The sequence below is a fragment of the Accipiter gentilis genome, chromosome W (genome assembly GCF_929443795.1).
Source record: "Accipiter gentilis chromosome W, bAccGen1.1, whole genome shotgun sequence".
In the NCBI taxonomy this organism is placed as follows: Eukaryota; Metazoa; Chordata; class Aves; order Accipitriformes; family Accipitridae; genus Astur; species Astur gentilis.
The window spans coordinates 24,978,541-26,075,839 of NC_064918.1; the positions used below are offsets into that span (position 1 = coordinate 24,978,541).

Genomic DNA, 1,097,299 nt, shown 5'->3' on the forward strand with positions numbered 1-1,097,299 from the left:
AGGTAGTAGAGGAAATCGAGCGTAAGTGGGAAATTTGGGGACTGAAGGAAAAAGAGGGGGGAAGAGACAGGCGAGGTTGAAAAGGAAAAGAGACAAGCGTGGGAAAAGTTGACAAAGAGGGAGTTGAGGGAAAGCAGGGAAAGTGACTGGTGAGCGTAAAGACGGGAGAGGTCACGGAACTAGGGAAAAGAGAGAGGCAAGGGGAAGGAGAGGGAAAGAGAGCTTTGAGGGACTGTAGGGAGTAGAGGAAATCGAGCGTGAGTGGGAAATTTGGGGACTGAAGGAAAAAAAGGGGGGAAGAGGCAGGCGAGGTTGAAAAGGAAAAGAGACAAGCGTGGGAAAAGTTGACAAAGAGGGAGTTGAGGGAAAGCAGGGAAAGTGACTGGTGAGCGTAAAGACGGGAGAGGTCACGGAACTAGGGAAAAGAGAGAGGCAAGGGGAAGGAGAGGGAAAGAGAGCTTTGAGGGACTGTAGGGAGTAGAGGAAATCGAGCGTGAGTGGGAAATTTGGGGACTGAAGGAAAAAAAGGGGGGAAGAGGCAGGCGAGGTTGAAAAGGAAAAGAGACAAGCGTGGGAAAAGTTGACAAAGAGGGAGTTGAGGGAAAGCAGGGAAAGTGACTGGTGAGCGTAAAGACGGGAGAGGTCACGGAACTAGGGAAAAGAGAGAGGCAAGGGGAAGGAGAGGGAAAGAGAGCTTTGAGGGACTGTAGGGAGTAGAGGAAATCGAGCGTGAGTGGGAAATTTGGGGACTGAAGGAAAAAAAGGGGGGAAGAGGCAGGCGAGGTTGAAAAGGAAAAGAGACAAGCGTGGGAAAAGTTGACAAAGAGGGAGTTGAGGGAAAGCAGGGAAAGTGACTGGTGAGCGTAAAGACGGGAGAGGTCACGGAACTAGGGAAAAGAGAGAGGCAAGGGGAAGGAGAGGGAAAGAGAGCTTTGAGGGACTGTAGGGAGTAAAGGAAAACGAGCGTAAGTGGGAAATTTGGGGACTGAAGGAAAAAGAGGGGGGAAGAGACAGGCGAGAGGAAAAAGGGAAAGAGACAAGCATGGGAAAAGGTGGCAAAGAGGGAGTTGAGGGAAAGAAGGGAAAGTGACTGGTGAGCGTAAAGACGGGAGAGTTCACGGAACTCGGGAAAAGAGAGAGGCAAGGGGAAAGAGGGGGAAGAGAGATTTGAGGGATGGGAGGGAGTAGAGGAAGGCGAGCTCAAGTGGGAAATTCGGAGACTGAAGGAAAAAGAGCGGGGAAGAGACAGGAGAGGGGAAAAGGGAAAGAGACAAGCGTGGGAAAAGGTGGCAAAGAGGGAGTTGAGGGAAAGCAGGGAGAGTGACTGGTGAGCGTAAAGACGGGAGATTTCACGGAAGTAGGGAAAAGAGAGGAAAGGGCAAAGACAGGGAAAGAGATTTGAGGGATTGGAGGGAGTAGAGGAATACAAGCGGAAGTGGGAAATTTGGGGACTGAAGGAAAAAGAGGGGAGAAGAGACAGGCGAGGTTGAAAAGGGAAAGAGATAAGCGTGGGGAAAGGTGGCAAAGAGGGAGTTGATGGAAAGCAGGGAAAGTGCCTGGTGAGCGTAAAGACGGGAGAGTTCACGGAACTAGGGAAAAGAGAGAGGCAAGGGGAAAGACGGGAAAAGAGATTTGAGGGATTGGAGGGAGTAGAGGAATACAAGCGGAAGTGGGAAATTTGGGGACTGAAGGAAAAAGAGGGGAGAAGAGACAGGCGAGGTTGTAAAGGGAAAGAGAGAACCGTGGGAAAAGGTGGCAAAGAGGGAGTTGAGGGAAAGCAGGGAGAGTGACTGGTGAGCGTAAAGAGGGAAGAGTTCACGGAACTAGGGAAAAGAGAGAGGCAAGGGGAAAGTGAGGGAAAGATAGATTTGAGGGACTGTAGGTAGTAGAGGAAATCGAGCGTAAGTGGGAAATTTGGGGACTGAAGGAAAAAGAGGGGGGAAGAGACAGGCGAGGTTGAAAAGGAAAAGAGACAAGCGTGGGAAAAGTTGACAAAGAGGGAGTTGAGGGAAAGCAGGGAAAGTGACTGGTGAGCGTAAAGACGGGAGAGGTCACGGAACTAGGGAAAAGAGAGAGGCAAGGGGAAGGAGAGGGAAAGAGAGCTTTGAGGGACTGTAGGGAGTAGAGGAAATCGAGCGTGAGTGGGAAATTTGGGGACTGAAGGAAAAAAAGGGGGGAAGAGGCAGGCGAGGTTGAAAAGGAAAAGAGACAAGCGTGGGAAAAGTTGACAAAGAGGGAGTTGAGGGAAAGCAGGGAAAGTGACTGGTGAGCGTAAAGACGGGAGAGGTCACGGAACTAGGGAAAAGAGAGAGGCAAGGGGAAGGAGAGGGAAAGAGAGCTTTGAGGGACTGTAGGGAGTAAAGGAAAACGAGTGGAAGTGGGAAATTTGGGGACTGAAGGAAAAAGAGGGGGGAAGAGACAGGCGAGAGGAAAAAGGGAAAGAGACAAGCATGGGAAAAGGTGGCAAAGAGGGAGTTGAGGGATAGAAGGGAAAGTGACTGGTGAGAGTAAAGACGGGAGAGTTCACGGAACTCGGGAAAAGAGAGAGGCAAGGGGAAAGAGGGGGAAGAGAGATTTGAGGGATGGGAGGGACTAGAGGAAGGCGAGCTCAAGTGGGAAATTCGGAGACTGAAGGAAAAAGAGCGGGGAAGAGACAGGAGAGGGGGAAAAGGGAAAGAGACAAGCGTGGGAAAAGGTGGCAAAGAGGGAGTTGAGGGAAAGCAGGGAGAGTGACTGGTGAGCGTAAAGACGGGAGATTTCACGGAAGTAGGGAAAAGAGAGGAAAGGGCAAAGACAGGGAAAGAGATTTGAGGGATTGGAGGGAGTAGAGGAATACAAGCGGAAGTGGGAAATTTGGGGACTGAAGTTAAAAGAGGGGGGAAGAGACAGGCGAGAGGAAAAAGGGAAAGAGAAAAACGTGGGAAAAGGTGACAAAGAGGGAGTTTAGGGAAAGCAGGGAGAGTGACTGGTGAGCGTAAAGACGGGACAGGTCACGGAACTAGGGAAAAGAGAGAGGCAAGGGGAAAGTGAGGGAAAGAGAGCTTTGAGGGATGGGAGGGAGTAAAGGAAAACGAGCGGAAGTGGGAAATTTGGGGACTGAAGGAAAAAGAGGGGGGAAGAGACAGGCGAGAGGAAAAAGGGAAAGAGACAAGCATGGGAAAAGGTGGCAAAGAGGGAGTTGAGGGATAGCAGGGAAAGTGACTGGTGAGCGTAAAGACGGGAGAGTTCACGGAACTCGGGAAAAGAGAGAGGCAAGGGGAAAGAGGGGGAAGAGAGATTTGAGGGATGGGAGGGACTAGAGGAAGGCGAGCTCAAGTGGGAAATTCGGAGACTGAAGGAAAAAGAGCGGGGAAGAGACAGGAGAGGGGAAAAAGGGAAAGAGACAAGCGTGGGAAAAGGTGGCAAAGAGGGAGTTGAGGGAAAGCAGGGAGAGTGACTGGTGAGCGTAAAGACGGGAGATTTCACGGAAGTAGGGAAAAGAGAGGAAAGGGCAAAGACAGGGAAAGAGATTTGAGGGATTGGAGGGAGTAGAGGAATACAAGCGGAAGTGGGAAATTTGGGGACTGAAGGAAAAAGAGGGGAGAAGAGACAGGCGAGGTTGAAAAGGGAAAGAGATAAGCGTGGGGAAAGGTGGCAAAGAGGGAGTTGATGGAAAGCAGGGAAAGTGCCTGGTGAGCGTAAAGACGGGAGAGTTCACGGAACTAGGGAAAAGAGAGAGGCAAGGGGAAAGACGGGAAAAGAGATTTGAGGGATTGGAGGGAGTAGAGGAATACAAGCGGAAGTGGGAAATTTGGGGACTGAAGGAAAAAGAGGGGAGAAGAGACAGGCGAGGTTGTAAAGGGAAAGAGAGAACCGTGGGAAAAGGTGGCAAAGAGGGAGTTGAGGGAAAGCAGGGAGAGTGACTGGTGAGCGTAAAGAGGGAAGAGTTCACGGAACTAGGGAAAAGAGAGAGGCAAGGGGAAAGTGAGGGAAAGATAGATTTGAGGGACTGTAGGTAGTAGAGGAAATCGAGCGTAAGTGGGAAATTTGGGGACTGAAGGAAAAAGAGGGGGGAAGAGACAGGCGAGGTTGAAAAGGAAAAGAGACAAGCGTGGGAAAAGTTGACAAAGAGGGAGTTGAGGGAAAGCAGGGAAAGTGACTGGTGAGCGTAAAGACGGGAGAGGTCACGGAACTAGGGAAAAGAGAGAGGCAAGGGGAAGGAGAGGGAAAGAGAGCTTTGAGGGACTGTAGGGAGTAGAGGAAATCGAGCGTGAGTGGGAAATTTGGGGACTGAAGGAAAAAAAGGGGGGAAGAGGCAGGCGAGGTTGAAAAGGAAAAGAGACAAGCGTGGGAAAAGTTGACAAAGAGGGAGTTGAGGGAAAGCAGGGAGAGTGACTGGTGAGCGTAAATACGGGAGAGGTCACGGAACTAGGGAAAAGAGAGAGGCAAGGGGAAGGAGAGGGAAAGAGAGCTTTGAGGGACTGTAGGGAGTAAAGGAAAACGAGCGGAAGTGGGAAATTTGGGGACTGAAGGAAAAAGAGGGGGGAAGAGACAGGCGAGAGGAAAAAGGGAAAGAGACAAGCATGGGAAAAGGTGGCAAAGAGGGAGTTGAGGGAAAGAAGGGAAAGTGACTGGTGAGCGTAAAGACGGGAGAGTTCACGGAACTCGGGAAAAGAGAGAGGCAAGGGGAAAGAGGGGGAAGAGAGATTTGAGGGATGGGAGGGAGTAGAGGAAGGCGAGCTCAAGTGGGAAATTCGGAGACTGAAGGAAAAAGAGCGGGGAAGAGACAGGAGAGGGGAAAAAGGGAAAGAGACAAGCGTGGGAAAAGGTGGCAAAGAGGGAGTTGAGGGAAAGCAGGGAGAGTGACTGGTGAGCGTAAAGACGGGAGATTTCACGGAAGTAGGGAAAAGAGAGTAAAAGGGCAAAGAAAGGGAAAGAGATTTGAGGGATTGGAGGGAGTAGAGGAATACAAGCGGAAGTGGGAAATTTGGGGACTGAAGGAAAAAGAGGGGAGAAGAGACAGGCGAGGTTGTAAAGGGAAAGAGAGAACCGTGGGAAAAGGTGGCAAAGAGGGAGTTGAGGGAAAGCAGGGAGAGTGACTGGTGAGCGTAAAGAGGGAAGAGTTCACGGAACTAGGGAAAAGAGAGAGGCAAGGGGAAAGTGAGGGAAAGATAGATTTGAGGGACTGTAGGTAGTAGAGGAAATCGAGCGTAAGTGGGAAATTTGGGGACTGAAGGAAAAAGAGGGGGGAAGAGACAGGCGAGGTTGAAAAGGAAAAGAGACAAGCGTGGGAAAAGTTGACAAAGAGGGAGTTGAGGGAAAGCAGGGAAAGTGACTGGTGAGCGTAAAGACGGGAGAGGTCACGGAACTAGGGAAAAGAGAGAGGCAAGGGGAAGGAGAGGGAAAGAGAGCTTTGAGGGACTGTAGGGAGTAGAGGAAATCGAGCGTGAGTGGGAAATTTGGGGACTGAAGGAAAAAAAGGGGGGAAGAGGCAGGCGAGGTTGAAAAGGAAAAGAGACAAGCGTGGGAAAAGTTGACAAAGAGGGAGTTGAGGGAAAGCAGGGAAAGTGACTGGTGAGCGTAAAGACGGGAGAGGTCACGGAACTAGGGAAAAGAGAGAGGCAAGGGGAAAGAGAGGGAAAGATAGATTTGAGGGACTGTAGGGAGTAAAGGAAAACGAGCGGAAGTGGGAAATTTGGGGACTGAAGGAAAAAGAGGGGGGAAGAGACAGGCGAGAGGAAAAAGGGAAAGAGACAAGAATGGGAAAAGGTGGCAAAGAGGGAGTTGAGGGAAAGAAGGGAAAGTGACTGGTGAGCGTAAAGACGGGAGAGTTCACGGAACTCGGGAAAAGAGAGAGGCAAGGGGAAAGACGGGGAAGAGAGATTTGATGGATGGGAGGGAGTAGAGGAAGGCGAGCTCAAGTGGGAAATTCGGAGACTGAAGGAAAAAGAGCGGGGAAGAGACAGGAGAGGGGAAAAAGGGAAAGAGACAAGCGTGGGAAAAGGTGGCAAAGAGGGAGTTGAGGGAAAGCAGGGAAAGTGCCTGGTGAGCGTAAAGACGGGAGAGTTCACGGAACTAGGGAAAAGAGAGAGGAAAGGGGAAAGACGGGGAAAGAGATTTGAGGGATTGGAGGGAGTAGAGGAATACAAGCGGAAGTGGGAAATTTGGGGACTGAAGGAAAAAGAGGGGAGAAGAGACAGGCGAGGTTGAAAAGGGAAAGAGATAAGCGTGGGGAAAGGTGGCAAAGAGGGAGTTGATGGAAAGCAGGGAAAGTGCCTGGTGAGCGTAAAGACGGGAGAGTTCACGGAACTAGGGAAAAGAGAGAGGCAAGGGGAAAGATGGGAAAAGAGATTTGAGGGATTGGAGGGAGTAGAGGAATACAAGCGTAAGTGGGAAATTTGGGGACTGAAGGAAAAAGAGGGGAGAAGAGACAGGCGAGGTTGTAAAGGGAAAGAGAGAACCGTGGGAAAAGGTGGCAAAGAGGGAGTTGAGGGAAAGCAGGGAGAGTGACTGGTGAGCGTAAAGAGGGAAGAGTTCACGGAACTAGGGAAAAGAGAGAGGCAAGGGGAAAGTGAGGGAAAGATAGATTTGAGGGACTGTAGGTAGTAGAGGAAATCGAGCGTAAGTGGGAAATTTGGGGACTGAAGGAAAAAGAGGGGGGAAGAGACAGGCGAGGTTGAAAAGGAAAAGAGACAAGCGTGGGAAAAGTTGACAAAGAGGGAGTTGAGGGAAAGCAGGGAAAGTGACTGGTGAGCGTAAAGACGGGAGAGGTCACGGAACTAGGGAAAAGAGAGAGGCAAGGGGAAGGAGAGGGAAAGAGAGCTTTGAGGGACTGTAGGGAGTAGAGGAAATCGAGCGTGAGTGGGAAATTTGGGGACTGAAGGAAAAAAAGGGGGGAAGAGACAGGCAGGTTGAAAAGGAAAAGAGACAAGCGTGGGAAAAGTTGACAAAGAGGGTGTTGAGGGAAAGCAGGGAAAGTGACTGGTGAGCGTAAAGACGGGAGAGGTCACGGAACTAGGGAAAAGAGAGAGGCAAGGGGAAGGAGAGGGAAAGAGAGCTTTGAGGGACTGTAGGGAGTAGAGGAAATCGAGCGTAAGTGGGAAATTTGGGGACTGAAGTTAAAAGAGGGGGGAAGAGACAGGCGAGAGGAAAAAGGGAAATAGAAAAACGTGGGAAAAGGTGACAAAGAGGGACTTGAGGGAAAGCAGGGAGAGTGACTGGTGAGCGTAAAGACGGGACAGGTCACGGAACTAGGGAAAAGAGAGAGGCAAGGGGAAAGATGGGAAAAGAGATTTGAGGGATTGGAGGGAGTAGAGGAATACAAGCGTAAGTGGGAAATTTGGGGACTGAAGGAAAAAGAGGGGAGAAGAGACAGGCGAGGTTGTAAAGGGAAAGAGAGAACCGTGGGAAAAGGTGGCAAAGAGGGAGTTGAGGGAAAGCAGGGAGAGTGACTGGTGAGCGTAAAGACGGGAGAGTTCACGGAACTAGGGAAAAGAGAGAGGCAAGGGGAAAGATGGGAAAAGAGATTTGAGGGATTGGAGGGAGTAGAGGAATACAAGCATAAGTGGGAAATTTGGGGACTGAAGGAAAAAGAGGGGAGAAGAGACAGGCGAGGTTGTAAAGGGAAAGAGAGAACCGTGGGAAAAGGTGGCAAAGAGGGAGTTGAGGGAAAGCAGGGAGAGTGACTGGTGAGCGTAAAGAGGGAAGAGTTCACGGAACTAGGGAAAAGAGAGAGGCAAGGGGAAAGTGAGGGAAAGATAGATTTGAGGGACTGTAGGTAGTAGAGGAAATCGAGCGTAAGTGGGAAATTTGGGGACTGAAGGAAAAAAAGGGGGGAAGAGACAGGCAGGTTGAAAAGGAAAAGAGACAAGCGTGGGAAAAGTTGACAAAGAGGGAGTTGAGGGAAAGCAGGGAAAGTGACTGGTGAGCGTAAAGACGGGAGAGGTCACGGAACTAGGGAAAAGAGAGAGGCAAGGGGAAGGAGAGGGAAAGAGAGCTTTGAGGGACTGTAGGGAGTAGAGGAAATCGAGCGTAAGTGGGAAATTTGGGGACTGAAGGAAAAAGAGGGGGGAAGAGACAGGCGAGAGGAAAAAGGGAAATAGAAAAACGTGGGAAAAGGTGACAAAGAGGGAGTTGAGGGAAAGCAGGGAGAGTGACTGGTGAGCGTAAAGAGGGAAGAGTTCACGGAACGAGGGAAAAGAGAGAGGCAAGGGGAAAGTGAGGGAAAGAGAGCTTTGAGGGATGGGAGGGAGTAGAGGAATACAAGCGGAAGTGGGAAATTTGGGGACTGAAGTTAAAAGAGGGGGGAAGAGACAGGCGAGAGGAAAAAGGGAAAGAGAAAAACGTGGGAAAAGGTGACAAAGAGGGAGTTGAGGGAAAGCAGGGAGAGTGACTGGTGAGCGTAAAGACGGGACAGGTCACGGAACTAGGGAAAAGAGAGAGGCAAGGGGAAAGACGGGAAAAGAGATTTGAGGGATTGGAGGGAGTAGAGGAATACAAGCGTAAGTGGGAAATTTGGGGACTGAAGGAAAAAGAGGGGAGAAGAGACAGGCGAGGTTGTAAAGGGAAAGAGAGAACCGTGGGAAAAGGTGGCAAAGAGGGAGTTGAGGGAAAGCAGGGAGAGTGACTGGTGAGCGTAAAGACGGGAGAGTTCACGGAACTAGGGAAAAGAGAGAGGCAAGGGGAAAGATGGGAAAAGAGATTTGAGGGATTGGAGGGAGTAGAGGAATACAAGCGTAAGTGGGAAATTTGGGGACTGAAGGAAAAAGAGGGGAGAAGAGACAGGCGAGGTTGTAAAGGGAAAGAGACAACCGTGGGAAAAGGTGACAAAGAGGGAGTTGAGGGAAAGCAGGGAGAGTGACTGGTGAGCGTAAAGAGGGAAGAGTTCACGGAACTAGGGAAAAGAGAGAGGCAAGGGGAAAGTGAGGGAAAGAGAGCTTTGAGGGATGGGAGGGAGTAGAGGAATACAAGCGGAAGTGGGAAATTTGGGGACTGAAGTTAAAAGAGGGGGGAAGAGACAGGCGAGAGGAAAAAGGGAAAGAAAAAACGTGGGAAAAGGTGACAAAGAGGGAGTTGAGGGAAAGCAGGGAGAGTGACTGGTGAGCGTAAAGACGGGACAGGTCACGGAACTAGGGAAAAGAGAGAGGCAAGGGGAAAGATGGGAAAAGAGATTTGAGGGATTGGAGGGAGTAGAGGAATACAAGCGTAAGTGGGAAATTTGGGGACTGAAGGAAAAAGAGGGGAGAAGAGACAGGCAAGGTTGAAAAGGGAAAGAGATAAGCGTGGGGAAAGGTGGCAAAGAGGGAGTTGATGGAAAGCAGGGAAAGTGACTGGTGAGCGTAAAGACGGGAGAGTTCACGGAACTAGGGAAAAGAGAGAGGCAAGGGGAAAGACGGGAAAAGAGATTTGAGGGATTGGAGGGAGTAGAGGAATACAAGCGGAAGTGGGAAATTTGGGGACTGAAGGAAAAAGAGGGGGGAAGAGACAGGCGAGGTTGAAAAGGAAAAGAGACAAGCGTGGGAAAAGTTGACAAAGAGGGAGTTGAGGGAAAGCAGGGAAAGTGACTGGTGAGCGTAAAGACGGGAGAGGTCACGGAACTAGGGAAAAGAGAGAGGCAAGGGGAAGGAGAGGGAAAGAGAGCTTTGAGGGACTGTAGGGAGTAGAGGAAATCGAGCGTGAGTGGGAAATTTGGGGACTGAAGGAAAAAAAGGGGGGAAGAGACAGGCGAGGTTGAAAAGGAAAAGAGACAAGCGTGGGAAAAGTTGACAAAGAGGGAGTTGAGGGAAAGCAGGGAGAGTGACTGGTGAGCGTAAATACGGGAGAGGTCACGGAACTAGGGAAAAGAGAGAGGCAAGGGGAAGGAGAGGGAAAGAGAGCTTTGAGGGACTGTAGGGAGTAAAGGAAAACGAGCGGAAGTGGGAAATTTGGGGACTGAAGGAAAAAGAGGGGGGAAGAGACAGGCGAGTGGAAAAAGGGAAAGAGACAAGCATGGGAAAAGGTGGCAAAGAGGGAGTTGAGGGAAAGAAGGGAAAGTGACTGGTGAGCGTAAAGACGGGAGAGTTCACGGAACTCGGGAAAAGAGAGAGGCAAGGGGAAAGAGGGGGAAGAGAGATTTGAGGGATGGGAGGGAGTAGAGGAAGGCGAGCTCAAGTGGGAAATTCGGAGACTGAAGGAAAAAGAGCGGGGAAGAGACAGGAGAGGGGAAAAAGGGAAAGAGACAAGCGTGGGAAAAGGTGGCAAAGAGGGAGTTGAGGGAAAGCAGGGAGAGTGACTGGTGAGCGTAAAGACGGGAGATTTCACGGAAGTAGGGAAAAGAGAGGAAAGGGCAAAGACAGGGAAAGAGATTTGAGGGATTGGAGGGAGTAGAGGAATACAAGCGGAAGTGGGAAATTTGGGGGCTGAAGGAAAAAGAGGGGAGAAGAGACAGGCGAGGTTGAAAAGGGAAAGAGATAAGCGTGGGGAAAGGTGGCAAAGAGGGAGTTGATGGAAAGCAGGGAAAGTGCCTGGTGAGCGTAAAGACGGGAGAGTTCACGGAACTAGGGAAAAGAGAGAGGCAAGGGGAAAGACGGGAAAAGAGATTTGAGGGATTGGAGGGAGTAGAGGAATACAAGCGGAAGTGGGAAATTTGGGGACTGAAGGAAAAAGAGGGGAGAAGAGACAGGCGAGGTTGTAAAGGGAAAGAGAGAACCGTGGGAAAAGGTGGCAAAGAGGGAGTTGAGGGAAAGCAGGGAGAGTGACTGGTGAGCGTAAAGAGGGAAGAGTTCACGGAACTAGGGAAAAGAGAGAGGCAAGGGGAAAGTGAGGGAAAGATAGATTTGAGGGACTGTAGGTAGTAGAGGAAATCGAGCGTAAGTGGGAAATTTGGGGACTGAAGGAAAAAGAGGGGGGAAGAGACAGGCGAGGTTGAAAAGGAAAAGAGACAAGCGTGGGAAAAGTTGACAAAGAGGGAGTTGAGGGAAAGCAGGGAAAGTGACTGGTGAGCGTAAAGACGGGAGAGGTCACGGAACTAGGGAAAAGAGAGAGGCAAGGGGAAGGAGAGGGAAAGAGAGCTTTGAGGGACTGTAGGGAGTAGAGGAAATCGAGCGTGAGTGGGAAATTTGGGGACTGAAGGAAAAAAAGGGGGGAAGAGGCAGGCGAGGTTGAAAAGGAAAAGAGACAAGCGTGGGAAAAGTTGACAAAGAGGGAGTTGAGGGAAAGCAGGGAGAGTGACTGGTGAGCGTAAATACGGGAGAGGTCACGGAACTAGGGAAAAGAGAGAGGCAAGGGGAAGGAGAGGGAAAGAGAGCTTTGAGGGACTGTAGGGAGTAAAGGAAAACGAGCGGAAGTGGGAAATTTGGGGACTGAAGGAAAAAGAGGGGGGAAGAGACAGGCGAGAGGAAAAAGGGAAAGAGACAAGCATGGGAAAAGGTGGCAAAGAGGGAGTTGAGGGAAAGAAGGGAAAGTGACTGCTGAGCGTAAAGACGGGAGAGTTCACGGAACTCGGGAAAAGAGAGAGGCAAGGGGAAAGAGGGGGAAGAGAGATTTGAGGGATGGGAGGGAGTAGAGGAAGGCGAGCTCAAGTGGGAAATTCGGAGACTGAAGGAAAAAGAGCGGGGAAGAGACAGGAGAGGGGAAAAAGGGAAAGAGACAAGCGTGGGAAAAGGTGGCAAAGAGGGAGTTGAGGGAAAGCAGGGAGAGTGACTGGTGAGCGTAAAGACGGGAGATTTCACGGAAGTAGGGAAAAGAGAGGAAAGGGCAAAGACAGGGAAAGAGATTTGAGGGATTGGAGGGAGTAGAGGAATTCTAGCGGAAGTGGGAAATTTGGGGGCTGAAGGAAAAAGAGGGGAGAAGAGACAGGCGAGGTTGAAAAGGGAAAGAGATAAGCGTGGGGAAAGGTGGCAAAGAGGGAGTTGATGGAAAGCAGGGAAAGTGACTGGTGAGCGTAAAGACGGGAGAGTTCACGGAACTAGGGAAAAGAGAGAGGCAAGGGGAAAGACGGGAAAAGAGATTTGAGGGATTGGAGGGAGTAGAGGAATACAAGCGGAAGTGGGAAATTTGGGGACTGAAGGAAAAAGAGGGGAGAAGAGACAGGCGAGGTTGTAAAGGGAAAGAGAGAACCGTGGGAAAAGGTGGCAAAGAGGGAGTTGAGGGAAAGCAGGGAGAGTGACTGGTGAGCGTAAAGAGGGAAGAGTTCACGGAACTAGGGAAAAGAGAGAGGCAAGGGGAAAGTGAGGGAAAGATAGATTTGAGGGACTGTAGGTAGTAGAGGAAATCGAGCGTAAGTGGGAAATTTGGGGACTGAAGGAAAAAGAGGGGGGAAGAGACAGGCGAGGTTGAAAAGGAAAAGAGACAAGCGTGGGAAAAGTTGACAAAGAGGGAGTTGAGGGAAAGCAGGGAAAGTGACTGGTGAGCGTAAAGACGGGAGAGGTCACGGAACTAGGGAAAAGAGAGAGGCAAGGGGAAGGAGAGGGAAAGAGAGCTTTGAGGGACTGTAGGGAGTAGAGGAAATCGAGCGTGAGTGGGAAATTTGGGGACTGAAGGAAAAAAAGGGGGGAAGAGGCAGGCGAGGTTGAAAAGGAAAAGAGACAAGCGTGGGAAAAGTTGACAAAGAGGGAGTTGAGGGAAAGCAGGGAAAGTGACTGGTGAGCGTAAAGACGGGAGAGGTCACGGAACTAGGGAAAAGAGAGAGGCAAGGGGAAGGAGAGGGAAAGAGAGCTTTGAGGGACTGTAGGGAGTAAAGGAAAACGAGCGGAAGTGGGAAATTTGGGGACTGAAGGAAAAAGAGGGGGGAAGAGACAGGCGAGAGGAAAAAGGGAAAGAGACAAGCATGGGAAAAGGTGGCAAAGAGGGAGTTGAGGGAAAGAAGGGAAAGTGACTGGTGAGCGTAAAGACGGGAGAGTTCACGGAACTCGGGAAAAGAGAGAGGCAAGGGGAAAGAGGGGGAAGAGAGATTTGAGGGATGGGAGGGAGTAGAGGAAGGCGAGCTCAAGTGGGAAATTCGGAGACTGAAGGAAAAAGAGCGGGGAAGAGACAGGAGAGGGGAAAAAGGGAAAGAGACAAGCGTGGGAAAAGGTGGCAAAGAGGGAGTTGAGGGAAAGCAGGGAGAGTGACTGGTGAGCGTAAAGACGGGAGATTTCACGGAAGTAGGGAAAAGAGAGGAAAGGGCAAAGACAGGGAAAGAGATTTGAGGGATTGGAGGGAGTAGAGGAATACAAGCGGAAGTGGGAAATTTGGGGACTGAAGGAAAAAGAGGGGAGAAGAGACAGGCGAGGTTGAAAAGGGAAAGAGATAAGCGTGGGGAAAGGTGGCAAAGAGGGAGTTGAGGGAAAGCAGGGAAAGTGCCTGGTGAGCGTAAAGACGGGAGAGTTCACGGAACTAGGGAAAAGAGAGAGGCAAGGGGAAAGACGGGAAAAGAGATTTGAGGGATTGGAGGGAGTAGAGGAATACAAGCGGAAGTGGGAAATTTGGGGACTGAAGGAAAAAGAGGGGAGAAGAGACAGGCGAGGTTGTAAAGGGAAAGAGAGAACCGTGGGAAAAGGTGGCAAAGAGGGAGTTGAGGGAAAGCAGGGAGAGTGACTGGTGAGCGTAAAGACGGGAGAGGTCACGGAACTAGGGAAAAGAGAGAGGCAAGGGGAAAGTGAGGGAAAGATAGATTTGAGGGACTGTAGGTAGTAGAGGAAATCGAGCGTAAGTGGGAAATTTGGGGACTGAAGGAAAAAGAGGGGGGAAGAGACAGGCGAGGTTGAAAAGGAAAAGAGACAAGCGTGGGAAAAGTTGACAAAGAGGGAGTTGAGGGAAAGCAGGGAAAGTGACTGGTGAGCGTAAAGACGGGAGAGGTCACGGAACTAGGGAAAAGAGACAGGCAAGGGGAAGGAGAGGGAAAGAGAGCTTTGAGGGACTGTAGGGAGTAGAGGAAATCGAGCGTGAGTGGGAAATTTGGGGACTGAAGGAAAAAAAGGGGGGAAGAGGCAGGCGAGGTTGAAAAGGAAAAGAGACAAGCGTGGGAAAAGTTGACAAAGAGGGAGTTGAGGGAAAGCAGGGAAAGTGACTGGTGAGCGTAAAGACGGGAGAGGTCACGGAACTAGGGAAAAGAGAGAGGCAAGGGGAAGGAGAGGGAAAGAGAGCTTTGAGGGACTGTAGGGAGTAAAGGAAAACGAGCGGAAGTGGGAAATTTGGGGACTGAAGGAAAAAGAGGGGGGAAGAGACAGGCGAGAGGAAAAAGGGAAAGAGACAAGCATGGGGAAAGGTGGCAAAGAGGGAGTTGAGGGAAAGAAGGGAAAGTGACTGGTGAGCGTAAAGACGGGAGAGTTCACGGAACTCGGGAAAAGAGAGAGGCAAGGGGAAAGAGGGGGAAGAGAGATTTGAGGGATGGGAGGGAGTAGAGGAAGGCGAGCTCAAGTGGGAAATTCGGAGACTGAAGGAAAAAGAGCGGGGAAGAGACAGGAGAGGGGAAAAAGGGAAAGAGACAAGCGTGGGAAAAGGTGGCAAAGAGGGAGTTGAGGGAAAGCAGGGAGAGTGACTGGTGAGCGTAAAGACGGGAGATTTCACGGAAGTAGGGAAAAGAGAGGAAAGGGCAAAGACAGGGAAAGAGATTTGAGGGATTGGAGGGAGTAGAGGAATACAAGCGGAAGTGGGAAATTTGGGGGCTGAAGGAAAAAGAGGGGAGAAGAGACAGGCGAGGTTGAAAAGGGAAAGAGATAAGCGTGGGGAAAGGTGGCAAAGAGGGAGTTGATGGAAAGCAGGGAAAGTGCCTGGTGAGCGTAAAGACGGGAGAGTTCACGGAACTAGGGAAAAGAGAGAGGCAAGGGGAAAGACGGGAAAAGAGATTTGAGGGATTGGAGGGAGTAGAGGAATACAAGCGGAAGTGGGAAATTTGGGGACTGAAGGAAAAAGAGGGGAGAAGAGACAGGCGAGGTTGTAAAGGGAAAGAGAGAACCGTGGGAAAAGGTGGCAAAGAGGGAGTTGAGGGAAAGCAGGGAGAGTGACTGGTGAGCGTAAAGAGGGAAGAGTTCACGGAACTAGGGAAAAGAGAGAGGCAAGGGGAAAGTGAGGGAAAGATAGATTTGAGGGACTGTAGGTAGTAGAGGAAATCGAGCGTAAGTGGGAAATTTGGGGACTGAAGGAAAAAGAGGGGGGAAGAGACAGGCGAGGTTGAAAAGGAAAAGAGACAAGCGTGGGAAAAGTTGACAAAGAGGGAGTTGAGGGAAAGCAGGGAAAGTGACTGGTGAGCGTAAAGACGGGAGAGGTCACGGAACTAGGGAAAAGAGAGAGGCAAGGGGAAGGAGAGGGAAAGAGAGCTTTGAGGGACTGTAGGGAGTAGAGGAAATCGAGCGTGAGTGGGAAATTTGGGGACTGAAGGAAAAAAAGGGGGGAAGAGGCAGGCGAGGTTGAAAAGGAAAAGAGACAAGCGTGGGAAAAGTTGACAAAGAGGGAGTTGAGGGAAAGCAGGGAAAGTGACTGGTGCGCGTAAAGACGGGAGAGGTCACGGAACTAGGGAAAAGAGAGAGGCAAGGGGAAGGAGAGGGAAAGAGAGCTTTGAGGGACTGTAGGGAGTAGAGGAAAACGAGCGGAAGTGGGAAATTTGGGGACTGAAGGAAAAAGAGGGGGGAAGAGACAGGCGAGAGGAAAAAGGGAAAGAGACAAGCATGGGAAAAGGTGGCAAAGAGGGAGTTGAGGGAAAGAAGGGAAAGTGACTGGTGAGCGTAAAGACGGGAGAGTTCACGGAACTCGGGAAAAGAGAGAGGCAAGGGGAAAGAGGGGGAAGAGAGATTTGAGGGATGGGAGGGAGTAGAGGAAGGCGAGCTCAAGTGGGAAATTCGGAGACTGAAGGAAAAAGAGCGGGGAAGAGACAGGAGAGGGGAAAAAGGGAAAGAGACAAGCGTGGGAAAAGGTGGCAAAGAGGGAGTTGAGGGAAAGCAGGGAGAGTGACTGGTGAGCGTAAAGACGGGAGATTTCACGGAAGTAGGGAAAAGAGAGGAAAGGGCAAAGACAGGGAAAGAGATTTGAGGGATTGGAGGGAGTAGAGGAATACAAGCGGAAGTGGGAAATTTGGGGACTGAAGGAAAAAGAGGGGAGAAGAGACAGGCGAGGTTGAAAAGGGAAAGAGATAAGCGTGGGGAAAGGTGGCAAAGAGGGAGTTGATGGAAAGCAGGGAAAGTGCCTGGTGAGCGTAAAGACGGGAGAGTTCACGGAACTAGGGAAAAGAGAGAGGCAAGGGGAAAGACGGGAAAAGAGATTTGAGGGATTGGAGGGAGTAGAGGAATACAAGCGGAAGTGGGAAATTTGGGGACTGAAGGAAAAAGAGGGGAGAAGAGACAGGCGAGGTTGTAAAGGGAAAGAGAGAACCGTGGGAAAAGGTGGCAAAGAGGGAGTTGAGGGAAAGCAGGGAGAGTGACTGGTGAGCGTAAAGAGGGAAGAGTTCACGGAACTAGGGAAAAGAGAGAGGCAAGGGGAAAGTGAGGGAAAGATAGATTTGAGGGACTGTAGGTAGTAGAGGAAATCGAGCGTAAGTGGGAAATTTGGGGACTGAAGGAAAAAGAGGGGGGAAGAGACAGGCGAGGTTGAAAAGGAAAAGAGACAAGCGTGGGAAAAGTTGACAAAGAGGGAGTTGAGGGAAAGCAGGGAAAGTGACTGGTGAGCGTAAAGACGGGAGAGGTCACGGAACTAGGGAAAAGAGAGAGGCAAGGGGAAGGAGAGGGAAAGAGAGCTTTGAGGGACTGTAGGGAGTAGAGGAAATCGAGCGTGAGTGGGAAATTTGGGGACTGAAGGAAAAAAAGGGGGGAAGAGGCAGGCGAGGTTGAAAAGGAAAAGAGACAAGCGTGGGAAAAGTTGACAAAGAGGGAGTTGAGGGAAAGCAGGGAACGTGACTGGTGAGCGTAAAGACGGGAGAGGTCACGGAACTAGGGAAAAGAGAGAGGCAAGGGGAAGGAGAGGGAAAGAGAGCTTTGAGGGACTGTAGGGAGTAAAGGAAAACGAGCGGAAGTGGGAAATTTGGGGACTGAAGGAAAAAGAGGGGGGAAGAGACAGGCGAGAGGAAAAAGGGAAAGAGACAAGCATGGGAAAAGGTGGCAAAGAGGGAGTTGAGGGAAAGAAGGGAAAGTGACTGGTGAGCGTAAAGACGGGAGAGTTCACGGAACTCGGGAAAAGAGAGAGGCAAGGGGAAAGAGGGGGAAGAGAGATTTGAGGGATGGGAGGGAGTAGAGGAAGGCGAGCTCAAGTGGGAAATTCGGAGACTGAAGGAAAAAGAGCGGGGAAGAGACAGGAGAGGGGAAAAAGGGAAAGAGACAAGCGTGGGAAAAGGTGGCAAAGAGGGAGTTGAGGGAAAGCAGGGAGAGTGACTGGTGAGCGTAAAGACGGGAGAGTTCACGGAAGTAGGGAAAACAGAGGAAAGGGGAAAGACGGGGAAAGAGATTTGAGGGATTGGAGGGAGTAGAGGAATACAAGCGGAAGTGGGAAATTTGGGGACTGAAGGAAAAAGAGGGGAGAAGAGACAGGCGAGGTTGAAAAGGGAAAGAGACAAGCGTGGGGAAAGGTGGCAAAGAGGGAGTTGATGGAAAGCAGGGAAAGTGCCTGGTGAGCGTAAAGACGGGAGAGTTCACGGAACTAGGGAAAAGAGAGAGGAAAGGGGAAAGACGGGGAAAGAGATTTGAGGGATTGGAGGGAGTAGAGGAATACAAGCGGAAGTGGGAAATTTGGGGACTGAAGGAAAAAGAGGGGAGAAGAGACAGGCGAGGTTGAAAAGGGAAAGAGATAAGCGTGGGGAAAGGTGGCAAAGAGGGAGTTGATGGAAAGCAGGGAAAGTGCCTGGTGAGCGTAAAGACGGGAGAGTTCACGGAACTAGGGAAAAGAGAGAGGCAAGGGGAAAGATGGGAAAAGATATTTGAGGGATTGGAGGGAGTAGAGGAATACAAGCGTAAGTGGGAAATTTGGGGACTGAAGGAAAAAGAGGGGAGAAGAGACAGGCGAGGTTGTAAAGGGAAAGAGAGAACCGTGGGAAAAGGTGGCAAAGAGGGAGTTGAGGGAAAGCAGGGAGAGTGACTGGTGAGCGTAAAGAGGGAAGAGTTCACGGAACTAGGGAAAAGAGAGAGGCAAGGGGAAAGTGAGGGAAAGATAGATTTGAGGGACTGTAGGTAGTAGAGGAAATCGAGCGTAAGTGGGAAATTTGGGGACTGAAGGAAAAAGAGGGGGGAAGAGACAGGCGAGGTTGAAAAGGAAAAGAGACAAGCGTGGGAAAAGTTGACAAAGAGGGAGTTGAGGGAAAGCAGGGAAAGTGACTGGTGAGCGTAAAGACGGGAGAGGTCACGGAACTAGGGAAAAGAGAGAGGCAAGGGGAAGGAGAGGGAAAGAGAGCTTTGAGGGACTGTAGGGAGTAGAGGAAATCGAGCGTGAGTGGGAAATTTGGGGACTGAAGGAAAAAAAGGGGGGAAGAGACAGGCAGGTTGAAAAGGAAAAGAGACAAGCGTGGGAAAAGTTGACAAAGAGGGAGTTGAGGGAAAGCAGGGAAAGTGACTGGTGAGCGTAAAGACGGGAGAGGTCACGGAACTAGGGAAAAGAGAGAGGCAAGGGGAAGGAGAGGGAAAGAGAGCTTTGAGGGACTGTAGGGAGTAGAGGAAATCGAGCGTAAGTGGGAAATTTGGGGACCGAAGTTAAAAGAGGGGGGAAGAGACAGGCGAGAGGAAAAAGGGAAAGAGAAAAACGTGGGAAAAGGTGACAAAGAGGGAGTTGAGGGAAAGCAGGGAGAGTGACTGGTGAGCGTAAAGACGGGACAGGTCACGGAACTAGGGAAAAGAGAGAGGCAAGGGGAAAGATGGGAAAAGAGATTTGAGGGATTGGAGGGAGTAGAGGAATACAAGCGTAAGTGGGAAATTTGGGGACTGAAGGAAAAAGAGGGGAGAAGAGACAGGCGAGGTTGTAAAGGGAAAGAGAGAACCGTGGGAAAAGGTGGCAAAGAGGGAGTTGAGGGAAAGCAGGGAGAGTGACTCGTGAGCGTAAAGACGGGAGAGTTCACGGAACTAGGGAAAAGAGAGAGGCAAGGGGAAAGATGGGAAAAGAGATTTGAGGGATTGGAGGGAGTAGAGGAATACAAGCATAAGTGGGAAATTTGGGGACTGAAGGAAAAAGAGGGGAGAAAAGACAGGCGAGGTTGTAAAGGGAAAGAGAGAACCGTGGGAAAAGGTGGCAAAGAGGGAGTTGAGGGAAAGCAGGGAGAGTGACTGGTGAGCGTAAAGAGGGAAGAGTTCACGGAACTAGGGAAAAGAGAGAGGCAAGGGGAAAGTGAGGGAAAGATAGATTTGAGGGACTGTAGGTAGTAGAGGAAATCGAGCGTAAGTGGGAAATTTGGGGACTGAAGGAAAAAAAGGGGGGAAGAGACAGGCAGGTTGAAAAGGAAAAGAGACAAGCGTGGGAAAAGTTGACAAAGAGGGAGTTGAGGGAAAGCAGGGAAAGTGACTGGTGAGCGTAAAGACGGGAGAGGTCACGGAACTAGGGAAAAGAGAGAGGCAAGGGGAAAGTGAGGGAAAGAGAGCTTTGAGGGATGGGAGGGAGTAGAGGAATACAAGCGGAAGTGGGAAATTTGGGGACTGAAGGAAAAAGAGGGGGGAAGAGACAGGCGAGAGGAAAAAGGGAAAGAGAAAAACGTGGGAAAAGGTGACAAAGAGGGAGTTGAGGGAAAGCAGGGAGAGTGACTGGTGAGCGTAAAGACGGGAGAGGTCACGGAACTAGGGAAAAGAGAGAGGCAAGGGGAAAGATGGGAAAAGAGATTTGAGGGATTGGAGGGAGTAGAGGAATACAAGCGTAAGTGGGAAATTTGGGGACTGAAGGAAAAAGAGGGGAGAAGAGACAGGCGAGGTTGTAAAGGGAAAGAGAGAACCGTGGGAAAAGGTGGCAAAGAGGGAGTTGAGGGAAAGCAGGGAGAGTGACTGGTGAGCGTAAAGACGGGAGAGTTCACGGAACTAGGGAAAAGAGAGAGGCAAGGGGAAAGATGGGAAAAGAGATTTGAGGGATTGGAGGGAGTAGAGGAATACAAGCGTAAGTGGGAAATTTGGGGACTGAAGGAAAAAGAGGGGAGAAGAGACAGGCGAGGTTGTAAAGGGAAAGAGAGAACCGTGGGAAAAGGTGACAAAGAGGGAGTTGAGGGAAAGCAGGGAGAGTGACTGGTGAGCGTAAAGAGGGAAGAGTTCACGGAACTAGGGAAAAGAGAGAGGCAAGGGGAAAGTGAGGGAAAGAGAGCTTTGAGGGATGGGAGGGAGTAGAGGAATACAAGCGGAAGTGGGAAATTTGGGGACTGAAGTTAAAAGAGGGGGGAAGAGACAGGCGAGAGGAAAAAGGGAAAGAGAAAAACGTGGGAAAAGGTGACAAAGAGGGAGTTGAGGGAAAGCAGGGAGAGTGACTGGTGAGCGTAAAGACGGGACAGGTCACGGAACTAGGGAAAAGAGAGAGGCAAGGGGAAAGATGGGAAAAGAGATTTGAGGGATTGGAGGGAGTAGAGGAATACAAGCGTAAGTGGGAAATTTGGGGACTGAAGGAAAAAGAGGGGAGAAGAGACAGGCGAGGTTGTAAAGGGAAAGAGAGAACCGTGGGAAAAGGTGGCAAAGAGGGAGTTGAGGGAAAGCAGGGAGAGTGACTGGTGAGCGTAAAGACGGGAGAGGTCACGGAACTAGGGAAAAGAGAGAGGCAAGGGGAAGGAGAGGGAAAGAGAGCTTTGAGGGACTGTAGGGAGTAGAGGAAATCGAGCGTGAGTGGGAAATTTGGGGACTGAAGGAAAAAAAGGGGGGAAGAGGCAGGCGAGGTTGAAAAGGAAAAGAGACAAGCGTGGGAAAAGTTGACAAAGAGGGAGTTGAGGGAAAGCAGGGAAAGTGACTGGTGAGCGTAAAGACGGGAGAGGTCACGGAACTAGGGAAAAGAGAGAGGCAAGGGGAAGGAGAGGGAAAGAGAGCTTTGAGGGATGGGAGGGAGTAAAGGAAAACGAGCGGAAGTGGGAAATTTGGGGATTGAAGGAAAAAGAGGGGGGAAGAGACAGGCGAGAGGAAAAAGGGAAAGAGACAAGCATGGGAAAAGGTGGCAAAGAGGGAGTTGAGGGAAAGAAGGGAAAGTGACTGGTGAGCGTAAAGACGGGAGAGTTCACGGAACTCGGGAAAAGAGAGAGGCAAGGGGAAAGAGGGGGAAGAGAGATTTGAGGGATGGGAGGGAGTAGAGGAAGGCGAGCTCAAGTGGGAAATTCGGAGACTGAAGGAAAAAGAGCGGGGAAGAGACAGGAGAGGGGAAAAAGGGAAAGAGACAAGCGTGGGAAAAGGTGGCAAAGAGGGAGTTGAGGGAAAGCAGGGAGAGTGACTGGTGAGCGTAAAGACGGGAGATTTCACGGAAGTAGGGAAAAGAGAGGAAAGGGCAAAGACAGGGAAAGAGATTTGAGGGATTGGAGGGAGTAGAGGAATACAAGCGGAAGTGGGAAATTTGGGGACTGAAGGAAAAAGAGGGGAGAAGAGACAGGCGAGGTTGAAAAGGGAAAGAGATAAGCGTGGGGAAAGGTGGCAAAGAGGGAGTTGATGGAAAGCAGGGAAAGTGCCTGGTGAGCGTAAAGACGGGAGAGTTCACGGAACTAGGGAAAAGAGAGAGGCAAGGGGAAAGACGGGAAAAGAGATTTGAGGGATTGGAGGGAGTAGAGGAATACAAGCGGAAGTGGGAAATTTGGGGACTGAAGGAAAAAGAGGGGAGAAGAGACAGGCGAGGTTGTAAAGGGAAAGAGAGAACCGTGGGAAAAGGTGGCAAAGAGGGAGTTGAGGGAAAGCAGGGAGAGTGACTGGTGAGCGTAAAGAGGGAAGAGTTCACGGAACTAGGGAAAAGAGAGAGGCAAGGGGAAAGTGAGGGAAAGATAGATTTGAGGGACTGTAGGTAGTAGAGGAAATCGAGCGTAAGTGGGAAATTTGGGGACTGAAGGAAAAAGAGGGGGGAAGAGACAGGCGAGGTTGAAAAGGAAAAGAGACAAGCGTGGGAAAAGTTGACAAAGAGGGAGTTGAGGGAAAGCAGGGAAAGTGACTGGTGCGCGTAAAGACGGGAGAGGTCACGGAACTAGGGAAAAGAGAGAGGCAAGGGGAAGGAGAGGGAAAGAGAGCTTTGAGGGACTGTAGGGAGTAGAGGAAATCGAGCGTGAGTGGGAAATTTGGGGACTGAAGGAAAAAAAGGGGGGAAGAGGCAGGCGAGGTTGAAAAGGAAAAGAGACAAGCATGGGAAAAGGTGGCAAAGAGGGAGTTGAGGGAAAGAAGGGAAAGTGACTGGTGAGCGTAAAGACGGGAGAGGTCACGGAACTAGGGAAAAGAGAGAGGCAAGGGGAAGGAGAGGGAAAGAGAGCTTTGAGGGATGGGAGGGAGTAGAGGAAGGCGAGCTCAAGTGGGAAATTCGGAGACTGAAGGAAAAAGAGCGGGGAAGAGACAGGAGAGGGGAAAAAGGGAAAGAGACAAGCGTGGGAAAAGGTGGCAAAGAGGGAGTTGAGGGAAAGCAGGGAGAGTGACTGGTGAGCGTAAAGACGGGAGAGTTCACGGAAGTAGGGAAAACAGAGGAAAGGGGAAAGACGGGGAAAGAGATTTGAGGGATTGGAGGGAGTAGAGGAATACAAGCGGAAGTGGGAAATTTGGGGACTGAAGGAAAAAGAGGGGAGAAGAGACAGGCGAGGTTGAAAAGGGAAAGAGACAAGCGTGGGGAAAGGTGGCAAAGAGGGAGTTGATGGAAAGCAGGGAAAGTGCCTGGTGAGCGTAAAGACGGGAGAGTTCACGGAACTAGGGAAAAGAGAGAGGAAAGGGGAAAGACGGGGAAAGAGATTTGAGGGATTGGAGGGAGTAGAGGAATACAAGCGGAAGTGGGAAATTTGGGGACTGAAGGAAAAAGAGGGGAGAAGAGACAGGCGAGGTTGAAAAGGGAAAGAGATAAGCGTGGGGAAAGGTGGCAAAGAGGGAGTTGAGGGAAAGCAGGGAAAGTGCCTGGTGAGCGTAAAGACGGGAGAGTTCACGGAACTAGGGAAAAGAGAGAGGCAAGGGGAAAGATGGGAAAAGAGATTTGAGGGATTGGAGGGAGTAGAGGAATACAAGCGTAAGTGGGAAATTTGGGGACTGAAGGAAAAAGAGGGGAGAAGAGACAGGCGAGGTTGTAAAGGGAAAGAGAGAACCGTGGGAAAAGGTGGCAAAGAGGGAGTTGAGGGAAAGCAGGGAGAGTGACTGGTGAGCGTAAAGAGGGAAGAGTTCACGGAACTAGGGAAAAGAGAGAGGCAAGGGGAAAGTGAGGGAAAGATAGATTTGAGGGACTGTAGGTAGTAGAGGAAATCGAGCGTAAGTGGGAAATTTGGGGACTGAAGGAAAAAGAGGGGGGAAGAGACAGGCGAGGTTGAAAAGGAAAAGAGACAAGCGTGGGAAAAGTTGACAAAGAGGGAGTTGAGGGAAAGCAGGGAGAGTGACTGGTGAGCGTAAAGACGGGAGAGGTCACGGAACTAGGGAAAAGAGAGAGGCAAGGGGAAGGAGAGGGAAAGAGAGCTTTGAGGGACTGTAGGGAGTAGAGGAAATCGAGCGTGAGTGGGAAATTTGGGGACTGAAGGAAAAAAAGGGGGGAAGAGACAGGCAGGTTGAAAAGGAAAAGAGACAAGCGTGGGAAAAGTTGACAAAGAGGGAGTTGAGGGAAAGCAGGGAAAGTGACTGGTGAGCGTAAAGACGGGAGAGGTCACGGAACTAGGGAAAAGAGAGAGGCAAGGGGAAGGAGAGGGAAAGAGAGCTTTGAGGGACTGTAGGGAGTAGAGGAATTCGAGCGGAAGTGGGAAATTTGGGGACTGAAGTTAAAAGAGGGGGGAAGAGACAGGCGAGAGGAAAAAGGGAAAGAGAAAAACGTGGGAAAAGGTGACAAAGAGGGAGTTGAGGGAAAGCAGGGAGAGTGACTGGTGAGCGTAAAGACGGGACAGGTCACGGAACTAGGGAAAAGAGAGAGGCAAGGGGAAAGATGGGAAAAGAGATTTGAGGGATTGGAGGGAGTAGAGGAATACAAGCGTAAGTGGGAAATTTGGGGACTGAAGGAAAAAGAGGGGAGAAGAGACAGGCGAGGTTGTAAAGGGAAAGAGAGAACCGTGGGAAAAGGTGGCAAAGAGGGAGTTGAGGGAAAGCAGGGAGAGTGACTGGTGAGCGTAAAGACGGGAGAGTTCACGGAACTAGGGAAAAGAGAGAGGCAAGGGGAAAGAGGGGAAAAGAGATTTGAGGGATTGGAGGGAGTAGAGGAATACAAGCATAAGTGGGAAATTTGGGGACTGAAGGAAAAAGAGGGGAGAAGAGACAGGCGAGGTTGTAAAGGGAAAGAGAGAACCGTGGGAAAAGTTGGCAAAGAGGGAGTTGAGGGAAAGCAGGGAGAGTGACTGGTGAGCGTAAAGAGGGAAGAGTTCACGGAACTAGGGAAAAGAGAGAGGCAAGGGGAAAGTGAGGGAAAGATAAATTTGAGGGACTGTAGGTAGTAGAGGAAATCGAGCGTAAGTGGGAAATTTGGGGACTGAAGGAAAAAAAGGGGGGAAGAGACAGGCAGGTTGAAAAGGAAAAGAGACAAGCGTGGGAAAAGTTGACAAAGAGGGAGTTGAGGGAAAGCAGGGAAAGTGACTGGTGAGCGTAAAGACGGGAGAGGTCACGGAACTAGGGAAAAGAGAGAGGCAAGGGGAAGGAGAGGGAAAGAGAGCTTTGAGGGACTGTAGGGAGTAGAGGAAATCGAGCGTAAGTGGGAAATTTGGGGACTGAAGGAAAAAGAGGGGGGAAGAGACAGGCGAGAGGAAAAAGGGAAATAGAAAAACGTGGGAAAAGGTGACAAAGAGGGAGTTGAGGGAAAGCAGGGAGAGTGACTGGTGAGCGTAAAGAGGGAAGAGTTCACGGAACTAGGGAAAAGAGAGAGGCAAGGGGAAAGTGAGGGAAAGAGAGCTTTGAGGGATGGGAGGGAGTAGAGGAATACAAGCGGAAGTGGGAAATTTGGGGACTGAAGTTAAAAGAGGGGGGAAGAGACAGGCGAGAGGAAAAAGGGAAAGAGAAAAACGTGGGAAAAGGTGACAAAGAGGGAGTTGAGGGAAAGCAGGGAGAGTGACTGGTGAGCGTAAAGACGGGACAGGTCACGGAACTAGGGAAAAGAGAGAGGCAAGGGGAAAGATGGGAAAAGAGATTTGAGGGATTGGAGGGAGTAGAGGAATACAAGCGTAAGTGGGAAATTTGGGGACTGAAGGAAAAAGAGGGGAGAAGAGACAGGCGAGGTTGTAAAGGGAAAGAGAGAACCGTGGGAAAAGGTGGCAAAGAGGGAGTTGAGGGAAAGCAGGGAGAGTGACTGGTGAGCGTAAAGAGGGAAGAGTTCACGGAACTAGGGAAAAGAGAGAGGCAAGGGGAAAGTGAGGGAAAGATAGATTTGAGGGACTGTAGGTAGTAGAGGAAATCGAGCGTAAGTGGGAAATTTGGGGACTGAAGGAAAAAGAGGGGGGAAGAGACAGGCGAGGTTGAAAAGGAAAAGAGACAAGCGTGGGAAAAGTTGACAAAGAGGGAGTTGAGGGAAAGCAGGGAAAGTGACTGGTGAGCGTAAAGACGGGAGAGGTCACGGAACTAGGGAAAAGAGAGAGGCAAGGGGAAGGAGAGGGAAAGAGAGCTTTGAGGGACTGTAGGGAGTAGAGGAAATCGAGCGTAAGTGGGAAATTTGGGGACTGAAGGAAAAAGAGGGGGGAAGAGACAGGCGAGAGGAAAAAGGGAAATAGAAAAACGTGGGAAAAGGTGACAAAGAGGGAGTTGAGGGAAAGCAGGGAGAGTGACTGGTGAGCGTAAAGAGGGAAGAGTTCACGGAACTAGGGAAAAGAGAGAGGCAAGGGGAAAGTGAGGGAAAGAGAGCTTTGAGGGATGGGAGGGAGTAGAGGAATACAAGCGGAAGTGGGAAATTTGGGGACTGAAGTTAAAAGAGGGGGGAAGAGACAGGCGAGAGGAAAAAGGGAAAGAGAAAAACGTGGGAAAAGGTGGCAAAGAGGGAGTTGAGGGAAAGCAGGGAAAGTGACTGGTGAGCGTAAAGACGGGACAGGTCACGGAACTAGGGAAAAGAGAGAGGCAAGGGGAAAGATGGGAAAAGAGATTTGAGGGATTGGAGGGAGTAGAGGAATACAAGCGTAAGTGGGAAATTTGGGGACTGAAGGAAAAAGAGGGGAGAAGAGACAGGCGAGGTTGTAAAGGGAAAGAGAGAACCGTGGGAAAAGGTGGCAAAGAGGGAGTTGAGGGAAAGCAGGGAGAGTGACTGGTGAGCGTAAAGACGGGAGAGTTCACGGAACTAGGGAAAAGAGAGAGGCAAGGGGAAAGATGGGAAAAGAGATTTGAGGGATTGGAGGGAGTAGAGGAATACAAGCATAAGTGGGAAATTTGGGGACTGAAGGAAAAAGAGGGGAGAAGAGACAGGCGAGGTTGTAAAGGGAAAGAGAGAACCGTGGGAAAAGTTGGCAAAGAGGGAGTTGAGGGAAAGCAGGGAGAGTGACTGGTGAGCGTAAAGAGGGAAGAGTTCACGGAACTAGGGAAAAGAGAGAGGCAAGGGGAAAGTGAGGGAAAGATAAATTTGAGGGACTGTAGGTAGTAGAGGAAATCGAGCGTAAGTGGGAAATTTGGGGACTGAAGGAAAAAAAGGGGGGAAGAGACAGGCAGGTTGAAAAGGAAAAGAGACAAGCGTGGGAAAAGTTGACAAAGAGGGAGTTGAGGGAAAGCAGGGAAAGTGACTGGTGAGCGTAAAGACGGGAGAGGTCACGGAACTAGGGAAAAGAGAGAGGCAAGGGGAAGGAGAGGGAAAGAGAGCTTTGAGGGACTGTAGGGAGTAGAGGAAATCGAGCGTAAGTGGGAAATTTGGGGACTGAAGGAAAAAGAGGGGGGAAGAGACAGGCGAGAGGAAAAAGGGAAATAGAAAAACGTGGGAAAAGGTGACAAAGAGGGAGTTGAGGGAAAGCAGGGAGAGTGACTGGTGAGCGTAAAGACGGGAGAGGTCACGGAACTAGGGAAAAGAGAGAGGCAAGGGGAAAGTGAGGGAAAGAGAGCTTTGAGGGATGGGAGGGAGTAGAGGAATACAAGCGGAAGTGGGAAATTTGGGGACTGAAGTTAAAAGAGGGGGGAAGAGACAGGCGAGAGGAAAAAGGGAAAGAGAAAAACGTGGGAAAAGGTGACAAAGAGGGAGTTGAGGGAAAGCAGGGAGAGTGACTGGTGAGCGTAAAGACGGGACAGGTCACGGAACTAGGGAAAAGAGAGAGGCAAGGGGAAAGATGGGAAAAGAGATTTGAGGGATTGGAGGGAGTAGAGGAATACAAGCGTAAGTGGGAAATTTGGGGACTGAAGGAAAAAGAGGGGAGAAGAGACAGGCGAGGTTGTAAAGGGAAAGAGAGAACCGTGGGAAAAGGTGGCAAAGAGGGAGTTGAGGGAAAGCAGGGAAAGTGACTGGTGAGCGTAAAGACGGGAGAGTTCACGGAACTAGGGAAAAGAGAGAGGCAAGGGGAAAGATGGGAAAAGAGATTTGAGGGATTGGAGGGAGTAGAGGAATACAAGCGTAAGTGGGAAATTTGGGGACTGAAGGAAAAAGAGGGGAGAAGAGACAGGCGAGGTTGTAAAGGGAAAGAGAGAACCGTGGGAAAAGGTGACAAAGAGGGAGTTGAGGGAAAGCAGGGAGAGTGACTGGTGAGCGTAAAGAGGGAAGAGTTCACGGAACTAGGGAAAAGAGAGAGGCAAGGGGAAAGTGAGGGAAAGAGAGCTTTGAGGGATGGGAGGGAGTAGAGGAATACAAGCGGAAGTGGGAAATTTGGGGACTGAAGTTAAAAGAAGGGGGAAGAGACAGGCGAGAGGAAAAAGGGAAAGAGAAAAACGTGGGAAAAGGTGACAAAGAGGGAGTTGAGGGAAAGCAGGGAGAGTGACTGGTGAGCGTAAAGACGGGACAGGTCACGGAACTAGGGAAAAGAGAGAGGCAAGGGGAAAGATGGGAAAAGAGATTTGAGGGATTGGAGGGAGTAGAGGAATACAAGCGTAAGTGGGAAATTTGGGGACTGAAGGAAAAAGAGGGGGGAAGAGACAGGCGAGGTTGAAAAGGAAAAGAGACAAGCGTGGGAAAAGTTGACAAAGAGGGAGTTGAGGGAAAGCAGGGAAAGTGACTGGTGAGCGTAAAGACGGGAGAGGTCACGGAACTAGGGAAAAGAGAGAGGCAAGGGGAAGGAGAGGGAAAGAGAGCTTTGAGGGACTGTAGGGAGTAGAGGAAATCGAGCGTAAGTGGGAAATTTGGGGACTGAAGGAAAAAGAGGGGGGAAGAGACAGGCGAGGTTGAAAAGGAAAAGAGACAAGCGTGGGAAAAGTTGACAAAGAGGGAGTTGAGGGAAAGCAGGGAAAGTGACTGGTGAGCGTAAAGACGGGAGAGGTCACGGAACTAGGGAAAAGAGAGAGGCAAGGGGAAGGAGAGGGAAAGAGAGCTTTGAGGGACTGTAGGGAGTAGAGGAAATCGAGCGTGAGTGGGAAATTTGGGGACTGAAGGAAAAAAAGGGGGGAAGAGACAGGCAGGTTGAAAAGGAAAAGAGACAAGCGTGGGAAAAGTTGACAAAGAGGGAGTTGAGGGAAAGCAGGGAAAGTGACTGGTGAGCGTAAAGACGGGAGAGGTCACGGAACTAGGCAAAAGAGAGAGGCAAGGGGAAGGAGAGGGAAAGAGAGCTTTGAGGGACTGTAGGGAGTAGAGGAAATCGAGCGTAAGTGGGAAATTTGGGGACTGAAGGAAAAAGAGGGGGGAAGAGACAGGCGAGAGGAAAAAGGGAAAGAGAAAAACGTGGGAAAAGGTGACAAAGAGGGAGTTGAGGGAAAGCAGGGAGAGTGACTGGTGAGCGTAAAGAGGGAAGAGTTCACGGAACTAGGGAAAAGAGAGAGGCAAGGGGAAAGTGAGGGAAAGAGAGCTTTGAGGGATAGGAGGGAGTAGAGGAATACAAGCGGAAGTGGGAAATTTGGGGACTGAAGTTAAAAGAGGGGGGAAGAGACAGGCGGGAGGAAAAAGGGAAAGAGAAAAACGTGGGAAAAGGTGACAAAGAGGGAGTTGAGGGAAAGCAGGGAGAGTGACTGGTGAGCGTAAAGACGGGACAGGTCACGGAACTAGGGAAAAGAGAGAGGCAAGGGGAAAGTGAGGGAAAGAGAGCTTTGAGGGATGGGAGGGAGTAAAGGAAAACGAGCGGAAGTGGGAAATTTGGGGACTGAAGGAAAAAGAGGGGGGAAGAGACAGGCGAGAGGAAAAAGGGAAAGAGACAAGCATGGGAAAAGGTGGCAAAGAGGGAGTTGAGGGATAGAAGGGAAAGTGACTGGTGAGAGTAAAGACGGGAGAGTTCACGGAACTCGGGAAAAGAGAGAGGCAAGGGGAAAGAGGGGGAAGAGAGATTTGAGGGATGGGAGGGACTAGAGGAAGGCGAGCTCAAGTGGGAAATTCGGAGACTGAAGGAAAAAGAGCGGGGAAGAGACAGGAGAGGGGAAAAAGGGAAAGAGACAAGCGTGGGAAAAGGTGGCAAAGAGGGAGTTGAGGGAAAGCAGGGAGAGTGACTGGTGAGCGTAAAGACGGGAGATTTCACGGAAGTAGGGAAAAGAGAGGAAAGGGCAAAGACAGGGAAAGAGATTTGAGGGATTGGAGGGAGTAGAGGAATACAAGCGGAAGTGGGAAATTTGGGGACTGAAGGAAAAAGAGGGGAGAAGAGACAGGCGAGGTTGTAAAGGGAAAGAGAGAACCGTGGGAAAAGGTGGCAAAGAGGGAGTTGAGGGAAAGCAAGGAGAGTGACTGGTGAGCGTAAAGACGGGAGAGGTCACGGAACTAGGGAAAAGAGAGAGGCAAGGGGAAAGATGGGAAAAGAGATTTGAGGGATTGGAGGGAGTAGAGGAATACAAGCGTAAGTGGGAAATTTGGGGACTGAAGGAAAAAGAGGGGAGAAGAGACAGGCGAGGTTGTAAAGGGAAAGAGAGAACCGTGGGAAAAGGTGGCAAAGAGGGAGTTGAGGGAAAGCAGGGAGAGTGACTGGTGAGCGTAAAGAGGGAAGAGTTCACGGAACTAGGGAAAAGAGAGAGGCAAGGGGAAAGTGAGGGAAAGATAGATTTGAGGGACTGTAGGTAGTAGAGGAAATCGAGCGTAAGTGGGAAATTTGGGGACTGAAGGAAAAAGAGGGGGGAAGAGACAGGCGAGAGGAAAAAGGGAAATAGAAAAACGTGGGAAAAGGTGACAAAGAGGGAGTTGAGGGAAAGCAGGGAGAGTGACTGGTGAGCGTAAAGATGGGACAGGTCACGGAACTAGGGAAAAGAGAGAGGCAAGGGGAAAGATGGGAAAAGAGATTTGAGGGATTGGAGGGAGTAGAGGAATACAAGCGTAAGTGGGAAATTTGGGGACTGAAGGAAAAAGAGGGGAGAAGAGACAGGCGAGGTTGTAAAGGGAAAGAGAGAACCGTGGGAAAAGTTGACAAAGAGGGAGTTGAGGGAAAGCAGGGAAAGTGACTGGTGAGCGTAAAGACGGGAGAGGTCACGGAACTAGGGAAAAGAGAGAGGCAAGGGGAAGGAGAGGGAAAGAGAGCGTTGAGGGACTGTAGGGAGTAGAGGAAAACGAGCGTAAGTGGGAAATTTGGGGACTGAAGGAAAAAGAGGGGGGAAGAGACAGGCGAGGTTGAAAAGGAAAAGAGACAAGCGTGGGAAAAGTTGACAAAGAGGGAGTTGAGGGAAAGCAGGGAATGTGACTGGTGAGCGTAAAGACGGGAGAGGTCACGGAACTAGGGAAAAGAGAGAGGCAAGGGGAAGGAGAGGGAAAGAGAGCGTTGAGGGACTGTAGGGAGTAGAGGAAAACGAGCGTAAGTGGGAAATTTGGGGACTGAAGGAAAAAGAGGGGGGAAGAGACAGGCGAGGTTGAAAAGGAAAAGAGACAAGCGTGGGAAAAGTTGACAAAGAGGGAGTTGAGGGAAAGCAGGGAATGTGACTGGTGAGCGTAAAGACGGGAGAGGTCACGGAACTAGGGAAAAGAGAGAGGCAAGGGGAAGGAGAGGGAAAGAGAGATTTGAGGGACTGTAGGGAGTAGAGGAAATCGAGCGTAAGTGGGAAATTTGGGGGCTGAAGGAAAAAGAGGGGAGAAGAGACAGGCGAGGTTGAAAAGGAGAAGAGACAAGCGTGGGAAAAGTTGACAAAGAGGGAGTTGAGGGAAAGCAGGGAAAGTGACTGGTGAGCGTAAAGACGGGAGAGTTCACGGAACTCGGGAAAACAGAGAGGCAAGGGGAAAAATAGGGGAAGAGAGATTTGAGGGATGGGAGGGAGTAGACGAAGGCGAGCGGAAGTGTGAAATTTAGTGACTGAAGGAAAAAGAGGGGAGAAGAGACTGGCGAGGGGAAAAAGGGAAAGAGAAGCGTGGGAAAAGGTGGCAAAGAGGGATTTGAGGGAAAGCAGGGAAAGTGACTGGTGAGCGTAAAGACGGGAGAGGTCACGGAACTAGGGAAAAGAGAGAGGCAAGGGGAAGGAGAGGGAAAGAGAGCTTTGAGGGACTGTAGGGAGTAGAGGAAATCGAGCGTAAGTGGGAAATTCGGGGACTGAAGGAAAAAGAGAGGGGGAGAGACAGGAGAGGGGAAAAAGGGAAAGAGACAAGCGTGGGAAAAGGTGGCAAAGAGGGAGTTGAGGGAAAGCAGGGAGAGTGACTGGTGAGCATAAAGAGGGGAGAGTTCATGGAACTAGGGAAAAGAGAGAGGCAAGGGGAAAGAGAGGGAAAGAGATTTGAGGGATGGGAGGGAGTAAAGGAAGGCGAGCGGAAGTGGGAAATTTGGGGACTGAAGGAAAAAGAGGGGAGAAGAGACAGGCGAGGTTGAAAAGGAAAAGAGACAAGCGTGGGAAAAGGTGGCAAAGAGGGAGTTGAGGGAAAGAAGGGAAAGTGACTGGTGAGCGTAAAGACGGGAGAGTTCACGGAACCCGGGAAAAGAGAGAGGCAAGGGGAAAGAGAGGGAAAGAGAGTTTTGAGAGATGGGAGGGAGTAGAGGAAAACGAGCGGAAGTGGGAAATTTGGGGACTGAAGGAAAAAGAGGGGGGAAGAGACAGGCGAGGTTGAAAAGGAAAAGAGACAAGCGTGGGAAAAGTTGACAAAGAGGGAGTTGAGAGAAAGCAGGGAAAGTGACTGGTGAGCGTAAAGAGGGGAGAGGTCACGGAACTAGGGAAAAGAGAGAGGCAAGGGAAAAGAGAGCGTTGAGGGACTGTAGGGAGTAGAGGAAATCGAGCGTAAGTGGGAAATTTGGGGACTGAAGGAAAAAGAGGGGGGAAGAGACAGGCGAGGTTGAAAAGGAAAAGAGACAAGCGTGGGAAAAGTTGACAAAGAGGGAGTTGAGGGAAAGCAGGGAATGTGACTGGTGAGCGTAAAGACGGGAGAGGTCACGGAACTAGGGAAAAGAGAGAGGCAAGGGGAAGGAGAGGGAAAGAGAGATTTGAGGGACTGTAGGGAGTAGAGGAAATCGAGCGTAAGTGGGAAATTTGGGGGCTGAAGGAAAAAGAGGGGGGAAGAGACAGGCGAGAGAAAAAAGGGAAAGAGAAAAACGTGGGAAAAGGTGGCAAAGAGGGAGTTGAGGGAAAGCAGGGAAAGTGACTGGTGAGCGTAAAGACGGGAGAGTTCACGGAACTAGGGAAAAGAGAGAGGCAAGGGGAAAGTGAGGTAAAGATAGATTTGAGGGACTGTAGGTAGTAGAGGAAATCGAGCGGAAGTGGGAAATTTGGGGGCTGAAGGAAAAAGAGGGGAGAAGAGACAGGCGAGGTTGAAAAGGAGAAGAGACAAGCGTGGGAAAAGTTGACAAAGAGGGAGTTGAGGGAAAGCAGGGAAAGTGACTGGTGAGCGTAAAGACGGGAGAGGTCACGGAACTAGGGAAAAGAGAGAGGCAAGGGGAAGGAGAGGGGAAAAGAGCTTTGAGGGACTGTAGGGAGTAGAGGAAATCGAGCATAAGTGGGAAATTTGTGGGCTGAAGGAAAAAGAGGGGGGAAGAGACAGGCGAAAGGAAAAAGGGAAAGAGAAAAACGTGGGAAAAGGTGGCAAAGAGGGAGTTGAGGGAAAGCAGGGAAAGTGACTGGTGAGCGTAAAGATGGGAGAGGTCACGGAACTAGGGAAAAGAGAGAGGCAAGGGGAAGGAGAGGGAAAAAGAGCTTTGAGGGACTGTAGGGAGTAGAGGAAATCGAGCGTAAGTGGGAAATTTGGGGACTGAAGGAAAAAAAGGGGGGAAGAGACAGGCGAGAGGAAAAAGGGAAAGAGAAAAACGTGGGAAAAGTAGACAGGGAGTTGAGGGAAAGCAGGGAGAGTGACTGGTGAGCGTAAAGACGGGAGAGTTCACGGAACTAGGGAAAAGAGAGAGGCAAGGGGAAGGAGAGGGAAAAAGAGCTTTGAGGGACTGTAGGGCGTAGAGCAAATCGAGCGTAAGTGGGAAATTTGGGGGCTGAAGGAAAAAGAGGGGAGAAGAGACAGGCGAGGTTGAAAAGGAGAAGAGACAAGCGTGGGAAAAGTTGACAAAGAGGGAGTTGAGGGAAAGCAGGGAAAGTGACTGGTGAGCGTAAAGACGGGAGAGTTCACGGAACTCGGGAAAACAGAGAGGCAAGGGGAAAAATAGGGGAAGAGAGATTTGAGGGATGGGAGGGAGTAGACGAAGGCGAGCGGAAGTGTGAAATTTAGTGACTGAAGGAAAAAGAGGGGAGAAGAGACTGGCGAGGGGAAAAAGGGAAAGAGAAGCGTGGGAAAAGGTGGCAAAGAGGGATTTGAGGGAAAGCAGGGAAAGTGACTGGTGAGCGTAAAGACGGGAGAGGTCACGGAACTAGGGAAAAGAGAGACGCAAGGGGAAGGAGAGGGAAAGAGAGCTTTGAGGGACTGTAGGGAGTAGAGGAAATCGAGCGTAAGTGGGAAAGTCGGGGACTGAAGGAAAAAGAGAGGGGGAGAGACAGGAGAGGGGAAAAAGGGAAAGAGACAAGCGTGGGAAAAGGTGGCAAAGAGGGATTTGAGGGAAAGCAGGGAAAGTGACTGGTGAGCGTAAAGACGGGAGAGGTCACGGAACTAGGGAAAAGAGAGAGGCAAGGGGAAGGAGAGGGAAAGAGAGCTTTGAGGGACTGTAGGGAGTAGAGGAAATCGAGCCTAAGTGGGAAAGTCGGGGACTGAAGGAAAAAGAGAGGGGGAGAGACAGGAGAGGGGAAAAAGGGAAAGAGACAAGCGTGGGAAAAGGTGGCAAAGAGGGAGTTGAGGGAAAGCAGGGAGAGTGACTGGTGAGCATAAAGAGGGGAGAGTTCATGGAACTAGGGAAAAGAGAGAGGCAAGGGGAAAGAGAGGGAAAGAGATTTGAGGGATGGGAGGGAGTAAAGGAAGGCGAGCGGAAGTGGGAAATTTGGGGACTGAAGGAAAAAGAGGGGAGAAGAGACAGGCGAGGTTGAAAAGGAAAAGAGACAAGCATGGGAAAAGGTGGTAAAGAGGGAGTTGAGGGAAAGCAGGGAAAGTGACTGGTGAGCGTAAAGACGGGAGAGTTCACGGAACTCGGGAAAAGAGAGAGGCAAGGGGAAAGAGAGGGAAAGAGAGTTTTGAGAGATGGGAGGGAGTAGAGGAAAACGAGCGGAAGTGGGAAATTTAGTGACTGAAGGAAAAAGAGGGGAGAAGAGACTGGCGAGGGGAAAAAGGGAAAGAGAAGCGTGGGAAAAGGTGGCAAAGAGGGATTTGAGGGAAAGCAGGGAAAGTGACTGGTGAGCGTAAAGAGGGGAGAGGTCACGGAACTAGGGAAAAGAGAGAGGCAAGGGAAAAGAGAGCTTTGCGGGACTGTAGGGAGTAGAGGAAATCGAGCCTAAGTGGGAAATTTGGGGATGAAGGAAAAAGAGGGAGGAAGAGACAGGCGAGGTTGAAAAGGAAAAGAGACAAGCGTGGGAAAAGTTGACAAAGAGGGAGTTGAGGGAAAGCAGGGAAAGTGACTGGTGAGCGTAAAGACGGGAGAGGTCACGGAACTAGGGAAAAGAGAGAGGCAAGGGGAAGGAGAGGGAAAGAGAGCTTTGAGGGACTGTAGGGAGTAGAGGAAATCGAGCGTAAGTGGGAAATTTGGGGACTGAAGGAAAAAAAGGGGGGAAGAGACAGGCGAGGTTGAAAAGGAAAAGAGACAAGCGTGGGAAAAGTTGACAAAGAGGGAGTTGAGGGAAAGCAGGGAAAGTGACTGGTGAGCGTAAAGACGGGAGAGTTCACGGAAGTAGAGAAAAGAGAGGAAAGGGGAAAGACGGGGAAAGAGATTTGAGGGATTGGAGGGAGTAGAGGAATACAAGCGGAAGTGGGAAATTTGGGGACTGAAGTTAAAAGAGGGGGGAAGAGACAGGCGAGAGGAAAAAGGGAAATAGAAAAACGTGGGAAAAGGTGACAAAGAGGGAGTTGAGGGAAAGCAGGGAGAGTGACTGGTGAGCGTAAAGAGGGAAGAGTTCACGGAACTAGGGAAAAGAGAGAGGCAAGGGGAAAGTGAGGGAAAGAGAGCTTTGAGGGATGGGAGGGAGTAAAGGAAAACGAGCGGAAGTGGGAAATTTGGGGACTGAAGGAAAAAGAGGGGGGAAGAGACAGGCGAGAGGAAAAAGGGAAAGAGACAAGCATGGGAAAAGGTGGCAAAGAGGGAGTTGAGGGAAAGAAGGGAAAGTGACTGGTGAGAGTAAAGACGGGAGAGTTCACGGAACTCGGGAAAAGAGAGAGGCAAGGGGAAAGAGGGGGAAGAGAGATTTGAGGGATGGGAGGGAGTAGAGGAAGGCGAGCTCAAGTGGGAAATTCGGAGACTGAAGGAAAAAGAGGGGGGAAGAGACAGGAGAGTGGAAAAAGGGAAAGAGACAAGCGTGGGAAAAGGTGGCAAAGAGGGAGTTGAGGGAAAGCAGGGAGAGTGACTGGTGAGCGTAAAGACGGGAGAGTTCACGGAAGTAGGGAAAAGAGAGGAAAGGGGAAAGACGGGGAAAGAGATTTGAGGGATTGGAGGGAGTAGAGGAATACAAGCGGAAGTGGGAAATTTGGGGACTGAAGGAAAAAGAGGGGAGAAGAGACAGGCGAGGTTGAAAAGGGAAAGAGATAAGCGTGGGGAAAGGTGGCAAAGAGGGAGTTGAGGGAAAGCAGGGAAAGTGCCTGGTGAGCGTAAAGAGGGAAGAGTTCACGGAACTAGGGAAAAGAGAGAGGAAAGGGGAAAGACGGGAAAAGAGATTTGAGGGATTGGAGGGAGTAGAGGAATACAAGCGGAAGTGGGAAATTTGGGGACTGAAGGAAAAAGAGGGGAGAAGAGACAGGCGAGGTTGTAAAGGGAAAGAGAGAACCGTGGGAAAAGGTGGCAAAGAGGGAGTTGAGGGAAAGCAGGGAGAGTGACTGGTGAGCGTAAAGACGGGAGAGTTCACGGAAGTAGGGAAAAGAGAGGAAAGGGGAAAGACGGGGAAAGAGATTTGAGGGATTGGAGGGAGTAGAGGAATACAAGAGGAAGTGGGAAATTTGGGGACTGAAGGAAAAAGAGGGGAGAAGAGACAGGCGAGGTTGAAAAGGGAAAGAGATAAGCGTGGGGAAAGGTGGCAAAGAGGGAGTTGAGGGAAAGCAGGGAAAGTGCCTGGTGAGCGTAAAGACGGGAGAGTTCACGGAACTAGGGAAAAGAGAGAGGAAAGGGGAAAGACGGGAAAAGAGATTTGAGGGATTGGAGGGAGTAGAGGAATACAAGCGGAAGTGGGAAATTTGGGGACTGAAGGAAAAAGAGGGGAGAAGAGACAGGCGAGGTTGTAAAGGGAAAGAGAGAACCGTGGGAAAAGGTGGCAAAGAGGGAGTTGAGGGAAAGCAGGGAGAGTGACTGGTGAGCGTAAAGAGGGAAGAGTTCACGGAACTAGGGAAAAGAGAGAGGCAAGGGGAAAGTGAGGGAAAGATAGATTTGAGGGACTGTAGGTAGTAGAGGAAATCGAGCGTAAGTGGGAAATTTGGGGACTGAAGGAAAAAGAGGGGAGAAGAGACAGGCGAGGTTGAAAAGGGAAAGAGACAAGCGTAGGAAAAGTTGACAAAGAGGGAGTTGAGGGAAAGCAGGGAAAGTGACTGGTGAGCGTAAAGACGGGAGAGGTCACGGAACTAGGGAAAAGAGAGAGGCAAGGGGAAGGAGAGGGAAAGAGAGCTTTGAGGGACTGTAGGGAGTAGAGGAAATCGAGCGTAAGTGGGAAATTTGGGGACTGAAGGAAAAAAAGGGGGGAAGAGACAGGCGAGGTTGAAAAGGAAAACAGACAAGCGTGGGAAAAGTTGACAAAGAGGGAGTTGAGGGAAAGCAGGGAAAGTGACTGGTGAGCGTAAAGACGGGAGAGGTCACGGAACTAGGGAAAAGAGAGAGGCAAGGGGAAGGAGAGGGAAAGAGAGCTTTGAGGGACTGTAGGGAGTAGAGGAAATCGAGCGTAAGTGGGAAATTTGGGGACTGAAGGAAAAAGAGGGGGGAAGAGACAGGCGAGAGGAAAAAGGGAAATAGAAAAACGTGGGAAAAGGTGACAAAGAGGGAGTTGAGGGAAAGCAGGGAGAGTGACTGGTGAGCGTAAAGACGGGAGAGTTCACGGAACTAGGGAAAAGAGAGAGGCAAGGGGAAAGTGAGGGAAAGAGAGCTTTGAGGGATGGGAGGGAGTACAGGAAAACGAGCGGAAGTGGGAAATTTGGGGACTGAAGGAAAAAGAGGGGGGCAGAGACAGGAGAGGGGAAAAAGGGAAAGAGACAAGCGTGGGAAAAGTTGGCAAAGAGGGAGTTGAGGGAAAGCAGGGAGAGTGACTGGTGAGCGTAAAGACGGGAGAGTTCACGGAAGTAGGGAAAAGAGAGGAAAGGGGAAAGACGGGGAAAGAGATTTGAGGGATTGGAGGGAGTAGAGGAATACAAGCGGAAGTGGGAAATTTGGGGACTGAAGGAAAAAGAGGGGAGAAGAGACAGGCGAGGTTGAAAAGGGAAAGAGACAAGCGTGGGGAAAGGTGGCAAAGAGGGAGTTGATGGAAAGCAGGGAAAGTGCCTGGTGAGCTTAAAGACGGGAGAGTTCACGGAACTAGGGAAAAGAGAGAGGAAAGGGGAAAGACGGGGAAAGAGATTTGAGGGATTGGAGGGAGTAGAGGAATACAAGCGGAAGTGGGAAATTTGGGGACTGAAGGAAAAAGAGGGGGGAAGAGACAGGCGAGGTTGTAAAGGGAAAGAGAGAACCGTGGGAAAAGGTGGCAAAGAGGGAGTTGAGGGAAAGCAGGGAAAGTGACTGGTGAGCGTAAAGACGGGAGAGGTCACGGAACTAGGGAAAAGAGAGAGGCAAGGGGAAGGAGAGGGAAAAAGAGCTTTGAGGGACTGTAGGGAGTAGAGGAAATCGAGCTTAAGTGGGAAATTTGGGGACTGAAGGAAAAAAAGGGGGGAAGAGACAGGCGAGAGGAAAAAGGGAAAGAGAAAAACGTGGGAAAAGTAGACAAAGAGGGAGTTGAGGGAAAGCAGGGAGAGTGACTGGTGAGCGTAAAGACGGGAGAGTTCACGGAACTCGGGAAAAGAGAGAGGCAAGGGGAAAGAGGGGGAAGAGAGATTTGAGGGATGGGAGGGAGTAGAGGAAGGCGAGCTCAAGTGGGAAATTCGGAGACTGAAGGAAAAAGAGCGGGGAAGAGACAGGAGAGGGGAAAAAGGGAAAGAGACAAGCGTGGGAAAAGGTGGCAAAGAGGGAGTTGAGGGAAAGCAGGGAGAGTGACTGGTGAGCGTAAAGACGGGAGAGTTCACGGAAGTAGGGAAAAGAGAGGAAAGGGGAAAGACGGGGAAAGAGATTTGAGGGATTGGAGGGAGTAGAGGAATACAAGCGGAAGTGGGAAATTTGGGGACTGAAGGAAAAAGAGGGGAGAAGAGACAGGCGAGGTTGTAAAGGGAAAGAGAGAACCGTGGGAAAAGGTGGCAAAGAGGGAGTTGAGGGAAAGCAGGGAAAGTGACTGGTGAGCTTAAAGACGGGAGAGTTCACGGAACTAGGGAAAAGAGAGAGTAAAGGGGAAAGACGGGGAAAGAGATTTGAGGGATTGGAGGGAGTAGAGGAATACAAGCGGAAGTGGGAAATTTGGGGACTGAAGGAAAAAGAGGGGAGAAGAGACAGGCGAGGTTGTAAAGGGAAAGAGAGAACCGTGGGAAAAGGTGGCAAAGAGGGAGTTGAGGGAAAGCAGGGAAAGTGACTGGTGAGCGTAAAGACCGGAGAGGTCACGGAACTAGGGAAAAGAGAGAGGCAAGGGGAAAGAGAGGGAAAGAGAGCTTTGAGGGACTGTAGGGAGTAGAGGAAAACGAGCGGAAGTGGGAAATTTGGGGACTGAAGGAAAAAGAGGGGGGAAGAGACAGGCGAGGTTGAAAAGGAAAAGAGACAAGCGTGGGAAAAGGTGGCAAAGAGGGAGTTGAGGGAAAGCAGGGAAAGTGACTGGTGAGCGTAAAGACGGGAGAGTTCACGGAACTCGGGAAAAGAGAGAGGCAAGGGGAAAGAGAGCTTTGCGGGACTGTAGGGAGTAGAGGAAATCGAGCCTAAGTGGGAAATTTGGGGATGAAGGAAAAAGAGGGAGGAAGAGACAGGCGAGGTTGAAAAGGAAAAGAGACAAGCGTGGGAAAAGTTGACAAAGAGGGAGTTGAGGGAAAGCAGGGAAAGTGACTGGTGCGCGTAAAGACGGGAGAGGTCACGGAACTAGGGAAAAGAGAGAGGCAAGGGGAAGGAGAGGGAAAGAGAGCTTTGAGGGACTGTAGGGAGTAGAGGAAAACGAGCGGAAGTGGGAAATTTGGGGACTGAAGGAAAAATAGGGGGGAAGAGACAGGGGAGGGGAAAAAGGGAAAGAGACAAGCGTGGGAAAAGGTGGCAAAGAGGGACTTGAGGGAAAGCAGGGAAAGTGACTGGTGAGCGTAAAGACGGGAGAGTTCACGGAACTAGGGAAAAGAGAGAGGCAAGGGGAAAGAGAGGGAAAGAGAGTTTTGAGAGATGGGAGGGAGTAGAGGAAAACGAGCGGAAGTGGGAAATTTGGGGACTGAAGGAAAAAGAGGGGGAAAGAGACAGGCGAGGGGGAAAAGGGAAAGAGACAAGCGTGGGAAAAGGTGGCAAAGAGGGAGTTGAGGGAAAGCAGGGAAAGTGACTGGTGAGCGTAAAGATGGGAGAGTTCACGGAACTCGGGAAAAGAGAGAGGCAAGGGGAAAGAGAGGGAAAGAGAGTTTTGAGAGATGGGAGGGAGTAGAGGAAAACGAGCGGAAGTGGGAAATTTAGTGACTGAAGGAAAAAGAGGGGAGAAGAGACTGGCGAGGGCAAAAAGGGAAAGAGAAGCGTGGGAAAAGGTGGCAAAGAGGGATTTGAGGGAAAGCAGGGAAAGTGACTGGTGAGCGTAAAGAGGGGAGAGTTCACGGAACTAGGGAAAAGAGAGAGGCAAGGGGAAAGAGAGTTTTGCGGGACTGTAGGGAGTAGAGGAAATCGAGCCTAAGTGGGAAATTTGGGGATGAAGGAAAAAGAGGGAGGAAGAGACAGGCGAGGTTGAAAAGGAAAAGAGACAAGCGTGGGAAAAGTTGACAAAGAGGGAGTTGAGGGAAAGCAGGGAAAGTGACTGGTGAGCGTAAAGACGGGAGAGGTCACGGAACTAGGGAAAAGAGAGAGGCAAGGGGAAAGAGAGGGAAAGAGAGTTTTGAGAGATGGGAGGGAGTAGAGGAAAACGAGCGGAAGTGGGAAATTTGGGGACTGAAGGAAAAAGAGGGGGGAAGAGACAAGCGTGGGAAAAGGTGGCAAAGAGGGAGTTGAGGGAAAGCAGGGAAAGTGACTGGTGAGCGTAAAGACGGGAGAGTTCACGGAACTCGGGAAAAGAGAGAGGCAAGGGGAAAAATAGGGGAAGAGAGATTTGAGGGATGGGAGGGAGTAGACGAAGGCGAGCGGAATTGTGAAATTTAGTGACTGAAGGAAAAAGAGGGGAGAAGAGACTGGCGAGGGGAAAAAGGGAAAGAGAAGCGTGGGAAAAGGTGGCAAAGAGGGATTTGAGGGAAAGCAGGGAAAGTGACTGGTGAGCGTAAAGACGGGAGAGGTCACGGAACTAGGGAAAAGAGAGAGGCAAGGGAAAAGAGAGCTTTGCGGGACTGTAGGGAGTAGAGGAAATCGAGCCTAAGTGCAAATTTGGGGATGAAGGAAAAAGAGGGAGGAAGAGACAGGCGAGGTTGAAAAGGAAAAGAGACAAGCGTGGGAAAAAGTTGACAAAGAGGGAGTTGAGGGAAAGCAGGGAAAGTGACTGGTGCGCGTAAAGACGGGAGAGGTCACGGAACTAGGGAAAAGAGAGAGGCAAGGGGAAGGAGAGGGAAAGAGAGCTTTGAGGGACTGTAGGGAGTAGAGGAAAACGAGCGGAAGTGGGAAATTTGGGGACTGAAGGAAAAAGAGGGGGGAAGAGACAGGCGAGGTTGAGAAGGAAAAGAGACAAGCGTGGGAAAAGGTGGCAAAGAGGGAGTTGAGGGAAAGCAGGGAAAGTGACTGGTGAGCGTAAAGACGGGAGAGTTCACGGAACTCAGGAAAAGAGAGAGGCAAGGGGAAAGAGAGGGAAAGAGAGTTTTGAGATATGGGAGGGAGTAGAGGAAAACGAGCGGAAGTGGGAAATTTGGGGACTGAAGGAAAAAGAGGGGGAAAGAGACAGGCGAGGGGGAAAAGGGAAAGAGAAAAACGTGGGAAAAGTAGACAGGGAGTTGAGGGAAAGCAGGGAGAGTGACTGGTGAGCGTAAAGACGGGAGAGTTCACGGAACTAGGGAAAAGAGAGAGGCAAGGGGAAGGAGAGGGAAAAAGAGCTTTGAGGGACTGTAGGGAGTAGAGGAAATCGAGCGTAAGTGGGAAATTTGGGGACTGAAGGAAAAAAAGGGGGGAAGAGACAGGCGAGAGGAAAAAGGGAAAGAGAAAAACGTGGGAAAAGTAGACAGGGAGTTGAGGGAAAGCAGGGAGAGTGACTGGTGAGCGTAAAGACGGGAGAGTTCACGGAACTAGGGAAAAGAGAGAGGCAAGGGGAAGGAGAGGGAAAAAGAGCTTTGAGGGACTGTAGGGAGTAGAGGAAATCGAGCATAAGTGGGAAATTTGGGGGCTGAAGGAAAAAGAGGGTGGAAGAGACAGGCGAAAGGAAAAAGGGAAAGAGAAAAACGTGGGAAAAGGTGGCAAAGAGGGAGTTGAGGGAAAGCAGGGAAAGTGACTGGTGAGCGTAAAGATGGGAGAGGTCACGGAAATAGGGAAAAGAGAGAGGCAAGGGGAAGGAGAGGCAAAGAGAGTTTTGAGAGATGGGAGGGAGTAGAGGAAAACGAGCGGAAGTGGGAAATTTAGTGACTGAAGGAAAAAGAGGGGAGAAGAGACTGGCGAGGGGAAAAAGGGAAAGAGAAGCGTGGGAAAAGGTGGCAAAGAGGGATTTGAGGGAAAGCAGGGAAAGTGACTGGTGAGCGTAAAGAGGGGAGAGTTCACGGAACTCGGGAAAAGAGAGAGGCAAGGGGAAAGAGAGGGAAAGAGAGTTTTGAGATGGGAGGGAGTAGAGGAAAACGAGCGGAAGTGGGAAATTTAGTGACTGAAGGAAAAAGAGGGGAGAAGAGACTGGCGAGGGGAAAAAGGGAAAGAGAAGCGTGGGAAAAGGTGGCAAAGAGGGATTTGAGGGAAAGCAGGGAAAGTGACTGGTGAGCGTAAAGACGGGAGAGGTCACGGAACTAGGGAAAAGAGAGAGGCAAGGGAAAAGAGAGCTTTGCGGGACTGTAGGGAGTAGAGGAAATCGAGCCTAAGTGCAAATTTGGGGATGAAGGAAAAAGAGGGAGGAAGAGACAGGCGAGGCTGAAAAGGAAAAGAGACAAGCGTGGGAAAAAGTTGACAAAGAGGGAGTTGAGGGAAAGCAGGGAAAGTGACTGGTGCGCGTAAAGACGGGAGAGTTCATGGAACTAGGGAAAAGAGAGAGGCAAGGGGAAGGAGAGGGAAAGAGAGCTTTGAGGGACTGTAGGGAGTAGAGGAAAACGAGCGGAAGTGGGAAATTTGGGGACTGAAGGAAAAAGAGGGGGGAAGAGACAGGCGAGGTTCAAAAGGAAAAGAGACAAGCGTGGGAAAAGGTGGCAAAGAGGGAGTTGAGGGAAAGCAGGGAAAGTGACTGGTGAGCGTAAAGACGGGAGAGTTCACGGAACTCGGGAAAAGAGAGAGGCAAGGGGAAAGAGGGGGAAGAGAGATTTGAGGGATGGGAGGGACTAGAGGAAGGCGAGCTCAAGTGGGAAATTCGGAGACTGAAGGAAAAAGAGCGGGGAAGAGACAGGAGAGGGGAAAAAGGGAAAGAGACAAGCGTGGGAAAAGGTGGCAAAGAGGGAGTTGAGGGAAAGCAGGGAGAGTGACTGGTGAGCGTAAAGACGGGAGAGTTCACGGAAGTAGGGAAAAGAGAGGAAAGGGGAAAGACGGGGAAAGAGATTTGAGGGATTGGAGGGAGTAGAGGAATACAAGCGGAAGTGGGAAATTTGGGGACTGAAGGAAAAAGAGGGGAGAAGAGACAGGCGAGGTTGAAAAGGGAAAGAGACAAGCGTGGGGAAAGGTGGCAAAGAGGGAGTTGATGGAAAGCAGGGAAAGTGCCTGGTGAGCGTAAAGACGGGAGAGTTCACGGAACTAGGGAAAAGAGAGAGGAAAGGGGAAAGACGGGGAAAGAGATTTGAGGGATTGGAGGGAGTAGAGGAATACAAGCAGAAGTGGGAAATTTGGGAACTGAAGGAAAAAGAGGGGAGAAGAGACAGGCGAGGTTGTAAAGGGAAAGAGAGAACCGTGGGAAAAGGTGGCAAAGAGGGAGTTGAGGGAAAGCAGGGAGAGTGACTGGTGAGCGTAAAGACGGGAGAGTTCACGGAAGTAGGGAAAAGAGAGGAAAGGGCAAAGACGGGGAAAGAGATTTGAGGGATTGGAGGGAGTAGAGGAATACAAGCGGAAGTGGGAAATTTGGGGACTGAAGGAAAAAGAGGGGAGAAGAGACAGGCGAGGTTGTAAAGGGAAAGAGAGAACCGTGGGAAAAGGTGGCAAAGAGGGAGTTGAGGGAAAGGAGGGAGAGTGACTGGTGAGCGTAAAGAGGGAAGAGTTCACGGAACTAGGGAAAAGAGAGAGGCAAGGGGAAAGAGAGGGAAAGAGAGTTTTGAGAGATGGGAGGGAGTAGAGGAAAACGAGCGGAAGTGGGAAATTTGGGGACTGAAGGAAAAAGAGGGGGAAAGAGACAAGCGTGGGAAAAGGTGGCAAAGAGGGAGTTGAGGGAAAGCAGGGAAAGTGACTGGTGAGCGTAAAGACGGGAGAGTTCACGGAACTCGGGAAAAGAGAGAGGCAAGGGGAAAAATAGGGGAAGAGAGATTTGAGGGATGGGAGGGAGTAGACGAAGGCGAGCGGAATTGTGAAATTTAGTGACTGAAGGAAAAAGAGGGGAGAAGAGACTGGCGAGGGGAAAAAGGGAAAGAGAAGCGTGGGAAAAGGTGGCAAAGAGGGATTTGAGGGAAAGCAGGGAAAGTGACTGGTGAGCGTAAAGACGGGAGAGGTCACGGAACTAGGGAAAAGAGAGAGGCAAGGGAAAAGAGAGCTTTGCGGGACTGTAGGGAGTAGAGGAAATCGAGCCTAAGTGCAAATTTGGGGATGAAGGAAAAAGAGGGAGGAAGAGACAGGCGAGGTTGAAAAGGAAAAGAGACAAGCGTGGGAAAAAGTTGACAAAGAGGGAGTTGAGGGAAAGCAGGGAAAGTGACTGGTGCGCGTAAAGACGGGAGAGGTCACGGAACTAGGGAAAAGAGAGAGGCAAGGGGAAGGAGAGGGAAAGAGAGCTTTGAGGGACTGTAGGGAGTAGAGGAAAACGAGCGGAAGTGGGAAATTTGGGGACTGAAGGAAAAAGAGGGGTGAAGAGACAGGCGAGGTTGAGAAGGAAAAGAGACAAGCGTGGGAAAAGGTGGCAAAGAGGGAGTTGAGGGAAAGCAGGGAAAGTGACTGGTGAGCGTAAAGACGGGAGAGTTCACGGAACTCAGGAAAAGAGAGAGGCAAGGGGAAAGAGAGGGAAAGAGAGTTTTGAGATATGGGAGGGAGTAGAGGAAAACGAGCGGAAGTGGGAAATTTGGGGACTGAAGGAAAAAGAGGGGGAAAGAGACAGGCGAGGGGGAAAAGGGAAAGAGAAAAACGTGGGAAAAGTAGACAGGGAGTTGAGGGAAAGCAGGGAGAGTGACTGGTGAGCGTAAAGACGGGAGAGTTCACGGAACTAGGGAAAAGAGAGAGGCAAGGGGAAGGAGAGGGAAAAAGAGCTTTGAGGGACTGTAGGGAGTAGAGGAAATCGAGCGTAAGTGGGAAATTTGGGGACTGAAGGAAAAAAAGGGGGGAAGAGACAGGCGAGAGGAAAAAGGGAAAGAGAAAAACGTGGGAAAAGTAGACAGGGAGTTGAGGGAAAGCAGGGAGAGTGACTGGTGAGCGTAAAGACGGGAGAGTTCACGGAACTAGGGAAAAGAGAGAGGCAAGGGGAAGGAGAGGGAAAAAGAGCTTTGAGGGACTGTAGGGAGTAGAGGAAATCGAGCGTAAGTGGGAAATTTGGGGACTGAAGGAAAAAAAGGGGGGAAGAGACAGGCGAGGTTGAAAAGGAGAAGAGACAAGCGTGGGAAAAGTTGACAAAGAGGGATTTGAGGGAAAGCAGGGAAAGTGACTGGTGAGCGTAAAGACGGGAGAGTTCACGGAACTAGGGAAAAGAGAGAGGCAAGGGGAAAGTGAGGGAAAGAGAGCTTTGAGGATCTGTAGGGAGTAGAGGAAATCGAGCATAAGTGGGAAATTTGGGGGCTGAAGGAAAAAGAGGGTGGAAGAGACAGGCGAAAGGAAAAAGGGAAAGAGAAAAACGTGGGAAAAGGTGGCAAAGAGGGAGTTGAGGGAAAGCAGAGAAAGTGACTGGTGAGCGTAAAGATGGGAGAGGTCACGGAAATAGGGAAAAGAGAGAGGCAAGGGGAAGGAGAGGCAAAGAGAGTTTTGAGAGATGGGAGGGAGTAGAGGAAAACGAGCGGAAGTGGGAAATTTAGTGACTGAAGGAAAAAGAGGGGAGAAGAGACTGGCGAGGGGAAAAAGGGAAAGAGAAGCGTGGGAAAAGGTGGCAAAGAGGGATTTGAGGGAAAGCAGGGAAAGTGACTGGTGAGCGTAAAGAGGGGAGAGTTCACGGAACTCGGGAAAAGAGAGAGGCAAGGGGAAAGAGAGGGAAAGAGAGTTTTGAGAGATGGGAGGGAGTAGAGGAAAACGAGCGGAAGTGGGAAATTTAGTGACTTAAGGAAAAAGAGGGGAGAAGAGACTGGCGAGGGGAAAAAGGGAAAGAGAAGCGTGGGAAAAGGTGGCAAAGAGGGATTTGAGGGAAAGCAGGGAAAGTGACTGGTGAGCGTAAAGACGGGAGAGGTCACGGAACTAGGGAAAAGAGAGAGGCAAGGGGAAGGAGAGGGAAAGAGAGCTTTGAGGGACTGTAGGGAGTAGAGGAAAACGAGCGGAAGTGGGAAATTTGGGGACTGAAGGAAAAAGAGGGGGGAAGAGACAGGCGAGGTTGAAAAGGAAAAGAGACAAGCGTGGGAAAAGGTGGCAAAGAGGGAGTTGAGGGAAAGCAGGGAAAGTGACTGGTGAGCGTAAAGACGGGAGAGTTCACGGAACTCGGGAAAAGAGAGAGGCAAGGGGAAAGAGGGGGAAGAGAGATTTGAGGGATGGGAGGGACTAGGGAAGGCGAGCTCAAGTGGGAAATTCGGAGACAGAAGGAAAAAGAGCGGGGAAGAGACAGGAGAGGGGAAAAAGGGAAAGAGACAAGCGTGGGAAAAGGTGGCAAAGAGGGAGTTGAGGGAAAGCAGGGAGAGTGACTGGTGAGCGTAAAGACGGGAGAGTTCACGGAAGTAGGGAAAAGAGAGGAAAGGGCAAAGACGGGGAAAGAGATTTGAGGGATTGGAGGGAGTAGAGGAATACAAGCGGAAGTGGGAAATTTGGGGACTGAAGGAAAAAGAGGGGAGAAGAGACAGGCGAGGTTGTAAAGGGAAAGAGAGAACCGTGGGAAAAGTTGGCAAAGAGGGAGTTGAGGGAAAGCAGGGAGAGTGACTGGTGAGCGTAAAGAGGGAAGAGTTCACGGAACTAGGGAAAAGAGAGAGGCAAGGGGAAAGTGAGGGAAAGATAGATTTGAGGGACTGTAGGTAGTAGAGGAAATCGAGCGTAAGTGGGAAATTTGGGGACTGAAGGAAAAAGAGGGGAGAAGAGACAGGCGAGGTTGAAAAGGAAAAGAGACAAGCGTGGGAAAAGTTGACAAAGAGGGAGTTGAGGGAAAGCAGGGAAAGTGACTGGTGAGCGTAAAGACGGGAGAGGTCACGGAACTAGGGAAAAGAGAGAGGCAAGGGGAAGGAGAGGGAAAGAGAGCTTTGAGGGACTGTAGGGAGTAGAGGAAATCGAGCGTGAGTGGGAAATTTGGGGACTGAAGGAAAAAAAGGGGGGAAGAGACAGGCGAGGTTGAAAAGGAAAAGAGACAAGCGTGGGAAAAGTTGACAAAGAGGGAGTTGAGGGAAAGCAGGGAAAGTGACTGGTGAGCGTAAAGACGGGAGAGGTCACGGAACTAGGGAAAAGAGAGAGGCAAGGGGAAGGAGAGGGAAAGAGAGCTTTGAGGGACTGTAGGGAGTAGAGGAAATCGAGCGTAAGTGGGAAATTTGGGGATTGAAGGAAAAAGAGGGGGGAAGAGACAGGCGAGAGGAAAAAGGGAAATAGAAAAACGTGGGAAAAGGTGACAAAGAGGGAGTTGAGGGAAAGCAGGGAGAGTGACTGGTGAGCGTAAAGAGGGAAGAGTTCACGGAACTAGGGAAAAGAGAGAGGCAAGGGGAAAGTGAGGGAAAGAGAGCTTTGAGGGATGGGAGGGAGTAAAGGAAAACGAGCGGAAGTGGGAAATTTGGGGACTGAAGGAAAAAGAGGGGGGAAGAGACAGGCGAGAGGAAAAAGGGAAAGAGACAAGCATGGGAAAAGGTGGCAAAGAGGGAGTTGAGGGAAAGAAGGGAAAGTGACTGGTGAGCGTAAATACGGGAGAGTTCACGGAACTCGGGAAAAGAGAGAGGCAAGGGGAAAGAGGGAGAAGAGAGATTTGAGGAATGGGAGGGAGTAGAGGAAGGCGAGCTCAAGTGGGAAATTCGGAGACTGAAGGAAAAAGAGCGGGGAAGAGACAGGAGAGGGGAAAAAGGGAAAGAGACAAGCGTGGGAAAAGGTGGCAAAGAGGGAGTTGAGGGAAAGCAGGGAGAGTGACTGGTGAGCGTAAAGACGGGAGAGTTCACGGAAGTAGGGAAAAGAGAGGAAAGGGGAAAGACGGGGAAAGAGATTTGAGGGATTGGAGGGAGTAGAGGAATACAAGCGGAAGTGGGAAATTTGGGGACTGAAGGAAAAACAGGGGAGAAGAGACAGGCGAGGTTGAAAAGGGAAAGAGACAAGCGTGGGGAAAGGTGGCAAAGAGGGAGTTGATGGAAAGCAGGGAAAGTGCCTGGTGAGCGTAAAGACGGGAGAGTTCACGGAACTAGGGAAAAGAGAGAGGAAAGGGGAAAGACGGGGAAAGAGATTTGAGGGATTGGAGGGAGTAGAGGAATACAAGCAGAAGTGGGAAATTTGGGAACTGAAGGAAAAAGAGGGGAGAAGAGACAGGCGAGGTTGTAAAGGGAAAGAGAGAACCGTGGGAAAAGGTGGCAAAGAGGGAGTTGAGGGAAAGCAGGGAAAGTGACTGGTGAGCGTAAAGACGGGAGAGGTCACGGAACTAGGGAAAAGAGAGAGGCAAGGGGAAAGAGGGAGAAGAGAGATTTGAGGAATGGGAGGGAGTAGAGGAAGGCGAGCTCAAGTGGGAAATTCGGAGACTGAAGGAAAAAGAGCGGGGAAGAGACAGGAGAGGGGAAAAAGGGAAAGAGACAAGCGTGGGAAAAGGTGGCAAAGAGGGAGTTGAGGGAAAGCAGGGAGAGTGACTGGTGAGCGTAAAGACGGGAGAGTTCACGGAAGTAGGGAAAAGAGAGGAAAGGGGAAAGACGGGGAAAGAGATTTGAGGGATTGGAGGGAGTAGAGGAATACAAGCGGAAGTGGGAAATTTGGGGACTGAAGGAAAAAGAGGGGAGAAGAGACAGGCGAGGTTGAAAAGGGAAAGAGACAAGCGTGGGGAAAGGTGGCAAAGAGGGAGTTGAGGGAAAGCAGGGAAAGTGACTGGTGAGCGTAAAGACGGGAGAGGTCACGGAACTAGGGAAAAGAGAGAGGCAAGGGGAAGGAGAGGGAAAAAGAGCTTTGAGGGACTGTAGGGAGTAGAGGAAATCGAGCGTAAGTGGGAAATTTGGGGACTGAAGGAAAAAAAGGGGGGAAGAGACAGGCGAGAGGAAAAAGGGAAAGAGAAAAACGTGGGAAAAGTAGACAAAGAGGGAGTTGAGGGAAAGCAGGGAGAGTGACTGGTGAGCGTAAAGAGAGAAGAGTTCACGGAACTAGGGAAAAGAGAGAGGCAAGGGGAAAGTGAGGGAAAGAGAGATTTGAGGGATTGGAGGGAGTAGAGGAAAACGAGCGGAAGTGGGAAATTTGGGGACTGAAGGAAAAAGAGGGGAGAAGAGACAGGCGAGGTTGAAAAGGAAAAGAGACAAGCGTGGGAAAAGGTGACAAAGAGGGAGTTGAGGGAAAGCAGGGAAAGTGACTGGTGAGCGTAAAGACGGGAGAGTTCACGGAAGTAGAGAAAAGAGAGGAAAGGGGAAAGACGGGGAAAGAGATTTGAGGGATTGGAGGGAGTAGAGGAATACAAGCGGAAGTGGGAAATTTGGGGACTGATGTTAAAAGAGGGGGGAAGAGACAGGCGAGAGGAAAAAGGGAAAGAGAAAAACGTGGGAAAAGGTGACAAAGAGGGAGTTGAGGGAAAGCAGGGAAAGTGCCTGGTGAGCGTAAAGACGGGAGAGTTCACGGAACTAGGGAAAAGAGAGAGGAAAGGGGAAAGACGGGGAAAGAGATTTGAGGGATTGGAGGGAGTAGAGGAATACAAGCGGAAGTGGGAAATTTGGGGACTGAAGGAAAAAGAGGGGAGAAGAGACAGGCGAGGTTGTAAAGGGAAAGAGAGAACCGTGGGAAAAGGTGGCAAAGAGGGAGTTGAGGGAAAACAGGGAAAGTGACTGGTGAGCGTAAAGACGGGAGAGGTCACGGAACTAGGGAAAAGAGAGAGGCAAGGGGAAGGAGAGGGAAAAAGAGCTTTGAGGGACTGTAGGGAGTAGAGGAAATCGAGCGTAAGTGGGAAATTTGGGGACTGAAGGAAAAAAAGGGGGGAAGAGACAGGCGAGGTTGAAAAGGAAAAGAGACAAGCGTGGGAAAAGTTGACAAAGAGGGAGTTGAGGGAAAGCAGGGAGAGTGACTGGTGAGCGTAAAGACGGGAGAGGTCACGGAACTAGGGAAAAGAGAGAGGCAAGGGGAAGGAGAGGGAAAGAGAGCTTTGAGGGACTGTAGGGAGTAGAGGAAATCGAGCGTAAGTGGGAAATTTGGGGACTGAAGGAAAAAAAGGGGGGAAGAGACAGGCGAGAGGAAAAAGGGAAAGAGAAAAACGTGGGAAAAGTAGACAAAGAGGGAGTTGAGGGAAAGCAGGGAGAGTGACTGGTGAGCGTAAAGAGGGAAGAGTTCACGGAACTAGGGAAAAGAGAGAGGCAAGGGGAAAGTGAGGGAAAGAGAGATTTGAGCGATTGGAGAGAGTAGAAGAAAACGAGCGGAAGTGGGAAATTTGGGGACTGAAGGAAAAAGAGGGGAGAAGAGACAGGCGAGGTTGAAAAGGAAAAGAGACAAGCGTGGGAAAAGGTGACAAAGAGGGAGTTGAGGGAAAGCAGGGAAAGTGACTGGTGAGCGTAAAGACGGGAGAGTTCACGGAAGTAGAGAAAAGAGAGGAAAGGGGAAAGACGGGGAAAGAGATTTGAGGGATTGGAGGGAGTAGAGGAATACAAGCGGAAGTGGGAAATTTGGGGACTGAAGTTAAAAGAGGGGGGAAGAGACAGGCGAGAGGAAAAAGGGAAAGAGAAAAACGTGGGAAAAGGTGACAAAGAGGGAGTTGAGGGAAAGCAGGGAAAGTGCCTGGTGAGCGTAAAGACGGGAGAGGTCACGGAACTAGGGAAAAGAGAGAGGAAAGGGGAAAGACGGGGAAAGAGATTTGAGGGATTGGAGGGAGTAGAGGAATACAAGCGGAAGTGGGAAATTTGGGGACTGAAGGAAAAAGAGGGGAGAAGAGACAGGCGAGGTTGTAAAGGGAAAGAGAGAACCGTGGGAAAAGGTGGCAAAGAGGGAGTTGAGGGAAAACAGGGAAAGTGACTGGTGAGCGTAAAGACGGGAGAGGTCACGGAACTAGGGAAAAGAGAGAGGCAAGGGGAAGGAGAGGGAAAAAGAGCTTTGAGGGACTGTAGGGAGTAGAGGAAATCGAGCGTAAGTGGGAAATTTGGGGACTGAAGGAAAAAAAGGGGGGAAGAGACAGGCGAGGTTGAAAAGGAAAAGAGACAAGCGTGGGAAAAGTTGACAAAGAGGGAGTTGAGGGGAAGCAGGGAGAGTGACTGGTGAGCGTAAAGACGGGAGAGGTCACGGAACTAGGGAAAAGAGAGAGGCAAGGGGAAGGAGAGGGAAAGAGAGCTTTGAGGGACTGTAGGGAGTAGAGGAAATCGAGCGTAAGTGGGAAATTTGGGGGCTGAAGGAAAAAGAGGGGGGAAGAGACAGGCGAGGTTGAAAAGGAAAAGAGACAAGCGTGGGGAAAGGTGGCAAAGAGGGAGTTGAGGGAAAGCAGGGAAAGTGACTGGTGAGCGTAAAGACGGGAGAGTTCACGGAAGTAGAGAAAAGAGAGGAAAGGGGAAAGACGGGGAAAGAGATTTGAGGGATTGGAGGGAGTAGAGGAATACAAGCGGAAGTGGGAAATTTGGGGACTGAAGTTAAAAGAGGGGGGAAGAGACAGGCGAGAGGAAAAAGGGAAATAGTAAAACGTGGGAAAAGGTGACAAAGAGGGAGTTGAGGGAAAGCAGGGAGAGTGACTGGTGAGCGTAAAGAGGGAAGAGTTCACGGAACTAGGGAAAAGAGAGAGGCAAGGGGAAAGTGAGGGAAAGAGAGCTTTGAGGGATGGGAGGGAGTACAGGAAAACGAGCGGAAGTGGGAAATTTGGGGACTGAAGGAAAAAGAGGGGGGAAGAGACAGGCGAGAGGAAAAAGGGAAAGAGACAAGCATGGGAAAAGGTGGCAAAGAGGGAGTTGAGGGAAAGAAGGGAAAGTGACTGGTGAGAGTAAAGACGGGAGAGTTCACGGAACTCGGGAAAAGAGAGAGGCAAGGGGAAAGAGGGGGAAGAGAGATTTGAGGGATGGGAGGGAGTAGAGGAAGGCGAGCTCAAGTGGGAAATTCGGAGACTGAAGGAAAAAGAGCGGGGAAGAGACAGGAGAGGGGAAAAAGGGAAAGAGACAAGCGTGGGAAAAGGTGGCAAAGAGGGAGTTGAGGGAAAGCAGGGAGAGTGACTGGTGAGCGTAAAGACGGGAGAGTTCACGGAAGTAGGGAAAAGAGAGGAAAGGGGAAAGACGGGGAAAGAGATTTGAGGGATTGGAGGGAGTAGAGGAATACAAGCGGAAGTGGGAAATTTGGGGACTGAAGGAAAAAGAGGGGAGAAGAGACAGGCGAGGTTGAAAAGGGAAAGAGACAAGCGTGGGGAAAGGTGGCAAAGAGGGAGTTGATGGAAAGCAGGGAAAGTGCCTGGTGAGCGTAAAGACGGGAGAGTTCACGGAACTAGGGAAAAGAGAGAGGAAAGGGGAAAGACGGGGAAAGAGATTTGAGGGATTGGAGGGAGTAGAGGAATACAAGCAGAAGTGGGAAATTTGGGAACTGAAGGAAAAAGAGGGGAGAAGAGACAGGCGAGGTTGTAAAGGGAAAGAGAGAACCGTGGGAAAAGGTGGCAAAGAGGGAGTTGAGGGAAAGCAGGGAAAGTGACTGGTGAGCGTAAAGACGGGAGAGGTCACGGAACTAGGGAAAAGAGAGGAAAGGGGAAAGACGGGGAAAGAGATTTGAGGGATTGGAGGGAGTAGAGGAATACAAGCGGAAGTGGGAAATTTGGGGACTGAAGTTAAAAGAGGGGGGAAGAGACAGGCGAGAGGAAAAAGGGAAAGAGAAAAACGTGGGAAAAGGTGACAAAGAGGGAGTTGAGGGAAAGCAGGGAAAGTGCCTGGTGAGCGTAAAGACGGGAGAGTTCACGGAACTAGGGAAAAGAGAGAGGAAAGGGGAAAGACGGGGAAAGAGATTTGAGGGATTGGAGGGAGTAGAGGAATACAAGCGGAAGTGGGAAATTTGGGGACTGAAGGAAAAAGAGGGGAGAAGAGACAGGCGAGGTTGTAAAGGGAAAGAGAGAACCGTGGGAAAAGGTGGCAAAGAGGGAGTTGAGGGAAAACAGGGAAAGTGACTGGTGAGCGTAAAGACGGGAGAGGTCACGGAACTAGGGAAAAGAGAGAGGCAAGGGGAAGGAGAGGGAAAAAGAGCTTTGAGGGACTGTAGGGAGTAGAGGAAATCGAGCGTAAGTGGGAAATTTGGGGACTGAAGGAAAAAAAGGGGGGAAGAGACAGGCGAGGTTGAAAAGGAAAAGAGACAAGCGTGGGAAAAGTTGACAAAGAGGGAGTTGAGGGGAAGCAGGGAGAGTGACTGGTGAGCGTAAAGACGGGAGAGGTCACGGAACTAGGGAAAAGAGAGAGGCAAGGGGAAGGAGAGGGAAAGAGAGCTTTGAGGGACTGTAGGGAGTAGAGGAAATCAAGCGTAAGTGGGAAATTTGGGGGCTGAAGGAAAAAGAGGGGGGAAGAGACAGGCGAGGTTGAAAAGGAAAAGAGACAAGCGTGGGGAAAGGTGGCAAAGAGGGAGTTGAGGGAAAGCAGGGAAAGTGACTGGTGAGCGTAAAGACGGGAGAGTTCACGGAAGTAGAGAAAAGAGAGGAAAGGGGAAAGACGGGGAAAGAGATTTGAGGGATTGGAGGGAGTAGAGGAATACAAGCGGAAGTGGGAAATTTGGGGACTGATGTTAAAAGAGGGGGGAAGAGACAGGCGAGAGGAAAAAGGGAAAGAGAAAAACGTGGGAAAAGGTGACAAAGAGGGAGTTGAGGGAAAGCAGGGAAAGTGCCTGGTGAGCGTAAAGACGGGAGAGTTCACGGAACTAGGGAAAAGAGAGAGGAAAGGGGAAAGACGGGGAAAGAGATTTGAGGGATTGGAGGGAGTAGAGGAATACAAGCGGAAGTGGGAAATTTGGGGACTGAAGGAAAAAGAGGGGAGAAGAGACAGGCGAGGTTGTAAAGGGAAAGAGAGAACCGTGGGAAAAGGTGGCAAAGAGGGAGTTGAGGGAAAACAGGGAAAGTGACTTGTGAGCGTAAAGACGGGAGAGGTCACGGAACTAGGGAAAAGAGAGAGGCAAGGGGAAGGAGAGGGAAAAAGAGCTTTGAGGGACTGTAGGGAGTAGAGGAAATCGAGCGTAAGTGGGAAATTTGGGGACTGAAGGAAAAAAAGGGGGGAAGAGACAGGCGAGGTTGAAAAGGAAAAGAGACAAGCGTGGGAAAAGTTGACAAAGAGGGAGTTGAGGGGAAGCAGGGAGAGTGACTGGTGAGCGTAAAGACGGGAGAGGTCACGGAACTAGGGAAAAGAGAGAGGCAAGGGGAAGGAGAGGGAAAGAGAGCTTTGAGGGACTGTAGGGAGTAGAGGAAATCGAGCGTAAGTGGGAAATTTGGGGGCTGAAGGAAAAAGAGGGGGGAAGAGACAGGCGAGGTTGAAAAGGAAAAGAGACAAGCGTGGGGAAAGGTGGCAAAGAGGGAGTTGAGGGAAAGCAGGGAAAGTGACTGGTGAGCGTAAAGAGGGGAAAGAGATTTGAGGGATTGGAGGGAGTAGAGGAATACAAGCGGAAGTGGGAAATTTGGGGACTGAAGTTAAAAGAGGGGGGAAGAGACAGGCGAGAGGAAAAAGGGAAATAGTAAAACGTGGGAAAAGGTGACAAAGAGGGAGTTGAGGGAAAGCAGGGAGAGTGACTGGTGAGCGTAAAGAGGGAAGAGTTCACGGAACTAGGGAAAAGAGAGAGGCAAGGGGAAAGTGAGGGAAAGAGAGCTTTGAGGGATGGGAGGGAGTAAAGGAAAACGAGCGGAAGTGGGAAATTTGGGGACTGAAGGAAAAAGAGGGGGGAAGAGACAGGCGAGAGGAAAAAGGGAAAGAGACAAGCATGGGAAAAGGTGGCAAAGAGGGAGTTGAGGGAAAGAAGGGAAAGTGACTGGTGAGAGTAAAGACGGGAGAGTTCACGGAACTAGGGAAAAGAGAGAGGCAAGGGGAAAGAGGGGGAAGAGAGATTTGAGGGATGGGAGGGAGTAGAGGAAGGCGAGCTCAAGTGGGAAATTCGGAGACTGAAGGAAAAAGAGCGGGGAAGAGACAGGAGAGGGGAAAAAGGGAAAGAGACAAGCGTGGGAAAAGGTGGCAAAGAGGGAGTTGAGGGAAAGCAGGGAGAGTGACTGGTGAGCGTAAAGACGGGAGAGTTCACGGAAGTAGGGAAAAGAGAGGAAAGGGGAAAGACGGGGAAAGAGATTTGAGGGATTGGAGGGAGTAGAGGAATACAAGCGTAAGTGGGAAATTTGGGGACTGAAGGAAAAAGAGGGGAGAAGAGACAGGCGAGGTTGAAAAGGGAAAGAGACAAGCGTGGGGAAAGGTGGCAAAGAGGGAGTTGATGGAAAGCAGGGAAAGTGCCTGGTGAGCGTAAAGACGGGAGAGTTCACGGAACTAGGGAAAAGAGAGAGGAAAGGGGAAAGACGGGGAAAGAGATTTGAGGGATTGGAGGGAGTAGAGGAATACAAGCAGAAGTGGGAAATTTGGGGACTGAAGGAAAAAGAGGGGAGAAGAGACAGGCGAGGTTGTAAAGGGAAAGAGAGAACCGTGGGAAAAGGTGGCAAAGAGGGAGTTGAGGGAAAGCAGGGAAAGTGACTGGTGAGCGTAAAGACGGGAGAGGTCACGGAACTAGGGAAAAGAGAGAGGCAAGGGGAAGGAGAGGGAAAAAGAGCTTTGAGGGACTGTAGGGAGTAGAGGAAATCGAGCGTAAGTGGGAAATTTGGGGACTGAAGGAAAAAAAGGGGGGAAGAGACAGGCGAGAGGAAAAAGGGAAAGAGAAAAACGTGGGAAAAGTAGACAAAGAGGGAGTTGAGGGAAAGCAGGGAGAGTGACTGGTGAGCGTAAAGAGGGAAGAGTTCACGGAACTAGGGAAAAGAGAGAGGCAAGGGGAAAGTGAGGGAAAGAGAGATTTGAGGGATTGGAGGGAGTAGAGGAAAACGAGCGGAAGTGGGAAATTTGGGGACTGAAGGAAAAAGAGGGGAGAAGAGACAGGCGAGGTTGAAAAGGAAAAGAGACAAGCGTGGGAAAAGGTGACAAAGAGGGAGTTGAGGGAAAGCAGGGAAAGTGACTGGTGAGCGTAAAGACGGGAGAGTTCACGGAAGTAGAGAAAAGAGAGGAAAGGGGAAAGACGGGGAAAGAGATTTGAGGGATTGGAGGGAGTAGAGGAATACAAGCGGAAGTGGGAAATTTGGGGACTGATGTTAAAAGAGGGGGGAAGAGACAGGCGAGAGGAAAAAGGGAAAGAGAAAAACGTGGGAAAAGGTGACAAAGAGGGAGTTGAGGGAAAGCAGGGAAAGTGCCTGGTGAGCGTAAAGACGGGAGAGTTCACGGAACTAGGGAAAAGAGAGAGGAAAGGGGAAAGACGGGGAAAGAGATTTGAGGGATTGGAGGGAGTAGAGGAATACAAGCGGAAGTGGGAAATTTGGGGACTGAAGGAAAAAGAGGGGAGAAGAGACAGGCGAGGTTGTAAAGGGAAAGAGAGAACCGTGGGAAAAGGTGGCAAAGAGGGAGTTGAGGGAAAACAGGGAAAGTGACTTGTGAGCGTAAAGACGGGAGAGGTCACGGAACTAGGGAAAAGAGAGAGGCAAGGGGAAGGAGAGGGAAAAAGAGCTTTGAGGGACTGTAGGGAGTAGAGGAAATCGAGCGTAAGTGGGAAATTTGGGGACTGAAGGAAAAAAAGGGGGGAAGAGACAGGCGAGGTTGAAAAGGAAAAGAGACAAGCGTGGGAAAAGTTGACAAAGAGGGAGTTGAGGGGAAGCAGGGAGAGTGACTGGTGAGCGTAAAGACGGGAGAGGTCACGGAACTAGGGAAAAGAGAGAGGCAAGGGGAAGGAGAGGGAAAGAGAGCTTTGAGGGACTGTAGGGAGTAGAGGAAATCGAGCGTAAGTGGGAAATTTGGGGGCTGAAGGAAAAAGAGGGGGGAAGAGACAGGCGAGGTTGAAAAGGAAAAGAGACAAGCGTGGGGAAAGGTGGCAAAGAGGGAGTTGAGGGAAAGCAGGGAAAGTGACTGGTGAGCGTAAAGACGGGAGAGTTCACGGAAGTAGAGAAAAGAGAGGAAAGGGGAAAGACGGGGAAAGAGATTTGAGGGATTGGAGGGAGTAGAGGAATACAAGCGGAAGTGGGAAATTTGGGGACTGAAGTTAAAAGAGGGGGGAAGAGACAGGCGAGAGGAAAAAGGGAAATAGTAAAACGTGGGAAAAGGTGACAAAGAGGGAGTTGAGGGAAAGCAGGGAGAGTGACTGGTGAGCGTAAAGAGGGAAGAGTTCACGGAACTAGGGAAAAGAGAGAGGCAAGGGGAAAGTGAGGGAAAGAGAGCTTTGAGGGATGGGAGGGAGTAAAGGAAAACGAGCGGAAGTGGGAAATTTGGGGACTGAAGGAAAAAGAGGGGGGAAGAGACAGGCGAGAGGAAAAAGGGAAAGAGACAAGCATGGGAAAAGGTGGCAAAGAGGGAGTTGAGGGAAAGAAGGGAAAGTGACTGGTGAGAGTAAAGACGGGAGAGTTCACGGAACTCGGGAAAAGAGAGAGGCAAGGGGAAAGAGGGGGAAGAGAGATTTGAGGGATGGGAGGGAGTAGAGGAAGGCGAGCTCAAGTGGGAAATTCGGAGACTGAAGGAAAAAGAGCGGGGAAGAGACAGGAGAGGGGAAAAAGGGAAAGAGACAAGCGTGGGAAAAGGTGGCAAAGAGGGAGTTGAGGGAAAGCAGGGAGAGTGACTGGTGAGCGTAAAGACGGGAGAGTTCACGGAAGTAGGGAAAAGAGAGGAAAGGGGAAAGACGGGGAAAGAGATTTGAGGGATTGGAGGGAGTAGAGGAATACAAGCGTAAGTGGGAAATTTGGGGACTGAAGGAAAAAGAGGGGAGAAGAGACAGGCGAGGTTGAAAAGGGAAAGAGACAAGCGTGGGGAAAGGTGGCAAAGAGGGAGTTGATGGAAAGCAGGGAAAGTGCCTGGTGAGCGTAAAGACGGGAGAGTTCACGGAACTAGGGAAAAGAGAGAGGAAAGGGGAAAGACGGGGAAAGAGATTTGAGGGATTGGAGGGAGTAGAGGAATACAAGCAGAAGTGGGAAATTTGGGAACTGAAGGAAAAAGAGGGGAGAAGAGACAGGCGAGGTTGTAAAGGGAAAGAGAGAACCGTGGGAAAAGGTGGCAAAGAGGGAGTTGAGGGAAAGCAGGGAAAGTGACTGGTGAGCGTAAAGACGGGAGAGGTCACGGAACTAGGGAAAAGAGAGAGGCAAGGGGAAGGAGAGGGAAAAAGAGCTTTGAGGGACTGTAGGGAGTAGAGGAAATCGAGCGTAAGTGGGAAATTTGGGGACTGAAGGAAAAAAAGGGGGGAAGAGACAGGCGAGAGGAAAAAGGGAAAGAGAAAAACGTGGGAAAAGTAGACAAAGAGGGAGTTGAGGGAAAGCAGGGAGAGTGACTGGTGAGCGTAAAGAGGGAAGAGTTCAGGGAACTAGGGAAAAGAGAGAGGCAAGGGGAAAGTGAGGGAAAGAGAGATTTGAGGGATTGGAGGGAGTAGAGGAAAACGAGCGGAAGTGGGAAATTTGGGGACTGAAGGAAAAAGAGGGGAGAAGAGACAGGCGAGGTTGAAAAGGAAAAGAGACAAGCGTGGGAAAAGGTGACAAAGAGGGAGTTGAGGGAAAGCAGGGAAAGTGACTGGTGAGCGTAAAGACGGGAGAGTTCACGGAAGTAGAGAAAAGAGAGGAAAGGGGAAAGACGGGGAAAGAGATTTGAGGGATTGGAGGGAGTAGAGGAATACAAGCGGAAGTGGGAAATTTGGGGACTGAAGGTAAAACAGGGGGGAAGAGACAGGCGAGAGGAAAAAGGGAAAGAGAAAAACGTGGGAAAAGGTGACAAAGAGGGAGTTGAGGGAAAGCAGGGAAAGTGCCTGGTGAGCGTAAAGACGGGAGAGTTCATGGAACTAGGGAAAAGAGAGAGGAAAGGGGAAAGACGGGGAAAGAGATTTGAGGGATTGGAGGGAGTAGAGGAATACAAGCGGAAGTGGGAAATTTGGGGACTGAAGGAAAAAGAGGGGAGAAGTGACAGGCGAGGTTGTAAAGGGAAAGAGAGAACCGTGGGAAAAGGTGACAAAGAGGGAGTTGAGGGAAAGCAGGGAAAGTGACTGGTGAGCGTAAAGACGGGAGAGTTCACGGAAGTAGAGAAAAGAGAGGAAAGGGGAAAGACGGGGAAAGAGATTTGAGGGATTGGAGGGAGTAGAGGAATACAAGCGGAAGTGGGAAATTTGGGGACTGAAGGTAAAAGAGGGGGGAAGAGACAGGCGAGAGGAAAAAGGGAAAGAGAAAAACGTGGGAAAAGGTGACAAAGAGGGAGTTGAGGGAAAGCAGGGAAAGTGCCTGGTGAGCGTAAAGACGGGAGAGTTCACGGAACTAGGGAAAAGAGAGAGGAAAGGGGAAAGACGGGGAAAGAGATTTGAGGGATTGGAGGGAGTAGAGGAATACAAGCGGAAGTGGGAAATTTGGGGACTGAAGGAAAAAGAGGGGAGAAGAGACAGGCGAGGTTGTAAAGGGAAAGAGAGAACCGTGGGAAAAGGTGGCAAAGAGGGAGTTGATGGAAAGCAGGGAAAGTGCCTGGTGAGCGTAAAGACGGGAGAGTTCACGGAACTAGGGAAAAGAGAGAGGAAAGGGGAAAGACGGGGAAAGAGATTTGAGGGATTGGAGGGAGTAGAGGAATACAAGCAGAAGTGGGAAATTTGGGAACTGAAGGAAAAAGAGGGGAGAAGAGACAGGCGAGGTTGTAAAGGGAAAGAGAGAACCGTGGGAAAAGGTGGCAAAGAGGGAGTTGAGGGAAAGCAGGGAAAGTGACTGGTGAGCGTAAAGACGGGAGAGGTCACGGAACTAGGGAAAAGAGAGAGGCAAGGGGAAGGAGAGGGAAAAAGAGCTTTGAGGGACTGTAGGGAGTAGAGGAAATCGAGCGTAAGTGGGAAATTTGGGGACTGAAGGAAAAAAAGGGGGGAAGAGACAGGCGAGAGGAAAAAGGGAAAGAGAAAAACGTGGGAAAAGTAGACAAAGAGGGAGTTGAGGGAAAGCAGGGAGAGTGACTGGTGAGCGTAAAGACGGAAGAGTTCACGGAACTAGGGAAAAGAGAGAGGCAAGGGGAAAGTGAGGGAAAGAGAGATTTGAGGGATTGGAGGGAGTAGAGGAAAACGAGCGGAAGTGGGAAATTTGGGGACTGAAGGAAAAAGAGGGGAGAAGAGACAGGCGAGGTTGAAAAGGAAAAGAGACAAGCGTGGGAAAAGGTGACAAAGAGGGAGTTGAGGGAAAGCAGGGAAAGTGACTGGTGAGCGTAAAGACGGGAGAGTTCACGGAAGTAGAGAAAAGAGAGGAAAGGGGAAAGACGGGGAAAGAGATTTGAGGGATTGGAGGGAGTAGAGGAATACAAGCGGAAGTGGGAAATTTGGGGACTGAAGGTAAAAGAGGGGGGAAGAGACAGGCGAGAGGAAAAAGGGAAAGAGAAAAACGTGGGAAAAGGTGACAAAGAGGGAGTTGAGGGAAAGCAGGGAAAGTGCCTGGTGAGCGTAAAGACGGGAGAGTTCACGGAACTAGGGAAAAGAGAGAGGAAAGGGGAAAGACGGGGAAAGAGATTTGAGGGATTGGAGGGAGTAGAGGAATACAAGCGGAAGTGGGAAATTTGGGGACTGAAGGAAAAAGAGGGGAGAAGAGACAGGCGAGGGGGGAAAGGGAAAGAGAGAACCGTGGGAAAAGGTGGCAAAGAGGGAGTTGAGGGAAAACAGGGAAAGTGACTGGTGAGCGTAAAGACGGGAGAGGTCACGGAACTAGGGAAAAGAGAGAGGCAAGGGGAAAGAGGGGGAAGAGAGATTTGAGGGATTGGAGGGAGTAGAGGAAGGCGAGCTCAAGTGGGAAATTCGGAGACTGAAGGAAAAAGAGCAGGGAAGAGACAGGAGAGGGGAAAAAGGGAAAGAGACAAGCGTGGGAAAAGGTGGCAAAGAGGGAGTTGAGGGAAAGCAGGGAGAGTGACTGGTGAGCGTAAAGACGGGAGAGTTCACGGAAGTAGGGAAAAGAGAGGAAAGGGGAAAGACGGGGAAAGAGATTTGAGGGATTGGAGGGAGTAGAGGAATACAAGCGGAAGTGGGAAATTTGGGGACTGAAGGAAAAAGAGGGGAGAAGAGACAGGCGAGGTTGAAAAGGGAAAGAGACAAGCGTGGGGAAAGGTGGCAAAGAGGGAGTTGATGGAAAGCAGGGAAAGTGCCTGGTGAGCGTAAAGACGGGAGAGTTCACGGAACTAGGGAAAAGAGAGAGGAAAGGGGAAAGACGGGGAAAGAGATTTGAGGGATTGGAGGGAGTAGAGGAATACAAGCAGAAGTGGGAAATTTGGGAACTGAAGGAAAAAGAGGGGAGAAGAGACAGGCGAGGTTGTAAAGGGAAAGAGAGAACCGTGGGAAAAGGTGGCAAAGAGGGAGTTGAGGGAAAGCAGGGAAAGTGACTGGTGAGCGTAAAGACGGGAGAGGTCACGGAACTAGGGAAAAGAGAGAGGCAAGGGGAAGGAGAGGGAAAAAGAGCTTTGAGGGACTGTAGGGAGTAGAGGAAATCGAGCGTAAGTGGGAAATTTGGGGACTGAAGGAAAAAAAGGGGGGAAGAGACAGGCGAGAGGAAAAAGGGAAAGAGAAAAACGTGGGAAAAGTAGACAAAGAGGGAGTTGAGGGAAAGCAGGGAGAGTGACTGGTGAGCGTAAAGAGGGAAGAGTTCACGGAACTAGGGAAAAGAGAGAGGCAAGGGGAAAGTGAGGGAAAGAGAGATTTGAGGGATTGGAGGGAGTAGAGGAAAACGAGCGGAAGTGGGAAATTTGGGGACTGAAGGAAAAAGAGGGGAGAAGAGACAGGCGAGGTTGAAAAGGAAAAGAGACAAGCGTGGGAAAAGGTGACAAAGAGGGAGTTGAGGGAAAGCAGGGAAAGTGACTGGTGAGCGTAAAGACGGGAGAGTTCACGGAAGTAGAGAAAAGAGAGGAAAGGGGAAAGACGGGGAAAGAGATTTGAGGGATTGGAGGGAGTAGAGGAATACAAGCGGAAGTGGGAAATTTGGGGACTGAAGGAAAAAGAGGGGGGAAGAGACAGGCGAGAGGAAAAAGGGAAAGAGAAAAACGTGGGAAAAGGTGACAAAGAGGGAGTTGAGGGAAAGCAGGGAAAGTGCCTGGTGAGCGTAAAGACGGGAGAGTTCACGGAACTAGGGAAAAGAGAGAGGAAAGGGGAAAGACGGGGAAAGAGATTTGAGGGATTGGAGGGAGTAGAGGAATACAAGCGGAAGTGGGAAATTTGGGGACTGAAGGAAAAAGAGGGGAGAAGAGACAGGCGAGGTTGTAAAGGGAAAGAGAGAACCGTGGGAAAAGGTGGCAAAGAGGGAGTTGATGGAAAGCAGGGAAAGTGCCTGGTGAGCGTAAAGACGGGAGAGTTCACGGAACTAGGGAAAAGAGAGAGGAAAGGGGAAAGACGGGGAAAGAGATTTGAGGGATTGGAGGGAGTAGAGGAATACAAGCAGAAGTGGGAAATTTGGGAACTGAAGGAAAAAGAGGGGAGAAGAGACAGGCGAGGTTGTAAAGGGAAAGAGAGAACCGTGGGAAAAGGTGGCAAAGAGGGAGTTGAGGGAAAGCAGGGAAAGTGACTGGTGAGCGTAAAGACGGGAGAGTTCACGGAACTAGGGAAAAGAGAGAGGCAAGGGGAAGGAGAGGGAAAAAGAGCTTTGAGGGACTGTAGGGAGTAGAGGAAATCGAGCGTAAGTGGGAAATTTGGGGACTGAAGGAAAAAAAGGGGGGAAGAGACAGGCGAGGGGAAAAAGGGAAAGAGAAAAACGTGGGAAAAGTAGACAAAGAGGGAGTTGAGGGAAAGCAGGGAGAGTGACTGGTGAGCGTAAAGAGGGAAGAGTTCACGGAACTAGGGAAAAGAGAGAGGCAAGGGGAAAGTGAGGGAAAGAGAGATTTGAGGGATTGGAGGGAGTAGAGGAAAACGAGCGGAAGTGGGAAATTTGGGGACTGAAGGAAAAAGAGGGGAGAAGAGACAGGCGAGGTTGAAAAGGAAAAGAGACAAGCGTGGGAAAAGGTGACAAAGAGGGAGTTGAGGGAAAGCAGGGAAAGTGACTGGTGAGCGTAAAGACGGGAGAGTTCACGGAAGTAGAGAAAAGAGAGGAAAGGGGAAAGACGGGGAAAGAGATTTGAGGGATTGGAGGGAGTAGAGGAATACAAGCGGAAGTGGGAAATTTGGGGACTGAAGGTAAAAGAGGGGGGAAGAGACAGGCGAGAGGAAAAAGGGAAAGAGAAAAACGTGGGAAAAGGTGACAAAGAGGGAGTTGAGGGAAAGCAGGGAAAGTGCCTGGTGAGCGTAAAGACGGGAGAGTTCACGGAACTAGGGAAAAGAGAGAGGAAAGGGGAAAGACGGGGAAAGAGATTTGAGGGATTGGAGGGAGTAGAGGAATACAAGCGGAAGTGGGAAATTTGGGGACTGAAGGAAAAAGAGGGGAGAAGAGACAGGCGAGGTTGTAAAGGGAAAGAGAGAACCGTGGGAAAAGGTGACAAAGAGGGAGTTGAGGGAAAGCAGGGAAAGTGACTGGTGAGCGTAAAGACGGGAGAGTTCACGGAAGTAGAGAAAAGAGAGGAAAGGGGAAAGACGGGGAAAGAGATTTGAGGGATTGGAGGGAGTAGAGGAATACAAGCGGAAGTGGGAAATTTGGGGACTGAAGGTAAAAGAGGGGGGAAGAGACAGGCGAGAGGAAAAAGGGAAAGAGAAAAACGTGGGAAAAGGTGACAAAGAGGGAGTTGAGGGAAAGCAGGGAAAGTGCCTGGTGAGCGTAAAGACGGGAGAGTTCACGGAACTAGGGAAAAGAGAGAGGAAAGGGGAAAGACGGGGAAAGAGATTTGAGGGATTGGAGGGAGTAGAGGAATACAAGCGGAAGTGGGAAATTTGGGGACTGAAGGAAAAAGAGGGGAGAAGAGACAGGCGAGGTTGTAAAGGGAAAGAGAGAACCGTGGGAAAAGGTGGCAAAGAGGGAGTTGAGGGAAAACAGGGAAAGTGACTGGTGAGCGTAAAGACGGGAGAGGTCACGGAACTAGGGAAAAGAGAGAGGCAAGGGGAAAGAGGGGGAAGAGAGATCTGAGGGATTGGAGGGAGTAGAGGAAGGCGAGCTCAAGTGGGAAATTCGGAGACTGAAGGAAAAAGAGCAGGGAAGAGACAGGAGAGGGGAAAAAGGGAAAGAGACAAGCGTGGGAAAAGGTGGCAAAGAGGGAGTTGAGGGAAAGCAGGGAGAGTGAATGGTGAGCGTAAAGACGGGAGAGTTCACGGAATTAGGGAAAAGAGAGGAAAGGGGAAAGACGGGGAAAGAGATTTGAGGGATTGGAGGGAGTAGAGGAAAACAAGCGGAAGTGGGAAATTTGGGGACTGAAGGAAAAAGAGGGGAGAAGAGACAGGCGAGGTTGAAAAGGGAAAGAGACAAGCGTGGGGAAAGGTGGCAAAGAGGGAGTTGATGGAAAGCAGGGAAAGTGCCTGGTGAGCTTAAAGACGGGAGAGTTCACGGAACTAGGGAAAAGAGAAAGGAAAGGGGAAAGACGGGGAAAGAGATTTGAGGGATTGGAGGGAGTAGAGGAATACAAGCAGAAGTGGGAAATTTGGGAACTGAAGGAAAAAGAGGGGAGAAGAGACAGGCGAGGTTGTAAAGGGAAAGAGAGAACCGTGGGAAAAGGTGGCAAAGAGGGAGTTGAGGGAAAGCAGGGAAAGTGACTGGTGAGCGTAAAGACGGGAGAGGTCACGGAACTAGGGAAAAGAGAGAGGCAAGGGGAAGGAGAGGGAAAAAGAGCTTTGAGGGATTGGAGGGAGTAGAGGAAAACGAGCGGAAGTGGGAAATTTGGGGACTGAAGGAAAAAAAGGGGGGAAGAGACAGGCGAGAGGTAAAAGGGAAAGAGAAAAACGTGGGAAAAGGTGACAAAGAGGGAGTTGAGGGAAAGCAGGGAAAGTGCCTGGTGAGCGTAAAGACGGGAGAGTTCACGGAACTAGGGAAAAGAGAGAGGCAAGGGGAAAGACGGGGAAAGAGATTTGAGGGATTGGAGGGAGTAGAGGAATACAAGCGGAAGTGGGAAATTTGGGGACTGAAGGAAAAAGAGGGGAGAAGAGACAGGCGAGGTTGTAAAGGGAAAGAGAGAACCGTGGGAAAAGGTGGCAAAGAGGGAGTTGATGGAAAGCAGGGAAAGTGCCTGGTGAGCGTAAAGACGGGAGAGTTCACGGAACTAGGGAAAAGAGAGAGGAAAGGGGAAAGACGGGGAAAGAGATTTGAGGGATTGGAGGGAGTAGAGGAATACAAGCAGAAGTGGGAAATTTGGGGACTGAAGGAAAAAGAGGGGAGAAGAGACAGGCGAGGTTGAAAAGGGAAAGAGACAAGCGTGGGGAAAGGTGGCAAAGAGGGAGTTGATGGAAAGCAGGGAAAGTGCCTGGTGAGCTTAAAGACGGGAGAGTTCACGGAACTAGGGAAAAGAGAAAGGAAAGGGGAAAGTCGGGGAAAGAGATTTGAGGGATTGGAGGGAGTAGAGGAATACAAGCAGAAGTGGGAAATTTGGGAACTGAAGGAAAAAGAGGGGAGAAGAGACAGGCGAGGTTGTAAAGGGAAAGAGAGAACCGTGGGAAAAGGTGGCAAAGAGGGAGTTGAGGGAAAGCAGGGAGAGTGAATGGTGAGCGTAAAGACGGGAGAGTTCACGGAAGTAGGGAAAAGAGAGGAAAGGGGAAAGACGGGGAAAGAGATTTGAGGGATTGGAGGGAGTAGAGGAAAACAAGCGGAAGTGGGAAATTTGGGGACTGAAGGAAAAAGAGGGGAGAAGAGACAGGCGAGGTTGAAAAGGGAAAGAGACAAGCGTGGGGAAAGGTGGCAAAGAGGGAGTTGACGGAAAGCAGGGAAAGTGCCTGGTGAGCTTAAAGACGGGAGAGTTCACGGAACTAGGGAAAAGAGAAAGGAAAGGGGAAAGACGGGGAAAGAGATTTGAGGGATTGGAGGGAGTAGAGGAATACAAGCAGAAGTGGGAAATTTGGGAACTGAAGGAAAAAGAGGGGAGAAGAGACAGGCGAGGTTGTAAAGGGAAAGAGAGAACCGTGGGAAAAGGTGGCAAAGAGGGAGTTGAGGGAAAGCAGGGAAAGTGACTGGTGAGCGTAAAGACGGGAGAGGTCACGGAACTAGGGAAAAGAGAGAGGCAAGGGGAAGGAGAGGGAAAAAGAGCTTTGAGGGATTGGAGGGAGTAGAGGAAAACGAGCGGAAGTGGGAAATTTGGGGACTGAAGGAAAAAAAGGGGGGAAGAGACAGGCGAGAGGTAAAAGGGAAAGAGAAAAACGTGGGAAAAGGTGACAAAGAGGGAGTTGAGGGAAAGCAGGGAAAGTGCCTGGTGAGCGTAAAGACGGGAGAGTTCACGGAACTAGGGAAAAGAGAGAGGCAAGGGGAAAGACGGGGAAAGAGATTTGAGGGATTGGAGGGAGTAGAGGAATACAAGCGGAAGTGGGAAATTTGGGGACTGAAGGAAAAAGAGGGGAGAAGAGACAGGCGAGGTTGTAAAGGGAAAGAGAGAACCGTGGGAAAAGGTGGCAAAGAGGGAGTTGATGGAAAGCAGGGAAAGTGCCTGGTGAGCGTAAAGACGGGAGAGTTCACGGAACTAGGGAAAAGAGAGAGGAAAGGGGAAAGACGGGGAAAGAGATTTGAGGGATTGGAGGGAGTAGAGGAATACAAGCAGAAGTGGGAAATTTGGGAACTGAAGGAAAAAGAGGGGAGAAGAGACAGGCGAGGTTGTAAAGGGAAAGAGAGAACCGTGGGAAAAGGTGGCAAAGAGGGAGTTGAGGGAAAGCAGGGAAAGTGACTGGTGAGCGTAAAGACGGGAGAGGTCACGGAACTAGGGAAAAGAGAGAGGCAAGGGGAAGGAGAGGGAAAAAGAGCTTTGAGGGACTGTAGGGAGTAGAGGAAATCGAGCGTAAGTGGGAAATTTGGGGACTGAAGGAAAAAAAGGGGGGAAGAGACAGGCGAGAGGAAAAAGGGAAAGAGAAAAACGTGGGAAAAGTAGACAAAGAGGGAGTTGAGGGAAAGCAGGGAGAGTGACTGGTGAGCGTAAAGAGGGAAGAGTTCACGGAACTAGGGAAAAGAGAGAGGCAAGGGGAAAGTGAGGGAAAGAGAGATTTGAGGGATTGGAGGGAGTAGAGGAAAACGAGCGGAAGTGGGAAATTTGGGGACTGAAGGAAAAAGAGGGGAGAAGAGACAGGCGAGGTTGAAAAGGAAAAGAGACAAGCGTGGGAAAAGGTGACAAAGAGGGAGTTGAGGGAAAGCAGGGAAAGTGACTGGTGAGCGTAAAGACGGGAGAGTTCACGGAAGTAGAGAAAAGAGAGGAAAGGGGAAAGACGGGGAAAGAGATTTGAGGGATTGGAGGGAGTAGAGGAATACAAGCGGAAGTGGGAAATTTGGGGACTGAAGGAAAAAGAGGGGAGAAGAGACAGGCGAGGTTGTAAAGGGAAAGAGAGAACCGTGGGAAAAGGTGACAAAGAGGGAGTTGAGGGAAAGCAGGGAAAGTGACTGGTGAGCGTAAAGACGGGAGAGTTCACGGAAGTAGAGAAAAGAGAGGAAAGGGGAAAGACGGGGAAAGAGATTTGAGGGATTGGAGGGAGTAGAGGAATACAAGCGGAAGTGGGAAATTTGGGGACTGAAGGTAAAAGAGGGGGGAAGAGACAGGCGAGAGGAAAAAGGGAAAGAGAAAAACGTGGGAAAAGGTGACAAAGAGGGAGTTGAGGGAAAGCAGGGAAAGTGCCTGGTGAGCGTAAAGACGGGAGAGTTCACGGAACTAGGGAAAAGAGAGAGGAAAGGGGAAAGACGGGGAAAGAGATTTGAGGGATTGGAGGGAGTAGAGGAATACAAGCGGAAGTGGGAAATTTGGGGACTGAAGGAAAAAGAGGGGAGAAGAGACAGGCGAGGTTGTAAAGGGAAAGAGAGAACCGTGGGAAAAGGTGGAAAAGAGGGAGTTGAGGGAAAACAGGGAAAGTGACTGGTGAGCGTAAAGACGGGAGAGGTCACGGAACTAGGGAAAAGAGAGAGGCAAGGGGAAAGAGGGGGAAGAGAGATTTGAGGGATTGGAGGGAGTAGAGGAAGGCGAGCTCAAGTGGGAAATTCGGAGACTGAAGGAAAAAGAGCAGGGAAAAGACAGGAGAGGGGAAAAAGGGAAAGAGACAAGCGTGGGAAAAGGTGGCAAAGAGGGAGTTGAGGGAAAGCAGGGAGAGTGAATGGTGAGCGTAAAGACGGGAGAGTTCACGGAAGTAGGGAAAAGAGAGGAAAGGGGAAAGACGGGGAAAGAGATTTCAGGGATTGGAGGGAGTAGAGGAAAACAAGCGGAAGTGGGAAATTTGGGGACTGAAGGAAAAAGAGGGGAGAAGAGACAGGCGAGGTTGAAAAGGGAAAGAGACAAGCGTGGGGAAAGGTGGCAAAGAGGGAGTTGATGGAAAGCAGGGAAAGTGCCTGGTGAGCTTAAAGACGGGAGAGTTCACGGAACTAGGGAAAAGAGAAAGGAAAGGGGAAAGACGGGGAAAGAGATTTGAGGGATTGGAGGGAGTAGAGGAATACAAGCAGAAGTGGGAAATTTGGGAACTGAAGGAAAAAGAGGGGAGAAGAGACAGGCGAGGTTGTAAAGGGAAAGAGAGAACCGTGGGAAAAGGTGGCAAAGAGGGAGTTGAGGGAAAGCAGGGAAAGTGACTGGTGAGCGTAAAGACGGGAGAGGTCACGGAACTAGGGAAAAGAGAGAGGCAAGGGGAAGGAGAGGGAAAAAGAGCTTTGAGGGATTGGAGGGAGTAGAGGAAAACGAGCGGAAGTGGGAAATTTGGGGACTGAAGGAAAAAAAGGGGGGAAGAGACAGGCGAGAGGAAAAAGGGAAAGAGAAAAACGTGGGAAAAGTAGACAAAGAGGGAGTTGAGGGAAAGCAGGGAGAGTGACTGGTGAGCGTAAAGAGGGAAGAGTTCACGGAACTAGGGAAAAGAGAGAGGCAAGGGGAAAGTGAGGGAAAGAGAGATTTGAGGGATTGGAGGGAGTAGAGGAAAACGAGCGGAAGTGGGAAATTTGGGGACTGAAGGAAAAAGAGGGGAAAAGAGACAGGCGAGGTTGAAAAGGAAAAGAGACAAGCGTGGGAAAAGGTGACAAAGAGGGAGTTGAGGGAAAGCAGGGAAAGTGACTGGTGAGCGTAAAGACGGGAGAGTTCACGGAAGTAGAGAAAAGAGAGGAAAGGGGAAAGACGGGGAAAGAGATTTGAGGGATTGGAGGGAGTAGAGGAATACAAGCGGAAGTGGGAAATTTGGGGACTGAAGTTAAAAGAGGGGGGAAGAGACAGGCGAGAGGAAAAAGGGAAAGAGAAAAACGTGGGAAAAGGTGACAAAGAGGGAGTTGAGGGAAAGCAGGGAAAGTGCCTGGTGAGCGTAAAGACGGGAGAGTTCACGGAACTAGGGAAAAGAGAGAGGAAAGGGGAAAGACGGGGAAAGAGATTTGAAAGATTGGAGGGAGTAGAGGAATACAAGCGGAAGTGGGAAATTTGGGGACTGAAGGAAAAAGAGGGGAGAAGAGACAGGCGAGGTTGTAAAGGGAAAGAGAGAACCGTGGGAAAAGGTGGCAAAGAGGGAGTTGAGGGAAAACAGGGAAAGTGACTGGTGAGCGTAAAGACGGGAGAGGTCACGGAACTAGGGAAAAGAGAGAGGCAAGGGGAAAGTGAGGGAAAAAGAGCTTTGAGGGACTGTAGGGAGTAGAGGAAATCGAGCGTAAGTGGGAAATTTGGGGACTGAAGGAAAAAAAGGGGGGAAGAGACAGGCGAGGTTGAAAAGGAAAAGAGACAAGCGTGGGAAAAGTTGACAAAGAGGGAGTTGAGGGAAAGCAGGGAGAGTGACTGGTGAGCGTAAAGACGGGAGAGGTCACGGAACTAGGGAAAAGAGAGAGGCAAGGGGAAGGAGAGGGAAAGAGAGCTTTGAGGGACTGTAGGGAGTAGAGGAAATCGAGCGTAAGTGGGAAATTTGGGGGCTGAAGGAAAAAGAGGGGAGAAGAGACAGGCGAGGTTGAAAAGGAAAATAGACAAGCGTGGGGAAAGGTGGCAAAGAGGGAGTTGAGGGAAAGCAGGGAAAGTGACTGGTGAGCGTAAAGACGGGAGAGTTCACGGAAGTAGAGAAAAGAGAGGAAAGGGGAAAGACGGGGAAAGAGATTTGAGGGATTGGAGGGAGTAGAGGAATACAAGCGGAAGTGGGAAATTTGGGGACTGAAGTTAAAAGAGGGGGGAAGAGACAGGCGAGAGGAAAAAGGGAAATAGTAAAACGTGGGAAAAGGTGACAAAGAGGGAGTTGAGGGAAAGCAGGGAGAGTGACTGGTGAGCGTAAAGAGGGAAGAGTTCACGGAACTAGGGAAAAGAGAGAGGCAAGGGGAAAGTGAGGGAAAGAGAGCTTTGAGGGATGGGAGGGAGTAAAGGAAAACGAGCGGAAGTGGGAAATTTGGGGACTGAAGGAAAAAGAGGGGGGAAGAGACAGGCGAGAGGAAAAAGGGAAAGAGACAAGCATGGGAAAAGGTGGCAAAGAGGGAGTTGAGGGAAAGAAGGGAAAGTGACTGGTGAGAGTAAAGACGGGAGAGTTCACGGAACTCGGGAAAAGAGAGAGGCAAGGGGAAAGAGGGGGAAGAGAGATTTGAGGGATGGGAGGGAGTAGAGGAAGGCGAGCTCAAGTGGGAAATTCGGAGACTGAAGGAAAAAGAGCGGGGAAGAGACAGGAGAGGGGAAAAAGGGAAAGAGACAAGCGTGGGAAAAGGTGGCAAAGAGGGAGTTGAGGGAAAGCAGGGAGAGTGACTGGTGAGCGTAAAGACGGGAGAGTTCACGGAAGTAGGGAAAAGAGAGGAAAGGGGAAAGACGGGGAAAGAGATTTGAGGGATTGGAGGGAGTAGAGGAATACAAGCGGAAGTGGGAAATTTGGGGACTGAAGGAAAAAGAGGGGAGAAGAGACAGGCGAGGTTGAAAAGGGAAAGAGATAAGCGTGGGGAAAGGTGGCAAAGAGGGAGTTGATGGAAAGCAGGGAAAGTGCCTGGTGAGCGTAAAGACGGGAGAGTTCACGGAACTAGGGAAAAGAGAGAGGAAAGGGGAAAGACGGGAAAAGAGATTTGAGGGATTGGAGGGAGTAGAGGAATACAAGCGGAAGTGGGAAATTTGGGGACTGAAGGAAAAAGAGGGGAGAAGAGACAGGCGAGGTTGTAAAGGGAAAGAGAGAACCGTGGGAAAAGGTGGCAAAGAGTGAGTTGAGGGAAAGCAGGGAGAGTGACTGGTGAGCGTAAAGAGGGAAGAGTTCACGGAACTAGGGAAAAGAGAGAGGCAAGGGGAAAGTGAGGGAAAGATAGATTTGAGGGACTGTAGGTAGTAGAGGAAATCGAGCGTAAGTGGGAAATTTGGGGACTGAAGGAAAAAGAGGGGAGAAGAGACAGGCGAGGTTGAAAAGGAAAAGAGACAAGCGTGGGAAAAGTTGACAAAGAGGGAGTTGAGGGAAAGCAGAGAAACTGACTGGTGAGCGTAAAGACGGGAGAGGTCACGGAACTAGGGAAAAGAGAGAGGCAAGGGGAAGGAGAGGGAAAGAGCTTTGAGGGACTGTAGGGAGTAGAGCAATACAAGCGGAAGTGGGAAATTTGGGGACTGAAGGAAAAAGAGAGGGGAAGAGACAGGCGAGAGGAAAAAGGGAAAGAGACAAGCATGGGAAAAGGTGGCAAAGAGGGAGTTGAGGGAAAGAAGGGAAAGTGACTGGTGAGAGTAAAGACGGGAGAGTTCACGGAACTCGGGAAAAGAGAGAGGCAAGGGGAAAGAGGGGGAAGAGAGATTTGAGGGATGGGAGGGAGTAGAGGAAGGCGAGCTCAAGTGGGAAATTCGGAGACTGAAGGAAAAAGAGCGGGGAAGAGACAGGAGAGGGGAAAAAGGGAAAGAGACAAGCGTGGGAAAAGGTGGCAAAGATGGAGTTGAGGGAAAGCAGGGAGAGTGACTGGTGAGCGTAAAGACGGGAGAGTTCACGGAAGTAGGGAAAAGAGAGGAAAGGGGAAAGACGGGGAAAGAGATTTGAGGGATTGGAGGGAGTAGAGGAATACAAGCGGAAGTGGGAAATTTGGGGACTGAAGGAAAAAGAGGGGAGAAGAGACAGGCGAGGTTGAAAAGGGAAAGAGATAAGCGTGGGGAAAGGTGGCAAAGAGGGAGTTGAGGGAAAGCAGGGAAAGTGCCTGGTGAGCGTAAAGACGGGAGAGTTCACGGAACTAGGGAAAAGAGAGAGGAAAGGGGAAAGACGGGAAAAGAGATTTGAGGGATTGGAGGGAGTAGAGGAATACAAGCGGAAGTGGGAAATTTGGGGACTGAAGGAAAAAGAGGGGAGAAGAGATAGGCGAGGTTGTAAAGGGAAAGAGAGAACCGTGGGAAAAGGTGGCAAAGAGGGAGTTGAGGGAAAGCAGGGAGAGTGACTGGTGAGCGTAAAGAGGGAAGAGTTCACGGAACTAGGGAAAAGAAGGAGGCAAGGGGAAAGTGAGGGAAAGATAGATTTGAGGGACTGTAGGGAGTAGAGGAAATCGAGCGTAAGTGGGAAATTTGGGGACTGAAGGAAAAAAAGGGGGGAAGAGACAGGCGAGGTTGAAAAGGAAAAGAGACAAGCGTGGGAAAAGTTGACAAAGAGGGAGTTGAGGGAAAGCAGGGAAAGTGACTGGTGAGCGTAAAGACGGGAGAGGTCACGGAACTAGGGAAAAGAGAGAGGCAAGGGGAAGGAGAGGGAAAGAGAGCTTTGAGGGACTGTAGGGAGTAGAGGAAATCGAGCGTAAGTGGGAAATTTGGGGGCTGAAGGAAAAAGAGGGGGGAAGAGACAGGCGAGAGGAAAAAGGGAAAGAGAAAAACGTGGGAAAAGTAGACAGGGAGTTGAGGGAAAGCAGGGAGAGTGACTGCTGAGCGTAAAGACGGGAGAGTTCACGGAACTAGGGAAAAGAGAGAGGCAAGGGGAAGGAGAGGGAAAGAGAGCTTTGAGGGACTGTAGGGAGTAGAGGAAATCGAGCGTAAGTGGGAAATTTGGGGGCTGAAGGAAAAAGAGGGGGGAAGAGACAGGCGAGGTTGAAAAGGAAAAGAGACAAGCGTGGGAAAAGGTGGCAAAGAGGGAGTTGAGGGAAAGCAGGGAAAGTGACTGGTGAGCGTAAAGACGGGAGAGTTCACGGAACTCGGGAAAAGAGAGAGGCAAGGGGAAAGAGAGGGAAAGAGAGTTTTGAGAGATGGGAGGGAGTAGAGGAAAACGAGCGGAAGTGGGAAATTTAGTGACTGAAGGAAAAAGAGGGGAGAAGAGACTGGCGAGGGGAAAAAGGGAAAGAGAAGCGTGGGAAAAGGTGGCAAAGAGGGATTTGAGGGAAAGCAGGGAAAGTGACTGGTGAGCGTAAAGAGGGGAGAGGTCACGGAACTAGGGAAAAGAGAGAGGCAAGGGAAAAGAGAGCTTTGCGGGACTGTAGGGAGTAGAGGAAATCGAGCCTAAGTGGGAAATTTGGGGATGAAGGAAAAAGAGGGAGGAAGAGACAGGCGAGGTTGAAAAGGAAAAGAGACAAGCGTGGGAAAAGTTGACAAAGAGGGAGTTGAGGGAAAGCAGGGAAAGTGACTGGTGCGCGTAAAGACGGGAGAGGTCACGGAACTAGGGAAAAGAGAGAGGCAAGGGGAAGGAGAGGGAAAGAGAGCTTTGAGGGACTGTAGGGAGTAGAGGAAATCGAGCGTAAGTGGGAAATTTGGGGACTGAAGGAAAAATAGGGGGGAAGAGACAGGGGAGGGGAAAAAGGGAAAGAGACAAGCGTGGGAAAAGGTGGCAAAGAGGGAGTTGAGGGAAAGCAGGGAAAGTGACTGGTGAGCGTAAAGACGGGAGAGTTCACGGAACTAGGGAAAAGAGAGAGGCAAGGGGAAAGAGAGGGAAAGAGAGTTTTGAGAGATGGGAGGGAGTAGAGGAAAACGAGCGGAAGTGGGAAATTTGGGGACTGAAGGAAAGAGAGGGGGAAAGAGACAGGCGAGGGGGAAAAGGGAAAGAGACAAGCGTGGGAAAAGGTGGCAAAGAGGGAGTTGAGGGAAAGAAGGGAAAGTGACTGGTGAGCGTAAAGACGGGAGAGTTCACGGAACTCGGGAAAAGAGAGAGGCAAGGGGAAAAATAGGGGAAGAGAGATTTGAGGGATGGGAGGGAGTAGACGAAGGCGAGCGGAAGTGTGAAATTTAGTGACTGAAGGAAAAAGAGGGGAGAAGAGACTGGCGAGGGGAAAAAGGGAAAGACAAGCGTGGGAAAAGGTGGCAAAGAGGGATTTGAGGGAAAGCAGGGAAAGTGACTGGTGAGCGTAAAGAGGGGAGAGGTCACGGAACTAGGGAAAAGAGAGAGGCAAGGGAAAAGAGAGCTTTGCGGGACTGTAGGGAGTAGAGGAAATCGAGCCTAAGTGGGAAATTTGGGGATGAAGGAAAAAGAGGGAGGAAGAGACAGGCGAGGTTGAAAAGGAAAAGAGACAAGCGTGGGAAAAAGTTGACAAAGAGGGAGTTGAGGGAAAGCAGGGAAAGTGACTGGTGAGCGTAAAGACGGGAGAGGTCACGGAACTAGGGAAAAGAGAGAGGCAAGGGGAAGGAGAGGGAAAGAGAGCTTTGAGGGACTGTAGGGAGTAGAGGAAATCGAGCGTAAGTGGGAAATTTGGGGGCTGAAGGAAAAAGAGGGGTGAAGAGACAGGCGAGAGGAAAAAGGGAAAGAGAAAAACGTGGGAAAAGTAGACAGGGAGTTGAGGGAAAGCAGGGAGAGTGACTGCTGAGCGTAAAGACGGGAGAGTTCACGGAACTAGGGAAAAGAGAGAGGCAAGGGGAAGGAGAGGGAAAGAGAGCTTTGAGGGACTGTAGGGAGTAGAGGAAATCGAGCGTAAGTGGGAAATATGGGGGCTGAAGGAAAAAGAGGGGGGAAGAGACAGGCGAGGTTGAAAAGGAAAAGAGACAAGCGTGGGAAAAGGTGGCAAAGAGGGAGTTGAGGGAAAGCAGGGAAAGTGACTGGTGAGCGTAAAGACGGGAGAGTTCACGGAACTCGGGAAAAGAGAGAGGCAAGGGGAAAGAGAGGGAAAGAGAGTTTTGAGAGATGGGAGGGAGTAGAGGAAAACGAGCGGAAGTGGGAAATTTAGTGACTGAAGGAAAAAGAGGGGAGAAGAGACTGGCGAGGGGAAAAAGGGAAAGAGAAGCGTGGGAAAAGGTGGCAAAGAGGGATTTGAGGGAAAGCAGGGAAAGTGACTGGTGAGCGTAAAGAGGGGAGAGGTCACGGAACTAGGGAAAAGAGAGAGGCAAGGGAAAAGAGAGCTTTGCGGGACTGTAGGGAGTAGAGGAAATCGAGCCTAAGTGGGAAATTTGGGGATGAAGGAAAAAGAGGGAGGAAGAGACAGGCGAGGTTGAAAAGGAAAAGAGACAAGCGTGGGAAAAGTTGACAAAGAGGGAGTTGAGGGAAAGCAGGGAAAGTGACTGGTGCGCGTAAAGACGGGAGAGGTCACGGAACTAGGGAAAAGAGAGAGGCAAGGGGAAGGAGAGGGAAAGAGAGCTTTGAGGGACTGTAGGGAGTAGAGGAAATCGAGCGTAAGTGGGAAATTTGGGGACTGAAGGAAAAATAGGGGGGAAGAGACAGGGGAGGGGAAAAAGGGAAAGAGACAAGCGTGGGAAAAGGTGGCAAAGAGGGAGTTGAGGGAAAGCAGGGAAAGTGACTGGTGAGCGTAAAGACGGGAGAGTTCACGGAACTAGGGAAAAGAGAGAGGCAAGGGGAAAGAGAGGGAAAGAGAGTTTTGAGAGATGGGAGGGAGTAGAGGAAAACGAGCGGAAGTGGGAAATTTGGGGACTGAAGGAAAGAGAGGGGGAAAGAGACAGGCGAGGGGGAAAAGGGAAAGAGACAAGCGTGGGAAAAGGTGGCAAAGAGGGAGTTGAGGGAAAGAAGGGAAAGTGACTGGTGAGCGTAAAGACGGGAGAGTTCACGGAACTCGGGAAAAGAGAGAGGCAAGGGGAAAAATAGGGGAAGAGAGATTTGAGGGATGGGAGGGAGTAGACGAAGGCGAGCGGAAGTGTGAAATTTAGTGACTGAAGGAAAAAGAGGGGAGAAGAGACTGGCGAGGGGAAAAAGGGAAAGAGAAGCGTGGGAAAAGGTGGCAAAGAGGGATTTGAGGGAAAGCAGGGAAAGTGACTGGTGAGCGTAAAGAGGGGAGAGGTCACGGAACTAGGGAAAAGAGAGAGGCAAGGGAAAAGAGAGCTTTGCGGGACTGTAGGGAGTAGAGGAAATCGAGCCTAAGTGGGAAATTTGGGGATGAAGGAAAAAGAGGGAGGAAGAGACAGGCGAGGTTGAAAAGGAAAAGAGACAAGCGTGGGAAAAAGTTGACAAAGAGGGAGTTGAGGGAAAGCAGGGAAAGTGACTGGTGAGCGTAAAGACGGGAGAGGTCACGGAACTAGGGAAAAGAGAGAGGCAAGGGGAAGGAGAGGGAAAGAGAGCTTTGAGGGACTGTAGGGAGTAGAGGAAATCGAGCGTAAGTGGGAAATTTGGGGGCTGAAGGAAAAAGAGGGGGGAAGAGACAGGCGAGAGGAAAAAGGGAAATAGAAAAACGTGGGAAAAGGTGGCAAAGAGGGAGTTGAGGGAAAGCAGGGAAAGTGCCTGGAGAGCGTAAAGACGGGAGAGTTCACGGAACAAGGGAAAAGAGAGAGGAAAGGGGAAAGACGGGGAAAGAGATTTGAGGGATTGGAGGGAGTAGAGGAAAACGAGCGGAAGTGGGAAATTTGGGGACTGAAGGAAAAAGAGGGGGGAAGATACAGGCGAGGTTGTAAAGGGAAAGAGAGAACCGTGGGAAAAGGTGGCAAAGAGGGAGTTGAGGGAAAGCAGGGAAAGTGACTGGTGAGCGTAAAGAGGGGAGAGGTCACGGAACTAGGGAAAAGAGAGAGGCAAGGGGAAAGAGAGGGAAAGAGAGCTTTGAGGGACTGTAGGGAGTAGAGGAAAACGAGCGGAAGTGGGAAATTTGGGGACTGAAGGAAAAAGAGGGGGGAAGAGACAGGCGAGGTTGAAAAGGAAAAGAGACAAGCGTGGGAAAAGGTGGCAAAGAGGGAGTTGAGGGAAAGCAGGGAAAGTGACTGGTGAGCGTAAAGACGGGAGAGTTCACGGAACTCGGGAAAAGAGAGAGGCAAGGGGAAAGAGAGGGAAAGAGAGTTTTGAGAGATGGGAGGGAGTAGAGGAAAACGAGCGTAAGTGGGAAATTTAGTGACTGAAGGAAAAAGAGGGGGGAAGAGACAGGCGAGAGGAAAAAGGGAAAGAGAAAAACGTGGGAAAAGTAGACAGGGAGTTGAGGGAAAGCAGGGAGAGTGACTGGTGAGCGTAAAGAGGGAAGAGTTCACGGAACTAGGGAAAAGAGAGAGGCAAGGGGAAAGAGGGGGAAGAGAGATTTGAGGGATGGGAGGGACTAGAGGAAGGCGAGCTCAAGTGGGAAATTCGGAGACTGAAGGAAAAAGAGCGGGGAAGAGACAGGAGAGGGGAAAAAGGGAAAGAGACAAGCGTGGGAAAAGGTGGCAAAGAGGGAGTTGAGGGAAAGCAGGGAGAGTGACTGGTGAGCGTAAAGACGGGAGAGTTCACGGAAGTAGGGAAAAGAGAGGAAAGGGGAAAGACGGGGAAAGAGATTTGAGGGATTGGAGGGAGTAGAGGAATACAAGCGGAAGTGGGAAATTTGGGGACTGAAGGAAAAAGAGGGGAGAAGAGACAGGCGAGGTTGTAAAGGGAAAGAGAGAACCGTGGGAAAAGGTGGCAAAGAGGGAGTTGAGGGAAAGCAGGGAGAGTGACTGGTGAGCGTAAAGAGGGAAGAGTTCACGGAACTAGGGAAAAGAGAGAGGCAAGGGGAAAGTGAGGGAAAGATAGATTTGAGGGACTGTAGGTAGTAGAGGAAATCGAGCGTAAGTGGGAAATTTGGGGACTGAAGGAAAAAAAGGGGGGAAGAGACAGGCGAGGTTGAAAAGGAAAAGAGACAAGCGTGGGAAAAGTTGACAAAGAGGGAGTTGAGGGAAAGCAGGGAAAGTGACTGGTGAGTGTAAAGACGGGAGAGGTCACGGAACTAGGGAAAAGAGAGAGGCAAGGGGAAGGAGAGGGAAAGAGAGCTTTGAGGGACTGTAGGGAGTAGAGGAAATCGAGCGTAAGTGGGAAATTTGGGGATTGAAGGAAAAAGAGGGGGGAAGAGACAGGCAAGAGGAACAAGGGAAATAGAAAAACGTGGGAAAAGGTGACAAAGAGGGAGTTGAGGGAAAGCAGGGAGAGTGACTGGTGAGCGTAAAGAGGGAAGAGTTCACGGAACTAGGGAAAAGAGAGAGGCAAGGGGAAAGTGAGGGAAAGAGAGCTTTGAGGGATGGGAGGGAGTAAAGGAAAACGAGCGGAAGTGGGAAATTTGGGGACTGAAGGAAAAAGAGGGGGGAAGAGACAGGCGAGAGGAAAAAGGGAAAGAGACAAGCATGGGAAAAGGTGGCAAAGAGGGAGTTGAGGGAAAGAAGGGAAAGTGACTGGTGAGCGTAAATACGGGAGAGTTCACGGAACTCGGGAAAAGAGAGAGGCAAGGGGAAAGAGGGAGAAGAGAGATTTGAGGGATGGGAGGGAGTAGAGGAAGGCGAGCTCAAGTGGGAAATTCGGAGACTGAAGGAAAAAGAGCGGGGAAGAGACAGGAGAGGGGAAAAAGGGAAAGAGACAAGCGTGGGAAAAGGTGGCAAAGAGGGAGTTGAGGGAAAGCAGGGAGAGTGACTGGTGAGCGTAAAGACGGGAGAGTTCACGGAAGTAGGGAAAAGAGAGGAAAGGGGAAAGACGGGGAAAGAGATTTGAGGGATTGGAGGGAGTAGAGGAATACAAGCGGAAGTGGGAAATTTGGGGACTGAAGGAAAAAGAGGGGAGAAGAGACAGGCGAGGTTGAAAAGGGAAAGAGACAAGCGTGGGGAAAGGTGGCAAAGAGGGAGTTGATGGAAAGCAGGGAAAGTGCCTGGTGAGCGTAAAGACGGGAGAGTTCACGGAACTAGGGAAAAGAGAGAGGAAAGGGGAAAGACGGGGAAAGAGATTTGAGGGATTGGAGGGAGTAGAGGAATACAAGCAGAAGTGGGAAATTTGGGAACTGAAGGAAAAAGAGGGGAGAAGAGACAGGCGAGGTTGTAAAGGGAAAGAGAGAACCGTGGGAAAAGGTGGCAAAGAGGGAGTTGAGGGAAAGCAGGGAAAGTGACTGGTGAGCGTAAAGACGGGAGAGGTCACGGAACTAGGGAAAAGAGAGAGGCAAGGGGAAGGAGAGGGAAAAAGAGCTTTGAGGGACTGTAGGGAGTAGAGGAAATCGAGCGTAAGTGGGAAATTTGGGGACTGAAGGAAAAAAAGGGGGGAAGAGACAGGCGAGAGGAAAAAGGGAAAGAGAAAAACGTGGGAAAAGTAGACAAAGAGGGAGTTGAGGGAAAGCAGGGAGAGTGACTGGTGAGCGTAAAGAGGGAAGAGTTCACGGAACTAGGGAAAAGAGAGAGGCAAGGGGAAAGTGAGGGAAAGAGAGATTTGAGGGATGGGAGGGAGTAGAGGAAAACGAGCGGAAGTGGGAAATTTGGGGACTGAAGGAAAAAGAGGGGAGAAGAGACAGGCGAGGTTGAAAAGGAAAAGAGACAAGCGTGGGAAAAGGTGACAAAGAAGGAGTTGAGGGAAAGCAGGGAAAGTGACTGGTGAGCGTAAAGACGGGAGAGTTCACGGAAGTAGAGAAAAGAGAGGAAAGGGGAAAGACGGGGAAAGAGATTTGAGGGATTGGAGGGAGTAGAGGAATACAAGCGGAAGTGGGAAATTTGGGGACTGAAGTTAAAAGAGGGGGGAAGAGACAGGCGAGAGGAAAAAGGGAAAGAGAAAAACGTGGGAAAAGGTGACAAAGAGGGAGTTGAGGGAAAGCAGGGAAAGTGCCTGGTGAGCGTAAAGACGGGAGAGTTCACGGAACTAGGGAAAAGAGAGAGGAAAGGGGAAAGAAGGGGAAAGAGATTTGAGGGATTGGAGGGAGTAGAGGAATACAAGCGGAAGTGGGAAATTTGGGGACTGAAGGAAAAAGAGGGGAGAAGAGACAGGCGAGGTTGTAAAGGGAAAGAGAGAACCGTGGGAAAAGGTGGCAAAGAGGGAGTTGAGGGAAAACAGGGAAAGTGACTGGTGAGCGTAAAGACGGGAGAGGTCACGGAACTAGGGAAAAGAGAGAGGCAAGGGGAAGGAGAGGGAAAAAGAGCTTTGAGGGACTGTAGGGAGTAGAGGAAATCGAGCGTAAGTGGGAAATTTGGGGACTGAAGGAAAAAAAGGGGGGGAAGAGACAGGCGAGGTTGAAAAGGAAAAGAGACAAGCGTGGGAAAAGTTGACAAAGAGGGAGTTGAGGGAAAGCAGGGAAAGTGACTGGTGAGCGTAAAGACGGGAGAGTTCACGGAACTCGGGAAAAGAGAGAGGCAAGGGGAAAGAGAGGGAAAGAGAGTTTTGAGAGATGGGAGGGAGTAGAGGAAAACGAGCGGAAGTGGGAAATTTAGTGACTGAAGGAAAAAGAGGGGAGAAGAGACTGGCGAGGGGAAAAAGGGAAAGAGAAGCGTGGGAAAAGGTGGCAAAGAGGGATTTGAGGGAAAGCAGGGAAAGTGACTGGTGAGCGTAAAGAGGGGAGAGGTCACGGAACTAGGGAAAAGAGAGAGGCAAGGGAAAAGAGAGCTTTGCGGGACTGTAGGGAGTAGAGGAAATCGAGCCTAAGTGGGAAATTTGGGGATGAAGGAAAAAGAGGGAGGAAGAGACAGGCGAGGTTGAAAAGGAAAAGAGACAAGCGTGGGAAAAGTTGACAAAGAGGGAGTTGAGGGAAAGCAGGGAAAGTGACTGGTGCGCGTAAAGACGGGAGAGGTCACGGAACTAGGGAAAAGAGAGAGGCAAGGGGAAGGAGAGGGAAAGAGAGCTTTGAGGGACTGTAGGGAGTAGAGGAAATCGAGCGTAAGTGGGAAATTTGGGGACTGAAGGAAAAATAGGGGCGAAGAGACAGGGGAGGGGAAAAAGGGAAAGAGACAAGCGTGGGAAAAGGTGGCAAAGAGGGACTTGAGGGAAAGCAGGGAAAGTGACTGGTGAGCGTAAAGACGGGAGAGTTCACGGAACTAGGGAAAAGAGAGAGGCAAGGGGAAAGAGAGGGAAAGAGAGTTTTGAGAGATGGGAGGGAGTAGAGGAAAACGAGCGGAAGTGGGAAATTTGGGGACTGAAGGAAAAAGAGGGGGAAAGAGACAGGCGAGGGGGAAAAGGGAAAGAGACAAGCGTGGGAAAAGGTGGCAAAGAGGGAGTTGAGGGAAAGAAGGGAAAGTGACTGGTGAGCGTAAAGACGGGAGAGTTCACGGAACTCGGGAAAAGAGAGAGGCAAGGGGAAAAATAGGGGAAGAGAGATTTGAGGGATGGGAGGGAGTAGACGAAGGCGAGCGGAAGTGTGAAATTTAGTGACTGAAGGAAAAAGAGGGGAGAAGAGACTGGCGAGGGGAAAAAGGGAAAGAGAAGCGTGGGAAAAGGTGGCAAAGAGGGATTTGAGGGAAAGCAGGGAAAGTGACTGGTGAGCGTAAAGAGGGGAGAGGTCACGGAACTAGGGAAAAGAGAGAGGCAAGGGAAAAGAGAGCTTTGCGGGACTGTAGGGAGTAGAGGAAATCGAGCCTAAGTGGGAAATTTGGGGATGAAGGAAAAAGAGGGAGGAAGAGACAGGCGAGGTTGAAAAGGAAAAGAGACAAGCGTGGGAAAAAGTTGACAAAGAGGGAGTTGAGGGAAAGCAGGGAAAGTGACTGGTGAGCGTAAAGACGGGAGAGGTCACGGAACTAGGGAAAAGAGAGAGGCAAGGGGAAGGAGAGGGAAAGAGAGCTTTGAGGGACTGTAGGGAGTAGAGGAAATCGAGCGTAAGTGGGAAATTTGGGGGCTGAAGGAAAAAGAGGGGGGAAGAGACAGGCGAGAGGAAAAAGGGAAATAGAAAAACGTGGGAAAAGGTGGCAAAGAGGGAGTTGAGGGAAAGCAGGGAAAGTGCCTGGAGAGCGTAAAGACGGGAGAGTTCACGGAACTAGGGAAAAGAGAGAGGAAAGGGGAAAGACGGGGAAAGAGATTTGAGGGATTGGAGGGAGTAGAGGAAAACGAGCGGAAGTGGGAAATTTGGGGACTGAAGGAAAAAGAGGGGGGAAGAGACAGGCGAGGTTGTAAAGGGAAAGAGAGAACCGTGGGAAAAGGTGGCAAAGAGGGAGTTGAGGGAAAGCAGGGAAAGTGACTGGTGAGCGTAAAGAGGGGAGAGGTCACGGAACTAGGGAAAAGAGAGAGGCAAGGGGAAAGAGAGGGAAAGAGAGCTTTGAGGGACTGTAGGGAGTAGAGGAAAACGAGCGGAAGTGGGAAATTTGGGGACTGAAGGAAAAAGAGGGGGGAAGAGACAGGCGAGGTTGAAAAGGAAAAGAGACAAGCGTGGGAAAAGGTGGCAAAGAGGGAGTTGAGGGAAAGCAGGGAAAGTGACTGGTGAGCGTAAAGACGGGAGAGTTCACGGAACTCGGGAAAAGAGAGAGGCAAGGGGAAAGAGAGGGAAAGAGAGTTTTGAGAGATGGGAGGGAGTAGAGGAAAACGAGCGGAAGTGGGAAATTTAGTGACTGAAGGAAAAAGAGGGGAGAAGAGACTGGCGAGGGGAAAAAGGGAAAGAGAAGCGTGGGAAAAGGTGGCAAAGAGGGATTTGAGGGAAAGCAGTGAAAGTGACTGGTGAGCGTAAAGAGGGGAGAGTTCACGGAACTAGGGAAAAGAGAGAGGCAAGGGGAAAGAGAGCTTTGCGGGACTGTAGGGAGTAGAGGAAATAGAGCCTAAGTGGGAAATTTGGGGACTGAAGGAAAAAAAGGGGGGAAGAGACAGGCGAGAGGAAAAAGGGAAAGAGAAAAACGTGGGAAAAGTAGACAGGGAGTTGAGGGAAAGCAGGGAGAGTGACTGGTGAGCGTAAAGACGGGAGAGTTCACGGAACTAGGGAAAAGAGAGAGGCAAGGGGAAGGAGAGGGAAAAAGAGCTTTGAGGGACTGTAGGGAGTAGAGGAAATCGAGCGTAAGTGGGAAATTTGGGGACTGAAGGAAAAAAAGGGGGGAAGAGACAGGCGAGGTTGAAAAGGAAAAGAGACAAGCGTGGGAAAAGTTGACAAAGAGGGATTTGAGGGAAAGCAGGGAAAGTGACTGGTGAGCGTAAAGACGGGAGAGGTCACGGAACTAGGGAAAAGAGAGAGGCAAGGGAAAAGAGAGCTTTGCGGGACTGTAGGGAGTAGAGGAAATCGAGCCTAAGTGGGAAATTTGGGGATGAAGGAAAAAGAGGGAGGAAGAGACAGGCGAGGTTGAAAAGGAAAAGAGACAAGCGTGGGAAAAAGTTGACAAAGAGGGAGTTGAGGGAAAGCAGGGAAAGTGACTGGTGAGCGTAAAGACGGGAGAGGTCACGGAACTAGGGAAAAGAGAGAGGCAAGGGGAAGGAGAGGGAAAGAGAGCTTTGAGGGACTGTAGGGAGTAGAGGAAATCGAGCGTAAGTGGGAAATTTGGGGGCTGAAGGAAAAAGAGGGGGGAAGAGACAGGCGAGAGGAAAAAGGGAAATAGAAAAACGTGGGAAAAGGTGGCAAAGAGGGAGTTGAGGGAAAGCAGGGAAAGTGCCTGGAGAGCGTAAAGACGGGAGAGTTCACGGAACTAGGGAAAAGAGAGAGGAAAGGGGAAAGACGGGGAAAGAGATTTGAGGGATTGGAGGGAGTAGAGGAAAACGAGCGGAAGTGGGAAATTTGGGGACTGAAGGAAAAAGAGGGGGGAAGAGACAGGCGAGGTTGTAAAGGGAAAGAGAGAACCGTGGGAAAAGGTGGCAAAGAGGGAGTTGAGGGAAAGCAGGGAAAGTGACTGGTGAGCGTAAAGAGGGGAGAGGTCACGGAACTAGGGAAAAGAGAGAGGCAAGGGGAAAGAGAGGGAAAGAGAGCTTTGAGGGACTGTAGGGAGTAGAGGAAAACGAGCGGAAGTGGGAAATTTGGGGACTGAAGGAAAAAGAGGGGGGAAGAGACAGGCGAGGTTGAAAAGGAAAAGAGACAAGCGTGGGAAAAGGTGGCAAAGAGGGAGTTGAGGGAAAGCAGGGAAAGTGACTGGTGAGCGTAAAGACGGGAGAGTTCACGGAACTCGGGAAAAGAGAGAGGCAAGGGGAAAGAGAGGGAAAGAGAGTTTTGAGAGATGGGAGGGAGTAGAGGAAAACGAGCGGAAGTGGGAAATTTAGTGACTGAAGGAAAAAGAGGGGAGAAGAGACTGGCGAGGGGAAAAAGGGAAAGAGAAGCGTGGGAAAAGGTGGCAAAGAGGGATTTGAGGGAAAGCAGTGAAAGTGACTGGTGAGCGTAAAGAGGGGAGAGTTCACGGAACTAGGGAAAAGAGAGAGGCAAGGGGAAAGAGAGCTTTGCGGGACTGTAGGGAGTAGAGGAAATAGAGCCTAAGTGGGAAATTTGGGGACTGAAGGAAAAAAAGGGGGGAAGAGACAGGCGAGAGGAAAAAGGGAAAGAGAAAAACGTGGGAAAAGTAGACAGGGAGTTGAGGGAAAGCAGGGAGAGTGACTGGTGAGCGTAAAGACGGGAGAGTTCACGGAACTAGGGAAAAGAGAGAGGCAAGGGGAAGGAGAGGGAAAAAGAGCTTTGAGGGACTGTAGGGAGTAGAGGAAATCGAGCTTAAGTGGGAAATTTGGGGACTGAAGGAAAAAAAGGGGGGAAGAGACAGGCGAGGTTGAAAAGGAAAAGAGACAAGCGTGGGAAAAGTTGACAAAGAGGGATTTGAGGGAAAGCAGGGAAAGTGACTGGTGAGCGTAAAGACGGGAGAGGTCACGGAACTAGGGAAAAGAGAGAGGCAAGGGGAAAGTGAGGGAAAGAGAGCTTTGAGGATCTGTAGGGAGTAGAGGAAATCGAGCATAAGTGGGAAATTTGGGGGCTGAAGGAAAAAGAGGGTGGAAGAGACAGGCGAAAGGAAAAAGGGAAAGAGAAAAACGTGGGAAAAGGTGGCAAAGAGGGAGTTGAGGGAAAGCAGGGAGAGTGACTGGTGAGCGTAAAGAGGGAAGAGTTCACGGAACTAGGGAAAAGAGAGAGGCAAGGGGAAAGAGGGGGAAGAGAGATTTGAGGGATGGGAGGGACTAGAGGAAGGCGAGCTCAAGTGGGAAATTCGGAGACTGAAGGAAAAAGAGCGGGGAAGAGACAGGAGAGGGGAAAAAGGGAAAGAGACAAGCGTGGGAAAAGGTGGCAAAGAGGGAGTTGAGGGAAAGCAGGGAGAGTGACTGGTGAGCGTAAAGACGGGAGAGTTCACGGAAGTAGGGAAAAGAGAGGAAAGGGCAAAGACGGGGAAAGAGATTTGAGGGATTGGAGGGAGTAGAGGAATACAAGCGGAAGTGGGAAATTTGGGGACTGAAGGAAAAAGAGGGGAGAAGAGACAGGCGAGGTTGTAAAGGGAAAGAGAGAACCGTGGGAAAAGGTGGCAAAGAGGGAGTTGAGGGAAAGCAGGGAGAGTGACTGGTGAGCGTAAAGAGGGAAGAGTTCACGGAACTAGGGAAAAGAGAGAGGCAAGGGGAAAGTGAGGGAAAGATAGATTTGAGGGACTGTAGGTAGTAGAGGAAATCGAGCGTAAGTGGGAAATTTGGGGACTGAAGGAAAAAAAGGGGGGAAGAGACAGGCGAGGTTGAAAAGGAAAAGAGACAAGCGTGGGAAAAGTTGACAAAGAGGGAGTTGAGGGAAAGCAGGGAAAGTGACTGGTGAGTGTAAAGACGGGAGAGGTCACGGAACTAGGGAAAAGAGAGAGGCAAGGGGAAGGAGAGGGAAAGAGAGATTTGAGGGACTGTAGGGAGTAGAGGAAATCGAGCGTAAGTGGGAAATTTGGGGGCTGAAGGAAAAAGAGGGGGGAAGAGACAGGCGAGGTTGAAAAGGAAAAGAGACAAGCGTGGGGAAAGGTGGCAAAGAGGGAGTTGAGGGAAAGCAGGGAAAGTGACTGGTGAGCGTAAAGACGGGAGAGTTCACGGAAGTAGAGAAAAGAGAGGAAAGGGGAAAGACGGGGAAAGAGATTTGAGGGATTGGAGGGAGTAGAGGAATACAAGCGGAAGTGGGAAATTTGGGGACTGAAGTTAAAAGAGGGGGGAAGAGACAGGCGAGAGGAAAAAGGGAAATAGTAAAACGTGGGAAAAGGTGACAAAGAGGGAGTTGAGGGAAAGCAGGGAGAGTGACTGGTGAGCGTAAAGAGGGAAGAGTTCACGGAACTAGGGAAAAGAGAGAGGCAAGGGGAAAGTGAGGGAAAGAGAGCTTTGAGGGATGGGAGGGAGTAAAGGAAAACGAGCGGAAGTGGGAAATTTGGGGACTGAAGAAAAAAGAGGGGGGAAGAGACAGGCGAGAGGAAAAAGGGAAAGAGACAAGCATGGGAAAAGGTGGCAAAGAGGGAGTTGAGGGAAAGAAGGGAAAGTGACTGGTGAGAGTAAAGACGGGAGAGTTCACGGAACTCGGGAAAAGAGAGAGGCAAGGGGAAAGAGGGGGAAGTGAGATTTGAGGGATGGGAGGGAGTAGAGGAAGGCGAGCTCAAGTGGGAAATTCGGAGACTGAAGGAAAAAGAGCGGGGAAGAGACAGGAGAGGGGAAAAAGGGAAAGAGACAAGCGTGGGAAAAGGTGGCAAAGAGGGAGTTGAGGGAAAGCAGGGAGAGTGACTGGTGAGCATAAAGACGGGAGAGTTCACGGAAGTAGGGAAAAGAGAGGAAAGGGCAAAGACGGGGAAAGAGATTTGAGGGATTGGAGGGAGTAGAGGAATACAAGCGGAAGTGGGAAATTTGGGGACTGAAGGAAAAAAAGGGGAGAAGAGACAGGCGAGGTTGAAAAGGGAAAGAGATAAGCGTGGGGAAAGGTGGCAAAGAGGGAGTTGATGGAAAGCAGGGAAAGTGCCTGGTGAGCGTAAAGACGGGAGAGTTCACGGAACTAGGGAAAAGAGAGAGGAAAGGGGAAAGACGGGAAAAGAGATTTGAGGGATTGGAGGGAGTAGAGGAATACAAGCGGAAGTGGGAAATTTGGGGACTGAAGGAAAAAGAGGGGAGAAGAGACAGGCGAGGTTGTAAAGGGAAAGAGAGAACCGTGGGAAAAGGTGGCAAAGAGTGAGTTGAGGGAAAGCAGGGAGAGTGACTGGTGAGCGTAAAGAGGGAAGAGTTCACGGAACTAGGGAAAAGAGAGAGGCAAGGGGAAAGTGAGGGAAAGATAGATTTGAGGGACTGTAGGTAGTAGAGGAAATCGAGCGTAAGTGGGAAATTTGGGGACTGAAGGAAAAAGAGGGGAGAAGAGACAGGCGAGGTTGAAAAGGAAAAGAGACAAGCGTGGGAAAAGTTGACAAAGAGGGAGTTGAGGGAAAGCAGAGAAACTGACTGGTGAGCGTAAAGACGGGAGAGGTCACGGAACTAGGGAAAAGAGAGAGGCAAGGGGAAGGAGAGGGAAAGAGAGATTTGAGGGACTGTAGGGAGTAGAGAAAATCGAGCGTAAGTGGGAAATTTGGGGACTGAAGGAAAAAAAGGGGGGAAGAGACAGGCGAGGTTGAAAAGGAAAAGAGACAAGCGTGGGAAAAGTTGACAAAGAGGGAGTTGAGGGAAAGCAGGGAAAGTGACTGGTGAGCGTAAAGACGGGAGAGGTCACGGAACTAGGGAAAAGAGAGAGGCAAGGGGAAGGAGAGGGAAAGAGAGCTTTGAGGGACTGTAGGGAGTAGAGGAAATCGAGCGTAAGTGGGAAATTTGGGGGCTGAAGGAAAAAGAGGGGGGAAGAGACAGGCGAGAGGAAAAAGGGAAAGAGAAAAACGTGGGAAAAGTAGACAGGGAGTTGAGGGAAAGCAGGGAGAGTGACTGCTGAGCGTAAAGACGGGAGAGTTCACGGAACTAGGGAAAAGAGAGAGGCAAGGGGAAGGAGAGGGAAAAAGAGCTTTGAGGGACTCTAGGGAGTAGAGGAAATCGAGCGTAAGTGGGAAATTTGGGGACTGAAGGAAAAAGAGGGGGGAAGAGACAGGCGAGGTTGAAAAGGAAAAGAGACAAGCGTGGGAAAAGTTGACAAAGAGGGAGTTGAGGGAAAGCAGGGAAAGTGACTGGTGAGCGTAAAGACGGGAGAGGTCACGGAACTAGGGAAAAGAGAGAGGCAAGGGGAAAGTGAGGGAAAGAGAGCTTTGAGGGATGGGAGGGAGTAAAGGAAAACGAGCGGAAGTGGGAAATTTGGGGACTGAAGGAAAAAGAGAGGGGAAGAGACAGGCGAGAGGAAAAAGGGAAAGAGACAAGCATGGGAAAAGGTGGCAAAGAGGGAGTTGAGGGAAAGAAGGGAAAGTGACTGGTGAGAGTAAAGACGGGAGAGTTCACGGAACTCGGGAAAAGAGAGAGGCAAGGGGAAAGAGGGGGAAGAGAGATTTGAGGGATGGGAGGGAGTAGAGGAAGGCGAGCTCAAGTGGGAAATTCGGAGACTGAAGGAAAAAGAGCGGGGAAGAGACAGGAGAGGGGAAAAAGGGAAAGGGACAAGCGTGGGAAAAGGTGGCAAAGAGGGAGTTGAGGGAAAGCAGGGAGAGTGACTGGTGAGCGTAAAGACGGGAGAGTTCACGGAAGTAGGGAAAAGAGAGGAAAGGGGAAAGACGGGGAAAGAGATTTCAGGGATTGGAGGGAGTAGAGGAATACAAGCGGAAGTGGGAAATTTGGGGACTGAAGGAAAAAGAGGGGAGAAGAGACAGGCGAGGTTGAAAAGGGAAAGAGATAAGCGTGGGGAAAGGTGGCAAAGAGGGAGTTGAGGGAAAGCAGGGAAAGTGCCTGGTGAGCGTAAAGACGGGAGAGTTCACGGAACTAGGGAAAAGAGAGAGGAAAGGGGAAAAACGGGAAAAGAGATTTGAGGGATTGGAGGGAGTAGAGGAATACAAGCGAAGTGGGAAATTTGGGGACTGGAGGAAAAAGAGGGGAGAAGAGACAGGCGAGGTTGAAAAGGAAAAGAGACAAGCGTGGGAAAAGTTGACAAAGAGGGAGTTGAGGGAAAGCAGGGAAAGTGACTGGTGAGCGTAAAGACGGGAGAGGTCACGGAACTAGGGAAAAGAGAGAGGCAAGGGGAAGGAGAGGGAAAGAGAGCTTTGAGGGACTGTAGGGAGTAGAGGAAATCGAGCGTAAGTGGGAAATTTGGGGGCTGAAGGAAAAAGAGGGGGGAAGAGACAGGCGAGAGGAAAAAGGGAAAGAGAAAAACGTGGGAAAAGGTGACAAAGAGGGAGTTGAGGGAAAGCAGGGAGAGTGACTGGTGAGCGTAAAGAGGGAATAGTTCACGGAACTAGGGAAAAGAGAGAGGCAAGGGGAAGGTGAGGGAAAGAGAGCTTTGAGGGACTGTAGGGAGTAGAGGAAATCGAGCGTAAGTGGGAAATATGGGGGCTGAAGGAAAAAGACGGGGGAAGAGACAGGCGAAAGGAAAAAGGGAAAGAGAAAAACGTGGGAAAAGGTGGCAAAGAGGGAGTTGAGGGAAAGCAGGGAAAGTGACTGGTGAGCGTAAAGATGGGAGATGTCACGGAACTAGGGAAAAGAGAGAGGCAAGGGGAAAAATAGGGGAAGAGAGATTTGAGGGATGGGAGGGAGTAAAGGAAATCGAGCGTAAGTGGGAAATTTGGGGACTGAAGGAAAAAAAGGGGGGAAGAGACAGGCGAGAGGAAAAAGGGAAAGAGAAAAACGTGGGAAAAGTAGACAGGGAGTTGAGGGAAAGCAGGGAGAGTGACTGCTGAGCGTAAAGACGGGAGAGTTCACGGAACTAGGGAAAAGAGAGAGGAAAGGGGAAAGACGGGAAAAGAGATTTGAGGGATTGGAGGGAGTAGAGGAATACAAGCGGAAGTGGGAAATTTGGGGACTGAAGGAAAAAGAGGGGAGAAGAGACAGGCGAGGTTGTAAAGGGAAAGAGAGAACCGTGGGAAAAGGTGGCAAAGAGGGAGTTGAGGGAAAGCAGGGAGAGTGACTGGTGAGCGTAAAGAGGGAAGAGTTCACGGAACTAGGGAAAAGAGAGAGGCAAGGGGAAAGTGAGGGAAAGATAGATTTGAGGGACTGTAGGTAGTAGAGGAAATCGAGCGTAAGTGGGAAATTTGGGGACTGAAGGAAAAAGAGGGGAGAAGAGACAGGCGAGGTTGAAAAGGGAAAGAGACAAGCGTAGGAAAAGTTGACAAAGAGGGAGTTGAGGGAAAGCAGGGAAAGTGACTGGTGAGCGTAAAGACGGGAGAGGTCACGGAACTAGGGAAAAGAGAGAGGCAAGGGGAAGGAGAGGGAAAGAGAGCTTTGAGGGACTGTAGGGAGTAGAGGAAATCGAGCGTAAGTGGGAAATTTGGGGACTGAAGGAAAAAAAGGGGGGAAGAGACAGGCGAGGTTGAAAAGGAAAAGAGACAAGCGTGGGAAAAGTTGACAAAGAGGAAGTTGAGGGAAAGCAGGGAAAGTGACTGGTGAGCGTAAAGACGGGAGAGTTCACGGAAGTAGGGAAAAGAGAGGAAAGGGGAAAGACGGGGAAAGAGATTTGAGGGATTGGAGGGAGTAGAGGAATACAAGCGGAAGTGGGAAATTTGGGGACTGAAGTTAAAAGAGGGGGGAAGAGACAGGCGAGAGGAAAAAGGGAAAGAGAAAAACGTGGGAAAAGGTGACAAAGAGGGAGTTGAGGGAAAGCAGAGAGAGTGACTGGTGAGCGTAAAGAGGGAAGAGTTCACGGAACTAGGGAAAAGAGAGAGGCAAGGGGAAAGTGAGGGAAAGATAGATTTGAGGGACTGTAGGTAGTAGAGGAAATCGAGCGTAAGTGGGAAATTTGGGGACTGAAGGAAAAAGAGGGGAGAAGAGACAGGCGAGGTTGAAAAGGAAAAGAGACAAGCGTGGGAAAAGTTGACAAAGAGGGAGTTGAGGGAAAGCAGGGAAAGTGACTGGTGAGCGTAAAGACGGGAGAGGTCACGGAACTAGGGAAAAGAGAGAGGCAAGGGGAACGAGAGGGAAAGAGAGCTTTGAGGGACTGTAGGGAGTAGAGGAAATCGAGCGTGAGTGGGAAATTTGGGGACTGAAGGAAAAAAAGGGGGGAAGAGAGGCGAGGTTGAAAAGGAAAAGAGACAAGCGTGGGAAAAGTTGACAAAGAGGGAGTTGAGGGAAAGCAGGGAAAGTGACTGGTGAGCGTAAAGACGGGAGAGGTCACGGAACTAGGGAAAAGACAGAGGCAAGGGGAAGGAGAGGGAAAGAGAGCTTTGAGGGACTGTAGGGAGTAGAGGAAATCGAGCGTAAGTGGGAAATTTGGGGACTGAAGGAAAAAGAGGGGGGAAGAGACAGGCGAGAGGAAAAAGGGAAATAGAAAAACGTGGGAAAAGGTGACAAAGAGGGAGTTGAGGGAAAGCAGGGAAAGTGCCTGGTGAGCGTAAAGACGGGAGAGTTCACGGAACTCGGGAAAAGAGAGAGGCAAGGGGAAAGAGGGGGAAGAGAGATTTGAGGGATGGGAGGGAGTAGAGGAAGGCGAGCTCAAGTGGGAAATTCGGAGACTGAAGGAAAAAGAGCGGGGAAGAGACAGGAGAGGGGAAAAAGGGAAAGAGACAAGCGTGGGAAAAGGTGGCAAAGAGGGAGTTGAGGGAAAGCAGGGAAAGTGCCTGGTGAGCGTAAAGACGGGAGAGTTCACGGAACTAGGGAAAAGAGAGAGGAAAGGGGAAAGACGGGAAAAGAGATTTGAGGGATTGGAGGGAGTAGAGGAATACAAGCGGAAGTGGGAAATTTGGGGACTGAAGGAAAAAGAGGGGAGAAGAGACAGGCGAGGTTGTAAAGGGAAAGAGAGAACCGTGGGAAAAGGTGGCAAAGAGGGAGTTGAGGGAAAGCAGGGAGAGTGACTGGTGAGCGTAAAGAGGGAAGAGTTCACGGAACTAGGGAAAAGAGAGAGGCAAGGGGAAAGTGAGGGAAAGATAGATTTGAGGGACTGTAGGTAGTAGAGGAAATCGAGCGTAAGTGGGAAATTTGGGGACTGAAGGAAAAAGAGGGGAGAAGAGACAGGCGAGGTTGAAAAGGGAAAGAGACAAGCGTAGGAAAAGTTGACAAAGAGGGAGTTGAGGGAAAGCAGGGAAAGTGACTGGTGAGCGTAAAGACGGGAGAGGTCACGGAACTAGGGAAAAGAGAGAGGCAAGGGGAAGGAGAGGGAAAGAGAGCTTTGAGGGACTGTAGGGAGTAGAGGAAATCGAGCGTAAGTGGGAAATTTGGGGACTGAAGGAAAAAAAGGGGGGAAGAGACAGGCGAGGTTGAAAAGGAAAAGAGACAAGCGTGGGAAAAGTTGACAAAGAGGAAGTTGAGGGAAAGCAGGGAAAGTGACTGGTGAGCGTAAAGACGGGAGAGTTCACGGAAGTAGAGAAAAGAGAGGAAAGGGGAAAGACGGGGAAAGAGATTTGAGGGATTGGAGGGAGTAGAGGAATACAAGCGGAAGTGGGAAATTTGGGGACTGAAGGAAAAAGAGGGGAGAAGAGACAGGCGAGGTTGTAAAGGGAAAGAGAGAACCGTGGGAAAAGGTGACAAAGAGGGAGTTGAGGGAAAGCAGAGAGAGTGACTGGTGAGCGTAAAGAGGGAAGAGTTCACGGAACTAGGGAAAAGAGAGAGGCAAGGGGAAAGTGAGGGAAAGATAGATTTGAGGGACTGTAGGTAGTAGAGGAAATCGAGCGTAAGTGGGAAATTTGGGGACTGAAGGAAAAAGAGGGGAGAAGAGACAGGCGAGGTTGAAAAGGAAAAGAGACAAGCGTGGGAAAAGTTGACAAAGAGGGAGTTGAGGGAAAGCAGGGAAAGTGACTGGTGAGCGTAAAGACGGGAGAGGTCACGGAACTAGGGAAAAGAGAGAGGCAAGGGGAACGAGAGGGAAAGAGAGCTTTGAGGGACTGTAGGGAGTAGAGGAAATCGAGCGTGAGTGGGAAATTTGGGGACTGAAGGAAAAAAAGGGGGGAAGAGACAGGCGAGGTTGAAAAGGAAAAGAGACAAGCGTGGGAAAAGTTGACAAAGAGGGAGTTGAGGGAAAGCAGGGAAAGTGACTGGTGAGCGTAAAGACGGGAGAGGTCACGGAACTAGGGAAAAGACAGAGGCAAGGGGAAGGAGAGGGAAAGAGAGCTTTGAGGGACTGTAGGGAGTAGAGGAAATCGAGCGTAAGTGGGAAATTTGGGGACTGAAGGAAAAAGAGGGGGGAAGAGACAGGCGAGAGGAAAAAGGGAAATAGAAAAACGTGGGAAAAGGTGACAAAGAGGGAGTTGAGGGAAAGCAGGGAAAGTGACTGGTGAGCGTAAAGAGGGAAGAGTTCACGGAACTAGGGAAAAGAGAGAGGCAAGGGGAAAGTGAGGGAAAGAGAGCTTTGAGGGATGGGAGGGAGTACAGGAAAACGAGCGGAAGTGGGAAATTTGGGGACTGAAGGAAAAAGAGGGGGGCAGAGACAGGAGAGGGGAAAAAGGGAAAGAGACAAGCGTGGGAAAAGGTGGCAAAGAGGGAGTTGAGGGAAAGCAGGGAGAGTGACTGGTGAGCGTAAAGACGGGAGAGTTCACGGAAGTAGGGAAAAGAGAGGAAAGGGGAAAGACGGGGAAAGAGATTTGAGGGATTGGAGGGAGTAGAGGAATACAAGCGGAAGTGGGAAATTTGGGGACTGAAGGAAAAAGAGGGGAGAAGAGACAGGCGAGGTTGAAAAGGGAAAGAGACAAGCGTGGGGAAAGGTGGCAAAGAGGGAGTTGATGGAAAGCAGGGAAAGTGCCTGGTGAGCGTAAAGACGGGAGAGGTCACGGAAATAGGGAAAAGAGAGAGGCAAGGGGAAGGAGAGGGAAAAAGAGCTTTGAGGGACTGTAGGGAGTAGAGGAAGGCGAGCGTAAGTGGGAAATTTGGGGACTGAAGGAAAAAAAGGGGGGAAGAGACAGGCGAGAGGAAAAAGGGAAAGAGAAAAACGTGGGAAAAGTAGACAAAGAGGGAGTTGAGGGAAAGCAGGGAGAGTGACTGGTGAGCGTAAAGAGGGAAGAGTTCACGGAACTAGGGAAAAGAGAGAGGCAAGGGGAAAGTGAGGGAAAGAGAGATTTGAGGGATTGGAGGGAGTAGAGGAAAACGAGCGGAAGTGGGAAATTTGGGGACTGAAGGAAAAAGAGGGGAGAAGAGACAGGCGAGGTTGAAAAGGAAAAGAGACAAGCGTGGGAAAAGGTGGCAAAGAGGGAGTTGAGGGAAAGCAGGGAAAGTGACTGGTGAGCGTAAAGACGGGAGAGGTCACGGAACTAGGGAAAAGAGAGAGGCAAGGGGAAGGAGAGGGAAAAAGAGCTTTGAGGGACTGTAGGGAGTAGAGGAAATCGAGCGTGAGTGGGAAATTTGGGGACTGAAGGAAAAAAAGGGGGGAAGAGACAGGCGAGGTTGAAAAGGAAAAGAGACAAGCGTGGGAAAAGTTGACAAAGAGGGAGTTGAGGGAAAGCAGGGAAAGTGACTGGTGAGCGTAAAGACGGGAGAGGTCACGGAACTAGGGAAAAGAGAGAGGCAAGGGGAAGGAGAGGGAAAGAGAGCTTTGAGGGACTGTAGGGAGTAGAGGAAATCGAGCGTAAGTGGGAAATTTGGGGGCTGAAGGAAAAAGAGGGGGAAGAGACAGGCGAGAGGAAAAAGGGAAATAGAAAAACGTGGGAAAAGGTGACAAAGAGGGAGTTGAGGGAAAGCAGGGAGAGTGACTGGTGAGCGTAAAGAGGGAAGAGTTCACGGAACTAGGGAAAAGAGAGAGGCAAGGGGAAAGTGAGGGAAAGAGAGCTTTGAGGGATGGGAGGGAGTAAAGGAAAAGGAGCGGAAGTGGGAAATTTGGGGACTGAAGGAAAAAGAGGAGGGAAGAGACAGGCGAGAGGAAAAAGGGAAAGAGACAAGCATGGGAAAAGGTGGCAAAGAGGGAGTTGAGGGAAAGAAGGGAAAGTGACTGGTGAGAGTAAAGACGGGAGAGTTCACGGAACTCGGGAAAAGAGAGAGGCAAGGGGAAAGAGGGGGAAGAGAGATTTGAGGGATGGGAGGGAGTAGAGGAAGGCGAGCTCAAGTGGGAAATTCGGAGACTGAAGGAAAAAGAGCGGGGAAGAGACAGGAGAGGGGAAAAAGGGAAAGAGACAAGCGTGGGAAAAGGTGGCAAAGAGGGAGTTGAGGGAAAGCTGGGAGAGTGACTGGTGAGCGTAAAGACGGGAGAGTTCACGGAAGTAGGGAAAAGAGAGGAAAGGGGAAAGACGGGGAAAGAGATTTGAGGGATTGGAGGGAGTAGAGGAATACAAGCGGAAGTGGGAAATTTGGGGACTGAAGGAAAAAGAGGGGAGAAGAGACAGGCGAGGTTGAAAAGGGAAAGAGACAAGCGTGGGGAAAGGTGGCAAAGAGGGAGTTGATGGAAAGCAGGGAAAGTGCCTGGAGAGCGTAAAGACGGGAGAGTTCACGGAACTAGGGAAAAGAGAGAGGAAAGGGGAAAGACGGGGAAAGAGATTTGAGGGATTGGAGGGAGTAGAGGAAAACGAGCGGAAGTGGGAAATTTGGGGACTGAAGGAAAAAGAGGGGGGAAGAGACAGGCGAGGTTGTAAAGGGAAAGAGAGAACCGTGGGAAAAGGTGGCAAAGAGGGAGTTGAGGGAAAGCAGGGAAAGTGCCTGGAGAGCGTAAAGACGGGAGAGTTCACGGAACTAGGGAAAAGAGAGAGGAAAGGGGAAAGACGGGGAAAGAGATTTGAGGGATTTGAGGGAGTAGAGGAAAACGAGCGGAAGTGGGAAATTTGGGGACTGAAGGAAAAAGAGGGGGGAAGAGACAGGCGAGGTTGTAAAGGGAAAGAGAGAACCGTGGGAAAAGGTGGCAAAGAGGGAGTTGAGGGAAAGCAGGGAAAGTGACTGGTGAGCGTAAAGAGGGGAGAGGTCACGGAACTCGGGAAAAGAGAGAGGCAAGGGGAAAGAGAGGGAAAGAGAGCTTTGAGGGACTGTAGGGAGTAGAGGAAAACGAGCGGAAGTGGGAAATTTGGGGACTGAAGGAAAAAGAGGGGGGAAGAGACAGGCGAGGTTGAAAAGGAAAAGAGACAAGCGTGGGAAAAGGTGGCAAAGAGGGAGTTGAGGGAAAGAAGGGAAAGTGACTGGTGAGCGTAAAGACGGGAGAGTTCACGGAACTCGGGAAAAGAGAGAGGCAAGGGGAAAGAGAGGGAAAGAGAGCTTTGAGGGATGGGAGGGAGTAAAGGAAAAGGAGCGGAAGTGGGAAATTTGGGGACTGAAGGAAAAAGAGGAGGGAAGAGACAGGCGAGAGGAAAAAGGGAAAGAGACAAGCATGGGAAATGGTGGCAAAGAGGGAGTTGAGGGAAAGAAGGGAAAGTGACTGGTGAGCGTAAAGACGGGAGAGTTCACGGAACTCGGGAAAAGAGAGAGGCAAGGGGAAAGAGGGGGAAGAGAGATTTGAGGGATGGGAGGGAGTAGAGGAAGGCGTGCTCAAGTGGGAAATTCGGAGACTGAAGGAAAAAGAGCGGGGAAGAGACAGGAGAGGGGAAAAAGGGAAAGAGACAAGCGTGGGAAAAGGTGGCAAAGAGGGAGTTGAGGGAAAGCAGGGAGAGTGACTGGTGAGCGTAAAGACGGGAGAGTTCACGGAAGTAGGGAAAAGAGAGGAAAGGGGAAAGACGGGGAAAGAGATTTGAGGGATTGGAGGGAGTAGAGGAATACAAGCGGAAGTGGGAAATTTGGGGACTGAAGGAAAAAGAGGGGAGAAGAGACAGGCGAGGTTGAAAAGGGAAAGAGACAAGCGTGGGGAAAGGTGGCAAAGAGGGAGTTGATGGAAAGCAGGGAAAGTGCCTGGAGAGCGTAAAGACGGGAGAGTTCACGGAACTAGGGAAAAGAGAGAGGAAAGGGGAAAGACGGGGAAAGAGATTTGAGGGATTGGAGGGAGTAGAGGAAAACGAGCGGAAGTGGGAAATTTGGGGACTGAAGGAAAAAGAGGGGGGAAGAGACAGGCGAGGTTGTAAAGGGAAAGAGAGAACCGTGGGAAAAGGTGGCAAAGAGGGAGTTGAGGGAAAGCAGGGAAAGTGCCTGGAGAGCGTAAAGACGGGAGAGTTCACGGAACTAGGGAAAAGAGAGAGGAAAGGGGAAAGACGGGGAAAGAGATTTGAGGGATTTGAGGGAGTAGAGGAAAACGAGCGGAAGTGGGAAATTTGGGGACTGAAGGAAAAAGAGGGGGGAAGAGACAGGCGAGGTTGTAAAGGGAAAGAGAGAACCGTGGGAAAAGGTGGCAAAGAGGGAGTTGAGGGAAAGCAGGGAAAGTGACTGGTGAGCGTAAAGAGGGGAGAGGTCACGGAACTAGGGAAAAGAGAGAGGCAAGGGGAAAGAGAGGGAAAGAGAGCTTTGAGGGACTGTAGGGAGTAGAGGAAAACGAGCGGAAGTGGGAAATTTGGGGACTGAAGGAAAAAGAGGGGGGAAGAGACAGGCGAGGTTGAAAAGGAAAAGAGACAAGCGTGGGAAAAGGTGGCAAAGAGGGAGTTGAGGGAAAGCAGGGAAAGTGACTGGTGAGCGTAAAGAGGGAAGAGTTCACGGAACTAGGGAAAAGAGAGAGGCAAGGGGAAAGAGAGGGAAAGAGAGCTTTGAGGGATGGGAGGGAGTAAAGGAAAAGGAGCGGAAGTGGGAAATTTGGGGACTGAAGGAAAAAGAGGAGGGAAGAGACAGGCGAGAGGAAAAAGGGAAAGAGACAAGCATGGGAAATGGTGGCAAAGAGGGAGTTGAGGGAAAGAAGGGAAAGTGACTGGTGAGCGTAAAGACGGGAGAGTTCACGGAACTCGGGAAAAGAGAGAGGCAAGGGGAAAGAGGGGGAAGAGAGATTTGAGGGATGGGAGGGAGTAGAGGAAGGCGTGCTCAAGTGGGAAATTCGGAGACTGAAGGAAAAAGAGCGGGGAAGAGACAGGAGAGGGGAAAAAGGGAAAGAGACAAGCGTGGGAAAAGGTGGCAAAGAGGGAGTTGAGGGAAAGCAGGGAGAGTGACTGGTGAGCGTAAAGACGGGAGAGTTCACGGAAGTAGGGAAAAGAGAGGAAAGGGGAAAGACGGGGAAAGAGATTTGAGGGATTGGAGGGAGTAGAGGAATACAAGCGGAAGTGGGAAATTTGGGGACTGAAGGAAAAAGAGGGGAGAAGAGACAGGCGAGGTTGAAAAGGGAAAGAGACAAGCGTGGGGAAAGGTGGCAAAGAGGGAGTTGAGGGAAAGCAGGGAAAGTGCCTGGAGAGCGTAAAGACGGGAGAGTTCACGGAACTAGGGAAAAGAGAGAGGAAAGGGGAAAGACGGGGAAAGAGATTTGAGGGATTTGAGGGAGTAGAGGAAAACGAGCGGAAGTGGGAAATTTGGGGACTGAAGGAAAAAGAGGGGGGAAGAGACAGGCGAGGTTGTAAAGGGAAAGAGAGAACCGTGGGAAAAGGTGGCAAAGAGGGAGTTGAGGGAAAGCAGGGAAAGTGACTGGTGAGCGTAAAGAGGGGAGAGGTCACGGAACTAGGGAAAAGAGAGAGGCAAGGGGAAAGAGAGGGAAAGAGAGCTTTGAGGGACTGTAGGGAGTAGAGGAAAACGAGCGGAAGTGGGAAATTTGGGGACTGAAGGAAAAAGAGGGGGGAAGAGACAGGCGAGGTTGAAAAGGAAAAGAGACAAGCGTGGGAAAAGGTGGCAAAGAGGGAGTTGAGGGAAAGCAGGGAAAGTGACTGGTGAGCGTAAAGACGGGAGAGTTCACGGAACTCGGGAAAAGAGAGAGGCAAGGGGAAAGAGAGGGAAAGAGAGCTTTGAGGGATGGGAGGGAGTAAAGGAAAAGGAGCGGAAGTGGGAAATTTGGGGACTGAAGGAAAAAGAGGAGGGAAGAGACAGGCGAGAGGAAAAAGGGAAAGAGACAAGCATGGGAAATGGTGGCAAAGAGGGAGTTGAGGGAAAGCAGGGAAAGTGACTGGTGAGCGTAAAGACGGGAGAGTTCACGGAACTCGGGAAAAGAGAGAGGCAAGGGGAAAGAGGGGGAAGAGAGATTTGAGGGATGGGAGGGAGTAGAGGAAGGCGTGCTCAAGTGGGAAATTCGGAGACTGAAGGAAAAAGAGCGGGGAAGAGACAGGAGAGGGGAAAAAGGGAAAGAGACAAGCGTGGGAAAAGGTGGCAAAGAGGGAGTTGAGGGAAAGCAGGGAGAGTGACTGGTGAGCGTAAAGACGGGAGAGTTCACGGAAGTAGGGAAAAGAGAGGAAAGGGGAAAGACGGGGAAAGAGATTTGAGGGATTGGAGGGAGTAGAGGAATACAAGCGGAAGTGGGAAATTTGGGGACTGAAGGAAAAAGAGGGGAGAAGAGACAGGCGAGGTTGAAAAGGGAAAGAGACAAGCGTGGGGAAAGGTGGCAAAGAGGGAGTTGATGGAAAGCAGGGAAAGTGCCTGGAGAGCGTAAAGACGGGAGAGTTCACGGAACTAGGGAAAAGAGAGAGGAAAGGGGAAAGACGGGGAAAGAGATTTGAGGGATTGGAGGGAGTAGAGGAAAACGAGCGGAAGTGGGAAATTTGGGGACTGAAGGAAAAAGAGGGGGGAAGAGACAGGCGAGGTTGTAAAGGGAAAGAGAGAACCGTGGGAAAAGGTGGCAAAGAGGGAGTTGAGGGAAAGCAGGGAAAGTGCCTGGAGAGCGTAAAGACGGGAGAGTTCACGGAACTAGGGAAAAGAGAGAGGAAAGGGGAAAGACGGGGAAAGAGATTTGAGGGATTTGAGGGAGTAGAGGAAAACGAGCGGAAGTGGGAAATTTGGGGACTGAAGGAAAAAGAGGGGGGAAGAGACAGGCGAGGTTGTAAAGGGAAAGAGAGAACCGTGGGAAAAGGTGGCAAAGAGGGAGTTGAGGGAAAGCAGGGAAAGTGACTGGTGAGCGTAAAGAGGGGAGAGGTCACGGAACTAGGGAAAAGAGAGAGGCAAGGGGAAAGAGAGGGAAAGAGAGCTTTGAGGGACTGTAGGGAGTAGAGGAAAACGAGCGGAAGTGGGAAATTTGGGGACTGAAGGAAAAAGAGGGGGGAAGAGACAGGCGAGGTTGAAAAGGAAAAGAGACAAGCGTGGGAAAAGGTGGCAAAGAGGGAGTTGAGGGAAAGCAGGGAAAGTGACTGGTGAGCGTAAAGAGGGAAGAGTTCACGGAACTAGGGAAAAGAGAGAGGCAAGGGGAAAGAGAGGGAAAGAGAGCTTTGAGGGATGGGAGGGAGTAAAGGAAAAGGAGCGGAAGTGGGAAATTTGGGGACTGAAGGAAAAAGAGGAGGGAAGAGACAGGCGAGAGGAAAAAGGGAAAGAGACAAGCATGGGAAATGGTGGCAAAGAGGGAGTTGAGGGAAAGAAGGGAAAGTGACTGGTGAGCGTAAAGACGGTAGAGTTCACGGAACTCGGGAAAAGAGAGAGGCAAGGGGAAAGAGGGGGAAGAGAGATTTGAGGGATGGGAGGGAGTAGAGGAAGGCGTGCTCAAGTGGGAAATTCGGAGACTGAAGGAAAAAGAGCGGGGAAGAGACAGGAGAGGGGAAAAAGGGAAAGAGACAAGCGTGGGAAAAGGTGGCAAAGAGGGAGTTGAGGGAAAGCAGGGAGAGTGACTGGTGAGCGTAAAGACGGGAGAGTTCACGGAAGTAGGGAAAAGAGAGGAAAGGGGAAAGACGGGGAAAGAGATTTGAGGGATTGGAGGGAGTAGAGGAATACAAGCGGAAGTGGGAAATTTGGGGACTGAAGGAAAAAGAGGGGAGAAGAGACAGGCGAGGTTGAAAAGGGAAAGAGACAAGCGTGGGGAAAGGTGGCAAAGAGGGAGTTGATGGAAAGCAGGGAAAGTGCCTGGAGAGCGTAAAGACGGGAGAGTTCACGGAACTAGGGAAAAGAGAGAGGAAAGGGGAAAGACGGGGAAAGAGATTTGAGGGATTGGAGGGAGTAGAGGAAAACGAGCGGAAGTGGGAAATTTGGGGACTGAAGGAAAAAGAGGGGGGAAGAGACAGGCGAGGTTGTAAAGGGAAAGAGAGAACCGTGGGAAAAGGTGGCAAAGAGGGAGTTGAGGGAAAGCAGGGAAAGTGCCTGGAGAGCGTAAAGACGGGAGAGTTCACGGAACTAGGGAAAAGAGAGAGGAAAGGGGAAAGACGGGGAAAGAGATTTGAGGGATTTGAGGGAGTAGAGGAAAACGAGCGGAAGTGGGAAATTTGGGGACTGAAGGAAAAAGAGGGGGGAAGAGACAGGCGAGGTTGTAAAGGGAAAGAGAGAACCGTGGGAAAAGGTGGCAAAGAGGGAGTTGAGGGAAAGCAGGGAAAGTGACTGGTGAGCGTAAAGAGGGGAGAGGTCACGGAACTAGGGAAAAGAGAGAGGCAAGGGGAAAGAGAGGGAAAGAGAGCTTTGAGGGACTGTAGGGAGTAGAGGAAAACGAGCGGAAGTGGGAAATTTGGGGACTGAAGGAAAAAGAGGGGGGAAGAGACAGGCGAGGTTGAAAAGGAAAAGAGACAAGCGTGGGAAAAGGTGGCAAAGAGGGAGTTGAGGGAAAGCAGGGAAAGTGACTGGTGAGCGTAAAGAGGGGAGAGGTCACGGAACTAGGGAAAAGAGAGAGGCAAGGGGAAAGAGAGGGAAAGAGAGCTTTGAGGGACTGTAGGGAGTAGAGGAAAACGAGCGGAAGTGGGAAATTTGGGGACTGAAGGAAAAAGAGGGGGGAAGAGACAGGCGAGGTTGAAAAGGAAAAGAGACAAGCGTGGGAAAAGGTGGCAAAGAGGGAGTTGAGGGAAAGCAGGGAAAGTGACTGGTGAGCGTAAAGACGGGAGAGTTCACGGAACTCGGGAAAAGAGAGAGGCAAGGGGAAAGAGAGGGAAAGAGAGCTTTGAGGGATGGGAGGGAGTAAAGGAAAAGGAGCGGAAGTGGGAAATTTGGGGACTGAAGGAAAAAGAGGAGGGAAGAGACAGGCGAGAGGAAAAAGGGAAAGAGACAAGCATGGGAAATGGTGGCAAAGAGGGAGTTGAGGGAAAGCAGGGAAAGTGACTGGTGAGCGTAAAGACGGGAGAGTTCACGGAACTCGGGAAAAGAGAGAGGCAAGGGGAAAGAGGGGGAAGAGAGATTTGAGGGATGGGAGGGAGTAGAGGAAGGCGTGCTCAAGTGGGAAATTCGGAGACTGAAGGAAAAAGAGCGGGGAAGAGACAGGAGAGGGGAAAAAGGGAAAGAGACAAGCGTGGGAAAAGGTGGCAAAGAGGGAGTTGAGGGAAAGCAGGGAGAGTGACTGGTGAGCGTAAAGACGGGAGAGTTCACGGAAGTAGGGAAAAGAGAGGAAAGGGGAAAGACGGGGAAAGAGATTTGAGGGATTGGAGGGAGTAGAGGAATACAAGCGGAAGTGGGAAATTTGGGGACTGAAGGAAAAAGAGGGGAGAAGAGACAGGCGAGGTTGAAAAGGGAAAGAGACAAGCGTGGGGAAAGGTGGCAAAGAGGGAGTTGATGGAAAGCAGGGAAAGTGCCTGGAGAGCGTAAAGACGGGAGAGTTCACGGAACTAGGGAAAAGAGAGAGGAAAGGGGAAAGACGGGGAAAGAGATTTGAGGGATTGGAGGGAGTAGAGGAAAACGAGCGGAAGTGGGAAATTTGGGGACTGAAGGAAAAAGGGGGGAAGAGACAGGCGAGGTTGTAAAGGGAAAGAGAGAACCGTGGGAAAAGGTGGCAAAGAGGGAGTTGAGGGAAAGCAGGGAAAGTGCCTGGAGAGCGTAAAGACGGGAGAGTTCACGGAACTAGGGAAAAGAGAGAGGAAAGGGGAAAGACGGGGAAAGAGATTTGAGGGATTTGAGGGAGTAGAGGAAAACGAGCGGAAGTGGGAAATTTGGGGACTGAAGGAAAAAGAGGGGGGAAGAGACAGGCGAGGTTGTAAAGGGAAAGAGAGAACCGTGGGAAAAGGTGGCAAAGAGGGAGTTGAGGGAAAGCAGGGAAAGTGACTGGTGAGCGTAAAGACGGGAGAGGTCACGGAACTAGGGAAAAGAGAGAGGCAAGGGGAAAGAGAGGGAAAGAGAGCTTTGAGGGACTGTAGGGAGTAGAGGAAAACGAGCGGAAGTGGGAAATTTGGGGACTGAAGGAAAAAGAGGGGGGAAGAGACAGGCGAGGTTGAAAAGGAAAAGAGACAAGCGTGGGAAAAGGTGGCAAAGAGGGAGTTGAGGGAAAGCAGGGAAAGTGACTGGTGAGCGTAAAGAGGGAAGAGTTCACGGAACTAGGGAAAAGAGAGAGGCAAGGGGAAAGAGAGGGAAAGAGAGCTTTGAGGGATGGGAGGGAGTAAAGGAAAAGGAGCGGAAGTGGGAAATTTGGGGACTGAAGGAAAAAGAGGAGGGAAGAGACAGGCGAGAGGAAAAAGGGAAAGAGACAAGCGTGGGAAAAGGTGGCAAAGAGGGAGTTGAGGGAAAGAAGGGAAAGTGACTGGTGAGCGTAAAGACGGGAGAGTTCACGGAACTCGGGAAAAGAGAGAGGCAAGGGGAAAGAGGGGGAAGAGAGATTTGAGGGATGGGAGGGAGTAGAGGAAGGCGTGCTCAAGTGGGAAATTCGGAGACTGAAGGAAAAAGAGCGGGGAAGAGACAGGCGAGAGGAAAAAGGGAAAGAGACAAGCGTGGGAAATGGTGGCAAAGAGGGAGTTGAGGGAAAGCAGGGAGAGTGACTGGTGAGCGTAAAGACGGGAGAGTTCACGGAAGTAGGGAAAAGAGAGGAAAGGGGAAAGACGGGGAAAGAGATTTGAGGGATTGGAGGGAGTAGAGGAATACAAGCGGAAGTGGGAAATTTGGGGACTGAAGGAAAAAGAGGGGAGAAGAGACAGGCGAGGTTGTAAAGGGAAAGAGACAAGCGTGGGGAAAGGTGGCAAAGAGGGAGTTGATGGAAAGCAGGGAAAGTGCCTGGAGAGCGTAAAGACGGGAGAGTTCACGGAACTAGGGAAAAGAGAGAGGAAAGGGGAAAGACGGGGAAAGAGATTTGAGGGATTGGAGGGAGTAGAGGAAAACGAGCGGAAGTGGGAAATTTGGGGACTGAAGGAAAAAGAGGGGGGAAGAGACAGGCGAGGTTGTAAAGGGAAAGAGAGAACCGTGGGAAAAGGTGGCAAAGAGGGAGTTGAGGGAAAGCAGGGAAAGTGCCTGGAGAGCGTAAAGACGGGAGAGTTCACGGAACTAGGGAAAAGAGAGAGGAAAGGGGAAAGACGGGGAAAGAGATTTGAGGGATTTGAGGGAGTAGAGGAAAACGAGCGGAAGTGGGAAATTTGGGGACTGAAGGAAAAAGAGGGGGGAAGAGACAGGCGAGGTTGTAAAGGGAAAGAGAGAACCGTGGGAAAAGGTGGCAAAGAGGGAGTTGAGGGAAAGCAGGGAAAGTGACTGGTGAGCGTAAAGAGGGGAGAGGTCACGGAACTAGGGAAAAGAGAGAGGCAAGGGGAAAGAGAGGGAAAGAGAGCTTTGAGGGATGGGAGGGAGTAGAGGAAAACGAGCGGAAGTGGGAAATTTGGGGACTGAAGGAAAAAGAGGGGGGAAGAGACAGGCGAGGTTGAAAAGGAAAAGAGACAAGCGTGGGAAAAGGTGGCAAAGAGGGAGTTGAGGGAAAGCAGGGAAAGTGACTGGTGAGCGTAAAGAGGGAAGAGTTCACGGAACTAGGGAAAAGAGAGAGGCAAGGGGAAAGAGAGGGAAAGAGAGCTTTGAGGGATGGGAGGGAGTAAAGGAAAAGGAGCGGAAGTGGGAAATTTGGGGACTGAAGGAAAAAGAGGAGGGAAGAGACAGGCGAGAGGAAAAAGGGAAAGAGACAAGCATGGGAAAAGGTGGCAAAGAGGGAGTTGAGGGAAAGAAGGGAAAGTGACTGGTGAGCGTAAAGACGGGAGAGTTCACGGAACTCGGGAAAAGAGAGAGGCAAGGGGAAAGAGGGGGAAGAGAGATTTGAGGGATGGGAGGGAGTAGAGGAAGGCGTGCTCAAGTGGGAAATTCGGAGACTGAAGGAAAAAGAGCGGGGAAGAGACAGGAGAGGGGAAAAAGGGAAAGAGACAAGCGTGGGAAAAGGTGGCAAAGAGGGAGTTGAGGGAAAGCAGGGAGAGTGACTGGTGAGCGTAAAGACGGGAGAGTTCACGGAAGTAGGGAAAAGAGAGGAAAGGGGAAAGACGGGGAAAGAGATTTGAGGGATTGGAGGGAGTAGAGGAATACAAGCGGAAGTGGGAAATTTGGGGACTGATGGAAAAAGAGGGGAGAAGAGACAGGCGAGGTTGAAAAGGGAAAGAGACAAGCGTGGGGAAAGGTGGCAAAGAGGGAGTTGATGGAAAGCAGGGAAAGTGCCTGGAGAGCGTAAAGACGGGAGAGTTCACGGAACTAGGGAAAAGAGAGAGGAAAGGGGAAAGACGGGGAAAGAGATTTGAGGGATTGGAGGGAGTAGAGGAAAACGAGCGGAAGTGGGAAATTTGGGGACTGAAGGAAAAAGAGGGGGGAAGAGACAGGCGAGGTTGTAAAGGGAAAGAGAGAACCGTGGGAAAAGGTGGCAAAGAGGGAGTTGAGGGAAAGCAGGGAAAGTGCCTGGAGAGCGTAAAGACGGGAGAGTTCACGGAACTAGGGAAAAGAGAGAGGAAAGGGGAAAGACGGGGAAAGAGATTTGAGGGATTTGAGGGAGTAGAGGAAAACGAGCGGAAGTGGGAAATTTGGGGACTGAAGGAAAAAGAGGGGGGAAGAGACAGGCGAGGTTGTAAAGGGAAAGAGAGAACCGTGGGAAAAGGTGGCAAAGAGGGAGTTGAGGGAAAGCAGGGAAAGTGACTGGTGAGCGTAAAGAGGGGAGAGGTCACGGAACTAGGGAAAAGAGAGAGGCAAGGGGAAAGAGAGGGAAAGAGAGCTTTGAGGGACTGTAGGGAGTAGAGGAAAACGAGCGGAAGTGGGAAATTTGGGGACTGAAGGAAAAAGAGGGGGGAAGAGACAGGCGAGGTTGAAAAGGAAAAGAGACAAGCGTGGGAAAAGGTGGCAAAGAGGGAGTTGAGGGAAAGAAGGGAAAGTGACTGGTGAGCGTAAAGACGGGAGAGTTCACGGAACTCGGGAAAAGAGAGAGGCAAGGGGAAAGAGGGGGAAGAGAGAATTGAGGGATGGGAGGGAGTAGAGGAAGGCGAGCTCAAGTGGGAAATTCGGAGACTGAAGGAAAAAGAGCGGGGAAGAGACAGGAGAGGGGAAAAAGGGAAAGAGAAAAGCGTGGGAAAAGGTGGCAAAGAGGGAGTTGAGGGAAAGCTGGGAGAGTGACTGGTGAGCGTAAAGACGGGAGAGTTCACGGAAGTAGGGAAAAGAGAGGAAAGGGGAAAGACGGGGAAAGAGATTTGAGGGATTGGAGGGAGTAGAGGAATACAAGCGGAAGTGGGAAATTTGGGGACTGAAGGAAAAAGAGGGGAGAAGAGACAGGCGAGGTTGAAAAGGGAAAGAGACAAGCGTGGGGAAAGGTGGCAAAGAGGGAGTTGATGGAAAGCAGGGAAAGTGCCTGGAGAGCGTAAAGACGGGAGAGTTCACGGAACTAGGGAAAAGAGAGAGGAAAGGGGAAAGACGGGGAAAGAGATTTGAGGGATTGGAGGGAGTAGAGGAAAACGAGCGGAAGTGGGAAATTTGGGGACTGAAGGAAAAAGAGGGGGGAAGAGACAGGCGAGGTTGTAAAGGGAAAGAGAGAACCGTGGGAAAAGGTGGCAAAGAGGGAGTTGAGGGAAAGCAGGGAAAGTGCCTGGAGAGCGTAAAGACGGGAGAGGTCACGGAACTAGGGAAAAGAGAGAGGAAAGGGGAAAGACGGGGAAAGAGATTTGAGGGATTTGAGGGAGTAGAGGAAAACGAGCGGAAGTGGGAAATTTGGGGACTGAAGGAAAAAGAGGGGGGAAGAGACAGGCGAGAGGAAAAAGGGAAAGAGAACCGTGGGAAAAGGTGGCAAAGAGGGAGTTGAGGGAAAGCAGGGAAAGTGACTGGTGAGCGTAAAGAGGGGAGAGGTCATGGAACTAGGGAAAAGAGAGAGGCAAGGGGAAAGAGAGGGAAAGAGAGCTTTGAGGGACTGTAGGGAGTAGAGGAAAACGAGCGGAAGTGGGAAATTTGGGGACTGAAGGAAAAAGAGGGGGGAAGAGACAGGCGAGGTTGAAAAGGAAAAGAGACAAGCGTGGGAAAAGGTGGCAAAGAGGGAGTTGAGGGAAAGCAGGGAAAGTGACTGGTGAGCGTAAAGACGGGAGAGTTCACGGAACTCGGGAAAAGAGAGAGGCAAGGGGAAAGAGGGGGAAGAGAGATTTGAGGGATGGGAGGGAGTAGAGGAAGGCGAGCTCAAGTGGGAAATTCGGAGACTGAAGGAAAAAGAGCGGGGAAGAGACAGGAGAGGGGAAAAAGGGAAAGAGACAAGCGTGGGAAAAGGTGGCAAAGAGGGAGTTGAGGGAAAGCAGGGAGAGTGACTGGTGAGCGTAAAGACGGGAGAGTTCACGGAAGTAGGGAAAAGAGAGGAAAGGGGAAAGACGGGGAAAGAGATTTGAGGGATTGGAGGGAGTAGAGGAATACAAGCGGAAGTGGGAAATTTGGGGACTGAAGGAAAAAGAGGGGAGAAGAGACAGGCGAGGTTGAAAAGGGAAAGAGACAAGCGTGGGGAAAGGTGGCAAAGAGGGAGTTGATGGAAAGCAGGGAAAGTGCCTGGAGAGCGTAAAGACGGGAGAGTTCACGGAACTAGGGAAAAGAGAGAGGAAAGGGGAAAGACGGGGAAAGAGATTTGAGGGATTGGAGGGAGTAGAGGAAAACGAGCGGAAGTGGGAAATTTGGGGACTGAAGGAAAAAGAGGGGGGAAGAGACAGGCGAGGTTGTAAAGGGAAAGAGAGAACCGTGGGAAAAGGTGGCAAAGAGGGAGTTGAGGGAAAGCAGGGAAAGTGACTGGTGAGCGTAAAGACGGGAGAGTTCACGGAACTAGGGAAAAGAGAGAGGAAAGGGGAAAGACGGGGAAAGAGATTTGAGGGATTGGAGGGAGTAGAGGAAAACGAGCGGAAGTGGGAAATTTGGGGACTGAAGGAAAAAGAGGGGGGAAGAGACAGGCGAGGTTGTAAAGGGAAAGAGAGAACCGTGGAAAAAGGTGGCAAAGAGGGAGTTGAGGGAAAGCAGGGAAAGTGACTGGTGAGCGTAAAGAGGGGAGAGGTCACGGAACTAGGGAAAAGAGAGAGGCAAGGGGAAAGAGAGGGAAAGAGAGCTTTGAGGGACTGTAGGGAGTAGAGGAAAACGAGCGGAAGTGGGAAATTTGGGGACTGAAGGAAAAAGAGGGGGGAAGAGACAGGCGAGGTTGAAAAGGAAAAGAGACAAGCGTGGGAAAAGGTGGCAAAGAGGGAGTTGAGGGAAAGCAGGGAAAGTGACTGGTGAGCGTAAAGACGGGAGAGTTCACGGAACTCGGGAAAAGAGAGAGGCAAGGGGAAAGAGAGGGAAAGAGAGTTTTGAGAGATGGGAGGGAGTAGAGGAAAACGAGCGGAAGTGGGAAATTTAGTGACTGAAGGAAAAAGAGGGGAGAAGAGACTGGCGAGGTTGAAAAGGGAAAGAGACAAGCGTGGGGAAAGGTGGCAAAGAGGGAGTTGATGGAAAGCAGGGAAAGTGCCTGGAGAGCGTAAAGAGGGGAGAGTTCACGGAACTAGGGAAAAGAGAGAGGAAAGGGGAAAGACGGGGAAAGAGATTTGAGGGATTGGAGGGAGTAGAGGAAAACGAGCGGAAGTGGGAAATTTGGGGACTGAAGGAAAAAGAGGGGGGAAGAGACAGGCGAGGTTGTAAAGGGAAAGAGAGAACCGTGGGAAAAGGTGGCAAAGAGGGAGTTGAGGGAAAGCAGGGAAAGTGACTGGTGAGCGTAAAGAGGGGAGAGGTCACGGAACTAGGGAAAAGAGAGAGGCAAGGGGAAAGAGAGGGAAAGAGAGCTTTGAGGGACTGTAGGGAGTAGAGGAAAACGAGCGGAAGTGGGAAATTTGGGGACTGAAGGTAAAAGAGGGGGGAAGAGACAGGCGAGGTTGAAAAGGAAAAGAGACAAGCGTGGGAAAAGGTGGCAAAGAGGGAGTTGAGGGAAAGCAGGGAAAGTGACTGGTGAGCGTAAAGACGGGAGAGTTCACGGAACTCGGGAAAAGAGAGAGGCAAGGGGAAAGAGAGGGAAAGAGAGTTTTGAGAGATGGGAGGGAGTAGAGGAAAACGAGCGGAAGTGGGAAATTTAGTGACTGAAGGAAAAATAGGGGGGAAGAGACAGGGGAGGGGAAAAAGGGAAAGAGACAAGCGTGGGAAAAGGTGACAAAGAGGGACTTGAGGGAAAGCAGGGAAAGTGACTGGTGAGCGTAAAGACGGGAGAGTTCACGGAACTAGGGAAAAGAGAGAGGCAAGGGGAAAGAGAGGGAAAGAGAGTTTTGAGAGATGGGAGGGAGTAGAGGAAAACGAGCGGAAGTGGGAAATTTGGGGACTGAAGGAAAAAGAGGGGGAAAGAGACAGGCGAGGGTGAAAAGGGAAAGAGACAAGCGTGGGAAAAGGTGGCAAAGGGAGTTGAGGGAAAGCAGGGAAAGTGACTGGTGAGCGTAAAGACGGGAGAGTTCACGGAACTCGGGAAAAGAGAGAGGCAAGGGGAAAAATAGGGGAAGAGAGATTTGAGGGATGGGAGGGAGTAGACGAAGGCGAGCGGAATTGTGAAATTTAGTGACTGAAGGAAAAAGAGGGGAGAAGAGACTGGCGAGGGGAAAAAGGGAAAGAGAAGCGTGGGAAAAGGTGGCAAAGAGGGATTTGAGGGAAAGCAGGGAAAGTGACTGGTGAGCGTAAAGACGGGAGAGGTCACGGAACTAGGGAAAAGAGAGAGGCAAGGGAAAAGAGAGCTTTGCGGGACTGTAGGGAGTAGAGGAAATCGAGCCTAAGTGCAAATTTGGGGATGAAGGAAAAAGAGGGAGGAAGAGACAGGCGAGGTTGAAAAGGAAAAGAGACAAGCGTGGGAAAAAGTTGACAAAGAGGGAGTTGAGGGAAAGCAGGGAAAGTGACTGGTGCGCGTAAAGACGGGAGAGGTCACGGAACTAGGGAAAAGAGAGAGGCAAGGGGAAGGAGAGGGAAAGAGAGCTTTGAGGGACTGTAGGGAGTAGAGGAAAACGAGCGGAAGTGGGAAATTTGGGGACTGAAGGAAAAAGAGGGGAGAAGAGACAGGCGAGGTTGAAAAGGAAAAGAGACAAGCGTGGGAAAAGGTGGCAAAGAGGGAGTTGAGGGAAAGCAGGGAAAGTGACTGGTGAGCGTAAAGACGGGAGAGTTCACGGAACTCGGGAAAAGAGAGAGGCAAGGGGAAAGAGAGGGAAAGAGAGTTTTGAGAGATGGGAGGGAGTAGAGGAAAACGAGCGGAAGTGGGAAATTTAGTGACTGAAGGAAAAAGAGGGGAGAAGAGACTGGCGAGGTTGAAAAGGGAAAGAGACAAGCGTGGGGAAAGGTGGCAAAGAGGGAGTTGATGGAAAGCAGGGAAAGTGCCTGGTGAGCGTAAAGACGGGAGAGTTCACGGAACTAGGGAAAAGAGAGAGGAAAGGGGAAAGACGGGGAAAGAGATTTGAGGGATTGGAGGGAGTAGAGGAAAACGAGCGGAAGTGGGAAATTTGGGGACTGAAGGAAAAAGAGGGGGGAAGAGACAGGCGAGGTTGTAAAGGGAAAGAGAGAACCGTGGGAAAAGGTGGCAAAGAGGGAGTTGAGGGAAAGCAGGGAAAGTGACTGGTGAGCGTAAAGAGGGGAGAGGTCACGGAACTAGGGAAAAGAGAGAGGCAAGGGGAAAGAGAGGGAAAGAGAGCTTTGAGGGACTGTAGGGAGTAGAGGAAAACGAGCGGAAGTGGGAAATTTGGGGACTGAAGGTAAAAGAGGGGGGAAGAGACAGGCGAGGTTGAAAAGGAAAAGAGACAAGCGTGGGAAAAGGTGGCAAAGAGGGAGTTGAGGGAAAGCAGGGAAAGTGACTGGTGAGCGTAAAGACGGGAGAGTTCACGGAACTCGGGAAAAGAGAGAGGCAAGGGGAAAGAGAGGGAAAGAGAGTTTTGAGAGATGGGAGGGAGTAGAGGAAAACGAGCGGAAGTGGGAAATTTAGTGACTGAAGGAAAAATAGGGGGGAAGAGACAGGGGAGGGGAAAAAGGGAAAGAGACAAGCGTGGGAAAAGGTGACAAAGAGGGACTTGAGGGAAAGCAGGGAAAGTGACTGGTGAGCGTAAAGACGGGAGAGTTCACGGAACTAGGGAAAAGAGAGAGGCAAGGGGAAAGAGAGGGAAAGAGAGTTTTGAGAGATGGGAGGGAGTAGAGGAAAACGAGCGGAAGTGGGAAATTTGGGGACTGAAGGAAAAAGAGGGGGAAAGAGACAGGCGAGGGTGAAAAGGGAAAGAGACAAGCGTGGGAAAAAGTTGACAAAGAGGGAGTTGAGGGAAAGCAGGGAAAGTTACTGGTGAGCGTAAAGACGGGAGAGGTCACGGAACTAGGGAAAAGAGAGAGGCAAGGGGAAGGAGAGGGAAAGAGAGCTTTGAGGGACTGTAGGGAGTAGAGGAAAACGAGCGGAAGTGGGAAATTTGGGGACTGAAGGAAAAAGAGGGGGGAAGAGACAGGCGAGGTTGAAAAGGAAAAGAGACAAGCGTGGGAAAAGGTGGCAAAGAGGGAGTTGAGGGAAAGCAGGGAAAGTGACTGGTGAGCGTAAAGACGGGAGAGTTCACGGAACTCGGGAAAAGAGAGAGGCAAGGGGAAAGAGAGGGAAAGAGAGTTTTGAGAGATGGGAGGGAGTAGAGGAAAACGAGCGGAAGTGGGAAATTTAGTGACTGAAGGAAAAAGAGGGGAGAAGAGACTGGCGAGGTTGAAAAGGGAAAGAGACAAGCGTGGGGAAAGGTGGCAAAGAGGGAGTTGATGGAAAGCAGGGAAAGTGCCTGGTGAGCGTAAAGACGGGAGAGTTCACGGAACTAGGGAAAAGAGAGAGGAAAGGGGAAAGACGGGGAAAGAGATTTGAGGGATTGGAGGGAGTAGAGGAAAACGAGCGGAAGTGGGAAATTTGGGGACTGAAGGAAAAAGAGGGGGGAAGAGACAGGCGAGGTTGTAAAGGGAAAGAGAGAACCGTGGGAAAAGGTGGCAAAGAGGGAGTTGAGGGAAAGCAGGGAAAGTGACTGGTGAGCGTAAAGAGGGGAGAGGTCACGGAACTAGGGAAAAGAGAGAGGCAAGGGGAAAGAGAGGGAAAGAGAGCTTTGAGGGACTGTAGGGAGTAGAGGAAAACGAGCGGAAGTGGGAAATTTGGGGACTGAAGGAAAAAGAGGGGGGCAGAGACAGGAGAGGGGAAAAAGGGAAAGAGACAAGCGTGGGAAAAGGTGGCAAAGAGGGAGTTGAGGGAAAGCAGGGAGAGTGACTGGTGAGCGTAAAGACGGGAGAGTTCACGGAAGTAGGGAAAAGAGAGGAAAGGGGAAAGACGGGGAAAGAGATTTGAGGGATTGGAGGGAGTAGAGGAATACAAGCGGAAGTGGGAAATTTGGGGACTGAAGGAAAAAGAGGGGAGAAGAGACAGGCGAGGTTGAAAAGGGAAAGAGACAAGCGTGGGGAAAGGTGGCAAAGAGGGAGTTGATGGAAAGCAGGGAAAGTGCCTGGTGAGCTTAAAGACGGGAGAGTTCACGGAACTAGGGAAAAGAGAGAGGAAAGGGGAAAGACGGGGAAAGAGATTTGAGGGATTGGAGGGAGTAGAGGAATACAAGCGGAAGTGGGAAATTTGGGGACTGAACGAAAAAGAGGGGAGAAGAGACAGGCGAGGTTGTAAAGGGAAAGAGAGAACCGTGGGAAAAGGTGGCAAAGAGGGAGCTGAGGGAAAGCAGGGAAAGTGACTGGTGAGCGTAAAGACGGGAGAGGTCACGGAACTAGGGAAAAGAGAGAGGCAAGGGGAAGGAGAGGGAAAAAGAGCTTTGAGGGACTGTAGGGAGTAGAGGAAGGCGAGCGTAAGTGGGAAATTTGGGGACTGAAGGAAAAAAAGGGGGGAAGAGACAGGCGAGAGGAAAAAGGGAAAGAGAAAAACGTGGGAAAAGTAGACAAAGAGGGAGTTGAGGGAAAGCAGGGAGAGTGACTGGTGAGCGTAAAGAGGGAAGAGTTCACGGAACTAGGGAAAAGAGAGAGGCAAGGGGAAAGTGAGGGAAAGATAGATTTGAGGGATTGGAGGGAGTAGAGGAAAACGAGCGGAAGTGGGAAATTTGGGGACTGAAGGAAAAAGAGGGGAGAAGAGACAGGCGAGGTTGAAAAGGAAAAGAGACAAGCGTGGGAAAAGGTGGCAAAGAGGGAGTTGAGGGAAAGCAGGGAAAGTGACTGGTGAGCGTAAAGACGGGAGAGGTCACGGAACTAGGGAAAAGAGAGAGGCAAGGGGAAGGAGAGGGAAAGAGAGCTTTGAGGGACTGTAGGGAGTAGAGGAAATCGAGCGTGAGTGGGAAATTTGGGGACTGAAGGAAAAAAAGGGGGGAAGAGACAGGCGAGGTTGAAAAGGAAAAGAGACAAGCGTGGGAAAAGTTGACAAAGAGGGAGTTGAGGGAAAGCAGGGAAAGTGACTGGTGAGCGTAAAGACGGGAGAGGTCACGGAACTAGGGAAAAGAGAGAGGCAAGGGGAAGGAGAGGGAAAGAGAGCTTTGAGGGACTGTAGGGAGTAGAGGAAATCGAGCGTAAGTGGGAAATTTGGGGGCTGAAGGAAAAAGAGGGGGGAAGAGACAGGCGAGAGGAAAAAGGGAAATAGAAAAACGTGGGAAAAGGTGACAAAGAGGGAGTTGAGGGAAAGCAGGGAGAGTGACTGGTGAGCGTAAAGAGGGAAGAGTTCACGGAACTAGGGAAAAGAGAGAGGCAAGGGGAAAGTGAGGGAAAGAGAGCTTTGAGGGATGGGAGGGAGTAAAGGAAAAGGAGCGGAAGTGGGAAATTTGGGGACTGAAGGAAAAAGAGGAGGGAAGAGACAGGCGAGAGGAAAAAGGGAAAGAGACAAGCATGGGAAAAGGTGGCAAAGAGGGAGTTGAGGGAAAGAAGGGAAAGTGACTGGTGAGCGTAAAGACGGGAGAGTTCACGGAACTCGGGAAAAGAGAGAGGCAAGGGGAAAGAGGGGGAAGAGAGATTTGAGGGATGGGAGGGAGTAGAGGAAGGCGAGCTCAAGTGGGAAATTCGGAGACTGAAGGAAAAAGAGCGGGGAAGAGACAGGCGAGGGGAAAAAGGGAAAGAGACAAGCGTGGGAAAAGGTGGCAAAGAGGGAGTTGAGGGAAAGCTGGGAGAGTGACTGGTGAGCGTAAAGACGGGAGAGTTCACGGAAGTAGGGAAAAGAGAGGAAAGGGGAAAGACGGGGAAAGAGATTTGAGGGATTGGAGGGAGTAGAGGAATACAAGCGGAAGTGGGAAATTTGGGGACTGAAGGAAAAAGAGGGGAGAAGAGACAGGCGAGGTTGAAAAGGGAAAGAGACAAGCGTGGGGAAAGGTGGCAAAGAGGGAGTTGATGGAAAGCAGGGAAAGTGCCTGGAGAGCGTAAAGACGGGAGAGTTCACGGAACTAGGGAAAAGAGAGAGGAAAGGGGAAAGACGGGGAAAGAGATTTGAGGGATTGGAGGGAGTAGAGGAAAACGAGCGGAAGTGGGAAATTTGGGGACTGAAGGAAAAAGAGGGGGGAACAGACAGGCGAGGTTGTAAAGGGAAAGAGAGAACCGTGGGAAAAGGTGGCAAAGAGGGAGTTGAGGGAAAGCAGGGAAAGTGCCTGGAGAGCGTAAAGACGGGAGAGTTCACGGAACTAGGGAAAAGAGAGAGGAAAGGGGAAAGACGGGGAAAGAGATTTGAGGGATTGGAGGGAGTAGAGGAAAACGAGCGGAAGTGGGAAATTTGGGGACTGAAGGAAAAAGAGGGGGGAAGAGACAGGCGAGGTTGTAAAGGGAAAGAGAGAACCGTGGGAAAAGGTGGCAAAGAGGGAGTTGAGGGAAAGCAGGGAAAGTGACTGGTGAGCGTAAAGAGGGGAGAGGTCACGGAACTAGGGAAAAGAGAGAGGCAAGGGGAAAGAGAGGGAAAGAGAGCTTTGAGGGACTGTAGGGAGTAGAGGAAAACGAGCGGAAGTGGGAAATTTGGGGACTGAAGGAAAAAGAGGGGGGAAGAGACAGGCGAGGTTGAAAAGGAAAAGAGACAAGCGTGGGAAAAGGTGGCAAAGAGGGAGTTGAGGGAAAGCAGGGAAAGTGACTGGTGAGCGTAAAGACGGGAGAGTTCACGGAACTCGGGAAAAGAGAGAGGCAAGGGGAAAGAGAGGGAAAGAGAGTTTTGAGAGATGGGAGGGAGTAGAGGAAAACGAGCGGAAGTGGGAAATTTAGTGACTGAAGGAAAAAGAGGGGAGAAGAGACTGGCGAGGTTGAAAAGGGAAAGAGACAAGCGTGGGGAAAGGTGGCAAAGAGGGAGTTGATGGAAAGCAGGGAAAGTGCCTGGAGAGCGTAAAGACGGGAGAGTTCACGGAACTAGGGAAAAGAGAGAGGAAAGGGGAAAGACGGGGAAAGAGATTTGAGGGATTGGAGGGAGTAGAGGAAAACGAGCGGAAGTGGGAAATTTGGGGACTGAAGGAAAAAGAGGGGGAAAGAGACAGGCGAGGGGGAAAAGGGAAAGAGACAAGCGTGGGAAAAGGTGGCAAAGAGGGAGTTGAGGGAAAGCAGGGAAAGTGACTGGTGAGCGTAAAGACGGGAGAGTTCACGGAACTCGGGAAAAGAGAGAGGCAAGGGGAAAGACGGGGAAAGAGATTTGAGGGATTGGAGGGAGTAGAGGAAAACGAGCGGAAGTGGGAAATTTGGGGACTGAAGGAAAAAGAGGGGAGAAGAGACTGGCGAGGGGAAAAAGGGAAAGAGAAGCGTGGGAAAAGGTGGCAAAGAGGGATTTGAGGGAAAGCAGGGAAAGTGACTGGTGAGCGTAAAGAGGGGAGAGGTCACGGAACTAGGGAAAAGAGAGAGGCAAGGGAAAAGAGAGCTTTGCGGGACTGTAGGGAGTAGAGGAAATCGAGCCTAAGTGGGAAATTTGGGGATGAAGGAAAAAGAGGGAGGAAGAGACAGGCGAGGTTGAAAAGGAAAAGAGACAAGCGTGGGGAAAAGTTGACAAAGAGGCAGTTGAGGGAAAGCAGGGAAAGTGACTGGTGAGCGTAAAGACGGGAGAGGTCACGGAACTAGGGAAAAGAGAGAGGCAAGGGGAAGGAGAGGGAAAGAGAGCTTTGAGGGACTGTAGGGAGTAGAGGAAAACGAGCGGAAGTGGGAAATTTGGGGACTGAAGGAAAAAGAGGGGGGAAGAGACAGGCGAGGTTGAAAAGGAAAAGAGACAAGCGTGGGAAAAGGTGGCAAAGAGGGAGTTGAGGGAAAGCAGGGAAAGTGCCTGGTGAGCGTAAAGACGGGAGAGTTCATGGAACTCGGGAAAAGAGAGAGGCAAGGGGAAAGAGAGGGAAAGAGAGTTTTGAGAGATGGGAGGGAGTAGAGGAAAACGAGCGGAAGTGGGAAATTTAGTGACTGAAGGAAAAAGAGGGGAGAAGAGACTGGCGAGGTTGAAAAGGAAAAGAGACAAGCGTGGGGAAAGGTGGCAAAGAGGGAGTTGATGGAAAGCAGGGAAAGTGCCTGGAGAGCGTAAAGACGGGAGAGTTCACGGAACTAGGGAAAAGAGAGAGGAAAGGGGAAAGACGGGGAAAGAGATTTGAGGGATTGGAGGGAGTAGAGGAAAACGAGCGGAAGTGGGAAATTTGGGGACTGAAGGAAAAAGAGGGGGGAAGAGACAGGCGAGGTTGTAAAGGGAAAGAGACAAGCGTGGGGAAAGGTGGCAAAGAGGGAGTTGAGGGAAAGCAGGGAAAGTGCCTGGTGAGCGTAAAGACGGGAGAGTTCACGGAACTCGGGAAAAGAGAGAGGCAAGGGGAAAGAGAGGGAAAGAGAGTTTTGAGAGATGGGAGGGAGTAGAGGAAAACGAGCGGAACTGGGAAATTTAGTGACTGAAGGAAAAAGAGGGGAGAAGAGACTGGCGAGGGGAAAAAGGGAAAGAGAAGCGTGGGAAAAGGTGGCAAAGAGGGATTTGAGGGAAAGCAGGGAAAGTGACTGGTGAGCGTAAAGAGGGGAGAGGTCACGGAACTAGGGAAAAGAGAGAGGAAAGGGGAAAGAGAGCTTTGCGGGACTGTAGGGAGTAGAGGAAATCGAGCCTAAGTGGGAAATTTGGGGATGAAGGAAAAAGAGGGAGGAAGAGACAGGCGAGGTTGAAAAGGAAAAGAGACAAGCGTGGGAAAAAGTTGACAAAGAGGGAGTTGAGGGAAAGCAGGGAAAGTGACTGGTGAGCGTAAAGACGGGAGAGGTCACGGAACTAGGGAAAAGAGAGAGGCAAGGGGAAGGAGAGGGAAAGAGAGCTTTGAGGGACTGTAGGGAGTAGAGGAAAACGAGCGGAAGTGGGAAATTTGGGGACTGAAGGAAAAAGAGGGGGGAAGAGACAGGCGAGGTTGAAAAGGAAAAGAGACAAGCGTGGGAAAAGGTGGCAAAGAGGGAGTTGAGGGAAAGCAGGGAAAGTGACTGGTGAGCGTAAAGACGGGAGAGTTCACGGAACTCGGGAATAGAGAGAGGCAAGGGGAAAGAGAGGGAAAGAGAGTTTTGAGAGATGGGAGGGAGTAGAGGAAAACGAGCGGAAGTGGGAAATTTAGTGACTGAAGGAAAAATAGGGGGGAAGAGACAGGGGAGGGGAAAAAGGGAAAGAGACAAGCGTGGGAAAAGGTGACAAAGAGGGACTTGAGGGAAAGCAGGGAAAGTGACTGGTGAGCGTAAAGACGGGAGAGTTCATGGAACTAGGGAAAAGAGAGAGGCAAGGGGAAAGAGAGGGAAAGAGAGTTTTGAGAGATGGGAGGGAGTAGAGGAAAACGAGCGGAAGTGGGAAATTTGGGGACTGAAGGAAAAAGAGGGGGAAAGAGACAGGCGAGGGTGAAAAGGGAAAGAGACAAGCGTGGGAAAAGGTGGCAAAGAGGGAGTTGAGGGAAAGCAGGGAAAGTGACTGGTGAGCGTAAAGACGGGAGAGTTCACGGAACTCGGGAAAAGAGAGAGGCAAGGGGAAAAATAGGGGAAGAGAGATTTGAGGGATGGGAGGGAGTAGACGAAGGCGAGCGGAATTGTGAAATTTAGTGACTGAAGGAAAAAGAGGGGAGAAGAGACTGGCGAGGGGAAAAAGGGAAAGAGAAGCGTGGGAAAAGGTGGCAAAGAGGGATTTGAGGGAAAGCAGGGAAAGTGACTGGTGAGCGTAAAGACGGGAGAGGTCACGGAACTAGGGAAAAGAGAGAGGCAAGGGAAAAGAGAGCTTTGCGGGACTGTAGGGAGTAGAGGAAATCGAGCCTAAGTGCAAATTTGGGGATGAAGGAAAAAGAGGGAGGAAGAGACAGGCGAGGTTGAAAAGGAAAAGAGACAAGCGTGGGAAAAAGTTGACAAAGAGGGAGTTGAGGGAAAGCAGGGAAAGTGACTGGTGCGCGTAAAGACGGGAGAGGTCACGGAACTAGGGAAAAGAGAGAGGCAAGGGGAAAGAGAGGGAAAGAGAGTTTTGAGATATGGGAGGGAGTAGAGGAAAACGAGCGGAAGTGGGAAATTTGGGGACTGAAGGAAAAAGAGGGGGAAAGAGACAGGCGAGGGGGAAAAGGGAAAGAGAAAAACGTGGGAAAAGTAGACAGGGAGTTGAGGGAAAGCAGGGAGAGTGACTGGTGAGCGTAAAGACGGGAGAGTTCACGGAACTAGGGAAAAGAGAGAGGCAAGGGGAAGGAGAGGGAAAAAGAGCTTTGAGGGACTGTAGGGAGTAGAGGAAATCGAGCATAAGTGGGAAATTTGGGGGCTGAAGGAAAAAGAGGGGAGAAGAGACAGGCGAGGTTGAAAAGGAGAAGAGACAAGCGTGGGAAAAGTTGACAAAGAGGGAGTTGAGGGAAAGCAGGGAAAGTGACTGGTGAGCGTAAAGACGGGAGAGGTCACGGAACTAGGGAAAAGAGAGAGGCAAGGGGAAAGTGAGGGAAAGAGAGCTTTGAGGGACTGTAGGGAGTAGAGGAAATCGAGCGTAAGTGGGAAATTTGGGGGCTGAAGGAAAAAGAGGGGGGAAGAGACAGGCGAAAGGAAAAAGGGAAAGAGAAAAACGTGGGAAAAGGTGGCAAAGAGGGAGTTGAGGGAAAGCAGGGAAAGTGACTGGTGAGCGTAAAGATGGGAGAGGTCACGGAACTAGGGAAAAGAGAGAGGCAAGGGGAAGGAGAGGGAAAAAGAGCTTTGAGGGACTGTAGGGAGTAGAGGAAATCAAGCGTAAGTGGGAAATTTGGGGACTGAAGGAAAAAAAGGGGGGAAGAGACAGGCGAGAGGAAAAAGGGAAAGAGAAAAACGTGGGAAAAGTAGACAGGGAGTTGAGGGAAAGCAGGGAGAGTGACTGGTGAGCGTAAAGACGGGAGAGTTCACGGAACTAGGGAAAAGAGAGAGGCAAGGGGAAGGAGAGGGAAAAAGAGCTTTGAGGGACTGTAGGGAGTAGAGGAAATCGAGCGTAAGTGGGAAATTTGGGGACTGAAGGAAAAAAAGGGGGGAAGAGACAGGCGAGGTTGAAAAGGAGAAGAGACAAGCGTGGGAAAAGTTGACAAAGAGGGATTTGAGGGAAAGCAGGGAAAGTGACTGGTGAGCGTAAAGACGGGAGAGGTCACGGAACTAGGGAAAAGAGAGAGGCAAGGGGAAAGTGAGGGAAAGAGAGCTTTGAGGATCTGTAGGGAGTAGAGGAAATCGAGCGTAAGTGGGAAATTTGGGGACTGAAGGAAAAAAAGGGGGGAAGAGACAGGCGAGGTTGAAAAGGAAAAGAGACAAGCGTGGGAAAAGTTGACAAAGAGGGAGCTGAGGGAAAGCAGGGAAAGTGACTGGTGAGCGTAAAGACGGGAGAGGTCACGGAACTAGGGAAAAGAGAGAGGCAAGGGGAAATTGAGGGAAAGAGAGCTTTGAGGGACTGTAGGGAGTAGAGGAAATCGAGCATAAGTGGGAAATTTGGGGGCTGAAGGAAAAAGAGGGGGGAAGAGACAGGCGAAAGGAAAAAGGGAAAGAGAAAAACGTGGGAAAAGGTGGCAAAGAGGGAGTTGAGGGAAAGCAGGGAAAGTGACTGGTGAGCGTAAAGATGGGAGAGGTCACGGAACTAGGGAAAAGAGAGAGGCAAGGGGAAGGAGAGGGAAAGAGAGCTTTGAGGGACTGTAGGGAGTAGAGGAAATCGAGCGTAAGTGGGAAATTTGGCGACTGAAGGAAAAAAAGGGGGGAAGAGACAGGCGAGAGGAAAAAGGGAAAGAGAAAAACGTGGGAAAAGTAGACAGGGAGTTGAGGGAAAGCAGGGAGAGTGACTGGTGAGCGTAAAGACGGGAGAGTTCACGGAACTAGGGAAAAGAGAGAGGCAAGGGGAAGGAGAGGGAAAAAGAGCTTTGAGGGACTGTAGGGAGTAGAGGAAATCGAGCGTAAGTGGGAAATTTGGGGACTGAAGGAAAAAAAGGGGGGAAGAGACAGGCGAGGTTGAAAAGGAGAAGAGACAAGCGTGGGAAAAGTTGACAAAGAGGGATTTGAGGGAAAGCAGGGAAAGTGACTGGTGAGCGTAAAGACGGGAGAGGTCACGGAACTAGGGAAAAGAGAGAGGCAAGGGGAAAGTGAGGGAAAGAGAGCTTTGAGGATCTGTAGGGAGTAGAGGAAATCGAGCATAAGTGGGAAATTTGGGGGCTGAAGGAAAAAGAGGGTGGAAGAGACAGGCGAAAGGAAAAAGGGAAAGAGAAAAACGTGGGAAAAGGTGGCAAAGAGGGAGTTGAGGGAAAGCAGGGAAAGTGACTGGTGAGCGTAAAGATGGGAGAGGTCACGGAACTAGGGAAAAGAGAGAGGCAAGGGGAAGGAGAGGGAAAAAGAGCTTTGAGGGACTGTAGGGAGTAGAGGAAATCGAGCGTAAGTGGGAAATTTGGGGACTGAAGGAAAAAAAGGGGGGAAGAGACAGGCGAGAGGAAAAAGGGAAAGAGAAAAACGTGGGAAAAGTAGACAGGGAGTTGAGGGAAAGCAGGGAGAGTGACTGGTGAGCGTAAAGAGGGAATAGTTCACGGAACTAGGGAAAAGAGAGAGGCAAGGGGAAAGTGAGGGAAAGATAGATTTGAGGGATTGGAGGGAGTAGAGGAAAACGAGCGGAAGTGGGAAATTTGGGGACTGAAGGAAAAAGAGGGGGGAAGAGACAGGCGAGGTTGAAAAGGAAAAGAGACAAGCGTGGGAAAAGTTGACAAAGAGGGATTTGAGGGAAAGCAGGGAAAGTGACTGGTGAGCGTAAAGACGGGAGAGGTCACGGAACTAGGGAAAAGAGAGAGGCAAGGGGAAGGAGAGGGAAAGAGAGCTTTGAGGGACTGTAGGGAGTAGAGGAAATCGAGCGTGAGTGGGAAATTTGGGGACTGAAGGAAAAAAAGGGGGGAAGAGACAGGCGAGGTTGAAAAGGAAAAGAGACAAGCGTGGGAAAAGTTGACAAAGAGGGAGTTGAGGGAAAGCAGGGAAAGTGACTGGTGAGCGTAAAGACGGGAGAGGTCACGGAACTAGGGAAAAGAGAGAGGCAAGGGGAAGGAGAGGGAAAGAGAGCTTTGAGGGACTGTAGGGAGTAGAGGAAATCGAGCGTAAGTGGGAAATTTGGGGGCTGAAGGAAAAAGAGGGGGGAAGAGACAGGCGAAAGGAAAAAGGGAAATAGAAAAACGTGGGAAAAGGTGACAAAGAGGGAGTTGAGGGAAAGCAGGGAAAGTGACTGGTGAGCGTAAAGATGGGAGAGGTCACGGAACTAGGGAAAAGAGAGAGGCAAGGGGAAGGAGAGGGAAAAAGAGCTTTGAGGGACTGTAGGGAGTAGATGAAATCGAGCGTAAGTGGGAAATTTGGGGACTGAAGGAAAAAAAGGGGGGAAGAGACAGGCGAGAGGAAAAAGGGAAAGAGAAAAACGTGGGAAAAGTAGACAGGGAGTTGAGGGAAAGCAGGGAGAGTGACTGGTGAGCGTAAAGACGGGAGAGTTCACGGAACTAGGGAAAAGAGAGAGGCAAGGGGAAGGAGAGGGAAAAAGAGCTTTGAGGGACTGTAGGGAGTAGAGGAAATCGAGCGTAAGTGGGAAATTTGGGGACTGAAGGAAAAAAAGGGGGGAAGAGACAGGCGAGGTTGAAAAGGAGAAGAGACAAGCGTGGGAAAAGTTGACAAAGAGGGATTTGAGGGAAAGCAGGGAAAGTGACTGGTGAGCGTAAAGACGGGAGAGGTCACGGAACTAGGGAAAAGAGAGAGGCAAGGGGAAAGTGAGGGAAAGAGAGCTTTGAGGATCTGTAGGGAGTAGAGGAAATCGAGCATAAGTGGGAAATTTGGGGGCTGAAGGAAAAAGAGGGTGGAAGAGACAGGCGAAAGGAAAAAGGGAAAGAGAAAAACGTGGGAAAAGGTGGCAAAGAGGGAGTTGAGGGAAAGCAGGGAAAGTGACTGGTGAGCGTAAAGATGGGAGAGGTCACGGAACTAGGGAAAAGAGAGAGGCAAGGGGAAGGAGAGGGAAAAAGAGCTTTGAGGGACTGTAGGTAGTAGAGGAAATCGAGCGTAAGTGGGAAATTTGGGGACTGAAGGAAAAAAAGGGGGGAAGAGACAGGCGAGAGGAAAAAGGGAAAGAGAAAAACGTGGGAAAAGTAGACAGGGAGTTGAGGGAAAGCAGGGAGAGTGACTGGTGAGCGTAAAGAGGGAAGAGTTCACGGAACTAGGGAAAAGAGAGAGGCAAGGGGAAAGTGAGGGAAAGAGAGATTTGAGGGATTGGAGGGAGTAGAGGAAAACGAGCGGAAGTGGGAAATTTGGGGACTGAAGGAAAAAGAGGGGAGAAGAGACAGGCGAGGTTGAAAAGGAAAAGAGACAAGCGTGGGAAAAGTTGACAAAGAGGGATTTGAGGGAAAGCAGGGAAAGTGACTGGTGAGCGTAAAGACGGGAGAGGTCACGGAACTAGGGAAAAGAGAGAGGCAAGGGGAAGGAGAGGGAAAGAGAGCTTTGAGGGACTGTAGGGAGTAGAGGAAATCGAGCGTAAGTGGGAAATTTGGGGACTGAAGGAAAAAAAGGGGGGAAGAGACAGGCGAGGTTGAAAAGGAAAAGAGACAAGCGTGGGAAAAGTTGACAAAGAGGGAGTTGAGGGAAAGCAGGGAAAGTGACTGGTGAGCGTAAAGACGGGAGAGGTCACGGAACTAGGGAAAAGAGAGAGGCAAGGGGAAGGAGAGGGAAAGAGAGCTTTGAGGGACTGTAGGGAGTAGAGGAAATCGAGCGTAAGTGGGAAATTTGGGGGCTGAAGGAAAAAGAGGGGGGAAGAGACAGGCGAAAGGAAAAAGGGAAATAGAAAAACGTGGGAAAAGGTGACAAAGAGGGAGTTGAGGGAAAGCAGGGAAAGTGACTGGTGAGCGTAAAGACGGGAGAGGTCACGGAACTAGGGAAAAGAGAGAGGCAAGGGGAAGGAGAGGGAAAAAGAGCTTTGAGGGACTGTAGGGAGTAGAGGAAATCGAGCGTAAGTGGGAAATTTGGCGACTGAAGGAAAAAAAGGGGGGAAGAGACAGGCGAGAGGAAAAAGGGAAAGAGAAAAACGTGGGAAAAGTAGACAGGGAGTTGAGGGAAAGCAGGGAGAGTGACTGGTGAGCGTAAAGACGGGAGAGTTCACGGAACTAGGGAAAAGAGAGAGGCAAGGGGAAGGAGAGGGAAAAAGAGCTTTGAGGGACTGTAGGGAGTAGAGGAAATCGAGCGTAAGTGGGAAATTTGGGGACTGAAGGAAAAAAAGGGGGGAAGAGACAGGCGAGGTTGAAAAGGAGAAGAGACAAGCGTGGGAAAAGTTGACAAAGAGGGATTTGAGGGAAAGCAGGGAAAGTGACTGGTGAGCGTAAAGACGGGAGAGGTCACGGAACTAGGGAAAAGAGAGAGGCAAGGGGAAAGTGAGGGAAAGAGAGCTTTGAGGATCTGTAGGGAGTAGAGGAAATAGAGCATAAGTGGGAAATTTGGGGGCTGAAGGAAAAAGAGGGTGGAAGAGACAGGCGAAAGGAAAAAGGGAAAGAGAAAAACGTGGGAAAAGGTGGCAAAGAGGGAGTTGAGGGAAAGCAGGGAAAGTGACTGGTGAGCGTAAAGATGGGAGAGGTCACGGAACTAGGGAAAAGAGAGAGGCAAGGGGAAGGAGAGGGAAAAAGAGCTTTGAGGGACTGTAGGGAGTAGAGGAAATCGAGCGTAAGTGGGAAATTTGGGGACTGAAGGAAAAAAAGGGGGGAAGAGACAGGCGAGAGGAAAAAGGGAAAGAGAAAAACGTGGGAAAAGTAGACAGGGAGTTGAGGGAAAGCAGGGAGAGTGACTGGTGAGCGTAAAGAGGGAAGAGTTCACGGAACTAGGGAAAAGAGAGAGGCAAGGGGAAAGTGAGGGAAAGATAGATTTGAGGGATTGGAGGGAGTAGAGGAAAACGAGCGGAAGTGGGAAATTTGGGGACTGAAGGAAAAAGAGGGGAGAAGAGACAGGCGAGGTTGAAAAGGAAAAGAGACAAGCGTGGGAAAAGTTGACAAAGAGGGAGTTGAGGGAAAGCAGGGAAAGTGACTGGTGAGCGTAAAGACGGGAGAGGTCACGGAACTAGGGAAAAGAGAGAGGCAAGGGGAAGGAGAGGGAAAGAGAGCTTTGAGGGACTGTAGGGAGTAGAGGAAATCGAGCGTGAGTGGGAAATTTGGGGACTGAAGGAAAAAAAGGGGGGAAGAGACAGGCGAGGTTGAAAAGGAAAAGAGACAAGCGTGGGAAAAGTTGACAAAGAGGGAGTTGAGGGAAAGCAGGGAAAGTGACTGGTGAGCGTAAAGACGGGAGAGGTCATGGAACTAGGGAAAAGAGAGAGGCAAGGGGAAGGAGAGGGAAAGAGAGCTTTGAGGGACTGTAGGGAGTAGAGGAAATCGAGCGTAAGTGGGAAATTTGGGGGCTGAAGGAAAAAGAGGGGGGAAGAGACAGGCGAAAGGAAAAAGGGAAATAGAAAAACGTGGGAAAAGGTGACAAAGAGGGAGTTGAGGAAAAGCAGGGAGAGTGACTGGTGAGCGTAAAGAGGGAAGAGTTCACGGAACTAGGGAAAAGAGAGAGGCAAGGGGAAAGTGAGGGAAAGAGAGCTTTGAGGGATGGGAGGGAGTAAAGGAAAAGGAGCGGAAGTGGGAAATTTGGGGACTGAAGGAAAAAGAGGAGGGAAGAGACAGGCGAGAGGAAAAAGGGAAAGAGACAAGCATGGGAAAAGGTGGCAAAGAGGGAGTTGAGGGAAAGAAGGGAAAGTGACTGGTGAGCGTAAAGACGGGAGAGTTCACGGAACTCGGGAAAAGAGAGAGGCAAGGGGAAAGAGGGGGAAGAGAGATTTGAGGGATGGGAGGGAGTAGAGGAAGGCGAGCTCAAGTGGGAAATTCGGAGACTGAAGGAAAAAGAGCGGGGAAGAGACAGGAGAGGGGAAAAAGGGAAAGAGACAAGCGTGGGAAAAGGTGGCAAAGAGGGAGTTGAGGGAAAGCTGGGAGAGTGACTGGTGAGCGTAAAGACGGGAGAGTTCACGGAAGTAGGGAAAAGAGAGGAAAGGGGAAAGACGGGGAAAGAGATTTGAGGGATTGGAGGGAGTAGAGGAATACAAGCGGAAGTGGGAAATTTGGGGACTGAAGGAAAAAGAGGGGAGAAGAGACAGGCGAGGTTGAAAAGTGAAAGAGACAAGCGTGGGGAAAGGTGGCAAAGAGGGAGTTGATGGAAAGCAGGGAAAGTGCCTGGAGAGCGTAAAGACGGGAGAGTTCACGGAACTAGGGAAAAGAGAGAGGAAAGGGGAAAGACGGGGAAAGAGATTTGAGGGATTGGAGGGAGTAGAGGAAAACGAGCGGAAGTGGGAAATTTGGGGACTGAAGGAAAAAGAGGGGGGAACAGACAGGCGAGGTTGTAAAGGGAAAGAGAGAACCGTGGGAAAAGGTGGCAAAGAGGGAGTTGAGGGAAAGCAGGGAAAGTGACTGGTGAGCGTAAAGACGGGAGAGTTCACGGAACTAGGGAAAAGAGAGAGGAAAGGGGAAAGACGGGGAAAGAGATTTGAGGGATTGGAGGGAGTAGAGGAAAACGAGCGGAAGTGGGAAATTTGGGGACTGAAGGAAAAAGAGGGGGGAAGAGACAGGCGAGGTTGTAAAGGGAAAGAGAGAACCGTGGGAAAAGGTGGCAAAGAGGGAGTTGAGGGAAAGCAGGGAAAGTGACTGGTGAGCGTAAAGACGGGAGAGTTCACGGAACTCGGGAAAAGAGAGAGGCAAGGGGAAAGAGAGGGAAAGAGAGTTTTGAGAGATGGGAGGGAGTAGAGGAAAACGAGCGGAAGTGGGAAATTTAGTGACTGAAGGAAAAAGAGGGGAGAAGAGACTGGCGAGGTTGAAAAGGGAAAGAGACAAGCGTGGGGAAAGGTGGCAAAGAGGGAGTTGATGGAAAGCAGGGAAAGTGCCTGGAGAGCGTAAAGACGGGAGAGTTCACGGAACTAGGGAAAAGAGAGAGGAAAGGGGAAAGACGGGGAAAGAGATTTGAGGGATTGGAGGGAGTAGAGGAAAACGAGCGGAAGTGGGAAATTTGGGGACTGAAGGAAAAAGAGGGGGGAAGAGACAGGCGAGGTTGTAAAGGGAAAGAGACAAGCGTGGGGAAAGGTGGCAAAGAGGGAGTTGAGGGAAAGCAGGGAAAGTGACTGGTGAGCGTAAAGACGGGAGAGGTCACGGAACTAGGGAAAAGAGAGAGGCAAGGGGAAAGAGAGGGAAAGAGAGCTTTGAGGGACTGTAGGGAGTAGAGGAAAACGAGCGGAAGTGGGAAATTTGGGGACTGAAGGAAAAAGAGGGGGGAAGAGACAGGCGAGGGTGAAAAGGGAAAGAGACAAGCGTGGGAAAAGGTGGCAAAGAGGGAGTTGAGGGAAAGCAGGGAAAGTGACTGGTGAGCGTAAAGACGGGAGAGTTCACGGAACTCGGGAAAAGAGAGAGGCAAGGGGAAAGACGGGGAAAGAGATTTGAGGGATTGGAGGGAGTAGAGGAAAACGAGCGGAAGTGGGAAATTTGGGGACTGAAGGAAAAAGAGGGGGGAAGAGACAGGAGAGGGGAAAAAGGGAAAGAGAGAAGCGTGGGAAAAGGTGGCAAAGAGGGAGTTGAGGGAAAGCAGGGAAAGTGACTGGTGAGCGTAAAGTGGGGAGAGGTCACGGAACTACGGAAAAGAGAGAGGCAAGGGGAAAGAGAGGGAAAGAGAGCTTTGAGGGACTGTAGGGAGTAGAGGAAATCGAGCGTAAGTGGGAAATTTGGGGACTGAAGGAAAAAAAGGGGGGAAGAGACAGGCGAGGTTGAAAAGGAAAAGAGACAAGCGTGGGAAAAGTTGACAAAGAGGAAGTTGAGGGAAAGCAGGGAAAGTGACTGGTGAGCGTAAAGACGGGAGAGTTCACGGAAGTAGAGAAAAGAGAGGTAAGGGGAAAGACGGGGAAAGAGATTTGAGGGATTGGAGGGAGTAGAGGAATACAAGCGGAAGTGGGAAATTTGGGGACTGAAGTTAAAAGAGGGGGGAAGAGACAGGCGAGAGGAAAAAGGGAAAGAGAAAAACGTGGGAAAAGGTGACAAAGAGGGAGTTGAGGGAAAGCAGGGAAAGTGACTGGTGAGCGTAAAGACGGGAGAGGTCACGGAACTAGGGAAAAGAGAGAGGCAAGGGGAACGAGAGGGAAAGAGAGCTTTGAGTGACTGTAGGGAGTAGAGGAAATCGAGCGTGAGTGGGAAATTTGGGGACTGAAGGAAAAAAAGGGGGGAAGAGACAGGCGAGGTTGAAAAGGAAAAGAGACAAGCATGGGAAAAGTTGACAAAGAGGGAGTTGAGGGAAAGCAGGGAAAGTGACTGGTGAGCGTAAAGACGGGAGAGTTCACGGAACTAGGGAAAAGACAGAGGCAAGGGGAAGGAGAGGGAAAGAGAGCTTTGAGGGACTGTAGGGAGTAGAGGAAATCGAGCGTAAGTGGGAAATTTGGGGACTGAAAGAAAAAGAGGGGGGAAGAGACAGGCGAGAGGAAAAAGGGAAATAGAAAAACGTGGGAAAAGGTGACAAAGAGGGAGTTGAGGGAAAGCAGGGAAAGTGACTGGTGAGCGTAAAGAGGGAAGAGTTCACGGAACTAGGGAAAAGAGAGAGGCAAGGGGAAAGTGAGGGAAAGAGAGCTTTGAGGGATGGGAGGGAGTACAGGAAAACGAGCGGAAGTGGGAAATTTGGGGACTGAAGGAAAAAGAGGGGGGCAGAGACAGGAGAGGGGAAAAAGGGAAAGAGAGAAGCGTGGGAAAAGGTGGCAAAGAGGGAGTTGAGGGAAAGCAGGGAAAGTGACTGGTGAGCGTAAAGACGGGAGAGTTCACGGAAGTAGGGAAAAGAGAGGAAAGGGGAAGACGGGGAAAGAGATTTGAGGGATTGGAGGGAGTAGAGGAATACAAGCGGAAGTGGGAAATTTGGGGACTGAAGGAAAAAGAGGGGAGAAGAGACAGGCGAGGTTGAAAAGGGAAAGAGACAAGCGTGGGGAAAGGTGGCAAAGAGGGAGTTGATGGAAAGCAGGGAAAGTGCCTGGTGAGCTTAAAGACGGGAGAGTTCACGGAACTAGGGAAAAGAGAGAGGAAAGGGGAAAGACGGGGAAAGAGATTTGAGGGATTGGAGGGAGTAGAGGAATACAAGCGGAAGTGGGAAATTTGGGGACTGAAGGAAAAAGAGGGGAGAAGAGACAGGCGAGGTTGTAAAGGGAAAGAGAGAACCGTGGGAAAAGGTGGCAAAGAGGGAGTTGAGGGAAAGCAGGGAAAGTGACTGGTGAGCGTAAAGACGGGAGAGGTCACGGAACTAGGGAAAAGAGAGAGGCAAGGGGAAGGAGAGGGAAAAAGAGCTTTGAGGGACTGTAGGGAGTAGAGGAAATCGAGCGTAAGTGGGAAATTTGGGGACTGAAGGAAAAAAAGGGGGGAAGAGACAGGCGAGAGGAAAAAGGGAAAGAGAAAAACGTGGGAAAAGTAGACAAAGAGGGAGTTGAGGGAAAGCAGGGAGAGTGACTGGTGAGCGTAAAGAGGGAAGAGTTCACGGAACTAGGGAAAAGAGAGAGGCAAGGGGAAAGTGAGGGAAAGAGAGATTTGAGGGACTGTAGGGAGTAGAGGAAAACGAGCGGAAGTGGGAAATTTGGGGACTGAAGGAAAAAGAGGGGAGAAGAGACAGGCGAGGTTGAAAAGGGAAAGAGACAAGCGTGGGGAAAGGTGGCAAAGAGGGAGTTGATGGAAAGCAGGGAAAGTGCCTGGAGAGCGTAAAGACGGGAGAGTTCACGGAACTAGGGAAAAGAGAGAGGAAAGGGGAAAGACGGGGAAAGAGATTTGAGGGATTGGAGGGAGTAGAGGAAAACGAGCGGAAGTGGGAAATTTGGGGACTGAAGGAAAAAGAGGGGGGAACAGACAGGCGAGGTTGTAAAGGGAAAGAGAGAACCGTGGGAAAAGGTGGCAAAGAGGGAGTTGAGGGAAAGCAGGGAAAGTGCCTGGAGAGCGTAAATACGGGAGAGTTCACGGAACTAGGGAAAAGAGAGAGGAAAGGGGAAAGACGGGGAAAGAGATTTGAGGGATTGGAGGGAGTAGAGGAAAACGAGCGGAAGTGGGAAATTTGGGGACTGAAGGAAAAAGAGGGGGGAAGAGACAGGCGAGGTTGTAAAGGGAAAGAGAGAACCGTGGGAAAAGGTGGCAAAGAGGGAGTTGAGGGAAAGCAGGGAAAGTGACTGGTGAGCGTAAAGAGGGGAGAGGTCACGGAACTAGGGAAAAGAGAGAGCCAAGGGGAAAGAGAGGGAAAGAGAGCTTTGAGGGACTGTAGGGAGTAGAGGAAATCGAGCGTGAGTGGGAAATTTGGGGACTGAAGGAAAAAAAGGGGGGAAGAGACAGGCGAGGTTGAAAAGGAAAAGAGACAAGCGTGGGAAAAGTTGACAAAGAGGGAGTTGAGGGAAAGCAGGGAAAGTGACTGGTGAGCGTAAAGACGGGAGAGGTCACGGAACTAGGGAAAAGAGAGAGGCAAGGGGAAGGAGAGGGAAAGAGAGCTTTGAGGGACTGTAGGGAGTAGAGGAAATCGAGCGTAAGTGGGAAATTTGGGGGCTGAAGGAAAAAGAGGGGGGAAGAGACAGGCGAGAGGAAAAAGGGAAATAGAAAAACGTGGGAAAAGGTGACAAAGAGGGAGTTGAGGGAAAGCAGGGAGAGTGACTGGTGAGCGTAAAGAGGGAAGAGTTCACGGAACTAGGGAAAAGAGAGAGGCAAGGGGAAAGTGAGGGAAAGAGAGATTTGAGGGATGGGAGGGAGTAGAGGAAGGCGAGCTCAAGTGGGAAATTCGGAGACTGAAGGAAAAAGAGCGGGGAAGAGACAGGAGAGGGGAAAAAGGGAAAGAGACAAGCGTGGGAAAAGGTGGCAAAGAGGGAGTTGAGGGAAAGCAGGGAGAGTGACTGGTGAGCGTAAAGACGGGAGAGTTCACGGAAGTAGGGAAAAGAGAGGAAAGGGGAAAGACGGGGAAAGAGATTTGAGGGATTGGAGGGAGTAGAGGAATACAAGCGGAAGTGGGAAATTTGGGGACTGAAGGAAAAAGAGGGGAGAAGAGACAGGCGAGGTTGAAAAGGGAAAGAGACAAGCGTGGGGAAAGGTGGCAAAGAGGGAGTTGATGGAAAGCAGGGAAAGTGCCTGGAGAGCGTAAAGACGGGAGAGTTCACGGAACTAGGGAAAAGAGAGAGGAAAGGGGAAAGACGGGGAAAGAGATTTGAGGGATTGGAGGGAGTAGAGGAAAACGAGCGGAAGTGGGAAATTTGGGGACTGAAGGAAAAAGAGGGGGGAACAGACAGGCGAGGTTGTAAAGGGAAAGAGAGAACCGTGGGAAAAGGTGGCAAAGAGGGAGTTGAGGGAAAGCAGGGAAAGTGCCTGGAGAGCGTAAATACGGGAGAGTTCACGGAACTAGGGAAAAGAGAGAGGAAAGGGGAAAGACGGGGAAAGAGATTTGAGGGATTGGAGGGAGTAGAGGAAAACGAGCGGAAGTGGGAAATTTGGGGACTGAAGGAAAAAGAGGGGGGAAGAGACAGGCGAGGTTGTAAAGGGAAAGAGAGAACCGTGGGAAAAGGTGGCAAAGAGGGAGTTGAGGGAAAGCAGGGAAAGTGACTGGTGAGCGTAAAGAGGGGAGAGGTCACGGAACTAGGGAAAAGAGAGAGGCAAGGGGAAAGAGAGGGAAAGAGAGCTTTGAGGGACTGTAGGGAGTAGAGGAAAACGAGCGGAAGTGGGAAATTTGGGGACTGAAGGAAAAAGAGGGGGGAAGAGACAGGCGAGGTTGAAAAGGAAAAGAGACAAGCGTGGGAAAAGGTGGCAAAGAGGGAGTTGAGGGAAAGCAGGGAAAGTGACTGGTGAGCGTAAAGACGGGAGAGTTCACGGAACTCGGGAAAAGAGAGAGGCAAGGGGAAAGAGAGGGAAAGAGAGCTTTGAGGGATGGGAGGGAGTAAAGGAAAACGAGCGGAAGTGGGAAATTTGGGGACTGAAGGAAAAAGAGGAGGGAAGAGACAGGCGAGAGGAAAAAGGGAAAGAGACAAGCATGGGAAAAGGTGGCAAAGAGGGAGTTGAGGGAAAGAAGGGAAAGTGACTGGTGAGCGTAAAGACGGGAGAGTTCACGGAACTCGGGAAAAGAGAGAGGCAAGGGGAAAGAGGGGGAAGAGAGATTTGAGGGATGGGAGGGAGTAGAGGAAGGCGAGCTCAAGTGGGAAGTTCGGAGACTGAAGGAAAAAGAGCGGGGAAGAGACAGGAGAGGGGAAAAAGGGAAAGAGACAAGCGTAGGAAAAGGTGGCAAAGAGGGAGTTGAGGGAAAGCAGGGAGAGTGACTGGTGAGCGTAAAGACGGGAGAGTTCACGGAAGTAGGGAAAAGAGAGGAAAGGGGAAAGACGGGGAAAGAGATTTGAGGGATTGGAGGGAGTAGAGGAATACAAGCGGAAGTGGGAAATTTGGGGACTGAAGGAAAAAGAGGGGAGAAGAGACAGGCGAGGTTGAAAAGGGAAAGAGACAAGCGTGGGGAAAGGTGGCAAAGAGGGAGTTGAGGGAAAGAAGGGAAAGTGACTGGTGAGCGTAAAGACGGGAGAGTTCACGGAACTCGGGAAAAGAGAGAGGCAAGGGGAAAGAGGGGGAAGAGAGATTTGAGGGATGGGAGGGAGTAAAGGAAAACGAGCGGAAGTGGGAAATTTGGGGACTGAAGGAAAAAGAGGAGGGAAGAGACAGGCGAGAGGAAAAAGGGAAAGAGACAAGCATGGGAAAAGGTGGCAAAGAGGGAGTTGAGGGAAAGCAGGGAAAGTGACTGGTGAGCGTAAAGAGGGGAGAGGTCACGGAACTAGGGAAAAGAGAGAGGCAAGGGGAAAGAGAGGGAAAGAGAGCTTTGAGGGACTGTAGGGAGTAGAGGAAAACGAGCGGAAGTGGGAAATTTGGGGACAGAAGGAAAAAGAGGGGGGAAGAGACAGGCGAGGTTGAAAAGGAAAAGAGACAAGCGTGGGAAAAGGTGGCAAAGAGGGAGTTGAGGGAAAGCAGGGAAAGTGACTGGTGAGCGTAAAGACGGGAGAGTTCACGGAACTCGGGAAAAGAGAGAGGCAAGGGGAAAGAGAGGGAAAGAGAGCTTTGAGGGATGGGAGGGAGTAAAGGAAAACGAGCGGAAGTGGGAAATTTGGGGACTGAAGGAAAAAGAGGGGGGAAGAGACAGGCGAGAGGAAAAAGGGAAAGAGACAAGCATGGGAAAAGGTGGCAAAGAGGGAGTTGAGGGAAAGAAGGGAAAGTGACTGGTGAGCGTAAAGACGGGAGAGTTCACGGAACTCGGGAAAAGAGAGAGGCAAGGGGAAAGAGGGGGAAGAGAGATTTGAGGGATGGGAGGGAGTAGAGGAAGGCGAGCTCAAGTGGGAAATTCGGAGACTGAAGGAAAAAGAGCGGGGAAGAGACAGGAGAGGGGAAAAAGGGAAAGAGACAAGCGTGGGAAAAGGTGGCAAAGAGGGAGTTGAGGGAAAGCAGGGAAAGTGACTGGTGAGCGTAAAGACGGGAGAGTTCACGGAAGTAGGGAAAAGAGAGGAAAGGGGAAAGACGGGGAAAGAGATTTGAGGGATTGGAGGGAGTAGAGGAATACAAGCGGAAGTGGGAAATTTGGGGACTGAAGGAAAAAGAGGGGAGAAGAGACAGGCGAGGTTGAAAAGGGAAAGAGACAAGCGTGGGGAAAGGTGGCAAAGAGGGAGTTGATGGAAAGCAGGGAAAGTGCCTGGTGAGCTTAAAGACGGGAGAGTTCACGGAACTAGGGAAAAGAGAGAGGAAAGGGGAAAGACGGGGAAAGAGATTTGAGGGATTGGAGGGAGTAGAGGAATACAAGCGGAAGTGGGAAATTTGGGGACTGAAGGAAAAAGAGGGGAGAAGAGACAGGCGAGGTTGTAAAGGGAAAGAGAGAACCGTGGGAAAAGGTGACAAAGAGGGAGTTGAGGGAAAGCAGGGAAAGTGACTGGTGAGCGTAAAGACGGGAGAGGTCACGGAACTAGGGAAAAGAGAGAGGCAAGGGGAAGGAGAGGGAAAAAGAGCTTTGAGGGACTGTAGGGAGTAGAGGAAATCGAGCGTAAGTGGGAAATTTGGGGACTGAAGGAAAAAAAGGGGGGAAGAGACAGGCGAGAGGAAAAAGGGAAAGAGAAAAACGTGGGAAAAGTAGACAAAGAGGGAGTTGAGGGAAAGCAGGGAGAGTGACTGGTGAGCGTAAAGAGGGAAGAGTTCACGGAACTAGGGAAAAGAGAGAGGCAAGGGGAAAGTGAGGGAAAGAGAGATTTGAGGGATTGGAGGGAGTAGAGGAAAACGAGCGGAAGTGGGAAATTTGGGGACTGAAGGAAAAAGAGGGGGGAAGAGACAGGCGAGGTTGAAAAGGAAAAGAGACAAGCGTGGGAAAAGTTGACAAAGAGGGAGTTGAGGGAAAGCAGGGAAAGTGACTGGTGCGCGTAAAGACGGGAGAGGTCACGGAACTAGGGAAAAGAGAGAGGCAAGGGGAAGGAGAGGGAAAGAGAGCTTTGAGGGACTGTAGGGAGTAGAGGAAATCGAGCGTAAGTGGGAAATTTGGGGGCTGAAGGAAAAAGAGGGGGGAAGAGACAGGCGAGAGGAAAAAGGGAAATAGAAAAACGTGAGAAAAGGTGACAAAGAGGGAGTTGAGGGAAAGCAGGGAGAGTGACTGGTGAGCGTAAAGAGGGAAGAGTTCACGGAACTAGGGAAAAGAGAGAGGCAAGGGGAAAGTGAGGGAAAGAGAGCTTTGAGGGATGGGAGGGAGTAAAGGAATACGAGCGGAAGTGGGAAATTTGGGGACTGAAGGAAAAAGAGGAGGGAAGAGACAGGCGAGAGGAAAAAGGGAAAGAGACAAGCATGGGAAAAGGTGGCAAAGAGGGAGTTGAGGGAAAGCAGGGAAAGTGACTGGTGAGCGTAAAGACGGGAGAGGTCACGGAACTAGGGAAAAGAGAGAGGCAAGGGGAAAGAGGGGGAAGAGAGATTTGAGGGATGGGAGGGAGTAGAGGAAGGCGAGCTCAAGTGGGAAATTCGGAGACTGAAGGAAAAAGAGCGGGGAAGAGACAGGAGAGGGGAAAAAGGGAAAGAGACAAGCGTGGGAAAAGGTGGCAAAGAGGGAGTTGAGGGAAAGCAGGGAGAGTGACTGGTGAGCGTAAAGACGGGAGAGTTCACGGAAGTAGGGAAAAGAGAGGAAAGGGGAAAGACGGGGAAAGAGATTTGAGGGATTGGAGGGAGCAGAGGAATACAAGCGGAAGTGGGAAATTTGGGGACTGAAGGAAAAAGAGGGGAGAAGAGACAGGCGAGGTTGAAAAGGGAAAGAGACAAGCGTGGGGAAAGGTGGCAAAGAGGGAGTTGATGGAAAGCAGGGAAAGTGCCTGGAGAGCGTAAAGACGGGAGAGTTCACGGAACTAGGGAAAAGAGAGAGGAAAGGGGAAAGACGGGGAAAGAGATTTGAGGGATTGGAGGGAGTAGAGGAAAACGAGCGGAAGTGGGAAATTTGGGGACTGAAGGAAAAAGAGGGGGGAAGAGACAGGAGAGGGGAAAAAGGGAAAGAGAGAAGCGTGGGAAAAGGTGGCAAAGAGGGAGTTGAGGGAAAGCAGGGAAAGTGACTGGTGAGCGTAAATACGGGAGAGTTCACGGAACTAGGGAAAAGAGAGAGGAAAGGGGAAAGACGGGGAAAGAGATTTGAGGGATTGGAGGGAGTAGAGGAAAACGAGCGGAAGTGGGAAATTTGGGGACTGAAGGAAAAAGAGGGGGGAAGAGACAGGCGAGGTTGTAAAGGGAAAGAGAGAACCGTGGGAAAAGGTGGCAAAGAGGGAGTTGAGGGAAAGCAGGGAAAGTGACTGGTGAGCGTAAAGAGGGGAGAGGTCACGGAACTAGGGAAAAGAGAGAGGCAAGGGGAAAGAGAGGGAAAGAGAGCTTTGAGGGACTGTAGGGAGTAGAGGAAAACGAGCGGAAGTGGGAAATTTGGGGACTGAAGGAAAAAGAGGGGGGAAGAGACAGGCGAGGTTGAAAAGGAAAAGAGACAAGCGTGGGAAAAGGTGGCAAAGAGGGAGTTGAGGGAAAGCAGGGAAAGTGACTGGTGAGCGTAAAGACGGGAGAGTTCACGGAACTAGGGAAAAGAGAGAGGCAAGGGGAAGGAGAGGGAAAGAGAGCTTTGAGGGATGGGAGGGAGTAAAGGAAAACGAGCGGAAGTGGGAAATTTGGGGACTGAAGGAAAAAGAGGAGGGAAGAGACAGGCGAGAGGAAAAAGGGAAAGAGACAAGCATGGGAAAAGGTGGCAAAGAGGGAGTTGAGGGAAAGAAGGGAAAGTGACTGGTGAGCGTAAAGACGGGAGAGTTCACGGAACTCGGGAAAAGAGAGAGGCAAGGGGAAAGAGGGGGAAGAGAGATTTGAGGGATGGGAGGGAGTAGAGGAAGGCGAGCTCAAGTGGGAAATTCGGAGACTGAAGGAAAAAGAGCGGGGAAGAGACAGGAGAGGGGAAAAAGGGAAAGAGACAAGCGTGGGAAAAGGTGGCAAAGAGGGAGTTGAGGGAAAGCAGGGAGAGTGACTGGTGAGCGTAAAGACGGGAGAGTTCACGGAAGTAGGGAAAAGAGAGGAAAGGGGAAAGACGGGGAAAGAGATTTGAGGGATTGGAGGGAGTAGAGGAATACAAGCGGAAGTGGGAAATTTGGGGACTGAAGGAAAAAGAGGGGAGAAGAGACAGGCGAGGTTGAAAAGGGAAAGAGACAAGCGTGGGGAAAGGTGGCAAAGAGGGAGTTGATGGAAAGCAGGGAAAGTGCCTGGTGAGCGTAAAGACGGGAGAGTTCACGGAACTAGGGAAAAGAGAGAGGCAAGGGGAAGGAGAGGGAAAAAGAGCTTTGAGGGACTGTAGGGAGTAGAGGAAATCGAGCGTGAGTGGGAAATTTGGGGACTGAAGGAAAAAAAGGGGGGAAGAGACAGGCGAGAGGAAAAAGGGAAAGAGAAAAACGTGGGAAAAGTAGACAAAGAGGGAGTTGAGGGAAAGCAGGGAAAGTGACTGGTGAGCGTAAAGACGGGAGAGGTCACGGAACTAGGGAAAAGACAGAGGCAAGGGGAAGGAGAGGGAAAGAGAGCTTTGAGGGACTGTAGGGAGTAGAGGAAATCGAGCGTAAGTGGGAAATTTGGGGACTGAAAGAAAAAGAGGGGGGAAGAGACAGGCGAGAGGAAAAAGGGAAATAGAAAAACGTGGGAAAAGGTGACAAAGAGGGAGTTGAGGGAAAGCAGGGAAAGTGACTGGTGAGCGTAAAGAGGGAAGAGTTCACGGAACTAGGGAAAAGAGAGAGGCAAGGGGAAAGTGAGGGAAAGAGAGCTTTGAGGGATGGGAGGGAGTACAGGAAAACGAGCGGAAGTGGGAAATTTGGGGACTGAAGGAAAAAGAGGGGGGCAGAGACAGGAGAGGGGAAAAAGGGAAAGAGAGAAGCGTGGGAAAAGGTGGCAAAGAGGGAGTTGAGGGAAAGCAGGGAGAGTGACTGGTGAGCGTAAAGACGGGAGAGTTCACGGAAGTAGGGAAAAGAGAGGAAAGGGGAAGACGGGGAAAGAGATTTGAGGGATTGGAGGGAGTAGAGGAATACAAGCGGAAGTGGGAAATTTGGGGACTGAAGGAAAAAGAGGGGAGAAGAGACAGGCGAGGTTGAAAAGGGAAAGAGACAAGCGTGGGGAAAGGTGGCAAAGAGGGAGTTGATGGAAAGCAGGGAAAGTGCCTGGTGAGCTTAAAGACGGGAGAGTTCACGGAACTAGGGAAAAGAGAGAGGAAAGGGGAAAGACGGGGAAAGAGATTTGAGGGATTGGAGGGAGTAGAGGAATACAAGCGGAAGTGGGAAATTTGGGGACTGAAGGAAAAAGAGGGGAGAAGAGACAGGCGAGGTTGTAAAGGGAAAGAGAGAACCGTGGGAAAAGGTGGCAAAGAGGGAGTTGAGGGAAAGCAGGGAAAGTGCCTGGTGAGCGTAAAGACGGGAGAGGTCACGGAACTAGGGAAAAGAGAGAGGCAAGGGGAAGGAGAGGGAAAAAGAGCTTTGAGGGACTGTAGGGAGTAGAGGAAATCGAGCGTAAGTGGGAAATTTGGGGACTGAAGGAAAAAAAGGGGGGAAGAGACAGGCGAGAGGAAAAAGGGAAAGAGAAAAACGTGGGAAAAGTAGACAAAGAGGGAGTTGAGGGAAAGCAGGGAGAGTGACTGGTGAGCGTAAAGAGGGAAGAGTTCACGGAACTAGGGAAAAGAGAGAGGCAAGGGGAAAGTGAGGGAAAGAGAGATTTGAGGGATTGGAGGGAGTAGAGGAAAACGAGCGGAAGTGGGAAATTTGGGGACTGAAGGAAAAAGAGGGGAGAAGAGACAGGCGAGGTTGAAAAGGGAAAGAGACAAGCGTGGGGAAAGGTGGCAAAGAGGGAGTTGATGGAAAGCAGGGAAAGTGCCTGGAGAGCGTAAAGACGGGAGAGTTCACGGAACTAGGGAAAAGAGAGAGGAAAGGGGAAAGACGGGGAAAGAGATTTGAGGGATTGGAGGGAGTAGAGGAAAACGAGCGGAAGTGGGAAATTTGGGGACTGAAGGAAAAAGAGGGGGGAACAGACAGGCGAGGTTGTAAAGGGAAAGAGAGAACCGTGGGAAAAGGTGGCAAAGAGGGAGTTGAGGGAAAGCAGGGAAAGTGCCTGGAGAGCGTAAATACGGGAGAGTTCACGGAACTAGGGAAAAGAGAGAGGAAAGGGGAAAGACGGGGAAAGAGATTTGAGGGATTGGAGGGAGTAGAGGAAAACGAGCGGAAGTGGGAAATTTGGGGACTGAAGGAAAAAGAGGGGGGAAGAGACAGGCGAGGTTGTAAAGGGAAAGAGAGAACCGTGGGAAAAGGTGGCAAAGAGGGAGTTGAGGGAAAGCAGGGAAAGTGACTGGTGAGCGTAAAGAGGGGAGAGGTCACGGAACTAGGGAAAAGAGAGAGCCAAGGGGAAAGAGAGGGAAAGAGAGCTTTGAGGGACTGTAGGGAGTAGAGGAAATCGAGCGTGAGTGGGAAATTTGGGGACTGAAGGAAAAAAAGGGGGGAAGAGACAGGCGAGGTTGAAAAGGAAAAGAGACAAGCGTGGGAAAAGTTGACAAAGAGGGAGTTGAGGGAAAGCAGGGAAAGTGACTGGTGAGCGTAAAGACGGGAGAGGTCACGGAACTAGGGAAAAGAGAGAGGCAAGGGGAAGGAGAGGGAAAGAGAGCTTTGAGGGACTGTAGGGAGTAGAGGAAATCGAGCGTAAGTGGGAAATTTGGGGGCTGAAGGAAAAAGAGGGGGGAAGAGACAGGCGAGAGGAAAAAGGGAAATAGAAAAACGTGGGAAAAGGTGACAAAGAGGGAGTTGAGGGAAAGCAGGGAGAGTGACTGGTGAGCGTAAAGACGGGAGAGTTCACGGAACTAGGGAAAAGAGAGAGGCAAGGGGAAAGTGAGGGAAAGAGAGCTTTGAGGGATGGGAGGGAGTAAAGGAAAACGAGCGGAAGTGGGAAATTTGGGGACTGAAGGAAAAAGAGGAGGGAAGAGACAGGCGAGAGGAAAAAGGGAAAGAGACAAGCATGGGAAAAGGTGGCAAAGAGGGAGTTGAGGGAAAGAAGGGAAAGTGACTGGTGAGCGTAAAGACGGGAGAGTTCACGGAACTCGGGAAAAGAGAGAGGCAAGGGGAAAGAGGGGGAAGAGAGATTTGAGGGATGGGAGGGAGTAGAGGAAGGCGAGCTCAAGTGGGAAATTCGGAGACTGAAGGAAAAAGAGCGGGGAAGAGACAGGAGAGGGGAAAAAGGGAAAGAGACACGCGTGGGAAAAGGTGGCAAAGAGGGAGTTGAGGGAAAGCAGGGAGAGTGACTGGTGAGCGTAAAGACGGGAGAGTTCACGGAAGTAGGGAAAAGAGAGGAAAGGGGAAAGACGGGGAAAGAGATTTGAGGGATTGGAGGGAGTAGAGGAATACAAGCGGAAGTGGGAAATTTGGGGACTGAAGGAAAAAGAGGGGAGAAGAGACAGGCGAGGTTGAAAAGGGAAAGAGACAAGCGTGGGGAAAGGTGGCAAAGAGGGAGTTGAGGGAAAGCAGGGAAAGTGCCTGGAGAGCGTAAAGACGGGAGAGTTCACGGAACTAGGGAAAAGAGAGAGGAAAGGGGAAAGACGGGGAAAGAGATTTGAGGGATTGGAGGGAGTAGAGGAAAACGAGCGGAAGTGGGAAATTTGGGGACTGAAGGAAAAAGAGGGGGGAACAGACAGGCGAGGTTGTAAAGGGAAAGAGAGAACCGTGGGAAAAGGTGGCAAAGAGGGAGTTGAGGGAAAGCAGGGAAAGTGCCTGGAGAGCGTAAATACGGGAGAGTTCACGGAACTAGGGAAAAGAGAGAGGAAAGGGGAAAGACGGGGAAAGAGATTTGAGGGATTGGAGGGAGTAGAGGAAAACGAGCGGAAGTGGGAAATTTGGGGACTGAAGGAAAAAGAGGGGGGAAGAGACAGGCGAGGTTGTAAAGGGAAAGAGAGAACCGTGGGAAAAGGTGGCAAAGAGGGAGTTGAGGGAAAGCAGGGAAAGTGACTGGTGAGCGTAAAGAGGGGAGAGGTCACGGAACTAGGGAAAAGAGAGAGGCAAGGGGAAAGAGAGGGAAAGAGAGCTTTGAGGGACTGTAGGGAGTAGAGGAAAACGAGCGGAAGTGGGAAATTTGGGGACTGAAGGAAAAAGAGGGGGGAAGAGACAGGCGAGGTTGAAAAGGAAAAGAGACAAGCGTGGGAAAAGGTGGCAAAGAGGGAGTTGAGGGAAAGCAGGGAAAGTGACTGGTGAGCGTAAAGACGGGAGAGTTCACGGAACTCGGGAAAAGAGAGAGGCAAGGGGAAAGAGAGGGAAAGAGAGCTTTGAGGGATGGGAGGGAGTAAAGGAAAACGAGCGGAAGTGGGAAATTTGGGGACTGAAGGAAAAAGAGGAGGGAAGAGACAGGCGAGAGGAAAAAGGGAAAGAGACAAGCATGGGAAAAGGTGGCAAAGAGGGAGTTGAGGGAAAGAAGGGAAAGTGACTGGTGAGCGTAAAGACGGGAGAGTTCACGGAACTCGGGAAAAGAGAGAGGCAAGGGGAAAGAGGGGGAAGAGAGATTTGAGGGATGGGAGGGAGTAGAGGAAGGCGAGCTCAAGTGGGAAATTCGGAGACTGAAGGAAAAAGAGCGGGGAAGAGACAGGAGAGGGGAAAAAGGGAAAGAGACAAGCGTGGGAAAAGGTGGCAAAGAGGGAGTTGAGGGAAAGCAGGGAGAGTGACTGGTGAGCGTAAAGACGGGAGAGTTCACGGAAGTAGGGAAAAGAGAGGAAAGGGGAAAGACGGGGAAAGAGATTTGAGGGATTGGAGGGAGTAGAGGAATACAAGCGGAAGTGGGAAATTTGGGGACTGAAGGAAAAAGAGGGGAGAAGAGACAGGCGAGGTTGAAAAGGGAAAGAGACAAGCGTGGGGAAAGGTGGCAAAGAGGGAGTTGAGGGAAAGCAGGGAAAGTGACTGGTGAGCGTAAAGACGGGAGAGTTCACGGAACTCGGGAAAAGAGAGAGGCAAGGGGAAAGAGGGGGAAGAGAGATTTGAGGGATGGGAGGGAGTAGAGGAAGGCGAGCTCAAGTGGGAAATTCGGAGACTGAAGGAAAAAGAGCGGGGAAGAGACAGGAGAGGGGAAAAAGGGAAAGAGACAAGCGTGGGAAAAGGTGGCAAAGAGGGAGTTGAGGGAAAGCAGGGAGAGTGACTGGTGAGCGTAAAGACGGGAGAGTTCACGGAAGTAGGGAAAAGAGAGGAAAGGGGAAAGACGGGGAAAGAGATTTGAGGGATTGGAGGGAGTAGAGGAATACAAGCGGAAGTGGGAAATTTGGGGACTGAAGGAAAAAGAGGGGAGAAGAGACAGGCGAGGGTGAAAAGGGAAAGAGACAAGCGTGGGGAAAGGTGGCAAAGAGGGAGTTGAGGGAAAGAAGGGAAAGTGACTGGTGAGCGTAAAGACGGGAGAGTTCACGGAACTCGGGAAAAGAGAGAGGCAAGGGGAAAGAGGGGGAAGAGAGATTTGAGGGATGGGAGGGAGTAAAGGAAAACGAGCGGAAGTGGGAAATTTGGGGACTGAAGGAAAAAGAGGGGGGAAGAGACAGGCGAGAGGAAAAAGGGAAAGAGACAAGCATGGGAAAAGGTGGCAAAGAGGGAGTTGAGGGAAAGCAGGGAAAGTGACTGGTGAGCGTAAAGACGGGAGAGGTCACGGAACTAGGGAAAAGAGAGAGGCAAGGGGAAAGAGAGGGAAAGAGAGCTTTGAGGGACTGTAGGGAGTAGAGGAAAACGAGCGGAAGTGGGAAATTTGGGGACTGAAGGAAAAAGAGGGGGGAAGAGACAGGCGAGGTTGAAAAGGAAAAGAGACAAGCGTGGGAAAAGGTGGCAAAGAGGGAGTTGAGGGAAAGCAGGGAAAGTGACTGGTGAGCGTAAAGACGGGAGAGTTCACGGAACTCGGGAAAAGAGAGAGGCAAGGGGAAAGAGAGGGAAAGAGAGCTTTGAGGGATGGGAGGGAGTAAAGGAAAACGAGCGGAAGTGGGAAATTTGGGGACTGAAGGAAAAAGAGGAGGGAAGAGACAGGCGAGAGGAAAAAGGGAAAGAGACAAGCATGGGAAAAGGTGGCAAAGAGGGAGTTGAGGGAAAGAAGGGAAAGTGACTGGTGAGCGTAAAGACGGGAGAGGTCACGGAACTCGGGAAAAGAGAGAGGCAAGGGGAAAGAGGGGGAAGAGAGATTTGAGGGATGGGAGGGAGTAGAGGAAGGCGAGCTCAAGTGGGAAATTCGGAGACTGAAGGAAAAAGAGCGGGGAAGAGACAGGAGAGGGGAAAAAGGGAAAGAGACAAGCGTGGGAAAAGGTGGCAAAGAGGGAGTTGAGGGAAAGCAGGGAGAGTGACTGGTGAGCGTAAAGACGGGAGAGTTCACGGAAGTAGGGAAAAGAGAGGAAAGGGGAAAGACGGGGAAAGAGATTTGAGGGATTGGAGGGAGTAGAGGAATACAAGCGGAAGTGGGAAATTTGGGGACTGAAGGAAAAAGAGGGGAGAAGAGACAGGCGAGGTTGAAAAGGGAAAGAGACAAGCGTGGGGAAAGGTGGCAAAGAGGGAGTTGATGGAAAGCAGGGAAAGTGCCTGGTGAGCTTAAAGACGGGAGAGTTCACGGAACTAGGGAAAAGAGAGAGGAAAGGGGAAAGACGGGGAAAGAGATTTGAGGGATTGGAGGGAGTAGAGGAATACAAGCGGAAGTGGGAAATTTGGGGACTGAAGGAAAAAGAGGGGAGAAGAGACAGGCGAGGTTGTAAAGGGAAAGAGAGAACCGTGGGAAAAGGTGGCAAAGAGGGAGTTGAGGGAAAGCAGGGAAAGTGACTGGTGAGCGTAAAGACGGGAGAGGTCACGGAACTAGGGAAAAGAGAGAGGCAAGGGGAAGGAGAGGGAAAAAGAGCTTTGAGGGACTGTAGGGAGTAGAGGAAATCGAGCGTAAGTGGGAAATTTGGGGACTGAAGGAAAAAGAGGGGGGAAGAGACAGGCGAGAGGAAAAAGGGAAAGAGAAAAACGTGGGAAAAGTAGACAAAGAGGGAGTTGAGGGAAAGCAGGGAGAGTGACTGGTGAGCGTAAAGAGGGAAGAGTTCACGGAACTAGGGAAAAGAGAGAGGCAAGGGGAAAGTGAGGGAAAGAGAGATTTGAGGGATTGGAGGGAGTAGAGGAAAACGAGCGGAAGTGGGAAATTTGGGGACTGAAGGAAAAAGAGGGGAGAAGAGACAGGCGAGGTTGAAAAGGAAAAGAGACAAGCGTGGGAAAAGTTGACAAAGAGGGAGTTGAGGGAAAGCAGGGAAAGTGACTGGTGCGCGTAAAGACGGGAGAGGTCACGGAACTAGGGAAAAGAGAGAGGCAAGGGGAAGGAGAGGGAAAGAGAGCTTTGAGGGACTGTAGGGAGTAGAGGAAATCGAGCGGAAGTGGGAAATTTGGGGACTGAAGGAAAAAGAGGAGGGAAGAGACAGGCGAGAGGAAAAAGGGAAAGAGAAGCGTGGGAAAAGGTGGCAAAGAGGGATTTGAGGGAAAGCAGGGAAAGTGACTGGTGAGCGTAAAGAGGGGAGAGGTCACGGAACTAGGGAAAAGAGAGAGGCAAGGGAAAAGAGAGCTTTGCGGGACTGTAGGGAGTAGAGGAAATCGAGCCTAAGTGGGAAATTTGGGGATGAAGGAAAAAGAGGGAGGAAGAGACAGGCGAGGTTGAAAAGGAAAAGAGACAAGCGTGGGGAAAAGTTGACAAAGAGGCAGTTGAGGGAAAGCAGGGAAAGTGACTGGTGAGCGTAAAGACGGGAGAGGTCACGGAACTAGGGAAAAGAGAGAGGCAAGGGGAAGGAGAGGGAAAGAGAGCTTTGAGGGACTGTAGGGAGTAGAGGAAAACGAGCGGAAGTGGGAAATTTGGGGACTGAAGGAAAAAGAGGGGGGAAGAGACAGGCGAGGTTGAAAAGGAAAAGAGACAAGCGTGGGAAAAGGTGGCAAAGAGGGAGTTGAGGGAAAGCAGGGAAAGTGACTGGTGAGCGTAAAGACGGGAGAGTTCATGGAACTCGGGAAAAGAGAGAGGCAAGGGGAAAGAGAGGGAAAGAGAGTTTTGAGAGATGGGAGGGAGTAGAGGAAAACGAGCGGAAGTGGGAAATTTAGTGACTGAAGGAAAAAGAGGGGAGAAGAGACTGGCGAGGTTGAAAAGGGAAAGAGACAAGCGTGGGGAAAGGTGGCAAAGAGGGAGTTGATGGAAAGCAGGGAAAGTGCCTGGAGAGCGTAAAGACGGGAGAGTTCACGGAACTAGGGAAAAGAGAGAGGAAAGGGGAAAGACGGGGAAAGAGATTTGAGGGATTGGAGGGAGTAGAGGAAAACGAGCGGAAGTGGGAAATTTGGGGACTGAAGGAAAAAGAGGGGGGAAGAGACAGGCGAGGTTGTAAAGGGAAAGAGACAAGCGTGGGGAAAGGTGGCAAAGAGGGAGTTGAGGGAAAGCAGGGAAAGTGCCTGGTGAGCGTAAAGACGGGAGAGTTCACGGAACTCGGGAAAAGAGAGAGGCAAGGGGAAAGAGAGGGAAAGAGAGTTTTGAGAGATGGGAGGGAGTAGAGGAAAACGAGCGGAACTGGGAAATTTAGTGACTGAAGGAAAAAGAGGGGAGAAGAGACTGGCGAGGGGAAAAAGGGAAAGAGAAGCGTGGGAAAAGGTGGCAAAGAGGGATTTGAGGGAAAGCAGGGAAAGTGACTGGTGAGCGTAAAGAGGGGAGAGGTCACGGAACTAGGGAAAAGAGAGAGGAAAGGGGAAAGAGAGCTTTGCGGGACTGTAGGGAGTAGAGGAAATCGAGCCTAAGTGGGAAATTTGGGGATGAAGGAAAAAGAGGGAGGAAGAGACAGGCGAGGTTGAAAAGGAAAAGAGACAAGCGTGGGAAAAAGTTGACAAAGAGGGAGTTGAGGGAAAGCAGGGAAAGTGACTGGTGAGCGTAAAGACGGGAGAGGTCACGGAACTAGGGAAAAGAGAGAGGCAAGGGGAAGGAGAGGGAAAGAGAGCTTTGAGGGACTGTAGGGAGTAGAGGAAAACGAGCGGAAGTGGGAAATTTGGGGACTGAAGGAAAAAGAGGGGGGAAGAGACAGGCGAGGTTGAAAAGGAAAAGAGACAAGCGTGGGGAAAGGTGGCAAAGAGGGAGTTGAGGGAAAGAAGGGAAAGTGACTGGTGAGCGTAAAGACGGGAGAGTTCACGGAACTCGGGAAAAGAGAGAGGCAAGGGGAAAGAGGGGGAAGAGAGATTTGAGGGATGGGAGGGAGTAAAGGAAAACGAGCGGAAGTGGGAAATTTGGGGACTGAAGGAAAAAGAGGAGGGAAGAGACAGGCGAGAGGAAAAAGGGAAAGAGACAAGCATGGGAAAAGGTGGCAAAGAGGGAGTTGAGGGAAAGCAGGGAAAGTGACTGGTGAGCGTAAAGAGGGGAGAGGTCACGGAACTAGGGAAAAGAGAGAGGCAAGGGGAAAGAGAGGGAAAGAGAGCTTTGAGGGACTGTAGGGAGTAGAGGAAAACGAGCGGAAGTGGGAAATTTGGGGACTGAAGGAAAAAGAGGGGGGAAGAGACAGGCGAGGTTGAAAAGGAAAAGAGACAAGCGTGGGAAAAGGTGGCAAAGAGGGAGTTGAGGGAAAGCAGGGAAAGTGACTGGTGAGCGTAAAGACGGGAGAGTTCACGGAACTCGGGAAAAGAGAGAGGCAAGGGGAAAGAGAGGGAAAGAGAGCTTTGAGGGATGGGAGGGAGTAAAGGAAAACGAGCGGAAGTGGGAAATTTGGGGACTGAAGGAAAAAGAGGAGGGAAGAGACAGGCGAGAGGAAAAAGGGAAAGAGACAAGCATGGGAAAAGGTGGCAAAGAGGGAGTTGAGGGAAAGAAGGGAAAGTGACTGGTGAGCGTAAAGACGGGAGAGTTCACGGAACTCGGGAAAAGAGAGAGGCAAGGGGAAAGAGGGGGAAGAGAGATTTGAGGGATGGGAGGGAGTAGAGGAAGGCGAGCTCAAGTGGGAAATTCGGAGACTGAAGGAAAAAGAGCGGGGAAGAGACAGGAGAGGGGAAAAAGGGAAAGAGACAAGCGTGGGAAAAGGTGGCAAAGAGGGAGTTGAGGGAAAGCAGGGAGAGTGACTGGTGAGCGTAAAGACGGGAGAGTTCACGGAAGTAGGGAAAAGAGAGGAAAGGGGAAAGACGGGGAAAGAGATTTGAGGGATTGGAGGGAGTAGAGGAATACAAGCGGAAGTGGGAAATTTGGGGACTGAAGGAAAAAGAGGGGAGAAGAGACAGGCGAGGTTGAAAAGGGAAAGAGACAAGCGTGGGGAAAGGTGGCAAAGAGGGAGTTGATGGAAAGCAGGGAAAGTGCCTGGTGAGCTTAAAGACGGGAGAGTTCACGGAACTAGGGAAAAGAGAGAGGAAAGGGGAAAGACGGGGAAAGAGATTTGAGGGATTGGAGGGAGTAGAGGAATACAAGCGGAAGTGGGAAATTTGGGGACTGAAGGAAAAAGAGGGGAGAAGAGACAGGCGAGGTTGTAAAGGGAAAGAGAGAACCGTGGGAAAAGGTGGCAAAGAGGGAGTTGAGGGAAAGCAGGGAAAGTGACTGGTGAGCGTAAAGACGGGAGAGGTCACGGAACTAGGGAAAAGAGAGAGGCAAGGGGAAGGAGAGGGAAAAAGAGCTTTGAGGGACTGTAGGGAGTAGAGGAAATCGAGCGTAAGTGGGAAATTTGGGGACTGAAGGAAAAAAAGGGGGGAAGAGACAGGCGAGAGGAAAAAGGGAAAGAGAAAAACGTGGGAAAAGTAGACAAAGAGGGAGTTGAGGGAAAGCAGGGAGAGTGACTGGTGAGCGTAAAGAGGGAAGAGTTCACGGAACTAGGGAAAAGAGAGAGGCAAGGGGAAAGTGAGGGAAAGAGAGATTTGAGGGATTGGAGGGAGTAGAGGAAAACGAGCGGAAGTGGGAAATTTGGGGACTGAAGGAAAAAGAGGGGAGAAGAGACAGGCGAGGTTGAAAAGGAAAAGAGACAAGCGTGGGAAAAGTTGACAAAGAGGGAGTTGAGGGAAAGCAGGGAAAGTGACTGGTGCGCGTAAAGACGGGAGAGGTCACGGAACTAGGGAAAAGAGAGAGGCAAGGGGAAGGAGAGGGAAAGAGAGCTTTGAGGGACTGTAGGGAGTAGAGGAAATCGAGCGGAAGTGGGAAATTTGGGGACTGAAGGAAAAAGAGGAGGGAAGAGACAGGCGAGAGGAAAAAGGGAAAGAGAAGCGTGGGAAAAGGTGGCAAAGAGGGATTTGAGGGAAAGCAGGGAAAGTGACTGGTGAGCGTAAAGACGGGAGAGTTCACGGAACTAGGGAAAAGAGAGAGGCAAGGGAAAAGAGAGCTTTGCGGGACTGTAGGGAGTAGAGGAAATCGAGCCTAAGTGGGAAATTTGGGGATGAAGGAAAAAGAGGGAGGAAGAGACAGGCGAGGTTGAAAAGGAAAAGAGACAAGCGTGGGGAAAAGTTGACAAAGAGGCAGTTGAGGGAAAGCAGGGAAAGTGACTGGTGAGCGTAAAGACGGGAGAGGTCACGGAACTAGGGAAAAGAGAGAGGCAAGGGGAAGGAGAGGGAAAGAGAGCTTTGAGGGACTGTAGGGAGTAGAGGAAAACGAGCGGAAGTGGGAAATTTGGGGACTGAAGGAAAAAGAGGGGGGAAGAGACAGGCGAGGTTGAAAAGGAAAAGAGACAAGCGTGGGAAAAGGTGGCAAAGAGGGAGTTGAGGGAAAGCAGGGAAAGTGACTGGTGAGCGTAAAGACGGGAGAGTTCATGGAACTCGGGAAAAGAGAGAGGCAAGGGGAAAGAGAGGGAAAGAGAGTTTTGAGAGATGGGAGGGAGTAGAGGAAAACGAGCGGAAGTGGGAAATTTAGTGACTGAAGGAAAAAGAGGGGAGAAGAGACAGGCGAGGTTGAAAAGGGAAAGAGACAAGCGTGGGGAAAGGTGGCAAAGAGGGAGTTGATGGAAAGCAGGGAAAGTGCCTGGAGAGCGTAAAGACGGGAGAGTTCACGGAACTAGGGAAAAGAGAGAGGAAAGGGGAAAGACGGGGAAAGAGATTTGAGGGATTGGAGGGAGTAGAGGAAAACGAGCGGAAGTGGGAAATTTGGGGACTGAAGGAAAAAGAGGGGGGAAGAGACAGGCGAGGTTGTAAAGGGAAAGAGACAAGCGTGGGGAAAGGTGGCAAAGAGGGAGTTGAGGGAAAGCAGGGAAAGTGCCTGGTGAGCGTAAAGACGGGAGAGTTCACGGAACTCGGGAAAAGAGAGAGGCAAGGGGAAAGAGAGGGAAAGAGAGTTTTGAGAGATGGGAGGGAGTAGAGGAAAACGAGCGGAACTGGGAAATTTAGTGACTGAAGGAAAAAGAGGGGAGAAGAGACTGGCGAGGGGAAAAAGGGAAAGAGAAGCGTGGGAAAAGGTGGCAAAGAGGGATTTGAGGGAAAGCAGGGAAAGTGACTGGTGAGCGTAAAGAGGGGAGAGGTCACGGAACTAGGGAAAAGAGAGAGGAAAGGGGAAAGAGAGCTTTGCGGGACTGTAGGGAGTAGAGGAAATCGAGCCTAAGTGGGAAATTTGGGGATGAAGGAAAAAGAGGGAGGAAGAGACAGGCGAGGTTGAAAAGGAAAAGAGACAAGCGTGGGAAAAAGTTGACAAAGAGGGAGTTGAGGGAAAGCAGGGAAAGTGACTGGTGAGCGTAAAGACGGGAGAGGTCACGGAACTAGGGAAAAGAGAGAGGCAAGGGGAAGGAGAGGGAAAGAGAGCTTTGAGGGACTGTAGGGAGTAGAGGAAAACGAGCGGAAGTGGGAAATTTGGGGACTGAAGGAAAAAGAGGGGGGAAGAGACAGGCGAGGTTGAAAAGGAAAAGAGACAAGCGTGGGAAAAGGTGGCAAAGAGGGAGTTGAGGGAAAGCAGGGAAAGTGACTGGTGAGCGTAAAGACGGGAGAGTTCACGGAACTCGGGAATAGAGAGAGGCAAGGGGAAAGAGAGGGAAAGAGAGTTTTGAGAGATGGGAGGGAGTAGAGGAAAACGAGCGGAAGTGGGAAATTTAGTGACTGAAGGAAAAATAGGGGGGAAGAGACAGGGGAGGGGAAAAAGGGAAAGAGACAAGCGTGGGAAAAGGTGACAAAGAGGGACTTGAGGGAAAGCAGGGAAAGTGACTGGTGAGCGTAAAGACGGGAGAGTTCACGGAACTAGGGAAAAGAGAGAGGCAAGGGGAAAGAGAGGGAAAGAGAGTTTTGAGAGATGGGAGGGAGTAGAGGAAAACGAGCGGAAGTGGGAAATTTGGGGACTGAAGGAAAAAGAGGGGGAAAGAGACAGGCGAGGGTGAAAAGGGAAAGAGACAAGCGTGGGAAAAGGTGGCAAAGAGGGAGTTGAGGGAAAGCAGGGAAAGTGACTGGTGAGCGTAAAGACGGGAGAGTTCACGGAACTCGGGAAAAGAGAGAGGCAAGGGGAAAAATAGGGGAAGAGAGATTTGAGGGATGGGAGGGAGTAGACGAAGGCGAGCGGAATTGTGAAATTTAGTGACTGAAGGAAAAAGAGGGGAGAAGAGACTGGCGAGGGGAAAAAGGGAAAGAGAAGCGTGGGAAAAGGTGGCAAAGAGGGAGTTGAGGGAAAGCAGGGAAAGTGACTGGTGAGCGTAAAGACGGGAGAGGTCACGGAACTAGGGAAAAGAGAGAGGCAAGGGAAAAGAGAGCTTTGCGGGACTGTAGGGAGTAGAGGAAATCGAGCCTAAGTGCAAATTTGGGGATGAAGGAAAAAGAGGGAGGAAGAGACAGGCGAGGTTGAAAAGGAAAAGAGACAAGCGTGGGAAAAAGTTGACAAAGAGGGAGTTGAGGGAAAGCAGGGAAAGTGACTGGTGCGCGTAAAGACGGGAGAGGTCACGGAACTAGGGAAAAGAGAGAGGCAAGGGGAAAGAGAGGGAAAGAGAGTTTTGAGATATGGGAGGGAGTAGAGGAAAACGAGCGGAAGTGGGAAATTTGGGGACTGAAGGAAAAAGAGGGGGAAAGAGACAGGCGAGGGGGAAAAGGGAAAGAGAAAAACGTGGGAAAAGTAGACAGGGAGTTGAGGGAAAGCAGGGAGAGTGACTGGTGAGCGTAAAGACGGGAGAGGTCACGGAACTAGGGAAAAGAGAGAGGCAAGGGGAAGGAGAGGGAAAAAGAGCTTTGAGGGACTGTAGGGAGTAGAGGAAATCGAGCATAAGTGGGAAATTTGGGGGCTGAAGGAAAAAGAGGGGAGAAGAGACAGGCGAGGTTGAAAAGGAGAAGAGACAAGCGTGGGAAAAGTTGACAAAGAGGGAGTTGAGGGAAAGCAGGGAAAGTGACTGGTGAGCGTAAAGACGGGAGAGGTCACGGAACTAGGGAAAAGAGAGAGGCAAGGGGAAAGTGAGGGAAAGAGAGCTTTGAGGGACTGTAGGGAGTAGAGGAAATCGAGCGTAAGTGGGAAATTTGGGGGCTGAAGGAAAAAGAGGGGGGAAGAGACAGGCGAAAGGAAAAAGGGAAAGAGAAAAACGTGGGAAAAGGTGGCAAAGAGGGAGTTGAGGGAAAGCAGGGAAAGTGACTGGTGAGCGTAAAGATGGGAGAGGTCACGGAACTAGGGAAAAGAGAGAGGCAAGGGGAAGGAGAGGGAAAAAGAGCTTTGAGGGACTGTAGGGAGTAGAGGAAATCAAGCGTAAGTGGGAAATTTGGGGACTGAAGGAAAAAAAGGGGGGAAGAGACAGGCGAGAGGAAAAAGGGAAAGAGAAAAACGTGGGAAAAGTAGACAGGGAGTTGAGGGAAAGCAGGGAGAGTGACTGGTGAGCGTAAAGACGGGAGAGTTCACGGAACTAGGGAAAAGAGAGAGGCAAGGGGAAGGAGAGGGAAAAAGAGCTTTGAGGGACTGTAGGGAGTAGAGGAAATCGAGCGGAAGTGGGAAATTTGGGGACTGAAGGAAAAAAAGGGGGGAAGAGACAGGCGAGGTTGAAAAGGAGAAGAGACAAGCGTGGGAAAAGTTGACAAAGAGGGATTTGAGGGAAAGCAGGGAAAGTGACTGGTGAGCGTAAAGACGGGAGAGGTCACGGAACTAGGGAAAAGAGAGAGGCAAGGGGAAAGTGAGGGAAAGAGAGCTTTGAGGATCTGTAGGGAGTAGAGGAAATCGAGCGTAAGTGGGAAATTTGGGGACTGAAGGAAAAAAAGGGGGGAAGAGACAGGCGAGGTTGAAAAGGAAAAGAGACAAGCGTGGGAAAAGTTGACAAAGAGGGAGCTGAGGGAAAGCAGGGAAAGTGACTGGTGAGCGTAAAGACGGGAGAGGTCACGGAACTAGGGAAAAGAGAGAGGCAAGGGGAAATTGAGGGAAAGAGAGCTTTGAGGGACTGTAGGGAGTAGAGGAAATCGAGCATAAGTGGGAAATTTGGGGGCTGAAGGAAAAAGAGGGGGGAAGAGACAGGCGAAAGGAAAAAGGGAAAGAGAAAAACGTGGGAAAAGGTGGCAAAGAGGGAGTTGAGGGAAAGCAGGGAAAGTGACTGGTGAGCGTAAAGATGGGAGAGGTCACGGAACTAGGGAAAAGAGAGAGGCAAGGGGAAGGAGAGGGAAAAAGAGCTTTGAGGGACTGTAGGGAGTAGAGGAAATCGAGCGTAAGTGGGAAATTTGGCGACTGAAGGAAAAAAAGGGGGGAAGAGACAGGCGAGAGGAAAAAGGGAAAGAGAAAAACGTGGGAAAAGTAGACAGGGAGTTGAGGGAAAGCAGGGAGAGTGACTGGTGAGCGTAAAGACGGGAGAGTTCACGGAACTAGGGAAAAGAGAGAGGCAAGGGGAAGGAGAGGGAAAAAGAGCTTTGAGGGACTGTAGGGAGTAGAGGAAATCGAGCGTAAGTGGGAAATTTGGGGACTGAAGGAAAAAAAGGGGGGAAGAGACAGGCGAGGTTGAAAAGGAGAAGAGACAAGCGTGGGAAAAGTTGACAAAGAGGGATTTGAGGGAAAGCAGGGAAAGTGACTGGTGAGCGTAAAGACGGGAGAGGTCACGGAACTAGGGAAAAGAGAGAGGCAAGGGGAAAGTGAGGGAAAGAGAGCTTTGAGGATCTGTAGGGAGTAGAGGAAATCGAGCATAAGTGGGAAATTTGGGGGCTGAAGGAAAAAGAGGGTGGAAGAGACAGGCGAAAGGAAAAAGGGAAAGAGAAAAACGTGGGAAAAGGTGGCAAAGAGGGAGTTGAGGGAAAGCAGGGAAAGTGACTGGTGAGCGTAAAGATGGGAGAGGTCACGGAACTAGGGAAAAGAGAGAGGCAAGGGGAAGGAGAGGGAAAAAGAGCTTTGAGGGACTGTAGGGAGTAGAGGAAATCGAGCGTAAGTGGGAAATTTGGGGACTGAAGGAAAAAAGGGGGGGAAGAGACAGGCGAGAGGAAAAAGGGAAAGAGAAAAACGTGGGAAAAGTAGACAGGGAGTTGAGGGAAAGCAGGGAGAGTGACTGGTGAGCGTAAAGAGGGAAGAGTTCACGGAACTAGGGAAAAGAGAGAGGCAAGGGGAAAGTGAGGGAAAGATAGATTTGAGGGATTGGAGGGAGTAGAGGAAAACGAGCGGAAGTGGGAAATTTGGGGACTGAAGGAAAAAGAGGGGAGAAGAGACAGGCGAGGTTGAAAAGGAAAAGAGACAAGCGTGGGAAAAGTTGACAAAGAGGGATTTGAGGGAAAGCAGGGAAAGTGACTGGTGAGCGTAAAGACGGGAGAGGTCACGGAACTAGGGAAAAGAGAGAGGCAAGGGGAAGGAGAGGGAAAGAGAGCTTTGAGGGACTGTAGGGAGTAGAGGAAATCGAGCGTGAGTGGGAAATTTGGGGACTGAAGGAAAAAAAGGGGGGAAGAGACAGGCGAGGTTGAAAAGGAAAAGAGACAAGCGTGGGAAAAGTTGACAAAGAGGGAGTTGAGGGAAAGCAGGGAAAGTGACTGGTGAGCGTAAAGACGGGAGAGGTCACGGAACTAGGGAAAAGAGAGAGGCAAGGGGAAGGAGAGGGAAAGAGAGCTTTGAGGGACTGTAGGGAGTAGAGGAAATCGAGCGTAAGTGGGAAATTTGGGGGCTGAAGGAAAAAGAGGGGGGAAGAGACAGGCGAAAGGAAAAAGGGAAATAGAAAAACGTGGGAAAAGGTGACAAAGAGGGAGTTGAGGGAAAGCAGGGAAAGTGACTGGTGAGCGTAAAGATGGGAGAGGTCACGGAACTAGGGAAAAGAGAGAGGCAAGGGGAAGGAGAGGGAAAAAGAGCTTTGAGGGACTGTAGGGAGTAGAGGAAATCGAGCGTAAGTGGGAAATTTGGCGACTGAAGGAAAAAAAGGGGGGAAGAGACAGGCGAGAGGAAAAAGGGAAAGAGAAAAACGTGGGAAAAGTAGACAGGGAGTTGAGGGAAAGCAGGGAGAGTGACTGGTGAGCGTAAAGACGGGAGAGTTCACGGAACTAGGGAAAAGAGAGAGGCAAGGGGAAGGAGAGGGAAAAAGAGCTTTGAGGGACTGTAGGGAGTAGAGGAAATCGAGCGTAAGTGGGAAATTTGGGGACTGAAGGAAAAAAAGGGGGGAAGAGACAGGCGAGGTTGAAAAGGAGAAGAGACAAGCGTGGGAAAAGTTGACAAAGAGGGATTTGAGGGAAAGCAGGGAAAGTGACTGGTGAGCGTAAAGACGGGAGAGGTCACGGAACTAGGGAAAAGAGAGAGGCAAGGGGAAAGTGAGGGAAAGAGAGCTTTGAGGATCTGTAGGGAGTAGAGGAAATCGAGCATAAGTGGGAAATTTGGGGGCTGAAGGAAAAAGAGGGTGGAAGAGACAGGCGAAAGGAAAAAGGGAAAGAGAAAAACGTGGGAAAAGGTGGCAAAGAGGGAGTTGAGGGAAAGCAGGGAAAGTGACTGGTGAGCGTAAAGATGGGAGAGGTCACGGAACTAGGGAAAAGAGAGAGGCAAGGGGAAGGAGAGGGAAAAAGAGCTTTGAGGGACTGTAGGGAGTAGAGGAAATCGAGCGTAAGTGGGAAATTTGGGGACTGAAGGAAAAAAAGGGGGGAAGAGACAGGCGAGAGGAAAAAGGGAAAGAGAAAAACGTGGGAAAAGTAGACAGGGAGTTGAGGGAAAGCAGGGAGAGTGACTGGTGAGCGTAAAGAGGGAAGAGTTCACGGAACTAGGGAAAAGAGAGAGGCAAGGGGAAAGTGAGGGAAAGATAGATTTGAGGGATTGGAGGGAGTAGAGGAAAACGAGCGGAAGTGGGAAATTTGGGGACTGAAGGAAAAAGAGGGGAGAAGAGACAGGCGAGGTTGAAAAGGAAAAGAGACAAGCGTGGGAAAAGTTGACAAAGAGGGATTTGAGGGAAAGCAGGGAAAGTGACTGGTGAGCGTAAAGACGGGAGAGGTCACGGAACTAGGGAAAAGAGAGAGGCAAGGGGAAGGAGAGGGAAAGAGAGCTTTGAGGGACTGTAGGGAGTAGAGGAAATCGAGCGTGAGTGGGAAATTTGGGGACTGAAGGAAAAAAAGGGGGGAAGAGACAGGCGAGGTTGAAAAGGAAAAGAGACAAGCGTGGGAAAAGTTGACAAAGAGGGAGTTGAGGGAAAGCAGGGAAAGTGACTGGTGAGCGTAAAGACGGGAGAGGTCACGGAACTAGGGAAAAGAGAGAGGCAAGGGGAAGGTGAGGGAAAGAGAGCTTTGAGGGACTGTAGGGAGTAGAGGAAATCGAGCGTAAGTGGGAAATTTGGGGGCTGAAGGAAAAAGAGGGGGGAAGAGACAGGCGAAAGGAAAAAGGGAAATAGAAAAACGTGGGAAAAGGTGACAAAGAGGGAGTTGAGGGAAAGCAGGGAAAGTGACTGGTGAGCGTAAAGATGGGAGAGGTCACGGAACTAGGGAAAAGAGAGAGGCAAGGGGAAGGAGAGGGAAAAAGAGCTTTGAGGGACTGTAGGGAGTAGAGGAAATCGAGCGTAAGTGGGAAATTTGGCGACTGAAGGAAAAAAAGGGGGGAAGAGACAGGCGAGAGGAAAAAGGGAAAGAGAAAAACGTGGGAAAAGTAGACAGGGAGTTGAGGGAAAGCAGGGAGAGTGACTGGTGAGCGTAAAGACGGGAGAGGTCACGGAACTAGGGAAAAGAGAGAGGCAAGGGGAAGGAGAGGGAAAAAGAGCTTTGAGGGACTGTAGGGAGTAGAGGAAATCGAGCGTAAGTGGGAAATTTGGGGACTGAAGGAAAAAGAGGGGGGAAGAGACAGGCGAGGTTGAAAAGGAGAAGAGACAAGCGTGGGAAAAGTTGACAAAGAGGGATTTGAGGGAAAGCAGGGAAAGTGACTGGTGAGCGTAAAGACGGGAGAGGTCACGGAACTAGGGAAAAGAGAGAGGCAAGGGGAAAGTGAGGGAAAGAGAGCTTTGAGGATCTGTAGGGAGTAGAGGAAATCGAGCATAAGTGGGAAATTTGGGGGCTGAAGGAAAAAGAGGGTGGAAGAGACAGGCGAAAGGAAAAAGGGAAAGAGAAAAACGTGGGAAAAGGTGGCAAAGAGGGAGTTGAGGGAAAGCAGGGAAAGTGACTGGTGAGCGTAAAGATGGGAGAGGTCACGGAACTAGGGAAAAGAGAGAGGCAAGGGGAACGAGAGGGAAAAAGAGCTTTGAGGGACTGTAGGGAGTAGAGGAAATCGAGCGTAAGTGGGAAATTTGGGGACTGAAGGAAAAAAAGGGGGGAAGAGACAGGCGAGAGGAAAAAGGGAAAGAGAAAAACGTGGGAAAAGTAGACAGGGAGTTGAGGGAAAGCAGGGAGAGTGACTGGTGAGCGTAAAGAGGGAAGAGTTCACGGAACTAGGGAAAAGAGAGAGGCAAGGGGAAAGTGAGGGAAAGATAGATTTGAGGGATTGGAGGGAGTAGAGGAAAACGAGCGGAAGTGGGAAATTTGGGGACTGAAGGAAAAAGAGGGGAGAAGAGACAGGCGAGGTTGAAAAGGAAAAGAGACAAGCGTGGGAAAAGTTGACAAAGAGGGAGTTGAGGGAAAGCAGGGAAAGTGACTGGTGAGCGTAAAGACGGGAGAGGTCACGGAACTAGGGAAAAGAGAGAGGCAAGGGGAAGGAGAGGGAAAGAGAGCTTTGAGGGACTGTAGGGAGTAGAGGAAATCGAGCGTGAGTGGGAAATTTGGGGACTGAAGGAAAAAAAGGGGGGAAGAGACAGGCGAGGTTGAAAAGGAAAAGAGACAAGCGTGGGAAAAGTTGACAAAGAGGGAGTTGAGGGAAAGCAGGGAAAGTGACTGGTGAGCGTAAAGACGGGAGAGGTCACGGAACTAGGGAAAAGAGAGAGGCAAGGGGAAGGAGAGGGAAAGAGAGCTTTGAGGGACTGTAGGGAGTAGAGGAAATCGAGCGTAAGTGGGAAATTTGGGGGCTGAAGGAAAAAGAGGGGGGAAGAGACAGGCGAAAGGAAAAAGGGAAATAGAAAAACGTGGGAAAAGGTGACAAAGAGGGAGTTGAGGAAAAGCAGGGAGAGTGACTGGTGAGCGTAAAGAGGGAAGAGTTCACGGAACTAGGGAAAAGAGAGAGGCAAGGGGAAAGTGAGGGAAAGAGAGCTTTGAGGGATGGGAGGGAGTAAAGGAAAAGGAGCGGAAGTGGGAAATTTGGGGACTGAAGGAAAAAGAGGAGGGAAGAGACAGGCGAGAGGAAAAAGGGAAAGAGACAAGCATGGGAAAAGGTGGCAAAGAGGGAGTTGAGGGAAAGAAGGGAAAGTGACTGGTGAGCGTAAAGACGGGAGAGTTCACGGAACTCGGGAAAAGAGAGAGGCAAGGGGAAAGAGGGGGAAGAGAGATTTGAGGGATGGGAGGGAGTAGAGGAAGGCGAGCTCAAGTGGGAAATTCGGAGACTGAAGGAAAAAGAGCGGGGAAGAGACAGGAGAGGGGAAAAAGGGAAAGAGACAAGCGTGGGAAAAGGTGGCAAAGAGGGAGTTGAGGGAAAGCTGGGAGAGTGACTGGTGAGCGTAAAGACGGGAGAGTTCACGGAAGTAGGGAAAAGAGAGGAAAGGGGAAAGACGGGGAAAGAGATTTGAGGGATTGGAGGGAGTAGAGGAATACAAGCGGAAGTGGGAAATTTGGGGACTGAAGGAAAAAGAGGGGAGAAGAGACAGGCGAGGTTGAAAAGGGAAAGAGACAAGCGTGGGGAAAGGTGGCAAAGAGGGAGTTGATGGAAAGCAGGGAAAGTGCCTGGAGAGCGTAAAGACGGGAGAGTTCACGGAACTAGGGAAAAGAGAGAGGAAAGGGGAAAGACGGGGAAAGAGATTTGAGGGATTGGAGGGAGTAGAGGAAAACGAGCGGAAGTGGGAAATTTGGGGACTGAAGGAAAAAGAGGGGGGAACAGACAGGCGAGGTTGTAAAGGGAAAGAGAGAACCGTGGGAAAAGGTGGCAAAGAGGGAGTTGAGGGAAAGCAGGGAAAGTGACTGGTGAGCGTAAAGACGGGAGAGTTCACGGAACTAGGGAAAAGAGAGAGGAAAGGGGAAAGACGGGGAAAGAGATTTGAGGGATTGGAGGGAGTAGAGGAAAACGAGCGGAAGTGGGAAATTTGGGGACTGAAGGAAAAAGAGGGGGGAAGAGACAGGCGAGGTTGTAAAGGGAAAGAGAGAACCGTGGGAAAAGGTGGCAAAGAGGGAGTTGAGGGAAAGCAGGGAAAGTGACTGGTGAGCGTAAAGAGGGGAGAGGTCACGGAACTAGGGAAAAGAGAGAGGCAAGGGGAAAGAGAGGGAAAGAGAGCTTTGAGGGACTGTAGGGAGTAGAGGAAAACGAGCGGAAGTGGGAAATTTGGGGACTGAAGGAAAAAGAGGGGGGAAGAGACAGGCGAGGTTGAAAAGGAAAAGAGACAAGCGTGGGAAAAGGTGGCAAAGAGGGAGTTGAGGGAAAGCAGGGAAAGTGACTGGTGAGCGTAAAGACGGGAGAGTTCACGGAACTCGGGAAAAGAGAGAGGCAAGGGGAAAGAGAGGGAAAGAGAGTTTTGAGAGATGGGAGGGAGTAGAGGAAAACGAGCGGAAGTGGGAAATTTAGTGACTGAAGGAAAAAGAGGGGAGAAGAGACAGGCGAGGTTGAAAAGGAAAAGAGACAAGCGTGGGAAAAGGTGGCAAAGAGGGAGTTGATGGAAAGCAGGGAAAGTGCCTGGAGAGCGTAAAGACGGGAGAGTTCACGGAACTAGGGAAAAGAGAGAGGAAAGGGGAAAGACGGGGAAAGAGATTTGAGGGATTGGAGGGAGTAGAGGAAAACGAGCGGAAGTGGGAAATTTGGGGACTGAAGGAAAAAGAGGGGGGAAGAGACAGGCGAGGTTGTAAAGGGAAAGAGACAAGCGTGGGGAAAGGTGGCAAAGAGGGAGTTGAGGGAAAGCAGGGAAAGTGACTGGTGAGCGTAAAGACGGGAGAGGTCACGGAACTAGGGAAAAGAGAGAGGCAAGGGGAAAGAGAGGGAAAGAGAGCTTTGAGGGACTGTAGGGAGTAGAGGAAAACGAGCGGAAGTGGGAAATTTGGGGACTGAAGGAAAAAGAGGGGGGAAGAGACAGGCGAGGGTGAAAAGGGAAAGAGACAAGCGTGGGAAAAGGTGGCAAAGAGGGAGTTGAGGGAAAGCAGGGAAAGTGACTGGTGAGCGTAAAGACGGGAGAGTTCACGGAACTCGGGAAAAGAGAGAGGCAAGGGGAAAGACGGGGAAAGAGATTTGAGGGATTGGAGGGAGTAGAGGAAAACGAGCGGAAGTGGGAAATTTGGGGACTGAAGGAAAAAGAGGGGGGAAGAGACAGGAGAGGGGAAAAAGGGAAAGAGAGAAGCGTGGGAAAAGGTGGCAAAGAGGGAGTTGAGGGAAAGCAGGGAAAGTGACTGGTGAGCGTAAAGAGGGGAGAGGTCACGGAACTACGGAAAAGAGAGAGGCAAGGGGAAAGAGAGGGAAAGAGAGCTTTGAGGGACTGTAGGGAGTAGAGGAAATCGAGCGTAAGTGGGAAATTTGGGGACTGAAGGAAAAAAAGGGGGGAAGAGACAGGCGAGGTTGAAAAGGAAAAGAGACAAGCGTGGGAAAAGTTGACAAAGAGGAAGTTGAGGGAAAGCAGGGAAAGTGACTGGTGAGCGTAAAGACGGGAGAGTTCACGGAAGTAGAGAAAAGAGAGGTAAGGGGAAAGACGGGGAAAGAGATTTGAGGGATTGGAGGGAGTAGAGGAATACAAGCGGAAGTGGGAAATTTGGGGACTGAAGGAAAAAGAGGGGGGAAGAGACAGGCGAGAGGAAAAAGGGAAAGAGAAAAACGTGGGAAAAGGTGACAAAGAGGGAGTTGAGGGAAAGCAGGGAAAGTGACTGGTGAGCGTAAAGACGGGAGAGGTCACGGAACTAGGGAAAAGAGAGAGGCAAGGGGAACGAGAGGGAAAGAGAGCTTTGAGTGACTGTAGGGAGTAGAGGAAATCGAGCGTGAGTGGGAAATTTGGGGACTGAAGGAAAAAAAGGGAAGAGACAGGCGAGGTTGAAAAGGAAAAGAGACAAGCATGGGAAAAGTTGACAAAGAGGGAGTTGAGGGAAAGCAGGGAAAGTGACTGGTGAGCGTAAAGACGGGAGAGTTCACGGAACTAGGGAAAAGACAGAGGCAAGGGGAAGGAGAGGGAAAGAGAGCTTTGAGGGACTGTAGGGAGTAGAGGAAATCGAGCGTAAGTGGGAAATTTGGGGACTGAAAGAAAAAGAGGGGGGAAGAGACAGGCGAGAGGAAAAAGGGAAATAGAAAAACGTGGGAAAAGGTGACAAAGAGGGAGTTGAGGGAAAGCAGGGAAAGTGACTGGTGAGCGTAAAGAGGGAAGAGTTCACGGAACTAGGGAAAAGAGAGAGGCAAGGGGAAAGTGAGGGAAAGAGAGCTTTGAGGGATGGGAGGGAGTACAGGAAAACGAGCGGAAGTGGGAAATTTGGGGACTGAAGGAAAAAGAGGGGGGCAGAGACAGGAGAGGGGAAAAAGGGAAAGAGAGAAGCGTGGGAAAAGGTGGCAAAGAGGGAGTTGAGGGAAAGCAGGGAGAGTGACTGGTGAGCGTAAAGACGGGAGAGTTCACGGAAGTAGGGAAAAGAGAGGAAAGGGGAAGACGGGGAAAGAGATTTGAGGGATTGGAGGGAGTAGAGGAATACAAGCGGAAGTGGGAAATTTGGGGACTGAAGGAAAAAGAGGGGAGAAGAGACAGGCGAGGTTGAAAAGGGAAAGAGACAAGCGTGGGGAAAGGTGGCAAAGAGGGAGTTGATGGAAAGCAGGGAAAGTGCCTGGTGAGCTTAAAGACGGGAGAGTTCACGGAACTAGGGAAAAGAGAGAGGAAAGGGGAAAGACGGGGAAAGAGATTTGAGGGATTGGAGGGAGTAGAGGAAAACAAGCGGAAGTGGGAAATTTGGGGACTGAAGGAAAAAGAGGGGAGAAGAGACAGGCGAGGTTGTAAAGGGAAAGAGAGAACCGTGGGAAAAGGTGGCAAAGAGGGAGTTGAGGGAAAGCAGGGAAAGTGACTGGTGAGCGTAAAGACGGGAGAGGTCACGGAACTAGGGAAAAGAGAGAGGCAAGGGGAAGGAGAGGGAAAAAGAGCTTTGAGGGACTGTAGGGAGTAGAGGAAATCGAGCGTAAGTGGGAAATTTGGGGACTGAAGGAAAAAAAGGGGGGAAGAGACAGGCGAGAGGAAAAAGGGAAAGAGAAAAACGTGGGAAAAGTAGACAAAGAGGGAGTTGAGGGAAAGCAGGGAGAGTGACTGGTGAGCGTAAAGAGGGAAGAGTTCACGGAACTAGGGAAAAGAGAGAGGCAAGGGGAAAGTGAGGGAAAGAGAGATTTGAGGGATTGGAGGGAGTAGAGGAAAACGAGCGGAAGTGGGAAATTTGGGGACTGAAGGAAAAAGAGGGGAGAAGAGACAGGCGAGGTTGAAAAGGGAAAGAGACAAGCGTGGGGAAAGGTGGCAAAGAGGGAGTTGATGGAAAGCAGGGAAAGTGCCTGGAGAGCGTAAAGACGGGAGAGTTCACGGAACTAGGGAAAAGAGAGAGGAAAGGGGAAAGACGGGGAAAGAGATTTGAGGGATTGGAGGGAGTAGAGGAAAACGAGCGGAAGTGGGAAATTTGGGGACTGAAGGAAAAAGAGGGGGGAACAGACAGGCGAGGTTGTAAAGGGAAAGAGAGAACCGTGGGAAAAGGTGGCAAAGAGGGAGTTGAGGGAAAGCAGGGAAAGTGCCTGGAGAGCGTAAATACGGGAGAGTTCACGGAACTAGGGAAAAGAGAGAGGAAAGGGGAAAGACGGGGAAAGAGATTTGAGGGATTGGAGGGAGTAGAGGAAAACGAGCGGAAGTGGGAAATTTGGGGACTGAAGGAAAAAGAGGGGGGAAGAGACAGGCGAGGTTGTAAAGGGAAAGAGAGAACCGTGGGAAAAGGTGGCAAAGAGGGAGTTGAGGGAAAGCAGGGAGAGTGACTGGTGAGCGTAAAGAGGGGAGAGGTCACGGAACTAGGGAAAAGAGAGAGCCAAGGGGAAAGAGAGGGAAAGAGAGCTTTGAGGGATTGTAGGGAGTAGAGGAAATCGAGCGTGAGTGGGAAATTTGGGGACTGAAGGAAAAAAAGGGGGGAAGAGACAGGCGAGGTTGAAAAGGAAAAGAGACAAGCGTGGGAAAAGTTGACAAAGAGGGAGTTGAGGGAAAGCAGGGAAAGTGACTGGTGAGCGTAAAGACGGGAGAGGTCACGGAACTAGGGAAAAGAGAGAGGCAAGGGGAAGGAGAGGGAAAGAGAGCTTTGAGGGACTGTAGGGAGTAGAGGAAATCGAGCGTAAGTGGGAAATTTGGGGGCTGAAGGAAAAAGAGGGGGGAAGAGACAGGCGAGAGGAAAAAGGGAAATAGAAAAACGTGGGAAAAGGTGTCAAAGAGGGAGTTGAGGGAAAGCAGGGAGAGTGACTGGTGAGCGTAAAGAGGGAAGAGTTCACGGAACTAGGGAAAAGAGAGAGGCAAGGGGAAAGTGAGGGAAAGAGAGCTTTGAGGGATGGGAGGGAGTAAAGGAAAACGAGCGGAAGTGGGAAATTTGGGGACTGAAGGAAAAAGAGGAGGGAAGAGACAGGCGAGAGGAAAAAGGGAAAGAGACAAGCATGGGAAAAGGTGGCAAAGAGGGAGTTGAGGGAAAGAAGGGAAAGTGACTGGTGAGCGTAAAGACGGGAGAGTTCACGGAACTCGGGAAAAGAGAGAGGCAAGGGGAAAGAGGGGGAAGAGAGATTTGAGGGATGGGAGGGAGTAGAGGAAGGCGAGCTCAAGTGGGAAATTCGGAGACTGAAGGAAAAAGAGCGGGGAAGAGACAGGAGAGGGGAAAAAGGGAAAGAGACAAGCGTGGGAAAAGGTGGCAAAGAGGGAGTTGAGGGAAAGCAGGGAGAGTGACTGGTGAGCGTAAAGACGGGAGAGTTCACGGAAGTAGGGAAAAGAGAGGAAAGGGGAAAGACGGGGAAAGAGATTTGAGGGATTGGAGGGAGTAGAGGAATACAAGCGGAAGTGGGAAATTTGGGGACTGAAGGAAAAAGAGGGGAGAAGAGACAGGCGAGGTTGAAAAGGGAAAGAGACAAGCGTGGGGAAAGGTGGCAAAGAGGGAGTTGATGGAAAGCAGGGAAAGTGCCTGGAGAGCGTAAAGACGGGAGAGTTCACGGAACTAGGGAAAAGAGAGAGGAAAGGGGAAAGACGGGGAAAGAGATTTGAGGGATTGGAGGGAGTAGAGGAAAACGAGCGGAAGTGGGAAATTTGGGGACTGAAGGAAAAAGAGGGGGGAACAGACAGGCGAGGTTGTAAAGGGAAAGAGAGAACCGTGGGAAAAGGTGGCAAAGAGGGAGTTGAGGGAAAGCAGGGAAAGTGCCTGGAGAGCGTAAATACGGGAGAGTTCACGGAACTAGGGAAAAGAGAGAGGAAAGGGGAAAGACGGGGAAAGAGATTTGAGGGATTGGAGGGAGTAGAGGAAAACGAGCGGAAGTGGGAAATTTGGGGACTGAAGGAAAAAGAGGGGGGAAGAGACAGGCGAGGTTGTAAAGGGAAAGAGAGAACCGTGGGAAAAGGTGGCAAAGAGGGAGTTGAGGGAAAGCAGGGAAAGTGACTGGTGAGCGTAAAGAGGGGAGAGGTCACGGAACTAGGGAAAAGAGAGAGGCAAGGGGAAAGAGAGGGAAAGAGAGCTTTGAGGGACTGTAGGGAGTAGAGGAAAACGAGCGGAAGTGGGAAATTTGGGGACTGAAGGAAAAAGAGGGGGGAAGAGACAGGCGAGGTTGAAAAGGAAAAGAGACAAGCGTGGGAAAAGGTGGCAAAGAGGGAGTTGAGGGAAAGCAGGGAAAGTGACTGGTGAGCGTAAAGACGGGAGAGTTCACGGAACTCGGGAAAAGAGAGAGGCAAGGGGAAAGAGAGGGAAAGAGAGCTTTGAGGGATGGGAGGGAGTAAAGGAAAACGAGCGGAAGTGGGAAATTTGGGGACTGAAGGAAAAAGAGGAGGGAAGAGACAGGCGAGAGGAAAAAGGGAAAGAGACAAGCATGGGAAAAGGTGGCAAAGAGGGAGTTGAGGGAAAGAAGGGAAAGTGACTGGTGAGCGTAAAGACGGGAGAGTTCACGGAACTCGGGAAAAGAGAGAGGCAAGGGGAAAGAGGGGGAAGAGAGATTTGAGGGATGGGAGGGAGTAGAGGAAGGCGAGCTCAAGTGGGAAGTTCGGAGACTGAAGGAAAAAGAGCGGGGAAGAGACAGGAGAGGGGAAAAAGGGAAAGAGACAAGCGTGGGAAAAGGTGGCAAAGAGGGAGTTGAGGGAAAGCAGGGAGAGTGACTGGTGAGCGTAAAGACGGGAGAGTTCACGGAAGTAGGGAAAAGAGAGGAAAGGGGAAAGACGGGGAAAGAGATTTGAGGGATTGGAGGGAGTAGAGGAATACAAGCGGAAGTGGGAAATTTGGGGACTGAAGGAAAAAGAGGGGAGAAGAGACAGGCGAGGTTGAAAAGGGAAAGAGACAAGCGTGGGGAAAGGTGGCAAAGAGGGAGTTGAGGGAAAGCAGGGAAAGTGACTGGTGAGCGTAAAGACGGGAGAGTTCACGGAACTCGGGAAAAGAGAGAGGCAAGGGGAAAGAGGGGGAAGAGAGATTTGAGGGATGGGAGGGAGTAGAGGAAAACGAGCGGAAGTGGGAAATTTGGGGACTGAAGGAAAAAGAGGGGGGAAGAGACAGGCGAGAGGAAAAAGGGAAAGAGACAAGCATGGGAAAAGGTGGCAAAGAGGGAGTTGAGGGAAAGCAGGGAAAGTGACTGGTGAGCGTAAAGAGGGGAGAGTTCACGGAACTAGGGAAAAGAGAGAGGCAAGGGGAAAGAGAGGGAAAGAGAGCTTTGAGGGACTGTAGGGAGTAGAGGAAAACGAGCGGAAGTGGGAAATTTGGGGACAGAAGGAAAAAGAGGGGGGAAGAGACAGGCGAGGTTGAAAAGGAAAAGAGACAAGCGTGGGAAAAGGTGGCAAAGAGGGAGTTGAGGGAAAGCAGGGAAAGTGACTGGTGAGCGTAAAGAGGGGAGAGTTCACGGAACTAGGGAAAAGAGAGAGGCAAGGGGAAAGAGAGGGAAAGAGAGCTTTGAGGGATGGGAGGGAGTAAAGGAAAACGAGCGGAAGTGGGAAATTTGGGGACTGAAGGAAAAAGAGGAGGGAAGAGACAGGCGAGAGGAAAAAGGGAAAGAGACAAGCATGGGAAAAGGTGGCAAAGAGGGAGTTGAGGGAAAGAAGGGAAAGTGACTGGTGAGCGTAAAGTCGGGAGAGTTCACGGAACTCGGGAAAAGAGAGAGGCAAGGGGAAAGAGGGGGAAGAGAGATTTGAGGGATGGGAGGGAGTAGAGGAAGGCGAGCTCAAGTGGGAAATTCGGAGACTGAAGGAAAAAGAGCGGGGAAGAGACAGGAGAGGGGAAAAAGGGAAAGAGACAAGCGTGGGAAAAGGTGGCAAAGAGGGAGTTGAGGGAAAGCAGGGAGAGTGACTGGTGAGCGTAAAGACGGGAGAGTTCACGGAAGTAGGGAAAAGAGAGGAAAGGGGAAAGACGGGGAAAGAGATTTGAGGGATTGGAGGGAGTAGAGGAATACAAGCGGAAGTGGGAAATTTGGGGACTGAAGGAAAAAGAGGGGAGAAGAGACAGGCGAGGTTGAAAAGGGAAAGAGACAAGCGTGGGGAAAGGTGGCAAAGAGGGAGTTGATGGAAAGCAGGGAAAGTGCCTGGTGAGCTTAAAGACGGGAGAGTTCACGGAACTAGGGAAAAGAGAGAGGAAAGGGGAAAGACGGGGAAAGAGATTTGAGGGATTGGAGGGAGTAGAGGAATACAAGCGGAAGTGGGAAATTTGGGGACTGAAGGAAAAAGAGGGGAGAAGAGACAGGCGAGGTTGTAAAGGGAAAGAGAGAACCGTGGGAAAAGGTGGCAAAGAGGGAGTTGAGGGAAAGCAGGGAAAGTGACTGGTGAGCGTAAAGACGGGAGAGGTCACGGAACTAGGGAAAAGAGAGAGGCAAGGGGAAGGAGAGGGAAAAAGAGCTTTGAGGGACTGTAGGGAGTAGAGGAAATCGAGCGTAAGTGGGAAATTTGGGGACTGAAGGAAAAAAAGGGGGGAAGAGACAGGCGAGAGGAAAAAGGGAAAGAGAAAAACGTGGGAAAAGTAGACAAAGAGGGAGTTGAGGGAAAGCAGGGAGAGTGACTGGTGAGCGTAAAGAGGGAAGAGTTCACGGAACTAGGGAAAAGAGAGAGGCAAGGGGAAAGTGAGGGAAAGAGAGATTTGAGGGATTGGAGGGAGTAGAGGAAAACGAGCGGAAGTGGGAAATTTGGGGACTGAAGGAAAAAGAGGGGAGAAGAGACAGGCGAGGTTGAAAAGGAAAAGAGACAAGCGTGGGAAAAGTTGACAAAGAGGGAGTTGAGGGAAAGCAGGGAAAGTGACTGGTGCGCGTAAAGACGGGAGAGGTCACGGAACTAGGGAAAAGAGAGAGGCAAGGGGAAGGAGAGGGAAAGAGAGCTTTGAGGGACTGTAGGGAGTAGAGGAAATCGAGCGTAAGTGGGAAATTTGGGGGCTGAAGGAAAAAGAGGGGGGAGAGACAGGCGAGAGGAAAAAGGGAAATAGAAAAACGTGGGAAAAGGTGACAAAGAGGGAGTTGAGGGAAAGCAGGGAGAGTGACTGGTGAGCGTAAAGAGGGAAGAGTTCACGGAACTAGGGAAAAGAGAGAGGCAAGGGGAAAGTGAGGGAAAGAGAGCTTTGAGGGATGGGAGGGAGTAAAGGAAAACGAGCGGAAGTGGGAAATTTGGGGACTGAAGGAAAAAGAGGAGGGAAGAGACAGGCGAGAGGAAAAAGGGAAAGAGACAAGCATGGGAAAAGGTGGCAAAGAGGGAGTTGAGGGAAAGCAGGGAAAGTGACTGGTGAGCGTAAAGACGGGAGAGGTCACGGAACTAGGGAAAAGAGAGAGGCAAGGGGAAAGAGGGGGAAGAGAGATTTGAGGGATGGGAGGGAGTAGAGGAAGGCGAGCTCAAGTGGGAAATTCGGAGACTGAAGGAAAAAGAGCGGGGAAGAGACAGGAGAGGGGAAAAAGGGAAAGAGACAAGCGTGGGAAAAGGTGGCAAAGAGGGAGTTGAGGGAAAGCAGGGAGAGTGACTGGTGAGCGTAAAGACGGGAGAGTTCACGGAAGTAGGGAAAAGAGAGGAAAGGGGAAAGACGGGGAAAGAGATTTGAGGGATTGGAGGGAGCAGAGGAATACAAGCGGAAGTGGGAAATTTGGGGACTGAAGGAAAAAGAGGGGGGAAGAGACAGGCGAGGTTGAAAAGGGAAAGAGACAAGCGTGGGGAAAGGTGGCAAAGAGGGAGTTGATGGAAAGCAGGGAAAGTGCCTGGAGAGCGTAAAGACGGGAGAGTTCACGGAACTAGGGAAAAGAGAGAGGAAAGGGGAAAGACGGGGAAAGAGATTTGAGGGATTGGAGGGAGTAGAGGAAAACGAGCGGAAGTGGGAAATTTGGGGACTGAAGGAAAAAGAGGGGGGAAGAGACAGGAGAGGGGAAAAAGGGAAAGAGAGAAGCGTGGGAAAAGGTGGCAAAGAGGGAGTTGAGGGAAAGCAGGGAAAGTGACTGGTGAGCGTAAAGACGGGAGAGTTCACGGAACTAGGGAAAAGAGAGAGGAAAGGGGAAAGACGGGGAAAGAGATTTGAGGGATTGGAGGGAGTAGAGGAAAACGAGCGGAAGTGGGAAATTTGGGGACTGAAGGAAAAAGAGGGGGGAAGAGACAGGCGAGGTTGTAAAGGGAAAGAGAGAACCGTGGGAAAAGGTGGCAAAGAGGGAGTTGAGGGAAAGCAGGGAAAGTGACTGGTGAGCGTAAAGAGGGGAGAGGTCACGGAACTAGGGAAAAGAGAGAGGCAAGGGGAAAGAGAGGGAAAGAGAGCTTTGAGGGACTGTAGGGAGTAGAGGAAAACGAGCGGAAGTGGGAAATTTGGGGACTGAAGGAAAAAGAGGGGGGAAGAGACAGGCGAGGTTGAAAAGGTAAAGAGACAAGCGTGGGAAAAGGTGGCAAAGAGGGAGTTGAGGGAAAGCAGGGAAAGTGACTGGTGAGCGTAAAGACGGGAGAGTTCACGGAACTCGGGAAAAGAGAGAGGCAAGGGGAAAGAGAGGGAAAGAGAGCTTTGAGGGATGGGAGGGAGTAAAGGAAAACGAGCGGAAGTGGGAAATTTGGGGACTGAAGGAAAAAGAGGAGGGAAGAGACAGGCGAGAGGAAAAAGGGAAAGAGACAAGCATGGGAAAAGGTGGCAAAGAGGGAGTTGAGGGAAAGAAGGGAAAGTGACTGGTGAGCGTAAAGACGGGAGAGTTCACGGAACTCGGGAAAAGAGAGAGGCAAGGGGAAAGAGGGGGAAGAGAGATTTGAGGGATGGGAGGGAGTAGAGGAAGGCGAGCTCAAGTGGGAAATTCGGAGACTGAAGGAAAAAGAGCGGGGAAGAGACAGGAGAGGGGAAAAAGGGAAAGAGACAAGCGTGGGAAAAGGTGGCAAAGAGGGAGTTGAGGGAAAGCAGGGAGAGTGACTGGTGAGCGTAAAGACGGGAGAGTTCACGGAAGTAGGGAAAAGAGAGGAAAGGGGAAAGACGGGGAAAGAGATTTGAGGGATTGGAGGGAGTAGAGGAATACAAGCGGAAGTGGGAAATTTGGGGACTGAAGGAAAAAGAGGGGAGAAGAGACAGGCGAGGTTGAAAAGGGAAAGAGACAAGCGTGGGGAAAGGTGGCAAAGAGGGAGTTGATGGAAAGCAGGGAAAGTGCCTGGTGAGCGTAAAGACGGGAGAGTTCACGGAACTAGGGAAAAGAGAGAGGCAAGGGGAAGGAGAGGGAAAAAGAGCTTTGAGGGACTGTAGGGAGTAGAGGAAATCGAGCGTAAGTGGGAAATTTGGGGACTGAAGGAAAAAAAGGGGGGAAGAGACAGGCGAGAGGAAAAAGGGAAAGAGAAAAACGTGGGAAAAGTAGACAAAGAGGGAGTTGAGGGAAAGCAGGGAAAGTGACTGGTGAGCGTAAAGACGGGAGAGGTCACGGAACTAGGGAAAAGAGAGAGGCAAGGGGAAGGAGAGGGAAAGAGAGCTTTGAGGGACTGTAGGGAGTAGAGGAAATCGAGCGTAAGTGGGAAATTTGGGGACTGAAAGAAAAAGAGGGGGGAAGAGACAGGCGAGAGGAAAAAGGGAAATAGAAAAACGTGGGAAAAGGTGACAAAGAGGGAGTTGAGGGAAAGCAGGGAAAGTGACTGGTGAGCGTAAAGACGGGAGAGTTCACGGAACTAGGGAAAAGAGAGAGGCAAGGGGAAAGTGAGGGAAAGAGAGCTTTGAGGGATGGGAGGGAGTACAGGAAAACGAGCGGAAGTGGGAAATTTGGGGACTGAAGGAAAAAGAGGGGGGCAGAGACAGGAGAGGGGAAAAAGGGAAAGAGAGAAGCGTGGGAAAAGGTGGCAAAGAGGGAGTTGAGGGAAAGCAGGGAAAGTGACTGGTGAGCGTAAAGACGGGAGAGTTCACGGAAGTAGGGAAAAGAGAGGAAAGGGGAAGACGGGGAAAGAGATTTGAGGGATTGGAGGGAGTAGAGGAATACAAGCGGAAGTGGGAAATTTGGGGACTGAAGGAAAAAGAGGGGAGAAGAGACAGGCGAGGTTGAAAAGGGAAAGAGACAAGCGTGGGGAAAGGTGGCAAAGAGGGAGTTGATGGAAAGCAGGGAAAGTGCCTGGTGAGCTTAAAGACGGGAGAGTTCACGGAACTAGGGAAAAGAGAGAGGAAAGGGGAAAGACGGGGAAAGAGATTTGAGGGATTGGAGGGAGTAGAGGAATACAAGCGGAAGTGGGAAATTTGGGGACTGAAGGAAAAAGAGGGGAGAAGAGACAGGCGAGGTTGTAAAGGGAAAGAGAGAACCGTGGGAAAAGGTGGCAAAGAGGGAGTTGAGGGAAAGCAGGGAAAGTGACTGGTGAGCGTAAAGACGGGAGAGGTCACGGAACTAGGGAAAAGAGAGAGGCAAGGGGAAGGAGAGGGAAAAAGAGCTTTGAGGGACTGTAGGGAGTAGAGGAAATCGAGCGTAAGTGGGAAATTTGGGGACTGAAGGAAAAAAAGGGGGGAAGAGACAGGCGAGAGGAAAAAGGGAAAGAGAAAAACGTGGGAAAAGTAGACAAAGAGGGAGTTGAGGGAAAGCAGGGAGAGTGACTGGTGAGCGTAAAGAGGGAAGAGTTCACGGAACTAGGGAAAAGAGAGAGGCAAGGGGAAAGTGAGGGAAAGAGAGATTTGAGGGATTGGAGGGAGTAGAGGAAAACGAGCGGAAGTGGGAAATTTGGGGACTGAAGGAAAAAGAGGGGAGAAGAGACAGGCGAGGTTGAAAAGGGAAAGAGACAAGCGTGGGGAAAGGTGGCAAAGAGGGAGTTGATGGAAAGCAGGGAAAGTGCCTGGAGAGCGTAAAGACGGGAGAGTTCACGGAACTAGGGAAAAGAGAGAGGAAAGGGGAAAGACGGGGAAAGAGATTTGAGGGATTGGAGGGAGTAGAGGAAAACGAGCGGAAGTGGGAAATTTGGGGACTGAAGGAAAAAGAGGGGGGAACAGACAGGCGAGGTTGTAAAGGGAAAGAGAGAACCGTGGGAAAAGGTGGCAAAGAGGGAGTTGAGGGAAAGCAGGGAAAGTGCCTGGAGAGCGTAAATACGGGAGAGTTCACGGAACTAGGGAAAAGAGAGAGGAAAGGGGAAAGACGGGGAAAGAGATTTGAGGGATTGGAGGGAGTAGAGGAAAACGAGCGGAAGTGGGAAATTTGGGGACTGAAGGAAAAAGAGGGGGGAAGAGACAGGCGAGGTTGTAAAGGGAAAGAGAGAACCGTGGGAAAAGGTGGCAAAGAGGGAGTTGAGGGAAAGCAGGGAAAGTGACTGGTGAGCGTAAAGAGGGGAGAGGTCACGGAACTAGGGAAAAGAGAGAGCCAAGGGGAAAGAGAGGGAAAGAGAGCTTTGAGGGACTGTAGGGAGTAGAGGAAATCGAGCGTGAGTGGGAAATTTGGGGACTGAAGGAAAAAAAGGGGGGAAGAGACAGGCGAGGTTGAAAAGGAAAAGAGACAAGCGTGGGAAAAGTTGACAAAGAGGGAGTTGAGGGAAAGCAGGGAAAGTGACTGGTGCGCGTAAAGACGGGAGAGGTCACGGAACTAGGGAAAAGAGAGAGGCAAGGGGAAGGAGAGGGAAAGAGAGCTTTGAGGGACTGTAGGGAGTAGAGGAAATCGAGCGTAAGTGGGAAATTTGGGGGCTGAAGGAAAAAGAGGGGGGAAGAGACAGGCGAGAGGAAAAAGGGAAATAGAAAAACGTGGGAAAAGGTGACAAAGAGGGAGTTGAGGGAAAGCAGGGAGAGTGACTGGTGAGCGTAAAGACGGGAGAGGTCACGGAACTAGGGAAAAGAGAGAGGCAAGGGGAAAGTGAGGGAAAGAGAGCTTTGAGGGATGGGAGGGAGTAAAGGAAAACGAGCGGAAGTGGGAAATTTGGGGACTGAAGGAAAAAGAGGAGGGAAGAGACAGGCGAGAGGAAAAAGGGAAAGAGACAAGCATGGGAAAAGGTGGCAAAGAGGGAGTTGAGGGAAAGAAGGGAAAGTGACTGGTGAGCGTAAAGACGGGAGAGTTCACGGAACTCGGGAAAAGAGAGAGGCAAGGGGAAAGAGGGGGAAGAGAGATTTGAGGGATGGGAGGGAGTAGAGGAAGGCGAGCTCAAGTGGGAAATTCGGAGACTGAAGGAAAAAGAGCGGGGAAGAGACAGGAGAGGGGAAAAAGGGAAAGAGACAAGCGTGGGAAAAGGTGGCAAAGAGGGAGTTGAGGGAAAGCAGGGAGAGTGACTGGTGAGCGTAAAGACGGGAGAGTTCACGGAAGTAGGGAAAAGAGAGGAAAGGGGAAAGACGGGGAAAGAGATTTGAGGGATTGGAGGGAGTAGAGGAATACAAGCGGAAGTGGGAAATTTGGGGACTGAAGGAAAAAGAGGGGAGAAGAGACAGGCGAGGTTGAAAAGGGAAAGAGACAAGCGTGGGGAAAGGTGGCAAAGAGGGAGTTGATGGAAAGCAGGGAAAGTGCCTGGAGAGCGTAAAGACGGGAGAGTTCACGGAACTAGGGAAAAGAGAGAGGAAAGGGGAAAGACGGGGAAAGAGATTTGAGGGATTGGAGGGAGTAGAGGAAAACGAGCGGAAGTGGGAAATTTGGGGACTGAAGGAAAAAGAGGGGGGAACAGACAGGCGAGGTTGTAAAGGGAAAGAGAGAACCGTGGGAAAAGGTGGCAAAGAGGGAGTTGAGGGAAAGCAGGGAAAGTGCCTGGAGAGCGTAAATACGGGAGAGTTCACGGAACTAGGGAAAAGAGAGAGGAAAGGGGAAAGACGGGGAAAGAGATTTGAGGGATTGGAGGGAGTAGAGGAAAACGAGCGGAAGTGGGAAATTTGGGGACTGAAGGAAAAAGAGGGGGGAAGAGACAGGCGAGGTTGTAAAGGGAAAGAGAGAACCGTGGGAAAAGGTGGCAAAGAGGGAGTTGAGGGAAAGCAGGGAAAGTGACTGGTGAGCGTAAAGACGGGAGAGGTCACGGAACTAGGGAAAAGAGAGAGGCAAGGGGAAAGAGAGGGAAAGAGAGCTTTGAGGGACTGTAGGGAGTAGAGGAAAACGAGCGGAAGTGGGAAATTTGGGGACTGAAGGAAAAAGAGGGGGGAAGAGACAGGCGAGGTTGAAAAGGAAAAGAGACAAGCGTGGGAAAAGGTGGCAAAGAGGGAGTTGAGGGAAAGCAGGGAAAGTGACTGGTGAGCGTAAAGACGGGAGAGTTCACGGAACTCGGGAAAAGAGAGAGGCAAGGGGAAAGAGAGGGAAAGAGAGCTTTGAGGGATGGGAGGGAGTAAAGGAAAACGAGCGGAAGTGGGAAATTTGGGGACTGAAGGAAAAAGAGGAGGGAAGAGACAGGCGAGAGGAAAAAGGGAAAGAGACAAGCATGGGAAAAGGTGGCAAAGAGGGAGTTGAGGGAAAGAAGGGAAAGTGACTGGTGAGCGTAAAGACGGGAGAGTTCACGGAACTCGGGAAAAGAGAGAGGCAAGGGGAAAGAGGGGGAAGAGAGATTTGAGGGATGGGAGGGAGTAGAGGAAGGCGAGCTCAAGTGGGAAATTCGGAGACTGAAGGAAAAAGAGCGGGGAAGAGACAGGAGAGGGGAAAAAGGGAAAGAGACAAGCGTGGGAAAAGGTGGCAAAGAGGGAGTTGAGGGAAAGCAGGGAAAGTGACTGGTGAGCGTAAAGACGGGAGAGTTCACGGAAGTAGGGAAAAGAGAGGAAAGGGGAAAGACGGGGAAAGAGATTTGAGGGATTGGAGGGAGTAGAGGAATACAAGCGGAAGTGGGAAATTTGGGGACTGAAGGAAAAAGAGGGGAGAAGAGACAGGCGAGGTTGAAAAGGGAAAGAGACAAGCGTGGGGAAAGGTGGCAAAGAGGGAGTTGAGGGAAAGAAGGGAAAGTGACTGGTGAGCGTAAAGACGGGAGAGTTCACGGAACTCGGGAAAAGAGAGAGGCAAGGGGAAAGAGGGGGAAGAGAGATTTGAGGGATGGGAGGGAGTAGAGGAAGGCGAGCTCAAGTGGGAAATTCGGAGACTGAAGGAAAAAGAGCGGGGAAGAGACAGGAGAGGGGAAAAAGGGAAAGAGACAAGCGTGGGAAAAGGTGGCAAAGAGGGAGTTGAGGGAAAGCAGGGAGAGTGACTGGTGAGCGTAAAGACGGGAGAGTTCACGGAAGTAGGGAAAAGAGAGGAAAGGGGAAAGACGGGGAAAGAGATTTGAGGGATTGGAGGGAGTAGAGGAATACAAGCGGAAGTGGGAAATTTGGGGACTGAAGGAAAAAGAGGGGAGAAGAGACAGGCGAGGTTGAAAAGGGAAAGAGACAAGCGTGGGGAAAGGTGGCAAAGAGGGAGTTGAGGGAAAGAAGGGAAAGTGACTGGTGAGCGTAAAGACGGGAGAGTTCACGGAACTCGGGAAAAGAGAGAGGCAAGGGGAAAGAGGGGGAAGAGAGATTTGAGGGATGGGAGGGAGTAAAGGAAAACGAGCGGAAGTGGGAAATTTGGGGACTGAAGGAAAAAGAGGAGGGAAGAGACAGGCGAGAGGAAAAAGGGAAAGAGACAAGCATGGGAAAAGGTGGCAAAGAGGGAGTTGAGGGAAAGCAGGGAAAGTGACTGGTGAGCGTAAAGAGGGGAGAGGTCACGGAACTAGGGAAAAGAGAGAGGCAAGGGGAAAGAGAGGGAAAGAGAGCTTTGAGGGACTGTAGGGAGTAGAGGAAAACGAGCGTGAGTGGGAAATTTGGGGACTGAAGGAAAAAGAGGGGGGAAGAGACAGGCGAGGTTGAAAAGGAAAAGAGACAAGCGTGGGAAAAGGTGGCAAAGAGGGAGTTGAGGGAAAGCAGGGAAAGTGACTGGTGAGCGTAAAGACGGGAGAGTTCACGGAACTCGGGAAAAGAGAGAGGCAAGGGGAAAGAGAGGGAAAGAGAGCTTTGAGGGATGGGAGGGAGTAAAGGAAAACGAGCGGAAGTGGGAAATTTGGGGACTGAAGGAAAAAGAGGAGGGAAGAGACAGGCGAGAGGAAAAAGGGAAAGAGACAAGCATGGGAAAAGGTGGCAAAGAGGGAGTTGAGGGAAAGCAGGGAAAGTGACTGGTGAGCGTAAAGACGGGAGAGTTCACGGAACTCGGGAAAAGAGAGAGGCAAGGGGAAAGAGGGGGAAGAGAGATTTGAGGGATGGGAGGGAGTAGAGGAAGGCGAGCTCAAGTGGGAAATTCGGAGACTGAAGGAAAAAGAGCGGGGAAGAGACAGGAGAGGGGAAAAAGGGAAAGAGACAAGCGTGGGAAAAGGTGGCAAAGAGGGAGTTGAGGGAAAGCAGGGAGAGTGACTGGTGAGCGTAAAGACGGGAGAGTTCACGGAAGTAGGGAAAAGAGAGGAAAGGGGAAAGACGGGGAAAGAGATTTGAGGGATTGGAGGGAGTAGAGGAATACAAGCGGAAGTGGGAAATTTGGGGACTGAAGGAAAAAGAGGGGAGAAGAGACAGGCGAGGTTGAAAAGGGAAAGAGACAAGCGTGGGGAAAGGTGGCAAAGAGGGAGTTGATGGAAAGCAGGGAAAGTGCCTGGTGAGCTTAAAGACGGGAGAGTTCACGGAACTAGGGAAAAGAGAGAGGAAAGGGGAAAGACGGGGAAAGAGATTTGAGGGATTGGAGGGAGTAGAGGAATACAAGCGGAAGTGGGAAATTTGGGGACTGAAGGAAAAAGAGGGGAGAAGAGACAGGCGAGGTTGTAAAGGGAAAGAGAGAACCGTGGGAAAAGGTGGCAAAGAGGGAGTTGAGGGAAAGCAGGGAAAGTGACTGGTGAGCGTAAAGACGGGAGAGGTCACGGAACTAGGGAAAAGAGAGAGGCAAGGGGAAGGAGAGGGAAAAAGAGCTTTGAGGGACTGTAGGGAGTAGAGGAAATCGAGCGTAAGTGGGAAATTTGGGGACTGAAGGAAAAAAAGGGGGGAAGAGACAGGCGAGAGGAAAAAGGGAAAGAGAAAAACGTGGGGAAAGTAGACAAAGAGGGAGTTGAGGGAAAGCAGGGAGAGTGACTGGTGAGCGTAAAGAGGGAAGAGTTCACGGAACTAGGGAAAAGAGAGAGGCAAGGGGAAAGTGAGGGAAAGAGAGCTTTGAGGGATTGGAGGGAGTAGAGGAAAACGAGCGGAAGTGGGAAATTTGGGGACTGAAGGAAAAAGAGGGGAGAAGAGACAGGCGAGGTTGAAAAGGAAAAGAGACAAGCGTGGGAAAAGTTGACAAAGAGGGAGTTGAGGGAAAGCAGGGAAAGTGACTGGTGCGCGTAAAGACGGGAGAGGTCACGGAACTAGGGAAAAGAGAGAGGCAAGGGGAAGGAGAGGGAAAGAGAGCTTTGAGGGACTGTAGGGAGTAGAGGAAATCGAGCGGAAGTGGGAAATTTGGGGACTGAAGGAAAAAGAGGAGGGAAGAGACAGGCGAGAGGAAAAAGGGAAAGAGACAAGCATGGGAAAAGGTGGCAAAGAGGGAGTTGAGGGAAAGAAGGGAAAGTGACTGGTGAGCGTAAAGACGGGAGAGGTCACGGAACTCGGGAAAAGAGAGAGGCAAGGGGAAAGAGGGGGAAGAGAGATTTGAGGGATGGGAGGGAGTAGAGGAAGGCGAGCTCAAGTGGGAAATTCGGAGACTGAAGGAAAAAGAGCGGGGAAGAGACAGGAGAGGGGAAAAAGGGAAAGAGACAAGCGTGGGAAAAGGTGGCAAAGAGGGAGTTGAGGGAAAGCAGGGAGAGTGACTGGTGAGCGTAAAGACGGGAGAGTTCACGGAAGTAGGGAAAAGAGAGGAAAGGGGAAAGACGGGGAAAGAGATTTGAGGGATTGGAGGGAGCAGAGGAATACAAGCGGAAGTGGGAAATTTGGGGACTGAAGGAAAAAGAGGGGAGAAGAGACAGGCGAGGTTGAAAAGGGAAAGAGACAAGCGTGGGGAAAGGTGGCAAAGAGGGAGTTGATGGAAAGCAGGGAAAGTGCCTGGAGAGCGTAAAGACGGGAGAGTTCACGGAACTAGGGAAAAGAGAGAGGAAAGGGGAAAGAGAGGGAAAGAGAGCTTTGAGGGAGTGTAGGGAGTAGAGGAAAACGAGCGGAAGTGGGAAATTTGGGGACTGAAGGAAAAAGAGGGGGGAAGAGACAGGCGAGGTTGAAAAGGAAAAGAGACAAGCGTGGGAAAAGGTGGCAAAGAGGGAGTTGAGGGAAAGCAGGGAAAGTGACTGGTGAGCGTAAAGACGGGAGAGTTCACGGAACTCGGGAAAAGAGAGAGGCAAGGGGAAAGAGAGGGAAAGAGAGCTTTGAGGGATGGGAGGGAGTAAAGGAAAACGAGCGGAAGTGGGAAATTTGGGGACTGAAGGAAAAAGAGGAGGGAAGAGACAGGCGAGAGGAAAAAGGGAAAGAGACAAGCATGGGAAAAGGTGGCAAAGAGGGAGTTGAGGGAAAGAAGGGAAAGTGACTGGTGAGCGTAAAGACGGGAGAGTTCACGGAACTCGGGAAAAGAGAGAGGCAAGGGGAAAGAGGGGGAAGAGAGATTTGAGGGATGGGAGGGAGTAGAGGAAGGCGAGCTCAAGTGGGAAATTCGGAGACTGAAGGAAAAAGAGCGGGGAAGAGACAGGAGAGGGGAAAAAGGGAAAGAGACAAGCGTGGGAAAAGGTGGCAAAGAGGGAGTTGAGGGAAAGCAGGGAGAGTGACTGGTGAGCGTAAAGACGGGAGAGTTCACGGAAGTAGGGAAAAGAGAGGAAAGGGGAAAGACGGGGAAAGAGATTTGAGGGATTGGAGGGAGTAGAGGAATACAAGCGGAAGTGGGAAATTTGGGGACTGAAGGAAAAAGAGGGGAGAAGAGACAGGCGAGGTTGAAAAGGGAAAGAGACAAGCGTGGGGAAAGGTGGCAAAGAGGGAGTTGATGGAAAGCAGGGAAAGTGCCTGGTGAGCTTAAAGACGGGAGAGTTCACGGAACTAGGGAAAAGAGAGAGGAAAGGGGAAAGACGGGGAAAGAGATTTGAGGGATTGGAGGGAGTAGAGGAAATCGAGCGTAAGTGGGAAATTTGGGGACTGAAGGAAAAAAAGGGGGGAAGAGACAGGCGAGAGGAAAAAGGGAAAGAGAAAAACGTGGGAAAAGTAGACAAAGAGGGAGTTGAGGGAAAGCAGGGAGAGTGACTGGTGAGCGTAAAGAGGGAAGAGTTCACGGAACTAGGGAAAAGAGAGAGGCAAGGGGAAAGTGAGGGAAAGAGAGATTTGAGGGATTGGAGGGAGTAGAGGAAAACGAGCGGAAGTGGGAAATTTGGGGACTGAAGGAAAAAGAGGGGAGAAGAGACAGGCGAGGTTGAAAAGGAAAAGAGACAAGCGTGGGAAAAGTTGACAAAGAGGGAGTTGAGGGAAAGCAGGGAAAGTGACTGGTGCGCGTAAAGACGGGAGAGGTCACGGAACTAGGGAAAAGAGAGAGGCAAGGGGAAGGAGAGGGAAAGAGAGCTTTGAGGGACTGTAGGGAGTAGAGGAAATCGAGCGTAAGTGGGAAATTTGGGGGCTGAAGGAAAAAGAGGGGGGAAGAGACAGGCGAGAGGAAAAAGGGAAATAGAAAAACGTGGGAAAAGGTGACAAAGAGGGAGTTGAGGGAAAGCAGGGAGAGTGACTGGTGAGCGTAAAGAGGGAAGAGTTCACGGAACTAGGGAAAAGAGAGAGGCAAGGGGAAAGTGAGGGAAAGAGAGCTTTGAGGGATGGGAGGGAGTAAAGGAAAACGAGCGGAAGTGGGAAATTTGGGGACTGAAGGAAAAAGAGGAGGGAAGAGACAGGCGAGAGGAAAAAGGGAAAGAGACAAGCATGGGAAAAGGTGGCAAAGAGGGAGTTGAGGGAAAGAAGGGAAAGTGACTGGTGAGCGTAAAGACGGGAGAGGTCACGGAACTAGGGAAAAGAGAGAGGCAAGGGGAAAGAGGGGGAAGAGAGATTTGAGGGATGGGAGGGAGTAGAGGAAGGCGAGCTCAAGTGGGAAATTCGGAGACTGAAGGAAAAAGAGCGGGGAAGAGACAGGAGAGGGGAAAAAGGGAAAGAGACAAGCGTGGGAAAAGGTGGCAAAGAGGGAGTTGAGGGAAAGCAGGGAGAGTGACTGGTGAGCGTAAAGACGGGAGAGTTCACGGAAGTAGGGAAAAGAGAGGAAAGGGGAAAGACGGGGAAAGAGATTTGAGGGATTGGAGGGAGCAGAGGAATACAAGCGGAAGTGGGAAATTTGGGGACTGAAGGAAAAAGAGGGGAGAAGAGACAGGCGAGGTTGAAAAGGGAAAGAGACAAGCGTGGGGAAAGGTGGCAAAGAGGGAGTTGATGGAAAGCAGGGAAAGTGCCTGGAGAGCGTAAAGACGGGAGAGTTCACGGAACTAGGGAAAAGAGAGAGGAAAGGGGAAAGACGGGGAAAGAGATTTGAGGGATTGGAGGGAGTAGAGGAAAACGAGCGGAAGTGGGAAATTTGGGGACTGAAGGAAAAAGAGGGGGGAAGAGACAGGAGAGGGGAAAAAGGGAAAGAGAGAAGCGTGGGAAAAGGTGGCAAAGAGGGAGTTGAGGGAAAGCAGGGAAAGTGACTGGTGAGCGTAAATACGGGAGAGTTCACGGAACTAGGGAAAAGAGAGAGGAAAGGGGAAAGACGGGGAAAGAGATTTGAGGGATTGGAGGGAGTAGAGGAAAACGAGCGGAAGTGGGAAATTTGGGGACTGAAGGAAAAAGAGGGGGGAAGAGACAGGCGAGGTTGTAAAGGGAAAGAGAGAACCGTGGGAAAAGGTGGCAAAGAGGGAGTTGAGGGAAAGCAGGGAAAGTGACTGGTGAGCGTAAAGAGGGGAGAGGTCACGGAACTAGGGAAAAGAGAGAGGCAAGGGGAAAGAGAGGGAAAGAGAGCTTTGAGGGACTGTAGGGAGTAGAGGAAAACGAGCGGAAGTGGGAAATTTGGGGACTGAAGGAAAAAGAGGGGGGAAGAGACAGGCGAGGTTGAAAAGGAAAAGAGACAAGCGTGGGAAAAGGTGGCAAAGAGGGAGTTGAGGGAAAGCAGGGAAAGTGACTGGTGAGCGTAAAGACGGGAGAGTTCACGGAACTCGGGAAAAGAGAGAGGCAAGGGGAAAGAGAGGGAAAGAGAGCTTTGAGGGATGGGAGGGAGTAAAGGAAAACGAGCGGAAGTGGGAAATTTGGGGACTGAAGGAAAAAGAGGAGGGAAGAGACAGGCGAGAGGAAAAAGGGAAAGAGACAAGCATGGGAAAAGGTGGCAAAGAGGGAGTTGAGGGAAAGAAGGGAAAGTGACTGGTGAGCGTAAAGACGGGAGAGTTCACGGAACTCGGGAAAAGAGAGAGGCAAGGGGAAAGAGGGGGAAGAGAGATTTGAGGGATGGGAGGGAGTAGAGGAAGGCGAGCTCAAGTGGGAAATTCGGAGACTGAAGGAAAAAGAGCGGGGAAGAGACAGGAGAGGGGAAAAAGGGAAAGAGACAAGCGTGGGAAAAGGTGGCAAAGAGGGAGTTGAGGGAAAGCAGGGAGAGTGACTGGTGAGCGTAAAGACGGGAGAGTTCACGGAAGTAGGGAAAAGAGAGGAAAGGGGAAAGACGGGGAAAGAGATTTGAGGGATTGGAGGGAGTAGAGGAATACAAGCGGAAGTGGGAAATTTGGGGACTGAAGGAAAAAGAGGGGAGAAGAGACAGGCGAGGTTGAAAAGGGAAAGAGACAAGCGTGGGGAAAGGTGGCAAAGAGGGAGTTGATGGAAAGCAGGGAAAGTGCCTGGTGAGCTTAAAGACGGGAGAGTTCACGGAACTAGGGAAAAGAGAGAGGAAAGGGGAAAGACGGGGAAAGAGATTTGAGGGATTGGAGGGAGTAGAGGAATACAAGCGGAAGTGGGAAATTTGGGGACTGAAGGAAAAAGAGGGGAGAAGAGACAGGCGAGGTTGTAAAGGGAAAGAGAGAACCGTGGGAAAAGGTGGCAAAGAGGGAGTTGAGGGAAAGCAGGGAAAGTGACTGGTGAGCGTAAAGACGGGAGAGGTCACGGAACTAGGGAAAAGAGAGAGGCAAGGGGAAGGAGAGGGAAAAAGAGCTTTGAGGGACTGTAGGGAGTAGAGGAAATCGAGCGTAAGTGGGAAATTTGGGGACTGAAGGAAAAAAAGGGGGGAAGAGACAGGCGAGAGGAAAAAGGGAAAGAGAAAAACGTGGGAAAAGTAGACAAAGAGGGAGTTGAGGGAAAGCAGGGAAAGTGACTGGTGAGCGTAAAGACGGGAGAGGTCACGGAACTAGGGAAAAGACAGAGGCAAGGGGAAGGAGAGGGAAAGAGAGCTTTGAGGGACTGTAGGGAGTAGAGGAAATCGAGCGTAAGTGGGAAATTTGGGGACTGAAAGAAAAAGAGGGGGGAAGAGACAGGCGAGAGGAAAAAGGGAAATAGAAAAACGTGGGAAAAGGTGACAAAGAGGGAGTTGAGGGAAAGCAGGGAAAGTGACTGGTGAGCGTAAAGAGGGAAGAGTTCACGGAACTAGGGAAAAGAGAGAGGCAAGGGGAAAGTGAGGGAAAGAGAGCTTTGAGGGATGGGAGGGAGTACAGGAAAACGAGCGGAAGTGGGAAATTTGGGGACTGAAGGAAAAAGAGGGGGGCAGAGACAGGAGAGGGGAAAAAGGGAAAGAGAGAAGCGTGGGAAAAGGTGGCAAAGAGGGAGTTGAGGGAAAGCAGGGAGAGTGACTGGTGAGCGTAAAGACGGGAGAGTTCACGGAAGTAGGGAAAAGAGAGGAAAGGGGAAGACGGGGAAAGAGATTTGAGGGATTGGAGGGAGTAGAGGAATACAAGCGGAAGTGGGAAATTTGGGGACTGAAGGAAAAAGAGGGGAGAAGAGACAGGCGAGGTTGTAAAGGGAAAGAGACAAGCGTGGGGAAAGGTGGCAAAGAGGGAGTTGATGGAAAGCAGGGAAAGTGCCTGGTGAGCTTAAAGACGGGAGAGTTCACGGAACTAGGGAAAAGAGAGAGGAAAGGGGAAAGACGGGGAAAGAGATTTGAGGGATTGGAGGGAGTAGAGGAATACAAGCGGAAGTGGGAAATTTGGGGACTGAAGGAAAAAGAGGGGAGAAGAGACAGGCGAGGTTGTAAAGGGAAAGAGAGAACCGTGGGAAAAGGTGGCAAAGAGGGAGTTGAGGGAAAGCAGGGAAAGTGACTGGTGAGCGTAAAGACGGGAGAGGTCACGGAACTAGGGAAAAGAGAGAGGCAAGGGGAAGGAGAGGGAAAAAGAGCTTTGAGGGACTGTAGGGAGTAGAGGAAATCGAGCGTAAGTGGGAAATTTGGGGACTGAAGGAAAAAAAGGGGGGAAGAGACAGGCGAGAGGAAAAAGGGAAAGAGAAAAACGTGGGAAAAGTAGACAAAGAGGGAGTTGAGGGAAAGCAGGGAGAGTGACTGGTGAGCGTAAAGAGGGAAGAGTTCACGGAACTAGGGAAAAGAGAGAGGCAAGGGGAAAGTGAGGGAAAGAGAGATTTGAGGGATTGGAGGGAGTAGAGGAAAACGAGCGGAAGTGGGAAATTTGGGGACTGAAGGAAAAAGAGGGGAGAAGAGACAGGCGAGGTTGAAAAGGGAAAGAGACAAGCGTGGGGAAAGGTGGCAAAGAGGGAGTTGATGGAAAGCAGGGAAAGTGCCTGGAGAGCGTAAAGACGGGAGAGTTCACGGAACTAGGGAAAAGAGAGAGGAAAGGGGAAAGACGGGGAAAGAGATTTGAGGGATTGGAGGGAGTAGAGGAAAACGAGCGGAAGTGGGAAATTTGGGGACTGAAGGAAAAAGAGGGGGGAACAGACAGGCGAGGTTGTAAAGGGAAAGAGAGAACCGTGGGAAAAGGTGGCAAAGAGGGAGTTGAGGGAAAGCAGGGAAAGTGCCTGGAGAGCGTAAATACGGGAGAGTTCACGGAACTAGGGAAAAGAGAGAGGAAAGGGGAAAGACGGGGAAAGAGATTTGAGGGATTGGAGGGAGTAGAGGAAAACGAGCGGAAGTGGGAAATTTGGGGACTGAAGGAAAAAGAGGGGGGAAGAGACAGGCGAGGTTGTAAAGGGAAAGAGAGAACCGTGGGAAAAGGTGGCAAAGAGGGAGTTGAGGGAAAGCAGGGAAAGTGACTGGTGAGCGTAAAGAGGGGAGAGGTCACGGAACTAGGGAAAAGAGAGAGCCAAGGGGAAAGAGAGGGAAAGAGAGCTTTGAGGGACTGTAGGGAGTAGAGGAAATCGAGCGTGAGTGGGAAATTTGGGGACTGAAGGAAAAAAAGGGGGGAAGAGACAGGCGAGGTTGAAAAGGAAAAGAGACAAGCGTGGGAAAAGTTGACAAAGAGGGAGTTGAGGGAAAGCAGGGAAAGTGACTGGTGAGCGTAAAGACGGGAGAGGTCACGGAACTAGGGAAAAGAGAGAGGCAAGGGGAAGGAGAGGGAAAGAGAGCTTTGAGGGACTGTAGGGAGTAGAGGAAATCGAGCGTAAGTGGGAAATTTGGGGGCTGAAGGAAAAAGAGGGGGGAAGAGACAGGCGAGAGGAAAAAGGGAAATAGAAAAACGTGGGAAAAGGTGACAAAGAGGGAGTTGAGGGAAAGCAGGGAGAGTGACTGGTGAGCGTAAAGACGGGAGAGGTCACGGAACTAGGGAAAAGAGAGAGGCAAGGGGAAAGTGAGGGAAAGAGAGCTTTGAGGGATGGGAGGGAGTAAAGGAAAACGAGCGGAAGTGGGAAATTTGGGGACTGAAGGAAAAAGAGGGGGGAAGAGACAGGCGAGAGGAAAAAGGGAAAGAGACAAGCATGGGAAAAGGTGGCAAAGAGGGAGTTGAGGGAAAGAAGGGAAAGTGACTGGTGAGCGTAAAGACGGGAGAGTTCACGGAACTCGGGAAAAGAGAGAGGCAAGGGGAAAGAGGGGGAAGAGAGATTTGAGGGATGGGAGGGAGTAGAGGAAGGCGAGCTCAAGTGGGAAATTCGGAGACTGAAGGAAAAAGAGCGGGGAAGAGACAGGAGAGGGGAAAAAGGGAAAGAGACAAGCGTGGGAAAAGGTGGCAAAGAGGGAGTTGAGGGAAAGCAGGGAGAGTGACTGGTGAGCGTAAAGACGGGAGAGTTCACGGAAGTAGGGAAAAGAGAGGAAAGGGGAAAGACGGGGAAAGAGATTTGAGGGATTGGAGGGAGTAGAGGAATACTAGCGGAAGTGGGAAATTTGGGGACTGAAGGAAAAAGAGGGGAGAAGAGACAGGCGAGGTTGAAAAGGGAAAGAGACAAGCGTGGGGAAAGGTGGCAAAGAGGGAGTTGATGGAAAGCAGGGAAAGTGCCTGGAGAGCGTAAAGACGGGAGAGTTCACGGAACTAGGGAAAAGAGAGAGGAAAGGGGAAAGACGGGGAAAGAGATTTGAGGGATTGGAGGGAGTAGAGGAAAACGAGCGGAAGTGGGAAATTTGGGGACTGAAGGAAAAAGAGGGGGGAACAGACAGGCGAGGTTGTAAAGGGAAAGAGAGAACCGTGGGAAAAGGTGGCAAAGAGGGAGTTGAGGGAAAGCAGGGAAAGTGCCTGGAGAGCGTAAATACGGGAGAGTTCACGGAACTAGGGAAAAGAGAGAGGAAAGGGGAAAGACGGGGAAAGAGATTTGAGGGATTGGAGGGAGTAGAGGAAAACGAGCGGAAGTGGGAAATTTGGGGACTGAAGGAAAAAGAGGGGGGAAGAGACAGGCGAGGTTGTAAAGGGAAAGAGAGAACCGTGGGAAAAGGTGGCAAAGAGGGAGTTGAGGGAAAGCAGGGAAAGTGACTGGTGAGCGTAAAGAGGGGAGAGGTCACGGAACTAGGGAAAAGAGAGAGGCAAGGGGAAAGAGAGGGAAAGAGAGCTTTGAGGGACTGTAGGGAGTAGAGGAAAACGAGCGGAAGTGGGAAATTTGGGGACTGAAGGAAAAAGAGGGGGGAAGAGACAGGCGAGGTTGAAAAGGAAAAGAGACAAGCGTGGGAAAAGGTGGCAAAGAGGGAGTTGAGGGAAAGCAGGGAAAGTGACTGGTGAGCGTAAAGACGGGAGAGTTCACGGAACTCGGGAAAAGAGAGAGGCAAGGGGAAAGAGAGGGAAAGAGAGCTTTGAGGGATGGGAGGGAGTAAAGGAAAACGAGCGGAAGTGGGAAATTTGGGGACTGAAGGAAAAAGAGGAGGGAAGAGACAGGCGAGAGGAAAAAGGGAAAGAGACAAGCGTGGGAAAAGGTGGCAAAGAGGGAGTTGAGGGAAAGAAGGGAAAGTGACTGGTGAGCGTAAAGACGGGAGAGTTCACGGAACTCGGGAAAAGAGAGAGGCAAGGGGAAAGAGGGGGAAGAGAGATTTGAGGGATGGGAGGGAGTAGAGGAAGGCGAGCTCAAGTGGGAAATTCGGAGACTGAAGGAAAAAGAGCGGGGAAGAGACAGGAGAGGGGAAAAAGGGAAAGAGACAAGCGTGGGAAAAGGTGGCAAAGAGGGAGTTGAGGGAAAGCTGGGAGAGTGACTGGTGAGCGTAAAGACGGGAGAGTTCACGGAAGTAGGGAAAAGAGAGGAAAGGGGAAAGACGGGGAAAGAGATTTGAGGGATTGGAGGGAGTAGAGGAATACAAGCGGAAGTGGGAAATTTGGGGACTGAAGGAAAAAGAGGGGAGAAGAGACAGGCGAGGTTGAAAAGGGAAAGAGACAAGCATGGGAAAAGGTGGCAAAGAGGGAGTTGAGGGAAAGAAGGGAAAGTGACTGGTGAGCGTAAAGACGGGAGAGTTCACGGAACTCGGGAAAAGAGAGAGGCAAGGGGAAAGAGGGGGAAGAGAGATTTGAGGGATGGGAGGGAGTAAAGGAAAACGAGCGGAAGTGGGAAATTTGGGGACTGAAGGAAAAAGAGGAGGGAAGAGACAGGCGAGAGGAAAAAGGGAAAGAGACAAGCATGGGAAAAGGTGGCAAAGAGGGAGTTGAGGGAAAGCAGGGAAAGTGACTGGTGAGCGTAAAGAGGGGAGAGGTCACGGAACTAGGGAAAAGAGAGAGGCAAGGGGAAAGAGAGGGAAAGAGAGCTTTGAGGGACTGTAGGGAGTAGAGGAAAACGAGCGGAAGTGGGAAATTTGGGGACTGAAGGAAAAAGAGGGGGGAAGAGACAGGCGAGGTTGAAAAGGAAAAGAGACAAGCGTGGGAAAAGGTGGCAAAGAGGGAGTTGAGGGAAAGCAGGGAAAGTGACTGGTGAGCGTAAAGACGGGAGAGTTCACGGAACTCGGGAAAAGAGAGAGGCAAGGGGAAAGAGAGGGAAAGAGAGCTTTGAGGGATGGGAGGGAGTAAAGGAAAACGAGCGGAAGTGGGAAATTTGGGGACTGAAGGAAAAAGAGGAGGGAAGAGACAGGCGAGAGGAAAAAGGGAAAGAGACAAGCATGGGAAAAGGTGGCAAAGAGGGAGTTGAGGGAAAGAAGGGAAAGTGACTGGTGAGCGTAAAGACGGGAGAGTTCACGGAACTCGGGAAAAGAGAGAGGCAAGGGGAAAGAGGGGGAAGAGAGATTTGAGGGATGGGAGGGAGTAGAGGAAGGCGAGCTCAAGTGGGAAATTCGGAGACTGAAGGAAAAAGAGCGGGGAAGAGACAGGAGAGGGGAAAAAGGGAAAGAGACAAGCGTGGGAAAAGGTGGCAAAGAGGGAGTTGAGGGAAAGCAGGGAGAGTGACTGGTGAGCGTAAAGACGGGAGAGTTCACGGAAGTAGGGAAAAGAGAGGAAAGGGGAAAGACGGGGAAAGAGATTTGAGGGATTGGAGGGAGTAGAGGAATACAAGCGGAAGTGGGAAATTTGGGGACTGAAGGAAAAAGAGGGGAGAAGAGACAGGCGAGGTTGAAAAGGGAAAGAGACAAGCGTGGGGAAAGGTGGCAAAGAGGGAGTTGATGGAAAGCAGGGAAAGTGCCTGGTGAGCTTAAAGACGGGAGAGTTCACGGAACTAGGGAAAAGAGAGAGGAAAGGGGAAAGACGGGGAAAGAGATTTGAGGGATTGGAGGGAGTAGAGGAATACAAGCGGAAGTGGGAAATTTGGGGACTGAAGGAAAAAGAGGGGAGAAGAGACAGGCGAGGTTGAAAAGGAAAAGAGACAAGCGTGGGAAAAGTTGACAAAGAGGGAGTTGAGGGAAAGCAGGGAAAGTGACTGGTGCGCGTAAAGACGGGAGAGGTCACGGAACTAGGGAAAAGAGAGAGGCAAGGGGAAGGAGAGGGAAAGAGAGCTTTGAGGGACTGTAGGGAGTAGAGGAAATCGAGCGTAAGTGGGAAATTTGGGGGCTGAAGGAAAAAGAGGGGGGAAGAGACAGGCGAGAGGAAAAAGGGAAATAGAAAAACGTGGGAAAAGGTGACAAAGAGGGAGTTGAGGGAAAGCAGGGAGAGTGACTGGTGAGCGTAAAGAGGGAAGAGTTCACGGAACTAGGGAAAAGAGAGAGGCAAGGGGAAAGTGAGGGAAAGAGAGCTTTGAGGGATGGGAGGGAGTAAAGGAAAACGAGCGGAAGTGGGAAATTTGGGGACTGAAGGAAAAAGAGGAGGGAAGAGACAGGCGAGAGGAAAAAGGGAAAGAGACAAGCATGGGAAAAGGTGGCAAAGAGGGAGTTGAGGGAAAGAAGGGAAAGTGACTGGTGAGCGTAAAGACGGGAGAGGTCACGGAACTCGGGAAAAGAGAGAGGCAAGGGGAAAGAGGGGGAAGAGAGATTTGAGGGATGGGAGGGAGTAGAGGAAGGCGAGCTCAAGTGGGAAATTCGGAGACTGAAGGAAAAAGAGCGGGGAAGAGACAGGAGAGGGGAAAAAGGGAAAGAGACAAGCGTGGGAAAAGGTGGCAAAGAGGGAGTTGAGGGAAAGCAGGGAGAGTGACTGGTGAGCGTAAAGACGGGAGAGTTCACGGAAGTAGGGAAAAGAGAGGAAAGGGGAAAGACGGGGAAAGAGATTTGAGGGATTGGAGGGAGCAGAGGAATACAAGCGGAAGTGGGAAATTTGGGGACTGAAGGAAAAAGAGGGGAGAAGAGACAGGCGAGGTTGAAAAGGGAAAGAGACAAGCGTGGGGAAAGGTGGCAAAGAGGGAGTTGATGGAAAGCAGGGAAAGTGCCTGGAGAGCGTAAAGACGGGAGAGTTCACGGAACTAGGGAAAAGAGAGAGGAAAGGGGAAAGACGGGGAAAGAGATTTGAGGGATTGGAGGGAGTAGAGGAAAACGAGCGGAAGTGGGAAATTTGGGGACTGAAGGAAAAAGAGGGGGGAAGAGACAGGAGAGGGGAAAAAGGGAAAGAGAGAAGCGTGGGAAAAGGTGGCAAAGAGGGAGTTGAGGGAAAGCAGGGAAAGTGACTGGTGAGCGTAAATACGGGAGAGTTCACGGAACTAGGGAAAAGAGAGAGGAAAGGGGAAAGACGGGGAAAGAGATTTGAGGGATTGGAGGGAGTAGAGGAAAACGAGCGGAAGTGGGAAATTTGGGGACTGAAGGAAAAAGAGGGGAGAAGAGACAGGCGAGGTTGTAAAGGGAAAGAGAGAACCGTGGGAAAAGGTGGCAAAGAGGGAGTTGAGGGAAAGCAGGGAAAGTGACTGGTGAGCGTAAAGAGGGGAGAGGTCACGGAACTAGGGAAAAGAGAGAGGCAAGGGGAAAGAGAGGGAAAGAGAGCTTTGAGGGACTGTAGGGAGTAGAGGAAAACGAGCGGAAGTGGGAAATTTGGGGACTGAAGGAAAAAGAGGGGGGAAGAGACAGGCGAGGTTGAAAAGGAAAAGAGACAAGCGTGGGAAAAGGTGGCAAAGAGGGAGTTGAGGGAAAGCAGGGAAAGTGACTGGTGAGCGTAAAGACGGGAGAGTTCACGGAACTCGGGAAAAGAGAGAGGCAAGGGGAAAGAGAGGGAAAGAGAGCTTTGAGGGATGGGAGGGAGTAAAGGAAAACGAGCGGAAGTGGGAAATTTGGGGACTGAAGGAAAAAGAGGAGGGAAGAGACAGGCGAGAGGAAAAAGGGAAAGAGACAAGCATGGGAAAAGGTGGCAAAGAGGGAGTTGAGGGAAAGAAGGGAAAGTGACTGGTGAGCGTAAAGACGGGAGAGTTCACGGAACTCGGGAAAAGAGAGAGGCAAGGGGAAAGAGGGGGAAGAGAGATTTGAGGGATGGGAGGGAGTAGAGGAAGGCGAGCTCAAGTGGGAAATTCGGAGACTGAAGGAAAAAGAGCGGGGAAGAGACAGGAGAGGGGAAAAAGGGAAAGAGACAAGCGTGGGAAAAGGTGGCAAAGAGGGAGTTGAGGGAAAGCAGGGAGAGTGACTGGTGAGCGTAAAGACGGGAGAGTTCACGGAAGTAGGGAAAAGAGAGGAAAGGGGAAAGACGGGGAAAGAGATTTGAGGGATTGGAGGGAGTAGAGGAAAACAAGCGGAAGTGGGAAATTTGGGGACTGAAGGAAAAAGAGGGGAGAAGAGACAGGCGAGGTTGAAAAGGGAAAGAGACAAGCGTGGGGAAAGGTGGCAAAGAGGGAGTTGATGGAAAGCAGGGAAAGTGCCTGGTGAGCTTAAAGACGGGAGAGTTCACGGAACTAGGGAAAAGAGAGAGGAAAGGGGAAAGACGGGGAAAGAGATTTGAGGGATTGGAGGGAGTAGAGGAATACAAGCGGAAGTGGGAAATTTGGGGACTGAAGGAAAAAGAGGGGAGAAGAGACAGGCGAGGTTGTAAAGGGAAAGAGAGAACCGTGGGAAAAGGTGGCAAAGAGGGAGTTGAGGGAAAGAAGGGAAAGTGACTGGTGAGCGTAAAGACGGGAGAGTTCACGGAACTCGGGAAAAGAGAGAGGCAAGGGGAAAGAGGGGGAAGAGAGATTTGAGGGATGGGAGGGAGTAGAGGAAGGCGAGCTCAAGTGGGAAATTCGGAGACTGAAGGAAAAAGAGCGGGGAAGAGACAGGAGAGGGGAAAAAGGGAAAGAGACAAGCGTGGGAAAAGGTGGCAAAGAGGGAGTTGAGGGAAAGCAGGGAGAGTGACTGGTGAGCGTAAAGACGGGAGAGTTCACGGAAGTAGGGAAAAGAGAGGAAAGGGGAAAGACGGGGAAAGAGATTTGAGGGATTGGAGGGAGTAGAGGAATACAAGCGGAAGTGGGAAATTTGGGGACTGAAGGAAAAAGAGGGGAGAAGAGACAGGCGAGGTTGAAAAGGGAAAGAGACAAGCGTGGGGAAAGGTGGCAAAGAGGGAGTTGATGGAAAGCAGGGAAAGTGCCTGGTGAGCTTAAAGACGGGAGAGTTCACGGAACTAGGGAAAAGAGAGAGGAAAGGGGAAAGACGGGGAAAGAGATTTGAGGGATTGGAGGGAGTAGAGGAATACAAGCGGAAGTGGGAAATTTGGGGACTGAAGGAAAAAGAGGGGAGAAGAGACAGGCGAGGTTGTAAAGGGAAAGAGAGAACCGTGGGAAAAGGTGGCAAAGAGGGAGTTGAGGGAAAGCAGGGAAAGTGACTGGTGAGCGTAAAGACGGGAGAGGTCACGGAACTAGGGAAAAGAGAGAGGCAAGGGGAAGGAGAGGGAAAAAGAGCTTTGAGGGACTGTAGGGAGTAGAGGAAATCGAGCGTAAGTGGGAAATTTGGGGACTGAAGGAAAAAAAGGGGGGAAGAGACAGGCGAGAGGAAAAAGGGAAAGAGAAAAACGTGGGAAAAGTAGACAAAGAGGGAGTTGAGGGAAAGCAGGGAGAGTGACTGGTGAGCGTAAAGAGGGAAGAGTTCACGGAACTAGGGAAAAGAGAGAGGCAAGGGGAAAGTGAGGGAAAGAGAGATTTGAGGGATTGGAGGGAGTAGAGGAAAACGAGCGGAAGTGGGAAATTTGGGGACTGAAGGAAAAAGAGGGGAGAAGAGACAGGCGAGGTTGAAAAGGAAAAGAGACAAGCGTGGGAAAAGGTGACAAAGAGGGAGTTGAGGGAAAGCAGGGAAAGTGACTGGTGAGCGTAAAGACGGGAGAGGTCACGGAACTAGGGAAAAGAGAGAGGCAAGGGGAAGGAGAGGGAAAGAGAGCTTTGAGGGACTGTAGGGAGTAGAGGAAAACGAGCGGAAGTGGGAAATTTGGGGACTGAAGGAAAAAGAGGGGGGAAGAGACAGGCGAGGTTGAAAAGGAGAAGAGACAAGCGTGGGAAAAGGTGGCAAAGAGGGAGTTGAGGGAAAGCAGGGAAAGTGACTGGTGAGCGTAAAGACGGGAGAGTTCACGGAACTCGGGAAAAGAGAGAGGCAAGGGGAAAGAGAGGGAAAGAGAGCTTTGAGGGATGGGAGGGAGTAAAGGAAAACGAGCGGAAGTGGGAAATTTGGGGACTGAAGGAAAAAGAGGAGGGAAGAGACAGGCGAGAGGAAAAAGGGAAAGAGACAAGCATGGGAAAAGGTGGCAAAGAGGGAGTTGAGGGAAAGAAGGGAAAGTGACTGGTGAGCGTAAAGACGGGAGAGTTCACGGAACTCGGGAAAAGAGAGAGGCAAGGGGAAAGAGGGGGAAGAGAGATTTGAGGGATGGGAGGGAGTAGAGGAAGGCGAGCTCAAGTGGGAAATTCGGAGACTGAAGGAAAAAGAGTGGGGAAGAGACAGGAGAGGGGAAAAAGGGAAAGAGACAAGCGTGGGAAAAGGTGGCAAAGAGGGAGTTGAGGGAAAGCAGGGAGAGTGACTGGTGAGCGTAAAGACGGGAGAGTTCACGGAAGTAGGGAAAAGAGAGGAAAGGGGAAAGACGGGGAAAGAGATTTGAGGGATTGGAGGGAGTAGAGGAATACAAGCGGAAGTGGGAAATTTGGGGACTGAAGGAAAAAGAGGGGAGAAGAGACAGGCGAGGGTGAAAAGGGAAAGAGACAAGCGTGGGGAAAGGTGGCAAAGAGGGAGTTGATGGAAAGCAGGGAAAGTGCCTGGTGAGCTTAAAGACGGGAGAGTTCACGGAACTAGGGAAAAGAGAGAGGAAAGGGGAAAGACGGGGAAAGAGATTTGAGGGATTGGAGGGACTAGAGGAATACAAGCGGAAGTGGGAAATTTGGGGACTGAAGGAAAAAGAGGGGAGAAGAGACAGGCGAGGTTGTAAAGGGAAAGAGAGAACCGTGGGAAAAGGTGGCAAAGAGGGAGTTGAGGGAAAGCAGGGAAAGTGACTGGTGAGCGTAAAGACGGGAGAGGTCACGGAACTAGGGAAAAGAGAGAGGCAAGGGGAAGGAGAGGGAAAAAGAGCTTTGAGGGACTGTAGGGAGTAGAGGAAATCGAGCGTAAGTGGGAAATTTGGGGGCTGAAGGAAAAAGAGGGGGGAAGAGACAGGCGAGAGGAAAAAGGGAAAGAGAAAAACGTGGGAAAAGGTGACAAAGAGGGAGTTGAGGGAAAGCAGGGAGAGTGACTGGTGAGCGTAAAGAGGGAAGAGTTCACGGAACTAGGGAAAAGAGAGAGGCAAGGGGAAAGTGAGGGAAAGAGAGATTTGAGGGATTGGAGGGAGTAGAGGAAAACGAGCGGAAGTGGGAAATTTGGGGACTGAAGGAAAAAGAGGGGAGAAGAGACAGGCGAGGTTGAAAAGGAAAAGAGACAAGCGTGGGAAAAGGTGACAAAGAGGGAGTTGAGGGAAAGCAGGGAAAGTGACTGGTGAGCGTAAAGACGGGAGAGGTCACGGAACTAGGGAAAAGAGAGAGGCAAGGGGAAGGAGAGGGAAAGAGAGCTTTGAGGGACTGTAGGGAGTAGAGGAAATCGAGCGTGAGTGGGAAATTTGGGGACTGAAGGAAAAAAAGGGGGGAAGAGACAGGCGAGAGGAAAAAGGGAAAGTGAAAAACGTGGGAAAAGTAGACAGGGAGTTGAGGGAAAGCAGGGAGAGTGACTGGTGAGCGTAAAGAGGGAAGAGTTCACGGAACTAGGGAAAAGAGAGAGGCAAGGGGAAAGTGAGGGAAAGATAGATTTGAGGGACTGTAGGGAGTAGAGGAAATCGAGCGTAAGTGGGAAATTTGGGGGCTGAAGGAAAAAGAGGGGGGAAGAGACAGGCGAGAGGAAAAAGGGAAATAGAAAAACGTGGGAAAAGGTGACAAAGAGGGAGTTGAGGGAAAGCAGGGAGAGTGACTGGTGAGCGTAAAGAGGGAAGAGTTCACGGAACTAGGGAAAAGAGAGAGGCAAGGGGAAAGTGAGGGAAAGAGAGCTTTGAGGGATGGGAGGGAGTAAAGGAAAACGAGCGGAAGTGGGAAATTTGGGGACTGAAGGAAAAAGAGGAGGGAAGAGACAGGCGAGAGGAAAAAGGGAAAGAGACAAGCATGGGAAAAGGTGGCAAAGAGGGAGTTGAGGGAAAGAAGGGAAAGTGACTGGTGAGCGTAAAGACGGGAGAGGTCACGGAACTAGGGAAAAGAGAGAGGCAAGGGGAAAGAGGGGGAAGAGAGATTTGAGGGATGGGAGGGAGTAGAGGAAGGCGAGCTCAAGTGGGAAATTCGGAGACTGAAGGAAAAAGAGCGGGGAAGAGACAGGAGAGGGGAAAAAGGGAAAGAGACAAGCGTGGGAAAAGGTGGCAAAGAGGGAGTTGAGGGAAAGCAGGGAGAGTGACTGGTGAGCGTAAAGACGGGAGAGTTCACGGAAGTAGGGAAAAGAGAGGAAAGGGGAAAGACGGGGAAAGAGATTTGAGGGATTGGAGGGAGCAGAGGAATACAAGCGGAAGTGGGAAATTTGGGGACTGAAGGAAAAAGAGGGGAGAAGAGACTGGCGAGGTTGAAAAGGGAAAGAGACAAGCGTGGGGAAAGGTGGCAAAGAGGGAGTTGATGGAAAGCAGGGAAAGTGCCTGGAGAGCGTAAAGACGGGAGAGTTCACGGAACTAGGGAAAAGAGAGAGGAAAGGGGAAAGACGGGGAAAGAGATTTGAGGGATTGGAGGGAGTAGAGGAAAACGAGCGGAAGTGGGAAATTTGGGGACTGAAGGAAAAAGAGGGGGGAAGAGACAGGAGAGGGGAAAAAGGGAAAGAGAGAAGCGTGGGAAAAGGTGGCAAAGAGGGAGTTGAGGGAAAGCAGGGAAAGTGACTGGTGAGCGTAAATACGGGAGAGTTCACGGAACTAGGGAAAAGAGAGAGGAAAGGGGAAAGACGGGGAAAGAGATTTGAGGGATTGGAGGGAGTAGAGGAAAACGAGCGGAAGTGGGAAATTTGGGGACTGAAGGAAAAAGAGGGGGGAAGAGACAGGCGAGGTTGTAAAGGGAAAGAGAGAACCGTGGGAAAAGGTGGCAAAGAGGGAGTTGAGGGAAAGCAGGGAAAGTGACTGGTGAGCGTAAAGAGGGGAGAGGTCACGGAACTAGGGAAAAGAGAGAGGCAAGGGGAAAGAGAGGGAAAGAGAGCTTTGAGGGACTGTAGGGAGTAGAGGAAAACGAGCGGAAGTGGGAAATTTGGGGACTGAAGGAAAAAGAGGGGGGAAGAGACAGGCGAGGTTGAAAAGGAAAAGAGACAAGCGTGGGAAAAGGTGGCAAAGAGGGAGTTGAGGGAAAGCAGGGAAAGTGACTGGTGAGCGTAAAGACGGGAGAGTTCACGGAACTCGGGAAAAGAGAGAGGCAAGGGGAAAGAGAGGGAAAGAGAGCTTTGAGGGATGGGAGGGAGTAAAGGAAAACGAGCGGAAGTGGGAAATTTGGGGACTGAAGGAAAAAGAGGAGGGAAGAGACAGGCGAGAGGAAAAAGGGAAAGAGACAAGCATGGGAAAAGGTGGCAAAGAGGGAGTTGAGGGAAAGAAGGGAAAGTGACTGGTGAGCGTAAAGACGGGAGAGTTCACGGAACTCGGGAAAAGAGAGAGGCAAGGGGAAAGAGGGGGAAGAGAGATTTGAGGGATGGGAGGGAGTAGAGGAAGGCGAGCTCAAGTGGGAAATTCGGAGACTGAAGGAAAAAGAGCGGGGAAGAGACAGGAGAGGGGAAAAAGGGAAAGAGACAAGCGTGGGAAAAGGTGGCAAAGAGGGAGTTGAGGGAAAGCAGGGAGAGTGACTGGTGAGCGTAAAGACGGGAGAGTTCACGGAAGTAGGGAAAAGAGAGGAAAGGGGAAAGACGGGGAAAGAGATTTGAGGGATTGGAGGGAGTAGAGGAATACAAGCGGAAGTGGGAAATTTGGGGACTGAAGGAAAAAGAGGGGAGAAGAGACAGGCGAGGTTGAAAAGGGAAAGAGACAAGCGTGGGGAAAGGTGGCAAAGAGGGAGTTGATGGAAAGCAGGGAAAGTGCCTGGTGAGCTTAAAGACGGGAGAGTTCACGGAACTAGGGAAAAGAGAGAGGAAAGGGGAAAGACGGGGAAAGAGATTTGAGGGATTGGAGGGAGTAGAGGAATACAAGCGGAAGTGGGAAATTTGGGGACTGAAGGAAAAAGAGGGGAGAAGAGACAGGCGAGGTTGTAAAGGGAAAGAGAGAACCGTGGGAAAAGGTGGCAAAGAGGGAGTTGAGGGAAAGAAGGGAAAGTGACTGGTGAGCGTAAAGACGGGAGAGTTCACGGAACTCGGGAAAAGAGAGAGGCAAGGGGAAAGAGGGGGAAGAGAGATTTGAGGGATGGGAGGGAGTAGAGGAAGGCGAGCTCAAGTGGGAAATTCGGAGACTGAAGGAAAAAGAGTGGGGAAGAGACAGGAGAGGGGAAAAAGGGAAAGAGACAAGCGTGGGAAAAGGTGGCAAAGAGGGAGTTGAGGGAAAGCAGGGAGAGTGACTGGTGAGCGTAAAGACGGGAGAGTTCACGGAAGTAGGGAAAAGAGAGGAAAGGGGAAAGACGGGGAAAGAGATTTGAGGGATTGGAGGGAGTAGAGGAATACAAGCGGAAGTGGGAAATTTGGGGACTGAAGGAAAAAGAGGGGAGAAGAGACAGGCGAGGTTGAAAAGGGAAAGAGACAAGCGTGGGGAAAGGTGGCAAAGAGGGAGTTGATGGAAAGCAGGGAAAGTGCCTGGTGAGCTTAAAGACGGGAGAGTTCACGGAACTAGGGAAAAGAGAGAGGAAAGGGGAAAGACGGGGAAAGAGATTTGAGGGATTGGAGGGAGTAGAGGAATACAAGCGGAAGTGGGAAATTTGGGGACTGAAGGAAAAAGAGGGGAGAAGAGACAGGCGAGGTTGTAAAGGGAAAGAGAGAACCGTGGGAAAAGGTGGCAAAGAGGGAGTTGAGGGAAAGCAGGGAAAGTGACTGGTGAGCGTAAAGACGGGAGAGGTCACGGAACTAGGGAAAAGAGAGAGGCAAGGGGAAGGAGAGGGAAAAAGAGCTTTGAGGGACTGTAGGGAGTAGAGGAAATCGAGCGTAAGTGGGAAATTTGGGGACTGAAGGAAAAAAAGGGGGGAAGAGACAGGCGAGAGGAAAAAGGGAAAGAGAAAAACGTGGGAAAAGTAGACAAAGAGGGAGTTGAGGGAAAGCAGGGAGAGTGACTGGTGAGCGTAAAGAGGGAAGAGTTCACGGAACTAGGGAAAAGAGAGAGGCAAGGGGAAAGTGAGGGAAAGAGAGATTTGAGGGATTGGAGGGAGTAGAGGAAAACGAGCGGAAGTGGGAAATTTGGGGACTGAAGGAAAAAGAGGGGAGAAGAGACAGGCGAGGTTGAAAAGGAAAAGAGACAAGCGTGGGAAAAGGTGACAAAGAGGGAGTTGAGGGAAAGCAGGGAAAGTGACTGGTGAGCGTAAAGACGGGAGAGGTCACGGAACTAGGGAAAAGAGAGAGGCAAGGGGAAGGAGAGGGAAAGAGAGCTTTGAGGGACTGTAGGGAGTAGAGGAAAACGAGCGGAAGTGGGAAATTTGGGGACTGAAGGAAAAAGAGGGGGGAAGAGACAGGCGAGGTTGAAAAGGAGAAGAGACAAGCGTGGGAAAAGGTGGCAAAGAGGGAGTTGAGGGAAAGCAGGGAAAGTGACTGGTGAGCGTAAAGACGGGAGAGTTCACGGAACTCGGGAAAAGAGAGAGGCAAGGGGAAAGAGAGGGAAAGAGAGCTTTGAGGGATGGGAGGGAGTAAAGGAAAACGAGCGGAAGTGGGAAATTTGGGGACTGAAGGAAAAAGAGGAGGGAAGAGACAGGCGAGAGGAAAAAGGGAAAGAGACAAGCATGGGAAATGGTGGCAAAGAGGGAGTTGAGGGAAAGAAGGGAAAGTGACTGGTGAGCGTAAAGACGGGAGAGTTCACGGAACTCGGGAAAAGAGAGAGGCAAGGGGAAAGAGGGGGAAGAGAGATTTGAGGGATGGGAGGGAGTAGAGGAAGGCGAGCTCAAGTGGGAAATTCGGAGACTGAAGGAAAAAGAGTGGGGAAGAGACAGGAGAGGGGAAAAAGGGAAAGAGACAAGCGTGGGAAAAGGTGGCAAAGAGGGAGTTGATGGAAAGCAGGGAAAGTGACTGGTGAGCGTAAAGACGGGAGAGTTCACGGAAGTAGGGAAAAGAGAGGAAAGGGGAAAGACGGGGAAAGAGATTTGAGGGATTGGAGGGAGTAGAGGAATACAAGCGGAAGTGGGAAATTTGGGGACTGAAGGAAAAAGAGGGGAGAAGAGACAGGCGAGGGTGAAAAGGGAAAGAGACAAGCGTGGGGAAAGGTGGCAAAGAGGGAGTTGATGGAAAGCAGGGAAAGTGCCTGGTGAGCTTAAAGACGGGAGAGTTCACGGAACTAGGGAAAAGAGAGAGGAAAGGGGAAAGACGGGGAAAGAGATTTGAGGGATTGGAGGGACTAGAGGAATACAAGCGGAAGTGGGAAATTTGGGGACTGAAGGAAAAAGAGGGGAGAAGAGACAGGCGAGGTTGTAAAGGGAAAGAGAGAACCGTGGGAAAAGGTGGCAAAGAGGGAGTTGAGGGAAAGCAGGGAAAGTGACTGGTGAGCGTAAAGACGGGAGAGGTCACGGAACTAGGGAAAAGAGAGAGGCAAGGGGAAGGAGAGGGAAAAAGAGCTTTGAGGGACTGTAGGGAGTAGAGGAAATCGAGCGTAAGTGGGAAATTTGGGGGCTGAAGGAAAAAGAGGGGGGAAGAGACAGGCGAGAGGAAAAAGGGAAAGAGAAAAACGTGGGAAAAGGTGACAAAGAGGGAGTTGAGGGAAAGCAGGGAGAGTGACTGGTGAGCGTAAAGAGGGAAGAGTTCACGGAACTAGGGAAAAGAGAGAGGCAAGGGGAAAGTGAGGGAAAGAGAGATTTGAGGGATTGGAGGGAGTAGAGGAAAACGAGCGGAAGTGGGAAATTTGGGGACTGAAGGAAAAAGAGGGGAGAAGAGACAGGCGAGGTTGAAAAGGAAAAGAGACAAGCGTGGGAAAAGGTGACAAAGAGGGAGTTGAGGGAAAGCAGGGAAAGTGACTGGTGAGCGTAAAGACGGGAGAGGTCACGGAACTAGGGAAAAGAGAGAGGCAAGGGGAAGGAGAGGGAAAGAGAGCTTTGAGGGACTGTAGGGAGTAGAGGAAATCGAGCGTGAGTGGGAAATTTGGGGACTGAAGGAAAAAAAGGGGGGAAGAGACAGGCGAGGTTGAAAAGGAAAAGAGACAAGCGTGGGAAAAGTTGACAAAGAGGGAGTTGAGGGAAAGCAGGGAAAGTGACTGGTGCGCGTAAAGACGGGAGAGGTCACGGAACTAGGGAAAAGAGAGAGGCAAGGGGAAGGAGAGGGAAAGAGAGCTTTGAGGGACTGTAGGGAGTAGAGGAAATCGAGCGTAAGTGGGAAATTTGGGGACTGAAGGAAAAAGAGGGGGGAAGAGACAGGCGAGAGGAAAAAGGGAAATAGAAAAACGTGGGAAAAGGTGACAAAGAGGGAGTTGAGGGAAAGCAGGGAGAGTGACTGGTGAGCGTAAAGAGGGAAGAGTTCACGGAACTAGGGAAAAGAGAGAGGCAAGGGGAAAGTGAGGGAAAGAGAGCTTTGAGGGATGGGAGGGAGTAAAGGAAAACGAGCGGAAGTGGGAAATTTGGGGACTGAAGGAAAAAGAGGAGGGAAGAGACAGGCGAGAGGAAAAAGGGAAAGAGACAAGCATGGGAAAAGGTGGCAAAGAGGGAGTTGAGGGAAAGAAGGGAAAGTGACTGGTGAGCGTAAAGACGGGAGAGGTCACGGAACTCGGGAAAAGAGAGAGGCAAGGGGAAAGAGGGGGAAGAGAGATTTGAGGGATGGGAGGGAGTAGAGGAAGGCGAGCTCAAGTGGGAAATTCGGAGACTGAAGGAAAAAGAGCGGGGAAGAGACAGGAGAGGGGAAAAAGGGAAAGAGACAAGCGTGGGAAAAGGTGGCAAAGAGGGAGTTGAGGGAAAGCAGGGAGAGTGACTGGTGAGCGTAAAGACGGGAGAGTTCACGGAAGTAGGGAAAAGAGAGGAAAGGGGAAAGACGGGGAAAGAGATTTGAGGGATTGGAGGGAGCAGAGGAATACAAGCGGAAGTGGGAAATTTGGGGACTGAAGGAAAAAGAGGGGAGAAGAGACAGGCGAGGGTGAAAAGGGAAAGAGACAAGCGTGGGGAAAGGTGGCAAAGAGGGAGTTGATGGAAAGCAGGGAAAGTGCCTGGAGAGCGTAAAGACGGGAGAGTTCACGGAACTAGGGAAAAGAGAGAGGAAAGGGGAAAGACGGGGAAAGAGATTTGAGGGATTGGAGGGAGTAGAGGAAAACGAGCGGAAGTGGGAAATTTGGGGACTGAAGGAAAAAGAGGGGGGAAGAGACAGGAGAGGGGAAAAAGGGAAAGAGAGAAGCGTGGGAAAAGGTGGCAAAGAGGGAGTTGAGGGAAAGCAGGGAAAGTGACTGGTGAGCGTAAAGACGGGAGAGTTCACGGAACTAGGGAAAAGAGAGAGGAAAGGGGAAAGACGGGGAAAGAGATTTGAGGGATTGGAGGGAGTAGAGGAAAACGAGCGGAAGTGGGAAATTTGGGGACTGAAGGAAAAAGAGGGGGGAAGAGACAGGCGAGGTTGTAAAGGGAAAGAGAGAACCGTGGGAAAAGGTGGCAAAGAGGGAGTTGAGGGAAAGCAGGGAAAGTGACTGGTGAGCGTAAAGAGGGGAGAGGTCACGGAACTAGGGAAAAGAGAGAGGCAAGGGGAAAGAGAGGGAAAGAGAGCTTTGAGGGACTGTAGGGAGTAGAGGAAAACGAGCGGAAGTGGGAAATTTGGGGACTGAAGGAAAAAGAGGGGGGAAGAGACAGGCGAGGTTGAAAAGGAAAAGAGACAAGCGTGGGAAAAGGTGGCAAAGAGGGAGTTGAGGGAAAGCAGGGAAAGTGACTGGTGAGCGTAAAGACGGGAGAGTTCACGGAACTCGGGAAAAGAGAGAGGCAAGGGGAAAGAGAGGGAAAGAGAGCTTTGAGGGATGGGAGGGAGTAAAGGAAAACGAGCGGAAGTGGGAAATTTGGGGACTGAAGGAAAAAGAGGAGGGAAGAGACAGGCGAGAGGAAAAAGGGAAAGAGACAAGCATGGGAAAAGGTGGCAAAGAGGGAGTTGAGGGAAAGAAGGGAAAGTGACTGGTGAGCGTAAAGACGGGAGAGTTCACGGAACTCGGGAAAAGAGAGAGGCAAGGGGAAAGAGGGGGAAGAGAGATTTGAGGGATTGGAGGGAGTAGAGGAATACAAGCGGAAGTGGGAAATTTGGGGACTGAAGGAAAAAGAGGGGAGAAGAGACAGGCGAGGGTGAAAAGGGAAAGAGACAAGCGTGGGGAAAGGTGGCAAAGAGGGAGTTGATGGAAAGCAGGGAAAGTGCCTGGTGAGCTTAAAGACGGGAGAGTTCACGGAACTAGGGAAAAGAGAGAGGAAAGGGGAAAGACGGGGAAAGAGATTTGAGGGATTGGAGGGACTAGAGGAATACAAGCGGAAGTGGGAAATTTGGGGACTGAAGGAAAAAGAGGGGAGAAGAGACAGGCGAGGTTGTAAAGGGAAAGAGAGAACCGTGGGAAAAGGTGGCAAAGAGGGAGTTGAGGGAAAGCAGGGAAAGTGACTGGTGAGCGTAAAGACGGGAGAGGTCACGGAACTAGGGAAAAGAGAGAGGCAAGGGGAAGGAGAGGGAAAAAGAGCTTTGAGGGACTGTAGGGAGTAGAGGAAATCGAGCGTAAGTGGGAAATTTGGGGGCTGAAGGAAAAAGAGGGGGGAAGAGACAGGCGAGAGGAAAAAGGGAAAGAGAAAAACGTGGGAAAAGGTGACAAAGAGGGAGTTGAGGGAAAGCAGGGAGAGTGACTGGTGAGCGTAAAGAGGGAAGAGTTCACGGAACTAGGGAAAAGAGAGAGGCAAGGGGAAAGTGAGGGAAAGAGAGATTTGAGGGATTGGAGGGAGTAGAGGAAAACGAGCGGAAGTGGGAAATTTGGGGACTGAAGGAAAAAGAGGGGAGAAGAGACAGGCGAGGTTGAAAAGGAAAAGAGACAAGCGTGGGAAAAGGTGACAAAGAGGGAGTTGAGGGAAAGCAGGGAAAGTGACTGGTGAGCGTAAAGACGGGAGAGTTCACGGAACTAGGGAAAAGAGAGAGGCAAGGGGAAAGAGAGGGAAAGAGAGCTTTGAGGGACTGTAGGGAGTAGAGGAAATCGAGCGTGAGTGGGAAATTTGGGGACTGAAGGAAAAAAAGGGGGGAAGAGACAGGCGAGGTTGAAAAGGAAAAGAGACAAGCGTGGGAAAAGTTGACAAAGAGGGAGTTGAGGGAAAGCAGGGAAAGTGACTGGTGCGCGTAAAGACGGGAGAGGTCACGGAACTAGGGAAAAGAGAGAGGCAAGGGGAAGGAGAGGGAAAGAGAGCTTTGAGGGACTGTAGGGAGTAGAGGAAATCGAGCGTAAGTGGGAAATTTGGGGGCTGAAGGAAAAAGAGGGGGGAAGAGACAGGCGAGAGGAAAAAGGGAAATAGAAAAACGTGGGAAAAGGTGACAAAGAGGGAGTTGAGGGAAAGCAGGGAGAGTGACTGGTGAGCGTAAAGAGGGAAGAGTTCACGGAACTAGGGAAAAGAGAGAGGCAAGGGGAAAGTGAGGGAAAGAGAGCTTTGAGGGATGGGAGGGAGTAAAGGAAAACGAGCGGAAGTGGGAAATTTGGGGACTGAAGGAAAAAGAGGAGGGAAGAGACAGGCGAGAGGAAAAAGGGAAAGAGACAAGCATGGGAAAAGGTGGCAAAGAGGGAGTTGAGGGAAAGAAGGGAAAGTGACTGGTGAGCGTAAAGACGGGAGAGGTCACGGAACTAGGGAAAAGAGAGAGGCAAGGGGAAAGAGGGGGAAGAGAGATTTGAGGGATGGGAGGGAGTAGAGGAAGGCGAGCTCAAGTGGGAAATTCGGAGACTGAAGGAAAAAGAGCGGGGAAGAGACAGGAGAGGGGAAAAAGGGAAAGAGACAAGCGTGGGAAAAGGTGGCAAAGAGGGAGTTGAGGGAAAGCAGGGAGAGTGACTGGTGAGCGTAAAGACGGGAGAGTTCACGGAAGTAGGGAAAAGAGAGGAAAGGGGAAAGACGGGGAAAGAGATTTGAGGGATTGGAGGGAGCAGAGGAATACAAGCGGAAGTGGGAAATTTGGGGACTGAAGGAAAAAGAGGGGAGAAGAGACAGGCGAGGTTGAAAAGGGAAAGAGACAAGCGTGGGGAAAGGTGGCAAAGAGGGAGTTGATGGAAAGCAGGGAAAGTGCCTGGAGAGCGTAAAGACGGGAGAGTTCACGGAACTAGGGAAAAGAGAGAGGAAAGGGGAAGGAGAGGGAAAGAGAGCTTTGAGGGACTGTAGGGAGTAGAGGAAATCGAGCGTAAGTGGGAAATTTGGGGACTGAAGGAAAAAAAGGGGGGAAGAGACAGGAGAGGGGAAAAAGGGAAAGAGAGAAGCGTGGGAAAAGGTGGCAAAGAGGGAGTTGAGGGAAAGCAGGGAAAGTGACTGGTGAGCGTAAATACGGGAGAGTTCACGGAACTAGGGAAAAGAGAGAGGAAAGGGGAAAGACGGGGAAAGAGATTTGAGGGATTGGAGGGAGTAGAGGAAAACGAGCGGAAGTGGGAAATTTGGGGACTGAAGGAAAAAGAGGGGGGAAGAGACAGGCGAGGTTGTAAAGGGAAAGAGAGAACCGTGGGAAAAGGTGGCAAAGAGGGAGTTGAGGGAAAGCAGGGAAAGTGACTGGTGAGCGTAAAGAGGGGAGAGGTCACGGAACTAGGGAAAAGAGAGAGGCAAGGGGAAAGAGAGGGAAAGAGAGCTTTGAGGGACTGTAGGGAGTAGAGGAAAACGAGCGGAAGTGGGAAATTTGGGGACTGAAGGAAAAAGAGGGGGGAAGAGACAGGCGAGGTTGAAAAGGAAAAGAGACAAGCGTGGGAAAAGGTGGCAAAGAGGGAGTTGAGGGAAAGCAGGGAAAGTGACTGGTGAGCGTAAAGACGGGAGAGTTCACGGAACTCGGGAAAAGAGAGAGGCAAGGGGAAAGAGAGGGAAAGAGAGCTTTGAGGGATGGGAGGGAGTAAAGGAAAACGAGCGGAAGTGGGAAATTTGGGGACTGAAGGAAAAAGAGGAGGGAAGAGACAGGCGAGAGGAAAAAGGGAAAGAGACAAGCATGGGAAAAGGTGGCAAAGAGGGAGTTGAGGGAAAGAAGGGAAAGTGACTGGTGAGCGTAAAGACGGGAGAGTTCACGGAACTCGGGAAAAGAGAAAGGCAAGGGGAAAGAGGGGGAAGAGAGATTTGAGGGATGGGAGGGAGTAGAGGAAGGCGAGCTCAAGTGGGAAATTCGGAGACTGAAGGAAAAAGAGTGGGGAAGAGACAGGAGAGGGGAAAAAGGGAAAGAGACAAGCGTGGGAAAAGGTGGCAAAGAGGGAGTTGAGGGAAAGCAGGGAGAGTGACTGGTGAGCGTAAAGACGGGAGAGTTCACGGAAGTAGGGAAAAGAGAGGAAAGGGGAAAGACGGGGAAAGAGATTTGAGGGATTGGAGGGAGTAGAGGAATACAAGCGGAAGTGGGAAATTTGGGGACTGAAGGAAAAAGAGGGGAGAAGAGACAGGCGAGGGTGAAAAGGGAAAGAGACAAGCGTGGGGAAAGGTGGCAAAGAGGGAGTTGATGGAAAGCAGGGAAAGTGCCTGGTGAGCTTAAAGACGGGAGAGTTCACGGAACTAGGGAAAAGAGAGAGGAAAGGGGAAAGACGGGGAAAGAGATTTGAGGGATTGGAGGGAGTAGAGGAATACAAGCGGAAGTGGGAAATTTGGGGACTGAAGGAAAAAGAGGGGAGAAGAGACAGGCGAGGTTGTAAAGGGAAAGAGAAAAACGTGGGAAAAGTAGACAAAGAGGGAGTTGAGGGAAAGCAGGGAGAGTGACTGGTGAGCGTAAAGAGGGAAGAGTTCACGGAACTCGGGAAAAGAGAAAGGCAAGGGGAAAGAGGGGGAAGAGAGATTTGAGGGATGGGAGGGAGTAGAGGAAGGCGAGCTCAAGTGGGAAATTCGGAGACTGAAGGAAAAAGAGTGGGGAAGAGACAGGAGAGGGGAAAAAGGGAAAGAGACAAGCGTGGGAAAAGGTGGCAAAGAGGGAGTTGAGGGAAAGCAGGGAGAGTGACTGGTGAGCGTAAAGACGGGAGAGTTCACGGAAGTAGGGAAAAGAGAGGAAAGGGGAAAGACGGGGAAAGAGATTTGAGGGATTGGAGGGAGTAGAGGAATACAAGCGGAAGTGGGAAATTTGGGGACTGAAGGAAAAAGAGGGGAGAAGAGACAGGCGAGGGTGAAAAGGGAAAGAGACAAGCGTGGGGAAAGGTGGCAAAGAGGGAGTTGATGGAAAGCAGGGAAAGTGCCTGGTGAGCTTAAAGACGGGAGAGTTCACGGAACTAGGGAAAAGAGAGAGGAAAGGGGAAAGACGGGGAAAGAGATTTGAGGGATTGGAGGGAGTAGAGGAATACAAGCGGAAGTGGGAAATTTGGGGACTGAAGGAAAAAGAGGGGAGAAGAGACAGGCGAGGTTGTAAAGGGAAAGAGAAAAACGTGGGAAAAGTAGACAAAGAGGGAGTTGAGGGAAAGCAGGGAGAGTGACTGGTGAGCGTAAAGAGGGAAGAGTTCACGGAACTAGGGAAAAGAGAAGTGAGGGAAAGAGAGATTTGAGGGATTGGAGGGAGTAGAGGAAAACGAGCGGAAGTGGGAAATTTGGGGACTGAAGGAAAAAGAGGGGAGAAGAGACAGGCGAGGTTGAAAAGGAAAAGAGACAAGCGTGGGAAAAGGTGACAAAGAGGGAGTTGAGGGAAAGCAGGGAAAGTGACTGGTGAGCGTAAAGACGGGAGAGGTCACGGAACTAGGGAAAAGAGAGAGGCAAGGGGAAGGAGAGGGAAAGAGAGCTTTGAGGGACTGTAGGGAGTAGAGGAAATCGAGCGTGAGTGGGAAATTTGGGGACTGAAGGAAAAAAAGGGGGGAAGAGACAGGCGAGGTTGAAAAGGAAAAGAGACAAGCGTGGGAAAAGTTGACAAAGAGGGAGTTGAGGGAAAGCAGGGAAAGTGACTGGTGCGCGTAAAGACGGGAGAGGTCACGGAACTAGGGAAAAGAGAGAGGCAAGGGGAAGGAGAGGGAAAGAGAGCTTTGAGGGACTGTAGGGAGTAGAGGAAATCGAGCGTAAGTGGGAAATTTGGGGGCTGAAGGAAAAAGAGGGGGGAAGAGACAGGCGAGAGGAAAAAGGGAAATAGAAAAACGTGGGAAAAGGTGACAAAGAGGGAGTTGAGGGAAAGCAGGGAGAGTGACTGGTGAGCGTAAAGAGGGAAGAGTTCACGGAACTAGGGAAAAGAGAGAGGCAAGGGGAAAGTGAGGGAAAGAGAGCTTTGAGGGATGGGAGGGAGTAAAGGAAAACGAGCGGAAGTGGGAAATTTGGGGACTGAAGGAAAAAGAGGAGGGAAGAGACAGGCGAGAGGAAAAAGGGAAAGAGACAAGCATGGGAAAAGGTGGCAAAGAGGGAGTTGAGGGAAAGCAGGGAAAGTGACTGGTGAGCGTAAAGACGGGAGAGGTCACGGAACTCGGGAAAAGAGAGAGGCAAGGGGAAAGAGGGGGAAGAGAGATTTGAGGGATGGGAGGGAGTAGAGGAAGGCGAGCTCAAGTGGGAAATTCGGAGACTGAAGGAAAAAGAGCGGGGAAGAGACAGGAGAGGGGAAAAAGGGAAAGAGACAAGCGTGGGAAAAGGTGGCAAAGAGGGAGTTGAGGGAAAGCAGGGAGAGTGACTGGTGAGCGTAAAGACGGGAGAGTTCACGGAAGTAGGGAAAAGAGAGGAAAGGGGAAAGACGGGGAAAGAGATTTGAGGGATTGGAGGGAGTAGAGGAATACAAGCGGAAGTGGGAAATTTGGGGACTGAAGGAAAAAGAGGGGAGAAGAGACAGGCGAGGTTGAAAAGGGAAAGAGACAAGCGTGGGGAAAGGTGGCAAAGAGGGAGTTGATGGAAAGCAGGGAAAGTGCCTGGAGAGCGTAAAGACGGGAGAGTTCACGGAACTAGGGAAAAGAGAGAGGAAAGGGGAAAGACGGGGAAAGAGATTTGAGGGATTGGAGGGAGTAGAGGAAAACGAGCGGAAGTGGGAAATTTGGGGACTGAAGGAAAAAGAGGGGGGAAGAGACAGGAGAGGGGAAAAAGGGAAAGAGAGAAGCGTGGGAAAAGGTGGCAAAGAGGGAGTTGAGGGAAAGCAGGGAAAGTGACTGGTGAGCGTAAATACGGGAGAGTTCACGGAACTAGGGAAAAGAGAGAGGAAAGGGGAAAGACGGGGAAAGAGATTTGAGGGATTGGAGGGAGTAGAGGAAAACGAGCGGAAGTGGGAAATTTGGGGACTGAAGGAAAAAGAGGGGGGAAGAGACAGGCGAGGTTGTAAAGGGAAAGAGAGAACCGTGGGAAAAGGTGGCAAAGAGGGAGTTGAGGGAAAGCAGGGAAAGTGACTGGTGAGCGTAAAGAGGGGAGAGGTCACGGAACTAGGGAAAAGAGAGAGGCAAGGGGAAAGAGAGGGAAAGAGAGCTTTGAGGGACTGTAGGGAGTAGAGGAAAACGAGCGGAAGTGGGAAATTTGGGGACTGAAGGAAAAAGAGGGGGGAAGAGACAGGCGAGGTTGAAAAGGAAAAGAGACAAGCGTGGGAAAAGGTGGCAAAGAGGGAGTTGAGGGAAAGCAGGGAAAGTGACTGGTGAGCGTAAAGACGGGAGAGTTCACGGAACTCGGGAAAAGAGAGAGGCAAGGGGAAAGAGAGGGAAAGAGAGCTTTGAGGGATGGGAGGGAGTAAAGGAAAACGAGCGGAAGTGGGAAATTTGGGGACTGAAGGAAAAAGAGGAGGGAAGAGACAGGCGAGAGGAAAAAGGGAAAGAGACAAGCATGGGAAAAGGTGGCAAAGAGGGAGTTGAGGGAAAGAAGGGAAAGTGACTGGTGAGCGTAAAGACGGGAGAGTTCACGGAACTCGGGAAAAGAGAAAGGCAAGGGGAAAGGGGGAAGAGACATTTGAGGGATGGGAGGGAGTAGAGGAAGGCGAGCTCAAGTGGGAAATTCGGAGACTGAAGGAAAAAGAGCGGGGAAGAGACAGGAGAGGGGAAAAAGGGAAAGAGACAAGCGTGGGAAAAGGTGGCAAAGAGGGAGTTGAGGGAAAGCAGGGAGAGTGACTGGTGAGCGTAAAGACGGGAGAGTTCACGGAAGTAGGGAAAAGAGAGGAAAGGGGAAAGACGGGGAAAGAGATTTGAGGGATTGGAGGGAGTAGAGGAATACAAGCGGAAGTGGGAAATTTGGGGACTGAAGGAAAAAGAGGGGAGAAGAGACAGGCGAGGTTGAAAAGGGAAAGAGACAAGCGTAGGAAAAGTTGACAAAGAGGGAGTTGAGGGAAAGCAGGGAAAGTGACTGGTGAGCGTAAAGACGGGAGAGGTCACGGAACTAGGGAAAAGAGAGAGGCAAGGGGAAGGAGAGGGAAAGAGAGCTTTGAGGGACTGTAGGGAGTAGAGGAAATCGAGCGTAAGTGGGAAATTTGGGGACTGAAGGAAAAAAAGGGGGGAAGAGACAGGCGAGGTTGAAAAGGAAAAGAGACAAGCGTGGGAAAAGTTGACAAAGAGGAAGTTGAGGGAAAGCAGGGAAAGTGACTGGTGAGCGTAAAGACGGGAGAGTTCACGGAAGTAGAGAAAAGAGAGGAAAGGGGAAAGACGGGGAAAGAGATTTGAGGGATTGGAGGGAGTAGAGGAATACAAGCGGAAGTGGGAAATTTGGGGACTGAAGGAAAAAGAGGGGAGAAGAGACAGGCGAGGTTGAAAAGGGAAAGAGACAAGCGTGGGGAAAGGTGGCAAAGAGGGAGTTGATGGAAAGCAGGGAAAGTGCCTGGTGAGCGTAAAGAGGGGAGAGGTCACGGAACTAGGGAAAAGAGAGAGGCAAGGGGAAAGAGAGGGAAAGAGAGCTTTGAGGGACTGTAGGGAGTAGAGGAAAACGAGCGGAAGTGGGAAATTTGGGGACTGAAGGAAAAAGAGGGGGGAAGAGACAGGCGAGGTTGAAAAGGAAAAGAGACAAGCGTGGGAAAAGGTGGCAAAGAGGGAGTTGAGGGAAAGCAGGGAAAGTGACTGGTGAGCGTAAAGACGGGAGAGTTCACGGAACTCGGGAAAAGAGAGAGGCAAGGGGAAAGAGAGGGAAAGAGAGCTTTGAGGGATGGGAGGGAGTAAAGGAAAACGAGCGGAAGTGGGAAATTTGGGGACTGAAGGAAAAAGAGGAGGGAAGAGACAGGCGAGAGGAAAAAGGGAAAGAGACAAGCATGGGAAAAGGTGGCAAAGAGGGAGTTGAGGGAAAGAAGGGAAAGTGACTGGTGAGCGTAAAGACGGGAGAGTTCACGGAACTCGGGAAAAGAGAGAGGCAAGGGGAAAGAGGGGGAAGAGAGATTTGAGGGATGGGAGGGAGTAGAGGAAGGCGAGCTCAAGTGGGAAATTCGGAGACTGAAGGAAAAAGAGCGGGGAAGAGACAGGAGAGGGGAAAAAGGGAAAGAGACAAGCGTGGGAAAAGGTGGCAAAGAGGGAGTTGAGGGAAAGCAGGGAGAGTGACTGGTGAGCGTAAAGACGGGAGAGTTCACGGAAGTAGGGAAAAGAGAGGAAAGGGGAAAGACGGGGAAAGAGATTTGAGGGATTGGAGGGAGTAGAGGAATACAAGCGGAAGTGGGAAATTTGGGGACTGAAGGAAAAAGAGGGGAGAAGAGACAGGCGAGGTTGAAAAGGGAAAGAGACAAGCGTAGGAAAAGGTGGCAAAGAGGGAGTTGAGGGAAAGCAGGGAAAGTGACTGGTGAGCGTAAAGACGGGAGAGGTCACGGAACTAGGGAAAAGAGAGAGGCAAGGGGAAGGAGAGGGAAAAAGAGCTTTGAGGGACTGTAGGGAGTAGAGGAAATCGAGCGTAAGTGGGAAATTTGGGGACTGAAGGAAAAAAAGGGGGGAAGAGACAGGCGAGAGGAAAAAGGGAAAGAGAAAAACGTGGGAAAAGTAGACAAAGAGGGAGTTGAGGGAAAGCAGGGAGAGTGACTGGTGAGCGTAAAGAGGGAAGAGTTCACGGAACTAGGGAAAAGAGAGAGGCAAGGGGAAAGTGAGGGAAAGAGAGATTTGAGGGATTGGAGGGAGTAGAGGAAAACGAGCGGAAGTGGGAAATTTGGGGACTGAAGGAAAAAGAGGGGAGAAGAGACAGGCGAGGTTGAAAAGGAAAAGAGACAAGCGTGGGAAAAGGTGACAAAGAGGGAGTTGAGGGAAAGCAGGGAAAGTGACTGGTGAGCGTAAAGACGGGAGAGGTCACGGAACTAGGGAAAAGAGAGAGGCAAGGGGAAGGAGAGGGAAAGAGAGCTCTGAGGGACTGTAGGGAGTAGAGGAAATCGAGCGTAAGTGGGAAATTTGGGGGCTGAAGGAAAAAGAGGGGGGAAGAGACAGGCGAGAGGAAAAAGGGAAATAGAAAAACGTGGGAAAAGGTGACAAAGAGGGAGTTGAGGGAAAGCAGGGAGAGTGACTGGTGAGCGTAAAGAGGGAAGAGTTCACGGAACTAGGGAAAAGAGAGAGGCAAGGGGAAAGTGAGGGAAAGAGAGCTTTGAGGGATGGGAGGGAGTAAAGGAAAACGAGCGGAAGTGGGAAATTTGGGGACTGAAGGAAAAAGAGGAGGGAAGAGACAGGCGAGAGGAAAAAGGGAAAGAGACAAGCATGGGAAAAGGTGGCAAAGAGGGAGTTGAGGGAAAGAAGGGAAAGTGACTGGTGAGCGTAAAGACGGGAGAGTTCACGGAACTCCGGAAAAGAGAGAGGCAAGGGGAAAGAGGGGGAAGAGAGATTTGAGGGATGGGAGGGAGTAGAGGAAGGAGAGCTCAAGTGGGAAATTCGGAGACTGAAGGAAAAAGAGCGGGGAAGAGACAGGAGAGGGGAAAAAGGGAAAGAGACAAGCGTGGGAAAAGGTGGCAAAGAGGGAGTTGAGGGAAAGCAGGGAGAGTGACTGGTGAGCGTAAAGACGGGAGAGTTCACGGAAGTAGGGAAAAGAGAGGAAAGGGGAAAGACGGGGAAAGAGATTTGAGGGATTGGAGGGAGTAGAGGAATACAAGCGGAAGTGGGAAATTTGGGGACTGAAGGAAAAAGAGGGGAGAAGAGACAGGCGAGGTTGAAAAGGGAAAGAGACAAGCGTGGGGAAAGGTGGCAAAGAGGGAGTTGATGGAAAGCAGGGAAAGTGCCTGGAGAGCGTAAAGACGGGAGAGTTCACGGAACTAGGGAAAAGAGAGAGGAAAGGGGAAAGACGGGGAAAGAGATTTGAGGGATTGGAGGGAGTAGAGGAAAACGAGCGGAAGTGGGAAATTTGGGGACTGAAGGAAAAAGAGGGGGGAAGAGACAGGCGAGGTTGTAAAGGGAAAGAGAGAACCGTGGGAAAAGGTGGCAAAGAGGGAGTTGAGGGAAAGCAGGGAAAGTGCCTGGAGAGCGTAAAGATGGGAGAGTTCACGGAACTAGGGAAAAGAGAGAGGAAAGGGGAAAGACGGGGAAAGAGATTTGAGGGATTGGAGGGAGTAGAGGAAAACGAGCGGAAGTGGGAAATTCGGGGACTGAAGGAAAAAGAGGGGGGAAGAGACAGGCGAGGTTGTAAAGGGAAAGAGAGAACCGTGGGAAAAGGTGGCAAAGAGGGAGTTGAGGGAAAGCAGGGAAAGTGACTGGTGAGCGTAAAGAGGGGAGAGGTCACGGAACTAGGGAAAAGAGAGAGGCAAGGGGAAGGAGAGGGAAAGAGAGCTTTGAGGGACTGTAGGGAGTAGAGGAAAACGAGCGTAAGTGGGAAATTTGGGGACTGAAGGAAAAAGAGGGGGGAAGAGACAGGCGAGGTTGAAAAGGAAAAGAGACAAGCGTGGGAAAAGGTGGCAAAGAGGGAGTTGAGGGAAAGCAGAGAAAGTGACTGGTGAGCGTAAAGACGGGAGAGTTCACGGAACTCGGGAAAAGAGAGAGGCAAGGGGAAAGAGAGGGAAAGAGAGTTTTGAGAGATGGGAGGGAGTAGGGGAAAACGAGCGGAAGTGGGAAATTTAGTGACTGAAGGAAAAAGAGGGGAGAAGAGACTGGCGAGGGGAAAAAGGGAAAGAGAAGCGTGGGAAAAGGTGGCAAAGAGGGATTTGAGGGAAAGCAGGGAAAGTGACTGGTGAGCGTAAAGAGGGGAGAGGTCACGGAACTAGGGAAAAGAGAGAGGCAAGGGGAAAGAGAGCTTTGCGGGACTGTAGGGAGTAGAGGAAATCGAGCCTAAGTGGGAAATTTGGGGATGAAGGAAAAAGAGGGAGGAAGAGACAGGCGAGGGGGAAAAGGAAAAGAGACAAGCGTGGGAAAAGGTGGCAAAGAGGGAGTTGAGGGAAAGCAGGGAAAGTGACTGGTGAGCGTAAAGACGGGAGAGGTCACGGAACTAGGGAAAAGAGAGAGGCAAGGGGAAGGAGAGGGAAAGAGAGCTTTGAGGGACTGTAGGGAGTAGAGGAAAACGAGCGGAAGTGGGAAATTTGGGGACTGAAGGAAAAAGAGGGGGGAAGAGACAGGCGAGGTTGAAAAGGAAAAGAGACAAGCGTGGGAAAAGGTGGCAAAGAGGGAGTTGAGGGAAAGCAGGGAAAGTGACTGGTGAGCGTAAAGACGGGAGAGTTCACGGAACTCGGGAAAAGAGAGAGGCAAGGGGAAAGAGAGGGAAAGAGAGTTTTGAGAGATGGGAGGGAGTAGAGGAAAACGAGCGGAAGTGGGAAATTCAGTGACTGAAGGAAAAATAGGGGGGAAGAGACAGGGGAGGGGAAAAAGGGAAAGAGACAAGCGTGGGAAAAGGTGACAAAGAGGGACTTGAGGGAAAGCAGGGAAAGTGACTGGTGAGCGTAAAGACGGGAGAGTTCACGGAACTAGGGAAAAGAGAGAGGCAAGGGGAAAGAGAGGGAAAGAGAGTTTTGAGAGATGGGAGGGAGTAGAGGAAAACGAGCGGAAGTGGGAAATTTGGGGACTGAAGGAAAAAGAGGGGGAAAGAGACAGGCGAGGGTGAAAAGGGAAAGAGACAAGCGTGGGAAAAGGTGGCAAAGAGGGAGTTGAGGGAAAGCAGGGAAAGTGACTGGTGAGCGTAAAGACGGGAGAGTTCACGGAACTCGGGAAAATAGAGAGGCAAGGGAAAAAATAGGGGAAGAGAGATTTGAGGGATGGGAGGGAGTAGACGAAGGCGAGCGGAATTGTGAAATTTAGTGACTGAAGGAAAAAGAGGGGAGAAGAGACTGGCGAGGGGAAAAAGGGAAAGAGAAGCGTGGGAAAAGGTGGCAAAGAGGGATTTGAGGGAAAGCAGGGAAAGTGACTGGTGAGCGTAAAGACGGGAGAGGTCACGGAACTAGGGAAAAGAGAGAGGCAAGGGAAAAGAGAGCTTTGCGGGACTGTAGGGAGTAGAGGAAATCGAGCCTAAGTGCAAATTTGGGGATGAAGGAAAAAGAGGGAGGAAGAGACAGGCGAGGTTGAAAAGGAAAAGAGACAAGCGTGGGAAAAAGTTGACAAAGAGGGAGTTGAGGGAAAGCAGGGAAAGTGACTGGTGCGCGTAAAGACGGGAGAGGTCACGGAACTAGGGAAAAGAGAGAGGCAAGGGGAAGGAGAGGGAACGAGAGCTTTGAGGGACTGTAGGGAGTAGAGGAAAACGAGCGGAAGTGGGAAATTTGGGGACTGAAGGAAAAAGAGGGGGGAAGAGACAGGCGAGGTTGAAAAGGAAAAGAGACAAGCGTGGGAAAAGGTGGCAAAGAGGGAGTTGAGGGAAAGCAGGGAAAGTGACTGGTGAGCGTAAAGACGGGAGAGTTCACGGAACTCAGGAAAAGAGAGAGGCAAGGGGAAAGAGAGGGAAAGAGAGTTTTGAGATATGGGAGGGAGTAGAGGAAAACGAGCGGAAGTGGGAAATTTGGGGACTGAAGGAAAAAGAGGGGGAAAGAGACAGGCGAGGGGGAAAAGGGAAAGAGAAAAACGTGGGAAAAGTAGACAGGGAGTTGAGGGAAAGCAGGGAGAGTGACTGGTGAGCGTAAAGACGGGAGAGTTCACGGAACTCGGGAAAAGAGAGAGGCAAGGGGAAGGAGAGGGAAAAAGAGCTTTGAGGGACTGTAGGGAGTAGAGGAAATCGAGCATAAGTGGGAAATTTGGGGGCTGAAGGAAAAAGAGGTGAGAAGAGACAGGCGAGGTTGAAAAGGAGAAGAGACAAGCGTGGGAAAAGTTGACAAAGAGGGAGTTGAGGGAAAGCAGGGAAAGTGACTGGTGAGCTTAAAGACGGGAGAGGTCATGGAACTAGGGAAAAGAGAGAGGCAAGGGGAAGGAGAAGGGAAAAGAGCTTTGAGGGACTGTAGGGAGTAGAGGAAATCGAGCGTAAGTGGGAAATTTGGGGACTGAAGGAAAAAAAGGGGGGAAGAGACAGGCGAGGTTGAAAAGGAAAAGAGACAAGCGTGGGGAAAGTTGACAAAGAGGGAGTTGAGGGAAAGCAGGGAAAGTGACTGGTGAGCGTAAAGACGGGAGAGGTCACGGAACTAGGGAAAAGAGAGAGGCAAGGGGAAAGTGAGGGAAAGAGAGCTTTGAGGGACTGTAGGGAGTAGAGGAAATCGAGCGTAAGTGGGAAATTTGGGGGCTGAAGGAAAAAGAGGGGGGAAGAGACAGGCGAAAGGAAAAAGGGAAAGAGAAAAACGTGGGAAAAGGTGGCAAAGAGGGAGTTGAGGGAAAGCAGGGAAAGTGACTGGTGAGCGTAAAGATGGGAGAGGTCACGGAACTAGGGAAAAGAGAGAGGCAAGGGGAAGGAGAGGGAAAAAGAGCTTTGAGGGACTGTAGGGAGTAGAGGAAATCGAGCGTAAGTGGGAAATTTGGGGACTGAAGGAAAAAAAGGGGGGAAGAGACAGGCGAGAGGAAAAAGGGAAAGAGAAAAACGTGGGAAAAGTAGACAGGGAGTTGAGGGAAAGCAGGGAGAGTGACTGGTGAGCGTAAAGACGGGAGAGTTCACGGAACTAGGGAAAAGAGAGAGGCAAGGGGAAGGAGAGGGAAAAAGAGCTTTGAGGGACTGTAGGGAGTAGAGGAAATCGAGCGTAAGTGGGAAATTTGGGGACTGAAGGAAAAAAAGGGGGGAAGAGACAGGCGAGGTTGAAAAGGAGAAGAGACAAGCGTGGGAAAAGTTGACAAAGAGGGAGTTGAGGGAAAGCAGGGAAAGTGACTGGTGAGCGTAAAGACGGGAGAGGTCACGGAACTAGGGAAAAGAGAGAGGCAAGGGGAAAGTGAGGGAAAGAGAGCTTTGAGGATCTGTAGGGAGTAGAGGAAATCGAGCATAAGTGGGAAATTTGGGGGCTGAAGGAAAAAGAGGGTGGAAGAGACAGGCGAAAGGAAAAAGGGAAAGAGAAAAACGTGGGAAAAGGTGGCAAAGAGGGAGTTGAGGGAAAGCAGGGAAAGTGACTGGTGAGCGTAAAGATGGGAGAGGTCACGGAACTAGGGAAAAGAGAGAGGCAAGGGGAAGGAGAGGCAAAGAGAGTTTTGAGAGATGGGAGGGAGTAGAGGAAAACGAGCGGAAGTGGGAAATTTAGTGACTGAAGGAAAAAGAGGGGAGAAGAGACTGGCGAGGGGAAAAAGGGAAAGAGAAGCGTGGGAAAAGGTGGCAAAGAGGGATTTGAGGGAAAGCAGGGAAAGTGACTGGTGAGCGTAAAGAGGGGAGAGTTCACGGAACTCGGGAAAAGAGAGAGGCAAGGGGAAAGAGAGGGAAAGAGAGTTTTGAGAGATGGGAGGGAGTAGAGGAAAACGAGCGGAAGTGGGAAATTTAGTGACTGAAGGAAAAAGAGGGGAGAAGAGACTGGCGAGGGGAAAAAGGGAAAGAGAAGCGTGGGAAAAGGTGGCAAAGAGGGATTTGAGGGAAAGCAGGGAAAGTGACTGGTGAGCGTAAAGAGGGGAGAGTTCACGGAACTAGGGAAAAGAGAGAGGCAAGGGGAAAGAGAGCTTTGCGGGACTGTAGGGAGTAGAGGAAATCGAGCCTAAGTGGGAAATTTGGGGATGAAGGAAAAAGAGGGAGGAAGAGACAGGCGAGGTTGAAAAGGAAAAGAGACAAGCGTGGGAAAAAGTTGACAAAGAGGGATTTGAGGGAAAGCAGGGAAAGTGACTGGTGAGCGTAAAGACGGGAGAGGTCACGGAACTAGGGAAAAGAGAGAGGCAAGGGGAAGGAGAGGGAAAAAGAGCTTTGAGGGACTGTAGGGAGTAGAGGAAATCGAGCGTAAGTGGGAAATTTGGGGACTGAAGGAAAAAAAGGGGGGAAGAGACAGGCGAGAGGAAAAAGGGAAAGAGAAAAACGTGGGAAAAGTAGACAGGGAGTTGAGGGAAAGCAGGGAAAGTGACTGGTGAGCGTAAAGACGGGAGAGTTCACGGAACTAGGGAAAAGAGAGAGGCAAGGGGAAGGAGAGGGAAAAAGAGCTTTGAGGGACTGTAGGGAGTAGAGGAAATCGAGCATAAGTGGGAAATTTGGGGGCTGAAGGAAAAAGAGGGGAGAAGAGACAGGCAAGGTTGAAAAGGAGAAGAGACAAGCGTGGGAAAAGTTGACAAAGAGGGAGTTGAGGGAAAGCAGGGAAAATGACTGGTGAGCTTAAAGACGGGAGAGGTCATGGAACTAGGGAAAAGAGAGAGGCAAGGGGAAGGAGAGGGGAAAAGAGCTTTGAGGGACTGTAGGGAGTAGAGGAAATCGAGCATAAGTGGGAAATTTGGGGACTGAAGGAAAAAAGGGGGGGAAGAGACAGGCGAGGTTGAAAAGGAAAAGAGACAAGCGTGGGAAAAGTTGACAAAGAGGGAGTTGAGGGAAAGCAGGGAAAGTGACTGGTGAGCGTAAAGACGGGAGAGGTCACGGAACTAGGGAAAAGAGAGAGGCAAGGGGAAAGTGAGGGAAAGAGAGCTTTGAGGGACTGTAGGGAGTAGAGGAAATCGAGCATAAGTGGGAAATTTGGGGGCTGAAGGAAAAAGAGGGGGGAAGAGACAGGCGAAAGGAAAAAGGGAAAGAGAAAAACGTGGGAAAAGGTGGCAAAGAGGGAGTTGAGGGAAAGCAGGGAAAGTGACTGGTGAGCGTAAAGATGGGAGAGGTCACGGAACTAGGGAAAAGAGAGAGGCAAGGGGAAGGAGAGGGAAAAAGAGCTTTGAGGGACTGTAGGGAGTAGAGGAAATCGAGCGTAAGTGGGAAATTTGGGGACTGAAGGAAAAAAAGGGGGGAAGAGACAGGCGAGGTTGAAAAGGAGAAGAGACAAGCGTGGGAAAAGTTGACAAAGAGGGATTTGAGGGAAAGCAGGGAAAGTGACTGGTGAGCGTAAAGACGGGAGAGGTCACGGAACTAGGGAAAAGAGAGAGGCAAGGGGAATGTGAGGGAAAGAGAGCTTTGAGGGTCTGTAGGGAGTAGAGGAAATCGAGCATAAGTGGGAAATTTGGGGGCTGAAGGAAAAAGAGGGGGGAAGAGACAGGCGAAAGGAAAAAGGGAAAGAGAAAAACGTGGGAAAAGGTGGCAAAGAGGGAGTTGAGGGAAAGCAGGGAAAGTGACTGGTGAGCGTAAAGATGGGAGAGGTCACGGAACTAGGGAAAAGAGAGAGGCAAGGGGAAGGAGAGGCAAAGAGAGTTTTGAGAGATGGGAGGGAGTAGAGGAAAACGAGCAGAAGTAGGAAATTTAGTGACTGAAGGAAAAAGAGGGGAGAAGAGACTGGCGAGGGGAAAAAGGGAAAGAGAAGCGTGGGAAAAGGTGGCAAAGAGGGATTTGAGGGAAAGCAGGGAAAGTGACTGGTGAGCGTAAAGAGGGGAGAGTTCACGGAACTCGGGAAAAGAGAGAGGCAAGGGGAAAGAGAGGGAAAGAGAGTTTTGAGAGATGGGAGGGAGTAGAGGAAAACGAGCGGAAGTGGGAAATTTAGTGACTGAAGGAAAAAGAGGGGAGAAGAGACTGGCGAGGGGAAAAAGGGAAAGAGAAGCGTGGGAAAAGGTGGCAAAGAGGGATTTGAGGGAAAGCAGGGAAAGTGACTGGTGAGCGTAAAGAGGGGAGAGTTCACGGAACTAGGGAAAAGAGAGAGGCAAGGGGAAAGAGAGCTTTGCGGGACTGTAGGGAGTAGAGGAAATCGAGCCTAAGTGGGAAATTTGGGGATGAAGGAAAAAGAGGGAGGAAGAGACAGGCGAGGTTGAAAAGGAAAAGAGACAAGCGTGGGAAAAAGTTGACAAAGAGGGATTTGAGGGAAAGCAGGGAAAGTGACTGGTGAGCGTAAAGACGGGAGAGGTCACGGAACTAGGGAAAAGAGAGAGGCAAGGGGAAGGAGAGGGAAAAAGAGCTTTGAGGGACTGTAGGGAGTAGAGGAAATCGAGCGTAAGTGGGAAATTTGGGGACTGAAGGAAAAAAAGGGGGGAAGAGACAGGCGAGAGGAAAAAGGGAAAGAGAAAAACGTGGGAAAAGTAGACAGGGAGTTGAGGGAAAGCAGGGAGAGTGACTGGTGAGCGTAAAGACGGGAGAGTTCACGGAACTAGGGAAAAGAGAGAGGCAAGGGGAAGGAGAGGGAAAAAGAGCTTTGAGGGACTGTAGGGAGTAGAGGAAATCGAGCATAAGTGGGAAATTTGGGGGCTGAAGGAAAAAGAGGGGAGAAGAGACAGGCAAGGTTGAAAAGGAGAAGAGACAAGCGTGGGAAAAGTTGACAAAGAGGGAGTTGAGGGAAAGCAGGGAAAATGACTGGTGAGCTTAAAGACGGGAGAGGTCATGGAACTAGGGAAAAGAGAGAGGCAAGGGGAAGGAGAGGGGAAAAGAGCTTTGAGGGACTGTAGGGAGTAGAGGAAATCGAGCATAAGTGGGAAATTTGGGGACTGAAGGAAAAAAGGGGGGGAAGAGACAGGCGAGGTTGAAAAGGAAAAGAGACAAGCGTGGGAAAAGTTGACAAAGAGGGAGTTGAGGGAAAGCAGGGAAAGTGACTGGTGAGCGTAAAGACGGGAGAGGTCACGGAACTAGGGAAAAGAGAGAGGCAAGGGGAAAGTGAGGGAAAGAGAGCTTTGAGGGACTGTAGGGAGTAGAGGAAATCGAGCATAAGTGGGAAATTTGGGGGCTGAAGGAAAAAGAGGGGGGAAGAGACAGGCGAAAGGAAAAAGGGAAAGAGAAAAACGTGGGAAAAGGTGGCAAAGAGGGAGTTGAGGGAAAGCAGGGAAAGTGACTGGTGAGCGTAAAGATGGGAGAGGTCACGGAACTAGGGAAAAGAGAGAGGCAAGGGGAAGGAGAGGGAAAAAGAGCTTTGAGGGACTGTAGGGAGTAGAGGAAATCGAGCGTAAGTGGGAAATTTGGGGACTGAAGGAAAAAAAGGGGGGAAGAGACAGGCGAGGTTGAAAAGGAGAAGAGACAAGCGTGGGAAAAGTTGACAAAGAGGGAGTTGAGGGAAAGCAGGGAAAGTGACTGGTGAGCGTAAAGACGGGAGAGGTCACGGAACTAGGGAAAAGAGAGAGGCAAGGGGAAAGTGAGGGAAAGAGAGCTTTGAGGATCTGTAGGGAGTAGAGGAAATCGAGCATAAGTGGGAAATTTGGGGGCTGAAGGAAAAAGAGGGGGGAAGAGACAGGCGAAAGGAAAAAGGGAAAGAGAAAAACGTGGGAAAAGGTGGCAAAGAGGGAGTTGAGGGAAAGCAGGGAAAGTGACTGGTGAGCGTAAAGATGGGAGAGGTCACGGAACTAGGGAAAAGAGAGAGGCAAGGGGAAGGAGAGGCAAAGAGAGTTTTGAGAGATGGGAGGGAGTAGAGGAAAACGAGCAGAAGTAGGAAATTTAGTGACTGAAGGAAAAAGAGGGGAGAAGAGACTGGCGAGGGGAAAAAGGGAAAGAGAAGCGTGGGAAAAGGTGGCAAAGAGGGATTTGAGGGAAAGCAGGGAAAGTGACTGGTGAGCGTAAAGAGGGGAGAGTTCACGGAACTCGGGAAAAGAGAGAGGCAAGGGGAAAGAGAGGGAAAGAGAGTTTTGAGAGATGGGAGGGAGTAGAGGAAAACGAGCGGAAGTGGGAAATTTAGTGACTGAAGGAAAAAGAGGGGAGAAGAGACTGGCGAGGGGAAAAAGGGAAAGAGAAGCGTAGGAAAAGGTGGCAAAGAGGGATTTGAGGGAAAGCAGGGAAAGTGACTGGTGAGCGTAAAGAGGGGAGAGTTCACGGAACTAGGGAAAAGAGAGAGGCAAGGGGAAAGAGAGCTTTGCGGGACTGTAGGGAGTAGAGGAAATCGAGCCTAAGTGGGAAATTTGGGGATGAAGGAAAAAGAGGGAGGAAGAGACAGGCGAGGTTGAAAAGGAAAAGAGACAAGCGTGGGAAAAAGTTGACAAAGAGGGATTTGAGGGAAAGCAGGGAAAGTGACTGGTGAGCGTAAAGACGGGAGAGGTCACGGAACTAGGGAAAAGAGAGAGGCAAGGGGAAGGAGAGGGAAAAAGAGCTTTGAGGGACTGTAGGGAGTAGAGGAAATCGAGCGTAAGTGGGAAATTTGGGGACTGAAGGAAAAAAAGGGGGGAAGAGACAGGCGAGAGGAAAAAGGGAAAGAGAAAAACGTGGGAAAAGTAGACAGGGAGTTGAGGGAAAGCAGGGAGAGTGACTGGTGAGCGTAAAGACGGGAGAGTTCACGGAACTAGGGAAAAGAGAGAGGCAAGGGGAAGGAGAGGGAAAAAGAGCTTTGAGGGACTGTAGGGAGTAGAGGAAATCGAGCATAAGTGGGAAATTTGGGGGCTGAAGGAAAAAGAGGGGAGAAGAGACAGGCAAGGTTGAAAAGGAGAAGAGACAAGCGTGGGAAAAGTTGACAAAGAGGGAGTTGAGGGAAAGCAGGGAAAGTGACTGGTGAGCTTAAAGACGGGAGAGGTCATGGAACTAGGGAAAAGAGAGAGGCAAGGGGAAGGAGAGGGGAAAAGAGCTTTGAGGGACTGTAGGGAGTAGAGGAAATCGAGCGTAAGTGGGAAATTTGGGGACTGAAGGAAAAAAGGGGGGGAAGAGACAGGCGAGGTTGAAAAGGAAAAGAGACAAGCGTGGGAAAAGTTGACAAAGAGGGAGTTGAGGGAAAGCAGGGAAAGTGACTGGTGAGCGTAAAGACGGGAGAGGTCACGGAACTAGGGAAAAGAGAGAGGCAAGGGGAAAGTGAGGGAAAGAGAGCTTTGAGGGACTGTAGGGAGTAGAGGAAATCGAGCCTAAGTGGGAAATTTGGGGGCTGAAGGAAAAAGAGGGGGGAAGAGACAGGCGAAAGGAAAAAGGGAAAGAGAAAAACGTGGGAAAAGGTGGCAAAGAGGGAGTTGAGGGAAAGCAGGGAAAGTGACTGGTGAGCGTAAAGATGGGAGAGGTCACGGAACTAGGGAAAAGAGAGAGGCAAGGGGAAGGAGAGGGAAAAAGAGCTTTGAGGGACTGTAGGGAGTAGAGGAAATCGAGCGTAAGTGGGAAATTTGGGGACTGAAGGAAAAAAAGGGGGGAAGAGACAGGCGAGAGGAAAAAGGGAAAGAGAAAAACGTGGGAAAAGTAGACAGGGAGTTGAGGGAAAGCAGGGAGAGTGACTGGTGAGCGTAAAGACGGGAGAGTTCACGGAACTAGGGAAAAGAGAGAGGCAAGGGGAAGGAGAGGGAAAAAGAGCTTTGAGGGACTGTAGGGAGTAGAGGAAATCGAGCGTAAGTGGGAAATTTGGGGACTGAAGGAAAAAAAGGGGGGAAGAGACAGGCGAGGTTGAAAAGGAAAAGAGACAAGCGTGGGAAAAGTTGACAAAGAGGGAGTTGAGGGAAAGCAGGGAAAGTGACTGGTGAGCGTAAAGACGGGAGAGGTCACGGAACTAGGGAAAAGAGAGAGGCAAGGGGAAAGTGAGGGAAAGAGAGCTTTGAGGATCTGTAGGGAGTAGAGGAAATCGAGCATAAGTGGGAAATTTGGGGGCTGAAGGAAAAAGAGGGTGGAAGAGACAGGCGAAAGGAAAAAGGGAAAGAGAAAAACGTGGGAAAAGGTGGCAAAGAGGGAGTTGAGGGAAAGCAAGGAAAGTGACTGGTGAGCGTAAAGATGGGAGAGGTCACGGAACTAGGGAAAAGAGAGAGGCAAGGGGAAGGAGAGGCAAAGAGAGTTTTGAGAGATGGGAGGGAGTAGAGGAAAACGAGCGGAAGTGGGAAATTTAGTGACTGAAGTAAAAAAAGAGGGGAGAAGAGACTGGCGAGGGGAAAAAGGGAAAGAGAAGCGTGGGAAAAGGTGGCAAAGAGGGAGTTGAGGGAAAGCAGGGAAAGTGACTGGTGAGCGTAAAGAGGGGAGAGTTCACGGAACTCGGGAAAAGAGAGAGGCAAGGGGAAACAGAGGGAAAGAGAGTTTTGAGAGATGGGAGGGAGTAGAGGAAAACGAGCGGAAGTGGGAAATTTAGTGACTGAAGGAAAAAGAGGGGAGAAGAGACTGGCGAGGGGAAAAAGGGAAAGAGAAGCGTGGGAAAAGGTGGCAAAGAGGGATTTGAGGGAAAGCAGGGAAAGTGACTGGTGAGCGTAAAGACGGGAGAGGTCACGGAACTCGGGAAAAGAGAGAGGCAAGGGAAAAGAGAGCTTTGCGGGACTGTAGGGAGTAGAGGAAATCGAGCCTAAGTGCAAATTTGGGGATGAAGAAAAAAGAGGGAGGAAGAGACAGGCGAGGTTGAAAAGGAAAAGAGACAAGCGTGGGAAAAAGTTGACAAAGAGGGAGTTGAGGGAAAGCAGGGAAAGTGACTGGTGCGCGTAAAGACGGGAGAGGTCACGGAACTAGGGAAAAGAGAGAGGCAAGGGGAAGGAGAGGGAAAGAGAGCTTTGAGGGACTGTAGGGAGTAGAGGAAAACGAGCGGAAGTGGGAAATTTGGGGACTGAAGGAAAAAGAGGGGGGAAGAGACAGGCGAGGTTGAAAAGGAAAAGAGACAAGCGTGGGAAAAGGTGGCAAAGAGGGAGTTGAGGGAAAGCAGGGAAAGTGACTGGTGAGCGTAAAGACGGGAGAGGTCACGGAACTCGGGAAAAGAGAGAGGCAAGGGGAAAGAGAGGGAAAGAGAGTTTTGAGAGATGGGAGGGAGTAGAGGAAAACGAGCGGAAGTGGGAAATTTAGTGACTGAAGGAAAAAGAGGGGAGAAGAGACTGGCGAGGGGAAAAAGGGAAAGAGAAGCGTGGGAAAGGTGGCAAAGAGGGATTTGAGGGAAAGCAGGGAAAGTGACTGGTGAGCGTAAAGAGGGGAGAGTTCACGGAACTAGGGAAAAGAGAGAGGCAAGGGGAAAGAGAGCTTTGCGGGACTGTAGGGAGTAGAGGAAATCGAGCCTAAGTGGGAAATTTGGGGATGAAGGAAAAAGAGGGAGGAAGAGACAGGCGAGGTTGAAAAGGAAAAGAGACAAGCGTGGGAAAAGTTGACAAAGAGGGATTTGAGGGAAAGCAGGGAAAGTGACTGGTGAGCGTAAAGACGGGAGAGGTCACGGAACTAGGGAAAAGAGAGAGGCAAGGGGAAGGAGAGGGAAAAAGAGCTTTGAGGGACTGTAGGGAGTAGAGGAAATCGAGCGTAAGTGGGAAATTTGGGGACTGAAGGAAAAAAAGGGGGGAAGAGACAGGCGAGGTTGAAAAGGAAAAGAGACAAGCGTGGGAAAAGTTGACAAAGAGGAAGTTGAGGGAAAGCAGGGAAAGTGACTGGTGAGCGTAAAGACGGGAGAGTTCACGGAAGTAGAGAAAAGAGAGGAAAGGGGAAAGACGGGGAAAGAGATTTGAGGGATTGGAGGGAGTAGAGGAATACAAGCGGAAGTGGGAAATTTGGGGACTGAAGTTAAAAGAGGGGGGAAGAGACAGGCGAGAGGAAAAAGGGAAAGAGAAAAACGTGGGAAAAGGTGACAAAGAGGGAGTTGAGGGAAAGCAGAGAGAGTGACTGGTGAGCGTAAAGAGGGAAGAGTTCACGGAACTAGGGAAAAGAGAGAGGCAAGGGGAAAGTGAGGGAAAGATAGATTTGAGGGGCTGTAGGTAGTAGAGGAAATCGAGCGTAAGTGGGAAATTTGGGGACTGAAGGAAAAAGAGGGGAGAAGAGACAGGCGAGGTTGAAAAGGAAAAGAGACAAGCGTGGGAAAAGTTGACAAAGAGGGAGTTGAGGGAAAGCAGGGAAAGTGACTGGTGAGCGTAAAGATGGGAGAGGTCACGGAACTAGGGAAAAGAGAGAGGCAAGGGGAAGGAGAGGGAAAAAGAGCTTTGAGGGACTGTAGGGAGTAGAGGAAATCGAGCGTAAGTGGGAAATTTGGGGACTGAAGGAAAAAAAGGGGGGAAGAGACAGGCGAGAGGAAAAAGGGAAAGAGAAAAACGTGGGAAAAGTAGACAGGGAGTTGAGGGAAAGCAGGGAGAGTGACTGGTGAGCGTAAAGACGGGAGAGTTCACGGAACTAGGGAAAAGAGAGAGGCAAGGGGAAGGAGAGGGAAAAAGAGCTTTGAGGGACTGTAGGGAGTAGAGGAAATCGAGCGTAAGTGGGAAATTTGGGGACTGAAGGAAAAAAAGGGGGGAAGAGACACGCGAGGTTGAAAAGGAGAAGAGACAAGCGTGGGAAAAGTTGACAAAGAGGGATTTGAGGGAAAGCAGGGAAAGTGACTGGTGAGCGTAAAGACGGGAGAGGTCACGGAACTAGGGAAAAGAGAGAGGCAAGGGGAAAGTGAGGGAAAGAGAGCTTTGAGGATCTGTAGGGAGTAGAGGAAATCGAGCATAAGTGGGAAATTTGGGGGCTGAAGGAAAAAGAGGGTGGAAGAGACAGGCGAAAGGAAAAAGGGAAAGAGAAAAACGTGGGAAAAGGTGGCAAAGAGGGAGTTGAGGGAAAGCAAGGAAAGTGACTGGTGAGCGTAAAGATGGGAGAGGTCACGGAACTAGGGAAAAGAGAGAGGCAAGGGGAAGGAGAGGCAAAGAGAGTTTTGAGAGATGGGAGGGAGTAGAGGAAAACGAGCAGAAGTGGGAAATTTAGTGACTGAAGGAAAAAGAGGGGAGAAGAGACTGGCGAGGGGAAAAAGGGAAAGAGAAGCGTGGGAAAAGGTGGCAAAGAGGGATTTGAGGGAAAGCAGGGAAAGTGACTGGTGAGCGTAAAGACGGGAGAGGTCACGGAACTCGGGAAAAGAGAGAGGCAAGGGAAAAGAGAGCTTTGCGGGACTGTAGGGAGTAGAGGAAATCGAGCCTAAGTGCAAATTTGGGGATGAAGAAAAAAGAGGGAGGAAGAGACAGGCGAGGTTGAAAAGGAAAAGAGACAAGCGTGGGAAAAAGTTGACAAAGAGGGAGTTGAGGGAAAGCAGGGAAAGTGACTGGTGCGCGTAAAGACGGGAGAGGTCACGGAACTAGGGAAAAGAGAGAGGCAAGGGGAAGGAGAGGGAAAAAGAGCTTTGAGGGACTGTAGGGAGTAGAGGAAAACGAGCGGAAGTGGGAAATTTGGGGACTGAAGGAAAAAGAGGGGGGAAGAGACAGGCGAGGTTGAAAAGGAAAAGAGACAAGCGTGGGAAAAGGTGGCAAAGAGGGAGTTGAGGGAAAGCAGGGAAAGTGACTGGTGAGCGTAAAGACGGGAGAGTTCACGGAACTCGGGAAAAGAGAGAGGCAAGGGGAAAGAGAGGGAAAGAGAGTTTTGAGAGATGGGAGGGAGTAGAGGAAAACGAGCGGAAGTGGGAAATTTAGTGACTGAAGGAAAAAGAGGGGAGAAGAGACTGGCGAGGGGAAAAAGGGAAAGAGAAGCGTGGGAAAGGTGGCAAAGAGGGATTTGAGGGAAAGCAGGGAAAGTGACTGGTGAGCGTAAAGAGGGGAGAGTTCACGGAACTAGGGAAAAGAGAGAGGCAAGGGGAAAGAGAGCTTTGCGGGACTGTAGGGAGTAGAGGAAATCGAGCCTAAGTGGGAAATTTGGGGATGAAGGAAAAAGAGGGAGGAAGAGACAGGCGAGGTTGAAAAGGAAAAGAGACAAGCGTGGGAAAAGTTGACAAAGAGGGATTTGAGGGAAAGCAGGGAAAGTGACTGGTGAGCGTAAAGACGGGAGAGGTCACGGAACTAGGGAAAAGAGAGAGGCAAGGGGAAGGAGAGGGAAAAAGAGCTTTGAGGGACTGTAGGGAGTAGAGGAAATCGAGCGTAAGTGGGAAATTTGGGGACTGAAGGAAAAAGAGGGGGGAAGAGACAGGCGAGGTTGAAAAGGAAAAGAGACAAGCGTGGGAAAAGTTGACAAAGAGGAAGTTGAGGGAAAGCAGGGAAAGTGACTGGTGAGCGTAAAGACGGGAGAGTTCACGGAAGTAGAGAAAAGAGAGGAAAGGGGAAAGACGGGGAAAGAGATTTGAGGGATTGGAGGGAGTAGAGGAATACAAGCGGAAGTGGGAAATTTGGGGACTGAAGTTAAAAGAGGGGGGAAGAGACAGGCGAGAGGAAAAAGGGAAAGAGAAAAACGTGGGAAAAGGTGACAAAGAGGGAGTTGAGGGAAAGCAGAGAGAGTGACTGGTGAGCGTAAAGAGGGAAGAGTTCACGGAACTAGGGAAAAGAGAGAGGCAAGGGGAAAGTGAGGGAAAGATAGATTTGAGGGACTGTAGGTAGTAGAGGAAATCGAGCGTAAGTGGGAAATTTGGGGACTGAAGGAAAAAGAGGGGAGAAGAGACAGGCGAGGTTGAAAAGGAAAAGAGACAAGCGTGGGAAAAGTTGACAAAGAGGGAGTTGAGGGAAAGCAGGGAAAGTGACTGGTGAGCGTAAAGACGGGAGAGGTCACGGAACTAGGGAAAAGAGAGAGGCAAGGGGAAGGAGAGGGAAAGAGAGCTTTGAGGGACTGTAGGGAGTAGAGGAAATCGAGCGTGAGTGGGAAATTTGGGGACTGAAGGAAAAAAAGGGGGGAAGAGACAGGCGAGGTTGAAAAGAAAAAGAGACAAGCGTGGGAAAAGTTGACAAAGAGGGAGTTGAGGGAAAGCAGGGAAAGTGACTGGTGAGCGTAAAGACGGGAGAGGTCACGGAACTAGGGAAAAGACAGAGGCAAGGGGAAGGAGAGGGAAAGAGAGCTTTGAGGGACTGTAGGGAGTAGAGGAAATCGAGCGTAAGTGGGAAATTTGGGGACTGAAGGAAAAAGAGGGGGGAAGAGACAGGCGAGAGGAAAAAGGGAAATAGAAAATCGTGGGAAAAGGTGACAAAGAGGGAGTTGAGGGAAAGCAGGGAGAGTGACTGGTGAGCGTAAAGAGGGAAGAGTTCACGGAACTAGGGAAAAGAGAGAGGCAAGGGGAAAGTGAGGGAAAGAGAGCTTTGAGGGATGGGAGGGAGTACAGGAAAACGAGCGGAAGTGGGAAATTTGGGGACTGAAGGAAAAAGAGGGGGGCAGAGACAGGAGAGGGGAAAAAGGGAAAGAGACAAGCGTGGGAAAAGGTGGCAAAGAGGGAGTTGAGGGAAAGCAGGGAGAGTGACTGGTGAGCGTAAAGACGGGAGAGTTCACGGAAGTAGGGAAAAGAGAGGAAAGGGGAAAGATGGGGAAAGAGATTTGAGGGATTGGAGGGAATAGAGGAATACAAGCGGAAGTGGGAAATTTGGGGACTGAAGGAAAAAGAGGGGAGAAGAGACAGGCGAGGTTGAAAAGGGAAAGAGACAAGCGTGGGGAAAGGTGGCAAAGAGGGAGTTGATGGAAAGCAGGGAAAGTGCCTGGTGAGCTTAAAGACGGGAGAGTTCACGGAACTAGGGAAAAGAGAGAGGAAAGGGGAAAGACGGGGAAAGAGATTTGAGGGATTGGAGGGAGTAGAGGAATACAAGCGGAAGTGGGAAATTTGGGGACTGAAGGAAAAAGAGAGGAGAAGAGACAGGCGAGGTTGTAAAGGGAAAGAGAGAACCGTGGGAAAAGGTGGCAAAGAGGGAGTTGAGGGAAAGCAGGGAAAGTGACTGGTGAGCGTAAAGACGGGAGAGGTCACGGAACTAGGGAAAAGAGAGAGGCAAGGGGAAGGAGAGGGAAAAAGAGCTTTGAGGGACTGTAGGGAGTAGAGGAAATTGAGCGTAAGTGGGAAATTTGGGGACTGAAGGAAAAAAAGGGGGGAAGAGACAGGCGAGAGGAAAAAGGGAAAGAGAAAAACGTGGGAAAAGTAGACAAAGAGGGAGTTGAGGGAAAGCAGGGAGAGTGACTGGTGAGCGTAAAGAGGGAAGAGTTCACGGAACTAGGGAAAAGAGAGAGGCAAGGGGAAAGGGAGGGGAAGAGAGATTTGAGGGATTGGAGGGAGTAGAGGAAGGCGAGCTCAAGTGGGAAATTCGGAGACTGAAGGAAAAAGAGCGGGGAAGAGACAGGAGAGGGGAAAAAGGGAAAGAGACAAGCGTGGGAAAAGGTGGCAAAGAGGGAGTTGAGGGAAAGCAGGGAGAGTGACTGGTGAGCGTAAAGACGGGAGAGTTCACGGAACTAGGGAAAAGAGAGAGGCAAGGGAAAAGAGAGCTTTGCGGGACTGTAGGGAGTAGAGGAAATCGAGCCTAAGTGGGAAATTTGGGGATGAAGGAAAAAGAGGGAGGAAGAGACAGGCGAGGTTGAAAAGGAAAAGAGACAAGCGTGGGAAAAGTTGACAAAGAGGGAGTTGAGGGAAAGCAGGGAAAGTGACTGGTGCGCGTAAAGACGGGAGAGGTCACGGAACTAGGGAAAAGAGAGAGGCAAGGGGAAGGAGAGGGAAAGAGAGCTTTGAGGGACTGTAGGGAGTAGAGGAAAACGAGCGGAAGTGGGAAATTTGGGGACTGAAGGAAAAATAGGGGGGAAGAGACAGGGGAGGGGAAAAAGGGAAAGAGACAAGCGTGGGAAAAGGTGGCAAAGAGGGAGTTGAGGGAAAGCAGGGAGAGTGACTGGTGAGCGTAAAGAGGGAAGAGTTCACGGAACTAGGGAAAAGAGAGAGGCAAGGGGAAAGTGAGGGAAAGAGAGCTTTGAGGGATGGGAGGGAGTAAAGGAAAACGAGCGGAAGTGGGAAATTTGGGGACTGAAGGAAAAAGAGGAGGGAAGAGACAGGCGAGAGGAAAAAGGGAAAGAGACAAGCATGGGAAAAGGTGGCAAAGAGGGAGTTGAGGGAAAGAAGGGAAAGTGACTGGTGAGCGTAAAGACGGGAGAGTTCACGGAACTCGGGAAAAGAGAGAGGCAAGGGGAAAGAGGGGGAAGAGAGATTTGAGGGATGGGAGGGAGTAGAGGAAGGCGAGCTCAAGTGGGAAATTCGGAGACTGAAGGAAAAAGAGCGGGGAAGAGACAGGAGAGGGGAAAAAGGGAAAGAGACAAGCGTGGGAAAAGGTGGCAAAGAGGGAGTTGAGGGAAAGAAGGGAAAGTGACTGGTGAGCGTAAAGACGGGAGAGTTCACGGAACTCGGGAAAAGAGAGAGGCAAGGGGAAAGAGGGGGAAGAGAGATTTGAGGGATGGGAGGGAGTAGAGGAAGGCGAGCTCAAGTGGGAAATTCGGAGACTGAAGGAAAAAGAGCGGGGAAGAGACAGGAGAGGGGAAAAAGGGAAAGAGACAAGCGTGGGAAAAGGTGGCAAAGAGGGAGTTGAGGGAAAGCAGGGAGAGTGACTGGTGAGCGTAAAGACGGGAGAGTTCACGGAACTAGGGAAAAGAGAGAGGCATGGGAAAAGAGAGCTTTGCGGGACTGTAGGGAGTAGAGGAAATCGAGCCTAAGTGGGAAATTTGGGGATGAAGGAAAAAGAGGGAGGAAGAGACAGGCGAGGTTGAAAAGGAAAAGAGACAAGCGTGGGAAAAGTTGACAAAGAGGGAGTTGAGGGAAAGCAGGGAAAGTGACTGGTGCGCGTAAAGACGGGAGAGGTCACGGAACTAGGGAAAAGAGAGAGGCAAGGGGAAGGAGAGGGAAAGAGAGCTTTGAGGGACTGTAGGGAGTAGAGGAAAACGAGCGGAAGTGGGAAATTTGGGGACTGAAGGAAAAATAGGGGGGAAGAGACAGGCGAGAGGAAAAAGGGAAAGAGACAAGCGTGGGAAAAGGTGGCAAAGAGGGAGTTGAGGGAAAGCAGGGAGAGTGACTGGTGAGCGTAAAGAGGGAAGAGTTCACGGAACTAGGGAAAAGAGAGAGGCAAGGGGAAAGTGAGGGAAAGAGAGCTTTGAGGGATGGGAGGGAGTAAAGGAAAACGAGCGGAAGTGGGAAATTTGGGGACTGAAGGAAAAAGAGGAGGGAAGAGACAGGCGAGAGGAAAAAGGGAAAGAGACAAGCATGGGAAAAGGTGGCAAAGAGGGAGTTGAGGGAAAGAAGGGAAAGTGACTGGTGAGCGTAAAGACGGGAGAGTTCACGGAACTCGGGAAAAGAGAGAGGCAAGGGGAAAGAGGGGGAAGAGAGATTTGAGGGATGGGAGGGAGTAGAGGAAGGCGAGCTCAAGTGGGAAATTCGGAGACTGAAGGAAAAAGAGCGGGGAAGAGACAGGAGAGGGGAAAAAGGGAAAGAGACAAGCGTGGGAAAAGGTGGCAAAGAGGGAGTTGAGGGAAAGCAGGGAGAGTGACTGGTGAGCGTAAAGACGGGAGAGTTCACGGAACTAGGGAAAAGAGAGAGGCAAGGGAAAAGAGAGCTTTGCGGGACTGTAGGGAGTAGAGGAAATCGAGCCTAAGTGGGAAATTTGGGGATGAAGGAAAAAGAGGGAGGAAGAGACAGGCGAGGTTGAAAAGGAAAAGAGACAAGCGTGGGAAAAGGTGACAAAGAGGGAGTTGAGGGAAAGCAGGGAAAGTGACTGGTGCGCGTAAAGAGGGGAGAGGTCACGGAACTAGGGAAAAGAGAGAGGCAAGGGGAAGGAGAGGGAAAGAGAGCTTTGAGGGACTGTAGGGAGTAGAGGAAAACGAGCGGAAGTGGGAAATTTGGGGACTGAAGGAAAAATAGGGGGGAAGAGACAGGAGAGGGGAAAAAGGGAAAGAGACAAGCGTGGGAAAAGGTGGCAAAGAGGGAGTTGAGGGAAAGCAGGGAGAGTGACTGGTGAGCGTAAAGAGGGAAGAGTTCACGGAACTAGGGAAAAGAGAGAGGCAAGGGGAAAGTGAGGGAAAGAGAGCTTTGAGGGATGGGAGTAAAGGAAAACGAGCGGAAGTGGGAAATTTGGGGACTGAAGGAAAAAGAGGAGGGAAGAGACAGGCGAGAGGAAAAAGGGAAAGAGACAAGCATGGGAAAAGGTGGCAAAGAGGGAGTTGAGGGAAAGAAGGGAAAGTGACTGGTGAGCGTAAAGACGGGAGAGTTCACGGAACTCGGGAAAAGAGAGAGGCAAGGGGAAAGAGGGGGAAGAGAGATTTGAGGGATGGGAGGGAGTAGAGGAAGGCGAGCTCAAGTGGGAAATTCGGAGACTGAAGGAAAAAGAGCGGGGAAGAGACAGGAGAGGGGAAAAAGGGAAAGAGACAAGCGTGGGAAAAGGTGGCAAAGAGGGAGTTGAGGGAAAGCAGGGAGAGTGACTGGTGAGCGTAAAGACGGGAGAGTTCACGGAACTCGGGAAAAGAGAGAGGCAAGGGAAAAGAGAGCTTTGCGGGACTGTAGGGAGTAGAGGAAATCGAGCCTAAGTGGGAAATTTGGGGATGAAGGAAAAAGAGGGAGGAAGAGACAGGCGAGGTTGAAAAGGAAAAGAGACAAGCGTGGGAAAAGTTGACAAAGAGGGAGTTGAGGGAAAGCAGGGAAAGTGACTGGTGCGCGTAAAGACGGGAGAGTTCACGGAACTAGGGAAAAGAGAGAGGCAAGGGGAAGGAGAGGGAAAGAGAGCTTTGAGGGACTGTAGGGAGTAGAGGAAAACGAGCGGAAGTGGGAAATTTGGGGACTGAAGGAAAAATAGGGGGGAAGAGACAGGGGAGGGGAAAAAGGGAAAGAGACAAGCGTGGGAAAAGGTGGCAAAGAGGGAGTTGAGGGAAAGCAGGGAGAGTGACTGGTGAGCGTAAAGACGGGAGAGTTCACGGAACTAGGGAAAAGAGAGAGGCAAGGGGAAAGTGAGGGAAAGAGAGCTTTGAGGGATGGGAGGGAGTAAAGGAAAACGAGCGGAAGTGGGAAATTTGGGGACTGAAGGAAAAAGAGGAGGGAAGAGACAGGCGAGAGGAAAAAGGGAAAGAGACAAGCATGGGAAAAGGTGGCAAAGAGGGAGTTGAGGGAAAGAAGGGAAAGTGACTGGTGAGCGTAAAGACGGGAGAGTTCACGGAACTCGGGAAAAGAGAGAGGCAAGGGGAAAGAGGGGGAAGAGAGATTTGAGGGATGGGAGGGAGTAGAGGAAGGCGAGCTCAAGTGGGAAATTCGGAGACTGAAGGAAAAAGAGCGGGGAAGAGACAGGAGAGGGGAAAAAGGGAAAGAGACAAGCGTGGGAAAAGGTGGCAAAGAGGGAGTTGAGGGAAAGCAGGGAGAGTGACTGGTGAGCGTAAAGAGGGGAGAGGTCACGGAACTAGGGAAAAGAGAGAGGCAAGGGAAAAGAGAGCTTTGCGGGACTGTAGGGAGTAGAGGAAATCGAGCCTAAGTGGGAAATTTGGGGATGAAGGAAAAAGAGGGAGGAAGAGACAGGCGAGGTTGAAAAGGAAAAGAGACAAGCGTGGGAAAAGTTGACAAAGAGGGAGTTGAGGGAAAGCAGGGAAAGTGACTGGTGCGCGTAAAGACGGGAGAGGTCACGGAACTAGGGAAAAGAGAGAGGCAAGGGGAAGGAGAGGGAAAGAGAGCTTTGAGGGACTGTAGGGAGTAGAGGAAAACGAGCGGAAGTGGGAAATTTGGGGACTGAAGGAAAAATAGGGGGGAAGAGACAGGCGAGGGGAAAAAGGGAAAGAGACAAGCGTGGGAAAAGGTGGCAAAGAGGGAGTTGAGGGAAAGCAGGGAGAGTGACTGGTGAGCGTAAAGAGGGAAGAGTTCACGGAACTAGGGAAAAGAGAGAGGCAAGGGGAAAGTGAGGGAAAGAGAGCTTTGAGGGATGGGAGGGAGTAGAGGAAAACGAGCGGAAGTGGGAAATTTGGGGACTGAAGGAAAAAGAGGGGGAAAGAGACAGGCGAGGGGGAAAAGGGAAAGAGACAAGCGTGGGAAAAGGTGGCAAAGAGGGAGTTGAGGGAAAGCAGGGAAAGTGACTGGTGAGCGTAAAGACGGGAGAGTTCACGGAACTCGGGAAAAGAGAGAGGCAAGGGGAAAAATAGGGGAAGAGAGATTTGAGGGATGGGAGGGAGTAGACGAAGGCGAGCGGAAGTGTGAAGTTTAGTGACTGAAGGAAAAAGAGGGGAGAAGAGACTGGCGAGGGGAAAAAGGGAAAGAGAAGCGTGGGAAAAGGTGGCAAAGAGGGATTTGAGGGAAAGCAGGGAAAGTGACTGGTGAGCGTAAAGAGGGGAGAGGTCACGGAACTAGGGAAAAGAGAGAGGCAAGGGAAAAGAGAGCTTTGCGGGACTGTAGGGAGTAGAGGAAATCGAGCCTAAGTGGGAAATTTGGGGATGAAGGAAAAAGAGGGAGGAAGAGACAGGCGAGGTTGAAAAGGAAAAGAGACAAGCGTGGGAAAAAGTTGACAAAGAGGGAGTTGAGGGAAAGCAGGGAAAGTGACTGGTGAGCGTAAAGACCGGAGAGGTCACGGAACTAGGGAAAAGAGAGAGGCAAGGGGAAGGAGAGGGAAAGAGAGCTTTGAGGGACTGTAGGGAGTAGAGGAAAACGAGCGGAAGTGGGAAATTTAGTGACTGAAGGAAAAAGAGGGGAGAAGAGACTGGCGAGGGGAAAAAGGGAAAGAGAAGCGTGGGAAAAGGTGGCAAAGAGGGAGTTGAGGGAAAGCAGGGAAAGTGACTGGTGAGCGTAAAGAGGGGAGAGTTCACGGAACTAGGGAAAAGAGAGAGGCAAGGGGAAAGAGAGCTTTGCGGGACTGTAGGGAGTAGAGGAAATCGAGCCTAAGTGGGAAATTTGGGGATGAAGGAAAAAGAGGGAGGAAGAGACAGGCGAGGTTGAAAAGGAAAAGAGACAAGCGTGGGAAAAGTTGACAAAGAGGGAGTTGAGGGAAAGCAGGGAAAGTGACTGGTGCGCGTAAAGACGGGAGAGGTCACGGAACTAGGGAAAAGAGAGAGGCAAGGGGAAGGAGAGGGAAAGAGAGCTTTGAGGGACTGTAGGGAGTAGAGGAAAACGAGCGGAAGTGGGAAATTTGGGGACTGAAGGAAAAATAGGGGGGAAGAGACAGGGGAGGGGAAAAAGGGAAAGAGACAAGCGTGGGAAAAGGTGGCAAAGAGGGACTTGAGGGAAAGCAGGGAAAGTGACTGGTGAGCGTAAAGACGGGAGAGTTCACGGAACTAGGGAAAAGAGAGAGGCAAGGGGAAAGAGAGGGAAAGAGAGTTTTGAGAGATGGGAGGGAGTAGAGGAAAACGAGCGGAAGTGGGAAATTTGGGGACTGAAGGAAAAAGAGGGGGAAAGAGACAGGCGAGGTTGAAAAGGAAAAGAGACAAGCGTGGGAAAAGGTGGCAAAGAGGGAGTTGAGGGAAAGCAGGGAAAGTGACTGGTGAGCGTAAAGACGGGAGAGTTCACGGAACTCGGGAAAAGAGAGAGGCAAGGGGAAAAATAGGGGAAGAGAGATTTGAGGGATGGGAGGGAGTAGACGAAGGCGAGCGGAAGTGTGAAGTTTAGTGACTGAAGGAAAAAGAGGGGAGAAGAGACTGGCGAGGGGAAAAAGGGAAAGAGAAGCGTGGGAAAAGGTGGCAAAGAGGGAGTTGAGGGAAAGCAGGGAAAGTGACTGGTGAGCGTAAAGACGGGAGAGTTCACGGAACTCGGGAAAAGAGAGAGGCAAGGGGAAAGAGAGGGAAAGAGAGTTTTGAGAGATGGGAGGGAGTAGAGGAAAACGAGCGGAAGTGGGAAATTTAGTGACTGAAGGAAAAAGAGGGGAGAAGAGACAGGCGAGGGGAAAAAGGGAAAGAGAAGCGTGGGAAAAGGTGGCAAAGAGGGAGTTGAGGGAAAGCAGGGAAAGTGACTGGTGAGCGTAAAGACGGGAGAGTTCACGGAACTAGGGAAAAGAGAGAGGCAAGGGGAAAGAGAGCTTTGCGGGACTGTAGGGAGTAGAGGAAATCGAGCCTAAGTGGGAAATTTGGGGATGAAGGAAAAAGAGGGAGGAAGAGACAGGCGAGGTTGAAAAGGAAAAGAGACAAGCGTGGGAAAAGTTGACAAAGAGGGAGTTGAGGGAAAGCAGGGAAAGTGACTGGTGCGCGTAAAGACGGGAGAGGTCACGGAACTAGGGAAAAGAGAGAGGCAAGGGGAAGGAGAGGGAAAGAGAGCTTTGAGGGACTGTAGGGAGTAGAGGAAAACGAGCGGAAGTGGGAAATTTGGGGACTGAAGGAAAAATAGGGGGGAAGAGACAGGGGAGGGGAAAAAGGGAAAGAGACAAGCGTGGGAAAAGGTGGCAAAGAGGGACTTGAGGGAAAGCAGGGAAAGTGACTGGTGAGCGTAAAGACGGGAGAGTTCACGGAACTAGGGAAAAGAGAGAGGCAAGGGGAAAGAGAGGGAAAGAGAGTTTTGAGAGATGGGAGGGAGTAGAGGAAAACGAGCGGAAGTGGGAAATTTGGGGACTGAAGGAAAAAGAGGGGGAAAGAGACAGGCGAGGGGGAAAAGGGAAAGAGACAAGCGTGGGAAAAGGTGGCAAAGAGGGAGTTGAGGGAAAGCAGGGAAAGTGACTGGTGAGCGTAAAGACGGGAGAGTTCACGGAACTCGGGAAAAGAGAGAGGCAAGGGGAAAAATAGGGGAAGAGAGATTTGAGGGATGGGAGGGAGTAGACGAAGGCGAGCGGAAGTGTGAAGTTTAGTGACTGAAGGAAAAAGAGGGGAGAAGAGACTGGCGAGGGGAAAAAGGGAAAGAGAAGCGTGGGAAAAGGTGGCAAAGAGGGATTTGAGGGAAAGCAGGGAAAGTGACTGGTGAGCGTAAAGAGGGGAGAGGTCACGGAACTAGGGAAAAGAGAGAGGCAAGGGAAAAGAGAGCTTTGCGGGACTGTAGGGAGTAGAGGAAATCGAGCCTAAGTGGGAAATTTGGGGATGAAGGAAAAAGAGGGAGGAAGAGACAGGCGAGGTTGAAAAGGAAAAGAGACAAGCGTGGGAAAAAGTTGACAAAGAGGGAGTTGAGGGAAAGCAGGGAAAGTGACTGGTGAGCGTAAAGACCGGAGAGGTCACGGAACTAGGGAAAAGAGAGAGGCAAGGGGAAGGAGAGGGAAAGAGAGCTTTGAGGGACTGTAGGGAGTAGAGGAAAACGAGCGGAAGTGGGAAATTTGGGGACTGAAGGAAAAAGAGGGGGGAAGAGACAGGCGAGGTTGAAAAGGAAAAGAGACAAGCGTGGGAAAAGGTGGCAAAGAGGGAGTTGAGGGAAAGCAGGGAAAGTGACTGGTGAGCGTAAAGACGGGAGAGTTCACGGAACTCGGGAAAAGAGAGAGGCAAGGGGAAAGAGAGGGAAAGAGAGTTTTGAGAGATGGGAGGGAGTAGAGGAAAACGAGCGGAAGTGTGAAATTTAGTGACTGAAGGAAAAAGAGGGGAGAAGAGACTGGCGAGGGGAAAAAGGGAAAGAGAAGCGTGGGAAAAGGTGGCAAAGAGGGAGTTGAGGGAAAGCAGGGAAAGTGACTGGTGAGCGTAAAGAGGGGAGAGTTCACGGAACTAGGGAAAAGAGAGAGGCAAGGGGAAAGAGAGCTTTGCGGGACTGTAGGGAGTAGAGGAAATCGAGCCTAAGTGGGAAATTTGGGGATGAAGGAAAAAGAGGGAGGAAGAGACAGGCGAGGTTGAAAAGGAAAAGAGACAAGCGTGGGAAAAGTTGACAAAGAGGGAGTTGAGGGAAAGCAGGGAAAGTGACTGGTGAGCGTAAAGACGGGAGAGGTCACGGAACTAGGGAAAAGAGAGAGGCAAGGGGAAGGAGAGGGAAAGAGAGCTTTGAGGGACTGTAGGGAGTAGAGGAAATCGAGCGTAATTGGGAAATTTGGGGACTGAAGGAAAAATAGGGGGGAAGAGACAGGGGAGGGGAAAAAGGGAAAGAGACAAGCGTGGGAAAAGGTGGCAAAGAGGGACTTGAGGGAAAGCAGGGAAAGTGACTGGTGAGCGTAAAGACGGGAGAGTTCACGGAACTAGGGAAAAGAGAGAGGCAAGGGGAAAGAGAGGGAAAGAGAGTTTTGAGAGATGGGAGGGAGTAGAGGAAAACGAGCGGAAGTGGGAAATTTGGGGACTGAAGGAAAAAGAGGGGGAAAGAGACAGGCGAGGGTGAAAAGGGAAAGAGAGAACCGTGGGAAAAGGTGGCAAAGAGGGAGTTGAGGGAAAGCAGGGAAAGTGACTGGTGAGCGTAAAGACGGGAGAGTTCACGGAACTAGGGAAAAGAGAGAGGCAAGGGAAAAGAGAGCTTTGCGGGACTGTAGGGAGTAGAGGAAATCGAGCCTAAGTGCAAATTTGGGGAGGAAGGAAAAAGAGGGAGGAAGAGACAGGCGAGGTTGAAAAGGAAAAGAGACAAGCGTGGGAAAAAGTTGACAAAGAGGGAGTTGAGGGAAAGCAGGGAAAGTGACTGGTGCGCGTAAAGACGGGAGAGGTCACGGAACTAGGGAAAAGAGAGAGGCAAGGGGAAGGAGAGGGAAAGAGAGCTTTGAGGGACTGTAGGGAGTAGAGGAAAACGAGCGGAAGTGGGAAATTTGGGGACTGAAGGAAAAAGAGGGGGGAAGAGACAGGCGAGGTTGAAAAGGAAAAGAGACAAGCGTGGGAAAAGGTGGCAAAGAGGGAGTTGAGGGAAAGCAGGGAAAGTGACTGGTGAGCGTAAAGACGGGAGAGTTCACGGAACTCGGGAAAAGAGAGAGGCAAGGGGAAAGAGAGGGAAAGAGAGTTTTGAGAGATGGGAGGGAGTAGAGGAAAACGAGCGGAAGTGGGAAATTTAGTGACTGAAGGAAAAAGAGGGGAGAAGAGACTGGCGAGGGGAAAAAGGGAAAGAGAAGCGTGGGAAAAGGTGGCAAAGAGGGAGTTGAGGGAAAGCAGGGAAAGTGACTGGTGAGCGTAAAGAGGGGAGAGTTCACGGAACTAGGGAAAAGAGAGAGGCAAGGGGAAAGAGAGCTTTGCGGGACTGTAGGGAGTAGAGGAAATCGAGCCTAAGTGGGAAATTTGGGGATGAAGGAAAAAGAGGGAGGAAGAGACAGGCGAGGTTGAAAAGGAAAAGAGACAAGCGTGGGAAAAGTTGACAAAGAGGGAGTTGAGGGAAAGCAGGGAAAGTGACTGGTGAGCGTAAAGACGGGAGAGGTCACGGAACTAGGGAAAAGAGAGAGGCAAGGGGAAGGAGAGGGAAAGAGAGCTTTGAGGGACTGTAGGGAGTAGAGGAAATCGAGCGTAATTGGGAAATTTGGGGACTGAAGGAAAAATAGGGGGGAAGAGACAGGGGAGGGGAAAAAGGGAAAGAGACAAGCGTGGGAAAAGGTGGCAAAGAGGGACTTGAGGGAAAGCAGGGAAAGTGACTGGTGAGCGTAAAGACGGGAGAGTTCACGGAACTAGGGAAAAGAGAGAGGCAAGGGGAAAGAGAGGGAAAGAGAGTTTTGAGAGATGGGAGGGAGTAGAGGAAAACGAGCGGAAGTGGGAAATTTGGGGACTGAAGGAAAAAGAGGGGGAAAGAGACAGGCGAGGGTGAAAAGGGAAAGAGACAAGCGTGGGAAAAGGTGGCAAAGAGGGAGTTGAGGGAAAGCAGGGAAAGTGACTGGTGAGCGTAAAGACGGGAGAGTTCACGGAACTCGGGAAAAGAGAGAGGCAAGGGGAAAAATAGGGGAAGAGAGATTTGAGGGATGGGAGGGAGTAGACGAAGGCGAGCGGAATTGTGAAATTTAGTCACTGAAGGAAAAAGAGGGGAGAAGAGACTGGCGAGGGGAAAAAGGGAAAGAGAAGCGTGGGAAAAGGTGGCAAAGAGGGATTTGAGGGAAAGCAGGGAAAGTGACTGGTGAGCGTAAAGACGGGAGAGGTCACGGAACTAGGGAAAAGAGAGAGGCAAGGGAAAAGAGAGCTTTGCGGGACTGTAGGGAGTAGAGGAAATCGAGCCTAAGTGCAAATTTGGGGAGGAAGGAAAAAGAGGGAGGAAGAGACAGGCGAGGTTGAAAAGGAAAAGAGACAAGCGTGGGAAAAAGTTGACAAAGAGGGAGTTGAGGGAAAGCAGGGAAAGTGACTGGTGCGCGTAAAGACGGGAGAGGTCACGGAACTAGGGAAAAGAGAGAGGCAAGGGGAAGGAGAGGGAAAGAGAGCTTTGAGGGACTGTAGGGAGTAGAGGAAAACGAGCGGAAGTGGGAAATTTGGGGACTGAAGGAAAAAGAGGGGGGAAGAGACAGGCGAGGTTGAAAAGGAAAAGAGACAAGCGTGGGAAAAGGTGGCAAAGAGGGAGTTGAGGGAAAGCAGGGAAAGTGCCTGGAGAGCGTAAAGACGGGAGAGTTCACGGAACTAGGGAAAAGAGAGAGGAAAGGGGAAAGACGGGGAAAGAGATTTGAGGGATTGGAGGGAGTAGAGGAAAACGAGCGGAAGTGGGAAATTTGGGGACTGAAGGAAAAAGAGGGGGAAAGAGACAGGCGAGGGGGAAAAGGGAAAGAGAAAAACGTGGGAAAAGTAGACAGGGAGTTGAGGGAAAGCAGGGAGAGTGACTGGTGAGCGTAAAGACGGGAGAGTTCACGGAACTAGGGAAAAGAGAGAGGCAAGGGGAAGGAGAGGGAAAAAGAGCTTTGAGGGACTGTAGGGAGTAGAGGAAATCGAGCGTAAGTGGGAAATTTGGGGACTGAAGGAAAAAAAGGGGGGAAGAGACAGGCGAGAGGAAAAAGGGAAAGAGAAAAACGTGGGAAAAGTAGACAGGGAGTTGAGGGAAAGCAGGGAGAGTGACTGGTGAGCGTAAAGACGGGAGAGTTCACGGAACTAGGGAAAAGAGAGAGGCAAGGGGAAGGAGAGGGAAAAAGAGCTTTGAGGGACTGTAGGGAGTAGAGGAAATCGAGCATAAGTGGGAAATTTGGGGGCTGAAGGAAAAAGAGGGGAGAAGAGACAGGCGAGGTTGAAAAGGAGAAGAGACAAGCGTGGGAAAAGTTGACAAAGAGGGAGTTGAGGGAAAGCAGGGAAAGTGACTGGTGAGCTTAAAGACGGGAGAGGTCATGGAACTAGGGAAAAGAGAGAGGCAAGGGGAAGGAGAGGGGAAAGAGCTTTGAGGGACTGTAGGGAGTAGAGGAAATCGAGCGTAAGTGGGAAATTTGGGGACTGAAGGAAAAAAAGGGGGGAAGAGACAGGCGAGGTTGAAAAGGAAAAGAGACAAGCGTGGGAAAAGGTGGCAAAGAGGGACTTGAGGGAAAGCAGGGAAAGTGACTGGTGAGCGTAAAGACGGGAGAGTTCACGGAACTAGGGAAAAGAGAGAGGCAAGGGGAAAGAGAGGGAAAGAGAGTTTTGAGAGATGGGAGGGAGTAGAGGAAAACGAGCGGAAGTGGGAAATTTGGGGACTGAAGGAAAAAGAGGGGGAAAGAGACAGGCGAGGGTGAAAAGGGAAAGAGACAAGCGTGGGAAAAGGTGGCAAAGAGGGAGTTGAGGGAAAGCAGGGAAAGTGACTGGTGAGCGTAAAGACGGGAGAGTTCACGGAACTCGGGAAAAGAGAGAGGCAAGGGGAAAAATAGGGGAAGAGAGATTTGAGGGATGGGAGGGAGTAGACGAAGGCGAGCGGAATTGTGAAATTTAGTCACTGAAGGAAAAAGAGGGGAGAAGAGACTGGCGAGGGGAAAAAGGGAAAGAGAAGCGTGGGAAAAGGTGGCAAAGAGGGATTTGAGGGAAAGCAGGGAAAGTGACTGGTGAGCGTAAAGACGGGAGAGGTCACGGAACTAGGGAAAAGAGAGAGGCAAGGGAAAAGAGAGCTTTGCGGGACTGTAGGGAGTAGAGGAAATCGAGCCTAAGTGCAAATTTGGGGAGGAAGGAAAAAGAGGGAGGAAGAGACAGGCGAGGTTGAAAAGGAAAAGAGACAAGCGTGGGAAAAAGTTGACAAAGAGGGAGTTGAGGGAAAGCAGGGAAAGTGACTGGTGCGCGTAAAGACGGGAGAGGTCACGGAACTAGGGAAAAGAGAGAGGCAAGGGGAAGGAGAGGGAAAGAGAGCTTTGAGGGACTGTAGGGAGTAGAGGAAAACGAGCGGAAGTGGGAAATTTGGGGACTGAAGGAAAAAGAGGGGGGAAGAGACAGGCGAGGTTGAAAAGGAAAAGAGACAAGCGTGGGAAAAGGTGGCAAAGAGGGAGTTGAGGGAAAGCAGGGAAAGTGCCTGGAGAGCGTAAAGACGGGAGAGTTCACGGAACTAGGGAAAAGAGAGAGGAAAGGGGAAAGACGGGGAAAGAGATTTGAGGGATTGGAGGGAGTAGAGGAAAACGAGCGGAAGTGGGAAATTTGGGGACTGAAGGAAAAAGAGGGGGAAAGAGACAGGCGAGGGGGAAAAGGGAAAGAGAAAAACGTGGGAAAAGTAGACAGGGAGTTGAGGGAAAGCAGGGAGAGTGACTGGTGAGCGTAAAGACGGGAGAGTTCACGGAACTAGGGAAAAGAGAGAGGCAAGGGTAAGGAGAGGGAAAAAGAGCTTTGAGGGACTGTAGGGAGTAGAGGAAATCGAGCGTAAGTGGGAAATTTGGGGACTGAAGGAAAAAAAGGGGGGAAGAGACAGGCGAGAGGAAAAAGGGAAAGAGAAAAACGTGGGAAAAGTAGACAGGGAGTTGAGGGAAAGCAGGGAGAGTGACTGGTGAGCGTAAAGACGGGAGAGTTCACGGAACTAGGGAAAAGAGAGAGGCAAGGGGAAGGAGAGGGAAAAAGAGCTTTGAGGGACTGTAGGGAGTAGAGGAAATCGAGCATAAGTGGGAAATTTGGGGGCTGAAGGAAAAAGAGGGGAGAAGAGACAGGCGAGGTTGAAAAGGAAAAGAGACAAGCGTGGGAAAAGGTGACAAAGAGGGAGTTGAGGGAAAGCAGGGAAAGTGACTGGTGAGCTTAAAGACGGGAGAGGTCATGGAACTAGGGAAAAGAGAGAGGCAAGGGGAAGGAGAGGGGAAAGAGCTTTGAGGGACTGTAGGGAGTAGAGGAAATCGAGCGTAAGTGGGAAATTTGGGGACTGAAGGAAAAAAAGGGGGGAAGAGACAGGCGAGGTTGAAAAGGAAAAGAGACAAGCGTGGGAAAAGGTGGCAAAGAGGGAGTTGAGGGAAAGCAGGGAAAGTGACTGGTGAGCGTAAAGACGGGAGAGTTCACGGAACTCGGGAAAAGAGAGAGGCAAGGGGAAAGAGAGGGAAAGAGAGTTTTGAGAGATGGGAGGGAGTAGAGGAAAACGAGCGGAAGTGGGAAATTTAGTGACTGAAGGAAAAAGAGGGGAGAAGAGACTGGCGAGGGGAAAAAGGGAAAGAGAAGCGTGGGAAAAGGTGGCAAAGAGGGAGTTGAGGGAAACCAGGGAAAGTGACTGGTGAGCGTAAAGACGGGAGAGTTCACGGAACTAGGGAAAAGAGAGAGGCAAGGGGAAAGAGAGCTTTGCGGGACTGTAGGGAGTAGAGGAAATCGAGCCTAAGTGGGAAATTTGGGGCTGAAGGAAAAAGAGGGCGGAAGAGACAGGCGAGGTTGAAAAGGAAAAGAGACAAGCGTGGGAAAAGTTGACAAAGAGGGAGTTGAGGGAAAGCAGGGAAAGTGACTGGTGAGCGTAAAGACGGGAGAGGTCACGGAACTAGGGAAAAGAGAGAGGCAAGGGGAAGGAGAGGGAAAGAGAGCTTTGAGGGACTGTAGGGAGTAGAGGAAATCGAGCGTAATTGGGAAATTTGGGGACTGAAGGAAAAATAGGGGGGAAGAGACAGGGGAGGGGAAAAAGGGAAAGAGACAAGCGTGGGAAAAGGTGGCAAAGAGGGACTTGAGGGAAAGCAGGGAAAGTGACTGGTGAGCGTAAAGACGGGAGAGTTCACGGAACTAGGGAAAAGAGAGAGGCAAGGGGAAAGAGAGGGAAAGAGAGTTTTGAGAGATGGGAGGGAGTAGAGGAAAACGAGCGGAAGTGGGAAATTTGGGGACTGAAGGAAAAAGAGGGGGAAAGAGACAGGCGAGGGTGAAAAGGGAAAGAGACAAGCGTGGGAAAAGGTGGCAAAGAGGGAGTTGAGGGAAAGCAGGGAAAGTGACTGGTGAGCGTAAAGACGGGAGAGTTCACGGAACTCGGGAAAAGAGAGAGGCAAGGGGAAAAATAGGGGAAGAGAGATTTGAGGGATGGGAGGGAGTAGACGAAGGCGAGCGGAATTGTGAAATTTAGTCACTGAAGGAAAAAGAGGGGAGAAGAGACTGGCGAGGGGAAAAAGGGAAAGAGAAGCGTGGGAAAAGGTGGCAAAGAGGGATTTGAGGGAAAGCAGGGAAAGTGACTGGTGAGCGTAAAGACGGGAGAGGTCACGGAACTAGGGAAAAGAGAGAGGCAAGGGAAAAGAGAGCTTTGCGGGACTGTAGGGAGTAGAGGAAATCGAGCCTAAGTGCAAATTTGGGGAGGAAGGAAAAAGAGGGAGGAAGAGACAGGCGAGGTTGAAAAGGAAAAGAGACAAGCGTGGGAAAAAGTTGACAAAGAGGGAGTTGAGGGAAAGCAGGGAAAGTGACTGGTGCGCGTAAAGACGGGAGAGGTCACGGAACTAGGGAAAAGAGAGAGGCAAGGGGAAGGAGAGGGAAAGAGAGCTTTGAGGGACTGTAGGGAGTAGAGGAAAACGAGCGGAAGTGGGAAATTTGGGGACTGAAGGAAAAAGAGGGGGGAAGAGACAGGCGAGGTTGAAAAGGAAAAGAGACAAGCGTGGGAAAAGGTGGCAAAGAGGGAGTTGAGGGAAAGCAGGGAAAGTGCCTGGAGAGCGTAAAGACGGGAGAGTTCACGGAACTAGGGAAAAGAGAGAGGAAAGGGGAAAGACGGGGAAAGAGATTTGAGGGATTGGAGGGAGTAGAGGAAAACGAGCGGAAGTGGGAAATTTGGGGACTGAAGGAAAAAGAGGGGGAAAGAGACAGGCGAGGGGGAAAAGGGAAAGAGAAAAACGTGGGAAAAGTAGACAGGGAGTTGAGGGAAAGCAGGGAGAGTGACTGGTGAGCGTAAAGACGGGAGAGTTCACGGAACTAGGGAAAAGAGAGAGGCAAGGGGAAGGAGAGGGAAAAAGAGCTTTGAGGGACTGTAGGGAGTAGAGGAAATCGAGCGTAAGTGGGAAATTTGGGGACTGAAGGAAAAAAAGGGGGGAAGAGACAGGCGAGAGGAAAAAGGGAAAGAGAAAAACGTGGGAAAAGTAGACAGGGAGTTGAGGGAAAGCAGGGAGAGTGACTGGTGAGCGTAAAGAGGGAAGAGTTCACGGAACTAGGGAAAAGAGAGAGGCAAGGGGAAGGAGAGGGAAAAAGAGCTTTGAGGGACTGTAGGGAGTAGAGGAAATCGAGCATAAGTGGGAAATTTGGGGGCTGAAGGAAAAAGAGGGGAGAAGAGACAGGCGAGGTTGAAAAGGAGAAGAGACAAGCGTGGGAAAAGTTGACAAAGAGGGAGTTGAGGGAAAGCAGGGAAAGTGACTGGTGAGCTTAAAGACGGGAGAGGTCATGGAACTAGGGAAAAGAGAGAGGCAAGGGGAAGGAGAGGGGAAAGAGCTTTGAGGGACTGTAGGGAGTAGAGGAAATCGAGCGTAAGTGGGAAATTTGGGGACTGAAGGAAAAAAAGGGGGGAAGAGACAGGCGAGGTTGAAAAGGAAAAGAGACAAGCGTGGGAAAAGGTGGCAAAGAGGGAGTTGAGGGAAAGCAGGGAAAGTGACTGGTGAGCGTAAAGACGGGAGAGTTCACGGAACTCGGGAAAAGAGAGAGGCAAGGGGAAAGAGAGGGAAAGAGAGTTTTGAGAGATGGGAGGGAGTAGAGGAAAACGAGCGGAAGTGGGAAATTTAGTGACTGAAGGAAAAAGAGGGGAGAAGAGACTGGCGAGGGGAAAAAGGGAAAGAGAAGCGTGGGAAAAGGTGGCAAAGAGGGAGTTGAGGGAAAGCAGGGAAAGTGACTGGTGAGCGTAAAGAGGGGAGAGTTCACGGAACTAGGGAAAAGAGAGAGGCAAGGGGAAAGAGAGCTTTGCGGGACTGTAGGGAGTAGAGGAAATCGAGCCTAAGTGGGAAATTTGGGGATGAAGGAAAAAGAGGGAGGAAGAGACAGGCGAGGTTGAAAAGGAAAAGAGACAAGCGTGGGAAAAGTTGACAAAGAGGGAGTTGAGGGAAAGCAGGGAAAGTGACTGGTGAGCGTAAAGACGGGAGAGGTCACGGAACTAGGGAAAAGAGAGAGGCAAGGGGAAGGAGAGGGAAAGAGAGCTTTGAGGGACTGTAGGGAGTAGAGGAAATCGAGCGTAATTGGGAAATTTGGGGACTGAAGGAAAAATAGGGGGGAAGAGACAGGGGAGGGGAAAAAGGGAAAGAGACAAGCGTGGGAAAAGGTGGCAAAGAGGGACTTGAGGGAAAGCAGGGAAAGTGACTGGTGAGCGTAAAGACGGGAGAGTTCACGGAACTAGGGAAAAGAGAGAGGCAAGGGGAAAGAGAGGGAAAGAGAGTTTTGAGAGATGGGAGGGAGTAGAGGAAAACGAGCGGAAGTGGGAAATTTGGGGACTGAAGGAAAAAGAGGGGGAAAGAGACAGGCGAGGGTGAAAAGGGAAAGAGACAAGCGTGGGAAAAGGTGGCAAAGAGGGAGTTGAGGGAAAGCAGGGAAAGTGACTGGTGAGCGTAAAGACGGGAGAGTTCACGGAACTCGGGAAAAGAGAGAGGCAAGGGGAAAAATAGGGGAAGAGAGATTTGAGGGATGGGAGGGAGTAGACGAAGGCGAGCGGAATTGTGAAATTTAGTCACTGAAGGAAAAAGAGGGGAGAAGAGACTGGCGAGGGGAAAAAGGGAAAGAGAAGCGTGGGAAAAGGTGGCAAAGAGGGATTTGAGGGAAAGCAGGGAAAGTGACTGGTGAGCGTAAAGAGGGGAGAGGTCACGGAACTAGGGAAAAGAGAGAGGCAAGGGAAAAGAGAGCTTTGCGGGACTGTAGGGAGTAGAGGAAATCGAGCCTAAGTGCAAATTTGGGGAGGAAGGAAAAAGAGGGAGGAAGAGACAGGCGAGGTTGAAAAGGAAAAGAGACAAGCGTGGGAAAAAGTTGACAAAGAGGGAGTTGAGGGAAAGCAGGGAAAGTGACTGGTGCGCGTAAAGACGGGAGAGGTCACGGAACTAGGGAAAAGAGAGAGGCAAGGGGAAGGAGAGGGAAAGAGAGCTTTGAGGGACTGTAGGGAGTAGAGGAAAACGAGCGGAAGTGGGAAATTTGGGGACTGAAGGAAAAAGAGGGGGGAAGAGACAGGCGAGGTTGAAAAGGAAAAGAGACAAGCGTGGGAAAAGGTGGCAAAGAGGGAGTTGAGGGAAAGCAGGGAAAGTGCCTGGAGAGCGTAAAGACGGGAGAGTTCACGGAACTAGGGAAAAGAGAGAGGAAAGGGGAAAGACGGGGAAAGAGATTTGAGGGATTGGAGGGAGTAGAGGAAAACGAGCGGAAGTGGGAAATTTGGGGACTGAAGGAAAAAGAGGGGGAAAGAGACAGGCGAGGGGGAAAAGGGAAAGAGAAAAACGTGGGAAAAGTAGACAGGGAGTTGAGGGAAAGCAGGGAGAGTGACTGGTGAGCGTAAAGACGGGAGAGTTCACGGAACTAGGGAAAAGAGAGAGGCAAGGGGAAGGAGAGGGAAAAAGAGCTTTGAGGGACTGTAGGGAGTAGAGGAAATCGAGCGTAAGTGGGAAATTTGGGGACTGAAGGAAAAAGAGGGGGGAAGAGACAGGCGAGAGGAAAAAGGGAAAGAGAAAAACGTGGGAAAAGTAGACAGGGAGTTGAGGGAAAGCAGGGAGAGTGACTGGTGAGCGTAAAGACGGGAGAGTTCACGGAACTAGGGAAAAGAGAGAGGCAAGGGGAAGGAGAGGGAAAAAGAGCTTTGAGGGACTGTAGGGAGTAGAGGAAATCGAGCATAAGTGGGAAATTTGGGGGCTGAAGGAAAAAGAGGGGAGAAGAGACAGGCGAGGTTGAAAAGGAGAAGAGACAAGCGTGGGAAAAGTTGACAAAGAGGGAGTTGAGGGAAAGCAGGGAAAGTGACTGGTGAGCTTAAAGACGGGAGAGGTCATGGAACTAGGGAAAAGAGAGAGGCAAGGGGAAGGAGAGGGGAAAGAGCTTTGAGGGACTGTAGGGAGTAGAGGAAATCGAGCGTAAGTGGGAAATTTGGGGACTGAAGGAAAAAAAGGGGGGAAGAGACAGGCGAGGTTGAAAAGGAAAAGAGACAAGCGTGGGAAAAGTTGACAAAGAGGGAGTTGAGGGAAAGCAGGGAAAGTGACTGGTGAGCGTAAAGACGGGAGAGTTCACGGAACTAGGGAAAAGAGAGAGGCAAGGGGAAAGAGAGGGAAAGAGAGTTTTGAGAGATGGGAGGGAGTAGAGGAAAACGAGCGGAAGTGGGAAATTTGGGGACTGAAGGAAAAAGAGGGGGAAAGAGACAGGCGAGGGTGAAAAGGGAAAGAGACAAGCGTGGGAAAAGGTGGCAAAGAGGGAGTTGAGGGAAAGCAGGGAAAGTGACTGGTGAGCGTAAAGACGGGAGAGTTCACGGAACTCGGGAAAAGAGAGAGGCAAGGGGAAAAATAGGGGAAGAGAGATTTGAGGGATGGGAGGGAGTAGACGAAGGCGAGCGGAATTGTGAAATTTAGTCACTGAAGGAAAAAGAGGGGAGAAGAGACTGGCGAGGGGAAAAAGGGAAAGAGAAGCGTGGGAAAAGGTGGCAAAGAGGGATTTGAGGGAAAGCAGGGAAAGTGACTGGTGAGCGTAAAGACGGGAGAGGTCACGGAACTAGGGAAAAGAGAGAGGCAAGGGAAAAGAGAGCTTTGCGGGACTGTAGGGAGTAGAGGAAATCGAGCCTAAGTGCAAATTTGGGGAGGAAGGAAAAAGAGGGAGGAAGAGACAGGCGAGGTTGAAAAGGAAAAGAGACAAGCGTGGGAAAAAGTTGACAAAGAGGGAGTTGAGGGAAAGCAGGGAAAGTGACTGGTGCGCGTAAAGACGGGAGAGGTCACGGAACTAGGGAAAAGAGAGAGGCAAGGGGAAGGAGAGGGAAAGAGAGCTTTGAGGGACTGTAGGGAGTAGAGGAAAACGAGCGGAAGTGGGAAATTTGGGGACTGAAGGAAAAAGAGGGGGGAAGAGACAGGCGAGGTTGAAAAGGAAAAGAGACAAGCGTGGGAAAAGGTGGCAAAGAGGGAGTTGAGGGAAAGCAGGGAAAGTGCCTGGAGAGCGTAAAGACGGGAGAGTTCACGGAACTAGGGAAAAGAGAGAGGAAAGGGGAAAGACGGGGAAAGAGATTTGAGGGATTGGAGGGAGTAGAGGAAAACGAGCGGAAGTGGGAAATTTGGGGACTGAAGGAAAAAGAGGGGGAAAGAGACAGGCGAGGGGGAAAAGGGAAAGAGAAAAACGTGGGAAAAGTAGACAGGGAGTTGAGGGAAAGCAGGGAGAGTGACTGGTGAGCGTAAAGACGGGAGAGTTCACGGAACTAGGGAAAAGAGAGAGGCAAGGGGAAGGAGAGGGAAAAAGAGCTTTGAGGGACTGTAGGGAGTAGAGGAAATCGAGCATAAGTGGGAAATTTGGGGGCTGAAGGAAAAAGAGGGGAGAAGAGACAGGCGAGGTTGAAAAGGAGAAGAGACAAGCGTGGGAAAAGTTGACAAAGAGGGAGTTGAGGGAAAGCAGGGAAAGTGACTGGTGAGCGTAAAGACGGGAGAGGTCATGGAACTAGGGAAAAGAGAGAGGCAAGGGGAAGGAGAGGGGAAAGAGCTTTGAGGGACTGTAGGGAGTAGAGGAAATCGAGCGTAAGTGGGAAATTTGGGGACTGAAGGAAAAAAAGGGGGGAAGAGACAGGCGAGGTTGAAAAGGAAAAGAGACAAGCGTGGGAAAAGTTGACAAAGAGGGAGTTGAGGGAAAGCAGGGAAAGTGACTGGTGAGCGTAAAGACGGGAGAGTTCACGGAACTAGGGAAAAGAGAGAGGCAAGGGGAAAGAGAGGGAAAGAGAGTTTTGAGAGATGGGAGGGAGTAGAGGAAAACGAGCGGAAGTGGGAAATTTGGGGACTGAAGGAAAAAGAGGGGGAAAGAGACAGGCGAGGGTGAAAAGGGAAAGAGACAAGCGTGGGAAAAGGTGGCAAAGAGGGAGTTGAGGGAAAGCAGGGAAAGTGACTGGTGAGCGTAAAGACGGGAGAGTTCACGGAACTCGGGAAAAGAGAGAGGCAAGGGGAAAAATAGGGGAAGAGAGATTTGAGGGATGGGAGGGAGTAGACGAAGGCGAGCGGAATTGTGAAATTTAGTCACTGAAGGAAAAAGAGGGGAGAAGAGACTGGCGAGGGGAAAAAGGGAAAGAGAAGCGTGGGAAAAGGTGGCAAAGAGGGATTTGAGGGAAAGCAGGGAAAGTGACTGGTGAGCGTAAAGACGGGAGAGGTCACGGAACTAGGGAAAAGAGAGAGGCAAGGGAAAAGAGAGCTTTGCGGGACTGTAGGGAGTAGAGGAAATCGAGCCTAAGTGCAAATTTGGGGAGGAAGGAAAAAGAGGGAGGAAGAGACAGGCGAGGTTGAAAAGGAAAAGAGACAAGCGTGGGAAAAAGTTGACAAAGAGGGAGTTGAGGGAAAGCAGGGAAAGTGACTGGTGCGCGTAAAGACGGGAGAGGTCACGGAACTAGGGAAAAGAGAGAGGCAAGGGGAAGGAGAGGGAAAGAGAGCTTTGAGGGACTGTAGGGAGTAGAGGAAAACGAGCGGAAGTGGGAAATTTGGGGACTGAAGGAAAAAGAGGGGGGAAGAGACAGGCGAGGTTGTAAAGGGAAAGAGAGAACCGTGGGAAAAGGTGGCAAAGAGGGAGTTGAGGGAAAGCAGGGAAAGTGACTGGTGAGCGTAAAGACGGGAGAGTTCACGGAACTCGGGAAAAGAGAGAGGAAAGGGGAAAGACGGGGAAAGAGATTTGAGGGATTGGAGGGAGTAGAGGAAAACGAGCGGAAGTGGGAAATTTGGGGACTGAAGGAAAAAGAGGGGGAAAGAGACAGGCGAGGGGGAAAAGGGAAAGAGAAAAACGTGGGAAAAGTAGACAGGGAGTTGAGGGAAAGCAGGGAAAGTGACTGGTGAGCGTAAAGACGGGAGAGTTCACGGAACTAGGGAAAAGAGAGAGGCAAGGGGAAGGAGAGGGAAAAAGAGCTTTGAGGGACTGTAGGGAGTAGAGGAAATCGAGCGTAAGTGGGAAATTTGGGGACTGAAGGAAAAATAGGGGGGAAGAGACAGGCGAGAGGAAAAAGGGAAAGAGAAAAACGTGGGAAAAGTAGACAGGGAGTTGAGGGAAAGCAGGGAGAGTGACTGGTGAGCGTAAAGACGGGAGAGTTCACGGAACTAGGGAAAAGAGAGAGGCAAGGGGAAGGAGAGGGAAAAAGAGCTTTGAGGGACTGTAGGGAGTAGAGGAAATCGAGCATAAGTGGGAAATTTGGGGGCTGAAGGAAAAAGAGGGGAGAAGAGACAGGCGAGGTTGAAAAGGAGAAGAGACAAGCGTGGGAAAAGTTGACAAAGAGGGAGTTGAGGGAAAGCAGGGAAAGTGACTGGTGAGCTTAAAGACGGGAGAGGTCATGGAACTAGGGAAAAGAGAGAGGCAAGGGGAAGGAGAGGGGAAAGAGCTTTGAGGGACTGTAGGGAGTAGAGGAAATCGAGCGTAAGTGGGAAATTTGGGGACTGAAGGAAAAAAAGGGGGGAAGAGACAGGCGAGGTTGAAAAGGAAAAGAGACAAGCGTGGGAAAAGTTGACAAAGAGGGAGTTGAGGGAAAGCAGGGAAAGTGACTGGTGAGCGTAAAGACGGGAGAGGTCACGGAACTAGGGAAAAGAGAGAGGCAAGGGGAAAGTGAGGGAAAGAGAGCTTTGAGGGACTGTAGGGAGTAGAGGAAATCGAGCGTAAGTGGGAAATTTGGGGGCTGAAGGAAAAAGAGGGGGGAAGAGACAGGCGAAAGGAAAAAGGGAAAGAGAAAAACGTGGGAAAAGGTGGCAAAGAGGGAGTTGAGGGAAAGCAGGGAAAGTGACCGTGAGCGTAAAGATGGGAGAGGTCACGGAACTAGGGAAAAGAGAGAGGAAAGGGGAAGGAGAGGGAAAAAGAGCTTTGAGGGACTGTAGGGAGTAGAGGAAATCGAGCGTAAGTGGGAAATTTGGGGACTGAAGGAAAAAAAGGGGGGAAGAGACAGGCGAGAGGAAAAAGGGAAAGTGAAAAACGTGGGAAAAGTAGACAGGGAGTTGAGGGAAAGCAGGGAGAGTGACTGGTGAGCGTAAAGACGGGAGAGTTCACGGAACTAGGGAAAAGAGAGAGGCAAGGGGAAGGAGAGGGAAAAAGAGCTTTGAGGGACTGTAGGGAGTAGAGGAAATCGAGCGTAAGTGGGAAATTTGGGGACTGAAGGAAAAAAAGGGGGGAAGAGACAGGCGAGAGGAAAAAGGGAAAGAGAAAAACGTGGGAAAAGGTGACAAAGAGGGAGTTGAGGGAAAGCAGAGAGAGTGACTGGTGAGCGTAAAGAGGGAAGAGTTCACGGAACTAGGGAAAAGAGAGAGGCAAGGGGAAAGTGAGGGAAAGATAGATTTGAGGGGCTGTAGGTAGTAGAGGAAATCGAGCGTAAGTGGGAAATTTGGGGACTGAAGGAAAAAGAGGGGAGAAGAGACAGGCGAGGTTGAAAAGGAAAAGAGACAAGCGTGGGAAAAGTTGACAAAGAGGGAGTTGAGGGAAAGCAGGGAAAGTGACTGGTGAGCGTAAAGATGGGAGAGGTCACGGAACTAGGGAAAAGAGAGAGGCAAGGGGAAGGAGAGGGAAAAAGAGCTTTGAGGGACTGTAGGGAGTAGAGGAAATCGAGCGTAAGTGGGAAATTTGGGGACTGAAGGAAAAAAAGGGGGGAAGAGACAGGCGAGAGGAAAAAGGGAAAGAGAAAAACGTGGGAAAAGTAGACAGGGAGTTGAGGGAAAGCAGGGAGAGTGACTGGTGAGCGTAAAGACGGGAGAGTTCACGGAACTAGGGAAAAGAGAGAGGCAAGGGGAAGGAGAGGGAAAAAGAGCTTTGAGGGACTGTAGGGAGTAGAGGAAATCGAGCGTAAGTGGGAAATTTGGGGACTGAAGGAAAAAAAGGGGGGAAGAGACACGCGAGGTTGAAAAGGAGAAGAGACAAGCGTGGGAAAAGTTGACAAAGAGGGATTTGAGGGAAAGCAGGGAAAGTGACTGGTGAGCGTAAAGACGGGAGAGGTCACGGAACTAGGGAAAAGAGAGAGGCAAGGGGAAAGTGAGGGAAAGAGAGCTTTGAGGATCTGTAGGGAGTAGAGGAAATCGAGCATAAGTGGGAAATTTGGGGGCTGAAGGAAAAAGAGGGTGGAAGAGACAGGCGAAAGGAAAAAGGGAAAGAGAAAAACGTGGGAAAAGGTGGCAAAGAGGGAGTTGAGGGAAAGCAAGGAAAGTGACTGGTGAGCGTAAAGATGGGAGAGGTCACGGAACTAGGGAAAAGAGAGAGGCAAGGGGAAGGAGAGGCAAAGAGAGTTTTGAGAGATGGGAGGGAGTAGAGGAAAACGAGCAGAAGTGGGAAATTTAGTGACTGAAGGAAAAAGAGGGGAGAAGAGACTGGCGAGGGGAAAAAGGGAAAGAGAAGCGTGGGAAAAGGTGGCAAAGAGGGATTTGAGGGAAAGCAGGGAAAGTGACTGGTGAGCGTAAAGACGGGAGAGGTCACGGAACTCGGGAAAAGAGAGAGGCAAGGGAAAAGAGAGCTTTGCGGGACTGTAGGGAGTAGAGGAAATCGAGCCTAAGTGCAAATTTGGGGATGAAGAAAAAAGAGGGAGGAAGAGACAGGCGAGGTTGAAAAGGAAAAGAGACAAGCGTGGGAAAAAGTTGACAAAGAGGGAGTTGAGGGAAAGCAGGGAAAGTGACTGGTGCGCGTAAAGACGGGAGAGGTCACGGAACTAGGGAAAAGAGAGAGGCAAGGGGAAGGAGAGGGAAAGAGAGCTTTGAGGGACTGTAGGGAGTAGAGGAAAACGAGCGGAAGTGGGAAATTTGGGGACTGAAGGAAAAAGAGGGGGGAAGAGACAGGCGAGGTTGAAAAGGAAAAGAGACAAGCGTGGGAAAAGGTGGCAAAGAGGGAGTTGAGGGAAAGCAGGGAAAGTGACTGGTGAGCGTAAAGACGGGAGAGTTCACGGAACTCGGGAAAAGAGAGAGGCAAGGGGAAAGAGAGGGAAAGAGAGTTTTGAGAGATGGGAGGGAGTAGAGGAAAACGAGCGGAAGTGGGAAATTTAGTGACTGAAGGAAAAAGAGGGGAGAAGAGACTGGCGAGGGGAAAAAGGGAAAGAGAAGCGTGGGAAAGGTGGCAAAGAGGGATTTGAGGGAAAGCAGGGAAAGTGACTGGTGAGCGTAAAGAGGGGAGAGGTCACGGAACTAGGGAAAAGAGAGAGGCAAGGGGAAAGAGAGCTTTGCGGGACTGTAGGGAGTAGAGGAAATCGAGCCTAAGTGGGAAATTTGGGGATGAAGGAAAAAGAGGGAGGAAGAGACAGGCGAGGTTGAAAAGGAAAAGAGACAAGCGTGGGAAAAGTTGACAAAGAGGGATTTGAGGGAAAGCAGGGAAAGTGACTGGTGAGCGTAAAGACGGGAGAGGTCACGGAACTAGGGAAAAGAGAGAGGCAAGGGGAAGGAGAGGGAAAAAGAGCTTTGAGGGACTGTAGGGAGTAGAGGAAATCGAGCGTAAGTGGGAAATTTGGGGACTGAAGGAAAAAAAGGGGGGAAGAGACAGGCGAGGTTGAAAAGGAAAAGAGACAAGCGTGGGAAAAGTTGACAAAGAGGAAGTTGAGGGAAAGCAGGGAAAGTGACTGGTGAGCGTAAAGACGGGAGAGTTCACGGAAGTAGAGAAAAGAGAGGAAAGGGGAAAGACGGGGAAAGAGATTTGAGGGATTGGAGGGAGTAGAGGAATACAAGCGGAAGTGGGAAATTTGGGGACTGAAGTTAAAAGAGGGGGGAAGAGACAGGCGAGAGGAAAAAGGGAAAGAGAAAAACGTGGGAAAAGGTGACAAAGAGGGAGTTGAGGGAAAGCAGAGAGAGTGACTGGTGAGCGTAAAGAGGGAAGAGTTCACGGAACTAGGGAAAAGAGAGAGGCAAGGGGAAAGTGAGGGAAAGATAGATTTGAGGGACTGTAGGTAGTAGAGGAAATCGAGCGTAAGTGGGAAATTTGGGGACTGAAGGAAAAAGAGGGGAGAAGAGACAGGCGAGGTTGAAAAGGAAAAGAGACAAGCGTGGGAAAAGTTGACAAAGAGGGAGTTGAGGGAAAGCAGGGAAAGTGACTGGTGAGCGTAAAGACGGGAGAGGTCACGGAACTAGGGAAAAGAGAGAGGCAAGGGGAAGGAGAGGGAAAGAGAGCTTTGAGGGACTGTAGGGAGTAGAGGAAATCGAGCGTGAGTGGGAAATTTGGGGACTGAAGGAAAAAAAGGGGGGAAGAGACAGGCGAGGTTGAAAAGAAAAAGAGACAAGCGTGGGAAAAGTTGACAAAGAGGGAGTTGAGGGAAAGCAGGGAAAGTGACTGGTGAGCGTAAAGACGGGAGAGGTCACGGAACTAGGGAAAAGACAGAGGCAAGGGGAAGGAGAGGGAAAGAGAGCTTTGAGGGACTGTAGGGAGTAGAGGAAATCGAGCGTAAGTGGGAAATTTGGGGACTGAAGGAAAAAGAGGGGGGAAGAGACAGGCGAGAGGAAAAAGGGAAATAGAAAATCGTGGGAAAAGGTGACAAAGAGGGAGTTGAGGGAAAGCAGGGAGAGTGACTGGTGAGCGTAAAGAGGGAAGAGTTCACGGAACTAGGGAAAAGAGAGAGGCAAGGGGAAAGTGAGGGAAAGAGAGCTTTGAGGGATGGGAGGGAGTACAGGAAAACGAGCGGAAGTGGGAAATTTGGGGACTGAAGGAAAAAGAGGGGGGCAGAGACAGGAGAGGGGAAAAAGGGAAAGAGACAAGCGTGGGAAAAGGTGGCAAAGAGGGAGTTGAGGGAAAGCAGGGAGAGTGACTGGTGAGCGTAAAGACGGGAGAGTTCACGGAAGTAGGGAAAAGAGAGGAAAGGGGAAAGATGGGGAAAGAGATTTGAGGGATTGGAGGGAATAGAGGAATACAAGCGGAAGTGGGAAATTTGGGGACTGAAGGAAAAAGAGGGGAGAAGAGACAGGCGAGGTTGAAAAGGGAAAGAGACAAGCGTGGGGAAAGGTGGCAAAGAGGGAGTTGATGGAAAGCAGGGAAAGTGCCTGGTGAGCTTAAAGACGGGAGAGTTCACGGAACTAGGGAAAAGAGAGAGGAAAGGGGAAAGACGGGGAAAGAGATTTGAGGGATTGGAGGGAGTAGAGGAATACAAGCGGAAGTGGGAAATTGGGGGACTGAAGGAAAAAGAGGGGAGAAGAGACAGGCGAGGTTGTAAAGGGAAAGAGAGAACCGTGGGAAAAGGTGGCAAAGAGGGAGTTGAGGGAAAGCAGGGAAAGTGACTGGTGAGCGTAAAGACGGGAGAGGTCACGGAACTAGGGAAAAGAGAGAGGCAAGGGGAAGGAGAGGGAAAGAGAGCTTTGAGGGACTGTAGGGAGTAGAGGAAATTGAGCGTAAGTGGGAAATTTGGGGACTGAAGGAAAAAAAGGGGGGAAGAGACAGGCGAGAGGAAAAAGGGAAAGAGAAAAACGTGGGAAAAGTAGACAAAGAGGGAGTTGAGGGAAAGCAGGGAGAGTGACTGGTGAGCGTAAAGAGGGAAGAGTTCACGGAACTAGGGAAAAGAGAGAGGCAAGGGGAAAGGGAGGGGAAGAGAGATTTGAGGGATTGGAGGGAGTAGAGGAAGGCGAGCTCAAGTGGGAAATTCGGAGACTGAAGGAAAAAGAGCGGGGAAGAGACAGGAGAGGGGAAAAAGGGAAAGAGACAAGCGTGGGAAAAGGTGGCAAAGAGGGAGTTGAGGGAAAGCAGGGAGAGTGACTGGTGAGCGTAAAGACGGGAGAGTTCACGGAACTAGGGAAAAGAGAGAGGCAAGGGAAAAGAGAGCTTTGCGGGACTGTAGGGAGTAGAGGAAATCGAGCCTAAGTGGGAAATTTGGGGATGAAGGAAAAAGAGGGAGGAAGAGACAGGCGAGGTTGAAAAGGAAAAGAGACAAGCGTGGGAAAAGTTGACAAAGAGGGAGTTGAGGGAAAGCAGGGAAAGTGACTGGTGCGCGTAAAGACGGGAGAGGTCACGGAACTAGGGAAAAGAGAGAGGCAAGGGGAAGGAGAGGGAAAGAGAGCTTTGAGGGACTGTAGGGAGTAGAGGAAAACGAGCGGAAGTGGGAAATTTGGGGACTGAAGGAAAAATAGGGGGGAAGAGACAGGGGAGGGGAAAAAGGGAAAGAGACAAGCGTGGGAAAAGGTGGCAAAGAGGGAGTTGAGGGAAAGCAGGGAGAGTGACTGGTGAGCGTAAAGAGGGGAGAGGTCACGGAACTAGGGAAAAGAGAGAGGCAAGGGGAAAGTGAGGGAAAGAGAGCTTTGAGGGATGGGAGGGAGTAAAGGAAAACGAGCGGAAGTGGGAAATTTGGGGACTGAAGGAAAAAGAGGAGGGAAGAGACAGGCGAGAGGAAAAAGGGAAAGAGACAAGCATGGGAAAAGGTGGCAAAGAGGGAGTTGAGGGAAAGAAGGGAAAGTGACTGGTGAGCGTAAAGACGGGAGAGTTCACGGAACTCGGGAAAAGAGAGAGGCAAGGGGAAAGAGGGGGAAGAGAGATTTGAGGGATGGGAGGGAGTAGAGGAAGGCGAGCTCAAGTGGGAAATTCGGAGACTGAAGGAAAAAGAGCGGGGAAGAGACAGGAGAGGGGAAAAAGGGAAAGAGACAAGCGTGGGAAAAGGTGGCAAAGAGGGAGTTGAGGGAAAGAAGGGAAAGTGACTGGTGAGCGTAAAGACGGGAGAGTTCACGGAACTCGGGAAAAGAGAGAGGCAAGGGGAAAGAGGGGGAAGAGAGATTTGAGGGATGGGAGGGAGTAGAGGAAGGCGAGCTCAAGTGGGAAATTCGGAGACTGAAGGAAAAAGAGCGGGGAAGAGACAGGAGAGGGGAAAAAGGGAAAGAGACAAGCGTGGGAAAAGGTGGCAAAGAGGGAGTTGAGGGAAAGCAGGGAGAGTGACTGGTGAGCGTAAAGACGGGAGAGTTCACGGAACTAGGGAAAAGAGAGAGGCAAGGGAAAAGAGAGCTTTGCGGGACTGTAGGGAGTAGAGGAAATCGAGCCTAAGTGGGAAATTTGGGGATGAAGGAAAAAGAGGGAGGAAGAGACAGGCGAGGTTGAAAAGGAAAAGAGACAAGCGTGGGAAAAGTTGACAAAGAGGGAGTTGAGGGAAAGCAGGGAAAGTGACTGGTGCGCGTAAAGACGGGAGAGGTCACGGAACTAGGGAAAAGAGAGAGGCAAGGGGAAGGAGAGGGAAAGAGAGCTTTGAGGGACTGTAGGGAGTAGAGGAAAACGAGCGGAAGTGGGAAATTTGGGGACTGAAGGAAAAATAGGGGGGAAGAGACAGGGGAGGGGAAAAAGGGAAAGAGACAAGCGTGGGAAAAGGTGGCAAAGAGGGAGTTGAGGGAAAGCAGGGAGAGTGACTGGTGAGCGTAAAGAGGGAAGAGTTCACGGAACTAGGGAAAAGAGAGAGGCAAGGGGAAAGTGAGGGAAAGAGAGCTTTGAGGGATGGGAGGGAGTAAAGGAAAACGAGCGGAAGTGGGAAATTTGGGGACTGAAGGAAAAAGAGGAGGGAAGAGACAGGCGAGAGGAAAAAGGGAAAGAGACAAGCATGGGAAAAGGTGGCAAAGAGGGAGTTGAGGGAAAGCAGGGAAAGTGACTGGTGAGCGTAAAGACGGGAGAGTTCACGGAACTCGGGAAAAGAGAGAGGCAAGGGGAAAGAGGGGGAAGAGAGATTTGAGGGATGGGAGGGAGTAGAGGAAGGCGAGCTCAAGTGGGAAATTCGGAGACTGAAGGAAAAAGAGCGGGGAAGAGACAGGAGAGGGGAAAAAGGGAAAGAGACAAGCGTGGGAAAAGGTGGCAAAGAGGGAGTTGAGGGAAAGCAGGGAGAGTGACTGGTGAGCGTAAAGACGGGAGAGTTCACGGAACTAGGGAAAAGAGAGAGGCAAGGGAAAAGAGAGCTTTGCGGGACTGTAGGGAGTAGAGGAAATCGAGCCTAAGTGGGAAATTTGGGGATGAAGGAAAAAGAGGGAGGAAGAGACAGGCGAGGTTGAAAAGGAAAAGAGACAAGCGTGGGAAAAGTTGACAAAGAGGGAGTTGAGGGAAAGCAGGGAAAGTGACTGGTGAGCGTAAAGACGGGAGAGGTCACGGAACTAGGGAAAAGAGAGAGGCAAGGGGAAGGAGAGGGAAAGAGAGCTTTGAGGGACTGTAGGGAGTAGAGGAAAACGAGCGGAAGTGGGAAATTTGGGGACTGAAGGAAAAATAGGGGGGAAGAGACAGGAGAGGGGAAAAAGGGAAAGAGACAAGCGTGGGAAAAGGTGGCAAAGAGGGAGTTGAGGGAAAGCAGGGAGAGTGACTGGTGAGCGTAAAGAGGGAAGAGTTCACGGAACTAGGGAAAAGAGAGAGGCAAGGGGAAAGTGAGGGAAAGAGAGCTTTGAGGGATGGGAGTAAAGGAAAACGAGCGGAAGTGGGAAATTTGGGGACTGAAGGAAAAAGAGGAGGGAAGAGACAGGCGAGAGGAAAAAGGGAAAGAGACAAGCATGGGAAAAGGTGGCAAAGAGGGAGTTGAGGGAAAGCAGGGAAAGTGACTGGTGAGCGTAAAGACGGGAGAGGTCACGGAACTAGGGAAAAGAGAGAGGCAAGGGGAAAGAGGGGGAAGAGAGATTTGAGGGATGGGAGGGAGTAGAGGAAGGCGAGCTCAAGTGGGAAATTCGGAGACTGAAGGAAAAAGAGCGGGGAAGAGACAGGAGAGGGGAAAAAGGGAAAGAGACAAGCGTGGGAAAAGGTGGCAAAGAGGGAGTTGAGGGAAAGCAGGGAGAGTGACTGGTGAGCGTAAAGACGGGAGAGGTCACGGAACTAGGGAAAAGAGAGAGGCAAGGGAAAAGAGAGCTTTGCGGGACTGTAGGGAGTAGAGGAAATCGAGCCTAAGTGGGAAATTTGGGGATGAAGGAAAAAGAGGGAGGAAGAGACAGGCGAGGTTGAAAAGGAAAAGAGACAAGCGTGGGAAAAGTTGACAAAGAGGGAGTTGAGGGAAAGCAGGGAAAGTGACTGGTGCGCGTAAAGACGGGAGAGGTCACGGAACTAGGGAAAAGAGAGAGGCAAGGGGAAGGAGAGGGAAAGAGAGCTTTGAGGGACTGTAGGGAGTAGAGGAAAACGAGCGGAAGTGGGAAATTTGGGGACTGAAGGAAAAATAGGGGGGAAGAGACAGGGGAGGGGAAAAAGGGAAAGAGACAAGCGTGGGAAAAGGTGGCAAAGAGGGAGTTGAGGGAAAGCAGGGAGAGTGACTGGTGAGCGTAAAGACGGGAGAGTTCACGGAACTAGGGAAAAGAGAGAGGCAAGGGGAAAGTGAGGGAAAGAGAGCTTTGAGGGATGGGAGGGAGTAAAGGAAAACGAGCGGAAGTGGGAAATTTGGGGACTGAAGGAAAAAGAGGAGGGAAGAGACAGGCGAGAGGAAAAAGGGAAAGAGACAAGCATGGGAAAAGGTGGCAAAGAGGGAGTTGAGGGAAAGAAGGGAAAGTGACTGGTGAGCGTAAAGACGGGAGAGTTCACGGAACTCGGGAAAAGAGAGAGGCAAGGGGAAAGAGGGGGAAGAGAGATTTGAGGGATGGGAGGGAGTAGAGGAAGGCGAGCTCAAGTGGGAAATTCGGAGACTGAAGGAAAAAGAGCGGGGAAGAGACAGGAGAGGGGAAAAAGGGAAAGAGACAAGCGTGGGAAAAGGTGGCAAAGAGGGAGTTGAGGGAAAGCAGGGAGAGTGACTGGTGAGCGTAAAGAGGGGAGAGGTCACGGAACTAGGGAAAAGAGAGAGGCAAGGGAAAAGAGAGCTTTGCGGGACTGTAGGGAGTAGAGGAAATCGAGCCTAAGTGGGAAATTTGGGGATGAAGGAAAAAGAGGGAGGAAGAGACAGGCGAGGTTGAAAAGGAAAAGAGACAAGCGTGGGAAAAGTTGACAAAGAGGGAGTTGAGGGAAAGCAGGGAAAGTGACTGGTGCGCGTAAAGACGGGAGAGGTCACGGAACTAGGGAAAAGAGAGAGGCAAGGGGAAGGAGAGGGAAAGAGAGCTTTGAGGGACTGTAGGGAGTAGAGGAAAACGAGCGGAAGTGGGAAATTTGGGGACTGAAGGAAAAATAGGGGGGAAGAGACAGGGGAGGGGAAAAAGGGAAAGAGACAAGCGTGGGAAAAGGTGGCAAAGAGGGAGTTGAGGGAAAGCAGGGAGAGTGACTGGTGAGCGTAAAGAGGGAAGAGTTCACGGAACTAGGGAAAAGAGAGAGGCAAGGGGAAAGTGAGGGAAAGAGAGCTTTGAGGGATGGGAGGGAGTAGAGGAAAACGAGCGGAAGTGGGAAATTTGGGGACTGAAGGAAAAAGAGGGGGAAAGAGACAGGCGAGGGGGAAAAGGGAAAGAGACAAGCGTGGGAAAAGGTGGCAAAGAGGGAGTTGAGGGAAAGCAGGGAAAGTGACTGGTGAGCGTAAAGACGGGAGAGTTCACGGAACTCGGGAAAAGAGAGAGGCAAGGGGAAAAATAGGGGAAGAGAGATTTGAGGGATGGGAGGGAGTAGACGAAGGCGAGCGGAAGTGTGAAGTTTAGTGACTGAAGGAAAAAGAGGGGAGAAGAGACTGGCGAGGGGAAAAAGGGAAAGAGAAGCGTGGGAAAAGGTGGCAAAGAGGGATTTGAGGGAAAGCAGGGAAAGTGACTGGTGAGCGTAAAGAGGGGAGAGGTCACGGAACTAGGGAAAAGAGAGAGGCAAGGGAAAAGAGAGCTTTGCGGGACTGTAGGGAGTAGAGGAAATCGAGCCTAAGTGGGAAATTTGGGGATGAAGGAAAAAGAGGGAGGAAGAGACAGGCGAGGTTGAAAAGGAAAAGAGACAAGCGTGGGAAAAAGTTGACAAAGAGGGAGTTGAGGGAAAGCAGGGAAAGTGACTGGTGAGCGTAAAGACCGGAGAGGTCACGGAACTAGGGAAAAGAGAGAGGCAAGGGGAAGGAGAGGGAAAGAGAGCTTTGAGGGACTGTAGGGAGTAGAGGAAAACGAGCGGAAGTGGGAAATTTAGTGACTGAAGGAAAAAGAGGGGAGAAGAGACTGGCGAGGGGAAAAAGGGAAAGAGAAGCGTGGGAAAAGGTGGCAAAGAGGGAGTTGAGGGAAAGCAGGGAAAGTGACTGGTGAGCGTAAAGAGGGGAGAGTTCACGGAACTAGGGAAAAGAGAGAGGCAAGGGGAAAGAGAGCTTTGCGGGACTGTAGGGAGTAGAGGAAATCGAGCCTAAGTGGGAAATTTGGGGATGAAGGAAAAAGAGGGAGGAAGAGACAGGCGAGGTTGAAAAGGAAAAGAGACAAGCGTGGGAAAAGTTGACAAAGAGGGAGTTGAGGGAAAGCAGGGAAAGTGACTGGTGAGCGTAAAGACGGGAGAGGTCACGGAACTAGGGAAAAGAGAGAGGCAAGGGGAAGGAGAGGGAAAGAGAGCTTTGAGGGACTGTAGGGAGTAGAGGAAAACGAGCGGAAGTGGGAAATTTGGGGACTGAAGGAAAAATAGGGGGGAAGAGACAGGGGAGGGGAAAAAGGGAAAGAGACAAGCGTGGGAAAAGGTGGCAAAGAGGGACTTGAGGGAAAGCAGGGAAAGTGACTGGTGAGCGTAAAGACGGGAGAGTTCACGGAACTAGGGAAAAGAGAGAGGCAAGGGGAAAGAGAGGGAAAGAGAGTTTTGAGAGATGGGAGGGAGTAGAGGAAAACGAGCGGAAGTGGGAAATTTGGGGACTGAAGGAAAAAGAGGGGGAAAGAGACAGGCGAGGTTGAAAAGGAAAAGAGACAAGCGTGGGAAAAGGTGGCAAAGAGGGAGTTGAGGGAAAGCAGGGAAAGTGACTGGTGAGCGTAAAGACGGGAGAGTTCACGGAACTCGGGAAAAGAGAGAGGCAAGGGGAAAAATAGGGGAAGAGAGATTTGAGGGATGGGAGGGAGTAGACGAAGGCGAGCGGAAGTGTGAAGTTTAGTGACTGAAGGAAAAAGAGGGGAGAAGAGACTGGCGAGGGGAAAAAGGGAAAGAGAAGCGTGGGAAAAGGTGGCAAAGAGGGAGTTGAGGGAAAGCAGGGAAAGTGACTGGTGAGCGTAAAGACGGGAGAGTTCACGGAACTCGGGAAAAGAGAGAGGCAAGGGGAAAGAGAGGGAAAGAGAGTTTTGAGAGATGGGAGGGAGTAGAGGAAAACGAGCGGAAGTGGGAAATTTAGTGACTGAAGGAAAAAGAGGGGAGAAGAGACTGGCGAGGGGAAAAAGGGAAAGAGAAGCGTGGGAAAAGGTGGCAAAGAGGGAGTTGAGGGAAAGCAGGGAAAGTGACTGGTGAGCGTAAAGAGGGGAGAGGTCACGGAACTAGGGAAAAGAGAGAGGCAAGGGGAAAGAGAGCTTTGCGGGACTGTAGGGAGTAGAGGAAATCGAGCGGAAGTGGGAAATTTGGGGATGAAGGAAAAAGAGGGAGGAAGAGACAGGCGAGGTTGAAAAGGAAAAGAGACAAGCGTGGGAAAAGTTGACAAAGAGGGAGTTGAGGGAAAGCAGGGAAAGTGACTGGTGCGCGTAAAGACGGGAGAGGTCACGGAACTAGGGAAAAGAGAGAGGCAAGGGGAAGGAGAGGGAAAGAGAGCTTTGAGGGACTGTAGGGAGTAGAGGAAAACGAGCGGAAGTGGGAAATTTGGGGACTGAAGGAAAAATAGGGGGGAAGAGACAGGGGAGGGGAAAAAGGGAAAGAGACAAGCGTGGGAAAAGGTGGCAAAGAGGGAGTTGAGGGAAAGCAGGGAAAGTGACTGGTGAGCGTAAAGACGGGAGAGTTCACGGAACTAGGGAAAAGAGAGAGGCAAGGGGAAAGAGAGGGAAAGAGAGTTTTGAGAGATGGGAGGGAGTAGAGGAAAACGAGCGGAAGTGGGAAATTTGGGGACTGAAGGAAAAAGAGGGGGAAAGAGACAGGCGAGGGGGAAAAGGGAAAGAGACAAGCGTGGGAAAAGGTGGCAAAGAGGGAGTTGAGGGAAAGCAGGGAAAGTGACTGGTGAGCGTAAAGACGGGAGAGTTCACGGAACTCGGGAAAAGAGAGAGGCAAGGGGAAAAATAGGGGAAGAGAGATTTGAGGGATGGGAGGGAGTAGACGAAGGCGAGCGGAAGTGTGAAGTTTAGTGACTGAAGGAAAAAGAGGGGAGAAGAGACTGGCGAGGGGAAAAAGGGAAAGAGAAGCGTGGGAAAAGGTGGCAAAGAGGGATTTGAGGGAAAGCAGGGAAAGTGACTGGTGAGCGTAAAGAGGGGAGAGGTCACGGAACTAGGGAAAAGAGAGAGGCAAGGGAAAAGAGAGCTTTGCGGGACTGTAGGGAGTAGAGGAAATCGAGCCTAAGTGGGAAATTTGGGGATGAAGGAAAAAGAGGGAGGAAGAGACAGGCGAGGTTGAAAAGGAAAAGAGACAAGCGTGGGAAAAAGTTGACAAAGAGGGAGTTGAGGGAAAGCAGGGAAAGTGACTGGTGAGCGTAAAGACCGGAGAGGTCACGGAACTAGGGAAAAGAGAGAGGCAAGGGGAAGGAGAGGGAAAGAGAGCTTTGAGGGACTGTAGGGAGTAGAGGAAAACGAGCGGAAGTGGGAAATTTGGGGACTGAAGGAAAAAGAGGGGGGAAGAGACAGGCGAGGTTGAAAAGGAAAAGAGACAAGCGTGGGAAAAGGTGGCAAAGAGGGAGTTGAGGGAAAGCAGGGAAAGTGACTGGTGAGCGTAAAGAGGGGAGAGTTCACGGAACTCGGGAAAAGAGAGAGGCAAGGGGAAAGAGAGGGAAAGAGAGTTTTGAGAGATGGGAGGGAGTAGAGGAAAACGAGCGGAAGTGGGAAATTTAGTGACTGAAGGAAAAAGAGGGGAGAAGAGACTGGCGAGGGGAAAAAGGGAAAGAGAAGCGTGGGAAAAGGTGGCAAAGAGGGAGTTGAGGGAAAGCAGGGAAAGTGACTGGTGAGCGTAAAGACGGGAGAGTTCACGGAACTAGGGAAAAGAGAGAGGCAAGGGGAAAGAGAGCTTTGCGGGACTGTAGGGAGTAGAGGAAATCGAGCCTAAGTGGGAAATTTGGGGATGAAGGAAAAAGAGGGAGGAAGAGACAGGCGAGGTTGAAAAGGAAAAGAGACAAGCGTGGGAAAAGTTGACAAAGAGGGAGTTGAGGGAAAGCAGGGAAAGTGACTGGTGAGCGTAAAGACGGGAGAGGTCACGGAACTAGGGAAAAGAGAGAGGCAAGGGGAAGGAGAGGGAAAGAGAGCTTTGAGGGACTGTAGGGAGTAGAGGAAATCGAGCGTAATTGGGAAATTTGGGGACTGAAGGAAAAATAGGGGGGAAGAGACAGGGGAGGGGAAAAAGGGAAAGAGACAAGCGTGGGAAAAGGTGGCAAAGAGGGACTTGAGGGAAAGCAGGGAAAGTGACTGGTGAGCGTAAAGACGGGAGAGTTCACGGAACTAGGGAAAAGAGAGAGGCAAGGGGAAAGAGAGGGAAAGAGAGTTTTGAGAGATGGGAGGGAGTAGAGGAAAACGAGCGGAAGTGGGAAATTTGGGGACTGAAGGAAAAAGAGGGGGAAAGAGACAGGCGAGGGTGAAAAGGGAAAGAGAGAACCGTGGGAAAAGGTGGCAAAGAGGGAGTTGAGGGAAAGCAGGGAAAGTGACTGGTGAGCGTAAAGACGGGAGAGTTCACGGAACTAGGGAAAAGAGAGAGGCAAGGGAAAAGAGAGCTTTGCGGGACTGTAGGGAGTAGAGGAAATCGAGCCTAAGTGCAAATTTGGGGAGGAAGGAAAAAGAGGGAGGAAGAGACAGGCGAGGTTGAAAAGGAAAAGAGACAAGCGTGGGAAAAAGTTGACAAAGAGGGAGTTGAGGGAAAGCAGGGAAAGTGACTGGTGCGCGTAAAGACGGGAGAGGTCACGGAACTAGGGAAAAGAGAGAGGCAAGGGGAAGGAGAGGGAAAGAGAGCTTTGAGGGACTGTAGGGAGTAGAGGAAAACGAGCGGAAGTGGGAAATTTGGGGACTGAAGGAAAAAGAGGGGGGAAGAGACAGGCGAGGTTGAAAAGGAAAAGAGACAAGCGTGGGAAAAGGTGGCAAAGAGGGAGTTGAGGGAAAGCAGGGAGAGTGACTGGTGAGCGTAAAGACGGGAGAGTTCACGGAACTCGGGAAAAGAGAGAGGCAAGGGGAAAGAGAGGGAAAGAGAGTTTTGAGAGATGGGAGGGAGTAGAGGAAAACGAGCGGAAGTGGGAAATTTAGTGACTGAAGGAAAAAGAGGGGAGAAGAGACTGGCGAGGGGAAAAAGGGAAAGAGAAGCGTGGGAAAAGGTGGCAAAGAGGGAGTTGAGGGAAAGCAGGGAGAGTGACTGGTGAGCGTAAAGACGGGAGAGTTCACGGAACTAGGGAAAAGAGAGAGGCAAGGGGAAAGAGAGCTTTGCGGGACTGTAGGGAGTAGAGGAAATCGAGCCTAAGTGGGAAATTTGGGGATGAAGGAAAAAGAGGGAGGAAGAGACAGGCGAGGTTGAAAAGGAAAAGAGACAAGCGTGGGAAAAGTTGACAAAGAGGGAGTTGAGGGAAAGCAGGGAAAGTGACTGGTGAGCGTAAAGACGGGAGAGGTCACGGAACTAGGGAAAAGAGAGAGGCAAGGGGAAGGAGAGGGAAAGAGAGCTTTGAGGGACTGTAGGGAGTAGAGGAAATCGAGCGTAATTGGGAAATTTGGGGACTGAAGGAAAAATAGGGGGGAAGAGACAGGGGAGGGGAAAAAGGGAAAGAGACAAGCGTGGGAAAAGGTGGCAAAGAGGGACTTGAGGGAAAGCAGGGAAAGTGACTGGTGAGCGTAAAGACGGGAGAGTTCACGGAACTAGGGAAAAGAGAGAGGCAAGGGGAAAGAGAGGGAAAGAGAGTTTTGAGAGATGGGAGGGAGTAGAGGAAAACGAGCGGAAGTGGGAAATTTGGGGACTGAAGGAAAAAGAGGGGGAAAGAGACAGGCGAGGGTGAAAAGGGAAAGAGACAAGCGTGGGAAAAGGTGGCAAAGAGGGAGTTGAGGGAAAGCAGGGAAAGTGACTGGTGAGCGTAAAGACGGGAGAGTTCACGGAACTCGGGAAAAGAGAGAGGCAAGGGGAAAAATAGGGGAAGAGAGATTTGAGGGATGGGAGGGAGTAGACGAAGGCGAGCGGAATTGTGAAATTTAGTCACTGAAGGAAAAAGAGGGGAGAAGAGACTGGCGAGGGGAAAAAGGGAAAGAGAAGCGTGGGAAAAGGTGGCAAAGAGGGATTTGAGGGAAAGCAGGGAAAGTGACTGGTGAGCGTAAAGACGGGAGAGGTCACGGAACTAGGGAAAAGAGAGAGGCAAGGGAAAAGAGAGCTTTGCGGGACTGTAGGGAGTAGAGGAAATCGAGCCTAAGTGCAAATTTGGGGAGGAAGGAAAAAGAGGGAGGAAGAGACAGGCGAGGTTGAAAAGGAAAAGAGACAAGCGTGGGAAAAAGTTGACAAAGAGGGAGTTGAGGGAAAGCAGGGAAAGTGACTGGTGCGCGTAAAGACGGGAGAGGTCACGGAACTAGGGAAAAGAGAGAGGCAAGGGGAAGGAGAGGGAAAGAGAGCTTTGAGGGACTGTAGGGAGTAGAGGAAAACGAGCGGAAGTGGGAAATTTGGGGACTGAAGGAAAAAGAGGGGGGAAGAGACAGGCGAGGTTGAAAAGGAAAAGAGACAAGCGTGGGAAAAGGTGGCAAAGAGGGAGTTGAGGGAAAGCAGGGAAAGTGCCTGGAGAGCGTAAAGACGGGAGAGCTCACGGAACTAGGGAAAAGAGAGAGGAAAGGGGAAAGACGGGGAAAGAGATTTGAGGGATTGGAGGGAGTAGAGGAAAACGAGCGGAAGTGGGAAATTTGGGGACTGAAGGAAAAAGAGGGGGAAAGAGACAGGCGAGGGGGAAAAGGGAAAGAGAAAAACGTGGGAAAAGTAGACAGGGAGTTGAGGGAAAGCAGGGAGAGTGACTGGTGAGCGTAAAGACGGGAGAGTTCACGGAACTAGGGAAAAGAGAGAGGCAAGGGGAAGGAGAGGGAAAAAGAGCTTTGAGGGACTGTAGGGAGTAGAGGAAATCGAGCGTAAGTGGGAAATTTGGGGACTGAAGGAAAAAAAGGGGGGAAGAGACAGGCGAGAGGAAAAAGGGAAAGAGAAAAACGTGGGAAAAGTAGACAGGGAGTTGAGGGAAAGCAGGGAAAGTGACTGGTGAGCGTAAAGATGGGAGAGTTCACGGAACTAGGGAAAAGAGAGAGGCAAGGGGAAGGAGAGGGAAAAAGAGCTTTGAGGGACTGTAGGGAGTAGAGGAAATCGAGCATAAGTGGGAAATTTGGGGGCTGAAGGAAAAAGAGGGGAGAAGAGACAGGCGAGGTTGAAAAGGAGAAGAGACAAGCGTGGGAAAAGTTGACAAAGAGGGAGTTGAGGGAAAGCAGGGAAAGAGACTGGTGAGCTTAAAGACGGGAGAGGTCATGGAACTAGGGAAAAGAGAGAGGCAAGGGGAAGGAGAGGGGAAAGAGCTTTGAGGGACTGTAGGGAGTAGAGGAAATCGAGCGTAAGTGGGAAATTTGGGGACTGAAGGAAAAAAAGGGGGGAAGAGACAGGCGAGGTTGAAAAGGAAAAGAGACAAGCGTGGGAAAAGGTGGCAAAGAGGGAGTTGAGGGAAAGCAGGGAAAGTGACTGGTGAGCGTAAAGACGGGAGAGTTCACGGAACTCGGGAAAAGAGAGAGGCAAGGGGAAAGAGAGGGAAAGAGAGTTTTGAGAGATGGGAGGGAGTAGAGGAAAACGAGCGGAAGTGGGAAATTTAGTGACTGAAGGAAAAAGAGGGGAGAAGAGACTGGCGAGGGGAAAAAGGGAAAGAGAAGCGTGGGAAAAGGTGGCAAAGAGGGAGTTGAGGGAAAGCAGGGAAAGTGACTGGTGAGCGTAAAGACGGGAGAGTTCACGGAACTAGGGAAAAGAGAGAGGCAAGGGGAAAGAGAGCTTTGAGGGACTGTAGGGAGTAGAGGAAATCGAGCCTAAGTGGGAAATTTGGGGATGAAGGAAAAAGAGGGAGGAAGAGACAGGCGAGGTTGAAAAGGAAAAGAGACAAGCGTGGGAAAAGTTGACAAAGAGGGAGTTGAGGGAAAGCAGGGAAAGTGACTGGTGAGCGTAAAGACGGGAGAGGTCACGGAACTAGGGAAAAGAGAGAGGCAAGGGGAAGGAGAGGGAAAGAGAGCTTTGAGGGACTGTAGGGAGTAGAGGAAATCGAGCGTAATTGGGAAATTTGGGGACTGAAGGAAAAATAGGGGGGAAGAGACAGGGGAGGGGAAAAAGGGAAAGAGACAAGCGTGGGAAAAGGTGGCAAAGAGGGACTTGAGGGAAAGCAGGGAAAGTGACTGGTGAGCGTAAAGACGGGAGAGTTCACGGAACTAGGGAAAAGAGAGAGGCAAGGGGAAAGAGAGGGAAAGAGAGTTTTGAGAGATGGGAGGGAGTAGAGGAAAACGAGCGGAAGTGGGAAATTTGGGGACTGAAGGAAAAAGAGGGGGAAAGAGACAGGCGAGGGTGAAAAGGGAAAGAGACAAGCGTGGGAAAAGGTGGCAAAGAGGGAGTTGAGGGAAAGCAGGGAAAGTGACTGGTGAGCGTAAAGACGGGAGAGTTCACGGAACTCGGGAAAAGAGAGAGGCAAGGGGAAAAATAGGGGAAGAGAGATTTGAGGGATGGGAGGGAGTAGACGAAGGCGAGCGGAATTGTGAAATTTAGTCACTGAAGGAAAAAGAGGGGAGAAGAGACTGGCGAGGGGAAAAAGGGAAAGAGAAGCGTGGGAAAAGGTGGCAAAGAGGGATTTGAGGGAAAGCAGGGAAAGTGACTGGTGAGCGTAAAGACGGGAGAGGTCACGGAACTAGGGAAAAGAGAGAGGCAAGGGAAAAGAGAGCTTTGCGGGACTGTAGGGAGTAGAGGAAATCGAGCCTAAGTGCAAATTTGGGGAGGAAGGAAAAAGAGGGAGGAAGAGACAGGCGAGGTTGAAAAGGAAAAGAGACAAGCGTGGGAAAAAGTTGACAAAGAGGGAGTTGAGGGAAAGCAGGGAAAGTGACTGGTGCGCGTAAAGACGGGAGAGGTCACGGAACTAGGGAAAAGAGAGAGGCAAGGGGAAGGAGAGGGAAAGAGAGCTTTGAGGGACTGTAGGGAGTAGAGGAAAACGAGCGGAAGTGGGAAATTTGGGGACTGAAGGAAAAAGAGGGGGGAAGAGACAGGCGAGGTTGAAAAGGAAAAGAGACAAGCGTGGGAAAAGGTGGCAAAGAGGGAGTTGAGGGAAAGCAGGGAAAGTGCCTGGAGAGCGTAAAGACGGGAGAGTTCACGGAACTAGGGAAAAGAGAGAGGAAAGGGGAAAGACGGGGAAAGAGATTTGAGGGATTGGAGGGAGTAGAGGAAAACGAGCGGAAGTGGGAAATTTGGGGACTGAAGGAAAAAGAGGGGGAAAGAGACAGGCGAGGGGGAAAAGGGAAAGAGAAAAACGTGGGAAAAGTAGACAGGGAGTTGAGGGAAAGCAGGGAGAGTGACTGGTGAGCGTAAAGACGGGAGAGTTCACGGAACTAGGGAAAAGAGAGAGGCAAGGGGAAGGAGAGGGAAAAAGAGCTTTGAGGGACTGTAGGGAGTAGAGGAAATCGAGCGTAAGTGGGAAATTTGGGGACTGAAGGAAAAAAAGGGGGGAAGAGACAGGCGAGAGGAAAAAGGGAAAGAGAAAAACGTGGGAAAAGTAGACAGGGAGTTGAGGGAAAGCAGGGAGAGTGACTGGTGAGCGTAAAGACGGGAGAGGTCACGGAACTAGGGAAAAGAGAGAGGCAAGGGGAAGGAGAGGGAAAAAGAGCTTTGAGGGACTGTAGGGAGTAGAGGAAATCGAGCATAAGTGGGAAATTTGGGGGCTGAAGGAAAAAGAGGGGAGAAGAGACAGGCGAGGTTGAAAAGGAGAAGAGACAAGCGTGGGAAAAGTTGACAAAGAGGGAGTTGAGGGAAAGCAGGGAAAGTGACTGGTGAGCTTAAAGACGGGAGAGGTCATGGAACTAGGGAAAAGAGAGAGGCAAGGGGAAGGAGAGGGGAAAGAGCTTTGAGGGACTGTAGGGAGTAGAGGAAATCGAGCGTAAGTGGGAAATTTGGGGACTGAAGGAAAAAAAGGGGGGAAGAGACAGGCGAGGTTGAAAAGGAAAAGAGACAAGCGTGGGAAAAGTTGACAAAGAGGGAGTTGAGGGAAAGCAGGGAAAGTGACTGGTGAGCGTAAAGACGGGAGAGTTCACGGAACTAGGGAAAAGAGAGAGGCAAGGGGAAAGAGAGGGAAAGAGAGTTTTGAGAGATGGGAGGGAGTAGAGGAAAACGAGCGGAAGTGGGAAATTTGGGGACTGAAGGAAAAAGAGGGGGAAAGAGACAGGCGAGGGTGAAAAGGGAAAGAGACAAGCGTGGGAAAAGGTGGCAAAGAGGGAGTTGAGGGAAAGCAGGGAAAGTGACTGGTGAGCGTAAAGACGGGAGAGTTCACGGAACTCGGGAAAAGAGAGAGGCAAGGGGAAAAATAGGGGAAGAGAGATTTGAGGGATGGGAGGGAGTAGACGAAGGCGAGCGGAATTGTGAAATTTAGTCACTGAAGGAAAAAGAGGGGAGAAGAGACTGGCGAGGGGAAAAAGGGAAAGAGAAGCGTGGGAAAAGGTGGCAAAGAGGGATTTGAGGGAAAGCAGGGAAAGTGACTGGTGAGCGTAAAGACGGGAGAGGTCACGGAACTAGGGAAAAGAGAGAGGCAAGGGAAAAGAGAGCTTTGCGGGACTGTAGGGAGTAGAGGAAATCGAGCCTAAGTGCAAATTTGGGGAGGAAGGAAAAAGAGGGAGGAAGAGACAGGCGAGGTTGAAAAGGAAAAGAGACAAGCGTGGGAAAAAGTTGACAAAGAGGGAGTTGAGGGAAAGCAGGGAAAGTGACTGGTGAGCGTAAAGACGGGAGAGGTCACGGAACTAGGGAAAAGAGAGAGGCAAGGGGAAGGAGAGGGAAAGAGAGCTTTGAGGGACTGTAGGGAGTAGAGGAAAACGAGCGGAAGTGGGAAATTTGGGGACTGAAGGAAAAAGAGGGGGGAAGAGACAGGCGAGGTTGTAAAGGGAAAGAGAGAACCGTGGGAAAAGGTGGCAAAGAGGGAGTTGAGGGAAAGCAGGGAAAGTGACTGGTGAGCGTAAAGACGGGAGAGTTCACGGAACTCGGGAAAAGAGAGAGGAAAGGGGAAAGACGGGGAAAGAGATTTGAGGGATTGGAGGGAGTAGAGGAAAACGAGCGGAAGTGGGAAATTTGGGGACTGAAGGAAAAAGAGGGGGAAAGAGACAGGCGAGGGGGAAAAGGGAAAGAGAAAAACGTGGGAAAAGTAGACAGGGAGTTGAGGGAAAGCAGGGAGAGTGACTGGTGAGCGTAAAGACGGGAGAGGTCACGGAACTAGGGAAAAGAGAGAGGCAAGGGGAAGGAGAGGGAAAAAGAGCTTTGAGGGACTGTAGGGAGTAGAGGAAATCGAGCGTAAGTGGGAAATTTGGGGACTGAAGGAAAAAAAGGGGGGAAGAGACAGGCGAGAGGAAAAAGGGAAAGAGAAAAACGTGGGAAAAGTAGACAGGGAGTTGAGGGAAAGCAGGGAGAGTGACTGGTGAGCGTAAAGACGGGAGAGTTCACGGAACTAGGGAAAAGAGAGAGGCAAGGGGAAGGAGAGGGAAAAAGAGCTTTGAGGGACTGTAGGGAGTAGAGGAAATCGAGCATAAGTGGGAAATTTGGGGGCTGAAGGAAAAAGAGGGGAGAAGAGACAGGCGAGGTTGAAAAGGAGAAGAGACAAGCGTGGGAAAAGTTGACAAAGAGGGAGTTGAGGGAAAGCAGGGAAAGTGACTGGTGAGCTTAAAGACGGGAGAGGTCATGGAACTAGGGAAAAGAGAGAGGCAAGGGGAAGGAGAGGGGAAAGAGCTTTGAGGGACTGTAGGGAGTAGAGGAAATCGAGCGTAAGTGGGAAATTTGGGGACTGAAGGAAAAAAAGGGGGGAAGAGACAGGCGAGGTTGAAAAGGAAAAGAGACAAGCGTGGGAAAAGTTGACAAAGAGGGAGTTGAGGGAAAGCAGGGAAAGTGACTGGTGAGCGTAAAGACGGGAGAGGTCACGGAACTAGGGAAAAGAGAGAGGCAAGGGGAAAGTGAGGGAAAGAGAGCTTTGAGGGACTGTAGGGAGTAGAGGAAATCGAGCGTAAGTGGGAAATTTGGGGGCTGAAGGAAAAAGAGGGGGGAAGAGACAGGCGAAAGGAAAAAGGGAAAGAGAAAAACGTGGGAAAAGGTGGCAAAGAGGGAGTTGAGGGAAAGCAGGGAAAGTGACCGTGAGCGTAAAGATGGGAGAGGTCACGGAACTAGGGAAAAGAGAGAGGAAAGGGGAAGGAGAGGGAAAAAGAGCTTTGAGGGACTGTAGGGAGTAGAGGAAATCGAGCGTAAGTGGGAAATTTGGGGACTGAAGGAAAAAAAGGGGGGAAGAGACAGGCGAGAGGAAAAAGGGAAAGTGAAAAACGTGGGAAAAGTAGACAGGGAGTTGAGGGAAAGCAGGGAGAGTGACTGGTGAGCGTAAAGACGGGAGAGTTCACGGAACTAGGGAAAAGAGAGAGGCAAGGGGAAGGAGAGGGAAAAAGAGCTTTGAGGGACTGTAGGGAGTAGAGGAAATCGAGCGTAAGTGGGAAATTTGGGGACTGAAGGAAAAATAGGGGGGAAGAGACAGGCGAGAGGAAAAAGGGAAAGAGAAAAACGTGGGAAAAGTAGACAGGGAGTTGAGGGAAAGCAGGGAGAGTGACTGGTGAGCGTAAAGACGGGAGAGTTCACGGAACTAGGGAAAAGAGAGAGGCAAGGGGAAGGAGAGGGAAAAAGAGCTTTGAGGGACTGTAGGGAGTAGAGGAAATCGAGCATAAGTGGGAAATTTGGGGGCTGAAGGAAAAAGAGGGGAGAAGAGACAGGCGAGGTTGAAAAGGAGAAGAGACAAGCGTGGGAAAAGTTGACAAAGAGGGAGTTGAGGGAAAGCAGGGAAAGTGACTGGTGAGCTTAAAGACGGGAGAGGTCATGGAACTAGGGAAAAGAGAGAGGCAAGGGGAAGGAGAGGGGAAAGAGCTTTGAGGGACTGTAGGGAGTAGAGGAAATCGAGCGTAAGTGGGAAATTTGGGGACTGAAGGAAAAAAAGGGGGGAAGAGAAAGGCGAGGTTGAAAAGGAGAAGAGACAAGCGTGGGAAAAAGTTGACAAAGAGGGAGTTGAGGGAAAGCAGGGAAAGTGACTGGTGAGCGTAAAGACCGGAGAGGTCACGGAACTAGGGAAAAGAGAGAGGCAAGGGGAAAGTGAGGGAAAGAGAGCTTTGAGGATCTGTAGGGAGTAGAGGAAATCGAGCATAAGTGGGAAATTTGGGGGCTGAAGGAAAAAGAGGGGGGAAGAGACAGGCGAAAGGAAAAAGGGAAAGAGAAAAACGTGGGAAAAGTTGACAAAGAGGGAGTTGAGGGAAAGCAGGGAAAGTGACTGGTGCGCGTAAAGACGGGAGAGGTCACGGAACTAGGGAAAAGAGAGAGGCAAGGGGAAGGAGAGGGAAAGAGAGCTTTGAGGGACTGTAGGGAGTAGAGGAAAACGAGCGGAAGTGGGAAATTTGGGGACTGAAGGAAAAAGAGGGGGGAAGAGACAGGCGAGGTTGAAAAGGAAAAGAGACAAGCGTGGGAAAAGGTGGCAAAGAGGGAGTTGAGGGAAAGCAGGGAAAGTGCCTGGAGAGCGTAAAGACGGGAGAGTTCACGGAACTAGGGAAAAGAGAGAGGAAAGGGGAAAGACGGGGAAAGAGATTTGAGGGATTGGAGGGAGTAGAGGAAAACGAGCGGAAGTGGGAAATTTGGGGACTGAAGGAAAAAGAGGGGAGAAGAGACTGGCGAGGGGAAAAAGGGAAAGAGAAGCGTGGGAAAAGGTGGCAAAGAGGGATTTGAGGGAAAGCAGGGAAAGTGACTGGTGAGCGTAAAGAGGGGAGAGTTCACGGAACTAGGGAAAAGAGAGAGGCAAGGGGAAAGAGAGCTTTGCGGGACTGTAGGGAGTAGAGGAAATCGAGCCTAAGTGGGAAATTTGGGGATGAAGGAAAAAGAGGGAGGAAGAGACAGGCGAGGTTGAAAAGGAAAAGAGACAAGCGTGGGAAAAAGTTGACAAAGAGGGATTTGAGGGAAAGCAGGGAGAGTGACTGGTGAGCGTAAAGACGGGAGAGTTCACGGAACTAGGGAAAAGAGAGAGGCAAGGGGAAGGAGAGGGAAAAAGAGCTTTGAGGGACTGTAGGGAGTAGAGGAAATCGAGCATAAGTGGGAAATTTGGGGGCTGAAGGAAAAAGAGGGGAGAAGAGACAGGCGAGGTTGAAAAGGAGAAGAGACAAGCGTGGGAAAAGTTGACAAAGAGGGAGTTGAGGGAAAGCAGGGAAAGTGACTGGTGAGCTTAAAGACGGGAGAGGTCATGGAACTAGGGAAAAGAGAGAGGCAAGGGGAAGGAGAGGGGAAAGAGCTTTGAGGGACTGTAGGGAGTAGAGGAAATCGAGCGTAAGTGGGAAATTTGGGGACTGAAGGAAAAAAAGGGGGGAAGAGACAGGCGAGGTTGAAAAGGAAAAGAGACAAGCGTGGGAAAAGTTGACAAAGAGGGAGTTGAGGGAAAGCAGGGAAAGTGACTGGTGAGCGTAAAGACGGGAGAGGTCACGGAACTAGGGAAAAGAGAGAGGCAAGGGGAAAGTGAGGGAAAGAGAGCTTTGAGGGACTGTAGGGAGTAGAGGAAATCGAGCGTAAGTGGGAAATTTGGGGGCTGAAGGAAAAAGAGGGGGGAAGAGACAGGCGAAAGGAAAAAGGGAAAGAGAAAAACGTGGGAAAAGGTGGCAAAGAGGGAGTTGAGGGAAAGCAGGGAAAGTGACCGTGAGCGTAAAGATGGGAGAGGTCACGGAACTAGGGAAAAGAGAGAGGAAAGGGGAAAGAGAGGGAAAGAGAGTTTTGAGAGATGGGAGGGAGTAGAGGAAAACGAGCGGAAGTGGGAAATTTGGGGACTGAAGGAAAAAGAGGGGGAAAGAGACAGGCGAGGGTGAAAAGGGAAAGAGACAAGCGTGGGAAAAGGTGGCAAAGAGGGAGTTGAGGGAAAGCAGGGAAAGTGACTGGTGAGCGTAAAGACGGGAGAGTTCACGGAACTCGGGAAAAGAGAGAGGCAAGGGGAAAAATAGGGGAAGAGAGATTTGAGGGATGGGAGGGAGTAGACGAAGGCGAGCGGAATTGTGAAATTTAGTCACTGAAGGAAAAAGAGGGGAGAAGAGACTGGCGAGGGGAAAAAGGGAAAGAGAAGCGTGGGAAAAGGTGGCAAAGAGGGATTTGAGGGAAAGCAGGGAAAGTGACTGGTGAGCGTAAAGACGGGAGAGGTCACGGAACTAGGGAAAAGAGAGAGGAAAGGGGAAAGACGGGGAAAGAGATTTGAGGGATTGGAGGGAGTAGAGGAAAACGAGCGGAAGTGGGAAATTTGGGGACTGAAGGAAAAAGAGGGGGAAAGAGACAGGCGAGGGGGAAAAGGGAAAGAGAAAAACGTGGGAAAAGTAGACAGGGAGTTGAGGGAAAGCAGGGAGAGTGACTGGTGAGCGTAAAGACGGGAGAGTTCACGGAACTAGGGAAAAGAGAGAGGCAAGGGGAAGGAGAGGGAAAAAGAGCTTTGAGGGACTGTAGGGAGTAGAGGAAATCGAGCGTAAGTGGGAAATTTGGGGACTGAAGGAAAAAAAGGGGGGAAGAGACAGGCGAGAGGAAAAAGGGAAAGAGAAAAACGTGGGAAAAGTAGACAGGGAGTTGAGGGAAAGCAGGGAGAGTGACTGGTGAGCGTAAAGACGGGAGAGTTCACGGAACTAGGGAAAAGAGAGAGGCAAGGGGAAGGAGAGGGAAAAAGAGCTTTGAGGGACTGTAGGGAGTAGAGGAAATCGAGCATAAGTGGGAAATTTGGGGGCTGAAGGAAAAAGAGGGGAGAAGAGACAGGCGAGGTTGAAAAGGAGAAGAGACAAGCGTGGGAAAAGTTGACAAAGAGGGAGTTGAGGGAAAGCAGGGAAACTGACTGGTGAGCTTAAAGACGGGAGAGGTCATGGAACTAGGGAAAAGAGAGAGGCAAGGGGAAGGAGAGGGGAAAGAGCTTTGAGGGACTGTAGGGAGTAGAGGAAATCGAGCGTAAGTGGGAAATTTGGGGACTGAAGGACAAAGAGGGGGGAAGAGACAGGCGAGGTTGAAAAGGAAAAGAGACAAGCGTGGGAAAAGTTGACAAAGAGGGAGTTGAGGGAAAGCAGGGAAAGTGACTGGTGAGCGTAAAGACGGGAGAGTTCACGGAACTAGGGAAAAGAGAGAGGCAAGGGGAAAGAGAGGGAAAGAGAGTTTTGAGAGATGGGAGGGAGTAGAGGAAAACGAGCGGAAGTGGGAAATTTGGGGACTGAAGGAAAAAGAGGGGGAAAGAGACAGGCGAGGTTGAAAAGGGAAAGAGACAAGCGTGGGAAAAGGTGGCAAAGAGGGAGTTGAGGGAAAGCAGGGAAAGTGACTGGTGAGCGTAAAGACGGGAGAGTTCACGGAACTAGGGAAAAGAGAGAGGCAAGGGGAAAAATAGGGGAAGAGAGATTTGAGGGATGGGAGGGAGTAGACGAAGGCGAGCGGAATTGTGAAATTTAGTCACTGAAGGAAAAAGAGGGGAGAAGAGACTGGCGAGGGGAAAAAGGGAAAGAGAAGCGTGGGAAAAGGTGGCAAAGAGGGATTTGAGGGAAAGCAGGGAAAGTGACTGGTGAGCGTAAAGACGGGAGAGGTCACGGAACTAGGGAAAAGAGAGAGGCAAGGGAAAAGAGAGCTTTGCGGGACTGTAGGGAGTAGAGGAAATCGAGCCTAAGTGCAAATTTGGGGAGGAAGGAAAAAGAGGGAGGAAGAGACAGGCGAGGTTGAAAAGGAAAAGAGACAAGCGTGGGAAAAAGTTGACAAAGAGGGAGTTGAGGGAAAGCAGGGAAAGTGACTGGTGCGCGTAAAGACGGGAGAGGTCACGGAACTAGGGAAAAGAGAGAGGCAAGGGGAAGGAGAGGGAAAGAGAGCTTTGAGGGACTGTAGGGAGTAGAGGAAAACGAGCGGAAGTGGGAAATTTGGGGACTGAAGGAAAAAGAGGGGGGAAGAGACAGGCGAGGTTGTAAAGGGAAAGAGAGAACCGTGGGAAAAGGTGGCAAAGAGGGAGTTGAGGGAAAGCAGGGAAAGTGACTGGTGAGCGTAAAGACGGGAGAGTTCACGGAACTCGGGAAAAGAGAGAGGAAAGGGGAAAGACGGGGAAAGAGATTTGAGGGATTGGAGGGAGTAGAGGAAAACGAGCGGAAGTGGGAAATTTGGGGACTGAAGGAAAAAGAGGGGGAAAGAGACAGGCGAGGGGGAAAAGGGAAAGAGAAAAACGTGGGAAAAGTAGACAGGGAGTTGAGGGAAAGCAGGGAGAGTGACTGGTGAGCGTAAAGACGGGAGAGGTCACGGAACTAGGGAAAAGAGAGAGGCAAGGGGAAGGAGAGGGAAAAAGAGCTTTGAGGGACTGTAGGGAGTAGAGGAAATCGAGCGTAAGTGGGAAATTTGGGGACTGAAGGAAAAAAAGGGGGGAAGAGACAGGCGAGAGGAAAAAGGGAAAGAGAAAAACGTGGGAAAAGTAGACAGGGAGTTGAGGGAAAGCAGGGAGAGTGACTGGTGAGCGTAAAGACGGGAGAGTTCACGGAACTAGGGAAAAGAGAGAGGCAAGGGGAAGGAGAGGGAAAAAGAGCTTTGAGGGACTGTAGGGAGTAGAGGAAATCGAGCATAAGTGGGAAATTTGGGGGCTGAAGGAAAAAGAGGGGAGAAGAGACAGGCGAGGTTGAAAAGGAGAAGAGACAAGCGTGGGAAAAGTTGACAAAGAGGGAGTTGAGGGAAAGCAGGGAAAGTGACTGGTGAGCTTAAAGACGGGAGAGGTCATGGAACTAGGGAAAAGAGAGAGGCAAGGGGAAGGAGAGGGGAAAGAGCTTTGAGGGACTGTAGGGAGTAGAGGAAATCGAGCGTAAGTGGGAAATTTGGGGACTGAAGGAAAAAAAGGGGGGAAGAGACAGGCGAGGTTGAAAAGGAAAAGAGACAAGCGTGGGAAAAGTTGACAAAGAGGGATTTGAGGGAAAGCAGGGAAAGTGACTGGTGAGCGTAAAGACGGGAGAGGTCACGGAACTAGGGAAAAGAGAGAGGCAAGGGGAAAGTGAGGGAAAGAGAGCTTTGAGGGACTGTAGGGAGTAGAGGAAATCGAGCGTAAGTGGGAAATTTGGGGGCTGAAGGAAAAAGAGGGGGGAAGAGACAGGCGAAAGGAAAAAGGGAAAGAGAAAAACGTGGGAAAAGGTGGCAAAGAGGGAGTTGAGGGAAAGCAGGGAAAGTGACCGTGAGCGTAAAGATGGGAGAGGTCACGGAACTAGGGAAAAGAGAGAGGAAAGGGGAAGGAGAGGGAAAAAGAGCTTTGAGGGACTGTAGGGAGTAGAGGAAATCGAGCGTAAGTGGGAAATTTGGGGACTGAAGGAAAAAAAGGGGGGAAGAGACAGGCGAGAGGAAAAAGGGAAAGTGAAAAACGTGGGAAAAGTAGACAGGGAGTTGAGGGAAAGCAGGGAGAGTGACTGGTGAGCGTAAAGACGGGAGAGTTCACGGAACTAGGGAAAAGAGAGAGGCAAGGGGAAGGAGAGGGAAAAAGAGCTTTGAGGGACTGTAGGGAGTAGAGGAAATCGAGCGTAAGTGGGAAATTTGGGGACTGAAGGAAAAAAAGGGGGGAAGAGACAGGCGAGAGGAAAAAGGGAAAGAGAAAAACGTGGGAAAAGTAGACAGGGAGTTGAGGGAAAGCAGGGAGAGTGACTGGTGAGCGTAAAGACGGGAGAGTTCACGGAACTAGGGAAAAGAGAGAGGCAAGGGGAAGGAGAGGGAAAAAGAGCTTTGAGGGACTGTAGGGAGTAGAGGAAATCGAGCATAAGTGGGAAATTTGGGGGCTGAAGGAAAAAGAGGGGAGAAGAGACAGGCGAGGTTGAAAAGGAGAAGAGACAAGCGTGGGAAAAGTTGACAAAGAGGGAGTTGAGGGAAAGCAGGGAAAGTGACTGGTGAGCTTAAAGACGGGAGAGGTCATGGAACTAGGGAAAAGAGAGAGGCAAGGGGAAGGAGAGGGGAAAGAGCTTTGAGGGACTGTAGGGAGTAGAGGAAATCGAGCGTAAGTGGGAAATTTGGGGACTGAAGGAAAAAAAGGGGGGAAGAGACAGGCGAGGTTGAAAAGGAGAAGAGACAAGCGTGGGAAAAAGTTGACAAAGAGGGAGTTGAGGGAAAGCAGGGAAAGTGACTGGTGAGCGTAAAGACCGGAGAGGTCACGGAACTAGGGAAAAGAGAGAGGCAAGGGGAAAGTGAGGGAAAGAGAGCTTTGAGGATCTGTAGGGAGTAGAGGAAATCGAGCATAAGTGGGAAATTTGGGGGCTGAAGGAAAAAGAGGGGGGAAGAGACAGGCGAAAGGAAAAAGGGAAAGAGAAAAACGTGGGAAAAGGTGGCAAAGAGGGAGTTGAGGGAAAGCAGGGAAAGTGACTGGTGAGCGTAAAGATGGGAGAGGTCACGGAACTAGGGAAAAGAGAGAGGCAAGGGGAAGGAGAGGCAAAGAGAGTTTTGAGAGATGGGAGGGAGTAGAGGAAAACGAGCGGAAGTGGGAAATTTAGTGACTGAAGGAAAAAGAGGGGAGAAGAGACTGGCGAGGGGAAAAAGGGAAAGAGAAGCGTGGGAAAAGGTGGCAAAGAGGGATTTGAGGGAAAGCAGGGAAAGTGACTGGTGAGCGTAAAGACGGGAGAGTTCACGGAACTCGGGAAAAGAGAGAGGCAAGGGGAAAGAGAGGGAAAGAGAGTTTTGAGAGATGGGAGGGAGTAGAGGAAATCGAGCATAAGTGGGAAATTTAGTGACTGAAGGAAAAAGAGGGGAGAAGAGACTGGCGAGGGGAAAAAGGGAAAGAGAAGCGTGGGAAAAGGTGGCAAAGAGGGAGTTGAGGGAAAGCAGGGAAAGTGACTGGTGAGCTTAAAGACGGGAGAGGTCATGGAACTAGGGAAAAGAGAGAGGCAAGGGGAAGGAGAGGGGAAAGAGCTTTGAGGGACTGTAGGGAGTAGAGGAAATCGAGCGTAAGTGGGAAATTTGGGGACTGAAGGAAAAAAAGGGGGGAAGAGACAGGCGAGGTTGAAAAGGAAAAGAGACAAGCGTGGGAAAAGTTGACAAAGAGGGAGTTGAGGGAAAGCAGGGAAAGTGACTGGTGAGCGTAAAGACGGGAGAGGTCACGGAACTAGGGAAAAGAGAGAGGCAAGGGGAAAGTGAGGGAAAGAGAGCTTTGAGGGACTGTAGGGAGTAGAGGAAATCGAGCGTAAGTGGGAAATTTGGGGGCTGAAGGAAAAAGAGGGGGGAAGAGACAGGCGAAAGGAAAAAGGGAAAGAGAAAAACGTGGGAAAAGGTGGCAAAGAGGGAGTTGAGGGAAAGCAGGGAAAGTGACCGTGAGCGTAAAGATGGGAGAGGTCACGGAACTAGGGAAAAGAGAGAGGAAAGGGGAAGGAGAGGGAAAAAGAGCTTTGAGGGACTGTAGGGAGTAGAGGAAATCGAGCGTAAGTGGGAAATTTGGGGACTGAAGGAAAAAAAGGGGGGAAGAGACAGGCGAGAGGAAAAAGGGAAAGTGAAAAACGTGGGAAAAGTAGACAGGGAGTTGAGGGAAAGCAGGGAGAGTGACTGGTGAGCGTAAAGACGGGAGAGTTCACGGAACTAGGGAAAAGAGAGAGGCAAGGGGAAGGAGAGGGAAAGAGAGCTTTGAGGGACTGTAGGGAGTAGAGGAAATCGAGCGTAAGTGGGAAATTTGGGGACTGAAGGAAAAAAAGGGGGGAAGAGACAGGCGAGAGGAAAAAGGGAAAGAGAAAAACGTGGGAAAAGTAGACAGGGAGTTGAGGGAAAGCAGGGAGAGTGACTGGTGAGCGTAAAGACGGGAGAGTTCACGGAACTAGGGAAAAGAGAGAGGCAAGGGGAAGGAGAGGGAAAAAGAGCTTTGAGGGACTGTAGGGAGTAGAGGAAATCGAGCATAAGTGGGAAATTTGGGGGCTGAAGGAAAAAGAGGGGAGAAGAGACAGGCGAGGTTGAAAAGGAGAAGAGACAAGCGTGGGAAAAGTTGACAAAGAGGGAGTTGAGGGAAAGCAGGGAAAGTGACTGGTGAGCGTAAAGACGGGAGAGGTCACGGAACTAGGGAAAAGAGAGAGGCAAGGGGAAAGTGAGGGAAAGAGAGCTTTGAGGATCTGTAGGGAGTAGAGGAAATCGAGCATAAGTGGGAAATTTGGGGGCTGAAGGAAAAAGAGGGGGGAAGAGACAGGCGAAAGGAAAAAGGGAAAGAGAAAAACGTGGGAAAAGGTGGCAAAGAGGGAGTTGAGGGAAAGCAGGGAAAGTGACTGGTGAGCGTAAAGATGGGAGAGGTCACGGAACTAGGGAAAAGAGAGAGGCAAGGGGAAGGAGAGGCAAAGAGAGTTTTGAGAGATGGGAGGGAGTAGAGGAAAACGAGCGGAAGTGGGAAATTTAGTGACTGAAGGAAAAAGAGGGGAGAAGAGACTGGCGAGGGGAAAAAGGGAAAGAGAAGCGTGGGAAAAGGTGGCAAAGAGGGATTTGAGGGAAAGCAGGGAAAGTGACTGGTGAGCGTAAAGACGGGAGAGTTCACGGAACTCGGGAAAAGAGAGAGGCAAGGGGAAAGAGAGGGAAAGAGAGTTTTGAGAGATGGGAGGGAGTAGAGGAAAACGAGCGGAAGTGGGAAATTTAGTGACTGAAGGAAAAAGAGGGGAGAAGAGACTGGCGAGGGGAAAAAGGGAAAGAGAAGCGTGGGAAAAGGTGGCAAAGAGGGATTTGAGGGAAAGCAGGGAAAGTGACTGGTGAGCGTAAAGAGGGGAGAGTTCACGGAACTAGGGAAAAGAGAGAGGCAAGGGGAAAGAGAGCTTTGCGGGACTGTAGGGAGTAGAGGAAATCGAGCCTAAGTGGGAAATTTGGGGATGAAGGAAAAAGAGGGAGGAAGAGACAGGCGAGGTTGAAAAGGAAAAGAGACAAGCGTGGGAAAAAGTTGACAAAGAGGGATTTGAGGGAAAGCAGGGAGAGTGACTGGTGAGCGTAAAGACGGGAGAGTTCACGGAACTAGGGAAAAGAGAGAGGCAAGGGGAAGGAGAGGGAAAAAGAGCTTTGAGGGACTGTAGGGAGTAGAGGAAATCGAGCATAAGTGGGAAATTTGGGGGCTGAAGGAAAAAGAGGGGAGAAGAGACAGGCAAGGTTGAAAAGGAGAAGAGACAAGCGTGGGAAAAGTTGACAAAGAGGGAGTTGAGGGAAAGCAGGGAAAGTGACTGGTGAGCTTAAAGACGGGAGAGGTCATGGAACTAGGGAAAAGAGAGAGGCAAGGGGAAGGAGAGGGAAAAAGAGCTTTGAGGGACTGTAGGGAGTAGAGGAAATCGAGCGTAAGTGGGAAATTTGGGGACTGAAGGAAAAAAAGGGGGGAAGAGACAGGCGAGGTTGAAAAGGAAAAGAGACAAGCGTGGGAAAAGTTGACAAAGAGGGAGTTGAGGGAAAGCAGGGAAAGTGACTGGTGAGCGTAAAGACGGGAGAGGTCACGGAACTAGGGAAAAGAGAGAGGCAAGGGGAAAGTGAGGGAAAGAGAGCTTTGAGGGACTGTAGGGAGTAGAGGAAATCGAGCATAAGTGGGAAATTTGGGGGCTGAAGGAAAAAGAGGGGGGAAGAGACAGGCGAAAGGAAAAAGGGAAAGAGAAAAACGTGGGAAAAGGTGGCAAAGAGGGAGTTGAGGGAAAGCAGGGAAAGTGACTGGTGAGCGTAAAGACGGGAGAGTTCACGGAACTAGGGAAAAGAGAGAGGCAAGGGGAAGGAGAGGGAAAAAGAGCTTTGAGGGACTGTAGGGAGTAGAGGAAATCGAGCGTAAGTGGGAAATTTGGGGACTGAAGGAAAAAAAGGGGGGAAGAGACAGGCGAGGTTGAAAAGGAAAAGAGACAAGCGTGGGAAAAGTTGACAAAGAGGGATTTGAGGGAAAGCAGGGAAAGTGACTGGTGAGCGTAAAGACGGGAGAGGTCACGGAACTAGGGAAAAGAGAGAGGCAAGGGGAAAGTGAGGGAAAGAGAGCTTTGAGGATCTGTAGGGAGTAGAGGAAATCGAGCATAAGTGGGAAATTTGGGGGCTGAAGGAAAAAGAGGGTGGAAGAGACAGGCGAAAGGAAAAAGGGAAAGAGAAAAACGTGGGAAAAGGTGGCAAAGAGGGAGTTGAGGGAAAGCAGGGAAAGTGACTGGTGAGCGTAAAGATGGGAGAGGTCACGGAACTAGGGAAAAGAGAGAGGCAAGGGGAAGGAGAGGGAAAAAGAGCTTTGAGGGACTGTAGGGAGTAGAGGAAATCGAGCATAAGTGGGAAATTTGGGGACTGAAGGAAAAAAAGGGGGGAAGAGACAGGCGAGAGGAAAAAGGGAAAGAGAAAAACGTGGGAAAAGTAGACAGGGAGTTGAGGGAAAGCAGGGAGAGTGACTGGTGAGCGTAAAGACGGGAGAGTTCACGGAACTAGGGAAAAGAGAGAGGCAAGGGGAAGGAGAGGGAAAAAGAGCTTTGAGGGACTGTAGGGAGTAGAGGAAATCGAGCGTAAGTGGGAAATTTGGGGACTGAAGGAAAAAAAGGGGGGAAGAGACAGGCGAGGTTGAAAAGGAGAAGAGACAAGCGTGGGAAAAGTTGACAAAGAGGGATTTGAGGGAAAGCAGGGAAAGTGACTGGTGAGCGTAAAGACGGGAGAGGTCACGGAACTAGGGAAAAGAGAGAGGCAAGGGGAAAGTGAGGGAAAGAGAGCTTTGAGGATCTGTAGGGAGTAGAGGAAATCGAGCATAAGTGGGAAATTTGGGGGCTGAAGGAAAAAGAGGGTGGAAGAGACAGGCGAAAGGAAAAAGGGAAAGAGAAAAACGTGGGAAAAGGTGGCAAAGAGGGAGTTGAGGGAAAGCAGGGAAAGTGACTGGTGAGCGTAAAGATGGGAGAGGTCACGGAACTAGGGAAAAGAGAGAGGCAAGGGGAAGGAGAGGCAAAGAGAGTTTTGAGAGATGGGAGGGAGTAGAGGAAAACGAGCGGAAGTGGGAAATTTAGTGACTGAAGGAAAAAGAGGGGAGAAGAGACTGGCGAGGGGAAAAAGGGAAAGAGAAGCGTGGGAAAAGGTGGCAAAGAGGGATTTGAGGGAAAGCAGGGAAAGTGACTGGTGAGCGTAAAGAGGGGAGAGTTCACGGAACTCGGGAAAAGAGAGAGGCAAGGGGAAAGAGAGGGAAAGAGAGTTTTGAGAGATGGGAGGGAGTAGAGGAAAACGAGCGGAAGTGGGAAATTTAGTGACTGAAGGAAAAAGAGGGGAGAAGAGACTGGCGAGGGGAAAAAGGGAAAGAGAAGCGTGGGAAAAGGTGGCAAAGAGGGATTTGAGGGAAAGCAGGGAAAGTGACTGGTGAGCGTAAAGACGGGAGAGGTCACGGAACTAGGGAAAAGAGAGAGGCAAGGGAAAAGAGAGCTTTGCGGGACTGTAGGGAGTAGAGGAAATCGAGCCTAAGTGCAAATTTGGGGATGAAGGAAAAAGAGGGAGGAAGAGACAGGCGAGGTTGAAAAGGAAAAGAGACAAGCGTGGGAAAAAGTTGACAAAGAGGGAGTTGAGGGAAAGCAGGGAAAGTGACTGGTGAGCGTAAAGACGGGGGAACTAGGGAAAAGAGAGAGGCAAGGGGAAGGAGAGGGAAAGAGAGCTTTGAGGGACTGTAGGGAGTAGAGGAAAACGAGCGTAGTGGGAAAATTTGGGGAACTGAAGGAAAAAGAGGGGGGGAAGAGACAGGCGAGGTTGAAAAGGAAAGAAGAGACAAGCGTGGGAAAAGGTGGCAAAGAGGGAGTTGAGGGAAAGCAGGGAAAGTGACTTGTGTGAGCGTAGATGACGGGAGAGTTCACGGGAACTAGGGAAAAAGAGAGAGGAAAGGGGAAAGAGAGGGAAAGAGATTTTTGAGAGATGGGAGGGAGTAGAGGAAAACGAGCGGAAGTGGGAAATTTAGTGACTGAAGGAAAAAGAGGGGGGAAGAGACAGGCGAGAGGAAAAAGGGAAAGAGAAGCGTGGGAAAAGGTGGCAAAGAGGGATTTGAGGGAAAGCAGGGAAAGTGACTGGTGAGCGTAAAGAGGGGAGAGTTCACGGAACTAGGGAAAAGAGAGAGGCAACGGGAAAGAGAGCTTTGCGGGACTGTAGGGAGTAGAGGAAATCGAGCATAAGTGGGAAATTTGGGGGCTGAAGGAAAAAGAGGGGAGAAGAGACAGGCAAGGTTGAAAAGGAGAAGAGACAAGCGTGGTAAAAGTTGACAAAGAGGAGTTGAGGGAAAGCAGGGAAAGTGACTGGTGAGCTTAAAGACGGGAGAGGTCATGGAACTAGGGAAAAGAGAGAGGCAAGGGGAAGGAGAGGGGAAAAGAGCTTTGAGGGACTGTAGGGAGTAGAGGAAATCGAGCGTAAGTGGGAAATTTGGGGACTGAAGGAAAAAAAGGGGGGAAGAGACAGGCGAGGTTGAAAAGGAAAAGAGACAAGCGTGGGAAAAGTTGACAAAGAGGGAGTTGAGGGAAAGCAGGGAAAGTGACTGGTGAGCGTAAAGACGGGAGAGGTCACGGAACTAGGGAAAAGAGAGAGGCAAGGGGAAAGTGAGGGAAAGAGAGCTTTGAGGGACTGTAGGGAGTAGAGGAAATCGAGCATAAGTGGGAAATTTGGGGGCTGAAGGAAAAAGAGGGGGGAAGAGACAGGCGAAAGGAAAAAGGGAAAGAGAAAAACGTGGGAAAAGGTGGCAAAGAGGGAGTTGAGGGAAAGCAGGGAAAGTGACTGGTGAGCGTAAAGATGGGAGAGGTCACGGAACTAGGGAAAAGAGAGAGGCAAGGGGAAGGAGAGGGAAAAAGAGCTTTGAGGGACTGTAGGGAGTAGAGGAAATCGAGCGTAAGTGGGAAATTTGGGGACTGAAGGAAAAAAAGGGGGGAAGAGACAGGCGAGGTTGAAAAGGAGAAGAGACAAGCGTGGGAAAAGTTGACAAAGAGGGAGTTGAGGGAAAGCAGGGAAAGTGACTGGTGAGCGTAAAGACGGGAGAGGTCACGGAACTAGGGAAAAGAGAGAGGCAAGGGGAAAGTGAGGGAAAGAGAGCTTTGAGGATCTGTAGGGAGTAGAGGAAATCGAGCATAAGTGGGAAATTTGGGGGCTGAAGGAAAAAGAGGGTGGAAGAGACAGGCGAAAGGAAAAAGGGAAAGAGAAAAACGTGGGAAAAGGTGGCAAAGAGGGAGTTGAGGGAAAGCAGGGAAAGTGACTGGTGAGCGTAAAGATGGGAGAGGTCACGGAACTAGGGAGAAGAGAGAGGCAAGGGGAAGGAGAGGGAGAAAGAGCTTTGAGGGACTGTAGGGAGTAGAGGAAATCGAGCGTAAGTGGGAAATTTGGGGACTGAAGGAAAAAAAGGGGGGAGGAGACAGGCGAGAGGAAAAAGGGAAAGAGAAAAACGTGGGAAAAGTAGACAGGGAGTTGAGGGAAAGCAGGGAGAGTGACTGGTGAGCGTAAAGACGGGAGAGTTCACGGAACTAGGGAAAAGAGAGAGGCAAGGGGAAGGAGAGGGAAAAAGAGCTTTGAGGGACTGTAGGGAGTAGAGGAAATCGAGCGTAAGTGGGAAATTTGGGGACTGAAGGAAAAAAAGGGGGGAAGAGACAGGCGAGGTTGAAAAGGAGAAGAGACAAGCGTGGGAAAAGTTGACAAAGAGGGATTTGAGGGAAAGCAGGGAAAGTGACTGGTGAGCGTAAAGACGGGAGAGGTCACGGAACTAGGGAAAAGAGAGAGGCAAGGGGAAAGTGAGGGAAAGAGAGCTTTGAGGATCTGTAGGGAGTAGAGGAAATCGAGCATAAGTGGGAAATTTGGGGGCTGAAGGAAAAAGAGGGTGGAAGAGACAGGCGAAAGGAAAAAGGGAAAGAGAAAAACGTGGGAAAAGGTGGCAAAGAGGGAGTTGAGGGAAAGCAGGGAAAGTGACTGGTGAGCGTAAAGATGGGAGAGGTCACGGAACTAGGGAAAAGAGAGAGGCAAGGGGAAGGAGAGGCAAAGAGAGTTTTGAGAGATGGGAGGGAGTAGAGGAAAACGAGCGGAAGTGGGAAATTTAGTGACTGAAGGAAAAAGAGGGGAGAAGAGACTGGCGAGGGGAAAAAGGGAAAGAGAAGCGTGGGAAAAGGTGGCAAAGAGGGATTTCAGGGAAAGCAGGGGAAGTGACTGGTGAGCGTAAAGAGGGGAGAGTTCACGGAACTCGGGAAAAGAGAGAGGCAAGGGGAAAGAGAGGGAAAGAGAGTTTTGAGAGATGGGAGGGAGTAGAGGAAAACGAGCGGAAGTGGGAAATTTAGTGACTGAAGGAAAAAGAGGGGAGAAGAGACTGGCGAGGGGAAAAAGGGAAAGAGAAGCGTGGGAAAAGGTGGCAAAGAGGGATTTGAGGGAAAGCAGGGAAAGTGACTGGTGAGCGTAAAGACGGGAGAGGTCACGGAACTAGGGAAAAGAGAGAGGCAAGGGAAAAGAGAGCTTTGCGGGACTGTAGGGAGTAGAGGAAATCGAGCCTAAGTGCAAATTTGGGGATGAAGGAAAAAGAGGGAGGAAGAGACAGGCGAGGTTGAAAAGGAAAAGAGACAAGCGTGGGAAAAAGTTGACAAAGAGGGAGTTGAGGGAAAGCAGGGAAAGTGACTGGTGCGCGTAAAGACGGGAGAGGTCACGGAACTAGGGAAAAGAGAGAGGCAAGGGGAAGGAGAGGGAAAGAGAGCTTTGAGGGACTGTAGGGAGTAGAGGAAAACGAGCGGAAGTGGGAAATTTGGGGACTGAAGGAAAAAGAGGGGGGAAGAGACAGGCGAGGTTGAAAAGGAAAAGAGACAAGCGTGGGAAAAGGTGGCAAAGAGGGAGTTGAGGGAAAGCAGGGAAAGTGACTGGTGAGCGTAAAGACGGGAGAGTTCACGGAACTCGGGAAAAGAGAGAGGCAAGGGGAAAGGGAGGGAAAGAGAGTTTTGAGAGATGGGAGGGAGTAGAGGAAAACGAGCGGAAGTGGGAAATTTAGTGACTGAAGGAAAAAGAGGGGAGAAGAGACTGGCGAGGGGAAAAAGGGAAAGAGAAGCGTGGGAAAAGGTGGCAAAGAGGGATTTGAGGGAAAGCAGGGAAAGTGACTGGTGAGCGTAAAGAGGGGAGAGTTCACGGAACTAGGGAAAAGAGAGAGGCAAGGGGAAAGAGAGCTTTGCGGGACTGTAGGGAGTAGAGGAAATCGAGCCTAAGTGGGAAATTTGGGGATGAAGGAAAAAGAGGGAGGAAGAGACAGGCGAGGTTGAAAAGGAAAAGAGACAAGCGTGGGAAAAGTTGACAAAGAGGGATTTGAGGGAAAGCAGGGAAAGTGACTGGTGAGCGTAAAGACGGGAGAGTTCACGGAAGTAGGGAAAAGAGAGGAAAGGGGAAAGACGGGGAAAGAGATTTGAGGGATTGGAGGGAGTAGAGGAAATCGAGCGTAAGTGGGAAATTTGGGGACTGAAGGAAAAAAAGGGGGGAAGAGACAGGCGAGAGGAAAAAGGGAAAGAGAAAAACGTGGGAAAAGTAGACAGGGAGTTGAGGGAAAGCAGGGAGAGTGACTGGTGAGCGTAAAGACGGGAGAGTTCACGGAACTAGGGAAAAGAGAGAGGCAAGGGGAAAGTGAGGGAAAGAGAGCTTTGAGGGACTGTAGGGAGTAGAGGAAATCGAGCATAAGTGGGAAATTTGGGGGCTGAAGGAAAAAGAGGGTGGAAGAGACAGGCGAAAGGAAAAAGGGAAAGAGAAAAACGTGGGAAAAGGTGGCAAAGAGGGAGTTGAGGGAAAGCAGGGAAAGTGACTGGTGAGCGTAAAGATGGGAGAGGTCACGGAACTAGGGAAAAGAGAGAGGCAAGGGGAAGGAGAGGGAAAAAGAGCTTTGAGGGACTGTAGGGAGTAGAGGAAATCGAGCGTAAGTGGGAAATTTGGGGACTGAAGGAAAAAAAGGGGGGAAGAGACAGGCGAGAGGAAAAAGGGAAAGAGAAAAACGTGGGAAAAGTAGACAGGGAGTTGAGGGAAAGCAGGGAGAGTGACTGGTGAGCGTAAAGACGGGAGAGTTCACGGAACTAGGGAACAGAGAGAGGCAAGGGGAAGGAGAGGGAAAAAGAGCTTTGAGGGACTGTAGGGAGTAGAGGAAATCGAGCGTAAGTGGGAAATTTGGGGACTGAAGGAAAAAAAGGGGGGAAGAGACAGGCGAGGTTGAAAAGGAGAAGAGACAAGCGTGGGAAAAGTTGACAAAGAGGGATTTGAGGGAAAGCAGGGAAAGTGACTGGTGCGCGTAAAGACGGGAGAGGTCACGGAACTAGGGAAAAGAGAGAGGCAAGGGGAAGGAGAGGGAAAGAGAGCTTTGAGGGACTGTAGGGAGTAGAGGAAAACGAGCGGAAGTGGGAAATTTGGGGACTGAAGGAAAAAGAGGGGGGAAGAGACAGGCGAGGTTGAAAAGGAAAAGAGACAAGCGTGGGAAAAGGTGGCAAAGAGGGAGTTGAGGGAAAGCAGGGAAAGTGACTGGTGAGCGTAAAGACGGGAGAGTTCACGGAACTCGGGAAAAGAGAGAGGCAAGGGGAAAGGGAGGGAAAGAGAGTTTTGAGAGATGGGAGGGAGTAGAGGAAAACGAGCGGAAGTGGGAAATTTAGTGACTGAAGGAAAAAGAGGGGAGAAGAGACTGGCGAGGGGAAAAAGGGAAAGAGAAGCGTGGGAAAAGGTGGCAAAGAGGGATTTGAGGGAAAGCAGGGAAAGTGACTGGTGAGCGTAAAGAGGGGAGAGTTCACGGAACTAGGGAAAAGAGAGAGGCAAGGGGAAAGAGAGCTTTGCGGGACTGTAGGGAGTAGAGGAAATCGAGCCTAAGTGGGAAATTTGGGGATGAAGGAAAAAGAGGGAGGAAGAGACAGGCGAGGTTGAAAAGGAGAAGAGACAAGCGTGGGAAAAGTTGACAAAGAGGGATTTGAGGGAAAGCAGGGAAACTGACTGGTGAGCGTAAAGACGGGAGAGGTCACGGAACTAGGGAAAAGAGAGAGGCAAGGGGAAAGTGAGGGAAAGAGAGCTTTGAGGATCTGTAGGGAGTAGAGGAAATCGAGCCTAAGTGGGAAATTTGGGGATGAAGGAAAAAGAGGGAGGAAGAGACAGGCGAGGTTGAAAAGGAGAAGAGACAAGCGTGGGAAAAGTTGACAAAGAGGGATTTGAGGGAAAGCAGGGAAACTGACTGGTGAGCGTAAAGACGGGAGAGGTCACGGAACTAGGGAAAAGAGAGAGGCAAGGGGAAAGTGAGGGAAAGAGAGCTTTGAGGATCTGTAGGGAGTAGAGGAAATCGAGCATAAGTGGGAAATTTGGGGGCTGAAGGAAAAAGAGGGTGGAAGAGACAGGCGAAAGGAAAAAGGGAAAGAGACAAGCGTGGGAAAAGTTGGCAAAGAGGGATTTGAGGGAAAGCAGGGAAAGTGACTGGTGAGCGTAAAGATGGGAGAGGTCACGGAACTAGGGAGAAGAGAGAGGCAAGGGGAAGGAGAGGGAGAAAGAGCTTTGAGGGACTGTAGGGAGTAGAGGAAATCGAGCGTAAGTGGGAAATTTGGGGACTGAAGGAAAAAAAGGGGGGAGGAGACAGGCGAGAGGAAAAAGGGAAAGAGATAAACGTGGGAAAAGTAGACAGGGAGTTGAGGGAAAGCAGGGAGAGTGACTGGTGAGCGTAAAGATGGGAGAGGTCACGGAACTAGGGAAAAGAGAGAGGCAAGGGGAAGGAGAGGGAAAAAGAGCTTTGAGGGACTGTAGGGAGTAGAGGAAATCGAGCGTAAGTGGGAAATTTGGGGACTGAAGGAAAAAGAGGGAGGAAGAGACAGGCGAGGGGAAAAAGGGAAAGAGAAGCGTGGGAAAAGGTGGCAAAGAGGGATTTGAGGGAAAGCAGGGAAAGTGACTGGTGAGCGTAAAGAGGGGAGAGTTCACGGAACTAGGGAAAAGAGAGAGGCAAGGGGAAAGAGAGCTTTGCGGGACTGTAGGGAGTAGAGGAAATCGAGCCTAAGTGGGAAATTTGGGGATGAAGGAAAAAGAGGGAGGAAGAGACAGGCGAGGTTGAAAAGGAGAAGAGACAAGCGTGGGAAAAGTTGACAAAGAGGGATTTGAGGGAAAGCAGGGAAACTGACTGGTGAGCGTAAAGACGGGAGAGGTCACGGAACTAGGGAAAAGAGAGAGGCAAGGGGAAAGTGAGGGAAAGAGAGCTTTGAGGATCTGTAGGGAGTAGAGGAAATCGAGCATAAGTGGGAAATTTGGGGGCTGAAGGAAAAAGAGGGTGGAAGAGACAGGCGAAAGGAAAAAGGGAAAGAGACAAGCGTGGGAAAAGTTGGCAAAGAGGGATTTGAGGGAAAGCAGGGAAAGTGACTGGTGAGCGTAAAGACGGGAGAGGTCACGGAACTAGGGAAAAGAGAGAGGCAAGGGGAAAGTGAGGGAAAGAGAGCTTTGAGGATCTGTAGGGAGTAGAGGAAATCGAGCATAAGTGGGAAATTTGGGGGCTGAAGGAAAAAGAGGGTGGAAGAGACAGGCGAAAGGAAAAAGGGAAAGAGAAAAACGTGGGAAAAGGTGGCAAAGAGGGAGTTGAGGGAAAGCAGGGAAAGTGACTGGTGAGCGTAAAGATGGGAGAGGTCACGGAACTAGGGAGAAGAGAGAGGCAAGGGGAAGGAGAGGGAGAAAGAGCTTTGAGGGACTGTAGGGAGTAGAGGAAATCGAGCGTAAGTGGGAAATTTGGGGACTGAAGGAAAAAAAGGGGGGAGGAGACAGGCGAGAGGAAAAAGGGAAAGAGATAAACGTGGGAAAAGTAGACAGGGAGTTGAGGGAAAGCAGGGAGAGTGACTGGTGAGCGTAAAGATGGGAGAGGTCACGGAACTAGGGAAAAGAGAGAGGCAAGGGGAAGGAGAGGCAAAGAGAGTTTTGAGAGATGGGAGGGAGTAGAGGAAAACGAGCGGAAGTGGGAAATTTAGTGACTGAAGGAAAAAGAGGGGAGAAGAGACTGGCGAGGGGAAAAAGGGAAAGAGAAGCGTGGGAAAAGGTGGCAAAGAGGGATTTCAGGGAAAGCAGGGAAAGTGACTGGTGAGCGTAAAGAGGGGAGAGTTCACGGAACTCGGGAAAAGAGAGAGGCAAGGGGAAAGAGAGGGAAAGAGAGTTTTGAGAGATGGGAGGGAGTAGAGGAAAACGAGCGGAAGTGGGAAATTTAGTGACTGAAGGAAAAAGAGGGGAGAAGAGACTGGCGAGGGGAAAAAGGGAAAGAGAAGCGTGGGAAAAGGTGGCAAAGAGGGATTTGAGGGAAAGCAGGGAAAGTGACTGGTGAGCGTAAAGACGGGAGAGGTCACGGAACTAGGGAAAAGAGAGAGGCAAGGGAAAAGAGAGCTTTGCGGGACTGTAGGGAGTAGAGGAAATCGAGCCTAAGTGCAAATTTGGGGATGAAGGAAAAAGAGGGAGGAAGAGACAGGCGAGGTTGAAAAGGAAAAGAGACAAGCGTGGGAAAAAGTTGACAAAGAGGGAGTTGAGGGAAAGCAGGGAAAGTGACTGGTGAGCGTAAAGACGGGAGAGGTCACGGAACTAGGGAAAAGAGAGAGGCAAGGGGAAGGAGAGGGAAAGAGAGCTTTGAGGGACTGTAGGGAGTAGAGGAAAACGAGCGTAAGTGGGAAATTTGGGGACTGAAGGAAAAAGAGGGGGGAAGAGACAGGCGAGGTTGAAAAGGAAAAGAGACAAGCGTGGGAAAAGGTGGCAAAGAGGGAGTTGAGGGAAAGCAGGGAAAGTGACTGGTGAGCGTAAAGACGGGAGAGTTCACGGAACTAGGGAAAAGAGAGAGGAAAGGGGAAAGAGAGGGAAAGAGATTTTTGAGAGATGGGAGGGAGTAGAGGAAAACGAGCGGAAGTGGGAAATTTAGTGACTGAAGGAAAAAGAGGGGAGAAGAGACTGGCGAGGGGAAAAAGGGAAAGAGAAGCGTGGGAAAAGGTGGCAAAGAGGGATTTGAGGGAAAGCAGGGAAAGTGACTGGTGAGCGTAAAGAGGGGAGAGTTCACGGAACTAGGGAAAAGAGAGAGGCAACGGGAAAGAGAGCTTTGCGGGACTGTAGGGAGTAGAGGAAATCGAGCATAAGTGGGAAATTTGGGGGCTGAAGGAAAAAGAGGGGAGAAGAGACAGGCAAGGTTGAAAAGGAGAAGAGACAAGCGTGGTAAAAGTTGACAAAGAGGGAGTTGAGGGAAAGCAGGGAAAGTGACTGGTGAGCTTAAAGACGGGAGAGGTCATGGAACTAGGGAAAAGAGAGAGGCAAGGGGAAGGAGAGGGGAAAAGAGCTTTGAGGGACTGTAGGGAGTAGAGGAAATCGAGCGTAAGTGGGAAATTTGGGGACTGAAGGAAAAAAAGGGGGGAAGAGACAGGCGAGGTTGAAAAGGAAAAGAGACAAGCGTGGGAAAAGTTGACAAAGAGGGAGTTGAGGGAAAGCAGGGAAAGTGACTGGTGAGCGTAAAGACGGGAGAGGTCACGGAACTAGGGAAAAGAGAGAGGCAAGGGGAAAGTGAGGGAAAGAGAGCTTTGAGGGACTGTAGGGAGTAGAGGAAATCGAGCATAAGTGGGAAATTTGGGGGCTGAAGGAAAAAGAGGGGGGAAGAGACAGGCGAAAGGAAAAAGGGAAAGAGAAAAACGTGGGAAAAGGTGGCAAAGAGGGAGTTGAGGGAAAGCAGGGAAAGTGACTGGTGAGCGTAAAGACGGGAGAGGTCACGGAACTAGGGAAAAGAGAGAGGCAAGGGGAAGGAGAGGGAAAAAGAGCTTTGAGGGACTGTAGGGAGTAGAGGAAATCGAGCGTAAGTGGGAAATTTGGGGACTGAAGGAAAAAAAGGGGGGAAGAGACAGGCGAGGTTGAAAAGGAGAAGAGACAAGCGTGGGAAAAGTTGACAAAGAGGGAGTTGAGGGAAAGCAGGGAAAGTGACTGGTGAGCGTAAAGACGGGAGAGGTCACGGAACTAGGGAAAAGAGAGAGGCAAGGGGAAAGTGAGGGAAAGAGAGCTTTGAGGATCTGTAGGGAGTAGAGGAAATCGAGCATAAGTGGGAAATTTGGGGGCTGAAGGAAAAAGAGGGTGGAAGAGACAGGCGAAAGGAAAAAGGGAAAGAGAAAAACGTGGGAAAAGGTGGCAAAGAGGGAGTTGAGGGAAAGCAGGGAAAGTGACTGGTGAGCGTAAAGATGGGAGAGGTCACGGAACTAGGGAGAAGAGAGAGGCAAGGGGAAGGAGAGGGAGAAAGAGCTTTGAGGGACTGTAGGGAGTAGAGGAAATCGAGCGTAAGTGGGAAATTTGGGGACTGAAGGAAAAAAAGGGGGGAGGAGACAGGCGAGAGGAAAAAGGGAAAGAGAAAAACGTGGGAAAAGTAGACAGGGAGTTGAGGGAAAGCAGGGAGAGTGACTGGTGAGCGTAAAGACGGGAGAGTTCACGGAACTAGGGAAAAGAGAGAGGCAAGGGGAAGGAGAGGGAAAAAGAGCTTTGAGGGACTGTAGGGAGTAGAGGAAATCGAGCGTAAGTGGGAAATTTGGGGACTGAAGGAAAAAAAGGGGGGAAGAGACAGGCGAGGTTGAAAAGGAGAAGAGACAAGCGTGGGAAAAGTTGACAAAGAGGGATTTGAGGGAAAGCAGGGAAAGTGACTGGTGAGCGTAAAGACGGGAGAGGTCACGGAACTAGGGAAAAGAGAGAGGCAAGGGGAAAGTGAGGGAAAGAGAGCTTTGAGGATCTGTAGGGAGTAGAGGAAATCGAGCATAAGTGGGAAATTTGGGGGCTGAAGGAAAAAGAGGGTGGAAGAGACAGGCGAAAGGAAAAAGGGAAAGAGAAAAACGTGGGAAAAGGTGGCAAAGAGGGAGTTGAGGGAAAGCAGGGAAAGTGACTGGTGAGCGTAAAGATGGGAGAGGTCACGGAACTAGGGAAAAGAGAGAGGCAAGGGGAAGGAGAGGCAAAGAGAGTTTTGAGAGATGGGAGGGAGTAGAGGAAAACGAGCGGAAGTGGGAAATTTAGTGACTGAAGGAAAAAGAGGGGAGAAGAGACTGGCGAGGGGAAAAAGGGAAAGAGAAGCGTGGGAAAAGGTGGCAAAGAGGGATTTCAGGGAAAGCAGGGAAAGTGACTGGTGAGCGTAAAGAGGGGAGAGTTCACGGAACTCGGGAAAAGAGAGAGGCAAGGGGAAAGAGAGGGAAAGAGAGTTTTGAGAGATGGGAGGGAGTAGAGGAAAACGAGCGGAAGTGGGAAATTTAGTGACTGAAGGAAAAAGAGGGGAGAAGAGACTGGCGAGGGGAAAAAGGGAAAGAGAAGCGTGGGAAAAGGTGGCAAAGAGGGATTTGAGGGAAAGCAGGGAAAGTGACTGGTGAGCGTAAAGACGGGAGAGGTCACGGAACTAGGGAAAAGAGAGAGGCAAGGGAAAAGAGAGCTTTGCGGGACTGTAGGGAGTAGAGGAAATCGAGCCTAAGTGCAAATTTGGGGATGAAGGAAAAAGAGGGAGGAAGAGACAGGCGAGGTTGAAAAGGAAAAGAGACAAGCGTGGGAAAAAGTTGACAAAGAGGGAGTTGAGGGAAAGCAGGGAAAGTGACTGGTGCGCGTAAAGACGGGAGAGGTCACGGAACTAGGGAAAAGAGAGAGGCAAGGGGAAGGAGAGGGAAAGAGAGCTTTGAGGGACTGTAGGGAGTAGAGGAAAACGAGCGGAAGTGGGAAATTTGGGGACTGAAGGAAAAAGAGGGGGGAAGAGACAGGCGAGGTTGAAAAGGAAAAGAGACAAGCGTGGGAAAAGGTGGCAAAGAGGGAGTTGAGGGAAAGCAGGGAAAGTGACTGGTGAGCGTAAAGACGGGAGAGTTCACGGAACTAGGGAAAAGAGAGAGGCAAGGGGAAAGGGAGGGAAAGAGAGTTTTGAGAGATGGGAGGGAGTAGAGGAAAACGAGCGGAAGTGGGAAATTTAGTGACTGAAGGAAAAAGAGGGGAGAAGAGACTGGCGAGGGGAAAAAGGGAAAGAGAAGCGTGGGAAAAGGTGGCAAAGAGGGATTTGAGGGAAAGCAGGGAAAGTGACTGGTGAGCGTAAAGAGCGGAGAGTTCACGGAACTAGGGAAAAGAGAGAGGCAAGGGGAAAGAGAGCTTTGCGGGACTGTAGGGAGTAGAGGAAATCGAGCCTAAGTGGGAAATTTGGGGATGAAGGAAAAAGAGGGAGGAAGAGACAGGCGAGGTTGAAAAGGAAAAGAGACAAGCGTGGGAAAAGTTGACAAAGAGGGATTTGAGGGAAAGCAGGGAAAGTGACTGGTGAGCGTAAAGACGGGAGAGGTCACGGAAGTAGGGAAAAGAGAGGAAAGGGGAAAGACGGGGAAAGAGATTTGAGGGATTGGAGGGAGTAGAGGAAATCGAGCGTAAGTGGGAAATTTGGGGACTGAAGGAAAAAAAGGGGGGAAGAGACAGGCGAGAGGAAAAAGGGAAAGAGAAAAACGTGGGAAAAGTAGACAGGGAGTTGAGGGAAAGCAGGGAGAGTGACTGGTGAGCGTAAAGACGGGAGAGTTCACGGAACTAGGGAAAAGAGAGAGGCAAGGGGAAAGTGAGGGAAAGAGAGCTTTGAGGGACTGTAGGGAGTAGAGGAAATCGAGCATAAGTGGGAAATTTGGGGGCTGAAGGAAAAAGAGGGTGGAAGAGACAGGCGAAAGGAAAAAGGGAAAGAGAAAAACGTGGGAAAAGGTGGCAAAGAGGGAGTTGAGGGAAAGCAGGGAAAGTGACTGGTGAGCGTAAAGATGGGAGAGGTCACGGAACTAGGGAAAAGAGAGAGGCAAGGGGAAGGAGAGGGAAAAAGAGCTTTGAGGGACTGTAGGGAGTAGAGGAAATCGAGCGTAAGTGGGAAATTTGGGGACTGAAGGAAAAAAAGGGGGGAAGAGACAGGCGAGAGGAAAAAGGGAAAGAGAAAAACGTGGGAAAAGTAGACAGGGAGTTGAGGGAAAGCAGGGAGAGTGACTGGTGAGCGTAAAGACGGGAGAGTTCACGGAACTAGGGAACAGAGAGAGGCAAGGGGAAGGAGAGGGAAAAAGAGCTTTGAGGGACTGTAGGGAGTAGAGGAAATCGAGCGTAAGTGGGAAATTTGGGGACTGAAGGAAAAAAAGGGGGGAAGAGACAGGCGAGGTTGAAAAGGAGAAGAGACAAGCGTGGGAAAAGTTGACAAAGAGGGATTTGAGGGAAAGCAGGGAAAGTGACTGGTGCGCGTAAAGACGGGAGAGGTCACGGAACTAGGGAAAAGAGAGAGGCAAGGGGAAGGAGAGGGAAAGAGAGCTTTGAGGGACTGTAGGGAGTAGAGGAAAACGAGCGGAAGTGGGAAATTTGGGGACTGAAGGAAAAAGAGGGGGGAAGAGACAGGCGAGGTTGAAAAGGAAAAGAGACAAGCGTGGGAAAAGGTGGCAAAGAGGGAGTTGAGGGAAAGCAGGGAAAGTGACTGGTGAGCGTAAAGACGGGAGAGTTCACGGAACTCGGGAAAAGAGAGAGGCAAGGGGAAAGGGAGGGAAAGAGAGTTTTGAGAGATGGGAGGGAGTAGAGGAAAACGAGCGGAAGTGGGAAATTTAGTGACTGAAGGAAAAAGAGGGGAGAAGAGACTGGCGAGGGGAAAAAGGGAAAGAGAAGCGTGGGAAAAGGTGGCAAAGAGGGATTTCAGGGAAAGCAGGGAAAGTGACTGGTGAGCGTAAAGAGGGGAGAGTTCACGGAACTAGGGAAAAGAGAGAGGCAAGGGGAAAGAGAGCTTTGCGGGACTGTAGGGAGTAGAGGAAATCGAGCCTAAGTGGGAAATTTGGGGATGAAGGAAAAAGAGGGAGGAAGAGACAGGCGAGGTTGAAAAGGAGAAGAGACAAGCGTGGGAAAAGTTGACAAAGAGGGATTTGAGGGAAAGCAGGGAAACTGACTGGTGAGCGTAAAGACGGGAGAGGTCACGGAACTAGGGAAAAGAGAGAGGCAAGGGGAAAGTGAGGGAAAGAGAGCTTTGAGGATCTGTAGGGAGTAGAGGAAATCGAGCATAAGTGGGAAATTTGGGGGCTGAAGGAAAAAGAGGGTGGAAGAGACAGGCGAAAGGAAAAAGGGAAAGAGACAAGCGTGGGAAAAGTTGGCAAAGAGGGATTTGAGGGAAAGCAGGGAAAGTGACTGGTGAGCGTAAAGACGGGAGAGGTCACGGAACTAGGGAAAAGAGAGAGGCAAGGGGAAAGTGAGGGAAAGAGAGCTTTGAGGATCTGTAGGGAGTAGAGGAAATCGAGCATAAGTGGGAAATTTGGGGGCTGAAGGAAAAAGAGGGTGGAAGAGACAGGCGAAAGGAAAAAGGGAAAGAGAAAAACGTGGGAAAAGGTGGCAAAGAGGGAGTTGAGGGAAAGCAGGGAAAGTGACTGGTGAGCGTAAAGATGGGAGAGGTCACGGAACTAGGGAGAAGAGAGAGGCAAGGGGAAGGAGAGGGAGAAAGAGCTTTGAGGGACTGTAGGGAGTAGAGGAAATCGAGCGTAAGTGGGAAATTTGGGGACTGAAGGAAAAAAAGGGGGGAGGAGACAGGCGAGAGGAAAAAGGGAAAGAGATAAACGTGGGAAAAGTAGACAGGGAGTTGAGGGAAAGCAGGGAGAGTGACTGGTGAGCGTAAAGATGGGAGAGGTCACGGAACTAGGGAAAAGAGAGAGGCAAGGGGAAGGAGAGGGAAAAAGAGCTTTGAGGGACTGTAGGGAGTAGAGGAAATCGAGCGTAAGTGGGAAATTTGGGGACTGAAGGAAAAAAAGGGGGGAAGAGACAGGCGAGGTTGAAAAGGAGAAGAGACAAGCGTGGGAAAAGTTGACAAAGAGGGATTTGAGGGAAAGCAGGGAAAGTGACTGGTGAGCGTAAAGACGGGAGAGGTCACGGAACTAGGGAAAAGAGAGAGGCAAGGGGAAAGTGAGGGAAAGAGAGCTTTGAGGATCTGTAGGGAGTAGAGGAAATCGAGCATAAGTGGGAAATTTGGGGGCTGAAGGAAAAAGAGGGTGGAAGAGACAGGCGAAAGGAAAAAGGGAAAGAGAAAAACGTGGGAAAAGGTGGCAAAGAGGGAGTTGAGGGAAAGCAGGGAAAGTGACTGGTGAGCGTAAAGATGGGAGAGGTCACGGAACTAGGGAAAAGAGAGAGGCAAGGGGAAGGAGAGGCAAAGAGAGTTTTGAGAGATGGGAGGGAGTAGAGGAAAACGAGCGGAAGTGGGAAATTTAGTGACTGAAGGAAAAAGAGGGGAGAAGAGACTGGCGAGGGGAAAAAGGGAAAGAGAAGCGTGGGAAAAGGTGGCAAAGAGGGATTTCAGGGAAAGCAGGGAAAGTGACTGGTGAGCGTAAAGAGGGGAGAGTTCACGGAACTCGGGAAAAGAGAGAGGCAAGGGGAAAGTGAGGGAAAGAGAGTTTTGAGAGATGGGAGGGAGTAGAGGAAAACGAGCGGAAGTGGGAAATTTAGTGACTGAAGGAAAAAGAGGGGAGAAGAGACTGGCGAGGGGAAAAAGGGAAAGAGAAGCGTGGGAAAAGGTGGCAAAGAGGGATTTGAGGGAAAGCAGGGAAAGTGACTGGTGAGCGTAAAGACGGGAGAGGTCACGGAACTAGGGAAAAGAGAGAGGCAAGGGAAAAGAGAGCTTTGCGGGACTGTAGGGAGTAGAGGAAATCGAGCCTAAGTGCAAATTTGGGGATGAAGGAAAAAGAGGGAGGAAGAGACAGGCGAGGTTGAAAAGGAAAAGAGACAAGCGTGGGAAAAAGTTGACAAAGAGGGAGTTGAGGGAAAGCAGGGAAAGTGACTGGTGCGCGTAAAGACGGGAGAGGTCACGGAACTAGGGAAAAGAGAGAGGCAAGGGGAAGGAGAGGGAAAGAGAGCTTTGAGGGACTGTAGGGAGTAGAGGAAAACGAGCGGAAGTGGGAAATTTGGGGACTGAAGGAAAAAGAGGGGGGAAGAGACAGGCGAGGTTGAAAAGGAAAAGAGACAAGCGTGGGAAAAGGTGGCAAAGAGGGAGTTGAGGGAAAGCAGGGAAAGTGACTGGTGAGCGTAAAGACGGGAGAGTTCACGGAACTCGGGAAAAGAGAGAGGCAAGGGGAAAGGGAGGGAAAGAGAGTTTTGAGAGATGGGAGGGAGTAGAGGAAAACGAGCGGAAGTGGGAAATTTAGTGACTGAAGGAAAAAGAGGGGAGAAGAGACTGGCGAGGGGAAAAAGGGAAAGAGAAGCGTGGGAAAAGGTGGCAAAGAGGGATTTGAGGGAAAGCAGGGAAAGTGACTGGTGAGCGTAAAGAGGGGAGAGTTCACGGAACTAGGGAAAAGAGAGAGGCAAGGGGAAAGAGAGCTTTGCGGGACTGTAGGGAGTAGAGGAAATCGAGCCTAAGTGGGAAATTTGGGGATGAAGGAAAAAGAGGGAGGAAGAGACAGGCGAGGTTGAAAAGGAAAAGAGACAAGCGTGGGAAAAGTTGACAAAGAGGGATTTGAGGGAAAGCAGGGAAAGTGACTGGTGAGCGTAAAGACGGGAGAGGTCACGGAAGTAGGGAAAAGAGAGGAAAGGGGAAAGACGGGGAAAGAGATTTGAGGGATTGGAGGGAGTAGAGGAAATCGAGCGTAAGTGGGAAATTTGGGGACTGAAGGAAAAAAAGGGGGGAAGAGACAGGCGAGAGGAAAAAGGGAAAGAGAAAAACGTGGGAAAAGTAGACAGGGAGTTGAGGGAAAGCAGGGAGAGTGACTGGTGAGCGTAAAGACGGGAGAGGTCACGGAACTAGGGAAAAGAGAGAGGCAAGGGGAAAGTGAGGGAAAGAGAGCTTTGAGGATCTGTAGGGAGTAGAGGAAATCGAGCATAAGTGGGAAATTTGGGGGCTGAAGGAAAAAGAGGGTGGAAGAGACAGGCGAAAGGAAAAAGGGAAAGAGAAAAACGTGGGAAAAGGTGGCAAAGAGGGAGTTGAGGGAAAGCAGGGAAAGTGACTGGTGAGCGTAAAGATGGGAGAGGTCACGGAACTAGGGAAAAGAGAGAGGCAAGGGGAAGGAGAGGGAAAAAGAGCTTTGAGGGACTGTAGGGAGTAGAGGAAATCGAGCGTAAGTGGGAAATTTAGGGACTGAAGGAAAAAAAGGGGGGAAGAGACAGGCGAGAGGAAAAAGGGAAAGAGAAAAACGTGGGAAAAGTAGACAGGGAGTTGAGGGAAAGCAGGGAGAGTGACTGGTGAGCGTAAAGACGGGAGAGTTCACGGAACTAGGGAACAGAGAGAGGCAAGGGGAAGGAGAGGGAAAAAGAGCTTTGAGGGACTGTAGGGAGTAGAGGAAATCGAGCGTAAGTGGGAAATTTGGGGACTGAAGGAAAAAAAGGGGGGAAGAGACAGGCGAGGTTGAAAAGGAGAAGAGACAAGCGTGGGAAAAGTTGACAAAGAGGGATTTGAGGGAAAGCAGGGAAAGTGACTGGTGAGCGTAAAGACGGGAGAGGTCACGGAACTAGGGAAAAGAGAGAGGCAAGGGGAAAGTGAGGGAAAGAGAGCTTTGAGGATCTGTAGGGAGTAGAGGAAATCGAGCATAAGTGGGAAATTTGGGGGCTGAAGGAAAAAGAGGGTGGAAGAGACAGGCGAAAGGAAAAAGGGAAAGAGAAAAACGTGGGAAAAGGTGGCAAAGAGGGAGTTGAGGGAAAGCAGGGAAAGTGACTGGTGAGCGTAAAGATGGGAGAGGTCACGGAACTAGGGAAAAGAGAGAGGCAAGGGGAAGGAGAGGCAAAGAGAGTTTTGAGAGATGGGAGGGAGTAGAGGAAAACGAGCGGAAGTGGGAAATTTAGTGACTGAAGGAAAAAGAGGGGGGAAGAGACAGGCGAGGTTGAAAAGGAAAAGAGACAAGCGTGGGAAAAAGTTGACAAAGAGGGAGTTGAGGGAAAGCAGGGAAAGTGACTGGTGCGCGTAAAGACGGGAGAGGTCACGGAACTAGGGAAAAGAGAGAGGCAAGGGGAAGGAGAGGGAAAGAGAGCTTTGAGGGACTGTAGGGAGTAGAGGAAAACGAGCGGAAGTGGGAAATTTGGGGACTGAAGGAAAAAGAGGGGGGAAGAGACAGGCGAGGTTGAAAAGGAAAAGAGACAAGCGTGGGAAAAGGTGGCAAAGAGGGAGTTGAGGGAAAGCAGGGAAAGTGACTGGTGAGCGTAAAGACGGGAGAGTTCACGGAACTCGGGAAAAGAGAGAGGCAAGGGGAAAGGGAGGGAAAGAGAGTTTTGAGAGATGGGAGGGAGTAGAGGAAAACGAGCGGAAGTGGGAAATTTAGTGACTGAAGGAAAAAGAGGGGAGAAGAGACTGGCGAGGGGAAAAAGGGAAAGAGAAGCGTGGGAAAAGGTGGCAAAGAGGGATTTGAGGGAAAGCAGGGAAAGTGACTGGTGAGCGTAAAGAGGGGAGAGTTCACGGAACTCGGGAAAAGAGAGAGGCAAGGGGAAAGAGAGCTTTGCGGGACTGTAGGGAGTAGAGGAAATCGAGCCTAAGTGGGAAATTTGGGGATGAAGGAAAAAGAGGGAGGAAGAGACAGGCGAGGTTGAAAAGGAGAAGAGACAAGCGTGGGAAAAGTTGACAAAGAGGGATTTGAGGGAAAGCAGGGAAAGTGACTGGTGAGCGTAAAGACGGGAGAGGTCACGGAACTAGGGAAAAGAGAGAGGCAAGGGGAAAGTGAGGGAAAGAGAGCTTTGAGGATCTGTAGGGAGTAGAGGAAATCGAGCATAAGTGGGAAATTTGGGGGCTGAAGGAAAAAGAGGGTGGAAGAGACAGGCGAAAGGAAAAAGGGAAAGAGAAAAACGTGGGAAAAGGTGGCAAAGAGGGAGTTGAGGGAAAGCAGGGAAAGTGACTGGTGAGCGTAAAGATGGGAGAGGTCACGGAACTAGGGAAAAGAGAGAGGCAAGGGGAAGGAGAGGGAAAAAGAGCTTTGAGGGACTGTAGGGAGTAGAGGAAATCGAGCGTAAGTGGGAAATTTGGGGACTGAAGGAAAAAAAGGGGGGAAGAGACAGGCGAGAGGAAAAAGGGAAAGAGAAAAACGTGGGAAAAGTAGACAGGGAGTTGAGGGAAAGCAGGGAGAGTGACTGGTGAGCGTAAAGACGGGAGAGTTCACGGAACTAGGGAACAGAGAGAGGCAAGGGGAAGGAGAGGGAAAAAGAGCTTTGAGGGACTGTAGGGAGTAGAGGAAATCGAGCGTAAGTGGGAAATTTGGGGACTGAAGGAAAAAAAGGGGGGAAGAGACAGGCGAGGTTGAAAAGGAGAAGAGACAAGCGTGGGAAAAGTTGACAAAGAGGGATTTGAGGGAAAGCAGGGAAAGTGACTGGTGAGCGTAAAGACGGGAGAGGTCACGGAACTAGGGAAAAGAGAGAGGCAAGGGGAAAGTGAGGGAAAGAGAGCTTTGAGGATCTGTAGGGAGTAGAGGAAATCGAGCATAAGTGGGAAATTTGGGGGCTGAAGGAAAAAGAGGGTGGAAGAGACAGGCGAAAGGAAAAAGGGAAAGAGAAAAACGTGGGAAAAGGTGGCAAAGAGGGAGTTGAGGGAAAGCAGGGAAAGTGACTGGTGAGCGTAAAGACGGGAGAGGTCACGGAACTAGGGAAAAGAGAGAGGCAAGGGGAAGGAGAGGGAAAAAGAGCTTTGAGGGACTGTAGGGAGTAGAGGAAATCGAGCGTAAGTGGGAAATTTGGGGACTGAAGGAAAAAAAGGGGGGAAGAGACAGGCGAGAGGAAAAAGGGAAAGAGAAAAACGTGGGAAAAGTAGACAGGGAGTTGAGGGAAAGCAGGGAGAGTGACTGGTGAGCGTAAAGACGGGAGAGTTCACGGAACTAGGGAACAGAGAGAGGCAAGGGGAAGGAGAGGGAAAAAGAGCTTTGAGGGACTGTAGGGAGTAGAGGAAATCGAGCGTAAGTGGGAAATTTGGGGACTGAAGGAAAAAAAGGGGGGAAGAGACAGGCGAGGTTGAAAAGGAGAAGAGACAAGCGTGGGAAAAGTTGACAAAGAGGGATTTGAGGGAAAGCAGGGAAAGTGACTGGTGAGCGTAAAGACGGGAGAGGTCACGGAACTAGGGAAAAGAGAGAGGCAAGGGGAAAGTGAGGGAAAGAGAGCTTTGAGGATCTGTAGGGAGTAGAGGAAATCGAGCATAAGTGGGAAATTTGGGGGCTGAAGGAAAAAGAGGGTGGAAGAGACAGGCGAAAGGAAAAAGGGAAAGAGAAAAACGTGGGAAAAGGTGGCAAAGAGGGAGTTGAGGGAAAGCAGGGAAAGTGACTGGTGAGCGTAAAGATGGGAGAGGTCACGGAACTAGGGAAAAGAGAGAGGCAAGGGGAAGGAGAGGCAAAGAGAGTTTTGAGAGATGGGAGGGAGTAGAGGAAAACGAGCGGAAGTGGGAAATTTAGTGACTGAAGGAAAAAGAGGGGGGAAGAGACAGGCGAGGTTGAAAAGGAAAAGAGACAAGCGTGGGAAAAAGTTGACAAAGAGGGAGTTGAGGGAAAGCAGGGAAAGTGACTGGTGCGCGTAAAGACGGGAGAGGTCACGGAACTAGGGAAAAGAGAGAGGCAAGGGGAAGGAGAGGGAAAGAGAGCTTTGAGGGACTGTAGGGAGTAGAGGAAAACGAGCGGAAGTGGGAAATTTGGGGACTGAAGGAAAAAGAGGGGGGAAGAGACAGGCGAGGTTGAAAAGGAAAAGAGACAAGCGTGGGAAAAGGTGGCAAAGAGGGAGTTGAGGGAAAGCAGGGAAAGTGACTGGTGAGCGTAAAGACGGGAGAGTTCACGGAACTCGGGAAAAGAGAGAGGCAAGGGGAAAGGGAGGGAAAGAGAGTTTTGAGAGATGGGAGGGAGTAGAGGAAAACGAGCGGAAGTGGGAAATTTAGTGACTGAAGGAAAAAGAGGGGAGAAGAGACTGGCGAGGGGAAAAAGGGAAAGAGAAGCGTGGGAAAAGGTGGCAAAGAGGGATTTGAGGGAAAGCAGGGAAAGTGACTGGTGAGCGTAAAGAGGGGAGAGTTCACGGAACTAGGGAAAAGAGAGAGGCAAGGGGAAAGAGAGCTTTGCGGGACTGTAGGGAGTAGAGGAAATCGAGCCTAAGTGGGAAATTTGGGGATGAAGGAAAAAGAGGGAGGAAGAGACAGGCGAGGTTGAAAAGGAAAAGAGACAAGCGTGGGAAAAGTTGACAAAGAGGGATTTGAGGGAAAGCAGGGAAAGTGACTGGTGAGCGTAAAGACGGGAGAGGTCACGGAACTAGGGAAAAGAGAGAGGCAAGGGGAAGGAGAGGGAAAAAGAGCTTTGAGGGACTGTAGGGAGTAGAGGAAATCGAGCGTAAGTGGGAAATTTGGGGACTGAAGGAAAAAAAGGGGGGAAGAGACAGGCGAGAGGAAAAAGGGAAAGAGAAAAACGTGGGAAAAGTAGACAGGGAGTTGAGGGAAAGCAGGGAGAGTGACTGGTGAGCGTAAAGACGGGAGAGTTCACGGAACTAGGGAAAAGAGAGAGGCAAGGGGAAGGAGAGGGAAAAAGAGCTTTGAGGGACTGTAGGGAGTAGAGGAAATCGAGCATAAGTGGGAAATTTGGGGGCTGAAGGAAAAAGAGGGGAGAAGAGACAGGCAAGGTTGAAAAGGAGAAGAGACAAGCGTGGGAAAAGTTGACAAAGAGGGAGTTGAGGGAAAGCAGGGAAAGTGACTGGTGAGCTTAAAGACGGGAGAGGTCATGGAACTAGGGAAAAGAGAGAGGCAAGGGGAAGGAGAGGGGAAAAGAGCTTTGAGGGACTGTAGGGAGTAGAGGAAATCGAGCGTAAGTGGGAAATTTGGGGACTGAAGGAAAAAAAGGGGGGAAGAGACAGGCGAGGTTGAAAAGGAAAAGAGACAAGCGTGGGAAAAGTTGACAAAGAGGGAGTTGAGGGAAAGCAGGGAAAGTGACTGGTGAGCGTAAAGACGGGAGAGGTCACGGAACTAGGGAAAAGAGAGAGGCAAGGGGAAAGTGAGGGAAAGAGAGCTTTGAGGGACTGTAGGGAGTAGAGGAAATCGAGCATAAGTGGGAAATTTGGGGGCTGAAGGAAAAAGAGGGTGGAAGAGACAGGCGAAAGGAAAAAGGGAAAGAGAAAAACGTGGGAAAAGGTGGCAAAGAGGGAGTTGAGGGAAAGCAGGGAAAGTGACTGGTGAGCGTAAAGATGGGAGAGGTCACGGAACTAGGGAAAAGAGAGAGGCAAGGGGAAAGTGAGGGAAAGAGAGCTTTGAGGGACTGTAGGGAGTAGAGGAAATCGAGCATAAGTGGGAAATTTGGGGGCTGAAGGAAAAAGAGGGGGGAAGAGACAGGCGAAAGGAAAAAGGGAAAGAGAAAAACGTGGGAAAAGGTGGCAAAGGGGGAGTTGAGGGAAAGCGGGGAAAGTGACTGGTGAGCGTAAAGATGGGAGAGGTCACGGAACTAGGGAAAAGAGAGAGGCAAGGGGAAGGAGAGGGAAAAAGAGCTTTGAGGGACTGTAGGGAGTAGAGGAAATCGAGCGTAAGTGGGAAATTTGGGGACTGAAGGAAAAAAAGGGGGGAAGAGACAGGCGAGAGGAAAAAGGGAAAGAGAAAAACGTGGGAAAAGTAGACAGGGAGTTCAGGGAAAGCAGGGAGAGTGACTGGTGAGCGTAAAGACGGGAGAGTTCACGGAACTAGGGAAAAGAGAGAGGCAAGGGGAAGGAGAGGGAAAAAGAGCTTTGAGGGACTGTAGGGAGTAGAGGAAATCGAGCGTAAGTGGGAAATTTGGGGACTGAAGGAAAAAAAGGGGGGAAGAGACAGGCGAGGTTGAAAAGGAGAAGAGACAAGCGTGGGAAAAGTTGACAAAGAGGGATTTGAGGGAAAGCAGGGAAAGTGACTGGTGAGCGTAAAGACGGGAGAGGTCACGGAACTAGGGAAAAGAGAGAGGCAAGGGGAAAGTGAGGGAAAGAGATCTTTGAGGATCTGTAGGGAGTAGAGGAAATCGAGCATAAGTGGGAAATTTGGGGGCTGAAGGAAAAAGAGGGGGGAAGAGACAGGCGAGGTTGAAAAGGAAAAGAGACAAGCGTGGGAAAAGTTGACAAAGAGGGAGTTGAGGGAAAGCAGGGAAAGTGACTGGTGAGCGTAAAGACGGGAGAGGTCACGAAACTAGGGAAAAGAGAGAGGCAAGGAGAAGGAGAGGGAAAGAGAGCTTTGAGGGACTGTAGGGAGTAGAGGAAATCGAGCGTAAGTGGGAAATTTGGGGGCTGAAGGAAAAAGAGGGGGGAAGAGACAGGCGAGAGGAAAAAGGGAAATAGAAAAACGTGGGAAAAGGTGACAAAGAGGGAGTTGAGGGAAAGCAGGGAGAGTGACTGGTGAGCGTAAAGAGGGAATAGTTCACGGAACTAGGGAAAAGAGAGAGGCAAGGGGAAGGTGAGGGAAAGAGAGTTTTGAGAGATGGGAGGGAGTAGAGGAAATCGAGCCTAAGTGGGAAATTTGGGGGCTGAAGGAAAAAGAGGGGAGAAGAGACAGGCGAGGTTGAAAAGGAAAAGAGACAAGCGTGGGAAAAGTTGACAAAGAGGGATTTGAGGGAAAGCAGGGAAAGTGACTGGTGAGCGTAAAGACGGGAGAGGTCACGGAACTAGGGAAAAGAGAGAGGCAAGGGGAAGGAGAGGGAAAAAGAGCTTTGAGGGACTGTAGGGAGTAGAGGAAATCGAGCGTAAGTGGGAAATTTGGGGACTGAAGGAAAAAAAGGGGGGAAGAGACAGGCGAGAGGAAAAAGGGAAAGAGAAAAACGTGGGAAAAGTAGACAGGGAGTTGAGGGAAAGCAGGGAGAGTGACTGGTGAGCGTAAAGACGGGAGAGTTCACGGAACTAGGGAAAAGAGAGAGGCAAGGGGAAGGAGAGGGAAAAAGAGCTTTGAGGGACTGTAGGGAGTAGAGGAAATCGAGCATAAGTGGGAAATTTGGGGGCTGAAGGAAAAAGAGGGGAGAAGAGACAGGCAAGGTTGAAAAGGAGAAGAGACAAGCGTGGGAAAAGTTGACAAAGAGGGAGCTGAGGGAAAGCAGGGAAAGTGACTGGTGAGCTTAAAGACGGGAGAGGTCATGGAACTAGGGAAAAGAGAGAGGCAAGGGGAAGGAGAGGGGAAAAGAGCTTTGAGGGACTGTAGGGAGTAGAGGAAATCGAGCGTAAGTGGGAAATTTGGGGACTGAAGGAAAAAAAGGGGGGAAGAGACAGGCGAGGTTGAAAAGGAGAAGAGACAAGCGTGGGAAAAGTTGACAAAGAGGGATTTGAGGGAAAGCAGGGAAAGTGACTGGTGAGCGTAAAGACGGGAGAGGTCACGGAACTAGGGAAAAGAGAGAGGCAAGGGGAAGGAGAGGGAAAAAGAGCTTTGAGGGACTGTAGGGAGTAGAGGAAATCGAGCGTAAGTGGGAAATTTGGGGACTGAAGGAAAAAAAGGGGGGAAGAGACAGGCGAGGTTGAAAAGGAGAAGAGACAAGCGTGGGAAAAGTTGACAAAGAGGGATTTGAGGGAAAGCAGGGAAAGTGACTGGTGAGCGTAAAGACGGGAGAGGTCACGGAACTAGGGAAAAGAGAGAGGCAAGGGGAAAGTGAGGGAAAGAGATCTTTGAGGATCTGTAGGGAGTAGAGGAAATCGAGCATAAGTGGGAAATTTGGGGGCTGAAGGAAAAAGAGGGGGGAAGAGACAGGCGAGGTTGAAAAGGAAAAGAGACAAGCGTGGGAAAAGTTGACAAAGAGGGAGTTGAGGGAAAGCAGGGAAAGTGACTGGTGAGCGTAAAGACGGGAGAGGTCACGAAACTAGGGAAAAGAGAGAGGCAAGGAGAAGGAGAGGGAAAGAGAGCTTTGAGGGACTGTAGGGAGTAGAGGAAATCGAGCGTAAGTGGGAAATTTGGGGACTGAAGGAAAAAAAGGGGGGAAGAGACAGGCGAGAGGAAAAAGGGAAATAGAAAAACGTGGGAAAAGGTGACAAAGAGGGAGTTGAGGGAAAGCAGGGAGAGTGACTGGTGAGCGTAAAGAGGGAATAGTTCACGGAACTAGGGAAAAGAGAGAGGCAAGGGGAAGGTGAGGGAAAGAGAGTTTTGAGAGATGGGAGGGAGTAGAGGAAATCGAGCCTAAGTGGGAAATTTGGGGACTGAAGGAAAAAGAGGGGGGAAGAGACAGGCGAGGTTGAAAAGGAAAAGAGACAAGCGTGGGAAAAGTTGACAAAGAGGGATTTGAGGGAAAGCAGGGAAAGTGACTGGTGAGCGTAAAGACGGGAGAGGTCACGGAACTAGGGAAAAGAGAGAGGCAAGGGGAAGGAGAGGGAAAAAGAGCTTTGAGGGACTGTAGGGAGTAGAGGAAATCGAGCGTAAGTGGGAAATTTGGGGACTGAAGGAAAAAAAGGGGGGAAGAGACAGGCGAGAGGAAAAAGGGAAAGAGAAAAACGTGGGAAAAGTAGACAGGGAGTTGAGGGAAAGCAGGGAGAGTGACTGGTGAGCGTAAAGACGGGAGAGGTCACGGAACTAGGGAAAAGAGAGAGGCAAGGGGAAGGAGAGGGAAAAAGAGCTTTGAGGGACTGTAGGGAGTAGAGGAAATCGAGCATAAGTGGGAAATTTGGGGGCTGAAGGAAAAAGAGGGGAGAAGAGACAGGCAAGGTTGAAAAGGAGAAGAGACAAGCGTGGGAAAAGTTGACAAAGAGGGAGCTGAGGGAAAGCAGGGAAAGTGACTGGTGAGCTTAAAGACGGGAGAGGTCATGGAACTAGGGAAAAGAGAGAGGCAAGGGGAAGGAGAGGGGAAAAGAGCTTTGAGGGACTGTAGGGAGTAGAGGAAATCGAGCGTAAGTGGGAAATTTGGGGACTGAAGGAAAAAAAGGGGGGAAGAGACAGGCGAGGTTGAAAAGGAGAAGAGACAAGCGTGGGAAAAGTTGACAAAGAGGGATTTGAGGGAAAGCAGGGAAAGTGACTGGTGAGCGTAAAGACGGGAGAGGTCACGGAACTAGGGAAAAGAGAGAGGCAAGGGGAAGGAGAGGGAAAAAGAGCTTTGAGGGACTGTAGGGAGTAGAGGAAATCGAGCGTAAGTGGGAAATTTGGGGACTGAAGGAAAAAAAGGGGGGAAGAGACAGGCGAGAGGAAAAAGGGAAAGAGAAAAACGTGGGAAAAGTAGACAGGGAGTTGAGGGAAAGCAGGGAGAGTGACTGGTGAGCGTAAAGACGGGAGAGTTCACGGAACTAGGGAAAAGAGAGAGGCAAGGGGAAGAAGAGGGAAAAAGAGCTTTGAGGGACTGTAGGGAGTAGAGGAAATCGAGCGTAAGTGGGAAATTTGGGGGCTGAAGGAAAAAGAGGGGAGAAGAGACAGGCGAGGTTGAAAAGGAGAAGAGACAAGCGTGGGAAAAGTTGACAAAGAGGGAGTTGAGGGAAAGCAGGGAAAGTGACTGGTGAGCTTAAAGACGGGAGAGGTCATGGAACTAGGGAAAAGAGAGAGGCAAGGGGAAGGAGAGGGGAAAAGAGCTTTGAGGGACTGTAGGGAGTAGAGGAAATCGAGCGTAAGTGGGAAATTTGGGGACTGAAGGAAAAAAAGGGGGGAAGAGACAGGCGAGGTAGAAAAGGAAAAGAGACAAGCGTGGGAGAAGTTGACAAAGAGGGAGTTGAGGGAAAGCAGGGAAAGTGACTGGTGAGCGTAAAGACGGGAGAGGTCACGGAACTAGGGAAAAGAGAGAGGCAAGGGGAAAGTGAGGGAAAGAGAGCTTTGAGGGACTGTAGGGAGTAGAGGAAATCGAGCATAAGTGGGAAATTTGGGGGCTGAAGGAAAAAGAGGGGGGAAGAGACAGGCGAGAGGAAAAAGGGAAAGAGAAAAACGTGGGAAAAGGTGACAAAGAGGGAGTTGAGGGAAAGCAGGGAGAGTGACTGGTGAGCGTAAAGAGGGAATAGTTCACGGAACTAGGGAAAAGAGAGAGGCAAGGGGAAGGTGAGGGAAAGATAGATTTGAGGGACTGTAGGTAGTAGAGGAAAAAGAGCGTAAGTGGGAAATTTGGGGACTGAAGGAAAAAAAGGGGGGAAGAGACAGGCGAGAGGAAAAAGGGAAAGAGAAAAACGTGGGAAAAGTAGACAGGGAGTTGAGGGAAAGCAGGGAAAGTGACTGGTGAGCGTAAAGACGGGAGAGGTCACGGAACTAGGGAAAAGAGAGAGGCAAGGGGAAACAGAGGGAAAGAGAGTTTTGAGAGATGGGAGGGAGTAGAGGAAAACGAGCGGAAGTGGGAAATTTAGTGACTGAAGGAAAAAGAGGGGAGAAGAGACTGGCGAGGGGAAAAAGGGAAAGAGAAGCGTGGGAAAAGGTGGCAAAGAGGGAGTTGAGGGAAAGCAGGGAAAGTGACTGGTGAGCGTAAAGACGGGAGAGGTCACGGAACTCGGGAAAAGAGAGAGGCAAGGGAAAAGAGAGCTTTGCGGGACTGTAGGGAGTAGAGGAAATCGAGCCTAAGTGCAAATTTGGGGATGAAGGAAAAAGAGGGAGGAAGAGACAGGCGAGGTTGAAAAGGAAAAGAGACAAGCGTGGGAAAAAGTTGACAAAGAGGGAGTTGAGGGAAAGCAGGGAAAGTGACTGGTGCGCGTAAAGACGGGAGAGGTCACGGAACTAGGGAAAAGAGAGAGGCAAGGGGAAGGAGAGGGAAAGAGAGCTTTGAGGGACTGTAGGGAGTAGAGGAAAACGAGCGGAAGTGGGAAATTTGGGGACTGAAGGAAAAAGAGGGGGGAAGAGACAGGCGAGGTTGAAAAGGAAAAGAGACAAGCGTGGGAAAAGGTGGCAAAGAGGGAGTTGAGGGAAAGCAGGGAAAGTGACTGGTGAGCGTAAAGACGGGAGAGGTCACGGAACTCGGGAAAAGAGAGAGGCAAGGGAAAAGAGAGCTTTGCGGGACTGTAGGGAGTAGAGGAAATCGAGCCTAAGTGCAAATTTGGGGATGAAGAAAAAAGAGGGAGGAAGAGACAGGCGAGGTTGAAAAGGAAAAGAGACAAGCGTGGGAAAAAGTTGACAAAGAGGGAGTTGAGGGAAAGCAGGGAAAGTGACTGGTGCGCGTAAAGACGGGAGAGTTCACGGAACTAGGGAAAAGAGAGAGGCAAGGGGAAAGAGAGGGAAAGAGAGCTTTGAGGGACTGTAGGGAGTAGAGGAAAACGAGCGGAAGTGGGAAATTTGGGGACTGAAGGAAAAAGAGGGGGGAAGAGACAGGCGAGGTTGAAAAGGAAAAGAGACAAGCGTGGGAAAAGGTGGCAAAGAGGGAGTTGAGGGAAAGCAGGGAAAGTGACTGGTGAGCGTAAAGACGGGAGAGGTCACGGAACTAGGGAAAAGAGAGAGGCAAGGGGAAAGAGAGGGAAAGAGAGTTTTGAGAGATGGGAGGGAGTAGAGGAAAACGAGCGGAAGTGGGAAATTTAGTGACTGAAGGAAAAAGAGGGGAGAAGAGACTGGCGAGGGGAAAAAGGGAAAGAGAAGCGTGGGAAAGGTGGCAAAGAGGGATTTGAGGGAAAGCAGGGAAAGTGACTGGTGAGCGTAAAGAGGGGAGAGTTCACGGAACTAGGGAAAAGAGAGAGGCAAGGGGAAAGAGAGCTTTGCGGGACTGTAGGGAGTAGAGGAAATCTAGCCTAAGTGGGAAATTTGGGGATGAAGGAAAAAGAGGGAGGAAGAGACAGGCGAGGTTGAAAAGGAAAAGAGACAAGCGTGGGAAAAGTTGACAAAGAGGGATTTGAGGGAAAGCAGGGAAAGTGACTGGTGAGCGTAAAGACGGGAGAGGTCACGGAACTAGGGAAAAGAGAGAGGCAAGGGGAAGGAGAGGGAAAAAAAGCTTTGAGGGACTGTAGGGAGTAGAGGAAATCGAGCGTAAGTGGGAAATTTGGGGACTGAAGGAAAAAAAGGGGGGAAGAGACAGGCGAGGTTGAAAAGGAAAAGAGACAAGCGTGGGAAAAGTTGACAAAGAGGAAGTTGAGGGAAAGCAGGGAAAGTGACTGGTGAGCGTAAAGACGGGAGAGTTCACGGAAGTAGAGAAAAGAGAGGAAAGGGGAAAGACGGGGAAAGAGATTTGAGGGATTGGAGGGAGTAGAGGAATACAAGCGGAAGTGGGAAATTTGGGGACTGAAGTTAAAAGAGGGGGGAAGAGACAGGCGAGAGGAAAAAGGGAAAGAGAAAAACGTGGGAAAAGGTGACAAAGAGGGAGTTGAGGGAAAGCAGAGAGAGTGACTGGTGAGCGTAAAGAGGGAAGAGTTCACGGAACTAGGGAAAAGAGAGAGGCAAGGGGAAAGTGAGGGAAAGATAGATTTGAGGGACTGTAGGTAGTAGAGGAAATCGAGCGTAAGTGGGAAATTTGGGGACTGAAGGAAAAAGAGGGGAGAAGAGACAGGCGAGGTTGAAAAGGAAAAGAGACAAGCGTGGGAAAAGTTGACAAAGAGGGAGTTGAGGGAAAGCAGGGAGAGTGACTGGTGAGCGTAAAGACGGGAGAGGTCACGGAACTAGGGAAAAGAGAGAGGCAAGGGGAAGGAGAGGGAAAGAGAGCTTTGAGGGACTGTAGGGAGTAGAGGAAATCGAGCGTGAGTGGGAAATTTGGGGACTGAAGGAAAAAAAGGGGGGAAGAGACAGGCGAGGTTGAAAAGGAAAAGAGACAAGCGTGGGAAAAGTTGACAAAGAGGGAGTTGAGGGAAAGCAGGGAAAGTGACTGGTGAGCGTAAAGACGGGAGAGGTCACGGAACTAGGGAAAAGACAGAGGCAAGGGGAAGGAGAGGGAAAGAGAGCTTTGAGGGACTGTAGGGAGTAGAGGAAATCGAGCGTAAGTGGGAAATTTGGGGACTGAAGGAAAAATAGGGGGGAAGAGACAGGCGAGAGGAAAAAGGGAAATAGAAATTCGTGGGAAAAGGTGACAAAGAGGGAGTTGAGGGAAAGCAGGGAGAGTGACTGGTGAGCGTAAAGAGGGAAGAGTTCACGGAACTAGGGAAAAGAGAGAGGCAAGGGGAAAGTGAGGGAAAGAGAGCTTTGAGGGATGGGAGGGAGTACAGGAAAACGAGCGGAAGTGGGAAATTTGGGGACTGAAGGAAAAAGAGGGGGGCAGAGAGAGGAGAGGGGAAAAAGGGAAAGAGACAAGCGTGGGAAAAGGTGGCAAAGAGGGAGTTGAGGGAAAGCAGGGAGAGTGACTGGTGAGCGTAAAGACGGGAGAGTTCACGGAAGTAGGGAAAAGAGAGGAAAGGGGAAAGATGGGGAAAGAGATTTGAGGGATTGGAGGGAGTAGAGGAATACAAGCGGAAGTGGGAAATTTGGGGACTGAAGGAAAAAGAGGGGAGAAGAGACAGGCGAGGTTGAAAAGGGAAAGAGACAAGCGTGGGGAAAGGTGGCAAAGAGGGAGTTGATGGAAAGCAGGGAAAGTGCCTGGTGAGCTTAAAGACGGGAGAGTTCACGGAACTAGGGAAAAGAGAGAGGAAAGGGGAAAGACGGGGAAAGAGATTTGAGGGATTGGAGGGAGTAGAGGAATACAAGCGGAAGTGGGAAATTTGGGGACTGAAGGAAAAAGAGGGGAGAAGAGACAGGCGAGGTTGTAAAGGGAAAGAGAGAACCGTGGGAAAAGGTGGCAAAGAGGGAGTTGAGGGAAAGCAGGGAAAGTGACTGGTGAGCGTAAAGACGGGAGAGGTCACGGAACTAGGGAAAAGAGAGAGGCAAGGGGAAGGAGAGGGAAAAAGAGCTTTGAGGGACTGTAGGGAGTAGAGGAAATTGAGCGTAAGTGGGAAATTTGGGGACTGAAGGAAAAAAAGGGGGGAAGAGACAGGCGAGAGGAAAAAGGGAAAGAGAAAAACGTGGGAAAAGTAGACAAAGAGGGAGTTGAGGGAAAGCAGGGAGAGTGACTGGTGAGCGTAAAGAGGGAAGAGTTCACGGAACTAGGGAAAAGAGAGAGGCAAGGGGAAAGAGAGGGGAAGAGAGATTTGAGGGATTGGAGGGAGTAGAGGAAAACGAGCGGAAGTGGGAAATTTGGGGACTGAAGGAAAAAGAGGGGAGAAGAGACAGGCGAGGTTGAAAAGGAAAAGAGACAAGCGTGGGAAAAGGTGACAAAGAGGGAGTTGAGGGAAAGCAGGGAAAGTGACTGGTGAGCGTAAAGACGGGAGAGGTCACGGAACTAGGGAAAAGAGAGAGGCAAGGGGAAGGAGAGGGAAAGAGAGATTTGAGGGATTGGAGGGAGTAGAGGAAATCGAGCGTGAGTGGGAAATTTGGGGACTGAAGGAAAAAAAGGGGGGAAGAGACAGGCGAGGTTGAAAAGGAAAAGAGACAAGCGTGGGAAAAGTTGACAAAGAGGGAGTTGAGGGAAAGCAGGGAAAGTGACTGGTGAGCGTAAAGACGGGAGAGGTCACGGAACTAGGGAAAAGAGAGAGGCAAGGGGAAGGAGAGGGAAAGAGAGCTTTGAGGGACTGTAGGGAGTAGAGGAAATCGAGCGTAAGTGGGAAATTTGGGGGCTGAAGGAAAAAGAGGGGGGAAGAGACAGGCGAGAGGAAAAAGGGAAATAGAAAAACGTGGGAAAAGGTGACAAAGAGGGAGTTGAGGGAAAGCAGGGAGAGTGACTGGTGAGCGTAAAGAGGGAAGAGTTCACGGAACTAGGGAAAAGAGAGAGGCAAGGGGAAAGTGAGGGAAAGAGAGCTTTGAGGGATGGGAGGGAGTAAAGGAAAACGAGCGGAAGTGGGAAATTTGGGGACTGAAGGAAAAAGAGGAGGGAAGAGACAGGCGAGAGGAAAAAGGGAAAGAGACAAGCATGGGAAAAGGTGGCAAAGAGGGAGTTGAGGGAAAGAAGGGAAAGTGACTGGTGAGCGTAAAGACGGGAGAGTTCACGGAACTCGGGAAAAGAGAGAGGCAAGGGGAAAGAGGGGGAAGAGAGATTTGAGGGATGGGAGGGAGTAGAGGAAGGCGAGCTCAAGTGGGAAATTCGGAGACTGAAGGAAAAAGAGCGGGGAAGAGACAGGAGAGGGGAAAAAGGGAAAGAGACAAGCGTGGGAAAAGGTGGCAAAGAGGGAGTTGAGGGAAAGCAGGGAGAGTGACTGGTGAGCGTAAAGACGGGAGAGTTCACGGAACTAGGGAAAAGAGAGAGGAAAGGGGAAAGACGGGGAAAGAGATTTGAGGGATTGGAGGGAGTAGAGGAAAACGAGCGGAAGTGGGAAATTTGGGGACTGAAGGAAAAAGAGGGGGGAAGAGACAGGCGAGGTTGTAAAGGGAAAGAGAGAACCGTGGGAAAAGGTGGCAAAGAGGGAGTTGAGGGAAAGCAGGGAAAGTGACTGGTGAGCGTAAAGAGGGAAGAGTTCACGGAACTAGGGAAAAGAGAGAGGCAAGGGGAAAGAGAGGGAAAGAGAGCTTTGAGGGACTGTAGGGAGTAGAGGAAAACGAGCGGAAGTGGGAAATTTGGGGACTGAAGGAAAAAGAGGGGGGAAGAGACAGGCGAGGTTGAAAAGGAAAAGAGACAAGCGTGGGAAAAGGTGGCAAAGAGGGAGTTGAGGGAAAGCAGGGAAAGTGAATGGTGAGCGTAAAGACGGGAGAGTTCACTGAACTCGGGAAAAGAGAGAGGCAAGGGGAAAGAGAGGGAAAGAGAGTTTTGAGAGATGGGAGGGAGTAGAGGAAAACGAGCGGAAGTGGGAAATTTAGTGACTGAAGGAAAAAGAGGGGAGAAGAGACTGGCGAGGGGAAAAAGGGAAAGAGAAGCGTGGGAAAAGGTGGCAAAGAGGGATTTGAGGGAAAGCAGGGAAAGTGACTGGTGAGCGTAAAGAGGGGAGAGGTCACGGAACTAGGGAAAAGAGAGAGGCAAGGGAAAAGAGAGCTTTGCGGGACTGTAGGGAGTAGAGGAAATCGAGCCTAAGTGGGAAATTTGGGGATGAAGGAAAAAGAGGGAGGAAGAGACAGGCGAGGTTGAAAAGGAAAAGAGACAAGCGTGGGAAAAGTTGACAAAGAGGGAGTTGAGGGAAAGCAGGGAAAGTGACTGGTGCGCGTAAAGACGGGAGAGGTCACGGAACTAGGGAAAAGAGAGAGGCAAGGGGAAGGAGAGGGAAAGAGAGCTTTGAGGGACTGTAGGGAGTAGAGGAAAACGAGCGGAAGTGGGAAATTTGGGGACTGAAGGAAAAATAGGGGGGAAGAGACAGGGGAGGGGAAAAAGGGAAAGAGACAAGCGTGGGAAAAGGTGGCAAAGAGGGACTTGAGGGAAAGCAGGGAAAGTGACTGGTGAGCGTAAAGACGGGAGAGTTCACGGAACTAGGGAAAAGAGAGAGGCAAGGGGAAAGAGAGGGAAAGAGAGTTTTGAGAGATGGGAGGGAGTAGAGGAAAACGAGCGGAAGTGGGAAATTTGGGGACTGAAGGAAAAAGAGGGGGAAAGAGACAGGCGAGGGGGAAAAGGGAAAGAGACAAGCGTGGGAAAAGGTGGCAAAGAGGGAGTTGAGGGAAAGCAGGGAAAGTGACTGGTGAGCGTAAAGACGGGAGAGTTCACGGAACTCGGGAAAAGAGAGAGGCAAGGGGAAAAATAGGGGAAGAGAGATTTGAGGGATGGGAGGGAGTAGACGAAGGCGAGCGGAAGTGTGAAGTTTAGTGACTGAAGGAAAAAGAGGGGAGAAGAGACTGGCGAGGGGAAAAAGGGAAAGAGAAGCGTGGGAAAAGGTGGCAAAGAGGGATTTGAGGGAAAGCAGGGAAAGTGACTGGTGAGCGTAAAGAGGGGAGAGGTCACGGAACTAGGGAAAAGAGAGAGGCAAGGGAAAAGAGAGCTTTGCGGGACTGTAGGGAGTAGAGGAAATCGAGCCTAAGTGGGAAATTTGGGGATGAAGGAAAAAGAGGGAGGAAGAGACAGGCGAGGTTGAAAAGGAAAAGAGACAAGCGTGGGAAAAAGTTGACAAAGAGGGAGTTGAGGGAAAGCAGGGAAAGTGACTGGTGAGCGTAAAGACCGGAGAGGTCACGGAACTAGGGAAAAGAGAGAGGCAAGGGGAAGGAGAGGGAAAGAGAGCTCTGAGGGACTGTAGGGAGTAGAGGAAAACGAGCGGAAGTGGGAAATTTGGGGACTGAAGGAAAAAGAGGGGGGAAGAGACAGGCGAGGTTGAAAAGGAAAAGAGACAAGCGTGGGAAAAGGTGGCAAAGAGGGAGTTGAGGGAAAGCAGGGAAAGTGACTGGTGAGCGTAAAGACGGGAGAGTTCACGGAACTCGGGAAAAGAGAGAGGCAAGGGGAAAGAGAGGGAAAGAGAGTTTTGAGAGATGGGAGGGAGTAGAGGAAAACGAGCGGAAGTGGGAAATTTAGTGACTGAAGGAAAAAGAGGGGAGAAGAGACTGGCGAGGGGAAAAAGGGAAAGAGAAGCGTGGGAAAAGGTGGCAAAGAGGGAGTTGAGGGAAAGCAGGGAAAGTGACTGGTGAGCGTAAAGAGGGGAGAGTTCACGGAACTAGGGAAAAGAGAGAGGCAAGGGGAAAGAGAGCTTTGCGGGACTGTAGGGAGTAGAGGAAATCGAGCCTAAGTGGGAAATTTGGGGATGAAGGAAAAAGAGGGAGGAAGAGACAGGCGAGGTTGAAAAGGAAAAGAGACAAGCGTGGGAAAAGTTGACAAAGAGGGAGTTGAGGGAAAGCAGGGAAAGTGACTGGTGAGCGTAAAGACGGGAGAGGTCACGGAACTAGGGAAAAGAGAGAGGCAAGGGGAAGGAGAGGGAAAGAGAGCTTTGAGGGACTGTAGGGAGTAGAGGAAATCGAGCGTAATTGGGAAATTTGGGGACTGAAGGAAAAATAGGGGGGAAGAGACAGGGGAGGGGAAAAAGGGAAAGAGACAAGCGTGGGAAAAGGTGGCAAAGAGGGACTTGAGGGAAAGCAGGGAAAGTGACTGGTGAGCGTAAAGACGGGAGAGTTCACGGAACTAGGGAAAAGAGAGAGGCAAGGGGAAAGAGAGGGAAAGAGAGTTTTGAGAGATGGGAGGGAGTAGAGGAAAACGAGCGGAAGTGGGAAATTTGGGGACTGAAGGAAAAAGAGGGGGAAAGAGACAGGCGAGGGTGAAAAGGGAAAGAGACAAGCGTGGGAAAAGGTGGCAAAGAGGGAGTTGAGGGAAAGCAGGGAAAGTGACTGGTGAGCGTAAAGACGGGAGAGTTCACGGAACTCGGGAAAAGAGAGAGGCAAGGGGAAAAATAGGGGAAGAGAGATTTGAGGGATGGGAGGGAGTAGACGAAGGCGAGCGGAAGTGTGAAGTTTAGTGACTGAAGGAAAAAGAGGGGAGAAGAGACTGGCGAGGGGAAAAAGGGAAAGAGAAGCGTGGGAAAAGGTGGCAAAGAGGGATTTGAGGGAAAGCAGGGAAAGTGACTGGTGAGCGTAAAGACGGGAGAGGTCACGGAACTAGGGAAAAGAGAGAGGCAAGGGAAAAGAGAGCTTTGCGGGACTGTAGGGAGTAGAGGAAATCGAGCCTAAGTGCAAATTTGGGGAGGAAGGAAAAAGAGGGAGGAAGAGACAGGCGAGGTTGAAAAGGAAAAGAGACAAGCGTGGGAAAAAGTTGACAAAGAGGGAGTTGAGGGAAAGCAGGGAAAGTGACTGGTGCGCGTAAAGACGGGAGAGGTCACGGAACTAGGGAAAAGAGAGAGGCAAGGGGAAGGAGAGGGAAAGAGAGCTTTGAGGGACTGTAGGGAGTAGAGGAAAACGAGCGGAAGTGGGAAATTTGGGGACTGAAGGAAAAAGAGGGGGGAAGAGACAGGCGAGGTTGAAAAGGAAAAGAGACAAGCGTGGGAAAAGGTGGCAAAGAGGGAGTTGAGGGAAAGCAGGGAAAGTGACTGGTGAGCGTAAAGACGGGAGAGTTCACGGAACTCGGGAAAAGAGAGAGGCAAGGGGAAAGAGAGGGAAAGAGAGTTTTGAGATATGGGAGGGAGTAGAGGAAAACGAGCGGAAGTGGGAAATTTGGGGACTGAAGGAAAAAGAGGGGGAAAGAGACAGGCGAGGGGGAAAAGGGAAAGAGAAAAACGTGGGAAAAGTAGACAGGGAGTTGAGGGAAAGCAGGGAGAGTGACTGGTGAGCGTAAAGACGGGAGAGTTCACGGAACTAGGGAAAAGAGAGAGGCAAGGGGAAGGAGAGGGAAAAAGAGCTTTGAGGGACTGTAGGGAGTAGAGGAAATCGAGCGTAAGTGGGAAATTTGGGGACTGAAGGAAAAAAAGGGGGGAAGAGACAGGCGAGAGGAAAAAGGGAAAGAGAAAAACGTGGGAAAAGTAGACAGGGAGTTGAGGGAAAGCAGGGAGAGTGACTGGTGAGCGTAAAGACGGGAGAGTTCACGGAACTAGGGAAAAGAGAGAGGCAAGGGGAAGGAGAGGGAAAAAGAGCTTTGAGGGACTGTAGGGAGTAGAGGAAATCGAGCATAAGTGGGAAATTTGGGGGCTGAAGGAAAAAGAGGGGAGAAGAGACAGGCGAGGTTGAAAAGGAGAAGAGACAAGCGTGGGAAAAGTTGACAAAGAGGGAGTTGAGGGAAAGCAGGGAAAGTGACTGGTGAGCTTAAAGACGGGAGAGGTCATGGAACTAGGGAAAAGAGAGAGGCAAGGGGAAGGAGAGGGGAAAGAGCTTTGAGGGACTGTAGGGAGTAGAGGAAATCGAGCGTAAGTGGGAAATTTGGGGGCTGAAGGAAAAAGAGGGGGGAAGAGACAGGCGAAAGGAAAAAGGGAAAGAGAAAAACGTGGGAAAAGGTGGCAAAGAGGGAGTTGAGGGAAAGCAGGGAAAGTGACTGGTGAGCGTAAAGATGGGAGAGGTCACGGAACTAGGGAAAAGAGAGAGGCAAGGGGAAGGAGAGGGAAAAAGAGCTTTGAGGGACTGTAGGGAGTAGAGGAAATCGAGCGTAAGTGGGAAATTTGGGGACTGAAGGAAAAAAAGGGGGGAAGAGACAGGCGAGAGGAAAAAGGGAAAGTGAAAAACGTGGGAAAAGTAGACAGGGAGTTGAGGGAAAGCAGGGAGAGTGACTGGTGAGCGTAAAGACGGGAGAGTTCACGGAACTAGGGAAAAGAGAGAGGCAAGGGGAAAGAGAGGGAAAAAGAGCTTTGAGGGACTGTAGGGAGTAGAGGAAATCGAGCGTAAGTGGGAAATTTGGGGACTGAAGGAAAAAAAGGGGGGAAGAGACAGGCGAGGTTGAAAAGGAGAAGAGACAAGCGTGGGAAAAGTTGACAAAGAGGGATTTGAGGGAAAGCAGGGAAAGTGACTGGTGAGCGTAAAGACGGGAGAGGTCACGGAACTAGGGAAAAGAGAGAGGCAAGGGGAAAGTGAGGGAAAGAGAGCTTTGAGGATCTGTAGGGAGTAGAGGAAATCGAGCATAAGTGGGAAATTTGGGGGCTGAAGGAAAAAGAGGGTGGAAGAGACAGGCGAAAGGAAAAAGGGAAAGAGAAAAACGTGGGAAAAGGTGGCAAAGAGGGAGTTGAGGGAAAGCAGGGAAAGTGACTGGTGAGCGTAAAGATGGGAGAGGTCACGGAACTAGGGAAAAGAGAGAGGCAAGGGGAAGGAGAGGCAAAGAGAGTTTTGAGAGATGGGAGGGAGTAGAGGAAAAAAAGCGGAAGTGGGAAATTTAGTGACTGAAGGAAAAAGAGGGGAGAAGAGACTGGCGAGGGGAAAAAGGGAAAGAGAAGCGTGGGAAAAGGTGGCAAAGAGGGATTTGAGGGAAAGCAGGGAAAGTGACTGGTGAGCGTAAAGAGGGGAGAGTTCACGGAACTCGGGAAAAGAGAGAGGCAAGGGGAAAGAGAGGGAAAGAGAGTTTTGAGAGATGGGAGGGAGTAGAGGAAAACGAGCGGAAGTGGGAAATTTAGTGACTGAAGGAAAAAGAGGGGAGAAGAGACTGGCGAGGGGAAAAAGGGAAAGAGAAGCGTGGGAAAAGGTGGCAAAGAAGGATTTGAGGGAAAGCAGGGAAAGTGACTGGTGAGCGTAAATACGGGAGAGGTCACGGAACTAGGGAAAAGAGAGAGGCAAGGGAAAAGAGAGCTTTGCGGGACTGTAGGGAGTAGAGGAAATCGAGCCTAAGTGCAAATTTGGGGATGAAGGAAAAAGAGGGAGGAAGAGACAGGCGAGGTTGAAAAGGAAAAGAGACAAGCGTGGGAAAAATTGACAAAGAAGGAGTTGAGGGAAAGCAGGGAAAGTGACTGGTGCGCGTAAAGACGGGAGAGGTCACGGAACTAGGGAAAAGAGAGAGGCAAGGGGAAGGAGAGGGAAAGAGAGCTTTGAGGGACTGTAGGGAGTAGAGGAAAACGAGCGGAAGTGGGAAATTTGGGGACTGAAGGAAAAAGAGGGGGGAAGAGACAGGCGAGGTTGAAAAGGAAAAGAGACAAGCGTGGGAAAAGGTGGCAAAGAGGGAGTTGAGGGAAAGCAGGGAAAGTGACTGGTGAGCGTAAAGACGGGAGAGTTCACTGAACTCGGGAAAAGAGAGAGGCAAGGGGAAAGAGAGGGAAAGAGAGTTTTGAGAGATGGGAGGGAGTAGAGGAAAACGAGCGGAAGTGGGAAATTTGGTGACTGAAGGAAAAAGAGGGGAGAAGAGACTGGCGAGGGGAAAAAGGGAAAGAGAAGCGTGGGAAAAGGTGGCAAAGAGGGATTTGAGGGAAAGCAGGGAAAGTGACTGGTGAGCGTAAAGAGGGGAGAGGTCACGGAACTAGGGAAAAGAGAGAGGCAAGGGAAAAGAGAGCTTTGCGGGACTGTAGGGAGTAGAGGAAATCGAGCCTAAGTGGGAAATTTGGGGATGAAGGAAAAAGAGGGAGGAAGAGACAGGCGAGGTTGAAAAGGAAAAGAGACAAGCGTGGGAAAAGTTGACAAAGAGGGAGTTGAGGGAAAGCAGGGAAAGTGACTGGTGCGCGTAAAGACGGGAGAGGTCACGGAACTAGGGAAAAGAGAGAGGCAAGGGGAAGGAGAGGGAAAGAGAGCTTTGAGGGACTGTAGGGAGTAGAGGAAAACGAGCGGAAGTGGGAAATTTGGGGACTGAAGGAAAAAGAGGGGGGAAGAGACAGGGGAGGGGAAAAAGGGAAAGAGACAAGCGTGGGAAAAGGTGGCAAAGAGGGACTTGAGGGAAAGCAGGGAAAGTGACTGGTGAGCGTAAAGACGGGAGAGTTCACGGAACTAGGGAAAAGAGAGAGGCAAGGGGAAAGAGAGGGAAAGAGAGTTTTGAGAGATGGGAGGGAGTAGAGGAAAACGAGCGGAAGTGGGAAATTTGGGGACTGAAGGAAAAAGAGGGGGAAAGAGACAGGCGAGGGGGAAAAGGGAAAGAGACAAGCGTGGGAAAAGGTGGCAAAGAGGGAGTTGAGGGAAAGCAGGGAAAGTGACTGGTGAGCGTAAAGACGGGAGAGTTCACGGAACTAGGGAAAAGAGAGAGGCAAGGGGAAAAATAGGGGAAGAGAGATTTGAGGGATGGGAGGGAGTAGACGAAGGCGAGCGGAAGTGTGAAGTTTAGTGACTGAAGGAAAAAGAGGGGAGAAGAGACTGGCGAGGGGAAAAAGGGAAAGAGAAGCGTGGGAAAAGGTGGCAAAGAGGGATTTGAGGGAAAGCAGGGAAAGTGACTGGTGAGCGTAAAGAGGGGAGAGGTCACGGAACTAGGGAAAAGAGAGAGGCAAGGGAAAAGAGAGCTTTGCGGGACTGTAGGGAGTAGAGGAAATCGAGCCTAAGTGGGAAATTTGGGGATGAAGGAAAAAGAGGGAGGAAGAGACAGGCGAGGTTGAAAAGGAAAAGAGACAAGCGTGGGAAAAAGTTGACAAAGAGGGAGTTGAGGGAAAGCAGGGAAAGTGACTGGTGAGCGTAAAGACCGGAGAGGTCACGGAACTAGGGAAAAGAGAGAGGCAAGGGGAAGGAGAGGGAAAGAGAGCTTTGAGGGACTGTAGGGAGTAGAGGAAAACGAGCGGAAGTGGGAAATTTGGGGACTGAAGGAAAAAGAGGGGGGCAGAGACAGGCGAGGTTGAAAAGGAAAAGAGACAAGCGTGGGAAAAGGTGGCAAAGAGGGAGTTGAGGGAAAGCAGGGAAAGTGACTGGTGAGCGTAAAGACGGGAGAGTTCACGGAACTCGGGAAAAGAGAGAGGCAAGGGGAAAGAGAGGGAAAGAGAGTTTTGAGAGATGGGAGGGAGTAGAGGAAAACGAGCGGAAGTGGGAAATTTAGTGACTGAAGGAAAAAGAGGGGAGAAGAGACTGGCGAGGGGAAAAAGGGAAAGAGAAGCGTGGGAAAAGGTGGCAAAGAGGGAGTTGAGGGAAAGCAGGGAGAGTGACTGGTGAGCGTAAAGACGGGAGAGTTCACGGAACTAGGGAAAAGAGAGAGGCAAGGGGAAAGAGAGCTTTGCGGGACTGTAGGGAGTAGAGGAAATCGAGCCTAAGTGGGAAATTTGGGGATGAAGGAAAAAGAGGGAGGAAGAGACAGGCGAGGTTGAAAAGGAAAAGAGACAAGCGTGGGAAAAGTTGACAAAGAGGGAGTTGAGGGAAAGCAGGGAAAGTGACTGGTGAGCGTAAAGACGGGAGAGGTCACGGAACTAGGGAAAAGAGAGAGGCAAGGGGAAGGAGAGGGAAAGAGAGCTTTGAGGGACTGTAGGGAGTAGAGGAAATCGAGCGTAATTGGGAAATTTGGGGACTGAAGGAAAAATAGGGGGGAAGAGACAGGGGAGGGGAAAAAGGGAAAGAGACAAGCGTGGGAAAAGGTGGCAAAGAGGGACTTGAGGGAAAGCAGGGAAAGTGACTGGTGAGCGTAAAGACGGGAGAGTTCACGGAACTAGGGAAAAGAGAGAGGCAAGGGGAAAGAGAGGGAAAGAGAGTTTTGAGAGATGGGAGGGAGTAGAGGAAAACGAGCGGAAGTGGGAAATTTGGGGACTGAAGGAAAAAGAGGGGGAAAGAGACAGGCGAGGGTGAAAAGGGAAAGAGACAAGCGTGGGAAAAGGTGGCAAAGAGGGAGTTGAGGGAAAGCAGGGAAAGTGACTGGTGAGCGTAAAGACGGGAGAGTTCACGGAACTCGGGAAAAGAGAGAGGCAAGGGGAAAAATAGGGGAAGAGAGATTTGAGGGATGGGAGGGAGTAGACGAAGGCGAGCGGAAGTGTGAAGTTTAGTGACTGAAGGAAAAAGAGGGGAGAAGAGACTGGCGAGGGGAAAAAGGGAAAGAGAAGCGTGGGAAAAGGTGGCAAAGAGGGAGTTGAGGGAAAGCAGGGAAAGTGACTGGTGAGCGTAAAGACGGGAGAGGTCACGGAACTAGGGAAAAGAGAGAGGCAAGGGAAAAGAGAGCTTTGCGGGACTGTAGGGAGTAGAGGAAATCGAGCCTAAGTGCAAATTTGGGGAGGAAGGAAAAAGAGGGAGGAAGAGACAGGCGAGGTTGAAAAGGAAAAGAGACAAGCGTGGGAAAAAGTTGACAAAGAGGGAGTTGAGGGAAAGCAGGGAAAGTGACTGGTGCGCGTAAAGACGGGAGAGGTCACGGAACTAGGGAAAAGAGAGAGGCAAGGGGAAGGAGAGGGAAAGAGAGCTTTGAGGGACTGTAGGGAGTAGAGGAAAACGAGCGGAAGTGGGAAATTTGGGGACTGAAGGAAAAAGAGGGGGGAAGAGACAGGCGAGGTTGAAAAGGAAAAGAGACAAGCGTGGGAAAAGGTGGCAAAGAGGGAGTTGAGGGAAAGCAGGGAGAGTGACTGGTGAGCGTAAAGACGGGAGAGTTCACGGAACTAGGGAAAAGAGAGAGGCAAGGGGAAGGAGAGGGAAAAAGAGCTTTGAGGGACTGTAGGGAGTAGAGGAAATCGAGCGTAAGTGGGAAATTTGGGGACTGAAGGAAAAAAAGGGGGGAAGAGACAGGCGAGAGGAAAAAGGGAAAGAGAAAAACGTGGGAAAAGTAGACAGGGAGTTGAGGGAAAGCAGGGAGAGTGACTGGTGAGCGTAAAGACGGGAGAGTTCACGGAACTAGGGAAAAGAGAGAGGCAAGGGGAAGGAGAGGGAAAAAGAGCTTTGAGGGACTGTAGGGAGTAGAGGAAATCGAGCATAAGTGGGAAATTTGGGGGCTGAAGGAAAAAGAGGGGAGAAGCGACAGGCGAGGTTGAAAAGGAGAAGAGACAAGCGTGGGAAAAGTTGACAAAGAGGGAGTTGAGGGAAAGCAGGGAAAGTGACTGGTGAGCTTAAAGACGGGAGAGGTCACGGAACTAGGGAAAAGAGAGAGGCAAGGGGAAGGAGAGGGGAAAGAGCTTTGAGGGACTGTAGGGAGTAGAGGAAATCGAGCGTAAGTGGGAAATTTGGGGGCTGAAGGAAAAAGAGGGGGGAAGAGACAGGCGAAAGGAAAAAGGGAAAGAGAAAAACGTGGGAAAAGGTGGCAAAGAGGGAGTTGAGGGAAAGCAGGGAAAGTGACTGGTGAGCGTAAAGATGGGAGAGGTCACGGAACTAGGGAAAAGAGAGAGGCAAGGGGAAGGAGAGGGAAAAAGAGCTTTGAGGGACTGTAGGGAGTAGAGGAAATCGAGCGTAAGTGGGAAATTTGGGGACTGAAGGAAAAAAAGGGGGGAAGAGACAGGCGAGAGGAAAAAGGGAAAGTGAAAAACGTGGGAAAAGTAGACAGGGAGTTGAGGGAAAGCAGGGAGAGTGACTGGTGAGCGTAAAGACGGGAGAGTTCACGGAACTAGGGAAAAGAGAGGGGCAAGGGGAAGGAGAGGGAAAAAGAGCTTTGAGGGACTGTAGGGAGTAGAGGAAATCGAGCGTAAGTGGGAAATTTGGGGACTGAAGGAAAAAAAGGGGGGAAGAGACAGGCGAGGTTGAAAAGGAGAAGAGACAAGCGTGGGAAAAGTTGACAAAGAGGGATTTGAGGGAAAGCAGGGAAAGTGACTGGTGAGCGTAAAGACGGGAGAGGTCACGGAACTAGGGAAAAGAGAGAGGCAAGGGGAAAGTGAGGGAAAGAGAGCTTTGAGGATCTGTAGGGAGTAGAGGAAATCGAGCGTAAGTGGGAAATTTGGGGGCTGAAGGAAAAAGAGGGGGGAAGAGACAGGCGAAAGGAAAAAGGGAAAGAGAAAAACGTGGGAAAAGGTGGCAAAGAGGGAGTTGAGGGAAAGCAGGGAAAGTGACTGGTGAGCGTAAAGATGGGAGAGGTCACGGAACTAGGGAAAAGAGAGAGGCAAGGGGAAGGAGAGGGAAAAAGAGCTTTGAGGGACTGTAGGGAGTAGAGGAAATCGAGCGTAAGTGGGAAATTTGGGGACTGAAGGAAAAAAAGGGGGGAAGAGACAGGCGAGAGGAAAAAGGGAAAGTGAAAAACGTGGGAAAAGTAGACAGGGAGTTGAGGGAAAGCAGGGAGAGTGACTGGTGAGCGTAAAGACGGGAGAGTTCACGGAACTAGGGAAAAGAGAGAGGCAAGGGGAAGGAGAGGGAAAAAGAGCTTTGAGGGACTGTAGGGAGTAGAGGAAATCGAGCGTAAGTGGGAAATTTGGGGACTGAAGGAAAAAAAGGGGGGAAGAGACAGGCGAGGTTGAAAAGGAGAAGAGACAAGCGTGGGAAAAGTTGACAAAGAGGGATTTGAGGGAAAGCAGGGAAAGTGACTGGTGAGCGTAAAGACGGGAGAGGTCACGGAACTAGGGAAAAGAGAGAGGCAAGGGGAAAGTGAGGGAAAGAGAGCTTTGAGGATCTGTAGGGAGTAGAGGAAATCGAGCATAAGTGGGAAATTTGGGGGCTGAAGGAAAAAGAGGGTGGAAGAGACAGGCGAAAGGAAAAAGGGAAAGAGAAAAACGTGGGAAAAGGTGGCAAAGAGGGAGTTGAGGGAAAGCAGGGAAAGTGACTGGTGAGCGTAAAGATGGGAGAGGTCACGGAACTAGGGAAAAGAGAGAGGCAAGGGGAAGGAGAGGCAAAGAGAGTTTTGAGAGATGGGAGGGAGTAGAGGAAAAAAAGCGGAAGTGGGAAATTTAGTGACTGAAGGAAAAAGAGGGGAGAAGAGACTGGCGAGGGGAAAAAGGGAAAGAGAAGCGTGGGAAAAGGTGGCAAAGAGGGATTTGAGGGAAAGCAGGGAAAGTGACTGGTGAGCGTAAAGACGGGAGAGTTCACGGAACTCGGGAAAAGAGAGAGGCAAGGGGAAAGAGAGGGAAAGAGAGTTTTGAGAGATGGGAGGGAGTAGAGGAAAACGAGCGGAAGTGGGAAATTTAGTGACTGAAGGAAAAAGAGGGGAGAAGAGACTGGCGAGGGGAAAAAGGGAAAGAGAAGCGTGGGAAAAGGTGGCAAAGAAGGATTTGAGGGAAAGCAGGGAAAGTGACTGGTGAGCGTAAATACGGGAGAGGTCACGGAACTAGGGAAAAGAGAGAGGCAAGGGAAAAGAGAGCTTTGCGGGACTGTAGGGAGTAGAGGAAATCGAGCCTAAGTGCAAATTTGGGGATGAAGGAAAAAGAGGGAGGAAGAGACAGGCGAGGTTGAAAAGGAAAAGAGACAAGCGTGGGAAAAATTGACAAAGAAGGAGTTGAGGGAAAGCAGGGAAAGTGACTGGTGCGCGTAAAGACGGGAGAGGTCACGGAACTAGGGAAAAGAGAGAGGCAAGGGGAAGGAGAGGGAAAGAGAGCTTTGAGGGACTGTAGGGAGTAGAGGAAAACGAGCGGAAGTGGGAAATTTGGGGACTGAAGGAAAAAGAGGGGGGAAGAGACAGGCGAGGTTGAAAAGGAAAAGAGACAAGCGTGGGAAAAGGTGGCAAAGAGGGAGTTGAGGGAAAGCAGGGAAAGTGACTGGTGAGCGTAAAGACGGGAGAGTTCACTGAACTCGGGAAAAGAGAGAGGCAAGGGGAAAGAGAGGGAAAGAGAGTTTTGAGAGATGGGAGGGAGTAGAGGAAAACGAGCGGAAGTGGGAAATTTAGTGACTGAAGGAAAAAGAGGGGAGAAGAGACTGGCGAGGGGAAAAAGGGAAAGAGAAGCGTGGGAAAAGGTGGCAAAGAGGGATTTGAGGGAAAGCAGGGAAAGTGACTGGTGAGCGTAAAGAGGGGAGAGGTCACGGAACTAGGGAAAAGAGAGAGGCAAGGGAAAAGAGAGCTTTGCGGGACTGTAGGGAGTAGAGGAAATCGAGCCTAAGTGGGAAATTTGGGGATGAAGGAAAAAGAGGGAGGAAGAGACAGGCGAGGTTGAAAAGGAAAAGAGACAAGCGTGGGAAAAGTTGACAAAGAGGGAGTTGAGGGAAAGCAGGGAAAGTGACTGGTGCGCGTAAAGACGGGAGAGGTCACGGAACTAGGGAAAAGAGAGAGGCAAGGGGAAGGAGAGGGAAAGAGAGCTTTGAGGGACTGTAGGGAGTAGAGGAAAACGAGCGGAAGTGGGAAATTTGGGGACTGAAGGAAAAATAGGGGGGAAGAGACAGGGGAGGGGAAAAAGGGAAAGAGACAAGCGTGGGAAAAGGTGGCAAAGAGGGACTTGAGGGAAAGCAGGGAAAGTGACTGGTGAGCGTAAAGACGGGAGAGTTCACGGAACTAGGGAAAAGAGAGAGGCAAGGGGAAAGAGAGGGAAAGAGAGTTTTGAGAGATGGGAGGGAGTAGAGGAAAACGAGCGGAAGTGGGAAATTTGGGGACTGAAGGAAAAAGAGGGGGAAAGAGACAGGCGAGGGGGAAAAGGGAAAGAGACAAGCGTGGGAAAAGTTGACAAAGAGGGAGTTGAGGGAAAGCAGGGAAAGTGACTGGTGAGCGTAAAGACGGGAGAGTTCACGGAACTCGGGAAAAGAGAGAGGCAAGGGGAAAAATAGGGGAAGAGAGATTTGAGGGATGGGAGGGAGTAGACGAAGGCGAGCGGAAGTGTGAAGTTTAGTGACTGAAGGAAAAAGAGGGGAGAAGAGACTGGCGAGGGGAAAAAGGGAAAGAGAAGCGTGGGAAAAGGTGGCAAAGAGGGATTTGAGGGAAAGCAGGGAAAGTGACTGGTGAGCGTAAAGAGGGGAGAGGTCACGGAACTAGGGAAAAGAGAGAGGCAAGGGAAAAGAGAGCTTTGCGGGACTGTAGGGAGTAGAGGAAATCGAGCCTAAGTGGGAAATTTGGGGATGAAGGAAAAAGAGGGAGGAAGAGACAGGCGAGGTTGAAAAGGAAAAGAGACAAGCGTGGGAAAAAGTTGACAAAGAGGGAGTTGAGGGAAAGCAGGGAAAGTGACTGGTGAGCGTAAAGACCGGAGAGGTCACGGAACTAGGGAAAAGAGAGAGGCAAGGGGAAGGAGAGGGAAAGAGAGCTTTGAGGGACTGTAGGGAGTAGAGGAAAACGAGCGGAAGTGGGAAATTTGGGGACTGAAGGAAAAAGAGGGGGGAAGAGACAGGCGAGGTTGAAAAGGAAAAGAGACAAGCGTGGGAAAAGGTGGCAAAGAGGGAGTTGAGGGAAAGCAGGGAAAGTGACTGGTGAGCGTAAAGACGGGAGAGTTCACGGAACTCGGGAAAAGAGAGAGGCAAGGGGAAAGAGAGGGAAAGAGAGTTTTGAGAGATGGGAGGGAGTAGAGGAAAACGAGCGGAAGTGGGAAATTTAGTGACTGAAGGAAAAAGAGGGGAGAAGAGACTGGCGAGGGGAAAAAGGGAAAGAGAAGCGTGGGAAAAGGTGGCAAAGAGGGAGTTGAGGGAAAGCAGGGAAAGTGACTGGTGAGCGTAAAGAGGGGAGAGTTCACGGAACTAGGGAAAAGAGAGAGGCAAGGGGAAAGAGAGCTTTGCGGGACTGTAGGGAGTAGAGGAAATCGAGCCTAAGTGGGAAATTTGGGGATGAAGGAAAAAGAGGGAGGAAGAGACAGGCGAGGTTGAAAAGGAAAAGAGACAAGCGTGGGAAAAGTTGACAAAGAGGGAGTTGAGGGAAAGCAGGGAAAGTGACTGGTGAGCGTAAAGACGGGAGAGTTCACGGAACTAGGGAAAAGAGAGAGGCAAGGGGAAGGAGAGGGAAAGAGAGCTTTGAGGGACTGTAGGGAGTAGAGGAAATCGAGCGTAATTGGGAAATTTGGGGACTGAAGGAAAAATAGGGGGGAAGAGACAGGGGAGGGGAAAAAGGGAAAGAGACAAGCGTGGGAAAAGGTGGCAAAGAGGGACTTGAGGGAAAGCAGGGAAAGTGACTGGTGAGCGTAAAGACGGGAGAGTTCACGGAACTAGGGAAAAGAGAGAGGCAAGGGGAAAGAGAGGGAAAGAGAGTTTTGAGAGATGGGAGGGAGTAGAGGAAAACGAGCGGAAGTGGGAAATTTGGGGACTGAAGGAAAAAGAGGGGGAAAGAGACAGGCGAGGTTGAAAAGGGAAAGAGACAAGCGTGGGAAAAGGTGGCAAAGAGGGAGTTGAGGGAAAGCAGGGAAAGTGACTGGTGAGCGTAAAGACGGGAGAGTTCACGGAACTCGGGAAAAGAGAGAGGCAAGGGGAAAAATAGGGGAAGAGAGATTTGAGGGATGGGAGGGAGTAGACGAAGGCGAGCGGAAGTGTGAAGTTTAGTGACTGAAGGAAAAAGAGGGGAGAAGAGACTGGCGAGGGGAAAAAGGGAAAGAGAAGCGTGGGAAAAGGTGGCAAAGAGGGATTTGAGGGAAAGCAGGGAAAGTGACTGGTGAGCGTAAAGACGGGAGAGGTCACGGAACTAGGGAAAAGAGAGAGGCAAGGGAAAAGAGAGCTTTGCGGGACTGTAGGGAGTAGAGGAAATCGAGCCTAAGTGCAAATTTGGGGAGGAAGGAAAAAGAGGGAGGAAGAGACAGGCGAGGTTGAAAAGGAAAAGAGACAAGCGTGGGAAAAAGTTGACAAAGAGGGAGTTGAGGGAAAGCAGGGAAAGTGACTGGTGCGCGTAAAGACGGGAGAGGTCACGGAACTAGGGAAAAGAGAGAGGCAAGGGGAAGGAGAGGGAAAGAGAGCTTTGAGGGACTGTAGGGAGTAGAGGAAAACGAGCGGAAGTGGGAAATTTGGGGACTGAAGGAAAAAGAGGGGGGAAGAGACAGGCGAGGTTGAAAAGGAAAAGAGACAAGCGTGGGAAAAGGTGGCAAAGAGGGAGTTGAGGGAAAGCAGGGAGAGTGACTGGTGAGCGTAAAGACGGGAGAGTTCACGGAACTAGGGAAAAGAGAGAGGCAAGGGGAAGGAGAGGGAAAAAGAGCTTTGAGGGACTGTAGGGAGTAGAGGAAATCGAGCGTAAGTGGGAAATTTGGGGACTGAAGGAAAAAAAGGGGGGAAGAGACAGGCGAGAGGAAAAAGGGAAAGAGAAAAACGTGGGAAAAGTAGACAGGGAGTTGAGGGAAAGCAGGGAGAGTGACTGGTGAGCGTAAAGACGGGAGAGTTCACGGAACTAGGGAAAAGAGAGAGGCAAGGGGAAGGAGAGGGAAAAAGAGCTTTGAGGGACTGTAGGGAGTAGAGGAAATCGAGCATAAGTGGGAAATTTGGGGGCTGAAGGAAAAAGAGGGGAGAAGCGACAGGCGAGGTTGAAAAGGAGAAGAGACAAGCGTGGGAAAAGTTGACAAAGAGGGAGTTGAGGGAAAGCAGGGAAAGTGACTGGTGAGCTTAAAGACGGGAGAGGTCATGGAACTAGGGAAACGAGAGCGGCAAGGGGAAGGAGAGGGGAAAGAGCTTTGAGGGACTGTAGGGAGTAGAGGAAATCGAGCGTAAGTGGGAAATTTGGGGGCTGAAGGAAAAAGAGGGTGGAAGAGACAGGCGAAAGGAAAAAGGGAAAGAGAAAAACGTGGGAAAAGGTGGCAAAGAGGGAGTTGAGGGAAAGCAGGGAAAGTGACTGGTGAGCGTAAAGATGGGAGAGGTCACGGAACTAGGGAAAAGAGAGAGGCAAGGGGAAGGAGAGGGAAAAAGAGCTTTGAGGGACTGTAGGGAGTAGAGGAAATCGAGCGTAAGTGGGAAATTTGGGGACTGAAGGAAAAATAGGGGGGAAGAGACAGGCGAGAGGAAAAAGGGAAAGTGAAAAACGTGGGAAAAGTAGACAGGGAGTTGAGGGAAAGCAGGGAGAGTGACTGGTGAGCGTAAAGACGGGAGAGTTCACGGAACTAGGGAAAAGAGAGGGGCAAGGGGAAGGAGAGGGAAAAAGAGCTTTGAGGGACTGTAGGGAGTAGAGGAAATCGAGCGTAAGTGGGAAATTTGGGGACTGAAGGAAAAAAAGGGGGGAAGAGACAGGCGAGGTTGAAAAGGAGAAGAGACAAGCGTGGGAAAAGTTGACAAAGAGGGATTTGAGGGAAAGCAGGGAAAGTGACTGGTGAGCGTAAAGACGGGAGAGGTCACGGAACTAGGGAAAAGAGAGAGGCAAGGGGAAAGTGAGGGAAAGAGAGCTTTGAGGATCTGTAGGGAGTAGAGGAAATCGAGCATAAGTGGGAAATTTGGGGGCTGAAGGAAAAAGAGGGTGGAAGAGACAGGCGAAAGGAAAAAGGGAAAGAGAAAAACGTGGGAAAAGGTGGCAAAGAGGGAGTTGAGGGAAAGCAGGGAAAGTGACTGGTGAGCGTAAAGATGGGAGAGGTCACGGAACTAGGGAAAAGAGAGAGGCAAGGGGAAGGAGAGGCAAAGAGAGTTTTGAGAGATGGGAGGGAGTAGAGGAAAAAAAGCGGAAGTGGGAAATTTAGTGACTGAAGGAAAAAGAGGGGAGAAGAGACTGGCGAGGGGAAAAAGGGAAAGAGAAGCGTGGGAAAAGGTGGCAAAGAGGGATTTGAGGGAAAGCAGGGAAAGTGACTGGTGAGCGTAAAGAGGGGAGAGTTCACGGAACTCGGGAAAAGAGAGAGGCAAGGGGAAAGAGAGGGAAAGAGAGTTTTGAGAGATGGGAGGGAGTAGAGGAAAACGAGCGGAAGTGGGAAATTTAGTGACTGAAGGAAAAAGAGGGGAGAAGAGACTGGCGAGGGGAAAAAGGGAAAGAGAAGCGTGGGAAAAGGTGGCAAAGAAGGATTTGAGGGAAAGCAGGGAAAGTGACTGGTGAGCGTAAATACGGGAGAGGTCACGGAACTAGGGAAAAGAGAGAGGCAAGGGAAAAGAGAGCTTTGCGGGACTGTAGGGAGTAGAGGAAATCGAGCCTAAGTGCAAATTTGGGGATGAAGGAAAAAGAGGGAGGAAGAGACAGGCGAGGTTGAAAAGGAAAAGAGACAAGCGTGGGAAAAATTGACAAAGAAGGAGTTGAGGGAAAGCAGGGAAAGTGACTGGTGCGCGTAAAGACGGGAGAGGTCACGGAACTAGGGAAAAGAGAGAGGCAAGGGGAAGGAGAGGGAAAGAGAGCTTTGAGGGACTGTAGGGAGTAGAGGAAAACGAGCGGAGGTGGGAAATTTGGGGACTGAAGGAAAAAGAGGGGGGAAGAGACAGGCGAGGTTGAAAAGGAAAAGAGACAAGCGTGGGAAAAGGTGGCAAAGAGGGAGTTGAGGGAAAGCAGGGAAAGTGACTGGTGAGCGTAAAGACGGGAGAGGTCACGGAACTAGGGAAAAGAGAGAGGCAAGGGGAAGGAGAGGGAAAAAGAGCTTTGAGGGACTGTAGGGAGTAGAGGAAATCGAGCGTAAGTGGGAAATTTGGGGACTGAAGGAAAAAAAGGGGGGAAGAGACAGGCGAGAGGAAAAAGGGAAAGAGAAAAACGTGGGAAAAGTAGACAGGGAGTTGAGGGAAAGCAGGGAGAGTGACTGGTGAGCGTAAAGACGGGAGAGTTCACGGAACTAGGGAAAAGAGAGAGGCAAGGGTAAGGAGAGGGAAAAAGAGCTTTGAGGGACTGTAGGGAGTAGAGGAAATCGAGCATAAGTGGGAAATTTGGGGGCTGAAGGAAAAAGAGGGGAGAAGAGACAGGCAAGGTTGAAAAGGAGAAGAGACAAGCGTGGGAAAAGTTGACAAAGAGGGAGCTGAGGGAAAGCAGGGAAAGTGACTGGTGAGCTTAAAGACGGGAGAGGTCATGGAACTAGGGAAAAGAGAGAGGCAAGGGGAAGGAGAGGGGAAAAGAGCTTTGAGGGACTGTAGGGAGTAGAGGAAATCGAGCGTAAGTGGGAAATTTGGGGACTGAAGGAAAAAAAGGGGGGAAGAGACAGGCGAGGTTGAAAAGGAGAAGAGACAAGCGTGGGAAAAGTTGACAAAGAGGGATTTGAGGGAAAGCAGGGAAAGTGACTGGTGAGCGTAAAGACGGGAGAGGTCACGGAACTAGGAAAAAGAGAGAGGCAAGGGGAAAGTGAGGGAAAGAGAGCTTTGAGGATCTGTAGGGAGTAGAGGAAATCGAGCATAAGTGGGAAATTTGGGGGCTGAAGGAAAAAGAGGGTGGAAGAGACAGGCGAAAGGAAAAAGGGAAAGAGAAAAACGTGGGAAAAGGTGGCAAAGAGGGAGTTGAGGGAAAGCAGGGAAAGTGACTGGTGAGCGTAAAGACGGGAGAGGTCACGGAACTAGGGAAAAGAGAGAGGCAAGGGGAAGGAGAGGGAAAAAGAGCTTTGAGGGACTGTAGGGAGTAGAGGAAATCGAGCGTAAGTGGGAAATTTGGGGACTGAAGGAAAAAAAGGGGGGAAGAGACAGGCGAGAGGAAAAAGGGAAAGAGAAAAACGTGGGAAAAGTAGACAGGGAGTTGAGGGAAAGCAGGGAGAGTGACTGGTGAGCGTAAAGACGGGAGAGTTCACGGAACTAGGGAAAAGAGAGAGGCAAGGGGAAGAAGAGGGAAAAAGAGCTTTGAGGGACTGTAGGGAGTAGAGGAAATCGAGCGTAAGTGGGAAATTTGGGGGCTGAAGGAAAAAGAGGGGAGAAGAGACAGGCGAGGTTGAAAAGGAGAAGAGACAAGCGTGGGAAAAGTTGACAAAGAGGGAGTTGAGGGAAAGCAGGGAAAGTGACTGGTGAGCTTAAAGACGGGAGAGGTCATGGAACTAGGGAAAAGAGAGAGGCAAGGGGAAGGAGAGGGGAAAAGAGCTTTGAGGGACTGTAGGGAGTAGAGGAAATCGAGCGTAAGTGGGAAATTTGGGGACTGAAGGAAAAAAAGGGGGGAAGAGACAGGCGAGGTTGAAAAGGAAAAGAGACAAGCGTGGGAAAAGTTGACAAAGAGGGAGTTGAGGGAAAGCAGGGAAAGTGACTGGTGAGCGTAAAGACGGGAGAGGTCACGGAACTAGGGAAAAGAGAGAGGCAAGGGGAAAGTGAGGGAAAGAGAGCTTTGAGGGACTGTAGGGAGTAGAGGAAATCGAGCATAAGTGGGAAATTTGGGGGCTGAAGGAAAAAGAGGGGGGAAGAGACAGGCGAGAGGAAAAAGGGAAAGAGAAAAACGTGGGAAAAGGTGACAAAGAGGGAGTTGAGGGAAAGCAGGGAGAGTGACTGGTGAGCGTAAAGAGGGAATAGTTCACGGAACTAGGGAAAAGAGAGAGGCAAGGGGAAGGTGAGGGAAAGATAGATTTGAGGGACTGTAGGTAGTAGAGGAAATCGAGCGTAAGTGGGAAATTTGGGGACTGAAGGAAAAAAAGGGGGGAAGAGACAGGCGAGAGGAAAAAGGGAAAGAGAAAAACGTGGGAAAAGTAGACAGGGAGTTGAGGGAAAGCAGGGAAAGTGACTGGTGAGCGTAAAGACGGGAGAGGTCACGGAACTAGGGAAAAGAGAGAGGCAAGGGGAAACAGAGGGAAAGAGAGTTTTGAGAGATGGGAGGGAGTAGAGGAAAACGAGCGGAAGTGGGAAATTTAGTGACTGAAGGAAAAAGAGGGGAGAAGAGACTGGCGAGGGGAAAAAGGGAAAGAGAAGCGTGGGAAAAGGTGGCAAAGAGGGATTTGAGGGAAAGCAGGGAAAGTGACTGGTGAGCGTAAAGACGGGAGAGGTCACGGAACTCGGGAAAAGAGAGAGGCAAGGGAAAAGAGAGCTTTGCGGGACTGTAGGGAGTAGAGGAAATCGAGCCTAAGTGCAAATTTGGGGATGAAGAAAAAAGAGGGAGGAAGAGACAGGCGAGGTTGAAAAGGAAAAGAGACAAGCGTGGGAAAAAGTTGACAAAGAGGGAGTTGAGGGAAAGCAGGGAAAGTGACTGGTGCGCGTAAAGACGGGAGAGGTCACGGAACTAGGGAAAAGAGAGAGGCAAGGGGAAGGAGAGGGAAAGAGAGCTTTGAGGGACTGTAGGGAGTAGAGGAAAACGAGCGGAAGTGGGAAATTTGGGGACTGAAGGAAAAAGAGGGGGGAAGAGACAGGCGAGGTTGAAAAGGAAAAGAGACAAGCGTGGGAAAAGGTGGCAAAGAGGGAGTTGAGGGAAAGCAGGGAAAGTGACTGGTGAGCGTAAAGACGGGAGAGGTCACGGAACTAGGGAAAAGAGAGAGGCAAGGGGAAAGAGAGGGAAAGAGAGTTTTGAGAGATGGGAGGGAGTAGAGGAAAACGAGCGGAAGTGGGAAATTTAGTGACTGAAGGAAAAAGAGGGGAGAAGAGACTGGCGAGGGGAAAAAGGGAAAGAGAAGCGTGGGAAAGGTGGCAAAGAGGGAGTTGAGGGAAAGCAGGGAAAGTGACTGGTGAGCGTAAAGAGGGGAGAGTTCACGGAACTAGGGAAAAGAGAGAGGCAAGGGGAAAGAGAGCTTTGCGGGACTGTAGGGAGTAGAGGAAATCGAGCGTAAGTGGGAAATTTGGGGACTGAAGGAAAAAAAGGGGGGAAGAGACAGGCGAGAGGAAAAAGGGAAAGAGAAAAACGTGGGAAAAGTAGACAGGGAGTTGAGGGAAAGCAGGGAAAGTGACTGGTGAGCGTAAAGACGGGAGAGGTCACGGAACTAGGGAAAAGAGAGAGGCAAGGGGAAAGTGAGGGAAAGAGAGTTTTGAGAGATGGGAGGGAGTAGAGGAAAACGAGCGGAAGTGGGAAATTTAGTGACTGAAGGAAAAAGAGGGGAGAAGAGACTGGCGAGGGGAAAAAGGGAAAGAGAAGCGTGGGAAAAGGTGGCAAAGAGGGATTTGAGGGAAAGCAGGGAAAGTGACTGGTGAGCGTAAAGACGGGAGAGTTCACGGAACTCGGGAAAAGAGAGAGGCAAGGGAAAAGAGAGCTTTGCGGGACTGTAGGGAGTAGAGGAAATCGAGCCTAAGTGCAAATTTGGGGATGAAGAAAAAAGAGGGAGGAAGAGACAGGCGAGGTTGAAAAGGAAAAGAGACAAGCGTGGGAAAAAGTTGACAAAGAGGGAGTTGAGGGAAAGCAGGGAAAGTGACTGGTGCGCGTAAAGACGGGAGAGGTCACGGAACTAGGGAAAAGAGAGAGGCAAGGGGAAGGAGAGGGAAAGAGAGCTTTGAGGGACTGGAGGGAGTAGAGGAAAACGAGCGGAAGTGGGAAATTTGGGGACTGAAGGAAAAAGAGGGGGGAAGAGACAGGCGAGGTTGAAAAGGAAAAGAGACAAGCGTGGGAAAAGGTGGCAAAGAGGGAGTTGAGGGAAAGCAGGGAAAGTGACTGGTGAGCGTAAAGACGGGAGAGGTCACGGAACTCGGGAAAAGAGAGAGGCAAGGGGAAAGAGAGGGAAAGAGAGTTTTGAGAGATGGGAGGGAGTAGAGGAAAACGAGCGGAAGTGGGAAATTTAGTGACTGAAGGAAAAAGAGGGGAGAAGAGACTGGCGAGGGGAAAAAGGGAAAGAGAAGCGTGGGAAAGGTGGCAAAGAGGGATTTGAGGGAAAGCAGGGAAAGTGACTGGTGAGCGTAAAGAGGGGAGAGTTCACGGAACTAGGGAAAAGAGAGAGGCAAGGGGAAAGAGAGCTTTGCGGGACTGTAGGGAGTAGAGGAAATCGAGCCTAAGTGGGAAATTTGGGGATGAAGGAAAAAGAGGGAGGAAGAGACAGGCGAGGTTGAAAAGGAAAAGAGACAAGCGTGGGAAAAGTTGACAAAGAGGGATTTGAGGGAAAGCAGGGAAAGTGACTGGTGAGCGTAAAGACGGGAGAGGTCACGGAACTAGGGAAAAGAGAGAGGCAAGGGGAAGGAGAGGGAAAAAAAGCTTTGAGGGACTGTAGGGAGTAGAGGAAATCGAGCGTAAGTGGGAAATTTGGGGACTGAAGGAAAAAAAGGGGGGAAGAGACAGGCGAGAGGAAAAAGGGAAAGAGAAAAACGTGGGAAAAGTAGACAAAGAGGGAGTTGAGGGAAAGCAGGGAGAGTGACTGGTGAGCGTAAAGAGGGAAGAGTTCACGGAACTAGGGAAAAGAGAGAGGCAAGGGGAAAGGGAGGGGAAGAGAGATTTGAGGGATTGGAGGGAGTAGAGGAAAACGAGCGGAAGTGGGAAATTTGGGGACTGAAGGAAAAAGAGGGGAGAAGAGACAGGCGAGGTTGAAAAGGAAAAGAGACAAGCGTGGGAAAAGGTGACAAAGAGGGAGTTGAGGGAAAGCAGGGAAAGTGACTGGTGAGCGTAAAGACGGGAGAGGTCACGGAACTAGGGAAAAGAGAGAGGCAAGGGGAAGGAGAGGGAAAGAGAGCTTTGAGGGACTGTAGGGAGTAGAGGAAATCGAGCGTGAGTGGGAAATTTGGGGACTGAAGGAAAAAAAGGGGGGAAGAGACAGGCGAGGTTGAAAAGGAAAAGAGACAAGCGTGGGAAAAGTTGACAAAGAGGGAGTTGAGGGAAAGCAGGGAAAGTGACTGGTGAGCGTAAAGACGGGAGAGGTCACGGAACTAGGGAAAAGAGAGAGGCAAGGGGAAGGAGAGGGAAAGAGAGCTTTGAGGGACTGTAGGGAGTAGAGGAAATCGAGCGTAAGTGGGAAATTTGGGGGCTGAAGGAAAAAGAGGGGGGAAGAGACAGGCGAGAGGAAAAAGGGAAATAGAAAAACGTGGGAAAAGGTGACAAAGAGGGAGTTGAGGGAAAGCAGGGAGAGTGACTGGTGAGCGTAAAGAGGGAAGAGTTCACGGAACTAGGGAAAAGAGAGAGGCAAGGGGAAAGTGAGGGAAAGAGAGCTTTGAGGGATGGGAGGGAGTAAAGGAAAACGAGCGGAAGTGGGAAATTTGGGGACTGAAGGAAAAAGAGGAGGGAAGAGACAGGCGAGAGGAAAAAGGGAAAGAGACAAGCATGGGAAAAGGTGGCAAAGAGGGAGTTGAGGGAAAGAAGGGAAAGTGACTGGTGAGCGTAAAGACGGGAGAGTTCACGGAACTCGGGAAAAGAGAGAGGCAAGGGGAAAGAGGGGGAAGAGAGATTTGAGGGATGGGAGGGAGTAGAGGAAGGCGAGCTCAAGTGGGAAATTCGGAGACTGAAGGAAAAAGAGCGGGGAAGAGACAGGCGAGAGGAAAAAGGGAAAGAGACAAGCGTGGGAAAAGGTGGCAAAGAGGGAGTTGAGGGAAAGCAGGGAGAGTGACTGGTGAGCGTAAAGACGGGAGAGTTCACGGAACTAGGGAAAAGAGAGAGGAAAGGGGAAAGACGGGGAAAGAGATTTGAGGGATTGGAGGGAGTAGAGGAAAACGAGCGGAAGTGGGAAATTTGGGGACTGAAGGAAAAAGAGGGGGGAAGAGACAGGCGAGGTTGTAAAGGGAAAGAGAGAACCGTGGGAAAAGGTGGCAAAGAGGGAGTTGAGGGAAAGCAGGGAAAGTGACTGGTGAGCGTAAAGAGGGAAGAGTTCACGGAACTAGGGAAAAGAGAGAGGCAAGGGGAAAGAGAGGGAAAGAGAGCTTTGAGGGACTGTAGGGAGTAGAGGAAAACGAGCGGAAGTGGGAAATTTGGGGACTGAAGGAAAAAGAGGGGGGAAGAGACAGGCGAGGTTGAAAAGGAAAAGAGACAAGCGTGGGAAAAGGTGGCAAAGAGGGAGTTGAGGGAAAGCAGGGAAAGTGACTGGTGAGCGTAAAGACGGGAGAGTTCACTGAACTCGGGAAAAGAGAGAGGCAAGGGGAAAGAGAGGGAAAGAGAGTTTTGAGAGATGGGAGGGAGTAGAGGAAAACGAGCGGAAGTGGGAAATTTAGTGACTGAAGGAAAAAGAGGGGAGAAGAGACTGGCGAGGGGAAAAAGGGAAAGAGAAGCGTGGGAAAAGGTGGCAAAGAGGGATTTGAGGGAAAGCAGGGAAAGTGACTGGTGAGCGTAAAGAGGGGAGAGGTCACGGAACTAGGGAAAAGAGAGAGGCAAGGGAAAAGAGAGCTTTGCGGGACTGTAGGGAGTAGAGGAAATCGAGCCTAAGTGGGAAATTTGGGGATGAAGGAAAAAGAGGGAGGAAGAGACAGGCGAGGTTGAAAAGGAAAAGAGACAAGCGTGGGAAAAAGTTGACAAAGAGGGAGTTGAGGGAAAGCAGGGAAAGTGACTGGTGAGCGTAAAGACCGGAGAGGTCACGGAACTAGGGAAAAGAGAGAGGCAAGGGGAAGGAGAGGGAAAGAGAGCTTTGAGGGACTGTAGGGAGTAGAGGAAAACGAGCGGAAGTGGGAAATTTGGGGACTGAAGGAAAAAGAGGGGGGAAGAGACAGGCGAGGTTGAAAAGGAAAAGAGACAAGCGTGGGAAAAGGTGGCAAAGAGGGAGTTGAGGGAAAGCAGGGAAAGTGACTGGTGAGCGTAAAGACGGGAGAGTTCACGGAACTCGGGAAAAGAGAGAGGCAAGGGGAAAGAGAGGGAAAGAGAGTTTTGAGAGATGGGAGGGAGTAGAGGAAAACGAGCGGAAGTGGGAAATTTAGTGACTGAAGGAAAAAGAGGGGAGAAGAGACTGGCGAGGGGAAAAAGGGAAAGAGAAGCGTGGGAAAAGGTGGCAAAGAGGGAGTTGAGGGAAAGCAGGGAAAGTGACTGGTGAGCGTAAAGAGGGGAGAGTTCACGGAACTAGGGAAAAGAGAGAGGCAAGGGGAAAGAGAGCTTTGCGGGACTGTAGGGAGTAGAGGAAATCGAGCCTAAGTGGGAAATTTGGGGATGAAGGAAAAAGAGGGAGGAAGAGACAGGCGAGGTTGAAAAGGAAAAGAGACAAGCGTGGGAAAAGTTGACAAAGAGGGAGTTGAGGGAAAGCAGGGAAAGTGACTGGTGAGCGTAAAGACGGGAGAGGTCACGGAACTAGGGAAAAGAGAGAGGCAAGGGGAAGGAGAGGGAAAGAGAGCTTTGAGGGACTGTAGGGAGTAGAGGAAATCGAGCGTAATTGGGAAATTTGGGGACTGAAGGAAAAAGAGGGGGGAAGAGACAGGGGAGGGGAAAAAGGGAAAGAGACAAGCGTGGGAAAAGGTGGCAAAGAGGGACTTGAGGGAAAGCAGGGAAAGTGACTGGTGAGCGTAAAGACGGGAGAGTTCACGGAACTAGGGAAAAGAGAGAGGCAAGGGGAAAGAGAGGGAAAGAGAGTTTTGAGAGATGGGAGGGAGTAGAGGAAAACGAGCGGAAGTGGGAAATTTGGGGACTGAAGGAAAAAGAGGGGGAAAGAGACAGGCGAGGGTGAAAAGGGAAAGAGACAAGCGTGGGAAAAGGTGGCAAAGAGGGAGTTGAGGGAAAGCAGGGAAAGTGACTGGTGAGCGTAAAGACGGGAGAGTTCACGGAACTAGGGAAAAGAGAGAGGCAAGGGGAAAAATAGGGGAAGAGAGATTTGAGGGATGGGAGGGAGTAGACGAAGGCGAGCGGAATTGTGAAATTTAGTCACTGAAGGAAAAAGAGGGGAGAAGAGACTGGCGAGGGGAAAAAGGGAAAGAGAAGCGTGGGAAAAGGTGGCAAAGAGGGATTTGAGGGAAAGCAGGGAAAGTGACTGGTGAGCGTAAAGACGGGAGAGGTCACGGAACTAGGGAAAAGAGAGAGGCAAGGGAAAAGAGAGCTTTGCGGGACTGTAGGGAGTAGAGGAAATCGAGCCTAAGTGCAAATTTGGGGAGGAAGGAAAAAGAGGGAGGAAGAGACAGGCGAGGTTGAAAAGGAAAAGAGACAAGCGTGGGAAAAAGTTGACAAAGAGGGAGTTGAGGGAAAGCAGGGAAAGTGACTGGTGCGCGTAAAGACGGGAGAGTTCACGGAACTAGGGAAAAGAGAGAGGCAAGGGGAAGGAGAGGGAAAGAGAGCTTTGAGGGACTGTAGGGAGTAGAGGAAAACGAGCGGAAGTGGGAAATTTGGGGACTGAAGGAAAAAGAGGGGGGAAGAGACAGGCGAGGTTGAAAAGGAAAAGAGACAAGCGTGGGAAAAGGTGGCAAAGAGGGAGTTGAGGGAAAGCAGGGAAAGTGACTGGTGAGCGTAAAGACGGGAGAGTTCACGGAACTCGGGAAAAGAGAGAGGCAAGGGGAAAGAGAGGGAAAGAGAGTTTTGAGATATGGGAGGGAGTAGAGGAAAACGAGCGGAAGTGGGAAATTTGGGGACTGAAGGAAAAAGAGGGGGAAAGAGACAGGCGAGGGGGAAAAGGGAAAGAGAAAAACGTGGGAAAAGTAGACAGGGAGTTGAGGGAAAGCAGGGAGAGTGACTGGTGAGCGTAAAGACGGGAGAGTTCACGGAACTAGGGAAAAGAGAGGCAAGGGGAAGGAGAGGGAAAAAGAGCTTTGAGGGACTGTAGGGAGTAGAGGAAATCGAGCATAAGTGGGAAATTTGGGGGCTGAAGGAAAAAGAGGGGAGAAGAGACAGGCGAGGTTGAAAAGGAGAAGAGACAAGCGTGGGAAAAGTTGACAAAGAGGGAGTTGAGGGAAAGCAGGGAAAGTGACTGGTGAGCTTAAAGACGGGAGAGGTCATGGAACTAGGGAAAAGAGAGAGGCAAGGGGAAGGAGAGGGGAAAGAGCTTTGAGGGACTGTAGGGAGTAGAGGAAATCGAGCGTAAGTGGGAAATTTGGGGGCTGAAGGAAAAAGAGGGGGGAAGAGACAGGCGAAAGGAAAAAGGGAAAGAGAAAAACGTGGGAAAAGGTGGCAAAGAGGGAGTTGAGGGAAAGCAGGGAAAGTGACTGGTGAGCGTAAAGATGGGAGAGGTCACGGAACTAGGGAAAAGAGAGAGGCAAGGGGAAGGAGAGGGAAAAAGAGCTTTGAGGGACTGTAGGGAGTAGAGGAAATCGAGCGTAAGTGGGAAATTTGGGGACTGAAGGAAAAAAAGGGGGGAAGAGACAGGCGAGAGGAAAAAGGGAAAGTGAAAAACGTGGGAAAAGTAGACAGGGAGTTGAGGGAAAGCAGGGAGAGTGACTGGTGAGCGTAAAGACGGGAGAGTTCACGGAACTAGGGAAAAGAGAGAGGCAAGGGGAAGGAGAGGGAAAAAGAGCTTTGAGGGACTGTAGGGAGTAGAGGAAATCGAGCGTAAGTGGGAAATTTGGGGACTGAAGGAAAAAAAGGGGGGAAGAGACAGGCGAGGTTGAAAAGGAGAAGAGACAAGCGTGGGAAAAGTTGACAAAGAGGGATTTGAGGGAAAGCAGGGAAAGTGACTGGTGAGCGTAAAGACGGGAGAGGTCACGGAACTAGGGAAAAGAGAGAGGCAAGGGGAAAGTGAGGGAAAGAGAGCTTTGAGGATCTGTAGGGAGTAGAGGAAATCGAGCATAAGTGGGAAATTTGGGGGCTGAAGGAAAAAGAGGGTGGAAGAGACAGGCGAAAGGAAAAAGGGAAAGAGAAAAACGTGGGAAAAGGTGGCAAAGAGGGAGTTGAGGGAAAGCAGGGAAAGTGACTGGTGAGCGTAAAGATGGGAGAGGTCACGGAACTAGGGAAAAGAGAGAGGCAAGGGGAAGGAGAGGCAAAGAGAGTTTTGAGAGATGGGAGGGAGTAGAGGAAAACGAGCGGAAGTGGGAAATTTAGGGACTGAAGGAAAAAGAGGGGAGAAGAGACAGGCGAGGGGAAAAAGGGAAAGAGAAGCGTGGGAAAAGGTGGCAAAGAGGGATTTGAGGGAAAGCAGGGAAAGTGACTGGTGAGCGTAAAGAGGGGAGAGTTCACGGAACTCGGGAAAAGAGAGAGGCAAGGGGAAAGAGAGGGAAAGAGAGTTTTGAGAGATGGGAGGGAGTAGAGGAAAACGAGCGGAAGTGGGAAATTTAGTGACTGAAGGAAAAAGAGGGGAGAAGAGACTGGCGAGGGGAAAAAGGGAAAGAGAAGCGTGGGAAAAGGTGGCAAAGAAGGATTTGAGGGAAAGCAGGGAAAGTGACTGGTGAGCGTAAATACGGGAGAGGTCACGGAACTAGGGAAAAGAGAGAGGCAAGGGAAAAGAGAGCTTTGCGGGACTGTAGGGAGTAGAGGAAATCGAGCCTAAGTGCAAATTTGGGGATGAAGGAAAAAGAGGGAGGAAGAGACAGGCGAGGTTGAAAAGGAAAAGAGACAAGCGTGGGAAAAATTGACAAAGAAGGAGTTGAGGGAAAGCAGGGAAAGTGACTGGTGCGCGTAAAGACGGGAGAGGTCACGGAACTAGGGAAAAGAGAGAGGCAAGGGGAAGGAGAGGGAAAGAGAGCTTTGAGGGACTGTAGGGAGTAGAGGAAAACGAGCGGAGGTGGGAAATTTGGGGACTGAAGGAAAAAGAGGGGGGAAGAGACAGGCGAGGTTGAAAAGGAAAAGAGACAAGCGTGGGAAAAGGTGGCAAAGAGGGAGTTGAGGGAAAGCAGGGAAAGTGACTGGTGAGCGTAAAGACGGGAGAGTTCACGGAACTCGGGAAAAGAGAGAGGCAAGGGGAAAGTGAGGGAAAGAGAGCTTTGAGGATCTGTAGGGAGTAGAGGAAATCGAGCATAAGTGGGAAATTTGGGGGCTGAAGGAAAAAGAGGGTGGAAGAGACAGGCGAAAGGAAAAAGGGAAAGAGAAAAACGTGGGAAAAGGTGGCAAAGAGGGAGTTGAGGGAAAGCAGGGAAAGTGACTGGTGAGCGTAAAGATGGGAGAGGTCACGGAACTAGGGAAAAGAGAGAGGCAAGGGGAAGGAGAGGCAAAGAGAGTTTTGAGAGATGGGAGGGAGTAGAGGAAAACGAGCGGAAGTGGGAAATTTAGTGACTGAAGGAAAAAGAGGGGAGAAGAGACTGGCGAGGGGAAAAAGTGAAAGAGAAGCGTGGGAAAAGGTGGCAAAGAGGGATTTGAGGGAAAGCAGGGAAAGTGACTGGTGAGCGTAAAGAGGGGAGAGTTCACGGAACTCGGGAAAAGAGAGAGGCAAGGGGAAAGAGAGGGAAAGAGAGTTTTGAGAGATGGGAGGGAGTAGAGGAAAACGAGCGGAAGTGGGAAATTTAGTGACTGAAGGAAAAAGAGGGGAGAAGAGACTGGCGAGGGGAAAAAGGGAAAGAGAAGCGTGGGAAAAGGTGGCAAAGAAGGATTTGAGGGAAAGCAGGGAAAGTGACTGGTGAGCGTAAAGAGGGGAGAGGTCACGGAACTAGGGAAAAGAGAGAGGCAAGGGAAAAGAGAGCTTTGCGGGACTGTAGGGAGTAGAGGAAATCGAGCCTAAGTGCAAATTTGGGGATGAAGGAAAAAGAGGGAGGAAGAGACAGGCGAGGTTGAAAAGGAAAAGAGACAAGCGTGGGAAAAATTGACAAAGAAGGAGTTGAGGGAAAGCAGGGAAAGTGACTGGTGCGCGTAAAGACGGGAGAGGTCACGGAACTAGGGAAAAGAGAGAGGCAAGGGGAAGGAGAGGGAAAGAGAGCTTTGAGGGACTGTAGGGAGTAGAGGAAATCGAGCGGAGGTGGGAAATTTGGGGACTGAAGGAAAAAGAGGGGGGAAGAGACAGGCGAGGTTGAAAAGGAAAAGAGACAAGCGTGGGAAAAGGTGGCAAAGAGGGAGTTGAGGGAAAGCAGGGAAAGTGACTGGTGAGCGTAAAGACGGGAGAGTTCACGGAACTCGGGAAAAGAGAGAGGCAAGGGGAAAGAGAGGGAAAGAGAGTTTTGAGAGATGGGAGGGAGTAGAGGAAAACGAGCGGAAGTGGGAAATTTAGTGACTGAAGGAAAAAGAGGGGAGAAGAGACTGGCGAGGGGAAAAAGGGAAAGAGAAGCGTGGGAAAAGGTGGCAAAGAGGGATTTGAGGGAAAGCAGGGAAAGTGACTGGTGAGCGTAAAGAGGGGAGAGTTCACGGAACTAGGGAAAAGAGAGAGGCAAGGGGAAAGAGAGCTTTGCGGGACTGTAGGGAGTAGAGGAAATCGAGCCTAAGTGGGAAATTTGGGGATGAAGGAAAAAGAGGGAGGAAGAGACAGGCGAGGTTGAAAAGGAAAAGAGACAAGCGTGGGAAAAGTTGACAAAGAGGGATTTGAGGGAAAGCAGGGAAAGTGACTGGTGAGCGTAAAGACGGGAGAGGTCACGGAACTAGGGAAAAGAGAGAGGCAAGGGGAAAGTGAGGGAAAGAGAGCTTTGAGGATCTGTAGGGAGTAGAGGAAATCGAGCATAAGTGGGAAATTTGGGGGCTGAAGGAAAAAGAGGGGGGAAGAGACAGGCGAAAGGAAAAAGGAAAAGAGACAAGCGTGGGAAAAGGTGGCAAAGAGGGAGTTGAGGGAAAGCAGGGAAAGTGACTGGTGAGCGTAAAGATGGGAGAGGTCACGGAACTAGGGAAAAGAGAGAGGCAAGGGGAAGGAGAGGCAAAGAGAGTTTTGAGAGATGGGAGGGAGTAGAGGAAAACGAGCGGAAGTGGGAAATTTAGTGACTGAAGGAAAAAGAGGGGAGAAGAGACTGGCGAGGGGAAAAAGGGAAAGAGAAGCGTGGGAAAAGGTGGCAAAGAGGGATTTGAGGGAAAGCAGGGAAAGTGACTGGTGAGCGTAAAGAGGGGAGAGTTCACGGAACTAGGGAAAAGAGAGAGGCAAGGGGAAAGAGAGGGAAAGAGAGTTTTGAGAGATGGGAGGGAGTAGAGGAAAACGAGCGGAAGTGGGAAATTTAGTGACTGAAGGAAAAAGAGGGGAGAAGAGACTGGCGAGGGGAAAAAGGGAAAGAGAAGCGTGGGAAAAGGTGGCAAAGAAGGATTTGAGGGAAAGCAGGGAAAGTGACTGGTGAGCGTAAATACGGGAGAGGTCACGGAACTAGGGAAAAGAGAGAGGCAAGGGAAAAGAGAGCTTTGCGGGACTGTAGGGAGTAGAGGAAATCGAGCCTAAGTGCAAATTTGGGGATGAAGGAAAAAGAGGGAGGAAGAGACAGGCGAGGTTGAAAAGGAAAAGAGACAAGCGTGGGAAAAATTGACAAAGAGGGAGTTGAGGGAAAGCAGGGAAAGTGACTGGTGCGCGTAAAGACGGGAGAGGTCACGGAACTAGGGAAAAGAGAGAGGCAAGGGGAAGGAGAGGGAAAGAGAGCTTTGAGGGACTGTAGGGAGTAGAGGAAAACGAGCGGAGGTGGGAAATTTGGGGACTGAAGGAAAAAGAGGGGGGAAGAGAGAGGCGAGGTTGAAAAGGAAAAGAGACAAGCGTGGGAAAAGGTGGCAAAGAGGGAGTTGAGGGAAAGCAGGGAAAGTGACTGGTGAGCGTAAAGACGGGAGAGTTCACGGAACTCGGGAAAAGAGAGAGGCAAGGGGAAAGAGAGGGAAAGAGAGTTTTGAGAGATGGGAGGGAGTAGAGGAAAACGAGCGGAAGTGGGAAATTTAGTGACTGAAGGAAAAAGAGGGGAGAAGAGACTGGCGAGGGGAAAAAGGGAAAGAGAAGCGTGGGAAAAGGTGGCAAAGAGGGATTTGAGGGAAAGCAGGGAAAGTGACTGGTGAGCGTAAAGAGGGGAGAGTTCACGGAACTAGGGAAAAGAGAGAGGCAAGGGGAAAGAGAGCTTTGCGGGACTGTAGGGAGTAGAGGAAATCGAGCATAAGTGGGAAATTTGGGGGCTGAAGGAAAAAGAGGGGAGAAGAGACAGGCAAGGTTGAAAAGGAGAAGAGACAAGCGTGGGAAAAGTTGACAAAGAGGGAGTTGAGGGAAAGCAGGGAAAGTGACTGGTGAGCTTAAAGACGGGAGAGGTCATGGAACTAGGGAAAAGAGAGAGGCAAGGGGAAGGAGAGGGGAAAAGAGCTTTGAGGGACTGTAGGGAGTAGAGGAAATCGAGCGTAAGTGGGAAATTTGGGGACTGAAGGAAAAAAAGGGGGGAAGAGACAGGCGAGGTTGAAAAGGAAAAGAGACAAGCGTGGGAAAAGTTGACAAAGAGGGAGTTGAGGGAAAGCAGGGAAAGTGACTGGTGAGCGTAAAGACGGGAGAGGTCACGGAACTAGGGAAAAGAGAGAGGCAAGGGGAAAGTGAGGGAAAGAGAGCTTTGAGGGACTGTAGGGAGTAGAGGAAATCGAGCATAAGTGGGAAATTTGGGGGCTGAAGGAAAAAGAGGGGGGAAGAGAGGCGAAAGGAAAAAGGGAAAGAGAAAAACGTGGGAAAAGGTGGCAAAGAGGGAGTTGAGGGAAAGCAGTGAAAGTGACTGGTGAGCGTAAAGATGGGAGAGGTCACGGAACTAGGGAAAAGAGAGAGGCAAGGGGAAGGAGAGGGAAAAAGAGCTTTGAGGGACTGTAGGGAGTAGAGGAAATCGAGCGTAAGTGGGAAATTTGGGGACTGAAGGAAAAAAAGGGGGGAAGAGACAGGCGAGGTTGAAAAGGAAAAGAGACAAGCGTGGGAAAAGTAGACAGGGAGTTGAGGGAAAGCAGGGAGAGTGACTGGTGAGCGTAAAGACGGGAGAGTTCACGGAACTAGGGAAAAGAGAGAGGCAAGGGGAAGGAGAGGGAAAAAGAGCTTTGAGGGACTGTAGGGAGTAGAGGAAATCGAGCGTAAGTGGGAAATTTGGGGACTGAAGGAAAAAAAGGGGGGAAGAGACAGGCGAGGTTGAAAAGGAGAAGAGACAAGCGTGGGAAAAGTTGACAAAGAGGGATTTGAGGGAAAGCAGGGAAAGTGACTGGTGAGCGTAAAGACAGGAGAGGTCACGGAACTAGGGAAAAGAGAGAGGCAAGGGGAAAGTGAGGGAAAGAGAGCTTTGAGGATCTGTAGGGAGTAGAGGAAATCGAGCATAAGTGGGAAATTTGGGGGCTGAAGGAAAAAGAGGGTGGAAGAGACAGGCGAAAGGAAAAAGGGAAAGAGAAAAACGTGGGAAAAGGTGGCAAAGAGGGAGTTGAGGGAAAGCAGGGAAAGTGACTGGTGAGCGTAAAGATGGGAGAGGTCACGGAACTAGGGAAAAGAGAGAGGCAAGGGGAAGGAGAGGGAAAAAGAGCTTTGAGGGACTGTAGGGAGTAGAGGAAATCGAGCGTAAGTGGGAAATTTGGGGACTGAAGGAAAAAAAGGGGGGAAGAGACAGGCGAGAGGAAAAAGGGAAAGAGAAAAACGTGGGAAAAGTAGACAGGGAGTTGAGGGAAAGCAGGGAGAGTGACTGGTGAGCGTAAAGACGGGAGAGTTCACGGAACTAGGGAAAAGAGAGAGGCAAGGGGAAGGAGAGGGAAAAAGAGCTTTGAGGGACTGTAGGGAGTAGAGGAAATCGAGCGTAAGTGGGAAATTTGGGGACTGAAGGAAAAAAAGGGGGGAAGAGACAGGCGAGGTTGAAAAGGAGAAGAGACAAGCGTGGGAAAAGTTGACAAAGAGGGATTTGAGGGAAAGCAGGGAAAGTGACTGGTGAGCGTAAAGACGGGAGAGGTCACGGAACTAGGGAAAAGAGAGAGGCAAGGGGAAAGTGAGGGAAAGAGAGCTTTGAGGATCTGTAGGGAGTAGAGGAAATCGAGCATAAGTGGGAAATTTGGGGGCTGAAGGAAAAAGAGGGTGGAAGAGACAGGCGAAAGGAAAAAGGGAAAGAGAAAAACGTGGGAAAAGGTGGCAAAGAGGGAGTTGAGGGAAAGCAGGGAAAGTGACTGGTGAGCGTAAAGATGGGAGAGGTCACGGAACTAGGGAAAAGAGAGAGGCAAGGGGAAGGAGAGGCAAAGAGAGTTTTGAGAGATGGGAGGGAGTAGAGGAAAACGAGCGGAAGTGGGAAATTTAGTGACTGAAGGAAAAAGAGGGGAGAAGAGACTGGCGAGGGGAAAAAGGGAAAGAGAAGCGTGGGAAAAGGTGGCAAAGAGGGATTTGAGGGAAAGCAGGGAAAGTGACTGGTGAGCGTAAAGAGGGGAGAGTTCACGGAACTCGGGAAAAGAGAGAGGCAAGGGGAAAGAGAGGGAAAGAGAGTTTTGAGAGATGGGAGGGAGTAGAGGAAAACGAGCGGAAGTGGGAAATTTAGTGACTGAAGGAAAAAGAGGGGAGAAGAGACTGGCGAGGGGAAAAAGGGAAAGAGAAGCGTGGGAAAAGGTGGCAAAGAGGGATTTGAGGGAAAGCAGGGAAAGTGACTGGTGAGCGTAAAGACGGGAGAGGTCACGGAACTAGGGAAAAGAGAGAGGCAAGGGAAAAGAGAGCTTTGCGGGACTGTAGGGAGTAGAGGAAATCGAGCCTAAGTGCAAATTTGGGGATGAAGGAAAAAGAGGGAGGAAGAGACAGGCGAGGTTGAAAAGGAAAAGAGACAAGCGTGGGAAAAAGTTGACAAAGAGGGAGTTGAGGGAAAGCAGGGAAAGTGACTGGTGCGCGTAAAGACGGGAGAGGTCACGGAACTAGGGAAAAGAGAGAGGCAAGGGGAAGGAGAGGGAAAGAGAGCTTTGAGGGACTGTAGGGAGTAGAGGAAAACGAGCGGAAGTGGGAAATTTGGGGACTGAAGGAAAAAGAGGGGGGAAGAGACAGGCGAGGTTGAAAAGGAAAAGAGACAAGCGTGGGAAAAGGTGGCAAAGAGGGAGTTGAGGGAAAGCAGGGAAAGTGACTGGTGAGCGTAAAGACGGGAGAGTTCACGGAACTCGGGAAAAGAGAGAGGCAAGGGGAAAGGGAGGGAAAGAGAGTTTTGAGAGATGGGAGGGAGTAGAGGAAAACGAGCGGAAGTGGGAAATTTAGTGACTGAAGGAAAAAGAGGGGAGAAGAGACTGGCGAGGGGAAAAAGGGAAAGAGAAGCGTGGGAAAAGGTGGCAAAGAGGGATTTGAGGGAAAGCAGGGAAAGTGACTGGTGAGCGTAAAGAGGGGAGAGTTCACGGAACTAGGGAAAAGAGAGAGGCAAGGGGAAAGAGAGCTTTGCGGGACTGTAGGGAGTAGAGGAAATCGAGCCTAAGTGGGAAATTTGGGGATGAAGGAAAAAGAGGGAGGAAGAGACAGGCGAGGTTGAAAAGGAAAAGAGACAAGCGTGGGAAAAGTTGACAAAGAGGGATTTGAGGGAAAGCAGGGAAAGTGACTGGTGAGCGTAAAGACGGGAGAGGTCACGGAAGTAGGGAAAAGAGAGGAAAGGGGAAAGACGGGGAAAGAGATTTGAGGGATTGGAGGGAGTAGAGGAAATCGAGCGTAAGTGGGAAATTTGGGGACTGAAGGAAAAAAAGGGGGGAAGAGACAGGCGAGAGGAAAAAGGGAAAGAGAAAAACGTGGGAAAAGTAGACAGGGAGTTGAGGGAAAGCAGGGAGAGTGACTGGTGAGCGTAAAGACGGGAGATTTCACGGAACTAGGGAACAGAGAGAGGCAAGGGGAAGGAGAGGGAAAAAGAGCTTTGAGGGACTGTAGGGAGTAGAGGAAATCGAGCGTAAGTGGGAAATTTGGGGACTGAAGGAAAAAAAGGGGGGAAGAGACAGGCGAGGTTGAAAAGGAGAAGAGACAAGCGTGGGAAAAGTTGACAAAGAGGGATTTGAGGGAAAGCAGGGAAAGTGACTGGTGAGCGTAAAGACGGGAGAGGTCACGGAACTAGGGAAAAGAGAGAGGCAAGGGGAAAGTGAGGGAAAGAGAGCTTTGAGGATCTGTAGGGAGTAGAGGAAATCGAGCATAAGTGGGAAATTTGGGGGCTGAAGGAAAAAGAGGGTGGAAGAGACAGGCGAAAGGAAAAAGGGAAAGAGAAAAACGTGGGAAAAGGTGGCAAAGAGGGAGTTGAGGGAAAGCAGGGAAAGTGACTGGTGAGCGTAAAGATGGGAGAGGTCACGGAACTAGGGAAAAGAGAGAGGCAAGGGGAAGGAGAGGCAAAGAGAGTTTTGAGAGATGGGAGGGAGTAGAGGAAAACGAGCGGAAGTGGGAAATTTAGTGACTGAAGGAAAAAGAGGGGGGAAGAGACAGGCGAGGTTGAAAAGGAAAAGAGACAAGCGTGGGAAAAAGTTGACAAAGAGGGAGTTGAGGGAAAGCAGGGAAAGTGACTGGTGCGCGTAAAGACGGGAGAGTTCACGGAACTAGGGAAAAGAGAGAGGCAAGGGGAAGGAGAGGGAAAGAGAGCTTTGAGGGACTGTAGGGAGTAGAGGAAAACGAGCGGAAGTGGGAAATTTGGGGACTGAAGGAAAAAGAGGGGGGAAGAGACAGGCGAGGTTGAAAAGGAAAAGAGACAAGCGTGGGAAAAGGTGGCAAAGAGGGAGTTGAGGGAAAGCAGGGAAAGTGACTGGTGAGCGTAAAGACGGGAGAGTTCACGGAACTCGGGAAAAGAGAGAGGCAAGGGGAAAGGGAGGGAAAGAGAGTTTTGAGAGATGGGAGGGAGTAGAGGAAAACGAGCGGAAGTGGGAAATTTAGTGACTGAAGGAAAAAGAGGGGAGAAGAGACTGGCGAGGGGAAAAAGGGAAAGAGAAGCGTGGGAAAAGGTGGCAAAGAGGGATTTGAGGGAAAGCAGGGAAAGTGACTGGTGAGCGTAAAGAGGGGAGAGTTCACGGAACTAGGGAAAAGAGAGAGGCAAGGGGAAAGAGAGCTTTGCGGGACTGTAGGGAGTAGAGGAAATCGAGCCTAAGTGGGAAATTTGGGGATGAAGGAAAAAGAGGGAGGAAGAGACAGGCGAGGTTGAAAAGGAAAAGAGACAAGCGTGGGAAAAGTTGACAAAGAGGGATTTGAGGGAAAGCAGGGAAAGTGACTGGTGAGCGTAAAGACGGGAGAGGTCACGGAACTAGGGAAAAGAGAGAGGCAAGGGGAAGGAGAGGGAAAAAGAGCTTTGAGGGACTGTAGGGAGTAGAGGAAATCGAGCGTAAGTGGGAAATTTGGGGACTGAAGGAAAAAAAGGGGGGAAGAGACAGGCGAGAGGAAAAAGGGAAAGAGAAAAACGTGGGAAAAGTAGACAGGGAGTTGAGGGAAAGCAGGGAGAGTGACTGGTGAGCGTAAAGACGGGAGAGTTCACGGAACTAGGGAAAAGAGAGAGGCAAGGGGAAGGAGAGGGAAAAAGAGCTTTGAGGGACTGTAGGGAGTAGAGGAAATCGAGCATAAGTGGGAAATTTGGGGGCTGAAGGAAAAAGAGGGGAGAAGAGACAGGCAAGGTTGAAAAGGAGAAGAGACAAGCGTGGGAAAAGTTGACAAAGAGGGAGTTGAGGGAAAGCAGGGAAAGTGACTGGTGAGCTTAAAGACGGGAGAGGTCATGGAACTAGGGAAAAGAGAGAGGCAAGGGGAAGGAGAGGGGAAAAGAGCTTTGAGGGACTGTAGGGAGTAGAGGAAATCGAGCGTAAGTGGGAAATTTGGGGACTGAAGGAAAAAAAGGGGGGAAGAGACAGGCGAGGTTGAAAAGGAAAAGAGACAAGCGTGGGAAAAGTTGACAAAGAGGGAGTTGAGGGAAAGCAGGGAAAGTGACTGGTGAGCGTAAAGACGGGAGAGGTCACGGAACTAGGGAAAAGAGAGAGGCAAGGGGAAAGTGAGGGAAAGAGAGCTTTGAGGGACTGTAGGGAGTAGAGGAAATCGAGCATAAGTGGGAAATTTGGGGGCTGAAGGAAAAAGAGGGGGGAAGAGACAGGCGAAAGGAAAAAGGGAAAGAGAAAAACGTGGGAAAAGGTGGCAAAGAGGGAGTTGAGGGAAAGCAGGGAAAGTGACTGGTGAGCGTAAAGACGGGAGAGGTCACGGAACTAGGGAAAAGAGAGAGGCAAGGGGAAAGTGAGGGAAAGAGAGCTTTGAGGGACTGTAGGGAGTAGAGGAAATCGAGCGTAAGTGGGAAATTTGGGGGCTGAAGGAAAAAGAGGGGGGAAGAGACAGGCGAAAGGAAAAAGGGAAAGAGAAAAACGTGGGAAAAGGTGGCAAAGGGGGAGTTGAGGGAAAGCGGGGAAAGTGACTGGTGAGCGTAAAGATGGGAGAGGTCACGGAACTAGGGAAAAGAGAGAGGCAAGGGGAAGGAGAGGGAAAAAGAGCTTTGAGGGACTGTAGGGAGTAGAGGAAATCGAGCGTAAGTGCGAAATTTGGGGACTGAAGGAAAAAAAGGGGGGAAGAGACAGGCGAGAGGAAAAAGGGAAAGAGAAAAACGTGGGAAAAGTAGACAGGGAGTTCAGGGAAAGCAGGGAGAGTGACTGGTGAGCGTAAAGACGGGAGAGTTCACGGAACTAGGGAAAAAAGAGAGGCAAGGGGAAGGAGAGGGAAAAAGAGCTTTGAGGGACTGTAGGGAGTAGAGGAAATCGAGCGTAAGTGGGAAATTTGGGGACTGAAGGAAAAAAAGGGGGGAAGAGACAGGCGAGGTTGAAAAGGAGAAGAGACAAGCGTGGGAAAAGTTGACAAAGAGGGATTTGAGGGAAAGCAGGGAAAGTGACTGGTGAGCGTAAAGACAGGAGAGGTCACGGAACTAGGGAAAAGAGAGAGGCAAGGGGAAAGTGAGGGAAAGAGAGCTTTGAGGATCTGTAGGGAGTAGAGGAAATCGAGCATAAGTGGGAAATTTGGGGGCTGAAGGAAAAAGAGGGTGGAAGAGACAGGCGAAAGGAAAAAGGGAAAGAGAAAAACGTGGGAAAAGGTGGCAAAGAGGGAGTTGAGGGAAAGCAGGGAAAGTGACTGGTGAGCGTAAAGATGGGAGAGGTCACGGAACTAGGGAAAAAAGAGAGGCAAGGGGAAGGAGAGGGAAAAAGAGCTTTGAGGGACTGTAGGGAGTAGAGGAAATCGAGCGTAAGTGGGAAATTTGGGGACTGAAGGAAAAAAAGGGGGGAAGAGACAGGCGAGAGGAAAAAGGGAAAGAGAAAAACGTGGGAAAAGTAGACAGGGAGTTGAGGGAAAGCAGGGAGAGTGACTGGTGAGCGTAAAGACGGGAGAGTTCACGGAACTAGGGAAAAGAGAGAGGCAAGGGGAAGGAGAGGGAAAAAGAGCTTTGAGGGACTGTAGGGAGTAGAGGAAATCGAGCGTAAGTGGGAAATTTGGGGACTGAAGGAAAAAAAGGGGGGAAGAGACAGGCGAGGTTGAAAAGGAGAAGAGACAAGCGTGGGAAAAGTTGACAAAGAGGGATTTGAGGGAAAGCAGGGAAAGTGACTGGTGAGCGTAAAGACGGGAGAGGTCACGGAACTAGGGAAAAGAGAGAGGCAAGGGGAAAGTGAGGGAAAGAGAGCTTTGAGGATCTGTAGGGAGTAGAGGAAATCGAGCATAAGTGGGAAATTTGGGGGCTGAAGGAAAAAGAGGGTGGAAGAGACAGGCGAAAGGAAAAAGGGAAAGAGAAAAACGTGGGAAAAGGTGGCAAAGAGGGAGTTGAGGGAAAGCAGGGAAAGTGACTGGTGAGCGTAAAGATGGGAGAGGTCACGGAACTAGGGAAAAGAGAGAGGCAAGGGGAAGGAGAGGCAAAGAGAGTTTTGAGAGATGGGAGGGAGTAGAGGAAAACGAGCGGAAGTGGGAAATTTAGTGACTGAAGGAAAAAGAGGGGAGAAGAGACTGGCGAGGGGAAAAAGGGAAAGAGAAGCGTGGGAAAAGGTGGCAAAGAGGGATTTCAGGGAAAGCAGGGAAAGTGACTGGTGAGCGTAAAGAGGGGAGAGTTCACGGAACTCGGGAAAAGAGAGAGGCAAGGGGAAAGAGAGGGAAAGAGAGTTTTGAGAGATGGGAGGGAGTAGAGGAAAACGAGCGGAAGTGGGAAATTTAGTGACTGAAGGAAAAAGAGGGGAGAAGAGACTGGCGAGGGGAAAAAGGGAAAGAGAAGCGTGGGAAAAGGTGGCAAAGAGGGATTTGAGGGAAAGCAGGGAAAGTGACTGGTGAGCGTAAAGACGGGAGAGGTCACGGAACTAGGGAAAAGAGAGAGGCAAGGGGAAAGAGAGCTTTGCGGGACTGTAGGGAGTAGAGGAAATCGAGCCTAAGTGCAAATTTGGGGATGAAGGAAAAAGAGGGAGGAAGAGACAGGCGAGGTTGAAAAGGAAAAGAGACAAGCGTGGGAAAAAGTTGACAAAGAGGGAGTTGAGGGAAAGCAGGGAAAGTGACTGGTGCGCGTAAAGACGGGAGAGGTCACGGAACTAGGGAAAAGAGAGAGGCAAGGGGAAGGAGAGGGAAAGAGAGCTTTGAGGGACTGTAGGGAGTAGAGGAAAACGAGCGGAAGTGGGAAATTTGGGGACTGAAGGAAAAAGAGGGGGGAAGAGACAGGCGAGGTTGAAAAGGAAAAGAGACAAGCGTGGGAAAAGGTGGCAAAGAGGGAGTTGAGGGAAAGCAGGGAAAGTGACTGGTGAGCGTAAAGACGGGAGAGTTCACGGAACTCGGGAAAAGAGAGAGGCAAGGGGAAAGGGAGGGAAAGAGAGTTTTGAGAGATGGGAGGGAGTAGAGGAAAACGAGCGGAAGTGGGAAATTTAGTGACTGAAGGAAAAAGAGGGGAGAAGAGACTGGCGAGGGGAAAAAGGGAAAGAGAAGCGTGGGAAAAGGTGGCAAAGAGGGATTTGAGGGAAAGCAGGGAAAGTGACTGGTGAGCGTAAAGAGGGGAGAGTTCACGGAACTAGGGAAAAGAGAGAGGCAAGGGGAAAGAGAGCTTTGCGGGACTGTAGGGAGTAGAGGAAATCGAGCCTAAGTGGGAAATTTGGGGATGAAGGAAAAAGAGGGAGGAAGAGACAGGCGAGGTTGAAAAGGAAAAGAGACAAGCGTGGGAAAAGTTGACAAAGAGGGATTTGAGGGAAAGCAGGGAAAGTGACTGGTGAGCGTAAAGACGGGAGAGGTCACGGAAGTAGGGAAAAGAGAGGAAAGGGGAAAGACGGGGAAAGAGATTTGAGGGATTGTAGGGAGTAGAGGAAATCGAGCGTAAGTGGGAAATTTGGGGACTGAAGGAAAAAAAGGGGGGAAGAGACAGGCGAGAGGAAAAAGGGAAAGAGAAAAACGTGGGAAAAGTAGACAGGGAGTTGAGGGAAAGCAGGGAGAGTGACTGGTGAGCGTAAAGACGGGAGAGTTCACGGAACTAGGGAAAAGAGAGAGGCAAGGGGAAGGAGAGGGAAAAAGAGCTTTGAGGGACTGTAGGGAGTAGAGGAAATCGAGCGTAAGTGGGAAATTTGGGGACTGAAGGAAAAAAAGGGGGGAAGAGACAGGCGAGGTTGAAAAGGAGAAGAGACAAGCGTGGGAAAAGTTGACAAAGAGGGATTTGAGGGAAAGCAGGGAAAGTGACTGGTGAGCGTAAAGACGGGAGAGGTCACGGAACTAGGGAAAAGAGAGAGGCAAGGGGAAAGTGAGGGAAAGAGAGCTTTGAGGATCTGTAGGGAGTAGAGGAAATCGAGCATAAGTGGGAAATTTGGGGGCTGAAGGAAAAAGAGGGTGGAAGAGACAGGCGAAAGGAAAAAGGGAAAGAGAAAAACGTGGGAAAAGGTGGCAAAGAGGGAGTTGAGGGAAAGCAGGGAAAGTGACTGGTGAGCGTAAAGATGGGAGAGGTCACGGAACTAGGGAAAAGAGAGAGGCAAGGGGAAGGAGATGGAAAAAGAGCTTTGAGGGACTGTAGGGAGTAGAGGAAATCGAGCGTAAGTGGGAAATTTGGGGACTGAAGGAAAAAAAGGGGGGAAGAGACAGGCGAGAGGAAAAAGGGAAAGAGAAAAACGTGGGAAAAGTAGACAGGGAGTTGAGGGAAAGCAGGGAGAGTGACTGGTGAGCGTAAAGACGGGAGATTTCACGGAACTAGGGAAAAGAGAGAGGCAAGGGGAAGGAGAGGGAAAAAGAGCTTTGAGGGACTGTAGGGAGTAGAGGAAATCGAGCGTAAGTGGGAAATTTGGGGACTGAAGGAAAAAAAGGGGGGAAGAGACAGGCGAGGTTGAAAAGGAGAAGAGACAAGCGTGGGAAAAGTTGACAAAGAGGGATTTGAGGGAAAGCAGGGAAAGTGACTGGTGAGCGTAAAGACGGGAGAGGTCACGGAACTAGGGAAAAGAGAGAGGCAAGGGGAAAGTGAGGGAAAGAGAGCTTTGAGGATCTGTAGGGAGTAGAGGAAATCGAGCATAAGTGGGAAATTTGGGGGCTGAAGGAAAAAGAGGGTGGAAGAGACAGGCGAAAGGAAAAAGGGAAAGAGAAAAACGTGGGAAAAGGTGGCAAAGAGGGAGTTGAGGGAAAGCAGGGAAAGTGACTGGTGAGCGTAAAGATGGGAGAGGTCACGGAACTAGGGAAAAGAGAGAGGCAAGGGGAAGGAGAGGCAAAGAGAGTTTTGAGAGATGGGAGGGAGTAGAGGAAAACGAGCGGAAGTGGGAAATTTAGTGACTGAAGGAAAAAGAGGGGGGAAGAGACAGGCGAGGTTGAAAAGGAAAAGAGACAAGCGTGGGAAAAAGTTGACAAAGAGGGAGTTGAGGGAAAGCAGGGAAAGTGACTGGTGCGCGTAAAGACGGGAGAGGTCACGGAACTAGGGAAAAGAGAGAGGCAAGGGGAAGGAGAGGGAAAGAGAGCTTTGAGGGACTGTAGGGAGTAGAGGAAAACGAGCGGAAGTGGGAAATTTGGGGACTGAAGGAAAAAGAGGGGGGAAGAGACAGGCGAGGTTGAAAAGGAAAAGAGACAAGCGTGGGAAAAGGTGGCAAAGAGGGAGTTGAGGGAAAGCAGGGAAAGTGACTGGTGAGCGTAAAGACGGGAGAGTTCACGGAACTCGGGAAAAGAGAGAGGCAAGGGGAAAGGGAGGGAAAGAGAGTTTTGAGAGATGGGAGGGAGTAGAGGAAAACGAGCGGAAGTGGGAAATTTAGTGACTGAAGGAAAAAGAGGGGAGAAGAGACTGGCGAGGGGAAAAAGGGAAAGAGAAGCGTGGGAAAAGGTGGCAAAGAGGGATTTGAGGGAAAGCAGGGAAAGTGACTGGTGAGCGTAAAGAGGGGAGAGTTCACGGAACTAGGGAAAAGAGAGAGGCAAGGGGAAAGAGAGCTTTGCGGGACTGTAGGGAGTAGAGGAAATCGAGCCTAAGTGGGAAATTTGGGGATGAAGGAAAAAGAGGGAGGAAGAGACAGGCGAGGTTGAAAAGGAAAAGAGACAAGCGTGGGAAAAGTTGACAAAGAGGGATTTGAGGGAAAGCAGGGAAAGTGACTGGTGAGCGTAAAGACGGGAGAGGTCACGGAACTAGGGAAAAGAGAGAGGCAAGGGGAAGGAGAGGGAAAAAGAGCTTTGAGGGACTGTAGGGAGTAGAGGAAATCGAGCGTAAGTGGGAAATTTGGGGACTGAAGGAAAAAAAGGGGGGAAGAGACAGGCGAGAGGAAAAAGGGAAAGAGAAAAACGTGGGAAAAGTAGACAGGGAGTTGAGGGAAAGCAGGGAGAGTGACTGGTGAGCGTAAAGACGGGAGAGGTCACGGAACTAGGGAAAAGAGAGAGGCAAGGGGAAGGAGAGGGAAAAAGAGCTTTGAGGGACTGTAGGGAGTAGAGGAAATCGAGCATAAGTGGGAAATTTGGGGGCTGAAGGAAAAAGAGGGGAGAAGAGACAGGCAAGGTTGAAAAGGAGAAGAGACAAGCGTGGGAAAAGTTGACAAAGAGGGAGTTGAGGGAAAGCAGGGAAAGTGACTGGTGAGCTTAAAGACGGGAGAGGTCATGGAACTAGGGAAAAGAGAGAGGCAAGGGGAAGGAGAGGGGAAAAGAGCTTTGAGGGACTGTAGGGAGTAGAGGAAATCGAGCGTAAGTGGGAAATTTGGGGACTGAAGGAAAAAAAGGGGGGAAGAGACAGGCGAGGTTGAAAAGGAAAAGAGACAAGCGTGGGAAAAGTTGACAAAGAGGGAGTTGAGGGAAAGCAGGGAAAGTGACTGGTGGGCGTAAAGACGGGAGAGGTCACGGAACTAGGGAAAAGAGAGAGGCAAGGGGAAAGTGAGGGAAAGAGAGCTTTGAGGGACTGTAGGGAGTAGAGGAAATCGAGCATAAGTGGGAAATTTGGGGGCTGAAGGAAAAAGAGGGGGGAAGAGACAGGCGAAAGGAAAAAGGGAAAGAGAAAAACGTGGGAAAAGGTGGCAAAGAGGGAGTTGAGGGAAAGCAGGGAAAGTGACTGGTGAGCGTAAAGATGGGAGAGGTCACGGAACTAGGGAAAAGAGAGAGGCAAGGGGAAAGTGAGGGAAAGAGAGCTTTGAGGGACTGTAGGGAGTAGAGGAAATCGAGCATAAGTGGGAAATTTGGGGGCTGAAGGAAAAAGAGGGGGGAAGAGACAGGCGAAAGGAAAAAAGGAAAGAGAAAAACGTGGGAAAAGGTGGCAAAGGGGGAGTTGAGGGAAAGCGGGGAAAGTGACTGGTGAGCGTAAAGATGGGAGAGGTCACGGAACTAGGGAAAAGAGAGAGGCAAGGGGAAGGAGAGGGAAAAAGAGCTTTGAGGGACTGTAGGGAGTAGAGGAAATCGAGCGTAAGTGCGAAATTTGGGGACTGAAGGAAAAAAAGGGGGGAAGAGACAGGCGAGAGGAAAAAGGGAAAGAGAAAAACGTGGGAAAAGTAGACAGGGAGTTCAGGGAAAGCAGGGAGAGTGACTGGTGAGCGTAAAGACGGGAGAGTTCACGGAACTAGGGAAAAGAGAGAGGCAAGGGGAAGGAGAGGGAAAAAGAGCTTTGAGGGACTGTAGGGAGTAGAGGAAATCGAGCGTAAGTGGGAAATTTGGGGACTGAAGGAAAAAAAGGGGGGAAGAGACAGGCGAGGTTGAAAAGGAGAAGAGACAAGCGTGGGAAAAGTTGACAAAGAGGGATTTGAGGGAAAGCAGGGAAAGTGACTGGTGAGCGTAAAGACGGGAGAGGTCACGGAACTAGGGAAAAGAGAGAGGCAAGGGGAAAGTGAGGGAAAGAGAGCTTTGAGGATCTGTAGGGAGTAGAGGAAATCGAGCATAAGTGGGAAATTTGGGGGCTGAAGGAAAAAGAGGGGGGAAGAGACAGGCGAGGTTGAAAAGGAAAAGAGACAAGCGTGGGAAAAGTTGACAAAGAGGGAGTTGAGGGAAAGCAGGGAAAGTGACTGGTGAGCGTAAAGACGGGAGAGGTCACGAAACTAGGGAAAAGAGAGAGGCAAGGAGAAGGAGAGGGAAAGAGAGCTTTGAGGGACTGTAGGGAGTAGAGGAAATCGAGCGTAGAGTGGGAAATTTGGGGGCTGAAGGAAAAAAAGGGGGGAAGAGACAGGCGAGAGGAAAAAGGGAAAGAGAAAAACGTGGGAAAAGTAGACAGGGAGTTGAGGGAAAGCAGGGAGAGTGACTGGTGAGCGTAAAGACGGGAGATTTCACGGAACTAGGGAACAGAGAGAGGCAAGGGGAAGGAGAGGGAAAAAGAGCTTTGAGGGACTGTAGGGAGTAGAGGAAATCGAGCGTAAGTGGGAAATTTGGGGACTGAAGGAAAAAAAGGGGGGAAGAGACAGGCGAGGTTGAAAAGGAGAAGAGACAAGCGTGGGAAAAGTTGACAAAGAGGGATTTGAGGGAAAGCAGGGAAAGTGACTGGTGAGCGTAAAGACGGGAGAGGTCACGGAACTAGGGAAAAGAGAGAGGCAAGGGGAAAGTGAGGGAAAGAGAGCTTTGAGGATCTGTAGGGAGTAGAGGAAATCGAGCATAAGTGGGAAATTTGGGGGCTGAAGGAAAAAGAGGGTGGAAGAGACAGGCGAAAGGAAAAAGGGAAAGAGAAAAACGTGGGAAAAGGTGGCAAAGAGGGAGTTGAGGGAAAGCAGGGAAAGTGACTGGTGAGCGTAAAGATGGGAGAGGTCACGGAACTAGGGAAAAGAGAGAGGCAAGGGGAAGGAGAGGCAAAGAGAGTTTTGAGAGATGGGAGGGAGTAGAGGAAAACGAGCGGAAGTGGGAAATTTAGTGACTGAAGGAAAAAGAGGGGGGAAGAGACAGGCGAGGTTGAAAAGGAAAAGAGACAAGCGTGGGAAAAAGTTGACAAAGAGGGAGTTGAGGGAAAGCAGGGAAAGTGACTGGTGCGCGTAAAGACGGGAGAGGTCACGGAACTAGGGAAAAGAGAGAGGCAAGGGGAAGGAGAGGGAAAGAGAGCTTTGAGGGACTGTAGGGAGTAGAGGAAAACGAGCGGAAGTGGGAAATTTGGGGACTGAAGGAAAAAGAGGGGGGAAGAGACAGGCGAGGTTGAAAAGGAAAAGAGACAAGCGTGGGAAAAGGTGGCAAAGAGGGAGTTGAGGGAAAGCAGGGAAAGTGACTGGTGAGCGTAAAGACGGGAGAGTTCACGGAACTCGGGAAAAGAGAGAGGCAAGGGGAAAGGGAGGGAAAGAGAGTTTTGAGAGATGGGAGGGAGTAGAGGAAAACGAGCGGAAGTGGGAAATTTAGTGACTGAAGGAAAAAGAGGGGAGAAGAGACTGGCGAGGGGAAAAAGGGAAAGAGAAGCGTGGGAAAAGGTGGCAAAGAGGGAGTTGAGGGAAAGCAGGGAAAGTGACTGGTGAGCGTAAAGAGGGGAGAGTTCACGGAACTAGGGAAAAGAGAGAGGCAAGGGGAAAGAGAGCTTTGCGGGACTGTAGGGAGTAGAGGAAATCGAGCCTAAGTGGGAAATTTGGGGATGAAGGAAAAAGAGGGAGGAAGAGACAGGCGAGGTTGAAAAGGAAAAGAGACAAGCGTGGGAAAAGTTGACAAAGAGGGATTTGAGGGAAAGCAGGGAAAGTGACTGGTGAGCGTAAAGACGGGAGAGGTCACGGAACTAGGGAAAAGAGAGAGGCAAGGGGAAGGAGAGGGAAAAAGAGCTTTGAGGGACTGTAGGGAGTAGAGGAAATCGAGCGTAAGTGGGAAATTTGGGGACTGAAGGAAAAAAAGGGGGGAAGAGACAGGCGAGAGGAAAAAGGGAAAGAGAAAAACGTGGGAAAAGTAGACAGGGAGTTGAGGGAAAGCAGGGAGAGTGACTGGTGAGCGTAAAGACGGGAGAGTTCACGGAACTAGGGAAAAGAGAGAGGCAAGGGGAAGGAGAGGGAAAAAGAGCTTTGAGGGACTGTAGGGAGTAGAGGAAATCGAGCATAAGTGGGAAATTTGGGGGCTGAAGGAAAAAGAGGGGAGAAGAGACAGGCAAGGTTGAAAAGGAGAAGAGACAAGCGTGGGAAAAGTTGACAAAGAGGGAGTTGAGGGAAAGCAGGGAAAGTGACTGGTGAGCTTAAAGACGGGAGAGGTCATGGAACTAGGGAAAAGAGAGAGGCAAGGGGAAGGAGAGGGGAAAAGAGCTTTGAGGGACTGTAGGGAGTAGAGGAAATCGAGCGTAAGTGGGAAATTTGGGGACTGAAGGAAAAAAAGGGGGGAAGAGACAGGCGAGGTTGAAAAGGAAAAGAGACAAGCGTGGGAAAAGTTGACAAAGAGGGAGTTGAGGGAAAGCAGGGAAAGTGACTGGTGAGCGTAAAGACGGGAGAGGTCACGGAACTAGGGAAAAGAGAGAGGCAAGGGGAAAGTGAGGGAAAGAGAGCTTTGAGGGACTGTAGGGAGTAGAGGAAATCGAGCATAAGTGGGAAATTTGGGGGCTGAAGGAAAAAGAGGGGGGAAGAGACAGGCGAAAGGAAAAAGGGAAAGAGAAAAACGTGGGAAAAGGTGGCAAAGAGGGAGTTGAGGGAAAGCAGGGAAAGTGACTGGTGAGCGTAAAGACGGGAGAGGTCACGGAACTAGGGAAAAGAGAGAGGCAAGGGGAAAGTGAGGGAAAGAGAGCTTTGAGGGACTGTAGGGAGTAGAGGAAATCGAGCATAAGTGGGAAATTTGGGGGCTGAAGGAAAAAGAGGGGGGAAGAGACAGGCGAAAGGAAAAAGGGAAAGAGAAAAACGTGGGAAAAGGTGGCAAAGGGGGAGTTGAGGGAAAGCGGGGAAAGTGACTGGTGAGCGTAAAGATGGGAGAGGTCACGGAACTAGGGAAAAGAGAGAGGCAAGGGGAAGGAGAGGGAAAAAGAGCTTTGAGGGACTGTAGGGAGTAGAGGAAATCGAGCGTAAGTGCGAAATTTGGGGACTGAAGGAAAAAAAGGGGGGAAGAGACAGGCGAGAGGAAAAAGGGAAAGAGAAAAACGTGGGAAAAGTAGACAGGGAGTTCAGGGAAAGCAGGGAGAGTGACTGGTGAGCGTAAAGACGGGAGAGTTCACGGAACTAGGGAAAAGAGAGAGGCAAGGGGAAGGAGAGGGAAAAAGAGCTTTGAGGGACTGTAGGGAGTAGAGGAAATCGAGCGTAAGTGGGAAATTTGGGGACTGAAGGAAAAAAAGGGGGGAAGAGACAGGCGAGGTTGAAAAGGAGAAGAGACAAGCGTGGGAAAAGTTGACAAAGAGGGATTTGAGGGAAAGCAGGGAAAGTGACTGGTGAGCGTAAAGACGGGAGAGGTCACGGAACTAGGGAAAAGAGAGAGGCAAGGGGAAAGTGAGGGAAAGAGAGCTTTGAGGATCTGTAGGGAGTAGAGGAAATCGAGCATAAGTGGGAAATTTGGGGGCTGAAGGAAAAAGAGGGGGGAAGAGACAGGCGAGGTTGAAAAGGAAAAGAGACAAGCGTGGGAAAAGTTGACAAAGAGGGAGTTGAGGGAAAGCAGGGAAAGTGACTGGTGAGCGTAAAGACGGGAGAGGTCACGAAACTAGGGAAAAGAGAGAGGCAAGGAGAAGGAGAGGGAAAGAGAGCTTTGAGGGACTGTAGGGAGTAGAGGAAATCGAGCGTAGAGTGGGAAATTTGGGGGCTGAAGGAAAAAGAGGGGGGAAGAGACAGGCAAGAGGAAAAAGGGAAAGAGAAAAACGTGGGAAAAGTAGACAGGGAGTTCAGGGAAAGCAGGGAGAGTGACTGGTGAGCGTAAAGACGGGAGAGTTCACGGAACTAGGGAAAAGAGAGAGGCAAGGGGAAGGAGAGGGAAAAAGAGCTTTGAGGGACTGTAGGGAGTAGAGGAAATCGAGCGTAAGTGGGAAATTTGGGGACTGAAGGAAAAAAAGGGGGGAAGAGACAGGCGAGGTTGAAAAGGAGAAGAGACAAGCGTGGGAAAAGTTGACAAAGAGGGATTTGAGGGAAAGCAGGGAAAGTGACTGGTGAGCGTAAAGACGGGAGAGGTCACGGAACTAGGGAAAAGAGAGAGGCAAGGGGAAAGTGAGGGAAAGAGAGCTTTGAGGATCTGTAGGGAGTAGAGGAAATCGAGCATAAGTGGGAAATTTGGGGGCTGAAGGAAAAAGAGGGGGGAAGAGACAGGCGAGGTTGAAAAGGAAAAGAGACAAGCGTGGGAAAAGTTGACAAAGAGGGAGTTGAGGGAAAGCAGGGAAAGTGACTGGTGAGCGTAAAGACGGGAGAGGTCACGAAACTAGGGAAAAGAGAGAGGCAAGGAGAAGGAGAGGGAAAGAGAGCTTTGAGGGACTGTAGGGAGTAGAGGAAATCGAGCGTAAGTGGGAAATTTGGGGGCTGAAGGAAAAAGAGGGGGGAAGAGACAGGCGAGAGGAAAAAGGGAAAGAGAAAAACGTGGGAAAAGGTGACAAAGAGGGAGTTGAGGGAAAGCAGGGAGAGTGACTGGTGAGCGTAAAGAGGGAATAGTTCACGGAACTAGGGAAAAGAGAGAGGCAAGGGGAAGGTGAGGGAAAGATAGATTTGAGGGACTGTAGGTAGTAGAGGAAATCGAGCGTAAGTGGGAAATTTGGGGACTGAAGGAAAAAGAGGGGAGAAGAGACAGGCGAGGTTGAAAAGGAAAAGAGACAAGCGTGGGAAAAGTTGACAAAGAGGGAGTTGAGGGAAAGCAGAGAAACTGACTGGTGAGCGTAAAGACGGGAGAGGTCACGGAACTAGGGAAAAGAGAGAGGCAAGGGGAAGGAGAGGGAAAGAGAGCTTTGAGGGACTGTAGGGAGTAGAGGAAATCGAGCGTAAGTGGGAAATTTGGGGACTGAAGGAAAAAAAGGGGGGAAGAGACAGGCGAGGTTGAAAAGGAAAAGAGACAAGCGTGGGAAAAGTTGACAAAGAGGGATTTGAGGGAAAGCAGGGAAAGTGACTGGTGAGCGTAAAGACGGGAGAGGTCACGGAACTAGGGAAAAGAGAGAGGCAAGGGGAAGGAGAGGGAAAGAGAGCTTTGAGGGACTGTAGGGAGTAGAGGAAATCGAGCGTAAGTGGGAAATTTGGGGGCTGAAGGAAAAAGAGGGGGGAAGAGACAGGCGAGAGGAAAAAGGGAAATAGAAAAACGTGGGAAAAGGTGACAAAGAGGGAGTTGAGGGAAAGCAGGGAGAGTGACTGGTGAGCGTAAAGAGGGAATAGTTCACGGAACTAGGGAAAAGAGAGAGGCAAGGGGAAGGAGAGGGAAAAAGAGCTTTGAGGGACTGTAGGGAGTAGAGGAAATCGAGCGTAAGTGGGAAATTTGGGGACTGAAGGAAAAAAAGGGGGGAAGAGACAGGCGAGAGGAAAAAGGGAAAGAGAAAAACGTGGGAAAAGTAGACAGGGAGTTGAGGGAAAGCAGGGAGAGTGACTGGTGAGCGTAAAGACGGGAGAGTTCACGGAACTAGGGAAAAGAGAGAGGCAAGGGGAAGGAGAGGGAAAAAGAGCTTTGAGGGACTGTAGGGAGTAGAGGAAATCGAGCATAAGTGGGAAATTTGGGGGCTGAAGGAAAAAGAGGGGAGAAGAGACAGGCAAGGTTGAAAAGGAGAAGAGACAAGCGTGGGAAAAGTTGACAAAGAGGGAGCTGAGGGAAAGCAGGGAAAGTGACTGGTGAGCGTAAAGACGGGAGAGGTCACGGAACTAGGGAAAAGAGAGAGGCAAGGGGAAAGTGAGGGAAAGAGAGCTTTGAGGGACTGTAGGGAGTAGAGGAAATCGAGCATAAGTGGGAAATTTGGGGGCTGAAGGAAAAAGAGGGGGGAAGAGACAGGCGAAAGGAAAAAGGGAAAGAGAAAAACGTGGGAAAAGGTGGCAAAGAGGGAGTTGAGGGAAAGCAGGGAAAGTGACTGGTGAGCGTAAAGACGGGAGAGTTCACGGAACTAGGGAAAAGAGAGAGGCAAGGGGAAGGAGAGGGAAAAAGAGCTTTGAGGGACTGTAGGGAGTAGAGGAAATCGAGCGTAAGTGGGAAATTTGGGGACTGAAGGAAAAAAAGGGGGGAAGAGACAGGCGAGAGGAAAAAGGGAAAGAGAAAAACGTGGGAAAAGTAGACAGGGAGTTCAGGGAAAGCAGGGAGAGTGACTGGTGAGCGTAAAGACGGGAGAGGTCACGGAACTAGGGAAAAGAGAGAGGCAAGGGGAAAGTGAGGGAAAGAGAGCTTTGAGGGACTGTAGGGAGTAGAGGAAATCGAGCATAAGTGGGAAATTTGGGGGCTGAAGGAAAAAGAGGGGGGAAGAGACAGGCGAGAGGAAAAAGGGAAAGAGAAAAACGTGGGAAAAGTAGACAGGGAGTTCAGGGAAAGCAGGGAGAGTGACTGGTGAGCGTAAAGACGGGAGAGTTCACGGAGCTAGGGAAAAGAGAGAGGCAAGGGGAAAGTGAGGGAAAGAGAGCTTTGAGGGATGGGAGGGAGTACAGGAAAACGAGCGGAAGTGGGAAATTTGGGGACTGAAGGAAAAAGAGGGGGGCAGAGACAGGAGAGGGGAAAAAGGGAAAGAGACAAGCGTGGGAAAAGGTGGCAAAGAGGGAGTTGAGGGAAAGCAGGGAGAGTGACTGGTGAGCGTAAAGACGGGAGAGTTTACGGAAGTAGGGAAAAGAGAGGAAAGGGGAAAGATGGGGAAAGAGATTTGAGGGATTGGAGGGAATAGAGGAATACAAGCGGAAGTGGGAAATTTGGGGACTGAAGGAAAAAGAGGGGAGAAGAGACAGGCGAGGTTGAAAAGGGAAAGAGACAAGCGTGGGGAAAGGTGGCAAAGAGGGAGTTGATGGAAAGCAGGGAAAGTGCCTGGTGAGCTTAAAGACGGGAGAGTTCACGGAACTAGGGAAAAGAGAGAGGAAAGGGGAAAGACGGGGAAAGAGATTTGAGGGATTGGAGGGAGTAGAGGAATACAAGCGGAAGTGGGAAATTTGGGGACTGAAGGAAAAAGAGGGGAGAAGAGACAGGCGAGGTTGTAAAGGGAAAGAGAGAACCGTGGGAAAAGGTGGCAAAGAGGGAGTTGAGGGAAAGCAGGGAAAGTGACTGGTGAGCGTAAAGACGGGAGAGGTCACGGAACTAGGGAAAAGAGAGAGGCAAGGGGAAGGAGAGGGAAAAAGAGCTTTGAGGGACTGTAGGGAGTAGAGGAAATTGAGCGTAAGTGGGAAATTTGGGGACTGAAGGAAAAAAAGGGGGGGAAGAGACAGGCGAGAGGAAAAAGGGAAAGAGAAAAACGTGGGAAAAGTAGACAAAGAGGGAGTTGAGGGAAAGCAGGGAGAGTGACTGGTGAGCGTAAAGAGGGAAGAGTTCACGGAACTAGGGAAAAGAGAGAGGCAAGGGGAAAGGGAGGGGAAGAGAGATTTGAGGGATTGGAGGGAGTAGAGGAAAACGAGCGGAAGTGGGAAATTTGGGGACTGAAGGAAAAAGAGGGGAGAAGAGACAGGCGAGGTTGAAAAGGAAAAGAGACAAGCGTGGGAAAAGGTGACAAAGAGGGAGTTGAGGGAAAGCAGGGAAAGTGACTGGAGAGCGTAAAGACGGGAGAGGTCACGGAACTAGGGAAAAGAGAGAGGCAAGGGGAAGGAGAGGGAAAGAGAGCTTTGAGGGACTGTAGGGAGTAGAGGAAATCGAGCGTGAGTGGGAAATTTGGGGACTGAAGGAAAAAAAGGGGGGAAGAGACAGGCGAGGTTGAAAAGGAAAAGAGACAAGCGTGGGAAAAGTTGACAAAGAGGGAGTTGAGGGAAAGCAGGGAAAGTGACTGGTGAGCGTAAAGACGGGAGAGTTCACGGAACTAGGGAAAAGAGAGAGGCAAGGGGAAGGAGAGGGAAAGAGAGCTTTGAGGGACTGTAGGGAGTAGAGGAAATCGAGCGTAAGTGGGAAATTTGGGGGCTGAAGGAAAAAGAGGGGGGAAGAGACAGGCAAGAGGAAAAAGGGAAATAGATAAACGTGGGAAAAGGTGACAAAGAGGGAGTTGAGGGAAAGCAGGGAGAGTGACTGGTGAGCGTAAAGAGGGAAGAGTTCACGGAACTATGGAAAAGAGAGAGGCAAGGGGAAAGTGAGGGAAAGAGAGCTTTGAGGGATGGGAGGGAGTAAAGGAAAACGAGCGGAAGTGGGAAATTTGGGGACTGAAGGAAAAAGAGGAGGGAAGAGACAGGCGAGAGGAAAAAGGGAAAGAGACAAGCATGGGAAAAGGTGGCAAAGAGGGAGTTGAGGGAAAGAAGGGAAAGTGACTGGTGAGCGTAAAGACGGGAGAGTTCACGGAACTCGGGAAAAGAGAGAGGCAAGGGGAAAGAGGGGGAAGAGAGATTTGAGGGATGGGAGGGAGTAGAGGAAGGCGAGCTCAAGTGGGAAATTCGGAGACTGAAGGAAAAAGAGCGGGGAAGAGACAGGAGAGGGGAAAAAGGGAAAGAGACAAGCGTGGGAAAAGGTGGCAAAGAGGGAGTTGAGGGAAAGCAGGGAGAGTGACTGGTGAGCGTAAAGACGGGAGAGTTCACGGAACTAGGGAAAAGAGAGAGGAAAGGGGAAAGACGGGGAAAGAGATTTGAGGGATTGGAGGGAGTAGAGGAAAACGAGCGGAAGTGGGAAATTTAGTGACTGAAGGAAAAAGAGGGGAGAAGAGACTGGCGAGGGGAAAAAGGGAAAGAGAAGCGTGGGAAAAGGTTGCAAAGAGGGATTTGAGGGAAAGCAGGGAAAGTGACTGGTGAGCGTAAAGAGGGGAGAGGTCACGGAACTAGGGAAAAGAGAGAGGCAAGGGAAAAGAGAGCTTTGCGGGACTGTAGGGAGTAGAGGAAATCGAGCCTAAGTGGGAAATTTGGGGATGAAGGAAAAAGAGGGAGGAAGAGACAGGCGAGGTTGAAAAGGAAAAGAGACAAGCGTGGGAAAAGTTGACAAAGAGGGAGTTGAGGGAAAGCAGGGAAAGTGACTGGTGCGCGTAAAGACGGGAGAGGTCACGGAACTAGGGAAAAGAGAGAGGCAAGGGGAAGGAGAGGGAAAGAGAGCTTTGAGGGACTGTAGGGAGTAGAGGAAAACGAGCGGAAGTGGGAAATTTGGGGACTGAAGGAAAAAGAGGGGGAAAGAGACAGGCGAGGGGGAAAAGGGAAAGAGACAAGCGTGGGAAAAGGTGGCAAAGAGGGAGTTGAGGGAAAGCAGGGAAAGTGACTGGTGAGCGTAAAGACGGGAGAGTTCACGGAACTCGGGAAAAGAGAGAGGCAAGGGGAAAAATAGGGGAAGAGAAATTTGAGGGATGGGAGGGAGTAGACGAAGGCGAGCGGAAGTGTGAAGTTTAGTGACTGAAGGAAAAAGAGGGGAGAAGAGACTGGCGAGGGGAAAAAGGGAAAGAGAAGCGTGGGAAAAGGTGGCAAAGAGGGATTTGAGGGAAAGCAGGGAAAGTGACTGGTGAGCGTAAAGAGGGGAGAGGTCACGGAACTAGGGAAAAGAGAGAGGCAAGGGAAAAGAGAGCTTTGCGGGACTGTAGGGAGTAGAGGAAATCGAGCCTAAGTGGGAAATTTGGGGATGAAGGAAAAAGAGGGAGGAAGAGACAGGCGAGGTTGAAAAGGAAAAGAGACAAGCGTGGGAAAAAGTTGACAAAGAGGGAGTTGAGGGAAAGCAGGGAGAGTGACTGGTGAGCGTAAAGACGGGAGAGTTTACGGAAGTAGGGAAAAGAGAGGAAAGGGGAAAGATGGGGAAAGAGATTTGAGGGATTGGAGGGAATAGAGGAATACAAGCGGAAGTGGGAAATTTGGGGACTGAAGGAAAAAGAGGGGAGAAGAGACAGGCGAGGTTGAAAAGGGAAAGAGACAAGCGTGGGGAAAGGTGGCAAAGAGGGAGTTGATGGAAAGCAGGGAAAGTGCCTGGTGAGCTTAAAGACGGGAGAGTTCACGGAACTAGGGAAAAGAGAGAGGAAAGGGGAAAGACGGGGAAAGAGATTTGAGGGATTGGAGGGAGTAGAGGAATACAAGCGGAAGTGGGAAATTTGGGGACTGAAGGAAAAAGAGGGGAGAAGAGACAGGCGAGGTTGTAAAGGGAAAGAGAGAACCGTGGGAAAAGGTGGCAAAGAGGGAGTTGAGGGAAAGCAGGGAAAGTGACTGGTGAGCGTAAAGACGGGAGAGGTCACGGAACTAGGGAAAAGAGAGAGGCAAGGGGAAGGAGAGGGAAAAAGAGCTTTGAGGGACTGTAGGGAGTAGAGGAAATTGAGCGTAAGTGGGAAATTTGGGGACTGAAGGAAAAAAAGGGGGGAAGAGACAGGCGAGAGGAAAAAGGGAAAGAGAAAAACGTGGGAAAAGTAGACAAAGAGGGAGTTGAGGGAAAGCAGGGAGAGTGACTGGTGAGCGTAAAGAGGGAAGAGTTCACGGAACTAGGGAAAAGAGAGAGGCAAGGGGAAAGGGAGGGGAAGAGAGATTTGAGGGATTGGAGGGAGTAGAGGAAAACGAGCGGAAGTGGGAAATTTGGGGACTGAAGGAAAAAGAGGGGAGAAGAGACAGGCGAGGTTGAAAAGGAAAAGAGACAAGCGTGGGAAAAGGTGACAAAGAGGGAGTTGAGGGAAAGCAGGGAAAGTGACTGGTGAGCGTAAAGACGGGAGAGGTCACGGAACTAGGGAAAAGAGAGAGGCAAGGGGAAGGAGAGGGAAAGAGAGCTTTGAGGGACTGTAGGGAGTAGAGGAAATCGAGCGTAAGTGGGAAATTTGGGGGCTGAAGGAAAAAGAGGGGGGAAGAGACAGGCGAGAGGAAAAAGGGAAATAGAAAAACGTGGGAAAAGGTGACAAAGAGGGAGTTGAGGGAAAGCAGGGAGAGTGACTGGTGAGCGTAAAGAGGGAAGAGTTCACGGAACTAGGGAAAAGAGAGAGGCAAGGGGAAAGGGAGGGGAAGAGAGATTTGAGGGATTGGAGGGAGTAGAGGAAATCGAGCGTGAGTGGGAAATTTGGGGACTGAAGGAAAAAGAGGGGAGAAGAGACAGGCGAGGTTGAAAAGGAAAAGAGACAAGCGTGGGAAAAGGTGACAAAGAGGGAGTTGAGGGAAAGCAGGGAAAGTGACTGGTGAGCGTAAAGACGGGAGAGTACACGGAACTAGGGAAAAGAGAGAGGCAAGGGGAAGGAGAGGGAAAGAGAGCTTTGAGGGACTGTAGGGAGTAGAGGAAATCGAGCGTGAGTGGGAAATTTGGGGACTGAAGGAAAAAAAGGGGGGAAGAGACAGGCGAGGTTGAAAAGGAAAAGAGACAAGCGTGGGAAAAGTTGACAAAGAGGGAGTTGAGGGAAAGCAGGGAAAGTGACTGGTGAGCGTAAAGACGGGAGAGTACACGGAACTCGGGAAAAGAGAGAGGCAAGGGGAAAGAGGGGGAAGAGAGATTTGAGGGATGGGAGGGAGTAGAGGAAGGCGAGCTCAAGTGGGAAATTCGGAGACTGAAGGAAAAAGAGCGGGGAAGAGACAGGAGAGGGGAAAAAGGGAAAGAGACAAGCGTGGGAAAAGGTGGCAAAGAGGGAGTTGAGGGAAAGCAGGGAGAGTGACTGGTGAGCGTAAAGACGGGAGAGTTCACGGAAGTAGGGAAAAGAGAGAGGCAAGGGGAAAGTGTGGGAAAGAGAGCTTTGAGGGATGAGAGGGAGTAAAGGAAAACGAGCGGAAGTGGGAAATTTGGGGACTGAAGGAAAAAGAGGGGGGAAGAGACAGGCGAAGGAAAAAGGGAAAGAGACAAGCATGGGAAAAGGTGGCAAAGAGGGAGTTGAGGGAAAGAAGGGAAAGTGACTGGTGAGAGTAAAGACGGGAGAGTTCACGGAACTCGGGAAAAGAGAGAGGCAAGGGGAAAGAGGGGGAAGAGAGATTTGAGGGATGGGAGGGAGTAGAGGAAGGCGAGCTCAAGTGGGAAATTCGGAGACTGAAGGAAAAAGAGCGGGGAAGAGACAGGAGAGGGGAAAAAGGGAAAGAGACAAGCGTGGGAAAAGGTGGCAAAGAGGGAGTTGAGGGAAAGCAGGGAGAGTGACTGGTGAGCGTAAAGACGGGAGAGTTCACGGAACTAGGGAAAAGAGAGAGGAAAGGGGAAAGACGGGGAAAGAGATTTGAGGGATTGGAGGGAGTAGAGGAAAACGAGCGGAAGTGGGAAATTTAGTGACTGAAGGAAAAAGAGGGGAGAAGAGACTGGCGAGGGGAAAAAGGGAAAGAGAAGCGTGGGAAAAGGTGGCAAAGAGGGATTTGAGGGAAAGCAGGGAAAGTGACTGGTGAGCGTAAAGAGGGGAGAGGTCACGGAACTAGGGAAAAGAGAGAGGCAAGGGAAAAGAGAGCTTTGCGGGACTGTAGGGAGTAGAGGAAATCGAGCCTAAGTGGGAAATTTGGGGATGAAGGAAAAAGAGGGAGGAAGAGACAGGCGAGGTTGAAAAGGAAAAGAGACAAGCGTGGGAAAAGTTGACAAAGAGGGAGTTGAGGGAAAGCAGGGAAAGTGACTGGTGCGCGTAAAGACGGGAGAGGTCACGGAACTAGGGAAAAGAGAGAGGCAAGGGGAAGGAGAGGGAAAGAGAGCTTTGAGGGACTGTAGGGAGTAGAGGAAAACGAGCGGAAGTGGGAAATTTGGGGACTGAAGGAAAAAGAGGGGGAAAGAGACAGGCGAGGGGGAAAAGGGAAAGAGACAAGCGTGGGAAAAGGTGGCAAAGAGGGAGTTGAGGGAAAGCAGGGAAAGTGACTGGTGAGCGTAAAGACGGGAGAGTTCACGGAACTCGGGAAAAGAGAGAGGCAAGGGGAAAAATAGGGGAAGAGAAATTTGAGGGATGGGAGGGAGTAGACGAAGGCGAGCGGAAGTGTGAAGTTTAGTGACTGAAGGAAAAAGAGGGGAGAAGAGACTGGCGAGGGGAAAAAGGGAAAGAGAAGCGTGGGAAAAGGTGGCAAAGAGGGATTTGAGGGAAAGCAGGGAAAGTGACTGGTGAGCGTAAAGAGGGGAGAGGTCACGGAACTAGGGAAAAGAGAGAGGCAAGGGAAAAGAGAGCTTTGCGGGACTGTAGGGAGTAGAGGAAATCGAGCCTAAGTGGGAAATTTGGGGATGAAGGAAAAAGAGGGAGGAAGAGACAGGCGAGGTTGAAAAGGAAAAGAGACAAGCGTGGGAAAAAGTTGACAAAGAGGGAGTTGAGGGAAAGCAGGGAAAGTGACTAGTGAGCGTAAAGACCGGAGAGGTCACGGAACTAGGGAAAAGAGAGAGGCAAGGGGAAGGAGAGGGAAAGAGAGCTTTGAGGGACTGTAGGGAGTAGAGGAAATCGAGCCTAAGTGGGAAATTTGGGGATGAAGGAAAAATAGGGGGGAAGAGACAGGGGAGGGGAAAAAGGGAAAGAGACAAGCGTGGGAAAAGGTGGCAAAGAGGGACTTGAGGGAAAGCAGGGAAAGTGACTGGTGAGCGTAAAGACGGGAGAGTTCACGGAACTAGGGAAAAGAGAGAGGCAAGGGGAAAGAGAGGGAAAGAGAGTTTTGAGAGATGGGAGGGAGTAGAGGAAAACGAGCGGAAGTGGGAAATTTGGGGACTGAAGGAAAAAGAGGGGGAAAGAGACAGGCGAGGGTGAAAAGGGAAAGAGACAAGCGTGGGAAAAGGTGGCAAAGAGGGAGTTGAGGGAAAGCAGGGAAAGTGACTGGTGAGCGTAAAGACGGGAGAGTTCACGGAACTCGGGAAAAGAGAGAGGCAAGGGGAAAAATAGGGGAAGAGAGATTTGAGGGATGGGAGGGAGTAGACGAAGGCGAGCGGAATTGTGAAATTTAGTCACTGAAGGAAAAAGAGGGGAGAAGAGACTGGCGAGGGGAAAAAGGGAAAGAGAAGCGTGGGAAAAGGTGGCAAAGAGGGATTTGAGGGAAAGCAGGGAAAGTGACTGGTGAGCGTAAAGACGGGAGAGGTCACGGAACTAGGGAAAAGAGAGAGGCAAGGGAAAAGAGAGCTTTGCGGGACTGTAGGGAGTAGAGGAAATCGAGCCTAAGTGCAAATTTGGGGAGGAAGGAAAAAGAGGGAGGAAGAGACAGGCGAGGTTGAAAAGGAAAAGAGACAAGCGTGGGAAAAAGTTGACAAAGAGGGAGTTGAGGTAAAGCAGGGAAAGTGACTGGTGCGCGTAAAGACGGGAGAGGTCACGGAACTAGGGAAAAGAGAGAGGCAAGGGGAAGGAGAGGGAAAGAGAGCTTTGAGGGACTGTAGGGAGTAGAGGAAATCGAGCGTAAGTGGGAAATTTGGGGACTGAAGGAAAAAAAGGGGGGAAGAGACAGGCGAGAGGAAAAAGGGAAAGAGAAAAACGTGGGAAAAGTAGACAGGGAGTTGAGGGAAAGCAGGGAGAGTGACTGGTGAGCGTAAAGACGGGAGAGTTCACGGAACTAGGGAAAAGAGAGAGGCAAGGGGAAGGAGAGGGAAAAAGAGCTTTGAGGGACTGTAGGGAGTAGAGGAAATCGAGCATAAGTGGGAAATTTGGGGGCTGAAGGAAAAAGAGGGGAGAAGAGACAGGCGAGGTTGAAAAGGAGAAGAGACAAGCGTGGGAAAAGTTGACAAAGAGGGAGTTGAGGGAAAGCAGGGAAAGTGACTGGTGAGCTTAAAGACGGGAGAGGTCATGGAACTAGGGAAAAGAGAGAGGCAAGGGGAAGGAGAGGGGAAAGAGCTTTGAGGGACTGTAGGGAGTAGAGGAAATCGAGCGTAAGTGGGAAATTTGGGGACTGAAGGAAAAAAAGGGGGGAAGAGACAGGCGAGGTTGAAAAGGAAAAGAGACAAGCGTGGGAAAAGTTGACAAAGAGGGAGTTGAGGGAAAGCAGGGAAAGTGACTGGTGAGCGTAAAGACGGGAGAGGTCACGGAACTAGGGAAAAGAGAGAGGCAAGGGGAAAGTGAGGGAAAGAGAGCTTTGAGGGACTGTAGGGAGTAGAGGAAATCGAGCGTAAGTGGGAAATTTGGGGGCTGAAGGAAAAAGAGGGGGGAAGAGACAGGCGAAAGGAAAAAGGGAAAGAGAAAAACGTGGGAAAAGGTGGCAAAGAGGGAGTTGAGGGAAAGCAGGGAAAGTGACTGGTGAGCGTAAAGATGGGAGAGGTCACGGAACTAGGGAAAAGAGAGAGGCAAGGGGAAGGAGAGGCAAAGAGAGTTTTGAGAGATGGGAGGGAGTAGAGGAAAACGAGCGGAAGTGGGAAATTTGGGGACTGAAGGAAAAAGAGGGGGAAAGAGACAGGCGAGGGGGAAAAGGGAAAGAGAAAAACGTGGGAAAAGTAGACAGGGAGTTGAGGGAAAGCAGGGAGAGTGACTGGTGAGCGTAAAGACGGGAGAGTTCACGGAACTAGGGAAAAGAGAGAGGCAAGGGGAAGGAGAGGGAAAAAGAGCTTTGAGGGACTGTAGGGAGTAGAGGAAATCGAGCGTAAGTGGGAAATTTGGGGACTGAAGGAAAAAAAGGGGGGAAGAGACAGGCGAGAGGAAAAAGGGAAAGAGAAAAACGTGGGAAAAGTAGACAGGGAGTTGAGGGAAAGCAGGGAGAGTGACTGGTGAGCGTAAAGACGGGAGAGTTCACGGAACTAGGGAAAAGAGAGAGGCAAGGGGAAGGAGAGGGAAAAAGAGCTTTGAGGGACTGTAGGGAGTAGAGGAAATCGAGCGTAAGTGGGAAATTTGGGGACTGAAGGAAAAAAAGGGGGGAAGAGACAGGCGAGGTTGAAAAGGAAAAGAGACAAGCGTGGGAAAAGTTGACAAAGAGGGAGTTGAGGGAAAGCAGGGAAAGTGACTGGTGAGCGTAAAGACGGGAGAGGTCACGGAACTAGGGAAAAGAGAGAGGCAAGGGGAAAGTGAGGGAAAGAGAGCTTTGAGGGACTGTAGGGAGTAGAGGAAATCGAGCGTAAGTGGGAAATTTGGGGGCTGAAGGAAAAAGAGGGGGGAAGAGACAGGCGAAAGGAAAAAGGGAAAGAGAAAAACGTGGGAAAAGGTGGCAAAGAGGGAGTTGAGGGAAAGCAGGGAAAGTGACTGGTGAGCGTAAAGATAGGAGAGGTCACGGAACTAGGGAAAAGAGAGAGGCAAGGGGAAGGAGAGGGAAAAAGAGCTTTGAGGGACTGTAGGGAGTAGAGGAAATCGAGCGTAAGTGGGAAATTTGGGGACTGAAGGAAAAAAAGGGGGGAAGAGACAGGCGAGAGGAAAAAGGGAAAGTGAAAAACGTGGGAAAAGTAGACAGGGAGTTGAGGGAAAGCAGGGAGAGTGACTGGTGAGCGTAAAGACGGGAGAGTTCACGGAACTAGGGAAAAGAGAGAGGCAAGGGGAAGGAGAGGGAAAAAGAGCTTTGAGGGACTGTAGGGAGTAGAGGAAATCGAGCGTAAGTGGGAAATTTGGGGACTGAAGGAAAAAAAGGGGGGAAGAGACAGGCGAGGTTGAAAAGGAGAAGAGACAAGCGTGGGAAAAGTTGACAAAGAGGGATTTGAGGGAAAGCAGGGAAAGTGACTGGTGAGCGTAAAGACGGGAGAGGTCACGGAACTAGGGAAAAGAGAGAGGCAAGGGGAAAGTGAGGGAAAGAGAGCTTTGAGGATCTGTAGGGAGTAGAGGAAATCGAGCATAAGTGGGAAATTTGGGGGCTGAAGGAAAAAGAGGGTGGAAGAGACAGGCGAAAGGAAAAAGGGAAAGAGAAAAACGTGGGAAAAGGTGGCAAAGAGGGAGTTGAGGGAAAGCAGGGAAAGTGACTGGTGAGCGTAAAGATGGGAGAGGTCACGGAACTAGGGAAAAGAGAGAGGCAAGGGGAAGGAGAGGCAAAGAGAGTTTTGAGAGATGGGAGGGAGTAGAGGAAAACGAGCGGAAGTGGGAAATTTAGTGACTGAAGGAAAAAGAGGGGAGAAGAGACTGGCGAGGGGAAAAAGTTAAAGAGAAGCGTGGGAAAAGGTGGCAAAGAGGGATTTGAGGGAAAGCAGGGAAAGTGACTGGTGAGCGTAAAGACGGGAGAGTTCACGGAACTCGGGAAAAGAGAGAGGCAAGGGGAAAGAGAGGGAAAGAGAGTTTTGAGAGATGGGAGGGAGTAGAGGAAAACGAGCGGAAGTGGGAAATTTAGTGACTGAAGGAAAAAGAGGGGAGAAGAGACTGGCGAGGGGAAAAAGGGAAAGAGAAGCGTGGGAAAAGGTGGCAAAGAAGGATTTGAGGGAAAGCAGGGAAAGTGACTGGTGAGCGTAAATACGGGAGAGGTCACGGAACTAGGGAAAAGAGAGAGGCAAGGGAAAAGAGAGCTTTGCGGGACTGTAGGGAGTAGAGGAAATCGAGCCTAAGTGCAAATTTGGGGATGAAGGAAAAAGAGGGAGGAAGAGACAGGCGAGGTTGAAAAGGAAAAGAGACAAGCGTGGGAAAAAGTTGACAAAGAGGGAGTTGAGGGAAAGCAGGGAAAGTGACTGGTGAGCGTAAAGACCGGAGAGGTCACGGAACTAGGGAAAAGAGAGAGGCAAGGGGAAGGAGAGGGAAAGAGAGCTTTGAGGGACTGTAGGGAGTAGAGGAAAACGAGCGGAAGTGGGAAATTTGGGGACTGAAGGAAAAAGAGGGGGGAAGAGACAGGCGAGGTTGAAAAGGAAAAGAGACAAGCGTGGGAAAAGTTGACAAAGAGGGATTTGAGGGAAAGCAGGGAAAGTGACTGGTGAGCGTAAAGACGGGAGAGGTCACGGAACTAGGGAAAAGAGAGAGGCAAGGGGAAAGAGAGCTTTGCGGGACTGTAGGGAGTAGAGGAAATCGAGCCTAAGTGGGAAATTTGGGGATGAAGGAAAAATAGGGGGGAAGAGACAGGGGAGGGGAAAAAGGGAAAGAGACAAGCGTGGGAAAAGGTGGCAAAGAGGGACTTGAGGGAAAGCAGGGAAAGTGACTGGTGAGCGTAAAGACGGGAGAGTTCACGGAACTAGGGAAAAGAGAGAGGCAAGGGGAAAGAGAGGGAAAGAGAGTTTTGAGAGATGGGAGGGAGTAGAGGAAAACGAGCGGAAGTGGGAAATTTGGGGTCTGAAGGAAAAAGAGGGGGAAAGAGACAGGCGAGGGTGAAAAGGGAAAGAGACAAGCGTGGGAAAAGGTGGCAAAGAGGGAGTTGAGGGAAAGCAGGGAAAGTGACTGGTGAGCGTAAAGACGGGAGAGTTCACGGAACTCGGGAAAAGAGAGAGGCAAGGGGAAAAATAGGGGAAGAGAGATTTGAGGGATGGGAGGGAGTAGACGAAGGCGAGCGGAATTGTGAAATTTAGTCACTGAAGGAAAAAGAGGGGAGAAGAGACTGGCGAGGGGAAAAAGGGAAAGAGAAGCGTGGGAAAAGGTGGCAAAGAGGGATTTGAGGGAAAGCAGGGAAAGTGACTGGTGAGCGTAAAGACGGGAGAGGTCACGGAACTAGGGAAAAGAGAGAGGCAAGGGAAAAGAGAGCTTTGCGGGACTGTAGGGAGTAGAGGAAATCGAGCCTAAGTGCAAATTTGGGGAGGAAGGAAAAAGAGGGAGGAAGAGACAGGCGAGGTTGAAAAGGAAAAGAGACAAGCGTGGGAAAAAGTTGACAAAGAGGGAGTTGAGGTAAAGCAGGGAAAGTGACTGGTGCGCGTAAAGACGGGAGAGGTCACGGAACTAGGGAAAAGAGAGAGGCAAGGGGAAGGAGAGGGAAAGAGAGCTTTGAGGGACTGTAGGGAGTAGAGGAAAACGAGCGGAAGTGGGAAATTTGGGGACTGAAGGAAAAAGAGGGGGGAAGAGACAGGCGAGGTTGAAAAGGAAAAGAGACAAGCATGGGAAAAGGTGGCAAAGAGGGAGTTGAGGGAAAGCAGGGAAAGTGACTGGTGAGCGTAAAGACGGGAGAGTTCACGGAACTAGGGAAAAGAGAGAGGCAAGGGGAAAGAGAGGGAAAGAGAGTTTTGAGATATGGGAGGGAGTAGAGGAAAACGAGCGGAAGTGGGAAATTTGGGGACTGAAGGAAAAAGAGGGGGAAAGAGACAGGCGAGGGGGAAAAGGGAAAGAGAAAAACGTGGGAAAAGTAGACAGGGAGTTGAGGGAAAGCAGGGAGAGTGACTGGTGAGCGTAAAGACGGGAGAGTTCACGGAACTAGGGAAAAGAGAGAGGCAAGGGGAAGGAGAGGGAAAAAGAGCTTTGAGGGACTGTAGGGAGTAGAGGAAATCGAGCGTAAGTGGGAAATTTGGGGACTGAAGGAAAAAAAGGGGGGAAGAGACAGGCGAGAGGAAAAAGGGAAAGAGAAAAACGTGGGAAAAGTAGACAGGGAGTTGAGGGAAAGCAGGGAGAGTGACTGGTGAGCGTAAAGACGGGAGAGTTCACGGAACTAGGGAAAAGAGAGAGGCAAGGGGAAGGAGAGGGAAAAAGAGCTTTGAGGGACTGTAGGGAGTAGAGGAAATCGAGCATAAGTGGGAAATTTGGGGGCTGAAGGAAAAAGAGGGGAGAAGAGACAGGCGAGGTTGAAAAGGAGAAGAGACAAGCGTGGGAAAAGTTGACAAAGAGGGAGTTGAGGGAAAGCAGGGAAAGTGACTGGTGAGCTTAAAGACGGGAGAGGTCATGGAACTAGGGAAAAGAGAGAGGCAAGGGGAAGGAGAGGGGAAAGAGCTTTGAGGGACTGTAGGGAGTAGAGGAAATCGAGCGTAAGTGGGAAATTTGGGGACTGAAGGAAAAAAAGGGGGGAAGAGACAGGCGAGGTTGAAAAGGAAAAGAGACAAGCGTGGGAAAAGTTGACAAAGAGGGAGTTGAGGGAAAGCAGGGAAAGTGACTGGTGAGCGTAAAGACGGGAGAGGTCACGGAACTAGGGAAAAGAGAGAGGCAAGGGGAAAGTGAGGGAAAGAGAGCTTTGAGGGACTGTAGGGAGTAGAGGAAATCGAGCGTAAGTGGGAAATTTGGGGGCTGAAGGAAAAAGAGGGGGGAAGAGACAGGCGAAAGGAAAAAGGGAAAGAGAAAAACGTGGGAAAAGGTGGCAAAGAGGGAGTTGAGGGAAAGCAGGGAAAGTGACTGGTGAGCGTAAAGATGGGAGAGGTCACGGAACTAGGGAAAAGAGAGAGGCAAGGGGAAGGAGAGGCAAAGAGAGTTTTGAGAGATGGGAGGGAGTAGAGGAAAACGAGCGGAAGTGGGAAATTTAGTGACTGAAGGAAAAAGAGGGGAGAAGAGACTGGCGAGGGGAAAAAGGGAAAGAGAAGCGTGGGAAAAGGTGGCAAAGAGGGATTTGAGGGAAAGCAGGGAAAGTGACTGGTGAGCGTAAAGACGGGAGAGGTCACGGAACTAGGGAAAAGAGAGAGGCAAGGGAAAAGAGAGCTTTGCGGGACTGTAGGGAGTAGAGGAAATCGAGCCTAAGTGCAAATTTGGGGAGGAAGGAAAAAGAGGGAGGAAGAGACAGGCGAGGTTGAAAAGGAAAAGAGACAAGCGTGGGAAAAAGTTGACAAAGAGGGAGTTGAGGTAAAGCAGGGAAAGTGACTGGTGCGCGTAAAGACGGGAGAGGTCACGGAACTAGGGAAAAGAGAGAGGCAAGGGGAAGGAGAGGGAAAGAGAGCTTTGAGGGACTGTAGGGAGTAGAGGAAAACGAGCGGAAGTGGGAAATTTGGGGACTGAAGGAAAAAGAGGGGGGAAGAGACAGGCGAGGTTGAAAAGGAAAAGAGACAAGCATGGGAAAAGGTGGCAAAGAGGGAGTTGAGGGAAAGCAGGGAAAGTGACTGGTGAGCGTAAAGACGGGAGAGTTCACGGAACTCGGGAAAAGAGAGAGGCAAGGGGAAAGAGAGGGAAAGAGAGTTTTGAGATATGGGAGGGAGTAGAGGAAAACGAGCGGAAGTGGGAAATTTGGGGACTGAAGGAAAAAGAGGGGGAAAGAGACAGGCGAGGGGGAAAAGGGAAAGAGAAAAACGTGGGAAAAGTAGACAGGGAGTTGAGGGAAAGCAGGGAGAGTGACTGGTGAGCGTAAAGACGGGAGAGTTCACGGAACTAGGGAAAAGAGAGAGGCAAGGGGAAGGAGAGGGAAAAAGAGCTTTGAGGGACTGTAGGGAGTAGAGGAAATCGAGCGTAAGTGGGAAATTTGGGGACTGAAGGAAAAAAAGGGGGGAAGAGACAGGCGAAAGGAAAAAGGGAAAGAGAAAAACGTGGGAAAAGTAGACAGGGAGTTGAGGGAAAGCAGGGAGAGTGACTGGTGAGCGTAAAGACGGGAGAGGTCACGGAACTAGGGAAAAGAGAGAGGCAAGGGGAAGGAGAGGGAAAAAGAGCTTTGAGGGACTGTAGGGAGTAGAGGAAATCGAGCATAAGTGGGAAATTTGGGGGCTGAAGGAAAAAGAGGGGAGAAGAGACAGGCGAGGTTGAAAAGGAGAAGAGACAAGCGTGGGAAAAGTTGACAAAGAGGGAGTTGAGGGAAAGCAGGGAAAGTGACTGGTGAGCTTAAAGACGGGAGAGGTGATGGAACTAGGGAAAAGAGAGAGGCAAGGGGAAGGAGAGGGGAAAGAGCTTTGAGGGACTGTAGGGAGTAGAGGAAATCGAGCGTAAGTGGGAAATTTGGGGACTGAAGGAAAAAAAGGGGGGAAGAGACAGGCGAGGTTGAAAAGGAAAAGAGACAAGCGTGGGAAAAGTTGACAAAGAGGGAGTTGAGGGAAAGCAGGGAAAGTGACTGGTGAGCGTAAAGACGGGAGAGGTCACGGAACTAGGGAAAAGAGAGAGGCAAGGGGAAAGTGAGGGAAAGAGAGCTTTGAGGGACTGTAGGGAGTAGAGGAAATCGAGCGTAAGTGGGAAATTTGGGGGCTGAAGGAAAAAGAGGGGGGAAGAGACAGGCGAAAGGAAAAAGGGAAAGAGAAAAACGTGGGAAAAGGTGGCAAAGAGGGAGTTGAGGGAAAGCAGGGAAAGTGACTGGTGAGCGTAAAGATGGGAGAGGTCACGGAACTAGGGAAAAGAGAGAGGCAAGGGGAAGGAGAGGCAAAGAGAGTTTTGAGGGATGGGAGGGAGTAGAGGAAAACGAGCGGAAGTGGGAAATTTGGGGACTGAAGGAAAAAGAGGGGGAAAGAGACAGGCGAGGGGGAAAAGGGAAAGAGAAAAACGTGGGAAAAGTAGACAGGGAGTTGAGGGAAAGCAGGGAGAGTGACTGGTGAGCGTAAAGACGGGAGAGTTCACGGAACTAGGGAAAAGAGAGAGGCAAGGGGAAGGAGAGGGAAAAAGAGCTTTGAGGGACTGTAGGGAGTAGAGGAAATCGAGCGTAAGTGGGAAATTTGGGGACTGAAGGAAAAAAAGGGGGGAAGAGACAGGCGAGAGGAAAAAGGGAAAGAGAAAAACGTGGGAAAAGTAGACAGGGAGTTGAGGGAAAGCAGGGAGAGTGACTGGTGAGCGTAAAGACGGGAGAGTTCACGGAACTAGGGAAAAGAGAGAGGCAAGGGGAAGGAGAGGGAAAAAGAGCTTTGAGGGACTGTAGGGAGTAGAGGAAATCGAGCGTAAGTGGGAAATTTGGGGACTGAAGGAAAAAAAGGGGGGAAGAGACAGGCGAGGTTGAAAAGGAAAAGAGACAAGCGTGGGAAAAGTTGACAAAGAGGGAGTTGAGGGAAAGCAGGGAAAGTGACTGGTGAGCGTAAAGACGGGAGAGGTCACGGAACTAGGGAAAAGAGAGAGGCAAGGGGAAAGTGAGGGAAAGAGAGCTTTGAGGGACTGTAGGGAGTAGAGGAAATCGAGCGTAAGTGGGAAATTTGGGGACTGAAGGAAAAAGAGGGGGGAAGAGACAGGCGAAAGGAAAAAGGGAAAGAGAAAAACGTGGGAAAAGGTGGCAAAGAGGGAGTTGAGGGAAAGCAGGGAAAGTGACTGGTGAGCGTAAAGATGGGAGAGGTCACGGAACTAGGGAAAAGAGAGAGGCAAGGGGAAGGAGAGGGAAAAAGAGCTTTGAGGGACTGTAGGGAGTAGAGGAAATCGAGCGTAAGTGGGAAATTTGGGGACTGAAGGAAAAAAAGGGGGGAAGAGACAGGCGAGAGGAAAAAGGGAAAGTGAAAAACGTGGGAAAAGTAGACAGGGAGTTGAGGGAAAGCAGGGAGAGTGACTGGTGAGCGTAAAGACGGGAGAGTTCACGGAACTAGGGAAAAGAGAGAGGCAAGGGGAAGGAGAGGGAAAAAGAGCTTTGAGGGACTGTAGGGAGTAGAGGAAATCGAGCGTAAGTGGGAAATTTGGGGACTGAAGGAAAAAAAGGGGGGAAGAGACAGGCGAGGTTGAAAAGGAGAAGAGACAAGCGTGGGAAAAGTTGACAAAGAGGGATTTGAGGGAAAGCAGGGAAAGTGACTGGTGAGCGTAAAGACGGGAGAGGTCACGGAACTAGGGAAAAGAGAGAGGCAAGGGGAAAGTGAGGGAAAGAGAGCTTTGAGGATCTGTAGGGAGTAGAGGAAATCGAGCATAAGTGGGAAATTTGGGGGCTGAAGGAAAAAGAGGGTGGAAGAGACAGGCGAAAGGAAAAAGGGAAAGAGAAAAACGTGGGAAAAGGTGGCAAAGAGGGAGTTGAGGGAAAGCAGGGAAAGTGACTGGTGAGCGTAAAGATGGGAGAGGTCACGGAACTAGGGAAAAGAGAGAGGCAAGGGGAAGGAGAGGCAAAGAGAGTTTTGAGAGATGGGAGGGAGTAGAGGAAAACGAGCGGAAGTGGGAAATTTAGTGACTGAAGGAAAAAGAGGGGAGAAGAGACTGGCGAGGGGAAAAAGTTAAAGAGAAGCGTGGGAAAAGGTGGCAAAGAGGGATTTGAGGGAAAGCAGGGAAAGTGACTGGTGAGCGTAAAGACGGGAGAGTTCACGGAACTCGGGAAAAGAGAGAGGCAAGGGGAAAGAGAGGGAAAGAGAGTTTTGAGAGATGGGAGGGAGTAGAGGAAAACGAGCGGAAGTGGGAAATTTAGTGACTGAAGGAAAAAGAGGGGAGAAGAGACTGGCGAGGGGAAAAAGGGAAAGAGAAGCGTGGGAAAAGGTGGCAAAGAAGGATTTGAGGGAAAGCAGGGAAAGTGACTGGTGAGCGTAAATACGGGAGAGGTCACGGAACTAGGGAAAAGAGAGAGGCAAGGGAAAAGAGAGCTTTGCGGGACTGTAGGGAGTAGAGGAAATCGAGCCTAAGTGCAAATTTGGGGATGAAGGAAAAAGAGGGAGGAAGAGACAGGCGAGGTTGAAAAGGAAAAGAGACAAGCGTGGGAAAAAGTTGACAAAGAGGGAGTTGAGGGAAAGCAGGGAAAGTGACTGGTGAGCGTAAAGACCGGAGAGGTCACGGAACTAGGGAAAAGAGAGAGGCAAGGGGAAGGAGAGGGAAAGAGAGCTTTGAGGGACTGTAGGGAGTAGAGGAAAACGAGCGGAAGTGGGAAATTTGGGGACTGAAGGAAAAAGAGGGGGGAAGAGACAGGCGAGGTTGAAAAGGAAAAGAGACAAGCGTGGGAAAAGTTGACAAAGAGGGATTTGAGGGAAAGCAGGGAAAGTGACTGGTGAGCGTAAAGACGGGAGAGGTCACGGAACTAGGGAAAAGAGAGAGGCAAGGGGAAAGAGAGCTTTGCGGGACTGTAGGGAGTAGAGGAAATCGAGCCTAAGTGCAAATTTGGGGATGAAGGAAAAAGAGGGAGGAAGAGACAGGGGAGGGGAAAAAGGGAAAGAGACAAGCGTGGGAAAAGGTGGCAAAGAGGGACTTGAGGGAAAGCAGGGAAAGTGACTGGTGAGCGTAAAGACGGGAGAGTTCACGGAACTAGGGAAAAGAGAGAGGCAAGGGGAAAGAGAGGGAAAGAGAGTTTTGAGAGATGGGAGGGAGTAGAGGAAAACGAGCGGAAGTGGGAAATTTGGGGACTGAAGGAAAAAGAGGGGGAAAGAGACAGGCGAGGGTGAAAAGGGAAAGAGACAAGCGTGGGAAAAGGTGGCAAAGAGGGAGTTGAGGGAAAGCAGGGAAAGTGACTGGTGAGCGTAAAGACGGGAGAGTTCACGGAACTCGGGAAAAGAGAGAGGCAAGGGGAAAAATAGGGGAAGAGAGATTTGAGGGATGGGAGGGAGTAGACGAAGGCGAGCGGAATTGTGAAATTTAGTCACTGAAGGAAAAAGAGGGGAGAAGAGACTGGCGAGGGGAAAAAGGGAAAGAGAAGCGTGGGAAAAGGTGGCAAAGAGGGATTTGAGGGAAAGCAGGGAAAGTGACTGGTGAGCGTAAAGACGGGAGAGGTCACGGAACTAGGGAAAAGAGAGAGGCAAGGGAAAAGAGAGCTTTGCGGGACTGTAGGGAGTAGAGGAAATCGAGCCTAAGTGCAAATTTGGGGAGGAAGGAAAAAGAGGGAGGAAGAGACAGGCGAGGTTGAAAAGGAAAAGAGACAAGCGTGGGAAAAAGTTGACAAAGAGGGAGTTGAGGTAAAGCAGGGAAAGTGACTGGTGCGCGTAAAGACGGGAGAGGTCACGGAACTAGGGAAAAGAGAGAGGCAAGGGGAAGGAGAGGGAAAGAGAGCTTTGAGGGACTGTAGGGAGTAGAGGAAAACGAGCGGAAGTGGGAAATTTGGGGACTGAAGGAAAAAGAGGGGGGAAGAGACAGGCGAGGTTGAAAAGGAAAAGAGACAAGCATGGGAAAAGGTGGCAAAGAGGGAGTTGAGGGAAAGCAGGGAAAGTGACTGGTGAGCGTAAAGACGGGAGAGTTCACGGAACTCGGGAAAAGAGAGAGGCAAGGGGAAAGAGAGGGAAAGAGAGTTTTGAGATATGGGAGGGAGTAGAGGAAAACGAGCGGAAGTGGGAAATTTGGGGACTGAAGGAAAAAGAGGGGGAAAGAGACAGGCGAGGGGGAAAAGGGAAAGAGAAAAACGTGGGAAAAGTAGACAGGGAGTTGAGGGAAAGCAGGGAGAGTGACTGGTGAGCGTAAAGACGGGAGAGTTCACGGAACTAGGGAAAAGAGAGAGGCAAGGGGAAGGAGAGGGAAAAAGAGCTTTGAGGGACTGTAGGGAGTAGAGGAAATCGAGCGTAAGTGGGAAATTTGGGGACTGAAGGAAAAAAAGGGGGGAAGAGACAGGCGAGAGGAAAAAGGGAAAGAGAAAAACGTGGGAAAAGTAGACAGGGAGTTGAGGGAAAGCAGGGAGAGTGACTGGTGAGCGTAAAGACGGGAGAGTTCACGGAACTAGGGAAAAGAGAGAGGCAAGGGGAAGGAGAGGGAAAAAGAGCTTTGAGGGACTGTAGGGAGTAGAGGAAATCGAGCATAAGTGGGAAATTTGGGGGCTGAAGGAAAAAGAGGGGAGAAGAGACAGGCGAGGTTGAAAAGGAAAAGAGACAAGCGTGGGAAAAAGTTGACAAAGAGGGAGTTGAGGTAAAGCAGGGAAAGTGACTGGTGCGCGTAAAGACGGGAGAGGTCACGGAACTAGGGAAAAGAGAGAGGCAAGGGGAAGGAGAGGGAAAGAGAGCTTTGAGGGACTGTAGGGAGTAGAGGAAAACGAGCGGAAGTGGGAAATTTGGGGACTGAAGGAAAAAGAGGGGGGAAGAGACAGGCGAGGTTGAAAAGGAAAAGAGACAAGCATGGGAAAAGGTGGCAAAGAGGGAGTTGAGGGAAAGCAGGGAAAGTGACTGGTGAGCGTAAAGACGGGAGAGTTCACGGAACTCGGGAAAAGAGAGAGGCAAGGGGAAAGAGAGGGAAAGAGAGTTTTGAGATATGGGAGGGAGTAGAGGAAAACGAGCGGAAGTGGGAAATTTGGGGACTGAAGGAAAAAGAGGGGGAAAGAGACAGGCGAGGGGGAAAAGGGAAAGAGAAAAACGTGGGAAAAGTAGACAGGGAGTTGAGGGAAAGCAGGGAGAGTGACTGGTGAGCGTAAAGACGGGAGAGTTCACGGAACTAGGGAAAAGAGAGAGGCAAGGGGAAGGAGAGGGAAAAAGAGCTTTGAGGGACTGTAGGGAGTAGAGGAAATCGAGCGTAAGTGGGAAATTTGGGGACTGAAGGAAAAAAAGGGGGGAAGAGACAGGCGAGAGGAAAAAGGGAAAGAGAAAAACGTGGGAAAAGTAGACAGGGAGTTGAGGGAAAGCAGGGAGAGTGACTGGTGAGCGTAAAGACGGGAGAGTTCACGGAACTAGGGAAAAGAGAGAGGCAAGGGGAAGGAGAGGGAAAAAGAGCTTTGAGGGACTGTAGGGAGTAGAGGAAATCGAGCATAAGTGGGAAATTTGGGGGCTGAAGGAAAAAGAGGGGAGAAGAGACAGGCGAGGTTGAAAAGGAGAAGAGACAAGCGTGGGAAAAGTTGACAAAGAGGGAGTTGAGGGAAAGCAGGGAAAGTGACTGGTGAGCTTAAAGACGGGAGAGGTGATGGAACTAGGGAAAAGAGAGAGGCAAGGGGAAGGAGAGGGGAAAGAGCTTTGAGGGACTGTAGGGAGTAGAGGAAATCGAGCGTAAGTGGGAAATTTGGGGACTGAAGGAAAAAGAGGGGGGAAGAGACAGGCGAAAGGAAAAAGGGAAAGAGAAAAACGTGGGAAAAGGTGGCAAAGAGGGAGTTGAGGGAAAGCAGGGAAAGTGACTGGTGAGCGTAAAGATGGGAGAGGTCACGGAACTAGGGAAAAGAGAGAGGCAAGGGGAAGGAGAGGCAAAGAGAGTTTTGAGAGATGGGAGGGAGTAGAGGAAAACGAGCGGAAGTGGGAAATTTGGGGACTGAAGGAAAAAGAGGGGGAAAGAGACAGGCGAGGGGGAAAAGGGAAAGAGAAAAACGTGGGAAAAGTAGACAGGGAGTTGAGGGAAAGCAGGGAGAGTGACTGGTGAGCGTAAAGACGGGAGAGTTCACGGAACTAGGGAAAAGAGAGAGGCAAGGGGAAGGAGAGGGAAAAAGAGCTTTGAGGGACTGTAGGGAGTAGAGGAAATCGAGCGTAAGTGGGAAATTTGGGGACTGAAGGAAAAAAAGGGGGGAAGAGACAGGCGAGAGGAAAAAGGGAAAGAGAAAAACGTGGGAAAAGTAGACAGGGAGTTGAGGGAAAGCAGGGAGAGTGACTGGTGAGCGTAAAGACGGGAGAGTTCACGGAACTAGGGAAAAGAGAGAGGCAAGGGGAAGAAGAGGGAAAAAGAGCTTTGAGGGACTGTAGGGAGTAGAGGAAATCGAGCGTAAGTGGGAAATTTGGGGACTGAAGGAAAAAAAGGGGGGAAGAGACAGGCGAGGTTGAAAAGGAAAAGAGACAAGCGTGGGAAAAGTTGACAAAGAGGGAGTTGAGGGAAAGCAGGGAAAGTGACTGGTGAGCGTAAAGACGGGAGAGGTCACGGAACTAGGGAAAAGAGAGAGGCAAGGGGAAAGTGAGGGAAAGAGAGCTTTGAGGGACTGTAGGGAGTAGAGGAAATCGAGCGTAAGTGGGAAATTTGGGGGCTGAAGGAAAAAGAGGGGGGAAGAGACAGGCGAAAGGAAAAAGGGAAAGAGAAAAACGTGGGAAAAGGTGGCAAAGAGGGAGTTGAGGGAAAGCAGGGAAAGTGACTGGTGAGCGTAAAGATGGGAGAGGTCACGGAACTAGGGAAAAGAGAGAGGCAAGGGGAAGGAGAGGGAAAAAGAGCTTTGAGGGACTGTAGGGAGTAGAGGAAATCGAGCGTAAGTGGGAAATTTGGGGACTGAAGGAAAAAAAGGGGGGAAGAGACAGGCGAGAGGAAAAAGGGAAAGTGAAAAACGTGGGAAAAGTAGACAGGGAGTTGAGGGAAAGCAGGGAGAGTGACTGGTGAGCGTAAAGACGGGAGAGTTCACGGAACTAGGGAAAAGAGAGAGGCAAGGGGAAGGAGAGGGAAAAAGAGCTTTGAGGGACTGTAGGGAGTAGAGGAAATCGAGCGTAAGTGGGAAATTTGGGGACTGAAGGAAAAAAAGGGGGGAAGAGACAGGCGAGGTTGAAAAGGAGAAGAGACAAGCGTGGGAAAAGTTGACAAAGAGGGATTTGAGGGAAAGCAGGGAAAGTGACTGGTGAGCGTAAAGACGGGAGAGGTCACGGAACTAGGGAAAAGAGAGAGGCAAGGGGAAAGTGAGGGAAAGAGAGCTTTGAGGATCTGTAGGGAGTAGAGGAAATCGAGCATAAGTGGGAAATTTGGGGGCTGAAGGAAAAAGAGGGTGGAAGAGACAGGCGAAAGGAAAAAGGGAAAGAGAAAAACGTGGGAAAAGGTGGCAAAGAGGGAGTTGAGGGAAAGCAGGGAAAGTGACTGGTGAGCGTAAAGATGGGAGAGGTCACGGAACTAGGGAAAAGAGAGAGGCAAGGGGAAGGAGAGGCAAAGAGAGTTTTGAGAGATGGGAGGGAGTAGAGGAAAACGAGCGGAAGTGGGAAATTTAGTGACTGAAGGAAAAAGAGGGGAGAAGAGACTGGCGAGGGGAAAAAGTTAAAGAGAAGCGTGGGAAAAGGTGGCAAAGAGGGATTTGAGGGAAAGCAGGGAAAGTGACTGGTGAGCGTAAAGAGGGGAGAGTTCACGGAACTCGGGAAAAGAGAGAGGCAAGGGGAAAGAGAGGGAAAGAGAGTTTTGAGAGATGGGAGGGAGTAGAGGAAAACGAGCGGAAGTGGGAAATTTAGTGACTGAAGGAAAAAGAGGGGAGAAGAGACTGGCGAGGGGAAAAAGGGAAAGAGAAGCGTGGGAAAAGGTGGCAAAGAAGGATTTGAGGGAAAGCAGGGAAAGTGACTGGTGAGCGTAAATACGGGAGAGGTCACGGAACTAGGGAAAAGAGAGAGGCAAGGGAAAAGAGAGCTTTGCGGGACTGTAGGGAGTAGAGGAAATCGAGCCTAAGTGCAAATTTGGGGATGAAGGAAAAAGAGGGAGGAAGAGACAGGCGAGGTTGAAAAGGAAAAGAGACAAGCGTGGGAAAAAGTTGACAAAGAGGGAGTTGAGGGAAAGCAGGGAAAGTGACTGGTGAGCGTAAAGACCGGAGAGGTCACGGAACTAGGGAAAAGAGAGAGGCAAGGGGAAGGAGAGGGAAAGAGAGCTTTGAGGGACTGTAGGGAGTAGAGGAAAACGAGCGGAAGTGGGAAATTTGGGGACTGAAGGAAAAAGAGGGGGGAAGAGACAGGCGAGGTTGAAAAGGAAAAGAGACAAGCGTGGGAAAAGTTGACAAAGAGGGATTTGAGGGAAAGCAGGGAAAGTGACTGGTGAGCGTAAAGACGGGAGAGGTCACGGAACTAGGGAAAAGAGAGAGGCAAGGGGAAAGAGAGCTTTGCGGGACTGTAGGGAGTAGAGGAAATCGAGCCTAAGTGGGAAATTTGGGGATGAAGGAAAAATAGGGGGGAAGAGACAGGGGAGGGGAAAAAGGGAAAGAGACAAGCGTGGGAAAAGGTGGCAAAGAGGGACTTGAGGGAAAGCAGGGAAAGTGACTGGTGAGCGTAAAGACGGGAGAGGTCACGGAACTAGGGAAAAGAGAGAGGCAAGGGGAAAGAGAGGGAAAGAGAGTTTTGAGAGATGGGAGGGAGTAGAGGAAAACGAGCGGAAGTGGGAAATTTGGGGACTGAAGGAAAAAGAGGGGGAAAGAGACAGGCGAGGGTGAAAAGGGAAAGAGACAAGCGTGGGAAAAGGTGGCAAAGAGGGAGTTGAGGGAAAGCAGGGAAAGTGACTGGTGAGCGTAAAGACGGGAGAGTTCACGGAACTCGGGAAAAGAGAGAGGCAAGGGGAAAAATAGGGGAAGAGAGATTTGAGGGATGGGAGGGAGTAGACGAAGGCGAGCGGAATTGTGAAATTTAGTCACTGAAGGAAAAAGAGGGGAGAAGAGACTGGCGAGGGGAAAAAGGGAAAGAGAAGCGTGGGAAAAGGTGGCAAAGAGGGATTTGAGGGAAAGCAGGGAAAGTGACTGGTGAGCGTAAAGACGGGAGAGGTCACGGAACTAGGGAAAAGAGAGAGGCAAGGGAAAAGAGAGCTTTGCGGGACTGTAGGGAGTAGAGGAAATCGAGCCTAAGTGCAAATTTGGGGAGGAAGGAAAAAGAGGGAGGAAGAGACAGGCGAGGTTGAAAAGGAAAAGAGACAAGCGTGGGAAAAAGTTGACAAAGAGGGAGTTGAGGTAAAGCAGGGAAAGTGACTGGTGCGCGTAAAGACGGGAGAGGTCACGGAACTAGGGAAAAGAGAGAGGCAAGGGGAAGGAGAGGGAAAGAGAGCTTTGAGGGACTGTAGGGAGTAGAGGAAAACGAGCGGAAGTGGGAAATTTGGGGACTGAAGGAAAAAGAGGGGGGAAGAGACAGGCGAGGTTGAAAAGGAAAAGAGACAAGCATGGGAAAAGGTGGCAAAGAGGGAGTTGAGGGAAAGCAGGGAAAGTGACTGGTGAGCGTAAAGACGGGAGAGTTCACGGAACTCGGGAAAAGAGAGAGGCAAGGGGAAAGAGAGGGAAAGAGAGTTTTGAGATATTGGAGGGAGTAGAGGAAAACGAGCGGAAGTGGGAAATTTGGGGACTGAAGGAAAAAGAGGGGGAAAGAGACAGGCGAGGGGGAAAAGGGAAAGAGAAAAACGTGGGAAAAGTAGACAGGGAGTTGAGGGAAAGCAGGGAGAGTGACTGGTGAGCGTAAAGACGGGAGAGTTCACGGAACTAGGGAAAAGAGAGAGGCAAGGGGAAGGAGAGGGAAAAAGAGCTTTGAGGGACTGTAGGGAGTAGAGGAAATCGAGCGTAAGTGGGAAATTTGGGGACTGAAGGAAAAAAAGGGGGGAAGAGACAGGCGAGAGGAAAAAGGGAAAGAGAAAAACGTGGGAAAAGTAGACAGGGAGTTGAGGGAAAGCAGGGAGAGTGACTGGTGAGCGTAAAGACGGGAGAGTTCACGGAACTAGGGAAAAGAGAGAGGCAAGGGGAAGGAGAGGGAAAAAGAGCTTTGAGGGACTGTAGGGAGTAGAGGAAATCGAGCATAAGTGGGAAATTTGGGGGCTGAAGGAAAAAGAGGGGAGAAGAGACAGGCGAGGTTGAAAAGGAGAAGAGACAAGCGTGGGAAAAGTTGACAAAGAGGGAGTTGAGGGAAAGCAGGGAAAGTGACTGGTGAGCTTAAAGACGGGAGAGGTCATGGAACTAGGGAAAAGAGAGAGGCAAGGGGAAGGAGAGGGGAAAGAGCTTTGAGGGACTGTAGGGAGTAGAGGAAATCGAGCGTAAGCGGGAAATTTGGGGACTGAAGGAAAAAAAGGGGGGAAGAGACAGGCGAGGTTGAAAAGGAAAAGAGACAAGCGTGGGAAAAGTTGACAAAGAGGGAGTTGAGGGAAAGCAGGGAAAGTGACTGGTGAGCGTAAAGACGGGAGAGGTCACGGAACTAGGGAAAAGAGAGAGGCAAGGGGAAAGTGAGGGAAAGAGAGCTTTGAGGGACTGTAGGGAGTAGAGGAAATCGAGCGTAAGTGGGAAATTTGGGGGCTGAAGGAAAAAGAGGGGGGAAGAGACAGGCGAAAGGAAAAAGGGAAAGAGAAAAACGTGGGAAAAGGTGGCAAAGAGGGAGTTGAGGGAAAGCAGGGAAAGTGACTGGTGAGCGTAAAGATGGGAGAGGTCACGGAACTAGGGAAAAGAGAGAGGCAAGGGGAAGGAGAGGGAAAAAGAGCTTTGAGGGACTGTAGGGAGTAGAGGAAATCGAGCGTAAGTGGGAAATTTGGGGACTGAAGGAAAAAAAGGGGGGAAGAGACAGGCGAGAGGAAAAAGGGAAAGTGAAAAACGTGGGAAAAGTAGACAGGGAGTTGAGGGAAAGCAGGGAGAGTGACTGGTGAGCGTAAAGACGGGAGAGTTCACGGAACTAGGGAAAAGAGAGAGGCAAGGGGAAGGAGAGGGAAAAAGAGCTTTGAGGGACTGTAGGGAGTAGAGGAAATCGAGCGTAAGTGGGAAATTTGGGGACTGAAGGAAAAAAAGGGGGGAAGAGACAGGCGAGGTTGAAAAGGAGAAGAGACAAGCGTGGGAAAAGTTGACAAAGAGGGATTTGAGGGAAAGCAGGGAAAGTGACTGGTGAGCGTAAAGACGGGAGAGGTCACGGAACTAGGGAAAAGAGAGAGGCAAGGGGAAAGTGAGGGAAAGAGAGCTTTGAGGATCTGTAGGGAGTAGAGGAAATCGAGCATAAGTGGGAAATTTGGGGGCTGAAGGAAAAAGAGGGTGGAAGAGACAGGCGAATGGAAAAAGGGAAAGAGACAAACGTGGGAAAAGGTGGCAAAGAGGGAGTTGAGGGAAAGCAGGGAAAGTGACTGGTGAGCGTAAAGATGGGAGAGGTCACGGAACTAGGGAAAAGAGAGAGGCAAGGGGAAGGAGAGGCAAAGAGAGTTTTGAGAGATGGGAGGGAGTAGAGGAAAACGAGCGGAAGTGGGAAATTTAGTGACTGAAGGAAAAAGAGGGGAGAAGAGACTGGCGAGGGGAAAAAGTTAAAGAGAAGCGTGGGAAAAGGTGGCAAAGAGGGATTTGAGGGAAAGCAGGGAAAGTGACTGGTGAGCGTAAAGAGGGGAGAGTTCACGGAACTCGGGAAAAGAGAGAGGCAAGGGGAAAGAGAGGGAAAGAGAGTTTTGAGAGATGGGAGGGAGTAGAGGAAAACGAGCGGAAGTGGGAAATTTAGTGACTGAAGGAAAAAGAGGGGAGAAGAGACTGGCGAGGGGAAAAAGGGAAAGAGAAGCGTGGGAAAAGGTGGCAAAGAAGGATTTGAGGGAAAGCAGGGAAAGTGACTGGTGAGCGTAAATACGGGAGAGGTCACGGAACTAGGGAAAAGAGAGAGGCAAGGGAAAAGAGAGCTTTGCGGGACTGTAGGGAGTAGAGGAAATCGAGCCTAAGTGCAAATTTGGGGATGAAGGAAAAAGAGGGAGGAAGAGACAGGCGAGGTTGAAAAGGAAAAGAGACAAGCGTGGGAAAAAGTTGACAAAGAGGGAGTTGAGGGAAAGCAGGGAAAGTGACTGGTGAGCGTAAAGACCGGAGAGGTCACGGAACTAGGGAAAAGAGAGAGGCAAGGGGAAGGAGAGGGAAAGAGAGCTTTGAGGGACTGTAGGGAGTAGAGGAAAACGAGCGGAAGTGGGAAATTTGGGGACTGAAGGAAAAAGAGGGGGGAAGAGACAGGCGAGGTTGAAAAGGAAAAGAGACAAGCGTGGGAAAAGTTGACAAAGAGGGATTTGAGGGAAAGCAGGGAAAGTGACTGGTGAGCGTAAAGACGGGAGAGGTCACGGAACTAGGGAAAAGAGAGAGGCAAGGGGAAAGAGAGCTTTGCGGGACTGTAGGGAGTAGAGGAAATCGAGCCTAAGTGGGAAATTTGGGGATGAAGGAAAAATAGGGGGGAAGAGACAGGGGAGGGGAAAAAGGGAAAGAGACAAGCGTGGGAAAAGGTGGCAAAGAGGGACTTGAGGGAAAGCAGGGAAAGTGACTGGTGAGCGTAAAGACGGGAGAGTTCACGGAACTAGGGAAAAGAGAGAGGCAAGGGGAAAGAGAGGGAAAGAGAGTTTTGAGAGATGGGAGGGAGTAGAGGAAAACGAGCGGAAGTGGGAAATTTGGGGACTGAAGGAAAAAGAGGGGGAAAGAGACAGGCGAGGGTGAAAAGGGAAAGAGACAAGCGTGGGAAAAGGTGGCAAAGAGGGAGTTGAGGGAAAGCAGGGAAAGTGACTGGTGAGCGTAAAGACGGGAGAGTTCACGGAACTCGGGAAAAGAGAGAGGCAAGGGGAAAAATAGGGGAAGAGAGATTTGAGGGATGGGAGGGAGTAGACGAAGGCGAGCGGAATTGTGAAATTTAGTCACTGAAGGAAAAAGAGGGGAGAAGAGACTGGCGAGGGGAAAAAGGGAAAGAGAAGCGTGGGAAAAGGTGGCAAAGAGGGAGTTGAGGGAAAGCAGGGAAAGTGACTGGTGAGCGTAAAGACGGGAGAGGTCACGGAACTAGGGAAAAGAGAGAGGCAAGGGAAAAGAGAGCTTTGCGGGACTGTAGGGAGTAGAGGAAATCGAGCCTAAGTGCAAATTTGGGGAGGAAGGAAAAAGAGGGAGGAAGAGACAGGCGAGGTTGAAAAGGAAAAGAGACAAGCGTGGGAAAAAGTTGACAAAGAGGGAGTTGAGGTAAAGCAGGGAAAGTGACTGGTGCGCGTAAAGACGGGAGAGGTCACGGAACTAGGGAAAAGAGAGAGGCAAGGGGAAGGAGAGGGAAAGAGAGCTTTGAGGGACTGTAGGGAGTAGAGGAAAACGAGCGGAAGTGGGAAATTTGGGGACTGAAGGAAAAAGAGGGGGGAAGAGACAGGCGAGGTTGAAAAGGAAAAGAGACAAGCATGGGAAAAGGTGGCAAAGAGGGAGTTGAGGGAAAGCAGGGAAAGTGACTGGTGAGCGTAAAGACGGGAGAGTTCACGGAACTCGGGAAAAGAGAGAGGCAAGGGGAAAGAGAGGGAAAGAGAGTTTTGAGATATGGGAGGGAGTAGAGGAAAACGAGCGGAAGTGGGAAATTTGGGGACTGAAGGAAAAAGAGGGGGAAAGAGACAGGCGAGGGGGAAAAGGGAAAGAGAAAAACGTGGGAAAAGTAGACAGGGAGTTGAGGGAAAGCAGGGAGAGTGACTGGTGAGCGTAAAGACGGGAGAGTTCACGGAACTAGGGAAAAGAGAGAGGCAAGGGGAAGGAGAGGGAAAAAGAGCTTTGAGGGACTGTAGGGAGTAGAGGAAATCGAGCGTAAGTGGGAAATTTGGGGACTGAAGGAAAAAAAGGGGGGAAGAGACAGGCGAGAGGAAAAAGGGAAAGAGAAAAACGTGGGAAAAGTAGACAGGGAGTTGAGGGAAAGCAGGGAGAGTGACTGGTGAGCGTAAAGACGGGAGAGTTCACGGAACTAGGGAAAAGAGAGAGGCAAGGGGAAGGAGAGGGAAAAAGAGCTTTGAGGGACTGTAGGGAGTAGAGGAAATCGAGCATAAGTGGGAAATTTGGGGGCTGAAGGAAAAAGAGGGGAGAAGAGACAGGCGAGGTTGAAAAGGAGAAGAGACAAGCGTGGGAAAAGTTGACAAAGAGGGAGTTGAGGGAAAGCAGGGAAAGTGACTGGTGAGCTTAAAGACGGGAGAGGTCATGGAACTAGGGAAAAGAGAGAGGCAAGGGGAAGGAGAGGGGAAAGAGCTTTGAGGGACTGTAGGGAGTAGAGGAAATCGAGCGTAAGCGGGAAATTTGGGGACTGAAGGAAAAAAAGGGGGGAAGAGACAGGCGAGGTTGAAAAGGAAAAGAGACAAGCGTGGGAAAAGTTGACAAAGAGGGAGTTGAGGGAAAGCAGGGAAAGTGACTGGTGAGCGTAAAGACGGGAGAGGTCACGGAACTAGGGAAAAGAGAGAGGCAAGGGGAAAGAGAGCTTTGCGGGACTGTAGGGAGTAGAGGAAATCGAGCCTAAGTGGGAAATTTGGGGATGAAGGAAAAATAGGGGGGAAGAGACAGGGGAGGGGAAAAAGGGAAAGAGACAATCGTGGGAAAAGGTGGCAAAGAGGGACTTGAGGGAAAGCAGGGAAAGTGACTGGTGAGCGTAAAGACGGGAGAGTTCACGGAACTAGGGAAAAGAGAGAGGCAAGGGGAAAGAGAGGGAAAGAGAGTTTTGAGAGATGGGAGGGAGTAGAGGAAAACGAGCGGAAGTGGGAAATTTGGGGACTGAAGGAAAAAGAGGGGGAAAGAGACAGGCGAGGGTGAAAAGGGAAAGAGACAAGCGTGGGAAAAGGTGGCAAAGAGGGAGTTGAGGGAAAGCAGGGAAAGTGACTGGTGAGCGTAAAGACGGGAGAGTTCACGGAACTCGGGAAAAGAGAGAGGCAAGGGGAAAAATAGGGGAAGAGAGATTTGAGGGATGGGAGGGAGTAGACGAAGGCGAGCGGAATTGTGAAATTTAGTCACTGAAGGAAAAAGAGGGGAGAAGAGACTGGCGAGGGGAAAAAGGGAAAGAGAAGCGTGGGAAAAGGTGGCAAAGAGGGATTTGAGGGAAAGCAGGGAAAGTGACTGGTGAGCGTAAAGACGGGAGAGGTCACGGAACTAGGGAAAAGAGAGAGGCAAGGGAAAAGAGAGCTTTGCGGGACTGTAGGGAGTAGAGGAAATCGAGCCTAAGTGCAAATTTGGGGAGGAAGGAAAAAGAGGGAGGAAGAGACAGGCGAGGTTGAAAAGGAAAAGAGACAAGCGTGGGAAAAAGTTGACAAAGAGGGAGTTGAGGTAAAGCAGGGAAAGTGACTGGTGAGCGTAAAGACGGGAGAGGTCACGGAACTAGGGAAAAGAGAGAGGCAAGGGGAAGGAGAGGGAAAGAGAGCTTTGAGGGACTGTAGGGAGTAGAGGAAAACGAGCGGAAGTGGGAAATTTGGGGACTGAAGGAAAAAGAGGGGGGAAGAGACAGGCGAGGTTGAAAAGGAAAAGAGACAAGCATGGGAAAAGGTGGCAAAGAGGGAGTTGAGGGAAAGCAGGGAAAGTGACTGGTGAGCGTAAAGACGGGAGAGTTCACGGAACTCGGGAAAAGAGAGAGGCAAGGGGAAAGAGAGGGAAAGAGAGTTTTGAGATATGGGAGGGAGTAGAGGAAAACGAGCGGAAGTGGGAAATTTGGGGACTGAAGGAAAAAGAGGGGGAAAGAGACAGGCGAGGGGGAAAAGGGAAAGAGAAAAACGTGGGAAAAGTAGACAGGGAGTTGAGGGAAAGCAGGGAGAGTGACTGGTGAGCGTAAAGACGGGAGAGTTCACGGAACTAGGGAAAAGAGAGAGGCAAGGGGAAGGAGAGGGAAAAAGAGCTTTGAGGGACTGTAGGGAGTAGAGGAAATCGAGCGGAAGTGGGAAATTTGGGGACTGAAGGAAAAAAAGGGGGGAAGAGACAGGCGAGAGGAAAAAGGGAAAGAGAAAAACGTGGGAAAAGTAGACAGGGAGTTGAGGGAAAGCAGGGAGAGTGACTGGTGAGCGTAAAGACGGGAGAGTTCACGGAACTAGGGAAAAGAGAGAGGCAAGGGGAAGGAGAGGGAAAAAGAGCTTTGAGGGACTGTAGGGAGTAGAGGAAATGGAGCATAAGTGGGAAATTTGGGGGCTGAAGGAAAAAGAGGGGAGAAGAGACAGGCGAGGTTGAAAAGGAGAAGAGACAAGCGTGGGAAAAGTTGACAAAGAGGGAGTTGAGGGAAAGCAGGGAAAGTGACTGGTGAGCTTAAAGACGGGAGAGTTCACGGAACTAGGGAAAAGAGAGAGGCAAGGGGAAGGAGAGGGGAAAGAGCTTTGAGGGACTGTAGGGAGTAGAGGAAATCGAGCGTAAGCGGGAAATTTGGGGACTGAAGGAAAAAAAGGGGGGAAGAGACAGGCGAGGTTGAAAAGGAAAAGAGACAAGCGTGGGAAAAGTTGACAAAGAGGGAGTTGAGGGAAAGCAGGGAAAGTGACTGGTGAGCGTAAAGACGGGAGAGGTCACGGAACTAGGGAAAAGAGAGAGGCAAGGGGAAAGTGAGGGAAAGAGAGCTTTGAGGGACTGTAGGGAGTAGAGGAAATCGAGCGTAAGTGGGAAATTTGGGGGCTGAAGGAAAAAGAGGGGGGAAGAGACAGGCGAAAGGAAAAAGGGAAAGAGAAAAACGTGGGAAAAGGTGGCAAAGAGGGAGTTGAGGGAAAGCAGGGAAAGTGACTGGTGAGCGTAAAGATGGGAGAGGTCACGGAACTAGGGAAAAGAGAGAGGCAAGGGGAAGGAGAGGGAAAAAGAGCTTTGAGGGACTGTAGGGAGTAGAGGAAATCGAGCGTAAGTGGGAAATTTGGGGACTGAAGGAAAAAAAGGGGGGAAGAGACAGGCGAGAGGAAAAAGGGAAAGAGAAAAACGTGGGAAAAGTAGACAGGGAGTTGAGGGAAAGCAGGGAGAGTGACTGGTGAGCGTAAAGACGGGAGAGTTCACGGAACTAGGGAAAAGAGAGAGGCAAGGGGAAGGAGAGGGAAAAAGAGCTTTGAGGGACTGTAGGGAGTAGAGGAAATCGAGCGTAAGTGGGAAATTTGGGGACTGAAGGAAAAAAAGGGGGGAAGAGACAGGCGAGGTTGAAAAGGAAAAGAGACAAGCGTGGGAAAAGTTGACAAAGAGGGAGTTGAGGGAAAGCAGGGAAAGTGACTGGTGAGCGTAAAGACGGGAGAGGTCACGGAACTAGGGAAAAGAGAGAGGCAAGGGGAAAGTGAGGGAAAGAGAGCTTTGAGGGACTGTAGGGAGTAGAGGAAATCGAGCGTAAGTGGGAAATTTGGGGGCTGAAGGAAAAAGAGGGGGGAAGAGACAGGCGAAAGGAAAAAGGGAAAGAGAAAAACGTGGGAAAAGGTGGCAAAGAGGGAGTTGAGGGAAAGCAGGGAAAGTGACTGGTGAGCGTAAAGATGGGAGAGGTCACGGAACTAGGGAAAAGAGAGAGGCAAGGGGAAGGAGAGGGAAAAAGAGCTTTGAGGGACTGTAGGGAGTAGAGGAAATCGAGCGTAAGTGGGAAATTTGGGGACTGAAGGAAAAAAAGGGGGGAAGAGACAGGCGAGAGGAAAAAGGGAAAGTGAAAAACGTGGGAAAAGTAGACAGGGAGTTGAGGGAAAGCAGGGAGAGTGACTGGTGAGCGTAAAGACGGGAGAGTTCACGGAACTAGGGAAAAGAGAGAGGCAAGGGGAAGGAGAGGGAAAAAGAGCTTTGAGGGACTGTAGGGAGTAGAGGAAATCGAGCGTAAGTGGGAAATTTGGGGACTGAAGGAAAAAAAGGGGGGAAGAGACAGGCGAGGTTGAAAAGGAGAAGAGACAAGCGTGGGAAAAGTTGACAAAGAGGGATTTGAGGGAAAGCAGGGAAAGTGACTGGTGAGCGTAAAGACGGGAGAGGTCACGGAACTAGGGAAAAGAGAGAGGCAAGGGGAAAGTGAGGGAAAGAGAGCTTTGAGGATCTGTAGGGAGTAGAGGAAATCGAGCATAAGTGGGAAATTTGGGGGCTGAAGGAAAAAGAGGGTGGAAGAGACAGGCGAAAGGAAAAAGGGAAAGAGAAAAACGTGGGAAAAGGTGGCAAAGAGGGAGTTGAGGGAAAGCAGGGAAAGTGACTGGTGAGCGTAAAGATGGGAGAGGTCACGGAACTAGGGAAAAGAGAGAGGCAAGGGGAAGGAGAGGCAAAGAGAGTTTTGAGAGATGGGAGGGAGTAGAGGAAAACGAGCGGAAGTGGGAAATTTAGTGACTGAAGGAAAAAGAGGGGAGAAGAGACTGGCGAGGGGAAAAAGTTAAAGAGAAGCGTGGGAAAAGGTGGCAAAGAGGGATTTGAGGGAAAGCAGGGAAAGTGACTGGTGAGCGTAAAGAGGGGAGAGTTCACGGAACTCGGGAAAAGAGAGAGGCAAGGGGAAAGAGAGGGAAAGAGAGTTTTGAGAGATGGGAGGGAGTAGAGGAAAACGAGCGGAAGTGGGAAATTTAGTGACTGAAGGAAAAAGAGGGGAGAAGAGACTGGCGAGGGGAAAAAGGGAAAGAGAAGCGTGGGAAAAGGTGGCAAAGAAGGATTTGAGGGAAAGCAGGGAAAGTGACTGGTGAGCGTAAATACGGGAGAGGTCACGGAACTAGGGAAAAGAGAGAGGCAAGGGAAAAGAGAGCTTTGCGGGACTGTAGGGAGTAGAGGAAATCGAGCCTAAGTGCAAATTTGGGGATGAAGGAAAAAGAGGGAGGAAGAGACAGGCGAGGTTGAAAAGGAAAAGAGACAAGCGTGGGAAAAATTGACAAAGAAGGAGTTGAGGGAAAGCAGGGAAAGTGACTGGTGCGCGTAAAGACGGGAGAGGTCACGGAACTAGGGAAAAGAGAGAGGCAAGGGGAAGGAGAGGGAAAGAGAGCTTTGAGGGACTGTAGGGAGTAGAGGAAAACGAGCGGAGGTGGGAAATTTGGGGACTGAAGGAAAAAGAGGGGGGAAGAGACAGGCGAGGTTGAAAAGGAAAAGAGACAAGCGTGGGAAAAGGTGGCAAAGAGGGAGTTGAGGGAAAGCAGGGAAAGTGACTGGTGAGCGTAAAGACGGGAGAGTTCACGGAACTCGGGAAAAGAGAGAGGCAAGGGGAAGGAGAGGGAAAAAGAGCTTTGAGAGATGGGAGGGAGTAGAGGAAAACGAGCGGAAGTGGGAAATTTAGTGACTGAAGGAAAAAGAGGGGAGAAGAGACTGGCGAGGGGAAAAAGGGAAAGAGAAAAACGTGGGAAAAGTAGACAGGGAGTTGAGGGAAAGCAGGGAGAGTGACTGGTGAGCGTAAAGACGGGAGAGTTCACGGAACTAGGGAAAAGAGAGAGGCAAGGGGAAGGAGAGGGAAAAAGAGCTTTGAGGGACTGTAGGGAGTAGAGGAAATCGAGCATAAGTGGGAAATTTGGGGGCTGAAGGAAAAAGAGGGGAGAAGAGACAGGCGAGGTTGAAAAGGAGAAGAGACAAGCGTGGGAAAAGTTGACAAAGAGGGAGTTGAGGGAAAGCAGGGAAAGTGACTGGTGAGCTTAAAGACGGGAGAGGTCATGGAACTAGGGAAAAGAGAGAGGCAAGGGGAAGGAGAGGGGAAAGAGCTTTGAGGGACTGTAGGGAGTAGAGGAAATCGAGCGTAAGTGGGAAATTTGGGGACTGAAGGAAAAAAAGGGGGGAAGAGACAGGCGAGGTTGAAAAGGAGAAGAGACAAGCGTGGGAAAAGTTGACAAAGAGGGATTTGAGGGAAAGCAGGGAAAGTGACTGGTGAGCGTAAAGACGGGAGAGGTCACGGAACTAGGGAAAAGAGAGAGGCAAGGGGAAAGTGAGGGAAAGAGAGCTTTGAGGATCTGTAGGGAGTAGAGGAAATCGAGCATAAGTGGGAAATTTGGGGGCTGAAGGAAAAAGAGGGTGGAAGAGACAGGCGAAAGGAAAAAGGGAAAGAGAAAAACGTGGGAAAAGGTGGCAAAGAGGGAGTTGAGGGAAAGCAGGGAAAGTGACTGGTGAGCGTAAAGATGGGAGAGGTCACGGAACTAGGGAAAAGAGAGAGGCAAGGGGAAGGAGAGGCAAAGAGAGTTTTGAGAGATGGGAGGGAGTAGAGGAAAACGAGCGGAAGTGGGAAATTTGGGGACTGAAGGAAAAAGAGGGGGAAAGAGACAGGCGAGGGGGAAAAGGGAAAGAGAAAAACGTGGGAAAAGTAGACAGGGAGTTGAGGGAAAGCAGGGAGAGTGACTGGTGAGCGTAAAGACGGGAGAGTTCACGGAACTAGGGAAAAGAGAGAGGCAAGGGGAAGGAGAGGGAAAAAGAGCTTTGAGGGACTGTAGGGAGTAGAGGAAATCGAGCGTAAGTGGGAAATTTGGGGTCTGAAGGAAAAAAAGGGGGGAAGAGACAGGCGAGAGGAAAAAGGGAAAGAGAAAAACGTGGGAAAAGTAGACAGGGAGTTGAGGGAAAGCAGGGAGAGTGACTGGTGAGCGTAAAGACGGGAGAGTTCACGGAACTAGGGAAAAGAGAGAGGCAAGGGGAAGGAGAGGGAAAAAGAGCTTTGAGGGACTGTAGGGAGTAGAGGAAATCGAGCATAAGTGGGAAATTTGGGGGCTGAAGGAAAAAGAGGGGAGAAGAGACAGGCGAGGTTGAAAAGGAGAAGAGACAAGCGTGGGAAAAGTTGACAAAGAGGGAGTTGAGGGAAAGCAGGGAAAGTGACTGGTGAGCTTAAAGACGGGAGAGGTCATGGAACTAGGGAAAAGAGAGAGGCAAGGGGAAGGAGAGGGGAAAGAGCTTTGAGGGACTGTAGGGAGTAGAGGAAATCGAGCGTAAGTGGGAAATTTGGGGGCTGAAGGAAAAAGAGGGGAGAAGAGACAGGCGAGGTTGAAAAGGAGAAGAGACAAGCGTGGGAAAAGTTGACAAAGAGGGAGTTGAGGGAAAGCAGGGAAAGTGACTGGTGAGCTTAAAGACGGGAGAGGTCATGGAACTAGGGAAAAGAGAGAGGCAAGGGGAAGGAGAGGGGAAAGAGCTTTGAGGGACTGTAGGGAGTAGAGGAAATCGAGCGTAAGTGGGAAATTTGGGGACTGAAGGAAAAAAAGGGGGGAAGAGACAGGCGAGGTTGAAAAGGAGAAGAGACAAGCGTGGGAAAAGTTGACAAAGAGGGATTTGAGGGAAAGCAGGGAAAGTGACTGGTGAGCGTAAAGACGGGAGAGGTCACGGAACTAGGGAAAAGAGAGAGGCAAGGGGAAAGTGAGGGAAAGAGAGCTTTGAGGATCTGTAGGGAGTAGAGGAAATCGAGCATAAGTGGGAAATTTGGGGGCTGAAGGAAAAAGAGGGTGGAAGAGACAGGCGAAAGGAAAAAGGGAAAGAGAAAAACGTGGGAAAAGGTGGCAAAGAGGGAGTTGAGGGAAAGCAGGGAAAGTGACTGGTGAGCGTAAAGATGGGAGAGGTCACGGAACTAGGGAAAAGAGAGAGGCAAGGGGAAGGAGAGGCAAAGAGAGTTTTGAGAGATGGGAGGGAGTAGAGGAAAACGAGCGGAAGTGGGAAATTTGGGGACTGAAGGAAAAAGAGGGGGAAAGAGACAGGCGAGGGGGAAAAGGGAAAGAGAAAAAACGTGGGAAAAGTAGACAGGGAGTTGAGGGAAAGCAGGGAGAGTGACTGGTGAGCGTAAAGACGGGAGAGTTCACGGAACTAGGGAAAAGAGAGAGGCAAGGGGAAGGAGAGGGAAAAAGAGCTTTGAGGGACTGTAGGGAGTAGAGGAAATCGAGCGTAAGTGGGAAATTTGGGGACTGAAGGAAAAAAAGGGGGGAAGAGACAGGCGAGAGGAAAAAGGGAAAGAGAAAAACGTGGGAAAAGTAGACAGGGAGTTGAGGGAAAGCAGGGAGAGTGACTGGTGAGCGTAAAGACGGGAGAGTTCACGGAACTAGGGAAAAGAGAGAGGCAAGGGGAAGGAGAGGGAAAAAGAGCTTTGAGGGACTGTAGGGAGTAGAGGAAATCGAGCATAAGTGGGAAATTTGGGGGCTGAAGGAAAAAGAGGGGAGAAGAGACAGGCGAGGTTGAAAAGGAGAAGAGACAAGCGTGGGAAAAGTTGACAAAGAGGGAGTTGAGGGAAAGCAGGGAAAGTGACTGGTGAGCGTAAAGACGGGAGAGGTCACGGAACTAGGGAAAAGAGAGAGGCAAGGGGAAAGTGAGGGAAAGAGAGCTTTGAGGGACTGTAGGGAGTAGAGGAAATCGAGCGTAAGTGGGAAATTTGGGGACTGAAGGAAAAAGAGGGGGGAAGAGACAGGCGAAAGGAAAAAGGGAAAGAGAAAAACGTGGGAAAAGGTGGCAAAGAGGGAGTTGAGGGAAAGCAGGGAAAGTGACTGGTGAGCGTAAAGATGGGAGAGGTCACGGAACTAGGGAAAAGAGAGAGGCAAGGGGAAGGAGAGGGAAAAAGAGCTTTGAGGGACTGTAGGGAGTAGAGGAAATCGAGCGTAAGTGGGAAATTTGGGGACTGAAGGAAAAAAAGGGGGGAAGAGACAGGCGAGAGGAAAAAGGGAAAGTGAAAAACGTGGGAAAAGTAGACAGGGAGTTGAGGGAAAGCAGGGAGAGTGACTGGTGAGCGTAAAGACGGGAGAGTTCACGGAACTAGGGAAAAGAGAGAGGCAAGGGGAAGGAGAGGGAAAAAGAGCTTTGAGGGACTGTAGGGAGTAGAGGAAATCGAGCGTAAGTGGGAAATTTGGGGACTGAAGGAAAAAAAGGGGGGAAGAGACAGGCGAGGTTGAAAAGGAGAAGAGACAAGCGTGGGAAAAGTTGACAAAGAGGGATTTGAGGGAAAGCAGGGAAAGTGACTGGTGAGCGTAAAGACGGGAGAGGTCACGGAACTAGGGAAAAGAGAGAGGCAAGGGGAAAGTGAGGGAAAGAGAGCTTTGAGGATCTGTAGGGAGTAGAGGAAATCGAGCATAAGTGGGAAATTTGGGGGCTGAAGGAAAAAGAGGGGGGAAGAGACAGGCGAAAGGAAAAAGGGAAAGAGAAAAACGTGGGAAAAGGTGGCAAAGAGGGAGTTGAGGGAAAGCAGGGAAAGTGACTGGTGAGCGTAAAGATGGGAGAGGTCACGGAACTAGGGAAAAGAGAGAGGCAAGGGGAAGGAGAGGCAAAGAGAGTTTTGAGAGATGGGAGGGAGTAGAGGAAAACGAGCGGAAGTGGGAAATTTAGTGACTGAAGGAAAAAGAGGGGAGAAGAGACTGGCGAGGGGAAAAAGGGAAAGAGAAGCGTGGGAAAAGGTGGCAAAGAGGGATTTGAGGGAAAGCAGGGAAAGTGACTGGTGAGCGTAAAGAGGGGAGAGTTCACGGAACTAGGGAAAAGAGAGAGGCAAGGGGAAAGAGAGCTTTGCGGGACTGTAGGGAGTAGAGGAAATCGAGCCTAAGTGGGAAATTTGGGGATGAAGGAAAAAGAGGGAGGAAGAGACAGGCGAGGTTGAAAAGGAAAAGAGACAAGCGTGGGAAAAAGTTAACAAAGAGGGATTTGAGGGAAAGCAGGGAGAGTGACTGGTGAGCGTAAAGACGGGAGAGTTCACGGAACTAGGGAAAAGAGAGAGGCAAGGGGAAGGAGAGGGAAAAAGAGCTTTGAGGGACTGTAGGGAGTAGAGGAAATCGAGCATAAGTGGGAAATTTGGGGGCTGAAGGAAAAAGAGGGGAGAAGAGACAGGCAAGGTTGAAAAGGAGAAGAGACAAGCGTGGGAAAAGTTGACAAAGAGGGAGTTGAGGGAAAGCAGGGAAAGTGACTGGTGAGCTTAAAGACGGGAGAGGTCATGGAACTAGGGAAAAGAGAGAGGCAAGGGGAAGGAGAGGGGAAAAGAGCTTTGAGGGACTGTAGGGAGTAGAGGAAATCGAGCGTAAGTGGGAAATTTGGGGACTGAAGGAAAAAAAGGGGGGAAGAGACAGGCGAGGTTGAAAAGGAAAAGAGACAAGCGTGGGAAAAGTTGACAAAGAGGGAGTTGAGGGAAAGCAGGGAAAGTGACTGGTGAGCGTAAAGACGGGAGAGGTCACGGAACTAGGGAAAAGAGAGAGGCAAGGGGAAAGTGAGGGAAAGAGAGCTTTGAGGGACTGTAGGGAGTAGAGGAAATCGAGCATAAGTGGGAAATTTGGGGGCTGAAGGAAAAAGAGGGGGGAAGAGACAGGCGAAAGGAAAAAGGGAAAGAGAAAAACGTGGGAAAAGGTGGCAAAGAGGGAGTTGAGGGAAAGCAGGGAGAGTGACTGGTGAGCGTAAAGACGGGAGAGGTCACGGAACTAGGGAAAAGAGAGAGGCAAGGGGAAGGAGAGGGAAAAAGAGCTTTGAGGGACTGTAGGGAGTAGAGGAAATCGAGCGTAAGTGGGAAATTTGGGGACTGAAGGAAAAAAAGGGGGGAAGAGACAGGCGAGGTTGAAAAGGAGAAGAGACAAGCGTGGGAAAAGTTGACAAAGAGGGATTTGAGGGAAAGCAGGGAAAGTGACTGGTGAGCGTAAAGACGGGAGAGGTCACGGAACTAGGGAAAAGAGAGAGGCAAGGGGAAAGTGAGGGAAAGAGAGCTTTGAGGATCTGTAGGGAGTAGAGGAAATCGAGCATAAGTGGGAAATTTGGGGGCTGAAGGAAAAAGAGGGTGGAAGAGACAGGCGAAAGGAAAAAGGGAAAGAGAAAAACGTGGGAAAAGGTGGCAAAGAGGGAGTTGAGGGAAAGCAGGGAAAGTGACTGGTGAGCGTAAAGATGGGAGAGGTCACGGAACTAGGGAAAAGAGAGAGGCAAGGGGAAGGAGAGGGAAAAAGAGCTTTGAGGGACTGTAGGGAGTAGAGGAAATCGAGCGTAAGTGGGAAATTTAGTGACTGAAGGAAAAAGAGGGGAGAAGAGACTGGCGAGGGGAAAAAGGGAAAGAGAAGCGTGGGAAAAGGTGGCAAAGAGGGATTTGAGGGAAAGCAGGGAAAGTGACTGGTGAGCGTAAAGAGGGGAGAGTTCACGGAACTCGGGAAAAGAGAGAGGCAAGGGGAAAGAGAGGGAAAGAGAGTTTTGAGAGATGGGAGGGAGTAGAGGAAAACGAGCGGAAGTGGGAAATTTAGTGACTGAAGGAAAAAGAGGGGAGAAGAGACTGGCGAGGGGAAAAAGGGACAGAGAAGCGTGGGAAAAGGTGGCAAAGAAGGATTTGAGGGAAAGCAGGGAAAGTGACTGGTGAGCGTAAATACGGGAGAGGTCACGGAACTAGGGAAAAGAGAGAGGCAAGGGAAAAGAGAGCTTTGCGGGACTGTAGGGAGTAGAGGAAATCGAGCCTAAGTGCAAATTTGGGGATGAAGGAAAAAGAGGGAGGAAGAGACAGGCGAGGTTGAAAAGGAAAAGAGACAAGCGTGGGAAAAATTGACAAAGAGGGAGTTGAGGGAAAGCAGGGAAAGTGACTGGTGCGCGTAAAGACGGGAGAGGTCACGGAACTAGGGAAAAGAGAGAGGCAAGGGGAAGGAGAGGGAAAGAGAGCTTTGAGGGACTGTAGGGAGTAGAGGAAAACGAGCGGAGGTGGGAAATTTGGGGACTGAAGGAAAAAGAGGGGGGAAGAGACAGGCGAGGTTGAAAAGGAAAAGAGACAAGCGTGGGAAAAGGTGGCAAAGAGGGAGTTGAGGGAAAGCAGGGAAAGTAACTGGTGAGCGTAAAGACGGGAGAGTTCACGGAACTCGGGAAAAGAGAGAGGCAAGGGGAAAGAGAGGGAAAGAGAGTTTTGAGAGATGGGAGGGAGTAGAGGAAAACGAGCGGAAGTGGGAAATTTAGTGACTGAAGGAAAAAGAGGGGAGAAGAGACTGGCGAGGGGAAAAAGGGAAAGAGAAGCGTGGGAAAAGGTGGCAAAGAGGGATTTGAGGGAAAGCAGGGAAAGTGACTGGTGAGCGTAAAGACGGGAGAGTTCACGGAACTCGGGAAAAGAGAGAGGCAAGGGGAAAGAGAGGGAAAGAGAGTTTTGAGAGATGGGAGGGAGTAGAGGAAAACGAGCGGAAGTGGGAAATTTAGTGACTGAAGGAAAAAGAGGGGAGAAGAGACTGGCGAGGGGAAAAAGGGAAAGAGAAGCGTGGGAAAAGGTGGCAAAGAGGGATTTGAGGGAAAGCAGGGAAAGTGACTGGTGAGCGTAAAGAGGGGAGAGTTCACGGAACTAGGGAAAAGAGAGAGGCAAGGGGAAAGAGAGCTTTGCGGGACTGTAGGGAGTAGAGGAAATCGAGCCTAAGTGGGAAATTTGGGGATGAAGGAAAAAGAGGGAGGAAGAGACAGGCGAGGTTGAAAAGGAAAAGAGACAAGCGTGGGAAAAAGTTAATAAAGAGGGATTTGAGGGAAAGCAGGGAGAGTGACTGGTGAGCGTAAAGACGGGAGAGTTCACGGAACTAGGGAAAAGAGAGAGGCAAGGGGAAGGAGAGGGAAAAAGAGCTTTGAGGGACTGTAGGGAGTAGAGGAAATCGAGCATAAGTGGGAAATTTGGGGGCTGAAGGAAAAAGAGGGGAGAAGAGACAGGCAAGGTTGAAAAGGAGAAGAGACAAGCGTGGGAAAAGTTGACAAAGAGGGAGTTGAGGGAAAGCAGGGAAAGTGACTGGTGAGCTTAAAGACGGGAGAGGTCATGGAACTAGGGAAAAGAGAGAGGCAAGGGGAAGGAGAGGGGAAAAGAGCTTTGAGGGACTGTAGGGAGTAGAGGAAATCGAGCGTAAGTGGGAAATTTGGGGACTGAAGGAAAAAAAGGGGGGAAGAGACAGGCGAGGTTGAAAAGGAAAAGAGACAAGCGTGGGAAAAGTTGACAAAGAGGGAGTTGAGGGAAAGCAGGGAAAGTGACTGGTGAGCGTAAAGACGGGAGAGGTCACGGAACTAGGGAAAAGAGAGAGGCAAGGGGAAAGTGAGGGAAAGAGAGCTTTGAGGGACTGTAGGGAGTAGAGGAAATCGAGCATAAGTGGGAAATTTGGGGGCTGAAGGAAAAAGAGGGGGGAAGAGACAGGCGAAAGGAAAAAGGGAAAGAGAAAAACGTGGGAAAAGGTGGCAAAGAGGGAGTTGAGGGAAAGCAGGGAAAGTGACTGGTGAGCGTAAAGATGGGAGAGGTCACGGAACTAGGGAAAAGAGAGAGGCAAGGGGAAGGAGAGGGAAAAAGAGCTTTGAGGGACTGTAGGGAGTAGAGGAAATCGAGCGTAAGTGGGAAATTTGGGGACTGAAGGAAAAAAAGGGGGGAAGAGACAGGCGAGAGGAAAAAGGGAAAGAGAAAAACGTGGGAAAAGTAGACAGGGAGTTGAGGGAAAGCAGGGAGAGTGACTGGTGAGCGTAAAGACGGGAGAGTTCACGGAACTAGGGAAAAGAGAGAGGCAAGGGGAAGGAGAGGGAAAAAGAGCTTTGAGGGACTGTAGGGAGTAGAGGAAATCGAGCGTAAGTGGGAAATTTGGGGACTGAAGGAAAAAAAGGGGGGAAGAGACAGGCGAGGTTGAAAAGGAGAAGAGACAAGCGTGGGAAAAGTTGACAAAGAGGGATTTGAGGGAAAGCAGGGAAAGTGACTGGTGAGCGTAAAGACGGGAGAGGTCACGGAACTAGGGAAAAGAGAGAGGCAAGGGGAAAGTGAGGGAAAGAGAGCTTTGAGGATCTGTAGGGAGTAGAGGAAATCGAGCATAAGTGGGAAATTTGGGGGCTGAAGGAAAAAGAGGGTGGAAGAGACAGGCGAAAGGAAAAAGGGAAAGAGAAAAACGTGGGAAAAGGTGGCAAAGAGGGAGTTGAGGGAAAGCAGGGAAAGTGACTGGTGAGCGTAAAGATGGGAGAGGTCACGGAACTAGGGAAAAGAGAGAGGCAAGGGGAAGGAGAGGGAAAAAGAGCTTTGAGGGACTGTAGGGAGTAGAGGAAATCGAGCGTAAGTGGGAAATTTGGGGACTGAAGGAAAAAAAGGGGGGAAGAGACAGGCGAGAGGAAAAAGGGAAAGAGAAAAACGTGGGAAAAGTAGACAGGGAGTTGAGGGAAAGCAGGGAGAGTGACGGGTGAGCGTAAAGACGGGAGAGTTCACGGAACTAGGGAAAAGAGAGAGGCAAGGGGAAGGAGAGGGAAAGAGAGCTTTGAGGGACTGTAGGGAGTAGAGGAAATCGAGCGTAAGTGGGAAATTTGGGGACTGAAGGAAAAAAAGGGGGGAAGAGACAGGCGAGGTTGAAAAGGAGAAGAGACAAGCGTGGGAAAAGTTGACAAAGAGGGATTTGAGGGAAAGCAGGGAAAGTGACTGGTGAGCGTAAAGACGGGAGAGGTCACGGAACTAGGGAAAAGAGAGAGGCAAGGGGAAAGTGAGGGAAAGAGAGCTTTGAGGATCTGTAGGGAGTAGAGGAAATCGAGCATAAGTGGGAAATTTGGGGGCTGAAGGAAAAAGAGGGTGGAAGAGACAGGCGAAAGGAAAAAGGGAAAGAGAAAAACGTGGGAAAAGGTGGCAAAGAGGGAGTTGAGGGAAAGCAGGGAAAGTGACTGGTGAGCGTAAAGATGGGAGAGGTCACGGAACTAGGGAAAAGAGAGAGGCAAGGGGAAGGAGAGGCAAAGAGAGTTTTGAGAGATGGGAGGGAGTAGAGGAAAACGAGCGGAAGTGGGAAATTTAGTGACTGAAGGAAAAAGAGGGGAGAAGAGACTGGCGAGGGGAAAAAGGTAAAGAGAAGCGTGGGAAAAGGTGGCAAAGAGGGATTTCAGGGAAAGCAGGGAAAGTGACTGGTGAGCGTAAAGAGGGGAGAGTTCACGGAACTCGGGAAAAGAGAGAGGCAAGGGGAAAGAGAGGGAAAGAGAGTTTTGAGAGATGGGAGGGAGTAGAGGAAAACGAGCGGAAGTGGGAAATTTAGTGACTGAAGGAAAAAGAGGGGAGAAGAGACTGGCGAGGGGAAAAAGGGAAAGAGAAGCGTGGGAAAAGGTGGCAAAGAGGGATTTGAGGGAAAGCAGGGAAAGTGACTGGTGAGCGTAAATACGGGAGAGGTCACGGAACTAGGGAAAAGAGAGAGGCAAGGGAAAAGAGAGCTTTGCGGGACTGTAGGGAGTAGAGGAAATCGAGCCTAAGTGCAAATTTGGGGATGAAGGAAAAAGAGGGAGGAAGAGACAGGCGAGGTTGAAAAGGAAAAGAGACAAGCGTGGGAAAAAGTTGACAAAGAGGGAGTTGAGGGAAAGCAGGGAAAGTGACTGGTGCGCGTAAAGACGGGAGAGGTCACGGAACTAGGGAAAAGAGAGAGGCAAGGGGAAGGAGAGGGAAAGAGAGCTTTGAGGGACTGTAGGGAGTAGAGGAAAACGAGCGTAAGTGGGAAATTTGGGGACTGAAGGAAAAAGAGGGGGGAAGAGACAGGCGAGGTTGAAAAGGAAAAGAGACAAGCGTGGGAAAAGGTGGCAAAGAGGGAGTTGAGGGAAAGCAGGGAAAGTGACTGGTGAGCGTAAAGACGGGAGAGTTCACGGAACTCGGGAAAAGAGAGAGGCAAGGGGAAAGAGAGGGAAAGACAGTTTTGAGAGATGGGAGGGAGTAGAGGAAAACGAGCGGAAGTGGGAAATTTAGTGACTGAAGGAAAAAGAGGGGAGAAGAGACTGGCGAGGGGAAAAAGGGAAAGAGAAGCGTGGGAAAAGGTGGCAAAGAGGGATTTGAGGGAAAGCAGGGAAAGTGACTGGTGAGCGTAAAGAGGGGAGAGTTCACGGAACTAGGGAAAAGAGAGAGGCAAGGGGAAAGAGAGCTTTGCGGGACTGTAGGGAGTAGAGGAAATCGAGCATAAGTGGGAAATTTGGGGGCTGAAGGAAAAAGAGGGGAGAAGAGACAGGCAAGGTTGAAAAGGAGAAGAGACAAGCGTGGTAAAAGTTGACAAAGAGGGAGTTGAGGGAAAGCAGGGAAAGTGACTGGTGAGCTTAAAGACGGGAGAGGTCATGGAACTAGGGAAAAGAGAGAGGCAAGGGGAAGGAGAGGGGAAAAGAGCTTTGAGGGACTGTAGGGAGTAGAGGAAATCGAGCGTAAGTGGGAAATTTGGGGACTGAAGGAAAAAAAGGGGGGAAGAGACAGGCGAGGTTGAAAAGGAAAAGAGACAAGCGTGGGAAAAGTTGACAAAGAGGGAGTTGAGGGAAAGCAGGGAAAGTGACTGGTGAGCGTAAAGACGGGAGAGGTCACGGAACTAGGGAAAAGAGAGAGGCAAGGGGAAAGTGAGGTAAAGAGAGCTTTGAGGGACTGTAGGGAGTAGAGGAAATCGAGCATAAGTGGGAAATTTGGGGGCTGAAGGAAAAAGAGGGGGGAAGAGACAGGCGAAAGGAAAAAGGGAAAGAGAAAAACGTGGGAAAAGGTGGCAAAGAGGGAGTTGAGGGAAAGCAGGGAAAGTGACTGGTGAGCGTAAAGATGGGAGAGGTCACGGAACTAGGGAAAAGAGAGAGGCAAGGGGAAGGAGAGGGAAAAAGAGCTTTGAGGGACTGTAGGGAGTAGAGGAAATCGAGCGTAAGTGGGAAATTTGGGGACTGAAGGAAAAAAAGGGGGGAAGAGACAGGCGAGGTTGAAAAAGAGAAGAGACAAGCGTGGGAAAAGTTGACAAAGAGGGATTTGAGGGAAAGCAGGGAAAGTGACTGGTGAGCGTAAAGACGGGAGAGGTCACGGAACTAGGGAAAAGAGAGAGGCAAGGGGAAAGTGAGGGAAAGAGAGCTTTGAGGATCTGTAGGGAGTAGAGGAAATCGAGCATAAGTGGGAAATTTGGGGGCTGAAGGAAAAAGAGGGTGGAAGAGACAGGCGAAAGGAAAAAGGGAAAGAGAAAAACGTGGGAAAAGGTGGCAAAGAGGGATTTGAGGGAAAGCAGGGAAAGTGACTGGTGAGCGTAAAGATGGGAGAGGTCACGGAACTAGGGAAAAGAGAGAGGCAAGGGGAAGGAGAGGCAAAGAGAGTTTTGAGAGATGGGAGGGAGTAGAGGAAAACGAGCGGAAGTGGGAAATTTAGTGACTGAAGGAAAAAGAGGGGAGAAGAGACTGGCGAGGGGAAAAAGGGAAAGAGAAGCGTGGGAAAAGGTGGCAAAGAGGGATTTCAGGGAAAGCAGGGAAAGTGACTGGTGAGCGTAAAGAGGGGAGAGTTCACGGAACTCGGGAAAAGAGAGAGGCAAGGGGAAGGAGAGGGAAAGAGAGTTTTGAGAGATGGGAGGGAGTAGAGGAAAACGAGCGGAAGTGGGAAATTTAGTGACTGAAGGAAAAAGAGGGGAGAAGAGACTGGCGAGGGGAAAAAGGGAAAGAGAAGCGTGGGAAAAGGTGGCAAAGAGGGATTTGAGGGAAAGCAGGGAAAGTGACTGGTGAGCGTAAAGAGGGGAGAGTTCACGGAACTAGGGAAAAGAGAGAGGCAAGGGGAAAGAGAGCTTTGCGGGACTGTAGGGAGTAGAGGAAATCGAGCCTAAGTGCAAATTTGGGGATGAAGGAAAAAGAGGGAGGAAGAGACAGGCGAGGTTGAAAAGGAAAAGAGACAAGCGTGGGAAAAAGTTGACAAAGAGGGAGTTGAGGGAAAGCAGGGAAAGTGACTGGTGCGCGTAAAGACGGGAGAGGTCACGGAACTAGGGAAAAGAGAGAGGCAAGGGGAAGGAGAGGGAAAGAGAGCTTTGAGGGACTGTAGGGAGTAGAGGAAAACGAGCGGAAGTGGGAAATTTGGGGACTGAAGGAAAAAGAGGGGGGAAGAGACAGGCGAGGTTGAAAAGGAAAAGAGACAAGCGTGGGAAAAGGTGGCAAAGAGGGAGTTGAGGGAAAGCAGGGAAAGTGACTGGTGAGCGTAAAGACGGGAGAGTTCACGGAACTCGGGAAAAGAGAGAGGCAAGGGGAAAGGGAGGGAAAGAGAGTTTTGAGAGATGGGAGGGAGTAGAGGAAAACGAGCGGAAGTGGGAAATTTAGTGACTGAAGGAAAAAGAGGGGAGAAGAGACTGGCGAGGGGAAAAAGGGAAAGAGAAGCGTGGGAAAAGGTGGCAAAGAGGGATTTGAGGGAAAGCAGGGAAAGTGACTGGTGAGCGTAAATACGGGAGAGGTCACGGAACTAGGGAAAAGAGAGAGGCAAGGGAAAAGAGAGCTTTGCGGGACTGTAGGGAGTAGAGGAAATCGAGCCTAAGTGCAAATTTGGGGATGAAGGAAAAAGAGGGAGGAAGAGACAGGCGAGGTTGAAAAGGAAAAGAGACAAGCGTGGGAAAAAGTTGACAAAGAGGGAGTTGAGGGAAAGCAGGGAAAGTGACTGGTGCGCGTAAAGACGGGAGAGGTCACGGAACTAGGGAAAAGAGAGAGGCAAGGGGAAGGAGAGGGAAAGAGAGCTTTGAGGGACTGTAGGGAGTAGAGGAAAACGAGCGTAAGTGGGAAATTTGGGGACTGAAGGAAAAAGAGGGGGGAAGAGACAGGCGAGGTTGAAAAGGAAAAGAGACAAGCGTGGGAAAAGGTGGCAAAGAGGGAGTTGAGGGAAAGCAGGGAAAGTGACTGGTGAGCGTAAAGACGGGAGAGTTCACGGAACTCGGGAAAAGAGAGAGGCAAGGGGAAAGAGAGGGAAAGACAGTTTTGAGAGATGGGAGGGAGTAGAGGAAAACGAGCGGAAGTGGGAAATTTAGTGACTGAAGGAAAAAGAGGGGAGAAGAGACTGGCGAGGGGAAAAAGGGAAAGAGAAGCGTGGGAAAAGGTGGCAAAGAGGGATTTGAGGGAAAGCAGGGAAAGTGACTGGTGAGCGTAAAGAGGGGAGAGTTCACGGAACTAGGGAAAAGAGAGAGGCAAGGGGAAAGAGAGCTTTGCGGGACTGTAGGGAGTAGAGGAAATCGAGCATAAGTGGGAAATTTGGGGGCTGAAGGAAAAAGAGGGGAGAAGAGACAGGCAAGGTTGAAAAGGAGAAGAGACAAGCGTGGTAAAAGTTGACAAAGAGGGAGTTGAGGGAAAGCAGGGAAAGTGACTGGTGAGCTTAAAGACGGGAGAGGTCATGGAACTAGGGAAAAGAGAGAGGCAAGGGGAAGGAGAGGGGAAAAGAGCTTTGAGGGACTGTAGGGAGTAGAGGAAATCGAGCGTAAGTGGGAAATTTGGGGACTGAAGGAAAAAAAGGGGGGAAGAGACAGGCGAGGTTGAAAAGGAAAAGAGACAAGCGTGGGAAAAGTTGACAAAGAGGGAGTTGAGGGAAAGCAGGGAAAGTGACTGGTGAGCGTAAAGACGGGAGAGGTCACGGAACTAGGGAAAAGAGAGAGGCAAGGGGAAAGTGAGGTAAAGAGAGCTTTGAGGGACTGTAGGGAGTAGAGGAAATCGAGCATAAGTGGGAAATTTGGGGGCTGAAGGAAAAAGAGGGGGGAAGAGACAGGCGAAAGGAAAAAGGGAAAGAGAAAAACGTGGGAAAAGGTGGCAAAGAGGGAGTTGAGGGAAAGCAGGGAAAGTGACTGGTGAGCGTAAAGATGGGAGAGGTCACGGAACTAGGGAAAAGAGAGAGGCAAGGGGAAGGAGAGGGAAAAAGAGCTTTGAGGGACTGTAGGGAGTAGAGGAAATCGAGCGTAAGTGGGAAATTTGGGGACTGAAGGAAAAAAAGGGGGGAAGAGACAGGCGAGGTTGAAAAAGAGAAGAGACAAGCGTGGGAAAAGTTGACAAAGAGGGATTTGAGGGAAAGCAGGGAAAGTGACTGGTGAGCGTAAAGACGGGAGAGGTCACGGAACTAGGGAAAAGAGAGAGGCAAGGGGAAAGTGAGGGAAAGAGAGCTTTGAGGATCTGTAGGGAGTAGAGGAAATCGAGCATAAGTGGGAAATTTGGGGGCTGAAGGAAAAAGAGGGTGGAAGAGACAGGCGAAAGGAAAAAGGGAAAGAGAAAAACGTGGGAAAAGGTGGCAAAGAGGGAGTTGAGGGAAAGCAGGGAAAGTGACTGGTGAGCGTAAAGATGGGAGAGGTCACGGAACTAGGGAAAAGAGAGAGGCAAGGGGAAGGAGAGGCAAAGAGAGTTTTGAGAGATGGGAGGGAGTAGAGGAAAACGAGCGGAAGTGGGAAATTTAGTGACTGAAGGAAAAAGAGGGGAGAAGAGACTGGCGAGGGGAAAAAGGGAAAGAGAAGCGTGGGAAAAGGTGGCAAAGAGGGATTTCAGGGAAAGCAGGGAAAGTGACTGGTGAGCGTAAAGAGGGGAGAGTTCACGGAACTCGGGAAAAGAGAGAGGCAAGGGGAAAGAGAGGGAAAGAGAGTTTTGAGAGATGGGAGGGAGTAGAGGAAAACGAGCGGAAGTGGGAAATTTAGTGACTGAAGGAAAAAGAGGGGAGAAGAGACTGGCGAGGGGAAAAAGGGAAAGAGAAGCGTGGGAAAAGGTGGCAAAGAGGGATTTGAGGGAAAGCAGGGAAAGTGACTGGTGAGCGTAAAGAGGGGAGAGTTCACGGAACTAGGGAAAAGAGAGAGGCAAGGGGAAAGAGAGCTTTGCGGGACTGTAGGGAGTAGAGGAAATCGAGCCTAAGTGCAAATTTGGGGATGAAGGAAAAAGAGGGAGGAAGAGACAGGCGAGGTTGAAAAGGAAAAGAGACAAGCGTGGGAAAAAGTTGACAAAGAGGGAGTTGAGGGAAAGCAGGGAAAGTGACTGGTGCGCGTAAAGACGGGAGAGGTCACGGAACTAGGGAAAAGAGAGAGGCAAGGGGAAGGAGAGGGAAAGAGAGCTTTGAGGGACTGTAGGGAGTAGAGGAAAACGAGCGGAAGTGGGAAATTTGGGGACTGAAGGAAAAAGAGGGGGGAAGAGACAGGCGAGGTTGAAAAGGAAAAGAGACAAGCGTGGGAAAAGGTGGCAAAGAGGGAGTTGAGGGAAAGCAGGGAAAGTGACTGGTGAGCGTAAAGACGGGAGAGTTCACGGAACTCGGGAAAAGAGAGAGGCAAGGGGAAAGGGAGGGAAAGAGAGTTTTGAGAGATGGGAGGGAGTAGAGGAAAACGAGCGGAAGTGGGAAATTTAGTGACTGAAGGAAAAAGAGGGGAGAAGAGACTGGCGAGGGGAAAAAGGGAAAGAGAAGCGTGGGAAAAGGTGGCAAAGAGGGATTTGAGGGAAAGCAGGGAAAGTGACTGGTGAGCGTAAAGAGGGGAGAGTTCACGGAACTAGGGAAAAGAGAGAGGCAAGGGGAAAGAGAGCTTTGCGGGACTGTAGGGAGTAGAGGAAATCGAGCCTAAGTGGGAAATTTGGGGATGAAGGAAAAAGAGGGAGGAAGAGACAGGCGAGGTTGAAAAGGAAAAGAGACAAGCGTGGGAAAAGTTGACAAAGAGGGATTTGAGGGAAAGCAGGGAAAGTGACTGGTGAGCGTAAAGACGGGAGAGGTCACGGAAGTAGGGAAAAGAGAGGAAAGGGGAAAGACGGGGAAAGAGATTTGAGGGATTGGAGGGAGTAGAGGAAATCGAGCGTAAGTGGGAAATTTGGGGACTGAAGGAAAAAAAGGGGGGAAGAGACAGGCGAGAGGAAAAAGGGAAAGAGAAAAACGTGGGAAAAGTAGACAGGGAGTTGAGGGAAAGCAGGGAGAGTGACTGGTGAGCGTAAAGACGGGAGAGTTCACGGAACTAGGGAAAAGAGAGAGGCAAGGGGAAGGAGAGGGAAAAAGAGCTTTGAGGGACTGTAGGGAGTAGAGGAAATCGAGCGTAAGTGGGAAATTTGGGGACTGAAGGAAAAAAAGGGGGGAAGAGACAGGCGAGGTTGAAAAGGAGAAGAGACAAGCGTGGGAAAAGTTGACAAAGAGGGATTTGAGGGAAAGCAGGGAAAGTGACTGGTGAGCGTAAAGACGGGAGAGGTCACGGAACTAGGGAAAAGAGAGAGGCAAGGGGAAAGTGAGGGAAAGAGAGCTTTGAGGATCTGTAGGGAGTAGAGGAAATCGAGCATAAGTGGGAAATTTGGGGGCTGAAGGAAAAAGAGGGTGGAAGAGACAGGCGAAAGGAAAAAGGGAAAGAGAAAAACGTGGGAAAAGGTGGCAAAGAGGGAGTTGAGGGAAAGCAGGGAAAGTGACTGGTGAGCGTAAAGATGGGAGAGGTCACGGAACTAGGGAAAAGAGAGAGGCAAGGGGAAGGAGAGGGAAAAAGAGCTTTGAGGGACTGTAGGGAGTAGAGGAAATCGAGCGTAAGTGGGAAATTTGGGGACTGAAGGAAAAAAAGGGGGGAAGAGAGGCGAGAGGAAAAAGGGAAAGAGAAAAACGTGGGAAAAGTAGACAGGGAGTTGAGGGAAAGCAGGGAGAGTGACTGGTGAGCGTAAAGACGGGAGAGTTCACGGAACTAGGGAACAGAGAGAGGCAAGGGGAAGGAGAGGGAAAAAGAGCTTTGAGGGACTGTAGGGAGTAGAGGAAATCGAGCGTAAGTGGGAAATTTGGGGACTGAAGGAAAAAAAGGGGGGAAGAGACAGGCGAGGTTGAAAAGGAGAAGAGACAAGCGTGGGAAAAGTTGACAAAGAGGGATTTGAGGGAAAGCAGGGAAAGTGACTGGTGAGCGTAAAGACGGGAGAGGTCACGGAACTAGGGAAAAGAGAGAGGCAAGGGGAAAGTGAGGGAAAGAGAGCTTTGAGGATCTGTAGGGAGTAGAGGAAATCGAGCATAAGTGGGAAATTTGGGGGCTGAAGGAAAAAGAGGGTGGAAGAGACAGGCGAAAGGAAAAAGGGAAAGAGAAAAACGTGGGAAAAGGTGGCAAAGAGGGAGTTGAGGGAAAGCAGGGAAAGTGACTGGTGAGCGTAAAGATGGGAGAGGTCACGGAACTAGGGAAAAGAGAGAGGCAAGGGGAAGGAGAGGCAAAGAGAGTTTTGAGAGAGGGGAGGGAGTAGAGGAAAACGAGCGGAAGTGGGAAATTTAGTGACTGAAGGAAAAAGAGGGGGGAAGAGACAGGCGAGGTTGAAAAGGAAAAGAGACAAGCGTGGGAAAAAGTTGACAAAGAGGGAGTTGAGGGAAAGCAGGGAAAGTGACTGGTGAGCGTAAAGACGGGAGAGGTCACGGAACTAGGGAAAAGAGAGAGGCAAGGGGAAGGAGAGGGAAAGAGAGCTTTGAGGGACTGTAGGGAGTAGAGGAAAACGAGCGGAAGTGGGAAATTTGGGGACTGAAGGAAAAAGAGGGGGGAAGAGACAGGCGAGGTTGAAAAGGAAAAGAGACAAGCGTGGGAAAAGGTGGCAAAGAGGGAGTTGAGGGAAAGCAGGGAGAGTGACTGGTGAGCGTAAAGACGGGAGAGTTCACGGAACTCGGGAAAAGAGAGAGGCAAGGGGAAAGGGAGGGAAAGAGAGTTTTGAGAGATGGGAGGGAGTAGAGGAAAACGAGCGGAAGTGGGAAATTTAGTGACTGAAGGAAAAAGAGGGGAGAAGAGACTGGCGAGGGGAAAAAGGGAAAGAGAAGCGTGGGAAAAGGTGGCAAAGAGGGATTTGAGGGAAAGCAGGGAAAGTGACTGGTGAGCGTAAAGAGGGGAGAGTTCACGGAACTAGGGAAAAGAGAGAGGCAAGGGGAAAGAGAGCTTTGCGGGACTGTAGGGAGTAGAGGAAATCGAGCCTAAGTGGGAAATTTGGGGATGAAGGAAAAAGAGGGAGGAAGAGACAGGCGAGGTTGAAAAGGAAAAGAGACAAGCGTGGGAAAAGTTGACAAAGAGGGAGTTGAGGGAAAGCAGGGAAAGTGACTGGTGAGCGTAAAGACGGGAGAGGTCACGGAACTAGGGAAAAGAGAGAGGCAAGGGGAAGGAGAGGGAAAAAGAGCTTTGAGGGACTGTAGGGAGTAGAGGAAATCGAGCGTAAGTGGGAAATTTGGGGACTGAAGGAAAAATAGGGGGGAAGAGACAGGCGAGAGGAAAAAGGGAAAGAGAAAAACGTGGGAAAAGTAGACAGGGAGTTGAGGGAAAGCAGGGAGAGTGACTGGTGAGCTTAAAGACGGGAGAGGTCATGGAACTAGGGAAAAGAGAGAGGCAAGGGGAAGGAGAGGGGAAAAGAGCTTTGAGGGACTGTAGGGAGTAGAGGAAATCGAGCGTAAGTGGGAAATTTGGGGACTGAAGGAAAAAAAGGGGGGAAGAGACAGGCGAGGTTGAAAAGGAAAAGAGACAAGCGTGGGAAAAGTTGACAAAGAGGGAGTTGAGGGAAAGCAGGGAAAGTGACTGGTGAGCGTAAAGACGGGAGAGGTCACGGAACTAGGGAAAAGAGAGAGGCAAGGGGAAAGTGAGGGAAAGAGAGCTTTGAGGGACTGTAGGGAGTAGAGGAAATCGAGCATAAGTGGGAAATTTGGGGGCTGAAGGAAAAAGAGGGGGGAAGAGACAGGCGAAAGGAAAAAGGGAAAGAGAAAAACGTGGGAAAAGGTGGCAAAGAGGGAGTTGAGGGAAAGCAGGGAAAGTGACTGGTGAGCGTAAAGATGGGAGAGGTCACGGAACTAGGGAAAAGAGAGAGGCAAGGGGAAAGTGAGGGAAAGAGAGCTTTGAGGGACTGTAGGGAGTAGAAGAAATCGAGCATAAGTGGGAAATTTGGGGGCTGAAGGAAAAAGAGGGGGGAAGAGACAGGCGAAAGGAAAAAGGGAAAGAGAAAAACGTGGGAAAAGGTGGCAAAGGGGGAGTTGAGGGAAAGCGGGGAAAGTGACTGGTGAGCGTAAAGATGGGAGAGGTCACGGAACTAGGGAAAAGAGAGAGGCAAGGGGAAGGAGAGGGAAAAAGAGCTTTGAGGGACTGTAGGGAGTAGAGGAAATCGAGCGTAAGTGCGAAATTTGGGGACTGAAGGAAAAAAAGGGGGGAAGAGACAGGCGAGAGGAAAAAGGGAAAGAGAAAAACGTGGGAAAAGTAGACAGGGAGTTCAGGGAAAGCAGGGAGAGTGACTGGTGAGCGTAAAGACGGGAGAGGTCACGGAACTAGGGAAAAGAGAGAGGCAAGGGGAAAGTGAGGGAAAGAGAGCTTTGAGGATCTGTAGGGAGTAGAGGAAATCGAGCATAAGTGGGAAATTTGGGGGCTGAAGGAAAAAGAGGGGGGAAGAGACAGGCGAGGTTGAAAAGGAAAAGAGACAAGCGTGGGAAAAGTTGACAAAGAGGGAGTTGAGGGAAAGCAGGGAAAGTGACTGGTGAGCGTAAAGACGGGAGAGGTCACGAAACTAGGGAAAAGAGAGAGGCAAGGAGAAGGAGAGGGAAAGAGAGCTTTGAGGGACTGTAGGGAGTAGAGGAAATCGAGCGTAAGTGGGAAATTTGGGGGCTGAAGGAAAAAGAGGGGGGAAGAGACAGGCGAGAGGAAAAAGGGAAAGAGAAAAACGTGGGAAAAGTAGACAGGGAGTTCAGGGAAAGCAGGGAGAGTGACTGGTGAGCGTAAAGACGGGAGAGTTCACGGAACTAGGGAAAAGAGAGAGGCAAGGAGAAGGAGAGGGAAAGAGAGCTTTGAGGGACTGTAGGGAGTAGAGGAAATCGAGCGTAAGTGGGAAATTTGGGGACTGAAGGAAAAAAAGGGCGGAAGAGACAGGCGAGGTTGAAAAGGAGAAGAGACAAGCGTGGGAAAAGTTGACAAAGAGGGATTTGAGGGAAAGCAGGGAAAGTGACTGGTGAGCGTAAAGACGGGAGAGGTCACGGAACTAGGGAAAAGAGAGAGGCAAGGGGAAAGTGAGGGAAAGAGAGCTTTGAGGATCTGTAGGGAGTAGAGGAAATCGAGCATAAGTGGGAAATTTGGGGGCTGAAGGAAAAAGAGGGGGGAAGAGACAGGCGAGGTTGAAAAGGAAAAGAGACAAGCGTGGGAAAAGTTGACAAAGAGGGAGTTGAGGGAAAGCAGGGAAAGTGACTGGTGAGCGTAAAGACGGGAGAGGTCACGAAACTAGGGAAAAGAGAGAGGCAAGGAGAAGGAGAGGGAAAGAGAGCTTTGAGGGACTGTAGGGAGTAGAGGAAATCGAGCGTAAGTGGGAAATTTGGGGGCTGAAGGAAAAAGAGGGGGGAAGAGACAGGCGAAAGGAAAAAGGGAAAGAGAAAAACGTGGGAAAAGGTGGCAAAGAGGGAGTTGAGGGAAAGCAGGGAGAGTGACTGGTGAGCGTAAAGAGGGAATAGTTCACGGAACTAGGGAAAAGAGAGAGGCAAGGGGAAGGAGAGGGAAAGAGAGCTTTGAGGGACTGTAGGGAGTAGAGGAAATCGAGCATAAGTGGGAAATTTGGGGACTGAAGGAAAAAAAGGGGGGAAGAGACAGGCGAGGTTGAAAAGGAAAAGAGACAAGCGTGGGAAAAGTTGACAAAGAGGGATTTGAGGGAAAGCAGGGAAAGTGACTGGTGAGCGTAAAGACGGGAGAGGTCACGGAACTAGGGAAAAGAGAGAGGCAAGGGGAAGGAGAGGGAAAGAGAGCTTTGAGGGACTGTAGGGAGTAGAGGAAATCGAGCGTAAGTGGGAAATTTGGGGGCTGAAGGAAAAAGAGGGGGGAAGAGACAGGCGAGAGGAAAAAGGGAAATAGAAAAACGTGGGAAAAGGTGACAAAGAGGGAGTTGAGGGAAAGCAGGGAGAGTGACTGGTGAGCGTAAAGAGGGAATAGTTCACGGAACTAGGGAAAAGAGAGAGGCAAGGGGAAGGTGAGGGAAAGAGAGTTTTGAGAGATGGGAGGGAGTAGAGGAAATCGAGCCTAAGTGGGAAATTTGGGGACTGAAGGAAAAAGAGGGGAGAAGAGACAGGCGAGGTTGAAAAGGAAAAGAGACAAGCGTGGAAAAAGTTGACAAAGAGGGATTTGAGGGAAAGCAGGGAAAGTGACTGGTGAGCGTAAAGACGGGAGAGGTCACGGAACTAGGGAAAAGAGAGAGGCAAGGGGAAGGAGAGGGAAAAAGAGCTTTGAGGGACTGTAGGGAGTAGAGGAAATCGAGCGTAAGTGGGAAATTTGGGGACTGAAGGAAAAAAAGGGGGGAAGAGACAGGCGAGAGGAAAAAGGGAAAGAGAAAAACGTGGGAAAAGTAGACAGGGAGTTGAGGGAAAGCAGGGAGAGTGACTGGTGAGCGTAAAGACGGGAGAGTTCACGGAACTAGGGAAAAGAGAGAGGCAAGGGGAAGGAGAGGGAAAAAGAGCTTTGAGGGACTGTAGGGAGTAGAGGAAATCGAGCATAAGTGGGAAATTTGGGGGCTGAAGGAAAAAGAGGGGAGAAGAGACAGGCAAGGTTGAAAAGGAGAAGAGACAAGCGTGGGAAAAGTTGACAAAGAGGGAGCTGAGGGAAAGCAGGGAAAGTGACTGGTGAGCTTAAAGACGGGAGAGGTCATGGAACTAGGGAAAAGAGAGAGGCAAGGGGAAGGAGAGGGGAAAAGAGCTTTGAGGGACTGTAGGGAGTAGAGGAAATCGAGCGTAAGTGGGAAATTTGGGGACTGAAGGAAAAAAAGGGGGGAAGAGACAGGCGAGGTTGAAAAGGAAAAGAGACAAGCGTGGGAAAAGTTGACAAAGAGGGAGTTGAGGGAAAGCAGGGAAAGTGACTGGTGAGCGTAAAGACGGGAGAGGTCACGGAACTAGGGAAAAGAGAGAGGCAAGGGGAAAGTGAGGGAAAGAGAGCTTTGAGGGACTGTAGGGAGTAGAGGAAATCGAGCATAAGTGGGAAATTTGGTGGCTGAAGGAAAAAGAGGGGGGAAGAGACAGGCGAGAGGAAAAAGGGAAAGAGAAAAACGTGGGAAAAGGTGGCAAAGAGGGAGTTGAGGGAAAGCAGGGAAAGTGACTGGTGAGCTTAAAGACGGGAGAGGTCATGGAACTAGGGAAAAGAGAGAGGCAAGGGGAAGGAGAGGGGAAAAGAGCTTTGAGGGACTGTAGGGAGTAGAGGAAATCGAGCGTAAGTGGGAAATTTGGGGGCTGAAGGAAAAAGAGGGGGGAAGAGACAGGCGAGAGGAAAAAGGGAAAGAGAAAAGCGTGGGAAAAGGTGACAAAGAGGGAGTTGAGGGAAAGCAGGGAGAGTGACTGGTGAGCGTAAAGAGGGAATAGTTCACGGAACTAGGGAAAAGAGAGAGGCAAGGGGAAGGAGAGGGAAAAAGAGCTTTGAGGGACTGTAGGGAGTAGAGGAAATCGAGCGTAAGTGGGAAATTTGGGGACTGAAGGAAAAAAAGGGGGGAAGAGACAGGCGAGGTTGAAAAGGAAAAGAGACAAGCGTGGGAAAAGTTGACAAAGAGGGATTTGAGGGAAAGCAGGGAAAGTGACTGGTGAGCGTAAAGACGGGAGAGGTCACGGAACTAGGGAAAAGAGAGAGGCAAGGGGAAGGAGAGGGAAAGAGAGCTTTGAGGGACTGTAGGGAGTAGAGGAAATCGAGCGTAAGTGGGAAATTTGGGGGCTGAAGGAAAAAGAGGGGGGAAGAGACAGGCGAGAGGAAAAAGGGAAATAGAAAAACGTGGGAAAAGGTGACAAAGAGGGAGTTGAGGGAAAGCAGGGAGAGTGACTGGTGAGCGTAAAGAGGGAATAGTTCACGGAACTAGAGAAAAGAGAGAGGCAAGGGGAAGGTGAGGGAAAGAGAGTTTTGAGAGATGGGAGGGAGTAGAGGAAATCGAGCCTAAGTGGGAAATTTGGGGACTGAAGGAAAAAGAGGGGAGAAGAGACAGGCGAGGTTGAAAAGGAAAAGAGACAAGCGTGGAAAAAGTTGACAAAGAGGGATTTGAGGGAAAGCAGGGAGAGTGACTGGTGAGCGTAAAGACGGGAGAGTTCACGGAACTAGGGAAAAGAGAGAGGCAAGGGGAAGGAGAGGGAAAAAGAGCTTTGAGGGACTGTAGGGAGTAGAGGAAATCGAGCGTAAGTGGGAAATTTGGGGACTGAAGGAAAAATAGGGGGGAAGAGACAGGCGAGAGGAAAAAGGGAAAGAGAAAAACGTGGGAAAAGTAGACAGGGAGTTGAGGGAAAGCAGGGAGAGTGACTGGTGAGCGTAAAGACGGGAGAGTTCACGGAACTAGGGAAAAGAGAGAGGCAAGGGGAAGGAGAGGGAAAAAGAGCTTTGAGGGACTGTAGGGAGTAGAGGAAATCGAGCATAAGTGGGAAATTTGGGGGCTGAAGGAAAAAGAGGGGAGAAGAGACAGGCAAGGTTGAAAAGGAGAAGAGACAAGCGTGGGAAAAGTTGACAAAGAGGGAGCTGAGGGAAAGCAGGGAAAGTGACTGGTGAGCTTAAAGACGGGAGAGGTCATGGAACTAGGGAAAAGAGAGAGGCAAGGGGAAGGAGAGGGGAAAAGAGCTTTGAGGGACTGTAGGGAGTAGAGGAAATCGAGCGTAAGTGGGAAATTTGGGGACTGAAGGAAAAAAAGGGGGGAAGAGACAGGCGAGGTTGAAAAGGAAAAGAGACAAGCGTGGGAAAAGTTGACAAAGAGGGAGTTGAGGGAAAGCAGGGAAAGTGACTGGTGAGCGTAAAGACGGGAGAGGTCACGGAACTAGGGAAAAGAGAGAGGCAAGGGGAAAGTGAGGGAAAGAGAGCTTTGAGGGACTGTAGGGAGTAGAGGAAATCGAGCATAAGTGGGAAATTTGGGGGCTGAAGGAAAAAGAGGGGGGAAGAGACAGGCGAAAGGAAAAAGGGAAAGAGAAAAACGTGGGAAAAGGTGGCAAAGAGGGAGTTGAGGGAAAGCAGGGAAAGTGACTGGTGAGCGTAAAGACGGGAGAGTTCACGGAACTAGGGAAAAGAGAGAGGCAAGGGGAAGGAGAGGGAAAGAGAGCTTTGAGGGACTGTAGGGAGTAGAGGAAATCGAGCGTAAGTGGGAAATTTGGGGACTGAAGGAAAAAAAGGGGGGAAGAGACAGGCGAGAGGAAAAAGGGAAAGAGAAAAACGTGGGAAAAGTAGACAGGGAGTTCAGGGAAAGCATGGAGAGTGACTGGTGAGCGTAAAGACGGGAGAGTTCACGGAACTAGGGAAAAGAGAGAGGCAAGGGGAAGGAGAGGGAAAAAGAGCTTTGAGGGACTGTAGGGAGTAGAGGAAATCGAGCGTAAGTGGGAAATTTGGGGACTGAAGGAAAAAAAGGGGGGAAGAGACAGGCGAGGTTGAAAAGGAGAAGAGACAAGCGTGGGAAAAGTTGACAAAGAGGGATTTGAGGGAAAGCAGGGAAAGTGACTGGTGAGCGTAAAGACGGGAGAGTTCACGGAACTAGGGAAAAGAGAGAGGCAAGGGGAAAGTGAGGGAAAGAGAGCTTTGAGGATCTGTAGGGAGTAGAGGAAATCGAGCATAAGTGGGAAATTTGGGGGCTGAAGGAAAAAGAGGGGGGAAGAGACAGGCGAGGTTGAAAAGGAAAAGAGACAAGCGTGGGAAAAGTTGACAAAGAGGGAGTTGAGGGAAAGCAGGGAAAGTGACTGGTGAGCGTAAAGACGGGAGAGTTCACGGAACTAGGGAAAAGAGAGAGGCAAGGGGAAGGAGAGGGAAAAAGAGCTTTGAGGGACTGTAGGGAGTAGAGGAAATCGAGCGTAAGTGGGAAATTTGGGGACTGAAGGAAAAAAAGGGCGGAAGAGACAGGCGAGGTTGAAAAGGAGAAGAGACAAGCGTGGGAAAAGTTGACAAAGAGGGATTTGAGGGAAAGCAGGGAAAGTGACTGGTGAGCGTAAAGACGGGAGAGGTCACGGAACTAGGGAAAAGAGAGAGGCAAGGGGAAGGAGAGGGAAAAAGAGCTTTGAGGGACTGTAGGGAGTAGAGGAAATCGAGCGTAAGTGGGAAATTTGGGGACTGAAGGAAAAAGAGGGGGGAAGAGACAGGCGAGAGGAAAAAGGGAAAGAGAAAAACGTGGGAAAAGTAGACAGGGAGTTGAGGGAAAGCAGGGAGAGTGACTGGTGAGCGTAAAGACGGGAGAGGTCACGGAACTAGGGAAAAGAGAGAGGCAAGGGGAAGAAGAGGGAAAAAGAGCTTTGAGGGACTGTAGGGAGTAGAGGAAATCGAGCGTAAGTGGGAAATTTGGGGGCTGAAGGAAAAAGAGGGGAGAAGAGACAGGCGAGGTTGAAAAGGAGAAGAGACAAGCGTGGGAAAAGTTGACAAAGAGGGAGTTGAGGGAAAGCAGGGAAAGTGACTGGTGAGCTTAAAGACGGGAGAGGTCATGGAACTAGGGAAAAGAGAGAGGCAAGGGGAAGGAGAGGGAAAAAGAGCTTTGAGGGACTGTAGGGAGTAGAGGAAATCGAGCGTAAGTGGGAAATTTGGGGACTGAAGGAAAAAAAGGGGGGAAGAGACAGGCGAGGTTGAAAAGGAAAAGAGACAAGCGTGGGAAAAGTTGACAAAGAGGGAGTTGAGGGAAAGCAGGGAAAGTGACTGGTGAGCGTAAAGACGGGAGAGGTCACGGAACTAGGGAAAAGAGAGAGGCAAGGGGAAAGTGAGGGAAAGAGAGCTTTGAGGGACTGTAGGGAGTAGAGGAAATCGAGCATAAGTGGGAAATTTGGGGGCTGAAGGAAAAAGAGGGGGGAAGAGACAGGCGAGAGGAAAAAGGGAAAGAGAAAAACGTGGGAAAAGGTGACAAAGAGGGAGTTGAGGGAAAGCAGGGAGAGTGACTGGTGAGCGTAAAGAGGGAATAGTTCACGGAACTAGGGAAAAGAGAGAGGCAAGGGGAAGGTGAGGGAAAGATAGATTTGAGGGACTGTAGGTAGTAGAGGAAATCGAGCGTAAGTGGGAAATTTGGGGACTGAAGGAAAAAGAGGGGAGAAGAGACAGGCGAGGTTGAAAAGGAAAAGAGACAAGCGTGGGAAAAGTTGACAAAGAGGGAGTTGAGGGAAAGCAGAGAAAGTGACTGGTGAGCGTAAAGACGGGAGAGGTCACGGAACTAGGGAAAAGAGAGAGGCAAGGGGAACGAGAGGGAAAGAGAGCTTTGAGGGACTGTAGGGAGTAGAGGAAATCGAGCGTAAGTGGGAAATTTGGGGACTGAAGGAAAAAAAGGGGGGAAGAGACAGGCGAGAGGAAAAAGGGAAAGAGAAAAACGTGGGAAATTTAGACAGGGAATTGAGGGAAAGCAGGGAGAGTGACTGGTGAGCGTAAAGACGGGAGAGTTCACGGAACTAGGGAAAAGAGAGAGGCAAGGGGAAGGAGAGGGAAAAAGAGCTTTGAGGGACTGTAGGGAGTAGAGGAAATCGAGCGTAAGTGGGAAATTTGGGGGCTGAAGGAAAAAGAGGGGAGAAGAGACAGGCAAGGTTGAAAAGGAGAAGAGACAAGCGTGGGAAAAGTTGACAAAGAGGGAGCTGAGGGAAAGCAGGGAAAGTGACTGGTGAGCTTAAAGACGGGAGAGGTCATGGAACTAGGGAAAAGAGAGAGGCAAGGGGAAGGAGAGGGGAAAAGAGCTTTGAGGGACTGTAGGGAGTAGAGGAAATCGAGCGTAAGTGGGAAATTTGGGGGCTGAAGGAAAAAAAGGGGGGACGAGACAGGCGAGGTTGAAAAGGAAAAGAGACAAGCGTGGGAAAAGTTGACAAAGAGGGAGTTGAGGGAAAGCAGGGAAAGTGACTGGTGAGCGTAAAGACGGGAGAGGTCACGGAACTAGGGAAAAGAGAGAGGCAAGGGGAAGGAGAGGGAAAGAGAGCTTTGAGGGACTGTAGGGAGTAGAGGAAATCGAGCATAAGTGGGAAATTTGGGGGCTGAAGGAAAAAGAGGGTGGAAGAGACAGGCGAAAGGAAAAAGGGAAAGAGAAAAACGTGGGAAAAGGTGGCAAAGAGGGAGTTGAGGGAAAGCAGGGAAAGTGACTGGTGAGCGTAAAGATGGGAGAGGTCACGGAACTAGGGAAAAGAGAGAGGCAAGGGGAAGGAGAGGGAAAAAGAGCTTTGAGGGACTGTAGGGAGTAGAGGAAATCGAGCGTAAGTGGGAAATTTGGGGGCTGAAGGAAAAAGAGGGGGGAAGAGACAGGCGAGAGGAAAAAGGGAAAGAGAAAAACGTGGGAAAAGTAGACAGGGAGTTGAGGGAAAGCAGGGAGAGTGACTGGTGAGCGTAAAGACGGGAGAGTTCACGGAACTAGGGAAAAGAGAGAGGCAAGGGGAAGGAGAGGGAAAAAGAGCTTTGAGGGACTGTAGGGAGTAGAGGAAATCGAGCGTAAGTGGGAAATTTGGGGACTGAAGGAAAAAAAGGGGGGAAGAGACAGGCGAGGTTGAAAAGGAAAAGAGACAAGCGTGGGAAAAGTTGACAAAGAGGGAGTTGAGGGAAAGCAGGGAAAGTGACTGGTGAGCGTAAAGACGGGAGAGGTCACGGAACTAGGGAAAAGAGAGAGGCAAGGGGAAAGTGAGGGAAAGAGAGCTTTGAGGGTCTGTAGGGAGTAGAGGAAATCGAGCATAAGTGGGAAATTTGGGGACTGAAGGAAAAAAAGGGGGGAAGAGACAGGCGAGGTTGAAAAGGAAAAGAGACAAGCGTGGGAAAAGTTGACAAAGAGGGAGTTGAGGGAAAGCAGGGAAAGTGACTGGTGAGCGTAAAGACGGGAGAGGTCACGGAACTAGGGAAAAGAGAGAGGCAAGGGGAAAGTGAGGGAAAGAGAGCTTTGAGGGTCTGTAGGGAGTAGAGGAAATCGAGCATAAGTGGGAAATTTGGGGGCTGAAGGAAAAAGAGGGGGGAAGAGACAGGCGAGAGGAAAAAGGGAAAGAGAAAAACGTGGGAAAAGGTGGCAAAGAGGGAGTTGAGGGAAAGCAGGGAAAGTGACTGGTGAGCGTAAAGACGGGAGAGTTCACGGAACTAGGGAAAAGAGAGAGGCAAGGGGAAGGAGAGGGAAAAAGAGCTTTGAGGGACTGTAGGGAGTAGAGGAAATCGAGCGTAAGTGGGAAATTTGGGGGCTGAAGGAAAAAAAGGGGGGAAGAGACAGGCGAGGTTGAAAAGGAGAAGAGACAAGCGTGGGAAAAGTTGACAAAGAGGGATTTGAGGGAAAGCAGGGAAAGTGACTGGTGAGCGTAAAGACGGGAGAGGTCACGGAACTAGGGAAAAGAGAGAGGCAAGGGGAAAGTGAGGGAAAGAGAGCTTTGAGGATCTGTAGGGAGTAGAGGAAATCGAGCATAAGTGGGAAATTTGGGGGCTGAAGGAAAAAGAGGGTGGAAGAGACAGGCGAAAGGAAAAAGGGAAAGAGAAAAACGTGGGAAAAGGTGGCAAAGAGGGAGTTGAGGGAAAGCAGGGAAAGTGACTGGTGAGCGTAAAGATGGGAGAGGTCACGGAACTAGGGAAAAGAGAGAGGCAAGGGGAAGGAGAGGGAAAAAGAGCTTTGAGGGACTGTAGGGAGTAGAGGAAATCGAGCGTAAGTGGGAAATTTGGGGTCTGAAGGAAAAAAAGGGGGGAAGAGACAGGCGAGAGGAAAAAGGGAAAGAGAAAAACGTGGGAAAAGTAGACAGGGAGTTGAGGGAAAGCAGGGAGAGTGACTGGTGAGCGTAAAGACGGGAGAGTTCACGGAACTAGGGAAAAGAGAGAGGCAAGGGGAAGAAGAGGGAAAAAGAGCTTTGAGGGACTGTAGGGAGTAGAGGAAATCGAGCGTAAGTGGGAAATTTGGGGGCTGAAGGAAAAAGAGGGGAGAAGAGACAGGCGAGGTTGAAAAGGAGAAGAGACAAGCGTGGGAAAAGTTGACAAAGAGGGAGTTGAGGGAAAGCAGGGAAAGTGACTGGTGAGCTTAAAGACGGGAGAGGTCACGGAACTAGGGAAAAGAGAGAGGCAAGGGGAAAGTGAGGGAAAGAGAGCTTTGAGGGACTGTAGGGAGTAGAGGAAATCGAGCATAAGTGGGAAATTTGGGGGCTGAAGGAAAAAGAGGGGGGAAGAGACAGGCGAGAGGAAAAAGGGAAAGAGAAAAACGTGGGAAAAGGTGACAAAGAGGGAGTTGAGGGAAAGCAGGGAGAGTGACTGGTGAGCGTAAAGAGGGAATAGTTCACGGAACTAGGGAAAAGAGAGAGGCAAGGGGAAGGTGAGGGAAAGATAGATTTGAGGGACTGTAGGTAGTAGAGGAAATCGAGCGTAAGTGGGAAATTTGGGGACTGAAGGAAAAAGAGGGGAGAAGAGACAGGCGAGGTTGAAAAGGAAAAGAGACAAGCGTGGGAAAAGTTGACAAAGAGGGAGTTGAGGGAAAGCAGGGAAAGTGACTGGTGAGCGTAAAGACGGGAGAGTTCACGGAACTAGGGAAAAGAGAGAGGCAAGGGGAAGGAGAGGGAAAGAGAGCTTTGAGGGACTGTAGGGAGTAGAGGAAATCGAGCATAAGTGGGAAATTTGGGGGCTGAAGGAAAAAGAGGGGAGAAGAGACAGGCAAGGTTGAAAAGGAGAAGAGACAAGCGTGGGAAAAGTTGACAAAGAGGGAGTTGAGGGAAAGCAGGGAAAGTGACTGGTGAGCTTAAAGACGGGAGAGGTCATGGAACTAGGGAAAAGAGAGAGGCAAGGGGAAGGAGAGGGGAAAAGAGCTTTGAGGGACTGTAGGGAGTAGAGGAAATCGAGCATAAGTGGGAAATTTGGGGGCTGAAGGAAAAAGAGGGGAGAAGAGACAGGCGAGGTTGAAAAGGAGAAGACACAAGCGTGGGAAAAGTTGACAAAGAGGGAGTTGAGGGAAAGCAGGGAAAGTGACTGGTGAGCGTAAAGACGGGAGAGGTCACGGAAGTAGGGAAAAGATAGAGGCAAGGGGAAAAATAGGGGAAGAGAGCTTTGAGGGACTGTAGGGAGTAGAGGAAATCGAGCGTAAGTGGGAAATTTGGGGGCTGAAGGAAAAAGAGGGGGGAAGAGACAGGCGAGAGGAAAAAGGGAAAGAGAAAAACGTGGGAAAAGTAGACAGGGAGTTGAGGGAAAGCAGGGAGAGTGACTGGTGAGCGTAAAGACGGGAGAGTTCACGGAACTAGGGAAAAGAGAGAGGCAAGGGGAAGAAGAGGGAAAAAGAGCTTTGAGGGACTGTAAGGAGTAGAGGAAATCGAGCGTAAGTGGGAAATTTGGGGACTGAAGGAAAAAAAGGGGGGAAGAGACATGCGAGGTTGAAAAGGAAAAGAGACAAGCGTGGGAAAAGTTGACAAAGAGGGAGTTGAGGGAAAGCAGGGAAAGTGACTGGTGAGCGTAAAGACGGGAGAGGTCACGGAACTAGGGAAAAGAGAGAGGCAAGGGGAAAGTGAGGGAAAGAGAGCTTTGAGGGACTGTAGGGAGTAGAGGAAATCGAGCATAAGTGGGAAATTTGGGGGCTGAAGGAAAAAGAGGGGGGAAGAGACAGGCGAGAGGAAAAAGGGAAAGAGAAAAACATGGGAAAAGGTGACAAAGAGGGAGTTGAGGGAAAGCAGGGAGAGTGACTGGTGAGCGTAAAGAGGGAATAGTTCACGGAACTAGGGAAAAGAGAGAGGCAAGGGGAAGGTGAGGGAAAGATAGATTTGAGGGACTGTAGGTAGTAGAGGAAATCGAGCGTAAGTGGGAAATTTGGGGACTGAAGGAAAAAGAGGGGAGAAGAGACAGGCGAGGTTGAAAAGGAAAAGAGACAAGCGTGGGAAAAGTTGACAAAGAGGGAGTTGAGGGAAAGCAGGGAGAGTGACTGGTGAGCGTAAAGACGGGAGAGGTCACGGAACTAGGGAAAAGAGAGAGGCAAGGGGAAGGAGAGGGAAAAAGAGCTTTGAGGGACTGTAGGGAGTAGAGGAAATCGAGCGTAAGTGGGAAATTTGGGGACTGAAGGAAAAATAGGGGGGAAGAGACAGGCGAGAGGAAAAAGGGAAAGAGAAAAACGTGGGAAAAGTAGACAGGGAGTTGAGGGAAAGCAGGGAGAGTGACTGGTGAGCGTAAAGACGGGAGAGTTCACGGAACTAGGGAAAAGAGAGAGGCAAGGGGAAGGAGAGGGAAAAAGAGCTTTGAGGGACTGTAGGGAGTAGAGGAAATCGAGCGTAAGTGGGAAATTTGGGGGCTGAAGGAAAAAGAGGGGAGAAGAGACAGGCAAGGTTGAAAAGGAGAAGAGACAAGCGTGGGAAAAGTTGACAAAGAGGGAGTTGAGGGAAAGCAGGGAAAGTGACTGGTGAGCTTAAAGACGGGAGAGGTCATGGAACTAGGGAAAAGAGAGAGGCAAGGGGAAGGAGAGGGGAAAAGAGCTTTGAGGGACTGTAGGGAGTAGAGGAAATCGAGCGTAAGTGGGAAATTTGGGGACTGAAGGAAAAAAAGGGGGGAAGAGACAGGCGAGGTTGAAAAGGAAAAGAGACAAGCGTGGGAAAAGTTGACAAAGAGGGAGTTGAGGGAAAGCAGGGAAAGTGACTGGTGAGCGTAAAGACGGGAGCGGTCACGGAACTAGGGAAAAGAGAGAGGCAAGGGGAAAGTGAGGGAAAGAGAGCTTTGAGGGACTGTAGGGAGTAGAGGAAATCGAGCATAAGTGGGAAATTTGGGGGCTGAAGGAAAAAGAGGGGGGAAGAGACAGGCGAAAGGAAAAAGGGAAAGAGAAAAACGTGGGAAAAGGTGGCAAAGAGGGAGTTGAGGGAAAGCAGGGAAAGTGACTGGTGAGCGTAAAGAGGGGAGAGGTCACGGAACTAGGGAAAAGAGAGAGGCAAGGGGAAAGTGAGGGAAAGAGAGCTTTGAGGGACTGTAGGGAGTAGAGGAAATCGAGCATAAGTGGGAAATTTGGGGGCTGAAGGAAAAAGAGGGGGGAAGAGACAGGCGAAAGGAAAAAGGGAAAGAGAAAAACGTGGGAAAAGGTGGCAAAGGGGGAGTTGAGGGAAAGCGGGGAAAGTGACTGGTGAGCGTAAAGATGGGAGAGGTCACGGAACTAGGGAAAAGAGAGAGGCAAGGGGAAGGAGAGGGAAAAAGAGCTTTGAGGGACTGTAGGGAGTAGAGGAAATCGAGCGTAAGTGCGAAATTTGGGGACTGAAGGAAAAAAAGGGGGGAAGAGACAGGCGAGAGGAAAAAGGGAAAGAGAAAAACGTGGGAAAAGTAGACAGGGAGTTCAGGGAAAGCAGGGAGAGTGACTGGTGAGCGTAAAGACGGGAGAGGTCACGGAACTAGGGAAAAGAGAGAGGCAAGGGGAAGGAGAGGGAAAAAGAGCTTTGAGGGACTGTAGGGAGTAGAGGAAATCGAGCGTAAGTGGGAAATTTGGGGACTGAAGGAAAAAAAGGGCGGAAGAGACAGGCGAGGTTGAAAAGGAGAAGAGACAAGCGTGGGAAAAGTTGACAAAGAGGGATTTGAGGGAAAGCAGGGAAAGTGACTGGTGAGCGTAAAGACGGGAGAGTTCACGGAACTAGGGAAAAGAGAGAGGCAAGGGGAAAGTGAGGGAAAGAGAGCTTTGAGGATCTGTAGGGAGTAGAGGAAATCGAGCATAAGTGGGAAATTTGGGGGCTGAAGGAAAAAGAGGGGGGAAGAGACAGGCGAGGTTGAAAAGGAAAAGAGACAAGCGTGGGAAAAGTTGACAAAGAGGGAGTTGAGGGAAAGCAGGGAAAGTGACTGGTGAGCGTAAAGACGGGAGAGGTCACGAAACTAGGGAAAAGAGAGAGGCAAGGAGAAGGAGAGGGAAAGAGAGCTTTGAGGGACTGTAGGGAGTAGAGGAAATCGAGCGTAAGTGGGAAATTTGGGGGCTGAAGGAAAAAGAGGGGGGAAGAGACAGGCGAGAGGAAAAAGGGAAAGAGAAAAACGTGGGAAAAGTAGACAGGGAGTTCAGGGAAAGCAGGGAGAGTGACTGGTGAGCGTAAAGACGGGAGAGGTCACGGAACTAGGGAAAAGAGAGAGGCAAGGGGAAGGAGAGGGAAAAAGAGCTTTGAGGGACTGTAGGGAGTAGAGGAAATCGAGCGTAAGTGGGAAATTTGGGGACTGAAGGAAAAAAAGGGCGGAAGAGACAGGCGAGGTTGAAAAGGAGAAGAGACAAGCGTGGGAAAAGTTGACAAAGAGGGAGTTGAGGGAAAGCAGGGAAAGTGACTGGTGAGCGTAAAGACGGGAGAGGTCACGAAACTAGGGAAAAGAGAGAGGCAAGGAGAAGGAGAGGGAAAGAGAGCTTTGAGGATCTGTAGGGAGTAGAGGAAATCGAGCGTAAGTGGGAAATTTGGGGGCTGAAGGAAAAAGAGGGGGGAAGAGACAGGCGAGAGGAAAAAGGGAAAGAGAAAAACGTGGGAAAAGGTGACAAAGAGGGAGTTGAGGGAAAGCAGGGAGAGTGACTGGTGAGCGTAAAGAGGGAATAGTTCACGGAACTAGGGAAAAGGGAGAGGCAAGGGGAAGGAGAGGGAAAGAGAGCTTTGAGGGACTGTAGGGAGTAGAGGAAATCGAGCGTAAGTGGGAAATTTGGGGACTGAAGGAAAAAAAGGGGGGAAGAGACAGGCGAGGTTGAAAAGGAAAAGAGACAAGCGTGGGAAAAGTTGACAAAGAGGGATTTGAGGGAAAGCAGGGAAAGTGACTGGTGAGCGTAAAGACGGGAGAGGTCACGGAACTAGGGAAAAGAGAGAGGCAAGGGGAAGGAGAGGGAAAGAGAGCTTTGAGGGACTGTAGGGAGTAGAGGAAATCGAGCGTAAGTGGGAAATTTGGGGGCTGAAGGAAAAAGAGGGGGGAAGAGACAGGCGAGAGGAAAAAGGGAAATAGAAAAACGTGGGAAAAGGTGACAAAGAGGGAGTTGAGGGAAAGCAGGGAGAGTGACTGGTGAGCGTAAAGAGGGAATAGTTCACGGAACTAGGGAAAAGAGAGAGGCAAGGGGAAGGTGAGGGAAAGAGAGTTTTGAGAGATGGGAGGGAGTAGAGGAAATCGAGCCTAAGTGGGAAATTTGGGGACTGAAGGAAAAAAAGGGGGGAAGAGACAGGCGAGAGGAAAAAGGGAAAGAGAAAAACGTGGGAAAAGTAGACAGGGAGTTGAGGGAAAGCAGGGAGAGTGACTGGTGAGCGTAAAGACGGGAGAGTTCACGGAACTAGGGAAAAGAGAGAGGCAAGGGGAAGGAGAGGGAAAAAGAGCTTTGAGGGACTGTAGGGAGTAGAGGAAATCGAGCATAAGTGGGAAATTTGGGGACTGAAGGAAAAAGAGGGGAGAAGAGACAGGCACGGTTGAAAAGGAGAAGACACAAGCGTGGGAAAAGTTGACAAAGAGGGAGCTGAGGGAAAGCAGGGAAAGTGACTGGTGAGCTTAAAGACGGGAGAGGTCATGGAACTAGGGAAAAGAGAGAGGCAAGGGGAAGGAGAGGGGAAAAGAGCTTTGAGGGACTGTAGGGAGTAGAGGAAATCGAGCGTAAGTGGGAAATTTGGGGACTGAAGGAAAAAAAGGGGGGAAGAGACAGGCGAGGTTGAAAAGGAAAAGAGACAAGCGTGGGAAAAGTTGACAAAGAGGGAGTTGAGGGAAAGCAGGGAAAGTGACTGGTGAGCGTAAAGACGGGAGAGGTCACGGAACTAGGGAAAAGAGAGAGGCAAGGGGAAAGTGAGGGAAAGAGAGCTTTGAGGGACTGTAGGGAGTAGAGGAAATCGAGCATAAGTGGGAAATTTGGGGGCTGAAGGAAAAAGAGGGGGGAAGAGACAGGCGAAAGGAAAAAGGGAAAGAGAAAAACGTGGGAAAAGGTGGCAAAGAGGGAGTTGAGGGAAAGCAGGGAAAGTGACTGGTGAGCGTAAAGACGGGAGAGTTCACGGAACTAGGGAAAAGAGAGAGGCAAGGGGAAGGTGAGGGAAAGAGAGCTTTGAGGGACTGTAGGGAGTAGAGGAAATCGAGCGTAAGTGGGAAATTTGGGGACTGAAGGAAAAAAAGGGGGGAAGAGACAGGCGAGAGGAAAAAGGGAAAGAGAAAAACGTGGGAAAAGTAGACAGGGAGTTCAGGGAAAGCAGGGAGAGTGACTGGTGAGCGTAAAGACGGGAGAGTTCACGGAACTAGGGAAAAGAGAGAGGCAAGGGGAAGGAGAGGGAAAAAGAGCTTTGAGGGACTGTAGGGAGTAGAGGAAATCGAGCGTAAGTGGGAAATTTGGGGACTGAAGGAAAAAAAGGGGGGAAGAGACAGGCGAGGTTGAAAAGGAGAAGAGACAAGCGTGGGAAAAGTTGACAAAGAGGGATTTGAGGGAAAGCAGGGAAAGTGACTGGTGAGCGTAAAGACGGGAGAGGTCACGGAACTAGGGAAAAGAGAGAGGCAAGGGGAAAGTGAGGGAAAGAGAGCTTTGAGGATCTGTAGGGAGTAGAGGAAATCGAGCATAAGTGGGAAATTTGGGGGCTGAAGGAAAAAGAGGGTGGAAGAGACAGGCGAAAGGAAAAAGGGAAAGAGAAAAACGTGGGAAAAGGTGGCAAAGAGGGAGTTGAGGGAAAGCAGGGAAAGTGACTGGTGAGCGTAAAGATGGGAGAGGTCACGGAACTAGGGAAAAGAGAGAGGCAAGGGGAAGGAGAGGGAAAAAGAGCTTTGAGGGACTGTAGGGAGTAGAGGAAATCGAGCGTAAGTGGGAAATTTGGGGACTGAAGGAAAAAAAGGGGGGAAGAGACAGGCGAGAGGAAAAAGGGAAAGAGAAAAACGTGGGAAAAGTAGACAGGGAGTTGAGGGAAAGCAGGGAGAGTGACTGGTGAGCGTAAAGACGGGAGAGTTCACGGAACTAGGGAAAAGAGAGAGGCAAGGGGAAGAAGAGGGAAAAAGAGCTTTGAGGGACTGTAGGGAGTAGAGGAAATCGAGCGTAAGTGGGAAATTTGGGGGCTGAAGGAAAAAGAGGGGAGAAGAGACAGGCGAGGTTGAAAAGGAGAAGAGACAAGCGTGGGAAAAGTTGACAAAGAGGGAGTTGAGGGAAAGCAGGGAAAGTGACTGGTGAGCTTAAAGACGGGAGAGGTCATGGAACTAGGGAAAAGAGAGAGGCAAGGGGAAGGAGAGGGGAAAAGAGCTTTGAGGGACTGTAGGGAGTAGAGGAAATCGAGCGTAAGTGGGAAATTTGGGGACTGAAGGAAAAAAAGGGGGGAAGAGACAGGCGAGGTTGAAAAGGAAAAGAGACAAGCGTGGGAAAAGTTGACAAAGAGGGAGTTGAGGGAAAGCAGGGAAAGTGACTGGTGAGCGTAAAGACGGGAGAGGTCACGGAACTAGGGAAAAGAGAGAGGCAAGGGGAAAGTGAGGGAAAGAGAGCTTTGAGGGACTGTAGGGAGTAGAGGAAATCGAGCATAAGTGGGAAATTTGGGGGCTGAAGGAAAAAGAGGGGGGAAGAGACAGGCGAGAGGAAAAAGGGAAAGAGAAAAACGTGGGAAAAGGTGACAAAGAGGGAGTTGAGGGAAAGCAGGGAGAGTGACTGGTGAGCGTAAAGAGGGAATAGTTCACGGAACTAGGGAAAAGAGAGAGGCAAGGGGAAGGTGAGGGAAAGATAGATTTGAGGGACTGTAGGTAGTAGAGGAAATCGAGCGTAAGTGGGAAATTTGGGGACTGAAGGAAAAAGAGGGGAGAAGAGACAGGCGAGGTTGAAAAGGAAAAGAGACAAGCGTGGGAAAAGTTGACAAAGAGGGATTTGAGGGAAAGCAGGGAAAGTGACTGGTGAGCGTAAAGACGGGAGAGGTCACGGAACTAGGGAAAAGAGAGAGGCAAGGGGAAGGAGAGGGAAAGAGAGCTTTGAGGGACTGTAGGGAGTAGAGGAAATCGAGCGTAAGTGGGAAATTTGGGGGCTGAAGGAAAAAGAGGGGGGAAGAGACAGGCGAGAGGAAAAAGGGAAATAGAAAAACGTGGGAAAAGGTGACAAAGAGGGAGTTGAGGGAAAGCAGGGAGAGTGACTGGTGAGCGTAAAGAGGGAATAGTTCACGGAACTAGGGAAAAGAGAGAGGCAAGGGGAAGGTGAGGGAAAGAGAGTTTTGAGAGATGGGAGGGAGTAGAGGAAATCGAGCCTAAGTGGGAAATTTGGGGACTGAAGGAAAAAGAGGGGAGAAGAGACAGGCGAGGTTGAAAAGGAAAAGAGACAAGCGTGGGAAAAGTTGACAAAGAGGGATTTGAGGGAAAGCAGGGAAAGTGACTGGTGAGCGTAAAGACGGGAGAGGTCATGGAACTAGGGAAAAGAGAGAGGCAAGGGGAAGGAGAGGGCAAAAGAGCTTTGAGGGACTGTAGGGAGTAGAGGAAATCGAGCGTAAGTGGGAAATTTGGGGACTGAAGGAAAAAAAGGGGGGAAGAGACAGGCGAGAGGAAAAAGGGAAAGAGAAAAACGTGGGAAAAGTAGACAGGGAGTTGAGGGAAAGCAGGGAGAGTGACTGGTGAGCGTAAAGACGGGAGAGGTCACGGAACTAGGGAAAAGAGAGAGGCAAGGGGAAGGAGAGGGAAAAAGAGCTTTGAGGGACTGTAGGGAGTAGAGGAAATCAAGCATAAGTGGGAAATTTGGGGACTGAAGGAAAAAGAGGGGAGAAGAGACAGGCAAGGTTGAAAAGGAGAAGACACAAGCGTGGGAAAAGTTGACAAAGAGGGAGCTGAGGGAAAGCAGGGAAAGTGACTGGTGAGCTTAAAGACGGGAGAGGTCATGGAACTAGGGAAAAGAGAGAGGCAAGGGGAAGGAGAGGGGAAAAGAGCTTTGAGGGACTGTAGGGAGTAGAGGAAATCGAGCGTAAGTGGGAAATTTGGGGACTGAAGGAAAAAAAGGGGGGAAGAGACAGGCGAGGTTGAAAAGGAAAAGAGACAAGCGTGGGAAAAGTTGACAAAGAGGGAGTTGAGGGAAAGCAGGGAAAGTGACTGGTGAGCGTAAAGACGGGAGAGGTCACGGAACTAGGGAAAAGAGAGAGGCAAGGGGAAAGTGAGGGAAAGAGAGCTTTGAGGGACTGTAGGGAGTAGAGGAAATCGAGCATAAGTGGGAAATTTGGGGGCTGAAGGAAAAAGAGGGGGGAAGAGACAGGCGAAAGGAAAAAGGGAAAGAGAAAAACGTGGGAAAAGGTGGCAAAGAGGGAGTTGAGGGAAAGCAGGGAAAGTGACTGGTGAGCGTAAAGACGGGAGAGTTCACGGAACTAGGGAAAAGAGAGAGGCAAGGGGAAGGAGAGGGAAAAAGAGCTTTGAGAGATGGGAGGGAGTAGAGGAAATCGAGCCTAAGTGGGAAATTTGGGGACTGAAGGAAAAAGAGGGGAGAAGAGACAGGCGAGGTTGAAAAGGAAAAGAGACAAGCGTGGGAAAAGTTGACAAAGAGGGATTTGAGGGAAAGCAGGGAAAGTGACTGGTGAGCGTAAAGACGGGAGAGGTCACGGAACTAGGGAAAAGAGAGAGGCAAGGGGAAGGAGAGGGAAAAAGAGCTTTGAGGGACTGTAGGGAGTAGAGGAAATCGAGCGTAAGTGGGAAATTTGGGGACTGAAGGAAAAAAAGGGGGGAAGAGACAGGCGAGAGGAAAAAGGGAAAGAGAAAAACGTGGGAAAAGTAGACAGGGAGTTGAGGGAAAGCAGGGAGAGTGACTGGTGAGCGTAAAGACGGGAGAGTTCACGGAACTAGGGAAAAGAGAGAGGCAAGGGGAAGGAGAGGGAAAAAGAGCTTTGAGGGACTGTAGGGAGTAGAGGAAATCAAGCATAAGTGGGAAATTTGGGGACTGAAGGAAAAAGAGGGGAGAAGAGACAGGCAAGGTTGAAAAGGAGAAGACACAAGCGTGGGAAAAGTTGACAAAGAGGGAGTTGAGGGAAAGCAGGGAAAGTGACTGGTGAGCTTAAAGACGGGAGAGGTCATGGAACTAGGGAAAAGAGAGAGGCAAGGGGAAGGAGAGGGGAAAAGAGCTTTGAGGGACTGTAGGGAGTAGAGGAAATCGAGCGTAAGTGGGAAATTTGGGGACTGAAGGAAAAAAAGGGGGGAAGAGACAGGCGAGGTTGAAAAGGAAAAGAGACAAGCGTGGGAAAAGTTGACAAAGAGGGAGTTGAGGGAAAGCAGGGAAAGTGACTGGTGAGCGTAAAGACGGGAGAGGTCACGGAACTAGGGAAAAGAGAGAGGCAAGGGGAAAGTGAGGGAAAGAGAGCTTTGAGGGACTGTAGGGAGTAGAGGAAATCGAGCATAAGTGGGAAATTTGGGGGCTGAAGGAAAAAGAGGGGGGAAGAGACAGGCGAGAGGAAAAAGGGAAAGAGAAAAACGTGGGAAAAGGTGACAAAGAGGGAGTTGAGGGAAAGCAGGGAGAGTGACTGGTGAGCGTAAAGAGGGAATAGTTCACGGAACTAGGGAAAAGAGAGAGGCAAGGGGAAGGTGAGGGAAAGATAGATTTGAGGGACTGTAGGTAGTAGAGGAAATCGAGCGTAAGTGGGAAATTTGGGGACTGAAGGAAAAAGAGGGGAGAAGAGACAGGCGAGGTTGAAAAGGAAAAGAGACAAGCGTGGGAAAAGTTGACAAAGAGGGATTTGAGGGAAAGCAGGGAAAGTGACTGGTGAGCGTAAAGACGGGAGAGGTCACGGAACTAGGGAAAAGAGAGAGGCAAGGGGAAGGAGAGGGAAAGAGAGCTTTGAGGGACTGTAGGGAGTAGAGGAAATCGAGCGTAAGTGGGAAATTTGGGGGCTGAAGGAAAAAGAGGGGGGAAGAGACAGGCGAGAGGAAAAAGGGAAATAGAAAAACGTGGGAAAAGGTGACAAAGAGGGAGTTGAGGGAAAGCAGGGAGAGTGACTGGTGAGCGTAAAGAGGGAATAGTTCACGGAACTAGGGAAAAGAGAGAGGCAAGGGGAAGGTGAGGGAAAGAGAGTTTTGAGAGATGGGAGGGAGTAGAGGAAATCGAGCCTAAGTGGGAAATTTGGGGACTGAAGGAAAAAGAGGGGAGAAGAGACAGGCGAGGTTGAAAAGGAAAAGAGACAAGCGTGGGAAAAGTTGACAAAGAGGGATTTGAGGGAAAGCAGGGAAAGTGACTGGTGAGCGTAAAGACGGGAGAGTTCACGGAACTAGGGAAAAGAGAGAGGCAAGGGGAAGGAGAGGGAAAAAGAGCTTTGAGGGACTGTAGGGAGTAGAGGAAATCGAGCGTAAGTGGGAAATTTGGGGACTGAAGGAAAAAAAGGGGGGAAGAGACAGGCGAGAGGAAAAAGGGAAAGAGAAAAACGTGGGAAAAGTAGACAGGGAGTTGAGGGAAAGCAGGGAGAGTGACTGGTGAGCGTAAAGACGGGAGAGTTCACGGAACTAGGGAAAAGAGAGAGGCAAGGGGAAGGAGAGGGAAAAAGAGCTTTGAGGGACTGTAGGGAGTAGAGGAAATCAAGCATAAGTGGGAAATTTGGGGACTGAAGGAAAAAGAGGGGAGAAGAGACAGGCAAGGTTGAAAAGGAGAAGACACAAGCGTGGGAAAAGTTGACAAAGAGGGAGCTGAGGGAAAGCAGGGAAAGTGACTGGTGAGCTTAAAGACGGGAGAGGTCATGGAACTAGGGAAAAGAGAGAGGCAAGGGGAAGGAGAGGGGAAAAGAGCTTTGAGGGACTGTAGGGAGTAGAGGAAATCGAGCGTAAGTGGGAAATTTGGGGACTGAAGGAAAAAAAGGGGGGAAGAGACAGGCGAGGTTGAAAAGGAAAAGAGACAAGCGTGGGAAAAGTTGACAAAGAGGGAGTTGAGGGAAAGCAGGGAAAGTGACTGGTGAGCGTAAAGACGGGAGAGGTCACGGAACTAGGGAAAAGAGAGAGGCAAGGGGAAAGTGAGGGAAAGAGAGCTTTGAGGGACTGTAGGGAGTAGAGGAAATCGAGCATAAGTGGGAAATTTGGGGGCTGAAGGAAAAAGAGGGGGGAAGAGACAGGCGAAAGGAAAAAGGGAAAGAGAAAAACGTGGGAAAAGGTGGCAAAGAGGGAGTTGAGGGAAAGCAGGGAAAGTGACTGGTGAGCGTAAAGACGGGAGAGTTCACGGAACTAGGGAAAAGAGAGAGGCAAGGGGAAGGAGAGGGAAAAAGAGCTTTGAGGGACTGTAGGGAGTAGAGGAAATCGAGCGTAAGTGGGAAATTTGGGGACTGAAGGAAAAAAAGGGGGGAAGAGACAGGCGAGAGGAAAAAGGGAAAGAGAAAAACGTGGGAAAAGTAGACAGGGAGTTCAGGGAAAGCAGGGAGAGTGACTGGTGAGCGTAAAGACGGGAGAGTTCACGGAACTAGGGAAAAGAGAGAGGCAAGGGGAAGGAGAGGGAAAAAGAGCTTTGAGGGACTGTAGGGAGTAGAGGAAATCGAGCGTAAGTGGGAAATTTGGGGACTGAAGGAAAAAAAGGGGGGAAGAGACAGGCGAGGTTGAAAAGGAGAAGAGACAAGCGTGGGAAAAGTTGACAAAGAGGGATTTGAGGGAAAGCAGGGAAAGTGACTGGTGAGCGTAAAGACGGGAGAGGTCACGGAACTAGGGAAAAGAGAGAGGCAAGGGGAAAGTGAGGGAAAGAGAGCTTTGAGGATCTGTAGGGAGTAGAGGAAATCGAGCATAAGTGGGAAATTTGGGGGCTGAAGGAAAAAGAGGGTGGAAGAGACAGGCGAAAGGAAAAAGGGAAAGAGAAAAACGTGGGAAAAGGTGGCAAAGAGGGAGTTGAGGGAAAGCAGGGAAAGTGACTGGTGAGCGTAAAGATGGGAGAGGTCACGGAACTAGGGAAAAGAGAGAGGCAAGGGGAAGGAGAGGGAAAAAGAGCTTTGAGGGACTGTAGGGAGTAGAGGAAATCGAGCGTAAGTGGGAAATTTGGGGACTGAAGGAAAAAAAGGGGGGAAGAGACAGGCGAGAGGAAAAAGGGAAAGAGAAAAACGTGGGAAAAGTAGACAGGGAGTTGAGGGAAAGCAGGGAGAGTGACTGGTGAGCGTAAAGACGGGAGAGTTCACGGAACTAGGGAAAAGAGAGAGGCAAGGGGAAGAAGAGGGAAAAAGAGCTTTGAGGGACTGTAGGGAGTAGAGGAAATCGAGCGTAAGTGGGAAATTTGGGGGCTGAAGGAAAAAGAGGGGAGAAGAGACAGGCGAGGTTGAAAAGGAGAAGAGACAAGCGTGGGAAAAGTTGACAAAGAGGGAGTTGAGGGAAAGCAGGGAAAGTGACTGGTGAGCTTAAAGACGGGAGAGGTCATGGAACTAGGGAAAAGAGAGAGGCAAGGGGAAGGAGAGGGGAAAAGAGCTTTGAGGGACTGTAGGGAGTAGAGGAAATCGAGCGTAAGTGGGAAATTTGGGGACTGAAGGAAAAAAAGGGGGGAAGAGACAGGCGAGGTTGAAAAGGAAAAGAGACAAGCGTGGGAAAAGTTGACAAAGAGGGAGTTGAGGGAAAGCAGGGAAAGTGACTGGTGAGCGTAAAGACGGGAGAGGTCACGGAACTAGGGAAAAGAGAGAGGCAAGGGGAAAGTGAGGGAAAGAGAGCTTTGAGGGACTGTAGGGAGTAGAGGAAATCGAGCATAAGTGGGAAATTTGGGGGCTGAAGGAAAAAGAGGGGGGAAGAGACAGGCGAGAGGAAAAAGGGAAAGAGAAAAACGTGGGAAAAGGTGACAAAGAGGGAGTTGAGGGAAAGCAGGGAGAGTGACTGGTGAGCGTAAAGAGGGAATAGTTCACGGAACTAGGGAAAAGAGAGAGGCAAGGGGAAGGTGAGGGAAAGATAGATTTGAGGGACTGTAGGTAGTAGAGGAAATCGAGCGTAAGTGGGAAATTTGGGGACTGAAGGAAAAAGAGGGGAGAAGAGACAGGCGAGGTTGAAAAGGAAAAGAGACAAGCGTGGGAAAAGTTGACAAAGAGGGAGTTGAGGGAAAGCAGAGAAACTGACTGGTGAGCGTAAAGACGGGAGAGGTCACGGAACTAGGGAAAAGAGAGAGGCAAGGGGAACGAGAGGGAAAGAGAGCTTTGAGGGACTGTAGGGAGTAGAGGAAATCGAGCGTAAGTGGGAAATTTGGGGACTGAAGGAAAAAAAGGGGGGAAGAGACAGGCGAGGTTGAAAAGGAAAAGAGACAAGCGTGGGAAAAGTTGACAAAGAGGGATTTGAGGGAAAGCAGGGAAAGTGACTGGTGAGCGTAAAGACGGGAGAGGTCACGGAACTAGGGAAAAGAGAGAGGCAAGGGGAAGGAGAGGGAAAAAGAGCTTTGAGGGACTGTAGGGAGTAGAGGAAATCGAGCGTAAGTGGGAAATTTGGGGACTGAAGGAAAAAAAGGGGGGAAGAGACAGGCGAGAGGAAAAAGGGAAAGAGAAAAACGTGGGAAAAGTAGACAGGGAATTGAGGGAAAGCAGGGAGAGTGACTGGTGAGCGTAAAGACGGGAGAGGTCACGGAACTAGGGAAAAGAGAGAGGCAAGGGGAAGGAGAGGGAAAAAGAGCTTTGAGGGACTGTAGGGAGTAGAGGAAATCGAGCGTAAGTGGGAAATTTGGGGGCTGAAGGAAAAAAAGGGGGGAAGAGACAGGCGAGGTTGAAAAGGAAAAGAGACAAGCGTGGGAAAAGTTGACAAAGAGGGAGTTGAGGGAAAGCAGGGAAAGTGACTGGTGAGCGTAAAGACGGGAGAGGTCACGGAACTAGGGAAAAGAGAGAGGCAAGGGGAAAGTGAGGGAAAGAGAGCTTTGAGGGACTGTAGGGAGTAGAGGAAATCGAGCATAAGTGGGAAATTTGGGGGCTGAAGGAAAAAGAGGGTGGAAGAGACAGGCGAAAGGAAAAAGGGAAAGAGAAAAACGTGGGAAAAGGTGGCAAAGAGGGAGTTGAGGGAAAGCAGGGAAAGTGACTGGTGAGCGTAAAGATGGGAGAGGTCACGGAACTAGGGAAAAGAGAGAGGCAAGGGGAAGGAGAGGGAAATAGAGCTTTGAGGGACTGTAGGGAGTAGAGGAAATCGAGCGTAAGTGGGAAATTTGGGGGCTGAAGGAAAAAGAGGGGGGAAGAGACAGGCGAGAGGAAAAAGGGAAAGAGAAAAACGTGGGAAAAGTAGACAGGGAGTTGAGGGAAAGCAGGGAAAGTGACTGGTGAGCGTAAAGACGGGAGAGTTCACGGAACTAGGGAAAAGAGAGAGGCAAGGGGAAGGAGAGGGAAAAAGAGCTTTGAGGGACTGTAGGGAGTAGAGGAAATCGAGCGTAAGTGGGAAATTTGGGGACTGAAGGAAAAAAAGGGGGGAAGAGACAGGCGAGAGGAAAAAGGGAAAGAGAAAAACGTGGGAAAAGTAGACAGGGAGTTCAGGGAAAGCAGGGAGAGTGACTGGTGAGCGTAAAGACGGGAGAGTTCACGGAACTAGGGAAAAGAGAGAGGCAAGGGGAAGGAGAGGGAAAAAGAGCTTTGAGGGACTGTAGGGAGTAGAGGAAATCGAGCGTAAGTGGGAAATTTGGGGACTGAAGGAAAAAAAGGGGGGAAGAGACAGGCGAGGTTGAAAAGGAAAAGAGACAAGCGTGGGAAAAGTTGACAAAGAGGGAGTTGAGGGAAAGCAGGGAAAGTGGTGAGCGTAAAGACGGGAGAGGTCACGGAACTAGGGAAAAGAGAGAGGCAAGGGGAAAGTGAGGGAAAGAGAGCTTTGAGGATCTGTAGGGAGTAGAGGAAATCGAGCATAAGTGGGAAATTTGGGGGCTGAAGGAAAAAGAGGGTGGAAGAGACAGGCGAAAGGAAAAAGGGAAAGAGAAAAACGTGGGAAAAGGTGGCAAAGAGGGAGTTGAGGGAAAGCAGGGAAAGTGACTGGTGAGCGTAAAGATGGGAGAGGTCACGGAACTAGGGAAAAGAGAGAGGCAAGGGGAAGGAGAGGGAAAAAGAGCTTTGAGGGACTGTAGGGAGTAGAGGAAATCGAGCGTAAGTGGGAAATTTGGGGACTGAAGGAAAAAAAGGGGGGAAGAGACAGGCGAGAGGAAAAAGGGAAAGAGAAAAACGTGGGAAAAGTAGACAGGGAGTTGAGGGAAAGCAGGGAGAGTGACTGGTGAGCGTAAAGACGGGAGAGTTCACGGAACTAGGGAAAAGAGAGAGGCAAGGGGAAGAAGAGGGAAAAAGAGCTTTGAGGGACTGTAGGGAGTAGAGGAAATCGAGCGTAAGTGGGAAATTTGGGGGCTGAAGGAAAAAGAGGGGGGAAGAGACAGGCGAGAGGAAAAAGGGAAAGAGAAAAACGTGGGAAAAGTAGACAGGGAGTTGAGGGAAAGCAGGGAGAGTGACTGGTGAGCTTAAAGACGGGAGAGGTCATGGAACTAGGGAAAAGAGAGAGGCAAGGGGAAGGAGAGGGGAAAAGAGCTTTGAGGGACTGTAGGGAGTAGAGGAAATCGAGCGTAAGTGGGAAATTTGGGGACTGAAGGAAAAAAAGGGGGGAAGAGACAGGCGAGGTTGAAAAGGAAAAGAGACAAGCGTGGGAAAAGTTGACAAAGAGGGATTTGAGGGAAAGCAGGGAAAGTGGTGAGCGTAAAGACGGGAGAGGTCACGGAACTAGGGAAAAGAGAGAGGCAAGGGGAAAGTGAGGGAAAGAGAGCTTTGAGGATCTGTAGGGAGTAGAGGAAATCGAGCATAAGTGGGAAATTTGGGGGCTGAAGGAAAAAGAGGGTGGAAGAGACAGGCGAAAGGAAAAAGGGAAAGAGAAAAACGTGGGAAAAGGTGGCAAAGAGGGAGTTGAGGGAAAGCAGGGAAAGTGACTGGTGAGCGTAAAGATGGGAGAGGTCACGGAACTAGGGAAAAGAGAGAGGCAAGGGGAAGGAGAGGGAAAAAGAGCTTTGAGGGACTGTAGGGAGTAGAGGAAATCGAGCGTAAGTGGGAAATTTGGGGACTGAAGGAAAAAGAGGGGGGAAGAGACAGGCGAGAGGAAAAAGGGAAAGAGAAAAACGTGGGAAAAGTAGACAGGGAGTTGAGGGAAAGCAGGGAGAGTGACTGGTGAGCGTAAAGACGGGAGAGTTCACGGAACTAGGGAAAAGAGAGAGGCAAGGGGAAGGAGAGGGAAAAAGAGCTTTGAGGGACTGTAGGGAGTAGAGGAAATCGAGCGTAAGTGGGAAATTTGGGGGCTGAAGGAAAAAAAGGGGGGAAGAGACAGGCGAGGTTGAAAAGGAAAAGAGACAAGCGTGGGAAAAGTTGACAAAGAGGGAGTTGAGGGAAAGCAGGGAAAGTGACTGGTGAGCGTAAAGACGGGAGAGGTCACGGAACTAGGGAAAAGAGAGAGGCAAGGGGAAAGTGAGGGAAAGAGAGCTTTGAGGGACTGTAGGGAGTAGAGGAAATCGAGCATAAGTGGGAAATTTGGGGGCTGAAGGAAAAAGAGGGTGGAAGAGACAGGCGAAAGGAAAAAGGGAAAGAGACAAACGTGGGAAAAGGTGGCAAAGAGGGAGTTGAGGGAAAGCAGGGAAAGTGACTGGTGAGCGTAAAGATGGGAGAGGTCACGGAACTAGGGAAAAGAGAGAGGCAAGGGGAAGGAGAGGGAAAAAGAGCTTTGAGGGACTGTAGGGAGTAGAGGAAATCGAGCGTAAGTGGGAAATTTGGGGGCTGAAGGAAAAAGAGGGGGGAAGAGACAGGCGAGAGGAAAAAGGGAAAGAGAAAAACGTGGGAAAAGTAGACAGGGAGTTGAGGGAAAGCAGGGAAAGTGACTGGTGAGCGTAAAGACGGGAGAGTTCACGGAACTAGGGAAAAGAGAGAGGCAAGGGGAAGGAGAGGGAAAAAGAGCTTTGAGGGACTGTAGGGAGTAGAGGAAATCGAGCGTAAGTGGGAAATTTGGGGACTGAAGGAAAAAAAGGGGGGAAGAGACAGGCGAGAGGAAAAAGGGAAAGAGAAAAACGTGGGAAAAGTAGACAGGGAGTTCAGGGAAAGCAGGGAGAGTGACTGGTGAGCGTAAAGACGGGAGAGTTCACGGAACTAGGGAAAAGAGAGAGGCAAGGGGAAGGAGAGGGAAAAAGAGCTTTGAGGGACTGTAGGGAGTAGAGGAAATCGAGCGTAAGTGGGAAATTTGGGGACTGAAGGAAAAAAAGGGGGGAAGAGACAGGCGAGGTTGAAAAGGTAAAGAGACAAGCGTGGGAAAAGTTGACAAAGAGGGAGTTGAGGGAAAGCAGGGAAAGTGGTGAGCGTAAAGACGGGAGAGGTCACGGAACTAGGGAAAAGAGAGAGGCAAGGGGAAAGTGAGGGAAAGAGAGCTTTGAGGATCTGTAGGGAGTAGAGGAAATCGAGCATAAGTGGGAAATTTGGGGGCTGAAGGAAAAAGAGGGTGGAAGAGACAGGCGAAAGGAAAAAGGGAAAGAGAAAAACGTGGGAAAAGGTGGCAAAGAGGGAGTTGAGGGAAAGCAGGGAAAGTGACTGGTGAGCGTAAAGATGGGAGAGGTCACGGAACTAGGGAAAAGAGAGAGGCAAGGGGAAGGAGAGGGAAAAAGAGCTTTGAGGGACTGTAGGGAGTAGAGGAAATCGAGCGTAAGTGGGAAATTTGGGGACTGAAGGAAAAAAAGGGGGGAAGAGACAGGCGAGAGGAAAAAGGGAAAGAGAAAAACGTGGGAAAAGTAGACAGGGAGTTGAGGGAAAGCAGGGAGAGTGACTGGTGAGCGTAAAGACGGGAGAGTTCACGGAACTAGGGAAAAGAGAGAGGCAAGGGGAAGAAGAGGGAAAAAGAGCTTTGAGGGACTGTAGGGAGTAGAGGAAATCGAGCGTAAGTGGGAAATTTGGGGGCTGAAGGAAAAAGAGGGGGGAAGAGACAGGCGAGAGGAAAAAGGGAAAGAGAAAAACGTGGGAAAAGTAGACAGGGAGTTGAGGGAAAGCAGGGAGAGTGACTGGTGAGCTTAAAGACGGGAGAGGTCATGGAACTAGGGAAAAGAGAGAGGCAAGGGGAAGGAGAGGGGAAAAGAGCTTTGAGGGACTGTAGGGAGTAGAGGAAATCGAGCGTAAGTGGGAAATTTGGGGACTGAAGGAAAAAAAGGGGGGAAGAGACAGGCGAGGTTGAAAAGGAAAAGAGACAAGCGTGGGAAAAGTTGACAAAGAGGGATTTGAGGGAAAGCAGGGAAAGTGGTGAGCGTAAAGACGGGAGAGGTCACGGAACTAGGGAAAAGAGAGAGGCAAGGGGAAAGTGAGGGAAAGAGAGCTTTGAGGATCTGTAGGGAGTAGAGGAAATCGAGCATAAGTGGGAAATTTGGGGGCTGAAGGAAAAAGAGGGTGGAAGAGACAGGCGAAAGGAAAAAGGGAAAGAGAAAAACGTGGGAAAAGGTGGCAAAGAGGGAGTTGAGGGAAAGCAGGGAAAGTGACTGGTGAGCGTAAAGATGGGAGAGGTCACGGAACTAGGGAAAAGAGAGAGGCAAGGGGAAGGAGAGGGAAAAAGAGCTTTGAGGGACTGTAGGGAGTAGAGGAAATCGAGCGTAAGTGGGAAATTTGGGGACTGAAGGAAAAAAAGGGGGGAAGAGACAGGCGAGAGGAAAAAGGGAAAGAGAAAAACGTGGGAAAAGTAGACAGGGAGTTGAGGGAAAGCAGGGAGAGTGACTGGTGAGCGTAAAGACGGGAGAGTTCACGGAACTAGGGAAAAGAGAGAGGCAAGGGGAAGAAGAGGGAAAAAGAGCTTTGAGGGACTGTAGGGAGTAGAGGAAATCGAGCGTAAGTGGGAAATTTGGGGGCTGAAGGAAAAAGAGGGGAGAAGAGACAGGCGAGGTTGAAAAGGAGAAGAGACAAGCGTGGGAAAAGTTGACAAAGAGGGAGTTGAGGGAAAGCAGGGAAAGTGACTGGTGAGCTTAAAGACGGGAGAGGTCACGGAACTAGGGAAAAGAGAGAGGCAAGGGGAAAGTGAGGGAAAGAGAGCTTTGAGGGACTGTAGGGAGTAGAGGAAATCGAGCATAAGTGGGAAATTTGGGGGCTGAAGGAAAAAGAGGGGGGAAGAGACAGGCGAGAGGAAAAAGGGAAATAGAAAAACGTGGGAAAAGGTGACAAAGAGGGAGTTGAGGGAAAGCAGGGAGAGTGACTGGTGAGCGTAAAGAGGGAATAGTTCACGGAACTAGGGAAAAGAGAGAGGCAAGGGGAAGGTGAGGGAAAGATAGATTTGAGGGACTGTAGGTAGTAGAGGAAATCGAGCGTAAGTGGGAAATTTGGGGACTGAAGGAAAAAGAGGGGAGAAGAGACAGGCGAGGTTGAAAAGGAAAAGAGACAAGCGTGGGAAAAGTTGACAAAGAGGGAGTTGAGGGAAAGCAGGGAAAGTGACTGGTGAGCGTAAAGACGGGAGAGTTCACGGAACTAGGGAAAAGAGAGAGGCAAGGGGAAGGAGAGGGAAAAAGAGCTTTGAGGGACTGTAGGGAGTAGAGGAAATCGAGCATAAGTGGGAAATTTGGGGGCTGAAGGAAAAAGAGGGGAGAAGAGACAGGCAAGGTTGAAAAGGAGAAGAGACAAGCGTGGGAAAAGTTGACAAAGAGGGAGCTGAGGGAAAGCAGGGAAAGTGACTGGTGAGCTTAAAGACGGGAGAGGTCATGGAACTAGGGAAAAGAGAGAGGCAAGGGGAAGGAGAGGGGAAAAGAGCTTTGAGGGACTGTAGGGAGTAGAGGAAATCGAGCGTAAGTGGGAAATTTGGGGGCTGAAGGAAAAAGAGGGGAGAAGAGACAGGCAAGGTTGAAAAGGAGAAGAGACAAGCGTGGGAAAAGTTGACAAAGAGGGAGTTGAGGGAAAGCAGGGAAAGTGACTGGTGAGCGTAAAGACGGGAGAGGTCACGGAAGTAGGGAAAAGATAGAGGCAAGGGGAAAAATAGGGGAAGAGAGCTTTGAGGGACTGTAGGGAGTAGAGGAAATCGAGCGTAAGTGGGAAATTTGGGGGCTGAAGGAAAAAGAGGGGGGAAGAGACAGGCGAGAGGAAAAAGGGAAAGAGAAAAACGTGGGAAAAGTAGACAGGGAGTTGAGGGAAAGCAGGGAGAGTGACTGGTGAGCGTAAAGACGGGAGAGTTCACGGAACTAGGGAAAAGAGAGAGGCAAGGGGAAGAAGAGGGAAAAAGAGCTTTGAGGGACTGTAAGGAGTAGAGGAAATCGAGCGTAAGTGGGAAATTTGGGGACTGAAGGAAAAAAAGGGGGGAAGAGACAGGCGAGGTTGAAAAGGAAAAGAGACAAGCGTGGGAAAAGTTGACAAAGAGGGAGTTGAGGGAAAGCAGGGAAAGTGACTGGTGAGCGTAAAGACGGGAGAGGTCACGGAACTAGGGAAAAGAGAGAGGCAAGGGGAAAGTGAGGGAAAGAGAGCTTTGAGGGACTGTAGGGAGTAGAGGAAATCGAGCATAAGTGGGAAATTTGGGGGCTGAAGGAAAAAGAGGGGGGAAGAGACAGGCGAGGGGAAAAAGGGAAAGAGAAAAACGTGGGAAAAGGTGACAAAGAGGGAGTTGAGGGAAAGCAGGGAGAGTGACTGGTGAGCGTAAAGAGGGAATAGTTCACGGAACTAGGGAAAAGAGAGAGGCAAGGGGAAGGTGAGGGAAAGATAGATTTGAGGGACTGTAGGTAGTAGAGGAAATCGAGCCTAAGTGGGAAATTTGGGGACTGAAGGAAAAAGAGGGGAGAAGAGACAGGCGAGGTTGAAAAGGAAAAGAGACAAGCGTGGGAAAAGTTGACAAAGAGGGAGTTGAGGGAAAGCAGAGAAACTGACTGGTGAGCGTAAAGACGGGAGAGGTCACGGAACTAGGGAAAAGAGAGAGGCAAGGGGAAGGAGAGGGAAAGAGAGCTTTGAGGGACTGTAGGGAGTAGAGGAAATCGAGCGTAAGTGGGAAATTTGGGGACTGAAGGAAAAAAAGGGGGGAAGAGACAGGCGAGGTTGAAAAGGAAAAGAGACAAGCGTGGGAAAAGTTGACAAAGAGGGATTTGAGGGAAAGCAGGGAAAGTGACTGGTGAGCGTAAAGACGGGAGAGGTCACGGAACTAGGGAAAAGAGAGAGGCAAGGGGAAGGAGAGGGAAAAAGAGCTTTGAGGGACTGTAGGGAGTAGAGGAAATCGAGCGTAAGTGGGAAATTTGGGGACTGAAGGAAAAAAGGGGGGGAAGAGACAGGCGAGAGGAAAAAGGGAAAGAGAAAAACGTGGGAAAAGTAGACAGGGAGTTGAGGGAAAGCAGGGAGAGTGACTGGTGAGCGTAAAGACGGGAGAGTTCACGGAACTAGGGAAAAGAGAGAGGCAAGGGGAAGGAGAGGGAAAAAGAGCTTTGAGGGACTGTAGGGAGTAGAGGAAATCGAGCATAAGTGGGAAATTTGGGGGCTGAAGGAAAAAGAGGGGAGAAGAGACAGGCAAGGTTGAAAAGGAGAAGAGACAAGCGTGGGAAAAGTTGACAAAGAGGGAGCTGAGGGAAAGCAGGGAAAGTGACTGGTGAGCTTAAAGACGGGAGAGGTCATGGAACTAGGGAAAAGAGAGAGGCAAGGGGAAGGAGAGGGGAAAAGAGCTTTGAGGGACTGTAGGGAGTAGAGGAAATCGAGCGTAAGTGGGAAATTTGGGGGCTGAAGGAAAAAGAGGGGAGAAGAGACAGGCGAGGTTGAAAAGGAGAAGACACAAGCGTGGGAAAAGTTGACAAAGAGGGAGTTGAGGGAAAGCAGGGAAAGTGACTGGTGAGCGTAAAGAGGGGAGAGGTCACGGAAGTAGGGAAAAGATAGAGGCAAGGGGAAAAATAGGGGAAGAGAGCTTTGAGGGACTGTAGGGAGTAGAGGAAATCGAGCGTAAGTGGGAAATTTGGGGGCTGAAGGAAAAAGAGGGGGGAAGAGACAGGCGAGAGGAAAAAGGGAAAGAGAAAAACGTGGGAAAAGGTGGCAAAGAGGGAGTTGAGGGAAAGCAGGGAAAGTGACTGGTGAGCGTAAAGACGGGAGAGTTCACGGAACTAGGGAAAAGAGAGAGGCAAGGGGAAGGAGAGGGAAAAAGAGCTTTGAGGGACTGTAGGGAGTAGAGGAAATCGAGCGTAAGTGGGAAATTTGGGGACTGAAGGAAAAAAAGGGGGGAAGAGACAGGCGAGAGGAAAAAGGGAAAGAGAAAAACGTGGGAAAAGTAGACAGGGAGTTCAGGGAAAGCAGGGAGAGTGACTGGTGAGCGTAAAGACGGGAGAGTTCACGGAACTAGGGAAAAGAGAGAGGCAAGGGGAAGGAGAGGGAAAAAGAGCTTTGAGGGACTGTAGGGAGTAGAGGAAATCGAGCGTAAGTGGGAAATTTGGGGTCTGAAGGAAAAAAAGGGGGGAAGAGACAGGCGAGGTTGAAAAGGAGAAGAGACAAGCGTGGGAAAAGTTGACAAAGAGGGATTTGAGGGAAAGCAGGGAAAGTGACTGGTGAGCGTAAAGACGGGAGAGGTCACGGAACTAGGGAAAAGAGAGAGGCAAGGGGAAAGTGAGGGAAAGAGAGCTTTGAGGATCTGTAGGGAGTAGAGGAAATCGAGCATAAGTGGGAAATTTGGGGGCTGAAGGAAAAAGAGGGGGGAAGAGACAGGCGAAAGGAAAAAGGGAAAGAGAAAAACGTGGGAAAAGGTGGCAAAGAGGGAGTTGAGGGAAAGCAGGGAAAGTGACTGGTGAGCGTAAAGATGGGAGAGGTCACGGAACTAGGGAAAAGAGAGAGGCAAGGGGAAGGAGAGGGAAAAAGAGCTTTGAGGGACTGTAGGGAGTAGAGGAAATCGAGCGTAAGTGGGAAATTTGGGGACTGAAGGAAAAAAAGGGGGGAAGAGACAGGCGAGAGGAAAAAGGGAAAGAGAAAAACGTGGGAAAAGTAGACAGGGAGTTGAGGGAAAGCAGGGAGAGTGACTGGTGAGCGTAAAGACGGGAGAGTTCACGGAACTAGGGAAAAGAGAGAGGCAAGGGGAAGAAGAGGGAAAAAGAGCTTTGAGGGACTGTAGGGAGTAGAGGAAATCGAGCGTAAGTGGGAAATTTGGGGGCTGAAGGAAAAAGAGGGGAGAAGAGACAGGCGAGGTTGAAAAGGAGAAGAGACAAGCGTGGGAAAAGTTGACAAAGAGGGAGTTGAGGGAAAGCAGGGAAAGTGACTGGTGAGCTTAAAGACGGGAGAGGTCATGGAACTAGGGAAAAGAGAGAGGCAAGGGGAAGGAGAGGGGAAAAGAGCTTTGAGGGACTGTAGGGAGTAGAGGAAATCGAGCGTAAGTGGGAAATTTGGGGACTGAAGGAAAAAAAGGGGGGAAGAGACAGGCGAGGTTGAAAAGGAAAAGAGACAAGCGTGGGAGAAGTTGACAAAGAGGGAGTTGAGGGAAAGCAGGGAAAGTGACTGGTGAGCGTAAAGACGGGAGAGGTCACGGAACTAGGGAAAAGAGAGAGGCAAGGGGAAAGTGAGGGAAAGAGAGCTTTGAGGGACTGTAGGGAGTAGAGGAAATCGAGCATAAGTGGGAAATTTGGGGGCTGAAGGAAAAAGAGGGGGGAAGAGACAGGCGAGAGGAAAAAGGGAAAGAGAAAAACGTGGGAAAAGGTGACAAAGAGGGAGTTGAGGGAAAGCAGGGAGAGTGACTGGTGAGCGTAAAGAGGGAATAGTTCACGGAACTAGGGAAAAGAGAGAGGCAAGGGGAAGGTGAGGGAAAGATAGATTTGAGGGACTGTAGGTAGTAGAGGAAATCGAGCGTAAGTGGGAAATTTGGGGACTGAAGGAAAAAAAGGGGGGAAGAGACAGGCGAGAGGAAAAAGGGAAAGAGAAAAACGTGGGAAAAGTAGACAGGGAGTTGAGGGAAAGCAGGGAAAGTGACTGGTGAGCGTAAAGACGGGAGAGGTCACGGAACTAGGGAAAAGAGAGAGGCAAGGGGAAAGAGAGGGAAAGAGAGTTTTGAGAGATGGGAGGGAGTAGAGGAAAACGAGCGGAAGTGGGAAATTTAGTGACTGAAGGAAAAAGAGGGGAGAAGAGACTGGCGAGGGGAAAAAGGGAAAGAGAAGCGTGGGAAAAGGTGGCAAAGAGGGATTTGAGGGAAAGCAGGGAAAGTGACTGGTGAGCGTAAAGACGGGAGAGTTCACGGAACTCGGGAAAAGAGAGAGGCAAGGGAAAAGAGAGCTTTGCGGGACTGTAGGGAGTAGAGGAAATCGAGCCTAAGTGCAAATTTGGGGATGAAGAAAAAAGAGGGAGGAAGAGACAGGCGAGGTTGAAAAGGAAAAGAGACAAGCGTGGGAAAAAGTTGACAAAGAGGGAGTTGAGGGAAAGCAGGGAAAGTGACTGGTGCGCGTAAAGACGGGAGAGGTCACGGAACTAGGGAAAAGAGAGAGGCAAGGGGAAGGAGAGGGAAAGAGAGCTTTGAGGGACTGTAGGGAGTAGAGGAAAACGAGCGGAAGTGGGAAATTTGGGGACTGAAGGAAAAAGAGGGGGGAAGAGACAGGCGAGGTTGAAAAGGAAAAGAGACAAGCGTGGGAAAAGGTGGCAAAGAGGGAGTTGAGGGAAAGCAGGGAAAGTGACTGGTGAGCGTAAAGACGGGAGAGGTCACGGAACTCGGGAAAAGAGAGAGGCAAGGGAAAAGAGAGCTTTGCGGGACTGTAGGGAGTAGAGGAAATCGAGCCTAAGTGCAAATTTGGGGATGAAGAAAAAAGAGGGAGGAAGAGACAGGCGAGGTTGAAAAGGAAAAGAGACAAGCGTGGGAAAAAGTTGACAAAGAGGGAGTTGAGGGAAAGCAGGGAAAGTGACTGGTGCGCGTAAAGACGGGAGAGGTCACGGAACTAGGGAAAAGAGAGAGGCAAGGGGAAGGAGAGGGAAAGAGAGCTTTGAGGGACTGTAGGGAGTAGAGGAAAACGAGCGGAAGTGGGAAATTTGGGGACTGAAGGAAAAAGAGGGGGGAAGAGACAGGCGAGGTTGAAAAGGAAAAGAGACAAGCGTGGGAAAAGGTGGCAAAGAGGGAGTTGAGGGAAAGCAGGGAAAGTGACTGGTGAGCGTAAAGACGGGAGAGGTCACGGAACTCGGGAAAAGAGAGAGGCAAGGGGAAAGAGAGGGAAAGAGAGTTTTGAGAGATGGGAGGGAGTAGAGGAAAACGAGCGGAAGTGGGAAATTTAGTGACTGAAGGAAAAAGAGGGGAGAAGAGACTGGCGAGGGGAAAAAGGGAAAGAGAAGCGTGGGAAAGGTGGCAAAGAGGGATTTGAGGGAAAGCAGGGAAAGTGACTGGTGAGCGTAAAGAGGGGAGAGTTCACGGAACTAGGGAAAAGAGAGAGGCAAGGGGAAAGAGAGCTTTGCGGGACTGTAGGGAGTAGAGGAAATCTAGCCTAAGTGGGAAATTTGGGGATGAAGGAAAAAGAGGGAGGAAGAGACAGGCGAGGTTGAAAAGGAAAAGAGACAAGCGTGGGAAAAGTTGACAAAGAGGGATTTGAGGGAAAGCAGGGAAAGTGACTGGTGAGCGTAAAGACGGGAGAGGTCACGGAACTAGGGAAAAGAGAGAGGCAAGGGGAAGGAGAGGGAAAAAAAGCTTTGAGGGACTGTAGGGAGTAGAGGAAATCGAGCGTAAGTGGGAAATTTGGGGACTGAAGGAAAAAAAGGGGGGAAGAGACAGGCGAGGTTGAAAAGGAAAAGAGACAAGCGTGGGAAAAGTTGACAAAGAGGAAGTTGAGGGAAAGCAGGGAAAGTGACTGGTGAGCGTAAAGACGGGAGAGTTCACGGAAGTAGAGAAAAGAGAGGAAAGGGGAAAGACGGGGAAAGAGATTTGAGGGATTGGAGGGAGTAGAGGAATACAAGCGGAAGTGGGAAATTTGGGGACTGAAGTTAAAAGAGGGGGGAAGAGACAGGCGAGAGGAAAAAGGGAAAGAGAAAAACGTGGGAAAAGGTGACAAAGAGGGAGTTGAGGGAAAGCAGAGAGAGTGACTGGTGAGCGTAAAGAGGGAAGAGTTCACGGAACTAGGGAAAAGAGAGAGGCAAGGGGAAAGTGAGGGAAAGATAGATTTGAGGGACTGTAGGTAGTAGAGGAAATCGAGCGTAAGTGGGAAATTTGGGGACTGAAGGAAAAAGAGGGGAGAAGAGACAGGCGAGGTTGAAAAGGAAAAGAGACAAGCGTGGGAAAAGTTGACAAAGAGGGAGTTGAGGGAAAGCAGGGAAAGTGACTGGTGAGCGTAAAGACGGGAGAGGTCACGGAACTAGGGAAAAGAGAGAGGCAAGGGGAAGGAGAGGGAAAGAGAGCTTTGAGGGACTGTAGGGAGTAGAGGAAATCGAGCGTGAGTGGGAAATTTGGGGACTGAAGGAAAAAAAGGGGGGAAGAGACAGGCGAGGTTGAAAAGGAAAAGAGACAAGCGTGGGAAAAGTTGACAAAGAGGGAGTTGAGGGAAAGCAGGGAAAGTGACTGGTGAGCGTAAAGACGGGAGAGGTCACGGAACTAGGGAAAAGACAGAGGCAAGGGGAAGGAGAGGGAAAGAGAGCTTTGAGGGACTGTAGGGAGTAGAGGAAATCGAGCGTAAGTGGGAAATTTGGGGACTGAAGGAAAAAGAGGGGGGAAGAGACAGGCGAGAGGAAAAAGGGAAATAGAAAATCGTGGGAAAAGGTGACAAAGAGGGAGTTGAGGGAAAGCAGGGAAAGTGACTGGTGAGCGTAAAGAGGGAAGAGTTCACGGAACTAGGGAAAAGAGAGAGGCAAGGGGAAAGTGAGGGAAAGAGAGCTTTGAGGGATGGGAGGGAGTACAGGAAAACGAGCGGAAGTGGGAAATTTGGGGACTGAAGGAAAAAGAGGGGGGCAGAGAGAGGAGAGGGGAAAAAGGGAAAGAGACAAGCGTGGGAAAAGGTGGCAAAGAGGGAGTTGAGGGAAAGCAGGGAGAGTGACTGGTGAGCGTAAAGACGGGAGAGTTCACGGAAGTAGGGAAAAGAGAGGAAAGGGGAAAGATGGGGAAAGAGATTTGAGGGATTGGAGGGAATAGAGGAATACAAGCGGAAGTGGGAAATTTGGGGACTGAAGGAAAAAGAGGGGAGAAGAGACAGGCGAGGTTGAAAAGGGAAAGAGACAAGCGTGGGGAAAGGTGGCAAAGAGGGAGTTGATGGAAAGCAGGGAAAGTGCCTGGTGAGCTTAAAGACGGGAGAGTTCACGGAACTAGGGAAAAGAGAGAGGAAAGGGGAAAGACGGGGAAAGAGATTTGAGGGATTGGAGGGAGTAGAGGAATACAAGCGGAAGTGGGAAATTTGGGGACTGAAGGAAAAAGAGGGGAGAAGAGACAGGCGAGGTTGTAAAGGGAAAGAGAGAACCGTGGGAAAAGGTGGCAAAGAGGGAGTTGAGGGAAAGCAGGGAAAGTGACTGGTGAGCGTAAAGACGGGAGAGGTCACGGAACTAGGGAAAAGAGAGAGGCAAGGGGAAGGAGAGGGAAAAAGAGCTTTGAGGGACTGTAGGGAGTAGAGGAAATTGAGCGTAAGTGGGAAATTTGGGGACTGAAGGAAAAAAAGGGGGGAAGAGACAGGCGAGAGGAAAAAGGGAAAGAGAAAAACGTGGGAAAAGTAGACAAAGAGGGAGTTGAGGGAAAGCAGGGAGAGTGACTGGTGAGCGTAAAGAGGGAAGAGTTCACGGAACTAGGGAAAAGAGAGAGGCAAGGGGAAAGGGAGGGGAAGAGAGATTTGAGGGATTGGAGGGAGTAGAGGAAAACGAGCGGAAGTGGGAAATTTGGGGACTGAAGGAAAAAGAGGGGAGAAGAGACAGGCGAGGTTGAAAAGGAGAAGAGACAAGCGTGGGAAAAGGTGGCAAAGAGGGAGTTGAGGGAAAGCAGGGAAAGTGACTGGTGAGCGTAAAGACGGGAGAGGTCACGGAACTAGGGAAAAGAGAGAGGCAAGGGGAAGGAGAGGGAAAAAGAGCTTTGAGGGACTGTAGGGAGTAGAGGAAAACGAGCGGAAGTGGGAAATTTGGGGACTGAAGGAAAAAGAGGGGGGAAGAGACAGGCGAGGTTGAAAAGGAAAAGAGACAAGCGTGGGAAAAGGTGGCAAAGAGGGAGTTGAGGGAAAGCAGGGAAAGTGACTGGTGAGCGTAAAGACGGGAGAGTTCACTGAACTCGGGAAAAGAGAGAGGCAAGGGGAAAGAGAGGGAAAGAGAGTTTTGAGAGATGGGAGGGAGTAGAGGAAAACGAGCGGAAGTGGGAAATTTAGTGACTGAAGGAAAAAGAGGGGAGAAGAGACTGGCGAGGGGAAAAAGGGAAAGAGAAGCGTGGGAAAAGGTGGCAAAGAGGGATTTGAGGGAAAGCAGGGAAAGTGACTGGTGAGCGTAAAGAGGGGAGAGGTCACGGAACTAGGGAAAAGAGAGAGGCAAGGGAAAAGAGAGCTTTGCGGGACTGTAGGGAGTAGAGGAAATCGAGCCTAAGTGGGAAATTTGGGGATGAAGGAAAAAGAGGGAGGAAGAGACAGGCGAGGTTGAAAAGGAAAAGAGACAAGCGTGGGAAAAGTTGACAAAGAGGGAGTTGAGGGAAAGCAGGGAAAGTGACTGGTGCGCGTAAAGACGGGAGAGGTCACGGAACTAGGGAAAAGAGAGAGGCAAGGGGAAGGAGAGGGAAAGAGAGCTTTGAGGGACTGTAGGGAGTAGAGGAAAACGAGCGGAAGTGGGAAATTTGGGGACTGAAGGAAAAATAGGGGGGAAGAGACAGGGGAGGGGAAAAAGGGAAAGAGACAAGCGTGGGAAAAGGTGGCAAAGAGGGACTTGAGGGAAAGCAGGGAAAGTGACTGGTGAGCGTAAAGACGGGAGAGTTCACGGAACTAGGGAAAAGAGAGAGGCAAGGGGAAAGAGAGGGAAAGAGAGTTTTGAGAGATGGGAGGGAGTAGAGGAAAACGAGCGGAAGTGGGAAATTTGGGGACTGAAGGAAAAAGAGGGGGAAAGAGACAGGCGAGGGGGAAAAGGGAAAGAGACAAGCGTGGGAAAAGGTGGCAAAGAGGGAGTTGAGGGAAAGCAGGGAAAGTGACTGGTGAGCGTAAAGACGGGAGAGTTCACGGAACTCGGGAAAAGAGAGAGGCAAGGGGAAAAATAGGGGAAGAGAGATTTGAGGGATGGGAGGGAGTAGACAAAGGCGAGCGGAAGTGTGAAGTTTAGTGACTGAAGGAAAAAGAGGGGAGAAGAGACTGGCGAGGGGAAAAAGGGAAAGAGAAGCGTGGGAAAAGGTGGCAAAGAGGGATTTGAGGGAAAGCAGGGAAAGTGACTGGTGAGCGTAAAGAGGGGAGAGGTCACGGAACTAGGGAAAAGAGAGAGGCAAGGGAAAAGAGAGCTTTGCGGGACTGTAGGGAGTAGAGGAAATCGAGCCTAAGTGGGAAATTTGGGGATGAAGGAAAAAGAGGGAGGAAGAGACAGGCGAGGTTGAAAAGGAAAAGAGACAAGCGTGGGAAAAAGTTGACAAAGAGGGAGTTGAGGGAAAGCAGGGAAAGTGACTGGTGAGCGTAAAGACCGGAGAGGTCACGGAACTAGGGAAAAGAGAGAGGCAAGGGGAAGGAGAGGGAAAGAGAGCTTTGAGGGACTGTAGGGAGTAGAGGAAAACGAGCGGAAGTGGGAAATTTGGGGACTGAAGGAAAAAGAGGGGGGAAGAGACAGGCGAGGTTGAAAAGGAAAAGAGACAAGCGTGGGAAAAGGTGGCAAAGAGGGAGTTGAGGGAAAGCAGGGAAAGTGACTGGTGAGCGTAAAGACGGGAGAGTTCACGGAACTCGGGAAAAGAGAGAGGCAAGGGGAAAGAGAGGGAAAGAGAGTTTTGAGAGATGGGAGGGAGTAGAGGAAAACGAGCGGAAGTGGGAAATTTAGTGACTGAAGGAAAAAGAGGGGAGAAGAGACTGGCGAGGGGAAAAAGGGAAAGAGAAGCGTGGGAAAAGGTGGCAAAGAGGGAGTTGAGGGAAAGCAGGGAAAGTGACTGGTGAGCGTAAAGACGGGAGAGTTCACGGAACTAGGGAAAAGAGAGAGGCAAGGGGAAAGAGAGCTTTGCGGGACTGTAGGGAGTAGAGGAAATCGAGCCTAAGTGGGAAATTTGGGGATGAAGGAAAAAGAGGGAGGAAGAGACAGGCGAGGTTGAAAAGGAAAAGAGACAAGCGTGGGAAAAGGTGGCAAAGAGGGAGTTGAGGGAAAGCAGGGAAAGTGACTGGTGAGCGTAAAGACGGGAGAGGTCACGGAACTAGGGAAAAGAGAGAGGCAAGGGGAAGGAGAGGGAAAGAGAGCTTTGAGGGACTGTAGGGAGTAGAGGAAATCGAGCGTAAGTGGGAAATTTGGGGACTGAAGGAAAAATAGGGGGGAAGAGACAGGGGAGGGGAAAAAGGGAAAGAGACAAGCGTGGGAAAAGGTGGCAAAGAGGGACTTGAGGGAAAGCAGGGAAAGTGACTGGTGAGCGTAAAGACGGGAGAGTTCACGGAACTAGGGAAAAGAGAGAGGCAAGGGGAAAGAGAGGGAAAGAGAGTTTTGAGAGATGGGAGGGAGTAGAGGAAAACGAGCGGAAGTGGGAAATTTGGGGACTGAAGGAAAAAGAGGGGGAAAGAGACAGGCGAGGGTGAAAAGGGAAAGAGACAAGCGTGGGAAAAGGTGGCAAAGAGGGAGTTGAGGGAAAGCAGGGAAAGTGACTGGTGAGCGTAAAGACGGGAGAGTTCACGGAACTCGGGAAAAGAGAGAGGCAAGGGGAAAAATAGGGGAAGAGAGATTTGAGGGATGGGAGGGAGTAGACGAAGGCGAGCGGAAGTGTGAAGTTTAGTGACTGAAGGAAAAAGAGGGGAGAAGAGACTGGCGAGGGGAAAAAGGGAAAGAGAAGCGTGGGAAAAGGTGGCAAAGAGGGATTTGAGGGAAAGCAGGGAAAGTGACTGGTGAGCGTAAAGACGGGAGAGGTCACGGAACTAGGGAAAAGAGAGAGGCAAGGGAAAAGAGAGCTTTGCGGGACTGTAGGGAGTAGAGGAAATCGAGCCTAAGTGCAAATTTGGGGAGGAAGGAAAAAGAGGGAGGAAGAGACAGGCGAGGTTGAAAAGGAAAAGAGACAAGCGTGGGAAAAAGTTGACAAAGAGGGAGTTGAGGGAAAGCAGGGAAAGTGACTGGTGCGCGTAAAGACGGGAGAGGTCACGGAACTAGGGAAAAGAGAGAGGCAAGGGGAAGGAGAGGGAAAGAGAGCTTTGAGGGACTGTAGGGAGTAGAGGAAAACGAGCGGAAGTGGGAAATTTGGGGACTGAAGGAAAAAGAGGGGGGAAGAGACAGGCGAGGTTGAAAAGGAAAAGAGACAAGCGTGGGAAAAGGTGGCAAAGAGGGAGTTGAGGGAAAGCAGGGAAAGTGACTGGTGAGCGTAAAGACGGGAGAGTTCACGGAACTCGGGAAAAGAGAGAGGCAAGGGGAAAGAGAGGGAAAGAGAGTTTTGAGATATGGGAGGGAGTAGAGGAAAACGAGCGGAAGTGGGAAATTTGGGGACTGAAGGAAAAAGAGGGGGAAAGAGACAGGCGAGGGGGAAAAGGGAAAGAGAAAAACGTGGGAAAAGTAGACAGGGAGTTGAGGGAAAGCAGGGAGAGTGACTGGTGAGCGTAAAGACGGGAGAGTTCACGGAACTCGGGAAAAGAGAGAGGCAAGGGGAAGGAGAGGGAAAGAGAGCTTTGAGGGACTGTAGGGAGTAGAGGAAATCGAGCGTAAGTGGGAAATTTGGGGACTGAAGGAAAAAAAGGGGGGAAGAGACAGGCGAGAGGAAAAAGGGAAAGAGAAAAACGTGGGAAAAGTAGACAGGGAGTTGAGGGAAAGCAGGGAGAGTGACTGGTGAGCGTAAAGACGGGAGAGTTCACGGAACTAGGGAAAAGAGAGAGGCAAGGGGAAGGAGAGGGAAAAAGAGCTTTGAGGGACTGTAGGGAGTAGAGGAAATCGAGCATAAGTGGGAAATTTGGGGGCTGAAGGAAAAAGAGGGGAGAAGAGACAGGCGAGGTTGAAAAGGAGAAGAGACAAGCGTGGGAAAAGTTGACAAAGAGGGAGTTGAGGGAAAGCAGGGAAAGTGACTGGTGAGCTTAAAGACGGGAGAGGTCATGGAACTAGGGAAAAGAGAGAGGCAAGGGGAAGGAGAGGGGAAAGAGCTTTGAGGGACTGTAGGGAGTAGAGGAAATCGAGCGTAAGTGGGAAATTTGGGGACTGAAGGAAAAAAAGGGGGGAAGAGACAGGCGAAAGGAAAAAGGGAAAGAGAAAAACGTGGGAAAAGGTGGCAAAGAGGGAGTTGAGGGAAAGCAGGGAAAGTGACTGGTGAGCGTAAAGACGGGAGAGGTCACGGAACTAGGGAAAAGAGAGAGGCAAGGGGAAGGAGAGGGAAAAAGAGCTTTGAGGGACTGTAGGGAGTAGAGGAAATCGAGCGTAAGTGGGAAATTTGGGGACTGAAGGAAAAAAAGGGGGGAAGAGACAGGCGAGAGGAAAAAGGGAAAGTGAAAAACGTGGGAAAAGTAGACAGGGAGTTGAGGGAAAGCAGGGAGAGTGACTGGTGAGCGTAAAGACGGGAGAGTTCACGGAACTAGGGAAAAGAGAGAGGCAAGGGGAAGGAGAGGGAAAAAGAGCTTTGAGGGACTGTAGGGAGTAGAGGAAATCGAGCGTAAGTGGGAAATTTGGGGACTGAAGGAAAAAAAGGGGGGAAGAGACAGGCGAGGTTGAAAAGGAGAAGAGACAAGCGTGGGAAAAGTTGACAAAGAGGGATTTGAGGGAAAGCAGGGAAAGTGACTGGTGAGCGTAAAGACGGGAGAGGTCACGGAACTAGGGAAAAGAGAGAGGCAAGGGGAAAGTGAGGGAAAGAGAGCTTTGAGGATCTGTAGGGAGTAGAGGAAATCGAGCATAAGTGGGAAATTTGGGGGCTGAAGGAAAAAGAGGGTGGAAGAGACAGGCGAAAGGAAAAAGGGAAAGAGAAAAACGTGGGAAAAGGTGGCAAAGAGGGAGTTGAGGGAAAGCAGGGAAAGTGACTGGTGAGCGTAAAGATGGGAGAGGTCACGGAACTAGGGAAAAGAGAGAGGCAAGGGGAAGGAGAGGCAAAGAGAGTTTTGAGAGATGGGAGGGAGTAGAGGAAAAAAAGCGGAAGTGGGAAATTTAGTGACTGAAGGAAAAAGAGGGGAGAAGAGACTGGCGAGGGGAAAAAGGGAAAGAGAAGCGTGGGAAAAGGTGGCAAAGAGGGATTTGAGGGAAAGCAGGGAAAGTGACTGGTGAGCGTAAAGAGGGGAGAGTTCACGGAACTCGGGAAAAGAGAGAGGCAAGGGGAAAGAGAGGGAAAGAGAGTTTTGAGAGATGGGAGGGAGTAGAGGAAAACGAGCGGAAGTGGGAAATTTAGTGACTGAAGGAAAAAGAGGGGAGAAGAGACTGGCGAGGGGAAAAAGGGAAAGAGAAGCGTGGGAAAAGGTGGCAAAGAAGGATTTGAGGGAAAGCAGGGAAAGTGACTGGTGAGCGTAAATACGGGAGAGGTCACGGAACTAGGGAAAAGAGAGAGGCAAGGGAAAAGAGAGCTTTGCGGGACTGTAGGGAGTAGAGGAAATCGAGCCTAAGTGCAAATTTGGGGATGAAGGAAAAAGAGGGAGGAAGAGACAGGCGAGGTTGAAAAGGAAAAGAGACAAGCGTGGGAAAAATTGACAAAGAAGGAGTTGAGGGAAAGCAGGGAAAGTGACTGGTGCGCGTAAAGACGGGAGAGGTCACGGAACTAGGGAAAAGAGAGAGGCAAGGGGAAGGAGAGGGAAAGAGAGCTATGAGGGACTGTAGGGAGTAGAGGAAAACGAGCGGAAGTGGGAAATTTGGGGACTGAAGGAAAAAGAGGGGGGAAGAGACAGGCGAGGTTGAAAAGGAAAAGAGACAAGCGTGGGAAAAGGTGGCAAAGAGGGAGTTGAGGGAAAGCAGGGAAAGTGACTGGTGAGCGTAAAGACGGGAGAGTTCACTGAACTCGGGAAAAGAGAGAGGCAAGGGGAAAGAGAGGGAAAGAGAGTTTTGAGAGATGGGAGGGAGTAGAGGAAAACGAGCGGAAGTGGGAAATTTAGTGACTGAAGGAAAAAGAGGGGAGAAGAGACTGGCGAGGGGAAAAAGGGAAAGAGAAGCGTGGGAAAAGGTGGCAAAGAGGGATTTGAGGGAAAGCAGGGAAAGTGACTGGTGAGCGTAAAGAGGGGAGAGGTCACGGAACTAGGGAAAAGAGAGAGGCAAGGGAAAAGAGAGCTTTGCGGGACTGTAGGGAGTAGAGGAAATCGAGCCTAAGTGGGAAATTTGGGGATGAAGGAAAAAGAGGGAGGAAGAGACAGGCGAGGTTGAAAAGGAAAAGAGACAAGCGTGGGAAAAGTTGACAAAGAGGGAGTTGAGGGAAAGCAGGGAAAGTGACTGGTGCGCGTAAAGACGGGAGAGGTCACGGAACTAGGGAAAAGAGAGAGGCAAGGGGAAGGAGAGGGAAAGAGAGCTTTGAGGGACTGTAGGGAGTAGAGGAAAACGAGCGGAAGTGGGAAATTTGGGGACTGAAGGAAAAATAGGGGGGAAGAGACAGGGGAGGGGAAAAAGGGAAAGAGACAAGCGTGGGAAAAGGTGGCAAAGAGGGACTTGAGGGAAAGCAGGGAAAGTGACTGGTGAGCGTAAAGACGGGAGAGGTCACGGAACTAGGGAAAAGAGAGAGGCAAGGGGAAAGAGAGGGAAAGAGAGTTTTGAGAGATGGGAGGGAGTAGAGGAAAACGAGCGGAAGTGGGAAATTTGGGGACTGAAGGAAAAAGAGGGGGAAAGAGACAGGCGAGGGGGAAAAGGGAAAGAGACAAGCGTGGGAAAAGGTGGCAAAGAGGGAGTTGAGGGAAAGCAGGGAAAGTGACTGGTGAGCGTAAAGACGGGAGAGTTCACGGAACTCGGGAAAAGAGAGAGGCAAGGGGAAAAATAGGGGAAGAGAGATTTGAGGGATGGGAGGGAGTAGACGAAGGCGAGCGGAAGTGTGAAGTTTAGTGACTGAAGGAAAAAGAGGGGAGAAGAGACTGGCGAGGGGAAAAAGGGAAAGAGAAGCGTGGGAAAAGGTGGCAAAGAGGGATTTGAGGGAAAGCAGGGAAAGTGACTGGTGAGCGTAAAGAGGGGAGAGGTCACGGAACTAGGGAAAAGAGAGAGGCAAGGGAAAAGAGAGCTTTGCGGGACTGTAGGGAGTAGAGGAAATCGAGCCTAAGTGGGAAATTTGGGGATGAAGGAAAAAGAGGGAGGAAGAGACAGGCGAGGTTGAAAAGGAAAAGAGACAAGCGTGGGAAAAAGTTGACAAAGAGGGAGTTGAGGGAAAGCAGGGAAAGTGACTGGTGAGCGTAAAGACCGGAGAGGTCACGGAACTAGGGAAAAGAGAGAGGCAAGGGGAAGGAGAGGGAAAGAGAGCTTTGAGGGACTGTAGGGAGTAGAGGAAAACGAGCGGAAGTGGGAAATTTGGGGACTGAAGGAAAAAGAGGGGGGAAGAGACAGGCGAGGTTGAAAAGGAAAAGAGACAAGCGTGGGAAAAGGTGGCAAAGAGGGAGTTGAGGGAAAGCAGGGAAAGTGACTGGTGAGCGTAAAGACGGGAGAGTTCACGGAACTCGGGAAAAGAGAGAGGCAAGGGGAAAGAGAGGGAAAGAGAGTTTTGAGAGATGGGAGGGAGTAGAGGAAAACGAGCGGAAGTGGGAAATTTAGTGACTGAAGGAAAAAGAGGGGAGAAGAGACTGGCGAGGGGAAAAAGGGAAAGAGAAGCGTGGGAAAAGGTGGCAAAGAGGGAGTTGAGGGAAAGCAGGGAAAGTGACTGGTGAGCGTAAAGAGGGGAGAGTTCACGGAACTAGGGAAAAGAGAGAGGCAAGGGGAAAGAGAGCTTTGCGGGACTGTAGGGAGTAGAGGAAATCGAGCCTAAGTGGGAAATTTGGGGATGAAGGAAAAAGAGGGAGGAAGAGACAGGCGAGGTTGAAAAGGAAAAGAGACAAGCGTGGGAAAAGTTGACAAAGAGGGAGTTGAGGGAAAGCAGGGAAAGTGACTGGTGAGCGTAAAGACGGGAGAGGTCACGGAACTAGGGAAAAGAGAGAGGCAAGGGCAAGGAGAGGGAAAGAGAGCTTTGAGGGACTGTAGGGAGTAGAGGAAATCGAGCGTAATTGGGAAATTTGGGGACTGAAGGAAAAATAGGGGGGAAGAGACAGGGGAGGGGAAAAAGGGAAAGAGACAAGCGTGGGAAAAGGTGGCAAAGAGGGACTTGAGGGAAAGCAGGGAAAGTGACTGGTGAGCGTAAAGACGGGAGAGTTCACGGAACTAGGGAAAAGAGAGAGGCAAGGGGAAAGAGAGGGAAAGAGAGTTTTGAGAGATGGGAGGGAGTAGAGGAAAACGAGCGGAAGTGGGAAATTTGGGGACTGAAGGAAAAAGAGGGGGAAAGAGACAGGCGAGGGTGAAAAGGGAAAGAGACAAGCGTGGGAAAAGGTGGCAAAGAGGGAGTTGAGGGAAAGCAGGGAAAGTGACTGGTGAGCGTAAAGACGGGAGAGTTCACGGAACTCGGGAAAAGAGAGAGGCAAGGGGAAAAATAGGGGAAGAGAGATTTGAGGGATGGGAGGGAGTAGACGAAGGCGAGCGGAAGTGTGAAGTTTAGTGACTGAAGGAAAAAGAGGGGAGAAGAGACTGGCGAGGGGAAAAAGGGAAAGAGAAGCGTGGGAAAAGGTGGCAAAGAGGGATTTGAGGGAAAGCAGGGAAAGTGACTGGTGAGCGTAAAGACGGGAGAGGTCACGGAACTAGGGAAAAGAGAGAGGCAAGGGAAAAGAGAGCTTTGCGGGACTGTAGGGAGTAGAGGAAATCGAGCCTAAGTGCAAATTTGGGGAGGAAGGAAAAAGAGGGAGGAAGAGACAGGCGAGGTTGAAAAGGAAAAGAGACAAGCGTGGGAAAAAGTTGACAAAGAGGGAGTTGAGGGAAAGCAGGGAAAGTGACTGGTGCGCGTAAAGACGGGAGAGGTCACGGAACTAGGGAAAAGAGAGAGGCAAGGGGAAGGAGAGGGAAAGAGAGCTTTGAGGGACTGTAGGGAGTAGAGGAAAACGAGCGGAAGTGGGAAATTTGGGGACTGAAGGAAAAAGAGGGGGGAAGAGACAGGCGAGGTTGAAAAGGAAAAGAGACAAGCGTGGGAAAAGGTGGCAAAGAGGGAGTTGAGGGAAAGCAGGGAAAGTGACTGGTGAGCGTAAAGACGGGAGAGTTCACGGAACTCGGGAAAAGAGAGAGGCAAGGGGAAAGAGAGGGAAAGAGAGTTTTGAGATATGGGAGGGAGTAGAGGAAAACGAGCGGAAGTGGGAAATTTGGGGACTGAAGGAAAAAGAGGGGGAAAGAGACAGGCGAGGGGGAAAAGGGAAAGAGAAAAACGTGGGAAAAGTAGACAGGGAGTTGAGGGAAAGCAGGGAGAGTGACTGGTGAGCGTAAAGACGGGAGAGTTCACGGAACTAGGGAAAAGAGAGAGGCAAGGGGAAGGAGAGGGAAAAAGAGCTTTGAGGGACTGTAGGGAGTAGAGGAAATCGAGCGTAAGTGGGAAATTTGGGGACTGAAGGAAAAAAAGGGGGGAAGAGACAGGCGAGAGGAAAAAGGGAAAGAGAAAAACGTGGGAAAAGTAGACAGGGAGTTGAGGGAAAGCAGGGAGAGTGACTGGTGAGCGTAAAGACGGGAGAGTTCACGGAACTAGGGAAAAGAGAGAGGCAAGGGGAAGGAGAGGGAAAAAGAGCTTTGAGGGACTGTAGGGAGTAGAGGAAATCGAGCATAAGTGGGAAATTTGGGGGCTGAAGGAAAAAGAGGGGAGAAGCGACAGGCGAGGTTGAAAAGGAGAAGAGACAAGCGTGGGAAAAGTTGACAAAGAGGGAGTTGAGGGAAAGCAGGGAAAGTGACTGGTGAGCTTAAAGACGGGAGAGGTCATGGAACTAGGGAAAAGAGAGAGGCAAGGGGAAGGAGAGGGGAAAGAGCTTTGAGGGACTGTAGGGAGTAGAGGAAATCGAGCGTAAGTGGGAAATTTGGGGGCTGAAGGAAAAAGAGGGGGGAAGAGACAGGCGATAGGAAAAAGGGAAAGAGAAAATCGTGGGAAAAGGTGGCAAAGAGGGAGTTGAGGGAAAGCAGGGAAAGTGACTGGTGAGCGTAAAGATGGGAGAGGTCACGGAACTAGGGAAAAGAGAGAGGCAAGGGGAAGGAGAGGGAAAAAGAGCTGTGAGGGACTGTAGGGAGTAGAGGAAATCGAGCGTAAGTGGGAAATTTGGGGACTGAAGGAAAAAAAGGGGGGAAGAGACAGGCGAGAGGAAAAAGGGAAAGTGAAAAACGTGGGAAAAGTAGACAGGGAGTTGAGGGAAAGCAGGGAGAGTGACTGGTGAGCGTAAAGACGGGAGAGTTCACGGAACTAGGGAAAAGAGAGAGGCAAGGGGAAGGAGAGGGAAAAAGAGCTTTGAGGGACTGTAGGGAGTAGAGGAAATCGAGCGTAAGTGGGAAATTTGGGGACTGAAGGAAAAAAAGGGGGGAAGAGACAGGCGAGGTTGAAAAGGAGAAGAGACAAGCGTGGGAAAAGTTGACAAAGAGGGATTTGAGGGAAAGCAGGGAAAGTGACTGGTGAGCGTAAAGACGGGAGAGGTCACGGAACTAGGGAAAAGAGAGAGGCAAGGGGAAAGTGAGGGAAAGAGAGCTTTGAGGATCTGTAGGGAGTAGAGGAAATCGAGCATAAGTGGGAAATTTGGGGGCTGAAGGAAAAAGAGGGTGGAAGAGACAGGCGAAAGGAAAAAGGGAAAGAGAAAAACGTGGGAAAAGGTGGCAAAGAGGGAGTTGAGGGAAAGCAGGGAAAGTGACTGGTGAGCGTAAAGATGGGAGAGGTCACGGAACTAGGGAAAAGAGAGAGGCAAGGGGAAGGAGAGGCAAAGAGAGTTTTGAGAGATGGGAGGGAGTAGAGGAAAAAAAGCGGAAGTGGGAAATTTAGTGACTGAAGGAAAAAGAGGGGAGAAGAGACTGGCGAGGGGAAAAAGGGAAAGAGAAGCGTGGGAAAAGGTGGCAAAGAGGGATTTGAGGGAAAGCAGGGAAAGTGACTGGTGAGCGTAAAGAGGGGAGAGTTCACGGAACTCGGGAAAAGAGAGAGGCAAGGGGAAAGAGAGGGAAAGAGAGTTTTGAGAGATGGGAGGGAGTAGAGGAAAACGAGCGGAAGTGGGAAATTTAGTGACTGAAGGAAAAAGAGGGGAGAAGAGACTGGCGAGGGGAAAAAGGGAAAGAGAAGCGTGGGAAAAGGTGGCAAAGAAGGATTTGAGGGAAAGCAGGGAAAGTGACTGGTGAGCGTAAATACGGGAGAGGTCACGGAACTAGGGAAAAGAGAGAGGCAAGGGAAAAGAGAGCTTTGCGGGACTGTAGGGAGTAGAGGAAATCGAGCCTAAGTGCAAATTTGGGGATGAAGGAAAAAGAGGGAGGAAGAGACAGGCGAGGTTGAAAAGGAAAAGAGACAAGCGTGGGAAAAATTGACAAAGAAGGAGTTGAGGGAAAGCAGGGAAAGTGACTGGTGCGCGTAAAGACGGGAGAGGTCACGGAACTAGGGAAAAGAGAGAGGCAAGGGGAAGGAGAGGGAAAGAGAGCTTTGAGGGACTGTAGGGAGTAGAGGAAAACGAGCGGAGGTGGGAAATTTGGGGACTGAAGGAAAAAGAGGGGGGAAGAGACAGGCGAGGTTGAAAAGGAAAAGAGACAAGCGTGGGAAAAGGTGGCAAAGAGGGAGTTGAGGGAAAGCAGGGAAAGTGACTGGTGAGCGTAAAGACGGGAGAGTTCACGGAACTCGGGAAAAGAGAGAGGCAAGGGGAAAGTGAGGGAAAGAGAGCTTTGAGGATCTGTAGGGAGTAGAGGAAATCGAGCATAAGTGGGAAATTTGGGGGCTGAAGGAAAAAGAGGGGGGAAGAGACAGGCAAGAGGAAAAAGGGAAAGAGAAAAACGTGGGAAAAGGTGACAAAGAGGGAGTTGAGGGAAAGCAGGGAGAGTGACTGGTGAGCGTAAAGAGGGAATAGTTCACGGAACTAGGGAAAAGAGAGAGGCAAGGGGAAGGTGAGGGAAAGAGAGTTTTGAGAGATGGGAGGGAGTAGAGGAAATCGAGCCTAAGTGGGAAATTTGGGGACTGAAGGAAAAAGAGGGGAGAAGAGACAGGCGAGGTTGAAAAGGAAAAGAGACAAGCGTGGGAAAAGTTGACAAAGAGGGATTTGAGGGAAAGCAGGGAAAGTGACTGGTGAGCGTAAAGACGGGAGAGGTCACGGAACTAGGGAAAAGAGAGAGGCAAGGGGAAGGAGAGGGAAAAAGAGCTTTGAGGGACTGTAGGGAGTAGAGGAAATCGAGCGTAAGTGGGAAATTTGGGGACTGAAGGAAAAAAAGGGGGGAAGAGACAGGCGAGAGGAAAAAGGGAAAGAGAAAAACGTGGGAAAAGTAGACAGGGAGTTGAGGGAAAGCAGGGAGAGTGACTGGTGAGCGTAAAGACGGGAGAGTTCACGGAACTAGGGAAAAGAGAGAGGCAAGGGTAAGGAGAGGGAAAAAGAGCTTTGAGGGACTGTAGGGAGTAGAGGAAATCGAGCATAAGTGGGAAATTTGGGGGCTGAAGGAAAAAGAGGGGAGAAGAGACAGGCAAGGTTGAAAAGGAGAAGAGACAAGCGTGGGAAAAGTTGACAAAGAGGGAGCTGAGGGAAAGCAGGGAAAGTGACTGGTGAGCTTAAAGACGGGAGAGGTCATGGAACTAGGGAAAAGAGAGAGGCAAGGGGAAGGAGAGGGGAAAAGAGCTTTGAGGGACTGTAGGGAGTAGAGGAAATCGAGCGTAAGTGGGAAATTTGGGGACTGAAGGAAAAAAAGGGGGGAAGAGACAGGCGAGGTTGAAAAGGAGAAGAGACAAGCGTGGGAAAAGTTGACAAAGAGGGATTTGAGGGAAAGCAGGGAAAGTGACTGGTGAGCGTAAAGACGGGAGAGGTCACGGAACTAGGAAAAAGAGAGAGGCAAGGGGAAAGTGAGGGAAAGAGAGCTTTGAGGATCTGTAGGGAGTAGAGGAAATCGAGCATAAGTGGGAAATTTGGGGGCTGAAGGAAAAAGAGGGTGGAAGAGACAGGCGAAAGGAAAAAGGGAAAGAGAAAAACGTGGGAAAAGGTGGCAAAGAGGGAGTTGAGGGAAAGCAGGGAAAGTGACTGGTGAGCGTAAAGACGGGAGAGGTCACGGAACTAGGGAAAAGAGAGAGGCAAGGGGAAGGAGAGGGAAAAAGAGCTTTGAGGGACTGTAGGGAGTAGAGGAAATCGAGCGTAAGTGGGAAATTTGGGGACTGAAGGAAAAAAAGGGGGGAAGAGACAGGCGAGAGGAAAAAGGGAAAGAGAAAAACGTGGGAAAAGTAGACAGGGAGTTGAGGGAAAGCAGGGAGAGTGACTGGTGAGCGTAAAGACGGGAGAGTTCACGGAACTAGGGAAAAGAGAGAGGCAAGGGGAAGAAGAGGGAAAAAGAGCTTTGAGGGACTGTAGGGAGTAGAGGAAATCGAGCGTAAGTGGGAAATTTGGGGGCTGAAGGAAAAAGAGGGGAGAAGAGACAGGCGAGGTTGAAAAGGAGAAGAGACAAGCGTGGGAAAAGTTGACAAAGAGGGAGTTGAGGGAAAGCAGGGAAAGTGACTGGTGAGCTTAAAGACGGGAGAGGTCATGGAACTAGGGAAAAGAGAGAGGCAAGGGGAAGGAGAGGGGAAAAGAGCTTTGAGGGACTGTAGGGAGTAGAGGAAATCGAGCGTAAGTGGGAAATTTGGGGACTGAAGGAAAAAAAGGGGGGAAGAGACAGGCGAGGTTGAAAAGGAGAAGAGACAAGCGTGGGAAAAGTTGACAAAGAGGGAGTTGAGGGAAAGCAGGGAAAGTGACTGGTGAGCGTAAAGACGGGAGAGGTCACGGAACTAGGGAAAAGAGAGAGGCAAGGGGAAAGTGAGGGAAAGAGAGCTTTGAGGGACTGTAGGGAGTAGAGGAAATCGAGCATAAGTGGGAAATTTGGGGGCTGAAGGAAAAAGAGGGGGGAAGAGACAGGCGAGAGGAAAAAGGGAAAGAGAAAAACGTGGGAAAAGGTGACAAAGAGGGAGTTGAGGGAAAGCAGGGAGAGTGACTGGTGAGCGTAAAGAGGGAATAGTTCACGGAACTAGGGAAAAGAGAGAGGCAAGGGGAAGGTGAGGGAAAGATAGATTTGAGGGACTGTAGGTAGTAGAGGAAATCGAGCGTAAGTGGGAAATTTGGGGACTGAAGGAAAAAAAGGGGGGAAGAGACAGGCGAGAGGAAAAAGGGAAAGAGAAAAACGTGGGAAAAGTAGACAGGGAGTTGAGGGAAAGCAGGGAAAGTGACTGGTGAGCGTAAAGACGGGAGAGGTCACGGAACTAGGGAAAAGAGAGAGGCAAGGGGAAACAGAGGGAAAGAGAGTTTTGAGAGATGGGAGGGAGTAGAGGAAAACGAGCGGAAGTGGGAAATTTAGTGACTGAAGGAAAAAGAGGGGAGAAGAGACAGGCGAGGGGAAAAAGGGAAAGAGAAGCGTGGGAAAAGGTGGCAAAGAGGGATTTGAGGGAAAGCAGGGAAAGTGACTGGTGAGCGTAAAGACGGGAGAGGTCACGGAACTCGGGAAAAGAGAGAGGCAAGGGAAAAGAGAGCTTTGCGGGACTGTAGGGAGTAGAGGAAATCGAGCCTAAGTGCAAATTTGGGGATGAAGAAAAAAGAGGGAGGAAGAGACAGGCGAGGTTGAAAAGGAAAAGAGACAAGCGTGGGAAAAAGTTGACAAAGAGGGAGTTGAGGGAAAGCAGGGAAAGTGACTGGTGAGCGTAAAGACGGGAGAGGTCACGGAACTAGGGAAAAGAGAGAGGCAAGGGGAAGGAGAGGGAAAGAGAGCTTTGAGGGACTGTAGGGAGTAGAGGAAAACGAGCGGAAGTGGGAAATTTGGGGACTGAAGGAAAAAGAGGGGGGAAGAGACAGGCGAGGTTGAAAAGGAAAAGAGACAAGCGTGGGAAAAGGTGGCAAAGAGGGAGTTGAGGGAAAGCAGGGAAAGTGACTGGTGAGCGTAAAGACGGGAGAGGTCACGGAACTCGGGAAAAGAGAGAGGCAAGGGGAAAGAGAGGGAAAGAGAGTTTTGAGAGATGGGAGGGAGTAGAGGAAAACGAGCGGAAGTGGGAAATTTAGTGACTGAAGGAAAAAGAGGGGAGAAGAGACTGGCGAGGGGAAAAAGGGAAAGAGAAGCGTGGGAAAGGTGGCAAAGAGGGATTTGAGGGAAAGCAGGGAAAGTGACTGGTGAGCGTAAAGAGGGGAGAGTTCACGGAACTAGGGAAAAGAGAGAGGCAAGGGGAAAGAGAGCTTTGCGGGACTGTAGGGAGTAGAGGAAATCGAGCGTAAGTGGGAAATTTGGGGACTGAAGGAAAAAAAGGGGGGAAGAGACAGGCGAGAGGAAAAAGGGAAAGAGAAAAACGTGGGAAAAGTAGACAGGGAGTTGAGGGAAAGCAGGGAAAGTGACTGGTGAGCGTAAAGACGGGAGAGGTCACGGAACTAGGGAAAAGAGAGAGGCAAGGGGAAACAGAGGGAAAGAGAGTTTTGAGAGATGGGAGGGAGTAGAGGAAAACGAGCGGAAGTGGGAAATTTAGTGACTGAAGGAAAAAGAGGGGAGAAGAGACTGGCGAGGGGAAAAAGGGAAAGAGAAGCGTGGGAAAAGGTGGCAAAGAGGGATTTGAGGGAAAGCAGGGAAAGTGACTGGTGAGCGTAAAGACGGGAGAGGTCACGGAACTCGGGAAAAGAGAGAGGCAAGGGAAAAGAGAGCTTTGCGGGACTGTAGGGAGTAGAGGAAATCGAGCCTAAGTGCAAATTTGGGGATGAAGAAAAAAGAGGGAGGAAGAGACAGGCGAGGTTGAAAAGGAAAAGAGACAAGCGTGGGAAAAAGTTGACAAAGAGGGAGTTGAGGGAAAGCAGGGAAAGTGACTGGTGCGCGTAAAGACGGGAGAGGTCACGGAACTAGGGAAAAGAGAGAGGCAAGGGGAAGGAGAGGGAAAGAGAGCTTTGAGGGACTGTAGGGAGTAGAGGAAAACGAGCGGAAGTGGGAAATTTGGGGACTGAAGGAAAAAGAGGGGGGAAGAGACAGGCGAGGTTGAAAAGGAAAAGAGACAAGCGTGGGAAAAGGTGGCAAAGAGGGAGTTGAGGGAAAGCAGGGAAAGTGACTGGTGAGCGTAAAGACGGGAGAGGTCACGGAACTCGGGAAAAGAGAGAGGCAAGGGGAAAGAGAGGGAAAGAGAGTTTTGAGAGATGGGAGGGAGTAGAGGAAAACGAGCGGAAGTGGGAAATTTAGTGACTGAAGGAAAAAGAGGGGAGAAGAGACTGGCGAGGGGAAAAAGGGAAAGAGAAGCGTGGGAAAGGTGGCAAAGAGGGATTTGAGGGAAAGCAGGGAAAGTGACTGGTGAGCGTAAAGAGGGGAGAGTTCACGGAACTAGGGAAAAGAGAGAGGCAAGGGGAAAGAGAGCTTTGCGGGACTGTAGGGAGTAGAGGAAATCGAGCCTAAGTGGGAAATTTGGGGATGAAGGAAAAAGAGGGAGGAAGAGACAGGCGAGGTTGAAAAGGAAAAGAGACAAGCGTGGGAAAAGTTGACAAAGAGGGATTTGAGGGAAAGCAGGGAAAGTGACTGGTGAGCGTAAAGACGGGAGAGGTCACGGAACTAGGGAAAAGAGAGAGGCAAGGGGAAGGAGAGGGAAAAAAAGCTTTGAGGGACTGTAGGGAGTAGAGGAAATCGAGCGTAAGTGGGAAATTTGGGGACTGAAGGAAAAAAAGGGGGGAAGAGACAGGCGAGGTTGAAAAGGAAAAGAGACAAGCGTGGGAAAAGTTGACAAAGAGGACGTTGAGGGAAAGCAGGGAAAGTGACTGGTGAGCGTAAAGACGGGAGAGTTCACGGAAGTAGAGAAAAGAGAGGAAAGGGGAAAGACGGGGAAAGAGATTTGAGGGATTGGAGGGAGTAGAGGAATACAAGCGGAAGTGGGAAATTTGGGGACTGAAGTTAAAAGAGGGGGGAAGAGACAGGCGAGAGGAAAAAGGGAAAGAGAAAAACGTGGGAAAAGGTGACAAAGAGGGAGTTGAGGGAAAGCAGAGAGAGTGACTGGTGAGCGTAAAGAGGGAAGAGTTCACGGAACTAGGGAAAAGAGAGAGGCAAGGGGAAAGTGAGGGAAAGATAGATTTGAGGGACTGTAGGGAGTAGAGGAAATCGAGCGTAAGTGGGAAATTTGGGGACTGAAGGAAAAAGAGGGGAGAAGAGACAGGCGAGGTTGAAAAGGAAAAGAGACAAGCGTGGGAAAAGTTGACAAAGAGGGAGTTGAGGGAAAGCAGGGAAAGTGACTGGTGAGCGTAAAGACGGGAGAGGTCACGGAACTAGGGAAAAGAGAGAGGCAAGGGGAAGGAGAGGGAAAGAGAGCTTTGAGGGACTGTAGGGAGTAGAGGAAATCGAGCGTGAGTGGGAAATTTGGGGACTGAAGGAAAAAAAGGGGGGAAGAGACAGGCGAGGTTGAAAAGGAAAAGAGACAAGCGTGGGAAAAGTTGACAAAGAGGGAGTTGAGGGAAAGCAGGGAAAGTGACTGGTGAGCGTAAAGACGGGAGAGGTCACGGAACTAGGGAAAAGACAGAGGCAAGGGGAAGGAGAGGGAAAGAGAGCTTTGAGGGACTGTAGGGAGTAGAGGAAATCGAGCGGAAGTGGGAAATTTGGGGACTGAAGGAAAAAGAGGGGGGAAGAGACAGGCGAGAGGAAAAAGGGAAATAGAAAATCGTGGGAAAAGGTGACAAAGAGGGAGTTGAGGGAAAGCAGGGAGAGTGACTGGTGAGCGTAAAGAGGGAAGAGTTCACGGAACTAGGGAAAAGAGAGAGGCAAGGGGAAAGTGAGGGAAAGAGAGCTTTGAGGGATGGGAGGGAGTACAGGAAAACGAGCGGAAGTGGGAAATTTGGGGACTGAAGGAAAAAGAGGGGGGCAGAGAGAGGAGAGGGGAAAAAGGGAAAGAGACAAGCGTGGGAAAAGGTGGCAAAGAGGGAGTTGAGGGAAAGCAGGGAGAGTGACTGGTGAGCGTAAAGACGGGAGAGTTCACGGAAGTAGGGAAAAGAGAGGAAAGGGGAAAGATGGGGAAAGAGATTTGAGGGATTGGAGGGAATAGAGGAATACAAGCGGAAGTGGGAAATTTGGGGACTGAAGGAAAAAGAGGGGAGAAGAGACAGGCGAGGTTGAAAAGGGAAAGAGACAAGCGTGGGGAAAGGTGGCAAAGAGGGAGTTGATGGAAAGCAGGGAAAGTGCCTGGTGAGCTTAAAGACGGGAGAGTTCACGGAACTAGGGAAAAGAGAGAGGAAAGGGGAAAGACGGGGAAAGAGATTTGAGGGATTGGAGGGAGTAGAGGAATACAAGCGGAAGTGGGAAATTTGGGGACTGAAGGAAAAAGAGGGGAGAAGAGACAGGCGAGGTTGTAAAGGGAAAGAGAGAACCGTGGGAAAAGGTGGCAAAGAGGGAGTTGAGGGAAAGCAGGGAAAGTGACTGGTGAGCGTAAAGACGGGAGAGGTCACGGAACTAGGGAAAAGAGAGAGGCAAGGGGAAGGAGAGGGAAAAAGAGCTTTGAGGGACTGTAGGGAGTAGAGGTAATTGAGCGTAAGTGGGAAATTTGGGGACTGAAGGAAAAAAAGGGGGGAAGAGACAGGCGAGAGGAAAAAGGGAAAGAGAAAAACGTGGGAAAAGTAGACAAAGAGGGAGTTGAGGGAAAGCAGGGAGAGTGACTGGTGAGCGTAAAGAGGGAAGAGTTCACGGAACTAGGGAAAAGAGAGAGGCAAGGGGAAAGGGAGGGGAAGAGAGATTTGAGGGATTGGAGGGAGTAGAGGAAAACGAGCGGAAGTGGGAAATTTGGGGACTGAAGGAAAAAGAGGGGAGAAGAGACAGGCGAGGTTGAAAAGGAAAAGAGACAAGCGTGGGAAAAGGTGACAAAGAGGGAGTTGAGGGAAAGCAGGGAAAGTGACTGGTGAGCGTAAAGAGGGGAGAGGTCACGGAACTAGGGAAAAGAGAGAGGCAAGGGGAAGGAGAGGGAAAGAGAGCTTTGAGGGACTGTAGGGAGTAGAGGAAATCGAGCGTGAGTGGGAAATTTGGGGACTGAAGGAAAAAAAGGGGGGAAGAGACAGGCGAGGTTGAAAAGGAAAAGAGACAAGCGTGGGAAAAGTTGACAAAGAGGGAGTTGAGGGAAAGCAGGGAAAGTGACTGGTGAGCGTAAAGACGGGAGAGGTCACGGAACTAGGGAAAAGAGAGAGGCAAGGGGAAGGAGAGGGAAAGAGAGCTTTGAGGGACTGTAGGGAGTAGAGGAAATCGAGCGTAAGTGGGAAATTTGGGGGCTGAAGGAAAAAGAGGGGGGAAGAGACAGGCGAGAGGAAAAAGGGAAAGAGAAAAACGTGGGAAAAGGTGACAAAGAGGGAGTTGAGGGAAAGCAGGGAGAGTGACTGGTGAGCGTAAAGAGGGAAGAGTTCACGGAACTAGGGAAAAGAGAGAGGCAAGGGGAAAGTGAGGGAAAGAGAGCTTTGAGGGATGGGAGGGAGTAAAGGAAAACGAGCGGAAGTGGGAAATTTGGGGACTGAAGGAAAAAGAGGAGGGAAGAGACAGGCGAGAGGAAAAAGGGAAAGAGACAAGCATGGGAAAAGGTGGCAAAGAGGGAGTTGAGGGAAAGAAGGGAAAGTGACTGGTGAGCGTAAAGACGGGAGAGTTCACGGAACTCGGGAAAAGAGAGAGGCAAGGGGAAAGAGGGGGAAGAGAGATTTGAGGGATGGGAGGGAGTAGAGGAAGGCGAGCTCAAGTGGGAAATTCGGAGACTGAAGGAAAAAGAGCGGGGAAGAGACAGGAGAGGGGAAAAAGGGAAAGAGACAAGCGTGGGAAAAGGTGGCAAAGAGGGAGTTGAGGGAAAGCAGGGAGAGTGACTGGTGAGCGTAAAGACGGGAGAGTTCACGGAACTAGGGAAAAGAGAGAGGAAAGGGGAAAGACGGGGAAAGAGATTTGAGGGATTGGAGGGAGTAGAGGAAAACGAGCGGAAGTGGGAAATTTGGGGACTGAAGGAAAAAGAGGGGGGAAGAGACAGGCGAGGTTGTAAAGGGAAAGAGAGAACCGTGGGAAAAGGTGGCAAAGAGGGAGTTGAGGGAAAGCAGGGAAAGTGACTGGTGAGCGTAAAGAGGGAAGAGTTCACGGAACTAGGGAAAAGAGAGAGGCAAGGGGAAAGAGAGGGAAAGAGAGCTTTGAGGGACTGTAGGGAGTAGAGGAAAACGAGCGGAAGTGGGAAATTTGGGGACTGAAGGAAAAAGAGGGGGGAAGAGACAGGCGAGGTTGAAAAGGAAAAGAGACAAGCGTGGGAAAAGGTGGCAAAGAGGGAGTTGAGGGAAAGCAGGGAAAGTGACTGGTGAGCGTAAAGACGGGAGAGTTCACTGAACTCGGGAAAAGAGAGAGGCAAGGGGAAAGAGAGGGAAAGAGAGTTTTGAGAGATGGGAGGGAGTAGAGGAAAACGAGCGGAAGTGGGAAATTTAGTGACTGAAGGAAAAAGAGGGGAGAAGAGACTGGCGAGGGGAAAAAGGGAAAGAGAAGCGTGGGAAAAGGTGGCAAAGAGGGATTTGAGGGAAAGCAGGGAAAGTGACTGGTGAGCGTAAAGACGGGAGAGGTCACGGAACTAGGGAAAAGAGAGAGGCAAGGGAAAAGAGAGCTTTGCGGGACTGTAGGGAGTAGAGGAAATCGAGCCTAAGTGGGAAATTTGGGGATGAAGGAAAAAGAGGGGGGAAGAGACAGGCGAGGTTGAAAAGGAAAAGAGACAAGCGTGGGAAAAAGTTGACAAAGAGGGAGTTGAGGGAAAGCAGGGAAAGTGACTGGTGAGCGTAAAGACCGGAGAGGTCACGGAACTAGGGAAAAGAGAGAGGCAAGGGGAAGGAGAGGGAAAGAGAGCTTTGAGGGACTGTAGGGAGTAGAGGAAAACGAGCGGAAGTGGGAAATTTGGGGACTGAAGGAAAAAGAGGGGGGAAGAGACAGGCGAGGTTGAAAAGGAAAAGAGACTAGCGTGGGAATAGGTGGCAAAGAGGGAGTTGAGGGAAAGCAGGGAAAGTGACTGGTGAGCGTAAAGACGGGAGAGTTCACGGAACTCGGGAAAAGAGAGAGGCAAGGGGAAAGAGAGGGAAAGAGAGTTTTGAGAGATGGGAGGGAGTAGAGGAAAACGAGCGGAAGTGGGAAATTTAGTGACTGAAGGAAAAAGAGGGGAGAAGAGACTGGCGAGGGGAAAAAGGGAAAGAGAAGCGTGGGAAAAGGTGGCAAAGAGGGAGTTGAGGGAAAGCAGGGAAAGTGACTGGTGAGCATAAAGACGGGAGAGTTCACGGAACTAGGGAAAAGAGAGAGGCAAGGGGAAAGAGAGCTTTGCGGGACTGTAGGGAGTAGAGGAAATCGAGCCTAAGTGGGAAATTTGGGGATGAAGGAAAAAGAGGGAGGAAGAGACAGGCGAGGTTGAAAAGGAAAAGAGACAAGCGTGGGAAAAGTTGACAAAGAGGGAGTTGAGGGAAAGCAGGGAAAGTGACTGGTGAGCGTAAAGACGGGAGAGGTCACGGAACTAGGGAAAAGAGAGAGGCAAGGGGAAGGAGAGGGAAAGAGAGCTTTGAGGGACTGTAGGGAGTAGAGGAAATCGAGCGTAATTGGGAAATTTGGGGACTGAAGGAAAAATAGGGGGGAAGAGACAGGGGAGGGGAAAAAGGGAAAGAGACAAGCGTGGGAAAAGGTGGCAAAGAGGGACTTGAGGGAAAGCAGGGAAAGTGACTGGTGAGCGTAAAGACGGGAGAGTTCACGGAACTAGGGAAAAGAGAGAGGCAAGGGGAAAGAGAGGGAAAGAGAGTTTTGAGAGATGGGAGGGAGTAGAGGAAAACGAGCGGAAGTGGGAAATTTGGGGACTGAAGGAAAAAGAGGGGGAAAGAGACAGGCGAGGGTGAAAAGGGAAAGAGACAAGCGTGGGAAAAGGTGGCAAAGAGGGAGTTGAGGGAAAGCAGGGAAAGTGACTGGTGAGCGTAAAGACGGGAGAGTTCACGGAACTCGGGAAAAGAGAGAGGCAAGGGGAAAAATAGGGGAAGAGAGATTTGAGGGATGGGAGGGAGTAGACGAAGGCGAGCGGAATTGTGAAATTTAGTCACTGAAGGAAAAAGAGGGGAGAAGAGACTGGCGAGGGGAAAAAGGGAAAGAGAAGCGTGGGAAAAGGTGGCAAAGAGGGATTTGAGGGAAAGCAGGGAAAGTGACTGGTGAGCGTAAAGACGGGAGAGGTCACGGAACTAGGGAAAAGAGAGAGGCAAGGGAAAAGAGAGCTTTGCGGGACTGTAGGGAGTAGAGGAAATCGAGCCTAAGTGCAAATTTGGGGAGGAAGGAAAAAGAGGGAGGAAGAGACAGGCGAGGTTGAAAAGGAAAAGAGACAAGCGTGGGAAAAAGTTGACAAAGAGGGAGTTGAGGGAAAGCAGGGAAAGTGACTGGTGCGCGTAAAGACGGGAGAGGTCACGGAACTAGGGAAAAGAGAGAGGCAAGGGGAAGGAGAGGGAAAGAGAGCTTTGAGGGACTGTAGGGAGTAGAGGAAAACGAGCGGAAGTGGGAAATTTGGGGACTGAAGGAAAAAGAGGGGGGAAGAGACAGGCGAGGTTGAAAAGGAAAAGAGACAAGCGTGGGAAAAGGTGGCAAAGAGGGAGTTGAGGGAAAGCAGGGAAAGTGACTGGTGAGCGTAAAGACGGGAGAGTTCACGGAACTCGGGAAAAGAGAGAGGCAAGGGGAAAGAGAGGGAAAGAGAGTTTTGAGATATGGGAGGGAGTAGAGGAAAACGAGCGGAAGTGGGAAATTTGGGGACTGAAGGAAAAAGAGGGGGAAAGAGACAGGCGAGGGGGAAAAGGGAAAGAGAAAAACGTGGGAAAAGTAGACAGGGAGTTGAGGGAAAGCAGGGAGAGTGACTGGTGAGCGTAAAGACGGGAGAGTTCACGGAACTAGGGAAAAGAGAGAGGCAAGGGGAAGGAGAGGGAAAAAGAGCTTTGAGGGACTGTAGGGAGTAGAGGAAATCGAGCGTAAGTGGGAAATTTGGGGACTGAAGGAAAAAAAGGGGGGAAGAGACAGGCGAGAGGAAAAAGGGAAAGAGAAAAACGTGGGAAAAGTAGACAGGGAGTTGAGGGAAAGCAGGGAGAGTGACTGGTGAGCGTAAAGACGGGAGAGTTCACGGAACTAGGGAAAAGAGAGAGGCAAGGGGAAGGAGAGGGAAAAAGAGCTTTGAGGGACTGTAGGGAGTAGAGGAAATCGAGCATAAGTGGGAAATTTGGGGGCTGAAGGAAAAAGAGGGGAGAAGAGACAGGCGAGGTTGAAAAGGAGAAGAGACAAGCGTGGGAAAAGTTGACAAAGAGGGAGTTGAGGGAAAGCAGGGAAAGTGACTGGTGAGCTTAAAGACGGGAGAGGTCATGGAACTAGGGAAAAGAGAGAGGCAAGGGGAAGGAGAGGGGAAAGAGCTTTGAGGGACTGTAGGGAGTAGAGGAAATCGAGCGTAAGTGGGAAATTTGGGGGCTGAAGGAAAAAGAGGGGGGAAGAGACAGGCGAAAGGAAAAAGGGAAAGAGAAAAACGTGGGAAAAGGTGGCAAAGAGGGAGTTGAGGGAAAGCAGGGAAAGTGACTGGTGAGCGTAAAGATGGGAGAGGTCACGGAACTAGGGAAAAGAGAGAGGCAAGGGGAAGGAGAGGGAAAAAGAGCTTTGAGGGACTGTAGGGAGTAGAGGAAATCGAGCGTAAGTGGGAAATTTGGGGACTGAAGGAAAAAAAGGGGGGAAGAGACAGGCGAGAGGAAAAAGGGAAAGTGAAAAACGTGGGAAAAGTAGACAGGGAGTTGAGGGAAAGCAGGGAGAGTGACTGGTGAGTGTAAAGACGGGAGAGTTCACGGAACTAGGGAAAAGAGAGAGGCAAGGGGAAGGAGAGGGAAAAAGAGCTTTGAGGGACTGTAGGGAGTAGAGGAAATCGAGCGTAAGTGGGAAATTTGGGGACTGAAGGAAAAAAAGGGGGGAAGAGACAGGCGAGGTTGAAAAGGAGAAGAGACAAGCGTGGGAAAAGTTGACAAAGAGGGATTTGAGGGAAAGCAGGGAAAGTGACTGGTGAGCGTAAAGACGGGAGAGGTCACGGAACTAGGGAAAAGAGAGAGGCAAGGGGAAAGTGAGGGAAAGAGAGCTTTGAGGATCTGTAGGGAGTAGAGGAAATCGAGCATAAGTGGGAAATTTGGGGGCTGAAGGAAAAAGAGGGTGGAAGAGACAGGCGAAAGGAAAAAGGGAAAGAGAAAAACGTGGGAAAAGGTGGCAAAGAGGGAGTTGAGGGAAAGCAGGGAAAGTGACTGGTGAGCGTAAAGATGGGAGAGGTCACGGAACTAGGGAAAAGAGAGAGGCAAGGGGAAGGAGAGGCAAAGAGAGTTTTGAGAGATGGGAGGGAGTAGAGGAAAACGAGCGGAAGTGGGAAATTTAGTGACTGAAGGAAAAAGAGGGGAGAAGAGACTGGCGAGGGGAAAAAGGGAAAGAGAAGCGTGGGAAAAGGTGGCAAAGAAGGATTTGAGGGAAAGCAGGGAAAGTGACTGGTGAGCGTAAATACGGGAGAGGTCACGGAACTAGGGAAAAGAGAGAGGCAAGGGAAAAGAGAGCTTTGCGGGACTGTAGGGAGTAGAGGAAATCGAGCCTAAGTGCAAATTTGGGGATGAAGGAAAAAGAGGGAGGAAGAGACAGGCGAGGTTGAAAAGGAAAAGAGACAAGCGTGGGAAAAATTGACAAAGAAGGAGTTGAGGGAAAGCAGGGAAAGTGACTGGTGCGCGTAAAGACGGGAGAGGTCACGGAACTAGGGAAAAGAGAGAGGCAAGGGGAAGGAGAGGGAAAGAGAGCTTTGAGGGACTGTAGGGAGTAGAGGAAAACGAGCGGAGGTGGGAAATTTGGGGACTGAAGGAAAAAGAGGGGGGAAGAGACAGGCGAGGTTGAAAAGGAAAAGAGACAAGCGTGGGAAAAGGTGGCAAAGAGGGAGTTGAGGGAAAGCAGGGAAAGTGACTGGTGAGCGTAAAGACGGGAGAGTTCACGGAACTCGGGAAAAGAGAGAGGCAAGGGGAAAGTGAGGGAAAGAGAGCTTTGAGGATCTGTAGGGAGTAGAGGAAATCGAGCATAAGTGGGAAATTTGGGGGCTGAAGGAAAAAGAGGGTGGAAGAGACAGGCGAAAGGAAAAAGGGAAAGAGAAAAACGTGGGAAAAGGTGGCAAAGAGGGAGTTGAGGGAAAGCAGGGAAAGTGACTGGTGAGCGTAAAGATGGGAGAGGTCACGGAACTAGGGAAAAGAGAGAGGCAAGGGGAAGGAGAGGCAAAGAGAGTTTTGAGAGATGGGAGGGAGTAGAGGAAAACGAGCGGAAGTGGGAAATTTAGTGACTGAAGGAAAAAGAGGGGAGAAGAGACTGGCGAGGGGAAAAAGTTAAAGAGAAGCGTGGGAAAAGGTGGCAAAGAGGGATTTGAGGGAAAGCAGGGAGAGTGACTGGTGAGCGTAAAGAGGGGAGAGTTCACGGAACTAGGGAAAAGAGAGAGGCAAGGGGAAAGTGAGGGAAAGAGAGCTTTGAGAGATGGGAGGGAGTAGAGGAAAACGAGCGGAAGTGGGAAATTTAGTGACTGAAGGAAAAAGAGGGGAGAAGAGACTGGCGAGGGGAAAAAGGGAAAGAGAAGCGTGGGAAAAGGTGGCAAAGAAGGATTTGAGGGAAAGCAGGGAAAGTGACTGGTGAGCGTAAAGAGGGGAGAGGTCACGGAACTAGGGAAAAGAGAGAGGCAAGGGAAAAGAGAGCTTTGCGGGACTGTAGGGAGTAGAGGAAATCGAGCCTAAGTGCAAATTTGGGGATGAAGGAAAAAGAGGGAGGAAGAGACAGGCGAGGTTGAAAAGGAAAAGAGACAAGCGTGGGAAAAATTGACAAAGAAGGAGTTGAGGGAAAGCAGGGAAAGTGACTGGTGCGCGTAAAGACGGGAGAGGTCACGGAACTAGGGAAAAGAGAGAGGCAAGGGGAAGGAGAGGGAAAGAGAGCTTTGAGGGACTGTAGGGAGTAGAGGAAAACGAGCGGAGGTGGGAAATTTGGGGACTGAAGGAAAAAGAGGGGGGAAGAGACAGGCGAGGTTGAAAAGGAAAAGAGACAAGCGTGGGAAAAGTTGACAAAGAGGGAGTTGAGGGAAAGCAGGGAAAGTGACTGGTGAGCGTAAAGACGGGAGAGTTCACGGAACTCGGGAAAAGAGAGAGGCAAGGGGAAAGAGAGGGAAAGAGAGTTTTGAGAGATGGGAGGGAGTAGAGGAAAACGAGCGGAAGTGGGAAATTTAGTGACTGAAGGAAAAAGAGGGGAGAAGAGACTGGCGAGGGGAAAAAGGGAAAGAGAAGCGTGGGAAAAGGTGGCAAAGAGGGATTTGAGGGAAAGCAGGGAAAGTGACTGGTGAGCGTAAAGAGGGGAGAGTTCACGGAACTAGGGAAAAGAGAGAGGCAAGGGGAAAGAGAGCTTTGCGGGACTGTAGGGAGTAGAGGAAATCGAGCCTAAGTGGGAAATTTGGGGATGAAGGAAAAAGAGGGAGGAAGAGACAGGCGAGGTTGAAAAGGAAAAGAGACAAGCGTGGGAAAAGTTGACAAAGAGGGATTTGAGGGAAAGCAGGGAAAGTGACTGGTGAGCGTAAAGACGGGAGAGGTCACGGAACTAGGGAAAAGAGAGAGGCAAGGGGAAAGTGAGGGAAAGAGAGCTTTGAGGATCTGTAGGGAGTAGAGGAAATCGAGCATAAGTGGGAAATTTGGGGGCTGAAGGAAAAAGAGGGGGGAAGAGACAGGCGAAAGGAAAAAGGGAAAGAGAAAAACGTGGGAAAAGGTGGCAAAGAGGGAGTTGAGGGAAAGCAGGGAAAGTGACTGGTGAGCGTAAAGATGGGAGAGGTCACGGAACTAGGGAAAAGAGAGAGGCAAGGGGAAGGAGAGGCAAAGAGAGTTTTGAGAGATGGGAGGGAGTAGAGGAAAACGAGCGGAAGTGGGAAATTTAGTGACTGAAGGAAAAAGAGGGGAGAAGAGACTGGCGAGGGGAAAAAGGGAAAGAGAAGCGTGGGAAAAGGTGGCAAAGAGGGATTTGAGGGAAAGCAGGGAAAGTGACTGGTGAGCGTAAAGAGGGGAGAGTTCACGGAACTCGGGAAAAGAGAGAGGCAAGGGGAAAAATAGGGAAAGAGAGTTTTGAGAGATGGGAGGGAGTAGAGGAAAACGAGCGGAAGTGGGAAATTTAGTGACTGAAGGAAAAAGAGGGGAGAAGAGACTGGCGAGGGGAAAAAGGGAAAGAGAAGCGTGGGAAAAGGTGGCAAAGAAGGATTTGAGGGAAAGCAGGGAAAGTGACTGGTGAGCGTAAATACGGGAGAGGTCACGGAACTAGGGAAAAGAGAGAGGCAAGGGAAAAGAGAGCTTTGCGGGACTGTAGGGAGTAGAGGAAATCGAGCCTAAGTGCAAATTTGGGGATGAAGGAAAAAGAGGGAGGAAGAGACAGGCGAGGTTGAAAAGGAAAAGAGACAAGCGTGGGAAAAATTGACAAAGAGGGAGTTGAGGGAAAGCAGGGAAAGTGACTGGTGCGCGTAAAGACGGGAGAGGTCACGGAACTAGGGAAAAGAGAGAGGCAAGGGGAAGGAGAGGGAAAGAGAGCTTTGAGGGACTGTAGGGAGTAGAGGAAAACGAGCGGAGGTGGGAAATTTGGGGACTGAAGGAAAAAGAGGGGGGAAGAGAGAGGCGAGGTTGAAAAGGAAAAGAGACAAGCGTGGGAAAAGGTGGCAAAGAGGGAGTTGAGGGAAAGCAGGGAAAGTGACTGGTGAGCGTAAAGACGGGAGAGTTCACGGAACTCGGGAAAAGAGAGAGGCAAGGGGAAAGAGAGGGAAAGAGAGTTTTGAGAGATGGGAGGGAGTAGAGGAAAACGAGCGGAAGTGGGAAATTTAGTGACTGAAGGAAAAAGAGGGGAGAAGAGACTGGCGAGGGGAAAAAGGGAAAGAGAAGCGTGGGAAAAGGTGGCAAAGAGGGATTTGAGGGAAAGCAGGGAAAGTGACTGGTGAGCGTAAAGAGGGGAGAGTTCACGGAACTAGGGAAAAGAGAGAGGCAAGGGGAAAGAGAGCTTTGCGGGACTGTAGGGAGTAGAGGAAATCGAGCATAAGTGGGAAATTTGGGGGCTGAAGGAAAAAGAGGGGAGAAGAGACAGGCAAGGTTGAAAAGGAGAAGAGACAAGCGTGGGAAAAGTTGACAAAGAGGGAGTTGAGGGAAAGCAGGGAAAGTGACTGGTGAGCTTAAAGACGGGAGAGGTCATGGAACTAGGGAAAAGAGAGAGGCAAGGGGAAGGAGAGGGGAAAAGAGCTTTGAGGGACTGTAGGGAGTAGAGGAAATCGAGCGTAAGTGGGAAATTTGGGGACTGAAGGAAAAAAAGGGGGGAAGAGACAGGCGAGGTTGAAAAGGAAAAGAGACAAGCGTGGGAAAAGTTGACAAAGAGGGAGTTGAGGGAAAGCAGGGAAAGTGACTGGTGAGCGTAAAGACGGGAGAGGTCACGGAACTAGGGAAAAGAGAGAGGCAAGGGGAAAGTGAGGGAAAGAGAGCTTTGAGGGACTGTAGGGAGTAGAGGAAATCGAGCATAAGTGGGAAATTTGGGGGCTGAAGGAAAAAGAGGGGGGAAGAGAGGCGAAAGGAAAAAGGGAAAGAGAAAAACGTGGGAAAAGGTGGCAAAGAGGGAGTTGAGGGAAAGCAGTGAAAGTGACTGGTGAGCGTAAAGATGGGAGAGGTCACGGAACTAGGGAAAAGAGAGAGGCAAGGGGAAGGAGAGGGAAAAAGAGCTTTGAGGGACTGTAGGGAGTAGAGGAAATCGAGCGTAAGTGGGAAATTTGGGGACTGAAGGAAAAAAAGGGGGGAAGAGACAGGCGAGGTTGAAAAGGAAAAGAGACAAGCGTGGGAAAAGTAGACAGGGAGTTGAGGGAAAGCAGGGAGAGTGACTGGTGAGCGTAAAGACGGGAGAGTTCACGGAACTAGGGAAAAGAGAGAGGCAAGGGGAAGGAGAGGGAAAAAGAGCTTTGAGGGACTGTAGGGAGTAGAGGAAATCGAGCGTAAGTGGGAAATTTGGGGACTGAAGGAAAAAAAGGGGGGAAGAGACAGGCGAGGTTGAAAAGGAGAAGAGACAAGCGTGGGAAAAGTTGACAAAGAGGGATTTGAGGGAAAGCAGGGAAAGTGACTGGTGAGCGTAAAGACGGGAGAGGTCACGGAACTAGGGAAAAGAGAGAGGCAAGGGGAAAGTGAGGGAAAGAGAGCTTTGAGGATCTGTAGGGAGTAGAGGAAATCGAGCATAAGTGGGAAATTTGGGGGCTGAAGGAAAAAGAGGGTGGAAGAGACAGGCGAAAGGAAAAAGGGAAAGAGAAAAACGTGGGAAAAGGTGGCAAAGAGGGAGTTGAGGGAAAGCAGGGAAAGTGACTGGTGAGCGTAAAGATGGGAGAGGTCACGGAACTAGGGAAAAGAGAGAGGCAAGGGGAAGGAGAGGGAAAAAGAGCTTTGAGGGACTGTAGGGAGTAGAGGAAATCGAGCTTAAGTGGGAAATTTGGGGACTGAAGGAAAAAAAGGGGGGAAGAGACAGGCGAGAGGAAAAAGGGAAAGAGAAAAACGTGGGAAAAGTAGACAGGGAGTTGAGGGAAAGCAGGGAGAGTGACTGGTGAGCGTAAAGACGGGAGAGTTCACGGAACTAGGGAAAAGAGAGAGGCAAGGGGAAGGAGAGGGAAAAAGAGCTTTGAGGGACTGTAGGGAGTAGAGGAAATCGAGCGTAAGTGGGAAATTTGGGGACTGAAGGAAAAAAAGGGGGGAAGAGACAGGCGAGGTTGAAAAGGAGAAGAGACAAGCGTGGGAAAAGTTGACAAAGAGGGATTTGAGGGAAAGCAGGGAAAGTGACTGGTGAGCGTAAAGACGGGAGAGGTCACGGAACTAGGGAAAAGAGAGAGGCAAGGGGAAAGTGAGGGAAAGAGAGCTTTGAGGATCTGTAGGGAGTAGAGGAAATCGAGCATAAGTGGGAAATTTGGGGGCTGAAGGAAAAAGAGGGTGGAAGAGACAGGCGAAAGGAAAAAGGGAAAGAGAAAAACGTGGGAAAAGGTGGCAAAGAGGGAGTTGAGGGAAAGCAGGGAAAGTGACTGGTGAGCGTAAAGATGGGAGAGGTCACGGAACTAGGGAAAAGAGAGAGGCAAGGGGAAGGAGAGGCAAAGAGAGTTTTGAGAGATGGGAGGGAGTAGAGGAAAACGAGCGGAAGTGGGAAATTTAGTGACTGAAGGAAAAAGAGGGGAGAAGAGACTGGCGAGGGGAAAAAGGGAAAGAGAAGCGTGGGAAAAGGTGGCAAAGAGGGATTTCAGGGAAAGCAGGGAAAGTGACTGGTGAGCGTAAAGAGGGGAGAGGTCACGGAACTCGGGAAAAGAGAGAGGCAAGGGGAAAGAGAGGGAAAGAGAGTTTTGAGAGATGGGAGGGAGTAGAGGAAAACGAGCGGAAGTGGGAAATTTAGTGACTGAAGGAAAAAGAGGGGAGAAGAGACTGGCGAGGGGAAAAAGGGAAAGAGAAGCGTGGGAAAAGGTGGCAAAGAGGGATTTGAGGGAAAGCAGGGAAAGTGACTGGTGAGCGTAAAGATGGGAGAGGTCACGGAACTAGGGAAAAGAGAGAGGCAAGGGGAAGGAGAGCTTTGCGGGACTGTAGGGAGTAGAGGAAATCGAGCCTAAGTGCAAATTTGGGGATGAAGGAAAAAGAGGGAGGAAGAGACAGGCGAGGTTGAAAAGGAAAAGAGACAAGCGTGGGAAAAAGTTGACAAAGAGGGAGTTGAGGGAAAGCAGGGAAAGTGACTGGTGCGCGTAAAGACGGGAGAGGTCACGGAACTAGGGAAAAGAGAGAGGCAAGGGGAAGGAGAGGGAAAGAGAGCTTTGAGGGACTGTAGGGAGTAGAGGAAAACGAGCGGAAGTGGGAAATTTGGGGACTGAAGGAAAAAGAGGGGGGAAGAGACAGGCGAGGTTGAAAAGGAAAAGAGACAAGCGTGGGAAAAGGTGGCAAAGAGGGAGTTGAGGGAAAGCAGGGAAAGTGACTGGTGAGCGTAAAGACGGGAGAGTTCACGGAACTCGGGAAAAGAGAGAGGCAAGGGGAAAGGGAGGGAAAGAGAGTTTTGAGAGATGGGAGGGAGTAGAGGAAAACGAGCGGAAGTGGGAAATTTAGTGACTGAAGGAAAAAGAGGGGAGAAGAGACTGGCGAGGGGAAAAAGGGAAAGAGAAGCGTGGGAAAAGGTGGCAAAGAGGGATTTGAGGGAAAGCAGGGAAAGTGACTGGTGAGCGTAAAGAGGGGAGAGTTCACGGAACTAGGGAAAAGAGAGAGGCAAGGGGAAAGAGAGCTTTGCGGGACTGTAGGGAGTAGAGGAAATCGAGCCTAAGTGGGAAATTTGGGGATGAAGGAAAAAGAGGGAGGAAGAGACAGGCGAGGTTGAAAAGGAAAAGAGACAAGCGTGGGAAAAGTTGACAAAGAGGGATTTGAGGGAAAGCAGGGAAAGTGACTGGTGAGCGTAAAGACGGGAGAGGTCACGGAAGTAGGGAAAAGAGAGAGGCAAGGGGAAAGTGAGGGAAAGAGAGCTTTGAGGATCTGTAGGGAGTAGAGGAAATCGAGCATAAGTGGGAAATTTGGGGGCTGAAGGAAAAAGAGGGTGGAAGAGACAGGCGAAAGGAAAAAGGGAAAGAGAAAAACGTGGGAAAATGTGGCAAAGAGGGAGTTGAGGGAAAGCAGGGAAAGTGACTGGTGAGCGTAAAGATGGGAGAGGTCACGGAACTAGGGAAAAGAGAGAGGCAAGGGGAAGGAGATGGAAAAAGAGCTTTGAGGGACTGTAGGGAGTAGAGGAAATCGAGCGTAAGTGGGAAATTTGGGGACTGAAGGAAAAAAAGGGGGGAAGAGACAGGCGAGAGGAAAAAGGGAAAGAGAAAAACGTGGGAAAAGTAGACAGGGAGTTGAGGGAAAGCAGGGAGAGTGACTGGTGAGCGTAAAGACGGGAGATTTCACGGAACTAGGGAACAGAGAGAGGCAAGGGGAAGGAGAGGGAAAAAGAGCTTTGAGGGACTGTAGGGAGTAGAGGAAATCGAGCGTAAGTGGGAAATTTGGGGACTGAAGGAAAAAGAGGGGGGAAGAGACAGGCGAGGTTGAAAAGGTGAAGAGACAAGCGTGGGAAAAGTTGACAAAGAGGGATTTGAGGGAAAGCAGGGAAAGTGACTGGTGAGCGTAAAGACGGGAGAGGTCACGGAACTAGGGAAAAGAGAGAGGCAAGGGGAAAGTGAGGGAAAGAGAGCTTTGAGGATCTGTAGGGAGTAGAGGAAATCGAGCATAAGTGGGAAATTTGGGGGCTGAAGGAAAAAGAGGGTGGAAGAGACAGGCGAAAGGAAAAAGGGAAAGAGAAAAACGTGGGAAAAGGTGGCAAAGAGGGAGTTGAGGGAAAGCAGGGAAAGTGACTGGTGAGCGTAAAGATGGGAGAGGTCACGGAACTAGGGAAAAGAGAGAGGCAAGGGGAAGGAGAGGCAAAGAGAGTTTTGAGAGATGGGAGGGAGTAGAGGAAAACGAGCGGAAGTGGGAAATTTAGTGACTGAAGGAAAAAGAGGGGGGAAGAGACAGGCGAGGTTGAAAAGGAAAAGAGACAAGCGTGGGAAAAAGTTGACAAAGAGGGAGTTGAGGGAAAGCAGGGAAAGTGACTGGTGCGCGTAAAGACGGGAGAGGTCACGGAACTAGGGAAAAGAGAGAGGCAAGGGGAAGGAGAGGGAAAGAGAGCTTTGAGGGACTGTAGGGAGTAGAGGAAAACGAGCGGAAGTGGGAAATTTGGGGACTGAAGGAAAAAGAGGGGGGAAGAGACAGGCGAGGTTGAAAAGGAAAAGAGACAAGCGTGGGAAAAGGTGGCAAAGAGGGAGTTGAGGGAAAGCAGGGAAAGTGACTGGTGAGCGTAAAGACGGGAGAGGTCACGGAACTCGGGAAAAGAGAGAGGCAAGGGGAAAGGGAGGGAAAGAGAGTTTTGAGAGATGGGAGGGAGTAGAGGAAAACGAGCGGAAGTGGGAAATTTAGTGACTGAAGGAAAAAGAGGGGAGAAGAGACTGGCGAGGGGAAAAAGGGAAAGAGAAGCGTGGGAAAAGGTGGCAAAGAGGGATTTGAGGGAAAGCAGGGAAAGTGACTGGTGAGCGTAAAGAGGGGAGAGTTCACGGAACTAGGGAAAAGAGAGAGGCAAGGGGAAAGAGAGCTTTGCGGGACTGTAGGGAGTAGAGGAAATCGAGCCTAAGTGGGAAATTTGGGGATGAAGGAAAAAGAGGGAGGAAGAGACAGGCGAGGTTGAAAAGGAAAAGAGACAAGCGTGGGAAAAGTTGACAAAGAGGGATTTGAGGGAAAGCAGGGAAAGTGACTGGTGAGCGTAAAGACGGGAGAGGTCACGGAACTAGGGAAAAGAGAGAGGCAAGGGGAAGGAGAGGGAAAAAGAGCTTTGAGGGACTGTAGGGAGTAGAGGAAATCGAGCGTAAGTGGGAAATTTGGGGACTGAAGGAAAAAAAGGGGGGAAGAGACAGGCGAGAGGAAAAAGGGAAAGAGAAAAACGTGGGAAAAGTAGACAGGGAGTTGAGGGAAAGCAGGGAGAGTGACTGGTGAGCGTAAAGACGGGAGAGTTCACGGAACTAGGGAAAAGAGAGAGGCAAGGGGAAGGAGAGGGAAAAAGAGCTTTGAGGGACTGTAGGGAGTAGAGGAAATCGAGCATAAGTGGGAAATTTGGGGGCTGAAGGAAAAAGAGGGGAGAAGAGACAGGCAAGGTTGAAAAGGAGAAGAGACAAGCGTGGGAAAAGTTGACAAAGAGGGAGTTGAGGGAAAGCAGGGAAAGTGACTGGTGAGCTTAAAGACGGGAGAGGTCATGGAACTAGGGAAAAGAGAGAGGCAAGGGGAAGGAGAGGGGAAAAGAGCTTTGAGGGACTGTAGGGAGTAGAGGAAATCGAGCGTAAGTGGGAAATTTGGGGACTGAAGGAAAAAAAGGGGGGAAGAGACAGGCGATGTTGAAAAGGAAAAGAGACAAGCGTGGGAAAAGTTGACAAAGAGGGAGTTGAGGGAAAGCAGGGAAAGTGACTGGTGAGCGTAAAGACGGGAGAGGTCACGGAACTAGGGAAAAGAGAGAGGCAAGGGGAAAGTGAGGGAAAGAGAGCTTTGAGGGACTGTAGGGAGTAGAGGAAATCGAGCATAAGTGGGAAATTTGGGGGCTGAAGGAAAAAGAGGGGGGAAGAGACAGGCGAAAGGAAAAAGGGAAAGAGAAAAACGTGGGAAAAGGTGGCAAAGAGGGAGTTGAGGGAAAGCAGGGAAAGTGACTGGTGAGCGTAAAGATGGGAGAGGTCACGGAACTAGGGAAAAGAGAGAGGCAAGGGGAAAGTGAGGGAAAGAGAGCTTTGAGGGACTGTAGGGAGTAGAGGAAATCGAGCATAAGTGGGAAATTTGGGGGCTGAAGGAAAAAGAGGGGGGAAGAGACAGGCGAAAGGAAAAAGGGAAAGAGAAAAACGTGGGAAAAGGTGGCAAAGGGGGAGTTGAGGGAAAGCGGGGAAAGTGACTGGTGAGCGTAAAGATGGGAGAGGTCACGGAACTAGGGAAAAGAGAGAGGCAAGGGGAAGGAGAGGGAAAAAGAGCTTTGAGGGACTGTAGGGAGTAGAGGAAATCGAGCGTAAGTGCGAAATTTGGGGACTGAAGGAAAAAGAGGGGGGAAGAGACAGGCGAGAGGAAAAAGGGAAAGAGAAAAACGTGGGAAAAGTAGACAGGGAGTTCAGGGAACGCAGGGAGAGTGACTGGTGAGCGTAAAGACGGGAGAGTTCACGGAACTAGGGAAAAGAGAGAGGCAAGGGGAAGGAGAGGGAAAAAGAGCTTTGAGGGACTGTAGGGAGTAGAGGAAATCGAGCGTAAGTGGGAAATTTGGGGACTGAAGGAAAAAAAGGGGGGAAGAGACAGGCGAGGTTGAAAAGGAGAAGAGACAAGCGTGGGAAAAGTTGACAAAGAGGGATTTGAGGGAAAGCAGGGAAAGTGACTGGTGAGCGTAAAGACAGGAGAGGTCACGGAACTAGGGAAAAGAGAGAGGCAAGGGGAAAGTGAGGGAAAGAGAGCTTTGAGGATCTGTAGGGAGTAGAGGAAATCGAGCATAAGTGGGAAATTTGGGGGCTGAAGGAAAAAGAGGGTGGAAGAGACAGGCGAAAGGAAAAAGGGAAAGAGAAAAACGTGGGAAAAGGTGGCAAAGAGGGAGTTGAGGGAAAGCAGGGAAAGTGACTGGTGAGCGTAAAGATGGGAGAGGTCACGGAACTAGGGAAAAGAGAGAGGCAAGGGGAAGGAGAGGGAAAAAGAGCTTTGAGGGACTGTAGGGAGTAGAGGAAATCGAGCGTAAGTGGGAAATTTGGGGACTGAAGGAAAAAAAGGGGGGAAGAGACAGGCGAGAGGAAAAAGGGAAAGAGAAAAACGTGGGAAAAGTAGACAGGGAGTTGAGGGAAAGCAGGGAGAGTGACTGGTGAGCGTAAAGACGGGAGAGTTCACGGAACTAGGGAAAAGAGAGAGGCAAGGGGAAGGAGAGGGAAAAAGAGCTTTGAGGGACTGTAGGGAGTAGAGGAAATCGAGCGTAAGTGGGAAATTTGGGGACTGAAGGAAAAAAAGGGGGGAAGAGACAGGCGATGTTGAAAAGGAAAAGAGACAAGCGTGGGAAAAGTTGACAAAGAGGGAGTTGAGGGAAAGCAGGGAAAGTGACTGGTGAGCGTAAAGACGGGAGAGGTCACGGAACTAGGGAAAAGAGAGAGGCAAGGGGAAAGTGAGGGAAAGAGAGCTTTGAGGGACTGTAGGGAGTAGAGGAAATCGAGCATAAGTGGGAAATTTGGGGGCTGAAGGAAAAAGAGGGGGGAAGAGACAGGCGAAAGGAAAAAGGGAAAGAGAAAAACGTGGGAAAAGGTGGCAAAGAGGGAGTTGAGGGAAAGCAGGGAAAGTGACTGGTGAGCGTAAAGATGGGAGAGGTCACGGAACTAGGGAAAAGAGAGAGGCAAGGGGAAAGTGAGGGAAAGAGAGCTTTGAGGGACTGTAGGGAGTAGAGGAAATCGAGCATAAGTGGGAAATTTGGGGGCTGAAGGAAAAAGAGGGGGGAAGAGACAGGCGAAAGGAAAAAGGGAAAGAGAAAAACGTGGGAAAAGGTGGCAAAGGGGGAGTTGAGGGAAAGCGGGGAAAGTGACTGGTGAGCGTAAAGATGGGAGAGGTCACGGAACTAGGGAAAAGAGAGAGGCAAGGGGAAGGAGAGGGAAAAAGAGCTTTGAGGGACTGTAGGGAGTAGAGGAAATCGAGCGTAAGTGCGAAATTTGGGGACTGAAGGAAAAAAAGGGGGGAAGAGACAGGCGAGAGGAAAAAGGGAAAGAGAAAAACGTGGGAAAAGTAGACAGGGAGTTCAGGGAAAGCAGGGAGAGTGACTGGTGAGCGTAAAGACGGGAGAGTTCACGGAACTAGGGAAAAGAGAGAGGCAAGGGGAAGGAGAGGGAAAAAGAGCTTTGAGGGACTGTAGGGAGTAGAGGAAATCGAGCGTAAGTGGGAAATTTGGGGACTGAAGGAAAAAAAGGGGGGAAGAGACAGGCGAGGTTGAAAAGGAGAAGAGACAAGCGTGGGAAAAGTTGACAAAGAGGGATTTGAGGGAAAGCAGGGAAAGTGACTGGTGAGCGTAAAGATGGGAGAGGTCACGGAACTAGGGAAAAGAGAGAGGCAAGGGGAAGGAGAGGGAAAAAGAGCTTTGAGGGACTGTAGGGAGTAGAGGAAATCGAGCGTAAGTGGGAAATTTGGGGACTGAAGGAAAAAAAGGGGGGAAGAGACAGGCGAGAGGAAAAAGGGAAAGAGAAAAACGTGGGAAAAGTAGACAGGGAGTTGAGGGAAAGCAGGGAGAGTGACTGGTGAGCGTAAAGACGGGAGAGTTCACGGAACTAGGGAAAAGAGAGAGGCAAGGGGAAGGAGAGGGAAAAAGAGCTTTGAGGGACTGTAGGGAGTAGAGGAAATCGAGCGTAAGTGGGAAATTTGGGGACTGAAGGAAAAAAAGGGGGGAAGAGACAGGCGATGTTGAAAAGGAAAAGAGACAAGCGTGGGAAAAGTTGACAAAGAGGGAGTTGAGGGAAAGCAGGGAAAGTGACTGGTGAGCGTAAAGACGGGAGAGGTCACGGAACTAGGGAAAAGAGAGAGGCAAGGGGAAAGTGAGGGAAAGAGAGCTTTGAGGGACTGTAGGGAGTAGAGGAAATCGAGCATAAGTGGGAAATTTGGGGGCTGAAGGAAAAAGAGGGGGGAAGAGACAGGCGAAAGAAAAAAGGGAAAGAGACAAACGTGGGAAAAGGTGTCAAAGAGGGAGTTGAGGGAAAGCAGGGAAAGTGACTGGTGAGCGTAAAGATGGGAGAGGTCACGGAACTAGGGAAAAGAGAGAGGCAAGGGGAAAGTGAGGGAAAGAGAGCTTTGAGGGACTGTAGGGAGTAGAGGAAATCGAGCATAAGTGGGAAATTTGGGGGCTGAAGGAAAAAGAGGGGGGAAGAGACAGGCGAAAGGAAAAAGGGAAAGAGAAAAACGTGGGAAAAGGTGGCAAAGGGGGAGTTGAGGGAAAGCGGGGAAAGTGACTGGTGAGCGTAAAGATGGGAGAGGTCACGGAACTAGGGAAAAGAGAGAGGCAAGGGGAAGGAGAGGGAAAAAGAGCTTTGAGGGACTGTAGGGAGTAGAGGAAATCGAGCGTAAGTGCGAAATTTGGGGACTGAAGGAAAAAAAGGGGGGAAGAGACAGGCGAGAGGAAAAAGGGAAAGAGAAAAACGTGGGAAAAGTAGACAGGGAGTTCAGGGAAAGCAGGGAGAGTGACTGGTGAGCGTAAAGACGGGAGAGTTCACGGAACTAGGGAAAAGAGAGAGGCAAGGGGAAGGAGAGGGAAAAAGAGCTTTGAGGGACTGTAGGGAGTAGAGGAAATCGAGCGTAAGTGGGAAATTTGGGGACTGAAGGAAAAAAAGGGGGGAAGAGACAGGCGAGGTTGAAAAGGAGAAGAGACAAGCGTGGGAAAAGTTGACAAAGAGGGATTTGAGGGAAAGCAGGGAAAGTGACTGGTGAGCGTAAAGACAGGAGAGGTCACGGAACTAGGGAAAAGAGAGAGGCAAGGGGAAAGTGAGGGAAAGAGAGCTTTGAGGATCTGTAGGGAGTAGAGGAAATCGAGCATAAGTGGGAAATTTGGGGGCTGAAGGAAAAAGAGGGTGGAAGAGACAGGCGAAGGGAAAAAGGGAAAGAGAAAAACGTGGGAAAAGGTGGCAAAGAGGGAGTTGAGGGAAAGCAGGGAAAGTGACTGGTGAGCGTAAAGATGGGAGAGGTCACGGAACTAGGGAAAAGAGAGAGGCAAGGGGAAGGAGAGGGAAAAAGAGCTTTGAGGGACTGTAGGGAGTAGAGGAAATCGAGCGTAAGTGGGAAATTTGGGGACTGAAGGAAAAAAAGGGGGGAAGAGACAGGCGAGAGGAAAAAGGGAAAGAGAAAAACGTGGGAAAAGTAGACAGGGAGTTGAGGGAAAGCAGGGAGAGTGACTGGTGAGCGTAAAGACGGGAGAGTTCACGGAACTAGGGAAAAGAGAGAGGCAAGGGGAAGGAGAGGGAAAAAGAGCTTTGAGGGACTGTAGGGAGTAGAGGAAATCGAGCGTAAGTGGGAAATTTGGGGACTGAAGGAAAAAAAGGGGGGAAGAGACAGGCGAGGTTGAAAAGGAGAAGAGACAAGCGTGGGAAAAGTTGACAAAGAGGGATTTGAGGGAAAGCAGGGAAAGTGACTGGTGAGCGTAAAGACGGGAGAGGTCACGGAACTAGGGAAAAGAGAGAGGCAAGGGGAAAGTGAGGGAAAGAGAGCTTTGAGGATCTGTAGGGAGTAGAGGAAATCGAGCATAAGTGGGAAATTTGGGGGCTGAAGGAAAAAGAGGGTGGAAGAGACAGGCGAAAGGAAAAAGGGAAAGAGAAAAACGTGGGAAAAGGTGGCAAAGAGGGAGTTGAGGGAAAGCAGGGAAAGTGACTGGTGAGCGTAAAGATGGGAGAGGTCACGGAACTAGGGAAAAGAGAGAGGCAAGGGGAAGGAGAGGGAAAGAGAGCTTTGAGAGATGGGAGGGAGTAGAGGAAAACGAGCGGAAGTGGGAAATTTAGTGACTGAAGGAAAAAGAGGGGAGAAGAGACTGGCGAGGGGAAAAAGGGAAAGAGAAGCGTGGGAAAAGGTGGCAAAGAGGGATTTCAGGGAAAGCAGGGAAAGTGACTGGTGAGCGTAAAGAGGGGAGAGTTCACGGAACTCGGGAAAAGAGAGAGGCAAGGGGAAAGAGAGGGAAAGAGAGTTTTGAGAGATGGGAGGGAGTAGAGGAAAACGAGCGGAAGTGGGAAATTTAGTGACTGAAGGAAAAAGAGGGGAGAAGAGACTGGCGAGGGGAAAAAGGGAAAGAGAAGCGTGGGAAAAGGTGGCAAAGAGGGATTTGAGGGAAAGCAGGGAAAGTGACTGGTGAGCGTAAAGACGGGAGAGGTCACGGAACTAGGGAAAAGAGAGAGGCAAGGGAAAAGAGAGCTTTGCGGGACTGTAGGGAGTAGAGGAAATCGAGCCTAAGTGCAAATTTGGGGAGGAAGGAAAAAGAGGGAGGAAGAGACAGGCGAGGTTGAAAAGGAAAAGAGACAAGCGTGGGAAAAAGTTGACAAAGAGGGAGTTGAGGGAAAGCAGGGAAAGTGACTGGTGCGCGTAAAGACGGGAGAGTTCACGGAACTAGGGAAAAGAGAGAGGCAAGGGGAAGGAGAGGGAAAGAGAGCTTTGAGGGACTGTAGGGAGTAGAGGAAAACGAGCGGAAGTGGGAAATTTGGGGACTGAAGGAAAAAGAGGGGGGAAGAGACAGGCGAGGTTGAAAAGGAAAAGAGACAAGCGTGGGAAAAGGTGGCAAAGAGGGAGTTGAGGGAAAGCAGGGAAAGTGACTGGTGAGCGTAAAGACGGGAGAGTTCACGGAACTAGGGAAAAGAGAGAGGCAAGGGGAAAGGGAGGGAAAGAGAGTTTTGAGAGATGGGAGGGAGTAGAGGAAAACGAGCGGAAGTGGGAAATTTAGTGACTGAAGGAAAAAGAGGGGAGAAGAGACTGGCGAGGGGAAAAAGGGAAAGAGAAGCGTGGGAAAAGGTGGCAAAGAGGGATTTGAGGGAAAGCAGGGAAAGTGACTGGTGAGCGTAAAGAGGGGAGAGTTCACGGAACTAGGGAAAAGAGAGAGGCAAGGGGAAAGAGAGCTTTGCGGGACTGTAGGGAGTAGAGGAAATCGAGCCTAAGTGGGAAATTTGGGGATGAAGGAAAAAGAGGGAGGAAGAGACAGGCGAGGTTGAAAAGGAAAAGAGACAAGCGTGGGAAAAGTTGACAAAGAGGGATTTGAGGGAAAGCAGGGAAAGTGACTGGTGAGCGTAAAGACGGGAGAGGTCACGGAAGTAGGGAAAAGAGAGGAAAGGGGAAAGACGGGGAAAGAGATTTGAGGGATTGGAGGGAGTAGAGGAAATCGAGCGTAAGTGGGAAATTTGGGGACTGAAGGAAAAAAAGGGGGGAAGAGACAGGCGAGAGGAAAAAGGGAAAGAGAAAAACGTGGGAAAAGTAGACAGGGAGTTGAGGGAAAGCAGGGAGAGTGACTGGTGAGCGTAAAGACGGGAGAGTTCACGGAACTAGGGAAAAGAGAGAGGCAAGGGGAAGGAGAGGGAAAAAGAGCTTTGAGGGACTGTAGGGAGTAGAGGAAATCGAGCGTAAGTGGGAAATTTGGGGACTGAAGGAAAAAAAGGGGGGAAGAGACAGGCGAGGTTGAAAAGGAAAAGAGACAAGCGTGGGAAAAGTTGACAAAGAGGGATTTGAGGGAAAGCAGGGAAAGTGACTGGTGAGCGTAAAGACGGGAGAGGTCACGGAACTAGGGAAAAGAGAGAGGCAAGGGGAAAGTGAGGGAAAGAGAGCTTTGAGGATCTGTAGGGAGTAGAGGAAATCGAGCATAAGTGGGAAATTTGGGGGCTGAAGGAAAAAGAGGGTGGAAGAGACAGGCGAAAGGAAAAAGGGAAAGAGAAAAACGTGGGAAAAGGTGGCAAAGAGGGAGTTGAGGGAAAGCAGGGAAAGTGACTGGTGAGCGTAAAGATGGGAGAGGTCACGGAACTAGGGAAAAGAGAGAGGCAAGGGGAAGGAGATGGAAAAAGAGCTTTGAGGGACTGTAGGGAGTAGAGGAAATCGAGCGTAAGTGGGAAATTTGGGGACTGAAGGAAAAAAAGGGGGGAAGAGACAGGCGAGAGGAAAAAGGGAAAGAGAAAAACGTGGGAAAAGTAGACAGGGAGTTGAGGGAAAGCAGGGAGAGTGACTGGTGAGCGTAAAGACGGGAGATTTCACGGAACTAGGGAACAGAGAGAGGCAAGGGGAAGGAGAGGGAAAAAGAGCTTTGAGGGACTGTAGGGAGTAGAGGAAATCGAGCGTAAGTGGGAAATTTGGGGACTGAAGGAAAAAAAGGGGGGAAGAGACAGGCGAGGTTGAAAAGGAGAAGAGACAAGCGTGGGAAAAGTTGACAAAGAGGGATTTGAGGGAAAGCAGGGAAAGTGACTGGTGAGCGTAAAGACGGGAGAGGTCACGGAACTAGGGAAAAGAGAGAGGCAAGGGGAAAGTGAGGGAAAGAGAGCTTTGAGGATCTGTAGGGAGTAGAGGAAATCGAGCATAAGTGGGAAATTTGGGGGCTGAAGGAAAAAGAGGGTGGAAGAGACAGGCGAAAGGAAAAAGGGAAAGAGAAAAACGTGGGAAAAGGTGGCAAAGAGGGAGTTGAGGGAAAGCAGGGAAAGTGACTGGTGAGCGTAAAGATGGGAGAGGTCACGGAACTAGGGAAAAGAGAGAGGCAAGGGGAAGGAGAGGCAAAGAGAGTTTTGAGAGATGGGAGGGAGTAGAGGAAAACGAGCGGAAGTGGGAAATTTAGTGACTGAAGGAAAAAGAGGGGGGAAGAGACAGGCGAGGTTGAAAAGGAAAAGAGACAAGCGTGGGAAAAAGTTGACAAAGAGGGAGTTGAGGGAAAGCAGGGAAAGTGACTGGTGCGCGTAAAGACGGGAGAGGTCACGGAACTAGGGAAAAGAGAGAGGCAAGGGGAAGGAGAGGGAAAGAGAGCTTTGAGGGACTGTAGGGAGTAGAGGAAAACGAGCGGAAGTGGGAAATTTGGGGACTGAAGGAAAAAGAGGGGGGAAGAGACAGGCGAGGTTGAAAAGGAAAAGAGACAAGCGTGGGAAAAGGTGGCAAAGAGGGAGTTGAGGGAAAGCAGGGAAAGTGACTGGTGAGCGTAAAGACGGGAGAGTTCACGGAACTCGGGAAAAGAGAGAGGCAAGGGGAAAGGGAGGGAAAGAGAGTTTTGAGAGATGGGAGGGAGTAGAGGAAAACGAGCGGAAGTGGGAAATTTGGGGACTGAAGGAAAAAGAGGGGAGAAGAGACTGGCGAGGGGAAAAAGGGAAAGAGAAGCGTGGGAAAAGGTGGCAAAGAGGGATTTGAGGGAAAGCAGGGAAAGTGACTGGTGAGCGTAAAGAGGGGAGAGTTCACGGAACTAGGGAAAAGAGAGAGGCAAGGGGAAAGAGAGCTTTGCGGGACTGTAGGGAGTAGAGGAAATCGAGCCTAAGTGGGAAATTTGGGGATGAAGGAAAAAGAGGGAGGAAGAGACAGGCGAGGTTGAAAAGGAAAAGAGACAAGCGTGGGAAAAGTTGACAAAGAGGGATTTGAGGGAAAGCAGGGAAAGTGACTGGTGAGCGTAAAGACGGGAGAGGTCACGGAACTAGGGAAAAGAGAGAGGCAAGGGGAAGGAGAGGGAAAAAGAGCTTTGAGGGACTGTAGGGAGTAGAGGAAATCGAGCGTAAGTGGGAAATTTGGGGACTGAAGGAAAAAAAGGGGGGAAGAGACAGGCGAGAGGAAAAAGGGAAAGAGAAAAACGTGGGAAAAGTAGACAGGGAGTTGAGGGAAAGCAGGGAGAGTGACTGGTGAGCGTAAAGACGGGAGAGTTCACGGAACTAGGGAAAAGAGAGAGGCAAGGGGAAGGAGAGGGAAAAAGAGCTTTGAGGGACTGTAGGGAGTAGAGGAAATCGAGCATAAGTGGGAAATTTGGGGGCTGAAGGAAAAAGAGGGGAGAAGAGACAGGCAAGGTTGAAAAGGAGAAGAGACAAGCGTGGGAAAAGTTGACAAAGAGGGAGTTGAGGGAAAGCAGGGAAAGTGACTGGTGAGCTTAAAGACGGGAGAGGTCATGGAACTAGGGAAAAGAGAGAGGCAAGGGGAAGGAGAGGGGAAAAGAGCTTTGAGGGACTGTAGGGAGTAGAGGAAATCGAGCGTAAGTGGGAAATTTGGGGACTGAAGGAAAAAAAGGGGGGAAGAGACAGGCGAGGTTGAAAAGGAAAAGAGACAAGCGTGGGAAAAGTTGACAAAGAGGGAGTTGAGGGAAAGCAGGGAAAGTGACTGGTGAGCGTAAAGACGGGAGAGGTCACGGAACTAGGGAAAAGAGAGAGGCAAGGGGAAAGTGAGGGAAAGAGAGCTTTGAGGGACTGTAGGGAGTAGAGGAAATCGAGCATAAGTGGGAAATTTGGGGGCTGAAGGAAAAAGAGGGGGGAAGAGACAGGCGAAAGGAAAAAGGGAAAGAGAAAAACGTGGGAAAAGGTGGCAAAGAGGGAGTTGAGGGAAAGCAGGGAAAGTGACTGGTGAGCGTAAAGATGGGAGAGGTCACGGAACTAGGGAAAAGAGAGAGGCAAGGGGAAAGTGAGGGAAAGAGAGCTTTGAGGGACTGTAGGGAGTAGAGGAAATCGAGCATAAGTGGGAAATTTGGGGGCTGAAGGAAAAAGAGGGGGGAAGAGACAGGCGAAAGGAAAAAGGGAAAGAGAAAAACGTGGGAAAAGGTGGCAAAGGGGGAGTTGAGGGAAAGCGGGGAAAGTGACTGGTGAGCGTAAAGATGGGAGAGGTCACGGAACTAGGGAAAAGAGAGAGGCAAGGGGAAGGTGAGGGAAAAAGAGCTTTGAGGGACTGTAGGGAGTAGAGGAAATCGAGCGTAAGTGCGAAATTTGGGGACTGAAGGAAAAAAAGGGGGGAAGAGACAGGCGAGAGGAAAAAGGGAAAGAGAAAAACGTGGGAAAAGTAGACAGGGAGTTCAGGGAAAGCAGGGAGAGTGACTGGTGAGCGTAAAGACGGGAGAGTTCACGGAACTAGGGAAAAGAGAGAGGCAAGGGGAAGGAGAGGGAAAAAGAGCTTTGAGGGACTGTAGGGAGTAGAGGAAATCGAGCGTAAGTGGGAAATTTGGGGACTGAAGGAAAAAAAGGGGGGAAGAGACAGGCGAGGTTGAAAAGGAGAAGAGACAAGCGTGGGAAAAGTTGACAAAGAGGGATTTGAGGGAAAGCAGGGAAAGTGACTGGTGAGCGTAAAGACGGGAGAGTTCACGGAACTAGGGAAAAGAGAGAGGCAAGGGGAAAGTGAGGGAAAGAGAGCTTTGAGGATCTGTAGGGAGTAGAGGAAATCGAGCATAAGTGGGAAATTTGGGGGCTGAAGGAAAAAGAGGGGGGAAGAGACAGGCGAGGTTGAAAAGGAAAAGAGACAAGCGTGGGAAAAGTTGACAAAGAGGGAGTTGAGGGAAAGCAGGGAAAGTGACTGGTGAGCGTAAAGACGGGAGAGGTCACGAAACTAGGGAAAAGAGAGAGGCAAGGAGAAGGAGAGGGAAAGAGAGCTTTGAGGGACTGTAGGGAGTAGAGGAAATCGAGCGTAGAGTGGGAAATTTGGGGGCTGAAGGAAAAAAAGGGGGGAAGAGACAGGCGAGAGGAAAAAGGGAAAGAGAAAAACGTGGGAAAAGTAGACAGGGAGTTGAGGGAAAGCAGGGAGAGTGACTGGTGAGCGTAAAGACGGGAGATTTCACGGAACTAGGGAACAGAGAGAGGCAAGGGGAAGGAGAGGGAAAAAGAGCTTTGAGGGACTGTAGGGAGTAGAGGAAATCGAGCGTAAGTGGGAAATTTGGGGCCTGAAGGAAAAAAAGGGGGGAAGAGACAGGCGAGGTTGAAAAGGAGAAGAGACAAGCGTGGGAAAAGTTGTCAAAGAGGGATTTGAGGGAAAGCAGGGAAAGTGACTGGTGAGCGTAAAGACGGGAGAGGTCACGGAACTAGGGAAAAGAGAGAGGCAAGGGGAAAGTGAGGGAAAGAGAGCTTTGAGGATCTGTAGGGAGTAGAGGAAATCGAGCATAAGTGGGAAATTTGGGGGCTGAAGGAAAAAGAGGGTGGAAGAGACAGGCGAAAGGAAAAAGGGAAAGAGAAAAACGTGGGAAAAGGTGGCAAAGAGGGAGTTGAGGGAAAGCAGGGAAAGTGACTGGTGAGCGTAAAGATGGGAGAGGTCACGGAACTAGGGAAAAGAGAGAGGCAAGGGGAAGGAGAGGCAAAGAGAGTTTTGAGAGATGGGAGGGAGTAGAGGAAAACGAGCGGAAGTGGGAAATTTAGTGACTGAAGGAAAAAGAGGGGGGAAGAGACAGGCGAGGTTGAAAAGGAAAAGAGACAAGCGTGGGAAAAAGTTGACAAAGAGGGAGTTGAGGGAAAGCAGGGAAAGTGACTGGTGCGCGTAAAGACGGGAGAGGTCACGGAACTAGGGAAAAGAGAGAGGCAAGGGGAAGGAGAGGGAAAGAGAGCTTTGAGGGACTGTAGGGAGTAGAGGAAAACGAGCGGAAGTGGGAAATTTGGGGACTGAAGGAAAAAGAGGGGGGAAGAGACAGGCGAGGTTGAAAAGGAAAAGAGACAAGCGTGGGAAAAGGTGGCAAAGAGGGAGTTGAGGGAAAGCAGGGAAAGTGACTGGTGAGCGTAAAGACGGGAGAGTTCACGGAACTCGGGAAAAGAGAGAGGCAAGGGGAAAGGGAGGGAAAGAGAGTTTTGAGAGATGGGAGGGAGTAGAGGAAAACGAGCGGAAGTGGGAAATTTAGTGACTGAAGGAAAAAGAGGGGAGAAGAGACTGGCGAGGGGAAAAAGGGAAAGAGAAGCGTGGGAAAAGGTGGCAAAGAGGGATTTGAGGGAAAGCAGGGAAAGTGACTGGTGAGCGTAAAGAGGGGAGAGTTCACGGAACTAGGGAAAAGAGAGAGGCAAGGGGAAAGAGAGCTTTGCGGGACTGTAGGGAGTAGAGGAAATCGAGCCTAAGTGGGAAATTTGGGGATGAAGGAAAAAGAGGGAGGAAGAGACAGGCGAGGTTGAAAAGGAAAAGAGACAAGCGTGGGAAAAGTTGACAAAGAGGGATTTGAGGGAAAGCAGGGAAAGTGACTGGTGAGCGTAAAGACGGGAGAGTTCACGGAACTAGGGAAAAGAGAGAGGCAAGGGGAAGGAGAGGGAAAAAGAGCTTTGAGGGACTGTAGGGAGTAGAGGAAATCGAGCGTAAGTGGGAAATTTGGGGACTGAAGGAAAAAAAGGGGGGAAGAGACAGGCGAGAGGAAAAAGGGAAAGAGAAAAACGTGGGAAAAGTAGACAGGGAGTTGAGGGAAAGCAGGGAGAGTGACTGGTGAGCGTAAAGACGGGAGAGTTCACGGAACTAGGGAAAAGAGAGAGGCAAGGGGAAGGAGAGGGAAAAAGAGCTTTGAGGGACTGTAGGGAGTAGAGGAAATCGAGCATAAGTGGGAAATTTGGGGGCTGAAGGAAAAAGAGGGGAGAAGAGACAGGCAAGGTTGAAAAGGAGAAGAGACAAGCGTGGGAAAAGTTGACAAAGAGGGAGTTGAGGGAAAGCAGGGAAAGTGACTGGTGAGCTTAAAGACGGGAGAGGTCATGGAACTAGGGAAAAGAGAGAGGCAAGGGGAAGGAGAGGGAAAAAGAGCTTTGAGGGACTGTAGGGAGTAGAGGAAATCGAGCGTAAGTGGGAAATTTGGGGACTGAAGGAAAAAAAGGGGGGAAGAGACAGGCGAGGTTGAAAAGGAAAAGAGACAAGCGTGGGAAAAGTTGACAAAGAGGGAGTTGAGGGAAAGCAGGGAAAGTGACTGGTGAGCGTAAAGACGGGAGAGGTCACGGAACTAGGGAAAAGAGAGAGGCAAGGGGAAAGTGAGGGAAAGAGAGCTTTGAGGGACTGTAGGGAGTAGAGGAAATCGAGCATAAGTGGGAAATTTGGGGGCTGAAGGAAAAAGAGGGGGGAAGAGACAGGCGAAAGGAAAAAGGGAAAGAGAAAAACGTGGGAAAAGGTGGCAAAGAGGGAGTTGAGGGAAAGCAGGGAAAGTGACTGGTGAGCGTAAAGATGGGAGAGGTCACGGAACTAGGGAAAAGAGAGAGGCAAGGGGAAAGTGAGGGAAAGAGAGCTTTGAGGGACTGTAGGGAGTAGAGGAAATCGAGCATAAGTGGGAAATTTGGGGGCTGAAGGAAAAAGAGGGGGGAAGAGACAGGCGAAAGGAAAAAGGGAAAGAGAAAAACGTGGGAAAAGGTGGCAAAGGGGGAGTTGAGGGAAAGCGGGGAAAGTGACTGGTGAGCGTAAAGATGGGAGAGGTCACGGAACTAGGGAAAAGAGAGAGGCAAGGGGAAGGAGAGGGAAAAAGAGCTTTGAGGGACTGTAGGGAGTAGAGGAAATCGAGCGTAAGTGCGAAATTTGGGGACTGAAGGAAAAAAAGGGGGGAAGAGACAGGCGAGAGGAAAAAGGGAAAGAGAAAAACGTGGGAAAAGTAGACAGGGAGTTCAGGGAAAGCAGGGAGAGTGACTGGTGAGCGTAAAGACGGGAGAGTTCACGGAACTAGGGAAAAGAGAGAGGCAAGGGGAAGGAGAGGGAAAAAGAGCTTTGAGGGACTGTAGGGAGTAGAGGAAATCGAGCGTAAGTGGGAAATTTGGGGACTGAAGGAAAAAAAGGGGGGAAGAGACAGGCGAGGTTGAAAAGGAGAAGAGACAAGCGTGGGAAAAGTTGACAAAGAGGGATTTGAGGGAAAGCAGGGAAAGTGACTGGTGAGCGTAAAGACGGGAGAGGTCACGGAACTAGGGAAAAGAGAGAGGCAAGGGGAAAGTGAGGGAAAGAGAGCTTTGAGGATCTGTAGGGAGTAGAGGAAATCGAGCATAAGTGGGAAATTTGGGGGCTGAAGGAAAAAGAGGGGGGAAGAGACAGGCGAGGTTGAAAAGGAAAAGAGACAAGCGTGGGAAAAGTTGACAAAGAGGGAGTTGAGGGAAAGCAGGGAAAGTGACTGGTGAGCGTAAAGACGGGAGAGGTCACGAAACTAGGGAAAAGAGAGAGGCAAGGAGAAGGAGAGGGAAAGAGAGCTTTGAGGGACTGTAGGGAGTAGAGGAAATCGAGCGTAGAGTGGGAAATTTGGGGGCTGAAGGAAAAAGAGGGGGGAAGAGACAGGCAAGAGGAAAAAGGGAAAGAGAAAAACGTGGGAAAAGTAGACAGGGAGTTCAGGGAAAGCAGGGAGAGTGACTGGTGAGCGTAAAGACGGGAGAGTTCACGGAACTAGGGAAAAGAGAGAGGCAAGGGGAAGGAGAGGGAAAGAGAGCTTTGAGGGACTGTAGGGAGTAGAGGAAATCGAGCGTAAGTGGGAAATTTGGGGACTGAAGGAAAAAAAGGGGGGAAGAGACAGGCGAGGTTGAAAAGGAGAAGAGACAAGCGTGGGAAAAGTTGACAAAGAGGGATTTGAGGGAAAGCAGGGAAAGTGACTGGTGAGCGTAAAGACGGGAGAGGTCACGGAACTAGGGAAAAGAGAGAGGCAAGGGGAAAGTGAGGGAAAGAGAGCTTTGAGGATCTGTAGGGAGTAGAGGAAATCGAGCATAAGTGGGAAATTTGGGGGCTGAAGGAAAAAGAGGGGGGAAGAGACAGGCGAGGTTGAAAAGGAAAAGAGACAAGCGTGGGAAAAGTTGACAAAGAGGGAGTTGAGGGAAAGCAGGGAAAGTGACTGGTGAGCGTAAAGACGGGAGAGGTCACGAAACTAGGGAAAAGAGAGAGGCAAGGAGAAGGAGAGGGAAAGAGAGCTTTGAGGGACTGTAGGGAGTAGAGGAAATCGAGCGTAAGTGGGAAATTTGGGGGCTGAAGGAAAAAGAGGGGGGAAGAGAAAGGCGAGAGGAAAAAGGGAAAGAGAAAAACGTGGGAAAAGGTGACAAAGAGGGAGTTGAGGGAAAGCAGGGAGAGTGACTGGTGAGCGTAAAGAGGGAATAGTTCACGGAACTAGGGAAAAGAGAGAGGCAAGGGGAAGGTGAGGGAAAGATAGATTTGAGGGACTGTAGGTAGTAGAGGAAATCGAGCGTAAGTGGGAAATTTGGGGACTGAAGGAAAAAGAGGGGAGAAGAGACAGGCGAGGTTGAAAAGGAAAAGAGACAAGCGTGGGAAAAGTTGACAAAGAGGGAGTTGAGGGAAAGCAGAGAAACTGACTGGTGAGCGTAAAGACGGGAGAGGTCACGGAACTAGGGAAAAGAGAGAGGCAAGGGGAAGGAGAGGGAAAGAGAGCTTTGAGGGACTGTAGGGAGTAGAGGAAATCGAGCGTAAGTGGGAAATTTGGGGACTGAAGGAAAAAAAGGGGGGAAGAGACAGGCGAGGTTGAAAAGGAAAAGAGACAAGCGTGGGAAAAGTTGACAAAGAGGGATTTGAGGGAAAGCAGGGAAAGTGACTGGTGAGCGTAAAGACGGGAGAGGTCACGGAACTAGGGAAAAGAGAGAGGCAAGGGGAAGGAGAGGGAAAGAGAGCTTTGAGGGACTGTAGGGAGTAGAGGAAATCGAGCGTAAGTGGGAAATTTGGGGGCTGAAGGAAAAAGAGGGGGGAAGAGACAGGCGAGGTTGAAAAGGAAAAGAGACAAGCGTGGGAAAAGTTGACAAAGAGGGATTTGAGGGAAAGCAGGGAAAGTGACTGGTGAGCGTAAAGACGGGAGAGGTCACGGAACTAGGGAAAAGAGAGAGGCAAGGGGAAAGTGAGGGAAAGAGAGCTTTGAGGATCTGTAGGGAGTAGAGGAAATCGAGCATAAGTGGGAAATTTGGGGGCTGAAGGAAAAAGAGGGGGGAAGAGACAGGCGAAAGGAAAAAGGGAAAGAGAAAAACGTGGGAAAAGGTGGCAAAGAGGGAGTTGAGGGAAAGCAGGGAAAGTGACTGGTGAGCGTAAAGATGGGAGAGGTCACGGAACTAGGGAAAAGAGAGAGGCAAGGGGAAGGAGAGGCAAAGAGAGTTTTGAGAGATGGGAGGGAGTAGAGGAAAACGAGCGGAAGTGGGAAATTTAGTGACTGAAGGAAAAAGAGGGGAGAAGAGACTGGCGAGGGGAAAAAGGGAAAGAGAAGCGTGGGAAAAGGTGGCAAAGAGGGATTTGAGGGAAAGCAGGGAAAGTGACTGGTGAGCGTAAAGAGGGGAGAGTTCACGGAACTCGGGAAAAGAGAGAGGCAAGGGGAAAGAGAGGGAAAGAGAGTTTTGAGAGATGGGAGGGAGTAGAGGAAAACGAGCGGAAGTGGGAAATTTAGTGACTGAAGGAAAAAGAGGGGAGAAGAGACTGGCGAGGGGAAAAAGGGAAAGAGAAGCGTGGGAAAAGGTGGCAAAGAAGGATTTGAGGGAAAGCAGGGAAAGTGACTGGTGAGCGTAAATACGGGAGAGGTCACGGAACTAGGGAAAAGAGAGAGGCAAGGGAAAAGAGAGCTTTGCGGGACTGTAGGGAGTAGAGGAAATCGAGCCTAAGTGCAAATTTGGGGATGAAGGAAAAAGAGGGAGGAAGAGACAGGCGAGGTTGAAAAGGAAAAGAGACAAGCGTGGGAAAAATTGACAAAGAGGGAGTTGAGGGAAAGCAGGGAAAGTGACTGGTGCGCGTAAAGACGGGAGAGGTCACGGAACTAGGGAAAAGAGAGAGGCAAGGGGAAGGAGAGGGAAAGAGAGCTTTGAGGGACTGTAGGGAGTAGAGGAAAACGAGCGGAGGTGGGAAATTTGGGGACTGAAGGAAAAAGAGGGGGGAAGAGACAGGCGAGGTTGAAAAGGAAAAGAGACAAGCGTGGGAAAAGGTGGCAAAGAGGGAGTTGAGGGAAAGCAGGGAAAGTGACTGGTGAGCGTAAAGACGGGAGAGTTCACGGAACTCGGGAAAAGAGAGAGGCAAGGGGAAAGAGAGGGAAAGAGAGTTTTGAGAGATGGGAGGGAGTAGAGGAAAACGAGCGGAAGTGGGAAATTTAGTGACTGAAGGAAAAAGAGGGGAGAAGAGACTGGCGAGGGGAAAAAGGGAAAGAGAAGCGTGGGAAAAGGTGGCAAAGAGGGATTTGAGGGAAAGCAGGGAAAGTGACTGGTGAGCGTAAAGAGGGGAGAGTTCACGGAACTAGGGAAAAGAGAGAGGCAAGGGGAAAGAGAGCTTTGCGGGACTGTAGGGAGTAGAGGAAATCGAGCCTAAGTGGGAAATTTGGGGATGAAGGAAAAAGAGGGAGGAAGAGACAGGCGAGGTTGAAAAGGAAAAGAGACAAGCGTGGGAAAAAGTTAACAAAGAGGGATTTGAGGGAAAGCAGGGAGAGTGACTGGTGAGCGTAAAGACGGGAGAGTTCACGGAACTAGGGAAAAGAGAGAGGCAAGGGGAAGGAGAGGGAAAAAGAGCTTTGAGGGACTGTAGGGAGTAGAGGAAAACGAGCGGAAGTGGGAAATTTGGGGACTGAAGGAAAAAGAGGGGGGAAGAGACAGGCGAGGTTGAAAAGGAAAAGAGACAAGCGTGGGAAAAGGTGGCAAAGAGGGAGTTGAGGGAAAGCAGGGAGAGTGACTGGTGAGCTTAAAGACGGGAGAGGTCATGGAACTAGGGAAAAGAGAGAGGCAAGGGGAAGGAGAGGGGAAAAGAGCTTTGAGGGACTGTAGGGAGTAGAGGAAATCGAGCGTAAGTGGGAAATTTGGGGACTGAAGGAAAAAAAGGGGGGAAGAGACAGGCGAGGTTGAAAAGGAAAAGAGACAAGCGTGGGAAAAGTTGACAAAGAGGGAGTTGAGGGAAAGCAGGGAAAGTGACTGGTGAGCGTAAAGACGGGAGAGGTCACGGAACTAGGGAAAAGAGAGAGGCAAGGGGAAAGTGAGGTAAAGAGAGCTTTGAGGGACTGTAGGGAGTAGAGGAAATCGAGCATAAGTGGGAAATTTGGGGGCTGAAGGAAAAAGAGGGGGGAAGAGACAGGCGAAAGGAAAAAGGGAAAGAGAAAAACGTGGGAAAAGGTGGCAAAGAGGGAGTTGAGGGAAAGCAGGGAAAGTGACTGGTGAGCGTAAAGATGGGAGAGGTCACGGAACTAGGGAAAAGAGAGAGGCAAGGGGAAGGAGAGGGAAAAAGAGCTTTGAGGGACTGTAGGGAGTAGAGGAAATCGAGCGTAAGTGGGAAATTTGGGGACTGAAGGAAAAAAAGGGGGGAAGAGACAGGCGAGGTTGAAAAAGAGAAGAGACAAGCGTGGGAAAAGTTGACAAAGAGGGATTTGAGGGAAAGCAGGGAAAGTGACTGGTGAGCGTAAAGACGGGAGAGGTCACGGAACTAGGGAAAAGAGAGAGGCAAGGGGAAAGTGAGGGAAAGAGAGCTTTGAGGATCTGTAGGGAGTAGAGGAAATCGAGCATAAGTGGGAAATTTGGGGGCTGAAGGAAAAAGAGGGTGGAAGAGACAGGCGAAAGGAAAAAGGGAAAGAGAAAAACGTGGGAAAAGGTGGCAAAGAGGGAGTTGAGGGAAAGCAGGGAAAGTGACTGGTGAGCGTAAAGATGGGAGAGGTCACGGAACTAGGGAAAAGAGAGAGGCAAGGGGAAGGAGAGGCAAAGAGAGTTTTGAGAGATGGGAGGGAGTAGAGGAAAACGAGCGGAAGTGGGAAATTTAGTGACTGAAGGAAAAAGAGGGGAGAAGAGACTGGCGAGGGGAAAAAGGGAAAGAGAAGCGTGGGAAAAGGTGGCAAAGAGGGATTTGAGGGAAAGCAGGGAAAGTGACTGGTGAGCGTAAAGAGGGGAGAGTTCACGGAACTCGGGAAAAGAGAGAGGCAAGGGGAAAGAGAGGGAAAGAGAGTTTTGAGAGATGGGAGGGAGTAGAGGAAAACGAGCGGAAGTGGGAAATTTAGTGACTGAAGGAAAAAGAGGGGAGAAGAGACTGGCGAGGGGAAAAAGGGAAAGAGAAGCGTGGGAAAAGGTGGCAAAGAGGGATTTGAGGGAAAGCAGGGAGAGTGACTGGTGAGCGTAAAGAGGGGAGAGTTCACGGAACTAGGGAAAAGAGAGAGGCAAGGGGAAAGAGAGCTTTGCGGGACTGTAGGGAGTAGAGGAAATCGAGCCTAAGTGCAAATTTGGGGATGAAGGAAAAAGAGGGAGGAAGAGACAGGCGAGGTTGAAAAGGAAAAGAGACAAGCGTGGGAAAAAGTTGACAAAGAGGGAGTTGAGGGAAAGCAGGGAAAGTGACTGGTGCGCGTAAAGACGGGAGAGTTCACGGAACTAGGGAAAAGAGAGAGGCAAGGGGAAGGAGAGGGAAAGAGAGCTTTGAGGGACTGTAGGGAGTAGAGGAAAACGAGCGGAAGTGGGAAATTTGGGGACTGAAGGAAAAAGAGGGGGGAAGAGACAGGCGAGGTTGAAAAGGAAAAGAGACAAGCGTGGGAAAAGGTGGCAAAGAGGGAGTTGAGGGAAAGCAGGGAAAGTGACTGGTGAGCGTAAAGACGGGAGAGTTCACGGAACTCGGGAAAAGAGAGAGGCAAGGGGAAAGAGAGGGAAAGAGAGTTTTGAGAGATGGGAGGGAGTAGAGGAAAACGAGCGGAAGTGGGAAATTTAGTGACTGAAGGAAAAAGAGGGGAGAAGAGACTGGCGAGGGGAAAAAGGGAAAGAGAAGCGTGGGAAAAGGTGGCAAAGAGGGATTTGAGGGAAAGCAGGGAAAGTGACTGGTGAGCGTAAAGAGGGGAGAGTTCACGGAACTAGGGAAAAGAGAGAGGCAAGGGGAAAGAGAGCTTTGCGGGACTGTAGGGAGTAGAGGAAATCGAGCCTAAGTGGGAAATTTGGGGATGAAGGAAAAAGAGGGAGGAAGAGACAGGCGAGGTTGAAAAGGAAAAGAGACAAGCGTGGGAAAAGTTGACAAAGAGGGATTTGAGGGAAAGCAGGGAAAGTGACTGGTGAGCGTAAAGACGGGAGAGGTCACGGAAGTAGGGAAAAGAGAGGAAAGGGGAAAGACGGGGAAAGAGATTTGAGGGATTGGAGGGAGTAGAGGAAATCGAGCGTAAGTGGGAAATTTGGGGACTGAAGGAAAAAAAGGGGGGAAGAGACAGGCGAGAGGAAAAAGGGAAAGAGAAAAACGTGGGAAAAGTAGACAGGGAGTTGAGGGAAAGCAGGGAGAGTGACTGGTGAGCGTAAAGACGGGAGAGTTCACGGAACTAGGGAAAAGAGAGAGGCAAGGGGAAGGAGAGGGAAAAAGAGCTTTGAGGGACTGTAGGGAGTAGAGGAAATCGAGCGTAAGTGGGAAATTTGGGGACTGAAGGAAAAAAAGGGGGGAAGAGACAGGCGAGGTTGAAAAGGAGAAGAGACAAGCGTGGGAAAAGTTGACAAAGAGGGATTTGAGGGAAAGCAGGGAAAGTGACTGGTGAGCGTAAAGACGGGAGAGGTCACGGAACTAGGGAAAAGAGAGAGGCAAGGGGAAAGTGAGGGAAAGAGAGCTTTGAGGATCTGTAGGGAGTAGAGGAAATCGAGCGTAAGTGGGAAATTTGGGGGCTGAAGGAAAAAGAGGGTGGAAGAGACAGGCGAAAGGAAAAAGGGAAAGAGAAAAACGTGGGAAAAGGTGGCAAAGAGGGAGTTGAGGGAAAGCAGGGAAAGTGACTGGTGAGCGTAAAGATGGGAGAGGTCACGGAACTAGGGAAAAGAGAGAGGCAAGGGGAAGGAGAGGGAAAAAGAGCTTTGAGGGACTGTAGGGAGTAGAGGAAATCGAGCGTAAGTGGGAAATTTGGGGACTGAAGGAAAAAAAGGGGGGAAGAGACAGGCGAGAGGAAAAAGGGAAAGAGAAAAACGTGGGAAAAGTAGACAGGGAGTTGAGGGAAAGCAGGGAGAGTGACTGGTGAGCGTAAAGACGGGAGAGGTCACGGAACTAGGGAACAGAGAGAGGCAAGGGGAAGGAGAGGGAAAAAGAGCTTTGAGGGACTGTAGGGAGTAGAGGAAATCGAGCGTAAGTGGGAAATTTGGGGACTGAAGGAAAAAAAGGGGGGAAGAGACAGGCGAGGTTGAAAAGGAGAAGAGACAAGCGTGGGAAAAGTTGACAAAGAGGGATTTGAGGGAAAGCAGGGAAAGTGACTGGTGAGCGTAAAGACGGGAGAGGTCACGGAACTAGGGAAAAGAGAGAGGCAAGGGGAAAGTGAGGGAAAGAGAGCTTTGAGGATCTGTAGGGAGTAGAGGAAATCGAGCATAAGTGGGAAATTTGGGGGCTGAAGGAAAAAGAGGGTGGAAGAGACAGGCGAAAGGAAAAAGGGAAAGAGAAAAACGTGGGAAAAGGTGGCAAAGAGGGAGTTGAGGGAAAGCAGGGAAAGTGACTGGTGAGCGTAAAGATGGGAGAGGTCACGGAACTAGGGAAAAGAGAGAGGCAAGGGGAAGGAGAGGCAAAGAGAGTTTTGAGAGATGGGAGGGAGTAGAGGAAAACGAGCGGAAGTGGGAAATTTAGTGACTGAAGGAAAAAGAGGGGGGAAGAGACAGGCGAGGTTGAAAAGGAAAAGAGACAAGCGTGGGAAAAAGTTGACAAAGAGGGAGTTGAGGGAAAGCAGGGAAAGTGACTGGTGCGCGTAAAGACGGGAGAGGTCACGGAACTAGGGAAAAGAGAGAGGCAAGGGGAAGGAGAGGGAAAGAGAGCTTTGAGGGACTGTAGGGAGTAGAGGAAATCGAGCATAAGTGGGAAATTTGGGGGCTGAAGGAAAAAGAGGGGAGAAGAGACAGGCAAGGTTGAAAAGGAGAAGAGACAAGCGTGGTAAAAGTTGACAAAGAGGGAGTTGAGGGAAAGCAGGGAAAGTGACTGGTGAGCTTAAAGACGGGAGAGGTCATGGAACTAGGGAAAAGAGAGAGGCAAGGGGAAGGAGAGGGGAAAAGAGCTTTGAGGGACTGTAGGGAGTAGAGGAAATCGAGCGTAAGTGGGAAATTTGGGGACTGAAGGAAAAAAAGGGGGGAAGAGACAGGCGAGGTTGAAAAGGAAAAGAGACAAGCGTGGGAAAAGTTGACAAAGAGGGAGTTGAGGGAAAGCAGGGAAAGTGACTGGTGAGCGTAAAGACGGGAGAGGTCACGGAACTAGGGAAAAGAGAGAGGCAAGGGGAAAGTGAGGTAAAGAGAGCTTTGAGGGACTGTAGGGAGTAGAGGAAATCGAGCATAAGTGGGAAATTTGGGGGCTGAAGGAAAAAGAGGGGGGAAGAGACAGGCGAAAGGAAAAAGGGAAAGAGAAAAACGTGGGAAAAGGTGGCAAAGAGGGAGTTGAGGGAAAGCAGGGAAAGTGACTGGTGAGCGTAAAGATGGGAGAGGTCACGGAACTAGGGAAAAGAGAGAGGCAAGGGGAAGGAGAGGGAAAAAGAGCTTTGAGGGACTGTAGGGAGTAGAGGAAATCGAGCGTAAGTGGGAAATTTGGGGACTGAAGGAAAAAAAGGGGGGAAGAGACAGGCGAGGTTGAAAAAGAGAAGAGACAAGCGTGGGAAAAGTTGACAAAGAGGGATTTGAGGGAAAGCAGGGAAAGTGACTGGTGAGCGTAAAGACGGGAGAGGTCACGGAACTAGGGAAAAGAGAGAGGCAAGGGGAAAGTGAGGGAAAGAGAGCTTTGAGGATCTGTAGGGAGTAGAGGAAATCGAGCATAAGTGGGAAATTTGGGGGCTGAAGGAAAAAGAGGGTGGAAGAGACAGGCGAAAGGAAAAAGGGAAAGAGAAAAACGTGGGAAAAGGTGGCAAAGAGGGAGTTGAGGGAAAGCAGGGAAAGTGACTGGTGAGCGTAAAGATGGGAGAGGTCACGGAACTAGGGAAAAGAGAGAGGCAAGGGGAAGGAGAGGCAAAGAGAGTTTTGAGAGATGGGAGGGAGTAGAGGAAAACGAGCGGAAGTGGGAAATTTAGTGACTGAAGGAAAAAGAGGGGAGAAGAGACTGGCGAGGGGAAAAAGGGAAAGAGAAGCGTGGGAAAAGGTGGCAAAGAGGGATTTCAGGGAAAGCAGGGAAAGTGACTGGTGAGCGTAAAGAGGGGAGAGTTCACGGAACTCGGGAAAAGAGAGAGGCAAGGGGAAAGAGAGGGAAAGAGAGTTTTGAGAGATGGGAGGGAGTAGAGGAAAACGAGCGGAAGTGGGAAATTTAGTGACTGAAGGAAAAAGAGGGGAGAAGAGACTGGCGAGGGGAAAAAGGGAAAGAGAAGCGTGGGAAAAGGTGGCAAAGAGGGATTTGAGGGAAAGCAGGGAAAGTGACTGGTGAGCGTAAAGAGGGGAGAGTTCACGGAACTAGGGAAAAGAGAGAGGCAAGGGGAAAGAGAGCTTTGCGGGACTGTAGGGAGTAGAGGAAATCGAGCCTAAGTGCAAATTTGGGGATGAAGGAAAAAGAGGGAGGAAGAGACAGGCGAGGTTGAAAAGGAAAAGAGACAAGCGTGGGAAAAAGTTGACAAAGAGGGAGTTGAGGGAAAGCAGGGAAAGTGACTGGTGCGCGTAAAGACGGGAGAGGTCACGGAACTAGGGAAAAGAGAGAGGCAAGGGGAAGGAGAGGGAAAGAGAGCTTTGAGGGACTGTAGGGAGTAGAGGAAAACGAGCGGAAGTGGGAAATTTGGGGACTGAAGGAAAAAGAGGGGGGAAGAGACAGGCGAGGTTGAAAAGGAAAAGAGACAAGCGTGGGAAAAGGTGGCAAAGAGGGAGTTGAGGGAAAGCAGGGAAAGTGACTGGTGAGCGTAAAGACGGGAGAGTTCACGGAACTCGGGAAAAGAGAGAGGCAAGGGGAAAGGGAGGGAAAGAGAGTTTTGAGAGATGGGAGGGAGTAGAGGAAAACGAGCGGAAGTGGGAAATTTAGTGACTGAAGGAAAAAGAGGGGAGAAGAGACTGGCGAGGGGAAAAAGGGAAAGAGAAGCGTGGGAAAAGGTGGCAAAGAGGGATTTGAGGGAAAGCAGGGAAAGTGACTGGTGAGCGTAAAGACGGGAGAGTTCACGGAACTAGGGAAAAGAGAGAGGCAAGGGGAAAGAGAGCTTTGCGGGACTGTAGGGAGTAGAGGAAATCGAGCCTAAGTGGGAAATTTGGGGATGAAGGAAAAAGAGGGAGGAAGAGACAGGCGAGGTTGAAAAGGAAAAGAGACAAGCGTGGGAAAAGTTGACAAAGAGGGATTTGAGGGAAAGCAGGGAAAGTGACTGGTGAGCGTAAAGACGGGAGAGGTCACGGAAGTAGGGAAAAGAGAGGAAAGGGGAAAGACGGGGAAAGAGATTTGAGGGATTGGAGGGAGTAGAGGAAATCGAGCGTAAGTGGGAAATTTGGGGACTGAAGGAAAAAAAGGGGGGAAGAGACAGGCGAGAGGAAAAAGGGAAAGAGAAAAACGTGGGAAAAGTAGACAGGGAGTTGAGGGAAAGCAGGGAGAGTGACTGGTGAGCGTAAAGACGGGAGAGTTCACGGAACTAGGGAAAAGAGAGAGGCAAGGGGAAGGAGAGGGAAAAAGAGCTTTGAGGGACTGTAGGGAGTAGAGGAAATCGAGCGTAAGTGGGAAATTTGGGGACTGAAGGAAAAAAAGGGGGGAAGAGACAGGCGAGGTTGAAAAGGAGAAGAGACAAGCGTGGGAAAAGTTGACAAAGAGGGATTTGAGGGAAAGCAGGGAAAGTGACTGGTGAGCGTAAAGACGGGAGAGGTCACGGAACTAGGGAAAAGAGAGAGGCAAGGGGAAAGTGAGGGAAAGAGAGCTTTGAGGATCTGTAGGGAGTAGAGGAAATCGAGCATAAGTGGGAAATTTGGGGGCTGAAGGAAAAAGAGGGTGGAAGAGACAGGCGAAAGGAAAAAGGGAAAGAGAAAAACGTGGGAAAAGGTGGCAAAGAGGGAGTTGAGGGAAAGCAGGGAAAGTGACTGGTGAGCGTAAAGATGGGAGAGGTCACGGAACTAGGGAAAAGAGAGAGGCAAGGGGAAGGAGAGGGAAAAAGAGCTTTGAGGGACTGTAGGGAGTAGAGGAAATCGAGCGTAAGTGGGAAATTTGGGGACTGAAGGAAAAAAAGGGGGGAAGAGACAGGCGAGAGGAAAAAGGGAAAGAGAAAAACGTGGGAAAAGTAGACAGGGAGTTGAGGGAAAGCAGGGAGAGTGACTGGTGAGCGTAAAGACGGGAGAGTTCACGGAACTAGGGAACAGAGAGAGGCAAGGGGAAGGAGAGGGAAAAAGAGCTTTGAGGGACTGTAGGGAGTAGAGGAAATCGAGCGTAAGTGGGAAATTTGGGGACTGAAGGAAAAAAAGGGGGGAAGAGACAGGCGAGGTTGAAAAGGAGAAGAGACAAGCGTGGGAAAAGTTGACAAAGAGGGATTTGAGGGAAAGCAGGGAAAGTGACTGGTGAGCGTAAAGACGGGAGAGGTCACGGAACTAGGGAAAAGAGAGAGGCAAGGGGAAAGTGAGGGAAAGAGAGCTTTGAGGATCTGTAGGGAGTAGAGGAAATCGAGCATAAGTGGGAAATTTGGGGGCTGAAGGAAAAAGAGGGTGGAAGAGACAGGCGAAAGGAAAAAGGGAAAGAGAAAAACGTGGGAAAAGGTGGCAAAGAGGGAGTTGAGGGAAAGCAGGGAAAGTGACTGGTGAGCGTAAAGATGGGAGAGGTCACGGAACTAGGGAAAAGAGAGAGGCAAGGGGAAGGAGAGGCAAAGAGAGTTTTGAGAGATGGGAGGGAGTAGAGGAAAACGAGCGGAAGTGGGAAATTTAGTGACTGAAGGAAAAAGAGGGGGGAAGAGACAGGCGAGGTTGAAAAGGAAAAGAGACAAGCGTGGGAAAAAGTTGACAAAGAGGGAGTTGAGGGAAAGCAGGGAAAGTGACTGGTGAGCGTAAAGACGGGAGAGGTCACGGAACTAGGGAAAAGAGAGAGGCAAGGGGAAGGAGAGGGAAAGAGAGCTTTGAGGGACTGTAGGGAGTAGAGGAAAACGAGCGGAAGTGGGAAATTTGGGGACTGAAGGAAAAAGAGGGGGGAAGAGACAGGCGAGGTTGAAAAGGAAAAGAGACAAGCGTGGGAAAAGGTGGCAAAGAGGGAGTTGAGGGAAAGCAGGGAGAGTGACTGGTGAGCGTAAAGACGGGAGAGTTCACGGAACTCGGGAAAAGAGAGAGGCAAGGGGAAAGGGAGGGAAAGAGAGTTTTGAGAGATGGGAGGGAGTAGAGGAAAACGAGCGGAAGTGGGAAATTTAGTGACTGAAGGAAAAAGAGGGGAGAAGAGACTGGCGAGGGGAAAAAGGGAAAGAGAAGCGTGGGAAAAGGTGGCAAAGAGGGATTTGAGGGAAAGCAGGGAAAGTGACTGGTGAGCGTAAAGAGGGGAGAGTTCACGGAACTAGGGAAAAGAGAGAGGCAAGGGGAAAGAGAGCTTTGCGGGACTGTAGGGAGTAGAGGAAATCGAGCCTAAGTGGGAAATTTGGGGATGAAGGAAAAAGAGGGAGGAAGAGACAGGCGAGGTTGAAAAGGAAAAGAGACAAGCGTGGGAAAAGTTGACAAAGAGGGAGTTGAGGGAAAGCAGGGAAAGTGACTGGTGAGCGTAAAGACGGGAGAGGTCACGGAACTAGGGAAAAGAGAGAGGCAAGGGGAAGGAGAGGGAAAAAGAGCTTTGAGGGACTGTAGGGAGTAGAGGAAATCGAGCGTAAGTGGGAAATTTGGGGACTGAAGGAAAAATAGGGGGGAAGAGACAGGCGAGAGGAAAAAGGGAAAGAGAAAAACGTGGGAAAAGTAGACAGGGAGTTGAGGGAAAGCAGGGAGAGTGACTGGTGAGCTTAAAGACGGGAGAGGTCATGGAACTAGGGAAAAGAGAGAGGCAAGGGGAAGGAGAGGGGAAAAGAGCTTTGAGGGACTGTAGGGAGTAGAGGAAATCGAGCGTAAGTGGGAAATTTGGGGACTGAAGGAAAAAAAGGGGGGAAGAGACAGGCGATGTTGAAAAGGAAAAGAGACAAGCGTGGGAAAAGTTGACAAAGAGGGAGTTGAGGGAAAGCAGGGAAAGTGACTGGTGAGCGTAAAGACGGGAGAGGTCACGGAACTAGGGAAAAGAGAGAGGCAAGGGGAAAGTGAGGGAAAGAGAGCTTTGAGGGACTGTAGGGAGTAGAGGAAATCGAGCATAAGTGGGAAATTTGGGGGCTGAAGGAAAAAGAGGGGGGAAGAGACAGGCGAAAGGAAAAAGGGAAAGAGAAAAACGTGGGAAAAGGTGGCAAAGAGGGAGTTGAGGGAAAGCAGGGAAAGTGACTGGTGAGCGTAAAGATGGGAGAGGTCACGGAACTAGGGAAAAGAGAGAGGCAAGGGGAAAGTGAGGGAAAGAGAGCTTTGAGGGACTGTAGGGAGTAGAAGAAATCGAGCATAAGTGGGAAATTTGGGGGCTGAAGGAAAAAGAGGGGGGAAGAGACAGGCGAAAGGAAAAAGGGAAAGAGAAAAACGTGGGAAAAGGTGGCAAAGGGGGAGTTGAGGGAAAGCGGGGAAAGTGACTGGTGAGCGTAAAGATGGGAGAGGTCACGGAACTAGGGAAAAGAGAGAGGCAAGGGGAAGGAGAGGGAAAAAGAGCTTTGAGGGACTGTAGGGAGTAGAGGAAATCGAGCGTAAGTGCGAAATTTGGGGACTGAAGGAAAAAAAGGGGGGAAGAGACAGGCGAGAGGAAAAAGGGAAAGAGAAAAACGTGGGAAAAGTAGACAGGGAGTTCAGGGAAAGCAGGGAGAGTGACTGGTGAGCGTAAAGACGGGAGAGGTCACGGAACTAGGGAAAAGAGAGAGGCAAGGGGAAAGTGAGGGAAAGAGAGCTTTGAGGATCTGTAGGGAGTAGAGGAAATCGAGCATAAGTGGGAAATTTGGGGGCTGAAGGAAAAAGAGGGGGGAAGAGACAGGCGAGGTTGAAAAGGAGAAGAGACAAGCGTGGGAAAAGTTGACAAAGAGGGAGTTGAGGGAAAGCAGGGAAAGTGACTGGTGAGCGTAAAGACGGGAGAGGTCACGAAACTAGGGAAAAGAGAGAGGCAAGGAGAAGGAGAGGGAAAGAGAGCTTTGAGGGACTGTAGGGAGTAGAGGAAATCGAGCGTAAGTGGGAAATTTGGGGGCTGAAGGAAAAAGAGGGGGGAAGAGACAGGCGAGAGGAAAAAGGGAAAGAGAAAAACGTGGGAAAAGTAGACAGGGAGTTCAGGGAAAGCAGGGAGAGTGACTGGTGAGCGTAAAGACGGGAGAGGTCACGGAACTAGGGAAAAGAGAGAGGCAAGGGGAAGGAGAGGGAAAAAGAGCTTTGAGGGACTGTAGGGAGTAGAGGAAATCGAGCGTAAGTGGGAAATTTGGGGACTGAAGGAAAAAAAGGGCGGAAGAGACAGGCGAGGTTGAAAAGGAGAAGAGACAAGCGTGGGAAAAGTTGACAAAGAGGGATTTGAGGGAAAGCAGGGAAAGTGACTGGTGAGCGTAAAGACGGGAGAGGTCACGGAACTAGGGAAAAGAGAGAGGCAAGGGGAAAGTGAGGGAAAGAGAGCTTTGAGGATCTGTAGGGAGTAGAGGAAATCGAGCATAAGTGGGAAATTTGGGGGCTGAAGGAAAAAGAGGGGGGAAGAGACAGGCGAGGTTGAAAAGGAAAAGAGACAAGCGTGGGAAAAGTTGACAAAGAGGGAGTTGAGGGAAAGCAGGGAAAGTGACTGGTGAGCGTAAAGACGGGAGAGGTCACGAAACTAGGGAAAAGAGAGAGGCAAGGAGAAGGAGAGGGAAAGAGAGCTTTGAGGGACTGTAGGGAGTAGAGGAAATCGAGCGTAAGTGGGAAATTTGGGGACTGAAGGAAAAAGAGGGGGGAAGAGACAGGCGAGAGGAAAAAGGGAAAGAGAAAAACGTGGGAAAAGGTGACAAAGAGGGAGTTGAGGGAAAGCAGGGAGAGTGACTGGTGAGCGTAAAGAGGGAATAGTTCACGGAACTAGGGAAAAGAGAGAGGCAAGGGGAAGGAGAGGGAAAGAGAGCTTTGAGGGACTGTAGGGAGTAGAGGAAATCGAGCGTAAGTGGGAAATTTGGGGACTGAAGGAAAAAAAGGGGGGAAGAGACAGGCGAGGTTGAAAAGGAAAAGAGACAAGCGTGGGAAAAGTTGACAAAGAGGGATTTGAGGGAAAGCAGGGAAAGTGACTGGTGAGCGTAAAGACGGGAGAGGTCACGGAACTAGGGAAAAGAGAGAGGCAAGGGGAAGGAGAGGGAAAGAGAGCTTTGAGGGACTGTAGGGAGTAGAGGAAATCGAGCGTAAGTGGGAAATTTGGGGGCTGAAGGAAAAAGAGGGGGGAAGAGACAGGCGAGAGGAAAAAGGGAAATAGAAAAACGTGGGAAAAGGTGACAAAGAGGGAGTTGAGGGAAAGCAGGGAGAGTGACTGGTGAGCGTAAAGAGGGAATAGTTCACGGAACTAGGGAAAAGAGAGAGGCAAGGGGAAGGTGAGGGAAAGAGAGTTTTGAGAGATGGGAGGGAGTAGAGGAAATCGAGCCTAAGTGGGAAATTTGGGGACTGAAGGAAAAAGAGGGGAGAAGAGACAGGCGAGGTTGAAAAGGAAAAGAGACAAGCGTGGAAAAAGTTGACAAAGAGGGATTTGAGGGAAAGCAGGGAAAGTGACTGGTGAGCGTAAAGACGGGAGAGGTCACGGAACTAGGGAAAAGAGAGAGGCAAGGGGAAGGAGAGGGAAAAAGAGCTTTGAGGGACTGTAGGGAGTAGAGGAAATCGAGCGTAAGTGGGAAATTTGGGGACTGAAGGAAAAAAAGGGGGGAAGAGACAGGCGAGAGGAAAAAGGGAAAGAGAAAAACGTGGGAAAAGTAGACAGGGAGTTGAGGGAAAGCAGGGAGAGTGACTGGTGAGCGTAAAGACGGGAGAGTTCACGGAACTAGGGAAAAGAGAGAGGCAAGGGGAAGGAGAGGGAAAAAGAGCTTTGAGGGACTGTAGGGAGTAGAGGAAATCGAGCATAAGTGGGAAATTTGGGGGCTGAAGGAAAAAGAGGGGAGAAGAGACAGGCAAGGTTGAAAAGGAGAAGAGACAAGCGTGGGAAAAGTTGACAAAGAGGGAGCTGAGGGAAAGCAGGGAAAGTGACTGGTGAGCTTAAAGACGGGAGAGGTCACGGAACTAGGGAAAAGAGAGAGGCAAGGGGAAGGAGAGGGGAAAAGAGCTTTGAGGGACTGTAGGGAGTAGAGGAAATCGAGCGTAAGTGGGAAATTTGGGGACTGAAGGAAAAAAAGGGGGGAAGAGACAGGCGAGGTTGAAAAGGAAAAGAGACAAGCGTGGGAAAAGTTGACAAAGAGGGAGTTGAGGGAAAGCAGGGAAAGTGACTGGTGAGCGTAAAGACGGGAGAGGTCACGGAACTAGGGAAAAGAGAGAGGCAAGGGGAAAGTGAGGGAAAGAGAGCTTTGAGGGACTGTAGGGAGTAGAGGAAATCGAGCATAAGTGGGAAATTTGGGGGCTGAAGGAAAAAGAGGGTGGAAGAGACAGGCGAAAGGAAAAAGGGAAAGAGAAAAACGTGGGAAAAGGTGGCAAAGAGGGAGTTGAGGGAAAGCAGGGAAAGTGACTGGTGAGCTTAAAGACGGGAGAGGTCATGGAACTAGGGAAAAGAGAGAGGCAAGGGGAAGGAGAGGGGAAAAGAGCTTTGAGGGACTGTAGGGAGTAGAGGAAATCGAGCGTAAGTGGGAAATTTGGGGGCTGAAGGAAAAAGAGGGGGGAAGAGACAGGCGAGAGGAAAAAGGGAAAGAGAAAAACGTGGGAAAAGGTGACAAAGAGGGAGTTGAGGGAAAGCAGGGAGAGTGACTGGTGAGCGTAAAGACGGGAGAGTTCACGGAACTAGGGAAAAGAGAGAGGCAAGGGGAAGGAGAGGGAAAAAGAGCTTTGAGGGACTGTAGGGAGTAGAGGAAATCGAGCATAAGTGGGAAATTTGGGGGCTGAAGGAAAAAGAGGGGAGAAGAGACAGGCAAGGTTGAAAAGGAGAAGAGACAAGCGTGGGAAAAGTTGACAAAGAGGGAGCTGAGGGAAAGCAGGGAAAGTGACTGGTGAGCTTAAAGACGGGAGAGGTCATGGAACTAGGGAAAAGAGAGAGGCAAGGGGAAGGAGAGGGGAAAAGAGCTTTGAGGGACTGTAGGGAGTAGAGGAAATCGAGCGTAAGTGGGAAATTTGGGGACTGAAGGAAAAAAAGGGGGGAAGAGACAGGCGAGGTTGAAAAGGAAAAGAGACAAGCGTGGGAAAAGTTGACAAAGAGGGAGTTGAGGGAAAGCAGGGAAAGTGACTGGTGAGCGTAAAGACGGGAGAGGTCACGGAACTAGGGAAAAGAGAGAGGCAAGGGGAAAGTGAGGGAAAGAGAGCTTTGAGGGACTGTAGGGAGTAGAGGAAATCGAGCATAAGTGGGAAATTTGGGGGCTGAAGGAAAAAGAGGGGGGAAGAGACAGGCGAAAGGAAAAAGGGAAAGAGAAAAACGTGGGAAAAGGTGGCAAAGAGGGAGTTGAGGGAAAGCAGGGAAAGTGACTGGTGAGCTTAAAGACGGGAGAGGTCATGGAACTAGGGAAAAGAGAGAGGCAAGGGGAAGGAGAGGGGAAAAGAGCTTTGAGGGACTGTAGGGAGTAGAGGAAATCGAGCGTAAGTGGGAAATTTGGGGGCTGAAGGAAAAAGAGGGGGGAAGAGACAGGCGAGAGGAAAAAGGGAAAGAGAAAAACGTGGGAAAAGGTGACAAAGAGGGAGTTGAGGGAAAGCAGGGAGAGTGACTGGTGAGCGTAAAGACGGGAGAGTTCACGGAACTAGGGAAAAGAGAGAGGCAAGGGGAAGGAGAGGGAAAAAGAGCTTTGAGGGACTGTAGGGAGTAGAGGAAATCGAGCATAAGTGGGAAATTTGGGGGCTGAAGGAAAAAGAGGGGAGAAGAGACAGGCAAGGTTGAAAAGGAGAAGAGACAAGCGTGGGAAAAGTTGACAAAGAGGGAGCTGAGGGAAAGCAGGGAAAGTGACTGGTGAGCTTAAAGACGGGAGAGGTCATGGAACTAGGGAAAAGAGAGAGGCAAGGGGAAGGAGAGGGGAAAAGAGCTTTGAGGGACTGTAGGGAGTAGAGGAAATCGAGCGTAAGTGGGAAATTTGGGGACTGAAGGAAAAAAAGGGGGGAAGAGACAGGCGAGGTTGAAAAGGAAAAGAGACAAGCGTGGGAAAAGTTGACAAAGAGGGAGTTGAGGGAAAGCAGGGAAAGTGACTGGTGAGCGTAAAGACGGGAGAGGTCACGGAACTAGGGAAAAGAGAGAGGCAAGGGGAAAGTGAGGGAAAGAGAGCTTTGAGGGACTGTAGGGAGTAGAGGAAATCGAGCATAAGTGGGAAATTTGGGGGCTGAAGGAAAAAGAGGGGGGAAGAGACAGGCGAAAGGAAAAAGGGAAAGAGAAAAACGTGGGAAAAGGTGGCAAAGAGGGAGTTGAGGGAAAGCAGGGAAAGTGACTGGTGAGCTTAAAGACGGGAGAGGTCATGGAACTAGGGAAAAGAGAGAGGCAAGGGGAAGGAGAGGGGAAAAGAGCTTTGAGGGACTGTAGGGAGTAGAGGAAATCGAGCGTAAGTGGGAAATTTGGGGGCTGAAGGAAAAAGAGGGGGGAAGAGACAGGCGAGAGGAAAAAGGGAAAGAGAAAAACGTGGGAAAAGGTGACAAAGAGGGAGTTGAGGGAAAGCAGGGAGAGTGACTGGTGAGCGTAAAGAGGGAATAGTTCACGGAACTAGGGAAAAGAGAGAGGCAAGGGGAAGGAGAGGGAAAGAGAGCTTTGAGGGACTGTAGGGAGTAGAGGAAATCGAGCGTAAGTGGGAAATTTGGGGGCTGAAGGAAAAAGAGGGGGGAAGAGACAGGCGAGAGGAAAAAGGGAAAGAGAAAAACGTGGGAAAAGGTGACAAAGAGGGAGTTGAGGGAAAGCAGGGAGAGTGACTGGTGAGCGTAAAGACGGGAGAGTTCACGGAACTAGGGAAAAGAGAGAGGCAAGGGGAAGGAGAGGGAAAAAGAGCTTTGAGGGACTGTAGGGAGTAGAGGAAATCGAGCATAAGTGGGAAATTTGGGGGCTGAAGGAAAAAGAGGGGAGAAGAGACAGGCAAGGTTGAAAAGGAGAAGAGACAAGCGTGGGAAAAGTTGACAAAGAGGGAGCTGAGGGAAAGCAGGGAAAGTGACTGGTGAGCTTAAAGACGGGAGAGGTCATGGAACTAGGGAAAAGAGAGAGGCAAGGGGAAGGAGAGGGGAAAAGAGCTTTGAGGGACTGTAGGGAGTAGAGGAAATCGAGCGTAAGTGGGAAATTTGGGGACTGAAGGAAAAAAAGGGGGGAAGAGACAGGCGAGGTTGAAAAGGAAAAGAGACAAGCGTGGGAAAAGTTGACAAAGAGGGAGTTGAGGGAAAGCAGGGAAAGTGACTGGTGAGCGTAAAGACGGGAGAGGTCACGGAACTAGGGAAAAGAGAGAGGCAAGGGGAAAGTGAGGGAAAGAGAGCTTTGAGGGACTGTAGGGAGTAGAGGAAATCGAGCATAAGTGGGAAATTTGGGGGCTGAAGGAAAAAGAGGGGGGAAGAGACAGGCGAAAGGAAAAAGGGAAAGAGAAAAACGTGGGAAAAGTTGACAAAGAGGGAGTTGAGGGAAAGCAGGGAAAGTGACTGGTGAGCTTAAAGACGGGAGAGGTCATGGAACTAGGGAAAAGAGAGAGGCAAGGGGAAGGAGAGGGGAAAAGAGCTTTGAGGGACTGTAGGGAGTAGAGGAAATCGAGCATAAGTGGGAAATTTGGGGGCTGAAGGAAAAAGAGGGGGGAAGAGACAGGCGAGAGGAAAAAGGGAAAGAGAAAAACGTGGGAAAAGGTGACAAAGAGGGAGTTGAGGGAAAGCAGGGAGAGTGACTGGTGAGCGTAAAGAGGGAATAGTTCACGGAACTAGGGAAAAGAGAGAGGCAAGGGGAAGGAGAGGGAAAGAGAGCTTTGAGGGACTGTAGGGAGTAGAGGAAATCGAGCGTAAGTGGGAAATTTGGGGACTGAAGGAAAAAAAGGGGGGAAGAGACAGGCGAGGTTGAAAAGGAAAAGAGACAAGCGTGGGAAAAGTTGACAAAGAGGGATTTGAGGGAAAGCAGGGAGAGTGACTGGTGAGCGTAAAGACGGGAGAGGTCACGGAACTAGGGAAAAGAGAGAGGCAAGGGGAAGGAGAGGGAAAGAGAGATTTGAGGGACTGTAGGGAGTAGAGGAAATCGAGCGTAAGTGGGAAATTTGGGGGCTGAAGGAAAAAGAGGGGGGAAGAGACAGGCGAGAGGAAAAAGGGAAATAGAAAAACGTGGGAAAAGGTGGCAAAGAGGGAGTTGAGGGAAAGCAGGGAGAGTGACTGGTGAGCGTAAAGAGGGAATAGTTCACGGAACTAGGGAAAAGAGAGAGGCAAGGGGAAGGTGAGGGAAAGAGAGTTTTGAGAGATGGGAGGGAGTAGAGGAAATCGAGCCTAAGTGGGAAATTTGGGGACTGAAGGAAAAAGAGGGGAGAAGAGACAGGCGAGGTTGAAAAGGAAAAGAGACAAGCGTGGAAAAAGTTGACAAAGAGGGATTTGAGGGAAAGCAGGGAAAGTGACTGGTGAGCGTAAAGACGGGAGAGTTCACGGAACTAGGGAAAAGAGAGAGGCAAGGGGAAGGAGAGGGAAAAAGAGCTTTGAGGGACTGTAGGGAGTAGAGGAAATCGAGCGTAAGTGGGAAATTTGGGGACTGAAGGAAAAAAAGGGGGGAAGAGACAGGCGAGAGGAAAAAGGGAAAGAGAAAAACGTGGGAAAAGTAGACAGGGAGTTGAGGGAAAGCAGGGAGAGTGACTGGTGAGCGTAAAGACGGGAGAGTTCACGGAACTAGGGAAAAGAGAGAGGCAAGGGGAAGGAGAGGGAAAAAGAGCTTTGAGGGACTGTAGGGAGTAGAGGAAATCGAGCATAAGTGGGAAATTTGGGGGCTGAAGGAAAAAGAGGGGAGAAGAGACAGGCGAGGTTGAAAAGGAGAAGAGACAAGCGTGGGAAAAGTTGACAAAGAGGGAGCTGAGGGAAAGCAGGGAAAGTGACTGGTGAGCTTAAAGACGGGAGAGGTCATGGAACTAGGGAAAAGAGAGAGGCAAGGGGAAGGAGAGGGGAAAAGAGCTTTGAGGGACTGTAGGGAGTAGAGGAAATCGAGCGTAAGTGGGAAATTTGGGGACTGAAGGAAAAAAAGGGGGGAAGAGACAGGCGAGGTTGAAAAGGAAAAGAGACAAGCGTGGGAAAAGTTGACAAAGAGGGAGTTGAGGGAAAGCAGGGAAAGTGACTGGTGAGCGTAAAGACGGGAGAGGTCACGGAACTAGGGAAAAGAGAGAGGCAAGGGGAAAGTGAGGGAAAGAGAGCTTTGAGGGACTGTAGGGAGTAGAGGAAATCGAGCATAAGTGGGAAATTTGGGGGCTGAAGGAAAAAGAGGGGGGAAGAGACAGGCGAAAGGAAAAAGGGAAAGAGAAAAACGTGGGAAAAGGTGGCAAAGAGGGAGTTGAGGGAAAGCAGGGAAAGTGACTGGTGAGCGTAAAGACGGGAGAGTTCACGGAACTAGGGAAAAGAGAGAGGCAAGGGGAAGGAGAGGGAAAAAGAGCTTTGAGGGACTGTAGGGAGTAGAGGAAATCGAGCGTAAGTGGGAAATTTGGGGACTGAAGGAAAAAAAGGGGGGAAGAGACAGGCGAGAGGAAAAAGGGAAAGAGAAAAACGTGGGAAAAGTAGACAGGGAGTTCAGGGAAAGCATGGAGAGTGACTGGTGAGCGTAAAGACGGGAGAGTTCACGGAACTAGGGAAAAGAGAGAGGCAAGGGGAAGGAGAGGGAAAAAGAGCTTTGAGGGACTGTAGGGAGTAGAGGAAATCGAGCGTAAGTGGGAAATTTGGGGACTGAAGGAAAAAAAGGGGGGAAGAGACAGGCGAGGTTGAAAAGGAGAAGAGACAAGCGTGGGAAAAGTTGACAAAGAGGGATTTGAGGGAAAGCAGGGAAAGTGACTGGTGAGCGTAAAGACGGGAGAGGTCACGGAACTAGGGAAAAGAGAGAGGCAAGGGGAAAGTGAGGGAAAGAGAGCTTTGAGGATCTGTAGGGAGTAGAGGAAATCGAGCATAAGTGGGAAATTTGGGGGCTGAAGGAAAAAGAGGGGGGAAGAGACAGGCGAGGTTGAAAAGGAAAAGAGACAAGCGTGGGAAAAGTTGACAAAGAGGGAGTTGAGGGAAAGCAGGGAAAGTGACTGGTGAGCGTAAAGACGGGAGAGTTCACGGAACTAGGGAAAAGAGAGAGGCAAGGGGAAGGAGAGGGAAAAAGAGCTTTGAGGGACTGTAGGGAGTAGAGGAAATCGAGCGTAAGTGGGAAATTTGGGGACTGAAGGAAAAAAAGGGCGGAAGAGACAGGCGAGGTTGAAAAGGAGAAGAGACAAGCGTGGGAAAAGTTGACAAAGAGGGATTTGAGGGAAAGCAGGGAAAGTGACTGGTGAGCGTAAAGACGGGAGAGTTCACGGAACTAGGGAAAAGAGAGAGGCAAGGGGAAGGAGAGGGAAAAAGAGCTTTGAGGGACTGTAGGGAGTAGAGGAAATCGAGCGTAAGTGGGAAATTTGGGGACTGAAGGAAAAAAAGGGGGGAAGAGACAGGCGAGAGGAAAAAGGGAAAGAGAAAAACGTGGGAAAAGTAGACAGGGAGTTGAGGGAAAGCAGGGAGAGTGACTGGTGAGCGTAAAGACGGGAGAGTTCACGGAACTAGGGAAAAGAGAGAGGCAAGGGGAAGAAGAGGGAAAAAGAGCTTTGAGGGACTGTAGGGAGTAGAGGAAATCGAGCGTAAGTGGGAAATTTGGGGGCTGAAGGAAAAAGAGGGGAGAAGAGACAGGCGAGGTTGAAAAGGAGAAGAGACAAGCGTGGGAAAAGTTGACAAAGAGGGAGTTGAGGGAAAGCAGGGAAAGTGACTGGTGAGCTTAAAGACGGGAGAGGTCATGGAACTAGGGAAAAGAGAGAGGCAAGGGGAAGGAGAGGGGAAAAGAGCTTTGAGGGACTGTAGGGAGTAGAGGAAATCGAGCGTAAGTGGGAAATTTGGGGACTGAAGGAAAAAAAGGGGGGAAGAGACAGGCGAGGTTGAAAAGGAAAAGAGACAAGCGTGGGAAAAGTTGACAAAGAGGGAGTTGAGGGAAAGCAGGGAAAGTGACTGGTGAGCGTAAAGACGGGAGAGGTCACGGAACTAGGGAAAAGAGAGAGGCAAGGGGAAAGTGAGGGAAAGAGAGCTTTGAGGGACTGTAGGGAGTAGAGGAAATCGAGCATAAGTGGGAAATTTGGGGGCTGAAGGAAAAAGAGGGGGGAAGAGACAGGCGAGAGGAAAAAGGGAAAGAGAAAAACGTGGGAAAAGGTGACAAAGAGGGAGTTGAGGGAAAGCAGGGAGAGTGACTGGTGAGCGTAAAGAGGGAATAGTTCACGGAACTAGGGAAAAGAGAGAGGCAAGGGGAAGGTGAGGGAAAGATAGATTTGAGGGACTGTAGGGAGTAGAGGAAATCGAGCGTAAGTGGGAAATTTGGGGACTGAAGGAAAAAGAGGGGGGAAGAGACAGGCGAGGTTGAAAAGGAAAAGAGACAAGCGTGGGAAAAGTTGACAAAGAGGGAGTTGAGGGAAAGCAGAGAAACTGACTGGTGAGCGTAAAGACGGGAGAGGTCACGGAACTAGGGAAAAGAGAGAGGCAAGGGGAACGAGAGGGAAAGAGAGCTTTGAGGGACTGTAGGGAGTAGAGGAAATCGAGCGTAAGTGGGAAATTTGGGGACTGAAGGAAAAAAAGGGGGGAAGAGACAGGCGAGAGGAAAAAGGGAAAGAGAAAAACGTGGGAAATTTAGACAGGGAATTGAGGGAAAGCAGGGAGAGTGACTGGTGAGCGTAAAGACGGGAGAGTTCACGGAACTAGGGAAAAGAGAGAGGCAAGGGGAAGGAGAGGGAAAAAGAGCTTTGAGGGACTGTAGGGAGTAGAGGAAATCGAGCGTAAGTGGGAAATTTGGGGGCTGAAGGAAAAAGAGGGGAGAAGAGACAGGCAAGGTTGAAAAGGAGAAGAGACAAGCGTGGGAAAAGTTGACAAAGAGGGAGCTGAGGGAAAGCAGGGAAAGTGACTGGTGAGCTTAAAGACGGGAGAGGTCATGGAACTAGGGAAAAGAGAGAGGCAAGGGGAAGGAGAGGGGAAAAGAGCTTTGAGGGACTGTAGGGAGTAGAGGAAATCGAGCGTAAGTGGGAAATTTGGGGGCTGAAGGAAAAAAAGGGGGGACGAGACAGGCGAGGTTGAAAAGGAAAAGAGACAAGCGTGGGAAAAGTTGACAAAGAGGGAGTTGAGGGAAAGCAGGGAAAGTGACTGGTGAGCGTAAAGACGGGAGAGGTCACGGAACTAGGGAAAAGAGAGAGGCAAGGGGAAAGTGAGGGAAAGAGAGCTTTGAGGGACTGTAGGGAGTAGAGGAAATCGAGCATAAGTGGGAAATTTGGGGGCTGAAGGAAAAAGAGGGTGGAAGAGACAGGCGAAAGGAAAAAGGGAAAGAGAAAAACGTGGGAAAAGGTGGCAAAGAGGGAGTTGAGGGAAAGCAGGGAAAGTGACTGGTGAGCGTAAAGATGGGAGAGGTCACGGAACTAGGGAAAAGAGAGAGGCAAGGGGAAGGAGAGGGAAAAAGAGCTTTGAGGGACTGTAGGGAGTAGAGGAAATCGAGCATAAGTGGGAAATTTGGGGGCTGAAGGAAAAAGAGGGGGGAAGAGACAGGCGAGAGGAAAAAGGGAAAGAGAAAAACGTGGGAAAAGTAGACAGGGAGTTGAGGGAAAGCAGGGAGAGTGACTGGTGAGCGTAAAGACGGGAGAGTTCACGGAACTAGGGAAAAGAGAGAGGCAAGGGGAAGGAGAGGGAAAAAGAGCTTTGAGGGACTGTAGGGAGTAGAGGAAATCGAGCGTAAGTGGGAAATTTGGGGACTGAAGGAAAAAAAGGGGAGAAGAGACAGGCGAGGTTGAAAAGGAGAAGAGACAAGCGTGGGAAAAGTTGACAAAGAGGGATTTGAGGGAAAGCAGGGAAAGTGACTGGTGAGCTTAAAGACGGGAGAGGTCATGGAACTAGGGAAAAGAGAGAGGCAAGGGGAAGGAGAGGGGAAAAGAGCTTTGAGGGACTGTAGGGAGTAGAGGAAATCGAGCGTAAGTGGGAAATTTGGGGACTGAAGGAAAAAAAGGGGGGAAGAGACAGGCGAGGTTGAAAAGGAAAAGAGACAAGCGTGGGAAAAGTTGACAAAGAGGGAGTTGAGGGAAAGCAGGGAAAGTGACTGGTGAGCGTAAAGACGGGAGAGGTCACGGAACTAGGGAAAAGAGAGAGGCAAGGGGAAAGTGAGGGAAAGAGAGCTTTGAGGGTCTGTAGGGAGTAGAGGAAATCGAGCATAAGTGGGAAATTTGGGGGCTGAAGGAAAAAGAGGGGGGAAGAGACAGGCGAGAGGAAAAAGGGAAAGAGAAAAACGTGGGAAAAGGTGGCAAAGAGGGAGTTGAGGGAAAGCAGGGAAAGTGACTGGTGAGCGTAAAGACGGGAGAGTTCACGGAACTAGGGAAAAGAGAGAGGCAAGGGGAAGGAGAGGGAAAAAGAGCTTTGAGGGACTGTAGGGAGTAGAGGAAATCGAGCGTAAGTGGGAAATTTGGGGACTGAAGGAAAAAAAGGGGGGAAGAGACAGGCGAGAGGAAAAAGGGAAAGAGAAAAACGTGGGAAAAGTAGACAGGGAGTTCAGGGAAAGCAGGGAGAGTGACTGGTGAGCGTAAAGACGGGAGAGTTCACGGAACTAGGGAAAAGAGAGAGGCAAGGGGAAGGAGAGGGAAAAAGAGCTTTGAGGGACTGTAGGGAGTAGAGGAAATCGAGCGTAAGTGGGAAATTTGGGGACTGAAGGAAAAAAAGGGGGGAAGAGACAGGCGAGGTTGAAAAGGAGAAGAGACAAGCGTGGGAAAAGTTGACAAAGAGGGATTTGAGGGAAAGCAGGGAAAGTGACTGGTGAGCGTAAAGACGGGAGAGGTCACGGAACTAGGGAAAAGAGAGAGGCAAGGGGAAAGTGAGGGAAAGAGAGCTTTGAGGATCTGTAGGGAGTAGAGGAAATCGAGCATAAGTGGGAAATTTGGGGGCTGAAGGAAAAAGAGGGTGGAAGAGACAGGCGAAAGGAAAAAGGGAAAGAGAAAAACGTGGGAAAAGGTGGCAAAGAGGGAGTTGAGGGAAAGCAGGGAAAGTGACTGGTGAGCGTAAAGATGGGAGAGGTCACGGAACTAGGGAAAAGAGAGAGGCAAGGGGAAAAATAGGGGAAGAGAGCTTTGAGGGACTGTAGGGAGTAGAGGAAATCGAGCGTAAGTGGGAAATTTGGGGGCTGAAGGAAAAAGAGGGGGGAAGAGACAGGCGAGAGGAAAAAGGGAAAGAGAAAAACGTGGGAAAAGTAGACAGGGAGTTGAGGGAAAGCAGGGAGAGTGACTGGTGAGCGTAAAGACGGGAGAGTTCACGGAACTAGGGAAAAGAGAGAGGCAAGGGGAAGAAGAGGGAAAAAGAGCTTTGAGGGACTGTAAGGAGTAGAGGAAATCGAGCGTAAGTGGGAAATTTGGGGACTGAAGGAAAAAAAGGGGGGAAGAGACATGCGAGGTTGAAAAGGAAAAGAGACAAGCGTGGGAAAAGTTGACAAAGAGGGAGTTGAGGGAAAGCAGGGAAAGTGACTGGTGAGCGTAAAGACGGGAGAGGTCACGGAACTAGGGAAAAGAGAGAGGCAAGGGGAAAGTGAGGGAAAGAGAGCTTTGAGGGACTGTAGGGAGTAGAGGAAATCGAGCATAAGTGGGAAATTTGGGGGCTGAAGGAAAAAGAGGGGGGAAGAGACAGGCGAGAGGAAAAAGGGAAAGAGAAAAACATGGGAAAAGGTGACAAAGAGGGAGTTGAGGGAAAGCAGGGAGAGTGACTGGTGAGCGTAAAGACGGGAGAGTTCACGGAACTAGGGAAAAGAGAGAGGCAAGGGGAAGGTGAGGGAAAGATAGATTTGAGGGACTGTAGGTAGTAGAGGAAATCGAGCGTAAGTGGGAAATTTGGGGACTGAAGGAAAAAGAGGGGAGAAGAGACAGGCGAGGTTGAAAAGGAAAAGAGACAAGCGTGGGAAAAGTTGACAAAGAGGGAGTTGAGGGAAAGCAGGGAAAGTGACTGGTGAGCGTAAAGACGGGAGAGGTCACGGAACTAGGGAAAAGAGAGAGGCAAGGGGAAGGAGAGGGAAAAAGAGCTTTGAGGGACTGTAGGGAGTAGAGGAAATCGAGCGTAAGTGGGAAATTTGGGGACTGAAGGAAAAATAGGGGGGAAGAGACAGGCGAGAGGAAAAAGGGAAAGAGAAAAACGTGGGAAAAGTAGACAGGGAGTTGAGGGAAAGCAGGGAGAGTGACTGGTGAGCGTAAAGACGGGAGAGTTCACGGAACTAGGGAAAAGAGAGAGGCAAGGGGAAGGAGAGGGAAAAAGAGCTTTGAGGGACTGTAGGGAGTAGAGGAAATCGAGCATAAGTGGGAAATTTGGGGGCTGAAGGAAAAAGAGAGGAGAAGAGACAGGCAAGGTTGAAAAGGAGAAGAGACAAGCGTGGGAAAAGTTGACAAAGAGGGAGTTGAGGGAAAGCAGGGAAAGTGACTGGTGAGCTTAAAGACGGGAGAGGTCATGGAACTAGGGAAAAGAGAGAGGCAAGGGGAAGGAGAGGGGAAAAGAGCTTTGAGGGACTGTAGGGAGTAGAGGAAATCGAGCGTAAGTGGGAAATTTGGGGACTGAAGGAAAAAAAGGGGGGAAGAGACAGGCGAGGTTGAAAAGGAAAAGAGACAAGCGTGGGAAAAGTTGACAAAGAGGGAGTTGAGGGAAAGCAGGGAAAGTGACTGGTGAGCGTAAAGACGGGAGCGGTCACGGAACTAGGGAAAAGAGAGAGGCAAGGGGAAGGTGAGGGAAAGAGAGCTTTGAGGGACTGTAGGGAGTAGAGGAAATCGAGCATAAGTGGGAAATTTGGGGGCTGAAGGAAAAAGAGGGGGGAAGAGACAGGCGAAAGGAAAAAGGGAAAGAGAAAAACGTGGGAAAAGGTGGCAAAGAGGGAGTTGAGGGAAAGCAGGGAAAGTGACTGGTGAGCGTAAAGACGGGAGAGGTCACGGAACTAGGGAAAAGAGAGAGGCAAGGGGAAAGTGAGGGAAAGAGAGCTTTGAGGGACTGTAGGGAGTAGAGGAAATCGAGCATAAGTGGGAAATTTGGGGGCTGAAGGAAAAAGAGGGGGGAAGAGACAGGCGAAAGGAAAAAGGGAAAGAGAAAAACGTGGGAAAAGGTGGCAAAGGGGGAGTTGAGGGAAAGCGGGGAAAGTGACTGGTGAGCGTAAAGATGGGAGAGGTCACGGAACTAGGGAAAAGAGAGAGGCAAGGGGAAGGAGAGGGAAAAAGAGCTTTGAGGGACTGTAGGGAGTAGAGGAAATCGAGCGTAAGTGCGAAATTTGGGGACTGAAGGAAAAAAAGGGGGGAAGAGACAGGCGAGAGGAAAAAGGGAAAGAGAAAAACGTGGGAAAAGTAGACAGGGAGTTCAGGGAAAGCAGGGAGAGTGACTGGTGAGCGTAAAGACGGGAGAGTTCACGGAACTAGGGAAAAGAGAGAGGCAAGGGGAAGGAGAGGGAAAAAGAGCTTTGAGGGACTGTAGGGAGTAGAGGAAATCGAGCGTAAGTGGGAAATTTGGGGACTGAAGGAAAAAAAGGGGGGAAGAGACAGGCGAGGTTGAAAAGGAGAAGAGACAAGCGTGGGAAAAGTTGACAAAGAGGGATTTGAGGGAAAGCAGGGAAAGTGACTGGTGAGCGTAAAGACGGGAGAGGTCACGGAACTAGGGAAAAGAGAGAGGCAAGGGGAAAGTGAGGGAAAGAGAGCTTTGAGGATCTGTAGGGAGTAGAGGAAATCGAGCATAAGTGGGAAATTTGGGGGCTGAAGGAAAAAGAGGGGGGAAGAGACAGGCGAGGTTGAAAAGGAAAAGAGACAAGCGTGGGAAAAGTTGACAAAGAGGGAGTTGAGGGAAAGCAGGGAAAGTGACTGGTGAGCGTAAAGACGGGAGAGGTCACGAAACTAGGGAAAAGAGAGAGGCAAGGAGAAGGAGAGGGAAAGAGAGCTTTGAGGGACTGTAGGGAGTAGAGGAAATCGAGCGTAAGTGGGAAATTTGGGGGCTGAAGGAAAAAGAGGGGGGAAGAGACAGGCGAGAGGAAAAAGGGAAAGAGAAAAACGTGGGAAAAGTAGACAGGGAGTTCAGGGAAAGCAGGGAGAGTGACTGGTGAGCGTAAAGACGGGAGAGTTCACGGAACTAGGGAAAAGAGAGAGGCAAGGGGAAGGAGAGGGAAAAAGAGCTTTGAGGGACTGTAGGGAGTAGAGGAAATCGAGCGTAAGTGGGAAATTTGGGGACTGAAGGAAAAAAAGGGCGGAAGAGACAGGCGAGGTTGAAAAGGAGAAGAGACAAGCGTGGGAAAAGTTGACAAAGAGGGAGTTGAGGGAAAGCAGGGAAAGTGACTGGTGAGCGTAAAGACGGGAGAGGTCACGGAACTAGGGAAAAGAGAGAGGCAAGGGGAAGGAGAGGGAAAGAGAGCTTTGAGGATCTGTAGGGAGTAGAGGAAATCGAGCGTAAGTGGGAAATTTGGGGGCTGAAGGAAAAAGAGGGGGGAAGAGACAGGCGAGAGGAAAAAGGGAAAGAGAAAAACGTGGGAAAAGGTGACAAAGAGGGAGTTGAGGGAAAGCAGGGAGAGTGACTGGTGAGCGTAAAGAGGGAATAGTTCACGGAACTAGGGAAAAGAGAGAGGCAAGGGGAAGGAGAGGGAAAGAGAGCTTTGAGGGACTGTAGGGAGTAGAGGAAATCGAGCGTAAGTGGGAAATTTGGGGACTGAAGGAAAAAAAGGGGGGAAGAGACAGGCGAGGTTGAAAAGGAAAAGAGACAAGCGTGGGAAAAGTTGACAAAGAGGGATTTGAGGGAAAGCAGGGAAAGTGACTGGTGAGCGTAAAGACGGGAGAGGTCACGGAACTAGGGAAAAGAGAGAGGCAAGGGGAAAGAGAGGGAAAGAGAGCTTTGAGGGACTGTAGGGAGTAGAGGAAATCGAGCGTAAGTGGGAAATTTGGGGGCTGAAGGAAAAAGAGGGGGGAAGAGACAGGCGAGAGGAAAAAGGGAAATAGAAAAACGTGGGAAAAGGTGACAAAGAGGGAGTTGAGGGAAAGCAGGGAGAGTGACTGGTGAGCGTAAAGAGGGAATAGTTCACGGAACTAGGGAAAAGAGAGAGGCAAGGGGAAGGTGAGGGAAAGAGAGTTTTGAGAGATGGGAGGGAGTAGAGGAAATCGAGCCTAAGTGGGAAATTTGGGGACTGAAGGAAAAAAAGGGGGGAAGAGACAGGCGAGAGGAAAAAGGGAAAGAGAAAAACGTGGGAAAAGTAGACAGGGAGTTGAGGGAAAGCAGGGAGAGTGACTGGTGAGCGTAAAGACGGGAGAGTTCACGGAACTAGGGAAAAGAGAGAGGCAAGGGGAAGGAGAGGGAAAAAGAGCTTTGAGGGACTGTAGGGAGTAGAGGAAATCGAGCGTAAGTGGGAAATTTGGGGACTGAAGGAAAAAGAGGGGAGAAGAGACAGGCAAGGTTGAAAAGGAGAAGAGACAAGCGTGGGAAAAGTTGACAAAGAGGGAGCTGAGGGAAAGCAGGGAAAGTGACTGGTGAGCTTAAAGACGGGAGAGGTCATGGAACTAGGGAAAAGAGAGAGGCAAGGGGAAGGAGAGGGGAAAAGAGCTTTGAGGGACTGTAGGGAGTAGAGGAAATCGAGCGTAAGTGGGAAATTTGGGGACTGAAGGAAAAAAAGGGGGGAAGAGACAGGCGAGGTTGAAAAGGAAAAGAGACAAGCGTGGGAAAAGTTGACAAAGAGGGAGTTGAGGGAAAGCAGGGAAAGTGACTGGTGAGCGTAAAGACGGGAGAGGTCACGGAACTAGGGAAAAGAGAGAGGCAAGGGGAAAGTGAGGGAAAGAGAGCTTTGAGGGACTGTAGGGAGTAGAGGAAATCGAGCATAAGTGGGAAATTTGGGGGCTGAAGGAAAAAGAGGGGGGAAGAGACAGGCGAAAGGAAAAAGGGAAAGAGAAAAACGTGGGAAAAGGTGGCAAAGAGGGAGTTGAGGGAAAGCAGGGAAAGTGACTGGTGAGCGTAAAGACGGGAGAGTTCACGGAACTAGGGAAAAGAGAGAGGCAAGGGGAAGGAGAGGGAAAAAGAGCTTTGAGGGACTGTAGGGAGTAGAGGAAATCGAGCGTAAGTGGGAAATTTGGGGACTGAAGGAAAAAAAGGGGGGAAGAGACAGGCGAGAGGAAAAAGGGAAAGAGAAAAACGTGGGAAAAGTAGACAGGGAGTTCAGGGAAAGCAGGGAGAGTGACTGGTGAGCGTAAAGACGGGAGAGTTCACGGAACTAGGGAAAAGAGAGAGGCAAGGGGAAGGAGAGGGAAAAAGAGCTTTGAGGGACTGTAGGGAGTAGAGGAAATCGAGCGTAAGTGGGAAATTTGGGGACTGAAGGAAAAAAAGGGGGGAAGAGACAGGCGAGGTTGAAAAGGAGAAGAGACAAGCGTGGGAAAAGTTGACAAAGAGGGATTTGAGGGAAAGCAGGGAAAGTGACTGGTGAGCGTAAAGACGGGAGAGGTCACGGAACTAGGGAAAAGAGAGAGGCAAGGGGAAAGTGAGGGAAAGAGAGCTTTGAGGATCTGTAGGGAGTAGAGGAAATCGAGCATAAGTGGGAAATTTGGGGGCTGAAGGAAAAAGAGGGTGGAAGAGACAGGCGAAAGGAAAAAGGGAAAGAGAAAAACGTGGGAAAAGGTGGCAAAGAGGGAGTTGAGGGAAAGCAGGGAAAGTGACTGGTGAGCGTAAAGATGGGAGAGGTCACGGAACTAGGGAAAAGAGAGAGGCAAGGGGAAGGAGAGGGAAAAAGAGCTTTGAGGGACTGTAGGGAGTAGAGGAAATCGAGCGTAAGTGGGAAATTTGGGGACTGAAGGAAAAAAAGGGGGGAAGAGACAGGCGAGAGGAAAAAGGGAAAGAGAAAAACGTGGGAAAAGTAGACAGGGAGTTGAGGGAAAGCAGGGAGAGTGACTGGTGAGCGTAAAGACGGGAGAGTTCACGGAACTAGGGAAAAGAGAGAGGCAAGGGGAAGAAGAGGGAAAAAGAGCTTTGAGGGACTGTAGGGAGTAGAGGAAATCGAGCGTAAGTGGGAAATTTGGGGGCTGAAGGAAAAAGAGGGGAGAAGAGACAGGCGAGGTTGAAAAGGAGAAGAGACAAGCGTGGGAAAAGTTGACAAAGAGGGAGTTGAGGGAAAGCAGGGAAAGTGACTGGTGAGCTTAAAGACGGGAGAGGTCATGGAACTAGGGAAAAGAGAGAGGCAAGGGGAAGGAGAGGGGAAAAGAGCTTTGAGGGACTGTAGGGAGTAGAGGAAATCGAGCGTAAGTGGGAAATTTGGGGACTGAAGGAAAAAAAGGGGGGAAGAGACAGGCGAGGTTGAAAAGGAAAAGAGACAAGCGTGGGAAAAGTTGACAAAGAGGGAGTTGAGGGAAAGCAGGGAAAGTGACTGGTGAGCGTAAAGACGGGAGAGGTCACGGAACTAGGGAAAAGAGAGAGGCAAGGGGAAAGTGAGGGAAAGAGAGCTTTGAGGGACTGTAGGGAGTAGAGGAAATCGAGCATAAGTGGGAAATTTGGGGGCTGAAGGAAAAAGAGGGGGGAAGAGACAGGCGAGAGGAAAAAGGGAAAGAGAAAAACGTGGGAAAAGGTGACAAAGAGGGAGTTGAGGGAAAGCAGGGAGAGTGACTGGTGAGCGTAAAGAGGGAATAGTTCACGGAACTAGGGAAAAGAGAGAGGCAAGGGGAAGGTGAGGGAAAGATAGATTTGAGGGACTGTAGGTAGTAGAGGAAATCGAGCGTAAGTGGGAAATTTGGGGACTGAAGGAAAAAGAGGGGAGAAGAGACAGGCGAGGTTGAAAAGGAAAAGAGACAAGCGTGGGAAAAGGTGACAAAGAGGGATTTGAGGGAAAGCAGGGAAAGTGACTGGTGAGCGTAAAGACGGGAGAGGTCACGGAACTAGGGAAAAGAGAGAGGCAAGGGGAAGGTGAGGGAAAGAGAGCTTTGAGGGACTGTAGGGAGTAGAGGAAATCGAGCGTAAGTGGGAAATTTGGGGGCTGAAGGAAAAAGAGGGGGGAAGAGACAGGCGAGAGGAAAAAGGGAAATAGAAAAACGTGGGAAAAGGTGACAAAGAGGGAGTTGAGGGAAAGCAGGGAGAGTGACTGGTGAGCGTAAAGAGGGAATAGTTCACGGAACTAGGGAAAAGAGAGAGGCAAGGGGAAGGTGAGGGAAAGAGAGTTTTGAGAGATGGGAGGGAGTAGAGGAAATCGAGCCTAAGTGGGAAATTTGGGGACTGAAGGAAAAAGAGGGGAGAAGAGACAGGCGAGGTTGAAAAGGAAAAGAGACAAGCGTGGGAAAAGTTGACAAAGAGGGATTTGAGGGAAAGCAGGGAAAGTGACTGGTGAGCGTAAAGACGGGAGAGGTCACGGAACTAGGGAAAAGAGAGAGGCAAGGGGAAGGAGAGGGAAAAAGAGCTTTGAGGGACTGTAGGGAGTAGAGGAAATCGAGCGTAAGTGGGAAATTTGGGGACTGAAGGAAAAAAAGGGGGGAAGAGACAGGCGAGAGGAAAAAGGGAAAGAGAAAAACGTGGGAAAAGTAGACAGGGAGTTGAGGGAAAGCAGGGAGAGTGACTGGTGAGCGTAAAGACGGGAGAGTTCACGGAACTAGGGAAAAGAGAGAGGCAAGGGGAAGGAGAGGGAAAAAGAGCTTTGAGGGACTGTAGGGAGTAGAGGAAATCGAGCATAAGTGGGAAATTTGGGGACTGAAGGAAAAAGAGGGGAGAAGAGACAGGCAAGGTTGAAAAGGAGAAGACACAAGCGTGGGAAAAGTTGACAAAGAGGGAGCTGAGGGAAAGCAGGGAAAGTGACTGGTGAGCTTAAAGACGGGAGAGGTCATGGAACTAGGGAAAAGAGAGAGGCAAGGGGAAGGAGAGGGGAAAAGAGCTTTGAGGGACTGTAGGGAGTAGAGGAAATCGAGCGTAAGTGGGAAATTTGGGGACTGAAGGAAAAAAAGGGGGGAAGAGACAGGCGAGGTTGAAAAGGAAAAGAGACAAGCGTGGGAAAAGTTGACAAAGAGGGAGTTGAGGGAAAGCAGGGAAAGTGACTGGTGAGCGTAAAGACGGGAGAGGTCACGGAACTAGGGAAAAGAGAGAGGCAAGGGGAAAGTGAGGGAAAGAGAGCTTTGAGGGACTGTAGGGAGTAGAGGAAATCGAGCATAAGTGGGAAATTTGGGGGCTGAAGGAAAAAGAGGGGGGAAGAGACAGGCGAAAGGAAAAAGGGAAAGAGAAAAACGTGGGAAAAGGTGGCAAAGAGGGAGTTGAGGGAAAGCAGGGAAAGTGACTGGTGAGCGTAAAGACGGGAGAGTTCACGGAACTAGGGAAAAGAGAGAGGCAAGGGGAAGGAGAGGGAAAAAGAGCTTTGAGGGACTGTAGGGAGTAGAGGAAATCGAGCGTAAGTGGGAAATTTGGGGACTGAAGGAAAAAAAGGGGGGAAGAGACAGGCGAGAGGAAAAAGGGAAAGAGAAAAACGTGGGAAAAGTAGACAGGGAGTTCAGGGAAAGCAGGGAGAGTGACTGGTGAGCGTAAAGACGGGAGAGTTCACGGAACTAGGGAAAAGAGAGAGGCAAGGGGAAGGAGAGGGAAAGAGAGCTTTGAGGGACTGTAGGGAGTAGAGGAAATCGAGCGTAAGTGGGAAATTTGGGGGCTGAAGGAAAAAGAGGGGGGAAGAGACAGGCGAGAGGAAAAAGGGAAAGAGAAAAACGTGGGAAAAGGTGACAAAGAGGGAGTTGAGGGAAAGCAGGGAGAGTGACTGGTGAGCGTAAAGACGGGAGAGTTCACGGAACTAGGGAAAAGAGAGAGGCAAGGGGAAGGAGAGGGAAAAAGAGCTTTGAGGGACTGTAGGGAGTAGAGGAAATCGAGCATAAGTGGGAAATTTGGGGGCTGAAGGAAAAAGAGGGGAGAAGAGACAGGCAAGGTTGAAAAGGAGAAGAGACAAGCGTGGGAAAAGTTGACAAAGAGGGAGCTGAGGGAAAGCAGGGAAAGTGACTGGTGAGCTTAAAGACGGGAGAGGTCATGGAACTAGGGAAAAGAGAGAGGCAAGGGGAAGGAGAGGGGAAAAGAGCTTTGAGGGACTGTAGGGAGTAGAGGAAATCGAGCGTAAGTGGGAAATTTGGGGACTGAAGGAAAAAAAGGGGGGAAGAGACAGGCGAGGTTGAAAAGGAAAAGAGACAAGCGTGGGAAAAGTTGACAAAGAGGGAGTTGAGGGAAAGCAGGGAAAGTGACTGGTGAGCGTAAAGACGGGAGAGGTCACGGAACTAGGGAAAAGAGAGAGGCAAGGGGAAAGTGAGGGAAAGAGAGCTTTGAGGGACTGTAGGGAGTAGAGGAAATCGAGCATAAGTGGGAAATTTGGGGGCTGAAGGAAAAAGAGGGGGGAAGAGACAGGCGAAAGGAAAAAGGGAAAGAGAAAAACGTGGGAAAAGGTGGCAAAGAGGGAGTTGAGGGAAAGCAGGGAAAGTGACTGGTGAGCTTAAAGACGGGAGAGGTCATGGAACTAGGGAAAAGAGAGAGGCAAGGGGAAGGAGAGGGGAAAAGAGCTTTGAGGGACTGTAGGGAGTAGAGGAAATCGAGCGTAAGTGGGAAATTTGGGGGCTGAAGGAAAAAGAGGGGGGAAGAGACAGGCGAGAGGAAAAAGGGAAAGAGAAAAACGTGGGAAAAGGTGACAAAGAGGGAGTTGAGGGAAAGCAGGGAGAGTGACTGGTGAGCGTAAAGAGGGAATAGTTCACGGAACTAGGGAAAAGAGAGAGGCAAGGGGAAGGAGAGGGAAAAAGAGCTTTGAGGGACTGTAGGGAGTAGAGGAAATCGAGCGTAAGTGGGAAATTTGGGGACTGAAGGAAAAAAAGGGGGGAAGAGACAGGCGAGGTTGAAAAGGAAAAGAGACAAGCGTGGGAAAAGTTGACAAAGAGGGATTTGAGGGAAAGCAGGGAAAGTGACTGGTGAGCGTAAAGACGGGAGAGGTCACGGAACTAGGGAAAAGAGAGAGGCAAGGGGAAGGAGAGGGAAAGAGAGCTTTGAGGGACTGTAGGGAGTAGAGGAAATCGAGCGTAAGTGGGAAATTTGGGGGCTGAAGGAAAAAGAGGGGGGAAGAGACAGGCGAGAGGAAAAAGGGAAATAGAAAAACGTGGGAAAAGGTGGCAAAGAGGGAGTTGAGGGAAAGCAGGGAGAGTGACTGGTGAGCGTAAAGAGGGAATAGTTCACGGAACTAGGGAAAAGAGAGAGGCAAGGGGAAGGTGAGGGAAAGAGAGTTTTGAGAGATGGGAGGGAGTAGAGGAAATCGAGCCTAAGTGGGAAATTTGGGGACTGAAGGAAAAAGAGGGGAGAAGAGACAGGCGAGGTTGAAAAGGAAAAGAGACAAGCGTGGAAAAAGTTGACAAAGAGGGATTTGAGGGAAAGCAGGGAAAGTGACTGGTGAGCGTAAAGACGGGAGAGTTCACGGAACTAGGGAAAAGAGAGAGGCAAGGGGAAGGAGAGGGAAAAAGAGCTTTGAGGGACTGTAGGGAGTAGAGGAAATCGAGCGTAAGTGGGAAATTTGGGGACTGAAGGAAAAAGAGGGGGGAAGAGACAGGCGAGAGGAAAAAGGGAAAGAGAAAAACGTGGGAAAAGTAGACAGGGAGTTGAGGGAAAGCAGGGAGAGTGACTGGTGAGCGTAAAGACGGGAGAGTTCACGGAACTAGGGAAAAGAGAGAGGCAAGGGGAAGGAGAGGGAAAAAGAGCTTTGAGGGACTGTAGGGAGTAGAGGAAATCGAGCATAAGTGGGAAATTTGGGGGCTGAAGGAAAAAGAGGGGAGAAGAGACAGGCGAGGTTGAAAAGGAGAAGAGACAAGCGTGGGAAAAGTTGACAAAGAGGGAGCTGAGGGAAAGCAGGGAAAGTGACTGGTGAGCTTAAAGACGGGAGAGGTCATGGAACTAGGGAAAAGAGAGAGGCAAGGGGAAGGAGAGGGGAAAAGAGCTTTGAGGGACTGTAGGGAGTAGAGGAAATCGAGCGTAAGTGGGAAATTTGGGGACTGAAGGAAAAAAAGGGGGGAAGAGACAGGCGAGGTTGAAAAGGAAAAGAGACAAGCGTGGGAAAAGTTGACAAAGAGGGAGTTGAGGGAAAGCAGGGAAAGTGACTGGTGAGCGTAAAGACGGGAGAGGTCACGGAACTAGGGAAAAGAGAGAGGCAAGGGGAAAGTGAGGGAAAGAGAGCTTTGAGGGACTGTAGGGAGTAGAGGAAATCGAGCATAAGTGGGAAATTTGGGGGCTGAAGGAAAAAGAGGGGGGAAGAGACAGGCGAAAGGAAAAAGGGAAAGAGAAAAACGTGGGAAAAGGTGGCAAAGAGGGAGTTGAGGGAAAGCAGGGAAAGTGACTGGTGAGCGTAAAGACGGGAGAGTTCACGGAACTAGGGAAAAGAGAGAGGCAAGGGGAAGGAGAGGGAAAAAGAGCTTTGAGGGACTGTAGGGAGTAGAGGAAATCGAGCGTAAGTGGGAAATTTGGGGACTGAAGGAAAAAAAGGGGGGAAGAGACAGGCGAGAGGAAAAAGGGAAAGAGAAAAACGTGGGAAAAGTAGACAGGGAGTTCAGGGAAAGCATGGAGAGTGACTGGTGAGCGTAAAGACGGGAGAGTTCACGGAACTAGGGAAAAGAGAGAGGCAAGGGGAAGGAGAGGGAAAAAGAGCTTTGAGGGACTGTAGGGAGTAGAGGAAATCGAGCGTAAGTGGGAAATTTGGGGACTGAAGGAAAAAAAGGGGGGAAGAGACAGGCGAGGTTGAAAAGGAGAAGAGACAAGCGTGGGAAAAGTTGACAAAGAGGGATTTGAGGGAAAGCAGGGAAAGTGACTGGTGAGCGTAAAGACGGGAGAGGTCACGGAACTAGGGAAAAGAGAGAGGCAAGGGGAAAGTGAGGGAAAGAGAGCTTTGAGGATCTGTAGGGAGTAGAGGAAATCGAGCATAAGTGGGAAATTTGGGGGCTGAAGGAAAAAGAGGGGGGAAGAGACAGGCGAGGTTGAAAAGGAAAAGAGACAAGCGTGGGAAAAGTTGACAAAGAGGGAGTTGAGGGAAAGCAGGGAAAGTGACTGGTGAGCGTAAAGACGGGAGAGTTCACGGAACTAGGGAAAAGAGAGAGGCAAGGGGAAGGAGAGGGAAAAAGAGCTTTGAGGGACTGTAGGGAGTAGAGGAAATCGAGCGTAAGTGGGAAATTTGGGGACTGAAGGAAAAAAAGGGCGGAAGAGACAGGCGAGGTTGAAAAGGAGAAGAGACAAGCGTGGGAAAAGTTGTCAAAGAGGGATTTGAGGGAAAGCAGGGAAAGTGACTGGTGAGCGTAAAGACGGGAGAGGTCACGGAACTAGGGAAAAGAGAGAGGCAAGGGGAAGGAGAGGGAAAAAGAGCTTTGAGGGACTGTAGGGAGTAGAGGAAATCGAGCGTAAGTGGGAAATTTGGGGACTGAAGGAAAAAAAGGGGGGAAGAGACAGGCGAGAGGAAAAAGGGAAAGAGAAAAACGTGGGAAAAGTAGACAGGGAGTTGAGGGAAAGCAGGGAGAGTGACTGGTGAGCGTAAAGACGGGAGAGTTCACGGAACTAGGGAAAAGAGAGAGGCAAGGGGAAGAAGAGGGAAAAAGAGCTTTGAGGGACTGTAGGGAGTAGAGGAAATCGAGCGTAAGTGGGAAATTTGGGGGCTGAAGGAAAAAGAGGGGAGAAGAGACAGGCGAGGTTGAAAAGGATAAGAGACAAGCGTGGGAAAAGTTGACAAAGAGGGAGTTGAGGGAAAGCAGGGAAAGTGACTGGTGAGCTTAAAGACGGGAGAGGTCATGGAACTAGGGAAAAGAGAGAGGCAAGGGGAAGGAGAGGGGAAAAGAGCTTTGAGGGACTGTAGGGAGTAGAGGAAATCGAGCGTAAGTGGGAAATTTGGGGACTGAAGGAAAAAAAGGGGGGAAGAGACAGGCGAGGTTGAAAAGGAAAAGAGACAAGCGTGGGAAAAGTTGACAAAGAGGGAGTTGAGGGAAAGCAGGGAAAGTGACTGGTGAGCGTAAAGACGGGAGAGGTCACGGAACTAGGGAAAAGAGAGAGGCAAGGGGAAAGTGAGGGAAAGAGAGCTTTGAGGGACTGTAGGGAGTAGAGGAAATCGAGCATAAGTGGGAAATTTGGGGGCTGAAGGAAAAAGAGGGGGGAAGAGACAGGCGAGAGGAAAAAGGGAAAGAGAAAAACGTGGGAAAAGGTGACAAAGAGGGAGTTGAGGGAAAGCAGGGAGAGTGACTGGTGAGCGTAAAGAGGGAATAGTTCACGGAACTAGGGAAAAGAGAGAGGCAAGGGGAAGGTGAGGGAAAGATAGATTTGAGGGACTGTAGGGAGTAGAGGAAATCGAGCGTAAGTGGGAAATTTGGGGACTGAAGGAAAAAGAGGGGAGAAGAGACAGGCGAGGTTGAAAAGGAAAAGAGACAAGCGTGGGAAAAGTTGACAAAGAGTGAGTTGAGGGAAAGCAGAGAAACTGACTGGTGAGCGTAAAGACGGGAGAGGTCACGGAACTAGGGAAAAGAGAGAGGCAAGGGGAACGTGAGGGAAAGAGAGCTTTGAGGGACTGTAGGGAGTAGAGGAAATCGAGCGTAAGTGGGAAATTTGGGGACTGAAGGAAAAAAAGGGGGGAAGAGACAGGCGAGAGGAAAAAGGGAAAGAGAAAAACGTGGGAAATTTAGACAGGGAATTGAGGGAAAGCAGGGAGAGTGACTGGTGAGCGTAAAGACGGGAGAGTTCACGGAACTAGGGAAAAGAGAGAGGCAAGGGGAAGGAGAGGGAAAAAGAGCTTTGAGGGACTGTAGGGAGTAGAGGAAATCGAGCGTAAGTGGGAAATTTGGGGGCTGAAGGAAAAAGAGGGGAGAAGAGACAGGCAAGGTTGAAAAGGAAAAGAGACAAGCGTGGGAAAAGTTGACAAAGAGGGAGCTGAGGGAAAGCAGGGAAAGTGACTGGTGAGCTTAAAGACGGGAGAGGTCATGGAACTAGGGAAAAGAGAGAGGCAAGGGGAAGGAGAGGGGAAAAGAGCTTTGAGGGACTGTAGGGAGTAGAGGAAATCGAGCGTAAGTGGGAAATTTGGGGGCTGAAGGAAAAAAAGGGGGGACGAGACAGGCGAGGTTGAAAAGGAAAAGAGACAAGCGTGGGAAAAGTTGACAAAGAGGGAGTTGAGGGAAAGCAGGGAAAGTGACTGGTGAGCGTAAAGACGGGAGAGGTCACGGAACTAGGGAAAAGAGAGAGGCAAGGGGAAAGTGAGGGAAAGAGAGCTTTGAGGGACTGTAGGGAGTAGAGGAAATCGAGCGTAAGTGGGAAATTTGGGGGCTGAAGGAAAAAGAGGGTGGAAGAGACAGGCGAAAGGAAAAAGGGAAAGAGAAAAACGTGGGAAAAGGTGGCAAAGAGGGAGTTGAGGGAAAGCAGGGAAAGTGACTGGTGAGCGTAAAGATGGGAGAGGTCACGGAACTAGGGAAAAGAGAGAGGCAAGGGGAAGGAGAGGGAAAAAGAGCTTTGAGGGACTGTAGGGAGTAGAGGAAATCGAGCGTAAGTGGGAAATTTGGGGGCTGAAGGAAAAAGAGGGGGGAAGAGACAGGCGAGAGGAAAAAGGGAAAGAGAAAAACGTGGGAAAAGTAGACAGGGAGTTGAGGGAAAGCAGGGAGAGTGACTGGTGAGCGTAAAGACGGGAGAGTTCACGGAACTAGGGAAAAGAGAGAGGCAAGGGGAAGGAGAGGGAAAAAGAGCTTTGAGGGACTGTAGGGAGTAGAGGAAATCGAGCGTAAGTGGGAAATTTGGGGACTGAAGGAAAAAAAGGGGAGAAGAGACAGGCGAGGTTGAAAAGGAGAAGAGACAAGCGTGGGAAAAGTTGACAAAGAGGGATTTGAGGGAAAGCAGGGAAAGTGACTGGTGAGCTTAAAGACGGGAGAGGTCATGGAACTAGGGAAAAGAGAGAGGCAAGGGGAAGGAGAGGGGAAAAGAGCTTTGAGGGACTGTAGGGAGTAGAGGAAATCGAGCGTAAGTGGGAAATTTGGGGACTGAAGGAAAAAAAGGGGGGAAGAGACAGGCGAGGTTGAAAAGGAAAAGAGACAAGCGTGGGAAAAGTTGACAAAGAGGGAGTTGAGGGAAAGCAGGGAAAGTGACTGGTGAGCGTAAAGACGGGAGAGGTCACGGAACTAGGGAAAAGAGAGAGGCAAGGGGAAAGTGAGGGAAAGAGAGCTTTGAGGGTCTGTAGGGAGTAGAGGAAATCGAGCATAAGTGGGAAATTTGGGGGCTGAAGGAAAAAGAGGGGGGAAGAGACAGGCGAGAGGAAAAAGGGAAAGAGAAAAACGTGGGAAAAGGTGGCAAAGAGGGAGTTGAGGGAAAGCAGGGAAAGTGACTGGTGAGCGTAAAGACGGGAGAGGTCACGGAACTAGGGAAAAGAGAGAGGCAAGGGGAAGGAGAGGGAAAAAGAGCTTTGAGGGACTGTAGGGAGTAGAGGAAATCGAGCGTAAGTGGGAAATTTGGGGACTGAAGGAAAAAAAGGGGGGAAGAGACAGGCGAGAGGAAAAAGGGAAAGAGAAAAACGTGGGAAAAGTAGACAGGGAGTTCAGGGAAAGCAGGGAGAGTGACTGGTGAGCGTAAAGACGGGAGAGTTCACGGAACTAGGGAAAAGAGAGAGGCAAGGGGAAGGAGAGGGAAAAAGAGCTTTGAGGGACTGTAGGGAGTAGAGGAAATCGAGCGTAAGTGGGAAATTTGGGGACTGAAGGAAAAAAAGGGGGGAAGAGACAGGCGAGGTTGAAAAGGAGAAGAGACAAGCGTGGGAAAAGTTGACAAAGAGGGATTTGAGGGAAAGCAGGGAAAGTGACTGGTGAGCGTAAAGACGGGAGAGGTCACGGAACTAGGGAAAAGAGAGAGGCAAGGGGAAAGTGAGGGAAAGAGAGCTTTGAGGATCTGTAGGGAGTAGAGGAAATCGAGCATAAGTGGGAAATTTGGGGGCTGAAGGAAAAAGAGGGTGGAAGAGACAGGCGAAAGGAAAAAGGGAAAGAGAAAAACGTGGGAAAAGGTGGCAAAGAGGGAGTTGAGGGAAAGCAGGGAAAGTGACTGGTGAGCGTAAAGATGGGAGAGGTCACGGAACTAGGGAAAAGAGAGAGGCAAGGGGAAGGAGAGGGAAAAAGAGCTTTGAGGGACTGTAGGGAGTAGAGGAAATCGAGCGTAAGTGGGAAATTTGGGGACTGAAGGAAAAAAAGGGGGGAAGAGACAGGCGAGAGGAAAAAGGGAAAGAGAAAAACGTGGGAAAAGTAGACAGGGAGTTGAGGGAAAGCAGGGAGAGTGACTGGTGAGCGTAAAGACGGGAGAGTTCACGGAACTAGGGAAAAGAGAGAGGCAAGGGGAAGAAGAGGGAAAAAGAGCTTTGAGGGACTGTAGGGAGTAGAGGAAATCGAGCGTAAGTGGGAAATTTGGGGGCTGAAGGAAAAAGAGGGGAGAAGAGACAGGCGAGGTTGAAAAGGAGAAGAGACAAGCGTGGGAAAAGTTGACAAAGAGGGAGTTGAGGGAAAGCAGGGAAAGTGACTGGTGAGCTTAAAGACGGGAGAGGTCACGGAACTAGGGAAAAGAGAGAGGCAAGGGGAAAGTGAGGGAAAGAGAGCTTTGAGGGACTGTAGGGAGTAGAGGAAATCGAGCATAAGTGGGAAATTTGGGGGCTGAAGGAAAAAGAGGGGGGAAGAGACAGGCGAGAGGAAAAAGGGAAAGAGAAAAACGTGGGAAAAGGTGACAAAGAGGGAGTTGAGGGAAAGCAGGGAAAGTGACTGGTGAGCGTAAAGACGGAATAGTTCACGGAACTAGGGAAAAGAGAGAGGCAAGGGGAAGGTGAGGGAAAGATAGATTTGAGGGACTGTAGGTAGTAGAGGAAATCGAGCGTAAGTGGGAAATTTGGGGACTGAAGGAAAAAGAGGGGAGAAGAGACAGGCGAGGTTGAAAAGGAAAAGAGACAAGCGTGGGAAAAGGTGACAAAGAGGGAGTTGAGGGAAAGCAGGGAAAGTGACTGGTGAGCGTAAAGACGGGAGAGTTCACGGAACTAGGGAAAAGAGAGAGGCAAGGGGAAGGAGAGGGAAAAAGAGCTTTGAGGGACTGTAGGGAGTAGAGGAAATCGAGCATAAGTGGGAAATTTGGGGGCTGAAGGAAAAAGAGGGGAGAAGAGACAGGCAAGGTTGAAAAGGAGAAGAGACAAGCGTGGGAAAAGTTGACAAAGAGGGAGCTGAGGGAAAGCAGGGAAAGTGACTGGTGAGCTTAAAGACGGGAGAGGTCATGGAACTAGGGAAAAGAGAGAGGCAAGGGGAAGGAGAGGGAAAAAGAGCTTTGAGGGACTGTAGGGAGTAGAGGAAATCGAGCGTAAGTGGGAAATTTGGGGGCTGAAGGAAAAAGAGGGGAGAAGAGACAGGCGAGGTTGAAAAGGAGAAGACACAAGCGTGGGAAAAGTTGACAAAGAGGGAGTTGAGGGAAAGCAGGGAAAGTGACTGGTGAGCGTAAAGACGGGAGAGGTCACGGAAGTAGGGAAAAGATAGAGGCAAGGGGAAAAATAGGGGAAGAGAGCTTTGAGGGACTGTAGGGAGTAGAGGAAATCGAGCGTAAGTGGGAAATTTGGGGGCTGAAGGAAAAAGAGGGGGGAAGAGACAGGCGAGAGGAAAAAGGGAAAGAGAAAAACGTGGGAAAAGTAGACAGGGAGTTGAGGGAAAGCAGGGAGAGTGACTGGTGAGCGTAAAGACGGGAGAGTTCACGGAACTAGGGAAAAGAGAGAGGCAAGGGGAAGAAGAGGGAAAAAGAGCTTTGAGGGACTGTAAGGAGTAGAGGAAATCGAGCGTAAGTGGGAAATTTGGGGACTGAAGGAAAAAAAGGGGGGAAGAGACATGCGAGGTTGAAAAGGAAAAGAGACAAGCGTGGGAAAAGTTGACAAAGAGGGAGTTGAGGGAAAGCAGGGAAAGTGACTGGTGAGCGTAAAGACGGGAGAGGTCACGGAACTAGGGAAAAGAGAGAGGCAAGGGGAAAGTGAGGGAAAGAGAGCTTTGAGGGACTGTAGGGAGTAGAGGAAATCGAGCATAAGTGGGAAATTTGGGGGCTGAAGGAAAAAGAGGGGGGAAGAGACAGGCGAGAGGAAAAAGGGAAAGAGAAAAACATGGGAAAAGGTGACAAAGAGGGAGTTGAGGGAAAGCAGGGAGAGTGACTGGTGAGCGTAAAGAGGGAATAGTTCACGGAACTAGGGAAAAGAGAGAGGCAAGGGGAAGGTGAGGGAAAGATAGATTTGAGGGACTGTAGGGAGTAGAGGAAATCGAGCGTAAGTGGGAAATTTGGGGACTGAAGGAAAAAGAGGGGAGAAGAGACAGGCGAGGTTGAAAAGGAAAAGAGACAAGCGTGGGAAAAGTTGACAAAGAGGGAGTTGAGGGAAAGCAGGGAAAGTGACTGGTGAGCGTAAAGACGGGAGAGGTCACGGAACTAGGGAAAAGAGAGAGGCAAGGGGAAGGAGAGGGAAAAAGAGCTTTGAGGGACTGTAGGGAGTAGAGGAAATCGAGCGTAAGTGGGAAATTTGGGGACTGAAGGAAAAAGAGGGGGGAAGAGACAGGCGAGAGGAAAAAGGGAAAGAGAAAAACGTGGGAAAAGTAGACAGGGAGTTGAGGGAAAGCAGGGAGAGTGACTGGTGAGCGTAAAGACGGGAGAGGTCACGGAACTAGGGAAAAGAGAGAGGCAAGGGGAAGGAGAGGGAAAAAGAGCTTTGAGGGACTGTAGGGAGTAGAGGAAATCGAGCATAAGTGGGAAATTTGGGGGCTGAAGGAAAAAGAGGGGAGAAGAGACAGGCAAGGTTGAAAAGGAGAAGAGACAAGCGTGGGAAAAGTTGACAAAGAGGGAGTTGAGGGAAAGCAGGGAAAGTGACTGGTGAGCTTAAAGACGGGAGAGGTCATGGAACTAGGGAAAAGAGAGAGGCAAGGGGAAGGAGAGGGGAAAAGAGCTTTGAGGGACTGTAGGGAGTAGAGGAAATCGAGCGTAAGTGGGAAATTTGGGGACTGAAGGAAAAAAAGGGGGGAAGAGACAGGCGAGGTTGAAAAGGAAAAGAGACAAGCGTGGGAAAAGTTGACAAAGAGGGAGTTGAGGGAAAGCAGGGAAAGTGACTGGTGAGCGTAAAGACGGGAGCGGTCACGGAACTAGGGAAAAGAGAGAGGCAAGGGGAAAGTGAGGGAAAGAGAGCTTTGAGGGACTGTAGGGAGTAGAGGAAATCGAGCATAAGTGGGAAATTTGGGGGCTGAAGGAAAAAGAGGGGGGAAGAGACAGGCGAAAGGAAAAAGGGAAAGAGAAAAACGTGGGAAAAGGTGGCAAAGAGGGAGTTGAGGGAAAGCAGGGAAAGTGACTGGTGAGCGTAAAGATGGGAGAGGTCACGGAACTAGGGAAAAGAGAGAGGCAAGGGGAAAGTGAGGGAAAGAGAGCTTTGAGGGACTGTAGGGAGTAGAGGAAATCGAGCATAAGTGGGAAATTTGGGGGCTGAAGGAAAAAGAGGGGGGAAGAGACAGGCGAGAGGAAAAAGGGAAAGAGAAAAACGTGGGAAAAGTAGACAGGGAGTTCAGGGAAAGCAGGGAGAGTGACTGGTGAGCGTAAAGACGGGAGAGTTCACGGAACTAGGGAAAAGAGAGAGGCAAGGGGAAGGAGAGGGAAAAAGAGCTTTGAGGGACTGTAGGGAGTAGAGGAAATCGAGCGTAAGTGGGAAATTTGGGGACTGAAGGAAAAAAAGGGGGGAAGAGACAGGCGAGGTTGAAAAGGAGAAGAGACAAGCGTGGGAAAAGTTGACAAAGAGGGATTTGAGGGAAAGCAGGGAAAGTGACTGGTGAGCGTAAAGACGGGAGAGGTCACGGAACTAGGGAAAAGAGAGAGGCAAGGGGAAAGTGAGGGAAAGAGAGCTTTGAGGATCTGTAGGGAGTAGAGGAAATCGAGCATAAGTGGGAAATTTGGGGGCTGAAGGAAAAAGAGGGGGGAAGAGACAGGCGAGGTTGAAAAGGAAAAGAGACAAGCGTGGGAAAAGTTGACAAAGAGGGAGTTGAGGGAAAGCAGGGAAAGTGACTGGTGAGCGTAAAGACGGGAGAGGTCACGAAACTAGGGAAAAGAGAGAGGCAAGGAGAAGGAGAGGGAAAGAGAGCTTTGAGGGACTGTAGGGAGTAGAGGAAATCGAGCGTAAGTGGGAAATTTGGGGGCTGAAGGAAAAAGAGGGGGGAAGAGACAGGCGAGAGGAAAAAGGGAAAGAGAAAAACGTGGGAAAAGTAGACAGGGAGTTCAGGGAAAGCAGGGAGAGTGACTGGTGAGCGTAAAGACGGGAGAGGTCACGGAACTAGGGAAAAGAGAGAGGCAAGGGGAAGGAGAGGGAAAAAGAGCTTTGAGGGACTGTAGGGAGTAGAGGAAATCGAGCGTAAGTGGGAAATTTGGGGACTGAAGGAAAAAAAGGGCGGAAGAGACAGGCGAGGTTGAAAAGGAGAAGAGACAAGCGTGGGAAAAGTTGACAAAGAGGGAGTTGAGGGAAAGCAGGGAAAGTGACTGGTGAGCGTAAAGACGGGAGAGGTCACGAAACTAGGGAAAAGAGAGAGGCAAGGGGAAGGAGAGGGAAAGAGAGCTTTGAGGATCTGTAGGGAGTAGAGGAAATCGAGCGTAAGTGGGAAATTTGGGGGCTGAAGGAAAAAGAGGGGGGAAGAGACAGGCGAGAGGAAAAAGGGAAAGAGAAAAACGTGGGAAAAGGTGACAAAGAGGGAGTTGAGGGAAAGCAGGGAGAGTGACTGGTGAGCGTAAAGAGGGAATAGTTCACGGAACTAGGGAAAAGAGAGAGGCAAGGGGAAGGAGAGGGAAAAAGAGCTTTGAGGGACTGTAGGGAGTAGAGGAAATCGAGCGTAAGTGGGAAATTTGGGGACTGAAGGAAAAAAAGGGGGGAAGAGACAGGCGAGGTTGAAAAGGAAAAGAGACAAGCGTGGGAAAAGTTGACAAAGAGGGATTTGAGGGAAAGCAGGGAAAGTGACTGGTGAGCGTAAAGACGGGAGAGGTCACGGAACTAGGGAAAAGAGAGAGGCAAGGGGAAGGAGAGGGAAAGAGAGCTTTGAGGGACTGTAGGGAGTAGAGGAAATCGAGCGTAAGTGGGAAATTTGGGGGCTGAAGGAAAAAGAGGGGGGAAGAGACAGGCGAGAGGAAAAAGGGAAATAGAAAAACGTGGGAAAAGGTGACAAAGAGGGAGTTGAGGGAAAGCAGGGAGAGTGACTGGTGAGCGTAAAGAGGGAATAGTTCACGGAACTAGGGAAAAGAGAGAGGCAAGGGGAAGGTGAGGGAAAGAGAGTTTTGAGAGATGGGAGGGAGTAGAGGAAATCGAGCCTAAGTGGGAAATTTGGGGACTGAAGGAAAAAAAGGGGGGAAGAGACAGGCGAGAGGAAAAAGGGAAAGAGAAAAACGTGGGAAAAGTAGACAGGGAGTTGAGGGAAAGCAGGGAGAGTGACTGGTGAGCGTAAAGACGGGAGAGGTCACGGAACTAGGGAAAAGAGAGAGGCAAGGGGAAGGAGAGGGAAAAAGAGCTTTGAGGGACTGTAGGGAGTAGAGGAAATCGAGCGTAAGTGGGAAATTTGGGGACTGAAGGAAAAAGAGGGGAGAAGAGACAGGCAAGGTTGAAAAGGAGAAGACACAAGCGTGGGAAAAGTTGACAAAGAGGGAGCTGAGGGAAAGCAGGGAAAGTGACTGGTGAGCTTAAAGACGGGAGAGGTCATGGAACTAGGGAAAAGAGAGAGGCAAGGGGAAGGAGAGGGTAATAGAGCTTTGAGGGACTGTAGGGAGTAGAGGAAATCGAGCGTAAGTGGGAAATTTGGGGACTGAAGGAAAAAAAGGGGGGAAGAGACAGGCGAGGTTGAAAAGGAAAAGAGACAAGCGTGGGAAAAGTTGACAAGGAGGGAGTTGAGGGAAAGCAGGGAAAGTGACTGGTGAGCGTAAAGACGGGAGAGGTCACGGAACTAGGGAAAAGAGAGAGGCAAGGGGAAAGTGAGGGAAAGAGAGCTTTGAGGGACTGTAGGGAGTAGAGGAAATCGAGCATAAGTGGGAAATTTGGGGGCTGAAGGAAAAAGAGGGGGGAAGAGACAGGCGAAAGGAAAAAGGGAAAGAGAAAAACGTGGGAAAAGGTGGCAAAGAGGGAGTTGAGGGAAAGCAGGGAAAGTGACTGGTGAGCGTAAAGACGGGAGAGTTCACGGAACTAGGGAAAAGAGAGAGGCAAGGGGAAGGAGAGGGAAAAAGAGCTTTGAGGGACTGTAGGGAGTAGAGGAAATCGAGCGTAAGTGGGAAATTTGGGGACTGAAGGAAAAAAAGGGGGGAAGAGACAGGCGAGAGGAAAAAGGGAAAGAGAAAAACGTGGGAAAAGTAGACAGGGAGTTCAGGGAAAGCAGGGAGAGTGACTGGTGAGCGTAAAGACGGGAGAGTTCACGGAACTAGGGAAAAGAGAGAGGCAAGGGGAAGGAGAGGGAAAAAGAGCTTTGAGGGACTGTAGGGAGTAGAGGAAATCGAGCGTAAGTGGGAAATTTGGGGACTGAAGGAAAAAAAGGGGGGAAGAGACAGGCGAGGTTGAAAAGGAGAAGAGACAAGCGTGGGAAAAGTTGACAAAGAGGGATTTGAGGGAAAGCAGGGAAAGTGACTGGTGAGCGTAAAGACGGGAGAGGTCACGGAACTAGGGAAAAGAGAGAGGCAAGGGGAAAGTGAGGGAAAGAGAGCTTTGAGGATCTGTAGGGAGTAGAGGAAATCGAGCATAAGTGGGAAATTTGGGGGCTGAAGGAAAAAGAGGGTGGAAGAGACAGGCGAAAGGAAAAAGGGAAAGAGAAAAACGTGGGAAAAGGTGGCAAAGAGGGAGTTGAGGGAAAGCAGGGAAAGTGACTGGTGAGCGTAAAGATGGGAGAGGTCACGGAACTAGGGAAAAGAGAGAGGCAAGGGGAAGGAGAGGGAAAAAGAGCTTTGAGGGACTGTAGGGAGTAGAGGAAATCGAGCGTAAGTGGGAAATTTGGGGACTGAAGGAAAAAAAGGGGGGAAGAGACAGGCGAGAGGAAAAAGGGAAAGAGAAAAACGTGGGAAAAGTAGACAGGGAGTTGAGGGAAAGCAGGGAGAGTGACTGGTGAGCGTAAAGACGGGAGAGTTCACGGAACTAGGGAAAAGAGAGAGGCAAGGGGAAGAAGAGGGAAAAAGAGCTTTGAGGGACTGTAGGGAGTAGAGGAAATCGAGCGTAAGTGGGAAATTTGGGGGCTGAAGGAAAAAGAGGGGAGAAGAGACAGGCGAGGTTGAAAAGGAGAAGAGACAAGCGTGGGAAAAGTTGACAAAGAGGGAGTTGAGGGAAAGCAGGGAAAGTGACTGGTGAGCTTAAAGACGGGAGAGGTCATGGAACTAGGGAAAAGAGAGAGGCAAGGGGAAGGAGAGGGGAAAAGAGCTTTGAGGGACTGTAGGGAGTAGAGGAAATCGAGCGTAAGTGGGAAATTTGGGGACTGAAGGAAAAAAAGGGGGGAAGAGACAGGCGAGGTTGAAAAGGAAAAGAGACAAGCGTGGGAAAAGTTGACAAAGAGGGAGTTGAGGGAAAGCAGGGAAAGTGACTGGTGAGCGTAAAGACGGGAGAGGTCACGGAACTAGGGAAAAGAGAGAGGCAAGGGGAAAGTGAGGGAAAGAGAGCTTTGAGGGACTGTAGGGAGTAGAGGAAATCGAGCATAAGTGGGAAATTTGGGGGCTGAAGGAAAAAGAGGGGGGAAGAGACAGGCGAGAGGAAAAAGGGAAAGAGAAAAACGTGGGAAAAGGTGACAAAGAGGGAGTTGAGGGAAAGCAGGGAGAGTGACTGGTGAGCGTAAAGAGGGAATAGTTCACGGAACTAGGGAAAAGAGAGAGGCAAGGGGAAGGTGAGGGAAAGATAGATTTGAGGGACTGTAGGTAGTAGAGGAAATCGAGCGTAAGTGGGAAATTTGGGGACTGAAGGAAAAAGAGGGGAGAAGAGACAGGCGAGGTTGAAAAGGAAAAGAGACAAGCGTGGGAAAAGTTGACAAAGAGGGATTTGAGGGAAAGCAGGGAAAGTGACTGGTGAGCGTAAAGACGGGAGAGGTCACGGAACTAGGGAAAAGAGAGAGGCAAGGGGAAGGAGAGGGAAAGAGAGCTTTGAGGGACTGTAGGGAGTAGAGGAAATCGAGCGTAAGTGGGAAATTTGGGGGCTGAAGGAAAAAGAGGGGGGAAGAGACAGGCGAGAGGAAAAAGGGAAATAGAAAAACGTGGGAAAAGGTGACAAAGAGGGAGTTGAGGGAAAGCAGGGAGAGTGACTGGTGAGCGTAAAGAGGGAATAGTTCACGGAACTAGGGAAAAGAGAGAGGCAAGGGGAAGGTGAGGGAAAGAGAGTTTTGAGAGATGGGAGGGAGTAGAGGAAATCGAGCCTAAGTGGGAAATTTGGGGACTGAAGGAAAAAGAGGGGAGAAGAGACAGGCGAGGTTGAAAAGGAAAAGAGACAAGCGTGGGAAAAGTTGACAAAGAGGGATTTGAGGGAAAGCAGGGAAAGTGACTGGTGAGCGTAAAGACGGGAGAGGTCACGGAACTAGGGAAAAGAGAGAGGCAAGGGGAAGGAGAGGGAAAAAGAGCTTTGAGGGACTGTAGGGAGTAGAGGAAATCGAGCGTAAGTGGGAAATTTGGGGACTGAAGGAAAAAAAGGGGGGAAGAGACAGGCGAGAGGAAAAAGGGAAAGAGAAAAACGTGGGAAAAGTAGACAGGGAGTTGAGGGAAAGCAGGGAGAGTGACTGGTGAGCGTAAAGACGGGAGAGTTCACGGAACTAGGGAAAAGAGAGAGGCAAGGGGAAGGAGAGGGAAAAAGAGCTTTGAGGGACTGTAGGGAGTAGAGGAAATCGAGCATAAGTGGGAAATTTGGGGACTGAAGGAAAAAGAGGGGAGAAGAGACAGGCAAGGTTGAAAAGGAGAAGACACAAGCGTGGGAAAAGTTGACAAAGAGGGAGCTGAGGGAAAGCAGGGAAAGTGACTGGTGAGCTTAAAGACGGGAGAGGTCATGGAACTAGGGAAAAGAGAGAGGCAAGGGGAAGGAGAGGGGAAAAGAGCTTTGAGGGACTGTAGGGAGTAGAGGAAATCGAGCGTAAGTGGGAAATTTGGGGACTGAAGGAAAAAAAGGGGGGAAGAGACAGGCGAGGTTGAAAAGGAAAAGAGACAAGCGTGGGAAAAGTTGACAAAGAGGGAGTTGAGGGAAAGCAGGGAAAGTGACTGGTGAGCGTAAAGACGGGAGAGGTCACGGAACTAGGGAAAAGAGAGAGGCAAGGGGAAAGTGAGGGAAAGAGAGCTTTGAGGGACTGTAGGGAGTAGAGGAAATCGAGCATAAGTGGGAAATTTGGGGGCTGAAGGAAAAAGAGGGGGGAAGAGACAGGCGAAAGGAAAAAGGGAAAGAGAAAAACGTGGGAAAAGGTGGCAAAGAGGGAGTTGAGGGAAAGCAGGGAAAGTGACTGGTGAGCGTAAAGACGGGAGAGTTCACGGAACTAGGGAAAAGAGAGAGGCAAGGGGAAGGAGAGGGAAAAAGAGCTTTGAGGGACTGTAGGGAGTAGAGGAAATCGAGCGTAAGTGGGAAATTTGGGGACTGAAGGAAAAAAAGGGGGGAAGAGACAGGCGAGAGGAAAAAGGGAAAGAGAAAAACGTGGGAAAAGTAGACAGGGAGTTCAGGGAAAGCAGGGAGAGTGACTGGTGAGCGTAAAGACGGGAGAGTTCACGGAACTAGGGAAAAGAGAGAGGCAAGGGGAAGGAGAGGGAAAAAGAGCTTTGAGGGACTGTAGGGAGTAGAGGAAATCGAGCGTAAGTGGGAAATTTGGGGACTGAAGGAAAAAAAGGGGGGAAGAGACAGGCGAGAGGAAAAAGGGAAAGAGAAAAACGTGGGAAAAGTAGACAGGGAGTTGAGGGAAAGCAGGGAGAGTGACTGGTGAGCGTAAAGACGGGAGAGTTCACGGAACTAGGGAAAAGAGAGAGGCAAGGGGAAGAAGAGGGAAAAAGAGCTTTGAGGGACTGTAGGGAGTAGAGGAAATCGAGCGTAAGTGGGAAATTTGGGGGCTGAAGGAAAAAGAGGGGAGAAGAGACAGGCGAGGTTGAAAAGGAGAAGAGACAAGCGTGGGAAAAGTTGACAAAGAGGGAGTTGAGGGAAAGCAGGGAAAGTGACTGGTGAGCTTAAAGACGGGAGAGGTCATGGAACTAGGGAAAAGAGAGAGGCAAGGGGAAGGAGAGGGGAAAAGAGCTTTGAGGGACTGTAGGGAGTAGAGGAAATCGAGCGTAAGTGGGAAATTTGGGGACTGAAGGAAAAAAAGGGGGGAAGAGACAGGCGAGGTTGAAAAGGAAAAGAGACAAGCGTGGGAAAAGTTGACAAAGAGGGAGTTGAGGGAAAGCAGGGAAAGTGACTGGTGAGCGTAAAGACGGGAGAGGTCACGGAACTAGGGAAAAGAGAGAGGCAAGGGGAAAGTGAGGGAAAGAGAGCTTTGAGGGACTGTAGGGAGTAGAGGAAATCGAGCATAAGTGGGAAATTTGGGGGCTGAAGGAAAAAGAGGGGGGAAGAGACAGGCGAGAGGAAAAAGGGAAAGAGAAAAACGTGGGAAAAGGTGACAAAGAGGGAGTTGAGGGAAAGCAGGGAGAGTGACTGGTGAGCGTAAAGAGGGAATAGTTCACGGAACTAGGGAAAAGAGAGAGGCAAGGGGAAGGTGAGGGAAAGATAGATTTGAGGGACTGTAGGTAGTAGAGGAAATCGAGCGTAAGTGGGAAATTTGGGGACTGAAGGAAAAAGAGGGGAGAAGAGACAGGCGAGGTTGAAAAGGAAAAGAGACAAGCGTGGGAAAAGTTGACAAAGAGGGATTTGAGGGAAAGCAGGGAAAGTGACTGGTGAGCGTAAAGACGGGAGAGGTCACGGAACTAGGGAAAAGAGAGAGGCAAGGGGAAGGAGAGGGAAAGAGAGCTTTGAGGGACTGTAGGGAGTAGAGGAAATCGAGCGTAAGTGGGAAATTTGGGGGCTGAAGGAAAAAGAGGGGGGAAGAGACAGGCGAGAGGAAAAAGGGAAATAGAAAAACGTGGGAAAAGTTGACAAAGAGGGAGTTGAGGGAAAGCAGGGAGAGTGACTGGTGAGCGTAAAGAGGGAATAGTTCACGGAACTAGGGAAAAGAGAGAGGCAAGGGGAAGGTGAGGGAAAGAGAGTTTTGAGAGATGGGAGGGAGTAGAGGAAATCGAGCCTAAGTGGGAAATTTGGGGACTGAAGGAAAAAGAGGGGAGAAGAGACAGGCGAGGTTGAAAAGGAAAAGAGACAAGCGTGGGAAAAGTTGACAAAGAGGGATTTGAGGGAAAGCAGGGAAAGTGACTGGTGAGCGTAAAGACGGGAGAGGTCACGGAACTAGGGAAAAGAGAGAGGCAAGGGGAAGGAGAGGGAAAAAGAGCTTTGAGGGACTGTAGGGAGTAGAGGAAATCGAGCGTAAGTGGGAAATTTGGGGACTGAAGGAAAAAAAGGGGGGAAGAGACAGGCGAGAGGAAAAAGGGAAAGAGAAAAACGTGGGAAAAGTAGACAGGGAGTTGAGGGAAAGCAGGGAGAGTGACTGGTGAGCGTAAAGACGGGAGAGTTCACGGAACTAGGGAAAAGAGAGAGGCAAGGGGAAGGAGAGGGAAAAAGAGCTTTGAGGGACTGTAGGGAGTAGAGGAAATCGAGCATAAGTGGGAAATTTGGGGACTGAAGGAAAAAGAGGGGAGAAGAGACAGGCAAGGTTGAAAAGGAGAAGACACAAGCGTGGGAAAAGTTGACAAAGAGGGAGCTGAGGGAAAGCAGGGAAAGTGACTGGTGAGCTTAAAGACGGGAGAGGTCATGGAACTAGGGAAAAGAGAGAGGCAAGGGGAAGGAGAGGGGAAAAGAGCTTTGAGGGACTGTAGGGAGTAGAGGAAATCGAGCGTAAGTGGGAAATTTGGGGACTGAAGGAAAAAAAGGGGGGAAGAGACAGGCGAGGTTGAAAAGGAAAAGAGACAAGCGTGGGAAAAGTTGACAAAGAGGGAGTTGAGGGAAAGCAGGGAAAGTGACTGGTGAGCGTAAAGACGGGAGAGGTCACGGAACTAGGGAAAAGAGAGAGGCAAGGGGAAAGTGAGGGAAAGAGAGCTTTGAGGGACTGTAGGGAGTAGAGGAAATCGAGCATAAGTGGGAAATTTGGGGGCTGAAGGAAAAAGAGGGGGGAAGAGACAGGCGAAAGGAAAAAGGGAAAGAGAAAAACGTGGGAAAAGGTGGCAAAGAGGGAGTTGAGGGAAAGCAGGGAAAGTGACTGGTGAGCGTAAAGACGGGAGAGTTCACGGAACTAGGGAAAAGAGAGAGGCAAGGGGAAGGAGAGGGAAAAAGAGCTTTGAGGGACTGTAGGGAGTAGAGGAAATCGAGCGTAAGTGGGAAATTTGGGGACTGAAGGAAAAAAAGGGGGGAAGAGACAGGCGAGAGGAAAAAGGGAAAGAGAAAAACGTGGGAAAAGTAGACAGGGAGTTCAGGGAAAGCAGGGAGAGTGACTGGTGAGCGTAAAGACGGGAGAGTTCACGGAACTAGGGAAAAGAGAGAGGCAAGGGGAAGGAGAGGGAAAAAGAGCTTTGAGGGACTGTAGGGAGTAGAGGAAATCGAGCGTAAGTGGGAAATTTGGGGACTGAAGGAAAAAAAGGGGGGAAGAGACAGGCGAGGTTGAAAAGGAGAAGAGACAAGCGTGGGAAAAGTTGACAAAGAGGGATTTGAGGGAAAGCAGGGAAAGTGACTGGTGAGCGTAAAGACGGGAGAGGTCACGGAACTAGGGAAAAGAGAGAGGCAAGGGGAAAGTGAGGGAAAGAGAGCTTTGAGGATCTGTAGGGAGTAGAGGAAATCGAGCATAAGTGGGAAATTTGGGGGCTGAAGGAAAAAGAGGGTGGAAGAGACAGGCGAAAGGAAAAAGGGAAAGAGAAAAACGTGGGAAAAGGTGGCAAAGAGGGAGTTGAGGGAAAGCAGGGAAAGTGACTGGTGAGCGTAAAGATGGGAGAGGTCACGGAACTAGGGAAAAGAGAGAGGCAAGGGGAAGGAGAGGGAAAAAGAGCTTTGAGGGACTGTAGGGAGTAGAGGAAATCGAGCGTAAGTGGGAAATTTGGGGACTGAAGGAAAAAAAGGGGGGAAGAGACAGGCGAGAGGAAAAAGGGAAAGAGAAAAACGTGGGAAAAGTAGACAGGGAGTTGAGGGAAAGCAGGGAGAGTGACTGGTGAGCGTAAAGACGGGAGAGTTCACGGAACTAGGGAAAAGAGAGAGGCAAGGGGAAGAAGAGGGAAAAAGAGCTTTGAGGGACTGTAGGGAGTAGAGGAAATCGAGCGTAAGTGGGAAATTTGGGGGCTGAAGGAAAAAGAGGGGAGAAGAGACAGGCGAGGTTGAAAAGGAGAAGAGACAAGCGTGGGAAAAGTTGACAAAGAGGGAGTTGAGGGAAAGCAGGGAAAGTGACTGGTGAGCTTAAAGACGGGAGAGGTCATGGAACTAGGGAAAAGAGAGAGGCAAGGGGAAGGAGAGGGGAAAAGAGCTTTGAGGGACTGTAGGGAGTAGAGGAAATCGAGCGTAAGTGGGAAATTTGGGGACTGAAGGAAAAAAAGGGGGGAAGAGACAGGCGAGGTTGAAAAGGAAAAGAGACAAGCGTGGGAAAAGTTGACAAAGAGGGAGTTGAGGGAAAGCAGGGAAAGTGACTGGTGAGCGTAAAGACGGGAGAGGTCACGGAACTAGGGAAAAGAGAGAGGCAAGGGGAAAGTGAGGGAAAGAGAGCTTTGAGGGACTGTAGGGAGTAGAGGAAATCGAGCATAAGTGGGAAATTTGGGGGCTGAAGGAAAAAGAGGGGGGAAGAGACAGGCGAGAGGAAAAAGGGAAAGAGAAAAACGTGGGAAAAGGTGACAAAGAGGGAGTTGAGGGAAAGCAGGGAGAGTGACTGGTGAGCGTAAAGAGGGAATAGTTCACGGAACTAGGGAAAAGAGAGAGGCAAGGGGAAGGTGAGGGAAAGATAGATTTGAGGGACTGTAGGTAGTAGAGGAAATCGAGCGTAAGTGGGAAATTTGGGGACTGAAGGAAAAAGAGGGGAGAAGAGACAGGCGAGGTTGAAAAGGAAAAGAGACAAGCGTGGGAAAAGTTGACAAAGAGGGAGTTGAGGGAAAGCAGAGAAACTGACTGGTGAGCGTAAAGACGGGAGAGGTCACGGAACTAGGGAAAAGAGAGAGGCAAGGGGAACGAGAGGGAAAGAGAGCTTTGAGGGACTGTAGGGAGTAGAGGAAATCGAGCGTAAGTGGGAAATTTGGGGACTGAAGGAAAAAAAGGGGGGAAGAGACAGGCGAGGTTGAAAAGGAAAAGAGACAAGCGTGGGAAAAGTTGACAAAGAGGGATTTGAGGGAAAGCAGGGAAAGTGACTGGTGAGCGTAAAGACGGGAGAGGTCACGGAACTAGGGAAAAGAGAGAGGCAAGGGGAAGGAGAGGGAAAAAGAGCTTTGAGGGACTGTAGGGAGTAGAGGAAATCGAGCGTAAGTGGGAAATTTGGGGACTGAAGGAAAAAAAGGGGGGAAGAGACAGGCGAGAGGAAAAAGGGAAAGAGAAAAACGTGGGAAAAGTAGACAGGGAATTGAGGGAAAGCAGGGAGAGTGACTGGTGAGCGTAAAGACGGGAGAGTTCACGGAACTAGGGAAAAGAGAGAGGCAAGGGGAAGGAGAGGGAAAAAGAGCTTTGAGGGACTGTAGGGAGTAGAGGAAATCGAGCATAAGTGGGAAATTTGGGGGCTGAAGGAAAAAAAGGGGGGAAGAGACAGGCGAGGTTGAAAAGGAAAAGAGACAAGCGTGGGAAAAGTTGACAAAGAGGGAGTTGAGGGAAAGCAGGGAAAGTGACTGGTGAGCGTAAAGACGGGAGAGGTCACGGAACTAGGGAAAAGAGAGAGGCAAGGGGAAAGTGAGGGAAAGAGAGCTTTGAGGGACTGTAGGGAGTAGAGGAAATCGAGCCTAAGTGGGAAATTTGGGGGCTGAAGGAAAAAGAGGGTGGAAGAGACAGGCGAAAGGAAAAAGGGAAAGAGAAAAACGTGGGAAAAGGTGGCAAAGAGGGAGTTGAGGGAAAGCAGGGAAAGTGACTGGTGAGCGTAAAGATGGGAGAGGTCACGGAACTAGGGAAAAGAGAGAGGCAAGGGGAAGGAGAGGGAAAAAGAGCTTTGAGGGACTGTAGGGAGTAGAGGAAATCGAGCGTAAGTGGGAAATTTGGGGGCTGAAGGAAAAAGAGGGGGGAAGAGACAGGCGAGAGGAAAAAGGGAAAGAGAAAAACGTGGGAAAAGTAGACAGGGAGTTGAGGGAAAGCAGGGAAAGTGACTGGTGAGCGTAAAGACGGGAGAGGTCACGGAACTAGGGAAAAGAGAGAGGCAAGGGGAAGGAGAGGGAAAAAGAGCTTTGAGGGACTGTAGGGAGTAGAGGAAATCGAGCGTAAGTGGGAAATTTGGGGACTGAAGGAAAAAAAGGGGGGAAGAGACAGGCGAGAGGAAAAAGGGAAAGAGAAAAACGTGGGAAAAGTAGACAGGGAGTTCAGGGAAAGCAGGGAGAGTGACTGGTGAGCGTAAAGACGGGAGAGTTCACGGAACTAGGGAAAAGAGAGAGGCAAGGGGAAGGAGAGGGAAAAAGAGCTTTGAGGGACTGTAGGGAGTAGAGGAAATCGAGCGTAAGTGGGAAATTTGGGGACTGAAGGAAAAAAAGGGGGGAAGAGACAGGCGAGGTTGAAAAGGAAAAGAGACAAGCGTGGGAAAAGTTGACAAAGAGGGAGTTGAGGGAAAGCAGGGAAAGTGGTGAGCGTAAAGACGGGAGAGGTCACGGAACTAGGGAAAAGAGAGAGGCAAGGGGAAAGTGAGGGAAAGAGAGCTTTGAGGATCTGTAGGGAGTAGAGGAAATCGAGCATAAGTGGGAAATTTGGGGGCTGAAGGAAAAAGAGGGTGGAAGAGACAGGCGAAAGGAAAAAGGGAAAGAGAAAAACGTGGGAAAAGGTGGCAAAGAGGGAGTTGAGGGAAAGCAGGGAAAGTGACTGGTGAGCGTAAAGATGGGAGAGGTCACGGAACTAGGGAAAAGAGAGAGGCAAGGGGAAGGAGAGGGAAAAAGAGCTTTGAGGGACTGTAGGGAGTAGAGGAAATCGAGCGTAAGTGGGAAATTTGGGGACTGAAGGAAAAAAAGGGGGGAAGAGACAGGCGAGAGGAAAAAGGGAAAGAGAAAAACGTGGGAAAAGTAGACAGGGAGTTGAGGGAAAGCAGGGAGAGTGACTGGTGAGCGTAAAGACGGGAGAGTTCACGGAACTAGGGAAAAGAGAGAGGCAAGGGGAAGAAGAGGGAAAAAGAGCTTTGAGGGACTGTAGGGAGTAGAGGAAATCGAGCGTAAGTGGGAAATTTGGGGGCTGAAGGAAAAAGAGGGGGGAAGAGACAGGCGAGAGGAAAAAGGGAAAGAGAAAAACGTGGGAAAAGTAGACAGGGAGTTGAGGGAAAGCAGGGAGAGTGACTGGTGAGCTTAAAGACGGGAGAGGTCATGGAACTAGGGAAAAGAGAGAGGCAAGGGGAAGGAGAGGGGAAAAGAGCTTTGAGGGACTGTAGGGAGTAGAGGAAATCGAGCGTAAGTGGGAAATTTGGGGACTGAAGGAAAAAAAGGGGGGAAGAGACAGGCGAGGTTGAAAAGGAAAAGAGACAAGCGTGGGAAAAGTTGACAAAGAGGGATTTGAGGGAAAGCAGGGAAAGTGGTGAGCGTAAAGACGGGAGAGGTCACGGAACTAGGGAAAAGAGAGAGGCAAGGGGAAAGTGAGGGAAAGAGAGCTTTGAGGATCTGTAGGGAGTAGAGGAAATCGAGCATAAGTGGGAAATTTGGGGGCTGAAGGAAAAAGAGGGTGGAAGAGACAGGCGAAAGGAAAAAGGGAAAGAGAAAAACGTGGGAAAAGGTGGCAAAGAGGGAGTTGAGGGAAAGCAGGGAAAGTGACTGGTGAGCGTAAAGATGGGAGAGGTCACGGAACTAGGGAAAAGAGAGAGGCAAGGGGAAGGAGAGGGAAAAAGAGCTTTGAGGGACTGTAGGGAGTAGAGGAAATCGAGCGTAAGTGGGAAATTTGGGGACTGAAGGAAAAAAAGGGGGGAAGAGACAGGCGAGAGGAAAAAGGGAAAGAGAAAAACGTGGGAAAAGTAGACAGGGAGTTGAGGGAAAGCAGGGAGAGTGACTGGTGAGCGTAAAGACGGGAGAGGTCACGGAACTAGGGAAAAGAGAGAGGCAAGGGGAAAGTGAGGGAAAGAGAGCTTTGAGGATCTGTAGGGAGTAGAGGAAATCGAGCATAAGTGGGAAATTTGGGGGCTGAAGGAAAAAGAGGGTGGAAGAGACAGGCGAAAGGAAAAAGGGAAAGAGAAAAACGTGGGAAAAGGTGGCAAAGAGGGAGTTGAGGGAAAGCAGGGAAAGTGACTGGTGAGCGTAAAGATGGGAGAGGTCACGGAACTAGGGAAAAGAGAGAGGCAAGGGGAAGGAGAGGGAAAAAGAGCTTTGAGGGACTGTAGGGAGTAGAGGAAATCGAGCGTAAGTGGGAAATTTGGGGACTGAAGGAAAAAAAGGGGGGAAGAGACAGGCGAGAGGAAAAAGGGAAAGAGAAAAACGTGGGAAAAGTAGACAGGGAGTTGAGGGAAAGCAGGGAGAGTGACTGGTGAGCGTAAAGACGGGAGAGTTCACGGAACTAGGGAAAAGAGAGAGGCAAGGGGAAGAAGAGGGAAAAAGAGCTTTGAGGGACTGTAGGGAGTAGAGGAAATCGAGCGTAAGTGGGAAATTTGGGGGCTGAAGGAAAAAGAGGGGAGAAGAGACAGGCGAGGTTGAAAAGGAGAAGAGACAAGCGTGGGAAAAGTTGACAAAGAGGGAGTTGAGGGAAAGCAGGGAAAGTGACTGGTGAGCTTAAAGACGGGAGAGGTCATGGAACTAGGGAAAAGAGAGAGGCAAGGGGAAGGAGAGGGGAAAAGAGCTTTGAGGGACTGTAGGGAGTAGAGGAAATCGAGCGTAAGTGGGAAATTTGGGGACTGAAGGAAAAAAAGGGGGGAAGAGACAGGCGAGGTTGAAAAGGAAAAGAGACAAGCGTGGGAAAAGTTGACAAAGAGGGAGTTGAGGGAAAGCAGGGAAAGTGACTGGTGAGCGTAAAGACGGGAGAGGTCACGGAACTAGGGAAAAGAGAGAGGCAAGGGGAAAGTGAGGGAAAGAGAGCTTTGAGGGACTGTAGGGAGTAGAGGAAATCGAGCATAAGTGGGAAATTTGGGGGCTGAAGGAAAAAGAGGGGGGAAGAGACAGGCGAGAGGAAAAAGGGAAAGAGAAAAACGTGGGAAAAGGTGACAAAGAGGGAGTTGAGGGAAAGCAGGGAGAGTGACTGGTGAGCGTAAAGAGGGAATAGTTCACGGAACTAGGGAAAAGAGAGAGGCAAGGGGAAGGTGAGGGAAAGATAGATTTGAGGGACTGTAGGTAGTAGAGGAAATCGAGCGTAAGTGGGAAATTTGGGGACTGAAGGAAAAAGAGGGGAGAAGAGACAGGCGAGGTTGAAAAGGAAAAGAGACAAGCGTGGGAAAAGTTGACAAAGAGGGATTTGAGGGAAAGCAGGGAAAGTGACTGGTGAGCGTAAAGACGGGAGAGGTCACGGAACTAGGGAAAAGAGAGAGGCAAGGGGAAGGAGAGGGAAAGAGAGCTTTGAGGGACTGTAGGGAGTAGAGGAAATCGAGCGTAAGTGGGAAATTTGGGGGCTGAAGGAAAAAGAGGGGGGAAGAGACAGGCGAGAGGAAAAAGGGAAATAGAAAAACGTGGGAAAAGGTGACAAAGAGGGAGTTGAGGGAAAGCAGGGAGAGTGACTGGTGAGCGTAAAGAGGGAATAGTTCACGGAACTAGGGAAAAGAGAGAGGCAAGGGGAAGGTGAGGGAAAGAGAGTTTTGAGAGATGGGAGGGAGTAGAGGAAATCGAGCCTAAGTGGGAAATTTGGGGACTGAAGGAAAAAGAGGGGAGAAGAGACAGGCGAGGTTGAAAAGGAAAAGAGACAAGCGTGGGAAAAGTTGACAAAGAGGGATTTGAGGGAAAGCAGGGAAAGTGACTGGTGAGCGTAAAGACGGGAGAGGTCACGGAACTAGGGAAAAGAGAGAGGCAAGGGGAAGGAGAGGGAAAAAGAGCTTTGAGGGACTGTAGGGAGTAGAGGAAATCGAGCGTAAGTGGGAAATTTGGGGACTGAAGGAAAAAAAGGGGGGAAGAGACAGGCGAGAGGAAAAAGGGAAAGAGAAAAACGTGGGAAAAGTAGACAGGGAGTTGAGGGAAAGCAGGGAGAGTGACTGGTGAGCGTAAAGACGGGAGAGTTCACGGAACTAGGGAAAAGAGAGAGGCAAGGGGAAGGAGAGGGAAAAAGAGCTTTGAGGGACTGTAGGGAGTAGAGGAAATCGAGCGTAAGTGGGAAATTTGGGGACTGAAGGAAAAAAAGGGGGGAAGAGACAGGCGAGAGGAAAAAGGGAAAGAGAAAAACGTGGGAAAAGTAGACAGGGAGTTCAGGGAAAGCAGGGAGAGTGACTGGTGAGCGTAAAGACGGGAGAGTTCACGGAACTAGGGAAAAGAGAGAGGCAAGGGGAAGGAGAGGGAAAAAGAGCTTTGAGGGACTGTAGGGAGTAGAGGAAATCGAGCGTAAGTGGGAAATTTGGGGACTGAAGGAAAAAAAGGGGGGAAGAGACAGGCGAGGTTGAAAAGGAGAAGAGACAAGCGTGGGAAAAGTTGACAAAGAGGGATTTGAGGGAAAGCAGGGAAAGTGACTGGTGAGCGTAAAGACGGGAGAGGTCACGGAACTAGGGAAAAGAGAGAGGCAAGGGGAAAGTGAGGGAAAGAGAGCTTTGAGGATCTGTAGGGAGTAGAGGAAATCGAGCATAAGTGGGAAATTTGGGGGCTGAAGGAAAAAGAGGGTGGAAGAGACAGGCGAAAGGAAAAAGGGAAAGAGAAAAACGTGGGAAAAGGTGGCAAAGAGGGAGTTGAGGGAAAGCAGGGAAAGTGACTGGTGAGCGTAAAGATGGGAGAGGTCACGGAACTAGGGAAAAGAGAGAGGCAAGGGGAAGGAGAGGGAAAAAGAGCTTTGAGGGACTGTAGGGAGTAGAGGAAATCGAGCGTAAGTGGGAAATTTGGGGACTGAAGGAAAAAAAGGGGGGAAGAGACAGGCGAGAGGAAAAAGGGAAAGAGAAAAACGTGGGAAAAGTAGACAGGGAGTTGAGGGAAAGCAGGGAGAGTGACTGGTGAGCGTAAAGACGGGAGAGTTCACGGAACTAGGGAAAAGAGAGAGGCAAGGGGAAGAAGAGGGAAAAAGAGCTTTGAGGGACTGTAGGGAGTAGAGGAAATCGAGCGTAAGTGGGAAATTTGGGGGCTGAAGGAAAAAGAGGGGAGAAGAGACAGGCGAGGTTGAAAAGGAGAAGAGACAAGCGTGGGAAAAGTTGACAAAGAGGGAGTTGAGGGAAAGCAGGGAAAGTGACTGGTGAGCTTAAAGACGGGAGAGGTCATGGAACTAGGGAAAAGAGAGAGGCAAGGGGAAGGAGAGGGGAAAAGAGCTTTGAGGGACTGTAGGGAGTAGAGGAAATCGAGCGTAAGTGGGAAATTTGGGGACTGAAGGAAAAAAAGGGGGGAAGAGACAGGCGAGGTTGAAAAGGAAAAGAGACAAGCGTGGGAAAAGTTGACAAAGAGGGAGTTGAGGGAAAGCAGGGAAAGTGACTGGTGAGCGTAAAGACGGGAGAGGTCACGGAACTAGGGAAAAGAGAGAGGCAAGGGGAAAGTGAGGGAAAGAGAGCTTTGAGGGACTGTAGGGAGTAGAGGAAATCGAGCATAAGTGGGAAATTTGGGGGCTGAAGGAAAAAGAGGGGGGAAGAGACAGGCGAGAGGAAAAAGGGAAAGAGAAAAACGTGGGAAAAGGTGACAAAGAGGGAGTTGAGGGAAAGCAGGGAGAGTGACTGGTGAGCGTAAAGAGGGAATAGTTCACGGAACTAGGGAAAAGAGAGAGGCAAGGGGAAGGTGAGGGAAAGATAGATTTGAGGGACTGTAGGTAGTAGAGGAAATCGAGCGTAAGTGGGAAATTTGGGGACTGAAGGAAAAAGAGGGGAGAAGAGACAGGCGAGGTTGAAAAGGAAAAGAGACAAGCGTGGGAAAAGTTGACAAAGAGGGAGTTGAGGGAAAGCAGAGAAACTGACTGGTGAGCGTAAAGACGGGAGAGGTCACGGAACTAGGGAAAAGAGAGAGGCAAGGGGAACGAGAGGGAAAGAGAGCTTTGAGGAACTGTAGGGAGTAGAGGAAATCGAGCGTAAGTGGGAAATTTGGGGACTGAAGGAAAAAAAGGGGGGAAGAGACAGGCGAGGTTGAAAAGGAAAAGAGACAAGCGTGGGAAAAGTTGACAAAGAGGGATTTGAGGGAAAGCAGGGAAAGTGACTGGTGAGCGTAAAGACGGGAGAGGTCACGGAACTAGGGAAAAGAGAGAGGCAAGGGGAAGGAGAGGGAAAAAGAGCTTTGAGGGACTGTAGGGAGTAGAGGAAATCGAGCGTAAGTGGGAAATTTGGGGACTGAAGGAAAAAAAGGGGGGAAGAGACAGGCGAGAGGAAAAAGGGAAAGAGAAAAACGTGGGAAAAGTAGACAGGGAATTGAGGGAAAGCAGGGAGAGTGACTGGTGAGCGTAAAGACGGGAGAGTTCACGGAACTAGGGAAAAGAGAGAGGCAAGGGGAAGGAGAGGGAAAAAGAGCTTTGAGGGACTGTAGGGAGTAGAGGAAATCGAGCGTAAGTGGGAAATTTGGGGGCTGAAGGAAAAAAAGGGGGGAAGAGACAGGCGAGGTTGAAAAGGAAAAGAGACAAGCGTGGGAAAAGTTGACAAAGAGGGAGTTGAGGGAAAGCAGGGAAAGTGACTGGTGAGCGTAAAGACGGGAGAGGTCACGGAACTAGGGAAAAGAGAGAGGCAAGGGGAAAGTGAGGGAAAGAGAGCTTTGAGGGACTGTAGGGAGTAGAGGAAATCGAGCGTAAGTGGGAAATTTGGGGGCTGAAGGAAAAAGAGGGTGGAAGAGACAGGCGAAAGGAAAAAGGGAAAGAGAAAAACGTGGGAAAAGGTGGCAAAGAGGGAGTTGAGGGAAAGCAGGGAAAGTGACTGGTGAGCGTAAAGATGGGAGAGGTCACGGAACTAGGGAAAAGAGAGAGGCAAGGGGAAGGAGAGGGAAAAAGAGCTTTGAGGGACTGTAGGGAGTAGAGGAAATCGAGCGTAAGTGGGAAATTTGGGGGCTGAAGGAAAAAGAGGGGGGAAGAGACAGGCGAGAGGAAAAAGGGAAAGAGAAAAACGTGGGAAAAGTAGACAGGGAGTTGAGGGAAAGCAGGGAAAGTGACTGGTGAGCGTAAAGACGGGAGAGTTCACGGAACTAGGGAAAAGAGAGAGGCAAGGGGAAGGAGAGGGAAAAAGAGCTTTGAGGGACTGTAGGGAGTAGAGGAAATCGAGCGTAAGTGGGAAATTTGGGGACTGAAGGAAAAAAAGGGGGGAAGAGACAGGCGAGAGGAAAAAGGGAAAGAGAAAAACGTGGGAAAAGTAGACAGGGAGTTCAGGGAAAGCAGGGAGAGTGACTGGTGAGCGTAAAGACGGGAGAGTTCACGGAACTAGGGAAAAGAGAGAGGCAAGGGGAAGGAGAGGGAAAAAGAGCTTTGAGGGACTGTAGGGAGTAGAGGAAATCGAGCGTAAGTGGGAAATTTGGGGGCTGAAGGAAAAAGAGGGGGGGAAGAGACAGGCGAGGTTGAAAAGGAAAAGAGACAAGCGTGGGAAAAGTTGACAAAGAGGGAGTTGAGGGAAAGCAGGGAAAGTGGTGAGCGTAAAGACGGGAGAGGTCACGGAACTAGGGTAAAGAGAGAGGCAAGGGGAAAGTGAGGGAAAGAGAGCTTTGAGGATCTGTAGGGAGTAGAGGAAATCGAGCATAAGTGGGAAATTTGGGGGCTGAAGGAAAAAGAGGGTGGAAGAGACAGGCGAAAGGAAAAAGGGAAAGAGAAAAACGTGGGAAAAGGTGGCAAAGAGGGAGTTGAGGGAAAGCAGGGAAAGTGACTGGTGAGCGTAAAGATGGGAGAGGTCACGGAACTAGGGAAAAGAGAGAGGCAAGGGGAAGGAGAGGGAAAAAGAGCTTTGAGGGACTGTAGGGAGTAGAGGAAATCGAGCGTAAGTGGGAAATTTGGGGACTGAAGGAAAAAAAGGGGGGAAGAGACAGGCGAGAGGAAAAAGGGAAAGAGAAAAACGTGGGAAAAGTAGACAGGGAGTTGAGGGAAAGCAGGGAGAGTGACTGGTGAGCGTAAAGACGGGAGAGTTCACGGAACTAGGGAAAAGAGAGAGGCAAGGGGAAGAAGAGGGAAAGAGAGCTTTGAGGGACTGTAGGGAGTAGAGGAAATCGAGCGTAAGTGGGAAATTTGGGGGCTGAAGGAAAAAGAGGGGGGAAGAGACAGGCGAGAGGAAAAAGGGAAAGAGAAAAACGTGGGAAAAGTAGACAGGGAGTTGAGGGAAAGCAGGGAGTGACTGGTGAGCTTAAAGACGGGAGAGGTCATGGAACTAGGGAAAAGAGAGAGGCAAGGGGAAGGAGAGGGGAAAAGAGCTTTGAGGGACTGTAGGGAGTAGAGGAAATCGAGCGTAAGTGGGAAATTTGGGGACTGAAGGAAAAAAAGGGGGGAAGAGACAGGCGAGGTTGAAAAGGAAAAGAGACAAGCGTGGGAAAAGTTGACAAAGAGGGATTTGAGGGAAAGCAGGGAAAGTGGTGAGCGTAAAGACGGGAGAGGTCACGGAACTAGGGAAAAGAGAGAGGCAAGGGGAAAGTGAGGGAAAGAGAGCTTTGAGGATCTGTAGGGAGTAGAGGAAATCGAGCATAAGTGGGAAATTTGGGGGCTGAAGGAAAAAGAGGGTGGAAGAGACAGGCGAAAGGAAAAAGGGAAAGAGAAAAACGTGGGAAAAGGTGGCAAAGAGGGAGTTGAGGGAAAGCAGGGAAAGTGACTGGTGAGCGTAAAGATGGGAGAGGTCACGGAACTAGGGAAAAGAGAGAGGCAAGGGGAAGGAGAGGGAAAGAGAGCTTTGAGGGACTGTAGGGAGTAGAGGAAATCGAGCGTAAGTGGGAAATTTGGGGACTGAAGGAAAAAAAGGGGGGAAGAGACAGGCGAGAGGAAAAAGGGAAAGAGAAAAACGTGGGAAAAGTAGACAGGGAGTTGAGGGAAAGCAGGGAAAGTGACTGGTGAGCGTAAAGACGGGAGAGTTCACGGAACTAGGGAAAAGAGAGAGGCAAGGGGAAGGAGAGGGAAAAAGAGCTTTGAGGGACTGTAGGGAGTAGAGGAAATCGAGCGTAAGTGGGAAATTTGGGGGCTGAAGGAAAAAGAGGGGGGAAGAGACAGGCGAGGTTGAAAAGGAAAAGAGACAAGCGTGGGAAAAGTTGACAAAGAGGGAGTTGAGGGAAAGCAGGGAAAGTGACTGGTGAGCGTAAAGACGGGAGAGGTCACGGAACTAGGGAAAAGAGAGAGGCAAGGGGAAAGTGAGGGAAAGAGAGCTTTGAGGGACTGTAGGGAGTAGAGGAAATCGAGCATAAGTGGGAAATTTGGGGGCTGAAGGAAAAAGAGGGTGGAAGAGACAGGCGAAAGGAAAAAGGGAAAGAGAAAAACGTGGGAAAAGGTGGCAAAGAGGGAGTTGAGGGAAAGCAGGGAAAGTGACTGGTGAGCGTAAAGATGGGAGAGGTCACGGAACTAGGGAAAAGAGAGAGGCAAGGGGAAGGAGAGGGAAAAAGAGCTTTGAGGGACTGTAGGGAGTAGAGGAAATCGAGCGTAAGTGGGAAATTTGGGGGCTGAAGGAAAAAGAGGGGGGAAGAGACAGGCGAGAGGAAAAAGGGAAAGAGAAAAACGTGGGAAAAGTAGACAGGGAGTTGAGGGAAAGCAGGGAAAGTGACTGGTGAGCGTAAAGACGGGAGAGGTCACGGAACTAGGGAAAAGAGAGAGGCAAGGGGAAGGAGAGGGAAAAAGAGCTTTGAGGGACTGTAGGGAGTAGAGGAAATCGAGCGTAAGTGGGAAATTTGGGGACTGAAGGAAAAAAAGGGGGGAAGAGACAGGCGAGAGGAAAAAGGGAAAGAGAAAAACGTGGGAAAAGTAGACAGGGAGTTCAGGGAAAGCAGGGAGAGTGACTGGTGAGCGTAAAGACGGGAGAGTTCACGGAACTAGGGAAAAGAGAGAGGCAAGGGGAAGGAGAGGGAAAAAGAGCTTTGAGGGACTGTAGGGAGTAGAGGAAATCGAGCGTAAGTGGGAAATTTGGGGACTGAAGGAAAAAAAGGGGGGAAGAGACAGGCGAGGTTGAAAAGGAAAAGAGACAAGCGTGGGAAAAGTTGACAAAGAGGGAGTTGAGGGAAAGCAGGGAAAGTGGTGAGCGTAAAGACGGGAGAGGTCACGGAACTAGGGAAAAGAGAGAGGCAAGGGGAAAGTGAGGGAAAGAGAGCTTTGAGGATCTGTAGGGAGTAGAGGAAATCGAGCATAAGTGGGAAATTTGGGGGCTGAAGGAAAAAGAGGGGGGAAGAGACAGGCGAAAGGAAAAAGGGAAAGAGAAAAACGTGGGAAAAGGTGGCAAAGAGGGAGTTGAGGGAAAGCAGGGAAAGTGACTGGTGAGCGTAAAGATGGGAGAGGTCACGGAACTAGGGAAAAGAGAGAGGCAAGGGGAAGGAGAGGGAAAAAGAGCTTTGAGGGACTGTAGGGAGTAGAGGAAATCGAGCGTAAGTGGGAAATTTGGGGACTGAAGGAAAAAAAGGGGGGAAGAGACAGGCGAGAGGAAAAAGGGAAAGAGAAAAACGTGGGAAAAGTAGACAGGGAGTTGAGGGAAAGCAGGGAGAGTGACTGGTGAGCGTAAAGACGGGAGAGTTCACGGAACTAGGGAAAAGAGAGAGGCAAGGGGAAGAAGAGGGAAAAAGAGCTTTGAGGGACTGTAGGGAGTAGAGGAAATCGAGCGTAAGTGGGAAATTTGGGGACTGAAGGAAAAAGAGGGGGGAAGAGACAGGCGAGAGGAAAAAGGGAAAGAGAAAAACGTGGGAAAAGTAGACAGGGAGTTCAGGGAAAGCAGGGAGAGTGACTGGTGAGCTTAAAGACGGGAGAGGTCATGGAACTAGGGAAAAGAGAGAGGCAAGGGGAAGGAGAGGGGAAAAGAGCTTTGAGGGACTGTAGGGAGTAGAGGAAATCGAGCGTAAGTGGGAAATTTGGGGACTGAAGGAAAAAAAGGGGGGAAGAGACAGGCGAGGTTGAAAAGGAAAAGAGACAAGCGTGGGAAAAGTTGACAAAGAGGGATTTGAGGGAAAGCAGGGAAAGTGGTGAGCGTAAAGACGGGAGAGGTCACGGAACTAGGGAAAAGAGAGAGGCAAGGGGAAAGTGAGGGAAAGAGAGCTTTGAGGATCTGTAGGGAGTAGAGGAAATCGAGCATAAGTGGGAAATTTGGGGGCTGAAGGAAAAAGAGGGTGGAAGAGACAGGCGAAAGGAAAAAGGGAAAGAGAAAAACGTGGGAAAAGGTGGCAAAGAGGGAGTTGAGGGAAAGCAGGGAAAGTGACTGGTGAGCGTAAAGATGGGAGAGGTCACGGAACTAGGGAAAAGAGAGAGGCAAGGGGAAGGAGAGGGAAAAAGAGCTTTGAGGGACTGTAGGGAGTAGAGGAAATCGAGCGTAAGTGGGAAATTTGGGGACTGAAGGAAAAAAAGGGGGGAAGAGACAGGCGAGAGGAAAAAGGGAAAGAGAAAAACGTGGGAAAAGTAGACAGGGAGTTGAGGGAAAGCAGGGAGAGTGACTGGTGAGCGTAAAGACGGGAGAGTTCACGGAACTAGGGAAAAGAGAGAGGCAAGGGGAAGAAGAGGGAAAAAGAGCTTTGAGGGACTGTAGGGAGTAGAGGAAATCGAGCGTAAGTGGGAAATTTGGGGGCTGAAGGAAAAAGAGGGGAGAAGAGACAGGCGAGGTTGAAAAGGAGAAGAGACAAGCGTGGGAAAAGTTGACAAAGAGGGAGTTGAGGGAAAGCAGGGAAAGTGACTGGTGAGCGTAAAGACGGGAGAGGTCACGGAACTAGGGAAAAGAGAGAGGCAAGGGGAAAGTGAGGGAAAGAGAGCTTTGAGGGACTGTAGGGAGTAGAGGAAATCGAGCTTAAGTGGGAAATTTGGGGGCTGAAGGAAAAAGAGGGGGGAAGAGACAGGCGAGAGGAAAAAGGGAAAGAGAAAAACGTGGGAAAAGGTGACAAAGAGGGAGTTGAGGGAAAGCAGGGAGAGTGACTGGTGAGCGTAAAGAGGGAATAGTTCACGGAACTAGGGAAAAGAGAGAGGCAAGGGGAAGGTGAGGGAAAGATAGATTTGAGGGACTGTAGGTAGTAGAGGAAATCGAGCGTAAGTGGGAAATTTGGGGACTGAAGGAAAAAGAGGGGAGAAGAGACAGGCGAGGTTGAAAAGGAAAAGAGAAAAGCGTGGGAAAAGGTGACAAAGAGGGAGTTGAGGGAAAGCAGGGAAAGTGACTGGTGAGCGTAAAGACGGGAGAGTTCACGGAACTAGGGAAAAGAGAGAGGCAAGGGGAAGGAGAGGGAAAAAGAGCTTTGAGGGACTGTAGGGAGTAGAGGAAATCGAGCATAAGTGGGAAATTTGGGGGCTGAAGGAAAAAGAGGGGAGAAGAGACAGGCAAGGTTGAAAAGGAGAAGAGACAAGCGTGGGAAAAGTTGACAAAGAGGGAGCTGAGGGAAAGCAGGGAAAGTGACTGGTGAGCTTAAAGACGGGAGAGGTCATGGAACTAGGGAAAAGAGAGAGGCAAGGGGAAGGAGAGGGGAAAAGAGCTTTGAGGGACTGTAGGGAGTAGAGGAAATCGAGCGTAAGTGGGAAATTTGGGGGCTGAAGGAAAAAGAGGGGAGAAGAGACAGGCGAGGTTGAAAAGGAGAAGACACAAGCGTGGGAAAAGTTGACAAAGAGGGAGTTGAGGGAAAGCAGGGAAAGTGACTGGTGAGCGTAAAGACGGGAGAGGTCACGGAAGTAGGGAAAAGATAGAGGCAAGGGGAAAAATAGGGGAAGAGAGCTTTGAGGGACTGTAGGGAGTAGAGGAAATCGAGCGTAAGTGGGAAATTTGGGGGCTGAAGGAAAAAGAGGGGGGAAGAGACAGGCGAGAGGAAAAAGGGAAAGAGAAAAACGTGGGAAAAGTAGACAGGGAGTTGAGGGAAAGCAGGGAGAGTGACTGGTGAGCGTAAAGACGGGAGAGTTCACGGAACTAGGGAAAAGAGAGAGGCAAGGGGAAGAAGAGGGAAAAAGAGCTTTGAGGGACTGTAAGGAGTAGAGGAAATCGAGCGTAAGTGGGAAATTTGGGGACTGAAGGAAAAAAAGGGGGGAAGAGACAGGCGAGGTTGAAAAGGAAAAGAGACAAGCGTGGGAAAAGTTGACAAAGAGGGAGTTGAGGGAAAGCAGGGAAAGTGACTGGTGAGCGTAAAGACGGGAGAGGTCACGGAACTAGGGAAAAGAGAGAGGCAAGGGGAAAGTGAGGGAAAGAGAGCTTTGAGGGACTGTAGGGAGTAGAGGAAATCGAGCATAAGTGGGAAATTTGGGGGCTGAAGGAAAAAGAGGGGGGAAGAGACAGGCGAGAGGAAAAAGGGAAAGAGAAAAACGTGGGAAAAGGTGACAAAGAGGGAGTTGAGGGAAAGCAGGGAGAGTGACTGGTGAGCGTAAAGAGGGAATAGTTCACGGAACTAGGGAAAAGAGAGAGGCAAGGGGAAGGTGAGGGAAAGATAGATTTGAGGGACTGTAGGTAGTAGAGGAAATCGAGCCTAAGTGGGAAATTTGGGGACTGAAGGAAAAAGAGGGGAGAAGAGACAGGCGAGGTTGAAAAGGAAAAGAGACAAGCGTGGGAAAAGGTGGCAAAGAGGGAGTTGAGGGAAAGCAGAGAAACTGACTGGTGAGCGTAAAGACGGGAGAGGTCACGGAACTAGGGAAAAGAGAGAGGCAAGGGGAAGGAGAGGGAAAGAGAGCTTTGAGGGACTGTAGGGAGTAGAGGAAATCGAGCGTAAGTGGGAAATTTGGGGACTGAAGGAAAAAAAGGGGGGAAGAGACAGGCGAGGTTGAAAAGGAGAAGAGACAAGCGTGGGAATAGTTGACAAAGAGGGATTTGAGGGAAAGCAGGGAAAGTGACTGGTGAGCGTAAAGACGGGAGAGTTCACGGAACTCGGGAAAAGAGAGAGGCAAGGGGAAAGAGGGGGAAGAGAGATTTGAGGGATGGGAGGGAGTAGAGGAAGGCGAGCTCAAGTGGGAAATTCGGAGACTGAAGGAAAAAGAGCGGGGAAGAGACAGGAGAGGGGAAAAAGGGAAAGAGACAAGCGTGGGAAAAGGTGGCAAAGAGGGAGTTGAGGGAAAGCAGGGAAAGTGACTGGTGAGCGTAAAGACGGGAGAGGTCACGGAACTAGGGAAAAGAGAGAGGCAAGGGGAAGGAGAGGGAAAGAGAGCTTTGAGGGACTGTAGGGAGTAGAGGAAATCGAGCGTGAGTGGGAAATTTGGGGACTGAAGGAAAAAAAGGGGGGAAGAGACAGGCGAGGTTGAAAAGGAGAAGAGACAAGCGTGGGAATAGTTGACAAAGAGGGAGTTGAGGGAAAGCAGGGAAAGTGACTGGTGAGCGTAAAGACGGGAGAGTTCACGGAACTCGGGAAAAGAGAGAGGCAAGGGGAAGGAGAGGGAAAGAGAGCTTTGAGGGACTGTAGGGAGTAGAGGAAATCGAGCGTAAGTGGGAAATTTGGGGGCTGAAGGAAAAAGAGGGGGGAAGAGACAGGCGAGAGGAAAAAGGGAAAGAGAAAAACGTGGGAAAAGGTGACAAAGAGGGAGTTGAGGGAAAGCAGGGAGAGTGACAGGTGAGCGTAAAGAGGGAATAGTTCACGGAACTAGGGAAAAGAGAGAGGCAAGGGGAAGGTGAGGGAAAGATAGATTTGAGGGACTGTAGGTAGTAGAGGAAATCGAGCGTAAGTGGGAAATTTGGGGACTGAAGGAAAAAAAGGGGGGAAGAGACAGGCGAGGTTGAAAAGGAGAAGAGACAAGCGTGGGAAAAGTTGACAAAGAGGGATTTGAGGGAAAGCAGGGAAAGTGACTGGTGAGCGTAAAGACGGGAGAGGTCACGGAACTAGGGAAAAGAGAGAGGCAAGGGGAAAGTGAGGGAAAGAGAGCTTTGAGGGATGGGAGGGAGTAAAGGAAAACGAGCGGAAGTGGGAAATTTGGGGACTGAAGGAAAAAGAGGGGGGAAGAGACAGGCGAGAGGAAAAAGGGAAAGAGACAAGCGTGGGAAAAGGTGGCAAAGAGGGAGTTGAGGGAAAGAAGGGAAAGTGACTGGTGAGAGTAAAGACGGGAGAGTTCACGGAACTCGGGAAAAGAGAGAGGCAAGGGGAAAGAGGGGGAAGAGAGATTTGAGGGATGGGAGGGAGTAGAGGAAGGCGAGCTCAAGTGGGAAATTCGGAGACTGAAGGAAAAAGAGCGGGGAAGAGACAGGAGAGGGGAAAAAGGGAAAGAGACAAGCGTGGGAAAAGGTGGCAAAGAGGGAGTTGAGGGAAAGCAGGGAAAGTGACTGGTGAGCGTAAAGACGGGAGAGGTCACGGAACTAGGGAAAAGAGAGAGGCAAGGGGAAGGAGAGGGAAAGAGAGCTTTGAGGGACTGGAGGGAGTAGAGGAAATCGAGCGTGAGTGGGAAATTTGGGGACTGAAGGAAAAAAAGGGGGGAAGAGACAGGCGAGGTTGAAAAGGAGAAGAGACAAGCGTGGGAATAGTTGACAAAGAGGGAGTTGAGGGAAAGCAGGGAAAGTGACTGGTGAGCGTAAAGACGGGAGAGTTCACGGAACTCGGGAAAAGAGAGAGGCAAGGGGAAGGAGAGGGAAAGAGAGCTTTGAGGGACTGTAGGGAGTAGAGGAAATCGAGCGTAAGTGGGAAATTTGGGGGCTGAAGGAAAAAGAGGGGGGAAGAGACAGGCGAGAGGAAAAAGGGAAAGAGAAAAACGTGGGAAAAGGTGACAAAGAGGGATTTGAGGGAAAGCAGGGAAAGTGACTGGTGAGCGTAAAGACGGGAGAGGTCACGGAACTAGGGAAAAGAGAGAGGCAAGGGGAAGGAGAGGGAAAAAGAGCTTTGAGGGACTGTAGGGAGTAGAGGAAATCGAGCGTAAGTGGGAAATTTGGGGACTGAAGGAAAAAAAGGGGGGAAGAGACAGGCGAGAGGAAAAAGGGAAAGAGAAAAACGTGGGAAAAGTAGACAGGGAGTTGAGGGAAAGCAGGGAGAGTGACTGGTGAGCGTAAAGACGGGAGAGTTCACGGAACTAGGGAAAAGAGAGAGGCAAGGGGAAGGAGAGGGAAAAAGAGCTTTGAGGGACTGTAGGGAGTAGAGGAAATCGAGCATAAGTGGGAAATTTGGGGGCTGAAGGAAAAAGAGGGGAGAAGAGACAGGCAAGGTTGAAAAGGAGAAGAGACAAGCGTGGGAAAAGTTGACAAAGAGGGAGCTGAGGGAAAGCAGGGAAAGTGACTGGTGAGCTTAAAGACGGGAGAGGTCATGGAACTAGGGAAAAGAGAGAGGCAAGGGGAAGGAGAGGGGAAAAGAGCTTTGAGGGACTGTAGGGAGTAGAGGAAATCGAGCGTAAGTGGGAAATTTGGGGGCTGAAGGAAAAAGAGGGGAGAAGAGACAGGCGAGGTTGAAAAGGAGAAGACACAAGCGTGGGAAAAGTTGACAAAGAGGGAGTTGAGGGAAAGCAGGGAAAGTGACTGGTGAGCGTAAAGACGGGAGAGGTCACGGAAGTAGGGAAAAGAGAGAGGCAAGGGGAAAAATAGGGGAAGAGAGATTTGAGGGATGGGAGGGAGTAGAGGAAATCGAGCGTAAGTGGGAAATTTGGGGACTGAAGGAAAAAAAGGGGGGAAGAGACAGGCGAGAGGAAAAAGGGAAAGAGAAAAACGTGGGAAAAGGTGGCAAAGAGGGAGTTGAGGGAAAGCAGGGAGAGTGACTGCTGAGCGTAAAGACGGGAGAGTTCACGGAACTAGGGAAAAGAGAGAGGCAAGGGGAAGGAGAGGGAAAAAGAGCTTTGAGGGACTGTAGGGAGTAGAGGAAATCGAGCGTAAGTGGGAAATTTGGGGACTGAAGGAAAAAGAGGGGGGAAGAGACAGGCGAGGTTGAAAAGAAAAGAGACAAGCGTGGGAAAAGTTGACAAAGAGGGAGTTGAGGGAAAGAAGGGAAAGTGACTGGTGAGAGTAAAGACGGGAGAGTTCACGGAACTCGGGAAAAGAGAGAGGCAAGGGGAAAGAGGGGGAAGAGAGATTTGAGGGATGGGAGGGAGTAGAGGAAGGCGAGCTCAAGTGGGAAATTCGGAGACTGAAGGAAAAAGAGCGGGGAAGAGACAGGAGAGGGGAAAAAGGGAAAGAGACAAGCGTGGGAAAAGTTGACAAAGAGGGAGTTGAGGGAAAGCAGGGAAAGTGACTGGTGAGCGTAAAGACGGGAGAGGTCACGGAACTAGGGAAAAGAGAGAGGCAAGGGGAAGGAGAGGGAAAGAGAGCTTTGAGGGACTGTAGGGAGTAGAGGAAATCGAGCGTGAGTGGGAAATTTGGGGACTGAAGGAAAAAAAGGGGGGAAGAGACAGGCGAGGTTGAAAAGGAAAAGAGACAAGCGTGGGAATAGTTGACAAAGAGGGAGTTGAGGGAAAGCAGGGAAAGTGACTGGTGAGCGTAAAGACGGGAGAGTTCACGGAACTCGGGAAAAGAGAGAGGCAAGGGGAAGGAGAGGGAAAGAGAGCTTTGAGGGACTGTAGGGAGTAGAGGAAATCGAGCGTAAGTGGGAAATTTGGGGGCTGAAGGAAAAAGAGGGGGGAAGAGACAGGCGAGAGGAAAAAGGGAAAGAGAAAAACGTGGGAAAAGGTGACAAAGAGGGATTTGAGGGAAAGCAGGGAAAGTGACTGGTGAGCGTAAAGACGGGAGAGGTCACGGAACTAGGGAAAAGAGAGAGGCAAGGGGAAGGAGAGGGAAAAAGAGCTTTGAGGGACTGTAGGGAGTAGAGGAAATCGAGCGTAAGTGGGAAATTTGGGGACTGAAGGAAAAAAAGGGGGGAAGAGACAGGCGAGAGGAAAAAGGGAAAGAGAAAAACGTGGGAAAAGTAGACAGGGAGTTGAGGGAAAGCAGGGAGAGTGACTGGTGAGCGTAAAGACGGGAGAGTTCACGGAACTAGGGAAAAGAGAGAGGCAAGGGGAAGGAGAGGGAAAAAGAGCTTTGAGGGACTGTAGGGAGTAGAGGAAATCGAGCATAAGTGGGAAATTTGGGGGCTGAAGGAAAAAGAGGGGAGAAGAGACAGGCAAGGTTGAAAAGGAGAAGAGACAAGCGTGGGAAAAGTTGACAAAGAGGGAGCTGAGGGAAAGCAGGGAAAGTGACTGGTGAGCTTAAAGACGGGAGAGGTCATGGAACTAGGGAAAAGAGAGAGGCAAGGGGAAGGAGAGGGGAAAAGAGCTTTGAGGGACTGTAGGGAGTAGAGGAAATCGAGCGTAAGTGGGAAATTTGGGGACTGAAGGAAAAAGAGGGGGGAAGAGACAGGCGAGGTTGAAAAGAAAAGAGACAAGCGTGGGAAAAGTTGACAAAGAGGGAGTTGAGGGAAAGCAGGGAAAGTGACTGGTGAGCGTAAAGATGGGAGAGGTCACGGAACTAGGGAAAAGAGAGAGGCAAGGGGAAGGAGAGGGAAAAAGAGCTTTGAGGGACTGTAGGGAGTAGAGGAAATCGAGCGTAAGTGGGAAATTTGGGGACTGAAGGAAAAAAAGGGGGGAAGAGACAGGCGAGAGGAAAAAGGGAAAGAGAAAAACGTGGGAAAAGTAGACAGGGAGTTGAGGGAAAGCAGGGAGAGTGACTGGTGAGCGTAAAGACGGGAGAGGTCACGGAACTAGGGAAAAGAGAGAGGCAAGGGTAAGGAGAGGGAAAAAGAGCTTTGAGGGACTGTAGGGAGTAGAGGAAATCGAGCGTAAGTGGGAAATTTGGGGGCTGAAGGAAAAAGAGGGGAGAAGAGACAGGCGAGGTTGAAAAGGAGAAGAGACAAGCGTGGGAAAAGTTGACAAAGAGGGAGTTGAGGGAAAGCAGGGAAAGTGACTGGTGAGCTTAAAGACGGGAGAGGTCATGGAACTAGGGAAAAGAGAGAGGCAAGGGGAAGGAGAGGGAAAAAGAGCTTTGAGGGACTGTAGGGAGTAGAGGAAATCGAGCGTAAGTGGGAAATTTGGGGACTGAAGGAAAAAAAGGGGGGAAGAGACAGGCGAGGTTGAAAAGGAAAAGAGACAAGCGTGGGAAAAGTTGACAAAGAGGGAGTTGAGGGAAAGCAGGGAAAGTGACTGGTGAGCGTAAAGACGGGAGAGGTCACGGAACTAGGGAAAAGAGAGAGGCAAGGGGAAAGTGAGGGAAAGAGAGCTTTGAGGGACTGTAGGGAGTAGAGGAAATCGAGCATAAGTGGGAAATTTGGGGGCTGAAGGAAAAAGAGGGGGGAAGAGACAGGCGAGAGGAAAAAGGGAAAGAGAAAAACGTGGGAAAAGGTGACAAAGAGGGAGTTGAGGGAAAGCAGGGAGAGTGACAGGTGAGCGTAAAGAGGGAATAGTTCACGGAACTAGGGAAAAGAGAGAGGCAAGGGGAAGGTGAGGGAAAGATAGATTTGAGGGACTGTAGGTAGTAGAGGAAATCGAGCGTAAGTGGGAAATTTGGGGACTGAAGGAAAAAAAGGGGGGAAGAGACAGGCGAGGTTGAAAAGGAGAAGAGACAAGCGTGGGAAAAGTTGACAAAGAGGGATTTGAGGGAAAGCAGGGAAAGTGACTGGTGAGCGTAAAGACGGGAGAGGTCACGGAACTAGGGAAAAGAGAGAGGCAAGGGGAAAGTGAGGGAAAGAGAGCTTTGAGGATCTGTAGGGAGTAGAGGAAATCGAGCATAAGTGGGAAATTTGGGGGCTGAAGGAAAAAGAGGGTGGAAGAGACAGGCGAAAGGAAAAAGGGAAAGAGAAAAACGTGGGAAAAGGTGGCAAAGAGGGAGTTGAGGGAAAGCAGGGAAAGTGACTGGTGAGCGTAAAGATGGGAGATGTCACGGAACTAGGGAAAAGAGAGAGGCAAGGGGAAGGAGAGGGAAAAAGAGCTTTGAGGGACTGTAGGGAGTAGAGGAAATCGAGCGTAAGTGGGAAATTTGGGGACTGAAGGAAAAAAAGGGGGGAAGAGACAGGCGAGAGGAAAAAGGGAAAGAGAAAAACGTGGGAAAAGTAGACAGGGAGTTGAGGGAAAGCAGGGAGAGTGACTGGTGAGCGTAAAGACGGGAGAGTTCACGGAACTAGGGAAAAGAGAGAGGCAAGGGGAAGAAGAGGGAAAGAGAGCTTTGAGGGACTGTAGGGAGTAGAGGAAATCGAGCGTAAGTGGGAAATTTGGGGGCTGAAGGAAAAAGAGGGGAGAAGAGACAGGCGAGGTTGAAAAGGAGAAGAGACAAGCGTGGGAAAAGTTGACAAAGAGGGAGTTGAGGGAAAGCAGGGAAAGTGACTGGTGAGCTTAAAGACGGGAGAGGTCATGGAACTAGGGAAAAGAGAGAGGCAAGGGGAAGGAGAGGGGAAAAGAGCTTTGAGGGACTGTAGGGAGTAGAGGAAATCGAGCGTAAGTGGGAAATTTGGGGACTGAAGGAAAAAAAGGGGGGAAGAGACAGGCGAGGTTGAAAAGGAAAAGAGACAAGCGTGGGAAAAGTTGACAAAGAGGGAGTTGAGGGAAAGCAGGGAAAGTGACTGGTGAGCGTAAAGACGGGAGAGGTCACGGAACTAGGGAAAAGAGAGAGGCAAGGGGAAAGTGAGGGAAAGAGAGCTTTGAGGGACTGTAGGGAGTAGAGGAAATCGAGCGTAAGTGGGAAATTTGGGGGCTGAAGGAAAAAGAGGGGGGAAGAGACAGGCGAGAGGAAAAAGGGAAAGAGAAAAACGTGGGAAAAGGTGACAAAGAGGGAGTTGAGGGAAAGCAGGGAAAGTGACTGGTGAGCGTAAAGACGGGAGAGGTCACGGAACTAGGGAAAAGAGAGAGGCAAGGGGAAGGAGAGGGAAAAAGAGCTTTGAGGGACTGTAGGGAGTAGAGGAAATCGAGCGTAAGTGGGAAATTTGGGGACTGAAGGAAAAAAAGGGGGGAAGAGACAGGCGAGAGGAAAAAGGGAAAGAGAAAAACGTGGGAAAAGTAGACAGGGAGTTGAGGGAAAGCAGGGAGAGTGACTGGTGAGCGTAAAGACGGGAGAGTTCACGGAACTAGGGAAAAGAGAGAGGCAAGGGTAAGGAGAGGGAAAAAGAGCTTTGAGGGACTGTAGGGAGTAGAGGAAATCGAGCGTAAGTGGGAAATTTGGGGACTGAAGGAAAAAGAGGGGAGAAGAGACAGGCGAGGTTGAAAAGGAGAAGAGACAAGCGTGGGAAAAGTTGACAAAGAGGGAGTTGAGGGAAAGCAGGGAAAGTGACTGGTGAGCTTAAAGACGGGAGAGGTCACGGAACTAGGGAAAAGAGAGAGGCAAGGGGAAGGAGAGGGGAAAAGAGCTTTGAGGGACTGTAGGGAGTAGAGGAAATCGAGCGTAAGTGGGAAATTTGGGGACTGAAGGAAAAAAAGGGGGGAAGAGACAGGCGAGGTTGAAAAGGAAAAGAGACAAGCGTGGGAAAAGTTGACAAAGAGGGAGTTGAGGGAAAGCAGGGAAAGTGACTGGTGAGCGTAAAGACGGGAGAGTTCACGGAACTAGGGAAAAGAGAGAGGCAAGGGGAAAGTGAGGGAAAGAGAGCTTTGAGGGACTGTAGGGAGTAGAGGAAATCGAGCATAAGTGGGAAATTTGGGGGCTGAAGGAAAAAGAGGGGGGAAGAGACAGGCGAGAGGAAAAAGGGAAAGAGAAAAACGTGGGAAAAGGTGACAAAGAGGGAGTTGAGGGAAAGCAGGGAGAGTGACAGGTGAGCGTAAAGAGGGAATAGTTCACGGAACTAGGGAAAAGAGAGAGGCAAGGGGAAGGTGAGGGAAAGATAGATTTGAGGGACTGTAGGGAGTAGAGGAAATCGAGCGTAAGTGGGAAATTTGGGGACTGAAGGAAAAAAAGGGGGGAAGAGACAGGCGAGGTTGAAAAGGAGAAGAGACAAGCGTGGGAAAAGTTGACAAAGAGGGATTTGAGGGAAAGCAGGGAAAGTGACTGGTGAGCGTAAAGACGGGAGAGGTCACGGAACTAGGGAAAAGAGAGAGGCAAGGGGAAAGTGAGGGAAAGAGAGCTTTGAGGATCTGTAGGGAGTAGAGGAAATCGAGCATAAGTGGGAAATTTGGGGGCTGAAGGAAAAAGAGGGTGGAAGAGACAGGCGAAAGGAAAAAGGGAAAGAGAAAAACGTGGGAAAAGGTGGCAAAGAGGGAGTTGAGGGAAAGCAGGGAAAGTGACTGGTGAGCGTAAAGATGGGAGATGTCACGGAACTAGGGAAAAGAGAGAGGCAAGGGGAAGGAGAGGGAAAAAGAGCTTTGAGGGACTGTAGGGAGTAGAGGAAATCGAGCGTAAGTGGGAAATTTGGGGACTGAAGGAAAAAAAGGGGGGAAGAGACAGGCGAGAGGAAAAAGGGAAAGAGAAAAACGTGGGAAAAGTAGACAGGGAGTTGAGGGAAAGCAGGGAGAGTGACTGGTGAGCGTAAAGACGGGAGAGTTCACGGAACTAGGGAAAAGAGAGAGGCAAGGGGAAGAAGAGGGAAAAAGAGCTTTGAGGGACTGTAGGGAGTAGAGGAAATCGAGCGTAAGTGGGAAATTTGGGGACTGAAGGAAAAAAAGGGGAGAAGAGACAGGCGAGGTTGAAAAGGAGAAGAGACAAGCGTGGGAAAAGTTGACAAAGAGGGAGTTGAGGGAATGCAGGGAAAGTGACTGGTGAGCTTAAAGACGGGAGAGGTCATGGAACTAGGGAAAAGAGAGAGGCAAGGGGAAGGAGAGGGGAAAAGAGCTTTGAGGGACTGTAGGGAGTAGAGGAAATCGAGCGTAAGTGGGAAATTTGGGGACTGAAGGAAAAAAAGGGGGGAAGAGACAGGCGAGGTTGAAAAGGAAAAGAGACAAGCGTGGGAAAAGTTGACAAGGAGGGAGTTGAGGGAAAGCAGGGAAAGTGACTGGTGAGCGTAAAGACGGGAGAGGTCACGGAACTAGGGAAAAGAGAGAGGCAAGGGGAAAGTGAGGGAAAGAGAGCTTTGAGGGACTGTAGGGAGTAGAGGAAATCGAGCATAAGTGGGAAATTTGGGGGCTGAAGGAAAAAGAGGGGGGAAGAGACAGGCGAAAGGAAAAAGGGAAAGAGAAAAACGTGGGAAAAGGTGGCAAAGAGGGAGTTGAGGGAAAGCAGGGAAAGTGACTGGTGAGCGTAAAGATGGGAGAGGTCACGGAACTAGGGAAAAGAGAGAGGCAAGGGGAAGGAGAGGGAAAAAGAGCTTTGAGGGACTGTAGGGAGTAGAGGAAATCGAGCGTAAGTGGGAAATTTGGGGGCTGAAGGAAAAAGAGGGGAGAAGAGACAGGCGAGGTTGAAAAGGAGAAGACACAAGCGTGGGAAAAGTTGACAAAGAGGGAGTTGAGGGAAAGCAGGGAAAGTGACTGGTGAGTGTAAAGACGGGAGAGGTCACGGAAGTAGGGAAAAGAGAGAGGCAAGGGGAAAAATAGGGGAAGAGAGATTTGAGGGATGGGAGGGAGTAGAGGATATCGAGCGTAAGTGGGAAATTTGGGGACTGAAGGAAAAAAAGGGGGGAAGAGACAGGCGAGAGGAAAAAGGGAAAGAGAAAAACGTGGGAAAAGTAGACAGGGAGTTGAGGGAAAGCAGGGAGAGTGACTGCTGAGCGTAAAGACGGGAGAGTTCACGGAACTAGGGAAAAGAGAGAGGCAAGGGGAAGGAGAGGGAAAAAGAGCTTTGAGGGACTGTAGGGAGTAGAGGAAATCGAGCCTAAGTGGGAAATTTGGGGACTGAAGGAAAAAGAGGGGGGAAGAGACAGGCGAGGTTGAAAAGGAAAAGAGACAAGCGTGGGAAAAGTTGACAAAGAGGGAGTTGAGGGAAAGCAGGGAAAGTGACTGGTGAGCGTAAAGACGGGAGAGGTCACGAAACTAGGGAAAAGAGAGAGGCAAGGAGAAGGAGAGGGAAAGAGAGCTTTGAGGGACTGTAGGGAGTAGAGGAAATCGAGCGTAAGTGGGAAATTTGGGGGCTGAAGGAAAAAGAGGGGGGAAGAGACAGGCGAGAGGAAAAAGGGAAAGAGAAAAACGTGGGAAAAGGTGACAAAGAGGGAGTTGAGGGAAAGCAGGGAAAGTGACTGGTGAGCGTAAAGATGGGAGAGGTCACGGAACTAGGGAAAAGAGAGAGGCAAGGGGAAGGAGAGGGAAAAAGAGCTTTGAGGGACTGTAGGGAGTAGAGGAAATCGAGCGTAAGTGGGAAATTTGGGGACTGAAGGAAAAAAAGGGGGGAAGAGACAGGCGAGAGGAAAAAGGGAAAGAGAAAAACGTGGGAAAAGTAGACAGGGAGTTGAGGGAAAGCAGGGAGAGTGACTGCTGAGCGTAAAGACGGGAGAGTTCACGGAACTAGGGAAAAGAGAGAGGCAAGGGGAAGGAGAGGGAAAAAGAGCTTTGAGGGACTGTAGGGAGTAGAGGAAATCGAGCGTAAGTGGGAAATTTGGGGGCTGAAGGAAAAAGAGGGGGGAAGAGACAGGCGAGAGGAAAAAGGGAAATAGAAAAACGTGAGAAAAGGTGACAAAGAGGGAGTTGAGGGAAAGCAGGGAGAGTGACTGGTGAGCGTAAAGAGGGAAGAGTTCACGGAACTAGGGAAAAGAGAGAGGCAAGGGGAAAGTGAGGGAAAGAGAGCTTTGAGGGATGGGAGGGAGTAAAGGAAATCGAGCGGAAGTGGGAAATTTGGGGACTGAAGGAAAAAGAGGGGGGAAGAGACAGGCGAGAGGAAAAAGGGAAAGAGACAAGCATGGGAAAAGGTGGCAAAGAGGGAGTTGAGGGAAAGAAGGGAAAGTGACTGGTGAGAGTAAAGACGGGAGAGTTCACGGAACTCGGGAAAAGAGAGAGGCAAGGGGAAAGAGGGGGAAGAGAGATTTGAGGGATGGGAGGGAGTAGAGGAAGGCGAGCTCAAGTGGGAAATTCGGAGACTGAAGGAAAAAGAGCGGGGAAGAGACAGGAGAGGGGAAAAAGGGAAAGAGACAAGCGTGGGAAAAGGTGGCAAAGAGGGAGTTGAGGGAAAGCAGGGAAAGTGACTGGTGAGCGTAAAGACGGGAGAGGTCACGGAACTAGGGAAAAGAGAGAGGCAAGGGGAAGGAGAGGGAAAGAGAGCTTTGAGGGACTGTAGGGAGTAGAGGAAATCGAGCGTGAGTGGGAAATTTGGGGACTGAAGGAAAAAAAGGGGGGAAGAGACAGGCGAGGTTGAAAAGGAAAAGAGACAAGCGTGGGAAAAGGTGACAAAGAGGGAGTTGAGGGAAAGCAGGGAAAGTGACTGGTGAGCGTAAAGACGGGAGAGTTCACGGAACTCGGGAAAAGAGAGAGGCAAGGGGAAGGAGAGGGAAAGAGAGCTTTGAGGGACTGTAGGGAGTAGAGGAAATCGAGCGTAAAGTGGGAAATTTGGGGGCTGAAGGAAAAAGAGGGGGGAAGAGACAGGCGAGAGGAAAAAGGGAAAGAGAAAAACGTGGGAAAAGGTGACAAAGAGGGAGTTGAGGGAAAGCAGGGAGAGTGCCTGGTGAGCGTAAAGAGGGAATAGTTCACGGAACTAGGGAAAAGAGAGAGGCAAGGGGAAGGTGAGGGAAAGATAGATTTGAGGGACTGTAGGTAGTAGAGGAAATCGAGCGTAAGTGGGAAATTTGGGGACTGAAGGAAAAAGAGGGGAGAAGAGACAGGCGAGGTTGAAAAGGAAAAGAGACAAGCGTGGGAAAAGTTGACAAAGAGGGAGTTGAGGGAAAGCAGGGAAAGTGACTGGTGAGCGTAAAGATGGGAGAGTTCACGGAACTAGGGAAAAGAGAGAGGCAAGGGGAAGGAGAGGGAAAGAGAGCTTTGAGGGACTGTAGGGAGTAGAGGAAATCGAGCGTGAGTGGGAAATTTGGGGACTGAAGGAAAAAAAGGGGGGAAGAGACAGGCGAGGTTGAAAAGGAAAAGAGACAAGCGTGGGAAAAGTTGACAAAGAGGGAGTTGAGGGAAAGCAGGGAAAGTGACTGGTGAGCGTAAAGACGGGAGAGGTCACGGAACTAGGGAAAAGAGAGAGGCAAGGGGAAGGAGAGGGAAAGAGAGCTTTGAGGGACTGTAGGGAGTAGAGGAAATCGAGCGTAAGTGGGAAATTTGGGGGCTGAAGGAAAAAGAGGGGGGAAGAGACAGGCGAGAGGAAAAAGGGAAATAGAAAAACGTGGGAAAAGGTGACAAAGAGGGAGTTGAGGGAAAGCAGGGAAAGTGACTGGTGAGCGTAAAGAGGGAAGAGTTCACGGAACTAGGGAAAAGAGAGAGGCAAGGGGAAAGACGGGAAAAGAGATTTGAGGGATGGGAGGGAGTAAAGGAAAACGAGCGGAAGTGGGAAATTTGGGGACTGAAGGAAAAAGAGGGGGGAAGAGACAGGCGAGAGGAAAAAGGGAAAGAGACAAGCATGGGAAAAGGTGGCAAAGAGGGAGTTGAGGGAAAGAAGGGAAAGTGACTGGTGAGAGTAAAGACGGGAGAGTTCACGGAACTCGGGAAAAGAGAGAGGCAAGGGGAAAGAGGGGGAAGAGAGATTTGAGGGATGGGAGGGAGTAGAGGAAGGCGAGCTCAAGTGGGAAATTCGGAGACTGAAGGAAAAAGAGCGGGGAAGAGACAGGAGAGGGGAAAAAGGGAAAGAGAAAAACGTGGGAAAAGGTGACAAAGAGGGAGTTGAGGGAAAGCAGGGAGAGTGCCTGGTGAGCGTAAAGAGGGAATAGTTCACGGAACTAGGGAAAAGAGAGAGGCAAGGGGAAAGTGAGGGAAAGATAGATTTGAGGGACTGTAGGTAGTAGAGGAAATCGAGCGTAAGTGGGAAATTTGGGGACTGAAGGAAAAAAAGGGGGGAAGAGACAGGCGAGGTTGAAAAGGAAAAGAGACAAGCGTGGGAAAAGTTGACAAAGAGGGAGTTGAGGGAAAGCAGGGAAAGTGACTGGTGAGCGTAAAGACGGGAGAGGTCACGGAACTAGGGAAAAGAGAGAGGCAAGGGGAAGGAGAGGGAAAAAGAGCTTTGAGGGACTGTAGGGAGTAGAGGAAATCGAGCGTAAGTGGGAAATTTGGGGACTGAAGGAAAAAAAGGGGGGAAGAGACAGGCGAGAGGAAAAAGGGAAAGAGAAAAACGTGGGAAAAGTAGACAGGGAGTTGAGGGAAAGCAGGGAGAGTGACTGCTGAGCGTAAAGACGGGAGAGTTCACGGAACTAGGGAAAAGAGAGAGGCAAGGGGAAGGAGAGGGAAAAAGAGCTTTGAGGGACTGTAGGGAGTAGAGGAAATCGAGCGTAAGTGGAAATTTGGGGACTGAAGGAAAAAGAGGGGGGAAGAGACAGGCGAGGTTGAAAAGGAAAAGAGACAAGCGTGGGAAAAGTTGACAAAGAGGGAGTTGAGGGAAAGCAGGGAAAGTGACTGGTGAGCGTAAAGACGGGAGAGGTCACGGAACTAGGGAAAAGAGAGAGGCAAGGGGAAGGAGAGGGAAAGAGAGCTTTGAGGGACTGTAGGGAGTAGAGGAAATCGAGCGTAAGTGGGAAATTTGGGGGCTGAAGGAAAAAGAGGGGGGAAGAGACAGGCGAGAGGAAAAAGGGAAATAGAAAAACGTGAGAAAAGGTGACAAAGAGGGAGTTGAGGGAAAGCAGGGAGAGTGACTGGTGAGCGTAAAGAGGGAAGAGTTCACGGAACTAGGGAAAAGAGAGAGGCAAGGGGAAAGTGAGGGAAAGAGAGCTTTGAGGGATGGGAGGGAGTAAAGGAAAACGAGCGGAAGTGGGAAATTTGGGGACTGAAGGAAAAAGAGGGGGGAAGAGACAGGCGAGAGGAAAAAGGGAAAGAGACAAGCATGGGAAAAGGTGGCAAAGAGGGAGTTGAGGGAAAGAAGGGAAAGTGACTGGTGAGAGTAAAGACGGGAGAGTTCACGGAACTCGGGAAAAGAGAGAGGCAAGGGGAAAGAGGGGGAAGAGAGATTTGAGGGATGGGAGGGAGTAGAGGAAGGCGAGCTCAAGTGGGAAATTCGGAGACTGAAGGAAAAAGAGCGGGGAAGAGACAGGAGAGGGGAAAAAGGGAAAGAGACAAGCGTGGGAAAAGGTGGCAAAGAGGGAGTTGAGGGAAAGCAGGGAAAGTGACTGGTGAGCGTAAAGACGGGAGAGGTCACGGAACTAGGGAAAAGAGAGAGGCAAGGGGAAGGAGAGGGAAAGAGAGCTTTGAGGGACTGTAGGGAGTAGAGGAAATCGAGCGTAAGTGGGAAATTTGGGGACTGAAGGAAAAAAAGGGGGGAAGAGACAGGCGAGGTTGAAAAGGAAAAGAGACAAGCGTGGGAAAAGTTGACAAAGAGGGAGTTGAGGGAAAGCAGGGAAAGTGACTGGTGAGCGTAAAGACGGGAGAGTTCACGGAACTCGGGAAAAGAGAGAGGCAAGGGGAAGGAGAGGGAAAGAGAGCTTTGAGGGACTGTAGGGAGTAGAGGAAATCGAGCGTAAAGTGGGAAATTTGGGGGCTGAAGGAAAAAGAGGGGGGAAGAGACAGGCGAGAGGAAAAAGGGAAAGAGAAAAACGTGGGAAAAGGTGACAAAGAGGGAGTTGAGGGAAAGCAGGGAGAGTGCCTGGTGAGCGTAAAGAGGGAATAGTTCACGGAACTAGGGAAAAGAGAGAGGCAAGGGGAAGGTGAGGGAAAGATAGATTTGAGGGACTGTAGGTAGTAGAGGAAATCGAGCGTAAGTGGGAAATTTGGGGACTGAAGGAAAAAGAGGGGAGAAGAGACAGGCGAGGTTGAAAAGGAAAAGAGACAAGCGTGGGAAAAGTTGACAAAGAGGGAGTTGAGGGAAAGCAGGGAAAGTGACTGGTGAGCGTAAAGATGGGAGAGTTCACGGAACTAGGGAAAAGAGAGAGGCAAGGGGAAGGAGAGGGAAAGAGAGCTTTGAGGGACTGTAGGGAGTAGAGGAAATCGAGCGTGAGTGGGAAATTTGGGGACTGAAGGAAAAAAAGGGGGGAAGAGACAGGCGAGGTTGAAAAGGAAAAGAGACAAGCGTGGGAAAAGTTGACAAAGAGGGAGTTGAGGGAAAGCAGGGAAAGTGACTGGTGAGCGTAAAGACGGGAGAGGTCACGGAACTAGGGAAAAGAGAGAGGCAAGGGGAAGGAGAGGGAAAAAGAGCTTTGAGGGACTGTAGGGAGTAGAGGAAATCGAGCGTAAGTGGGAAATTTGGGGACTGAAGGAAAAAAAGGGGGGAAGAGACAGGCGAGAGGAAAAAGGGAAAGAGAAAAACGTGGGAAAAGTACACAGGGAGTTCAGGGAAAGCAGGGAGAGTGACTGGTGAGCGTAAAGACGGGAGAGTTCACGGAACTAGGGAAAAGAGAGAGGCAAGGGGAAGGAGAGGGAAAAAGAGCTTTGAGGGACTGTAGGGAGTAGAGGAAATCGAGCGTAAGTGGGAAATTTGGGGACTGAAGGAAAAAAAGGGGGGAAGAGACAGGCGAGGTTGAAAAGGAGAAGAGACAAGCGTGGGAAAAGTTGACAAAGAGGGATTTGAGGGAAAGCAGGGAAAGTGACTGGTGAGCGTAGAGACGGGAGAGGTCACGGAACTAGGGAAAAGAGAGAGGCAAGGGGAAAGTGAGGGAAAGAGAGCTTTGAGGATCTGTAGGGAGTAGAGGAAATCGAGCATAAGTGGGAAATTTGGGGGCTGAAGGAAAAAGAGGGTGGAAGAGACAGGCGAAAGGAAAAAGGGAAAGAGAAAAACGTGGGAAAAGGTGGCAAAGAGGGAGTTGAGGGAAAGCAGGGAAAGTGACTGGTGAGCGTAAAGATGGGAGAGGTCACGGAACTAGGGAAAAGAGAGAGGCAAGGGGAAGGAGAGGGAAAAAGAGCTTTGAGGGACTGTAGGGAGTAGAGGAAATCGAGCGTAAGTGGGAAATTTGGGGACTGAAGGAAAAAAAGGGGGGAAGAGACAGGCGAGAGGAAAAAGGGAAAGAGAAAAACGTGGGAAAAGTAGACAGGGAGTTGAGGGAAAGCAGGGAGAGTGACTGGTGAGCGTAAAGACGGGAGAGTTCACGGAACTAGGGAAAAGAGAGAGGCAAGGGGAAGAAGAGGGAAAAAGAGCTTTGAGGGACTGTAGGGAGTAGAGGAAATCGAGCGTAAGTGGGAAATTTGGGGGCTGAAGGAAAAAGAGGGGAGAAGAGACAGGCGAGGTTGAAAAGGAGAAGAGACAAGCGTGGGAAAAGTTGACAAAGAGGGAGTTGAGGGAAAGCAGGGAAAGTGACTGGTGAGCTTAAAGACGGGAGAGGTCACGGAACTAGGGAAAAGAGAGAGGCAAGGGGAAGGAGAGGGGAAAAGAGCTTTGAGGGACTGTAGGGAGTAGAGGAAATCGAGCGTAAGTGGGAAATTTGGGGACTGAAGGAAAAAAAGGGGGGAAGAGACAGGCGAGGTTGAAAAGGAAAAGAGACAAGCGTGGGAAAAGTTGACAAAGAGGGATTTGAGGGAAAGCAGGGAAAGTGACTGGTGAGCGTAAAGACGGGAGAGGTCACGGAACTAGGGAAAAGAGAGAGGCAAGGGGAAGGAGAGGGAAAAAGAGCTTTGAGGGACTGTAGGGAGTAGAGGAAATCGAGCGTAAGTGGGAAATTTGGGGACTGAAGGAAAAAAAGGGGGGAAGAGACAGGCGAGAGGAAAAAGGGAAAGAGAAAAACGTGGGAAAAGTAGACAGGGAGTTGAGGGAAAGCAGGGAGAGTGACTGGTGAGCGTAAAGACGGGAGAGTTCACGGAACTAGGGAAAAGAGAGAGGCAAGGGGAAGGAGAGGGAAAAAGAGCTTTGAGGGACTGTAGGGAGTAGAGGAAATCGAGCATAAGTGGGAAATTTGGGGGCTGAAGGAAAAAGAGGGGAGAAGAGACAGGCAAGGTTGAAAAGGGGAAGAGACAAGCGTGGGAAAAGTTGACAAAGAGGGAGCTGAGGGAAAGCAGGGAGAGTGACTGGTGAGCTTAAAGACGGGAGAGGTCATGGAACTAGGGAAAAGAGAGAGGCAAGGGGAAGGAGAGGGGAAAAGAGCTTTGAGGGACTGTAGGGAGTAGAGGAAATGGAGCATAAGTGGGAAATTTGGGGGCTGAAGGAAAAAGAGGGGAGAAGAGACAGGCGAGGTTGAAAAGGAGAAGACACAAGCGTGGGAAAAGTTGACAAAGAGGGAGTTGAGGGAAAGCAGGGAAAGTGACTGGTGAGCGTAAAGACGGGAGAGGTCACGGAAGTAGGGAAAAGATAGAGGCAAGGGGAAAAATAGGGGAAGAGTGCTTTGAGGGACTGTAGGGAGTAGAGGAAATCGAGCGTAAGTGGGAAATTTGGGGGCTGAAGGAAAAAGAGGGGGGAAGAGACAGGCGAGAGGAAAAAGGGAAAGAGAAAAACGTGGGAAAAGGTGACAAAGAGGGATTTGAGGGAAAGCAGGGAGAGAGCCTGGTGAGCGTAAAGAGGGAATAGTTCACGGAACTAGGGAAAAGAGAGAGGCAAGGGGAAGGTGAGGGAAAGATAGATTTGAGGGACTGTAGGTAGTAGAGGAAATCGAGCGTAAGTGGGAAATTTGGGGACTGAAGGAAAAAGAGGGGAGAAGAGACAGGCGAGGTTGAAAAGGAAAAGAGACAAGCGTGGGAAAAGTTGACAAAGAGGGAGTTGAGGGAAAGCAGGGAAAGTGACTGGTGAGCGTAAAGACGGGAGAGTTCACGGAACTAGGGAAAAGAGAGAGGCAAGGGGAAGGAGAGGGAAAGAGAGCTTTGAGGGACTGTAGGGAGTAGAGGAAATCGAGCGTGAGTGGGAAATTTGGGGACTGAAGGAAAAAAAGGGGGGAAGAGACAGGCGAGGTTGAAAAGGAAAAGAGACAAGCGTGGGAAAAGTTGACAAAGAGGGAGTTGAGGGAAAGCAGGGAAAGTGACTGGTGAGCGTAAAGACGGGAGAGGTCACGGAACTAGGGAAAAGAGAGAGGCAAGGGGAAGGAGAGGGAAAGAGAGCTTTGAGGGACTGTAGGGAGTAGAGGAAATCGAGCGTAAGTGGGAAATTTGGGGGCTGAAGGAAAAAGAGGGGGGAAGAGACAGGCGAGAGGAAAAAGGGAAATAGAAAAACGTGAGAAAAGGTGACAAAGAGGGAGTTGAGGGAAAGCAGGGAAAGTGCCTGGTGAGCGTAAAGACGGGAGAGGTCACGGAACTAGGGAAAAGAGAGAGGCAAGGGGAAGGAGAGGGAAAGAGAGCTTTGAGGGACTGTAGGGAGTAGAGGAAATCGAGCGTGAGTGGGAAATTTGGGGACTGAAGGAAAAAAAGGGGGGAAGAGACAGGCGAGGTTGAAAAGGAGAAGAGACAAGCGTGGGAATAGTTGACAAAGAGGGAGTTGAGGGAAAGCAGGGAAAGTGACTGGTGAGCGTAAAGACGGGAGAGTTCACGGAACTAGGGAAAAGAGAGAGGCAAGGGGAAGGAGAGGGAAAAAGAGCTTTGAGGGACTGTAGGGAGTAGAGGAAATCGAGCGTAAGTGGGAAATTTGGGGACTGAAGGAAAAAAAGGGGGGAAGAGACAGGCGAGAGGAAAAAGGGAAAGAGAAAAACGTGGGAAAAGTAGACAGGGAGTTGAGGGAAAGCAGGGAGAGTGACTGGTGAGCGTAAAGACGGGAGAGTTCACGGAACTAGGGAAAAGAGAGAGGCAAGGGGAAGGAGAGGGAAAAAGAGCTTTGAGGGACTGTAGGGAGTAGAGGAAATCGAGCATAAGTGGGAAATTTGGGGGCTGAAGGAAAAAGAGGGGAGAAGAGACAGGCAAGGTTGAAAAGGAGAAGAGACAAGCGTGGGAAAAGTTGACAAAGAGGGAGCTGAGGGAAAGCAGGGAAAGTGACTGGTGAGCTTAAAGACGGGAGAGGTCATGGAACTAGGGAAAAGAGAGAGGCAAGGGGAAGGAGAGGGGAAAAGAGCTTTGAGGGACTGTAGGGAGTAGAGGAAATCGAGCGTAAGTGGGAAATTTGGGGGCTGAAGGAAAAAGAGGGGAGAAGAGACAGGCGAGGTTGAAAAGGAGAAGACACAAGCGTGGGAAAAGTTGACAAAGAGGGAGTTGAGGGAAAGCAGGGAAAGTGACTGGTGAGCGTAAAGACGGGAGAGGTCACGGAACTAGGGAAAAGAGAGAGGCAAGGGGAAAAATAGGGGAAGAGAGATTTGAGGGATGGTAGGGAGTAGAGGAAATCGAGCGTAAGTGGGAAATTTGGGGACTGAAGGAAAAAAAGGGGGGAAGAGACAGGCGAGAGGAAAAAGGGAAAGAGAAAAACGTGGGAAAAGGTGGCAAAGAGGGAGTTGAGGGAAAGCAGGGAGAGTGACTGCTGAGCGTAAAGACGGGAGAGTTCACGGAACTAGGGAAAAGAGAGAGGCAAGGGGAAGGAGAGGGAAAAAGAGCTTTGAGGGACTGTAGGGAGTAGAGGAAATCGAGCGTAAGTGGGAAATTTGGGGACTGAAGGAAAAAGAGGGGGGAAGAGACAGGCGAGGTTGAAAAGAAAAGAGACAAGCGTGGGAAAAGTTGACAAAGAGGGAGTTGAGGGAAAGAAGGGAAAGTGACTGGTGAGAGTAAAGACGGGAGAGTTCACGGAACTCGGGAAAAGAGAGAGGCAAGGGGAAAGAGGGGGAAGAGAGATTTGAGGGATGGGAGGGAGTAGAGGAAGGCGAGCTCAAGTGGGAAATTCGGAGACTGAAGGAAAAAGAGCGGGGAAGAGACAGGAGAGGGGAAAAAGGGAAAGAGACAAGCGTGGGAAAAGGTGGCAAAGAGGGAGTTGAGGGAAAGCAGGGAAAGTGACTGGTGAGCGTAAAGACGGGAGAGGTCAGGGAACTAGGGAAAAGAGAGAGGCAAGGGGAAGGAGAGGGAAAGAGAGCTTTGAGGGACTGTAGGGAGTAGAGGAAATCGAGCGTGAGTGGGAAATTTGGGGACTGAAGGAAAAAAAGGGGGGAAGAGACAGGCGAGGTTGAAAAGGAAAAGAGACAAGCGTGGGAATAGTTGACAAAGAGGGAGTTGAGGGAAAGCAGGGAAAGTGACTGGTGAGCGTAAAGACGGGAGAGTTCACGGAACTCGGGAAAAGAGAGAGGCAAGGGGAAGGAGAGGGAAAGAGAGCTTTGAGGGACTGTAGGGAGTAGAGGAAATCGAGCGTAAGTGGGAAATTTGGGGGCTGAAGGAAAAAGAGGGGGGAAGAGACAGGCGAGAGGAAAAAGGGAAAGAGAAAAACGTGGGAAAAGGGGGCAAAGAGGGAGTTGAGGGAAAGCAGGGAAAGTGACTGGTGAGCGTAAAGACGGGAGAGGTCACGGAACTAGGGAAAAGAGAGAGGCAAGGGGAAGGAGAGGGAAAAAGAGCTTTGAGGGACTGTAGGGAGTAGAGGAAATCGAGCGTAAGTGGGAAATTTGGGGACTGAAGGAAAAAAAGGGGGGAAGAGACAGGCGAGAGGAAAAAGGGAAAGAGAAAAACGTGGGAAAAGTAGACAGGGAGTTGAGGGAAAGCAGGGAGAGTGACTGGTGAGCGTAAAGACGGGAGAGTTCACGGAACTAGGGAAAAGAGAGAGGCAAGGGGAAGGAGAGGGAAAAAGAGCTTTGAGGGACTGTAGGGAGTAGAGGAAATCGAGCATAAGTGGGAAATTTGGGGGCTGAAGGAAAAAGAGGGGAGAAGAGACAGGCAAGGTTGAAAAGGAGAAGAGACAAGCGTGGGAAAAGTTGACAAAGAGGGAGCTGAGGGAAAGCAGGGAAAGTGACTGGTGAGCTTAAAGACGGGAGAGGTCATGGAACTAGGGAAAAGAGAGAGGCAAGGGGAAGGAGAGGGGAAAAGAGCTTTGAGGGACTGTAGGGAGTAGAGGAAATCGAGCGTAAGTGGGAAATTTGGGGGCTGAAGGAAAAAGAGGGGAGAAGAGACAGGCGAGGTTGAAAAGGAGAAGACACAAGCGTGGGAAAAGTTGACAAAGAGGGAGTTGAGGGAAAGCAGGGAAAGTGACTGGTGAGCGTAAAGACGGGAGAGGTCACGGAAGTAGGGAAAAGAGAGAGGCAAGGGGAAAAATAGGGGAAGAGAGATTTGAGGGATGGGAGGGAGTAGAGGAAATCGAGCGTAAGTGGGAAATTTGGGGACTGAAGGAAAAAAAGGGGGGAAGAGACAGGCGAGAGGAAAAAGGGAAAGAGAAAAACGTGGGAAAAGGTGACAAAGAGGGAGTTGAGGGAAAGCAGGGAGAGTGACTGCTGAGCGTAAAGACGGGAGAGTTCACGGAACTAGGGAAAAGAGAGAGGCAAGGGGAAGGAGAGGGAAAAAGAGCTTTGAGGGACTGTAGGGAGTAGAGGAAATCGAGCGTAAGTGGGAAATTTGGGGACTGAAGGAAAAAGAGGGGGGAAGAGACAGGCGAGGTTGAAAAGAAAAGAGACAAGCGTGGGAAAAGTTGACAAAGAGGGAGTTGAGGGAAAGCAGGGAAAGTGACTGGTGAGCGTAAAGATGGGAGAGGTCACGGAACTAGGGAAAAGAGAGAGGCAAGGGGAAGGAGAGGGAAAAAGAGCTTTGAGGGACTGTAGGGAGTAGAGGAAATCGAGCGTAAGTGGGAAATTTGGGGACTGAAGGAAAAAAAGGGGGGAAGAGACAGGCGAGAGGAAAAAGGGAAAGAGAAAAACGTGGGAAAAGTAGACAGGGAGTTGAGGGAAAGCAGGGAGAGTGACTGGTGAGCGTAAAGACGGGAGAGTTCACGGAACTAGGGAAAAGAGAGAGGCAAGGGTAAGGAGAGGGAAAAAGAGCTTTGAGGGACTGTAGGGAGTAGAGGAAATCGAGCGTAAGTGGGAAATTTGGGGGCTGAAGGAAAAAGAGGGGAGAAGAGACAGGCGAGGTTGAAAAGGAGAAGAGACAAGCGTGGGAAAAGTTGACAAAGAGGGAGTTGAGGGAAAGCAGGGAAAGTGACTGGTGAGCTTAAAGACGGGAGAGGTCATGGAACTAGGGAAAAGAGAGAGGCAAGGGGAAGGAGAGGGGAAAAGAGCTTTGAGGGACTGTAGGGAGTAGAGGAAATCGAGCGTAAGTGGGAAATTTGGGGACTGAAGGAAAAAAAGGGGGGAAGAGACAGGCGAGGTTGAAAAGGAAAAGAGACAAGCGTGGGAAAAGTTGACAAAGAGGGAGTTGAGGGAAAGCAGGGAAAGTGACTGGTGAGCGTAAAGACGGGAGAGGTCACGGAACTAGGGAAAAGAGAGAGGCAAGGGGAAAGTGAGGGGAAAGAGAGCTTTGAGGGACTGTAGGGAGTAGAGGAAATCGAGCATAAGTGGGAAATTTGGGGGCTGAAGGAAAAAGAGGGGGGAAGAGACAGGCGAGAGGAAAAAGGGAAAGAGAAAAACGTGGGAAAAGGTGACAAAGAGGGAGTTGAGGGAAAGCAGGGAGAGTGACAGGTGAGCGTAAAGAGGGAATAGTTCACGGAACTAGGGAAAAGAGAGAGGCAAGGGGAAGGTGAGGGAAAGATAGATTTGAGGGACTGTAGGTAGTAGAGGAAATCGAGCGTAAGTGGGAAATTTGGGGACTGAAGGAAAAAAAGGGGGGAAGAGACAGGCGAGGTTGAAAAGGAGAAGAGACAAGCGTGGGAAAAGTTGACAAAGAGGGATTTGAGGGAAAGCAGGGAAAGTGACTGGTGAGCGTAAAGACGGGAGAGGTCACGGAACTAGGGAAAAGAGAGAGGCAAGGGGAAAGTGAGGGAAAGAGAGCTTTGAGGATCTGTAGGGAGTAGAGGAAATCGAGCATAAGTGGGAAATTTGGGGGCTGAAGGAAAAAGAGGGTGGAAGAGACAGGCGAAAGGAAAAAGGGAAAGAGAAAAACGTGGGAAAAGGTGGCAAAGAGGGAGTTGAGGGAAAGCAGGGAAAGTGACTGGTGAGCGTAAAGATGGGAGATGTCACGGAACTAGGGAAAAGAGAGAGGCAAGGGGAAGGAGAGGGAAAAAGAGCTTTGAGGGACTGTAGGGAGTAGAGGAAATCGAGCGTAAGTGGGAAATTTGGGGACTGAAGGAAAAAAAGGGGGGAAGAGACAGGCGAGAGGAAAAAGGGAAAGAGAAAAACGTGGGAAAAGTAGACAGGGAGTTGAGGGAAAGCAGGGAGAGTGACTGGTGAGCGTAAAGACGGGAGAGTTCACGGAACTAGGGAAAAGAGAGAGGCAAGGGGAAGAAGAGGGAAGAAGAGCTTTGAGGGACTGTAGGGAGTAGAGGAAATCGAGCGTAAGTGGGAAATTTGGGGGCTGAAGGAAAAAGAGGGGAGAAGAGACAGGCGAGGTTGAAAAGGAGAAGAGACAAGCGTGGGAAAAGTTGACAAAGAGGGAGTTGAGGGAATGCAGGGAAAGTGACTGGTGAGCTTAAAGACGGGAGAGGTCATGGAACTAGGGAAAAGAGAGAGGCAAGGGGAAGGAGAGGGGAAAAGAGCTTTGAGGGACTGTAGGGAGTAGAGGAAATCGAGCGTAAGTGGGAAATTTGGGGACTGAAGGAAAAAAAGGGGGGAAGAGACAGGCGAGGTTGAAAAGGAAAAGAGACAAGCGTGGGAAAAGTTGACAAAGAGGGAGTTGAGGGAAAGCAGGGAAAGTGACTGGTGAGCGTAAAGACGGGAGAGGTCACGGAACTAGGGAAAAGAGAGAGGCAAGGGGAAAGTGAGGGAAAGAGAGCTTTGAGGGACTGTAGGGAGTAGAGGAAATCGAGCATAAGTGGGAAATTTGGGGGCTGAAGGAAAAAGAGGGGGGAAGAGACAGGCGAGAGGAAAAAGGGAAAGCGAAAAACGTGGGAAAAGGTGACAAAGAGGGAGTTGAGGGAAAGCAGGGAGAGTGACTGGTGAGCGTAAAGAGGGAATAGTTCACGGAACTAGGGAAAAGAGAGAGGCAAGGGGAAGGTGAGGGAAAGATAGATTTGAGGGACTGTAGGTAGTAGAGGAAATCGAGCGTAAGTGGGAAATTTGGGGACTGAAGGAAAAAAAGGGGGGAAGAGACAGGCGAGAGGAAAAAGGGAAAGAGAAAAACGTGGGAAAAGTAGACAGGGAGTTGAGGGAAAGCAGGGAGAGTGACTGGTGAGCGTAAAGACGGGAGAGTTCACGGAACTAGGGAAAAGAGAGAGGCAAGGGGAAGAAGAGGGAAAAAGAGCTTTGAGGGACTGTAGGGAGTAGAGGAAATCGAGCGTAAGTGGGAAATTTGGGGGCTGAAGGAAAAAGAGGGGAGAAGAGACAGGCGAGGTTGAAAAGGAGAAGAGACAAGCGTGGGAAAAGTTGACAAAGAGGGAGTTGAGGGAAAGCAGGGAAAGTGACTGGTGAGCTTAAAGACGGGAGAGGTCATGGAACTAGGGAAAAGAGAGAGGCAAGGGGAAGGAGAGGGGAAAAGAGCTTTGAGGGACTGTAGGGAGTAGAGGAAATCGAGCGTAAGTGGGAAATTTGGGGACTGAAGGAAAAAAAGGGGGGAAGAGACAGGCGAGGTTGAAAAGGAAAAGAGACAAGCGTGGGAAAAGTTGACAAAGAGGGAGTTGAGGGAAAGCAGGGAAAGTGACTGGTGAGCGTAAAGACGGGAGAGGTCACGGAACTAGGGAAAAGAGAGAGGCAAGGGGAAAGTGAGGGAAAGAGAGCTTTGAGGGACTGTAGGGAGTAGAGGAAATCGAGCGTAAGTGGGAAATTTGGGGGCTGAAGGAAAAAGAGGGGGGAAGAGACAGGCGAGAGGAAAAAGGGAAAGAGAAAAACGTGGGAAAAGGTGACAAAGAGGGAGTTGAGGGAAAGCAGGGAAAGTGACTGGTGAGCGTAAAGATGGGAGAGGTCACGGAACTAGGGAAAAGAGAGAGGCAAGGGGAAGGAGAGGGAAAAAGAGCTTTGAGGGACTGTAGGGAGTAGAGGAAATCGAGCGTAAGTGGGAAATTTGGGGACTGAAGGAAAAAAAGGGGGGAAGAGACAGGCGAGAGGAAAAAGGGAAAGAGAAAAACGTGGGAAAAGTAGACAGGGAGTTGAGGGAAAGCAGGGAGAGTGACTGGTGAGCGTAAAGACGGGAGAGTTCACGGAACTAGGGAAAAGAGAGAGGCAAGGGTAAGGAGAGGGAAAAAGAGCTTTGAGGGACTGTAGGGAGTAGAGGAAATCGAGCGTAAGTGGGAAATTTGGGGGCTGAAGGAAAAAGAGGGGAGAAGAGACAGGCGAGGTTGAAAAGGAGAAGAGACAAGCGTGGGAAAAGTTGACAAAGAGGGAGTTGAGGGAAAGCAGGGAAAGTGACTGGTGAGCTTAAAGACGGGAGAGGTCATGGAACTAGGGAAAAGAGAGAGGCAAGGGGAAGGAGAGGGGAAAAGAGCTTTGAGGGACTGTAGGGAGTAGAGGAAATCGAGCGTAAGTGGGAAATTTGGGGACTGAAGGAAAAAAAGGGGGGAAGAGACAGGCGAGAGGAAAAAGGGAAAGAGAAAAACGTGGGAAAAGGTGACAAAGAGGGAGTTGAGGGAAAGCAGGGAGAGTGACAGGTGAGCGTAAAGAGGGAATAGTTCACGGAACTAGGGAAAAGAGAGAGGCAAGGGGAAGGTGAGGGAAAGATAGATTTGAGGGACTGTAGGTAGTAGAGGAAATCGAGCGTAAGTGGGAAATTTGGGGACTGAAGGAAAAAAAGGGGGGAAGAGACAGGCGAGGTTGAAAAGGAGAAGAGACAAGCGTGGGAAAAGTTGACAAAGAGGGATTTGAGGGAAAGCAGGGAAAGTGACTGGTGAGCGTAAAGACGGGAGAGGTCACGGAACTAGGGAAAAGAGAGAGGCAAGGGGAAAGTGAGGGAAAGAGAGCTTTGAGGGATGGGAGGGAGTAAAGGAAAACGAGCGGAAGTGGGAAATTTGGGGACTGAAGGAAAAAGAGGGGGGAAGAGACAGGCGAGAGGAAAAAGGGAAAGAGACAAGCATGGGAAAAGGTGGCAAAGAGGGAGTTGAGGGAAAGAAGGGAAAGTGACTGGTGAGAGTAAAGACGGGAGAGTTCACGGAACTCGGGAAAAGAGAGAGGCAAGGGGAAAGAGGGGGAAGAGAGATTTGAGGGATGGGAGGGAGTAGAGGAAGGCGAGCTCAAGTGGGAAATTCGGAGACTGAAGGAAAAAGAGCGGGGAAGAGACAGGAGAGGGGAAAAAGGGAAAGAGACAAGCGTGGGAAAAGGTGGCAAAGAGGGAGTTGAGGGAAAGCAGGGAAAGTGACTGGTGAGCGTAAAGAGGGGAGAGGTCACGGAACTAGGGAAAAGAGAGAGGCAAGGGGAAGGAGAGGGGAAGAGAGCTTTGAGGGACTGTAGGGAGTAGAGGAAATCGAGCGTGAGTGGGAAATTTGGGGACTGAAGGAAAAAAAGGGGGGAAGAGACAGGCGAGGTTGAAAAGGAGAAGAGACAAGCGTGGGAATAGTTGACAAAGAGGGAGTTGAGGGAAAGCAGGGAAAGTGACTGGTGAGCGTAAAGACGGGAGAGTTCACGGAACTCGGGAAAAGAGAGAGGCAAGGGGAAGGAGAGGGAAAGAGAGCTTTGAGGGACTGTAGGGAGTAGAGGAAATCGAGCGTAAGTGGGAAATTTGGGGGCTGAAGGAAAAAGAGGGGGGAAGAGACAGGCGAGAGGAAAAAGGGAAAGAGAAAAACGTGGGAAAAGGTGACAAAGAGGGAGTTGAGGGAAAGCAGGGAGAGTGACAGGTGAGCGTAAAGAGGGAATAGTTCACGGAACTAGGGAAAAGAGAGAGGCAAGGGGAAGGTGAGGGAAAGATAGATTTGAGGGACTGTAGGTAGTAGAGGAAATCGAGCGTAAGTGGGAAATTTGGGGACTGAAGGAAAAAAAGGGGGGAAGAGACAGGCGAGGTTGAAAAGGAGAAGAGACAAGCGTGGGAAAAGTTGACAAAGAGGGATTTGAGGGAAAGCAGGGAAAGTGACTGGTGAGCGTAAAGACGGGAGAGGTCACGGAACTAGGGAAAAGAGAGAGGCAAGGGGAAAGTGAGGGAAAGAGAGCTTTGAGGGATGGGAGGGAGTAAAGGAAAACGAGCGGAAGTGGGAAATTTGGGGACTGAAGGAAAAAGAGGGGGGAAGAGACAGGCGAGAGGAAAAAGGGAAAGAGACAAGCATGGGAAAAGGTGGCAAAGAGGGAGTTGAGGGAAAGAAGGGAAAGTGACTGGTGAGAGTAAAGACGGGAGAGTTCACGGAACTCGGGAAAAGAGAGAGGCAAGGGGAAAGAGGGGGAAGAGAGATTTGAGGGATGGGAGGGAGTAGAGGAAGGCGAGCTCAAGTGGGAAATTCGGAGACTGAAGGAAAAAGAGCGGGGAAGAGACAGGAGAGGGGAAAAAGGGAAAGAGACAAGCGTGGGAAAAGGTGGCAAAGAGGGAGTTGAGGGAAAGCAGGGAAAGTGACTGGTGAGCGTAAAGACGGGAGAGGTCACGGAACTAGGGAAAAGAGAGAGGCAAGGGGAAGGAGAGGGAAAGAGAGCTTTGAGGGACTGTAGGGAGTAGAGGAAATCGAGCGTGAGTGGGAAATTTGGGGACTGAAGGAAAAAAAGGGGGGAAGAGACAGGCGAGGTTGAAAAGGAGAAGAGACAAGCGTGGGAATAGTTGACAAAGAGGGAGTTGAGGGAAAGCAGGGAAAGTGACTGGTGAGCGTAAAGACGGGAGAGTTCACGGAACTAGGGAAAAGAGAGAGGCAAGGGGAAGGAGAGGGAAAGAGAGCTTTGAGGGACTGTAGGGAGTAGAGGAAATCGAGCGTAAGTGGGAAATTTGGGGGCTGAAGGAAAAAGAGGGGGGAAGAGACAGGCGAGAGGAAAAAGGGAAAGAGAAAAACGTGGGAAAAGGTGACAAAGAGGGAGTTGAGGGAAAGCAGGGAGAGTGACAGGTGAGCGTAAAGAGGGAATAGTTCACGGAACTAGGGAAAAGAGAGAGGCAAGGGGAAGGTGAGGGAAAGATAGATTTGAGGGACTGTAGGTAGTAGAGGAAATCGAGCGTAAGTGGGAAATTTGGGGACTGAAGGAAAAAAAGGGGGGAAGAGACAGGCGAGGTTGAAAAGGAGAAGAGACAAGCGTGGGAAAAGTTGACAAAGAGGGATTTGAGGGAAAGCAGGGAAAGTGACTGGTGAGCGTAAAGACGGGAGAGGTCACGGAACTAGGGAAAAGAGAGAGGCAAGGGGAAAGTGAGGGAAAGAGAGCTTTGAGGGATGGGAGGGAGTAAAGGAAAACGAGCGGAAGTGGGAAATTTGGGGACTGAAGGAAAAAGAGGGGGGAAGAGACAGGCGAGAGGAAAAAGGGAAAGAGACAAGCATGGGAAAAGGTGGCAAAGAGGGAGTTGAGGGAAAGAAGGGAAAGTGACTGGTGAGAGTAAAGACGGGAGAGTTCACGGAACGCGGGAAAAGAGAGAGGCAAGGGGAAAGAGGGGGAAGAGAGATTTGAGGGATGGGAGGGAGTAGAGGAAGGCGAGCTCAAGTGGGAAATTCGGAGACTGAAGGAAAAAGAGCGGGGAAGAGACAGGAGAGGGGAAAAAGGGAAAGAGACAAGCGTGGGAAAAGGTGGCAAAGAGGGAGTTGAGGGAAAGCAGGGAAAGTGACTGGTGAGCGTAAAGACGGGAGAGGTCACGGAACTAGGGAAAAGAGAGAGGCAAGGGGAAGGAGAGGGAAAGAGAGCTTTGAGGGACTGTAGGGAGTAGAGGAAATCGAGCGTGAGTGGGAAATTTGGGGACTGAAGGAAAAAAAGGGGGGAAGAGACAGGCGAGGTTGAAAAGGAGAAGAGACAAGCGTGGGAATAGTTGACAAAGAGGGAGTTGAGGGAAAGCAGGGAAAGTGACTGGTGAGCGTAAAGACGGGAGAGTTCACGGAACTCGGGAAAAGAGAGAGGCAAGGGGAAGGAGAGGGAAAGAGAGCTTTGAGGGACTGTAGGGAGTAGAGGAAATCGAGCGTAAGTGGGAAATTTGGGGGCTGAAGGAAAAAGAGGGGGGAAGAGACAGGCGAGAGGAAAAAGGGAAAGAGAAAAACGTGGGAAAAGTTGACAAAGAGGGATTTGAGGGAAAGCAGGGAAAGTGACTGGTGAGCGTAAAGACGGGAGAGGTCACGGAACTAGGGAAAAGAGAGAGGCAAGGGGAAGGAGAGGGAAAAAGAGCTTTGAGGGACTGTAGGGAGTAGAGGAAATCGAGCGTAAGTGGGAAATTTGGGGACTGAAGGAAAAAAAGGGGGGAAGAGACAGGCGAGAGGAAAAAGGGAAAGAGAAAAACGTGGGAAAAGTAGACAGGGAGTTGAGGGAAAGCAGGGAGAGTGACTGGTGAGCGTAAAGACGGGAGAGTTCACGGAACTAGGGAAAAGAGAGAGGCAAGGGGAAGGAGAGGGAAAAAGAGCTTTGAGGGACTGTAGGGAGTAGAGGAAATCGAGCATAAGTGGGAAATTTGGGGGCTGAAGGAAAAAGAGGGGAGAAGAGACAGGCAAGGTTGAAAAGGAGAAGAGACAAGCGTGGGAAAAGTTGACAAAGAGGGAGCTGAGGGAAAGCAGGGAAAGTGACTGGTGAGCTTAAAGACGGGAGAGGTCATGGAACTAGGGAAAAGAGAGAGGCAAGGGGAAGGAGAGGGAAAAAGAGCTTTGAGGGACTGTAGGGAGTAGAGGAAATCGAGCGTAAGTGGGAAATTTGGGGGCTGAAGGAAAAAGAGGGGAGAAGAGACAGGCGAGGTTGAAAAGGAGAAGACACAAGCGTGGGAAAAGTTGACAAAGAGGGAGTTGAGGGAAAGCAGGGAAAGTGACTGGTGAGCGTAAAGACGGGAGAGGTCACGGAAGTAGGGAAAAGAGAGAGGCAAGGGGAAAAATAGGGGAAGAGAGATTTGAGGGATGGGAGGGAGTAGAGGAAATCGAGCGTAAGTGGGAAATTTGGGGACTGAAGGAAAAAAAGGGGGGAAGAGACAGGCGAGAGGAAAAAGGGAAAGAGAAAAACGTGGGAAAAGGTGACAAAGAGGGAGTTGAGGGAAAGCAGGGAGAGTGACTGGTGAGCGTAAAGACGGGAGAGTTCACGGAACTAGGGAAAAGAGAGAGGCAAGGGGAAGGAGAGGGAAAAAGAGCTTTGAGGGACTGTAGGGAGTAGAGGAAATCGAGCGTAAGTGGGAAATTTGGGGACTGAAGGAAAAAGAGGGGGGAAGAGACAGGCGAGGTTGAAAAGAAAAGAGACAAGCGTGGGAAAAGTTGACAAAGAGGGAGTTGAGGGAAAGAAGGGAAAGTGACTGGTGAGAGTAAAGACGGGAGAGTTCACGGAACTCGGGAAAAGAGAGAGGCAAGGGGAAAGAGGGGGAAGAGAGATTTGAGGGATGGGAGGGAGTAGAGGAAGGCGAGCTCAAGTGGGAAATTCGGAGACTGAAGGAAAAAGAGCGGGGAAGAGACAGGAGAGGGGAAAAAGGGAAAGAGACAAGCGTGGGAAAAGGTGGCAAAGAGGGAGTTGAGGGAAAGCAGGGAAAGTGACTGGTGAGCGTAAAGACGGGAGAGGTCACGGAACTAGGGAAAAGAGAGAGGCAAGGGGAAGGAGAGGGAAATAGAGCTTTGAGGGACTGTAGGGAGTAGAGGAAATCGAGCGTAAGTGGGAAATTTGGGGGCTGAAGGAAAAAAAGGGGGGAAGAGACAGGCGAGGTTGAAAAGGAAAAGAGACAAGCGTGGGAATAGTTGACAAAGAGGGAGTTGAGGGAAAGCAGGGAAAGTGACTGGTGAGCGTAAAGACGGGAGAGTTCACGGAACTCGGGAAAAGAGAGAGGCAAGGGGAAGGAGAGGGAAAGAGAGCTTTGAGGGACTGTAGGGAGTAGAGGAAATCGAGCGTAAGTGGGAAATTTGGGGGCTGAAGGAAAAAGAGGGGGGAAGAGACAGGCGAGAGGAAAAAGGGAAAGAGAAAAACGTGGGAAAAGGTGACAAAGAGGGATTTGAGGGAAAGCAGGGAAAGTGACTGGTGAGCGTAAAGACGGGAGAGGTCACGGAACTAGGGAAAAGAGAGAGGCAAGGGGAAGGAGAGGGAAAAAGAGCTTTGAGGGACTGTAGGGAGTAGAGGAAATCGAGCATAAGTGGGAAATTTGGGGACTGAAGGAAAAAAAGGGGGGAAGAGACAGGCGAGAGGAAAAAGGGAAAGAGAAAAACGTGGGAAAAGTAGACAGGGAGTTGAGGGAAAGCAGGGAGAGTGACTGGTGAGCGTAAAGACGGGAGAGTTCACGGAACTAGGGAAAAGAGAGAGGCAAGGGGAAGGAGAGGGAAAAAGAGCTTTGAGGGACTGTAGGGAGTAGAGGAAATCGAGCATAAGTGGGAAATTTGGGGGCTGAAGGAAAAAGAGGGGAGAAGAGACAGGCAAGGTTGAAAAGGAGAAGAGACAAGCGTGGGAAAAGTTGACAAAGAGGGAGCTGAGGGAAAGCAGGGAAAGTGACTGGTGAGCTTAAAGACGGGAGAGGTCATGGAACTAGGGAAAAGAGAGAGGCAAGGGGAAGGAGAGGGGAAAAGAGCTTTGAGGGACTGTAGGGAGTAGAGGAAATCGAGCGTAAGTGGGAAATTTGGGGACTGAAGGAAAAAGAGGGGGGAAGAGACAGGCGAGGTTGAAAAGAAAAGAGACAAGCGTGGGAAAAGTTGACAAAGAGGGAGTTGAGGGAAAGCAGGGAAAGTGACTGGTGAGCGTAAAGATGGGAGAGGTCACGGAACTAGGGAAAAGAGAGAGGCAAGGGGAAGGAGAGGGAAAAAGAGCTTTGAGGGACTGTAGGGAGTAGAGGAAATCGAGCGTAAGTGGGAAATTTGGGGACTGAAGGAAAAAAGGGGGGAAGAGACAGGCGAGAGGAAAAAGGGAAAGAGAAAAACGTGGGAAAAGTAGACAGGGAGTTGAGGGAAAGCAGGGAGAGTGACTGGTGAGCGTAAAGACGGGAGAGTTCACGGAACTAGGGAAAAGAGAGAGGCAAGGGTAAGGAGAGGGAAAAAGAGCTTTGAGGGACTGTAGGGAGTAGAGGAAATCGAGCGTAAGTGGGAAATTTGGGGGCTGAAGGAAAAAGAGGGGAGAAGAGACAGGCGAGGTTGAAAAGGAGAAGAGACAAGCGTGGGAAAAGTTGACAAAGAGGGAGTTGAGGGAAAGCAGGGAAAGTGACTGGTGAGCTTAAAGACGGGAGAGGTCATGGAACTAGGGAAAAGAGAGAGGCAAGGGGAAGGAGAGGGGAAAAGAGCTTTGAGGGACTGTAGGGAGTAGAGGAAATCGAGCGTAAGTGGGAAATTTGGGGACTGAAGGAAAAAAAGGGGGGAAGAGACAGGCGAGGTTGAAAAGGAAAAGAGACAAGCGTGGGAAAAGTTGACAAAGAGGGAGTTGAGGGAAAGCAGGGAAAGTGACTGGTGAGCGTAAAGACGGGAGAGGTCACGGAACTAGGGAAAAGAGAGAGGCAAGGGGAAAGTGAGGGAAAGAGAGCTTTGAGGGACTGTAGGGAGTAGAGGAAATCGAGCATAAGTGGGAAATTTGGGGGCTGAAGGAAAAAGAGGGGGGAAGAGACAGGCGAGAGGAAAAAGGGAAAGAGAAAAACGTGGGAAAAGGTGACAAAGAGGGAGTTGAGGGAAAGCAGGGAGAGTGACAGGTGAGCGTAAAGAGGGAATAGTTCACGGAACTAGGGAAAAGAGAGAGGCAAGGGGAAGGTGAGGGAAAGATAGATTTGAGGGACTGTAGGTAGTAGAGGAAATCGAGCGTAAGTGGGAAATTTGGGGACTGAAGGAAAAAAAGGGGGGAAGAGACAGGCGAGGTTGAAAAGGAGAAGAGACAAGCGTGGGAAAAGTTGACAAAGAGGGATTTGAGGGAAAGCAGGGAAAGTGACTGGTGAGCGTAAAGACGGGAGAGGTCACGGAACTAGGGAAAAGAGAGAGGCAAGGGGAAAGTGAGGGAAAGAGAGCTTTGAGGATCTGTAGGGAGTAGAGGAAATCGAGCATAAGTGGGAAATTTGGGGGCTGAAGGAAAAAGAGGGTGGAAGAGACAGGCGAAAGGAAAAAGGGAAAGAGAAAAACGTGGGAAAAGGTGGCAAAGAGGGAGTTGAGGGAAAGCAGGGAAAGGGACTGGTGAGCGTAAAGATGGGAGATGTCACGGAACTAGGGAAAAGAGAGAGGCAAGGGGAAGGAGAGGGAAAAAGAGCTTTGAGGGACTGTAGGGAGTAGAGGAAATCGAGCGTAAGTGGGAAATTTGGGGACTGAAGGAAAAAAAGGGGGGAAGAGACAGGCGAGAGGAAAAAGGGAAAGAGAAAAACGTGGGAAAAGTAGACAGGGAGTTGAGGGAAAGCAGGGAGAGTGACTGGTGAGCGTAAAGACGGGAGAGTTCACGGAACTAGGGAAAAGAGAGAGGCAAGGGGAAGAAGAGGGAAGAAGAGCTTTGAGGGACTGTAGGGAGTAGAGGAAATCGAGCGTAAGTGGGAAATTTGGGGGCTGAAGGAAAAAGAGGGGAGAAGAGACAGGCGAGGTTGAAAAGGAGAAGAGACAAGCGTGGGAAAAGTTGACAACGAGGGAGTTGAGGGAATGCAGGGAAAGTGACTGGTGAGCTTAAAGACGGGAGAGGTCATGGAACTAGGGAAAAGAGAGAGGCAAGGGGAAGGAGAGGGGAAAAGAGCTTTGAGGGACTGTAGGGAGTAGAGGAAATCGAGCGTAAGTGGGAAATTTGGGGACTGAAGGAAAAAAAGGGGGGAAGAGACAGGCGAGGTTGAAAAGGAAAAGAGACAAGCGTGGGAAAAGTTGACAAAGAGGGAGTTGAGGGAAAGCAGGGAAAGTGACTGGTGAGCGTAAAGACGGGAGAGGTCACGGAACTAGGGAAAAGAGAGAGGCAAGGGGAAAGTGAGGGAAAGAGAGCTTTGAGGGACTGTAGGGAGTAGAGGAAATCGAGCATAAGTGGGAAATTTGGGGGCTGAAGGAAAAAGAGGGGGGAAGAGACAGGCGAGAGGAAAAAGGGAAAGAGAAAAACGTGGGAAAAGGTGACAAAGAGGGAGTTGAGGGAAAGCAGGGAGAGTGACTGGTGAGCGTAAAGAGGGAATAGTTCACGGAACTAGGGAAAAGAGAGAGGCAAGGGGAAGGTGAGGGAAAGATAGATTTGAGGGACTGTAGGTAGTAGAGGAAATCGAGCGTAAGTGGGAAATTTGGGGACTGAAGGAAAAAGAGGGGAGAAGAGACTGGCGAGGGGAAAAAGGGAAAGAGAAAAACGTGGGAAAAGTAGACAGGGAGTTGAGGGAAAGCAGGGAGAGTGACTGGTGAGCGTAAAGACGGGAGAGTTCACGGAACTAGGGAAAAGAGAGAGGCAAGGGGAAGAAGAGGGAAAAAGAGCTTTGAGGGACTGTAGGGAGTAGAGGAAATCGAGCGTAAGTGGGAAATTTGGGGGCTGAAGGAAAAAGAGGGGAGAAGAGACAGGCGAGGTTGAAAAGGAGAAGAGACAAGCGTGGGAAAAGTTGACAAAGAGGGAGTTGAGGGAAAGCAGGGAAAGTGACTGGTGAGCTTAAAGACGGGAGAGGTCATGGAACTAGGGAAAAGAGAGAGGCAAGGGGAAGGAGAGGGGAAAAGAGCTTTGAGGGACTGTAGGGAGTAGAGGAAATCGAGCGTAAGTGGGAAATTTGGGGACTGAAGGAAAAAAAGGGGGGAAGAGACAGGCGAGGTTGAAAAGGAAAAGAGACAAGCGTGGGAAAAGTTGACAAAGAGGGAGTTGAGGGAAAGCAGGGAAAGTGACTGGTGAGCGTAAAGACGGGAGAGGTCACGGAACTAGGGAAAAGAGAGAGGCAAGGGGAAAGTGAGGGAAAGAGAGCTTTGAGGGACTGTAGGGAGTAGAGGAAATCGAGCGTAAGTGGGAAATTTGGGGGCTGAAGGAAAAAGAGGGGGGAAGAGACAGGCGAGAGGAAAAAGGGAAAGAGAAAAACGTGGGAAAAGGTGGCAAAGAGGGAGTTGAGGGAAAGCAGGGAAAGTGACTGGTGAGCGTAAAGATGGGAGAGGTCACGGAACTAGGGAAAAGAGAGAGGCAAGGGGAAGGAGAGGGAAAAAGAGCTTTGAGGGACTGTAGGGAGTAGAGGAAATCGAGCGTAAGTGGGAAATTTGGGGACTGAAGGAAAAAAAGGGGGGAAGAGACAGGCGAGAGGAAAAAGGGAAAGAGAAAAACGTGGGAAAAGTAGACAGGGAGTTGAGGGAAAGCAGGGAGAGTGACTGGTGAGCGTAAAGACGGGAGAGTTCACGGAACTAGGGAAAAGAGAGAGGCAAGGGGAAGAAGAGGGAAAAAGAGCTTTGAGGGACTGTAGGGAGTAGAGGAAATCGAGCGTAAGTGGGAAATTTGGGGGCTGAAGGAAAAAGAGGGGAGAAGAGACAGGCGAGGTTGAAAAGGAGAAGAGACAAGCGTGGGAAAAGTTGACAAAGAGGGAGTTGAGGGAATGCAGGGAAAGTGACTGGTGAGCTTAAAGACGGGAGAGGTCATGGAACTAGGGAAAAGAGAGAGGCAAGGGGAAGGAGAGGGGAAAAGAGCTTTGAGGGACTGTAGGGAGTAGAGGAAATCGAGCGTAAGTGGGAAATTTGGGGACTGAAGGAAAAAAAGGGGGGAAGAGACAGGCGAGGTTGAAAAGGAAAAGAGACAAGCGTGGGAAAAGTTGACAAGGAGGGAGTTGAGGGAAAGCAGGGAAAGTGACTGGTGAGCGTAAAGACGGGAGAGGTCACGGAACTAGGGAAAAGAGAGAGGCAAGGGGAAAGTGAGGGAAAGAGAGCTTTGAGGGACTGTAGGGAGTAGAGGAAATCGAGCATAAGTGGGAAATTTGGGGGCTGAAGGAAAAAGAGGGGGGAAGAGACAGGCGAAAGGAAAAAGGGAAAGAGAAAAACGTGGGAAAAGGTGGCAAAGAGGGAGTTGAGGGAAAGCAGGGAAAGTGACTGGTGAGCGTAAAGATGGGAGAGGTCACGGAACTAGGGAAAAGAGAGAGGCAAGGGGAAGGAGAGGGAAAAAGAGCTTTGAGGGACTGTAGGGAGTAGAGGAAATCGAGCGTAAGTGGGAAATTTGGGGGCTGAAGGAAAAAGAGGGGAGAAGAGACAGGCGAGGTTGAAAAGGAGAAGACACAAGCGTGGGAAAAGTTGACAAAGAGGGAGTTGAGGGAAAGCAGGGAAAGTGACTGGTGAGTGTAAAGACGGGAGAGGTCACGGAAGTAGGGAAAAGAGAGAGGCAAGGGGAAAAATAGGGGAAGAGAGATTTGAGGGATGGGAGGGAGTAGAGGATATCGAGCGTAAGTGGGAAATTTGGGGACTGAAGGAAAAAAAGGGGGGAAGAGACAGGCGAGAGGAAAAAGGGAAAGAGAAAAACGTGGGAAAAGTAGACAGGGAGTTGAGGGAAAGCAGGGAGAGTGACTGCTGAGCGTAAAGACGGGAGAGTTCACGGAACTAGGGAAAAGAGAGAGGCAAGGGGAAGGAGAGGGAAAAAGAGCTTTGAGGGACTGTAGGGAGTAGAGGAAATCGAGCGTAAGTGGGAAATTTGGGGACTGAAGGAAAAAGAGGGGGGAAGAGACAGGCGAGGTTGAAAAGGAAAAGAGACAAGCGTGGGAAAAGTTGACAAAGAGGGAGTTGAGGGAAAGCAGGGAAAGTGACTGGTGAGCGTAAAGACGGGAGAGGTCACGGAAGTAGGGAAAAGAGAGAGGCAAGGAGAAGGAGAGGGAAAGAGAGCTTTGAGGGACTGTAGGGAGTAGAGGAAATCGAGCGTAAGTGGGAAATTTGGGGGCTGAAGGAAAAAGAGGGGGGAAGAGACAGGCGAGAGGAAAAAGGGAAAGAGAAAAACGTGGGAAAAGGTGACAAAGAGGGAGTTGAGGGAAAGCAGGGAAAGTGACTGGTGAGCGTAAAGATGGGAGAGGTCACGGAACTAGGGAAAAGAGAGAGGCAAGGGGAAGGAGAGGGAAAAAGAGCTTTGAGGGACTGTAGGGAGTAGAGGAAATCGAGCGTAAGTGGGAAATTTGGGGACTGAAGGAAAAAAAGGGGGGAAGAGACAGGCGAGAGGAAAAAGGGAAAGAGAAAAACGTGGGAAAAGTAGACAGGGAGTTGAGGGAAAGCAGGGAGAGTGACTGCTGAGCGTAAAGACGGGAGAGTTCACGGAACTAGGGAAAAGAGAGAGGCAAGGGGAAGGAGAGGGAAAAAGAGCTTTGAGGGACTGTAGGGAGTAGAGGAAATCGAGCGTAAGTGGAAATTTGGGGACTGAAGGAAAAAGAGGGGGGAAGAGACAGGCGAGGTTGAAAAGGAAAAGAGACAAGCGTGGGAAAAGTTGACAAAGAGGGAGTTGAGGGAAAGCAGGGAAAGTGACTGGTGAGCGTAAAGACGGGAGAGGTCACGGAACTAGGGAAAAGAGAGAGGCAAGGGGAAGGAGAGGGAAAGAGAGCTTTGAGGGACTGTAGGGAGTAGAGGAAATCGAGCATAAGTGGGAAATTTGGGGGCTGAAGGAAAAAGAGGGGGGAAGAGACAGGCGAGAGGAAAAAGGGAAATAGAAAAACGTGAGAAAAGGTGACAAAGAGGGAGTTGAGGGAAAGCAGGGAGAGTGACTGGTGAGCGTAAAGAGGGAAGAGTTCACGGAACTAGGGAAAAGAGAGAGGCAAGGGGAAAGTGAGGGAAAGAGAGCTTTGAGGGATGGGAGGGAGTAAAGGAAAACGAGCGGAAGTGGGAAATTTGGGGACTGAAGGAAAAAGAGGGGGGAAGAGACAGGCGAGAGGAAAAAGGGAAAGAGACAAGCATGGGAAAAGGTGGCAAAGAGGGAGTTGAGGGAAAGAAGGGAAAGTGACTGGTGAGAGTAAAGACGGGAGAGTTCACGGAACTCGGGAAAAGAGAGAGGCAAGGGGAAAGAGGGGGAAGAGAGATTTGAGGGATGGGAGGGAGTAGAGGAAGGCGAGCTCAAGTGGGAAATTCGGAGACTGAAGGAAAAAGAGCGGGGAAGAGACAGGAGAGGGGAAAAAGGGAAAGAGACAAGCGTGGGAAAAGGTGGCAAAGAGGGAGTTGAGGGAAAGCAGGGAAAGTGACTGGTGAGCGTAAAGACGGGAGAGGTCACGGAACTAGGGAAAAGAGAGAGGCAAGGGGAAGGAGAGGGAAAGAGAGCTTTGAGGGACTGTAGGGAGTAGAGGAAATCGAGCGTGAGTGGGAAATTTGGGGACTGAAGGAAAAAAAGGGGGGAAGAGACAGGCGAGGTTGAAAAGGAAAAGAGACAAGCGTGGGAAAAGTTGACAAAGAGGGAGTTGAGGGAAAGCAGGGAAAGTGACTGGTGAGCGTAAAGACGGGAGAGTTCACGGAACTCGGGAAAAGAGAGAGGCAAGGGGAAGGAGAGGGAAAGAGAGCTTTGAGGGACTGTAGGGAGTAGAGGAAATCGAGCGTAAAGTGGGAAATTTGGGGGCTGAAGGAAAAAAAGGGGGGAAGAGACAGGCGAGAGGAAAAAGGGAAAGAGAAAAACGTGGGAAAAGGTGACAAAGAGGGAGTTGAGGGAAAGCAGGGAGAGTGCCTGGTGAGCGTAAAGAGGGAATAGTTCACGGAACTAGGGAAAAGAGAGAGGCAAGGGGAAGGTGAGGGAAAGATAGATTTGAGGGACTGTAGGTAGTAGAGGAAATCGAGCGTAAGTGGGAAATTTGGGGACTGAAGGAAAAAGAGGGGAGAAGAGACAGGCGAGGTTGAAAAGGAAAAGAGACAAGCGTGGGAAAAGTTGACAAAGAGGGAGTTGAGGGAAAGCAGGGAAAGTGACTGGTGAGCGTAAAGATGGGAGAGTTCACGGAACTAGGGAAAAGAGAGAGGCAAGGGGAAGGAGAGGGAAAGAGAGCTTTGAGGGACTGTAGGGAGTAGAGGAAATCGAGCGTGAGTGGGAAATTTGGGGACTGAAGGAAAAAAGGGGGGGAAGAGACAGGCGAGGTTGAAAAGGAAAAGAGACAAGCGTGGGAAAAGTTGACAAAGAGGGAGTTGAGGGAAAGCAGGGAAAGTGACTGGTGAGCGTAAAGACGGGAGAGGTCACGGAACTAGGGAAAAGAGAGAGGCAAGGGGAAGGAGAGGGAAAGAGAGCTTTGAGGGACTGTAGGGAGTAGAGGAAATCGAGCGTAAGTGGGAAATTTGGGGACTGAAGGAAAAAGAGGGGGGAAGAGACAGGCGAGAGGAAAAAGGGAAATAGAAAAACGTGAGAAAAGGTGACAAAGAGGGAGTTGAGGGAAAGCAGGGAGAGTGACTGGTGAGCGTAAAGAGGGAAGAGTTCACGGAACTAGGGAAAAGAGAGAGGCAAGGGGAAAGTGAGGGAAAGAGAGCTTTGAGGGATGGGAGGGAGTAAAGGAAAACGAGCGGAAGTGGGAAATTTGGGGACTGAAGGAAAAAGAGGGGGGAAGAGACAGGCGAGAGGAAAAAGGGAAAGAGACAAGCATGGGAAAAGGTGGCAAAGAGGGAGTTGAGGGAAAGAAGGGAAAGTGACTGGTGAGAGTAAAGACGGGAGAGTTCACGGAACTCGGGAAAAGAGAGAGGCAAGGGGAAAGAGGGGGAAGAGAGATTTGAGGGATGGGAGGGAGTAGAGGAAGGCGAGCTCAAGTGGGAAATTCGGAGACTGAAGGAAAAAGAGCGGGGAAGAGACAGGAGAGGGGAAAAAGGGAAAGAGACAAGCGTGGGAAAAGGTGGCAAAGAGGGAGTTGAGGGAAAGCAGGGAAAGTCACTGGTGAGCGTAAAGACGGGAGAGGTCACGGAACTAGGGAAAAGAGAGAGGCAAGGGGAAGGAGAGGGAAAGAGAGCTTTGAGGGACTGTAGGGAGTAGAGGAAATCGAGCGTGAGTGGGAAATTTGGGGACTGAAGGAAAAAAAGGGGGGAAGAGACAGGCGAGGTTGAAAAGGTAAAGAGACAAGCGTGGGAAAAGTTGACAAAGAGGGAGTTGAGGGAAAGCAGGGAAAGTGACTGGTGAGCGTAAAGACGGGAGAGTTCACGGAACTCGGGAAAAGAGAGAGGCAAGGGGAAGGAGAGGGAAAGAGAGATTTGAGGGACTGTAGGGAGTAGAGGAAATCGAGCGTAAAGTGGGAAATTTGGGGGCTGAAGGAAAAAGAGGGGGGAAGAGACAGGCGAGAGGAAAAAGGGAAAGAGAAAAACGTGGGAAAAGGTGACAAAGAGGGAGTTGAGGGAAAGCAGGGAGAGTGCCTGGTGAGCGTAAAGAGGGAATAGTTCACGGAACTAGGGAAAAGAGAGAGGCAAGGGGAAGGTGAGGGAAAGATAGATTTGAGGGACTGTAGGTAGTAGAGGAAATCGAGCGTAAGTGGGAAATTTGGGGACTGAAGGAAAAAGAGGGGAGAAGAGACAGGCGAGGTTGAAAAGGAAAAGAGACAAGCGTGGGAAAAGTTGACAAAGAGGGAGTTGAGGGAAAGCAGGGAAAGTGACTGGTGAGCGTAAAGATGGGAGAGTTCACGGAACTAGGGAAAAGAGAGAGGCAAGGGGAAGGAGAGGGAAAGAGAGCTTTGAGGGACTGTAGGGAGTAGAGGAAATCGAGCGTGAGTGGGAAATTTGGGGACTGAAGGAAAAAAAGGGGGGAAGAGACAGGCGAGGTTGAAAAGGAAAAGAGACAAGCGTGGGAAAAGTTGACAAAGAGGGAGTTGAGGGAAAGCAGGGAAAGTGACTGGTGAGCGTAAAGACGGGAGAGGTCACGGAACTAGGGAAAAGAGAGAGGCAAGGGGAAGGAGAGGGAAAGAGAGCTTTGAGGGACTGTAGGGAGTAGAGGAAATCGAGCGTAAGTGGGAAATTTGGGGGCTGAAGGAAAAAGAGGGGGGAAGAGACAGGCGAGAGGAAAAAGGGAAATAGAAAAACGTGGGAAAAGGTGACAAAGAGGGAGTTGAGGGAAAGCAGGGAGAGTGACTGGTGAGCGTAAAGAGGGAAGAGTTCACGGAACTAGGGAAAAGAGAGAGGCAAGGGGAAAGTGAGGGAAAGAGAGCTTTGAGGGATGGGAGGGAGTAAAGGAAAACGAGCGGAAGTGGGAAATTTGGGGACTGAAGGAAAAAGAGGGGGGAAGAGACAGGCGAGAGGAAAAAGGGAAAGAGACAAGCATGGGAAAAGGTGGCAAAGAGGGAGTTGAGGGAAAGAAGGGAAAGTGACTGGTGAGAGTAAAGACGGGAGAGGTCACGGAACTAGGGAAAAGAGAGAGGCAAGGGGAAAGAGGGGGAAGAGAGATTTGAGGGATGGGAGGGAGTAGAGGAAGGCGAGCTCAAGTGGGAAATTCGGAGACTGAAGGAAAAAGAGCGGGGAAGAGACAGGAGAGGGGAAAAAGGGAAAGAGAAAAACGTGGGAAAAGGTGGCAAAGAGGGAGTTGAGGGAAAGCAGGGAGAGTGCCTGGTGAGCGTAAAGAGGGAATAGTTCACGGAACTAGGGAAAAGAGAGAGGCAAGGGGAAAGTGAGGGAAAGATAGATTTGAGGGACTGTAGGGAGTAGAGGAAATCGAGCGTAAGTGGGAAATTTGGGGACTGAAGGAAAAAAAGGGGGGAAGAGACAGGCGAGGTTGAAAAGGAAAAGAGACAAGCGTGGGAAAAGTTGACAAAGAGGGAGTTGAGGGAAAGCAGGGAAAGTGACTGGTGAGCGTAAAGACGGGAGAGGTCACGGAACTAGGGAAAAGAGAGAGGCAAGGGGAAGGAGAGGGAAAAAGAGCTTTGAGGGACTGTAGGGAGTAGAGGAAATCGAGCGTAAGTGGGAAATTTGGGGACTGAAGGAAAAAAAGGGGGGAAGAGACAGGCGAGAGGAAAAAGGGAAAGAGAAAAACGTGGGAAAAGTAGACAGGGAGTTGAGGGAAAGCAGGGAGAGTGACTGCTGAGCGTAAAGACGGGAGAGTTCACGGAACTAGGGAAAAGAGAGAGGCAAGGGGAAGGAGAGGGAAAAAGAGCTTTGAGGGACTGTAGGGAGTAGAGGAAATCGAGCGTAAGTGGAAATTTGGGGACTGAAGGAAAAAGAGGGGGGAAGAGACAGGCGAGGTTGAAAAGGAAAAGAGACAAGCGTGGGAAAAGTTGACAAAGAGGGAGTTGAGGGAAAGCAGGGAAAGTGACTGGTGAGCGTAAAGACGGGAGAGGTCACGGAACTAGGGAAAAGAGAGAGGCAAGGGGAAGGAGAGGGAAAGAGAGCTTTGAGGGACTGTAGGGAGTAGAGGAAATCGAGCGTAAGTGGGAAATTTGGGGGCTGAAGGAAAAAGAGGGGGGAAGAGACAGGCGAGAGGAAAAAGGGAAATAGAAAAACGTGAGAAAAGGTGACAAAGAGGGAGTTGAGGGAAAGCAGGGAGAGTGACTGGTGAGCGTAAAGAGGGAAGAGTTCACGGAACTAGGGAAAAGAGAGAGGCAAGGGGAAAGTGAGGGAAAGAGAGCTTTGAGGGATGGGAGGGAGTAAAGGAAAACGAGCGGAAGTGGGAAATTTGGGGACTGAAGGAAAAAGAGGGGGGAAGAGACAGGCGAGAGGAAAAAGGGAAAGAGACAAGCATGGGAAAAGGTGGCAAAGAGGGAGTTGAGGGAAAGAAGGGAAAGTGACTGGTGAGAGTAAAGACGGGAGAGTTCACGGAACTCGGGAAAAGAGAGAGGCAAGGGGAAAGAGGGGGAAGAGAGATTTGAGGGATGGGAGGGAGTAGAGGAAGGCGAGCTCAAGTGGGAAATTCGGAGACTGAAGGAAAAAGAGCGGGGAAGAGACAGGCGAGAGGAAAAAGGGAAAGAGACAAGCGTGGGAAAAGGTGACAAAGAGGGAGTTGAGGGAAAGCAGGGAAAGTGACTGGTGAGCGTAAAGACGGGAGAGGTCACGGAACTAGGGAAAAGAGAGAGGCAAGGGGAAGGAGAGGGAAAGAGAGCTTTGAGGGACTGTAGGGAGTAGAGGAAATCGAGCGTGAGTGGGAAATTTGGGGACTGAAGGAAAAAAAGGGGGGAAGAGACAGGCGAGGTTGAAAAGGAAAAGAGACAAGCGTGGGAAAAGGTGGCAAAGAGGGAGTTGAGGGAAAGCAGGGAAAGTGACTGGTGAGCGTAAAGACGGGAGAGTTCACGGAACTCGGGAAAAGAGAGAGGCAAGGGGAAGGAGAGGGAAAGAGAGCTTTGAGGGACTGTAGGGAGTAGAGGAAATCGAGCGTAAAGTGGGAAATTTGGGGGCTGAAGGAAAAAGAGGGGGGAAGAGACAGGCGAGAGGAAAAAGGGAAAGAGAAAAACGTGGGAAAAGGTGACAAAGAGGGAGTTGAGGGAAAGCAGGGAGAGTGCCTGGTGAGCGTAAAGAGGGAATAGTTCACGGAACTAGGGAAAAGAGAGAGGCAAGGGGAAGGTGAGGGAAAGATAGATTTGAGGGACTGTAGGGAGTAGAGGAAATCGAGCGTAAGTGGGAAATTTGGGGACTGAAGGAAAAAGAGGGGAGAAGAGACAGGCGAGGTTGAAAAGGAAAAGAGACAAGCGTGGGAAAAGTTGACAAAGAGGGAGTTGAGGGAAAGCAGGGAAAGTGACTGGTGAGCGTAAAGATGGGAGAGTTCACGGAACTAGGGAAAAGAGAGAGGCAAGGGGAAGGAGAGGGAAAGAGAGCTTTGAGGGACTGTAGGGAGTAGAGGAAATCGAGCGTGAGTGGGAAATTTGGGGACTGAAGGAAAAAAAGGGGGGAAGAGACAGGCGAGGTTGAAAAGGAAAAGAGACAAGCGTGGGAAAAGTTGACAAAGAGGGAGTTGAGGGAAAGCAGGGAAAGTGACTGGTGAGCGTAAAGACGGGAGAGGTCACGGAACTAGGGAAAAGAGAGAGGCAAGGGGAAGGAGAGGGAAAGAGAGCTTTGAGGGACTGTAGGGAGTAGAGGAAATCGAGCGTAAGTGGGAAATTTGGGGGCTGAAGGAAAAAGAGGGGGGAAGAGACAGGCGAGAGGAAAAAGGGAAATAGAAAAACGTGAGAAAAGGTGACAAAGAGGGAGTTGAGGGAAAGCAGGGAGAGTGACTGGTGAGCGTAAAGAGGGAAGAGTTCACGGAACTAGGGAAAAGAGAGAGGCAAGGGGAAAGTGAGGGAAAGAGAGCTTTGAGGGATGGGAGGGAGTAAAGGAAAACGAGCGGAAGTGGGAAATTTGGGGACTGAAGGAAAAAGAGGGGGGAAGAGACAGGCGAGAGGAAAAAGGGAAAGAGACAAGCATGGGAAAAGGTGGCAAAGAGGGAGTTGAGGGAAAGAAGGGAAAGTGACTGGTGAGAGTAAAGACGGGAGAGTTCACGGAACTCGGGAAAAGAGAGAGGCAAGGGGAAAGAGGGGGAAGAGAGATTTGAGGGATGGGAGGGAGTAGAGGAAGGCGAGCTCAAGTGGGAAATTCGGAGACTGAAGGAAAAAGAGCGGGGAAGAGACAGGAGAGGGGAAAAAGGGAAAGAGACAAGCGTGGGAAAAGGTGGCAAAGAGGGAGTTGAGGGAAAGCAGGGAAAGTGACTGGTGAGCGTAAAGACGGGAGAGGTCACGGAACTAGGGAAAAGAGAGAGGCAAGGGGAAGGAGAGGGAAAGAGAGCTTTGAGGGACTGTAGGGAGTAGAGGAAATCGAGCGTGAGTGGGAAATTTGGGGACTGAAGGAAAAAAAGGGGGGAAGAGACAGGCGAGGTTGAAAAGGAAAAGAGACAAGCGTGGGAAAAGTTGACAAAGAGGGAGTTGAGGGAAAGCAGGGAAAGTGACTGGTGAGCGTAAAGACGGGAGAGTTCACGGAACTCGGGAAAAGAGAGAGGCAAGGGGAAGGAGAGGGAAAGAGAGCTTTGAGGGACTGTAGGGAGTAGAGGAAATCGAGCGTAAAGTGGGAAATTTGGGGGCTGAAGGAAAAAGAGGGGGGAAGAGACAGGCGAGAGGAAAAAGGGAAAGAGAAAAACGTGGGAAAAGGTGACAAAGAGGGAGTTGAGGGAAAGCAGGGAGAGTGCCTGGTGAGCGTAAAGAGGGAATAGTTCACGGAACTAGGGAAAAGAGAGAGGCAAGGGGAAGGTGAGGGAAAGATAGATTTGAGGGACTGTAGGTAGTAGAGGAAATCGAGCGTAAGTGGGAAATTTGGGGACTGAAGGAAAAAGAGGGGAGAAGAGACAGGCGAGGTTGAAAAGGAAAAGAGACAAGCGTGGGAAAAGTTGACAAAGAGGGAGTTGAGGGAAAGCAGGGAAAGTGACTGGTGAGCGTAAAGATGGGAGAGTTCACGGAACTAGGGAAAAGAGAGAGGCAAGGGGAAGGAGAGGGAAAGAGAGCTTTGAGGGACTGTAGGGAGTAGAGGAAATCGAGCGTGAGTGGGAAATTTGGGGACTGAAGGAAAAAAAGGGGGGAAGAGACAGGCGAGGTTGAAAAGGAAAAGAGACAAGCGTGGGAAAAGTTGACAAAGAGGGAGTTGAGGGAAAGCAGGGAAAGTGACTGGTGAGCGTAAAGACGGGAGAGGTCACGGAACTAGGGAAAAGAGAGAGGCAAGGGGAAGGAGAGGGAAAGAGAGCTTTGAGGGACTGTAGGGAGTAGAGGAAATCGAGCGTAAGTGGGAAATTTGGGGACTGAAGGAAAAAGAGGGGGGAAGAGACAGGCGAGAGGAAAAAGGGAAATAGAAAAACGTGGGAAAAGGTGACAAAGAGGGAGTTGAGGGAAAGCAGGGAGAGTGACTGGTGAGCGTAAAGAGGGAAGAGTTCACGGAACTAGGGAAAAGAGAGAGGCAAGGGGAAAGTGAGGGAAAGAGAGCTTTGAGGGATGGGAGGGAGTACAGGAAAACGAGCGGAAGTGGGAAATTTGGGGACTGAAGGAAAAAGAGGGGGGAAGAGACAGGCGAGAGGAAAAAGGGAAAGAGACAAGCATGGGAAAAGGTGGCAAAGAGGGAGTTGAGGGAAAGAAGGGAAAGTGACTGGTGAGAGTAAAGACGGGAGAGTTCACGGAACTCGGGAAAAGAGAGAGGCAAGGGGAAAGAGGGGGAAGAGAGATTTGAGGGATGGGAGGGAGTAGAGGAAGGCGAGCTCAAGTGGGAAATTCGGAGACTGAAGGAAAAAGAGCGGGGAAGAGACAGGCGAGAGGAAAAAGGGAAAGAGAAAAACGTGGGAAAAGGTGACAAAGAGGGAGTTGAGGGAAAGCAGGGAGAGTGACTGGTGAGCGTAAAGAGGGAATAGTTCACGGAACTAGGGAAAAGAGAGAGGCAAGGGGAAAGTGAGGGAAAGATAGATTTGAGGGACTGTAGGTAGTAGAGGAAATCGAGCGTAAGTGGGAAATTTGGGGACTGAAGGAAAAAAAGGGGGGAAGAGACAGGCGAGGTTGAAAAGGAAAAGAGACAAGCGTGGGAAAAGTTGACAAAGAGGGAGTTGAGGGAAAGCAGGGAAAGTGACTGGTGAGCGTAAAGACGGGAGAGGTCACGGAACTAGGGAAAAGAGAGAGGCAAGGGGAAGGAGAGGGAAAGAGAGCTTTGAGGGACTGTAGGGAGTAGAGGAAATCGAGCGTAAGTGGGAAATTTGGGGGCTGAAGGAAAAAGAGGGGGGAAGAGACAGGCGAGAGGAAAAAGGGAAATAGAAAAACGTGAGAAAAGGTGACAAAGAGGGAGTTGAGGGAAAGCAGGGAGAGTGACTGGTGAGCGTAAAGAGGGAAGAGTTCACGGAACTAGGGAAAAGAGAGAGGCAAGGGGAAAGTGAGGGAAAGAGAGCTTTGAGGGATGGGAGGGAGTAAAGGAAAACGAGCGGAAGTGGGAAATTTGGGGACTGAAGGAAAAAGAGGGGGGAAGAGACAGGCGAGAGGAAAAAGGGAAAGAGACAAGCATGGGAAAAGGTGGCAAAGAGGGAGTTGAGGGAAAGAAGGGAAAGTGACTGGTGAGAGTAAAGACGGGAGAGTTCACGGAACTCGGGAAAAGAGAGAGGCAAGGGGAAAGAGGGGGAAGAGAGATTTGAGGGATGGGAGGGAGTAGAGGAAGGCGAGCTCAAGTGGGAAATTCGGAGACTGAAGGAAAAAGAGCGGGGAAGAGACAGGAGAGGGGAAAAAGGGAAAGAGACAAGCGTGGGAAAAGGTGGCAAAGAGGGAGTTGAGGGAAAGCAGGGAAAGTGACTGGTGAGCGTAAAGACGGGAGAGGTCACGGAACTAGGGAAAAGAGAGAGGCAAGGGGAAGGAGAGGGAAAGAGAGCTTTGAGGGACTGTAGGGAGTAGAGGAAATCGAGCGTGAGTGGGAAATTTGGGGACTGAAGGAAAAAAAGGGGGGAAGAGACAGGCGAGGTTGAAAAGGAAAAGAGACAAGCGTGGGAAAAGTTGACAAAGAGGGAGTTGAGGGAAAGCAGGGAAAGTGACTGGTGAGCGTAAAGACGGGAGAGTTCACGGAACTCGGGAAAAGAGAGAGGCAAGGGGAAGGAGAGGGAAAGAGAGCTTTGAGGGACTGTAGGGAGTAGAGGAAATCGAGCGTAAGTGGGAAATTTGGGGACTGAAGGAAAAAGAGGGGGGAAGAGACAGGCGAGAGGAAAAAGGGAAAGAGAAAAACGTGGGAAAAGGTGACAAAGAGGGAGTTGAGGGAAAGCAGGGAGAGTGCCTGGTGAGCGTAAAGAGGGAATAGTTCACGGAACTAGGGAAAAGAGAGAGGCAAGGGGAAGGTGAGGGAAAGATAGATTTGAGGGACTGTAGGTAGTAGAGGAAATCGAGCGTAAGTGGGAAATTTGGGGACTGAAGGAAAAAGAGGGGAGAAGAGACAGGCGAGGTTGAAAAGGAAAAGAGACAAGCGTGGGAAAAGTTGACAAAGAGGGAGTTGAGGGAAAGCAGGGAAAGTGACTGGTGAGCGTAAAGACGGGAGAGGTCACGGAACTAGGGAAAAGAGAGAGGCAAGGGGAAGGAGAGGGAAAGAGAGCTTTGAGGGACTGTAGGGAGTAGAGGAAATCGAGCGTAAGTGGGAAATTTGGGGGCTGAAGGAAAAAGAGGGGGGAAGAGACAGGCGAGAGGAAAAAGGGAAATAGAAAAACGTGAGAAAAGGTGACAAAGAGGGAGTTGAGGGAAAGCAGGGAGAGTGACTGGTGAGCGTAAAGAGGGAAGAGTTCACGGAACTAGGGAAAAGAGAGAGGCAAGGGGAAAGTGAGGGAAAGAGAGCTTTGAGGGATGGGAGGGAGTAAAGGAAAACGAGCGGAAGTGGGAAATTTGGGGACTGAAGGAAAAAGAGGGGGGAAGAGACAGGCGAGAGGAAAAAGGGAAAGAGACAAGCATGGGAAAAGGTGGCAAAGAGGGAGTTGAGGGAAAGAAGGGAAAGTGACTGGTGAGAGTAAAGACGGGAGAGTACACGGAACTCGGGAAAAGAGAGAGGCAAGGGGAAAGAGGGGGAAGAGAGATTTGAGGGATGGGAGGGAGTAGAGGAAGGCGAGCTCAAGTGGGAAATTCGGAGACTGAAGGAAAAAGAGCGGGGAAGAGACAGGAGAGGGGAAAAAGGGAAAGAGACAAGCGTGGGAAAAGGTGGCAAAGAGGGAGTTGAGGGAAAGCAGGGAAAGTGACTGGTGAGCGTAAAGACGGGAGAGGTCACGGAACTAGGGAAAAGAGAGAGGCAAGGGGAAGGAGAGGGAAAGAGAGCTTTGAGGGACTGTAGGGAGTAGAGGAAATCGAGCGTGAGTGGGAAATTTGGGGACTGAAGGAAAAAAAGGGGGGAAGAGACAGGCGAGGTTGAAAAGGAAAAGAGACAAGCGTGGGAAAAGTTGACAAAGAGGGAGTAGAGGGAAAGCAGGGAAAGTGACTGGTGAGCGTAAAGACGGGAGAGTTCACGGAACTAGGGAAAAGAGAGAGGCAAGGGGAAGGAGAGGGAAAGAGAGCTTTGAGGGACTGTAGGGAGTAGAGGAAATCGAGCGTGAGTGGGAAATTTGGGGACTGAAGGAAAAAAAGGGGGGAAGAGACAGGCGAGGTTGAAAAGGAAAAGAGACAAGCGTGGGAAAAGTTGACAAACAGGGAGTTGAGGGAAAGCAGGGAAAGTGACTGGTGAGCGTAAAGACGGGAGAGGTCACGGAACTAGGGAAAAGAGAGAGGCAAGGGGAAAGTGAGGGAAAGAGAGCTTTGAGGGATGGGAGGGAGTAAAGGAAAACGAGCAGAAGTGGGAAATTTGGGGGCTGAAGGAAAAAGAGGGTGGAAGAGACAGGCGAGAGGAAAAAGGGAAATAGAAAAACGTGAGAAAAGGTGACAAAGAGGGAGTTGAGGGAAAGCAGGGAGAGTGACTGGTGAGCGTAAAGAGGGAAGAGTTCACGGAACTAGGGAAAAGAGAGAGGCAAGGGGAAAGTGAGGGAAAGAGAGCTTTGAGGGATGGGAGGGAGTAAAGGAAAACGAGCGGAAGTGGGAAATTTGGGGACTGAAGGAAAAAGAGGGGGGAAGAGACAGGCGAGAGGAAAAAGGGAAAGAGACAAGCATGGGAAAAGGTGGCAAAGAGGGAGTTGAGGGAAAGAAGGGAAAGTGACTGGTGAGAGTAAAGACGGGAGAGTTCACGGAACTCGGGAAAAGAGAGAGGCAAGGGGAAAGAGGGGGAAGAGAGATTTGAGGGATGGGAGGGAGTAGAGGAAGGCGAGCTCAAGTGGGAAATTCGGAGACTGAAGGAAAAAGAGCGGGGAAGAGACAGGAGAGGGGAAAAAGGGAAAGAGACAAGCGTGGGAAAAGGTGGCAAAGAGGGAGTTGAGGGAAAGCAGGGAGAGTGACTGGTGAGCGTAAAGACGGGAGAGTTCACGGAAGTAGGGAAAAGAGAGGAAAGGGGAAAGACGGGGAAAGAGATTTGAGGGATTGGAGGGAGTAGAGGAATACAAGCGGAAGTGGGAAATTTGGGGACTGAAGGAAAAAGAGGGGAGAAGAGACAGGCGAGGTTGAAAAGGGAAAGAGATAAGCGTGGGGAAAGGTGGCAAAGAGGGAGTTGATGGAAAGCAGGGAAAGTGCCTGGTGAGCGTAAAGACGGGAGAGTTCACGGAACTAGGGAAAAGAGAGAGGAAAGGGGAAAGACGGGAAAAGAGATTTGAGGGATTGGAGGGAGTAGAGGAATACAAGCGGAAGTGGGAAATTTGGGGACTGAAGGAAAAAGAGGGGAGAAGAGACAGGCGAGGTTGTAAAGGGAAAGAGAGAACCGTGGGAAAAGGTGGCAAAGAGGGAGTTGAGGGAAAGCAGGGAGAGTGACTGGTGAGCGTAAAGACGGGAGAGGTCACGGAACTAGGGAAAAGAGAGAGGCAAGGGGAAGGAGAGGGAAAGAGAGCTTTGAGGGACTGTAGGGAGTAGAGGAAATCGAGCGTAAGTGGGAAATTTGGGGACTGAAGGAAAAAAAGGGGGGAATAGACAGGCGAGGTTGAAAAGGAAAAGAGACAAGCGTGGGAAAAGTTGACAAAGAGGAAGTTGAGGGAAAGCAGGGAAAGTGACTGGTGAGCGTAAAGACGGGAGAGTTCACGGAAGTAGAGAAAAGAGAGGAAAGGGGAAAGACGGGGAAAGAGATTTGAGGGATTGGAGGGAGTAGAGGAATACAAGCGGAAGTGGGAAATTTGGGGACTGAAGTTAAAAGAGGGGGGAAGAGACAGGCGAGAGGAAAAAGGGAAATAGAAAAACGTGGGAAAAGGTGACAAAGAGGGAGTTGAGGGAAAGCAGGGAGAGTGACTGGTGAGCGTAAAGAGGGAAGAGTTCACGGAACTAGGGAAAAGAGAGAGGCAAGGGGAAAGTGAGGGAAAGATAGATTTGAGGGACTGTAGGTAGTAGAGGAAATCGAGCGTAAGTGGGAAATTTGGGGACTGAAGGAAAAAGAGGGGAGAAGAGACAGGCGAGGTTGAAAAGGAAAAGAGACAAGCGTGGGAAAAGTTGACAAAGAGGGAGTTGAGGGAAAGCAGGGAAAGTGACTGGTGAGCGTAAAGACGGGAGAGGACACGGAACTAGGGAAAAGAGAGAGGCAAGGGGAACGAGAGGGAAAGAGAGCTTTGAGGGACTGTAGGGAGTAGAGGAAATCGAGCATGAGTGGGAAATTTGGGGGCTGAAGGAAAAAGAGGGGGGAAGAGACAGGCGAGAGGAAAAAGGGAAATAGAAAAACGTGAGAAAAGGTGACAAAGAGGGAGTTGAGGGAAAGCAGGGAGAGTGACTGGTGAGCGTAAAGAGGGAAGAGTTCACGGAACTAGGGAAAAGAGAGAGGCAAGGGGAAAGTGAGGGAAAGAGAGCTTTGAGGGATGGGAGGGAGTAAAGGAAAACGAGCGGAAGTGGGAAATTTGGGGACTGAAGTAAAAAGAGGGGGGAAGAGACAGGCGAGAGGAAAAAGGGAAAGAGACAAGCATGGGAAAAGGTGGCAAAGAGGGAGTTGAGGGAAAGAAGGGAAAGTGACTGGTGAGAGTAAAGACGGGAGAGTTCACGGAACTCGGGAAAAGAGAGAGGCAAGGGGAAAGAGGGGGAAGAGAGATTTGAGGGATGGGAGGGAGTAGAGGAAGGCGAGCTCAAGTGGGAAATTCGGAGACTGAAGGAAAAAGAGCGGGGAAGAGACAGGAGAGGGGAAAAAGGGAAAGAGACAAGCGTGGGAAAAGGTGGCAAAGAGGGAGTTGAGGGAAAGCAGGGAGAGTGACTGGTGAGCGTAAAGACGGGAGAGTTCACGGAAGTAGGGAAAAGAGAGGAAAGGGGAAAGACGGGGAAAGAGATTTGAGGGATTGGAGGGAGTAGAGGAATACAAGCGGAAGTGGGAAATTTGGGGACTGAAGGAAAAAGAGGGGAGAAGAGACAGGCGAGGTTGAAAAGGGAAAGAGATAAGCGTGGGGAAAGGTGGCAAAGAGGGAGTTGATGGAAAGCAGGGAAAGTGCCTGGTGAGCGTAAAGACGGGAGAGTTCACGGAACTAGGGAAAAGAGAGAGGAAAGGGGAAAGACGGGAAAAGAGATTTGAGGGATTGGAGGGAGTAGAGGAATACAAGCGGAAGTGGGAAATTTGGGGACTGAAGGAAAAAGAGGGGAGAAGAGACAGGCGAGGTTGTAAAGGGAAAGAGAGAACCGTGGGAAAAGGTGGCAAAGAGGGAGTTGATGGAAAGCAGGGAAAGTGCCTGGTGAGCGTAAAGACGGGAGAGTTCACGGAAGTAGAGAAAAGAGAGGAAAGGGGAAAGACGGAGAAAGAGATTTGAGGGATTGGAGGGAGTAGAGGAATACAAGCGGAAGTGGGAAATTTGGGGACTGAAGTTAAAAGAGGGGGGAAGAGACAGGCGAGAGGAAAAAGGGAAAGAGAAAAACGTGGGAAAAGGTGACAAAGAGGGAGTTGAGGGAAAGCAGGGAGAGTGACTGGTGAGCGTAAAGACGGGAGAGTTCACGGAACTAGGGAAAAGAGAGAGGAAAGGGGAAAGACGGGGAAAGAGATTTGAGGGATTGGAGGGAGTAGAGGAATACAAGCGGAAGTGGGAAATTTGGGGACTGAAGGAAAAAGAGGGGAGAAGAGACAGGCGAGAGGAAAAAGGGAAAGAGAAAAACGTGGGAAAAGGTGACAAAGAGGGAGTTGAGGGAAAGCAGGGAGAGTGACTGGTGAGCGTAAAGACGGGAGAGGTCACGGAACTAGGGAAAAGAGAGAGGCAAGGGGAAAGTGAGGGAAAGATAGATTTGAGGGACTGTAGGTAGTAGAGGAAATCGAGCGTAAGTGGGAAATTTGGGGACTGAAGGAAAAAGAGGGGAGAAGAGACAGGCGAGGTTGAAAAGGAAAAGAGACAAGCGTGGGAAAAGGTGACAAAGAGGGAGTTGAGGGAAAGCAGGGAAAGTGACTGGTGAGCGTAAAGACGGGAGAGGTCACGGAACTAGGGAAAAGAGAGAGGCAAGGGGAAGGAGAGGGAAAGAGAGCTTTGAGGGACTGTAGGGAGTACAGGAAATCGAGCGTAAGTGGGAAATTTGGGGACTGAAGGAAAAAGAGGGGAGAAGAGACAGGCGAGGTTGAAAAGGAAAAGAGACAAGCGTGGGAAAAGGTGACAAAGAGGGAGTTGAGGGAAAGCAGGGAAAGTGACTGGTGAGCGTAAAGACGGGAGAGGTCACGGAACTAGGGAAAAGAGAGAGGCAAGGGGAAGGAGAGGGAAAGAGAGCTTTGAGGGATGGGAGGGAGTAAAGGAAAACGAGCGGAAGTGGGAAATTTGGGGACTGAAGGAAAAAGAGGGGGGAAGAGACAGGCGAGAGGAAAAAGGGAAAGAGACAAGCATGGGAAAAGGTGGCAAAGAGGGAGTTGATGGAAAGCAGGGAAAGTGCCTGGTGAGCGTAAAGACGGGAGAGTTCACGGAACTAGGGAAAAGAGAGAGGAAAGGGGAAAGACGGGAAAAGAGATTTGAGGGATTGGAGGGAGTAGAGGAATACAAGCGGAAGTGGGAAATTTGGGGACTGAAGGAAAAAGAGGGGAGAAGAGACAGGCGAGGTTGAAAAGGGAAAGAGATAAGCGTGGGGAAAGGTGGCAAAGAGGGAGTTGATGGAAAGCAGGGAAAGTGCCTGGTGAGCGTAAAGACGGGAGAGTTCACGGAACTAGGGAAAAGAGAGAGGAAAGGGGAAAGACGGGAAAAGAGATTTGAGGGATTGGAGGGAGTAGAGGAATACAAGCGGAAGTGGGAAATTTGGGGACTGAAGGAAAAAGAGGGGAGAAGAGACAGGCGAGGTTGTAAAGGGAAAGAGAGAACCGTGGGAAAAGGTGGCAAAGAGGGAGTTGATGGAAAGCAGGGAAAGTGCCTGGTGAGCGTAAAGACGGGAGAGTTCACGGAAGTAGAGAAAAGAGAGGAAAGGGGAAAGACGGAGAAAGAGATTTGAGGGATTGGAGGGAGTAGAGGAATACAAGCGGAAGTGGGAAATTTGGGGACTGAAGTTAAAAGAGGGGGGAAGAGACAGGCGAGAGGAAAAAGGGAAAGAGAAAAACGTGGGAAAAGGTGACAAAGAGGGAGTTGAGGGAAAGCAGGGAGAGTGACTGGTGAGCGTAAAGACGGGAGAGTTCACGGAACTAGGGAAAAGAGAGAGGAAAGGGGAAAGACGGGGAAAGAGATTTGAGGGATTGGAGGGAGTAGAGGAATACAAGCGGAAGTGGGAAATTTGGGGACTGAAGGAAAAAGAGGGGAGAAGAGACAGGCGAGAGGAAAAAGGGAAAGAGAAAAACGTGGGAAAAGGTGACAAAGAGGGAGTTGAGGGAAAGCAGGGAGAGTGACTGGTGAGCGTAAAGACGGGAGAGGTCACGGAACTAGGGAAAAGAGAGAGGCAAGGGGAAAGTGAGGGAAAGATAGATTTGAGGGACTGTAGGTAGTAGAGGAAATCGAGCGTAAGTGGGAAATTTGGGGACTGAAGGAAAAAGAGGGGAGAAGAGACAGGCGAGGTTGAAAAGGAAAAGAGACAAGCGTGGGAAAAGGTGACAAAGAGGGAGTTGAGGGAAAGCAGGGAAAGTGACTGGTGAGCGTAAAGACGGGAGAGGTCACGGAACTAGGGAAAAGAGAGAGGCAAGGGGAAGGAGAGGGAAAGAGAGCTTTGAGGGACTGTAGGGAGTACAGGAAATCGAGCGTAAGTGGGAAATTTGGGGACTGAAGGAAAAAGAGGGGAGAAGAGACAGGCGAGGTTGAAAAGGAAAAGAGACAAGCGTGGGAAAAGGTGACAAAGAGGGAGTTGAGGGAAAGCAGGGAAAGTGACTGGTGAGCGTAAAGACGGGAGAGGTCACGGAACTAGGGAAAAGAGAGAGGCAAGGGGAAGGAGAGGGAAAGAGAGCTTTGAGGGATGGGAGGGAGTAAAGGAAAACGAGCGGAAGTGGGAAATTTGGGGACTGAAGGAAAAAGAGGGGGGAAGAGACAGGCGAGAGGAAAAAGGGAAAGAGACAAGCATGGGAAAAGGTGGCAAAGAGGGAGTTGATGGAAAGCAGGGAAAGTGCCTGGTGAGCGTAAAGACGGGAGAGTTCACGGAACTAGGGAAAAGAGAGAGGAAAGGGGAAAGACGGGAAAAGAGATTTGAGGGATTGGAGGGAGTAGAGGAATACAAGCGGAAGTGGGAAATTTGGGGACTGAAGGAAAAAGAGGGGAGAAGAGACAGGCGAGGTTGAAAAGGGAAAGAGATAAGCGTGGGGAAAGGTGGCAAAGAGGGAGTTGATGGAAAGCAGGGAAAGTGCCTGGTGAGCGTAAAGACGGGAGAGTTCACGGAACTAGGGAAAAGAGAGAGGAAAGGGGAAAGACGGGAAAAGAGATTTGAGGGATTGGAGGGAGTAGAGGAATACAAGCGGAAGTGGGAAATTTGGGGACTGAAGGAAAAAGAGGGGAGAAGAGACAGGCGAGGTTGTAAAGGGAAAGAGAGAACCGTGGGAAAAGGTGGCAAAGAGGGAGTTGAGGGAAAGCAGGGAGAGTGACTGGTGAGCGTAAAGAGGGAAGAGTTCACGGAACTAGGGAAAAGAGAGAGGCAAGGGGAAAGTGAGGGAAAGATAGATTTGAGGGACTGTAGGGAGTAGAGGAAATCGAGCGTGAGTGGGAAATTTGGGGACTGAAGGAAAAAAAGGGGGAAAGAGACAGGCGAGGTTGAAAAGGAAAAGAGACAAGCGTGGGAAAAGTTGACAAAGAGGGAGTTGAGGGAAAGCAGGGAAAGTGACTGGTGAGCGTAAAGACGGGAGAGGTCACGGAACTAGGGAAAAGAGAGAGGCAAGGGGAAGGAGAGGGAAAGAGAGCTTTGAGGGACTGTAGGGAGTACAGGAAATCGAGCGGAAGTGGGAAATTTGGGGACTGAAGGAAAAAAAGGGGGGAAGAGACAGGCGAGGTTGAAAAGGAAAAGAGACAAGCGTGGGAAAAGTTGACAAAGAGGGAGTTGAGGGAAAGCAGGGAAAGTGACTGGTGAGCGTAAAGACGGGAGAGTTCACGGAAGTAGAGAAAAGAGAGGAAAGGGGAAAGACGGGGAAAGAGATTTGAGGGATTGGAGGGAGTAGAGGAATACAAGCGGAAGTGGGAAATTTGGGGACTGAAGTTAAAAGAGGGGGGAAGAGACAGGCGAGAGGAAAAAGGGAAATAGAAAAACGTGGGAAAAGGTGACAAAGAGGGAGTTGAGGGAAAGCAGGGAGAGTGACTGGTGAGCGTAAAGAGGGAAGAGTTCACGGAACTAGGGAAAAGAGAGAGGCAAGGGGAAAGTGAGGGAAAGATAGATTTGAGGGACTGTAGGTAGTAGAGGAAATCGAGCGTAAGTGGGAAATTTGGGGGCTGAAGGAAAAAGAGGGGAGAAGAGACAGGCGAGGTTGAAAAGGAAAAGAGACAAGCGTGGGAAAAGTTGACAAAGAGGGAGTTGAGGGAAAGCAGGGAAAGTGACTGGTGAGCGTAAAGACGGGAGAGGACACGGAACTAGGGAAAAGAGAGAGGCAAGGGGAACGAGAGGGAAAGAGAGCTTTGAGGGACTGTAGGGAGTAGAGGAAATCGAGCATGAGTGGGAAATTTGGGGGCTGAAGGAAAAAGAGGGGGGAAGAGACAGGCGAGAGGAAAAAGGGAAATAGAAAAACGTGAGAAAAGGTGACAAAGAGGGAGTTGAGGGAAAGCAGGGAGAGTGACTGGTGAGCGTAAAGAGGGAAGAGTTCACGGAACTAGGGAAAAGAGAGAGGCAAGGGGAAAGTGAGGGAAAGAGAGCTTTGAGGGATGGGAGGGAGTAAAGGAAAACGAGCGGAAGTGGGAAATTTGGGGACTGAAGTAAAAAGAGGGGGGAAGAGACAGGCGAGAGGAAAAAGGGAAAGAGACAAGCATGGGAAAAGGTGGCAAAGAGGGAGTTGAGGGAAAGAAGGGAAAGTGACTGGTGAGAGTAAAGACGGGAGAGTTCACGGAAGTAGGGAAAAGAGAGGAAAGGGGAAAGACGGGGAAAGAGATTTGAGGGATTGGAGGGAGTAGAGGAATACAAGCGGAAGTGGGAAATTTGGGGACTGAAGGAAAAAGAGGGGAGAAGAGACAGGCGAGGTTGAAAAGGGAAAGAGATAAGCGTGGGGAAAGGTGGCAAAGAGGGAGTTGATGGAAAGCAGGGAAAGTGCCTGGTGAGCGTAAAGACGGGAGAGTTCACGGAACTAGGGAAAAGAGAGAGGAAAGGGGAAAGACGGGAAAAGAGATTTGAGGGATTGGAGGGAGTAGAGGAATACAAGCGGAAGTGGGAAATTTGGGGACTGAAGGAAAAAGAGGGGAGAAGAGACAGGCGAGGTTGTAAAGGGAAAGAGAGAACCGTGGGAAAAGGTGGCAAAGAGGGAGTTGATGGAAAGCAGGGAAAGTGCCTGGTGAGCGTAAAGACGGGAGAGTTCACGGAAGTAGAGAAAAGAGAGGAAAGGGGAAAGACGGGGAAAGAGATTTGAGGGATTGGAGGGAGTAGAGGAATACAAGCGGAAGTGGGAAATTTGGGGACTGAAGTTAAAAGAGGGGGGAAGAGACAGGCGAGAGGAAAAAGGGAAAGAGAAAAACGTGGGAAAAGGTGACAAAGAGGGAGTTGAGGGAAAGCAGGGAGAGTGACTGGTGAGCGTAAAGACGGGAGAGTTCACGGAACTAGGGAAAAGAGAGAGGAAAGGGGAAAGACGGGGAAAGAGATTTGAGGGATTGGAGGGAGTAGAGGAATACAAGCGGAAGTGGGAAATTTGGGGACTGAAGGAAAAAGAGGGGAGAAGAGACAGGCGAGAGGAAAAAGGGAAAGAGAAAAACGTGGGAAAAGGTGACAAAGAGGGAGTTGAGGGAAAGCAGGGAGAGTGACTGGTGAGCGTAAAGACGGGAGAGGTCACGGAACTAGGGAAAAGAGAGAGGCAAGGGGAAAGTGAGGGAAAGATAGATTTGAGGGACTGTAGGTAGTAGAGGAAATCGAGCGTAAGTGGGAAATTTGGGGACTGAAGGAAAAAGAGGGGAGAAGAGACAGGCGAGGTTGAAAAGGAAAAGAGACAAGCGTGGGAAAAGGTGACAAAGAGGGAGTTGAGGGAAAGCAGGGAAAGTGACTGGTGAGCGTAAAGACGGGAGAGGTCACGGAACTAGGGAAAAGAGAGAGGCAAGGGGAAGGAGAGGGAAAGAGAGCTTTGAGGGACTGTAGGGAGTACAGGAAATCGAGCGTAAGTGGGAAATTTGGGGACTGAAGGAAAAAGAGGGGAGAAGAGACAGGCGAGGTTGAAAAGGAAAAGAGACAAGCGTGGGAAAAGGTGACAAAGAGGGAGTTGAGGGAAAGCAGGGAAAGTGACTGGTGAGCGTAAAGACGGGAGAGGTCACGGAACTAGGGAAAAGAGAGAGGCAAGGGGAAGGAGAGGGAAAGAGAGCTTTGAGGGATGGGAGGGAGTAAAGGAAAACGAGCGGAAGTGGGAAATTTGGGGACTGAAGGAAAAAGAGGGGGGAAGAGACAGGCGAGAGGAAAAAGGGAAAGAGACAAGCATGGGAAAAGGTGGCAAAGAGGGAGTTGATGGAAAGCAGGGAAAGTGCCTGGTGAGCGTAAAGACGGGAGAGTTCACGGAACTAGGGAAAAGAGAGAGGCAAGGGGAAAGTGAGGGAAAGATAGATTTGAGGGACTGTAGGTAGTAGAGGAAATCGAGCGTAAGTGGGAAATTTGGGGACTGAAGGAAAAAGAGGGGAGAAGAGACAGGCGAGGTTGAAAAGGGAAAGAGATAAGCGTGGGGAAAGGTGGCAAAGAGGGAGTTGATGGAAAGCAGGGAAAGTGCCTGGTGAGCGTAAAGACGGGAGAGTTCACGGAAGTAGGGAAAAGAGAGAGGAAAGGGGAAAGACGGGAAAAGAGATTTGAGGGATTGGAGGGAGTAGAGGAATACAAGCGGAAGTGGGAAATTTGGGGACTGAAGGAAAAAGAGGGGAGAAGAGACAGGCGAGGTTGTAAAGGGAAAGAGAGAACCGTGGGAAAAGGTGGCAAAGAGGGAGTTGAGGGAAAGCAGGGAGAGTGACTGGTGAGCGTAAAGAGGGAAGAGTTCACGGAACTAGGGAAAAGAGAGAGGCAAGGGGAAAGTGAGGGAAAGATAGATTTGAGGGACTGTAGGGAGTAGAGGAAATCGAGCGTGAGTGGGAAATTTGGGGACTGAAGGAAAAAAAGGGGGAAAGAGACAGGCGAGGTTGAAAAGGAAAAGAGACAAGCGTGGGAAAAGTTGACAAAGAGGGAGTTGAGGGAAAGCAGGGAAAGTGACTGGTGAGCGTAAAGACGGGAGAGGTCACGGAACTAGGGAAAAGAGAGAGGCAAGGGGAAGGAGAGGGAAAGAGAGCTTTGAGGGACTGTAGGGAGTAGAGGAAATCGAGCGTAAGTGGGAAATTTGGGGACTGAAGGAAAAAGAGGGGGGAAGAGACAGGCGAGAGGAAAAAGGGAAATAGAAAAACGTGGGAAAAGGTGACAAAGAGGGAGTTGAGGGAAAGCAGGGAGAGTGACTGGTGAGCGTAAAGAGGGAAGAGTTCACGGAACTAGGGAAAAGAGAGAGGCAAGGGGAAAGTGAGGGAAAGATAGATTTGAGGGACTGTAGGTAGTAGAGGAAATCGAGCGTAAGTGGGAAATTTGGGCACTGAAGGAAAAAGAGGGGAGAAGAGACAGGCGAGGTTCAAAAGGGAAAGAGACAAGCGTGGGAAAAGTTGACAAAGAGGGAGTTGAGGGAAAGCAGGGAAAGTGACTGGTGAGCGTAAAGACGGGAGAGGTCACGGAACTAGGGAAAAGAGAGAGGCAAGGGGAAGGAGAGGGAAAGAGAGCTTTGAGGGACTGTAGGGAGTACAGGAAATCGAGCGGAAGTGGGAAATTTGGGGACTGAAGGAAAAAAAGGGGGGAAGAGACAGGCGAGGTTGAAAAGGAAAAGAGACAAGCGTGGGAAAAGTTGACAAAGAGGGAGTTGAGGGAAAGCAGGGAAAGTGACTGGTGAGCGTAAAGACGGGAGAGGTCACGGAACTCGGGAAAAGAGAGAGGCAAGGGGAAGGAGAGGGAAAGAGAGCTTTGAGGGACTGTAGGGAGTAGAGGAAATCGAGCGTAAGTGGGAAATTTGGGGGCTGAAGGAAAAAGAGGGGGGAAGAGACAGGCGAGAGGAAAAAGAGAAATAGAAAAACGTGGGAAAAGGTGACAAAGAGGGAGTTGAGGGAAAGCAGGGAGAGTGACTGGTGAGCGTAAAGAGGGAAGAGTTCACGGAACTAGGGAAAAGAGAGAGGCAAGGGGAAAGTGAGGGAAAGAGAGCTTTGAGGGATGGGAGGGAGTAAAGGAAAACGAGCGGAAGTGGGAAATTTGGGGACTGAAGGAAAAAGAGGGGGGAAGAGACAGGCGAGAGGAAAAAGGGAAAGAGACAAGCATGGGAAAAGGTGGCAAAGAGGGAGTTGAGGGAAAGCAGGGAGAGTGACTGGTGAGCGTAAAGACGGGAGAGTTCACGGAAGTAGGGAAAAGAGAGGAAAGGGCAAAGACGGGGAAAGAGATTTGAGGGATTGGAGGGAGTAGAGGAATACAAGCAGAAGTGGGAAATTTGGGGACTGAAGGAAAAAGAGGGGATTAGAGACAGGCGAGGTTGAAAAGGGAAAGAGACAAGCGTGGGGAAAGGTGGCAAAGAGGGAGTTGATGGAAAGCAGGGAAAGTGACTGGTGAGCGTAAAGACGGGAGAGTTCACGGAACTCGGGAAAAGAGAGAGGCAAGGGGAAGGAGAGGGAAAGAGAGCTTTGAGGGACTGTAGGGAGTAGAGGAAATCGAGCGTGAGTGGGAAATTTGGGGACTGAAGGAAAAAAAGGGGGGAAGAGACAGGCGAGGTTGAAAAGGAAAAGAGACAAGCGTGGGAAAAGTTGACAAAGAGGAAGTTGAGGGAAAGCAGGGAAAGTGACTGGTGAGCGTAAAGACGGGAGAGTTCACGGAAGTAGAGAAAAGAGAGGAAAGGGGAAAGACGGGGAAAGAGATTTGAGGGATTGGAGGGAGTAGAGGAATACAAGCGGAAGTGGGAAATTTGGGGACTGAAGTTAAAAGAGGGGGGAAGAGACAGGCGAGAGGAAAAAGGGAAATAGAAAAACGTGGGAAAAGGTGACAAAGAGGGAGTTGAGGGAAAGCAGGGAGAGTGACTGGTGAGCGTAAAGAGGGAAGAGTTCACGGAACTAGGGAAAAGAGAGAGGCAAGGGGAAAGTGAGGGAAAGATAGATTTGAGGGACTGTAGGTAGTAGAGGAAATCGAGCATAAGTGGGAAATTTGGGGACTGAAGGAAAAAGAGGGGAGAAGAGACAGGCGAGGTTGAAAAGGAAAAGAGACAAGCGTGGGAAAAGTTGACAAAGAGGGAGTTGAGGGAAAGCAGGGAAAGTGACTGGTGAGCGTAAAGACGGGAGAGGTCACGGAACTAGGGAAAAGAGAGAGGCAAGGGGAACGAGAGGGAAAGAGAGCTTTGAGGGACTGTAGGGAGTAGAGGAAATCGAGCGTGAGTGGGAAATTTGGGGACTGAAGGAAAAAAAGGGGGGAAGAGACAGGCGAGGTTGAAAAGGAAAAGAGACAAGCGTGGGAAAAGTTGACAAAGAGGGAGTTGAGGGAAAGCAGGGAAAGTGACTGGTGAGCGTAAAGACGGGAGAGTTCACGGAAGTAGAGAAAAGAGAGGAAAGGGGAAAGACGGGGAAAGAGATTTGAGGGATTGGAGGGAGTAGAGGAATACAAGCGGAAGTGGGAAATTTGGGGACTGAAGGAAAAAGAGGGGAGAAGAGACAGGCGAGGTTGTAAAGGGAAAGAGAGAACCGTGGGAAAAGGTGACAAAGAGGGAGTTGAGGGAAAGCAGGGAGAGTGACTGGTGAGCGTAAAGAGGGAAGAGTTCACGGAACTAGGGAAAAGAGAGAGGCAAGGGGAAAGTGAGGGAAAGATAGATTTGAGGGACTGTAGGTAGTAGAGGAAATCGAGCGTAAGTGGGAAATTTGGGGACTGAAGGAAAAAGAGGGGAGAAGAGACAGGCGAGGTTCAAAAGGAAAAGAGACAAGCGTGGGAAAAGTTGACAAAGAGGGAGTTGAGGGAAAGCAGGGAAAGTGACTGGTGAGCGTAAAGACGGGAGAGGTCACGGAACTAGGGAAAAGAGAGAGGCAAGGGGAACGAGAGGGAAAGAGAGCTTTGAGGGACTGTAGGGAGTAGAGGAAATCGAGCGTGAGTGGGAAATTTGGGGACTGAAGGAAAAAGAGGGGGGAAGAGACAGGCGAGAGGAAAAAGGGAAAGAGACAAGCATGGGAAAAGGTGGCAAAGAGGGAGTTGAGGGAAAGAAGGGAAAGTGACTGGTGAGAGTAAAGACGGGAGAGTTCACGGAACTCGGGAAAAGAGAGAGGCAAGGGGAAAGAGGGGGAAGAGAGATTTGAGGGATGGGAGGGAGTAGAGGAAGGCGAGCTCAAGTGGGAAATTCGGAGACTGAAGGAAAAAGAGCGGGGAAGAGACAGGAGAGGGGAAAAAGGGAAAGAGACAAGCGTGGGAAAAGGTGGCAAAGAGGGAGTTGAGGGAAAGCAGGGAGAGTGACTGGTGAGCGTAAAGACGGGAGAGTTCACGGAAGTAGGGAAAAGAGAGGAAAGGGGAAAGACGGGGAAAGAGATTTGAGGGATTGGAGGGAGTAGAGGAATACAAGCGGAAGTGGGAAATTTGGGGACTGAAGGAAAAAGAGGGGAGAAGAGACAGGCGAGGTTGAAAAGGGAAAGAGATAAGCGTGGGGAAAGGTGGCAAAGAGGGAGTTGATGGAAAGCAGGGAAAGTGCCTGGTGAGCGTAAAGACGGGAGAGTTCACGGAACTAGGGAAAAGAGAGAGGAAAGGGGAAAGACGGGAAAAGAGATTTGAGGGATTGGAGGGAGTAGAGGAATACAAGCGGAAGTGGGAAAATTGGGGACTGAAGGAAAAAGAGGGGAGAAGAGACAGGCGAGGTTGTAAAGGGAAAGAGAGAACCGTGGGAAAAGGTGGCAAAGAGGGAGTTGAGGGAAAGCAGGGAGAGTGACTGGTGAGCGTAAAGAGGGAAGAGTTCACGGAACTAGGGAAAAGAGAGAGGCAAGGGGAAAGTGAGGGAAAGATAGATTTGAGGGACTGTAGGTAGTAGAGGAAATCGAGCGTAAGTGGGAAATTTGGGGACTGAAGGAAAAAGAGGGGAGAAGAGACAGGCGAGGTTCAAAAGGGAAAGAGACAAGCGTGGGAAAAGTTGACAAAGAGGGAGTTGAGGGAAAGCAGGGAAAGTGACTGGTGAGCGTAAAGACGGGAGAGGTCACGGAACTAGGGAAAAGAGAGAGGCAAGGGGAAGGAGAGGGAAAGAGAGCTTTGAGGGACTGTAGGGAGTAGAGGAAATCGAGCGTAAGTGGGAAATTTGGGGACTGAAGGAAAAAAAGGGGGGAAGAGACAGGCGAGGTTGAAAAGGAAAAGAGACAAGCGTGGGAAAAGTTGACAAAGAGGAAGTTGAGGGAAAGCAGGGAAAGTGACTGGTGAGCGTAAAGACGGGAGAGTTCACGGAAGTAGAGAAAAGAGAGGAAAGGGGAAAGACGGGGAAAGAGATTTGAGGGATTGGAGGGAGTAGAGGAATACAAGCGGAAGTGGGAAATTTGGGGACTGAAGTTAAAAGAGGGGGGAAGAGACAGGCGAGAGGAAAAAGGGAAATAGAAAAACGTGGGAAAAGGTGACAAAGAGGGAGTTGAGGGAAAGCAGGGAGAGTGACTGGTGAGCGTAAAGAGGGAAGAGTTCACGGAACTAGGGAAAAGAGAGAGGCAAGGGGAACGAGAGGGAAAGAGAGCTTTGAGGGACTGTAGGGAGTAGAGGAAATCGAGCGTGAGTGGGAAATTTGGGGACTGAAGGAAAAAAAGGGGGGAAGAGACAGGCGAGGTTGAAAAGGAAAAGAGACAAGCGTGGGAAAAGGTGGCAAAGAGGGAGTTGAGGGAAAGCAGGGAAAGTGACTGGTGAGCGTAAAGACGGGAGAGTACACGGAACTCGGGAAAAGAGAGAGGCAAGGGGAAAGAGGGGGAAGAGAGATTTGAGGGATGGGAGGGAGTAGAGGAAGGCGAGCTCAAGTGGGAAATTCGGAGACTGAAGGAAAAAGAGCGGGGAAGAGACAGGAGAGGGGAAAAAGGGAAAGAGACAAGCGTGGGAAAAGGTGGCAAAGAGGGAGTTGAGGGAAAGCAGGGAGAGTGACTGGTGAGCGTAAAGACGGGAGAGTTCACGGAAGTAGGGAAAAGAGAGAGGCAAGGGGAAAGTGTGGGAAGAGAGCTTTGAGGGATGGGAGGGAGTAAAGGAAAACGAGCGGAAGTGGGAAATTTGGGGACTGAAGGAAAAAGAGGGGGGAAGAGACAGGCGAGAGGAAAAAGGGAAAGAGACAAGCATGGGAAAAGGTGGCAAAGAGGGAGTTGAGGGAAAGAAGGGAAAGTGACTGGTGAGAGTAAAGACGGGAGAGTTCACGGAACTCGGGAAAAGAGAGAGGCAAGGGGAAAGAGGGGGAAGAGAGATTTGAGGGATGGGAGGGAGTAGAGGAAGGCGAGCTCAAGTGGGAAATTCGGAGACTGAAGGAAAAAGAGCGGGGAAGAGACAGGAGAGGGGAAAAAGGGAAAGAGACAAGCGTGGGAAAAGGTGGCAAAGAGGGAGTTGAGGGAAAGCAGGGAGAGTGACTGGTGAGCGTAAAGACGGGAGAGTTCACGGAAGTAGGGAAAAGAGAGAGGCAAGGGGAAAGTGAGGGAAAGAGAGCTTTGAGGGATGGGAGGGAGTAAAGGAAAACGAGCGGAAGTGGGAAATTTGGGGACTGAAGGAAAAAGAGGGGGGAAGAGACAGGCGAGAGGAAAAAGGGAAAGAGACAAGCGTGGGAAAAGGTGGCAAAGAGGGAGTTGAGGGAAAGCAGGGAGAGTGACTGGTGAGCGTAAAGACGGGAGAGTTCACGGAAGTAGGGAAAAGAGAGGAAAGGGCAAAGACGGGGAAAGAGATTTGAGGGATTGGAGGGAGTAGAGGAATACAAGCAGAAGTGGGAAATTTGGGGACTGAAGGAAAAAGAGGGGAGAAGAGACAGGCGAGGTTGAAAAGGGAAAGAGATAAGCGTGGGGAAAGGTGGCAAAGAGGGAGTTGATGGAAAGCAGGGAAAGTGCCTGGTGAGCGTAAAGACGGGAGAGTTCACGGAACTAGGGAAAAGAGAGAGGAAAGGGGAAAGACGGGAAAAGAGATTTGAGGGATTGGAGGGAGTAGAGGAATACAAGCGGAAGTGGGAAATTTGGGGACTGAAGGAAAAAGAGGGGAGAAGAGACAGGCGAGGTTGTAAAGGGAAAGAGAGAACCGTGGGAAAAGGTGGCAAAGAGGGAGATGAGGGAAAGCAGGGAGAGTGACTGGTGAGCGTAAAGAGGGAAGAGTTCACGGAACTAGGGAAAAGAGAGAGGCAAGGGGAAAGTGAGGGAAAGATAGATTTGAGGGACTGTAGGTAGTAGAGGAAATCGAGCGTAAGTGGGAAATTTGGGGACTGAAGGAAAAAGAGGGGAGAAGAGACAGGCGAGGTTCAAAAGGGAAAGAGACAAGCGTGGGAAAAGTTGACAAAGAGGGAGTTGAGGGAAAGCAGGGAAAGTGACTGGTGAGCGTAAAGACGGGAGAGGTCACGGAACTAGGGAAAAGAGAGAGGCAAGGGGAAGGAGAGGGAAAGAGAGCTTTGAGGGACTGTAGGGAGTAGAGGAAATCGAGCGTAAGTGGGAAATTTGGGGGCTGAAGGAAAAAGAGGGGGGAAGAGACAGGAGAGAGGAAAAAGGGAAATAGAAAAACGTGGGAAAAGGTGACAAAGAGGGAGTTGAGGGAAAGCAGGGAGAGTGACTGGTGAGCGTAAAGAGGGAAGAGTTCACGGAACTAGGGAAAAGAGAGAGGCAAGGGGAAAGTGAGGGAAAGAGAGCTTTGAGGGATGGGAGGGAGTAAAGGAAAACGAGCGGAAGTGGGAAATTTGGGGACTGAAGGAAAAAGAGGGGGGAAGAGACAGGCGAGAGGAAAAAGGGAAAGAGACAAGCATGGGAAAAGGTGGCAAAGAGGGAGTTGAGGGAAAGCAGGGAGAGTGACTGGTTAGCGTAAAGACGGGAGAGTTCACGGAAGTAGGGAAAAGAGAGGAAAGGGCAAAGACGGGGAAAGAGATTTGAGGGATTGGAGGGAGTAGAGGAATACAAGCAGAAGTGGGAAATTTGGGGACTGAAGGAAAAAGAGGGGAGAAGAGACAGGCGAGGTTGAAAAGGGAAAGAGATAAGCGTGGGGAAAGGTGGCAAAGAGGGAGTTGATGGAAAGCAGGGAAAGTGCCTGGTGAGCGTAAAGACGGGAGAGTTCACGGAACTAGGGAAAAGAGAGAGGAAAGGGGAAAGACGGGAAAAGAGATTTGAGGGATTGGAGGGAGTAGAGGAATACAAGCGGAAGTGGGAAATTTGGGGACTGAAGGAAAAAGAGGGGAGAAGAGACAGGCGAGGTTGAAAAGGGAAAGAGATAAGCGTGGGGAAAGGTGGCAAAGAGGGAGTTGATGGAAAGCAGGGAAAGTGCCTGGTGAGCGTAAAGACGGGAGAGTTCACGGAACTAGGGAAAAGAGAGAGGAAAGGGGAAAGACGGGAAAAGAGATTTGAGGGATTGGAGGGAGTAGAGGAATACAAGCGGAAGTGGGAAATTTGGGGACTGAAGGAAAAAGAGGGGAGAAGAGACAGGCGAGGTTGTAAAGGAAAAGAGACAAGCGTGGGAAAAGTTGACAAAGAGGGAGTTGAGGGAAAGCAGGGAAAGTGACTGGTGAGCGTAAAGACGGGAGAGGTCACGGAACTAGGGAAAAGAGAGAGGCAAGGGGAAGGAGAGGGAAAGAGAGCTTTGAGGGACTGTAGGGAGTAGAGGAAATCGAGCGTAAGTGGGAAATTTGGGGACTGAAGGAAAAAGAGGGGGGAAGAGACAGGCGAGAGGAAAAAGGGAAATAGAAAAACGTGGGAAAAGGTGACAAAGAGGGAGTTGAGGGAAAGCAGGGAGAGTGACTGGTGAGCGTAAAGAGGGAAGAGTTCACGGAACTAGGGAAAAGAGAGAGGCAAGGGGAAAGTGAGGGAAAGATAGATTTGAGGGACTGTAGGTAGTAGAGGAAATCGAGCGTAAGTGGGAAATTTGGGCACTGAAGGAAAAAGAGGGGAGAAGAGACAGGCGAGGTTCAAAAGGGAAAGAGACAAGCGTGGGAAAAGTTGACAAAGAGGGAGTTGAGGGAAAGCAGGGAAAGTGACTGGTGAGCGTAAAGACGGGAGAGTTCACGGAACTAGGGAAAAGAGAGAGGCAAGGGGAAGGAGAGGGAAAGAGAGCTTTGAGGGACTGTAGGGAGTACAGGAAATCGAGCGGAAGTGGGAAATTTGGGGACTGAAGGAAAAAAAGGGGGGAAGAGACAGGCGAGGTTAAAAAGGAAAAGAGACAAGCGTGGGAAAAGTTGACAAAGAGGGAGTTGAGGGAAAGCAGGGAAAGTGACTGGTGAGCGTAAAGACGGGAGAGGTCACGGAACTCGGGAAAAGAGAGAGGCAAGGGGAAGGAGAGGGAAAGAGAGCTTTGAGGGACTGTAGGGAGTAGAGGAAATCGAGCGTAAGTGGGAAATTTGGGGGCTGAAGGAAAAAGAGGGGGGAAGAGACAGGCGAGAGGAAAAAGGGAAATAGAAAAACGTGGGAAAAGGTGACAAAGAGGGAGTTGAGGGAAAGCAGGGAGAGTGACTGGTGAGCGTAAAGAGGGAAGAGTTCACGGAACTAGGGAAAAGAGAGAGGCAAGGGGAAAGTGAGGGAAAGAGAGCTTTGAGGGATGGGAGGGAGTAAAGGAAAACGAGCGGAAGTGGGAAATTTGGGGACTGAAGGAAAAAGAGGGGGGAAGAGACAGGCGAGAGGAAAAAGGGAAAGAGACAAGCATGGGAAAAGGTGGCAAAGAGGGAGTTGAGGGAAAGCAGGGAGAGTGACTGGTGAGCGTAAAGACGGGAGAGTTCACGGAAGTAGGGAAAAGAGAGGAAAGGGCAAAGACGGGGAAAGAGATTTGAGGGATTGGAGGGAGTAGAGGAATACAAGCAGAAGTGGGAAATTTGGGGACTGAAGGAAAAAGAGGGGAGAAGAGACAGGCGAGGTTGAAAAGGGAAAGACACAAGCGTGGGGAAAGGTGGCAAAGAGGGAGTTGATGGAAAGCAGGGAAAGTGCCTGGTGAGCGTAAAGACGGGAGAGTTCACGGAACTAGGGAAAAGAGAGAGGCAAGGGGAAAGACGGGAAAAGAGATTTGAGGGATTGGAGGGAGTAGAGGAATACAAGCGGAAGTGGGAAATTTGGGGACTGAAGGAAAAAGAGGGGAGAAGAGACAGGCGAGGTTGTAAAGGGAAAGAGAGAACCGTGGGAAAAGGTGGCAAAGAGGGAGTTGAGGGAAAGCAGGGAGAGTGACTGGTGAGCGTAAAGAGGGAAGAGTTCACGGAACTAGGGAAAAGAGAGAGGCAAGGGGAAAGTGAGGGAAAGATAGATTTGAGGGACTGTAGGGAGTAGAGGAAATCGAGCGTGAGTGGGAAATTTGGGGACTGAAGGAAAAAAAGGGGGAAAGAGACAGGCGAGGTTGAAAAGGAAAAGAGACAAGCGTGGGAAAAGTTGACAAAGAGGGAGTTGAGGGAAAGCAGGGAAAGTGACTGGTGAGCGTAAAGACGGGAGAGGTCACGGAACTAGGGAAAAGAGAGAGGCAAGGGGAAGGAGAGGGAAAGAGAGCTTTGAGGGACTGTAGGGAGTAGAGGAAATCGAGCGTAAGTGGGAAATTTGGGCACTGAAGGAAAAAGAGGGGAGAAGAGACAGGCGAGGTTCAAAAGGGAAAGAGACAAGCGTGGGAAAAGTTGACAAAGAGGGAGTTGAGGGAAAGCAGGGAAAGTGACTGGTGAGCGTAAAGACGGGAGAGGTCACGGAACTAGGGAAAAGAGAGAGGCAAGGGGAAGGAGAGGGAAAGAGAGCTTTGAGGGACTGTAGGGAGTACAGGAAATCGAGCGGAAGTGGGAAATTTGGGGACTGAAGGAAAAAAAGGGGGGAAGAGACAGGCGAGGTTGAAAAGGAAAAGAGACAAGCGTGGGAAAAGTTGACAAAGAGGGAGTTGAGGGAAAGCAGGGAAAGTGACTGGTGAGCGTAAAGACGGGAGAGGTCACGGAACTCGGGAAAAGAGAGAGGCAAGGGGAAGGAGAGGGAAAGAGAGCTTTGAGGGACTGTAGGGAGTAGAGGAAATCGAGCGTAAGTGGGAAATTTGGGGGCTGAAGGAAAAAGAGGGGGGAAGAGACAGGCGAGAGGAAAAAGGGAAATAGAAAAACGTGGGAAAAGGTGACAAAGAGGGAGTTGAGGGAAAGCAGGGAGAGTGACTGGTGAGCGTAAAGAGGGAAGAGTTCACGGAACTAGGGAAAAGAGAGAGGCAAGGGGAAAGTGAGGGAAAGAGAGCTTTGAGGGATGGGAGGGAGTAAAGGAAAACGAGCGGAAGTGGGAAATTTGGGGACTGAAGGAAAAAGAGGGGGGAAGAGACAGGCGAGGTTGAAAAGGAAAAGAGACAAGCGTGGGAAAAGTTGACAAAGAGGGAGTTGAGGGAAAGCAGGGAAAGTGACTGGTGAGCGTAAAGACGGGAGAGTTCACGGAAGTAGAGAAAAGAGAGGAAAGGGGAAAGACGGGGAAAGAGATTTGAGGGATTGGAGGGAGTAGAGGAATACAAGCGGAAGTGGGAAATTTGGGGACTGAAGTTAAAAGAGGGGGGAAGAGACAGGCGAGAGGAAAAAGGGAAATAGAAAAACGTGGGAAAAGGTGACAAAGAGGGAGTTGAGGGAAAGCAGGGAGAGTGACTGGTGAGCGTAAAGAGGGAAGAGTTCACGGAACTAGGGAAAAGAGAGAGGCAAGGGGAAAGTGAGGGAAAGATAGATTTGAGGGACTGTAGGTAGTAGAGGAAATCGAGCGTAAGTGGGAAATTTGGGGACTGAAGGAAAAAGAGGGGAGAAGAGACAGGCGAGGTTGAAAAGGAAAAGAGACAAGCGTGGGAAAAGTTGACAAAGAGGGAGTTGAGGGAAAGCAGGGAAAGTGACTGGTGAGCGTAAAGACGGGAGAGGTCACGGAACTAGGGAAAAGAGAGAGGCAAGGGGAACGAGAGGGAAAGAGAGCTTTGAGGGACTGTAGGGAGTAGAGGAAATCGAGCGTGAGTGGGAAATTTGGGGACTGAAGGAAAAAAAGGGGGGAAGAGACAGGCGAGGTTGAAAAGGAAAAGAGACAAGCGTGGGAAAAGTTGACAAAGAGGGAGTTGAGGGAAAGCAGGGAAAGTGACTGGTGAGCGTAAAGACGGGAGAGTACACGGAACTAGGGAAAAGAGAGAGGCAAGGGGAACGAGAGGGAAAGAGAGCTTTGAGGGACTGTAGGGAGTAGAGGAAATCGAGCGTGAGTGGGAAATTTGGGGACTGAAGGAAAAAAAGGGGGGAAGAGACAGGCGAGGTTGAAAAGGAAAAGAGACAAGCGTGGGAAAAGTTGACAAAGAGGGAGTTGAGGGAAAGCAGGGAGAGTGACTGGTGAGCGTAAAGACGGGAGAGTACACGGAACTCGGGAAAAGAGAGAGGCAAGGGGAAAGAGGGGGAAGAGAGATTTGAGGGATGGGAGGGAGTAGAGGAAGGCGAGCTCAAGTGGGAAATTCGGAGACTGAAGGAAAAAGAGCGGGGAAGAGACAGGAGAGGGGAAAAAGGGAAAGAGACAAGCGTGGGAAAAGGTGGCAAAGAGGGAGTTGAGGGAAAGCAGGGAGAGTGACTGGTGAGCGTAAAGACGGGAGAGTTCACGGAAGTAGGGAAAAGAGAGAGGCAAGGGGAAAGTGTGGGAAAGAGAGCTTTGAGGGATGGGAGGGAGTAAAGGAAAACGAGCGGAAGTGGGAAATTTGGGGACTGAAGGAAAAAGAGGGGGGAAGAGACAGGCGAGAGGAAAAAGGGAAAGAGACAAGCATGGGAAAAGGTGGCAAAGAGGGAGTTGAGGGAAAGAAGGGAAAGTGACTGGTGAGAGTAAAGACGGGAGAGTTCACGGAACTCGGGAAAAGAGAGAGGCAAGGGGAAAGAGGGGGAAGAGAGATTTGAGGGATGGGAGGGAGTAGAGGAAGGCGAGCTCAAGTGGGAAATTCGGAGACTGAAGGAAAAAGAGCGGGGAAGAGACAGGAGAGGGGAAAAAGGGAAAGAGACAAGCGTGGGAAAAGGTGGCAAAGAGGGAGTTGAGGGAAAGCAGGGAGAGTGACTGGTGAGCGTAAAGACGGGAGAGTTCACGGAAGTAGGGAAAAGAGAGGAAAGGGGAAAGACGGGGAAAGAGATTTGAGGGATTGGAGGGAGTAGAGGAATACAAGTGGAAGTGGGAAATTTGGGGACTGAAGGAAAAAGAGGGGAGAAGAGACAGGCGAGGTTGAAAAGGAAAAGAGACAAGCGTGGGAAAAGTTGACAAAGAGGGAGTTGAGAGAAAGCAGGGAAAGTGACTGGTGAGCGTAAAGACGGGAGAGGTCACGGAACTAGGGAAAAGAGAGAGGCAAGGGGAACGAGAGGGAAAGAGAGCTTTGAGGGACTGTAGGGAGTAGAGGAAATCGAGCGTGAGTGGGAAATTTGGGGACTGAAGGAAAAAAAGGGGGGAAGAGACAGGCGACGTTGAAAAGGAAAAGAGACAAGCGTGGGAAAAGTTGACAAAGAGGGAGTTGAGGGAAAGCAGGGAAAGTGACTGGTGAGCGTAAAGACGGGAGAGGTCACGGAACTAGGGAAAAGAGAGAGGCAAGGGGAAGGAGAGGGAAAGAGAGCTTTGAGGGACTGTAGGGAGTAGAGGTAATCGAGCGTAAGTGGGAAATTTGGGGACTGAAGGAAAAAGAGGGGGGAAGAGACAGGCGAGAGGAAAAAGGGAAATAGAAAAACGTGGGAAAAGGTGACAAAGAGGGAGTTGAGGGAAAGCAGGGAGAGTGACTGGTGAGCGTAAAGAGGGAAGAGTTCACGGAACTCGGGAAAAGAGAGAGGCAAGGGGAAAGTGAGGGAAAGAGAGCTTTGAGGGATGGGAGGGAGTAAAGGAAAACGAGCGGAAGTGGGAAATTTGGGGACTGAAGGAAAAAGAGGGGGGAAGAGACAGGCGAGAGGAAAAAGGGAAAGAGACAAGCATGGGAAAAGGTGGCAAAGAGGGAGTTGAGGGAAAGAAGGGAAAGTGACTGGTGAGCGTAAAGACGGGAGAGTACACGGAACTCGGGAAAAGAGAGAGGCAAGGGGAAAGAGGGGGAAGAGAGATTTGAGGGATGGGAGGGAGTAGAGGAAGGCGAGCTCAAGTGGGAAATTCGGAGACTGAAGGAAAAAGAGCGGGGAAGAGACAGGAGAGGGGAAAAAGGGAAAGAGACAAGCGTGGGAAAAGGTGGCAAAGAGGGAGTTGAGGGAAAGCAGGGAGAGTGACTGGTGAGCGTAAAGACGGGAGAGGTCACGGAACTAGGGAAAAGAGAGAGGCAAGGGGAAGGAGAGGGAAAAAGAGCTTTGAGGGACTGTAGGGAGTACAGGAAATCGAGCGTAAGTGGGAAATTTGGGGACTGAAGGAAAAAGAGGGGAGAAGAGACAGGCGAAGTTGAAAAGGAAAAGAGACAAGCGTGGGAAAAGGTGACAAAGAGGGAGTTGAGGGAAAGCAGGGAAAGTGACTGGTGAGAGTAAAGACGGGAGAGTTCACGGAAGTAGAGAAAAGAGAGGAAAGGGGAAAGACGGGGAAAGAGATTTGAGGGATTGGAGGGAGTAGAGGAATACAAGCGGAAGTGGGAAATTTGGGGACTGAAGTTAAAAGAGGGGGGAAGAGACAGGCGAGAGGAAAAAGGGAAAGAGAAAAACGTGGGAAAAGGTGACAAAGAGGGAGTTGAGGGAAAGCAGGGAGAGTGACTGGTGAGCGTAAAGACGGGAGAGGTCACGGAACTAGGGAAAAGAGAGAGGCAAGGGGAAAGTGAGGGAAAGATAGATTTGAGGGACTGTAGGTAGTAGAGGAAATCGAGCGTAAGTGGGAAATTTGGGGACTGAAGGAAAAAGAGGGGAGAAGAGAGGCGAGGTTGAAAAGGAAAAGAGACAAGCGTGGGAAAAGGTGACAAAGAGGGAGTTGAGGGAAAGCAGGGAAAGTGACTGGTGAGCGTAAAGACGGGAGAGGTCACGGAACTAGGGAAAAGAGAGAGGCAAGGGGAAGGAGAGGGAAAGAGAGCTTTGAGGGACTGTAGGGAGTACAGGAAATCGAGCGTAAGTGGGAAATTTGGGGACTGAAGGAAAAAAAGGGGGGAAGAGACAGGCGAGGTTGAAAAGGAAAAGAGACAAGCGTGGGAAAAGTTGACAAAGAGGGAGTTGAGGGAAAGCAGGGAAAGTGACTGGTGAGCGTAAAGACGGGAGAGGTCACGGAACTAGGGAAAAGAGAGAGGCAAGGGGAAGGAGAGGGAAAGAGAGCTTTGAGGGACTGTAGGGAGTAGAGGAAATCGAGCGTAAGTGGGAAATTTGGGGGCTGAAGGAAAAAGAGGGGGGAAGAGACAGGCGAGAGGAAAAAGGGAAATAGAAAAACGTGGGAAAAGGTGACAAAGAGGGAGTTGAGGGAAAGCAGGGAGAGTGACTGGTGAGCGTAAAGAGGGTAGAGTTCACGGAACTAGGGAAAAGAGAGAGGCAAGGGGAAAGTGAGGGAAAGAGAGCTTTGAGGGATGGGAGGGAGTAAAGGAAAACGAGCGGAAGTGGGAAATTTGGGGACTGAAGGAAAAAGAGGGGGGAAGAGACAGGCGAGAGGAAAAAGGGAAAGAGACAAGCATGGGAAAAGGTGGCAAAGAGGGAGTTGAGGGAAAGCAGGGAGAGTGACTGGTGAGCGTAAAGACGGGAGAGTTCACGGAAGTAGGGAAAAGAGAGGAAAGGGGAAAGACGGGGAAAGAGATTTGAGGGATTGGAGGGAGTAGAGGAATACAAGCAGAAGTGGGAAATTTGGGGACTGAAGGAAAAAGAGGGGAGAAGAGACAGGCGAGGTTGAAAAGGGAAAGAGATAAGCGTGGGGAAAGGTGGCAAAGAGGGAGTTGATGGAAAGCAGGGAAAGTGCCTGGTGAGCGTAAAGACGGGAGAGTTCACGGAACTAGGGAAAAGAGAGAGGAAAGGGGAAAGACGGGAAAAGAGATTTGAGGGATTGGAGGGAGTAGAGGAATACAAGCGGAAGTGGGAAATTTGGGGACTGAAGGAAAAAGAGGGGAGAAGAGACAGGCGAGGTTGTAAAGGGAAAGAGAGAACCGTGGGAAAAGGTGGCAAAGAGGGAGTTGAGGGAAAGCAGGGAGAGTGACTGGTGAGCGTAAAGAGGGAAGAGTTCACGGAACTAGGGAAAAGAGAGAGGCAAGGGGAAAGTGAGGGAAAGATAGATTTGAGGGACTGTAGGGAGTAGAGGAAATCGAGCGTGAGTGGGAAATTTGGGGACTGAAGGAAAAAAAGGGGGGAAGAGACAGGCGAGGTTGAAAAGGAAAAGAGACAAGCGTGGGAAAAGTTGACAAAGAGGGAGTTGAGGGAAAGCAGGGAAAGTGACTGGTGAGCGTAAAGACGGGAGAGTTCACGGAACTAGGGAAAAGAGAGAGGCAAGGGGAAGGAGAGGGAAAGAGAGCTTTGAGGGACTGTAGGGAGTACAGGAAATCGAGCGTAAGTGGGAAATTTGGGGACTGAAGGAAAAAAAGGGGGGAAGAGACAGGCGAGGTTGAAAAGGAAAAGAGACAAGCGTGGGAAAAGTTGACAAAGAGGGAGTTGAGGGAAAGCAGGGAAAGTGACTGGTGAGCGTAAAGACGGGAGAGGTCACGGAACTAGGGAAAAGAGAGAGGCAAGGGGAAGGAGAGGGAAAGAGAGCTTTGAGGGACTGTAGGGAGTAGAGGAAATCGAGCGTAAGTGGGAAATTTGGGGGCTGAAGGAAAAAGAGGGGGGAAGAGACAGGCGAGAGGAAAAAGGGAAATAGAAAAACGTGGGAAAAGGTGACAAAGAGGGAGTTGAGGGAAAGCAGGGAGAGTGACTGGTGAGCGTAAAGAGGGAAGAGTTCACGGAACTAGGGAAAAGAGAGAGGCAAGGGGAAAGTGAGGGAAAGAGAGCTTTGAGGGACTGTAGGGAGTACAGGAAATCGAGCGTAAGTGGGAAATTTGGGGACTGAAGGAAAAAGAGGGGAGAAGAGACAGGCGAAGTTGAAAAGGAAAAGAGACAAGCGTGGGAAAAGGTGACAAAGAGGGAGTTGAGGGAAAGCAGGGAAAGTGACTGGTGAGCGTAAAGACGGGAGAGTTCACGGAAGTAGAGAAAAGAGAGGAAAGGGGAAAGACGGGGAAAGAGATTTGAGGGATTGGAGGGAGTAGAGGAATACAAGCGGAAGTGGGAAATTTGGGGACTGAAGTTAAAAGAGGGGGGAAGAGACAGGCGAGAGGAAAAAGGGAAAGAGAAAATCGTGGGAAAAGGTGACAAAGAGGGAGTTGAGGGAAAGCAGGGAGAGTGACTGGTGAGCGTAAAGACGGGAGAGGTCACGGAACTAGGGAAAAGAGAGAGGCAAGGGGAAAGTGAGGGAAAGATAGATTTGAGGGACTGTAGGTAGTAGAGGAAATCGAGTGTAAGTGGGAAATTTGGGGACTGAAGGAAAAAGAGGGGAGAAGAGAGGCGAGGTTGAAAAGGAAAAGAGACAAGCGTGGGAAAAGGTGACAAAGAGGGAGTTGAGGGAAAGCAGGGAAAGTGACTGGTGAGCGTAAAGACGGGAGAGGTCACGGAACTAGGGAAAAGAGAGAGGCAAGGGGAAGGAGAGGGAAAGAGAGCTTTGAGGGACTGTAGGGAGTAGAGGAAATCGAGCGTAAGTGGGAAATTTGGGGACTGAAGGAAAAAAAGGGGGGAAGAGACAGGCGAGGTTGAAAAGGAAAAGAGACAAGCGTGGGAAAAGTTGACAAAGAGGGAGTTGAGGGAAAGCAGGGAAAGTGACTGGTGAGCGTAAAGACGGGAGAGGTCACGGAACTAGGGAAAAGAGAGAGGCAAGGGGAAGGAGAGGGAAAGAGAGCTTTGAGGGACTGTAGGGAGTAGAGGAAATCGAGCGTAAGTGGGAAATTTGGGGGCTGAAGGAAAAAGAGGGGGGAAGAGACAGGCGAGAGGAAAAAGGGAAATAGAAAAACGTGGGAAAAGGTGACAAAGAGGGAGTTGAGGGAAAGCAGGGAGAGTGACTGGTGAGCGTAAAGAGGGAAGAGTTCACGGAACTAGGGAAAAGAGAGAGGCAAGGGGAAAGTGAGGGAAAGAGAGCTTTGAGGGATGGGAGGGAGTAAAGGAAAACGAGCGGAAGTGGGAAATTTGGGGACTGAAGGAAAAAGAGGGGGGAAGAGACAGGCGAGAGGAAAAAGGGAAAGAGACAAGCATGGGAAAAGGTGGCAAAGAGGGAGTTGAGGGAAAGCAGGGAGAGTGACTGGTGAGCGTAAAGACGGGAGAGTTCACGGAAGTAGGGAAAAGAGAGGAAAGGGGAAAGACGGGGAAAGAGATTTGAGGGATTGGAGGGAGTAGAGGAATACAAGCAGAAGTGGGAAATTTGGGGACTGAAGGAAAAAGAGGGGAGAAGAGACAGGCGAGGTTGAAAAGGGAAAGAGATAAGCGTGGGGAAAGGTGGCAAAGAGGGAGTTGATGGAAAGCAGGGAAAGTGCCTGGTGAGCGTAAAGACGGGAGAGTTCACGGAACTAGGGAAAAGAGAGAGGAAAGGGGAAAGACGGGAAAAGAGATTTGAGGGATTGGAGGGAGTAGAGGAATACAAGCGGAAGTGGGAAATTTGGGGACTGAAGGAAAAAGAGGGGAGAAGAGACAGGCGAGGTTGTAAAGGGAAAGAGAGAACCGTGGGAAAAGGTGGCAAAGAGGGAGTTGAGGGAAAGCAGGGAGAGTGACTGGTGAGCGTAAAGAGGGGAGAGTTCACGGAAGTAGGGAAAAGAGAGGAAAGGGCAAAGACGGGGAAAGAGATTTGAGGGATTGGAGGGAGTAGAGGAATACAAGCAGAAGTGGGAAATTTGGGGACTGAAGGAAAAAGAGGGGAGAAGAGACAGGCGAGGTTGAAAAGGGAAAGAGATAAGCGTGGGGAAAGGTGGCAAAGAGGGAGTTGATGGAAAGCAGGGAAAGTGCCTGGTGAGCGTAAAGACGGGAGAGTTCACGGAACTAGGGAAAAGAGGGAGGAAAGGGGAAAGACGGGAAAAGAGATTTGAGGGATTGGAGGGAGTAGAGGAATACAAGCGGAAGTGGGAAATTTGGGGACTGAAGGAAAAAGAGGGGAGAAGAGACAGGCGAGGTTGAAAAGGGAAAGAGATAAGCGTGGGGAAAGGTGGCAAAGAGGGAGTTGATGGAAAGCAGGGAAAGTGCCTGGTGAGCGTAAAGACGGGAGAGTTCACGGAACTAGGGAAAAGAGAGAGGAAAGGGGAAAGACGGGAAAAGAGATTTGAGGGATTGGAGGGAGTAGAGGAATACAAGCGGAAGTGGGAAATTTGGGGACTGAAGGAAAAAGAGGGGAGAAGAGACAGGCGAGGTTGTAAAGGAAAAGAGACAAGCGTGGGAAAAGTTGACAAAGAGGGAGTTGAGGGAAAGCAGGGAAAGTGACTGGTGAGCGTAAAGACGGGAGAGTTCACGGAACTAGGGAAAAGAGAGAGGCAAGGGGAAAGTGAGGGAAAGATAGATTTGAGGGACTGTAGGTAGTAGAGGAAATCGAGCGTAAGTGGGAAATTTGGGCACTGAAGGAAAAAGAGGGGAGAAGAGACAGGCGAGGTTCAAAAGGGAAAGAGACAAGCGTGGGAAAAGTTGACAAAGAGGGAGTTGAGGGAAAGCAGGGAAAGTGACTGGTGAGCGTAAAGACGGGAGAGGTCACGGAACTAGGGAAAAGAGAGAGGCAAGGGGAAGGAGAGGGAAAGAGAGCTTTGAGGGACTGTAGGGAGTACAGGAAATCGAGCGGAAGTGGGAAATTTGGGGACTGAAGGAAAAAGAGGGGGGAAGAGACAGGCGAGAGGAAAAAGGGAAATAGAAAAACGTGGGAAAAGGTGACAAAGAGGGAGTTGAGGGAAAGCAGGGAGAGTGACTGGTGAGCGTAAAGAGGGAAGAGTTCACGGAACTAGGGAAAAGAGAGAGGCAAGGGGAAAGTGAGGGAAAGATAGATTTGAGGGACTGTAGGTAGTAGAGGAAATCGAGCGTAAGTGGGAAATTTGGGCACTGAAGGAAAAAGAGGGGAGAAGAGACAGGCGAGGTTCAAAAGGGAAAGAGACAAGCGTGGGAAAAGTTGACAAAGAGGGAGTTGAGGGAAAGCAGGGAAAGTGACTGGTGAGCGTAAAGACGGGAGAGGTCACGGAACTAGGGAAAAGAGAGAGGCAAGGGGAAGGAGAGGGAAAGAGAGCTTTGAGGGACTGTAGGGAGTACAGGAAATCGAGCGGAAGTGGGAAATTTGGGGACTGAAGGAAAAAAAGGGGGGAAGAGACAGGCGAGGTTAAAAAGGAAAAGAGACAAGCGTGGGAAAAGTTGACAAAGAGGGAGTTGAGGGAAAGCAGGGAAAGTGACTGGTGAGCGTAAAGACGGGAGAGGTCACGGAACTCGGGAAAAGAGAGAGGCAAGGGGAAGGAGAGGGAAAGAGAGCTTTGAGGGACTGTAGGGAGTAGAGGAAATCGAGCGTAAGTGGGAAATTTGGGGGCTGAAGGAAAAAGAGGGGGGAAGAGACAGGCGAGAGGAAAAAGGGAAATAGAAAAACGTGGGAAAAGGTGACAAAGAGGGAGTTGAGGGAAAGCAGGGAGAGTGACTGGTGAGCGTAAAGAGGGAAGAGTTCACGGAACTAGGGAAAAGAGAGAGGCAAGGGGAAAGTGAGGGAAAGAGAGCTTTGAGGGATGGGAGGGAGTAAAGGAAATCGAGCGGAAGTGGGAAATTTGGGGACTGAAGGAAAAAGAGGGGGGAAGAGACAGGCGAGAGGAAAAAGGGAAAGAGACAAGCATGGGAAAAGGTGGCAAAGAGGGAGTTGAGGGAAAGCAGGGAGAGTGACTGGTGAGCGTAAAGACGGGAGAGTTCACGGAAGTAGGGAAAAGAGAGGAAAGGGCAAAGACGGGGAAAGAGATTTGAGGGATTGGAGGGAGTAGAGGAATACAAGCAGAAGTGGGAAATTTGGGGACTGAAGGAAAAAGAGGGGAGAAGAGACAGGCGAGGTTGAAAAGGGAAAGACACAAGCGTGGGGAAAGGTGGCAAAGAGGGAGTTGATGGAAAGCAGGGAAAGTGCCTGGTGAGCGTAAAGACGGGAGAGTTCACGGAACTAGGGAAAAGAGAGAGGAAAGGGGAAAGACGGGAAAAGAGATTTGAGGGATTGGAGGGAGTAGAGGAATACAAGCGGAAGTGGGAAATTTGGGGACTGAAGGAAAAAGAGGGGAGAAGAGACAGGCGAGGTTGTAAAGGGAAAGAGAGAACCGTGGGAAAAGGTGGCAAAGAGGGAGTTGAGGGAAAGCAGGGAGAGTGACTGGTGAGCGTAAAGAGGGAAGAGTTCACGGAACTAGGGAAAAGAGAGAGGCAAGGGGAAAGTGAGGGAAAGATAGATTTGAGGGACTGTAGGGAGTAGAGGAAATCGAGCGTGAGTGGGAAATTTGGGGACTGAAGGAAAAAAAGGGGGAAAGAGACAGGCGAGGTTGAAAAGGAAAAGAGACAAGCGTGGGAAAAGTTGACAAAGAGGGAGTTGAGGGAAAGCAGGGAAAGTGACTGGTGAGCGTAAAGACGGGAGAGGTCACGGAACTAGGGAAAAGAGAGAGGCAAGGGGAAGGAGAGGGAAAGAGAGCTTTGAGGGACTGTAGGGAGTAGAGGAAATCGAGCGTAAGTGGGAAATTTGGGCACTGAAGGAAAAAGAGGGGAGAAGAGACAGGCGAGGTTCAAAAGGGAAAGAGACAAGCGTGGGAAAAGTTGACAAAGAGGGAGTTGAGGGAAAGCAGGGAAAGTGACTGGTGAGCGTAAAGACGGGAGAGGTCACGGAACTAGGGAAAAGAGAGAGGCAAGGGGAAGGAGAGGGAAAGAGAGCTTTGAGGGACTGTAGGGAGTACAGGAAATCGAGCGGAAGTGGGAAATTTGGGGACTGAAGGAAAAAAAGGGGGGAAGAGACAGGCGAGGTTGAAAAGGAAAAGAGACAAGCGTGGGAAAAGTTGACAAAGAGGGAGTTGAGGGAAAGCAGGGAAAGTGACTGGTGAGCGTAAAGACGGGAGAGGTCACGGAACTCGGGAAAAGAGAGAGGCAAGGGGAAGGAGAGGGAAAGAGAGCTTTGAGGGACTGTAGGGAGTAGAGGAAATCGAGCGTAAGTGGGAAATTTGGGGGCTGAAGGAAAAAGAGGGGGGAAGAGACAGGCGAGAGGAAAAAGGGAAATAGAAAAACGTGGGAAAAGGTGACAAAGAGGGAGTTGAGGGAAAGCAGGGAGAGTGACTGGTGAGCGTAAAGAGGGAAGAGTTCACGGAACTAGGGAAAAGAGAGAGGCAAGGGGAAAGTGAGGGAAAGAGAGCTTTGAGGGATGGGAGGGAGTAAAGGAAAACGAGCAGAAGTGGGAAATTTGGGGACTGAAGGAAAAAGAGGGGGGAAGAGACAGGCGAGAGGAAAAAGGGAAAGGGACAAGCATGGGAAAAGGTGGCAAAGAGGGAGTTGAGGGAAAGCAGGGAGAGTGACTGGTGAGCGTAAAGACGGGAGAGTTCACGGAAGTAGGGAAAAGAGAGGAAAGGGCAAAGACGGGGAAAGAGATTTGAGGGATTGGAGGGAGTAGAGGAATACAAGCAGAAGTGGGAAATTTGGGGACTGAAGGAAAAAGAGGGGAGAAGAGACAGGCGAGGTTGAAAAGGGAAAGAGACAAGCGTGGGGAAAGGTGGCAAAGAGGGAGTTGATGGAAAGCAGGGAAAGTGACTGGTGAGCGTAAAGACGGGAGAGGTCACGGAACTAGGGAAAAGAGAGAGGCAAGGGGAACGAGAGGGAAAGAGAGCTTTGAGGGACTGTAGGGAGTAGAGGAAATCGAGCGTGAGTGGGAAATTTGGGGACTGAAGGAAAAAAAGGGGGGAAGAGACAGGCGAGGTTGAAAAGGAAAAGAGACAAGCGTGGGAAAAGTTGACAAAGAGGAAGTTGAGGGAAAGCAGGGAAAGTGACTGGTGAGCGTAAAGACGGGAGAGTTCACGGAAGTAGAGAAAAGAGAGGAAAGGGGAAAGACGGGGAAAGAGATTTGAGGGATTGGAGGGAGTAGAGGAATACAAGCGGAAGTGGGAAATTTGGGGACTGAAGTTAAAAGAGGGGAGAAGAGACAGGCGAGAGGAAAAAGGGAAATAGAAAAACGTGGGAAAAGGTGACAAAGAGGGAGTTGAGGGAAAGCAGGGAGAGTGACTGGTGAGCGTAAAGAGGGAAGAGTTCACGGAACTAGGGAAAAGAGAGAGGCAAGGGGAAAGTGAGGGAAAGATAGATTTGAGGGACTGTAGGTAGTAGAGGAAATCGAGCGTAAGTGGGAAATTTGGGGACTGAAGGAAAAAGAGGGGAGAAGAGACAGGCGAGGTTGAAAAGGAAAAGAGACAAGCGTGGGAAAAGTTGACAAAGAGGGAGTTGAGGGAAAGCAGGGAAAGTGACTGGTGAGCGTAAAGACGGGAGAGGTCACGGAACTAGGGAAAAGAGAGAGGCAAGGGGAACGAGAGGGAAAGAGAGCTTTGAGGGACTGTAGGGAGTAGAGGAAATCGAGCGTGAGTGGGAAATTTGGGGACTGAAGGAAAAAAAGGGGGGAAGAGACAGGCGAGGTTGAAAAGGAAAAGAGACAAGCGTGGGAAAAGTTGACAAAGAGGGAGTTGAGGGAAAGCAGGGAAAGTGACTGGTGAGCGTAAAGACGGGAGAGTACACGGAACTAGGGAAAAGAGAGAGGCAAGGGGAACGAGAGGGAAAGAGAGCTTTGAGGGACTGTAGGGAGTAGAGGAAATCGAGCGTGAGTGGGAAATTTGGGGACTGAAGGAAAAAAAGGGGGGAAGAGACAGGCGAGGTTGAAAAGGAAAAGAGACAAGCGTGGGAAAAGTTGACAAAGAGGGAGTTGAGGGAAAGCAGGGAAAGTGACTGGTGAGCGTAAAGACGGGAGAGTACACGGAACTCGGGAAAAGAGAGAGGCAAGGGGAAAGAGGGGGAAGAGAGATTTGAGGGATGGGAGGGAGTAGAGGAAGGCGAGCTCAAGTGGGAAATTCGGAGACTGAAGGAAAAAGAGCGGGGAAGAGACAGGCGAGGGGAAAAAGGGAAAGAGACAAGCGTGGGAAAAGGTGGCAAAGAGGGAGTTGAGGGAAAGCAGGGAGAGTGACTGGTGAGCGTAAAGACGGGAGAGTTCACGGAAGTAGGGAAAAGAGAGAGGCAAGGGGAAAGTGTGGGAAAGAGAGCTTTGAGGGATGGGAGGGAGTAAAGGAAAACGAGCGGAAGTGGGAAATTTGGGGACTGAAGGAAAAAGAGGGGGGAAGAGACAGGCGAAGGAAAAAGGGAAAGAGACAAGCATGGGAAAAGGTGGCAAAGAGGGAGTTGAGGGAAAGAAGGGAAAGTGACTGGTGAGAGTAAAGACGGGAGAGTTCACGGAACTCGGGAAAAGAGAGAGGCAAGGGGAAAGAGGGGGAAGAGAGATTTGAGGGATGGGAGGGAGTAGAGGAAGGCGAGCTCAAGTGGGAAATTCGGAGACTGAAGGAAAAAGAGCGGGGAAGAGACAGGAGAGGGGAAAAAGGGAAAGAGACAAGCGTGGGAAAAGGTGGCAAAGAGGGAGTTGAGGGAAAGCAGGGAGAGTGACTGGTGAGCGTAAAGACGGGAGAGTTCACGGAAGTAGGGAAAAGAGAGGAAAGGGGAAAGACGGGGAAAGAGATTTGAGGGATTGGAGGGAGTAGAGGAATACAAGCGGAAGTGGGAAATTTGGGGACTGAAGTTAAAAGAGGGGGGAAGAGACAGGCGAGAGGAAAAAGGGAAAGAGAAAAACGTGGGAAAAGGTGACAAAGAGGGAGTTGAGGGAAAGCAGGGAGAGTGACTGGTGAGCGTAAAGACGGGAGAGTTCACGGAAGTAGAGAAAAGAGAGGAAAGGGGAAAGACGGGGAAAGAGATTTGAGGGATTGGAGGGAGTAGAGGAATACAAGCGGAAGTGGGAAATTTGGGGACTGAAGGAAAAAGAGGGGAGAAGAGACAGGCGAGGTTGAAAAGGAAAAGAGACAAGCGTGGGAAAAGTTGACAAAGAGGGAGTTGAGAGAAAGCAGGGAAAGTGACTGGTGAGCGTAAAGACGGGAGAGGTCACGGAACTAGGGAAAAGAGAGAGGCAAGGGGAACGAGAGGGAAAGAGAGCTTTGAGGGACTGTAGGGAGTAGAGGAAATCGAGCGTAAGTGGGAAATTTGGGGACTGAAGGAAAAAAAGGGGGGAAGAGACAGGCGACGTTGAAAAGGAAAAGAGACAAGCGTGGGAAAAGTTGACAAAGAGGGAGTTGAGGGAAAGCAGGGAAAGTGACTGGTGAGCGTAAAGACGGGAGAGGTCACGGAACTAGGGAAAAGAGAGAGGCAAGGGGAAGGAGAGGGAAAGAGAGCTTTGAGGGACTGTAGGGAGTAGAGGTAATCGAGCGTAAGTGGGAAATTTGGGGACTGAAGGAAAAAGAGGGGGGAAGAGACAGGCGAGAGGAAAAAGGGAAATAGAAAAACGTGGGAAAAGGTGACAAAGAGGGAGTTGAGGGAAAGCAGGGAGAGTGACTGGTGAGCGTAAAGAGGGAAGAGTTCGCGGAACTCGGGAAAAGAGAGAGGCAAGGGGAAAGTGAGGGAAAGAGAGCTTTGAGGGATGGGAGGGAGTAAAGGAAAACGAGCGGAAGTGGGAAATTTGGGGACTGAAGGAAAAAGAGGGGGGAAGAGACAGGCGAGAGGAAAAAGGGAAAGAGACAAGCATGGGAAAAGGTGGCAAAGAGGGAGTTGAGGGAAAGAAGGGAAAGTGACTGGTGAGCGTAAAGACGGGAGAGTACACGGAACTCGGGAAAAGAGAGAGGCAAGGGGAAAGAGGGGGAAGAGAGATTTGAGGGATGGGAGGGAGTAGAGGAAGGCGAGCTCAAGTGGGAAATTCGGAGACTGAAGGAAAAAGAGCGGGGAAGAGACAGGAGAGGGGAAAAAGGGAAAGAGACAAGCGTGGGAAAAGGTGGCAAAGAGGGAGTTGAGGGAAAGCAGGGAGAGTGACTGGTGAGCGTAAAGACGGGAGAGGTCACGGAACTAGGGAAAAGAGAGAGGCAAGGGGAAGGAGAGGGAAAAAGAGCTTTGAGGGACTGTAGGGAGTACAGGAAATCGAGCGTAAGTGGGAAATTTGGGGACTGAAGGAAAAAGAGGGGAGAAGAGACAGGCGAAGTTGAAAAGGAAAAGAGACAAGCGTGGGAAAAGGTGACAAAGAGGGAGTTGAGGGAAAGCAGGGAAAGTGACTGGTGAGCGTAAAGACGGGAGAGTTCACGGAAGTAGAGAAAAGAGAGGAAAGGGGAAAGACGGGGAAAGAGATTTGAGGGATTGGAGGGAGTAGAGGAATACAAGCGGAAGTGGGAAATTTGGGGACTGAAGTTAAAAGAGGGGGGAAGAGACAGGCGAGAGGAAAAAGGGAAAGAGAAAAACGTGGGAAAAGGTGACAAAGAGGGAGTTGAGGGAAAGCAGGGAAAGTGACTGGTGAGCGTAAAGACGGGAGAGGTCACGGAACTAGGGAAAAGAGAGAGGCAAGGGGAAAGTGAGGGAAAGATAGATTTGAGGGACTGTAGGTAGTAGAGGAAATCGAGCGTAAGTGGGAAATTTGGGGACTGAAGGAAAAAGAGGGGAGAAGAGAGGCGAGGTTGAAAAGGAAAAGAGACAAGCGTGGGAAAAGGTGACAAAGAGGGAGTTGAGGGAAAGCAGGGAGAGTGACTGGTGAGCGTAAAGACGGGAGAGTTCACGGAACTAGGGAAAAGAGAGAGGCAAGGGGAAGGAGAGGGAAAGAGAGCTTTGAGGGACTGTAGGGAGTACAGGAAATCGAGCGTAAGTGGGAAATTTGGGGACTGAAGGAAAAAAAGGGGGGAAGAGACAGGCGAGGTTGAAAAGGAAAAGAGACAAGCGTGGGAAAAGTTGACAAAGAGGGAGTTGAGGGAAAGCAGGGAAAGTGACTGGTGAGCGTAAAGACGGGAGAGGTCACGGAACTAGGGAAAAGAGAGAGGCAAGGGGAAGGAGAGGGAAAGAGAGCTTTGAGGGACTGTAGGGAGTAGAGGAAATCGAGCGTAAGTGGGAAATTTGGGGACTGAAGGAAAAAGAGGGGGGAAGAGACAGGCGAGAGGAAAAAGGGAAATAGAAAAACGTGGGAAAAGGTGACAAAGAGGGAGTTGAGGGAAAGCAGGGAGAGTGACTGGTGAGCGTAAAGAGGGAAGAGTTCACGGAACTAGGGAAAAGAGAGAGGCAAGGGGAAAGTGAGGGAAAGAGAGCTTTGAGGGACTGTAGGGAGTACAGGAAATCGAGCGTAAGTGGGAAATTTGGGGACTGAAGGAAAAAGAGGGGAGAAGAGACAGGCGAAGTTGAAAAGGAAAAGAGACAAGCGTGGGAAAAGGTGACAAAGAGGGAGTTGAGGGAAAGCAGGGAAAGTGACTGGTGAGCGTAAAGACGGGAGAGTTCACGGAAGTAGAGAAAAGAGAGGAAAGGGGAAAGACGGGGAAAGAGATTTGAGGGATTGGAGGGAGTAGAGGAATACAAGCGGAAGTGGGAAATTTGGGGACTGAAGTTAAAAGAGGGGGGAAGAGACAGGCGAGAGGAAAAAGGGAAAGAGAAAAACGTGGGAAAAGGTGACAAAGAGGGAGTTGAGGGAAAGCAGGGAGAGTGACTGGTGAGCGTAAAGACGGGAGAGGTCACGGAACTAGGGAAAAGAGAGAGGCAAGGGGAAAGTGAGGGAAAGATAGATTTGAGGGACTGTAGGTAGTAGAGGAAATCGAGTGTAAGTGGGAAATTTGGGGACTGAAGGAAAAAGAGGGGAGAAGAGAGGCGAGGTTGAAAAGGAAAAGAGACAAGCGTGGGAAAAGGTGACAAAGAGGGAGTTGAGGGAAAGCAGGGAGAGTGACTGGTGAGCGTAAAGACGGGAGAGTTCACGGAACTAGGGAAAAGAGAGAGGCAAGGGGAAGGAGAGGGAAAGAGAGCTTTGAGGGACTGTAGGGAGTACAGGAAATCGAGCGTAAGTGGGAAATTTGGGGACTGAAGGAAAAAAAGGGGGGAAGAGACAGGCGAGGTTGAAAAGGAAAAGAGACAAGCGTGGGAAAAGTTGACAAAGAGGGAGTTGAGGGAAAGCAGGGAAAGTGACTGGTGAGCGTAAAGACGGGAGAGGTCACGGAACTAGGGAAAAGAGAGAGGCAAGGGGAAGGAGAGGGAAAGAGAGCTTTGAGGGACTGTAGGGAGTAGAGGAAATCGAGCGTAAGTGGGAAATTTGGGGGCTGAAGGAAAAAGAGGGGGGAAGAGACAGGCGAGAGGAAAAAGGGAAATAGAAAAACGTGGGTAAAGGTGACAAAGAGGGAGTTGAGGGAAAGCAGGGAGAGTGACTGGTGAGCGTAAAGAGGGAAGAGTTCACGGAACTAGGGAAAAGAGAGAGGCAAGGGGAAAGTGAGGGAAAGAGAGCTTTGAGGGATGGGAGGGAGTAAAGGAAAACGAGCGGAAGTGGGAAATTTGGGGACTGAAGGAAAAAGAGGGGGGAAGAGACAGGCGAGAGGAAAAAGGGAAAGAGACAAGCATGGGAAAAGGTGGCAAAGAGGGAGTTGAGGGAAAGCAGGGAGAGTGACTGGTGAGCGTAAAGACGGGAGAGTTCACGGAAGTAGGGAAAAGAGAGGAAAGGGGAAAGACGGGGAAAGAGATTTGAGGGATTGGAGGGAGTAGAGGAATACAAGCAGAAGTGGGAAATTTGGGGACTGAAGGAAAAAGAGGGGAGAAGAGACAGGCGAGGTTGAAAAGGGAAAGAGATAAGCGTGGGGAAAGGTGGCAAAGAGGGAGTTGATGGAAAGCAGGGAAAGTGCCTGGTGAGCGTAAAGACGGGAGAGTTCACGGAACTAGGGAAAAGAGAGAGGAAAGGGGAAAGACGGGAAAAGAGATTTGAGGGATTGGAGGGAGTAGAGGAATACAAGCGGAAGTGGGAAATTTGGGGACTGAAGGAAAAAGAGGGGAGAAGAGACAGGCGAGGTTGTAAAGGGAAAGAGAGAACCGTGGGAAAAGGTGGCAAAGAGGGAGTTGAGGGAAAGCAGGGAGAGTGACTGGTGAGCGTAAAGAGGGAAGAGTTCACGGAACTAGGGAAAAGAGAGAGGCAAGGGGAAAGTGAGGGAAAGATAGATTTGAGGGACTGTAGGGAGTAGAGGAAATCGAGCGTGAGTGGGAAATTTGGGGACTGAAGGAAAAAAAGGGGGGAAGAGACAGGCGAGGTTGAAAAGGAAAAGAGACAAGCGTGGGAAAAGTTGACAAAGAGGGAGTTGAGGGAAAGCAGGGAAAGTGACTGGTGAGCGTAAAGACGGGAGAGGTCACGGAACTAGGGAAAAGAGAGAGGCAAGGGGAAGGAGAGGGAAAGAGAGCTTTGAGGGACTGTAGGGAGTACAGGAAATCGAGCGTAAGTGGGAAATTTGGGGACTGAAGGAAAAAAAGGGGGGAAGAGACAGGCGAGGTTGAAAAGGAAAAGAGACAAGCGTGGGAAAAGTTGACAAAGAGGGAGTTGAGGGAAAGCAGGGAAAGTGACTGGTGAGCGTAAAGACGGGAGAGGTCACGGAACTAGGGAAAAGAGAGAGGCAAGGGGAAGGAGAGGGAAAGAGAGCTTTGAGGGACTGTAGGGAGTAGAGGAAATCGAGCGTAAGTGGGAAATTTGGGGACTGAAGGAAAAAGAGGGGAGAAGAGACAGGCGAGGTTGAAAAGGAAAAGAGACAAGCGTGGGAAAAGTTGACAAAGAGGGAGTTGAGGGAAAGCAGGGAAAGTGACTGGTGAGCGTAAAGACGGGAGAGTTCACGGAAGTAGAGAAAAGAGAGGAAAGGGGAAAGACGGGGAAAGAGATTTGAGGGATTGGAGGGAGTAGAGGAATACAAGCGGAAGTGGGAAATTTGGGGACTGAAGTTAAAAGAGGGGGGAAGAGACAGGCGAGAGGAAAAAGGGAAATAGAAAAACGTGGGAAAAGGTGACAAAGAGGGAGTTGAGGGAAAGCAGGGAGAGTGACTGGTGAGCGTAAAGAGGGAAGAGTTCACGGAACTAGGGAAAAGAGAGAGGCAAGGGGAAAGTGAGGGAAAGATAGATTTGAGGGACTGTAGGTAGTAGAGGAAATCGAGCGTAAGTGGGAAATTTGGGGACTGAAGGAAAAAGAGGGGAGAAGAGACAGGCGAGGTTGAAAAGGAAAAGAGACAAGCGTGGGAAAAGTTGACAAAGAGGGAGTTGAGGGAAAGCAGGGAAAGTGACTGGTGAGCGTAAAGACGGGAGAGGTCACGGAACTAGGGAAAAGAGAGAGGCAAGGGGAACGAGAGGGAAAGAGAGCTTTGAGGGACTGTAGGGAGTAGAGGAAATCGAGCGTGAGTGGGAAATTTGGGGACTGAAGGAAAAAAAGGGGGGAAGAGACAGGCGAGGTTGAAAAGGAAAAGAGACAAGCGTGGGAAAAGTTGACAAAGAGGGAGTTGAGGGAAAGCAGGGAAAGTGACTGGTGAGCGTAAAGACGGGAGAGTACACGGAACTAGGGAAAAGAGAGAGGCAAGGGGAACGAGAGGGAAAGAGAGCTTTGAGGGACTGTAGGGAGTAGAGGAAATCGAGCGTGAGTGGGAAATTTGGGGACTGAAGGAAAAAAAGGGGGGAAGAGACAGGCGAGGTTGAAAAGGAAAAGAGACAAGCGTGGGAAAAGTTGACAAAGAGGGAGTTGAGGGAAAGCAGGGAAAGTGACTGGTGAGCGTAAAGACGGGAGAGTACACGGAACTCGGGAAAAGAGAGAGGCAAGGGGAAAGAGGGGGAAGAGAGATTTGAGGGATGGGAGGGAGTAGAGGAAGGCGAGCTCAAGTGGGAAATTCGGAGACTGAAGGAAAAAGAGCGGGGAAGAGACAGGAGAGGGGAAAAAGGGAAAGAGACAAGCGTGGGAAAAGGTGGCAAAGAGGGAGTTGAGGGAAAGCAGGGAGAGTGACTGGTGAGCGTAAAGACGGGAGAGTTCACGGAAGTAGGGAAAAGAGAGAGGCAAGGGGAAAGTGTGGGAAAGAGAGCTTTGAGGGATGGGAGGGAGTAAAGGAAAACGAGCGGAAGTGGGAAATTTGGGGACTGAAGGAAAAAGAGGGGGGAAGAGACAGGCGAGAGGAAAAAGGGAAAGAGACAAGCATGGGAAAAGGTGGCAAAGAGGGAGTTGAGGGAAAGAAGGGAAAGTGACTGGTGAGAGTAAAGACGGGAGAGTTCACGGAACTCGGGAAAAGAGAGAGGCAAGGGGAAAGAGGGGGAAGAGAGATTTGAGGGATTGGAGGGAGTAGAGGAATACAAGCGGAAGTGGGAAATTTGGGGACTGAAGTTAAAAGAGGGGGGAAGAGACAGGCGAGAGGAAAAAGGGAAAGAGAAAAACGTGGGAAAATGTGACAAAGAGGGAGTTGAGGGAAAGCAGGGAGAGTGACTGGTGAGCGTAAAGACGGGAGAGTTCACGGAAGTAGAGAAAAGAGAGGAAAGGGGAAAGACGGGGAAAGAGATTTGAGGGATTGGAGGGAGTAGAGGAATACAAGCGGAAGTGGGAAATTTGGGGACTGAAGGAAAAAGAGGGGAGAAGAGACAGGCGAGGTTGAAAAGGAAAAGAGACAAGCGTGGGAAAAGTTGACAAAGAGGGAGTTGAGAGAAAGCAGGGAAAGTGACTGGTGAGCGTAAAGACGGGAGAGGTCACGGAACTAGGGAAAAGAGAGAGGCAAGGGGAACGAGAGGGAAAGAGAGCTTTGAGGGACTGTAGGGAGTAGAGGAAATCGAGCGTGAGTGGGAAATTTGGGGACTGAAGGAAAAAAAGGGGGGAAGAGACAGGCGACGTTGAAAAGGAAAAGAGACAAGCGTGGGAAAAGTTGACAAAGAGGGAGTTGAGGGAAAGCAGGGAAAGTGACTGGTGAGCGTAAAGACGGGAGAGGTCACGGAACTAGGGAAAAGAGAGAGGCAAGGGGAAGGAGAGGGAAAGAGAGCTTTGAGGGACTGTAGGGAGTAGAGGTAATCGAGCGTAAGTGGGAAATTTGGGGACTGAAGGAAAAAGAGGGGGGAAGAGACAGGCGAGAGGAAAAAGGGAAATAGAAAAACGTGGGAAAAGGTGACAAAGAGGGAGTTGAGGGAAAGCAGGGAGAGTGACTGGTGAGCGTAAAGAGGGAAGAGTTCACGGAACTCGGGAAAAGAGAGAGGCAAGGGGAAAGTGAGGGAAAGAGAGCTTTGAGGGATGGGAGGGAGTAAAGGAAAACGAGCGGAAGTGGGAAATTTGGGGACTGAAGGAAAAAGAGGGGGGAAGAGACAGGCGAGAGGAAAAAGGGAAAGAGACAAGCATGGGAAAAGGTGGCAAAGAGGGAGTTGAGGGAAAGAAGGGAAAGTGACTGGTGAGCGTAAAGACGGGAGAGTACACGGAACTCGGGAAAAGAGAGAGGCAAGGGGAAAGAGGGGGAAGAGAGATTTGAGGGATGGGAGGGAGTAGAGGAAGGCGAGCTCAAGTGGGAAATTCGGAGACTGAAGGAAAAAGAGCGGGGAAGAGACAGGAGAGGGGAAAAAGGGAAAGAGACAAGCGTGGGAAAAGGTGGCAAAGAGGGAGTTGAGGGAAAGCAGGGAGAGTGACTGGTGAGCGTAAAGACGGGAGAGGTCACGGAACTAGGGAAAAGAGAGAGGCAAGGGGAAGGAGAGGGAAAAAGAGCTTTGAGGGACTGTAGGGAGTACAGGAAATCGAGCGTAAGTGGGAAATTTGGGGACTGAAGGAAAAAGAGGGGGGAAGAGACAGGCGAAGTTGAAAAGGAAAAGAGACAAGCGTGGGAAAAGGTGACAAAGAGGGAGTTGAGGGAAAGCAGGGAAAGTGACTGGTGAGCGTAAAGACGGGAGAGTTCACGGAAGTAGAGAAAAGAGAGGAAAGGGGAAAGACGGGGAAAGAGATTTGAGGGATTGGAGGGAGTAGAGGAATACAAGCGGAAGTGGGAAATTTGGGGACTGAAGTTAAAAGAGGGGGGAAGAGACAGGCGAGAGGAAAAAGGGAAAGAGAAAAACGTGGGAAAAGGTGACAAAGAGGGAGTTGAGGGAAAGCAGGGAAAGTGACTGGTGAGCGTAAAGACGGGAGAGGTCACGGAACTAGGGAAAAGAGAGAGGCAAGGGGAAAGTGAGGGAAAGATAGATTTGAGGGACTGTAGGTAGTAGAGGAAATCGAGCGTAAGTGGGAAATTTGGGGACTGAAGGAAAAAGAGGGGAGAAGAGAGGCGAGGTTGAAAAGGAAAAGAGACAAGCGTGGGAAAAGGTGACAAAGAGGGAGTTGAGGGAAAGCAGGGAGAGTGACTGGTGAGCGTAAAGACGGGAGAGGTCACGGAACTAGGGAAAAGAGAGAGGCAAGGGGAAGGAGAGGGAAAGAGAGCTTTGAGGGACTGTAGGGAGTACAGGAAATCGAGCGTAAGTTGGAAATTTGGGGACTGAAGGAAAAAAAGGGGGGAAGAGACAGGCGAGGTTGAAAAGGAAAAGAGACAAGCGTGGGAAAAGTTGACAAAGAGGGAGTTGAGGGAAAGCAGGGAAAGTGACTGGTGAGCGTAAAGACGGGAGAGGTCACGGAACTAGGGAAAAGAGAGAGGCAAGGGGAAGGAGAGGGAAAGAGAGCTTTGAGGGACTGTAGGGAGTAGAGGAAATCGAGCGTAAGTGGGAAATTTGGGGGCTGAAGGAAAAAGAGGGGGGAAGAGACAGGCGAGAGGAAAAAGGGAAATAGAAAAACGTGGGAAAAGGTGACAAAGAGGGAGTTGAGGGAAAGCAGGGAGAGTGACTGGTGAGCGTAAAGAGGGAAGAGTTCACGGAACTAGGGAAAAGAGAGAGGCAAGGGGAAAGTGAGGGAAAGAGAGCTTTGAGGGATGGGAGGGAGTAAAGGAAAACGAGCGGAAGTGGGAAATTTGGGGACTGAAGGAAAAAGAGGGGGGAAGAGACAGGCGAGAGGAAAAAGGGAAAGAGACAAGCATGGGAAAAGGTGGCAAAGAGGGAGTTGAGGGAAAGCAGGGAGAGTGACTGGTGAGCGTAAAGACGGGAGAGTTCACGGAAGTAGGGAAAAGAGAGGAAAGGGGAAAGACGGGGAAAGAGATTTGAGGGATTGGAGGGAGTAGAGGAATACAAGCAGAAGTGGGAAATTTGGGGACTGAAGGAAAAAGAGGGGAGAAGAGACAGGCGAGGTTGAAAAGGGAAAGAGATAAGCGTGGGGAAAGGTGGCAAAGAGGGAGTTGATGGAAAGCAGGGAAAGTGCCTGGTGAGCGTAAAGACGGGAGAGTTCACGGAACTAGGGAAAAGAGAGAGGAAAGGGGAAAGACGGGAAAAGAGATTTGAGGGATTGGAGGGAGTAGAGGAATACAAGCGGAAGTGGGAAATTTGGGGACTGAAGGAAAAAGAGGGGAGAAGAGACAGGCGAGGTTGTAAAGGGAAAGAGAGAACCGTGGGAAAAGGTGGCAAAGAGGGAGTTGAGGGAAAGCAGGGAGAGTGACTGGTGAGCGTAAAGAGGGAAGAGTTCACGGAACTAGGGAAAAGAGAGAGGCAAGGGGAAAGTGAGGGAAAGATAGATTTGAGGGACTGTAGGGAGTAGAGGAAATCGAGCGTGAGTGGGAAATTTGAGGACTGAAGGAAAAAAAGGGGGGAAGAGACAGGCGAGGTTGAAAAGGAAAAGAGACAAGCGTGGGAAAAGTTGACAAAGAGGGAGTTGAGGGAAAGCAGGGAAAGTGACTGGTGAGCGTAAAGACGGGAGAGGTCACGGAACTAGGGAAAAGAGAGAGGCAAGGGGAAGGAGAGGGAAAGAGAGCTTTGAGGGACTGTAGGGAGTACAGGAAATCGAGCGTAAGTGGGAAATTTGGGGACTGAAGGAAAAAAAGGGGGGAAGAGACAGGCGAGGTTGAAAAGGAAAAGAGACAAGCGTGGGAAAAGTTGACAAAGAGGGAGTTGAGGGAAAGCAGGGAAAGTGACTGGTGAGCGTAAAGACGGGAGAGGTCACGGAACTAGGGAAAAGAGAGAGGCAAGGGGAAGGAGAGGGAAAGAGAGCTTTGAGGGACTGTAGGGAGTAGAGGAAATCGAGCGTAAGTGGGAAATTTGGGGGCTGAAGGAAAAAGAGGGGGGAAGAGACAGGCGAGAGGAAAAAGGGAAATAGAAAAACGTGGGAAAAGGTGACAAAGAGGGAGTTGAGGGAAAGCAGGGAGAGTGACTGGTGAGCGTAAAGAGGGAAGAGTTCACGGAACTAGGGAAAAGAGAGAGGCAAGGGGAAAGTGAGGGAAAGAGAGCTTTGAGGGACTGTAGGGAGTACAGGAAATCGAGCGTAAGTGGGAAATTTGGGGACTGAAGGAAAAAGAGGGGAGAAGAGACAGGCGAAGTTGAAAAGGAAAAGAGACAAGCGTGGGAAAAGGTGACAAAGAGGGAGTTGAGGGAAAGCAGGGAAAGTGACTGGTGAGCGTAAAGACGGGAGAGTTCACGGAAGTAGAGAAAAGAGAGGAAAGGGGAAAGACGGGGAAAGAGATTTGAGGGATTGGAGGGAGTAGAGGAATACAAGCGGAAGTGGGAAATTTGGGGACTGAAGTTAAAAGAGGGGGGAAGAGACAGGCGAGAGGAAAAAGGGAAATAGAAAAACGTGGGAAAAGGTGACAAAGAGGGAGTTGAGGGAAAGCAGGGAGAGTGACTGGTGAGCGTAAAGACGGGAGAGGTCACGGAACTAGGGAAAAGAGAGAGGCAAGGGGAAAGTGAGGGAAAGATAGATTTGAGGGACTGTAGGTAGTAGAGGAAATCGAGTGTAAGTGGGAAATTTGGGGACTGAAGGAAAAAGAGGGGAGAAGAGAGGCGAGGTTGAAAAGGAAAAGAGACAAGCGTGGGAAAAGGTGACAAAGAGGGAGTTGAGGGAAAGCAGGGAAAGTGACTGGTGAGCGTAAAGACGGGAGAGGTCACGGAACTAGGGAAAAGAGAGAGGCAAGGGGAAGGAGAGGGAAAGAGAGCTTTGAGGGACTGTAGGGAGTACAGGAAATCGAGCGTAAGTGGGAAATTTGGGGACTGAAGGAAAAAAAGGGGGGAAGAGACAGGCGAGGTTGAAAAGGAAAAGAGACAAGCGTGGGAAAAGTTGACAAAGAGGGAGTTGAGGGAAAGCAGGGAAAGTGACTGGTGAGCGTAAAGACGGGAGAGGTCACGGAACTAGGGAAAAGAGAGAGGCAAGGGGAAGGAGAGGGAAAGAGAGCTTTGAGGGACTGTAGGGAGTAGAGGAAATCGAGCGTAAGTGGGAAATTTGGGGGCTGAAGGAAAAAGAGGGGGGAAGAGACAGGCGAGAGGAAAAAGGGAAATAGAAAAACGTGGGAAAAGGTGACAAAGAGGGAGTTGAGGGAAAGCAGGGAGACTGACTGGTGAGCGTAAAGAGGGAAGAGTTCACGGAACTAGGGAAAAGAGAGAGGCAAGGGGAAAGTGAGGGAAAGAGAGCTTTGAGGGATGGGAGGGAGTAAAGGAAAACGAGCGGAAGTGGGAAATTTGGGGACTGAAGGAAAAAGAGGGGGGGAAGAGACAGGCGAGAGGAAAAAGGGAAAGAGACAAGCCTGGGAAAAGGTGGCAAAGAGGGAGTTGAGGGAAAGCAGGGAGAGTGACTGGTGAGCGTAAAGACGGGAGAGTTCACGGAAGTAGGGAAAAGAGAGGAAAGGGGAAAGACGGGGAAAGAGATTTGAGGGATTGGAGGGAGTAGAGGAATACAAGCAGAAGTGGGAAATTTGGGGACTGAAGGAAAAAGAGGGGAGAAGAGACAGGCGAGGTTGAAAAGGGAAAGAGATAAGCGTGGGGAAAGGTGGCAAAGAGGGAGTTGATGGAAAGCAGGGAAAGTGCCTGGTGAGCGTAAAGACGGGAGAGTTCACGGAACTAGGGAAAAGAGAGAGGAAAGGGGAAAGACGGGAAAAGAGATTTGAGGGATTGGAGGGAGTAGAGGAATACAAGCGGAAGTGGGAAATTTGGGGACTGAAGGAAAAAGAGGGGAGAAGAGACAGGCGAGGTTGTAAAGGGAAAGAGAGAACCGTGGGAAAAGGTGGCAAAGAGGGAGTTGAGGGAAAGCAGGGAGAGTGACTGGTGAGCGTAAAGAGGGAAGAGTTCACGGAACTAGGGAAAAGAGAGAGGCAAGGGGAAAGTGAGGGAAAGATAGATTTGAGGGACTGTAGGGAGTAGAGGAAATCGAGCGTGAGTGGGAAATTTGGGGACTGAAGGAAAAAAAGGGGGGAAGAGACAGGCGAGGTTGAAAAGGAAAAGAGACAAGCGTGGGAAAAGTTGACAAAGAGGGAGTTGAGGGAAAGCAGGGAAAGTGACTGGTGAGCGTAAAGACGGGAGAGGTCACGGAACTAGGGAAAAGAGAGAGGCAAGGGGAAGGAGAGGGAAAGAGAGCTTTGAGGGACTGTAGGGAGTACAGGAAATCGAGCGTAAGTGGGAAATTTGGGGACTGAAGGAAAAAAAGGGGGGAAGAGACAGGCGAGGTTGAAAAGGAAAAGAGACAAGCGTGGGAAAAGTTGACAAAGAGGGAGTTGAGGGAAAGCAGGGAAAGTGACTGGTGAGCGTAAAGACGGGAGAGGTCACGGAACTAGGGAAAAGAGAGAGGCAAGGGGAAGGAGAGGGAAAGAGAGCTTTGAGGGACTGTAGGGAGTAGAGGAAATCGAGCGTAAGTGGGAAATTTGGGGGCTGAAGGAAAAAGAGGGGGGAAGAGACAGGCGAGAGGAAAAAGGGAAATAGAAAAACGTGGGAAAAGGTGACAAAGAGGGAGTTGAGGGAAAGCAGGGAGAGTGACTGGTGAGCGTAAAGAGGGAAGAGTTCACGGAACTAGGGAAAAGAGAGAGGCAAGGGGAAAGTGAGGGAAAGAGAGCTTTGAGGGATGGGAGGGAGTAAAGGAAAACGAGCGGAAGTGGGAAATTTGGGGACTGAAGGAAAAAGAGGGGGGAAGAGACAGGCGAGAGGAAAAAGGGAAAGAGACAAGCATGGGAAAAGGTGGCAAAGAGGGAGTTGAGGGAAAGAAGGGAAAGTGACTGGTGAGCGTAAAGACGGGAGAGTTCACGGAACTCGGGAAAAGAGAGAGGCAAGGGGAAAGAGGGAGAAGAGAGATTTGAGGGATGGGAGGGAGTAGAGGAAGGCGAGCTCAAGTTGGAAATTCGGAGACTGAAGGAAAAACAGCGGGGAAGAGACAGGAGAGGGGAAAAAGGGAAAGAGACAAGCGTGGGAAAAGGTGGCAAAGAGGGAGTTGAGGGAAAGCAGGGAGAGTGACTGGTGAGCGTAAAGACGGGAGAGTTCACGGAAGTAGGGAAAAGAGAGGAAAGGGCAAAGACGGGGAAAGAGATTTGAGGGATTGGAGGGAGTAGAGGAATACAAGCGGAAGTGGGAAATTTGGGGACTGAAGTTAAAAGAGGGGGGAAGAGACAGGCGAGAGGAAAAAGGGAAAGAGAAAAACGTGGGAAAAGGTGACAAAGAGGGAGTTGAGGGAAAGCAGGGAAAGTGCCTGGTGAGCGTAAAGACGGGAGAGTTCACGGAACTAGGGAAAAGAGAGAGGAAAGGGGAAAGACGGGGAAAGAGATTTGAGGGATTGGAGGGAGTAGAGGAATACAAGCGGAAGTGGGAAATTTGGGGACTGAAGGAAAAAGAGGGGAGAAGAGACAGGCGAGGTTGTAAAGGGAAAGAGAGAACCGTGGGAAAAGGTGGCAAAGAGGGAGTTGAGGGAAAGCAGGGAAAGTGACTGGTGAGCGTAAAGACGGGAGAGGTCACGGAACTAGGGAAAAGAGAGAGGCAAGGGGAAGGAGAGGGAAAAAGAGCTTTGAGGGACTGTAGGGAGTAGAGGAAATCGAGCGTAAGTGGGAAATTTGGGGACTGAAGGAAAAAAAGGGGGGAAGAGACAGGCGAGGTTGAAAAGGAAAAGAGACAAGCGTGGGAAAAGTTGACAAAGAGGGAGTTGAGGGAAAGCAGGGAAAGTGACTGGTGAGCGTAAAGACGGGAGAGGTCACGGAACTAGGGAAAAGAGAGAGGCAAGGGGAAGGAGAGGGAAAGAGAGCTTTGAGGGACTGTAGGGAGTAGAGGAAATCGAGCGTAAGTGGGAAATTTGGGGGCTGAAGGAAAAAGAGGGGGGAAGAGACAGGCGAGGTTGAAAAGGAAAAGAGACAAGCGTGGGAAAAGGTGACAAAGAGGGAGTTGAGGGAAAGCAGGGAAAGTGACTGGTTAGCGTAAAGACGGGAGAGTTCACGGAAGTAGAGAAAAGAGAGGAAAGGGGAAAGACGGGGAAAGAGATTTGAGGGATTGGAGGGAGTAGAAGAATACAAGCGGAAGTGGGAAATTTGGGGACTGAAGTTAAAAGAGGGGGGAAGAGACAGGCGAGAGGAAAAAGGGAAATAGTAAAACGTGGGAAAAGGTGACAAAGAGGGAGTTGAGGGAAAGCAGGGAGAGTGACTGGTGAGCGTAAAGAGGGAAGAGTTCACGGAACTAGGGAAAAGAGAGAGGCAAGGGGAAAGTGAGGGAAAGAGAGATTTGAGGGATTGGAGGGAGTAGAGGAAAAAGGAGCGGAAGTGGGAAATTTGGGGACTGAAGGAAAAATAGGGGGGAAGAGACAGGGGAGGGGAAAAAGGGAAAGAGACAAGCGTGGGATAAGGTGGCAAAGAGGGAGTTGAGGGAGAGCAGGGAGAGTGACTGGTGAGCGTAAAGACGGGAGAGTTCACGGAACTGGGGAAAAGAGAGAGGCAAGGGGAAAGAGGGGGAAGAGAGATTTGAGGGATGGGAGGGAGTAGAGGAAGGCGAGCTCAAGTGGGAAATTCGGAGACTGAAGGAAAAAGAGCGGGGAAGAGACAGGAGAGGGGAAAAAGGGAAAGAGACAAGCGTGGGAAAAGGTGGCAAAGAGGGAGTTGAGGGAAAGCAGGGAGAGTGACTGGTGAGCGTAAAGACGGGAGAGTTCACGGAAGTAGGGAAAAGAGAGGAAAGGGGAAAGACGGGGAAAGAGATTTGAGGGATTGGAGGGAGTAGAGGAATACAAGCGGAAGTGGGAAATTTGGGGACTGAAGGAAAAAGAGGGGAGAAGAGACAGGCGAGGTTGAAAAGGGAAAGAGACAAGCGTGGGGAAAGGTGGCAAAGAGGGAGTTGATGGAAAGCAGGGAAAGTGCCTGGTGAGCGTAAAGACGGGAGAGTTCACGGAACTAGGGAAAAGAGAGAGGCAAGGGGAAAGTGAGGGAAAGAGAGATTTGAGGGATTGGAGGGAGTAGAGGAAAACGAGCGGAAGTGGGAAATTTGGGGACTGAAGGAAAAAGAGGGGAGAAGAGACAGGCGAGGTTGAAAAGGAAAAGAGACAAGCGTGGGAAAAGGTGACAAAGAGGGAGTTGAGGGAAAGCAGGGAAAGTGACTGGTGAGCGTAAAGACGGGAGAGGTCACGGAACTAGGGAAAAGAGAGAGGCAAGGGGAAGGAGAGGGAAAAAGAGCTTTGAGGGACTGTAGGGAGTAGAGGAAATCGAGCGTAATTGGGAAATTTGGGGACTGAAGGAAAAAAAGGGGGGAAGAGACAGGCGAGAGGAAAAAGGGAAAGAGAAAAACGTGGGAAAAGTAGACAGGGAGTTGAGGGAAAGCAGGGAGAGTGACTGGTGAGCGTAAAGACGGGAGAGTTCACGGAACTAGGGAAAAGAGAGAGGCAAGGGGAAGGAGAGGGAAAAAGAGCTTTGAGGGACTGTAGGGAGTAGAGGAAATCGAGAGTAAGTGGGAAATTTGGGGGCTGAAGGAAAAAGAGGGGAGAAGAGACAGGCGAGGTTGAAAAGGAGAAGACACAAGCGTGGGAAAAGTTGACAAAGAGGGAGTTGAGGGAAAGCAGGGAAAGTGACTGGTGAGCGTAAAGACGGGAGAGGTCACGGAACTAGGGAAAAGAGAGAGGCAAGGGGAAAAATAGGGGAAGAGAGATTTGAGGGATGGGAGGGAGTAGAGGAAATCGAGCGTAAGTGGGAAATTTGGGGACTGAAGGAAAAAAAGGGGGGAAGAGACAGGCGAGAGGAAAAAGGGAAAGAGAAAAACGTGGGAAAAGTAGACAGGGAGTTGAGGGAAAGCAGGGAGAGTGACTGCTGAGCGTGAAGACGGGAGAGTTCACGGAACTAGGGAAAAGAGAGAGGCAAGGGGAAGGAGAGGGAAAAAGAGCTTTGAGGGACTGTAGGGAGTAGAGGAAATCGAGCGTAAGTGGGAAATTTGGGGACTGAAGGAAAAAGAGGGGGGAAGAGACAGGCGAGGTTGAAAAGGAAAAGAGACAATCGTGGGAAAAGTTGACAAAGAGGGAGTTGAGGGAAAGCAGGGAAAGTGACTGGTGAGCGTAAAGACGGGAGAGGTCACGAAACTAGGGAAAAGAGAGAGGCAAGGAGATGGAGAGGGAAAGAGAGCTTTGAGGGACTGTAGGGAGTAGAGGAAATCGAGCGTAAGTGGGAAATTTGGGGGCTGAAGGAAAAAGAGGGGGGAAGAGACAGGCGAGAGGAAAAAGGGAAAGAGAAAAACGTGGGAAAAGGTGACAAAGAGGGAGTTGAGGGAAAGCAGGGAGAGTGACTGGTGAGCGTAAAGAGGGAATAGTTCACGGAACTAGGGAAAAGAGAGAGGCAAGGGGAAGGTGAGGGAAAGATAGATTTGAGGGACTGTAGGTAGTAGAGGAAATCGAGCGTAAGTGGGAAATTTGGGGACTGAAGGAAAAAGAGGGGAGAAGAGACAGGCGAGGTTGAAAAGGAGAAGAGACAAGCGTGGGAAAAGTTGACAAAGAGGGAGTTGAGGGAAAGCAGAGAAACTGACTGGTGAGCGTAAAGACGGGAGAGGTCACGGAACTAGGGAAAAGAGAGAGGCAAGGGGAAGGAGAGGGAAAAAGAGCTTTGAGGGACTGTAGGGAGTAGAGGAAATCGAGCGTAAGTGGGAAATTTGGGGACTGAAGGAAAAAAAGGGGGGAAGAGACAGGCGAGGTTGAAAAGGAAAAGAGACAAGCGTGGGAAAAGTTGACAAAGAGGGAGTTGAGGGAAAGCAGGGAAAGTGACTGGTGAGCGTAAAGACGGGAGAGGTCACGGAACTAGGGAAAAGAGAGAGGAAAGGGGAAAGACGGGGAAAGAGATTTGAGGGATTGGAGGGAGTAGAGGAATACAAGCGGAAGTGGGAAATTTGGGGACTGAAGGAAAAAGAGGGGAGAAGAGACAGGCGAGGTTGTAAAGGGAAAGAGAGAACCGTGGGAAAAGGTGGCAAAGAGGGAGTTGAGGGAAAGCAGGGAAAGTGACTGGTGAGCGTAAAGACGGGAGAGGTCACGGAACTAGGGAAAAGAGAGAGGCAAGGGGAAGGAGAGGGAAAAAGAGCTTTGAGGGACTGTAGGGAGTAGAGGAAATCGAGCGTAAGTGGGAAATTTGGGGACTGAAGGAAAAAAAGTGGGGAAGAGACAGGCGAGGTTGAAAAGGAAAAGAGACAAGCGTGGGAAAAGTTGACAAAGAGGGAGTTGAGGGAAAGCAGGGAAAGTGACTGGTGAGCGTAAAGACGGGAGAGGTCACGGAACTAGGGAAAAGAGAGAGGCAAGGGGAAGGAGAGGGAAAGAGAGCTTTGAGGGACAGTAGGGAGTAGAGGAAATCGAGCGTAAGTGGGAAATTTGGGGGCTGAAGGAAAAAGAGGGGGGAAGAGACAGGCGAGGTTGAAAAGGAAAAGAGACAAGCGTGGGAAAAGGTGACAAAGAGGGAGTTGAGGGAAAGCAGGGAAAGTGACTGGTGAGCGTAAAGACGGGAGAGTTCACGGAAGTAGAGAAAAGAGAGGAAAGGGGAAAGACGGGGAAAGAGATTTGAGGGATTGGAGGGAGTAGAGGAATACAAGCGGAAGTGGGAAATTTGGGGACTGAAGTTAAAAGAGGGGGGAAGAGACAGGCGAGAGGAAAAAGGGAAATAGTAAAACGTGGGAAAAGGTGACAAAGAGGGAGTTGAGGGAAAGCAGGGAGAGTGACTGGTGAGCGTAAAGAGGGAAGAGTTCACGGAACTAGGGAAAAGAGAGAGGCAAGGGGAAAGTGAGGGAAAGAGAGATTTGAGGGATTGGAGGGAGTAGAGGAAAAAGGAGCGGAAGTGGGAAATTTGGGGACTGAAGGAAAAATAGGGGGGAAGAGACAGGGGAGGGGAAAAAGGGAAAGAGACAAGCGTGGGATAAGGTGGCAAAGAGGGAGTTGAGGGAAAGCAGGGAGAGTGACTGGTGAGCGTAAAGACGGGAGAGTTCACGCAACTCGGGAAAAGAGAGAGGCAAGGGGAAAGAGGGGGAAGAGAGATTTGAGGGATGGGAGGGAGTAGAGGAAGGCGAGCTCAAGTGGGAAATTCGGAGACTGAAGGAAAAAGAGCGGGGAAGAGACAGGAGAGGGGAAAAAGGGAAAGAGACAAGCATGGGAAAAGGTGGCAAAGAGGGAGTTGAGGGAAAGAAGGGAGAGTGACTGGTGAGCGTAAAGACGGGAGAGTTCACGGAAGTAGGGAAAAGAGAGGAAAGGGGAAAGACGGGGAAAGAGATTTGAGGGATTGGAGGGAGTAGAGGAATACAAGCGGAAGTGGGAAATTTGGGGACTGAAGTTAAAAGAGGGGGGAAGAGACAGGCGAGAGGAAAAAGGGAAAGAGAAAAACGTGGGAAAAGGTGACAAAGAGGGAGTTGAGGGAAAGCAGGGAAAGTGACTGGTGAGCGTAAAGACGGGAGAGGTCACGGAACTAGGGAAAAGAGAGAGGCAAGGGGAAGGAGAGGGAAAAAGAGCTTTGAGGGACTGTAGGGAGTAGAGGAAATCGAGCGTAAGTGGGAAATTTGGGGACTGAAGGAAAAAAAGGGGGGAAGAGACAGGCGAGAGGAAAAAGGGAAAGAGAAAAACGTGGGAAAAGTAGACAAAGAGGGAGTTGAGGGAAAGCAGGGAGAGTGACTGGTGAGCGTAAAGAGGGAAGAGTTCACGGAACTAGGGAAAAGAGAGAGGCAAGGGGAAAGTGAGGGAAAGAGAGATTTGAGGGATTGGAGGGAGTAGAGGAAAACGAGCGGAAGTGGGAAATTTGGGGACTGAAGGAAAAAGAGGGGAGAAGAGACAGGCGAGGTTGAAAAGGAAAAGAGACAAGCGTGGGAAAAGGTGACAAAGAGGGAGTTGAGGGAAAGCAGGGAAAGTGACTGGTGAGCGTAAAGACGGGAGAGTTCACGGAAGTAGAGAAAAGAGAGGAAAGGGGAAAGACGGGGAAAGAGATTTGAGGGATTGGAGGGAGTAGAGGAATACAAGCGGAAGTGGGAAATCTGGGGACTGAAGTTAAAAGAGGGTGGAAGAGACAGGCGAGAGGAAAAAGGGAAAGAGAAAAACGTGGGAAAAGGTGACAAAGAGGGAGTTGAGGGAAAGCAGGGAAAGTGCCTGGTGAGCGTAAAGACAGGAGAGTTCACGGAACTAGGGAAAAGAGAGAGGAAAGGGGAAAGACGGGGAAAGAGATTTGAGGGATTGGAGGGAGTGTAGACATTCGTCTGATCACCCCGTGGGACTCGGCACAGGGTCCACCATACCCTGGGCCACAGAGCACTGACACCAATATGAGGATGCTGCAAATGGCGTTTATTCAACTGCGTCACGCCCTTATATACTGTCTGTCGGTCATCCCGCCTCCCTTAACCCTTCTCTTTCCGTACATCGCGAGATCTTCCGAGCGCCAATCCCTACAAGTCCCCCCTCACTATGGCGGATGACCGACAGTACAAACTGGCGTTACAGCTATAAGTGATCCCACCACCTCATGGTAATTCGTGTACTGGTGGGTACCCGCACTCTGTATAAAGAGTTTCCGCACGCAAACAGTCAGTGCTGGTATCCCACAACAAACCATAATAACCACCACCAAAAGGATTCCAAATAGGGTCAACGTTTTTCAGTCAATCAAAGACAGGAGCCATTGCCAGGTCGACGAGAGGAGATTGTCAAGCCACTGTCACCTGCCTCCTGTAATTGATTGGCTTTGTCTAAAAGCATATCATAGTCCCCCGCTTATGGGGTACACACAGCGGTTGCTGTAAAGTGGATCTGCGGTGTTCAAAACATCGGTCACACCATTTTGATGCTCGGTTGGTGTGTCTCCAGAGTTGTTGTCCACAGCGGTCATACTTGACAAGCACCCAAGGGTCACAACGACCACAGTGCAGGTACTCAGATGATCTTCTGAACGGCATCCTGCAAAATAACTCACAACAAATCGTTATTGACTGAGGTCTGGTTTCAACCACTGTGATGGCACCCAGCGCACACGTGAGTCTGGGTGCTCTGATGACTGTACTGCAGTATACCCTCTTCCCTGTGTCACCAAGCGCCACCCTCCTTCCCACTTTCCTGTTTCTGGGTCACGGACCAATACTGGTGGCCCTACTCCCCTTATCGCCTGTTGCCAATGCTTCTGCATTGGACTCTGTGACTCTGTACCATGGGCAAACTGATTGAGTGCAAATAGTGCTAAAGCCAACAACCGTGCATTACGGTGCACAGGGGTCTCACGAGCAGAACGTCGGCATTTGGGATTTTGTTGCTGATGATTTTCGTGGTCAAGAGGGTCTGTCTCTTGGGGTACCTGCTCCCCCTCCCTAAGAACATCAAGCTTGGCTTTTAATGTGCGATGTGCGCGTTCTACAATGGCCTGTCCCTGACTGTTTTAGGGAATACCGTGAAGCAGTCGGATTCCACAACGATCTGCCCACTGTTGGGTCTCAACTAGTGCTGCTTGTAATCTGTTTGTCCAAGCTTCCTTCTAAATCAAAAAAAAAAAAAAAATGGTAGTAAAAATCATACTGCAAAACTGTCGCGAATCCGAGGGAGTCAGTGAACCTGAAAAAAAAACCACGTCTAACAGAGACCCTGTCATGGGATGTCCTAAGCCGTAATCATCCACGGTCTTCTTCACTTGTTGCAAAAGCTTGCTATCTAACGGAGACCACTCCACCCCCACACCACCTGGACCAGCTCGGACTGGGCAAACTAAAGGGGGTCCTTCAAAGCGTATGCCGTCCATAACACATTCCTTTGCTACAATTTTCCAGTCTGGCAACGTGATCTTCGGTGAATCGGGAACTCCTTTCTGTTCCCCAGCTGCTTGTAGCAGCTGCCGCTGTTGCTTCACCTGCTCCTGTATCTCCTCTACTACTCGCTGCAGCATATGCAGCGGATCTGTAGCTGGGTCGGGCGCAGGTATTAAAGGCATAGGCGTTGCCGTTTCACTGGCTGCTGCCGACTGCACCTCACAGCCGGAGATAGCCTTTTGTTTTACCGCTGCGTGCGGCGGACGACAGCGGTGTCCGCCCACCAGTTGCCACGCCTCCTCTAACCGTTGAGCCGACCCCTCGATTGAGTCCGGACCACTCTCTTCCTCTTCCGCTACGCGCGTAAGAGGGGGTGTCCTGACTTTCCTTCCTCCTTCCTTTGGCCGTGCTCCGCCTCTCCCGACCTCCGGAGAGACATCCGGGGAGAAGGCGGATGTCGGCGCCATCTTAGGGTGCGCTTGTGGCGCGGTTCGCAAAACACGTCCCGGCACCCAATCCTCCGGATCATACAGGGGAACCGCTCCCTCCTCTGCCTGCTCCTTTTCCGATCCCTTCATCACCGCCCTCTCCGCCTCCTCTAGTCTCTGCCTCTCCTTCTCCCGTCTCCTTTGCTCAGCCACGGGTTCCTCTGCCTCCTGAATTAACTGTCGCTCTTTCTCCCGCTCCTCCTCTCTCGCCCGTTCACGCTCCCGTTCAAACTCCTCCCAAGGGTATCCCGGTGGTTCGGCCGGTGCCGACGGCTGCACTGGGAGCACCAGAGGCGTCTGCTCCGCTACCTCCGTCAGCCCTTCTGTCCGCGCCCCCCCATCCGCCTGCACGCCCCGCTCCGCCTGCGCGTGCATCAATCTCTTTGCTTCCTTCCATGTTAAGCCCTCCTCCCGCACTTTCCTGAAAATCGCCCTAATCCGCCCCCACGTCTTTAACTCCGGACCATGCTGCGTCGCCATAGCCCGTTCCGCTAAAGCCGCGGTGCATTTCGGCCAGCACTCAGGAGACAATATGTCCCCCGGGCGCTCTATCGCTTCCTCTTTCAGGAGCCGCTCTAGGCAAGCTTTCGCTTCTTTTTGTCCCATAGGAATTTTTACCTCTCTAGAGCACGAGTCCAACACCTTCAGGACTCCTTCCATGCCTGGCCAGGCCTTCGATTACGCCCCGCGTAATCCGCCGATGTCCAATCACGTCAGGGTCACCACTTGTAGACATTCGTCTGATCACCCCGTGGGACTCGGCACAGGGTCCACCATACCCTGGGCCACAGAGCACTGACACCAATATGAGGATGCTGCAAATGGCGTTTATTCAACTGCGTCACGCCCTTATATACTGTCTGTCGGTCATCCCGCCTCCCTTAACCCTTCTCTTTCCGTACATCGCGAGATCTTCCGAGCGCCAATCCCTACAAGGGAGTAGAGGAATACAAGCGGAAGTGGGAAATTTGGGAACTGAAGGAAAAAGAGGGGAGAAGAGACAGGCGAGGTTGTAAAGGGAAAGAGAGAACCGTGGGAAAAGGTGGCAAAGAGGGAGTTGAGGGAAAGCAGGGAAAGTGACTGGTGAGCGTAAAGACGGGAGAGGTCACGGAACTAGGGAAAAGAGAGAGGCAAGGGGAAGGAGAGGGAAAAAGAGCTTTGAGGGACTGTAGGGAGTAGAGGAAATCGAGCGTAAGTGGGAAATTTGGGGACTGAAGGAAAAAAAGGGGGGAAGAGACAGGCGAGGTTGAAAAGGAAAAGAGACAAGCGTGGGAAAAGGTGACAAAGAGGGAGTTGAGGGAAAGCAGGGAAAGTGACTGGTGAGCGTAAAGACGGGAGAGGTCACGGAAGTAGAGAAAAGAGAGGAAAGGGGAAAGACGGGGAAAGAGATTTGAGGGATTGGAGGGAGTAGAGGAATACAAGCGGAAGTGGGAAATTTGGGGACTGAAGTTAAAAGAGGGGGGAAGAGACAGGCGAGAGGAAAAAGGGAAATAGTAAAACGTGGGAAAAGGTGACAAAGAGGGAGTTGAGGGAAAGCAGGGAGAGTGACTGGTGAGCGTAAAGAGGGAAGAGTTCACGGAACTAGGGAAAAGAGAGAGGCAAGGGGAAAGTGAGGGAAAGAGAGATTTGAGGGATTGGAGGGAGTAGAGGAAAAAGGAGCGGAAGTGGGAAATTTGGGGACTGAAGGAAAAATAGGGGGGAAGAGACAGGGGAGGGGAAAAAGGGAAAGAGACAAGCGTGGGATAAGGTGGCAAAGAGGGAGTTGAGGGAAAGCAGGGAGAGTGACTGGTGACCGTAAAGACGGGAGAGTTCACGGAACTCGGGAAAAGAGAGAGGCAAGGGGAAAGAGGGGGAAGAGAGATTTGAGGGATGGGAGGGAGTAGAGGAAGGCGAGCTCAAGTGGGAAATTCGGAGACTGAAGGAAAAAGAGCGGGGAAGAGACAGGAGAGGGGAAAAAGGGAAAGAGACAAGCGTGGGAAAAGGTGGCAAAGAGGGAGTTGAGGGAAAGCAGGGAGAGTGACTGGTGAGCGTAAAGACGGGAGAGTTCACAGAAGTAGGGAAAAGAGAGGAAAGGGGAAAGACGGGGAAAGAGATTTGAGGGATTGGAGGGAGTAGAGGAATACAAGCGGAAGTGGGAAATTTGGGGACTGAAGGAAAAAGAGGGGAGAAGAGACAGGCGAGGTTGAAGAGGGAAAGAGACAAGCGTGGGGAAAGGTGGCAAAGAGGGAGTTGATGGAAAGCAGGGAAAGTGCCTGGTGAGCGTAAAGACGGGAGAGTTCACGGAACTAGGGAAAAGAGAGAGGCAAGGGGAAAGTGAGGGAAAGAGAGATTTGAGGGATTGGAGGGAGTAGAGGAAAACGAGCGGAAGTGGGAAATTTGGGGACTGAAGGAAAAAGAGGGGAGAAGAGACAGGCGAGGTTGAAAAGGAAAAGAGACAAGCGTGGGAAAAGGTGACAAAGAGGGAGTTGAGGGAAAGCAGGGAAAGTGACTGGTGAGCGTAAAGACGGGAGAGTTCACGGAAGTAGAGAAAAGAGAGGAAAGGGGAAAGACAGGGAAAGAGATTTGAGGGATTGGAGGGAGTAGAGGAATACAAGCGGAAGTGGGAAATTTGGGGACTGAAGTTAAAAGAGGGGGGAAGAGACAGGCGAGAGGAAAAAGGGAAAGAGAAAAACGTGGGAAAAGGTGAAAAGAGGGAGTTGAGGGAAAGCAGGGAGAGTGACTGGTGAGCGTAAAGACGGGAGAGTTCACGGAACTAGGGAAAAGAGAGAGGCAAGGGGAAGGAGAGGGAAAAAGAGCTTTGAGGGACTGTAGGGAGTAGAGGAAATCGAGCGTAAGTGGGAAATTTGGGGGCTGAAGGAAAAAGAGGGGAGAAGAGACAGGCGAGGTTGAAAAGGAGAAGAGACAAGCGTGGGAAAAGTTGACAAAGAGGGAGTTGAGGGAAAGCAGGGAAAGTGACTGGTGAGCGTAAAGACGGGAGAGGTCACGGAACTAGGGAAAAGAGAGAGGCAAGGGGAAGGAGAGGGAAAGAGAGCTTTGAGGGACTGTAGGGAGTAGAGGAAATCGAGCGTAAGTGGGAAATTTGGGGACTGAAGGAAAAAAAGGGGGGAAGAGACAGGCGAGGTTGAAAAGGAAAAGAGACAAGCGTGGGAAAAGTTGACAAAGAGGGAGTTGAGGGAAAGCAGGGAAAGTGACTGGTGAGCGTAAAGACGGGAGAGGTCACGGAACTAGGGAAAAGAGAGAGGCAAGGGGAAAAATAGGGGAAGAGAGATTTGAGGGATGGGAGGGAGTAGAGGAAATCGAGCGTAAGTGGGAAATTTGGGGACTGAAGGAAAAAAAGGGGGGAAGAGACAGGCGAGAGGAAAAAGGGAAAGAGAAAAACGTGGGAAAAGTAGACAGGGAGTTGAGGGAAAGCAGGGAGAGTGACTGCTGAGCGTAAAGACGGGAGAGTTCACGGAACTAGGGAAAAGAGAGAGGCAAGGGGAAGGAGAGGGAAAAAGAGCTTTGAGGGACTGTAGGGAGTAGAGGAAATCGAGCGTAAGTGGGAAATTTGGGGGCTGAAGGAAAAAGAGGGGGGAAGAGACAGGCGAGAGGAAAAAGGGAAAGAGAAAAACGTGGGAAAAGGTGACAAAGAGGGAGTTGAGGGAAAGCAGGGAGAGTGACTGGTGAGCGTAAAGAGGGAATAGTTCACGGAACTAGGGAAAAGAGAGAGGCAATGGGAAGGTGAGGGAAAGATAGATTTGAGGGACTGTAGGTAGTAGAGGAAATCGAGCGTAAGTGGGAAATTTGGGGACTGAAGGAAAAAGAGGGGAGAAGAGACAGGCGAGGTTGAAAAGGAAAAGAGACAAGCGTGGGAAAAGTTGACAAAGAGGGAGTTGAGGGAAAGCAGAGAAACTGACTGGTGAGCGTAAAGACGGGAGAGTTCACGGAAGTAGAGAAAAGAGAGGAAAGGGGAAAGACAGGGAAAGAGATTTGAGGGATTGGAGGGAGTAGAGGAATACAAGCGGAAGTGGGAAATTTGGGGACTGAAGTTAAAAGAGGGGGGAAGAGACAGGCGAGAGGAAAAAGGGAAAGAGAAAAACGTGGGAAAAGGTGAAAAGAGGGAGTTGAGGGAAAGCAGGGAGAGTGACTGGTGAGCGTAAAGACGGGAGAGTTCACGGAACTAGGGAAAAGAGAGAGGCAAGGGGAAGGAGAGGGAAAAAGAGCTTTGAGGGACTGTAGGGAGTAGAGGAAATCGAGCGTAAGTGGGAAATTTGGGGGCTGAAGGAAAAAGAGGGGAGAAGAGACAGGCGAGGTTGAAAAGGAGAAGAGACAAGCGTGGGAAAAGTTGACAAAGAGGGAGTTGAGGGAAAGCAGGGAAAGTGACTGGTGAGCTTAAAGACGGGAGAGGTCACGGAACTAGGGAAAAGAGAGAGGCAAGGGGAAGGAGAGGGGAAAAGAGCTTTGAGGGACTGTAGGGAGTAGAGGAAATCGAGCGTAAGTGGGAAATTTGGGGACTGAAGGAAAAAAAGGGGGGAAGAGACAGGCGAGGTTGAAAAGGAAAAGAGACAAGCGTGGGAAAAGTTGACAAAGAGGGAGTTGAGGGAAAGCAGGGAAAGTGACTGGTGAGCGTAAAGACGGGAGAGGTCACGGAACTAGGGAAAAGAGAGAGGCAAGGGGAAGGAGAGGGAAAGAGAGCTTTGAGGGACTGTAGGGAGTAGAGGAAATCGAGCGTAAGTGGGAAATTTGGGGACTGAAGGAAAAAAAGGGGGGAAGAGACAGGCGAGGTTGAAAAGGAAAAGAGACAAGCGTGGGAAAAGTTGACAAAGAGGGAGTTGAGGGAAAGCAGGGAAAGTGACTGGTGAGCGTAAAGACGGGAGAGGTCACGGAACTAGGGAAAAGAGAGAGGCAAGGGGAAAAATAGGGGAAGAGAGATTTGAGGGATGGGAGGGAGTAGAGGAAATCGAGCGTAAGTGGGAAATTTGGGGACTGAAGGAAAAAAAGGGGGGAAGAGACAGGCGAGAGGAAAAAGGGAAAGAGAAAAACGTGGGAAAAGTAGACAGGGAGTTGAGGGAAAGCAGGGAGAGTGACTGCTGAGCGTAAAGACGGGAGAGTTCACGGAACTAGGGAAAAGAGAGAGGCAAGGGGAAGGAGAGGGAAAAAGAGCTTTGAGGGACTGTAGGGAGTAGAGGAAATCGAGCGTAAGTGGGAAATTTGGGGGCTGAAGGAAAAAGAGGGGGGAAGAGACAGGCGAGAGGAAAAAGGGAAAGAGAAAAACGTGGGAAAAGGTGACAAAGAGGGAGTTGAGGGAAAGCAGGGAGAGTGACTGGTGAGCGTAAAGAGGGAATAGTTCACGGAACTAGGGAAAAGAGAGAGGCAATGGGAAGGTGAGGGAAAGATAGATTTGAGGGACTGTAGGTAGTAGAGGAAATCGAGCGTAAGTGGGAAATTTGGGGACTGAAGGAAAAAGAGGGGAGAAGAGACAGGCGAGGTTGAAAAGGAAAAGAGACAAGCGTGGGAAAAGTTGACAAAGAGGGAGTTGAGGGAAAGCAGAGAAACTGACTGGTGAGCGTAAAGACGGGAGAGTTCACGGAACTAGGGAAAAGAGAGAGGCAAGGGGAAGGAGAGGGAAAGAGAGCTTTGAGGGACTGTAGGGAGTAGAGGAAATCGAGCGTGAGTGGGAAATTTGGGGACTGAAGGAAAAAAAGGGGGGAAGAGACAGGCGAGGTTGAAAAGGAAAAGAGACAAGCGTGGGAAAAGTTGACAAAGAGGGAGTTGAGGGAAAGCAGGGAAAGTGACTGGTGAGCGTAAAGACGGGAGAGGTCACGGAACTAGGGAAAAGAGAGAGGCAAGGGGAAGGAGAGGGAAAGAGAGCTTTGAGGGATTGGAGGGAGTAGAGGAAAAAGGAGCGGAAGTGGGAAATTTGGGGACTGAAGGAAAAATAGGGGGGAAGAGACAGGGGAGGGGAAAAAGGGAAAGAGACAAGCGTGGGATAAGGTGGCAAAGAGGGAGTTGAGGGAAAGCAGGGAGAGTGACTGGTGACCGTAAAGACGGGAGAGTTCACGGAACTCGGGAAAAGAGAGAGGCAAGGGGAAAGAGGGGGAAGAGAGATTTGAGGGATGGGAGGGAGTAGAGGAAGGCGAGCTCAAGTGGGAAATTCGGAGACTGAAGGAAAAAGAGCGGGGAAGAGACAGGAGAGGGGAAAAAGGGAAAGAGACAAGCGTGGGAAAAGGTGGCAAAGAGGGAGTTGAGGGAAAGCAGGGAGAGTGACTGGTGAGCGTAAAGACGGGAGAGTTCACAGAAGTAGGGAAAAGAGAGGAAAGGGGAAAGACGGGGAAAGAGATTTGAGGGATTGGAGGGAGTAGAGGAATACAAGCGGAAGTGGGAAATTTGGGGACTGAAGGAAAAAGAGGGGAGAAGAGACAGGCGAGGTTGAAGAGGGAAAGAGACAAGCGTGGGGAAAGGTGGCAAAGAGGGAGTTGATGGAAAGCAGGGAAAGTGCCTGGTGAGCGTAAAGACGGGAGAGTTCACGGAACTAGGGAAAAGAGAGAGGCAAGGGGAAAGTGAGGGAAAGAGAGATTTGAGGGATTGGAGGGAGTAGAGGAAAACGAGCGGAAGTGGGAAATTTGGGGACTGAAGGAAAAAGAGGGGAGAAGAGACAGGCGAGGTTGAAAAGGAAAAGAGACAAGCGTGGGAAAAGGTGACAAAGAGGGAGTTGAGGGAAAGCAGGGAAAGTGACTGGTGAGCGTAAAGACGGGAGAGTTCACGGAAGTAGAGAAAAGAGAGGAAAGGGGAAAGACAGGGAAAGAGATTTGAGGGATTGGAGGGAGTAGAGGAATACAAGCGGAAGTGGGAAATTTGGGGACTGAAGTTAAAAGAGGGGGGAAGAGACAGGCGAGAGGAAAAAGGGAAAGAGAAAAACGTGGGAAAAGGTGAAAAGAGGGAGTTGAGGGAAAGCAGGGAAAGTGACTGGTGAGCGTAAAGACGGGAGAGGTCACGGAACTAGGGAAAAGAGAGAGGCAAGGGGAAGGAGAGGGAAAAAGAGCTTTGAGGGACTGTAGGGAGTAGAGGAAATCGAGCGTAAGTGGGAAATTTGGGGACTGAAGGAAAAAGAGGGGGGAAGAGACAGGCGAGAGGAAAAAGGGAAAGAGAAAAACGTGGGAAAAGTAGACAGGGAGTTGAGGGAAAGCAGGGAGAGTGACTGGTGAGCGTAAAGACGGGAGAGTTCACGGAACTAGGGAAAAGAGAGAGGCAAGGGGAAGGAGAGGGAAAAAGAGCTTTGAGGGACTGTAGGGAGTAGAGGAAATCGAGCGTAAGTGGGAAATTTGGGGGCTGAAGGAAAAAGAGGGGAGAAGAGACAGGCGAGGTTGAAAAGGAGAAGAGACAAGCGTGGGAAAAGTTGACAAAGAGGGAGTTGAGGGAAAGCAGGGAAAGTGACTGGTGAGCTTAAAGACGGGAGAGGTCATGGAACTAGGGAAAAGAGAGAGGCAAGGGGAAGGAGAGGGGAAAAGAGCTTTGAGGGACTGTAGGGAGTAGAGGAAATCGAGCGTAAGTGGGAAATTTGGGGACTGAAGGAAAAAAAGGGGGGAAGAGACAGGCGAGGTTGAAAAGGAAAAGAGACAAGCGTGGGAAAAGTTGACAAAGAGGGAGTTGAGGGAAAGCAGGGAAAGTGACTGGTGAGCGTAAAGACGGGAGAGGTCACGGAACTAGGGAAAAGAGAGAGGCAAGGGGAAGGAGAGGGAAAGAGAGCTTTGAGGGACTGTAGGGAGTAGAGGAAATCGAGCGTGAGTGGGAAATTTGGGGACTGAAGGAAAAAAAGGGGGGAAGAGACAGGCGAGGTTGAAAAGGAAAAGAGACAAGCGTGGGAAAAGTTGACAAAGAGGGAGTTGAGGGAAAGCAGGGAAAGTGACTGGTGAGCGTAAAGACGGGAGAGGTCACGGAACTAGGGAAAAGAGAGAGGCAAGGGGAAGGAGAGGGAAAGAGAGCTTTGAGGGACTGTAGGGAGTAGAGGAAATCGAGCGTAAGTGGGAAATTTGGGGGCTGAAGGAAAAAGAGGGGGGAAGAGACAGGCGAGAGGAAAAAGGGAAAGAGAAAAACGTGGGAAAAGTAGACAGGGAGTTGAGGGAAAGCAGGGAGAGTGACTGCTGAGCGTAAAGACGGGAGAGTTCACGGAACTAGGGAAAAGAGAGAGGCAAGGGGAAGGAGAGGGAAAAAGAGCTTTGAGGGACTGTAGGGAGTAGAGGAAATCGAGCGTAAGTGGGAAATTTGGGGGCTGAAGGAAAAAGAGGGGGGAAGAGACAGGCGAGAGGAAAAAGGGAAAGAGAAAAACGTGGGAAAAGGTGACAAAGAGGGAGTTGAGGGAAAGCAGAGAAACTGACTGGTGAGCGTAAAGACGGGAGAGTTCACGGAACTAGGGAAAAGAGAGAGGCAAGGGGAAGGAGAGGGAAAGAGAGCTTTGAGGGACTGTAGGGAGTAGAGGAAATCGAGCGTGAGTGGGAAATTTGGGGACTGAAGGAAAAAAAGGGGGGAAGAGACAGGCGAGGTTGAAAAGGAAAAGAGACAAGCGTGGGAAAAGTTGACAAAGAGGGAGTTGAGGGAAAGCAGGGAAAGTGACTGGTGAGCGTAAAGACGGGAGAGGTCACGGAACTAGGGAAAAGAGAGAGGCAAGGGGAAGGAGAGGGAAAGAGAGCTTTGAGGGACTGTAGGGAGTAGAGGAAATCGAGCGTAAGTGGGAAATTTGGGGGCTGAAGGAAAAAGAGGGGGGAAGAGACAGGCGAGAGGAAAAAGGGAAATAGAAAAACGTGGGAAAAGGTGACAAAGAGGGAGTTGAGGGAAAGCAGGGAGAGTGACTGGTGAGCGTAAAGAGGGAAGAGTTCACGGAACTAGGGAAAAGAGAGAGGCAAGGGGAAAGTGAGGGAAAGAGAGATTTGAGGGATTGGAGGGAGTAGAGGAAAAAGGAGCGGAAGTGGGAAATTTGGGGACTGAAGGAAAAATAGGGGGGAAGAGACAGGGGAGGGGAAAAAGGGAAAGAGACAAGCGTGGGATAAGGTGGCAAAGAGGGAGTTGAGGGAAAGCAGGGAAAGTGACTGGTGAGCGTAAAGACGGGAGAGGTCACGGAACTCGGGAAAAGAGAGAGGCAAGGGGAAAGAGGGGGAAGAGAGATTTGAGGGATGGGAGGGAGTAGAGGAAGGCGAGCTCAAGTGGGAAATTCGGAGACTGAAGGAAAAAGAGCGGGGAAGAGACAGGAGAGGGGAAAAAGGGAAAGAGACAAGCGTGGGAAAAGGTGGCAAAGAGGGAGTTGAGGGAAAGCAGGGAGAGTGACTGGTGAGCGTAAAGACGGTAGAGTTCACAGAAGTAGGGAAAAGAGAGGAAAGGGGAAAGACGGGGAAAGAGATTTGAGGGATTGGAGGGAGTAGAGGAATACAAGCGGAAGTGGGAAATTTGGGGACTGAAGGAAAAAGAGGGGAGAAGAGACAGGCGAGGTTGAAAAGGGAAAGAGACAAGCGTGGGGAAAGGTGGCAAAGAGGGAGTTGATGGAAAGCAGGGAAAGTGCCTGGTGAGCGTAAAGACGGGAGAGTTCACGGAACTAGGGAAAAGAGAGAGGCAAGGGGAAGGAGAGGGAAAAAGAGCTTTGAGGGACTGTAGGGAGTAGAGGAAATCGAGCATAAGTGGGAAATTTGGGGACTGAAGGAAAAAAAGGGGGGAAGAGACAGGCGAGAGGAAAAAGGGAAAGAGAAAAACGTGGGAAAAGTAGACAGGGAGTTGAGGGAAAGCAGGGAGAGTGACTGGTGAGCGTAAAGACGGGAGAGTTCACGGAACTAGGGAAAAGAGAGAGGCAAGGGGAAGGAGAGGGAAAAAGAGCTTTGAGGGACTGTAGGGAGTAGAGGAAATCGAGCGTAAGTGGGAAATTTGGGGACTGAAGGAAAAAGAGGGGAGAAGAGACAGGCGAGGTTGAAAAGGAGAAGAGACAAGCGTGGGAAAAGTTGACAAAGAGGGAGTTGAGGGAAAGCAGGGAAAGTGACTGGTGAGCGTAAAGACGGGAGAGTTCACGGAACTAGGGAAAAGAGAGAGGCAAGGGGAAAAATAGGGGAAGAGAGATTTGAGGGATGGGAGGGAGTAGAGGAAATCGAGCGTAAGTGGGAAATTTGGGGACTGAAGGAAAAAAAGGGGGGAAGAGACAGGCGAGAGGAAAAAGGGAAAGAGAAAAACGTGGGAAAAGTAGACAGGGAGTTGAGGGAAAGCAGGGAGAGTGACTGCTGAGCGTAAAGACGGGAGAGTTCACGGAACTAGGGAAAAGAGAGAGGCAAGGGGAAGGAGAGGGAAAAAGAGCTTTGAGGGACTGTAGGGAGTAGAGGAAATCGAGCGTAAGTGGGAAATTTGGGGGCTGAAGGAAAAAGAGGGGGGAAGAGACAGGCGAGAGGAAAAAGGGAAAGAGAAAAACGTGGGAAAAGGTGACAAAGAGGGAGTTGAGGGAAAGCAGAGAAACTGACTGGTGAGCGTAAAGACGGGAGAGTTCACGGAACTAGGGAAAAGAGAGAGGCAAGGGGAAGGAGAGGGAAAGAGAGCTTTGAGGGACTGTAGGGAGTAGAGGAAATCGAGCGTGAGTGGGAAATTTGGGGACTGAAGGAAAAAAAGGGGGGAAGAGACAGGCGAGGTTGAAAAGGAAAAGAGACAAGCGTGGGAAAAGTTGACAAAGAGGGAGTTGAGGGAAAGCAGGGAAAGTGACTGGTGAGCGTAAAGACGGGAGAGGTCACGGAACTAGGGAAAAGAGAGAGGCAAGGGGAAGGAGAGGGAAAGAGAGCTTTGAGGGACTGTAGGGAGTAGAGGAAATCGAGCGTAAGTGGGAAATTTGGGGGCTGAAGGAAAAAGAGGGGGGAAGAGACAGGCGAGAGGAAAAAGGGAAATAGAAAAACGTGGGAAAAGGTGACAAAGAGGGAGTTGAGGGAAAGCAGGGAGAGTGACTGGTGAGCGTAAAGAGGGAAGAGTTCACGGAACTAGGGAAAAGAGAGAGGCAAGGGGAAAGTGAGGGAAAGAGAGATTTGAGGGATTGGAGGGAGTAGAGGAAAAAGGAGCGGAAGTGGGAAATTTGGGGACTGAAGGAAAAATAGGGGGGAAGAGACAGGGGAGGGGAAAAAGGGAAAGAGACAAGCGTGGGATAAGGTGGCAAAGAGGGAGTTGAGGGAAAGCAGGGAGAGTGACTGGTGACCGTAAAGACGGGAGAGTTCACGGAACTCGGGAAAAGAGAGAGGCAAGGGGAAAGAGGGGGAAGAGAGATTTGAGGGATGGGAGGGAGTAGAGGAAGGCGAGCTCAAGTGGGAAATTCGGAGACTGAAGGAAAAAGAGCGGGGAAGAGACAGGAGAGGGGAAAAAGGGAAAGAGACAAGCGTGGGAAAAGGTGGCAAAGAGGGAGTTGAGGGAAAGCAGGGAGAGTGACTGGTGAGCGTAAAGACGGGAGAGTTCACAGAAGTAGGGAAAAGAGAGGAAAGGGGAAAGACGGGGAAAGAGATTTGAGGGATTGGAGGGAGTAGAGGAATACAAGCGGAAGTGGGAAATTTGGGGACTGAAGGAAAAAGAGGGGAGAAGAGACAGGCGAGGTTGAAAAGGGAAAGAGACAAGCGTGGGGAAAGGTGGCAAAGAGGGAGTTGATGGAAAGCAGGGAAAGTGCCTGGTGAGCGTAAAGACGGGAGAGTTCACGGAACTAGGGAAAAGAGAGAGGCAAGGGGAAAGTGAGGGAAAGAGAGATTTGAGGGATTGGAGGGAGTAGAGGAAAACGAGCGGAAGTGGGAAATTTGGGGACTGAAGGAAAAAGAGGGGAGAAGAGACAGGCGAGGTTGAAAAGGAAAAGAGACAAGCGTGGGAAAAGGTGACAAAGAGGGAGTTGAGGGAAAGCAGGGAAAGTGACTGGTGAGCGTAAAGACGGGAGAGTTCACGGAAGTAGAGAAAAGAGAGGAAAGGGGAAAGACAGGGAAAGAGATTTGAGGGATTGGAGGGAGTAGAGGAATACAAGCGGAAGTGGGAAATTTGGGGACTGAAGTTAAAAGAGGGGGGAAGAGACAGGCGAGAGGAAAAAGGGAAAGAGAAAAACGTGGGAAAAGGTGAAAAGAGGGAGTTGAGGGAAAGCAGGGAAAGTGACTGGTGAGCGTAAAGACGGGAGAGGTCACGGAACTAGGGAAAAGAGAGAGGCAAGGGGAAGGAGAGGGAAAAAGAGCTTTGAGGGACTGTAGGGAGTAGAGGAAATCGAGCGTAAGTGGGAAATTTGGGGACTGAAGGAAAAAAAGGGGGGAAGAGACAGGCGAGAGGAAAAAGGGAAAGAGAAAAACGTGGGAAAAGTAGACAGGGAGTTGAGGGAAAGCAGGGAGAGTGACTGGTGAGCGTAAAGACGGGAGAGTTCACGGAACTAGGGAAAAGAGAGAGGCAAGGGGAAGGAGAGGGAAAAAGAGCTTTGAGGGACTGTAGGGAGTAGAGGAAATCGAGCGTAAGTGGGAAATTTGGGGGCTGAAGGAAAAAGAGGGGAGAAGAGACAGGCGAGGTTGAAAAGGAGAAGAGACAAGCGTGGGAAAAGTTGACAAAGAGGGAGTTGAGGGAAAGCAGGGAAAGTGACTGGTGAGCTTAAAGACGGGAGAGGTCATGGAACTAGGGAAAAGAGAGAGGCAAGGGGAAGGAGAGGGGAAAAGAGCTTTGAGGGACTGTAGGGAGTAGAGGAAATCGAGCGTAAGTGGGAAATTTGGGGACTGAAGGAAAAAAAGGGGGGAAGAGACAGGCGAGGTTGAAAAGGAAAAGAGACAAGCGTGGGAAAAGTTGACAAAGAGGGAGTTGAGGGAAAGCAGGGAAAGTGACTGGTGAGCGTAAAGACGGGAGAGGTCACGGAACTAGGGAAAAGAGAGAGGCAAGGGGAAAGTGAGGGAAAGAGAGCTTTGAGGGACTGTAGGGAGTAGAGGAAATCGAGCATAAGTGGGAAATTTGGGGGCTGAAGGAAAAAGAGGGGGGAAGAGACAGGCGAAAGGAAAAAGGGAAAGAGAAAAACGTGGGAAAAGTAGACAGGGAGTTGAGGGAAAGCAGGGAGAGTGACTGCTGAGCGTAAAGACGGGAGAGTTCACGGAACTAGGGAAAAGAGAGAGGCAAGGGGAAGGAGAGGGAAAAAGAGCTTTGAGGGACTGTAGGGAGTAGAGGAAATCGAGCGTAAGTGGGAAATTTGGGGACTGAAGGAAAAAGAGGGGGGAAGAGACAGGCTAGGTTGAAAAGGAAAAGAGACAAGCGTGGGAAAAGTTGACAAAGAGGGAGTTGAGGGAAAGCAGGGAGAGTGACTGGTGAGCGTAAAGAGGGAAGAGTTCACGGAACTAGGGAAAAGAGAGAGGCAAGGGGAAGGTGAGGGAAAGATAGATTTGAGGGACTGTAGGTAGTAGAGGAAATCGAGCGTAAGTGGGAAATTTGGGGACTGAAGGAAAAAGAGGGGAGAAGAGACAGGCGAGGTTGAAAAGGAAAAGAGACAAGCGTGGGAAAAGTTGACAAAGAGGGAGTTGAGGGAAAGCAGAGAAACTGACTGGTGAGCGTAAAGACGGGAGAGGTCACGGAACTAGGGAAAAGAGAGAGGCAAGGGGAAGGAGAGGGAAAGAGAGCTTTGAGGGACTGTAGGGAGTAGGGGAAATCGAGCGTAAGTGGGAAATTTGGGGACTGAAGGAAAAAAAGGGGGGAAGAGACAGGCGAGGTTGAAAAGGAAAAGAGACAAGCGTGGGAAAAGTTGACAAAGAGGGAGTTGAGGGAAAGCAGGGAAAGTGACTGCTGAGCGTAAAGACGGGAGAGTTCACGGAACTAGGGAAAAGAGAGAGGCAAGGGGAAGGAGAGGGAAAAAGAGCTTTGAGGGACTGTAGGGAGTAGAGGAAATCGAGCGTAAGTGGGAAATTTGGGGGCTGAAGGAAAAAGAGGGGGGAAGAGACAGGCGAGAGGAAAAAGGGAAAGAGAAAAACGTGGGAAAAGGTGACAAAGAGGGAGTTGAGGGAAAGCAGGGAGAGTGACTGGTGAGCGTAAAGAGGGAATAGTTCACGGAACTAGGGAAAAGAGAGAGGCAATGGGAAGGTGAGGGAAAGATAGATTTGAGGGACTGTAGGTAGTAGAGGAAATCGAGCGTAAGTGGGAAATTTGGGGGCTGAAGGAAAAAGAGGGGAGAAGAGACAGGCGAGGTTGAAAAGGAAAAGAGACAAGCGTGGGAAAAGTTGACAAAGAGGGAGTTGAGGGAAATCAGGGAAAGTGACTGGTGAGCGTAAAGACGGGAGAGGTCACGGAACTAGGGAAAAGAGAGAGGCAAGGGGAAGGAGAGGGAAAGAGAGCTTTGAGGGATTGGAGGGAGTAGAGGAAAAAGGAGCGGAAGTGGGAAATTTGGGGACTGAAGGAAAAATAGGGGGGAAGAGACAGGGGAGGGGAAAAAGGGAAAGAGACAAGCGTGGGATAAGGTGGCAAAGAGGGAGTTGAGGGAAAGCAGGGAGAGTGACTGGTGACCGTAAAGACGGGAGAGTTCACGGAACTCGGGAAAAGAGAGAGGCAAGGGGAAAGAGGGGGAAGAGAGATTTGAGGGATGGGAGGGAGTAGAGGAAGGCGAGCTCAAGTGGGAAATTCGGAGACTGAAGGAAAAAGAGCGGGGAAGAGACAGGAGAGGGGAAAAAGGGAAAGAGACAAGCGTGGGAAAAGGTGGCAAAGAGGGAGTTGAGGGAAAGCAGGGAGAGTGACTGGTGAGCGTAAAGACGGGAGAGTTCACAGAAGTAGGGAAAAGAGAGGAAAGGGGAAAGACGGGGAAAGAGATTTGAGGGATTGGAGGGAGTAGAGGAATACAAGCGGAAGTGGGAAATTTGGGGACTGAAGGAAAAAGAGGGGAGAAGAGACAGGCGAGGTTGAAGAGGGAAAGAGACAAGCGTGGGGAAAGGTGGCAAAGAGGGAGTTGATGGAAAGCAGGGAAAGTGCCTGGTGAGCGTAAAGACGGGAGAGTTCACGGAACTAGGGAAAAGAGAGAGGCAAGGGGAAAGTGAGGGAAAGAGAGATTTGAGGGATTGGAGGGAGTAGAGGAAAACGAGCGGAAGTGGGAAATATGGGGACTGAAGGAAAAAGAGGGGAGAAGAGACAGGCGAGGTTGAAAAGGAAAAGAGACAAGCGTGGGAAAAGGTGACAAAGAGGGAGTTGAGGGAAAGCAGGGAAAGTGACTGGTGAGCGTAAAGACGGGAGAGTTCACGGAAGTAGAGAAAAGAGAGGAAAGGGGAAAGACAGGGAAAGAGATTTGAGGGATTGGAGGGAGTAGAGGAATACAAGCGGAAGTGGGAAATTTGGGGACTGAAGTTAAAAGAGGGGGGAAGAGACAGGCGAGAGGAAAAAGGGAAAGAGAAAAACGTGGGAAAAGGTGAAAAGAGGGAGTTGAGGGAAAGCAGGGAAAGTGACTGGTGAGCGTAAAGACGGGAGAGGTCACGGAACTAGGGAAAAGAGAGAGGCAAGGGGAAGGAGAGGGAAAAAGAGCTTTGAGGGACTGTAGGGAGTAGAGGAAATCGAGCGTAAGTGGGAAATTTGGGGACTGAAGGAAAAAAAGGGGGGAAGAGACAGGCGAGAGGAAAAAGGGAAAGAGAAAAACGTGGGAAAAGTAGACAGGGAGTTGAGGGAAAGCAGGGAGAGTGACTGGTGAGCGTAAAGACGGGAGAGTTCACGGAACTAGGGAAAAGAGAGAGGCAAGGGGAAGGAGAGGGAAAAAGAGCTTTGAGGGACTGTAGGGAGTAGAGGAAATCGAGCGTAAGTGGGAAATTTGGGGGCTGAAGGAAAAAGAGGGGAGAAGAGACAGGCGAGGTTGAAAAGGAGAAGAGACAAGCGTGGGAAAAGTTGACAAAGAGGGAGTTGAGGGAAAGCAGGGAAAGTGACTGGTGAGCTTAAAGACGGGAGAGGTCATGGAACTAGGGAAAAGAGAGAGGCAAGGGGAAGGAGAGGGGAAAAGAGCTTTGAGGGACTGTAGGGAGTAGAGGAAATCGAGCGTAAGTGGGAAATTTGGGGACTGAAGGAAAAAAAGGGGGGAAGAGACAGGCGAGGTTGAAAAGGAAAAGAGACAAGCGTGGGAAAAGTTGACAAAGAGGGAGTTGAGGGAAAGCAGGGAAAGTGACTGGTGAGCGTAAAGACGGGAGAGGTCACGGAACTAGGGAAAAGAGAGAGGCAAGGGGAAGGAGAGGGAAAGAGAGCTTTGAGGGACTGTAGGGAGTAGAGGAAATCGAGCGTAAGTGGGAAATTTGGGGACTGAAGGAAAAAAAGGGGGGAAGAGACAGGCGAGGTTGAAAAGGAAAAGAGACAAGCGTGGGAAAAGTTGACAAAGAGGGAGTTGAGGGAAAGCAGGGAAAGTGACTGGTGAGCGTAAAGACGGGAGAGGTCACGGAACTAGGGAAAAGAGAGAGGCAAGGGGAAGGAGAGGGAAAGAGAGCTTTGAGGGACTGTAGGGAGTAGAGGAAATCGAGCGTAAGTGGGAAATTTGGGGGCTGAAGGAAAAAGAGGGGGGAAGAGACAGGCGAGAGGAAAAAGGGAAAGAGAAAAACGTGGGAAAAGTAGACAGGGAGTTGAGGGAAAGCAGGGAGAGTGACTGCTGAGCGTAAAGACGGGAGAGTTCACGGAACTAGGGAAAAGAGAGAGGCAAGGGGAAGGAGAGGGAAAAAGAGCTTTGAGGGACTGTAGGGAGTAGAGGAAATCGAGCGTAAGTGGGAAATTTGGGGGCTGAAGGAAAAAGAGGGGGGAAGAGACAGGCGAGAGGAAAAAGGGAAAGAGAAAAACGTGGGAAAAGGTGACAAAGAGGGAGTTGAGGGAAAGCAGAGAAACTGACTGGTGAGCGTAAAGACGGGAGAGTTCACGGAACTAGGGAAAAGAGAGAGGCAAGGGGAAGGAGAGGGAAAGAGAGCTTTGAGGGACTGTAGGGAGTAGAGGAAATCGAGCGTGAGTGGGAAATTTGGGGACTGAAGGAAAAAAAGGGGGGAAGAGACAGGCGAGGTTGAAAAGGAAAAGAGACAAGCGTGGGAAAAGTTGACAAAGAGGGAGTTGAGGGAAAGCAGGGAAAGTGACTGGTGAGCGTAAAGACGGGAGAGGTCACGGAACTAGGGAAAAGAGAGAGGCAAGGGGAAGGAGAGGGAAAGAGAGCTTTGAGGGACTGTAGGGAGTAGAGGAAATCGAGCGTAAGTGGGAAATTTGGGGGCTGAAGGAAAAAGAGGGGGGAAGAGACAGGCGAGAGGAAAAAGGGAAATAGAAAAACGTGGGAAAAGGTGACAAAGAGGGAGTTGAGGGAAAGCAGGGAGAGTGACTGGTGAGCGTAAAGAGGGAAGAGTTCACGGAACTAGGGAAAAGAGAGAGGCAAGGGGAAAGTGAGGGAAAGAGAGATTTGAGGGATTGGAGGGAGTAGAGGAAAAAGGAGCGGAAGTGGGAAATTTGGGGACTGAAGGAAAAATAGGGGGGAAGAGACAGGGGAGGGGAAAAAGGGAAAGAGACAAGCGTGGGAAAAGGTGGCAAAGAGGGAGTTGAGGGAAAGCAGGGAGAGTGACTGGTGACCGTAAAGACGGGAGAGTTCACGGAACTCGGGAAAAGAGAGAGGCAAGGGGAAAGAGGGGGAAGAGAGATTTGAGGGATGGGAGGGAGTAGAGGAAGGCGAGCTCAAGTGGGAAATTCGGAGACTGAAGGAAAAAGAGCGGGGAAGAGACAGGAGAGGGGAAAAAGGGAAAGAGACAAGCGTGGGAAAAGGTGGCAAAGAGGGAGTTGAGGGAAAGCAGGGAGAGTGACTGGTGAGCGTAAAGACGGTAGAGTTCACAGAAGTAGGGAAAAGAGAGGAAAGGGGAAAGACGGGGAAAGAGATTTGAGGGATTGGAGGGAGTAGAGGAATACAAGCGGAAGTGGGAAATTTGGGGACTGAAGGAAAAAGAGGGGAGAAGAGACAGGCGAGGTTGAAAAGGGAAAGAGACAAGCGTGGGGAAAGGTGGCAAAGAGGGAGTTGATGGAAAGCAGGGAAAGTGCCTGGTGAGCGTAAAGACGGGAGAGTTCACGGAACTAGGGAAAAGAGAGAGGCAAGGGGAAGGAGAGGGAAAAAGAGCTTTGAGGGACTGTAGGGAGTAGAGGAAATCGAGCATAAGTGGGAAATTTGGGGACTGAAGGAAAAAGAGGGGGGAAGAGACAGGCGAGAGGAAAAAGGGAAAGAGAAAAACGTGGGAAAAGTAGACAGGGAGTTGAGGGAAAGCAGGGAGAGTGACTGGTGAGCGTAAAGACGGGAGAGTTCACGGAACTAGGGAAAAGAGAGAGGCAAGGGGAAGGAGAGGGAAAAAGAGCTTTGAGGGACTGTAGGGAGTAGAGGAAATCGAGCGTAAGTGGGAAATTTGGGGGCTGAAGGAAAAAGAGGGGAGAAGAGACAGGCGAGGTTGAAAAGGAGAAGAGACAAGCGTGGGAAAAGTTGACAAAGAGGGAGTTGAGGGAAAGCAGGGAAAGTGACTGGTGAGCGTAAAGACGGGAGAGGTCACGGAACTAGGGAAAAGAGAGAGGCAAGGGGAAAAATAGGGGAAGAGAGATTTGAGGGATGGGAGGGAGTAGAGGAAATCGAGCGTAAGTGGGAAATTTGGGGACTGAAGGAAAAAAAGGGGGGAAGAGACAGGCGAGAGGAAAAAGGGAAAGAGAAAAACGTGGGAAAAGTAGACAGGGAGTTGAGGGAAAGCAGGGAGAGTGACTGCTGAGCGTAAAGACGGGAGAGTTCACGGAACTAGGGAAAAGAGAGAGGCAAGGGGAAGGAGAGGGAAAAAGAGCTTTGAGGGACTGTAGGGAGTAGAGGAAATCGAGCGTAAGTGGGAAATTTGGGGGCTGAAGGAAAAAGAGGGGGGAAGAGACAGGCGAGAGGAAAAAGGGAAAGAGAAAAACGTGGGAAAAGGTGACAAAGAGGGAGTTGAGGGAAAGCAGAGAAACTGACTGGTGAGCGTAAAGACGGGAGAGTTCACGGAACTAGGGAAAAGAGAGAGGCAAGGGGAAGGAGAGGGAAAGAGAGCTTTGAGGGACTGTAGGGAGTAGAGGAAATCGAGCGTGAGTGGGAAATTTGGGGACTGAAGGAAAAAAAGGGGGGAAGAGACAGGCGAGGTTGAAAAGGAAAAGAGACAAGCGTGGGAAAAGTTGACAAAGAGGGAGTTGAGGGAAAGCAGGGAAAGTGACTGGTGAGCGTAAAGACGGGAGAGGTCACGGAACTAGGGAAAAGAGAGAGGCAAGGGGAAGGAGAGGGAAAGAGAGCTTTGAGGGACTGTAGGGAGTAGAGGAAATCGAGCGTAAGTGGGAAATTTGGGGGCTGAAGGAAAAAGAGGGGGGAAGAGACAGGCGAGAGGAAAAAGGGAAATAGAAAAACGTGGGAAAAGGTGACAAAGAGGGAGTTGAGGGAAAGCAGGGAGAGTGACTGGTGAGCGTAAAGAGGGAAGAGTTCACGGAACTAGGGAAAAGAGAGAGGCAAGGGGAAAGTGAGGGAAAGAGAGATTTGAGGGATTGGAGGGAGTAGAGGAAAAAGGAGCGGAAGTGGGAAATTTGGGGACTGAAGGAAAAATAGGGGGGAAGAGACAGGGGAGGGGAAAAAGGGAAAGAGACAAGCGTGGGATAAGGTGGCAAAGAGGGAGTTGAGGGAAAGCAGGGAGAGTGACTGGTGACCGTAAAGACGGGAGAGTTCACGGAACTCGGGAAAAGAGAGAGGCAAGGGGAAAGAGGGGGAAGAGAGATTTGAGGGATGGGAGGGAGTAGAGGAAGGCGAGCTCAAGTGGGAAATTCGGAGACTGAAGGAAAAAGAGCGGGGAAGAGACAGGAGAGGGGAAAAAGGGAAAGAGACAAGCGTGGGAAAAGGTGACAAAGAGGGAGTTGAGGGAAAGCAGGGAGAGTGACTGGTGAGCGTAAAGACGGGAGAGTTCACAGAAGTAGGGAAAAGAGAGGAAAGGGGAAAGACGGGGAAAGAGATTTGAGGGATTGGAGGGAGTAGAGGAATACAAGCGGAAGTGGGAAATTTGGGGACTGAAGGAAAAAGAGGGGAGAAGAGACAGGCGAGGTTGAAAAGGGAAAGAGACAAGCGTGGGGAAAGGTGGCAAAGAGGGAGTTGATGGAAAGCAGGGAAAGTGCCTGGTGAGCGTAAAGACGGGAGAGTTCACGGAACTAGGGAAAAGAGAGAGGCAAGGGGAAAGTGAGGGAAAGAGAGATTTGAGGGATTGGAGGGAGTAGAGGAAAACGAGCGGAAGTGGGAAATTTGGGGACTGAAGGAAAAAGAGGGGAGAAGAGACAGGCGAGGTTGAAAAGGAAAAGAGACAAGCGTGGGAAAAGGTGACAAAGAGGGAGTTGAGGGAAAGCAGGGAAAGTGACTGGTGAGCGTAAAGACGGGAGAGTTCACGGAAGTAGAGAAAAGAGAGGAAAGGGGAAAGACAGGGAAAGAGATTTGAGGGATTGGAGGGAGTAGAGGAATACAAGCGGAAGTGGGAAATTTGGGGACTGAAGTTAAAAGAGGGGGGAAGAGACAGGCGAGAGGAAAAAGGGAAAGAGAAAAACGTGGGAAAAGGTGAAAAGAGGGAGTTGAGGGAAAGCAGGGAAAGTGCCTGGTGAGCGTAAAGACGGGAGAGTTCACGGAACTAGGGAAAAGAGAGAGGCAAGGGGAAGGAGAGGGAAAAAGAGCTTTGAGGGACTGTAGGGAGTAGAGGAAATCGAGCATAAGTGGGAAATTTGGGGACTGAAGGAAAAAAAGGGGGGAAGAGACAGGCGAGAGGAAAAAGGGAAAGAGAAAAACGTGGGAAAAGTAGACAGGGAGTTGAGGGAAAGCAGGGAGAGTGACTGGTGAGCGTAAAGACGGGAGAGTTCACGGAACTAGGGAAAAGAGAGAGGCAAGGGGAAGGAGAGGGAAAAAGAGCTTTGAGGGACTGTAGGGAGTAGAGGAAATCGAGCGTAAGTGGGAAATTTGGGGGCTGAAGGAAAAAGAGGGGAGAAGAGACAGGCGAGGTTGAAAAGGAGAAGAGACAAGCGTGGGAAAAGTTGACAAAGAGGGAGTTGAGGGAAAGCAGGGAAAGTGACTGGTGAGCGTAAAGACGGGAGAGGTCACGGAACTAGGGAAAAGAGAGAGGCAAGGGGAAAAATAGGGGAAGAGAGATTTGAGGGATGGGAGGGAGTAGAGGAAATCGAGCGTAAGTGGGAAATTTGGGGACTGAAGGAAAAAAAGGGGGGAAGAGACAGGCGAGAGGAAAAAGGGAAAGAGAAAAACGTGGGAAAAGTAGACAGGGAGTTGAGGGAAAGCAGGGAGAGTGACTGCTGAGCGTAAAGACGGGAGAGTTCACGGAACTAGGGAAAAGAGAGAGGCAAGGGGAAGGAGAGGGAAAAAGAGCTTTGAGGGACTGTAGGGAGTAGAGGAAATCGAGCGTAAGTGGGAAATTTGGGGGCTGAAGGAAAAAGAGGGGGGAAGAGACAGGCGAGAGGAAAAAGGGAAAGAGAAAAACGTGGGAAAAGTTGACAAAGAGGGAGTTGAGGGAAAGCAGAGAAACTGACTGGTGAGCGTAAAGACGGGAGAGTTCACGGAACTAGGGAAAAGAGAGAGGCAAGGGGAAGGAGAGGGAAAGAGAGCTTTGAGGGACTGTAGGGAGTAGAGGAAATCGAGCGTGAGTGGGAAATTTGGGGACTGAAGGAAAAAAAGGGGGGAAGAGACAGGCGAGGTTGAAAAGGAAAAGAGACAAGCGTGGGAAAAGTTGACAAAGAGGGAGTTGAGGGAAAGCAGGGAAAGTGACTGGTGAGCGTAAAGACGGGAGAGGTCACGGAACTAGGGAAAAGAGAGAGGCAAGGGGAAGGAGAGGGAAAGAGAGCTTTGAGGGACTGTAGGGAGTAGAGGAAATCGAGCGTAAGTGGGAAATTTGGGGGCTGAAGGAAAAAGAGGGGGGAAGAGACAGGCGAGAGGAAAAAGGGAAATAGAAAAACGTGGGAAAAGGTGACAAAGAGGGAGTTGAGGGAAAGCAGGGAGAGTGACTGGTGAGCGTAAAGAGGGAAGAGTTCACGGAACTAGGGAAAAGAGAGAGGCAAGGGGAAAGTGAGGGAAAGAGAGATTTGAGGGATTGGAGGGAGTAGAGGAAAAAGGAGCGGAAGTGGGAAATTTGGGGACTGAAGGAAAAATAGGGGGGAAGAGACAGGGGAGGGGAAAAAGGGAAAGAGACAAGCGTGGGATAAGGTGGCAAAGAGGGAGTTGAGGGAAAGCAGGGAGAGTGACTGGTGACCGTAAAGACGGGAGAGTTCACGGAACTCGGGAAAAGAGAGAGGCAAGGGGAAAGAGGGGGAAGAGAGATTTGAGGGATGGGAGGGAGTAGAGGAAGGCGAGCTCAAGTGGGAAATTCGGAGACTGAAGGAAAAAGAGCGGGGAAGAGACAGGAGAGGGGAAAAAGGGAAAGAGACAAGCGTGGGAAAAGGTGGCAAAGAGGGAGTTGAGGGAAAGCAGGGAGAGTGACTGGTGAGCGTAAAGACGGGAGAGTTCACAGAAGTAGGGAAAAGAGAGGAAAGGGGAAAGACGGGGAAAGAGATTTGAGGGATTGGAGGGAGTAGAGGAATACAAGCGGAAGTGGGAAATTTGGGGACTGAAGGAAAAAGAGGGGAGAAGAGACAGGCGAGGTTGAAAAGGGAAAGAGACAAGCGTGGGGAAAGGTGGCAAAGAGGGAGTTGATGGAAAGCAGGGAAAGTGCCTGGTGAGCGTAAAGACGGGAGAGTTCACGGAACTAGGGAAAAGAGAGAGGCAAGGGGAAAGTGAGGGAAAGAGAGATTTGAGGGATTGGAGGGAGTAGAGGAAAACGAGCGGAAGTGGGAAATTTGGGGACTGAAGGAAAAAGAGGGGAGAAGAGACAGGCGAGGTTGAAAAGGAAAAGAGACAAGCGTGGGAAAAGGTGACAAAGAGGGAGTTGAGGGAAAGCAGGGAAAGTGACTGGTGAGCGTAAAGACGGGAGAGTTCACGGAAGTAGAGAAAAGAGAGGAAAGGGGAAAGACAGGGAAAGAGATTTGAGGGATTGGAGGGAGTAGAGGAATACAAGCGGAAGTGGGAAATTTGGGGACTGAAGTTAAAAGAGGGGGGAAGAGACAGGCGAGAGGAAAAAGGGAAAGAGAAAAACGTGGGAAAAGGTGAAAAGAGGGAGTTGAGGGAAAGCAGGGAAAGTGACTGGTGAGCGTAAAGACGGGAGAGGTCACGGAACTAGGGAAAAGAGAGAGGCAAGGGGAAGGAGAGGGAAAAAGAGCTTTGAGGGACTGTAGGGAGTAGAGGAAATCGAGCGTAAGTGGGAAATTTGGGGACTGAAGGAAAAAAAGGGGGGAAGAGACAGGCGAGAGGAAAAAGGGAAAGAGAAAAACGTGGGAAAAGTAGACAGGGAGTTGAGGGAAAGCAGGGAGAGTGACTGGTGAGCGTAAAGACGGGAGAGTTCACGGAACTAGGGAAAAGAGAGAGGCAAGGGGAAGGAGAGGGAAAAAGAGCTTTGAGGGACTGTAGGGAGTAGAGGAAATCGAGCGTAAGTGGGAAATTTGGGGGCTGAAGGAAAAAGAGGGGAGAAGAGACAGGCGAGGTTGAAAAGGAGAAGAGACAAGCGTGGGAAAAGTTGACAAAGAGGGAGTTGAGGGAAAGCAGGGAAAGTGACTGGTGAGCTTAAAGACGGGAGAGGTCATGGAACTAGGGAAAAGAGAGAGGCAAGGGGAAGGAGAGGGGAAAAGAGCTTTGAGGGACTGTAGGGAGTAGAGGAAATCGAGCGTAAGTGGGAAATTTGGGGACTGAAGGAAAAAAAGGGGGGAAGAGACAGGCGAGGTTGAAAAGGAAAAGAGACAAGCGTGGGAAAAGTTGACAAAGAGGGAGTTGAGGGAAAGCAGGGAAAGTGACTGGTGAGCGTAAAGACGGGAGAGGTCACGGAACTAGGGAAAAGAGAGAGGCAAGGGGAAAGTGAGGGAAAGAGAGCTTTGAGGGACTGTAGGGAGTAGAGGAAATCGAGCATAAGTGGGAAATTTGGGGGCTGAAGGAAAAAGAGGGGGGAAGAGACAGGCGAAAGGAAAAAGGGAAAGAGAAAAACGTGGGAAAAGTAGACAGGGAGTTGAGGGAAAGCAGGGAGAGTGACTGCTGAGCGTAAAGACGGGAGAGTTCACGGAACTAGGGAAAAGAGAGAGGCAAGGGGAAGGAGAGGGAAAAAGAGCTTTGAGGGACTGTAGGGAGTAGAGGAAATCGAGCGTAAGTGGGAAATTTGGGGACTGAAGGAAAAAGAGGGGGGAAGAGACAGGCGAGGTTGAAAAGGAAAAGAGACAAGCGTGGGAAAAGTTGACAAAGAGGGAGTTGAGGGAAAGCAGGGAGAGTGACTGGTGAGCGTAAAGAGGGAATAGTTCACGGAACTAGGGAAAAGAGAGAGGCAAGGGGAAGGTGAGGGAAAGATAGATTTGAGGGACTGTAGGTAGTAGAGGAAATCGAGCGTAAGTGGGAAATTTGGGGACTGAAGGAAAAAGAGGGGAGAAGAGACAGGCGAGGTTGAAAAGGAAAAGAGACAAGCGTGGGAAAAGTTGACAAAGAGGGAGTTGAGGGAAAGCAGAGAAACTGACTGGTGAGCGTAAAGACGGGAGAGGTCACGGAACTAGGGAAAAGAGAGAGGCAAGGGGAAGGAGAGGGAAAGAGAGCTTTGAGGGACTGTAGGGAGTAGAGGAAATCGAGCGTAAGTGGGAAATTTGGGGGCTGAAGGAAAAAAAGGGGGGAAGAGACAGGCGAGGTTGAAAAGGAAAAGAGACAAGCGTGGGAAAAGTTGACAAAGAGGGAGTTGAGGGAAAGCAGGGAAAGTGACTGGTGAGCGTAAAGACGGGAGAGGTCACGGAACTAGGGAAAAGAGAGAGGCAAGGGGAAGGAGAGGGAAAGAGAGCTTTGAGGGACTGTAGGGAGTAGAGGAAATCGAGCGTAAGTGGGAAATTTGGGGGCTGAAGGAAAAAGAGGGGGGAAGAGACAGGCGAGAGGAAAAAGGGAAAGAGAAAAACGTGGGAAAAGGTGACAAAGAGGGAGTTGAGGGAAAGCAGGGAGAGTGACTGGTGAGCGTAAAGAGGGAATAGTTCACGGAACTAGGGAAAAGAGAGAGGCAAGGGGAAGGTGAGGGAAAGATAGATTTGAGGGACTGTAGGTAGTAGAGGAAATCGAGCCTAAGTGGGAAATTTGGGGACTGAAGGAAAAAAAGGGGGGAAGAGACAGGCGAGAGGAAAAAGGGAAAGAGAAAAACGTGGGAAAAGTAGACAGGGAGTTGAGGGAAAGCAGGGAGAGTGACTGGTGAGCGTAAAGACGGGAGAGTTCACAGAACTAGGGAAAAGAGAGAGGCAAGGGGAAGGAGAGGGAAAAAGAGCTTTGAGGGACTGTAGGGAGTAGAGGAAATCGAGCGTAAGTGGGAAATTTGGGGGCTGAAGGAAAAAGAGGGGAGAAGAGACAGGCGAGGTTGAAAAGGAGAAGAGACAAGCGTGGGAAAAGTTGACAAAGAGGGAGTTGAGGGAAAGCAGGGAAAGTGACTGGTGAGCTTAAAGACGGGAGAGGTCATGGAACTAGGGAAAAGAGAGAGGCAAGGGGAAGGAGAGGGGAAAAGAGCTTTGAGGGACTGTAGGGAGTAGAGGAAATCGAGCGTAAGTGGGAAATTTGGGGACTGAAGGAAAAAAAGGGGGGAAGAGACAGGCGAGGTTGAAAAGGAAAAGAGACAAGCGTGGGAAAAGTTGACAAAGAGGGAGTTGAGGGAAAGCAGGGAAAGTGACTGGTGAGCGTAAAGACGGGAGAGGTCACGGAACTAGGGAAAAGAGAGAGGCAAGGGGAAAGTGAGGGAAAGAGAGCTTTGAGGGACTGTAGGGAGTAGAGGAAATCGAGCATAAGTGGGAAATTTGGGGGCTGAAGGAAAAAGAGGGGGGAAGAGACAGGCGAAAGGAAAAAGGGAAAGAGAAAAACGTGGGAAAAGTAGACAGGGAGTTGAGGGAAAGCAGGGAGAGTGACTGCTGAGCGTAAAGACGGGAGAGTTCACGGAACTAGGGAAAAGAGAGAGGCAAGGGGAAGGAGAGGGAAAAAGAGCTTTGAGGGACTGTAGGGAGTAGAGGAAATCGAGCGTAAGTGGGAAATTTGGGGACTGAAGGAAAAAGAGGGGGGAAGAGACAGGCGAGGTTGAAAAGGAAAAGAGACAAGCGTGGGAAAAGTTGACAAAGAGGGAGTTGAGGGAAAGCAGGGAGAGTGACTGGTGAGCGTAAAGAGGGAATAGTTCACGGAACTAGGGAAAAGAGAGAGGCAAGGGGAAGGTGAGGGAAAGATAGATTTGAGGGACTGTAGGTAGTAGAGGAAATCGAGCGTAAGTGGGAAATTTGGGGACTGAAGGAAAAAGAGGGGAGAAGAGACAGGCGAGGTTGAAAAGGAAAAGAGACAAGCGTGGGAAAAGTTGACAAAGAGGGAGTTGAGGGAAAGCAGAGAAACTGACTGGTGAGCGTAAAGACGGGAGAGGTCACGGAACTAGGGAAAAGAGAGAGGCAAGGGGAAGGAGAGGGAAAGAGAGCTTTGAGGGACTGTAGGGAGTAGAGGAAATCGAGCGTAAGTGGGAAATTTGGGGACTGAAGGAAAAAAAGGGGGGAAGAGACAGGCGAGGTTGAAAAGGAAAAGAGACAAGCGTGGGAAAAGTTGACAAAGAGGGAGTTGAGGGAAAGCAGGGAAAGTGACTGGTGAGCGTAAAGACGGGAGAGGTCACGGAACTAGGGAAAAGAGAGAGGCAAGGGGAAGGAGAGGGAAAGAGAGCTTTGAGGGACTGTAGGGAGTAGAGGAAATCGAGCGTAAGTGGGAAATTTGGGGGCTGAAGGAAAAAGAGGGGGGAAGAGACAGGCGAGAGGAAAAAGGGAAAGAGAAAAACGTGGGAAAAGGTGACAAAGAGGGAGTTGAGGGAAAGCAGGGAGAGTGACTGGTGAGCGTAAAGATGGGAGAGGTCACGGAACTAGGGAAAAGAGAGAGGCAAGGGGAAGGTGAGGGAAAGATAGATTTGAGGGACTGTAGGTAGTAGAGGAAATCGAGCCTAAGTGGGAAATTTGTGGACTGAAGGAAAAAGAGGGGAGAAGAGACAGGCGAGGTTGAAAAGGAAAAGAGACAAGCGTGGGAAAAGTTGACAAAGAGGGAGTTGAGGGAAAGCAGAGAAACTGACTGGTGAGCGTAAAGACGGGAGAGGTCACGGAACTAGGGAAAAGAGAGAGGCAAGGGGAAGGAGAGGGAAAGAGAGCTTTGAGGGACTGTAGGGAGTAGAGGAAATCGAGCGTAAGTGGGAAATTTGGGGACTGAAGGAAAAAAAGGGGGGAAGAGACAGGCGAGAGGAAAAAGGGAAAGAGAAAAACGTGGGAAAAGTAGACAGGGAGTTGAGGGAAAGCAGGGAGAGTGACTGCTGAGCGTAAAGACGGGAGAGTTGACGGAACTAGGGAAAAGAGAGAGGCAAGGGGAAGGAGAGGGAAAAAGAGCTTTGAGGGACTGTAGGGAGTAGAGGAAATCGAGCGTAAGTGGGAAATTTGGGGGCTGAAGGAAAAAGAGGGGAGAAGAGACAGGCAAGGTTGAAAAGGAGAAGAGACAAGCGTGGGAAAAGTTGACAAAGAGGGAGTTGAGGGAAAGCAGGGAAAGTGACTGGTGAGCGTAAAGATGGGAGAGGTCACGGAACTAGGGAAAAGAGAGAGGCAAGGGGAAAAATAGGGGAAGAGAGATTTGAGGGATGGGAGGGAGTAGAGGAAATCGAGCGTAAGTGGGAAATTTGGGGACTGAAGGAAAAAAAGGGGGGAAGAGACAGGCGAGAGGAAAAAGGGAAAGAGAAAAACGTGGGAAAAGTAGACAGGGAGTTGAGGGAAAGCAGGGAGAGTGACTGGTGAGCGTAAAGACGGGAGAGTTCACGGAACTAGGGAAAAGAGAGAGGCAAGGGGAAGGAGAGGGAAAAAGAGCTTTGAGGGACTGTAGGGAGTAGAGGAAATCGAGCGTAAGTGGGAAATTTGGGGGCTGAAGGAAAAAGAGGGGGGAAGAGACAGGCGAGAGGAAAAAGGGAAAGAGAAAAACGTGGGAAAAGGTGACAAAGAGGGAGTTGAGGGAAAGCAGAGAAACTGACTGGTGAGCGTAAAGACGGGAGAGTTCACGGAACTAGGGAAAAGAGAGAGGCAAGGGGAAGGAGAGGGAAAGAGAGCTTTGAGGGACTGTAGGGAGTAGAGGAAATCGAGCGTGAGTGGGAAATTTGGGGACTGAAGGAAAAAAAGGGGGGAAGAGACAGGCGAGGTTGAAAAGGAAAAGAGACAAGCGTGGGAAAAGTTGACAAAGAGGGAGTTGAGGGAAAGCAGGGAAAGTGACTGGTGAGCGTAAAGACGGGAGAGGTCACGGAACTAGGGAAAAGAGAGAGGCAAGGGGAAGGAGAGGGAAAGAGAGCTTTGAGGGACTGTAGGGAGTAGAGGAAATCGAGCGTAAGTGGGAAATTTGGGGGCTGAAGGAAAAAGAGGGGGGAAGAGACAGGCGAGAGGAAAAAGGGAAATAGAAAAACGTGGGAAAAGGTGACAAAGAGGGAGTTGAGGGAAAGCATGGAGAGTGACTGGTGAGCGTAAAGAGGGAAGAGTTCACGGAACTAGGGAAAAGAGAGAGGCAAGGGGAAAGTGAGGGAAAGAGAGATTTGAGGGATTGGAGGGAGTAGAGGAAAAAGGAGCGGAAGTGGGAAATTTGGGGACTGAAGGAAAAATAGGGGGGAAGAGACAGGGGAGGGGAAAAAGGGAAAGAGACAAGCGTGGGATAAGGTGGCAAAGAGGGAGTTGAGGGAAAGCAGGGAGAGTGACTGGTGACCGTAAAGACGGGAGAGTTCACGGAACTCGGGAAAAGAGAGAGGCAAGGGGAAAGAGGGGGAAGAGAGATTTGAGGGATGGGAGGGAGTAGAGGAAGGCGAGCTCAAGTGGGAAATTCGGAGACTGAAGGAAAAAGAGCGGGGAAGAGACAGGAGAGGGGAAAAAGGGAAAGAGACAAGCGTGGGAAAAGGTGGCAAAGAGGGAGTTGAGGGAAAGCAGGGAGAGTGACTGGTGAGCGTAAAGACGGGAGAGTTCACAGAAGTAGGGAAAAGAGAGGAAAGGGGAAAGACGGGGAAAGAGATTTGAGGGATTGGAGGGAGTAGAGGAATACAAGCGGAAGTGGGAAATTTGGGGACTGAAGGAAAAAAAGGGGGGAAGAGACAGGCGAGAGGAAAAAGGGAAAGAGAAAAACGTGGGAAAAGTAGACAGGGAGTTGAGGGAAAGCAGGGAGAGTGACTGGTGAGCGTAAAGACGGGAGAGTTCACGGAACTAGGGAAAAGAGAGAGGCAAGGGGAAGGAGAGGGAAAAAGAGCTTTGAGGGACTGTAGGGAGTAGAGGAAATCGAGCGTAAGTGGGAAATTTGGGGGCTGAAGGAAAAAGAGGGGAGAAGAGACAGGCGAGGTTGAAAAGGAGAAGAGACAAGCGTGGGAAAAGTTGACAAAGAGGGAGTTGAGGGAAAGCAGGGAAAGTGACTGGTGAGCGTAAAGACGGGAGAGGTCACGGAACTAGGGAAAAGAGAGAGGCAAGGGGAAAAATAGGGGAAGAGAGATTTGAGGGATGGGAGGGAGTAGAGGAAATCGAGCGTAAGTGGGAAATTTGGGGACTGAAGGAAAAAAAGGGGGGAAGAGACAGGCGAGAGGAAAAAGGGAAAGAGAAAAACGTGGGAAAAGTAGACAGGGAGTTGAGGGAAAGCAGGGAGAGTGACTGCTGAGCGTAAAGACGGGAGAGTTCACGGAACTAGGGAAAAGAGAGAGGCAAGGGGAAGGAGAGGGAAAAAGAGCTTTGAGGGACTGTAGGGAGTAGAGGAAATCGAGCGTAAGTGGGAAATTTGGGGGCTGAAGGAAAAAGAGGGGGGAAGAGACAGGCGAGAGGAAAAAGGGAAAGAGAAAAACGTGGGAAAAGGTGACAAAGAGGGAGTTGAGGGAAAGCAGAGAAACTGACTGGTGAGCGTAAAGACGGGAGAGTTCACGGAACTAGGGAAAAGAGAGAGGCAAGGGGAAGGAGAGGGAAAGAGAGCTTTGAGGGACTGTAGGGAGTAGAGGAAATCGAGCGTGAGTGGGAAATTTGGGGACTGAAGGAAAAAAAGGGGGGAAGAGACAGGCGAGGTTGAAAAGGAAAAGAGACAAGCGTGGGAAAAGTTGACAAAGAGGGAGTTGAGGGAAAGCAGGGAAAGTGACTGGTGAGCGTAAAGACGGGAGAGGTCACGGAACTAGGGAAAAGAGAGAGGCAAGGGGAAGGAGAGGGAAAGAGAGCTTTGAGGGACTGTAGGGAGTAGAGGAAATCGAGCGTAAGTGGGAAATTTGGGGGCTGAAGGAAAAAGAGGGGGGAAGAGACAGGCGAGAGGAAAAAGGGAAATAGAAAAACGTGGGAAAAGGTGACAAAGAGGGAGTTGAGGGAAAGCAGGGAGAGTGACTGGTGAGCGTAAAGAGGGAAGAGTTCACGGAACTAGGGAAAAGAGAGAGGCAAGGGGAAAGTGAGGGAAAGAGAGATTTGAGGGATTGGAGGGAGTAGAGGAAAAAGGAGCGGAAGTGGGAAATTTGGGGACTGAAGGAAAAATAGGGGGGAAGAGACAGGGGAGGGGAAAAAGGGAAAGAGACAAGCGTGGGATAAGGTGGCAAAGAGGGAGTTGAGGGAAAGCAGGGAGAGTGACTGGTGACCGTAAAGACGGGAGAGTTCACGGAACTCGGGAAAAGAGAGAGGCAAGGGGAAAGAGGGGGAAGAGAGATTTGAGGGATGGGAGGGAGTAGAGGAAGGCGAGCTCAAGTGGGAAATTCGGAGACTGAAGGAAAAAGAGCGGGGAAGAGACAGGAGAGGGGAAAAAGGGAAAGAGACAAGCGTGGGAAAAGGTGGCAAAGAGGGAGTTGAGGGAAAGCAGGGAGAGTGACTGGTGAGCGTAAAGACGGGAGAGTTCACAGAAGTAGGGAAAAGAGAGGAAAGGGGAAAGACGGGGAAAGAGATTTGAGGGATTGGAGGGAGTAGAGGAATACAAGCGGAAGTGGGAAATTTGGGGACTGAAGGAAAAAGAGGGGAGAAGAGACAGGCGAGGTTGAAAAGGGAAAGAGACAAGCGTGGGGAAAGGTGGCAAAGAGGGAGTTGATGGAAAGCAGGGAAAGTGCCTGGTGAGCGTAAAGACGGGAGAGTTCACGGAACTAGGGAAAAGAGAGAGGCAAGGGGAAAGTGAGGGAAAGAGAGATTTGAGGGATTGGAGGGAGTAGAGGAAAACGAGCGGAAGTGGGAAATTTGGGGACTGAAGGAAAAAGAGGGGAGAAGAGACAGGCGAGGTTGAAAAGGAAAAGAGACAAGCGTGGGAAAAGGTGACAAAGAGGGAGTTGAGGGAAAGCAGGGAAAGTGACTGGTGAGCGTAAAGACGGGAGAGTTCACGGAAGTAGAGAAAAGAGAGGAAAGGGGAAAGACAGGGAAAGAGATTTGAGGGATTGGAGGGAGTAGAGGAATACAAGCGGAAGTGGGAAATTTGGGGACTGAAGTTAAAAGAGGGGGGAAGAGACAGGCGAGAGGAAAAAGGGAAAGAGAAAAACGTGGGAAAAGGTGAAAAGAGGGAGTTGAGGGAAAGCAGGGAAAGTGACTGGTGAGCGTAAAGACGGGAGAGGTCACGGAACTAGGGAAAAGAGAGAGGCAAGGGGAAGGAGAGGGAAAAAGAGCTTTGAGGGACTGTAGGGAGTAGAGGAAATCGAGCGTAAGTGGGAAATTTGGGGACTGAAGGAAAAAAAGGGGGGAAGAGACAGGCGAGAGGAAAAAGGGAAAGAGAAAAACGTGGGAAAAGTAGACAGGGAGTTGAGGGAAAGCAGGGAGAGTGACTGGTGAGCGTAAAGACGGGAGAGTTCACGGAACTAGGGAAAAGAGAGAGGCAAGGGGAAGGAGAGGGAAAAAGAGCTTTGAGGGACTGTAGGGAGTAGAGGAAATCGAGCGTAAGTGGGAAATTTGGGGGCTGAAGGAAAAAGAGGGGAGAAGAGACAGGCGAGGTTGAAAAGGAGAAGAGACAAGCGTGGGAAAAGTTGACAAAGAGGGAGTTGAGGGAAAGCAGGGAAAGTGACTGGTGAGCTTAAAGACGGGAGAGGTCATGGAACTAGGGAAAAGAGAGAGGCAAGGGGAAGGAGAGGGGAAAAGAGCTTTGAGGGACTGTAGGGAGTAGAGGAAATCGAGCGTAAGTGGGAAATTTGGGGACTGAAGGAAAAAAAGGGGGGAAGAGACAGGCGAGGTTGAAAAGGAAAAGAGACAAGCGTGGGAAAAGTTGACAAAGAGGGAGTTGAGGGAAAGCAGGGAAAGTGACTGGTGAGCGTAAAGACGGGAGAGTTCACGGAACTAGGGAAAAGAGAGAGGCAAGGGGAAAGTGAGGGAAAGAGAGCTTTGAGGGACTGTAGGGAGTAGAGGAAATCGAGCATAAGTGGGAAATTTGGGGGCTGAAGGAAAAAGAGGGGGGAAGAGACAGGCGAAAGGAAAAAGGGAAAGAGAAAAACGTGGGAAAAGTAGACAGGGAGTTGAGGGAAAGCAGGGAGAGTGACTGCTGAGCGTAAAGACGGGAGAGTTCACGGAACTAGGGAAAAGAGAGAGGCAAGGGGAAGGAGAGGGAAAAAGAGCTTTGAGGGACTGTAGGGAGTAGAGGAAATCGAGCGTAAGTGGGAAATTTGGGGACTGAAGGAAAAAGAGGGGGGAAGAGACAGGCGAGGTTGAAAAGGAAAAGAGACAAGCGTGGGAAAAGTTGACAAAGAGGGAGTTGAGGGAAAGCAGGGAGAGTGACTGGTGAGCGTAAAGAGGGAATAGTTCACGGAACTAGGGAAAAGAGAGAGGCAAGGGGAAGGTGAGGGAAAGATAGATTTGAGGGACTGTAGGTAGTAGAGGAAATCGAGCGTAAGTGGGAAATTTGGGGACTGAAGGAAAAAGAGGGGAGAAGAGACAGGCGAGGTTGAAAAGGAAAAGAGACAAGCGTGGGAAAAGTTGACAAAGAGGGAGTTGAGGGAAAGCAGAGAAACTGACTGGTGAGCGTAAAGACGGGAGAGGTCACGGAACTAGGGAAAAGAGAGAGGCAAGGGGAAGGAGAGGGAAAGAGAGCTTTGAGGGACTGTAGGGAGTAGAGGAAATCGAGCGTAAGTGGGAAATTTGGGGACTGAAGGAAAAAAAGGGGGGAAGAGACAGGCGAGGTTGAAAAGGAAAAGAGACAAGCGTGGGAAAAGTTGACAAAGAGGGAGTTGAGGGAAAGCAGGGAAAGTGACTGCTGAGCGTAAAGACGGGAGAGTTCACGGAACTAGGGAAAAGAGAGAGGCAAGGGGAAGGAGAGGGAAAAAGAGCTTTGAGGGACTGTAGGGAGTAGAGGAAATCGAGCGTAAGTGGGAAATTTGGGGGCTGAAGGAAAAAGAGGGGGGAAGAGACAGGCGAGAGGAAAAAGGGAAAGAGAAAAACGTGGGAAAAGGTGACAAAGAGGGAGTTGAGGGAAAGCAGGGAGAGTGACTGGTGAGCGTAAAGAGGGAATAGTTCACGGAACTAGGGAAAAGAGAGAGGCAATGGGAAGGTGAGGGAAAGATAGATTTGAGGGACTGTAGGTAGTAGAGGAAATCGAGCGTAAGTGGGAAATTTGGGGACTGAAGGAAAAAGAGGGGAGAAGAGACAGGAGAGGGGAAAAAGGGAAAGAGACAAGCGTGGGAAAAGGTGGCAAAGAGGGAGTTGAGGGAAAGCAGGGAGAGTGACTGGTGAGCGTAAAGACGGGAGAGTTCACAGAAGTAGGGAAAAGAGAGGAAAGGGGAAAGACGGGGAAAGAGATTTGAGGGATTGGAGGGAGTAGAGGAATACAAGCGGAAGTGGGAAATTTGGGGACTGAAGGAAAAAGAGGGGAGAAGAGACAGGCGAGGTTGAAGAGGGAAAGAGACAAGCGTGGGGAAAGGTGGCAAAGAGGGAGTTGATGGAAAGCAGGGAAAGTGCCTGGTGAGCGTAAAGACGGGAGAGTTCACGGAACTAGGGAAAAGAGAGAGGCAAGGGGAAAGTGAGGGAAAGAGAGATTTGAGGGATTGGAGGGAGTAGAGGAAAACGAGCGGAAGTGGGAAATTTGGGGACTGAAGGAAAAAGAGGGGAGAAGAGACAGGCGAGGTTGAAAAGGAAAAGAGACAAGCGTGGGAAAAGGTGACAAAGAGGGAGTTGAGGGAAAGCAGGGAAAGTGACTGGTGAGCGTAAAGACGGGAGAGTTCACGGAAGTAGAGAAAAGAGAGGAAAGGGGAAAGACAGGGAAAGAGATTTGAGGGATTGGAGGGAGTAGAGGAATACAAGCGGAAGTGGGAAATTTGGGGACTGAAGTTAAAAGAGGGGGGAAGAGACAGGCGAGAGGAAAAAGGGAAAGAGAAAAACGTGGGAAAAGGTGAAAAGAGGGAGTTGAGGGAAAGCAGGGAAAGTGACTGGTGAGCGTAAAGACGGGAGAGGTCACGGAACTAGGGAAAAGAGAGAGGCAAGGGGAAGGAGAGGGAAAAAGAGCTTTGAGGGACTGTAGGGAGTAGAGGAAATCGAGCGTAAGTGGGAAATTTGGGGACTGAAGGAAAAAAAGGGGGGAAGAGACAGGCGAGGTTGAAAAGGAAAAGAGACAAGCGTGGGAAAAGTTGACAAAGAGGGAGTTGAGGGAAAGCAGGGAAAGTGACTGGTGAGCGTAAAGACGGGAGAGGTCACGGAACTAGGGAAAAGAGAGAGGCAAGGGGAAGGAGAGGGAAAGAGAGCTTTGAGGGACTGTAGGGAGTAGAGGAAATCGAGCGTAAGTGGGAAATTTGGGGACTGAAGGAAAAAAAGGGGGGAAGAGACAGGCGAGGTTGAAAAGGAAAAGAGACAAGCGTGGGAAAAGTTGACAAAGAGGGAGTTGAGGGAAAGCAGGGAAAGTGACTGGTGAGCGTAAAGACGGGAGAGGTCACGGAACTAGGGAAAAGAGAGAGGCAAGGGGAAGGAGAGGGAAAGAGAGCTTTGAGGGACTGTAGGGAGTAGAGGAAATCGAGCGTAAGTGGGAAATTTGGGGGCTGAAGGAAAAAGAGGGGGGAAGAGACAGGCGAGAGGAAAAAGGGAAAGAGAAAAACGTGGGAAAAGTAGACAGGGAGTTGAGGGAAAGCAGGGAGAGTGACTGCTGAGCGTAAAGACGGGAGAGTTCACGGAACTAGGGAAAAGAGAGAGGCAAGGGGAAGGAGAGGGAAAAAGAGCTTTGAGGGACTGTAGGGAGTAGAGGAAATCGAGCGTAAGTGGGAAATTTGGGGGCTGAAGGAAAAAGAGGGGGGAAGAGACAGGCGAGAGGAAAAAGGGAAAGAGAAAAACGTGGGAAAAGGTGACAAAGAGGGAGTTGAGGGAAAGCAGAGAAACTGACTGGTGAGCGTAAAGACGGGAGAGTTCACGGAACTAGGGAAAAGAGAGAGGCAAGGGGAAGGAGAGGGAAAGAGAGCTTTGAGGGACTGTAGGGAGTAGAGGAAATCGAGCGTGAGTGGGAAATTTGGGGACTGAAGGAAAAAAAGGGGGGAAGAGACAGGCGAGGTTGAAAAGGAAAAGAGACAAGCGTGGGAAAAGTTGACAAAGAGGGAGTTGAGGGAAAGCAGGGAAAGTGACTGGTGAGCGTAAAGACGGGAGAGGTCACGGAACTAGGGAAAAGAGAGAGGCAAGGGGAAGGAGAGGGAAAGAGAGCTTTGAGGGACTGTAGGGAGTAGAGGAAATCGAGCGTAAGTGGGAAATTTGGGGGCTGAAGGAAAAAGAGGGGGGAAGAGACAGGCGAGAGGAAAAAGGGAAATAGAAAAACGTGGGAAAAGGTGGCAAAGAGGGAGTTGAGGGAAAGCAGGGAGAGTGACTGGTGAGCGTAAAGAGGGAAGAGTTCACGGAACTAGGGAAAAGAGAGAGGCAAGGGGAAAGTGAGGGAAAGAGAGATTTGAGGGATTGGAGGGAGTAGAGGAAAAAGGAGCGGAAGTGGGAAATTTGGGGACTGAAGGAAAAATAGGGGGGAAGAGACAGGGGAGGGGAAAAAGGGAAAGAGACAAGCGTGGGATAAGGTGGCAAAGAGGGAGTTGAGGGAAAGCAGGGAGAGTGACTGGTGACCGTAAAGACGGGAGAGTTCACGGAACTCGGGAAAAGAGAGAGGCAAGGGGAAAGAGGGGGAAGAGAGATTTGAGGGATGGGAGGGAGTAGAGGAAGGCGAGCTCAAGTGGGAAATTCGGAGACTGAAGGAAAAAGAGCGGGGAAGAGACAGGAGAGGGGAAAAAGGGAAAGAGACAAGCGTGGGAAAAGGTGGCAAAGAGGGAGTTGAGGGAAAGCAGGGAGAGTGACTGGTGAGCGTAAAGACGGTAGAGTTCACAGAAGTAGGGAAAAGAGAGGAAAGGGGAAAGACGGGGAAAGAGATTTGAGGGATTGGAGGGAGTAGAGGAATACAAGCGGAAGTGGGAAATTTGGGGACTGAAGGAAAAAGAGGGGAGAAGAGACAGGCGAGGTTGAAAAGGGAAAGAGACAAGCGTGGGGAAAGGTGGCAAAGAGGGAGTTGATGGAAAGCAGGGAAAGTGCCTGGTGAGCGTAAAGACGGGAGAGTTCACGGAACTAGGGAAAAGAGAGAGGCAAGGGGAAGGAGAGGGAAAAAGAGCTTTGAGGGACTGTAGGGAGTAGAGGAAATCGAGCATAAGTGGGAAATTTGGGGACTGAAGGAAAAAAAGGGGGGAAGAGACAGGCGAGAGGAAAAAGGGAAAGAGAAAAACGTGGGAAAAGTAGACAGGGAGTTGAGGGAAAGCAGGGAGAGTGACTGGTGAGCGTAAAGACGGGAGAGTTCACGGAACTAGGGAAAAGAGAGAGGCAAGGGGAAGGAGAGGGAAAAAGAGCTTTGAGGGACTGTAGGGAGTAGAGGAAATCGAGCGTAAGTGGGAAATTTGGGGGCTGAAGGAAAAAGAGGGGAGAAGAGACAGGCGAGGTTGAAAAGGAGAAGAGACAAGCGTGGGAAAAGTTGACAAAGAGGGAGTTGAGGGAAAGCAGGGAAAGTGACTGGTGAGCGTAAAGACGGGAGAGGTCACGGAACTAGGGAAAAGAGAGAGGCAAGGGGAAAAATAGGGGAAGAGAGATTTGAGGGATGGGAGGGAGTAGAGGAAATCGAGCGTAAGTGGGAAATTTGGGGACTGAAGGAAAAAAAGGGGGGAAGAGACAGGCGAGAGGAAAAAGGGAAAGAGAAAAACGTGGGAAAAGTAGACAGGGAGTTGAGGGAAAGCAGGGAGAGTGACTGCTGAGCGTAAAGACGGGAGAGTTCACGGAACTAGGGAAAAGAGAGAGGCAAGGGGAAGGAGAGGGAAAAAGAGCTTTGAGGGACTGTAGGGAGTAGAGGAAATCGAGCGTAAGTGGGAAATTTGGGGGCTGAAGGAAAAAGAGGGGGGAAGAGACAGGCGAGAGGAAAAAGGGAAAGAGAAAAACGTGGGAAAAGGTGACAAAGAGGGAGTTGAGGGAAAGCAGAGAAACTGACTGGTGAGCGTAAAGACGGGAGAGTTCACGGAACTAGGGAAAAGAGAGAGGCAAGGGGAAGGAGAGGGAAAGAGAGCTTTGAGGGACTGTAGGGAGTAGAGGAAATCGAGCGTGAGTGGGAAATTTGGGGACTGAAGGAAAAAAAGGGGGGAAGAGACAGGCGAGGTTGAAAAGGAAAAGAGACAAGCGTGGGAAAAGTTGACAAAGAGGGAGTTGAGGGAAAGCAGGGAAAGTGACTGGTGAGCGTAAAGACGGGAGAGGTCACGGAACTAGGGAAAAGAGAGAGGCAAGGGGAAGGAGAGGGAAAGAGAGCTTTGAGGGACTGTAGGGAGTAGAGGAAATCGAGCGTAAGTGGGAAATTTGGGGGCTGAAGGAAAAAGAGGGGGGAAGAGACAGGCGAGAGGAAAAAGGGAAAGAGAAAAACGTGGGAAAAGGTGACAAAGAGGGAGTTGAGGGAAAGCAGGGAGAGTGACTGGTGAGCGTAAAGAGGGAAGAGTTCACGGAACTAGGGAAAAGAGAGAGGCAAGGGGAAAGTGAGGGAAAGAGAGATTTGAGGGATTGGAGGGAGTAGAGGAAAAAGGAGCGGAAGTGGGAAATTTGGGGACTGAAGGAAAAATAGGGGGGAAGAGACAGGGGAGGGGAAAAAGGGAAAGAGACAAGCGTGGGATAAGGTGGCAAAGAGGGAGTTGAGGGAAAGCAGGGAGAGTGACTGGTGAGCGTAAAGACGGGAGAGTTCACGGAACTCGGGAAAAGAGAGAGGCAAGGGGAAAGAGGGGGAAGAGAGATTTGAGGGATGGGAGGGAGTAGAGGAAGGCGAGCTCAAGTGGGAAATTCGGAGACTGAAGGAAAAAGAGCGGGGAAGAGACAGGAGAGGGGAAAAAGGGAAAGAGACAAGCGTGGGAAAAGGTGGCAAAGAGGGAGTTGAGGGAAAGCAGGGAGAGTGACTGGTGAGCGTAAAGACGGGAGAGTTCACAGAAGTAGGGAAAAGAGAGGAAAGGGGAAAGACGGGGAAAGAGATTTGAGGGATTGGAGGGAGTAGAGGAATACAAGCGGAAGTGGGAAATTTGGGGACTGAAGGAAAAAGAGGGGAGAAGAGACAGGCGAGGTTGAAAAGGGAAAGAGACAAGCGTGGGGAAAGGTGGCAAAGAGGGAGTTGATGGAAAGCAGGGAAAGTGCCTGGTGAGCGTAAAGACGGGAGAGTTCACGGAACTAGGGAAAAGAGAGAGGCAAGGGGAAAGTGAGGGAAAGAGAGATTTGAGGGATTGGAGGGAGTAGAGGAAAACGAGCGGAAGTGGGAAATTTGGGGACTGAAGGAAAAAGAGGGGAGAAGAGACAGGCGAGGTTGAAAAGGAAAAGAGACAAGCGTGGGAAAAGGTGACAAAGAGGGAGTTGAGGGAAAGCAGGGAAAGTGACTGGTGAGCGTAAAGACGGGAGAGTTCACGGAAGTAGAGAAAAGAGAGGAAAGGGGAAAGACAGGGAAAGAGATTTGAGGGATTGGAGGGAGTAGAGGAATACAAGCGGAAGTGGGAAATTTGGGGACTGAAGTTAAAAGAGGGGGGAAGAGACAGGCGAGAGGAAAAAGGGAAAGAGAAAAACGTGGGAAAAGGTGAAAAGAGGGAGTTGAGGGAAAGCAGGGAAAGTGACTGGTGAGCGTAAAGACGGGAGAGGTCACGGAACTAGGGAAAAGAGAGAGGCAAGGGGAAGGAGAGGGAAAAAGAGCTTTGAGGGACTGTAGGGAGTAGAGGAAATCGAGCGTAAGTGGGAAATTTGGGGACTGAAGGAAAAAAAGGGGGGAAGAGACAGGCGAGAGGAAAAAGGGAAAGAGAAAAACGTGGGAAAAGTAGACAGGGAGTTGAGGGAAAGCAGGGAGAGTGACTGGTGAGCGTAAAGACGGGAGAGTTCACGGAACTAGGGAAAAGAGAGAGGCAAGGGGAAGGAGAGGGAAAAAGAGCTTTGAGGGACTGTAGGGAGTAGAGGAAATCGAGCGTAAGTGGGAAATTTGGGGGCTGAAGGAAAAAGAGGGGAGAAGAGACAGGCGAGGTTGAAAAGGAGAAGAGACAAGCGTGGGAAAAGTTGACAAAGAGGGAGTTGAGGGAAAGCAGGGAAAGTGACTGGTGAGCTTAAAGACGGGAGAGGTCATGGAACTAGGGAAAAGAGAGAGGCAAGGGGAAGGAGAGGGGAAAAGAGCTTTGAGGGACTGTAGGGAGTAGAGGAAATCGAGCGTAAGTGGGAAATTTGGGGACTGAAGGAAAAAAAGGGGGGAAGAGACAGGCGAGGTTGAAAAGGAAAAGAGACAAGCGTGGGAAAAGTTGACAAAGAGGGAGTTGAGGGAAAGCAGGGAAAGTGACTGGTGAGCGTAAAGACGGGAGAGGTCACGGAACTAGGGAAAAGAGAGAGGCAAGGGGAAAGTGAGGGAAAGAGAGCTTTGAGGGACTGTAGGGAGTAGAGGAAATCGAGCATAAGTGGGAAATTTGGGGGCTGAAGGAAAAAGAGGGGGGAAGAGACAGGCGAAAGGAAAAAGGGAAAGAGAAAAACGTGGGAAAAGTAGACAGGGAGTTGAGGGAAAGCAGGGAGAGTGACTGCTGAGCGTAAAGACGGGAGAGTTCACGGAACTAGGGAAAAGAGAGAGGCAAGGGGAAGGAGAGGGAAAAAGAGCTTTGAGGGACTGTAGGGAGTAGAGGAAATCGAGCGTAAGTGGGAAATTTGGGGACTGAAGGAAAAAGAGGGGGGAAGAGACAGGCGAGGTTGAAAAGGAAAAGAGACAAGCGTGGGAAAAGTTGACAAAGAGGGAGTTGAGGGAAAGCAGGGAGAGTGACTGGTGAGCGTAAAGAGGGAATAGTTCACGGAACTAGGGAAAAGAGAGAGGCAAGGGGAAGGTGAGGGAAAGATAGATTTGAGGGACTGTAGGTAGTAGAGGAAATCGAGCGTAAGTGGGAAATTTGGGGACTGAAGGAAAAAGAGGGGAGAAGAGACAGGCGAGGTTGAAAAGGAAAAGAGACAAGCGTGGGAAAAGTTGACAAAGAGGGAGTTGAGGGAAAGCAGGGAAAGTGACTGGTGAGCGTAAAGACGGGAGAGGTCACGGAACTAGGGAAAAGAGAGAGGCAAGGGGAAGGAGAGGGAAAGAGAGCTTTGAGGGACTGTAGGGAGTAGAGGAAATCGAGCGTAAGTGGGAAATTTGGGGGCTGAAGGAAAAAGAGGGGGGAAGAGACAGGCGAGAGGAAAAAGGGAAAGAGAAAAACGTGGGAAAAGGTGACAAAGAGGGAGTTGAGGGAAAGCAGGGAGAGTGACTGGTGAGCGTAAAGAGGGAATAGTTCACGGAACTAGGGAAAAGAGAGAGGCAAGGGGAAGGTGAGGGAAAGATAGATTTGAGGGACTGTAGGTAGTAGAGGAAATCGAGCCTAAGTGGGAAATTTGGGGACTGAAGGAAAAAAAGGGGGGAAGAGACAGGCGAGAGGAAAAAGGGAAAGAGAAAAACGTGGGAAAAGTAGACAGGGAGTTGAGGGAAAGCAGGGAGAGTGACTGGTGAGCGTAAAGACGGGAGAGTTCACGGAACTAGGGAAAAGAGAGAGGCAAGGGGAAGGAGAGGGAAAAAGAGCTTTGAGGGACTGTAGGGAGTAGAGGAAATCGAGCGTAAGTGGGAAATTTGGGGGCTGAAGGAAAAAGAGGGGAGAAGAGACAGGCGAGGTTGAAAAGGAGAAGAGACAAGCGTGGGAAAAGTTGACAAAGAGGGAGTTGAGGGAAAGCAGGGAAAGTGACTGGTGAGCTTAAAGACGGGAGAGGTCATGGAACTAGGGAAAAGAGAGAGGCAAGGGGAAGGAGAGGGGAAAAGAGCTTTGAGGGACTGTAGGGAGTAGAGGAAATCGAGCGTAAGTGGGAAATTTGGGGACTGAAGGAAAAAAAGGGGGGAAGAGACAGGCGAGGTTGAAAAGGAAAAGAGACAAGCGTGGGAAAAGTTGACAAAGAGGGAGTTGAGGGAAAGCAGGGAAAGTGACTGGTGAGCGTAAAGACGGGAGAGGTCACGGAACTAGGGAAAAGAGAGAGGCAAGGGGAAAGTGAGGGAAAGAGAGCTTTGAGGGACTGTAGAGAGTAGAGGAAATCGAGCATAAGTGGGAAATTTGGGGGCTGAAGGAAAAAGAGGGGGGAAGAGACAGGCGAAAGGAAAAAGGGAAAGAGAAAAACGTGGGAAAAGTAGACAGGGAGTTGAGGGAAAGCAGGGAGAGTGACTGCTGAGCGTAAAGACGGGAGAGTTCACGGAACTAGGGAAAAGAGAGAGGCAAGGGGAAGGAGAGGGAAAAAGAGCTTTGAGGGACTGTAGGGAGTAGAGGAAATCGAGCGTAAGTGGGAAATTTGGGGACTGAAGGAAAAAGAGGGGGGAAGAGACAGGCGAGGTTGAAAAGGAAAAGAGACAAGCGTGGGAAAAGTTGACAAAGAGGGAGTTGAGGGAAAGCAGGGAGAGTGACTGGTGAGCGTAAAGAGGGAATAGTTCACGGAACTAGGGAAAAGAGAGAGGCAAGGGGAAGGTGAGGGAAAGATAGATTTGAGGGACTGTAGGGAGTAGAGGAAATCGAGCGTAAGTGGGAAATTTGGGGACTGAAGGAAAAAGAGGGGAGAAGAGACAGGCGAGGTTGAAAAGGAAAAGAGACAAGCGTGGGAAAAGTTGACAAAGAGGGAGTTGAGGGAAAGCAGAGAAACTGACTGGTGAGCGTAAAGACGGGAGAGGTCACGGAACTAGGGAAAAGAGAGAGGCAAGGGGAAGGAGAGGGAAAGAGAGCTTTGAGGGACTGTAGGGAGTAGAGGAAATCGAGCGTAAGTGGGAAATTTGGGGACTGAAGGAAAAAAAGGGGGGAAGAGACAGGCGAGGTTGAAAAGGAAAAGAGACAAGCGTGGGAAAAGTTGACAAAGAGGGAGTTGAGGGAAAGCAGGGAGAGTGACTGGTGAGCGTAAAGACGGGAGAGTTCACGGAACTAGGGAAAAGAGAGAGGCAAGGGGAAGGAGAGGGAAAGAGAGCTTTGAGGGACTGTAGGGAGTAGAGGAAATCGAGCGTAAGTGGGAAATTTGGGGGCTGAAGGAAAAAGAGGGGGGAAGAGACAGGCGAGAGGAAAAAGGGAAAGAGAAAAACGTGGGAAAAGGTGACAAAGAGGGAGTTGAGGGAAAGCAGGGAGAGTGACTGGTGAGCGTAAAGAGGGAATAGTTCACGGAACTAGGGAAAAGAGAGAGGCAAGGGGAAGGTGAGGGAAAGATAGATTTGAGGGACTGTAGGTAGTAGAGGAAATCGAGCCTAAGTGGGAAATTTGTGGACTGAAGGAAAAAGAGGGGAGAAGAGACAGGCGAGGTTGAAAAGGAAAAGAGACAAGCGTGGGAAAAGTTGACAAAGAGGGAGTTGAGGGAAAGCAGAGAAACTGACTGGTGAGCGTAAAGACGGGAGAGGTCACGGAACTAGGGAAAAGAGAGAGGCAAGGGGAAGGAGAGGGAAAGAGAGCTTTGAGGGACTGTAGGGAGTAGAGGAAATCGAGCGTAAGTGGGAAATTTGGGGACTGAAGGAAAAAAAGGGGGGAAGAGACAGGCGAGAGGAAAAAGGGAAAGAGAAAAACGTGGGAAAAGTAGACAGGGAGTTGAGGGAAAGCAGGGAGAGTGACTGCTGAGCGTAAAGACGGGAGAGTTGACGGAACTAGGGAAAAGAGAGAGGCAAGGGGAAGGAGAGGGAAAAAGAGCTTTGAGGGACTGTAGGGAGTAGAGGAAATCGAGCGTAAGTGGGAAATTTGGGGGCTGAAGGAAAAAGAGGGGAGAAGAGACAGGCGAGGTTGAAAAGGAGAAGAGACAAGCGTGGGAAAAGTTGACAAAGAGGGAGTTGAGGGAAAGCAGGGAAAGTGACTGGTGAGCGTAAAGACGGGAGAGGTCACGGAACTAGGGAAAAGAGAGAGGCAAGGGGAAAAATAGGGGAAGAGAGATTTGAGGGATGGGAGGGAGTAGAGGAAATCGAGCGTAAGTGGGAAATTTGGGGACTGAAGGAAAAAAAGGGGGGAAGAGACAGGCGAGAGGAAAAAGGGAAAGAGAAAAACGTGGGAAAAGTAGACAGGGAGTTGAGGGAAAGCAGGGAGAGTGACTGCTGAGCGTAAAGACGGGAGAGTTCACGGAACTAGGGAAAAGAGAGAGGCAAGGGGAAGGAGAGGGAAAAAGAGCTTTGAGGGACTGTAGGGAGTAGAGGAAATCGAGCGTAAGTGGGAAATTTGGGGGCTGAAGGAAAAAGAGGGGGGAAGAGACAGGCGAGAGGAAAAAGGGAAAGAGAAAAACGTGGGAAAAGGTGACAAAGAGGGAGTTGAGGGAAAGCAGAGAAACTGACTGGTGAGCGTAAAGACGGGAGAGTTCACGGAACTAGGGAAAAGAGAGAGGCAAGGGGAAGGAGAGGGAAAGAGAGCTTTGAGGGACTGTAGGGAGTAGAGGAAATCGAGCGTGAGTGGGAAATTTGGGGACTGAAGGAAAAAAAGGGGGGAAGAGACAGGCGAGGTTGAAAAGGAAAAGAGACAAGCGTGGGAAAAGTTGACAAAGAGGGAGTTGAGGGAAAGCAGGGAAAGTGACTGGTGAGCGTAAAGACGGGAGAGGTCACGGAACTAGGGAAAAGAGAGAGGCAAGGGGAAGGAGAGGGAAAGAGAGCTTTGAGGGACTGTAGGGAGTAGAGGAAATCGAGCGTAAGTGGGAAATTTGGGGGCTGAAGGAAAAAGAGGGGGGAAGAGACAGGCGAGAGGAAAAAGGGAAATAGAAAAACGTGGGAAAAGGTGACAAAGAGGGAGTTGAGGGAAAGCATGGAGAGTGACTGGTGAGCGTAAAGAGGGAAGAGTTCACGGAACTAGGGAAAAGAGAGAGGCAAGGGGAAAGTGAGGGAAAGAGAGATTTGAGGGATTGGAGGGAGTAGAGGAAAAAGGAGCGGAAGTGGGAAATTTGGGGACTGAAGGAAAAATAGGGGGGAAGAGACAGGGGAGGGGAAAAAGGGAAAGAGACAAGCGTGGGATAAGGTGGCAAAGAGGGAGTTGAGGGAAAGCAGGGAGAGTGACTGGTGACCGTAAAGACGGGAGAGTTCACGGAACTCGGGAAAAGAGAGAGGCAAGGGGAAAGAGGGGGAAGAGAGATTTGAGGGATGGGAGGGAGTAGAGGAAGGCGAGCTCAAGTGGGAAATTCGGAGACTGAAGGAAAAAGAGCGGGGAAGAGACAGGAGAGGGGAAAAAGGGAAAGAGACAAGCGTGGGAAAAGGTGGCAAAGAGGGAGTTGAGGGAAAGCAGGGAGAGTGACTGGTGAGCGTAAAGACGGGAGAGTTCACAGAAGTAGGGAAAAGAGAGGAAAGGGGAAAGACGGGGAAAGAGATTTGAGGGATTGGAGGGAGTAGAGGAATACAAGCGGAAGTGGGAAATTTGGGGACTGAAGGAAAAAGAGGGGAGAAGAGACAGGCGAGGTTGAAAAGGGAAAGAGACAAGCGTGGGGAAAGGTGGCAAAGAGGGAGTTGAGGGAAAGCAGGGAAAGTGCCTGGTGAGCGTAAAGACGGGAGAGTTCACGGAACTAGGGAAAAGAGAGAGGCAAGGGGAAAGTGAGGGAAAGAGAGATTTGAGGGATTGGAGGGAGTAGAGGAATACAAGCGGAAGTGGGAAATTTGGGGACTGAAGGAAAAAGAGGGGAGAAGAGACAGGCGAGGTTGAAAAGGAAAAGAGACAAGCGTGGGAAAAGGTGACAAAGAGGGAGTTGATGGAAAGCAGGGAAAGTGCCTGGTGAGCGTAAAGACGGGAGAGTTCACGGAACTAGGGAAAAGAGAGAGGCAAGGGGAAAGTGAGGGAAAGAGAGATTTGAGGGATTGGAGGGAGTAGAGGAAAACGAGCGGAAGTGGGAAATTTGGGGACTGAAGGAAAAAGAGGGGAGAAGAGACAGGCGAGGTTGAAAAGGAAAAGAGACAAGCGTGGGAAAAGGTGACAAAGAGGGAGTTGAGGGAAAGCAGGGAAAGTGACTGGTGAGCGTAAAGACGGGAGAGTTCACGGAAGTAGAGAAAAGAGAGGAAAGGGGAAAGACAGGGAAAGAGATTTGAGGGATTGGAGGGAGTAGAGGAATACAAGCGGAAGTGGGAAATTTGGGGACTGAAGTTAAAAGAGGGGGGAAGAGACAGGCGAGAGGAAAAAGGGAAAGAGAAAAACGTGGGAAAAGGTGAAAAGAGGGAGTTGAGGGAAAGCAGGGAAAGTGACTGGTGAGCGTAAAGACGGGAGAGGTCACGGAACTAGGGAAAAGAGAGAGGCAAGGGGAAGGAGAGGGAAAAAGAGCTTTGAGGGACTGTAGGGAGTAGAGGAAATCGAGCGTAAGTGGGAAATTTGGGGACTGAAGGAAAAAAAGGGGGGAAGAGACAGGCGAGAGGAAAAAGGGAAAGAGAAAAACGTGGGAAAAGTAGACAGGGAGTTGAGGGAAAGCAGGGAGAGTGACTGGTGAGCGTAAAGACGGGAGAGTTCACGGAACTAGGGAAAAGAGAGAGGCAAGGGGAAGGAGAGGGAAAAAGAGCTTTGAGGGACTGTAGGGAGTAGAGGAAATCGAGCGTAAGTGGGAAATTTGGGGGCTGAAGGAAAAAGAGGGGAGAAGAGACAGGCGAGGTTGAAAAGGAGAAGAGACAAGCGTGGGAAAAGTTGACAAAGAGGGAGTTGAGGGAAAGCAGGGAAAGTGACTGGTGAGCTTAAAGACGGGAGAGGTCATGGAACTAGGGAAAAGAGAGAGGCAAGGGGAAGGAGAGGGGAAAAGAGCTTTGAGGGACTGTAGGGAGTAGAGGAAATCGAGCGTAAGTGGGAAATTTGGGGACTGAAGGAAAAAGAGGGGGGAAGAGACAGGCTAGGTTGAAAAGGAAAAGAGACAAGCGTGGGAAAAGTTGACAAAGAGGGAGTTGAGGGAAAGCAGGGAGAGTGACTGGTGAGCGTAAAGAGGGAATAGTTCACGGAACTAGGGAAAAGAGAGAGGCAAGGGGAAGGTGAGGGAAAGATAGATTTGAGGGACTGTAGGTAGTAGAGGAAATCGAGCGTAAGTGGGAAATTTGGGGACTGAAGGAAAAAGAGGGGAGAAGAGACAGGCGAGGTTGAAAAGGAAAAGAGACAAGCGTGGGAAAAGTTGACAAAGAGGGAGTTGAGGGAAAGCAGAGAAACTGACTGGTGAGCGTAAAGACGGGAGAGGTCACGGAACTAGGGAAAAGAGAGAGGCAAGGGGAAGGAGAGGGAAAGAGAGCTTTGAGGGACTGTAGGGAGTAGAGGAAATCGAGCGTAAGTGGGAAATTTGGGGACTGAAGGAAAAAAAGGGGGGAAGAGACAGGCGAGGTTGAAAAGGAAAAGAGACAAGCGTGGGAAAGGTTGACAAAGAGGGAGTTGAGGGAAAGCAGGGAAAGTGACTGGTGAGCGTAAAGACGGGAGAGGTCACGGAACTAGGGAAAAGAGAGAGGCAAGGGGAAGGAGAGGGAAAGAGAGCTTTGAGGGACTGTAGGGAGTAGAGGAAATCGAGCGTAAGTGGGAAATTTGGGGGCTGAAGGAAAAAGAGGGGGGAAGAGACAGGCGAGAGGAAAAAGGGAAAGAGAAAAACGTGGGAAAAGGTGACAAAGAGGGAGTTGAGGGAAAGCAGGGAGAGTGACTGGTGAGCGTAAAGAGGGAATAGTTCACGGAACTAGGGAAAAGAGAGAGGCAAGGGGAAGGTGAGGGAAAGATAGATTTGAGGGACTGTAGGTAGTAGAGGAAATCGAGCCTAAGTGGGAAATTTGGGGACTGAAGGAAAAAGAGGGGAGAAGAGACAGGCGAGGTTGAAAAGGAAAAGAGACAAGCGTGGGAAAAGTTGACAAAGAGGGAGTTGAGGGAAAGCAGAGAAACTGACTGGTGAGCGTAAAGACGGGAGAGGTCACGGAACTAGGGAAAAGAGAGAGGCAAGGGGAAGGAGAGGGAAAGAGAGCTTTGAGGGACTGTAGGGAGTAGAGGAAATCGAGCGTAAGTGGGAAATATGGGGGCTGAAGGAAAAAGACGGGGGAAGAGACAGGCGAAAGGAAAAAGGGAAATAGAAAAACGTGGGAAAAGGTGGCAAAGAGGGAGTTGAGGGAAAGCAGGGAAAGTGACTGGTGAGCGTAAAGATGGGAGATGTCACGGAACTAGGGAAAAGAGAGAGGCAAGGGGAAAAATAGGGGAAGAGAGATTTGAGGGATGGGAGGGAGTAGAGGAAATCGAGCGTAAGTGGGAAATTTGGGGACTGAAGGAAAAAAAGGGGGGAAGAGACAGGCGAGAGGAAAAAGGGAAAGAGAAAAACGTGGGAAAAGTAGACAGGGAGTTGAGGGAAAGCAGGGAGAGTGACTGCTGAGCGTAAAGACGGGAGAGTTCACGGAACTAGGGAAAAGAGAGAGGCAAGGGGAAGGAGAGGGAAAAAGAGCTTTGAGGGACTGTAGGGAGTAGAGGAAATCGAGCGTAAGTGGGAAATTTGGGGGCTGAAGGAAAAAGAGGGGGGAAGAGACAGGCGAGAGGAAAAAGGGAAAGAGAAAAACGTGGGAAAAGGTGACAAAGAGGGAGTTGAGGGAAAGCAGGGAGAGTGACTGGTGAGCGTAAAGAGGGAATAGTTCACGGAACTAGGGAAAAGAGAGAGGCAAGGGGAAGGTGAGGGAAAGATAGATTTGAGGGACTGTAGGTAGTAGAGGAAATCGAGCCTAAGTGGGAAATTTGTGGACTGAAGGAAAAAGAGGGGAGAAGAGACAGGCGAGGTTGAAAAGGAAAAGAGACAAGCGTGGGAAAAGTTGACAAAGAGGGAGTTGAGGGAAAGCAGAGAAACTGACTGGTGAGCGTAAAGACGGGAGAGGTCACGGAACTAGGGAAAAGAGAGAGGCAAGGGGAAGGAGAGGGAAAGAGAGCTTTGAGGGACTGTAGGGAGTAGAGGAAATCGAGCGTAAGTGGGAAATTTGGGGACTGAAGGAAAAAAAGGGGGGAAGAGACAGGCGAGAGGAAAAAGGGAAAGAGAAAAACGTGGGAAAAGTAGACAGGGAGTTGAGGGAAAGCAGGGAGAGTGACTGCTGAGCGTAAAGACGGGAGAGTTGACGGAACTAGGGAAAAGAGAGAGGCAAGGGGAAGGAGAGGGAAAAAGAGCTTTGAGGGACTGTAGGGAGTAGAGGAAATCGAGCGTAAGTGGGAAATTTGGGGGCTGAAGGAAAAAGAGGGGAGAAGAGACAGGCGAGGTTGAAAAGGAGAAGAGACAAGCGTGGGAAAAGTTGACAAAGAGGGAGTTGAGGGAAAGCAGGGAAAGTGACTGGTGAGCGTAAAGACGGGAGAGGTCACGGAACTAGGGAAAAGAGAGAGGCAAGGGGAAAAATAGGGGAAGAGAGATTTGAGGGATGGGAGGGAGTAGAGGAAATCGAGCGTAAGTGGGAAATTTGGGGACTGAAGGAAAAAAAGGGGGGAAGAGACAGGCGAGAGGAAAAAGGGAAAGAGAAAAACGTGGGAAAAGTAGACAGGGAGTTGAGGGAAAGCAGGGAGAGTGACTGCTGAGCGTAAAGACGGGAGAGTTCACGGAACTAGGGAAAAGAGAGAGGCAAGGGGAAGGAGAGGGAAAAAGAGCTTTGAGGGACTGTAGGGAGTAGAGGAAATCGAGCGTAAGTGGGAAATTTGGGGGCTGAAGGAAAAAGAGGGGGGAAGAGACAGGCGAGAGGAAAAAGGGAAAGAGAAAAACGTGGGAAAAGGTGACAAAGAGGGAGTTGAGGGAAAGCAGAGAAACTGACTGGTGAGCGTAAAGACGGGAGAGTTCACGGAACTAGGGAAAAGAGAGAGGCAAGGGGAAGGAGAGGGAAAGAGAGCTTTGAGGGACTGTAGGGAGTAGAGGAAATCGAGCGTGAGTGGGAAATTTGGGGACTGAAGGAAAAAAAGGGGGGAAGAGACAGGCGAGGTTGAAAAGGAAAAGAGACAAGCGTGGGAAAAGTTGACAAAGAGGGAGTTGAGGGAAAGCAGGGAAAGTGACTGGTGAGCGTAAAGACGGGAGAGGTCACGGAACTAGGGAAAAGAGAGAGGCAAGGGGAAGGAGAGGGAAAGAGAGCTTTGAGGGACTGTAGGGAGTAGAGGAAATCGAGCGTAAGTGGGAAATTTGGGGGCTGAAGGAAAAAGAGGGGGGAAGAGACAGGCGAGAGGAAAAAGGGAAATAGAAAAACGTGGGAAAAGGTGACAAAGAGGGAGTTGAGGGAAAGCATGGAGAGTGACTGGTGAGCGTAAAGAGGGAAGAGTTCACGGAACTAGGGAAAAGAGAGAGGCAAGGGGAAAGTGAGGGAAAGAGAGATTTGAGGGATTGGAGGGAGTAGAGGAAAAAGGAGCGGAAGTGGGAAATTTGGGGACTGAAGGAAAAATAGGGGGGAAGAGACAGGGGAGGGGAAAAAGGGAAAGAGACAAGCGTGGGATAAGGTGGCAAAGAGGGAGTTGAGGGAAAGCAGGGAGAGTGACTGGTGACCGTAAAGACGGGAGAGTTCACGGAACTCGGGAAAAGAGAGAGGCAAGGGGAAAGAGGGGGAAGAGAGATTTGAGGGATGGGAGGGAGTAGAGGAAGGCGAGCTCAAGTGGGAAATTCGGAGACTGAAGGAAAAAGAGCGGGGAAGAGACAGGAGAGGGGAAAAAGGGAAAGAGACAAGCGTGGGAAAAGGTGGCAAAGAGGGAGTTGAGGGAAAGCAGGGAGAGTGACTGGTGAGCGTAAAGACGGGAGAGTTCACGGAAGTAGGGAAAAGAGAGGAAAGGGGAAAGACGGGGAAAGAGATTTGAGGGATTGGAGGGAGTAGAGGAATACAAGCGGAAGTGGGAAATTTGGGGACTGAAGGAAAAAGAGGGGAGAAGAGACAGGCGAGGTTGAAAAGGGAAAGAGACAAGCGTGGGGAAAGGTGGCAAAGAGGGAGTTGATGGAAAGCAGGGAAAGTGCCTGGTGAGCGTAAAGACGGGAGAGTTCACGGAACTAGGGAAAAGAGAGAGGCAAGGGGAAAGTGAGGGAAAGAGAGATTTGAGGGATTGGAGGGAGTAGAGGAAATCGAGCGGAAGTGGGAAATTTGGGGACTGAAGGAAAAAGAGGGGAGAAGAGACAGGCGAGGTTGAAAAGGAAAAGAGACAAGCGTGGGAAAAGGTGACAAAGAGGGAGTTGATGGAAAGCAGGGAAAGTGCCTGGTGAGCGTAAAGACGGGAGAGTTCACGGAACTAGGGAAAAGAGAGAGGCAAGGGGAAAGTGAGGGAAAGAGAGATTTGAGGGATTGGAGGGAGTAGAGGAAAACGAGCGGAAGTGGGAAATTTGGGGACTGAAGGAAAAAGAGGGGAGAAGAGACAGGCGAGGTTGAAAAGGAAAAGAGACAAGCGTGGGAAAAGGTGACAAAGAGGGAGTTGAGGGAAAGCAGGGAAAGTGACTGGTGAGCGTAAAGACGGGAGAGTTCACGGAAGTAGAGAAAAGAGAGGAAAGGGGAAAGACAGGGAAAGAGATTTGAGGGATTGGAGGGAGTAGAGGAATACAAGCGGAAGTGGGAAATTTGGGGACTGAAGTTAAAAGAGGGGGGAAGAGACAGGCGAGAGGAAAAAGGGAAAGAGAAAAACGTGGGAAAAGGTGAAAAGAGGGAGTTGAGGGAAAGCAGGGAAAGTGACTGGTGAGCGTAAAGACGGGAGAGGTCACGGAACTAGGGAAAAGAGAGAGGCAAGGGGAAGGAGAGGGAAAAAGAGCTTTGAGGGACTGTAGGGAGTAGAGGAAATCGAGCGTAAGTGGGAAATTTGGGGACTGAAGGAAAAAAAGGGGGGAAGAGACAGGCGAGAGGAAAAAGGGAAAGAGAAAAACGTGGGAAAAGTAGACAGGGAGTTCAGGGAAAGCAGGGAGAGTGACTGGTGAGCGTAAAGACGGGAGAGTTCACGGAACTAGGGAAAAGAGAGAGGCAAGGGGAAGGAGAGGGAAAAAGAGCTTTGAGGGACTGTAGGGAGTAGAGGAAATCGAGCGTAAGTGGGAAATTTGGGGGCTGAAGGAAAAAGAGGGGAGAAGAGACAGGCGAGGTTGAAAAGGAGAAGAGACAAGCGTGGGAAAAGTTGACAAAGAGGGAGTTGAGGGAAAGCAGGGAAAGTGACTGGTGAGCTTAAAGACGGGAGAGGTCATGGAACTAGGGAAAAGAGAGAGGCAAGGGGAAGGAGAGGGGAAAAGAGCTTTGAGGGACTGTAGGGAGTAGAGGAAATCGAGCATAAGTGGGAAATTTGGGGGCTGAAGGAAAAAGAGGGGGGAAGAGACAGGCGAAAGGAAAAAGGGAAAGAGAAAAACGTGGGAAAAGTAGACAGGGAGTTGAGGGAAAGCAGGGAGAGTGACTGCTGAGCGTAAAGACGGGAGAGTTCACGGAACTAGGGAAAAGAGAGAGGCAAGGGGAAGGAGAGGGAAAAAGAGCTTTGAGGGACTGTAGGGAGTAGAGGAAATCGAGCGTAAGTGGGAAATTTGGGGACTGAAGGAAAAAGAGGGGGGAAGAGACAGGCGAGGTTGAAAAGGAAAAGAGACAAGCGTGGGAAAAGTTGACAAAGAGGGAGTTGAGGGAAAGCAGGGAGAGTGACTGGTGAGCGTAAAGAGGGAAGAGTTCACGGAACTAGGGAAAAGAGAGAGGCAAGGGGAAGGTGAGGGAAAGATAGATTTGAGGGACTGTAGGTAGTAGAGGAAATCGAGCGTAAGTGGGAAATTTGGGGACTGAAGGAAAAAGAGGGGAGAAGAGACAGGCGAGGTTGAAAAGGAAAAGAGACAAGCGTGGGAAAAGTTGACAAAGAGGGAGTTGAGGGAAAGCAGAGAAACTGACTGGTGAGCGTAAAGACGGGAGAGGTCACGGAACTAGGGAAAAGAGAGAGGCAAGGGGAAGGAGAGGGAAAGAGAGCTTTGAGGGACTGTAGGGAGTAGAGGAAATCGAGCGTAAGTGGGAAATTTGGGGACTGAAGGAAAAAAAGGGGGGAAGAGACAGGCGAGGTTGAAAAGGAAAAGAGACAAGCGTGGGAAAGGTTGACAAAGAGGGAGTTGAGGGAAAGCAGGGAAAGTGACTGGTGAGCGTAAAGACGGGAGAGTTCACGGAACTAGGGAAAAGAGAGAGGCAAGGGGAAGGAGAGGGAAAGAGAGCTTTGAGGGACTGTAGGGAGTAGAGGAAATCGAGCGTAAGTGGGAAATTTGGGGGCTGAAGGAAAAAGAGGGGGGAAGAGACAGGCGAGAGGAAAAAGGGAAAGAGAAAAACGTGGGAAAAGGTGACAAAGAGGGAGTTGAGGGAAAGCAGGGAGAGTGACTGGTGAGCGTAAAGAGGGAATAGTTCACGGAACTAGGGAAAAGAGAGAGGCAAGGGGAAGGTGAGGGAAAGATAGATTTGAGGGACTGTAGGTAGTAGAGGAAATCGAGCCTAAGTGGGAAATTTGGGGACTGAAGGAAAAAGAGGGGAGAAGAGACAGGCGAGGTTGAAAAGGAAAAGAGACAAGCGTGGGAAAAGTTGACAAAGAGGGAGTTGAGGGAAAGCAGAGAAACTGACTGGTGAGCGTAAAGACGGGAGAGGTCACGGAACTAGGGAAAAGAGAGAGGCAAGGGGAAGGAGAGGGAAAGAGAGCTTTGAGGGACTGTAGGGAGTAGAGGAAATCGAGCGTAAGTGGGAAATATGGGGGCTGAAGGAAAAAGACGGGGGAAGAGACAGGCGAAAGGAAAAAGGGAAATAGAAAAACGTGGGAAAAGGTGGCAAAGAGGGAGTTGAGGGAAAGCAGGGAAAGTGACTGGTGAGCGTAAAGATGGGAGATGTCACGGAACTAGGGAAAAGAGAGAGGCAAGGGGAAAAATAGGGGAAGAGAGATTTGAGGGATGGGAGGGAGTAGAGGAAATCGAGCGTAAGTGGGAAATTTGGGGACTGAAGGAAAAAAAGGGGGGAAGAGACAGGCGAGAGGAAAAAGGGAAAGAGAAAAACGTGGGAAAAGTAGACAGGGAGTTGAGGGAAAGCAGGGAGAGTGACTGCTGAGCGTAAAGACGGGAGAGTTCACGGAACTAGGGAAAAGAGAGAGGCAAGGGGAAGGAGAGGGAAAAAGAGCTTTGAGGGACTGTAGGGAGTAGAGGAAATCGAGCGTAAGTGGGAAATTTGGGGACTGAAGGAAAAAGAGGGGGGAAGAGACAGGCGAGAGGAAAAAGGGAAAGAGAAAAACGTGGGAAAAGGTGACAAAGAGGGAGTTGAGGGAAAGCAGGGAGAGTGACTGGTGAGCGTAAAGAGGGAATAGTTCACGGAACTAGGGAAAAGAGAGAGGCAATGGGAAGGTGAGGGAAAGATAGATTTGAGGGACTGTAGGTAGTAGAGGAAATCGAGCGTAAGTGGGAAATTTGGGGACTGAAGGAAAAAGAGGGGAGAAGAGACAGGCGAGGTTGAAAAGGAAAAGAGACAAGCGTGGGAAAAGTTGACAAAGAGGGAGTTGAGGGAAAGCAGAGAAACTGACTGGTGAGCGTAAAGACGGGAGAGTTCACGGAACTAGGGAAAAGAGAGAGGCAAGGGGAAGGAGAGGGAAAGAGAGCTTTGAGGGACTGTAGGGAGTAGAGGAAATCGAGCGTAAGTGGGAAATTTGGGGGCTGAAGGAAAAAGAGGGGGGAAGAGACAGGCCAGAGGAAAAAGGGAAAGAGAAAAACGTGGGAAAAGGTGACAAAGAGGGAGTTGAGGGAAAGCAGGGAGAGTGACTGGTGAGCGTAAAGAGGGAATAGTTCACGGAACTAGGGAAAAGAGAGAGGCAAGGGGAAGGTGAGGGAAAGATAGATTTGAGGGACTGTAGGTAGTAGAGGAAATCGAGCCTAAGTGGGAAATTTGGGGACTGAAGGAAAAAGAGGGGAGAAGAGACAGGCGAGGTTGAAAAGGAAAAGAGACAAGCGTGGGAAAAGTTGACAAAGAGGGAGTTGAGGGAAAGCAGAGAAACTGACTGGTGAGCGTAAAGACGGGAGAGGTCACGGAACTAGGGAAAAGAGAGAGGCAAGGGGAAGGAGAGGGAAAGAGAGCTTTGAGGGACTGTAGGGAGTAGAGGAAATCGAGCGTAAGTGGGAAATATGGGGGCTGAAGGAAAAAGACGGGGGAAGAGACAGGCGAAAGGAAAAAGGGAAATAGAAAAACGTGGGAAAAGGTGGCAAAGAGGGAGTTGAGGGAAAGCAGGGAAAGTGACTGGTGAGCGTAAAGATGGGAGATGTCACGGAACTAGGGAAAAGAGAGAGGCAAGGGGAAAAATAGGGGAAGAGAGATTTGAGGGATGGGAGGGAGTAGAGGAAATCGAGCGTAAGTGGGAAATTTGGGGACTGAAGGAAAAAAAGGGGGGAAGAGACAGGCGAGAGGAAAAAGGGAAAGAGAAAAACGTGGGAAAAGTAGACAGGGAGTTGAGGGAAAGCAGGGAGAGTGACTGCTGAGCGTAAAGACGGGAGAGTTCACGGAACTAGGGAAAAGAGAGAGGCAAGGGGAAGGAGAGGGAAAGAGAGCTTTGAGGGACTGTAGGGAGTAGAGGAAATCGAGCGTAAGTGGGAAATTTGGGGGCTGAAGGAAAAAGAGGGGGGAAGAGACAGGCGAGAGGAAAAAGGGAAAGAGAAAAACGTGGGAAAAGGTGACAAAGAGGGAGTTGAGGGAAAGCAGGGAGAGTGACTGGTGAGCGTAAAGAGGGAATAGTTCACGGAACTAGGGAAAAGAGAGAGGCAATGGGAAGGTGAGGGAAAGATAGATTTGAGGGACTGTAGGTAGTAGAGGAAATCGAGCGTAAGTGCGAAATTTGGGGACTGAAGGAAAAAGAGGGGAGAAGAGACAGGCGAGGTTGAAAAGGAAAAGAGACAAGCGTGGGAAAAGTTGACAAAGAGGGAGTTGAGGGAAAGCAGAGAAACTGACTGGTGAGCGTAAAGACGGGAGAGTTCACGGAACTAGGGAAAAGAGAGAGGCAAGGGGAAGGAGAGGGAAAGAGAGCTTTGAGGGACTGTAGGGAGTAGAGGAAATCGAGCGTGAGTGGGAAATTTGGGGACTGAAGGAAAAAAAGGGGGGAAGAGACAGGCGAGGTTGAAAAGGAAAAGAGACAAGCGTGGGAAAAGTTGACAAAGAGGGAGTTGAGGGAAAGCAGGGAAAGTGACTGGTGAGCGTAAAGACGGGAGAGGTCACGGAACTAGGGAAAAGAGAGAGGCAAGGGGAAGGAGAGGGAAAGAGAGCTTTGAGGGACTGTAGGGAGTAGAGGAAATCGAGCGTAAGTGGGAAATTTGGGGGCTGAAGGAAAAAGAGGGGGGAAGAGACAGGCGAGAGGAAAAAGGGAAATAGAAAAACGTGGGAAAAGGTGACAAAGAGGGAGTTGAGGGAAAGCAGGGAGAGTGACTGGTGAGCGTAAAGAGGGAAGAGTTCACGGAACTAGGGAAAAGAGAGAGGCAAGGGGAAAGTGAGGGAAAGAGAGCTTTGAGGGATGGGAGGGAGTAGAGGAAAACGAGCGTAAGTGGGAAATTTGGGGACTGAAGGAAAAAGAGGGGGGAAGAGACAGGCGAGAGGAAAAAGGGAAAGAGACAAGCATGGGAAAAGGTGGCAAAGAGGGAGTTGAGGGAAAGAAGGGAAAGTGACTGGTGAGCGTAAAGACGGGAGAGTTCACGGAACTCGGGAAAAGAGAGAGGCAAGGGGAAAGAGGGGGAAGAGAGATTTGAGGGATGGGAGGGAGTAGAGGAAGGCGAGCTCAAGTGGGAAATTCGGAGACTGAAGGAAAAAGAGCGGGGAAGAGACAGGAGAGGGGAAAAAGGGAAAGAGACAAGCGTGGGAAAAGGTGGCAAAGAGGGAGTTGAGGGAAAGCAGGGAGAGTGACTGGTGAGCGTAAAGACGGGAGAGTTCACGGAAGTAGAGAAAAGAGAGGAAAGGGGAAAGACGGGGAAAGAGATTTGAGGGATTGGAGGGAGTAGAGGAATACAAGCGGAAGTGGGAAATTTGGGGACTGAAGGAAAAAGAGGGGAGAAGAGACAGGCGAGGTTGAAAAGGGAAAGAGACAAGCGTGGGTAAAGGTGGCAAAGAGGGAGTTGATGGAAAGCAGGGAAAGTGCCTGGTGAGCGTAAAGACGGGAGAGTTCACGGAACTAGGGAAAAGAGAGAGGAAAGGGGAAAGACGGGAAAAGAGCTTTGAGGGATTGGAGGGAGTAGAGGAATAGAAGCGGAAGTGGGAAATTTGGGGACTGAAGGAAAAAAAGGGGGGAAGAGACAGGCGAGGTTGAAAAGGAAAAGAGACAAGCGTGGGAAAAGTTGACAAAGAGGAAGTTGAGGGAAAGCAGGGAAAGTGACTGGTGAGCGTAAAGACGGGAGAGTTCACGGAAGTAGAGAAAAGAGAGGAAAGGGGAAAGACGGGGAAAGAGATTTGAGGGATTGGAGGGAGTAGAGGAATACAAGCGGAAGTGGGAAATTTGGGGACTGAAGTTAAAAGAGGGGGGAAGAGACAGGCGAGAGGAAAAAGGGAAAGAGAAAAACGTGGGAAAAGGTGACAAAGAGGGAGTTGAGGGAAAGCAGGGAGAGTGACTGGTGAGCGTAAAGAGGGAAGAGGTCACGGAACTAGGGAAAAGAGAGAGGCAAGGGGAAAGTGAGGGAAAGATAGATTTGAGGGACTGTAGGTAGTAGAGGAAATCGAGCGTAAGTGGGAAATTTGGGGACTGAAGGAAAAAGAGGGGAGAAGAGACAGGCGAGGTTGAAAAGGAAAAGAGACAAGCGTGGGAAAAGGTGGCAAAGAGGGAGTTGAGGGAAAGCAGGGAAAGTGACTGGTGAGCGTAAAGACGGGAGAGGTCACGGAACTAGGGAAAAGAGAGAGGCAAGGGGAACGAGAGGGAAAGAGAGCTTTGAGGGACTGTAGGGAGTAGAGGAAATCGAGCGTGAGTGGGAAATTTGGGGACTGAAGGAAAAAAAGGGGGGAAGAGACAGGCGAGGTTGAAAAGGAAAAGAGACAAGCGTGGGAAAAGTTGACAAAGAGGGAGTTGAGGGAAAGCAGGGAAAGTGACTGGTGAGCGTAAAGACGGGAGAGTTCACGGAACTCGGGAAAAGAGAGAGGCAAGGGGAAAGAGGGGGAAGAGAGATTTGAGGGATGGGAGGGAGTAGAGGAAGGCGAGCTCAAGTGGGAAATTCGGAGACTGAAGGAAAAAGAGCGGGGAAGAGACAGGAGAGGGGAAAAAGGGAAAGAGACAAGCGTGGGAAAAGGTGGCAAAGAGGGAGTTGAGGGAAAGCAGGGAGAGTGACTGGTGAGCGTAAAGACGGGAGAGTTCACGGAAGTAGGGAAAAGAGAGAGGCAAGGGGAAAGTGAGGGAAAGAGAGCTTTGAGGGATGGGAGGGAGTAAAGGAAAACGAGCGGAAGTGGGAAATTTGGGGGCTGAAGGAAAAAGAGGGGGGAAGAGACAGGCGAGAGGAAAAAGGGAAAGAGACAAGCATGGGAAAAGGTGGCAAAGAGGGAGTTGAGGGAAAGAAGGGAAAGTGACTGGTGAGAGTAAAGACGGGAGAGTTCACGGAACTCGGGAAAAGAGAGAGGCAAGGGGAAAGAGGGGGGAGAGAGATTTGAGGGATGGGAGGGAGTAGAGGAAGGCGAGCTCAAGTGGGAAATTCGGAGACTGAAGGAAAAAGAGCGGGGAAGAGACAGGAGAGGGGAAAAAGGGAAAGAGACAATCGTGGGAAAAGGTGGCAAAGAGGGAGTTGAGGGAAAGCAGGGAGAGTGACTGGTGAGCGTAAAGACGGGAGAGTTCACGGAAGTAGGGAAAAGAGAGGAAAGGGGAAAGACTGGGAAAGAGATTTGAGGGATTGGAGGGAGTAGAGGAATACAAGCGGAAGTGGGAAATTTGGGGACTGAAGGAAAAAGAGGGGAGAAGAGACAGGCGAGGTTGAAAAGGGAAAGAGCTAAGCGTGGGGAAAGGTGGCAAAGAGGGAGTTGATGGAAAGCAGGGAAAGTGCCTGGTGAGCGTAAAGACGGGAGAGTTCACGGAACTAGGGAAAAGAGAGAGGCAAGGGGAAAGACGGGAAAAGAGCTTTGAGGGATTGGAGGGAGTAGAGGAATACAAGCGGAAGTGGGAAATTTGGGGACTGAAGGAAAAAAAGGGGGGAAGAGACAGGCGAGGTTGAAAAGGAAAAGAGACAAGCGTGGGAAAAGTTGACAAAGAGGAAGTTGAGGGAAAGCAGGGAAAGTGACTGGTGAGCGTAAAGACGGGAGAGTTCACGGAAGTAGAGAAAAGAGAGGAAAGGGGAAAGACGGGGAAAGAGATTTGAGGGATTGGAGGGAGTAGAGGAATACAAGCGGAAGTGGGAAATTTGGGGACTGAAGTTAAAAGAGGGGGGAAGAGACAGGCGAGAGGAAAAAGGGAAAGAGAAAAACGTGGGAAAAGGTGGCAAAGAGGGAGTTGAGGGAAAGCAGGGAGAGTGACTGGTGAGCGTAAAGAGGGAAGAGGTCACGGAACTAGGGAAAAGAGAGAGGCAAGGGGAAAGTGAGGGAAAGATAGATTTGAGGGACTGTAGGTAGTAGAGGAAATCGAGCGTAAGTGGGAAATTTGGGGACTGAAGGAAAAAGAGGGGAGAAGAGACAGGCGAGGTTGAAAAGGAAAAGAGACAAGCGTGGGAAAAGTTGACAAAGAGGGAGTTGAGGGAAAGCAGGGAAAGTGACTGGTGAGCGTAAAGACGGGAGAGTACACGGAACTCGGGAAAAGAGAGAGGCAAGGGGAAAGAGGGGGAAGAGAGATTTGAGGGATGGGAGGGAGTAGAGGAAGGCGAGCTCAAGTGGGAAATTCGGAGACTGAAGGAAAAAGAGCGGGGAAGAGACAGGAGAGGGGAAAAAGGGAAAGAGACAAGCGTGGGAAAAGGTGGCAAAGAGGGAGTTGAGGGAAAGCAGGGAGAGTGACTGGTGAGCGTAAAGACGGGAGAGTTCACGGAAGTAGGGAAAAGAGAGAGGCAAGGGGAAAGTGAGGGAAAGAGAGCTTTGAGGGATGGGAGGGAGTAAAGGAAAACGAGCGGAAGTGGGAAATTTGGGGACTGAAGGAAAAAGAGGGGGGAAGAGACAGGCGAGAGGAAAAAGGGAAAGAGACAAGCATGGGAAAAGGTGGCAAAGAGGGAGTTGAGGGAAAGAAGGGAAAGTGACTGGTGAGAGTAAAGACGGGAGAGTTCACGGAACTCGGGAAAAGAGAGAGGCAAGGGGAAAGAGGGGGACGAGAGATTTGAGGGATGGGAGGGAGTAGAGGAAGGCGAGCTCAAGTGGGAAATTCGGAGACTGAAGGAAAAAGAGCGGGGAAGAGACAGGAGAGGGGAAAAAGGGAAAGAGACAAGCGTGGGAAAAGGTGGCAAAGAGGGAGTTGAGGGAAAGCAGGGAGAGTGACTGGTGAGCGTAAAGACGGGAGAGTTCACGGAAGTAGGGAAAAGAGAGGAAAGGGGAAAGACTGGGAATGAGATTTGAGGGATTGGAGGGAGTAGAGGAATACAAGCGGAAGTGGGAAATTTGGGGACTGAAGGAAAAAGAGGGGAGAAGAGACAGGCGAGGTTGAAAAGGGAAAGAGCTAAGCGTGGGGAAAGGTGGCAAAGAGGGAGTTGATGGAAAGCAGGGAAAGTGCCTGGTGAGCGTAAAGACGGGAGAGTTCACGGAACTAGGGAAAAGAGAGAGGAAAGGGGAAAGACGGGAAAAGAGATTTGAGGGATTGGAGGGAGTAGAGGAATACAAGCGGAAGTGGGAAATTTGGGGACTGAAGGAAAAAGAGGGGAGAAGAGACAGGCGAGGTTGTAAAGGGAAAGAGAGAACCGTGGGAAAAGGTGGCAAAGAGGGAGTTGAGGGAAAGCAGGGAGAGTGACTGGTGAGCGTAAAGACGGGAGAGTTCACGGAAGTAGGGAAAAGAGAGGAAAGGGGAAAGACTGGGAATGAGATTTGAGGGATTGGAGGGAGTAGAGGAATACAAGCGGAAGTGGGAAATTTGGGGACTGAAGGAAAAAGAGGGGAGAAGAGACAGGCGAGGTTGAAAAGGGAAAGAGCTAAGCGTGGGGAAAGGTGGCAAAGAGGGAGTTGATGGAAAGCAGGGAAAGTGCCTGGTGAGCGTAAAGACGGGAGAGTTCACGGAACTAGGGAAAAGAGAGAGGAAAGGGGAAAGACGGGTAAAGAGCTTTGAGGGATTGGAGGGAGTAGAGGAATAGAAGCGGAAGTGGGAAATTTGGGGACTGAAGGAAAAAAAGGGGGGAAGAGACAGGCGAGGTTGAAAAGGAAAAGAGACAAGCGTGGGAAAAGTTGACAAAGAGGAAGTTGAGGGAAAGCAGGGAAAGTGACTGGTGAGCGTAAAGACGGGAGAGTTCACGGAAGTAGAGAAAAGAGAGGAAAGGGGAAAGACGGGGAAAGAGATTTGAGGGATTGGAGGGAGTAGAGGAATACAAGCGGAAGTGGGAAATTTGGGGACTGAAGTTAAAAGAGGGGGGAAGAGACAGGCGAGAGGAAAAAGGGAAAGAGAGAACCGTGGGAAAAGGTGACAAAGAGGGAGTTGAGGGAAAGCAGGGAGAGTGACTGGTGAGCGTAAAGAGGGAAGAGTTCACGGAACTAGGGAAAAGAGAGAGGCAAGGGGAAAGTGAGGGAAAGATAGATTTGAGGGACTGTAGGTAGTAGAGGAAATCGAGCGTAAGTGGGAAATTTGGGGACTGAAGGAAAAAGAGGGGAGAAGAGACAGGCGAGGTTGAAAAGGAAAAGAGACAAGCGTGGGAAAAGTTGACAAAGAGGGAGTTGAGGGAAAGCAGGGAAAGTGACTGGTGAGCGTAAAGACGGGAGAGGTCACGGAACTAGGGAAAAGAGAGAGGCAAGGGGAAGGAGAGGGAAAGAGAGCTTTGAGGGATGGGAGGGAGTAGAGGAAGGCGAGCTCAAGTGGGAAATTCGGAGACTGAAGGAAAAAGAGCGGGGAAGAGACAGGAGAGGGGAAAAAGGGAAAGAGACAAGCGTGGGAAAAGGTGGCAAAGAGGGAGTTGAGGGAAAGCAGGGAGAGTGACTGGTGAGCGTAAAGACGGGAGAGTTCACGGAAGTAGGGAAAAGAGAGAGGAAAGGGGAAAGACTGGGAAAGAGAGCTTTGAGGGATGGGAGGGAGTAAAGGAAAACGAGCGGAAGTGGGAAATTTGGGGACTGAAGGAAAAAGAGGGGGGAAGAGACAGGCGAGAGGAAAAAGGGAAAGAGACAAGCATGGGAAAAGGTGGCAAAGAGGGAGTTGAGGGAAAGAAGGGAAAGTGACTGGTGAGAGTAAAGACGGGAGAGTTCACGGAACTCGGGAAAAGAGAGAGGCAAGGGGAAAGAGGGGGAAGAGAGATTTGAGGGTTGGGAGGGAGTAGAGGAAGGCGAGCTCAAGTGGGAAATTCGGAGACTGAAGGAAAAAGAGCGGGGAAGAGACAGGAGAGGGGAAAAAGGGAAAGAGACAAGCGTGGGGAAAGGTGGCAAAGAGGGAGTTGAGGGAAAGCAGGGAGAGTGACTGGTGAGCGTAAAGACGGGAGAGTTCACGGAAGTAGGGAAAAGAGAGAGGAAAGGGGAAAGACTGGGAAAAAGAGCTTTGAGGGACTGTAGGGAGTAGAGGAAATCGAGCGTAAGTGGGAAATTTGGGGACTGAAGGAAAAAAAGGGGGGAAGAGACAGGCGAGAGGAAAAAGGGAAAGAGAAAAACGTGGGAAAAGTAGACAGGGAGTTGAGGGAAAGCAGGGAGAGTGACTGGTGAGCGTAAAGACGGGAGAGTTCACGGAACTAGGGAAAAGAGAGAGGCAAGGGGAAGGAGAGGGAAAAAGAGCTTTGAGGGACTGTAGGGAGTAGAGGAAATCGAGCATAAGTGGGAAATTTGGGGGCTGAAGGAAAAAGAGGGGAGAAGAGACAGGCAAGGTTGAAAAGGAGAAGAGACAAGCGTGGGAAAAGTTGACAAAGAGGGAGCTGAGGGAATGCAGGGAAAGTGACTGGTGAGCTTAAAGACGGGAGAGGTCATGGAACTAGGGAAAAGAGAGAGGCAAGGGGAAGGAGAGGGGAAAAGAGCTTTGAGGGACTGTAGGGAGTAGAGGAAATCGAGCGTAAGTGGGAAATTTGGGGACTGAAGGAAAAAAAGGGGGGAAGAGACAGGCGAGGTTGAAAAGGAAAAGAGACAAGCGTGGGAAAAGTTGACAAAGAGGGAGTTGAGGGAAAGCAGGGAAAGTGACTGGTGAGCGTAAAGACGGGAGAGGTCACGGAACTAGGGAAAAGAGAGAGGCAAGGGGAAAGTGAGGGAAAGAGAGCTTTGAGGGACTGTAGGGAGTAGAGGAAATCGAGCATAAGTGGGAAATTTGGGGGCTGAAGGAAAAAGAGGGGGGAAGAGAGGCGAAAGGAAAAAGGGAAAGAGAAAAACGTGGGAAAAGGTGGCAAAGAGGGAGTTGAGGGAAAGCAGGGAAAGTGACTGGTGAGCGTAAAGACGGGAGAGTTCACGGAACTAGGGAAAAGAGAGAGGCAAGGGGAAGGAGAGGGAAAAAGAGCTTTGAGGGACTGTAGGGAGTAGAGGAAATCGAGCGTAAGTGGGAAATTTGGGGACTGAAGGAAAAAAAGGGGGGAAGAGACAGGCGAGAGGAAAAAGGGAAAGAGAAAAACGTGGGAAAAGTAGACAGGGAGTTCAGGGAAAGCAGGGAGAGTGACTGGTGAGCGTAAAGACGGGAGAGTTCACGGAACTAGGGAAAAGAGAGAGGCAAGGGGAAGGAGAGGGAAAAAGAGCTTTGAGGGACTGTAGGGAGTAGAGGAAATCGAGCGTAAGTGGGAAATTTGGGGACTGAAGGAAAAAAAGGGGGGAAGAGACAGGCGAGGTTGAAAAGGAGAAGAGACAAGCGTGGGAAAAGTTGACAAAGAGGGATTTGAGGGAAAGCAGGGAAAGTGACTGGTGAGCGTAAAGACGGGAGAGGTCACGGAACTAGGGAAAAGAGAGAGGCAAGGGGAAGGAGAGGGAAAAAGAGCTTTGAGGGACTGTAGGGAGTAGAGGAAATCGAGCGTAAGTGGGAAATTTGGGGACTGAAGGAAAAAAAGGGGGGAAGAGACAGGCGAGAGGAAAAAGGGAAAGAGAAAAACGTGGGAAAAGTAGACAGGGAGTTGAGGGAAAGCAGGGAGAGTGACTGGTGAGCGTAAAGACGGGAGAGTTCACGGAACTAGGGAAAAGAGAGAGGCAAGGGGAAGAAGAGGGAAAAAGAGCTTTGAGGGACTGTAGGGAGTAGAGGAAATCGAGCGTAAGTGGGAAATTTGGGGGCTGAAGGAAAAAGAGGGGAGAAGAGACAGGCGAGGTTGAAAAGGAGAAGAGACAAGCGTGGGAAAAGTTGACAAAGAGGGAGTTGAGGGAAAGCAGGGAAAGTGACTGGTGAGCTTAAAGACGGGAGAGGTCATGGAACTAGGGAAAAGAGAGAGGCAAGGGGAAGGAGAGGGGAAAAGAGCTTTGAGGGACTGTAGGGAGTAGAGGAAATCGAGCGTAAGTGGGAAATTTGGGGACTGAAGGAAAAAAAGGGGGGAAGAGACAGGCGAGGTTGAAAAGGAAAAGAGACAAGCGTGGGAAAAGTTGACAAAGAGGGATTTGAGGGAAAGCAGGGAAAGTGACTGGTGAGCGTAAAGACGGGAGAGGTCACGGAACTAGGGAAAAGAGAGAGGCAAGGGGAAAGTGAGGGAAAGAGAGCTTTGAGGGACTGTAGGGAGTAGAGGAAATCGAGCATAAGTGGGAAATTTGGGGGCTGAAGGAAAAAGAGGGGGGAAGAGACAGGCGAGAGGAAAAAGGGAAAGAGAAAAACGTGGGAAAAGGTGACAAAGAGGGAGTTGAGGGAAAGCAGGGAGAGTGACTGGTGAGCGTAAAGAGGGAATAGTTCACGGAACTAGGGAAAAGAGAGAGGCAAGGGGAAGGTGAGGGAAAGATAGATTTGAGGGACTGTAGGTAGTAGAGGAAATCGAGCGTAAGTGGGAAATTTGGGGACTGAAGGAAAAAGAGGGGAGAAGAGACAGGCGAGGTTGAAAAGGAAAAGAGACAAGCGTGGGAAAAGTTGACAAAGAGGGAGTTGAGGGAAAGCAGAGAAACTGACTGGTGAGCGTAAAGACGGGAGAGGTCACGGAACTAGGGAAAAGAGAGAGGCAAGGGGAACGAGAGGGAAAGAGAGCTTTGAGGGACTGTAGGGAGTAGAGGAAATCGAGCGTAAGTGGGAAATTTGGGGACTGAAGGAAAAAAAGGGGGGAAGAGACAGGCGAGAGGAAAAAGGGAAAGAGAAAAACGTGGGAAAAGTAGACAGGGAATTGAGGGAAAGCAGGGAGAGTGACTTGTGAGCGTAAAGACGGGAGAGTTCACGGAACTAGGGAAAAGAGAGAGGCAAGGGGAAGGAGAGGGAAAAAGAGCTTTGAGGGACTGTAGGGAGTAGAGGAAATCGAGCGTAAGTGGGAAATTTGGGGGCTGAAGGAAAAAAAGGGGGGACGAGACAGGCGAGGTTGAAAAGGAAAAGAGACAAGCGTGGGAAAAGTTGACAAAGAGGGAGTTGAGGGAAAGCAGGGAAAGTGACTGGTGAGCGTAAAGACGGGAGAGGTCACGGAACTAGGGAAAAGAGAGAGGCAAGGGGAAGGAGAGGGAAAAAGAGCTTTGAGGGACTGTAGGGAGTAGAGGAAATCGAGCGTAAGTGGGAAATTTGGGGGCTGAAGGAAAAAGAGGGGGGAAGAGACAGGCGAGAGGAAAAAGGGAAAGAGAAAAACGTGGGAAAAGTAGACAGGGAGTTGAGGGAAAGCAGGGAGAGTGACTGGTGAGCGTAAAGACGGGAGAGTTCACGGAACTAGGGAAAAGAGAGAGGCAAGGGGAAGGAGAGGGAAAAAGAGCTTTGAGGGACTGTAGGGAGTAGAGGAAATCGAGCGTAAGTGGGAAATTTGGGGACTGAAGGAAAAAAAGGGGAGAAGAGACAGGCGAGGTTGAAAAGGAGAAGAGACAAGCGTGGGAAAAGTTGACAAAGAGGGATTTGAGGGAAAGCAGGGAAAGTGACTGGTGAGCTTAAAGACGGGAGAGGTCATGGAACTAGGGAAAAGAGAGAGGCAAGGGGAAGGAGAGGGGAAAAGAGCTTTGAGGGACTGTAGGGAGTAGAGGAAATCGAGCGTAAGTGGGAAATTTGGGGACTGAAGGAAAAAAAGGGGGGAAGAGACAGGCGAGGTTGAAAAGGAAAAGAGACAAGCGTGGGAAAAGTTGACAAAGAGGGAGTTGAGGGAAAGCAGGGAAAGTGACTGGTGAGCGTAAAGACGGGAGAGTTCACGGAACTAGGGAAAAGAGAGAGGCAAGGGGAAGGAGAGGGAAAAAGAGCTTTGAGGGACTGTAGGGAGTAGAGGAAATCGAGCGTAAGTGGGAAATTTGGGGACTGAAGGAAAAAAAGGGGGGAAGAGACAGGCGAGAGGAAAAAGGGAAAGAGAAAAACGTGGGAAAAGTAGACAGGGAGTTCAGGGAAAGCAGGGAGAGTGACTGGTGAGCGTAAAGATGGGAGAGTTCACGGAACTAGGGAAAAGAGAGAGGCAAGGGGAAGGAGAGGGAAAAAGAGCTTTGAGGGACTGTAGGGAGTAGAGGAAATCGAGCGTAAGTGGGAAATTTGGGGACTGAAGGAAAAAAAGGGGGGAAGAGACAGGCGAGGTTGAAAAGGAGAAGAGACAAGCGTGGGAAAAGTTGACAAAGAGGGATTTGAGGGAAAGCAGGGAAAGTGGTGAGCGTAAAGACGGGAGAGGTCACGGAACTAGGGAAAAGAGAGAGGCAAGGGGAAAGTGAGGGAAAGAGAGCTTTGAGGATCTGTAGGGAGTAGAGGAAATCGAGCATAAGTGGGAAATTTGGGGGCTGAAGGAAAAAGAGGGTGGAAGAGACAGGCGAAAGGAAAAAGGGAAAGAGAAAAACGTGGGAAAAGGTGGCAAAGAGGGAGTTGAGGGAAAGCAGGGAAAGTGACTGGTGAGCGTAAAGATGGGAGAGGTCACGGAACTAGGGAAAAGAGAGAGGCAAGGGGAAGGAGAGGGAAAAAGAGCTTTGAGGGACTGTAGGGAGTAGAGGAAATCGAGCGTAAGTGGGAAATTTGGGGACTGAAGGAAAAAAAGGGGGGAAGAGACAGGCGAGAGGAAAAAGGGAAAGAGAAAAACGTGGGAAAAGTAGACAGGGAGTTGAGGGAAAGCAGGGAGAGTGACTGGTGAGCGTAAAGACGGGAGAGTTCACGGAACTAGGGAAAAGAGAGAGGCAAGGGGAAGAAGAGGGAAAAAGAGCTTTGAGGGACTGTAGGGAGTAGAGGAAATCGAGCGTAAGTGGGAAATTTGGGGGCTGAAGGAAAAAGAGGGGAGAAGAGACAGGCGAGGTTGAAAAGGAGAAGAGACAAGCGTGGGAAAACTTGACAAAGAGGGAGTTGAGGGAAAGCAGGGAAAGTGACTGGTGAGCTTAAAGACGGGAGAGGTCACGGAACTAGGGAAAAGAGAGAGGCAAGGGGAAAGTGAGGGAAAGAGAGCTTTGAGGGACTGTAGGGAGTAGAGGAAATCGAGCATAAGTGGGAAATTTGGGGGCTGAAGGAAAAAGAGGGGGGAAGAGACAGGCGAGAGGAAAAAGGGAAAGAGAAAAACGTGGGAAAAGGTGACAAAGAGGGAGTTGAGGGAAAGCAGGGAGAGTGACTGGTGAGCGTAAAGAGGGAATAGTTCACGGAACTAGGGAAAAGAGAGAGGCAAGGGGAAGGTGAGGGAAAGATAGATTTGAGGGACTGTAGGTAGTAGAGGAAATCGAGCGTAAGTGGGAAATTTGGGGACTGAAGGAAAAAGAGGGGAGAAGAGACAGGCGAGGTTGAAAAGGAAAAGAGACAAGCGTGGGAAAAGTTGACAAAGAGGGAGTTGAGGGAAAGCAGGGAAAGTGACTGGTGAGCGTAAAGACGGGAGAGTTCACGGAACTAGGGAAAAGAGAGAGGCAAGGGGAAGGAGAGGGAAAAAGAGCTTTGAGGGACTGTAGGGAGTAGAGGAAATCGAGCATAAGTGGGAAATTTGGGGGCTGAAGGAAAAAGAGGGGAGAAGAGACAGGCGAGGTTGAAAAGGAGAAGAGACAAGCGTGGGAAAAGTTGACAAAGAGGGAGCTGAGGGAAAGCAGGGAAAGTGACTGGTGAGCTTAAAGACGGGAGAGGTCATGGAACTAGGGAAAAGAGAGAGGCAAGGGGAAGGAGAGGGGAAAAGAGCTTTGAGGGACTGTAGGGAGTAGAGGAAATCGAGCGTAAGTGGGAAATTTGGGGGCTGAAGGAAAAAGAGGGGAGAAGAGACAGGCGAGGTTGAAAAGGAGAAGACACAAGCGTGGGAAAAGTTGACAAAGAGGGAGTTGAGGGAAAGCAGGGAAAGTGACTGGTGAGCGTAAAGACGGGAGAGGTCACGGAAGTAGGGAAAAGATAGAGGCAAGGGGAAAAATAGGGGAAGAGAGCTTTGAGGGACTGTAGGGAGTAGAGGAAATCGAGCGTAAGTGGGAAATTTGGGGGCTGAAGGAAAAAGAGGGGGGAAGAGACAGGCGAGAGGAAAAAGGGAAAGAGAAAAACGTGGGAAAAGTAGACAGGGAGTTGAGGGAAAGCAGGGAGAGTGACTGGTGAGCGTAAAGACGGGAGAGTTCACGGAACTAGGGAAAAGAGAGAGGCAAGGGGAAGAAGAGGGAAAAAGAGCTTTGAGGGACTGTAAGGAGTAGAGGAAATCGAGCGTAAGTGGGAAATTTGGGGACTGAAGGAAAAAAAGGGGGGAAGAGACAGGCGAGGTTGAAAAGGAAAAGAGACAAGCGTGGGAAAAGTTGACAAAGAGGGAGTTGAGGGAAAGCAGGGAAAGTGACTGGTGAGCGTAAAGACGGGAGAGGTCACGGAACTAGGGAAAAGAGAGAGGCAAGGGGAAAGTGAGGGAAAGAGAGCTTTGAGGGACTGTAGGGAGTAGAGGAAATCGAGCATAAGTGGGAAATTTGGGGGCTGAAGGAAAAAGAGGGGGGAAGAGACAGGCGAGAGGAAAAAGGGAAAGAGAAAAACGTGGGAAAAGGTGACAAAGAGGGAGTTGAGGGAAAGCAGGGAGAGTGACTGGTGAGCGTAAAGAGGGAATAGTTCACGGAACTAGGGAAAAGAGAGAGGCAAGGGGAAGGTGAGGGAAAGATAGATTTGAGGGACTGTAGGTAGTAGAGGAAATCGAGCGTAAGTGGGAAATTTGGGGACTGAAGGAAAAAGAGGGGAGAAGAGACAGGCGAGGTTGAAAAGGAAAAGAGACAAGCGTGGGAAAAGTTGACAAAGAGGGAGTTGAGGGAAAGCAGGGAAAGTGACTGGTGAGCGTAAAGACGGGAGCGGTCACGGAACTAGGGAAAAGAGAGAGGCAAGGGGAAAGTGAGGGAAAGAGAGCTTTGAGGGACTGTAGGGAGTAGAGGAAATCGAGCATAAGTGGGAAATTTGGGGGCTGAAGGAAAAAGAGGGGGGAAGAGACAGGCGAAAGGAAAAAGGGAAAGAGAAAAACGTGGGAAAAGGTGGCAAAGAGGGAGTTGAGGGAAAGCAGGGAAAGTGACTGGTGAGCGTAAAGATGGGAGAGGTCACGGAACTAGGGAAAAGAGAGAGGCAAGGGGAAAGTGAGGGAAAGAGAGCTTTGAGGGACTGTAGGGAGTAGAGGAAATCGAGCATAAGTGGGAAATTTGGGGGCTGAAGGAAAAAGAGGGGAGAAGAGACAGGCGAGGTTGAAAAGGAGAAGAGACAAGCGTGGGAAAAGTTGACAAAGAGGGAGTTGAGGGAAAGCAGGGAAAGTGACTGGTGAGCTTAAAGACGGGAGAGGTCATGGAACTAGGGAAAAGAGAGAGGCAAGGGGAAGGAGAGGGGAAAAGAGCTTTGAGGGACTGTAGGGAGTAGAGGAAATCGAGCGTAAGTGGGAAATTTGGGGACTGAAGGAAAAAAAGGGGGGAAGAGACAGGCGAGGTTGAAAAGGAAAAGAGACAAGCGTGGGAAAAGTTGACAAAGAGGGAGTTGAGGGAAAGCAGGGAAAGTGACTGGTGAGCGTAAAGACGGGAGAGGTCACGGAACTAGGGAAAAGAGAGAGGCAAGGGGAAAGTGAGGGAAAGAGAGCTTTGAGGGACTGTAGGGAGTAGAGGAAATCGAGCATAAGTGGGAAATTTGGGGGCTGAAGGAAAAAGAGGGGGGAAGAGACAGGCGAGAGGAAAAAGGGAAAGAGAAAAACGTGGGAAAAGGTGACAAAGAGGGAGTTGAGGGAAAGCAGGGAGAGTGACTGGTGAGCGTAAAGAGGGAATAGTTCACGGAACTAGGGAAAAGAGAGAGGCAAGGGGAAGGTGAGGGAAAGATAGATTTGAGGGACTGTAGGTAGTAGAGGAAATCGAGCCTAAGTGGGAAATTTGGGGACTGAAGGAAAAAGAGGGGAGAAGAGACAGGCAAGGTTGAAAAGGAAAAGAGACAAGCGTGGGAAAAGTTGACAAAGAGGGAGTTGAGGGAAAGCAGGGAAAGTGACTGGTGAGCGTAAAGACGGGAGAGGTCACGGAACTAGGGAAAAGAGAGAGGCAAGGGGAAGGAGAGGGAAAAAGAGCTTTGAGGGACTGTAGGGAGTAGAGGAAATCGAGCGTAAGTGGGAAATTTGGGGACTGAAGGAAAAATAGGGGGGAAGAGACAGGCGAGAGGAAAAAGGGAAAGAGAAAAACGTGGGAAAAGTAGACAGGGAGTTGAGGGAAAGCAGGGAGAGTGACTGGTGAGCGTAAAGACGGGAGAGTTCACGGAACTAGGGAAAAGAGAGAGGCAAGGGGAAGGAGAGGGAAAAAGAGCTTTGAGGGACTGTAGGGAGTAGAGGAAATCGAGCATAAGTGGGAAATTTGGGGGCTGAAGGAAAAAGAGGGGAGAAGAGACAGGCAAGGTTGAAAAGGAGAAGAGACAAGCGTGGTAAAAGTTGACAAAGAGGGAGTTGAGGGAAAGCAGGGAAAGTGACTGGTGAGCTTAAAGACGGGAGAGGTCATGGAACTAGGGAAAAGAGAGAGGCAAGGGGAAGGAGAGGGGAAAAGAGCTTTGAGGGACTGTAGGGAGTAGAGGAAATCGAGCGTAAGTGGGAAATTTGGGGACTGAAGGAAAAAAAGGGGGGAAGAGACAGGCGAGGTTGAAAAGGAAAAGAGACAAGCGTGGGAAAAGTTGACAAAGAGGGAGTTGAGGGAAAGCAGGGAAAGTGACTGGTGAGCGTAAAGACGGGAGCGGTCACGGAACTAGGGAAAAGAGAGAGGCAAGGGGAAGGTGAGGGAAAGAGAGCTTTGAGGGACTGTAGGGAGTAGAGGAAATCGAGCATAAGTGGGAAATTTGGGGGCTGAAGGAAAAAGAGGGGGGAAGAGACAGGCGAAAGGAAAAAGGGAAAGAGAAAAACGTGGGAAAAGGTGGCAAAGAGGGAGTTGAGGGAAAGCAGGGAAAGTGACTGGTGAGCGTAAAGATGGGAGAGGTCACGGAACTAGGGAAAAGAGAGAGGCAAGGGGAAAGTGAGGGAAAGAGAGCTTTGAGGGACTGTAGGTAGTAGAGGAAATCGAGCATAAGTGGGAAATTTGGGGGCTGAAGGAAAAAGAGGGGAGAAGAGACAGGCAAGGTTGAAAAGGAGAAGAGACAAGCGTGGGAAAAGTTGACAAAGAGGGAGTTGAGGGAAAGCAGGGAAAGTGACTGGTGAGCTTAAAGACGGGAGAGGTCATGGAACTAGGGAAAAGAGAGAGGCAAGGGGAAGGAGAGGGGAAAAGAGGTTTGAGGGACTGTAGGGAGTAGAGGAAATCGAGCGTAAGTGGGAAATTTGGGGACTGAAGGAAAAAAAGGGGGGAAGAGACAGGCGAGGTTGAAAAGGAAAAGAGACAAGCGTGGGAAAAGTTGACAAAGAGGGAGTTGAGGGAAAGCAGGGAAAGTGACTGGTGAGCGTAAAGACGGGAGAGGTCACGGAACTAGGGAAAAGAGAGAGGCAAGGGGAAGGAGAGGGAAAAAGAGCTTTGAGGGACTGTAGGGAGTAGAGGAAATCGAGCGTAAGTGGGAAATTTGGGGACTGAAGGAAAAATAGGGGGGAAGAGACAGGCGAGAGGAAAAAGGGAAAGAGAAAAACGTGGGAAAAGTAGACAGGGAGTTGAGGGAAAGCAGGGAGAGTGACTGGTGAGCGTAAAGACGGGAGAGTTCACGGAACTAGTGAAAAGAGAGAGGCAAGGGGAAGGAGAGGGAAAAAGAGCTTTGAGGGACTGTAGGGAGTAGAGGAAATCGAGCGTAAGTGGGAAATTTGGGGGCTGAAGGAAAAAGAGGGGAGAAGAGACAGGCAAGGTTGAAAAGGAGAAGAGACAAGCGTGGGAAAAGTTGACAAAGAGGGAGTTGAGGGAAAGCAGGGAAAGTGACTGGTGAGCTTAAAGACGGGAGAGGTCATGGAACTAGGGAAAAGAGAGAGGCAAGGGGAAGGAGAGGGGAAAAGAGCTTTGAGGGACTGTAGGGAGTAGAGGAAATCGAGCGTAAGTGGGAAATTTGGGGACTGAAGGAAAAAAAGGGGGGAAGAGACAGGCGAGGTTGAAAAGGAAAAGAGACAAGCGTGGGAAAAGTTGACAAAGAGGGAGTTGAGGGAAAGCAGGGAAAGTGACTGGTGAGCGTAAAGACGGGAGCGGTCACGGAACTAGGGAAAAGAGAGAGGCAAGGGGAAAGTGAGGAAAGAGAGCTTTGAGGGACTGTAGGGAGTAGAGGAAATCGAGCATAAGTGGGAAATTTGGGGGCTGAAGGAAAAAGAGGGGGGAAGAGACAGGCGAAAGGAAAAAGGGAAAGAGAAAAACGTGGGAAAAGGTGGCAAAGAGGGAGTTGAGGGAAAGCAGGGAAAGTGACTGGTGAGCGTAAAGATGGGAGAGGTCACGGAACTAGGGAAAAGAGAGAGGCAAGGGGAAAGTGAGGGAAAGAGAGCTTTGAGGGACTGTAGGGAGTAGAGGAAATCGAGCATAAGTGGGAAATTTGGGGGCTGAAGGAAAAAGAGGGGAGAAGAGACAGGCGAAAGGAAAAAGGGAAAGAGAAAAACGTGGGAAAAGGTGGCAAAGGGGGAGTTGAGGGAAAGCAGGGAGAGTGACTGGTGAGCGTAAAGACGGGAGAGTTCACGGAACTAGGGAAAAGAGAGAGGCAAGGGGAAGGAGAGGGAAAAAGAGCTTTGAGGGACTGTAGGGAGTAGAGGAAATCGAGCATAAGTGGGAAATTTGGGGGCTGAAGGAAAAAGAGGGGAGAAGAGACAGGCAAGGTTGAAAAGGAGAAGAGACAAGCGTGGGAAAAGTTGACAAAGAGGGAGTTGAGGGAAAGCAGGGAAAGTGACTGGTGAGCTTAAAGACGGGAGAGGTCATGGAACTAGGGAAAAGAGAGAGGCAAGGGGAAGGAGAGGGGAAAAGAGCTTTGAGGGACTGTAGGGAGTAGAGGAAATCGAGCGTAAGTGGGAAATTTGGGGACTGAAGGAAAAAAAGGGGGGAAGAGACAGGCGAGGTTGAAAAGGAAAAGAGACAAGCGTGGGAAAAGTTGACAAAGAGGGAGTTGAGGGAAAGCAGGGAAAGTGACTGGTGAGCGTAAAGACGGGAGCGGTCACGGAACTAGGGAAAAGAGAGAGGCAAGGGGAAAGTGAGGGAAAGAGAGCTTTGAGGGACTGTAGGGAGTAGAGGAAATCGAGCATAAGTGGGAAATTTGGGGGCTGAAGGAAAAAGAGGGGGGAAGAGACAGGCGAAAGGAAAAAGGGAAAGAGAAAAACGTGGGAAAAGGTGGCAAAGAGGGAGTTGAGGGAAAGCAGGGAAAGTGACTGGTGAGCGTAAAGATGGGAGAGGTCACGGAACTAGGGAAAAGAGAGAGGCAAGGGGAAAGTGAGGGAAAGAGAGCTTTGAGGGACTGTAGGGAGTAGAGGAAATCGAGCATAAGTGGGAAATTTGGGGGCTGAAGGAAAAAGAGGGGGGAAGAGACAGGCGAAAGGAAAAAGGGAAAGAGAAAAACGTGGGAAAAGGTGGCAAAGGGGGAGTTGAGGGAAAGCGGGGAAAGTGACTGGTGAGCGTAAAGATGGGAGAGGTCACGGAACTAGGGAAAAGAGAGAGGCAAGGGGAAGGAGAGGGAAAAAGAGCTTTGAGGGACTGTAGGGAGTAGAGGAAATCGAGCGTAAGTGCGAAATTTGGGGACTGAAGGAAAAAAAGGGGGGAAGAGACAGGCGAGAGGAAAAAGGGAAAGAGAAAAACGTGGGAAAAGTAGACAGGGAGTTCAGGGAAAGCAGGGAGAGTGACTGGTGAGCGTAAAGACGGGAGAGTTCACGGAACTAGGGAAAAGAGAGAGGCAAGGGGAAGGAGAGGGAAAAAGAGCTTTGAGGGACTGTAGGGAGTAGAGGAAATCGAGCGTAAGTGGGAAATTTGGGGACTGAAGGAAAAAAAGGGGGGAAGAGACAGGCGAGGTTGAAAAGGAGAAGAGACAAGCGTGGGAAAAGTTGACAAAGAGGGATTTGAGGGAAAGCAGGGAAAGTGACTGGTGAGCGTAAAGACGGGAGAGGTCACGGAACTAGGGAAAAGAGAGAGGCAAGGGGAAAGTGAGGGAAAGAGAGCTTTGAGGATCTGTAGGGAGTAGAGGAAATCGAGCATAAGTGGGAAATTTGGGGGCTGAAGGAAAAAGAGGGGGGAAGAGACAGGCGAGGTTGAAAAGGAAAAGAGACAAGCGTGGGAAAAGTTGACAAAGAGGGAGTTGAGGGAAAGCAGGGAAAGTGACTGGTGAGCGTAAAGACGGGAGAGGTCACGAAACTAGGGAAAAGAGAGAGGCAAGGAGAAGGAGAGGGAAAGAGAGCTTTGAGGGACTGTAGGGAGTAGAGGAAATCGAGCGTAAGTGGGAAATTTGGGGACTGAAGGAAAAAGAGGGGGGAAGAGACAGGCGAGAGGAAAAAGGGAAAGAGAAAAACGTGGGAAAAGGTGACAAAGAGGGAGTTGAGGGAAAGCAGGGAGAGTGACTGGTGAGCGTAAAGAGGGAATAGTTCACGGAACTAGGGAAAAGAGAGAGGCAAGGGGAAGGAGAGGGAAAGAGAGCTTTGAGGGACTGTAGGGAGTAGAGGAAATCGAGCGTAAGTGGGAAATTTGGGGACTGAAGGAAAAAAAGGGGGGAAGAGACAGGCGAGGTTGAAAAGGAAAAGAGACAAGCGTGGGAAAAGTTGACAAAGAGGGATTTGAGGGAAAGCAGGGAAAGTGACTGGTGAGCGTAAAGACGGGAGAGGTCACGGAACTAGGGAAAAGAGAGAGGCAAGGGGAAGGAGAGGGAAAGAGAGCTTTGAGGGACTGTAGGGAGTAGAGGAAATCGAGCGTAAGTGGGAAATTTGGGGGCTGAAGGAAAAAGAGGGGGGAAGAGACAGGCGAGAGGAAAAAGGGAAATAGAAAAACGTGGGAAAAGGTGACAAAGAGGGAGTTGAGGGAAAGCAGGGAGAGTGACTGGTGAGCGTAAAGAGGGAATAGTTCACGGAAGTAGGGAAAAGAGAGAGGCAAGGGGAAGGTGAGGGAAAGAGAGTTTTGAGAGATGGGAGGGAGTAGAGGAAATCGAGCCTAAGTGGGAAATTTGGGGACTGAAGGAAAAAGAGGGGAGAAGAGACAGGCGAGGTTGAAAAGGAAAAGAGACAAGCGTGGGAAAAGTTGACAAAGAGGGAGCTGAGGGAAAGCAGGGAAAGTGACTGGTGAGCGTAAAGACGGGAGAGGTCACGGAACTAGGGAAAAGAGAGAGGCAAGGGGAAGGAGAGGGAAAAAGAGCTTTGAGGGACTGTAGGGAGTAGAGGAAATCGAGCGTAAGTGGGAAATTTGGGGACTGAAGGAAAAAAAGGGGGGAAGAGACAGGCGAGAGGAAAAAGGGAAAGAGAAAAACGTGGGAAAAGTAGACAGGGAGTTGAGGGAAAGCAGGGAGAGTGACTGGTGAGCGTAAAGACGGGAGAGTTCACGGAACTAGGGAAAAGAGAGAGGCAAGGGGAAGGAGAGGGAAAAAGAGCTTTGAGGGACTGTAGGGAGTAGAGGAAATCGAGCATAAGTGGGAAATTTGGGGACTGAAGGAAAAAGAGGGGAGAAGAGACAGGCAAGGTTGAAAAGGAGAAGACACAAGCGTGGGAAAAGTTGACAAAGAGGGAGCTGAGGGAAAGCAGGGAAAGTGACTGGTGAGCTTAAAGACGGGAGAGGTCATGGAACTAGGGAAAAGAGAGAGGCAAGGGGAAGGAGAGGGGAAAAGAGCTTTGAGGGACTGTAGGGAGTAGAGGAAATCGAGCGTAAGTGGGAAATTTGGGGACTGAAGGAAAAAAAGGGGGGAAGAGACAGGCGAGGTTGAAAAGGAAAAGAGACAAGCGTGGGAAAAGTTGACAAAGAGGGAGTTGAGGGAAAGCAGGGAAAGTGACTGGTGAGCGTAAAGACGGGAGAGGTCACGGAACTAGGGAAAAGAGAGAGGCAAGGGGAAAGTGAGGGAAAGAGAGCTTTGAGGGACTGTAGGGAGTAGAGGAAATCGAGCATAAGTGGGAAATTTGGGGGCTGAAGGAAAAAGAGGGGGGAAGAGACAGGCGAAAGGAAAAAGGGAAAGAGAAAAACGTGGGAAAAGGTGGCAAAGAGGGAGTTGAGGGAAAGCAGGGAAAGTGACTGGTGAGCGTAAAGACGGGAGAGTTCACGGAACTAGGGAAAAGAGAGAGGCAAGGGGAAGGAGAGGGAAAAAGAGCTTTGAGGGACTGTAGGGAGTAGAGGAAATCGAGCGTAAGTGGGAAATTTGGGGACTGAAGGAAAAAAAGGGGGGAAGAGACAGGCGAGAGGAAAAAGGGAAAGAGAAAAACGTGGGAAAAGTAGACAGGGAGTTCAGGGAAAGCAGGGAGAGTGACTGGTGAGCGTAAAGACGGGAGAGTTCACGGAACTAGGGAAAAGAGAGAGGCAAGGGGAAGGAGAGGGAAAAAGAGCTTTGAGGGACTGTAGGGAGTAGAGGAAATCGAGCGTAAGTGGGAAATTTGGGGACTGAAGGAAAAAAAGGGGGGAAGAGACAGGCGAGGTTGAAAAGGAGAAGAGACAAGCGTGGGAAAAGTTGACAAAGAGGGATTTGAGGGAAAGCAGGGAAAGTGACTGGTGAGCGTAAAGACGGGAGAGGTCACGGAACTAGGGAAAAGAGAGAGGCAAGGGGAAAGTGAGGGAAAGAGAGCTTTGAGGATCTGTAGGGAGTAGAGGAAATCGAGCATAAGTGGGAAATTTGGGGGCTGAAGGAAAAAGAGGGTGGAAGAGACAGGCGAAAGGAAAAAGGGAAAGAGAAAAACGTGGGAAAAGGTGGCAAAGAGGGAGTTGAGGGAAAGCAGGGAAAGTGACTGGTGAGCGTAAAGATGGGAGAGGTCACGGAACTAGGGAAAAGAGAGAGGCAAGGGGAAGGAGAGGGAAAAAGAGCTTTGAGGGACTGTAGGGAGTAGAGGAAATCGAGCGTAAGTGGGAAATTTGGGGACTGAAGGAAAAAAAGGGGGGAAGAGACAGGCGAGAGGAAAAAGGGAAAGAGAAAAACGTGGGAAAAGTAGACAGGGAGTTGAGGGAAAGCAGGGAGAGTGACTGGTGAGCGTAAAGACGGGAGAGTTCACGGAACTAGGGAAAAGAGAGAGGCAAGGGGAAGAAGAGGGGAAAAGAGCTTTGAGGGACTGTAGGGAGTAGAGGAAATCGAGCGTAAGTGGGAAATTTGGGGGCTGAAGGAAAAAGAGGGGAGAAGAGACAGGCGAGGTTGAAAAGGAGAAGAGACAAGCGTGGGAAAAGTTGACAAAGAGGGAGTTGAGGGAAAGCAGGGAAAGTGACTGGTGAGCTTAAAGACGGGAGAGGTCATGGAACTAGGGAAAAGAGAGAGGCAAGGGGAAGGAGAGGGGAAAAGAGCTTTGAGGGACTGTAGGGAGTAGAGGAAATCGAGCGTAAGTGGGAAATTTGGGGACTGAAGGAAAAAAAGGGGGGAAGAGACAGGCGAGGTTGAAAAGGAAAAGAGACAAGCGTGGGAAAAGTTGACAAAGAGGGAGTTGAGGGAAAGCAGGGAAAGTGACTGGTGAGCGTAAAGACGGGAGAGGTCACGGAACTAGGGAAAAGAGAGAGGCAAGGGGAAAGTGAGGGAAAGAGAGCTTTGAGGGACTGTAGGGAGTAGAGGAAATCGAGCATAAGTGGGAAATTTGGTGGCTGAAGGAAAAAGAGGGGGGAAGAGACAGGCGAGAGGAAAAAGGGAAAGAGAAAAACGTGGGAAAAGGTGACAAAGAGGGAGTTGAGGGAAAGCAGGGAGAGTGACTGGTGAGCGTAAAGAGGGAATAGTTCACGGAACTAGGGAAAAGAGAGAGGCAAGGGGAAGGTGAGGGAAAGATAGATTTGAGGGACTGTAGGTAGTAGAGGAAATCGAGCGTAAGTGGGAAATTTGGGGACTGAAGGAAAAAGAGGGGCGAAGAGACAGGCGAGGTTGAAAAGGAAAAGAGACAAGCGTGGGAAAAGTTGACAAAGAGGGAGTTGAGGGAAAGCAGAGAAACTGACTGGTGAGCGTAAAGACGGGAGAGGTCACGGAACTAGGGAAAAGAGAGAGGCAAGGGGAACGAGAGGGAAAGAGAGCTTTGAGGGACTGTAGGGAGTAGAGGAAATCGAGCGTAAGTGGGAAATTTGGGGACTGAAGGAAAAAGAGGGGGGAAGAGACAGGCGAGGTTGAAAAGGAAAAGAGACAAGCGTGGGAAAAGTTGACAAAGAGGGATTTGAGGGAAAGCAGGGAAAGTGACTGGTGAGCGTAAAGACGGGAGAGGTCACGGAACTAGGGAAAAGAGAGAGGCAAGGGGAAGGAGAGGGAAAAAGAGCTTTGAGGGACTGTAGGGAGTAGAGGAAATCGAGCGTAAGTGGGAAATTTGGGGACTGAAGGAAAAAAAGGGGGGAAGAGACAGGCGAGAGGAAAAAGGGAAAGAGAAAAACGTGGGAAAAGTAGACAGGGAATTGAGGGAAAGCAGGGAGAGTGACTGGTGAGCGTAAAGACGGGAGAGTTCACGGAACTAGGGAAAAGAGAGAGGCAAGGGGAAGGAGAGGGAAAAAGAGCTTTGAGGGACTGTAGGGAGTAGAGGAAATCGAGCGTAAGTGGGAAATTTGGGGGCTGAAGGAAAAAGAGGGGAGAAGAGACAGGCAAGGTTGAAAAGGAGAAGAGACAAGCGTGGGAAAAGTTGACAAAGAGGGAGCTGAGGGAAAGCAGGGAAAGTGACTGGTGAGCTTAAAGACGGGAGAGGTCATGGAACTAGGGAAAAGAGAGAGGCAAGGGGAAGGAGAGGGGAAAAGAGCTTTGAGGGACTGTAGGGAGTAGAGGAAATCGAGCGTAAGTGGGAAATTTGGGGGCTGAAGGAAAAAAAGAGGGGAAGAGACAGGCGAGGTTGAAAAGGAAAAGAGACAAGCGTGGGAAAAGTTGACAAAGAGGGAGTTGAGGGAAAGCAGGGAAAGTGACTGGTGAGCGTAAAGACGGGAGAGGTCACGGAACTAGGGAAAAGAGAGAGGCAAGGGGAAAGTGAGGGAAAGAGAGCTTTGAGGGACTGTAGGGAGTAGAGGAAATCGAGCATAAGTGGGAAATTTGGGGGCTGAAGGAAAAAGAGGGTGGAAGAGACAGGCGAAAGGAAAAAGGGAAAGAGAAAAACGTGGGAAAAGGTGGCAAAGAGGGAGTTGAGGGAAAGCAGGGAAAGTGACTGGTGAGCGTAAAGATGGGAGAGGTCACGGAACTAGGGAAAAGAGAGAGGCAAGGGGAAGGAGAGGGAAAAAGAGCTTTGAGGGACTGTAGGGAGTAGAGGAAATCGAGCGTAAGTGGGAAATTTGGGGGCTGAAGGAAAAAGAGGGGGGGAAGAGACAGGCGAGAGGAAAAAGGGAAAGAGAAAAACGTGGGAAAAGTAGACAGGGAGTTGAGGGAAAGCAGGGAAAGTGACTGGTGAGCGTAAAGACGGGAGAGTTCACGGAACTCGGGAAAAGAGAGAGGCAAGGGGAAGGAGAGGGAAAAAGAGCTTTGAGGGACTGTAGGGAGTAGAGGAAATCGAGCGTAAGTGGGAAATTTGGGGACTGAAGGAAAAAGAGGGGGGAAGAGACAGGCGAGAGGAAAAAGGGAAAGAGAAAAACGTGGGAAAAGTAGACAGGGAGTTCAGGGAAAGCAGGGAGAGTGACTGGTGAGCTTAAAGACGGGAGAGTTCACGGAACTAGGGAAAAGAGAGAGGCAAGGGGAAGGAGAGGGAAAAAGAGCTTTGAGGGACTGTAGGGAGTAGAGGAAATCGAGCATAAGTGGGAAATTTGGGGACTGAAGGAAAAAAAGGGGGGAAGAGACAGGCGAGGTTGAAAAGGAAAAGAGACAAGCGTGGGAAAAGTTGACAAAGAGGGAGTTGAGGGAAAGCAGGGAAAGTGGTGAGCGTAAAGACGGGAGAGGTCACGGAACTAGGGAAAAGAGAGAGGCAAGGGGAAAGTGAGGGAAAGAGAGCTTTGAGGATCTGTAGGGAGTAGAGGAAATCGAGCATAAGTGGGAAATTTGGGGGCTGAAGGAAAAAGAGGGTGGAAGAGACAGGCGAAAGGAAAAAGGGAAAGAGAAAAACGTGGGAAAAGGTGGCAAAGAGGGAGTTGAGGGAAAGCAGGGAAAGTGACTGGTGAGCGTAAAGATGGGAGAGGTCACGGAACTAGGGAAAAGAGAGAGGCAAGGGGAAGGAGAGGGAAAAAGAGCTTTGAGGGACTGTAGGGAGTAGAGGAAATCGAGCGTAAGTGGGAAATTTGGGGACTGAAGGAAAAAAAGGGGGGAAGAGACAGGCGAGAGGAAAAAGGGAAAGAGAAAAACGTGGGAAAAGTAGACAGGGAGTTGAGGGAAAGCAGGGAGAGTGACTGGTGAGCGTAAAGACGGGAGAGTTCACGGAACTAGGGAAAAGAGAGAGGCAAGGGGAAGAAGAGGGAAAAAGAGCTTTGAGGGACTGTAGGGAGTAGAGGAAATCGAGCGTAAGTGGGAAATTTGGGGACTGAAGGAAAAAGAGGGGGGAAGAGACAGGCGAGAGGAAAAAGGGAAAGAGAAAAACGTGGGAAAAGTAGACAGGGAGTTGAGGGAAAGCAGGGAGAGTGACTGGTGAGCTTAAAGACGGGAGAGGTCATGGAACTAGGGAAAAGAGAGAGGCAAGGGGAAGGAGAGGGGAAAAGAGCTTTGAGGGACTGTAGGGAGTAGAGGAAATCGAGCGTAAGTGGGAAATTTGGGGACTGAAGGAAAAAAAGGGGGGAAGAGACAGGCGAGGTTGAAAAGGAAAAGAGACAAGCGTGGGAAAAGTTGACAAAGAGGGAGTTGAGGGAAAGCAGGGAAAGTGACTGGTGAGCGTAAAGACGGGAGAGGTCACGGAACTAGGGAAAAGAGAGAGGCAAGGGGAAAGTGAGGGAAAGAGAGCTTTGAGGGTCTGTAGGGAGTAGAGGAAATCGAGCATAAGTGGGAAATTTGGGGGCTGAAGGAAAAAGAGGGGGGAAGAGACAGGCGAAAGGAAAAAGGGAAAGAGAAAAACGTGGGAAAAGGTGGCAAAGAGGGAGTTGAGGGAAAGCAGGGAAAGTGACTGGTGAGCGTAAAGACGGGAGAGTTCACGGAACTAGGGAAAAGAGAGAGGCAAGGGGAAGAAGAGGGAAAAAGAGCTTTGAGGGACTGTAGGGAGTAGAGGAAATCGAGCGTAAGTGGGAAATTTGGGGACTGAAGGAAAAAAAGGGGGGAAGAGACAGGCGAGAGGAAAAAGGGAAAGAGAAAAACGTGGGAAAAGTAGACAGGGAGTTCAGGGAAAGCAGGGAGAGTGACTGGTGAGCGTAAAGACGGGAGAGTTCACGGAACTAGGGAAAAGAGAGAGGCAAGGGGAAGGAGAGGGAAAAAGAGCTTTGAGGGACTGTAGGGAGTAGAGGAAATCGAGCGTAAGTGGGAAATTTGGGGACTGAAGGAAAAAAAGGGGGGAAGAGACAGGCGAGGTTGAAAAGGAGAAGAGACAAGCGTGGGAAAAGTTGACAAAGAGGGATTTGAGGGAAAGCAGGGAAAGTGGTGAGCGTAAAGACGGGAGAGGTCACGGAACTAGGGAAAAGAGAGAGGCAAGGGGAAAGTGAGGGAAAGAGAGCTTTGAGGATCTGTAGGGAGTAGAGGAAATCGAGCATAAGTGGGAAATTTGGGGGCTGAAGGAAAAAGAGGGTGGAAGAGACAGGCGAAAGGAAAAAGGGAAAGAGAAAAACGTGGGAAAAGGTGGCAAAGAGGGAGTTGAGGGAAAGCAGGGAAAGTGACTGGTGAGCGTAAAGATGGGAGAGGTCACGGAACTAGGGAAAAGAGAGAGGCAAGGGGAAGGAGAGGGAAAAAGAGCTTTGAGGGACTGTAGGGAGTAGAGGAAATCGAGCGTAAGTGGGAAATTTGGGGACTGAAGGAAAAAAAGGGGGGAAGAGACAGGCGAGAGGAAAAAGGGAAAGAGAAAAACGTGGGAAAAGTAGACAGGGAGTTGAGGGAAAGCAGGGAGAGTGACTGGTGAGCGTAAAGACGGGAGAGTTCACGGAACTAGGGAAAAGAGAGAGGCAAGGGGAAGAAGAGGGAAAAAGAGCTTTGAGGGACTGTAGGGAGTAGAGGAAATCGAGCGTAAGTGGGAAATTTGGGGGCTGAAGGAAAAAGAGGGGAGAAGAGACAGGCGAGGTTGAAAAGGAGAAGAGACAAGCGTGGGAAAAGTTGACAAAGAGGGAGTTGAGGGAAAGCAGGGAAAGTGACTGGTGAGCTTAAAGACGGGAGAGGTCACGGAACTAGGGAAAAGAGAGAGGCAAGGGGAAAGTGAGGGAAAGAGAGCTTTGAGGGACTGTAGGGAGTAGAGGAAATCGAGCATAAGTGGGAAATTTGGGGGCTGAAGGAAAAAGAGGGGGGAAGAGACAGGCGAGAGGAAAAAGGGAAAGAGAAAAACGTGGGAAAAGGTGACAAAGAGGGAGTTGAGGGAAAGCAGGGAGAGTGACTGGTGAGCGTAAAGAGGGAATAGTTCACGGAACTAGGGAAAAGAGAGAGGCAAGGGGAAGGTGAGGGAAAGATAGATTTGAGGGACTGTAGGTAGTAGAGGAAATCGAGCGTAAGTGGGAAATTTGGGGACTGAAGGAAAAAGAGGGGAGAAGAGACAGGCGAGGTTGAAAAGGAAAAGAGACAAGCGTGGGAAAAGTTGACAAAGAGGGAGTTGAGGGAAAGCAGGGAAAGTGACTGGTGAGCGTAAAGACGGGAGAGTTCACGGAACTAGGGAAAAGAGAGAGGCAAGGGGAAGGAGAGGGAAAAAGAGCTTTGAGGGACTGTAGGGAGTAGAGGAAATCGAGCATAAGTGGGAAATTTGGGGGCTGAAGGAAAAAGAGGGGAGAAGAGACAGGCAAGGTTGAAAAGGAGAAGAGACAAGCGTGGGAAAAGTTGACAAAGAGGGAGCTGAGGGAAAGCAGGGAAAGTGACTGGTGAGCTTAAAGACGGGAGAGGTCATGGAACTAGGGAAAAGAGAGAGGCAAGGGGAAGGAGAGGGGAAAAGAGCTTTGAGGGACTGTAGGGAGTAGAGGAAATCGAGCGTAAGTGGGAAATTTGGGGGCTGAAGGAAAAAGAGGGGAGAAGAGACAGGCGAGGTTGAAAAGGAGAAGACACAAGCGTGGGAAAAGTTGACAAAGAGGGAGTTGAGGGAAAGCAGGGAAAGTGACTGGTGAGCGTAAAGACGGGAGAGGTCACGGAAGTAGGGAAAAGATAGAGGCAAGGGGAAAAATAGGGGAAGAGAGCTTTGAGGGACTGTAGGGAGTAGAGGAAATCGAGCATAAGTGGGAAATTTGGGGGCTGAAGGAAAAAGAGGGGGGAAGAGACAGGCGAGAGGAAAAAGGGAAAGAGAAAAACGTGGGAAAAGTAGACAGGGAGTTGAGGGAAAGCAGGGAGAGTGACTGGTGAGCGTAAAGACGGGAGAGTTCACGGAACTAGGGAAAAGAGAGAGGCAAGGGGAAGAAGAGGGAAAAAGAGCTTTGAGGGACTGTAGGGAGTAGAGGAAATCGAGCGTAAGTGGGAAATTTGGGGACTGAAGGAAAAAAAGGGGGGAAGAGACAGGCGAGGTTGAAAAGGAAAAGAGACAAGCGTGGGAAAAGTTGACAAAGAGGGAGTTGAGGGAAAGCAGGGAAAGTGACTGGTGAGCGTAAAGACGGGAGAGGTCACGGAACTAGGGAAAAGAGAGAGGCAAGGGGAAAGTGAGGGAAAGAGAGCTTTGAGGGACTGTAGGGAGTAGAGGAAATCGAGCATAAGTGGGAAATTTGGGGGCTGAAGGAAAAAGAGGGGGGAAGAGACAGGCGAGAGGAAAAAGGGAAAGAGAAAAACGTGGGAAAAGGTGACAAAGAGGGAGTTGAGGGAAAGCAGGGAGAGTGCCTGGTGAGCGTAAAGAGGGAATAGTTCACGGAACTAGGGAAAAGAGAGAGGCAAGGGGAAGGTGAGGGAAAGATAGATTTGAGGGACTGTAGGTAGTAGAGGAAATCGAGCGTAAGTGGGAAATTTGGGGACTGAAGGAAAAAGAGGGGAGAAGAGACAGGCGAGGTTGAAAAGGAAAAGAGACAAGCGTGGGAAAAGTTGACAAAGAGGGAGTTGAGGGAAAGCAGAGAAACTGACTGGTGAGCGTAAAGACGGGAGAGGTCACGGAACTAGGGAAAAGAGAGAGGCAAGGGGAAGGAGAGGGAAAGAGAGCTTTGAGGGAATGTAGGGAGTAGAGGAAATCGAGCGGAAGTGGGAAATTTGGGGACTGAAGGAAAAAAAGGGGGGAAGAGACAGGCGAGGTTGAAAAGGAAAAGAGACAAGCGTGGGAAAAGTTGACAAAGAGGGATTTGAGGGAAAGCAGGGAAAGTGACTGGTGAGCGTAAAGACGGGAGAGGTCACGGAACTAGGGAAAAGAGAGAGGCAAGGGGAAGGAGAGGGAAAAAGAGCTTTGAGGGACTGTAGGGAGTAGAGGAAATCGAGCGTAAGTGGGAAATTTGGGGACTGAAGGAAAAAAGGGGGGGAAGAGACAGGCGAGAGGAAAAAGGGAAAGAGAAAAACGTGGGAAAAGTAGACAGGGAGTTGAGGGAAAGCAGGGAGAGTGACTGGTGAGCGTAAAGACGGGAGAGTTCACGGAACTAGGGAAAAGAGAGAGGCAAGGGGAAGGAGAGGGAAAAAGAGCTTTGAGGGACTGTAGGGAGTAGAGGAAATCGAGCATAAGTGGGAAATTTGGGGGCTGAAGGAAAAAGAGGGGAGAAGAGACAGGCAAGGTTGAAAAGGAGAAGAGACAAGCGTGGGAAAAGTTGACAAAGAGGGAGCTGAGGGAAAGCAGGGAAAGTGACTGGTGAGCTTAAAGACGGGAGAGGTCATGGAACTAGGGAAAAGAGAGAGGCAAGGGGAAGGAGAGGGGAAAAGAGCTTTGAGGGACTGTAGGGAGTAGAGGAAATCGAGCGTAAGTGGGAAATTTGGGGACTGAAGGAAAAAAGGGGGGGAAGAGACAGGCGAGAGGAAAAAGGGAAAGAGAAAAACGTGGGAAAAGTAGACAGGGAGTTGAGGGAAAGCAGGGAGAGTGACTGGTGAGCGTAAAGACGGGAGAGTTCACGGAACTAGGGAAAAGAGAGAGGCAAGGGGAAGGAGAGGGAAAAAGAGCTTTGAGGGACTGTAGGGAGTAGAGGAAATCGAGCATAAGTGGGAAATTTGGGGGCTGAAGGAAAAAGAGGGGAGAAGAGACAGGCAAGGTTGAAAAGGAGAAGAGACAAGCGTGGGAAAAGTTGACAAAGAGGGAGTTGAGGGAAAGCAGGGAAAGTGACTGGTGAGCGTAAAGACGGGAGAGGTCACGGAAGTAGGGAAAAGATAGAGGCAAGGGGAAAAATAGGGGAAGAGAGCTTTTAGGGACTGTAGGGAGTAGAGGAAATCGAGCGTAAGTGGGAAATTTGGGGGCTGAAGGAAAAAGAGGGGGGAAGAGACAGGCGAGAGGAAAAAGGGAAAGAGAAAAACGTGGGAAAAGGTGACAAAGAGGGAGTTGAGGGAAAGCAGGGAGAGTGACTGGTGAGCGTAAAGAGGGAATAGTTCACGGAACTAGGGAAAAGAGAGAGGCAAGGGGAAGGTGAGGGAAAGATAGATTTGAGGGACTGTAGGTAGTAGAGGAAATCGAGCGTAAGTGGGAAATTTGGGGACTGAAGGAAAAAGAGGGGAGAAGAGACAGGCGAGGTTGAAAAGGAAAAGAGACAAGCGTGGGAAAAGTTGACAAAGAGGGAGTTGAGGGAAAGCAGAGAAACTGACTGGTGAGCGTAAAGACGGGAGAGGTCACGGAACTAGGGAAAAGAGAGAGGCAAGGGGAAGGAGAGGGAAAGAGAGCTTTGAGGGACTGTAGGGAGTAGAGGAAATCGAGCGGAAGTGGGAAATCTGGGGACTGAAGGAAAAAAAGGGGGGAAGAGACAGGCGAGGTTGAAAAGGAAAAGAGACAAGCGTGGGAAAAGTTGACAAAGAGGGATTTGAGGGAAAGCAGGGAAAGTGACTGGTGAGCGTAAAGACGGGAGAGGTCACGGAACTAGGGAAAAGAGAGAGGCAAGGGGAAGGAGAGGGAAAAAGAGCTTTGAGGGACTGTAGGGAGTAGAGGAAATCGAGCGTAAGTGGGAAATTTGGGGACTGAAGGAAAAAAGGGGGGGAAGAGACAGGCGAGAGGAAAAAGGGAAAGAGAAAAACGTGGGAAAAGTAGACAGGGAGTTGAGGGAAAGCAGGGAGAGTGACTGGTGAGCGTAAAGACGGGAGAGTTCACGGAACTAGGGAAAAGAGAGAGGCAAGGGGAAGGAGAGGGAAAAAGAGCTTTGAGGGACTGTAGGGAGTAGAGGAAATCGAGCATAAGTGGGAAATTTGGGGGCTGAAGGAAAAAGAGGGGAGAAGAGACAGGCAAGGTTGAAAAGGAGAAGAGACAAGCGTGGGAAAAGTTGACAAAGAGGGAGCTGAGGGAAAGCAGGGAAAGTGACTGGTGAGCTTAAAGACGGGAGAGGTCATGGAACTAGGGAAAAGAGAGAGGCAAGGGGAAGGAGAGGGGAAAAGAGCTTTGAGGGACTGTAGGGAGTAGAGGAAATCGAGCGTAAGTGGGAAATTTGGGGGCTGAAGGAAAAAGAGGGGAGAAGAGACAGGCGAGGTTGAAAAGGAGAAGAGACAAGCGTGGGAAAAGTTGACAAAGAGGGAGTTGAGGGAAAGCAGGGAAAGTGACTGGTGAGCGTAAAGACGGGAGAGGTCACGGAAGTAGGGAAAAGATAGAGGCAAGGGGAAAAATAGGGGAAGAGAGCTTTGAGGGACTGTAGGGAGTAGAGGAAATCGAGCGTAAGTGGGAAATTTGGGGACTGAAGGAAAAAGAGGGGGGAAGAGACAGGCGAGAGGAAAAAGGGAAAGAGAAAAACGTGGGAAAAGGTGGCAAAGAGGGAGTTGAGGGAAAGCAGGGAAAGTGACTGGTGAGCGTAAAGACGGGAGAGTTCACGGAACTAGGGAAAAGAGAGAGGCAAGGGGAAGGAGAGGGAAAAAGAGCTTTGAGGGACTGTAGGGAGTAGAGGAAATCGAGCGTAAGTGGGAAATTTGGGGACTGAAGGAAAAAAAGGGGGGAAGAGACAGGCGAGAGGAAAAAGGGAAAGAGAAAAACGTGGGAAAAGTAGACAGGGAGTTGAGGGAAAGCAGGGAGAGTGACTGGTGAGCGTAAAGACGGGAGAGTTCACGGAACTAGGGAAAAGAGAGAGGCAAGGGGAAGGAGAGGGAAAAAGAGCTTTGAGGGACTGTAGGGAGTAGAGGAAATCGAGCGTAAGTGGGAAATTTGGGGACTGAAGGAAAAAAAGGGGGGAAGAGACAGGCGAGGTTGAAAAGGAGAAGAGACAAGCGTGGGAAAAGTTGACAAAGAGGGAGTTGAGGGAAAGCAGAGAAACTGACTGGTGAGCGTAAAGACGGGAGAGGTCACGGAACTAGGGAAAAGAGAGAGGCAAGGGGAAGGAGAGGGAAAGAGAGCTTTGAGGGACTGTAGGGAGTAGAGGAAATCGAGCGGAAGTGGGAAATTTGGGGACTGAAGGAAAAAAAGGGGGGAAGAGACAGGCGAGGTTGAAAAGGAAAAGAGACAAGCGTGGGAAAAGTTGACAAAGAGGGATTTGAGGGAAAGCAGGGAAAGTGACTGGTGAGCGTAAAGACGGGAGAGGTCACGGAACTAGGGAAAAGAGAGAGGCAAGGGGAAGGAGAGGGAAAGAGAGCTTTGAGGGACTGTAGGGAGTAGAGGAAATCGAGCGTAAGTGGGAAATTTGGGGACTGAAGGAAAAAAAGGGGGGGAAGAGACAGGCGAGAGGAAAAAGGGAAAGAGAAAAACGTGGGAAAAGTAGACAGGGAGTTGAGGGAAAGCAGGGAGAGTGACTGGTGAGCGTAAAGACGGGAGAGGTCACGGAACTAGGGAAAAGAGAGAGGCAAGGGGAAGGAGAGGGAAAAAGAGCTTTGAGGGACTGTAGGGAGTAGAGGAAATCGAGCATAAGTGGGAAATTTGGGGGCTGAAGGAAAAAGAGGGGAGAAGAGACAGGCAAGGTTGAAAAGGAGAAGAGACAAGCGTGGGAAAAGTTGACAAAGAGGGAGCTGAGGGAAAGCAGGGAAAGTGACTGGTGAGCTTAAAGACGGGAGAGGTCATGGAACTAGGGAAAAGAGAGAGGCAAGGGGAAGGAGAGGGGAAAAGAGCTTTGAGGGACTGTAGGGAGTAGAGGAAATCGAGCGTAAGTGGGAAATTTGGGGGCTGAAGGAAAAAGAGGGGAGAAGAGACAGGCGAGGTTGAAAAGGAGAAGACACAAGCGTGGGAAAAGTTGACAAAGAGGGAGTTGAGGGAAAGCAGGGAAAGTGACTGGTGAGCGTAAAGACGGGAGAGGTCACGGAAGTAGGGAAAAGATAGAGGCAAGGGGAAAAATAGGGGAAGAGAGCTTTGAGGGACTGTAGGGAGTAGAGGAAATCGAGCGTAAGTGGGAAATTTGGGGGCTGAAGGAAAAAGAGGGGGGAAGAGACAGGCGAGAGGAAAAAGGGAAAGAGAAAAACGTGGGAAAAGGTGGCAAAGAGGGAGTTGAGGGAAAGCAGGGAAAGTGACTGGTGAGCGTAAAGACGGGAGAGTTCACGGAACTAGGGAAAAGAGAGAGGCAAGGGGAAGGAGAGGGAAAAAGAGCTTTGAGGGACTGTAGGGAGTAGAGGAAATCGAGCGTAAGTGGGAAATTTGGGGACTGAAGGAAAAAAAGGGGGGAAGAGACAGGCGAGAGGAAAAAGGGAAAGAGAAAAACGTGGGAAAAGTAGACAGGGAGTTCAGGGAAAGCAGGGAGAGTGACTGGTGAGCGTAAAGACGTGAGAGTTCACGGAACTAGGGAAAAGAGAGAGGCAAGGGGAAGGAGAGGGAAAAAGAGCTTTGAGGGACTGTAGGGAGTAGAGGAAATCGAGCGTAAGTGGGAAATTTGGGGACTGAAGGAAAAAAAGGGGGGAAGAGACAGGCGAGGTTGAAAAGGAGAAGAGACAAGCGTGGGAAAAGTTGACAACGAGGGATTTGAGGGAAAGCAGGGAAAGTGACTGGTGAGCGTAAAGACGGGAGAGGTCACGGAACTAGGGAAAAGAGAGAGGCAAGGGGAAAGTGAGGGAAAGAGAGCTTTGAGGATCTGTAGGGAGTAGAGGAAATCGAGCATAAGTGGGAAATTTGGGGGCTGAAGGAAAAAGAGGGTGGAAGAGACAGGCGAAAGGAAAAAGGGAAAGAGAAAAACGTGGGAAAAGGTGGCAAAGAGGGAGTTGAGGGAAAGCAGGGAAAGTGACTGGTGAGCGTAAAGATGGGAGAGGTCACGGAAGTAGGGAAAAGAGAGAGGCAAGGGGAAGGAGAGGGAAAAAGAGCTTTGAGGGACTGTAGGGAGTAGAGGAAATCGAGCGTAAGTGGGAAATATGGGGGCTGAAGGAAAAAGACGGGGGAAGAGACAGGCGAAAGGAAAAAGGGAAATAGAAAAACGTGGGAAAAGGTGGCAAAGAGGGAGTTGAGGGAAAGCAGGGAAAGTGACTGGTGAGCGTAAAGATGGGAGATGTCACGGAACTAGGGAAAAGAGAGAGGCAAGGGGAAAAATAGGGGAAGAGAGATTTGAGGGATGGGAGGGAGTAGAGGAAATCGAGCGTAAGTGGGAAATTTGGGGACTGAAGGAAAAAAAGGGGGGAAGAGACAGGCGAGAGGAAAAAGGGAAAGAGAAAAACGTGGGAAAAGTAGACAGGGAGTTGAGGGAAAGCAGGGAGAGTGACTGCTGAGCGTAAAGACGGGAGAGTTCACGGAACTAGGGAAAAGAGAGAGGCAAGGGGAAGGAGAGGGAAAAAGAGCTTTGAGGGACTGTAGGGAGTAGAGGAAATCGAGCGTAAGTGGGAAATTTGGGGGCTGAAGGAAAAAGAGGGGGGAAGAGACAGGCGAGAGGAAAAAGGGAAAGAGAAAAACGTGGGAAAAGGTGACAAAGAGGGAGTTGAGGGAAAGCAGGGAGAGTGACTGGTGAGCGTAAAGAGGGAATAGTTCACGGAACTAGGGAAAAGAGAGAGGCAAGGGGAAGGTGAGGGAAAGATAGATTTGAGGGACTGTAGGTAGTAGAGGAAATCGAGCCTAAGTGGGAAATTTGTGGACTGAAGGAAAAAGAGGGGAGAAGAGACAGGCGAGGTTGAAAAGGAAAAGAGACAAGCGTGGGAAAAGTTGACAAAGAGGGAGTTGAGGGAAAGCAGAGAAACTGACTGGTGAGCGTAAAGACGGGAGAGGTCACGGAACTAGGGAAAAGAGAGAGGCAAGGGGAAGGAGAGGGAAAGAGAGCTTTGAGGGACTGTAGGGAGTAGAGGAAATCGAGCGTAAGTGGGAAATTTGGGGACTGAAGGAAAAAAAGGGGGGAAGAGACAGGCGAGAGGAAAAAGGGAAAGAGAAAAACGTGGGAAAAGTAGACAGGGAGTTGAGGGAAAGCAGGGAGAGTGACTGCTGAGCGTAAAGACGGGAGAGTTGACGGAACTAGGGAAAAGAGAGAGGCAAGGGGAAGGAGAGGGAAAAAGAGCTTTGAGGGACTGTAGGGAGTAGAGGAAATCGAGCGTAAGTGGGAAATTTGGGGGCTGAAGGAAAAAGAGGGGAGAAGAGACAGGCAAGGTTGAAAAGGAGAAGAGACAAGCGTGGGAAAAGTTGACAAAGAGGGAGTTGAGGGAAAGCAGGGAAAGTGACTGGTGAGCGTAAAGACGGGAGAGGTCACGGAACTAGGGAAAAGAGAGAGGCAAGGGGAAAAATAGGGGAAGAGAGATTTGAGGGATGGGAGGGAGTAGAGGAAATCGAGCGTAAGTGGGAAATTTGGGGACTGAAGGAAAAAAAGGGGGGAAGAGACAGGCGAGAGGAAAAAGGGAAAGAGAAAAACGTGGGAAAAGTAGACAGGGAGTTGAGGGAAAGCAGGGAGAGTGACTGCTGAGCGTAAAGACGGGAGAGTTCACGGAACTAGGGAAAAGAGAGAGGCAAGGGGAAGGAGAGGGAAAAAGAGCTTTGAGGGACTGTAGGGAGTAGAGGAAATCGAGCGTAAGTGGGAAATTTGGGGGCTGAAGGAAAAAGAGGGGGGAAGAGACAGGCGAGAGGAAAAAGGGAAAGAGAAAAACGTGGGAAAAGGTGACAAAGAGGGAGTTGAGGGAAAGCAGAGAAACTGACTGGTGAGCGTAAAGACGGGAGAGTTCACGGAACTAGGGAAAAGAGAGAGGCAAGGGGAAGGAGAGGGAAAGAGAGCTTTGAGGGACTGTAGGGAGTAGAGGAAATCGAGCGTGAGTGGGAAATTTGGGGACTGAAGGAAAAAAAGGGGGGAAGAGACAGGCGAGGTTGAAAAGGAAAAGAGACAAGCGTGGGAAAAGTTGACAAAGAGGGAGTTGAGGGAAAGCAGGGAAAGTGACTGGTGAGCGTAAAGACGGGAGAGGTCACGGAACTAGGGAAAAGAGAGAGGCAAGGGGAAGGAGAGGGAAAGAGAGCTTTGAGGGACTGTAGGGAGTAGAGGAAATCGAGCGTAAGTGGGAAATTTGGGGGCTGAAGGAAAAAGAGGGGGGAAGAGACAGGCGAGAGGAAAAAGGGAAATAGAAAAACGTGGGAAAAGGTGACAAAGAGGGAGTTGAGGGAAAGCATGGAGAGTGACTGGTGAGCGTAAAGAGGGAAGAGTTCACGGAACTAGGGAAAAGAGAGAGGCAAGGGGAAAGTGAGGGAAAGAGAGATTTGAGGGATTGGAGGGAGTAGAGGAAAAAGGAGCGGAAGTGGGAAATTTGGGGACTGAAGGAAAAATAGGGGGGAAGAGACAGGGGAGGGGAAAAAGGGAAAGAGACAAGCGTGGGATAAGGTGGCAAAGAGGGAGTTGAGGGAAAGCAGGGAGAGTGACTGGTGACCGTAAAGACGGGAGAGTTCACGGAACTCGGGAAAAGAGAGAGGCAAGGGGAAAGAGGGGGAAGAGAGATTTGAGGGATGGGAGGGAGTAGAGGAAGGCGAGCTCAAGTGGGAAATTCGGAGACTGAAGGAAAAAGAGCGGGGAAGAGACAGGAGAGGGGAAAAAGGGAAAGAGACAAGCGTGGGAAAAGGTGGCAAAGAGGGAGTTGAGGGAAAGCAGGGAGAGTGACTGGTGAGCGTAAAGACGGGAGAGTTCACAGAAGTAGGGAAAAGAGAGGAAAGGGGAAAGACGGGGAAAGAGATTTGAGGGATTGGAGGGAGTAGAGGAATACAAGCGGAAGTGGGAAATTTGGGGACTGAAGGAAAAAGAGGGGAGAAGAGACAGGCGAGGTTGAAAAGGGAAAGAGACAAGCGTGGGGAAAGGTGGCAAAGAGGGAGTTGAGGGAAAGCAGGGAAAGTGCCTGGTGAGCGTAAAGACGGGAGAGTTCACGGAACTAGGGAAAAGAGAGAGGCAAGGGGAAAGTGAGGGAAAGAGAGATTTGAGGGATTGGAGGGAGTAGAGGAAAACGAGCGGAAGTGGGAAATTTGGGGACTGAAGGAAAAAGAGGGGAGAAGAGACAGGCGAGGTTGAAAAGGAAAAGAGACAAGCGTGGGAAAAGGTGACAAAGAGGGAGTTGATGGAAAGCAGGGAAAGTGCCTGGTGAGCGTAAAGACGGGAGAGTTCACGGAACTAGGGAAAAGAGAGAGGCAAGGGGAAAGTGAGGGAAAGAGAGATTTGAGGGATTGGAGGGAGTAGAGGAAAACGAGCGGAAGTGGGAAATTTGGGGACTGAAGGAAAAAGAGGGGAGAAGAGACAGGCGAGGTTGAAAAGGAAAAGAGACAAGCGTGGGAAAAGGTGACAAAGAGGGAGTTGAGGGAAAGCAGGGAAAGTGACTGGTGAGCGTAAAGACGGGAGAGTTCACGGAAGTAGAGAAAAGAGAGGAAAGGGGAAAGACAGGGAAAGAGATTTGAGGGATTGGAGGGAGTAGAGGAATACAAGCAGAAGTGGGAAATTTGGGGACTGAAGTTAAAAGAGGGGGGAAGAGACAGGCGAGAGGAAAAAGGGAAAGAGAAAAACGTGGGAAAAGGTGAAAAGAGGGAGTTGAGGGAAAGCAGGGAAAGTGACTGGTGAGCGTAAAGACGGGAGAGGTCACGGAACTAGGGAAAAGAGAGAGGCAAGGGGAAGGAGAGGGAAAAAGAGCTTTGAGGGACTGTAGGGAGTAGAGGAAATCGAGCGTAAGTGGGAAATTTGGGGACTGAAGGAAAAAAAGGGGGGAAGAGACAGGCGAGAGGAAAAAGGGAAAGAGAAAAACGTGGGAAAAGTAGACAGGGAGTTGAGGGAAAGCAGGGAGAGTGACTGGTGAGCGTAAAGACGGGAGAGTTCACGGAACTAGGGAAAAGAGAGAGGCAAGGGGAAGGAGAGGGAAAAAGAGCTTTGAGGGACTGTAGGGAGTAGAGGAAATCGAGCGTAAGTGGGAAATTTGGGGGCTGAAGGAAAAAGAGGGGAGAAGAGACAGGCGAGGTTGAAAAGGAGAAGAGACAAGCGTGGGAAAAGTTGACAAAGAGGGAGTTGAGGGAAAGCAGGGAAAGTGACTGGTGAGCTTAAAGACGGGAGAGGTCATGGAACTAGGGAAAAGAGAGAGGCAAGGGGAAGGAGAGGGGAAAAGAGCTTTGAGGGACTGTAGGGAGTAGAGGAAATCGAGCATAAGTGGGAAATTTGGGGGCTGAAGGAAAAAGAGGGGGGAAGAGACAGGCGAAAGGAAAAAGGGAAAGAGAAAAACGTGGGAAAAGTAGACAGGGAGTTGAGGGAAAGCAGGGAGAGTGACTGCTGAGCGTAAAGACGGGAGAGTTCACGGAACTAGGGAAAAGAGAGAGGCAAGGGGAAGGAGAGGGAAAAAGAGCTTTGAGGGACTGTAGGGAGTAGAGGAAATCGAGCGTAAGTGGGAAATTTGGGGACTGAAGGAAAAAGAGGGGGGAAGAGACAGGCTAGGTTGAAAAGGAAAAGAGACAAGCGTGGGAAAAGTTGACAAAGAGGGAGTTGAGGGAAAGCAGGGAAAGTGACTGGTGAGCGTAAAGAGGGAAGAGTTCACGGAACTAGGGAAAAGAGAGAGGCAAGGGGAAGGTGAGGGAAAGATAGATTTGAGGGACTGTAGGTAGTAGAGGAAATCGAGCGTAAGTGGGAAATTTGGGGACTGAAGGAAAAAGAGGGGAGAAGAGACAGGCGAGGTTGAAAAGGAAAAGAGACAAGCGTGGGAAAAGTTGACAAAGAGGGAGTTGAGGGAAAGCAGAGAAACTGACTGGTGAGCGTAAAGACGGGAGAGGTCACGGAACTAGGGAAAAGAGAGAGGCAAGGGGAAGGAGAGGGAAAGAGAGCTTTGAGGGACTGTAGGGAGTAGAGGAAATCGAGCGTAAGTGGGAAATTTGGGGACTGAAGGAAAAAAAGGGGGGAAGAGACAGGCGAGGTTGAAAAGGAAAAGAGACACGCGGGGGAAAGGTTGACAAAGAGGGAGTTGAGGGAAAGCAGGGAAAGTGACTGGTGAGCGTAAAGACGGGAGAGGTCACGGAACTAGGGAAAAGAGAGAGGCAAGGGGAAGGAGAGGGAAAGAGAGCTTTGAGGGACTGTAGGGAGTAGAGGAAATCGAGCGTAAGTGGGAAATTTGGGGGCTGAAGGAAAAAGAGGGGGGAAGAGACAGGCGAGAGGAAAAAGGGAAAGAGAAAAACGTGGGAAAAGGTGACAAAGAGGGAGTTGAGGGAAAGCAGGGAGAGTGACTGGTGAGCGTAAAGAGGGAATAGTTCACGGAACTAGGGAAAAGAGAGAGGCAAGGGGAAGGTGAGGGAAAGATAGATTTGAGGGACTGTAGGTAGTAGAGGAAATCGAGCCTAAGTGGGAAATTTGGGGACTGAAGGAAAAAGAGGGGAGAAGAGACAGGCGAGGTTGAAAAGGAAAAGAGACAAGCGTGGGAAAAGTTGACAAAGAGGGAGTTGAGGGAAAGCAGAGAAACTGACTGGTGAGCGTAAAGACGGGAGAGGTCACGGAACTAGGGAAAAGAGAGAGGCAAGGGGAAGGAGAGGGAAAGAGAGCTTTGAGGGACTGTAGGGAGTAGAGGAAATCGAGCGTAAGTGGGAAATATGGGGGCTGAAGGAAAAAGACGGGGGAAGAGACAGGCGAAAGGAAAAAGGGAAATAGAAAAACGTGGGAAAAGGTGGCAAAGAGGGAGTTGAGGGAAAGCAGGGAAAGTGACTGGTGAGCGTAAAGATGGGAGATGTCACGGAACTAGGGAAAAGAGAGAGGCAAGGGGAAAAATAGGGGAAGAGAGATTTGAGGGATGGGAGGGAGTAGAGGAAATCGAGCGTAAGTGGGAAATTTGGGGACTGAAGGAAAAAAAGGGGGGAAGAGACAGGCGAGAGGAAAAAGGGAAAGAGAAAAACGTGGGAAAAGTAGACAGGGAGTTGAGGGAAAGCAGGGAGAGTGACTGCTGAGCGTAAAGACGGGAGAGTTCACGGAACTAGGGAAAAGAGAGAGGCAAGGGGAAGGAGAGGGAAAAAGAGCTTTGAGGGACTGTAGGGAGTAGAGGAAATCGAGCGTAAGTGGGAAATTTGGGGGCTGAAGGAAAAAGAGGGGGGAAGAGACAGGCGAGAGGAAAAAGGGAAAGAGAAAAACGTGGGAAAAGGTGACAAAGAGGGAGTTGAGGGAAAGCAGGGAGAGTGACTGGTGAGCGTAAAGAGGGAATAGTTCACGGAACTAGGGAAAAGAGAGAGGCAATGGGAAGGTGAGGGAAAGATAGATTTGAGGGACTGTAGGTAGTAGAGGAAATCGAGCGTAAGTGGGAAATTTGGGGACTGAAGGAAAAAGAGGGGAGAAGAGACAGGCGAGGTTGAAAAGGAAAAGAGACAAGCGTGGGAAAAGTTGACAAAGAGGGAGTTGAGGGAAAGCAGAGAAACTGACTGGTGAGCGTAAAGACGGGAGAGTTCACGGAACTAGGGAAAAGAGAGAGGCAAGGGGAAGGAGAGGGAAAGAGAGCTTTGAGGGACTGTAGGGAGTAGAGGAAATCGAGCGTAAGTGGGAAATTTGGGGGCTGAAGGAAAAAGAGGGGGGAAGAGACAGGCCAGAGGAAAAAGGGAAAGAGAAAAACGTGGGAAAAGGTGACAAAGAGGGAGTTGAGGGAAAGCAGGGAGAGTGACTGGTGAGCGTAAAGAGGGAATAGTTCACGGAACTAGGGAAAAGAGAGAGGCAAGGGGAAGGTGAGGGAAAGATAGATTTGAGGGACTGTAGGTAGTAGAGGAAATCGAGCCTAAGTGGGAAATTTGGGGACTGAAGGAAAAAGAGGGGAGAAGAGACAGGCGAGGTTGAAAAGGAAAAGAGACAAGCGTGGGAAAAGTTGACAAAGAGGGAGTTGAGGGAAAGCAGAGAAACTGACTGGTGAGCGTAAAGACGGGAGAGGTCACGGAACTAGGGAAAAGAGAGAGGCAAGGGGAAGGAGAGGGAAAGAGAGCTTTGAGGGACTGTAGGGAGTAGAGGAAATCGAGCGTAAGTGGGAAATATGGGGGCTGAAGGAAAAAGACGGGGGAAGAGACAGGCGAAAGGAAAAAGGGAAATAGAAAAACGTGGGAAAAGGTGGCAAAGAGGGAGTTGAGGGAAAGCAGGGAAAGTGACTGGTGAGCGTAAAGATGGGAGATGTCACGGAACTAGGGAAAAGAGAGAGGCAAGGGGAAAAATAGGGGAAGAGAGATTTGAGGGATGGGAGGGAGTAGAGGAAATCGAGCGTAAGTGGGAAATTTGGGGACTGAAGGAAAAAAAGGGGGGAAGAGACAGGCGAGAGGAAAAAGGGAAAGAGAAAAACGTGGGAAAAGTAGACAGGGAGTTGAGGGAAAGCAGGGAGAGTGACTGCTGAGCGTAAAGACGGGAGAGTTCACGGAACTAGGGAAAAGAGAGAGGCAAGGGGAAGGAGAGGGAAAAAGAGCTTTGAGGGACTGTAGGGAGTAGAGGAAATCGAGCGTAAGTGGGAAATTTGGGGGCTGAAGGAAAAAGAGGGGGGAAGAGACAGGCGAGAGGAAAAAGGGAAAGAGAAAAACGTGGGAAAAGGTGACAAAGAGGGAGTTGAGGGAAAGCAGGGAGAGTGACTGGTGAGCGTAAAGAGGGAATAGTTCACGGAACTAGGGAAAAGAGAGAGGCAATGGGAAGGTGAGGGAAAGATAGATTTGAGGGACTGTAGGTAGTAGAGGAAATCGAGCGTAAGTGCGAAATTTGGGGACTGAAGGAAAAAGAGGGGAGAAGAGACAGGCGAGGTTGAAAAGGAAAAGAGACAAGCGTGGGAAAAGTTGACAAAGAGGGAGTTGAGGGAAAGCAGAGAAACTGACTGGTGAGCGTAAAGACGGGAGAGTTCACGGAACTAGGGAAAAGAGAGAGGCAAGGGGAAGGAGAGGGAAAGAGAGCTTTGAGGGACTGTAGGGAGTAGAGGAAATCGAGCGTGAGTGGGAAATTTGGGGACTGAAGGAAAAAAAGGGGGGAAGAGACAGGCGAGGTTGAAAAGGAAAAGAGACAAGCGTGGGAAAAGTTGACAAAGAGGGAGTTGAGGGAAAGCAGGGAAAGTGACTGGTGAGCGTAAAGACGGGAGAGGTCACGGAACTAGGGAAAAGAGAGAGGCAAGGGGAAGGAGAGGGAAAGAGAGCTTTGAGGGACTGTAGGGAGTAGAGGAAATCGAGCGTAAGTGGGAAATTTGGGGGCTGAAGGAAAAAGAGGGGGGAAGAGACAGGCGAGAGGAAAAAGGGAAATAGAAAAACGTGGGAAAAGGTGACAAAGAGGGAGTTGAGGGAAAGCAGGGAGAGTGACTGGTGAGCGTAAAGAGGGAAGAGTTCACGGAACTAGGGAAAAGAGAGAGGCAAGGGGAAAGTGAGGGAAAGAGAGCTTTGAGGGATGGGAGGGAGTAAAGGAAAACGAGCGGAAGTGGGAAATTTGGGGACTGAAGGAAAAAGAGGGGGGAAGAGACAGGCGAGAGGAAAAAGGGAAAGAGACAAGCATGGGAAAAGGTGGCAAAGAGGGAGTTGAGGGAAAGAAGGGAAAGTGACTGGTGAGCGTAAAGACGGGAGAGTTCACGGAACTCGGGAAAAGAGAGAGGCAAGGGGAAAGAGGGGGACGAGAGATTTGAGGGATGGGAGGGAGTAGAGGAAGGCGAGCTCAAGTGGGAAATTCGGAGACTGAAGGAAAAAGAGCGGGGAAGAGACAGGAGAGGGGAAAAAGGGAAAGAGACAAGCGTGGGAAAAGGTGGCAAAGAGGGAGTTGAGGGAAAGCAGGGAGAGTGACTGGTGAGCGTAAAGACGGGAGAGTTCACGGAAGTAGGGAAAAGAGAGGAAAGGGGAAAGACGGGGAAAGAGATTTGAGGGATTGGAGGGAGTAGAGGAATACAAGCGGAAGTGGGAAATTTGGGGACTGAAGGAAAAAAAGGGGAGAAGAGACAGGCGAGGTTGAAAAGGGAAAGAGATAAGCGTGGGGAAAGGTGGCAAAGAGGGAGTTGATGGAAAGCAGGGAAAGTGACTGGTGAGCGTAAAGACGGGAGAGTTCACGGAACTAGGGAAAAGAGAGAGGAAAGGGGAAAGACGGGAAAAGAGCTTTGAGGGATTGGAGGGAGTAGAGGAATAGAAGCGGAAGTGGGAAATTTGGGGACTGAAGGAAAAAAAGGGGGGAAGAGACAGGCGAGGTTGAAAAGGAAAAGAGACAAGCGTGGGAAAAGTTGACAAAGAGGAAGTTGAGGGAAAGCAGGGAAAGTGACTGGTGAGCGTAAAGACGGGAGAGTTCACGGAAGTAGAGAAAAGAGAGGAAAGGGGAAAGACGGGGAAAGAGATTTGAGGGATTGGAGGGAGTAGAGGAATACAAGCGGAAGTGGGAAATTTGGGGACTGAAGTTAAAAGAGGGGGGAAGAGACAGGCGAGAGGAAAAAGGGAAAGAGAAAAACGTGGGAAAAGGTGACAAAGAGGGAGTTGAGGGAAAGCAGGGAGAGTGACTGGTGAGCGTAAAGAGGGAAGAGGTCACGGAACTAGGGAAAAGAGAGAGGCAAGGGGAAAGTGAGGGAAAGATAGATTTGAGGGACTGTAGGTAGTAGAGGAAATCGAGCGTAAGTGGGAAATTTGGGGACTGAAGGAAAAAGAGGGGAGAAGAGACAAGCGTGGGAAAAGTTGACAAAGAGGGAGTTGAGGGAAAGCAGGGAAAGTGACTGGTGAGCGTAAAGACGGGAGAGGTCACGGAACTAGGGAAAAGAGAGAGGCAAGGGGAACGAGAGGGAAAGAGAGCTTTGAGGGACTGTAGGGAGTAGAGGAAATCGAGCGTGAGTGGGAAATTTGGGGACTGAAGGAAAAAAAGGGGGGAAGAGACAGGCGAGGTTGAAAAGGAAAAGAGACAAGCGTGGGAAAAGTTGACAAAGAGGGAGTTGAGGGAAAGCAGGGAAAGTGACTGGTGAGCGTAAAGACGGGAGAGTTCACGGAACTCGGGAAAAGAGAGAGGCAAGGGGAAAGAGGGGGAAGAGAGATTTGAGGGATGGGAGGGAGTAGAGGAAGGCGAGCTCAAGTGGGAAATTCGGAGACTGAAGGAAAAAGAGCGGGGAAGAGACAGGAGAGGGGAAAAAGGGAAAGAGACAATCGTGGGAAAAGGTGGCAAAGAGGGAGTTGAGGGAAAGCAGGGAGAGTGACTGGTGAGCGTAAAGACGGGAGAGTTCACGGAAGTAGGGAAAAGAGAGAGGCAAGGGGAAAGTGAGGGAAAGAGAGCTTTGAGGGATGGGAGGGAGTAAAGGAAAACGAGCGGAAGTGGGAAATTTGGGGGCTGAAGGAAAAAGAGGGGGGAAGAGACAGGCGAGAGGAAAAAGGGAAAGAGACAAGCATGGGAAAAGGTGGCAAAGAGGGAGTTGAGGGAAAGAAGGGAAAGTGACTGGTGAGAGTAAAGACGGGAGAGTTCACGGAACTCGGGAAAAGAGAGAGGCAAGGGGAAAGAGGGGGGAGAGAGATTTGAGGGATGGGAGGGAGTAGAGGAAGGCGAGCTCAAGTGGGAAATTCGGAGACTGAAGGAAAAAGAGCGGGGAAGAGACAGGAGAGGGGAAAAAGGGAAAGAGACAATCGTGGGAAAAGGTGGCAAAGAGGGAGTTGAGGGAAAGCAGGGAGAGTGACTGGTGAGCGTAAAGACGGGAGAGTTCACGGAAGTAGGGAAAAGAGAGGAAAGGGGAAAGACTGGGAAAGAGATTTGAGGGATTGGAGGGAGTAGAGGAATACAAGCGGAAGTGGGAAATTTGGGGACTGAAGGAAAAAGAGGGGAGAAGAGACAGGCGAGGTTGAAAAGGGAAAGAGCTAAGCGTGGGGAAAGGTGGCAAAGAGGGAGTTGATGGAAAGCAGGGAAAGTGCCTGGTGAGCGTAAAGACGGGAGAGTTCACGGAACTAGGGAAAAGAGAGAGGCAAGGGGAAAGACGGGAAAAGAGCTTTGAGGGATTGGAGGGAGTAGAGGAATACAAGCGGAAGTGGGAAATTTGGGGACTGAAGGAAAAAAAGGGGGGAAGAGACAGGCGAGGTTGAAAAGGAAAAGAGACAAGCGTGGGAAAAGTTGACAAAGAGGAAGTTGAGGGAAAGCAGGGAAAGTGACTGGTGAGCGTAAAGACGGGAGAGTTCACGGAAGTAGAGAAAAGAGAGGAAAGGGGAAAGACGGGGAAAGAGATTTGAGGGATTGGAGGGAGTAGAGGAATACAAGCGGAAGTGGGAAATTTGGGGACTGAAGTTAAAAGAGGGGGGAAGAGACAGGCGAGAGGAAAAAGGGAAAGAGAAAAACGTGGGAAAAGGTGACAAAGAGGGAGTTGAGGGAAAGCAGGGAGAGTGACTGGTGAGCGTAAAGAGGGAAGAGGTCACGGAACTAGGGAAAAGAGAGAGGCAAGGGGAAAGTGAGGGAAAGATAGATTTGAGGGACTGTAGGTAGTAGAGGAAATCGAGCGTAAGTGGGAAATTTGGGGACTGAAGGAAAAAGAGGGGAGAAGAGACAGGCGAGGTTGAAAAGGAAAAGAGACAAGCGTGGGAAAAGTTGACAAAGAGGGAGTTGAGGGAAAGCAGGGAAAGTGACTGGTGAGCGTAAAGACGGGAGAGTACACGGAACTCGGGAAAAGAGAGAGGCAAGGGGAAAGAGGGGGAAGAGAGATTTGAGGGATGGGAGGGAGTAGAGGAAGGCGAGCTCAAGTGGGAAATTCGGAGACTGAAGGAAAAAGAGCGGGGAAGAGACAGGAGAGGGGAAAAAGGGAAAGAGACAAGCGTGGGAAAAGGTGGCAAAGAGGGAGTTGAGGGAAAGCAGGGAAAGTGACTGGTGAGCGTAAAGACGGGAGAGTTCACGGAACTAGGGAAAAGAGAGAGGCAAGGGGAAAGTGAGGGAAAGAGAGCTTTGAGGGATGGGAGGGAGTAAAGGAAAACGAGCGGAAGTGGGAAATTTGGGGACTGAAGGAAAAAGAGGGGGGAAGAGACAGGCGAGAGGAAAAAGGGAAAGAGACAAGCATGGGAAAAGGTGGCAAAGAGGGAGTTGAGGGAAAGAAGGGAAAGTGACTGGTGAGAGTAAAGACGGGAGAGTTCACGGAACTCGGGAAAAGAGAGAGGCAAGGGGAAAGAGGGGGACGAGAGATTTGAGGGATGGGAGGGAGTAGAGGAAGGCGAGCTCAAGTGGGAAATTCGGAGACTGAAGGAAAAAGAGCGGGGAAGAGACAGGAGAGGGGAAAAAGGGAAAGAGACAAGCGTGGGAAAAGGTGGCAAAGAGGGAGTTGAGGGAAAGCAGGGAGAGTGACTGGTGAGCGTAAAGACGGGAGAGTTCACGGAAGTAGGGAAAAGAGAGGAAAGGGGAAAGACTGGGAATGAGATTTGAGGGATTGGAGGGAGTAGAGGAATACAAGCGGAAGTGGGAAATTTGGGGACTGAAGGAAAAAGAGGGGAGAAGAGACAGGCGAGGTTGAAAAGGGAAAGAGCTAAGCGTGGGGAAAGGTGGCAAAGAGGGAGTTGATGGAAAGCAGGGAAAGTGACTGGTGAGCGTAAAGACGGGAGAGTTCACGGAACTAGGGAAAAGAGAGAGGAAAGGGGAAAGACGGGAAAAGAGATTTGAGGGATTGGAGGGAGTAGAGGAATACAAGCGGAAGTGGGAAATTTGGGGACTGAAGGAAAAAGAGGGGAGAAGAGACAGGCGAGGTTGAAAAGGGAAAGAGAGAACCGTGGGAAAAGGTGGCAAAGAGGGAGTTGAGGGAAAGCAGGGAGAGTGACTGGTGAGCGTAAAGACGGGAGAGTTCACGGAAGTAGGGAAAAGAGAGGAAAGGGGAAAGACTGGGAATGAGATTTGAGGGATTGGAGGGAGTAGAGGAATACAAGCGGAAGTGGGAAATTTGGGGACTGAAGGAAAAAGAGGGGGGAAGAGACAGGCGAGGTTGAAAAGGGAAAGAGCTAAGCGTGGGGAAAGGTGGCAAAGAGGGAGTTGATGGAAAGCAGGGAAAGTGCCTGGTGAGCGTAAAGACGGGAGAGTTCACGGAACTAGGGAAAAGAGAGAGGAAAGGGGAAAGACTGGAAAAGAGCTTTGAGGGATTGGAGGGAGTAGAGGAATAGAAGCGGAAGTGGGAAATTTGGGGACTGAAGGAAAAAAAGGGGGGAAGAGACAGGCGAGGTTGAAAAGGAAAAGAGACAAGCGTGGGAAAAGTTGACAAAGAGGAAGTTGAGGGAAAGCAGGGAAAGTGACTGGTGAGCGTAAAGACGGGAGAGTTCACGGAAGTAGAGAAAAGAGAGGAAAGGGGAAAGACGGGGAAAGAGATTTGAGGGATTGGAGGGAGTAGAGGAATACAAGCGGAAGTGGGAAATTTGGGGACTGAAGTTAAAAGAGGGGGGAAGAGACAGGCGAGAGGAAAAAGGGAAAGAGAGAACCGTGGGAAAAGGTGACAAAGAGGGAGTTGAGGGAAAGCAGGGAGAGTGACTGGTGAGCGTAAAGAGGGAAGAGTTCACGGAACTAGGGAAAAGAGAGAGGCAAGGGGAAAGTGAGGGAAAGATAGATTTGAGGGACTGTAGGTAGTAGAGGAAATCGAGCGTAAGTGGGAAATTTGGGGACTGAAGGAAAAAGAGGGGAGAAGAGACAGGCGAGGTTGAAAAGGAAAAGAGACAAGCGTGGGAAAAGTTGACAAAGAGGGAGTTGAGGGAAAGCAGGGAAAGTGACTGGTGAGCGTAAAGACGGGAGAGGTCACGGAACTAGGGAAAAGAGAGAGGCAAGGGGAAGGAGAGGGAAAGAGAGCTTTGAGGGATGGGAGGGAGTAGAGGAAGGCGAGCTCAAGTGGGAAATTCGGAGACTGAAGGAAAAAGAGCGGGGAAGAGACAGGAGAGGGGAAAAAGGGAAAGAGACAAGCGTGGGAAAAGGTGGCAAAGAGGGAGTTGAGGGAAAGCAGGGAGAGTGACTGGTGAGCGTAAAGACGGGAGAGTTCACGGAAGTAGGGAAAAGAGAGAGGAAAGGGGAAAGACGGGGAAAGAGAGCTTTGAGGGATGGGAGGGAGTAAAGGAAAACGAGCGGAAGTGGGAAATTTGGGGACTGAAGGAAAAAGAGGGGGGAAGAGACAGGCGAGAGGAAAAAGGGAAAGAGACAAGCATGGGAAAAGGTGGCAAAGAGGGAGTTGAGGGAAAGAAGGGAAAGTGACTGGTGAGAGTAAAGACGGGAGAGTTCACGGAACTCGGGAAAAGAGAGAGGCAAGGGGAAAGAGGGGGAAGAGAGATTTGAGGGTTGGGAGGGAGTAGAGGAAGGCGAGCTCAAGTGGGAAATTCGGAGACTGAAGGAAAAAGAGCGGGGAAGAGACAGGAGAGGGGAAAAAGGGAAAGAGACAAGCGTGGGGAAAGGTGGCAAAGAGGGAGTTGAGGGAAAGCAGGGAGAGTGACTGGTGAGCGTAAAGACGGGAGAGTTCACGGAAGTAGGGAAAAGAGAGAGGAAAGGGGAAAGACTGGGAAAAAGAGCTTTGAGGGACTGTAGGGAGTAGAGGAAATCGAGCGTAAGTGGGAAATTTGGGGACTGAAGGAAAAAAAGGGGGGAAGAGACAGGCGAGAGGAAAAAGGGAAAGAGAAAAACGTGGGAAAAGTAGACAGGGAGTTGAGGGAAAGCAGGGAGAGTGACTGGTGAGCGTAAAGACGGGAGAGTTCACGGAACTAGGGAAAAGAGAGAGGCAAGGGGAAGGAGAGGGAAAAAGAGCTTTGAGGGACTGTAGGGAGTAGAGGAAATCGAGCATAAGTGGGAAATTTGGGGGCTGAAGGAAAAAGAGGGGAGAAGAGACAGGCAAGGTTGAAAAGGAGAAGAGACAAGCGTGGGAAAAGTTGACAAAGAGGGAGCTGAGGGAAAGCAGGGAAAGTGACTGGTGAGCTTAAAGACGGGAGAGGTCATGGAACTAGGGAAAAGAGAGAGGCAAGGGGAAGGAGAGGGGAAAAGAGCTTTGAGGGACTGTAGGGAGTAGAGGAAATCGAGCGTAAGTGGGAAATTTGGGGACTGAAGGAAAAAAAGGGGGGAAGAGACAGGCGAGGTTGAAAAGGAAAAGAGACAAGCGTGGGAAAAGTTGACAAAGAGGGAGTTGAGGGAAAGCAGGGAAAGTGACTGGTGAGCGTAAAGACGGGAGAGGTCACGGAACTAGGGAAAAGAGAGAGGCAAGGGGAAAGTGAGGGAAAGAGAGCTTTGAGGGACTGTAGGGAGTAGAGGAAATCGAGCATAAGTGGGAAATTTGGGGGCTGAAGGAAAAAGAGGGGGGAAGAGAGGCGAAAGGAAAAAGGGAAAGAGAAAAACGTGGGAAAAGGTGGCAAAGAGGGAGTTGAGGGAAAGCAGGGAAAGTGACTGGTGAGCGTAAAGACGGGAGAGTTCACGGAACTAGGGAAAAGAGAGAGGCAAGGGGAAGGAGAGGGAAAAAGAGCTTTGAGGGACTGTAGGGAGTAGAGGAAATCGAGCGTAAGTGGGAAATTTGGGGACTGAAGGAAAAAAAGGGGGGAAGAGACAGGCGAGAGGAAAAAGGGAAAGAGAAAAACGTGGGAAAAGTAGACAGGGAGTTCAGGGAAAGCAGGGAGAGTGACTGGTGAGCGTAAAGACGGGAGAGTTCACGGAACTAGGGAAAAGAGAGAGGCAAGGGGAAGGAGAGGGAAAAAGAGCTTTGAGGGACTGTAGGGAGTAGAGGAAATCGAGCGTAAGTGGGAAATTTGGGGACTGAAGGAAAAAAAGGGGGGAAGAGACAGGCGAGGTTGAAAAGGAGAAGAGACAAGCGTGGGAAAAGTTGACAAAGAGGGATTTGAGGGAAAGCAGGGAAAGTGACTGGTGAGCGTAAAGACGGGAGAGGTCACGGAACTAGGGAAAAGAGAGAGGCAAGGGGAAGGAGAGGGAAAAAGAGCTTTGAGGGACTGTAGGGAGTAGAGGAAATCGAGCGTAAGTGGGAAATTTGGGGACTGAAGGAAAAAAAGGGGGGAAGAGACAGGCGAGAGGAAAAAGGGAAAGAGAAAAACGTGGGAAAAGTAGACAGGGAGTTGAGGGAAAGCAGGGAGAGTGACTGGTGAGCGTAAAGACGGGAGAGTTCACGGAACTAGGGAAAAGAGAGAGGCAAGGGGAAGAAGAGGGAAAAAGAGCTTTGAGGGACTGTAGGGAGTAGAGGAAATCGAGCGTAAGTGGGAAATTTGGGGACTGAAGGAAAAAGAGGGGAGAAGAGACAGGCGAGGTTGAAAAGGAGAAGAGACAAGCGTGGGAAAAGTTGACAAAGAGGGATTTGAGGGAAAGCAGGGAAAGTGACTGGTGAGCTTAAAGACGGGAGAGGTCATGGAACTAGGGAAAAGAGAGAGGCAAGGGGAAGGAGAGGGGAAAAGAGCTTTGAGGGACTGTAGGGAGTAGAGGAAATCGAGCGTAAGTGGGAAATTTGGGGACTGAAGGAAAAAAAGGGGGGAAGAGACAGGCGAGGTTGAAAAGGAAAAGAGACAAGCGTGGGAAAAGTTGACAAAGAGGGAGTTGAGGGAAAGCAGGGAAAGTGACTGGTGAGCGTAAAGACGGGAGAGGTCACGGAACTAGGGAAAAGAGAGAGGCAAGGGGAAAGTGAGGGAAAGAGAGCTTTGAGGGACTGTAGGGAGTAGAGGAAATCGAGCATAAGTGGGAAATTTGGGGGCTGAAGGAAAAAGAGGGGGGAAGAGACAGGCGAGAGGAAAAAGGGAAAGAGAAAAACGTGGGAAAAGGTGACAAAGAGGGAGTTGAGGGAAAGCAGGGAGAGTGACTGGTGAGCGTAAAGAGGGAATAGTTCACGGAACTAGGGAAAAGAGAGAGGCAAGGGGAACGAGAGGGAAAGATAGATTTGAGGGACTGTAGGTAGTAGAGGAAATCGAGCGTAAGTGGGAAATTTGGGGACTGAAGGAAAAAAAGGGGGGAAGAGACAGGCGAGAGGAAAAAGGGAAAGAGAAAAACGTGGGAAAAGTAGACAGGGAATTGAGGGAAAGCAGGGAGAGTGACTTGTGAGCGTAAAGACGGGAGAGTTCACGGAACTAGGGAAAAGAGAGAGGCAAGGGGAAGGAGAGGGAAAAAGAGCTTTGAGGGACTGTAGGGAGTAGAGGAAATCGAGCGTAAGTGGGAAATTTGGGGGCTGAAGGAAAAAAAGGGGGGACGAGACAGGCGAGGTTGAAAAGGAAAAGAGACAAGCGTGGGAAAAGTTGACAAAGAGGGAGTTGAGGGAAAGCAGGGAAAGTGACTGGTGAGCGTAAAGACGGGAGAGGTCACGGAACTAGGGAAAAGAGAGAGGCAAGGGGAAGGAGAGGGAAAAAGAGCTTTGAGGGACTGTAGGGAGTAGAGGAAATCGAGCGTAAGTGGGAAATTTGGGGGCTGAAGGAAAAAGAGGGGGGAAGAGACAGGCGAGAGGAAAAAGGGAAAGAGAAAAACGTGGGAAAAGTAGACAGGGAGTTGAGGGAAAGCAGGGAGAGTGACTGGTGAGCGTAAAGACGGGAGAGTTCACGGAACTAGGGAAAAGAGAGAGGCAAGGGGAAGGAGAGGGAAAAAGAGCTTTGAGGGACTGTAGGGAGTAGAGGAAATCGAGCGTAAGTGGGAAATTTGGGGACTGAAGGAAAAAAAGGGGAGAAGAGACAGGCGAGGTTGAAAAGGAGAAGAGACAAGCGTGGGAAAAGTTGACAAAGAGGGATTTGAGGGAAAGCAGGGAAAGTGACTGGTGAGCTTAAAGACGGGAGAGGTCATGGAACTAGGGAAAAGAGAGAGGCAAGGGGAAGGAGAGGGGAAAAGAGCTTTGAGGGACTGTAGGGAGTAGAGGAAATCGAGCGTAAGTGGGAAATTTGGGGACTGAAGGAAAAAAAGGGGGGAAGAGACAGGCGAGGTTGAAAAGGAAAAGAGACAAGCGTGGGAAAAGTTGACAAAGAGGGAGTTGAGGGAAAGCAGGGAAAGTGACTGGTGAGCGTAAAGACGGGAGAGTTCACGGAACTAGGGAAAAGAGAGAGGCAAGGGGAAGGAGAGGGAAAAAGAGCTTTGAGGGACTGTAGGGAGTAGAGGAAATCGAGCGTAAGTGGGAAATTTGGGGACTGAAGGAAAAAAAGGGGGGAAGAGACAGGCGAGAGGAAAAAGGGAAAGAGAAAAACGTGGGAAAAGTAGACAGGGAGTTCAGGGAAAGCAGGGAGAGTGACTGGTGAGCGTAAAGACGGGAGAGTTCACGGAACTAGGGAAAAGAGAGAGGCAAGGGGAAGGAGAGGGAAAAAGAGCTTTGAGGGACTGTAGGGAGTAGAGGAAATCGAGCGTAAGTGGGAAATTTGGGGACTGAAGGAAAAAAAGGGGGGAAGAGACAGGCGAGGTTGAAAAGGAGAAGAGACAAGCGTGGGAAAAGTTGACAAAGAGGGATTTGAGGGAAAGCAGGGAAAGTGGTGAGCGTAAAGACGGGAGAGGTCACGGAACTAGGGAAAAGAGAGAGGCAAGGGGAAAGTGAGGGAAAGAGAGCTTTGAGGATCTGTAGGGAGTAGAGGAAATCGAGCATAAGTGGGAAATTTGGGGGCTGAAGGAAAAAGAGGGTGGAAGAGACAGGCGAAAGGAAAAAGGGAAAGAGAAAACCGTGGGAAAAGGTGGCAAAGAGGGAGTTGAGGGAAAGCAGGGAAAGTGACTGGTGAGCGTAAAGATGGGAGAGGTCACGGAACTAGGGAAAAGAGAGAGGCAAGGGGAAGGAGAGGGAAAAAGAGCTTTGAGGGACTGTAGGGAGTAGAGGAAATCGAGCGTAAGTGGGAAATTTGGGGACTGAAGGAAAAAAAGGGGGGAAGAGACAGGCGAGAGGAAAAAGGGAAAGAGAAAAACGTGGGAAAAGTAGACAGGGAGTTGAGGGAAAGCAGGGAAAGTGACTGGTGAGCGTAAAGACGGGAGAGTTCACGGAACTAGGGAAAAGAGAGAGGCAAGGGGAAGAAGAGGGAAAAAGAGCTTTGAGGGACTGTAGGGAGTAGAGGAAATCGAGCGTAAGTGGGAAATTTGGGGGCTGAAGGAAAAAGAGGGGAGAAGAGACAGGCGAGGTTGAAAAGGAGAAGAGACAAGCGTGGGAAAACTTGACAAAGAGGGAGTTGAGGGAAAGCAGGGAAAGTGACTGGTGAGCTTAAAGACGGGAGAGGTCACGGAACTAGGGAAAAGAGAGAGGCAAGGGGAAAGTGAGGGAAAGAGAGCTTTGAGGGACTGTAGGGAGTAGAGGAAATCGAGCCTAAGTGGGAAATTTGGGGGCTGAAGGAAAAAGAGGGGGGAAGAGACAGGCGAGAGGAAAAAGGGAAAGAGAAAAACGTGGGAAAAGGTGACAAAGAGGGAGTTGAGGGAAAGCAGGGAGAGTGACTGGTGAGCGTAAAGAGGGAATAGTTCACGGAACTAGGGAAAAGAGAGAGGCAAGGGGAAGGTGAGGGAAAGATAGATTTGAGGGACTGTAGGTAGTAGAGGAAATCGAGCGTAAGTGGGAAATTTGGGGACTGAAGGAAAAAGAGGGGAGAAGAGACAGGCGAGGTTGAAAAGGAAAAGAGACAAGCGTGGGAAAAGTTGACAAAGAGGGAGTTGAGGGAAAGCAGGGAAAGTGACTGGTGAGCGTAAAGACGGGAGAGTTCACGGAACTAGGGAAAAGAGAGAGGCAAGGGGAAGGAGAGGGAAAAAGAGCTTTGAGGGACTGTAGGGAGTAGAGGAAATCGAGCATAAGTGGGAAATTTGGGGGCTGAAGGAAAAAGAGGGGAGAAGAGACAGGCAAGGTTGAAAAGGAGAAGAGACAAGCGTGGGAAAAGTTGACAAAGAGGGAGCTGAGGGAAAGCAGGGAAAGTGACTGGTGAGCTTAAAGACGGGAGAGGTCATGGAACTAGGGAAAAGAGAGAGGCAAGGGGAAGGAGAGGGGAAAAGAGCTTTGAGGGACTGTAGGGAGTAGAGGAAATCGAGCGTAAGTGGGAAATTTGGGGGCTGAAGGAAAAAGAGGGGAGAAGAGACAGGCGAGGTTGAAAAGGAGAAGACACAAGCGTGGGAAAAGTTGACAAAGAGGGAGTTGAGGGAAAGCAGGGAAAGTGACTGGTGAGCGTAAAGACGGGAGAGGTCACGGAAGTAGGGAAAAGATAGAGGCAAGGGGAAAAATAGGGGAAGAGAGCTTTGAGGGACTGTAGGGAGTAGAGGAAATCGAGCGTAAGTGGGAAATTTGGGGGCTGAAGGAAAAAGAGGGGGGAAGAGACAGGCGAGAGGAAAAAGGGAAAGAGAAAAACGTGGGAAAAGTAGACAGGGAGTTGAGGGAAAGCAGGGAGAGTGACTGGTGAGCGTAAAGACGGGAGAGTTCACGGAACTAGGGAAAAGAGAGAGGCAAGGGGAAGAAGAGGGAAAAAGAGCTTTGAGGGACTGTAGGGAGTAGAGGAAATCGAGCGTAAGTGGGAAATTTGGGGACTGAAGGAAAAAAAGGGGGGAAGAGACAGGCGAGGTTGAAAAGGAAAAGAGACAAGCGTGGGAAAAGTTGACAAAGAGGGAGTTGAGGGAAAGCAGGGAAAGTGACTGGTGAGCGTAAAGACGGGAGAGGTCACGGAACTAGGGAAAAGAGAGAGGCAAGGGGAAAGTGAGGGAAAGAGAGCTTTGAGGGACTGTAGGGAGTAGAGGAAATCGAGCATAAGTGGGAAATTTGGGGGCTGAAGGAAAAAGAGGGGGGAAGAGACAGGCGAGAGGAAAAAGGGAAAGAGAAAAACGTGGGAAAAGGTGACAAAGAGGGAGTTGAGGGAAAGCAGGGAGAGTGACTGGTGAGCGTAAAGAGGGAATAGTTCACGGAACTAGGGAAAAGAGAGAGGCAAGGGGAAGGTGAGGGAAAGATAGATTTGAGGGACTGTAGGTAGTAGAGGAAATCGAGCGTAAGTGGGAAATTTGGGGACTGAAGGAAAAAGAGGGGAGAAGAGACAGGCGAGGTTGAAAAGGAAAAGAGACAAGCGTGGGAAAAGTTGACAAAGAGGGAGTTGAGGGAAAGCAGGGAAAGTGACTGGTGAGCGTAAAGACGGGAGCGGTCACGGAACTAGGGAAAAGAGAGAGGCAAGGGGAAAGTGAGGGAAAGAGAGCTTTGAGGGACTGTAGGGAGTAGAGGAAATCGAGCATAAGTGGGAAATTTGGGGGCTGAAGGAAAAAGAGGGGGGAAGAGACAGGCGAAAGGAAAAAGGGAAAGAGAAAAACGTGGGAAAAGGTGGCAAAGAGGGAGTTGAGGGAAAGCAGGGAAAGTGACTGGTGAGCGTAAAGATGGGAGAGGTCACGGAACTAGGGAAAAGAGAGAGGCAAGGGGAAAGTGAGGGAAAGAGAGCTTTGAGGGACTGTAGGGAGTAGAGGAAATCGAGCATAAGTGGGAAATTTGGGGGCTGAAGGAAAAAGAGGGGAGAAGAGACAGGCAAGGTTGAAAAGGAGAAGAGACAAGCGTGGGAAAAGTTGACAAAGAGGGAGTTGAGGGAAAGCAGGGAAAGTGACTGGTGAGCTTAAAGACGGGAGAGGTCATGGAACTAGGGAAAAGAGAGAGGCAAGGGGAAGGAGAGGGGAAAAGAGCTTTGAGGGACTGTAGGGAGTAGAGGAAATCGAGCGTAAGTGGGAAATTTGGGGACTGAAGGAAAAAAAGGGGGGAAGAGACAGGCGAGGTTGAAAAGGAAAAGAGACAAGCGTGGGAAAAGTTGACAAAGAGGGAGTTGAGGGAAAGCAGGGAAAGTGACTGGTGAGCGTAAAGACGGGAGAGGTCACGGAACTAGGGAAAAGAGAGAGGCAAGGGGAAAGTGAGGGAAAGAGAGCTTTGAGGGACTGTAGGGAGTAGAGGAAATCGAGCATAAGTGGGAAATTTGGGGGCTGAAGGAAAAAGAGGGGGGAAGAGACAGGCGAGAGGAAAAAGGGAAAGAGAAAAACGTGGGAAAAGGTGACAAAGAGGGAGTTGAGGGAAAGCAGGGAGAGTGACTGGTGAGCGTAAAGAGGGAATAGTTCACGGAACTAGGGAAAAGAGAGAGGCAAGGGGAAGGAGAGGGAAAGATAGATTTGAGGGACTGTAGGTAGTAGAGGAAATCGAGCGTAAGTGGGAAATTTGGGGACTGAAGGAAAAAGAGGGGAGAAGAGACAGGCGAGGTTGAAAAGGAAAAGAGACAAGCGTGGGAAAAGTTGACAAAGAGGGAGTTGAGGGAAAGCAGGGAAAGTGACTGGTGAGCGTAAAGACGGGAGAGGTCACGGAACTAGGGAAAAGAGAGAGGCAAGGGGAAGGAGAGGGAAAAAGAGCTTTGAGGGACTGTAGGGAGTAGAGGAAATCGAGCGTAAGTGGGAAATTTGGGGACTGAAGGAAAAATAGGGGGGAAGAGACAGGCGAGAGGAAAAAGGGAAAGAGAAAAACGTGGGAAAAGTAGACAGGGAGTTGAGGGAAAGCAGGGAGAGTGACTGGTGAGCGTAAAGACGGGAGAGGTCACGGAACTAGGGAAAAGAGAGAGGCAAGGGGAAGGAGAGGGAAAAAGAGCTTTGAGGGACTGTAGGGAGTAGAGGAAATCGAGCATAAGTGGGAAATTTGGGGGCTGAAGGAAAAAGAGGGGAGAAGAGACAGGCAAGGTTGAAAAGGAGAAGAGACAAGCGTGGGAAAAGTTGACAAAGAGGGAGTTGAGGGAAAGCAGGGAAAGTGACTGGTGAGCTTAAAGACGGGAGAGGTCATGGAACTAGGGAAAAGAGAGAGGCAAGGGGAAGGAGAGGGGAAAAGAGCTTTGAGGGACTGTAGGGAGTAGAGGAAATCGAGCGTAAGTGGGAAATTTGGGGACTGAAGGAAAAAAAGGGGGGAAGAGACAGGCGAGGTTGAAAAGGAAAAGAGACAAGCGTGGGAAAAGTTGACAAAGAGGGAGTTGAGGGAAAGCAGGGAAAGTGACTGGTGAGCGTAAAGACGGGAGCGGTCACGGAACTAGGGAAAAGAGAGAGGCAAGGGGAAAGTGAGGGAAAGAGAGCTTTGAGGGACTGTAGGGAGTAGAGGAAATCGAGCATAAGTGGGAAATTTGGGGGCTGAAGGAAAAAGAGGGGGGAAGAGACAGGCGAAAGGAAAAAGGGAAAGAGAAAAACGTGGGAAAAGGTGGCAAAGAGGGAGTTGAGGGAAAGCAGGGAAAGTGACTGGTGAGCGTAAAGACGGGAGAGGTCACGGAACTAGGGAAAAGAGAGAGGCAAGGGGAAAGTGAGGGAAAGAGAGCTTTGAGGGACTGTAGGTAGTAGAGGAAATCGAGCATAAGTGGGAAATTTGGGGGCTGAAGGAAAAAGAGGGGAGAAGAGACAGGCAAGGTTGAAAAGGAGAAGAGACAAGCGTGGGAAAAGTTGACAAAGAGGGAGTTGAGGGAAAGCAGGGAAAGTGACTGGTGAGCTTAAAGACGGGAGAGGTCATGGAACTAGGGAAAAGAGAGAGGCAAGGGGAAGGAGAGGGGAAAAGAGGTTTGAGGGACTGTAGGGAGTAGAGGAAATCGAGCGTAAGTGGGAAATTTGGGGACTGAAGGAAAAAAAGGGGGGAAGAGACAGGCGAGGTTGAAAAGGAAAAGAGACAAGCGTGGGAAAAGTTGACAAAGAGGGAGTTGAGGGAAAGCAGGGAAAGTGACTGGTGAGCGTAAAGACGGGAGAGGTCACGGAACTAGGGAAAAGAGAGAGGCAAGGGGAAGGAGAGGGAAAAAGAGCTTTGAGGGACTGTAGGGAGTAGAGGAAATCGAGCGTAAGTGGGAAATTTGGGGACTGAAGGAAAAATAGGGGGGAAGAGACAGGCGAGAGGAAAAAGGGAAAGAGAAAAACGTGGGAAAAGTAGACAGGGAGTTGAGGGAAAGCAGGGAGAGTGACTGGTGAGCGTAAAGACGGGAGAGTTCACGGAACTAGGGAAAAGAGAGAGGCAAGGGGAAGGAGAGGGAAAAAGAGCTTTGAGGGACTGTAGGGAGTAGAGGAAATCGAGCATAAGTGGGAAATTTGGGGGCTGAAGGAAAAAGAGGGGAGAAGAGACAGGCAAGGTTGAAAAGGAGAAGAGACAAGCGTGGGAAAAGTTGACAAAGAGGGAGTTGAGGGAAAGCAGGGAAAGTGACTGGTGAGCTTAAAGACGGGAGAGGTCATGGAACTAGGGAAAAGAGAGAGGCAAGGGGAAGGAGAGGGGAAAAGAGCTTTGAGGGACTGTAGGGAGTAGAGGAAATCGAGCGTAAGTGGGAAATTTGGGGACTGAAGGAAAAAAAGGGGGGAAGAGACAGGCGAGGTTGAAAAGGAAAAGAGACAAGCGTGGGAAAAGTTGACAAAGAGGGAGTTGAGGGAAAGCAGGGAAAGTGACTGGTGAGCGTAAAGACGGGAGCGGTCACGGAACTAGGGAAAAGAGAGAGGCAAGGGGAAAGTGAGGAAAGAGAGCTTTGAGGGACTGTAGGGAGTAGAGGAAATCGAGCATAAGTGGGAAATTTGGGGGCTGAAGGAAAAAGAGGGGGGAAGAGACAGGCGAAAGGAAAAAGGGAAAGAGAAAAACGTGGGAAAAGGTGGCAAAGAGGGAGTTGAGGGAAAGCAGGGAAAGTGACTGGTGAGCGTAAAGATGGGAGAGGTCACGGAACTAGGGAAAAGAGAGAGGCAAGGGGAAAGTGAGGGAAAGAGAGCTTTGAGGGACTGTAGGGAGTAGAGGAAATCGAGCATAAGTGGGAAATTTGGGGGCTGAAGGAAAAAGAGGGGAGAAGAGACAGGCGAAAGGAAAAAGGGAAAGAGAAAAACGTGGGAAAAGGTGGCAAAGGGGGAGTTGAGGGAAAGCAGGGAGAGTGACTGGTGAGCGTAAAGACGGGAGAGTTCACGGAACTAGGGAAAAGAGAGAGGCAAGGGGAAGGAGAGGGAAAAAGAGCTTTGAGGGACTGTAGGGAGTAGAGGAAATCGAGCATAAGTGGGAAATTTGGGGGCTGAAGGAAAAAGAGGGGAGAAGAGACAGGCAAGGTTGAAAAGGAGAAGAGACAAGCGTGGGAAAAGTTGACAAAGAGGGAGTTGAGGGAAAGCAGGGAAAGTGACTGGTGAGCTTAAAGACGGGAGAGGTCATGGAACTAGGGAAAAGAGAGAGGCAAGGGGAAGGAGAGGGGAAAAGAGCTTTGAGGGACTGTAGGGAGTAGAGGAAATCGAGCGTAAGTGGGAAATTTGGGGACTGAAGGAAAAAAAGGGGGGAAGAGACAGGCGAGGTTGAAAAGGAAAAGAGACAAGCGTGGGAAAAGGTGACAAAGAGGGAGTTGAGGGAAAGCAGGGAAAGTGACTGGTGAGCGTAAAGACGGGAGCGGTCACGGCACTAGGGAAAAGAGAGAGGCAAGGGGAAAGTGAGGGAAAGAGAGCTTTGAGGGACTGTAGGGAGTAGAGGAAATCGAGCGTAAGTGGGAAATTTGGGGGCTGAAGGAAAAAGAGGGGGGAAGAGACAGGCGAAAGGAAAAAGGGAAAGAGAAAAACGTGGGAAAAGGTGGCAAAGAGGGAGTTGAGGGAAAGCAGGGAAAGTGACTGGTGAGCGTAAAGACGGGAGAGGTCACGGAACTAGGGAAAAGAGAGAGGCAAGGGGAAAGTGAGGGAAAGAGAGCTTTGAGGGACTGTAGGGAGTAGAGGAAATCGAGCATAAGTGGGAAATTTGGGGGCTGAAGGAAAAAGAGGGGGGAAGAGACAGGCGAAAGGAAAAAGGGAAAGAGAAAAACGTGGGAAAAGGTGGCAAAGGGGGAGTTGAGGGAAAGCGGGGAAAGTGACTGGTGAGCGTAAAGATGGGAGAGGTCACGGAACTAGGGAAAAGAGAGAGGCAAGGGGAAGGAGAGGGAAAAAGAGCTTTGAGGGACTGTAGGGAGTAGAGGAAATCGAGCGTAAGTGCGAAATTTGGGGACTGAAGGAAAAAAAGGGGGGAAGAGACAGGCGAGAGGAAAAAGGGAAAGAGAAAAACGTGGGAAAAGTAGACAGGGAGTTCAGGGAAAGCAGGGAGAGTGACTGGTGAGCGTAAAGACGGGAGAGTTCACGGAACTAGGGAAAAGAGAGAGGCAAGGGGAAGGAGAGGGAAAAAGAGCTTTGAGGGACTGTAGGGAGTAGAGGAAATCGAGCGTAAGTGGGAAATTTGGGGACTGAAGGAAAAAAAGGGGGGAAGAGACAGGCGAGGTTGAAAAGGAGAAGAGACAAGCGTGGGAAAAGTTGACAAAGAGGGAGTTGAGGGAAAGCAGGGAAAGTGACTGGTGAGCGTAAAGACGGGAGAGGTCACGGAACTAGGGAAAAGAGAGAGGCAAGGGGAAAGTGAGGGAAAGAGAGCTTTGAGGATCTGTAGGGAGTAGAGGAAATCGAGCATAAGTGGGAAATTTGGGGGCTGAAGGAAAAAGAGGGGGGAAGAGACAGGCGAGGTTGAAAAGGAAAAGAGACAAGCGTGGGAAAAGTTGACAAAGAGGGAGTTGAGGGAAAGCAGGGAAAGTGACTGGTGAGCGTAAAGACGGGAGAGGTCACGAAACTAGGGAAAAGAGAGAGGCAAGGAGAAGGAGAGGGAAAGAGAGCTTTGAGGGACTGTAGGGAGTAGAGGAAATCGAGCGTAAGTGGGAAATTTGGGGGCTGAAGGAAAAAGAGGGGGGAAGAGACAGGCGAGAGGAAAAAGGGAAAGAGAAAAACGTGGGAAAAGGTGACAAAGAGGGAGTTGAGGGAAAGCAGGGAGAGTGACTGGTGAGCGTAAAGAGGGAATAGTTCACGGAACTAGGGAAAAGAGAGAGGCAAGGGGAAGGAGAGGGAAAGAGAGCTTTGAGGGACTGTAGGGAGTAGAGGAAATCGAGCGTAAGTGGGAAATTTGGGGACTGAAGGAAAAAAAGGGGGGAAGAGACAGGCGAGGTTGAAAAGGAAAAGAGACAAGCGTGGGAAAAGTTGACAAAGAGGGATTTGAGGGAAAGCAGGGAAAGTGACTGGTGAGCGTAAAGACGGGAGAGGTCACGGAACTAGGGAAAAGAGAGAGGCAAGGGGAAGGAGAGGGAAAGAGAGCTTTGAGGGACTGTAGGGAGTAGAGGAAATCGAGCGTAAGTGGGAAATTTGGGGGCTGAAGGAAAAAGAGGGGGGAAGAGACAGGCGAGAGGAAAAAGGGAAATAGAAAAACGTGGGAAAAGGTGACAAAGAGGGAGTTGAGGGAAAGCAGGGAGAGTGACTGGTGAGCGTAAAGAGGGAATAGTTCACGGAAGTAGGGAAAAGAGAGAGGCAAGGGGAAGGTGAGGGAAAGAGAGTTTTGAGAGATGGGAGGGAGTAGAGGAAATCGAGCCTAAGTGGGAAATTTGGGGACTGAAGGAAAAAGAGGGGAGAAGAGACAGGCGAGGTTGAAAAGGAAAAGAGACAAGCGTGGGAAAAGTTGACAAAGAGGGATTTGAGGGAAAGCAGGGAAAGTGACTGGTGAGCGTAAAGACGGGAGAGGTCACGGAACTAGGGAAAAGAGAGAGGCAAGGGGAAGGAGAGGGAAAAAGAGCTTTGAGGGACTGTAGGGAGTAGAGGAAATCGAGCGTAAGTGGGAAATTTGGGGACTGAAGGAAAAAAAGGGGGGAAGAGACAGGCGAGAGGAAAAAGGGAAAGAGAAAAACGTGGGAAAAGTAGACAGGGAGTTGAGGGAAAGCAGGGAGAGTGACTGGTGAGCGTAAAGACGGGAGAGTTCACGGAACTAGGGAAAAGAGAGAGGCAAGGGGAAGGAGAGGGAAAAAGAGCTTTGAGGGACTGTAGGGAGTAGAGGAAATCGAGCGTAAGTGGGAAATTTGGGGACTGAAGGAAAAAGAGGGGAGAAGAGACAGGCAAGGTTGAAAAGGAGAAGACACAAGCGTGGGAAAAGTTGACAAAGAGGGAGCTGAGGGAAAGCAGGGAAAGTGACTGGTGAGCTTAAAGACGGGAGAGGTCATGGAACTAGGGAAAAGAGAGAGGCAAGGGGAAGGAGAGGGGAAAAGAGCTTTGAGGGACTGTAGGGAGTAGAGGAAATCGAGCGTAAGTGGGAAATTTGGGGACTGAAGGAAAAAAAGGGGGGAAGAGACAGGCGAGGTTGAAAAGGAAAAGAGACAAGCGTGGGAAAAGTTGACAAAGAGGGAGTTGAGGGAAAGCAGGGAAAGTGACTGGTGAGCGTAAAGACGGGAGAGGTCACGGAACTAGGGAAAAGAGAGAGGCAAGGGGAAAGTGAGGGAAAGAGAGCTTTGAGGGACTGTAGGGAGTAGAGGAAATCGAGCATAAGTGGGAAATTTGGGGGCTGAAGGAAAAAGAGGGGGGAAGAGACAGGCGAAAGGAAAAAGGGAAAGAGAAAAACGTGGGAAAAGGTGGCAAAGAGGGAGTTGAGGGAAAGCAGGGAAAGTGACTGGTGAGCGTAAAGACGGGAGAGTTCACGGAACTAGGGAAAAGAGAGAGGCAAGGGGAAGGAGAGGGAAAAAGAGCTTTGAGGGACTGTAGGGAGTAGAGGAAATCGAGCGTAAGTGGGAAATTTGGGGACTGAAGGAAAAAAAGGGGGGAAGAGACAGGCGAGAGGAAAAAGGGAAAGAGAAAAACGTGGGAAAAGTAGACAGGGAGTTCAGGGAAAGCAGGGAGAGTGACTGGTGAGCGTAAAGACGGGAGAGTTCACGGAACTAGGGAAAAGAGAGAGGCAAGGGGAAGGAGAGGGAAAAAGAGCTTTGAGGGACTGTAGGGAGTAGAGGAAATCGAGCGTAAGTGGGAAATTTGGGGACTGAAGGAAAAAAAGGGGGGAAGAGACAGGCGAGGTTGAAAAGGAGAAGAGACAAGCGTGGGAAAAGTTGACAAAGAGGGATTTGAGGGAAAGCAGGGAAAGTGACTGGTGAGCGTAAAGACGGGAGAGGTCACGGAACTAGGGAAAAGAGAGAGGCAAGGGGAAAGTGAGGGAAAGAGAGCTTTGAGGATCTGTAGGGAGTAGAGGAAATCGAGCATAAGTGGGAAATTTGGGGGCTGAAGGAAAAAGAGGGTGGAAGAGACAGGCGAAAGGAAAAAGGGAAAGAGAAAAACGTGGGAAAAGGTGGCAAAGAGGGAGTTGAGGGAAAGCAGGGAAAGTGACTGGTGAGCGTAAAGATGGGAGAGGTCACGGAACTAGGGAAAAGAGAGAGGCAAGGGGAAGGAGAGGGAAAAAGAGCTTTGAGGGACTGTAGGGAGTAGAGGAAATCGAGCGTAAGTGGGAAATTTGGGGACTGAAGGAAAAAAAGGGGGGAAGAGACAGGCGAGAGGAAAAAGGGAAAGAGAAAAACGTGGGAAAAGTAGACAGGGAGTTGAGGGAAAGCAGGGAGAGTGACTGGTGAGCGTAAAGACGGGAGAGTTCACGGAACTAGGGAAAAGAGAGAGGCAAGGGGAAGAAGAGGGGAAAAGAGCTTTGAGGGACTGTAGGGAGTAGAGGAAATCGAGCGTAAGTGGGAAATTTGGGGGCTGAAGGAAAAAGAGGGGAGAAGAGACAGGCGAGGTTGAAAAGGAGAAGAGACAAGCGTGGGAAAAGTTGACAAAGAGGGAGTTGAGGGAAAGCAGGGAAAGTGACTGGTGAGCTTAAAGACGGGAGAGGTCATGGAACTAGGGAAAAGAGAGAGGCAAGGGGAAGGAGAGGGGAAAAGAGCTTTGAGGGACTGTAGGGAGTAGAGGAAATCGAGCGTAAGTGGGAAATTTGGGGACTGAAGGAAAAAAAGGGGGGAAGAGACAGGCGAGGTTGAAAAGGAAAAGAGACAAGCGTGGGAAAAGTTGACAAAGAGGGAGTTGAGGGAAAGCAGGGAAAGTGACTGGTGAGCGTAAAGACGGGAGAGGTCACGGAACTAGGGAAAAGAGAGAGGCAAGGGGAAAGTGAGGGAAAGAGAGCTTTGAGGGACTGTAGGGAGTAGAGGAAATCGAGCGTAAGTGGGAAATTTGGTGGCTGAAGGAAAAAGAGGGGGGAAGAGACAGGCGAGAGGAAAAAGGGAAAGAGAAAAACGTGGGAAAAGGTGACAAAGAGGGAGTTGAGGGAAAGCAGGGAGAGTGACTGGTGAGCGTAAAGAGGGAATAGTTCACGGAACTAGGGAAAAGAGAGAGGCAAGGGGAAGGTGAGGGAAAGATAGATTTGAGGGACTGTAGGGAGTAGAGGAAATCGAGCGTAAGTGGGAAATTTGGGGACTGAAGGAAAAAGAGGGGAGAAGAGACAGGCGAGGTTGAAAAGGAAAAGAGACAAGCGTGGGAAAAGTTGACAAAGAGGGAGTTGAGGGAAAGCAGAGAAACTGACTGGTGAGCGTAAAGACGGGAGAGGTCACGGAACTAGGGAAAAGAGAGAGGCAAGGGGAACGAGAGGGAAAGAGAGCTTTGAGGGACTGTAGGGAGTAGAGGAAATCGAGCGTAAGTGGGAAATTTGGGGACTGAAGGAAAAAAAGGGGGGAAGAGACAGGCGAGGTTGAAAAGGTGAAGAGACAAGCGTGGGAAAAGTTGACAAAGAGGGATTTGAGGGAAAGCAGGGAAAGTGACTGGTGAGCGTAAAGACGGGAGAGGTCACGGAACTAGGGAAAAGAGAGAGGCAAGGGGAAGGAGAGGGAAAAAGAGCTTTGAGGGACTGTAGGGAGTAGAGGAAATCGAGCGTAAGTGGGAAATTTGGGGACTGAAGGAAAAAAAGGGGGGAAGAGACAGGCGAGAGGAAAAAGGGAAAGAGAAAAACGTGGGAAAAGTAGACAGGGAATTGAGGGAAAGCAGGGAGAGTGACTGGTGAGCGTAAAGACGGGAGAGTTCACGGAACTAGGGAAAAGAGAGAGGCAAGGGGAAGGAGAGGGAAAAAGAGCTTTGAGGGACTGTAGGGAGTAGAGGAAATCGAGCGTAAGTGGGAAATTTGGGGGCTGAAGGAAAAAGAGGGGGGAAGAGACAGGCGAGGTTGAAAAGGAGAAGAGACAAGCGTGGGAAAAGTTGACAAAGAGGGAGCTGAGGGAAAGCAGGGAAAGTGACTGGTGAGCTTAAAGACGGGAGAGGTCATGGAACTAGGGAAAAGAGAGAGGCAAGGGGAAGGAGAGGGGAAAAGAGCTTTGAGGGACTGTAGGGAGTAGAGGAAATCGAGCGTAAGTGGGAAATTTGGGGGCTGAAGGAAAAAAAGAGGGGAAGAGACAGGCGAGGTTGAAAAGGAAAAGAGACAAGCGTGGGAAAAGTTGACAAAGAGGGAGTTGAGGGAAAGCAGGGAAAGTGACTGGTGAGCGTAAAGACGGGAGAGGTCACGGAACTAGGGAAAAGAGAGAGGCAAGGGGAAATTGAGGGAAAGAGAGCTTTGAGGGACTGTAGGGAGTAGAGGAAATCGAGCATAAGTGGGAAATTTGGGGGCTGAAGGAAAAAGAGGGTGGAAGAGACAGGCGAAAGGAAAAAGGGAAAGAGAAAAACGTGGGAAAAGGTGGCAAAGAGGGAGTTGAGGGAAAGCAGGGAAAGTGACTGGTGAGCGTAAAGATGGGAGAGGTCACGGAACTAGGGAAAAGAGAGAGGCAAGGGGAAGGAGAGGGAAAAAGAGCTTTGAGGGACTGTAGGGAGTAGAGGAAATCGAGCATAAGTGGGAAATTTGGGGGCTGAAGGAAAAAGAGGGGGGAAGAGACAGGCGAGAGGAAAAAGGGAAAGAGAAAAACGTGGGAAAAGTAGACAGGGAGTTGAGGGAAAGCAGGGAAAGTGACTGGTGAGCGTAAAGACGGGAGAGTTCACGGAACTAGGGAAAAGAGAGAGGCAAGGGGAAGGAGAGGGAAAAAGAGCTTTGAGGGACTGTAGGGAGTAGAGGAAATCGAGCGTAAGTGGGAAATTTGGGGACTGAAGGAAAAAAAGGGGGGAAGAGACAGGCGAGAGGAAAAAGGGAAAGAGAAAAACGTGGGAAAAGTAGACAGGGAGTTCAGGGAAAGCAGGGAGAGTGACTGGTGAGCGTAAAGACGGGAGAGTTCACGGAACTAGGGAAAAGAGAGAGGCAAGGGGAAGGAGAGGGAAAAAGAGCTTTGAGGGACTGTAGGGAGTAGAGGAAATCGAGCATAAGTGGGAAATTTGGGGACTGAAGGAAAAAAAGGGGGGAAGAGACAGGCGAGGTTGAAAAGGAAAAGAGACAAGCGTGGGAAAAGTTGACAAAGAGGGAGTTGAGGGAAAGCAGGGAAAGTGGTGAGCGTAAAGACGGGAGAGGTCACGGAACTAGGGAAAAGAGAGAGGCAAGGGGAAAGTGAGGGAAAGAGAGCTTTGAGGATCTGTAGGGAGTAGAGGAAATCGAGCGTAAGTGGGAAATTTGGGGACTGAAGGAAAAAGAGGGTGGAAGAGACAGGCGAAAGGAAAAAGGGAAAGAGAAAAACGTGGGAAAAGGTGGCAAAGAGGGAGTTGAGGGAAAGCAGGGAAAGTGACTGGTGAGCGTAAAGATGGGAGAGGTCACGGAACTAGGGAAAAGAGAGAGGCAAGGGGAAGGAGAGGGAAAAAGAGCTTTGAGGGACTGTAGGGAGTAGAGGAAATCGAGCGTAAGTGGGAAATTTGGGGACTGAAGGAAAAAAAGGGGGGAAGAGACAGGCGAGAGGAAAAAGGGAAAGAGAAAAACGTGGGAAAAGTAGACAGGGAGTTGAGGGAAAGCAGGGAGAGTGACTGGTGAGCGTAAAGACGGGAGAGTTCACGGAACTAGGGAAAAGAGAGAGGCAAGGGGAAGAAGAGGGAAAAAGAGCTTTGAGGGACTGTAGGGAGTAGAGGAAATCGAGCGTAAGTGGGAAATTTGGGGGCTGAAGGAAAAAGAGGGGGGAAGAGACAGGCGAGAGGAAAAAGGGAAAGAGAAAAACGTGGGAAAAGTAGACAGGGAGTTGAGGGAAAGCAGGGAGAGTGACTGGTGAGCTTAAAGACGGGAGAGGTCATGGAACTAGGGAAAAGAGAGAGGCAAGGGGAAGGAGAGGGGAAAAGAGCTTTGAGGGACTGTAGGGAGTAGAGGAAATCGAGCGTAAGTGGGAAATTTGGGGACTGAAGGAAAAAAAGGGGGGAAGAGACAGGCGAGGTTGAAAAGGAAAAGAGACAAGCGTGGGAAAAGTTGACAAAGAGGGAGTTGAGGGAAAGCAGGGAAAGTGACTGGTGAGCGTAAAGACGGGAGAGGTCACGGAACTAGGGAAAAGAGAGAGGCAAGGGGAAAGTGAGGGAAAGAGAGCTTTGAGGGTCTGTAGGGAGTAGAGGAAATCGAGCATAAGTGGGAAATTTGGGGGCTGAAGGAAAAAGAGGGGGGAAGAGACAGGCGAAAGGAAAAAGGGAAAGAGAAAAACGTGGGAAAAGGTGGCAAAGAGGGAGTTGAGGGAAAGCAGGGAAAGTGACTGGTGAGCGTAAAGACGGGAGAGTTCACGGAACTAGGGAAAAGAGAGAGGCAAGGGGAAGGAGAGGGAAAAAGAGCTTTGAGGGACTGTAGGGAGTAGAGGAAATCGAGCGTAAGTGGGAAATTTGGGGACTGAAGGAAAAAAAGGGGGGAAGAGACAGGCGAGAGGAAAAAGGGAAAGAGAAAAACGTGGGAAAAGTAGACAGGGAGTTCAGGGAAAGCAGGGAGAGTGACTGGTGAGCGTAAAGACGGGAGAGTTCACGGAACTAGGGAAAAAAGAGAGGCAAGGGGAAGGAGAGGGAAAAAGAGCTTTGAGGGACTGTAGGGAGTAGAGGAAATCGAGCGTAAGTGGGAAATTTGGGGACTGAAGGAAAAAAAGGGGGGAAGAGACAGGCGAGGTTGAAAAGGAGAAGAGACAAGCGTGGGAAAAGTTGACAAAGAGGGATTTGAGGGAAAGCAGGGAAAGTGGTGAGCGTAAAGACGGGAGAGGTCACGGAACTAGGGAAAAGAGAGAGGCAAGGGGAAAGTGAGGGAAAGAGAGCTTTGAGGATCTGTAGGGAGTAGAGGAAATCGAGCATAAGTGGGAAATTTGGGGGCTGAAGGAAAAAGAGGGTGGAAGAGACAGGCGAAAGGAAAAAGGGAAAGAGAAAAACGTGGGAAAAGGTGGCAAAGAGGGAGTTGAGGGAAAGCAGGGAAAGTGACTGGTGAGCGTAAAGATGGGAGAGTTCACGGAACTAGGGAAAAGAGAGAGGCAAGGGGAAGGAGAGGGAAAAAGAGCTTTGAGGGACTGTAGGGAGTAGAGGAAATCGAGCGTAAGTGGGAAATTTGGGGACTGAAGGAAAAAAAGGGGGGAAGAGACAGGCGAGAGGAAAAAGGGAAAGAGAAAAACGTGGGAAAAGTAGACAGGGAGTTGAGGGAAAGCAGGGAGAGTGACTGGTGAGCGTAAAGACGGGAGAGTTCACGGAACTAGGGAAAAGAGAGAGGCAAGGGGAAGAAGAGGGAAAAAGAGCTTTGAGGGACTGTAGGGAGTAGAGGAAATCGAGCGTAAGTGGGAAATTTGGGGGCTGAAGGAAAAAGAGGGGAGAAGAGACAGGCGAGGTTGAAAAGGAGAAGAGACAAGCGTGGGAAAAGTTGACAAAGAGGGAGTTGAGGGAAAGCAGGGAAAGTGACTGGTGAGCTTAAAGACGGGAGAGGTCACGGAACTAGGGAAAAGAGAGAGGCAAGGGGAAAGTGAGGGAAAGAGAGCTTTGAGGGACTGTAGGGAGTAGAGGAAATCGAGCATAAGTGGGAAATTTGGGGGCTGAAGGAAAAAGAGGGGGGAAGAGACAGGCGAGAGGAAAAAGGGAAAGAGAAAAACGTGGGAAAAGGTGACAAAGAGGGAGTTGAGGGAAAGCAGGGAGAGTGACTGGTGAGCGTAAAGAGGGAATAGTTCACGGAACTAGGGAAAAGAGAGAGGCAAGGGGAAGGTGAGGGAAAGATAGATTTGAGGGACTGTAGGTAGTAGAGGAAATCGAGCGTAAGTGGGAAATTTGGGGACTGAAGGAAAAAGAGGGGAGAAGAGACAGGCGAGGTTGAAAAGGAAAAGAGACAAGCGTGGGAAAAGTTGACAAAGAGGGAGTTGAGGGAAAGCAGGGAAAGTGACTGGTGAGCGTAAAGACGGGAGAGTTCACGGAACTAGGGAAAAGAGAGAGGCAAGGGGAAGGAGAGGGAAAAAGAGCTTTGAGGGACTGTAGGGAGTAGAGGAAATCGAGCATAAGTGGGAAATTTGGGGGCTGAAGGAAAAAGAGGGGAGAAGAGACAGGCAAGGTTGAAAAGGAGAAGAGACAAGCGTGGGAAAAGTTGACAAAGAGGGAGCTGAGGGAAAGCAGGGAAAGTGACTGGTGAGCTTAAAGACGGGAGAGGTCATGGAACTAGGGAAAAGAGAGAGGCAAGGGGAAGGAGAGGGGAAAAGAGCTTTGAGGGACTGTAGGGAGTAGAGGAAATCGAGCGTAAGTGGGAAATTTGGGGGCTGAAGGAAAAAGAGGGGAGAAGAGACAGGCGAGGTTGAAAAGGAGAAGACACAAGCGTGGGAAAAGTTGACAAAGAGGGAGTTGAGGGAAAGCAGGGAAAGTGACTGGTGAGCGTAAAGACGGGAGAGGTCACGGAAGTAGGGAAAAGATAGAGGCAAGGGGAAAAATAGGGGAAGAGAGCTTTGAGGGACTGTAGGGAGTAGAGGAAATCGAGCGTAAGTGGGAAATTTGGGGGCTGAAGGAAAAAGAGGGGGGAAGAGACAGGCGAGAGGAAAAAGGGAAAGAGAAAAACGTGGGAAAAGTAGACAGGGAGTTGAGGGAAAGCAGGGAGAGTGACTGGTGAGCGTAAAGACGGGAGAGTTCACGGAACTAGGGAAAAGAGAGAGGCAAGGGGAAGAAGAGGGAAAAAGAGCTTTGAGGGACTGTAAGGAGTAGAGGAAATCGAGCGTAAGTGGGAAATTTGGGGACTGAAGGAAAAAAAGGGGGGAAGAGACAGGCGAGGTTGAAAAGGAAAAGAGACAAGCGTGGGAAAAGTTGACAAAGAGGGAGTTGAGGGAAAGCAGGGAAAGTGACTGGTGAGCGTAAAGACGGGAGAGGTCACGGAACTAGGGAAAAGAGAGAGGCAAGGGGAAAGTGAGGGAAAGAGAGCTTTGAGGGACTGTAGGGAGTAGAGGAAATCGAGCATAAGTGGGAAATTTGGGGGCTGAAGGAAAAAGAGGGGGGAAGAGACAGGCGAGAGGAAAAAGGGAAAGAGAAAAACGTGGGAAAAGGTGACAAAGAGGGAGTTGAGGGAAAGCAGGGAGAGTGCCTGGTGAGCGTAAAGAGGGAATAGTTCACGGAACTAGGGAAAAGAGAGAGGCAAGGGGAAGGTGAGGGAAAGATAGATTTGAGGGACTGTAGGTAGTAGAGGAAATCGAGCGTAAGTGGGAAATTTGGGGACTGAAGGAAAAAGAGGGGAGAAGAGACAGGCGAGGTTGAAAAGGAAAAGAGACAAGCGTGGGAAAAGTTGACAAAGAGGGAGTTGAGGGAAAGCAGAGAAACTGACTGGTGAGCGTAAAGACGGGAGAGGTCACGGAACTAGGGAAAAGAGAGAGGCAAGGGGAAGGAGAGGGAAAGAGAGCTTTGAGGGAATGTAGGGAGTAGAGGAAATCGAGCGGAAGTGGGAAATTTGGGGACTGAAGGAAAAAAAGGGGGGAAGAGACAGGCGAGGTTGAAAAGGAAAAGAGACAAGCGTGGGAAAAGTTGACAAAGAGGGATTTGAGGGAAAGCAGGGAAAGTGACTGGTGAGCGTAAAGACGGGAGAGGTCACGGAACTAGGGAAAAGAGAGAGGCAAGGGGAAGGAGAGGGAAAAAGAGCTTTGAGGGACTGTAGGGAGTAGAGGAAATCGAGCGTAAGTGGGAAATTTGGGGACTGAAGGAAAAAAGGGGGGGAAGAGACAGGCGAGAGGAAAAAGGGAAAGAGAAAAACGTGGGAAAAGTAGACAGGGAGTTGAGGGAAAGCAGGGAGAGTGACTGGTGAGCGTAAAGACGGGAGAGTTCACGGAACTAGGGAAAAGAGAGAGGCAAGGGGAAGGAGAGGGAAAAAGAGCTTTGAGGGACTGTAGGGAGTAGAGGAAATCGAGCATAAGTGGGAAATTTGGGGGCTGAAGGAAAAAGAGGGGAGAAGAGACAGGCAAGGTTGAAAAGGAGAAGAGACAAGCGTGGGAAAAGTTGACAAAGAGGGAGCTGAGGGAAAGCAGGGAAAGTGACTGGTGAGCTTAAAGACGGGAGAGGTCATGGAACTAGGGAAAAGAGAGAGGCAAGGGGAAGGAGAGGGGAAAAGAGCTTTGAGGGACTGTAGGGAGTAGAGGAAATCGAGCGTAAGTGGGAAATTTGGGGGCTGAAGGAAAAAGAGGGGAGAAGAGACAGGCGAGGTTGAAAAGGAGAAGACACAAGCGTGGGAAAAGTTGACAAAGAGGGAGTTGAGGGAAAGCAGGGAAAGTGACTGGTGAGCGTAAAGACGGGAGAGGTCACGGAAGTAGGGAAAAGATAGAGGCAAGGGGAAAAATAGGGGAAGAGAGCTTTGAGGGACTGTAGGGAGTAGAGGAAATCGAGCGTAAGTGGGAAATTTGGGGACTGAAGGAAAAAAAGGGGGGAAGAGACAGGCGAGAGGAAAAAGGGAAAGAGAAAAACGTGGGAAAAGGTGACAAAGAGGGAGTTGAGGGAAAGCAGGGAGAGTGACTGGTGAGCGTAAAGAGGGAATAGTTCACGGAACTAGGGAAAAGAGAGAGGCAAGGGGAAGGTGAGGGAAAGATAGATTTGAGGGACTGTAGGTAGTAGAGGAAATCGAGCGTAAGTGGGAAATTTGGGGACTGAAGGAAAAAGAGGGGAGAAGAGACAGGCGAGGTTGAAAAGGAAAAGAGACAAGCGTGGGAAAAGTTGACAAAGAGGGAGTTGAGGGAAAGCAGGGAAAGTGACTGGTGAGCGTAAAGACGGGAGAGTTCACGGAACTAGGGAAAAGAGAGAGGCAAGGGGAAGGAGAGGGAAAAAGAGCTTTGAGGGACTGTAGGGAGTAGAGGAAATCGAGCGGAAGTGGGAAATTTGGGGACTGAAGGAAAAAAAGGGGGGAAGAGACAGGCGAGGTTGAAAAGGAAAAGAGACAAGCGTGGGAAAAGTTGACAAAGAGGGATTTGAGGGAAAGCAGGGAAAGTGACTGGTGAGCGTAAAGACGGGAGAGGTCACGGAACTAGGGAAAAGAGAGAGGCAAGGGGAAGGAGAGGGAAAAAGAGCTTTGAGGGACTGTAGGGAGTAGAGGAAATCGAGCGTAAGTGGGAAATTTGGGGACTGAAGGAAAAAAGGGGGGGAAGAGACAGGCGAGAGGAAAAAGGGAAAGAGAAAAACGTGGGAAAAGTAGACAGGGAGTTGAGGGAAAGCAGGGAGAGTGACTGGTGAGCGTAAAGACGGGAGAGTTCACGGAACTAGGGAAAAGAGAGAGGCAAGGGGAAGGAGAGGGAAAAAGAGCTTTGAGGGACTGTAGGGAGTAGAGGAAATCGAGCATAAGTGGGAAATTTGGGGGCTGAAGGAAAAAGAGGGGAGAAGAGACAGGCAAGGTTGAAAAGGAGAAGAGACAAGCGTGGGAAAAGTTGACAAAGAGGGAGTTGAGGGAAAGCAGGGAAAGTGACTGGTGAGCGTAAAGACGGGAGAGGTCACGGAAGTAGGGAAAAGATAGAGGCAAGGGGAAAAATAGGGGAAGAGAGCTTTTAGGGACTGTAGGGAGTAGAGGAAATCGAGCGTAAGTGGGAAATTTGGGGGCTGAAGGAAAAAGAGGGGGGAAGAGACAGGCGAGAGGAAAAAGGGAAAGAGAAAAACGTGGGAAAAGGTGACAAAGAGGGAGTTGAGGGAAAGCAGGGAGAGTGACTGGTGAGCGTAAAGAGGGAATAGTTCACGGAACTAGGGAAAAGAGAGAGGCAAGGGGAAGGTGAGGGAAAGATAGATTTGAGGGACTGTAGGTAGTAGAGGAAATCGAGCGTAAGTGGGAAATTTGGGGACTGAAGGAAAAAGAGGGGAGAAGAGACAGGCGAGGTTGAAAAGGAAAAGAGACAAGCGTGGGAAAAGTTGACAAAGAGGGAGTTGAGGGAAAGCAGAGAAACTGACTGGTGAGCGTAAAGACGGGAGAGGTCACGGAACTAGGGAAAAGAGAGAGGCAAGGGGAAGGAGAGGGAAAGAGAGCTTTGAGGGACTGTAGGGAGTAGAGGAAATCGAGCGGAAGTGGGAAATCTGGGGACTGAAGGAAAAAAAGGGGGGAAGAGACAGGCGAGGTTGAAAAGGAAAAGAGACAAGCGTGGGAAAAGTTGACAAAGAGGGATTTGAGGGAAAGCAGGGAAAGTGACTGGTGAGCGTAAAGACGGGAGAGGTCACGGAACTAGGGAAAAGAGAGAGGCAAGGGGAAGGAGAGGGAAAAAGAGCTTTGAGGGACTGTAGGGAGTAGAGGAAATCGAGCGTAAGTGGGAAATTTGGGGACTGAAGGAAAAAAGGGGGGGAAGAGACAGGCGAGAGGAAAAAGGGAAAGAGAAAAACGTGGGAAAAGTAGACAGGGAGTTGAGGGAAAGCAGGGAGAGTGACTGGTGAGCGTAAAGACGGGAGAGTTCACGGAACTAGGGAAAAGAGAGAGGCAAGGGGAAGGAGAGGGAAAAAGAGCTTTGAGGGACTGTAGGGAGTAGAGGAAATCGAGCATAAGTGGGAAATTTGGGGGCTGAAGGAAAAAGAGGGGAGAAGAGACAGGCAAGGTTGAAAAGGAGAAGAGACAAGCGTGGGAAAAGTTGACAAAGAGGGAGCTGAGGGAAAGCAGGGAAAGTGACTGGTGAGCTTAAAGACGGGAGAGGTCATGGAACTAGGGAAAAGAGAGAGGCAAGGGGAAGGAGAGGGGAAAAGAGCTTTGAGGGACTGTAGGGAGTAGAGGAAATCGAGCGTAAGTGGGAAATTTGGGGGCTGAAGGAAAAAGAGGGGAGAAGAGACAGGCGAGGTTGAAAAGGAGAAGACACAAGCGTGGGAAAAGTTGACAAAGAGGGAGTTGAGGGAAAGCAGGGAAAGTGACTGGTGAGCGTAAAGACGGGAGAGGTCACGGAAGTAGGGAAAAGATAGAGGCAAGGGGAAAAATAGGGGAAGAGAGCTTTGAGGGACTGTAGGGAGTAGAGGAAATCGAGCGTAAGTGGGAAATTTGGGGGCTGAAGGAAAAAGAGGGGGGAAGAGACAGGCGAGAGGAAAAAGGGAAAGAGAAAAACGTGGGAAAAGGTGGCAAAGAGGGAGTTGAGGGAAAGCAGGGAAAGTGACTGGTGAGCGTAAAGACGGGAGAGTTCACGGAACTAGGGAAAAGAGAGAGGCAAGGGGAAGGAGAGGGAAAAAGAGCTTTGAGGGACTGTAGGGAGTAGAGGAAATCGAGCGTAAGTGGGAAATTTGGGGACTGAAGGAAAAAAAGGGGGGAAGAGACAGGCGAGAGGAAAAAGGGAAAGAGAAAAACGTGGGAAAAGTAGACAGGGAGTTGAGGGAAAGCAGGGAGAGTGACTGGTGAGCGTAAAGACGGGAGAGTTCACGGAACTAGGGAAAAGAGAGAGGCAAGGGGAAGGAGAGGGAAAAAGAGCTTTGAGGGACTGTAGGGAGTAGAGGAAATCGAGCGTAAGTGGGAAATTTGGGGACTGAAGGAAAAAAAGGGGGGAAGAGACAGGCGAGGTTGAAAAGGAGAAGAGACAAGCGTGGGAAAAGTTGACAAAGAGGGAGTTGAGGGAAAGCAGAGAAACTGACTGGTGAGCGTAAAGACGGGAGAGGTCACGGAACTAGGGAAAAGAGAGAGGCAAGGGGAAGGAGAGGGAAAGAGAGCTTTGAGGGACTGTAGGGAGTAGAGGAAATCGAGCGGAAGTGGGAAATTTGGGGACTGAAGGAAAAAAAGGGGGGAAGAGACAGGCGAGGTTGAAAAGGAAAAGAGACAAGCGTGGGAAAAGTTGACAAAGAGGGAGTTGAGGGAAAGCAGGGAAAGTGACTGGTGAGCGTAAAGACGGGAGAGGTCACGGAACTAGGGAAAAGAGAGAGGCAAGGGGAAGGAGAGGGAAAAAGAGCTTTGAGGGACTGTAGGGAGTAGAGGAAATCGAGCGTAAGTGGGAAATTTGGGGACTGAAGGAAAAAAGGGGGGGAAGAGACAGGCGAGAGGAAAAAGGGAAAGAGAAAAACGTGGGAAAAGTAGACAGGGAGTTGAGGGAAAGCAGGGAGAGTGACTGGTGAGCGTAAAGACGGGAGAGTTCACGGAACTAGGGAAAAGAGAGAGGCAAGGGGAAGGAGAGGGAAAAAGAGCTTTGAGGGACTGTAGGGAGTAGAGGAAATCGAGCATAAGTGGGAAATTTGGGGGCTGAAGGAAAAAGAGGGGAGAAGAGACAGGCGAGGTTGAAAAGGAGAAGAGACAAGCGTGGGAAAAGTTGACAAAGAGGGAGCTGAGGGAAAGCAGGGAAAGTGACTGGTGAGCTTAAAGACGGGAGAGGTCATGGAACTAGGGAAAAGAGAGAGGCAAGGGGAAGGAGAGGGGAAAAGAGCTTTGAGGGACTGTAGGGAGTAGAGGAAATCGAGCGTAAGTGGGAAATTTGGGGGCTGAAGGAAAAATAGGGGAGAAGAGACAGGCGAGGTTGAAAAGGAGAAGAGACAAGCGTGGGAAAAGTTGACAAAGAGGGAGTTGAGGGAAAGCAGGGAAAGTGACTGGTGAGCGTAAAGACGGGAGAGGTCACGGAACTAGGGAAAAGATAGAGGCAAGGGGAAAAATAGGGGAAGAGAGCTTTGAGGGACTGTAGGGAGTAGAGGAAATCGAGCGTAAGTGGGAAATTTGGGGACTGAAGGAAAAAGAGGGGGGAAGAGACAGGCGAGAGGAAAAAGGGAAAGAGAAAAACGTGGGAAAAGGTGGCAAAGAGGGAGTTGAGGGAAAGCAGGGAAAGTGACTGGTGAGCGTAAAGACGGGAGAGTTCACGGAACTAGGGAAAAGAGAGAGGCAAGGGGAAGGAGAGGGAAAAAGAGCTTTGAGGGACTGTAGGGAGTAGAGGAAATCGAGCGTAAGTGGGAAATTTGGGGACTGAAGGAAAAAAAGGGGGGAAGAGACAGGCGAGAGGAAAAAGGGAAAGAGAAAAACGTGGGAAAAGTAGACAGGGAGTTCAGGGAAAGCAGGGAGAGTGACTGGTGAGCGTAAAGACGTGAGAGTTCACGGAACTAGGGAAAAGAGAGAGGCAAGGGGAAGGAGAGGGAAAAAGAGCTTTGAGGGACTGTAGGGAGTAGAGGAAATCGAGCGTAAGTGGGAAATTTGGGGACTGAAGGAAAAAAAGGGGGGAAGAGACAGGCGAGGTTGAAAAGGAGAAGAGACAAGCGTGGGAAAAGTTGACAACGAGGGATTTGAGGGAAAGCAGGGAAAGTGACTGGTGAGCGTAAAGACGGGAGAGGTCACGGAACTAGGGAAAAGAGAGAGGCAAGGGGAAAGTGAGGGAAAGAGAGCTTTGAGGATCTGTAGGGAGTAGAGGAAATCGAGCATAAGTGGGAAATTTGGGGGCTGAAGGAAAAAGAGGGTGGAAGAGACAGGCGAAAGGAAAAAGGGAAAGAGAAAAACGTGGGAAAAGGTGGCAAAGAGGGAGTTGAGGGAAAGCAGGGAAAGTGACTGGTGAGCGTAAAGATGGGAGAGGTCACGGAAGTAGGGAAAAGAGAGAGGCAAGGGGAAGGAGAGGGAAAAAGAGCTTTGAGGGACTGTAGGGAGTAGAGGAAATCGAGCGTAAGTGGGAAATTTGGGGACTGAAGGAAAAAAAGGGGGGAAGAGACAGGCGAGAGGAAAAAGGGAAAGAGAAAAACGTGGGAAAAGTAGACAGGGAGTTGAGGGAAAGCAGGGAGAGTGACTGGTGAGCGTAAAGACGGGAGAGTTCACGGAACTAGGGAAAAGAGAGAGGCAAGGGGAAGAAGAGGGAAAAAGAGCTTTGAGGGACTGTAGGGAGTAGAGGAAATCGAGCGTAAGTGGGAAATTTGGGGGCTGAAGGAAAAAGAGGGGAGAAGAGACAGGCGAGGTTGAAAAGGAGAAGAGACAAGCGTGGGAAAAGTTGACAAAGAGGGAGTTGAGGGAAAGCAGGGAAAGTGACTGGTGAGCTTAAAGACGGGAGAGGTCATGGAACTAGGGAAAAGAGAGAGGCAAGGGGAAGGAGAGGGGAAAAGAGCTTTGAGGGACTGTAGGGAGTAGAGGAAATCGAGCGTAAGTGGGAAATTTGGGGACTGAAGGAAAAAAAGGGGGGAAGAGACAGGCGAGGTTGAAAAGGAAAAGAGACAAGCGTGGGAAAAGTTGACAAAGAGGGAGTTGAGGGAAAGCAGGGAAAGTGACTGGTGAGCGTAAAGACGGGAGAGGTCACGGAACTAGGGAAAAGAGAGAGGCAAGGGGAAAGTGAGGGAAAGAGAGCTTTGAGGGACTGTAGGGAGTAGAGGAAATCGAGCATAAGTGGGAAATTTGGGGGCTGAAGGAAAAAGAGGGGGGAAGAGACAGGCGAGAGGAAAAAGGGAAAGAGACAAACGTGGGAAAAGGTGACAAAGAGGGAGTTGAGGGAAAGCAGGGAGAGTGACTGGTGAGCGTAAAGAGGGAATAGTTCACGGAACTAGGGAAAAGAGAGAGGCAAGGGGAAGGTGAGGGAAAGATAGATTTGAGGGACTGTAGGTAGTAGAGGAAATCGAGCGTAAGTGGGAAATTTGGGGACTGAAGGAAAAAGAGGGGAGAAGAGACAGGCGAGGTTGAAAAGGAAAAGAGACAAGCGTGGGAAAAGTTGACAAAGAGGGAGTTGAGGGAAAGCAGGGAAAGTGACTGGTGAGCGTAAAGACGGGAGAGTTCACGGAACTAGGGAAAAGAGAGAGGCAAGGGGAAGGAGAGGGAAAAAGAGCTTTGAGGGACTGTAGGGAGTAGAGGAAATCGAGCGGAAGTGGGAAATTTGGGGACTGAAGGAAAAAAAGGGGGGAAGAGACAGGCGAGGTTGAAAAGGAAAAGAGACAAGCGTGGGAAAAGTTGACAAAGAGGGATTTGAGGGAAAGCAGGGAAAGTGACTGGTGAGCGTAAAGACGGGAGAGGTCACGGAACTAGGGAAAAGAGAGAGGCAAGGGGAAGGAGAGGGAAAAAGAGCTTTGAGGGACTGTAGGGAGTAGAGGAAATCGAGCGTAAGTGGGAAATTTGGGGACTGAAGGAAAAAAGGGGGGGAAGAGACAGGCGAGAGGAAAAAGGGAAAGAGAAAAACGTGGGAAAAGTAGACAGGGAGTTGAGGGAAAGCAGGGAGAGTGACTGGTGTGCGTAAAGACGGGAGAGTTCACGGAACTAGGGAAAAGAGAGAGGCAAGGGGAAGGAGAGGGAAAAAGAGCTTTGAGGGACTGTAGGGAGTAGAGGAAATCGAGCATAAGTGGGAAATTTGGGGGCTGAAGGAAAAAGAGGGGAGAAGAGACAGGCAAGGTTGAAAAGGAGAAGAGACAAGCGTGGGAAAAGTTGACAAAGAGGGAGTTGAGGGAAAGCAGGGAAAGTGACTGGTGAGCGTAAAGACGGGAGAGGTCACGGAAGTAGGGAAAAGATAGAGGCAAGGGGAAAAATAGGGGAAGAGAGCTTTGAGGGACTGTAGGGAGTAGAGGAAATCGAGCGTAAGTGGGAAATTTGGGGGCTGAAGGAAAAAGAGGGGGGAAGAGACAGGCGAGAGGAAAAAGGGAAAGAGAAAAACGTGGGAAAAGGTGACAAAGAGGGAGTTGAGGGAAAGCAGGGAGAGTGACTGGTGAGCGTAAAGAGGGAATAGTTCACGGAACTAGGGAAAAGAGAGAGGCAAGGGGAAGGTGAGGGAAAGATAGATTTGAGGGACTGTAGGGAGTAGAGGAAATCGAGCGTAAGTGGGAAATTTGGGGACTGAAGGAAAAAGAGGGGAGAAGAGACAGGCGAGGTTGAAAAGGAAAAGAGACAAGCGTGGGAAAAGTTGACAAAGAGGGAGTTGAGGGAAAGCAGAGAAACTGACTGGTGAGCGTAAAGACGGGAGAGGTCACGGAACTAGGGAAAAGAGAGAGGCAAGGGGAAGGAGAGGGAAAAAGAGCTTTGAGGGACTGTAGGGAGTAGAGGAAATCGAGCGGAAGTGGGAAATTTGGGGACTGAAGGAAAAAAAGGGGGGAAGAGACAGGCGAGGTTGAAAAGGAAAAGAGACAAGCGTGGGAAAAGTTGACAAAGAGGGATTTGAGGGAAAGCAGGGAAAGTGACTGGTGAGCGTAAAGACGGGAGAGGTCACGGAACTAGGGAAAAGAGAGAGGCAAGGGGAAGGAGAGGGAAAAAGAGCTTTGAGGGACTGTAGGGAGTAGAGGAAATCGAGCGTAAGTGGGAAATTTGGGGACTGAAGGAAAAAAGGGGGGGAAGAGACAGGCGAGAGGAAAAAGGGAAAGAGAAAAACGTGGGAAAAGTAGACAGGGAGTTGAGGGAAAGCAGGGAGAGTGACTGGTGAGCGTAAAGACGGGAGAGTTCACGGAACTAGGGAAAAGAGAGAGGCAAGGGGAAGGAGAGGGAAAAAGAGCTTTGAGGGACTGTAGGGAGTAGAGGAAATCGAGCATAAGTGGGAAATTTGGGGGCTGAAGGAAAAAGAGGGGAGAAGAGACAGGCAAGGTTGAAAAGGAGAAGAGACAAGCGTGGGAAAAGTTGACAAAGAGGGAGCTGAGGGAAAGCAGGGAAAGTGACTGGTGAGCTTAAAGACGGGAGAGGTCATGGAACTAGGGAAAAGAGAGAGGCAAGGGGAAGGAGAGGGGAAAAGAGCTTTGAGGGACTGTAGGGAGTAGAGGAAATCAAGCGTAAGTGGGAAATTTGGGGGCTGAAGGAAAAAGAGGGGAGAAGAGACAGGCGAGGTTGAAAAGGAGAAGACACAAGCGTGGGAAAAGTTGACAAAGAGGGAGTTGAGGGAAAGCAGGGAAAGTGACTGGTGAGCGTAAAGACGGGAGAGGTCACGGAAGTAGGGAAAAGATAGAGGCAAGGGGAAAAATAGGGGAAGAGAGCTTTGAGGGACTGTAGGTAGTAGAGGAAATCGAGCGTAAGTGGGAAATTTGGGGGCTGAAGGAAAAAGAGGGGGGAAGAGACAGGCGAGAGGAAAAAGGGAAAGAGAAAAACGTGGGAAAAGGTGGCAAAGAGGGAGTTGAGGGAAAGCAGGGAAAGTGACTGGTGAGCGTAAAGACGGGAGAGTTCACGGAACTAGGGAAAAGAGAGAGGCAAGGGGAAGGAGAGGGAAAAAGAGCTTTGAGGGACTGTAGGGAGTAGAGGAAATCGAGCGTAAGTGGGAAATTTGGGGACTGAAGGAAAAAAAGGGGGGAAGAGACAGGCGAGAGGAAAAAGGGAAAGAGAAAAACGTGGGAAAAGTAGACAGGGAGTTGAGGGAAAGCAGGGAGAGTGACTGGTGAGCGTAAAGACGGGAGAGTTCACGGAACTAGGGAAAAGAGAGAGGCAAGGGGAAGGAGAGGGAAAAAGAGCTTTGAGGGACTGTAGGGAGTAGAGGAAATCGAGCGTAAGTGGGAAATTTGGGGACTGAAGGAAAAAAAGGGGGGAAGAGACAGGCGAGGTTGAAAAGGAGAAGAGAAGCGTGGGAAAAGTTGACAAAGAGGGATTTGAGGGAAAGCAGGGAAAGTGACTGGTGAGCGTAGAGACGGGAGAGGTCACGGAACTAGGGAAAAGAGAGAGGCAAGGGGAAAGTGAGGGAAAGAGAGCTTTGAGGATCTGTAGGGAGTAGAGGAAATCGAGCATAAGTGGGAAATTTGGGGGCTGAAGGAAAAAGAGGGTGGAAGAGACAGGCGAAAGGAAAAAGGGAAAGAGAAAAACGTGGGAAAAGGTGGCAAAGAGGGAGTTGAGGGAAAGCAGGGAAAGTGACTGGTGAGCGTAAAGATGGGAGAGGTCACGGAACTAGGGAAAAGAGAGAGGCAAGGGGAAGGAGAGGGAAAAAGAGCTTTGAGGGACTGTAGGGAGTAGAGGAAATCGAGCGTAAGTGGGAAATTTGGGGACTGAAGGAAAAAAAGGGGGGAAGAGACAGGCGAGAGGAAAAAGGGAAAGAGAAAAACGTGGGAAAAGTAGACAGGGAGTTGAGGGAAAGCAGGGAGAGTGACTGGTGAGCGTAAAGACGGGAGAGTTCACGGAACTAGGGAAAAGAGAGAGGCAAGGGGAAGAAGAGGGAAAAAGAGCTTTGAGGGACTGTAGGGAGTAGAGGAAATCGAGCATAAGTGGGAAATTTGGGGACTGAAGGAAAAAAAGGGGGGAAGAGACAGGCGAGGTTGAAAAGGAAAAGAGACAAGCGTGGGAAAAGTTGACAAAGAGGGAGTTGAGGGAAAGCAGGGAAAGTGACTGGTGAGCGTAAAGACGGGAGAGGTCACGGAACTAGGGAAAAGAGAGAGGCAAGGGGAAAGTGAGGGAAAGAGAGCTTTGAGGGACTGTAGGGAGTAGAGGAAATCGAGCATAAGTGGGAAATTTGGGGGCTGAAGGAAAAAGAGGGGGGAAGAGACAGGCGAGAGGATAAAGGGAAAGAGAAAAACGTGGGAAAAGGTGACAAAGAGGGAGTTGAGGGAAAGCAGGGAGAGCGACTGGTGAGCGTAAAGAGGGAATAGTTCACGGAACTAGGGAAAAGAGAGAGGCAAGGGGAAGGTGAGGGAAAGATAGATTTGAGGGACTGTAGGTAGTAGAGGAAATCGAGCGTAAGTGGGAAATTTGGGGACTGAAGGAAAAAGAGGGGAGAAGAGACAGGCGAGGTTGAAAAGGAAAAGAGACAAGCGTGGGAAAAGTTGACAAAGAGGGAGTTGAGGGAAAGCAGGGAAAGTGACTGGTGAGCGTAAAGACGGGAGAGTTCACGGAACTAGGGAAAAGAGAGAGGCAAGGGGAAGGAGAGGGAAAAAGAGCTTTGAGGGACTGTAGGGAGTAGAGGAAATCGAGCGGAAGTGGGAAATTTGGGGACTGAAGGAAAAAAAGGGGGGAAGAGACAGGCGAGGTTGAAAAGGAAAAGAGACAAGCGTGGGAAAAGTTGACAAAGAGGGATTTGAGGGAAAGCAGGGAAAGTGACTGGTGAGCGTAAAGACGGGAGAGGTCACGGAACTAGGGAAAAGAGAGAGGCAAGGGGAAGGAGAGGGAAAAAGAGCTTTGAGGGACTGTAGGGAGTAGAGGAAATCGAGCGTAAGTGGGAAATTTGGGGACTGAAGGAAAAAAGGGGGGGAAGAGACAGGCGAGAGGAAAAAGGGAAAGAGAAAAACGTGGGAAAAGTAGACAGGGAGTTGAGGGAAAGCAGGGAGAGTGACTGGTGAGCGTAAAGACGGGAGAGTTCACGGAACTAGGGAAAAGAGAGAGGCAAGGGGAAGGAGAGGGAAAAAGAGCTTTGAGGGACTGTAGGGAGTAGAGGAAATCGAGCATAAGTGGGAAATTTGGGGGCTGAAGGAAAAAGAGGGGAGAAGAGACAGGCAAGGTTGAAAAGGAGAAGAGACAAGCGTGGGAAAAGTTGACAAAGAGGGAGCTGAGGGAAAGCAGGGAAAGTGACTGGTGAGCTTAAAGACGGGAGAGGTCATGGAACTAGGGAAAAGAGAGAGGCAAGGGGAAGGAGAGGGGAAAAGAGCTTTGAGGGACTGTAGGGAGTAGAGGAAATCGAGCGTAAGTGGGAAATTTGGGGGCTGAAGGAAAAAGAGGGGAGAAGAGACAGGCGAGGTTGAAAAGGAGAAGACACAAGCGTGGGAAAAGTTGACAAAGAGGGAGTTGAGGGAAAGCAGGGAAAGTGACTGGTGAGCGTAAAGACGGGAGAGGTCACGGAAGTAGGGAAAAGATAGAGGCAAGGGGAAAAATAGGGGAAGAGAGCTTTGAGGGACTGTAGGGAGTAGAGGAAATCGAGCGTAAGTGGGAAATTTGGGGACTGAAGGAAAAAGAGGGGGGAAGAGACAGGCGAGAGGAAAAAGGGAAAGAGAAAAACGTGGGAAAAGGTGGCAAAGAGGGAGTTGAGGGAAAGCAGGGAAAGTGACTGGTGAGCGTAAAGACGGGAGAGTTCACGGAACTAGGGAAAAGAGAGAGGCAAGGGGAAGGAGAGGGAAAAAGAGCTTTGAGGGACTGTAGGGAGTAGAGGAAATCGAGCGTAAGTGGGAAATTTGGGGACTGAAGGAAAAAAAGGGGGGAAGAGACAGGCGAGAGGAAAAAGGGAAAGAGAAAAACGTGGGAAAAGTAGACAGGGAGTTCAGGGAAAGCAGGGAGAGTGACTGGTGAGCGTAAAGACGGGAGAGTTCACGGAACTAGGGAAAAGAGAGAGGCAAGGGGAAGGAGAGGGAAAAAGAGCTTTGAGGGACTGTAGTGAGTAGAGGAAATCGAGCGTAAGTGGGAAATTTGGGGACTGAAGGAAAAAAAGGGGGGAAGAGACAGGCGAGGTTGAAAAGGAGAAGAGACAAGCGTGGGAAAAGTTGACAAAGAGGGATTTGAGGGAAAGCAGGGAAAGTGACTGGTGAGCGTAAAGACGGGAGAGGTCACGGAACTAGGGAAAAGAGAGAGGCAAGGGGAAAGTGAGGGAAAGAGAGCTTTGAGGATCTGTAGGGAGTAGAGGAAATCGAGCATAAGTGGGAAATTTGGGGGCTGAAGGAAAAAGAGGGTGGAAGAGACAGGCGAAAGGAAAAAGGGAAAGAGAAAAACGTGGGAAAAGGTGGCAAAGAGGGAGTTGAGGGAAAGCAGGGAAAGTGACTGGTGAGCGTAAAGATGGGAGAGGTCACGGAACTAGGGAAAAGAGAGAGGCAAGGGGAAGGAGAGGGAAAAAGAGCTTTGAGGGACTGTAGGGAGTAGAGGAAATCGAGCGTAAGTGGGAAATTTGGGGACTGAAGGAAAAAAAGGGGGGAAGAGACAGGCGAGAGGAAAAAGGGAAAGAGAAAAACGTGGGAAAAGTAGACAGGGAGTTGAGGGAAAGCAGGGAGAGTGACTGGTGAGCGTAAAGACGGGAGAGTTCACGGAACTAGGGAAAAGAGAGAGGCAAGGGGAAGAAGAGGGAAAAAGAGCTTTGAGGGACTGTAGGGAGTAGAGGAAATCGAGCGTAAGTGGGAAATTTGGGGGCTGAAGGAAAAAGAGGGGAGAAGAGACAGGCGAGGTTGAAAAGGAGAAGAGACAAGCGTGGGAAAAGTTGACAAAGAGGGAGTTGAGGGAAAGCAGGGAAAGTGACTGGTGAGCTTAAAGACGGGAGAGGTCATGGAACTAGGGAAAAGAGAGAGGCAAGGGGAAGGAGAGGGGAAAAGAGCTTTGAGGGACTGTAGGGAGTAGAGGAAATCGAGCGTAAGTGGGAAATTTGGGGACTGAAGGAAAAAAAGGGGGGAAGAGACAGGCGAGGTTGAAAAGGAAAAGAGACAAGCGTGGGAAAAGTTGACAAAGAGGGATTTGAGGGAAAGCAGGGAAAGTGACTGGTGAGCGTAAAGACGGGAGAGGTCACGGAACTAGGGAAAAGAGAGAGGCAAGGGGAAGGAGAGGGAAAAAGAGCTTTGAGGGACTGTAGGGAGTAGAGGAAATCGAGCGTAAGTGGGAAATTTGGGGACTGAAGGAAAAAAAGGGGGGAAGAGACAGGCGAGAGGAAAAAGGGAAAGAGAAAAACGTGGGAAAAGTAGACAGGGAGTTGAGGGAAAGCAGGGAGAGTGACTGGTGAGCGTAAAGACGGGAGAGTTCACGGAACTAGGGAAAAGAGAGAGGCAAGGGGAAGGAGAGGGAAAAAGAGCTTTGAGGGACTGTAGGGAGTAGAGGAAATCGAGCATAAGTGGGAAATTTGGGGGCTGAAGGAAAAAGAGGGGAGAAGAGACAGGCAAGGTTGAAAAGGAGAAGAGACAAGCGTGGGAAAAGTTGACAAAGAGGGAGCTGAGGGAAAGCAGGGAGAGTGACTGGTGAGCTTAAAGACGGGAGAGGTCATGGAACTAGGGAAAAGAGAGAGGCAAGGGGAAGGAGAGGGGAAAAGAGCTTTGAGGGACTGTAGGGAGTAGAGGAAATGGAGCATAAGTGGGAAATTTGGGGGCTGAAGGAAAAAGAGGGGAGAAGAGACAGGCGAGGTTGAAAAGGAGAAGACACAAGCGTGGGAAAAGTTGACAAAGAGGGAGTTGAGGGAAAGCAGGGAAAGTGACTGGTGAGCGTAAAGACGGGAGAGGTCACGGAAGTAGGGAAAAGATAGAGGCAAGGGGAAAAATAGGGGAAGAGAGCTTTGAGGGACTGTAGGGAGTAGAGGAAATCGAGCGTAAGTGGGAAATTTGGGGGCTGAAGGAAAAAGAGGGGGGAAGAGACAGGCGAGAGGAAAAAGGGAAAGAGAAAAACGTGGGAAAAGGTGACAAAGAGGGAGTTGAGGGAAAGCAGGGAGAGAGCCTGGTGAGCGTAAAGAGGGAATAGTTCACGGAACTAGGGAAAAGAGAGAGGCAAGGGGAAGGTGAGGGAAAGATAGATTTGAGGGACTGTAGGTAGTAGAGGAAATCGAGCGTAAGTGGGAAATTTGGGGACTGAAGGAAAAAGAGGGGAGAAGAGACAGGCGAGGTTGAAAAGGAAAAGAGACAAGCGTGGGAAAAGTTGACAAAGAGGGAGTTGAGGGAAAGCAGGGAAAGTGACTGGTGAGCGTAAAGACGGGAGAGTTCACGGAACTAGGGAAAAGAGAGAGGCAAGGGGAAGGAGAGGGAAAGAGAGCTTTGAGGGACTGTAGGGAGTAGAGGAAATCGAGCGTGAGTGGGAAATTTGGGGACTGAAGGAAAAAAAGGGGGGAAGAGACAGGCGAGGTTGAAAAGGAAAAGAGACAAGCGTGGGAAAAGTTGACAAAGAGGGAGTTGAGGGAAAGCAGGGAAAGTGACTGGTGAGCGTAAAGACGGGAGAGGTCACGGAACTAGGGAAAAGAGAGAGGCAAGGGGAAGGAGAGGGAAAGAGAGCTTTGAGGGACTGTAGGGAGTAGAGGAAATCGAGCGTAAGTGGGAAATTTGGGGGCTGAAGGAAAAAGAGGGGGGAAGAGACAGGCGAGAGGAAAAAGGGAAATAGAAAAACGTGAGAAAAGGTGACAAAGAGGGAGTTGAGGGAAAGCAGGGAGAGTGACTGGTGAGCGTAAAGAGGGAAGAGTTCACGGAACTAGGGAAAAGAGAGAGGCAAGGGGAAAGTGAGGGAAAGAGAGCTTTGAGGGATGGGAGGGAGTAAAGGAAAACGAGCGGAAGTGGGAAATTTGGGGACTGAAGGAAAAAGAGGGGGGAAGAGACAGGCGAGAGGAAAAAGGGAAAGAGACAAGCATGGGAAAAGGTGGCAAAGAGGGAGTTGAGGGAAAGAAGGGAAAGTGACTGGTGAGAGTAAAGACGGGAGAGTTCACGGAACTCGGGAAAAGAGAGAGGCAAGGGGAAAGAGGGGGAAGAGAGATTTGAGGGATGGGAGGGAGTAGAGGAAGGCGAGCTCAAGTGGGAAATTCGGAGACTGAAGGAAAAAGAGCGGGGAAGAGACAGGAGAGGGGAAAAAGGGAAAGAGACAAGCGTGGGAAAAGGTGGCAAAGAGGGAGTTGAGGGAAAGCAGGGAAAGTGACTGGTGAGCGTAAAGACGGGAGAGGTCACGGAACTAGGGAAAAGAGAGAGGCAAGGGGAAGGAGAGGGAAAGAGAGCTTTGAGGGACTGTAGGGAGTAGAGGAAATCGAGCATAAGTGGGAAATTTGGGGGCTGAAGGAAAAAGAGGGGAGAAGAGACAGGCAAGGTTGAAAAGGAGAAGAGACAAGCGTGGGAAAAGTTGACAAAGAGGGAGCTGAGGGAAAGCAGGGAAAGTGACTGGTGAGCTTAAAGACGGGAGAGGTCATGGAACTAGGGAAAAGAGAGAGGCAAGGGGAAGGAGAGGGGAAAAGAGCTTTGAGGGACTGTAGGGAGTAGAGGAAATCGAGCGTAAGTGGGAAATTTGGGGGCTGAAGGAAAAAGAGGGGAGAAGAGACAGGCGAGGTTGAAAAGGAGAAGACACAAGCGTGGGAAAAGTTGACAAAGAGGGAGTTGAGGGAAAGCAGGGAAAGTGACTGGTGAGCGTAAAGACGGGAGAGGTCACGGAAGTAGGGAAAAGAGAGAGGCAAGGGGAAAAATAGGGGAAGAGAGATTTGAGGGATGGGAGGGAGTAGAGGAAATCGAGCGTAAGTGGGAAATTTGGGGACTGAAGGAAAAAAAGGGGGGAAGAGACAGGCGAGAGGAAAAAGGGAAAGAGAAAAACGTGGGAAAAGGTGACAAAGAGGGAGTTGAGGGAAAGCAGGGAGAGTGACTGCTGAGCGTAAAGACGGGAGAGTTCACGGAACTAGGGAAAAGAGAGAGGCAAGGGGAAGGAGAGGGAAAAAGAGCTTTGAGGGACTGTAGGGAGTAGAGGAAATCGAGCGTAAGTGGGAAATTTGGGGACTGAAGGAAAAAGAGGGGGGAAGAGACAGGCGAGGTTGAAAAGAAAAGAGACAAGCGTGGGAAAAGTTGACAAAGAGGGAGTTGAGGGAAAGAAGGGAAAGTGACTGGTGAGAGTAAAGACGGGAGAGTTCACGGAACTCGGGAAAAGAGAGAGGCAAGGGGAAAGAGGGGGAAGAGAGATTTGAGGGATGGGAGGGAGTAGAGGAAGGCGAGCTCAAGTGGGAAATTCGGAGACTGAAGGAAAAAGAGCGGGGAAGAGACAGGAGAGGGGAAAAAGGGAAAGAGACAAGCGTGGGAAAAGGTGGCAAAGAGGGAGTTGAGGGAAAGCAGGGAAAGTGACTGGTGAGCGTAAAGACGGGAGAGGTCACGGAACTAGGGAAAAGAGAGAGGCAAGGGGAAGGAGAGGGAAAGAGAGCTTTGAGGGACTGTAGGGAGTAGAGGAAATCGAGCGTGAGTGGGAAATTTGGGGACTGAAGGAAAAAAAGGGGGGAAGAGACAGGCGAGGTTGAAAAGGAAAAGAGACAAGCGTGGGAATAGTTGACAAAGAGGGAGTTGAGGGAAAGCAGGGAAAGTGACTGGTGAGCGTAAAGACGGGAGAGTTCACGGAACTCGGGAAAAGAGAGAGGCAAGGGGAAGGAGAGGGAAAGAGAGCTTTGAGGGACTGTAGGGAGTAGAGGAAATCGAGCGTAAGTGGGAAATTTGGGGGCTGAAGGAAAAAGAGGGGGGAAGAGACAGGCGAGAGGAAAAAGGGAAAGAGAAAAACGTGGGAAAAGTTGACAAAGAGGGATTTGAGGGAAAGCAGGGAAAGTGACTGGTGAGCGTAAAGACGGGAGAGGTCACGGAACTAGGGAAAAGAGAGAGGCAAGGGGAAGGAGAGGGAAAAAGAGCTTTGAGGGACTGTAGGGAGTAGAGGAAATCGAGCGTAAGTGGGAAATTTGGGGACTGAAGGAAAAAAAGGGGGGAAGAGACAGGCGAGAGGAAAAAGGGAAAGAGAAAAACGTGGGAAAAGTAGACAGGGAGTTGAGGGAAAGCAGGGAGAGTGACTGGTGAGCGTAAAGACGGGAGAGTTCACGGAACTAGGGAAAAGAGAGAGGCAAGGGGAAGGAGAGGGAAAAAGAGCTTTGAGGGACTGTAGGGAGTAGAGGAAATCGAGCATAAGTGGGAAATTTGGGGGCTGAAGGAAAAAGAGGGGAGAAGAGACAGGCAAGGTTGAAAAGGAGAAGAGACAAGCGTGGGAAAAGTTGACAAAGAGGGAGCTGAGGGAAAGCAGGGAAAGTGACTGGTGAGCTTAAAGACGGGAGAGGTCATGGAACTAGGGAAAAGAGAGAGGCAAGGGGAAGGAGAGGGGAAAAGAGCTTTGAGGGACTGTAGGGAGTAGAGGAAATCGAGCGTAAGTGGGAAATTTGGGGGCTGAAGGAAAAAGAGGGGAGAAGAGACAGGCGAGGTTGAAAAGGAGAAGACACAAGCGTGGGAAAAGTTGACAAAGAGGGAGTTGAGGGAAAGCAGGGAAAGTGACTGGTGAGCGTAAAGACGGGAGAGGTCACGGAAGTAGGGAAAAGAGAGAGGCAAGGGGAAAAATAGGGGAAGAGAGATTTGAGGGATTGGAGGGAGTAGAGGAAATCGAGCGTAAGTGGGAAATTTGGGGACTGAAGGAAAAAAAGGGGGGAAGAGACAGGCGAGAGGAAAAAGGGAAAGAGAAAAACGTGGGAAAAGGTGACAAAGAGGGAGTTGAGGGAAAGCAGGGAGAGTGACTGGTGAGCGTAAAGACGGGAGAGTTCACGGAACTAGGGAAAAGAGAGAGGCAAGGGGAAGGAGAGGGAAAAAGAGCTTTGAGGGACTGTAGGGAGTAGAGGAAATCGAGCGTAAGTGGGAAATTTGGGGACTGAAGGAAAAAGAGGGGGGAAGAGACAGGCGAGGTTGAAAAGAAAAGAGACAAGCGTGGGAAAAGTTGACAAAGAGGGAGTTGAGTGAAAGCAGGGAAAGTGACTGGTGAGCGTAAAGACGGGAGAGGTCACGAAACTAGGGAAAAGAGAGAGGCAAGGAGAAGGAGAGGGAAAGAGAGCTTTGAGGGACTGTAGGGAGTAGAGGAAATCGAGCGTAAGTGGGAAATTTGGGGGCTGAAGGAAAAAGAGGGGGGAAGAGACAGGCGAGAGGAAAAAGGGAAAGAGACAAGCATGGGAAAAGGTGGCAAAGAGGGAGTTGAGGGAAAGAAGGGAAAGTGACTGGTGAGAGTAAAGACGGGAGAGTTCACGGAACTCGGGAAAAGAGAGAGGCAAGGGGAAAGAGGGGGAAGAGAGATTTGAGGGATGGGAGGGAGTAGAGGAAGGCGAGCTCAAGTGGGAAATTCGGAGACTGAAGGAAAAAGAGCGGGGAAGAGACAGGAGAGAGGAAAAAGGGAAAGAGAAAAACGTGGGAAAAGGTGACAAAGAGGGAGTTGAGGGAAAGCAGGGAAAGTGACTGGTGAGCGTAAAGACGGGAGAGGTCACGGAACTAGGGAAAAGAGAGAGGCAAGGGGAAGGAGAGGGAAAGAGAGCTTTGAGGGACTGTAGGGAGTAGAGGAAATCGAGCGTGAGTGGGAAATTTGGGGACTGAAGGAAAAAAAGGGGGGAAGAGACAGGCGAGGTTGAAAAGGAAAAGAGACAAGCGTGGGAAAAGTTGACAAAGAGGGAGTTGAGGGAAAGCAGGGAAAGTGACTGGTGAGCGTAAAGACGGGAGAGGTCACGGAACTAGGGAAAAGAGAGAGGCAAGGGGAAGGAGAGGGAAAGAGAGCTTTGAGGGACTGTAGGGAGTAGAGGAAATCGAGCGTGAGTGGGAAATTTGGGGACTGAAGGAAAAAAAGGGGGGAAGAGACAGGCGAGAGGAAAAAGGGAAGTAGAAAAACGTGGGAAAAGGTGACAAAGAGGGAGTTGAGGGAAAGCAGGGAGAGTGACAGGTGAGCGTAAAGAGGGAATAGTTCACGGAACTAGGGAAAAGAGAGAGGCAAAGGGAAGGTGAGGGAAAGATAGATTTGAGGGACTGTAGGTAGTAGAGGAAATCGAGCGTAAGTGGGAAATTTGGGGACTGAAGGAAAAAAAGGGGGGAAGAGACAGGCGAGGTTGAAAAGGAGAAGAGACAAGCGTGGGAAAAGTTGACAAAGAGGGATTTGAGGGAAAGCAGGGAAAGTGACTGGTGAGCGTAAAGACGGGAGAGGTCACGGAACTAGGGAAAAGAGAGAGGCAAGGGGAAAGTGAGGGAAAGAGAGCTTTGAGGATCTGTAGGGAGTAGAGGAAATCGAGCATAAGTGGGAAATTTGGGGGCTGAAGGAAAAAGAGGGGGGAAGAGACAGGCGAGAGGAAAAAGGGAAAGAGAAAAACGTGGGAAAAGGTGACAAAGAGGGATTTGAGGGAAAGCAGGGAAAGTGACTGGTGAGCGTAAAGACGGGAGAGGTCACGGAACTAGGGAAAAGAGAGAGGCAAGGGGAAGGAGAGGGAAAAAGAGCTTTGAGGGACTGTAGGGAGTAGAGGAAATCGAGCGTAAGTGGGAAATTTGGGGACTGAAGGAAAAAAAGGGGGGAAGAGACAGGCGAGAGGAAAAAGGGAAAGAGAAAAACGTGGGAAAAGTAGACAGGGAGTTGAGGGAAAGCAGGGAGAGTGACTGGTGAGCGTAAAGACGGGAGAGTTCACGGAACTAGGGAAAAGAGAGAGGCAAGGGGAAGGAGAGGGAAAAAGAGCTTTGAGGGACTGTAGGGAGTAGAGGAAATCGAGCATAAGTGGGAAATTTGGGGGCTGAAGGAAAAAGAGGGGAGAAGAGACAGGCAAGGTTGAAAAGGAGAAGAGACAAGCGTGGGAAAAGTTGACAAAGAGGGAGCTGAGGGAAAGCAGGGAAAGTGACTGGTGAGCTTAAAGACGGGAGAGGTCATGGAACTAGGGAAAAGAGAGAGGCAAGGGGAAGGAGAGGGGAAAAGAGCTTTGAGGGACTGTAGGGAGTAGAGGAAATCGAGCGTAAGTGGGAAATTTGGGGGCTGAAGGAAAAAGAGGGGAGAAGAGACAGGCGAGGTTGAAAAGGAGAAGACACAAGCGTGGGAAAAGTTGACAAAGAGGGAGTTGAGGGAAAGCAGGGAAAGTGACTGGTGAGCGTAAAGACGGGAGAGGTCACGGAACTAGGGAAAAGAGAGAGGCAAGGGGAAAAATAGGGGAAGAGAGATTTGAGGGATGGGAGGGAGTAGAGGAAATCGAGCGTAAGTGGGAAATTTGGGGACTGAAGGAAAAAAAGGGGGGAAGAGACAGGCGAGAGGAAAAAGGGAAAGAGAAAAACGTGGGAAAAGGTGACAAAGAGGGAGTTGAGGGAAAGCAGGGAGAGTGACTGGTGAGCGTAAAGACGGGAGAGTTCACGGAACTAGGGAAAAGAGAGAGGCAAGGGGAAGGAGAGGGAAAAAGAGCTTTGAGGGACTGTAGGGAGTAGAGGAAATCGAGCGTAAGTGGGAAATTTGGGGACTGAAGGAAAAAGAGGGGGGAAGAGACAGGCGAGGTTGAAAAGAAAAGAGACAAGCGTGGGAAAAGTTGACAAAGAGGGAGTTGAGTGAAAGCAGGGAAAGTGACTGGTGAGCGTAAAGACGGGAGAGGTCACGAAACTAGGGAAAAGAGAGAGGCAAGGGGAAGGAGAGGGAAAGAGAGCTTTGAGGGACTGTAGGGAGTAGAGGAAATCGAGCGTAAGTGGGAAATTTGGGGGCTGAAGGAAAAAGAGGGGGGAAGAGACAGGCGAGAGGAAAAAGGGAAAGAGACAAGCATGGGAAAAGGTGGCAAAGAGGGAGTTGAGGGAAAGAAGGGAAAGTGACTGGTGAGAGTAAAGACGGGAGAGTTCACGGAACTCGGGAAAAGAGAGAGGCAAGGGGAAAGAGGGGGAAGAGAGATTTGAGGGATGGGAGGGAGTAGAGGAAGGCGAGCTCAAGTGGGAAATTCGGAGACTGAAGGAAAAAGAGCGGGGAAGAGACAGGAGAGGGGAAAAAGGGAAAGAGAAAAACGTGGGAAAAGGTGACAAAGAGGGAGTTGAGGGAAAGCAGGGAAAGTGACTGGTGAGCGTAAAGACGGGAGAGGTCACGGAACTAGGGAAAAGAGAGAGGCAAGGGGAAGGAGAGGGAAAGAGAGCTTTGAGGGACTGTAGGGAGTAGAGGAAATCGAGCGTGAGTGGGAAATTTGGGGACTGAAGGAAAAAAAGGGGGGAAGAGACAGGCGAGGTTGAAAAGGAAAAGAGACAAGCGTGGGAAAAGTTGACAAAGAGGGAGTTGAGGGAAAGCAGGGAAAGTGACTGGTGAGCGTAAAGACGGGAGAGGTCACGGAACTAGGGAAAAGAGAGAGGCAAGGGGAAGGAGAGGGAAAGAGAGCTTTGAGGGACTGTAGGGAGTAGAGGAAATCGAGCGTGAGTGGGAAATTTGGGGACTGAAGGAAAAAAAGGGGGGAAGAGACAGGCGAGAGGAAAAAGGGAAGTAGAAAAACGTGGGAAAAGGTGACAAAGAGGGAGTTGAGGGAAAGCAGGGAGAGTGACAGGTGAGCGTAAAGAGGGAATAGTTCACGGAACTAGGGAAAAGAGAGAGGCAAAGGGAAGGTGAGGGAAAGATAGATTTGAGGGACTGTAGGTAGTAGAGGAAATCGAGCGTAAGTGGGAAATTTGGGGACTGAAGGAAAAAAAGGGGGGAAGAGACAGGCGAGGTTGAAAAGGAGAAGAGACAAGCGTGGGAAAAGTTGACAAAGAGGGATTTGAGGGAAAGCAGGGAAAGTGACTGGTGAGCGTAAAGACGGGAGAGGTCACGGAACTAGGGAAAAGAGAGAGGCAAGGGGAAAGTGAGGGAAAGAGAGCTTTGAGGATCTGTAGGGAGTAGAGGAAATCGAGCATAAGTGGGAAATTTGGGGGCTGAAGGAAAAAGAGGGTGGAAGAGACAGGCGAAAGGAAAAAGGGAAAGAGAAAAACGTGGGAAAAGGTGGCAAAGAGGGAGTTGAGGGAAAGCAGGGAAAGTGACTGGTGAGCGTAAAGAGGGGAGATGTCACGGAACTAGGGAAAAGAGAGAGGCAAGGGGAAGGAGAGGGAAAAAGAGCTTTGAGGGACTGTAGGGAGTAGAGGAAATCGAGCGTAAGTGGGAAATTTGGGGACTGAAGGAAAAAAAGGGGGGAAGAGACAGGCGAGAGGAAAAAGGGAAAGAGAAAAACGTGGGAAAAGTAGACAGGGAGTTGAGGGAAAGCAGGGAGAGTGACTGGTGAGCGTAAAGACGGGAGAGTTCACGGAACTAGGGAAAAGAGAGAGGCAAGGGGAAGAAGAGGGAAAAAGAGCTTTGAGGGACTGTAGGGAGTAGAGGAAATCGAGCGTAAGTGGGAAATTTGGGGGCTGAAGGAAAAAGAGGGGAGAAGAGACAGGCGAGGTTGAAAAGGAGAAGAGACAAGCGTGGGAAAAGTTGACAAAGAGGGAGTTGAGGGAATGCAGGGAAAGTGACTGGTGAGCTTAAAGACGGGAGAGGTCATGGAACTAGGGAAAAGAGAGAGGCAAGGGGAAGGAGAGGGGAAAAGAGCTTTGAGGGACTGTAGGGAGTAGAGGAAATCGAGCGTAAGTGGGAAATTTGGGGACTGAAGGAAAAAGAGGGGGGAAGAGACAGGCGAGGTTGAAAAGAAAAGAGACAAGCGTGGGAAAAGTTGACAAAGAGGGAGTTGAGTGAAAGCAGGGAAAGTGACTGGTGAGCGTAAAGACGGGAGAGGTCACGAAACTAGGGAAAAGAGAGAGGCAAGGAGAAGGAGAGGGAAAGAGAGCTTTGAGGGACTGTAGGGAGTAGAGGAAATCGAGCGTAAGTGGGAAATTTGGGGGCTGAAGGAAAAAGAGGGGGGAAGAGACAGGCGAGAGGAAAAAGGGAAAGAGAAAAACGTGGGAAAAGGTGACAAAGAGGGAGTTGAGGGAAAGCAGGGAGAGTGCCTGGTGAGCGTAAAGAGGGAATAGTTCACGGAACTAGGGAAAAGAGAGAGGCAAGGGGAAGGTGAGGGAAAGATAGATTTGAGGGACTGTAGGTAGTAGAGGAAATCGAGCGTAAGTGGGAAATTTGGGGACTGAAGGAAAAAGAGGGGAGAAGAGACAGGCGAGGTTGAAAAGGAAAAGAGACAAGCGTGGGAAAAGTTGACAAAGAGGGAGTTGAGGGAAAGCAGGGAAAGTGACTGGTGAGCGTAAAGACGGGAGAGTTCACGGAACTAGGGAAAAGAGAGAGGCAAGGGGAAGGAGAGGGAAAGAGAGCTTTGAGGGACTGTAGGGAGTAGAGGAAATCGAGCGTGAGTGGGAAATTTGGGGACTGAAGGAAAAAAAGGGGGGAAGAGACAGGCGAGGTTGAAAAGGAAAAGAGACAAGCGTGGGAAAAAAGTTGACAAAGAGGGAGTTGAGGGAAAGCAGGGAAAGTGACTGGTGAGCGTAAAGACGGGAGAGGTCACGGAACTAGGGAAAAGAGAGAGGCAAGGGGAAGGAGAGGGAAAGAGAGCTTTGAGGGACTGTAGGGAGGAGAGGAAATCGAGCGTAAGTGGGAAATTTGGGGGCTGAAGGAAAAAGAGGGGGGAAGAGACAGGCGAGAGGAAAAAGGGAAATAGAAAAACGTGAGAAAAGGTGACAAAGAGGGAGTTGAGGGAAAGCAGGGAGAGTGACTGGTGAGCGTAAAGAGGGAAGAGTTCACGGAACTAGGGAAAAGAGAGAGGCAAGGGGAAAGTGAGGGAAAGAGAGCTTTGAGGGATGGGAGGGAGTAAAGGAAAACGAGCGGAAGTGGGAAATTTGGGGACTGAAGGAAAAAGAGGGGGGAAGAGACAGGCGAGAGGAAAAAGGGAAAGAGACAAGCATGGGAAAAGGTGGCAAAGAGGGATTTGAGGGAAAGCAGGGAAAGTGACTGGTGAGAGTAAAGACGGGAGAGTTCACGGAACTCGGGAAAAGAGAGAGGCAAGGGGAAAGAGGGGGAAGAGAGATTTGAGGGATGGGAGGGAGTAGAGGAAGGCGAGCTCAAGTGGGAAATTCGGAGACTGAAGGAAAAAGAGCGGGGAAGAGACAGGAGAGGGGAAAAAGGGAAAGAGACAAGCGTGGGAAAAGGTGGCAAAGAGGGAGTTGAGGGAAAGCAGGGAAAGTGACTGGTGAGCGTAAAGACGGGAGAGGTCACGGAACTAGGGAAAAGAGAGAGGCAAGGGGAAGGAGAGGGAAAGAGAGCTTTGAGGGACTGTAGGGAGTAGAGGAAATCGAGCGTGAGTGGGAAATTTGGGGACTGAAGGAAAAAAAGGGGGGAAGAGACAGGCGAGGTTGAAAAGGAAAAGAGACAAGCGTGGGAATAGTTGACAAAGAGGGAGTTGAGGGAAAGCAGGGAAAGTGACTGGTGAGCGTAAAGACGGGAGAGGTCACGGAACTAGGGAAAAGAGAGAGGCAAGGGGAAGGAGAGGGAAAGAGAGCTTTGAGGGACTGTAGGGAGTAGAGGAAATCGAGCGTAAGTGGGAAATTTGGGGGCTGAAGGAAAAAGAGGGGGGAAGAGACAGGCGAGAGGAAAAAGGGAAATAGAAAAACGTGAGAAAAGGTGACAAAGAGGGAGTTGAGGGAAAGCAGGGAGAGTGACTGGTGAGCGTAAAGAGGGAAGAGTTCACGGAACTAGGGAAAAGAGAGAGGCAAGGGGAAAGTGAGGGAAAGAGAGCTTTGAGGGATGGGAGGGAGTAAAGGAAAACGAGCGGAAGTGGGAAATTTGGGGACTGAAGGAAAAAGAGGGGGGAAGAGACAGGCGAGAGGAAAAAGGGAAAGAGACAAGCATGGAAAAAGGTGGCAAAGAGGGAGTTGAGGGAAAGAAGGGAAAGTGACTGGTGAGAGTAAAGACGGGAGAGTTCACGGAACTCGGGAAAAGAGAGAGGCAAGGGGAAAGAGGGGGAAGAGAGATTTGAGGGATGGGAGGGAGTAGAGGAAGGCGAGCTCAAGTGGGAAATTCGGAGACTGAAGGAAAAAGAGCGGGGAAGAGACAGGAGAGGGGAAAAAGGGAAAGAGAAAAACGTGGGAAAAGGTGACAAAGAGGGAGTTGAGGGAAAGCAGGGAAAGTGACTGGTGAGCGTAAAGACGGGAGAGGTCACGGAACTAGGGAAAAGAGAGAGGCAAGGGGAAGGAGAGGGAAAGAGAGCTTTGAGGGACTGTAGGGAGTAGAGGAAATCGAGCGTGAGTGGGAAATTTGGGGACTGAAGGAAAAAAAGGGGGGAAGAGACAGGCGAGGTTGAAAAGGAAAAGAGACAAGCGTGGGAATAGTTGACAAAGAGGGAGTTGAGGGAAAGCAGGGAAAGTGACTGGTGAGCGTAAAGACGGGAGAGTTCACGGAACTCGGGAAAAGAGAGAGGCAAGGGGAAGGAGAGGGAAAGAGAGCTTTGAGGGACTGTAGGGAGTAGAGGAAATCGAGCGTAAGTGGGAAATTTGGGGGCTGAAGTAAAAAGAGGGGGGAAGAGACAGGCGAGAGCAAAAAGGGAAGTAGAAAAACGTGAGAAAAGGTGACAAAGAGGGAGTTGAGGGAAAGCAGGGAGAGTGACTGGTGAGCGTAAAGAGGGAAGAGTTCACGGAACTAGGGAAAAGAGAGAGGCAAGGGGAAAGTGAGGGAAAGAGAGCTTTGAGGGATGGGAGGGAGTAAAGGAAAACGAGCGGAAGTGGGAAATTTGGGGACTGAAGGAAAAAGAGGGGGGAAGAGACAGGCGAGAGGAAAAAGGGAAAGAGACAAGCATGGGAAAAGGTGGCAAAGAGGGAGTTGAGGGAAAGAAGGGAAAGTGACTGGTGAGAGTAAAGACGGGAGAGTTCACGGAACTCGGGAAAAGAGAGAGGCAAGGGGAAAGAGGGGGAAGAGAGATTTGAGGGATGGGAGGGAGTAGAGGAAGGCGAGCTCAAGTGGGAAATTCGGAGACTGAAGGAAAAAGAGCGGGGAAGAGACAGGAGAGGGGAAAAAGGGAAAGAGACAAGCGTGGGAAAAGGTGGCAAAGAGGGAGTTGAGGGAAAGCAGGGAAAGTGACTGGTGAGCGTAAAGACGGGAGAGGTCACGGAACTAGGGAAAAGAGAGAGGCAAGGGGAAGGAGAGGGAAAGAGAGCTTTGAGGGACTGTAGGGAGTAGAGGAAATCGAGCGTGAGTGGGAAATTTGGGGACTGAAGGAAAAAAAGGGGGGAAGAGACAGGCGAGGTTGAAAAGGAAAAGAGACAAGCGTGGGAAAAGTTGACAAAGAGGGAGTTGAGGGAAAGCAGGGAAAGTGACTGGTGAGCGTAAAGACGGGAGAGTTCACGGAACTCGGGAAAAGAGAGAGGCAAGGGGAAGGAGAGGGAAAGAGAGCTTTGAGGGACTGTAGGGAGTAGAGGAAATCGAGCGTAAGTGGGAAATTTGGGGGCTGAAGGAAAAAGAGGGGGGAAGAGACAGGCGAGAGGAAAAAGGGAAATAGAAAAACGTGAGAAAAGGTGACAAAGAGGGAGTTGAGGGAAAGCAGGGAGAGTGACTGGTGAGCGTAAAGAGGGAAGAGTTCACGGAACTAGGGAAAAGAGAGAGGCAAGGGGAAAGTGAGGGAAAGAGAGCTTTGAGGGATGGGAGGGAGTAAAGGAAAACGAGCGGAAGTGGGAAATTTGGGGACTGAAGGAAAAAGAGGGGGGAAGAGACAGGCGAGAGGAAAAAGGGAAAGAGACAAGCATGGGAAAAGGTGGCAAAGAGGGAGTTGAGGGAAAGAAGGGAAAGTGACTGGTGAGAGTAAAGACGGGAGAGTTCACGGAACTCGGGAAAAGAGAGAGGCAAGGGGAAAGTGAGGGAAAGATAGATTTGAGGGACTGTAGGTAGTAGAGGAAATCGAGCGTAAGTGGGAAATTTGGGGACTGAAGGAAAAAGAGGGGAGAAGAGACAGGCGAGGTTGTAAAGGGAAAGAGAGAACCGTGGGAAAAGGGGGCAAAGAGGGAGTTGAGGGAAAGCAGGGAGAGTGACTGGTGAGCGTAAAGAGGGAAGAGTTCACGGAACTAGGGAAAACAGAGAGGCAAGGGGAAAGTGAGGGAAAGATAGATTTGAGGGACTGTAGGTAGTAGAGGAAATCGAGCGTAAGTGGGAAATTTGGGGGCTGAAGGAAAAAGAGGGGGGAAGAGACAGGCGAGGTTGAAAAGGAGAAGAGACAAGCGTGGGAAAAGTTGACAAAGAGGGAGTTGAGGGAAAGCAGGGAAAGTGACTGGTGAGCTTAAAGACGGGAGAGGTCATGGAACTAGGGAAAAGAGAGAGGCAAGGGGAAGGAGAGGGGAAAAGAGCTTTGAGGGACTGTAGGGAGTAGAGGAAATCGAGCGTAAGTGGGAAATTTGGGGACTGAAGGAAAAAAAGGGGGGAAGAGACAGGCGAGGTTGAAAAGGAAAAGAGACAAGCGTGGGAAAAGTTGACAAAGAGGGAGTTGAGGGAAAGCAGGGAAAGTGACTGGTGAGCGTAAAGACGGGAGAGGTCACGGAACTAGGGAAAAGAGAGAGGCAAGGGGAAAGTGAGGGAAAGAGAGCTTTGAGGGACTGTAGGGAGTAGAGGAAATCGAGCGTAAGTGGGAAATTTGGGGGCTGAAGGAAAAAGAGGGGGGAAGAGACAGGCGAGAGGAAAAAGGGAAAGAGAAAAACGTGGGAAAAGGTGACAAAGAGGGAGTTGAGGGAAAGCAGGGAAAGTGACTGGTGAGCGTAAAGATGGGAGAGGTCACGGAACTAGGGAAAAGAGAGAGGCAAGGGGAAGGAGAGGGAAAAAGAGCTTTGAGGGACTGTAGGGAGTAGAGGAAATCGAGCGTAAGTGGGAAATTTGGGGACTGAAGGAAAAAAAGGGGGGAAGAGACAGGCGAGAGGAAAAAGGGAAAGAGAAAAACGTGGGAAAAGTAGACAGGGAGTTCAGGGAAAGCAGGGAGAGTGACTGGTGAGCGTAAAGACGGGAGAGTTCACGGAACTAGGGAAAAGAGAGAGGCAAGGGGAAGGAGAGGGAAAAAGAGCTTTGAGGGACTGTAGGGAGTAGAGGAAATCGAGCGTAAGTGGGAAATTTGGGGACTGAAGGAAAAAAAGGGGGGAAGAGACAGGCGAGGTTGAAAAGGAGAAGAGACAAGCGTGGGAAAAGTTGACAAAGAGGGATTTGAGGGAAAGCAGGGAAAGTGACTGGTGAGCGTAAAGACGGGAGAGGTCACGGAACTAGGGAAAAGAGAGAGGCAAGGGGAAAGTGAGGGAAAGAGAGCTTTGAGGATCTGTAGGGAGTAGAGGAAATCGAGCATAAGTGGGAAATTTGGGGGCTGAAGGAAAAAGAGGGTGGAAGAGACAGGCGAAAGGAAAAAGGGAAAGAGAAAAACGTGGGAAAAGGTGGCAAAGAGGGAGTTGAGGGAAAGCAGGGAAAGTGACTGGTGAGCGTAAAGATGGGAGAGGTCACGGAACTAGGGAAAAGAGAGAGGCAAGGGGAAGGAGAGGGAAAAAGAGCTTTGAGGGACTGTAGGGAGTAGAGGAAATCGAGCGTAAGTGGGAAATTTGGGGACTGAAGGAAAAAAAGGGGGGAAGAGACAGGCGAGAGAAAAAAGGGAAAGAGAAAAACGTGGGAAAAGTAGACAGGGAGTTGAGGGAAAGCAGGGAGAGTGACTGGTGAGCGTAAAGACGGGAGAGTTCACGGAACTAGGGAAAAGAGAGAGGCAAGGGGAAGAAGAGGGAAAAAGAGCTTTGAGGGACTGTAGGGAGTAGAGGAAATCGAGCGTAAGTGGGAAATTTGGGGGCTGAAGGAAAAAGAGGGGAGAAGAGACAGGCGAGGTTGAAAAGGAGAAGAGACAAGCGTGGGAAAAGTTGACAAAGAGGGAGTTGAGGGAAAGCAGGGAAAGTGACTGGTGAGCTTAAAGACGGGAGAGGTCATGGAACTAGGGAAAAGAGAGAGGCAAGGGGAAGGAGAGGGGAAAAGAGCTTTGAGGGACTGTAGGGAGTAGAGGAAATCGAGCGTAAGTGGGAAATTTGGGGACTGAAGGAAAAAAAGGGGGGAAGAGACAGGCGAGGTTGAAAAGGAAAAGAGACAAGCGTGGGAAAAGTTGACAAAGAGGGAGTTGAGGGAAAGCAGGGAGAGTGACTGGTGAGCTTAAAGACGGGAGAGGTCACGGAACTAGGGAAAAGAGAGAGGCAAGGGGAAAGTGAGGGAAAGAGAGCTTTGAGGGACTGTAGGGAGTAGAGGAAATCGAGCATAAGTGGGAAATTTGGGGGCTGAAGGAAAAAGAGGGGGGAAGAGACAGGCGAGAGGAAAAAGGGAAAGAGAAAAACGTGGGAAAAGGTGACAAAGAGGGAGTTGAGGGAAAGCAGGGAGAGTGACTGGTGAGCGTAAAGAGGGAATAGTTCACGGAACTAGGGAAAAGAGAGAGGCAAGGGGAAGGTGAGGGAAAGATAGATTTGAGGGACTGTAGGTAGTAGAGGAAATCGAGCGTAAGTGGGAAATTTGGGGACTGAAGGAAAAAAAGGGGGGAAGAGACAGGCGAGAGGAAAAAGGGAAAGAGAAAAACGTGGGAAAAGTAGACAGGGAGTTGAGGGAAAGCAGGGAGAGTGACTGGTGAGCGTAAAGACGGGAGAGTTCACGGAACTAGGGAAAAGAGAGAGGCAAGGGGAAGAAGAGGGAAAAAGAGCTTTGAGGGACTGTAGGGAGTAGAGGAAATCGAGCGTAAGTGGGAAATTTGGGGGCTGAAGGAAAAAGAGGGGAGAAGAGACAGGCGAGGTTGAAAAGGAGAAGAGACAAGCGTGGGAAAAGTTGACAAAGAGGGAGTTGAGGGAAAGCAGGGAAAGTGACTGGTGAGCTTAAAGACGGGAGAGGTCATGGAACTAGGGAAAAGAGAGAGGCAAGGGGAAGGAGAGGGGAAAAGAGCTTTGAGGGACTGTAGGGAGTAGAGGAAATCGAGCGTAAGTGGGAAATTTGGGGACTGAAGGAAAAAAAGGGGGGAAGAGACAGGCGAGGTTGAAAAGGAAAAGAGACAAGCGTGGGAAAAGTTGACAAAGAGGGAGTTGAGGGAAAGAAGGGAAAGTGACTGGTGAGCGTAAAGACGGGAGAGGTCACGGAACTAGGGAAAAGAGAGAGGCAAGGGGAAAGTGAGGGAAAGAGAGCTTTGAGGGACTGTAGGGAGTAGAGGAAATCGAGCGTAAGTGGGAAATTTGGGGACTGAAGGAAAAAGAGGGGGGAAGAGACAGGCGAGAGGAAAAAGGGAAAGAGAAAAACGTGGGAAAAGGTGACAAAGAGGGAGTTGAGGGAAAGCAGGGAAAGTGACTGGTGAGCGTAAAGATGGGAGAGGTCACGGAACTAGGGAAAAGAGAGAGGCAAGGGGAAGGAGAGGGAAAAAGAGCTTTGAGGGACTGTAGGGAGTAGAGGAAATCGAGCGTAAGTGGGAAATTTGGGGACTGAAGGAAAAAAAGGGGGGAAGAGACAGGCGAGAGGAAAAAGGGAAAGAGAAAAACGTGGGAAAAGTAGACAGGGAGTTGAGGGAAAGCAGGGAGAGTGACTGGTGAGCGTAAAGACGGGAGAGTTCACGGAACTAGGGAAAAGAGAGAGGCAAGGGGAAGGAGAGGGAAAAAGAGCTTTGAGGGACTGTAGGGAGTAGAGGAAATCGAGCGTAAGTGGGAAATTTGGGGGCTGAAGGAAAAAGAGGGGAGAAGAGACAGGCGAGGTTGAAAAGGAGAAGAGACAAGCGTGGGAAAAGTTGACAAAGAGGGAGTTGAGGGAAAGCAGGGAAAGTGACTGGTGAGCTTAAAGACGGGAGAGGTCATGGAACTAGGGAAAAGAGAGAGGCAAGGGGAAGGAGAGGGGAAAAGAGCTTTGAGGGACTGTAGGGAGTAGAGGAAATCGAGCGTAAGTGGGAAATTTGGGGACTGAAGGAAAAAAAGGGGGGAAGAGACAGGCGAGGTTGAAAAGGAAAAGAGACAAGCGTGGGAAAAGTTGACAAAGAGGGAGTTGAGGGAAAGCAGGGAAAGTGACTGGTGAGCGTAAAGACGGGAGAGGTCACGGAACTAGGGAAAAGAGAGAGGCAAGGGGAAAGTGAGGGAAAGAGAGCTTTGAGGGACTGTAGGGAGTAGAGGAAATCGAGCATAAGTGGGAAATTTGGGGGCTGAAGGAAAAAGAGGGGGGAAGAGACAGGCGAGAGGAAAAAGGGAAAGAGAAAAACGTGGGAAAAGGTGACAAAGAGGGAGTTGAGGGAAAGCAGGGAGAGTGACAGGTGAGCGTAAAGAGGGAATAGTTCACGGAACTAGGGAAAAGAGAGAGGCAAGGGGAAGGTGAGGGAAAGATAGATTTGAGGGACTGTAGGTAGTAGAGGAAATCGAGCGTAAGTGGGAAATTTGGGGACTGAAGGAAAAAAAGGGGGGAAGAGACAGGCGAGGTTGAAAAGGGGAAGAGACAAGCGTGGGAAAAGTTGACAAAGAGGGATTTGAGGGAAAGCAGGGAAAGTGACTGGTGAGCGTAAAGACGGGAGAGGTCACGGAACTAGGGAAAAGAGAGAGGCAAGGGGAAAGTGAGGGAAAGAGAGCTTTGAGGATCTGTAGGGAGTAGAGGAAATCGAGCATAAGTGGGAAATTTGGGGGCTGAAGGAAAAAGAGGGTGGAAGAGACAGGCGAAAGGAAAAAGGGAAAGAGAAAAACGTGGGAAAAGGTGGCAAAGAGGGAGTTGAGGGAAAGCAGGGAAAGTGACTGGTGAGCGTAAAGATGGGAGATGTCACGGAACTACGGAAAAGAGAGAGGCAAGGGGAAGGAGAGGGAAAAAGAGCTTTGAGGGACTGTAGGGAGTAGAGGAAATCGAGCGTAAGTGGGAAATTTGGGGACTGAAGGAAAAAAAGGGGGGAAGAGACAGGCGAGAGGAAAAAGGGAAAGAGAAAAACGTGGGAAAAGTAGACAGGGAGTTGAGGGAAAGCAGGGAGAGTGACTGGTGAGCGTAAAGACGGGAGAGTTCACGGAACTAGGGAAAAGAGAGAGGCAAGGGGAAGAAGAGGGAAAAAGAGCTTTGAGGGACTGTAGGGAGTAGAGGAAATCGAGCGTAAGTGGGAAATTTGGGGACTGAAGGAAAAAGAGGGGAGAAGAGACAGGCGAGGTTGAAAAGGAGAAGAGACAAGCGTGGGAAAAGTTGACAAAGAGGGAGTTGAGGGAATGCAGGGAAAGTGACTGGTGAGCTTAAAGACGGGAGAGGTCATGGAACTAGGGAAAAGAGAGAGGCAAGGGGAAGGAGAGGGGAAAAGAGCTTTGAGGGACTGTAGGGAGTAGAGGAAATCGAGCGTAAGTGGGAAATTTGGGGACTGAAGGAAAAAAAGGGGGGAAGAGACAGGCGAGGTTGAAAAGGAAAAGAGACAAGCGTGGGAAAAGTTGACAAAGAGGGAGTTGAGGGAAAGCAGGGAAAGTGACTGGTGAGCGTAAAGACGGGAGAGGTCACGGAACTAGGGAAAAGAGAGAGGCAAGGGGAAAGTGAGGGAAAGAGAGCTTTGAGGGACTGTAGGGAGTAGAGGAAATCGAGCATAAGTGGGAAATTTGGGGGCTGAAGGAAAAAGAGGAGGGAAGAGACAGGCGAAAGGAAAAAGGGAAAGAGAAAAACGTGGGAAAAGGTGGCAAAGAGGGAGTTGAGGGAAAGCAGGGAAAGTGACTGGTGAGCGTAAAGATGGGAGAGGTCACGGAACTAGGGAAAAGAGAGAGGCAAGGGGAAGGAGAGGGAAAAAGAGCTTTGAGGGACTGTAGGGAGTAGAGGAAATCGAGCGTAAGTGGGAAATTTGCGGACTGAAGGAAAAAAAGGGGGGAAGAGACAGGCGAGAGGAAAAAGGGAAAGAGAAAAACGTGGGAAAAGTAGACAGGGAGTTGAGGGAAAGCAGGGAGAGTGACTGCTGAGCGTAAAGACGGGAGAGTTCACGGAACTAGGGAAAAGAGAGAGGCAAGGGGAAGGAGAGGGAAAAAGAGCTTTGAGGGACTGTAGGGAGTAGAGGAAATCGAGCGTAAGTGGAAATTTGGGGACTGAAGGAAAAAGAGGGGGGAAGAGACAGGCGAGGTTGAAAAGGAAAAGAGACAAGCGTGGGAAAAGTTGACAAATAGGGAGTTGAGTGAAAGCAGGGAAAGTGACTGGTGAGCGTAAAGACGGGAGAGGTCACGAAACTAGGGAAAAGAGAGAGGCAAGGAGAAGGAGAGGGAAAGAGAGCTTTGAGGGACTGTAGGGAGTAGAGGAAATCGAGCGTAAGTGGGAAATTTGGGGGCTGAAGGAAAAAGAGGGGGGAAGAGACAGGCGAGAGGAAAAAGGGAAAGAGAAAAACGTGGGAAAGGTGACAAAGAGGGAGTTGAGGGAAAGCAGGGAGAGTGCCTGGTGAGCGTAAAGAGGGAATAGTTCACGGAACTAGGGAAAAGAGAGAGGCAAGGGGAAAGTGAGGGAAAGATAGATTTGAGGGACTGTAGGTAGTAGAGGAAATCGAGCGTAAGTGGGAAATTTGGGGACTGAAGGAAAAAAAGGGGGGAAGAGACAGGCGAGGTTGAAAAGGAAAAGAGACAAGCGTGGGAAAAGTTGACAAAGAGGGAGTTGAGGGAAAGCAGGGAAAGTGACTGGTGAGCGTAAAGACGGGAGAGGTCACGGAACTAGGGAAAAGTAAGAGGCAAGGGGAAGGAGAGGGAAAGAGAGCTTTGAGGGACTGTAGGGAGTAGAGGAAATCGAGCGTAAGTGGGAAATTTGGGGGCTGAAGGAAAAAGAGGGGGGAAGAGACAGGCGAGAGGAAAAAGGGAAATAGAAAAACGTGAGAAAAGGTGACAAAGAGGGAGTTGAGGGAAAGGAGGGAGAGTGACTGGTGAGCGTAAAGAGGGAAGAGTTCACGGAACTAGGGAAAAGAGAGAGGCAAGGGGAAAGTGAGGGAAAGAGAGCTTTGAGGGATGGGAGGGAGTAAAGGAAAACGAGCGGAAGTGGGAAATTTGGGGACTGAAGGAAAAAGAGGGGGGAAGAGACAGGCGAGAGGAAAAAGGGAAAGAGACAAGCATGGGAAAAGGTGGCAAAGAGGGAGTTGAGGGAAAGAAGGGAAAGTGACTGGTGAGAGTAAAGACGGGAGAGTTCACGGAACTCGGGAAAAGAGAGAGGCAAGGGGAAAGAGGGGGAAGAGAGATTTGAGGGATGGGAGGGAGTAGAGGAAGGCGAGCTCAAGTGGGAAATTCGGAGACTGAAGGAAAAAGAGCGGGGAAGAGACAGGAGAGGGGAAAAAGGGAAAGAGACAAGCGTGGGAAAAGGTGGCAAAGAGGGAGTTGAGGGAAAGCAGGGAAAGTGACTGGTGAGCGTAAAGACGGGAGAGGTCACGGAACTAGGGAAAAGACAGAGGCAAGGGGAAGGAGAGGGAAAGAGAGCTTTGAGGGACTGTAGGGAGTAGAGGAAATCGAGCGTGAGTGGGAAATTTGGGGACTGAAGGAAAAAAAGGGGGGAAGAGACAGGCGAGGTTGAAAAGGAAAAGAGACAAGCGTGGGAAAAGTTGACAAAGAGGGAGTTGAGGGAAAGCAGGGAAAGTGACTGGTGAGCGTAAAGACGGGAGAGTTCACGGAACTCGGGAAAAGAGAGAGGCAAGGGGAAGGAGAGGGAAAGAGAGCTTTGAGGGACTGTAGGGAGTAGAGGAAATCGAGCGTAAGTGGGAAATTTGGGGGCTGAAGGAAAAAGAGGGGGGAAGAGACAGGCGAGAGGAAAAAGGGAAAGAGAAAAACGTGGGAAAAGGTGACAAAGAGGGAGTTGAGGGAAAGCAGGGAGAGTGCCTGGTGAGCGTAAAGAGGGAATAGTTCACGGAACTAGGGAAAAGAGAGAGGCAAGGGGAAGGTGAGGGAAAGATAGATTTGAGGGACTGTAGGTAGTAGAGGAAATCGAGCGTAAGTGGGAAATTTGGGGACTGAAGGAAAAAGAGGGGAGAAGAGACAGGCGAGGTTGAAAAGGAAAAGAGACAAGCGTGGGAAAAGTTGACAAAGAGGGAGTTGAGGGAAAGCAGGGAAAGTGACTGGTGAGCGTAAAGACGGGAGAGGTCACGGAACTAGGGAAAAGAGAGAGGCAAGGGGAAAGTGAGGGAAAGAGAGCTTTGAGGGATGGGAGGGAGTAAAGGAAAACGAGCGGAAGTGGGAAATTTGGGGACTGAAGGAAAAAGAGGGGGGAAGAGACAGGCGAGAGGAAAAAGGGAAAGAGACAAGCATGGGAAAAGGTGGCAAAGAGGGAGTTGAGGGAAAGAAGGGAAAGTGACTGGTGAGAGTAAAGACGGGAGAGTTCACGGAACTCGGGAAAAGAGAGAGGCAAGGGGAAAGAGGGGGAAGAGAGATTTGAGGGATGGGAGGGAGTAGAGGAAGGCGAGCTCAAGTGGGAAATTCGGAGACTGAAGGAAAAAGAGCGGGGAAGAGACAGGAGAGGGGAAAAAGGGAAAGAGAAAAACGTGGGAAAAGGTGACAAAGAGGGAGTTGAGGGAAAGCAGGGAGAGTGCCTGGTGAGCGTAAAGAGGGAATAGTTCACGGAACTAGGGAAAAGAGAGAGGCAAGGGGAAAGTGAGGGAAAGATAGATTTGAGGGACTGTAGGTAGTAGAGGAAATCGAGCGTAAGTGGGAAATTTGGGGACTGAAGGAAAAAAAGGGGGGAAGAGACAGGCGAGGTTGAAAAGGAAAAGAGACAAGCGTGGGAAAAGTTGACAAAGAGGGAGTTGAGGGAAAGCAGGGAAAGTGACTGGTGAGCGTAAAGACGGGAGAGGTCACGGAACTAGGGAAAAGAGAGAGGCAAGGGGAAGGAGAGGGAAAGAGAGCTTTGAGGGACTGTAGGGAGTAGAGGAAATCGAGCGTAAGTGGGAAATTTGGGGACTGAAGGAAAAAGAGGGGGGAAGAGACAGGCGAGAGGAAAAAGGGAAATAGAAAAACGTGAGAAAAGGTGACAAAGAGGGAGTTGAGGGAAAGCAGGGAGAGTGACTGGTGAGCGTAAAGAGGGAAGAGTTCACGGAACTAGGGAAAAGAGAGAGGCAAGGGGAAAGTGAGGGAAAGAGAGCTTTGAGGGATGGGAGGGAGTAAAGGAAAACGAGCGGAAGTGGGAAATTTGGGGACTGAAGGAAAAAGAGGGGGGAAGAGACAGGCGAGAGGAAAAAGGGAAAGAGACAAGCATGGGAAAAGGTGGCAAAGAGGGAGTTGAGGGAAAGAAGGGAAAGTGACTGGTGAGAGTAAAGACGGGAGAGTTCACGGAACTCGGGAAAAGAGAGAGGCAAGGGGAAAGAGGGGGAAGAGAGATTTGAGGGATGGGAGGGAGTAGAGGAAGGCGAGCTCAAGTGGGAAATTCGGAGACTGAAGGAAAAAGAGCGGGGAAGAGACAGGAGAGGGGAAAAAGGGAAAGAGACAAGCGTGGGAAAAGGTGGCAAAGAGGGAGTTGAGGGAAAGCAGGGAAAGTGACTGGTGAGCGTAAAGACGGGAGAGGTCACGGAACTAGGGAAAAGAGAGAGGCAAGGGGAAGGAGAGGGAAAGAGAGCTTTGAGGGACTGTAGGGAGTAGAGGAAATCGAGCGTGAGTGGGAAATTTGGGGACTGAAGGAAAAAAAGGGGGGAAGAGACAGGCGAGGTTGAAAAGGAAAAGAGACAAGCGTGGGAAAAGTTGACAAAGAGGGAATTGAGGGAAAGCAGGGAAAGTGACTGGTGAGCGTAAAGACGGGAGAGTTCACGGAACTCGGGAAAAGAGAGAGGCAAGGGGAAGGAGAGGGAAAGAGAGCTTTGAGGGACTGTAGGGAGTAGAGGAAATCGAGCGTAAGTGGGAAATTTGGGGGCTGAAGGAAAAAGAGGGGGGAAGAGACAGGCGAGAGGAAAAAGGGAAAGAGAAAAACGTGGGAAAAGGTGACAAAGAGGGAGTTGAGGGAAAGCAGGGAGAGTGCCTGGTGAGCGTAAAGAGGGAATAGTTCACGGAACTAGGGAAAAGAGAGAGGCAAGGGGAAGGTGAGGGAAAGATAGATTTGAGGGACTGTAGGTAGTAGAGGAAATCGAGCGTAAGTGGGAAATTTGGGGACTGAAGGAAAAAGAGGGGAGAAGAGACAGGCGAGGTTGAAAAGGAAAAGAGACAAGCGTGGGAAAAGTTGACAAAGAGGGAGTTGAGGGAAAGCAGGGAAAGTGACTGGTGAGCGTAAAGACGGGAGAGTTCACGGAACTCGGGAAAAGAGAGAGGCAAGGGGAAGGAGAGGGAAAGAGAGCTTTGAGGGACTGTAGGGAGTAGAGGAAATCGAGCGTGAGTGGGAAATTTGGGGACTGAAGGAAAAAAAGGGGGGAAGAGACAGGCGAGGTTGAAAAGGAAAAGAGACAAGCGTGGGAAAAGTTGACAAAGAGGGAGTTGAGGGAAAGCAGGGAAAGTGACTGGTGAGCGTAAAGACGGGAGAGGTCACGGAACTAGGGAAAAGAGAGAGGCAAGGGGAAGGAGAGGGAAAGAGAGCTTTGAGGGACTGTAGGGAGTAGAGGAAATCGAGCGTAAGTGGGAAATTTGGGGGCTGAAGGAAAAAGAGGGGGGAAGAGACAGGCGAGAGGAAAAAGGGAAATAGAAAAACGTGGGAAAAGGTGACAAAGAGGGAGTTGAGGGAAAGCAGGGAGAGTGACTGGTGAGCGTAAAGAGGGAAGAGTTCACGGAACTAGGGAAAAGAGAGAGGCAAGGGGAAAGTGAGGGAAAGAGAGCTTTGAGGGATGGGAGGGAGTAAAGGAAAACGAGCGGAAGTGGGAAATTTGGGGACTGAAGGAAAAAGAGGGGGGAAGAGACAGGCGAGAGGAAAAAGGGAAAGAGACAAGCATGGGAAAAGGTGGCAAAGAGGGAGTTGAGGGAAAGAAGGGAAAGTGACTGGTGAGAGTAAAGACGGGAGAGTTCACGGAACTAGGGAAAAGAGAGAGGCAAGGGGAAGGAGAGGGAAAAAGAGCTTTGAGGGACTGTAGGGAGTAGAGGAAATCGAGCGTAAGTGGAAATTTGGGGACTGAAGGAAAAAGAGGGGGGAAGAGACAGGCGAGGTTGAAAAGGAAAAGAGACAAGCGTGGGAAAAGTTGACAAATAGGGAGTTGAGTGAAAGCAGGGAAAGTGACTGGTGAGCGTAAAGACGGGAGAGGTCACGAAACTAGGGAAAAGAGAGAGGCAAGGAGAAGGAGAGGGAAAGAGAGCTTTGAGGGACTGTAGGGAGTAGAGGAAATCGAGCGTAAGTGGGAAATTTGGGGGCTGAAGGAAAAAGAGGGGGGAAGAGACAGGCGAGAGGAAAAAGGGAAAGAGAAAAACGTGGGAAAGGTGACAAAGAGGGAGTTGAGGGAAAGCAGGGAGAGTGCCTGGTGAGCGTAAAGAGGGAATAGTTCACGGAACTAGGGAAAAGAGAGAGGCAAGGGGAAAGTGAGGGAAAGATAGATTTGAGGGACTGTAGGTAGTAGAGGAAATCGAGCGTAAGTGGGAAATTTGGGGACTGAAGGAAAAAAAGGGGGGAAGAGACAGGCGAGGTTGAAAAGGAAAAGAGACAAGCGTGGGAAAAGTTGACAAAGAGGGAGTTGAGGGAAAGCAGGGAAAGTGACTGGTGAGCGTAAAGACGGGAGAGGTCACGGAACTAGGGAAAAGTAAGAGGCAAGGGGAAGGAGAGGGAAAGAGAGCTTTGAGGGACTGTAGGGAGTAGAGGAAATCGAGCGTAAGTGGGAAATTTGGGGGCTGAAGGAAAAAGAGGGGGGAAGAGACAGGCGAGAGGAAAAAGGGAAATAGAAAAACGTGAGAAAAGGTGACAAAGAGGGAGTTGAGGGAAAGGAGGGAGAGTGACTGGTGAGCGTAAAGAGGGAAGAGTTCACGGAACTAGGGAAAAGAGAGAGGCAAGGGGAAAGTGAGGGAAAGAGAGCTTTGAGGGATGGGAGGGAGTAAAGGAAAACGAGCGGAAGTGGGAAATTTGGGGACTGAAGGAAAAAGAGGGGGGAAGAGACAGGCGAGAGGAAAAAGGGAAAGAGACAAGCATGGGAAAAGGTGGCAAAGAGGGAGTTGAGGGAAAGAAGGGAAAGTGACTGGTGAGAGTAAAGACGGGAGAGTTCACGGAACTCGGGAAAAGAGAGAGGCAAGGGGAAAGAGGGGGAAGAGAGATTTGAGGGATGGGAGGGAGTAGAGGAAGGCGAGCTCAAGTGGGAAATTCGGAGACTGAAGGAAAAAGAGCGGGGAAGAGACAGGAGAGGGGAAAAAGGGAAAGAGACAAGCGTGGGAAAAGGTGGCAAAGAGGGAGTTGAGGGAAAGCAGGGAAAGTGACTGGTGAGCGTAAAGACGGGAGAGGTCACGGAACTAGGGAAAAGAGAGAGGCAAGGGGAAGGAGAGGGAAAGAGAGCTTTGAGGGACTGTAGGGAGTAGAGGAAATCGAGCGTGAGTGGGAAATTTGGGGACTGAAGGAAAAAAAGGGGGGAAGAGACAGGCGAGGTTGAAAAGGAAAAGAGACAAGCGTGGGAAAAGTTGACAAAGAGGGAGTTGAGGGAAAGCAGGGAAAGTGACTGGTGAGCGTAAAGACGGGAGAGTTCACGGAACTCGGGAAAAGAGAGAGGCAAGGGGAAGGAGAGGGAAAGAGAGCTTTGAGGGACTGTAGGGAGTAGAGGAAATCGAGCGTAAGTGGGAAATTTGGGGGCTGAAGGAAAAAGAGGGGGGAAGAGACAGGCGAGAGGAAAAAGGGAAAGAGAAAAACGTGGGAAAAGGTGACAAAGAGGGAGTTGAGGGAAAGCAGGGAGAGTGCCTGGTGAGCGTAAAGAGGGAATAGTTCACGGAACTAGGGAAAAGAGAGAGGCAAGGGGAAGGTGAGGGAAAGATAGATTTGAGGGACTGTAGGTAGTAGAGGAAATCGAGCGTAAGTGGGAAATTTGGGGACTGAAGGAAAAAGAGGGGAGAAGAGACAGGCGAGGTTGAAAAGGAAAAGAGACAAGCGTGGGAAAAGTTGACAAAGAGGGAGTTGAGGGAAAGCAGGGAAAGTGACTGGTGAGCGTAAAGACGGGAGAGGTCACGGAACTAGGGAAAAGAGAGAGGCAAGGGGAAGGAGAGGGAAAGAGAGCTTTGAGGGACTGTAGGGAGTAGAGGAAATCGAGCGTAAGTGGGAAATTTGGGGGCTGAAGGAAAAAGAGGGGGGAAGAGACAGGCGAGAGGAAAAAGGGAAATAGAAAAACGTGGGAAAAGGTGACAAAGAGGGAGTTGAGGGAAAGCAGGGAGAGTGACTGGTGAGCGTAAAGAGGGAAGAGTTCACGGAACTAGGGAAAAGAGAGAGGCAAGGGGAAAGTGAGGGAAAGAGAGCTTTGAGGGATGGGAGGGAGTAAAGGAAAACGAGCGGAAGTGGGAAATTTGGGGACTGAAGGAAAAAGAGGGGGGAAGAGACAGGCGAGAGGAAAAAGGGAAAGAGACAAGCATGGGAAAAGGTGGCAAAGAGGGAGTTGAGGGAAAGAAGGGAAAGTGACTGGTGAGAGTAAAGACGGGAGAGTTCACGGAACTCGGGAAAAGAGAGAGGCAAGGGGAAAGAGGGGGAAGAGAGATTTGAGGGATGGGAGGGAGTAGAGGAAGGCGAGCTCAAGTGGGAAATTCGGAGACTGAAGGAAAAAGAGCGGGGAAGAGACAGGAGAGGGGAAAAAGGGAAATAGAAAAACGTGGGAAAAGGTGACAAAGAGGGAGTTGAGGGAAAGCAGGGAAAGTGACTGGTGAGCGTAAAGAGGGAATAGTTCACGGAACTAGGGAAAAGAGAGAGGCAAGGGGAAAGTGAGGGAAAGATAGATTTGAGGGACTGTAGGTAGTAGAGGAAATCGAGCGTAAGTGGGAAATTTGGGGACTGAAGGAAAAAAAGGGGGGAAGAGACAGGCGAGGTTGAAAAGGAAAAGAGACAAGCGTGGGAAAAGTTGACAAAGAGGGAGTTGAGGGAAAGCAGGGAAAGTGACTGGTGAGCGTAAAGACGGGAGAGGTCACGGAACTAGGGAAAAGAGAGAGGCAAGGGGAAGGAGAGGGAAAGAGAGCTTTGAGGGACTGTAGGGAGTAGAGGAAATCGAGCGTAAGTGGGAAATTTGGGGGCTGAAGGAAAAAGAGGGGGGAAGAGACAGGCGAGAGGAAAAAGGGAAATAGAAAAACGTGAGAAAAGGTGACAAAGAGGGAGTTGAGGGAAAGCAGGGAGAGTGACTGGTGAGCGTAAAGAGGGAAGAGTTCACGGAACTAGGGAAAAGAGAGAGGCAAGGGGAAAGTGAGGGAAAGAGAGCTTTGAGGGATGGGAGGGAGTAAAGGAAAACGAGCGGAAGTGGGAAATTTGGGGACTGAAGGAAAAAGAGGGGGGAAGAGACAGGCGAGAGGAAAAAGGGAAAGAGACAAGCATGGGAAAAGGTGGCAAAGAGGGAGTTGAGGGAAAGAAGGGAAAGTGACTGGTGAGAGTAAAGACGGGAGAGTTCACGGAACTCGGGAAAAGAGAGAGGCAAGGGGAAAGAGGGGGAAGAGAGATTTGAGGGATGGGAGGGAGTAGAGGAAGGCGAGCTCAAGTGGGAAATTCGGAGACTGAAGGAAAAAGAGGGGGGAAGAGACAGGCGAGAGGAAAAAGGGAAAGAGACAAGCGTGGGAAAAGGTGGCAAAGAGGGAGTTGAGGGAAAGCAGGGAAAGTGACTGGTGAGCGTAAAGACGGGAGAGGTCACGGAACTAGGGAAAAGAGAGAGGCAAGGGGAAGGAGAGGGAAAGAGAGCTTTGAGGGACTGTAGGGAGTAGAGGAAATCGAGCGTGAGTGGGAAATTTGGGGACTGAAGGAAAAAGAGGGGGGAAGAGACAGGCGAGGTTGAAAAGGAAAAGAGACAAGCGTGGGAAAAGTTGACAAAGAGGGAGTTGAGGGAAAGCAGGGAAAGTGACTGGTGAGCGTAAAGACGGGAGAGTTCACGGAACTCGGGAAAAGAGAGAGGCAAGGGGAAGGAGAGGGAAAGAGAGCTTTGAGGGACTGTAGGGAGTAGAGGAAATCGAGCGTAAGTGGGAAATTTGGGGACTGAAGGAAAAAAAGGGGGGAAGAGACAGGCGAGAGGAAAAAGGGAAAGAGAAAAACGTGGGAAAAGGTGACAAAGAGGGAGTTGAGGGAAAGCAGGGAGAGTGCCTGGTGAGCGTAAAGAGGGAATAGTTCACGGAACTAGGGAAAAGAGAGAGGCAAGGGGAAGGTGAGGGAAAGATAGATTTGAGGGACTGTAGGTAGTAGAGGAAATCGAGCGTAAGTGGGAAATTTGGGGACTGAAGGAAAAAGAGGGGAGAAGAGACAGGCGAGGTTGAAAAGGAAAAGAGACAAGCGTGGGAAAAGTTGACAAAGAGGGAGTTGAGGGAAAGCAGGGAAAGTGACTGGTGAGCGTAAAGATGGGAGAGTTCACGGAACTAGGGAAAAGAGAGAGGCAAGGGGAAGGAGAGGGAAAGAGAGCTTTGAGGGACTGTAGGGAGTAGAGGAAATCGAGCGTGAGTGGGAAATTTGGGGACTGAAGGAAAAAAAGGGGGGAAGAGACAGGCGAGGTTGAAAAGGAAAAGAGACAAGCGTGGGAAAAGTTGACAAAGAGGGAGTTGAGGGAAAGCAGGGAAAGTGACTGGTGAGCGTAAAGACGGGAGAGGTCACGGAACTAGGGAAAAGAGAGAGGCAAGGGGAAGGAGAGGGAAAGAGAGCTTTGAGGGACTGTAGGGAGTAGAGGAAATCGAGCGTAAGTGGGAAATTTGGGGGCTGAAGGAAAAAGAGGGGGGAAGAGACAGGCGAGAGGAAAAAGGGAAATAGAAAAACGTGGGAAAAGGTGACAAAGAGGGAGTTGAGGGAAAGCAGGGAGAGTGACTGGTGAGCGTAAAGAGGGAAGAGTTCACGGAACTAGGGAAAAGAGAGAGGCAAGGGGAAAGTGAGGGAAAGAGAGCTTTGAGGGATGGGAGGGAGTAAAGGAAAACGAGCGGAAGTGGGAAATTTGGGGACTGAAGGAAAAAGAGGGGGGAAGAGACAGGCGAGAGGAAAAAGGGAAAGAGACAAGCATGGGAAAAGGTGGCAAAGAGGGAGTTGAGGGAAAGAAGGGAAAGTGACTGGTGAGAGTAAAGACGGGAGAGTTCACGGAACTCGGGAAAAGAGAGAGGCAAGGGGAAAGAGGGGGAAGAGAGATTTGAGGGATGGGAGGGAGTAGAGGAAGGCGAGCTCAAGTGGGAAATTCGGAGACTGAAGGAAAAAGAGCGGGGAAGAGACAGGAGAGGGGAAAAAGGGAAAGAGAAAAACGTGGGAAAAGGTGACAAAGAGGGAGTTGAGGGAAAGCAGGGAAAGTGACTGGTGAGCGTAAAGACGGGAGAGGTCACGGAACTAGGGAAAAGAGAGAGGCAAGGGGAAGGAGAGGGAAAGAGAGCTTTGAGGGACTGTAGGGAGTAGAGGAAATCGAGCGTGAGTGGGAAATTTGGGGACTGAAGGAAAAATAGGGGGGAAGAGACAGGCGAGGTTGAAAAGGAAAAGAGACAAGCGTGGGAAAAGTTGACAAAGAGGGAGTTGAGGGAAAGCAGGGAAAGTGACTGGTGAGCGTAAAGACGGGAGAGGTCACGGAACTAGGGAAAAGAGAGAGGCAAGGGGAAGGAGAGGGAAAGAGAGCTTTGAGGGACTGTAGGGAGTAGAGGAAATCGAGCGTAAGTGGGAAATTTGGGGGCTGAAGGAAAAAGAGGGGGGAAGAGACAGGCGAGAGGAAAAAGGGAAATAGAAAAACGTGAGAAAAGGTGACAAAGAGGGAGTTGAGGGAAAGCAGGGAGAGTGACTGGTGAGCGTAAAGAGGGAAGAGTTCACGGAACTAGGGAAAAGAGAGAGGCAAGGGGAAAGTGAGGGAAAGAGAGCTTTGAGGGATGGGAGGGAGTAAAGGAAAACGAGCGGAAGTGGGAAATTTGGGGGCTGAAGGAAAAAGAGGGGGGAAGAGACAGGCGAGAGGAAAAAGGGAAAGAGACAAGCATGGGAAAAGGTGGCAAAGAGGGAGTTGAGGGAAAGAAGGGAAAGTGACTGGTGAGAGTAAAGACGGGAGAGTTCACGGAACTCGGGAAAAGAGAGAGGCAAGGGGAAAGAGGGGGAAGAGAGATTTGAGGGATGGGAGGGAGTAGAGGAAGGCGAGCTCAAGTGGGAAATTCGGAGACTGAAGGAAAAAGAGCGGGGAAGAGACAGGAGAGGGGAAAAAGGGAAAGAGACAAGCGTGGGAAAAGGTGGCAAAGAGGGAGTTGAGGGAAAGCAGGGAAAGTGACTGGTGAGCGTAAAGACGGGAGAGGTCACGGAACTAGGGAAAAGAGAGAGGCAAGGGGAAGGAGAGGGAAAGAGAGCTTTGAGGGACTGTAGGGAGTAGAGGAAATCGAGCGTAAGTGGGAAATTTGGGGACTGAAGGAAAAAAAGGGGGGAAGAGACAGGCGAGGTTGAAAAGGAAAAGAGACAAGCGTGGGAAAAGTTGACAAAGAGGGAGTAGAGGGAAAGCACGGAAAGTGACTGGTGAGCGTAAAGACGGGAGAGTTCACGGAACTAGGGAAAAGAGAGAGGCAAGGGGAAGGAGAGGGAAAGAGAGCTTTGAGGGACTGTAGGGAGTAGAGGAAATCGAGCGTGAGTGGGAAATTTGGGGACTGAAGGAAAAAAAGGGGGGAAGAGACAGGCGAGGTTGAAAAGGAAAAGAGACAAGCGTGGGAAAAGTTGACAAAGAGGGAGTTGAGGGAAAGCAGGGAAAGTGACTGGTGAGCGTAAAGACGGGAGAGGTCACGGAACTAGGGAAAAGAGAGAGGCAAGGGGAAAGTGAGGGAAAGAGAGCTTTGAGGGATGGGAGGGAGTAAAGGAAAACGAGCAGAAGTGGGAAATTTGGGGACTGAAGGAAAAAGAGGGGGGAAGAGACAGGCGAGAGGAAAAAGGGAAAGAGACAAGCATGGGAAAAGGTGGCAAAGAGGGAGTTGAGGGAAAGAAGGGAAAGTGACTGGTGAGAGTAAAGACGGGAGAGTTCACGGAACTCGGGAAAAGAGAGAGGCAAGGGGAAAGAGGGGGAAGAGAGATTTGAGGGATGGGAGGGAGTAGAGGAAGGCGAGCTCAAGTGGGAAATTCGGAGACTGAAGGAAAAAGAGCGGGGAAGAGACAGGAGAGGGGAAAAAGGGAAAGAGACAAGCGTGGGAAAAGGTGGCAAAGAGGGAGTTGAGGGAAAGCAGGGAAAGTGACTGGTGAGCGTAAAGACGGGAGAGGTCACGGAACTAGGGAAAAGAGAGAGGCAAGGGGAAGGAGAGGGAAAGAGAGATTTGAGGGACTGTAGGGAGTAGAGGAAATCGAGCGTGAGTGGGAAATTTGGGGACTGAAGGAAAAAAAGGGGGGAAGAGACAGGCGAGGTTGAAAAGGAAAAGAGACAAGCGTGGGAAAAGTTGACAAAGAGGGAGTTGAGGGAAAGCAGGGAAAGTGACTGGTGAGCGTAAAGACGGGAGAGTTCACGGAACTCGGGAAAAGAGAGAGGCAAGGGGAAGGAGAGGGAAAGAGAGCTTTGAGGGACTGTAGGGAGTAGAGGAAATCGAGCGTAAGTGGGAAATTTGGGGGCTGAAGGAAAAAAAGGGGGGAAGAGACAGGCGAGAGGAAAAAGGGAAAGAGAAAAACGTGGGAAAAGGTGACAAAGAGGGAGTTGAGGGAAAGCAGGGAGAGTGCCTGGTGAGCGTAAAGAGGGAATAGTTCACGGAACTAGGGAAAAGAGAGAGGCAAGGGGAAGGTGAGGGAAAGATAGATTTGAGGGACTGTAGGTAGTAGAGGAAATCGAGCGTAAGTGGGAAATTTGGGGACTGAAGGAAAAAGAGGGGAGAAGAGACAGGCGAGGTTGAAAAGGAAAAGAGAAAAGCGTGGGAAAAGTTGACAAAGAGGGAGTTGAGGGAAAGCAGGGAAAGTGACTGGTGAGCGTAAAGATGGGAGAGTTCACGGAACTAGGGAAAAGAGAGAGGCAAGGGGAAGGAGAGGGAAAGAGAGCTTTGAGGGACTGTAGGGAGTAGAGGAAATCGAGCGTGAGTGGGAAATTTGGGGACTGAAGGAAAAAAAGGGGGGAAGAGACAGGCGAGGTTGAAAAGGAAAAGAGACAAGCGTGGGAAAAGTTGACAAAGAGGGAGTTGAGGGAAAGCAGGGAAAGTGACTGGTGAGCGTAAAGACGGGAGAGTTCACGGAACTAGGGAAAAGAGAGAGGCAAGGGGAAGGAGAGGGAAAGAGAGCTTTGAGGGACTGTAGGGAGTAGAGGAAATCGAGCGTAAGTGGGAAATTTGGGGGCTGAAGGAAAAAGAGGGGGGAAGAGACAGGCGAGAGGAAAAAGGGAAATAGAAAAACGTGGGAAAAGGTGACAAAGAGGGAGTTGAGGGAAAGCAGGGAAAGTGACTGGTGAGCGTAAAGAGGGAAGAGTTCACGGAACTAGGGAAAAGAGAGAGGCAAGGGGAAAGTGAGGGAAAGAGAGCTTTGAGGGATGGGAGGGAGTAAAGGAAAACGAGCGGAAGTGGGAAATTTGGGGACTGAAGGAAAAAGAGGGGGGAAGAGACAGGCGAGAGGAAAAAGGGAAAGAGACAAGCATGGGAAAAGGTGGCAAAGAGGGAGTTGAGGGAAAGAAGGGAAAGTGACTGGTGAGAGTAAAGACGGGAGAGTTCACGGAACTCGGGAAAAGAGAGAGGCAAGGGGAAAGAGGGGGAAGAGAGATTTGAGGGATGGGAGGGAGTAGAGGAAGGCGAGCTCAAGTGGGAAATTCGGAGACTGAAGGAAAAAGAGCGGGGAAGAGACAGGAGAGGGGAAAAAGGGAAAGAGAAAAACGTGGGAAAAGGTGACAAAGAGGGAGTTGAGGGAAAGCAGGGAAAGTGACTGGTGAGCGTAAAGACGGGAGAGGTCACGGAACTAGGGAAAAGAGAGAGGCAAGGGGAAGGAGAGGGAAAGAGAGCTTTGAGGGACTGTAGGGAGTAGAGGAAATCGAGCGTGAGTGGGAAATTTGGGGACTGAAGGAAAAAAAGGGGGGAAGAGACAGGCGAGGTTGAAAAGGAAAAGAGACAAGCGTGGGAAAAGTTGACAAAGAGGGAGTTGAGGGAAAGCAGGGAAAGTGACTGGTGAGCGTAAAGACGGGAGAGGTCACGGAACTAGGGAAAAGAGAGAGGCAAGGGGAAGGAGAGGGAAAGAGAGCTTTGAGGGACTGTAGGGAGTAGAGGAAATCGAGCGTAAGTGGGAAATTTGGGGGCTGAAGGAAAAAGAGGGGGGAAGAGACAGGCGAGAGGAAAAAGGGAAATAGAAAAACGTGAGAAAAGGTGACAAAGAGGGAGTTGAGGGAAAGCAGGGAGAGTGACTGGTGAGCGTAAAGAGGGAAGAGTTCACGGAACTAGGGAAAAGAGAGAGGCAAGGGGAAAGTGAGGGAAAGAGAGCTTTGAGGGATGGGAGGGAGTAAAGGAAAACGAGCGGAAGTGGGAAATTTGGGGACTGAAGGAAAAAGAGGGGGGAAGAGACAGGCGAGAGGAAAAAGGGAAAGAGACAAGCATGGGAAAAGGTGGCAAAGAGGGAGTTGAGGGAAAGAAGGGAAAGTGACTGGTGAGAGTAAAGACGGGAGAGTTCACGGAACTCGGGAAAAGAGAGAGGCAAGGGGAAAGAGGGGGAAGAGAGATTTGAGGGATGGGAGGGAGTAGAGGAAGGCGAGCTCAAGTGGGAAATTCGGAGACTGAAGGAAAAAGAGCGGGGAAGAGACAGGAGAGGGGAAAAAGGGAAAGAGACAAGCGTGGGAAAAGGTGGCAAAGAGGGAGTTGAGGGAAAGCAGGGAAAGTGACTGGTGAGCGTAAAGACGGGAGAGGTCACGGAACTAGGGAAAAGAGAGAGGCAAGGGGAAGGAGAGGGAAAGAGAGCTTTGAGGGACTGTAGGGAGTAGAGGAAATCGAGCGTGAGTGGGAAATTTGGGGACTGAAGGAAAAAAAGGGGGGAAGAGACAGGCGAGGTTGAAAAGGAAAAGAGACAAGCGTGGGAAAAGTTGACAAAGAGGGAGTAGAGGGAAAGCAGGGAAAGTGACTGGTGAGCGTAAAGACGGGAGAGTTCACGGAACTAGGGAAAAGAGAGAGGCAAGGGGAAGGAGAGGGAAAGAGAGCTTTGAGGGACTGTAGGGAGTAGAGGAAATCGAGCGTGAGTGGGAAATTTGGGGACTGAAGGAAAAAAAGGGGGGAAGAGACAGGCGAGGTTGAAAAGGGAAAGAGACAAGCGTGGGAAAAGTTGACAAAGAGGGAGTTGAGGGAAAGCAGGGAAAGTGACTGGTGAGCGTAAAGACGGGAGAGGTCACGGAACTAGGGAAAAGAGAGAGGCAAGGGGAAAGTGAGGGAAAGAGAGCTTTGAGGGATGGGAGGGAGTAAAGGAAAACGAGCAGAAGTGGGAAATTTGGGGACTGAAGGAAAAAGAGGGGGGAAGAGACAGGCGAGAGGAAAAAGGGAAAGAGACAAGCATGGGAAAAGGTGGCAAAGAGGGAGTTGAGGGAAAGAAGGGAAAGTGACTGGTGAGAGTAAAGACGGGAGAGTTCACGGAACTCGGGAAAAGAGAGAGGCAAGGGGAAAGAGGGGGAAGAGAGATTTGAGGGATGGGAGGGAGTAGAGGAAGGCGAGCTCAAGTGGGAAATTCGGAGACTGAAGGAAAAAGAGCGGGGAAGAGACAGGAGAGGGGAAAAAGGGAAAGAGACAAGCGTGGGAAAAGGTGGCAAAGAGGGAGTTGAGGGAAAGCAGGGAAAGTGACTGGTGAGCGTAAAGACGGGAGAGGTCACGGAACTAGGGAAAAGAGAGAGGCAAGGGGAAGGAGAGGGAAAGAGAGCTTTGAGGGACTGTAGGGAGTAGAGGAAATCGAGCGTGAGTGGGAAATTTGGGGACTGAAGGAAAAAAAGGGGGGAAGAGACAGGCGAGGTTGAAAAGGAAAAGAGACAAGCGTGGGAAAAGTTGACAAAGAGGGAGTTGAGGGAAAGCAGGGAAAGTGACTGGTGAGCGTAAAGACGGGAGAGGTCACGGAACTAAGGAAAAGAGAGAGGCAAGGGGAAGGAGAGGGAAAGAGAGCTTTGAGGGACTGTAGGGAGTAGAGGAAATCGAGCGTAAGTGGGAAATTTGGGGGCTGAAGGAAAAAGAGGGGGGAAGAGACAGGCGAGAGGAAAAAGGGAAATAGAAAAACGTGAGAAAAGGTGACAAAGAGGGAGTTGAGGGAAAGCAGGGAGAGTGACTGGTGAGCGTAAAGAGGGAAGAGTTCACGGAACTAGGGAAAAGAGAGAGGCAAGGGGAAGGAGAGGGAAAGAGAGCTTTGAGGGACTGTAGGGAGTAGAGGAAATCGAGCGTAAGTGGGAAATTTGGGGACTGAAGGAAAAAAAGGGGGGAAGAGACAGGCGAGGTTGAAAAGGAAAAGAGACAAGCGTGGGAAAAGTTGACAAAGAGGGAGTTGAGGGAAAGCAGGGAAAGTGACTGGTGAGCGTAAAGACGGGAGAGGTCACGGAACTAGGGAAAAGAGAGAGGCAAGGGGAAAGTGAGGGAAAGAGAGCTTTGAGGGATGGGAGGGAGTAAAGGAAAACGAGCGTAAGTGGGAAATTTGGGGGCTGAAGGAAAAAGAGGGGGGAAGAGACAGGCGAGAGGAAAAAGGGAAATAGAAAAACGTGAGAAAAGGTGACAAAGAGGGAGTTGAGGGAAAGCAGGGAGAGTGACTGGTGAGCGTAAAGAGGGAAGAGTTCACGGAACTAGGGAAAAGAGAGAGGCAAGGGGAAGGAGAGGGAAAGAGAGCTTTGAGGGACTGTAGGGAGTAGAGGAAATCGAGCGTGAGTGGGAAATTTGGGGACTGAAGGAAAAAAAGGGGGGAAGAGACAGGCGAGGTTGAAAAGGAAAAGAGACAAGCGTGGGAAAAGTTGACAAAGAGGGAGTTGAGGGAAAGCAGGGAAAGTGACTGGTGAGCGTAAAGACGGGAGAGGTCACGGAACTAGGGAAAAGAGAGAGGCAAGGGGAAAGTGAGGGAAAGAGAGCTTTGAGGGATGGGAGGGAGTAAAGGAAAACGAGCAGAAGTGGGAAATTTGGGGACTGAAGGAAAAAGAGGGGGGAAGAGACAGGCGAGAGGAAAAAGGGAAAGAGACAAGCATGGGAAAAGGTGGCAAAGAGGGAGTTGAGGGAAAGAAGGGAAAGTGACTGGTGAGCGTAAAGACGGGAGAGGTCACGGAACTAAGGAAAAGAGAGAGGCAAGGGGAAGGAGAGGGAAAGAGAGCTTTGAGGGACTGTAGGGAGTAGAGGAAATCGAGCGTAAGTGGGAAATTTGGGGGCTGAAGGAAAAAGAGGGGGGAAGAGACAGGCGAGAGGAAAAAGGGAAATAGAAAAACGTGAGAAAAGGTGACAAAGAGGGAGTTGAGGGAAAGCAGGGAGAGTGACTGGTGAGCGTAAAGAGGGAAGAGTTCACGGAACTAGGGAAAAGAGAGAGGCAAGGGGAAAGTGAGGGAAAGAGAGCTTTGAGGGATGGGAGGGAGTAAAGGAAAACGAGCGGAAGTGGGAAATTTGGGGACTGAAGGAAAAAGAGGGGGGAAGAGACAGGCGAGAGGAAAAAGGGAAAGAGACAAGCATGGGAAAAGGTGGCAAAGAGGGAGTTGAGGGAAAGAAGGGAAAGTGACTGGTGAGAGTAAAGACGGGAGAGTTCACGGAACTCGGGAAAAGAGAGAGGGAAGGGGAAAGAGGGGGAAGAGAGATTTGAGGGATGGGAGGGAGTAGAGGAAGGCGAGCTCAAGTGGGAAATTCGGAGACTGAAGGAAAAAGAGCGGGGAAGAGACAGGAGAGGGGAAAAAGGGAAAGAGACAAGCGTGGGAAAAGGTGGCAAAGAGGGAGTTGAGGGAAAGCAGGGAGAGTGACTGGTGAGCGTAAAGACGGGAGAGTTCACGGAAGTAGGGAAAAGAGAGGAAAGGGGAAAGACGGGGAAAGAGATTTGAGGGATTGGAGGGAGTAGAGGAATACAAGCGGAAGTGGGAAATTTGGGGACTGAAGGAAAAAGAGGGGAGAAGAGACAGGCGAGGTTGAAAAGGGAAAGAGATAAGCGTGGGGAAAGGTGGCAAAGAGGGAGTTGATGGAAAGCAGGGAAAGTGCCTGGTGAGCGTAAAGACGGGAGAGTTCACGGAACTAGGGAAAAGAGAGAGGCAAGGGGAAAGTGAGGGAAAGATAGATTTGAGGGACTGTAGGTAGTAGAGGAAATCGAGCGTAAGTGGGAAATTTGGGGACTGAAGGAAAAAAAGGGGGGAATAGACAGGCGAGGTTGAAAAGGAAAAGAGACAAGCGTGGGAAAAGTTGACAAAGAGGAAGTTGAGGGAAAGCAGGGAAAGTGACTGGTGAGCGTAAAGACGGGAGAGTTCACGGAAGTAGAGAAAAGAGAGGAAAGGGGAAAGACGGGGAAAGAGATTTGAGGGATTGGAGGGAGTAGAGGAATACAAGCGGAAGTGGGAAATTTGGGGACTGAAGTTAAAAGAGGGGGGAAGAGACAGGCGAGAGGAAAAAGGGAAATAGAAAAACGTGGGAAAAGGTGACAAAGAGGGAGTTGAGGGAAAGCAGGGAGAGTGACTGGTGAGCGTAAAGAGGGAAGAGTTCACGGAACTAGGGAAAAGAGAGAGGCAAGGGGAAAGTGAGGGAAAGATAGATTTGAGGGACTGTAGGTAGTAGAGGAAATCGAGCGTAAGTGGGAAATTTGGGGACTGAAGGAAAAAGAGGGGAGAAGAGACAGGCGAGGTTGAAAAGGAAAAGAGACAAGCGTGGGAAAAGTTGACAAAGAGGGAGTTGAGGGAAAGCAGGGAAAGTGACTGGTGAGCGTAAAGACGGGAGAGGACACGGAACTAGGGAAAAGAGAGAGGCAAGGGGAACGAGAGGGAAAGAGAGCTTTGAGGGACTGTAGGGAGTAGAGGAAATCGAGCATGAGTGGGAAATTTGGGGGCTGAAGGAAAAAGAGGGGGGAAGAGACAGGCGAGAGGAAAAAGGGAAATAGAAAAACGTGAGAAAAGGTGACAAAGAGGGAGTTGAGGGAAAGCAGGGAGAGTGACTGGTGAGCGTAAAGAGGGAAGAGTTCACGGAACTAGGGAAAAGAGAGAGGCAAGGGGAAAGTGAGGGAAAGAGAGCTTTGAGGGATGGGAGGGAGTAAAGGAAAACGAGCGGAAGTGGGAAATTTGGGGACTGAAGTAAAAAGAGGGGGGAAGAGACAGGCGAGAGGAAAAAGGGAAAGAGACAAGCATGGGAAAAGGTGGCAAAGAGGGAGTTGAGGGAAAGAAGGGAAAGTGACTGGTGAGAGTAAAGACGGGAGAGTTCACGGAACTCGGGAAAAGAGAGAGGCAAGGGGAAAGAGGGGGAAGAGAGATTTGAGGGATGGGAGGGAGTAGAGGAAGGCGAGCTCAAGTGGGAAATTCGGAGACTGAAGGAAAAAGAGCGGGGAAGAGACAGGAGAGGGGAAAAAGGGAAAGAGACAAGCGTGGGAAAAGGTGGCAAAGAGGGAGTTGAGGGAAAGCAGGGAGAGTGACTGGTGAGCGTAAAGACGGGAGAGTTCACGGAAGTAGGGAAAAGAGAGGAAAGGGGAAAGACGGGGAAAGAGATTTGAGGGATTGGAGGGAGTAGAGGAATACAAGCGGAAGTGGGAAATTTGGGGACTGAAGGAAAAAGAGGGGAGAAGAGACAGGCGAGGTTGAAAAGGGAAAGAGATAAGCGTGGGGAAAGGTGGCAAAGAGGGAGTTGATGGAAAGCAGGGAAAGTGCCTGGTGAGCGTAAAGACGGGAGAGTTCACGGAACTAGGGAAAAGAGAGAGGAAAGGGGAAAGACGGGAAAAGAGATTTGAGGGATTGGAGGGAGTAGAGGAATACAAGCGGAAGTGGGAAATTTGGGGACTGAAGGAAAAAGAGGGGAGAAGAGACAGGCGAGGTTGTAAAGGGAAAGAGAGAACCGTGGGAAAAGGTGGCAAAGAGGGAGTTGATGGAAAGCAGGGAAAGTGCCTGGTGAGCGTAAAGACGGGAGAGTTCACGGAACTAGGGAAAAGAGAGAGGCAAGGGGAAGGAGAGGGAAAGAGAGCTTTGAGGGACTGTAGGGAGTAGAGGAAATCGAGCGGAAGTGGGAAATTTGGGGACTGAAGGAAAAAGAGGGGGGAAGAGACAGGCGAGGTTGAAAAGGAAAAGAGACAAGCGTGGGAAAAGTTGACAAAGAGGAAGTTGAGGGAAAGCAGGGAAAGTGACTGGTGAGCGTAAAGACGGGAGAGTTCACGGAAGTAGAGAAAAGAGAGGAAAGGGGAAAGACGGGGAAAGAGATTTGAGGGATTGGAGGGAGTAGAGGAATACAAGCGGAAGTGGGAAATTTGGGGACTGAAGTTAAAAGAGGGGGGAAGAGACAGGCGAGAGGAAAAAGGGAAAGAGAAAAACGTGGGAAAAGGTGACAAAGAGGGAGTTGAGGGAAAGCAGGGAGAGTGACTGGTGAGCGTAAAGACGGGAGAGTTCACGGAACTAGGGAAAAGAGAGAGGAAAGGTGAAAGACGGGGAAAGAGATTTGAGGGATTGGAGGGAGTAGAGGAATACAAGCGGAAGTGGGAAATTTGGGGACTGAAGGAAAAAGAGGGGAGAAGAGACAGGCGAGAGGAAAAAGGGAAAGAGAAAAACGTGGGAAAAGGTGACAAAGAGGGAGTTGAGGGAAAGCAGGGAGAGTGACTGGTGAGCGTAAAGACGGGAGAGGTCACGGAACTAGGGAAAAGAGAGAGGCAAGGGGAAAGTGAGGGAAAGATAGATTTGAGGGACTGTAGGTAGTAGAGGAAATCGAGCGTAAGTGGGAAATTTGGGGACTGAAGGAAAAAGAGGGGAGAAGAGACAGGCGAGGTTGAAAAGGAAAAGAGACAAGCGTGGGAAAAGGTGACAAAGAGGGAGTTGAGGGAAAGCAGGGAAAGTGACTGGTGAGCGTAAAGACGGGAGAGGTCACGGAACTAGGGAAAAGAGAGAGGCAAGGGGAAGGAGAGGGAAAGAGAGCTTTGAGGGACTGTAGGGAGTACAGGAAATCGAGCGTAAGTGGGAAATTTGGGGACTGAAGGAAAAAGAGGGGAGAAGAGACAGGCGAGGTTGAAAAGGAAAAGAGACAAGCGTGGGAAAAGGTGACAAAGAGGGAGTTGAGGGAAAGCAGGGAAAGTGACTGGTGAGCGTAAAGACGGGAGAGGTCACGGAACTAGGGAAAAGAGAGAGGCAAGGGGAAGGAGAGGGAAAGAGAGCTTTGAGGGACTGTAGGGAGTAGAGGAAATCGAGCGTAAGTGGGAAATTTGGGGGCTGAAGGAAAAAGAGGGGGGAAGAGACAGGCGAGAGGAAAAAGGGAAATAGAAAAACGTGGGAAAAGGTGACAAAGAGGGAGTTGAGGGAAAGCAGGGAGAGTGACTGGTGAGCGTAAAGAGGGAAGAGTTCACGGAACTAGGGAAAAGAGAGAGGCAAGGGGAAAGTGAGGGAAAGAGAGCTTTGAGGGATGGGAGGGAGTAAAGGAAAACGAGCGGAAGTGGGAAATTTGGGGACTGAAGGAAAAAGAGGGGGGAAGAGACAGGCGAGAGGAAAAAGGGAAAGAGACAAGCATGGGAAAAGGTGGCAAAGAGGGAGTTGATGGAAAGCAGGGAAAGTGCCTGGTGAGCGTAAAGACGGGAGAGTTCACGGAACTAGGGAAAAGAGAGAGGAAAGGGGAAAGACGGGAAAAGAGATTTGAGGGATTGGAGGGAGTAGAGGAATACAAGCGGAAGTGGGAAATTTGGGGACTGAAGGAAAAAGAGGGGAGAAGAGACAGGCGAGGTTGAAAAGGGAAAGAGATAAGCGTGGGGAAAGGTGGCAAAGAGGGAGTTGATGGAAAGCAGGGAAAGTGCCTGGTGAGCGTAAAGACGGGAGAGTTCACGGAACTAGGGAAAAGAGAGAGGAAAGGGGAAAGACGGGAAAAGAGATTTGAGGGATTGGAGGGAGTAGAGGAATACAAGCGGAAGTGGGAAATTTGGGGACTGAAGGAAAAAGAGGGGAGAAGAGACAGGCGAGGTTGTAAAGGGAAAGAGAGAACCGTGGGAAAAGGTGGCAAAGAGGGAGTTGAGGGAAAGCAGGGAAAGTGACTGGTGAGCGTAAAGAGGGAAGAGTTCACGGAACTAGGGAAAAGAGAGAGGCAAGGGGAAAGTGAGGGAAAGATAGATTTGAGGGACTGTAGGGAGTAGAGGAAATCGAGCGTGAGTGGGAAATTTGGGGACTGAAGGAAAAAAAGGGGGAAAGAGACAGGCGAGGTTGAAAAGGAAAAGAGACAAGCGTGGGAAAAGTTGACAAAGAGGGAGTTGAGGGAAAGCAGGGAAAGTGACTGGTGAGCGTAAAGACGGGAGAGGTCACGGAACTAGGGAAAAGAGAGAGGCAAGGGGAAGGAGAGGGAAAGAGAGCTTTGAGGGACTGTAGGGAGTAGAGGAAATCGAGCGTAAGTGGGAAATTTGGGGACTGAAGGAAAAAGAGGGGGGAAGAGACAGGCGAGAGGAAAAAGGGAAATAGAAAAACGTGGGAAAAGGTGACAAAGAGGGAGTTGAGGGAAAGCAGGGAGAGTGACTGGTGAGCGTAAAGAGGGAAGAGTTCACGGAACTAGGGAAAAGAGAGAGGCAAGGGGAAAGTGAGGGAAAGAGAGATTTGAGGGACTGTAGGTAGTAGAGGAAATCGAGCGTAAGTGGGAAATTTGGGCACTGAAGGAAAAAGAGGGGAGAAGAGACAGGCGAGGTTCAAAAGGGAAAGAGACAAGCGTGGGAAAAGTTGACAAAGAGGGAGTTGAGGGAAAGCAGGGAAAGTGACTGGTGAGCGTAAAGACGGGAGAGGTCACGGAACTAGGGAAAAGAGAGAGGCAAGGGGAAGGAGAGGGAAAGAGAGCTTTGAGGGACTGTAGGGAGTACAGGAAATCGAGCGGAAGTGGGAAATTTGGGGACTGAAGGAAAAAAAGGGGGGAAGAGACAGGCGAGGTTGAAAAGGAAAAGAGACAAGCGTGGGAAAAGTTGACAAAGAGGGAGTTGAGGGAAAGCAGGGAAAGTGACTGGTGAGCGTAAAGACGGGAGAGGTCACGGAACTCGGGAAAAGAGAGAGGCAAGGGGAAGGAGAGGGAAAGAGAGCTTTGAGGGACTGTAGGGAGTAGAGGAAATCGAGCGTAAGTGGGAAATTTGGGGGCTGAAGGAAAAAGAGGGGGGAAGAGACAGGCGAGAGGAAAAAGGGAAATAGAAAAACGTGGGAAAAGGTGACAAAGAGGGAGTTGAGGGAAAGCAGGGAGAGTGACTGGTGAGCGTAAAGAGGGAAGAGTTCACGGAACTAGGGAAAAGAGAGAGGCAAGGGGAAAGTGAGGGAAAGAGAGCTTTGAGGGATGGGAGGGAGTAAAGGAAAACGAGCGGAAGTGGGAAATTTGGGGACTGAAGGAAAAAGAGGGGGGAAGAGACAGGCGAGAGGAAAAAGGGAAAGAGACAAGCATGGGAAAAGGTGGCAAAGAGGGAGTTGAGGGAAAGCAGGGAGAGTGACTGGTGAGCGTAAAGACGGGAGAGTTCACGGAAGTAGGGAAAAGAGAGGAAAGGGCAAAGACGGGGAAAGAGATTTGAGGGATTGGAGGGAGTAGAGGAATACAAGCAGAAGTGGGAAATTTGGGGACTGAAGGAAAAAGAGGGGAGAAGAGACAGGCGAGGTTGAAAAGGGAAAGAGACAAGCGTGGGGAAAGGTGGCAAAGAGGGAGTTGATGGAAAGCAGGGAAAGTGACTGGTGAGCGTAAAGACGGGAGAGTTCACGGAACTCGGGAAAAGAGAGAGGCAAGGGGAAGGAGAGGGAAAGAGAGCTTTGAGGGACTGTAGGGAGTAGAGGAAATCGAGCGTGAGTGGGAAATTTGGGGACTGAAGGAAAAAAAGGGGGGAAGAGACAGGCGAGGTTGAAAAGGAAAAGAGACAAGCGTGGGAAAAGTTGACAAAGAGGAAGTTGAGGGAAAGCAGGGAAAGTGACTGGTGAGCGTAAAGACGGGAGAGTTCACGGAAGTAGAGAAAAGAGAGGAAAGGGGAAAGACGGGGAAAGAGATTTGAGGGATTGGAGGGAGTAGAGGAATACAAGCGGAAGTGGGAAATTTGGGGACTGAAGTTAAAAGAGGGGGGAAGAGACAGGCGAGAGGAAAAAGGGAAATAGAAAAACGTGGGAAAAGGTGACAAAGAGGGAGTTGAGGGAAAGCAGGGAGAGTGACTGGTGAGCGTAAAGAGGGAAGAGTTCACGGAACTAGGGAAAAGAGAGAGGCAAGGGGAAAGTGAGGGAAAGATAGATTTGAGGGACTGTAGGTAGTAGAGGAAATCGAGCGTAAGTGGGAAATTTGGGGACTGAAGGAAAAAGAGGGGAGAAGAGACAGGCGAGGTTCAAAAGGAAAAGAGACAAGCGTGGGAAAAGTTGACAAAGAGGGAGTTGAGGGAAAGCAGGGAAAGTGACTGGTGAGCGTAAAGACGGGAGAGGTCACGGAACTAGGGAAAAGAGAGAGGCAAGGGGAACGAGAGGGAAAGAGAGCTTTGAGGGACTGTAGGGAGTAGAGGAAATCGAGCGTGAGTGGGAAATTTGGGGACTGAAGGAAAAAGAGGGGGGAAGAGACAGGCGAGAGGAAAAAGGGAAAGAGACAAGCATGGGAAAAGGTGGCAAAGAGGGAGTTGAGGGAAAGAAGGGAAAGTGACTGGTGAGAGTAAAGACGGGAGAGTTCACGGAACTCGGGAAAAGAGAGAGGCAAGGGGAAAGAGGGGGAAGAGAGATTTGAGGGATGGGAGGGAGTAGAGGAAGGCGAGCTCAAGTGGGAAATTCGGAGACTGAAGGAAAAAGAGCGGGGAAGAGACAGGAGAGGGGAAAAAGGGAAAGAGACAAGCGTGGGAAAAGGTGGCAAAGAGGGAGTTGAGGGAAAGCAGGGAGAGTGACTGGTGAGCGTAAAGACGGGAGAGTTCACGGAAGTAGGGAAAAGAGAGGAAAGGGGAAAGACGGGGAAAGAGATTTGAGGGATTGGAGGGAGTAGAGGAATACAAGCGGAAGTGGGAAATTTGGGGACTGAAGGAAAAAGAGGGGAGAAGAGACAGGCGAGGTTGAAAAGGGAAAGAGCTAAGCGTGGGGAAAGGTGGCAAAGAGGGAGTTGATGGAAAGCAGGGAAAGTGCCTGGTGAGCGTAAAGACGGGAGAGTTCACGGAACTAGGGAAAAGAGAGAGGAAAGGGGAAAGACGGGAAAAGAGATTTGAGGGATTGGAGGGAGTAGAGGAATACAAGCGGAAGTGGGAAAATTGGGGACTGAAGGAAAAAGAGGGGAGAAGAGACAGGCGAGGTTGTAAAGGGAAAGAGAGAACCGTGGGAAAAGGTGGCAAAGAGGGAGTTGAGGGAAAGCAGGGAGAGTGACTGGTGAGCGTAAAGAGGGAAGAGTTCACGGAACTAGGGAAAAGAGAGAGGCAAGGGGAAAGTGAGGGAAAGATAGATTTGAGGGACTGTAGGTAGTAGAGGAAATCGAGCGTAAGTGGGAAATTTGGGGACTGAAGGAAAAAGAGGGGAGAAGAGACAGGCGAGGTTCAAAAGGGAAAGAGACAAGCGTGGGAAAAGTTGACAAAGAGGGAGTTGAGGGAAAGCAGGGAAAGTGACTGGTGAGCGTAAAGACGGGAGAGGTCACGGAACTAGGGAAAAGAGAGAGGCAAGGGGAAGGAGAGGGAAAGAGAGCTTTGAGGGACTGTAGGGAGTAGAGGAAATCGAGCGTAAGTGGGAAATTTGGGGACTGAAGGAAAAAAAGGGGGGAAGAGACAGGCGAGGTTGAAAAGGGAAAGAGACAAGCGTGGGAAAAGTTGACAAAGAGGAAGTTGAGGGAAAGCAGGGAAAGTGACTGGTGAGCGTAAAGACGGGAGAGTTCACGGAAGTAGAGAAAAGAGAGGAAAGGGGAAAGACGGGGAAAGAGATTTGAGGGATTGGAGGGAGTAGAGGAATACAAGCGGAAGTGGGAAATTTGGGGACTGAAGTTAAAAGAGGGGGGAAGAGACAGGCGAGAGGAAAAAGGGAAATAGAAAAACGTGGGAAAAGGTGACAAAGAGGGAGTTGAGGGAAAGCAGGGAGAGTGACTGGTGAGCGTAAAGAGGGAAGAGTTCACGGAACTAGGGAAAAGAGAGAGGCAAGGGGAACGAGAGGGAAAGAGAGCTTTGAGGGACTGTAGGGAGTAGAGGAAATCGAGCGTGAGTGGGAAATTTGGGGACTGAAGGAAAAAAAGGGGGGAAGAGACAGGCGAGGTTGAAAAGGAAAAGAGACAAGCGTGGGAAAAGTTGACAAAGAGGGAGTTGAGGGAAAGCAGGGAAAGTGACTGGTGAGCGTAAAGACGGGAGAGTACACGGAACTCGGGAAAAGAGAGAGGCAAGGGGAAAGAGGGGGAAGAGAGATTTGAGGGATGGGAGGGAGTAGAGGAAGGCGAGCTCAAGTGGGAAATTCGGAGACTGAAGGAAAAAGAGCGGGGAAGAGACAGGAGAGGGGAAAAAGGGAAAGAGACAAGCGTGGGAAAAGGTGGCAAAGAGGGAGTTGAGGGAAAGCAGGGAGAGTGACTGGTGAGCGTAAAGACGGGAGAGTTCACGGAAGTAGGGAAAAGAGAGAGGCAAGGGGAAAGTGTGGGAAAGAGAGCTTTGAGGGATGGGAGGGAGTAAAGGAAAACGAGCGGAAGTGGGAAATTTGGGGACTGAAGGAAAAAGAGGGGGGAAGAGACAGGCGAGAGGAAAAAGGGAAAGAGACAAGCATGGGAAAAGGTGGCAAAGAGGGAGTTGAGGGAAAGAAGGGAAAGTGACTGGTGAGAGTAAAGACGGGAGAGTTCACGGAACTCGGGAAAAGAGAGAGGCAAGGGGAAAGAGGGGGAAGAGAGATTTGAGGGATGGGAGGGAGTAGAGGAAGGCGAGCTCAAGTGGGAAATTCGGAGACTGAAGGAAAAAGAGCGGGGAAGAGACAGGAGAGGGGAAAAAGGGAAAGAGACAAGCGTGGGAAAAGGTGGCAAAGAGGGAGTTGAGGGAAAGCAGGGAGAGTGACTGGTGAGCGTAAAGACGGGAGAGTTCACGGAAGTAGGGAAAAGAGAGAGGCAAGGGGAAAGTGTGGGAAAGAGAGCTTTGAGGGATGGGAGGGAGTAAAGGAAAACGAGCGGAAGTGGGAAATTTGGGGACTGAAGGAAAAAGAGGGGGGAAGAGACAGGCGAGAGGAAAAAGGGAAAGAGACAAGCATGGGAAAAGGTGGCAAAGAGGGAGTTGAGGGAAAGCAGGGAGAGTGACTGGTGAGCGTAAAGACGGGAGAGTTCACGGAAGTAGGGAAAAGAGAGGAAAGGGCAAAGACGGGGAAAGAGATTTGAGGGATTGGAGGGAGTAGAGGAATACAAGCAGAAGTGGGAAATTTGGGGACTGAAGGAAAAAGAGGGGAGAAGAGACAGGCGAGGTTGAAAAGGGAAAGAGATAAGCGTGGGGAAAGGTGGCAAAGAGGGAGTTGATGGAAAGCAGGGAAAGTGCCTGGTGAGCGTAAAGACGGGAGAGTTCACGGAACTAGGGAAAAGAGAGAGGAAAGGGGAAAGACGGGAAAAGAGATTTGAGGGATTGGAGGGAGTAGAGGAATACAAGCGGAAGTGGGAAATTTGGGGACTGAAGGAAAAAGAGGGGAGAAGAGACAGGCGAGGTTGTAAAGGGAAAGAGAGAACCGTGGGAAAAGGTGGCAAAGAGGGAGATGAGGGAAAGCAGGGAGAGTGACTGGTGAGCGTAAAGAGGGAAGAGTTCACGGAACTAGGGAAAAGAGAGAGGCAAGGGGAAAGTGAGGGAAAGATAGATTTGAGGGACTGTAGGTAGTAGAGGAAATCGAGCGTAAGTGGGAAATTTGGGGACTGAAGGAAAAAGAGGGGAGAAGAGACAGGCGAGGTTCAAAAGGGAAAGAGACAAGCGTGGGAAAAGTTGACAAAGAGGGAGTTGAGGGAAAGCAGGGAAAGTGACTGGTGCGCGTAAAGACGGGAGAGGTCACGGAACTAGGGAAAAGAGAGAGGCAAGGGGAAGGAGAGGGAAAGAGAGCTTTGAGGGACTGTAGGGAGTAGAGGAAATCGAGCGTAAGTGGGAAATTTGGGGGCTGAAGGAAAAAGAGGGGGGAAGAGACAGGAGAGAGGAAAAAGGGAAATAGAAAAACGTGGGAAAAGGTGACAAAGAGGGAGTTGAGGGAAAGCAGGGAGAGTGACTGGTGAGCGTAAAGAGGGAAGAGTTCACGGAACTAGGGAAAAGAGAGAGGCAAGGGGAAAGTGAGGGAAAGAGAGCTTTGAGGGATGGGAGGGAGTAAAGGAAAACGAGCGGAAGTGGGAAATTTGGGGACTGAAGGAAAAAGAGGGGGGAAGAGACAGGCGAGAGGAAAAAGGGAAAGAGACAAGCATGGGAAAAGGTGGCAAAGAGGGAGTTGAGGGAAAGCAGGGAGAGTGACTGGTGAGCGTAAAGACGGGAGAGTTCACGGAAGTAGGGAAAAGAGAGGAAAGGGCAAAGACGGGGAAAGAGATTTGAGGGATTGGAGGGAGTAGAGGAATACAAGCAGAAGTGGGAAATTTGGGGACTGAAGGAAAAAGAGGGGAGAAGAGACAGGCGAGGTTGAAAAGGGAAAGAGATAAGCGTGGGGAAAGGTGGCAAAGAGGGAGTTGATGGAAAGCAGGGAAAGTGCCTGGTGAGCGTAAAGACGGGAGAGTTCACGGAACTAGGGAAAAGAGAGAGGAAAGGGGAAAGACGGGAAAAGAGATTTGAGGGATTGGAGGGAGTAGAGGAATACAAGCGGAAGTGGGAAATTTGGGGACTGAAGGAAAAAGAGGGGAGAAGAGACAGGCGAGGTTGAAAAGGGAAAGAGATAAGCGTGGGGAAAGGTGGCAAAGAGGGAGTTGATGGAAAGCAGGGAAAGTGCCTGGTGAGCGTAAAGACGGGAGAGTTCACGGAACTAGGGAAAAGAGAGAGGAAAGGGGAAAGACGGGAAAAGAGATTTGAGGGATTGGAGGGAGTAGAGGAATACAAGCGGAAGTGGGAAATTTGGGGACTGAAGGAAAAAGAGGGGAGAAGAGACAGGCGAGGTTGTAAAGGGAAAGAGAGAACCGTGGGAAAAGGTGGCAAAGAGGGAGTTGAGGGAAAGCAGGGAGAGTGACTGGTGAGCGTAAAGAGGGAAGAGTTCACGGAACTAGGGAAAAGAGAGAGGCAAGGGGAAAGTGAGGGAAAGATAGATTTGAGGGACTGTAGGGAGTAGAGGAAATCGAGCGTGAGTGGGAAATTTGGGGACTGAAGGAAAAAAAGGGGGAAAGAGACAGGCGAGGTTGAAAAGGAAAAGAGACAAGCGTGGGAAAAGTTGACAAAGAGGGAGTTGAGGGAAAGCAGGGAAAGTGACTGGTGAGCGTAAAGACGGGAGAGGTCACGGAACTAGGGAAAAGAGAGAGGCAAGGGGAAGGAGAGGGAAAGAGAGCTTTGAGGGACTGTAGGGAGTAGAGGAAATCGAGCGTAAGTGGGAAATTTGGGGACTGAAGGAAAAAGAGGGGGGAAGAGACAGGCGAGAGGAAAAAGGGAAATAGAAAAACGTGGGAAAAGGTGACAAAGAGGGAGTTGAGGGAAAGCAGGGAGAGTGACTGGTGAGCGTAAAGAGGGAAGAGTTCACGGAACTAGGGAAAAGAGAGAGGCAAGGGGAAAGTGAGGGAAAGATAGATTTGAGGGACTGTAGGTAGTAGAGGAAATCGAGCGTAAGTGGGAAATTTGGGCACTGAAGGAAAAAGAGGGGAGAAGAGACAGGCGAGGTTCAAAAGGGAAAGAGACAAGCGTGGGAAAAGTTGACAAAGAGGGAGTTGAGGGAAAGCAGGGAAAGTGACTGGTGAGCGTAAAGACGGGAGAGGTCACGGAACTAGGGAAAAGAGAGAGGCAAGGGGAAGGAGAGGGAAAGAGAGCTTTGAGGGACTGTAGGGAGTACAGGAAATCGAGCGGAAGTGGGAAATTTGGGGACTGAAGGAAAAAAAGGGGGGAAGAGACAGGCGAGGTTGAAAAGGAAAAGAGACAAGCGTGGGAAAAGTTGACAAAGAGGGAGTTGAGGGAAAGCAGGGAAAGTGACTGGTGAGCGTAAAGACGGGAGAGGTCACGGAACTCGGGAAAAGAGAGAGGCAAGGGGAAGGAGAGGGAAAGAGAGCTTTGAGGGACTGTAGGGAGTAGAGGAAATCGAGCGTAAGTGGGAAATTTGGGGGCTGAAGGAAAAAGAGGGGGGAAGAGACAGGCGAGAGGAAAAAGGGAAATAGAAAAACGTGGGAAAAGGTGACAAAGAGGGAGTTGAGGGAAAGCAGGGAGAGTGACTGGTGAGCGTAAAGAGGGAAGAGTTCACGGAACTAGGGAAAAGAGAGAGGCAAGGGGAAAGTGAGGGAAAGAGAGCTTTGAGGGATGGGAGGGAGTGAAGGAAAACGAGCGGAAGTGGGAAATTTGGGGACTGAAGGAAAAAGAGGGGGGAAGAGACAGGCGAGAGGAAAAAGGGAAAGAGACAAGCATGGGAAAAGGTGGCAAAGAGGGAGTTGAGGGAAAGCAGGGAGAGTGACTGGTGAGCGTAAAGACGGGAGAGTTCACGGAAGTAGGGAAAAGAGAGGAAAGGGCAAAGACGGGGAAAGAGATTTGAGGGATTGGAGGGAGTAGAGGAATACAAGCAGAAGTGGGAAATTTGGGGACTGAAGGAAAAAGAGGGGAGAAGAGACAGGCGAGGTTGAAAAGGGAAAGACACAAGCGTGGGGAAAGGTGGCAAAGAGGGAGTTGATGGAAAGCAGGGAAAGTGCCTGGTGAGCGTAAAGACGGGAGAGTTCACGGAACTAGGGAAAAGAGAGAGGAAAGGGGAAAGACGGGAAAAGAGATTTGAGGGATTGGAGGGAGTAGAGGAATACAAGCGGAAGTGGGAAATTTGGGGACTGAAGGAAAAAGAGGGGAGAAGAGACAGGCGAGGTTGTAAAGGGAAAGAGAGAACCGTGGGAAAAGGTGGCAAAGAGGGAGTTGAGGGAAAGCAGGGAAAGTGACTGGTGAGCGTAAAGACGGGAGAGGTCACGGAACTAGGGAAAAGAGAGAGGCAAGGGGAAGGAGAGGGAAAGAGAGCTTTGAGGGACTGTAGGGAGTAGAGGAAATCGAGCGTAAGTGGGAAATTTGGGCACTGAAGGAAAAAGAGGGGAGAAGAGACAGGCGAGGTTCAAAAGGGAAAGGGACAAGCGTGGGAAAAGTTGACAAAGAGGGAGTTGAGGGAAAGCAGGGAAAGTGACTGGTGAGCGTAAAGACGGGAGAGGTCACGGAACTAGGGAAAAGAGAGAGGCAAGGGGAAGGAGAGGGAAAGAGAGCTTTGAGGGACTGTAGGGAGTACAGGAAATCGAGCGGAAGTGGGAAATTTGGGGACTGAAGGAAAAAAAGGGGGGAAGAGACAGGCGAGGTTGAAAAGGAAAAGAGACAAGCGTGGGAAAAGTTGACAAAGAGGGAGTTGAGGGAAAGCAGGGAAAGTGACTGGTGAGCGTAAAGACGGGAGAGGTCACGGAACTCGGGAAAAGAGAGAGGCAAGGGGAAGGAGAGGGAAAGAGAGCTTTGAGGGACTGTAGGGAGTAGAGGAAATCGAGCGTAAGTGGGAAATTTGGGGGCTGAAGGAAAAAGAGGGGGGAAGAGACAGGCGAGAGGAAAAAGGGAAATAGAAAAACGTGGGAAAAGGTGACAAAGAGGGAGTTGAGGGAAAGCAGGGAGAGTGACTGGTGAGCGTAAAGAGGGAAGAGTTCACGGAACTAGGGAAAAGAGAGAGGCAAGGGGAAAGTGAGGGAAAGAGAGCTTTGAGGGATGGGAGGGAGTAAAGGAAAACGAGCGGAAGTGGGAAATTTGGGGACTGAAGGAAAAAGAGGGGGGAAGAGACAGGCGAGAGGAAAAAGGGAAAGAGACAAGCATGGGAAAAGGTGGCAAAGAGGGAGTTGAGGGAAAGCAGGGAGAGTGACTGGTGAGCGTAAAGACGGGAGAGTTCACGGAAGTAGGGAAAAGAGAGGAAAGGGCAAAGACGGGGAAAGAGATTTGAGGGATTGGAGGGAGTAGAGGAATACAAGCAGAAGTGGGAAATTTGGGGACTGAAGGAAAAAGAGGGGAGAAGAGACAGGCGAGGTTGAAAAGGGAAAGAGACAAGCGTGGGGAAAGGTGGCAAAGAGGGAGTTGATGGGAAGCAGGGAAAGTGACTGGTGAGCGTAAAGACGGGAGAGTTCACGGAAGTAGAGAAAAGAGAGGAAAGGGGAAAGACGGGGAAAGAGATTTGAGGGATTGGAGGGAGTAGAGGAATACAAGCGGAAGTGGGAAATTTGGGGACTGAAGTTAAAAGAGGGGGGAAGAGACAGGCGAGAGGAAAAAGGGAAATAGAAAAACGTGGGAAAAGGTGACAAAGAGGGAGTTGAGGGAAAGCAGGGAGAGTGACTGGTGAGCGTAAAGAGGGAAGAGTTCACGGAACTAGGGAAAAGAGAGAGGCAAGGGGAAAGTGAGGGAAAGATAGATTTGAGGGACTGTAGGTAGTAGAGGAAATCGAGCGTAAGTGGGAAATTTGGGCACTGAAGGAAAAAGAGGGGAGAAGAGACAGGCGAGGTTCAAAAGGGAAAGAGACAAGCGTGGGAAAAGTTGACAAAGAGGGAGTTGAGGGAAAGCAGGGAAAGTGACTGGTGAGCGTAAAGACGGGAGAGGTCACGGAACTAGGGAAAAGAGAGAGGCAAGGGGAACGAGAGGGAAAGAGAGCTTTGAGGGACTGTAGGGAGTAGAGGAAATCGAGCGTGAGTGGGAAATTTGGGGACTGAAGGAAAAAAAGGGGGGAAGAGACAGGCGAGGTTGAAAAGGAAAAGAGACAAGCGTGGGAAAAGTTGACAAAGAGGGAGTTGAGGGAAAGCAGGGAAAGTGACTGGTGAGCGTAAAGACGGGAGAGTACACGGAACTAGGGAAAAGAGAGAGGCAAGGGGAACGAGAGGGAAAGAGAGCTTTGAGGGACTGTAGGGAGTAGAGGAAATCGAGCGTAAGTGGGAAATTTGGGGGCTGAAGGAAAAAGAGGGGGGAAGAGACAGGAGAGAGGAAAAAGGGAAATAGAAAAACGTGGGAAAAGGTGACAAAGAGGGAGTTGAGGGAAAGCAGGGAGAGTGACTGGTGAGCGTAAAGACGGGAGAGTTCACGGAACTAGGGAAAAGAGAGAGGCAAGGGGAAAGTGAGGGAAAGAGAGCTTTGAGGGATGGGAGGGAGTAAAGGAAAACGAGCGGAAGTGGGAAATTTGGGGCCTGAAGGAAAAAGAGGGGGGAAGAGACAGGCGAGAGGAAAAAGGGAAAGAGACAAGCCTGGGAAAAGGTGGCAAAGAGGGAGTTGAGGGAAAGCAGGGAGAGTGACTGGTGAGCGTAAAGACGGGAGAGTTCACGGAAGTAGGGAAAAGAGAGGAAAGGGCAAAGACGGGGAAAGAGATTTGAGGGATTGGAGGGAGTAGAGGAATACAAGCAGAAGTGGGAAATTTGGGGACTGAAGGAAAAAGAGGGGAGAAGAGACAGGCGAGGTTGAAAAGGGAAAGAGATAAGCGTGGGGAAAGGTGGCAAAGAGGGAGTTGATGGAAAGCAGGGAAAGTGCCTGGTGAGCGTAAAGACGGGAGAGTTCACGGAACTAGGGAAAAGAGAGAGGAAAGGGGAAAGACGGGAAAAGAGATTTGAGGGATTGGAGGGAGTAGAGGAATACAAGCGGAAGTGGGAAATTTGGGGACTGAAGGAAAAAGAGGGGAGAAGAGACAGGCGAGGTTGAAAAGGGAAAGAGACAAGCGTGGGGAAAGGTGGCAAAGAGGGAGTTGATGGAAAGCAGGGAAAGTGCCTGGTGAGCGTAAAGACGGGAGAGTTCACGGAACTAGGGAAAAGAGAGAGGAAAGGGGAAAGACGGGAAAAGAGATTTGAGGGATTGGAGGGAGTAGAGGAATACAAGCGGAAGTGGGAAATTTGGGGACTGAAGGAAAAAGAGGGGAGAAGAGACAGGCGAGGTTGTAAAGGGAAAGAGAGAACCGTGGGAAAAGGTGGCAAAGAGGGAGTTGAGGGAAAGCAGGGAGAGTGACTGGTGAGCGTAAAGAGGGAAGAGTTCACGGAACTAGGGAAAAGAGAGAGGCAAGGGGAAAGTGAGGGAAAGATAGATTTGAGGGACTGTAGGGAGTAGAGGAAATCGAGCGTGAGTGGGAAATTTGGGGACTGAAGGAAAAAAAGGGGGAAAGAGACAGGCGAGGTTGAAAAGGAAAAGAGACAAGCGTGGGAAAAGTTGACAAAGAGGGAGTTGAGGGAAAGCAGGGAAAGTGACTGGTGAGCGTAAAGACGGGAGAGGTCACGGAACTAGGGAAAAGAGAGAGGCAAGGGGAAGGAGAGGGAAAGAGAGCTTTGAGGGACTGTAGGGAGTAGAGGAAATCGAGCGTAAGTGGGAAATTTGGGGACTGAAGGAAAAAGAGGGGGGAAGAGACAGGCGAGAGGAAAAAGGGAAATAGAAAAACGTGGGAAAAGGTGACAAAGAGGGAGTTGAGGGAAAGCAGGGAGAGTGACTGGTGAGCGTAAAGAGGGAAGAGTTCACGGAACTAGGGAAAAGAGAGAGGCAAGGGGAAAGTGAGGGAAAGATAGATTTGAGGGACTGTAGGTAGTAGAGGAAATCGAGCGTAAGTGGGAAATTTGGGCACTGAAGGAAAAAGAGGGGAGAAGAGACAGGCGAGGTTCAAAAGGGAAAGAGACAAGCGTGGGAAAAGTTGACAAAGAGGGAGTTGAGGGAAAGCAGGGAAAGTGACTGGTGAGCGTAAAGACGGGAGAGGTCACGGAACTAGGGAAAAGAGAGAGGCAAGGGGAAGGAGAGGGAAAGAGAGCTTTGAGGGACTGTAGGGAGTACAGGAAATCGAGCGGAAGTGGGAAATTTGGGGACTGAAGGAAAAAAAGGGGGGAAGAGACAGGCGAGGTTGAAAAGGAAAAGAGACAAGCGTGGGAAAAGTTGATAAAGAGGGAGTTGAGGGAAAGCAGGGAAAGTGACTGGTGAGCGTAAAGACGGGAGAGGTCACGGAACTCGGGAAAAGAGAGAGGCAAGGGGAAGGAGAGGGAAAGAGAGCTTTGAGGGACTGTAGGGAGTAGAGGAAATCGAGCGTAAGTGGGAAATTTGGGGGCTGAAGGAAAAAGAGGGGGGAAGAGACAGGCGAGAGGAAAAAGGGAAATAGAAAAACGTGGGAAAAGGTGACAAAGAGGGAGTTGAGGGAAAGCAGGGAGAGTGACTGGTGAGCGTAAAGAGGGAAGAGTTCACGGAACTAGGGAAAAGAGAGAGGCAAGGGGAAAGTGAGGGAAAGAGAGCTTTGAGGGATGGGAGGGAGTAAAGGAAAACGAGCGGAAGTGGGAAATTTGGGGACTGAAGGAAAAAGAGGGGGGAAGAGACAGGCGAGAGGAAAAAGGGAAAGAGACAAGCATGGGAAAAGGTGGCAAAGAGGGAGTTGAGGGAAAGCAGGGAGAGTGACTGGTGAGCGTAAAGACGGGAGAGTTCACGGAAGTAGGGAAAAGAGAGGAAAGGGCAAAGACGGGGAAAGAGATTTGAGGGATTGGAGGGAGTAGAGGAATACAAGCAGAAGTGGGAAATTTGGGGACTGAAGGAAAAAGAGGGGAGAAGAGACAGGCGAGGTTGAAAAGGGAAAGACACAAGCGTGGGGAAAGGTGGCAAAGAGGGAGTTGATGGAAAGCAGGGAAAGTGACTGGTGAGCGTAAAGACGGGAGAGTTCACGGAACTAGGGAAAAGAGAGAGGAAAGGGGAAAGACGGGAAAAGAGATTTGAGGGATTGGAGGGAGTAGAGGAATACAAGCGGAAGTGGGAAATTTGGGGACTGAAGGAAAAAGAGGGGAGAAGAGACAGGCGAGGTTGTAAAGGGAAAGAGAGAACCGTGGGAAAAGGTGGCAAAGAGGGAGTTGAGGGAAAGCAGGGAGAGTGACTGGTGAGCGTAAAGAGGGAAGAGTTCACGGAACTAGGGAAAAGAGAGAGGCAAGGGGAAAGTGAGGGAAAGATAGATTTGAGGGACTGTAGGGAGTAGAGGAAATCGAGCGTGAGTGGGAAATTTGGGGACTGAAGGAAAAAAAGGGGGAAAGAGACAGGCGAGGTTGAAAAGGAAAAGAGACAAGCGTGGGAAAAGTTGACAAAGAGGGAGTTGAGGGAAAGCAGGGAAAGTGACTGGTGAGCGTAAAGACGGGAGAGGTCACGGAACTAGGGAAAAGAGAGAGGCAAGGGGAAAGTGAGGGAAAGATAGATTTGAGGGACTGTAGGTAGTAGAGGAAATCGAGCGTAAGTGGGAAATTTGGGCACTGAAGGAAAAAGAGGGGAGAAGAGACAGGCGAGGTTGTAAAGGGAAAGAGAGAACCGTGGGAAAAGGTGGCAAAGAGGGAGTTGAGGGAAAGCAGGGAGAGTGACTGGTGAGCGTAAAGAGGGAAGAGTTCACGGAACTAGGGAAAAGAGAGAGGCAAGGGGAAAGTGAGGGAAAGATAGATTTGAGGGACTGTAGGGAGTAGAGGAAATCGAGCGTGAGTGGGAAATTTGGGGACTGAAGGAAAAAAAGGGGGAAAGAGACAGGCGAGGTTGAAAAGGAAAAGAGACAAGCGTGGGAAAAGTTGACAAAGAGGGAGTTGAGGGAAAGCAGGGAAAGTGACTGGTGAGCGTAAAGACGGGAGAGGTCACGGAACTAGGGAAAAGAGAGAGGCAAGGGGAAGGAGAGGGAAAGAGAGCTTTGAGGGACTGTAGGGAGTAGAGGAAATCGAGCGTAAGTGGGAAATTTGGGGACTGAAGGAAAAAGAGGGGGGAAGAGACAGGCGAGAGGAAAAAGGGAAATAGAAAAACGTGGGAAAAGGTGACAAAGAGGGAGTTGAGGGAAAGCAGGGAGAGTGACTGGTGAGCGTAAAGAGGGAAGAGTTCACGGAACTAGGGAAAAGAGAGAGGCAAGGGGAAAGTGAGGGAAAGATAGATTTGAGGGACTGTAGGTAGTAGAGGAAATCGAGCGTAAGTGGGAAATTTGGGCACTGAAGGAAAAAGAGGGGAGAAGAGACAGGCGAGGTTCAAAAGGGAAAGAGACAAGCGTGGGAAAAGTTGACAAAGAGGGAGTTGAGGGAAAGCAGGGAAAGTGACTGGTGAGCGTAAAGACGGGAGAGGTCACGGAACTAGGGAAAAGAGAGAGGCAAGGGGAAGGAGAGGGAAAGAGAGCTTTGAGGGACTGTAGGGAGTACAGGAAATCGAGCGGAAGTGGGAAATTTGGGGACTGAAGGAAAAAAAGGGGGGAAGAGACAGGCGAGGTTGAAAAGGAAAAGAGACAAGCGTGGGAAAAGTTGATAAAGAGGGAGTTGAGGGAAAGCAGGGAAAGTGACTGGTGAGCGTAAAGACGGGAGAGGTCACGGAACTCGGGAAAAGAGAGAGGCAAGGGGAAGGAGAGGGAAAGAGAGCTTTGAGGGACTGTAGGGAGTAGAGGAAATCGAGCGTAAGTGGGAAATTTGGGGACTGAAGGAAAAAGAGGGGGGAAGAGACAGGCGAGAGGAAAAAGGGAAATAGAAAAACGTGGGAAAAGGTGACAAAGAGGGAGTTGAGGGAAAGCAGGGAGAGTGACTGGTGAGCGTAAAGAGGGAAGAGTTCACGGAACTAGGGAAAAGAGAGAGGCAAGGGGAAAGTGAGGGAAAGAGAGCTTTGAGGGATGGGAGGGAGTAAAGGAAAACGAGCGGAAGTGGGAAATTTGGGGACTGAAGGAAAAAGAGGGGGGAAGAGACAGGCGAGAGGAAAAAGGGAAAGAGACAAGCATGGGAAAAGGTGGCAAAGAGGGAGTTGAGGGAAAGCAGGGAGAGTGACTGGTGAGCGTAAAGACGGGAGAGTTCACGGAAGTAGGGAAAAGAGAGGAAAGGGCAAAGACGGGGAAAGAGATTTGAGGGATTGGAGGGAGTAGAGGAATACAAGCAGAAGTGGGAAATTTGGGGACTGAAGGAAAAAGAGGGGAGAAGAGACAGGCGAGGTTGAAAAGGGAAAGACACAAGCGTGGGGAAAGGTGGCAAAGAGGGAGTTGATGGAAAGCAGGGAAAGTGCCTGGTGAGCGTAAAGACGGGAGAGTTCACGGAACTAGGGAAAAGAGAGAGGAAAGGGGAAAGACGGGAAAAGAGATTTGAGGGATTGGAGGGAGTAGAGGAATACAAGCGGAAGTGGGAAATTTGGGGACTGAAGGAAAAAGAGGGGAGAAGAGACAGGCGAGGTTGTAAAGGGAAAGAGAGAACCGTGGGAAAAGGTGGCAAAGAGGGAGTTGAGGGAAAGCAGGGAGAGTGACTGGTGAGCGTAAAGAGGGAAGAGTTCACGGAACTAGGGAAAAGAGAGAGGCAAGGGGAAAGTGAGGGAAAGATAGATTTGAGGGACTGTAGGGAGTAGAGGAAATCGAGCGTGAGTGGGAAATTTGGGGACTGAAGGAAAAAAAGGGGGAAAGAGACAGGCGAGGTTGAAAAGGAAAAGAGACAAGCGTGGGAAAAGTTGACAAAGAGGGAGTTGAGGGAAAGCAGGGAAAGTGACTGGTGAGCGTAAAGACGGGAGAGGTCACGGAACTAGGGAAAAGAGAGAGGCAAGGGGAAGGAGAGGGAAAGAGAGCTTTGAGGGACTGTAGGGAGTAGAGGAAATCGAGCGTAAGTGGGAAATTTGGGGACTGAAGGAAAAAGAGGGGAGAAGAGACAGGCGAGGTTCAAAAGGGAAAGAGACAAGCGTGGGAAAAGTTGACAAAGAGGGAGTTGAGGGAAAGCAGGGAAAGTGACTGGTGAGCGTAAAGACGGGAGAGGTCACGGAACTAGGGAAAAGAGAGAGGCAAGGGGAAGGAGAGGGAAAGAGAGCTTTGAGGGACTGTAGGGAGTACAGGAAATCGAGCGGAAGTGGGAAATTTGGGGACTGAAGGAAAAAAAGGGGGGAAGAGACAGGCGAGGTTGAAAAGGAAAAGAGACAAGCGTGGGAAAAGTTGACAAAGAGGGAGTTGAGGGAAAGCAGGGAAAGTGACTGGTGAGCGTAAAGACGGGAGAGGTCACGGAACTCGGGAAAAGAGAGAGGCAAGGGGAAGGAGAGGGAAAGAGAGCTTTGAGGGACTGTAGGGAGTAGAGGAAATCGAGCGTAAGTGGGAAATTTGGGGGCTGAAGGAAAAAGAGGGGGGAAGAGACAGGCGAGGGGAAAAAGGGAAATAGAAAAACGTGGGAAAAGGTGACAAAGAGGGAGTTGAGGGAAAGCAGGGAGAGTGACTGGTGAGCGTAAAGAGGGAAGAGTTCACGGAACTAGGGAAAAGAGAGAGGCAAGGGGAAAGTGAGGGAAAGAGAGCTTTGAGGGATGGGAGGGAGTAAAGGAAAACGAGCGGAAGTGGGAAATTTGGGGACTGAAGGAAAAAGAGGGGGGAAGAGACAGGCGAGAGGAAAAAGGGAAAGAGACAAGCATGGGAAAAGGTGGCAAAGAGGGAGTTGAGGGAAAGCAGGGAGAGTGACTGGTGAGCGTAAAGACGGGAGAGTTCACGGAAGTAGGGAAAAGAGAGGAAAGGGCAAAGACGGGGAAAGAGATTTGAGGGATTGGAGGGAGTAGAGGAATACAAGCAGAAGTGGGAAATTTGGGGACTGAAGGAAAAAGAGGGGAGAAGAGACAGGCGAGGTTGAAAAGGGAAAGAGACAAGCGTGGGGAAAGGTGGCAAAGAGGGAGTTGAGGGAAAGCAGGGAAAGTGACTGGTGAGCGTAAAGACGGGAGAGGTCACGGAACTAGGGAAAAGAGAGAGGCAAGGGGAACGAGAGGGAAAGAGAGCTTTGAGGGACTGTAGGGAGTAGAGGAAATCGAGCGTAAGTGGGAAATTTGGGGACTGAAGGAAAAAAAGGGGGGAAGAGACAGGCGAGGTTGAAAAGGAAAAGAGACAAGCGTGGGAAAAGTTGACAAAGAGGAAGTTGAGGGAAAGCAGGGAAAGTGACTGGTGAGCGTAAAGACGGGAGAGTTCACGGAAGTAGAGAAAAGAGAGGAAAGGGGAAAGACGGGGAAAGAGATTTGAGGGATTGGAGGGAGTAGAGGAATACAAGCGGAAGTGGGAAATTTGGGGACTGAAGTTAAAAGAGGGGGGAAGAGACAGGCGAGAGGAAAAAGGGAAATAGAAAAACGTGGGAAAAGGTGACAAAGAGGGAGTTGAGGGAAAGCAGGGAGAGTGACTGGTGAGCGTAAAGAGGGAAGAGTTCACGGAACTAGGGAAAAGAGAGAGGCAAGGGGAAAGTGAGGGAAAGATAGATTTGAGGGACTGTAGGTAGTAGAGGAAATCGAGCGTAAGTGGGAAATTTGGGGACTGAAGGAAAAAGAGGGGAGAAGAGACAGGCGAGGTTGAAAAGGAAAAGAGACAAGCGTGGGAAAAGTTGACAAAGAGGGAGTTGAGGGAAAGCAGGGAAAGTGACTGGTGAGCGTAAAGACGGGAGAGGTCACGGAACTAGGGAAAAGAGAGAGGCAAGGGGAACGAGAGGGAAAGAGAGCTTTGAGGGACTGTAGGGAGTAGAGGAAATCGAGCGTGAGTGGGAAATTTGGGGACTGAAGGAAAAAAAGGGGGGAAGAGACAGGCGAGGTTGAAAAGGAAAAGAGACAAGCGTGGGAAAAGTTGACAAAGAGGGAGTTGAGGGAAAGCAGGGAAAGTGACTGGTGAGCGTAAAGACGGGAGAGTACACGGAACTAGGGAAAAGAGAGAGGCAAGGGGAACGAGAGGGAAAGAGAGCTTTGAGGGACTGTAGGGAGTAGAGGAAATCGAGCGTGAGTGGGAAATTTGGGGACTGAAGGAAAAAAAGGGGGGAAGAGACAGGCGAGGTTGAAAAGGAAAAGAGACAAGCGTGGGAAAAGTTGACAAAGAGGGAGTTGAGGGAAAGCAGGGAAAGTGACTGGTGAGCGTAAAGACGGGAGAGGTCACGGAACTCGGGAAAAGAGAGAGGCAAGGGGAAGGAGAGGGAAAGAGAGCTTTGAGGGACTGTAGGGAGTAGAGGAAATCGAGCGTAAGTGGGAAATTTGGGGGCTGAAGGAAAAAGAGGGGGGAAGAGACAGGCGAGAGGAAAAAGGGAAATAGAAAAACGTGGGAAAAGGTGACAAAGAGGGAGTTGAGGGAAAGCAGGGAGAGTGACTGGTGAGCGTAAAGAGGGAAGAGTTCACGGAACTAGGGAAAAGAGAGAGGCAAGGGGAAAGTGAGGGAAAGAGAGCTTTGAGGGATGGGAGGGAGTAAAGGAAAACGAGCGGAAGTGGGAAATTTGGGGACTGAAGGAAAAAGAGGGGGGAAGAGACAGGCGAGAGGAAAAAGGGAAAGAGACAAGCATGGGAAAAGGTGGCAAAGAGGGAGTTGAGGGAAAGCAGGGAAAGTGACTGGTGAGCGTAAAGACGGGAGAGTTCACGGAAGTAGGGAAAAGAGAGGAAAGGGCAAAGACGGGGAAAGAGATTTGAGGGATTGGAGGGAGTAGAGGAATACAAGCAGAAGTGGGAAATTTGGGGACTGAAGGAAAAATAGGGGAGAAGAGACAGGCGAGGTTGAAAAGGGAAAGACACAAGCGTGGGGAAAGGTGGCAAAGAGGGAGTTGATGGAAAGCAGGGAAAGTGACTGGTGAGCGTAAAGACGGGAGAGTTCACGGAACTAGGGAAAAGAGAGAGGAAAGGGGAAAGACGGGAAAAGAGATTTGAGGGATTGGAGGGAGTAGAGGAATACAAGCGGAAGTGGGAAATTTGGGGACTGAAGGAAAAAGAGGGGAGAAGAGACAGGCGAGGTTGTAAAGGGAAAGAGAGAACCGTGGGAAAAGGTGGCAAAGAGGGAGTTGAGGGAAAGCAGGGAGAGTGACTGGTGAGCGTAAAGACGGAAGAGTTCACGGAACTAGGGAAAAGAGAGAGGCAAGGGGAAAGTGAGGGAAAGATAGATTTGAGGGACTGTAGGGAGTAGAGGAAATCGAGCGTGAGTGGGAAATTTGGGGACTGAAGGAAAAAAAGGGGGAAAGAGACAGGCGAGGTTGAAAAGGAAAAGAGACAAGCGTGGGAAAAGTTGACAAAGAGGGAGTTGAGGGAAAGCAGGGAAAGTGACTGGTGAGCGTAAAGACGGGAGAGGTCACGGAACTCGGGAAAAGAGAGAGGCAAGGGGAAGGAGAGGGAAAGAGAGCTTTGAGGGACTGTAGGGAGTAGAGGAAATCGAGCGTGAGTGGGAAATTTGGGGACTGAAGGAAAAAGAGGGGAGAAGAGACAGGCGAGGTTCAAAAGGGAAAGAGACAAGCGTGGGAAAAGTTGACAAAGAGGGAGTTGAGGGAAAGCAGGGAAAGTGACTGGTGAGCGTAAAGACGGGAGAGGTCACGGAACTCGGGAAAAGAGAGAGGCAAGGGGAAGGAGAGGGAAAGAGAGCTTTGAGGGACTGTAGGGAGTACAGGAAATCGAGCGGAAGTGGGAAATTTGGGGACTGAAGGAAAAAAAGGGGGGAAGAGACAGGCGAGGTTGAAAAGGAAAAGAGACAAGCGTGGGAAAAGTTGACAAAGAGGGAGTTGAGGGAAAGCAGGGAAAGTGACTGGTGAGCGTAAAGACGGGAGAGGTCACGGAACTCGGGAAAAGAGAGAGGCAAGGGGAAGGAGAGGGAAAGAGAGCTTTGAGGGACTGTAGGGAGTAGAGGAAATCGAGCGTAAGTGGGAAATTTGGGGGCTGAAGGAAAAATAGGGGGGAAGAGACAGGCGAGAGGAAAAAGGGAAATAGAAAAACGTGGGAAAAGGTGACAAAGAGGGAGTTGAGGGAAAGCAGGGAGAGTGACTGGTGAGCGTAAAGAGGGAAGAGTTCACGGAACTAGGGAAAAGAGAGAGGCAAGGGGAAAGTGAGGGAAAGAGAGCTTTGAGGGATGGGAGGGAGTAAAGGAAAACGAGCGGAAGTGGGAAATTTGGGGACTGAAGGAAAAAGAGGGGGGAAGAGACAGGCGAGAGGAAAAAGGGAAAGAGACAAGCATGGGAAAAGGTGGCAAAGAGGGAGTTGAGGGAAAGCAGGGAGAGTGACTGGTGAGCGTAAAGACGGGAGAGTTCACGGAAGTAGGGAAAAGAGAGGAAAGGGCAAAGACGGGGAAAGAGATTTGAGGGATTGGAGGGAGTAGAGGAATACAAGCAGAAGTGGGAAATTTGGGGACTGAAGGAAAAAGAGGGGAGAAGAGACAGGCGAGGTTGAAAAGGGAAAGAGACAAGCGTGGGGAAAGGTGGCAAAGAGGGAGTTGATGGAAAGCAGGGAAAGTGACTGGTGAGCGTAAAGACGGGAGAGTTCACGGAAGTAGAGAAAAGAGAGGAAAGGGGAAAGACGGGGAAAGAGATTTGAGGGATTGGAGGGAGTAGAGGAATACAAGCGGAAGTGGGAAATTTGGGGACTGAAGTTAAAAGAGGGGGGAAGAGACAGGCGAGAGGAAAAAGGGAAATAGAAAAACGTGGGAAAAGGTGACAAAGAGGGAGTTGAGGGAAAGCAGGGAGAGTGACTGGTGAGCGTAAAGAGGGAAGAGTTCACGGAACTAGGGAAAAGAGAGAGGCAAGGGGAAAGTGAGGGAAAGATAGATTTGAGGGACTGTAGGTAGTAGAGGAAATCGAGCGTAAGTGGGAAATTTGGGGACTGAAGGAAAAAGAGGGGAGAAGAGACAGGCGAGGTTCAAAAGGGAAAGAGACAAGCGTGGGAAAAGTTGACAAAGAGGGAGTTGAGGGAAAGCAGGGAAAGTGACTGGTGAGCGTAAAGACGGGAGAGGTCACGGAACTAGGGAAAAGAGAGAGGCAAGGGGAACGAGAGGGAAAGAGAGCTTTGAGGGACTGTAGGGAGTAGAGGAAATCGAGCGTGAGTGGGAAATTTGGGGACTGAAGGAAAAAGAGGGGGGAAGAGACAGGAGAGAGGAAAAAGGGAAATAGAAAAACGTGGGAAAAGGTGACAAAGAGGGAGTTGAGGGAAAGCAGGGAGAGTGACTGGTGAGCGTAAAGAGGGAAGAGTTCACGGAACTAGGGAAAAGAGAGAGGCAAGGGGAAAGTGAGGGAAAGAGAGCTTTGAGGGATGGGAGGGAGTAAAGGAAAACGAGCGGAAGTGGGAAATTTGGGGACTGAAGGAAAAAGAGGGGGGAAGAGACAGGCGAGAGGAAAAAGGGAAAGAGACAAGCATGGGAAAAGGTGGCAAAGAGGGAGTTGAGGGAAAGCAGGGAGAGTGACTGGTGAGCGTAAAGACGGGAGAGTTCACGGAAGTAGGGAAAAGAGAGGAAAGGGCAAAGACGGGGAAAGAGATTTGAGGGATTGGAGGGAGTAGAGGAATACAAGCAGAAGTGGGAAATTTGGGGACTGAAGGAAAAAGAGGGGAGAAGAGACAGGCGAGGTTGAAAAGGGAAAGAGATAAGCGTGGGGAAAGGTGGCAAAGAGGGAGTTGATGGAAAGCAGGGAAAGTGCCTGGTGAGCGTAAAGACGGGAGAGTTCACGGAACTAGGGAAAAGAGAGAGGAAAGGGGAAAGACGGGAAAAGAGATTTGAGGGATTGGAGGGAGTAGAGGAATACAAGCGGAAGTGGGAAATTTGGGGACTGAAGGAAAAAGAGGGGAGAAGAGACAGGCGAGGTTGAAAAGGGAAAGAGATAAGCGTGGGGAAAGGTGGCAAAGAGGGAGTTGATGGAAAGCAGGGAAAGTGCCTGGTGAGCGTAAAGACGGGAGAGTTCACGGAACTAGGGAAAAGAGAGAGGAAAGGGGAAAGACGGGAAAAGAGATTTGAGGGATTGGAGGGAGTAGAGGAATACAAGCGGAAGTGGGAAATTTGGGGACTGAAGGAAAAAGAGGGGAGAAGAGACAGGCGAGGTTGTAAAGGGAAAGAGAGAACCGTGGGAAAAGGTGGCAAAGAGGGAGTTGAGGGAAAGCAGGGAGAGTGACTGGTGAGCGTAAAGAGGGAAGAGTTCACGGAACTAGGGAAAAGAGAGAGGCAAGGGGAAAGTGAGGGAAAGATAGATTTGAGGGACTGTAGGGAGTAGAGGAAATCGAGCGTAAGTGGGAAATTTGGGGACTGAAGGAAAAAAAGGGGGAAAGAGACAGGCGAGGTTGAAAAGGAAAAGAGACAAGCGTGGGAAAAGTTGACAAAGAGGGAGTTGAGGGAAAGCAGGGAAAGTGACTGGTGAGCGTAAAGACGGGAGAGGTCACGGAACTAGGGAAAAGAGAGAGGCAAGGGGAAGGAGAGGGAAAGAGAGCTTTGAGGGACTGTAGGGAGTAGAGGAAATCGAGCGTAAGTGGGAAATTTGGGGACTGAAGGAAAAAGAGGGGGGAAGAGACAGGCGAGAGGAAAAAGGGAAATAGAAAAACGTGGGAAAAGGTGACAAAGAGGGAGTTGAGGGAAAGCAGGGAGAGTGACTGGTGAGCGTAAAGAGGGAAGAGTTCACGGAACTAGGGAAAAGAGAGAGGCAAGGGGAAAGTGAGGGAAAGATAGATTTGAGGGACTGTAGGGAGTACAGGAAATCGAGCGTAAGTGGGAAATTTGGGCACTGAAGGAAAAAGAGGGGAGAAGAGACAGGCGAGGTTCAAAAGGGAAAGAGACAAGCGTGGGAAAAGTTGACAAAGAGGGAGTTGAGGGAAAGCAGGGAAAGTGACTGGTGAGCGTAAAGACGGGAGAGGTCACGGAACTAGGGAAAAGAGAGAGGCAAGGGGAAGGAGAGGGAAAGAGAGCTTTGAGGGACTGTAGGGAGTACAGGAAATCGAGCGGAAGTGGGAAATTTGGGGACTGAAGGAAAAAAAGGGGGGAAGAGACAGGCGAGGTTGAAAAGGAAAAGAGACAAGCGTGGGAAAAGTTGACAAAGAGGGAGTTGAGGGAAAGCAGGGAAAGTGACTGGTGAGCGTAAAGACGGGAGAGGTCACGGAACTCGGGAAAAGAGAGAGGCAAGGGGAAGGAGAGGGAAAGAGAGCTTTGAGGGACTGTAGGGAGTAGAGGAAATCGAGCGTAAGTGGGAAATTTGGGGGCTGAAGGAAAAAGAGGGGGGAAGAGACAGGCGAGAGGAAAAAGGGAAATAGAAAAACGTGGGAAAAGGTGACAAAGAGGGAGTTGAGGGAAAGCAGGGAGAGTGACTGGTGAGCGTAAAGAGGGAAGAGTTCACGGAACTAGGGAAAAGAGAGAGGCAAGGGGAAAGTGAGGGAAAGAGAGCTTTGAGGGATGGGAGGGAGTAAAGGAAAACGAGCGGAAGTGGGAAATTTGGGGACTGAAGGAAAAAGAGGGGGGAAGAGACAGGCGAGAGGAAAAAGGGAAAGAGACAAGCATGGGAAAAGGTGGCAAAGAGGGAGTTGAGGGAAAGCAGGGAGAGTGACTGGTGAGCGTAAAGACGGGAGAGTTCACGGAAGTAGGGAAAAGAGAGGAAAGGGCAAAGACGGGGAAAGAGATTTGAGGGATTGGAGGGAGTAGAGGAATACAAGCAGAAGTGGGAAATTTGGGGACTGAAGGAAAAAGAGGGGAGAAGAGACAGGCGAGGTTGAAAAGGGAAAGACACAAGCGTGGGGAAAGGTGGCAAAGAGGGAGTTGATGGAAAGCAGGGAAAGTGCCTGGTGAGCGTAAAGACGGGAGAGTTCACGGAACTAGGGAAAAGAGAGAGGAAAGGGGAAAGACGGGAAAAGAGATTTGAGGGATTGGAGGGAGTAGAGGAATACAAGCGGAAGTGGGAAATTTGGGGACTGAAGGAAAAAGAGGGGAGAAGAGACAGGCGAGGTTGTAAAGGGAAAGAGAGAACCGTGGGAAAAGGTGGCAAAGAGGGAGTTGAGGGAAAGCAGGGAGAGTGACTGGTGAGCGTAAAGAGGGAAGAGTTCACGGAACTAGGGAAAAGAGAGAGGCAAGGGGAAAGTGAGGGAAAGATAGATTTGAGGGACTGTAGGGAGTAGAGGAAATCGAGCGTGAGTGGGAAATTTGGGGACTGAAGGAAAAAAAGGGGGAAAGAGACAGGCGAGGTTGAAAAGGAAAAGAGACAAGCGTGGGAAAAGTTGACAAAGAGGGAGTTGAGGGAAAGCAGGGAAAGTGACTGGTGAGCGTAAAGACGGGAGAGGTCACGGAACTAGGGAAAAGAGAGAGGCAAGGGGAAGGAGAGGGAAAGAGAGCTTTGAGGGACTGTAGGGAGTAGAGGAAATCGAGCGTAAGTGGGAAATTTGGGGACTGAAGGAAAAAGAGGGGAGAAGAGACAGGCGAGGTTCAAAAGGGAAAGAGACAAGCGTGGGAAAAGTTGACAAAGAGGGAGTTGAGGGAAAGCAGGGAAAGTGACTGGTGAGCGTAAAGACGGGAGAGGTCACGGAACTAGGGAAAAGAGAGAGGCAAGGGGAAGGAGAGGGAAAGAGAGCTTTGAGGGACTGTAGGGAGTACAGGAAATCGAGCGGAAGTGGGAAATTTGGGGACTGAAGGAAAAAAAGGGGGGAAGAGACAGGCGAGGTTGAAAAGGAAAAGAGACAAGCGTGGGAAAAGTTGACAAAGAGGGAGTTGAGGGAAAGCAGGGAAAGTGACTGGTGAGCGTAAAGACGGGAGAGGTCACGGAACTCGGGAAAAGAGAGAGGCAAGGGGAAGGAGAGGGAAAGAGAGCTTTGAGGGACTGTAGGGAGTAGAGGAAATCGAGCGTAAGTGGGAAATTTGGGGGCTGAAGGAAAAAGAGGGGGGAAGAGACAGGCGAGAGGAAAAAGGGAAATAGAAAAACGTGGGAAAAGGTGACAAAGAGGGAGTTGAGGGAAAGCAGGGAGAGTGACTGGTGAGCGTAAAGAGGGAAGAGTTCACGGAACTAGGGAAAAGAGAGAGGCAAGGGGAAAGTGAGGGAAAGAGAGCTTTGAGGGATGGGAGGGAGTAAAGGAAAACGAGCGGAAGTGGGAAATTTGGGGACTGAAGGAAAAAGAGGGGGGAAGAGACAGGCGAGAGGAAAAAGGGAAAGAGACAAGCATGGGAAAAGGTGGCAAAGAGGGAGTTGAGGGAAAGCAGGGAGAGTGACTGGTGAGCGTAAAGACGGGAGAGTTCACGGAAGTAGGGAAAAGAGAGGAAAGGGGAAAGACGGGGAAAGAGATTTGAGGGATTGGAGGGAGTAGAGGAATACAAGCAGAAGTGGGAAATTTGGGGACTGAAGGAAAAAGAGGGGAGAAGAGACAGGCGAGGTTGAAAAGGGAAAGAGACAAGCGTGGGGAAAGGTGGCAAAGAGGGAGTTGATGGAAAGCAGGGAAAGTGACTGGTGAGCGTAAAGACGGGAGAGGTCACGGAACTAGGGAAAAGAGAGAGGCAAGGGGAAAGTGAGGGAAAGAGAGCTTTGAGGGTCTGTAGGGAGTAGAGGAAATCGAGCGTGAGTGGGAAATTTGGGGACTGAAGGAAAAAAAGGGGGGAAGAGACAGGCGAGGTTGAAAAGGAAAAGAGACAAGCGTGGGAAAAGTTGACAAAGAGGAAGTTGAGGGAAAGCAGGGAAAGTGACTGGTGAGCGTAAAGACGGGAGAGTTCACGGAAGTAGAGAAAAGAGAGGAAAGGGGAAAGACGGGGAAAGAGATTTGAGGGATTGGAGGGAGTAGAGGAATACAAGCGGAAGTGGGAAATTTGGGGACTGAAGGAAAAAGAGGGGGGAAGAGACAGGCGAGAGGAAAAAGGGAAATAGAAAAACGTGGGAAAAGGTGACAAAGAGGGAGTTGAGGGAAAGCAGGGAGAGTGACTGGTGAGCGTAAAGAGGGAAGAGTTCACGGAACTAGGGAAAAGAGAGAGGCAAGGGGAAAGTGAGGGAAAGATAGATTTGAGGGACTGTAGGTAGTAGAGGAAATCGAGCGTAAGTGGGAAATTTGGGGACTGAAGGAAAAAGAGGGGAGAAGAGACAGGCGAGGTTGAAAAGGAAAAGAGACAAGCGTGGGAAAAGTTGACAAAGAGGGAGTTGAGGGAAAGCAGGGAAAGTGACTGGTGAGCGTAAAGACGGGAGAGGTCACGGAACTAGGGAAAAGAGAGAGGCAAGGGGAACGAGAGGGAAAGAGAGCTTTGAGGGACTGTAGGGAGTAGAGGAAATCGAGCGTGAGTGGGAAATTTGGGGACTGAAGGAAAAAAAGGGGGGAAGAGACAGGCGAGGTTGAAAAGGAAAAGAGACAAGCGTGGGAAAAGTTGACAAAGAGGGAGTTGAGGGAAAGCAGGGAAAGTGACTGGTGAGCGTAAAGACGGGAGAGTACACGGAACTAGGGAAAAGAGAGAGGCAAGGGGAACGAGAGGGAAAGAGAGCTTTGAGGGACTGTAGGGAGTAGAGGAAATCGAGCGTGAGTGGGAAATTTGGGGACTGAAGGAAAAAAAGGGGGGAAGAGACAGGCGAGGTTGAAAAGGAAAAGAGACAAGCGTGGGAAAAGTTGACAAAGAGGGAGTTGAGGGAAAGCAGGGAAAGTGACTGGTGAGCGTAAAGACGGGAGAGTACACGGAACTCGGGAAAAGAGAGAGGCAAGGGGAAAGAGGGGGAAGAGAGATTTGAGGGATGGGAGGGAGTAGAGGAAGGCGAGCTCAAGTGGGAAATTCGGAGACTGAAGGAAAAAGAGCGGGGAAGAGACAGGAGAGGGGAAAAAGGGAAAGAGACAAGCGTGGGAAAAGGTGGCAAAGAGGGAGTTGAGGGAAAGCAGGGAGAGTGACTGGTGAGCGTAAAGACGGGAGAGTTCACGGAAGTAGGGAAAAGAGAGAGGCAAGGGGAAAGTGTGGGAAAGAGAGCTTTGAGGGATGGGAGGGAGTAAAGGAAAACGAGCGGAAGTGGGAAATTTGGGGACTGAAGGAAAAAGAGGGGGGAAGAGACAGGCGAGAGGAAAAAGGGAAAGAGACAAGCATGGGAAAAGGTGGCAAAGAGGGAGTTGAGGGAAAGAAGGGAAAGTGACTGGTGAGAGTAAAGACGGGAGAGTTCACGGAACTCGGGAAAAGAGAGAGGCAAGGGGAAAGAGGGGGAAGAGAGATTTGAGGGATGGGAGGGAGTAGAGGAAGGCGAGCTCAAGTGGGAAATTCGGAGACTGAAGGAAAAAGAGCGGGGAAGAGACAGGAGAGGGGAAAAAGGGAAAGAGACAAGCGTGGGAAAAGGTGGCAAAGAGGGAGTTGAGGGAAAGCAGGGAGAGTGACTGGTGAGCGTAAAGACGGGAGAGGTCACGGAACTAGGGAAAAGAGAGAGGCAAGGGGAAGGAGAGGGAAAGAGAGCTTTGAGGGACTGTAGGGAGTAGAGGAAATCGAGCGTAAGTGGGAAATTTGGGGACTGAAGGAAAAAGAGGGGGGAAGAGACAGGCGAGAGGAAAAAGGGAAATAGAAAAACGTGGGAAAAGGTGACAAAGAGGGAGTTGAGGGAAAGCAGGGAGAGTGACTGGTGAGCGTAAAGAGGGAAGAGTTCACGGAACTAGGGAAAAGAGAGAGGCAAGGGGAAAGTGAGGGAAAGATAGATTTGAGGGACTGTAGGTAGTAGAGGAAATCGAGCGTAAGTGGGAAATTTGGGCACTGAAGGAAAAAGAGGGGAGAAGAGACAGGCGAGGTTCAAAAGGGAAAGAGACAAGCGTGGGAAAAGTTGACAAAGAGGGAGTTGAGGGAAAGCAGGGAAAGTGACTGGTGAGCGTAAAGACGGGAGAGGTCACGGAACTCGGGAAAAGAGAGAGGCAAGGGGAAGGAGAGGGAAAGAGAGCTTTGAGGGACTGTAGGGAGTAGAGGAAATCGAGCGTAAGTGGGAAATTTGGGGGCTGAAGGAAAAAGAGGGGGGAAGAGACAGGCGAGAGGAAAAAGGGAAATAGAAAAACGTGGGAAAAGGTGACAAAGAGGGAGTTGAGGGAAAGCAGGGAGAGTGACTGGTGAGCGTAAAGAGGGAAGAGTTCACGGAACTAGGGAAAAGAGAGAGGCAAGGGGAAAGTGAGGGAAAGAGAGCTTTGAGGGATGGGAGGGAGTAAAGGAAAACGAGCGGAAGTGGGAAATTTGGGGACTGAAGGAAAAAGAGGGGGGAAGAGACAGGCGAGAGGAAAAAGGGAAAGAGACAAGCATGGGAAAAGGTGGCAAAGAGGGAGTTGAGGGAAAGCAGGGAGAGTGACTGGTGAGCGTAAAGACGGGAGAGTTCACGGAAGTAGGGAAAAGAGAGGAAAGGGCAAAGACGGGGAAAGAGATTTGAGGGATTGGAGGGAGTAGAGGAATACAAGCAGAAGTGGGAAATTTGGGGACTGAAGGAAAAAGAGGGGAGAAGAGACAGGCGAGGTTGAAAAGGGAAAGACACAAGCGTGGGGAAAGGTGGCAAAGAGGGAGTTGATGGAAAGCAGGGAAAGTGCCTGGTGAGCGTAAAGACGGGAGAGTTCACGGAACTAGGGAAAAGAGAGAGGAAAGGGGAAAGACGGGAAAAGAGATTTGAGGGATTGGAGGGAGTAGAGGAATACAAGCGGAAGTGGGAAATTTGGGGACTGAAGGAAAAAGAGGGGAGAAGAGACAGGCGAGGTTGTAAAGGGAAAGAGAGAACCGTGGGAAAAGGTGGCAAAGAGGGAGTTGAGGGAAAGCAGGGAGAGTGACTGGTGAGCGTAAAGAGGGAAGAGTTCACGGAACTAGGGAAAAGAGAGAGGCAAGGGGAAAGTGAGGGAAAGATAGATTTGAGGGACTGTAGGGAGTAGAGGAAATCGAGCGTGAGTGGGAAATTTGGGGACTGAAGGAAAAAAAGGGGGAAAGAGACAGGCGAGGTTGAAAAGGAAAAGAGACAAGCGTGGGAAAAGTTGACAAAGAGGGAGTTGAGGGAAAGCAGGGAAAGTGACTGGTGAGCGTAAAGACGGGAGAGTACACGGAACTCGGGAAAAGAGAGAGGCAAGGGGAAAGAGGGGGAAGAGAGATTTGAGGGATGGGAGGGAGTAGAGGAAGGCGAGCTCAAGTGGGAAATTCGGAGACTGAAGGAAAAAGAGCGGGGAAGAGACAGGAGAGGGGAAAAAGGGAAAGAGACAAGCGTGGGAAAAGGTGGCAAAGAGGGAGTTGAGGGAAAGCAGGGAGAGTGACTGGTGAGCGTAAAGACGGGAGAGTTCACGGAAGTAGGGAAAAGAGAGAGGCAAGGGGAAAGTGAGGGAAAGAGAGCTTTGAGGGATGGGAGGGAGTAAAGGAAAACGAGCGGAAGTGGGAAATTTGGGGACTGAAGGAAAAAGAGGGGGGAAGAGACAGGCGAGAGGAAAAAGGGAAAGAGACAAGCATGGGAAAAGGTGGCAAAGAGGGAGTTGAGGGAAAGAAGGGAAAGTGACTGGTGAGAGTAAAGACGGGAGAGTTCACGGAACTCGGGAAAAGAGAGAGGCAAGGGGAAAGAGGGGGAAGAGAGATTTGAGGGATGGGAGGGAGTAGAGGAAGGCGAGCTCAAGTGGGAAATTCGGAGACTGAAGGAAAAAGAGCGGGGAAGAGACAGGAGAGGGGAAAAAGGGAAAGAGACAAGCGTGGGAAAAGGTGGCAAAGAGGGAGTTGAGGGAAAGCAGGGAGAGTGACTGGTGAGCGTAAAGACGGGAGAGGTCACGGAACTAGGGAAAAGAGAGAGGCAAGGGGAAGGAGAGGGAAAGAGAGCTTTGAGGGACTGTAGGGAGTAGAGGAAATCGAGCGTAAGTGGGAAATTTGGGGACTGAAGGAAAAAGAGGGGGGAAGAGACAGGCGAGAGGAAAAAGGGAAATAGAAAAACGTGGGAAAAGGTGACAAAGAGGGAGTTGAGGGAAAGCAGGGAGAGTGACTGGTGAGCGTAAAGAGGGAAGAGTTCACGGAACTAGGGAAAAGAGAGAGGCAAGGGGAAAGTGAGGGAAAGATAGATTTGAGGGACTGTAGGTAGTAGAGGAAATCGAGCGTAAGTGGGAAATTTGGGCACTGAAGGAAAAAGAGGGGAGAAGAGACAGGCGAGGTTCAAAAGGGAAAGAGACAAGCGTGGGAAAAGTTGACAAAGAGGGAGTTGAGGGAAAGCAGGGAAAGTGACTGGTGAGCGTAAAGACGGGAGAGTTCACGGAACTAGGGAAAAGAGAGAGGCAAGGGGAAGGAGAGGGAAAGAGAGCTTTGAGGGACTGTAGGGAGTACAGGAAATCGAGCGGAAGTGGGAAATTTGGGGACTGAAGGAAAAAAAGGGGGGAAGAGACAGGCGAGGTTGAAAAGGAAAAGAGACAAGCGTGGGAAAAGTTGACAAAGAGGGAGTTGAGGGAAAGCAGGGAAAGTGACTGGTGAGCGTAAAGACGGGAGAGGTCACGGAACTCGGGAAAAGAGAGAGGCAAGGGGAAGGAGAGGGAAAGAGAGCTTTGAGGGACTGTAGGGAGTAGAGGAAATCGAGCGTAAGTGGGAAATTTGGGGGCTGAAGGAAAAAGAGGGGGGAAGAGACAGGCGAGAGGAAAAAGGGAAATAGAAAAACGTGGGAAAAGGTGACAAAGAGGGAGTTGAGGGAAAGCAGGGAGAGTGACTGGTGAGCGTAAAGAGGGAAGAGTTCACGGAACTAGGGAAAAGAGAGAGGCAAGGGGAAAGTGAGGGAAAGAGAGCTTTGAGGGATGGGAGAGAGTAAAGGAAAACGAGCGGAAGTGGGAAATTTGGGGACTGAAGGAAAAAGAGGGGGGAAGAGACAGGCGAGAGGAAAAAGGGAAAGAGACAAGCATGGGAAAAGGTGGCAAAGAGGGAGTTGAGGGAAAGCAGGGAGAGTGACTGGTGAGCGTAAAGACGGGAGAGTTCACGGAAGTAGGGAAAAGAGAGGAAAGGGCAAAGACGGGGAAAGAGATTTGAGGGATTGGAGGGAGTAGAGGAATACAAGCAGAAGTGGGAAATTTGGGGACTGAAGGAAAAAGAGGGGAGAAGAGACAGGCGAGGTTGAAAAGGGAAAGACACAAGCGTGGGGAAAGGTGGCAAAGAGGGAGTTGATGGAAAGCAGGGAAAGTGCCTGGTGAGCGTAAAGACGGGAGAGTTCACGGAACTAGGGAAAAGAGAGAGGAAAGGGGAAAGACGGGAAAAGAGATTTGAGGGATTGGAGGGAGTAGAGGAATACAAGCGGAAGTGGGAAATTTGGGGACTGAAGGAAAAAGAGGGGAGAAGAGACAGGCGAGGTTGTAAAGGGAAAGAGAGAACCGTGGGAAAAGGTGGCAAAGAGGGAGTTGAGGGAAAGCAGGGAGAGTGACTGGTGAGCGTAAAGAGGGAAGAGTTCACGGAACTAGGGAAAAGAGAGAGGCAAGGGGAAAGTGAGGGAAAGATAGATTTGAGGGACTGTAGGGAGTAGAGGAAATCGAGCGTGAGTGGGAAATTTGGGGACTGAAGGAAAAAAAGGGGGAAAGAGACAGGCGAGGTTGAAAAGGAAAAGAGACAAGCGTGGGAAAAGTTGACAAAGAGGGAGTTGAGGGAAAGCAGGGAAAGTGACTGGTGAGCGTAAAGACGGGAGAGGTCACGGAACTAGGGAAAAGAGAGAGGCAAGGGGAAGGAGAGGGAAAGAGAGCTTTGAGGGACTGTAGGGAGTAGAGGAAATCGAGCGTAAGTGGGAAATTTGGGCACTGAAGGAAAAAGAGGGGAGAAGAGACAGGCGAGGTTCAAAAGGGAAAGAGACAAGCGTGGGAAAAGTTGACAAAGAGGGAGTTGAGGGAAAGCAGGGAAAGTGACTGGTGAGCGTAAAGACGGGAGAGGTCACGGAACTAGGGAAAAGAGAGAGGCAAGGGGAAGGAGAGGGAAAGAGAGCTTTGAGGGACTGTAGGGAGTACAGGAAATCGAGCGGAAGTGGGAAATTTGGGGACTGAAGGAAAAAAAGGGGGGAAGAGACAGGCGAGGTTGAAAAGGAAAAGAGACAAGCGTGGGAAAAGTTGACAAAGAGGGAGTTGAGGGAAAGCAGGGAAAGTGACTGGTGAGCGTAAAGACGGGAGAGGTCACGGAACTCGGGAAAAGAGAGAGGCAAGGGGAAGGAGAGGGAAAGAGAGCTTTGAGGGACTGTAGGGAGTAGAGGAAATCGAGCGTAAGTGGGAAATTTGGGGGCTGAAGGAAAAAGAGGGGGGAAGAGACAGGCGAGAGGAAAAAGGGAAATAGAAAAACGTGGGAAAAGGTGACAAAGAGGGAGTTGAGGGAAAGCAGGGAGAGTGACTGGTGAGCGTAAAGAGGGAAGAGTTCACGGAACTAGGGAAAAGAGAGAGGCAAGGGGAAAGTGAGGGAAAGAGAGCTTTGAGGGATGGGAGGGAGTAAAGGAAAACGAGCGGAAGTGGGAAATTTGGGGACTGAAGGAAAAAGAGGGGGGAAGAGACAGGCGAGAGGAAAAAGGGAAAGAGACAAGCATGGGAAAAGGTGGCAAAGAGGGAGTTGAGGGAAAGCAGGGAGAGTGACTGGTGAGCGTAAAGACGGGAGAGTTCACGGAAGTAGGGAAAAGAGAGGAAAGGGCAAAGACGGGGAAAGAGATTTGAGGGATTGGAGGGAGTAGAGGAATACAAGCAGAAGTGGGAAATTTGGGGACTGAAGGAAAAAGAGGGGAGAAGAGACAGGCGAGGTTGAAAAGGGAAAGAGACAAGCGTGGGGAAAGGTGGCAAAGAGGGAGTTGATGGAAAGCAGGGAAAGTGACTGGTGAGCGTAAAGACGGGAGAGGTCACGGAACTAGGGAAAAGAGAGAGGCAAGGGGAACGAGAGGGAAAGAGAGCTTTGAGGGACTGTAGGGAGTAGAGGAAATCGAGCGTGAGTGGGAAATTTGGGGACTGAAGGAAAAAAAGGGGGGAAGAGACAGGCGAGGTTGAAAAGGAAAAGAGACAAGCGTGGGAAAAGTTGACAAAGAGGAAGTTGAGGGAAAGCAGGGAAAGTGACTGGTGAGCGTAAAGACGGGAGAGTTCACGGAAGTAGAGAAAAGAGAGGAAAGGGGAAAGACGGGGAAAGAGATTTGAGGGATTGGAGGGAGTAGAGGAATACAAGCGGAAGTGGGAAATTTGGGGACTGAAGTTAAAAGAGGGGGGAAGAGACAGGCGAGAGGAAAAAGGGAAATAGAAAAACGTGGGAAAAGGTGACAAAGAGGGAGTTGAGGGAAAGCAGGGAGAGTGACTGGTGAGCGTAAAGAGGGAAGAGTTCACGGAACTAGGGAAAAGAGAGAGGCAAGGGGAAAGTGAGGGAAAGATAGATTTGAGGGACTGTAGGTAGTAGAGGAAATCGAGCGTAAGTGGGAAATTTGGGGACTGAAGGAAAAAGAGGGGAGAAGAGACAGGCGAGGTTGAAAAGGGAAAGACACAAGCGTGGGGAAAGGTGGCAAAGAGGGAGTTGATGGAAAGCAGGGAAAGTGCCTGGTGAGCGTAAAGACGGGAGAGTTCACGGAACTAGGGAAAAGAGAGAGGAAAGGGGAAAGACGGGAAAAGAGATTTGAGGGATTGGAGGGAGTAGAGGAATACAAGCGGAAGTGGGAAATTTGGGGACTGAAGGAAAAAGAGGGGAGAAGAGACAGGCGAGGTTGTAAAGGGAAAGAGAGAACCGTGGGAAAAGGTGGCAAAGAGGGAGTTGAGGGAAAGCAGGGAGAGTGACTGGTGAGCGTAAAGAGGGAAGAGTTCACGGAACTAGGGAAAAGAGAGAGGCAAGGGGAAAGTGAGGGAAAGATAGATTTGAGGGACTGTAGGGAGTAGAGGAAATCGAGCGTGAGTGGGAAATTTGGGGACTGAAGGAAAAAAAGGGGGAAAGAGACAGGCGAGGTTGAAAAGGAAAAGAGACAAGCGTGGGAAAAGTTGACAAAGAGGGAGTTGAGGGAAAGCAGGGAAAGTGACTGGTGAGCGTAAAGACGGGAGAGTACACGGAACTCGGGAAAAGAGAGAGGCAAGGGGAAAGAGGGGGAAGAGAGATTTGAGGGATGGGAGGGAGTAGAGGAAGGCGAGCTCAAGTGGGAAATTCGGAGACTGAAGGAAAAAGAGCGGGGAAGAGACAGGAGAGGGGAAAAAGGGAAAGAGACAAGCGTGGGAAAAGGTGGCAAAGAGGGAGTTGAGGGAAAGCAGGGAGAGTGACTGGTGAGCGTAAAGACGGGAGAGTTCACGGAAGTAGGGAAAAGAGAGAGGCAAGGGGAAAGTGTGGGAAAGAGAGCTTTGAGGGATGGGAGGGAGTATAGGAAAACGAGCGGAAGTGGGAAATTTGGGGACTGAAGGAAAAAGAGGGGGGAAGAGACAGGCGAGAGGAAAAAGGGAAAGAGACAAGCATGGGAAAAGGTGGCAAAGAGGGAGTTGAGGGAAAGCAGGGAAAGTGACTGGTGAGAGTAAAGACGGGAGAGTTCACGGAACTCGGGAAAAGAGAGAGGCAAGGGGAAAGAGGGGGAAGAGAGATTTGAGGGATGGGAGGGAGTAGAGGAAGGCGAGCTCAAGTGGGAAATTCGGAGACTGAAGGAAAAAGAGCGGGGAAGAGACAGGAGAGGGGAAAAAGGGAAAGAGACAAGCGTGGGAAAAGGTGGCAAAGAGGGAGTTGAGGGAAAGCAGGGAGAGTGACTGGTGAGCGTAAAGACGGGAGAGGTCACGGAACTAGGGAAAAGAGAGAGGCAAGGGGAAGGAGAGGGAAAGAGAGCTTTGAGGGACTGTAGGGAGTAGAGGAAATCGAGCGTAAGTGGGAAATTTGGGGACTGAAGGAAAAAGAGGGGGGAAGAGACAGGCGAGAGGAAAAAGGGAAATAGAAAAACGTGGGAAAAGGTGACAAAGAGGGAGTTGAGGGAAAGCAGGGAGAGTGACTGGTGAGCGTAAAGAGGGAAGAGTTCACGGAACTAGGGAAAAGAGAGAGGCAAGGGGAAAGTGAGGGAAAGATAGATTTGAGGGACTGTAGGTAGTAGAGGAAATCGAGCGTAAGTGGGAAATTTGGGCACTGAAGGAAAAAGAGGGGAGAAGAGACAGGCGAGGTTCAAAAGGGAAAGAGACAAGCGTGGGAAAAGTTGACAAAGAGGGAGTTGAGGGAAAGCAGGGAAAGTGACTGGTGAGCGTAAAGACGGGAGAGGTCACGGAACTAGGGAAAAGAGAGAGGCAAGGGGAAGGAGAGGGAAAGAGAGCTTTGAGGGACTGTAGGGAGTAGAGGAAATCGAGCGGAAGTGGGAAATTTGGGGACTGAAGGAAAAAAAGGGGGGAAGAGACAGGCGAGGTTGAAAAGGAAAAGAGACAAGCGTGGGAAAAGTTGACAAAGAGGGAGTTGAGGGAAAGCAGGGAAAGTGACTGGTGAGCGTAAAGACGGGAGAGGTCACGGAACTCGGGAAAAGAGAGAGGCAAGGGGAAGGAGAGGGAAAGAGAGCTTTGAGGGACTGTAGGGAGTAGAGGAAATCGAGCGTAAGTGGGAAATTTGGGGGCTGAAGGAAAAAGAGGGGGGAAGAGACAGGCGAGAGGAAAAAGGGAAATAGAAAAACGTGGGAAAAGGTGACAAAGAGGGAGTTGAGGGAAAGCAGGGAGAGTGACTGGTGAGCGTAAAGAGGGAAGAGTTCACGGAACTAGGGAAAAGAGAGAGGCAAGGGGAAAGTGAGGGAAAGAGAGCTTTGAGGGATGGGAGGGAGTAAAGGAAAACGAGCGGAAGTGGGAAATTTGGGGACTGAAGGAAAAAGAGGGGGGAAGAGACAGGCGAGAGGAAAAAGGGAAAGAGACAAGCGTGGGAAAAGGTGGCAAAGAGGGAGTTGAGGGAAAGCAGGGAGAGTGACTGGTGAGCGTAAAGACGGGAGAGTTCACGGAAGTAGGGAAAAGAGAGGAAAGGGCAAAGACGGGGAAAGAGATTTGAGGGATTGGAGGGAGTAGAGGAATACAAGCAGAAGTGGGAAATTTGGGGACTGAAGGAAAAAGAGGGGAGAAGAGACAGGCGAGGTTGAAAAGGGAAAGACACAAGCGTGGGGAAAGGTGGCAAAGAGGGAGTTGATGGAAAGCAGGGAAAGTGCCTGGTGAGCGTAAAGACGGGAGAGTTCACGGAACTAGGGAAAAGAGAGAGGAAAGGGGAAAGACGGGAAAAGAGATTTGAGGGATTGGAGGGAGTAGAGGAATACAAGCGGAAGTGGGAAATTTGGGGACTGAAGGAAAAAGAGGGGAGAAGAGACAGGCGAGGTTGTAAAGGGAAAGAGAGAACCGTGGGAAAAGGTGGCAAAGAGGGAGTTGAGGGAAAGCAGGGAGAGTGACTGGTGAGCGTAAAGAGGGAAGAGTTCACGGAACTAGGGAAAAGAGAGAGGCAAGGGGAAAGTGAGGGAAAGATAGATTTGAGGGACTGTAGGGAGTAGAGGAAATCGAGCGTGAGTGGGAAATTTGGGGACTGAAGGAAAAAAAGGGGGAAAGAGACAGGCGAGGTTGAAAAGGAAAAGAGACAAGCGTGGGAAAAGTTGACAAAGAGGGAGTTGAGGGAAAGCAGGGAAAGTGACTGGTGAGCGTAAAGACGGGAGAGGTCACGGAACTAGGGAAAAGAGAGAGGCAAGGGGAAGGAGAGGGAAAGAGAGCTTTGAGGGACTGTAGGGAGTAGAGGAAATCGAGCGTAAGTGGGAAATTTGGGCACTGAAGGAAAAAGAGGGGAGAAGAGACAGGCGAGGTTCAAAAGGGAAAGAGACAAGCGTGGGAAAAGTTGACAAAGAGGGAGTTGAGGGAAAGCAGGGAAAGTGACTGGTGAGCGTAAAGACGGGAGAGGTCACGGAACTAGGGAAAAGAGAGAGGCAAGGGGAAGGAGAGGGAAAGAGAGCTTTGAGGGACTGTAGGGAGTACAGGAAATCGAGCGGAAGTGGGAAATTTGGGGACTGAAGGAAAAAAAGGGGGGAAGAGACAGGCGAGGTTGAAAAGGAAAAGAGACAAGCGTGGGAAAAGTTGACAAAGAGGGAGATGAGGGAAAGCAGGGAAAGTGACTGGTGAGCGTAAAGACGGGAGAGGTCACGGAACTCGGGAAAAGAGAGAGGCAAGGGGAAGGAGAGGGAAAGAGAGATTTGAGGGACTGTAGGGAGTAGAGGAAATCGAGCGTAAGTGGGAAATTTGGGGGCTGAAGGAAAAAGAGGGGGGAAGAGACAGGCGAGAGGAAAAAGGGAAATAGAAAAACGTGGGAAAAGGTGACAAAGAGGGAGTTGAGGGAAAGCAGGGAGAGTGACTGGTGAGCGTAAAGAGGGAAGAGTTCACGGAACTAGGGAAAAGAGAGAGGCAAGGGGAAAGTGAGGGAAAGAGAGCTTTGAGGGATGGGAGGGAGTAAAGGAAAACGAGCGGAAGTGGGAAATTTGGGGACTGAAGGAAAAAGAGGGGGGAAGAGACAGGCGAGAGGAAAAAGGGAAAGAGACAAGCGTGGGAAAAGGTGGCAAAGAGGGAGTTGAGGGAAAGCAGGGAGAGTGACTGGTGAGCGTAAAGACGGGAGAGTTCACGGAAGTAGGGAAAAGAGAGGAAAGGGCAAAGACGGGGAAAGAGATTTGAGGGAGTGGAGGGAGTAGAGGAATACAAGCAGAAGTGGGAAATTTGGGGACTGAAGGAAAAAGAGGGGTGAAGAGACAGGCGAGGTTGAAAAGGGAAAGAGACAAGCGTGGGGAAAGGTGGCAAAGAGGGAGTTGATGGAAAGCAGGGAAAGTGACTGGTGAGCGTAAAGACGGGAGAGGTCACGGAACTAGGGAAAAGAGAGAGGCAAGGGGAACGAGAGGGAAAGAGAGCTTTGAGGGACTGTAGGGAGTAGAGGAAATCGAGCGTGAGTGGGAAATTTGGGGACTGAAGGAAAAAAAGGGGGGAAGAGACAGGCGAGGTTGAAAAGGAAAAGAGACAAGCGTGGGAAAAGTTGACAAAGAGGAAGTTGAGGGAAAGCAGGGAAAGTGACTGGTGAGCGTAAAGACGGGAGAGTTCACGGAAGTAGAGAAAAGAGAGGAAAGGGGAAAGACGGGGAAAGAGATTTGAGGGATTGGAGGGAGTAGAGGAATACAAGCGGAAGTGGGAAATTTGGGGACTGAAGTTAAAAGAGGGGGGAAGAGACAGGCGAGAGGAAAAAGGGAAATAGAAAAACGTGGGAAAAGGTGACAAAGAGGGAGTTGAGGGAAAGCAGGGAGAGTGACTGGTGAGCGTAAAGAGGGAAGAGTTCACGGAACTAGGGAAAAGAGAGAGGCAAGGGGAAAGTGAGGGAAAGATAGATTTGAGGGACTGTAGGTAGTAGAGGAAATCGAGCGTAAGTGGGAAATTTGGGGACTGAAGGAAAAAGAGGGGAGAAGAGACAGGCGAGGTTGAAAAGGAAAAGAGACAAGCGTGGGAAAAGTTGACAAAGAGGGAGTTGAGGGAAAGCAGGGAAAGTGACTGGTGAGCGTAAAGACGGGAGAGGTCACGGAACTAGGGAAAAGAGAGAGGCAAGGGGAACGAGAGGGAAAGAGAGCTTTGAGGGACTGTAGGGAGTAGAGGAAATCGAGCGTGAGTGGGAAATTTGGGGACTGAAGGAAAAAAAGGGGGGAAGAGACAGGCGAGGTTGAAAAGGAAAAGAGACAAGCGTGGGAAAATTTGACAAAGAGGGAGTTGAGGGAAAGCAGGGAAAGTGACTGGTGAGCGTAAAGACGGGAGAGTACACGGAACTAGGGAAAAGAGAGAGGCAAGGGGAACGAGAGGGAAAGAGAGCTTTGAGGGACTGTAGGGAGTAGAGGAAATCGAGCGTGAGTGGGAAATTTGGGGACTGAAGGAAAAAAAGGGGGGAAGAGACAGGCGAGGTTGAAAAGGAAAAGAGACAAGCGTGGGAAAAGTTGACAAAGAGGGAGTTGAGGGAAAGCAGGGAAAGTGACTGGTGAGCGTAAAGACGGGAGAGTACACGGAACTCGGGAAAAGAGAGAGGCAAGGGGAAAGAGGGGGAAGAGAGATTTGAGGGATGGGAGGGAGTAGAGGAAGGCGAGCTCAAGTGGGAAATTCGGAGACTGAAGGAAAAAGAGCGGGGAAGAGACAGGAGAGGGGAAAAAGGGAAAGAGACAAGCGTGGGAAAAGGTGGCAAAGAGGGAGTTGAGGGAAAGCAGGGAGAGTGACTGGTGAGCGTAAAGACGGGAGAGTTCACGGAAGTAGGGAAAAGAGAGAGGCAAGGGGAAAGTGTGGGAAAGAGAGCTTTGAGGGATGGGAGGGAGTAAAGGAAAACGAGCGGAAGTGGGAAATTTGGGGACTGAAGGAAAAAGAGGGGGGAAGAGACAGGCGAGAGGAAAAAGGGAAAGAGACAAGCATGGGAAAAGGTGGCAAAGAGGGAGTTGAGGGAAAGAAGGGAAAGTGACTGGTGAGAGTAAAGACGGGAGAGTTCACGGAACTCGGGAAAAGAGAGAGGCAAGGGGAAAGAGGGGGAAGAGAGATTTGAGGGATGGGAGGGAGTAGAGGAAGGCGAGCTCAAGTGGGAAATTCGGAGACTGAAGGAAAAAGAGCGGGGAAGAGACAGGAGAGGGGAAAAAGGGAAAGAGACAAGCATGGGAAAAGGTGGCAAAGAGGGAGTTGAGGGAAAGCAGGGAGAGTGACTGGTGAGCGTAAAGACGGGAGAGTTCACGGAAGTAGGGAAAAGAGAGGAAAGGGCAAAGACGGGGAAAGAGATTTGAGGGATTGGAGGGAGTAGAGGAATACAAGCGGAAGTGGGAAATTTGGGGACTGAAGTTAAAAGAGGGGGGAAGAGACAGGCGAGAGGAAAAAGGGAAAGAGAAAAACGTGGGAAAAGGTGACAAAGAGGGAGTTGAGGGAAAGCAGGGAGAGTGACTGGTGAGCGTAAAGACGGGAGAGTTCACGGAAGTAGAGAAAAGAGAGGAAAGGGGAAAGACGGGGAAAGAGATTTGAGGGATTGGAGGGAGTAGAGGAATACAAGCGGAAGTGGGAAATTTGGGGACTGAAGGAAAAAGAGGGGAGAAGAGACAGGCGAGGTTGAAAAGGAAAAGAGACAAGCGTGGGAAAAGTTGACAAAGAGGGAGTTGAGAGAAAGCAGGGAAAGTGACTGGTGAGCGTAAAGACGGGAGAGGTCACGGAACTAGGGAAAAGAGAGAGGCAAGGGGAACGAGAGGGAAAGAGAGCTTTGAGGGACTGTAGGGAGTAGAGGAAATCGAGCGTGAGTGGGAAATTTGGGGACTGAAGGAAAAAAAGGGGGGAAGAGACAGGCGACGTTGAAAAGGAAAAGAGACAAGCGTGGGAAAAGTTGACAAAGAGGGAGTTGAGGGAAAGCAGGGAAAGTGACTGGTGAGCGTAAAGACGGGAGAGGTCACGGAACTAGGGAAAAGAGAGAGGCAAGGGGAAGGAGAGGGAAAGAGAGCTTTGAGGGACTGTAGGGAGTAGAGGAAATCGAGCGTAAGTGGGAAATTTGGGGACTGAAGGAAAAAGAGGGGGGAAGAGACAGGCGAGAGGAAAAAGGGAAATAGAAAAACGTGGGAAAAGGTGACAAAGAGGGAGTTGAGGGAAAGCAGGGAGAGTGACTGGTGAGCGTAAAGAGGGAAGAGTTCACGGAACTAGGGAAAAGAGAGAGGCAAGGGGAAAGTGAGGGAAAGAGAGCTTTGAGGGATGGGAGGGAGTAAAGGAAAACGAGCGGAAGTGGGAAATTTGGGGACTGAAGGAAAAAGAGGGGGGAAGAGACAGGCGAGAGGAAAAAGGGAAAGAGACAAGCATGGGAAAAGGTGGCAAAGAGGGAGTTGAGGGAAAGAAGGGAAAGTGACTGGTGAGCGTAAAGAGGGGAGAGTACACGGAACTCGGGAAAAGAGAGAGGCAAGGGGAAAGAGGGGGAAGAGAGATTTGAGGGATGGGAGGGAGTAGAGGAAGGCGAGCTCAAGTGGGAAATTCGGAGACTGAAGGAAAAAGAGCGGGGAAGAGACAGGAGAGGGGAAAAAGGGAAAGAGACAAGCGTGGGAAAAGGTGGCAAAGAGGGAGTTGAGGGAAAGCAGGGAGAGTGACTGGTGAGCGTAAAGACGGGAGAGGTCACGGAACTAGGGAAAAGAGAGAGGCAAGGGGAAGGAGAGGGAAAAAGAGCTTTGAGGGACTGTAGGGAGTACAGGAAATCGAGCGTAAGTGGGAAATTTGGGGACTGAAGGAAAAAGAGGGGAGAAGAGACAGGCGAAGTTGAAAAGGAAAAGAGACAAGCGTGGGAAAAGGTGACAAAGAGGGAGTTGAGGGAAAGCAGGGAAAGTGACTGGTGAGCGTAAAGACGGGAGAGTTCACGGAAGTAGAGAAAAGAGAGGAAAGGGGAAAGACGGGGAAAGAGATTTGAGGGATTGGAGGGAGTAGAGGAATACAAGCGGAAGTGGGAAATTTGGGGACTGAAGTTAAAAGAGGGGGGAAGAGACAGGCGAGAGGAAAAAGGGAAAGAGAAAAACGTGGGAAAAGGTGACAAAGAGGGAGTTGAGGGAAAGCAGGGAGAGTGACTGGTGAGCGTAAAGACGGGAGAGGTCACGGAACTAGGGAAAAGAGAGAGGCAAGGGGAAAGTGAGGGAAAGATAGATTTGAGGGACTGTAGGTAGTAGAGGAAATCGAGCGTAAGTGGGAAATTTGGGGACTGAAGGAAAAAGAGGGGAGAAGAGAGGCGAGGTTGAAAAGGAAAAGAGACAAGCGTGGGAAAAGGTGACAAAGAGGGAGTTGAGGGAAAGCAGGGAAAGTGACTGGTGAGCGTAAAGACGGGAGAGGTCACGGAACTAGGGAAAAGAGAGAGGCAAGGGGAAGGAGAGGGAAAGAGAGCTTTGAGGGACTGTAGGGAGTACAGGAAATCGAGCGTAAGTGGGAAATTTGGGGGCTGAAGGAAAAAGAGGGGGGAAGAGACAGGCGAGAGGAAAAAGGGAAATAGAAAAACGTGGGAAAAGGTGACAAAGAGGGAGTTGAGGGAAAGCAGGGAGAGTGACTGGTGAGCGTAAAGAGGGAAGAGTTCACGGAACTAGGGAAAAGAGAGAGGCAAGGGGAAAGTGAGGGAAAGAGAGCTTTGAGGGATGGGAGGGAGTAAAGGAAAACGAGCGGAAGTGGGAAATTTGGGGACTGAAGGAAAAAGAGGGGGGAAGAGACAGGCGAGAGGAAAAAGGGAAAGAGACAAGCATGGGAAAAGGTGGCAAAGAGGGAGTTGAGGGAAAGCAGGGAGAGTGACTGGTGAGCGTAAAGACGGGAGAGTTCACGGAAGTAGGGAAAAGAGAGGAAAGGGGAAAGACGGGGAAAGAGATTTGAGGGATTGGAGGGAGTAGAGGAATACAAGCAGAAGTGGGAAATTTGGGGACTGAAGGAAAAAGAGGGGAGAAGAGACAGGCGAGGTTGAAAAGGGAAAGAGATAAGCGTGGGGAAAGGTGGCAAAGAGGGAGTTGATGGAAAGCAGGGAAAGTGCCTGGTGAGCGTAAAGACGGGAGAGTTCACGGAACTAGGGAAAAGAGAGAGGAAAGGGGAAAGACGGGAAAAGAGATTTGAGGGATTGGAGGGAGTAGAGGAATACAAGCGGAAGTGGGAAATTTGGGGACTGAAGGAAAAAGAGGGGAGAAGAGACAGGCGAGGTTGTAAAGGGAAAGAGAGAACCGTGGGAAAAGGTGGCAAAGAGGGAGTTGAGGGAAAGCAGGGAGAGTGACTGGTGAGCGTAAAGAGGGAAGAGTTCACGGAACTAGGGAAAAGAGAGAGGCAAGGGGAAAGTGAGGGAAAGATAGATTTGAGGGACTGTAGGGAGTAGAGGAAATCGAGCGTGAGTGGGAAATTTGGGGACTGAAGGAAAAAAAGGGGGGAAGAGACAGGCGAGGTTGAAAAGGAAAAGAGACAAGCGTGGGAAAAGTTGACAAAGAGGGAGTTGAGGGAAAGCAGGGAAAGTGACTGGTGAGCGTAAAGACGGGAGAGGTCACGGAACTAGGGAAAAGAGAGAGGCAAGGGGAAGGAGAGGGAAAGAGAGCTTTGAGGGACTGTAGGGAGTACAGGAAATCGAGCGTAAGTGGGAAATTTGGGGACTGAAGGAAAAAAAGGGGGGAAGAGACAGGCGAGGTTGAAAAGGAAAAGAGACAAGCGTGGGAAAAGTTGACAAAGAGGGAGTTGAGGGAAAGCAGGGAAAGTGACTGGTGAGCGTAAAGACGGGAGAGGTCACGGAACTAGGGAAAAGAGAGAGGCAAGGGGAAGGAGAGGGAAAGAGAGCTTTGAGGGACTGTAGGGAGTAGAGGAAATCGAGCGTAAGTGGGAAATTTGGGGGCTGAAGGAAAAAGAGGGGGGAAGAGACAGGCGAGAGGAAAAAGGGAAATAGAAAAACGTGGGAAAAGGTGACAAAGAGGGAGTTGAGGGAAAGCAGGGAGAGTGACTGGTGAGCGTAAAGAGGGAAGAGTTCACGGAACTAGGGAAAAGAGAGAGGCAAGGGGAAAGTGAGGGAAAGAGAGCTTTGAGGGACTGTAGGGAGTACAGGAAATCGAGCGTAAGTGGGAAATTTGGGGACTGAAGGAAAAAGAGGGGAGAAGAGACAGGCGAAGTTGAAAAGGAAAAGAGACAAGCGTGGGAAAAGGTGACAAAGAGGGAGTTGAGGGAAAGCAGGGAAAGTGACTGGTGAGCGTAAAGACGGGAGAGTTCACGGAAGTAGAGAAAAGAGAGGAAAGGGGAAAGACGGGGAAAGAGATTTGAGGGATTGGAGGGAGTAGAGGAATACAAGCGGAAGTGGGAAATTTGGGGACTGAAGTTAAAAGAGGGGGGAAGAGACAGGCGAGAGGAAAAAGGGAAAGAGAAAAACGTGGGAAAAGGTGACAAAGAGGGAGTTGAGGGAAAGCAGGGAGAGTGACTGGTGAGCGTAAAGACGGGAGAGGTCACGGAACTAGGGAAAAGAGAGAGGCAAGGGGAAGGAGAGGGAAAGAGAGCTTTGAGGGACTGTAGGGAGTACAGGAAATCGAGCGGAAGTGGGAAATTTGGGGACTGAAGGAAAAAAAGGGGGGAAGAGACAGGCGAGGTTGAAAAGGAAAAGAGACAAGCGTGGGAAAAGTTGACAAAGAGGGAGTTGAGGGAAAGCAGGGAAAGTGACTGGTGAGCGTAAAGACGGGAGAGGTCACGGAACTCGGGAAAAGAGAGAGGCAAGGGGAAGGAGAGGGAAAGAGAGCTTTGAGGGACTGTAGGGAGTAGAGGAAATCGAGCGTAAGTGGGAAATTTGGGGGCTGAAGGAAAAAGAGGGGGGAAGAGACAGGCGAGAGGAAAAAGGGAAATAGAAAAACGTGGGAAAAGGTGACAAAGAGGGAGTTGAGGGAAAGCAGGGAGAGTGACTGGTGAGCGTAAACAGGGAAGAGTTCACGGAACTAGGGAAAAGAGAGAGGCAAGGGGAAAGTGAGGGAAAGAGAGCTTTGAGGGATGGGAGGGAGTAAAGGAAAACGAGCGGAAGTGGGAAATTTGGGGACTGAAGGAAAAAGAGGGGGGAAGAGACAGGCGAGAGGAAAAAGGGAAAGAGACAAGCATGGGAAAAGGTGGCAAAGAGGGAGTTGAGGGAAAGCAGGGAGAGTGACTGGTGAGCGTAAAGACGGGAGAGTTCACGGAAGTAGGGAAAAGAGAGGAAAGGGGAAAGACGGGGAAAGAGATTTGAGGGATTGGAGGGAGTAGAGGAATACAAGCAGAAGTGGGAAATTTGGGGACTGAAGGAAAAAGAGGGGAGAAGAGACAGGCGAGGTTGAAAAGGGAAAGAGATAAGCGTGGGGAAAGGTGGCAAAGAGGGAGTTGATGGAAAGCAGGGAAAGTGCCTGGTGAGCGTAAAGACGGGAGAGTTCACGGAACTAGGGAAAAGAGAGAGGAAAGGGGAAAGACGGGAAAAGAGATTTGAGGGATTGGAGGGAGTAGAGGAATACAAGCGGAAGTGGGAAATTTGGGGACTGAAGGAAAAAGAGGGGAGAAGAGACAGGCGAGGTTGTAAAGGGAAAGAGAGAACCGTGGGAAAAGGTGGCAAAGAGGGAGTTGAGGGAAAGCAGGGAGAGTGACTGGTGAGCGTAAAGAGGGAAGAGTTCACGGAACTAGGGAAAAGAGAGAGGCAAGGGGAAAGTGAGGGAAAGATAGATTTGAGGGACTGTAGGGAGTAGAGGAAATCGAGCGTGAGTGGGAAATTTGGGGACTGAAGGAAAAAAAGGGGGGAAGAGACAGGCGAGGTTGAAAAGGAAAAGAGACAAGCGTGGGAAAAGTTGACAAAGAGGGAGTTGAGGGAAAGCAGGGAAAGTGACTGGTGAGCGTAAAGACGGGAGAGGTCACGGAACTAGGGAAAAGAGAGAGGCAAGGGGAAGGAGAGGGAAAGAGAGCTTTGAGGGACTGTAGGGAGTACAGGAAATCGAGCGTAAGTGGGAAATTTGGGGACTGAAGGAAAAAAAGGGGGGAAGAGACAGGCGAGGTTGAAAAGGAAAAGAGACAAGCGTGGGAAAAGTTGACAAAGAGGGAGTTGAGGGAAAGCAGGGAAAGTGACTGGTGAGCGTAAAGACGGGAGAGGTCACGGAACTAGGGAAAAGAGAGAGGCAAGGGGAAGGAGAGGGAAAGAGAGCTTTGAGGGACTGTAGGGAGTAGAGGAAATCGAGCGTAAGTGGGAAATTTGGGGGCTGAAGGAAAAAGAGGGGGGAAGAGACAGGCGAGAGGAAAAAGGGAAATAGAAAAACGTGGGAAAAGGTGACAAAGAGGGAGTTGAGGGAAAGCAGGGAGAGTGACTGGTGAGCGTAAAGAGGGAAGAGTTCACGGAACTAGGGAAAAGAGAGAGGCAAGGGGAAAGTGAGGGAAAGAGAGCTTTGAGGGATGGGAGGGAGTAAAGGAAAACGAGCGGAAGTGGGAAATTTGGGGACTGAAGGAAAAAGAGGGGGGAAGAGACAGGCGAGAGGAAAAAGGGAAAGAGACAAGCATGGGAAAAGGTGGCAAAGAGGGAGTTGAGGGAAAGCAGGGAGAGTGACTGGTGAGCGTAAAGACGGGAGAGTTCACGGAACTAGGGAAAAGAGAGAGGAAAGGGGAAAGACGGGGAAAGAGATTTGAGGGATTGGAGGGAGTAGAGGAATACAAGCGGAAGTGGGAAATTTGGGGACTGAAGGAAAAAGAGGGGAGAAGAGACAGGCGAGGTTGTAAAGGGAAAGAGAGAACCGTGGGAAAAGGTGGCAAAGAGGGAGTTGAGGGAAAGCAGGGAGAGTGACTGGTGAGCGTAAAGAGGGAAGAGTTCACGGAACTAGGGAAAAGAGAGAGGCAAGGGGAAAGTGAGGGAAAGATAGATTTGAGGGACTGTAGGGAGTAGAGGAAATCGAGCGTGAGTGGGAAATTTGGGGACTGAAGGAAAAAAAGGGGGGAAGAGACAGGCGAGGTTGAAAAGGAAAAGAGACAAGCGTGGGAAAAGTTGACAAAGAGGGAGTTGAGGGAAAGCAGGGAAAGTGACTGGTGAGCGTAAAGACGGGAGAGGTCACGGAACTAGGGAAAAGAGAGAGGCAAGGGGAAGGAGAGGGAAAGAGAGCTTTGAGGGACTGTAGGTAGTAGAGGAAATCGAGCGTAAGTGGGAAATTTGGGGACTGAAGGAAAAAGAGGGGAGAAGAGAGGCGAGGTTGAAAAGGAAAAGAGACAAGCGTGGGAAAAGGTGACAAAGAGGGAGTTGAGGGAAAGCAGGGAAAGTGACTGGTGAGCGTAAAGAAGGGAGAGGTCACGGGACTAGTGAAAAGAGAGAGGCAAGGGGAAGGAGAGGGAAAGAGAGCTTTGAGGGACTGTAGGGAGTACAGGAAATCGAGCGTAAGTGGGAAATTTGGGGACTGAAGGAAAAAAAGGGGGGAAGAGACAGGCGAGGTTGAAAAGGAAAAGAGACAAGCGTGGGAAAAGTTGACAAAGAGGGAGTTGAGGGAAAGCAGGGAAAGTGACTGGTGAGCGTAAAGACGGGAGAGGTCACGGAACTAGGGAAAAGAGAGAGGCAAGGGGAAGGAGAGGGAAAGAGAGCTTTGAGGGACTGTAGGGAGTAGAGGAAATCGAGCGTAAGTGGGAAATTTGGGGGCTGAAGGAAAAAGAGGGGGGAAGAGACAGGCGAGAGGAAAAAGGGAAATAGAAAAACGTGGGAAAAGGTGACAAAGAGGGAGTTGAGGGAAAGCAGGGAGAGTGACTGGTGAGCGTAAAGAGGGAAGAGTTCACGGAACTAGGGAAAAGAGAGAGGCAAGGGGAAAGTGAGGGAAAGAGAGCTTTGAGGGATGGGAGGGAGTAAAGGAAAACGAGCGGAAGTGGGAAATTTGGGGACTGAAGGAAAAAGAGGGGGGAAGAGACAGGCGAGAGGAAAAAGGGAAAGAGACAAGCATGGGAAAAGGTGGCAAAGAGGGAGTTGAGGGAAAGCAGGGAGAGTGACTGGTGAGCGTAAAGACGGGAGAGTTCACGGAAGTAGGGAAAAGAGAGGAAAGGGGAATGACGGGGAAAGAGATTTGAGGGATTGGAGGGAGTAGAGGAATACAAGCAGAAGTGGGAAATTTGGGGACTGAAGGAAAAAGAGGGGAGAAGAGACAGGCGAGGTTGAAAAGGGAAAGAGATAAGCGTGGGGAAAGGTGGCAAAGAGGGAGTTGATGGAAAGCAGGGAAAGTGCCTGGTGAGCGTAAAGACGGGAGAGTTCACGGAACTAGGGAAAAGAGAGAGGAAAGGGGAAAGACGGGAAAAGAGATTTGAGGGATTGGAGGGAGTAGAGGAATACAAGCGGAAGTGGGAAATTTGGGGACTGAAGGAAAAAGAGGGGAGAAGAGACAGGCGAGGTTGTAAAGGGAAAGAGAGAACCGTGGGAAAAGGTGGCAAAGAGGGAGTTGAGGGAAAGCAGGGAGAGTGACTGGTGAGCGTAAAGAGGGAAGAGTTCACGGAACTAGGGAAAAGAGAGAGGCAAGGGGAAAGTGAGGGAAAGATAGATTTGAGGGACTGTAGGGAGTAGAGGAAATCGAGCGTGAGTGGGAAATTTGGGGACTGAAGGAAAAAAAGGGGGGAAGAGACAGGAGAGGTTGAAAAGGAAAAGAGACAAGCGTGGGAAAAGTTGACAAAGAGGGAGTTGAGGGAAAGCAGGGAAAGTGACTGGTGAGCGTAAAGACGGGAGAGGTCACGGAACTAGGGAAAAGAGAGAGGCAAGGGGAAGGAGAGGGAAAGAGAGCTTTGAGGGACTGTAGGGAGTAGAGGAAATCGAGCGTAAGTGGGAAATTTGGGGACTGAAGGAAAAAGAGGGGGGAAGAGACAGGCGAGGTTGAAAAGGAAAAGAGACAAGCGTGGGAAAAGGTGACAAAGAGGGAGTTGAGGGAAAGCAGGGAAAGTGACTGGTTAGCGTAAAGACGGGAGAGTTCACGGAAGTAGAGAAAAGAGAGGAAAGGGGAAAGACGGGGAAAGAGATTTGAGGGATTGGAGGGAGTAGAAGAATACAAGCGGAAGTGGGAAATTTGGGGACTGAAGTTAAAAGAGGGGGGAAGAGACAGGCGAGAGGAAAAAGGGAAATAGTAAAACGTGGGAAAAGGTGACAAAGAGGGAGTTGAGGGAAAGCAGGGAGAGTGACTGGTGAGCGTAAAGAGGGAAGAGTTCACGGAACTAGGGAAAAGAGAGAGGCAAGGGGAAAGTGAGGGGAAGAGAGATTTGAGGGATTGGAGGGAGTAGAGGAAAAAGGAGCGGAAGTGGGAAATTTGGGGACTGAAGGAAAAATAGGGGGGAAGAGACAGGGGAGGGGAAAAAGGGAAAGAGACAAGCGTGGGATAAGGTGGCAAAGAGGGAGTTGAGGGAGAGCAGGGAGAGTGACTGGTGAGCGTAAAGACGGGAGAGTTCACGGAACTGGGGAAAAGAGAGAGGCAAGGGGAAAGAGGGGGAAGAGAGATTTGAGGGATGGGAGGGAGTAGAGGAAGGCGAGCTCAAGTGGGAAATTCGGAGACTGAAGGAAAAAGAGCGGGGAAGAGACAGGAGAGGGGAAAAAGGGAAAGAGACAAGCGTGGGAAAAGGTGGCAAAGAGGGAGTTGAGGGAAAGCAGGGAGAGTGACTGGTGAGCGTAAAGACGGGAGAGTTCACGGAAGTAGGGAAAAGAGAGGAAAGGGGAAAGACGGGGAAAGAGATTTGAGGGATTGGAGGGAGTAGAGGAATACAAGCGGAAGTGGGAAATTTGGGGACTGAAGGAAAAAGAGGGGAGAAGAGACAGGCGAGGTTGAAAAGGAGAAGACACAAGCGTGGGAAAAGTTGACAAAGAGGGAGTTGAGGGAAAGCAGGGAAAGTGACTGGTGAGCGTAAAGACGGGAGAGGTCACGGAACTAGGGAAAAGAGAGAGGCAAGGGGAAAAATAGGGGAAGAGAGATTTGAGGGATGGGAGGGAGTAGAGGAAATCGAGCGTAAGTGGGAAATTTGGGGGCTGAAGGAAAAAGAGGGGGGAAGAGACAGGCGAGAGGAAAAAGGGAAAGAGAAAAACGTGGGAAAAGGTGACAAAGAGGGAGTTGAGGGAAAGCAGGGAGAGTGACTGCTGAGCGTGAAGACGGGAGAGTTCACGGAACTAGGGAAAAGAGAGAGGCAAGGGGAAGGAGAGGGAAAAAGAGCTTTGAGGGACTGTAGGGAGTAGAGGAAATCGAGCGTAAGTGGGAAATTTGGGGACTGAAGGAAAAAGAGGGGAGAAGAGAGGCGAGGTTGAAAAGGAAAAGAGACAAGCGTGGGAAAAGGTGACAAAGAGGGAGTTGAGGGAAAGCAGGGAAAGTGACTGGTGAGCGTAAAGAAGGGAGAGGTCACGGGACTAGTGAAAAGAGAGAGGCAAGGGGAAGGAGAGGGAAAGAGAGCTTTGAGGGACTGTAGGGAGTACAGGAAATCGAGCGTAAGTGGGAAATTTGGGGACTGAAGGAAAAAAAGGGGGGAAGAGACAGGCGAGGTTGAAAAGGAAAAGAGACAAGCGTGGGAAAAGTTGACAAAGAGGGAGTTGAGGGAAAGCAGGGAAAGTGACTGGTGAGCGTAAAGACGGGAGAGGTCACGGAACTAGGGAAAAGAGAGAGGCAAGGGGAAGGAGAGGGAAAGAGAGCTTTGAGGGACTGTAGGGAGTAGAGGAAATCGAGCGTAAGTGGGAAATTTGGGGGCTGAAGGAAAAAGAGGGGGGAAGAGACAGGCGAGAGGAAAAAGGGAAATAGAAAAACGTGGGAAAAGGTGACAAAGAGGGAGTTGAGGGAAAGCAGGGAGAGTGACTGGTGAGCGTAAAGAGGGAAGAGTTCACGGAACTAGGGAAAAGAGAGAGGCAAGGGGAAAGTGAGGGAAAGAGAGCTTTGAGGGATGGGAGGGAGTAAAGGAAAACGAGCGGAAGTGGGAAATTTGGGGACTGAAGGAAAAAGAGGGGGGAAGAGACAGGCGAGAGGAAAAAGGGAAAGAGACAAGCATGGGAAAAGGTGGCAAAGAGGGAGTTGAGGGAAAGCAGGGAGAGTGACTGGTGAGCGTAAAGACGGGAGAGTTCACGGAAGTAGGGAAAAGAGAGGAAAGGGGAATGACGGGGAAAGAGATTTGAGGGATTGGAGGGAGTAGAGGAATACAAGCAGAAGTGGGAAATTTGGGGACTGAAGGAAAAAGAGGGGAGAAGAGACAGGCGAGGTTGAAAAGGGAAAGAGATAAGCGTGGGGAAAGGTGGCAAAGAGGGAGTTGATGGAAAGCAGGGAAAGTGCCTGGTGAGCGTAAAGACGGGAGAGTTCACGGAACTAGGGAAAAGAGAGAGGAAAGGGGAAAGACGGGAAAAGAGATTTGAGGGATTGGAGGGAGTAGAGGAAAACGAGCGGAAGTGGGAAATTTGGGGACTGAAGGAAAAAGAGGGGAGAAGAGACAGGCGAGGTTGTAAAGGGAAAGAGAGAACCGTGGGAAAAGGTGGCAAAGAGGGAGTTGAGGGAAAGCAGGGAGAGTGACTGGTGAGCGTAAAGAGGGAAGAGTTCACGGAACTAGGGAAAAGAGAGAGGCAAGGGGAAAGTGAGGGAAAGATAGATTTGAGGGACTGTAGGGAGTAGAGGAAATCGAGCGTGAGTGGGAAATTTGGGGACTGAAGGAAAAAAAGGGGGGAAGAGACAGGAGAGGTTGAAAAGGAAAAGAGACAAGCGTGGGAAAAGTTGACAAAGAGGGAGTTGAGGGAAAGCAGGGAAAGTGACTGGTGAGCGTAAAGACGGGAGAGGTCACGGAACTAGGGAAAAGAGAGAGGCAAGGGGAAGGAGAGGGAAAGAGAGCTTTGAGGGACTGTAGGGAGTAGAGGAAATCGAGCGTAAGTGGGAAATTTGGGGACTGAAGGAAAAAGAGGGGGGAAGAGACAGGCGAGGTTGAAAAGGAAAAGAGACAAGCGTGGGAAAAGGTGACAAAGAGGGAGTTGAGGGAAAGCAGGGAAAGTGACTGGTTAGCGTAAAGACGGGAGAGTTCACGGAAGTAGAGAAAAGAGAGGAAAGGGGAAAGACGGGGAAAGAGATTTGAGGGATTGGAGGGAGTAGAAGAATACAAGCGGAAGTGGGAAATTTGGGGACTGAAGTTAAAAGAGGGGGGAAGAGACAGGCGAGAGGAAAAAGGGAAATAGTAAAACGTGGGAAAAGGTGACAAAGAGGGAGTTGAGGGAAAGCAGGGAGAGTGACTGGTGAGCGTAAAGAGGGAAGAGTTCACGGAACTAGGGAAAAGAGAGAGGCAAGGGGAAAGTGAGGGAAAGAGAGATTTGAGGGATTGGAGGGAGTAGAGGAAAAAGGAGCGGAAGTGGGAAATTTGGGGACTGAAGGAAAAATAGGGGGGAAGAGACAGGGGAGGGGAAAAAGGGAAAGAGACAAGCGTGGGATAAGGTGGCAAAGAGGGAGTTGAGGGAGAGCAGGGAGAGTGACTGGTGAGCGTAAAGACGGGAGAGTTCACGGAACTGGGGAAAAGAGAGAGGCAAGGGGAAAGAGGGGGAAGAGAGATTTGAGGGATGGGAGGGAGTAGAGGAAGGCGAGCTCAAGTGGGAAATTCGGAGACTGAAGGAAAAAGAGCGGGGAAGAGACAGGAGAGGGGAAAAAGGGAAAGAGACAAGCGTGGGAAAAGGTGGCAAAGAGGGAGTTGAGGGAAAGCAGGGAGAGTGACTGGTGAGCGTAAAGACGGGAGAGTTCACGGAAGTAGGGAAAAGAGAGGAAAGGGGAAAGACGGGGAAAGAGATTTGAGGGATTGGAGGGAGTAGAGGAATACAAGCGGAAGTGGGAAATTTGGGGACTGAAGGAAAAAGAGGGGAGAAGAGACAGGCGAGGTTGAAAAGGAGAAGACACAAGCGTGGGAAAAGTTGACAAAGAGGGAGTTGAGGGAAAGCAGGGAAAGTGACTGGTGAGCGTAAAGACGGGAGAGGTCACGGAACTAGGGAAAAGAGAGAGGCAAGGGGAAAAATAGGGGAAGAGAGATTTGAGGGATGGGAGGGAGTAGAGGAAATCGAGCGTAAGTGGGAAATTTGGGGGCTGAAGGAAAAAGAGGGGGGAAGAGACAGGCGAGAGGAAAAAGGGAAAGAGAAAAACGTGGGAAAAGGTGACAAAGAGGGAGTTGAGGGAAAGCAGGGAGAGTGACTGCTGAGCGTGAAGACGGGAGAGTTCACGGAACTAGGGAAAAGAGAGAGGCAAGGGGAAGGAGAGGGAAAAAGAGCTTTGAGGGACTGTAGGGAGTAGAGGAAATCGAGCGTAAGTGGGAAATTTGGGGACTGAAGGAAAAAGAGGGGAGAAGAGACAGGCGAGGTTGAAAAGGAGAAGAGACAAGCGTGGGAAAAGTTGACAAAGAGGGAGTTGAGGGAAAGCAGAGAAACTGACTGGTGAGCGTAAAGACGGGAGAGGTCACGGAACTAGGGAAAAGAGAGAGGCAAGGGGAAGGAGAGGGAAAAAGAGCTTTGAGGGACTGTAGGGAGTAGAGGAAATCGAGCGTAAGTGGGAAATTTGGGGGCTGAAGGAAAAAGAGGGGGGAAGAGACAGGCGAGAGGAAAAAGGGAAAGAGAAAAACGTGGGAAAAGGTGACAAAGAGGGAGTTGAGGGAAAGCAGGGAGAGTGACTGGTGAGCGTAAAGAGGGAATAGTTCACGGAACTAGGGAAAAGAGAGAGGCAATGGGAAGGTGAGGGAAAGATAGATTTGAGGGACTGTAGGTAGTAGAGGAAATCGAGCGTAAGTGGGAAATTTGGGGACTGAAGGAAAAAGAGGGGAGAAGAGACAGGCGAGGTTGAAAAGGAAAAGAGACAAGCGTGGGAAAAGTTGACAAAGAGGGAGTTGAGGGAAAGCAGAGAAACTGACTGGTGAGCGTAAAGACGGGAGAGTTCACGGAACTAGGGAAAAGAGAGAGGCAAGGGGAAGGAGAGGGAAAGAGAGCTTTGAGGGACTGTAGGGAGTAGAGGAAATCGAGCGTGAGTGGGAAATTTGGGGACTGAAGGAAAAAAAGGGGGGAAGAGACAGGCGAGGTTGAAAAGGAAAAGAGACAAGCGTGGGAAAAGTTGACAAAGAGGGAGTTGAGGGAAAGCAGGGAAAGTGACTGGTGAGCGTAAAGACGGGAGAGGTCACGGAACTAGGGAAAAGAGAGAGGCAAGGGGAAGGAGAGGGAAAGAGAGCTTTGAGGGACTGTAGGGAGTAGAGGAAATCGAGCGTAAGTGGGAAATTTGGGGGCTGAAGGAAAAAGAGGGGGGAAGAGACAGGCGAGAGGAAAAAGGGAAATAGAAAAACGTGGGAAAAGGTGACAAAGAGGGAGTTGAGGGAAAGCAGGGAGAGTGACTGGTGAGCGTAAAGAGGGAAGAGTTCACGGAACTAGGGAAAAGAGAGAGGCAAGGGGAAAGTGAGGGAAAGAGAGATTTGAGGGATTGGAGGGAGTAGAGGAAAAAGGAGCGGAAGTGGGAAATTTGGGGACTGAAGGAAAAATAGGGGGGAAGAGACAGGGGAGGGGAAAAAGGGAAAGAGACAAGCGTGGGAAAAGGTGGCAAAGAGGGAGTTGAGGGAAAGCAGGGAGAGTGACTGGTGACCGTAAAGACGGGAGAGTTCACGGAACTCGGGAAAAGAGAGAGGCAAGGGGAAAGAGGGGGAAGAGAGATTTGAGGGATGGGAGGGAGTAGAGGAAGGCGAGCTCAAGTGGGAAATTCGGAGACTGAAGGAAAAAGAGCGGGGAAGAGACAGGAGAGGGGAAAAAGGGAAAGAGACAAGCGTGGGAAAAGGTGGCAAAGAGGGAGTTGAGGGAAAGCAGGGAGAGTGACTGGTGAGCGTAAAGACGGGAGAGTTCACAGAAGTAGGGAAAAGAGAGGAAAGGGGAAAGACGGGGAAAGAGATTTGAGGGATTGGAGGGAGTAGAGGAATACAAGCGGAAGTGGGAAATTTGGGGACTGAAGGAAAAAGAGGGGAGAAGAGACAGGCGAGGTTGAAGAGGGAAAGAGACAAGCGTGGGGAAAGGTGGCAAAGAGGGAGTTGATGGAAAGCAGGGAAAGTGCCTGGTGAGCGTAAAGACGGGAGAGTTCACGGAACTAGGGAAAAGAGAGAGGCAAGGGGAAAGTGAGGGAAAGAGAGATTTGAGGGATTGGAGGGAGTAGAGGAAAACGAGCGGAAGTGGGAAATTTGGGGACTGAAGGAAAAAGAGGGGAGAAGAGACAGGCGAGGTTGAAAAGGAAAAGAGACAAGCGTGGGAAAAGGTGACAAAGAGGGAGTTGAGGGAAAGCAGGGAAAGTGACTGGTGAGCGTAAAGACGGGAGAGTTCACGGAAGTAGAGAAAAGAGAGGAAAGGGGAAAGACAGGGAAAGAGATTTGAGGGATTGGAGGGAGTAGAGGAATACAAGCGGAAGTGGGAAATTTGGGGACTGAAGTTAAAAGAGGGGGGAAGAGACAGGCGAGAGGAAAAAGGGAAAGAGAAAAACGTGGGAAAAGGTGAAAAGAGGGAGTTGAGGGAAAGCAGGGAAAGTGACTGGTGAGCGTAAAGACGGGAGAGGTCACGGAACTAGGGAAAAGAGAGAGGCAAGGGGAAGGAGAGGGAAAAAGAGCTTTGAGGGACTGTAGGGAGTAGAGGAAATCGAGCGTAAGTGGGAAATTTGGGGACTGAAGGAAAAAAAGGGGGGAAGAGACAGGCGAGAGGAAAAAGGGAAAGAGAAAAACGTGGGAAAAGTAGACAGGGAGTTGAGGGAAAGCAGGGAGAGTGACTGGTGAGCGTAAAGACGGGAGAGTTCACGGAACTAGGGAAAAGAGAGAGGCAAGGGGAAGGAGAGGGAAAAAGAGCTTTGAGGGACTGTAGGGAGTAGAGGAAATCGAGCGTAAGTGGGAAATTTGGGGGCTGAAGGAAAAAGAGGGGAGAAGAGACAGGCGAGGTTGAAAAGGAGAAGAGACAAGCGTGGGAAAAGTTGACAAAGAGGGAGTTGAGGGAAAGCAGGGAAAGTGACTGGTGAGCTTAAAGACGGGAGAGGTCATGGAACTAGGGAAAAGAGAGAGGCAAGGGGAAGGAGAGGGAAAAAGAGCTTTGAGGGACTGTAGGGAGTAGAGGAAATCGAGCGTAAGTGGGAAATTTGGGGGCTGAAGGAAAAAGAGGGGAGAAGAGACAGGCGAGGTTGAAAAGGAGAAGAGACAAGCGTGGGAAAAGTTGACAAAGAGGGAGTTGAGGGAAAGCAGGGAAAGTGACTGGTGAGCTTAAAGACGGGAGAGGTCATGGAACTAGGGAAAAGAGAGAGGCAAGGGGAAGGAGAGGGGAAAAGAGCTTTGAGGGACTGTAGGGAGTAGAGGAAATCGAGCGTAAGTGGGAAATTTGGGGACTGAAGGAAAAAAAGGGGGGAAGAGACAGGCGAGGTTGAAAAGGAAAAGAGACAAGCGTGGGAAAAGTTGACAAAGAGGGAGTTGAGGGAAAGCAGGGAAAGTGACTGGTGAGCGTAAAGACGGGAGAGGTCACGGAACTAGGGAAAAGAGAGAGGCAAGGGGAAGGAGAGGGAAAGAGAGCTTTGAGGGACTGTAGGGAGTAGAGGAAATCGAGCGTAAGTGGGAAATTTGGGGACTGAAGGAAAAAAAGGGGGGAAGAGACAGGCGAGGTTGAAAAGGAAAAGAGACAAGCGTGGGAAAAGTTGACAAAGAGGGAGTTGAGGGAAAGCAGGGAAAGTGACTGGTGAGCTTAAAGACGGGAGAGGTCACGGAACTAGGGAAAAGAGAGAGGCAAGGGGAAAAATAGGGGAAGAGAGATTTGAGGGATGGGAGGGAGTAGAGGAAATCGAGCGTAAGTGGGAAATTTGGGGACTGAAGGAAAAAAAGGGGGGAAGAGACAGGCGAGAGGAAAAAGGGAAAGAGAAAAACGTGGGAAAAGTAGACAGGGAGTTGAGGGAAAGCAGGGAGAGTGACTGCTGAGCGTAAAGACGGGAGAGTTCACGGAACTAGGGAAAAGAGAGAGGCAAGGGGAAGGAGAGGGAAAAAGAGCTTTGAGGGACTGTAGGGAGTAGAGGAAATCGAGCGTAAGTGGGAAATTTGGGGGCTGAAGGAAAAAGAGGGGGGGAAGAGACAGGCGAGAGGAAAAAGGGAAAGAGAAAAACGTGGGAAAAGGTGACAAAGAGGGAGTTGAGGGAAAGCAGAGAAACTGACTGGTGAGCGTAAAGACGGGAGAGTTCACGGAACTAGGGAAAAGAGAGAGGCAAGGGGAAGGAGAGGGAAAGAGAGCTTTGAGGGACTGTAGGGAGTAGAGGAAATCGAGCGTGAGTGGGAAATTTGGGGACTGAAGGAAAAAAAGGGGGGAAGAGACAGGCGAGGTTGAAAAGGAAAAGAGACAAGCGTGGGAAAAGTTGACAAAGAGGGAGTTGAGGGAAAGCAGGGAAAGTGACTGGTGAGCGAAAGACGGGAGAGGTCACGGAACTAGGGAAAAGAGAGAGGCAAGGGGAAGGAGAGGGAAAGAGAGCTTTGAGGGACTGTAGGGAGTAGAGGAAATCGAGCGTAAGTGGGAAATTTGGGGGCTGAAGGAAAAAGAGGGGGGAAGAGACAGGCGAGAGGAAAAAGGGAAATAGAAAAACGTGGGAAAAGGTGACAAAGAGGGAGTTGAGGGAAAGCAGGGAGAGTGACTGGTGAGCGTAAAGAGGGAAGAGTTCACGGAACTAGGGAAAAGAGAGAGGCAAGGGGAAAGTGAGGGAAAGAGAGATTTGAGGGATTGGAGGGAGTAGAGGAAAAAGGAGCGGAAGTGGGAAATTTGGGGACTGAAGGAAAAATAGGGGGGAAGAGACAGGGGAGGGGAAAAAGGGAAAGAGACAAGCGTGGGATAAGGTGGCAAAGAGGGAGTTGAGGGAAAGCAGGGAGAGTGACTGGTGAGCGTAAAGACGGGAGAGTTCACGGAACTCGGGAAAAGAGAGAGGCAAGGGGAAAGAGGGGGAAGAGAGATTTGAGGGATGGGAGGGAGTAGAGGAAGGCGAGCTCAAGTGGGAAATTCGGAGACTGAAGGAAAAAGAGCGGGGAAGAGACAGGAGAGGGGAAAAAGGGAAAGAGACAAGCGTGGGAAAAGGTGGCAAAGAGGGAGTTGAGGGAAAGCAGGGAGAGTGACTGGTGAGCGTAAAGACGGGAGAGTTCACAGAAGTAGGGAAAAGAGAGGAAAGGGGAAAGACGGGGAAAGAGATTTGAGGGATTGGAGGGAGTAGAGGAATACAAGCGGAAGTGGGAAATTTGGGGACTGAAGGAAAAAGAGGGGAGAAGAGACAGGCGAGGTTGAAAAGGGAAAGAGACAAGCGTGGGGAAAGGTGGCAAAGAGGGAGTTGATGGAAAGCAGGGAAAGTGCCTGGTGAGCGTAAAGACGGGAGAGTTCACGGAACTAGGGAAAAGAGAGAGGCAAGGGGAAAGTGAGGGAAAGAGAGATTTGAGGGATTGGAGGGAGTAGAGGAAAACGAGCGGAAGTGGGAAATTTGGGGACTGAAGGAAAAAGAGGGGAGAAGAGACAGGCGAGGTTGAAAAGGAAAAGAGACAAGCGTGGGAAAAGGTGACAAAGAGGGAGTTGAGGGAAAGCAGGGAAAGTGACTGGTGAGCGTAAAGACGGGAGAGTTCACGGAAGTAGAGAAAAGAGAGGAAAGGGGAAAGACAGGGAAAGAGATTTGAGGGATTGGAGGGAGTAGAGGAATACAAGCGGAAGTGGGAAATTTGGGGACTGAAGTTAAAAGAGGGGGGAAGAGACAGGCGAGAGGAAAAAGGGAAAGAGAAAAACGTGGGAAAAGGTGAAAAGAGGGAGTTGAGGGAAAGCAGGGAAAGTGACTGGTGAGCGTAAAGACGGGAGAGGTCACGGAACTAGGGAAAAGAGAGAGGCAAGGGGAAGGAGAGGGAAAAAGAGCTTTGAGGGACTGTAGGGAGTAGAGGAAATCGAGCGTAAGTGGGAAATTTGGGGACTGAAGGAAAAAAAGGGGGGAAGAGACAGGCGAGAGGAAAAAGGGAAAGAGAAAAACGTGGGAAAAGTAGACAGGGAGTTGAGGGAAAGCAGGGAGAGTGACTGGTGAGCGTAAAGACGGGAGAGTTCACGGAACTAGGGAAAAGAGAGAGGCAAGGGGAAGGAGAGGGAAAAAGAGCTTTGAGGGACTGTAGGGAGTAGAGGAAATCGAGCGTAAGTGGGAAATTTGGGGGCTGAAGGAAAAAGAGGGGAGAAGAGACAGGCGAGGTTGAAAAGGAGAAGAGACAAGCGTGGGAAAAGTTGACAAAGAGGGAGTTGAGGGAAAGCAGGGAAAGTGACTGGTGAGCTTAAAGACGGGAGAGGTCATGGAACTAGGGAAAAGAGAGAGGCAAGGGGAAGGAGAGGGGAAAAGAGCTTTGAGGGACTGTAGGGAGTAGAGGAAATCGAGCGTAAGTGGGAAATTTGGGGGCTGAAGGAAAAAAAGGGGGGAAGAGACAGGCGAGGTTGAAAAGGAAAAGAGACAAGCGTGGGAAAAGTTGACAAAGAGGGAGTTGAGGGAAAGCAGGGAAAGTGACTGGTGAGCGTAAAGACGGGAGAGGTCACGGAACTAGGGAAAAGAGAGAGGCAAGGGGAAAGTGAGGGAAAGAGAGCTTTGAGGGACTGTAGGGAGTAGAGGAAATCGAGCATAAGTGGGAAATTTGGGGGCTGAAGGAAAAAGAGGGGGGAAGAGACAGGCGAAAGGAAAAAGGGAAAGAGAAAAACGTGGGAAAAGTAGACAGGGAGTTGAGGGAAAGCAGGGAGAGTGACTGCTGAGCGTAAAGACGGGAGAGTTCACGGAACTAGGGAAAAGAGAGAGGCAAGGGGAAGGAGAGGGAAAAAGAGCTTTGAGGGACTGTAGGGAGTAGAGGAAATCGAGCGTAAGTGGGAAATTTGGGGACTGAAGGAAAAAGAGGGGGGAAGAGACAGGCGAGGTTGAAAAGGAAAAGAGACAAGCGTGGGAAAAGTTGACAAAGAGGGAGTTGAGGGAAAGCAGGGAGAGTGACTGGTGAGCGTAAAGAGGGAATAGTTCACGGAACTAGGGAAAAGAGAGAGGCAAGGGGAAGGTGAGGGAAAGATAGATTTGAGGGACTGTAGGTAGTAGAGGAAATCGAGCGTAAGTGGGAAATTTGGGGACTGAAGGAAAAAGAGGGGAGAAGAGACAGGCGAGGTTGAAAAGGAAAAGAGACAAGCGTGGGAAAAGTTGACAAAGAGGGAGTTGAGGGAAAGCAGAGAAACTGACTGGTGAGCGTAAAGACGGGAGAGGTCACGGAACTAGGGAAAAGAGAGAGGCAAGGGGAAGGAGAGGGAAAGAGAGCTTTGAGGGACTGTAGGGAGTAGAGGAAATCGAGCGTAAGTGGGAAATTTGGGGACTGAAGGAAAAAAAGGGGGGAAGAGACAGGCGAGGTTGAAAAGGAAAAGAGACAAGCGTGGGAAAAGTTGACAAAGAGGGAGTTGAGGGAAAGCAGGGAAAGTGACTGGTGAGCGTAAAGACGGGAGAGGTCACGGAACTAGGGAAAAGAGAGAGGCAAGGGGAAGGAGAGGGAAAGAGAGCTTTGAGGGACTGTAGGGAGTAGAGGAAATCGAGCGTAAGTGGGAAATTTGGGGGCTGAAGGAAAAAGAGGGGGGAAGAGACAGGCGAGAGGAAAAAGGGAAAGAGAAAAACGTGGGAAAAGGTGACAAAGAGGGAGTTGAGGGAAAGCAGGGAGAGTGACTGGTGAGCGTAAAGAGGGAATAGTTCACGGAACTAGGGAAAAGAGAGAGGCAAGGGGAAGGTGGGGGAAAGATAGATTTGAGGGACTGTAGGTAGTAGAGGAAATCGAGCCTAAGTGGGAAATTTGGGGACTGAAGGAAAAAGAGGGGAGAAGAGACAGGCGAGGTTGAAAAGGAAAAGAGACAAGCGTGGGAAAAGTTGACAAAGAGGGAGTTGAGGGAAAGCAGAGAAACTGACTGGTGAGCGTAAAGACGGGAGAGGTCACGGAACTAGGGAAAAGAGAGAGGCAAGGGGAAGGAGAGGGAAAGAGAGCTTTGAGGGACTGTAGGGAGTAGAGGAAATCGAGCGTAAGTGGGAAATATGGGGGCTGAAGGAAAAAGACGGGGGAAGAGACAGGCGAAAGGAAAAAGGGAAATAGAAAAACGTGGGAAAAGGTGGCAAAGAGGGAGTTGAGGGAAAGCAGGGAAAGTGACTGGTGAGCGTAAAGATGGGAGATGTCACGGAACTAGGGAAAAGAGAGAGGCAAGGGGAAAAATAGGGGAAGAGAGATTTGAGGGATGGGAGGGAGTAGAGGAAATCGAGCGTAAGTGGGAAATTTGGGGACTGAAGGAAAAAAAGGGGGGAAGAGACAGGCGAGAGGAAAAAGGGAAAGAGAAAAACGTGGGAAAAGTAGACAGGGAGTTGAGGGAAAGCAGGGAGAGTGACTGCTGAGCGTAAAGACGGGAGAGTTCACGGAACTAGGGAAAAGAGAGAGGCAAGGGGAAGGAGAGGGAAAAAGAGCTTTGAGGGACTGTAGGGAGTAGAGGAAATCGAGCGTAAGTGGGAAATTTGGGGGCTGAAGGAAAAAGAGGGGGGAAGAGACAGGCGAGAGGAAAAAGGGAAAGAGAAAAACGTGGGAAAAGGTGACAAAGAGGGAGTTGAGGGAAAGCAGGGAGAGTGACTGGTGAGCGTAAAGAGGGAATAGTTCACGGAACTAGGGAAAAGAGAGAGGCAATGGGAAGGTGAGGGAAAGATAGATTTGAGGGACTGTAGGTAGTAGAGGAAATCGAGCGTAAGTGGGAAATTTGGGGACTGAAGGAAAAAGAGGGGAGAAGAGACAGGCGAGGTTGAAAAGGAAAAGAGACAAGCGTGGGAAAAGTTGACAATGAGGGAGTTGAGGGAAAGCAGAGAAACTGACTGGTGAGCGTAAAGACGGGAGAGGTCACGGAACTAGGGAAAAGAGAGAGGCAAGGGGAAGGAGAGGGAAAGAGAGCTTTGAGGGACTGTAGGGAGTAGAGGAAATCGAGCGTAAGTGGGAAATATGGGGGCTGAAGGAAAAAGACGGGGGAAGAGACAGGCGAAAGGAAAAAGGGAAATAGAAAAACGTGGGAAAAGGTGGCAAAGAGGGAGTTGAGGGAAAGCAGGGAAAGTGACTGGTGAGCGTAAAGATGGGAGATGTCACGGAACTAGGGAAAAGAGAGAGGCAAGGGGAAAGTGAGGGAAAGAGAGATTTGAGGGATTGGAGGGAGTAGAGGAAATCGAGCGTAAGTGGGAAATTTGGGGACTGAAGGAAAAAAAGGGGGGAAGAGACAGGCGAGAGGAAAAAGGGAAAGAGAAAAACGTGGGAAAAGTAGACAGGGAGTTGAGGGAAAGCAGGGAGAGTGACTGCTGAGCGTAAAGACGGGAGAGTTCACGGAACTAGGGAAAAGAGAGAGGCAAGGGGAAGGAGAGGGAAAAAGAGCTTTGAGGGACTGTAGGGAGTAGAGGAAATCGAGCGTAAGTGGGAAATTTGGGGGCTGAAGGAAAAAGAGGGGGGAAGAGACAGGCGAGAGGAAAAAGGGAAAGAGAAAAACGTGGGAAAAGGTGACAAAGAGGGAGTTGAGGGAAAGCAGGGAGAGTGACTGGTGAGCGTAAAGAGGGAATAGTTCACGGAACTAGGGAAAAGAGAGAGGCAATGGGAAGGTGAGGGAAAGATAGATTTGAGGGACTGTAGGTAGTAGAGGAAATCGAGCGTAAGTGCGAAATTTGGGGACTGAAGGAAAAAGAGGGGAGAAGAGACAGGCGAGGTTGAAAAGGAAAAGAGACAAGCGTGGGAAAAGTTGACAAAGAGGGAGTTGAGGGAAAGCAGAGAACCTGACTGGTGAGCGTAAAGACGGGAGAGTTCACGGAACTAGGGAAAAGAGAGAGGCAAGGGGAAGGAGAGGGAAAGAGAGCTTTGAGGGACTGTAGGGAGTAGAGGAAATCGAGCGTGAGTGGGAAATTTGGGGACTGAAGGAAAAAAAGGGGGGAAGAGACAGGCGAGGTTGAAAAGGAAAAGAGACAAGCGTGGGAAAAGTTGACAAAGAGGGAGTTGAGGGAAAGCAGGGAAAGTGACTGGTGAGCGTAAAGACGGGAGAGGTCACGGAACTAGGGAAAAGAGAGAGGCAAGGGGAAGGAGAGGGAAAGAGAGCTTTGAGGGACTGTAGGGAGTAGAGGAAATCGAGCGTAAGTGGGAAATTTGGGGGCTGAAGGAAAAAGAGGGGGGAAGAGACAGGCGAGAGGAAAAAGGGAAATAGAAAAACGTGGGAAAAGGTGACAAAGAGGGAGTTGAGGGAAAGCAGGGAGAGTGACTGGTGAGCGTAAAGAGGGAAGAGTTCACGGAACTAGGGAAAAGAGAGAGGCAAGGGGAAAGTGAGGGAAAGAGAGCTTTGAGGGATGGGAGGGAGTAAAGGAAAACGAGCGGAAGTGGGAAATTTGGGGACTGAAGGAAAAAGAGGGGGGAAGAGACAGGCGAGAGGAAAAAGGGAAAGAGACAAGCATGGGAAAAGGTGGCAAAGAGGGAGTTGAGGGAAAGAAGGGAAAGTGACTGGTGAGCGTAAAGACGGGAGAGGTCACGGAACTCGGGAAAAGAGAGAGGCAAGGGGAAAGAGGGGGAAGAGAGATTTGAGGGATGGGAGGGAGTAGAGGAAGGCGAGCTCAAGTGGGAAATTCGGAGACTGAAGGAAAAAGAGCGGGGAAGAGACAGGAGAGGGGAAAAAGGGAAAGAGACAAGCGTGGGAAAAGGTGGCAAAGAGGGAGTTGAGGGAAAGCAGGGAGAGTGACTGGTGAGCGTAAAGACGGGAGAGTTCACGGAAGTAGGGAAAAGAGAGGAAAGGGGAAAGACGGGGAAAGAGATTTGAGGGATTGGAGGGAGTAGAGGAATACAAGCGGAAGTGGGAAATTTGGGGACTGAAGGAAAAAGAGGGGAGAAGAGACAGGCGAGGTTGAAAAGGGAAAGAGATAAGCGTGGGGAAAGGTGGCAAAGAGGGAGTTGATGGAAAGCAGGGAAAGTGCCTGGTGAGCGTAAAGACGGGAGAGTTCACGGAACTAGGGAAAAGAGAGAGGAAAGGGGAAAGACGGGAAAAGAGCTTTGAGGGATTGGAGGGAGTAGAGGAATAGAAGCGGAAGTGGGAAATTTGGGGACTGAAGGAAAAAAAGGGGGGAAGAGACAGGCGAGGTTGAAAAGGAAAAGAGACAAGCGTGGGAAAAGTTGACAAAGAGGGAGTTGAGGGAAAGCAGGGAAAGTGACTGGTGAGCGTAAAGACGGGAGAGTTCACGGAAGTAGAGAAAAGAGAGGAAAGGGGAAAGACGGGGAAAGAGATTTGAGGGATTGGAGGGAGTAGAGGAATACAAGCGGAAGTGGGAAATTTGGGGACTGAAGTTAAAAGAGGGGGGAAGAGACAGGCGAGAGGAAAAAGGGAAAGAGAAAAACGTGGGAAAAGGTGACAAAGAGGGAGTTGAGGGAAAGCAGGGAGAGTGACTGGTGAGCGTAAAGAGGGAAGAGGTCACGGAACTAGGGAAAAGAGAGAGGCAAGGGGAAAGTGAGGGAAAGATAGATTTGAGGGACTGTAGGTAGTAGAGGAAATCGAGCGTAAGTGGGAAATTTGGGGACTGAAGGAAAAAGAGGGGAGAAGAGACAGGCGAGGTTGAAAAGGAAAAGAGACAAGCGTGGGAAAAGTTGACAAAGAGGGAGTTGAGGGAAAGCAGGGAAAGTGACTGGTGAGCGTAAAGACGGGAGAGGTCACGGAACTAGGGAAAAGAGAGAGGCAAGGGGAACGAGAGGGAAAGAGAGCTTTGAGGGACTGTAGGGAGTAGAGGAAATCGAGCGTGAGTGGGAAATTTGGGGACTGAAGGAAAAAAAGGGGGGAAGAGACAGGCGAGGTTGAAAAGGAAAAGAGACAAGCGTGGGAAAAGTTGACAAAGAGGGAGTTGAGGGAAAGCAGGGAAAGTGACTGGTGAGCGTAAAGACGGGAGAGGTCACGGAACTCGGGAAAAGAGAGAGGCAAGGGGAAAGAGGGGGAAGAGAGATTTGAGGGATGGGAGGGAGTAGAGGAAGGCGAGCTCAAGTGGGAAATTCGGAGACTGAAGGAAAAAGAGCGGGGAAGAGACAGGAGAGGGGAAAAAGGGAAAGAGACAAGCGTGGGAAAAGGTGGCAAAGAGGGAGTTGAGGGAAAGCAGGGAGAGTGACTGGTGAGCGTAAAGACGGGAGAGTTCACGGAACTAGGGAAAAGAGAGAGGCAAGGGGAAAGTGAGGGAAAGAGAGCTTTGAGGGATGGGAGGGAGTAAAGGAAAACGAGCGGAAGTGGGAAATTTGGGGACTGAAGGAAAAAGAGGGGGGAAGAGACAGGCGAGAGGAAAAAGGGAAAGAGACAAGCATGGGAAAAGGTGGCAAAGAGGGAGTTGAGGGAAAGAAGGGAAAGTGACTGGTGAGAGTAAAGACGGGAGAGTTCACGGAACTCGGGAAAAGAGAGAGGCAAGGGGAAAGAGGGGGACGAGAGATTTGAGGGATGGGAGGGAGTAGAGGAAGGCGAGCTCAAGTGGGAAATTCGGAGACTGAAGGAAAAAGAGCGGGGAAGAGACAGGAGAGGGGAAAAAGGGAAAGAGACAAGCGTGGGAAAAGGTGGCAAAGAGGGAGTTGAGGGAAAGCAGGGAGAGTGACTGGTGAGCGTAAAGACGGGAGAGTTCACGGAAGTAGGGAAAAGAGAGGAAAGGGGAAAGACTGGGAAAGAGATTTGAGGGATTGGAGGGAGTAGAGGAATACAAGCGGAAGTGGGAAATTTGGGGAGTGAAGGAAAAAGAGGGGAGAAGAGACAGGCGAGGTTGAAAAGGGAAAGAGCTAAGCGTGGGGAAAGGTGGCAAAGAGGGAGTTGATGGAAAGCAGGGAAAGTGCCTGGTGAGCGTAAAGACGGGAGAGTTCACGGAACTAGGGAAAAGAGAGAGGAAAGGGGAAAGACGGGAAAAGAGCTTTGAGGGATTGGAGGGAGTAGAGGAATACAAGCGGAAGTGGGAAATTTGGGGACTGAAGGAAAAAAAGGGGGGAAGAGACAGGCGAGGTTGAAAAGGAAAAGAGACAAGCGTGGGAAAAGTTGACAAAGAGGAAGTTGAGGGAAAGCAGGGAAAGTGACTGGTGAGCGTAAAGACGGGAGAGTTCACGGAAGTAGAGAAAAGAGAGGAAAGGGGAAAGACGGGGAAAGAGATTTGAGGGATTGGAGGGAGTAGAGGAATACAAGCGGAAGTGGGAAATTTGGGGACTGAAGTTAAAAGAGGGGGGAAGAGACAGGCGAGAGGAAAAAGGGAAAGAGAAAAACGTGGGAAAAGGTGACAAAGAGGGAGTTGAGGGAAAGCAGGGAGAGTGACTGGTGAGCGTAAAGAGGGAAGAGGTCACGGAACTAGGGAAAAGAGAGAGGCAAGGGGAAAGTGAGGGAAAGATAGATTTGAGGGACTGTAGGTAGTAGAGGAAATCGAGCGTAAGTGGGAAATTTGGGGACTGAAGGAAAAAGAGGGGAGAAGAGACAGGCGAGGTTGAAAAGGAAAAGAGACAAGCGTGGGAAAAGTTGACAAAGAGGGAGTTGAGGGAAAGCAGGGAAAGTGACTGGTGAGCGTAAAGACGGGAGAGTACACGGAACTCGGGAAAAGAGAGAGGCAAGGGGAAAGAGGGGGAAGAGAGATTTGAGGGATGGGAGGGAGTAGAGGAAGGCGAGCTCAAGTGGGAAATTCGGAGACTGAAGGAAAAAGAGCGGGGAAGAGACAGGAGAGGGGAAAAAGGGAAAGAGACAAGCGTGGGAAAAGGTGGCAAAGAGGGAGTTGAGGGAAAGCAGGGAGAGTGACTGGTGAGCGTAAAGACGGGAGAGTTCACGGAAGTAGGGAAAAGAGAGAGGCAAGGGGAAAGTGAGGGAAAGAGAGCTTTGAGGGATGGGAGGGAGTAAAGGAAAACGAGCGGAAGTGGGAAATTTGGGGACTGAAGGAAAAAGAGGGGGGAAGAGACAGGCGAGAGGAAAAAGGGAAAGAGACAAGCATGGGAAAAGGTGGCAAAGAGGGAGTTGAGGGAAAGAAGGGAAAGTGACTGGTGAGAGTAAAGACGGGAGAGTTCACGGAACTCGGGAAAAGAGAGAGGCAAGGGGAAAGAGGGGGACGAGAGATTTGAGGGATGGGAGGGAGTAGAGGAAGGCGAGCTCAAGTGGGAAATTCGGAGACTGAAGGAAAAAGAGCGGGGAAGAGACAGGAGAGGGGAAAAAGGGAAAGAGACAAGCGTGGGAAAAGGTGGCAAAGAGGGAGTTGAGGGAAAGCAGGGAGAGTGACTGGTGAGCGTAAAGACGGGAGAGTTCACGGAAGTAGGGAAAAGAGAGGAAAGGGGAAAGACTGGGAAAGAGATTTGAGGGATTGGAGGGAGTAGAGGAATACAAGCGGAAGTGGGAAATTTGGGGACTGAAGGAAAAAGAGGGGAGAAGAGACAGGCGAGGTTGAAAAGGGAAAGAGCTAAGCGTGGGGAAAGGTGGCAAAGAGGGAGTTGATGGAAAGCAGGGAAAGTGCCTGGTGAGCGTAAAGACGGGAGAGTTCACGGAACTAGGGAAAAGAGAGAGGAAAGGGGAAAGACGGGAAAAGAGATTTGAGGGATTGGAGGGAGTAGAGGAATACAAGCGGAAGTGGGAAATTTGGGGACTGAAGGAAAAAGAGGGGAGAAGAGACAGGCGAGGTTGTAAAGGGAAAGAGAGAACCGTGGGAAAAGGTGGCAAAGAGGGAGTTGAGGGAAAGCAGGGAGAGTGACTGGTGAGCGTAAAGACGGGAGAGTTCACGGAAGTAGGGAAAAGAGAGGAAAGGGGAAAGACTGGGAAAGAGATTTGAGGGATTGGAGGGAGTAGAGGAATACAAGCGGAAGTGGGAAATTTGGGGACTGAAGGAAAAAGAGGGGAGAAGAGACAGGCGAGGCTGAAAAGGGAAAGAGCTAAGCGTGGGGAAAGGTGGCAAAGAGGGAGTTGATGGAAAGCAGGGAAAGTGCCTGGTGAGCGTAAAGACGGGAGAGTTCACGGAACTAGGGAAAAGAGAGAGGAAAGGGGAAAGACGGGAAAAGAGCTTTGAGGGATTGGAGGGAGTAGAGGAATAGAAGCGGAAGTGGGAAATTTGGGGACTGAAGGAAAAAAAGGGGGGAAGAGACAGGCGAGGTTGAAAAGGAAAAGAGACAAGCGTGGGAAAAGTTGACAAAGAGGAAGTTGAGGGAAAGCAGGGAAAGTGACTGGTGAGCGTAAAGACGGGAGAGTTCACGGAAGTAGAGAAAAGAGAGGAAAGGGGAAAGACGGGGAAAGAGATTTGAGGGATTGGAGGGAGTAGAGGAATACAAGCGGAAGTGGGAAATTTGGGGACTGAAGTTAAAAGAGGGGGGAAGAGACAGGCGAGAGGAAAAAGGGAAAGAGAAAAACGTGGGAAAAGGTGACAAAGAGGGAGTTGAGGGAAAGCAGGGAGAGTGACTGGTGAGCGTAAAGAGGGAAGAGGTCACGGAACTAGGGAAAAGAGAGAGGCAAGGGGAAAGTGAGGGAAAGATAGATTTGAGTGACTGTAGGTAGTAGAGGAAATCGAGCGTAAGTGGGAAATTTGGGGACTGAAGGAAAAAGAGGGGAGAAGAGACAGGCGAGGTTGAAAAGGAAAAGAGACAAGCGTGGGAAAAGTTGACAAAGAGGGAGTTGAGGGAAAGCAGGGAAAGTGACTGGTGAGCGTAAAGACGGGAGAGTACACGGAACTCGGGAAAAGAGAGAGGCAAGGGGAAAGAGGGGGAAGAGAGATTTGAGGGATGGGAGGGAGTAGAGGAAGGCGAGCTCAAGTGGGAAATTCGGAGACTGAAGGAAAAAGAGCGGGGAAGAGACAGGAGAGGGGAAAAAGGGAAAGAGACAAGCGTGGGAAAAGGTGGCAAAGAGGGAGTTGAGGGAAAGCAGGGAGAGTGACTGGTGAGCGTAAAGACGGGAGAGTTCACGGAAGTAGGGAAAAGAGAGAGGCAAGGGGAAAGTGAGGGAAAGAGAGCTTTGAGGGATGGGAGGGAGTAAAGGAAAACGAGCGGAAGTGGGAAATTTGGGGACTGAAGGAAAAAGAGGGGGGAAGAGACAGGCGAGAGGAAAAAGGGAAAGAGACAAGCATGGGAAAAGGTGGCAAAGAGGGAGTTGAGGGAAAGAAGGGAAAGTGACTGGTGAGAGTAAAGACGGGAGAGTTCACGGAACTCGGGAAAAGAGAGAGGCAAGGGGAAAGAGGGGGACGAGAGATTTGAGGGATGGGAGGGAGTAGAGGAAGGCGAGCTCAAGTGGGAAATTCGGAGACTGAAGGAAAAAGAGCGGGGAAGAGACAGGAGAGGGGAAAAAGGGAAAGAGACAAGCGTGGGAAAAGGTGGCAAAGAGGGAGTTGAGGGAAAGCAGGGAGAGTGACTGGTGAGCGTAAAGACGGGAGAGTTCACGGAAGTAGGGAAAAGAGAGGAAAGGGGAAAGACTGGGAAAGAGATTTGAGGGATTGGAGGGAGTAGAGGAATACAAGCGGAAGTGGGAAATTTGGGGACTGAAGGAAAAAGAGGGGAGAAGAGACAGGCGAGGTTGTAAAGGGAAAGAGAGAACCGTGGGAAAAGGTGGCAAAGAGGGAGTTGAGGGAAAGCAGGGAGAGTGACTGGTGAGCGTAAAGAGGGAAGAGTTCACGGAACTAGGGAAAAGAGAGAGGCAAGGGGAAAGTGAGGGAAAGATAGATTTGAGGGACTGTAGGTAGTAGAGGAAATCGAGCGTAAGTGGGAAATTTGGGGACTGAAGGAAAAAGAGGGGAGAAGAGACAGGCGAGGTTGAAAAGGAAAAGAGACAAGCGTGGGAAAAGTTGACAAAGAGGGAGTTGAGGGAAAGCAGGGAAAGTGACTGGTGAGCGTAAAGACGGGAGAGGTCACGGAACTAGGGAAAAGAGAGAGGCAAGGGGAAGGAGAGGGAAAGAGAGCTTTGAGGGATGGGAGGGAGTAGAGGAAGGCTAGCTCAAGTGGGAAATTCGGAGACTGAAGGAAAAAGAGCGGGGAAGAGACAGGAGAGGGGAAAAAGGGAAAGAGACAAGCGTGGGAAAAGGTGGCAAAGAGGGAGTTGAGGGAAAGCAGGGAGAGTGACTGGTGAGCGTAAAGACGGGAGAGTTCACGGAAGTAGGGAAAAGAGAGAGGAAAGGGGAAAGACTGGGAAAGAGAGCTTTGAGGGATGGGAGGGAGTAAAGGAAAACGAGCGGAAGTGGGAAATTTGGGGACTGAAGGAAAAAGAGGGGGGAAGAGACAGGCGAGAGGAAAAAGGGAAAGAGACAAGCATGGGAAAAGGTGGCAAAGAGGGAGTTGAGGGAAAGAAGGGAAAGTGACTGGTGAGAGTAAAGACGGGAGAGTTCACGGAACTCGGGAAAAGAGAGAGGCAAGGGGAAAGAGGGGGAAGAGAGATTTGAGGGTTGGGAGGGAGTAGAGGAAGGCGAGCTCAAGTGGGAAATTCGGAGACTGAAGGAAAAAGAGCGGGGAAGAGACAGGAGAGGGGAAAAAGGGAAAGAGACAAGCGTGGGAAAAGGTGGCAAAGAGGGAGTTGAGGGAAAGCAGGGAGAGTGACTGGTGAGCGTAAAGACGGGAGAGTTCACGGAAGTAGGGAAAAGAGAGGAAAGGGGAAAGACTGGGAAAGAGATTTGAGGGATTGGAGGGAGTAGAGGAATACAAGCGGAAGTGGGAAATTTGGGGACTGAAGGAAAAAGAGGGGAGAAGAGACAGGCGAGGTTGAAAAGGGAAAGAGCTAAGCGTGGGGAAAGGTGGCAAAGAGGGAGTTGATGGAAAGCAGGGAGAGTGACTGGTGAGCGTAAAGACGGGAGAGTTCACGGAACTAGGGAAAAGAGAGAGGAAAGGGGAAAGACGGGAAAAGAGCTTTGAGGGATTGGAGGGAGTAGAGGAATACAAGCGGAAGTGGGAAATTTGGGGACTGAAGGAAAAAAAGGGGGGAAGAGACAGGCGAGGTTGAAAAGGAAAAGAGACAAGCGTGGGAAAAGTTGACAAAGAGGGAGTTGAGGGAAAGCAGGGAAAGTGACTGGTGAGCGTAAAGACGGGAGAGTACACGGAACTCGGGAAAAGAGAGAGGCAAGGGGAAAGAGGGGGAAGAGAGATTTGAGGGATGGGAGGGAGTAGAGGAAGGCGAGCTCAAGTGGGAAATTCGGAGACTGAAGGAAAAAGAGCGGGGAAGAGACAGGAGAGGGGAAAAAGGGAAAGAGACAAGCGTGGGAAAAGGTGGCAAAGAGGGAGTTGAGGGAAAGCAGGGAGAGTGACTGGTGAGCGTAAAGACGGGAGAGTTCACGGAAGTTGGGAAAAGAGAGAGGCAAGGGGAAAGTGAGGGAAAGAGAGCTTTGAGGGATGGGAGGGAGTAAAGGAAAACGAGCGGAAGTGGGAAATTTGGGGACTGAAGGAAAAAGAGGGGGGAAGAGACAGGCGAGAGGAAAAAGGGAAAGAGACAAGCATGGGAAAAGGTGGCAAAGAGGGAGTTGAGGGAAAGCAGGGAAAGTGACTGGTGAGAGTAAAGACGGGAGAGTTCACGGAACTCGGGAAAAGAGAGAGGCAAGGGGAAAGAGGGGGAAGAGAGATTTGAGGGATGGGAGGGAGTAGAGGAAGGCGAGCTCAAGTGGGAAATTCGGAGACTGAAGGAAAAAGAGCGGGGAAGAGACAGGAGAGGGGAAAAAGGGAAAGAGACAAGCGTGGGAAAAGGTGGCAAAGAGGGAGTTGAGGGAAAGCAGGGAGAGTGACTGGTGAGCGTAAAGACGGGAGAGTTCACGGAAGTAGGGAAAAGAGAGGAAAGGGGAAAGACTGGGAAAGAGATTTGAGGGATTGGAGGGAGTAGAGGAATACAAGCGGAAGTGGGAAATTTGGGGACTGAAGGAAAAAGAGGGGAGAAGAGACAGGCGAGGTTGAAAAGGGAAAGAGCTAAGCGTGGGAAAAGGTGGCAAAGAGGGAGTTGATGGAAAGCAGGGAAAGTGACTGGTGAGCGTAAAGAGGGAAGAGTTCACGGAACTAGGGAAAAGAGAGAGGCAAGGGGAAAGTGAGGGAAAGATAGATTTGAGGGACTGTAGGTAGTAGAGGAAATCGAGCGTAAGTGGGAAATTTGGGGACTGAAGGAAAAAGAGGGGAGAAGAGACAGGCGAGGTTGAAAAGGAAAAGAGACAAGCGTGGGAAAAGTTGACAAAGAGGGAGTTGAGGGAAAGCAGGGAAAGTGACTGGTGAGCGTAAAGACGGGAGAGGTCACGGAACTAGGGAAAAGAGAGAGGCAAGGGGAAGGAGAGGGAAAGAGAGCTTTGAGGGACTGTAGGGAGTAGAGGAAATCGAGCGTAAGTGGGAAATTTGGGGACTGAAGGAAAAAAAGGGGGGAAGAGACAGGCGAGGTTGAAAAGGAAAAGAGACAAGCGTGGGAAAAGTTGACAAAGAGGGAGTTGAGGGAAAGCAGGGAAAGTGACTGGTGAGCGTAAAGACGGGAGAGTACACGGAACTCGGGAAAAGAGAGAGGCAAGGGGAAAGAGGGGGAAGAGAGATTTGAGGGATGGGAGGGAGTAGAGGAAGGCGAGCTCAAGTGGGAAATTCGGAGACTGAAGGAAAAAGAGCGGGGAAGAGACAGGAGAGGGGAAAAAGGGAAAGAGACAAGCGTGGGAAAAGGTGGCAAAGAGGGAGTTGAGGGAAAGCAGGGAGAGTGACTGGTGAGCGTAAAGACGGGAGAGTTCACGGAAGTAGGGAAAAGAGAGAGGCAAGGGGAAAGTGAGGGAAAGAGAGCTTTGAGGGATGGGAGGGAGTAAAGGAAAACGAGCGGAAGTGGGAAATTTGGGGACTGAAGGAAAAAGAGGGGGGAAGAGACAGGCGAGAGGAAAAAGGGAAAGAGACAAGCATGGGAAAAGGTGGCAAAGAGGGAGTTGAGGGAAAGAAGGGAAAGTGACTGGTGAGAGTAAAGACGGGAGAGTTCACGGAACTCGGGAAAAGAGAGAGGCAAGGGGAAAGAGGGGGACGAGAGATTTGAGGGATGGGAGGGAGTAGAGGAAGGCGAGCTCAAGTGGGAAATTCGGAGACTGAAGGAAAAAGAGTGGGGAAGAGACAGGAGAGGGGAAAAAGGGAAAGAGACAAGCGTGGGAAAAGGTGGCAAAGAGGGAGTTGAGGGAAAGCAGGGAGAGTGACTGGTGAGCGTAAAGACGGGAGAGTTCACGGAAGTAGGGAAAAGAGAGGAAAGGGGAAAGACTGGGAAAGAGATTTGAGGGATTGGAGGGAGTAGAGGAATACAAGCGGAAGTGGGAAATTTGGGGACTGAAGGAAAAAGAGGGGAGAAGAGACAGGCGAGGTTGAAAAGGGAAAGAGACAAGCGTGGGGAAAGGTGGCAAAGAGGGAGTTGATGGAAAGCAGGGAAAGTGCCTGGTGAGCGTAAAGACGGGAGAGTTCACGGAACTAGGGAAAAGAGAGAGGAAAGGGGAAAGACGGGAAAAGAGATTTGAGGGATTGGAGGGAGTAGAGGAATACAAGCGGAAGTGGGAAATTTGGGGACTGAAGGAAAAAGAGGGGAGAAGAGACAGGCGAGGTTGTAAAGGGAAAGAGAGAACCGTGGGAAAAGGTGGCAAAGAGTGAGTTGAGGGAAAGCAGGGAAAGTGACTGGTGAGCGTAAAGAGGGAAGAGTTCACGGAACTAGGGAAAAGAGAGAGGCAAGGGGAAAGTGAGGGAAAGATAGATTTGAGGGATTGGAGGTAGTAGAGGAAATCGAGCGTAAGTGGGAAATTTGGGGACTGAAGGAAAAAGAGGGGAGAAGAGACAGGCGAGGTTGAAAAGGAAAAGAGACAAGCGTGGGAAAAGTTGACAAAGAGGGAGTTGAGGGAAAGCAGGGAAAGTGACTGGTGAGCGTAAAGACGGGAGAGGTCACGGAACTAGGGAAAAGAGAGAGGCAAGGGGAAGGAGAGGGAAAGAGAGCTTTGAGGGATGGGAGGGAGTAGAGGAAGGCGAGCTCAAGTGGGAAATTCGGAGACTGAAGGAAAAAGAGCGGGGAAGAGACAGGAGAGGGGAAAAAGGGAAAGAGACAAGCGTGGGAAAAGGTGGCAAAGAGGGAGTTGAGGGAAAGCAGGGAGAGTGACTGGTGAGCGTAAAGACGGGAGAGTTCACGGAAGTAGGGAAAAGAGAGAGGAAAGGGGAAAGACTGGGAAAGAGAGCTTTGAGGGATGGGAGGGAGTAGAGGAATACAAGCGGAAGTGGGAAATTTGGGGACTGAAGGAAAAAGAGGGGAGAAGAGACAGGCGAGGTTGAAAAGGGAAAGAGCTAAGCGTGGGGAAAGGTGGCAAAGAGGGAGTTGATGGAAAGCAGGGAAAGTGCCTGGTGAGCGTAAAGACGGGAGAGTTCACGGAACTAGGGAAAAGAGAGAGGAAAGGGGAAAGACGGGAAAAGAGCTTTGAGGGATTGGAGGGAGTAGAGGAATAGAAGCGGAAGTGGGAAATTTGGGGACTGAAGGAAAAAGAGGGGGGAAGAGACAGGCGAGGTTGAAAAGGAAAAGAGACAAGCATGGGAAAAGGTGGCAAAGAGGGAGTTGAGGGAAAGAAGGGAAAGTGACTGGTGAGAGTAAAGACGGGAGAGTTCACGGAACTCGGGAAAAGAGAGAGGCAAGGGGAAAGAGGGGGAAGAGAGATTTGAGGGTTGGGAGGGAGTAGAGGAAGGCGAGCTCAAGTGGGAAATTCGGAGACTGAAGGAAAAAGAGCGGGGAAGAGACAGGAGAGGGGAAAAAGGGAAAGAGACAAGCGTGGGAAAAGGTGGCAAAGAGGGAGTTGAGGGAAAGCAGGGAGAGTGACTGGTGAGCGTAAAGACGGGAGAGTTCACGGAAGTAGGGAAAAGAGAGGAAAGGGGAAAGACTGGGAAAGAGATTTGAGGGATTGGAGGGAGTAGAGGAATACAAGCGGAAGTGGGAAATTTGGGGACTGAAGGAAAAAGAGGGGAGAAGAGACAGGCGAGGTTGAAAAGGGAAAGAGCTAAGCGTGGGGAAAGGTGGCAAAGAGGGAGTTGATGGAAAGCAGGGAGAGTGACTGGTGAGCGTAAAGAGGGAAGAGTTCACGGAACTAGGGAAAAGAGAGAGGCAAGGGGAAAGTGAGGGAAAGATAGATTTGAGGGACTGTAGGTAGTAGAGGAAATCGAGCGTAAGTGGGAAATTTGGGGACTGAAGGAAAAAGAGGGGAGAAGAGACAGGCGAGGTTGAAAAGGAAAAGAGACAAGCGTGGGAAAAGTTGACAAAGAGGGAGTTGAGGGAAAGCAGGGAAAGTGACTGGTGAGCGTAAAGACGGGAGAGGTCACGGAACTAGGGAAAAGAGAGAGGCAAGGGGAAGGAGAGGGAAAGAGAGCTTTGAGGGACTGTAGGGAGTAGAGGAAATCGAGCGTAAGTGGGAAATTTGGGGACTGAAGGAAAAAAAGGGGGGAAGAGACAGGCGAGGTTGAAAAGGAAAAGAGACAAGCGTGGGAAAAGTTGACAAAGAGGGAGTTGAGGGAAAGCAGGGAAAGTGACTGGTGAGCGTAAAGACGGGAGAGTACACGGAACTCGGGAAAAGAGAGAGGCAAGGGGAAAGAGGGGGAAGAGAGATTTGAGGGATGGGAGGGAGTAGAGGAAGGCGAGCTCAAGTGGGAAATTCGGAGACTGAAGGAAAAAGAGCGGGGAAGAGACAGGAGAGGGGAAAAAGGGAAAGAGACAAGCGTGGGAAAAGGTGGCAAAGAGGGAGTTGAGGGAAAGCAGGGAGAGTGACTGGTGAGCGTAAAGACGGGAGAGTTCACGGAAGTAGGGAAAAGAGAGAGGCAAGGGGAAAGTGAGGGAAAGAGAGCTTTGAGGGATGGGAGGGAGTAAAGGAAAACGAGCGGAAGTGGGAAATTTGGGGACTGAAGGAAAAAGAGGGGGGAAGAGACAGGCGAGAGGAAAAAGGGAAATAGAAAAACGTGGGAAAAGGTGACAAAGAGGGAGTTGAGGGAAAGCAGGGAGAGTGACTGGTGAGCGTAAAGAGGGAAGAGTTCATGGAACTAGGGAAAAGAGAGAGGCAAGGGGAAAGTGAGGGAAAGAGAGCTTTGAGGGATGGGAGGGAGTAAAGGAAAACGAGCGGAAGTGGGAAATTTGGGGACTGAAGGAAAAAGAGGGGGGAAGAGACAGGCGAGAGGAAAAAGGGAAAGAGACAAGCATGGGAAAAGGTGGCAAAGAGGGAGTTGAGGGAAAGAAGGGAAAGTGACTGGTGAGCGTAAAGACGGGAGAGTTCACGGAACTCGGGAAAAGAGAGAGGCAAGGGGAAAGAGGGGGAAGAGAGATTTGAGGGATGGGAGGGAGTAGAGGAAGGCGAGCTCAAGTGGGAAATTCGGAGACTGAAGGAAAAAGAGCGGGGAAGAGACAGGAGAGGGGAAAAAGGGAAAGAGACAAGCGTGGGAAAAGGTGGCAAAGAGGGAGTTGAGGGAAAGCAGGGAGAGTGACTGGTGAGCGTAAAGACGGGAGAGTTCACGGAAGTAGGGAAAAGAGAGGAAAGGGGAAAGACGGGGAAAGAGATTTGAGGGATTGGAGGGAGTAGAGGAATACAAGCGGAAGTGGGAAATTTGGGGACTGAAGGAAAAAGAGGGGAGAAGAGACAGGCGAGGTTGAAAAGGGAAAGAGATAAGCGTGGGGAAAGGTGGCAAAGAGGGAGTTGATGGAAAGCAGGGAAAGTGCCTGGTGAGCGTAAAGACGGGAGAGTTCACGGAACTAGGGAAAAGAGAGAGGAAAGGGGAAAGACGGGAAAAGAGCTTTGAGGGACTGGAGGGAGTAGAGGAATACAAGCGGAAGTGGGAAATTTGGGGACTGAAGGAAAAAAAGGGGGGAAGAGACAGGCGAGGTTGAAAAGGAAAAGAGACAAGCGTGGGAAAAGTTGACAAAGAGGAAGTTGAGGGAAAGCAGGGAAAGTGACTGGTGAGCGTAAAGACGGGAGAGTTCACGGAAGTAGAGAAAAGAGAGGAAAGGGGAAAGACGGGGAAAGAGATTTGAGGGATTGGAGGGAGTAGAGGAATACAAGCGGAAGTGGGAAATTTGGGGACTGAAGTTAAAAGAGGGGGGAAGAGACAGGCGAGAGGAAAAAGGGAAAGAGAAAAACGTGGGAAAAGGTGACAAAGAGGGAGTTGAGGGAAAGCAGGGAGAGTGACTGGTGAGCGTAAAGAGGGAAGAGGTCACGGAACTAGGGAAAAGAGAGAGGCAAGGGGAAAGTGAGGGAAAGATAGATTTGAGGGACTGTAGGTAGTAGAGGAAATCGAGCGTAAGTGGGAAATTTGGGGACTGAAGGAAAAAGAGGGGAGAAGAGACAGGCGAGGTTGAAAAGGAAAAGAGACAAGCGTGGGAAAAGTTGACAAAGAGGGAGTTGAGGGAAAGCAGGGAAAGTGACTGGTGAGCGTAAAGACGGGAGAGGTCACGGAACTAGGGAAAAGAGAGAGGCAAGGGGAACGAGAGGGAAAGAGAGCTTTGAGGGACTGTAGGGAGTAGAGGAAATCGAGCGTGAGTGGGAAATTTGGGGACTGAAGGAAAAAAAGGGGGGAAGAGACAGGCGAGGTTGAAAAGGAAAAGAGACAAGCGTGGGAAAAGTTGACAAAGAGGGAGTTGAGGGAAAGCAGGGAAAGTGACTGGTGAGCGTAAAGACGGGAGAGTACACGGAACTCGGGAAAAGAGAGAGGCAAGGGGAAAGAGGGGGAAGAGAGATTTGAGGGATGGGAGGGAGTAGAGGAAGACGAGCTCAAGTGGGAAATTCGGAGACTGAAGGAAAAAGAGCGGGGAAGAGACAGGAGAGGGGAAAAAGGGAAAGAGACAAGCGTGGGAAAAGGTGGCAAAGAGGGAGTTGAGGGAAAGCAGGGAGAGTGACTGGTGAGCGTAAAGACGGGAGAGTTCACGGAAGTAGGGAAAAGAGAGAGGCAAGGGGAAAGTGAGGGAAAGAGAGCTTTGAGGGATGGGAGGGAGTAAAGGAAAACGAGCGGAAGTGGGAAATTTGGGGAGTGAAGGAAAAAGAGGGGGGAAGAGACAGGCGAGAGGAAAAAGGGAAAGAGACAAGCATGGGAAAAGGTGGCAAAGAGGGAGTTGAGGGAAAGAAGGGAAAGTGACTGGTGAGAGTAAAGACGGGAGAGTTCACGGAACTCGGGAAAAGAGAGAGGCAAGGGGAAAGAGGGGGAAGAGAGATTTGAGGGATGGGAGGGAGTAGAGGAAGGCGAGCTCAAGTGGGAAATTCGGAGACTGAAGGAAAAAGAGCGGGGAAGAGACAGGAGAGGGGAAAAAGGGAAAGAGACAAGCGTGGGAAAAGGTGGCAAAGAGGGAGTTGAGGGAAAGCAGGGAGAGTGACTGGTGAGCGTAAAGACGGGAGAGTTCACGGAAGTTGGGAAAAGAGAGGAAAGGGGAAAGACTGGGAAAGAGATTTGAGGGATTGGAGGGAGTAGAGGAATACAAGCGGAAGTGGGAAATTTGGGGACTGAAGGAAAAAGAGGGGAGAAGAGACAGGCGAGGTTGAAAAGGGAAAGAGCTAAGCGTGGGGAAAGGTGGCAAAGAGGGAGTTGATGGAAAGCAGGGAAAGTGCCTGGTGAGCGTAAAGACGGGAGAGTTCACGGAACTAGGGAAAAGAGAGAGGAAAGGGGAAAGACGGGAAAAGAGATTTGAGGGATTGGAGGGAGTAGAGGAATACAAGCGGAAGTGGGAAATTTGGGGACTGAAGGAAAAAAAGGGGGGAAGAGACAGGCGAGGTTGAAAAGGAAAAGAGACAAGCGTGGGAAAAGGTGACAAAGAGGAAGTTGAGGGAAAGCAGGGAAAGTGACTGGTGAGCGTAAAGACGGGAGAGTTCACGGAAGTAGAGAAAAGAGAGGAAAGGGGAAAGACGGGGAAAGAGATTTGAGGGATTGGAGGGAGTAGAGGAATACAAGCGGAAGTGGGAAATTTGGGGACTGAAGTTAAAAGAGGGGGGAAGAGACAGGCGAGAGGAAAAAGGGAAAGAGAAAAACGTGGGAAAAGGTGACAAAGAGGGAGTTGAGGGAAAGCAGGGAGAGTGACTGGTGAGCGTAAAGAGGGAAGAGGTCACGGAACTAGGGAAAAGAGAGAGGCAAGGGGAAAGTGAGGGAAAGATAGATTTGAGGGACTGTAGGTAGTAGAGGAAATCGAGCGTAAGTGGGAAATTTGGGGACTGAAGGAAAAAGAGGGGAGAAGAGACAGGCGAGGTTGAAAAGGAAAAGAGACAAGCGTGGGAAAAGTTGACAAAGAGGGAGTTGAGGGAAAGCAGGGAAAGTGACTGGTGAGCGTAAAGACGGGAGAGTACACGGAACTCGGGAAAAGAGAGAGGCAAGGGGAAAGAGGGGGAAGAGAGATTTGAGGGATGGGAGGGAGTAGAGGAAGGCGAGCTCAAGTGGGAAATTCGGAGACTGAAGGAAAAAGAGCGGGGAAGAGACAGGAGAGGGGAAAAAGGGAAAGAGACAAGCGTGGGAAAAGGTGGCAAAGAGGGAGTTGAGGGAAAGCAGGGAGAGTGACTGGTGAGCGTAAAGACGGGAGAGTTCACGGAAGTAGGGAAAAGAGAGAGGCAAGGGGAAAGTGAGGGAAAGAGAGCTTTGAGGGATGGGAGGGAGTAAAGGAAAACGAGCGGAAGTGGGAAATTTGGGGACTGAAGGAAAAAGAGGGGGGAAGAGACAGGCGAGAGGAAAAAGGGAAAGAGACAAGCATGGGAAAAGGTGGCAAAGAGGGAGTTGAGGGAAAGAAGGGAAAGTGACTGGTGAGAGTAAAGACGGGAGAGTTCACGGAACTCGGGAAAAGAGAGAGGCAAGGGGAAAGAGGGGGACGAGAGATTTGAGGGATGGGAGGGAGTAGAGGAAGGCGAGCTCAAGTGGGAAATTCGGAGACTGAAGGAAAAAGAGCGGGGAAGAGACAGGAGAGGGGAAAAAGGGAAAGAGACAAGCGTGGGAAAAGGTGGCAAAGAGGGAGTTGAGGGAAAGCAGGGAGAGTGACTGGTGAGCGTAAAGACGGGAGAGTTCACGGAAGTAGGGAAAAGAGAGGAAAGGGGAAAGACTGGGAAAGAGATTTGAGGGATTGGAGGGAGTAGAGGAATACAAGCGGAAGTGGGAAATTTGGGGACTGAAGGAAAAAGAGGGGAGAAGAGACAGGCGAGGTTGAAAAGGGAAAGAGCTAAGCGTGGGGAAAGGTGGCAAAGAGGGAGTTGATGGAAAGCAGGGAGAGTGACTGGTGAGCGTAAAGAGGGAAGAGTTCACGGAACTAGGGAAAAGAGAGAGGCAAGGGGAAAGTGAGGGAAAGATAGATTTGAGGGACTGTAGGTAGTAGAGGAAATCGAGCGTAAGTGGGAAATTTGGGGACTGAAGGAAAAAGAGGGGAGAAGAGACAGGCGAGGTTGAAAAGGAAAAGAGACAAGCGTGGGAAAAGGTGGCAAAGAGGGAGTTGAGGGAAAGCAGGGAGAGTGACTGGTGAGCGTAAAGACGGGAGAGTTCACGGAAGTAGGGAAAAGAGAGAGGAAAGGGGAAAGACTGGGAAAGAGAGCTTTGAGGGATGGGAGGGAGTAAAGGAAAACGAGCGGAAGTGGGAAATTTGGGGACTGAAGGAAAAAGAGGGGGGAAGAGACAGGCGAGAGGAAAAAGGGAAAGAGACAAGCATGGGAAAAGGTGGCAAAGAGGGAGTTGAGGGAAAGAAGGGAAAGTGACTGGTGAGAGTAAAGACGGGAGAGTTCACGGAACTCGGGAAAAGAGAGAGGCAAGGGGAAAGAGGGGGAAGAGAGATTTGAGGGTTGGGAGGGAGTAGAGGAAGGCGAGCTCAAGTGGGAAATTCGGAGACTGAAGGAAAAAGAGCGGGGAAGAGACAGGAGAGGGGAAAAAGGGAAAGAGACAAGCGTGGGGAAAGGTGGCAAAGAGGGAGTTGAGGGAAAGCAGGGAGAGTGACTGGTGAGCGTAAAGACGGGAGAGTTCACGGAAGTAGGGAAAAGAGAGGAAAGGGGAAAGACTGGGAAAGAGATTTGAGGGATTGGAGGGAGTAGAGGAATACAAGCGGAAGTGGGAAATTTGGGGACTGAAGGAAAAAGAGGGGAGAAGAGACAGGCGAGGTTGAAAAGGGAAAGAGCTAAGCGTGGGGAAAGGTGGCAAAGAGGGAGTTGATGGAAAGCAGGGAAAGTGCCTGGTGAGCGTAAAGACGGGAGAGTTCACGGAACTAGGGAAAAGAGAGAGGAAAGGGGAAAGACGGGAAAAGAGATTTGAGGGATTGGAGGGAGTAGAGGAATACAAGCGGAAGTGGGAAATTTGGGGACTGAAGGAAAAAAAGGGGGGAAGAGACAGGCGAGGTTGAAAAGGAAAAGAGACAAGCGTGGGAAAAGTTGACAAAGAGGGAGTTGAGGGAAAGCAGGGAGAGTGACTGGTGAGCGTAAAGACGGGAGAGTACACGGAACTCGGGAAAAGAGAGAGGCAAGGGGAAAGAGGGGGAAGAGAGATTTGAGGGATGGGAGGGAGTAGAGGAAGGCGAGCTCAAGTGGGAAATTCGGAGACTGAAGGAAAAAGAGGGGGGAAGAGACAGGAGAGGGGAAAAAGGGAAAGAGACAAGCGTGGGAAAAGGTGGCAAAGAGGGAGTTGAGGGAAAGCAGGGAGAGTGACTGGTGAGCGTAAAGACGGGAGAGTTCACGGAAGTAGGGAAAAGAGAGAGGCAAGGGGAAAGTGAGGGAAAGAGAGCTTTGAGGGATGGGAGGGAGTAAAGGAAAACGAGCGGAAGTGGGAAATTTGGGGACTGAAGGAAAAAGAGGGGGGAAGAGACAGGCGAGAGGAAAAAGGGAGAGAGACAAGCGTGGGAAAAGGTGGCAAAGAGGGAGTTGAGGGAAAGAAGGGAAAGTGACTGGTGAGAGTAAAGACGGGAGAGTTCACGGAACTCGGGAAAAGAGAGAGGCAAGGGGAAAGAGGGGGAAGAGAGATTTGAGGGATGGGAGGGAGTAGAGGAAGGCGAGCTCAAGTGGGAAATTCGGAGACTGAAGGAAAAAGAGCGGGGAAGAGACAGGAGAGGGGAAAAAGGGAAAGAGACAAGCGTGGGAAAAGGTGGCAAAGAGGGAGTTGAGGGAAAGCAGGGAGAGTGACTGGTGAGCGTAAAGACGGGAGAGTTCACGGAAGTAGGGAAAAGAGAGGAAAGGGGAAAGATTGGGAAAGAGATTTGAGGGATTGGAGGGAGTAGAGGAATACAAGCGGAAGTGGGAAATTTGGGGACTGAAGGAAAAAGAGGGGAGAAGAGACAGGCGAGGTTGAAAAGGGAAAGAGCTAAGCGTGGGGAAAGGTGGCAAAGAGGGAGTTGATGGAAAGCAGGGAGAGTGACTGGTGAGCGTAAAGAGGGAAGAGTTCACGGAACTAGGGAAAAGAGAGAGGCAAGGGGAAAGTGAGGGAAAGATAGATTTGAGGGACTGTAGGTAGTAGAGGAAATCGAGCGTAAGTGGGAAATTTGGGGACTGAAGGAAAAAGAGGGGAGAAGAGACAGGCGAGGTTGAAAAGGAAAAGAGACAAGCGTGGGAAAAGTTGACAAAGAGGGAGTTGAGGGAAAGCAGGGAAAGTGACTGGTGAGCGTAAAGACGGGAGAGGTCACGGAACTAGGGAAAAGAGAGAGGCAAGGGGAAGGTGAGGGAAAGAGAGCTTTGAGGGACTGTAGGGAGTAGAGGAAATCGAGCGTAAGTGGGAAATTTGGGGACTGAAGGAAAAAAAGGGGGGAAGAGACAGGCGAGGTTGAAAAGGAAAAGAGACAAGCGTGGGAAAAGTTGACAAAGAGGGAGTTGAGGGAAAGCAGGGAAAGTGACTGGTGAGCGTAAAGACGGGAGAGTACACGGAACTCGGGAAAAGAGAGAGGCAAGGGGAAAGAGGGGGAAGAGAGATTTGAGGGATGGGAGGGAGTAGAGGAAGGCGAGCTCAAGTGGGAAATTCGGAGACTGAAGGAAAAAGAGCGGGGAAGAGACAGGAGAGGGGAAAAAGGGAAAGAGACAAGCGTGGGAAAAGGTGGCAAAGAGGGAGTTGAGGGAAAGCAGGGAGAGTGACTGGTGAGCGTAAAGACGGGAGAGTTCACGGAAGTAGGGAAAAGAGAGAGGCAAGGGGAAAGTGAGGGAAAGAGAGCTTTGAGGGATGGGAGGGAGTAAAGGAAAACGAGCGGAAGTGGGAAATTTGGGGACTGAAGGAAAAAGAGGGGGGAAGAGACAGGCGAGAGGAAAAAGGGAAAGAGACAAGCATGGGAAAAGGTGGCAAAGAGGGAGTTGAGGGAAAGAAGGGAAAGTGACTGGTGAGAGTAAAGACGGGAGAGTTCACGGAACTCGGGAAAAGAGAGAGGCAAGGGGAAAGAGGGGGAAGAGAGATTTGAGGGATGGGAGGGAGTAGAGGAAGGCGAGCTCAAGTGGGAAATTCGGAGACTGAAGGAAAAAGAGCGGGGAAGAGACAGGAGAGGGGAAAAAGGGAAAGAGACAAGCGTGGGAAAAGGTGGCAAAGAGGGAGTTGAGGGAAAGCAGGGAGAGTGACTGGTGAGCGTAAAGACGGGAGAGTTCACGGAAGTTGGGAAAAGAGAGGAAAGGGGAAAGACTGGGAAAGAGATTTGAGGGATTGGAGGGAGTAGAGGAATACAAGCGGAAGTGGGAAATTTGGGGACTGAAGGAAAAAGAGGGGAGAAGAGACAGGCGAGGTTGAAAAGGGAAAGAGCTAAGCGTGGGGAAAGGTGGCAAAGAGGGAGTTGATGGAAAGCAGGGAAAGTGCCTGGTGAGCGTAAAGACGGGAGAGTTCACGGAACTAGGGAAAAGAGAGAGGAAAGGGGAAAGACGGGAAAAGAGCTTTGAGGGATTGGAGGGAGTAGAGGAATACAAGCGGAAGTGGGAAATTTGGGGACTGAAGGAAAAAAAGGGGGGAAGAGACAGGCGAGGTTGAAAAGGAAAAGAGACAAGCGTGGGAAAAGTTGACAAAGAGGAAGTTGAGGGAAAGCAGGGAAAGTGACTGGTGAGCGTAAAGACGGGAGAGTTCACGGAAGTAGAGAAAAGAGAGGAAAGGGGAAAGACGGGGAAAGAGATTTGAGGGATTGGAGGGAGTAGAGGAATACAAGCGGAAGTGGGAAATTTGGGGACTGAAGTTAAAAGAGGGGGGAAGAGACAGGCGAGAGGAAAAAGGGAAAGAGAAAAACGTGGGAAAAGGTGACAAAGAGGGAGTTGAGGGAAAGCAGGGAGAGTGACTGGTGAGCGTAAAGAGGGAAGAGGTCACGGAACTAGGGAAAAGAGAGAGGCAAGGGGAAAGTGAGGGAAAGATAGATTTGAGGGACTGTAGGTAGTAGAGGAAATCGAGCGTAAGTGGGAAATTTGGGGACTGAAGGAAAAAGAGGGGAGAAGAGACAGGCGAGGTTGAAAAGGAAAAGAGAAAAGCGTGGGAAAAGTTGACAAAGAGGGAGTTGAGGGAAAGCAGGGAAAGTGACTGGTGAGCGTAAAGACGGGAGAGTACACGGAACTCGGGAAAAGAGAGAGGCAAGGGGAAAGAGGGGGAAGAGAGATTTGAGGGATGGGAGGGAGTAGAGGAAGGCGAGCTCAAGTGGGAAATTCGGAGACTGAAGGAAAAAGAGCGGGGAAGAGACAGGAGAGGGGAAAAAGGGAAAGAGACAAGCGTGGGAAAAGGTGGCAAAGAGGGAGTTGAGGGAAAGCAGGGAGAGTGACTGGTGAGCGTAAAGACGGGAGAGTTCACGGAAGTAGGGAAAAGAGAGAGGCAAGGGGAAAGTGAGGGAAAGAGAGCTTTGAGGGATGGGAGGGAGTAAAGGAAAACGAGCGGAAGTGGGAAATTTGGGGACTGAAGGAAAAAGAGGGGGGAAGAGACAGGCGAGAGGAAAAAGGGAAAGAGACAAGCATGGGAAAAGGTGGCAAAGAGGGAGTTGAGGGAAAGAAGGGAAAGTGACTGGTGAGAGTAAAGACGGGAGAGTTCACGGAACTCGGGAAAAGAGAGAGGCAAGGGGAAAGAGGGGGACGAGAGATTTGAGGGATGGGAGGGAGTAGAGGAAGGCGAGCTCAAGTGGGAAATTCGGAGACTGAAGGAAAAAGAGCGGGGAAGAGACAGGAGAGGGGAAAAAGGGAAAGAGACAAGCGTGGGAAAAGGTGGCAAAGAGGGAGTTGAGGGAAAGCAGGGACAGTGACTGGTGAGCGTAAAGACGGGAGAGTTCACGGAAGTAGGGAAAAGAGAGGAAAGGGGAAAGACTGGGAAAGAGATTTGAGGGATTGGAGGGAGTAGAGGAATACAAGCGGAAGTGGGAAATTTGGGGACTGAAGGAAAAAGAGGGGAGAAGAGACAGGCGAGGTTGAAAAGGGAAAGAGACAAGCGTGGGGAAAGGTGGCAAAGAGGGAGTTGATGGAAAGCAGGGAGAGTGACTGGTGAGCGTAAAGAGGGAAGAGTTCACGGAACTAGGGAAAAGAGAGAGGCAAGGGGAAAGTGAGGGAAAGATAGATTTGAGGGACTGTAGGTAGTAGAGGAAATCGAGCGTAAGTGGGAAATTTGGGGACTGAAGGAAAAAGAGGGGAGAAGAGACAGGCGAGGTTGAAAAGGAAAAGAGACAAGCGTGGGAAAAGTTGACAAAGAGGGAGTTGAGGGAAAGCAGGGAAAGTGACTGGTGAGCGTAAAGACGGGAGAGGTCACGGAACTAGGGAAAAGAGAGAGGCAAGGGGAAGGAGAGGGAAAGAGAGCTTTGAGGGACTGTAGGGAGTAGAGGAAATCGAGCGTAAGTGGGAAATTTGGGGACTGAAGGAAAAAAAGGGGGGAAGAGACAGGCGAGGTTGAAAAGGAAAAGAGACAAGCGTGGGAAAAGTTGACAAAGAGGGAGTTGAGGGAAAGCAGGGAAAGTGACTGGTGAGCGTAAAGACGGGAGAGTACACGGAACTCGGGAAAAGAGAGAGGCAAGGGGAAAGAGGGGGAAGAGAGATTTGAGGGATGGGAGGGAGTAGAGGAAGGCGAGCTCAAGTGGGAAATTCGGAGACTGAAGGAAAAAGAGCGGGGAAGAGACAGGAGAGGGGAAAAAGGGAAAGAGACAAGCGTGGGAAAAGGTGGCAAAGAGGGAGTTGAGGGAAAGCAGGGAGAGTGACTGGTGAGCGTAAAGACGGGAGAGTTCACGGAAGTAGGGAAAAGAGAGAGGCAAGGGGAAAGTGAGGGAAAGAGAGCTTTGAGGGATGGGAGGGAGTAAAGGAAAACGAGCGGAAGTGGGAAATTTGGGGACTGAAGGAAAAAGAGGGGGGAAGAGACAGGCGAGAGGAAAAAGGGAAAGAGACAAGCATGGGAAAAGGTGGCAAAGAGGGAGTTGAGGGAAAGAAGGGAAAGTGACTGGTGAGAGTAAAGACGGGAGAGTTCACGGAACTCGGGAAAAGAGAGAGGCAAGGGGAAAGAGGGGGAAGAGAGATTTGAGGGATGGGAGGGAGTAGAGGAAGGCGAGCTCAAGTGGGAAATTCGGAGACTGAAGGAAAAAGAGCGGGGAAGAGACAGGAGAGGGGAAAAAGGGAAAGAGACAAGCGTGGGAAAAGGTGGCAAAGAGGGAGTTGAGGGAAAGCAGGGAGAGTGACTGGTGAGCGTAAAGACGGGAGAGTTCACGGAAGTAGGGAAAAGAGAGGAAAGGGGAAAGACTGGGAAAGAGATTTGAGGGATTGGAGGGAGTAGAGGAATACAAGCGGAAGTGGGAAATTTGGGGACTGAAGGAAAAAGAGGGGAGAAGAGACAGGCGAGGTTGAAAAGGGAAAGAGCTAAGCGTGGGGAAAGGTGGCAAAGAGGGAGTTGATGGAAAGCAGGGAAAGTGCCTGGTGAGCGTAAAGACGGGAGAGTTCACGGAACTAGGGAAAAGAGAGAGGAAAGGGGAAAGACGGGAAAAGAGATTTGAGGGATTGGAGGGAGTAGAGGAATACAAGCGGAAGTGGGAAATTTGGGGACTGAAGGAAAAAAAGGGGGGAAGAGACAGGCGAGGTTGAAAAGGAAAAGAGACAAGCGTGGGAAAAGTTGACAAAGAGGGAGTTGAGGGAAAGCAGGGAAAGTGACTGGTGAGCGTAAAGACGGGAGAGTACACGGAACTCGGGAAAAGAGAGAGGCAAGGGGAAAGAGGGGGAAGAGAGATTTGAGGGATGGGAGGGAGTAGAGGAAGGCGAGCTCAAGTGGGAAATTCGGAGACTGAAGGAAAAAGAGCGGGGAAGAGACAGGAGAGGGGAAAAAGGGAAAGAGACAAGCGTGGGAAAAGGTGGCAAAGAGGGAGTTGAGGGAAAGCAGGGAGAGTGACTGGTGAGCGTAAAGACGGGAGAGTTCACGGAAGTAGGGAAAAGAGAGAGGCAAGGGGAAAGTGAGGGAAAGAGAGCTTTGAGGGATGGGAGGGAGTAAAGGAAAACGAGCGGAAGTGGGAAATTTGGGGACTGAAGGAAAAAGAGGGGGGAAGAGACAGGCGAGAGGAAAAAGGGAAAGAGACAAGCATGGGAAAAGGTGGCAAAGAGGGAGTTGAGGGAAAGAAGGGAAAGTGACTGGTGAGAGTAAAGACGGGAGAGTTCACGGAACTCGGGAAAAGAGAGAGGCAAGGGGAAAGAGGGGGAAGAGAGATTTGAGGGATGGGAGGGAGTAGAGGAAGGCGAGCTCAAGTGGGAAATTCGGAGACTGAAGGAAAAAGAGCGGGGAAGAGACAGGAGAGGGGAAAAAGGGAAAGAGACAAGCGTGGGAAAAGGTGGCAAAGAGGGAGTTGAGGGAAAGCAGGGAGAGTGACTGGTGAGCGTAAAGACGGGAGAGTTCACGGAAGTAGGGAAAAGAGAGGAAAGGGGAAAGACGGGGAAAGAGATTTGAGGGATTGGAGGGAGTAGAGGAATACAAGCGGAAGTGGGAAATTTGGGGACTGAAGTTAAAAGAGGGGGGAAGAGACAGGCGAGAGGAAAAAGGGAAAGAGAAAAACGTGGGAAAAGGTGACAAAGAGGGAGTTGAGGGAAAGCAGGGAGAGTGACTGGTGAGCGTAAAGACGGGAGAGGTCACGGAACTAGGGAAAAGAGAGAGGCAAGGGGAAGGAGAGGGAAAGAGAGCTTTGAGGGACTGTAGGGAGTAGAGGAAATCGAGCGTAAGTGGGAAATTTGGGGACTGAAGGAAAAAGAGGGGGGAAGAGACAGGCGAGAGGAAAAAGGGAAATAGAAATACGTGGGAAAAGGTGACAAAGAGGGAGTTGAGGGAAAGCAGGGAGAGTGACTGGTGAGCGTAAAGAGGGAAGAGTTCACGGAACTAGGGAAAAGAGAGAGGCAAGGGGAAAGTGAGGGAAAGAGAGCTTTGAGGGATGGGAGGGAGTAAAGGAAAACGAGCGGAAGTGGGAAATTTGGGGACTGAAGGAAAAAGAGGGGGGAAGAGACAGGCGAGAGGAAAAAGGGAAAGAGACAAGCATGGGAAAAGGTGGCAAAGAGGGAGTTGAGGGAAAGAAGGGAAAGTGACTGGTGAGCGTAAAGACGGGAGAGTACACGGAACTCGGGAAAAGAGAGAGGCAAGGGGAAAGAGGGGGAAGAGAGATTTGAGGGATGGGAGGGAGTAGAGGAATACAAGCGGAAGTGGGAAATTTGGGGACTGAAGGAAAAAGAGGGGAGAAGAGACAGGCGAGGTTGAAAAGGGAAAGAGATAAGCGTGGGGAAAGGTGGCAAAGAGGGAGTTGATGGAAAGCAGGGAAAGTGACTGGTGAGCGTAAAGACGGGAGAGGTCACGGAACTAGGGAAAAGAGAGAGGCAAGGGGAAGGAGAGGGAAAAAGAGCTTTGAGGGACTGTAGGGAGTAGAGGAAATCGAGCTTAAGTGGGAAATTTGGGGACTGAAGGAAAAAAAGGGGGGAAGAGACAGGCGAGAGGAAAAAGGGAAAGAGAAAAACGTGGGAAAAGTAGACAAAGAGGGAGTTGAGGGAAAGCAGGGAGAGTGACTGGTGAGCGTAAAGAGGGAAGAGTTCACGGAACTAGGGAAAAGAGAGAGGCAAGGGGAAAGTGAGGGAAAGAGAGATTTGAGGGATTGGAGGGAGTAGAGGAAAACGAGCGGAAGTGGGAAATTTGGGGACTGAAGGAAAAAGAGGGGAGAAGAGACAGGCGAGGTTGAAAAGGAAAAGAGACAAGCGTGGGAAAAGGTGACAAAGAGGGAGTTGAGGGAAAGCAGGGAAAGTGACTGGTGAGCGTAAAGACGGGAGAGGTCACGGAACTAGGGAAAAGAGAGAGGCAAGGGGAAGGAGAGGGAAAGAGAGCTCTGAGGGACTGTAGGGAGTAGAGGAAATCGAGCGTGAGTGGGAAATTTGGGGACTGAAGGAAAAAAAGGGGGGAAGAGACAGGCGAGGTTGAAAAGGAAAAGAGACAAGCGTGGGAAAAGTTGACAAAGAGGGAGTTGAGGGAAAGCAGGGAAAGTGACTGGTGAGCGTAAAGACGGGAGAGGTCACGGAACTAGGGAAAAGAGAGAGGCAAGGGGAAGGAGAGGGAAAGAGAGCTTTGAGGGACTGTAGGGAGTAGAGGAAATCGAGCGTAAGTGGGAAATTTGGGGACTGAAGGAAAAAGAGGGGGGAAGAGACAGGCGAGAGGAAAAAGGGAAATAGAAAAACGTGGGAAAAGGTGACAAAGAGGGAGTTGAGGGAAAGCAGGGAGAGTGACTGGTGAGCGTAAAGAGGGAAGAGTTCACGGAACTAGGGAAAAGAGAGAGGCAAGGGGAAAGTGAGGGAAAGAGAGCTTTGAGGGATTGGAGGGAGTAAAGGAAAACGAGCGGAAGTGGGAAATTTGGGGACTGAAGGAAAAAGAGGGGGGAAGAGACAGGCGAGAGGAAAAAGGGAAAGAGACAAGCATGGGAAAAGGTGGCAAAGAGGGAGTTGAGGGAAAGAAGGGAAAGTGACTGGTGAGCGTAAAGACGGGAGAGTACACGGAACTCGGGAAAAGAGAGAGGCAAGGGGAAAGAGGGGGAAGAGAGATTTGAGGGATGGGAGGGAGTAGAGGAAGGCGAGCTCAAGTGGGAAATTCGGAGACTGAAGGAAAAAGAGCGGGGAAGAGACAGGAGAGGGGAAAAAGGGAAAGAGACAAGCGTGGGAAAAGGTGGCAAAGAGGGAGTTGAGGGAAAGCAGGGAGAGTGACTGGTGAGCGTAAAGACGGGAGAGTTCACGGAAGTAGGGAAAAGAGAGGAAAGGGGAAAGACGGGGAAAGAGATTTGAGGGATTGGAGGGAGTAGAGGAATACAAGCGGAAGTGGGAAATTTGGGGACTGAAGGAAAAAGAGGGGAGAAGAGACAGGCGAGGTTGAAAAGGGAAAGAGACAAGCGTGGGGAAAGGTGGCAAAGAGGGAGTTGATGGAAAGCAGGGAAAGTGCCTGGTGAGCGTAAAGACGGGAGAGTTCACGGAACTAGGGAAAAGAGAGAGGAAAGGGGAAAGACGGGGAAAGAGATTTGAGGGATTGGAGGGAGTAGAGGAATACAAGCGGAAGTGGGAAATTTGGGGACTGAAGGAAAAAGAGGGGAGAAGAGACAGGCGAGGTTGTAGAGGGAAAGAGAGAACCGTGGGAAAAGGTGGCAAAGAGGGAGTTGAGGGAAAGCAGGGAAAGTGACTGGTGAGCGTAAAGACGGGAGAGGTCACGGAACTAGGGAAAAGAGAGAGGCAAGGGGAAGGAGAGGGAAAAAGAGCTTTGAGGGACTGTAGGGAGTAGAGGAAATCGAGCGTAAGTGGGAAATTTGGGGACTGAAGGAAAAAAAGGGGGGAAGAGACAGGCGAGAGGAAAAAGGGAAAGAGAAAAACGTGGGAAAAGTAGACAAAGAGGGAGTTGAGGGAAAGCAGGGAGAGTGACTGGTGAGCGTAAAGAGGGAAGAGTTCACGGAACTAGGGAAAAGAGAGAGGCAAGGGGAAAGTGAGGGAAAGAGAGATTTGAGGGATTGGAGGGAGTAGAGGAATACAAGCGGAAGTGGGAAATTTGGGGACTGAAGGAAAAAGAGGGGAGAAGAGACAGGCGAGGTTGAAAAGGAAAAGAGACAAGCGTGGGAAAAGGTGACAAAGAGGGAGTTGAGGGAAAGCAGGGAAAGTGACTGGTGAGCGTAAAGACGGGAGAGTTCACGGAAGTAGAGAAAAGAGAGGAAAGGGGAAAGACGGGGAAAGAGATTTGAGGGATTGGAGGGAGTAGAGGAATACAAGCGGAAGTGGGAAATTTGGGGACTGAAGTTAAAAGAGGGGGGAAGAGACAGGCGAGAGGAAAAAGGGAAAGAGAAAACCGTGGGAAAAGGTGACAAAGAGGGAGTTGAGGGAAAGCAGGGAAAGTGACTGGTGAGCGTAAAGACGGGAGAGGTCACGGAACTAGGGAAAAGAGAGAGGCAAGGGGAAGGAGAGGGAAAAAGAGCTTTGAGGGACTGTAGGGAGTAGAGGAAATCGAGCGTAAGTGGGAAATTTGGGGACTGAAGGAAAAAAAGGGGGGAAGAGACAGGCGAGAGGAAAAAGGGAAAGAGAAAAACGTGGGAAAAGTTGACAAAGAGGGAGTTGAGGGAAAGCAGGGAAAGTGACTGGTGAGCGTAAAGACGGGAGAGGTCACGGAACTAGGGAAAAGAGAGAGGCAAGGGGAAGGAGAGGGAAAGAGAGCTCTGAGGGACTGTAGGGAGTAGAGGAAATCGAGCGTGAGTGGGAAATTTGGGGACTGAAGGAAAAAAAGGGGGGAAGAGACAGGCGAGGTTGAAAAGGAAAAGAGACAAGCGTGGGAAAAGTTGACAAAGAGGGAGTTGAGGGAAAGCAGGGAAAGTGACTGGTGAGCGTAAAGACGGGAGAGGTCACGGAACTAGGGAAAAGAGAGAGGCAAGGGGAAGGAGAGGGAAAGAGAGCTTTGAGGGACTGTAGGGAGTAGAGGAAATCGAGCGTAAGTGGGAAATTTGGGGACTGAAGGAAAAAGAGGGGGGAAGAGACAGGCGAGAGGAAAAAGGGAAATAGAAAAACGTGGGAAAAGGTGACAAAGAGGGAGTTGAGGGAAAGCAGGGAGAGTGACTGGTGAGCGTAAAGAGGGAAGAGTTCACGGAACTAGGGAAAAGAGAGAGGCAAGGGGAAAGTGAGGGAAAGAGAGCTTTGAGGGATGGGAGGGAGTAAAGGAAAACGAGCGGAAGTGGGAAATTTGGGGACTGAAGGAAAAAGAGGGGGGAAGAGACAGGCGAGAGGAAAAAGGGAAAGAGACAAGCATGGGAAAAGGTGGCAAAGAGGGAGTTGAGGGAAAGAAGGGAAAGTGACTGGTGAGCGTAAAGACGGGAGAGTACACGGAACTCGGGAAAAGAGAGAGGCAAGGGGAAAGAGGGGGAAGAGAGATTTGAGGGATGGGAGGGAGTAGAGGAAGGCGAGCTCAAGTGAGAAATTCGGAGACTGAAGGAAAAAGAGCGGGGAAGAGACAGGAGAGGGGAAAAAGGGAAAGAGACAAGCGTGGGAAAAGGTGGCAAAGAGGGAGTTGAGGGAAAGCAGGGAGAGTGACTGGTGAGCGTAAAGACGGGAGAGTTCACGGAAGTAGGGAAAAGAGAGGAAAGGGGAAAGACGGGGAAAGAGATTTGAGGGATTGGAGGGAGTAGAGGAATACAAGCGGAAGTGGGAAATTTGGGGACTGAAGGAAAAAGAGGGGAGAAGAGACAGGCGAGGTTGAAAAGGGAAAGAGACAAGCGTGGGGAAAGGTGGCAAAGAGGGAGTTGATGGAAAGCAGGGAAAGTGCCTGGTGAGCGTAAAGACGGGAGAGTTCACGGAACTAGGGAAAAGAGAGAGGAAAGGGGAAAGACGGGGAAAGAGATTTGAGGGATTGGAGGGAGTAGAGGAATACAAGCGGAAGTGGGAAATTTGGGGACTGAAGGAAAAAGAGGGGAGAAGAGACAGGCGAGGTTGTAGAGGGAAAGAGAGAACCGTGGGAAAAGGTGGCAAAGAGGGAGTTGAGGGAAAGCAGGGAAAGTGACTGGTGAGCGTAAAGACGGGAGAGGTCACGGAACTAGGGAAAAGAGAGAGGCAAGGGGAAGGAGAGGGAAAAAGAGCTTTGAGGGACTGTAGGGAGTAGAGGAAATCGAGCGTAAGTGGGAAATTTGGGGACTGAAGGAAAAAAAGGGGGGAAGAGACAGGCGAGAGGAAAAAGGGAAAGAGAAAAACGTGGGAAAAGTAGACAAAGAGGGAGTTGAGGGAAAGCAGGGAGAGTGACTGGTGAGCGTAAAGAGGGAAGAGTTTCACGGAACTAGGGAAAAGAGAGAGGCAAGGGGAAAGTGAGGGAAAGAGAGATTTGAGGGATTGGAGGGAGTAGAGGAAAACGAGCGGAAGTGGGAAATTTGGGGACTGAAGGAAAAAGAGGGGAGAAGAGACAGGCGAGGTTGAAAAGGAAAAGAGACAAGCGTGGGAAAAGGTGACAAAGGGAGTTGAGGGAAAGCAGGGAAAGTGACTGGTGAGCGTAAAGACGGGAGAGTTCACGGAAGTAGAGAAAAGAGAGGAAAGGGGAAAGACGGGGAAAGAGATTTGAGGGATTGGAGGGAGTAGAGGAATACAAGCGGAAGTGGGAAATTTGGGCACTGAAGTTAAAAGAGGGGGGAAGAGACAGGCGAGAGGAAAAAGGGAAAGAGAAAACCGTGGGAAAAGGTGACAAAGAGGGAGTTGAGGGAAAGCAGGGAAAGTGACTGGTGAGCGTAAAGACGGGAGAGGTCACGGAACTAGGGAAAAGAGAGAGGCAAGGGGAAGGAGAGGGAAAAAGAGCTTTGAGGGACTGTAGGGAGTAGAGGAAATCGAGCGTAAGTGGGAAATTCGGGGACTGAAGGAAAAAAAGGGGGGAAGAGACAGGCGAGAGGAAAAAGGGAAAGAGAAAAACGTGGGAAAAGTAGACAAAGAGGGAGTTGAGGGAAAGCAGGGAGAGTGACTGGTGAGCGTAAAGAGGGAAGAGTTCACGGAACTAGGGAAAAGAGAGAGGCAAGGGGAAAGTGAGGGAAAGAGAGATTTGAGGGATTGGAGGGAGTAGAGGAAAACGAGCGGAAGTGGGAAATTTGGGGACTGAAGGAAAAAGAGGGGAGAAGAGACAGGCGAGGTTGAAAAGGAAAAGAGACAAGCGTGGGAAAAGGTGACAAAGAGGGAGTTGAGGGAAAGAAGGGAAAGTGACTGGTGAGAGTAAAGACGGGAGAGTTCACGGAACTCGGGAAAAGAGAGAGGCAAGGGGAAAGAGGGGGAAGAGAGATTTGAGGGATGGGAGGGAGTAGAGGAAGGTGAGCTCAAGTGGGAAATTCGGAGACTGAAGGAAAAAGAGGGGGGAAGAGACAGGAGAGGGGAAAAAGGGAAAGAGACAAGCGTGGGAAAAGGTGGCAAAGAGGGAGTTGAGGGAAAGCAGGGAGAGTGACTGGTGAGCGTAAAGACGGGAGAGTTCACGGAAGTAGGGAAAAGAGAGGAAAGGGGAAAGACTGGGAAAGAGATTTGAGGGATTGGAGGGAGTAGAGGAATACAAGCGGAAGTGGGAAATTTGGGGACTGAAGGAAAAAGAGGGGAGAAGAGACAGGCGAGGTTGAAAAGGGAAAGAGCTAAGCGTGGGGAAAGGTGGCAAAGAGGGAGTTGATGGAAAGCAGGGAAAGTGCCTGGTGAGCGTAAAGACGGGAGAGTTCACGGAACTAGGGAAAAGAGAGAGGAAAGGGGAAAGACGGGAAAAGAGCTTTGAGGGATTGGAGGGAGTAGAGGAATACAAGCGGAAGTGGGAAATTTGGGGACTGAAGGAAAAAAAGGGGGGAAGAGACAGGCGAGGTTGAAAAGGAAAAGAGACAAGCGTGGGAAAAGTTGACAAAGAGGAAGTTGAGGGAAAGCAGGGAAAGTGACTGGTGAGCGTAAAGACGGGAGAGTTCACGGAAGTAGAGAAAAGAGAGGAAAGGGGAAAGACTGGGAAAGAGATTTGAGGGATTGGAGGGAGTAGAGGAATACAAGCGGAAGTGGGAAATTTGGGGACTGAAGGAAAAAGAGGGGAGAAGAGACAGGCGAGGTTGAAAAGGGAAAGAGCTAAGCGTGGGGAAAGGTGGCAAAGAGGGAGTTGATGGAAAGCAGGGAAAGTGCCTGGTGAGCGTAAAGACAGGAGAGTTCACGGAACTAGGGAAAAGAGAGAGGAAAGGGGAAAGACGGGAAAAGAGCTTTGAGGGATTGGAGGGAGTAGAGGAATACAAGCGGAAGTGGGAAATTTGGGGACTGAAGGAAAAAAAGGGGGGAAGAGACAGGCGAGGTTGAAAAGGAAAAGAGACAAGCGTGGGAAAAGTTGACAAAGAGGAAGTTGAGGGAAAGCAGGGAAAGTGACTGGTGAGCGTAAAGACGGGAGAGTTCACGGAAGTAGAGAAAAGAGAGGAAAGGGGAAAGACGGGGAAAGAGATTTGAGGGATTGGAGGGAGTAGAGGAATACAAGCGGAAGTGGGAAATTTGGGGACTGAAGTTAAAAGAGGGGGGAAGAGACAGGCGAGAGGAAAAAGGGAAAGAGAAAAACGTGGGAAAAGGTGACAAAGAGGGAGTTGAGGGAAAGCAGGGAGAGTGACTGGTGAGCGTAAAGAGGGAAGAGGTCACGGAACTAGGGAAAAGAGAGAGGCAAGGGGAAAGTGAGGGAAAGATAGATTTGAGGGACTGTAGGTAGTAGAGGAAATCGAGCGTAAGTGGGAAATTTGGGGACTGAAGGAAAAAGAGGGGAGAAGAGACAGGCGAGGTTGAAAAGGAAAAGAGACAAGCGTGGGAAAAGTTGACAAAGAGGGAGTTGAGGGAAAGCAGGGAAAGTGACTGGTGAGCGTAAAGACGGGAGAGTTCACGGAACTCGGGAAAAGAGAGAGGCAAGGGGAAAGAGGGGGAAGAGAGATTTGAGGGATGGGAGGGAGTAGAGGAAGGCGAGCTCAAGTGGGAAATTCGGAGACTGAAGGAAAAAGAGCGGGGAAGAGACAGGAGAGGGGAAAAAGGGAAAGAGACAAGCGTGGGAAAAGGTGGCAAAGAGGGAGTTGAGGGAAAGCAGGGAGAGTGACTGGTGAGCGTAAAGACGGGAGAGTTCACGGAAGTAGGGAAAAGAGAGAGGCAAGGGGAAAGTGAGGGAAAGAGAGCTTTGAGGGATGGGAGGGAGTAAAGGAAAACGAGCGGAAGTGGGAAATTTGGGGACTGAAGGAAAAAGAGGGGGGAAGAGACAGGCGAGAGGAAAAAGGGAAAGAGACAAGCATGGGAAAAGGTGGCAAAGAGGGAGTTGAGGGAAAGCAGGGAAAGTGACTGGTGAGAGTAAAGACGGGAGAGTTCACGGAACTCGGGAAAAGAGAGAGGCAAGGGGAAAGAGGGGGAAGAGAGATTTGAGGGATGGGAGGGAGTAGAGGAAGGCGAGCTCAAGTGGGAAATTCGGAGACTGAAGGAAAAAGAGCGGGGAAGAGACAGGAGAGGGGAAAAAGGGAAAGAGACAAGCGTGGGAAAAGGTGGCAAAGAGGGAGTTGAGGGAAAGCAGGGAGAGTGACTGGTGAGCGTAAAGACGGGAGAGTTCACGGAAGTAGGGAAAAGAGAGGAAAGGGGAAAGACTGGGAAAGAGATTTGAGGGATTGGAGGGAGTAGAGGAATACAAGCGGAAGTGGGAAATTTGGGGACTGAAGGAAAAAGGGGAGAAGAGACAGGCGAGGTTGAAAAGGGAAAGAGCTAAGCGTGGGGAAAGGTGGCAAAGAGGGAGTTGATGGAAAGCAGGGAAAGTGCCTGGTGAGCGTAAAGACGGGAGAGTTCACGGAACTAGGGAAAAGAGAGAGGAAAGGGGAAAGACGGGAAAAGAGATTTGAGGGATTGGAGGGAGTAGAGGAATACAAGCGGAAGTGGGAAATTTGGGGACTGAAGGAAAAAGAGGGGAGAAGAGACAGGCGAGGTTGTAAAGGGAAAGAGAGAACCGTGGGAAAAGGTGGCAAAGAGTGAGTTGAGGGAAAGCAGGGAGAGTGACTGGTGAGCGTAAAGAGGGAAGAGTTCACGGAACTAGGGAAAAGAGAGAGGCAAGGGGAAAGTGAGGGAAAGATAGATTTGAGGGACTGTAGGTAGTAGAGGAAATCGAGCGTAAGTGGGAAATTTGGGGACTGAAGGAAAAAGAGGGGAGAAGAGACAGGCGAGGTTGAAAAGGAAAAGAGACAAGCGTGGGAAAAGTTGACAAAGAGGGAGTTGAGGGAAAGCAGGGAGAGTGACTGGTGAGCGTAAAGACGGGAGAGTTCACGGAAGTAGGGAAAAGAGAGAGGCAAGGGGAAAGTGAGGGAAAGAGAGCTTTGAGGGATGGGAGGGAGTAAAGGAAAACGAGCGGAAGTGGGAAATTTGGGGACTGAAGGAAAAAGAGGGGGGAAGAGACAGGCGAGAGGAAAAAGGGAAAGAGACAAGCATGGGAAAAGGTGGCAAAGAGGGAGTTGAGGGAAAGAAGGGAAAGTGACTGGTGAGAGTAAAGACGGGAGAGTTCACGGAACTCGGGAAAAGAGAGAGGCAAGGGGAAAGAGGGGGAAGAGAGATTTGAGGGATGGGAGGGAGTAGAGGAAGGCGAGCTCAAGTGGGAAATTCGGAGACTGAAGGAAAAAGAGCGGGGAAGAGACAGGAGAGGGGAAAAAGGGAAAGAGACAAGCGTGGGAAAAGGTGGCAAAGAGGGAGTTGAGGGAAAGCAGGGAGAGTGACTGGTGAGCGTAAAGACGGGAGAGTTCACGGAAGTAGGGAAAAGAGAGGAAAGGGGAAAGACTGGGAAAGAGATTTGAGGGATTGGAGGGAGTAGAGGAATACAAGCGGAAGTGGGAAATTTGGGGACTGAAGGAAAAAGGGGAGAAGAGACAGGCGAGGTTGAAAAGGGAAAGAGCTAAGCGTGGGGAAAGGTGGCAAAGAGGGAGTTGATGGAAAGCAGGGAAAGTGCCTGGTGAGCGTAAAGACGGGAGAGTTCACGGAACTAGGGAAAAGAGAGAGGAAAGGGGAAAGACGGGAAAAGAGCTTTGAGGGATTGGAGGGAGTAGAGGAATACAAGCGGAAGTGGGAAATTTGGGGACTGAAGGAAAAAAAGGGGGGAAGAGACAGGCGAGGTTGAAAAGGAAAAGAGACAAGCGTGGGAAAAGTTGACAAAGAGGAAGTTGAGGGAAAGCAGGGAAAGTGACTGGTGAGCGTAAAGACGGGAGAGTTCACGGAAGTAGAGAAAAGAGAGGAAAGGGGAAAGACTGGGAAAGAGATTTGAGGGATTGGAGGGAGTAGAGGAATACAAGCGGAAGTGGGAAATTTGGGGACTGAAGGAAAAAGAGGGGAGAAGAGACAGGCGAGGTTGAAAAGGGAAAGAGCTAAGCGTGGGGAAAGGTGGCAAAGAGGGAGTTGATGGAAAGCAGGGAAAGTGCCTGGTGAGCGTAAAGACAGGAGAGTTCACGGAACTAGGGAAAAGAGAGAGGAAAGGGGAAAGACGGGAAAAGAGCTTTGAGGGATTGGAGGGAGTAGAGGAATACAAGCGGAAGTGGGAAATTTGGGGACTGAAGGAAAAAAAGGGGGGAAGAGACAGGCGAGGTTGAAAAGGAAAAGAGACAAGCGTGGGAAAAGTTGACAAAGAGGAAGTTGAGGGAAAGCAGGGAAAGTGACTGGTGAGCGTAAAGACGGGAGAGTTCACGGAAGTAGAGAAAAGAGAGGAAAGGGGAAAGACGGGGAAAGAGATTTGAGGGATTGGAGGGAGTAGAGGAATACAAGCGGAAGTGGGAAATTTGGGGACTGAAGTTAAAAGAGGGGGGAAGAGACAGGCGAGAGGAAAAAGGGAAAGAGAAAAACGTGGGAAAAGGTGACAAAGAGGGAGTTGAGGGAAAGCAGGGAGAGTGACTGGTGAGCGTAAAGAGGGAAGAGGTCACGGAACTAGGGAAAAGAGAGAGGCAAGGGGAAAGTGAGGGAAAGATAGATTTGAGGGACTGTAGGTAGTAGAGGAAATCGAGCGTAAGTGGGAAATTTGGGGACTGAAGGAAAAAGAGGGGAGAAGAGACAGGCGAGGTTGAAAAGGAAAAGAGACAAGCGTGGGAAAAGTTGACAAAGAGGGAGTTGAGGGAAAGCAGGGAAAGTGACTGGTGAGCGTAAAGACGGGAGAGTACACGGAACTAGGGAAAAGAGAGAGGCAAGGGGAAAGAGGGGGAAGAGAGATTTGAGGGATGGGAGGGAGTAGAGGAAGGCGAGCTCAAGTGGGAAATTCGGAGACTGAAGGAAAAAGAGCGGGGAAGAGACAGGAGAGGGGAAAAAGGGAAAGAGACAAGCGTGGGAAAAGGTGGCAAAGAGGGAGTTGAGGGAAAGCAGGGAGAGTGACTGGTGAGCGTAAAGACGGGAGAGTTCACGGAAGTAGGGAAAAGAGAGAGGCAAGGGGAAAGTGAGGGAAAGAGAGCTTTGAGGGATGGGAGGGAGTAAAGGAAAACGAGCGGAAGTGGGAAATTTGGGGACTGAAGGAAAAAGAGGGGGGAAGAGACAGGCGAGAGGAAAAAGGGAAAGAGACAAGCATGGGAAAAGGTGGCAAAGAGGGAGTTGAGGGAAAGAAGGGAAAGTGACTGGTGAGAGTAAAGACGGGAGAGTTCACGGAACTCGGGAAAAGAGAGAGGCAAGGGGAAAGAGGGGGAAGAGAGATTTGAGGGATGGGAGGGAGTAGAGGAAGGCGAGCTCAAGTGGGAAATTCGGAGACTGAAGGAAAAAGAGCGGGGAAGAGACAGGAGAGGGGAAAAAGGGAAAGAGACAAGCGTGGGAAAAGGTGGCAAAGAGGGAGTTGAGGGAAAGCAGGGAGAGTGACTGGTGAGCGTAAAGACGGGAGAGTTCACGGAAGTAGGGAAAAGAGAGGAAAGGGGAAAGACTGGGAAAGAGATTTGAGGGATTGGAGGGAGTAGAGGAATACAAGCGGAAGTGGGAAATTTGGGGACTGAAGGAAAAAGGGGAGAAGAGACAGGCGAGGTTGAAAAGGGAAAGAGCTAAGCGTGGGGAAAGGTGGCAAAGAGGGAGTTGATGGAAAGCAGGGAAAGTGCCTGGTGAGCGTAAAGACGGGAGAGTTCACGGAACTAGGGAAAAGAGAGAGGAAAGGGGAAAGACGGGAAAAGAGATTTGAGGGATTGGAGGGAGTAGAGGAATACAAGCGGAAGTGGGAAATTTGGGGACTGAAGGAAAAAGAGGGGAGAAGAGACAGGCGAGGTTGTAAAGGGAAAGAGAGAACCGTGGGAAAAGGTGGCAAAGAGTGAGTTGAGGGAAAGCAGGGAGAGTGACTGGTGAGCGTAAAGACGGGAGAGTTCACGGAACTAGGGAAAAGAGAGAGGCAAGGGGAAGGTGAGGGAAAGATAGATTTGAGGGACTGTAGGGAGTAGAGGAAATCGAGCGTAAGTGGGAAATTTGGGGACTGAAGGAAAAAGAGGGGAGAAGAGACAGGCGAGGTTGAAAAGGAAAAGAGACAAGCGTGGGAAAAGTTGACAAAGAGGGAGTTGAGGGAAAGCAGGGAGAGTGACTGGTGAGCGTAAAGACGGGAGAGTTCACGGAAGTAGGGAAAAGAGAGAGGCAAGGGGAAAGTGAGGGAAAGAGAGCTTTGAGGGATGGGAGGGAGTAAAGGAAAACGAGCGGAAGTGGGAAATTTGGGGACTGAAGGAAAAAGAGGGGGGAAGAGACAGGCGAGAGGAAAAAGGGAAAGAGACAAGCATGGGAAAAGGTGGCAAAGAGGGAGTTGAGGGAAAGAAGGGAAAGTGACTGGTGAGAGTAAAGACGGGAGAGTTCACGGAACTCGGGAAAAGAGAGAGGCAAGGGGAAAGAGGGGGAAGAGAGATTTGAGGGATGGGAGGGAGTAGAGGAAGGCGAGCTCAAGTGGGAAATTCGGAGACTGAAGGAAAAAGAGCGGGGAAGAGACAGGAGAGGGGAAAAAGGGAAAGAGACAAGCGTGGGAAAAGGTGGCAAAGAGGGAGTTGAGGGAAAGCAGGGAGAGTGACTGGTGAGCGTAAAGACGGGAGAGTTCACGGAAGTAGGGAAAAGAGAGGAAAGGGGAAAGACTGGGAAAGAGATTTGAGGGATTGGAGGGAGTAGAGGAATACAAGCGGAAGTGGGAAATTTGGGGACTGAAGGAAAAAGGGGAGAAGAGACAGGCGAGGTTGAAAAGGGAAAGAGCTAAGCGTGGGGAAAGGTGGCAAAGAGGGAGTTGATGGAAAGCAGGGAAAGTGCCTGGTGAGCGTAAAGACGGGAGAGTTCACGGAACTAGGGAAAAGAGAGAGGAAAGGGGAAAGACGGGAAAAGAGATTTGAGGGATTGGAGGGAGTAGAGGAATACAAGCGGAAGTGGGAAATTTGGGGACTGAAGGAAAAAGAGGGGGGAAGAGACAGGCGAGGTTGTAAAGGGAAAGAGAGAACCGTGGGAAAAGGTGGCAAAGAGTGAGTTGAGGGAAAGCAGGGAGAGTGACTGGTGAGCGTAAAGAGGGAAGAGTTCACGGAACTAGGGAAAAGAGAGAGGCAAGGGGAAAGTGAGGGAAAGATAGATTTGAGGGACTGTAGGTAGTAGAGGAAATCGAGCGTAAGTGGGAAATTTGGGGACTGAAGGAAAAAGAGGGGAGAAGAGACAGGCGAGGTTGAAAAGGAAAAGAGACAAGCGTGGGAAAAGTTGACAAAGAGGGAGTTGAGGGAAAGCAGGGAAAGTGACTGGTGAGCGTAAAGACGGGAGAGGTCACGGAACTAGGGAAAAGAGAGAGGCAAGGGGAAGGAGAGGGAAAGAGAGCTTTGAGGGACTGTAGGGAGTAGAGGAAATCGAGCGTAAGTGGGAAATTTGGGGACTGAAGGAAAAAAAGGGGGGAAGAGACAGGCGAGGTTGAAAAGGAAAAGAGACAAGCGTGGGAAAAGTTGACAAAGAGGGAGTTGAGGGAAAGCAGGGAAAGTGACTGGTGAGCGTAAAGACGGGAGAGTACACGGAACTCGGGAAAAGAGAGAGGCAAGGGGAAAGAGGGGGAAGAGAGATTTGAGGGATGGGAGGGAGTAGAGGAAGGCGAGCTCAAGTGGGAAATTCGGAGACTGAAGGAAAAAGAGCGGGGAAGAGACAGGAGAGGGGAAAAAGGGAAAGAGACAAGCGTGGGAAAAGGTGGCAAAGAGGGAGTTGAGGGAAAGCAGGGAGAGTGACTGGTGAGCGTAAAGACGGGAGAGTTCACGGAAGTAGGGAAAAGAGAGAGGCAAGGGGAAAGTGAGGGAAAGAGAGCTTTGAGGGATGGGAGGGAGTAAAGGAAAACGAGCGGAAGTGGGAAATTTGGGGACTGAAGGAAAAAGAGGGGGGAAGAGACAGGCGAGAGGAAAAAGGGAAAGAGACAAGCATGGGAAAAGGTGGCAAAGAGGGAGTTGAGGGAAAGAAGGGAAAGTGACTGGTGAGAGTAAAGACGGGAGAGTTCACGGAACTCGGGAAAAGAGAGAGGCAAGGGGAAAGAGGGGGAAGAGAGATTTGAGGGATGGGAGGGAGTAGAGGAAGGCGAGCTCAAGTGGGAAATTCGGAGACTGAAGGAAAAAGAGCGGGGAAGAGACAGGAGAGGGGAAAAAGGGAAAGAGACAAGCGTGGGAAAAGGTGGCAAAGAGGGAGTTGAGGGAAAGCAGGGAGAGTGACTGGTGAGCGTAAAGACGGGAGAGTTCACGGAAGTAGGGAAAAGAGAGGAAAGGGGAAAGACTGGGAAAGAGATTTGAGGGATTGGAGGGAGTAGAGGAATACAAGCGGAAGTGGGAAATTTGGGGACTGAAGGAAAAAGGGGAGAAGAGACAGGCGAGGTTGAAAAGGGAAAGAGCTAAGCGTGGGGAAAGGTGGCAAAGAGGGAGTTGATGGAAAGCAGGGAAAGTGCCTGGTGAGCGTAAAGACGGGAGAGTTCACGGAACTAGGGAAAAGAGAGAGGAAAGGGGAAAGACGGGAAAAGAGATTTGAGGGATTGGAGGGAGTAGAGGAATACAAGCGGAAGTGGGAAATTTGGGGACTGAAGGAAAAAGAGGGGAGAAGAGACAGGCGAGGTTGTAAAGGGAAAGAGAGAACCGTGGGAAAAGGTGGCAAAGAGTGAGTTGAGGGAAAGCAGGGAAAGTGACTGGTGAGCGTAAAGAGGGAAGAGTTCACGGAACTAGGGAAAAGAGAGAGGCAAGGGGAAAGTGAGGGAAAGATAGATTTGAGGGATTGGAGGTAGTAGAGGAAATCGAGCGTAAGTGGGAAATTTGGGGACTGAAGGAAAAAGAGGGGAGAAGAGACAGGCGAGGTTGAAAAGGAAAAGAGACAAGCGTGGGAAAAGTTGACAAAGAGGGAGTTGAGGGAAAGCAGGGAAAGTGACTGGTGAGCGTAAAGACGGGAGAGGTCACGGAACTAGGGAAAAGAGAGAGGCAAGGGGAAGGAGAGGGAAAGAGAGCTTTGAGGGACTGTAGGGAGTAGAGGAAATCGAGCGTAAGTGGGAAATTTGGGGACTGAAGGAAAAAAAGGGGGGAAGAGACAGGCGAGGTTGAAAAGGAAAAGAGACAAGCGTGGGAAAAGTTGACAAAGAGGGAGTTGAGGGAAAGCAGGGAAAGTGACTGGTGAGCGTAAAGACGGGAGAGTACACGGAACTCGGGAAAAGAGAGAGGCAAGGGGAAAGAGGGGGAAGAGAGATTTGAGGGATGGGAGGGAGTAGAGGAAGGCGAGCTCAAGTGGGAAATTCGGAGACTGAAGGAAAAAGAGCGGGGAAGAGACAGGAGAGGGGAAAAAGGGAAAGAGACAAGCGTGGGAAAAGGTGGCAAAGAGGGAGTTGAGGGAAAGCAGGGAGAGTGACTGGTGAGCGTAAAGACGGGAGAGTTCACGGAAGTAGGGAAAAGAGAGGAAAGGGGAAAGACGGGGAAAGAGATTTGAGGGATTGGAGGGAGTAGAGGAATACAAGCGGAAGTGGGAAATTTGGGGACTGAAGGAAAAAGAGGGGAGAAGAGACAGGCGAGGTTGAAAAGGGAAAGAGCTATGCGTGGGGAAAGGTGGCAAAGAGGGAGTTGATGGAAAGCAGGGAAAGTGACTGGTGAGCGTAAAGACGGGAGAGGTCACGGAACTAGGGAAAAGAGAGAGGCAAGGGGAAGGAGAGGGAAAGAGAGCTTTGAGGGACTGTAGGGAGTAGAGGAAATCGAGCGTAAGTGGGAAATTTGGGGACTGAAGGAAAAAGAGGGGGGAAGAGACAGGCGAGAGGAAAAAGGGAAATAGAAAAACGTGGGAAAAGGTGACAAAGAGGGAGTTGAGGGAAAGCAGGGAGAGTGACTGGTGAGCGTAAAGAGGGAAGAGTTCACGGAACTAGGGAAAAGAGAGAGGCAAGGGGAAAGTGAGGGAAAGAGAGCTTTGAGGGATGGGAGGGAGTAAAGGAAAACGAGCGGAAGTGGGAAATTTGGGGACTGAAGGAAAAAGAGGGGGGAAGAGACAGGCGAGAGGAAAAAGGGAAAGAGACAAGCATGGGAAAAGGTGGCAAAGAGGGAGTTGAGGGAAAGAAGGGAAAGTGACTGGTGAGCGTAAAGACGGGAGAGTACACGGAACTCGGGAAAAGAGAGAGGCAAGGGGAAAGAGGGGGAAGAGAGATTTGAGGGATGGGAGGGAGTAGAGGAAGGCGAGCTCAAGTGGGAAATTCGGAGACTGAAGGAAAAAGAGCGGGGAAGAGACAGGAGAGGGGAAAAAGGGAAAGAGACAAGCGTGGGAAAAGGTGCCAAAGAGGGAGTTGAGGGAAAGCAGGGAGAGTGACTGGTGAGCGTAAAGACGGGAGAGTTCACGGAAGTAGGGAAAAGAGAGGAAAGGGGAAAGACGGGGAAAGAGATTTGAGGGATTGGAGGGAGTAGAGGAATACAAGCGGAAGTGGGAAATTTGGGGACTGAAGTTAAAAGAGGGGGGAAGAGACAGGCGAGAGGAAAAAGGGAAAGAGAAAACCGTGGGAAAAGGTGACAAAGAGGGAGTTGAGGGAAAGCAGGGAAAGTGACTGGTGAGCGTAAAGACGGGAGAGGTCACGGAACTAGGGAAAAGAGAGAGGCAAGGGGAAGGAGAGGGAAAAAGAGCTTTGAGGGACTGTAGGGAGTAGAGGAAATCGAGCGTAAGTGGGAAATTTGGGGGCTGAAGGAAAAAGAGGGGGGAAGAGACAGGCGAGAGGAAAAAGGGAAACAGAAAAACGTGGGGAAAGGTGACAAAGAGGGAGTTGAGGGAAAGCAGGGAGAGTGACTGCTGAGCGTAAAGACGGGAGAGGTCACGGAACTAGGGAAAAGAGAGAGGAAAGGGGAAAGACGGGGAAAGAGATTTGAGGGATTGGAGGGAGTAGAGGAATACAAGCGGAAGTGGGAAATTTGGGGACTGAAGGAAAAAAAGGGGGGAAGAGACAGGCGAGGTTGAAAAGGAAAAGAGACAAGCGTGGGAAAAGTTGACAAAGAGGAAGTTGAGGGAAAGCAGGGAAAGTGACTGGTGAGCGTAAAGACGGGAGAGTTCACGGAAGTAGAGAAAAGAGAGGAAAGGGGAAAGACGGGGAAAGAGATTTGAGGGATTGGAGGGAGTAGAGGAATACAAGCGGAAGTGGGAAATTTGGGGGCTGAAGGAAAAAGAGGGGAGAAGAGACAGGCGAGGTTGAAAAGGAAAAGAGACAAGCGTGGGAAAAGTTGACAAAGAGGGAGTTGAGGGAAAGCAGGGAAAGTGACTGGTGAGCGTAAAGACGGGAGAGGTCACGGAACTAGGGAAAAGAGAGAGGCAAGGGGAAGGAGAGGGAAAGAGAGCTTTGAGGGACTGTAGGGAGTAGAGGAAATCGAGCGTAAGTGGGAAATTTGGGGACTGAAGGAAAAAGAGGGGAGAAGAGACAGGCGAGGTTGAAAAGGAAAAGAGACAAGCGTGGGAAAAGTTGACAAAGAGGGAGTTGAGGGAAAGCAGGGAAAGTGACTGGTGAGCGTAAAGACGGGAGAGGTCACGGAACTAGGGAAAAGAGAGAGGCAAGGGGAAGGAGAGGGAAAGAGAGCTTTGAGGGACTGTAGGGAGTAGAGGAAATCCAGCGTAAGTGGGAAATTTGGGGACTGAAGGAAAAAAAGGGGGGAAGAGACAGGCGAAAGGAAAAAGGGAAAGAGAAAAACGTGGGAAAAGTAGAAAAAGAGGGAGTTGAGGGAAAGCAGGGAAAGTGACTGGTGAGCGTAAAGAGGGAAGAGTTCATAGAACTAGGGAAAAGAGAGAGGCAAGGGGAAGGAGAGGGAAAAAGATCTTTGAGGGACTGTAGGGAGTAGAGGAAATCGAGCGTAAGTGGGAAATTTGGGGACTGAAGGAAATAGAGGGGGGAAGAGACAGGCGAGGTTGAAAAGGAAAAGAGACAAGCGTGGGAAAAGTTGACAAAGAGGGAGTTGAGGGAAAGCAGGGAAAGTGACTGGTGAGCGTAAAGACGGGAGAGGTCACGAAACTAGGGAAAAGAGAGAGGCAAGGAGAAGGAGAGGGAAAGAGAGCTTTGAGGGACTGTAGGGAGTAGAGGAAATCGAGCGTAAGTGGGAAATTTGGGGACTGAAGGAAAAAGAGGGGAGAAGAGACAGGCGAGGTTGAAAAGGAAAAGAGACAAGCGTGGGAAAAGTTGACAAAGAGGGAGTTGAGGGAAAGCAGGGAAAGTGACTGGTGAGCGTAAAGACGGGAGAGGTCACGGAACTAGGGAAAAGAGAGAGGCAAGGGGAAGGAGAGGGAAAGAGAGCTTTGAGGGACTGTAGGGAGTAGAGGAAATCGAGCGTAAGTGGGAAATTTGGGGACTGAAGGAAAAAGAGGGGAGAAGAGACAGGCGAGGTTGAAAAGGAAAAGAGACAAGCGTGGGAAAAGGTGACAAAGAGGGAGTTGAGGGAAAGCAGGAAAAGTGACTGGTGAGCGTAAAGACGGGAGAGGTCACGGAACTAGGGAAAAGAGAGAGGCAAGGGGAAGGAGAGGGAAAGAGAGCTTTGAGGGACTGTAGGGAGTAGAGGAAATCGAGCGTAAGTGGGAAATTTGGGGGCTGAAGGAAAAAGAGGGGGGAAGAGACAGGCGAGAGGAAAAAGGGAAATAGAAAAACGTGGGAAAAGGTGACAAAGAGGGAGTTGAGGGAAAGCAGGGAGAGTGACTGGTGAGCGTAAAGAGGGAAGAGTTCACGGAACTAGGGAAAAGAGAGAGGCAAGGGGAAAGTGAGGGAAAGAGAGATTTGAGGGATTGGAGGGAGTAGAGGAAAAGGAGCAGAAGTGGGAAATTTGGGGTCTGAAGGAAAAAGAGGGGGGAAGAGACAGGCGAGGGGCAAAAGGGAAAGAGAGAAGTGTGGGAAAAGGTGGCAAGGAGGGATTTGAGGGAAAGCAGGGAAAGTGACTGGTGAGCGTCAAGAGGGGAGAGGTCACGAACTAGGGAAAAGAGAGAGGCAAGGGAAAAGAGAGCTTTGAGGGACTGTAGGGAGTAGAGGAAATCGAGCGTAAGTGGGAAATTTGGGGACTGAAGGAAAAAGAGGGGGGAAGAGACAGGCGAGGTTGAAAAGGAAAAGAGACAAGCGTGGGAAAAGTTGACAAAGAGGGAGTTGAGGGAAAGCAGGGAAAGTGACTGGTGAGCGTAAAGACGGGAGAGGTCACGGAACTAGGGAAAAGAGAGAGGCAAGGGGAAGGAGAGGGAAAGAGAGCTTTGAGGGACTGTAGGGAGTAGAGGAAATCGAGCGTAAGTGGGAAATTTGGGGACTGAAGGAAAAAGAGGGAGGAAGAGACAGGCGAGGTTGAAAAGGAAAAGAGACAACCGTGGGAAAAGTTGACAAAGAGGGAGTTGAGGGAAAGCAGGGAAAGTGACTGGTGAGCGTAAAGACGGGAGAGTTCACGGAACTAGGGAAAAGAGAGAGGCAAGGGGAAAGTGAGGGAAAGAGAGCTTTGAGGGATGGGAGGGAGTAAAGGAAAACGAGCGGAAGTGGGAAATTTGGGGACTGAAGTAAAAAGAGGGGGGAAGAGACAGGCGAGAGGAAAAAGGGAAAGAGACAAGCATGGGAAAAGGTGGCAAAGAGGGAGTTGAGGGAAAGAAGGGAAAGTGACTGGTGAGCGTAAAGACGGGAGAGTTCACGGAACTCGGGAAAAGAGAGAGGCAAGGGGAAAGAGGGGGAAGAGAGATTTGAGGGATGGGAGGGAGTAGAGGAAGGCGAGCTCAAGTGGGAAATTCGGAGACTGAAGGAAAAAGAGGGGGGAAGAGACAGGCGAGAGGAAAAAGGGAAAGAGACAAGCGTGGGAAAAGGTGGCAAAGAGGGAGTTGAGGGAAAGCAGGGAGAGTGACTGGTGAGCGTAAAGACGGGAGAGTTCACGGAAGTAGGGAAAAGAGAGGAAAGGGGAAAGACGGGGAAAGAGATTTGAGGGATTGGAGGGAGTAGAGGAATACAAGCGGAAGTGGGAAATTTGGGGACTGAAGGAAAAAGAGGGGAGAAGAGACAGGCGAGGTTGAAAAGGGAAAGAGACAAGCGTGGGGAAAGGTGGCAAAGAGGGAGTTGAGGGAAAGAAGGGAAAGTGACTGGTGAGCGTAAAGACGGGAGAGTTCACGGAACTAGGGAAAAGAGAGAGGAAAGGGGAAAGACGGGGAAAGAGATTTGAGGGATTGGAGGGAGTAGAGGAATACAAGCGGAAGTGGGAAATTTGGGGACTGAAGGAAAAAGAGGGGAGAAGAGACAGGCGAGGTTGTAAAGGGAAAGAGAGAACCGTGGGAAAAGGTGGCAAAGAGGGAGTTGAGGGAAAGCAGGGAAAGTGCCTGGTGAGCGTAAAGACGGGAGAGGTCACGGAAGTAGAGAAAAGAGAGGAAAGGGGAAAGACGGGGAAAGAGATTTGAGGGATTGGAGGGAGTAGAGGAATACAAGCGGAAGTGGGAAATTTGGGGACTGAAGTTAAAAGAGGGGGGAAGAGACAGGCGAGAGGAAAAAGGGAAAGAGAAAAACGTGGGAAAAGGTGACAAAGAGGGAGTTGAGGGAAAGCAGGGAGAGTGACTGGTGAGCGTAAAGACGGGAGAGGTCACGGAACTAGGGAAAAGAGAGAGGCAAGGGGAAAGTGAGGGAAAGATAGATTTGAGGGACTGTAGGTAGTAGAGGAAATCGAGCGTAAGTGGGAAATTTGGGGACTGAAGGAAAAAAAGGGGGGAAGAGACAGGCGAGGTTGAAAAGGAAAAGAGACAAGCGTGGGAAAAGGTGGCAAAGAGGGAGTTGAGGGAAAGCAGGGAGAGTGACTGGTGAGCGTAAAGAGGGAAGAGTTCACGGAACTAGGGAAAAGAGAGAGGCAAGGGGAAAGAGGGGGAAGAGAGATTTGAGGGATGGGAGGGAGTAGAGGAAGACGAGCTCAAGTGGGAAATTCGGAGACTGAAGGAAAAAGAGCGGGGAAGAGACAGGAGAGGGGAAAAAGGGAAAGAGACAAGCGTGGGAAAAGGTGGCAAAGAGGGAGTTGAGGGAAAGCAGGGAGAGTGACTGGTGAGCGTAAAGACGGGAGAGTTCACGGAAGTAGGGAAAAGAGAGGAAAGGGGAAAGACGGGGAAAGAGATTTGAGGGATTGGAGGGAGTAGAGGAATACAAGCAGAAGTGGGAAATTTGGGGACTGAAGGAAAAAGAGGGGAGAAGAGACAGGCGAGGTTGAAAAGGGAAAGAGACAAGCGTGGGGCAAGGTGGCAAAGAGGGAGTTGATGGAAAGCAGGGAAAGTGCCTGGTGAGCGTAAAGACGGGAGAGTTCACGGAACTAGGGAAAAGAGAGAGGAAAGGGGAAAGACGGGGAAAGAGATTTGAGGGATTGGAGGGAGTAGAGGAATACAAGCGGAAGTGGGAAATTTGGGGACTGAAGGAAAAAGAGGGGAGAAGAGACAGGCGAGGTTGAAAAGGAAAAGAGACAAGCGTGGGAAAAGTTGACAAAGAGGGAGTTGAGGGAAAGCAGGGAAAGTGACTGGTGAGCGTAAAGACGGGAGAGGTCACGGAACTAGGGAAAAGAGAGAGGCAAGGGGAAGGAGAGGGAAAGAGAGCTTTGAGGGACTGTAGGGAGTAGAGGAAATCGAGCGTAAGTGGGAAATTTGGGGACTGAAGGAAAAAGAGGGGGGAAGAGACAGGCGAGAGGAAAAAGGGAAATAGAAAAACGTGGGAAAAGGTGACAAAGAGGGAGTTGAGGGAAAGCAGGGAGAGTGACTGGTGAGCGTAAAGAGGGAAGAGTTCACGGAACTAGGGAAAAGAGAGAGGCAAGGGGAAAGTGAGGGAAAGAGAGCTTTGAGGGATGGGAGGGAGTAAAGGAAAACGAGCGCAAGTGGGAAATTTGGGGACTGAAGGAAAAAGAGGGGGGAAGAGACAGGCGAGAGGAAAAAGGGAAAGAGACAAGCATGGGAAAAGGTGGCAAAGAGGGAGTTGAGGGAAAGAAGGGAAATTGACTGGTGAGCGTAAAGACGGGAGAGTTCACGGAACTCGGGAAAAGAGAGAGGCAAGGGAAAAGAGAGCGTTGAGGGACTGTAGGGAGTAGAGGAAATCGAGCGTAAGTGGGAAATTTGGGGACTGAAGGAAAAAGAGGGGGGAAGAGACAGGCGAGGTTGAAAAGGAAAAGAGACAAGCATGGGAAAAGTTGACAAAGAGGGCGTTGAGGGAAAGCAGGGAAAGTGACTGGTGAGCGTAAAGATGGGAGAGGTCACGGAACTAGGGAAAAGAGAGGCAAGGGGAAGGAGAGGAAAAAAGAGCTTTGAGGGACTGTAGGGAGTAGAGGAAATCGAGCGTAAGTGGGAAATTTGGGGACTGAAGGAAATAGAGGGGGGAAGAGACAGGCGAGGTTGAAAAGGAAAAGAGACAAGCGTGGGAAAAGTTGACAAAGAGGGAGTTGAGGGAAAGCAGGGAAAGTGACTGGTGAGCGTAAAGACGGGAGAGGTCACGGAACTAGGGAAAAGAGAGAGGCAAGGGGAAGGAGAGGGAAAGAGAGCTTTGAGGGACTGTAGGGAGTAGAGGAAATCGAGCGTAAGTGGGAAATTTGGGGGCTGAAGGAAAAAGAGGGGGGAAGAGACAGGCGAGAGGAAAAAGGGAAAGAGAAAAACGTGGGAAAAGTAGACAAAGAGGGAGTTGAGGGAAAGCAGGGAGAGTGACTGGTGAGCGTAAAGAGGGAAGAGTTCACGGAACTAGGGAAAAGAGAGAGGCAAGGGGAAAGAGGGGGAAAAGAGATTTGAGGGATGGGAGGGAGTAGAGGAAGACGAGCTCAAGTGGGAAATTCGGAGACTGAAGGAAAAAGAGCGGGGAAGAGACAGGAGAGGGGAAAAAGGGAAAGAGACAAGAGTGGGAAAAGGTGGCAAACAGGGAGTTGAGGGAAAGCAGGGAGAGTGACTGGTGAGCGTAAAGACGGGAGAGTTCACGGAAGTAGGGAAAAGAGAGGAAAGGGGAAAGACGGGGAAAGAGATTTGAGGGATTGGAGGGAGTAGAGGAATACAAGCGGAAGTGGGAAATTTGGGGACTGAAGGAAAAAGAGGGGAGAAGAGACAGGCGAGGTTGAAAAGGGAAAGAGAGAACCGTGGGGCAAGGTGGCAAAGAGGGAGTTGATGGAAAGCAGGGAAAGTGCCTGGTGAGCGTAAAGACGGGAGAGTTCACGGAACTAGGGAAAAGAGAGAGGAAAGGGGAAAGACGGGGAAAGAGATTTGAGGGATTGGAGGGAGTAGAGGAATACAAGCGGAAGTGGGAAATTTGGGGACTGAAGGAAAAAGAGGGGAGAAGAGACAGGCGAGGTTGTAAAGGGAAAGAGAGAACCGTGGGAAAAGGTGGCAAAGAGGGAGTTGAGGGAAAGCAGGGAAAGTGACTGGTGAGCATAAGGAGGGGAGAGTTCATGGAACTAGGGAAAAGAGAGAGGCAAGGGAAATGAGAGCTTTGAGGGACTGTAGGGAGTAGAGGAAATCGAGCGTAAGTGGGAAATTTGGGGACTGGAGGAAAAAGAGGGGGGAAGAGACAGGCGAGGTTGAAAAGTGAAAGAGACAAGCGTGGGGAAAGGTGGCAAAGAGGGAGTTGAGGGAAAGCAGGGAAAGTGACTGGTGAGCATAAAGAGGGGAGAGTTCATGGAACTAGGGAAAAGAGAGAGGCAAGGGGAAAGAGAGGGAAAGAGATTTCAGGGATGGGAGGGAGTAGAGGAAGGCGAGCGGAAGTGGGGAATTTAGTGACTGAAGGAAAAAGAGGGGAGAAGAGACAGGCGAGGGGAAAAAGGGAAAGAGAGAAGCATGGGAAAAGGTGGCAAAGAGGGAGTTGAGGGAAAGCAGGGAATGTGACTGGTGAGCGTAAAGACGGGAGAGGTCACGGAACTAGGGAAAAGAGAGAGGCAAGGGGAAGGAGAGGGAAAGAGAGCTTTGAGGGACTGTAGGGAGTAGAGGAAATCGAGCGTAAGTGGGAAATTTGGGGGCTGAAGGAAAAAAAGGGGGGAAGAGACAGGCGAGAGGAAAAAGGGAAAGAGAAAAACGTGGGAAAAGGTGGCAAAGAGGGAGTTGAGGGAAAGCAGGGAGAGTGACTGGTGAGCGTAAAGACGGGAGAGTTCACGGAAGTAGGGAAAAGAGAGGAAAGGGGAAAGAGGGGGAAGAGAGATTTGAGGGATGGGAGGGAGTAGAGGAAGGCGAGCTCAAGTGGGAAATTCGGAGACTGAAGGAAAAAGAGGGGGGAAGAGACAGGAGAGGGGAAAAAGGGAAAGAGACAAGCGTGGGAAAAGGTGGCAAAGAGGGAGTTGAGGGAAAGCAGGGAGAGTGACTGGTGAGCGTAAAGACGGGAGAGTTCACGGAAGTAGGGAAAAGAGAGGAAAGGGGAAAGACGGGGAAAGAGATTTGAGGGATTGGAGGGAGTAGAGGAATACAAGCGGAAGTGGGAAATTTGGGGACTGAAGGAAAAAGAGGGGAGAAGAGACAGGCGAGGTTGAAAAGGGAAAGAGACAAGCGTGGGGAAAGGTGGCAAAGAGGGAGTTGAGGGAAAGAAGGGAAAGTGACTGGTGAGCGTAAAGACGGGAGAGTTCACGGAACTAGGGAAAAGAGAGAGGAAAGGGGAAAGACGGGGAAAGAGATTTGAGGGATTGGAGGGAGTAGAGGAATACAAGCGGAAGTGGGAAATTTGGGGACTGAAGGAAAAAGAGGGGAGAAGAGACAGGCGAGGTTGTAAAGGGAAAGAGAGAACCGTGGGAAAAGGTGGCAAAGAGGGAGTTGAGGGAAAGCAGGGAAAGTGCCTGGTGAGCGTAAAGACGGGAGAGGTCACGGAAGTAGAGAAAAGAGAGGAAAGGGGAAAGACGGGGAAAGAGATTTGAGGGATTGGAGGGAGTAGAGGAATACAAGCGGAAGTGGGAAATTTGGGGACTGAAGTTAAAAGAGGGGGGAAGAGACAGGCGAGAGGAAAAAGGGAAAGAGAAAAACGTGGGAAAAGGTGACAAAGAGGGAGTTGAGGGAAAGCAGGGAGAGTGACTGGTGAGCGTAAAGACGGGAGAGGTCACGGAACTAGGGAAAAGAGAGAGGCAAGGGGAAAGTGAGGGAAAGATAGATTTGAGGGACTGTAGGTAGTAGAGGAAATCGAGCGTAAGTGGGAAATTTGGGGACTGAAGGAAAAAAAGGGGGGAAGAGACAGGCGAGGTTGAAAAGGAAAAGAGACAAGCGTGGGAAAAGGTGGCAAAGAGGGAGTTGAGGGAAAGCAGGGAGAGTGACTGGTGAGCGTAAAGAGGGAAGAGTTCACGGAACTAGGGAAAAGAGAGAGGCAAGGGGAAAGAGGGGGAAAAGAGATTTGAGGGATGGGAGGGAGTAGAGGAAGACGAGCTCAAGTGGGAAATTCGGAGACTGAAGGAAAAAGAGCGGGGAAGAGACAGGAGAGGGGAAAAAGGGAAAGAGACAAGCGTGGGAAAAGGTGGCAAAGAGGGAGTTGAGGGAAAGCAGGGAGAGTGACTGGTGAGCGTAAAGACGGGAGAGTTCACGGAAGTAGGGAAAAGAGAGGAAAGGGGAAAGACGGGGAAAGAGATTTGAGGGATTGGAGGGAGTAGAGGAATACAAGCAGAAGTGGGAAATTTGGGGACTGAAGGAAAAAGAGGGGAGAAGAGACAGGCGAGGTTGAAAAGGGAAAGAGACAAGCGTGGGGCAAGGTGGCAAAGAGGGAGTTGATGGAAAGCAGGGAAAGTGCCTGGTGAGCGTAAAGACGGGAGAGTTCACGGAACTAGGGAAAAGAGAGAGGAAAGGGGAAAGACGGGGAAAGAGATTTGAGGGATTGGAGGGAGTAGAGGAATACAAGCGGAAGTGGGAAATTTGGGGACTGAAGGAAAAAGAGGGGAGAAGAGACAGGCGAGGTTGAAAAGGAAAAGAGACAAGCGTGGGAAAAGTTGACAAAGAGGGAGTTGAGGGAAAGCAGGGAAAGTGACTGGTGAGCGTAAAGACGGGAGAGGTCACGGAACTAGGGAAAAGAGAGAGGCAAGGGGAAGGAGAGGGAAAGAGAGCTTTGAGGGACTGTAGGGAGTAGAGGAAATCGAGCGTAAGTGGGAAATTTGGGGACTGAAGGAAAAAGAGGGGGGAAGAGACAGGCGAGAGGAAAAAGGGAAATAGAAAAACGTGGGAAAAGGTGACAAAGAGGGAGTTGAGGGAAAGCAGGGAGAGTGACTGGTGAGCGTAAAGAGGGAAGAGTTCACGGAACTAGGGAAAAGAGAGAGGCAAGGGGAAAGTGAGGGAAAGAGAGCTTTGAGGGATGGGAGGGAGTAAAGGAAAACGAGCGCAAGTGGGAAATTTGGGGACTGAAGGAAAAAGAGGGGGGAAGAGACAGGCGAGAGGAAAAAGGGAAAGAGACAAGCATGGGAAAAGGTGGCAAAGAGGGAGTTGAGGGAAAGAAGGGAAATTGACTGGTGAGCGTAAAGACGGGAGAGTTCACGGAACTCGGGAAAAGAGAGAGGCAAGGGAAAAGAGAGCGTTGAGGGACTGTAGGGAGTAGAGGAAATCGAGCGTAAGTGGGAAATTTGGGGACTGAAGGAAAAAGAGGGGGGAAGAGACAGGCGAGGTTGAAAAGGAAAAGAGACAAGCATGGGAAAAGTTGACAAAGAGGGCGTTGAGGGAAAGCAGGGAAAGTGACTGGTGAGCGTAAAGATGGGAGAGGTCACGGAACTAGGGAAAAGAGAGGCAAGGGGAAGGAGAGGAAAAAAGAGCTTTGAGGGACTGTAGGGAGTAGAGGAAATCGAGCGTAAGTGGGAAATTTGGGGACTGAAGGAAATAGAGGGGGGAAGAGACAGGCGAGGTTGAAAAGGAAAAGAGACAAGCGTGGGAAAAGTTGACAAAGAGGGAGTTGAGGGAAAGCAGGGAAAGTGACTGGTGAGCGTAAAGACGGGAGAGGTCACGGAACTAGGGAAAAGAGAGAGGCAAGGGGAAGGAGAGGGAAAGAGAGCTTTGAGGGACTGTAGGGAGTAGAGGAAATCGAGCGTAAGTGGGAAATTTGGGGGCTGAAGGAAAAAGAGGGGGGAAGAGACAGGCGAGAGGAAAAAGGGAAAGAGAAAAACGTGGGAAAAGTAGACAAAGAGGGAGTTGAGGGAAAGCAGGGAGAGTGACTGGTGAGCGTAAAGAGGGAAGAGTTCACGGAACTAGGGAAAAGAGAGAGGCAAGGGGAAAGAGGGGGAAAAGAGATTTGAGGGATGGGAGGGAGTAGAGGAAGACGAGCTCAAGTGGGAAATTCGGAGACTGAAGGAAAAAGAGCGGGGAAGAGACAGGAGAGGGGAAAAAGGGAAAGAGACAAGAGTGGGAAAAGGTGGCAAACAGGGAGTTGAGGGAAAGCAGGGAGAGTGACTGGTGAGCGTAAAGACGGGAGAGTTCACGGAAGTAGGGAAAAGAGAGGAAAGGGGAAAGACGGGGAAAGAGATTTGAGGGATTGGAGGGAGTAGAGGAATACAAGCGGAAGTGGGAAATTTGGGGACTGAAGGAAAAAGAGGGGAGAAGAGACAGGCGAGGTTGAAAAGGGAAAGAGAGAACCGTGGGGCAAGGTGGCAAAGAGGGAGTTGATGGAAAGCAGGGAAAGTGCCTGGTGAGCGTAAAGACGGGAGAGTTCACGGAACTAGGGAAAAGAGAGAGGAAAGGGGAAAGACGGGGAAAGAGATTTGAGGGATTGGAGGGAGTAGAGGAATACAAGCGGAAGTGGGAAATTTGGGGACTGAAGGAAAAAGAGGGGAGAAGAGACAGGCGAGGTTGTAAAGGGAAAGAGAGAACCGTGGGAAAAGGTGGCAAAGAGGGAGTTGAGGGAAAGCAGGGAAAGTGACTGGTGAGCATAAGGAGGGGAGAGTTCATGGAACTAGGGAAAAGAGAGAGGCAAGGGAAATGAGAGCTTTGAGGGACTGTAGGGAGTAGAGGAAATCGAGCGTAAGTGGGAAATTTGGGGACTGGAGGAAAAAGAGGGGGGAAGAGACAGGCGAGGTTGAAAAGTGAAAGAGACAAGCGTGGGGAAAGGTGGCAAAGAGGGAGTTGAGGGAAAGCAGGGAAAGTGACTGGTGAGCATAAAGAGGGGAGAGTTCATGGAACTAGGGAAAAGAGAGAGGCAAGGGGAAAGAGAGGGAAAGAGATTTCAGGGATGGGAGGGAGTAGAGGAAGGCGAGCGGAAGTGGGGAATTTAGTGACTGAAGGAAAAAGAGGGGAGAAGAGACAGGCGAGGGGAAAAAGGGAAAGAGAGAAGCATGGGAAAAGGTGGCAAAGAGGGAGTTGAGGGAAAGCAGGGAATGTGACTGGTGAGCGTAAAGACGGGAGAGGTCACGGAACTAGGGAAAAGAGAGAGGCAAGGGGAAGGAGAGGGAAAGAGAGCTTTGAGGGACTGTAGGGAGTAGAGGAAATCGAGCGTAAGTGGGAAATTTGGGGGCTGAAGGAAAAAAAGGGGGGAAGAGACAGGCGAGAGGAAAAAGGGAAAGAGAAAAACGTGGGAAAAGGTGGCAAAGAGGGAGTTGAGGGAAAGCAGGGAGAGTGAATGGTGAGCGTAAAGAGGGAAGAGTTCACGGAACTAGGGAAAAGAGAGAGGCAAGGGGAAAGAGGGGGAAAAGAGATTTGAGGGATGGGAGGGAGTAGAGGAAGACGAGCTCAAGTGGGAAATTCGGAGACTGAAGGAAAAAGAGCGGGGAAGAGACAGGAGAGGGGAAAAAGGGAAAGAGACAAGCGTGGGAAAAGGTGGCAAAGAGGGAGTTGAGGGAAAGCAGGGAGAGTGACTGGTGAGCGTAAAGACGGGAGAGTTCACGGAAGTAGGGAAAAGAGAGGAAAGGGGAAAGACGGGGAAAGAGATTTGAGGGATTGGAGGGAGTAGAGGAATACAAGCGGAAGTGGGAAATTTGGGGACTGAAGGAAAAAGAGGGGAGAAGAGACAGGCGAGGTTGAAAAGGGAAAGAGACAAGCGTGGGGCAAGGTGGCAAAGAGGGAGTTGATGGAAAGCAGGGAAAGTGCCTGGTGAGCGTAAAGACGGGAGAGTTCACGGAACTAGGGAAAAGAGAGAGGAAAGGGGAAAGACGGGGAAAGAGATTTGAGGGATTGGAGGGAGTAGAGGAATACAAGCGGAAGTGGGAAATTTGGGGACTGAAGGAAAAAGAGGGGAGAAGAGACAGGCGAGGTTGTAAAGGGAAAGAGAGAACCGTGGGAAAAGGTGGCAAAGAGGGAGTTGAGGGAAAGCAGGGAAAGTGACTGGTGAGCATAAGGAGGGGAGAGTTCATGGAACTAGGGAAAAGAGAGAGGCAAGGGAAATGAGAGCTTTGAGGGACTGTAGGGATTAGAGGAAATCGAGCGTAAGTGGGAAATTTGGGGGCTGAAGGAAAAAGAGGGGGGAAGAGACAGGCGAGAGGAAAAAGGGAAAGAGAAAAACGTAGGAAAAGGTGACAAAGAGGGAGTTGAGGGAAAGCAGGGAAAGTGACTGGTGAGCGTAAAGACGGGAGAGGTCACGGAACTAGGGAAAAGAGAGAGGCAAGGGGAAAGTGAGGGAAAGAGAGATTTGAGGGATTGGAGGGAGTAGAGGAAAACGAGCGGAAGTGGGAAATTTGGGGACTGAAGGAAAAATAGGGGGGAAGAGTCAGGCGAGGTTGAAAAGGGAAAGAGACAAGCGTGGGGAAAGGTGGCAAAGAGGGAGTTGATGGAAAGCAGGGAAAGTGACTGGTGAGCGTAAAGACGGGAGAGGTCACGGAACTAGGGAAAAGAGAGAGGCAAGGGGAAAGAGGGGGAAGAGAGATTTGAGGGATGGGAGGAAGTAGAGGAAGGCGAGCTCAAGTGGGAAATTCGGAGACTGAAGGAAAAAGAGCGGGGAAGAGACAGGAGAGGGGAAAAAGGGAAAGAGACAAGCGTGGGAAAAGGTGGCAAAGAGGGAGTTGAGGGAAAGCAGGGAGAGTGACTGGTGAGCATAAAGACGGGAGAGTTCACGGAAGTAGGGAAAAGAGAGGAAAGGGGAAAGACGGGGAAAGAAATTTGAGGGATTGGAGGGAGTAGAGGAATACAAGCGGAAGTGGGAAATTTGGGGACTGAAGGAAAAAGAGGGGAGAAGAGTCAGGCGAGGTTGAAAAGGGAAAGAGACAAGCGTGGGGAGAGGTGGCAAAGAGGGAGTTGATGGAAAGCAGGGAAAGTGACTGGTGAGCGTAAAGACGGGAGAGGTCACGGAACTAGGGAAAAGAGAGAGGCAAGGGGAAGGAGAGGGAAAAAGAGCTTTGAGGGACTGTAGGGAGTAGAGGAAATGGAGCGTAAGTGGGAAATTTGGGGACTGAAGGAAAAAAAGGGGGAAAGAGACAGGCGAGAGGAAAAAGGGAAAGAGAAAAACGTGGGAAAAGTAGACAAAGAGGGAGTTGAGGGAAAGCAGGGAGAGTGACTGGTGAGCGTAAAGAGGGAAGAGTTCACGGAACTAGGGAAAAGAGAGAGGCAAGGGGAAAGTGAGGGAAAGAGGGATTTGAGGGATTGGAGGGAGTAGAGGAAAACGAGCGGAAGTGGGAAATTTGGGGACTGAAGGAAAAAGAGGGGGGAAGAGACAGGCGAGGTTGAAAAGGAAAAGAGACAAGCGTGGGAAAAGTTGACAAAGAGGGAGTTGAGGGAAAGCAGGGAAAGTGACTGGTGAGCGTAAAGACGGGAGAGGTCACGGAACTAGGGAAAAGAGAGAGGCAAGGGGAAGGAGAGGGAAAGAGAGCTTTGAGGGACTGTAGGGAGTAGAGGAAATCGAGCGTAAGTGGGAAATTTGGGGACTGAAGGAAAAAGAGGGAGGAAGAGACAGGCGAGGTTGAAAAGGAAAAGAGACAACCGTGGGAAAAGTTGACAAAGAGGGAGTTGAGGGAAAGCAGGGAAAGTGACTGGTGAGCGTAAAGACGGGAGAGGTCACGGAACTAGGGAAAAGAGAGAGGCAAGGGGAAAGTGAGGGAAAGAGAGCTTTGAGGGATGGGAGGGAGTAAAGGAAAACGAGCGGAAGTGGGAAATTTGGGGACTGAAGGAAAAAGAGGGGAGAAGAGACAGGCGAGGTTGTAAAGGGAAAGAGAGAACCGTGGGAAGAGGTGGCAAAGAGGGAGTTGAGGGAAAGCAGGGAGAGTGACTGGTGAGCGTAAAGACGGGAGAGTTCACGGAAGTAGGGAAAAGAGAGGAAAGGGGAAAGACGGGGAAAGAGATTTGAGGGATTGGAGGGAGTAGAGGAATACAAGCGGAAGTGGGAAATTTGGGGACTGAAGTTAAAAGAGGGGGGAAGAGACAGGCGAGAGGAAAAAGGGAAAGAGAAAAACGTGGGAAAAGGTGACAAAGAGGGAGTTGAGGGAAAGCAGGGAGAGTGACTGGTGAGCGTAAAGACGGGAGAGGTCACCGAACTAGGGAAAAGAGAGAGGCAAGGGGAAAGTGAGGGAAAGATAGATTTGAGGGACTGTAGGTAGTAGAGGAAATCGAGCGTAAGTGGGAAATTTGGGGACTGAAGGAAAAAGAGGGGAGAAGAGACAGGCGAGGTTGAAAAGGAAAAGAGACAAGCGTGGGAAAAGTTGACAAAGAGGGAGTTGAGGGAAAGCAGGGAAAGTGACTGGTGAGCGTAAAGAGGGAAGAGTTCACGGAACTAGGGAAAAGAGAGAGGCAAGGGGAAGGAGAGGGAAAGAGAGCTTTGAGGGACTGTAGGGATTAGAGGAAATCGAGCGTAAGTGGGAAATTTGGGGGCTGAAGGAAAAAAAGGGGAGAAGAGACAGGCGAGGTTGAAAAGGAAAAGAGACAAGCGTGGGAAAAGTTGACAAAGAGGGAGTTGAGGGAAAGCAGGGAGAGTGACTGGTGAGCGTAAAGACGGGAGAGTTCACGGAACTCGGGAAAAGAGAGAGGCAAGGGGAAAGAGGGGGAAGAGAGATTTGAGGGATGGGAGGGAGTAGAGGAAGGCGAGCTCAAGTGGGAAATTCGGAGACTGAAGGAAAATGAGAGGGGAAGAGACAGGAGAGGGGAAAAAGGGAAAGAGACAAGCGTGGGAAAAGGTGGCAAAGAGGGAGTTGAGGGAAAGCAGGGAGAGTGACTGGTGAGCGTAAAGACGGGAGAGTTCACGGAAGTAGGGAAAAGAGAGGAAAGGGGAAAGACGGGGAAAGAGATTTCAGGGATTGGAGGGAGTAGAGGAATACAAGCGGAAGTGGGAAATTTGGGGACTGAAGGAAAAAGAGGGGAGAAGAGTCAGGCGAGGTTGAAAAGGGAAAGAGACAAGCGTGGGGAAAGGTGGCAAAGAGGGAGTTGATGGAAAGCAGGGAAAGTGACTGGTGAGCGTAAAGACGGGAGAGGTCACAGAACTAGGGAAAAAAGAGAGGCAAGGGGAAGGAGAGGGAAAGAGAGATTTGAGGGATTGGAGAGAGTAGAGGAAAACGAGCGGAAGTGGGAAATTTGGGGACTGAAGGAAAAAGAGGGGGGAAGAGACAGGCGAGAGGAAAAAGGGAAAGAGAAAAACGTGGGAAAAGGTGGCAAAGAGGGAGTTGAGGGAAAGCAGGGAAAGTGACTGGTGAGCGTAAAGACGGGAGAGGTCACGGAACTAGGGAAAAGAGAGAGGCAAGGGGAAAGTGAGGGAAAGAGAGATTTGAGGGATGGGAGGGAGTAAAGGAAAACGAGCGGAAGTGGGAAATTTGGGGACTGAAGGAAAAAAAGGGGGGAAGAGACAGGCGAGGTTGAAAAGGAAAAGAGACAAGCGTGGGAAAAGTTGACAAAGAGGGAGTTGAGGGAAAGCAGGGAAAGTGACTGGTGAGCGTAAAGACGGGAGAGGTCACGGAACTAGGGAAAAGAGAGAGGCAAGGGGAAGGAGAGGGAAAGAGAGCTTTGAGGGACTGTAGGGAGTAGAGGAAATCGAGCGTAAGTGGGAAATTTGGGGACTGAAGGAAAAAGAGGGGGGAAGAGACAGGCGAGAGGAAAAAGGGAAATAGAAAAACGTGGGAAAAGGTGACAAAGAGGGAGTTGACGGAAAGCAGGGAGAGTGACTGGTGAGCGTAAAGAGGGAAGAGTTCACGGAACTAGGGAAAAGAGAGAGGCAAGGGAAAAGTGAGGGAAAGAGAGCTTTGAGGGATGGGAGGGAGGAAGGGAAAACGAGCGGAAGTGGGAAATTTGGGGACTGAAGGAAAAAGAGGGGAGAAGAGACAGGCGAGGTTGTAAAGGGAAAGAGAGAACCGTGGGAAGAGGTGGCAAAGAGGGAGTTGAGGGAAAGCAGGGAGAGTGACTGGTGAGCGTAAAGACGGGAGAGTTCACGGAAGTAGGGAAAAGAGAGGAAAGGGGAAAGACGGGGAAAGAGATTTGAGGGATTGGAGGGAGTAGAGGAATACAAGCGGAAGTGGGAAATTTGGGGACTGAAGTTAAAAGAGGGGGGAAGAGACAGGCGAGAGGAAAAAGGGAAAGAGAAAAACGTGGGAAAAGGTGACAAAGAGGGAGTTGAGGGAAAGCAGGGAGAGTGACTGGTGAGCGTAAAGACGGGAGAGGTCACGGAACTAGGGAAAAGAGAGAGGCAAGGGGAAAGTGAGGGAAAGATAGATTTGAGGGACTGTAGGTAGTAGAGGAAATCGAGCGTAAGTGGGAAATTTGGGGACTGAAGGAAAAAGAGGGGAGAAGAGACAGGCGAGGTTGAAAAGGAAAAGAGACAAGCGTGGGAAAAGTAGACAAAGAGGGAGTTGAGGGAAAGCAGGGAAAGTGACTGGTGAGCGTAAAGACGGGAGAGGTCACGGAACTAGGGAAAAGAGAGAGGCAAGGGGAAGGAGAGGGAAAGAGAGCTTTGAGGGACTGTAGGGAGTAGAGGAAATCGAGCGTAAGTGGGAAATTTGGGGACTGAAGGAAAAAAAGGGGGGAAGAGACAGGCGAGGTTGTAAAGGAAAAGAGACAAGCATGGGAAAAGTTGACAAAGAGGGAGTTGAGGGAAAGCAGGGAAAGTGACTGGTGAGTGTAAAGACGGGAGAGGTCACGGAACTAGGGAAAAGAGAGAGGCAAGGGGAAGGAGAGGGAAAGAGAGCTTTGAGGGACTGTAGGGAGTAGAGGAAATCGAGCGTAAGTGGGAAATTTGGGGGCTGAAGGAAAAAGAGGGGGGAAGAGACAGGCGAGAGGAAAAAGGGAAATAGTAAAACGTGGGAAAAGGTGGCAAAGAGGGAGTTGAGGGAAAGCAGGGAGAGTGACTGGTGAGCGTAAAGAGGGGAGAGGTCATGGAACTAGGGAAAAGAGAGAGGCAAGGGGAAAGAGAGGGAAAGAGAGCTTTGAGGGATGGGAGGGAGTAGAGGAAAACGAGCGGAAGTGGGAAATTTGGGGACTGAAGGAAAAAGAGGGGGGAAGAGACAGCCGAGGGGAAAAAGGGAAAGAGAGAAGCGTGGGAAAAGGTGGCAAAGAGGGAGTTGAGGGAAAGAAGGGAAAGTGACTGGTGAGCGTAAAGTGGGAAGAGTTCACGGAACTAGGGAAAAGAGAGAGGCAAGGGGAAAGTGAGGGAAAGAGAGATTTGAGGGATTGGAGGGAGTAGAGGAAAACGAGCGGAAGTGGGCAATTTGGGGACTGAAGGAAAAAGAGGGGGGAAGAGACAGGCGAGGTTGAAAAGGAAAAGAGACAAGCGTGGGAAAAGTTGACAAAGAGGGAGTTGAGGGAAAGCAGGGAAAGTGACTGGTGAGCGTAAAGACGGGAGAGGTCACGGAACTAGGGAAAAGAGAGAGGCAAGGGGAAAGTGAGGGAAAGAGAGCTTTGAGGGACTGTAGGGAGTAGAGGAAATCGAGCGTAAGTGGGAAATTTGGGGGCTGAAGGAAAAAGAGGGGGGAAGAGACAGGCGAGAGGAAAAAGGGAAAGAGAAAAACGTGGGAAAAGGTGACAAAGAGGGAGTTGAGGGAAAGCAGGGAGAGTGACTGGTGAGCGTAAAGAGGGAAGAGTTCACGGAACTCGGGAAAAGAGAGAGGCAAGGGGAAAGAGGGGGAAGAGAGATTTGAGGGATGGGAGGGAGTAGAGGAAGGCGAGCTCAAGTGGGAAATTCGGAGACTGAAGGAAAAAGAGCGGGGAATAGACAGGAGAGGGGAAAAAGGGAAAGAGACAAGCGTGGGAAAAGGTGGCAAAGACGGAGTTGAGGTAAAGCAGGGAGAGTGACTTGTGAGTGTAAAGACGGGAGAGTTCACGGAAGTAGGGAAAAGAGAGGAAAGGGGAAAGACGGGGAAAGAGATTTGAGGGATTGGAGGGAGTAGAGGAATACAAGCGGAAGTGGGAAATTTGGGGACTGAAGGAAAAAGAGGGGAGAAGAGACAGGCGAGGTTGAAAAGGGAAAGAGACAAGCGTGGGGAAAGGTGGCAAAGAGGGAGTTGATGGAAAGCAGGGAAAGTGACTGGTGAGCGTAAAGACGGGAGAGTTCACGGAACTAGGGAAAAGAGAGAGGAAAGGGGAAAGACGGGGAAAGAGATTTGAGGGATTGGAGGGAGTAGAGGAATACAAGCGGAAGTGGGAAATTTGGGGACTGAAGGAAAAAGAGGGGAGAAGAGACAGGCGAGGTTGCAAAGGGAAAGAGAGAACCGTGGGAAAAGGTGGCAAAGAGGGATTTGAGGGAAAGCAGGGAAAGTGACTGATGAGCGTAAAGAGGGGAGAGGTCACGAACTAGGGAAAAGAGAGAGGCAAGGGGAAAGAGAGGGAAAGAGAGCTTTGAGGGATGGGAGGGAGTAGAGGAAAACGAGCGGAAGTGGGAAATTTGGGGACTGAAGGAAAAAGAGGGGGAAAGAGACAGCCGAGGGGAAAAAGGGAAAGAGAGAAGCGTGGGAAAAGGTGGCAAAGAGGGAGTTGAGGGAAAGAAGGGAAAGTGACTGGTGAGCGTAAAGTGGGAAGAGTTCACAGAACTAGGGAAAAGAGAGGCAAGGGGAAAGAGAGGGGAAGAGAGATTTGAGGGATGGGAGGGAGTAGAGGAAGGCGAGCTCAAGTGGGAAATCCGGGGACTGAAGGAAAAATAGGGGGGAAGAGACAGGCGAGGGGAAAAAGGGAAATAGACAAGCGTGGGAAAAGGTGGCAAAGAGGGAGTTGAGGGAAAGAAGGGAAAGTGACTAGTGAGCGTAAAGACGGGAGAGTTCACGGAACTAGGGAAAAGAGAGAGGCAAGGGGAAAGAGTGGGGAGACAGATTTGAGGAATGGGAGGGAGTAGAGGAAGGCGAGCGGAAGTGGGAAATTTGGGGACTGAAGGAAAAAGAGGGGAGAAGAGACAGGCGAGGTTGAAAAGGGAAACAGACAAGCGTGGGAAAAGGTGGCAAAGAGGGAGTTGAGGGAAAGCAGGGAAAGTGACTGGTGAGCGTAAAGAGGGAAGAGTTCACAGAACTAGGGAAAAGAGAGAGGCAAGGGGAAAGAGAGCTTTGAGGGACTGTAGGGATTAGAGGAAATCGAGCGTAAGTGGGAAATTTGGGGACTGGAGGAAAAAGAAGGGGGAAGAGACAGGCGAGGTTGAAAAGGGAAAGAGAAAAGCGTGGGAAAAGGTGGCAAAGAGGGAGTTGATGGAAAGCAGGGGAAGTGCCTGGTGAGCGTAAAGACGGGAGAGTTCACGGAAGTAGGGAAAAGAGAGAGGAAAGGGGAAAGACGGGGAAAGAGAGCTTTAAGGGATGGGAGGGAGTAGAGGAAAACAAGCGGAAGTGGGAAATTTGGGGACTGAAGGAAAAAGAGTGTAGAAGAGACAGGCGAGGGGGAAAAGGGAAAGAGACAAGAGAGGGAAAATGTGGAAAAGAGGATCCAGTGAAAAGATACATGAGAGCTAAATTGACGGGAAAGAGGGATTTGTGGGAAAGCTGGTTAAAGCAGGGAAAAGTGACAGGCGAGGAAAAAGAGAGGGAAAGAGATATTTAATGGGAGGGAGGGAGTCGAGGAAGGGAAGCGGAATTAGGAAATTTGGGGAGTGAATGAAAAAGAGGGGAGAAGAGAAAGGCGAGGGGAAAAAGGGAAAGAGACAATCATGGGAAAAGGTGGCAAAGAGGGAGTTGAGGGAAAGCAGGGAAAGTGACTGGTGAGGGTAAAGAGGGAAGAGTTAAAGGAAATAGCGAAAAGAGGCAAGGGGAAAGAGATGGAAAGAGAGATTTGAGGGATGGGAGGGAGCAGAGGAAGGCGAGCGGAAGTGAGAAATTTGGAGACTGAATTAAAAATAGTGTAGAAGAGACAGGCGAGGTTGAAAATGGAAAGAGAAGAGCAAGGGAAAATGTGGAAAAGAGGGTCCAGTGAAAAGACACATGCAAGCTTTAAGAGTTGGGAAAGAGGGAGTTGTGGGGAAGCCGGTTAAAGCAGGGAAAAGGGACAGGCGAGGAAAAAAGAGAGGGAAAGAGATATGTGATGGATGGGAGGCAGTAGATGAAGGCAAGCAGAATTAAGAAATTGGGAGACTGAATGAAAAAGAGGGGAGAAGAGAGAGGCGAGGGGGAAAAGCTGGAAAGAGACAAGCGTGGGAAAAGGTGGCAAAGACGGAGTTGAGGGAATGCAGGGAAAAGTGACTGGTGAGGGTAAAGAGGGAAGATGTTGGTAATTGGCTTGATGAAAAAGGACATGGGTCTATAGAAAAGTTGTGCGAGCAGAGTTCTGTGTGAAAGAATGTCAGTTTGAGCAGCCAGACTTGGCCTTGGCCGAAAATAGCTGGCTTTGCTGATATCAGGAGCAAAACAACAGCTGGTCTCGCTGTTATCAGGAGAAAGACAGGGACGGTGTGAACTTGGCATAACTTCATAAGTAACTTTTGAAGAAGTTCCCGTGAGAAAGTTACGGAACATGCATAGCTGCAAATCACATGTGGGTGTGTTTTAGTAATGAATAAACATTAGCAATGTACCCATCATATTAGGACTAGTAGGCATAATTATCGCAAACTGTATAAATATGAGCTATCCGTGCAAATAAAGTTGAATCACTTCTATCACTCATATTGGGTCGACTTATGTGCATTCCTCCGCTGCTCCAACAAATGGCGCCCGAACGGGGACCGAAGAAAGGGGAATTGGAGCGACGGACACTGAGAAGCACCGGTAGCAGCGACCGGGGGTCAAAAGATTAACAGAACGCTGATCGTCTTGGTTGGTGTGTTAACTCTCGTGCCTGGACCGTCCAAAAGGGGTTCGCCGTCAGTGAGGGCTACTGGAAAAAGGCTGCAAAGACTTTTTAACCGAGGTGCCTTAATCAAGGTAGCACCCAGGAGTATCAAGAAGCCGGCCGGCAATGGATCAAGAGGTAGCCCTAAAATTATTACAGTGCTTTTTAGAAAAGCGGGGGGTAAATTGCATTAAGCAAGTTTCGGGATTAGTTGCTTTAGGTCGTGTTAAGGGATGCTTTAAGAATCCGGATTTATTATTTGAGGAGAGTGAATGGCGTAGATTTAGGAGATGTATTATGGGATATGGTAATTGACGATGATAAATTAGCTAAAAAACTAATGAAGCAAGGACAGAAACCTTTCAATTAGTGTGGGTACAGCTTTTGAGCTTAGTACCTGGAAAGCTATCGGAACCTCCCTATGGGATGAAATTAGTGACGGGTCTAAAGAAGTTAAAGGTCTTGCAACTTTATGGAAATTGATTAAGACAACTCTGTAAGAAATGAAAGCAGATCGTAAAGCGTCTGCATCTGCTTTTGCTGCTCGCTCTCTCCAACCGCAAGCGAAAGGGAAAAGCGGGGAGAAAAACATAATGCAGCAAGAGAGACTTTTTGGAACTTGTTTGCCTGCTCTTGTGCCCTTGACTTCTGCTCCACTCCCTGGGACTGCTGATATTAATCAGCCATCTGACAGTTCCCAAGCCTCCCTAACCGTACGATTAAAGGAAACCCTACAGAATCAGGGAGTGAGTAAAAATCTGCCTACGAAAAAACAGCCCTCGGATACCACCATTCAACATGAACAAATTATACCTAGCATATACCCTGATTCAAATAATGCAAACAAGGACTTGGCTACTCTAATAATAGAACAAAAAGAGACAATGTTAGAATTGTTAAAGGAAATGTGGAAAAGAGACGGGGAAACCAACCGCACCCGCGATAGATGCGGAGCCGCTTGTAATAGCCGCTGCAGAAGAAAGGCAGAGACATTGGAGGGGTGTAATAAAAGATGCCATTATAGAAGGGACTATACTCCAAGCATTCCCAGTTATTGCATCAAATGGACAGAAAAAATGGGAGGTGTTTGACTGGAAGGTCATTGAGAAATTAAGGAATGCTGTGAGTCAGTACGGAATCAAGTCTGCGTTAACTCAACAAATACTACAATTCATTTTTTCTGCTGATATGCTGATACCTCAAGATATTAAACACATAGCACAGTTGATTTTGACACCCGCCCAAATATTAGTGTTTTTCCGGCAGTGGGAGACGTTCTGTGATAGGGAACAAGCAACATCACGACAACAAACAGATCCCCTATGGGGAGTAACTATGCAGATGCTGATGGGTACTGGACCCTTTGCTCAGTTACAATGTATCACTGAGGTTCATCATCTATCACAGATCTTGGCGTATCAAGCTTTTCTTACCATACCAGACAACATGTACAGCCATGCTTTTACCCAGGTGAAACAGGAGAACACAATTTATGACCACCCTGACATGAACGAGGGCATGAAAGAAAACATGTTCAAAATACTCGCTTTGAAAATGCTACTGAAAAGACACGCAAAGCATTGTGTAATTTCTCGAAAAATGCAAATGTCGTTAATATGATAGAATACACGGATCGATCAGTGGACTCACAGAAAGTAGCCTATGCTGCCACAGCTCTCCAAGGAGCTACAAAGAAACACAAGGCCAGTAAGACACCCTTGGTCAAGTGTTCTAAATGTGGCAAACGTGGACACATTAGGAGCAAATGTACAGGTACTGTTAACAGTAAGTGCTGCAACAAGTGTAAGAAAGATAACCATACCACCAAGAATACAGGAAGAAGGGAAACTTTACACCGACCGCGAAGGCCCCTCGCGCGACCACACGAATGCAAGGGGCTTGAGCTGCCAGCCCTCAGGCAGCCTCGCATCCACCAGATCCGCCACCGCAGGAATCTCCGGAGTGGATGTGGAAACCGCAGTCAACATAAAGGGACCATTGGGGTTTGGACTTAGTGCATTTTTAATGGGGCAATCTTCAACAGCTCTAGAAGGAATTCTGGTGCTCCCAGGGCTTATTGATGCACGTTATTGTGGGACTGTGAAAATTATGATTCATGTTTTAATCCCTCCTGTTTCTATTCCTAAAGGTACCAGAATAGCACAATTAGTTCCATTCAGGTCGTGCGTTCCGAACCCAGGTGAAGTACAACGTGGAGATGGTGGATTCGGCTCCACAGGGAAACCGCAGGTATACTTTGCCATGGACACAGCAAGAGGTAAACCAGAAAAGGTAGTGCAATTGGAAGGGCCCAATGGAGTTGTTGTCAAGAAACTGATGACAATCAATACAGGAGCTGATGTTACGATTATTTCACGATGCATTTGGCCTCCATCATGGCCACTGATCAATCCAAATTTTGGTATTGCAGGGATAGGGGGCACACAAGCCACCTTAGTAAGTCAGCTACCGATTACATTTGTGTTCCCCGATGGTGAACACATTACGACGTGTCCGTATGTCATGACTACCCCAACTGAATTGTTTGGCCTCGTAGGCCGTGATTTATTGAGCCAAATGAAGGCAATGTTAGTGACGCATCCTTTTTAGGAGCGGTCACTGAGGGGTAGCCAATTCTGAAAATCAACTGGAAAACAGATGAGCCTGTTTGGATTGATCAGTAGCTGCTAAATTCTGAAAGGCTGCTTAAAATGCAAGGGTTAGTTGAGGTCCAGTTGAGAGCGGGACATGTTGTTCCTTCTACTAGTCCATGGAATACATCAATATTTACCATTCCCAAGAAAAGTGGGACATGGAGACTGTTACATGATCTCAGAGCTGTGAATGCGGTGATGGACAGTATGGGAGCCCTGCAGCCAGGTTTGCCATCTCCAGTTATGCTTCCAGAAGAATGGGATTTGTTAATTATAGATCTAAAAGATTGCACCCAGATGGCGCTGAACGGTTCGCCTTTTCGATACCATCGATTAACAAGCTCTGGCTATCCCTATAAGAGATACCATTGGGTCGTGTTACCACAATGAATGCGCAATTCCCCCACGATGTGTCAGGTGTATGTGGCCTGGGCATCAGAGCCTGTAAGAAAGCAGTTTCCTCAGTAACTTGCCACAGGATGAAATTTTAACTCAATTGCAGGACATCTTAAGCCATCGCGGAGTAATAATCACTCCTGAAAAGGTGCAAAAGGCAGCACCTTGGAAGTATTTGGGATGGCACATAGATGCTAGCAGTGTTAAACCTCAGAAGGTTCAAATAACATGAGAAATTTCAACGTTACATGATGTCCAGAAGCTTGTGGGAGATATCCAGTGGGTGCAGAATCTTTGTGGTATCACTAATGGGGATATGACCCCTCTGGTAGAACTCTTGGGTATGAGAATACTGTGCAGATGAGAAATGGGAAATGAAAGAGCTGACCAATTGGTTGCAGCGCCACGGGAGCCTCCTCCAGGGAATTGTTTTCAACAAAGCACGGCAATCACATGCATTCTTGCACCAACCCGCTAGGATGTTAACAAAGCAATTTGACTTACCACTTACTGATGCCCAAGGTATCTTTAAAGCATGCCCCGATTGTCAAAAGGAAGGGCTGGGCTTGGGCTGTGGGGTTAACCCACGAGGTCTTTTGCCATTGGAGTTGTGGCAAATGGATGACACCCATGTCATGTGGTTTGGTGCAAAGCGTTCTGTGCACGTGTGTATTGATACCTATCCTGCTGCCATGTGGGCCACGGCACGAACTGGAGAAAAGGCCTTACATATTGAATGACATCTTCACGCTTCTTTTGCAGTACTGGGTGTGCCTAAAGAAATTAAGACGGACAACGGCCCAGCCTATGGTTCTACACGATTTGCTCGATTTTGTAATTTGTGGGGAATTCACCACGGTACTGGTATTCCACATCTTCCCACACGACAGGCTATTGTCGAATGGGCCAACGAAACCCTAAAGAACATGCTGCAATAACAAAAGGGGGGAACCCAGGGCTTACTCCCAGAGGAACGATTGGCCAAAGCCTTATTTGTGCTAAATTATCTTAGATTGACAGGTGATCACAAAGACCCACCAATGGTAGTGCATCATGTTCTTTTACAGGCAGAAAGGACGCAACAAAGTACAGGAATCATGGTAATGTATAAGGACCCAGAATCCGGGAAATGGTGCGGATCAGCAGAAGTAAAACTTACTGGGAGATCCTGGCTAAGTGGGTCAAGCCATGGCTTCGCACTGATGCTGGACCCGGAATTGTCCCAGTGGCAACTGGCACGGCACCGGCGGGTGCTGAAGCCACTGATACGACAGATTCTAACTAATAGAGTATTACTAGCGGACACTGAGTCCTTCAGACAGGTTTAGAACAGTGTGCCTTATTGTATATAGAACTTGCTTTAGGTAAAAAGTGTGTTAAGCATAATTTGATTAAACATAGTGTGATTAGGGGAAGACAGTGTGGGGTAAATGTAAAAGTTAGTTAAAGCCAAAATTAGGGGTAAGGTCTATTTCCATTAATAACCTGGGAACGAGGTTGATTGTGTTTCCACAGATACAGGCCCACGACGGACTCCTGTTCGATTTGCACAACCATCATCATCTGGAGCATCATAGATGATGTGGCAATATGAATACTACCTCAGCCGAAAACTAATGTATAGGTCACCTTGGCTAAAATAACAGGTCAAGATTCTCTGCGCATTGCAACTGTATCGTAAAGCCCACGAACCAATAGACAAGATGGCTATGACTCGTGCAGCGCGCCTGGCCAGCGAGCACATGCGTCATAGATTGGAACCGAGGCGGACTTTTGGCACCCGCTGGCCTCGTGTGCTAAAACCCGTTCCTCTGCAAATGTATAAATACCGGGATTTTCCGAAGAGCATCGGGCTGGTGTACGGTGAGGCCATCGTTGCCTCTGTGGGGACACCCACGGAAAGCTGGCACCTACCGATTGCTGAGCTGAGTTCGTGGAGCAAGATGGCACAAGAATGTATGGATGGTTCATTTTCCTCATAGTCCTCATGGTCTGGGTCATTAGGGGTAACAGGTTGGCTCAAAGAATTATGGGCATTATTGTAGTTACTGTGATATTAGCTATTGTAACAGTTTTACCTTGTTCAGCTTATTAAGGAAAATGGCATCCCAAGTTATTAAGCAAGCCTGGATTGCTCAAAAACAATAAGAGGGAGAAAGATTTAAACGGAGACCTACAGTGGATTCGACCTTGTTGTGGTAGTACAAATACAGACTTACAGCCGCTGCTGGATTTATTGAGGGGCAGCGATAGCTTAACTTCTACAAGACAACTAAGTGCACCGGGACGGCAAGCCTTGGCAGCAATTGGACAAAAAATCACATTATCCATGTCTGGCAGATACGTTCCTGATTTACCCATAAATTTGAAACCTTATGCTGAGATTGATATGGAACACACTGACTGTAGGAAGCAGCATGACAGTGACACCGGTTATTGATCCACATCGGTTAATTCCATGGGACAGTAAGAATGTTTGGGTGTCACTAGCTAAAGCTATTAATCAAACCTCTTTTTGTGTGTCATTGGCATTACCTGAACAGTCTTTTATTCTTATGTATTTTATTAGGTATAATGTTGTTTTTACTGTGTTTAATTAATTGTGTTCATAGATCTTTGCAAAGGGCAATACAGCAGGTGTTAAAATTTTACCTCAAACTATATACAAACAAATAGATTGGCTGAAAAAACATACACAAAAGATCCAGCAAGAAACTAGTTGGTTTGATGGGGTGTTACAATCAATATTCGGCGGGATAACACCATGGCTAATGCCATTGATTAAGGAAGCCTTACGATGGTTAGGTATATTGATATTAATCTGTGTAATAGTTAGAATTGCGTATGGGTGCATGATAAAAGGAGTCTCAAAGCTGACACACCAAGCTCTGCTCACACAAAAAGAAAAAGGGGGAATTGTTGGGAATTGGCTTGATGAAAAAGGACATGGGTCTATAGAAAAGTTGTGCGAGCAGAATTCTGTGTGAAAGAATGTCAGTTTGAGCAGCAAGATTAGACCTTGGCCGAAAATAGCTGGCTTTACTGATATCAGGAGAAAAACAACAGCTGGTCTCGCTGTTATCAGGAGAAAGACAGGGACGGTGTGACCTTGGCATAACTTCATAAGTAACTTTTGAAGAAGTTCCCATGAGAAAGTTACGGAACACGCATAGCCGCAAATCACATGTGGGTGTGTTTTAGTAATGAATAAACATTAGCAATGTACCAATCATATTAGGACTAGTAGGCATAATTATCGCAAACTGTATAAATATGAGCTATCCGTGCAAATAAAGTTGAATCACTTCCATCACTCATATTGGGTCGACTTATGTGCATTCCTCCGCCGCTCCAACAGGAAGAGTTCATGGAAATAGGGAAAAGAGACAGGCAAGAAGGAAGAGAGGGAAAGACAGATTTGAGGGATGGGAGGGAGTAGAGGAAGGCGAGCGGAAGTGGGAAATTTGGAGATTGAAGGAAAAAGAGGGTAGAAGAGACAGGCTAGGGGAAAAAGGGAAAGAGACAAGCGTCGGAAAAGGTGGCAAAGAGGGAGTTGAGGGAAAGCAGGGAAAAGGGACTGGTGAGGGTTAAGAAGGAAGAGTTCATGAAAATAGGGGAAAGAGAGAGGCAAGGGGAAAGAGAGGGAAGAGAGATTTGAGGGATGGGAGGGAGTAGAGGAAGGCGAGCGGAAGTGGGAAATTTGGGGACTGAAGGAAAAAGATGGGAGAAGAGACAGGCGAGGGGGGAAAGGGAAAGAGACAAGTGTGGGAAAAGGTGGCAAAGAGGGAGTTGAGGGAAAGCAGGGAAAGTGACTGGTGAGGGTAAAAGAGAAGAGTTCATGGAAATAGGGAAAAGAGAAAGGCAAGGGGAAAGAGAGGGAAAGAGAGATTTGAGGGATGGGAGGGAGTAGAGGAAGGCGAGCGGAAGTGGGAATTTTTCAGCCTGAAGGAAAAAGAGGGGAGAAGAGACTGGCGAGGGGGAAAAGGGAAAGAGACAAGCGAGGGAAAAGGTGGAAAAGAGGGTCCAGACATTAGAGACATGCGAGCTATAAGGGAGGGGAAAGAGGGAGTTGTGGGAAAGCCGGTTAAAGCAGGGAAAAGTTACAGGCAAGGAAAAAAGAGAGGTAAAGAGACCTGAGGGACGGGAGGGAATAGAGGAAAGTGAGTGAAAGTGGGGAAAGGTAGACACCGAGGGAAGAGAGGTTAGATACACAGGCGAGTGGAAAGAGGGGAAAGAGACAAGTGCAGGGAAAGGTGGCAACGAGGGAGTTGAGGGAAAGCAGGGAAAAGTGACTGGTGAGGCTAAAGAGGGAAGAGTTCATGGAAATAGGAAAAAGAGGGAAAAGAGGCAAGTGGAAAGAGAGCGGAAATGATGGAGTTGATGAATGGGAGGGAATAGAGGAAGGCGAGTGAAAGTGGGAAAATTAGAGACTGAGGGAAAGAGAGGTAAGATGGGCAGTGGAGGACAATTCGGGAACAGAGACAAGCAAGTCAAAAGATGGGAAAGAGAGAGTCCACAGTACAGAGACAGGAGAGGGAAACAAGAGGGAGAAAGAGGGATTTGGTGAACATCAGCGAAAAGTGACAGGCGAGGGAAAAGAGAGGGGAAAAGAGAGCTGAGTGATGGGAGGGAATAGAGGAAGGCATGTGAGCGTGGGATAAGTAGACACCGAGGGAAGAGAGGTCAGAGACACAGGCGAGGGGAAAGAGACAAGCATGGGAAAATGTGGCAAATAGGGAGGTGAGGAAAAGCAGGGAAAAGTGACTGGTGAGGGGAAAGTGGGAAGAGTTCGTGGAAATAGGGAAAAGAGGGAAAAGAGACAGGCAAGGCGAAAGAGAGGGTGAAAGAGAGAGGCGAGGTTTGTGAGGGAATAGAGGGACGTGAGCGACAGTGGGGATAATTAGAGTCAGAGGGAATAAGAGGTGAGAGAGACAGATAGGGGAGAGGTTGGAAAGAGAGGAGCGAGGTAAAGTATGGGAAACAGAGTACAGCGTACAAGGACTGGGGAGGGAGAAGAGAGGGAAAAGAAGGAGTTGGGGAACAGCAGGGGAAAGTGACTGTTGACGGGAAAGAGAGGGGAAAAGAGATCTGAGGGATGGGAGGGAATAGAGGAAGGCGAACGCCAGTTGGAAAATTAGAGACCGAGGGAAAGAGAGGTGAGAGGGACAAATAGCAGAACGTGGGGGGAAAGACAGGCAACAGGAAGGTCAGGGGGAAAGAGAGAGCTGAGAAATGTGAGGGGGGTAGAGGGAGGCGAGCAAAAGCAGGAAAGATAGACACCGAGGGAAAGAGAGGTAAAAAGACACAGGGGAGGTTAATTCGGGAACAGAGAGAAGCAAGGCAAAAGATGGAAAGGAGAGAGTCCAGAGTACATGCACAGGAGAATGAAAAGAGAGGGAAACGGGGGAGTTGGGGGACAGCAGGGAAAAGTGACTGTTGAGGGCAAAGAGAGGGGAAAAGAGAGCTGAGAGATGGGAGGGAATAGAGAAGGGCGAGCGAAAGTGGGAAGATAAGAGACCGAGGGAAAGAGAGGTGAGAAAGACAGATAGGGGGAAGAGGGGAAAGAGAGAAGCGAGGTAGAGTATGGAAAAGAGAGAGCCCGGAATACAGAGACAGGAGAGGGAAAAGAGGAAGTTGGGAGACAGCAGGGAAACGTGACTGTTGAGGGGAAAGAGGGGGAAAGAGAGCTGAGGGATTGGAGGGAATAGAGGAAGGTGAGCGAAAGTGGGAAGATTAGAGACTGATGGAAAGAGAGGTGGAAGAGACAGATAGGGAAAAGAGGGACAGGAACAGAGAGGGAAAAGTGAGAGTTGAGGGGTGAGAGGGAATGGAGGAAGGCGAGTGAAAGTGGCGGAAAATAGAGACCGAGGGAAGGAGTGGTAAAATCACAGGCGAGGAAAAATGAGGGGAAAGAGGCAGGCAAGAAGGGGGAGAGGGAAAAGAGTGAGTGTAGGGAAAGCCGGGAAAAGAGTCAGGCGAGGGAAAAGAGAGGGAAAAGAGAGAGTTGAGGAATTGTAGGGAAAATAGGGAGGTGGGTGAAAGTGGGGAAAATAGTTATCAAGAGAAGAGAGCTGAGAGAGACTGGCGAGGGGAAACAGTGAAAAGAGACAAGTGAGGGGGAAAGTGGAACAGAGGGAGTTGAGAGAAGCCAGGGGAAAGTGACTGGTGAAAAAAGGGGGGGGGGGGAGAGAGAGTTGAGGGCCTGTAGGGAAACTAGGGAGGTGAGTGACAGTGGGGAAAAATAGACACCAGAGGAATAGAGGTGAGAGACAAAGGCGAGGGGTCAGAGGGGAAAGAGAGACGCGAGGAAACCAGTGGAAGAGAGGGAGTTGTGGGAAAGCAGGAGAAAAGTGACAGCCAAGGGAAGAGAGAGGGAAACAAGAGAGTTGAGGAACTGTAGCTAGAATAGGGAGGTGAGTGAAAGTGGGAAGAAGAGACATCAGGGGAAGAGAGGTGAGAGACACAGTCAAGGGAAATGAGGGAAAAGAGACACATGAGCAGGGGAAAGAGGGAAGAGAGAGAGTGCTGGGAGAGCAGGGAGAAGAGACAGGTGAGGGAAAAGAGAGGGCAAAGTGAGAGTTGAGGAACTTTAGGTAGACTAGGGAGGTGATTGAAAGTGGGAAGAAGAGACACCGAGGGAAGAGAGGTGAGAGACACAGGTGAGGGGAAAGAGACAATGGAGGGGAAAGGTGGAAAAGAGGGAGTTGTGGGAAAGCAGGGGAAATTAAATGGTGATGGCAAAGAGATGGAAAAGAGAGAGTTGAGGACCTGTAGGGGAAAAAGGGAGGTGAGTGAAAGTGGGAAAAATAGACACCGAGGAAACAGGTAAAAATGACAGGCGAGGGAAAACAGGGAAACGAGAAAAGCGACGGAAAAGGTGGAAAAGAGGGAGTTGAGAGAAAGCAGGGGGGGAAGTGACTGGTGAGGGAAAAGAGAGGGGAGAGAGAGACTTGAGGAACTGTATGGAAAACAGGGAGGTGAGTGAAAGTGGGAAGAAGATACACCGAGGGATGAGAGGTGAGAGACACAGAAGAGGGGAAACAGGGTTAAGAGACACGCGAGGAAAACGATGGAAAAGAGGGAGTTGTGGGACACCAGGGGATAAGTGACAGGTGAGGGAACAGAGAGGAAAAAGAGAGAGTTGAGGAATGAGAGGGAATGGAGGAAGGCGAGTGAAAGTGGGAAGAAGATTCACCGAGGGATGAGAGGTGAGAGACACAGGCGAGGGGAAAGAGGGGAAAGAATCACACGAGGGAAACGTTGGAAAAGAGGGAGTTGAGGGAAACCTGGGGAAAGTGACTGGTGAGGGAAGAGAGGGAAAAGAGAGAGTTGTGGAGTGAGAGGGAACGGAGGAAGGCAAGTGAAAGTGGGGAAAATGGAGACCGAGGGAAAGAGGGGTAAAATATGCAGGCAATGACAATGAGGGAAAAGAGACAAGCAAAGGTGGGGGGAAGAGGGAAAAGAGAGAGTGCGGGGAAATCGGGGAAAAAAGATAGGCAAGGGAAAAGAGAGCGAAAAGAGAGAGTTGAGAAAATGTAGGGAAAACAGGGAGGTGGGTGAAAGTGGGAAAAATACACACGGAGGAAAGCGAGGTAAAAATGACAGGCGACAAGAAACAGGGAAAAGAGACACGCGAAGGAAAAGATGGAAAAGAGGGAGCTGAGAGAAAACAGGGGAAAGTGACTGGTGAAAGAAAAGAAAGGTAAGAGAGAGAGTTGAGGGCCTGTAGGGAAAATAGGGAGATGAGTGAAAGTGGGGAAAAAAAGACACCGAGGGAAGAGAGGTGAAACACAGGCGAGGGGAAATAGGGGAAAGACACACGTGAGGGGGGAAATGGAAAAGAGGGAGTTGAGAGAAACCAGGGGGAAGTGACTGGTGAGGGAAAAAGAGGGGAAAAGAGAGTTCAGGAACTGTAGGGAAAATAGAGAGGTGAGTGAAAGTGGGAACAAGAGACACCGAGGGAAGAGAGGTGAGAGAGACAGGCGAGGGGAAACAGGGAAAATTGATAAGCATCGGAAAGGGTGGAAAACAGGGAGTTGAGGGAAACCTGGGGAAAATGACTGGTGAGGGAAAAGAGAGGGAAAAAATATACAAAAAAATCAGTTCGCTTAGTGAAGGATGCAGGTGAACCAGGGTCATCACGGGAACAGGAGGAAGAGGCAGAACCAGAGGTAATAACCCAGTCCCTATCCTTGAGTGAGCTGTGGGATATGCGAAAAGATTTCAGCCGTATAGGTGAGCATATTATCACCTGGCTCCTCCTATGCTGGGACAATGGGGCTAATAGCTTGGAATTAGAAGGTAGGGAAGCCAGGCAGCTGGGATCGCTTGCCAGGGAAGGTGGCATTGACAAGGCAATTGGAAGAGGGACACAAGCCATCAGCCTCTGGAGGCGACTCCTGTCAAGTGTGAAGGAAAGGTACCCCTCTAAGGAAGATGTTATAGGTCAATCAAGCAAGTGGACCACCATGGAAAAAGGTATCCGACATGTAAGGGAATTAGCTGTGCTAGAGATGATTCATCATGACCCGAACAACCAACAATTACCCAAAGATCCAGACGAAGTCCAACGCACACGACCCATGTGGCGGAAGTTTGTACGGAGCGCACCATCGTCCTATAACAACGCATTGGCAATAATGACCTGGAAAGACAAAGAGGCACCGACAGCGGAGGAAGTGGCTCGCCAACTCTGTCAATACGAAGAAAATCTTTCCTCCTCCCTACAAGCCTGCATTTCGGCTACAGAGAAGCTGTCCCAGGATGTCCAACAAATCAAAGAGGATATGTCCTACTCCACACTTGTAAGGACCAATGTCTCAGCTATTAGGAGTGAGCGTTCTTCTGCCCAAGAGAGAGAATATAGAAGGTACACACCGCGAGGTGCCCTGTGCTTTTACCTATGTGATCAGGGAGAGGACATGAGGAAATGGGACGGAAAACCTACCTCGGTCCTAAATGCACGGGTACGTGAACTGCGAGGAAAAACCACCACAGAAGGGGATTCTCCCAGGAAAAATGCCACTCCTGTTTCCAAACGGAGTAGAAGGGCTGATTTTATTTCCGATCCTCTTCAAGGGACTTCTGAGCCAATTTTACGAGAAGTGAATACTGAATAATCTAACCAGAATTAGAGGGGTCCTGCCTCCAGCCAGGTGGAGGAAAGGGATAACTGCGTCTATTGGACTGTGTGGATTCGATGGCCTGGCACGTCAGACCCACAAGAGTATAATGCTCTAGTAGACACCGGTGCACAGTGCACTCTAATGCCATCAAGTTATAAAGGGACAGAATCCATTTGTATTTCTGGTGTGACAGGGGGATCTCAAGAGTTAACTGTATTGGAAGCTGAAGTAATCCTAACTGGGAATGAATCGCAGAAACACCCCATTGTGACTGGTCCAGAGGCTCCATGCATACTTGGCATAGACTACCTCGGGAGGGGGTATTTTAAGGACCCGAAGGGGTATCAATGGGCTTTCGGTATAGCTACCTTGGAGACAGAGGGCACTGAACAGTTGTCTACCCTGCCTGGTCTCTCTCAAGACCCTTTGATTGTGGGGTTGCTGAAGGTTGAAGAACAACAAGTGCCAATTGCTACCACGACGGTACACTGGCGGCAATATTGCACCAACCGAGACTCTCTGATTCCCATCCACAAATTGATTCGCCAACTGGAGAGCCAAGGAGTGATCAGCAAAACTCGCTCACCCTTTAATAGTCCCATATGGCCAGTGCAGAAGTCTAATGGGTAGTGGAGACTAACAGTTGACTATCGCGGTCTAAATGAAGTTATGCCACCGCTGAGTGCTGCCGTTCCAGATATGCTAGAACTTCAATACGAGCTAGAGTCAAAGGGAGCCAAGTGGTATGCCACAATTGACATTGCTAATGAGTTTTTCTCAATCCCTCTGGCAGCAGAGTGTCGTCCACAATTTGCCTTTACTTGGAGGGGTGTCCAGTACACTTGGAATCGATTGCCCCAGGGGTGGAAACACAGCCCCAGCATTTGCCATGGACTAATCCAGACTGCACTGGAAAAAGGTGAAGCTCCGGAACACCTGCAATACATTGATGACATCATCGGAAGGGGCAACACGGCAGAAGAAGTCTTTGAGAAAGGGAAGTAAATAATCCAAATCCTTCTGAAAGCCGGTTTCGCCATAAAAGAAAGTAAGGTCAAGGGACCTGCACAGGAGATCCAGTTTTTGGGAATAAAATGGCAAGATGGACGTTGTCAGATGCCAATGGACGTGATTAACAAAATAGCAGCTATGTCTCCCCCAACTAATAAAAAGGACACACAGGCCTTCTTAGGTGTCGTGGGGTTTTGGAGAATGCATATTCCAAGTTACAGTCTGATTGTAAGCCCTCTCTATCAAGTGACCAGGAAGAAGAATGATTTTAAATGGGGCCCTGAGCAACAATAAGCCTTCAAACAAATTAAACGGGAGATTGCTCATACAGTAGCTCTTGGACCAGTCTGGACAGGACAAGATGTTAAACATGTGCTGTACACTGCAGATGGGGTGAATGGCCCTACCTGGACCCTCTGGCAGAAAGCACCTGGGGAAACTCGAGGCAGACCCCTGGGGTTTTTTAGTCAAGGATATCGAGGATCCGAGGCTCTCTATACTCCAACTGAAAAAGAGATATTGGCAGCGTATGAATGAGTTCGAGCCGCCTCAGAAGTGGTTGGTACTGAGACACAGCTCCTCTTAGCACCCCGACTGCCAGTGCTGGGCTGGATGTTCAAAGGGAGGGTCTCCTCTACACATCACGTGACTGACACCACGTGGAGTAAGTGGATCGCACTGATCACACAACGGGCTTGCATAGAAAACCCCAGTCACCCAGGAATTTTAGAAGTGATCACGGACTGGCCAGAAGGCAAAGATTTTGGAATGTCACCACAGGAGGAGGTGGCACAGGCTGAAAAGGCCCTGCTGTATAATAAACTGCCAGAAAATGAGAGGCAATATGCCCTGTTCACTGACGGGTCCTGTCGCATTGTGGGAAAGCATCGAAGGTGGAAAGCTGCTGTATGGAGTCCTACACGACAAGTTGCAGAAACTGCTGAAGGAGAAGGTGAATCGAGTCAGTTTGCAGAGGTGAAAGCCATCCAGCTAGCGTTAGACATTGCTGAAAGAGAAAAGTGGCCAGTGCTCTATCTCTATACTGACTCATGGATGGTGGCAAATGCCCTGTGGTGGTGGCTACAACAATGGAAGCAGAGCAACTGGCAGCGCAGAGGTAAACCCATTTGGGCTGCCGCGCTGTGGCAAGATACTGCGTCCCGGCTAGAGAATCTGGTTGTAAAAGTACATCATGTAGATGCTCGCGTACCCAAGGGTCAGGCCACTGAAGAACATCAAAACAACCAACAGGTAGATCAGGCTGCCAAGATTGAAGTGTCTCAGGTGGACCTGGACTGGCAACATAAGGGTGAGCTATTTATGGCTCGGTGGGCCCATGATACTTCAGGCCATCAGGGAAGAGATGCAACATATAGATGGGCTCGAGATAGAGGGGTGAACCTGACCATGGACACTATCGCGCGGGGTATCCGTGAATGTGAAACATGTGCTGCAATTAAGCAAGCCAAGCGGTTAAAGCCCCTGTGGTATGGAGGGTGATGGCTGCAATATAAATTTGGGGAAGCCTGGCAGATTGACTATATCACACTCCCACAAACTCGCCAAGGCAAGCGCTATGTGCTGACAATGGTGGAAGCAACCACCGGATGGATGGAAACATATTCTGTACCCCATGCCACTGCCTGGAACACAATCCTGGGCCTTGAGAAGCAGGTCTTGTGGCGACATGGCACCCCAGAAAGAATTGAGTCAGACAACGGGACTCATTTCCGCAACAACCTCATAGACACCTGGGCCAAAGAGCATGGCATTGAGTGCGTGTATCATATTCCCTATCATGCACCAGCCTCTGGGAAAATCGAGCGATACAATGGACTGTTACAGACTACATTGAGAGCAATGAGGGGTGGAACCTTCAAACATTGGTATACACACTTAGCAAAAGCCACCTGGATAGTCAATACCAGAGGATCTGCCAATCGGGGTGGCCCTGCCCAATCAGAATTTTTACATACTGTAGAAGGGGATAAAGTCCCTGTAGTGCACATGAAAAATATGTTAGAGAAAACAGTCTGGGTTACTCCTGCCTCAGGCAAAGGTAAACCCATTTGTGGGATTGCTTTTGCTCAAGGGCCTGGGTGCACTTGGTGGGTGATGCGAAAAGATGGGGAAGTCCAACATGTGCCTCAAGGGGATTTGATTTTAGGTGAGAATGGCAAGAATTAAACTGTATTATATTAGTTGCTATATAACTCTGCTACTGGATGTTATCATTACTATAATTGTTATATGCTATATCCATAGTACTATAGTAAGAATCACTTGGATCGAGCAAGAATGAATGGTGATAAAACTGAGCAAAGCGCAGTAGTGATGGAACCAGAACTGACTCCAGCATGCAACAATCCAACGGTGCACACCATCCTCCTGCTGCGTCCCATGTCACCTGCTCGTCACACCGCACTGAAGCCCAATTCTGCTCTACCGACTGAAAGGACTTTGCATCACCCCTCCTGCCCAGTAGTAGACTAGTATGACAGATGGAGCCCAGAGTTGGAAACTAAATGAACTCAACAAATGTTTTATGAACATAACCCATAAACTAAAGGAATGATATCTGTGTGTGTGTATACATATATATATATCATTGTTCATATGTCTCAAAGGGATGGAAAGATGATGATGATTGATCAGGATGTAACTAATGTAACTAAAGGTATGGGAACTGAGCATGACGTCAATGGTATAGAATAAGGGGTGGATACTGTCTTGGTTTCAGCTGGGATAGAGTTAATTGTCTTCCTAGTAGCTGGTACAGTGCTATGTTTTGAGTTCAGTATGCGAAGAATGTTGATAACACTGATGTTTTGAGTTGTTGCTAAGTAATATTTAGACTATAGTCAAGGATTTTTCAGCTTCTGATGCCCAGCCAGCGAGAAAGCTGGAGTGGCACAAGAAGTTGGCACAGGGCACAGCCAGGGCAGGTGACCCAAAGTGGCCAACGGTGTATTCCATACCATGTGACATCCCATCTAGTATAGGAATTGGGAAGTGGGGTCGGGGAATCGCCGCTCAGGGACTAGCTGGGTGTTAGTAGGTGGGTGATGAGCAATTGCCCTGTGCAACATTTGTACATTCCAATCCTTTTATTACTACTGTTGTCATTTTATTAGTGTTATCATTATCATTATTAGTTTCTTCTTTTCTGTTCTATTAAACCGTCCTTACCTCAACCCACGAGTTTTACTTCTTTTTTTCCCGATTTTCTCCCCCATCCCACTGGATAGGGGGGAGTGAGTGAGCGGCTGCATGGTGCTTAGTTGCTGGCGGGGGTTAAACCACGACATAGGGAAAATAGGGAGGTGTGTGAAAGTGGGAAAAATAAACACCAAAGGAAGAGACATAAAAGAGATAAATGAGGGGGAAAAGATGGGAAAAGAGACAAGCGAGGGAACCAGTGGAAAAGAGGGAGTTGAGTGAAAGTAGGGGACAGTGACTGGTGAGGATAAAGAGGGAAGAGTTCATGGAAAAGAGGGAAAAGAGGGAAAAGAGACAGGCAAGGGTAAAGAGAGGGGGGAGAGAGTTGAGGAATGGGAGGGAATGGAGGAAGGCAGGTGAAAGTGGGAAAACTGGACGCCGAGGGAAGAGAAGTAAGAGACACAGGCAAGTGGAAAGAGGGGAAAGAGACAAGTGAGGGGAAAGGTGGAAATGAGGGAGTTGAGGGAACGCAGGGGAAAGTCACTGGTGAGGGAAAAGAGGGAAGAGATCATGGAAAATAGGCAAAAGAGGGAAAAGTGACAGGCAAAGGAAAAGAGAGAGTTGAGGAATCAGAGGGGATAGAGGAAGGCGAGTGAAAGTGGGAAAATTGGAGACGGAGGGAAAGAGAGGTAAAAGAGACAGGTGAGGGAAATGAGGGGGAGGAGAGAGTTGAGTGAAATTGGGAAAGACAAGACACCGAGGAAGAGAGGTAAAAGAGGCAGGCAAGGGGAAAGAGGGAAAAGGCAACATCAAGGGAAAATAGGGAAAAGAGAGAGACCAGGGGAAAGAGACAGGAGAGGGGAAAGAGAGGGAAAAGGGAGAGTTGAGGAATTGTAGGGAACATAGGGAGGTGAGTGAAAGTGGGAAAAATGGACACCGAGGTATGAGAGGTAAAAGAGACAGGCGAGGGGGAACAGGGAAATCAGACAAGCAATGGAATAGGTGGAAAAGTAGGAGTTGAAGGAAAGCAGGGGAAAGTCACTGGTGAGGGAAATGAGGGAAGAGTTCATGGAAAATAGGCAAAAGAGGGGAAAGTGACAGGCTAGGGAAAAGAGAGAGATGAGGAATGAGAGGGAATGGAGGAAGGCGAGTGAAAGTGGGGAAATTACAGACCGAGGGAAAGAGATGTAAAAGAGATAGGCGTGGGAAATGATGGGAAAGAGACGAGCGGGGGGGGTGTAAAAGAGAGAGTCTAGAGAAAAGAGACATGCGAGGGAAAAGATAAGGGGGGAAGAGAGTTGAGGGATGGGAGGGAATAGAGGAAGGCGAGAGAAAGTAGGAAGCTTAGACACCTAGGGAAGAGAGAGGTGAAAGAGGCAGGCGAGGGAAATTAGGGAAAAGAGACAAGCGGGGGGAGAGAGAGTGAGTCCAGGTAAAGCAGGGAAAAGAGTCAGGTGAGGGGAAACAGAGGGAAAAGAGATAGTTGTGGGATGAGAGGGAAAAGAGAGAGGTGACTGAAATTCGAGGGTTAGAGACCGAGGGAAAGAGAGGTAAAAGACACAGGTGAGGGAAATGAGGTAAAAGAGACAATCAAGGGAAAAGATGGGAAGGAGAGAGTCCAGGGAAAAGAGCCGGGGGAGGGAAAAGAGAGAGTTGAAGAATTGTTGGGATCATAGGGAGGTGATTGAAAGTGGTAATAATAGACACCGAGGGAAGAGAGGTAAAAGAGACAGGCGAGGGGAAACAGGAAAAAAAGAGAGAAGCAAGGGAAAAGATGGAAATGAGAGTGTCCAGAGAAAAGACACATGTGAGGGAAAAGAGAGCGAAAAGAGAGTTGAGGGAGAGCAGGGAACAGTGACAGGCAAGGGAAAAGAGAGGGGAAAGAGAGAGTTGAGGAGTGAGAGGGGAAAGAGGGACGTGAGTGAAGTTGGGGAAAAAATAGACACCCAGGAAGAGAGGTAAAAGAGACAGGCTAGGGGTGTGGGGAGAGACTTGAAGCAATCAGACAGGATGGCGGGTACTGCTCCATTGTTAGAAAGGGATGTGCTGGAACTTGTATGCTATAAACCTTGGGAGGCCTGATAAGGGAAATAGAGAGGCGCGGATGTGGTGGAGAATTACTGACCCGTGAGTCATGCTCGATAAAGGGCTGGAACTTAGAGTCTGTTGCAAAAATATCTTAGTCACTAACTGTCCAATTGCTAAAGTTCAGTAGCTACCAATTAGCGCGCGCTGATAAGAATTTTGAAGTATAATAACCAATCAGTTTAAAAAACGCATTTTCTATATAAACGAGTGTTATATGCAATAAAACGACTATCTGCTTGCATCAAGCTGTGTCCCATCTCTCAAATGCGGCAGAGGGGAAAGAAGGAAAAAAGAATATTGGGGGTGGGGGAGAAGGAAAAGAGAGAGTTGAGGGAAAGCAGGGAAAAGTGACAGGTGAGGGGAAAGAGAGGGGAAAAGAGAGTTGAGGGATGGGAGGGAATAGAGGGAGGCAAGTGAAAGTGGGGAAAATAGACACCAAGGGAAGAGAGGTAAAAGAGACAGGCGAGGGGAAACAGGGAAAAGAGACAAGCGATGGAAAAGGTGGAAAGGAGGGAGTTGAGGGAAAGCAGGGGAAAGTCACTGGTGAGGGAAAAGAGGGAAGAGATCATGGAAAATAGGCAGAAGAGGAAAAAAGTGACAGGCAAGGGAAAAGAGAGAGTTGAGGAGTGAGAGGGAATGGAGGAAGGTGAGTGAAAGTGGGAAAATTAGACACCGAGGGAAGAGAGCTAAGAGACAGGTGAGGGAAAAGATGGAAAAGAGGGAGTTGAGGGAAAGCATTGGAAGATGTCTGGTTAGGGAAAACACGGAAGAGATCATGGAAAAGAGGGAATCTAGGGTAAAGAGACAGACCAGGGATAGGAGGAGAAAGAGAGAGTTGATTGCAAAGAGGGAAACTGGATAGGAGAGGGCAAAGAGAGGGATAATGGAGAGTTGAGGAATGATAGGAAAAATAGGGAGGTGAGTGAAATGTAGCGTTCAGTTATGGAATTTAGTTATTGGGCCTGAAAGTCGCTTATGGTCGCAAGAGCATTCCAGACACCTTTAGAAGGCCTTGAACAGAATAAACAAGAAGATAGAAAAAGAAAGATCCCAATTAGAAAAACACAGGTGCACATTCCACGATAAAAGGAACTGGGCACAAAGAACCTCAATTCAGGGGCTTATCTTGACCTATTGGACTAAGACAAGTCTTGCATGCTCTAATTAACACAGCCAATTATGTTCGGTGTTTATGCGCGTGTATAGAGTGAGTATAACTAACAATCTTATGCTTATGCGCGTGGACAGCATCGTAACGAATCACCGCTTATGCTTGTGCGCGTGGACACCAAATGCTTGCATGCAGCAGCCAATCAAAGTTTCTAAACAACTTAGAGAATTGTATAATAATGATCAGTTAAGCTCAATAAAGTGGCGACTTTAATCATCACATTGGTGTTCCGTCGTCCGGGCCCCGCACAGATTAATCCCTAAACCCTACAGTGAAAGTTGGAAAATTAGACACCGAGGGAAGAGAGTTAAAAGAGAAACATGAGAGAAAAACACGGAAAAGAGACAAGCAAGGGAAAAGGTGGAAAAGAGGGGGTTGAGGGAAAGCAGGGGAAAGTGACTGGTTAGGGAAAAGAGGGGAGAGTTAAGGGAAAAGAGGGAATCCAGGGAAAAAAGGTGGGTGAGGGAAAACAGGGGAAAGAGACAAGCAAGGGATAAGAGGAGGAAAAGAGAGTTGAATGGAAAGAGGGAAACTGGATAGGCGAGGGCAAAGAGATGGAAAATGGAAAGTTGAGGAATGATAGGGAAAAGTGGAAGGGGAGTGAAAGTGGGAAAATTAGACACTGAGGGAAGACAGGTAAAAGAGACAGGCAAGGGGGGACAGGGAAATGAGACAAGCAAAGGGAAAAGATGGAAAAGAGGGATTTGAGGGAAAGCACTGGAAAGTGACTGGTAAAGGGAAAAGTGGGAAGAGTTCATGGAAAAGAGGGAATCCAGGGTAAAAAGAGACAGGCAAGGTGAAAGAGGGAAAAGAGAGAACTCATGAATGAGAGGGAATAGAGGAAGCCGAGAGAACGTGGGGAAAATTAGACAGCAAGGGAAGAGAGATAAAAGAGACAGGTGAGAGGAAACAGGGAAAAGAGACAAGCAAGGGCAAAGATGTAAAAGAGAGAGTTGAAGGAAAGCAGGGGATAGTGACTGGTTAGGGAAAACAGGGAAGAGTTCATGGAAAATAGGGAATCCATGGAAAAGAGACAGGTGAGGGAAAACAGGGGAAAGAGACAAGCGAGGGATAAGATGAAAAAGATAGTTGATTGTAAAGAGGGAATCATGGATAGGCGAGGGCAAAGAGATGGAAAATGGAGAGTTGAGGAATGATAAGGAAAAGTGGGGGGTGAGTGAAATTTGGAAAATTAGACACCGAGGGAAAGAGAGGTAAAAGAGACAGGCGAGGGAAAACAGGGATAATAGTTGAGGGATGAGAGGGAATAGAGACAGGCGAGGGGAAACCATGAAAAGAGACAGGCAACGGCAAAGAGGGAAAAGAGAGTTTGGGGGGGGGGGAGTTTAAAGAGACAGTGGAGGGAAGAGACTAAAAAGAGAGAGTTGGGGGGAAGCAGGTAAAAGAGACAGGCGGGGGTAGGGGAAAGAGAGAGATCATGCAAAAAGAGCCAAGCCAGGGAAATGAGATAGGTGAGGGGCGTGAAAGAGACTGGTGGGGAGGCAGGAGGGTAAAGAGACATGCGAGGGGAAACAGGGGAAAGAGAGCCTTGAGGGGAAAGGGAAACGAGGGAAGAGAAACAGATGAGGGAAAAGGTGGAAAAGAGGCAAAGAAAAGGAAGGAAAAGAGACAGACAAGGGCAAAGAGGGGAAAGAGGGAGTTGACTGAAAAGAGGGGAAGACACAGTTGAGGGAAAACAGCAAAAAAAGAGAGGTGAGCGAAAGAGGGAAAGAGAGAGATGAGGAGCGAGAGGGGAAAGATCAAGGTGAGTGGATGTGGGAAACTGGACACTGAGTAAAGAGAGGGAAAATAGACAGGCAGGGGAAAAGAGGGAAAAGAGAGTGGTTTAGGGTGGTTTCGAGGTTTCCCGAGAATGCGAACACACACACACTGAATATAAGGGGAAAAAGCAAGCATTTATTAACTACAGATGTGCGTTATGCTAAGGGTATCTTGTAAAGCAAATTAACATACTGACCCGAGGACTGTGAGGAAGATGGACCATCCATACATTCTTGTGCCATCTTGCGCCGCAAGCTCAGCCCAGCAATCGGTAGGTGCCAGCTTTATGTGGGCGTCCCCATGGAGGCAACGGTGGCATCGCCATACACCAGCCCAATGCTCTTCAGAAAAATCCCAGTATTTATACATTTGCAGAGGAACGTGAGACAAGGGGAGTCAAAGAATCTCAGTAGACATAATAAAGGGGGGGTGAAAGATGATGTTTAGTGCTTACGGGCGCACATGACTTTGGTGGGACTACCCCACGTGCCGCCCAGCGCTGAATGAACGTACCTACTTTACAATCTCATGGATCGTGGAGTCTGTTTTCCACACATCAAACGCGTTTCGGCACACGTTTCCAGCGGGTGCCAAAACACGCCTCGGTCGTAACATAGGGACCCTATGACGCATGCGCTTGCTGGCCAGGCGCGCTGCACGAGCCATAGCCACCCTGTCTATTGGTTCATGGGCTTTGTACATGCGGCATATTGTCATCATCCAGCAGTCACACGCCGATCATGCACACAGCTGTGCTGTGCAACAGCCTGCTGCCCGTCCTCCCCCAGTATTGCTCAGCTCTCTTATCTCCATGGTCAGCATTCCAAGGAACGGGCAACAAACCATCCATTTTCTGTGCTGACTGCGTTTTTCTCGGATATCGACCTCTCCCCCAGTGCTCATCCATGGACCAAAATCCCATCTTTTAACCCATCCGTATACATGCCACCGTGTGGTCCATGGATGGAGCATGACAATATTCTACCATTTGTATGACATGTTGTTGTAGCAGAGTATCCATCATTTGTCATATTAGTTGAATAATACAGGGGACAAAACACATGATACATAAAAATACAAGACATACAAGAGCAAAACCTAAGATGTGTTGTCATAGCCATGGCCGCCCCCATGTCCACCCTGCAAAGGGGGTTCCAACCTGTCTGCATGACAGGTTGGTGACAGCCTTTGTAGCTCCTGTATTTGTGCATGAACAGATGTGGAGTGGTCACTCAAGTTCATGCAACAGAGTCCATCAAAGTCTTGGCAGCCATGTCCATGAGCAAGTAGTAGGAATTCAATTGCAACTCTATTCTGTAAGGTTGCGTGTCTAATACTATCTACATCTAATAGTAAATATGATCATTCTACACCAATCTGCATTCAGGCACCCCTGAATTTGTGATTCCTGGGGCGGCAATGAGGGTGAATGCCCGATCCATGGAAACCAGGCATTCCAATCCGTTGAGTCTATGGTCTGCTGCACGGGGCGCTTCGTCAATAGGTTCTTAAACTTAGTCAATGCCAGCGGAACCCCTATTAAACATGTGGAAAAGGGATTGATCGGTGTTGCTGTATTGAGGCATAAGGAATCTTGTCCAGTCACGTTAGCCAGGGTCATCCAGATGTTTTCTTTGTGTTGCAGTAGTATCCACGACTATGTCCATCTGTGAACACAAGAGGAGAGGGGAAACATAGCCCATACCCTACTCCCGTTGTGTTAGGTGTTGTGCTGGCACGCGCCGACATGCAGATTATCCCTGCACCACAATAGTTACGGCTTGCGAGTAATCAGCGGCTATAACTTCAGCCGCAACTGGTTGTCCTAATGGGGGCCAATACCATACCCGCGCCACAGCAAACCACTGCGTGGTCTGTAGTTGGTGGTGCATTCAGGACATGATATACCAAAAGCCATGGGGCAGTAGGTAGGATCACCGCCTGTGAGGAGGTGTTTTTGATTCCAAATATGAGTGGTATTTTTCCAGATTCCTGAGTTGGATTCAGTATCACTAGGCCACGGGCCAAGAGCCCTGGGGTCAAACACAATAATCGTAGACAGCTGCCAGAGGCTGGGTACAGCGTGACATCGGTGCGGAACCACCGCATCTCTTGGCTAGCCATGGTTATATCTGTAGTGCTTTGCACGGCATATCCGCCGCCTTGGGGTGTAGCTGTGAAGGCTGTCCCTTATAAGACAGATATTCCTGGATTTGCAACCTTTGTGGTTCTGATCTGCCCTTGCTTCATGCGTAGGATGGGGGTCAAGCTCTGGCCAATGATACGGTTATTCAAGATGCGTACTACTTCAGTTAGATGGTCTACCCACCCAGTGAACGTACCACCCCCCAAGCGCTTCAGCTGCTCTTTCAATAATCCATTAGTGCGCTCTACTAATCCCGCCCCCTGAGGGTGGTAAGGAAGATGCCATGTCCACGTAACACCTCGGTCACTGGCCCACTGTGCTACTCTGGTGTTTTTGAAATGCGTCCCATTGTCAGATTGGATCTCTACAGGGGTACCATAATAGAGCTCTATCATTTCTAAGCATTTAATTGTGGTATGTGCATTACTATAGCAGCTGGGAACTGCTAATACTAGTCCCAAATATGTGTCCACAGCTACGCAGATATAGCGCTGTCGCCTATGTTCCCGCAAAGGTCCAATATAGTCAATCTGCCATACTTCACCCCCAGTTGTGCCCCGCCGGATGCACCCTACTGGTTGATCTAAATAAGGATGTCTTTTTAGCAGTTGGCAGGTTTCACATTGAGCAATACATGTTTGAACATCTTTTACTGAGAGTTGTACACCCCGGGCCTCGGCCCACGCTATGGTGGCATCCCTTCCTCCATGACCGGCCTTCTCATGGGCCCACCGTGTTAATACGGCATTACTCTGTTCCTCTAGCTTTACTGATCAAATCTTTGCAAGGGCATCAGCTTGTGCATTCCCCAAATGTGTTTCAGATTGTTCTTTCATGTGTGCGTCCACATGAAATACACGGACGTCCCTGTCCTGGAGGAGACCCCAAATATGCTCCCAGTAAGGATGGCCCCACACATCTTTAGTCCCGATTTGCCACTGGTCAGCATACCATTTTGGCAACCAATGTACAAGTCCCTGGGCTACAGCCCAAGAGTCAGTCTAGAGATAACAGATGTGATTGGGTGGGGTGGCGCCAATAGCTTGCCAAACCTCTATTAACTCTGCAAGCTGAGCACTGCCCGTTTCCCCCTCAGTACTGAGAGTTGTTCTAGTAGTGGGGTTGTAGGCGATGGCCCACCAGTGTCCTGTTGCAGAGCAGCTGCCATCAGTGAACCAGGCAAACTCTTTCTGTTCCTTTGTAAGCTCTTCATATTGTATACCCCACAAACCCAGTTGATAATTCACCACATCAGTAGCTGTTTTCCCTTCCTCAAATACCCCATTGCTCACTGCTTAATGGAGTTGGTGTGTACCCCTTGGACCTGGCTTGGCTCTCTCCTGCAGGTACCACCGCATTTTGATAATTGTGGCTTCCTGTGCGTGGCTGATCTTATGTGTTGTGGATGGAGTGATTGCCCAGGCTATCACCGGTGTCTCTGTCCGTACTAAGACATCGCGCCCAAGGGTCCTGGCTTCAATGTGGAGCAGGGCCCAATATACAGTAACTAGTTGTTTTTCAAATACAGTATGCCGCAATTCGGCCCCAGTAAGTCGGCAGGACTAAAACCCCAAAGGCTGTCTGTGACCATCCTGTAGTTGCCACAAGCTCCAGAGAGCCACATCACGCTCTAGTGAGACATGTAGCTCCACAGGCCCATCTTGGATAGGGCGAAGTTCCAAATATTCCTGGACTATGTGTTTTGCTTGTTCAAAGGCCTCCTGCTGTGTGCGTTCCCATTGGAAATAGGCCTTCTTTCAGGTTACAACATATAAGGGCTTCAATACAATGGCCAGACGGGGAAGATACGACCACCAAAAGCCAAGTGCCCCCCAAAATTGTTGTACCTGTTTCTTGGTAGTCGGCCGTGGCCATTCCTGTATAGTTTTCAACACAAGTTCAGGGATCTGCTGCTGTCCCTGATGCCACATAATACCTAAGTATTTCACAGTGTCTGAGGGTCCCTGAACTTTCTTTAAGTTTACCACCCACCCATCCTGTTCCAATTTGTCTAGGACATGGTCGAGTTGTTGTTGTACTTGCTCTTGGAATGGTCCCTGGATTAAAATGTCATCAATATATTGTACTATTTGGGTCTCAGGTTCCTGTCTGACCTGTTGTAGGGTCTTGTGAATGGCTTGGTGACAGAAGGTTGGGCTGTGTAGGTACCCCTGGGGTAATCTGGTGAAAGTATACTGGGTCCCACCCCATGTAAAAGCAAACTGCTCTTGAGAAGCTGGAGGAATGGGGACAGTGAAAAAGGCATTAGCTATATCAATTACAGCATACCAGGTGCCTGGGTGCACCTGGATCTGATGTACCAATTCAGCTACTTCAGGAACAGCAGCGGTTATCAGTGGAGATGATACCTTATTCACACCCCTATAATCTACAGTCATCCTCCAGCTCCTGTCTGGTTTTTTTTTACTGGCCAGATGGGGCTGTTGAATGGGGAGTGCGTGTAACGCACCATACCTGCTTGAAGCAGGTCTTGTATTGTTTGCTCAATTTCAGCCTTCCCTCCTGGTATTCAGTATTGTTTTAGGTGTACCACTGTGTAAGCCACAGGTATATTTGCCTCATCAGGAATTTTCCCTACTTGGAAGGCCCGAATGTGCAGTCGCTGTGCTGCACCAAAAGCCCATAAACCATCGGGCAACTCCAAGGTCTGGCCCTGGACTATGTCCATACTGATAATATATTCTCCAGTCTGGGCTATCATAATCCTAAAAGACCTGGGGGGCCATTCCCCAATTTGCAATGTTATGTGCGTTAGGCGTCCGATAACTGGTTGGTCCCCTAAGCCCCATAGGGGGCTTGTCTCCCCTTTATGTTTGGCTGGATTGCTGTGTATAATTGTGACCTCCGCCCCGGTGTCCACTAGAGCCTGCACTGACTGTTTGTAGGAGACCACCAAATTGTGCAGGCTACAAAGGGACGCGGGTCATGCTGCTGTACACGGCAACTCACACCCGGGGCTTGGTCTGACCCTCATTCGGCTTTCGGGTGAAACTGGGCCATGGTCTTGTCTAGTTCCTTCCAAGAGTACTGTGGGATTTCCAGACGAGGCTCAAAACCAGAATGAGACATGGGACCGAAACCCGGGGCCTTGCTTTGAATCTTACGAACTTGATTCTTGTTCCCCTGTTGGGCTAAACGGCGCAGCACCAATAGGGGCTGCCCATCTATCTCCGTTTTGGGGATGCCCTGTTCCAGTAATTGTTTAAACAAGCGGCGGCGCTCTCCTGGCGGCCCTGGTTCAGGGCGCGGTTCTTTCATTGGTTGGGGTCAGGGAGTACTATTCTCCGTTGTCATGATGCCTGGGAGGTCTCCCATCTGACCTAGCTTTTCAATTACCTGAGATATGGGGTTCCCCTGCTCCGCCATAAAAAGGGGAATCAAATATGGTCTCCAACCTGCTGGACAGCCCTCAAGGAGCAGGTTACGACTCCCAGGGAGGAGTGGCTGGTCAAGATAAAGGCTGGGATCTCCCATAACCACTGCTAAATTCATACCCTCTGCCTTCAGGAGGGCGATAGCCTGCTGTAAAGTAGCCCAACTTTTTGCACACGGCAGCCATGCCCCGTCATTTGTATGTTGATCCCGGAGTCCTTCAGCTATTATGGCAACTAGGGGGTGGTTTATTGTCGGGGGATGCAACAAGTCTACGGAATTCCTGACAGTTCGAGAACAGCGCGACCTTGAGCAGCTTGTAGTATATCCTTGAGAAGTCTGGAAAGATCCGAGAAAACCAGTACGAAAACAAGATAGTGATAAGAAGAACCATCCTGACAAACTCACCAATCATGAATTGTTAGTTACTAACTAAGCCAATCATATACTAACACATACTCTGACAAAGGGGATAAAAAGGTGTGTTAGAACAATAAAGTACCCATTTTGCATGATCTATTACTTGTCGTGTCCGTCTCTGCCGCGACAAATGGTGACCCCGATGCGCCTGAGCGAACAGATCATCTAACAGCGATAAATCCAGCACTAGAGAGAAGTATACCAGCGGCGACGAGAGCTGCGAAAGAGTATACCGGCAGCGAGAAAAGCTGCGGAGACAGAGCCCGGTGAAGCTGAGAGCAGTGGAATCTGCCTAGTCCGGACCTGAGCCTAGACACCTAATAAGGTGAGCCACCGGGGACTAAACTGTTAGAATGGGGCAGAAATTAACAAAAGAAAAGGAGACGATTTTGTCTACCTGGAAAGCCCTGTTAAAAAGAAAAGGGGTTAAAACCCCAGAACAAAGCCTGAAAAGGATTTTAATATGGTGTAAGGTGCAAGGCTTTACAGCCACAACAGTTACTGCATTCAGTGTGGATGCATGGCAAGCAGTGGGCTGGAAAATGTTTGATGAGATCTCTAAAGGACAGAAAGAGCTCTGTAAGTTGGTGATCGTATGGCGTCTATTACGTGAGACCCTGAAGGAATGGAAAGCAGAATGTGATGCGAAAGATCAGCAAAAGAAAGATGAGAAATCAGAAAATGTTATCAATGAAAAAGTTTCTGCTCAAGTAACAGCTGCGGCCGATGCTGCAATATCAGCAGTTGCGGGCAGAAAACCCCTCATGAGCAAAATCAGATCATACCCTTATTCACCTCCTCCTCCTCCGCCATTAATTACAGGGCGATGAGGGGCCCTCCTCACCTACTGGTGTGGCGGCAGAAGGGGTGACTCCATCAGCCTCCCCCCCGAGGAGAAAAATGTGGCGATTAACACTGAGCCGGAAAGCGAGGGCCGTAACGAAAGCCAGGGCCGTACTGAAAGTGAGGGCCGAAAGGATGGTGAGACTCAAACCGAATGTGAGGGCCGAATGGAAAATGAGAGCAAAAATGAAGCTGAGGCAGAAAAAGCTCTAATTGATGCTATGCAATCCCTGCAACTCGCAGATAAAACCATACCAAAGGAACCCCTGCCATGGACTCTCCCTCTGTCCACAGTAACTGTGGTCCCGAGATCCCCTGATCAATTTTGGGAGGGAGTTAGAAGATATGCTGCCGACTCCGGCAACTGGGATCTAGTAGAACGCCTGAGCCCGTGCTCTCTAACACCAGCATTTCTAAAGCCTCTAGATAACGCAGCAGAGGCTCCTGTTACATTTCCTGTTTTCAAAGCTACCGCAGGCACAAACCGGCACGATGAGCACAATCCCATAGGCTGGAGAGTAGTGCAGGATTTGCAGAATAAAGTACAAAAATTTTGAATCAATTCTCCTGAGGTAATGCAACTTATTCATATAATTAGCACAGATCTGCTGTGTCCATATGATATTATGCATCTAGCACAAATGCTGTTTCAGCGCCTACAATTGCAAGTATTTCAATCCACCTGGAGGCAGATGGCACGTACAGCGGCGCTGCATAATTCACGACTGCCACAGGGTGACCGGAGATTAGGCCTTGGAGAGGATGCTTTGCTTGGTGAAGGGCAGTATAGTAACCCTCAGCTACAGGCTACATGGCCTCCGATGGCTCTCGAACAAGCACGAAATATAGGCCTTATGGCAATAAAGCAAACCATGGATATGGCAGCTCCAAAGCAAAAATACATCACTATCCGCCAAGGCCCCACAGAACCCTTTTTACAATTTGTAGAAAAAATATCTGCTGCCCTGGAAAAACAGGTAGAAGATGAGGTCTTAAGACAAATGCTATGCAAACCAGTTGGTAAAAGATAATGCTAATGAGGACTGTCAAAAGATCATACAGGCTCTGCCAGGAGATCCTTCTGTCCTTGACATGGTAGCTGCATGTTCTAAAGTTGGGGCACTGGCACACACAGTGACCACCATAGCCAATGCTATGAGAAATTCTGGAAAGTGCTCTGGGTGTGGCAGTGAAGGGCACATCATGGTAACTTCTCCACACAAAACATCACCAGGTAAACAACCGGTGCACCACTCACCGGAGATTACTTGCAAGAAATGTGGGAAATTAGGACACTTTGCAAAACAGTGTCATTCCAAATTTCATGCTAATGGACAGCCGCTACAGGAAAACCACAAAATGAGTGTGAGAGGGCGCGCAAGGAGAACAAATCCCCTCCCGACAGCTGGCCAATTCCTCTCTGCGAACAATTGCCAGCCGGAACAGCTGGCTCAGCAGGGTTGGATGTATCCACCGTCGACACAGTAACTCTAGCCACGAAAGACATCGTTAACGTCCCTCTTAATGCAAGGGGTCCTATAGGACGGGGACTGAGTGCATTGCTACCGGGAAGATCAGGTAGCACGTTGAATGGAATAATCGTGCATGTGGGAGTTATTGATGCTGCTTTAACAGGTCAAATTTGCGCGATGATTTCGACCCCCTACCCACCAGTACCAATCCCTAAAGGTACTCGCATTGCTCAACTTGTTCCTTTTTCGAGTTCTATTTCAAAAGCAGAACAGCGACTGCGATGCGTTGGAGGCTTCAGCTCTACGGGACCCCCTCAGGTCTGCTGGTCTCAGACTGTCTCATCATCCCGACCACATATGACGTGCACACTGTCGAATCACGGAAGATCTCCGACTACAGTAAGGCTTGCAGGGCTCCTGGACACCGGAGCTGATGTGACTATTATTGCCGATTATCTGTGGCCATCTACCTGGCCAACAGAGGAGGCTGGTATGGGAGTAGTGGGGCTGGGAGGATCCACATGTGCAAATATAGCAGCCACTCCAGTTCCGGTTGCCAATCCTGAGGGCCAACAAGCAGTTATTAAACCATATGTGATGGCAGCTCCCCTCAATTTATGGGGGAGAGATTGCTTGTCGCAGTGGGGGGTGAGAATTATCACAGATTTTTAACGGGGGCCACTGTGCTGCAGGGTGTTAGACAACCCATGCTTGTTTTAACTTGGTTAACAAATAACCCTGTGTGGGTGGATCAGTGGCCCCTACCACTTGAAAAAATTAAAGGCCCTGCAAGAATTGGTAGCAGAACAACTAGCTGCCGGACACATTGAACCATCTCACAGTCTGTGGAATGCTCCAGTGTTTGTGGAAAAAAAAAAAAAGAAATCAGGAAAATGGCGATTTTTGCATGACCTGTGGCAAGTCAATGCTGTCATGGCCACGATGGGGGCTCTGCAACCAGGCATGCCTTCACCTGCCATGATCCCTCAAGATTGGGAAATCATTGTCATGGTCCTTAAGGGTTGGGTTTTTTTACAATTCCACTAGCTTCCCAAGACAAAAAAAAAATAAAAAAAAATTTTTGCATTCTCTGTGCCTTCTATCAATCATGCAGAACGAGCAAAAAGATATCAATGGGGAGTTCTGCCGCAGGGCATGAAAAATTCACCAACCACTTGTCAATCGTTTGTTGCACAAGCTCTGTCACCTGTACGGGAAAAATTCCCTACTAGTTATAGTTATCACTATATGGATGACATTCTGTTAGCATCAGACAACAAGGAGCAGTTGACTGGCATGAAAAATTTGGCCACAAATTTGCTACAACAATATGAGTTAGTTATTGCCCCTGAAAAAGAGCAAAAAAATAGCACCCTGGAAATATTTGGGAATGACAATTACAAATAAGCAGGTTGTGCCCCAACCTGTGAAACTTAACCCTGCAGTTAAGACACTCAGTGATGTACAGAAATTAATGGGATCCTTGAACTGGATCAGGCCCTATCTTGGACTGACCAATTCGCAGTTACAACCTCTATTGGACTTATTAAAAAATTCCAATGATCCAACAGAACCCAGAATATTGAATAAGGAAGCGTTAAATGTAATTCACAGGGTGGAACAATGTATACACAAGAAATTTGTTTCTCAAACTGATCTGTCTCAATTGGTACAATTCTTTGTACTAATTGACAAAACTGTGCCATTTGGTGCTTTGGTGCAGCGGAATTCTGAATGGGATGACCCATTACATATTTTAGAATGGATGTTTTTGTCATTTCTGGCCACGAAAAACTGCTCCTGGCTTGTTTGAACTTATTGCTGATGTAATCATAAAAGCCAGAAAACGATGTGTAGAACTAACATGACGTGATCCAGCTAGTATTGTTTTACCTGTTCAAAATTGATACTTTGAATGGTGTCTGGCAAACAATTACAAGCTGCAAGTGGCTATGGCGGGTTTTCAAGGACAGATCTCGTATCATCTACCGTCGCACCCGCTCCTGAAATTTGCTTGAGAAATACCATTTGGTCAGGAAAGCTTAAGCCAGCTGGAACCTGTGAAAGGCCCTACTGTCTTCACAGATGGTTCTGGAAAAACAGGTAAAGCAGCAGTAGTCTGGTATGAAAACAACAACTGGAACAGCAAAGTAGTGTATCAAAATGGTTCTCCACAAATAGTAGAGCTGCGTGCACATGGCACACTGAAGCAGCAGCTTCAAAAACAAAAAGGGGGAATGATTGGGGAACCACCACAGGCATGTTTAGATAATGTGGTTTGTGTTCTTAGCTTTCTCCATTATGGGGATAATTCTTCTCTACCTCCTTTTTTCAACACTTCTCTTTTTTCAACACAGAATTTACAAAGAGGCATCAAAATAAATGTTAAAGATTTAGTTACTGGTCAGTGGAGTGGACCATGTGAGCTGTTAACCTGGGGGTGAGGTTATGCTTGTGTTTCTACAGATACAGGCCCACAATGGACTCCCGCTTGATTTGTATGACCATCATCATCTGGAACATCCCAGAGGGTGCGGCAATATGAATACCACCTCAACCAAAAACTAAGTGTAGGTCACCTTCACCAATATAACAGGTCAAGATTCTCCATGCATTGCAACCGCATCACAAAGTCCATGAACCAATAGACAGGATGACTATGACTCATGCAGCACGCCTGGCCAGCGAGCGCATGCGTCATAGGTTGCAAATTAGGTGGATTTTTGGCACCCGCTGGCCACATGTGCTGAAATCCATTCCTCTACAAATGTATAAATACCGGGATTTTCCGAAGAGCATCGGACTGGTGTACGGCAAGGCCATCGTTGCCTCCGTGGGGACGCCCACATAAAGCTGGCACCTACCGATTGCTGGGCTGAATTTGCGGAGCAAGACAGCACAACAATGTACAGATGGTTCATCTACCTCACAGTCCTCGGATGGACGTAGGCATGGATACCACTGCAAACCAAAGAAAACATCTGGATGACCCTGGCTGACATGACTGGACAAGATTTCTTATACCTTAGTACAACAACACCAAGCAATCCCTTTTTCACAGGTTTAATAGGGGGTTACACTGACATCGACAAAGTTTAAGAACTTATTGATGGAGACCCCTGTGCAGCAGGTCATGGACTCAATGGATGGGAATGCCTGGTTTTCACGGATCGGGCATTAACCCTCATTGCCACCCCAGGAATCACAAATTCTGGGGTCCCTGAATACAGACTGGTGTAGTATTATCAGATTTACCGCTAGACATTGATAGTGTCAGACATGCTACGCTATAAAATAGAGCTGCAATTGATTTCTTGCTTTTAGCACAAGGACAAAGATATTTGAGGGTTGGGGATTGTCTGGATGGTTGATATCTCTGCTCAAGACTGTGGGGGTAGTGATCTTGATTGTGATAACTATGCTTCTAATGTTGCCCTGTCTTTTCGGCCTTCTGCAAAGGGCCCTGCAGAGGGCAGCCGGGATGATATTTTTAGCACAAATACAAAAAGGGGGAATTGTCGGGGGATGCAACAAGTCTACGGAATTCCTGACAGTTCGAGAACAGCGCGACCTTGAGCAGCTTGTAGTATATCCTTGAGAAGTCTGGAAAGATCCGAGAAGACCAGTACGAAAACAAGATAGTGATAAGAAGAACCGTCCTGACAAACTCACCAATCATGAATTGTTAGTTACTAACTAAGCCAATCATATACTAACACATACTCTGACGAAGGGGATAAAAAAGTGTGTTAGAACAATAAAGTATCCATTTTGCATGATCTATTACTTGTCGTGTCCGTCTCTACTGCGACAGTTTATACCCGGAGTCATCCGCCGCAAAGCTGAATGAACATATGGGTCTGTTGTAAGTCCCAAGAATTTACTAGCATCTACAGTATCTGTCAACACTGTATCCCCTCCTTCTTCCATAAGCCATACCAGCCAATGCTGTGGCTTTTCCCCTGGTTTTTGGCTATATTTTGCTAAGAGGTTTTTAATGTCCTCAGGGGAATAATCTTCCATCTGGTCCTGTCGGACAAATACGCCATTGGAATCCTGCACCGCTTTTTACTTTACTATGGGAGTGGCTCGCTTCCCTGACTCAGGCACTGCAGAGGTCGGGGTTGCTGCCTCCTACCCCTCCATCTCAGTGGAATCATCGTCACCACTTTCCCATATATTACCATCCCATGTTTCGGGATCCCACTCGGGGTCAGTTACAATTGCCCAGACATGATGGCCACCCTTCGGCTTTTGGGAGCCCTTTTGCCTCCAGCACGCTGCTCACACTGCAAAACAGGTAGCGAGATTGGCACATTTCTGTACCAACTCCTCCCGCTGTTTTGTTTCACTAAGGAGGGCTTGTTGCTGTAAGATTGTACTCGCCTTGAGCTCCCACAACTGATCCTCCAGCTGCTCAACTTTTGCCTCCAACTCCTGTGTTCGCCCCCATTGTACTTTATAAGCAGATAGGAGGGCACCCCCCCATCCTCCCAGCGTGCTTAAGGCGGTCCTTCCCCTTCGTATGTGATGTTTCTATGAACCCCTCCCAGTATTTTAAAACCTCCATAGTGGATTTATTAGTCCATGATTCTGGGCATACCCGAGTACAGGCTTCCCACTTGTCCCAAAGGGAATTCCAGGGTCCCAGGGTCGAACCTGGTCTCTCAATTGGGAGTGCCGACCCACCCGTACCCGTCCCAGATTTCCAGAGCATTTTTACAGCCATTCTATCGAGTAAGCAAAAACCTCTTTCCTATATCTTACACACACAAAATGAAGAAGGAAAGGAAAAAGAAAAAAAAAAACCCTACTCCACCATGTGTCAAAAGTCCAGTACAGCTGCAACAGATACAAAAGAACTCTAAAGATTTATTCAGCAGTAAATCAGTGGGTAAGATGTGCCACCTACCCCAACCACAATCTATATAACAGAACACGAACAACTCCTACACAAGCAGCAAGGACTCTGTCCCATGGTAGAACTTGTTATTGGATTCCTCTCTAATCCTTCATGTGGAGAGCCTCCCATTAACCCCCTCTGTTGCGGAGGATCCACAGGGGACATCACACACAGACCAATGTGATCAAGCGAAGCCCATTTATTACAACTTTTAGCACAGTTATACCTTATGCGCTTGTCCACGTGCCTTATACAATAATTGGTACAATACCCCATTTCACACGACGCTATCTTATCCTCTATTGGCTGTGCAAGCTTCTTCATGAGGTGTCCAGCAGCTACTTATCTCATTCTTGGGCATCCAGGAGTTGTGTGTCAGGCTCTTCTTATCTTCCTTTTCCCAGCGTCCAAGGACATAGTGTCCTTGTCTGCTTCAGCACTTTATAAACATATGCTTCGTTCCCAGCTAATGGCTGGATTGCTCACATGCCCTTGCCCAGCCAAGAAATCCTCAACAACCCTCTACAACCGAGTGGCGCACCGACAGATAGCTACCAGCTCCACTATCCGCGTCCCACCCACTAATGCCCGAGTGGCGCACCGATGGATAGCCACCGGCTCCACTATCTGTGTCCCACCCACTTGTGTCTGTGTGCCTCCTTCTTTACGGGAATCCCATCCACATTGCCAATTATGTTTCAGGGTGGTTTCGAGGATTCCTGAGAAGGCGGACACACACACACTGAATATAAGGGGAAAAAGCAAGCATTTATTAACTACAGATGTGCGTTATGCTAAGGGTATCTTGTAAAGCAAATTAACATACTGACCCGAGGACTGTGAGGAAGATGGACCATCCGTACATTCTTGTGCTGTCTTGCGCCGCGACCTCAGCCCAGCAATCGGTAGGTGCCAGCTTTACATGGACGTCCCCATGGAGGCAACAGTGGCCTTGCCATACACCAGCCCAATGCTCTTCGGAAATATCCCGGTATTTATACATTTGCAGAGGAACGGGTTTCAGCACATGTGTCCAGCGGGTGCCAAAGCACACCTCGGTTGTAACATAGGGACCCTATGATGCATACGCTTGCTGGCCAGGCGTGCTGCACGAGCCATAGCCACCCTGTCTATTGGTTCATGGGCTTTGTACATGTGGCATATTGTCATCATCCAGCAGTCACACGCCGATCATGCACGCAGCTGTGCTGTGCAGCAGCCTGCTGCCCGTCCTCCCCCAGTATTGCTCAGCTCTCTTATCTCCATGTTCAGCATTCCAAGGAACGGGCAACAAACCATCCATTCTCTGTGCTGACTGCGTTTTTCTCGGCTATCGACCTCTCCCCCAGTGCTCATCCACAGACAAAAATCCCATCTTTTAACCCATCCGTATACAGACCCACAGGAGTACAAGGCTCTATTAGACACCAGTGCACAGTACTCTAATGCCATCAAGCTATAAACGGACAGAACCCATCTGTATTTCTGGTGTGACAGGGGGATCCCAAGAGTTAACTGTAGGAAGCTGATGTAAGCCTAACTGGGAATGAATGGCAGAAACACCCCATTGTGACTGGTCCAGAGGCTCCATGCATACTTGGCATAGATTACCTCAGGAGAGGGTATTTTAAGGAATGCCTTGGAGACGGAAGGAATTGAACAGCTGTCTACCCTGCCTGGTCTCTCTCAAGACCCTTCGATTGTGGGGTTGCTGAAGGTTGAAGAACAACAAGTGCCAATTGCCAACATGGTGCCCCATCGGCAATATCATACCAACCAAGACTCCCTGATTCCCATCCACAAGTTGATTCACTAACTGGAGAGCCAAGGAGTGATCAGCAAAACTTGCTCACCCTTTAATAGTCCCATATAGCCAGTGCGAAAGTTTAATGGGGTGGACATTAACAGTTGACTATCGTGGCCTGAATGAAGTCATGCCGCCACTGATTGCTGCCGTGCTGGATATGCTAAAACTTCAATATGAACTAGAGTCAAAGTCACCCAAGTGGTATGCCACAATTGACACTGCTAATGCATTTTTCTCAATCCCTCTGGCAGCAGAGTGCAGGCCACAGTTTGCTTTTACTTGGAGGGGCATCCAGTACACCTGGAATCAACTGCCCCAGGGGTGGAAACACAGCCCCACCATTTGCCATGGACTAATCCAGACTGCACTGGAAAAAGGTGAAGCTCCGGAACACCTGCAATACATTGATGACATCATCATATGGGACAACACGGCAGAAGAAGTCTTTGAGAAAGGGAAGAAAATAATCCAAATCCTTCTGAAAGCCAGTTTTGCCATAAACAAAGTAAGGTCTAGGGACCTGCACAGGAGATCCAGTTTTTTAGGAATAAAATGGCAAGATGGACGTTGTCAGATCCCAATGGACATGGTCAACAAAATAGCAGCTATGTCTCCACCGACTAATAAAAAGGAAACACAAGCCTTCTTAGGTGTCATGGGGTTCTGGAGGATGCATATTCCAAATTACTGTTTGATTGTAAGCCCTCTCTATCAAGTTGTTGGAGTACATCCCGCCCGCCCCTCCCACCCCCCTTCCCGCCAGCAGGAAAGGAAACTTCTCCAGGAAGGAAGAAGGGGAAGGAAACCCTGGAGGCTGCAGGTTGAAATTTGAACTGGCCAATTGAGATGCACCAGGTACACAGAGGTGACCCTCCTAGCCAATAGAATTAAATGACCGCAGGTCAGATTTGACAGGGGTATAAACGGGGTCCCGCCAGAGGACACGTTGGCAGTCTTCCTTGGAGCAGCGGGTCTGCAGTCGGGGACTCCCCCTCGGGCCGGGGCACCGCCTGAGGTAACTCCTCGAGGGAGAGAGCCCTCAGCTTTTAGGTGAGTGATACGCGCGTTTTGAGCCATCACTTTAAATCTTGGGGATTCTTAATTCGGCCGTGTAGTATTAATTCTCTTCACATCATTGAGCCTGTGGTTTTATACAATGTTACCGGTCTTCTAACTTTTGCTGAAGAATAAATCTGAGTTTTAACACTTGTTGGATTTGGTTAGGCATGCATCCATAATATTTTAAATTGGTGTAGTCAGCAGGATGGTGTTAATGGAGGAATTATTACGGAGGCACAGCTGCAGCCCTTCTCCCCCTGGTCTGGACTGGGCGAAGGAGAAGTGGTCCAACCCGACAGCAGTCGTGGAGAGAGTGTTATAAATGGCGGTGACAAATTATTCACTCTAAAGTAAAATCTCCGAATAGAATTTATTTGAGCAGGCGATAAACAGGCAAAACAGCGCTGGGCGGCCGGGGAGTCTCCGCTCCACCAACGGTGCGCAGTTGATACGGTAACGTGTTTCAAATTTAAACAGTTAAGTGTTAAATATACATGAGATTTCCCAATACGTCTATACATAGTCATGACCTATTCCCGCTTTGTATTAAAATTAGTCCCAAGAGGTCACTCCCTTAAGTTCCTCCTGACTGCGCCTGCACAGTCCTTCTTTCTGGTGATGTCAGAGGTCGAAGAGATGAAGGCTGTATGTCTTCTTCACAGTAAACTTTTAACCGTCTCATCTTGCACAGGCTCTGTTACTTCTTGGCATCTGTCCAAGCCATGGAACCGGCCTTGGCTGGTTTCTGGGACCAGTTCCTTATTCTTTATAAGGAACTGTCCTTGAGGAGTTATATTACTTCCCGTTTTTCGGTGTGTTAGTACAATAATTGGTAATATATCAAATCCTTTCTATTAAGATATCCTGTTATGATGCATAGCTATCTAAATCACTGTTAAGCATCCTATTTACTAAAACTTCTTTTATCTCCCCTCAGGGCCCAGTCTTCCTCTGCATTGTCCTCTTGATGAGCTGTTAAACTTTACAATTTAGAGTACCTCCTTATAAGGCAATCAAGACTGGCACATCTTGCTTACTTAGCTCAATATCTAGTTTCTGCAATTGTTACTGTAGGCATTGCCTAACAGGTTATTGCAGTTAAAAGCAACTTAGTTACTAAGTTGCAGAGCTCAACATATTTTAACAGCCTATGGGTTTGATTAACAAATTGATTATACAAAGTTTGTTACAAGAGTAGATCTATGCCGTGGAAGTAATCGAGATGGCAAAGGCAGCGTGTGTGGCCTCCTGGGTGCCTGCTTGATTCAAGCACAGAACTGAAAGAGTGATTCTGCTAAAAGGCAAGGCGAAATAGAATGTCTGAAGGTGGAATTGGAGGAAAGGGACGTGCGGGCCCTTATTGAAACAGAAGGGCATGTGGGTCTGTCATAAATTGCGACCACAAGGGATCATAATCCAATTAAAATTTTATTGATTATAGCAAGTAGAATGTGAGCAAATACAGCGCTGGACGGCAGGGGAGTCTGCGCTCCACCTACTGCCGTACCGAGCAGTTCAAACAGTCCCTTTTTATACACCTTTACTTCCGTGTTCGTGAAGTAGTGGAGATACTCTGCGCATGCTTCAGTTGTTGTTAGGGGGTCGTTTTCTGCCTCTTTGAGGCCGAAGTAAGAAGTCTTTCTCCTTTGTCCCATAGTTGATCCCTTACTCATATGTCCTTATATGGGGTTGTCTGTCCTGTTTCTGTCCGTTCCTGGATACCTGGCGGTTATCTTGCACAATGGTATCTGGTTTAGTTGGTGTAAACGATTGTGGTTATCTTATCTTATCTTACACAGGCGGTGTCTGGTAGCTGTTTGCATGAGCGATTTCCTGACCTTTACATTGAGCTTAACATAAATCTTAATAAACAATACCCTAGTCCATAGTTTCTCACAATCCCCCCTTTTTCTTTTTATCCCATTATTGTTTATTAGACGCTACTTTCATTTTCAGCACTGCAAGCAAACCTTTTTCCACAATCCCAACATTTATCATAAACACTCACAAGGTAATACCTCACAATTACAATAGGCATAGTTTTCACGTGGCATAACGCATTCACAACAACTTTCATCCTCATTAATAGATACACTTTTATATTTTACCTCAGACCTCGTAGTTAAAATAAGCAATTTAGCTATGTCAAACCGTTTTTTAATAAAATGTAAAATATAGCGTAATATACAAGGCCCAAATATAAGTCCCAGAATCAACATAGTAAGCGGTCCTGCTAAAACAGACAACAAAGTGGTTAGCCAAGGTGAAACATTAAACCAGTTTTCATACCATGACCTGCCCGTTTCACGATTCTTTTTACGTTGATCTAATCTTTTCCGGAGTTCAGACATAGTGTCCTGGACTACTCCCGTATGGTCAGCGAAAGAACAACATTCTTCATTGAGAGCTACACATAACCCTCCTTCTTTTAAGAACAATAGGTCTAATCCTCTTCTATTTTGCAGCACTACTTCTGATAAAGACTTTACTGAAGTGGCTAAATTCTGGATAGATTGTTCTATTTTTGTTAAATCCTCATCTACAGCCATCTGCAAACTTTGTAATTCCTGACCTTTTACTAGGGAGGCTATGCCTGTACCTGCTCCAACTCCGCCCGCTATCAGCAGTGTAGCTAGGGTTACCACTGTAATTGGCTCTCGTTGTTGTCTATTCAGGTCTCCTTCAAAGTGGCGTAGCACCTCCTCAGAGGTGTGATAGATTAGACGAGGAAAAATAATCACCTGTACGCAAAACTGAGATTGATTAAACACGTTTAGGGATAGGCAAGGCGTTACTCCGATGTCTGAACAAACCCATTTAGGTCCCGGTGTCGGGATAGCCCATTTGTCATTTTGATTTTTGTGTTTCTCTATATCGGTGTTAGTGATTGTTCGGTTGCACAAAGGCTGATACTTTTCGGGCACTGTTCCTATACATTTTCCTTGACCTGTTACTAATTGAATAGTAATTCTTTGTGTATGATTCTTCTGGTCATTCCATGGACATTCTCGTGGGTTTGAACCATTAGACCATTGAATCTTACCTGGTTTTCCAATTGCCTCAAAATATGGTGGTCTAACATTATAACATAACCAGCATTCCTCAGTTAAATTTGGTTTGCTTTCATTAAGGGCACGATAAGAGGCTTGCATTAGATTCCATAAGGGGTCCTTGGATTCTGACAACTCTAGATCTCTGGATAAGGAGAATTCAGTCACAATGTCATTAGTTGTTTCCGAAAGGGAGTCTGGAGAAGGGGTTACAACAATTACGGGGGTAACCTTTTCTTCAGAGGAAGTGGGTGGATTCAGGACCAGATTTGGTCCTACTGGTAAGGGATCGTGGGGCATCGGTCTTTTTATTATTTGAAAAATTCCTCCTCTGTCTGCACCTGTTTCCCAATATCTAATTCCCCAATATTTTCCTGCCAGCCAAAAGTCCTGTGCAGGATTTCTTATAGTTATATTGATGCCCACACAAGGAATCGTTTGTCTTAAGCAATGGCCCCATCGGTCTCCGGTTAATTTAGGTCTTTTGCATCCTTCCGGTGACCACTTTACTTCTAGATATTGGTCTCCAGGTGCGGACCACTCAGAGGCCCATGTTTCGCACCCCCAATATGCACAGTAATAATGACCTGGAGAATTACAGTAACTTTTACCAGGGTTTGATGCTGGGCATATATAAATTGGTTTACATATATCTGCTTCATCTTTGCGATCTTCTTCAGTAATTAAATCATGTAAACTCACATTAAAACTAACTGTGCCCGGTGTAGTTCGTGCTTGGATTGGATTATTTGGATATTTTATGTTTGTTATTGTCCAGTTCATGGGTCTATGAGGGTTTCCATTTGCTTGGGTTATTATCAATAACAAAACTAACGGTATACCAGAAAAAAGGGTGTCTGTCAATTTTGTCAATTTAAGTATAGTTTTACCAGTCCTGGGGAAGTTTGACCATTGCTGCTTTTGTGTCCCATTGTTCTGATTCTTTTCTCCACAGTTTGTTCCTCCTCTGCCTTGCCCATCGACTCGGTTGCTTCGAGCCACGGGGTGTACCATCTTCTCGGCAGCAAGGGAATTCTTCAGGAGAACAGCTGTTTCGGGCTTTCTGCCTGTTTATATAGGCTTCCCACTTTGCAGCTTTAACTAATGGGACAAAGCAATACACAGTTAGTACTTCCCTTCTGCACTTTATAGCCAAAATTTCAGCTACAAAGGGGACTGGTTCGTTGGAATGGTAACAATAATATTGAGGATTTATTCCTTTGGTAAAAATTTCCCACCACTCATGGGATTCTATGAATAATTTCTTGTTTAGATTCTAATTGTTTTAGTTTCCACTCAGTGAGAGTTCTTTGGATTTTCCAATACTGTGTGCAAACTCCTATCGGAGGGTATCCACATTCACAGTGTGTCCACCATTTATTCTGGCATACCTTACACCTGAAACAAGCAAATGGATAACAATTGCAGTTCAAATTATTACACCTAATTTGTATATCTAGAGTGTTCAAATTATTTACATTAGTATATTTTCTGTATTTAATATTGTGTGGTTTGCATAAATTTAGCAATTTCTTTTAGCACACTTTGTATGCTTCCATATATAATAGATAAACAAAAGAAGTAATTATAGCAAATATAAACAGCAATATATACTTTATACCAAAAGGTAATGCGGCAAAATAATCAAATAAAGTCTTTATCATTACGTTATCTTTTCAGAGTTACCTTGGTGTCACCTGGAGTACTAATTACTTTCCAGTGGGGTTTCGTCACTGGGCCTTTAATGCGACTGGCATGAGTCCATCCACGTTCAGCAGTCCGGACAGCTGTTTCTGTTGTAAGCAAAACAAGATAAGGTCCCTCCCAATTGGGTTTTAGGGTTTCTTCTTTCCACGTTTTAACTAATATCCAGTCCCCAGGTTTAAAATTGTGAATTTTTAAGTCCAACGGGGGTCGTTGTACAATCAGTCCACGTTCCCAAAGCTTGTTACGATGTTCTGCTAGCTGTGAAACATATTCATTAATCACATGATCACGAATTAAAACATTTGTTTGGGGATTTTCAATTCTGTAGGGCATTCCATACACCATTTCAAATGCTGATATTCCTAAATCTGTTCGGGGTCTGGTTCTTAGAATTAATAGTGCCATAGGTAGGCACTTAATCCATGATAATTTGGTTTCTATCATTAATTTAGTCAAAATACCTTTGATTTCTCCGTTCATTCTTTCAACTTTTCCCGAACTTTGTGGATGCCATGGTGTATGGTATTCCCACTTAATACCCAAACTTTCTGTTAAATCTTTAACAATTTTTGACACAAAGTGTGTTCCTCTGTCTGAGTCGATTACCTCAGGTACTCCATATCGAGGTATAATGTGTTCAAGTAACACTTTAGTAACTTGGTTAGCAGTTGCCTTGGAAGTAGAAAAAGCTTCAACATAATGTGTTAAATGATCTACCATTACTAATAAATATTTGTAGCGCCCTACTTTGGGTAATTCAGTAAAATCCACCTGTATGTGTGAGAAGGGTCTATATGCTGGGGAACGCCCTCCAAAAGGTTTTTGTCTTATGTTGTTTCGATTAACCTTTTGACGGGTCTCGCAGGCTGCCGTGACTGTCTTTGCTATGTTATATACGCCTATACAGGCAAACTGCCGATTGAAATGATCAACTAACGCCTGGGTTCCCCAGTGTGTTTTACTGTGTATTTTTGAAAATATTTCGAGTGCTATGCCCTTCGGCAAGACTTCTCTCCCATCTGGCAATATGTACTTCCCATCCTGTTCCTTAGCTCCCATATTTTTCCAAAGGTATGTACCACTCCGAATGCATAGCGTGAGTCTGTATATATAGTTCCATCCTTTCCCTTCAGTGACACTAATGCTCTCCACAATGCATACAGCTCACAGGCCTGAGCCGACCAGCTGGCACTCAGGGGGCCCGATTCTATTGACTTAAATTCTCCTTTTTCCAACTTAACGATGGCATATCCGGACAATCGTTTACCTTCCACTATTCGAGATGACCCATCTATGAAAAATATTTCTCCATGTTGTAATTCCTCTTCTTCTAAATCTGGTCAAATTCGTGTTTGTTGTTCAATCGTTTGAAGACAATCATGTACTAACTCAGTACTTTCCCCTGGGTATAGAAATTCTGCAGGGTTAACCGCTCCGATAGTCCTTTTGGAGATTCTATGAGTATTCCCTCATACTTTAGTAGTCGGCTATCTGTAAGCCATTTTTCTGCTTTTTGTTGAAGCACCCTTCTTATATTATGAGGCGCATATAGGACAACTTCTCCATTAAAGGTAATACGATTTGTTTCTTCAAGTAATAAGGTAGCAACAACAATGATTTGTAAACAACTCGGCCAACCCCTGCTCACAGGATCCAACAGCTTTGATAAGTATGCCACCGGTTTCTTTTGTCCGGCCCATTCCTGAGTTAATACTCCGAATGTCGTTCCTTCATGTATGTTAACGAATAAATGGAATGGCCGCTTTAAATCTGGGAGGCTTAAAACCGGTGCTTGACTTAACTCCCTTTTGAGACTGGCAAACTGCTCTTGATCCTGAGGGGTCCACTTGGGTATATTGTCTTTCGACAATTGTTCATATAAAAATTTAACTTTAAAGCTATAGTTCTCTATCCATTGTCTACAATACCCAAATAGCCCTAATGCCTGCCAAATTTGCCTCTTAGTGACAGGCATAGGTAATTCTAGAATTCCTTTAATGCGCTCTGGATCCAGTATCTTCTTGCCGTTAAACAAGTAATGTCCCAAATATTTCACTTTTTCCTCCACAAATTGTAACTTTTCTTGTGATACCCGTAGTCCCTTCTGTGCAAGAAAGTTTAGGAGTCGAATGCTTTCTTTTCTTACATCTTCCTTATTATTCCCTGCTACGAGCAGATCATCTACATACTGTAACAGCACATTTCCCGTTTGTACCTGGTATTCTTTTAAGAGCTCTTCCAGGGCCTGTCCAAACAGATTAGGGGACTCAGTGAACCTTTGGGGGAACACGGTCCATCTCAATTGCTGTCTACGGCCTGTCTCTATGTCTTCCCATTCAAAGGCAAAATAATCACGGCATTCCTCTGCCAGTGGACAGGCCCAAAAGGCATCCTTTAAATCAACCACACTGTACCAGGAGTTATAGGGTCCTAACTTGCTTAGCAGTGTGTATGGATTTGCTACTACAGGGAACCGGGTGATAGTTCTTTTTTGTTTATTTCTCTTAAATCATGTACAAGCCAATATTTCCCATTTGGCTTCTTTACAGGCAAAATGGGGGTGTTAAAGGGTGACATACAAGGCTCTAAGATTCCTTGTGTTAACAATCGATCAATTTCTGGTTTTAATCCTCTCCGTCCTTCTAGGGATATGGGATATTGCCTTACCCTCACAGGTATGTGGGGTTCGGAAATTTGAATTTTAATCGGGGGGATTTCCAGTTTACTTATTGTGTCCGGAGAGTACCAGACATCGGGGTTAATTTGTTTTTGATCATCTACGGTCAAAGGATAAGCAGACACCGTTAGCTCTTGATTTTTTACTTTAATTTCTAATTGCAATTCAACAATTAAATCTCGTCCTAACAGATTAAATTCTGCTTCAGGGACGAGCAAGAGTTCACCCATTCCAAGTTTATTTCCAGTTTCGAATACCACATTTTTGATTTTGCTTACTTTAAAGGGTTCTCCTTTTGCTCCAATTACTTGTACCTTTTCAGGGGAAACTTTACATCCCTCAGGTATTTGCCTAATAGTCGATTTCTCAGCCCCAGTGTCTATTAAAAAGGTGAACTCTTGTTTATGGGGACCTATTTTTAATTTTATCAAGGGCTCATGATGACTCCGGTCCCCCAAGATATAGAGCCCCTGACTCTCCTATTCTGTTTTCAATATTTCCTCATCCCTGATCCTTTCTCTGCAATTCTTCTTCATATGTCCCTTCTTTCCACAGTAAAAACAACATCTCTGTTCCTTCTTTACTACTACATTTCCTTGTTTCGTTCCAGCAAATCCATGTTCATCAGTCCGCCTTTTGCGATCCTCTCTGACTGCTGCTACCATCATTTTTACTTGTCGCTTGCTGCTCTCTTCTTCCCGCCTTACGTAGACTTTCTGAGCTTCCCTCAATAATTCGTCCAACCCTCTATTCTGCCAGTCTTCTAACTTTTCAATTTTCTTTCTGATATCTTCCCATGATTTTGTCACAAACTGAGTTTTAAGGAGTGCTTGCCCTAAAGGGTCGTCTGGGTTTACCCCAGAGTATAGCTGAAGGGCTTTCCTCAGTCGTTCTAGCCACTCAGTAGGGCTCTCATCTTTCTTTTGCATTTCATTAAATGCTTTATTGATATTCTGGCCACGGGGTACTGCTTCTCTAATCCCCTGAATTACTATAGTTCTCAGGTCCTGCATATGAGTTCTATGCACCGGATCCTGATTATCCCAATTAGGTCTTTGGAGTGGCCATTTAATATCTGCTTGGGGTCCCTGGGCATGCTGAGCATCCCACAGTCTCATTCCTGCTCGTCTAATCATATCTCTTTCCTCGGTAGTAAATAATTGACCAAGGATAGATTGCATCTCATCCCAAGTATAAAGGTTTGGTCCCAAAAAATGATCTAATCTTTCTGCCACTCCGAGTGGGTCCTCAATTAAGTTTCCCATCTCGGTTCTTTTAAAATCTCGTAGATCAACCGAGCTTAGGGGTACAGAAATATATCCAATCACAGGTTGAGGTCCCCCCATGGGCATTTCCCTCAGAGGATACATCTGAGCTGCCCCTTTTTGACTTCTAGTCACGCGTCTAGGAGGAGGGGGGGACCCTTGTTCCGACTCTGGTGGGGGAGTGGGCGCTCTGGGGACCTCTGGAGGAGCTGCGGGAGCAGGAGGAGGAATGTAGGGGGGGGGGGTTAGAAGGGTTTCGTCTAACTCTTCCTTCTTTTTCTTTTGTTTAGTTTTTACTTCATTCAGTGGGTAAAGTCTAGCTCCCGGTCTTTCTAGCCACACTTCCGCATACTGACTTTCCTCCGGGTTAAGGGGTTTTTTATTATTAACCCAGAGGTTTAATTGCTGTCTTACCCAATCCTCTTCTGACCCATAGACTGGCCAAAAGACATTTTTAGAAATCTTCTTCCCTCCCCATATCTTAGTACAATATTCTATCATTTTCTGCTTATCTTTCCTTAGGGTTCCAGGGAAATATCTCCAATTGTCTAAGATATATGCCAGAGGGGTATTCTTAGGTACAGTGGGTACCCTTCCCATGGGAGTCGAAGGCTTGCTGCCCTTCGCCCCCATCTTCTGGATTATCCACACACACACACTCACTCGCTCCCCTTGTTCCTGGCCCAGTCCCTCGCGGGAGATGGGAAACGCAGTACTTAAGAGTCCACACTCGCTTGGTTCAGTATATCGAACCTCTCATTTGTTATAATCCAGGAAACCCAATCCCGCCCGAACGGCAAACCCGCGAACAAATTCGCAATATACTTACGCGTCCTGCGTCTTCGTCCGGACTCCCGTGCACAGAATTTTTATGGGATTTTACTGGTTTCTCCTTTGCTCACTATTCTAGAATTTAGGTTTGTCGGTAAGGTTGAGGTAGGCTGTCGGTCACGGGGCTGCGGATTGCCGCGGGGCGCCTCCCCGGAGGACAGAAGCCCACCGTTCCTTATCCGAGTCACGGCACCAGGAATTGTCATAAATTGCGACCACAAGGGATCATAATCCAATTAAAATTTTATTGATTATAGCAAGTAGAATGTGAGCAAATACAGCGCTGGACGGCAGGGGAGTCTGCGCTCCACCTACTGCCGTACCGAGCAGTTCAAACAGTCCCTTTTTATACACCTTTACTTCCGTGTTCGTGAAGTAGTGGAGATACTCTGCGCATGCTTCAGTTGTTGTTAGGGGGTCGTTTTCTGCCTCTTTGAGGCCGAAGTAAGAAGTCTTTCTCCTTTGTCCCATAGTTGATCCCTTACTCATATGTCCTTATATGGGGTTGTCTGTCCTGTTTCTGTCCGTTCCTGGATACCTGGCGGTTATCTTGCACAACGGTATCTGGTTTAGTTGGTGTAAACGATTGTGGTTATCTTATCTTATCTTACACAGGCGGTGTCTGGTAGCTGTTTGCATGAGCGATTTCCTGACCTTTACATTGAGCTTAACATAAATCTTAATAAACAATACCCTAGTCCATAGTTTCTCACAGGTCCACATGGTGGGAGCCCCCGGAGCGCTGTTTGCACAGCCCCTTAGTTGGGAATGGAACTCAACGAGTCGCAAGCTAAGTTTTCACGCAAGCCGGGTGAAACCAAAACTGAGTATTTGTGGAGAGTTTCTTTAACGGGGGGGGGGGGGGGGGGGGGGGATAGGATACTGTTAAGTGATGATGAAGCAAGAAATTACTGGGGACCAGGAGTATTTCTGAATGATGGACTGCCGGGGGATCAGTCAATAACGTCTCGAATAGCTTACTGGGCTGGGGGTGTGGACCCGAGGGAGAGAGGAGAACCTATTACTATCCGGGTAAAGGGACTGTTGGAGTTAACAGAGGGAGTGCAAAAAGCCACCTGTGTTCAGGCTACGTATGATAGAGGGCAGCAAGGGATACCGATGACTGCACCGGTGGATCCCCACCACCTCAGACCCCTTATTAGAGGTCTGCCGGACGCTTTAAAAATACACGTCCAGTCCCTCAGAGAAAGAATCCAGGGGGCCATTGATCGTAACCGACAGAACCCTCAGGGGCCAGCCGCTCATGTGATGACTTGGGCGGAAGTACTGCACAGCATAGTAGTTCAAGGGTGGGAGATGGGATGGGCGGAGCCAAGCGGTGGCACGGAGGGCGGCAGGAAGGTCCGGGCAGCCAGTTGTAAGCCCCACCCCCTCGAGCAGTCTCGATCTCGCGGGAGGACGGACCGGAATTACGATCCCGGAAGGAACGATCTCTGGTGGAAGGCACTGGCACTGGGGGCACCCCGAGCCATGCTGGACGGGCAGTCCGCTGACAACATCCAGAAGTTGGTGGAGTTGCTGGAGGGGAAAGCTAGAGAACAGAGGGAAGCACCAGCAACCCCGCCCCCTCGGGAGGAGAAATGGAGCCCTTTCGCGGCACTGCAAGAGGAACTGGACAGGCAAAAACCTAGAAGCTGCGGTTTGGGGTTCAGGCCGCCCAATGTGCATGGTAAAAGCTTGCCAATGGTCTGCCGATAGAGCCTTATATACACATTCCTGTGGGCCCAAAACAGTTAAGTTTGGAATTCTTAATCATTACAGGAGCCCAAATTAGTGTTTTAAATGAGCAACAAGCTAGTGATCTGGGAATTAGGCCATCAAGAAAGGCTATAAACATTAGAGGAGTAACAGGGGCGACAGAAAAATGCCCCATAGCTCGAACCCAACTTTGGCTACCTGGGGAAAAAAAAATGACAGCTGTGGAGGTGGCTTTAAGCCCCTGTGAGGGAAATATACTGGGATTTGATGTGCTGGCAGGCAGACAATGGTATCTACCCAATGGTAGAGTGTGGAGCTTCAGGGGCAGGGAGGCAGAGGCTAACATTGCAGGTTGCTCCTGCACTACCACAGTCTAAGGTAACCTGTGTCCCTCAATACCCACTTCCAGCTGCAGCCAAATGGGACATTTTGGAAGTAATTAATGATCTGGAGAAAAGAGAAATCTTCAGTTGCACACATTCCCCTTATAATTCTCCTGTTTGGCCAGTCTGTAAATCAGATGGAAGGTGGCAACTAACAATTGATTATGGAAGATTGAACAGTAATGCCCCACCATTAACTTCTGCCATCCCAAGTATTACCTCAGTGATTGCCCACCCTCTCTATGACTTGCTTTGAAAAAAACAGAAAATGGGATTGGACTTTGCAACATACAGAAGCCCTTAACACTCTGAAAGATGAGCTTAAGGCTTATCTGAGACTAGGTCCATTGCACCCGCAAGATCCTTTAAGGTTGGAATAGGGATTTGATGAACATGCCTTGTACAGTGGCATGTTTCAAAAGGGGCCACAGGGACCAGCCAGGCCTTTATTATTCTCTTCCACTGCATTCAAAGTGACAGCGGATCACATTTCACAGCCACAGTGGTACAAGACTGGGTGCAAGGGGAAGGCATCAAATGGGTGTTTCACACACCGTATTACCCCCAAGCCAATGGTATTGTTGAGCGAACCAATGGCTTGATTAAAAAAACATGCTGATGTCTCATGCCACAACTGGGACGCATGATTACCACAGGCAGTTTTTACTGTTAACAACTGGTGGGGAAATTATGGTAGTCCAAAAATTTGAGCATTCGGTTCTACGGAACCATTAAGGGGCAAGGACTTTTTTAACAGATGACCAGATACATCAGTTCCCACGGGAGACATATGTGGGCCAATCTGTCATGGTGAAACTGCCCTCCATTGGTATTGTTCCTATGACCTTAGCAAAACACAGAGGCCTGCATGCCTGGGAGGCCTTGGATGGGAGTGGAAAGACTCACCGTATCAGTGTCCGGTGGATAATACTAGACTTCTAACCCTGTTACCCGGTTTTAAAACTGAGGCCTAGTTTGTGCTTTTTTACAGGACCATGAATGAATGAGTCATTCCAGTCCTTTTGCTGACAGTGATGACAGTGACAGGCATGGATGGTGAAGATCTGGATGATAATGTCATGGCAAAATGATGGACATTAATATCGCGAGTCCTTGAGCTTGCATGAGAGCAATGTAACAATTAAAGTTGGTCACCAGATGTGACTATATCCTCCAACTAACCCATGGGATCATGGGGTAGAGTTGGAATGGTACTACGCTATGCCCTGAAATTCCATGGGGGCAACTGTTTCTGCCGCAGGGACCAACTCGTTGGGAAAAGTTTTGATATGTTCAGATTTTCTTTCACGGGGTGGGAGACTAGCCTTCTCTAATCTTTAATAATGCTTGTAGTAATGATTACTGTGATCTATATTGCAATAAGTTAAATCAAACGCTTGGTAGTGAATCCTGTATTAATGGTTAAGTATACTCCTTTAAACTGTCCATAGAGTGGATATTCCTGTATTTCATATTCCACTTTAGTTCTAGACCAGAAGGGAAAGATGGCCCACAAGGAGCGTCAAACTCTCCAAACTGCACCCCCTTTTAACTTTAGAGACAAGAGGTAACTGTACCACCACTCCAAAGAAACCAGTCGAATCATGACTGTGCTCACGGGGTGGATTGTGGCAGTACATCCCACCCACCCCACCCCCTCCATCCCGCCAGCAGGAAAGGAAACTTCTCCAGGAAGGGAGAAGGGGAAGGAAACCCTGGAGGCTGCAGGTTGAAATTTGAACTGGCCAATTGAGATGCACCAGGTACACAGAGGTGACCCTCCTAGCCAATAGAATTAAATGACCGCAGGTCAGATTTGACAGGGGTATAAACGGGGTCCCGCCAGAGGACACGTTGGCAGTCTTCCTCGGAGCAGCGGGTCTGCAGTTGGGGACTCCCCCTTGGGCCGGGGCACCGCCTGAGGTAACTCCTCGAGGGAGAGAGCCCTCAGCTTTTAGGTGAGTGATATGCACGTTTTGAGCCATCACTTTAAATCTTGGGGATTCTTAATTCGGCCATGTAGTATTAATTCCCTTCACATCATTGAGCCTGTGGTTTTATAAAATGTTACCAGACTTCTAACTAACTTTAGCTGAAGAATAAATCTGAGTTTTAACACTTGTTGGATTTGGTTAGTAGTGCATCTGTAACACAAGTGTCCCAGAAGAAGAATGATTTTAAATGGGGCCCTGAGCAACAACAAGCCATTGAACAAATTAAACGGGAGGTTGCTCATGTAGTAGCCCTTGGACCAGTCTGGGCAAGACAAGATGTGAAAAATGTGCTCTATACTGCAGCTGGACAGAATGGCCCTACCTGGAGCCTCTGGCAGAAAGCACCGGGGAAGACCCGAGGCTAACCCCTTGGGCTTTGGAGTCAGGGATATTGAAGATCTGAGGCTCACTGTACTCCAACTGAAAAAGAGATATTGGCAGCATATGAAGGAGTTCGAGCTGCCTCAGAAGTGGTTGGTACTGAGACACAGCTCCTCTTAGCGCCCTGACTGCCAGTGCTGGGCTGGATGTTCAAAGGGACGGTCTCCTCTACACAGCATACAACTGATGCCACATGGAGTAAGTGGATTGCACTGATCACACAACAGACTCGCATAGGAAACCCCAGTCACCCAGAAATTTTAGAAGTGATCACGGACTGGCCAGAAGGCAAAGATTTTGGGATGTCACCAGAGGAGGAGGTGGCACATGCTGAAGAGGCCCCGCTGTATAATAAACTGCCAGAAAATGAGAGGCAATATGCCCTGTTCACTGACAGATCCTGTTGCATTGTGGGAAAGCATCGAAGGTGGAAAGCTGCTGTATGGAGTCCTACACGACAAGTCACAGAGACTGCTGAAGGAGAAGGTATATTGAGTCAGTTTGCAGAGGTGAAAGCCATCCAGCTAGCGTTAGATATTGCTGAAAGAGAAAAGTGGCCAGTGCTCTATCTCTATACTGACTCATGGATGGTGGCAAATGCCCTGTGGGGGTGGCTACAGCAATGGAAGCAGAGCAACTGGTAGCGCAGAGGTAAACCCATCTGGGCTGCCACACTGTGGCAAGATATTGCGTCCCAGCTAGAGAATACGGTTGTAAAACTGCATCATGTAGATGCTCATGTACCCAAGAGTTGGGCCACTGAAGAACATCAAAACAACCAACAGGTGGATCAGGCTGCCAAGAATGAAGTGGCCCAGGTGGATCTGGACTGGCAACATAAGGGTGAGCTTTTTATGGCTCAGTGGGCCCATGATACTTCAGGCCATCAGGGAAGAGATGCAATATATAGATGGGCTCGTGATCAAGGGGTGGACCCGACCATGGACACTATCACACAGTTTATCCATGAATGTGAAACATGTGCTGCAATTAAGCAAGCCAAGCGGTTAAAGGCCCTGTGGTATGGAGGGCGATGACTGAAATATAAATATGGGGAAGCCTGGCAGATTGACTATATCACACTCCCACAAACTCGCCAAGGCAAGCACTATGTGCTTACAATGGTGGAAGCAACCACCGGGTGGCTTGAAACATATTCTGTGCCCCAGGCCACTGCCCAGAACACAATCCTGGGCCTTGAGAAGCAAGTCTTGTGGTGACATGGCACCCCAGAAAGAATTGATTCAGACAACGGGACTCATTTCCGAAACAACCTCATAGACACCTGGGCCAAAAAGCATGGCATTGAGTGGGTATATCATATCCCCTATCATCCAGCAGCCTCCGGGAAAATCGAACGCTACAATGGTGTGGTGGGTTGACCCTGGCTGGATGCAAGGTGCCCACCAAAGCCGCTCGATTGCTCCCCCTCCTCAGCTGGATGGGGGGGAAGAAAATATAACAAAAGGCTCATGGGTCAAGATAAGGACAGTTTACTAAAGTGATAGCAAAGGTCACGTGCACGAAAGCAAAGAAAAACAAATGATGTTATTCTCTACTTCCCATCAGCAGGCGATGTGTAGCCGCTTCCCGGGAAGCAGGGCTTCAGTATGCGTAGTGGTTGCTCCGGAAGACAAAAATGACCTTGGCCGTCCCTCTTTACTTAGCTTTTATATCTGAGCTGACGTCATATGGTATGGAATATCTGTTTGGTTAGTTTAGGTCAGCTGTCCTGGTTATGTCCCCTCCCAAGATCTTGCCCTGCCCCAGCCTGCCATTGAGGGGGGGGCAAAAATGTTGGAGAGACAGCCTTGATGCTGTGCCAGCACTGCTCAGCAGTAGCCAAAACACTGGTGTTTTATCAACACCTTTCTAGCTACTGATGCAGAGCACAGTGCTATGAGGGCTGCTATGGGGAGTATTAACTCCATCTCAGCCAGACCCAATACAATCTCCACCCCTTATTCCATACCATTTGCGTCCTGCTCAGGTCCCACATAATTTAATACAGATACCTTCTAACCATACTATTGTATTTAATTGTCATTACTGAAATCCTTTCTTACCAACACTTACAACTGAAACTACATACTTAAACCACTTTTATACCCAACGTACAGATTTATACATTCTTATTAATTACTATCCCCTGTCCTTTAAGAGATAGATATTCCATGGGCTTCTTCCACTCCTCCAGATGTTCACACACAAGTTATGACTTGGGCCCCATCCATCAAGATGAGTGGTCAGGACAGGAGAAGCAGTATGTTCGATCGTTGGGCACCAACACCAGCTTGGTTTGGGTCACTGTTGCACTCTTCTGGTTCCTTGCAAAGTTCACTTTTCTGCAGTTCAGGTCATTCCTGCTACATTACTTCCTACAACATACAACTCATATCACAGATTATTTTTCCCCCAAGGTTAAATGTCCTTGAGGCACACACTGGGTCTCCCCATCCTTCTGCATTACCCACCAAGTACACCCAGGTCCGTGAGCAAAGACAATCCCACGAATGGGTTTGCTTTTTCCCATGGGAGGTGCAATCCACACTGCCTTCCCCAGCCACTTCCCCATGTGCACCACGGGGACCTTATCTCCTCCCACAGTATGTAGGGGTTTTGTTTGGGCAGGACCAGGATGGTTAGCAGATCCTCTAGAGTTAACTAGCCAGGTGGCTTCTGCTAAATTTGTATCCCAATGCTTCCATGTCCCATTGCCTAGCGCTCTCAACATAGTCTTCAACAGTCCATTATATCTCTCAATTTTTCCAGATGCTTGCGGGTGATAGGGTATGTGGTACACCCACTCAATGCCATGTTTCTTTGCCCAGAAGCTTATGAGGTTATTTCGGAAATGAGTCCCATTGTCTGATTCAATTCTTTCTGGGGTACCGTGTCGCCATAAAATTTGCCTTTCAAGGCCTAAGATGGTGTTTCAGGCAGTGGCATGGTTTACAGGATATGTTTCTAGCCAACCAGTAGTTGCTTCCACCATGGTGAGTACGTAGCGCTTGCTTTGGCGTGTTCGTGACAGTGGTCCAATGTAGTCAATTTGCCAGGCCTCGCCATATTGAAAGCCCAGCCACTGCCCTCTGTTCCAGGGAGACTTTACTCTGGTGGCTTGTTTGATTGCAGCACATGTTTCGCATTCATGAGTGACCTGTGTGATGGCCTCCATGGTCAGGTCCACCCCTCGATCACGAGCCCACCTACATGTTGCATCTCTCCCTAGATGTCCCGATGTCTCATGGGCCCATCGAGCTACAAATAGCTCACCCTTACGCTCCTAGTCCAGGTCCACCTGAGCTATTTCTATTTTGGCAGCCTTGTCTACCTGTTCATTATTTTGATGTTCTTCAGTGGCATGGCTTTTGGGCATGTGAGCATCTACATGACATACCTTTAGAGTCATGTGTTTTACACGGGCAGCAATGTCCTGCCACAATGCTGCTGCCCAGATGGGTCTACCCCTGTGTTGCCAATTGGTCTTCTTCCACTGCTGTAGCCATCCCCATAGTGCATTAGCCACCATCCAGGAGTCGGTATAGAGATAGAGTACATGCCACTTTTCTTGTTCAGCAATGTCTAGGGCTAGTTGGATGGCTTTCACTTCTGCAAACTGACTTGACTCGCCTTCTCCTTCAGTGGCCTCAACGACTTGCTGTGTGGGACTCTACACAGCAACTTTCCACTTCCGATGGTTCCCTACCACACGACAGGATCCATTAGTAAACAAAGCATAACGACTTTTGTCTTCTGATAATTATCTCTATTCCCTCTTTTCCCTCTACTGTCTCTTTTCTCTGGTTGCCCTCTTTTCCATTAACTCTCTGTTGCCCTCTTTTCCCCTCGTCTGCCAGTCCATGATCTCTTCCAGAATTCCTAGGTGGTTGGATCTCCCCAGTCGAGCTCGTTGTGTGATCAATGCTATCCACTTACTCCGTGTAGTGCTGGTTGTGTGTGATGTGTAGAAGGGTTGTTTCCTTTGAACATCCAGTGTAGCACGGGCAGTCATGGTGCCAAGAGTAGATATGCTTCTGTACCAACAACTTGTGAAGCGGCTCGAACCCCCTCATATGCTGCTAGTATCTCTTCTTCAGTCAGGGTGTAGTGGGCTTTTGATCCTCAGTACCCCTGGCTCCAAAACCCTAATGCTTGACCTTGGGTTTCTCCTGGTGTTTTCTGCCAGAGGCTCCAGGTGAGACCATGCTCCCCAGCTGCAGTGTAGAGTACATTATGTACATCTGGTCCTGTCCGGACAGGCCCAAGAGCTACCACATAAGCCATTTCCTGTCTGATATGCTCAAAGGTTTGCTGTTTCTCAGGGCCCCATTCAAAATATTTCTTTTTTCGCATTACTCAATAGAGAGGGCTCACAAGCTGACTATAACCTGGAATATGCATTCTCCAGAACCCCACAAGGACTAGGAAGCTTGTGTTTCCTTCTTGTTAGCTGGTGGAGGCATAGTTGCTATCTTGTTGACCACATCCATAGCGACATGACGGTGTCCATCCTGCCATTTTACTCTCAAGATCTGAATCTCCTGTGCAGGTCCCTGACCTGGATTTTCTTTATGGTGAAACCAGCTTTCAGAAGAATCTGAATTACTCTTTTTCCCTTCTCAAACACTTCTTCTGCCTCATTGCCCCACACGATGATGTCATCTACGTATTGTAAATGTTCAGGGGCATCGCCCTGTTCCAGTGCAGTTTGGATTAATCCGTGACAAATGGTAGGGCTGTGCTTCCACCCCTGGGGCAGTCGATTCCAGGTGTATTGGACACCTCTCCATGTGAAAGCAAACTGCGGCCTGCACTCTGCTGCCAAAGGAATGGAGAAAATTGCATTGGCAATATCAATTGTAGCATACCACGTGGCTGCCTTTGATGCCAGTTCATATTGGAGCTCTAACATGTCTGGTACAGCAGGAATCAGTGGTGGTATCACTTCGTTCAGGCTGCGATAATCTACTTTTAACCTCTACCCTCCATCAGACTTTTGCACTGGCCATATAGGACTATTAAAAGGTGAATGAGTCTTTGTCCTGGTTTCAGCTGGGATAGAGTTAACTGTCTTCCTAGTAGCTGGTACAGTGCTGTTGGGGATTGGCTTAATGAGAATGGACATGGGTCTATGGAAAGGTTGTGCGAGCAGAGTAGTGTGTGAAGGGATGTTAGCGTGGGCAGCAAGACTAGGCCTCGGCCAAAACTGCTGGTCATGCTGACATCTACCTTCGTGACTGTGATGTTGCTTCCACAAGGAGTACAAGCTCTTGTTAGATGTTTTAGATCAAATAGGAGCGATTCTTACCACAGACAAGCATTTTTAATGGCGGTCACTGCAGAGTGGACTTTCCCGATCCAATTACAGTGGCTAACAGATGATCCAGTCTGGATCGAGCAGTGGCCGTTGAAAAAGGAAAGTCTGCAAGCAGCTCATAGTCTTGTCCAAGAACAACTTCAGCAAGGACATTTGCAGTTATCAACAAGTCCATGGAATACTCCAATCTTTGTAATAAAAAAGAAATCAGGAAAGTGGAGACTACTGCATGATTTAAGAGCAGTAAACTCTCAAATACAACCAATGGGAACTTTACAGCCTGGACTGCCCGATCCTGCTATGTTACCAGATCACTGGAATCTGTTGATAGTTGATCTTAAAGACTGTTTCTTCACCATACATCTACATCAGCAAGATACCCAGCGATTTGCATTCACTCTGCCCTCGATTAATAGAGAGGCGCCTGCACAACGGTATGAATGGACGGTGTTACCACAAGGTATGAAGAATAGTCCAATTCTCTGTCAATTATTCGTAGACAATGCATTACGTCCAGTCCGAGAGGCCTGGCCGATGGCATTTATTTATCATTATATGGATGACATCTTGATAGCTCAAGAAGAGGGCTTTACAAAGCAACAGGAACAATTCTTATCACAAACTTTAAAAAAGAAAGGCCTAGTCATTGCTCCAGAGAAAGTACAGAGAACTTCACCATGGAAATATCTCGGGTGGAATATTTCAGTCTCAGATTCGCCCTCAAAAGTTGACCCTACAGACTGAACTACGGACATTAAATGACGTGCAAAAACTAATGGGAGACCTACAATGGTTGCGCCCAGTAGTTGGTATACCTAATGAACAATTAGAAGAACTTAGGCCATTACTACAAGGAACAGATCCAACAAAACCTGTGCATCCTTCGCCCAGACAACAAAAAGTCATCCAGACAACTGCAGAACAAATCACGCAAAGATGGGTCGATCGTCGAGATCCACATATTCCCGTCGACTTAACAATTATACATGGACCTTCTCAGCTAATTGGTGCACTGACCCAGTGCAAAAAGAAAAAGGGGGAGAGGGTCCGAGTATTGGAATGGCTATTCACACGATTACAACCACAAAAAACGTTTGAAAGGAAATTAGAGACTTTAGCAGAACTAATTAGGAAAGGAAGGACAAGAATATTACAAATTACTGAATCGGAGCCAGGAATTATCAGAGTACCTATAAAAAGAGAAAATCTAGAGTGGTGCTTGCGACAGTCGGAGGACTTACAAATGAGTTTATTGCCAGCAGCAAATGACATAACTATCGATTCGATAAAAGCACCAGTCCTGCAATGGGTCAGCCAGAATACATGGATAATGCCATCAAAACGAAGTGAAGCACCACTGTCAGACGCAGTTACCGTATTTACCGATGCAGGAAAAAAGTCACGTACAGCAGCAATCACATGGCTGCAAAACAGTCAATGGCATCATCATATCCTTGCAGCAGTGCCAGGAGACTCACTACAAACATTGGAATTGGCAGCCGTAGTATGGGCAGCTCTACGATGGCATGATAAAGAATTGAACTTTGTAACAGACTCATTATATGTTGCTGGAGTCCTGGAAAGGATTGAAGATGCTAGAATCAAGGACATCAAGAATCCTTGCCTGTTTGAATTGTTCCATCAATTACAATTGGCGTTACAACAGAGGCAGAAGAGCTATGCAGTCATTCATATTAGAAACCATATGTGGAAGGAAGAACTGGGAGAAGGAAATGACAAAGCTGATTGATTAGTTACCGTAGCCGTACCTATGAATGACTTTGTAAAAGCCAAAGAAACCCATAACGTATGTCATCAAAATGCGAGAGGTTTACATAAGCAATTTAATATTACAATGGAAGAAGCCCGAGGAATCGTGAGAGCATGCCCTGAGTGTAGCCATCATGGGCCAGGCTTAGGAACGGGAGTTAACCCGCGTGGACTGGGCCCAAACGAGCTTTGGCAAATGGATGTCACCCACGTACCTGAGTTCGGTCATCTGAAATATGTACATGTGACCATAGATACGTTCAGTCGGTTCATCTGGTCGACGGCACAAGCTGGAGAAAAGGCGCTGCACGTTGTCCGACATTTGACAAGTTGTTTTGCTGTTATGGGGGTGCCTCAGAAACTAAAAACAGACAATGGACCAGCGTATACTAGTGAAAAGATCAGAAAATTCTGTCAACAATGGGGGGTGACACATCACAGGCATTCCACACTCTCCCACAGGACAAGCTATTGTAGAACGAGCTAATCAAACACTGAAAAGATATTTGCAGAAATTTAAAGATGTGTGTGATGTCCAGGAAAAGTTAGCTAAAACATTATTTGTTATGAATTACTTATGCATATTTGGGGAGAGCGATGAACCACCAGCCAAAGTTCATTCAGGAGTTGCTACTTTAGAGTGAAAGCAATCAGTGAAAGTGTATTACAGAGACTTAGCGACAGGCGAATTGAAGGTACCTGTTGAAGTACAATACATAGGAAAAGGCTATATGTGTGTTATTACTCCTACAGGACCTCAATGGCTGCCGTCTAGATGGACCAAAGCTGCGCTTACTCCTCCTACTGTTCGCCCTTCTTGTTCCACTGAAAGCAGTTCCAGTTCCAGGTCAAGCAAACGTCTGGATAGCATGGGCGAACAAGACGGGACAGACTGATTTTTGCTTAAGCTTGGCTACAGCAACAGAACCCTTTAAAACATGCTTGATAGGTTACCCTCATTTATATTCTTCTGATTTTTTAGGATGGATAGATAATAGCAAAAATTGTAATGGAACAGATGTAGCAAATCAAACAGCCTGTTTGATTATGCAATTAAATCATACTCTGCCCTGGGATCCACAGCAATTAGATCTTTTAGGCTCTGAAGCAATTAGCAATGGTACATACAACAATGACAGTCAAACAAATATAACTCATACTTGCATTACTTTCAGCAATTTTAGTAAATTCGCTGCCCAGGCGATGCAGATGGCACGTTGGTTAGGAAAAAATAGTCGAATTGGTTGGGACAACAATCCATTTATAAATGGAACCAGTGGTACAATTGTTTCTCCTTACAGTACGAGTTTTGATATCCATTATCATTGTGGCAACCTTAATAAGACTAAGACATTTGGAGCCTATGGATGGAGCATGAGTGGTACCAATGAAATGTTAAAAGTAGAAGATTCGGCTAAGGCTCTACCGCCCGGAATATTTTTAATTTGTGGAGACAGGGCATGGGGTGGAATCCCAAAGAATCCTTTTGGAGGACCTTGCTATATCGGTAAATTAGCTTTGCTTACAGTAACACATTGGAATTGGCTTAATGTATCACGGTCATTACCCAGAAGCAAAAGAAGCGTAACTCAACTTGGTCAAGATTGTGATGATAATATAAAGCTATGGTCAGCTACAACTAGAATCTTTGCATCTATGTTCCCAAGTATAGGAACAGCTCAAGCCTTAAATCAAATGAATAAGCTCGCTTGTTGGTCGGTAAAGCAAGCTAATGCCACATCAGAAATCCTTGAAAAGATGATGCAAGATATGTCAAGCTTGAGTCATGCAGTGTTACAGAATAGAGCAGCTATTGATTTTCTGTTGTTGGCACAAGGACACGGGTGTGAAGATGTTGATGGAATGTGTTGCTTTAATTTAAGTGATCATTCTCAATCTATATACAAACAAATAGATTGGCTGAAGAAACATACACAAAAGATCCAGCAAGAAACTAGTTGGTTCGATGGGGGGTTGCATATGGGTGCATGATGAGAGGAGTCTCGAAGCTGACCAACCAAGCTCTACTCGCACAAAAGGAAAAAGGGGGAATTGTTGGGGATTGGCTTAATGAGAAAGGACATGGGTCTATGGAAAGGTTGTGCGAGCAGAGTAGTGTGTGAAGGGATGTTAGCGTGGGCAGCAAGACTAGGCCTCGGCCAAAACTGCTGGTCATGCTGACATCAGGAGAAAGACAAGGACACTGTAACCTTGACAGAGTTTCATAAACAACTTTGAGGAAGTTCCCATGAGAAAATTGCGGAACATGCATAGCTGCAAACCACAAGTGGCTGTGTTTTAGTAATGATTAAACATTAGCAATGTACCAATCATAATAGGACTAGTAGGCATAAGTATCGTAAGCTGTATAAATATGAGCTATCTGTGCAAATAAAGTGGAATCACTTCTATCACTTATATTGAGTCGTCTTCTGTGCATTCCTCCGCCGCTCGCACAGTGCTATGTTTTGAATTCAGTATGCGAAGAATGTTGATAACACTGATGTTTTCAGTTGTTGCTAAGTAATGTTTAGACTATAGTCAAGGATTTTTCAGCTTCTCATGCCTAGCCAGCGAGAAAGCTGGAGGGGCACAAGAAGTTGGCACAGGACACGGCAAGGGCAGCTGACCCAAAGTGGCCAACGGTGTATTCCATACCATGTGACATCCCATCTAGTATAGGAACTGGGAAGTGGGGGAGGTAATTGCCGCTCGGGGACTGGCTGGGTGTTGGTCGGCAGGTGGTGAGCAATTGCCCTGCGCATCATTTGTACATTCCAATCCTTTTATTACTACTATTGTCATTTTTTTAGTGTTATCATTATCATTATTAGTTTCTTCTTTTCTGTTTTATTAAACCGTTCTTATCTCAACCCACGAGTTTTACTTCTTTTTTCCCGATTGTCTCCCCCATCCCACTGGATGGGAGGGAGTGAGTGAGCAGCTGCGTGGTGCTTAGTTGCTGGCTGGGGTTAAACCATGACAGTCTTGCTGATGACTCCTTGGCTCTCCAGTTGATGAATCAGCTCATGGATGGGAGCCAGGGAGTTTCAGTTTGTGTGATATTGCCAACGGTGCACCGTCCTGGTAGCGATTGGCACCTGCTGTTCTTCAACTTGCAGCAATCCCACAATGAAGGAAGCTTCCGAGAGGCCAGGCAGGGTAGATAGCTGTTTGATCTTCTCTGCATTTACAGTGGCTACACCAAAAGCCCATCGGTACCCCTTTGGGTCCTTGAAGTACCCTCTCTTGAGGTAGTATATGCCAAGGATACAAGGGGCTTCTGGGCCAGTCACAATGGGGTGCTTTTCCCAATTGTCCCCTGTCAAGCTCACTTCAGCCGCCAATATAGTCAATTCTTGGCATCCCCCTGTCACTCCAGAGATCCAAATGGGTTCTGTGCCCCGGTACCCTGATGGCACCAGTGTACACTGTGCACCAGTGTCTACCAAAGCCTTATACTTCTGTGGGTCTGATGTGCCAGGCCATCGAATCCACACAGTCCATTATATCCGGTCATCCCTTTCCTCCTCCTGGCCGAAGGCAGGGACCCTCTCTTGCTGTTCCTCATCAGAGTATTCACTGTCTGACCCTTGCAGTGCCAGACCAGAAGTCCCCTCACCAGAATCAAGGGAGGTGGTTTCAGTTCTTCTATGCCTGGAGGATCGCTGATTGCTTTCTTGGGCCTCTACAGCAATGGCGCTGACAGCCGCCATCTTGGGTGACCCCTTCTTAACTGCTGTCTTCCCTCTCAGTTCACATACGCGGGCTTCCAGCTTAAAGGTGGGTTCACCATCCCACTTCCTCATGTCCTCCCCTTGGTCACGCAGGAAGAACCAGAGTGTACCACGTGGCATACGCCTTGGGCTCCCTTTCCCTCTGACTGGGGCAGGAAAGGACTGATTTCTTGGAGCATCCCTAACATCCAAGGCACTGTCCTGTAGGGATGAGGAGACACAGAGATTTTCCTCAAAGTTTTGGAGCCAAGACGACACTTTCTCCACAGTTGGTGTTTCCATATCTAGACAATACATTGCTGCCAAGAATACAATGCTGGGGCACCTTGAATCACCTTTCGCCACATGTCCTGTGTGCACAGGACATCCTCTGGATCTTTGGAGACCTCCTCAATGATCTAGATCACTGTAGATGACTTCCACTACTGCTAACTCTCTCAGGTACTGGATGCCTTCATCTGCGGTAGTCCACTTTTCTGAGGAATTGACAAGATCTTCCTTGAATGGATATCTTGCCCTCACAATTGAGAGGAGCCATCTCCAGAGACTGCAAATTGCTACCTCTTTTCCAATTCCTCTTTCAATTTCCCGGTTTCTAGTGAGGGATCCCAGCTGTTGGGCTTCCTTGCCTTCCAGTTGCTGACTGTCAGCCCCGTTATCCCAGCATCGGAGCAGCCAGGCAGCCATCCGCCCACGTGGCTGGCGGCTGTAGTTTTTCTGCATGTCTTGAAGTTCTGAGGACGTCAGGGACTGTGTAGTTTCTGCTTCCTGTCTAAGTTCCCTCACTCCTTCCTCCAATTTCTTTATCGAGGGACCGGCTTCTAGATCAAACCTTTCTTCTTCTTCTTCTTCCCTTACTAGTCGATGATATGAACCCGTTGATCTCCTTGTCCACTCTTTCTTTTTCACTACTGGGGCAATTACTGTAGTTGTTTTTCGGGTCCCTATCTCGAGCATGGTGTCCTCAGATGCAGTCTGGGTCCCTGCCTCAACCATAGTACTCTGAGAGTGCTAGATAACCATAGGCCAGGCCCCAGTACAGTGTGAGAAGCTGCTGGTTTTCACTGGGGTAGGCAAGGTACCCCTCTATCAGGTGGGGCATCTGTTTGCCAGGGTTGCTTGACTGTTTGGTCCTAGGAATCTGCCCAAATCCTTCCATACACCCTGACACTCAGGGACTGGTCACTTGTGCGCATATTTCAGTATTGCCTCACCCAAAAGTTTTCTTCTCTTACAGCAGGACAACGCCAGATTCCACAATACCCATAATATACCACCAATATTATTAGTATTGAACAGCTCACATAAGGGTGAACAAGGACCTCAGGAGCCTGCATAATAAAACCATTCACATCAATGCCTGGTAGGGAAAGGGAGATGTATTTGCTCATCTCCTCCACAAGACAGCTCCCACAGCACAGCAAAGCCATTAGTGCCAGGACAAAGCACATAGCCATTGTTTCTATTAGCATGTTCCCAATTTCCTTCATCCTCCCCACAAAAGACCTCCCCCAGCATGGTAAGGCCATCAGTGCCACGGCAAAGCATATAGCCATTATATGTTGTGTGGATTGTCTGGCTCATAGTTCACAAACGATTTTCACCATGTCTAGTGCACACAGGTGACTCATGGGGGGTTACAAAAGCAACCCAGCCTTGGATTGCCTTGAGGCCCTGTCTCTGTGCAGAGACAACTCATGGGGAGCTGTGTAGACAGCTTAGCCCTGGGTTGTCTGATAAACCCTAAACTAAACAGGGCGGTGGCTGCACCATTCAAAGAACCAAAACCTGAACTGAGCCTTGAAATCTGTGATGGAAAAGGACTTCACTGCAAGGTTCAAACAAACGACTTGAACTTCACTCACAGACTTAACTGCAAGGTTCAAGCAAACAACTTATTTGAACTTCACTTAGAGACTTAACACGCTACTATTGCAGGTTTTAGAGATACAATGGAGGAATGCACTATTGCAATTTTTAAGGCAAGAGTAGTACACTATTACAGCCACAAGCAATTCACAGACAGCCACAAGCACACACGCGTTTACAAACTTAAAGCATAAACAATATTCACTTACCCCTCCACATAAGGGCTTTCAATCCCAGGGAAGATACCTCAACTGGCGTCCCGATCAAGGTGGGGGAAGAGTCTCCTTCACAAGCCAGCTGTATAGTTGGAGAAGTGACTGCCCCATTTCCAACCTGAATCTTAGAGTTTTTAATCCCCTGACTTGTGGAATGGTGTGTATGACTATGTCTGAGTGGAATATGATATATGCCTAAATGGATTATGCATATCTGCGTGGAGTTTCCCCTTATCTTTCCGTTGCTTGTCTGTGATCATTTGAATACACAAGGTTGTCATTTGAAACTGAAGCTGAAACCCTCCAGATTTTGTTCTTTGTTGTATTTTTTTACCTTGCTTCCTTAGGCAACTGAATAGTGGTTGGATTGAGACTCAGGGCATACTATTTGTTAAGGGACTTCAAGGCTCAGTTCAGGTTTTGGTTCTTTGAATGGTGCAGCCACCACCCCGTTTAGTTTAGGGTTTATCAGACAACCCAGGGCTGAGCTGTCTACACAGCTCCCCATGAGTTGTCTCTGCACAGAGACAGGGCCTCAAGGCAATCCAAGGCTGGGTTGCTTTTGTAACCCCCCATGAGTCACCTGTGTGCACTAGACATGGTGAAAATCGTTTGTGAACTATGAGCCAGACAATCCACACAATCTACCCTGTGACCTGAGTCACAATTCAACCACATGTATGTCATCATTGACCGGTGTATCGGTATAAGTTTCATCTGTGTGTACAGTTACGTATTCCTCAATTTCTGGGTGAACCTTTACCTGAGAGAGGTATTTTACAATCATTCTTTTTACACAACTACAATAATAGAAATTATAATAACAATCTGTGTTTGTCACAAGTTAACAATCCATCCAGAAAATACCCATCCTATCCTACTAAAAATATTTCCCAACCAAGTGTCCTTCATTTGGTCCTGCAGTTCATGAGTAACTTTGACTATTTTCTTCATCTTCTGGAGGTTTTCCCGAAGAGTTAGTGACACATTAGGAATTTTGACACAACATTCTTCTTGTTCATGGTTTGCTTTCAAGTATCCGCACACCCCTTGTTCTTTGAGTAAGATCATATCCAGTGCAAGTCGATTTTGAAGTGCAACTTTCAAGGCAGTCTGTACTTGTGTATTGAGCAATTCAAAACTGTCTTTAGTGAGGTCTGCCAAAGCTTCCACTTGTGCAGTTAAATTGGACAGCACAATTCTAGTTTTAAGGTGACCTATTCCTAGCCCAAAGAATCCTTCGGCCCATACCACTAATTTCTGGAATACAGTCCAATTGCTGTTGTCTGTACTTCTTTTGGTACGGGGATGCCACAGTCTGTCCCAATCCAATGTCAGGGAAGGTTTCGATATGATCCCAAGAGCGAGATTCAGACACAAATGAGGTCAAATGCCGTATACCCAAAAGAGTTTTTATTGTCAAAAGTATCAAAAGTAGAAAATAGTAGCAATAGGATAGAATGGAAGAAAAGGCAGAAATCAAGTAAGCAGTTGGAATAGAGTTGCAAGGATAGTCACCACCATAGATCCAGCGGCATCCCGTTGGTCCTCAGTCTTCAGTTCTTCAGTGGTGGGTGCACACCACGTCTTGTCTCCATGGTCTTTTATAGGGCATATTTTGATGAGGTATGCACATATGTATTGTTCATGCACTGTTCATATGCTGCAGGTTTCGTCTATCACATGACCTTTGTGTGACCAAATCTTATCTCAAAGACTGCAATTTCCGTGAGAATGGTAGCCTCCACATCCTTACATGCTTGTTGGCTTCAGCCTGTTTCCTCTCCTGAATGCCTCGGTGGCCTAGTGATTGTCCTTATGGACAGAGGAATGTCTTGCTTAGGCCATCTCAGAGACAAAGGGCTTGAGATAAGCAGTCCACAATTCTTGAGATGAATGGTTTGAGAAGTCTCACACCTAACAATCTTTGAGACAAACAGCTCAAGATAACAATGCAGTCTCTCACACAGTCCTTGAGAGAGAAATTTCTCAGAGTAATAAGAAGGACATAATGATGGTACTCCCAAAGTACACTGCAGACCAAGATGTATAGGTCTTAACATATCTGTAATAGTCCCATCTGAGCATATCCAAGTTAACTGACCTGGAGCATATATAGGTGAGTCGTCACAATTACCCATGGTTCGAGGAATGTGACAGGAGGATTTCTCAGAATATTTTAACTCTTTATAGCTTATGCTAGTATTACATCCCATTGCTGGAGGATATGGCCTGGTGTAATTTTGACACAAGCAGGCAGCACTGATTAAATGCCGTAATGAAGGAATTAACCATAACCAACTATTTTCTAGATCCCCACCAGTGGTACAATTCATAATATTTGTACAATTCCACAGGGGTGGTTTTTTCCACATTGGGTTGTGTTGAGACCGCCAGGGATCACACTCCTTCCTGTCATCTTTTCTCTCCTCATGGGCTTGAGACCATAAACAATTAGCAGGTGGTCCTTCCATCACATTGAACCACACACATGAATTACCAGGTGTTGAAGGAAACTCAAAGCACCACTGGGTGTTTACCGGTTACACATACCTCAGGACTAAGCCCATACCATGTATCTGCCCAAGGGTGTTTGGAACATGGCTGTTCGGAGGATTGGGGCTGTTTGCCCCTACATCCTAAAGTCTTATTGTCCCGACAAAGTGGGGCATAGGAACAATTTAGGCTCCAAACGGGAGTTTGATTTAACATATTGTTAAATAGCCACTTCCATTCAAATTCACCCCAAATGGTAGACTTATTTTGATTCCAGAGCCAATCTAAATTCTTACCTATATCCATGGGGAGAGCTGTTATGGGGATCCCCTGAGTGGGGATATGTGGTAAAGGCAAACAGGTAGTCATATGAGAAAAGTTAAGCATGTGAGCAAAACCTTGTATCGTCTTATAGATCACATTGTCTGGTTGGGTATGATTCACAATTGGGGAACCATCAACGTGTTGCTCAAAAGCCTGAGGCTGTCTATTCCATATCCTAGATTGTTTACTTATGCCTATGGTTATTATAGGACTAACAACAATTATTACAAAACCCCTTACAATTACAGCCATAGTATAGCACTATTAACACTTAGATTAACAAACAATTATCCCTACCAAAACAAACATACAAAGATCAAAAGATCAAAATTCATGATCCATGCTCCAGGTCTGTGTAGCTTGTCAATTCCTCTAAGGTACAGTTCACATCAGTTCGGATCGACGTCTGTGAGGTCTCCACTCCGTGTCTTCCCAGTTGTCCCTTATCCTTCTTCTACTGGAACAGTCCTACAATTTAAAGAGAAGAGAGCTGCTCAAACATACACATGCTCGACGATAAATTGGTTAGAAATCTGGTATAATCCACCTGCTACTTATCCGATGTATGCAATTGGAGCTATCTTTTGCTTCTGTCCTGGTTTCAGCTGGGGTAGAGTTAATTGTCTTCCTAGTAGCTGGTACAGTGCTATGGTTTGAGTTCAGTATGAGAAGAATGTTGATAACACTGATGTTTTCAGTTGTTGCTAAGTAATGTTTAGTCTAAAGTCAAGGATTTTTCAGCTTCTCATGCCCAGCCAGTGAGAAAGCTGGAGGGACACAAGAAGTTGGGAGGGGACACAGCCAGGACAGCTGACCCAAAGTGGCCAACGGGGTATTCCATACCATGTGACATCCCATCTAGTATAGGAACTGGGGGGAGTGGGGCTGGGGGGAATCACCACTTGGGAACTAACAGGGCATCGATTGGCGGGTGCTGAGCAATTGCATTGTGCATCACTTGTATATTCCAATTCTTTTATTATTACTATTCTCATTTTATTACTGTTATCATTATTTGTTTGTTTCTGTTCTATTAAACCGTTCTTATCTCAACCCATGAGTTTTACTTCTTTTCCTGATTTTTCTCCCCCATCCCATTGGGGGGGGGGGGGGGGGGGGGGAAGTGAGTGAGCCGCTGTGTGGTGCTTAGTTGCTGGCTGGGGTTAAACCACGACACTTCCCATGCATACAGCCCCCTTGGGTTGGTCAGTATCAGGGTTACAACTCCAAATTGAGGTAACTTGTCCATTACACGTTGGCCAGAATGCAATTGTGTGGGGAATTTGCCCATTTCATGTGGTTCCTTAGAGATTTGTCACATCCCAAAGTTGGAGCGACTCAGGTTCGTGGATTTTCTTTGTCAGAATTAAGGTGAAATGACACCAGGGGAGTTCAAACAACAATCAAAATTTATTCAACCTAGCTAACTTTGTCCAAGTACACATGAACTTATTAATATGAACCTTGCAACATGTCATTAAGCCGCTGTTTGAGAAGAGGAAGGAAGTATAGAAAAATGAAATGGAAAAAGGAACATGAAACTGTGTCAGAAGGAGAGCCCTTCTGTTGAGTCACGAGGTTCAGAGCAGACCCCCTTGCTTTCTGGACTCCTTCTCAAAGAGGAGCCCAGGGGCGGCTAGATCCATTCCGAGTCTCAGACTTGGTCAATGGTTTATGTTTCAACGGATGAGGTGTAAGGACTGTGGAAAAGAGAGAAGGAAAAGAGGGAGAGAGTGAGAGAGTGAGAGAAAGAAAGAAAGAAAGAAAGAAAGAAAGAAAGAAAGAAAGAAGAGAAGGGGTTCACCAGTCCTGGGTCCAGCATTGGTCCAGCCAGTGTAGAGATCCAGTTCCGGAGGGCGCGCACTGAGGACTTGTTCTCTCTTCTTTTATAGTGTGTTAGTTGATGATCTCAACCATGCGCAGTTCCCACACCTGGGGTTCACTCGAATCAGTCAGTGAGCTTTGGGGGGGGTGGGGGGTGGGGGTGTATTCATTGTGGAGTTGCCTCTCTTTTCCTGCTGGCATGACCACTTAAGATAGAAGCACAGTCCCAACTTCCGTGGGGCCTTCTTCCTCCAGGAAGGCATAAATTGTGTTCCTTCTCCTGGTCACTTAAGATAAGGAATTGGGGCTTTGGAGAAGTGCGTTCCCACCCTCCGTGAGGCCCTCTCCTCTGGCCACATTGTCCTGTTCACAAAACTCCAGTATTTTTACAGAGGCCGTTTTCTCCAGCAAAGTTCTTTAGCGGATGTTTGAGACATTGAATTTGTCAGACTGTCACAAGATTAAATCTCCAGTAGGACAGAACGCCTTAACTTTTGCGTTTCCATTTTCACCCCATCTGTTATTAACAGTATATACTGCCTCAGACAATTTCAAGTCCCAGTTTGATGCATGGACCCTTGCAAATCTTTTGATTAGTCCATTAATTCATTCCACTGTTCCATTTGCCTGAGGGTAATAAGGAGTATGGAAGATCCAGTCAATACCTTCCCCCTTTGCCCATTCCTGGATGACGGCTGCTGTGAAATGCAAACCATTATCACTTTGGATAGTAGAAGGCATAAGTAAGGTACTAAACCACTCATTTAGCACGCGAATGGTCCATTCCCCGGATGTCAGGGGATGCAAGGAGTCTATGGAATTCCTGACAGTTCGAAAACAGCGCGACCTTGAGCAGCTTGTAGTATATCCTTGAGAAGTCTGGAAAGATCCGAGAAGACCAGTACGAAAACAAGATAGTGATAAGAAGAACCATCCTGACAAACTCACCAATCATGAATTGTTAGTAACTAAGCCAATCATATACTAACACATACTCTGAAGAAGGGGATAAAAAAGTGTGTTAGAACAATAAAGTACCCATTTTGCATGATCTATTACTTGTCGTGTCCGTCTCTACGGCGACAAACGGTGACCCCGATGCGTTTGGGCGAACAGATCATCTAAAGGCGATATATCTGGCACTAGCAAGAAGTATACCGGCGGCGACGAGAGCTGCGGAGGAGTGTACTAGCGACGAGAAGAGTTGCAGAGACGGAGCCCGGTGAAGCTGAGAGCAGTGGAATCTACTTGGTCCAGACCTGAGCCTAGACACCTAATAAGGAGAGCCACCGGGGACTAAACTGTTAGAATGGGGCAGCAATTAACAACAGAAAAGGAGATGATTTTGTCTACCTGGAAAGCCCTGTTAAAAAGAAAAGGGGTTAAAACCCCAGAACAAAGCCTGAAAAGTATTTTAATACGGTGTAAGATGCAAGGCTTTACAGCCACAACAGTTACTGCATTCAGTGTGGGTGAATGGCAAGCAGTGGGCTAGAAAATGTTTGATGAGATCTCTAAAGGACAGAAAGAGCTCTGTAAGTTGGCGATCGTATGGTGTCTATTACGTGAGACCCTGAAGGAATGGAAAGCAGAATGTGATGTGAAAGATCAGCAAAAGAATGCTGTTATCAATGAAAAAGTTTCTGCTCAAGTAACAGCTGCGGCCGATGCTGCAATATCAGCAGTTGTGGGAAGAAAACCCCTCACGAGCAAAATCAGATCATACCCTTATTCACCTCCTCCTCCTACGCCATTAATTACTTTACCGGGCGATGAGGGGCCCTCCTCACCTACTGGTGAGGCAGCGGAAAGGGTGACTCCATCAGCCCCACCCCGAGGAGAAAAATGCGGTGACTAACACCGAGCCGGAAAGTGCGGGCCGTAATGAAATTGAGGGCCAAAAGGATGGTGAGAGTCAAACTGAATATGAGGGCCGAATGGAAAGTGAGAGCCAAAATGAAACTGAGGCAGAAAAAGCTCTAATTGATGCTATGCGATCTCTGCAGCTCGCAGATAAAACCATACCGAAAGAACCCCTGCCATGGACTCTCCCTCCATCCACAATAACTCTAGTCCCGAGATCCCCTGATCAATTTTGGGAGGGAGTTAGAAGATGTGCTGCCGACTCTGGCAACTGGGATCTAGTAGAACGCCTGAGCCCGTGCTCTCTAACACCAGCATTTCTAAAGCCTCTAGATAACACAGCAGAGGCTCCTGTTACATTTCCTGTTTTCAAAGCTGCTGCAGGCACAAATCGGCACAATGAGCACAATCCCATAGGCTGGAGAGTAGTGCAGGATTTGCAGAATAAAGTACAAAAATTTGGAATCAATTCTCCTGAGGTAATGCAACTTATTCGTATAATCAGCACAGATCTGCTGTGTCCATATGACATTATGCACCTTGCGCAAGTGCTGTTTCAGCCCATACAATTGTAAGTATTTCAATCCACCTGGAGGCAGATGGCATAATTCACGACTGCCACAGGGTGACCCAAGATTAGGCCTTGGAGAGGATGCTTTGCTTGGTGAAGGGCAGTATAGTAACCCTCAGCTACAGGCTACATGGCCTCCGATGGCTCTCAAACAAGCCCAAAATATAGGCCTTATGGCAATAAAGCAAACCATGGATATGGCAGCTCCAAAGTAAAAATATATCACTATCCGCCAAGGCCCCACAGAACCCTTTTTATAGTTTGTAGAAAAAATATCTGCTGCCCTGGAAAAACAGGTAGAAGATGAGGTCTTAAGACAAATGCTATGCAAACCAGTTGGTAAAAGATAATGCTAATGAGGACTGTCAAAAGATCATACAGGCTCTGCCAGGAGATCCTTCTGTCCTTGACATGGTAGCTGCATGTTCTAAAGTTGGGGCACTGGCACACACAGTGACCACCATAGCCAATGCTATGAGAAATTCTGGAAAGTGCTCTGGGTGTGGCAGTGAAGGGCACATCATGGTAACTTCTCCACACAAAACATCACCAGGTAAACAACCGGTGCACCACTCACCGGAGATTACTTGCAAGAAATGTGGGAAATTAGGACACTTTGCAAAACAGTGTAGTTCCAAATTTCATGCTAATGGACAGCCGCTACAGGAAAACCACAAAACGAGTGCGAGAGGGCGCGCGAGGAGAACAAATCCCCTCCCGACAGCCAATTCCTTTCTGCGAACAATTGTCAGCTGCAACAGCTGGCTCAGCAGGGTTGGATGTATCCACTGCCGACACAGTAACTCTAGTCACAAAAGACATCGTTAAGGTCCCTCTTAATGCAAGGGGTCCTATAGGATGGGGACTGAGTGCATTGCTACCGGGAAGATCAGGTAGCACGTTGAATGGAATAATCGTGCATGTGGGAGTTATTGATGCTGCTTTAACAGGTCAAATTTGCGCGATGATTTCGACCCCCTACCCACCAGTACCAATCCCTAAAGGTACTCGCATTGCTCAACTTGTTCCTTTTTCGAGTTCTATTTCAAAAGCAGAACAGCGACTGCGATGCGATGGAGGCTTCGGCTCTACGGGACCCCCTCAGGCCTGCTGGTCTCAGACTGTCTCATCATCCCGACCACATATGATGTGCACACTGTCGAATCACAGAAGATCTCCAACTACAGTAAGGCTTGCAGGGCTCCTGGACACCGGAGCTGATGTGACTATTATTGCCGATTATCTGTGGCCGTCTACCTGGCCCACACAGGAGGCTGGTATGGGAGTAGTGGGGCTGGAAGGATCCAGACGAGCAAAGATGGCAGCCACTCCAGTTCTGATTAGCAATCCTCAGGGTCAACAAGCAGTTATTAAACCATATGTGATGGCAGCTCCCCTCAATTTATGGGGAAGGGATTGCTTGTCGCAGTGGGGGGTGAGAATTATCACAGATTTTTAACGGGGGCCACTGTGCTGCAGGGTGTTAGACAACCCATGCTTGTTTTAACTTGGTTAACAAATAACCCTGTGTGGGTGGATCAGTGGCCCCTACCACTTGAAAAAATTAAAGGCACTGCAAGAATTGGTAGCAGAACAACTAGCTGCCGGACACATTGAACCATCTCACAGTCTGTGGAATGCTCCAGTGTTTGTGGGGAAAAAAAAAAAAAAAAAAAAAAAGAAATCAGGAAAATGGCGATTTTTGCATGACCTGTGGCAAGTCAATGCTGTCATGGCCACGATGGGGGCTCTGCAACCAGGCATGCCTTCACCTGCCATGATCCCTCAAGATTGGGAAATCATTGTCATGGACCTTAAGGATTGGGTTTTTTTACAATTCCATTAGCTTCCCAAGACAAAAAAAAAAAAAAAAAAAAAAATTACATTCTCTGTGCCTTCTATCAATCATGCAGAACGAGAAAAAAGATATCAATGGAGAGTTCTGCCGCAGGGCATGAAAAATTCACCAACCATTTGTCAATGTTTTGTTGCACAAGCTCTGTCACCTCTAAGGGAAAAATTCCCTTAGCAAGACAGCACAAGAATGTACAGATGGTTCATTTACCTCACAGTCCTCGGATGGACGTAGGCATGGATACCACTGCAAACCAAAGAAAACATCTGGATGACCCTGGCTGACGTGACCAGACAAGATTGCTTATACCCTAGTACAGCGACACCAAGCAATCCCTTTAATAGGGGGTTACACTGATATCAACAAAGTTTAAGAACTTATTGATGGAGACCCCTGTGCAGCAGGTCATGGACTCAATGGATGGGAATGCCTGGTTTTCACGGATCGGGCATTAACCCTCATTGCCACCCCAGGAATCACAAATTCTGGGGTCCCTGAATACAGACTGGTGTAGTATTATCAGATTTACTGCTAGACATTGATAGTGTCAGACATGCTACGCTATAAAATAGAGCTGCAATTGATTTCTTGCTTTTAGCACAAGGACAAAGATATTTGAGGGTTGGGGATTGTCTGGATGGTTGATATCTCTGCTCAAGACTGTGGGGGTAGTGATCTTGATTGTGATAACTATGCTTCTAATGTTGCCCTGTCTTTTCGGCCTTCTGCAAAGGGCCCTGCAGAGGGCAGCCGGGATGATATTTTTAGCACAAATACAAAAAGGGGGAATTGTCGGGGGATGCAACAAGTCTACGGAATTCCTGACAGTTCGAGAACAGCGCGACCTTGAGCAGCTTGTAGTATATCCTTGAGAAGTCTGGAAAGATCCGAGAAGACCAGTACGAAAACAAGATAGTGATAAGAAGAACCGTCCTGACAAACTCACCAATCATGAATTGTTAGTTACTAACTAAGCCAATCATATACTAACACATACTCTGACGAAGGGGATAAAAAAGTGTGTTAGAACAATAAAGTACCCATTTTGCATGATCTATTACTTGTCGTGTCCGTCTCTACCGCGACATCAAGATGTTGCTGTGGTTGCAGAGGCTTGGGTCAAGCCGGACACTACCTCTACTCCTACTAGAATATACCTATTGTAGAAGATTTTAGAAAATTTAGGACTATAAGAGTGTTAGAAATTAATATAGAAATAGATTAAGTTTATTAATGGCAACAGAGCTGCTCAACAGGCCATGAACAGCGTTCTCAGCCTGCCTCCCTCTACAGCCCCAATCCAGGACCGGATTGAAACCCCGTCAAGCTAATCAGTAGAGACAGATCAAACAAAAGATGAAAAATCGACAAGATACCGGTGCATAGCTGGGGAGTGATTAAAATATGTAGAACTTACAAAGATAAATGTGAAATAGTTAATAGAACAATCAGAGAGGTTTTTTCAAAATTGTGTAGGTTCGAGACTTCAAAGTAAAGGGGATGAGATGATGACTGATCCACAGGACGAAAACCCACAGGATGATGACCGGATGGAACAGAAGAAGAATTGATGAGATAAGATGATGATGAATTATAACGACATGGGAACCGAGATCAACTGGAAAATTACAAAGACTTTGGCTGGGATAATGGGTGGCAAAAAGGTATATTACACTGAGATATTTTTGGAACGTTGCCATTCACTGCAGTGGTGGCCCAACTCTGAGTTGTTAATAAAGCAAACCTAGAGAAACCCATGACTGAAAATTCTTTAACACCTATGTCGTTTAGTTGTTCTAAGTGGCCCAATATAATCGATTTGCCAAGTCTGCCAGAGTGTCTTTCCTGCTCTCATATGCAAAGGTGGGGCTTGGTTCGGATGATCCATTTTTAATCGTAAGCAGCACTGTGGACAGTGTGTTATTGTCCTTTCACAGTCAGCCACTGTGGCAGGCCACCCTCTTGCTTGACACTCCTTGTACAGATCGGCCTTTCCAGTGTGGCCATGCCTTTCATGTAACCATTCTCTCAATCTTGCCCACTCCTGTGCATCTGTATTTTCATCCGTTTCTAATGTATATATGTGGGTGAGATACTCAACCTTGTTATTCCAGTGAGTAGCCTCAGTAAGGTTTTTAACATGTGACTTTACCCATTCTACTTGTAATGTTCTTCCTTGCCCTACTTCTAATAGTTGCCTCCAGTCCTCTGTTCTCCACACTGGAACCCAGTTGACCTGCCAACCGTTGGCTTCCCAATGTCCTATCCATTCTGTTGCCCCTTTAAACACTGCATAGGAATCAGTATATATAATTTGAGCCCCAAATTTCACAGCTAACTATACAGCTTGTAGTTCTCCTATTTGGGCACTACCATCTCCTTTTTCAATCTCAGTTCTTCCTGTCTTTATCTCCAGAGCCACTGCTGTATATTGCCAAGTCCAATTTTTTTGTACTGCAGAAGCATCTGTAAACCATACTCCTGTCAGGTCTGATTCAACTGTAAACGGGGGTGCTTCTAAAATAGGTGATGGTTTGTTAGGTTTGATTAACATAGAAGGATCTGCGTTAACATCCTTTTGTAATTTAGATACTTTTACTGGCCCTTCAGTAATAGTAACTAACTGACTGATACCTTCCAAGTAAGAGTACCATTTCTGGACGGTGGGTTTTTGGGCAATTCCCTCAGGGGGAGCAGTCCCTTTCCTGACTGATTCCAGAAGAAGGAAGGGACCCCAAACAACCATATCCTGGCTTGTGTGAATCCGTTCAGCCTTTTTTACTGCTCATATTAGTGATAACATACCCTTTTCCCAATCAGTGTATCGTCGCTCTGTATTGTTGAATGAATGAGAAGAGAATTCCAAAGGTCTATTAGGGCCTTCTGGTCCCCGTTGATATAAGTTACAATGGGAACCATGTTCACTGAATCCCCACTCAATCTGTATAGGATCTGTCCGATGTATGGGACCTAAAGTCTGATATACGCATAGTTCTTGAATCAGTAAATTCAAGGCCTCCTCATGCTGAGAGGTCCACTGCCAATGGGCATTCTTCTTAATTAAATTATACAGAGGTCGAGCAGTTATGTAAAATCCAGGGACATGTATTCGCCAGTAACCTGAAGTCCCAAGTATCTGTTGTAGTTCCTTCTTATTTTCTGGAGTTTTACCAGCCTCTATTTTTCCCAGGGTATCAGCTGGTACAGTTACGGCTGGCTCCTCCTGGCCACCAAACACCTAGAAATTTAACCTCTTGACTTGGTCCCTGACATTTAGCAAAAGGGATTTCCAACCCCAATGAAGTCAGTGAGGCCCAAACTTGGCTAGACACTTCTCTGACCATCTCTTGATCATCCCCAGCAATATATTGGTACACGCTTATCCCATCTGGGACTTCTATTTCCTTCAATATTTTTGCCAGTGCAATATGGGCAATAGTGGGGGAGTGTTTGTATCCTTGGGGAAGTCGGTTAAAGGTATATTGTATTCCTTCCCAAGTGAATGCAAATTGAGGTTTATCCTCCTCTTGAAGAGGAATCATAAAAAACATATCCTTAACGTCCAATGTGGACATCCATGTATGATGTTTTGCTTGGATTTGGGTGACTAGGTCAGCAATGTTAGGAACAGCAGCTGTGAGTGGCATTGTATTACTATTAAGCCTCCTGTAGTCAACCGTCAGTCGCCATCTGTCGTCGGCTTTATGTACTGGTCATACTGGAGAAATATAGGGCGAGTGTACTCTAGTTATAATGCCACAATTCTCCAAGTCTTTGATCACCTCTCTGAGCCCTGCTTTAGCAGCAGCTGGTAAAGGATATTGATTAACATTTGTTACTCTGGAAGCACCCAAACTTCACACGGTGGGGCTCCAAAGCTCCACATTGTCCCATCAGGCAGTTTCAAGACTGTTTGCTAGGACATCAAATCCTAGTATATTATTTTGATACGGACCAATGACCACCTTTATCTTAGTCATTCGATTTTCCCCTGGAAGCCAAACACATATTTTACTAATTGGTCTGGTTTCAGGGACTTCAGTTACTCCTATTATATTTATTTTTTCCTGGGTAGGGGTCAATCCTAAACTTTTAGCTGTTTTTTCAGTGATAACACTTATTTGGGCTACAGTATCAATTAGAAAATTTACAGGTATTCGTCTGGGGCCAGTGGCTAAAATAATATATGGATCAATATGCTGGTTAGGCCATTCTAAGCTGGATATTATGTGAGTGGGTTGGCCTGAAATTCCCCCCGCACTTCCTAGTTTTTTAGATCAATCAAATCCTTCCTTAAGCCTGAGTAAGGGTTGGCAGGAGCAGAGGGTTTACTCTCTTGTGTTTTGTCGATATCAATATGTCCTGGTTTCAGCTGGGACAGTGTTAATTGTCTTCCTAGTAGCTGGTACAGTGCTATGTTTTGAGTTCAGTATGTGAAGAATGTTGATAGCACTGATGTTTTCAGTTGTTGCTAAGTAATGTTTACTCTAAAGTCAAGGATTTTTCAGCTTCTCATGCCCAGCCTGAGAGAAAGCTGGAGGGGCACAAGAAGCTGGCACAGGACACAGCCAGGGCAGCTGACCGAAACTGGCCAAGAGGGTATTCCATACCATGTGACGTCATGTCTAGTAAATACACTGGGGGGAGTGGGGCTGGGGGGATCACCACTTGGGAACTAGCTAGGTGTCAATCGGCAGGTGGTGAACAATTGCCCCACACATCATTTGTACATTCCAATCCTTTTATTATTGCTGTTGTCATTTTATTAATGTTATCATTATTAGTTTCTTCTTTTCTGTTCTATTAAACTGTTCTTATCTCAACCCACGAGTTTTACTTCTTTTTCACGATTTTCTCCCCCATCCCACTGGGTGGGGAGGGAGTGAGTGAGTGGCTGTGTGGTGCATAGTTGCTGGCTGGGGTTAAACCACAACAGTCCATTTTGGCACTCAAAGTGGGGCACAAAGGGTTGAGATAACGACAAACCTGACCAGAGCTTGTTAAGTCAAATTTGTTATAAGCATTCATTATATTGGTCTCATAGTTGCTGGTCACTATGTTGATTTATGTGTTTTTAGAGTTCTTGCTCTGGTTTTTAAAGTTCTGTTATGCATCACCTTGCTAGATGAATGTAGTCCCTTTTTTGCTGCTTATCATCCGTGCAGCTGGATAAAAGGTTTTCGTTTTCATGTATTGTGTAACACTGGTTTATGGTATTGTGGTGGGTTGACCCTGGCTGGATGCCAGGTGCCCACCAAAGCCGCTCTATCACTCCCCCTCCTCAGCTGGACAGGGGAGAGAAAAAATATAACGAAAGGCTCGTGGGTCAAGATAAGGGCAGTTTAATAAACTGATAGCAAAGGTTGCGTGCGAAAGCAAAGAAAAAAAAAAAAAAAAAGATGTTACTCTCTACTTCCCATCAGCAGGCGATGTCTGGCCACTTCCTGGGAAGCAGGGCTCCAGTACGAGTAGTGCTTGCTCCGGAAGACAAAAATGCCCCCCCCTCCGTCTCCCTTCACTTAGCTTTTATATCTGAGCTGATGTCATATGGTATGGAATATCTGTTTGGTTAGTTTAGGTCAGCTGTCCTGGTTATGTCCCGTCCCAAGATCTTGCCCTGCCCCAGCCTGCCATTGAGGGGAGGGCAAAAATGTTGGAGAGACAGCCTTGATGCTGTGCCAGCACTGCTCAGCAGTAGCCAAAACACTGGTGTGTTATCAACACCTTTCTAGCTACAGAGCTGCAGAGCACAGTGCTATGAGGGCTGCTATAGGGAGTACTAACTCCATCTCAGCCAGACCCAATACAATCTCCACCCCTTATTCCATACCATTTGCGTCCTGCTCAGGTCCCACATAATTTAATACAGATACCTTCTAACCATACTATTGTATTTAATTGTCATTACTGAAATCCTTTCTTACCAACACTTACAACTGAAACTACATACTTAAACCACTTTTATACCCAACGTACAGATTTATACATTCTTATTAATTACTATCCCTTGTCCTTTAAGAGATAGATATTCCAGGGGCTTCTTCCACTCCTTCAGATGTTCACACACAGGTTATGACTTGGGCCCCATCCATCAAGATGAGTGGTCAGGACAGGAGAAGCAGTACGTTCAATCGTTGGGCACCAACGTCGGCTTGGTTTGGGTCACCGATGCACTCGTCTGGTTCCTTGCGAAGTTCACTCCTCTGCAGTTCAGGTCATTCCTGCTACATTACTTCCTGCAACATACAACTCACATCACAGATTATTTTTCCCCCAAGGTTAAATGTCCTTGAGGCACACACTGGGTCTCCCCATCCTTCCGCATTACACACCAAGTACACCCAGGTCCCTGAGCAAAGACAATCCCACGAATGGGTTTGCTTTTTCCCATGGGAGGTGCAATCCACACTGCCTTCCCCAGCCACTTCCCCATGTGCACCACGGGGACCTTATCTCCTCCCACAGTATGTAGGGGTTTTGTTTGGGCAGGACCAGGACGGTTAGCAGATCCTCTAGAATTAACTAGCCAAGTGGCTTCTGCTAAATTTGCATCCGAATGCTTCCATGTCCCATTGCCTAGCGCTCTCAACATAGTCTTCAACAGTCCATTATATCTCTCAATTTTTCCAGATGCCTGCGGGTGATAGGGTATGTGGTACACCCACTCAATGCCATGTTTCTTTGCCCAGGAGCTTATAAGGTTATTTCGGAAATGAGTCCCATTGTCTAATTCAATTCTTTCTGGGGTACCGTGTCGCCATAAAATTTGCCTTTCGAGGCCTAAGATGGTGTTTCGGGCAGTGGCATGGTTTACAGGATATGTTTCTAGCCAACCAGTAGTTGCTTCCACCATGGTGAGTACGTAGCACTTGCCTTGGCGTGTTCGTGGCAGTGGTCCAATGTAGTCAATTTGCCAGGCCTCGCCATATTGAAAGCCCAACCACCGCCCTCTGTTCCAGGGAGACTTTACTCTGGTGGCTCTTTTGATTGCAGCACATGTTTCACATTCATGAGTGACCTGTGTGATGGCCTCCATGGTCAGGTCCACCCCTCGATCACGAGCCCACCTACATGTTGCATCTCTCCCTAGATGTCCCGATGTCTCATGGGCCCATCGAGCTACAAATAGCTCACCCTTACGCTCCCAGTCCAGGTCCACCTGAGCTAGTTCAATTTTGGCAGCCTTGTCTACCTGTTCATTATTTCGATGTTCTTCAGTGGCACGGCTTTTGGGCATGTGAGCATCTACATGACGTACCTTTAGAGTCATGTGTTCTACACGGGCAGCAATGTCCTGCCACAATGCTGCTGCCCAGATGGGTTTACCCTTCCGTTGCCAATTGGTCTTCTTCCACTGCTGTAGCCACCCCCATAGGGCATTAGCCACCATCCAGGAGTCGGTATAGAGGTAGAGTACCGGCCACTTTTCTCGTTCAGCAATGTCTAGAGCTAGTTGGATGGATTTCACTTCTACAAACTGACTTGACTCGCCTTCTCCTTCAGTGGCCTCAATGACTTGTCGTGTGGGACTCCACACAGCAGCTTTCCACTTCCAATGGTTCCCTACCACACGACAGGATCCATCAGTAAACAAAGCATAACACCTTTCATCTTCTGATAACTCATTATATGGTGGTGCCTCTTGGGCACGAGCCACCTCCTCAGGTGATGCTCCAAAATCTCTGCCTTCTGGCCATTCCATGATCTCTTCCAGAATTCCTGGGCGGTTAGATTTCCCCAGTCGAGCCCGTTGCGTGATCAATGCTATCCACTTACTCCATGTAGCGCTGGTTGCATGATGTGTAGAGGGGATGTTTCCTTTGAACATCCAGTGTAGCATGAGCAATCGTGGTGCCAAGAGGAGATATGTTTCTGTACCAACAACTTCTGAAGCGGCTTGAACCCCCTCATATGCTGCTAATATCTCTTTTTCAGTCGGGGTATAGTGAGCTTCTGATCCTCGGTACCCCAGACTCCAAAACCCTAATGGTCGACCTCGGGTTTCTCCTGGTGTTTTCTGCCACAGGCTCCAGGTGAGACCATGTTCCCCATCTGCAGTGTAGAGTACATTTTGTACATCTGGTCCTGTTTGGACGGGCCCAAGAGCTACTGCATGAGCTATTTCCTGTCTGATATGCTCAAAGGCTTGTTGTTGTTCAGGGCCCCATTCAAAATAGTTCTTTTTCCGCGTTACTCGATAGAGAGGGCTCACAAGCTGACTATAACCTGGAATATGCATTCTCCAGACCCCCACAAGGCCTAGGAAAGCTTGTGTTTCTTTCTTGTTAGCTGGTGGAGACATAGTTGCTATCTTGTTAACCACATCCATAGGGACATGACGGTGTCCATCCTGCCATTTTATTCCCAAGAACTGAATCTCCTGTGCAGGTCCCTTGACCTTACTTTTCTTTATGGCGAAACCAGCTTTCAGACGAATCTGAATTATTCTTTTTCCCTTCTCAAACACTTCTTCTGCCTTGTTGCCCCATAATATTGTCGTGGTTTCAGCCCGGCCGGTAACAAAGGACCACGCAGCCGCTTGCTCACTCCTCCGCCCCCCTCCGGTCGGATGGGGAGGAGACGGAGGAGAGAAAAGGAAAAGAAACTGGAACCTCGAGGGTTGAGATAAAGGCAGTTTACTGGGACAAACACAAAAGAGATTACAACAACAACAACGGCACTAATGAAAAAAAAAAGTATACAAAAAGAGTGATGCACAGTGCAACTGCTCACCACCCGGGACCCGACGCTCCGCCACTTCCCCCACCGAAAAACAGAGGCCACCCCCCGGCCCGCTCCCCATTTATATACTGGGCAGGATGTCACATGGTATGGAATAGCTCCTTGGCTAGTTCAGGTCAGCTGCCCCGGCTATGCCCCCACCTCCCAGGTTCCTGTAAAAATTAACTCTATCCCAGCTGAACCCAGGACATTATCCACCCCTTATTCTATACCATCTACATCATGCCCAGATCTTACTTTTTTTTATTTTTTTTCCAATCAACCACTACAACTTTCCTTGTCTTATATATAAGTATATGGACTCCACCACTTGACCTCGCACACACACACACGGTGTTCCTTTAGCCTATGGGCTATCCCTCTAATGTGTCCATCAATTTTGGGGCTCTATCTGTTGTAACAGTTCTTCAGGATAAGAGAGAGAGATGGTGTGAGATGTTGGGTTGTTGTACGCTGCCTCTGGAACTTGTGGCTAGTACATTTGGTGCAACTCATGCCCCTTGTCTGCAGGTCGAAGATGTTGATCTTGAGGAAATTGGTGGGTGCCAGTTCAAGTTCTATCGCTGTTGTACTTGGCTCAGTTTCAAAAGTCCATCCTGTAGTCATTTGGATAATTCTCACAATAATACCCTTGATATGGCATATAGACACTATAGATACAATGACATGCATTGGCAGGTTATTTAGCAGTTAAATATCATACAGCCCAATTCACTGGCTATTCTCTCCCAAAATCAAATCTCCCTGAGGTACACATCGAACCTCCCCATCCTTCTGCATCACCCACCAGGTGTACCCAGGTCCTTGAGCAAAAACAACCCCTTGAATGGGTTTGCTTCTGCTTGAGGGAGGACTAACCCAGACTGTCTTTCCTAACATACTCCTCATGCGCACTACAGGGACTTTATCCCCTTCTACAGTATGTGGATCTCTTGGTTGGGCGGGGCCAGCCCGATTGGCGGATCCTCTAGTATTAACTAACCAGGTGGCTTTTGTTAAATGTGTATCCCAATGCTTGAAAGTTCCACCAGCCATCGCTCTCAATGTAGTTTTCAGCAGTCCATTGTATCGTTCAATTTTTCCGGAGGCTGGTGCGTGATAAGGGATGTGATACACCCACTCAATGCCATGTTCTTTGGCCCAGGTGTCTACGAGGTTGTTTCGGAAGTGAGTCCCGTTGTCCGACTCGATTCTTTCTGGGGTGCCGTGTTGCCATAAAATTTTCTCTTCAAGGCCCAGGATAGTGTTCTGGGCAGTGGCATGGGACACAGGGTATGTTTCCAGCCACCCAGTGGTTGCTTCCACCATTGTAAGCACATGGCACTTGCCTTGGCGTGTTCGTGGGAGTGTGATATAGTCAATCTGCCAGGCCTCCCACTGTTTATATTTCAGCCATCGTCCTCCATGCGACAGGGGTTTTTGCCGCTTGGCTTGCTTAATTGCAGCACATGTTTCACATTCATGGATGACCTGTGAGATAGTGTCCATGGTCAAGTCCACCCCTCGATCTCGAGCCCATCTATATGTTGCATCTCTTCCCTGATGGCCTGAGGTATCGTGGGCCCACTGAGCCATAAATAGCTCACCTCTACGTTGCCAGTCCAGGTCCACCTGAGACACTTCAATCTTGGCGGCCTGATCTGCCTGGTGGTTGTTTTGATGTTCTTCAGTGGCTCGACTCTTGGGTACATGAGCATCTACGTGACGTACTTTTACCACTAGCTTCTCTATCCGAACAGTGATATCTTGCCACAGTGCGGCAGCTCAGATGGGTTTACCTCTGCGCTGCCAATTGCCCTTCTTCCATTGCTGTAGCCACCCCCATAGGGCATTTGCCACCATCCACGAGTCAGTATAGAGATAGAGCACTGGCCACTTTTCTCTTTCAGCAATGTCTAACGCTAGCTGGATGGCTTTCACCTCTGCAAACTGACTCGATTCACCTTCTCCTTCAGCAGTTTCTGCGACTAGTCGTGTAGGACTCCATACAGCAGCCTTCCACCTTCGATGTTTTCCCACAATGCGACAGGACCCATCAGTGAACAGGGCATATTGCCTCTCATTTTCTGGCAGTTTATTATACAGCGGGGTCTCTTCAGCCCGTGTCACCTCTTTCTCTGGCGACATTCCAAAATCTTTGCCTTCTGGCCAGTCCGTGATCACTTCTAACATTCCTGGGCGACCGGGGTTTCCTATGCGAGCTCGCTGTCTGATCAGTGCGATCCACTTACTCCACGTGGCGTCAGTCGCGTGATGCGTAGAGGAAACTTTCCCTTTGAACATCCAGCCCAGCACTGGCAGTCGAGGTGCTAAGAAGAGCTGTGTTTCAGTACCAACCACTTCTGAGGCGGCTCGAACTCCTTCATATGCTGCCAAGATCTCTTTTTCAGTTGGAGTATAGCGAGCCTCGGATCCTCGATATCCCCGACTCCAAAACCCCAGAGGTCGGCCACGGGTCTCCCCAGGTGCTTTCTGCCAAAGGCTCCAGGTAGGGCCATTCTCCCCAGCTGCAGTGTAGAGTATATTTTTAATATCTTGTCCTGTCCGGACTGGCCCAAGAGCTACTGCGTGAACAATCTCCTGCTTAATCTGTTCAAAGGCTTGTCGTTGCTCAGGCCCTCATTTAAAATCGTTCTTCTTCCGAGTAACTTGTTAGAGAGGGCTTACAATTTGACTGTAATTTGGAATATGCATTCTCCAAAAACCCACAACACCTAAGAAAGCCTGTGTTTCCTTTTTATTAGTCGGTGAGGACATAGCTGCTATTTTGTTGATGACGTCCACAGGGATCTGACGACGCCCATCTTGCCATTTTACTCCTAAGAACTGGATCTCCTGCGCAGGTCCCTTGACCTTACTTTCTTTTATGGCAAAACCAGCCTTCAAAAGGATTTGGATTATTTTCTTCCCTTTCTCAAAAACTTCTTTTGCCGTGTTGCCCCATACGATGATGTCATTAATATATTGCAGGTGCTCTGGAGCTTCACCTTTTTCTAGTGCAGCCTGGATCAGTCCATGACAAATGGTGGGGCTGTGTTTCCACCCCTGGGGCAGTCGATTCCAGGTGTACTGGACGCCCCTCCAAGTGAAAGCAAACTGAGGCCTGCACTCCGCTGCCAAGGGAATGGAGAAAAATGCATTAGCAATGTCAGTTGTGGCATACCACTTAGCTGCCTTTGATTCCAGTTCATATTGAAGCTCTAACATATCTGGCACAGCAGCGCTTAGCGGTGGCGTGACTTCATTCAGCCCACGATAATCTACTGTTAGTCGCCATTCCCCATTGGATTTCTGCACGGGCCATATGGGACTATTAAAGGGTGAGTGAGTCTTGCTGATCACTCCTTGGCTCTCCAGTTGGCAAATCAGCTTATGGATTGGGATCAGGGAGTCTCGGTTGGTGCGATATTGTCGCCGGTGCACCGTCGTGGTAGCAATTGGCACCTGTTGTTCTTCAACCTTCAGCAACCCCACAACCGAAGGGTCTTGGGAGAGACCCGGCAGGGTAGACAGCTGTTCAATCTCCTCCGTCTCCAATGCAGCTATACCAAAGGCCCAACGGTACCCTTTTGGGTCCTTGAAATACCCCCTCCTGAGATAATCTATACCAAGGATGCACGGGGCCTCTGGGCCAGTCGCAATGGGGTGTTTATGCCACTCATTCCCGGTTAGACTCATTTCAGCTTCCAATACGGTTAGCTCTTGGGATCCCCCTGTCACACCAGAGATACAGATGGGTTCTGCCCCTTTATAACTAGATGGCATTAGGGTACATTGTGCACCAGTGTCCACTAGAGCCTTATATTCCTGTGGGTCTGATGTGCCAGGCCATCGAATCCACACTGTCCAGTAGACTCGGTTGTCCCTCTCCTCCACCTGGCTGGAGGCAGGGCCCCTCTAATCCTGGTTAGAATATCCGTTACTCACTTTCTGCACACGTAAATCGGAAGTCCCTTCAAGGGGATCAGAAATGAGATCAGCCCATCTACTGCGTCTGGGGGACTGCTCACGGGAAACTGGAGCAGCAGTTTTCCAAGAATTCTCTTTTCTGGTTGCTTTTTCTCGCAACTCCTGTACCCGTGCATCCAAGACTGAAGTGGGTTTTCCATCCCACTTCCTCATGTCCTCTCCATGGTCACGCAGGTAAAACCACAGGTTAGCCCGTCGAGTGTACTTTCTCTCTCCTCTCTCTTGGGCAGAGGAACGCTTACTCCCAATAACTGCGATGCGGGCCTGTACAGGTGAGGAGGAGGACAGATCCACTTTGAATTGCTGGAATTCTCGGGACAACTCCTCCACAGCTGAGACACAGGCCCGTAGGGAGGAAGAGAGACTCCCTTCGTATTGCCGGAGTTGGACAGCCAATTCATCCACCGTTTGTCCATAGCCTTCTCTCCAGGACATTACTGCCAATGAGTTGGCATAGGTTGGTGGTGCACTTCGTAGAAACTTCCGCCACATGGGTTGTGTGCATTGGACTTCATCTGGATCTGTGGGTGACTGCGCATTTTCTGGATCATTGTAAATCACCTCCAGCACGGCTAATTCTCTCAGGTACTGAATACCTCTCTCCATGGTGGTCCACTTGCCTTGGTGACATGTAACTTCATCCCTGAAGGGGTATCTTTCCTTTACACCTAACAAAAGTCGCCTCCAGAGGCTGAGGACTTGTGTTTTTCTCCCAATCGCCTTGTCGATGCCCCCTTCCCTAGACAGAGATCCCAGCTGCTTGGCTTCCTTACCCTCTAATTCCACACTACTAGCCCCGCTATCCCAGCATCGGAGCAGCCAGGTAACAATGTGCTCACCTGGGTGGCGGCTAAAATCTTTTCGCATGTCACGCAACTCACTCATGGATAGAGATCGGGTAATTATTTCAGGTTCTGCCTCTACCTCCTGTTCTCGCGATGACCCTGGTTCATCTTCATCTCTCGCTAAGCGAACTGATTTCTTTGTGTGTTTCTTTTTCTGTACAGGGGCGACTGATACTGGCACAGGCTGGTTCTCTGGTTCAGCTGCAGTGTCTGTCACCGGGGTAGGGGTAGTCATGGTACCTGTTGTCGTGGTAGGGGCAGCCACGGTGCTTGTTGTCGGGGTAGGGGCAGCCACGGTGTCTGTTGTCAGGGTTTGGGTAGCCACGGTACATGTTGTCCTGTTTTCCATCTTTTCCCCCTTTTCCCCCCGAGGGTGCTGCATAATATCAAGCAGTGTTTGGTAGATATTGGCCAGAGCCCAGCACAGTGCAGCGAGTTGTATGTCTTTGGAATAGCCACAGCATTTTTCTTTCAAATATTCTGTCACTTCATAAGGGTTCTGTAGTTGTTCGGGAGTGAACTTCCAAGTCACTGGCGGTGAGAAGTTCTCTAGATACTTGCCCATATGCTCCCACATGCCGTGCCACCCATGAGTATCCAGCTTTGGGGGAGATCTCTGAGTGGTACTCTTAAAGAGCGTTTTTGTAGCCCTAAACAAGACCTGAAACATATTCAGGAGGCATAGCACTAACAGCACACTGGCTTGCGCATCCCAAGGATATTCAAAATTCTCAAAAGCTGTTGTAATTAGTCGGAAGGAGAAGAGGGAGGTGAACGGACGGGGGGAGGTATCCCCCCCTAATTTCCCCATGGATTGGGTGTAATTACCAATAAAATCCGACAGAAGGCGCCCAAAGTATGGAAATGATATCACTGCCTCATACAGATACCAGCTTAACCTCATGACCAGTGATGTAATCATTTCATAAGTCGACATTGCCCAGTACAGCAAAATGATAATCCCAATCACTCTCCCAGAAATGAGATACGCAACTACAGGCAATACATAGAGCATATAAGAGCTTACAAAACGCCACCATGTAAACAAATGAAACAACATTGTGGCTAACATCTATATATCTAAGAAATGCGTTTGGCAAATTTGTTTCAACACGCTCTGGCCAGATCTGTCGTTATCTCAACCCTTCGTGCCCCACGTTGGGCGCCACAAAAGGACTGTCGTGGTTTCAGCCCGGCCGGTAACAAAGGACCACGCAGCCGCTCGCTCACTCCTCCGCCCCCCTCCGGTGGGATGGGGAGGAGACGGAGGAGAGAAAAGGAAAAGAAACTGGAACCTCGAGGGTTGAGATAAAGGCAGTTTACTGGGACAAACACAAAAGAGATTACAACAACAACAACGGCACTAATGAAAAAAAAAAAGTATACAAAAAGAGTGATGCACAGTGCAACTGCTCACCACCCGGGACCCGACACTCCGCCACTTCCCCCACCGAAAAACAGAGGCCACCCCCCGGCCCGCTCCCCATTTATATACTGGGCAGGATGTCACATGGTATGGAATAGCTCCTTGGCTAGTTCAGGTCAGCTGCCCCGGCTATGCCCCCACCTCCCAGGTTCCTGTAAAAATTAACTCTATCCCAGCTGAACCCAGGACAACGATGATGTCATCTATGTATTGTAAATGTTTAGGGGCATCACCTTGTTCCAGTGCCATTTGGATTAATCCGTGACAAATGGTAGGGCTGTGCTTCCACCCCTGGGGCAGCCGATTCCAGGTGTATTGGACACCTCTCCATGTGAAAGCAAACTGTGGCCTGCACTCTGCTGCCAAAGGAATGGAGAAAAATGCATTGGCAATATCAATTGTAGCATACCATGTGGCTGCCTTTGATGCCAGTTCATATTGGAGCTCTAACATGTCTGGTACAGCAGCACTCAATGGCGGTGTCACTTCATTCAGGCCGCGATAATCTACTGTTAACCTCCATCCTCCATCAGACTTCTGCACTGGCCATATAGGACTATTAAAAGGTGAATGAGTCTTGCTGATGACTCCTTGGCTCTCTAGGTGATGAATCAGCTCCTGGATGGGAGCCAGGGAGTCTCGGTTTGTCCGGTATTGCCGATGGTGCACCGTCCTGGTAGCGATTGGCACCTGCTGTTCTTCAACTTGCAGCAATCCCACAGTAAAGGGATCTTCCGAGAGGCCAGGCAGGGTAGATAGCTGTTTGATCTTCTCTGCATTTACAGTGGCTACACCAAAAGCCCACCGGCACCCCTTTGGGTCCTTGAAGTACCCTCTCTTGAGGTAGTCTATGCCAAGGATACAAGGGGCCTCTGGACCGGTCACAATGGGGTGCTTTTCCCACTTGTCCCCTGTCAAGCTCACTTCAGCCGCCAATATAGTCAATTCTTGGCATCCCCCTGTCACTCCAGAGATCCAGATGGATTCTGTGCCCCTGTATCCTGATGGCATCAGTGTACACTGTGCACCAGTGTCTACCAAAGCCTTATACTTCTGTAGGTCTGATGTGCCAGGCCATCGAATCCACAGAGTCCAGTATATCCGATCATCCCTTTCCTTCTCCTGGCCGAAGGCAGGGACCCTCTATTGCTGTTCCTCATCAGAATATTCACTGTCAGATCCTTGCGGTACCAGACCAGAAGTCCCCTCACCAGAATCAAGGGAGGTGGTTTCAGTTCTTCTATGCCTGGAGGATCGCTGAGTGCCTTCTTGGGCCTCTACAGCAACTACGCTGACAGCCTTCTTCTTGGGTGACCCCTTCTTAACAGCTGTCTTCCCTCTCAGTTCACATACGCGGGCTTCCAGCTTAAAGGTGGGTTCACCATCCCACTTCCTCATGTCCTCCCCTTGGTCACGCAGGAAGAACCAGAGTGTACCACGTGGCATACGCCTTGGGCTCCCTTTCCCTCTGACCGGGGCAGGGGAGGACTGATTTCTTGGAGCATCCCTAACAGCCAAGGCACTGTCCTGTAGGGATGAGGAGACACAGAGATTTTCCTCAAAGTTTTGGAGCCAAGACGACACTTTCTCCACAGTTGGTGTTTCCATATCTGGACAATACATTGCTGCCAAGCTGTTAGAATACAACGCTGGGGCACCTTGAATCACCTTTCGCCACATGGCCCGTGTGCACAGGACATCCTCTGGGTCTTTGGAAACTTCCTCGTCATCTAGATCACTGTAGATGACTTCCACCACTGCTAACTCTCTCAGGTACTGAATGCCTTCATCTGCAGTAGTCCACTTTTCTGATGAATTTACAAGATCTTCCTTGAATGGATATCTTGCCCTCACACTTGAGAGGAGCCGGCTCCAGAGACTGCAAATTGCTGCCTCTTTCCAAATTCCTCTTTCAATTCCCCGGTTTCTAGCGAGGGATCCCAGCTGTTGCGCTTCCTTGCCTTCCAGTAGCTGACTATCAGCCCCGTTATCCCAGCATCGGAGCAGCCAGGCAGCAATCCGCTCACCTGGCTGGCGGCTGTAAATCTTTCCGCAAGTCCCGAAGTTCTGAGGACGTCAGGGACCGGGTAGTTTCTGCTTCTTGTTTAAGTTCCCTCACTCCTTCCTCCAATTTCTTTATCGAAGGACCAGCTTCTAAATCAAGCCTTTCCTCTTCTTCTTCTTCCCTCACTAATCGATGGTATGGACCCGTTGATCTCCTTGTCCACTGTTTCCGTTTCACTACTGGGGCAATTACTGTAGTTGTTGTTTGGGTCCCTATCTCGAGCATCGTGTCCTTAGATGCAGTCTGGGTCCCTGCCTCAACCATGGTCCTCTGAGAGTGTTGAACTGTGGCTCGGTAGGCATAGGCCAGGCCCCAGTACAGTGCGAGAAGCTGCTGGTTTTCATTGGGATAGGCAAGGCACCCTTCTATCAGGTGACGTGTCAGTTTGCCAGGGTTACTTGCCTGTTCGGATGTAAAATCCCAGATTATGGGAGGTGATAACCGTCCTAGGAATCTGCCCAAATCCTTCCATATACCCTGCCACCCAGGGACTGGTCGCTTGAGGGCACATTTCAATATTGCCTCACCTAAAACTTGCCTCCTCTTATACCAGGAAGAGACCAGGTTCCACAATACCCATAATATGCCACCAGTATTAATTACTAGTATTGAACAGCTCACGTAAGGGTGAACAAGGACCTCGGGAGCCTGCATAATAAAACCATTCACATCAATGCCTGGTAGGGAGAGGGAGATGTGTTCCCTCATCTCCTCCACAAGATAGCTCCCACAACACAGCAAAGCCATCACTGCCAGGACAAAGCACATAGACACTATTTGTATTAGCACGTTCCCACGTTCCTTCATTCTCCACACAAGATAGCTCCCACAGCACAACAAAGCCATCAGTGCCAGGACAAAGCACACAGCCATTATTTGCATTAACATGTTCCCAAACTCAGCAAGCTAGAGATAAGCAAGCAGCTAACAAGCTCTGTGACCTGCACAGGAGCTTGCCACTTAATAACTAGCTATAGAACGCTTAATGCAAAACTGCCGTTGTCGTGCCCCACGTTGGGTGCCAAAAAGGACTGTGGTGGGTTGACCCTGGCTGGATGCCAGGTGCCCACCAAAGCCGCTCTATCACTCCCCCTCCTCAGCTGGACAGGGGAGAGAAAAAATATAACGAAAGGCTCGTGGGTCAAGATAAGGGCAGTTTAATAAACTGATAGCAAAGGTTGCGTGCGAAAGCAAAAAAAAAAAAAAAAAAAATGATGTTACTCTCTACTTCCCATCAGCAGGCGATGTCTGGCCACTTCCTGGGAAGCAGGGCTCCAGTACGAGTAGTGCTTGCTCCGGAAGACAAAAATGCCCCCCACTCCGTCTCCCTTCACTTAGCTTTTATATCTGAGCTGATGTCATATGGTATGGAATATCTGTTTGGTTAGTTTAGGTCAGCTGTCCTGGTTATGTCCCGTCCCAAGATCTTGCCCTGCCCCAGCCTGCCATTGAGGGGAGGGCAAAAATGTTGGAGAGACAGCCTTGATGCTGTGCCAGCACTGCTCAGCAGTAGCCAAAACACTGGTGTGTTATCAACACCTTTCTAGCTACAGAGCTGCAGAGCACAGTGCTATGAGGGCTGCTATAGGGAGTACTAACTCCATCTCAGCCAGACCCAATACAGGTATGATAAAGTTATCGGCTGTGGGATTAATCCACTAGTTGCACTCAGCATTGCCACCTCTATACTTCAGGAGCCATCTGTGGGAAACTATTAATAATTACACCATTTACCTTTCCTCCTTGGAAAGCCAGTCTATGGGTGGGGTACCTTTCTTCCCCTCTCCCTTCTCCTTCACTCCAGTTAAAATGCTGTTTGAGAATTTTGAAAAATTTGAATACTCTTGGGATGTTGGGACCAGCACAGTCCTATTCATACTACTAGGAATTAGCATGCTCCTGAATGTGGTTCAGCTCTCGTTTAAGGTTAAACAACTATTTAAGAAGATCACCCAGAGATCTGCTGTGAGGCTGGATAATTATGAGTGGCAGGGTGTGTGTTTTGTAGTATGGGCAAGTACCTAGAAAAGCGGGCACCTCCAGTGTTTTGTAAATTCATCCCTGAACAAGTGCAGAATCTGGAAGAGCTAATAAAATATTTGGAAAAGGTATGCTGTCCCCCCAGCAACTACACAGAGATACAAATCACTGCAACGTGCTGGGGCCTGTTCCATGCCTATCGAGCCCTGTTCAACATCACTCAGTACACTCGAGGTGAAGGGAAGGTCTCTGGATGTAACAACAAAACAATGAGCACTGCGGTCACCCAAACCTCGGCAATGGGCACTGTGGTCCCACCAGCCCTGGCGATGAGCACTGTGGCTACGCAAACCCTGGCGACAGACACTGCAGTTATCAAAAACCCAGCAAACGGTACTGCAACTGAACCAGCAAACCAACCTGCACCAGTATCAGTTGCCCCCGTAGAGAAGAAATATACAAAAAAATCAGTTCGCTTAGCGAAGGAGGATGTTGAGCCAGGGTCATCACGGGAACAGGAGGAAAAGGCAGAACCAGAGGTAATCACCCGGTCCCTATCCTTGAGTGAGCTGTGGGATTTGCAAAAAGATTTTGGCCGCCGTATAGGTGAGCATATTATCACGTGATTGCTCCTTCGATGCTGGGACAATGGGGCTAATAGTTTGGAATTAGAAGGTAGGAAAGCCAAGCAGCTGGGATCACTTGCCAGGGAAGCTGGCATTGACAAGGCAATTGGAAGAGGGACACAAGCCATCAGCCTCTGGAGGCGACTCCTGTCAAGTGTGAAGGAAAGGTACCCTTTAAAGAAGATGTTATAGGTCAATCAAGCAAGTGGACCACCATGGAAAAAGGTATCCAATATCTGAGGGAATTAGCCATACTAGAGACAATTCATTATGACCCGGACAACCCACAATTACCCAAAGATCCAGACGAAGTCCCATGCACACAACCCATGTGGCGGAAGTTTGTACGGAGTGCACCATCATCCTATGCCAACGCATTGGCAATAATGACCTGGAAAGATGAAGAGGCACTGACAGTGGATCAAGTGGATCGCCAACTGCGTCAATATGAAGAAAATCTCTCCTCCTCCCTACAAGCCTGCATTTCGGCTGTGGAGAAGCTGTCCCAGGATGTCCAACAAATCAAACAGGATATGTCCTACTCCACACTTGTAAGGACCAATGTCTGAGCTATTAGGAGTGAGCATTCTTCTGCCCAAGAAAGAGAATATAGAAGGTACACACCGTGAGGTGCCCTCTGGTATTACTGATGTGATCATGGAGAGGACATGAGGAAATGGGACAGAAAACCTACCTCGGTCCTAAATGCATGGGTACGTGAACTGCGAGGAAAAAACACCACAAAAGGGGACTCTCCCAGGAAAAATGCCGCTCCAGTTTCCAAACAGAGTAGAAGGGCTGATCTTATTTCCGATCCTCTTGAAGGGACTTCTGAGCCAATTTTACAAGAAGTGAATACTGGATACTCTGACCAGAATTAGAGGGGCCCTGCCTCCAGCCAGGTGGAGGAAAGGGATAACCGCGTCTATTGGACTGTGTGGATTTGATGGCCTGGCACATTAGACCCACATGAGTACAAGGCTCTAGTAGACACCACTGCACAGTGTACTTTAATGCCATCAAGCTATAAAGGGGCAGAACCCATTTGTATTTCTGGTGTGACAGGGGGATCTCAAGAGTTAACTGTATTGGAGGCTGAAGTAATCCTAACTGGGAATGAATCGCAGAAACACCCCATTGTGACTGGTCCAGAGGCTCCATGTATCCTTGGCACAGACTATCTCAGCAGAGGGTATTTTAAGGACCCGAAGGGGTATCAATGGGCTTTTGGTATAGCTGCCTTGGAGACGGAGGGCACTGAAAAGTTCCCTACCCTGCCTCATCTCTCTCAAGACCCTTTGATTGTGGGGTTGCTGAGGGTTGAGGAACAACAAGTGCCAAATGCTACCACAACGGTGCACCGGCAGCAATATCACACCAACCGAGACTCTCTGATTCCCATCCACAAGCTGATTCGCCAACTGGAGAGCCAAGGAGTGATCAGCAAAACTCGCTCACCCTTTAATAGTCCCATATGGCCAGTGCGGAAGTCTAAGGGGAATGGAGATTAACAGTTGACTATTGCGGCCTGAATGAAGTTACCCCACCGCTGAGTGCTGCCGTTCCAGATATGCTAGAACTTCAATACGAGCTAGAGTCAAAGGCAGCCAAGGGGTATGCAACAATTTGTCATGGTCGAGACGGACAAAAAACAAGTATGCATTCTTATAGTACAAGCAAAGAAGGGGGTTTTTTTTATTACTACAAGCCAGCAAATTTAGACCCATTATACTTGTTACCTTGTACATATGTATGTCCCTTATTGGTCAAAAAGTTGTCAGAAATTGTTTTTCTCACCCCTCATTGGGTGACTTTTTCAGGATCTTTATCACAACTGCAAACGGTCAACTGTGATGGGTTGACCCTGGCTGAACACCAGGTGCCCACCAAAGCCGTTCTATCACTCCCCCATCCTCAGCTGGACAGGGGAGAGAAAAATATAACAAAAGGCTTGTGGGTCGAGATAAGGACAGGAGAGATAATTCACTATTACCGTCACGGGCAAAACAGATTCAATTTGGGAAAATTAACTCAATTTATTACAAATCAACCAGAGCAAGGTAATGAGAAATAAAACGAAATCTCAGAACACCTTCCAACCACCCCTCCCTTCTTCCCAGGCACAACTTCACTCCCGGATATCACCACCAAGCCCCCCCAGCAGCACAGGGGGGCAGGGATGGGGTTTATGGTCATCACATGTTATTTTCTGCCACTTCACCTCCTCAGGGTGAGGGCTCATCACACTCTTCCCCTGCTCAAGCGTGGGGTCCCACCCACAGGAGACAGTCCTCCACGAACTCCTCCAACGTGGGCCATTCCCACGGGCTGCAGTTCTTCACGAACTGCTCCAGCATGGGTCGATTCCACGGTGTGCAGTCCTTCAGGAGCACACTGCTCCAGCGTGAGTCCCCCACGGGGTCAAAAGTCCTGCCAGAAAACCTGCTCCGTGGGCTCCTCTCTCCACAGATCCGCAGGTCATGCCAGGAACCTGCTCCAGTGCAGGGTTCCCACAGGGTCACAGCCTCCTTTGGGAACCCACCTGCTCCGGCGTGGGGTCCTCCACGGGCTACAGGTGGATATCTGCTCCACCGTGGACCTCCCTGGACTGCAGGGGGACAGCCTGCCTCACCAGGGTCTTCACCACGGGCTGCAGGGGAATCTTCGCTCCGGCGCCTGGAGCATCTCCTCCCCCTCCTTCTTCACTGACCTTGGTGTCCCCAGGCTTGTTTCTCTTACATGTTCTCACTCCTCACTCTGGCGGCTGTTTCTCTCCGTCCCAACTTTTTTCTTTCTTAAAAATGTTATCACAGAGGCGTTACCACTATCACTGATTGGCTTGGCCTTGGCCGGCGGCGGGTCCGTCTTAGAGCCATCTGGTATGGGCTCGCTCTCTCTCGAACACAGGGGAATCTTCCAGCAGCTTCTTACAGAAGCCACCCCTGTAACCACCACCACCACTCCCCCGCTACCAAAACCTTGCCAGACAAAACCAATACATCAACACATTCCTTAAACTTAGTTTCCCAGGCATGCTTCTCATCCTTTCTTGTTCTCTCATGGGAACACTGTAATCTTGTCAAGGTCAATATCCTCCCCAGGCCACTCGGTCCAGCCGAGGCCCTCCACACAAATTGACATTGCTAATGCGTTTTTCTCAATCCCTCTGGCAGCAGAGTGTCGTCCACAATTTGCCTTTACTTGGAGGGGTGTCCAGTACACTTGGAATCAATCGCCCCAGGGGTGGAAACACAGCCCCACCATTTGCCATGGACTAATCCAGGCTGCACTGGAAAAAGGTGAAGCTCCGGAACACCTGCAATACATTGATGACATCATTGTATGGGGCAACATGGCAGAAGAAGTCTTTGAGAAAGGGAAGAAAATAATCCAAATGCTTCTGAAAGCCAGTTTTGCCATAAACAAAGTAATGTCAAGGGACCTGCACAGGAGATCCAGTTTTTAGGAATAAAATGGCAAGATGGACGTTGTCAGATCCCAAAAGATGTGATTAACAAAATAGCAGCTATGTCTCCACTGACTAATAAAAAGGACACACAGGCCTTGTTAGGTGTCGTGGGGTTTTTGAAGGATGCTGTGATGGGTTAACCCTGGCTGAACACCAGGTGCCCACCAAAGCCGTTCTATCACTCCCCCATCCTCAGCTGGATAGGGGAGAGAAAATATAACAAAAGGCTCGCGGGTCGAGATAAGGACAGGAGAGATCATTCACTATTACCGTCACGGGCAAAACAGACTCAATTTGCAAAATTAACTCAATTTATTACAAATCAACCAGAGCAAGGTAATGAGAAGTAAAATAATATCTCAGAACACCTTCCCACCACCCCTCCCTTCTTCCCGGGCACAACTACCCTCCCGGATTTCACCACCAAGCCCCCCCAGCGGCACAGGGGGACAGGGATGGGGTTTATGGTCATCACACGTTATTTTCTGCCGCTTCACCTCCTCAGGACGAGGGCTGATCACACTCTTCCCCTGCTCCAGCGTGGGGTCCCACCCACAGGAGACAGTCCTCCACGAACTCCTCCAACGTGGGCCATTCCCACGGGCTGCAGTTCTTCACGAACTGCTCCAGCATGGGTCCATTCCACGGTGTGCAGTCCTTCAGGAGCACACTGCTCCAGCGCGGGTCCCCCACGGGGCCACAAGTCCTGCCAGAAAACCTGCTCTGTGGGCTCCTCTCTCCACAGATCCGCAGGTCCTGCCAGGAGCCTGCTCCATCGTGGGGTTCCCGCGGGGTCACAGCCTCCTTCGGGAACCCACCTGCTCCGGCGTGGGGTCCTCCACGGGCTACAGGTGGATATCTGCTCCACCGTGGACCTCCCTGGACTGCAGGGGGACAGCCTGCCTCACCAGGGTCTTCACCACGGGCTGCAGGGGAATCTTCGCTCCGGCGCCTGGAGCATCTCCTCCCCCTCCTTCTTCACTGACCTTGGTGTCCGCAGGCTTGTTTCTCTTACATGTTCTCACTCCTCACTCCGGCGGCAGTTTCTCCCCGTCCCAACTTTTTTCCCTTCTTAAAAATGTTATCACAGAGGCGTTACTACTATCACTGATTGGCTCGGCCTTGGCCGGCGGCGGGTCCGTCTCAGAGCCGGCTAATATGGGCTCGCTCTCTCTCGAACACAGGGGAAGCTTCCAGCAGTTTCTTACAGAAGCCACCCCTGTAACCCCCCCCCCGCTACCAAAACCTTGCCAAACAAAACCAATACAGATGCATATTCCAAATTACAGTTTGATTGTAAACCCTCTCTATCAAGTGACCAGGAAAAAGAATGATTTTAAATGGGGCCCTGAGCAACAACAAGCGTTTGAACAAATTAAATGGGAGATTGTTCATACAGTGGCCCTTGGGCCAGTCTGGACAGGACAAGATGTTAAAAATGTTCTCTACACTGCAGCTGGAGAGAATGGCCCTACCTGGAGCCTCTGGCAGAAAGCACCTGGGGAGACCCGAGGCTGACCACTGGGGTTTTGGAGTCGAGGATATTGAGGATCTGAGGCTCGCTATACTCCAACTTAAAAAGAGATATTGGCGGCATATGAAGGAGGTTGAGCTGCCTCAGAAGTGGTTGGTACTGAAACGCAGCTCCTCTTAGCACCCCGACTGCCAGTGCTGGGCTGGATGTTCAAAGGGACAGTCTCCTCTACACAGCACGCAACTGATGCCACATGGAGTAAGTGGATTGCACTGATCACACAACAGACTCGCATAGGAAACCCCAGTCACCCAGGAATTTTAGAAGTGATCACGGACTGGCCAGAAGGCAAAGATTTTGGCATGTTGCCAGAGGAGGAGGTGGCACATGCTGAAGAGGCCCCGCTGTATAATAAACTGCCAGAAAATGAGAGGCAATATGCCCTGTTCACTGACAAATCCTGTTGCATTGTGGGAAAGCATCGAAGGTGGAAGGCTGCTGTATGGAGTCCTACACGACAAGTTGCAGAAACTGCTGAAGGAGGAGGTGAATTGAGTCAGTTTGCAGAGGTGAAAGCCATCCAGCTAGCATTAGACATTGCTGAAAGAGAAAAGTGGCCAGTGCTCTATCTCTATACTGACTCATGGATGGTGGCAAATGCCCTGTGGGGGTGGCTACAGCAATGGAAGCAGAGCAACTGGCAGCGCAGAGGTAAACCCATTTGAGCTGCCGCGCTGTGGCAAGATATTGCGTCCTGGCTAGAGAATCTGGTTGTAAAAGTACGTCATGTAGATGCTCACATACCCAAGAGTTGGGCCACTGAAGAACATCAAAACAACCAACAGGTGGATCAGGCTGCCAAGATCGAAGTGGCTCAGGTGGACCTGGACTGGCATCATAGGAGTGAGCTATTTATGGCTCAGTGGGCCCATGATACTTCAGGCCATCAGGGAAGAGATGCAACATATAGATGGGCTCGTGATCGAGGGGTGGACCTGACCATGGACACTATCGCACAGGTTATCCACTAATGTGAAACCTTTGCTGCAATTAAGCAAGCCAAGCGGTTAAAGCCCCTGTGGTATGGAGGGCGATTGCTGAAATATAAATATGGGGAAGCCTGGCAGATGGACTATATCACACTCCCACAAACTCGCCAAGGCAAGCGCTATGTGCTTACAATGGTGGAAGTAACCACCGGATGCCTGGAAACATATTTTGTGCCCCATGCCACCACCCAGAACACTATCCTGGGCCTTGAAAAGCAAGTCTTGTGGTGACATGGCACCCCAGAAAGAATTGAGTCAGACAACAGGATTCATTTCTGAAACAACCTCATAGACACTTGGGCCAAAGAGCATGACATAGAGTGGGTTTATCATATCCCCGATTATGCACCTGCGGAAAAATTGTGCGATACCATGGACTGTTAAAGGCTACATTGAAAGCAATGGGGGGTGGAACTTTCAAACATTGGGATACACATTTAGCAAAAGCCACCTGGTTAGTCAACAGCAGAGGATCTGCCAGTCGCGGTGGCCCTGCCCAGTCAGAACTTTTACATACTGTAGAAGGGGATAAAGTCCCTGTAGTGCACATGAAAAATATGTTAGGGAAAACAGTCTGGGTTACTCCTGCCTCAGGCAAAGGTAAACCCATTTGTGGGATTGCTTTTGCTCAAGGGCCTGGGTGCACTTGGTGGGTGATGCGAAAAGATGGGGAAGTCCAACATGTGCCTCAAGGGGATTTGATTTTAGGTGAGAATGGCAAGAATTAAACTGTATGATATTAGTTGCCATATAAACCCTGCCACTGTATGTTATCATTACTATAACTGTTATATGCTATATCCATAGTACTATAGTAAGATTCACTTAGATCAAGCAAGAATGAACTGCGATAAAAATGAGCGAAGCGCAGTAGTGATGGAACCAGAACTGACTCCAGCATGCAACAATCCAACGTTGCACACCTTCCTCCTGCTGTGTCCAATGTCACCTGCTCGTCACACCTCACCGAACCCCAATCCTGCTCTACTGACTGAGAGGACTTTGCACCATCCTTCCTGCCCAGACAGACTCGTATGACAGATGGAGCCCAGAGTCAGGAACTAAATTAACTCAACAAACGTTTTATGAACATGACCCATAAACTAAAGGAATGATATCTGTGTGTGTGTATAGATATATATATCTCATTGTTCATATGTCTCAAAGGGATGGGAAAAGTGATGATGATTTACCGGGATGTGACTAAAGGTATGGGAATTGAGCATGATGTCAGTGGTATAGGATAAGGGATGGATACTGTCCTGGTTTCGGCTGGGACAGTGTTAATTGTCTTCCTAGTAGCTGGTACAGTGCTATGTTTTGGGTTTAGTATGAGAAGAATGTTGATAACACTGATGTTTTCAGTTGTTGCTCAGTAGTGTTTAGACTATAGTCAAGGATTTTTCAGCTTCTCAAGCCCAGCCAGCGAGAAAGCTGGAGTGGCACAAGAAGTTGGCACAGGACACAGCCAGGTCACCTGACCCAAACTGGCCAACGGTGTATTCCATACCATGTGACGTCCCATCTAGTGTATAAACTGGGGGAATGGGGGCGGGGGGAATCGCCGCTCAGGGACTAGCTAGGTGTCGATCGGTGGGTGGTGAGCAATTGCACTGCGCATCATTTGTACATTTCAATCATTTTTTTATTACTGTTGTCATTTTATTAGTGTTATCATTATCATTATTAGTTTGTTCTTTTCTGTTCTATTAAACTGTTCTTATCTAAAACCATGAGTTTTACTTCTCTTCCTGATTTTCTCCCCCTTCCCACTGGGGTGGGGGGCAGTGAGTGAGCGGCTGTGTGGTGCTTAGTTGCTGGCTGGGTTTAAACCACGACACAGTACACCCCATAACCTTGCTAATAGGCTGCTCCAACAGGTTTATCATTGTACAAATATTTTCTGTGGACCTCCCATGTAACACTGAGCGGGTTATTCCTAATGCTTTTTTTCCATAGTTCATTGCGCAGAGAGTTGAAACAAGAAAAAAAATGTTGAGGGTTATGGGAGTTATTCTCCTCAAAAATATCATGCCTGTCAGACTCGGCGCTGTGAACCTGAACCTTCCGCTAACCAGTCAGTCTCTCTACCATAAATCACTATTTCTTGTAATAATTCTCCCCATGTTAAAACAAGCTGTTGTCACTGATTGAGGTTGTGAGTATTATGATCAATTGCCCGTATAATTTTTTCTTTTATGTTTTGCACATAAAATTTCTAGGCATCAGGGAGACCTCTAATTAATGGTTTAAGGCAGGCCGGATCATCCAGAGCAGCAAGGGAATACCCTGCTCCCCACATTCGTACATAGCTTGTATACAGGAAGCCTTTTGCACTGATTCAGCCAGCCTAGATAATCCAGCTGTTTTAATAGTCAGAGGTTCACTTCGTTCTCTAGAATCTAGTCCCCCTGACCAATAGGCAACTCTGAGCATCAAGGGTTGGTTCCCTATGGGACCCTGATCAAGGAACACACAATGACCCCAATATCCCCCAGCTTCCTCCTCGCTCAACAAGACTCGATCCCCTCCATTCAATGACACATGCCATAAATATTCAGTTTCACTTTCCCCTAGCTTGTGTGAAAACTTCTCTTGCATTTGTGTGAGTTCAGGTCCAGACCACAGGGTGGTTTGGGTTGTAGTTAAATTTCGATCGTTCCTGGCCCTCGACTGTACCTCCATTATAATGAGGGGTCGAATTTCAATATTACTTGCCCCATCAGATTCATCATCTGGGTCGCCCCAGATATCCCCATCCCAAGTGTCAGGATTGGCACATGTTGCGGAGGATCCACAGGGGAAATCACGCACAGACCAATGTGATCAAGTGAAGCCCATTTACTACAACTTTTAGCACAGTTGTATACCTTATGTGCTTGCGCACGCGCCTTATACAATACTCTAATTGGTACAATACCCCGGTTCACGCGACACTATCTTATCCTCTATTGGCTGTGCAAGCTTCTTCACGAGGTGTCCAGCAGTTACTTATCTCATTCTTCGGCATCCAGGAGTTGCTTGTCAGGCTCTTCTTATCTTCCTTTTTCCCAGCGTACAAGGGCACAGCGTCCTTGTCTGCTCCAGCACTTTGTAAACTTATGCTTCGTTCCCACCTAACGGCTGGATTGCTCACATGCCTTCGCCCAGCCAAGAAATCCTCAACAATTCCCCCTTTTTGTTTTTGAGCAATCCAGGCTTGCTTAATGTTATAAACTAACAGAGCCAATTCTATATAAAATTGATATATTTATTGAGAATAGCAAGCAAGCAGCGCTGGGCGGCCGGGGACTCCGCGCTCCACCAACGGCTCGCGCTTTCTGTTATAGTTACATTCCTTTTATACAGTTCATGCACCCCTTTCTTGTAAATTTTCATCTTGTCTTGCTTCTTCTTTCTTCACAGGTTTGTAGATTCGGTCAATCTTCTCAAAAAGGCGAGTGTCTGTGGAATGTCTTTTGTTGTGGAGGAATGCAGTCGTGGTAGAGTTAATCCCCTTATCTGGTCCATGGTCTTTTCCCCCCTTATCTAGTCAATCACGATGTGTGTCTTCCCCCTTCCCAACTGGTATGTAAGCTTTATTGTCTTCTTTTTAATTCAACACGAATTACACAATGTCAGGGAACAATTTGGTTCCCTGTCTATTACACTTAATAAATTGGGATGCCATTTTTTCTTAACAAGCTCAACAAGGTAAAATTCTTACAATAGCTAAAATCACAATAACTACAACAATGCCCATAATTCTTTGAGCCAACCTGTTACCCCTAATGACCCAGACCATGAGGACTATGAGGAAGATGAACCATCCATACATTCTTGTGCTATCTTGCTCCACGAACTCAGCCGAGCAATCGGTAGGTTCCAGCTTTCCGTGGGCGTCCCCACAGAGGCAACGATGGCCTCACCGTACACCAGCCCCATGCTCTTTGGAAAATCCCGGTATTTATACATTTGCAGAGGAACGGGTTTTAGCACACGTGGCCAGTGGGTGCCAAAAGTCCGCCTCGGTTGCAATCTATGATGCATGCGCTCGCTGGCCAGGTGCGCTGCACGAGTCATAGCCATCTTGTCTATTGGTTCGTGGGCTTTACGATACAGTTGCGATGCACAGAGAATCTTGACCTGTTATGTTAGCCAAGGTGACCTATACATTAGTTTTAGGCTGAGGTGGTATTCATATTGCCACATCATCTATGATGCTCCAGATGATGATGGTCGCGCAAACCGAACAGGAGTCCATCGTGGGCCTGTATCTGTGGAAACACAATCAACCTCGTTCCCAGGTTATTAATGGAAATAGACCTTACCCCTAATTTTGGCTTTAACTAACTTTTACATTTACCCCACACTGTCTTCCCGTAATCACACTATGTTTAATCAAATTATGCTTAACACACTTTTTACCTAAAGCAAGTTCTATATACAATAAGGCACGCTGTTCTAAAATCCTCTCTGAAGGACTCAGTGTCCACTAGTAATACGCTATTAGTCAGAATCTGTCGGATCAGTGGCTCCAGCACCCGCCGGTGCCGTGCCAGTTGCTATTGGGACAAATCCGGCTCCAGCATCAGTGCGAAGCCATGGCTTGACCCACTTAGCCGGGATCTCCCAGTAAGTTTCACTTCTGCTGATCCACACCATTTCCCGGATTCTGGGTCCTTATACATTACCATGATTCCTGTACTTTATTGCGTCCTTTCTGCCTGTAAAAGAACATGATGCACTACCATTGGTGGGTCTTTGTGATCACCTGTCAATCTAAGGTAATTTAGCACAAATAAGGCTTTGGCCAATCGTTCCTCTGGGAGTAAGCCCTGGGTTCCCCCCTTTTGTTTTTGCAGCATGTTCTTTTAGGGTTTGGTTGGCCCATTCGACAATAGCCTGTCTGTTGGGAAGTGGCTTGCTGAAAAAGGACATGGGCCTGTGGAAAAGTTGTGCGAGCAGAGTTCTGTGTGAAAGAACGTCAGTTTGAGCAGCAAGACTAGGCCTTGGCCGAAAATAGCTGGCTTTACTGATATTGGGAGAAAAACAACAGCTGGTCTCGCTGTTATCAGGAGAAAGACAGGGACGGTGTGACCTTGGCATAACTTCACAAGTAACTTTTGAAGAAGTTCTCATGAGAAAGTTACTGAACACGCGTAGCTGCCAACCACAAGTGGGTGTGTTTTAGTAATGAATAAACATTAGCAATGTACCAATCATATTAGGACTAGTAGGCATAATTATCACAAACTGTATAAATATGAGCTATCCGTGCAAATAAAGTTGAATCACTTCTATCATTCATATTGGGTCGACTTATGTGCATTCCTCCGCCGCTCCAACAAATGGCGCCCGAACGGGGACCGAAGAAAGGGGAATTGGAGCGACGGACACTGAGAAGCACCGGTAGCAGCGACCGGGGGGCAAAAGATTAACCGAACGCTGATCGTCTTGGTTGGTGTGTTAACTCTCGTGCCTGGACCGTCCAAAAGGGGTTCGCCGTCAGTGAGGGCTACTGGAAAAAGGCTGCAAAGACTTTTTAACTGAGGTGCCTTAATCAAGGTAGCACCCAGGAGTATCAAGGAGCCGGCTGGCAATGGATCAAGAGGTAGCCCTAAAATTATTACAGTGCTTTTTAGAAAAGCGGGGGGTAAATTGCGTTAAGCAAGTTTTGGGATTAGTTGCTTTAGGTCGTGTTAAGGGATGCTTTAAGAATCCGGATTTATTATTTGAGGAGAGTGAATGGCGTAGATTAGGAGACGTATTATGGGATATGGTAACTGATGATGATAAATCAGCTAAAAAACTAATGAAGCAAGGACAGAAACCTTTCAATTAGTGTGGGTACAGCTTTTGAGCTTAGTACCTGGAATGCTATCGGAACCTCCCTATGGGATGAAATTAGTGACGGGTCTAAAGAAGTTAAAGATCTTGCAACTTTATGGAAATTGATTAAGACAACTCTGTAAGAAATGAAAGCAGATCGTAAAGCGTCTGCATCTGCTTTTGCTGCTCTCTCTCTCCAACCGCAAGCGAAAGGGAAAAGCGGGGAGAAAAACATAATGCAGCGAGAGAGACTTTTTGGAGCTTGTTTGCCTGCTCTTGTGCCCTTGACTTCTGCTCCACTCCCTGGGACTGCCGATATTAATCAGCCATCCGACAGTTCCTAAGCCTCCCTACCCGTACGATTAAAGGAAACCCTACAGAATCAGGGAGTGAGTAAAAATCTGCCTACGAAAACACAGCCCCCAGATACCACCGTTCAACATGAACAAATTATACCTAGCATACACCCTGATTCAAATAATGCAAACAAGGACTTGTCTACTCTAATGATAGAACAAAAAGAGACAATGTTAGAATTGTTAAAGGAAATGCAGAAAAAAGACGGGGAAACCAACCGCACCCGTGATAGACGCGGAGCCGCCTGTAATAGCCGCTTGTAATAGCCACTGCAGAAGAAATGCAGAGACATTGGAGGGGTGTAATAAAAGATGCCATTATAGAAGGGACTATGCTCCAAGCATTCCCAGTTATTGCATCAAATGGACAGAAAAAATGGGAGGTGTTTGACTGGAAGGTCATTGAGAAATTAAGGAATGCTGTGAGTCAGTACGGAATCAAATTTGTGTTAACTCACCAAATACTGCAATTCATTTTTTCTGCTGATACGCTGATACCTCAATACTCGCTTTTGAAAATGCTACTGAAAAGACACGCAAAGCATTGTGTAATTTGCCGAAAAATGCAGACGTCGTTGATATGATAGAATACAAGGATTGATCAGTGGACTCACAGAAAGTAGCCTATGCTGCCACAGCTCTCCAAGGAGCTACAAAGAAACACAAGGCCAGTAAGACACCCTTGGTCAAGTGTTCTAACTGTGGCAAACGTGGACACATTAGGAGCAAATGTACAGATACTGTTAACAGTAAGTGCTGCAACAAGTGTAAGAAAGATAACCATACCACCAAGAATACAGGAAGAAGGGAAACTTTACACCGACTGCGAAGGCCCCTCACGCGGCGACACGAATGCAAGGGGCTTGAGCTGCCAGCCCTCAGGCAGCCTCGCAACCACCAGATCCACCACTGCAGGAAGCTCCGGAGTGCATGTGGAAACCGCAGTCAACATAAAGGGACCATTGGGGTTTGGACTTAGTGCATTTTTAATGGGGCAATCTTCAACAGCTCTAGAAGGAATTCTGGTGCTCCCAGGGCTTATTGATGCAGATTATTGTGGGACTGTGAAAATTATGATTCATGTTTTAATCCCTCCTGTTTCTATTCCTAAAGGTACCAGAATAGCACAATTAGTTCCATTCAGGTCGTGTGTTCCGAACCCGGGTGAAGTACAACGTGGAGATGGTGGATTCAGCTCCACAGGGAAACCGCAGGTATACTTTGCCATGGACACAACAAGAGGTAAACCAGAAAAGGTAGTGCAATTGGAAGGGCCTGATGGAGTTGTCGTCAAGAAACCGATGACAATCAATGCAGGAGCTTATGTTACGATTATTTTATGATGCATTTGGCCTCCATCATGGCCATCAATCAATCCGAATTTTGGTATTGCTGGGATAGGGGGCACACAAGCCACCTTAGTAAGTCAGCTACCGATTACATTTGTGTTCCCCGATGGTGAACACATTACGACGTGTCCGTATGTCATGACTACCCCAACTGAATTGTTTGGCCTCGTAGGCCATGATTTATTGAGCCAAATGAAGGCAATGTTAGTGACGCATCCTTTTTAGGAGCGGTCACTGAGGGGTAGCCAATTCTGAAAATTAACTGGAAAACAGATGACCCTGTTTGGATTGATCAGTAGCTGCTAAATTCTGAAAGGCTGCTAAAAATACAAGGGTTAGTTGAAGACCAATTGAGAGCGGGACATGTTGTCCCTTCTACTAGTCCATGGAATACATCAATATTTACCATTCCCAAGAAAAGTGTGAAATGGAGATTGTTACATGATCTCAGAGCTGTGAATGCGGTGATGGACAGTATGGGAGCCCTGCAGCCAGGTTTGCCATCTCCAGTTATGCTTCCAGAAGAATGGGATTTGTTAATTATAAATTTAAAAGATTGCACCCAGATGGCGCTGAACGGTTCGCCTTTTCGGTAACATCAATTAACAAGGCAGAACCCTATAAGAGATACCATTGGGTCGTGTTACCGCAATGAATGCGCAATTCCCCCACGATGTGTCAGGTGTATGTGGCCTGGGCATCAGAGCCTGTAAGAAAGCAGTTTCCTCAGTAACTTGCCACAGGATGAGATTTTAACTCAATTCAGGACATCTTAAGCCATCGCGGAGTAATAATCACTCCTGAAAAGGTGCAAGAGGCAGCACCTTGGAAGTATTTGGGGTGGCACATAGATGTAAGCAGTGTTAAACCTCAGAAGGTTCAAATAACATGAGAAATTTCAACGGTACATGATGTCCAGAAGCTTGTGGGAGATATCCAGTGGGTGCGGAATCTTTGCGGTATCACTAATGGCGATATGACCCCTCTGGTAGAACTCTTGGGTATGAGAACACTGTGCAGATGAGAAACGGGAAATGACAGAGCTGACCAATTGGTTGCAGCGCCACGGAAGCCTCCTCCAGGGAATCGTTTTCAACAAAGCACGGCAATCACATGCATTCTTGCACCAACCTGCTAGGATGTTAGCAAAGCAATTTGACTTACCACTTACTGACGCCCAAGGTATCTTTAAAGCATGCCCTGATTGTCAAGAGGAGGGGCTCGGCTTGGTCTGTGGGGTTAACCGATGAGGTCTTTTGCTATTGCAGTTGTGGCAAATGGATGTCACCCATGTCACGTGGTTTGGTGCAAAGCGTTCTGTGCACGTGTGTATTGATACCTATCCTGCTGCCATGTGGGCCACGGCATGAACTGGAGAAAAGGCCTTACATATTGAATGACATCTTCACGCTTCTTTTGCAGTACTGGGTGTGCCTAAAGAAATTAAGACGGACAACGGCCCAGCCTATGGTTCTACATGATTTGCTCGATTTTGTAATTTGTGGGGAATTCATCATGGTACTGGTATTCCACATCTTCCCACAGGACAGGCTATTGTCGAATGGGCCAACCAAACCCTAAAAGAACATGCTGCAAAAACAAAAAGGGGGGAACCCAGGGCTTACTCCCAGAGGAACGATTGGCCAAAGCCTTATTTGTGCTAAATTACCTTAGATTGACAGGTGATCACAAAGACCCACCAATGGTAGTGCATCATGTTCTTTTA

At 50.0% G+C, this 1,097,299-nt stretch overlaps 1 protein-coding gene across 2 annotated transcripts; it reads right to left on the bottom strand.

Annotated features, from left to right (window-relative positions):
* Nucleotides 1-1,030,406: 1,030,406 nt before the first annotated feature.
* LOC126035484 (uncharacterized) lies at nt 1,030,407-1,036,519 on the bottom strand. Of its 2 annotated transcripts, none has more exons than XR_007504947.1 (2): nt 1,036,090-1,036,519; nt 1,030,407-1,030,712 (listed from the first exon to the last, which is right to left on the bottom strand). XR_007504947.1 is itself a non-coding variant. In XM_049794128.1 (2 exons), exons 1-2 carry the CDS (start codon nt 1,032,036-1,032,038, stop codon nt 1,030,498-1,030,500), a joined length of 945 nt encoding a protein of 314 aa, XP_049650085.1. In that variant the 5' UTR covers nt 1,032,039-1,032,050; the 3' UTR covers nt 1,030,407-1,030,497. The 2 variants fall into 2 exon arrangements, 1 of the variants encoding a protein (XP_049650085.1); XM_049794128.1 differs by lacking the exon at nt 1,036,090-1,036,519 and adding an exon at nt 1,031,309-1,032,050.
* Between the last annotated feature and the right edge of the window lie 60,780 nt (nt 1,036,520-1,097,299).

What these genes read in the sequence shown, in the direction of transcription:
- LOC126035484 (XM_049794128.1), bottom strand. Translation starts at nt 1,032,038, where the DNA reads ATGGTAGATCATTTAACACATTATGTTGAAGCTTTTTCTACTTCCAAG. An exon ending in GAAAGTAATTAGTACTCCAG is followed by an intron (nt 1,030,713 to 1,031,308) that starts GTGACACCAAGG and finishes TTGTCCCATTAG; the next exon opens with TTAAAGCTGCAAAGTGGGAA.